The 1,050,000-nt window shown below is 44.9% G+C and overlaps 8 protein-coding genes, 1 long non-coding RNA gene and 5 other non-coding genes across 24 annotated transcripts in view; 12 read left to right on the forward strand and 2 right to left on the reverse strand.

Annotated features, from left to right (window-relative positions):
- The window catches only part of SLC25A13 (solute carrier family 25 member 13), a 125,394-nt gene extending 91,731 nt beyond the window's left edge, over positions 1 to 33,663 (forward strand). For both annotated transcript variants that reach the window (XM_073582087.1, XM_073582088.1), the window contains exons 14-18: positions 11,409 to 11,549; positions 17,835 to 17,973; positions 30,565 to 30,723; positions 31,487 to 31,577; positions 33,007 to 33,663. In XM_073582087.1, coding sequence (XP_073438188.1) covers positions 11,409 to 11,549; positions 17,835 to 17,973; positions 30,565 to 30,723; positions 31,487 to 31,577; positions 33,007 to 33,181 — 705 coding nt within the window. In that variant the 3' untranslated portion in view covers positions 33,182 to 33,663. The remainder of the gene's footprint in view (positions 1 to 11,408; positions 11,550 to 17,834; positions 17,974 to 30,564; positions 30,724 to 31,486; positions 31,578 to 33,006) is intronic.
- Positions 27,475 to 27,546, forward strand: TRNAQ-UUG (transfer RNA glutamine (anticodon UUG)). The gene has a single exon. It is a non-coding gene; the product is annotated as a tRNA-Gln (tRNA).
- An 8,383-nt stretch (positions 33,664 to 42,046) lies between the features above and the next one.
- On the reverse strand, positions 42,047 to 505,253 carry DYNC1I1 (dynein cytoplasmic 1 intermediate chain 1). Of its 5 annotated transcripts, XM_073582089.1 has the most exons (19): positions 504,987 to 505,241; positions 479,894 to 480,112; positions 464,059 to 464,175; positions 459,314 to 459,428; positions 457,596 to 457,686; positions 447,975 to 447,998; positions 441,922 to 441,981; positions 440,378 to 440,493; positions 264,344 to 264,433; positions 261,772 to 261,934; positions 229,176 to 229,275; positions 227,879 to 228,004; positions 202,102 to 202,248; positions 200,457 to 200,570; positions 197,561 to 197,694; positions 195,756 to 195,900; positions 121,237 to 121,377; positions 111,774 to 111,899; positions 42,047 to 42,933 (listed from the first exon to the last, which is right to left on the reverse strand). In XM_073582089.1, exons 2-19 carry the CDS (start codon positions 480,101 to 480,103, stop codon positions 42,826 to 42,828), a joined length of 2,127 nt encoding a protein of 708 aa, XP_073438190.1. In that variant the 5' UTR covers positions 480,104 to 480,112; positions 504,987 to 505,241; the 3' UTR covers positions 42,047 to 42,825. The 5 variants fall into 5 exon arrangements, with proteins under 5 accessions (XP_073438190.1, XP_073438191.1, XP_073438194.1 ...); XM_073582090.1 differs by lacking the exon at positions 447,975 to 447,998; XM_073582092.1 differs by lacking the exons at positions 42,047 to 42,933; positions 111,774 to 111,899 and adding an exon at positions 117,438 to 119,436 and having other exon boundaries at positions 504,987 to 505,253.
- LOC141095386 (uncharacterized) lies at positions 123,520 to 129,771 on the forward strand (the record flags this gene model as incomplete). Its single annotated transcript, XM_073581339.1, has 3 exons — positions 123,520 to 123,539; positions 124,460 to 125,076; positions 129,689 to 129,771. Coding segments are annotated over 3 exons (720 nt in total), but the record flags the coding sequence as incomplete, so codon positions are not given.
- Positions 505,254 to 509,514: 4,261 nt separating the features above from the next.
- MIOS (meiosis regulator for oocyte development) lies at positions 509,515 to 530,916 on the forward strand. Of its 2 annotated transcripts, none has more exons than XM_073582094.1 (11): positions 509,515 to 509,637; positions 512,241 to 513,563; positions 514,367 to 514,465; positions 523,948 to 524,205; positions 524,391 to 524,560; positions 524,750 to 524,815; positions 525,463 to 525,621; positions 527,969 to 528,121; positions 528,372 to 528,576; positions 529,046 to 529,175; positions 530,369 to 530,916. In XM_073582094.1, exons 2-11 carry the CDS (start codon positions 512,261 to 512,263, stop codon positions 530,463 to 530,465), a joined length of 2,640 nt encoding a protein of 879 aa, XP_073438195.1. In that variant the 5' UTR covers positions 509,515 to 509,637; positions 512,241 to 512,260; the 3' UTR covers positions 530,466 to 530,916. The 2 variants fall into 2 exon arrangements, with proteins under 2 accessions (XP_073438195.1, XP_073438196.1); XM_073582095.1 differs by lacking the exon at positions 509,515 to 509,637 and adding an exon at positions 509,801 to 509,916.
- A 7,501-nt stretch (positions 530,917 to 538,417) lies between these two features.
- LOC141095786 (UBAP1-MVB12-associated (UMA)-domain containing protein 1-like) lies at positions 538,418 to 580,199 on the forward strand. Of its 2 annotated transcripts, XR_012233471.1 has the most exons (3): positions 538,418 to 541,029; positions 559,617 to 559,693; positions 579,738 to 579,796. XR_012233471.1 is itself a non-coding variant. In XM_073582097.1 (2 exons), exons 1-2 carry the CDS (start codon positions 544,341 to 544,343, stop codon positions 579,993 to 579,995), a joined length of 264 nt encoding a protein of 87 aa, XP_073438198.1. In that variant the 5' UTR covers positions 544,186 to 544,340; the 3' UTR covers positions 579,996 to 580,199. The 2 variants fall into 2 exon arrangements, 1 of the variants encoding a protein (XP_073438198.1); XM_073582097.1 differs by lacking the exons at positions 538,418 to 541,029; positions 559,617 to 559,693 and adding an exon at positions 544,186 to 544,346 and having other exon boundaries at positions 579,738 to 580,199.
- A 48,775-nt stretch (positions 580,200 to 628,974) lies between these two features.
- On the forward strand, positions 628,975 to 670,276 carry LOC141095967 (uncharacterized). 2 transcript variants are annotated; one of them, XR_012233528.1, is made up of 4 exons: positions 628,975 to 629,062; positions 655,389 to 655,515; positions 669,866 to 670,012; positions 670,112 to 670,276. It is a non-coding gene; the product is annotated as an uncharacterized lncRNA (long non-coding RNA). The 2 variants fall into 2 exon arrangements; XR_012233529.1 differs by having other exon boundaries at positions 629,000 to 629,124.
- A 46,073-nt stretch (positions 670,277 to 716,349) lies between these two features.
- GLCCI1 (glucocorticoid induced 1) lies at positions 716,350 to 776,647 on the forward strand. The gene is made up of 8 exons (XM_073582098.1): positions 716,350 to 716,744; positions 733,854 to 734,005; positions 742,050 to 742,139; positions 744,870 to 744,983; positions 749,697 to 749,846; positions 763,913 to 764,114; positions 770,251 to 770,371; positions 773,304 to 776,647. Exons 1-8 carry the CDS (start codon positions 716,456 to 716,458, stop codon positions 773,662 to 773,664), a joined length of 1,479 nt encoding a protein of 492 aa, XP_073438199.1. The 5' UTR covers positions 716,350 to 716,455; the 3' UTR covers positions 773,665 to 776,647.
- Positions 738,411 to 738,542, forward strand: LOC141095972 (small nucleolar RNA SNORA54). Its single transcript, XR_012233535.1, has one exon. It is a non-coding gene; the product is annotated as a small nucleolar RNA SNORA54 (small nucleolar RNA).
- On the forward strand, positions 744,551 to 744,680 carry LOC141095970 (small nucleolar RNA SNORA54). Its single transcript, XR_012233533.1, has one exon. It is a non-coding gene; the product is annotated as a small nucleolar RNA SNORA54 (small nucleolar RNA).
- On the forward strand, positions 751,767 to 751,898 carry LOC141095973 (small nucleolar RNA SNORA54). The gene has a single exon (XR_012233536.1). It is a non-coding gene; the product is annotated as a small nucleolar RNA SNORA54 (small nucleolar RNA).
- LOC141095971 (small nucleolar RNA SNORA54) lies at positions 769,433 to 769,564 on the forward strand. The gene has a single exon (XR_012233534.1). It is a non-coding gene; the product is annotated as a small nucleolar RNA SNORA54 (small nucleolar RNA).
- Positions 776,648 to 797,608: 20,961 nt separating the features above from the next.
- On the reverse strand, positions 797,609 to 938,339 carry ICA1 (islet cell autoantigen 1). Of its 2 annotated transcripts, XM_073582099.1 has the most exons (15): positions 938,321 to 938,339; positions 858,800 to 858,853; positions 856,039 to 856,210; positions 853,929 to 854,001; positions 853,348 to 853,471; positions 843,948 to 844,146; positions 820,996 to 821,121; positions 819,838 to 819,936; positions 808,256 to 808,347; positions 808,126 to 808,178; positions 807,506 to 807,535; positions 807,367 to 807,426; positions 801,191 to 801,463; positions 800,187 to 800,279; positions 797,609 to 798,933 (listed from the first exon to the last, which is right to left on the reverse strand). In XM_073582099.1, the coding sequence occupies exons 2-15, from the start codon at positions 858,814 to 858,816 to the stop codon at positions 798,812 to 798,814; spliced, it is 1,533 nt and encodes a 510-aa protein (XP_073438200.1). In that variant the 5' UTR covers positions 858,817 to 858,853; positions 938,321 to 938,339; the 3' UTR covers positions 797,609 to 798,811. The 2 variants fall into 2 exon arrangements, with proteins under 2 accessions (XP_073438200.1, XP_073438201.1); XM_073582100.1 differs by lacking the exons at positions 800,187 to 800,279; positions 938,321 to 938,339 and having other exon boundaries at positions 858,800 to 858,987.
- Positions 872,487 to 874,969, forward strand: LOC141095968 (uncharacterized). 2 transcript variants are annotated; one of them, XR_012233530.1, is made up of 3 exons: positions 872,487 to 874,043; positions 874,576 to 874,698; positions 874,805 to 874,969. XR_012233530.1 is itself a non-coding variant. In XM_073582304.1 (2 exons), exons 1-2 carry the CDS (start codon positions 873,429 to 873,431, stop codon positions 874,612 to 874,614), a joined length of 654 nt encoding a protein of 217 aa, XP_073438405.1. In that variant the 5' UTR covers positions 872,487 to 873,428; the 3' UTR covers positions 874,615 to 874,969. The 2 variants fall into 2 exon arrangements, 1 of the variants encoding a protein (XP_073438405.1); XM_073582304.1 differs by having other exon boundaries at positions 874,576 to 874,969.
- Positions 938,340 to 1,050,000: the final 111,661 nt, after the last annotated feature.

Raw genomic sequence — 1,050,000 nt, forward strand, 5'->3', positions numbered from 1 at the left:
GTGTGTGTCCCTGTGTGTGTGTGTGTCCCTCTGTGTGTGTGTGTGTGTGTCCCTCTGTGTGTGTGTGTCCCTCTGTGTGTGTGTGTCCCTCTGTGTGTGTGTGTGTCCCTGTGTGTGTGTGTCCCTCTGTGTGTGTGTGTGTCCCTGTGTGTGTGTGTGTCCCTCTGTGTGTGTCCCTCTGTGTGTGTGTGTGTGTGTGTGTGTCCCTGTGTGTGTGTGTCCCTCTGTGTGTGTGTGTGTGTGTGTGTCCCTGTGTGTGTGTGTGTGTCCCTCTGTGTGTGTGTGTCCCTGTGTGTGTGTGTGTCCCTCTGTGTGTGTGTGTGTGTGTGTGTCCCTCTGTGTGTGTGTGTGTGTCCCTCTGTGTGTGTGTGTGTCCCTCTGTGTGTGTGTGTGTGTGTCCCTCTGTGTGTGTGTGTGTGTCCCTCTGTGTGTGTGTGTGTCTCTCTCTATCTCAAATAGGCTTTATTGGTAGGACCAAAATACAATTAGTGTTGCCAAAGCAAGAAAAGAAGTGTGGCAGGGGAGTGGATTATATATATTTTATATAAAATGTTTGAGCAATATGCTAATTGGTGTGTATGGTGCACTTTTGGTGGGTCTCAGAACTCGGTGCTCTGCTCGCTGAATTGGCATCACGCATCCCCATAGCTTACGCTTGCCTAGAGCGAGCGCTGCCTGAAGAATCCTTCTGCATGCACACACTGATGGAACATGAGCCAGCGACACAATCGCCATGCTGTTTGCCAATGATCCGTGAGCACAAGGCGTGGGGGTGAATACTACTATTGCTTAAGAGAAAGCGTATGGGGCTTTGCAGACATTTTGTGGCCAAATTCTTTCGGCTTCATGTATATAAAATCAGAAGCCCCCCCCCCCCGTTAATTTTTGTGTCTTGCTGCAGGAGTCTGGAGGTGTTCTGCTCAACCCGAGCCATTACTAATAAAGTAAGTTTGCGAGGTCACGTCACCCCTTGTGGAAAGATCAGTGCACCCAATTCTGCACGGAGGCTCCTAATAAGCGGCCCCTCTGTGATCAGTCATGTCTGACCCCCTCTCTGCCTTCCCTTTTCCCCGGTGTATCTCTCTTCACCAGCGGGATGACCTAAATACTGCAGCAATGGGCTCTGCTCGTCCTCCTCTTTGTGGAGCGGCCTGACAGGCACAAGTCACGGAGCTGCCAGGAAGTTCTCCGGAGACGTCAGGCGGTGAATCGGTCGCTGCTTTGTTTGATCGCTGACCTTGCTCTGAATTCCAAGTACTGTCCCTTGTTCTGTAGCCGTCGTCGTGACTCATCTTGAAAGCCTGGTTATAAAAAAAAAAAACTTTGGAAAATAAAAGACACAATAATTAAAGTCTCCCGGCTCCTACAGAAGGAGCATCCTTGTCACGGTCTATCTGATCACTTACAAGATGTTGCACCCCTGTTGGTGCGCAGAGATTGGGGGTTGCAGAGGAAGCTGAAGCAGCGCCTGGGCCCTGGTGTCTCGAAGCCCCATAAGAAGTCCGCTTAGGCCAAGTCCAGAAGATCCAGTTCTTAGATTGTTAAAGGGTTTGTCCACAAATGGAATATCGGAAAGGTCATCAATATCAGATCGGTGAGGATTGGTCACCTGGATCCTCCAGATTACAGCCATGCCTGCCTTGTTTGCACCTTACGTTCACCTTCAAATCTCAGAAATTTGTCATGTTCTCAAGACCTGCACCCATCTCGATGATGGGGCCCCTTCTTGCACCCTTGGGATGAGCAAAACAATGGTTACACATGCCGGGGTGATGATGGACACCAGTCCAGTCCTGGCGGTGTGAGGCACATCCTGTTCTTGATAAGGCTAGTTTCACACTTGCTTTTTTTTGCAGCGCGTTTTTCCCGCAAAAAAACGCATTGAAAAAACGCATACATAAGCATACAACTGCTGCGTTTTTTTCAAGCATTTTTATGAACATGCATGAAAAAAACGCAGCGTTTTTATGCGTTTGTATGCGTTTTTAGTGCGTTTTTAGTGCGTTTTTACCGCGTTTGCGTTTTTTTCCAACATTTTTAGGTGGCCCCTCACACTACCCAAACCATGACTTTACTAACCCTAACCCTAACCCTGACCCTAACCCTTAACCAAATCATACTTAACCCTAACCCAAACCCTAAACCCTAACTAACCCTGACCCTAACCCTTAACAAAACCATACTTAACCCTAACCCTGACCCTAACCCTGACCCTAACCCTAACCCTGACCCTAACCCTTAACAAAACCATACTTAACCCTAATCCTGACCCTAACCCTTAACAAAACCATACTTAACCCTAATCCTGACCCTAACCCTGACCCTAATCCTTAACAAAACCATACTTAACCCTAACCCTGACCCTAACCCTGACCCTAACCCTAACCCTGACCCTAACCCTTAACAAAACCATACTTAACCCTAATCCTGACCCTAACCCTGACCCTAATCCTTAACAAAACCATACTTAACCCTAACCCTGACCCTAACCCTGACCCTAACCCTAACCCTAACCCTGACCCTAACCCTTAACAAAACCATACTTAACCCTAATCCTGACCCTAACCCTGACCCTAATCCTTAACAAAACCATACTTAACCCTAACCCTGACCCTAACCCTGACCCTAACCCTGACCCTAACCCTGACCCTAACCCTTAACAAAACCATACTTAACCCTAATCCTGACCCTAACCCTGACCCTAATCCTTAACAAAACCATACTTAACCCTAACCCTGACCCTAACCCTGACCCTAACCCTAACCCTGACCCTAACCCTTAACAAAACCATACTTAACCCTAATCCTGACCCTAACCCTGACCCTAATCCTTAACAAAACCATACTTAACCCTAACCCTGACCCTAACCCTGACACTAACCCTAACCCTGACCCTAACCCTTAACAAAACCATACTTAACCCTAACCCTGACCCTAACCCTTAACAAAACCATACTTAACCCTAACCCTGACCCCAACCCTAACCCTGACCCTAACCCTTAACAAAACCATACTTAACCCTAATCCTGACCCTAACCCTTAACCAAACCATACTTAACCCTAACCCTGACCCAAACACCAACCCTGACCCTAACCCTAACCCTAAACCCCCTTAACTAACCCTAACTCTAACCCAAACCCCTAAATTCCATGGTTAAAAAAAAAAACGCATATGCAAAAAAACGCATACATGAGCATGCCAGTGCGCACATATGCGCATCCATAGGCTATAATGGCCATTTTTAGCGCAAAACGTGCGCATATGTGCGCATGCGCTTTTTTGCAGGGCCAAAAAATGCAACATGCTGCGTCTGGAAAATACCAACGCACACCCCAAAAAAACGCAGCGCATGAAAATCGCATACATGCGCTTACCAGCGTGCAGGTATGCGCACCCATGTTAAATATAGGGGAAAAAACGCATGCGCAGGTATGCGTTTTTTTCCAGCGCTAAAAAACGCAAATGTGAAACCAGCCTAAGAGACACCTCTGTCCAATATTATGACATGGACATTTCTCCACAGGACTTGCACATACCCTTATCACAAGAGGTCTTCAGGTTGTGGGTCGTAGCTTGTATGGAAACCCAGGAGCAGGGTTGTCTCCTGTACTTTGAGATAAGTGCAGCAGTGGAGGATTGTTGATCCGTGACACTCGCTGGGCTTCCTAGCGCCGAGGGTTTGGCAAGGGCTTTTTGGAAGTAAAGTTTTGTAAGTTTCTGGGCCACAGAGATCCTCCCCATGAATGGGCAAGTAATCGAAGTGATGGCAGCCCATCCTCGTTTCCAGTGGAGGCTGCGATGAGATCAGTTCTATGTATCACAGGAAAAGTCTGCTGGGAACCATTTCTTCAGCCATGTTAGTGACGCGTTTGTAGCTTCCTCCTCTGGGCCTCCACCAATTCCTAAGTTTAAATGGCTGCAGGGCTTGCCAAACCTTTTCTTTTGTAAGTGGAAATTTATACAATTTGGACAAGTATGTTCTTCCACCTACAGGAGCTTTTCTGACCTCCTTTTCTACATCCATAGACGATGATATGGAGCCAGCTCCTCTGTAGATCTAACGACTACCGCTCTTCCGCAAAGACTTTGCTCCTTCATCCAGAAGAGCATTTGTGGGGTCAGACCCTGATGTTGGTGGGAGGCCGGGGTCTCAATCTCCATTATAGGATGCGGCTGAGGTCCGGGCTCTGTGTGGCTGCTCATGTCCCCCCCCCCCCCCCCCCCCGTTAATGTATGGAGCTTGTGCACTGGTCACAGTCATGGGGGACAGATAAGGGTGTTCCCACAAAGCTAAAGCTCATGCTGAAGATTAAGATTTCCCTTCCTAAGGGTCCGAGGCCGCCCCCTGATAACAACCCAGAGCATTATCCTCCTCCACCATCTCTACAGGGGGCACAATGCAGTCAGGGGGTAATGTCCTCCTGGAATCACCAAACCCAGACTCCTCCATCAGACGCAGATAGAGAAGTGCGATCAGTCAGTGCACAGAACACTTCTCCTCCAGAGTCCAGTGATGGCGGCTTTACAACACTCCATCAGACTCTCAGCATTGGGCTTGGTGATGTACGGCTTCATGCAGCTGCTCAGCCATGAAGTTTCCGGGAGGCTCCGTGTTTGTGCTGATACCAGTGGAGATCTGGACTTAACAGTTGTGGAGGTGTCTTTTTTCTTCTCCTTGCTTCCTTGCACTCGGCCCCCCGCTCTGTAACGTTACGGGGTCTACACTTCATGGCTGAGTTGCTGCGGCGGTTCCTTACACTTCTCCATAAAATCACTCACAGGTTATGGGGGATGATTTAGGATGGTTATATTCCGGGGGGGCAACTGAGGGCCAGACGGTTTACATCGGGGGGGGGGGGGCGACTGAGGGCCAGACGGTTTACACCGGGGGGGCGACTGAGGGCCAGACGGCTTACACCGGGGTGGGGGGGGGGGGGGGCGACTGAGGGCCAGACTGTTTGCTTGGGACAATGGTGACTGAATGAAAAACTGTAATTCAGTGATTAAGACGTGTCCCGATACTTTCCTCCATATACTGTATCGCGCCTTGTTCCGGGAGTCCCGGCGCTGCCGCCTTCCTTCCTCGCCTGCTCTATTCTTTGCCTCTGATACATGGACTCGTATGTATTGTGACATTTCTACCTGCCGTACGAGGATGAATGCGCTTACTGAGGACATGGTTGCTACGTTCCCTCTTCCTGTAATTACTATTATCCATGCCAACCTCACGATCCGTGCCACTCAACAAACCTTTTGTGCCCATTGATAACATTCCACGGCCTCTCATGGGGTTGGTGTCACATGATCCTCTCCACTTTACTCTCCAGTCGAGCGTCGCTGGGTTCTGACTCCCGAGACCCCGCGGAGTTCACCTTGCATGGTAATTACTGGGAATTAGTCCGCATGGCTAATTTTGTCCACTTCTCCATTGTGCAATTTTCTGTTTGGTAAATTTGATTCCCCCCCCCCTCTTATTTTTTTTTTTTATAAACCCATGAGCCTCGTGACCCCCCGGTTCAGCAAATGGCTTTTTAGCTGCTTTCATCGCATTAAATAGACGCGGTAAAAATGTGTCAGGTCTTTGTGCCGAGAGAACACAAACAAAGCTCAAAGGTCAACGCTAAGGAGGAAGAACAGATCGTGGTGGAGAGAGATATCGTTATTAGTAGCCTGCAAGTTGTATTTAATTTTGCAAAAGTGTAACTTAGAAGGCCACAAAAAGAGACTTGACGCCCCGTCGTTGTGACCCTCGGAGCGAGCCTCTTATATCAGCCCTCAGCAATGAAATGAGACTCGAGACCTCATCCACAGTTGTATACAAACCGAGATCTTCACGTCCGAGCCTCGACGCGTTTCCATTTTTTTATTTTTTTCTCTTTGCATCTGCAATGAAGAGCGATTCCTCCCTAGAGCTTGGGGCTCATCACAAAAGGCAACATCCCCGCTGGATGGCACTGACGACGTATCATTATTGTGTCCTTTTAACCCAAAATGTCTCTGCCAACCCAGCTCTGACCTTCATCAGGATTTTACTTGAGACACCTATAGAAATAGTGAGGATTTCAGTATCTGAAGATACCAGGTGGTGTCTTTTTTTTTTTTTATATATTTTTTTTTATTCCGTAGATCATTTTTTTCCCTTTTTTCCATCAGTGAAATTCACTGAAGCAAAGTTTGCTCCATATCGTGTGGATTTTATACATTGCAAAAAGGTCAAATCTGAAAATCCATGGCACAAGTCGTTCTACTCCTGCAGATATTTTGCAGAGCACTTGGATGGGATTTCTAAAAACTGAATCTGTGTAATACATTGCAAATTTTACATACAACTGACCCCAATTCTAACAACCTCAACTAACAGCTCTTAATTTGATGCCATTGGTTGCACTTTTGATGCAGAATCAGTCTTGCATCCATACTAGACCACAAGTGCTCTGGTGGGAACACATCTATGCATTTGCCAGTTCATGGCTCCTCTTCACTCTTCCCCCTGCTTTTGGCAGCTAATAACAAGATTATATACAGTAGATCCATTATTCACACTATGTGACGTCACAGCTCACCTCCTCCTCCTGTACAATGACTGATGACAACTCTATATACAGTTGATGACACAGAATCCACCATTCCTAATGGGTGATATCACAGCTCACCTTCTGCCTCCTGTACAATGACCCCTCTATACAGTAGATGACACAGGATCATCCACCATTCACAATAGGTGACTGCACAGCTCACCTCCTCCTTCTGTACATTTATTTTACCCAAAGTAAAGCATGCTCAAATAACACTTCTATACAAATAGTTTGAGTCTATTGCTGCTAATTTCCACATAAAGAACAGGAATTATCACCTAGATGTCGTAACTCGGCCTGCAGTCAATGGACTCACATGCTCACCACCAGCATGGAAGACCTCAGATCGCTGCTTACTGTCAGTGAACTGGAATCTTCCTGAACTTAGACTGGTTAATCAGTTGCAAGGTTTTTTATTATTTTTTTATATGAAGTTTGAGTTGTTTTCTACACCAAAGACTTGCAATTAAAGTGACCGGTGAATGTTTCCATTTTCTGACAGCAAGCAGAGATCTTATTCTTAAGACAAAAAAAAAATTCCCATTGAAGTATAGGACCCATAGCGAGTGCATGCTTAATTCTTGTGGTGGTGTTTTTTGTTTGTTGGTTTTTGGGGTAGGGGGCTTGGGTAGGGACGCGAGGCAAAAATGTAAAAGAACAAACCATTTTTGCAAAAGCTGCGACATGTAAAAGTGCACGGACACGAGTCTTCGGTAATACTCCGTTGTGGAGCTGGTGTGCTTGAATTGAAATAAAGTTGGGAAAAGTTTGATTTTCGTGCATTTAAGATTTTTATCTTTTTATTTTTTTTTTTTTTTTTTATATTAAATTTTGAAAGATGAGAGGCGAGATTTTTTTTTTTTTTTTTTTCCAGCAGCTCTCTTGTACACAGAGCCGCAGTAACGGCCATGCTAGCTGAACACAATATTGTGACACAGGAGCCGGGACCTCGATGCTTTTGTAATGTCTGTCAAGTGGGTTGTTCCGCAATTTGGCCGAACTTCTAAGCACTCTGCCACACACATGAAGATGAAACGCTGCACACTTTTATAATTTTGTTTTTTTTTTCTTCTCCTTCCTCCCTCTCTAGAACATGGCAATGCTGGTCACAACTTGTGAAGTTTTCAGCTAATCTGTTTCTACCAGTCGGAATTACTCATTGCGTAAAATTCCTTTACACCTTTCCAGCCGCCCTTTGTCATCATTTTTTGATTTCTATAGAACTATTTTTGTTACACCTTAAGATCAGTGGCATATGAATGAAAATATAACTGCAACAATACTGATTACTATGGTCTAGAATGTATAGGGGGCAGTATTATAGTAGTTATATTCTTGTACATAGGGGGCAGTATTATAGTAGTTATATTCTTGTACATAGGGGGCAGTATTATAGTAGTTATATTCTTGTACATAGGGGGCAGTATTATAGTAGTTATATTCTTGTACATAGGAGCAGTATTATAGTAGTTATATTCTTGTACATAGGGGCAGTATTATAGTAGTTATATTCTTGCACATAGGGGCAGTATTATAGTAGTTATATTCTTGTACATAGGGGCAGTATTATAGTAGTTATATTCTTGCACATAGGGGGCAGTATTATAGTAGTTATATTCTTGTACATAGGGGCAGTATTATAGTAGTTATATTCTTGTACATAGGGGCAGTATTATAGTAGTTATATTCTTGTACATAGGGGCAGTATTATAGTAGTTATATTCTTGTATATAGGGGCAGTATTATAGTAGTTATATTCTTGTACATAGGGGCAGTATTATAGTAGTTATATTCTTGCACATAGGGGGCAGTATTATAGTAGTTATATTCTTGTACATAGGGGCAGTATTATAGTAGTTATATTCTTGTACATAGGGGCAGTATTATAGTAGTTATATTCTTGTACATAGGGGCAGTATTATAGTAGTTATATTCTTGTATATAGGGGCAGTATTATAGTAGTTATATTCTTGTACATAAGAGCAGTATTATAGTAGTTATATTCTTGTATATAGGGGCAGTATTATAGTAGTTATATTCTTGTACATAGGGGCAGTAATATAGTAGTTATATTCTTGTATATAGGGGCAGTATTATAGTAGTTATATTCTTGTACATAAGAGCAGTATTATAGTAGTTATATTCTTGTATATAGGGGCAGTATTATAGTAGTTATATTCTTGTACATAGGGGCAGTAATATAGTAGTTATATTCTTGTACATAGGAGCAGTATTATAGTAGTTATATTCTTGTACATAGGGGGCAGTATTATAGTAGTTATATTCTTGTACATAGGGGGCAGTATTATAGTAGTTATATTCTTGTACATAGGGGGCAGTATTATAGTAGTTATATTCTTGTACAGAGGAGCAGTAATATAGTAGTTATATTCTTGTACATAGGGGGCAGTATTATAGTAATTTTACTCTTGTACATAGAGGCAGTATTATAGTAGTCATATTCTTGTACATAGGGACAGTATTATAGTAGTTATATTCTTGTATATAGGAGCAGTATTAAAGTAGTTATATTCTTATACGTAGGGGGCAGTATTATAGTAGTTATTCTTGTACATAGAAGCAGTATTATAGTAGTTATATTCTTGCACATAGGAGCAGTATTATAGTAGTTATATTCTTGTACATAGGGGCAGTATTATAGTAGTTATATTCTTGTACATAGGGGCAGTATTATAGTAGCTATATTCTTGTACATAGGGGCAGTATTATAGTAGTTATATTCTTGTACAGAGGAGCAGTAATATAGTAGTTATATTCTTGTACATAGGGGCAGTAATATAGTAGTTATATTCTTGTACAGAGGAGCAGTAATATAGTAGTTATATTCTTGTACATAGGGGGCAGTATTATAGTAGTTATATTCTTGTACATAGAAGCAGTATTATAGTAGTTATATTCTTGCACATAGGAGCAGTATTATAGTAGTTATATTCTTGCACATAGGAGCAGTATTATAGTAGTTATATTCTTGTACAGAGGAGCAGTAATATAGTAGTTATATTCTTGTACATAGGGGGCAGTATTATAGTAGTTATATTCTTGTATATAGGAGCAGTATTATAGTAGTTATATTCTTATACGTAGGGGGCAGTATTATAGTAGTGATTCTAGTACATAGAAGCAGTATTATAGTAGTTATATTCTTGCACATAGGAGCAGTATTATAGTAGTTATATTCTTCTACATAGGGGCAGTATTATAGTAGTTATATTCTTGTACAGAGGAGCAGTAATATAGTAGTTATATTCTTGTACATAGGGGCAGTATTATAGTAGTTATATTCTTGTACATAGGGGCAGCATTATAGTAGTTATATTCTTGTACATGGGGGCAGTATTATAGTAGTTATATTCTTATACGTAGGGGGCAGTATTATAGTAGTTATATTCTTGTACATAGGGGCAGTAATATAGTAGTTATATTCTTGTATATAGGGGCAGTATTATAGTAGTTATATTCTTGTACATAGGGGCAGTAATATAGTAGTTATATTCTTGTACATAGGAGCAGTATTATAGTAGTTATATTCTTGTACATAGGGGCAGTATTATAGTAGTTATATTCTTGTACAGAGGAGCAGTAATATAGTAGTTATATTCTTGTACATAGGGGGCAGTATTATAGTAATTTTACTCTTGTACATAGAGGCAGTATTATAGTAGTCATATTCTTGTACATAGGGACAGTATTATAGTAGTTATATTCTTGTATATAGGAGCAGTATTAAAGTAGTTATATTCTTATACGTAGGGGGCAGTATTATAGTAGTAATTCTTGTACATAGAAGCAGTATTATAGTAGTTATATTCTTGCACATAGGAGCAGTATTATAGTAGTTATATTCTTGTACATAGGGGCAGTATTATAGTAGTTATATTCTTGTACATATGAGCAGTATTATAGTAGTTATATTCTTGTACATAGGGGCAGTATTATAGTAGTTATATTCTTGTACATAGGGGAAGTATTATAGTAGTTATATTCTTGTACATAGGAGCAGTATTATAGAAGTTATATTCTTGTACATAGGAGCAGTATTATAGTAGTTATATTCTTGTACATAGGGGCAGTATTATAGTAGTTATATTCTTGTACATAGGAGCAGTATTATAGTAGTTATATTCTTGTACATAGGGGCAGTATTATAGTAGTTATATTCTTGTACATAGGGGCAGTGTTATAGTAGTTATATTCTTATACGTAGGGGGCAGTATTATAGTAGTTTTATTCTTGTACGTAGGGGGCAGTATTATAGTAGTTATATTCTTATATATAGGGGGCAGTATTATAGTAGTTATATTCTTGTACATAGGAGCAGTATTATAGTAGTTATATTCTTGTACATAGGGGGCAGTATTATAGTAGTTATATTCTTGTACATAGGAGCAGTATTATAGTAGTTATATTCTTGTACATAGGGGGCAGTATTATAGTAGTTATATTCTTGTACATAGGAGCAGTATTATAGTAGTTATATTCTTGTACATAGGGGGCAGTATTATAGTAGTTATATTCTTATATATAGGGGGCAGTATTATAGTAGTTATATTCTTGTACATAGGAGCAGTATTATAGTAGTTATATTCTTGTACATAGGAGCAGTATTATAGTAGCTATATTCTTGCACTTAGGGGGCAGTATTATAGTAGTTATATTCTTGTACATAGGGGCAGTATTATAGTAGTTATATTCTTGTACATAGGAGCAGTATTATAGTAGTTATATTCTTGCACTTAGGGGGCAGTATTATAGGAGTTTGCTTTTTTTTTTTTTTTTTTTTTACAAACAATATATTCATGTTGTGTATTTTAGGCTGGCGGCTCACAAGTAATATTCACCAATCCCCTGGAAATTGTGAAGATCCGATTGCAAGTGGCAGGAGAAATTACTACTGGGCCCCGTGTTAGCGCCCTGAGCGTACTCCGAGATCTGGGCTTCTTTGGACTTTACAAGGTAACTCTCGTCATCCTTTGTATGAAAGACTTTCCTTATCACTTGCTCTTTACACAGATGTATGACACAGGAAATCTCATCATACAAGTCCATGTTACATATTCACATTGTTACACTGTATTGATTTCTCCAATATGGGATCTAAAATACTACTTCCTTTTCCATGAATCTGCCAGTTTCCGAGCAAGTGGCAGAAAAATCTAAAATAAAAAAAATAAAAAAAAACTATAGAATCACAAGAATGTCTTACTCGGGTGTTACTTTTTAGTAAAGTGTCAGTCTAGACCTGAGCGCACGGGATCGCTCAAGTGAGGTGCTGTAAAGCCCCCTAGTGTCTTCTCCGGGAAATTGTTGGCTCAGGTGGTGCCCAGGTGCCTCCAGCAACACTCTATATAGGGGAGACGGAGCAGGATCGCCTGTCGAGTAGGTCACGAGTAATGCCTTTTTCGCTGCCTACGACTGTCTATCTGATGTCTCCTGCTTCTAGTTATTGTAGCAGATATGTATCCACACCAGAGTTGGAAATTTTAGAAGCGTTCAGGACGTCACAATATCTATTGGGTGCGGTATAGTTACATGTCCTTGGTAGGTTCATATCACTATCAACATTAATGTTCACATATATTCACACGACTGTGAGTGAAGATGTGGATACTGATTGGGTTTGGGTTGGTGCAACCTCAGGATTTGGTGCATCATATTCAAAAATATCTTGAACCGAACAACGATGTGTATTTATAAGAGCAGGATTGTAAGGTATATCAAGGAAGACTTATTCATTTACTTGGTGTAAATCCCGCTGTTCTCCTGAATCCGGCGTTGTTCTTCTTTTGTTCCTGCGCCTCTCCATTCCTGAGATATGGCCACTTCTGCCCTGTATGTAACTCTAGTATTTTTGGTCAAGTGGGTGTGGTCCCTTGTTTTCTGTGGGTGTGTCCATCATGGACACGCCTAGTTGGTTAAAAAGACCAGATTTGTATATACAAGGAAGTAGGGGCCATCTCTCAGGAATGGAGAGGCGCAGGAACAAAAGAAAAACAAGGCCGGGTTCAGGAGAACAGCGGCATTTACACCAGGTGTAGAAAAATAAAATATCATCTAGTGCCAGGTTCTTTTTAAAGTAATTTAAGGGGAAGAGAACCTCATACAGTTTTTGGTCTGATAACGGGATGTCGTGTCACCCGGATATACCTTCAGTTTATGATCAATGGAAGCGTGGCCTTAGGGACCCCACTGATCCAAACAATAAAGGGAATGCCGCATTGGTTTATTGTGATGTCCCTGCCCCTGCAGAGCCGTGCTCCTGGCCGCCGAGCCAAGAGGGGAACTGGAGTTGACCTCATTAAAGTTGATGTGACAATTTTCCATCTTCCTGCATGACCAGGTGTCGCTACGCCGGGAAAACTTGGAATGTGACTCGGCACTACACACCGGCGCTGCTTCCCCTTCATTCTCAGAATTGTCCGGGGTCCCAGAAGTCAGTGTTCTGTTAGGTCAGAAAATGTTTATAGGAGGCTCAGCAGCTGCCCCATTATAGGTACTAGGACTCTGCTCCTGGGGAAAGCAGGGTGTGGGGCTTGTTAGGGTATGTGCACACATAGTTTTTTTGTCTCTGCGGATTTTGTAGAGAAAACCGCAGGAAATCCGCAGGACAAAGTGCTGCGGTTTATCTGCGGTTTATCTGCGGTTTTCACCTCATAATGGATGAGGTGTAAAACTGCAGCGTTTCTGCACCAAACAATTGACATGCTGCGTTTTGAAAACCGCAGCAAAACCGCGCGGAAAAAAACGCAGCATGTGCACAGCTTTTTTTTATTTCCATAGGAAATAAAGGTACTGTACAACGCAGCAGAATCTGCAGCGTTTCTGCAGAGCCAAAAACGCTGCGGAAACGCAGCAGAAACCGCAAAGTGTGCACATACCCTTACTGCACCATTGCTGCATCCCCTCTATTTTTAATAGTCCCAGAGTTGAGACCCCACTAATCATAAAATAATGGCATATCTGGGCAGCACGGTGGCACAGTGGATAGCACTGTATGGTGGCTCAGTGGTTAGCACTGCAGCGCTGGAGCCCCTGGGTTCGAATCCCACCAAGGACAACATCTGCAAGGAGTTTGTATGTTCTCCCCGTGTTTGCGTGGGTTTCCTCCGGGTTCTCCGATTTCCTCCCACATACCAAAGACATACTGATGGGGCTTACAATCTAAATTCCCTATCGGGGACAGTGATGATAATGTGTGTAAACTGTAAAGCGCTGTGGAATATGTCAGCGCTATATAAAAAAAAAAAAAGATTTTAAAGAAAAAAGATATCCTAATGTTGTTTCCCATCACTTGATAAAAATGTAACATCCCTCTAATGCGCTCTAACCCTTCTATGACTAGGCGATTTTTTTTTTTTTTTTTTTTTTTTTTTTTTTTTTTTTTTAATATATATATATATATCTTTTTTCCCCAAGGGCTATAACTTTTTTTTTTTTTTTTTTTTTTTTTTTTTCATAGCCTTTTCCAGGGTTGGTTTTTGCAGGATGAGTTGTAGTTTTGATTGACACCATTCATTTTACCATATACTCTTAACAAAAATGGTAAGTTGAGTTAAAAGTAAAAAAAAAAAAAAAAAGCCAACTTACTGAAAAAAAACCCTCTTAAAATGTAACTTTTATTAAGTACCTTTTAAAAACCTGGGCCAGATTACTCTTTTCCACACACTGGCTGAGTGTAATTAGTGTGCAGCACTACATATCAATCTTGTACATATTGTTTTTGTCCCTTCCCTTCCCTTTTTTTTTTTTTTTTTGGCTCTTATGGGCAGTTCTTGCAGGAATTTTTTCCTGTGCAGTTTGTTATATCTGGCCAGATACATTTAACTGGCTTTTTGACTGGGCAGATCCGTTTCATCTGCAAGTTATCATCCATTCTTTAGTAATGCTGGAAGCCCAGTTAGCCCATGGAGTAGGGGATATTTGTATCAAAGATCAGGATTAAGGCTTTTTAAAGGTACCGTACTTAATAAAAGTTAGGTTTTTTTCATTAAGTCGGTTTATGCTCAACCCTTTTTGTATATATTTTTTGTAAGGTTTTTTTTTTTTTTTTTTTTTAAAGCCACCATTATTTTTTGGGCTTTCTTTTTGCATCGTCCATTTTGCAGTAAAATCTGACCTGCTAACATGACGGTACAATTACACCAAACGTACAAGATTTGTTTGTTTTTTTTATTCTTTAGGCATAAACAAAATGTGGAACTCTTTAATAAAAGGAAAAGAAAAAAACTTTTTGTCGCCGTTTTGAGACTTGTCATTTTTTTTTTTTTATTATTCTGCCAGTTGGAGCTGTATTAAAGGTCTATTTTTTTTGCACGTGGAGATTTTTTTTTTTTTTATAATATTTTGGAATAAATTACACTTTGATTGCGCTTTTTTTTTTTTTATCGCGTTTTTGGAGGGAATGTGCGGCAACCCAAAAAAATAATTCCTGAAGTTTTAGATTTTTTTTTTTTTGTTTTTTATTTTATTTTTTACTATACTTAGCGCACATTACAAGCACTTTTGTAATTTACTGCTGCTTCAAATTTTCAGCCGTTCTTGAGATGCGATATTAACACTTTTTTGTTTGTTTTTGTTGCCTTGGAGACCGTCCACCGCTGCTAGACAGCACAACGATAACAGTGCTCACAAAGTAGAGCTGAGCGAATATCTTCGGTTCCCCGCTTATTCGGCAAGCTGTATTGCTTGCCGAATCGGCTACAGAGGGAACCCGGCATACTGGTGACACAGCCACGACACATACAGCTGCGGCGGCGATCAGCTGTTCAGCCGGCGGGATCCAGGAAACCGGGTTCCCGCTGTTGCTTATTCGGCAAGCGCTATAGCTTGACGAATAAGCGGGGAACCAAAGATATTTGCTCCTCTACTCACAAGCTCTTTTCTATTCAGCTTGTAAGAAATGCTTTGTAGCCATGCCAGAATTGCTGGTGCAGTTAATCCCAGTTTACAAGCTAGACAGCAGCGGTGGTCGGTCTCCTAGGCAACAAAGATATAAACAGAACAAAAGTGTTAAAAACTCAAAAACGGCTGTAAGTTTTAAGAAGCCGTAAATTGCAAAAGTGCTCGAAATTACAAGCTCTAACTGAAAAATATCCATCTATGAAGATCAGAGAATAACCCTTTAAATCATACTGGTTCTCTCAATCTCATCAGTTTTGTCAATATTTTGTTTCAGTGTAAATTTTATCTTTCCACTTAATTGCTCTTCCTTCATAATAAACTTGTAGAAACCACAGCCAATAATGTAAATGGGCCTTAACGCCCCTCATCTATTAGTGCCCGATCGGTCGTCCCGCTTGCGCCCCTTCACAGGTAATCCTTGGGTTTATACATCCCTGATTTTGCCGGAGGAGGTGGACAGCCTTGTTGAATCACAGAGCGAAGTTGCCGCCTATTGTTTGCAGCCATTGACTCCAAATGGCAATTATTTCTAGACCCTGTAAGATATAAGGGAAAGGAAGGGGAGAAAAAAAAAAAAAGTGCTTAAGAGGGGGTGGGAGCGTATACAGGTGCCAGGAGCATTAAATAACCCCAGCAGACAAGGTGCACCTCTGTCTTCTATAGATGAAGCTTTCTCCCTCCCCGTCTGGCATTTTCCCTCTTGCACGAGACAATGTGCATTCACTGCAGGAGACCGGGCTAAGCCTGCGTCTCCCAGACGCGCTGGCTCCTTCTGCCCAACCCGACACAGAGGTGCCTTTGTGAGCGTAATTACTCTCCCCTTGTTGTAGAGATGGCTGTTTTTTGCAGGTACGGACACTTTTTTTTTTTTTTTTTTTTTTTTTTTTTTTCCGGAATATGCAAAAATTAGCATGCTAAAGAAAAGCCCTCCGAGCCTGGAGGGGTTAACCCCGGCCGTGCATCCCACGTGGAGGAACCTGGGGAAGCAAAGGGTTAAACGCGACTTTAACGTTTATTACATCATCCTAATAAATGATCTCTCAGCCGGACATTCGTCATTTCCCAACAGAAGCCGGGACGTAACTCAGCTTAACACAATGGGTGACACCTGACGTGGCGGCCCGTAACCGCAGTCGCTGCCTTATTTTTTATTTGCTTTTTTTTTTTTTTTTTTTTTTTTTTTATATCATTAATTCAGATTTAATGCCTCGCTGTGATTTGTTTGCATTCCACTTTATCCACGGTAATAGCAAAAAAAAAAAAAAAAAAATCAGTTTTGTTTTCATTGGACAAACGTGTCCACATAGAGGGGTGGAAATTTATGGATGAATGATGGCGCATTCTTTATGTGCACTGGGATGACGAGCGGCGAGATTTATTGGCACCGAGAAGGGGGGTTCAATGGGACAGAGACTTCATATTAAAGGGGAATGATAGTTTTTGTAAGTCAGGAGCAGGGGGCTGTTACTGTCTTTTTTTTTTTTTTTTTTTTTTTTTTTTTTCTTTATTTAAATATGTATATTAAAAATGGTGCCATATATGTCAATATCATACGCACTTTTTTAAAACTTGGCTAAAACTTTTTTAAATCTTTGCCTTCCTCATTTTACATCTTCGGGATTTTTTGCAGGGATTGTGGTGATTGCTGTAGCGGTGTTTTTTTTTTACATTTTTCACATTTTAGATTTTTTTTTTTTTTTTAAATGTATCAAATTTTTTTAAAAAAAAAAAAATTATTTTGTTTTTTATTGTATATGTATAGAAAAATCTCCCTAAAAAATAATTGTACAACACGGAAAGTAAAATTATTGATGCTGATGTGTTTAATGCATTAGGGTGCGACAGCCTGCGCAAGCCGGCGCACGGACTACCCCCTTTGAGCCAATGGAAGCACAATTTTGTTTCACAGTCACGCGACTGTCGGCTGTGACGCCGCAACATTAGTCTACAGATTATTATTCCACCCTAACTACCCACATACAAGCACATTTGGCAGAGGGGGAGGAGAACAAGTCGCTGCCGGACAACACTAATGGCGGCTGTGGTCAGAGGTGATGGGAAATGGGATACTACTTTTTAGGACAAAACGATCGGACATGTTGACATCAAACAGCCCAATCGTTCTCATTCAGGGGAACTTTGAAATATCCCCCATACAAATGAGATGTTCGGCCAGTCCCACCGAAATTGTCCGGTTTACCCTACATTAACCTGATATGTAAGGGCACAAGCATCACCTGTCAGGGCTAACGTGTTAAGCGTCAGACAGGGACTTGGCGGCCTTTATAGAATTGCTCCAGTGATCGGTACTTGACCCGTCTTGGTTTTTCTCTTACGCAGGGCGCCAAGGCTTGCTTTCTCCGGGATATTCCTTTTTCGGCCATATACTTTCCCTGCTATGCACACATGAAAAGCGGCTTCGCCGGAGAGGACGGCAGAGTTAGCCCCGGGTATCTCCTCTTAGCTGGAGCCATCGCCGGTAAGTGAAACGCGTTTGTTCTCATTTAAAGTGGTTTTCCCCCTACGAATAAAAAGCTTGCAACAAGTTAACAACATAAAATCGATCCACCACCGCAGCGGCTCAGGCGCTGCACAGTCCTCCCAACCGTCTGTTATTTCCTGTTGCACCGATTATGTCCCATAACAGGGACATATGACCGCTGCAGCCAATCACTGGCAGTATGGCGGAGAGGGTGAGATGTCTCCAATTATTGGTCACATGTCCCTATGGTAGGATGTCATCCCTGCAGGAGGAATTAAACAGCGTTGGAAGGGGAGATGCGGGGGCGGGCGAGATGTTAAAGGAGTTTTCCGATGCAACTTGCTTCTGAAGCAGTCGTGAGCTGCAATGGACAACTCCTTAAATTTTTTTTTTAACCCATTCTAAATGATTTAGTAAAAATACTAATACTCAAAATTAGACTTCAGAAAACCTTTAAGATGGGGACACAGGTATGTATTATAATTTTGTGTCTTACCACATTTCCTTTAATAATAACCTGTCTGCTCTCCTCCTGATGAGTGCCATATATTAAAGGGGATGTCCAGGATTAGAAAAAAAGGTCTGCTTTCTTTCAGAGACAGCGCCCCCCTTGACTATAGGTCGTGCTTGGTATTGCAGCTCAGCTGTATTCACTTCAATGGGACCGAGTTGAAAAAAACAGACCAAACCTATGGTTAGCGGTTGTGCTGTTTTTGAAACACAGCCATGTTTTTGTAATCCTGGACTACCCCTTTGAGTTCAGGTAGTGGCAGTGTTGAAGTCCCAGCAAACATGTTAACATCGAACTTGTCAGCTGATACATGTTACCACATACATGGGCAGCATGATTGCCAGGTCTCTGCCTAGGCCTGCATGTAGGCAGAGACCTGTCAATCTAAGTCAAGGGATGGGGAGAAGCTGCCAGGGCCCGCCTGCCCGACTAGTGTACAGCTCAGCAGCTATTAAAAGGTTTTTCTGTTACACCGAAGTGTGTCAGAGTACAACATGCCCAGCTGAGACCGCACGACTACTGCCTCATGCCTTGCTGCCCACGAACGGGGCAACGTGTTTCAGCCGTCAGGTTCCCTTTTAATAGCTTGGAGCCCCCTGTGCAAGAAGTATGCCCCTCTACCTTTTATAGAGACCAAGCTACAGATAAAGATATATTACAGAGTCTCCTCTCATTACTACATTGCCGTCTCTTATTACATGGTGCCCTCTCTTGTTATGTACAGCACCTTCCCTTATCGCATAGTGCCCTCTCGTTATGTACAACACCTGATCCCCTTCCTGGTATAATGTGCCTTATCCTGGTCCCTTTTCTGGTATACTATGCACCATTCCAGTCTTTTTATTATAATGTTCCCTTTCTGGTGTAGTGTTCCCCCGCCCCCCCCCGGCTCCCTTTCTGGCAGAATGTCCTCGGTTCTGTTCTAAAATATATTAAAGAAATAAGGAAACGGACACAATTATGCTCCCCTTCCCCAGCGCTGCCATGCCTCACCCGGGGTCCTCTCACCGGAGCCGGCAGCTGAATTCCGTGTCCTCACCATGGTGCATGATGTCACTGCCACGCGCCCCCACCTGCTGGCATCTGTGCATTTCCGTGCAGGGAGCCGGCGGGTTCCTTGTGCTGCAATACATTTCAGCTGAATTTGCATCCTCGTACTCTCATTCAGCTGAAATAGACACTGGTGCCGGCGGGTCCCCTCCACCTCTGGACCCCGGTGAAGCTGCAGCGGCGATTTATCCACCCCTCTCCCAGACACCTGCGAATCCCCGTGCCCAATCAGCTGCTACTGTGCTCATGTCCTCTTGTAATTAACTGTACACTTGCACGATACCCGTCGATGGCGCGCGTGTCTCCACAGGGGTGTGAGATTGTAAATTTCACCACCACAGTCAGATCTGGAAGCCAGTTCCAGATCCAGATGAAGCGCTCTCCATGCTCCAGGACCGTCGTCTTTCTCGCCCTGCGTGCAGCATTTCCCCAGCTGCTGCCGGCGATGGCTGTTTCGTGCAGGTACGCCGCAGTGATGGGTGGTCTCCTCTTACATTCTTCACATATTTTGATAGATTTTTACTGGAGCAACACAAAATAAGCTTTGGAGTTTACATGGCTCCCTTTTCTGGATCTGTGCTGATAAATGTAGTGATGGGGGCGTTATCGGGAGGCAGGAAGGTGCAGCAGGTCCCAGCGCCATAGAGAGAGGTGCACTGTCATGACTTACTGGTATATAGGTACGGAAAGTTAACTCTTTCACTGCCAGAGAGTTTATTAGTTTTAGACTTTTGCCCTATCCCTAATCCACCTGATCGTCAGCACTTAACTTTGTATAGTTCAGCCTCTTGTTTAAGTACCCCTAAGAGAGGCTGTACTGTAAGGCTATGTTCAGAGGTCTAGTAATCATCAGTTAACTGATGAGTTTTCTATAGACTTCAATGTAAAAAAAAAAAATTAATAAAAAAACTACAGGTCAAGATGTTTTTTTATTTTTGTTGGACGAAAAACTTGCTTCCGGAACCGTTCTATCTGCTGATTACTGTACATGTGAAAATGGCCTAATAGTAGCTGTATAATGCTCATCATAAGCTGTGATCGTTGTTCCCATCCCTTGCTCCCGTGGAATGTGTGTTTTGTACATTGCATTCTGTTTCATCCTATAGGAAAAAGCGACTCCTCCAGAGTACAAGTAATAATGTATTAATTAGGGGGTTACCAGGAGATCACGTGACCTAGCTGAGACTAAGTACACCATGAATTCCTGGTTAATAAGCCGCGTAAGGTACTAGAAGCTGAAATACATATATAGTAGGGGACAAATGATGGAATTAGGCAAAGAAAATAAAAACCCTGGAGTGCTACTTTAACTTTGATCCTAGCTCATGACCTCTTTCATGGTATAGTCAATAATGATGGCATCTTGAGTGTCTTGAAAGAGAACAGGCTCAGTCTATAAGCCACATTGTAGGGTACCAATGGGTCACCATGGCAGCTTGGCAGGTCTGATCTCCAGGATGGATCTTGCTCAGAACGGTGATTAGTGTACAGTGGTTAATCTGGGTGGGTGACTGACTACACACATTACTGTAGCCAACCTGAGGCCGATTGAATGCTCACCAACAGCCCCTTCTTCAGACACTGCCAAATGCACGAAAGCTCAGCCAACAGCCCCCTCTCCTGAGCTCCACACACGTGTGACCGCTTGGCCTCTTCGAAAGATAAGAATGAAGTGATTAAACAGAGTCAGCATGGGTTTGTAACTAATAAGTCATGTCAGACTAACTTAATTTCCTTCTATGACAGAATCACTGATTGGGTGGATCAAGGAAATGCTGTAGATATAGTATATCTTGACTTAAGCAAAGCATTTGACAAAGTATCTCACACAATCCTTATTGAAAAAATGACTAAGTATGGAATGGACAAGACAACTGTTAGGTGGATTCATAACAGGCTTAGTGATCGGACCCAAATAGTGGTCGTAAATGGCTGCACATCCAGTTGGAAGAATGTCTCAAGTGGGGTACCACAGGGCTCTGTCCTGGGCCCTGTATTGTTCAACATCTTTATCAATGATTTAGAAGAAGGAATTGAGGGTAAACTGATTAAATTTGCTGATGACACAAAGCTAGGAGTGATAGCTAATACTAGAGAAGAGAGAGAGAGGATTCAAAAAGATATAAATAAACTGGAGAAGTGGGCAGCAACTAACAGAATGGTTTTTAACAGGGAGAAATGCAAAGTACTACATCTGGGCAATAAAAATGAAAAAAGCATATACAGAATGGGAGGAATAGGGCTAAGCAACAGCACATGTGAAAAAGACTTGGGTATACTAATAGATCACAGACTGAATATGAGTCAACAGTGTGATGCAGCAGCAAAAAAGGCAAATGCAATTCTAGGATGTATTAACAGAAGCATACAGTCTAGATCACATGAAGTCATTATTTCCCTCTACTCCTCTTTGGTCAGACCTCATCTGGAATATTGTGTCCAGTTTTGGGCACCACATTTTAAAAATCAACAAAACATCAACAAACTGGAGCAAGTTCAGAAAAGAGCAACTAGAATGGTGACCGGTCTGCAAACCCTGTCTTATGAGGAAACATTGCAGGATTTGGGATTGTTTAATTTGCAAAAGAGAAGACTGAGAGGAGACTTAATAGCTGTCTACAAATATCTAAAGGGCTGTCACATTGTAGAAGGATCAACTTTATTCTCATTTGCACAAGGAAAGACTAGAAGCAATGGGATGAAACTGAATGGGAGGAGACACAGATTAGATATTAGAAAAAACTTTTTGACAGAGTGATCAATGAGTGGAACAGGCTGCCACGAGAAGTGGTGAGTTCTCCTTCAATGGAAGTCTTCAAACAGAGGCTGGACATCAACAGACATCTGACTGGGATAATTTAGCGAATCCTGCTTTGAGCAGGGGGTTGTACCAGATGGCCCAGGAGGTCCCTTCCAACTCTACGATTCTATGATTCTAAGAACGTTCTGTCAACAGCCCCCTCTCCTGAGCTCCCCACACGTGTAACCGCTTGGCCTCTACGTACAAACGCTCATCCAACAGCCCCCTCTCCTGATCTCCCTGCATGTGTGACCGCGAAGTACGAAAGTTCAGCCAATAGTGAACTGTGCTCAGACCCCTTTGTGTCTCCCGACTCCCCCACATGCATAAACGGTCATCCGTCAGCGCCCCACTCCAGACATCCTCTGACCCAATGGTCCTGACTTCGACGATACAAATGAATGCTCGGCAGACAGACCCCGCTCCTGACTTCCCTCTGCATATGAATTCTTCGCCAAATCTCACACCCCCATATGTGACTCTGCCAACAGCACCCTCTCCTGACTACCCGCAAATGCAAGAATGCCCAACCAACAGCCGCCTTTTCTGACTATCCGCACTAATCTCCCATGAAGATTGAAGTGTTTGGCACTGACCTTGCATCGTGCCTAATCCTTCTACCCCGACATCTGGGAAGAGTCAGAAGGCCCCCTTACATATCAAATGGTCGGTTGATCCTGCTAAAATCGGTTATTTTGTCCAGCTTCATTTATGTAATGGGACCTTTACTCTTTGTAACAGGAAGAGACACGGCATGTAGCGGATAAATAGTAGGGAGCCGTGCACTGCAGTGGCGCTTGGGTGACAGTGCCTAAGTGAGAACTCGTCCTTCCCTAAAACTTACTCTGTCTAGTAGAACATAGCAGCATGCTTTCCTGAGGTTTCTATCTTTAGCCAAAATTTCCAGCATTATTGAAGACTCAACCATTCCGTATTTGGACTTTGTCTTTGGATGGACGCAGGACCCGATATCACCCGAGCATCAGGGCGCACCATTCATTAAGTCCCACTAACTTCTTTGTGACCATGACTTTGCCCGTAGTTCATGGCAACATTTGTAATCATACTTTCATAAAAAAAAATATTTATTATACGCTTATACTTTTTTACTGCCAGTCATTTTCAGTAAGTTCTACCTAGAGACATGGCTCCTAATGGACTGGAAATGTAATAAAAGAAAAAAAAATGTTCTATAGGAACTTAGTCAACTATATGGAGACCATAAAAGTATCACGTAAAACCATGGAAACTTTTTTTTTTTTTTTTCTTGAGGCTTCCATTTCAAAGCACTGGTAGCCATAAAGCGTTCCTTTTCCCAACGACTCGATCAGATACAAGTGTCTTTAGAATCGGCTACTCCCCGACCTGTTCCATTTGGAACAAAACAAGCCTTTAACATGGAAGCCCGTGCGCCGACGTGAAATGCAAGCGTACATCGACAAGCCAAACAATCTGAGATTCAGCCGTCCCCTTTGAAAGCTGCTGATGTGATCGCAGACCAAGATAATTTCCCCCTTTTGATGTTCTGTCTCACAGGCGGCTTTTATGCTTTTCATTTGTCAGCTGAGCGATCTACAACGCTGCGAAATCTACGTTCGGGTGCAACGAACACATCTACAGATAGGATACAATACATTCAGATTCTGCAGGCAGGAACGGAAAAAGTTGCTTTTTTTTTTTTTTTCTATACTGTTTTTTTGGGCTTTTTACTGTAATGTAATATGTCCTCCCCGGCCAGGACAATATGATTGACATCTGCTCTTCCAGACATTTAGGTTGTAACTCAGTATGAAACCGGAAAAAGACAACTACGGGATGAAAGTTTCGGACCCCGCTATCTGATTAAAAATACCCCTTTTTTTTTTCCAGCAGCAATGGGAACTGATGGGCATCTAATAATCATTTTTTCTGAGCAGGATTAAAAAAAAAAAAAAAAGACTTGTCCTAAAAGTCTTGGACTTGGACAAACCCTCTAAAACTGCAGAACGATTGGGGCAGCTTTTTGTTAATCTGGCGCTTGGAACATTTTAATCTCGGCTCTCCATACGATGGATTAATGGAGGTTGATTGGGTTTGTTTAACCGCGGTCCATCTCGGTGGTCGCTGCTCACAGACGGACTTGCAAGCTTACTTTGGGCGCTGGATTGACGGAATAATTTGCTGCTTGTCATGTTTTCCCGTGACCACACATTATAGATGGTCTCTCTATTTTTATTTCCCGCCGCTCCGCGTCTCCTTAGATGTGCATCGTCTCCAGTGTGTGCGGCTGTTTACTGCAGTTGTTTGGAGCACGAGGAGCCAGACCATGCTGGTTTGGCTGAAACCTTCACGGACTTAATAAACTACAAGAAGAAAAAGATTTCATGGTTCGTTCCGAGACTTGTTTGCTTTGGAATTGGAGGTAGAATCCAGAAGTAATAATCAGTAGGGATGGCATTTCCACCACGCGTGCCGGTTTACTCGCAGGACAAAGGTTGCATAGAATGGAGGAGGTTTATTAAGAAGTGTAATCCCACGAATTTATGACACATGCACAAGGCATGTAGATGGCTACGTTTTGGGACAACGTTGCCCCCATCCACCATTCCAGGCCATGAAAGTCGATAGAGAAGTCTATGGAAGATATGGAAAAACAAGGCGCTGATTACTCTGCTCTTTCTGGCACTGCCATCAACTCGACTAGGTCAGTGAATTCTTAAGTGCGTCCACATCGACTTTCTTGGGAATTTCTTACTGCCGTCAGTTCACTTTTTGTTCTGGCTTGAAAAAAGTTAAGACTTTAAGGGAGCCGTTCATCTGGTTACTACACGCTTGACTAAAGGCATGCGTTTAAAGGGCCTTTGCTTATTAAATCCATATCTTGCTTGCAGTATTTCATTTACAAATTGCAGATAAATCCAGCCATAAAGTTATAATTGTAAGTGCAGCTGGGTGGACACTGCACTTTCATCTTTCCTTCCGTGCTCCTCCCTACTTGCCTGTCAGACGCTATTTTTTTGACTGATCGGTCACTCTTTCTCTGACTTGCCTCTGTTGGCCAAGATTCTACGCAGATGACTTCATTGTCTGGGATTGTCTTTTCAAAGGGTATACGCATGCGTAACAAACTGATGACGATAGAGAAGTCTATGACTTCGCATCGCTCATATCCTCCCTGTCTCACAACCCTAAACAACTCTTCAACACTTTCAATTCTCTACTCCGTCCCACAGCACGTCCTCCCCCTCCTCTCATTTCTGCTGAAGACTTTGCCTCCTCCTTTAAGCAGAAGATCGACAGGATCAGACAAAACTTTGGCCCGCAGCCCCCAATGTCCCTCTTAGCTGCTCAGCCCTGTCCTGCAAAAGCCAGCTTCTCCACCATGACAGAAGATCAGCTCTCCACCATTCTGTCAAGATCACACCTCACCACTTGTGCCCTCGACCCACTCCCGTCTCACCTCATCCCTAACTTGACCACAGTCTTCATCCCATCTCTAACACACCTCTTCAACCTTTCACTTACAAATGGTGTCTTTCCCTTATACTTCAAACATGCCTCAATCACACCCATCCTCAAAAAGCCCTCCCTTGATCCATCCTTTGTCTATCGCCCGATATCTCCTCTTCCTTACGCCTCAAAACTACATGTATATCTTGAACTGTCCTCCCACCTCTCCTCCTGTTCCCTCTTTGACCGGTTACAATCTGGCTTCCGACCGGATCACTCAACTGAAACTGCCCTAACGTCACTAACGACTTACTAACCGCCAAGAGCAAGCGACACTCATGTCCTCCTTCTCTTGGACCTGTCCTCTGCTTTCGACACCGTAGACCATTCCCTCCTGCTACAGACTCTCTCATCTCTTGGCATCACAGACTTGGCCCTATCCTGGATCTCATCATATCAAACAGACCGAACATTTAGTGTCTCCCTCTCACACACCACCTCCTCACCTCACCCCCCTGTCTGTTGGTGTTCCTCAAGGCTCTGTCCTAGGACCCCTACTATTCTCCATCTACACCTTTGGCTTGGGACAGCTCATAGAATCCTACGGTTTGCAGTATCATCTCTATGCCGATGACACGCAGATCTACCTATCTGGACCCAAACTTGCCTCCTTACTGACTGAAATTCCACAATGCCTGTCTGCTACCTCAACCACCTTCTCTGCTCACTTTCTCAAACTGAACATGGACAAAACAGGATTCATCATCTTTCCCCCATCTCACTCTACCCCTCCACCAGACCTATCCATCAATGTCAATGGCTGCTTTCTTTCCCCAGTCCCGCACGCTCGGTGTTTTGGGGTGATCCTCGACCCTGCATTCTTTCAAACCACATATCCAAGCCCTCGCCGCCTCCTGCCACCTCAAACTCAAAAATATTTCCCGGATCCGCTCATTCCTCAACCTCGAAACCACAAAAACACTAGTGCACACCCTTATCTCCCGGCTCGACTACTGCAACCTCCTACTCTCTGGCCTCCCCTCTAGCACTCTGGCTCCGCTCCAGTCCATCCTACACTCTGCTGCCCGACTAATCCCCCTGTCTCCCTGCTATTCCCCAGCCTCCCCCCTATGCCAGGCCCTTCACTGCCTTCCTATTGCCCAGAGGCTCCAATTCAAAACCCTAACCATGACATACAAAGCCATCCACAACCTGTCTCCTCCATACATCTGTGACATGGTCTCTATGTACCTACCCGCACGCAACCTTCGATCATCTCAAGATCTCTTTCTCTACTCCCCTCTCATCTCTTCTTCCCAAAACCGCATACAAGACTTCTCCCGTGCTTCCCCCATACTCTGGAACTCTCTGCCGCAACACATCAGACTCTCACCATCAACGGAAACCTTCAAGAAGAACCTGTAGACCCACCTGTTCCGACAAGCCTACAGCCTGCAATGATCCTCGGTCTACTGAACTACCGCACGACCTCCTCTACCCTCTCCTACTGTATCCTCACCCATTCCTGTAGACGTGAGCCCTCGTGGGCAGGGTCCCCTCTCCTTATGTACTTGTGTGTCCCTTGTCTTACACATGTTTATTATATTGTCTATATTTCCCCTTTTCACATGTAAAGCGCCATGGAATAAATGGCGCTATATAAATGCATAATAATATGAGAGTAGGACTATCTCAAGCAAGAACTTCTGGTTCCATGGTGCAATGGTTAGCATTCTGGACTTTGAATCCAGTGATCTGAGTTGAAATCTCAGTGGAACCTGGGCAATTTTTTCTGTGCACAGATTTCAGTTTTGCCAGTGAGTGTTATCAATGAGTGGAAGAGGCTGCCATGAGAGGTTGTGAGTACTCCTACAATGGGAGTCTTCAAACAGAGGCTGGACAGACATCTGTCTGGGATGGTTTAGTGAATCCTGCATTGAGCAGGGGGTTGGACACAGTGACCCTGAAGGTCCCTTCCAACTCTAACATTCTAGGATTCTAAGAAAGAAATGATGTGTCGGTCAAGAACCAGCTATGGACTCGTTGGCATTTGGACCAAGGCAATCTTCGTTTCTGCCACCAGCATCCTCAGCCCGCATCATCTCAGGTCTAGTAAATGCCAGAGCTTCAAAATAGGTCCCATCCAGAAGAAAGACCGTGATGGAGATGGTTATGGGTAGCTACTTTTGTAAGTCAGTGTCTGACTCGTTATAGAGCCTTGAAATATTATCATGGATTTCTGTAGACTGTTGTGACTCCATTTTTGATCCCCATCAGTATAATGTAGGGTTCTGGTTCATCAGGGCAGAGATGCTTCGTCGATGAAAATGAACTGGCTCATCTGAAATTATCTGTAAGTAGCCAGCTTTTTGGTGGTTTCCAAGTAAAAACAAGACCTATTACAAGATCCTAAATGTTGCATTTACTGATCGTGTCAATCAAAGGTGTAGATTCTCTTAAGTAGCTGCCAACGACTTTATGTAGAAAGTGTGTTTGGTAAAGCCTGTTCGGTCTGCATGCTAATTTCCAAGCGCTCGGCCATGTGTTCTTCATTTCCATCTAATGTAGACTGAATGCGACCCACCTACATGGATATTGTGTGCCACGGTAAGACATGTGAGCGAGGGGCCCGCGCTGTGCAAATCGAATGCATCGGGAGAGATGAAAGTTTTGGTGGGATTCCTTCCTACCCTCCCTCCTGAAATCCTAGCTGTATTTTGGTTTGCTGGTTTTGCACAGAAATGTTTCTTTGCAGGGATGCAGAGTTTACATAGGGTTATTTAAGGTGGTGGCAGACAGTCATGCTTGCGCGAGCCTGTGGGTAAAGTGGTGGCGGCCGCGGTGGTGAGTTTGAAGACTTTGCTTTTCAGCTCGCTGTGTGTTCCTTGCCAGTAGCCACAAAGAGGCGTGAAAAGAAAAAAAGCAAAAGGCCAAGGAGCTTTCACCTCCCAAAAATCTGAGTTTAATCATCAGACATGTTGGGGATTGTGTGGAGCTGGATTTTTGAAAGCGAAGTTTCGTTCATTGGCGGGGGTGATGAGCTTTCTATGTTATCGCCAGGGTGGTATACCATCCACGGAGTAATGGTCGAAGTAGCTCAATGGGCACGGATATCCCATCATAGGATTTCTTTTATTTCTCGGGGCGGATAAGGAAAATCATTAAGTATCCTTTCCTATCCTTTAATTTAGTTTTTTTGGGGTTTAGTTTTTTTTATTTTTTTTTTTAAAACCCTCGAGATGATGGCACACTTCTTACCATGAGATAATATCCTGTTGGGAAACATGAGGTCACTCATATTTCGGAGTTCTCTACTGCTCTTCGGATCATACGATTGCCAAAAATATTAAAGACTCATTCTATAATTCTATTTTCTTATTTCTTTTATCTACTGGAATCTAAAAAAGTAAAAAAGTTGTGGAGATGAGGAGTCCCCTTAGATAGGCTCATACAATAGACCTCAAGCAGAAAGTTTTTTTGACTTTACAAGTAGTTTGGTTTTGAAAGCATGAGGGACATAAGTGCCCCAGGACTGATGACCATGGGGACAAGATCACACTAATCAAAGGCACTTTTGCACACGCTTCACCTTTGCTTTGAGTGCCATAACCTTATTTTCCTGTTTTCGTTTTTTTTGCTACAAATATTGGGGAATTCTTAGTTTCTTTTGGATGTTTCATCCTTATTTACTTTCTACATGCGGCTGTCCTTCTGGTATTTGATGGCCACTCACAATCCCCCATAGAACTCCTCATCTTATTGCAACCTTGGCTTCCTCCTTCAAGGGGCGTCAAAACGTTTGACTTCAGGTGGATGCCAAAGTAGCAAAACCCAAGAGCCGGATGGACTCTCCCAGCTTTGGTAAAAGGTGGTCAACAATTCTTGACTTTTGCAGGACCTTCTGGTGCAATATGCCGGGGAATGGAGGCTGTTCACCATTTGGAGAGGGCTTGCGATGGACTGCATATTTGTGCACATTATTACATGCCGTGCTATCTTTCGTAGCAATTATGTGAGATGAATGATCTCAGACTTTCGGTAGACATTAACCAGATTTATAGCCATTGACCCATGGAGATGTGTTTCTGAATCTGGCTTCAGACGGCTCATATGCAGCAGCTTTCGCATGGTAGATCTCCTATGTAAAGAACAGACGTGAGACTGACGCATAACATTCCTTAAACACATAAGAAACTGTACTTTTCATAGGAGCATCCCTTTAAAATTACTTTTAGCTATTACCGTAGAGGTTTTGTACTTCGGGGAGAGAGGGTTGACAACCAGTATGGCCATCAATATAGCTCCCACAGAAAGTCTCCGATCATTTTTGTTCTAAATAACAAATGTTGGGATCTCTCGTCTTATAACCAGTCATAAAAAGCCAGCAGATGACCAGTATGAGCCCTACAATGGCTAATTTTACTGGTAGAAACTGAAGTTCATGTTTCACAAACCAAGGCCACTAAACAAGGCACTGTGTAAACGATGCGTAGCCAGGACTACAAAAGGCAGGGGCCAGTGGGACAGAAGATTACAACTTTCATGGTGGGAAATGTCTCTTTAAAGAGGTGTCTCAACCGGACGCCTTATGAAAGTTAAGACTCCCTATAAAGCAGCTAATTAGGTGTTTGGCTCTTGAAAAGTCCTAGGAATCAGCTGCTGGATGGTGCAGTGTTATTTGGAGCCCCCTGTAGACCCTTTGCGTTTATTGGGTATTTATGGAAACGAAGTAGCTGAGATATTTACTTTGAGCTGTGCCGTTGTGAGATCAAAATGTTGGTTGTGGTTTGGTCTACAGGTATGCCGGCGGCTTCACTAGTGACCCCCGCTGATGTCATTAAGACTCGACTACAGGTCGCTGCACGGGCTGGTCAGACCACTTATTCTGGAGTCATAGACTGCTTCCGGAAAATCCTGCGAGAGGAAGGACATCGGGCGTTATGGAAAGGCGCCGGAGGTAAGAAATTCACATCTATATGGATCCACTAGATCAGTTATAGGTGGGAGATCCGACAAAATACTGGATCAGACAGGAGATCAGATACATGATCAGATAAATAGGTTGAAGATCAGATAGATGATCCAATAAGAAGGCAGGAGATCAGATAGATGATCCAATAAGAAGGCAGGAGATCAGATAGATGATCCAGTAAGTAGGCAGGAGATCAGATGGATAATCCAATCAATTGGCAGGAGATCAGATGAATGATCCAATAAGAAGGCAGGAGATCATATTGATGATCCAGTAAGTAGGCAGGAGATCAGATGGATAATCCAGTCAATTGGCAGGAGATCAGATAGATGATCCAGTAAGTAGGCAGGATATCAGATAAATGATTCAATAAGTAGGCAGGAGTTCATATTGATGATCCAGTAAGTAGGCAGGAAATTAGTTACATGATGCAATAAAGAGGCAGGAGATCAGATAAATAGTGGAGTCAGAAAAATAGAAAAAAAAATCAGGTGGGAATCAGGTGATCGTATAAGTGGGGTCAGATAAACAGGTGGATCAGATAGACGATCAGATAAATAGGTGGGAGATAAGAGTGGGTCAGATAAGTAGGTGTGAGATCAGATTGGGGATCGGGCAGATGGTGATCTGATTATCTCTGACCCACTATCTGTTTTTTACCAGTCTGTCCTCCTATCCGTCTGTTATTCCCGGCTTGATCTTGCACATGCCGGTTTCCTTATGTGTCTTGCGTTCTGTCATCTTGCAGCCCGTGTGTTCAGGTCCTCTCCACAGTTTGGCGTGACTCTGGTGACCTATGAGTTATTGCAGCGATGGTTCTACGTGGATTTTGGTGGAGTGTAAGTTTTTTGCCTTTTATTGCGTTTTTAGTTTTCTTATTGATGCTTTTTTTTTTTTCCTTTTTTCCTCCATTCCTTCCATGGTCTTTGATCACCACACCTTCCGCTTTATATCCTCGATGAATTGATCATACTCGGCACACATCGGGCAGCCCCTCGTACACCATAGGGCGACGTTACTGGGCTGCGTCGGTTCTAGTGAAGAGCTGGCTATTTCCGATGTGCAGTTTAGTGAAGTTGTGGGGTTCTTGTTGCCGTCTTGTTTGTCTTACCGTTTTGTGTACACAGCTTCTTTGCAGCCTTATTATGGGTGACTCCCTTCCATCTTTTCCGCACTAAACTGCCAAATGTATACTGCCAAAAAGTGAAGGGAATAAGCCCGTAGGAGAAGATTACACTGGATTTTAATCTTTATCCGTGGAGACGCATTATTTTACACGGGAGCTGAAAACACCGATACGAGCTTCTCAGTACCGACTGTTTTACCTTTTTTATCTTTTAAGAATTTTTATTGTTTAAGAATCTATTATAACCTTTTCTTGATCTGTGATGAAAATGTCCATCTTGGTCGGGTGCTTGTTCCCACAACGTACGTTTTTATTAGGTTGATCTTACCGATGCAATCGGGGCATCCTCAGTATCGGCGGCAGGATCAGAGCCGGTACACACAACCTTGCACCCCTTAAATGCTTCTGTCAAACACAAACATGGTATCTAAGGGGCTAGAAAGGAGAGAGCTCCCTCCTCGCATGGCGGGCTAGGAATAGGTTGCTATAGCACAAAGACACGTAAAAGTATTAATAGCTTTAAAAAAAAAAAACTATAAGAATTATATATGTTACATTTATTCCGTGAAACCAAACGGGTCATTTACACTGTGTGCTGAATGACATAAAACCAAAATTAAAAAAAGAAAAAAACAAAAATTGCGGTATTGCTCTGGTTTTTGGTATTCGCCCTCAAAGGGAAGTTTAGAACTGGTAATCAATCGGTAAACTTATGGAGCCGGTTTGCAGAAAACTGGCGTAAAAGCTGTGAAAAGTCGCCAAAATTTTCGCAACGCAGAACTGCACAAACATGTTACAACTTTTGGCTCAGAGGATGGAGGCACACAAAACTCCAGAGGGATACGGACGCCACTCCGGAAGGTGCGATGAAGTCATTAAGTGTTGTGGGCCTTTTAGCGCCTTCTCCTCCAGCGAGACTGAATTAGTGGCACCGTGACTCTGCCAGTCTCAGTGCATCGGCCCCTTCATGTACCCCAAAATGGCACAAGTAAAAAGCAAAAATACAACTCCATCGGCAAACAAAGGGTGTAATATGGCTACACTGATGTAAAAAAAAAAAGAAAAATCCGTAGGGGGGAACTCTCTTCAGATTTTGGAAGTTCCATGTTCTAACACAGTATTTATTTTTTTCTCTGTTCCAGGAAACCAGCCGGTTCAGAGCCGGTCCCAAAGTCCCGCATCACGCTGCCTGCACCGAATCCCGACCATGTCGGCGGATATAGACTAGCAGTGGCGACTTTTGCAGGAATTGAAAGCAAATTTGGACTCTACCTTCCTAGATTTCAGCCATCATCCACTACCACTAAAGCCACCTAAAGCCATTAGCGGATACGGGAGAGGAGAGCGGTGATTAGATACATTGCCGTCATCTGTTACAATGTATCAGCGTTTCTTCACCTTTTGTTCCGCAATCATGAGAATTTTTAGATCTTTAGTTCTCCTTTATGTGCGATTACCTTTATGTGGTTCTGTCCCTTATACAGTGCAATCTGGGGAACAAGAGGTTGTAGTGGACCCCCTGGACCATCAGCCCCAAACCAGCGTCAGCACCAGTCAGGGAGTCTCAGGCGTTTGCTTTTTGATTGGGATTTGCTCACCCCGTGAATGTAGATTAAGTCGTTAAGAAGCAAAGATTTAACATAATAGGTCAAATATTACAGGGACCCTAATTAATAATGAAATTTGGTTTTGGGGTCCCCTGATCTTTTGGTGAATTTAAAAATGTTAAATTAAAATACATATAATCAAATGTGATCACACAGTAACAGAATTGAATTAAAGTGTATGTACAACTTTAAGCAACATTTTATATATAGAATGTAAATTTGAGTCGACTTATAATTCACTTCTGTTGATCCCGAGTTATATCCTGTATTATTCTCCAGAGCTGCACTCACTATTCTGCTGGTGCAGTCACTGAGGATCAGTAATGTAATGTATGTACACAGTGACTGCACCAACAGAATAGTGAGTTCAGCTCTGGGGTATAATACAGGATGTAACTCAGGATCAGTAATGTAATGTATACACACAGTGACTGCACCAGCAGAATAGTGATTGCAGCTCTGGGGTATAATACAGGATGTAACTCAGGATCAGTAATGTATGTACACAGTGACTGCACCAGCAGAATAGTGATTGCAGCTCTGGGGTATAATACAGGATGTAACTCAGGATCAGTAATGTAATGTATGTACACAGTGACTGCACCAGCAGAATAGTGAGTGCAGCTCTGGAGTATAATACAGGATGTAACTCAGAATCAGTAATGTAATGTATGTACACAGTGAGTGCACCAGCAGAATAGTGAGTGCAGCTCTGGGGTATAATACAGGATGTAACTCAGGATCAGTAGTGTAATGTATGTACACAGTGACTGCACCAGCAGAATAGTGAGTGCAGCTCTGGGGTATAATACAGGATGTATCTCAGGATCAGTGATGTGTTTTCAGTTACTTCCTGTAGATTTGTATTATAGACTAGTTGTACATTTGTGCTGAAAGGTGGAAATTTAAGTTAAAAAGAAGCACTTAAATGGGTTGTGTGATATTAGAAGTTAGGGTCTGCGTTTTTTTTTTTTTCCTTTTTTGAATAAGGCTAGTTTCACATTTAGCGTTTACGGCCGCAGCATTTACGGCCGCGGCGTCAGGCTGCGCACGGCCGCCGCTAAGCCCCTCCCCTGCCACGCCTCCGCCGGTAGCTCCGCCTACGTGCGCATGACGCTGCATGCGTCATGCGTCCTCTATCTTTAGCACTGGGGACGCAGGCCGAGCGCAGGTATGCGTTTAGCGGCGCATGCGTCCTTTTGACGCTGCGCCGACTGCACCAAATTGCTACAGGTTGCGTTTGGCGCTGGTCGGCGCGTCAAAAGGACGCATGCGCCGCCAAACGCATACCTGCGCTCGGCCTGCGTCCCCAGTGCTAAAGATAGGGGATGCAGGATGCATGCAGCGTCATCCGCCCGTAGGCGGAGCTACCGGCGGAGGCGGGGCTTAGCAGCGGCCTGCGCAGCCCGACGCTGCGGCCGTAAACGCTAATGTGAAACTAGCCTAACAGTGCTTTTCTTGTACAAGGATTGTGTGACTTGGTTTTGCCCCAAAGATTTTAATGAAACTGGGCTGCAGTTCTTACAGTTCTCAGCCACAGATGGCGCTGTTTTTGGAACACTGTGCTTTAATGTCACACAACCCGCAATACACGGCACACTGTGCGCTATCTATATGATTTGTTACTGTGCGATCACCGCTCGTATGGTGTCGACCTTTCTCTTGCTGTATTGAGCGAAACCCTGTCGTAACTCACAGCATCACCTTGTGGTCTCCTCATTCCTAGAACTTTATCCAAACTACAGACTTTACAGAAAACCATTTGGTCATTGAGTGTCTGCAGCTTTGTACTTTGCTAAGTCACCATTTCCCTCTGCTTGCAGTCAGTGAATGAGTCCCATATCCTTTTTAAACTTGATTTAAGTGAAACCATAAACTTTTTTTTTTTTTTTGTTTAAATGGACCCGAAATCTGCACCATCGATGAATTGGACAAAAACCTATTTCCTCGAGGAATTGAGAATTGAAGCGGTCAGATCTGTTTCCACATTTTACCTCCCAGATCTGTCATGGGCTGGACATGCTGGTTGTTGTAGTTCTGCGAGAGCTGGAGTCTGCTATAGAACACAGAGAGGTTCTCAGGAGTTCTTGACTTGTGCTCTAGTATTACTTTTTTTTTTTTCTTTTTCTTTTTGCCTCTAGCAATAATCAAACAGTCAAGGTAGGACGTCGGAGGATTAACAAAATTGTAAATAATTAAAAAAAAATTTAAATTAAATCCCTCTGCTGCGCTAGATATCAAAAACGCACAAACAAAGACTCTTATCGGAATCGTATAGGGAGATTTTATGCCGTCAGTATTTATGGAGTTGGAACCAGGTGAACGTTGCGGTAAGAGCTTGGATCAGTCCTCGTCTTTCAGGTTGGGCTCCGCCAAGTCCTATATTGGAAGGACTCGGGCGGCCTCCAACGTCACATGGCTCCTCACTAGTGAACCTGCTCGCATAGGGTGTTATCTGATCATGCTCGGGTGCGAAGTGTCTTCAGCGTGCTCAAAAAAATGTTTGTGTCCCCGTGGCTTCATGTCTCCTGGCTGTTTGACAGCCTCAACACAGGTGGGGATTGCCTGGTTTTTAGGCAACAGGGACTCAAACATATTATTCGAGCACGCCCGAGATACACGGATAACACTCGAGCACGCTTGCTCATCACTACACCTCACATCATGGAGTACAACTCCCAGTATAACTCTGACAAGGATGCTGAAGGTTGTAGTTCTGTGACCGGCGCAGACCCGTGGTTTGCCAAATGTCTTCTGTTCTATAATGTTGTGTTACAAAATTTCAGGGTTAAAAAACAAAGAAAAGCTTTTTTTTTTTTTTTCTAGCTGTCACATTCCTATGAAAATTAAAAATTTAGCACTGCAAAGAAAAAAAAAATTGAAGCTAAAAAATTTTTTTTGTTACCTTTTATGCAAAGTTGTTTCCAAAAGCACAAAGCCAAGCCAAAATCTGTCAGGACGTAGAACTTCCACGTGCATGTTATCATTAGGAGACGAATGCAGCCGTTGTGTGGGTAAATGCGGGACACTCAGGCTGCAGTCAGACGACACAATAAATCGGACAGAGATCGAACTGGCCGGCGGCTCTCCCAATCCGAGCATGACCGCTCCATGTGTTGCTATTCATCGGTCACACTCCGGTTGGGAGAGCAGCCGGCCAGTCCGTGCACTGCGGTCCGATATTATACTGCCGTCGGTCTGTGACCTTAGACTTGTAGATTTAAGAGGAGCAACTTATTTGTAGTAAAATAAAAAAAAAAAAGTACAATACCCTTTTGTGATTTGGTTAAATTTAGAAACTGGATACAAAATACCAAACGCCGAAACCATTTGTGTGACACTAAGGGTATTTTTGCAGAGTTCTTTCTAATGGGGATTTTAAATCAGATCCACTTCAGAATCCACATAAAAAGCGGTCTACGCCTCATAGACTCCTAAAGTATATGTGATAAAAGTTTGGGGTTATGGTGGGTCCTACAGACCTAGAATGGGGCTACCAGGTTCCCGTGAAGAGTTGGTGGCATATGTGCACTGACTCGATATGGTAGTGGGGTCATTATACACCCCCATTCTCAACACTACTGGGGTACCGTCCGTCAATCAAAACTTTGATGGCATAAATATTGTGGGATGTTAGGCAGCGTGCTACAAATACTGTATTTTCAGCTTTGTCCCCCCCCCCCCCCAAAGTGGCCGTACTATGCAACCCTTCCCTCCATCTCGCATTGATCCTCTTCGTCCTTCAGCAACTGATGAGGGATCAGTACAAAAAATATAATTAGAGGCCACAAAAAGCCTCTGATTTTAATGTTTTAATCTTTTTTTTTTATTTCACTTGCAACATGACAACTGAAATTGGGCTTGCCCTGTGATACAGTAACGTTGCCACACGTTTTGAACAGGAAATTAATTATATTACGTTTAGACAGAACCAAAATATTAATATTTGAGTGCTTAGTGGTTGATGCCTTCTTTTCAGTTAGCCATTGAAAGGAATCAACCACTGAGGACTCTCGAATGTTAATATTTTTCTTTCTACTGGCTAACACGGTACAAGATATATAATCCCTCTCATATATATATATATATATATATATATATATATATATATATAATTTTTTTTTTTTTTTTTTTTTTTTTCTCATTTCCGACAGAATCAGTAATACCTATGTGATCCCTCCTGGCTCCACAGAGCTTGTACTTTTCTATGATGGACTGAGGCCGTTATTTGTGGGTGACACCATGACAGAACATGCTCCTTGATTGTCTATAGCTCCGATTGGTGACCTCCACAAAACAGGTGATATCTGCCATGGGTGACGTTGCAATTAGTCGGCTTCTTTTCATCAAAAGTTAGACCAATGAATTGGGCGATTACGAATGAACCGTAGAGAATCCACGTACTGTAATAACGTCTGCCTTACTACTCGGTGATTTTTTTTTTATCATTTGTCAGGAATTATGCTGACCGGAACATTTTCGCAATTGACCAATATCCTTTGTGATGATCATTGATGGTGGTCGTCTCCTGAGATCTACAGTCTAATCCTAGGAGCAATTGTCTTTGTGTACGAGATGCTGTTAATCCGTTTCTAGCTATCGATAATGGTCGTTTAATTTTTATTTTAACGATGCAGTAAATGTCAGAAGTCATAATGCGAGTCTAATAAACTAGAACAGAGGACAATCTTTGTATCGTCTGCACATTTTTGTCTATTTTTTCTGTTGATTTGCACTACACAACCAAAAATATGTAGACGCTCCCGCCCTCTCCTCACCAAACTCCCTTCCTTTTTAGATCTGGGGTTGTCCATGTTCACCAAAATCATGGCTTGCAGAGAAGAATGAAGTCTCCATAGACTATCAGTGAAATGTCTCCATCATACAGTGCTATAGTTTAGGACGTGCCAAAGTTTTCCAAAATTTTAGCTTGGTGGAACTGATTTGGACATAGGAAAGTGCAATTTTCAAGAATGAAAATGTTTCTAATTAGATGTCACACCTGCAACTGAGGACTTTACCCACTTTGACCCTTGACCAGTTGAACTTCTAGAGCCACTAACTTTTTACCGAGGAATATCGGTACAGACAACTGTTCATGTGATTAATGGGCCCGAGATGCATCAAATGAACGCAAAATTGAAATTGTCATGTAAAAAGCCAAGCATTGTCCGGAGCAGCAAGCCACCATTGAACACTGGAGAAGACTAAATGCGTTGCGCAAAGTAAAGAATCACACTTCGCCATCTTGTGTCTGAATTAATATTTTGTGGCAACAAGAACAATTCATCCATGAATGTATAGTGCCAAAAGTACAATCTAAAAAAATTACCTGTGACCATTACTCCTCCATCAATGTTTGTTGTTGGGCCTCATAGTTCCTGTGATGAGTGAATACAGAAAACACAGCGACTTCATCTTGTCCGAGAGACCAGAAAGTAGCCGTGTCGTCAACTCTTAAACTTCAACAGTAAAGATGTTTTTTCTTTAACTTCATGTCGATTGTTAGTTAAATTATATAGAAACTTTCAGGCTTCTAAGGAATCCCTTAGGCCAAGTTCCCATGATGAGTTTTTGACGTTGCATATTTTCACTGCTCAAAAAAACAACGTAGCGTCTTAGTTTCCGCAAAGTGAGTGGGATTTATAGAAATCTCATGCCCACTTTGCTTTTTATTACCTGCAGTGTGTGTGTTTCAAATCCACAACATGTCAAGTTCTCTTGAGGATATGCTGATTTTTGTGCGGATTTTCATCATAGGATCACAATTTTTTTTTAAAAAAAAGGGGGGGGGGTAACTTAATTTACCTAAAAGGTGGAGAAAATCAGCAACTTTAAAAAAAAAAAAAAATACACCAAATACTCATTGTGGGAACGTAGCCATATTGTTAAAGAAAATCCGGGACGGAGATGTCATACTTCTATGGTGGCAGCTAGAGATGAGCAAACCCGAACTTAAAAGTGGTGTTTACCGGATAGATGGTGTCCAGTGCTAAATACCGAACATTGACTTATCCCAGAAGTCTGTTGCAATGTTCGGAGTTCCGAGGGAAGTCAGAGAGAGAGCTCAAAAGTTCCAGTTACCATTATTTTTAATAGGGTTTGGGTTCTAGTTCCCGAACCGAACTTTGGAATAAATTTTTAGTTGGGTACCAGAGCTCGAACTTCCAACGGGTCTGCTCATCACTACTGCCGATTATGCTAGGAAAAATCTCTTTGGTGTTTGTCCTCAGTATAACAGGTCCATATATATCGAACTTCACTAATTCACAGTAGTAGGCTGCTCTGCCAACATCACTTCAGGTGTTCTTCAAAAAATCGGACAAGGCCTCCCTGATTCATTAGTTTCGGAAGCAACATAACCTGAAATATAGTAAAGGCATCCGTAGTAATGGATATTTGTGTTGGCCATTGTTCCCTCAAGATTGGGAAACCCTTGTGCCCTTCACTGCTGAGAGCTGGGACACCTCAAGATCCAGTTCCAAACTATTTTTGTAGGTATTGGTTTACCAAATTATAAGATGCCGTAGAATACGGGCTGTGGCTAAGCTTGAATGTAAGAAGAAAAAAAATAGGTTTTCAGAAATAGGATCTGGAAACTTAGGAATATTTTTATGGAGGGTTATGGTCATAAAAGTATTGTAAACTTATGTTGCCTTTTTTCAATAATTTTCCTTATGCAGCATCCGTAATTTTCATATGGCCGTTGGGGCTCACAATCTACATTCCCTATGATTTTGGAGCGTGGGAGGAAACCAGAGAACCTGTAGAAAACCCACGCGAACACGGGGAGAAGATATAAACTCCTTGCAGATGTTCTTGGTGGGTTTTGACCCGAGAACCTCAGTGAGGCAAGGCTACTTCTGAGCCATTTTGGTATCCTTTCCATCTTATTAGCTTTACCCTGGGGTGTAGTGATAGGGGGTGCAGATGTAGCAGTTGCACATGGGCCCAAAAACCACGGAAGAAACCAGTATACTAAATGGCACAATGGTGAGTTTGGGGTCCTAGATAAAGATTTTGTATTTAGACCCGGCAGCTAAAAGTTACAGCTCTGTTTATTCCTGTTATGTTGTCTGGGGGTGCGGGGGCAGCCTAAACCAAAGTTAATATTTTTTTCCACTTCCTAAAATAAACATTTTACCTGTAAAAGAAGTTAAATAATGCAAGGAAATAACCCGTCTATCTCCCGCTGCCGATGAGGAGCCGCCAGTTAGGACATAAATGATTAGTGACATGAAGTTTGGCTGTTCTAAGCATTTCCTTTTGTACGAGCCGAAGGCTGAAGTTTTCGGTCTCTTGCCGATGTAGTATATGAACTGTGTTCTTGTGCGTTAGGCTAAAGGAAAAAAAAAAAAAAAAAACATCCAGCCCTCGTATATTATCCTATGAAGGAAACGTCCGATCTGTAAGGCATTTCTTAACTATGTTTTATGGGTCTCTCCGGTGTCGTTCTTGGACCACAATCTGTTAATATAACCTTCCATGAAATCAACTGCGCCCAAACGGTTTAAGAAATATTGCTCCAATGCTCTGAAGTAATGGCTGCTTGAAAGCCTATTCCCTTCGACTTCCTAGTCCTTGTACAAACAGCCTATTATAATCCCCTTTTTTCGGGGAAGGGGGGGGGAGAATTATGCAGTCTTTGCAGCAGATTATAGATAAGGCCGGACTCGTTATGTTCATGGTAAAGAATCGTTTATTATTATTTCAAATAAATAAGTTCCATGAAGCCGACCGCAATAAATACGACGCAGCGTAGATCGTAGAATGTGAATGTAGAGTTAAAAAAAAAAAAAAACCCAAGTGAGAGACCACATCTGAGGTCTTCAGCCTGGTTCAATTTCGGGAAAACACATCTGTATACAATCATATCTCGCTCTGAATGGATTTAATATACCTTAGCTAAGCATGAATTCATAGGACAGCAGTAGGCAAGCTAGCGTTCTAAGTGCCAGACCGTGATGGGCCTTGTAGTTCTAAAACAGTTGATGCCAGAACTACTTCTAAATATGTCTGGAAGAGTCAAGTCTTCTGATGAAACTAAGGGCACCGGGAGGACCCCTACTTCTCCTGTGCTATCCCACTTCTGAGGTTTACGTGGCTAAGACTTGATCACTCTATTGTGCCATAGCTGAGGCCTGTATGAGGCATCATCGGGCAGAACCATGATCTAATTATTTTAATAGACCTTGTTATGATACACTGCATGCGGATCAGAGTGTCTCATCCACCTTAAAGATCAATTCCAGTGAATATTGAAAGGGTTTTCTTAGGCTTGAATATACTATGTTTTGGCAATGTTTAGTTGGTGTATGTCCAACCTCCGGGGACACCTGCCGATCAGCACATTGTTTACGTAGGCTGACCCGCTAATCTGTATAAGTGGTTGGACTTGGTATTGTAGCTCATCGCATTCACCTATGAGGCTGCGATGTCTACATTGTACTACTCAATGGCGGTCTTAGAGATTGGACCAACACTGACTGAGGACCTATTCGAAGAATTCAAAAACAATTTTGTTCTGTTCCATTAAATTACCTTTATGCATGAGTAATGAGCCCAGATTCATATATATGATTTATCACTGGAGAACCTTTTATTAAAGCTGCCAGGAAGAGAGGATGAAGGCAAACGACAATGGTTGTCACATTTCGAGCCTGCTCTGATAAACTAAAGGCTCTTAATATGTATTACAAAAGTCATCCAAAAGATTGGGCATGTTGATTTTTCAAAGACTAATCATTGTGTTTTCTACCAAAAGTCTTACTCCACATTGGAAAAATAAAACAAGCAAACTTGGCCAAGTTGAGCTTACATGTGTCCTGGGTATGGTCGGTCAACAGTTATGGAAAGTGTTTGAGCACTTTAAGCGGAGAGCTCATCTTTCTACGACTTCTAGTGCTACCGATCAAGAAAAATGTAGAACTTGTTGCTCGCCCTTGCCAGCGATTTTGTGCTTGCAGGCGCTCTCATTCCCATGTTTCGTAAGAATATTAATGTCTGGGGCTTGAACGAGCCAGCCCATGTGTCATTCTACTGGAGCAATAACTATGAACCATGATTTTTTTCATACATGAATACTTGCTGGCTCTGATATATTTCATTTAATTAAAATACTGGCACAGTGTGAAATATTTGTAGACGAGGGAAGGACAGGAGATTAGAGGTGGAGATTGTCTGCACACTATAGAGAGACGACAGGATGTCTCGGCTGCGATGTGCACTGTTTAAACAAGAAGCTGAAGGTGGAGGGAAACCGTCAGCGTTTTGAAAGATCACAGCAAAAATAATGGAGAAATTGGTACGTTCATTTATAGATACTGTGCTGGCTGTGGCATACATTGGGCGATTTTAGCTTGCGAGTTCTACGGCTTCTTCTTCCCCGTCGCCGCGATTGGCACGGATCTCAACCAAAGTACGGGCAAGCCGTCCCCATTCATCACTGTGTGGAACAGCAAACTGCAGAGACAGAAAAAAGGAAAGTGATTTGATTTTTATACATCATCTGATGGGTAAAGAGATCTGGGAAGCTCTTCATTATGACTAGTTAGGCAAGTCCTCACCAATAATGTGAAAATGACGGCAATTATTTGTTTGTTTTTTTAAGGCTTCTTACCCAGAAGCTACAGCTGTGGAAAGGTCGGCTTGTTTGTCTGCCTGGTTCTTATCCTTTTTAGAGAGATTTCTGGCTTCTTACTTACAGATTTTCATTGTTTTTGGGAATCTTTTTATACGAGGTTTGAGAGAGGAAGTTTATTTTCACTATAATGGTTGAATACAACAATCTTTCGGGGGAAGTTCAATGGATTTGCAGATTACTCCTCCATCATGATGTGAAGCAGACTATGGATGGAAAGGTTTATTACAGGTCAAAGTCTTCTCCATATATAGAAATTGGTGACATCAATGGGAGAAAAATGCTTCTCGCTGGGAATTAAGAATGAGAAATCAATAAGTGAATGGTTTAGAAGGGTGAAGAAGGTAAAATTTTAGCTCTGTTGACCTGAAACATTTTGCAATTTTCCTGCAAATCAACCATGGAATATTCGGACTCAAACTAAGAATACTTATTTTGTAAAATATTCATCTAAAAGTCCCAAACAATTTAGCAAACTGTTATCCTGTATCTATTGCCTTAATCCTTTGACCCCCAGTTGAGGAGGACCCGTAGCCTGCTCAAAAATTGAGTGAAATCCTGTGTAGCAATCCCAGTGCTCACCTGATTCTACGGTTTTCCATTTTGCGCTGCGTCACTCTATTGCAAAGAAATTCACATTTAGTTTTTCTTGAGCGTAGCATGGGAAATCTCTGAAGAAATGCTCAGCAAAACAGCCTTGTCTCCTTGTCTGCCAATTTCGGCTCAGCTGCGTTTGAGACTGATAGATCATTTGCTCAGCTGCGATTGACAGCATCTGGAAGAAGAGGAGTGAAACCACACACGCCAAAAGAAAGTGTGAAGAAACACCGACTTGGACTGCAAAGCAGAGACTTCACATACTGTGCTCCAGAAGAAGCAAATATGAATATCTCTTCAAAGGAGTGACACAATGCAAAATGGAACAGCGCGGCAGCATTGGGGGAGCTTAGGGATTTTTACAAGGTATTTCACTTATTAATTCTGGGCATGTGACAGGTCCTCTTTAATACAGTGCCAGAGTTGAGCGCAAAACACAATTATGCCTATTTGTAAAACTAAACTGTAATGTCGGAATAATTTTTGACTTTAACGTTTTTAAGACAGATCCACCATATTTTTGACAAGCAGTCAGTATTCAACCGTGAGGGGATGTGCCAGACAAATTAATCATTTTTTACACAACAAAAGTGATTTAAATTAACACAGAAATGTATGAGAAATTTATTGCCGTAGCACATAGCAACGAAAAGATGCTCCAAATTGATCGAGAGGCGAATCTTACTCGAGCGAGCACACTTCACCAAGACTTAAGATGGCTGTCTAGCTGAATCCAGGGCTGAAGTTAAATGCTGAGACACTAAATTGTACATGGTGTCATAAATGATAACAGATAAGTAATTTATTTCCTGTGGATATTACTCACAAGGCAAGGTTCAGAAGAAGAAATTCGGCAGCAGCTTTTCCGGATACTCAGCGTTCCACAAACCAAAACCAAATACATTAGGGGACACCCTCATGTCAATCTCACCCATCTGCACTATGATGAGATGTTTGCATCGGATCTTCCCAACTTAGTCCAACCCAAAATGGATCACGGTTTTATTTTTTGTTATTGTATTTACTTACGGTGTCTATACGAATAAACAGGGTTAAGAAAACTTCCAGGCTTTGTTTTGGTGAGAGTTTCAAAAATGGAACAATAAAGAATAAGTTCTGATGGTTATGGTCTGAAGGTGACATTTGAGAATAACGACAACCAAACAATTTGTTCCTCACCTATACTTGGCAGATATAAAAGCAAGAATGACCACCGTCAATCCTCAGAAGTACATTGAGAAAAGCCAGATCGTTGAGGGAAGATAAAGTGAGAAGAGCAAATGGGCGACCAGCAAGAAGACAAGACAATCAAAGTCTTCAAACATCACTACCTTGGCCAACAACATTGTCTTAATCTAAGGTACACCGACCATATATGCTGACGCAAGCATACAGGAATGTATGGGGGAAGCAAAACTTCATACAATCGCTCATCACGATCAGGCCACACTAAACCATTCTAAAAAGTCATACAGCTGTGTGAAAAAGAATTTGCCCCCTTCCTGATTTCCTACTCTTTTGCTTGTTTTGTTATACTTAAATGTTTCAGACGTTCAAACAAATCTAAATATTAGACCAAAGAGAATGCAAAATGCAGTTTTTACATGCAGGTCTTTATTATTAAAGGAGAAAAAAAGAAATCCAAACCTACAGGACCCTGTGTGAAAAAGTGATTGCCCCCACCCACTTAAAACATAAAATAACTGGTTTATCACGTTTGGGAAGCGGAGTTCAAATTCCCTAACCACGCCCAGGCCTGATTACTGCCATACCTGTTTTCAATCAAGAAATCACTTAAATAGGGCCTGCCTGACAAAGTAAAGAAGACCAAAAGATCCTCAAAAGCTAGACATTATGCTGCGATCCAAAGAACTTTTGGAACAAATAGGAAATAAAGTAAGATCTATCAGTCTGAAAAGGATGATAAAGCCATTTTTAAATTTTGCAACTCCAGTGAATCACAGTGAGAGCCATTATCCACAAATGACAAAGAAAGAGATTGGGCAAAAAAGACTTGCATGTCAGAGTTACAAGACACAAAAAAATCCTGAACAGTAAACATAAAGGCTTGTCTCAGTTTTTCCAGAAAACATCTTGATGAACCCCAAGATGTTTGGGAGAATACTCTGTGGACTGGTGAGACAAAAGTTGAACTTCTTGGAAGGTGTATGTCCCATTGCTTCTGGTGTAGAAGCAACACAGCATTTCAGAAAAGGAACATCATACCAACAGTAAAATATGGTGGTAGTGTGATGGTCTGGGGCTGCTTTGCAGCTTCAGGACCAGGAAGACTTGCAGTGGTAAATGGAACCATGAATTCTGCTGTCTGCCAAAAAATCCTGAAGAAGAATGTCTGGCCATCTGTTCATGACCTCAAGCTGAAGAGCACTTGGGTTATGCAGCAGGACAATGATTCAAAACACACCAGCAAGTCCACCTCTGAATGGCTTAAGAAAAACAAAATTAAAGTCTTTGGAGTGGCCTAGTCAAAGTCCTGACCTTAATCCAATTGAGATGCTGTGGCAAAACCTTAAAAAGGTGGTTCATGCTCGGAAACCCTCCAATGTAGCTGAATTACAAAAATTATGCAAAGATGAGCGGCCAAAATTCCTCCAGAGCATTATAAAAGCCTCATTGCCAGTTATCGTAAATGCTTGATTGCAGTTGTTGCTAACGGCGGCCCATCCAGTTATTAGGTTTAGGGGCTGGGCTGGTTTTTGTGGGCCCCTTTAGCACATACCACAATTCATGATGCACAGATATGCCATAGAAATATAGGTAAAGTAAAATGCCAAAGATTTTACTTACTACTTACATCACATGAGTGATATCTATTGTAAATTCTACACTTGGTCGGAAACTGGACAGTATAGTCCTCCATACAGTATTATGGGCACCACATAGTGCTCCATACTGAATAATGAGCCCCATATATTGTTCCATACAGTATGAGCCCCATATAGTGCTCCATACAGAATAATGAGCCCCATATATTGCTCCATACAGAATAATGAGCCAAATATATTGCTCCATACAGTATTATGGGCACCACATAGTGCTCCATACAGAATGAGCACCATATAATGCTTCATAACTATAATGAACCCCATATATTGCTCTATACATAATGGGTCCCATATAATGTTTAATACAGTATATGATGTTCCCCATATACTGCTCCAAACAAAAAAAATAATGAAATACTCGCCTCTCCTCACTGGCCGCTGCTCTGCTCCAGAATCATCCGCGTCGCAGTCTTACGGCTCTATGCACTGTGACTGCTCAGGCAGTCGGCGTACACTAGTCACATTATCGCGCCCTCTGACCTGAAGCGTCACAGACAGAGGACGTGGAAAGACACTGCAGCGGTGGAGCTGGGAGAGGTAAGTATGGCAAGTGCCGGGGCCTTGTTTAAGAGGCAATCACTCTTTCACACTGGGCCCTGTAGGTTTGGACTTCTTTTTCCCTTAATAATAAAGACCTTCATTTATAAACTGCATCTCGTGATTACTTGTGTTATCTTTGTCTAATACACTGTGTTCCAAATTATTATGCAAAAAATATTTCCTCATATTTTCTCTAAATTACCGATATGAATTGCAGTCATTGTTATTTTCCAGTCATCTAATATTCTAGTATAATTGCAATGTTTTTGAACAAACTGCCTATGAAAACAGTATATTTTTAAAAATAAGAAACACTCAAAATGCATGTTCCAAATTATTATGCACAGCAGAGTTTTCAACCTTTTTATTTTGAACAAAAAAATGGTGAATTGTGGAGTTATCAGCATTATCAGCTTATTACAAAATGAAATCAAACAGTTTTCAAGTCAAAACTTTCTTCTCGGTGATGTTACATTTGCACATAGGACCCCTTGTTCGAAAGTAGCTTCTGAACTCTCTCGTCCATTGAATTTGTCAGTTTTTGGATGGTTTGTGCTTCAATTGTTTTGCCTGTGGACAGAATACCCTCCCAGAGCTGTTGCTTAGGTGTGGACTGCCTCCCGCCATCATAGACACTCCTTTTGATGATGCTCCAGAGGTTCTCAATGGGGTTGAGGTCAGGGGAAGATGGTGGCCACACCATACGTTTGTCCTCTTTTATGCCCATAGCTGCCAGAGATGCAGATGTGTTATTTGCAGCATGAGACGGTGCATTATCAGGCATGTAAATGATCTTGCTGCGGAAAGCACGGTTCTTCCTCTTGAACCATGGCAGGAAGTGCTGTTTTAGAAACTCCACATAGATTATGGAGTTCATCTTTACCCCTTCAGGGATCCTAAAGGGGCCGACAATCTCTCTCTCCATGATTCCAGCCCAAAACATTACTCCACCTCCTCCTTGTTGACACCTTAGCCGTGTTTTCATGGGGTGTCCATCAACCAGCCATCCTCCACTCCATCCATCTGGACCATCGAGCGTTGCACAGCACTCATCGGTGAACAGAACAGTTTGTAAGTCAGTCTTCATGTATCGTTTGGCCCACTGGAGCCGTTTCTGCTTGTGTGCAGTGGATAGAGGTGGTCGACAGGATGGCTTGCGCACAGCTGCAAACCGCTGAAGGACCCTGCATCTTGTTGTTCCGGGGACGTTGGAGGCACCAGCAGCTTCAAAAACTTGTCTGCTGCTCTGACAAGGCATTTTTGCAGCTTCTCTTTTAACCTGACGCAATTGCCTGTTGGAAAGAGTCCTCAATTTTTCCTTATCAGCATGCACACGTGTGAGCTGGGAATCAGCTCAATGCTTCTTGATTGTGCGATGATCACGATGATGTGTCTTGGCAATGTTGATTGTAGTCATGCCTTGACCTAAATACTCCACAATTTGTTGCTTCTCAGCAGCCGACACATCCTTTTTCTTTCCCATTTTGGCAAAAAATGTAGGCTGCTTAATAATGTGGAGCAGCCTTCCTAAGTAGTCTTGCCTTTATTTGGACACACCTGCCAAACTAATGTGCACAGGTATCTGCAATTGCTTTCAGTGATATAAAGAGCCCTGACACACATCAATGAGTTAAAATGACAAACAAAAAAATTCTAACCTTATCACTCCTAAACTCTTTTTGCATAATAATTTGGAACAGTTTACATTTGTTTGGTGGTCTGAAACATGTAAGTGTCACAAACATGCAAAAGAATAGGAAAGCAGGAAGGGGGCAAATGCTCTTCCCACAACTGTACGTTACCAAGCACAAACCACCTTATGTAAAACATCCAAACTTAGCAGGAGCTGGGGCAGAAACATATCTTCCATGGATGAACCCATCTCTCACCTCTCGAGCAATCGGTGCATATGCAGCATGCTGTTGCCGGCAGAGCAGGAGAGAAGAATGACAGCCGCGTTCAGCACCAGCCGCCAGGGAACAGCGCTTACTGTAGAGCTTCTTCCCTGGCGGCCGTCCGTGTGGTCCTGATGCGGCACACTGTTGCCACACGGATGTACCACGTATCCACACAGACACGGATAGCTCCGGCACTGTTTTTTCCGGTACCGGAATTATATAGACGTTTGAGACTGCCCTTAAAATGAAAAACCTACGACTCAGCAAGATTTCCCACCACCTAAGAGTTCTATGGCTTTTGTTGCATTAAGTGTTAACATTTTGCAACTTGGTATAATTTTTTGTGCATTAGTTTACCAAATGCTACATCAGTATGTCATCAGTAAATCTGATCTCCAATCAGAAGCCACTGCAAAAAATGTAACCCTGAGTAAGGGCTAACACCCAGCGACGTGGAGGTGTGGTTTTTATTTTTTACTTTTTTTTTTATACATTTTGATTTATTTATTTTTTAAGTTTGCCAGAAAATTTGCAAACGAGGCAATCGGCCAAACCATCTTCCTGCTGTCTGGCTACGTCACAGTCCTTACCCTTTGTACCTTCTGCGGAAAGAATCAGTCATGTTTCACCCTTAAAATTAATTTTCAGCGTCAACCTCCTGAAGATTTTCTGTGTTTACAATGAAAATACAGCGATAACTGTGAGAGTGACTTGGTGTTAATGAGCACATAACATATCCTGGAAAAAAGCCGCCATATAGCAGAAAGGTTGGCAGCCGGGTTTTCTGTGTATTGTAAATAGTCAATGGGATTCTGAAGCAATGGAGTAAAAATGTTACCAAACACGGCGGTACTAGTGGGCACTGCAGGGCGGCATCATATACTCACATGGGAAGAAGTCTAAGGGCACAAGACTTGAATTTTTAAACACCCTAAAGTGATACATTTGCAAATTCGCCCACTGTCAGCTTTCCTGTTTGTCACCTATTTTTAAATCTGTTTTTATACTATTGCTAGATGGAGGCCGGATGCTATCGCATCAAGAGGGTGGTAATGTCACGATGGGGGCAGGCTTTGCAGCGTTGAGAATCCCCCCCCATGTGCTCACCCACCTATCCACTCTCTCTTTCTCCATGTGCTGACTTCTCCCATCTGTGCTCTCTTCTTTGACCTCTCTACCCCATGTGCTCTCCCCCTTGTCTGCTGTCTCTCTCCTTCCTGTGCTGTGTTCTCCCCTCATCAGCTGTCCCGTTTGAGCTGTCTCCCCCCTGTGCTCTGTCTCTCTCACCCCAGTGTCTGACCTTGTACAGAACAAACCACAGCTCCTGGGCAGGGGAGGAAGCAAAAGACAATACTGACATTACAGGAGGGGATCACAGAGGATTCATTTTGTGAGGTAAAATATTGTTTAAAAACAGTCAGAGATATTTTACCTCACAAAATGAATCCTCTGTGATCCCCTGCTGTAATGTCAGTATGGTCTTTTGCTTCCTCCCCTGCCCAGGAGCTGTGGTATGCTCTGTACATGGTCAGACACAGACAATTTTTAAAATGAACTTTCGCTCGTGGGAAAACCCCTCTGTGACCGGCTTCCTCTGCCTGTAGACACGTCGCGCATCTGCCGCCGGGATGAGCCGAATGATTCACTGCGCCTGCGCGGAATTCTCGCAGGCGCAGTGCGACGGTGTTCCGCTGGTGGTACCGCGCAAGAGGCTGCATGAGTGTGTGTGTTGCGACGGTGTTCCGCTTGTGGTACCACGCAATAGGTTCGTACCAGCAGCAGTTTCCATATTGAGACACCCATCACTTGGGTATCCCAATATGGCAGTCGGTGAACTTCCTCCGCTTGGAATTCTGGGATACGGTGACATCTGGACAGAACAGGAAATGAAAACCTTACAAGGCAATTATATAAATAGATTTGCTAATGATGTTTTCCATTTTTCATACTGCAAACTATATAATAAAAAAATAACTGCAAGCTTTTTAGCTGTGGCTGCTGTACTGTACACTACTGAAGATAAAAGTTTGGCTCTGTGAGTGAAGTTTGTAAAGTGCTTCTGAGTTGTACTCTCCTCCATGCTCTGTGGGTGACATTTGTAAGCTGCTTCTGAGTTGTACTCTCCTCCATGCTCTGTGGGTGAAGTTTGTAAGCTGCTTCTGAGTTGTACTCTCCTCCATGCTCTGTGGGTGACATTTGTAAGCTGCTTCTGAGTTGTACTCTCCCATGCTCTGTGGGTGACATTTGTAAGCTGCTTCTGAGTTGTACTCTCCTCCATGCTCTGTGGGTGAAGTTTGTAAGCTGCTTCTGAGTTGTACTCTCCTCCATGCTCTGTGGGTGACATTTGTAAGCTGCTTCTGAGTTGTACTCTCCTCCATGCTTTGTGGGTGAAGTTTGTAAGCTGCTTCTGAGTTGTACTCTCCTCCATGCTCTGTGGGTGAAGTTTGTAAGCTGCTTCTGAGTTGTACTCTCCTCCATGCTCTGTGGGTGAAGTTTGTAAGCTGCTTCTGAGTTGTACTCTCCTCCATGCTCTGTGGGTGACATTTGTAAGCTGCTTCTGAGTTGTACTCTCCTCCATGCTTTGTGGGTGAAGTTTGTAAGCTGCTTCTGAGTTGTACTCTCCTCCATGCTCTGTGGGTGAAGTTTGTAAGCTGCTTCTGAGTTGTACTCTCCTCCATGCTCTGTGGGTGAAGTTTGTAAGCTGCTTCTGAGTTGTACTCTCCTCCATGCTTTGTGGGTGAAGTTTGTAACGTGCTTCTTAGTTGTACTCTCCTCCATGCTCTGTGGGTGACATTTGTAAGCTGCTTCTGAGTTGTACTCCTCCATGCTCTGTGGGTGACATTTGTAAGCTGCTTCTGAGTTGTACTCTCCTCCATGCTCTGTGGGTGAAGTTTGTAACGTGCTTCTGAGTTGTACTCTCCTCCATGCTCTGTGGTTGACGTTTGTAAGCTGCTTCTGAGTTGTACTCTCCTCCATGCTCTGTGGGTGACGTTTGTAACGTGCTTCTGAGTTGTACTCTCCTCCATGCTCTGTGGGTGACGTTTGTAAGCTGCTTCTGAGTTGTACTCTCCCATGCTTTGTGGGTGACATTTGTAAGCTGCTTCTGAGTTGTACTCTCCTCCATGCTCTGTGGGTGAAGTTTGTAAGCTGCTTCTGAGTTGTACTCTCCTCCATGCTCTGTGGGTGACGTTTGTAAGCTGCTTCTGAGTTGTACTCTCCTCCATGCACTGTGGGTGACGTTTGTAAGCTGCTTCTGAGTTGTATTCTCCTCCATGCTCTGTGGGTGAAGTTTGTAAGGTGCTTCTGAGTTGTACTCTCCTCCATGCTCTGTGGGTGAAGTTTGTAAGGTGCTTCTGAGTTGTACTCTCCATGCTCTGGGGGTGAAGTGTGTAAGCTTCTTCTGAGTTGTACTCTCCTCCATGCTCTGTGGGTGAAGTTAGTAAGCTGCTTCTGAGTTGTACTCTCCTCCATGCTCTGTGGGTGAAATGTTTACCTGGCCTGGAAGTAGCTAGCCTCAGTCTCTGAGGTTAGAATTTTTATGTTATTGATGCTATGGTGATAGAACCTTTTTCAGTCATTTCCCTATTCACTTTGGTTTGCAGGGCAATTGTCTGACTCTTACCTCCATTTTTCTTCCTTTTGTAGCCCCCTAGCCCCTGACTATGACCATTTTACAGCCATGTTAAAGCACTGAAGTTCGAGTTCCCATTGATTTCTATTGTGTTCCGGTACGACGTCAAGTTTGGCCCCGAACCAAACTTTTCACTGTATGTTTGTCGGACTAGGTGAACGCGAACATCCACAGGTTCGCTCATCTGTAAAGATGACCATTATATTGTGGATACATCCCGGTCCTACTCCCTCCATCTGGTCAGGTTTCCTATGACGGTGGTATATAATGGGATCATCATTTGTAGTAAGCGCATCGTTAATTCTATAGGTGTTAGACCATTCCTGCCAAGCACACTTCACGAGGCGGCCAAGATCTATTAACCCCGTTTCCGATGCCAGCACTGACTCAAGAAACTCCGTGTAATGATGTTATGACAACATACACATTTTGGTCGGAGGCGCAGTCTGTGTCACTTGTGGCCGGAGTGTCGCAGAATTTTTACAGATCTGTAGTTTTTGGGTGGGTGGATCGCTCCCCGATTATTGCTCTCCTGGGTCCGATTATTCATAGATTGAGGTCAGACCTGATAGGAGGATGGTGGATTCATGGATGAGACAAGTTATTTATAGAGCAGGGAGCGGCGGTCCGCACCCGTCCAGTAATTCCAAGACTGACCATGTATCATCATGAAACATTTTTGGCATTGTCGCCATGGGAGAACTTCACCGACCCCTGAGGAATGCGCTTATTATGCTGTCGATGACTCTGCGACACCATTGATTGATGGCTCTGATCAAATGTTTACAGAGCAGGGAGGACTACACACGTCTCCATCCACTTTTCCGCGTTGAGTCGCTCTTCCTGGTGCAATCGTATTTTATAACCTTCTATTAATTTGTCCTTTTCTTTTACAAGAGAATTTAGAACGTCGCACAAGATTATGTCAGCCAGATAATGGCTGCAATACAAAGTGTCCGGAAAGGAGGATAGCATAAAGGGAAGGAGTTGTTAGTACCACCGCCACTACACAACAGAGGGAACTGTGCCAGAATAGTGAGTGCAGCTCTGGAGTATAATACAAGATGTAACTCAGGATCAGTAATGTAATGTATGTACACAGTGACTGCACCAGCAGAATAGTGAGTGCAGCTCTGGAGTATAATACAGGATGTAACTCAGGATCCGTAATGTAATGTATGTACACAGTGACTGCACCAGCAGAATAGTGAGTGCAGCGCTGGGGTATAATACAGCATGTAACTCAGGATCAGTAATGTATGTACACAGTGACTGCACCAGCAGAATAGTGAGTGCAGCTCTGGAGTATAATACAGGATGTAACTCAGGATCAGTAATGTAATGTATGTATACAGTGACTGCACCAGCAGAATAGTGAGTGCAGCTCTGGAGTATAATACAGGATGTAACTCAGGATCAGTAATGTAATGTATGTACACAGTGACTGCACCAGCAGAATAGTGAGTGCAGCTCTGGGGTATAATACAGGATGTAACTCAGGATCAGTAATGTAATGTATGTACACAGTGACTGCACCAGCAGAATAGTGAGTGCAGCTCTGGGGTATAATACAGGATGTAACTCAGGATCAGTAATGTTTGTACACAGTGACATTAAAATGGATTTTCTCTGTGATATTCCACCCTTCTCTTATAATTTTTGAGTGTGGAGCGCACGTTCCTGAGCAGTCTATGGAAACACAGCTGTGAAATTGTAAGATTCAGAACTGAATGGAATTACCAACCATAGAAACAAACGTTTACCGGTAATCAAGGATCCTGCCGTAATGCAAAATACTATTGGAAGCGACATGAGAATAGCGTAAAAAAATAGGGGAATGATTGCCAATGGCGGATTGGCTTACTGATCAGGCTATGAGGCCATAATAGAGATGCAAAGGCAAAGTGGGGATATTATCTTTTGTTATAGGGGTATCCAGGGACACAGACATGGATGATTGACATCTTGGTCTTCAATACCTGCAGTCTCCTAATAATCACAAACCTCTCGTCAAAAGTGACACCCTCAGATGGAAGCGAGAGCACGGTGCACAGTCCACAGTCTTAGACACATTCAGATGGACGAATTGTGGCTATTTTGGCTTCCATTTTAGACCTGGACGTCTTGTGGTTCTTTAGAACCAGAGAAAGATCATCATGCTCTCAAGTACAGCCATAATAAGGTTGGTAATTAAGGAAATAATACCGCTATATTAACGCGACCTGACTCGGAGGGTTTGGATTTACATTGTTTAAGGACAAAGGGAGGCAAACACAAAAAGATTTTTTAAAAAATAATAAATTATACATTCACCAAAACAGCACTTGTATAAACCTCAACCCATCCTGCTAAGTACAAGCAACAGTAACAAACTAATAAAAAGAAAATGGCCACAAAATACACCAATGCTAACATAAAATTTCCCTAAAATATGCTTTTTTTTAATGCAAAAAGAAGAAAACACATAGTACACATAGGTAAGTAGGTAAATTAGTATAGCAGGACAGTATTATAGTAGTTATATTCTTGTACATAGGGAGCAGTATTATAATAGTTATATTCTTGTACATAGGGGGCAGTATTATAGTAGTTATATTCTTGTACATAGGGGCAGTATTATAGTAGTTATATTCTTGTACATAGGGGGCAGTATTATAGTAGTTATATTCTTGTACATAGGGAGCAGTATTATAGTAGTTATATTCTTGTACATAGGGGGCAGTATTATAGTAGCTATATTCTTGTACATAGGAGCAGTATTATAGTAGTTATATTCTTGTACATAGGGGGCAGTATTATAGTAGTTATATTCTTGTACATAGGAGCAGTATTATAGTAGTTATATTCTTGTACATAGGAGCAGTATTATAGTAGTTATATTCTTGTATATAGGAGGTAGTATTATAGTAGTTATATTCTTGTATATAGGAGGTAGTATTATAGTAGTTATATTGTTGTACATAGGGGGCAGTATTATAGTAGTTATATTCTTGTACATAGGGGGCAGTATTATAGTAGTTATATTCTTGTACATAGGGGGCAGTATTATAGTAGTTACAGTGGGGCAAAAAAGTATTTAGTCAGTCAGCAATAGTGCAAGTTCCACCACTTAAAAAGATGAGAGGCGTCTGTAATTTACATCATAGGTAGACCTCAACTATGGGAGACAAACTGAGAAAAAAAAATCCAGAAAATCACATTGTCTGTTTTTTTTTTCATTTTATTTGCATATTATGGTGGAAAATAAGTATTTGGTCAGAAACAAAATTTCATCTCAATACTTTGTGATATATCCTTTGTTGGCAATGACAGAGGTCAAACGTTTTCTGTAAGTCTTCACAAGGTTGCCACACACTGTTGTTGGTATGTTGGCCCATTCCTCCATGCAGATCTCCTCTAGAGCAGTGATGTTTTTGGCTTTTCGCTTGGCAACACGGACTTTCAACTCCCTCCAAAGGTTTTCTATAGGGTTGAGATTTGGAGACTGGCTAGGCCACTCCAGGACCTTGAAATGCTTCTTACGAAGCCACTCCTTCGTTGCCCTGGTGGTGTGCTTTGGATCATTGTCATGTTGAAAGACCCAGCCACGTTTCATCTTCAATGCCCTTGCTGATGGAAGGAGGTTTGCACTCAAAATCTCACGATACATGGCCCCATTCATTCTTTCATGTACCCGGATCAGTCGTCCTGGCCCCTTTGCAGAGAAACAGCCCCAAAGCATGATGTTTCCACCACCATGCTTTACAGTAGGTATGGTGTTTGATGGATGCAACTCAGTATTCTTTTTCCTCCAAACACGACAAGTTGTGTTTCTACCAAACAGTTCCAGTTTGGTTTCATCAGACCATAGGACATTCTCCCAAAACTCCTCTGGATCATCCAAATGCTCTCTAGCAAACTTCAGACGGGCCCGGACATGTACAGGCTTAAGCAGTGGGACATGTCTGGCACTGCAGGATCTGAGTCCATGGTGGCGTAGTGTGTTACTTATGGTAGGCCTTGTTACATTGGTCCCAGCTCTCTGCAGTTCATTCACTAGGTCCCCCCGCGTGGTTCTGGGATTTTTGCTCACCGTTCTTGTGATCATTCTGACCCCACGGGGTGGGATTTTGCGTGGAGCACCAGATCGAGGGAGATTATCAGTGGTCTTGTATGTCTTCCATTTTCTAATTATTGCTCCCACAGTTGATTTCTTCACTCCAAGCTGGTTGGCTATTGCAGATTCAGTCTTCCCAGCCTGGTGCAGGGCTACAATTTTGTTTCTGGTGTCCTTTGACAGCTCTTTGGTCTTCACCGTAGTGGAGTTTGGAGTCAGACTGTTTGAGGGTGTGCACAGGTGTCTCTTTATACTGATAACAAATTTAAACAGGTGCCATTACTGCAGGTAATGAGTGGAGGAAAGAGGAGATTCTTAAGAAGTTACAGGTCTGTGAGAGTCAGAAATCTTGATTGCTTGTTTCTGACCAAATACTTCTTTTCCACCATAATATGCAAATAAAATGAAAAAAAACCAGACAATGTGATTTTCTGGATTTTTTTTTTTCTCAGTTTGTCTCCCATAGTTGAGGTCTACCTATGATGTAAATTACAGACGCCTCTCATCTTTTTAAGTGGTGGAACTTGCACTATTGCTGACTGACTAAATACTTTTTTGCCCCACTGTATATTGTTGTACATAGGGGCAGTATTATAGTAGTTATATTCTTGTATATAGGGAGGCAGTATTATAGCATTATTGTACTTGTTTTTATGTATACCCCTCCCTACATGTAAAGCGCCATGGAATAAATGGCGCTATAACAATAAAAAATAATAATAGTAGTTATATTCTTGTATATAGGGGCAGTATTATAGTAGTTATATTCTTGTATATAGGGGCAGTATTATAGTAGTCATATTGTTGTACATAGGGGGCAGTATTATAGTAGTTATATTCTTGTACATAGGGGGCAGTATAGTAGTTATATTCTTGTACATAGGGAGCAGTATTATAGTAGTTATATTCTTGTATATAGGAGCAGTATTATAGTAGTTATATTCTTGTACATAGGGGGCAGTATTATAGTAGTTATATTGTTGCACATATGGGCAGTATTATAGTATATTTTTGTACATAGGAGCAGTATTATAGTAGTTATATTCTTGTATATGGGGCAGTATTATAGTAGTTATATTCTTGTACATAGGGGGCAGTATTATAGTAGTCATATTGTTGAACATAGGAGCAGTATTATAGTATATTGTTGCACATATGGGCAGTATTATAGTAGTTATATTCTTGTACATAGAAGCAGTATTATAGTAGTTATATTCTTGTACATAGGGGGCAGTATTATAGTAGTTATATTCTTGTACATAGGGGCAGTATTATAGTAGTTATGTTCTTGTACATAGGAGCAGTATTATAGTTGTTATATTCTTGTACATAGGGGCAATATTATAGTAGTTATATTCTTGTACATAGGGGCAGTATTATAGTAGTTATATTCTTGTACATAGGGGCAGTATTATAGTAGTAATATTGTACATATGGGCAGTATTATAGTAGTTATATTCTTGTACATATGGGCAGTATTATATATTATAGTAGCTATAATGTGTTGGTATATTTCCTTCTAATTTAAAGTCACAGGAACATTGTTCTTAATGCTAGGAAAGGACTTGGGCTATTAATACAGAGGCGAGTAACCGTTCCCTTTAATTGAAATCTGATACATGAAACATAAACCTAATACATATAAATGTTACCAGTTATTATATATGAAGTAATTAATGAGTGTATAAACCAGGCAAGATGACCTTAATGATCTCCAGCACTAATGTGCTAAATGCATTAATTATCGTGCTCAGCCTAATACTTGGCTATAGCGGCTAATGGCTATCATACTGTACTTAAATAATTAGGACGATGTAAGCAGTCCGGCCAATTAAGCAGAGTCTTCATTTTAAGGCTTATTAGAGGGATAATTATCTGATTTCATTTAGAGAATAAAACTTCAAGTGCGAGTATAAAGCATCCCTCCTTTTCTTCCTGCAATATTGTGTATTAGGACAGTACAGCGGGGGTGACATTGTCGCTCTGACACACGGATCTGGAAAATTACCTTTACAAGAGCGTCTCAGCTACATAAAAATATACAAGTGGTTATGAAGAGCACAAATGCGAATGGAATAGAAATAGTCCCCATTGTGTCCAATAATAAGAGCGCGCAATATTCTCTAAAAATAACTGCAGTAACGCAGTGTTCCCCAAATTGTGGCTCTCCAGCTGGTTCGGAGCTGAAGCCTCCATGCTGAGCGATGTAGTCCTCAGGTCGGGAGCCTCAAACTGGCTTTTAATTATTTAGTGAGGGAAAAAAAAAGATTTAATGTAACTTGTATATTATTAATTTAAAGTCCTACTCTATCTATGCCTGGAGTCCAGTGGGAGGTCCTACTGAGTGATTGACAGTTCTCTCTCTAGCACAGTGACTGATGAGATCCAAGCACAGAAAGAACATTTAATGGGAACCAGTCACTAGATTCATGCCGCCCAAACTACAGGCAGCATACACCAGCCAGACTGCTCCAACGTGTCTGAGAAACCAGAATATGAAGAGCTGGGTGTTGTGAATTCTCTCTCTGGCTTCCCTCTGGTGATTACTGAAGGTAGTGGAGCTGGTCAGATTGACAGAGGGGTTGCTAGTTCTCTTTCTGGGCTCCCTCTGGTGGTTACTGGAGCTAGTGGAGCTGATTTGATTGACAGAGGCTTGCCACCTATTAATGAAGAAGATGATTGGAGATCTGGGGTTTCAGATTGGGATTTAAGACAGCCGACTCCCTCTATCCCTGCTGGTGATTTTTTCCCTGTGCCTCCTGAGGTCTGATGTCTCTTGCTCTGTCCCTGCATGTTCAGCTAAGTGGTTCATTTGCTACTCTGTTTGCATTTGATCTGGTTTTGTCTATCTCTGCTTTGTGCGGGTCAGCCAGCTCCGGCTGGGGCTGTGCTCAATCACCGCCCATATGTTATTGCTTGTGCCAGTTAGTTTTGTCCCCTGTTATATTGGTCTCTTTTTGCTTTGCTCAGAATATACCAGAGTGCTGATCTAGTGGGGGCGAAGTCGTGAGACTTCAGTGTTTTTGTGCATCAGACGTGTTGGACTTTTGCAGGGTTTTTTGCATGATTGCAGACAGTGTCTTTCCTTTCCTGTCCTGTCTAGTCAGTGTGGGCCCCATCATTTGCTCAGTCTATTTTCCTGCCTGCATTTGTGTTTTCATCTTGTCTCACTGACAATATATGTTTGGGGGCTACCTATTCCTTTGGGGTCTGCTCCAGGGCAGTTTAGATTTCCCCTTTCTTGCTTTATGCTTATTTAGCTCTCCAGCTGTGCCAAGGCGTCTAGGATCATCGTAGGTACGCTCCACGGCTACTGCTAGTTGTGTGGACAGGATCAGGGGTCTGCAATCCGCTGAGTGACCAACCTCTCTGGTTTTCTGTGGCTTAGCATGAGCCTGCTATCCTCCTCGGTGACCCATACATAACAGCTGGGATTATAGGGAGACGAGACAAGTCGGGCAAGGCCTCCAGCCAGTCTCTCACATTATATATAGGAGACAACTGTCAATATTTTTCTTCAGTTTTCCATGACTTAAAAGTCAGAAATGTTATTACACTGACCGTTAAGCCTAATACTAGACTCGACGCTGAACGCTAAGCCTAATCCTAGACTCGGCACTGACTGCTAAGACTAATACTAGACTCGGAGCTGACAGCTAAGCCTAATACTAGAATCAACGTTGACCGCTAAGACTGATACTAGACTCGGTGCTGACTGCTAAGCCTAATACTAGACTTGACACTGACCGCTAAGCCTAATACTAGACTTGACACTGACCGCCAAGCCTAATACTAGACTGGGAGCTGACCGCCAAGCCTAATACTAGACTGGGAGCTGACCGCTAAGCCTGATACTAGACTGGGAGCTGACCGCTAAGCCTGATACTAGACTGGGAGCTGACCGCTAAGCCTGATACTAGACTGGGAGCTGACCGCTGAGCCTGATACTAGACTGGGAGCTGACCGCTGAGCCTGATACTAGACTGGGAGCTGACCGCTGAGACTGATACTAGACCCGACGCTTACAGCTAAGACTGATACTAGACCCGACGCTTACAGCTAAGACTGATACTAGACCCGACGCTTACAGCTAAGACTGATACTAGACCCGACGCTTACAGCTAAGACTGATACTACACTGTGTTCCAAATTATTATGTAAATTGGATTTAAGTGTCATAAAGATGTAATTTTTTGTTTTTCAAATAAACTCATAGATGGTATTGTGTATCAGGGCTCTTTGGATCACTGAAATCAATCTCAAATGCCTGTGATAATTAGTTTACCAGGTGAGCCCAATTAAAGGAAAACTACTTAAGAATGATGTTCCACATTATTAAGCAGGGCACAGGTTTCAAGGAATTTAGGAAATAAAAATGATCTCTCTGCTGCTGAAAAGCATCAAATAGTGCAATGCCTTGGTCAAGAGATGAAAACATTAGATATTTCCCAAAAATTAAACGTGATCATTGTACTGTTAAGAGATTTGTGGTTGATTCTGAGCACAGACATGTTTGTGCTGATAAAGGCAGAATGAGGAAGGTTTCTGCCAGGCAAGTTCATTGGATTAAGAGAGTGGCTGCTAAAAAGCCATTACAAACCAGCAAACAGATATTTAAAGCTGCTGGTGCCTCTGGAGTCCCTCGAACCTCATGGTGTAGGATCCTTCAAAGGCTTGCTGTGGTGCATAAACCTACTATTCAGCCACCCCTAAACAGTGTTCACAAGCAGAAATGGTTGCAGTGGGCCCAGACATACATGAAGACTAATTTTCAAACAGTCTTGTTTACTGATGAGTGTCGAGCAACCCTGGATGGTCCAGATGGATGGAGTAGTGGATGGTTGGTGGATGGCCACTATGTCCCAACAAGGCTGCGACGTCAGCAAGGAGGTGGAGGAGTCATGTTTTGGGCCGGAATCATGGGGAAACAGCTGGTAGGGCTCTTTAAGGTTCCTGAAGGTGTGAAAATGACCTCTGCAAAGTACACTCACTGGCCACTTTATTAGGTACACCTGTCCAACTGTGTGTTAAGACTTAATTTCTAATCAGCCAATCACATGTTGGCAACTCAGTGCATTTAGGCATGTAGACATGGTCAAGACAATCTCCTGCAGTTCAAACCGAGCATCAGTATGGGGAAGAAAGGTGATTTGAGTGCCTTTGAACGTGGCATGATTGTTGGTGCCAGAAGGGCTGGTCTGAGTATTTCAGAAACTGCTGATCTACTGGGATTTTCACGCACAACCATCTCTAGGGTTTACAGAGAATGGTCCGAAAAAGAAAAAAAATCCAGTGAGCGGCAGTTCTGTGGCCGGAAATGCCTTGTTGATGCCAGAGGTCAGAGGAGAATGGGCAGACTGGTTCGAGCTGATAGAAAGGCAACAGTGACTCAAATTGCCACCCGTTACAACCAAGGTAGGCAGAAGAGCATCTCTGAACGCACAGTGCGTCGAACTTTGAGGCAGATGGGCTACAGCAGCAGAAGACCACACTGGGTACCACTCCTCTCAGCTAAGAACAGGAAACTGAGGCTACAATTTGCACAAGCTCATCGAAATTGGACAGTAGAAGATTGGAAAAACGTTGCCTGGTCTGATGAGTCTCGATTTCTGCTGCGACATTCGGATGGTAGGGTCAGAATTTGGCGTAAACAACATGAAAGCATGGATCCATCCTGCCTTGTATCAACGGTTCAGGCTGGTGGTGGTGGTGTCATGGTGTGGGGAATTTTTTCTTGGCACTCTTTGGGCCCCTTGGTACCAATTGAGCATCGTTGCAACGCCACAGCCTACCTGAGTATTGTTGCTGACCATGTCCATCCCTTTATGACCACAATGTACCCAACATCTGATGGCTACTTTCAGCAGGATAATGCGCCATGTCATAAAGCTCGAATCATCTCAGATTGGTTTCTTGAACATGACAATGAGTTCACTGTACTCAAATGGCCTCCTCAGTCACCAGATCTCAATCCAATAGAGCATCTTTGGGATGTGGTGGAACGGGAGATTCGCATCAGGGATGTGCAGCCGACAAATCTGCGCCAACTGTGTGATGCCATCATGTCAATATGGTCCAAAATCTCTGAGGAATGCTTCCAGCACCTTGTTGAATCTCTGCCACGAAGAATTGAGGCAGTTCTGAAGGCAAAAGGGGGTCCAACCCGTTACTAGCATGGTGTACCTAATAAAGTGTCCAGTGAGTGTATATCGCGTTTCTGACTGACAGCTGTCTTCCATGGTATAAAAAGCAGAAACGTGCCTTCAGGAGCAAAATCATCTTCATGCATGACACTGCCCCATCTCATGCTGCAAAGAAGACCTCTGAGTCATTGGCTGCTATAGGCATAAAAGGAGATAAACTCATGGTGTGGCCACCATCTTCCCCTGACCTCAACCCTATAGAGAACCTTTGGAGTATCATCAAGCAAAAGATCTATGAGGATGGGAGGCAGTTCACATCAAAACAGCAACTCTGGGAGGCTATTCCGACTTCATGCAAAGAAATCCAAGCAGAAACTCTCCAAAAACTCACAAGTTCAATGGATGCAAGAATTGTGAAGGTGACATCACAGAAGGGTTCCCATGTTACCATGTAACTTGGCCTGTTAAGCTATTTAACTCCAAAATATCCTTTTTGTTCAGTAAATTTGACCTCCTAATGCTGCAAATTCCACAAATGAGCATTTTCAGTTCTTTAAAACATATCAAATGTTTAGAAATTCTACTGTGCCTAATAATTTGGAACAGTGCAATTTGAGTTTTTATTCATTTTGGAGATTATACTGTTATCATTGGGAGGTTTCTTCAATAAAATTTGATGTATACTCTAACCGGTGATGACTTTTATTAGACTGACTGTCATTTGTACCGACTATTTAGGAAAATCAGTGAAAAATATCATTTGCATAATAATTTGGAACACAGTGTAGACTGGGAGCTGACCGCTAAGACTGATACTAGATTCGGAGCTGACCGCTAAGGCCTGTTTCACACATCAGTTTTTTTGGTCAGTCAAAATCCGCTAAAATGGCGGATAACGGAGCCGTTCCTGTACTGACCACGTTTGGCACCGGACCGTTATTTTAACGGATCCTTCAAAGGAAGGATTTTAAAGGAACGAGAGAATTTTTCAGCCGCCAGAACAGAGTTTAGGGTTATATTTCCGGCTGAGTGAAGTCTTTCGGGCATGCGCAGTGAGAAATGCGGATCCGGCCGCCCGAAAAAACGTTGCATGGTCCGTTCGGGCATGTCAGCGGACGTCAAAATTTTGGCGGATCCGCAAAAAAACGGATGTCCATCCGTCAAGATCCGCCGGTAGTGCAACTCAATGGGAATAAAAATGGATCCGCCAAGAAAAATGGCGGATCCGTTTTTTTTTTTTTGCAAACCGGTGGATTTTGACTGATGGACACAAACGGATGTGTGAAACAGGCCTAAGACTGATACTAGACTCGGAGCTGACCGCTAAGCCTAATACTAGACTCGACGCTGACCGTTAAACCTGATACTAGATTCCAACTTCCTGTTCTGTACAGATGAATTGTCATAGTCATGACTAGAATGAAAAGTTACATGTCTATATTAAATGGATAACTCAGGATCCACAATTCACAATAGGTGACGTCACAGCTCGCCTACACCTCTTGCTGCACAATGATCAATGATATACATTCCCAACAATCCAGTTAAAGGGAATCTGTCAGTAGGATCTATGTCCGGCCCATAGATCTTAACAGCATTTACATATGAAGAAAAACATGGATTTCTCTGGACTATGACTTCAGATCACAGATATCAAGGTATCATTTTAATCAGCTTCCTATGACCTACATGTCCATATAGACGGTTTAGAATGAATGATCCTACGGACAGATTCCTTTTAAGCAGTCTGTAAGGAAATGACTTACAGAAACTGATATTCCATGTTTCTTCAGCCTATTGGAATTAGTTTTTTGGCAGTATCAATTAGCCAACCAGAGCTTAGGACTTGGCAGACCTTAATTGGCTAAGGTTGTCACTCCCATTCCCCTTCTCCAGTTGTCGCCTTACAAAGCTGAACAGCCTTCGAGTCAATGATTGCCTGGTGACTGATTGTCTTGTCAAAGCAGCCAAACACATTGGTCCATATAGAACTTTACAGCCATTCAACCCGGCCAGATATTTTCAATGGCACTTGGTGAAGGTGGAAATTATTTTAGGGAAAATTGATTGTGGACAAAAGATTTGTTCAACCGAGTATCAGACAAAATATGCAGATATGGCCCACTTGATTCCAGACGATGATGATGATGGTGAGTTATTGGTCGGCTAAAATAATCATTACCTCTTCAAGGGGTTGACAAGGACTAAGATATTGATCATTATGGGCCCAAAAGTCTGCACCCAACAACCGGCTGCTGCTAAGTTCCATTGTCACTACACATTAACGGTGTGTGGAACCCAAACCGCCCAAATCCGTGTAGACTCTGTTGTTGAATACTGCAGCTCCAATCCCATCCACTGCAACGGCCTCTACACTGTGTACAGAGCGCCGGTGCTCCAGTTCCACAATCTGAGCATTTGAGGGCAGTGTTATCTGGAAGAAGAAGCTTAATGAGGTGTACCAGAACCCGCTCTACACCCGATCTAATATTGATAACCGATCTGTATGGTTGTCGTTAGGCTTTTCCATGCACATTAGGTTCACATGCATGCTTGGCTTCGCTTGCATGTGTTTGTAGCAGTAAGGCCGGGATCACACATGCAAGGAATACGGCCGAGTCTCGCATGGTAATACCCGGCACTGCTGTCTGCACACGGGAGCAGAGCATGCGGCTCCATTTATTTCTATCCAGCCGCATGCTCCGCTCCGGAGTGCCGGCGCCAGAGCTTGGTTTTAACCTGCGAGACTCGGCCGTATCTCGCTGTGTGTGATCCCGGCCTAAGACGGGAAGAAGGCCAATAAAGTTCAAAAACAAAAGGATTTCATCGGTCCCATCCTAATCTCCGCTGACAACATCCATTAGCACCGTTGTAAATTGGTGGCTTTGGTTGGTGTGAAGTGTGTGGCGAGAGTCGGGACAAAAAATATAAAAGTCATCATTATAGTCTTAGTGATTGGTATTACTTATTCGTTCTTCTACCGCTGTAATTAATGAAAAATAGAGGAAAAAGCTGCAGAAGAGGAAACACTCGCCGATAAATCAAAGTCTCATAGAGGTTGGAAACCAAATAAATTATTGCATTCCAACACAGATGTAAGTCAATGACCGGCACCGATACCCCAGATGTCGGCTCTGACGAATACCATGTTTATATATATGACATGTATGTATCGTTCCTCGTCACTTACATCAGGGCATCTGACTTCCACATCCAGCAGGATTCTGTTCTCTGAGATACTGTCTGTCTAATGTCGTGCTGCACGCCGGCCACGATGACAGATTTATGTTCAGTTGTATTTTTCCTTCTCGAATGTTGTGCTATGTAATTTTCCAGGGCAAAGTCTTTCGCATACAACCTTTCGACACCAAGGAGCCGCTGCTCTGACTCATCAGGCCACGAAATATATCAAAGCGGATTATGGATGATGGGCAGTGGATGTGACATTTGTACCCGTACGGCAGAGTTAATAAGCCGCTGTGAATGCCAAAATTCTCATTATAGATACATGAATGTACACGGAAGAGGCTCAGGAGATGTGGCCATACGATGGTTGTCAGGGTTTTTAGAATTAAATTTTGTTTTTTTTCTGTGTGTCATAAAATAGAAGTCAATAAAAAGTGTAAGAAAAATAATTTTATAACTATACAATAAAATGTAAACGATCCAAAAGAGATTGAAAGTTATCGCCTATCCATTGGTTAGGAGATATCTTCTGCATGGCTTGGGGTCCGACGACAATTTCTTGATGATCGTCCTATCCAATTAGGCGGCCAATCACCTAACCAACAAGCAAAACGCTCTTTACTGGGTGGAATAATTTTTAAGCTTGCTTAAAAATAATCCTTCGATGCAGCAAACCTTTCTAGTGCTGCCGGGAACAGTAATATTTTGTGCGCATGGACGCTCGGTCGTCCTGTCTAAACAGGCTATCAAACAAACAAGCTACATTGAAGTCGATCGGCTGTCGTTTAACATTTTGGGGAGATATATATATATATATATATATATATATATATATTATATATATATATAGTTTATATGCATCCCAAGTTATTATCATCATGTGATAACAGCAGTTTTAGTAAAACTGACTCATTGATCCCAATTCCTTTACGCTGGTGTTTTTCACACCAGTCTTAGGCTAAGTTCACACTTGCGTTTGGGTAGAGTGCGTAGGGCTGCGTACTTCTTCCCTTAAGCTCCGCCTACTTCTGCATGCGTCCTGCCTACCTATCTTTAACATTAGGTACGCAGGGACATGCGTTGTATGCGGATGCATCTGCATGCGTTGTTTTGACGTGGCCGCCGACCGCACAGAAATGCAACGTTACGTTCGGCGGGAACGTCAAAACGACATGCGGGTCCCTGCGTACCCAATGTTAAAGATAGGTACGCAGGATGCATGCGGAAGTAGGAGGAGCTTAAGCGAAGAAGGACGCAGCCCTACGCACTCTAGTTTGTATGTTCTCCCCGTGTTTGCGTGGGTTTCCTCCCACACTCCAAAGACATACTGATAGGGAATTTAGATTGTGAGCCCCATCGGGGACAGCGATGATAATGTGTGCAAACTGTAAAGCGCTGCGGAATATGTTAGCGCTATATAAAACTAAAGATTATTATTATTACCCAAACGCAAGTGTGAACCCGGCCTTAATGAGGAAGCAATGGCAGAATTTACATAGCAAAAACTAGCTGACAGATTTCCTGGTGTGTGACTAATGACTTTGGCTCATCTTTTGACTGTGGTGCACCAACTAAGTCAGAAAAGTAAGTCAACTTGATGAATTTGTCGTGTGCTTGAACAGGCCCCGATGTGCCTGATCTCCACCCTTTTTTCCAAAAAATTGGTGGAGCTGGTCAGGGCAGGCGTAAAACGTTGCAAAAGTTTTGCGCAACTTTGAGGATGTTTCAAACCATTTTACGCAAGATTCCTGACAAAAATTGCTAGATGTATCCGGTTGATAGTATTTATATTTAAAAGGATGTTAACAATTTGATTGATTTTTTTTTTTCTAATTCTACTTTCCAGCATTCCCTGACACTATATATTTTTTTCACCATTTTTTCCCAACTTCCTGCCTATGTCTCTTCCCATCTTGATAATATAAAGTTCAGGGCCGTCGCCCTCGTCAGCGTGCACATAACACATGGATCTGATGATCTGCAGCCACTCACATTTATATGGGAACTGATATTCTAATGAAAAACATGATAATGGTCAGACGAGCTGCCCGGAGCCCGCCTTGCCCCCTGCCGAGTCCAGCTGACTTAAAAGACTAGGCCAGTGCAGTAATAATCAGGGACGGTTAACAACCTTCATAAAACAAAGTCATTACATTTACAGATTTCAAAAGAAGGAATTCTCTGCAGTCGTAAATACAGATATTTCGGAGCCACGTCTCCTGACGAACAGTATAAAGAGCTAATAAACTCCCATCGTTATTTATACATCCCCAGCAGTCAGAAGCAGGCGCACAACACAATCACCCAAGGACAATGACATGGGCTCCTGGCTGGTTCCAACTTTCTAAGTGTGACATCAGAGACATTTTAAGACGTGATGTCATGATTTTTTTTATCTGTATGCCCCGCCCACCTATATAAGACACGCCTCCAACCTAATGCTTGGAAACATGAGTAGTGGATTTGACATCACACAGAGCTCAAAGCAGATCCCCAAAATAAGTGTAGACCTTGTGACCTAACTCGTATCAAAGAAAAGATCCCCTAAATTAATGTCCTATACCAATCCTGCTAAACAGGTAGCGACCCTCCCTCCATTCCATTCAGACCCTAAACTACCACAGATCCCAATAAGTAAAGCAGCTGCTTGCCTGACACTACCTATTGTAAAGTCTATGCGACTAATGGAGACAGTGGACCCCCCCATTTTACTGTAAGCTCTTCACTGCCTGTTGTCAAGTGTAATCCTCTATCAGCAGAAAATTTGAGCAAAATTACAGGATATTATGTGGGTCTTTGTCTCTTTATGGGAAGTAAGAATAGGTCTTTGTCTCTTTTACGAGAAGTGAGGGGAAAGTTTTTGTCTGTGTACAGGAAGTGAGGGATGGATCTTTGTTTCTGTACAGAAAATGAGGGATTGGTCTGTCTTTCTATGGGAAGTGAGGGTGGGTCTTTGTCTCTATGAGAAGTGAGGGTGGGTCATGATCTCCTTACTGGAAGGGGAGTTTTTTTTGTCTCTGTACAGAAAGTGAAGGGTGGCTCTTTGATTCTGTACAGGAAGTGAGAGGGTCTTCCTATATGTACAGGAAGTAAGGGGTGGGTCTTTGTTTCTGCACAGGAAGTAAGGGGTGGTTCTTAGCTTCTTCACAGGAAGTGAACGGAGGGTTTTTGTCCCTGTACAGGAAGTGAAGGATGGATCTTTTTCTCTATACAGGAAGTGAGGGTAAATTTTTGTTTCTGTACAGGATGTGAGGAAAAGGTATTGTGCAAGAAAGGGAAATGGTATTTGCACAGGAAGTAAGGGGTGGGTCTTTGTCTCTGTACAGGAAGTGGTGAGTATTTGTTGATCTGTCCCTGCTCTGTCAAACAATGCAAGCCTAACACAAAGGCAAATTTTCCTCCACAGCAAACAAGATATTGGACAATAACAGAAGCAGTACATGGTGGGAAGTGATGGAAATAAGCTCCAGAGCCTAAAGTGCTGGCAGAATGCTGTTGAAAAGGAACAGCACACACACACAAAAAAAGTGAACGGCAAGTTACAGAGCATGAGAATCAGGACACTTCCTGTACATATCACAAGGTTATGTGTCCCAAAAGCTGTTTTTACAGGTTCTGTCATATGAGGTCATTATAGTCACGACCGTTGGAGCAGTAGGCACTAAGGAAAGTTAGCAATGGATTGATGGGTAAAAATGTAAAAGTTTTCAAACCGTCGATGACCTTTAAGGAAGATATTAGTATAAGGGCCTCTAAGTCCGTATCGATAAACCTGCCCCTGTGTAGTAATTAATTACATGATTAATACCAGTCAATCTGATATTTGCATTTTCCCATCAAAATGGTTCACATTTCGGATTCCGAGTCAATAAAAAAAACTTCCAAATTTTCATTAACTTTATATTCTCCCGGGGAGTGTTCGACTTTGACTCGCATTATGATAACAATGCTGCAAATTGCAGAGGATTTTCTCCAATTGATGGATAATCGAAATTTAGAGAAAAAACGTCCCGTGTAGAATCTGGTGGCTGGGAAATCACATTGCAGTTTATTTCCATAAACCGCGGTCTCGAGTCACGGGAGGAATTTACTGTTTCCTTCATTTAATACACGGTAATTGGGACTCTGCCTTATAAATATTACCGTATAAGTACAAAGGGAAAACAGGGATTTCACATTGTGATTTAACAGGGTTTGGTGTTGCTCTACTTTATCCAGGTTCTTGCCTACATTAATTTATAGTAGAAACTTTTAGGTCATGTTACCCCGGAGGCCATTTCCTGATCCTTGGCATAAAATACTAATAAATACCTTCAAATACGCTATTAATAAGTATATGAACTTTATTTAAAGTTCCACCTTTCATTAATATTTTCTATATAGTCAGAAAATGTAAACTCTAGATTCTCTGCTTGATTGTACTAATGCAAAAAAATATATTTTCTGCTTATTGGAAACCATCAACCAGTTGCTGTTGATGGCTATTCATTCAAAACAACAGGACCCTATTAGGATCAAACATTGAGAAACGGCGTAAGAACGAGGGTACATTTTGCTCTTTAAATTGAGTGAACTTCACACAAAAACTTCTTATGCAAAATATTTCTTTTGATTACCGTAATTTCTTAGGAATGTCTGTGGAGTCCCAAAAATGTCATATGGGATTTGAAACCAAATCATTGCTGTCTCTATGCTAACCTGCTAATTCATGGACTACTGTAAAGACAATGAACAACTCGAGTGGCTGGTGATGGACATGTTGGTTTGTATCTCTTCTTAGTACTTTGAGTGCACATGGGTGTATTGTTCTGAATTGTCTGTTGATTTAGGTGACTTGCTAACATTATAATACCACTTAGAACCACATCAATGTATATGGACCTCAATGTGGATAACAGTTTCTACCAATCTGACTGAGTTGATGTATCCAATTATTACAAACGTGCTTCCTCTAATGTTTAGTACTTTGAGTGCACAAGGGTGCATTGTTCTGATTTAACTACCAAATTTGATAGCTCTTTTAACACAATAAAACCAAGTAGAATGCTAACAAGGCATATGGACCTTGCTGTGTGTCATGCCCGCAGGTGGTGCACGTGGCTCGGAGACATACTGTGCAACAGGGTCGGGCTTACCTAGGAAGGGGCATAGCTAAGTGGCTACCTGGTGTTCACTGGAGCTTCTGATGGTGGAGTCAGACTGACTTGAGCTGTAGGTTGCTGCCAGGTACCACTCCTAGACATTCCTCGGTAGTGCAGCTCCTAACTCCAAGGGTCAGGTATGCTGACACGGACTGGGCTCGGAGTACTTGGTAAGAAAGGATTAGGACTCTGTTTAGACTGAACAGGTTCTGTATTCTCACACAGAACGGTTACTGACACGGAGTCACAGACAGGACTGGATTTGGATCCTGGAACAGGCTGCAACAGGTTCTAGTACTGACAGAACAGTTTCAGGTTCGAATACTGCCGAAGCTCTCTCAGGGTCAAGTACTGCTGGTGCTGCTTCAGGGTTCATATACTGCCTCAGCGGCTTCAAGGTTCCAGGCCCCGTCCACACAAGGACCTGCGGTTCTAGTTCAGGCTCTAGCCGCAGAAGGACCAGGGGTTCAGATGTTTTAGCCACACAAGGACTGGGACCTGGCAACTCAATAGCTGCACCACACACACTAAAAGACCATGTTTCTCAGGTACTTCCCGAATGGGAAGGGTGCCTTTTATGCAAGATATCTGGCAGCTAATAGTTGTGGGCATATTTGCAGGTGCGCGTGCTGCCCCTTTAAGAATGGGGGGCATGCAGAGAAGCAGGCAGACACGATGGGGACCACGTCATGTGGGGTGGTGAGTATGTAGACATCCTGGCATGGAGGAGAACAGGGAATTGTGCAGGGACGCCATCATGGATGTTAGATAGTGAGTGACTCCCGATTTGAAGGTCTTTGTGAAACCATATACATGTATTACAAAATGCACTTCTGCTAACGTTTAGTACTATGTTCTGAATTGTCTGTCGATCTTGATGGCTTGTGTGATAATGAGTGATAAGGTACATGGATGGACCTTATAGTGGATGGAACAAAGTGGCTCCTGCTTGGAAGGCCTTGGTGCAACTATGTATTACATAGACAATTTTCACTAGTCTTTAGTATTTTGAGTGCACAAGGGTGCATTGTTATGAATGGTCTGTCATTCCGGATGACTCATTAACAATGTGATACCAACAAGAATGATAGATAACAAGGCATATGGCTCTTATAATGGGTGGTAAAAGGTGGCTCCCACTCTAAAGGTAATAATAATAATAATAATCTTTTAATATTACTTGCACTCCCTCATCTCCATCTTTTGAGCCCTCTGGAATCCACGGTCTGCTTGTAACAAGCTTCCTTTCCTACACAACTACCTTCTGAACAACTCTCTTAATCTAGAATCCGCCCTTTTCTCACCATGGAAACGACAAAAACCCTCACTGTAGCATTGATCCACTACTGCAACGCTCTCGACTATCCCATCTCCAGTCCATACTTAATGCAGCAGCCAGGGTTGTCCATCTGGCTAATCGGTACTCGGACGTGTCCGCTCTTCGTCAGTCATTATACTGGCTGCCCATTCATTATAGGATCCAATTCAAATTACTTGTTCTCACCCACAAAGCTCTCCACAGCGCAGCACCCCCCTACATCTCCTCCCTCATTTCGGCCTAGCCGATAGCTGCGCTCTGCAAACGACTTTCGACTAACCTCTGCACTAATCCGTACCTCCCACTCCCGACTCCAAGACTTCTCCCGTGCTGCTCCTATCCTCTGGAATGCTCTACCCCAAGAAATTAGGACTAACCACAATTTGCACAGTTTTAGGCGCTCCCTCAAAACACATTTGTTCAGAGCGGCTTATCACGTTCACTAATCAAAGTCATTCTATGTGTAAGGGTGCGTGTGTAGCCCATTCACTATCTCCATCCATCTTTCACTCCCTCAAGATGGCTGGACCATCATTATAAATACACCATTGTAAATACACCCCTGTACTCTGTATCTCCCCCACCTCATTGTAGATTGTAAGCTCTCACAAGCAGAGTCATCTTATTTCGTCTTATTTTGCTTTAATTATTGTATTGTTAATGTTGTTACTTATGACTTGTGTTTTGAAACTGTTAAACTGTAAAGCGCTGCGGAATATGTTGGCGCTATATAAATAAAGATTATTATTATTATTTATTATTATTAATCTGTTGGCCCTCACTGAAACCTGGATTCAGGATTCTGACACTGTCTCTCCTGCTGTCATTTCCTACGGTGGCATACAATTTTCTCACTCCCCGAGACCCACAAACAGACATGGTGGTGGAGTCGGCATACTCCTGTCCCCACAATGCACTTTCCAGGTCATCCCCCCAGTTCCATCACTCTTATTCCCTTCTTTTGAGGTCCACACCATCAGGCTCTTCCGTCCCGTCCCTCAGAGTAGCAGTCATATACTGGCCCCCATGCTCACCCACCCACTTCCTTGACCACTTTTCAGCCTGGCTGCCGCACTTCATGTCCTCAGAACTTCCAACCCTTATCCTGGGAGACTTCAACATCCCCATTAACAGACCTACTTCCACATCTGCATCCCAGCTTCTATCACTAACCACCTCTCTAGGCCTCTCACAGCTTTCAACCTCTGAGACACACAAGGATGGTAACACCCATGATCTGGTCTTCGGCCGGCTCTGTTCAATCTCCCACCTAAATAACTCACCGCTTCCACTCTCTGACCACAACATTCTCTCCTTCACGCTCACAAATCCTCGCCCACCCCAGCTCACTCCTACCTACCACACAGTCAGAAATCTACAAGCCTTTAACCCTCATACACTTGCAGACTCCCTACACTCATCACTGTCCCCAATCTCTTTTTCCTGTCCTGATCTGGCTGTTCATCACTACGACACTCTTAGAAGCACCCTTGACCAAGTAGCTCCCCTCAACCTCAGAACCTCCAAGCACAGAGTAAAACAGCCCTGGCTCACATCGCAAACTCAACTTCTCCAGCGATGCTCTAGGATTGCTGAATGCCTATGGAGAAAAACCCGCACACCAGAAGACTTCATCCACTTCAAATTTATGTTAAGAACCTATAACGCAGCCCTTCACCTCGCCAAACAGACCTACTTTACCATCCCGATCTCACTAGCCAACAACCCCAAGAAACTTTTTGACACTTTTTACTCCCTCCTCAGGCCAAAAGCACAAGCCCCTATCACAGACATTTGTGCTGATGACCTGGCCTCCCACTTTACAGAAAAAATAGATAATATCCATCAGGAAATCTGCTCCCAACCACCAAGTGCTGTGACTCCCATCCCTTCATGCATCTCCCCTGGCTCACTTTCCACATTTGATCCCATCACAGAAGTAGTCTCCAGACTCCTCTCTTCTCGTCCGACTACATGCACTACCGACCCCATTCCCACACATCTCCTCCAGTCTCTCTCTCCAGTCGTCACAACCCACCTAACTACAATCTTTAATCTCTCCCTCTCCTGTGGCATTTTCCCATCCTCCTTCAAACACGCCATCGTTACTCCATTACTAAAGAAACCCGCTCTCGACCCATCCTGCACAAACAACTACAGACCAGTCTCCAATCTCCCCTTCATCTCTAAACTTTTGGAGCGCCTAGTTTACTCCCGCCTTACCCATTACCTCTTCACTCACTTCCTTCTAGACCCTTCACAGTCCGGCTTCCGCTCCCTACATTCGACTGAAACTGCACTCATCAAAGTGACCAATGACCTTCTGACAGCAAAACGTAACGGTGACCACTCTCTGCTCATTCTTCTTGACCTATCTGCAGCTTTCGATACTGTTGACCACCATCTCCTACTCTCTAGGCTCCAGTCACTGGGCATTAAGGTCACTGTTCTTTCCTGGTTCTCTTCCTATCTCTCTGACCGCTCCTTCAGTGTTTTGTTCTCTGGCTCCACTTCATCTCCTCTTCCTCTTGCTGTCGGGGTACCTCAGGGCTCAGTCCTTGGCCCCTTTCTCTTCTCTCTCTACACAGCTCCATTGGACAGACCATCAGCAGATTTGGCTTTCGGTACCATCTTTATGCTGATGACACACAACTATATACGTCTTCCCCACCTTACCCCCTCTGTACTACAGAACGCAAGTGACTGTCTGTCCGCAGTCTCCAATATCATGTCCACTCTCTATCTGATACTCAACCTCTCCAAAACTGAACTTCTTCTGCTCCCGCCGCCTTCTAACCTCCCTAAATCTGACATTTCCCTCTCTGTGGGTGGTACCACAATAACTCCCCGGCAGCAGGTGTGCTGTCTGGGTGTTATGTTTGACACCAATCTCTCCTTCACATCCCATATACAATCTCTTGCCCGCTCTTGCCGCTTACACCTAAAGAACATCTCTAGAATCTACCCTTTTCTCACCATGGAAACAACAAAAACCCTGACTGTAGCATTTATCCACTCCCGCCTGGATTACTGCAATGCTCTATTAATTGGCCTCCCCGTCATTTGACTATCCCCTCTCCAGTCCATACTTAATGCAGAAGCCAGGGTCATCTATCTGGCTAATCGGTACTCGGACGTGTCCGCTCTTCGCCAGTCCTTACATTGGCTGCCCATTCATTATAGGATCCAATTCAAAGTACTTGTTCTCACCCACAAAGCTCTCCACGGTACGGCACCCCCCTACGTCTCCTCCCTCATTTCTGTCTATCAGCCTAGCCAATCGCTGCGCTCTGCAAAAGACTTTCGACTACCCTCTGCACTAATCCGTACCTCCCACTCCCGACTCCAAGACTTCTCCCGTGCTTCTCCTATCCTCTGGAATACTCTACCCCAAGAAATTAGGACTATCCACAATTTGCACAGTTTTAGGCGCTCCCTCAAAACACATTTGTTCAGAGCGGCCTATCACGTTCACTAATCAAAATCATTTTATGTGTAAGTGTGCGAGTGTAGCCCATTCACTATCTCCATCTATCCCCCACCCCCTGAAGATGGCTAGACCTTCATTGTAAATATACAATTGTAAATACACCCCTGTACTTTATATCTCCCTCACCTCATGGTAGATTGTAAGCTCTCACGAGCAGGGTTGTCTTATTTCGTCTTATTTTGCTTTAATGTATTGTTAACATTGTTACTTATGGCTTGTGTTTTGAAACTGTTAAACTGTAAAGCGCTGCGGAATATGTTGGCGCTATATAAATAAAGATTATTATTATTATTATTATTAAAGGTCTTCATGTTACCATGTATTACAAATGCGCTTCTGCTAATGTTTAGCACTTTGAGTGCACAAGGGTGTATTGTTATGTATGGTCGGTTGATCTGGATGACTCGGTAACACAGTAATCCCAACATGAACAATAACAAGGCATATGAACCTTATAGTGGAAGGCAAAAGGTGGCTACAGCGTTGAAGATCTTGGTGTCACCATGTATTACAAACATGCTTCCATGAATGTTTAGTACTCTTGAGTGTACAAGGGTACATTGCTATGAATTTTCCGTTGATCGTGATGACACATTAACACTACAATAACAAGACATATGGACTATATAATGGGCGGCAAAAGATAGCTCTTGCTGTGAAGGTCTTGGTGTCACCATGTGTTAAAAAATGCATTTATGCTAATATTTAGTACTTTGAGTGCACAAGGGTGTGTTCCGAATTGTGTAGCTTGTTTAATGCTGTAATACCAGCTAGAGCACTAACAAGGCCTACGAACGATCACTGTAATACCACCTAAAGGGCTAACAAGGCATGTGGACCTTATAGAGGGTGGCGAAAAGTGACTCCTGGTCTGAGGAACTTACGAAGCAGCTAGCCTTCTTGTTGATGGTTTCCAATTACCAACTATATTAACCCTTCATCAGGACAACACTGGGTGTTTTTAATAACCAATCATATTCCAGCTGACATTTTTTGTAGTAGGTGTAGGACTATATATACTGCATTATCACTGGTCTTTATAGCTCTAGCACAGCGGTTCCTAGAGCTACAGAAACCAGCACTAATGCAGGTTTGTATATATAAGCTCAGAACGGGTCCTTAAAGGGAGATTTTATGCTGTAAAATGCTATAAATACCACTGGAAAGCTGAACGGTGACAGCCAGGACTGGCGGCAGTATTTTATGCACCTATTCGTCCTTAAAAAGTACAATGTGTTTCCCATAACATCATTCTCATAAATCTCTGCAGCCATAAAAATATTTCAGGAAAGTAAAACGTGTGCAGAGGTCGAATGATCGTATAAAGCCGGACGACCGGTTCCATGAGCTGCAGGAATGTCCGTGGGGCCACGGGATATCGATAACGGCGTATACCCCTGATCTTCATATGCTGAGGTCTAAGGCTTGGACTGTACACTGATCGCAGCAAAGACTCCAGCAGCAACAATAGAAGGCCTTAAAGGGAAGGTGTCATCAGAAAAGAGCTTTACTTAATCATGACTTTAAGATCATTATGCTTCGTCTTTTAAAATACTTTTTGATCATGTTTTCTGCTTAAGCTCTTATAAATGCAAAGATCATTGCAAAGGGAAGAGGAGGAGGTGAGCTGTGACATCACCTATTGTGAATGGTGGATCCTGTGTTATCTACTGTATATAGAGGGGTTGTCTGTCATTGTACAGGAGGAGGTGAGCTGTGACATCACCAATTGTGAATGGTGGATACTGTGTTATCTACTGTATATAGAGGGGTTGTCTGCCACTGTACAGGAGGAGGTGAGCTGTGACATCACCTATTGTGAATGGTGGATCCTGTGTTATATACTGTATATAGAGGGGTTGTCTGCCATTGTACAGGAGGAGGAGGTGAACTGTGACATCACCTATTGTGAATGGTGGATCCTATGTTATCTACTGTATATAGAGGGGTTGTCTGTCATTGCACAGGAGGAGGTGAGCTGTGACATCACCAATTGTGAATGGTGGATACTGTGTTATATACTGTATATAGAGGGGTTGTCTGCCATTGTACAGGAGGAGGAGGTGAACTGTGACATCACCTATTGTGAATGGTGGATCCTATGTTATCTACTGTATATAGAGGGGTTGTCTGTCATTGCACAGGAGGAGGTGAGCTGTGACATCACCTATTGTGAATGGTGGATCCTGTGTTATATACTGTATATAGAGGGGTTGTCTGCCATTGTACAGGAGGAGGAGGTGAACTGTGACATCACCTATTGTGAATGGTGGATCCTATGTTATCTACTGTATATAGAGGGGTTGTCTGTCATTGCACAGGAGGAGGTGAGCTGTGACATCACCAATTGTGAATGGTGGATACTGTGTTATCTACTGTACATAGAGGTGTTATCAGTCATTGCACAGGAGGAGGTGAGCTGTGACATCACCTATTGTGAATGGTGGATCCTGTGTTATCTACTGCATATAGAGGTGTTATCAGTCTTTGTACAGGAGGAGGAGGTGAGCTGTGACATCACCTATTGTGAATGGTGGCTCCTGTGTCATCTACTATATATAGGGGAGTTATCAGTCACTGTACAGGAGGAGGAGGTGAGCTGTGACAACACCTATTGTGAATGGTGGATCCTGTGTTATCTACTGCATACAGAGATGTTATCAGACATTGTACAGGAGGAGGAGGTGAGCTGTGACATCACCTATTGTGAATGGTGGATCCTATGTTATCTACTGTATATAGAGGGGTTGTCTGTCATTGCACAGGAGGAGGTGAGCTGTGACATCACCAAATGTGAATGGTGGATACTGTGTTATATACTGTATATAGAGGGGTTGTCTGCCATTGTACAGGAGGAGGAGGTGAACTGTGACATCACCTATTGTGAATGGTGGATCCTATGTTATCTACTGTATATAGAGGGGTTGTCTGTCATTGCACAGGAGGAGGTGAGCTGTGACATCACCTATTGTGAATGGTGGATCCTGTGTTATATACTGTATATAGAGGGGTTGTCTGCCATTGTACAGGAGGAGGAGGTGAACTGTGACATCACCTATTGTGAATGGTGGATCCTATGTTATCTACTGTATATAGAGGGGTTGTCTGTCATTGCACAGGAGGAGGTGAGCTGTGACATCACCAATTGTGAATGGTGGATACTGTGTTATCTACTGTACATAGAGGTGTTATCAGTCATTGCACAGGAGGAGGTGAGCTGTGACATCACCTATTGTGAATGGTGGATCCTGTGTTATCTACTGCATATAGAGGTGTTATCAGTCTTTGTACAGGAGGAGGAGGTGAGCTGTGACATCACCTATTGTGAATGGTGGCTCCTGTGTCATCTACTATATATAGGGGAGTTATCAGTCACTGTACAGGAGGAGGAGGTGAGCTGTGACAACACCTATTGTGAATGGTGGATCCTGTGTTATCTACTGCATACAGAGATGTTATCAGACATTGTACAGGAGGAGGAGGTGAGCTGTGACAACACCTATTGTGAATGGTGGATCCTGTGTTATCTACTGCATACAGAGATGTTATCAGACATTGTACAGGAGGAGGAGGTGAGCTGTGACATCACCTATTGTGAATGGTGGATCCTATGTTATCTACTGTGTATAAGGGCGTTACCTGTCATTGTACAGGAGGAGGAGGTGAGCTGTCATTGTAATCCTGCCTGTAACAATAAACTACTGAAAGTCTTTTGCACATAACAGGAAGTACATTTTTAAATGTAGCAATATAGAAAACTGGAAAAAAGAGAATAATGTAAAAATATGTTTACCATAAAAACATGAATTAAAGAATCGGCCATTTTCTGATGACTCATTCCCTTTAAAGCGGACATGTCACCAGTGTTTTAGGCCATAAGTCAGAGCCTTGAGGTCGCAGCGCTTGTAAATGCTTCTCTAGATTTGCCCTTGTTGAAATGATCTGTTTTTCTATGTGGTAGATAGAGAAGTCTTACATTGCTGCATTGTATGTAAAGAGTCACACAGGCAGCGATGGAAACACATGTCTCAGCGTCCTGATGCTTAGAGTACGGCCATTCCTTCATGATTGACAGCCCGAGGGAATATGTAAGGACAGCACTGGCCGAGCCCCTCGGGATGTCAATGAAGAAGGAATGGGCATCATCATGACTTCTCATCCCCCCAGCACCACCCAGGTGACACCTTAAATACAGCGGCAATTTATACCGGATTTTTCTCCTGCATAGTTAAGATGGTGATTATAGGACGGGCAAGTCTAGAAAGGTATTTACAAGCAATTCTGCCCTGGCATTAGATAATTGCGCAAAACTAGGACCTATGAACATGAATACATCATGGAACCCACCGAACATACAGACCATAGACTTAGTGAGGGCCCGTCAACATCCGGGCAAAAGGCAAATTTGATGTTGCTTGTGGTCAAAGAAGTTTTCCAGACTTTTTTTTCTTACTTACAAGCAAGTATTTTTGGCTGAAAATGGAGCAGATAACGTCACATTCATCCACTAGGTGTTTTTTTTTTTTCATGAGAAGTGACATCAAAAGTCCCAGCACTAGATCATTGCCTGTGTGCCACCACCTACAATCCATGAGACTCGTTGGCCAACTATGAGGACAACCCATCATTCCTAAGACTTTGGGTAGCTTTTCGCAGCTCCTCAATGAAGTCCCTGTTTCTGATGAAATTACCATTGTCCTTTTCTGCCCCAACAACCACATAAAAGACGAGGAAGACCAGGAAGACCAGGCAACGTGTTTTGGTTAACCAAAAAATTCCCACTGTATCTTATCAGTGGAAAATAAGACCTCGTGTTGCTTTCTGGTTCGGATGTCCTCTGGTTGGACGCTTCCCGGTGCCAAGGTTTCTCCTCCGACCATGCTAACATCCAAAAATCATACAACTGATGGTATCTAAGTCTTTGAAGCAAAAAAAAAAGGGGTCAATGTTCTGTTGTATGACGGTAGCTGTGAGTCAGAGGCTCCTAACCAGATTCCCATAATGGGGGCTGCGGTGACCTCCCCCCTCTTATTGTCTAAAAATCAGTTAACGAGAGGATGAGGAATTATTTACACAAAAGGGGTCATTGATATAAAGCAGCGGAGAATATTCTCCTCTAAGGAGCCTTGTTTCACATGTTCAGTCTCCGCATCATTTTCTTTGTAGATTACTGGGAGCCATGGTTGAGAAAACCCTTAAACACAACACAGACTTGGAACTATTAAGGAACTTTTTTTTTCTTTGCACTCTTTTTTTTTTATCCGGAAGGCAATGTTTTTTGTTTTTTTTTTCATGGATATCTCATATCCCGTGTCACGTCTCGGAAAATCCTATGAAAGGGCGATGACTTGGGGAAATGAACCCATGAGCCCAACTCTTGTCTGACAGTGTAGAAGATTCAGTTCAGACATTTTTTACTTCTTTTCCAAGTTTCCTACTTGGGAAAGTCACATCAGAAGTGAATGTATAGGTGATAAATCTATGGGTCATGATTACCATAGGTGACATCCTCTATATGAATCCATCATGACCTCGATTTTTACTCCTCTTCTCACTCTCTAAGGCCAAGTTCACGCTACCATATAAAAAAAAGTCCAATGTTCATCTTGGAAAAATGGACGATTTTACATCTCTATTGTTAGCCGTATGCAATGCATTTTTATACATGAGTAGTTAATGAAATGTAATTAAATCTAAAAGATTCAATTTCCTATTTTAATAATTGCATCTATATAAATAATCCATTTTTTTTTTTGCGCACTCATAGACTTCAATACGGGAGAGTTTCGTCCCTGCTGCCCTTTTCGTGCTTCCAAAAACTGTCATCCAAACACCAAAATCAAATAACATTGGTTCGGGTGTAGTGAACAAAGCTGTCAATTGCTAATCATAAAGAGGTTCCGCAGCAGGTGAGGTATGTATTATAAGGAACTAGCTAAAGAACCCGGCGTAGCCCGGGCACAGTAACTAACTCATGTCCCGCTCTCCACTAGCCATCCCACTTTCTCCCTCTGAAGCCCAGCTCTCCAGCCACCGTCCCACATTCTCCCTCAGCAGCCCCGCTCTCCATCCACCGTCCCGCTCTCTCCCTCCGCAGTCCCTGTCTCCACTGGCCGCCCCACTCCCTCCCTTCTCAGCCCCGCTCTGCACGTCCCACTCTATACCTCCACAGCCCCACTCTTCATCCGTGTCCTGCTCTCTGACTCGCAGCTCCGCTCTCCACCCGCGTCCCGCACTCTCCCTCTGCAACCCCCGCTCTTCAACCACCAGTGAGCAGGGTTATGTGGAGTGGGCGTGGCTTGACACACACACACACACACACACACACACAGCTTTATATAGATAGATAACATTCCCTCTTGTTTGTAGAACTTGAAAAATTTGAAGTAATTTGTGAGATTAAGTACCTTCTACATATTGCACTAAACTCATCGGTAACGTCTAAAACTCAGTATAAAGTATATTAAGTGACAATAGTATATCAATTTTTGGCGAACTTAATTAATAAAAATGTAAAATTGTTTCATTTCTATTTTTAGACCTTTGCTGTGTATTTAGATTTTTGCAGTGATTACAGTTTAATTATGTTCTAATACATTTTTCCAAATCTTCTGCATACACAGAGTTAATCACCAGAATTCAGTCGGCCGGCAGCCACCACTAGGGGGAGTGTAGGAGGTTTCCACATACTGTGTTATTAGAGGGTTCGTGCTAAGCTGGTTATCTATCCGTCATCCACAGGATAAGTGATAACTAATTGCTGGGACCCTCACAAATCCTTAAACGCTACTCTGTCTAAATGCATGCGATGGCAGTCGAGGGGGCACACCACCAATGCATTCTTGTCTATGGAACTGTCAGAAATAGCTGAGCCGATACCGGTACCCATTCCCATAAATTACCGTGCCAGACACACTAAGCTGTGGCCGATATATGTGTATGTATATATATATATAGCATACAATGAGATGAACTGCACCACAGGGAAATCACGGCCGCCACATGTGGTAGGTGCGATACGGCTCAATGAGCCATGACGAGCTCATGTAACTGGACACTTCGGGTGCACACCAAATTAGCAAGTAGTAATAATGATGCGAAGAAAAGATGAGGTGGCACTCACCAGTGTAAAAGTCCGTTCTTTATGGATCAAGCGGTTCACAGCATGTCCCCGAGGAGAATGGGAGATGGAGTGTGTGAGTGACTCGCACACTCCATCTCCCTTTCTCCCCGGGGACATGCTGTGAACCGCTTGATCCATAAAGAACAGACTTTTACACTGGTGAGTGCCACCTCATCTTTTCTTTGCATCATACATATTGTAAGGTAGCGCTTGTTATTCAGGTAGGGGATACTCACTAGGCAGCCGATAAATCACGTCCGGCACAGGTTTCTTAACATAACTCAGTCCATTCGGTTTATTATGCAGCATAAACCAAAGCAATAGCAACAGAAAGTTCAAATAAAAAGCATAGCGTCCATGACGGAGCTTCACTCTGTTTATCCTGTGGTCACACAGGTTGTGCAATGTCCAGCACTCAGGCTCTCTAGCCTCACAGTTATATCCCCTGTGTCCGGATTACCTCATAGCTGCTTCTCAGCACAGACGTTCATTCCCTGCAGGGAACTCTCACACACACACGTCTCCACGTGTACAGGAAGGCAGCCACGTCAGCCCAGACGAGACCTTCCATACGGTCCAAGCATTCACTCATATGACCTACCCTGGCCATCTTATATGGTCCATAGCCACGTCCACCAGATCCGTTGGCTATGACCTCATCAGAGGTCCTTCAATCATTCACACACATATACTTTACTATGGCATTCTAAACACCCGCCCCTAGGTGGGTTTGTAGGTGATTTATCCCACCCGTCTCACCAATAACCTCAAGGCTTCTCCTTAATACATTGGCATGAAAGATCAGCAGTACCTCTGCTGATCAACACACATATTCAAGTTTCCAACACAAGGCCACCTACCTTGGGATACATAACGATCCTTTAGCACCCTGCTCCTGTTACCACTCTGGACATGGCTATCTGTCCATCCTGGGACACCCACACAGCGCCCCCTACACCACAATATATATATATAATGGATACGGAAAGTATTCAGACCCCTTAAAATTTTTCACTCTTTGTTTCATTGCGGCCATTTGGTAAATTCAAGAAAGTTCATTTTTTTTCTCATTAATGTACACTCTGCACCCCATCTTGACTGAAAAAAAACAGAAATGTAGAAATTTTGCAAATTTATTAGAAAAGAAAAACTGAAATATCCCATGGTCATAAGTATTCAGACCCTTTGCTCAGTACTGAGTAGAAGCACCTTTTGATCTAGTACAGCCATGAGTCTTCTTGGAAATGATGCCATAAGTTTTTCACTCCTGGATTTGGGGATCCTCTGCCATTCTTCCTTGCAGATCCTCTTCAGTTCCGTCAGGTTGGATGGTGAACGTTGGTGAACAGCCATTTTGAGGTCTCTCCAGAGATGCTTAATTGGGTTTAGGTCAGGGCTCTGGCTGGGCCAGTCAAGAATGGTCACAGAGCTGTTCTGGAGCCACTCCTTTGTTATTTTAGCTATGTGCTTAGGGTCATTGTCTTAATGGAAGGTGAACCTTCGGCCAAGTCTGAGGTCCAGAGCACTCTGGAAGAGGTTTTCATCCAGGATATCTCTGTGCTTGACTGCATTCATGTTTCCTTCAATTGCAACCGGTCATCCTGTCCCTGCAGCTGAAAAACACCCCCATAGAATGATGCTGCCTCCACCATGTTTCACTGTTGGGATTGTATTGGGCAGGTGATGAGCAGTGTCTGGTTTTCTCCACACCTACCACTTAGAATTTTCACCAAAAAGTTCTATCTTCATCTCATCAGACCAGAGAATCTTATTTCTCGTAATCTGGGAGTTCTTCCTGTGTTTATTAGCAAACTCTAAGCGGGCTTTCATATGTCTTGCACTAAAGAGAGGCTTCTGTCGGGCCACTCTGCATAAAGGCCCGACTGGTGGAGGGCTGCAGTGTAGTTGACTTTGTGGAACTTTCTCCATCTCCCTACTGCATCTCTGCAGCTCAGACACAGTGATCTTGGGGTTCTTCTTTACCTCTCTCACCAAGGCTCTTCTCCCATGATTGCTCAGTGTGGCTGGACAGCCAGGTCTAGGAAGACTGGTGGTCCCAAACTTCCATTTAAGGATTATGGAGGCCACTGTGCTCTTAGGAACCTTGAGTACTGCAGAAATTCTTTTGTAACCTTGGCCTGATCTGTGCCTTGCTACAATTCTGTCTCTGAGCTCCTTGGCCAGTTCCTTTGACCTCATGATTCTCATTTGGTCTGACATGCACTGTGAGCTGTGAGGTCTTATATAGACAGGTGTGCACCTTTACAAATCATGTCCTATCAGTTTAATTAAACACAGCTGGACTCCAATGAAGGAGTAGAACCATCTCAAGGAGGATCACAAGGAATGATCAGCAGGTGACTTAAATATGAGAGTCTGAGCAAAGGGTCTGAATACTTATGACCGTGTGATAGTTCAATTTTTCTTTTTTAATACATTTTCAAAAATTTCTACATTTGTTTTTTTCAGTCAAGATGGGGTGCAGAGTGTACATTAATGAGAAAAAAATGAACTTTTTTGAATTTACCAAATGGCTGCAATGAAACAAAGAGTGACAAATTTAAAGGGGTCTGAATACTTTCCGTACCCACTGAATATACAGTACAGACCAGAAGTTTGGACACACCTTCTCATTCAAAGAGTTTTCTTTATTTTCATGACTATGAAAATTGTAGATTCACTCTAAAGGCATCAATCTATGAATTATCACATGTGGAATTATATAATTAACAAAAAAGTGTGAAACAACTGAAGATATGTCTTATATACTAGGTTCTTCAAAGTAGCCACCTTTTGCTTTGATTACTGCTTTGCACACTCTTGGCATTCTCTTGATGAGCTTCAAGAGGTAGTCATCGGAAATGGTCTTCCAACAGTCTTGAAGGAGTTCTCAGAGATGGTTAGCACTTGTTGGCTCTTTTGCCTTCACTCTGCGGTCCAGCTCACCCCAAACCATCTCGATTGGGTTCAGGTCTGGTGACTGTGGAGGCCAGGTCATCTGACGAAGCACCCCATCACTCTCCTTCTTGATCAAATAGCATTTACACAGCCTGGAGGTGTGTTTGGGGTCATTGTCCTGTTGAAAAATAAATGGTTCAATTAAACGCAAACCGGATGGCATAGCATGCCGTGCAAGATGCTGTGGTAGCCATGCTGGTTCAGTATGCCTTCAATTTTGAATAAATCCCCAACAGTGTCACCAGCAAAGCACCCCCACACCATCACACCTCCTCCTCCATGCTTCACGGTGGGATCCAGGCATGTAGAGTCCATCCGTTCACTTTTTCTGCGTCGCATAAAGACACGGTGGCTGGAACCAAAGATGTCAAATTTGGACTCAACAGACCAAAGCACAGATTTCCACTGGTCTAATGTCCATTCCTTGTGTTCTTTAGCCAAAACAAGTCTCTTCTGCTTGTTGCCTGTCCTTAGCAGTGGTTTCCTAGCAGCTATTTTACCATGAAGGCCTGCTGCACAAAGTCTCCTCTTAACAGTTGTTGTAGAGATGTGTGTGGCATCGATCTGGTCTCTGTCATGATCCCAGTGCAGACTGGACCCGCACGCTTGGGGTTAATGTCTGGAGCCCAGTACTGGTGGACCTGCACTCCTGGGGTTAATGTTATGATCCCAGTGCAGGCTCTTACTTGCACACCTGGGGCTTATTATGGTGGCCTCTCATTGGTTCGGGGAGAGCTTCTTATAGCCCCAGGAAGCGCCAATCTCCGTCAGTTATACTTTCGCCCTTGGCAGAGTGTGTTGACCGCTGAGTGAGTTTGTGCTGTGTTCTTGTTTGCCTCATACTTTGGTTTTGACTCGGTCTGTTCTCTGGATACTGCTTGTTGGATTCTGTTTTTGTACCTTCTATGTCTGTTTGGCTTTGACCGCTGCCTGGCCCCGACTATCCGTTCTGTCTCATCCTTGGTACTGTACTGCTATCTCTGTGTATGACCCCCGTTTGTCTGACCTGAGGATTCCTATAGTGGTGTCCTGCAGTATCTCTGCAGCAGGACGCTAAGCCCCGCCCCTTTCAGTCACGTGACCGTAGGTCCTGTGCTGCTTGCTAACTTCGGCGTCCCAGGTCCTGTTTGCCGGAGTCTTCCCCGCTGTAGCCGACACCGAGCCCCTCTGCAGTGTGGGTGAGTCTCTGTTCAGCCGTGGCTGTCCACCGGCGCTAACCAGACCGTGATATTATAACTGACCATTAAGTTTTTTGGGGCAGGTTGCAGAGAGTTACGGATCCCATACAGTCTCTGTCTGAACAGATGAAAAACCTGAGTCAGATGTTTCAGGGTTTATCTCTGGAGCAGCAAGCTCTTGCTCGTTCTCAGCGGCAGGTTTCTGAGACGGTGCGGGGGGCTTTATCTGCCGTTTCTCTGGGGGCTGGGGCGAGTGATGTTGTCCTGGGGTCCCCGGAACCTCCTGTTAAACTGCCTGACTTCCTTTCTGGGAACAAAAATGAGTTTAGGATCTCCATGGAGGGTTGCAAACTTTTTTTTAGTTTGAGTCCACGTTCCTCTGGGGACGAAAGTCAGAAGGTTGGGGTCATCATGTCTTTATTAAGAGGGTCCCCACAAGCCTGGGCATTTTCCCTTCCTCCCACTGCCCCTGAGTGTCGGTGAATGCATTCTTTGAGGCCTTTCAGGCACATATATGACGAGCCTGACCGAGTGCGATTGGCAGAGGACATGGCGATGAGCGTCTGTCGGGGAAACACTCGGCCGAGTGGTTTTGTACTGAGTTCCGCCGCTGGGCTGCAGAGATTTCTTGGGACGACGCCGCGCTCCGAAGACTCTTTCGCAGAGGCTTGTCCGAGAGGCTGCAGGATGCTTTGGCGTTACATCCCCCACCTAACTCTCTCGAAGGATGACATGACCCAGGCCATCCGGATGGACCGCAGGTTGCGGGCAAGGGGGGTGATACAGGTGGAGACTCCATTGTTCCCCAGTGGAAAAGAGACTGTTTCTGAGCCCATGGATGTAGGCGCTCTCTCCCTGAAGGAAAAGGAGAGGAAACGCCGGAAGGAAAAGCAGTTGTGCTTCTACTGCGGTAAAGTGGGACATTGGAAAAAGAAGTGTCCTGACTGCCTGTCCTCGACCCGGTCGGCGGGAAACGACTAGGTCGGGGTAGTCAGCGGGGAGACTACTCAGACCCTCAGATACCCTTTTCCTTGTTTTCTAAGGTTTTGCTTCATGTGGAACTGTTAGTGTAGTGGACGGTTGTTTTTTTTTCCTGTACAGCCTTCGTGGACTGCGGATCGTCCATCAATCTGATTGACTCTCAATTGGTCACACGTTGCAAGATAGGGACAGCTAGGCTTAAAGTTCCGATCAAGGTGGTGGCCATTGACTCCTCTCCCCTCACAAATGAGGGAATTCTCTTCATGTCTGATTTGTTTTCACTGAGAGTGGGTGCTGCTCACGTGGAAAAGTTGAGTTGTTTAGTTCTGGACAATCTACCAGCAGGGTTGGTTTTGGGCATGCCCTGGTTACAACGCCATAACCCAGTTATTAACTGGAAAACGGGGGAGATTGTTCAATGGGGGTTTAATGATTCTAAGTTATGTTATCTGCGCTGCTGGTTGAACCTGTTAAAATCTGTGTCTGTGTCATCTGTCGAGCTATTCTCTGAAAGTGAGGCCGAGAGGTTGGCGCCACATAGACCCTTTGACTGCGCTATTGAGTTAGTCCCGGGGCTAAATTACCCAAAGCCCGTCTGTTTAATTTATCTGGCCCTGAGCGCTTACCTATGAAGGATTACATTGCTGAAAGTCTTCGCAAGGGACACATACGTCCTTCAGTCTCACCTGTGGTGGCAGGGGTTTTTTTTGTAAAGAAAAAAGATGGCAGTCTACGGCCCTGTCTTGACTTTCGAGAGCTTAATAAGATTACTGTGCGGAATATGTATCCCCTTCCGTTAATTCCCGATTTATGTGACCAACTATCCGGGGCAAAATGGTTCTCTAAACTGGATCTTCGGGGGGCATATAATTTGATAAGGGTCCGAGAAGGGGATGAATGGAAAACGGCATTCCTCACGTCCGAGGGACTGTTTGAAAATTTAGTCATGCCGTTTGGTCTTACCAATGCCCCCGCCATATTTCAGAATTTCATCAACGTAGTATTCTCTGATCTCATTGGTCGTTTTGTTGTTATTTACTTAGACGATATACTCCTCCGACAGTCATTCTCATCTGAATCATGTACGAACTGTTCTCCTAAGACTTAGGGAAAATCATCTGTTTGCCAAACTGGAGAAGTGTGTGTTTTTTGTTCAGGAATTGTCTTTTTTGGGATTGATTGTGTCGTGTGAGGGTTTTCGCATGGACCCCAAGAAGGTGCAGGCCATTGCGGATTGGGTGCAACCCCAAGATCTTAAGGGTCTTCAGCGTTTCTTGGGGTTCGCCAATTACTACCGCAAATTTATTTGGGAGTTTTCGCAAGTGGTCAAACCACTCACAGATTTAACATGCAAAGGTGCGGATGTGAGAAATTGGTCCTCGCTCACAAAAGAGGCCTTTGCTGCGCTGAAAAAATGCTTTATGTCTGCTCCCGTGTTAGTACAACCAGATTCGTCCAAACCATTTATTGTGGAAGTAGACGCCTCCGAGGTGGGGGTGGGGGCAGTGTTGTCCCAAGGGCCTGCCACTCTGACCAACCTCAGGCCGTATGCTTTCTTTTCCAGGAAGTTCTCTGCTGCTGAAAGAAATTACGATGTAGGCAATAGAGAGCTTCTTGCGGTCAAATTAGCGTTTGAAGAATGGAGGGACTTTTTGGAGGGGGTCAGTCACCCGGTTACGGTGATCACCGACCACAAAAATTTATCATATATTGAGTCTGCTAAAAGACTAACGCCCAGACAGGCCCGTTGGTTGCTTTTTTTTTCCCGTTTTCAGCTTACTATTATGTTTCGTCCTGGGTCAAAGAATGTCAAGGCGGACACCTTATCTCGCAGTTTTCATCCGGTGTCCCCCCCTGAGCCACCGTCCTCCATTTTTCACCCTGGGGTTGTGGTAGCAGGGGTCTTGTCTGAATTGGAACAGGAGATTGAGGGGGCCCAGTCGCTGGCCCCTGCGGCCAAGCCAGGGGGTAAGTTGTTTGTCCCAGAGCAACTTCGCCTTAAACTCCTGCAGGAGTTCCATGAATCCAAGCTGAGTGCTCACCCTGGTATATCAGCCATGCGTCTGACGGTGGCTAGGATCTTTTGGTGGCCTACCCTTAGTTCCGACATAAAAAAAATCATTTCTGGTTGTGGGGTCTGCGCTCGTTCTAAAAACTCTCATAGCCAGCCGGCTGGGGAACTGATGCCCTTGGCAGTACCCGAAAGACCATGGACTCACTTGTCCATGGATTTTATTACCAATCTTCCTTCATCCAAGGGCAATACAGTGGTATGGGTGGTGGTGGACAGATTTTCAAAGCAGGCTCATTTTGTACCCTTGTCCGCACTACCTTCAGCTGAGACTTTGTCCACTTTGTTTGTACAGCATGCGATCCGATTGCATGGGGTACCCCTGAATGTGGTGTCTGATCATGGAGTGCAGTTTGTGGCTAAGTTTTGGCGTGCTTTCTGTAAAAAATTAGGGATGTCTCTGTCCTTTTCATCTACATACCATCATGAGAGCAATGGTCAGACGGAACGCACTAATCAATCTCTGGAACAGATCCTCAGATGTCTGGCTTCTGCTAGACAGAATGACTGGTGTGATGTACTGCCATTTGCAGAATTTGCCTTCAATAGTCGGGTGAGTCAATCCACTGGTATGTCTCCTTTCTTGGATAATTATGGGTTCAGTCCTCATTTTGGTGAGTTTTCTCGTCTGGATTCGGGGTGTCCCGGGGCTGAGGGCTCTGTTCAGCGGTTAAAGAATACGTGGGCGGAAGTCCAGCGGAATATATCTGGGTCTCAAGGAAGGTATAAGTTTTTCGCGGACAGGAAACGAACACCAGGTCCTGTCTTTCGGGTTGGAGAGAAAGTTTGGCTCTCCATGCGAAACATTAAGTTGAAGGTTCCATCAGCCAAGTTGGGCCCCAAGTTCATTGGCCCATACAGGATTGTGGAAAGGATCAATCCAGTGGCTTACAGGCTGTGCCTTCCAGTCTCTTTCAAGATCCCTAACATCTTCCATAGATCTCTACTGAAACCTTTAGAAGCAGTCCGGGGAGAGTCCGAGTCCGCTGCTCCTCCGGTTTTGGTTGAGGGACATATGGAATATGAGATTGATCATATCGTGGATTCCAGGTTGGTATGGCGCTCGGTACAGTACTTGGTTCATTGGAAGGGGTATGGGCCGGAGGACAGGTCCTGGGTGCCGGCCCGGTTGATGCAGGCGGATCGCCTGGTTCAAGCTTTCCATGCTAGGTACCGGGCAAGCCTGGGGGTCCAGAGGCCCCCCATTGAGAGGGGGTGTACTGTCATGATCCCAGTGTGGACTGGGGTTAATGTCTGGAGCCCAGCACTGGTGGACCTGCACTCCTGGGGTTAATGTTATGATCCCAGTGCAGGCTCTTACTTGCACACCTGGGGCTTATTATGGTGGCCTCTCATTGGTTCGGGGAGAGCTTCTTATAGCCCCAGGAAGTGCCAATCCCTGTCAGTTATACTTTTGCCCTTGGCAGAGTGTGTTGACTTCTGAGTGAGTTTGTGCTGTGTTCTTGTTTGTCTGATACTTTGGATTTGACTCGGTCTGTTCTCTGGATACTGCTTGTTGGATTCTGTTTTTGTTAGTTCTATGTCTGTTTGGCTTTGATCGCTGCCTAGCCCCGACTATCCGTTCTGTCTCATGCTTGGTACTGTACTGCTATCTCTGTGTATGACCCCCGTTTGTCTGACCTGAGGATTCCTATAGTGGTGTCCTGCAGTATCTCTGCAGCAGGACACTAAGCCCCACCCCTTTCAGTCACGTGACCATAGGGCCTGTGCTGCTTGCTAACTTCGGCGTCCCAGGTCCTGTTTGCTGGAGTCTTCCCCGCTGAAGCCGACACCGAGCCCCTCTGCAGTGTGGGGGAGTCCCTGTTCAGCCGTGGCTGTCCACCGGCGCTGACCGGACCGTGATAGTCTCTAATCTGAGCTGCTGCTAACCTGCGATTTCTGAGGCTCGTGACTCGGATGAACTTATCCTCTGCAGCAGAGTTGACTCTTGGTCTTCCTTTATTGGGGCGGTCCTCATGTGAGCCAGTTTCTTTGTAGAGCTTGATGGTTTTTGCCACTGCACTTGGGGACACTTTCAAAGTTTTCCCAATTTTTCAGACTGACTGACCTTCATTTCTTAAAGTAATGATGGCCACTCATTTTTCTTTACTTAGCTGCTTTTTTCTTGCCATAATACAAATTCTAACAGTCTATACAGTAGGACTATCAGCTGTGCATTCACCAGACTTCTGCACAACACAACTGATTTATAAGGCAAGAAATCCCACTTATTAAACTTGACAGGGCACACCTGTGAAGTGAAAAGTGAGTAATCACAGTACATTGGACCCAAAAATGGGATGAAAACAAAATACAGTTGATTCCCCCCCCCACAAGAAAAACAAAAACAGCGCCATACCTATCAATAGTTTGTGTTTGGTATTGCAACTCATTTCTATCGACGTTGTTGGTGCTCAGCTGTAATTCTACACACAACCTAAGCACATCGGTGGCGCTGTTTATGGGGAAGAAGAAGCCATGTTTTTCGCATTCTGCAATATAGGTATGGAACAGGGTCAGATGCAGCAAACCGTAGATCCTCTTTAAAGGATTAAAGGGGTTAATAAATCAACTCTGCTTGGAAGTGCATCCAGAGTGGAGGGATGTGTACAGTAGGAAAACATTAACTGCATCTAATAAGAGCTGTAACTGAAGCGCTGGGATTTCATGGCCGTTGGGCGAAATTGTTGCAGTATGACTCATGTGCTGGCGTCCCTCATGGCTGGGGACTCGCCTTCCCTCGCACACGATTGCTGAGCTCCTCAATAAGTCGTTAGCCTCATTCTCTACAATGTCAAAAGCCATTACAATGAAGCATCTTCGGCAGCCACCACCGCCAAACGACTGCTTGTTTTACTGCGGACTCTTCTTCTTCCTGTCTCTTTTTTTACGGTTGGCACTTATATTCATGGTAGTGTCAAGTATCATTTCCTTCTTACTGTGTCAGATGAGAAAGGAACCGAGAAGCTGAGACGCTGAGTCTAATTGTCAGTGCAAACCCTACGAGATCTAATGGAGGAACTGTAGCGGAGTTACAAGCAAGGAGCAAAGTGGGGAAAATTGGACAAAAACGTGAAATGGAGCATTTCCAAGATTTCAGTAAATCTGGCGTTTTCCCAACTGGCTGACACTTTCTCAAAAGCTGCCAAAACCTCGTCTGGTGGCCAGTGGCCACATTTTCATGGCCATGCGTACGTGTCCTCCAGTGTAGAAGTTGATCTTCCTCTTCAGTAGTCTCGGTTAGGGAATATGGCCTTTATCAAGTTAATTTATCCAAAATGTAAATATAGAAAGTGGCAATTACCACTTGGGCTTCCCACTTATCGATGTACTTGGGTGGTTTTTGGCACCTTTACCTGACATAGACGCACTGGAGACTGTTGTTGGTAACTGCTGAACTCCTCACAATCAGTAATCTAAGTCATCAGATTTTCGGTAGTGTTGTTGGTACCATGTTAATTTCCAATAAAAACTAAAGATCTAGTCTGGTTTCGTTGGGTGATGGGCCACCTAAGCTCATTAAAGGCTATGAGTTCTTCCCTTCAGGTGTAGATGTCCACCATCTCTAGAACTGGAGGTATGAGTATTGACTTAGGCACTTCTATGTTATTTCTACATTGACTAAAAAGGGTAAGTAAAAGTGAATGGTGATCCACCATATTCTTCTTGGCTGATGTCCACTGAAAGGTATACAACCAAAATGAGAGGAATGACGGGTTGCTACAGCCAGTGATTCCTCGTCATAAGTCAGAATTATTGATAAAAAGAACAAGGCTTGAATTCTTCCAGGAAGAAAGACTTTGCCACCTTTCATTACATGGTTTCTACACAATGCAGACTCAACACAATGGTCAAGCTACCAAGAGAGTGGTCAAACAACCTACAATGGGCCCTAGCAGAATTCCAAGAAGGTCACTCTGTGACTCCCGTAAAAGGTTTTGGGCGAGTCTGGGTTCCTCGATACATGACACATAGTCGTCAGATAAAATTCACACATAAAAAAGGAAAGTCAGCTCACCGGTATTGTGTGCACCTTGTTAGTGGAAGTCCTCTGCACGGAGCCGCCCCAGTCTCGGGCGTAATCAAACAGCAAAGACGAAAGAGATGTGCTCCAGCGATGAAAAATCCACTTACGTAGTAGAATAAAAGCAGTAGTTTATTCAATTCATTAAAAACATGATACCATGATTAAGGCTTGTTGCTGAAATGTGTCGGTTTCATATTGCTGGACTTTCTGTTTATTGTTACCCACTCTCTGTTTTTTTCATGTTTTTAATGAATCGAATAAACTACTGCTTTTATTCTACTACGTAAGTGGATTTTTCGTCGCTGGAGCACATCTTTCTTCTTTGCCATAGTCGTCAGATTTGGACAATTTTGCCATAGTAGGCCAAGTAAAAGCATTGCCTGGCCTTGGGATACTAATGACCAAAAGCAGACACAGACAGAAGAGGAACTATGTGCAAGAACAATATATGGGCCCTTTGCAGTTCAATAATTAGTCATAATGCACGATTCCTCCTGCTTTGGAACTGGTCTTTACCTCTTGAGCCTCTGTGCAGCAGCACAGGTCCCACCAATGGTATGTCTGCCTCCTTTGGATAGGTCACTCTTACTAGATTGGTGGGGATCCAACACTTGCAGCGTTCATTACACAATGAACAAAGCTTGAGCTGCAAACAGCTGATTGGTGCAGGCTCAGGGTGTCAAACGTTCAAAAATAATAGAGTTGTGCAAATCGTTTTGTTGGACTTGGTCCAGCGGCCAGTTCATTACCACTTCCTAACTCTCAGCATCAGCAGCTCTTCTTTTGATCAGCCGGCTTGGTGAGACATCATTGCTGCGACGTGATGACGCCGTCTTAGGCAGGCTAATATACTGTAAAGAAGCTGTGGAAGCCAGAATGTAAGAAGAGGTTCTCAGGGCTTCAGTCCAACTGCCACAGATTACTAACCGGATGCTGACCTGGGGTCCTATTAATCAATTCGCACCAACTCTCGACATCAATATTACAAGGCTGGACAACCCCATTAATTCTCTATTTCTTAATCACTTCCATTAACCTAGATAAGCCAACGGCAATGATGGCTAACCATACAGGAAACCAAATTTTCCAATCCAATCTCAACAAAACCTGGTTTGGGGCATGAATTGCCCCAGGTATATTTTGGTCAAGATGTTCTGACTACTTTTCTACCCTACACCAGTTATTTTACTCTCTGCCTGTCTACAGTTCAATCCATGACTGGGTGTCTCAGAATAATGGACCCCAGTTTGGGAAAAACAGTTCTCCTTTGCTTCATATATTCCCCTACGTATTTACTCCATATGTTCTCTAGAGGCGAATCCAAGGACTCGGCTTCAAGAAGTAGTTTTCTCCAAACCGGTCAAAGAAAAAAAAGAAAATCTAAAAGTTGATGGATCATTTTCCGAAATGGACGCCGCCCCATTCTCTCAAGTACTTCTAATGACATTGGTGTCACGTGGAGAGTTGAAGACACCAAGGTCATCCGTGGTCCGTAGACCGTCGGGGAGATGAGCGCTCATTCCGCAGCAGCTTCTCACATCTACGGCTTTTCAAAATAATGAACAAAGAGTCCATGAATAATTTAAGGGTGTCTCATGATTATAGCTGGTAGAACTCTGGTGGTAAATTTCAGTGGACGTCTGTCTGTCATTCCTCCTAAGAACTGGAACAGACGTGAAGCATTAACCCCCACTTTCCTGCACTTGGTTTTTTTGCTCGGAGCTGCGGACGCTCCGGGGCTCCTTAGGTTAATCTGACTACACATGCTACAAGCAGATGTGATATCAGCGAGATGAAAGCTGTACATGGCCCGGACAAGCGCTGTTAATTAGCGTGCCTCCCTTTACATATGCTGCTTCTATATTTTTGGCAGTGAGTAAATAATCTTGTTAACATAACATGGTTGTAAAAATTCATACATCACCTCGTGAACTACGAGCAAATGAATGTGTTGCACTGGCAGAGAACATTCGCTTTCCTCCCTGAAGACTAATAATAGACATGTCGTATTTTTTAGTCAATAAGAGAAGCGGAGGACGCCGTCAGGGAGCATGACGTCAGCTCATATAGCAGATTATATACCCGTCACACACGGCTCGTGTTATAGGTCAGGATCATGCCGCTACATATTGGGTAATGGCCAATTAGAACACTGACTCCTATATATAACCCTCTGCTCCCCAATTAAGAACTCCCATAATGCTCCGGCTTTACTTGGGGCTCGAGACATTTTTTAATTTTGCTCAGCATGGTAACCCGGCATGTTCCCATGTTGTAAGTAAAGCTGCGGAATATCAAATAAAGTAATGAAACTGCCTGGAGAGGTTGTACGTCGTCTCGAGGCCTTCACGCACAAAGTTGGATTGGGAAAAGAGAGAAAAGTCTGATATAGTAAATGACCTGTGCTATAAACGGTAAGTTATGATAAGTATAAATTATCCATCTACAATCAATTAGCCGGGTCTGGACAGACAAAGGACTACAACCCCCAATGGCCTGAACGCTAGACAAGAACATAGCATTATACTATTATACTGTATATAAAGAGCACTACAACCCCCAACATGACCAACTGCTGAACATGTCCATCATACAGTTATAATATATTCTAGACCTATAGAACTACAACCTCCAAAATTACCAACCATTGACGATCGCTTTAATACTATTCCATTATAGCCTATATATTATAGAACACGACTCGACCACTTTATACTCTATACATACAAGACTACCCCACCCAACATGACTACAACACAAAATTCTATTAGATTATACATAGAGGACACTACAACTCCCCAAAATGGTCTCACCACTAGCCACAGAAGCAACTTTAGGTTTTCCTATCCCGTGGCAAAAATTCATGTAATCTTATGAGTTATGTATTGTTACACGTGTACTGGATCAGAATCAATAACAGCACAAGAATACATCAACAGAACCACCATCAGTACAGTACTACATCACCAGGACCACGATCAGTACAGAAATACAGTATCACAACCCTCATCAGCACAGAAATATTTCAGCTGAACCACCAGCACAAAATATAGAATTACAACAAACAACAGTACAGAAATACATAACCAAAACCACCCGCATTACACAATTACAGCACCAGGCCAACTATAGGAATAAAAATACATCACTAGAACCACAATCAGTACATGAATACATCACAAGAACAATCATCAGTACAGAAAAACATAGCCAAAAAAAACAGCACAAAAATACAGCCTCACAACCCTCATCAGCACAAAAAATACATCACCAGAACCAACATCAGTACAAAAATATACCACCAGAAGCACCAGCAGAACAGAAATCCAGCATCACAATCCCCATGAGCACAGAAATACATAATCAGAACCACCATCAGTACAGAAATACATCTCCACGTTCACATCAGTATGGGAATTCATCGACAGAGCAACCATCAATAAATGAATACAGCACCAAGCTTAGAACAGCTATCAATTGTAATGCAAGGCGAGCCTCATATACAATTGTATTGCATAATCCTACAACTCCCAGTAAGTCCTTAACAATGATAAAGAGATACTGGGAGTTGTTGTTATCAGTGATCATCAGACTACGGATCATACAGGAACCACAGTACTTATTATACTTTGTCAGTATCACATTTACATTGAGGTACCTTATAGATGACATCATCTCTTATTGGAGTCATTTTCTTTATTTTCTTATCCATCTTGTCCAGACACCATGATGACTTTTCACATACACAGCTTGCCTCTGCAGACTTCTCTCTTCTCCGATCTTCTGAAGCATATCCTGACAAGGTGCCTCTAAAAAATAATAGTGCCAGTATAATGCTTCTAAATAAAAATATCTGCTCCTGAATAATTGTCCTTCACTGTTTTCCTTGAAAAAAACATGACTCCCACACAGCCCCTCTTATAGTACAGGGTGGGCCATTTATATGGATACACCTAAATAAAATGGGAATGGTTGGTGATATCAACTTCCTGTTTGTGGCACATAAGTTTTCCCCCTCCCATATACTAATATGCCACAAACAGCTGATATCACCAACTATTCCCATTTTATTTAGGTGTATCCATATACATGGCCCACCCAGGTGTATCCATATAAAAGGCCCACCCAGTACATAGTCTCCACACTCCCCTCTCCTTTCCACACTGAGCCCTCTTTACAGACTGTCGCCTCACACTGTGTTCCCCCATACTGCCTAGTCTCTATACTGTGCTCCGTCCTCACATTTCCCTCTCTATACTGTGTCCTCATGCTCTCCTATGCTTTCCCCTCTCTATACTGCCCCCACACAACCCAGTCTTTATACTTTGCCCTCTCCCACTTTTCCCATACATTCTCCCCCTTACTGTCCTGTCACACATTCCCCTATCCTCCCCATACTGTCTCCTCACACATTTCCCATCTCTCCTTTCCCATACTGACTGTTTACACATCACCCCCCACTGCATATACTGTCTCCTCACACATTTCCCCCTTCCCATACTGCCTCCTCAAACTCCCCCTTCTTATACTGTCCCCTCACAAGATTCCCCAAAAAAACTTTGGTTTCTTCTGACTTTTACCGTCTGTGTGGTGCAGGAGAGTGACGTCAGCAGTGTGATCAGATGACCTAATCATGCTGTTGACTTCACCCTGACCCTGAAGTGTTGGTAGTCAGGTCTTCAATTGTACTCGCACCTGAAACACGAGTTCAATTGATTAATGGGAACCGGCGTGCTACATCTTCTCTGAGCCGGCTGTCAACTTGACAGAGAAAGCTCAGAAAAATGCTAAATCCCCAACTGGGGACAAAATGCAGGTGCCTGGGAGACCCCTCGGACTAATGCATCAGGTGGCCCGATGGAGCCCTTCTGATGGCTGTGCCCAGGGCATATGCCCCACCACCCCCCCAAGATCCAGCCCTGACTAGACATGATTATAATAAAATTCTGTTATACTTTATACATAGAACACTACAACCTCCCTCAGGTCCATAGCAAAGAGGAACATGCCAAATAGGTTAAACAAGCCTACTTCCAAGGAGTCACCGAGCACTAGGAAATGTCATCAGTGCAAATCATAGGAAATGATCATCTACAGTATTGCTTTATTCTAGGTTATGACTGACGATGCTTTTGGAAACTAGACTATAAACTGAGATCTTAGCTTTTAAATGTATAATTCTAGGTTAAACAGTAAGACAGCAGAATAATAATATTTATTTACCTCCTGGTTCTGTGTCTGTGTAAAGGGTGGGCGGGAGTAAGAGCAGCAAGAGCAGGAGGAGGATCACAGCCTGTCACTGTCATTTCCCCCTACTACCGCATCTAGAAACTCAGTGAAGAGTACAGCCTATGGGCATTTTCTTCCCCTGTACAATCTTCAGTAACAACAGGACTTTCATTTTAGTTATCATTTCTCTTAGAAATAAATGTGTGTTACTGTCATTTCTCCTCCTGAACAGTCTTCAGTAACCACAAAAACTTTTCTTCTTGGTATTAATCATCTTACCAATCACAGACTATTGAATACATCTCTCACCCTGCACAGCCTCCAGTATTCACATGAATGTTTCTTCTAGTTATCACCTCTCCTAACAATCACAGTCTGTTGTCATCTCTTTCCCTGTGCAGCCTCCAGTAGTCACAGGAACCTTTCTTCTACTTATCACCACGTTGCTTACCAATCACTGACTGTCGTAGTGCTTTTTCCTCCTCTACAACCTCCAGAAACCACTGGAACTTTTCTTCTTGTTATCACTCCTCTTATCAATCATGGCCTGGTGCTGTCATTTCTCCTTCTGTACAGCCTCCAGTAAACACTGGAACTTCTCTTCCTGTTCAGTCCTCTTACCAATCACAGCCTGTTGCTTTCATCTCTCTCCTTGTACAGCCACCGGTAACCACATGAACATTTTTTTTCTAGCTACCACTCATATATGGGAGCATGTTCTAATCTCTTCCACTGGGCAGCCTCTAGTAACCCAGGAAAATTTCTTCTACTTATCACTTCTCTTACCAATCACTGACTTTTGCTATCATTTCTCCTACTGTACAGCGTCCAGTAACCACAGGAACGTTTCTTCTCGTTATCGCCCCTTTTATCAATCACGGTCTGCTGCAGTCATTTCTCCTCAAGTTGAGCATCTAGCAACTAACAGGAACTCTTTTTCTTTTTATCACCCCCTTACCAATCAAAAGCTTGTTGCTTTCATCTCTCCCCCTGCAAAACCTTTCATAACCACAGAAACTTTTTTATAGTTATCTCTCATATACTGGAAGTTAGATTTTACCAATCACAGCTGTTGACATCTCTCCTCCTGCACAGCATTCAGTAACCATAGGAAGTTTTCTTCTAGATAGCACCTATCTTACCAATCACAAACTGTTATCAGGTCTTCCCCTGTGCAGCGTCCAGTAATCACAAGAACTTTTCTTCTAGTTATCACTTCTCCCACCAATCACTTCCTTGTTGCTGTCATCTCTCTCCCTTCACATACCTCAGTATCCACTGGAATTTTTTTTCTAGTTATCACCTATCTTACCAATCATTCCCTGTTGTCATCTTGTCCTCTATGAAGCCTCCAGTAACCACAGGAACTTTTCTGCTAGTAGTAGTTATCATTTCTCTGACCAATCACTACTTGTCCCAGTCATTTCTCCTCCTTTACTGCCTCCAGTAAGCACAGAAACTTTTCTCCCTGTTATCAACTATCTTACTAATCACAGACTGTTTCTTTCATCTTCCCCTCCACAGATAGCTTTCAGTAAAAACAGGAACTTTTCTTCTAGTTATCACCTCTTAATCTCTATCTCTTGCTGTCCTTTCTCCCCAGTAACCACAAGAACTTTTATTTACCAATCATAGTCTGTTGATTTCATATTTCACCATGCACAGTTTTCAATAATCCCAGAAACTTTTTTATTAGCTATCATCTCTCTTATCAATCACAGCCTGTTGACACCTCTTCCTTAGTAAAGGCTAAAGTAACAGCAGAAACTTTTCATCTGGTTATTACTTCTCTCCCACCAGTCACTGCTGGTTGCTGTCATTTTTCCTCACTGCAAAGCCTTCACTACTCACAAGACATTTTCTTACAGCCATCAGATCTCTTACCAAGCATTGTCCGTTGTCATCTCATCCACTGTGCAGCCTCCAGTAACCACATAAACTTTTCTTCTAGTTATCACTTCTCTTACCAATCATTGCTTGTTGATGTAATTTCTCTTCTTCTACAGCGTTCAGTAAGGAAAGAAACTTTTCTTCTTGTTATTACCATACTTACCGGTCACAACCGGTTGTTTTCATTGCTCCTTCTGCACAGTCTTCAGTAACCACAGGAACTTTTTTTCTAGTTATCACCTCTGTTACTAATCACAGTATGTTGTCATCTCACCCCCTGAACCACCTCCAGTGATCATAGTGGAAAGAATACAGGAACTTTTCCTCATGTTATCACTTTACTTATTGATTACAGCTTCTGAATGTAATCCCTCCCTTGTAAAGCCTCTAGTAACTGCAAAGGACATCCATGAATTTTATCAGATATGATATGAGCCCCTACCGTAAGTAGATACTCATCTAAACACCACTTTCCCTCCTTTTTTTTAAATTAGTTTCTTAATCATATAACAACGTATACACACATGTATGTAGCCAATGTAATATACATGCACTTGTCCAAACAAATATAAAAGAACAGCAACCTTACATATTAAATCCTTAATGCAATTAGGTTTCATAAGTCCATACACTGGTGCAAGAATAGTACACCAAATCAACAAGTGAAGAGAACATTTTGACTCTATAGCTATTTGGCGATATATATCTCACAATGAGACTACACATCTAATTAAACTACAACTAATACACTGCCAAGCACAGTCATGTACATTTAATAGCCATTGGATGCCATAGGATAATTCAAAGTATTTTAATCATAACATTTATGGTGGTTCTGAACCACTACGTACTAGAATGTTGAGGTGAGAGGAGTTCCACCTATCCCAAATTTTGTCAAATTTCCCCAGACAGCCCCGGTTTTGATATAACGTTCGCTCATACGGTATAACTGAATTTACCAGTTCAATCCAGGCTCTGAGGGAAGGATGTGCAACACCCATCCACCGTAGTGCCAACACCTTTCTAGCCAGAAAGAGCGTCTCCCACAAGAAAATTCCAACATAGTGTCCCCACATCTCCCCGTCCAACACCCCGAACAAACAGACCAGTGGGTTAAGGGGAACTGGGATTTGTACTAAGGAGGTCAACAGTGATGTTACCTCATTCCAGTAAGAGAGGATAATAGGGCAACTCCATACCATATGAGCAAAATCTGCCTCCGCTGAGTGACACCTCAAACATTCCGAAGACTGGAGTCGACCCATTTTAAAGAGTCGTGACAGGGTTAAGTATGACTGGAGTACCATATATAATTGAATCATTCTATTAATGATAGACGGAGACACCCCAATCGTAGATTCAAGAACCACCTCCCAATCCTCATCCTGAGCATCAGGAATAAGACTCTCCCACCTCTTCCTAATTGCCATCATGCCAGAGCCGGTTCCCACAGACAGCATATAAAGCCCCCGTTACACTAAGCGATATCGCTACATGTGATACTTACCTCCGACCGGCTCCCCCGCTGCTCATCGCTGATCGCGCGAGAACGTCCTGGACCATTTCTCGTCGGGTGCTTCCTGCTGGGCTTCCTGTGGCGCCGACGAGTGGCGTGTGGAAGCGGGCGGGAGGACATCAGGATTGCCGCATCTGACAGGTAAGTAGCGACCCCAGCGATGTCGCTGGTGAGATCTGCCTGTGTGGCAGCTCACTAGCGATCACTTAGCGATGTACCAGCAATCCATATCGTTGTCGGGATCGCTGGTGCATCGCTAAGTGTAACGGTACCCTAAGTGTATAGAGCAGAAATGAGACCCTGGGGCCCCAGGGACTTAAGGATTCCTATTAAAGGGAAAGATAAGATAGTTTGGATCCCACCCGTGGAGGGTAAATGTGACTGAAAAGCTGATCTAAGCTGAAGGTAGCGAAATAATTGGGATCTCGGGATATTGTTTTTAGACTGGATTTGTTCGAAGGACATTAGGACACCACTTAGATATAAATCTCTGATCGAGGAGACACCATGTAGAATCCAGAATTCAGTGGATGGGTGGTTCAACAGCACCGGAAAATAAGCATTGTTCCATAATGGCATTTCAGCTACAATATTCCTAAAGTGAACCACTTTTTTAATTTGTCTCCAGACTGACCTCGCTAATCGGAGTAAAGGCAACAATCGGGGGATGCCGGGCTTACTTGTTTCTAAAAAAAAACTCAGCGGGCTGTCAATTCTTGCAGAATGGGTCAGATAACTTTCGGAGTTGGGTAGGTGGCTATCGGGCATCCAGCCGCTCAAGGCCTTAACCTGTCCGGCCAGATAATATAAATAAAAATCTGGCAAATGTGACACTATAGGCAACAAAGACTGGGTATCAAGATGGGCTCCTGAGTTATGAGAAAGGGGCAATAAGACGGACTTTTCCCAGTTAATATATAAACCTGAGTATTTACTGAATTTCTCAATGATATCAATTACATACGGCAGCGCTTCCTCTGTTTTGTCCATGAATAGCACCGTGTCATCGGCATAAAGGCCGATAGTATCTAGACGATCTGCTATGCTTATGCCCCTGATATTCAGAGAGGACCTTACACGTATTGCCAAGGCCTCGATTGCTAGGGCAAAGAGGGTCGGTGAGAGGGGGGCACCCCTGCCGTGTCCCTCTAGACAGAGAAAATGGTTTCGATATAGAATTATTTATGATTATATGAGCCTTAGGTTTTGCGTATATTGCGCTAATTCATTGTGGAAATCTATCACCAAAAACATATTTCCGCAAACATGCAAATAGAAAGGGCCAACGACGCCAAAGCCCAAGAATTATCCGACACTAAAGAACTGTACTGAACCACCGACTGGACCCGCCTAATATTAATGGAGCCGCTCTTGCCAGGCATGAAACCAGTTTGGTCAGAGTGTAGGAGATTCAATATAACCGAGTTCAGTCTAGTGGCCAGAACCTTAGTAAAAATTTTATAATCTACATTTACCAGTGATATGGGGCAGTATGATCCACAGCCAAGGGGGTCCTTCCCTTCATTTTTAAGCACAATAAGGGGGTCCTTCCCTTCTTTTTTAAGCACAATAAGGGGGTCCTTCCCTTCTTTTTTAAGCACAATAAGGGGGTCCTTCCCTTCTTTTTTAAGCACAATAAGGGGGTCCTTCCCTTCTTTTTTAAGCACAATAAGGGGGTCCTTCCCTTCTTTTTTAAGCACAATAAGGGGGTCCTTCCCTTCTTTTTTAAGCACAATAAGGGGGTCCTTCCCTTCTTTTTTTAAGCACAATAATATTTGCTTCATAAAAGGAACCCGGCACACACCCCCCCCCTCCCCCAAATCCCCTGAAACACCTCTAAGAGAAGTGGTGCCAATATATCTTTATACTTTCTATATAACTCAATAGGAAACCCATCCGGTCCAGGAGCCTTCCCAGAGGCCAAGTCCATCATAGCATCTTCTATTTCTTCTATAGTGAAATCAGCGCCCAAAAGGGCTCGCTGAGTAGAGTCTAACGTGGGGAATTCTAAGTCTGATAAATTGTCCAGACATTCTGTGACACCAGGACCACCCCCAGAAGTATATAACGTATTACAGCAGTCAGAGAAGCAGTGAAGTTTATCCTCAGTAGAGGTTGCTATTGAATTATCTGGTTTCCGAATTTGAAGTATAGTGTTAGATGTGTTATGTTGGCGCACCAAATAGGCCAAAAATGTACTTGCCTGGTTTCCCAATTCGAAGTAGGCCTGACGGGTGCAAAATAGTTTGCGTTTAGACTTGGTATCCATATATTGGAAATGTAACACTTTCCCTAATTTGACACCTTATCAACTATATGACTCATATCTGGATCACAGACACTTTTTTTTCTCTTCTCCGTTCTGATGAATATGTGATGAAATGTCCATGTATACGTAGATATAAGTAACATGTATGAACTCTGCACATCCTGAACTTTTATTTTTAGTAAGTGTCGGGTGTTCCAGGTTCTACTTGAGTCAATCATGAATTTGTATTTTTTTGTTTTAACACAATGTTATGCTTCAAGATAAGGTTGTATGAAGGCGGTTAGCAGATACAGTGCTGGGTGACATTTTCACGCTGTGCCAGGGATCTACCATCAGTAGGAAGATCTCTATGGGGTTTTTATTTATTTAGAATTCTACTTTTAAATGTGTGAAAATTGTCATGAAACTTCCCACAGTGACGACAGCCCCAGTCCAAAATTTGCCTATAGACTTTTCCTATCTTCAGTTTCTGACTTTACTTCCCATCAGCAATTTTTAGTCTGAATGGTCTGATATCTCGCCACCTGGTATATCTGGGATTATAAATTGCTATTTATGACAGCTCGGAGACTGAAGGAAGATGTGCAGCAGCAGCAGGAATATAGGGTGCACCGCAGTGATTGGCTGCCAGTGGGAGCTAGGAGAGGGAAAGTGGTGGAAACTCCGGCAGTGATTACATTCAGGCAAAAACTTGTAGCACTGGCATCATTTCTGTCAAATATTCGAGACAGGAGAAGTCTGAGGTTAGATAAACATGGCTGCTTACTTCTAGAAACAGCGTCACACCTGTCTGTGTCTGGTACTGCAGTTCAGCATCACTGAAGTGAGCTGTGACCGGCTATTGTGAATGGTGGATCCTGTATTAACTGCTGTATACAGAGGTGTTATCAGTCATTGTACAAGAGGAGGTGAGCTGTGACATCCCCTATTGTGAATGGTGGATCCTGTGTTATCTACTATATATAGAGGAGTTATCAGTCATTGTGCATGAGGAGGAGGTGAGCTGTGACATCACCTAAAGTGAATGGTGGATCCTGTGTTATCTACTATATATAGAGGTGTTATCAGTTATTGTACAGGAGGAGGAGGTGAGCTGTGACATTAACTATTGTGAATGGTGGATCCTGTGTTATCTACTGTATATAGAGGTGTTATCAGTCATTGTACAGGAGGAGGAGGTGAGCTGTGACATCACCTATTGTGAATGGTGGGTCCTGCGTTATCTACTGTATATAGAGGTGTTATCAGTCATTGTACAGGAGGAGGAGGTGAGCTGTGACATCACCTATTGTGAATGGTGGGTCCTGCGTTATCTACTGTATACAGAGGTGTTATCAGTCATTTATAAAGCTCTGTGGATATACTGATTTTTTCAATATAGATAGTGACTTGAAAAAAAAAGAACTACCAAACGATGTTTAGCACAAAACTTGATTTAAATAACAGGTCATTTTCTGATGACCCTTTCTGATCCCTTGTTGTGCCTCTGGCTAGGACGGCAAGCTCCCCCATGCTGCAAGCATTATGACTTATGCAGCATTGGTGAAATGCACGGGTGCTGAAAATAGTCAGGATCCAGCAATCTGCCATCTTCAGAGCAGAGCTTACAAGCTCTATAGTAAACAGCTTGTAAGTAATATAAACGTTGCCAAAGAGTATGCTTGCCTCTGCTACACTGAAGTGGTAGCCAGTAACCAAGGCAACAAAAAAAATTGAACTACAAAATTTAAATCTCTCTGTTCTTGAGAAGTTTTTACAAACACTTTACCCATTTAAAATGATGATACAACTGCTTTAAGTTAAGAAAAACTCCACTCAGTTACCACCTCCTGAAGGTGTCATTGTTGGCAGAAGGAGAGATGTCAAATAAATCCTTTCATTTCATCATGTTTCTAGAATTACTTTATAAGGGAGTTTGGATTGTGCCTGTTTTAAGCCATAAGTGGAACATCATAGACTTAATCCAAGATTGCTGTAAGATACAGTAGATAGATTGATAGATAGATAGATAGATAGATAGATAGATAGATAATAGATAGATAGATAGATACAAGTGCTTCTCACAAGATTAGAATATCATCAAAAAGTGAATTTCTTTCAGTTCTTCAATAGAAAAAGTGACTCTCCTATATTCTATAGAGTCATTACACACAGAGTGATCTATTTCACGTGTTTATTTCTGGTAATGTTGATGATTATGGCTTATAGCCAATGACAACTGAAAGGTCATTATCTCAGTAAATTAGAATACTTTATAACACCAGCTTGAAAAATGATTTTGAAATCTGAAATGTTGGCCTACTGTAATGTATGATCAGTAAATGCACTCAGTACTTGGTCGGGGCTCCTTTTGCATCAGTTACTGCATCAATGCGGCGTGGCATGGAGGCGATCAGCCTGTGGCACTGCTGAGGGGTTATGGAAGCCCAGGTTGCTTTGATAGCAGCCTTCAGCTTGTCTGCATTGTTGGGTCTGGGGTCTCTCATCTTCCTCTTGACAATACTCCGTAGATTCTCTATGGGGTTAAGGTCAGGCGAGTTTGCTGCTAATCAAGCACAGTGACACTGTTGTGTGTACACCAGGTATTGGTACTTTTGGCAGTGTGGACAGGGGCCAAGTCCGGCTGGAGAATGACATTTCCATCTCCATAAAGCTTGTCGGCAGAGGGAAGCATGAAGTGATCTAAAATGTCCTGGTAGACGGCTGCGCTGACTTTGGTCTTGATAAAACACAGTGGACCTACACCAGCAGATGACATGGCTCCCCAAACCATCACTGATTGTGGAAACTTCACACTAGACCTCCAGCAGCTTGGATTGTGGCCTCTCCACTCTTCCTCCAGACTCTGGGACCGTGATTTCCAAATTAAATGCAAAATTTATTTTCATCTGAAAATAACACCTTGGACCACTGACAACAGTCCAGTTCTTTTTCTCCTTGGCCCAGGTAAGACGATTCTGGCGTTGTCTATTGGTCATGAGTGGGTGACACAAGGAATGTGACACTTGTAGCCCATGTCCTGGATACGTCTGTGTGTGGTGTGAAGCAATGACTCCAGCAGCAGTCCTCTCCTTGTGAATCTCCCCCAAATTTTTGAATGACCTTTTCTTAATCCTTTCCAGGCTTCGGTTATCCCGGTTGCTTGTGCACCTTTTTCTACCACACTTTTTCCTTCCACTCCACTTTCCATTTATATTCTTGGATACAGCACTCTGTGAACAGCCGGCTTTTTTAGCAATGACCTTTTGTGGCTTCTCCTCCTTGTGGAGTGTGTCAGTGACTGCCTTTTGGACATCTGTCAGGTCAGCAGTCTTCCCCATGATTGTGGAGTCTTCTGAAACAGACTAAGGGACCTTTATAAACACTTAGGAGCCTTTGGAGGTGTTTTTTGTTAATTATTCTAATTTACTGAGATAATGACTTCTGGGTTTTCATTGGCTGTAAGCCATAATCATCAACATTAACAGAAATAAACACGTGAAACAGATCACTCTATGTGTAATGACTTTATAGAATATAGGAGATTCACTTTTTGCATTGAAGAACTGAAATAAATTAACATTTTGATGATCTAATTTTTTGAGAAGCACCTATAGATAGATAAAAGATAACAGATAGATAGAAAATAGATAATAGATAGAAGGATAGATAATAGACAGATGGATACTTAGTAGCATGTTCAGCAGGATAGGACCCATCAGAGAGAGGTCACCTTGCCGTGGTTGATGGGCATATATGAATTTGCTAATTTATGCGTTAAGAACCTTAATTTTTTTAAGTACATGTTATTGAATAAGAATACAGTTTAGATGTAATATTTCCATTGTTTTCATATACAGTGGGGAAAAAAAGTATTTAGTCAGTCAGCAATAGTGCAAGTTCCACCACTTAAAAAGATGAGAGGCGTCTGTAATTTACATCAAAGGTAGACCTCAACTATGGGAGACAAACTGAGAAAAAAAAATCCAGAAAATCACATTGTCTGTTTTTTTTTCATTTTATTTGCATATTATGGTGGAAAATAAGTATTTGGTCAGAAACAAGCAATCAAGATTTCTGGCTCTCACAGATCTGTAACTTCTTCTTTAAGAGTCTCCTCTTTCCTCCACTCATTACCTGTAGTAATGGCACCTGTTTAAACTTGTTATCAGTATAAAAAGACACCTGTGCACACCCTCAAACAGTCTGACTCCAAACTCCACTATGGTGAAGACCAAAGAGCTGTCAAAGGACACCAGAAACAAAATTGTAGCCCTGCACCAGGCTGGGAAGACTGAATCTGCAATGGCCAACCAGCTTGGAGTGAAGAAATCAACTGTGGGAGCAATAATTAGAAAATGGAAGACATACAAGACCACTGATAATCTTCCTCGATCTGGTGCTCCACGCAAGATCCCACCCCGTGGGGTCAGAATGATCACAAGAACGGTGAGCAAAAATCCCAGAACCACGCGGGGGGACCTAGTGAATGAACTGCAGAGAGCTGGGACCAATGTAACAAGGCCTACCATAAGTAACACACTACGCCACCATGGACTCAGATCCTGCAGTGCCAGACGTGTCCCACTGCTTAAGCCTGTATATGTCCGGGCCCGTCTGAAGTTTGCTAGAGAGCATTTGGATGATCCAGAGGAGTTTTGGGAGAATGTCCTATGGTCTGATGAAACCAAACTGGAACTGTTTGGTAGAAACACAACTTGTCGTGTTTGGAGGAAAAAGAATACTGAGTTGCATCCATCAAACACCATACCTACTGTAAAGCATGGTGGTGGAAACATCATGCTTTGGGGCTGTTTCTCTGCAAAGGGGCCAGGACGACTGATCTGGGTACATGAAAGAATGAATGGGGCCATGTATCGTGAGATTTTGAGTGCAAACCTCCTTCCATCAGCATGGGCATTGAAGATGAAAACGTGGCTGGGTCTTTCAACATGACAATGATCCAAAGCACACCGCCAGGGCAACGAAGGAGTGGCTTCGTAAGAAGCATTTCAAGGTCCTGGAGTGGCCTAGCCAGTCTCCAGATCTCAACCCTATAGAAAACCTTTGGAGGGAGTTTAAAGTCCGTGTTGCCAAGCGAAAAGCCAAAAACATCACTGCTCTAGAGATCTGCATGGAAGAATGGGCCAACATACCAACAACAGTGTGTGGCAACCTTGTGAAGACTTACAGAAAACGTTTGACCTCTGTCATTGCCAACAAAGGATATATCACAAAGTATTGAGATGAAATTTTGTTTCTGACCAAATACTTATTTTCCACCATAATATGCAAATAAAATGAAAAAAAAAACAGACAATGTGATTTTCTGGATTTTTTTTTCTCAGTTTGTCTCCCATAGTTGAGGTCTACCTATGATGTAAATTACAGACGCCTCTCATCTTTTTAAGTGGTGGAACTTGCACTATTGCTGACTGACTAAATACTTTTTTTCCCCCACTGTATCTTGTCCCTCACAGAGAGCTGCTGTATTTCCTTTTTATATATTATGCAGCCATTGCAGCCTGCACCTGTTCACACTTGGGATGTGCTGGTCAGGTTTTCCATGATAGATAATAGATAGATGGATAGAGGCAACTGGGAGTCAACATTCTTCTTAGCAAAGGTGATGGAATTTATTCAATAATGTCCAGGAAGAATATCAGAGGAACGCAGAGGTGTAAGATTAAATTTTCCAGAAATGATGTTTCAGAGGGAATCCAATCATTTACTACAGCAGATAAGTCTGGGACATTGACACTTCTTCCTTGTGACGTCCTTCAAGACTCCAGTGATGAAAGCACCAAAATTTCAGGATTACATGTTTTTGTTTGTTTGTATTTTTGTAAAAATGTTACCATCGTGCTCATTTACTTTTCTTTTTTGCCTTGGGCGGGGCATAGTGGTTACGTGACTATGTGCATCTGACACCCATGTACGACAGTTATCATACAGGGAGTCAATGACTTATGTTCGTCTCTTAGTTACTAAGATGTTGTAAAGTCACAACGTCAAGATCTGCGCCGTGACCTCATGGTGAGCAGTGACCTCCAAGGCCAGGACGCGGCTGGAGGTCCTAGCCTATAGATAAGAGGTCGGAGATGTGGCGCACAACAGCGGAGGAGGACCAGGCAGTGAGCACGGGGGCGGTCTGGCAGATGAGCCATTAGGTATCTGGGATTTTTTGGGGTCATGTTCCGAATATCATACAAATTCGTGTTACAAAGAAACCTACAGAATGTATCCAGTGTGTTTCCTGCGGAGACCCTGCACTGACACATGTCCTGTGGGAGAAAAGTGTACATAAATACGTCTCGCCATTAATTAAAGTACTTGGGGGTTGTTATAACAAGTTGAAAAAATTCTATTTTTTTTTCTAATTTTTCATTTTTTGGTAAGCTGGGTGAGAAATTTTTTGTGCCATTGGGCGTCCAGTATCCTGGGAATTGACCATCATAAAACCAGTAGCCACGGCCAGGACACAGTGTTACATAGTGCGACTTTAGTCCACATTATCAAAGAAAGAACAGTGGTCCCCATCCAATACCCTCATACCTCTCCGACATCATAGATCCAGATCCGTCCTTCGGAGTCTCCGACTGCCACCTCTCGGCCGCTCTGAGCCCAGCGGACGCGGTTGAGCGCGGACGCTCCTTCCACAGTCGTGCTTGCGGTGGGAACCTTCCATATAGAGGGATAAGGGAAACATTAAAAAAAAAACTGTGACTCCATCAGCCGAGGACCACGATCCTAACAAGTCTACTAATTTTGGGAACAGTAGTTGCACGCCCCCCGCAGACATCTCCTGGTAACACAGACGCCTCCTGCCACGAGAAAACAGGGATTTATTGTTCTCTAATCACATCCCCCACCGGGAAAGAAAAGTAAGCAATGTATATTTTCCATAGTAAAAGAGTAACGAATTTGCGGGGCTGGATTATTCTTTTTTTTTTCCACCATGTTTTCCACTAAAAGTATGCAAAGCAAACCACAACAGTCAAACGTCCGGCTGCTCGGTTCTGAACATTTACTCATTAAAGTCTGCGCTAACAGAGGACATTCCAGTACTACAACTCCCAGAAAACCTGCCTGACCAAAATCCATCATTACGGGGTGAATATCCCAGATGTAACTCCACCTAAACCATCACCGGTGGCTTCTTTTCCCCCCAAATCCAAGTTGCAGGATCATGGAAGCCAAGTTACAAGGTGTGGTTTGCTGTAGTCAGATTATTGTCAGCTGCTGATGAACAACCTGACACATTTTCCAACCAATAGATGATTTTTTTTATAGGTTTGAGCCCCCTCAGGCTAAAAGGGTTTCATCTGGTTTAGAAAACCCATTAGGGAATTCTGAGTTAATAGAGGGGGTCCCCATTCAAGACCCTTACCTACCAGAGAGTCGTCCAGCTCTGGAGGACTCGGCATATCCGTACATATCAAAGGGCAAGAAATTGATTTTCATGATAGTCGTGTAGTGCATTTTTTCTCCTGTGGAGGCGCTGCAGGGAAATAGCTTAGCTCACGCACAGATTACAACTGATTAGAAAAAAGATTTGCAGGATTCTGGTCGAGCGGTCATGTCGGTGGTCTGTGGCCGCCGGACCAAAGCCCTGGAAACCTCCTCCTGCCTGCCGGCACCTCTTCTGATTAGTAGGGGCAGCGCAATATCATGCCGCAAAAATGACGTTGCGCCGAGCTTACTCTAACAGAAGAAGCACTGAGGATCATACCGACAGGTGGAAGGAGGTTCGCAGGACTTTGGTCCGGTGGCCATGAACTCCTGACTTGGCCGATTAACCAGACTCCTGCAAAACTTTTGGTCAACTCTACAACAGATCGTTGAGGATCCTAGAAACGAGAGACCCTTCGGTGAGTTTATCCTTAAGGACCTTACTAGTGAAAATGGATTCTACAAGGTAGACAACCCCTTTAAGACTAATTTTGGATCAAATCTTCTAAATGCACTGACTGTGCATCTGGATTACTTACTGTCTTCCCAAACAACAGATGCTGGAGAAAAAGAAGATTGGGCATACTGGAATTCAACATGTCCAATCTTTTCTTGTGCTGTCATCAGTGTCTAAAGTGTCCTTGTCTATGCATACTTGGGGGTAATAAACTTGGGCATCAATTACAGTCCTGCTCACCATTATTGGAACCCCTTCATTTTTTTCCATAGACTGTACAATATCTTCAGAAATAAACTGAGATCAGGACTCCTTGCTGAAAATTTTAAAACAGTCCATTTTTTCTTTTTCAACCATTCCTGTGTACTTTTGGATATGTGTTTTGGGTCATTGCCTTGCTGGAGCAATCATGATCTTTGACTCAAACCAAGTGTTCGCACACTGGGTAGGACATATCACTGTAAAATCTCTGGAGAATCCTCCGATTTCATGATTTCTGTGATATGGTCAAGGCCTCCGATACCAGATGCAGCAAAGCAACCACACAGCATTATGTATCCTCCACCATGCTTAACTGTTGGTAGGGTGTTCTTTTCCTTAAAAGCTTTATTGAGCAGTCTGTAAACAAAATGTTTGTTTGCATTGCGAAAAAGCTCTATTTTTGTTTCATCTGTCCACAGAACATTTTCCCAGAAGGATTGTGGTTTGTCAAGGTACTCTTTGGCAAAGATCAGTTGTTCCTTTTTATGTCTTTTCTTCAGCAATGGTTTCTACATCGGCCTTTGCCCATAACGCTCTGCTTGGTTTAGTGTATTGGTTATGGTATTTGTTGAAACCATGACCCCAGACTGATCCAGGTTGGTCTTCAGGTCTATGGATGTTTGACGTGGTGTTTTTTACACCATTCGCACCAACCTTCGAAGACATCTCTAGTCAATTTTCCTTTTTCCCCCACGTCTAGGAAGGTTCTTGACAGTTTCATGCTTTGCAAACTTCTTAATAACATAGTGCACTGTTGAAAGTGGGATACCAAGGTTTTCGGAGATGGCCTTATGCCCTTTGGAAGTCTTGATATTGATAATAATAGAAGTCCTGATGTCCTCAGACAGCTCCTTTGTCTTCACCGTTGTGACAAAGGAACAGGGCCTACCGTGTGGCTTTTTAAGACACTGAAGTCATCATTCATTGGCCAATTCATGTCACATGGGCACCGACAATCAATCACTGGTGATTCTCATTTATGATTTACCACAGGCGAGATAAAATGTGTTTCCATACTAATTTAATGTAAAGGCTGCCAATACCAGTGTCACAGCAAGCTTTGGGTTTTGGGGTTTTTTCAATTTTTCCTTTCCATTGTTTTTTGTGCTCTATACAAACTGTTTCACTTGACTCATTTTTTTAGTTGCCTAAAAATTATGTGCCTTACGTGGGAGAATCAACACCTGAAACAGCACAAAAAAAAGCCCATGTCCATCCCAAAAATGGACAGGAAAACGGAGGTAAACATTGGCCATCTGCATTGGTGCCCTGAAATTATCTCACTAATCCAAAAGGCTTATGTGTACAAGGCCTAAGAATACATAAGATGCTAGGCCCAACCATAATGATTGGGGCCGACGTCAACCCAGTTATGAGACATTTTTATTTTGCGTTTATCTGTTCTACTTCTATTCCTAGAAATTTAGTTTTAGTTTATTTCTTAATTTTTGCATTTATTTATTTCTATCTTATTTATTTACTATTTATGTTTGCATCTATGTGTTACTTTTATGCTTTTTTTTTTGCCTTTATTTCTACCATTTTTTAGCTTTATTTATCTTTACCTTTCCCTAATATTTATAGGCCTCTTTTATGCATTTGAATTTATTTCTATTTTTTATTTACTATTTACCTGCATTTATTTACTATTCATCTTTACCTTTATCTGATAATTACGTTTCTTTTATGTATTTACATTTATTTCTATTTACCGTACTATTTATCTTTACCCTTATAGGTTATTTATAGGCCTCCTTTATGTACCGTATATGCATTTATTTCTATTTTTTTATTTAATATTTGTTTGCATTTATTCACTATTTATCTTTGCCTTTATCTGATACTTGTTTCTTTTATGTATTCACATTTCTATTATTTTTATTTACCATTTATCTTTGCCTTTATCTGTTATTTGTTGGCTACTTTTGTGTACCCTATATGCATTTATTTCTTTTTTTTTTAATTTATTTACTAGTTATATTTGCTATTTATAGGCCTTTTTTATGAATTTGCATTTAGTTATATTTTTTCTTACTTATTTATTTACTCTTTACGTTATTTTTAGGCCTCTTTTATGGATTTGCGTTTTAGTTTTTTAAACCTTTTTTTAAGGAAAATGCACAACTTAAGACTATCAAAAACGGGACGAATTAAAATTTCAATGAGAGACTTAAAATTATAAATACACGTTTTAATCGTCTGCTTTACACGTTGCAATAAATTTGGAATTACGTTACATATCGAGCATTAGGAATTTGGTTTAGATATATTTTTCTAATGTGGCCCAAACGGAAAAATGGTGCAAGTTGCAAAGAGATAAAAAAGAAAACAAGTGCGTTGGGTTAGGGATGGTGGCGGCGCAGATTTCTATGTAGGATGGATGCCAGCTGTTCTAATGCCCGTCCACTCAATACAGAAAAATCTCAGGGCTAAATACAGTGTATTTTTTTTTTTAGTCTGACACGTTAATATCTGGATGCTCGCGGCGTCTCTTTTTGTCACAGCTCCCTCTGCGGAGGCTATGAAAGTGAACCTCTGTTCCTTGGAACAAAAAGCACTCAGCATGGCGAGCCATCAATTCTGCAGACTGGTGAACCGGGAGCACACTGCAATTCTCTATGTGAGTTAAACTACTGTACTGACACAGTCCTTTAGCAATTGTATGGGGTAGCAATTGGGAGAGATGAGACTACTATTTGATTTAATACAAATACTATTGTACTGGGCCACATTCGACTGGTTGCAGAATCCCTCTATTTCCCCATGCAGGGCTCTGCTAACATATGATTAAATGACGGATGTGATTTAAGCTCCGGAGATAAAGTACATTCATGTAAATGCCATAGACTAAGCTATTGGCTGCTCCTCCATGGACAAACAAACGCCAATCCTTAACCCCAATGACGCCACACCAAGAAAAACCCTAAAAAAAAACAACAACTTTTGATTCAAAAAATTTTGAAAAATTTGAAAATGTAACAAATGACTTTGCGGAATTCTATATGCTAATTATGGAATTCAATTTGCATTTTAATGAATGGCTCAAGTCACATGGTTCTTTTTTTTATCCTTCCCCCTTTGCAGAAAATATATCATTTCAATTGGCAATGCGTGCCGTTCCCCTACCGACGAGCACTGGTTGACGTGAAATATCGAGGGGGGGGGGAACGGTAATTACTATTACTTAAAAAATATGGACTGGCAGAATAAGTTAAAAAAGAACATATGTTTTTGTGGCTGCCGGAGAGCAGAATGATGAATATTTTTAATATGAGAAGGAGTTATTCTTCCCTTTCTCTCCCCCACCCCCTTCCAACTTCTAGAAAATTACTACTCTTGTCTCTAAAAATATATATATATTTTTTTTATTTTAAGCTTATTTTTATTTGTACCATGATGGTTAAAAAATTTTTTTCTTAAAATAGATTTTTTTTTATTATTTATTTGAATTATTAATAAATTAATAGATAGAAAAAAAATAATCAAAATATATATTTTCTATTATTTAATTTTATTTATTAATAAATTAATGGACAGAATAAAAAAATAATCAAAATACCGTAGATTTTTTAAATTATTATTTAATTTTGTTTATTAATAAAATTAATGGACAGAAGAAAAAAAATAATCAACATTCCAGTTTACCCGATTGCGCTGATTATTAATATAACATGTATTTAATAATATTAAGTCCCTCATTAAAAAAAAAAGTAATTTGTTCTGTATTTGGGGTCTTAATTAAATTATGCAGTGGATTTTTTTTCTTGTTTATTTTTTTTTTCATATCGTTAATTTAGACGTAAGAAAATAAATACAATTTTTAGAACGCTGGATTTAGGGCGCAATTTAATACGACCTCCGCTTTTTTTTTTTTTTTATCTTGATAACTTAAAAGTTCTTTTTTTTTTTTTTTTATTAATACCTAAAGGATATAGTCAACAATTTCTCCAAAGTTTTTTTTTTTTTATTTTTTTTTATTTCTGTACCAGTCAGCCTTCTATATATCCTCCAGCAGTAGGCTTCCTAATTAAAAAGGCTGCTGCACTTCCTGCTTGAAAAAAAAACACTTCAAAAGCTTCTGTGATGCCGTCTCTCATTTGAGAGTCATTTACATGGATTCGAGACAGTACTGGAGTAAAACCACAAAATTGCCAATACCATCCAATGACAGAAAATTGAAAAAAAAAAAAAAAAAAATTGGCAGAAAATGAAGTTATGTTATATTTCCGATTATTAAAAAAAAAAAAATCTGATTTTAAATTTTCAACTAAAAATGAGTATGGAAATTAAACCCCCCCCAAAAAAAAGTTTTTTTAATAGAAATGCAAGTTTTAATTTTTTAAAAATATTATTTATCATTTTATTAAGTCATTGCATAAAAAGATTACTTAAAAAGTTACAAAAATGTTACCTGGCATTCTAGGCCCCCAAATTAAGTGAAGAGTGACTGTCACGCTGCCTGATTTTTTTTTTCATTTTTTTTATTGTATTTTACAACAGCTCAAAATCAGCGTTCCTCCACCAATAATTAGATGCTCAATTCCCCGAGCCGCTCCTTCTTACAGGTGAGAAATGAGGGAATTATAATATCATTATCAATCAGCCCTCAAAACACTTCATTCATCATTAAATTACATATGTGATTAAACTTTTATACATTTTAACCGATATAATAAAAGCAATCGTTTCAAATAATGTAAAAAAAAAAAAAAGACAGAACATATTAACATATGAATTAACCTTTTCGCTTCCAGTGGAAATTTAATTAATTTGAATATAAAGGCCTTTTTTTTACATGGTCGTATAACATGATATATGTATATACTTATATTTTATTCGTTTGATCGTCTTCGGCGATATCATTGGCGTGACTAATGCAAAATGGAACGACCCCAGCAAATTGAGGGTTAGAGAAGAAGAGAAAAAAAATAACAAAAATGTGAAATTAAAAAAAAAAGTGTGCCTTTGTATAATATTTATACTTTATATGAAATTTCAAAAAATAAACAATTGTTTTTTTTTATTTATCCGTATTTAGGCCCATCAGAAAAGAGGAAAAATCGTCAGATCTAATTGCTAATTAAATTTGTACAACTATTTAGTCAAATTCCTAGAATCCGACGTCTGAACGACTGGAAATTCTGATAATCCAGAACTCGTTTTTTTTTAGTTATTGAGAATGGAGTGATATCCAATCAGAAGACTCCTACATTATATATCACTTTTATACTACTTCTACAGGTCCGACCAATAATCCCAGAACGCTTGATAATCTGCCAAGGTTCTTATTTCTTGTAATGAAGAATTTTAATTTTTTACATTTAATTTTTTTTTTTTTCCTTAAATTTTCAGAACATGATTTAAAAATTAAAGATATCACGAGTAAAAGGTGACAAAACATAGGGAAAGTTTTCGGATACGGTAGTGCAAAGATAATAATAATAATAATAATAATTATTATTATTATCAAATATGGTTAAATGCCAGAATTAATCAAATCCAGGAAAAACGGACCCGAGTGTCACCATCATTCACATAATTAAGGCATCGATCAAAAAATGACATTGTCGTACTCATAAGAAAGCCCTATAAAAGGCAAAATGATGTAATAATATGAATATTGATAAAAAATAATATATGATTTGCAGAATAATAAGGGTGCAGAACAGCAGGGGAATAAATAGAATGTGTATGTACAGGAGATAATAACCTGAAAACTCAAAAGAGCAATAATCAGAATGTATCAAATGACAAGATAAAAAAATAAATAATAATATTAATGATAATAATAAGAGCTATCGTATAAACGAGAGTGATAACACATTGCCGCCGAACCCGCTTACAAATAAGTCACACCATTAAAATGGAAGTATTACCTGCGATACGACCACACATAAAACGCAAACAGACATATAATATTCTGATATTCAGGAATTTATATTTGCATATCAGATGATGAAACAATAATAATTATTAATAATAATCAAATAATATAATGTATGAAGTACGGCAGAACAATTAGTTTTTGTGAAATTGCGCTTTCGGAACCTGAAATAAAAAATATAAATAAAAAGGTAAAGAAAAGTATAAAATAAAACAAATGAAATCTCTAAAGTATAAAATAAATACATAAGCCTAAAATATAATATTAGACTATTTATATACATATAGATAGATAAAGCAAAAATGTAAAAAAAATATATAATGATATTAATAAAGTTAAATATGTCTAAAATAAAATATATCTATTAGAATAAACTGGAAATTTATGATAAAACACAAAAATGTCTAAATTATACATATAAAAAAATAAAAAATATTAATAAAATTAAGTAGGTGTAGAATAAAATACAAAAATGTATATGATAGAAAATGTATGAGATAAAACAAAGTGTAAAATAATAATACAACAAGCTGTGAAGAGCACAATTGAGTGGGTGTGTGTGGTGTGTGTACAGTGTGTGGTGTGTGTACGGTGTGTGGTGTGTGTGTACAGTGTGTGGTGTGTGTATACAGTGTGTGGTGTGTGTGTACGTACGGTGTGTGTGAACAGTGTCTGGTGTGTGGTGTGGTGTGTGTGTGTGTACGGTGTGTGTGGTGTGTGTGTGTGCGGTGTGTGTGTACAGTGTGTGGTGTGTGTACGGTGTGTGGTGTGTGTGTGTGTACAGTGTGTGGTGTGTGTGTGTATGGTGTGTGTGTACAGTGTGTGGTGTGTGTACGGTGTGTGGTGTGTGTGTACAGTGTGTGGTGTGTGTAGTGTGTGTACAGTGTGTGGTGTGGTGTGTGTGTACAGTGTGTGGTGTGTGTACAGTGTGGTGTGTGTACAGTGTGTGGTGTGGTGTGTGTGTACAGTGTGTGGTGTGTGTACAGTGTGGTGTGTGTACAGTGTGTGGTGTGGTGTGTGTGTACAGTGTGTGGTGTGGTGTGTGTACAGTGTGTGGTGTGTGTGTGTGTACAGTGTGTGTGTACAGTGTGTGGTGTGTGGTGTGTGTGTACAGTGTGTGGTTTGTGTACAGTGTGGTGTGTGTACAGTGTGTGGTGTGTGTACAGTGTGTGGTGTGTGTGTGTACAGTGTGTGTACAGTGTGTGGTGTGTGTATGGTGTGTGTGGTGTGTGTGTACGGTGTGTGTGTACAGTGTGTGGTGTGTGTACGGTGTGTGGTGTGTGTGTGGTGTGTGTGGTGTGTGTGGTGTGTGTGTACGGTGTGTGTGTACAGTGTGTGGTGTGTGTACGGTGTGTGTGTACGGTGTGTGTGGTGTGTGTGGTGTGTGTGTACAGTGTGTGGTGTGTGTACGGTGTGTGGTGTGTGTACGGTGTGTGGTGTGTACAGTGTGTGTGGTGTGTGTACGGTGTGTGTGTACAGTGTGTGGTGCGTGTACGGTGTGTGTGGTGTGTGTACGGTGTGTGTGTACAGTGTGTGGTGCGTGTACGGTGTGTGGTGTGTGTACAGTGTGTGTGGTGTGTGTGTGTACGGTGTGTGTGTACAGTGTGTGGTGTGTGTACGGTGTGTGGTGTGTGTACAGTGTGCGGTGTGTGTGTACGGTGTGTGTGTACAGTGTACGGTGTGTGTGTACAGTGTACGGTGTGTGTGGTGTGTGTACAGTGTGTGTGGTGTGTGTGTGTACGGTGTGTGTGTACAGTGTGTGGTGTGTGTACGGTGTGTGGTGTGTGTGTACAGTGTGCGGTGTGTGTGTACGGTGTGTGTGTACAGTGTGCGGTGTGTGTGTACGGTGTGTGTGTACAGTGTACAGTGTGTGTGTGTGTACAGTGTACGGTGTGTGTGGTGTACAGCCCACTGCAGTCAGCTGACTGTCGCACAGGGGTTAATAAAGCCGCAGCTCCTCTCACCTCGGTGTCGCTGTTCAGGTTCCACAGGTCCAGGCGGCCCATCCCGTCCACACAGGCGAAGACCGCGGGGTGCAGCGGAGACCACATGACGTCGTACACATAGTCTGCGTTATCTTCAAAGGAGTACAGCGGCTTGTTGTGCTGGAAGCGGAGAGCGCAGGGTGAGAGGAGGCGCAGGGTGAGGCGCAGGGTGAGAGGAGGCGCAGGGTGAGGCGCAGGGTGAGAGGAGGCGCAGGGTGAGAGGAGGCGCAGGGTGAGAGGAGGCGCAGGGTGAGGCGCAGGGTGAGGCGCAGGGTGAGGCGAGGCGCAGGGTGAGGCGCAGGGTGAGGCGCTGTCCCCGGCGCTGCTCTCTGCGCCATCCTTACAAACTTTACACATTTCTATAATAAAAGTGGCCAGACATGAACGTGCTTTACTGGGGGAGGAGAGGGGCTGCTGGGGACCCCCTGTGTGATGGGCAGGTGGAGAAGGTGCCCATGACAGGGCGCACTGCGGCTCTGCGGGAGGGAGTCGTGATAAGGCCGCCGCTCACACCAGACGCCACAGTGCGGCTGATGCCGCGGGACTCTGGCGACATCTAGTGGCAAGGACGGAGGAACTGCAGCAGGAGTGACGTCTCCGGGAGTGATCTACTGACCACAGAAGTCATCAGATATTGCCCCATATACCACCCCCTACACTATACATATTACCCCATATATCACCCCATATATTCCTCTAAATATTACACCAATATTCTTCTATACATTACCCCATATATTGATCTATGTGTTACTCCATACATTACTCTATATATTACCAATATATTCCACTACACATTACCCCATATAATACTCATTATCCCAAATATTCCTCTATACATTAGTCTATATAATACCTTGTATATTACTCCATATATTACTACATATATGGCAATGTATAGAAGAATATATGGTGTAATATATGGGGTATATATTACCTCATAAATTATCCTATACATTACCCCATACATTACCCCATATATTACTATATATATTACCCCATACATTACCCCACACATTATCCCTTGCCATTCTCCATACATTACACCATATTACCACATATATTACCCCATATATTATTCCATACATTACTCTATTACCAAATATATTACTCCATATATTGTCTCATATATTGCTAACACATTACTACATTACCCAATATATTACTCCATACATTACCCCATACATTTCCACATATTATCCCATATATTGCCACATATATTACCCCATACATTACTCCATACATTACTTCATGCATTATTCCACACATTACCCCATACATTACCCCATATATTACCCCATATATTACTATATACATTACCCCATACATTACTATATACATTACCCCATACATTACCCCATACATTACTCCATACATTACTTCATGCATTATTCCACACATTACCCCATACATCACCCCATATATTACTATATACATTACCCCATACATTACTATATACATTACCCCATACATTACCCCATATATTACCCCATATATTACTATATACATTACCCCATATATTACCCCATATATTACTATATACATTACCCCATACATTACTATATACATTACCCCATACATTACCCCATATATTACTATATACATTACCCCATACATTACTCCATACATTACTTCATGCATTATTCCACACATTACCCCATACATCACCCCATATATTACTATATACATTACCCCATACATTACTATATACATTACCCCATACATTACCCCATATATTACCCCATATATTACTATATACATTACCCCATATATTACCCCATATATTACTATATACATTACCCCATACATTACTATATACATTACCCCATATATTACCCCATATATTACTATATACATTACCCCATACATTACTATATACATTACCCCATACATTACCCCATACATTACTATATACATTACCCCATACATTACTCCATACATTACTTCATGCATTATTCCACACATTACCCCATACATTACCCCATATATTACCCCATATATTACTATATACATTACCCCATACATTACTATATACATTACCCCATACATTACCCCATACATTACCCCATACATTACTCCATACATTACTTCATGCATTATTCCACACATTACCCCATACATTACCCCATACATTACTATATACATTACCCCATACATTACTATATACATTACCCCATACATTACCCCATACATTACCCCATATATTACTATATACATTACCCCATACATTACCCCATATATTACTATATACATTACCCATACATTACCCCATATATTACTATATACATTACCCCATACATTACCCCATATATTACCCCAAATATTACTATATACATTACCCCATACATTACCCAAAATATTACCCCATACATTACCCCATACATTACCCCATATATTACTATATACATTACCCCATATATTACCCCATATATTACTATATACATTACCACATACATTACCCCATATATTACCCCATATATTACTATATACATTACCCCATACATTACCCCATACATTACCCCATACATTACTATATACATTACCCCATACATTACCCCATATATTACTATATACATTACCCATACATTACCCCATATATTACTATATACATTACCCCATACATTACCCCATATATTACCCCAAATATTACTATATACATTACCCCATACATTACCCAATATATTACCCCATACATTACCCCATACATTACCCCATATATTACTATATACATTACCCCATATATTACCCCATATATTACTATATACATTACCCCATACATTACCTCATATATTACCCCATATATTACTATATACATTACCCCATACATTACCCCATACATTATCCCATATATTACTATATACATTACCCCATACATTACTATATACATTACCCCATATATTACTATATACATTACCCCATACATTACCCCATACATTACTATATACATTACCCCATACATTACCCCATATATTACTATATACATTACCCCATACATTACCCCATACATTACCCCATACATTACTATATACATTACCCCATACATTACTATATACATTACCCCATACATTACCCCATATATTACTATATACATTACCCCATACATTACCCCATACATTACCCCATATATTACTATATACATTACCCCATACATTACCCCATACATTACCCCATATATTACTATATACATTACCCCATACATTACCCGATATATTACTATATACATTACCCTATACATTACCCCATACATTACCCCATACATTACTATATACATTACCCCATACATTACCCCATATATTACCCCATATATTACTATATACATTACCCCATACATTACCCCATATATTACTATATACATTACCCCATACATTACCCGATATATTACTATATACATTACCCTATACATTACCCCATACATTACCCCATATATTACTATATACATTACCCCATACATTACCCCATATATTACCCCATATATTACTATATACATTACCCCATACATTACTATATACATTACCCCATACATTACCCCATACATTACCCCATACATTACTCCATACATTACTTCATGCATTATTCCACACATTACCCCATACATCACCCCATATATTACTATATACATTACCCCATACATTACTATATACATTACCCCATACATTACCCCATATATTACCCCATATATTACTATATACATTACCCCATATATTACCCCATATATTACTATATACATTACCCCATACATTACTATATACATTACCCCATACATTACCCCATATATTACTATATACATTACCCCATACATTACTCCATACATTACTTCATGCATTATTCCACACATTACCCCATACATCACCCCATATATTACTATATACATTACCCCATACATTACTATATACATTACCCCATACATTACCCCATATATTACCCCATATATTACTATATACATTACCCCATATATTACCCCATATATTACTATATACATTACCCCATACATTACTATATACATTACCCCATATATTACCCCATATATTACTATATACATTACCCCATACATTACTATATACATTACCCCATACATTACCCCATACATTACTATATACATTACCCCATACATTACTCCATACATTACTTCATGCATTATTCCACACATTACCCCATACATTACCCCATATATTACCCCATATATTACTATATACATTACCCCATACATTACTATATACATTACCCCATACATTACCCCATACATTACCCCATACATTACTCCATACATTACTTCATGCATTATTCCACACATTACCCCATACATTACCCCATACATTACTATATACATTACCCCATACATTACTATATACATTACCCCATACATTACCCCATACATTACCCCATATATTACTATATACATTACCCCATACATTACCCCATATATTACTATATACATTACCCATACATTACCCCATATATTACTATATACATTACCCCATACATTACCCCATATATTACCCCAAATATTACTATATACATTACCCCATACATTACCCAAAATATTACCCCATACATTACCCCATACATTACCCCATATATTACTATATACATTACCCCATATATTACCCCATATATTACTATATACATTACCACATACATTACCCCATATATTACCCCATATATTACTATATACATTACCCCATACATTACCCCATACATTACCCCATACATTACTATATACATTACCCCATACATTACCCCATATATTACTATATACATTACCCATACATTACCCCATATATTACTATATACATTACCCCATACATTACCCCATATATTACCCCAAATATTACTATATACATTACCCCATACATTACCCAATATATTACCCCATACATTACCCCATACATTACCCCATATATTACTATATACATTACCCCATATATTACCCCATATATTACTATATACATTACCCCATACATTACCTCATATATTACCCCATATATTACTATATACATTACCCCATACATTACCCCATACATTATCCCATATATTACTATATACATTACCCCATACATTACTATATACATTACCCCATATATTACTATATACATTACCCCATACATTACCCCATACATTACTATATACATTACCCCATACATTACCCCATATATTACTATATACATTACCCCATACATTACCCCATACATTACCCCATACATTACTATATACATTACCCCATACATTACTATATACATTACCCCATACATTACCCCATATATTACTATATACATTACCCCATACATTACCCCATACATTACCCCATATATTACTATATACATTACCCCATACATTACCCCATACATTACCCCATATATTACTATATACATTACCCCATACATTACCCGATATATTACTATATACATTACCCTATACATTACCCCATACATTACCCCATACATTACTATATACATTACCCCATACATTACCCCATATATTACCCCATATATTACTATATACATTACCCCATACATTACCCCATATATTACTATATACATTACCCCATACATTACCCGATATATTACTATATACATTACCCTATACATTACCCCATACATTACCCCATATATTACTATATACATTACCCCATACATTACCCCATATATTACCCCATATATTACTATATACATTACCCCATACATTACCCCATACATTACCCCATACATTATCCCATATATTACTATATACATTACCCCATACATTACTATATACATTACCCCATACATTACCCCATATATTACTATATACATTACCCCATACATTACCCCATACATTACTATATACATTACCCCATACATTACCCCATATATTACTATATACATTACCCCATACATTACCCCATACATTACCCCATACATTACCCCATATATTACTATATACATTACCCCATACATTACCCGATATATTACTATATACATTACCCTATACATTACCCCATACATTACCCCATACATTACTATATACATTACCCCATATATTACTATATACATTACCCTATACATTACCCCATACATTACCCCATACATTACTATATACATTACCCCATACATTACTATATAAATTACACCATATATTACTATATACATTACCCCATACATTACTATATACATTACCCCATACATTACCCCATATATTACTATATACATTACCCCATACATTACCCCATATATTGGTACATATATTACTATATACATTACCCCATACATTCTCCCATATAAGACCCAATCTAGTAATTATCGCCCGGTAAGTGCGATTTGCTTTGGAGCAGAATATGCCTTTAGGATAGTGATGTTGTCTAAGAGGATAAAATTAGGGATCAGTGGATGATGTTGTACACCAGATGGTCACAGGGACCCCCATTACAGCCCCTTTAAACGTAAACCTCTAACCATGGACACGTGTACGGGACGCTAATGGAAGAAACAGCAGGAGTATACATGATGTTTTGGACGTTGCTGGTACTTGTGGTGCCTTACAGCCCCTGGCGGCATAGAAATATCATTGTTTTGGTTGAGATGAATGAATGAGATTTTATCCATGATGCTTCAGATGGCAGCTAACATCTATCTATGGAAAATGGCTTAAAAGATGCACAGATGTAGCAGAGCTGAACTTGTCATTCAACTCTTAGGCTGTGTTCACACGTTGCGTTTTTTTTTCGCGATTTTTTTCATGGTTTTACCAAATAAACCACGTCAAAAACTATTAAAAGAAGCATGCCATTCATTTTAATGAATTCCGCACTTTCTGCGCATATTGATGCGTTTTTTTTCCGTGAAAAAAACGCATCACGAAAAAAAAATGCAGCATGCTCATTAATTTCGCGGAAAATTCCGCATTTCTAGCTATTTTCTATGTGACTGGGGACGCGCGGAAAAAACGCATAAAGAACGCGCGTTTTCAGGGAAGGAGTCCAGTTTTCATGCAGAAATTTTCTGCATACGTGTGCACATAGCCTTATAGTTGTGATACAAGTTCTGAGTTTGGAATCACTTATGAAATCTACTTCATTGACTTGAAGTCCTATGTAAAACCACAGAAAACAGTTCTCATTATGAATTGTCCCAAGTAACAAACTCGGCTCTGCTACATCTGTGTGTACAAAAACATATAAACCTATAAATAATTGTTAGAAATTAACACCTGGACCCCAATATTAAATTAAAATACTTAAAAAAAAAAAGAAAGAATACTGGATCTGACAACAGCAGCTTGTTGATTGTTTTCAGCCTCTCTTTTTCTAAACTATATAATACTCCCCAGAACATTTACAAGCATATAATTCTATACATAGTTCATACGAATTATTATCTAGAACCCTAAATGAAATCAAAGGGCTAAATTAAAATCCAGAGTAAGAGAACTGGATCTGTCAACAGGAGTATGTTGATTGTTTCCAGTGTTTGTTTTTTCAAAAGTGCAGAATGTAGTAGAAAAACATATAAACCTATAAATAATTGTTATAAATTAACACCTGGATCCCAATATTATATTAAAATACCCCCCAAAAAAACAGAAAGAATACCGGATCTGACAACAGCAGCTTGTTGATTGTTCCTCCAAAAAAACAATATACAACTAAGCAGAAAATGTTTAAGCATAGAAACCTATACATATTTGATACAAATTAACCCCTGGACTCCAATATGATCTGAAAGTACTAAAAAAAAAACTTTAGTAATACTGGATCTGTCAACAGCAACTTGTTGATTGTTTCCAATCTGTTTTTGTTTTTAATTCAAAATGATATAATACAAAGCAGAAAATTCAGTGAAAACAACAATAAGATGTAGCAGATATGCGATATTTTACCTGTCCTGACTAAAGTGCCAATGTAAATTAAAAGGTCGACCGCGACTTTCAAGCCCGATAATGATTTCTTCGCTTTTTCCACACATTTCCTTCCATCCTAAAGTGCTATTAATGCTTGCGCGTGATTCCGCTCACCTCCAGCTTTCATAAGCAATTCATTTTATTTTAATTATACCTCCCATTAATTTTCTTACCACCTTCCCATTACACATATAAACAAACCGTACAATTAATGGATTATTTACAGCGTGTGAATTAGGATGCTATAAAATTAATGTATTATGTACAGAACCGTGACCCTGTAACATGATCTATAGGAACACTTACGAGGCAGGTATATAAAACTGCCTGGCAAGTAGAAGAAAAAAAAAAAACTATTACGAAAAAACACTCAAAAATGTACAAAATAAGAGGAAAACGATGACTATATTTACAATAATTAAAATGAGATATAATACTCCAGTAAGATAGGTCAGTGGAGAGAAACAGCTCCGTCTTAATATCTGTGGTTGGAGATGTAATGTTCGGGGGTTCACATAATTAAAGTATGTTTCTTATTTTTCCATTACATCTTCTTTAGCAATTTTTGGCCTAAAGGGATTGTCCAGTCATGGCGTATTACAGACCTCTCCATGGGATAAGTCATCGGAGTCAGATCGGTGAGGAGCCGACACCCGGCACACCCATTGTTCAGCTCCGGCGGACCACTCAACACTAACATTTTGTAAATGATATACAAAGTGCAGCTCCAGCCAATGTGTAGCAGTCGCTGCTGTGTACTGCAGAACAGCTCCTGTCGGTTTCCTATTTTTTTTTTTAAATAAAAGCTGTTCTGCAGCAGCTGCAACTCATTGGATGGAGAGGTCAGTGGGTTGACATCCGCAGTAAATATCAGCTGATTGGTGGTTTGCCAGATATCTGTGCCTTACCGTCATCAATACTGTATGTTATGTCCAAAGAACCAAAAAGAAGACCACCCAAAAATATTCCAACTACGGACCTTTACTGTATATCAAATTAATATCTTCCTTCTGAGGTGAGGCTGCACTACTGAGGCATTTTCATGATGGAGACATTCACATTCAAAAACATACAGAAGCATAAAAAAGTGGCGTTTTGTAAGCAGGGGAGTACCATCCATAGCGACAGCCCATGTGGGGCTAGTGAGGGCCATTATACTGAGTGGGAGACTGGTAGGGGCCATTATACTATGTGAGGGGCTATGAGGGACTGTGAAGGCCCCTATACTGAGTGGTGTGCTGTGGGGATCCTTATTTTATGTGAGGCCCATCACACTGAGTGGGGAGTTGTGGGGGCCATTATATTGTGTGAGAGGCAGTGGGGGCTATGGAGGCTCCCATATTAAGTGAAGGGCTTCTATACTGAGTGGGGGGTCTGTAAGGTCCCATACTAAGGCTATGTACACACGCTGCGGATTGGTCTGCGGATTTGTATCTATGGAACCGCAGGTAAATGACCTGCGGTTTATCACCTCTACAATGGAGGAGATGGTAAACCGCAGCAGAATGCGCAGAAAAGAAGTGACATGCAGTGGCGGATTATAATGAGGTCAATCTGGGCGGTAGCCCAGGGCCCAGTGGTGTGGGGGAGCCCAGGAGCCCAGAGAAAATTGCCCCATTATAATCCGCCACCATAGCGCCACGCCCCCCCATGTACTGACCCTTTCCTCCCCCTCTCAGACCCACCGGCCACCGCAGCGCCAGCCCCTCACTGATAAATCCCTGCTCTGTGCGCACAGGGCCTGTGATGAGGTCACAGGAGGGGGGGAGTCAGGGGTTACATGATCAGGGGTTTCAGTTGGAGGCCCCTGATCATGTGACCCCTGACTCCTCCCCTCCTATGACCTCATCACAGATCCTGTGCACACAGCCATCAATGTATTGTATGCGGGACTCTGCTGTACTCATTGTCATGGTGCTGGATGAGGGAAGTATGTGTGGGGTCAGGAGGGGTTTACAGGATGGATGTAGCTGCGTGTGTGTGCGAGGTGTACGGAGCGGAGCTGCGAATGTGCGAAATGTACGGAGTGGAGCCGCGAATGTGCGAGGTGTACGGAGCAGAGCTGCAAATGTGCAAGGTGTATGGACTGGAGCCGTGTGTGTACGAGGTGTACGGAGCGGAGCCGCGAATGTGCGAGGTGTACAGAGCGGAGCCGCGAATGTGCGAGGTGTACGGAGTGGAGCCATGTGTGTACGAGGTGTGTGGAGCGGAGCCGTGTGTGTACGAGGTGTATGGAGCGGAGCCACGCGCGGTGTATGAAGCAGAGCCGTGCACGCGAGAGGTGTACGGAGTGGAGCCGCACGTGTGAGGTTTACAAGGTGTATGGAGCGGAGCCGTGTGTGTACGGAGCAGAGCTGCAAATGTGCAAGGTGTATGGAGTGGAGCCGTGTGTGTACGAGGTGTACAGAGCGGAGCTGCGAATGTGCGAAGTGTACGGAGCGGAGCTGCGAATGTGCGAAGTGTACGGAGCGGAGCTGCGAATGTGCGAGGTGTACAGAGTGGAGCCGCGAATGTACGAGGTGTACGGAGCGGAGCCATGTGTGTACGAGGTGTACGGAGCGGAGCCGCGCGCGGTGTATGGAGCAGAGCCCTGCATGCGAGAGGTGTACGGAGTGGAGCCGCACGCGCGAGGTTTACGAGTTGTACGGAGCGGAGCCGCGTGTGTGTATGAGGTGTAAGGAGTGGAGCCGCGTGTGTATGAGGTGTACGGAGCGGAGCCGCATGTGTGTACGGAGCGAAGCCGCGTGTGTGTACGAGGTGTACGGAGCGAAGCCGTGTGTGTGTACGAGGTGTACGGAATGGAGCCCTGTGTGTACAGAGCTGAGCTGCACGTGTGCAAGGTGTACGGAGCGGGGCTGCGCGTGTGCGAGGTGTACGGAGCGGAGCCGCGTGTGTGCACGGAGCGGAACCGCATATGTACGAGGTGTACGGAACACAGCCCTGTGTGTACAAAGTGTACAAAGCTGAGCCATGTGTTTACGGAGCGGAGCTGCGTGTGTACGAGGTGTATGGAGCAAAGCCGCATGTGTACAAGGTTTACAGAGCAGAGCCATGTGTGTACAAGGTGTACAGAGCGTGGCCGCATGTGTATAAGGTGTACGGAGCAGAGCCGCATGTGTACGAGGTTTACGGATTGGAGCCATGTGTGTACTGAGTGGAGCCGTGTGTGCGAGGTGTACGGAGCAAAGCTGTGTGTACGAGGCATACAAAGCGGAACAGTGTGTGAATGAGGTGTGCGGAGCCATGCGTGTACAAGGTGTATGATGGGGAGCATTCATACCTCCCAACCGTCCCAGATCTTGAGTGTCTGCCCCACTGCCCCAACCGGGAGCTTACTTTTCCCGCGGACGCAGGAGTATACGGTGGAGCCCCGAGGAGCACTAGAAAACTCGCACGTGACATTTCATCGGAAGTGACGTGCTGGAAGCTGACCAGAGGAGATTGTTATGGAACCATGGAGGCACTTCAGGGAATGCTTCAGATCATCACCATATCCTCCTCCGACAGCGCGGACAGCGGGATCGCCTTGGACTCTGGGATGTCGGCCATGTGAGTGGATCATAATATGTCCTGCACCAGGAGGCTCAGGTGGGCACTACAATGTGAGCCGGGCTGGTATAGTATCTTTATAGAATCTTTCTTTCCCCTCTTTCCTTGTCTTTCTTTCTTTCTTTCTTTCTCTTTCTGTTTTTTCTTTCCCCTCTTTGTTTCTCTCTCCCTTTCTGTTCTTTCTTTCCCATTTCTTTCTTTTTTTCTCTCTTTGTTCTTTCTTTCACCTCTTTCTTTCTCTTTCTTTCTCTTTGTTCCTTCTTTCCCCTCTTTCTTTCTCTCTCCCTCGCTGTTCTTTCTTTCTTTCTTTCTTTCTTTCTTTCCCTTCTTTCTTTCTTTCTTTTTTTCTTTTTCTCTCTCTGTTCTTTCTTTCCCTTTCTTTCTTTCTCTCTCTGCTCTTTCTTTCCCCTCTTTCTTTCTCCCTCTCTGATCTTTCTTTCTTCTCTTTCTTTTTTTCTCTCTCTGTTCTTTTTTTCTGTCCCCTCTTTCTTGCTCTCTGTTCTTTTTTCCTTTCTCTCTCTGTTTCTTCTTTCTTTCTCTCTGTTCTTTCTTTCTCTCTCCTTTTTTTCTCTCTTTTTCTTTTTTCTCTCTCTGTTGTTTCTTTCTTTTCCTCAGTACAAGTCAATGTGCCCACAGTACCAGCCACTGTGCCCACAATGCCAGCCACTGTGCCCTCAGTACCAGTCAGTGTGATCAGCAGTGCTAAATGGGTATGGTTGGGGCATGGACATGGGTGTGACTAGTTGTGAAATGGGTGTGGTCCGGCGGCCGGTAACCAATCATCATAGTGGCTGTCATCTGTTTCCATCAACTTTGTTATATGTGGGCAGTGGGCACCCCTAGTAAGGTGGGCACGAGATGGCGGGTCTTGTCGCCTCTGCCTCACACATAAGTTACTATGAGGTGTACAGTCATGGCCAAAAGTTTTGAGAATGACACAAATATTAATTTTTACAAAGTCTACTGCTTCATTTTTTCTAATGGCAATTTGCATATACTCCAGAATGTTATAAAGAGTGATCAGCTTAACAGCAATTACTTGCAAAGTCAATATTTGCCTAGAAAATGAACTTTATCCCCCAAAACACATTTCAACATCATTGCAGCCCTGCCTTAAAAGGACCAGCTAACATCGTTTCAGTGATTGCTCCATTAACACAGGTGTGGGTGTTGATGAGGACAGGGCTGGAGGTCAATCTGTCATGATTAAGTAAGAATGACACCACTGGACACTTTAAAAGGAGGCTGGTGCTTGGCATCATTGTTTATCTTCTGTTAACCATGGTTATCTCTAAAGAAACACGTGCAGTCATCATTGCACTGCACAAAAATGGCCTAACAGGGAAGAGTATCGCAGCTAGAAAGATTGCACCTCAGTCAACAATCTATCGCATCATCAAGAACTTCAAGGAGAGAGGTTCCCTTGTTGCCAAAAAGGCTCCAGGGCGCCCAAGAAAGACCAGCAAGTGCCAGGACCGTCTCTTAAAAGTGTTTCAGCTGCGGGATCGGGCTACCAGCAGTGCAGAGCTTGCTCAGGAATGGCAGCAGGCAGGTGTGAGTGCATCTGCACGCACTGTGAGGCGGAGACTCTTGGAGCAAGGCCTGGTCTCAAGGAGGGCAGCAAAGAAGCCACTTCTGTCCAGAAAAAACATCATGGACAGACTGATATTCTGCAAGAGGTACAGGGAGTGGACTGCTGAGGACTGTGGTAAAGTCATTTTCTCTGATGAATCCCCTTTTCGATTGTTTGGGACATCTGGAAAACGGCTTATTCGGAGAAGACCAGGTGAGCGCTACCACCAGTCTTGTCTCATGCCAACTGTCAAGCATCCTGAAACCATTCATGTGTGGGGTTCTCAGCCAAGGGAATGGGCTCTCTCTCAGTCTTGCCTAAAAACACAGCCATGAATAAAGAATGGTACCAGAATGTCCTCCGAGAGCAACTTCTCCCAACCGTCCAAGAGCAGTTTGGCGATCAACAATGCCTTTTTCAACATGATGGAGCACCTTGCCATAAAGCAAAGGTGATAACTAAATGGCTCAGGGAACAAAACATAGAGATTTTGGGACCATGGCCTGGAAACTCCCCAGATCTTAATCCCATTGAGAACTTGTGGTCAATCATCAAGAGACGGGTGGACAAACAAAAACCTTCAAATTCAGAAAAAATAAAAGCATTGATTGTGCAAGAATGGACTGCTATCAGTCAGGATTTGATCCAGAAGTTGATTGAGAGCATGCGAGGGAGAATTGCTGAGGTCCTGAAGAAGAAGGGTCAACACTGCAAATATTGACTTGCTGCATTAACTCATTCTAACTGTCAATATAACCTTTTGTTACTCATAATATTGTTGCAATTATATTTCTGTATGTGATAAAAACATCTGACAAACACATATAAAAACCAGAGGGCAGCAGATCATGTGAAAATATAATATTTGTGTCATTCTCAAATCTTTTGGCCATGACTGTACTTTATTCCTGCCACATTTCTTTCTTGGCCTACTGAGAGAAATGTTTTGACCAGTTGAAAGTTATACAACCTGAGGATTGTGCATGTGTACGCTGCCCGCGTGTAGTAATATGTGTCTATATATATATATATATATACTTACTCCAATCCCTATATAAACCCTGCCCCTCCGACCGCCATCCACTTTCCCATGCTCCTGTTCCAATCCTGAGGTCTTTTTTGTCCCCCCTTGGTCCTCCACATGCAGAACATCTGGGACATGATTAACATTGCGCATTGTGCGCTTGTTTGTCGCCAGATGCAGCGTCGTGTCCAGTGTGTGAGGAGATGGCGACTTGTCTGTGGCGTTAACCTCTCTGCTGCCATGTTGGGCACAGCCTGTGACGAGGAGCGTCTCTTCCTGTGTATCCGGCCACAGGCTGCACATTGGAGGCTGCTTCTTCTATCTGGGGAAGTTCATGAAGCAGAAGCCTCTGTGTGACTCATGTGAAGTAACTTGTCTGAGAGGTCATGGGTCCAGGTCAGCAGGTGATTGCAGACTATTAGCTGGTTTCGATGTTAGGTACAGGTGAGTCAGGACTAGATGTTGGGTGGAAGCCTTCCAGTATTTGTAAGGCCTCGTGCACACGCTGAGTATTTGGTGAGTTTTTACCTCAGTATTTATAAGGCCTCGTGCACACGCTGAGTATTTGGTGAGGTTTTACCTCAGTGTTTATAAGGCCTCGTGCACACGCTGAGTATTTGTTGAGTTTTTCACTCAGTATTTGTAAGGCCTCATGGACACACTGAGCATTTGGTGTTTTTACCTCAGCATTTGTGAGGCCTCATGCACACGTTGCGTATTTGCAGAGTTTTTTTACCTCAGTATTTAACCCCTTCCCGCCCCTTGACGCACCGTATGCGTCATGAAAACTAGTGACTTCCCGACCCCGTCACATGATCGGGGGGCCCACAGAGTCTGAACAGCCCGGGACCCTGACTACCCTTAATCCACCCCTGGTGACATGTCATTTCTTTCTGTGGATTCAAAACCGCAGCTTTTCCGCAGTTAAAAATCCACAGCATGTGCACAACAGATTGTAAATCCCATAGATTTACATGCTACTGTACAGTACACTGTCTGCAGAACTGCTGCAGATCCGCAGTGGATCCGCAACAAAAACGGCAGCGTGTGCACATAGCCTAACTGGCGGGTTCCCATACTGCGTGGTGCGCTGTGGAGGTCCTCATACTGAGTGGTGAGTTGTGTGGGCCATTATTGTGTAAGGGGCTGTGAGGGCCATCGTACTGAGTAGGGTGATGTGGGGGCTCCCCTACTGAGTGTGGGCTCCCCTACTGAGTATGGGGTATGGGGCCCTCATTCTGTGTGGTGGTCTGTGGAGACATTCATTCTGTGTTGGCGAGTTGTGGGGGACATTATATTTTGTGAGAAACAGTGGGGGCCATTATATTGAGTAGGGGGCTGTGGAGGCTCCCATATTAAATGAAAAGCTTCTATACTGAGTAGGGGTCTGTAAGGTCTCATACTAAGTGCCGGACTCCCATACTGCACTGTGGTGGTCCTCATACTGAGTGGTGAGTTGTGTGGGCCATTATATTGTGTGAGGGGCTGTGGGGGCCATCGTACTGAGTAGGGTGATGTGGGGGTCCCATACTAAGTGGGGGCTCCCCTACAGAGTGGGGTGTGTGGGACCTCATTCTGTGTGGTGCCTGTGGGGGCCCTCATTCTGTGTGGTGGGCTGTGGAGATCCTCATTCTGTGTTGGGGGGCTGTGGGGGCCCTCATTCTGTGTGGTGGGCTGTGGGGACCCTCATTCTGTGTTGGGGGCAGTGGGGGACCTCATTCTGTGTTGGGGGGCTCTGGGGACCCTCATTCTGTGTTGTGGGTGGAGACCTTCATTTTGTATTGGGGGGCTGTTGGGCCCTCATTCTGTGTGGTGCCTGTGGTGGTCCTCATGCTGAGTGGTGAGTTGTGTGGGCCATTATATTGTGTGAGGGGCTGTGGGGGCCATCGTACTGAGTAGGGTGATGTGGGGGTCCCATACTAAGTGGGGGCTACCCTACAGAGTGGGGTGTGTGGGACCTCATTCTGTGTGGTGCCTGTGGGAACCCTCATTCTGTGTGGTGGGCTGTGGAGACCCTCATTCTGTATTGGGGGGCTGTGGGGCCCTCATTCTGTGTGAGGGCAGCATACTGACAGATACACTGTAGGTGTGGCTTGATATTGTGGTTGTGGGGGTTGGGGATACACTGTGGGGATAACATACTCAGTGTGTGCGTAGGAGGCATTTTTGGGAGCACCATACTCTAAAATGACCACAAAAGCTAAATTGATGGTGGGAACACTAAGGACTTCAATAGGAATACATACATTTTTTGAGGGGTTGGCTATAGGGCTCCATGATTTCTATGTATGTGGGTCTCCATCCCAGGGCAGTGGGGTACTCTGTACCGGGCCGGTGTCAGGGGGATGTGTCACAGCAGCGGTGACCCGATCCGTGGCCCTGGGCGCCCAATATCAATGGCGGTGATGTTAATGGTGTAATAGTTCGTGACGCCACCCGTGGTGTTTGGCAAGTAAGATGTTGAGCCAACGCTGCATGCAGACCCGCTGGGACTGATGGTGTGGTGCAGAAAAGATGGTGTAGCTCCCCACAGGTGGAACTGTAGTCCCAGGGCAGTGTAGGTGCAATGGATGAGAAGAGGCGCAGAATGGTATAGATGTTGTTACCCAGGTGTAGCGGTGCTGGAACAAGTGGAGGACACCAGGGTGTGCGGTTCCAAGGCTTTACTCACTGTTTGCAGTTCACACACACGCCTGCCTCCGTACTGTGTTCTCCAGGTCAGGGCTCCAGCCAACCTCCAGGCCAGATAGGGTTCTCCCTTCCACACTCCGCCAACATGTACCTTCACTGAACGACTTCTCCAATGCGCCTTTAGGTGCGAAGCACTCCAGTACTTAGTTACCCAGGAATGCCTCTCTCTACGTGTTCCTAGTCTCTACTTGTATGACAGACAGCTGTAGCCTGCTTCGGGGACTCCTCACTGCATCCCGGCTCTCTATTCAGTTGCTGTTGTGTCCCAAGTCTATGATGGGAGCATGGCGTTAGTGGCTCACTATTCCTCCGGTGTCTGTTGCCGGACATAAAGATCCAATCAACCTCGGGGACCGGGCCCCGGCCTTTGCACTCTGGACTGGAAGGGTTCTCTATCTTTCTTCAACCTGCTTCCCACCGTCCTTCTATTCTCCTTCGTTCCGATCTGTTCTATCTCTCTTATGGAAGGTTAGGTTATCAATCTTATCAGTCTCTTTCTCTGGTCTTTCTCGTGCCAGCAGCCCAGATCACTGGGACCTGCTGCAGCGCGTCCTTCAGACACCCATCTTCACTCTTCTCCCTCTCTCCAACTAACCAACTAACTCTCACTCTTCCCACTCTTTTGTATCATCTCACTCCACCCGCCTCCCAGCACATCTCATGTTACGAAGCAGGGTTCCATGGGGGTGCTCTGCTAACCCCCAGCCTGAAGCTGTTAGGTGGCCCCACTGAACAATCCTGTGTGTGTAATGCAGGTGTGGAGCGTGGTCAGGAGTTCCCACCTTACCTGGATGGTGGGTCACTACACCTTAGGAGAAGGTGCAGTACCTCTGTGGCGACTGAAGCCTCAGGGGAGCCACATACCCCCCCGTTAAACACAGCACGTCCGCGGGCTGCAAGACTACAAAAGGTACAATACAGGAACACACGAAAATTTTAAATGCTGTTTAACAATACTTATCTAATCTTCCTAATGTAGGAGGCACATTTCTTAAACGTTACAAACAGGCTAACTTCCTATCTTAGTATCAAAAATTTACTTAAGTGCAATTCTTAATTCAAAGTGCTATACTCGACACATTTTCTTTATTACAATTCTTTTTTTTTTTTTTTTTCTTTCTTTTCTCTCTTTCTCTACTGGACGCAAGACACCGACCATCTACACTTGGCCTGTCACCTGTCACTTTCAATTCTTCAGTCTTAATTCAATTCTCACATTCTATCTCAAAATTTTTCTAATTCTCTGTATCAAATATTCTATAAAAGACATTTACTTTTCATAAGACACAACATTATCAAATACGTTATCATAAAACATTCAAAGATTTTTGCAAAGTGCTGAACACTGCTCCCAGCCGGGATTTCTTGCAGTGTCCCTTAAGGTCAAAAATATCATCTTCTCAAAGTGTCGTTGTGTATCCATTATCTTCACAAAAGGGTCCTATATGTAAAACCAAGAAAGGGCACCTAAAGAGGTGCAAACTATGTACAATAAAAGTTTTGGACCAATCAGCGTCTATGATCTCTACAGTTCCATTTCAAAAACAACGCTGCCAATCAAAAACTGGGCAACATGATGAACAAAAAGACAAAGGCACAACTGGTGCAAACAAAACCCTCCTGGGTAACGAGATTTGGAAAATTATTTTTCTTCTACTGGTGATCCCCTCCTGGGGTTCTGGAAGCTGAACCATCACCATATTCGAGATAATCATTGACCATTTTTAGGTAGTCCTCTTCCCACGGTGTCAAGCCAGAGATCTTCTTTTCAGGCTGCCGGGTTGGAATTGACATGGTAATCGTTGGATTCCTAGGCACCTGAGCAGCTTGGGTGGTAACTGGAGGTGGAGGAGCATTAACAGGTCTCTTTGGCAGGTACTGCTTAATAAATTCTGCAGGGATACGTCGTACATTCAGGGCGTACCATCCCCTGAGCCCCTCATGGCGGGTGAAGGTGACATACTCCCCAGGCTGCAGGTTTCTTTTAGGGTGTCCTTTGGGCAAGTGGGATTCAACGTCCCTCCGGCTAAAGAATAAGTCACTTATCCTCTTGTGGTCTGCAATAAATCCGAACCCCCGTTCTTGATTGACGTTAAGGACCTGCCCCCATCCTGCGGCATCCTGAGAACTGTAATGCCCAGCACGGGTCCTCTCTTTTCTCTTCAGATCCGGGCCCAGTACAGCCAATCTCCTCTGCTCCCTCTCCCGGTACTCAGCTGCCAGCTTTTTAATGGTGGCTCGGCGATAGGCCTCATTCTGCTCCTCCTCCTCCCGGGACCTGCTTTTGCCTACTGGGGCCTGCGGTACCACCGTTGGGGGTTCCAGTGTCTCCCCTCGGGGACTGGCTTCCCGGTACCAGACCAGGTCTAGTACAACCTGGCCGGCCGCTGCAACGGTGGGGCAACCCCGGGTCTTCTCGGGTGAAGGGACGCCGGACACACCTGAGGTCTCCCGGCGATGCGGCCTCTGCTCCGGTGCAGGTGATGAAGGAGCAGGTATGGACTCTGGATCCGCAGGGGTCTCGGTGAGGATCGGCGCAGCCGTGCCAGGTCCAGGCGGGAGCTCCGCTTCCACCCCTGGGTTCTCCGATAACTTCTCCGGGCAGGTGGTGCTCAACCGCACTGTCAGGGTAGATGTGTAGGTCAGCGCTGCCCGGGGACAGTCCGGTGTAGCGGCAGGTACCGATGGAGGGGGTACCGCTGGTGTAGGCCCCGCTGGGGCGCGCTGCCGTCTCAGCCTCTCCAGCGCTTCTCTTAGCTGCAGACGAGTAGTCAATTCCGTGATCTCATCCTGTAGCTGCCGGCAACTCATGCCAGTTTCAGGGTTGGAGACGTCAGCCATGGCGCCGGGGGTTTGCACTTCCCCGAGCTCCGCAGGCCTCCTTCCCTCACTCTTCAAAATGGCGTTCTGGCATTCTTCTTCTTGCTCCGCCCTTCTGCTCGCCACTGGCTTCCTCTGCCCCTCCTTCCGGGTGCGGCGTCTTCTTCCAGCGCCTCCATACCAAGCCAGTGTACGAACCCCTCGGGGGGTGGGCCATGCATCTGTCACATAGTAATTCAGGCAGAGAAGGCCCAAGACTCTTCACGGTCTTTTCTTAGGACCTCCCATCTCTTCACGCCCTTTTTCTCCGCGCCAGCGGCCATTTCTAATGTCCATTTTACAGTCTATTAAATTTGGTCTTTTGCACATTTTCAAAAGTTGTAAATCCAAGGCACACAGAACCCGATGGCATCGGATCTCGTCATCCTGTTAGTGACGCCAAAATTGGGTCGCCCTCCCAGGGCAGTGGGGTACTCAGTACTGGGCCGGTGTCAGGGGGATGTGTCACAGCAGCGGTGACCCGGTCCGTGGCCCTGGGCGACCAATATCAATGGCGGTGATGTTAATGGTGTAATAGTTTGTGACGCCACCCGTGGTGTTTAGCAAGTAAGATGTTGAGCCAACGCTGCATGCAGACCTGCTGGGACTGATGGTGTGGTGCAAAAAAGATGGTGTAGCTCCCCACAGGTGGAGCTGTAGTCCCAGGGCAGTGTAGGTGCAATGAATGAGGAGAGGCGCAGAATGGTATAGATGTTGTTACCCAAGGCTTTACTCACTGTTTGCAGTTCACACAGACGCCTGCCTCCGTACTGTGTTCTCCAGGTTAGGGCTCCAGCCAACCTCCAGGCCAGATAGGGTTCTCCCTTCCACACTTCGCCAATATGTACCTTCACTGAACGACTCCTCCAATGCGCCTTTAGGTGCGAAGCACTCCAGTACTTAGTTACCCTGGAATGCCTCTCTCTAGGTGTTCCTAGTCTCTAATAGTATGACAGACAGCTGTAGCCTGCTTCGGGGACTCCTCACTGCATCCCGGCTCTCTATTCAGTTGCTGTTGTGTCCCAAGTCTATGATGGGAGCAAGGCGCTAGTGGCTCACTATTCCTCCGGTGTCTGTTGCCGGACATAAAGATCCAATCAACCTTGGGGACCGGGCCCCGGCCTTTGTACTCTGGACTGGAAGGGTTCTCTATCTTTCTTCAACCAGCTTCCCAACGTCCTTCTATTCTCCTTCGTTCTGATCTGTTCTCTCTCTCTTATGGAAGGTTAGGTTATCAATCTTATCAGTCTCTTTCTCTGGTCTTTCTCGTGCCAGCAGCCCAGATCACTGGGACCTGCTGCAGCACGTCCTTCAGACACCCATCTTCACTCTTCTCCCTCTCTCTCCAACTAACTCTCACTCTTCCCACTCTTTTGTATCATCTCACTCAACCCGCCTCCCAGCACATCTCGTGTTACGAAGCAGGGTTCCACGAGGGGTGCTCTGCTAACCCCCAGCCTGAAGCTGTTAGGTGGCCCCACTGAACTATCCTGTGTGTGGAATGCAGGTGTGGAGCGTGGTCAGGAGTTCCCACCTTACTTGGATGGTGGGGCACTACACCTTAGGAGAAGTACGACTGAAGCCTCAGGGGCGCCACATATGCCACTACTAATATACTGTATCTGCCCCGATCCCACACTTTCCTACATTGGAAAACCTTGATTGGTCCAGGAACACCCCAGTTACATGGATCCTGGAGAGGCAGTCTGTTATATAGCATATGCAGCATCCTTCAGGAGATGTAGCTCCATGAATCTGAGCCTGAGTCACCCGCTGAAGCTGCAGGTCACCCATACTTGCCAACTCTCCTGGAATGCCCAAAAGGCTCTTGGAAAAAAAAACAGGAGACCGTCTGACTCAAAAAGATGTGACAAATGTCTTGGCAAAAGACTAATCTGACTAAACCTTCTGGAAACCAGCTCTTCCAGGAAGGTTCCTTTTATGGAGGGGCATAAAAAAATTCTTTAAAGAGGCCCACGCAGTCCACAAATTTTTATGCAAAATCAAAAATACCCTAAATTTTTGCCTTTAACCTGATTTGCGTCCCATTAGTGTGCGTCTCATTATTCGCTAAAATGTTGTTAAATTTGCAACAAAATACCTGTCATACATAAAATAATTTGGTGGGGCGGGTAAAGACTCAAGGACACTTACACAAAAAATTGCGACATTCATCAGCCGAAAATCCTGAAACCTAAAACTTCATCCACAATGACAAACATAAAGAAAATAGGCGAATACGGATAAGGCAAACTTTAAAAGTGACGCAGTCCCACCAGTTTTCTCAGTCCCAATTAGAACCTCTCTCACAACTCTACATCTCAAGGTTCTCCTTGACAATATTCTCAAAGAAGGGACCTCACCCTCGCCTCTGGCTCTGTGCAGTGGGGGCTAAGGCCTGCTATTACCGCAGCATTAGAAGAAGGTTCTCCGGGCTGTGTACGCGGCCCGAGCCACATTTCCTCTCACCTCCTTCTTATTACCAACATACCCGGATGGCAAAAGAAGGTAATGTCCACGTTTGGGAAAAGTCTGTATAAACTTCACCTTTTTTCGGACCAGGATATTGCTGAATTTGCCAAGATTTTTTACAAATTTTACTATGTCTTGTAAAATTCCCTCCTCCTGGCGATTCCCCACGGCGGAGCCCCGGGTTCTTCCTCTTTCTGAACTCTGTTTCCTGGTAACACAGCAAACTCTCAATAGTGGTCATGTTCACAGCCACCCACCAAACAACAAGAGGCAACAAGGACAAGTTACATGAAACCAAAGGTCGCAAGAGCTACAACCCATGACAATCTCAAATGGTGGTCACCCAGACAGGAGGTCAGGTGGTTGCTAGGTAACCTGGTGCGCCATCACTTAGAGAATGAGAGAAAGGGAGGCTGACAAATAACTATACGGCCTTCAAGTACGTTCCATGCATTGCAAGACCCCGTCTATTCCATCATCAGTATGGTAACCATAGAAACAGCTTCTTCTTTGCCCTATAGCGTTCCAGGGTGTGCAAAGAGTTAATAAGGTTGAAATATTCTTTCATACTAAAAATTAATTAAAGGGGTTGTTCGGGACAATAACATTGATAGCCTTGCCATACCTAGGATGAATTATTGGCACAAGTATGGAGAAGCCAATATACGGTAATTGTATAGATTAAGGAGACGCGGTGTTCACAAGAGCGCTGTGTTGGCGGGAGCCCTGGAGGATTGGACCTTACTCATCAAACATCAATGAGTAATTATCTAATGGGGTGGATCTGCATAGCTGCCAACATTTCTGGGGAAATTAATGTCCTGCCCAATTCTGGCCTGTGGGGTCTTCATATGGTGCTCTGATTACATATTCATCTGTAAGGCTTATCATAGGTCACTGATCCCTCACTGACCCGCCCCCTGTTTTACATTCTGCATATTTTATTGTTTTGAGAAAAAAAAAAGACATTCATCATGCAGAAATTTTTCTTTTCCTCTAGCAAAATGGCGCCGGCGGAGATGCCTGCGATGCAGCATGATCGGATCTATAATATCCATATTTTTATTTTATTTAAAGTTCTTTAGAAAAAAAAATCTTCTTCAACGTGGCGTCGGCCACGCTTGCACAGTGGCATACTTCGGAAGGCGATAGATGCTGCTGCGCAGGCGCCACCGCACTAGAGGAAAAAAAAATTGTCTCCACCAAAATGGCGCCGGCAGTGCCTGTGCAGTAGCATCTCTCGGCGTGGCCGGCAATATATTGCGGAAGAATTTTTTTTTTTTTCTAAAGAAATTTATAGGACTAAAATAAATAAGAATATGGATATTAAAGATCCGATCATGCTACAGCGCAGGGTCCAGTTGCCAGTGAAGCAGCTCCACGCAGGCTGCTGTTATGATGGCACTGTTGTTGTGTGGCGTGGTATTGTGGTTGTTTTTACGATGTACTAATCAGATCTTATTAGATGGAAGGGCGGGATGGGTCTACGTGTATTACATACACATTTTGGAGGGAGATATGAAGATACAGAATATTTCTAAATCCAGACATCCTACAAGTACAGCCTGACATGACCAAGCTGGGAAAGGAAGACATACAAAGTAATTAAAGTGATAATCCACCTGACGAGATTTAAAGCGACACTCCAGAACACTCCGTTGAGTTGTGGCATTGTACAAGTGCTTCTCACTAAATTAGAATATCATCAAAAAGTTATTTGATTTCAGTTCTTCAATACAAAAAATGTTATTAAGACGCCATACTATGTGGAGCTTATCATTAGGCCCTCTATGGCTTAATAATTGTGTGTATTATTTCGGCATTCTACCAATATATGGCAGCATTTACTTTGGCATCCTATGACACTGCTAGTTAGACACAATATATTATTCTTTCAGAGAAACTTTGTTGCATGATTATTTCAGCAAACGTATGAAAGTAATATTTTGCAAACATAGGGCGCCATACTTTATGGCACTATATTACGGCACTGTATGCTGTAATCATTGTGTGCCAGTATCATTTAGGCACTGTAAGGCGCTCTGTGGGTTGATTGTTTATTTCTGGTGTTGTTATTTGGTCACTGTATGTTGATATTGATTGACCACTATATGGCGGTATTAGCTTAGGAATTTTATGGCACAGCACTTGCAGTGTATAGTGGTAGCGCTTATACCATGGTCATTTCGGCAACTTTGTGTAAGTAATACTTTGGCAACTTATGGAACAATAAGGTGTGATAATTTTTGCACTGTAGGTCTGTGCACAATAAGGTGTGATAATTTTTGAACTGTAGGCCTGTGCACAATAAGATGTGATAATTTTTGCACTGTAGGCCTGTGCACCAAGGAGGGGCATCACCCAACATGGGTATTAGCATATTTGCACCTAAACTCATACACTCTCTTGTCTATGGAGAAAGGTGGACTGTCGGACTGGAAAAGCTGGAAATTAAAGGGGTTTTCTACTTTCAGGAAAGTGGACTCCAAACACTGTAAAATACCTAAAATAATAAACCGTGCGGTACCCACCATTCCTGGTCCAGCACCACTCCCCGCCATAGCCAATAACTGATCTCACCAGCTGTGCCGAGATACACAACACATACAGTGGTGATGTGCGCTGTCGGCATGATGCCACCGCTGCAGCCTGCAATGGACCAGAGGAGGATGAGTGGTCGCTCTTTTTGTTATTTTAGGTATTTGAAAGTGGAAAACCCTTTAACCTGTCGGCGTCTCCATTTTCCACAAGAAAAGTGGCGTCAGCTGATGGCAGACGCCTACCGATATAATACGTCATGTGGCAATTATATGTGATTTTGACCCTGTGTAGCCTCAGCCCGAAAAAAAGAGAAGGACAAAGGAAAATTGGTCCCAACCAAGAAGTTCTACCTCCATTCACCCCTCCATCCATGGATGGCCAAGTGACATAATGGTGGAGACAATGTTCTCGCAGGAGTCACATATAATGGAATATTAGATACACGGTGTCTAGGAGCTAAATGTGTGCACAGTGACGTGCTCAGCGCCAGCTGACTGCATCCACCCATCATGTTCCTATTTTGTTTTCTTTCCTTCTTTCCACCCACACGATCCATTAACCACACCAACAGCCAAACATCAGCCATTGTGGCCTCCTCCCACGTACACCGACGTGGGCAGTCGCATTGTACACTTGCTCCCTGGCACCACATTACCCTCTGGTACTGAGCAGGAACTGTAAAGGCAGCCTGCCCTGTGGGAGTCCCATCTTGAGTACACCCACTCTTGCATAGAGATGTAGCCGAGCCGAACATGTCATTTAACTGCTTCTTTTCTGCATTCCGATAAATTACTGAGATAAAATTCCAGTCGTATCGAAAAAAGTGCGAACTCTGTGACAAACACAGCACTGCTACATCTAGAAAAAGAACCTTATTCTGAATATATCATAATATATTACTAGAATAAGACATTTCTCATTCATTTATCAGCTACTTTTTGATGGACTACAAGTATCAGCATGTACTTATACTTCTTCACATACACAATGTAGCAATAAGGAGTTTTCTGAGACTGTAATACAGATGGTCCATCATTATCACGATGATAATGTCGATTGTCAGGGTTCCAGGAATTGGAACAAATTTTTATTCTAAGGGTATTCTAAAAAAAAAATCACCTTTAAAATCTGACGTATACACGTTAATAATGGAGCAGAAGGAGGAATTGATCAAAATCTCTCCATTTATAAGCAACACAAATGATTATTTGGATAAATTAATCTTAAGGAAACCGTCAACAAGCTGATGCTTATGGATCTATCACTCTAGCTGGGTGGTCAATGAACTGTAGATCCTTTAGATCCTTCTTTCCTAATGTATTTGTGTATAACCTGCCAACTCCTCCCACTTGGAAGATCATCTAATAATCTTATTAAAGGGTTATTCCTAAAATAGTAAAAGAAGAAGTGATTGTTACAGAACAGGAAGTGACTGCAGAGACATGATTACCATAGAACAGGAAGTGACTGCAGAGACGTGATTACTAGAGTTGAGCGAAACGGGTCGAAAAAATTCAAAAGTCGCCGACTTTTGGCAAAGTCGGGTTTCATGAAACGAAACCCGACCCTAGGATGAGGTCGGCCACGAGGTCGGCGACTTACGCGCCAAAGTCGCGTTTCAAAAGTTTGTTTTGCGCTCTTTTTCAGCCAATCAGGATCCACGGACACTGTGGGCAACGTGATGACCTAGGCACGGGTCACCACCATCTTTCAGAAGGGCATGCAAGTGATTGGCTTGCTTTGGTGGGCGTCACAGGGGGTATAAAAGGGCGTGCACGCCGACCGCCATCTTACTTCTGCCGATCTTAGTATAGGGAGAGGTTGCTGCTGATTCTGTAGGGAGAGCGTTAGGCAGGGAAGAAGACAAAAGAACTGCTTCTGCTGCTAGCGATTTGGCCTGCACAACACACAAGTCACTGTGTGTGCAGTGCAAGGGGAGGCTATATTGTGGTGTATCAGTGGTGTTGGTTGTTGGGCTGCCTTCTAAGGCTTCCTGACACGCTGGCATTGCTGTTTACCCACTGCTCCGCAAACTGCTTTTTTAAAAGCAATCCAATCTCCCTTATCCTCTAGTCACTTTGGTCACAGCTGTGCCATCGAGCGTGTCACATAGCGCTCAGATATCAGTGGGCCTCACACAATCCACAAGTGTCCAGTGTCCAAAAGTGTACGCAGAGATTCAAAATCTCCATTATCCTCTCGTCACTTTGGTCACAGGCAGCTGTGCCATCGAGCCTGTCACATAGCGCTCAGATATCAGTGGGCCTCACACAATCCACAAGTGTCCAGTGTCCAAAAGTGTACGCAGAGATTCAAAATCTCCATTATCCTCTCGTCACTTTGGTCACAGGCAGCTGTGCCATCGAGCGTGTCACATAGCGCTCAGATATCAGTGGGCCTCACACAATCCACAAGTGTCCAGTGTCCAAAAGTGTACGCAGAGATTCAAAATCTCCATTATCCTCTCGTCACTTTGGTCACAGGCAGCTGTGCCATCGAGCCTGTCACATAGCGCTCAGATATCAGTGGGCCTCACACAATCCACAAGTGTCCAGTGTCCAAAAGTGTACGCAGAGATTCAAAATCTCCATTATCCTCTCGTCACTTTGTTCACAGGCAGCTGTGCCATCGAGCCTGTCACATAGCGCTCAGATATCAGTGGGCCTCACACAATCCACAAGTGTCCAGTGTCCAAAAGTGTATGCAGAGATTCAAAATCTCCATTATCCTCTCGTCACTTTGGTCACAGGCAGCTGTGCCATCGAGCGTGTCACATAGCGCTCAGATATCAGTGGGCCTCACACAATCCACAAGTGTCCAGTGTCCAAAAGTGTACGCAGAGATTCAAAATCTCCATTATCCTCTCGTCACTTTGTTCACAGGCAGCTGTGCCATCGAGCCTGTCACATAGCGCTCAGATATCAGTGGGCCTCACACAATCCACAAGTGTCCAGTGTCCAAAAGTGTACGCAGAGATTCAAAATCTCCATTATCCTCTCGTCACTTTGGTCACAGGCAGCTGTGCCATCGAGCCTGTCACATAGCGCTCAGATATCAGTGGGCCTCACACAATCCACAAGTGTCCAGTGTCCAAAAGTGTACGCAGAGATTCAAAATCTCCATTATCCTCTCGTCACTTTGGTCACAGGCAGCTGTGCCATCGAGCCTGTCACATAGCGCTCAGATATCAGTGGGCCTCACACAATCCACAAGTGTCCAGTGTCCAAAAGTGTACGCAGAGATTCAAAATCTCCATTATCCTCTTGTCACTTTGGTCACAGGCAGCTGTGCCATCGAGACTGTCACATAGCGCTCAGATATCAGTGGGCCTCACACAATCCACAAGTGTCCAGTGTCCAAAAGTGTACGCAGAGATTCAAAATCTCCATTATCCTCTCGTCACTTTGGTCACAGGCAGCTGTGCCATCGAGCCTGTCACATAGCGCTCAGATATCAGTGGGCCTCACACAATCCACAAGTGTCCAGTGTCCAAAAGTGTACGCAGAGATTCAAAATCTCCATTATCCTCTCGTCACTTTGGTCATAGAATCATAGAATGGTAGAGTTGGAAGGGACCTCCTGGGCCATCTGGTCCAACCCCCTGCTCAAAGCAGGATTCGCTAAATCATCCCAGTTAGATGTCTGTCCAGCCTCTGTTTGAAGACTTCCATTGAAGGAGAACTCACCACTTCTCGTGGCAGCCTGTTCCACTCATTGATCACTCTAACTGTCAAAAAGTTTTTTCTAATATCTAATCTGTGTCTCCTCCCATTCAGCTTCATCCCATTGCTTCTAGTCTTTCCTTGTGCAAATGAGAATAAAGTTGATCCTTCTACAATGTGACAGCCCTTTAGATATTTGTAGACAGCTATTAAGTCTCCTCTCAGTCTTCTCTTTTGCAAACTAAACATTCCCAAATCCTGCAACCTTTCCTCATAAGACAGGGTTTGCAGACCGGTCACCATTCTGGTCGCTCTTTTCTGAACTTGCTCCAGTTTGTTGATGTCTTTTTTAAAATGTGGTGCCCAAAATTGGACACAATATTCCAGATGAGGTCTGACCAAAGAGGAGTAGAGGGAAATAATTACTTCACGTGATCTAGACTGTATGCTTCTGTTAATACATCCTAGAATTGCATTTGCCTTTTTTGCTGCTGCATCACACTGTTGACTCATATTCAGTCTGTGATCTATTAGTATACCCAAGTCTTTTTCACATGTGCTGTCACTTAGCCCTATTCCTCCCATTCTATATATGCTTTTTTCATTTTTATTGCCCAGATGTAGTACTTTGCATTTCTCCCTGTTAAAAACCATTCTGTTAGTTGCTGCCCACTTCTCCAGTTTATTTAAATCTTTATGAATCCTCTCTCTCTCTTCTCTAGTATTAGCTATCCCTCCTAGCTTTATGTCATCAGCAAATTTAATCAGTTTACCCTCAATTCCTTCATCTAAATCGTTGATAAAGATGTTGAACAATACAGGGCCCAGGACAGAGCCCTGTGGTACCCCACTTGAGACATTCTTCCAACTGGATGTGCAGCCATTTACGACCACTCTTTGGGTCCAATCACTAAGCCAGTTATGAATCCACCTAACAGTTGCCTTGTCCATTCCATACTTAGTCATTTTTTAATAAGGATTGTATGAGAGACTTTGTCAAATGCTTTGCTGAAGTCAAGATATACTATATCTACAGCATTTCCTTGATCCACCCAATCAGTAATACCGTCATAGAAGGAAATTAAATTAGTCTGACATGACTTATTAGTTACAAACCCATGCTGACTCTGTTTAATCACTTCATTCTTATCCAGGTATTGACATACATGTTGTTTAATAATTTGTTCAAAGATCTTTCCTGGTATAGAAGTCAGACTCACCGGCCTATAGTTGCCTGGGTCCACCTTCTTCCCCTTTTTGAAGATAGGAACAACATTTGCTCTTCTCCAGTCTTCTGGCACTTCTCCTGTTCTCCAAGAATTTTCAAAGATTATGGAGAGGGGTTCAAAAATTTCTTCTGCTATCTCCTTCAGTACTCTGGGGTGTAATTCATCTGGACCTGGAGACTTGAATTCATTTAGGTTAGCTAAGTGTTTCCTCACTATCTTTCTGTTTATAGATATCCTGGATTCTTCTATTCCCTTAATAGGACAGTGAATAACAGTTGATGTTACATTTCCTTTCTGAGAGAAAACAGATGCAAAATAGGAATTTAAAAGTTCAGCCTTCTCAACATCCTGTCTTACCATTTCATCATTTTCATCCTGTAAAAATCCTATAGCATCTTTGACTTTTCTTTTACTTTTGACATATCCCCAAAATCCTTTATTATTGCTTTTGACATCTCTTGCAAGCCTCAATTCATTTTCAGCTTTAGTTAATCTGATTTGTGCCCTGCAGGTTCTGCAGACAGCATTATATTCTTCTTTAGATATGCCTCCCTCTTTCCATTTTATAAACATTTTTTTCTTCCTTTTTAGCATGTGCTTAAGTTCTGTGTTCATCCATCCTGGTTTCCTTAAATGCTTCCTATTCTTCCCTCTTTTCGGAATTGTTAACAACTGTGCTTTGAGAATTTCATTTTTCAAGATTTCCCATCCTTCCTGGACATTTTTGTCTTTAAGGATATCCAGCCATTGGATCCCTCCAATTCTCTTTCTGAATCCCTTAAAATCTGCCTTTCTGAAATCTAACCTTGACGTCTGAGTCTTCACAGGTCTTCCGCCTCTAGTTATCCAAAATTCTAAAATAGCATGGTCGCTACCTCCTAGGGTCCCAGACACTTTTACCTCCTCAACCATTTCCTCCCTGTTTATAAGGATTAGATCCAAGGTAGCAGTTCCCCTTGTTTTCTCCTTTACCTTTTGGAAGATAAAGTTGTCAGCAAGAGAGGATAAGAATTTCCTTGACCTGTTAGTTTTGCCTGAGAGAGATTCCCAACAAATGTCTGGATAGTTGAAATCTCCCATGACAACTATGTCATATTTTTTGGAGAACTTGGCCATTTGATGCATAAAGAGTTCATCCATATCTTCAGCTTGCACAGGCGGCCTGTAGTAAATGCCTACAATGGTGTCCTTTCCATTGTTCTGTCCTTGTATTCTTACCCAAACAGTTTCCACAGAACTCCCAGTCTCTGAAGCTTCAATCTCTGTGCAGATATACGTGTTTCTAACATACAATGTGACACCCCCTCCTCGTTTATCAAGTCTGTTTCTTGCAAATAAGTTGTATCCTTCTAGTCTTGTATTCCAATCATGTGTATTGTCCCACCAAGTTTCAGTGATTCCAATGACATCATATTTCTTTTCCTGCGTTAGTAGTTCCAATTCTCCTTGTTTGTTGCCCATGCTTTGTGCATTAGTATAGAAACATTTTAGTTTGTGATTGGTTTCTCTTTCTCCAATATTTTTATTAATTAGATTCTTTCGTCTTTGTTCTTCCTTTCCACTTCTAATAGCAGAGTTCTCAATAGCATTTGTCAGGTGTATGGCTTTTTCTGGTCTTTTGCTTCCCTTCCCATGTTGTTCTAGTTTAAAGCTCTCCTTACAAGTGTAGCAAGGCGACTTCCAAATACCTGCTTTCCAGTCTTCGCAAATGATCTCCTCAAGACTCTTCCCCTGGTTTTCCGATTTCCTCTTTTCAGCTGCAACGGCCAAAACCCAGTGATCGTTGAGCTCGCGGAGACTCTTCACTTATCCCAGAAGGCACTGGGAATATGCAAATGATCTCCTCAAGACTCTTCCCCTGGTTTTCCGATTTCCTCTTTTCAGCTGCAACGGCCAAAACCCAGTGATCGTTGAGCTCGCGGAGACTCTTCACTTATCCCAGAAGGCACTGGGAATATGCAAATGATCTCCTCAAGACTCTTCCCCTGGTTTTCCGATTTCCTCTTTTCAGCTGCAACGGCCAAAACCCAGTGATCGTTGAGCTCGCGGAGACTCTTCACTTATCCCAGAAGGCACTGGGAATATGCAAATGATCTCCTCAAGACTCTTCCCCTGGTTTTCCGATTTCCTCTTTTCAGCTGCAACGGCCAAAACCCAGTGATCGTTGAGCTCGCGGAGACTCTTCACTTATCCCAGAAGGCACTGGGAATATGCAAATGATCTCCTCAAGACTCTTCCCCTGGTTTTCCGATTTCCTCTTTTCAGCTGCAACGGCCAAAACCCAGTGATCGTTGAGCTCGCGGAGACTCTTCACTTATCCCAGAAGGCACTGGGAATATGCAAATGATCTCCTCAAGACTCTTCCCCTGGTTTTCCGATTTCCTCTTTTCAGCTGCAACGGCCAAAACCCAGTGATCGTTGAGCTCGCGGAGACTCTTCACTTATCCCAGAAGGCACTGGGAATATGCAAATGATCTCCTCAAGACTCTTCCCCTGGTTTTCCGATTTCCTCTTTTCAGCTGCAACGGCCAAAACCCAGTGATCGTTGAGCTCGCGGAGACTCTTCACTTATCCCAGAAGGCACTGGGAATATGCAAATGATCTCCTCAAGACTCTTCCCCTGGTTTTCCGATTTCCTCTTTTCAGCTGCAACGGCCAAAACCCAGTGATCGTTGAGCTCGCGGAGACTCTTCACTTATCCCAGAAGGCACTGGGAATATGCAAATGATCTCCTCAAGACTCTTCCCCTGGTTTTCCGATTTCCTCTTTTCAGCTGCAACGGCCAAAACCCAGTGATCGTTGAGCTCGCGGAGACTCTTCACTTATCCCAGAAGGCACTGGGAATATGCAAATGATCTCCTCAAGACTCTTCCCCTGGTTTTCCGATTTCCTCTTTTCAGCTGCAACGGCCAAAACCCAGTGATCGTTGAGCTCGCGGAGACTCTTCACTTATCCCAGAAGGCACTGGGAATATGCAAATGATCTCCTCAAGACTCTTCCCCTGGTTTTCCGATTTCCTCTTTTCAGCTGCAACGGCCAAAACCCAGTGATCGTTGAGCTCGCGGAGACTCTTCACTTATCCCAGAAGGCACTGGGAATATGCAAATGATCTCCTCAAGACTCTTCCCCTGGTTTTCCGATTTCCTCTTTTCAGCTGCAACGGCCAAAACCCAGTGATCGTTGAGCTCGCGGAGACTCTTCACTTATCCCAGAAGGCACTGGGAATATGCAAATGATCTCCTCAAGACTCTTCCCCTGGTTTTCCGATTTCCTCTTTTCAGCTGCAACGGCCAAAACCCAGTGATCGTTGAGCTCGCGGAGACTCTTCACTTATCCCAGAAGGCACTGGGAATATGCAAATGATCTCCTCAAGACTCTTCCCCTTCACAGGCAGCTGTGCCATCGAGCCTGTCACATAGCGCTCAGATATCAGTGGGCCTCACACAATCCACAAGTGTCCAGTGTCCAAAAGTGTACGCAGAGATTCAAAATCTCCATTATCCTCTCGTCACTTTGGTCACAGGCAGCTGTGCCATCGAGCGTGTCACATAGCGCTCAGATATCAGTGGGCCTCACACAATCCACAAGTGTCCAGTGTCCAAAAGTGTACGCAGAGATTCAAAATCTCCATTATCCTCTCGTCACTTTGGTCACAGGCAGCTGTGCCATCGAGCCTGTCACATAGCGCTCAGATATCAGTGGGCCTCACACAATCCACAAGTGTCCAGTGTCCAAAAGTGTACGCAGAGATTCAAAATCTCCATTATCCTCTCGTCACTTTGGTCACAGGCAGCTGTGCCATCGAGACTGTCACATAGCGCTCAGATATCAGTGGGCCTCACACAATCCAAAAGTGTCCACTGTCCACAAGTGTGTGCAGAAATTCTAAATCTCCCCTGTCCTATAGACACCTTTTACCTTGTTTTACATTACTATATAGTTTGTTGGATTTTGTCTACATTTCTACCAAAAATGAGGAAGGCTGGTGGAAGAGGCCGTGGAATTGGGCGGGGGTTGGCAGCTGGTAATGATGGTGTTGGTGGTGGATCTGATGGTAGTGGCAAGAGCAAAATAGGACCGAATGCAGGAGGTGCTGACCCTGCGTCATCGTCTGGCTACATAAGGCCTCGAACGCTTAGTTTTCTAGGAGTTGGCAAACCGCTTTTAAAGGCAGAGCATCAGGAAAAAGTTTTGTCTTACATTGCTCTCAGCCTCCAGCTCTATCGCCTCCTCTTCTTCAGTTGTAAAAAGTAAAAGCACTGAGTCGTCATTGGAGGCTCATGTTCATGAACCACACCTTTCCTTGTGTCCTTCACCCCAACCAAGATTGAAGGATGACGCAGGCCATACTACTGATTACTCCATGGAGCTGTTTTCACATACCATGCCTGGATTATCAAGTGAAATGGTGAATTACCCAGGCCAAGATGAATCTGACATGGAGTGCACTGATGCACAGCCGCTGATGGATGATTCTGCTGGTACATTCACTCAGAGCACTACATTGTCCTCGCAGTGTACAGAGCCAGATTTTGACCCTGATGAGACTCAGGTGCCCCTTCCCGCACACTATACCACCATACACGGTGACACAGAGAAAGGTGCACATGACATAGAAGAGGAGGTGATGGATGACCCAGTTGTTGACCCAGATTGGCATCCATTGGGGGAAGAGGGTGCTGCTTCCAATAGCTCAGATGAGGAGCATCCACAGCAGACATCGACATCGCAACAGCTGTTATCTGGCAGGCCCGGAGAACTCCAAAGACAGGTTCCAAACATCAAAAGAGTTGCTGGACAGCTTGTCCAGAGGGTCAAAAGATCACAGCGTGCTAGGCCGCAAAATGTCTGCCAAAGTAGGAAGAGTGCAGTGTGGCACTTTTTTGAACAAAATCCTCATGATCAGGCCAAGGTTATCTGTAAGAAGTGCGCAAAGACCTTTAGCCGAGGGAAAAATCTGAAAAATTTGAATACCAGTTGCATGCTTAGACATTTAACCAGCATGCACTTGCAAGCGTGGACACAACACCAAACCTCAAGTGCCACATGTGCAACTGATCACAACGAAGGTAGTCAGCAACGCTACATTGTTTCCCCCACTGTAAGCCCACCGGTTAGCACAGCAGCAAATGTTGAGGTGTCGTTGCAAGGCCACAGCAGTCAGGGAATCCCACTGTTATATCAACGAAAGACTGATTCTAGGCCATCAGAAAGAACACCAACTCCATCACCATCATCAACCCTCTCTCAGTCCGCCCTGTCCACCGCTACTTCCACCATATGCAGCTCTCAAGTCCAGCTCACCCTCCCAGACACTATGAGTAGGTCAAGAAAGTACTCAGTCTCTCATCCGCGTACACTGGGTTTGAACGCCCACATTGCCAAACTAATCTCGTTTGAGATGATGCCCTTTCGGTTGGTGGAAAGCACAGCTTTCCGCGAACTCAAGGCCTATGCAGTACCACGCTATGACCTACCCAGTCGCCACTTCTTCTCTCGCAAAGCCATCCCAGCCCTCCACCATCATGTGAAAGACCGCATTGTCCATGCACTCAAGCAGTCAGTGAGCGGAAAGGTGCACCTCACAACTGATGCATGGTCCAGTCGGCATGGCCAGGGCCGTTACGTGTCCATCACTGCGCACTGGGTTAATGTGGTGGATGCAGGGTCCACAGGGGACAGCGGTGGTGGGACAGTGCTGCCTAGCCCACGGTATAGGAAACAGTTGGCTGTAGGCGTTCGACCCTCCTCCTCCTCCTCCTCCAGAAGCGAAAGCTCGTCCACAGAGCGCAGTCGTACGAGCACTCCATCTGCAGCTGCCACTGTTGCACACGATGTGTCCCCCTATCGAGCAGCTAGTGGAAAGCGTCAGCAGGCTGTGTTGCAGATGATGTGTTTGGGCGACAGACACACCGCCGAGGTGCTGGCCGAGTACTTGAAGCGACAAACTGAGTCATGGCTGGGCAGTGTACATCTTGAGGCAGGCAAGGTAGTTAGTGATAACGGCCGTAATTTTGTGGCAGCCATAGCCCTTTCAAAACTCAGCCACATACCTTGCTTGGCTCACACCTTGAACCTGGTGGTGCAGTGCTTCCTCAAAAATTATCCGGAGTTAACAGCCCTGCTCCAGAAGGTGCGAAGACTGTGCGCGCACATCCGCCGGTCGCCTGTACACTCCGTTCGTATGCAGAAGCTGCAGCGATTGCTCCACCTTCCCAACCACCGCCTCATTATCGACATTGCAACAAGGTGGAACTCCACCCTGCACATGGTGGAGCGGCTGTGCGAGCAGAGGCAGGTCATAATGCATTTGTGGGAGGATACACGGCCAGGCACTTTGAGAGCAGACATGGAGTTGACAGGCGTGCAGTGGTCGAAGCTGAAAGACCTTTGTAAAGTCCTTCAGTGTTTTGAGGAATGCACACGGCTGGTAAGCGCAGACGACGCCATCCTAAGCATGAGCATCCCACTTATGCGTCTGCTCATGCAAACTTTGACGCACCTTAAGGAGCAGGCGTCTGCAGCCAATGTTGATGAGGAGGAAGAGGAGGAGGGAATCCTTGATGACATTCAGCCATTGTCTGCTCAGGGACCTCTCCTGGACGAGGTGGAGGAAGAAGAGGAGGAGGAGGAGGAGGATGATGGGGATGATTACTTAGGGGAGGAGGATGCATCTCGTGGGGCAAGTGAAAATGTTGGCGTGGCAAGGTCTGGTACAGGGTTTGTGCGTGACTGGAGGGATGTGGATTTGCCAGAAAGTGCTCCTCCACCCAGCACTCGCAGTGCATCATTGACACCGGGAACATTGGCCCACATGTCAGATTATGCCTTGCGGATCCTAAAAAGGGACCCCCGCATTGCCAAAATGATGAACGATGACGACTACTGGTTGGCCAGCATCCTGGATCCACGCTATAAAGGCAAATTACAAAACATCATGCCACAGGAGAACCTTGACCTAATATTGGCTAATAAACAAGCAACTCTGGTAAATCGGTTGCTTGAGGCATTCCCAGCACACAGCAGCGGTGATGGTTCTCACACGAGCCGTACGGGCCGGGGGCAGCTTGGCAGAGGTGTTCGTGGTGCACACAGCAGAAGTGGCGTTGGAGACAGGGGTTTCATGACAATGTTGTGGACTGATTTTTCAAATACCGCTCACACAACTGGTAATACTGCATCGATGGAAAGTGACAGGAGACAGCAGTTGTCAACTATGGTTACAAACTACTTTTCCTCCCATATCGATGTTCTCCCACACAGGTCATTCCCCTTTGACTATTGGGCCGCTAAACTGGACACCTGGCCTGAATTGGCCCAATATGCCTTACAGGAGCTCGCTTGCCCAGCTATCGGAAAGAGTCTTCAGTGCAGCTGGATCAATCCTGACAGAAAAAAGGACCCGTCTGTCAACCCAAAATGTGGATGATCTAACCTTCATTAAAATGAACCACGCATGGGTTTCCAAGGATTTTGTCCCACCTTCCCCTGATGACACATAGGGTGACAGAAAAATGGCTTGCTTTGGTCCACCTCTTCCTGGTACTTCACCTATTTCGCCTTTTGCATCAGTTGAATGTCCAACATCAACATATGCCACTTTCTAAAACTCCCTAACTGTGCTGCCTCCCCCCCCATGGCCGGGGTCACCACCTAGCGCACGACACCGTGCGAGTGCCGTTGCCCTGGACAGGTGGGTAGGCCGACTCTTGGGCGCGGGCACTGGCACAGGGTCCCTCATAGTGCAATCAAGTGTCTCTGACGGTGGTGGTGCACACCCGCCGTCAGACACACCGCTGTACTATGAGGGGCCCAGTGCCAGTACCGACGCCCACGAGTGGGCCCCCCTTGCTTGGCCAGGGCCCCAGCATTTGCAATCTTTACCTCTTCCTGCTCCTCCGCTGTGTAATCTGGGCCGTCAAATCCATACTGTGCCTGACACCGTCTGAGCCTGCCTCCTGAGACATATATTTTGAATGTGTACGCTATCCATACATGTTATCCGGGGATACGGTACCCCTTCTAACCTTTGTGCAATGACGTGCAATCCATACTGGGCCTAACACCGTCTGAGCCTGCCTCATGCTGTATAGACATATATTTTGAACGTGTACGCTATCCATACATGTTATCCAGGGATACGGTACCCCTTCTAACCTTTGTGCAATGACGTGCAATCCATACTGGGCCTAACACCGTCTGAGCCTGCCTCATGCTGTATAGACATATATTTTGAATGTGTACGCTATCCATACATGTTATCCGGGGATACGGTACCCCTAACCTTTGTGCAATGACGTGCAATCCATACTGGGCCTAACACCGTCTGAGCCTGCCTCATGCTGTATAGACATATATTTTGAATGTGTACGCTATCCATACATGTTATCCGGGGATACGGTACCCCTTCTAACCTTTGTGCAATGACGTGCAATCCATACTGGGCCTAACACCGTCTGAGCCTGCCTCATGCTGTATAGACATATATTTTGAATGTGTACGCTATCCATACATGTTATCCAGGGATACGGTACCCCTTCTAACCTTTGTGCAATGACGTGCAATCCATACTGGGCCTAACACCGTCTGAGCCTGCCTCATGCTGTATAGACATATATTTTGAATGTGTACGCTATCCATACATGTTATCCGGGGATACGGTACCCTTTCTAACCTTTGTGCAATCACGTGCAATCCATACTGGGCGTGAGAACGGCTGGCGAGCTGTTAAGCAAGCTACAGCACCTGTCCAGACAAGTACAGGGATTCCCTAGCGAGGAGACTTATTTGATTGTTTTCTATGTTGGGACAGCAATTGTTGGGGAGCACTATACTCTGGAGAATGATAGATGGGGCCCACCATACACTGGAACATTCCAAAGGTGGACATCAGACACTGGAGCAGCATTTACAGGGCCCATTATACACTAGAGCAGTAGAAATGGGGCCCATTATGTTTGGAGCATTATTTGGGCCCATAAGACAGTGGAGCTTCATCCATGGGGACCAACATATACTGTAGCATTATGTGGAGCTCATCATATACTGTTTCAAACATTATATGGGACCAATGATTTTGTATGGAGAAATAGATGGGCCTCGTCATGAGATGTAAAAAGTGAGGTATTTTTCATTGTACTATACCGCTATTTCTCTGCCGTATCGGAGCGTGATGAGTTGTGGTATGTGTTAAAGGGGCGCTCTTTCGCCCAGGGCACATGAAAACCTGCAGCCAGCCCTCCCCCCCCACAAATTTAGCCAAATAACCCCCATTTTTCAGTGCGTAACTTGTATTATGAAGTTAATTAAGGTTGACAAGCTTAAGTAAGAAGAATTGATGCTTTTGGCATTCAAATGGGCACTGTAGGTGTGTTTCCTGTCCTCCTCTCACTGCCGACTTTTATTCCCCATTGACTTACATTGGGTTTCGTGTTTCGGGACGACCCCGACTTTTCCCTATAATCGGACGATCTTGCTCGACCCGACTTTTGGAAAAGTCGGGTTTCACGAAACGAAACGCGACCCTAAAAAACCAAAAGTCGCTCAACTCTAGTGATTACGATAGAACAGGAAGGCCTGTAGAGAAATGATCCCTACAGAACAGGAAGTGACTGCGGAGACGTGATCACTATAGAACAGGAAGTGACTGCAGAGACGTGATCACTATAGAACAGGAAGTGACTGCAGAGACGTGATCACTATAGAACAGGAAGTGACTGCGAAGACGTGATCACTGTAGAACAGGACGTGACTGCAGAGAAGTGATCACTATAGAACAGGAAATGACTGTGGGGATGTGATCACTATAGAACAGGAAGTGACTGTGGAGATGTGATCACTATAGAACAGGAAGTGACTGTGGAGATGTGATCACTATAGAACAGGAAGTGACTGCGGAGAAGTGATCACTATAGAACAGGAAGTGACTGCGAAGACGTGATCACTATAGAACAGTAAGTGACTGCGGAGAAGTGATCACTAAAGAGCAGGAAATAACTGTGGGGATGTGATCACTATAGAACAGGACGTGACTGCAGAGAAGTGATCACTATAGAACAGGAAATGACTGTGGGGATGTGATCACTATAGAACAGGAAGTGACTGTGGAGATGTGATCACTGTAGAACAGGAAGTGACTGCAGAGAAGTGATCACTATAGAACAGGAAGTGATGGCAGAGAAGTGATCACTGTAGAACAGGAAGTGACTGCAGAGAAGTGATCACTATAGAACAGGAAGTGATGGCAGAGACGTGATCACTGTAGAACAGGAAGTGACTGCAGAGAAGTGATCACTATAGAACAGGAAGTGACTGCGGAGACGTGATCACTATAGAACAGGAAGGGACTGCGGAGACGTGATCACTATAGAACAGGAAGTGACTGCGGAGAAGTGATCACTAAAGAACAGGAAATAACTGTGGGGATGTGATCACTATAGAACAGGAAGGGACTGCGGAGACGTGATCACTATAGAACAGGAAGTGACTGCAGAGAAGTGATCACTAAAGAACAGGAAATAACTGTGGGGATGTGATCACTGTAGAACAGGAAGTGACTGCAGAGAAGTGATCACTATAGACCAGGAAGTGATGGCGGAGAAGTGATCACTGTAGAACAGGAAGTGACTGCGGAGAAGTGATCACTATAGAACAGGAAGTGATGGCGGAGAAGTGATCACTATAGACCAGGAAATGATGGCGGAGAAGTGATCACTGTAGAACAGGACGTGACTGCAGAGAAGTGATCACTATAGAACAGGAAGTGATGGCAGAGAATTGATCACTGTAGAACAGGAAGTGACTGCGGAGAAGTGATCACTATAGAACAGGAAGTGATGGCAGAGAAGTGATCACTATAGAACAGGAAGTGACTGCAGAGAAGTGATCACTATAGTACAGGAAGTGATGGCGGAGAAGTGATCACAATAGAACAGGAAGTGATGGCGGAGAAGTGATCACTATAGAACAGGAAGTGACTGCAGAGATGTGATCACTATAAAACAGGAAGTGACTGCAGAGACGTGATCACTATAGAACAGGAAGTGACTGCGGAGAAGTGATCACTATAGAACAGGAAGTGACTGCGGGTACGTGATCACTACAGAACAGGAAGTGATGGCGAAGATATGATCATTATAGAACAGGAAGTAACAGCGGGGACATGATCTCTACAAAACAGGAAGTTAAGCAGGGATGTGATCACTACAGAAAAGGAAGTGACTGTAGAGAAATGCTCCCTACAGAACAGGAAATGACTGCAGAGAAGAGATCATTTACGGACAGGAAGTGACAGCAGAGAAGTGATCAGTACAAATTCTTATTCTTATTAATATAGATGACTTTGAATATTGCAAAAAACATACCCCAAATTTTAAAATAAAAATGTTTATTTAAAAACTTAATGAAAAGAGAAGTTTATTTTTTGATGACATTCCATTTAAACTTTATTTTACATAAGATTGGATCAGTCGTTTAAAAAGGACAGACTTGTATCTTGTATGGAGCGTGTCAGGGACCCTTTTATACGCTCAGTCTCACAAAAATGTAACATTTTAAAGATACCGTCTGCATAACTTTTCGTGTAAACATGCGGGAACTGTTGTAGGTGTTTGTACAGATCTACAAGTAGACTGAGTCCGGAGATTATACGTTGATTACATTCTTGTGGTTTCTTTCAAAGGCAAAACATTCTCCACGGCTGAACTTCAAAAATAAATACAAAAAAAAAAGAAGAAAAAATGATGAAAAAAAAGTCAGGCAGATGTCAGAGAGGCAACAGGGGAAGTGTTGCAGGCTCGGCTCACGTTTTTCTATTCTGAGTGCAATTTAATTTTTGTTTTTAGGGCTCATTGCTACAAAAAAAATGGCCATTGGGGCAATCACAATCCGATGTGTGAAGAATTAGTATTAGGGGAGTTTATGATTACAAATCTTATATTGAGTTCAAGGATAGTTTTTGAAATCTGTATACAGAGAGCTCCCCCTAGTGGTGGAGGCAGGAAGCCAGAATTTTACCATGGATGTAAAAGTGAAAATTGTCACCTACAGTTAGAAAGAGCAGATGGATAGTCATGTCAATTATCTGCAAATGATGGAAAAACGGAAACAACATTTTACAAACACCTCGATTTATTTAGTATCGAGTTTGAGTGATACATACAGAAATCCCGGTACTTCCAGCCTCAGCTGCTATCACTGAGGTTATTAATGGTCATCTTAGGAAGATTATGCCGCTGAATGTACTGACGCACATAATCAAGATCTGCTGCTGGCAGCTCCTGTGTAACCACCGACCAAAGACGTCCCCAATGTGCTTGATGGGAGACAAATCCGGAGGCGCTGCAGCCATGGAAGACTGTTTTGGCCACGCAGGTTGCTCACAGGAGCATGAACAACATGTGACCTGGGGTTGTTGTGTTGAAAAACGGCTACAGGGACAGTTTGGAGAAATGGCCGAACCACTGATTCCACTACCAAATGAATGTAACACTGAGCTGTTAGTGCACCTGGAATAAAGACTAGAGGGATCCGGCTACGGGACATTATGCCGCTTCACATCATAATCCTGGGAGTGATTTGCCCAAGTGCATTCAGTGGAGAAGCTTTTTTCGGGCTCATACTCACTTGCGAGAGAGTCGCACGATTGTCTTGCGAGTCTCTTGCATGAAAACCTGACACTGCTGCCGGCACTGGGACTGGAGTGTGCATCTGCATAGAAATACATGTAGCCGCACGCTCCGGTCTGAGTTCCGGCGGCAGTGTCAGGTTTTCATGCAAGAGACTCGCACGACAATCATGCGAGTCTCTCGCAAGTGAGTATGAGCCCTTAGACGACCATTAATAACCTCACTGATAGCAGCCGAGACGATGTACAGGAATTTCTGTACGTGACTCAGGCTCTATACTGAAGAAATCAAGAGGTTTTAAAAATGTTGCTCCCATCTTTCCATCATTTGGAGATCAGTAATGTCTCCATCCCAAGATTTTCAGAATTCTACAATGTTTCCTTCTTGTGATTTTAAAGTTGAGGAGTGTGTGTAGCTCTATTTGCATTATGCTTTTTTTGCTTAGATGGGGATAAAATAATCTGGATGTCAAACGATATATTATTTGTTCTGGTAATCATTTATAGGACAATGACAATGAAAAATGGGAGTGATAGATAGATAGATAATAGATATATAGAGATAATAGATGACAGATAATAGATAGATGATAGATAATATATAGATAATAAGATAGACAGATAATAGATAGGTAGATACATACAGTTGTGTGAAAAAGTGTTTTCCCCCTTCCTGATTTTCTATTCTTTTGCATGTTTGTTACACTTACATTTTTCAGATCACCAAAGAAACGTAAACAAAAGCGATTATTCCCTCCCTTAAAAGATAAAATAACTTTTTTTTATCACATCTTCAGTAAGTTGAGTTCACATTCCCTAGCCACACCCAGATCTGATTACTGCCACACCTGTTCTCAATCAAGAAATCACTTAAATAGGACCTGCCTAACAAAATGAAGTAGACCAAAAGATCCTCAACAGCTAGACATCATGCCGCGATCCAAAGAAATTCTCGAACAAATGAGAAACAAGGTAATTGAAATCAGTCTGGTAAAGGCTATAAAGCCATTTCTGAAGCTTTGGGACTCCAATGAACCACAGTGAGAGCCATTATCTACAAATGGCAAAAATGTGGAACAGTGGTGAAACTTCCCAGAAGTGGCCGGCTGACCAAAATTACACCCAGGGCACAGCAACGAATCATCCAAAAGGTCACAAAAGACCCCACAACAACATCTAAAGAACTACAGTCCTAACATGCCTCAGTTAAGGTTAATGTTAATGACTCCACCATAAGAAAGAGACTGGGTAAAAATGGCCTGCATGGCAGAGTTCCAAGACAAAAACCACTGCTAAGCAATAAGAAGCAATAAGAGTATAAAGGCTCAACTCACTTTTACCAGAAAACATCTTGATGACCACAAGACTTAGGGGAGAATACACTGTGGGCTGACGAGACAAAAGCTGAGCTTTTTGAAAGATTTATGTCCCATTATATCTGATGTAGAAGTAACACAGCATTTCAGAAAAGGAACATCGTACCAACAGTAAAATATGGTGGTAGTAGTGTGATGGTCTGGGGCTGTTTTGCCGCATCAGGACCTCGAAGACTTGCTGTGGTAAAAGGAACCAGGAATTCTGCTGTCTACCAAAAAATTCTGAAGGAGACTGTACGGCCATCTGTTCGTGACCTCAAGCTGAAGCACACTTGGATTACGAAGCAGGACAATGATCCAAAACACACCAGCAAGCAGGGCCGCCATCAGGGCATGACAGGCATTACAGCTGTATGGGGCCCTGTGAATCAGGGGGGCCTGCCCGGGCCCGGCAGCGCCCGAGCACGCTGGGCGCGCCACTGGCAGCCCTGTCCGCGCTCGCCGCTTGCGTCCCGGCCGGGCCCCCCCCACAATTTGTTTAGCGTCCCGGACCCGCCTGGCCCCCCCCCAGCCTGCCCTGGCTTCTTCTCCCTCCCTGTGTTTCACTGTCAGCCAGGAGGGAAGGATATCGGCGCAGTGCATGGCTCCTCCTCCTCTCTCCCTCCCCCCCAGTGCACCATGATCCGACTCCAGCACCGCCCCGGCTCACGTGACGTCACACGCTGCTCTTCACTTCCTCATTCCTGAGCAGGAAGAAGAGCGGTGTGCACGTGGCGTCGGCGTGGGACTGGGAGCGGCTGCACCGGGTAGCAGAGAGCAGAAGAAGACGTCGGTCTCTGGTGCGGTGGACGGCAAGGCGGCGACCAGCGAGCGAGCTGCGAGCAGGTAGGGTGAGTATTGTATTCTTTTTATGTCTCTGTCTGTCGGGGCCCGGCGGCTGATCATGGGGAGTCTGAGGGCCCGGTTGTCGTCCATCTGGTCTGATCATGGGGGTCGGGGGAGCCAGGGGCCTGGCTGTGGGGATCCTGTGGGGAGCCAGGGGCCCGGCAGCTGATCATGGGGGAGCCAGGGGCCTGGTGGCTGATCATGGGGGAGCCAGGGGCCCGGCGGCTGATCATGGGGGAGCCAGGGGCCCAGCTTTTGTTCATGGGGGAGCCAGGGGCCCGGCAGCTGATCATGGGGGAGCCAGGGGCTCGGCAGCTGATCATGTGGGAGCCAGGGGCCCGGCTTTTGTTCATGGGGAGCCGGGGACCCGTCGTCTGATCATGGGGGAGCCAGGGGCCCGGCGGCTGATCATGGGGGAGCCAGGGGCCCGACGGCTGATCATGGGGGAGCCAGAGGCTTGGCTGATGATGGGGGGTAGCCAGGGGGCCTGGCTGATGATGGAGTGAGCCAGGGGGCTGATGGGGTGAGCCAGGGCCCAGGGGGACAAATCTCCAGCGTCCATGATTAGTAGGCATATTGTTGTCTGTCTCCACCTGTAGCTCAGCCCGTAGTTCTATCCTTTTAGTCAGCACAGACTGTGATGACCAGTACCAGCATGTTGACTGTCTCCACCTGTAGCTCAGCCTGTAGTTCTATCCTTTTAGTCAGCACAGACTGTGCTGACCAGTACCAGCATGTTGACTGTCTCCACCTGTAGCTCAGCCCGTAGTTCTATCCTTTTAGTCAGCACAGACTGTGATGACCAGTACCAGCATGTTGACTGTCTCCACCTGTAGCTCAGCCCATAGTCCTATATGGGGTATCAGCCTACTCAGGACAAATTGCAGAACAACTGTTAGGGTTCAATTTCTCATGTTACACTTGGGAAAATAAAACATTGAGGGGGAAAAGATCATTTTTGTGAAAAAAAAATTAGATTTTTTATTTTTATGGCTCTACATTATAAACTGTCAAGCACTTGGGGGTTCAAAGTGCTGACCACACATCTAGATAAGTTCCTTAAGGGGTCTACTTTACCGTAGTGTTTACTGACCGTGGGAACATACCCTAAAGTTTTTTTTAATTATGACAGTATAAAAGTTAGTAAACTAAATGGGGTGATCAGCCCTTTACTCTTGATTCCTATTTTATTATTTTTGCTTTTTTACATAATCCCTTATAGTTACGTTTTGAGGTGTATTTACATTCTATAATTTATGGATTTTTAATAATTACCAATAAAGATATTTTTTGTAGTGTATAATCAGTAATTATATATGCAGTAATATACACTTTCCATTTATTTGGTGGGCAGGCTGAGGTGGCAGCGGTGGGCAGGCTGAGATGACCATTAGATTCTTCATGACTGAGTGGTGGGCGCGGCGGCATCACCGGCTGTGTGAGTAAGTAACAAGTCCATGTATTCGTTTTTCTACCATTTCAGTATGTCATTGTACTTACCGTATATATACATTGCTATTGGGGAGTCGAAGGGGGAGGGGGAAGGAATGATTGCATAATGATTCCTTCCCCCTCCCCCTTTGACTCCCCAATAGCAATGTATATATAAGCTACTGGATGATCCTGACCTGCTGGAAAACCAAATGGCCAATGATAGCATAAGGCAGCAGTGCTCAGGATAATCCAGTAGTTTAGAAGTGAAAGGGGGATGGATTTTGGAAGGTTTGCGTGGTGGAGGAGGAGCTAGGATGGAGGCGAAACTGGGGGTGGAGCCTGGGCGGAGTCTCAGGGGGGCCCCATAAATTTTGCCAGTATGGGGCCCCGAAATTCCTAGTGGCAGCCCTGCCAGCAAGTCCACCTCTGAATGGCTTAAGAAAAACAAAATTTAGACTTTGGAGTGGCCTAGTCAAAGTCCTGACCTTTATCTGATTGAGATGATTTGGCATGACTTTAAAAAGGCGATTCATGCTCGGAAACCTCCAATGTGGGGCTGAATTACAACAATTCTGCAAAGATGAGTGGCCAAAATTCCTCCAGAGCGTTATAAAAGACTCATTGCCAGTTTTGCAAATTCTTGACTGCAGTTGTTACTGCTAAGGGCGGCCCAACCAGTCATTAAGTTTAGGGGGCAATCACTTTTTTACACAGGACCCTGTAGTTTGGATTTCTTTTTCCCATAATACGGTAATAAAGACCTTCATTTATAAACTACATTCTGTGATTACTTAGGTTATCTTTGTCTAATATTTACATTTGTTTGGTGATCTGAAACATTTAAGTGTGAAAATCATGCAAAAGAATAGGAAATCACAAAACTGTGGATAGATATTAGATAGATAGATAATAGATAGATAGATAGATAGATAGATAGATAGATAGATAGAGCTGTATTCACCTGGGGTCCCCTACATTAGTCTGGCATTATCCAGCATGTACAGGGCTGTCAGACTTCAGCCTTGATATTGTGTTTCTAGCAGTCTGTAAACTGATGCAGACATTGTTGGGTTTTACAAAATCCGCCAGGTAGAGGCTGAGATTTGACTACTTTGTTCCCACGCTAAGAAGAAAAAAATATTCTATGAATGCAAAGTAGAAATGTCAGAGTGTTACAGATTCATCATTACCCCAGTAAATGAAGAAATAGTAATTCTGCAGAAGGCCACAATAAGGAGCGGCGAGCAACATACACACATGCAGCAACGGCACCACCCAGTGGCTAGGAAGTAAACTGCATCCATCTGAAGATGAAATACAGGCTTTAATTTATATAGCCTCACATGTGCTAATATGGTATTGTAAAAATCCTGGACAGGGAAAACGAGGGGGAAAAAATGGAGGAAAGTGCTACATCAGGGTAGTAAGTATGATAAGAGTCAATCTGTTTATAGAGTGAATTTGCTCACCTGAGGAGGTTTGGCACACACTCATGCCAGAGTTGGTTGATCCTCAGTTAGCTGGAGTTTGATTTCCATAGATTATTGATAAAAATAAATTAGGGTTTATAGGTTGTGATTACAATCAATGGTGAGACTGCTGGATCACATATGTTAAAAGAATAAAATCCTTACACTACGCGTTTCAGCTCTATGAGGCTTCTTCAGGTGTATAAGACATATATCACATATGGAGTACTTATACCTGCCTTCATTACTTTTGGGTGTGTTTTATTCACACAGAAAATTCAATCATGATTGCCTTTACTTCCTCATGTTCTCAGACTGTTTTCTATACACCTGATGAAGCCTCCTAGAGGTGAAACGCGTAGTGTAAGGATTTTATTCTTTTACCATATGTGATCCAGCAGTCTCACCATTGGTTGTAATCACAACCAATAAACCCTAATATTTGTCATAAATAATCTATGGAAATCGAACTCCAGCTGACTGAGGCTCAACCAACTCTCGCATGAGTGTATTGCCAAACAGCCCTAGAAGCATTGGGGATTCCTTCACACACGGACGCGTCTTCTGACATCCACTTTTCGTGTACTAACATGGATTACACTGTGTATACACAAAGGGATGTGAATGCCTTTAAGTGGTCCTCCTCTCACACATTCATGGCATATAAGACTTTCATCAGGTTAGGACCCCAACTTATCACCCATGTGTGCGGTGTCCAAAGATGGATACCTTGAAATTCCCCTTAAAACAGATATGTCACCAAATTTCACAAAACAAACTGCATACAATGTTAAATAGGTCTCTTATACCTGATAGGGTTGGTGTACTTACTATGAAAATTCATATCAGAAGGGCTGTATAATCCTTTTAGGAAAGTTTAACACAGTCTCCACCCAACTAGCCTGTGTGACAGCTCCTAATTGTCCCTCCTCTCAGTTGAATCTCTGCCTACCTAGCCTGAGTGATTGCTCCTCAGTGTACCTCTCACGCTGCTGAGATCTCACACTGCTCAGTACAAGCAGCAGCTTTCAGTCCGGCTGGGTGGTTGGACAGAGACTAGATACACTTGGACTCATGAGCCTTCTCCTTCTATAGCTGGATGCATAACATGAATATCAGAAGTATACAGCTAGTCTGACATGGATTTTCACAGTAAGTACACCAGCTTTATCTAGACTTTTTCTTAATGGGAACCTGACAGCTGATACATGCTGCGCGATCCATGGGCAGCATGAATCAGTCACTGGCTGTATGATTTCAGCCATGTATGTATGACTCTGAAACGGATGTGGCATTTCAGAAAAAAAGCGAGCAGCATCGGAGACCTTATCAGAGTGAAACATAGATTTCTGAAATCATACAGCCAATGCCTGATACCTGATTGCTGGAGATGGAGCAGCACGGATCAGCTGTCAGGTTCCCTCTAATCATGACCCTTTTCAGGCTTAGAGAACTGCCTTGCCTGTTGGTGCTTCTACTATCTCTAGAGAAGGATGTGGCAGCTGCTGAGTGCACCCAAGATTTGTGCAAACATTGAATATGTGACATGTAAACTGCACTACGGCCCCATAGACTTAGAAAACTGAGATACTTAGTGCACAAATTGTCCAACTCACGTGAGCCCACCAGCCATGACAAGGCGACATTTCTCTGGAGGGACACTAATCATTTCTGTCAAATCTATCAATCACTCCTCTCCTGGGCCAAAATCCGACAAATATAAAAGGCAGATAGGATCCAGCACTAAATAAAGACATCTTAAATTTTGACGAGGAAATCAGCCAAATATGGACACACCACCTCCAAATGTAAGCTAAAAAGAAACGAAAACTCATCAGCACCTCCGAACAGGACGAAGCCAATGTGAACAGGTGCAAACTGCTAGGACTGCAGTATATACAACCCAGAGAGAGCAGCAGCCACTGTGTCATCTATCTATCTATCTATCTAGCTATCTATCTATTATCTATATATTATCTATCTATCATCTATCTATCTATTATCTATATAATCTATTATCTATCTTATCTATTATCTATCATCTATCTGTTATCTATCTATTATCTATCAACTGTATTATCTATCGATAATCTATATATCTTATCTATCATCTATCTATTATCTATCATCGATCTATCTATTATCTATATATCTAATCTATTATCCATCTATTATCTATCTATTATGTATCTATTATCTATCTATTTTCTATCATCTATTTATCATCTATCTATCTATCTATCCATCTATCTATCGATTATCTATCTATTATCTATCATCTATCCATTATCTATCTGTCTATTACATATCTATTATCTATCTATCTATCTATCTATCATCTATATCTGTTATGAACAGCGGAACGCACTAAATAAAAATAATAATAAAGTGCATTCGCCGCTCGGCGTCCACCGTGCAGTAGGTGATATAACCGCTGCTAAGTGGTGGCAGGAGCAATATGGCGGTAATGCGCACAGGGTTAAACGTCACCCAGGTGCACAGAGCAATCTCAGTTAATTCACAGAGATGCCAAATAAGTACAAACACAAAAGACTGAGCCTGTTGAGGTCACAGTACTCAGTAAAAACGCACACACGGTATCAGGTCACAGGAGTAGCCCAAGACGGCGGCACTACGTCCGTCTAGACCTACCGTGTGCACAGCGTCGTAACTGCGGATGCAAAGGGGCTGCTACTGCAGCGCGGCGTGGACACTGCCGCTAAACGACAACGCTAAGGCGCAAGCGCAATGTCGGACGCTAGCAGCTGTGGATGTTGCAGCAGAGGAGCGCTGGCGCTGATTCTGACTCAGTCCCTAACCACATACGTAATATCAGAGGGAAGGGGTTTTATAATGAGTCATTCACCAGAATCATACATCCGTCACCATTCACACAGCAGCAAGTAAGTCTATACTAGCGCATGGCGGAACAGCCATGCGCACCTTTTATAGCAGCCGGGACCTTCCGCAAACTTCCAGAACTCTGAGATGGACCAATGAGATCTGGAGCGGGACCTGAGCACATGACTCCCGATCTCCAATGGGAGATCGTCCCATGAGCATGCTCAGTAGGAGGACAGAAGGACTTAGCCTCAGGAGAGATTTGCTGCAAGGCAATCTCCTCTGCAATCTCCTCTGCAGTAGATAAACAGCAGGAGACTGCAGAATGTGAGGATCTCGATCCCTGCGGAGTAAACGCAGAAATCCGACACCTAACATTACCCCCCCTCCTAGGGCCCCCTCCTCCCTGAGCCTTTCATCAACCAACTTGTGCCCATCAGAGATATAGGCCTCAGACTCGTCCGAAGGCAAGTCTGATGTCCCGATAGGTGACAGGGACACTCGGGACAAATGGAATGCATCAGGGGCGGCAAGATTGCCAGGTTTGAGAAGAGACCCCTGGGAGACAACGGGAGCAGAAGTTAAAGTGGAACACCGCTGTGTGTCGGCAGGCGTCTCCACCCTTCGTTTAAGGAGGCTATTCTGAGCACAAAAGGCGCATGCCCGAATATATTTTTTAACATCCCGAGCCCTGTGCGGCCACCAGTAAGACCCTGCCAGGAGTTTTGTGGTCTGCATATAGAAACAGTGACCACCCCTCCTGGACGCGTGTGCCCATGCGAGAACCTTCGGCCGAAGGCGGGGAGGAACAAGGGTCTTGCCCGGCGGCACAGAATTTGGCCGTTACGGGGCACTGTTGTTCTGAGAAACAGCGTGTTGACAACTATAACCGCAACTGGAGTCTTGTGCCGGACGCACCTGGAGAACGGCGCAAGACACCTCCATGGGCTCTGGGGGTGGAACCTCTGGCTCGGGTAGTTCCAGAGGCTTAAAAAAATTGGGAGCCAAGGTAACCTTCCGTTTGGATTGAGCACGCTCCATACCGCGCTCCGAAAAACGGAGGTCAATGCGGGTGGAAATGGCAATCAGCTCTTCCAAACTTGCAGGAACCTCTCTGGTAGAGAGAGCATCTTTAACATGCTCCGCCAAACCTCTCCAAAACACAGGGATGAGGGCTTTATCGGACCACTCTAGCTCGGAAGCCTGTGTCCGAAAACGGACGGCATACTCACTAACCAAGAGAGAACCCTGAGTCAAAGCAAGAAGCTGAAGAGAGGTGTCGTGCGTGACCCGTGGACCGAGGAAGACCTGCTTAATAGCTGTTAAAAACTGAGCAGCGGTCCGAACCTCTGGGTCACCACGCTCCCATAGTGGCATAGCCCACTCCAATGCCTTGCCCAACAGAAGGGAAACAATAAACCCCACCTTGGCCCGCTCCATAGGGAATCGCGCAGCCAGTAACTCCAGCTGAATAGAGCACTGGCTGATGAAACCCCTACAGGAGGCGCCATCGCCAGAAAATTTATCGGGCAACGGGAGGCGGGTAACTGTCAGCGCGAGGGAGGACGTGGACATACGGGAAACCGCGTCTGTGATTGCCTTTACAGCAGCTTCGGTGGATTGTGCAGCTGAGAGAGCCCTCTCAAGAGTGGCCAGCCGGCACTCAAGCTGCCGAATACACTGTAAGAGTTGCTGCTGTTCTGCCATCACTAGCCAGACCCTGGCGCTAGTATAATGTTAGGAACGGCGGAACGCACTAAATAAAAATAATAATAAAGTGCGTTCGCCGCTAGGGGTCCACCGTGCAGTAGGTGATATAACCGCTGCTAAGGGGTGGCAGGAGCAATATGGCGGTAATGCGCACAGGGTTAAACGTCACCCAGGTGCGCAGAGAAATCTCAGTTAATTCACAGAGATGCCAAATAAACAAAAATACAAAGACTGAGCCTGTTGAGGTCACAGTACTCAGTAAAAACACACACACACGGTATCAGGTCACAGGAGTAGCCCCAGTCGGCGGCACTATGTCCGTCTAGACCTACCGTGTGCGGAGCATCACAACTGCGGACGCAAAGGGGCTGCTACTGCAGTGCGGCGTGGACACTGCCACTAAACGACAAGGCTAAGGCGCAAGCGCAATGTCGGACGCTAGCAACTGTGGATGTTGCAGCAGAGGAGCGCTGGCGCTGATACCACATACTTAATATCAGAGGGAAGGGGTTTTATAATGAGTCAGTCACCAGAATCATACATCCGTCCTCATACACACAGCAGCAAGTAAGTCTATACTAGCGCATGGCGGAACAGCCATGCGCGCTTTTTATAGCAGCCGGGACCTTCTGCAAGCCTCCAGATCTCTGAGATGGACCAATGAGATCTGGAGCAGGACCTGAGCACATGACGTCCCATGAGCATGCTCAGTAGGAGGACAGAAGGACTTAGCCTCAGGAGAGATTTCTTGAAAGGCAATCTCCTCTGCAATCTCCTCTGCAGTAGATAAACAGCAGGAGACTGCAGAATGTGAGGGTCTCGATCCCTGCGGAGTAAACGCAGAACTCCGACGCCTAACAATATCTATGTTATATATCGACCTATTATCTATCTATCTACCAATCTATCTATCAAGTGGGGTGACTAGAGTCCGATGGTCCCCCAATGAAAACTTTGGACCTGGGCCTCTACCTGCATGTTGGTCAGATGTATGGGCCCTTGTATCATTCTAGATCTTATAGAGATGTGTATATTCACCCCCCACCCTATAATCTAATAATTGTCCCCCTTTCTGGCTGCTTCCTGTTAAAATATCCCATCTCCTGGTATAATGACTCCCATACTGAGCCCCTTCCAGTAATAATGTCAACGATCCTGGGCTCCTTACTGGTACAATGACCCCCATCCTGGTACAATACCCCCCATCTTCGGTTCCTTCCTATTATAATGTCCCCTGTCCTGGGCCCCTTACTGTAATAATGTCCCCCATCCTATAACAATGTACTCCATCCTGGTATACTGTCCCCCATCCTGATATAATGCCCCCACCATCCGGGGCTCCTTCCTGGTATAATGTCCCCAGTTCTGGGCCCCTTAATGTAATAATGTCTCCATCCTATTATAACGTCCCCCATCCTGGACTCCCCATTATGGTATAGTGACCCGCATCCTTGTGTCATGCCCCCCATCCTGGGCCCCTTCCTTGTATAATGTCCATTCCGCCGCGCCTTTCTAACACACTAAAAAATAAACACCCCCTGCGACCGCGATAATGACGCCCTTGTATCTGTCTGTCTAGATTTTAACTGTAAGAAAAGTAGCAGTCACCTCACAGGTCATCAGGCAAAGAGCCGTACCCCCGATACCTCGAGCACCTGACACCGCAGTATATCTGTCTGTTTATTTCACAGTCTTCTATAATAATCCGGTAGCAGGGGGCTCCACACTGAGGACCCCCTATACGAGCCACAGAGAAAAGTTTCTGCTTTGTTGCGGACTTGTATATAACAAGCTTGGCCACGCGTCATATTATATCACTACATGGCAAAAATGGACATTTAGAATAATTTTTCGGCTATTTGGTGACTATTCTTCTACACGGAGTTCGAGAAAACTTCAAAACCGAGGCACAAACTTAAAGTCATCTACCGGGGAGGAGAAAATAAACACCTGACTCTGAGTTTACATCTTTAACTTCTCACACAGAAAATGCCTTAATCTTCCCTTCGTGTGGCTGGGCCGCGGCCAGACCTCTGGCTCCAGAGGTAAAGTGGAGGAACTTGGAATCCTGTCTGAACAGGCCGCCCCACCCTCCCCTCTCATGTCAGCTTGGACTCCATCCCAAACCTTGTTCTGAAGTGGATTCATTCACAGCCACAATATTGGAGCGAGTTCAGGATCCCCGCAAGACAAGCAGAACATTTACATGGGAGCCTGGTGGTTATTTATCACTTTTTGTTATCCCCACCTAAAAAAATAAAAGTAACTTGTGTCAAGTGTAAAGAAAAAAATAAAATCAAACATGGAAAAAATGTACAAAAAAATCTGTATAACAAACAACAAAAATGAATGCAAAAAAATAAATAAAAATCTGCACAAAATACTAAACATAAATAAATGCAAAACCCATCCCCCACTAATAAAGGAAAAATAATAAACTAAACTGACTTGGGTCAAGTGTAAAGATAAAAATCGCAAACCTACTACTAATACATATAGAAAAGTATACAAAAAACTGTATAAAATACAACAAAAATACAAGGTAGTAAAAAAAAACTGACGTGTGCGAAATGTAAAAAAAAATTACTACAAATGGAAATGGAATAAAAAATCTATATAAATACAACAAAAATGTCATATAGTAAAGCCAAAGAAGCAAAAAAAAATAAACTGAAATGTGTCAAGCGTAAAAAAAAGAACAAAAAAATAGAATTGATGAAAGTGGAAAAAAAATCTACATCAAATAGAACAAAAGGTACAACAAATTAAAGACTACAAAAAATACAGTAACTTGTATGAAATGTAGAAAAAAAAATCACAAAGCTACTCGCGAAGATGAAATGTGGAAAAAAAATCTGTCTAAACTACAGCAAAAATACAAGGTTAATAAAGTCAGAGAAAAAAAACACACGCTGACATGTGACATGTGTGAATAAAACAGTCACAAACCTTCTGCTGATGGAAATGGAAAAAAATCTTTAGAAAATACAACATAATAAAAGGCAAAAAATAAATAAAGTGACTTGTGTTAAGTGCAAAGAAAAAAAATGACAAACTTGCTGCTGCTTGGAAATGGAAAAATACTAAAAAAAATATAAAATACAACAAAAATACAAGGTAATAAAGTTAAAGAATAAAACACAATCTGCCGTGCCATGCGCAAGGAAAACAATCACATACCTGCTCCTTTTAGAAATGGGAAAAAAAATCCATACAAAATACAAAATAAAGGCAAAAAATTAAGTGACTTGTGTCAAGTGTAAAGGAAAGAAAAATGATAAACTTGCTACTGCTTGGAAATAGAAAATCATTCAAAAAATATTCTAAAATACAACAAAAACACAAGGTAACAAAGACAAAAAAAAATAAAACTGTATATCGAAAAATAACCAGAAGCTTGTTTCTTTTATAAATTGTGAAAAAAAAATTGTGTAAAATACAAGGTAAAAATCTTTATAAAAATACTTTTAAAAAGTGTAAAAAATTCAAGAAAAAATACAACATAATAAACAAAAAGAATTGCTACTGTCGGACACAGAGGCAAAATATCCCCCATTATAAAGTAAGTGATGGAAATTCTCAATGTTTCTGCAGGAGATAAGGCGTGCTCCACCATTAGTATCAACCATTGCATCCAAAGTCTTCATTGCTCCACGTTTTACATTAGTTCTACAGATGGGGTCATTGCACCCATATTGTGCAACTGTGTATTTTATCACCGGAACAAATGGACCCCCTGTGGATCAACTGATCCAAACTTAAGCCCTCTTTACATTTAGCGATGCACCAGCGATCCGACAACGATACGACCCGGTCAGGATCGCTGGTGCATCGCTAAATGATCGCTAGTGAGATGCCACACAGGCAGATCTCACAGCGACGTAGCGACGCAGCAGCGGTCATTACTTACCTTTCAGACGTGGCGATCCTGACGTCCTCCTGCCTCCACGCGTCGCTCGTCGGTGCCAGCAGGAAGTCCAGCAGGAAGCGCCCAACGAGAAATGGAGCTGCACGATCAGCGGGGGAGCCGGTCGGAGGTAAGTATCACACATAGCGATATCGCTAGCAATATCGCTGCTGCGTCACCAAATCGGTGATGCTTTAGCGATATTGCTAGCGATATCGCTATGTGTAAAACCCCCTTTAGCTTTAGGTGCTGGGGTCAAGGTGTTGGACATTTAACATGAACCCTATGTGGCAATTTTACATCATTGCATACATGCAGTCATGTGCCGACTAGACGTGCGTGGCCTTGCTCAATGCAAGTGAATTGAGCAAGGCCGGACACGTCTAGTCGGAATGTGGCCGGAAGTATACAAATCGTGTACTTGTGGTCACAAGACCGTCCTCTCCCAGCGCTAGCACCGAAGAATCCTCACAGCGTGCGTATGGCTGAGTAGTATGGGTTCACAAGTCTGCAGTCACATACAGTAACTGCAGACTTGTAGCCCAAGACAACCCCTGCATAGTACGCCTTTGTAAGAAATGTAGAGTTTTGTACCAGAAAAATCAACATCTGACTCTTAGAAAGACAGTTGGGACCATAAGGAGAAGACAAGAGCAGTTTATAACCGCTGCTGTCTTCTCTTCCCCAATCGACATACTGTAGCAATGCTGAGGCCACCGTTGGACCAGGCGATCACAAGATTGGGTCAGTTGGTGGTGATTTAAGAAACCTTGAATTAATGAGTACACCCATAAAGAAGGTGAACGCTATCATATAATAGGACAGGGCTGTATTAATATACACTGTACCTACTAGGGGCGTGCGGCCAACCCCTCTCCAAATAAGTTCAACCAAAGTTATCAACATAAATTACAAGTCCCGCTGCTGAGTGATGAAATCTTACTGATTTCCATAGAGTAAACCATATGTCTGCAATTTTTCTACTATATGAAATGGTTTTTCTCTAAAAATAAATTGAAAACATCTGATCCAGGCTACAGTAATATGCTGCACAGGATTAGGCCAGGCTGAGAATTCAGAAAGGGGAAAAGCAAAAAATATGCGCAGATTGTAAAAAAAAAAAAAAAAATCACAGAATTGTGGAGGCTGTAAGCGCAGGACGTTTTCTTTATGAGGTGCACAGGTTTCTCATTGTTAAGGCATAATTAGGGACCAAAAATGCAATAATAATATATTCCAATACAATTTGGAGAGCAGAAAGGACCTTAAAAATCTCCTAAAAAGAAATATGATGTGTACGGTGCAATTTATTTATTCTGTTATCCTTATGACCCAAAATTCCGAACCATAAGGTTATAACAAGTACATTACCCCCCTTGATATCTACAAACCCTAATACAAAAAAGACTTTAGGTAAGATGTAAAGAAGAAAGAATGTAATGAACTGGAAACCTCTTATCACCATATTTTATTCCCACGGAACATAAAATACAGATCAGAACGTGAACTTTCGACATTTTTCTATTTTCTATGAAAAAATTAACTAATTTAGAAATTGATGGCAGCGACAAAGCACAAAAAAAGTTATGCCTGGTCCGTGTCCACCATTGTGTCGCATCTTCTTCTTCTCCTCTTCTTCTCTTTGCAGTTTCATGTTGAGGAACATTTTTCTGAAATTGTTCCCAAATTTTAGACATAGTTCTTCACAGATTGGTGATCTCTGACCATCCTTGCTTCTGAGAGACTACCTCTCTTACGTGCACTTGTAATACACAGTCATATGATGAGAATTTATCCTCTTGCTGTATTTCATTAGCACCTCTCACTCTTCCAACTGTTTGTTGACTATCTCAGAACTTTTTTGAGATGTGTTACTGTCATCAATTTTTAAATAAATTATTTTTTTTTTCAAATTAAATGTAAAAATGTCCAACGTTCAACTTCTGATCTGTGACCTATGTACTGTTGTGAATAAAATATGGTTATAAGAGATTTTCAATTCCACGATGCACAAGAATATACAGTAACTACTATAATACTGCCCCTATGTACAAGAATATAACTACTATAATACTGCCCGTATATACAAGAATATAACTACTATAATACTGCCCCTATGTACAGGAATATAACTACTATAATACTGCCCCCTATTTACAAGAATATAACTACTATAATACTGCCCCTATGTACAGGAATATAACTACTACTAGATGGAGGCCCGATGCTATCGCATCAGGATGGCGGTGACGCTCTGATGGAGGCAGGCTTTGCCGCACTGAGAATCTAGGGCTAGGCATCGATATAATGCTGCAACGTAGCACGACTAATTTACAACTAATGAATGTGGTCACACTGCGACCCGTAAGTGAACATACGATCTCATTCACTATCATTAGTAGTAATGATGATTTAAGGGGCGCGGTTTTGCGATCGCAATGTTGTCCGGGTTCAGCGGAGGCAGGTCCAGCAGCGGGTGGGGTCCTGTCGGCGGCCAGCCGGCAGGAAAGTCTGCGGCTTGCAGCCTGTGCACAGGCCGCAAGCCGCGGTGTTTCCTGCCGGCTGTGACGGGTGGGCAGGTAGCGGTGGGTCCGGGGGGCGGGGGTCTGGCAGGGTGGCCAGCGGGGTGGCTGGACTTTCCTGCTGGCTGTGACGGAGGTGGCGGGTCCGGCAGCGGTTGCGGGTCCGGTGGCGGCGGGGGGTCCCAACGGTGTCCCACTGGTGGTACTGTAGAAGGGCCTGGTACCACCAGCCGGTGCCATATTGAAATACCCCTTACTTGGGTATTTCAATATGGCGTTCGGCGTACTTCCGGTCGGCGCCGTGGATTGTGGGATTCGGGGACATCCAGACGGAAATGAAAACGTTACAAGGCAATTATGTATATAGATAATACTGCCACCTATGGATTGATAAGTAATCTATATATATAAAATTGAATGTGTGTGTGTGTGTGTGTATCACCAACCAATCACGAAGCATCTTTCACTTCACCAGAGCTGTTTAAAAGAAGCTAAGCTGTGATTGGTTGCTATGAGCAACAGTTTTCTCACTCGACAACACCTCAGCAGACACTGACCGGGTGGGAGAAATCTAGCATCCCCGGGAACATAAGCTCCCAGCCATTGTCTGCCCCCCAGAAAGGAGCAGAGAGTACAGTCATGGCCAAAAGTTTAGAGAATGACACAAATATTAATTTTTACAAAGTCTACTGCTTCATTTTTTCTAATGGCAATTTGCATATACTCCAGAATGTTATAAAGAGTGATCAGCTTAACAGCAATTACTTGCAAAGTCAATATTTGCCTAGAAAATTAACTTTATCCCCCAAAACACATTTCAACATCATTGCAGCCCTGCCTTAAAAGGACCAGCTAACATCGTTTCAGTGATTGCTCCATTAACACAGGTGTGGGTGTTGATGAGGACAGGGCTGGAGATCAATCTGTCATGATTAAGTAAGAATGACACCACTGGACACTTTAAAAGGAGGCTGGTGCTTGGCATCATTGTTTCTCTTCTGTTAACCATGGTTATCTCTAAAGAAACACGTGCAGTCATCATTGCACTGCACAAAAATGGCCAAACAGGGAAGAGTATCGCAGCTAGAAAGATTGCACCTCAGTCAACAATCGATCGCATCATCAAGAACTTCAAGGAGAGAGGTTCCCTTGTTGCCAAAAAGGCTCCAGGGCGTCCAAGAAAGACCAGCAAGCGCCAGGACCATCTCTTAAAAGTGTTTCAGCTGCGGGATCAGGCTACCAGCAGTGCAGAGCTTGCTCAGGAATGGCAGCAGGCAGGTGTGAGTGCATCTGCACGCACTGTGAGGCGGAGACTCTTGGAGCAAGGCCTGGTCTCAAGGAGGGCAGCAAAGAAGCCTCTTCTCTCCAGAAAAAACATCATGGACAGACTGATATTCTGCAAGAGGTACAGGGAGTGGACTGCTGAGGACTGGGGTAAAGTCATTTTCTCTGATGAATCCCCTTTTTGATTGCTTGGGACATCTGGAAAACGGCTTATTCGGAGAAGACCGGGTGAGCGCTACCACCAGTCTTGTCTCATGCCAACTGTCAAGCATCCTGAAACCATTCATGTGTGGGGTTGCTTCTCAGCCAAGGGAATGGGCTCTCTCTCAGTCTTGCCTAAAAACACAGCCATGAATAAAGAATGGTACCAGAATGTCCTCCGAGAGCAACTTCTCCCAACCGTCCAAGAGCAGTTTGGCGATCAACAATGCCTTTTTCAACATGATGGAGCACCTTGCCATAAAGCAAAGGTGATAACTAAATGGCTCAGGGAACAAAACATAGAGATTTTGGGACCATGGCCTGGAAACTCCCCAGATCTTAATCCCATTGAGAACTTGTGGTCAATCATCAAGAGACGGGTGGACAAACAAAAACCTTCAAATTCAGACAAAATAAAAGCATTGATTTTGCAAGAATGGACTGCTATCAGTCAGGATTTGATCCAGAAGTTGATTGAGAGCATGCCAGGGAGAATTGCTGAGGTCCTGAAGAAGAAGGGTCAACACTGCAAATATTGACTTGCTGCATTAACTCATTCTAACTGTCAATATAACCTTTTGTTACTCATAATATGATTGCAATTATATTTCTGTATGTGATAAAAACATCTGACAAACACATAAAAACCAGAGGCCAGCAGATCATGTGAAAATATAATATTTGTGTCATTCTCTAAACTTTTGGCCATGACTGTACATGACAGAAATGAATCCCCCCCTCCCTGCCCATATACCCAGCACACATCCTCCATCCCATAGGCACATCTTCCCTCTTAAAAGGGATCCCCAGTATGGAAGTCAGGACAAATCCACTCAGCGCTCTGGTTCTGATCCCAGGCTGAAGGGATGATGTGGGATATTAGGTGGAGTAGTCCGGTGGCTCTGGCTGACGGGATGATGTGGGATATTAGGGGTAGTAGTCCGGTGGCTCTGGCTGACGGGATGATGTGGGATATTAGGGGTCGTAGTCTGGTGGCTCTGGCTGACGGGATGATGTGGGATATTAGGGGTAGTAGTCTGGTGGCTCTGGCTGACGGGATGATGTGGGATATTAGGGGTAGTAGTCCGGTGGCTCTGGCTGACGGGATGATGTGGGATATTAGGGGTCGTAGTCTGGTGGCTCTGGCTGACGGGATGATGTGGGATATTAGGGGTAGTAGTCCGGTGGCTCTGGCTGACGGGATGATGTGGGATATTAGGGGTAGTAGTCCGGTGGCTCTGACGGGATGATGTGGGATATTAGGGGTAGTAGTCTGGTGGCTGTGGTTGATGGGATGATGTGGGATATTAGGGGTAGTAGTCCGGTGGGTCTGGCTGACGGGACGATGTGGGATATTAGGGGTAGTAGTCCGGTGGCTCTGACTGACTGGATGATGTGCGATATTAGGGGTAGTAGTCCGGTACCTCTGGCTGACGGGATGATGTGGGATATTAGGGGTAGTAGTCCGGTGGCTCTGGCTGACAGGATGATGTGGGATATTAGGGGTAGTAGTCCGGTGGCTCTGGCTGACGGGATGATGTGGGATATTAGGGGTAGTAGTCCGGTGGCTCTGGCTGACGGGATGATGTGGGATATTAGGGGTAGTAGTCCGGTGGCTCTGACGGGATGATGTGGGATATTAGTGGTAGTAGTCCGGTAGCTCTGGCTGACGAGACGATGTGGGATATTAGGGGTAGTAGTCCGGTGGCTCTGGCTGACAGGATGATGTGGGATATTATGGGTAGTAGTCCGGTAGCTCTGGCTGACGGGATGATGTGGGATATTAGGGGTAGTAGTCCGGTGGCTCTGACGGGATGATGTGGGATATTAGGGGTAGTAGTCCGGTGGCTCTGGCTGACGGGATGATGTGGGATATTAGGGGTAGTAGTCCGGTGGCTCTGGCTGACGGGATGATGTGGGATATTAGGGGTAGTAGTCCGTGGCTCTGGCTGACGGGATGATGTAGGATATTAGGGGTAGTAGTCCGGTAGCTCTGGCTGACGGGATGATGTGGGATATTAGGGGTAGTAGTCTGGTAGCTCTGGCTGACGGGATGATGTGGGATATTAGTGGTAGTAGTCCGGTAGCTTTGGCTGACGGGATGATGTGGGATATTAGGGGTAGTTGTCCGGTGGCTCTGGCTGATGGGATGATGTGGGATATTAGGGGTAGTAGTCCGGTGGCTCTGGCTGACGGGATGATGTGGGATATTAGGGGTAGTAGTCCGGTGGGTCTGGCTGACGGGATGATGTGGGATATTAGGGGTGGTAGTCCGGTAGCTCTGGCTGACGGGACGATGTGGGATATTAGGGGTAGTAGTCTGGTAGCTCTGGCTGACGGGACGATGTGGGATATTAGGGGTAGTAGTCCGGTGGCTCTGGCTGACGGGATGATGTGGGATATTAGGGGTAGTAGTCCGGTGGCTCTGGCTGACGGGATGATGTGGGATATTAGGGGTAGTAGTCCGGTGGCTCTGGCTGACAGGATGATGTGGGATATTAGGGGTAGTAGTCCGGTAGCTCTGGCTGACGAGACGATGTGGCATATTAGGGGTAGTAGTCCGGTGCCTCTTGTTGACGGGACGATGTGGGATATTAGGGGTAGTAGTCCGGTGGCTCTGGCTGACGGGATGATGTGAGATATTAGGGGTAGTAGTCCGGTGGCTCTGGCTGACGGGATGATGTGGAATATTGGTGGTAGTAGTCCGGTGGGTCTGGCTGACGGAATGATGTGGGATATTAGGGGTAGTAGTCCGGTAGCTCTGGCTGACGGGACGATGTGGGATATTAGGGGTAGTAGTCCGGTGGCTCTGACGGGATGATGTGGGATATTAGGGGTAGTAGTCCGGTGGGTCTGGCTGACGGGACGATGTGGGATATTAGGGGTAGTAGTCCGGTGGCTCTGACGGGATGATGTGGGATATTAGGGGTAGTAGTCCGGTAGCTCTGGCTGACGGGACGATGTGGGATATTAGGGGTAGTAGTCCGGTGGCTCTGATGGGATGATGTAGGATATTAAGGGTAGTAGTCCGGTGTCTCTGGCTGACGGGATGATGTGGGATATTAGGGATAGTAGTCCGGTGGCTCTGACGGGATGATGTGGGATATTAGGGGTAGTAGTCCGGTGGCTCTGGCTGACGGGATGATGTGGGATATTAGGAGTAGTAGTCCGGTGGCTCTGACGGGATGATGTGGGATATTAGTGGTAGTAGTCCGGTGGGTCTGGCTGATGGGATGATGTGGGATATTAGAGGTAGTAGTCCGGTGGCTCTGGCTGACAGGATGATGTGGGATATTAGGGGTAGTAGTCCGGTGGCTCTGGCTGACGGGACGATGTGGGATATTAGGGGTAGTAGTCCGGTGGCTCTGGCTGACGGGATGATGTGGGATATTAGGGGTAGTAGTCCGGTAGCTCTGACGGGATGATGTGGGATATTAGGGGTAGTAGTCCGGTAGCTCTGATGGGATGATGTAGGATATTAAGGGTAGTAGTCCGGTGTCTCTGGCTGACGGGATGATGTGGGATATTAGGGATAGTAGTCCGGTGGCTCTGACGGGATGATGTGGGATATTAGGGGTAGTAGTCCGGTGGCTCTGGCTGACGGGATGATGTGGGATATTAGAGGTAGTAGTCCGGTGGCTCTGGCTGACAGGATGATGTGGGATATTAGGGGTAGTAGTCCGGTAGCTCTGGCTGACGGGACGATGTGGGATATTAGGGGTAGTAGTCCGGTGGCTCTGATGGGATGATGTAGGATATTAAGGGTAGTAGTCCGGTGTCTCTGGCTGACGGGATGATGTGGGATATTAGGGATAGTAGTCCGGTGGCTCTGACGGGATGATGTGGGATATTAGGGGTAGTAGTCCGGTGGCTCTGGCTGACGGGATGATGTGGGATATTAGGAGTAGTAGTCCGGTGACTCTGACGGGATGATGTGGGATATTAGTGGTAGTAGTCCGGTGGGTCTGGCTGATGGGATGATGTGGGATATTAGGGGTAGTAGTCCGGTGGCTCTGGCTGACAGGATGATGTGGGATATTAGGGGTAGTAGTCCGGTGGCTCTGACGGGATGATGTGGGATATTATGGGTAGTAGTCCGGTACCTCTGGCTGACGGGATGATGTGGGATATTAGGGGTAGTAGTCCGGTGGCTCTGGCTGACAGAATGATGTGGGATATTAGGGGTAGTAGTCCGGTAGCTCTGGCTGACGGGATGATGTGGGATATTAGGGGTAGTAGTCCGGTGGCTCTGGCTGACAGGATGATGTGGGATATTAGGGGTAGTAGTCCGGTGGCTCTGACGGGATGATGTGGGATATTATGGGTAGTAGTCCGGTACCTCTGGCTGACGGGATGATGTGGGATATTAGGGGTAGTAGTCCGGTGGCTCTGGCTGACAGAACGATGTGGGATATTAGGGGTAGTAGTCCGGTGGCTCTGGTTGACGGGACGATGTGGGATATTAGGGGTAGTAGTCCGGTGGCTCTGGCTGACGGGATGATGTGAGATATTAGGGGTAGTAGTCCGGTGGCTCTGGCTGATGGGATGATGTGGGATAATAGGGGTAGTAGTCCGGTGGCTCTGGCTGACGGGATGATGTGGAATATTGGTGGTAGTAGTCCGGTGGGTCTGGCTGACGGGATGATGTGGGATATTAGGGGTAGTAGTCCGGTAGCTCTGGCTGACGGGACGATGTGGGATATTAGGGGTAGTAGTCCGGTGGCTCTGACGGGATGATGTGGGATATTAGGGGTAGTAGTCCGGTGGGTCTGGCTGACGGGATAATGTGGGATATTAGGGGTAGTAGTCCGGTAGCTCTGGCTGACGGGACGATGTGGGATATTAGGGGTAGTAGTCCGGTGGCTCTGACGGGATGATGTGGGATATTAAGGGTAGTAGTCCGGTGGCTCTGGCTGACGGGATGATGTGGGATATTAGGGATAGTAGTCCAGTGGCTCTGACGGGATGATGTGGGATATTAGGGGTAGTAGTCCGGTGGCTCTGGCTGACGGGATGATGTGGGATATTAGGAGTAGTAGTCCGGTGGCTCTGACGGGATGATGTGGGATATTAGGGGTAGTAGTCCGGTGGGTCTGGCTGATGGGATGATGTGGGATATTAGAGGTAGTAGTCCGGTGGCTCTGGCTGACAGGATGATGTGGGATATTAGGGGTAGTAGTCCGGTGGCTCTGACGGGATGATGTGGGATATTATGGGTAGTAGTCCGGTGGCTCTGGCTGACGGGATGATGTGGGATATTAGGGGTAGTAGTTCGGTGGCTCTGGCTGACAGGATGATGTGGGATATTAGGGGTAGTAGTCCGGTGGCTCTGGCTGACGGGATGATGTGGGATATTAGGGGTAGTAGTTCAGTGGCTCTGGCTGACGGGATGATGTGGGATATTAGTGGTAGTAGTCCGGTAGCTCTGGCTGACGAGACGATGTGGGATATTAGGGGTAGTAGTCCGGTGGCTCTGGCTGACGGGATGATGTGGGATATTAGGGGTAGTAGTCCGGTAGCTCTGGCTGACGAGACGATGTGGGATATTAGGGGTAGTAGTCCGGTGGCTCTGGCTGACGGGATGATGTGGGATATTAGGGGTAGTAGTCCGGTAACTCTGGCTGACGGGATGATGTGGGATATTAGGGGTAGTAGTCTGGTAGCTCTGGCTGACGGGATGATGTGGGATATTAGGGGTAGTAGTCCGGTAACTCTGGCTGACGGGATGATGTGGGATATTAGGGGTAGTAGTCTGGTAGCTCTGGCTGACGGGATGATGTGGGATATTAGGGGTAGTTGTCCGGTGGCTCTGGCTGACGGGATGATGTGGGATATTAGGAGTAGTAGTCCGGTGGCTCTGGCTGACGGGATGATGTGGGATATTAGGGATAGTAGTCCTGTGGTTCTGGCCGACGGGGTGATGTGGGATATTAGGGGTAGTAGTCCGGTAGCTCTGGCTGACAGGACGATGTGGGATATTAGGGGTAGTAGTCTGGTAGCTCTGGCTGACGGGACGATGTGGGAGATTAGGGGTAGTAGTCCGGTGGCTATGGCTGACGGGATGATGTGGGATATTAGGGGTAGTAGTCCGGTGGCTCTGGCTGACGGGATGATGTGGGATATTAGGGGTAGTAGTCCGGTGGCTCTGGCTGATGGGATGATGTGGGATATTAGGGGTAGTAGTCCGGTGCTCTGGCTGATGGGATGATGTGGGATATTAGGGGTAGTAGTCTGCTGGCTCTGGCTGTCGGGATGATGTGGGATATTAGTGGTAGTAGTCCGGTAGCTCTGGCTGACGGGACAATGTGGGATATATGGGGTAGTAGTCTGGTAGCTCTGGCTGACGGGACGATGTGGGATATTAGGGGTAGTAGTCCGGTAGCTCTGGCTGACGGGACAATGTGGGATATATGGGGTAGTAGTCTGGTAGCTCTGGCTGACGGGACGATGTGGGATATTAGGGGTAGTAGTCCGGTGGCTCTGGCTGACGGGACGATGTGGGATATTAGGGGTAGTAGTCAGGTGGCTCTGGCTGACGAGATGATGTGGGATATTAGGGGAATAGTCCGGTGGCTCTGGTTGACGGGACGATGTGGGATATTAGGGGTAGTAGTCCGGTGGCTCTGGCTGACGGGATGATGTGAGATATTAGGGGTAGTAGTCTGGTGGCTCTGGCTGACGGGATGATGTGGGATATTAGGGGTAGTAGTCCGGTGGCTCTGGCTGATGGGATGATGTGGGATATTAGGGGTAGTAGTCCGGTGGCTCTGGCTGACGGGATGATGTGGAATATTGGTGGTAGTAGTCCGGTGGCTCTGGCTGACGGGATGATGTGGGATATTAAGGGTAGTAGTCCGGTGGCTCTGGCTGACGGGATGATGTGGGATATTAGGGGTAGTAGTCCGGTGCGTCTGGCTGACGGGACGATGTGGGATATTAGGGGTAGTAGTCCGGTGGCTCTGACGGGATGATGTGGGATATTAGGGGTAGTAGTCCGGTGGGTCTGGCTGACGGGATGATGTGGGATATTAGTGGTAGTAGTCCGGTGGCTCTGACGGGATGATGTGGGATATTAGGGGTAGTAGTCCGGTGGCTCTGGCTGACGGGATGATGTGGGATATTAGGGGTAGTAGTCCGGTGGCTCTGATGGGATGATGTGGGATATTAGGGGTAGTAGTCCGGTGGCTCTGGCTGACGGGATGATGTGGGATATTAGGAGTAGTAGTCCGGTGGCTTTAACGGGATGATGTGGGATATTAGGGGTAGTAATCCGGTGGCTCTGACAGGATGATGTGGGATATTAGGGGTAGTAGTCCGGTGGGTCTGGCTGACGGGATGATGTGGGATATTAGGGGTAGTAGTCCGGTAGCTCTGGCTGACGGGACGATGTGGGATATTAGGGCTAGTAGTCCGGTGGCTCTGGCTGATGGGATGATGTGGGATATTAGGGGTAGTAGTCCGGTGGCTCTGGCTGACGGGGCGATGTGGGATATTCGTGGTAGTAGTCCGGTGGCTCTGGCTGACGGGATGATGTGGGATATTAGGGGTAGTAGTCCGGTGGCTCTGGCTGACGGGATGATGTGGGATATTAGGGGTAGTAGTCCGGTGGGTCTGGCTGACGGGATGATGTGGGATATTAGGGGTAGTAGTCCGGTGGCTCTGGCTGACGGGATGATGTGGGATATTAGGAGTAGTAGTCCGGTGGCTCTGGCTGACGGGATGATGTGGGATATTAGGGATAGTAGTCCTGTGGTTCTGGCCGACGGGGTGATGTGGGATATTAGGGGTAGTAGTCCGGTAGCTCTGGCTGACAGGACGATGTGGGATATTAGGGGTAGTAGTCTGGTAGCTCTGGCTGACGGGACGATGTGGGAGATTAGGGGTAGTAGTCCGGTGGCTATGGCTGACGGGATGATGTGGGATATTAGGGGTAGTAGTCCGGTGGCTCTGGCTGACGGGATGATGTGGGATATTAGGGGTAGTAGTCCGGTGGCTCTGGCTGATGGGATGATGTGGGATATTAGGGGTAGTAGTCCGGTGCTCTGGCTGATGGGATGATGTGGGATATTAGGGGTAGTAGTCTGCTGGCTCTGGCTGTCGGGATGATGTGGGATATTAGTGGTAGTAGTCCGGTAGCTCTGGCTGACGGGACAATGTGGGATATATGGGGTAGTAGTCTGGTAGCTCTGGCTGACGGGACGATGTGGGATATTAGGGGTAGTAGTCCGGTAGCTCTGGCTGACGGGACAATGTGGGATATATGGGGTAGTAGTCTGGTAGCTCTGGCTGACGGGACGATGTGGGATATTAGGGGTAGTAGTCCGGTGGCTCTGGCTGACGGGACGATGTGGGATATTAGGGGTAGTAGTCAGGTGGCTCTGGCTGACGAGATGATGTGGGATATTAGGGGAATAGTCCGGTGGCTCTGGTTGACGGGACGATGTGGGATATTAGGGGTAGTAGTCCGGTGGCTCTGGCTGACGGGATGATGTGAGATATTAGGGGTAGTAGTCTGGTGGCTCTGGCTGACGGGATGATGTGGGATATTAGGGGTAGTAGTCCGGTGGCTCTGGCTGATGGGATGATGTGGGATATTAGGGGTAGTAGTCCGGTGGCTCTGGCTGACGGGATGATGTGGAATATTGGTGGTAGTAGTCCGGTGGCTCTGGCTGACGGGATGATGTGGGATATTAAGGGTAGTAGTCCGGTGGCTCTGGCTGACGGGATGATGTGGGATATTAGGGGTAGTAGTCCGGTGCGTCTGGCTGACGGGACGATGTGGGATATTAGGGGTAGTAGTCCGGTGGCTCTGACGGGATGATGTGGGATATTAGGGGTAGTAGTCCGGTGGGTCTGGCTGACGGGATGATGTGGGATATTAGTGGTAGTAGTCCGGTGGCTCTGACGGGATGATGTGGGATATTAGGGGTAGTAGTCCGGTGGCTCTGGCTGACGGGATGATGTGGGATATTAGGGGTAGTAGTCCGGTGGCTCTGATGGGATGATGTGGGATATTAGGGGTAGTAGTCCGGTGGCTCTGGCTGACGGGATGATGTGGGATATTAGGAGTAGTAGTCCGGTGGCTTTAACGGGATGATGTGGGATATTAGGGGTAGTAATCCGGTGGCTCTGACAGGATGATGTGGGATATTAGGGGTAGTAGTCCGGTGGGTCTGGCTGACGGGATGATGTGGGATATTAGGGGTAGTAGTCCGGTAGCTCTGGCTGACGGGACGATGTGGGATATTAGGGCTAGTAGTCCGGTGGCTCTGGCTGATGGGATGATGTGGGATATTAGGGGTAGTAGTCCGGTGGCTCTGGCTGACGGGGCGATGTGGGATATTCGTGGTAGTAGTCCGGTGGCTCTGGCTGACGGGATGATGTGGGATATTAGGGGTAGTAGTCCGGTGGCTCTGGCTGACGGGATGATGTGGGATATTAGGGGTAGTAGTCCGGTGGGTCTGGCTGACGGGATGATGTGGGATATTAGGGGTAGTAGTCCGGTGGCTCTGGCTGACGGGATGATGTGGGATATTAGTGGTAGTAGTCCGGTGGCTCTGGCTGACGGGATGATGTGGGATATTAGTGGTAGTAGTCCGGTGGCTCTGGCTGACGGGATGATGTGGGATATTAGTGGTAGTAGTCCGGTGGCTCTGGCTGACGGGATGATGTGGGATATTAGGGGTAGTAGTCCGGTGGCTCTGACAGGATGATGTGGGATATTAGGGGTAGTAGTCCGGTGGCTCTGGCTGACGGGATGATATGGGATATTAGGGGTAGTATTCCGGCGGCTCTGGCTGACGGGATGATGTGGGATATTAGGGGTAGTAGTCCGGTGGCTCTGACAGGATGATGTGGGATATTAGGGGTAGTAGTCCGGTGGCTCTGACAGGATGATGTGGGATATTAGGGGTAGTAGTCCGGTGGCTCTGGCTGACGGGATGATGTGGGATATTAGGGGTAGTAGTCCGGTGGCTCTGGCTGACGGGATGATGTGAGATATTAGGGGTAGTAGTCCGGTGGCTCTGGCTGACGGGATGATGTGGGATATTATAGTGAATGTGGCTATGTGGAGTGGGCGGGGCTCTACACTCAGCTTTATATATATATATATATATATATATATATATATATATATATATATATCATTATAATTTGTTATAACTAACTGTAGTTAGTTACTATGCCTGGGCAGCGCCGGGCTCTTCAGCTAGTAAATAATATTTTTGTTTCCTGATAAATTATTGGTTTACAATTGTGTTTTTACAGATATTGACTCTTCCTCCCTTCTTCATGTGATAGCTCAGTCTTCCTCATCCGACCATTATAATAGGTGCATTACTATTACACACCAGTATAATCCTCCAGTATACACAGCTCACACAGGAGAGCAGTGAAGGAATGTTTTAGGAAGTGAGGTTCAGTGTGAGCTCCCGCGATGTATTACCTTAGTAATGTCTGGGCTGTAATGAGGCGTGATGAGACGTGAGGTATGAGTGATCTCCACGTGTCTTGTAGTAGCTGCGGCTCAGTATTATTCCTTGGTACTACAGATAGGAATACATGGGTAAGAGAGGGGGCAATGGTGTACAGCAGGAAGAAGGGGCCAATCGCTATGTTTGCCAAAGGAACCTATTAAAAAAATCAGCTCGCCAATAACTGAGTTTGTGCAGATTTCATACACACAATTGAATTTGAGCTAGTAAAGATGCAGTGTAAAGCATGGGGGAGAGAGGCTCACAGTACATGATGCTGACTCATATATATATATATATATATATATATACACACAGTCATGTGAGAAAGTGTTGGCACCTCTGCAATTGTTCCAGAAAATGAAGCATTTCTCCCAGAGAATTATTTGTGTGTATTGGAACAACATAAAAATATTGAGAAAAAAAAGGCAAATTGGACATAATTTCACACTAAACCCGAAAACTGGGCCAGACAAAATGGGTTGTAAACTCATCGATTATGTTGCACACCATGGACAAAGGAACATCAAGATCTCTGGAGATGGACATGTAACCTTGACCTTGATGATATTTTTCAACAATTTTGTTTCTCAAATCCTCAGACAGTTCTCTTCTCCATTTTCTGTTCTCAATGCTTAGTGTGACACACACAATGCAAAGATTGAGTCGACTTCTCCCATTTTTATCTGGTTTCAGGTGTGATGTTCATATTGCCCACACCTGTTACTTGCCACTGGTAAATTTGTACGAGCATCACATGATTGAAACCTAGTTGTTTCAATCAAAGAAATAAACCTGTGTGTAACAAAACGTGTACGTGCAATAATTTTCTGGAACAATATCAAGGTTTCCAACAATTTTGTCCATGACATGCCCTCGTGGGTTGAGTCCTCTCTCCCCGTTTACCAGTCGGTGACCCATTTTGTTCCAAATTAATGTACTTGTTTTTTATTATGTATACTCGTTTCCATATGTAAAGTGCCATGGAATTTCTATCCCTATTTGATAATCTGGCACTCACAGAGTCTGCTATATGCATGCATGATGGCCAATATTTCTGGGTCTGGTTAAGCGCCACCTCTAATCACATTTTTCTGGAAACACCCTAAGTGCGCTCCAGGAACACCTACTTTTGGACCGGATTTACACAAACTACACACCCTCTTGCCCAACTGCGCTTGGAAGCCTGGTAAAGTTGGCCAACTAGGCACACATAGCACGTTACAAGCCAAGATCGTATGGAACGAAAGCGCTATAAATAGTGGGAGGAGCATGCATGTGTGTGTGTATGTATATATATATGTAGATAGATATATACACTCAAACTTGCTTTTAAATGGGCAGTTCCCCCTGTTTTTATTGCATAATGGTATAGCTCATTTCATTAATATGGTCTGCTCTGAAGCTCCGCCCCACTATTCAGCACCACCTCCAATGAGAAAGCTCAGATAACACTAGTGGGAGGAGTCATCACACAGGAAAGTCATGTGACAAGACAACAGTCAAATCAGGATACTGCAGATTTTTTAGGCTGTACCACTATGAAGTGCAGAGATGGGGGTGTGCAGCAATTATTATTTAAAAAAAGGAAAAAGAAGGCGAAAATTACATTTAGAAACAAACTAAAAACACAAAAAAAGTAAATTTTTGGACTATTTTAGATTTTGGTGGTGATGAGGAAATATAGGCTTCCTTTTTTTTTTCCTTTGTGTTTCTATACAAATCAAGTCGGGCTGTTACACTGTACTGTAATTACCTTTTCTGGATAAATATTGAACAGTAAATTTATATATTTCCTCGGAAACAGCCGGCGAGAAGCTGAAACTGCTATTAAATTCTTTCAGCGGCTCAGAACATGTGTCTAGCGAGTACAATGAGTATTGTGTACCTGTGACTGCAGTTTAGGAACGCGATGAATGTGAGACAGATTAATAGGATTAATGGGATGAAGAAAGTGATTGGTTTCATGAAAGACACGCTCCGGCGGCTCCAGCTTGGAGTGAGACTCTGCATTAAATATTAGGAAGTTGCTCTAGTAGCAATTCCCTGCTATACCTCCCACGATTGCAGTAAAGGGTTAAACTGTCACTGAACGGGATTTGGGAATATGAGCCATCAGAGTCAGGTAGCTGCTGCAAAAGCAAACTAATTATGTAGGGCAAGTGGTGAGTCTAAGTTATTCTAAGGGCTCCCGAACGGACCCTGGATGGTGGCAGAGTCCCTACAGGTCCACATTATGAAAGCCGCCATATGGTGTCTATGAAAAGCTCTAAATTCTCTCTTCAAACAAATGACATTATGTTTTCAAGGAATACATAAAAAAATCAGTTTCTTTATGGACAAAAATATGTTGTTGTATTACAGATCCGCATCACAAAAATCTGCACTTGGGTTTGAGCATGAGACCTAATGAAGTGGCGTTCACTACTTCTTGAGAAAACAAGGTTTTTACTGAGAGCATTGAGGAGGATTCTCAGCTGTAGGAACAGTGACGCCTTATGGAGGGTTCTCTACTCTAAAATCATTAAAGCGTAGACAAGGGGCCTCTGCTTTAAGAGCAGTGAAGCACTGAAGGGGATTCTCTACTGTGAAAGCATTAAAGCATAGAAGAGGCTTCTCTACTGTAAAAGCAGTGAAGCATAGTGGAAGGCTGTTTATTGTAAAGGCAGTAAAGCAAAGAGATGGGTTATATGCTGTAAAAGCAGTTAAACATAGAAAGGGATTCTCTACTGTGAAAGCATTAAAGCATAGAAGAGGCTTCTCTACTGTAATAGCAGTGAAGCATAGAGGAAGGCTGTTTATTGTAAAGGCAGTAAAGCAAAGAGATTGGTTATATGCTGTAAAAGCAGTTAAACACAGAAAGGGATTCTTTACTGTAAAAGCAGTAAAGCATAGAAGAGGCTCATCTACTGTAAAAGTAGTTAAGAGTAGAGGACGGTTTTCCATTGTAAAAGCAAAGAGAAGAGCTCTCTGCTGTTCGAACAGTGAAGTAGACAATTGGGTAAAAGATTATTGGGAGACGATTATCTATGTTGCGTCTTTTTTGCCTGTCCGTGCTTCAGAAAGTCAAATCTTTGCCGGCCACTGGGGATACATTTTTGAGCTCTCATTTCTGCCACTTTTTTAGCATAAATTTTTGGCTATTTATCTGGCTTTAGGGGGGTCCAGGCCTTTTACCTAAGCCCTACATAGTTTTTATCAAAATCTTGAGAGCAGTGAAAAGTTGCAAAAAGTTGCAAACTCTTGCCAAAATTTGCCATTGTTTTCCATTCGAAAACTTGCACAAATTTCTTCCCGTTGGACACTTCCAAGAGAACCTTCTCCTATTGAGTCCAAGAGAAAAGCTGGCTGCCATCGTAGAAGCAAAGTTTGTGCCAAGAATGAGAAGAACTATTCAGACGAAGGAATTGGCACTTGTTTAGGATATAAAGGACAGTGTCCGATTTCTGCTTCGATTGCTATTTCTAGCAGCACCACTGTAATAAAAGTAGGAGTGCACATTCTTTATGGAGCCACCGGTGGAAATTTGTGCTCGTTTTCTAATCGGAAAAATTGCAAATTTTGGCAAGAATTTTTAACTTCTTGCAACTTACCGTTTTACTAAAAAGTAGGTGAGGCTTAACTGAAGGGCCGGGGCTTCTACAGCCAAAGAAATGTCCACAAATTTCTGCCAAAAAGTAGCATACATTTTTGGACATGCAAAAACAAGATGCCACATGCATCAACACCTCCTAATAACCTGATAGATCTTCCACCAGCACCTTCCTACCTGGGCCCCAACGATTTCTAATTACACCCCTGAAGTAGAAGACGATACATTCACAAGTCTCCATTCCATCAAAACTAAACTATATTCCTCCGCAGGAGGCCAAGAATTCCCATTTCTTCCAAGCTGAAGTTCGCAGGTACCGAACGGTAATGGAAAAATACCTAGGAGACTTAATGGAAGCCACTTGCGTGGACAGAGGGACGTAACCTTTTAGACAAGTTTAAGGTTTCCATATTTTAAAATTTTTTTTATGAATTCTGAAGAAATTAGTTCTCAGATCACTAGATGTCATCTTCATGTAACGCTACCGTCAACGGTATCACATTGCCATATGTACGAAATGTGATCCGCGGCCGTACAATATTCTCATTACCTCTCCTGTACTTTCATAGTTCTGACACATGGTCCGTATTAATGGGGACTGGTTTAAAAAAAAAAAAAAAAAAAAATATGATACACCCCCAACTTTATTATTTTCACACATATTTTGGCTGGAGTCCAGCACGGAGATCGAGAACTTGGGTGTCACAAAAAAATAAATAATAATAAGAAGGAAAAAAGTTGGAAAAGTCTCGTGGCAGCGCTCACCTTAGTGGTCCACAGCTTGACCGTCCAGTCGAAGGATGATGTCAGGAACAGATGGGAGAAGTCGATGGCTCCCACGGCGCTGTGGCAGTTGAGTCCTGTGATTGGGCCCTGGTGGCCTTCAAACACGTCGCTGATGCCGGCTTTGCTGCACACACATTGCAAAAGTTCAATTACTAACTGCACAACATCTGCCATCTATTAAGTGGATGCAAAAAAAAAAATAGAATCATTTCAAAGGATTCCTGTAAAATGTGAAATATGGTCTTAAAGGGATTTTCCAGGCTTGACAAAATGATGACCTATCAAGACGTCATACATATCAGATCACTGAGGCTCCGCCACCTGGTGCCCAGCATCAATCCGATTTTCAGCTCCTGGGGTAGCTGGAAGTAGCACCATACACTGCGTAGTGGCCATTACTGGTACTGCAGCTCAGATAACATTCACTTCAATAGAAGCTGAGCTGCAGTACCCAGGAACAGCCACTAGACAGCATATGAAGTATCGCTGTTCCTGCTTGGTTCGCTGTTTTTATTTTGGTTTGTAACCATGCATATTAAAATTAAGTTTCCTGAAGGAAGCAAATTGTCTCTCAAGTGCCACAAGAGTTTTGCAACACAAGTAAGGATTTAAGCCACAGAAATATTCTTTAAAAACAACAAAATACAATAAGTGGTACTAGAGACACAGCCTTTTTTTTCTGAGTTCTAATTTGCATATTTTTTCCCCAGAGCATAGTATAAAGTATAAAGCATACTGTAGAATAGGGTTCTCTACTGTAAGAGCAGCGAAATATAAAGGCGAGTTCTCTACTGTAAGAGCAGTAAAGCTTAAATGAGAGTTATTTACTGTAAAATCTTTAAAGCATACAGGAGGGTTCTCTACTGTAAGAACAGTGAAGCATAGAGAAGGGTTCTTTACTGTTAAATAAAAAAAAACAGAGAATGGTTCTCTACTGTAAAAGCATTGAAATACACAGGAGGGTTCTAAACTGTAAGAAAAGTGAAGCATAGAGGAGGGTTATCTACTGTAAGAGCAGTGAAATATACAGGAGGGTTCTCTACTGTAAGAACAGTAAAGCATAGAGAAGGGTTCTTTACTGTTAAATCAATAAAACAAAGAATGGTTCTCTACTGTAAAAGCATTGAAATATATAGGAGGGTTCTAAGCTGTAAGAAAAGTGAAGCATAGAGGAGGGTTCTCTACTGTAAGAGCAGTGAATCATAGAGGAGGGCTTTCTACTGTATAATCAGTAAAGTATAGAGGAGGATTCTCTACTAGCAGTGAAGCAGAGAGCAGATAAAAATGCACTACAGGGACAAAAAAAAGCCCACATAAATGTACTGTTGTAGTGTGTTTCATAATTGCCTATTGACTTCATCTGTTCATAATGCTGTTTTGCTGCAAAACATTCTTTTCTATCCATTTTTTTGTATTTTAATTAATAAAAATATATATTAGGTCAAAAATATTTCGGTTCTCAACTGCTCCACTGGAGCAAACAAAACACAGACAATTCCCATTTTCTTTAGTTCGATTTTTAGCTTTGCTGTATAGAATCAGACAGAGTCAGCAGAGTCATCTCATTATTATGAGAATTCGGGCAAGGTATTAACAGTTGTATGAGGCCGATCAGTAACAATATGCTATACACACAGAAAAGGATCTGCATGCCGCCTGTCTGTGGGGTAAAGACCTGTATCTCTGATAAAGGATATGATATGTTTATTCATTTAGTGACACAGGTTTGATTTACTGTAAGTATATATAATTTACTGACAAGAAAAGGCAACACGTGACTCTACCTTCCATGACGGCATGCAGCGTAAACTGTCCCCTCCTCGCTCCCCACCACAAAATTGTTAACATCTCCTGTAGGGAACGCCATCCCGGTAACTGCGACTGACTTGGACTTGTTGTAGACCAGTTCCATACTTTCCTGAAACAAAATCAATGAAATTAGAAATCAGATTTTCAGTTCTAAAAAAAAAACTATTATAATAAAAGTACCCAAAACCAGAAAAGTTTCCAGATATTCAGTAAGCCACACTGATAATAAGTAGGCTAGCCGTAAAAGAAAGAGGACCACCATTAGGATTTGTAGGACGCTCCTATGAAGGGCATAAATGGCCCAGGGTACCATTTCCCTACCTCTTCCATATCCCGTGCACTTTCATGGCAAACCTACAACTCTTACATGCTCTGACTGTCGTTTGCTGGGAGATGTGGTTCTGTGACAGTCGGAGAGCCAAAACTTGGGAACTTTTCATACAAGGTATGCAGAAGCAGATGCAGTCCAGACTCAACATGCGCAACTGTGTCAACATTTTTTGGTTCGATTAAAGGGAATCTGTCACCGGAAGTTGGCAGCCTAAGTAAATGGCCTGTCTCCGGTCCGATGGGCGGTGTTTCTTCTTTTTTTCTCCACCCCATCCGTGGCGTTGCCCCCGTCCGCGATATTTTCCGGTATTAGAGAAGTTCAACTCCATAGTTTGCATGTGCACAAAGCAATCTTGCTTCGCGCATGCGCTGTATGCTTTGCCCAACTGCGGGCAAAGCCAAAAATCATTACTGCGCATGCGCCGGTACACTATGTCCCAGAAGTATTTTGCTGTGTTCCGGGACATTGTGTACCGGCACATGCGCAGTAATGATTTTCGGCTTTGCCCGCAGTTGGGCAAAGCATAGTGCACGTGCGCGAAGCAAGATTGCTTCGCGCACGCATGAACTATGGAGTAGAACTACTAGAATTCCGGCAAAGATCGCGGACGGGGGCCAAGGATGGGTGGAGAAAGAAGAAACACCGCCCATCGGACCGGACACATGCCATTTACATAGGCCGCCAACTTCCAGTGACAGATTCCCTTTAAATAATTTCTGAAATCCCAGAAGTAAAATTTCGTCCAACACTTAGGATGTACAGAAAATCTTGTATATGCTAAATGAAGTAATAAACCCAAATTAAAAGTTGGGCAAGTATCATTAATAAGAGGTTTCAAGAATAGAAAGAAACTCTAGAAGAGCAAAATCAGTCTATATAATTTCTAGAGAGTATGAAGGAGATTAAAACAACTCTTGTAGAACTGGAGTAGTCTTCAGTATGTCTACAAAGTATAAAGGAGAATTAAAAAAAAACTTTTAAGGAACAGGATAAGTCTTCAGAATGTCTATAAGGTGTCATGAACATTTAAAAAAAAGAACTTGAGCTGTTAATGGGATTTCTAGAAAGTATCAAGAAGAAAATTCCGAAGAGCTGAAGAAGCCTTCTACAAAGTATCAAGGAGAAATAATAACTCTCAAAGGACTGACAAAGTCTTCAGGATTTAAAAAAAAAAAAAAAAGTATATAAAAGATAAAATTGCTCTTGATTAAACAGGACAAGTCTTCAGAATTTTTTAAAATCTTCCAGACAAAGAAGAGCTGGAAAAATCTTTATGGTTTTTAGAATGAATCAAGGAGGAAAAATAACACTTGAAGAACTGAAGAAAGTCTTCAAAATTTCTATTAAGTATCAAGAAGGAATGAATAAAATAAAAAAAAAAAAAAAAACTTTTGAAAAGCTGGAAATGGTTTCAGCCTTTCTATAAAGTGACAAGAAAGTATGAGAAAAGATGAACCATCTCTAGAGGGGTTGGATAAATCTTCAGAATTTCTATAAAGTATGAAGAAAATATCAAATAAGGTAAAAAAAACTCTTGAAGAGATGGAGGAATTGTAGGCAATGTCACAAAAAATAAATTAACTATTGAAAAGTTAGAGAAGTCTTCAGTATTTCTACAGAGTATCAAGAAAATAAAGTGACTTTTGAAGAGTTGGAAAAGACTTTCAAATTTTTACTGTGATTTAAGCATTAAAAATAACTCTTTAGGAGTTGGATAAATATTTAATAATACTAGATAATATCAAGAAAATAAAGTAACTGAGAGCTGGAAGTGTTCAGAATTTCTAGAAAGTAAACTGTGACAAAATAGAAGAATTCTCAACATTCCGGTAACCACTATATGACATGATCTAGAACTGAATAAGTCTTCAAAATGACTAAGAAGTATCACGAAAAAAAAATGAAAATATATGAAATAACTTTAAAAAAGCATGAAAAGTCTTTAACATTTCTAGGAAGCATCAAAAAAGTATGACATTCTTGAGAAGCTGGAGAAGCCTTCATAATTTCTAGAAAGTATAAAGAAAATATCAATAAGATAAGAAAAAAAAAACCTGGAAGAGCTCAAGAAGTATTCAAGTTTCTAGGATGTATCAATAAGATAAAGTACCACCTGAAGAGCTGAAGAAATCTTCAATTTCAGGAGGTATCAAAAATATAAAGAAACTCTGAAAGAGCTGAAGAAGTTTTCAGAGTTTCTAGAAAGTATCAAAAAAAGTAAAGTAACTCTTGAAAACCTGGAAAAGTCTTCAGAAAGTAATGAGTAGTCAAGCAAGAAAGATTTGTGACACTTTCTCAACTGTACAACCATCATTACTTGTGATGATCCTAGAGGTCCTGATTTATGAAATTATTGATTTTTTCAGCCGGTTTTTTGCTTCGGTAAATACTGTTTTGCTGAGGCATTTGCAAACATAAGTTTTTCCTGTTAGCAGAAAGTTTAACTTTTCTCCTTATATCCATTTGTTTCAGGCACTCTCAGTCCGTGTCCATTAATGCATTAGGCAGAGTGGTTCTCATGGAGGAAAATAAACACCCACCTGTGGAGCTGAGAGCATATCCAAACTCCAGGAGCACAATTTACCGTCAGTGGAAACAGTAATAAGGTTGTGCGCGTTCTGCGTCCCCACCACATTCACACAGTAGATAGGATGCTGGAAAAGACAGACACAACCCTATGATAGCCATTATCACTCACATGGGTCCGAACAGTAAGTGAATGAAGGACGACATGTTGCACTGCATAGAAATAGATGTTGAAAGTTCTATGGAAATTCTATTTATCTTGATATTGGAATCATTTGCTAATGATGGTATATATGGATAATTGGTAAATGCAGGGAATTATTGGTGTATACTGACATGTCTCAGCAACGCTGTAAGACAAAAACTGTCTAAAAATCATGACAAATGCTGCACCATTAGGACCACCACAGATCCAAGGAATGACGCTCTTAAGTATGTTCATTTATTATAAGTGGAGATGGTACACATGTGTGGCTACTGCTTTGTGTCTGCCTACAGTGTCACCTGTCCAGCTGCGGCTTCCAGGACCTCTAACACCTGTCTCCAGTCTGCCGGATGTCTCTGGTCTGCCTGCAGCTTCCAGTACCTCTGCTACTTGTTCATGGTCTTCCCAAATCTCTGATACATGTTCATCTGCTGTTTCCAGGCCATCTCCTGACTGCCTTTGGCTTCCAGGACCTCTACTAACTGTCTCTGGTCTCCCAAACATCTCCAGTCTGCCTGTAGCTTCCAGCATCTCTGCTACGTGTCCACCTGTGGCTTCATGGAATTCTCCTACCTGTCTGCAGTCTCCTGGATGTCTTCAGTCTACCTGCAACTTCTAGTACCTTTGCTACTTGTTCCTGGTCTTACAGGAACTCTGCTATATGTCTGCCTGTGGTTTCCAGGATGTTTCCTCTCTGCCTGTAGCTTCCAGGACGTCTGCAACCTGTCTGCAGTCTCTAGTCTGCCTGCAGCTTCCAGTGCCTCTGGTACTTGTTCCCGGTTTCTCAGAACTTCTGCTGTGTATCCACGTGCAGTTTCCAGGATCTCTCCTGTATGCATGACCTCTGCTACCTGTATGTGGTCTCTCTGAGGTATTCAGTCTGCCTGCAGCTTCCAGTACCACTGCTACCTATCTACGTTTCCTTTGTGCCTCAACAGCCTGCTGCACTCATGTTCCCACCCGGACCTTGGGCTTTGACGATCCACCTCATCTAATGATCCCTTGACATTATTATCTATTGTAATATACTGAAATTAATCTAGTACATAAGAAAATTCTAATACACCTGTATCCTTGAGACCGGCAAGGTAATGAAATATCCAATATACAAGACTGCTAAAATTAAGAATAAGAAAAACATATTCCTAAATATATATTTAAAGGGGCATTCTGGTCTACACACATTATCACCTATCTACTAGTGCCAGGAGTGTGGGGCAAAAGCTGCAAGACCGCAAAAAGGAGGAGCTGGATAAAGGGTAGATCGTGCATGCGCCCTGCATTCAATGTCAATGGCACTAAGTGCTGTGATTGCCGGAGGTCTCAGCATGCAGGAAACTTATCCAGTGGATAAGTGATAATTTATACAGCAGGGTGATGTATAATCCAGCAATGGTGTGATATGCATATGATAAATATCAAAATGGAGTGTTGGGACAATATAAGGAGCTCACCGTGTGCGCTGCAGCAGAAAGCGGTGTCCTCTGAACTGGAGTCCTTCTGTGGCTGCGGTTATCCCATAGTACTATCTGTCCAGAGTATGTCCCACCAATCACCAGATTTGGATGAAAACGAGCAAAGCAGACTGACATTACCGAGGACTGCAAAACAAAAAGGAAAAGGCTTAAAAGGGATGTCCTATAAACAATATATATCATATAGAAGATACATGTATGATCCTTAGGGGAATTACCCCTGAGATTCCCAGTAATCCAGAACACAGTTGCCTCACAGTTCCCTGCAAGAAATGTTACTGAGCATGTGCGACCTCTGCTTCATTAACTGTCTAGACGATTGGTGGCTGCACATAGAATCATAGAATCATAGAATCGTAGAGTTGGAAGGGACCTCCTGGGCCATCTGGTCCAACCCCCTGCTCAAAGCAGGATTCGCTAAATCATCCCAGTCAGATGTCTGTCCAGCCTCTGTTTGAAGACTTCCATTGAAGGAGAACTCACCACTTCTCGTGGCAGCCTGTTCCACTCATTGATCACTCTAACTGTCAAAAAGTTTTTTCTAATATCTAATCTGTGTCTCCTCCGCTTCAGTTTCATCCCATTGCTTCTAGTCTTTCCTTGTGCAAATGAGAATAAAGTTGATCCTTCTACAATGTGACAGCCCTTTAGATATTTGTAGACAGCTATTAAGTCTCCTCTCAGTCTTCTCTTTTGCAAACTAAACATTCCCAAATCCTGCAACCTTTCCTCATAAGACAGGGTTTGCAGACCGGTCACCATTCTGGTCGCTCTTTTCTGAACTTGCTCCAGTTTGTTGATGTCTTTTTTAAAATGTGGTGCCCAAAACTGGACACAATATTCCAGATGAGGTCTGACCAAAGAGGAGTAGAGGGAAATAATGACTTCACGTGATCTAGACTGTATGCTTCTGTTAATACATCCTAGAATTGCATTTGCCTTTTTTGCTGCTGCATCACACTGTTGACTCATATTCAGTCTGTGATCTATTAGTATACCCAAGTCTTTTTCACATGTGCTGTCACTTAGCCCTATTCCTCCCATTCTGTATATGCTTTTTTCATTTTTATTGCCCAGATGTAGTACTTTGCATTTCTCCCTGTTAAAAATCATTCTGTTAGTTGCTGCCCACTTCTCCAGTTTATTTAAATCTTTTTGAATCCTCTCTCTCTCTTCTCTTGTATTAGCTATCCGTCCTAGCTTTGTGTCATCAGCAAATTTAATCAGATTACCCTCAATTCCTTCATCTAAATCGTTGATAAAGATGTTGAACAATACAGGGCCCAGGACAGAGCCCTGTGGTACCCCACTTGAGACATTCTTCCAACTGGATGTGCAGCCATTTACGACCACTCTTTGGGTCCGATCACTAAGCCAGTTATGAATCCACCTAACAGTTGCCTTGTCCATTCCATACTTAGTCATTTTTTCAATAAGGATTTTATGAGAGACTTTGTCAAATGCTTTGCTGAAGTCAAGATATACTATATCTACAGCATTTCCTTGATCCACCCAATCAGTGATACCGTCATAGAAGGAAATTAAGTTAGTCTGACATGACTTATTAGTTACAAACCCATGCTGACTCTGTTTAATCACTTCATTCTTATCCAGGTATTGACATACATGTTGTTTAATAATTTGTTCAAAGATCTTTCCTGGTATAGAAGTCAGACTCACCGGCCTATAGTTGCCTGGGTCCACCTTCTTCCCCTTTTTGAAGATAGGAACAACATTTGCTCTTCTCCAGACTTCTGGCACTTCTCCTGTTCTCCAAGAATTTTCAAAGATTATGGAGAGGGGTTCAAAAATTTCTTCTGCTATCTCCTTCAGTACTCTGGGGTGTAATTCATCTGGTCCTGGAGACTTGAATTCATTTAGGTTAGCTAAGTGTTTCCTTACTATCTTTCTGTTTATAGATATCCTGGATTCTTCTATTCCCTTAATAGGACAGTGAATAACAGTTGATGTTACATTTCCTTTCTCAGAGAAAACAGATGCAAAATAGGAATTTAAAAGTTCAGCCTTCTCAACATCCTGTCTTACCATTTCATCATTTTCATCCTGTAAAAATCCTATAGCATCTTTGACTTTTCTTTTACTTTTGACATATCCCCAAAATCCTTTATTATTGCTTTTGACATCTCTTGCAAGCCTCAATTCATTTTCAGCTTTAGCTAATCTGATTTGTGCCCTGCAAGTTCTGCAAACAGCATTATATTCTTCTTTAGATATGCCTCCCTCTTTCCATTTTATAAACATGTTTTTCTTCCTTTTTAGCATGTGCTTAAGTTCTGTGTTCATCCATCCTGGTTTCCTTAAATGCTTCCTATTCTTCCCTCTTTTTGGAATTGTTAACAACTGTGCTTTGAGAATTTCATTTTTCAAGATTTCCCATCCTTCCTGGACATTTTTGTCTTTAAGGATATCCAGCCATTGGATCCCTCCAATTCTCTTTCTGAAACCCTTAAAATCTGCCTTTCTGAAATCTAACCTTGACGTCTGAGTCTTCACAGGTCTTCCGCCTCTAGTTATCCAAAATTCTAAAATAGCATGGTCGCTACCTCCTAGGGTCCCAGCCACTTTTACCTCCTCAACCATTTCCTCCCTGTTTATAAGGATTAGATCCAAGGTAGCAGTTCCCCTTGTTTTCTCCCCTACCTTTTGGAAGATAAAGTTGTCAGCAAGAGAGGATAAGAATTTCCTTGACCTGTTAGTTTTGCCTGAGAGAGATTTCCAACAAATGTCTGGATAGTTGAAATCTCCCATGACAACTATGTCATATTTTTTGGAGAACTTGGCCATTTGATGCATAAAGAGTTCATCCATATCTTCAGCTTGCACAGGCGGCATATCTTCAGCATGCTCACTAATGCTCTGTTAATGGACTTTGGAAGCCCCGTTCTTAGGATCAGTGATGATTCTCAGCATTCAGACTCCCAGCATTCATACATTCATCATCTACAGTCATGGCCGAAAGTCTTGGAACCCTTAACCCTGCTGTTCTGTTCGTTTCCACTATACACTTGTACTGCTCCGGTCATTTTTGACCGGACCTATTAAAATGCTGTTTTAACTACTTAAAAAATTTTTTTTTGAATACTTGCTGCATTATTATACTATATGTGAACATGGTTGGTCATTAAAAAAAAAATACGTAAAAAACTCAATTTTTTTATTTATTTTGTGTTTATAAAGGTTACAAGGGCTTATTGAATTCTGCACAGAAATTACAAATTTGAGCTTAACTAACTAAAACAACTACTACTACTACTATAACAACTATAACTAACTATAACTAAAATTAACTATAGTATAAAATGCGTCAAACTTTTTGGAAAAAAATAGTAAAAATAATAAAAAAAATTAAAAAAAAACAACAACTGACAACTGAATTTATTTATTTTTAGAGGAAAAGCAGGGTAAATAACATACAGAGAAAAAAAATTGCACAGAACTGTACTGAAAGCCAATGCGTATGGTTTGTGCTGAAAGCATGTGTAAATCTGCACCTAAAGCAACTGTTTACTTCATAAACAATAGTAGATGCAATAAGTAGTCTCAAAACTAATTATAACTCATTTGTTTTACTCAAAAAATGGGCTGAAATTAGCATAAAATGCTATTCGGTCATTTTTGACCGGAACAGTACAAGTGTAAAAAAAATGTGGCGCAAAAACTAAACAAAAAAAAAAAAAGTACCCTTAGAAAGAACCCCTCAAATTAGGAAAATAGAAGTAACCACAAGTTTCAGAACCGCATAATGAATTTTTTAAAAAATATCAAAGTTCAAAAACGGTCATTTTTGACCGAACAGAACAGCAGGGTTAAAATTGTTCCACAAAATAAAGTATTTTTCCCAGAAAATTATTGAAATTACACATGTTTTGTTAGACACATGGTTATTTCCTTTTGTGTGTATTGGAACAACAGAAAAAAAGAACAGGCAAAAAAAAGGCAAATTGGACATAATTATGGGACAACTGCTTTAAGGTTCCGTTTTGAATAGATAGAGGTATTGGCAAAGTTACTGTAAACTTGGAGGCAATAAGACTAAAGCTCTAGTTTAGAAGAAATTGTCCAGTCAGAGCTCCCTATATAAACTAAACTTACATTAAAAGAGTAGAAGAGGCAAGGAGGTAACAAACACAAAAATAAGGAAGTTAATAGCATAAAACTAGGAACCCCTGGCCATGATGAGGTGATTTGTCAGGGGATGTTTAGATGTTTAGGTCTGATCCATTTGTTCTCTATAAAAGAAGTTCTAAAAACATTTCAGATAAGTGCTTATTTATAGATTTTTTTCAGCCACCGACCATTTTCTGCTTTTATCTTGTGTTAGAGCGCCCTGGCAGCCATATCCTGTAGATCGAGGACACTAGCAGTCCCCAGTTTCCATTGCTCCTACATCTCTTATGTGTAATAACTGACCGGGACCACCAACCTCTATTGCTCTACCTGTCAGTGTTTCTGGGTGTTTCAACAGTTGCTCTCCCACCAACTACACTGCTAATAGGCTCGCAGGCAGCAGAATCTGTGACTACATCATTGGTAGGGAAAGGCAGCACTATCTGTGCATGCATAACTAATAAGGAGAGGCAGGGAGACAGTACTATTAGTAACTAGATTGAATACAGGAAAGTTTACAATATGAGTCTATATCATTTACAACGAGGCTGTAATATTGATACCTACATGATTCACAAAGAGAAACAAGGGGGAAGAACTATCTGTATATACATTATTTACACAAAAGAAATGCCATTTGTGACTACCTAATTTACAGGGAAAACCAGGGAGGCAGTACTATCTGTACCTACATCATTTGCCAGAAGGAAATACAATCTGGGACTACATAATTTACAAGGAGGCAGTACTATCTGTACCTACATCATTCACAGCAGGAAATGCCATCATATCCAAAAAGATACAGGAAGGATAGTATTATGTGTATATACATAATTTACAAGAAGGAAATACTATCTGTGACTACAACATTTACAGGAAGAGACAGGGAGGCAGTACTGTCTGTACCTACATCATATACAAGAAGGAAATACTATCTGTACCTTCATTATTTACAGGGAGAGACAAGACTTACATCATATAAAAGAAGGAAATACTATCTGTGACTACATCATTTACAGGGAGAGACAGGGAGGCAGTACTATCTGTACCTACATCATATACAAGAAGGAAATACTATCTGTACCTTCATTATTTACAGGGAGAGACAAGAAGGCAGTACTATCTGTACTTACATCATATAAAAGAAGGAAATACTATCTGTGACTACATCATTTACAGGGAGAGACAGGGAGGCAGTACTATCTGTACTTACATCATATAAAAGAAGGAAATACTATCTGTGACTACATCATTTACAGGGAGAGACAAGGAGGCAGTACTATCTGTACTCACATCAGATACAAGAGGGAAATACTATCTACACCAACATCATTTACAGGGAAAGACAGATAGGCAGCACCTAAGACACTTAGTCACTACTCACGGGCAAGCCATGAGACAGGGTAGTCAGGAGGTTCGAGGACAGAGACCAGGAGGGCTCGAAGTACAGAGGGGTAAGTCAAAGGTGTGGTCAGGAAACAGTTTGGGGTCAAATGCCAGAAGGGTATTTCAAAACCAAAGCCTACACCAAACGGATAGTCAGAGGCCAGTTCCAGGGTCAGTAACCTTAAGTCAGAGAGCGTCAAAAGCAGAAGGGGGAAACCACAAGAGACGTCACAAAAAATCCGGGGTCTGGCAACAGGGTCAGAGAAAAGAGACACAGAGCTAAGCAAACACATCCAGCTTAGGCAAAGCTACAACTGACAATGACTACTAACAGCTAGCCAGGTAAATACCTTGCAAATGATTAAAAACGGGAGGCACCTGAGGAAATGCCTGCAGACTAAACCATATAGAGCAGCAGAGCTTTCAATCAAACTGCTGACGGCACTGCACGCCACAGGATCAGATTGGATTACTTGACTGTCACTCACACAACCAGCAGTTCAGCACACTCTAGATCCCATACGGCAGCAGAGCTGTCACTCACAGCATTCCTAAACCACAGTCAGTTATGAAACAGTGACAGTACTGACATCATTTAAAAGAAGGAAATACTATCTCTACCTACATCATTTACAAAGAGAGACAGGGAGGCAGTACTATCTGTACCTACAATATTTACAGGAAGGGACATAGAAACAGTACCATCTGTACCTACATCATTTACAAGAAGGAAATACTATCTGTGACTACATCATTTACAAGGAGAGACAGGGAGGCAGTACTATCTGTACCTACATCATATGCTGAAACAGATAGGGTGACAGCATTATTATATGTACTTCTATAATTTACAGGGAGACTATACAACCTAAACCTTCATTATTTATAGGGTGAGAAAATATCTATACCTTCAACATTTACTAAGTGAAACAGGGAGGCAGTGCTATCTGTACCTACATCATTTACAGAGACACAGGGAGGCAGTACTATCTGTACCTACATCATTTGCTGGAACAGATAGGGAGACAGCATTATTATATGTACTTCTATAATTTACAGGGAGACTATACAGCCTGAATCTTCATCATTTACAGGGAGAGACAATATCTATACCTACATCATTTGCTAAGTGAAACAGGGAGGCAGTACTATCTGTACCTACATAATTCACAAAGAGAAACAGGGAGGCAGGACTATCTGTACCTACATCATTCACAAAGAGAAACAGGGAGGTAGGACTATCTGTACCTACATCTTTTACAGGGAGATGCAGGAAGGCAGTACTATATTGTTTAAATGCAAAGACAGGGAGGCAGTACTATCTGTGCTTACAAAATTATCAGGAAGGTAATGTTAATAGTATTTATTGTTTTGAGTGGCACTGTTAGAGCCCAGTACAGTATGTGAGGTGCTATAGCAGGGGGAGATCTCAATTTGCTATGGAGCCTATCCAATATTTCACACTCGTACACTTCATCTGATCCGCGTCCTCAGCTAATACATGTGTTGTAGTGTAGCCTTCGCTCGCCTCTATGTAGAATCCGTACGATGTAAATGTATCTTTTCCTTGTTCAGCATTTCTTTCATTCTGCAGACGTTGTTGAAGCCACTTGAGTTGTAAGTTAAGACGTGTTTTAGAAGATCCCCGCTAAGAAGCTTCTAATACGGAATGAGCACAGTCTGCCTTCCATCAGTATGCTATGCACTCCGCCATGGCGGCCCTCATAGAACACAGTGAAAACATTTGTAACCCAGCCCGGCCGTCATGTGGTCTTAATAGAGCCGTATCCTCACAGGGACTCCCAGGTCTAATTCCAGCAGACACACGTAAGTCTAATCTACCTTCAATGGTAATATCCTCGCTACCTGTGGTATAGGCTGGTATGCCCAAAGTCAGAGGAAAAAAGTCCCATTGAAGAATATATGAATCCTGCTGCTTCATGCCTTACGAAGCATAAAACTTCTTACCTATAACCAACTGCAGCTGCTACTGGCTCCCACATTGTTACCCATTAGTTGGAACTTTGGACAATCTTTTCAAACTCCAATTATTTAACCTCTGCCAAAAAGGATGTAATAAGAAATGCAACGTAGGTAGGTACACGTACAGAATGCAGAATGTGGCTGCGGACCACAGCATAGGTGTGGCATGTACAGTTGTCAAATTGGACAAGCAATATAGATGTGCAAAAACAGACACGATTGGAAAAGTTTGAAAAAAAAAACATTTTTTTCTCAATAGAGTTCAAACCTTTTCCAAAAATGAAATGACAAAATAAGAAATGCTTGTTGAGTATACAAACAAAAAGTCAGCACCTGCATCAAGACGCTCCATTGGTGTGGTGTGTACCGATGTAAAACTTGACTATTACGGTATATCAAGTATTCCAGAAAAAATAATTGTTTGTGACAGGCACACTTTGTGAGATAGACAGTTGCAGTTAAATGTCTCGATATTGGGGAATTTTCTTTTGCATTACTAAAAAACAATTAATCCTCTTTCACAATAAAGATTGCACAAGAAATGCACAAAGTCTGTAGTCGTTTATGACTAGCAAGCACAACGTCTCTGCCTGACACTGATTTCCACCTTTTTTTTTTGTGAATACAATTGTTCTGTATTGTTGCTGCTTTCTAATACATTAAGAATCAAAAAAATATGTAGTTGTAATTCAAATGCAGCAGGACAGATGCCAGCTCCATCATATCACTAATCAATCACACTGAGTCTGGCACTGCTGCTGTTGGCTCCTTTCCTATCTCTCCCCCTCTATTAATTGTAACTCTGTATTATTTGCAGACTAATTTACTCATTTTCTCCACTGCTGCAGTTATACAACACATTAGGGTTTTACGGCTTTCTGTTCCTATCTCTGTTACTGAGCTGTGAGTCTCTCTTCCTATTCTAACTCACCTTATAATGGCTGCTGCATTCCCTGCCTTGGCTTTTATACAGGCTATGATAGGGCCTCCTGATTGGCTGTGCTATATTATGTGATGTGAAATCTGTAAGGCATTATGGGAAAGCTGCACCTGAGCTCAAGTCAGTCTTCTGTGTCTGATCCAATTTTTGGGGCGATTTCTGCGAGTCGAATCGTAAATTGTTCTACTTTGCTGGCACTTGCTAATCTCCTACAATGTGATCTTCTCTAAGTACCTAGCTTTCCTAATGGTTCTAGCAATAGTGTAACTCATGCATTCATTAAATTTAGAATGCAGCTGCATAGTGTGTGTTCAAATGACAGTTTAGATACACTGGCTCAGCAAACAGTATCACAAATAATAGGCTTAGATACAGAAACTCAGAAAACAATGTGAAACATGTGAAGCTTAGACACAGCTGCATACAGCAGTATCATATAAGTAAGGATGGGTTCACAGGATCAGCATAGTGTATCTCACAAGCTTGGCTTAGGTACACTGTTAAAATACAATAAGAATAGTTTAATGCATGATAGGTTTAGATATGTAGCTCAGCAGATGACATCACAAATAATAGGCTTAGATGTTGTGGCTTTAGACAGTAACAAGCTTGCTAGGATTAGAAATACATCTCAGCAGACAGTATCATACATAATGGATTTAGATACCCAAGCTTAACAGGAAGAAACACACTTGTCTTAGTTAAACCAACTTAGCAGCACAGCATCCCACCGGACAGGCTAAGGCTCTGTTCACATCTGCAGCAGAGACTCTGTCATAAATCTGGCCAATAAATTCCAGACAAAATATTTTGTCGGTTGAGTAAAATGGTGGACATCATGATGGAAACCAGACAGACCCCACTATAGTCAATGGGGTCTGTCTGTAGCTGCTGGAGGAGGTTCTAGTTCCGTCATTAGTTTTCTATGCTTGGGAGCGTCCATAGACTTCAAAGCACTCTACTGACTCCAATTCAATCCATAGAAGTCTATGAGAATCCAATGATGAGCACCAGGCATCAGAAGTTGGACCCATTAAGGTACCAAAAGTTCTACCCACTAAGGCACTAGAGGTTGGACCCACTAAGGTACCAAAGAATGATTAATAATAATAATTATAATAAATTTTATTTCTATAGCGCCGACATATTCCGCAGCACTTTACATTTCAGAGGGGACTTGTACAGACAATAGACATTACAGCATAACAATAATCACATAGATCATAATAGATACCAAGAGGAGTGAGGGCCCTGCTCGCAAGCTTACAGTCTATAAGCAAAAAGGTAGACACGAAAGGTGGGTGGTAACAGTTGCCCTGATTGTATGGACCGGCCATAATGTTAAGTGTGTAACAGTACAGACACAGAGGACTAATGGATGCATAAAGCTTGTGGGAACATGATGCGGGGAACCTGGTTATGGTAAAACTTTTGGCTGTGCCACACAGGGATAGATTAGGTTAATGTGTTGAGGCGGTAGGCCAGTCTGAATAAATGCGTTTTCAGCTGACGCTTAAAATTGTGGGGATTGGGGACTAATCGTACTGACCTGGTAAGTGCATTCCAAAGAATTGGCACAGCACGTGTAAAGTCTTGAAGACGGGAGTGGGAGGTTCTGATTATTGAGGATGCTAACCTCAGGTCATCAGCAGAACGGATGGCACGGGTAGGTTGGTATACTGAAACAAGGGAGAAGATGTAGGGTGGTGCTGAGCCAGAGAGAGCTTTGTGGGTGAGGGTAATAAGTTTATACTGAATTCAGGAGTGGATGGGTAGCCAGTGTAATGACTGGCACAAGGTAGAGGCATCGGTGTAATGATTGGTGAGAAATAAGATCCTGGCTGCAGCATTCAAGACAGATTGGAGGGGGGAACCCACTAAGGTATCAAAGGTTGGACCCACTAAGGCACTAGAGATTGCACACACTAAGGCACTAGAGGTTGGACTCACTAAGGTTCTTGAGGTTGGACCCACTAAAGTACTAGATGTTGGACACGATAAGGAACTAGAGGTTGGACACACTAAGGAACTAGAGGTTGGACACACTAAGGAACTAGAGGTTGGACACACTAAGGTACTACATGCTGAACCCACCAAGGAACTAGAGGTTGGACCCACTAAGGTACCAGAGGTTGGACCCACTAAGGCACTAGAAGCTAGACACACTAAGATACCGTAATCTCTTCAGCTCCATCTAATGGAGAATGCAGAAAACCACAACTTTATCACTTAAAGGACTATTCCCATTTTGTACATTTATAGCATATTCTGGAGGTAGCCTAAAAAATGTATGATAATGAGACACGAAGGGGACACATTGCACACTAAAGTCAGAGGAGTGGCTTTCTCCATTCATTTCTATGAAAGCTCCAAAAATTGCAGCGTAAGCATCCAAACGTTCAAGATCTACAAATCCTAGAAATAAGTTGCAGACTATGTTGAGAGTTGAAGTTCTTCAATAGCCATTATGCCAATAAATGTCTTCTATGGCCAAGAAGCTGAGGGGCCCAAAGGGTCACTATGTCACATCGCATGGAAGACAAAAGATCCTGGGGTGAATGTCAGATTTTGGCCAGGAAGTTAGATCCATGCTTGAGGGTAAAGAAGAACATCCAGACATGAATTAGTTAAGTACAAAGTATTTTTTTTTGGAAGAAAAGATGCAATGCGACCCTATCTGGTTTCTGGTCTTCAGAAATGCTGTGGCTTTCTGGATGTGCCCCACAAACCACATGAAAGCGGCAGCATCAGGCGCAGCCGCACGGCTCTTCAATCGCCAGGAGCTGGATTGTTCCACTTAGAACTTCAAACCAGCGAGCTCTTGATACGTGGCCACAAATTACATTTATTTTATTGGAAAAGTACTGAGCCCTTCTTGTGCCTAACGTCTCCCTTCCGTCTCCCCGGCTTGTGATTTTTCTTCGATCTAGATTCTGTTATAATTATCAATTATCGATGCGATCAACCTAATAAGAATCAGCGGACCTTTAAAATTTACCCAACTTTCTAAGAGTCCTGACTCCTGAGTTCTTCAAATCAAATCTGACGATCCATGTAACAATTACTCAACCATTTTAATATTCCTACATTTTTGGAAAACCTTTATCACGGCCAATATGGCGACCTTTACAGTTTGCATACAGGTTGTCACGCCCATGAAACTCCACTATAGCCTCAACCTGTCAACTTTCCCAGGGGTCTTTCTAAGGGACGATCAATCTCGCCGTGAGAAGCACGGTCTGCAGCATTTTGTTCTATGGACACGCAATTATACGTCTATGACTAATAAAGGAGTATTCTAAGACAACGTACAAGAAACCTTCCGGAAAGCAGCTCCAACCGGACCTGTCAACTCCTGCATGAGAAGTCTGGAAGGTTTCCCTTATTCCGGGAGCCTCCTGAATGGTATGGGAGAGTTGGCAAGTTTGGTTCATGGCTGGCATCATTAAAAACACGCAGACCTCTTACATTCTAGTCTTAGATTTCCATCATTTTGATACGTCTACTGATTTCATTGGCGCCTTAATACAAATGTTGAACGTTATGGAAATCTCTACACAGTGCCAAAGGGGTACAAGTACCTTACTGAATACTACAGCCCCTTAAATTCTTGAGTTGTGTCCATGGGTCGCCCTCCCAGGGCTGTGGGATACTCGGTACCGGGCCGGTGTCAGGGGAATGTTTCACAGCAGCGGTGCCCTGGTCCGTGGCCCTAGGCGCCCAATATCAATGGCGGTGGTGTTATAGGTGTTAGAGTTTATTGGTATAGTTCGTGACGCCACCCATGGTATTTGGCAAGTGAGGTGTTAGACAACGCCGCATACAGATCCTCTGGGACTGATGGTGTGGTGCAGCAGAGATGGTATAGCTCCTCACAGGTGGAGCTGTAGTCCCAGGGCAGTGTAGTTGCAATGGATGAGGAGAGGCGCAGTATGGTATAGATGCTGGTACCCAGATGTAACGGTGCGGGAATAACTGGAGGACACCAGAGTATGAAAGGAGGTGGTGAAACTGATTTGGATGGGAGAAACCTGTCACCTGAACAGGTGGATTGCGTTTGGACATCCGGAATCTCTGAGTGGATATAAGGCAGCTGACACCCTGTAGGGTTGCTGGTGATTTCTCTGCTCTGAGCTCTGGCCTCCAGTTCAGTTCCTGTCTTCTAAAGCTAAGTTTTTGCTCTGTTATTGTTCCATGAGATTTTCTCTGATTTGCTTAGTTTTGTGTTCAGCCAGCCCCGCCTGGGCTTTGCTGAATTTCCATTTTTGTCCCTGATCGGTTAATTCTCTTTTGCTCTGTCTTCAGAATATATTGGAGTGCTGACATAGGGATTTTGAAGTCTAGTGACTTCAGGGTTGTTTTTCCTATCAGACGTGTTGGTACATTTTTGGTAGGATTTTTGCGGATTGCAGCCAGCATCTTTTCTGTCCTTTCCTATCTAGTTAGTTGGGCCCCATCGTTTGCTCTGCCTGTCTTTCTGTCTGTGTTTGTGTTTTCATCTGTTTTCACCGTCAATACATGTTGGGGGCTGTCTATTGCTTTGGGGTCTGCTCTGGGGCAGTTTAGATTTCCCCTTTCTTTCTTTAGGCTTATTTAGTTCTCTGGCTGTGACGAGGCGTCTAGGACCACCGTAGGAATGCTCCACGGCTACTGATAGTTGTTGTGAATAGGATCAGGGGTCTGCAATCCGCTAGCTACCAACCTCTCCGGCTTTCTGGACCTAGCTTGTATTTTTGTTTTTTCCTCCTCCGGTGACTCATTCATAACAGTAGTCATTGGCAATCCATAGGTACTCCTCTTCCCACGGTGTCAAACCAGAGATTTTGGATTTGGGCTGCCGAACTGGAGGTGATGTACAAGCAGCCTGCTTTTCTGGAACGGGTACCAGAGCAGCTTGAGGGGTACCAGTGGATGGAGGGGTAGCAGGCCGCTTCACATTATATCTCTCCAGAAGCTCCTCCGGAATGCGGTGGATATTCAGGGCGTACCACCCCCTGAGTCCCTCATGTCGGGTGAATGTGACATACTCCCCGGGTTGCAGGTTCCTCTCAGGATGCCCCCTCCTTGGTTGAAGAACAGGTCACCGATCTTCTTGGGGTCCGCAATGAATCTGAACCCCTTCTCTTGGTTCACGTTCAGAACCTGCCCCCAACCAAGTGCATCCCGGGGTCCGTAATGGTCGGCACGGGCCCTCTCCTTCCGGGCCAGATCCAGGCCCAACACAGCCTTCTTCCTCTGCTCCCTCTCCCAATACTCCGCTGCCAGTTTCTTCAGCATGGCTCGGCAGTGGGCCTCATTCTGCTCCTCCCAGGACCCACTTTCACCCTCGGCACCAGCATCCCGGTCCCAGACCAGGTCCAAGATGACCTGGCCAGCTGCTGCAGCTGCCGTACACCCCGAGGCCTCCCCAGGTAGAGGGACATCTGACATACCTGGGGCCTCCTGGCAGTGCGGCCTCGGCTCCGATGCAGACGATAATGGAGCGGATGGTGACTCTGGATCCGCAGGGGACTCTGTGGGGACCTGCGCAGCCGCGTCAGGTCCGGGCGGGGGCTCCGCTTCCATCCCCGGGTCCTCCGGTGACTTCTTCGGGCAAGCGGCACCTTGCCACACAGTCAGGGTAGACATGTATGTTAGCGCTGCCCAGGGACGGTCTAGTGTGGCAGCGGCAGGTACCGGTGGAGGGGGTACCGCTTGTGTAGGCCCCGTCGGGGCGCGCTGCCGGATCAGTCTTTCCAAGGCTTCCCGCCTCAGCTGTAGACGGGTTGTCAACTCAGCTATTTCAGCCTCTATTTGTTGTCGGACCATGTCGGAGCTCGGGTTGGAGCCTTCAGCCATGGCACCGGGGGTTTGCACTTCCCCGCGCTCCGCAGGCCTCCTTCCCTTGCTCTTGAAAATGGCTTTCTGGCGCTCTTCTCCTTGCTCCACCCTTCTGCTCGCCACTGGCTTTCTCTGCCCCTCCTTCCGGGGGCGGCATCTTCTTCCCGCGCCTCCATACCAAGCCAGTATACGTACCCCTCGGGGGGTGGGCCATGCATCTGTCATGTAATAATTCAGGCGGGGAAGGCCCAAGACTCTTCGCGGTCTTTTCTCAGGACCTCCCATCTCTCCACGCCCTTCTTCTCCGCGCCAGCGGCCATTTCTAATGTCCATTTCACAGTCTATTAAATTTGGTCTTCTGCACATTTTCAAAAATTGTAAATCCAAGGCACACAGAACCCGATGGCATTGGGCTTCATTATTCTGTTCGATGGTATCGGGTCTCATTATCCTGTTCGTGACGCCAAGTTGGGTCGCCCTCCCAGGGCTGTGGCGTACTCGGTACCAGGCCGGTGTCAGGGGAATGTGTCACAGCAGCGGTGACCCGGTCCGTGGCCCTGGGTGCCCAATATCAATGGCGGTGGTGTTATAGGTGTTAGAGTTTATTGGTATAGTTCGTGACACCACCCGTGGTATTTGGCAAGTGAGGTGTTAGCCAACGCCGCATACAGATCCTCTGGGACTGATGGTGTGGTGCAGCAGAGATGGTATAGCTCCCCACAGGTGGAGCTGTAGTCCCAGGGCAGTGTAGGTGCAATGGATGAGGAGGGGCGCAGTATGGTATAGATGCTGGTACCCAGATGTAACGGTGCAGGAATAACTGGAGGACACCAGAGTATGCGGTTCCAAAGCTTTACTCACTGTTTGCAGTTCACACAACTGCCTGCCTCCGTACCATGTTCTCCAGGTCAGGGCTCCAGCCAACCTCCAGGCAGGGCAGGATTCTCCCTTCCACACTCCGTCAATATGTACCTTCACTGAACGACTCCTCAAATGCGCCTTTAGGTGCGAAGCACTCCAGTACTTAGTTACCCTGGAATGCCTCTCTCTAGATGTTCCTAGTCTTTACTTGTATGACAGACAGCTGTAGCCTGATTCAGGGACTCCTCTCCTGAATCCCGGCTCTCTATCCGTTTCGCTGTTGTGTCCCAAGTCTATGGTGGGAGTAAGGCGTTAGCGGCTCACTACTCCTCCGGTGTCTGTTGCTGGATATAAAGATCCAATCAACCTCGGGGACCGGGCCCCGGCCTTTGCGCTGAGAACCTATAGGCAGGGTTCCTATCCAACCCACTCCTCCTCTCTGTTCTCCTTCTCCTTCGTTCCGATCTGTTATCTCTCTCTTATGGAATCTGTAGTCTTCAGTCTACGTCTCTTTCTCCTCTTCCTTCCCCGAGAAGCTCGTTCCACTAAGACCAGTCCTCAGTCTCTCCTGACTGACTGCCTTCCTCCGCCTTGAGCTCCTCTCAGGCTGACCTGCTGTCAGCCTGCTCTCTTCCTCAGACCCTCGTCTTGCTTCCTTCTCTGACCTCCTGTCAGACTGACCTCTCCAGGGTCTCCCCCCAGACTGCCCTGAAATCCTACACTTTCCCTCTCTTTTGTATCATCTAACTCCACCCGCCTCCCTCCCAGCACATCTCGTGTTACGAAGCAGGGTTCCACGAGGGGTGCTCTGCTAACCCCCAGCCTGAAGCTGTTAGGTGGCCCCACTGAACTATCGTGTGTGTGGAATGCAGGTGTGGAGTGTGGTTAGGAGTTCCCACCTTACCTGGATGGTGGGGCACTACACCTTAGGAGAAGGTGCAGTACCTCTGTGGCGACTGAAGCCTCAGGGGCGCCACATCCATATCTCCCAATGATGTCTATTAGAGATTAATGCAAGGGCAGGGACCTGTGGAAGCCATGGAGGTGAGTGTATTGGGGGGGGGAGAGAAGCTTTTGTGGCTACTTAAGAAAAAGAAGTAAGGCCATCTATGACCACTAAAGAAATGGGCAAAGCGGTGATGTGACTAATAGCGAATTGACAGAAGCCCTCCCGTGACTACTGGAGAAAGACAGTAAACCCTTCTAGGACCGAGACAAAACGGGAAAACTGTGCTGTGACTATCAAAGAATGGCGGCTCTGCTGTGACTACTGGACGTAGAGGGCTGGTAAGCTACTGGAGACAGGATGTTCCTAAGTGACTACATATCTGATTTCTAGTTCTTTCACTGCCCAGGAAGAAGGAAAGAATACTACATCTGGATGTGTGCACTAAAATAACCCAGCATCCTGGGACCCTCTGCTACCAATCCGACCTCCCAGGAAGCTCCCTGCAGCCTCCACCACTCTGAGGATGATAATATGGTTTATGTCTACGGGAGACACCTCCGCATCTGTCCCCATCAGCATCCTGTACTATCCCAAAGTTTAAGGTTAAGTTGTAATGTAGTGATATATGCTAAAGATGCAAATTCATCTAGTAAGTAAAAGAACTGACATTTCTAAAAGGTCAAAATGTGAACATTTACCGTTTCATCATTAATTTTGTCGATCTGAACCAGACTTACATCCTGTATTATACTCCAGAGCTGTGTGGGGAAGGTGACTTGACTGGAAGTAGGAGGGGACGATTTGTGCAATACAGACGGAGGTTGGCAATGACAGAAAGGTAACAGCAGGGAAAGACAGAAAAGGGAGTGCAGTACCCAAATTTGACCCAAAAATGGCAGGGGGGAGTGTAGTTCAGGACTTAACATCAGCTTACGGCTATAGAAACTGCTTAGTCATGGGGGCGGGGAGATAGGAACCTAGGAGGGGAATTCCCAGTGAGAGAGGGGATAAATAGGACTGGTTGGGGTTCCAGTGGTTAGGTTGAGGAGCTCAGCAGAGGAAGACTCAGGACAGAAGACGGAGAACGGTGAAGAGCTCGACCAGGGGACTGACAGGAGAAGACAGTCAGGGGGGTGGCCCTGACACGATGTACCGCAGGACAGACGAGGCCCCGGGGGTACCGATTGGACGACGACCTTGGGCAGGTGAAGCGCTGGCGGTAGATTGGTCTAGGACAGCCCCAGCGAAAGATCTGCGAGGGACGTCATCACAACTAAAGGAAAGGTGAAAGGTACCCGGGCCTGGAAACGGAGAGCTGTAAAGGAACTGCGGTGCATGGCTAAGGTCGTCAGGAGGACGGCCAATAAACCCGGATCTGTTACAACTGAATTCTGCCTCCATCTCGTCTTTGCATCGTCCGGTCGTGGTAAGCAGTGGACCACCCCCCAATTCCGGCCCCTACCACAGCTGTACTCTCTATTCTGCTGGTGCAGTCACTGTATACATACACTCACTGGCCACTTTATTAGGTACACCTGTCCAACTGTGTGTTAAGACTTAATTTCTAATCAGCCAATCACATGGCGGCAACTCAGTGCATTTAGGCATGTAGACATGGTCAAGACAATCTCCTGCAGTTCAAACCGAGCATCAGTATGGGGAAGAAAGGTGATTTGAGTGCCTTTGAACGTGGCATGATTGTTGGTGCCAGAAGGGCTGGTCTGAGTATTTCAGAAACTGCTGATCTACTGGGATTTTCACGCACAACCATCTCTAGGGTTTACAGAGAATGGTCCGAAAAAGAAAAAAAATCCAGTGAGCGGCAGTTCTGTGGCCGGAAATGCCTTGTTGATGCCAGAGGTCAGAGGAGAATGGGCAGACTGGTTCGAGCTGATAGAAAGGCAACAGTGACTCAAATTGCCACCCGTTACAACCAAGGTAGGCAGAAGAGCATCTCTGAACGCACAGTGCGTCGAATTTTGAGGCAGATGGGCTACAGCAGCAGAAGACCACACTGGGTACCACTCCTCTCAGCTAAGAACAGGAAACTGAGGCTACAATTTGCACAAGCTCATCGAAATTGGACAGTAGAAGATTGGAAAAACGTTGCCTGGTCTGATGAGTCTCGATTTCTGCTGCGACATTCGGATGGTAGGGTCAGAATTTGGCGTAAACAACATGAAAGCATGGATCCATCCTGCCTTGTATCAACGGTTCAGGCTGGTGGTGGTGGTGTCATGGTGTGGGGAATTTTTTCTTGGCACTCTTTGGGCCCCTTGGTACCAATTGAGCATCGTTGCAACGCCACAGCCTACCTGAGTATTGTTGCTGACCATGTCCATCCCTTTATGACCACAATGTACCCAACATCTGATGGCTACTTCCAGCAGGATAATGCGCCATGTCATAAAGCTCGAATCATCTCAGATTGGTTTCTTGAACATGACAATGAGTTCACTGTACTCAAATGGCCTCCTCAGTCACCAGATCTCAATCCAATAGAGCATCTTTGGGATGTGGTGGAACGGGAGATTCGCATCAGGGATGTGCAGCCGACAAATCTGCGCCAACTGTGTGATGCCATCATGTCAATATGGTCCAAAATCTCTGAGGAATGCTTCCAGCACCTTGTTGAATCTCTGCCACGAAGAATTGAGGCAGTTCTGAAGGCAAAAGGGGGTCCAACCCGTTACTAGCATGGTGTACCTAATAAAGTGGCCAGTGAGTGTACATTACATTACTGATCCTGAGTTACATCCTGTATTATACTCCATAGCTGCACTCACTATTCTACTGGTTTAGTCACTGTGTACATACATTACATTACCGATCCTGAGTTACATCCTGTATTATACTCCAGAACTGCATTCACTATTCTGCTGGTGCAGTCACTGTGTACATACATTACATTACTGATCCTGCGTTACATCCTGTATTATACTCCAGAGCTGCACTCACTATTCTGCTGGTGCAGTCACTGTGTACATACATTACATTACTGATCCTGAGTTACATCCTGTATTATACTCCAGAGCTGCACTCACTGTTCTGCTGGTGCAGTCACTGTGTACATACATTACATTACTGATCCTGAGTTACCTCCTGTATTATACCCCAGAGCTGCACTCACTATTCTGCTGGTGCAGTCACTGTGTACATACATTACATTACTGATCCTGAGTTACATCCTGTATTATACTCCAGAGCTGCACTCACTATTCTGCTGGTGCAGTCACTGTGTCCAGCATAGATATTGACAATTTCATGGAGTTGATTGAAACAGTAGAAAGTTGTAAAACTTTCCATTTGTAACTGAGTTATACAACAATACTGTATAGAGAATTTCTGCAGTTGTGCAGTTCGTGTACATTCTTGAACATGACGCTGATCTGGAAAGTCTACAATTTCCTTCCACCCACGGGCGAGCTGTCCAAAGTGGTGAGTGAGATAATGAACATCACAGCGATGATCCCATCCAACCGTGTATAGAACGAGTAGATGGATTCGGCCCTGATTCTTCACATGCCAGGCACAGATACACGGCCGGGTGTGGAAGCCACGAGAAAACATTACAGGGGGAAGGAAGGAAGCCATAAGTTGTGGTGCAGAAGACGTGGGCTGCTGACTTAACCGACATTTTCCATGGATTTCGTGTATGAAAACAGAAATTGGGACGTTGTCATCGAAGTTGTGGCAAGACAGCGGAAGGGGGTGTAGGGATCCTGAGAAGAACGCTGCCAAACTTCTTCTTATTACAGTGTATTCTTGAGGCGAGTGTTATAGGGCGTCTTGGCCAAAGTGGCTGTCATTGTTTATCAAAGGAAATGAGCCGTAAAAATCAATGGAATTTTCAAGAAAATACTGAGAATATGGAGAAAATGTAGAGGTCACATCTCACCTCCTGACAAGCAAAGGCGCTGGATAAGGATTTTTTTTTTCAAAGAAGAATTTCCAAACCGTTCAACTCTATAAAACCTTTTATAATAAGAAACTACGGTATATGGGTCACTAGTGGAGTCACTGTGTACATGCATTACTGATCCTGTACTGATTCTGAGTTACATCCTGTATTATACCCCAGAGCTGCACTCACTATTCTGCTGGTGCAGTCACTGTGTACATACATTACTGATCCTGTACTGATCCTGAGTTACATCCTGTATTATACCCCAGAGCTGCACTCACTATTCTGCTGGTGTAGTCACTGTGTACATACATTACTGATCCTGAGTTACATCCTGTATTATACCCCAGAGCTGCACTCACTATTCTGCTGGTGTAGTCACTGTGTACATACATTACTGATCCTGAGTTACATCCTGTATTATACTCCAGAGCTGCACTCACTATTCTGCTGGTGCAGTCACTGTGTGCATACATTACATTACTAATCCGGTACTGATCCTGAGTTACCTCCTGTATTATATTCCAGAGCTGCACTCACTATTCTGCTGGTGAGTCACTGTGTACATACATTACATTACTGATCTTGTACTGATCCTGAGTTACATCCTGTATTATACTCCAGAGCTGCACTCACTATTCTGCTGATGCAGTCACTGTGTACATACATTACATTACTGATCCTGAGTTATGTCCTGTATTATATTATAGAGCTGCACTCACTATTCTGCTGGTGCAGTCACTGTGTACTGTACATACATTACATTACTGATCCTGTACTGTAGACAACCCCTTTAATCAGTTTTCTACCAATACTATAAAAGCTGTAACTTCCATTCTCTCCCTTTTCAGCACTATTACTCTTGCCATTGTCCAATAGCTTGCCTATCTAGAAATTAAAGCCCGCCTCTCTGTTTTGCCCAAATACAGTTTGAGCATCAGGAGAGTGATCAAAACGGCAAAGTCTCTCCCACACTTCCTGTGGAAAGAGAAAGACCTGCCCACACTTCCAGCAGAGAAATAAAGACCACACCCCTACTTCCTGTACAATGATAAAGACCACACCCCAACTTTCAATACAGCAGTGATAAAGACCACACCCCTACTTCCTGTACAGTGAAAAAGACCACACCCCAACTTCCTGTACAGTGATAAAGACCACACCCCAACTTCCTGTACAGTAATAAAGACCACACCCCTACTTCCTGTACAGTGAAAAAGACCACACCCCAACTTCCTGTACAGTGATAAAGACCACACCCCTACTTCCTGTACAGTGATAAAGACCACACCCCAACTTCCTGTAAAGAGTCAAAAATCTGCACTACTTCCTGTGGAGAGATAAGGACCATGCCTCCACTTTCTGAAGAGAGATAAAGATCACTCTTCCACATCCTGTAGAGAGTTAAAGACTATGGGTACCATTACACTAAGCGGCGCACCAGCAACCCTGACAACAATACGACCTGGTAAGGATCGCTGGTGCATCACTAAGAGGTAGCTAGTAAGCTGTCAAACAGTCAGATTTACCCAACAACGCAGCAACAATCTCAGCGGGATCGCTGGTGCGTCACTTAGTGTCACAGCAGCGATTCTGACGACTCCCGCCTGCGTCCATCAGTTCTGAGTCGCTAACGAGGTTGCTCATCAGTTTCAAACACAGCGATGCATGCTGGCCAGCGGGACACCAGTGATCAAAAAATGGCCCAGGACATTCGAGCACGATCAGCGACATCACAGCGGGGGCCTGGTCACAAAATCGGTGACGCATCAGCGATCTCGCTAGCGATCTCGCTTAGTGTGAAGTACCCCTATGCCTCCACCTCCTGTAGAGAGATAAAGGCCACAACTCCACTTCCTGTAGAGCTAAAGGCCACGCCTCCACTTCCTCTAGACAAAGACCACTCCTCCACTTCCTGTAGAGAGATAAAGACCACGCCTCCACTTCCTGTAGAGAGATAAAGGCCACGTCTCCACTTCCTATAGAGGGGTAGAGGCCACGCCTCCACTTCCTCTAGACAAAGACCACTCCTCCACTTCCTGTGGAGATAGAATGACTACGCCTCCACTTCCTGTAGACACAAAAAAGCCCTGTAATCCAACCCAATATCTTTTCTGCTAGTGACAGATTACACTTCACAACAGGCAGAGAACGGCAAGTTATACCGAAGGGAGACACTTCGCGGTCAGTACTATGGAGCAATTTTTTAATGATAATACGGACTCATTTTTTTAATATATGGCAGATTGTCTATCACATTTTCTACCAAATGAGATCAACTTGTCTGACATTACGGTGACCCTTTAAAGAATAATATTCCCGTTCACTGACAATAAGCAGAAATCTTAAAAGTGATAGAAATGTGAAGGCACGAGTTTTCATCATATACAAGAGTGGAAAACTCCTTTAAGGACCTGGCAGGGTGGCAAGCGTTTCAGCTGCGGGCCTCCGAACACATTACAGGGAAGGTGTCAATGACCTTGGACGAGGGGTGCCCTGCCAACTTAATTAAGGAACACCTGTAACTAATCTCTTTTGACTACAACCAACACAAGGCAAACAGGCTTCAATTACCTAAATCTTCTCCTTTTGGCAAAGGAACCTATATTACCGGAAAAAAAAAAATACTATGAAAAGCGATGAAATGTAAAATCTCGGGGCAGCGCCAAACAAACCACACAAGTGAGTCAGCCCTCTTGTCATTAAGAAAACACATATAATTCTTCACCAAGACTCACGGCAAAAAAAAAAAAATAATAATGTAATCCTATTTCTGCTATGTTCTCAGTTGGATATCAACACCTACTATGTACGCAGAAGGCTTTCACGGGATCTCAAGTTCTCTCTCCACTGGTTTTCAATAATATCGTCATGAATATACTACAAGTGTTATGTTATAATAGGTTACAGTGGGGGAGTTATAATCCGCGGATTTATGGAGGCTCCCGATATCGTACTCTGCCCAATCAATAACATGACAAGCATAAACTAGAAGAAGTCTAGCTGGAGAGGCTTCTGAGGACCTCAGATCATCCTGGAGGGTGGCGTACTATGTTAATTGAGGGAGCTGTAAACAATCATATTTGCCACCTTTGGCATTTGGGAGGTGAAGTCTTGGGGTGCATTGCATTTCCAAATTATTGGCTATGTCCATACAAGTTCTATGGACCACACCTGCACTCCTGTGCTCCAACCAGTTGACTACTATATTCCAACATCTTCACTCCTCAGTGTCCTCCTCCCTGAAACTCATGTGGTACATGGGGTATAAGAAACCTTCTGGAATGGCTAGTTTCGGGAAGTCTCCATGGCACCATAGGAGATTTGCCAACCTTCCTTTTTATGGGGAGCTTTCTTGACATTGTGGAACATTTGGCATAAAAGGAAACAATACCGTAAATGTCTTGACATCTCTACCTGTACCTGCTCCTGCAACATCTATTTCTGTCACCAGGTGCTTCTTTATTAATTATTTTGAGAAGCGATTAGGAGACACCGGGACCAGAAACTCTGAGCGACTCAGCCTCTGTCAAACCAGAGATACTATTGTGGCTGGGTCCTGTAATAGTGCCACCTAGTCTGGCAGTATGGGTGTGTATGCTGTCCATCAGGAGTAATCAGCTCCCTGCTGTAGCCAATGGGACATCACCACACCCCATTTACACTCCCACCATACTGCTGGGAGTTGCCAGTTATAGTTTATATTTGATCAGGTTCAGCCAATCTTTTTAAGCTCCTTTTAATTCTGTTATATTTGACCACAAACCATGTTTTGACTATCCTTAAGCCTGATGATTCTGTTCCCGTTCTTGGTCTCCAGGTATTTATGGGTCTTTCTGACCACCCTCAACCAGCTCACTTGACTGTCATTCCATGTACAATCATTCCATGGACCCAACCAAGAGGACAAATCCCTGCAAGGGGGTTAAAGAGTAAAGGCCAGGACAACCAATTGAATTGATAGACAGAGTGGCTAGTGCTAAGCCTGTCCATGGAAGCCCTACCTATTAAGAGCTGCTCTCAGGCTAAAACTCACAGTCTAAGGATAGGTCCAAAGGTGGACGTATGTGACACACAGCTTCTAGAAATTCCCATCCCATAAAGTTAAGCATCATCATTAAGGTTGGTTTCACATTTCTATGAAACACAGAAGAGAATTGTCAGGAGACAGCCAGTGTGTGCAGTGCATACACACTAGAGAAAAGAAAGGACAGTACCGAGGAAGACTGTATTTACCGAGCACACTCTCCAGAGGGGGAGGAATGGAGAAAGTAGCAGGCAGAAACGACGCTGTGCAGAGAAACAGACAAGGACCTAGCGGGTCACGTGATCAGAGCAGGAAGGTCCTAGAGGCTAGAACTAGTACTAGTGCGAACTGGGGAGCACAAAGCGGAAAGTAAGAACCGGCAACATTGGGAGCTGGGTCGGACTAGCCAAGGTCAGTAACAGGAGGACAGCACAGGACAAAAGGAGTGAGACAAAAACGTAGTCAGTAGACAAGCCGAAGTCAACTACCGAAAGAGCCGAACAACGAGGTACAGAATCAACAGGCAATAGCAAAGTGAGGGACAGACTGGATCAGAACCAGGGAACATACACAGAGTGCAGGCACAAACACAGAAAACACCAGGGTCAACTTAACTCAGCTGAGGGCAGGAATATAATTGACAGAGAACCCTAGGTGGGTATAAATATCCCTCCCAGATCCAAAAGGAGGCCACAACAATTAACCCTGAGAGGGTAGGGCATTAACCCTGTCCAAACCATGACAAGAATGCCTGGCTCACCTAACCTGTCTAGTAACCATATGAGGTGACCGGCCCTTCCGAGGGGTATTCCAATCATGGCACGTTCATGTTTCAGCCAACATGGCACTATCAAAGCATACTTACTAATATTTACAGGTATCATTCTGGATATTTAGGCCCTGGCTTAGGAACATGCCCAAGATCGCTCCCAAAACATCTACTTTTGTAAGGTATTGCCCCCTCTAACAATCCCACCCTAACTGGGGCTGTTGGCAATCAAGTCAAAGCACCATCAAGGGGCCTCCGGGCAAAAAATAAGGACAATAATCATAGCCACATTGACATTAGGGGTGCAAACCTCTTCCGGATAAATCGAGGCTCTGTATAGCTGTGAAAAGTGAGGATAGCGTCCGCGCAGCTCTGTAGTGAGTTCAACAATTTAAGAGGAACGAATACGGATGGTGGAGGCTTCATAGATTAAAGGCCCTGGAATACGTATGTGCTCTGTGCACCCGCCCGAAATTACTGATGTTCAATCCTTGTTTACATGGCGTCAGCACTGATAACTCGTGTAGTGGGTCAGTCGTTCGTTTAGTATACTGTAGTAACATGGCCACTATATGCAAAGAAAATGAAGAACGCTGTAGTGAACATTGGCGTGGGATATGGCCAACGTCATCCTGCAGCGTAGAAGTCAGTTTTGATCAGAAATGCTGTGAAACAGATAGAAGAGGAGTAATGCAATGTGTACAAGTGGGATGCGGGAGGCTTGGAAAATCTACTGGTAATCCGCAGGCCTCTGGTTACTATGGTAACCAGCAGCAGCCTCAATCGGGAGGCGGCACAAACAGGAAGCAAAGATTCTAAAACCTCTGCAGACTTCACAATGAGAGGGATAAAAACAGACCTTAGAATAAAATAGTTCTGTGAGACAGCTAGCTAATATCTATCTATCTATCTATCTATCTATCTATCTATCTATCTATTATCTATCTATCAGTTATCTATCTATCTAATATAACACAATGTGGCCTCACCTGACAATGAAATATATATTCTGGTGTGGTTTTCTTGAACTTCATGTTCCATACTAAGGCAACACCGTCAGGTTCATGAGGAGCGTCTTCATTATTATTATAAGATGCCACCATTAGTTCTGGATACTGGAATATGAATGGAACAGAAGACAGATAAAGCATAAAGTGAGTTATAGGCACAAGAGATGGACTTTATTATGATTGGATAGAAGGAAGGAAGGAAGATAAAAAGAAAAGGAGAGAAAGAAAGAAAGAAAGAAAGAAAGAAAGAAAGAAAGAAAGAAAGAAAGGAAGAAAGAAAGAAAGAGGGAAGAGAAAGAAAGAAATGAAAGAAAGAAAGGATGCATGAAAGGAAGGAACGAAGGGAGCACTGGAAGAAGAAAGAAAGAAAGAAAGAAAGAGAAAGAAAGAAAGAAAGAAAGAGAAAGAAAGAAAGAAAGAAAGAAAGAAAGAAAGAAAGAAAGAAAGAAAGAAAGAAAGAAAGAAAGAAAGAAAGAGAAAGAAAGAAAGAAAAAGAAAAAATCAAATAAAGAAAAAATCAAGTAAGGAAATAAAGAGAAAAAAAGAAAAAGGAAAGCAACAAAGAAGAGAAGGAAGGAAGAAAAAAGGAGACAGAAAAAGAAATAAAGAGAGAAAGAAAGAAAGAAACAAGGAAAAAAGCAGAAAGAGAGATAGGTCATAGAAGAAGGGAAAAATGGATGGTTGAAAGGAAGGAAAGAAAGAAGGAAAGAAATATAAATGACAATGGAAGGTAAGAAATAAAGAAAGAGAAAAAGAAGTGATCAATGTGCATGAGAAATAGATTTTATTGTGATTTGTTAGAACAAAGGTAGAAAGAAGAAAGGAATAAAAGAAGGAAGGAAAAAGAAAGAAAAATATGAATAATGCAAATGAATGAATGAATAAAGCAAAATGGAAAAATCGAAGAAATGATGAAAAAGGAATGTCGAAAGAAAGTTTATATGGTTGTATAGAGTTGTAAAAAGATAGTCATCCGTGTGCAATAGAGTGAGGGAAAGAAGAAAGGAAATATTGCAGAATGGACATATAAAGGAGACAAAGAAGGAAGGTAGAAAAAAAGAAGAAAGGATAGATGTGATTTTTGCATACAGTAGATGGATGACACTGGTAATTAATATGCATATGCAGTTCTTAAACATGTCATTCAGAAACTCTGGATTTTCTTGTTTCCATCTTTGCTGCTGTCCCTTGCTCCACTCTCTGAGGAGCTGTCCCACTAGACTTTATTGTCCATAAATGTGACCGCACACATATTATTATTACTTATCTGTTGTACCTGCAGCGACCAGTCAAGGCAAGTAACCACCCGATGTTTTGACCAATGTTCATCATAGAACTGTCGATTAAATGAGAGGTTGGCCCCAGCTTGGATGTCCCTTTAAAAAAAAAAAAAAAAGTGTTACTTATATATGAGCAGTCATTTTTTCCTGAATTTTCTTATGTTGTTTTTGTATACTGTTTTTATCTAAGACACCTCGGACTGTCTCATCGTGCCTTACTTACAAAAATATGCTATGTATTTTATTCCATTTTTAATCTTTTAAGAAGTAAGTTGCCCAAAAAGTATAAGAAAAATGTACAAAAATAAAAAACACTATTAAACAGATTTTTTTCGTTAGGATAGGTTTATATTTTGTTATTTGGTTATTAAATATAAACTGGATAGTGGAGGGTCATCACCTCCATGATTTTCTTTGGCATGTTTATTGTATGTGTGCAGGGCAGGTGTTAGGGGCAGGCAGACTAGGCATCTTCTAGGGCCCCCACTCCCCCAGAGGCCTCCAGCCAGGGACGTTCCACTAATAGCAGCAGACTACGTGAAGAGGTGAAGAGACGTGCTGCAGCCGGGAAATCTGGAAGGAGTATTGTATTTGCTTATTTTTTAAATCAGTGAGCATGTGATGGCAATAATAATAATGTTTGGTTGCATTATACTCCAGTGGGGCTGCATTATGCTACTATGTGGCCGCATTATACTCGTGTAGGGGTTAAAGAGGGAGGAAGAGGAAAAAACAACCAATAAACATCCCAATAAAATAATATCAAGCAATCTTTACTATACACAAATAATGGCAAATGGTAACAGCTGGGTTAAAGAATGATGCATAGTAATAAAAACATCAAGGACGCACAGCTAGATATAGAATAATGATGAAGAAGCCGTAAGAAGTAGGGGCTGCACTATACTCCTGTGGGGTCTGCACTATACTCCTTTGGGGCTGCATTATATTCCTATGGGGGCTTCTTTATATTCCTATGGGGCTGCATTATATTCCTGTGGGGGGCTGCATAATACTCCTATTGGGATGCATTATTCTCCTATGGGGCTGCATTATATTCCTGTGGGGGATGCATTATATTCCTATGGGGCTGCATTATACTCCTATGGGGTTGCATTATATTCCTGTGGGGGACTGCATTATTCTCCTATGGGGGTTGCATTATACGCCTATGGGGCTGCATTATACTCCTATGGGGGACTGCATTATACTCGTGCGCGGGCTGCATTATTCTCCTGTGGGGGCTGCATTATGCTCCTGTGGGGGCTGCATTATACTCCTATGGGGCTGCATTATGCTCCTGTGGGGGGCTGCATTATTCTCCTATTGGGCTGCATTATACTCCTATGGGGCTGCATTATACTCCTATGGGGGACTGCATTATACTCCTATGGGGGACTGCATTATACTCGTGTGCGGGCTGCATTATACTCCTATGGGGGACTGCATTATGCTCCTGTGCAAACTGCATTATACTCGTGTGCGGGCTTCATTATATTCTGAGGGGGACTGTTTTATACTCTATGAATGGGCTGCATTATACTCCTGTGGGAGGCTGCATTATACTCTGAGGTGGCTGTATTGTACTCCTGTGGGGGCTGCATTGTGCTATAGTGTGCATTGTACTGTATGGAGCACAATGAGGTGTGCATTATACAATATGGAGGACTATGGGGTGCATTTTACTATGTGGAGGACTATGGGATGTATTATACTAAATGAGCAAAATACTGCCTGCTCATTGAGTGATTGGATTGTTTATGTCAGAGCAAAAATTATTTTTCTCAGCAGCACTTTGCCCGGTGAAAACTGCAGATATGCTGCTGATAACATGATACTGTATGTGGACAGATTGATCTATTATTAGTAATCATTCTGTCCCCATCATATTTATTCAGCCGGTGGAAAAAGGCATCGAACGACTTCAATATAGTCTATCATGCTAATTTAACCGCCTGAGCTCAGCGCATGTAACTACAAGCGAAATGTTACCATGTGTGATGGTGCAATATGTCAGCATTTGGAGACCCACTTTAAACTTTTGCCCAGAGCCCAACTTTGTCTAAAATAGGCCTTGTACATGTGTTTTCTATTTTGTTTGTATGTGCCCTGTAAATAAGAGCCCCAGTTACATGGGAAAGCATAACTCATTAAGTGCTAAGGAAATTTAGAAAGAAAGAAAGAAAAAAAGACAAATTAATTCATTATCTTTCTTCCATCCCCGTTAATCTCCCTACCCAATTTATCTATCATTTATCTATTACAATTAACGACATAACCTTTTCCGCAGTACCAGAAGTCTGCTGCCTCGGAGTTACACTTGACTCTGCCTTGTCTTTCAAACCGCACATCCAAGCTCTTGGTGCCTCCAACTATGTTATAGTGCATGCCCTCATCATGTCCCGCCTCGACTACTGCAATATCCTACTCTGTGGCCTCCCTACTAACACTCTCACACTGCTCCAGGCCGTCACTAACTCTGCTGCATGACTAATCTACCTCTGTCCTCGCTATTACACTGCTTCTCCCCTCTGGAAATCCCTTCATTGGCTGCCAGTTCCCCAAATTATTCAGTTCAAATTGTTTACACTGACCTACAAAATTCTCCCGTAACCAGTAGAATTGTATAAGGGATTGTTTTTTTTGAACAACGATATCATGAGTGTGTTACATACTCCTCGGAGATCTGTGGTTAGAAGATCACAACGTATTGTCAGTCGCAGATCTTCCATTTAGCCTATGTTTATGTCCCATATTAATTGGATTTGGTTTCCTTTGGTAATGAGGAGGTTAACAACCCTTTCTATGCTGGTCAGAAACTTGCAGCTCCATTTTAGCTGCTTCTGATCTGGTCATTACCTCTCCCCATAAAACCTGGCCAGACTTTCTCTGCCTTACCAGTGAAAGCTTTTCTTCCTAGCTCCTTGGAGTCGCTGTGCTGAATTGGAGATCGTTGTTGCTACTAGAGATTGTTGCATGCTGTTCTTGGGTGTATGCTTTCCTTATTGTCCTATTCCCATTTGGTGGTAGATTCCTATCCTTCCCTATATACCTCTCTACATTTGGCGAGTGTTTGTATGTTTGCTGTTTCATGCTATCCCTGTTCTGTCTTTTTGTCTGGTTTACCTTATATTTCTGTCCCATGCCTCATGGGGTGGGGGAGGGGATAGAGCAGGGTTTAACAAGAGAATAGTAAGGTCTGAGACTTGGACCTCGCCACCTTCAAGAGTATCCCCAGTACAGGAATAGTTAGGGTCCCAGTTCCAGGGACAGTTTGAGACCCCCCCTTGCCTACCGAAGACCATCACTGCGTAACAAACGAGCTGTAGCTTTTATCATCACCTTTACCATACAACATTCTGATCTCTTTTTATTCCATATTTCGAAAGCTGAAGTGACCAAAAATAGCAACTTTGCCATACAGATTTTTTTTTTCATTTTGGCTTGTAATAATAATTATCATATTTTATTACTTCAGACACCAAATATGTAAACAAAATTATTTATGTTCCAGGATACAGTTGGGGTGATATGAACTTTTATTTTATTGTTATTTTTATTTTATATTTTTCATTTGTTTGTATTACATCTTTCATTAGTCCCCCTCGGGGACTTGAACCTGTGATCACTTGTACAGTACACTGAAATACTTTAATATTGCAGTCTACTGTAAAATTAATGATCTCCTAAAAAGCCCAGACACAGGCCCCACAGGTGTACAAGCATTGCAGACAAAGGGTTGTCAGTAACCTCCCCCGACCTTTACCTTGGCTGTCATTACAATGCCATTGGCACCCCGTAATCATTTTGTGGGTGTTGGTTGCTGGGCATCTGAAAAGAGACTTCCCCCATGTCCTGCCTCTTAAATGCTGCTGTCATGATTGACAGTGGCATCTAAAGGGGTTAATTGCAGAGATGGTAGTTACTTATGATCGCAGCACTTAGACTATTCCCATTCCATGTATGTAGTGCACACATATTCTGTGGATCTAGCCATAGGAAAGCTGGGTAATGTGGTCCACCAAGGCGACATGAGCTCATGCACTTGACCATGGATTCTTAAATCCCAGGACCATGCACCATACATTAGGGCGTGTGGTCCTTAACATGTTAATCTAAGCTTGAATTTAATCTCTTATCAGTATTGGACATATGAAGATTCTACATATGATACAGAATCTTGCATTGAAACCTTATGTAACCACAACAGCACATCAAAGCCTCTGCGCAGTAATAAGAGCGGTCGTTTATCATCAACACAACATTTCCATAGGAAATAAATCACTGCTCATAAAACACAGATTGTGCAGAATATTACAGAAAGGAACATAACGGAGGTAAGTGATGTCATCCGCCACATATGGGTCAGCCACACAGAAGTTAATATTACCCTTGCTTTGAAGTGATCTGTAAGAATCGTTCAGACATTACTAGTAGAAGCCAGAGGAAGTATCTATAGGATCAGCCCTGCAGCGCCTTTGATATGGCAGTACTACATAGCGGATGGGCTACTTAGCCATATGGATCCATAGATTCTTTTTATGGTGCAGCCTCAAGTTTTGTGCCTCCACCTTAAAGGGATTGTCTACCTTTTTTTCCCAAAGTAAGTACCAATAGATAGATGGATAGATAAATATGGGATGATAGATAGATAGAGAGATATGGTGTCACGACTCGATTGTTGGGTATTCCGCAACCAAGGGCTCCTTACCTGTACCTAACGCTAGGGGCACACTAGCTATCCTTGTTTCCCGGATTACTTCTAATGGTGAAGAGGTCAGGGTCACGTACCTTTCTGAGCTCCTGAATCCGCCCTCAGTCTACTCCTTTCTCCCACCAGGAAAGAGGGGAGTAATAGTGTATGGCAATACACTAACCAGACTAACAAGGTAATATGAATAGGAATAAAGGAAAATATAAATGATACAAAAATGCACTCACAAACAACAGAGGGAGACACCGGGGTGAGAAGGATGGGAAAAACCAAAGCAAGAGGAGAGGATTTGCACACAACCAAAACCAAACAACAATCTTAGATAAATCCACCAAGCGCCTTCTCAAACAACACACCACCAACTCGTGAACCATGCGGCATGAAGCTAGATCTGGCAATGCCTGCTTGCCAGAGTCCAGTTTATATAGGAAAGGGGAGTGGCCAACACTGAACAGCTGAGAGGCTTAATGCAGGAAAGCTTTCAGGAGCTCTCAGCTGAGTAGATTAACCCCTGCATTGCTAAAAGAAACCTGTACCATTTAATATGAAGGTGAAGTGCTTCTAGTCAGCGCAGGAGTAGGAGAAACCAGACACTGCGGTCTTCTGGCTCCTCTCTGTTGCAGCAACCCCATGATATATGGGATAAATATGAGATGATAGATAAATAGATAGATAATAGATATAGAAAGATAGAGATATACAGTATAGATAGATAGGTAAATTGGTATTTGATACACTGCCAATTTTTGCAAGTTTTCCCACTTACAAAGAATGGAGAGGTCTGTAATTTTTATCGTAGGTACATTTCACCTGTGAGAGACAGAATCTAAAAATAATAACCAGAACATCACATTGTATGATTTTTAAATAATTAAATTGCATTTTTTTTGCATGAAATAAGTATTTTATCACCTACCAACCAGCAAGAATTCTGTCTCTCACAGATCCACTATTTTTTCTTTAAGGACCCTCCTACTCTGCACTCATTATCTGTATTAATTGTACCTGTTTAAACTTGTTACCTGTATAAAAGATACCTGTCCACACAATCAATCACACTCCAGCCTCCCCACCGTGGCCAAGACCAAAGAGCTAAGGCCACCAGGGACAAAATTGTAGACCTGCACAAGGTTGGGATGGACTACAGGACAATAGGCAAGCAGCTTGGTGAAAAGACAACCGTTGGCACAATTATTAGAAATAGAGGAAACACAAGGTGACTGTCAATCTTTCTCTGTCTGGGGCTCCATTCAAGATCTCGCCTCTTGGGGTAAGGATGAATGTGAGAAAGGTCAAGAATCAGCCCAGAACTACACAGGAGGACCTAGTCATTGACCTGAAGAGAGTTGGGACCACAGTCTCAAACATTACCGTTAGTAACATACTACGCCGTCATGGATTAAAATCGTGCAGGGCACGCGATGTCCACCTGCTCACATCAGCAAATGTCCAGGTTTGTTTCAAGTAAACTAATGACCATCTGGATGAGCCAGAGGAGGCATGGGAGAAGGTCTTGTGGTCAGATGAGACCAAAATAGAATTTTTTGGTTTCAACTCCACTTTGTGTTTGGAGGAAGAAGAAGGATGAGTCCAACCTTAAGAACATCATCCCAACCGTGAAGCATGGTGGAGGAAACATCATACTTTGGGAGTTAATTTATGCAAAAGAGACAAGACGACTGAACCATATTGAAAGGAGGATGGATGATGTCATGAACTGTTAGATTCCCTCTGTAAGAGCATTGTAGATGGGTCGTCACTGGGTCTTCCAGCATGAAAATGACTAGAAACACAGCCAACTAAGGAGCGGCTCCATAAGAAGTATTTCAATTTCCTGAAGCGGCCCAGCCAGTCTCCAGACCTGAACTCAAAGGAAAATCTTTGGAGGGAGCTGAAACTCCATTTTGCCCAGCGATGCACCGAACCCTGAAAGATATAGTGAAGAGAAGATCTGTATGGAGGAGTGGACCAAAATCCCTGCTGCAGTTTATGCAAACCTTGGTCAAGAAGTGCAGGAAACGTCTGACCTCTGTAATTGCAAACAAAGGTTTCTGTACCAAATATTAAGTTCTGTTTTTCTATTGTATCAAATACTTATTTCATGCAATAAAATGCAAATTAATTATGTGAAAGTCATACAATGGGATTTTTTTGCTTTTTAATTTTAGATTCTCTCTCTCACAAGTGAAGTCTACCTACGATAAAAATTACAGACCTCTCCATTCATTATATCAGTGCAAACTGTAAAGCTCTGCGGAATATGTTAGCGCTATATAAAAATAAAGATTATTATTATTATTATTCTTTGTAGGTGGGAAAACTTGCAAAATCAGAAGTGTATCAAATACTTATTTTCCCCACTGTAGATAGATAGAAATAGATGGGCTTGTTAAATTAAAGGCATAATTAATTAGGCCATTAATATCAGAAGAGATAATCTCTTGAGCTTCGGTGAATTTTTTTATTACAGACAATATTGATAATAAAGACACGCACAGATATCTAGATACTCCAGGGAGAGTTGCAGTCCTTACCATACTCTCAGGATATCACCACTGTGATTTATATCGCCCAGAACAGGCTGTGGTGACAATTTTCCTGTTTCCCCCATTGAATTATCCTTGTCTGACATCAAATAACGATTCAGTTGGGAAATGAGAATGGAAAACAAGAGGTAAGAAGAATGGTGGATGGATGGATGGATGGATGGATGGATGATGGATGGATGGAGGGATGGAAAGATGGATGACGGAACAGATATTAGGTAGTTGATGGATGGAGGTATGAATGGATGATGAAGGGATGGATGGATGATGAAGAGATGGATGGTTGAAAGAAGGGATGAATTATGTATGAATGATGGATGGATTGATGGATAGAAGTATGGATGGATGGATAGAAGTATGGATAGATGGATGATGAAGGGATGGATGGTTGAATGAAGGGATGGATTATGTATGAATTATGGATGGATGATGGATTGATGAATGGATGGATAGATAGAAGTATGGATGGATTGATGGATGATGGATGGATAGAAGTATGGATGGATGGAGGGATGGATGATGGAGGGATGGATGATGTATGAATGATGGATGGATGATGAATTTATGGATGGAGGGAAGGATGGCTAGAAGTATGGATGGGTGGATGGAGGGATGGATGGATGATGGACAATATGTCAATGATGGATGGAAAGATGGATGAATGATGAAGTGATGGCTGGATGAATGGTTAGATGGAATGATAGATGATAGCTTGATGATGGATGTATGTATGTATGGATAGATGCATAAATGGACCTATGGATGACTTAAGAGAGTAGAATGATGTAAAGCACAACTCATGTCTGAAAATCATGTTAACCATCATTTTCTCTAATCTCTGCTGGTCTCAGTCTAGATGAGAATCTGAAAGAGGCCTGAAGTCTCCTATGTCAGATAAATAGATGTAAGTACAGTAAATGGCACATGGTAGGTGAGGTCCTTGTTACAGATTGAGGTGGAGGAGCTTCAGGTTATTTATTGTCAAAAATGTCAGGACCCTATAAAGGAAAAAGGTTAGAAGTAGAACCTCTGAACTATGTGTTACTAGAGCTCCTGCATTCACTTCATGCTAGGAACCAAGTTTGCCCATAATTGCCTATTAAATAGGATTCAAATTATTCTAGTGATCTTCCGTCACCACATGCAGGGGCTGGAGGAGGGTGCAGCCCAGTGGTGAGCTCGGGCCCCTCTATTTGCCTGGGCCCCGGACTGCTGGGCTACCAATATGGCCCTTATGTTGGACAACTGCAATCCATGCCTCTAAATACTAAACTATAGTTTTACTAAATCCCATAACTTTCATTTAATAAAACCACAGGCTGCTGTAAGACAAGTTTTAAAATTGCTGTTTTTCTGCGAGCTCTCAGGATGCGCACCCCTTTAATTTTTACGGCGAAACTTTTTAGCCCCACACAGTGGCTCTTTCCCATACTTCTGCAATGGTCCCAGTGTTTTGTGTTAGGAAATTCCCCTTTAATTCAGTAAGTTGGCAATGTAAACCATATATATATATATATATATATATATATATATATATATATTTACAAGCACGGGCAAGAGTTTTACAACGGAGCCACATTTTTGCTTGGAGCCTGCATGTCATAAATGAGGCCAAGTGTGCTCTGCTTATGGCGGTTCTATAAATACAGCTGTCATCATCCATCACCTGGCCGGGTTTTCACCGTTGCACCCCAGTGTTTGATGAATCACAAATGACAGAACGCGCTAGGAGCTGACGCTCCAGCAGACGTGACAAGACCTGGCGAGGATGTCAGAGGCGGCCCTGCTGGCACCCGTGTACATTAGCGCATGGCGATATTCATAGGCAGCTGAAACGTTTAGGAATATTCCATAAAGCGCCCATAGGGAGCGCATCAGTGATATTACTGTTGCCAATTATTGCAGGTGAGAAAGAGCAGCGGCCACCAATCAGCATTGATTTCCAATCAGTCTACCATGCGATAATTGCACCATGCAAAGCAGTAAGAATAGGTCACGATCGGCGCAGGGAAATGGCACGGCTGGCCCTATATTTAAAAATTGAGAAAATTCTGATTCATAGGCGCAGAGAAATGCCGGCATTGTCCTGGCGCTACATAATGCCGGGGAAGGACGCTGGAGCCCCCTTATATATGGACTGACCTACGTGGCGCTCCATTATCTGGTTTTTAGAGCATGGAATTGCAGCGTTAAGACCGGTGATATAAAGAAAATGTCCCGAATGTTAAAGGATAACTAATATCATTATAAAAAAATGTATGTATCATAGGAACGGATATGTGCTGCTGATCGGTGGGGGTTCGGTTCCTGAGACTCCCACGATCAGAATTCAGCTTATACAGATCCCCTGCATAGATAAAGAGATACATTATTATATTCTGGTTGTCTGCAGACGCCACTAGGGGGAGCTCGGGAGCTTTCTGAATTGTGCGAAATAATAAATTCCCATTAGAGAGAAAAATATTAAAAATAAACTAAGAAAAAAAATAAAAACACTGACGGTGGACCTTCTCAATGTCTTAAAACATCAAGATGGTCTACATACGACTTTGCACAAAAGGTTTAGAATGTTGTGCAGTGTCAGCAGCTGCATGTGCGAAGAGACAGCTATCAGTGACAGCCAGAATAGAGACAGTAGAGATGGTCCGTTACTGTCTCTGCCTTCTGGAACGCTAGCAATATTAACAGTTACTCCTGCAATCCTAGCGATCATATGATCAACGAATACTAGCTGCTGGGTCTAAGACCTAGATCAGCTCTACAGTACAGGTACGGGGCTAAACCTGCCTTGTAAATTGGGGTAATATGACAGCCTGAGTTACAGGGGAAATCGTCCATTAAAACATACACATATATAATTCTGAAGGAGGGAGAGAGGAAGGAAGGAAAGAAAGAAAGAAAGAAAGAAAGAAAGAAAGAAAGAAAGAAAGAAAGAAAGAGAAGGAAGAAAGGAAGGAAGAGAGGGAGGGAGAAAAGAGGAATGGAAGGCAAGAAGGAAGGAGAGATGCAAGCAAGGGAGGAAGGATGGAAGGAAGGGAGGAAATAAAGAAGGAAGGGAAGAAGGAGGGAAGGAAGGGATGAATGAAGGAAGGATGGAAGGAAGGAAAGAAGGAAAAAAGGAACAAAAAAGGAAGGAAGGGAAAAAGGAAGGAAGGAAAGAAGGAAAGAACGAGAAAGAAAGAAAGAAAGAAAGAAAGAAAGAAAGAAAGAAAGAAAGAAAGAAAGAAAGAAAGAAAGAAAAGAGAAGGAAGAAAGGAAGGAAGGAAGAGCGGGAGGGAGGAAGGAAAGAGAAAAGGAAGGCAAGAAGGGAGGAGAGATGGAAGCAAGGGAGGAAGGAAAGATGGAAGAAAGGAAGGTAGGAAATAAAGAAGGAAGGGAAGAAGGAGGGAAGGAAGAGACGAGTGAAGGAAGGAAGGATGGAAGGAACGAAGGCTGGAAGCAAGGAAGGAAGGAAAAAAGGAGAAAAAAGGGAAGGAAGGGATAAAAGAAGGGACGAGGGAAGGAATGAGGGAGGAAGTAAGGAAGGACAGAAGGAAGGGAAAAAGGAGGAAAGAAGTAAAGAAGGAACGGAGGAAGGAAGGAAGGAAAGACGGAAGGGAGATAAGAAGGAAGGAGTAAATAAAACAAAATTAAAAACAAGAAAGTATGAATATAAACATAATGTAAATTAGGTGACGTGTAAGACAAAATTAAAGGGGGAAAATTAACTTTAAAAAGCAGCTTATCACGGTCCTATGGATGGGCGATGGTAACTTAAAAACCTTTTAAGAAAATTGATGGGAGAGTTCCAGGTTTTAGGTGACTTCACACTGGAAAGTATATAAACGTTTGCAACAAAAGGTGTTTTTTCCCCTTCAATGAATGCATCTGAACATAGTGACTTCACTAGCGACTTATTGTTTTAAAAAAAATAAAAATAAAAAGTGTGTTAAATAAGAATGAGAGACATGGTGTCATCGCGCAATTTGAAGGGAACCTGTCAGTAAAGAAAAAATTGGCATGTACCTGCAGCCATAGCAACAGTCTACAGATAAATGCAGCTTAAAATACGAACAGAAGTCTGATTGTAAGAGAGAATTCAGGGAGAAAATGAAGTGATATTCTCCCTGCAGCCGTCACTTACAGTCATTGGGAGGAGCAACATTTTCTACTACTTCATATTTTTAGCTCTTTAGCAGCATCACACAATACAGGGTTGTAAATTTGGCGATTCACAGTTCTGCTGAGGGGCCGTACGGAGAACAATACAGAAGATTTTGGAAAGTTGTGTAATTTTCAAGGTGACTTGAAATAAATTATTGCAAAGGTTAGATACTGTAACACAGGCTGGTGATTTCACATGATGCTTTTGCTTGCTACATTGCTTCTATAAAGTTAGCTAAAGGGCAGCACAGCAGGCAACATAGGGAACATTTACCTGTATAAATGTATGCGCAGGCAAACTCTCACAATTTTATTTAATTTCATTATTGCAGGTTGTGATATATTTTCAGCTACACAATGTTATGTTCAGTGCTTAATAATTAATAAAATGTTTGCTTTTGACTAATTAGCATAGAGCCGAGCGGTGATTATATTGTCCCTGAAGGAGAAGGGAGAAATCCCTGATGTGTCTGGACCATAGATCTTTACTAATTAGTTTACAAAGCGGATCTCACTGGAATCACTGTAGATAATGTTATCATTCAGTCACACCTTATTAAAATTGCAGCAAAAATTACACTGAACTGAAGGAATTTCTACAGAAACGAAATTGTGCTTATCACTGACACAAAAAATTAACATATTACATGATAAACAATATATTCAGTAATACTATAATTATATACTATACACTGTATACTATAATACTGCCTCCTATGTACAAGAATATAACTACTATAATACTGCCTCTTATGTACAAGAATATAACTACTATAATACTGCTCCTATGTACAAGAATATAACTACTATAATACTGCCTCTTATGTACAAGAATATAACTACTATAATACTGCTCCTATATACAAGAATATAACTACTATAATACTGCCCCTATGTACAAGAATATAACTACTATAATACTGCTCCTATATACAAGAATATAACTACTATAATACTGCCCCTATGTACAAGAATATAACTACTATAATACTGCCTCTATGTACAAGAATATAACTACTATAATACTGCCTCCTAGCTGTGAGGTTGTGTGTTTGTAGCTCTCCTGATGTCTGGAGCAAGCCCAGGGGGAGGCCACCCTGGGCGGGGTAACTCCCCAAGCAAGGCCCAGGCTTCCAGGCCTACACTTGGAAGTAACACCCAAGTTGTGTCTAAGGCGGATGCAAGTCCCAAAGTTGTTTCTGAGGGAAAGAAAGCTCAGAATGGAAGTAGCAGCAGCAGCAAGAAAGATGAAGCTGTGAAAGTACGTAAAGTAACGGAACAAGGAAAAGCCATGGCTGTGGGTAAGAAAGTTCCAGTTAAGCAGTCGGTCAGCCAAGGCAAGCAGAGTGAAGGACAACTAGGAGAAATCCAAAAGAAATCTACTGGTGAGAAGCTGAATGGAGGAAAGCAGCCTCCAGCTCAGGAGGCGCCATCACCATCTTTAGGTGTGCAGCTGACTCCCAGCAGACAGAGGAGAACCTCACTGGAGAGACAGACGCTCCAGGAGAACCTGCAGCAGCAGCATGTGGTGGCCAGCATGGCGAGCTCTGGGCGCACAAGGTCGCAGTCAGGTGGCAGCAGTAAAAGTGCTGTGGAGCCTGGAGCCACGAAACCAGCGGTGGTGAAAGTTAAGGAGACGTCTGGTTTCAAGCATCCAGGGACATTGCTGAAAGCAGGATCCCAGGAGGAGACGCCATGTGCACCTGAGCTTCAGGTCGCAGAGGAGACCCCAGGACTGGTCAAGAGGCTCGGTGAGTTACAGCAGCACAAAGACTTGCTGCAGAAACAGATAGACATGGGCTATAATGTAAAGGCTGCTAATCCTGGTGGGGATCACACCTTTTGTGATCAGACTCTGAATATGCTTGGCATACAGCTGGCAAAAGTGGTGACGGACATGGACTGTATCCTGGAGAAGATGGGGCCCCTGGCAGAGACTTATAGGAACCAGGAACTGTTTATGGCACACAAGCAGGACTCTGCAGGTTCCAGCTCAGACATTGTCCCAGGTGAGCCCCAGAAGCCGGTGCGGCCAGTGCTGCAGCCTGCAAGTTTTTGCTTCCAAAAGGGTCAGATACTGCAGCCGCAGCAGCCTGCGGCAGATCCCAAGCAGCAGCATGTTATGCAGATTCCAGCAGGTGTACCACAAGTCTCAGAATGCCCAGCACAGCAGCCTGCAGCAGATTCCAAGCAGCAGCATGGACTGCACTTTCCAGCAGAGGGACTACAAGTCTCAGAATGCCAAGCACAACAGTTGGGCGGTGGACATGTGCCGGTCATTACTGATGGTGCCCAGCAGGGCTCTGATGCTGGGGATAACCGCACTGTATCTGGGGAGTCGGGGGCTTGGGGGAGCACAGTATCTTTGGTGGACGCTGCACAGTCTGATAATGAAATTGATACTGATGATAACAATGTGCATGATAATGTCTGTGATTTTCCCCCTTTAATTTCGAGCACACAAGGTGTGGCTGCCCCTCCTGCTGCAGACCTTCACCCCGTCAGTCAACCCAATGTGACCCCGCACGGTCCCCCCAGTAATGCCTGGAGTCGTGGTGCTCCGTCTTTTACCTCTGGTACCAATTATACAGGCCAGGCGTTTAAACGGAGAAACGTCGTGCGTTTCCGGCACAGAGGTGCCAAGGAGGACCTGCCAGACAGGAGGTTTGTCATCAGGGAGCTCTTGTGCCACCAGATGGGGTTTGTGCCAGTCAGCATCCTGGCAGTGATTAATCTTCCAGACAGGCAGGGCTATGATGTCAGCTTTAAGCTCATGTCTGACCTGGACAGATTCTGGTCTAGTTTCCCCAAGTTTAGAGACACGGAGGGCTGGAGTAAGTTCAGCTTTATTCCTATCTCTAAGCCAGATACCGTTACTGTTAGTGTCATCTTCTAGAATGAGTCTGTTCCCCCGCAGGACATTGTGGTGTGGCTCCAGAGGCATTGTGACCTGGTCTCTGACCTCACCAAAAGCAGAGACAGTGATGGTATCTGGACGGGAGGGTGGCGGGTTTTGGTGAAACTGCGCCAATGCAATAACATCACTGCCCATTTACCCAACTCCTTCTTTATTGGGAGGGAGAGGGGTGTGTGTTTCTATCCTGGGCAGCCTCGTAAGTGCTTTAAATGTGGCAAGGCAGGTCACCTGGCAAATACCTGTACTGTGGTGAAGTGCAGCCTGTGTGGGGAGGTCGGCCATCTAGCTGCAGACTGCCAGAACATCAGGTGCAACCTCTGTGGGAAGATCGGTCACCCTCACAGGGACTGTCCAGACGCCTGGCACAATATCTGTAAGGACTTTCCTGACGAGGACTTGGTGGCAGGGGCAGAGATTCTGGAGGAGGCAGCTTTACTGTCAGGAGAAATACTGACCAGACCAGAGGTCCACCAGGGGTCTACTCAGCTAACACCAGAGCAGCAGGGTTCAGAGAGAGAACAGGGGAGTATGGAGTTTGTACCTCAGGGGCAGCAGTCACAGGAAGGCATTACTTCAGTGCTACCATCCGTGTCTGAAGAGTATAGCAATAATCAGAAAAGGAAGAAAAAGGACAAGGCCTCCCGTAAACCTGAGGGATATGACACTGGCCAAGGAGCCGGGAAGAAATTCCAGAGTTCTGCAGGTGTAATGGTCGTATCTAACAGGTTTGATGTTCTGTCTGAGTCTGACGGCGATTTTGAAGATGACCTTAAAAGAATTGACGCAGAGTGTGATAGGGACGTAGAGGACTGTCCTCCGCCAAAGCGGAAGCCCTTACCTGAGGGCACTCGGGTAGAGTCTGAGATGGAGACCGGTGGTGAACAGAATAACTCCGAATCAGATCTGTGACGCTGTCAACCAGATAATGTCTGAACTCAGGGAAAATCATTAGGAGAAATTAGGAAATGTTAAGATATGGAAGGATGAGTCACTGGGTAGGAACATGATGAGCTCTGTTTGCAAAGTGTGTTTTTTTTTTTTTTTTTTTTTTCCCTTCTCAAACTAGGAGTATGGACTCTAAGTTAATTTGATATGTATAACCTGGATATGTAATGAATGTATGTACAATCCTAGTGAATTCAGTTTTGCATTATTGGAGGAATGTTATTTGTATTTGTTTGGTTTTTACAATAAAAATTGCCCCTATGTACAAGAATATAACTACTATAATACTGCTCCTATGTACTAGAATATAACTACTATAATACTGCCCCCTATGTACAAGAATATAACTACTATAATACTGCCCCTATGTACAAGAATATAACTACTATAATACTGCCCCTATGTACAAGAATAAAACTACTATAATACTGCCCCTATGTACAAGAATATAACTACTATAATACTGCCCCTATGTACAAGTATGTAACTATTATAATACTGCTCCTATGTACAAGAATATAACTACTATAATACTGCTCCTATGTACAAGAATATAGCTACTATAATACTGCCCCTATGTACAAGAATATAACTACTATAATACTGCCCCTATGTACAAGAATATAACTACTATAATACTGCCCTTATATACAAGACTATAACTACTATAATACTGCCCCTATGTACAAGTATGTAACTATTATAATACTGCTCCTATGTACAAGAATATAACTACTATAACACTGCTCCTATGTACAAGAATATAACTACTATAATACTGCTCCCTATATACAAGAATATAACTACTATAATACTGCCCCCTATGTACAAGAATATAACTAATATAATACTGCTCCTATGTACAAGAATATAACTACTATAATACTGCTCCCTATGTACAAGAATATAACTACTATAATACTGCCCCTATGTACAAGAATATAACTACTATAATACTGCCCCCTATGTACAAGAATATAACTACTATAATACTGCTCCCTATGTACAAGAATATAACTACTATAATACTGCCCCCTATGCACAAGAATATAACTACTATAATACTGCCTCTATGTACAAGAATATAACTACTATAATACTGCCCCTATGTACAAGAATATAACTACTATAATACTGCTCCTATGTACAAGAATATAACTACTATAATACTGCTCCTATGTACAAGAATATAACTACTATAATACTGCTCCTATGTTCAAGAATATAACTACTATAATACTGCTCCTATGTACAAGAATATAACTACAATAATACTGCTCCCTATGTACAAGAATATAACTACTATAACACTGCTCCTATGTACAAGAATATAACTACTATAATACTGCTCCTAAGTACAAGAATATAACTACTATAATACTGCTCCTATGTACAAGAATATAACTACTATAATACTGCACCCTATGTACAAGAATATAACTACTATAATACTGCTCCTATGTACAAGAATATAACCACTATAATACTGCTTCTATGTACAAGAATATAACTACTATAATACTGCTCCTATGTACAAGAATATAACTAATATAATACTGCCCCTATGTACAAGAATATAACTACTACAATACTGCTCTTTTGTACAAGAATATAACTACTATAATACTGCTGCTATGTACAAGAATATAACTACTATAATACTGCTGCTATGTACAAGAATATAACTACTATAACACTGCTCCTATGTACAAGAATATAACTACTACAATACTGCTCCTTTGTACAAGAATATAACTACTATAATACTGCTGCTATGTACAAGAATATAACTACTATAACACTGCTCCTATGTACAAGAATATAACTACAATAATACTGCCCCTATATACAAGAATATAACTACTATAACACTGCTCCTATGTACAAGAATATAACTACTATAATACTGCTCCTATGTACAAGAATATAACTACTATAATACTGCTCCTATGTACAAGAATATAACTACTATAATACTGCTCCTATGTACAAGAATATAACTACTATAATACTGCTCCTATGTACAAGAATATAACTACTATAATACTGCCCCTATGTACAAGAATATAACTACTACAATACTTCTCCTTTGTAAAAGAATATAACTACTATAATACTGCTGCTATGTACAAGAATATAACTACTATAATACTGCCCCTATGTACAAGAATATAATTGCTATAATGCGACCTCCTATGTACAAGAAAATAACTACTATAATACTGCCCCTATGTACAAGAATATAACTACTATAATACTGCTCCTATGTACAAGAATATAGCTACTATAATACTGCTCCTATGTACAAGAATATATCTACTATAATACTGCTCCTATGTACAAGAATATAACTACTATAATACTGCTCCTATGTACAAGAATATAACTACTATAATACTGCTCCTATGTACAAGAATATAACTACTATAATACTGCTCCTATGTACAAGAATATAACTACTACAATACTGCTCCTTTGCACAAGAATATAACTACTATAATACTGCCCCTATGTACAAGGATATATTGTAACTACCATAATACTTCCCCTATGTTCAAGAATATAACTACTATAATACTGTTCCTATGTACAAGAATATTACTATAATACTGTGTGAAGGTGTGATATGTTATGTGGATGTCATTTTTTGTATATTCCTATTTTTAACAATTCCAAGTTATTTTCATAGTGTTTTTCTTATTAAATTGTAAGTCTACAGCCTCACTGTATCTGTCTCTTGATGACCCCCTGTAGTGCATTAATCCCTAAGGCTCTTTGTTCTCCTCTGGGAGGCAACTTGTTTGACTACCCCTGGACAAGGAAGGGGGTGGGGGGAAGAACGGCAGCTGGACAAGTCAGTTCCGGTAGAGACAAGATGGTGAAAAGGCTGCATTTCAGAGAGAAGGACCCATTTTTATCCTCTGGATGCTAGAGTTGTGGAATCTCGTTTCCCTGGACATTTTATCCTGATACTGGACTGCATTCTTATTCTGGACTATCTTATCCTTTGTGTGGTGGACTGAATATGGACCTTTTCGTATTTTTGCCTGAATAAAGGTCTTGGAATTGTTCACTCTTCGCTTGCTCTGTTGATTGTGTGATACCAGAGAAGGACCCCGTGACAACTGGTGGCAGCAGTGGGATCAACAGAGCGTCACCCAATGGAGAACCACCCACAGAGTGAGTACAGAAATTGGACTGTATGCAGTTTACAGGAGAGAGCCAGAGACCTGGGCCTGAACTACCAGGGACTGACTAAAGAGGCCTTAATCGATCTACTGGTGGGTGCTAGCCCGGCCACCTCCTCCTAGATGTCTGAAGGATGAGCACTGGAGACAGGGATCCCCATCCAGAAAAGCCAGTGGTTGGTGTGGTATGAAGAAGAGATGGCGGTTCTGGATCCCGGCGTCTCTCAGGAGTACAAGGAGGAGGCTGCCCGCCGGGCACAGCGGAGACAGGAAGCAATGGAGCTTGAAAAAGGGAGTAACGCAATGTTGAGTGTAAGCCCAACAATCCGGGAGCCTGTACGGATCACCCGGACAGAGTTTAAGCCATTTGATGAGGCTTCTGGAGATGTGGAGGGGTTCTTTAAAGACTTTGAGCAGCAGTGTGCTGTGATGGAGGTGCCCCACTCTAGCTGGATGCGTTTGTTAGTGGGGCTCCTGAACGGAAGCTTGGCGGAGGCTTACCGAACCATTGATGCACTGCGGAATCGGGATTATAACATTGTAAAGCGGACTATCCTGGATTACCATGCTATCACCCCAGACTCATATAGGGCCAAGTTCCGAGACCTCCCATGCACCACGAGGGGATCGTTTAGGATGTATGCACATAAGATGTCCGAGGCATGTCGGAGATGGCTGGAAGCAGAAAACGCCTTTACTGTGGAAGATGTTATACAGGCGTTCCTTATAGAACAATTTCTTGCCAAGTGCCCTGCAGAGGTACGGGAATGGGTCCGGGAGCGCACGCCGTGTACCGTGGATAGAGCTGCAGCCCTGGCCGATGAAGCCCTTACTATCCGGCCGCAATGGAGGAGGCTTCTGGACAATGAACCACGGCCTGCTCCCGCGCCCCGTCCCCCTCCAATTATATCTGCCCTTCCACCTAGTCGCAAGCCGATGACAATCACGCCTCACAATCCTAGGCCCCAACAGTTCCGACCACGACTTGGGGGTATCACAGAGAGGAGGTGCTATGGGTGTGGGCAACCTGGACATTTGCAGTCTGACTGTCCCTCCAAGATTCGGAGGGAGCCCAACGCAGCCCCACCTCGTCCAGTGCATCTTGTACATTCCACCACACCTGAGGAAGAGCTACCACCACCCCCACCAGAGTGGACCACCGACCACGGCACCATAGATACCCCTCCTGGAGTGTACGGACTCCGGCCTCTGTCCTTTAGCTACTCAGAGCAACGGCAACGCCACCTGCAGGATGTCTTTATTGATGGATACAAAGTGTCAGGATTTAGAGACACGGGGGCATTCTTGACTATCGCTGACCCCCGTGTGGTTCGACCCGAGGCAATTTACCAGGGTCCGGGAATTCCCATTGTCCTGGCGGGGGGTGCCCGCAAATATATACAGCGAGCTTCTGTGCATTTGGATTATGGTTGTGGAGAAAAACTGTGTTGGATTGGAGTTATGGGAGGACTTCCTGCAGATATTCTCCTTGGGAACGACATTGGGGAGTTACAGTGCCAATTTGTGGGAGCAGTCACCCGACTACAGGCCCTTCAAGCACTACGTCATCCGGACCCCACCGGGGAGCAACCACCACGAACCGCATCAGAGTCGGTAAGCAATACTTTCGCTGCTACTACATTGGGAGAGTCTTGGGACAGAGAGGAGTTTAGGAGAGAAATAGAGGGTGACACTACCTTAGCAGCCCTTAGGCGAAAGGCAGAAACTGGGCACATGGGAGATAATGGGGATGGCTTCACTCGAGAAAACGGACTGTATTATCGTGTAACAAAGGGCAGTGACCAGGGCAACCCTGACGCAACGACCAGGCAACTCATTGTCCCTCAGAAGTACAGGGCACAGCTAGTTCAACTGGCCCATGATATCCCCTTGGCTGGGCATCAAGGGAGAAAAAGGACTGAAAAGAGACTCACCCAAAGTTTTTACTGGCCGGGCGTCTCACAGTCGGTAGCCCATTATTGCCGCACCTGTGATGTGTGCCAGCAAATGCGGCATCCAGGAGCTCGACATAAAGTACCCCTGCAATCCCTGCCCATAATTGAGGAACCATTTCAACGTGTAGCCGTCGACATCATAGGTCCTCTGGCCCACCCCAGCAGGTCGGGGAAAAAATATATCCTGACCGTGGTGGACTATGCCACTAGGTATCCTGAAGCTGTGGCACTGTCCAGTATTACAGCAGTAAAGGTAGCCGAGGCCCTTGTTACCATCTTTACCCGGGTAGGGTTTCCTAGTGAAATACTGTCGGATCAAGGCACTCAGTTCATGTCAGATCTGGTCCAGTCCCTATGGCATACCTGAGGTGTTCGAGCAATTCGCACCACCCCATACCACCCGCAAACCAATGGACTATGTGAACGCTTTAATGGAACCCTAAAAAATATGCTGAGGGCTTTTGTTAACTTTGAAAAAGACTGGGAAAAGTACCTGCCACATCTCCTCTTCGCCTATCGGGAGGTTTCCCCAAGAGTCCACACGGTTCTCTCCCTTCGAACTACTGTTTAGCCGGAAGGTCCGTGGGCCTCTCACTCCTCTGAAAGAACATTTGGAGGGAGACATCTCAGATACCGGAATGCCCATCGTTCCCTATGTTCTAGAGCTCAGAGACCGTCTCGCCCAGCTAGCTACCTTCGCTAAAGAACATCAACGAATGGCCCAGTCCAGACAAAAAACCTGGTATGACCGTAATGCCAGGAACCGGGAATTTATGGAAGGACAGCAAGTGCTCATGATTACTGCTTCCCCTGCCAACAAGCTTCAAGCAGTGTGGGAAGGCCCTTATCAGGTTGTCAAGAAAATTAATGACACTATGCTATTGCCCTGGACTCTAGTGGTCGACGACAGAAAACCGTCCACATTAACATGCTGAAAGACTACCACGACCGATCTCTGCCTGTTCTAGCTGTCTGCCACCCCCCTAGTGATACCGCTGACGATGAGTATCTCCCAGATCTCCTCCAGGTTGCCCAAGCGGGAGGATCACTGGAACAAGTACCCCTGGGCTCCCATTTATCAGATATACAAAAGGATGATATTGTCGCCGTACTAAGGCCGAGGGCTGCTGCTTTCTCCTCAAAGCCGGGGAAGACTACTCTCACCAGTCACCATGTGGAAACCCCCGGACAACGCCCCATCCAGCAGTCTGCCTACCGGGTTCCAGAGGCTGTTCAAGGCATGATAAAGAACGAACTGGAGGAGATGAAACAACTGGGAGTTATTCAGCCATCTCACAGTTCTTGGGCCTCTCCTGTCGTCCTGGTCCCCAAGAAGGATGGTACAACACGATTCTGCGTTGATTACAGATGACTAAATGATGCCATCAAGAGTGATGCTTATCCCATGCACAGGATTGATGACCTATTGGATCGTCTGGCCAGTGCCCAATTTGTGACCACGTTAGACTTGAGCAAGGGGTACTGGCAGATACCCCTAACGGAGGACGCTTGGGAGCGCTCAGCCTTCATTACTCCATTTGGGCTTTATGAGTTCCTGGGAATGCCCTTTGGGATGAAAACTGCCCCCGCTACTTTCCAGAGACTGGTGGATCGACTGTTACAACAATGTCAGGACTTTGCCTGTGCTTACTTAGACGACATCGCCATTTTTAGCACAACCTGGGAGGAACATCTTAAACACTTGGGCATAGTGCTGGACTGTATCCTTACTGCAGGACTGACCATTCGCCCTGATAAGTGCCAAATAGGGATGGCTGAGGTGCAGTACCTCGGGCATAGAGTAGGGGGTGGGACACTAAGGCCTGAGCCTGCCAAGGTGGAAGCCATTAGCAACTGGTGTAGACCCCAGACTAAAAAGCAGGTACTTGCGTTTTTAGGAACTGCTGGTTACTATCGCAAATTTGTTTCTAATTTCAGCACCTTGGCCAAGCCCCTAACCGACCTGACCCGCAAGAACATGCCTAGGAATGTGACGTGGACGACGGCATGCGAGGATGCCTTATCAGCATTAAAGACTGCCCTCGTCACTGCTCTTGGCTGCCCCAGATTATAAACGCAGGTTCCTCGTGCAGACAGATGCATCTACCTTTGGGATTGGGGCAGTACTTAGCCAAGTGAACGCCGCCGGAGAAGAACATCCTGTTGCTTTTGCCAGTCGGAAACTACTGGATCGGGAAGTTGCCTATGCCACTATTGAAAAGGAGTGCTTTGCCATCGTATGGGCGCTAAAAAAATTGCAGCCCTACTTGTATGGCAGAGACTTTACAATTGTTACAGACCACAACCCCCTCACATGGCTGAATCGCATATCAGGGGACAATGGAAGATTGCTGCGGTGGAGCTTGCCCTTACAACCCTACAGCTTCTCCATCCAATACAAGCGAGGAAGCCAACACCAGAACGCCGATGGACTGTCTCGACAAGAAGAACCATAGGCTCCCCAGGCCGACCTACCCCTGCCACTGTACAAGGAATTACAAATAACTGAGCAATGTGGACTAAAGTGAGCAGTGTGTAGACCTCATGGCGTGCTCACTTATTATGGGGGGGGGGGGAGAGGTTGTGATGGTGTGATATGTTATGTGGATGTCATTTTTTGTATATTCCTATTTTTAACAATTCCAGGTATTTTCATAGTGTTTTTCTTATTAAATTGTAAGTCTACAGCCTCACTGTATCTGTCTCTTGATGACCCCCTGTAGTACATTAATCCCTAAGGCCCTTTGTTCTCTTCTGGGAGGCAACTTGTTTGACTACCCCTGGACAAGGAAGGGGGTGGGGGGAAGAACGGCAGCTGGACAAGTCAGTTCCGGTAGAGACAAGATGGTGAAAAGGCTGCATTTCAGAGAGAAGGACCCATTTTTATCCTCTGGATGCTAGAGTTGTGGAATCTCGTTTCCCTGGACATTTTATCCTGATACTGGACTGCATTCTTATTCTGGACTATCTTATCCTTTGTGTGGTGGACTGAATATGGACCTTTTCGTATTTTTGCCTGAATAAAGGTCTTGGAATTGTTCACTCTTCGCTTGCTCTGTTGATTGTGTGATACCAGAGAAGGACCCCGTGACATACTGCTCCTATGTACAAGAATATAACTACTATAATACTGCTCCTATGTACAAGAATATAACTACTATAATACTGCTCCTTTGTACAAGAATATAACTACTATAAATACTGCTCCTATGTACAAGAATATAACGACTATAATACTGCTGTTATGTACAAGAATATAACTACTATAATACTGCTCCCTATGTACAAGAATATAACTACAATAATACTGCCTCTATGTGCAAGAATATAACTAGTATAATACTGCCCCTATGTACAAGAATATAACTACTATAATACTGCCCCTATGTACAAGAATATAACTACTATAATACTGTTCCTATGTACAAGAATATTACTATAATACTGCCCCTATGTACAAGAATATAACTACTATAATACTGCCCCATGTACAAGAATATAACTACTATAATACTGCCCCCTATGTACAAGAATATAACTACTATAATACTGACCCTATGTACAAGAATATAGCTACTATAATACTGGCCCCTATGTTCAGGAATATAACTACTATAATACTGCTCCTATGTACAAGAATATAACTACTATAATACTGCTGCTATGTACAAGAATATAACTACAATAATACTGCCTCTATGTGCAAGAATATAACTACTATAATACTGCCCCTGTGTACAAGAATATAACTACTATAATACTGCTCCTATGTACAAGAATATAACTACTATAATACTGCTCCTTTGTACAAGAATATAACTACTATAATACTGCCCCTATGTACAAGAATATAACTACTATAATACTGTTCCTATGTACAAGAATATTACTATAATACTGCCCCTAAGTACAAGAATATAACTACTATAATACTGCCCCATGTACAAGAATATAACTACTATAATACTGCTCCTATGTACAAGAATATAACTACTATAATACTGCTCCTTTGTACAAGAATATAACTACTATAATACTGCCCCTATGTACAAGAATATAACTACTATAATACTGTTCCTATGTACAAGAATATTACTATAATACTGCCCCTATGTACAAGAATATAACTACTATAATACTGACCCTATGTACAAGAATATAGCTACTATAATACTGGCCCCTATGTTCAGGAATATAACTACTATAATACTGCTCCTATGTACAAGAATATAACTACTATAATACTGCCACTATGTACAAGAATATAACTACTATAATACTGCTTCTGTGTGCAAGAATATAATTACTATAATACTGCCCCTATGTACAAGAATATATCTACTATAATACTGCCCACTATGTACAAGAATATAACTACTATAATACTGACCCTATGTACAAGAATATAACTACTATAATATTGGCCCCTATGTTCAGGAATGTAACTACTATAATACTGCTCCTATGTACAAGAATATAACTACTATAATACTGCCTCCTAGCTGTGAGGTTGTGTGTCAGTGGTTCTCCTGATGTCTGGAGCAAGCCCAGGGAGGGGCCACCCTGGGCGGGGAAGCTCCCCTGGCAAGGCCCAGGCTTCCCGGCCTACACTGGGACTAGCCTCCCAGGCATCTACTAATGGGAATGTTAATCCCAAAGCCACTGTGAGTCCAGTGAATGCAGCGAGTCAAAGCTGCAGCAGTTCGGTGAAGGAGGAAAAGGTTGTGACTAAAGTTTTGGGAGGAAAACCTTCTCCAGTTCCAGCAAAGAAGCAAGAAGGAAAAGTGTTGGTGAGTGATGGAAACCAGCACAATGTGAAGTCTTGTAGCTCCCCAGTCAGTAAGCAGTTCCTGCCAGGTGCACAGGTGAGATCGGCCCCAGCTGTGCAGATCACCTCTGCTGCTTCCAGGCAGAGACGGACGTCTTTGGAAAGGCAGACAATGCAGGAGAACCTACAGCAGCATGGCAGTATGGCGCGGTCAGGACGCACACGGTCACAATCAGGTGGCAGCGATTAAACCTGCTGCGGAGCCTGCATCCAGCCAAGGAGCCACAAAACCATCCGTGGTGGACCCGCACAAGACGGTCTTCAAAACCCCTGTACCCGTGGTCAAGACTAAACCTGTGGGGCCGGCGCGTGCACCCGAGCTGCAGCTAGCGGATGAGATACCGGGACTTGTCCGAAAACTGGGTGAGTTACAGCAGCAAAAAAAAGCGCTGCAAATGGAGGTAGACTTCGTCTATAGTCTAAAGACCACTAATCCTGCCAGTAATGACGCGTATGACCTGAGACTGAACACACTGGGTGTACAGCTGACGAGTGTTGTGCAGGACACTGAATCTGTGCTGGAGAGCATGGGGCCCCTGGCAGAGACCTACAGGAACCGCGAGCGGTTCGCCTCCTATAAGCAGGACTGTGCTGTAGAGGCCAGGACCCCTGATGTTCAGGACGGGACCCCCCAGCAGCGGACACGGCCAGTGTTACAGGCTGCCCGCTTCTGCTTCCAGGAGGGGAAACAACTGCAGCAGCAGGCAGCTCAGTGTGAACAGGAGCATACACTGCAGCAGAGGCACCACAGGTCCCAGAATGCCCCACACAGGAGCAGGACAGTATATGTGAGACTGTTTGTGCTGATGAGGCTGAAGCACAGACTGTGGCTGGGGATGCTGTGCCCATGGGGTCGGGGGTTGGAGGGGTTTCACATTCTGTAATGGACGTCGCACTGTCTGATGATAATGATGCTGCTCATGATAATGTGCATGATATGTGTGATTATCCCCCTTTGCCATCCAGCCCACAAGGTGTGACAGCCCCCCCTGCTGCAGGCCCTCTCCCTGTCAGTCAGCCCAGTGTGACTCGGCAGGTGCCCCCCAGGAATGCCTGGAGCCGCGGCGCCCCATCCTTCACTTCCAGCGCCAGGTATACCGGCCAGACATTCAAACGCATTAATGTGGTGCGGTTTAAATACATAGGTGCCAAGGAGGATCTGCCACAACGCAGGTATGTGGTGAGAGAGCTGCTCTGCGGCCAGATGGGGTTTGTGGCAAATGAGATACTGGCAGTGTCTAATCTTCAGGACAGGCAGGGCTACGAGGTCAGCTTCAAGCTCATGTCTGACCTGGATAGATTCTGGGCCAATTACCCCAAGTTCAGAGATGTTGAGAGCTGGAATAAGTTTGTGTTGGTTCCTGTCTCCAGGCCGGACACTGTCACAGTGAATATCACCTTCTGGAATGAGGTCGTTCCTCCACAGGACATCGAGGTGTGGCTCCGGAGACACTGTGACCTCGTCTCTGGACTCACCAAGGTCAGAGATGAGGATGGTATCTGGACAATGGGGTGGCGGGTCTTGGTAAAATTACGGCATTGTGATAACATCACTGCCCACTTACCCAACTCCTTCTTCATTGGGAGGGAGAAGGGAAGATGTTATTATCCCGGGCAACCCCGAAAGTGCTTCAAATGTGGTGGGAAAGGTCATCTGGCTAACGCCTGTACTGTGGTGAAGTGCAGTCTGTGCGGGGCAATCGGCCATGTCGCTGCAGACTGCCGGGACGTCAGGTGCAACCTCTGTGGTAGGATGGGCCACCCTCACAGGGACTGTCCATACGCCTGGCACAACATCTGCAGAGTCTTCCCTGATGAGTTAGTGATGGCAGGGGCAGAGGCTCAGGAGGATGAGGATGTGGTGGCAGGGACACGTGAGGAGAAGGATTTAATGTCAGGAGAGATGTTGACCAGCTCAGATGTCCACCAAGAGTCCACTCAGGCAGCACCAGAGAAGCAGGGTGCAGAGGGGAACATGGAGGTCGTCCATCAGGTCCAGCAGCCTCAGATAGCCCCCCCTTCAGCATCGCTGTCTGTATCTGATGACTGGAGCATTAATAATAATAAAAGGAAGAAAAAGAACACATCCTCCCGTAAACCTGAGGCAGAATATGACACTGGTCAGATTGCTAATAAGAAAGTTCAGAATTCTGCAGGAGTGATGGTCGTGTCCAACAAGTATGGAGTTTTATCTGACTCCAATGGTGACGATTATGAGGAAGAGTTGAGAAAAGTTGATGCTGAGTGTGACAGGGACATAGAGGACCATCCCCCGCCAAAGCGGAAGCCCTTATCTGTGGGCCCTCAGGTAGAGTCTGACATGGACACCAGTGGTGGACAGAACATCTCTGACTCATGATGATGGCTGTTACTTTGCTCCATCTATATTGTGTTGTGATGGCAGGGTTCTCATTGACAGTGACCTCGAGTAATGTGAATAGCATTAAGCTGAGGAGAACTAGACACGCGGTGTATGAACATCTCAAATATCTGGACACAGATGTCATCTTCCTGCAGGAGACACGACTGACATCTCTGGGGCTTATGAGAGAGGCTGAGCGGGAATGGCGGTCCGGTCCTTCTTTCTGGTCACTGGCTGTGGAGCCTTACGCCGGGGTCGCTGTCCTGTTTAACACCAATGATGTGACTGTGCATAGGATGACGGAGGTGGTCATGGGAAGATGTCAGGTCCTGGAAGTCACTGTCCATGGGAGGCGACTCGGGCTTATTAACATCTATGGGCCACAGACAGTGACTGACAGGATCCAGCTGTTTAATGACGTCAAGCCTTACCTCTTCACTTCTCTTCCAGTGGTGATGGCGGGGGACTTTAATGCCATAATGACATCAGGTGACAGCTCCTCAGGCAGGGCAGTGACCAGGGACGGTAAGGTCCTGCATAACGTCATAATGCAGGCAGGACTGATTGACGTTTTCACACAGGGTGGGCGACAGCCAAAATTCACATATTCATGTTCCAACAGGAGCAGTAGAATAGATTTTGCTTTTGTCGGTCCTACTGAGGCTGTCGGCGCCCTGAGTGAGAAGGTTGTCCCTTACTCTGATCACCTCCCCTTGTGCTTCTCTTTGGGTTCCTCTAACCGTACGGACATTGGTAGAGGGTTGTGGAAGCTTAATTCCAGTCTCCTGGATGATGCCTATGTTCAGAGTCGTGTTCACTCCCTTATCCAGCTTCATCTAGACAGGGTTGACTTCTATGACAACATGACCGACTGGTGGGAGGACGTCAAGGAGGATATCAGATCCCTCTTAAAGAGACTGTCAGTTAATAAAGGGAGGAATAAGTACAGCCAGTACCTAAAGCTGCGCAAAGAATTGGAGTCACTGTATTCGGCGGGCGGGGATGACAAAGTGAAGATCGACCGGCTGAAATCTGAGATAAAGCAGTATCAGTATAGCAGGTATACCTCCCTGGTTCTTGAACGGGATTATGGGTCCTTAGGGGCCCCTGATCCCTTTGAGAATTGCAGGGAGAGGGTGGCCAAAAAAATGGTCGCGGGTCTCACCGACTCCCAGGGTGTATTGCAGGATTCACGGGAGGGTATCCTGGAGGTGGTGAGATCTTACTATGCTGACTTGTTTCAGAGGAAAGTTTTGGATAAAGATAAGATGACTCAATTCTTGGAGGCAACTCCAGTGCCTGATACTAATGATCTGGACTTTTCTCCTTTGACGGCAGAATTAACGGTGGAGGAAGTTAAGGAGGCCATTGATAAGTTATATCTGAAGAAGGCACCAGGTCCAGATGGTATAACAGCAGAATTTTATAAGAAATTCAGAGACCTCCTGGCTCCAATTCTCGTGGATGTGTATAGAAATTGTCTAGAAAATCACCTGATGCCTCCATCCATGAGAGTGTCCTCGTTAATTCTGCTGTCTAAAGGTAAAGAGCCAAGCGACATCAAGAACTGGAGGCCGATTGCCCTCTTGAATGTGGACAGGAAGATTCTAGCAAAGATCCTATTTTCTAGATTAGTCTGTTTGTCCCCGGCACTGTTGGCAGGCTGTCAGTTTGGCACAGTAAAAGGGCGGAACATCTCTGGAGCAGTCATCTCGATACGAGAGATGTTTGAGAGATGTAAATCTCTGTGGTGTGGGAGATATGTTGTTAGTCTGGACCAGGCTAAAGCCTTTGACAGGGTTGATCATGACTATCTGTGGGCCACTTTGTCAAAGTACGGTATTCCGGGACAATTTGTGGATTGGCTGAAGACGTTGTGCAGAGAGGCGGTGAGCTTTCCTCTGATTAATGGTTGGCAGGGTGACACTTTTGGAGTTGGGGCGGGGGTGAGACAGGGCTGCCCAATGAGTCCGCTCCTGTATGTTTTTGCCCTAGACCCGTTTCTGAGGTCACTGCAGGAGTGCGATTTTCAGGGGGTGCCGGTCCCCCACTGCCCGCCTCTGAATGTTGTTGCCTATGCAGACGATGTGACGCTGGTGATCTCCAATCCTCGTGAGGTGCAGATGTTATCTGCGTCCATCAGAAGCTACTCAGAGGCCTCCGGGTCTCTTGTCAACCTTGAAAAGAATCAAGCTCTGTGGACATTAGATACTGAGCCCAGCTTTGATCTGCCGCAGTTTTCCAAAGCCTCCACCCATATTAAGATCCTAGGGGTTAAATTTGGGAGGGATGATAATGCTACGCTAAATTGGGAGGAGAAATTGGAAACCGGAAATGCAAAGGTTCAGCGATGGAAGAACTGGAGGCTGACCTACAGAGAAAGGGTCACAATGTTGAAGACGTACCTGGTCCCCGTTTTCTTGTATGTCTCTGTCGCTTTCCCTTTGCCAGAATCTTTCTCAGCGAGGCTCTTCAGCCTGTTCTTCCAGCTCTTGTGGGGGAATAGGTTGAATCTAATAAAGAGGGGAATAACGTACCTACGGCGGAGAGAGGGTGGGCTGGATATGTTGAATCCAAGGGTTTTCTTTGACTCCTTGTTTCTAAAGGTGAATTTTGGGAACATGGACTCAAACAGTAGCTCTCTGTGGGTAAATAGTATCAGGTACTGGATATTGCCTTTTGCAGAATCTTGGGTGCGAGGCGGCAGTCTCAAGAGGAGGAGATGGACAGGTGACCACCTCCCCCAGTATCTGGACTATGGACTGAAGTGTGTTAGGAGGTGGGGACTGGAGAAGTCTTACATTGAGAGCAATACCAGAAGAGACCTGTATTCTCGTGTATGTAGGACTTTCTTCTACTCTCCACTGGCCCTGAGAGATTGTGTCACCACCACCCTGCAGGAAAGCCTTAGGTTCCTAAATGGGAAACGGCTACCTCCTAAACTGTTTGATGTCACTTGGCTTTCACTGCATAGTCGGCTCTTTGTCAGAGGGAACCTGAAACATCTGTGTGTCTCTGATCGGAATTGTCCCCTTGGTTGTCAGCAGGAGGAGACTATGGAGCACTTTACATGTGATTGCTGGGGAGGGAGGAAGATCTGGGAAGAGGTGTCAGATAATCTAAAAATCCCCAGACTGCGGACCCTAAAGTATCCCGACATAATCTATGGTGTCCCCTCCACTGTTAGTGACATCAACAGAGAGACGATGTACATTATAATCAGTGTCATCAAATATTATCACTGGCACATGAGAACCCGGGTGTCACTGCACAATGAGCTGTTCGATCACACCGCTGCCGCCAATCAGGTTATGTCAGAACTCCGGTGGATAAAATCACTGGAAGTTGGAAGGAATCCAGGAAACATAACGTTATGGAGAAACGTAAAATTCAGTTAGAAAATATGATAATTTTTTTTTTTTTTTCTTCTAACTTTCTTTTTCTATCCCCAGGTGTGGACACTTTAATTTATTTATGAATATGATCTGATTATGTAGTGCTGTGTATATATTACCTAAGTGGTTTGTGTTTTGTAATACTGGATGATTTTTGTTTTATTATAATTGTATTTATGTTTGGTTTATAATAAAAGTTGCCCCTTATGTACAAGAATATAACTACTATAATACTGCCCCCTATGTTCAGGAATATAACTACTATAATACTGCTCCTATGTACAAGAATATAACTACTATAATACTGCCCCTATATACAAGAATATAACTACTATAATACTGCCTCTATGTACAAGAATATAACTACTATAATACTGCCCCTATGTACAAGAATATAACTACTATAATACTGCCCCTATATACAAGAATATAACTACTATAATACTGCCTCTATGTACAAGAATATAACTACTATAATACTGCCACTATGTACAAGAATATAACTACTATAATACTGCTTCTGTGTACAAGAATATAACTACTATAATACTGCCCCTATGTACAAGAATATAACTACTATAATACTGCTCCTATGTACAAGAATATAGCTACTATAATACTGCCTCTATGTACAAGAATATAACTACTATAATACTGCTTCTGTGTACAATAATATATCTACTATAATACTGCTCCTATGTACAAGAATATATCTACTATAATACTGCTCCTATGTACAAGAATATAACTACTATAATACTGTTCCTATGTACAAGAATATAACTACTATAATAATGTTCCTATGTACAAGAATATAACTACTATAATACTGCCTCTATGTACAAGAATATAACTACTATAATACTGCTTCTGTGTATAATAATATATCTACTATAATACTGCTCCTATGTACAAGAATATAACTACTATAATACTGCTCCTATGTACAAGAATATAACTACTATAATACTGCTCCTATGTACAAGAATATAACTACTATAATACTGCTCCTATGTACAAGAATATAACTACTATAATACTGCCCCTATGTACAAGAATATAACTACTATAATACTGCCCCCTATGTACAAGAATATAACTACTATAATATTGCTCCTATGTACAAGAATATAACTACTATAATACTGCCCCTATGTACAAGAATATAACTACTATAATACTGCCCCTATGTACAGGAATATAACTACTATAATACTGCCCACTATGTACAAGAATATAACTACTATAATACTGCTCCTATGTACAAGAATATAACTACCATAATACTGCTCCTATGTACAAGAATATAACTACTATAATACTGCTCCCTATGTATAAGAATATAACTACTATAATACTGCCCCTATGTACAAGAATATAACTACTATAATACTGCTCCCTAAGTGAAAAAAATATATCTACTGTATTTCTGTAACCAACAATACATGAAATACAATATATTACAACACTATTTATCAACCATCCAAATCTCCATTCAACTATTAAACAGAACATCCCTGAGCCCTGGCATCCGTCTAGTTAGTAATGGCCACCAATATTCAGAACCATTTTACAGAGTGATATTAATAACAGACTGACCCTTCTTTATCCGCCAGATCTCTTCCACTATAGTCAAAGAATATATTACAATCTTCCGCCAGGGCACGCTCAATAACACGGATTGTTCGATCGAAGAAGATCAAAAATTCCTCGGAGTGGACAGCTTGCTGTTTTTCTTCTTCAGTCAGTTCTCTGGGAGGAACTTTAGCAACGACAAAAGAACATTATATCATCATAGATCAATCATTTCTCATAAAGTAGATTAAGAGTATAATGGAGATGATGATGATGGAAAATATTACCCCATGAGGGTAGATGATGTATATAATACTGTACACTAACTCTAATGATGGAGACTGAAGATACAAGGGATTGACTTATTATTATTATTATTATTTATTGTTATAGCGCCATTTATTCCATGGCGCTTTACATGTGAGGGGGGTATACATAAAAACAAGTACAATAATCTTAAACAATACAAGTCATAACTGGTACAGGAGGAGAGAGGACCCTGCCCGCGAGGGCTCACAATCTTCAAGGGATGGGTGATAATACAGTAGGCGAGGGTAGAGCTGGTCGTGCAGCGGTTTGGTCGATCGGTGGTTACTGCAGGTTATAGGCTTGTCGGAAGAGGTGGGTCTTCAGGCTCTTTTTGAAGGTTTCGATGGTAGGTGAGAGTCTGATATGTTGTGGTAGAGAGTTCCAGAGTAGGGGTGATGCGCGAGAGAAATCTTGTATGCGATTGTGGGAAGAGGAGATAAGAGGGGAGTAGAGAAGGAGATCTTGTGAGGATCGGAGGTTGCGTGCAGGAAAGTACCGGGAGACGAGGTCACAGATGTATGGAGGAGACAAGTTGTGGATGGCTTTGTATGTCATGGTTAGGGTTTTGTAATGGAGTCTCTGGGCAATTGGGAGCCAGTGAAGGGATTGACAGAGGGGAGAAGCTGGGGAATAGCGGGGGGACAGGTGGATTAGTCGGGCAGCAGAGTTTAGAATAGATTGGAGGGGTGCGAGAGTGTTTGAGGGGAGGCCGCAGAGCATGAGGTCGCAGTAGTCAAGGCGAGAGATGATGAGGGCATGGACTAGGGTTTTTGCAGATTCTTGGGTGAGGAATGAACGGATGCGTGAAATATTTTTGAGTTGAAGTCGGCAGGAAGTGGAAAGGGTTTGGATATGTGGTTTGAAGGAGAGATCAGCATCAAGGATTACTCCGAGGCAGCGAGCTTGTGGGACTGGGGAGAGTGGGCAGTCATTTACTGTAATTGATAGGTTCGTAGGGGGGGTCACGTGAGATGGGGGAAAGATGATGAATTCTGTTTTGTCCATGACTTATCTACTTTTTGCCAGGATTTGAGAATTCGACAGATGTTAGAACCTAACCAATCAATGGTGCTCTAAAAATAAATAATAATAATAACAATTTTGCAGAGAAAAATTATGTTCTACAAAAGGTGATCCTCTCAATGAAGAGGACCAAAATAATTAACATCCTCTATATGGTCTACATTAGAGGTAGTCTTCTTGATGTGGTGGATTTTCAGAGGTGATTCCTTACATGGCTTGCATACCATCCCTTTTCAAGATGCCAGTGTTGGTGGGTAACGATCTTCCTGCATGATCTCCATCCTGTACTGCTACGTTCTTCACCAGGATCGGGCCACTAATTAGATGAACTGCCTAGTTTCAGGACTTACTGGAAAGCCCAAAGGACATCACTACTATTGTCCCCAATGTTCATGGCATAATCAGACCATGTTCCTGTACGGTCAGACACAACCATTACACAGTACACAGCAGGGGCACATTTATAAGATTATCTCGGCACAGGAACAATTATTTTTTAACACATCCAATTGTGGAAATTATTATTATTCCAAAATGTTCTTTGTTCGAGGGACAACCCTTTTAATGGTGTTGCAACTTATGTGGCCTTTCAAGAAAGGTAAAATGTATATATAGACAGCCATGTGACACTTAGATTGTGCGCAGGTGAACGTCCTGTCACTATACATGGGACTTATTAAGGTAATTGTTTTCATCAGACATTTTTAGGGGCTTCACAGCAAAAGGGATGAATACATATGCACATGCCAATTTTTATTTAGTTTATCCCATAAATGTATTTATTTTTTTCCTATATTTTTATCACTTCACCAACTTAGATTATTTAGTGCCGATGCTTCACATGCAAATCGGATTACAAAAATATATATAAGCACAGGTTGTAATGGAAAAAATAGGTAAGAAGCCAAGGCGGGGGTGAGTGTGTGTGAATACTTTTGCAAGCCACTGTAAATGAGCTTTGAAACGTTAGTATTACCAATCATTCTGTGGGCATAGAATTCCACTCGTCTTCTCTACATATGGCATTAAATGACTGCCAATTGACTTGCATACAGCCAAACAGGCGTGGTGCAGTGGCTGTGATGTGAGTGGGCACTTACTCACCTTGAGTGATGAGGCTTTATTTGCGCCCTAATTAATTGAGACCTAAAAGTTTTTCTCCCGACCTCATGTCTAAAATCTAATGGTCGAATTAATGGGATCCTACTGATGTTTTTAATTAACCACTAAAGCTGAAATGGAAGCAATCGTGGTGGCCGTTTACCTTCTTTCGAATCTTGCTTCTCCTCTTGGTTTTCAAATTCGGAATCGTGATCTGTTTTATGTTCCACCATTTCCTCATCTTCTTCCTCTTCTGCGGAACCAAAAGAAAGAGTTAAAGCCAAAAAAAATTTCCCCTCCGTAAAGACAAGAATGCGTCCGTCAAACAAACATAATCCTACGAAGTAACAAACGGCAAAACTGCTCATTTACCACTCGAAGGAGGCAGTGATTAGAGTATTTATATAAATGCAATCCTACAAGTCGTGACAATGAATGAAGCCTGGCGGAAACATTTCTTGAGAGTAAACAAAAATAAGTCGTAGCATGTCACCGGTGTTATTGACGATTTTTCCGGTTTCCCTTTGCCCACTGCCACTTTCTTTTCCATTTCGATCAATACTGTAAATATACGCCAAATTGATTCTGTGCTTTTATACCAGGAACAATATGTAATCAATGTCCAAACAGAGTCACTTTTCAAAAACTTCTTGGACAGAAAGTGTACAGAAGATGAAGATCAATATTTTAAAGGACTAAACCTATAAGATATGAAATGTACAGGTATCGGAGAAGAATGTGATATATTTTGCAACAGATGAGAGGTTGTCCGTGTTATCTAGATAGACTTCAGCTCCACCATGAGGATATGGCTAGAGTAGATGTTTGTAGAAATACAAACCAGAGCAAATCTTGAACCTTGACCAAAACTGGACTAAGATCACACTAGATGGACCATATGGTCTTTTAAAGTCGTTCATCTTCGTGTTTCTAAGAGTCTCTAGTACCAAAAATGACCAAACAGAAGCTTCATCATATTGTTGATAAGCCATGATTTGGTTAGTGTAAAGTTTTGTAGAATCTAAGAAGAATGGACTAGGGTAAGCTTGGTTGAACCAAGCTGAACAACCTATGAATATTAAAAATGAACAAATGGAACCTTTATCATATTCTTTATCTTATTGGGAAATTTGAGACTGATGGCAGGGATGAAAGGAAAAGCAACAGGAAATGTCCAACAAGATGAGGAATGGAGACATATTCATAAAAGATACCTGGCTAGATCAATATGTTAAGAAACTAAACAAGATATGAAAGATACAAAATGAATTACAAGAATGGGAGAATGAGAGTTCAGTCTTAAAAGAAGAACATGATATATTGTGCAACAGAAGAGAGATAAGATCTTGATGGACCTCAGGTCTGCCATAACGGATATTGTTAGAGAAGATCATAGGGTATAGCATATGAAATACAAGTTTTTTAGAAATTGGCAAATAAGTTCAGCCTCATATTTACATATCATGCTTTATATAAGATTATGGATTTAGATATACAGGTGCCTCTCACAAAATTAGAATATCATCAAAAAGATCATTGATTTCAGTTCTTCAATACAAAAAGTGACTCTCCTATATTCTATAGAGTCATTACACACAGAGTGATCTATTTCACGTTTTTATTTCTGTTAATGTTGATGATTATGGCTTACAGCCAATGAAAACCCAAAAGTCATTATCTCAGTAAATTAGAATAATTAACAAAAAACACCTGTAAAAGGCTTCCTAAGAGTTTATAAAGGTCCCTTAGTCTGTTAAGTCATTATCTCAGTAAATTAGAATACTTTATAACACCAGCATGAAAAATTATTTTAAAATCCTAAACAAGATGCACTAGACGAGGAGGGGCTGCGTGGGGCTCCCTCCGAATCCTGGACAAGCCACCTCTCTGCAGGACCCGGAAGGACCCTGCGTCCATCTTGGATCCGGGGTCTTGCAGGAAGGAGGCACTCCCTGTGCGATGCTTCCCTATGCCCGCAGAACACTGCAATCATGTTTGATCGCAGTGTGCCAGGGGTTAAAGTGCCGGGAGCGGTCCCTGACTGCTCCTGGCACACAGTGCCGGGTGTCAGCTGTGATAATCAGCTGACACCTGGCCGCGATCAGCTGCGCCCCCCCCCATGAGCGCAGCTGATCGCGATCACGTACTATCCCGTCCACGGTCATGCAGGCCCGGGTCACCTGGACGGGATAGTACGTCATATGTCAGAAAGGGGTTAAATATACATTATATACATTTTACATCGGGACATGCTTAGGGGTTCAGGACAACTTCCCAAAAACTACTACAGAATAACAATATTTCTAGCCATTATATGTCTTGTATTTTGCACTGGTGTCGACAAGCTACTATGATGCTTCCCACAGGGGATTGCTATTTTCTTGGCTCTGTGTAGCACATGTTCAAATGCAGCAGCATGGATGATCCTATACAGCAATACTGAGCAGTGCAAATGGGAATCCAGCACTGGGATGATGTAAACATTTACTGGAAAGCAGCAGGCAGCTCTATGTCTCTCTGTCTCTCTTTTCCCTTCTGCTGCATTCTTCTCCTTACTCCTCCCCTTCCTATACACTTCAACAGATAGCTGTAATGTAACATCAATAATCTGGCATCTACCTAGTCTTGAGCAAAATGGATTTTATCTGTATTCCTGAGTGAATGACAGGATCAATATTATAATAGTAATATTTTTGGACATGGAGGCAGTAATATAATTGTTTTATTTTTGTACATATGGGCAGTTTTATAGTAGCTATATTATTGTACATAGGGGGCAGTATTATAGTACTTCTATTCTTGTACATAGGGGGCAGTATTATAGTAGTTATATTCTTGTATATAGGAGCAGTATTACAGTAGTTATATTCTTGTACATAGGGGCAGTATTATACTTGTTATATTCTTGTACATAGGGGGCAGTATTATAGTAGTTATATTTTTGTACATAGGAGCAGTATTATAGTAGTTATATTCTTGTACATAGGAGCAATATTATAGCAGTTATATTCTTGTACATAGGGGGCAGTATTATAGTAGTTATATTCTTGTACATAGGGGCAGTATTATAGTAGTTATATTCTTGTACATAGGAGCAGTATTATAGTAGTTATATTCTGGTACCTACAGGGCATTATTATAGTAGTTATATTCTTGTACATAGAAGCAGTATTATAGTAGTTATATTCTTGTACATAGGAGGCAGTATTATAGTAGTTATATTCTTGTACATAGGAGCAGTATTATAGTAGTTATATTCTTGTACATAGGAGCAGTATTATAGTAGTTATATTCTTGTACATAGGGGGCAGTATTATAGTAGTTATATTCTTGTACATAGGGGCAGTATTATAGTAGTTATATTCTTGTACATAGGAGCAGTATTAGAGTAGTTATATTCTTGTACATAGGAGCAGTATTAGAGTAGTTATATTCTTGTACATAGGGGGCAGTATTATAGTAGTTATATTCTTGTACATAGGGGCAGTATTATAGTAGTTATATTCTTGTACATAGGAGCAGTATTATAGTAGTTATATTCTTGTATATAGGAGCAGTATTATAGTAGGTATATTCTTGTATATAGGAGCAGTATTATAGTAGTTATATTCTTGTACATACAGTAGGAGCAGTATTACTGTAGTTATATTCTTGTACATAGGAACAGTATTATAGTAGTTATATTCTTGTACATAGGGGGCAGTATTATAGTAGTTATATTCTTGTACATACAGTAGGAGCAGTATTATAGTAGTTATATTCTTGTACATAGGGAGCAGCATTATAGTAGTTATATTCTTGTACATAGGGGCAGTATTATAGTAGTAATATTCTTGTACATAGGGGCAGTATTATAGTAGTTATATTGTACATGGGGGCAGTATTATAGTAGTTATATTCTTGTACATAGGGAGCAGCATTATAGTAGTTATATTCTTGTACATAGGGGCAGTATTATAGTAGTAATATTCTTGTACATAGGGGCAGTATTATAGTAGTTATATTGTACATAGGGGCAGTATTATAGTAGTTATATTCTTGTACATAGGGAGCAGCATTATAGTAGTTATATTCTTGTACATAGGGGCAGTATTATAGTAGTAATATTCTTGCACATAGGGGCAGTATTATAGTAGTTATATTGTACATAGGGGCAGTATTATAGTAGTTATATTCTTGTACATAGGGGCAGTATTATAGTAGTTATATTCTTGTACATAGGGGCAGTATTATAGTAGTTATATTCTTGTTCATAGGAGCAGTATTATAGTAGTTATATTCTTGTACATAGGGGCAGTATTATAGTAGTTATATTCTTGTTCATAGGAGCAGTATTATAGTAGTTATATTCTTGTACATAGGGGCAGTATTATAGTAGTTATATTCTTGTATATAGGGGGCTGTATTATAGTAGTTATATTCTTGTTCATTGTGGCAGTATTATAGTAGTTACAGTATATTCTTGTATATGGGCAGTATTATAGTAATTCCACGTTTGTACATAGGGACAGGATAAAGGTTTGTTATGCCGATAGTAGGATTTATGTCCATCTCGCTCATTCCTGTGATTGCCCGGCATGGCATGTAATGTTTTTTATGAACATCATTTTACTGCCCTCAGGAAGAAAGGTGCAGGCAGCATCAAATGGAAACAATCCTTTTCTTTCATCCAGCACATTTAGGCCAAGTGCACATGTAGCAGAAATTTTCTGCTGAAAACAGGACTCCCTTTCCAGAAAGCACGCGTTCTTTTCTGCACGTTTTCCGCACGTTTTTACCGCGTTTTTTTCTGCACTTTTTTTTGCAGTTTTTTTCCGAGCGGTTTCAAGACACATGGAAAAAGCCAGAAACGCGGAAAAAAACGCGACATTAATGAGCATGCTGCGTTTTTTACCGCGATGCGGTAAAAAATGCATCAATGTGCACAAAAAGTGCTAGATGCATAGAAATGAACGGGAAGCTTCTTTTTCGCGTTTCCGCAGGAAAAAAGGCGAAAAAAACAGTGTGTGAACACAGCCTTAAGGGGATTTCTAAAATTTAGCCTGATTCTTGGAAAACCTCCTTAAATCCTGGAAGGCCCCTTATACAGCAATTTTGATGGCATTCGTCAGCAGGCAATGACCCTGATTCTTTTTCTCTTAACCTGATCCAAATTGAGAAATAATCATCATCATTTCGATATTCCACATTACACAATTTTATCCCAAATCCCATGAAATCAAAATTTCGCAATATTTTTTTTCCACCCGAGTTTGAGGAATAGACAGGGTGGAATTAACTACGTAAGGTGCTTCATCACCTATGAATCATGAAACCAAAAATATTAGGTAACTCTAGACGTGTGGGTGTTAGGGTGAGCCTCACCGAGGATTACCAAACTTTTGGAAATAGTCTTTTTCTTGTTCTGACTGTCAACATCCATATGTCTAAGAGTTCCCAGGTCCGTTCCTGTCGTCTTCGTAATTTACGTACTTTCAAGGTTGTCATTACAAGTCAAGAGCAAATCAAGCTACAAGTCTGCTTGCCAGAGGTGAAGAGGTTAATTTGATTGTTGGGGGGGGGGAAGCTGACTCATGTGAAGCTACTGCGGCCAGATGTTATGGTGACCCCCCCCCCAGGGCTGAATAATACGCCTCCTACCCAATTCTCAGCTTTTTACCTATTTTTGACTGTATATAATAACCCATATGATAACCAAAGCCATTCCTAAAACTTTTTTTTGTAAATTCCTGAAAGTCAGAGGAACACGGGTCTGGGACGATGAAGACTGAACTATCTACAAAATAATTAAAAAAAATAAAATAAAATATACAGTAACTTCAAAATGAAAAGCCATATTGATGATTAGAGAAGATTTCTATTCTGAGCCGCTTAAGTAGATTGCTCCTGTGATTAGCTGCAGCGGTCACTCGCCCGTCTCTTCCAGAAGAGGAAGCTTGGAGACCGGTATGAGACCTGATCAGCGCCAGAAGAGTAATGGAAGGATCCGCAAGGGAGTAGGGATTTTTTTTACTATTTTTACACCATAATGGGAACCATTTTTAGAAAAAAAAATAGTGAAGGACAGATAGATGAACTTTCATTTTCATTATTGTGTTCTGAAATTTTGTATTTCACTTCATTAGCTGATATGGCTGAGAAGCATGCTCCTGAGCAAAGTAAGGCTGTGTTCACATGTTGCAGCTGCAATGCAGTTTTTTGCCACAGATATGGTAAAATTGCAATGATTTTTCAACATTGCGACAAAAAAAAAATGCAATGTGTGAACACAGCTTTACTGGGCTCAGGAGCATGCTATTGTGGCGGCATACCTCACTCAGACGGCATTACCGTGATCGGGAACAAGAACGCTCCTCCTGAGGTGTCGCCACCTCTGCAGAGAAAACTAAGGGTTTGGAGGCCACTTTCATCATATATCACTCTGAACAGGGACTAAGACATATTGCAAAATAAAGTTAATTAGAAACTTTCATAACTTTCCATATTGGATACTATAAAAAATGAAACTTTAAATCTTGATTCTTTTTGTTTTATTTTTTTGTGTTATTGAAGTAGATGCCAAGTACCATAATATTGTAATAAATTCAGCTAATATTTAGATAATAGGCATCTGGGTGTGGTTATAAAGAATAAGGATAGATAGATAGATAGATAGATAGATAGATAGATAGATAGATAGATACAGGTGCTTCTCACAAAATTAGAATATCATCAAAAAGTTAATTTATTTAAGTTCTTCAATACAAAAAGTGAATCTCCTATATTCTATAGAGTCATTACACACAGAGTGATCTATTTCACGTGTTTATTTCTGGTAATGTTGATGATTATGGCTTACAGCCAATGAAAACCCAAAAGTCATTATCTCAGTAAATTACAATAATTAACAAAAATCACCTGTAAAGGCTCCTAAGAGTTTATAAAGGTCCCTTAGTCTGTTTCAGTAGGCTCCACAATCATGGGGAAGACTGCTGACCTGACAGATGTCCAGAAGGCAGTCACTGACACACTCCACAAGGAGGGTAAGCCACAAAAGGTCATTGCTAAAGAAGCCGGCTGTTCACAGAGTGCTGTATCCAAGCATATTAATGGAAGGTTGAGTGAAAGGAAAAAGTGTGGTAGAAAAAGGTGCACAAGCAACCGGGATAACCGCAGCCTGGAAAGGATTGTTAAGAAAAGGCCATTCAAAAATTTGGGGAAGATTCACAAGGAGTGGACTGCTGCTGGAGTCATTGCTTCAAGAGCCACCACACACAGATGTATCCAGGGCATGGGCTACAAGTGTCACATTCCTTGTGTCACCCGCTCACGACCAATAGACAACGCCAGAAGCGTCTTACCCGGGCCAAGGAGAAAAAGAACTGGACTGTTGTCAGTGGTCCAAGGTGTTGTTTTCAGATGAAAGTAAATTTTGCATTTCATTTGGAAATCAAGGTTCCAGAGTCTGGAGGAAGAGTGGAGAGGCCACAATCCAAGCTGCTGGAGGTCTAGTGTGAAGTCTCCACAATCAGTGATGGTTTGGGGAGCCATGTCATCTGCTGGTGTAGGTCCACTGTGTTTTATCAAGACCAAAGTCAGCGCAGCCGTCTACCAGGACATTTTAGAGCACTTCATGCTTCCCTCTGCCGACAAGCTTTTTGGAGATGGAAATGTCATTCTCCAGCCGGACTTGGCCCCTGTCCACACTGCCAAAAGTACCAATACCTGGTGTACACACAAAGTATCACTGTGCTTGATTGACAGCAAACTCGCCTGACCTTAAGCCCATAGAGAATCTATGGAATATTGTCAAGAGGAAGATGAAAGACACCAGACCGAACAATGCAGACAAGCTGAAGGCTGCTATCAAAGCAACCTGGGCTTCCATAACCCCTCAGCACTGCCACAGGCTGATCGCCTCCATGCCACGCCGCATTGATGCAGTAGTTGATGCAAAAGGAGCCCGACCAAGTACTGAGTGCATTTACTTAACATACATTTCATTAGGACAACATTTCAGATTTTACAATCATTTTTCAAGCTGGTGTTATAAAGTATTCTAATTTACTGAGATAATGACTTTTGGGTTCTCATTGGCTGTAAGCCATAATCATCAACATTACCCGAAATAAACCCGTGAAATAGATCACTCTGTGTGTAATGACTCTATAGAATATAGGAGAGTCACTTTTTGTATTGAAGAACTGAAATAAATGAACTTTTTGATGATATTCTGATTTAGTGAGAAGCTCCTGTATGTAGATGATGATAGATAGATAGACAGATAGATAGATAGATAATAGGGGAGACATGAAAGGTGGATGGTAATAATTGCATGTGTTGTATGGTCCGGTAATCAGTATAATAAATTGGGTGTTCATGTAATGCTGCAAGAACCGGTCACCAGCCAGTAAGTGCACAGTACAGATACAGAGGGCTATTAAGTGCATGGAGGTTGTGAGAACAGATGATATGAGGGTCCTAATTTTGAAGAAAATTTTGTACAAGACATACATGGATAGATAAGTGAGATAAGTCGATAGACCAATCTAAAAAGAATGTGCTTTTAGGGCACTGTGGTTATTGGGGATTAATCAAAGTGTCCTGGGTAGTGCATTCCAAAGAATTGGCACAGTACCAAAGAAGTCTTGGAGACGGCAGTGGGAGATTCGGATTATTGAGGATGTCAATATTAGGTCATTAGCAGAACGGAGGGCACGGGTAGGGTGGTAGACTGAGACGAGGGAGGAGATGTAGGGTGGTGCTGAGCCATGGAGCACTTTGTGGGTGAGAGTGATAAGTTTATATTGAACTCTAGAGTGGATGGGTAACCACTGCAACAACTGGCACAGGGTGGAGGCATCAGTGTAATGGTTGGTGAGGAATATGATCCTGGCTGCTGCATTCAGGACGGATTGAAGAGGGGAGAGTTTAATTAGAGGGAGACCGATTAGTAGAGAGTTACAATAGTCCAGACAAGAATGAATAAGAGCAACAATAAGAATTTTTTTTTTCAAAGGTAAGAAAATGTAAAATTCTAGAAATGTTTTTGAGGTGCAGATAACAAGAGCGAGTGAGTGATCAGATGTAGCGAGTCAATGACTGATCTGAATCAAGTACAACCCCAAGAGAGTGGGCATGTTGCTGGGGAGTAGTGAAAGATCCAAAAACAGAAATGGCAATGTCGGGCTTAGGTAAGTTAGTGAAGGGAGGAAACACGAGGAGTTCAGTCTTTGACAGGTTCAGTTTCAGGTAGAGGGAGGACATGATGCTGGAGACAGTGATAAGACAATCACTGGTGTTTTGTAATAATTTAGGCGTGATGTCAGGAGTAGAGCTGTCTAATTGGGTGTCATCAGCATAGAGATGGTATTGGAAACCAAATCTACTGATTGTTTGTCCAATAGGGGCAGTGTACAAGGAAAAGAGGAGAGGGCCTAGAACCAATCCTTGAGGAACCCCAACAGTAAGGGGAAGATGAGAGGAGTAGGAATCAGTAAAAGATAATGAGAAGGAGCAGTCAGAGAGGTAGGAGGAAAACCAGGAGAGAGCATAGTGGCCAACAGCAGGTGTAAGAAGCTGAGACAAGACGGAATCAGTGGGGTGCGGTGCCTTTTAAGGTTGGAACTATTGGGGCTGTCACCACTGCTAGCAGGGGAGATTTCCCCTGGGAGGGAGAAACCATCCGGTCAGACAGCAGGGGGTGCGGGGTACTTAAGGGGGCCTGAGCGTGGGAACAGCAGACCTGGCAGGAAGACGACAGAAGACGGTTAATTCCCTAACCGTAGCTCCCACTGATGACTCCCCTGCTTCCAGACCTCCGTATATTGACTTGGTAATTCAATAACGTCAGAGGCATTCACCGTCTGTGAGCCAACCATCGTATACTTTTGCTTTGCCTGGGATACCTATTCCACAGCCTAGAGACTACTCCGAGAGACCGCAAACTGTTGTGGCTAGTGCCCGTGCTTGCGAGCCGTGCCGGCGCCATTCCTGGGTCATTCATTCAGAGGATTGCTTCTACGATACAGCGGATCAAAGACAAAGAGGACTGAATCCTTCAGCACTGTCGGGCGGCAGTGCTATTCCTTCCTCCGGAACAGAGCCAGAGACTTTGTGCACCAGTTGCAACGCCTCCAGGAGATATTCCAGTCTTCCCCTTGCCAGAACTTCAACCGATAAGTCTACTGTTATGTTACATATTCTTGTTACCCCTTTTATTACCTCCCTGTGAGGAGTATTGCTGTTATCAATTGTTAGGAAAACTTGTTAACCCTTTGTCTGTCTCCGGTTACTCACTGCATCAGACAAACTGCTTGCTCCTCTTACACATTGAGCATAGGGAGGAGGAGCCAGTTATCCACAGTGTTAAATGCTGCAGAGAGATCCAGGAGAATCAGCATGGAGTAGTGACCATTAGAGATAGCTGTTAGTAGATCATTAGAAAATTTAGTGAGGGCAGTTTCAATAGAGTATATAGAGCAGAAACAATTTCTAGAGGATCAGGAAGAAAGTTATCTAAAACAGATTGTAGAGGGTCAAGAAGAGAGTTATCTGAGAGATAGCAGATTAGATGGGAGTGGACCAAGCATTTCCGGAGTTGGAAGCGCAGTTCTGGTCAAGGATAGTTTTCTTAAGTAATGGATGTATGCTGGCTTGTTTAAATGAGGAGGGAAAGATCCAAGATGAGATAGAGAGATTGAATATTTTAGTTAAGCGAGTGCTGACTGCCAGGGAAATGGAGATGTGAGGGAATAGGGTCACTGAAGCAAGTAGTAGGCTGAAAAGATGCAAGGAACCTGATCACTTCTTCGTCTGTAACTGGTTCAAAGACAGAGAGTGAGCTAGATGCAATGGGGGAGTGGGGACCGTGCATGGTATTAGGGGATTGGGAGATAATTTCCTGTCGGTTATGGTAAATTTTTCCTTTGAAATAATTGGTCAGTTTGTCAGCGTTGACGTCGGTGGTGGGAGCCTGAAATCTTGGATTGAGGAGGGAATGAAAAGTGTCAAATAGTAATTTAGGATTGTTGGATAGTGAGGTGATAACGGTGGTGAAGTAGGTTTGTTTGGAAAGGTGAAGGGCAGAGCTGCATGTTTTAAGCATAAACTGATAATGGATGAAATCTTCGGCCATACTGGATTTTCTCCACAAATGTTTGGAGCACAAAATTAATCTAAAGAACTTAAGACAAACAAAAAATTGGAAAATATGCAGCAGAATCCAATGAAAAATGTTTACTAATATGAATTTTGTGAAAGCCCCAACAAAAGATCTGCTGACGTTTAACCAGGTTGTCTACTATTTTACATTGATTACCTATCCTTAGGAAAGGTCATCAATAACTGGTCGAGATCCAACAACTCGCCCCCCTGCCGATCAGCTGTTATCAGTGTTAGCGGAGGCGGCCGCCGGCAGGAAGTACTCACTTACCGAGCTGCCCTATCTACTCGTAGTGGCCGGGGCTCGGTATGACCCTGCGGTGGTCACTACAAGTAGACGGAGGAGCTCGGTGAGCATTTCTGGCTGGCTGATCGGCAGGGATGCCGTGTGTCGGACCCCGGCTGATTAGACATTGATGGCAAATCTTTAGGATAGGTCATCAATGTAAAAGAAGTGGATGTGGACAACCTCTTTAATAGAAGGTAAAACAATCTAGAAATTTATATTTAAATGTATAAAAATGGACCAGATTTCAGAATAAATACTGATTCTTTTAGAAACCATAAGCCCACATTGGGGTCACAAATATTTTACTTTACAAATATTTATTCAGATTATCCACACCTAACCTGTCAGATTACCACGGTGTATATTTTCTTTACTATTTTGGTTTTACACATATTCACGCCTGGCTCCTTTCATGATTGTTGTTTTATAAATGTATTTGATACACGTCGTGTCAGCGGCAGATTTATTCTCGTGAAATGTACTGAATGTAAATGTAATGCTTCTCTGATTTTGGGCTTTGTGCGTCTGTAGGGAAGCTGAACAGTCAACACTGCGGGTTATATCGGCCTCCAGGGGACTGGATTTACACCTCAATACATACAATCCACAGACTCCTGTGTATTGTCACGTAGAAGCAGACACTATTTCTCTGATACATAAAGCAACAAAAACATTTCTGAAAGACACATTTGTTTTACGTTGTTATGTTAAGTCATAATTATATCTTTAATTCATGTGAATGTCACATCACCGTAATATTACTTCATGTGTTCATTGTCACATGATTTGAGTAATCTACTTTATATTAGACTTTATATAATACTGCCCCCAAAATCGTAAGGTATGACTGTAATAATAATGCTCCAAATGCACAAAAATATAACTACTATGATACTGCCCCTACGTACAAGAATATAACTACTATAATACTGCCCTCTATGTACAAGAATATAACTACTATAATACTGTCCCCTATATACAAGAATATAACTACTATAATACTGCCCCTATGTACAAGAATATAACTACTATAATACTGCCCCTATGTACAAGAATATAACTACTATAATACTGACCCTATGTACAAGAAAATAACTACTATAATACTGCTCCAATGTACAAGAATATAACTACTATAATAATGCTCCTATGTACAAGAATATAACTACTATAATACTGCCCCTATGTACAAGAATATAACTACTATAATACTGCCCCTATGTACAAGAATATAACTACTATAATGCTGCTCCTATGTACAAGAATATAACAACTATAATACTGCCCCCTATGTACAAGAATATAACTACTATAATACTGCCCCTATGTACAAGAATATAACTACTATAATACTGCTCCTATGTACAAGAATATAACAACTATAATACTGCCCCCTATGTACAAGAATATAACTACTATAATACTGCCCCTATGTACAAGAATATAACTACTATAATACTGCCCCTATGTACAAGAAAATAACTACTATAATACTGCTCCAATGTACAAGAATATAACTACTATAATACTGCCCCTATGTACAAGAATATAACTACTATAATACTGCTCCTATGTACAAGAATATAACTACTGTAATACTGCTCCTATGTACAAGAATATAACTACTATAATACTGCCCCTACGTTCAAGAATATAACTACTATAATACTGCCCCCTATGTACAAGAATATAACTACTATAATACTGCCCCTACGTTCAAGAATATAACTACTATAATACTGCCCCCTATGTACAAGAATATAACTACTATAATACTGCTCCTATGTACAAGAATATAACTACTATAATACTGCCTCTATGTACAAGAATATAACTACTATAATACTGCCTCTATGTACAAGAATATAACTACTATAATACTGCCCCTATGTACAAGAATATAACTACTATAATACTGCCCCTATGTACAAGAAAATAACTACTATAATACTGCCTCTATGTACAAGAATATAACTACTATAATACTGCCCCCTATATACAAAAATATAACTACTATAATACTGCTCCTATGTACAAGAATATAACTACTATAATAATGCTCCTATGTACAAGAATATAACTACTATAATAATGCTCCTATGTACAAGAATATAACTACTATAATACTGCCCCTATGTACAAGAATATAACTACTATAATACTGCCCCTATGTACAAGAATATAACTACTATAATACTGCTCCTATGTACAAGAATATAACAACTATAATACTGCTCCTATGTACAAGAATATAACTACTATAATACTGCCCCTATATACAAGAATATAACTACTATAATACTGCCCCTATGTACAAGAATATAACTACTATAATAATGCTCCTATGTACAAGAATATAACTACTATAATACTGCCCGTATGTACAAGAATATAACTACTATAATACTGCCCCTACGTTCAAGAATATAACTACTATAATACTGCCCCCTATGTACAAAAATATAACTACTATAATACTGCCCCTACGTTCAAGAATATAACTACTATAATACTGCCCCCTATGTACAAGAATATAACTACTATAATACTGCTCCTATGTACAAGAATATAACTACTATAATACTGCTCCTATGTACAAGAATATAACTACTATAATACTGCCCCTATGTACAAGAATATAACTACTATAATACTGCCCCTATGTACAAGAATATAACTACTATAATGCTGCTCCTATGTACAAGAATATAACAACTATAATACTGCCCCCTATGTACAAGAATATAACTACTATAATACTGCCCCTATGTACAAGAATATAACTACTATAATACTGCCCCTATGTACAAGAATATAACTACTATAATACTGCTCCTATGTACAAGAATATAACTACTATAATACTGCCCCTATGTACAAGAATATAACTACTACAATACTGCTCCTTTGCACAAGAATATAACTACTATAATACTGCCTCCTAGCTGTGAGGTTGTGTGTCTGTGGTTCTCCTCATGTCTGGAGCAAGCCCAGGGAGGGGCCACCCTGGGCGGGGAAGCTCCCCAAGCAAGGCCCAGGCTTCCAGGCCTACACTGGGAGGAAACTCCCAACCTTCTCATGTGGATGAAAATCCCAGAGTTGCCTCTGCTGGAAAAAAACCTCAGAATGGAAGACCCAGCAGCATGGAGAAAGATCCTGTGTTGAAGTTCAGCACAGGAAAGAAACAAGAGAAAGCTTTGTCTGTGTGCAAGGATGGTGCAGTTAAACAGTCGGCCAGTCAAGGCAAACAGTGTCCAGAACCTGGAAGGAAATCCCAGAAGGCATCTTCTGCTGAGAACCTGAGTGCTGGAGGGCAGGTGGCTGCACAGAAGGTGAGGCAGAGTCCATCACCAGCTTCAGGTGTGCAGCTCACTCCAGGCAGACAGAGACGGACATCTCTGGAGAAGCAAACACTCCAGGAGAACCTTCAGCTGGGACATGTGGTGACCAGCATGGCGAGCTCTGGACGCACGAGGTTGCAGGCTGGTGGCAGTGGTAAAAGTGTTGCGGATGCTGGAGCCACAAAACCAGCGACAATAAAAACCAACGTGTCAACCCCTAAAGCAAGACCCCAGAAGGAGGCGCCGCGTGCCCCGGAGCTACAGCTGGCAGAGGAGATACCAGGACTGGTCAGGAGGATGGGTGAGTTGCAGCAGCAGAGGAATCTTCTGCAAATGGAAATTGACTGTATTTACAAGTTGAAGGCTGCGAATCCTGGGGATCACTCTGTATATGACCAGAGACTGAATGCACTGGGGGTAGAGCTGGCGACTGTGGTGCGGGACATAGACTGTGTGCTGGCGAGGATGGGGCCCCTGGCAGAGACATATAGGAACCAGGAGCGGTTTAGGTCCTGCACGCAGGACTCTGCTGGTTCCCGCACAGACATTGTCCCAGGGGGGACCCGGCAGCAGGTACGGCCGGTGCTGCAGCCCGCTAGCTTCTGTTTTAAGGAGGGTCAGATACTGCACCAGCAGCCGCAACTACCTGCGGCAGACCCCAAGCAGAAGCAAGAGGCTCAGATCCCAGCAGTACCACAAGTCCCAGCATGCCCAGCACAACAGCAAGACAGTGGACATGAGACTGCATCTACTGTTGGTGTCCAGGAGAGCAATAATTCCGGGGATATTGATGCTGTTCATGTGGGGTTGGGGGCTAAAGGGGGTACAGAGACTGTGGTGGACATTGCGCATCCTGATGATGCTATTGAGATTGATGATGATGATGTTGATATAAATGTGCAAAATGTCTGTGATTTCCCCCCTTTGGTTTCCAGCACACAAGGTGCCACAGGCCCCTCCGCTGCAGACCCTCACCCTGTCAGTCAGCCCAGTGTGGCCCCACAGGTCCCTCCCAGTAATGTTTGGAGCCGCGGCGCTCCGTCCTTTACCTCCGGCGCCAATTACACCGGGCAGGCTTTCAAAAGGAGGAATGTGGTGCGGTTCAGGCACAGAGGTGCCAAGGAGGATCTGCCGGAGAGGAGGCTGGTAGTCAGGGAGCTTCTGTGCCGCCAGATGGGGTTTGCGCCGGTTAATATCTTGGCGGTCATCAATCTGCCAGACAGACAGGGCTATGATATCAGCTTTAAGCTTATGTCTGATCTGGACAGATTCTGGGCCAATTTCCCCAAGTTCAGGGACGCTGATGGCTGGAACAAGTTCAGCTTCATTCCAATATCTAAGCCGGATACCGCCACGGTTAATATCATCTTTTGAAATGAGGCTGTTCCCCCGCAGGACATTGTGGTGTGGCTCCGGAGGCATTGTGACCTTGTCTCCGACCTCACCAAAAACAGGGATGAGGACGGTATATCGACTGGTGGATGGAAGGTGCTGGTGAAATTGCGCCAGCACAACAATATCACGGCTCACTTACCCAACTCCTTCTTTATCGGGAGGGAGAAGGGAGTTTGCTTCTACCCTGGGCAGCCACGAAAGTGTTTTAAGTGTGGTAAAGTGGGTCACCTGGCAAACACCTGTACCGTGGTAAAGTGCAGCCTGTGCGGGGAAGTCGGCCACTTAGCGGCAGATTGCCAGAACATCAAGTGCAACCTCTGTGGGGAGGTCGGCCACCCTCACAGGGACTGTCCTGATGCCTGGCACAATATATGCAAGCTCCTTCCTGATGAGGAGTTAGTGACAGGGACAGAGGCTCAGGAGGAGGAGGCTTTAATGTCAGGGACAGTACTGACCAGGTCAGAGGTCCACCAGGGGTCCGCTCGGGTAACATCAGAGCAGCTTTGCACAGAGGGTACAGAGGGGAGCATGGAGGTCGTCCCTCAGGTCCAGCAGCCACATGTAGCCACTTCAGTATCACCATCTCTAGCTGAAGAAAGTGGCTGTAATCAGGTTAAAAGGAAAAAAAAGGACAAGGCCTCCCGTAAACCTGAGGAGGAGTATGTCACTAGCCAGGGTGGCAGGAAAAAAGTCCAGAGTTCGGCAGGTGTGATGGTTGTGTCCAATAAGTTTGATGTTTTGTCTGAGTCTGATGGGGACTTGGAGGAAGAGATAAAAAGAATAGAGACTGAGTATGACAGGGACGTAGCGGACCTTCCCCCTACAAAACGGAAGCCTGTACCTGCTGACACTGAGATACAGTCTGACATGGAGACCGGTGGTAGTCAGAACATCTGTGACCCAGACTTATGATGGCGGCTTTTGCATCTCTGTTCCTCTGTTGTGGTATTGTGATGGCAGATTTCTCATTAAAAATAACATCCAGTAATGTGAACAGCATTAAGGTGAGGAGGACGAGGCACGCTGTCTATGACCATCTCCGATACCTGGACGCAGATGTCATCTTTCTGCAGGAGACGCGGCTGACGACTCAGGGGCTCATGAGGGAGGCTGAAAGGGAATGGCGGTCTGGTCCCTCTTTTTGGTCACTGGCTATGGAGCCGTATGCCGGGGTCACCATTCTGTTTAACACCGGGCATGTGACAGTACATAGGATGACGGAGGTGGTAATGGGAAGGTGTCTGGTCCTGGAAGTCACTGTCCATGGGAGGAGTCTCCGGCTTATTAACATCTATGGGCCACAGACAGTGACTGACAGGATACAGTTATTTAATGATGTCAAGCCTTATCTGTTCACCTCTCTTCCAGTGATAATGGCGGGGGACTTTAATGCCATACTGACATCAGGTGACAGCTCCTCAGGTAGAACCGTGACGAGGGATGGTAGGATCTTGAATAACATAGTCCTGCAGGCCGGATTAGGGGACGTCTTTAAACGGGGAGGACGAAAGCCAAAAATAACCTATTCCTGCTCCAATAGAGGCAGTAGAATAGATCTGGCTTTTGTAAGTCCCATGGAAGTCATTGGTGCCATGAGTGAGAGAGTCGTCCCATACTCAGACCATCTTGCCCTATATTTCTGCCTGGGGGCCACTAAGCGAGCTGATGTTGGTAGGGGGTTATGGAGACTCAATTCTAGCCTCCTCCATGATGTCTCTGTCCAGAGTTGTGTCCATTCCCTTTTGCAGGGTCATCTACAGAGAGTGGACTTCTATGACAACATGGCCGACTGGTGGGAGGACGTCAAGGATGATATCAGATACCTCTTGAAGAGACTGTCAGTTAAGAAAGGCAGGAGTAAGTATAGCCAGTACCTAAGGCTGCGCAAAGAATTGGAGTCACTCTATTCGGAGGGCGGGGGTAACAAAGAGAAGATCGACCGGTTGAAATCTGAGATAAGGCAGTATCAGTACAGCAGGTATACCTCCTTGGTTCTCGAACGGGATTATGGGGTCTTGGGGGCACCTGATCCCTTTGAGAATTGCCGGGAGCGGGTGGCCAATAAATTGGTCACAGGTCTCATTGACTCCCAGGGTGTATTGCAGGAATCTCGGGAGGGTATCCTGGGGGTTGTGAAATCTTATTATACTGACTTGTTTCAGAGGAAGGCTTTGGATAAACATAAAATGACTCAATTCTTGGAGGCAACTCCAACACCTGATATTAATGATCTGGACTTTTCTCCTTTGACAGCAGAATTAACGGTGGAGGAGGTTAAGGAGGCCATTGATAAGTTACATCTGAAGAAGGCACCAGGTCCGGATGGTATAACAGCAGAATTTTATAAGAAATTCAAAGACCTCCTGGCTCCAATTCTTGTGGATGTTTACAAAAATTGTCTAGAAAATCACCTGATGCCTCCATCCATGAGAGTGTCCTCATTAATTCTGCTGTCTAAAGGTAAGGAGCCGAGCGACATCAAGAACTGGAGGCCAATTGCCCTCTTGAATGTTGACAGGAAGATTCTGGCAAAGATCCTGTTTTCTAGATTAGTCTGTTTGTCCTCGGCACTGTTGGTAGGCTCTCAGTTTGGCACGGTGAAAGGGCGGAACATCTCTGGAGCAGTCATCTCGATACGGGAGATGTTTGAGAGATGTAAAGCTCTGCGGTGTGGGAGATATGTTGTCAGTCTGGACCAGGCTAAAGCCTTTGACAGAGTTGATCATGACTATCTGTGGGCCACTTTGTCAAAGTACGGTATTCCAGGACAATTTGTGGATTGGCTGAAGACTTTGTACAGAGAGGCGGTGAGCTTTCCTCTGATTAATGGTTGGCAGGGTGGCACTTTTGGAGTTGAGGCGGGGGTGAGACAGGGCTGCCCGCTGAGTCCACTCCTGTATGTTTTTGCCATAGACCCGTTTTTGAGGTCACTGCCGGAGTGTAACTTTTGGGGGGTGCCGGCCCCCCACTGCTTGCCTCTGAAGGTGGTTGCCTACGCGGATGATGTGACGCTGGTGATATCTAATCCTCATGAGGTGCAGATGTTGTCTGCGGCCATCAGAAGTTACTCAGAGGCCTCCGGGTCTCTGGTCAACCTTGAGAAGAGTCAAGCTCTGTGGACATTGCAATCTGACCCAGACTTTGATCTGCCGCAGTTTGTTAAGGCCTCCACCCATATTAAGATCTTAGGGGTTAAATTTGGGAGGGACGATAATGCCAGCCTAAATTGGGAGGAAAAATTGGAGACCGGAAATGCAAAGGTTCAGCGATGGAAGAACTGGAGGCTGACTTACAGAGAAAGGGTTGCTATGTTGAAGACTTACCTGGTCCCCGTCTTTTTGTATGTCTCTGTCGTTTTTCCTTTGCCAGAATCCTTCTCGGCGAGGCTCCTCAGCCTGTTCTTCCAGCTCTTGTGGGGGAACAGGATGAACCTGATAAAGAGGGGAATAACGTACCTACGGCGGAGTGAGGGCGGGCTGGATATGTTAAATCCAAGGGTTTTCTTTGACTCCTTGTTTCTGAAAGTAAATTTTGGGAGCATGGATTCAAACAGTAGCTCCCTGTGGGCGAATAGTATCAGGTATTGGATATTGCCTTTTGCGGAATCTTGGGTGCGAGGCGGCAGTCTCAAGAGGAGGAGATGGACAGGTGACCACCTCCCCCAGTATCTGGAATATGGTCTGAAGTGTGTCAGGAAGTGGGGACTGGAGAAGTCCTACATTGAGAGTAATACGAGGAAAGATCTGTGTGCTCATATATGTAGGACTTTCTTTTACTCTCCACTGGCCCTAAGAGATTGTGCCACCAGGACCCTTCTGGACAGTCTCCGATTCCTCAACGGGAGGCGACTTCCAGCAAAGTTTTTTGACATTGCTTGGCTGCCGCTACATGGGAAGCTCTTTGTGAGGGGGAACTTAAAATATTTAAGTGTTTCGGATCGGAACTGTCCCCTTGGTTGTCAGCAGGAGGAAACCATGGAGCATTTTATTTGTGATTGCTGGGGAGGTAGGGAAATATGGACGGAAGTATCGACCAAGCTGAAAATCCCCAGACTGCTGTCCCTGAAATACCCTGACATTATCTATGGTGTCCCATCCACTGAAGGTAACATCGACAGGGGGACAATGTACCTGATCATTACCACCATTAAATATTACCACTGGCACATGAGAACCCGAGTGTCCCTCCACAGCGAGCCCTTCCATCCCGTCACCGCAGCCACAAAGATACTGTCCGAGCTCAGATGGATAAGAGCGATAGAGATAAAGAAAAGTCAGAGTAATGAGAAACTATGGAGGAATGTGTCTGTGGGATAATAACATGATCATGTTACTAAAAGTGTTTATTTCATATTCTTCTTTCCACAGGAGTGAACTCTAAGTTACCTTTATTCCTAATGTATTAATTTAGTTCTATAATTATTGTCTGATGCATTCATGAGAATTTATGTTTTGTATTAAGGAAGAATTCTGTTTATTTTAATTGTATTTGTTGGTTTTCTACAATAAAAATTGCCCCTATGTACAAGAATATAACTGCTATAATACTGCTCCTATGTACAAGAATATAACTACTATAATACTGCCTCCTATGTACAAGAATATAACTACTATAATACTGCTCCTATGTACAAGAATATAACTACTATGATACTGCTCCTATGTACAAGAATATAACTATTATAATAATGCTCCTATGTACAAGAATATAACTACTATAATACTGCCCCTATGTACAAGAATATAACTACTATAATACTGCCCCCTATGTACAATAATATAACTACTATAATACTGCCCCTATGTACAAGAATATAACTACTATAATACTGCTCCTATGTACAAGAATATAACTACTATAATACTGCCCCCTATGTACAGGAATATAACTACTATAATACTGCTCCCTAACTACTATAATACTGATCCTATGTACAAGAATATAACTACTATAATACTGCCCCTATGTACAAGAATAAAACTACTATAATAGTGCTCCTATGTACAAGAATATAACTACTATAATACTGCTCCTATGTACAAGAATATAACTACTATAATACTGCCCCTATGTAAAAGAATATAACTACTATAATACTGCCCCTATGTACAGGAATATAACTACTATAATACTGCCCCCTATGTACAGGAATATAACTACTATAATACTGCTCCTATGTACAATAATATAACTACTATAATACTGCCCCCTATGTACAAGAATATAACTACTATAATACTGCCCCCTATGTACAAGAATATAACTACTATAATACTGCCCCCTATGTACAAGAATATAACTACTATAATACTGCCCCTATGTACAAGAATATAACTACTATAATACTGCTCCTATGTACAAGAATATAACTACTATAATACTGCTCCTATGTACAAGAATATAACTACTATAATACTGCTCCTATGTACAAGAATATAACTACTATAATACTGCCCCCTATGTACAAGAATATAACTACTATAATACTGCTCCCTAACTACTATAATACTGATCCTATGTACAAGAATATAACTACTATAATACTGCCCCTATGTACAAGAATAAAACTACTATAATAGTGCTCCTATGTACAAGAATATAACTACTATAATACTGCCCCTATGTAAAAGAATATAACTACTATAATACTGCCCCTATGTACAAGAATGTGACTACTATAATACTGCCCCCTATGTACAAGAATATAACTACTATAATACTGCTCCCTAACTACTATAATACTGATCCTATGTACAAGAATATAACTACTATAATACTGCCCCTATGTATAAGAATATAACTACTATAATACTGCTCCTATGTACAAGAATATAACTACTATAATACTGCCCCTATGTAAAAGAATATAACTACTATAATACTGCCCCTATGTACAAGAATATAACTACTATAATACTGCCCCTATGTACAAGAATATAACTACTATAATACTGCCCCTATGTAAAAGAATATAACTACTATAATACTGCCCCTATGTACAAGAATGTGACTACTATAATACTGCCCCCTATGTACAGGAATATAACTACTATAATAGTGCTCCTATGTACAAGAATATAACTACTATAATACTGCCCCTATGTACAAGAATATAACTACTATAACACTGCCCCTATATACAGAACTATCACTATCACAACTGTAAATATGGACTAATGTCAGAAACAAATAAAGGTATTTACAATGTTATGATGATATTAGTTACAATCTGACTGGACTGAGAGGTAAAAAATAATATAAAAAATATATATGCTATAGAATAACTATCTGTAGGTGCAGAAAGCAGACATTAGTCTCTAATTGAGTAGTCGGGGATCAATTTTTGTAAGGCTGGCAGGGAAAGCGCTGCATTTTTGTCCCAGATTTTTGCAACTTTTTTTTGGGGGGGGGTTGCAGATTGTGAGTGTTTTGTGTATAGTACATGTTCAACAAAGTTAGCTCTGTTCACTAAATAAAAGTTTAAAGAAAGCCACAAAAAGGTTGAAATTTTTGTAGCTTGTTTTTTTTTTTTTTTTTCTCTTTCTCGGTGAATTCTATGGGTGAAAAAACATTGAAAGAATTGACATGCTGCAGATTTTTTTTTTTTTTTTAAAACCTCAAATTCAGTCTGGGAAAAAAAACATGAGATTTCTGAGATCTCATAGCCTTTTTTTAGCCTGTAAAAAGCGGCATTCAATTTGCATAAAAAATGCTGCAAAAACGCTGCACGTGAACATCGTCTAAGGACTCGGAGCCATATTTGCTGCTGAAAACTCCACCGCTCAGCAGAGGGATAAGACGTGTATTGATGCCAGCGGGGAGTATATTCAATAAAAGATCTGTTACAAACCTCTCCTTCCTTCACTTCTTCGCTAAGCCAAAAACTAATCAGATGTCCTGAGGTTTTGTCAGTTTTTTTCACATCTCAGGATTTGATGTCGTGGCGTTATTATGCCTAAACCACCTCACAGTGGATTCTTATAGCCATCAGATTTTGCTTTTCAGCAGCTCCAGTCACACGTTCATTGAATACAAGGCTCCTGGCAAAAAGTCAAAGCGTAGTAACGGAGCTCTGCACATTGTAGCCATCGGTAAAGCAAGCCTGAGAGTTTACTGCTGACTGCTAGGGCTCGCTCACATGTGCGATGAGATCGGATTGGATTGATAAAAAAAAATCACAGCATGCTGTGAGGCCGGGGTCACACTTGCGAGAAACTCTCACATCTCAATACCTGGCACTGCCGCTGGCACTCGGGACCGGAGCGCTCAGCTGCATGTATTTCTATGCAGCTGAGCGCTCCGGTCCAAGTGCCGGCGGCAGTGTTGGGTATTGAGACGTGAGACTCGTGCGAGTTTCTCGCAAGTGTGACCCCGGCCTGAATGCAAATATCTGATTGCAATGGCCAATGCAAGTCAATGAGTGCGAGAAAAAAGTTGCACGGCACTCGGACCATGCAATTGTTAAGCACCCATCTCCTAGAAAACCCAACAGTTCATGAGCTACGTACAGTAAATTCACAGTTTGACAAGTCAGAATACATAGATGGGCTTGATATACACAAAGAATAGATAGAAAGATGTCCGTGACATATATAATTATTACAGTGTGTAGTTTATTGTTCATGAATTTAATTAATAAATCAATAAATTCTAGAAAAAAATGGCATGGGGTCCCCAGTAATTTTATTAACCAGCTGAGGGAAAGCGGACAGCTGAGGGGCAGATGTTTATAGCCTGGGAAGAGGGTAATACTCATGGATAGAGTTGAGCGACTTTGGTCGGATCGGGTTTCATGAAACAAAATTTGTTTCAGATGACATTCATCCACTCAATGCCGACTTTTATTCCCCATTGACTTGCATTGGGGTCGGGTTTCAGACAAAACTACGACTTTTTTTGCCCTAGTCGGACCAGTTTCATCTGAAACAAATTTTGTTTCATGAAACCCGATCCAACCAAAGTTGCTCAACTCTACTCATGGAGCTTCCCAGGCTGTTAATATCAGCTCACAGCTGTATACTTAGCCTTTACTGGTTATTAAAATGGGGGACCCAAAAAAAATTACGTGGGCCCCCCTGTAATTGATAACCAGCAAAGGCTAAGCAGACAGCTGTGGGTTGATATTAATAGGCTTGGAATGGGCCGTGGATATTTGACCCCTCCCAGACTAAAAACATTTATAAGATTCACCAATTCTGACACTTCTTGCCCTGGTGTGGTGGCAAAAGGGGTAATAGTATTGGGGTTGATGTCACCTTTTGTATTAGCATCTGACATCAAGCCCAAGGGTTAGTAATGGAGAGGCATCTATAAGACACCCCAGAATCAAATTGTAAATAAAAACACCCTAAATTAAGTACTTTAATTGAAATAAAGACACTGACATATTTTCATTAATTGAAAATAAAACAGCAAAATTATACTCACCTTGACGCCTAATCCACTGAAGCCCACGTCCCCGGTAAAAGAATTAAACAACCATATCCCTCAACTGTCCAATGTGAAGATAATCCTCCAATACCCATATCCCCTATAAAAGAGTAAAAAACATAAACAACCATATTCCTCACCTCTCTCTCAGTCTCGGAAAATGGTGCCAAATATAAGATTTTTTTTTTTTTAAAATTTCTGAATTGTTTTTTCACCACATAAATTTAAAAAAATATACATATTTGGTATCTGCGTACTTGTACAGATCTGGATAATCATATTGCCAAGTCAGTTTCACTATATAGTAAACATGGTAAATAAAAACAAAAACAAACACGATTGTAGAATTTCCCTTTTTTTTTTGCAATTTCAACGCATACATTTGGACTTTCTTTGCCACTTTCCAGTGCATCACATAAAATTAATAAAGTCATTCAAAAGTACAACGGCAAAAAAAAAACAAGCCCTTGTATGGCTATGTGGACGGCTCTTGAAAGAAAAAGAGGAAAAAAACGAAAATAAAATAATAGAATATCACTCGGGGGTGAAGGGGTTAACACATTCTACAGAACAGACCTATCATCAGTCCTGATAGTTTGCTACAATGTATCAGTGCTGGTAAAATGTGTCAACCCAGAGTCCAAGCTGATTAGTTTTCCTTTACTTGGTGCACATACTCCATTTGCTTCCCTAGATATGTGTCCTTGGCTGAAGAAGGGTAGCTTGATGTCCTCCCCCCCCCACCTCGGGCACGTACTCCATCAGCCTTCCATTAGCTGCCAATAACGGCCTTGTAAACGTTTTCAGGATGTGTCATGATTCTATTCACTGCTAGGAAGCAGAACTTCTTGAAATTAGGTGGGAAAAAAGTTTTTAAAAAAGTTTGAAAAAGCAACATTTAGCAAGAAAACTTTATTTACAGGAAACCAGTGAACCCCCTTCCCTATTAGAGACCACACAACTGGGGCTTCTATCCATATTTTAACTCCGAAAATGACCGTGGAGACCTCCACAAACCCAAAGAAAACCTTAAGTCTGAATTTCGCTTTTCCATAGAGATGATTTGAATGAGAACACGCCTGATGAAGGACGGTCCCGGGGCGCACGTGTTGAACCAAGGTGTTCACGCCTGTATAAAATAAAGGCGCAAGTGAAGTTCTCATTTTTTTGAGAGCGGATTTATAATAGGAAAAACCCAGCAGGGACGAAGAGAATGAAATCCCAGACGCTGGCTGATTTTTTTTTTTTCATCAAGGCTTTTCTTGATTTAGTTGCCTGGACAAAAAAAAACACAAAAAAAGGGGCAAACAGTGGAGGTAATCCTATCATCTCCACTTCAGCCAGCACCGTTCCCTGGCCATGGCTCATCATGCTGCTTGCATGAATTTCAATCATCTGTGTTTGGAGTTAAAGCTCCTGATTGACAGATACTTACAGGTCGCCTCTAAATTATTCGAGATACCTATCGCTCATTACAATGAGCTCCGTGTGATATTTCATCCCTGACGTGAAAATTGTTTTTTTAAAGGAGCAAGTGGAGAAAAAAAAATCCTAACTATTACCAGGTGAATGAAATCCGACTTTTATCCGCCGGTAACTGCTCGTAATTGTTTTGAAAATAGAGTTGTTGACTTTTGTCAACAGGAACCGGAACTGATAAAATAATTTTCACAGATTTTATCATGCAGCCTTATATTGCCAAGATGATAAATGGTGCGGATGTGGGAAAACGCAGCTTGGGATCAAGTTTTCTAAGTCTAACACAAGTATTACCAACAGGGCAATCTATAGCCAAAAACAAACTTTACTTTGCATAAATCAATAACTAACAATAAGATACTTTGTAAAAGTCTTAGCATAGAATTCTGCTTCTTTTTCCACTTATGAGCCACTTCCCCTTGCTCCACCCTGCCTCTTGAACTTGTCATCCACTCGGAAAAAAAAAAAACAGCTGAACTTCATCTTGCTCATGAGAAGACACACTGTAAGCTCACTGAGGAATCATAGAATCGTAGAGTTGGAAGGGACCTCCTGGGCCATCTGGTCCAACCCCCTGCTCAAAGCAGGATTCGCTAAATCATCCCAGTCAGATGTCTGTCCAGCCTCTGTTTGAAGACTTCCATTGAAGGAGAACTCACCACTTCTCGTGGCAGCTTGTTCCACTCATTGATCACTCTAACTGTCAAAAAGTTTTTTCTAATATCTAATCTGTGTCTCCTCCCATTCAGTTTCATCCCATTGCTTCTAGTATTTCCTTGTGCAAATGAGAATAAAGTTGATCCTTCTACAATGTGACAGCCCTTTAGATATTTGTAGACAGCTATTAAGTCTCCTCTCAGTCTTCTCTTTTGCAAACTAAACATTCCCAAATCCTGCAACCTTTCCTCATAAGACAGGGTTTGCAGACTGGTCACCATTCTGGTCGCTCTTTTCTGAACTTGCTCCAGTTTGTTGATGTCTTTTTTAAAATGTGGTGCCCAAAACTGGACTCAATATTCCAGATGAGGTCTGACCAAAGAGGAGTAGAGGGAAATAATGACTTCACGTGATCTAGACTGTATGCTTCTGTTAATACATCCTAGAATTGCATTTGCCTTTTTTGCTGCTGCATCACACTGTTGACTCATATTCAGTCTGTGATCTATTAGTATACCCAAGTCTTTTTCACATGTGCTGTTGCTTAGCCCTATTCCTCCCATTCTGTATATGCTTTTTTCATTTTTATTGCCCAGATGTAGTACTTTGCATTTTTCCCTGTTAAAAACCATTCTGTTAGTTGCTGCCCACTTCTCCAGTTTATTTATATCTTTTTGAATCCTCTCTCTCTTCTCTAGTATTAGCTATCCCTCCTAGCTTTGTGTCATCAGCAAATTTAATCAGTTTACCCTCAATTCCTTCATCTAAATCATTGATAAAGATGTTGAACAATACAGGGCCCAGGACAGAGCCCTGTGGTACCCCACTTGAGACATTCTTCCAACTGGATGTGCAGCCATTTACGACCACTCTTTGGGTCCGATCACTAAGCCAGTTATGAATCCACCTAACAGTTGCCTTGTCCATTCCATACTTAGTCATTTTTTCAATAAGGACTGTATGAGATACTTTGTCAAATGCTTTGCTGAAGTCAAGATATACTATATCTACAGCATTTCCTTGATCCACCCAATCAGTGATTCCGTCATAGAAGGAAATTAAGTTAGTCTGACATGACTTATTAGTTACAAACCCATGCTGACTCTGTTTAATCACTTCATTCTTATCCAGGTACTGACATACATGTTGTTTAATAATTTGTTCAAAGATCTTTCCTGGTATAGAAGTCAGACTCACCGGCCTATAGTTGCCTGGGTCCACCTTCTTCCCCTTTTTGAAGATAGGAACAACATTTGCTCTTCTCCAGTCTTCCGGGACTTCTCCTGTTCTCCAAGAATTTTCAAAGATTATGGAGAGGGGTTCAAAAATTTCTTCTGCTCTCTCCTTCAGTACTCTGGGGTGTAATTCATCTGGACCTGGAGACTTGAATTCATTTAGGTTAGCTAAGTGTTTCCTCACTATCTTTCTGTTTATAGATATCCTGGATTCTTCTATACCCTTAATAGGACAGTGAAGAACAGTTGATGTTACGTTTCCTTTCTGAGAGAAAACAGATGCAAAATAGGAATTTAAAAGTTCGGCCTTCTCAACATCCTGTCTTACCATTTCATCATTTTCATCCTTTAAAAATCCTATAGCATCTTTGACTTTTCTTTTACTTTTGACATATCCCCAAAATCCTTTATTATTGCTTTTGACATCTCTTGCAAGCCTCAATTCATTTTCAGCTTTAGTAATCTGATTTGTGCCCTGCAGGTTCTGCAGACAGCATTATATTCTTCTTTAGATATGCCTCCCTCTTTCCATTTTATAAACATTTTTTTCTTCCTTTTTAGCATGTGCTTAAGTTCTGTGTTCATCCATCCTGGTTTCCTTAAATGCTTCCTATTCTTCCCTCTTTTTGGAATTGTTAACAATTGTGCTTTGAGAATTTCATTTTTCAAGATTTCCCATCCTTCCTGGACATTTTTGTCTTTAAGGATATCCAGCCATTGGATCCCTCCAATTCTCTTTCTGAATCCCGTAAAATCTGCCTTTCTGAAATCTAACCTTGACGTCTGAGTCTTCACAGGTCTTCCGCCTCTAGTTATCCAAAATTCTAAAATAGCATGGTCACTACCTCCTAGGGTCCCAGCCACTTTTACCTCCTCAACCATTTCCTCCCTGTTTATAAGGATTAGATCCAAGGTAGCAGTTCCCCTTGTTTTCTCCCCTACCTTTTGGAAGATAAAGTTGTCAGCAAGAGAGGATAAGAATTTCCTTGACCTGTTAGTTTTGCCTGAGAGAGATTCCCAACAAATGTCTGGATAGTTGAAATCTCCCATGACAACTATGTGATATTTTTTGGAGAACTTGGCTATTTGATGCATAAAGAGTTCATCCATATCTTCAGCTTGCACAGGCGGCCTGTAGTAAATGCCTACAATGGTGTCCTTTCCACTGTTCTGTCCTTGTATTCTTACCCAAACAGTTTCCACAGAACTCCCAGTCTCTGAAGCTTCAATCTCTGTGCAGATATACGCGTTTCTAACATACAATGCGACACCCCCTCCTCGTTTATCAAGTCTGTTTCTTGCAAATAAGTTGTATCCTTCTAGTCTTGTATTCTAATCATGTGTATCGTCCCACCAAGTCTCAGTGATTCCAATGACATCATATTTCTTCTCCTGTGTTAGTAGTTCCAATTCTCCTTGTTTGTTGCCCATGCTTTGTGCATTAGTATAGAAACATTTTAGCTTGTGATTGGTTTCTCTTTCTCCAATTTTGTTATTAATTAGATTCTTTTGTCTTTGTTCTTCCTTTCCACTTCTAATAGCATTTGTCAGGTGTATGGCTTTTTCTGGTCTTTTGCTTCCCTTCCCATGTTGTTCTAGTTTAAAGCTCTCCTTACAAGTGTAGCAAAGCGACTTCCAAATACATGCTTTCCAGTCTTTGTAAGGTGCACCCCATCTCTAGCAAGTAGTCCATCGTAAAGGTAATTCACTCCGTGATCCATGAATCCAAATCGTTGCTGACGGCACCATCGACGTAGCCAGTTGTTCACCTGCAGAATCTTATTCCACCTCCTTGTTCCATGGCCATCCACTGGGAGGATGGAAGAGAAGACCACCTGCGCTCCCAGTTCTTTCACTTTCTTGCCTAAGTCTTCAAAGTCTCTGCAGATGGTTTCCAGGTCGTTTCTTGCGGTGTCATTTGTCCCCACATGTAGTAGCAGGAATGGGTAGTCATCTGTAGGTCTGAAGAGTCCTGATATCCTGTCAGACACATCTTTAATTTTTGCACCTGGAAGACAGCACATTTCTCTTGAAGTTATATCCGGTCTGCAGATAGCGGCCTCTGTTCCTCTCAACAGGGAATCCCCCATGACCACCACTCTCCGTTTCTTCTTCACAACATTTTTCTTTCTCCATCCAGGAGGACTCTGAAGGCGTACAAGGTTGCTGTTTGTGGGCAAAGTCTTATCCTGATGTATTTCTTCATCGTTCTCCTGCATGAGAGCCTGGTACTGGTTTCTGAGCAGTATGGGTGCTGACTGCCTCCTGATCCTCCTGCTTCTCTGGGTCACATGTCTCCATTCCTCTGTTTCTTCAGGTGAACTTCGAATTTCTTCTCTTTCTGTAACATGAAGAGATAATTCTGCTCTGTCCAAGAACTCTTCACCTTCCTTATTGATCTTCAACGTAGCTAACCTCTCTTCGAGATTTTGCAACTTTTCCTCCAACAGGGACACAAGCTTCCATTTGTGGCATGTGAAGTTTGGCTTTTCCACTGGTAAATCTGTGAACATGTAGCAAGAAATGCAGCTCACCAAATGGCTCCTGGCCTCTTCCATATTGAGATTTCTTAAAAACGATGAAAGATGAGCCAAAAGGTTTTCCGATTTCCTCTTTTCAGCTGCAACAGCCAAAACCCAGTGATCGTTGAGCTCGCGGAGGCTCTTCACTTATCCCAGAAGGCACTGGGAATATGCAAATGATCTCCTCAAGACTCTTCCCCTGGTTTTCCGATTTCCTCTTTTCAGCTGCAACGGCCAAAACCCAGTGATCGTTGAGCTCGCGGAGGCTCTTCACTTATCCCAGAAGGCACTGGGAATATGCAAATGATCTCCTCAAGACTCTTCCCCTGGTTTTCCGATTTCCTCTTTTCAGCTGCAAGAGGAGTCAGGTTACACACTGGCTCAGTGGTTAGCACTGCAGCTTTGTAGCGCTGGGGTCCTGGGTTCAAGTCTACAGCCGGGATCACACATGCGAGAAACTCGGAGGAGTCTCGCATGTTAATACCCGGCACTGCCGCAGGCACTCAGATCGAAGCGTGCGGCCGCATAGCAATACATGGAGCCGCACGTTCCGCTCCTGAGTGCCGGCGGCAGTATCGGGTATTAACATGTGAGACTCGGCCATGTTTCTCGCATGTGTGATCCCGGCCTAACCAAGGATAACGTATGCAAGGAGCTTGTATGTTCTCTCTGTATTTGTGTGGGTTTCATCCATCACTCCAAAGATATGCTGATAGGGAAATTTGATTGTGAGCCCCAATGGGGACAGTGCTGATAATGTCTGTAAAGTGCTGTGGAATTAATGGTGCTATATAAGTGAGTTAAATAGATTTAAAAAAAAAAAAGTTACACCTCCTATTATATTCTATAAAGAGCGTAGAAGTGAGGGACACACAGTTAGTGCTGGGCTTTCTAACAAGTCTTTTACCTTACCCCAGAGCTGGATTAACATCTACACTGCTCAGTATTGTTATATAATTTCCTCCATGCTTATGCTCCTTCTGCTCATATGCTTATTAAGTAATGAAGATCAGGAATCCCTCTCAGCGAGCTGTGTATGGGAGACATCAGAGTAGAGTAGAGCGAATTTGATTGGGTCCCTGCTTATTTGGCAAGCTATAGCCCTTGCCGAATAAGCTGCAGAGGGACCCCGGATACAAGGAGCGCGCCGACTGATCAGTGTGTTGGGCTCTCCATGCATGTGCTGTGAGAGTGACACAGCCGCGACACATACAGCTGATCAGCCGGCGCGCTCCATGTATCCGGGTACCTTCTGCAGCTTATCAAATTCGCTCAACTCTTCATCAGAGCAGATAGTCTTCTCCCACCAGCTCAGAGTCAATTGCAAATTAAAAGATAGACCCAGTAGAGGAGAAAACTGGTGAAAATGCAGAATCTATGTCAAGTCATATGACGGCCAGAAATAACCTTATTCTTAACGTGCACGCACAAAACAGCTTATTTTGATTGCCTGTTTGTTGCGGATGTCGAACAGCTGCAAGACATGCTGCTGCGGCGACTCGAACATTTTTTTTGAGCACACCGAAAATACTTGATCAGGAAACGAACGTGCTCGGATAACGCCTTATCTAAGCACACTCGCTTATCACTACTCAGAAGCTAAAGGCCCTTTTACATTTAGTGATGCACCAGCGATCCAACCAGCGATCCGACCCGGTCAGGATCGCTGGTGCATCGCTAAATGATCGCTAGTGAGCTTTCATACAGAAAGATCTCACAGCGATGCAGCAGCGACGCAGCGCATGATACTCACCTTTCACACACAGCGATGAAGACGTCCTCCCGCCCGCCTCCACGCGTCGCTGGACTTCACAGCAGGAAGTCTCAGCAGGAAGCGCCCGACGAGAAATGGAGCCGGACATTCTCGCGCGATCAGCGATGGACAGCGGGGGAGCCGGTCGCTGGTAAGTATCACACATAGCGATATCGCTAGCAATATCGCTATAACGTCACAAAACCAGTGACGTTTTAGCGATATTGCTAGCGATATCGCTTAGTGTAAAACCCCCTTTACAGTGACAGCGGACACCCTGCTGAACCGGCCGGGGGAACACTAGCTCCAATTAAAGCCAACTGTAGCGACCACATCACAACAAGTGGTTGACAAGTAAACAGAGAAAAAAAAATAGGAATAGTATAATGTAATACGTTATTTTTTTTTCTTAAAAAATAAAGTAGGAACAGTGAAAATCATATGTTTTAAAATCATTCTTGGAGAAAAAAAAAAGGAGGAAAAAAAATCAACACAATTGATATTGTTACATCCATAAAGACTCAAAGTATAAAATTATCATGTTAGTTATCCTATTCACAAAAAAAAAAAGTGAAAAGTTGTATATCCCCAGTGTTACCAGTAAAAAACTGCAACAAATTTATGGCTCTAAGAATATTATATTTACATTTTTTTTTCATGTGCAGAAGTATGAAAAAATAAAAAAAACTAGATAAATTTGGTATACTTATAACCACTTGGAGGTCAAGTGACAGTGCACTCGTTGCAGATTTATTGCATTTTTGTAACTTTCTTTCTGTGCAGATTTGTCATAAAAACCAAAGGATTTCCCGATGCCAGCAAACAAAATGAGATTTATATCTACATAATGTCAATTCTTTCAGCGCTTTTGTTGCAGGTTCCACTTACACTAATGCGTGGCAGAAAATCTGCTATAAATACACATGTAAAAAACCTGAAAAAAGCGCATCAAAAACTCACCTACTTTACGCACAGTTTTTCTTTCCCGCCAAGAGATGCAGAAAGTTCTGCTGCAAATACTTAATGTGTGCACATACCCTGTGTGTGAACAGGAATTTTTTATATTGTATGGTGAATAGTGTGAAAAACTAAATCCTCACAATATTATGGAATTGGAGGATAAGAAAACAACCATATATTAGTTCGATATCTTTCCCTAAAAATGTTGTGTATGCACGAGGGAACGTCTGAGCGCGCATCGATGGATGATGATTACTCTAATATTTCCTTACCCCATTATTATGTCTGATGTATATCTCGAGTCCTGAGACCCTCAGTGATTGCACAAAACATTGAGAAATGCGCGGCTCAGGAGTCTGACTGCTGATCAAGGACTCAGCGCTTCTGCTTCCTGGGCTGAGTACTTCTCCAACGCGTTTTGAGCAATTACTCCGTGGCTCATTACCTGAACCCCCAGCGATTTACACCAAGATAACAAAGGCATAACATTTTTTTTTAATAAAATCAAATCGGTACATTATAAGGGGTTAGAAAAAGCGCTATCAACTCTCTCGTCTCCACTAAATGCGCATCGAACAGTAATTTTGTTCCCCAAATTTTTGTTAACATTTCCAGGTTAATTTAAATGGAGACCAACCAACCAGAACCTCCTGTCTCTGTCACACCCCGTAGTCTTGACCAAACCCATCTACCATTAGGCAACGGGCGGCCACTCCGGTTGACAAATGTGGCTACCTACGACACTAGGATAAAGCATCCCTGGAGACCTTCCATAGGGCTCGTATTTCCCGAGCACGCTCACCCTTCTCAGTCTACTCTTGGCTCACGCACAATGACTCACCAAACCAACCCACCACCATCAGAGTGCACTGTCACCATCCTTTGTGTAAGCCCTTCTTTAAAATTTAAATTGAATTATTCTTGCTTGGCTCTCAGACATACCTTTGTTGTGAGTTCATTTTCCCCTTCGTCACTGAGGTCTGGTGAACTCCCTATTCTGGTAAAGGAAGGTAATGAGCCTGACTATCAGGCACCTGAGCCTAATGAGGATGACTGGCTGAGTGGAGTCACTGACTGGATATAAGGCTGCCGACGCCCTTCTGCCCTGTGGGTGATTTCTCTGTGGACTTCTAGGACACCAGTCTGATTCCTGCTCCTCTAAAGCTAAGTTTTCTGCTTTGCCTGTTAACATTTGTTTTTTGTTTTTGTTTTCCTTGCTTTTCTGGATTCTGCCATTCCCTGCTGGGGTGAGCTGAATCTCCTTTTGCCTGTTGCTCTGTCTTCAGAATATTCCTGAGTACTGACATAGCTTTTTTGAAGCCTAGCGTCTTCAGGGCCTTTTTCACTGTCAGTCTGTTGGCTCTTATTTTCATAGGGTTTTTCACGGATTGCAGACAGCAGCCTTCCTGTCCTTTCCTATCTAGTTAGCTTGGGCCCCGTCTTTGCTCAGTCTATCTTTCTGTCTGTGTTAGTGTTTTCATCTTACTTCACCGTCATTATATGTTGGGGGCTGCCTATTGCTTTGGGGTCTGCTTTGGGGCAGTTTAGATTTCCCCTTTCTTTCTTTAGGCCTATTTAATTCTCCGGCTGTGATCGAGGGGTCTAGGGCATCGTAGGAACCCCCCACGGCTACTGTTAGTTGTTGTGATAGGATCAGGGGTCTGCAATCCGATAGCTGCCAACCTCTCTGGTTTTCTGGACTTAGATAGCATTTCTGTTTTTGCCTCCTACGGTGACTCAATCATAACATACCTCCTCCCATCTATCTACAACATATTTTACTTTTGATGGTCTAACCAATAACAAATCAATGCCAATCCACACTGATCAAGTGATTATAAGACCTCCGGCAAGCACCAAGTCCACTTTGTATTTCACCAGGCACAGCGCCATCCATTTACTAGTGGTTGTTCCTGGTATTGCAGCTCAATCCATTCCAACTTTTGTGCCAATATCTGCCATTGGGCTACAGCCATCAGTCCCCCTCCCACATGTTTACGGCCAGCCTTTGTCATCAGTCCTACCCTTTCCGCTAATGACTGCCTTTAATAGCGCTCTCCGACAGCACCAAAGTTAGCGGCAAACTTTACCCGGGTGGATCCGTCTTGCAAACAGGCTTATGTTCAGGGACCACACTGACTGCATAAGACATTGTCGCACACGACGTCTCCTTTGTAATCCCGCGGTAATGACATGAAAGCTTTCTTATGTAAATAGAGGCGCTAATAGGCAGTTTAGTAATTGTGGTACTTAAGCATATTAGCAGAAGTGTCGGAGAACTTTAGAACATTGCAGCAAGCAGAGCTTTACTCTCGCGTTTTATTATTCGTGTCCTATGAGGAAATCTTTGATAATTGTTTTTTTCATTTAATCTGGTGGCTCAGCATGGGCCGATTTACAGTCTGGCAGCGGGTGGGAACCAATATACTGACTGCGCTGACTTCTGACGACTCCACTTATACGTACTTTTATTATGATTTTCTTTTTCTTTTTTTAAAATACATAATTTCTCTTTTTTTTCCCTCCACAAGCAGCGTTACATATTTTATGCAGAAATTATAGTTATATGCTTCATCTTCATTTTTTTTCTTTTTTTCATTTTTCACCCACGATGACATTATTATTTTTTTATGTTACATATAAATGTAAAGAATAGGGGGAACAAAGCGGCTTTTCAAGAAGTACAGCGTCACTATTTCTGTCCTGGATGCAGAATTTTCAATTTTTTTACAATCTGAAAAGATCTAGTGATGCAGTAAATTCTATCATTGTGCTAGCGCCTGGTTTAATAGAGGGTGTATAGCGACACTATTTAACCCCTTAGTGACCACCAATACGTCTTTTTACTGACCTCACCTATCAGGCAATAGCATCCCCCGACTGGTGAAAATGCATCAGCTGTCGGCTGTACACTGTAGCTGACAACTTGCCGTATCAGGCTTGATTGGTGTTGGTGGGTTGCCCTCCCAGGGCAGTGGACTACTCGGTACCGGGCCCGATGAGCTTCAATGGGAGATGTCACGGCAGCTGGGACCCAGCCCGTGGCCCTGGGCGCCCAATGTAAAAGGGGGGGGAAATGTTCAGAGTGCTTATGATGATTAGAGTTTATGAATGAATGAGTTCGGCAATGAAGATGTTGAGCCGACGCTGCAGACAGATCCTCTGGGACAGATGGTGGGGTGCAGCAATGATGTTATAGCCCTCCACAGGCAGGGCTGTAGTCCCAGGGCAGTGTAGGTGAAGTGACACGTAGATGGTGTAGTGTCAGGCGCAGAGGGGGTAGCAGTGCTGGGCAGGTTGGCGCAGGGAATAAGTGGAGGACACCAGGGCATGTAGTTCCAAAGCTTTACTCACAGTCTGTTGCACAAACAGGTGCCTGCCTCTGTGCCGTGTCCTCCGGGTCAGGGACTCAGTCAACCTCCAGGCCAGATGGAATGCTCCTTTCCAACACTCCGCCAACATGTGCCTTGCTGGACGTCTCCTCTTATAGCGCCTTTAAATGAAGTACTCCTAGTACTGAGTTACACTGGAGTTCCTCCTGTCCGATGTTCTTATGAACTCTACTTGTACGGCAGACAGCTGTAGCCTGCTTCGGGGACTCCTTGCTACTAAGTCCCGGCTCACTATTCAGTTGCTGTTGTGCCCCCAAGTCTTGTGTGGGAATAAAGTGATCACTACTTCTATTCCTCCGGTGTCTGCTGCAGGACCATTAGTATCCATACAACCTCGGGGACCGGACCCCGGCCTTGTGATTAGAACTTGGGAAGGGTTCTCCTCTAACCCTAATCCTTGGTTCTCTTCTTCTCCTCATGTTCCGTACTAATCCTTTCCTTCTTATGGAGAGTCAGGCTTTCTATTAATGTTCCTTTCCTGTGCCAGCGGACCCAGATCACTGAGGTCGGCTGCAGCACTTCCTTCATCCATCCCACTCAGGGGATCTCCTTTCAAAGAACTGACTTCGTCAGACTCCTGTGACTAACTGACTAAATCCTATCCTCTTCCCGCTCTTTTTGTGCAAACTAAACTCCACCCGCCTCTCAGCACGCTTCGTGTTCCAAGCAGGGAGCCACTAAGGGTGCTTTGCTACACTACTATATTGTGTGGGATGCAGGTGTTGGAGCGTGGTCAGGTGTCTCCACCTCACCTGAATGATGGGGCACCACACCTCAGGAGGAGGTGCAGTACCTCTGTGGCGACTGAACCCTCAGGGGGGCCACATACCCCCCGTTAAACACAGCATGTCCGCGGGCTGCAAGAAAACAAAGGTTGACAAATACAGGAACATACAAACATTTTTGTAATAATTAGTAAACAATTCTTATCTAATCTTCTCAATATGAGAGGCACTGTTTCTTGAACGTTGCAAACAATTTTAACTAACTATCTATGTTTTAATACAGTACTTAATTCAAAAGTGATATTGGCAGTAACTCACTACCACTTCAAGTATTCTTCATCAACACATTTCTTCTTCATCTTTTCTTTCACATTTTCTACTTCCTATTATTAACCTTAAGTGACAACCGCTGATGCCGGGTTCGTCACCTGCAAGTATTTTTTTTTTTTTTTAAATCTTTATTCAAATATCAAAGCATTGGTCTAAATTCTATAAAACATTCACTATTTACTTTTTCTATCAAAAATGCTAGACATTATTAACAAGTGCAATATAGACATTGATCCAGCCAAAATGTCTTGAAATGTCCTTATTCTTAGTGAGGTAGTCCTTATTCTTAAAAGACTTATGTAAAACCAAGAAAGGGCACCTAAAGAGGTGCAACTATATACAATAAAGTTTGTGATTCACTCCAAGTTCATGATCACTGCAGTTCAATAAGAAAAACACTGCCAATAAAACTGGGCAACAAAACTGGAAACATCATGATAACCAAGAAAAATAGAAAAACAGGCACAATGGTGCAAATACTCTCCTGGGTAACAGTTAGTTATTTTCTCCTTTAGTGTTGGTGGTCCCCTCCTGGGGTACTGGAAGCTGATGACTTGGACTGCTGCTTCCAGGGGAGAACTTCTGGACATCTTCTTCCTGTTGACTGTTTACCATAGGACGAGGTGGTGGCAGCTGGGTGGATTGCTGCCCGAGGTACAGCTGGTGTAACTACCTGTACCATGGGGTGGGCGACAGGGGTAGATGTTGCCGGCCTGGCATTGGTAGGTGTGATCACTACAGTGTGTGGTACTCCTGCTTTTGGAACATAAGCGTGTTCCTTCTTATAGGCCGCAATGAAATCTTCAGGAATGCGGAGCGCGTTCATCGCGTACCATCCACGCAGCCCCTCATGCCGGGTAAAGGTTACATATTCCGGTTGCAGATCCCTACCAGGGTGTCCCTTCCTCAGGTGCGACTCCACATCTTTCCTGCTGAAGAACAGGTCACTGATCCTCTTGGGGTCTGCAATGAACCCAAACCCCCGCTCATGGTTCACATTGAGGACCTGTCCCCATCCAGCTGAGTCCCGGGGACCAAAGTGACCGGCACGGGCCATTTCCTTCTGGTCCAGATCAGGGCCCTGCACAGCCAGCCTCCTCCATTCCCTTTCTCTTTGCTCGGCTGCCAGCTGACGAATGGTTTCTTGGCAAAGAGCCCGTGTCTCATCTTCCTCTTCCCGGGGCCTACTACTACCCACAGTGGACAAGGGTACTACCGCTAGGGGTTCAGGTGTTTCCCCCCAGGGCTCAGAGTTCCGGTCCCAGACGAGGTCCAGCACCACTTGTCCGGACGCTGCAGCAGCTACACACCCGGAGGCCTTCCCAGGGACAGGGGCAGTAAACGTACCTGGGGCCTCCTGGCGGTGTCCTGGCTCCGGTGCAGACTTGAGGCGGCAGGCAGCAGCAGGAACATCCTCAGGGATAGTCCATTTGGATGTCGCCGGTGGTGGAGCAGATGGCGGCTCTGGGTCCGCAGGGGTCTCTGGTGGGACCTGCGCAGCCGCGTCAGGTCCAGGCGGGAGCTGAACATCTTCCTCCACTTCAGCTCCCAGGCCCTCGGACAACTCCTCCTGGCAGGCCTCACCCAGCGGTGATGACAGCGGGGAGATGGTGATAAATGCTGCCGGTGGTATTGCAGCGGCCGCAGGCTCCACAGGGTCTGCGTGGGGGAGGTCCGGTGTAGCAGTGGTGGGTACCGGTGACTGGGGTACCGCTGATGGAGGCCCCACCTGGGCGTGCTGCCAGTTCATCCTCTATAACGCCTCCTGCCTGAGTCGCAGACGGGTGATCAGCTGGGCTATCTCATCCTCCAGCTGCTGATGGTTCATGCCGGAAGCCAGATCGGAGCCTTCAGCCATTACGCCGGGGAGATTCAGCTCAACCTCCCTTCGCTCTTCAGGCCTCCTCTCTCCTATCATGGTGTTCTCTCCTTCTTCTTCCTGTCTGGACTCTTTTCCTGCCACCGGCTCTCGCTCCTCCTTCTGGGGGCGGCGTCTTCTTCCTACTCCTCCATACCAAGCCAGTATCCGAACCCCTCGGGGGGTGGGCCATGTTGCAGTTGCATAGAAGCTCAGGCAGGGGAGGCCCAGGACAGTTCGCGGTCTTTTCTTAGGACCACCCATGCTGTCACGCTCTTCTTCTCCGCGCCGGTGACCATTTTTAGCGTTCATTTTACAGTCTATCAAATTGGGTCTTTTGCACATTTCCACAATTTTTTTACGTCCAATAAATCGTAGGCACACAGAACCCAGTGGCACCGGGCTTCGTCATCCTGTTCGTGACGCCAAAGTTGGGACGCCCTCCCAGGGCAGTGGGGTACTCGGTAATGGGCCCGATGAGCTTCAATGGGAGATGTCACGGCAGCTGGGACCCAGCCCGTGGCCCTGGGCGCCCAATGTAAAAGGGGGGGCAATGTTCAGTGTGCTTATGATGATTAGAGTTTATGAATGAATGAGTCGTGATGCCACCTGTGGTGTTCGGTAATGAAGATGTTGAGCCGACGCTGCAGACAGATTCTCTGGGACAGATGGTGTGGTGCAGCAATGATGTTATAGCCCTCCACAGGCAAGGCAGTAGTCCCAGGGCAGAGTAGGTGAAGTGACACTTAGATGATGTAGTGTCGGGCGCAGGGGATGTAGCAGTGCTGGGCAGGTTGACGCAGGAATAAGTGGAGGACACCGGGGCATGTAGTGCCAAAGCTTTACTCACAGTCTGTTATGGCACCAGAGCCCGCATCCATGCCGTGTCCTCCGGGTCAGGAGCTCAGCCAACTTCCAGGCAAGATGAAATACTCCTTTCCAACACTCCGCCAACATATATGCCTTTTCTGAACGTCTCCCTCTTAGCGCCTTTAGTGAAGTACTCCCAGTACTGAGTTACACTGGAGTTCCTCCTGTCAGATGTTTCTATGAACTCTACTTGTACGGCAGACAGCTGTAGCCTGCTTCGGGGACTCCTTACTACCTAGTCCCGGCTCACTCACGATGCTGTTGTGCCACCAAGTCAGGTGTGGGAATAAAGTGGTGACAACTTCTATTCCTCCGGTGTCTGCTGCAGGACCATTAGTATCCATACAACCTCGGGGACCGGACCCCGGCCTTGCGCTTAGAACTTGGGAAGGGTTCTCCTCTAACCCTATTCCTTGGTTCTCTTCTTCTCTTCATGTTCAGTACTGATCCTTTCCTTCTTATGGAGAGTCAGGCTTTCTATCAATGTTCCTTCCCTGTGCCAGCGGACCAAGATCACTGAGGTCGGCTGCAGCATTTCCTTCATCCATCCCACTCAGGGGATCTCCTTTCACAGACTGACCTCGTCAGACTCCTGTGACTAACTGACTAAATCCTATCCTCTTCCCGCTCTTTTAGTGCAGACTAAACTCCACCCGCCTCCCAGCACGCTTCGTGTTCCAAGGGTGCTTTGCTACACTACTATGTTGTGTGGGATGCAGGTGTTGGAGCGTGGTCAGGTGTCTCCACCTTACCTGAATGGTGGGGCACCACACCTCAGGAGGAGGTGCAGTACCTCTGTGGCAACTGAACCCTCAGGGGCGCCACATTGGCACCAACCATGGATTTTTAACCCCTTAGATGCTGTTGTCACTAGTGGCTATGGTATGTAAATGGTTTACAGTGTGTGGGGGCTCCCTTCTTAACCCCATTGGCATCCTGAGATCTTGATCGTGTGGTTCTGATGTTTGCCATGGCAATTCACGGCCAAATAATGACCTTAAAGTCTGCCGGGTAAAGGAACCTGCTCAGAAGTTAGCGACATTTAGGTGGTAAAAATAACATTTTTCCTTCCTAGCATGCTACTTTTTATTAATTCTTTAAAAGCACCTGAATGGTTAGCAAACTACCCGACAGCAATTTTGATTACCTTGAGGGGTGCGGTTTACAAAATGGTGTCACTTTTGGGGATTTTAGGTTCGCCAAAGTCACTTCAAAACTGAATAGGTCCAAAAAATTGAGTTTTGAATATTTTGTTGAAAAAAATTAAAAATTGCTGCTACAGTTTTAAAACTTCTAGCATCCTAACAAAATAAAAGGATATTTTAAAAATGGTGCTGATGTAAAGCAGACATGAGGGAAATGCTATTGCATGACTTTTTTATGTGGTATGACTGTATTAAAGGGATAATCTTTAAAAGTTTGAAAACTGCAAATTTGAGTCTCCGCTCTCTCACAGCCTGAACTGCAGTGAACTCTGGACCGTGGGAAAATGCCAGTGATGAGGTCACCACAGTTCAAGCTCAGTGTATTCACAGCACAGACTCAGTGATGTCACCTCTAGTTACTGAAGCTCCGCTCCCAGCAGCTCATTCACCAGTAGTTTTCAGCCGGGGCGTTCGCATCTTGGCACCGTCCAGGTTGTAAATTATTTCTCCCCGAGATATGGATTACGGCGTGGGACACAACAATGGACAGGTATGGTATATTGTTGGTTTATTATTTTACTTTATTACAAGAGAACGAGGGCTTCGCAGGAATTAGGTGAGGTCGTAAGTATGGTTTAATTAAGAATATTAAAGGAGTCTTCTGTGTCTTTATTTCAATTAAAGGATTTTTTACTGGGTGTCTGTGTTTTTTTTTTTACAATTTGACTATGGGGTTAGTAATAGGGGCGTCTTATTGACGCCTCTCCAATACTAGCCTCGGGGCTTGATGCCACAAAGGTGACATCAATCCCCCCAACTATTACCCCACTTGCCACTGCTACAGGGCAAGTTGGAAGAGCCAGGCTAAGTGCCAGAATTGGGGCATCTTAGAGATGCGCCTTTTCTGGGGTGGCTGAGAGCTGGTGTTTTCAGCCGGGGGGGGGGGGAAGTAACCATGGCCCCTTCCTAGGCTATTAATATCAGCCCGCAGCTGTCTACATAACCTTTGCTGGCTTTAATTATAGGAGGACCCCATGTAATTTATTTTAGGGTCCACCATATTAATAGCCAGCAAAGACTAAGTATACAGCTGTGAGCTGATATTAACCCCTTTACCCCCAAGGGTGGTTTGCACGTTCATGACCGGGCCAATTTTTACAATTCTGACCACTGTCCCTTTATGAAGTAATAACTCTGAAACGCTTCCATGGATCCTGGTGATTCTGACACTGTTTTCCCGTGACATATTGTACTTCATGTTAGTGGTAAAATTTCATTCATATAACTTGCGTTTATTTGTGAAAAAAACGGAAATTTGGCGAAAATTTTGAAAATTTCGCAATTTATCAACTTTGAATTTTTATGCCCTTAAATCAGAGATATGGCACACAAAAAACTTAATAAATAACATTTCCCACATGTTTACTTTACATCAGCACAATTTTGGAACCAAAATTTTTTTTTCGTTAGGAAGTTATAAGGGTTAAAAGTTAACCAGCGATTTCTCATTTTTGCAACACCATTTTATTTTTATGGACCGCATCACATTTGAAGTCACTTTGAGGGGTCTATATGATAGAAAATCCCCAAAAGTGACACCATTCTAAAAACTGCACCCCTCAAGGTGCTCAAAACCACATTAAAGAAGTTTATTAACCCTTCAAGTGCTTCACAGGAATTTTTTGAATGTTTAAAAAAAATGAACATTTAACTTTTTTTCACAAAAAAAATTACTTCAGGTCCAATTTTTTTTATTTTACCAAGGGTAACAGGAGAAATTAGACTGCAAAAGTTATTGTGCAATTTGTCCTGAGTACGCTGATACCTGATATGTGGGGGGAACCACTGTTTCAGCGCATGGCAGAGCTCAGAAGGAAAGGAGCGCCGTTTGACTTTTTCAATGCAAAATTGGCTGGAATTCAGATCGGACGCCATGTCACATTTGGAGAGCCCCTGATGTACCTAAACAGTGGAAACCCCCCACAAGTGACCCCATTTTGGAAACTAGACCCCCCAAGGAACTTATCTAGATATGTGGTGAGAACTTTGAACTCATAAGGGCTTCACAGAAGTTTATCACGTACAGCCGCACAATTAAAAAACATTTTTTCCACAAAAATGATCTTTTCACCCCCAATTTTTATTTTCCCAAGGGTATCAGGACCCTAAAAGTTATTGTGCAATTTGTCCTGAGTACGCTGATACCTGATATGTGGGGGGAACCACTGTTTCGGCGCATGGCAGAGCTCAGAAGGGAAGGAGCGCCGTTTGACTTTTTCAATGCAAAATTGGCTGGAATTCAGATCGGATGCCATGTCACGTTTGGAGAGCCCCTGATGTACCTAAACCGTGGAAACCCCCCACAAGTGACCCCATTTTGGAAACTAGACCCCCCAAGGAACTTATCTAGATATGTGGTGAGAACTTTGAACTCACAAGGGCTTCACAGAAGTTTATAACGTACAGCCGTACAATTAAAAAATGATATTTTTTCCACAAAAATGATCTTTTCACCCCCAATTTTTATTTTCCCAAGGGTAACAGGACCCTAAAAGTTATTGTGCAATTTGTCCTGAGTACGCTGATACCCCATATGTGGGTGTAAATGACTATTTGGGCGCATGGCAGAGCTCGGAAGGGAAGCAGCGCCATTTGACTTTTTTGGCTGGAATTGAGATCGGACAACATGTCATGTTTGGAAAGCCCCTGATGTACCAAAACAGTGGAAACCCCCCACAATTGACACTATTTTGGAAACTAGACCCCCTAAAGAACTTATCTAGATGTCTGGTGAGCACTTTGAACCCCTCCAGTGCTTCATAGAAGCTTATAACGCCCAGGCATGAAAATAAAAAAATCATATTTTTTTCCACAAACATGATCTTTTAGTCCCCAATTTTTTTATTTTCCCAAGGGTAACAGGAGAAATTGGACCCCAAAAGTTGTTGTTCAATTTGTCCTGAGTCTGCTGATACCCCATATGTGGGAGAAAACTACTGTATGGGCACACGTCGGGGCTCGGAAGGGAAGTAGTGACGTTTTGGAATGCAGACTTTGAGGGAATGGTTTGCGGGTGTCATGTCGCGTTTGGAGAGCCTCTGATGTGCCTAAACTGTGGAAACTCCCCACAAGTGACCCCATTTTGGAAACTAGACCCCCCACGGAACTTATCTAGATGTGTGGTGAGCACTATAGTTTTATAACGTCCGGGCGTGAAAATAAAAAAATCATATTTTTTCCACAAAAATGATATTTTTGCCTCCAATTTTTTATTTTCCTAAGGGTAACAGGAGAAATTGGACTCCAAAAGTTATTGTGCAATTTGCCCTGAGTATGCTGATACCCTATATGTGGGGGTAAAACACTGTTTGGGCGCATGGCAGAGCTTGGATGGGAAGGAGCACCATTTGACTTTGTCATCGCAGAATTGGTTGGAATTGAGATCAGACGCCATGTTGCATTTGGAGAGCACCTGATATGCCCAAACAGTGGAAACCCCCAATTCTAACTCCAACCCTAACGCCAACACACCCCTAACCCTAATCTCAGCCCTAACCCTAGCCCTAGCCCTAACCCTAACGGGAAAATGGAAATAAATACATTTTTTTTAAATGTTATTATTTTTCCCTAACTAAGGGGGTGATAACGGGGGGTTTGATTTACTATTTATGGCGGTTTTTATGTTTGCCAGCTGTCGCACGCTAAAAGACGCTTTTTATTGTAAAAATAGTTTTTGAATCACCACATTTTGAGACCTATAATTTTTCCGTATTTTGACCCACAGAGTCATGTGAGGTGTTATTTTTTGGAGGACGAGTTGACGTTTTTATCGGTACCATTTTCGGGCACGTGACATTTTTTGATCGCTTTTTATTCCGATTTTTGGGACGCAGAATGAACAAAAACCAGCATTTCAAGAATTTCTTTTGGGGGGTGCGTTTACACTGGTCCGCGTGCGGTAAAATTGATAAGGTGGTTTTATTCTTCGGGTCAGTACGGTTACAGTGATCCCTCATTTATGTATTTTTTTATGTTTTGGCGCTTTTAAGGAATGAAAACAATGTTATATAAAAAATAATTATTTTTGCATCACTTTATTCTGCGAGCTATAACTTTTTATTTTTTTCCCTGATGACCCTGTTTGGCGGCTCGTTTTTTGCTGGACAAGATGACATTTTCAGCGGTACCATGGATATTTATATGCGTCTTTTTGATCGCGCGTTATTGCACTTTTTGTTCAGCGGTATGATACTAAATCATTATTTTTTGCTTTGTTTTTTATTTTTATTTTTTAAGTGGCTCGCTAAAGGGGTTAACTAATGGGACAGTTTTATAGGGCGGGTCGTTACGGACGCGGCGATACCAAATATGTGTACATTTATTTATTTATTTTCCAAAAAATGAATTTATTAGGGAATATTTTTTTTTTTTTTAAATTTATTTAGCGATTTTTTAATAAATTATTTTTACACTTTTTTTTTTTTAACTTTATTAGGTTGTCCCAGGGGGGACACCACTGTCCTGTGACAGATCGCAGATCACTGTGACAGATCAGCGATCTGTCACAGGCATAGACACAGACTTCCTCATGCCTGCGCTTTGCAGGCACTGAGGAAGCCAGCTCCCTGCAGACCCCCGAAGGTCCCCGTCGCCATCTTGGATTCGGGGACCTGCAGGGATGGAGCCCCCCGCAGCAGTGCTGCACATTGCGCTGCTGTGGGGGGCTCAGGGAAGCACGGAGGGAGCCCCCTCCCTGCCGATGCTTCCCTTTATCCCCCGGTACAACGCGATCGTGTTTGATCGCGGTGTGCAAGGGGTTAACGTGTCGGGGGCGGTCCGTGACCGCCCCTGACACATAGTGCCGGGTGTCAGCTGTGATAATCAGCTGACACCCCGCCGCGATCAGCTGCGCTCCCCCCGTGAGCGCAGCTGATCGCGCTAGACGTACTATCCCATCCATGGGCATAGGGGCCCGGGGCCCATGGACGGGATAGTACGTCTGATGGCAGAACGGGGTTAATAGCCTGGGAAGCTCCATGGGTATTACCCCTTTCCCAGGCTATAAACATTGTCCCTCAGCCGTCGGCTTACCCTTAATCTGCTGATTACGAAAATTGTGCGGGAGCCCACGTCATTTTTTTTAGGGTCCCCATTTTAATAGCCAGCAAAGGCTAAGTGTAAAGCTGTGAGCTGATATAAATAGCCTGGGAAGCTCCATGGGTATTACACCCGTCCCAGGCTATAAACATTGGCCCCCATCCTTCATCTTACCCTTAATCTGCTGATTACAAAAATTGAGTGGACAGACAGGGCATTACTGCCCTGACTGGAGTATGGATCCCGGTGGGCAGAGGGGGCCCGCATCGGGCCCTGTCTCATCTGCTCACCGGGCCCCTACCGGCAGGCTAAACCGGTCCCTTAGCGGCGCTGCAGTGCGGCAGCTGAACGCTATTGACATGCGGGCCCGTCGGCCCGCACGTCAATAGTTAGCAACCTCCAGCCAATCGGAGGCTGGCAGCTGACGTCAGCCACAGCGAGCACGTCGCTGGCGTCTGACGTAATTGTCAGTCGCCGGCGAGTGCGCGCTTCTGCTGCGTGGAGGGAGCTTCGCCGCAGGAGCGCGGCCAGGTAAGAAGAACTTGTGTTTTTTTTTTGTTTTTCTTTGAAAGCGGCAAACCGGGGGGGCCCGGGGCAGAATGCAAGACATGGGGTCAGAGTGCAAGACATGGGGGCAGAAGACAGACATGGGGGCAGAAGACAGACATGGGGGCAGAATGCAAGACATGATGGGGGCAGAAGGCAGACATGGGGACAGAAGGCAGACATGGGGGCAGAATGCAGACATGATGGGGGCAGAATGCAAGACATGATGGGGTAGAATGCAAGACATGATGGAGGCAGAATGGACATGGGGCAGAATGCAAGATATGATGTGGGCAGAATGCAAGACATGATGGGGGAAGAATGCAAGACATGATGGGGGCAGAATGCAAGACATGGGGGCAGAATGCAAGACATGGGGGGCAGAATGCAAGACATGGGGGCAGAATGCAGACATGGGGGCAGAATGCAGACATGGGGGCAGAATGCAGACTGTTATGAATGAGTCACCGTAGGAGGCAAAAACATAAATACTAGCTAAGTCCAGAAAACCAGAGAAGTTGGCAGCTATCGGATTGCAGACCCCTGAACCTAACAACAACAACTAGCAGTAGCCATGGGGGGTTCCTACGGTGCCCTAGACCCCTCGATCACAGCCGGAGAACTACATAGCCTAAAGACAGAAAGGGAAATCTAAACTGCCCCAGAGCAGACCCCAAAGCAATAGGCAGCCCCCAACATATAATGACGGTGAAGCAAGATGAAAAAACACTCATTCAGATAGAAAGATAGGCTGAGAAAATGATGGGGCCCAAGCTAACTAAATAGGACAGAATAGAAAAGCTGCTGTCTGCAATCCGCCAAAACCCTCTCAAAAACAAGAGCCAACAGACTGATAGGGAAAAAGGCCCTGAAGACGCTAGGCTTCAAAAAGACTATATCAGTACTCAGGTATTATCTGAAGACAGAGCAAAAAGGAAATCAGCTCACCCAGCAGGGAAAGGCAGAAATCCAGAAAAACAAGGCAAAACAAAACCAAAACACAAATGCAAAAAGTAGAGCAGAAAACTTAGCTTTTGAGGAGCAGGAATCAGACTGGTCTCCAAGAATCCCTCAGAGTAATCACCCGCAAGGCAGAAGGGCGTCGGCTGCCTTATATCCAGTCAGCAATCCCAGTCACCCAGTCATCATCATTCTGCTCAGGTGCTTTGTAATCAGCCTCACTACCTTCCTTCACCAAAAGAGGGAGTTCATCAGACCTCAATGGTGAAGGGGAAAATGAACTCACAACAGCAGACATGGGGGCAGAATGCAGGACATGATGGGGCAGAATGCAAACATGATGGGGCAGAATGCAGACATGGGGGGCAGAATGCAGACATGGGGGGCAGAATGCAGACATGGGGGCAGAATGTAAGACATGATGGGGCAGAATGCGAGACACAGGGGCAGAATGTGAGAGTGAGACACAGGAGGGGGCAGAATGTGAGGCACTGGGCAGAATGAGACAGTAAGACACAGGAGGGGTCAGAATGTAACAGTGAGACACAGGAAGGGGCAGAATGTGAGACACAGGAGGGGGCAGGGTGCGAGACACATGGTGCAGGATCATGGGGCAGGATGGATAAGATGTAGACAGATGGGGCAGGATCGGGAGATCATATGGGGGCAGAATGGATACTCTTGAGGGCAGGATGAGAGAAAATATGGCTGAAGCCAGGAATGAGACACATGGGGCCAGGATGGGGGATATTATTACCACAGGGGCTAATTAAGGGATATTATTACTGCAGTGATGTATTTTATTTTTTTGAGAATACTGTTTTAAATGGGGGGCGGTCCTGTTACTGTGCAGAGAGGCACTATGTCACCTTTTTTTCTTCATCTGGTGTATTGTAGAAGTTGGGAAAAAATTAAGTAATGTGTTCTGCAAGTGGAGCTCTAGATAACTGTGTTATTTCCTGCAGAGACGAGCCCTGGCTGGAAGACGTGATGGCGGTCTGTGATGAATGAAAGATGAAAAGCGAAGCTGAAGGACTTCACCTAGAGACGTCACTGGTGAATCAGTGTGTTACCTGTGCACTACAATGACACTATACACTATATACAGAGCTCCTGTGTATAATGTCACCAGTGATCACTGTATTTCCTGTACATTGACACTATATACAGAGCTCCTGTGTACAATGTAACCAGGGATAACTATTACCTGTACACTGGCACTATATGCAGAGGTCCTGTGCATAATGTCACCAGTGATCACTGTATTACCTGTACACTGACACTATATACAGAGCTCCTGTACATAATGTCACTGGTGATCACTGTATTACCTGTGCACTGGCACTATATACAAAGCTCCTGTGTATAATGTCATTGGTGATCGCTGTATTACCTGTACACAGACACTGCATACTAAATACAGATCTCCTGTGGTTAATGACACTTATGGTGATAGTATTGTGTTTTTTTATTAATGATAAGTATTTCAGTATTCAGTCACCATGTGGTGGTAATATGTGGTCTGGGCATGGTGCGGTGGTATTTGTCCCTTGTATGTGCTATTATTCTGTCACTGTGGTGGTAATATGTGGTCTGGACATGGTGCGGTGGTATTTGTCCCTTTGGATGTGATATTATTGGTCATTTTAAAAATTGAAAACTAAAAAATATGCCTAAATTGTATTGGAAATTTTAACAAATGTTTAATAGGTTAGAGTAGAGTAGGGCCTGGCCAAAAGAGTCTACCTTGTCGTGGTGGCAGATTTAAAAAATCTTTTGGCCAAAACAAGAGCTGCTGGCTATGTGTGTGATCTGGAGATGGGAACTGTTAATGTGTGATTGGTGAGAAGCGGAGTTTTTCCAAGAGAGAGCGGTGGGACTGTGGACAGTTTGAAAGGTGGAGGCGGGGCTGGGGTGGAGCCTGGGCGGAGTCTCAAGGGGACTGTGAAAATGTTGCCAGTATGGGGTCCCAAAATTAATAGTGGCAGCCCTGAGCACAGAAGCATGCTTGGATGACACCTTATCCCAGCATGTTCGCTCATCACTAATGGCTACCAAAAAGTTTGCTATCCAGATAGATCAGCTCTATAAGCATAGCAGTCGTGCTTTATCCACCTTTCCAGAATACTGGTCAGGTTCACACAAGGCAGCTTTTTCCTGCGACTATTAGGGATTTTACCAGGGGCGGACACAGACTGCAGAGGGCCCCTGTGCAAGAAATCCTCCCGGGCCCCCCCCAATACTGCAACAAATTTAAAGGGAACCTGTCACCCCCCCGCAGGTGTTTTTAAGTAAAAGAGCCACCTTGCGCAGCACTAATGCTGCATTCTGTCAAGGTGGCTCTTTTATTTAGGGTACCTTGCACCGCAGAAATAATCGTTTTTAAAATTGGTCAGACATACCTGATATTTGTCAGGTGGGCAGGTCTTTCCCCATCTGACAGAGACGCCTCACATCCATCACTCATGTATTCATGCATTGTGTCTCCGCCTCCAAATCTTTATTTTCAAATCCTGGCGCCTGTGCTGTACTGTGTATTCTTGGTTACCGTCGCCCGTCCTCTGTCATGACGTCAACGGCCAGAGATCCGGCCCCGCAGTCGCTTGTGGTTTATTCACACTGCGGGGCAGGAATCTTGGGCATGTGCAGTAGTTATCTGCGCCCAAGATTCCCAGCCCCGTAGTACTCCTGTGTCCGCGGGAAAAGTAAGCTCCCAGCTGGGGCAGTGAGACAGACTCTCTCTCAAAATCGGGACTGTCCTGCTGGGAGGTATGAATGCTCCCCACCATACACCTTGTACACATATGGCTCCACACACCACATACACACATGGTTCCGCTTTTTATGCTTCGTACACACCTGGCTCCGCTCTGTACACCTCGTACACACACGGCACCACTCAGTATACACATGGGTCCACTCCGTAAAACTCATACACATGCGGCTCTGCTCCGTAAACCTTGTACACACATGGCTCCGCTCCGTAAACCTTGTACACTTGTGGCTTTGCTCCACACACCTTGTACACAAGCAGCTCCACTCCGTACACCTTGCACACATGCGGCTCCACTCCGTGCACACACGGCTCCACTCCGTACACCTCGTACACACACACAGCTCCGCTCCGTACACATCTCTGCTCCGTACACCTCATACACGTGCGGCTCTGCTCCACACACACGGCTCCGCTCCGTACACACACGGCTCAGCTCCGTACACGTCGTACACGTGCGGCTCCGCTCCGTGCACCTCATACACACATGGCTCCGCTCCATACACCTCACACACACACAGCTCCATGCACCTCGTACACGCGCGGCTCTGCTCCATACACCTCGTACGTACACACACACGGCTCCGCTCCATACACCTCACACGCACACACCTCCACGCACCTCGTACACGCGCGGCTCTGCTCCATACACCTCGTACGTACACACACACAGTTCCATCTGTACACCTCGCACACGTGCGGCCACAGCTCCGCTCCGTACACCTCGTACACACGCGCGGCTCCATACACCTCGCACACGTGCGACTCTGCTCCATACACACACGGCTCAGCTCCGTACACGTGCGGCTCTGCTCCGTGCACCTCGTACAAATACACAGCTCAGCTCCGTACACCTCGTATACACACACGGCTCTGCTCTGTACACCTCGTACACACACGGCTCCGCTCCGTATACCTCGTACACACACACGGCTCCGCTCCGTACACGTCGTTCACGTGCGGCTCCGCTCCGTACACCTCGCACACGTGCGGCTCTGCTCCATACATACGGCTCAGCTCCGTACACACACACATGGCTCCGCTCCGTACACTCGTTCACGTGCGGCTCCGCTCTGTACACCTCACACACGTGCGGCTCTGCTCCATACACACACGGCTCAGCTCCGTACACCTCACACATGCGGCTCCGCTCCGTACACCTCGCACACGTGCGGCTCTGCTCTATACACACACGGCTCAGCTCCGTACACCTCGCACACACACACGGCTCCGCTCTGTACACCTCGTACACGTGCGGCTCTGTTCCATACACACACGGCTCCGCTCTGTACACCTCGTACACGTGCGGCTCTGTTCCATACACACACGGCTCCGCTCCGTACACACAACCGGCTCCGCTCCGTACACGTCGATCACGGGCGGCTCCACTCCGTACACCTCGCACATGTGCGGCTCTGCTCCATACACACACGGCTCCGCTCCGTACACCTCGTACACACACACGGCTCCGCTCCGTACACCTCGTACACACACACGGCTCCGCTCCGTACACCTCGTACACACACACGGCTCCGCTCCGTACACCTCGTACACACACACGGCTCCGCTCCGTACACCTCGTACACACACACGGCTCCGCTCCGTACACCTCGTACACACACACGGCTCCGCTCCGTACACTTCGTACACACACACGGCTCCGATCTGTACACCTCGTACACACACACGGCTCCGCTCCGTACACCTCGTGCACACACAGCTCCGCTCCGTACACCTCCTACACACACACAGCTCTGCTACATCCACCCTGTAAACTCCCCTGACCCCACACATAAACTTACTTCCCATCCAGCACAACCCAACCAGCACAGCAGAGTCCTGCATAAAACAAGGGCTAGGGCTGTGCACAGGACCTGTGATGAGGTCACAGGAGGGGACAAGTCAGGGGTCACATGATCAGGGGGCCCTGACTCCTTCCTTCCCTCATGTGACTTCATCAATTACAACAAGCCTCTTGCAGGACCGCAGCACCAGCGTGCAGACGCTAAGTTGTAGGTGCTGCGGGTAGAGGAGCGCATAATGCTGCCCCCTGAGCAGCTGGCTCAACTCCAATCATTATAGCTGTGCCCCTCTGCATGTGGTGCTGGAGGGGCCCCCAGGGGCCCCGCCACCTCCTGCAGCACTGCTCACCTCTGTTCTTCTCCTGGCAGCGCTCCACATGGCTTTGAATTGAATAATCAGCCACGTGGGGTGCAGGAGGCTGGAGGGGCCCCTGGGGCCCCCGGTCAATGCATGGCGGTAGGTCTGCCCCTGGATTTTACCCATTGATAAAAATTTTGCAACTTTGTAACATACTTTATGTTTCATTCCTTCGTCAGTTTTAGCAGGGGAGTAACAATAAGGAGTGATGCAACAAACCAAATTTATACCTGGTAGCATTTTCCTATTTAGGGTTTCTTTAGGATGGGGCACCCCACAAGGGAAGAGGTTGGGTGGCGGATCCTGGTGATGGGAAGACCAGGATGAACAGCTCACTCACTAGGGCAGACAACATGCTCTCTAGTGGTGGGGAAAGGACATTCTCAATAACTCCATAATTCACCAGTCACCTTGTGTTCTTCTATCTACTACAGAATTGCTCCCAACAACTCTCAGTAGCAAAAGAACAATTATTGAGGATACGGTCTCCAGACCACTGTATGGCCTCACAGTCCCAATCCATGTCCCTGTTGCCAAATAGGTACTGTCCCTTTAAGAACCACTCACATTTTAACCTACAGCAACAGTGGTAAAATAGCCCATAATGCTAAAGCATTTCATGCAGACTAGCTGCAACCTTTTCCAGGTCATGTCAGCAGCGCTGCAGCCAATCGCTATGCTCAGCGGCTCGTGTCATTTACATCGGCAGAGCCACTGAGCTTTGTAATTGACTGCAGCGCTGTTGACATGAAGTCACCGCTGCAGCCAAACAACAGAGACTGAGGCAATGATGGAGACACAGACCTGGACTCAGGGAGTGTAAGTAAAACTCAGTTGGACTTTTCTACAGCAGATTGAGCCTTTGGGCAAAAGTTTGGTACCAGCAGACAACTCTCCCCAGTGTTGGATGTCACTCAGACAACAAATCCTCTTACAACAGACAAGCCCAGGAGTAATGGATTCCTAGGCCAATGACTGGTTCTCCAAGCACGTCAACATTTTTACAGCACTTTCCTCTCTGGGACTGGTCTTTGCCTGCTGTGATGCTGGGACCCCACCTATCATGGAATCAGGGGTCTCGTGTTCCCAGCACTATAGGATTATGTTCTCCTTCATCCTTCCGCAGCGCACCGTTTCCCCGCCTCCAGGCTTGCTGTCTGTCCATGGGGAGGTGCATTCCCTATGATTGACAGTTCAGACCAGTAGGATGGCTGCGCGGCTGGTACAGCCTGTGCTCTCGCAGATGATGCCGGCACAGGACACTTTGCTCCGCACATTGGGGGGGTCCAGCAATCCACTCAGACCAGAGCTTCTAACAAGCTGTAGACTATAGAATGAAAACGTCCTCATTTTTATAAGCACTTTGTTTTTTTCAGTTTTACCCATTTCAGAAGTTCAGACAAGTATTGGCTGATGCTATAGTACTGTATGTGGTGATATACAGAAAATACAATGTTATAGGAGATCTGGGGAAGACGCGCTGTTATGGGGGATCTGTGCATGATGAACTGTTATGGGGATCTGTGGATGACGCACTGTTATGGGGGATTTGTGGAGGATGCACTGTTATGGGGGATCTGTGGATGATGCAATGTTATGGAGGATCTGCGGATGATGCACTGTTATGGGGATCCGTGGATGACGCACTGTTATGGGGGATCAGTGGATGACGCACTGTTATGAGGGATCTGTGGATGATGCACTGTTATGGGGATCTGTGGATGATGCACTGTTATGGGGGATCTGTGCATGACGCACAGTTATGGGGGATCTGTTGACTTACTGTTATGGGGGATCTGTTCATGACGCACAGCTATGGGGGATCTGTTGACGTACTGTTATGGGGGATCTGTGGATGATGCACTGTTATGGGGATCTGTGGATGATGCACTGCTATGGGGATCTGTGGATGATGCACTGTTTTGGGGATCTGTGGATGATGCACTGTTTTGGGGATCTGTGGATGAAGCACTGTTATGGGGATCTGTTGATGATGTACTGTTATGGGTATCTGTGGATGATGCACTGTTATGGGGATCTGTGCATGATGCATTATTATGTGGAAACTGTGGATGACGCACTGTTATGTGGGATCTGTGGATGAAGCACTGTTATGGGGATCTGCGGATGACGCACTGTTAGGGTGCTCTGCGGATGACGCACTGTTATGGGGGATCTGTGGATGACGCATCATTATGGGGATCTGTGGATGACGCACTGTTATGGGGATCTGTGGATGACGCACTGTTATGGGAGATCTGTGGATGACGGACCATTATGGGGGATCTGTGGATGATGCACTGTTATGGGGGATCTGTGGATGACGCGCTATTATGGGGGATGTGTGGATGATGCCCTGTTATGGAGGGATCTACAGATGACACGTTCTAGGTCACAATAAATTATAACTGATATTTTGCATTATTTATTTATTATACTTTTCTACAAACTGATCGATGGCCGCCAACGTTCCAGCATAGCAATGTTCCATAGGACCCTGCACCCGGCTCTGCCCCCCCAACTCCAATATTCTATTTGGGAACCAATTTTATTCCATCAACCGCGGATTAAATCTCCGTCTCTTGCAGCAGAATAATGCCTTCTTACATGTGATGGTAATTTGGACAAGCAAATGACAGCTCACATCTCCAGACACAAATGCAATCCTTTCTGTATTGTGCCGGCGCGGTAAGAATAGTGTGCGGCACAATGAGCTATTCAGCTCCAGCAGTTTGAAACCAGACTCCGGCATATCCTCCCTAGAAGCTGATTACACCGAAATCCACGTCTTCCTTTGTCCGTAGTCCATCTGCTCACATAATAGTGTGAGCCTAACATTGCAATCATGTAGGCGTCAGGTACGGTACACAACACAACGCGTTTCCAGTGTTTACCGCACAATATATTCCCATTATTCAATACCGGCCGGCGAGTGAGCAGGAATCAGGCTCTGCCGATAGTAGGGGAGGTCGCGACAATGCAACACTAGCTCTTTAATTAGGAACACGGTAATTAGTCTTTATTATTCAATGGAAGGAATTTGTGAATCATTATATATTGTACGTTTTAGTCTTTTTGCGCGTTACATGTGATAAAAATTGGGGCTAAAACCACTTGATTCCCTTTAAAGGACTCCAACCAGTATAAAAAATTCTCATTTAACCTTTGCAGGTTCAATTTGTGTGTTTCCTACATCCTTGCTGGTCTTTACTTACAGGTGCGTCTCACAAAATTAGAATATCATCAAAAGTTAATTTATTTCGGTTCTTCAATACAAAAAGTGACTCTCCTCTATTCTATAGAGTCATTACACACAGAGTGATCTATTTCACAGATCACTCTGCAATGTATGTTCAAGATCCCTCATAGATTTACTTATTGGTAATAATAAAAAGAGTCTAGATAAAATTGATTCAGAGATTGAGCAGATTCGAATTCAATTACTTGAGAAACTATCTGGATCAGAGGTGGAGGCCTTTAATAAGGAAATTGATGCCCAATTGAACATGTGGGAAAAAGAAGTAAAAGACATTAAGGCCAAAAAATTCCGAAGGGATCTTGATGACTCTAAAAATGGCCGAATATATAGGTGGCAAACTAATACCAAGGGCAGCTTGGAGACTTCTAGATCGTCCTCCATATCCTCTATCTCTTCTAGAGAAGATGAATTTAGATCCAGCAATCGGGTCTATAATCTGAGAAAAAATACCAATAAAAGAAGGAATGAACATTATAGAAAGAGGGATAATAGGATGGATTTATTGACATCCTCTAGACTCCAGGTAATTAATCTTTCAGAGTTCCAGCTGACTCAATCACAGATGGAAGTTTTAAGTTTAGGACTCTCCTTTTCACCTACGGCTCCATTTAATTGTTTTACAGCGGTAAAAGACCTCCACTTATTTGCACGAAAACTAATACTTAAAAAACTACACGATAAGGGTAATGATGGGGATACATGGAGTCCCAAAGAAATGGATGCTATTGCCATCTTAGAGGAACTTAATGAAGAGAATGAAGGACCTGTCAATAAGGGTAAGTTCAAACCTCCGGTTCCAAAAAATTTCCCCCCCTTAACCTATATTCAAATGTTGAAATGTTTGTACGGCTAGTTACCAATGAATTTGAAAAGATTTCGAGACATGTCTCACATGGTAACCTGTCGTTCGCTCAGAGGGAAGCACTTAAAGAACTTAGTAAGATGAAAGAGGTGGTGATAAAACCTGCCGATAAAGGGGGTAACGTGCTGATATGGCCCGTTATAGCATACGAGAGGGAGGCATTCAGGCAATTGAGGGATGAGAGATGTTATCAGAGAATGACCTTCAATCCCACCACAGCATATCTACAGGAAATCAAAATAATTTTGGAACATGCCTTTGAAGACGGGCTGATCAATCGGGAACTTAGAGACAACCTTGTACCAGAATTTCCTAAGGTGGCATGTATATATTTTATACCAAAAATCCATAAAGATTGTATTACCCCACCTGGACGACCAATCGTGTCGGGCAATGGGAGTCTATGTGAAATTGTATCCAAGTATTTGGACTTCCATTTGAAACCCTTGGTCTTTGACTTGCCATCTTATGTGAAAGACACTAGTGATGTCCTTCGTAAAATCGAAGGCATCCCATTTGAAGAGGACATGTGGTTGGTTAGTCTTGACGTTGAGTCCTTATACACCTCCATCCAACATCAGGATGGTATACGGGCTACTCAGACTTATTTAATGATGGCGCACTATGAAGAGAGGTTTGTTGATTTTCTGGTGACACTATTAAAATTTGCCCTTGAGCACAATTAGTTTAAGTTCAAGGAAACTATTTATCTACAAAAACAGGGCACGGCTATGGGGGCAGCGTTTGCCCCATCATATGCCAACTTATTTCTGGGCAAATGGGAGAGGGACATCTTCTTTACCCGCCCGGTTGCCTTTATTGAGAAGGTCCTGTTCTGGGCCCGCTATATAGATGACATTCTTCTCATCTGGCAGGGAACAGAACAGGACCTTCTCAATCTCCTCAGTATGCTTAATGATAATTCCATTAATGTCAGGCTTACGTGTAAGCATAGCCAGTCCGACATAGACTTTTTGGACATTAAAATCTTCAAGGGATCAGACGGCTTTTTACATACCGATATGTTCCGCAAAGAAACGGCGGTAAACTCTATCCTACACGCCACTTCTTCACACCCCAGATCACTGGTGGAAGGGATTCCAACAGGACAATTTCTCAGGGCAAAACGCATTTGTTCGAGTGAGGAAGCGTATCAGGGACAAGCAGAAGATCTTACATCTAGGTTCACGTCTAGAGGGTACTCCAGACGAAGCATCCATAGAGGAATGAGAAGGGCTAATCAGGCGAAGAGAATAGATCTGCTTGTTCCTAAATATAGACCTCTAGAAACACAAAAAGTGAGATTTATCTCCTCATTTAATGATAAGTGGCACGAAATGAGACAGGCGTTAGATAAATACTGGCCAATCCTCATGACTGATAGAACTCTAGCGAAATATGTCCCCAAATATTCCTCGATTACATATAGGAGGTCCAGCAATTTACGGGACAAATTGGTGCACAGTTATCATATGGGTTTAAAACCTGAGAGAGCATTTGGATCGAAGGGTCCCAAATGGGGTTTCTTCCCATGTAAGGAATGCATTGCATGTCCTAATATGCAACAGACTTCTTCTTTCAAATCCAGTGATGGTGGCATAACATATAACATCACGCAGCACATTACCTGCAATTCTATTGGTGTAATATATTATGCTGTATGTCCATGTGAAAAAATATATGTTGGCATGACCTCCAGGCCTCTAAAAATCAGAGTTAGGGAGCACTTTAGGGACATTAGAAATGCCTCTGATACCGAGGATAACACAACTCTCAAATCAGTTCCGAGACATTTTAAATTGGTCCATGGGAGTAATCCCAAACTACTCAAGGTCTGTGGAATAGACAAGGTTCATATTGACCACCGTGGTGGAAATTGGAAGAAAACATTAGCTCAAAAAGAAGCCGAATGGATATACAAGCTGGGAACGGTCCAACCAAGGGGACTCAATGAGGTTCTGAGCTTTGCCCCATTTCTGTAGGATGCTCTTGTTGTAAGGTGTAGGTTGGCTCTCTTTGTTTTATTTTATTCTTTTTTTATTCCCATTTTATTCCTAGTTTCTGTATTACATTGGTGTGTGGTGTATTTGGACATCGGGTCAGGACGATACCTTCAAGCCTACTGATTGAGAAGCTGTTACATTCCATCTGATATTGGAGGGACTTGAATATCTATTGGTCGACACTCATGGGAAATCAAGAGAGAATGTGATCATCGTGGGATTTATTTTTCAGGATTGCTGTATGTCTATACTGTGGACTCTGATGTCTAGATAGAGTGTGCACTCATCAGTACATTCATGTACGTCCTTGGGTTCACACATTACCTGTTTTGGAGTCCTCACCTTTGTAATTTCAATATAGTCATGTGCTAATTGACTTGCACATGGTTGACACCCTGGTTATAACTACATTTCCATACAAAGTATTTAGGGAAGGAATACGTAGTGATACGTTATGTTATATTTTCACATCTCCATATGGCCATCCTTTACTTAACGGTGTTATGTTGCTCTAGTTATGTTGACAATTAGGGGGATAATTCATGACATCATATGCCTTTGATTGCAATTCTCTAGTGTACGATGTGATTCATATTGTATGCAGTTGAAATTTTCAACTTTGCCGCTATATGTATTACTGCTCAACTTTCTAAATCTTTATTAATCATACAGTTCTCTCTATATTAATAATCTTTAGAATTTTCTCCTTATATCTCATCAATAGATATTCACCTATGTATATTGTATGGTTTAATGGTGAAAATGTTGGAAACATGTATTTCTGTATATATAATCTGACAGGACGCTATTTAAGTCTATCATTTATCTATAAACGATGCATTTGAGCAACATGATTTCAAGACACTTTATTATACCTTAATCTCTATGCATCTCCCAGAGCACCGTGCACACTCTGTGCGGATACGTCTGTTGGATGGGTTAAGCCTGCCTCTCTTCCCTGACACGTCGGGTGGAGGAGTGGCTTACCTATCTGCAGCGTTATCCTGCAGCGTGGTGCGTCGCCGTGACAACGCGCTCACCCTGGCCTCATTCAGCCGTCTCCACATCATGACGTGTATGATGGGGAGTGGCTGTGCGGCCGGGGGACGCACGCCATGATGACGTCACACGCCGGGCACCGGATGATTTCTCAGCGGTGAATGATTTGCAATCATGTTGCTATATATACTCTAATACACCCCACAGCCATACTCACCTACCTCCCAGGACGAAGCTAAGGCGAAACGCGCGTCGGGGACCGCGGTATCTCAGGTCATATGTGCTCAAATTAAGGGGGCTTATCAGCATTTCTATGGGGACTTATATGCTATGCACACTCTGTGTCATTCCTTGTACCATGTCTGTGATATGACTATGTGGGTATATACCACTTTATGCTACCTGGCATTTTTAATTGCCTAAAATAGCGCATTTACAATCATTGAACATTCTGGCCTATTCTTTTTGCACGTTTACTTTATGTTACAGCTGTGACAGCAGACTTACATTTTGCACTATTAGCACTTTTTTAGGACTGGGTTGTCCAAATTATAGCAGTGTTATATTATAATAGTATATGTGTCTATGCAGTGTCATAGCGGTGACAGGGGGTGAATACATATATCATTACCTCTCTATTTGGACATGAATTTTTGTCCTAAGTATTATAGTAATGTCGTGCATTTAACTTGGCCTTATTAATGTATTAGCTGCTAAGAGCTCTTTTTGGCCATTTGGGTCATATATATTGGGTGGTGGCCATATCACTGCCATGGATGCCTATAGCTCTCTTTCTTGATAGTAATATTATTACAGCATTTTACAAATCAGTCGCCTAAGAATGCACATACGTTATATACTTCTTATACCCCTTATTGATACACTTGGTCACGATATCTTCGACATCGGATTATTAGGTATATCATTTTTTGTGTATCTGTACATGTTTAGCACATTTGTACCAGTGATATCCACCGATATATCCATCTCTTTTTATGTTTATTTTTTATGTCTATCTTTGTTATACGTCATTCAATAAAGTAAATTACATTTTATGGCATTATGCTTCCTTGATCTTTTTGGTATATACAGTAGTTGGGGAGTGCCATGTATTTTCAGGCCCGAATTGTGGATATTTTTATTTCTGTTAATGTTGATGGTTATGGCTTACAGCCAATGAGAACCCAAAAGTCATTATCTCAGTAAATTAGAATACTTTATAACACCGGCTTGAAAAATGATTTTAAAATCTGAAATGTTGTCCTACGGAAATGTATGTTCAGTAAATGCGCTCAATACTTGGTTGGGGCTCCTTCTGCATCAATTATGGCATCAATGCGCTGACTTTGGTCTTGATAAAACACAGTGGACCTACACCAGCAGATGACATGGCTCCCCAAACCATCACTGATGGTGGAGACTTCACACTAGACCTTGGAAATCGCGGTCCCAGAGTCTGGAGGAAGAGTGGAGAGGCCACAATCCAAGCTGCTGGAGGTCTAGTGTGAAGTTTCCACCATCAGTGATGGTTTGGGGAGCTATGTCATCTGCTGGTGTAGGTCCACTGTGTTTTATCAAGACCAAAGTCAGCGCAGCCGTCTACTAGGACATTTTAGAGCACTTCAAGCTTCCCTCTGCCGATGAGCTTTATCGAGATGGAAATGTCATTCTCCAGCAGGACTTGGCCCCTGTCCACACTGCCAAAGGTACCAACACCTGATGTTGTACAAACAATAGTATCACTGTGCTTGATTGGCAGCAAACTCACCTGACCTTAACCCCATAGAGAATCTATGGAGTATTGTCAAGAGGAAGATGAGAGACACCAGACCCAACAATGCAGATGAGCTGAAGGCTGCTATCAAAGCAACCTGGGCTTCCATAACCCCTCAGCAGTGCCACAGGCTGATCGCCTCCATGCCTCGCCGTATTGATGCAGTAATTGATGCAAAAGGAGCCACGACCAAGTATTGAGGTCATTTACTGAACATACATTTCAGTAGGACAACATTTCAGATTTTAAAATCATTTTTTTCAAGCTGGTGTTATAAAGTATTCTAATTTACTGAGATAATGACTTTTGGGTTGTCATTGGCTGTAAGCCATAATCATCAACATTAACAGAGATAAACACGTGAAATAGATCACTCTGTGTGCAATGGCTATATAATATGAGTTTCACTTTTTGTATTGAAGAACTGAAATAAATTAACATTTTGATGATATTCTAATTTTGTGAGATGCTTCTGTATTTCTTTAGCAGGGACTTCATTGTTGTGCATGCCCAAAAATATCACTGACATCATTGGAGACGTCTCATAAGAAATGCCAAGAGAGACGTTCACATTATTGAGATAGGAGATGACAGTTAGTGTTCTTAAAATCCAATAGGGGAGGAGGAACTGGAGGCAGAGACAGATATTTTGCTGAGATTTCTCCTGAAATGACAGCTACAGTTATCCATAGAACATTATGAGCACCACTTGTCATTTCCGATCTCAGAAATAGAAAAATCTGTGTACACTGAAGGCACATTTTACCTGTGAAGTAAGTCCAGGAGGATGATTTCTCCAATAAGATATATGACAAAGTTTATTATTTTAATGTGTTCTATTGATTTATGAAAAAAAATAATAATTTAAATGACTGTTACTTTGTAATACAATGGAAAAGATGAAATTATTAGAAAATTCCCCTTTAAGAAGTCCAGACCTCGACTTCGATATTTATGCAAAGAAATGACAATAAGAAAATTAAAATTATTCCAAAATGCGTTGAAAGGTTTCAGTGAGTGAAAGTATTTTGTGTATTAACCTCCTGAATAGTAATGATTGATGAAGGATTATGAGAGGTAAGAGGCAGAGATGTGTATTCATGTGTGGGCCAAACGGAAGAAATACCCAAGTGATTTACATCATGAAAACCTTTGAGTTTTTCCAGCTCATTTATTAAACTTGTTACAAACAACATTGAAAAGAATTGTCACAATTTAAAGGTATAAAGCGCATAGGAATCATACAAGGGGCTCCTTTAAAGAGCAACCATTGTTTTATTTTTGTTTTTTCTTTTTTCATAAGTCAATTGGACAACTGAAAATAAGAAACTTTGTAATATATCTTATGTTTTTCCTCCTTATTTTTCTCAAAATTCTTAGCTCACAGGTAAAATCTGTCTTCAGTAAAATACAGGCATTCCCATTACTGAGAGTGGAGGTGACAGTTGGTGCTCATAACATTCATTTCAGTAGAACTAGTACCTAATGCAGTGTTTCCCAACTCCAGTCCTCAAGAGCCACCAACAGTTCATGTTTTCAAGATTTCCTTAGTATGGCCCAGGTGATAATTATAGTACCTGCACAGGGAATAATTCCATCACCTGGGCAATACAAATGAAGTTCTGAAAACATGACATGGTGGCTCTTGAGAACGGGTTGGGGAACACTGCCCTAATGGTTCCTGCATGAGCAGAGATAGCCCTAAAAATAGACTAGATGATGGAAACTCAGACCTAAACTGCCTAAAAGGCCGTTGAGTGCTTCACATTCCTTCTAAATAACCGGAGGGCAGAGTAGAGTGTAAATTACCTATAAAAGGGAAAGTGTGCTGAAATAGGAAAGATCCTAGGGTAAGTAAAAGAAACCACAAAATAAAGTTTAAAACAGGAATTGTTTGAGTATATGCTGCCAACTTCCTAAAAAGAAACAGAAGGTAGGTGCAAAAGTAAAGAAAAGAACCAGCAAGGAGATAAATCCTTGCTGGAATTTCACTGACTGTTCTGATGTTAGGCTAAAACCTGGTGGGACTGGCCGGATAGTTCAGTGTGTATGGGAGTCTCCCGACTCTCCTTCTCCACAAAGAAATTTCACCTGCTAATTCTTTAACTGTATTCTGTGCGGCGATAAGCCGCCACCAGAGGAGTCTGACAGCGACTCATTCAGAGAGAAATAGGAGCGCTCGGCCGAGCGTTACTGCGAATAGGGGGAGTCATGAAATCGCACTATAACTGGTGCTGCACTTGTGAAAATGATGGGAATAGTTAGCGGACAGGTTACGGGAGAAATGGACAGTAGGAGCTCAGCGCAGTGACATTAGTAACGGGCATCACGGCTCCAATTTTTATGGATATGGCTACTGTTAAAATATTCCCATTTGGGACATTTATGGCCATATATGTCTTATAAATATGGGGCCCATTGCTGGGACCTGCATCTATCTCAAGACTAGGGCCCCACCATACGCTGTCAGAAGAGGAGAGGTGGTCCGCATGCCCACTTTGTCCATTAATTTCTATGGGCGCTCTGACAATTGTAGAGTGATGGCTCTCTCCATTCCCGAGAGTGTGCAACACAGCCCCGTTCTCAAGATAGACACAGGCCCCATCTGGTTATAAGATATAATGGAATGTGAGATCTATACATCGAGGCAAATTTGTTACTCATTAGCCTAAAAAAGCTGGTTACTAGCACTGCGGGTCAATGACGGTAGCCATATTGAGTCTATGGCAGTAGCCATATTGGTTGTCAGCCTGTTTTCCCAGATGCAGATAAACTATGGGCCTCATTTATCAAATCTGTCTAACAGTAAAACCGTCTTTGTTACCCATAGCAACCAATCAGTGCCCTGCTTAAATTTCCTAAATGTCTCTAAGAAAATGAAAGCTGCGCTCTGATTGGTTGCTACGGGCAACAATAACAACTTTACTGTTACACGGTTTTAAGAAGTGAGGCCTAGTAGCCTTCACAACTGGACTTAGAAGGACTACTTAAATTTGTCCAGGTGGATAAATATATTTTTAAAGGTGCTAAAAGAAGTAATATTGATCCCTAGCAGTTCCCGTACCCACATTTATTTGGTTCCCTTTAGTCCAATTTGGCCATACCTGCTCAGTCAGTCACTGGACACTGCCTTTAAGAACCTTTTTAAAATGTAATTTAAAGGGAAATTCCCTCCAACCTCAATGATTTTAGCGCAGAGATTAATTATTAGCTTTCTGTGATCCTAAAGGAACTCTGACAACTTACATAAGTCCTTTTATGAACTGCATTATCCCCCAAAACCCATATTTAGGCCTCACGCCTGTCCCGGATTTACTAAAGTCAACGGCGGATTCGGCTACTGGAAACCTTACACTTATAATGTTTGTTTTTATGACTCTTTATACCAGAGAAATTACAAGAAGAAGAACGCTTCCTGCCACCATTTCACTGGATTCGGTTTCCACCATGAATCACCCTGTGGCTTTTTATGGGCTCGGTTAAGTTCTTGTTGTTGGCGAGTCCCAATCTTTCCCCTTTACAAAAATCCCGGCGCCCCTCTCTCGTGTCATCCCCTGTATGGAGACGAGGACGTGCTGACCGTACATATATATAGACACTCAGTTCTGGTTTCCATGAGGCTCCGCTCTGTTGTAGACGGTAGCCCGCCGCCGTCACTCCCATCTTCAGAGTGCGCCAGTTGTGGCCAGGGGCTGCGGTGAGTTTGAAGTGGAAAAATGTCAGGCAGAGACTAAAATAAGACCACCGAGTGTATTCCTGTCCTAACCAAAAACATTTTCCTTGTGTATATGCTACGGGGCTACTGTGAAACATCATCCACCACATTAGTGGCTCCCGCCCGCTACCGGCTTTCAGTTTGATTGTACAGAATGAGAAACACTGGCGGCGTAATATCGGCCAGATGCAGCCGTGTGGATTGGTGACTCCATTCCTCTACATCTCCCGAATGCAACGTACAAGAACAAGATGTCACATGAAAGTCCCATCCTATTTAGCTGCATTTAGGGGGAAAGTGGCAGCAGATGGCATTCAGAGTATTACTGCCTGGGTGCGGCTCTCTAGCTGCTGTGGAACTACAACTCTCAGCATGCCCTAACAGCCTTTGACTACTGGATTCATCTGTAACCTGTAGCTCTCTACCTGGAGCAAAACTACAACTCTCAGCATGCCCTGACAGCCTTGGGCTACTAGAGTGGTCTATAACCCGTGCCTCTCCAGCTGTTGTAAAACTACAACTCTCAGCATGCCTTGACAGCCTTTGACTACTGGACTACTCATCTGCTCCCGATGGCTCTCCTGTTGTTGCATAATAACTACAACTCTCAGCATGGCCTGACAACCTTTGAAAACTGGCCTTATCTGTAACCTATGACTCTCCAGCAGTTGTAACACTACAACTCTCAGCATGCCCTGACAGCCTTGGGCTACTAGAGTGGTCTATAACCCGTGCCTCTCCAGCTGTTGTAAAACTACAACTCTCAGCATGCCTTGACAGCCTTTGACTACTGGACTACTCATCTGCTCCCGATGGCTCTCCTGTTGTTGCATAATAACTACAACTCTCAGCATGGCCTGACAACCTTTGAAAACTGGCCTTATCTGTAACTTATGACTCTCCAGCAGTTGTAACACTACAACTCTCAGCATGCCCTGACAGCCTTTGAAAACTGGCCTTATCTGTAACCTATGACTCTCCAGCAGTTGTAACACTACAACTCTCAGCATGCCCTGACAGCCTTGGGCTACTAGAGTGGTCTATAACCCGTGCCTCTCCAGCTGTTGTAAAACTACAACTCTCAGCATGCCTTGACGGCCTTTGAATACTCGACTCCTTATCTGCACCTGACGGCTCTCTAGCTGTTGTGAAACTACAACTCTCAGCATTCCCTGACAGCTTTTGAGTTTTGACTATTGATTTCGACTGTTACCTGTGGGTCTCCAACTTTATAAAGTTGCAACTCTCAGCATGTCCTCATAGCCTTCACCTATTGTAGTAGCCTGCCTTAGTCTCTTCCGCTGTTCCAAACTACTACTCTCAGCATGTCCACACGGCCTTTGACTATTGGAAGATGTCTAGACTACAACCAATTGATCTTCAGCTGTTGTGAAACTACAACTCTCAGCATGTCTAGATGTCCTTTGCCTACTAAGGCCTGCTTCACACGACCGTTGTCTGTCAGTTGTTATCCGCGAAAATGGCGGAAAACGGATCCGTGATCGTTGTGACATCAATGGGTGTCGAGAGAGAGAATTTTTTTATGATCCCAGAACGGCATTACTGGGTTAAAAATGATCCCGGAGCAAAGCTTCCGGGCATGCGCACATGAAAATAGCGGACCGTCTAGAAGAAAAAACGTTGCAGTGTCCGTCTCATCCGCCCTGGAGCCAGAAAAATTTTGGCGGATCCGTCAAAAAACGGGGGTGACGGACAGCCGTCAGTCAAGATCCGCCAATTATGTAATTTTTGGCGGATCCGGTTTTTTTTTTCAAAAATTGGCGGATTATGACTGACGTGAAAAAAATTAAGTGTGAAACAGGCCTAAGGCTTCAGTTTTCTGGCGTCAGTCAAAATCCGTCGCTCGCAGAAAAAAACGGATCCTACGGATTTGCCTGGCGGATCCGTTTTTTTCCCATAGACTTGTATTAGCGTCGGATTGTGAAGGACGGCCTTCCGTTTCGATCGTCGTGCGACAAATCCGTCATAAAATTGCTATTCGTCGGCCTGAAAAAACGTCCATAGGAACGTTTTTTGTCTGTGTCGAATAGACGGACGGTGACGGATCGCCGTCCGTGGTCTGTGGTCTGGTAGAATGGACGCCTATGGGCGACGGATCCGTCCCCGTCCGTCACATCACGTTTTCAAGTTTTCACATCAAGTTTTTTTTAAACTGAGCATGCCTGGAAGAATTTCCATTCATTAAATTTAACCCCAAAACCTGTTCTGGCAAAGAAAAATTCTCTCTCTCTCGCTCTCAAATTCCTTATTTTTATAACATATTTCCAAGTGCACAGTATTTATAGTTTTTTTTTATTAATTTTTTTGCAGCCACTGACGGCTGCCATTTTGCTTTGCTGGAGTAATCTACAACCTGTGGCTCGCCAGGTGTTGTTAAACTACAACCCACATTATGTCCATATAACCAGGGCCGGCCCAAACGTATAGGCGAACTAGGCGGCCGCCTAGGGCGCCGACCCAAAGGGGGCGCCAGAGAAAAAAAAAGAAAAAATTATAAAAAATCTTTTCAAAAGGCAAAAAGTTTTAGGGATGGAAAGAAAAGTGTACATATTTAAGGGCAAATATGACGCAAGAGAGGTTGGTTGGGTAGGCAACAATTTCGATAGAATCTGAAGTTGCTAAACAAATTAATCTCGGTGACTTAGTGTCATCCTTTTCAAAAAAAAAGGCAAGGAAACAAAAATTTTAATTACCTATGGTCGTTTTTGTTTTGTGTTATTGATTACTTTGTTTATATTTGTCCTATACAACTTCTCAGAAGATTAAAGAGTTAGGAGAGAGTTAATTAATCATTGTTGTTGTGGTTTATTTTGCTCCTAAATTTATATCCCAAGTTTTCATCTACTGCCAAGAATAGTAGGGGCGCAACAAAATAGTTTTGCCTAGGGCGCCGTAATCTCTCGGGCCGGCCCTGCACATAACTATAATTGATAATAGTAGTCTGGAACCAGGGACTCGCCAGCTGTTGCAAAACTCTCAGGCTATGTGCACACAGTTTTTTTTTTTTTTCTTTACATAAAAATGCAAACGTTTTTCAAGCAGGAGCCACTTCAGGAAATGCTCCTTTTTTGAAGAGTTTTGCCAGTAATGAAGCGGTTTTGGAAGAGTTTTCTTTCCTAAAGTCTTCTTTGCAGTCTCTTGATTGGACAATGTCTAGTTTGGAGCGGTCTTCTTTAGGATCCTTTTCAAAGAAGTCGCATGCACTCTCTTTTTTCCACCAGGCATTTTTCAAAACCTCTTTAAGAATAATGAAGCTAAAATAAAGACTTCATAGAAACAGAAAAGTGGATCTTCCATACAAATTGAACAAGAAGAGTGTTTTCAAGAGCTTCTGAGCCTATGTGCACATGGCATCTTCAGTAGTATCCTCAACACATATAGTATGATGCCCCTACAGCCACACAACATAGTATGATGGCCAACACATACCTCTGCAAACAGTATAATTGCTTCCCACTCAGCTCTCCACACAGTGTATACTCTATAAACAGTAGATAACACAGGATCCACCATTCACAATAGCTGATGTCACAGCTCACCTCCACCTCCCGTACAATGACAGACAACCCCTCCATATACAGTAGATAACACAGATCCACCATTCACAGTAGGTGATTTCACAGCTCACCTCCTCCTCCTGTACAATGACTGATAGCACCTCAATATACAGTAGATAATACAGGATCCACCATTCACAATAGGTGATGTCACAGCTGACCTTCTCCTCCCATACAATGACAGACAACCGTTCTATATACAGTAGATAATACAGGATCCACCATTCACAATAGTGGATGTCACAGCTCACCACCTCCTCCTGTACATTGATTAATAACACCTCTAAATACAGCAGATAACGCTGGATCCACCATTCACAATACGTTATATCACAGCTCACCTCCTCCTCCTGTACAATAATTGATGTGAAATCTATATACACTGACGAGCAAAAAGGTAACAATGTTTTGATCTTCTGAATTTCAGGCTCCATATCTCACCATCCACTACTGCTTTGATAATTTTATAGACAGTGCTCTTGGCTATCTCATACATAAATGTGACTTGCAGCTATTTAGCACATTATTAGTTGTGCAGATCCTCATTATGTCACTGCATTGTTACTGTTTTGTTCCTGGTGGTGGAATATTTTTTTTCTTCCTGAATGCCACAAATTACAACCTGTTCTCAAATTCCCTAATATCTCTGTGTTATTACGATGATTCCCAAGCGAAAGGTCACTGGTTCGAATTGAGGAGCAGCCATGAAGAAAATGTCCCAAGAAAAGAGAAACAGCATCATCCAGCTCATCGATAGCTGTCTTTTGGCCAAGAAAATTGCCAAACTGCATCTTGTGAGCGCCATGACAGAAGCCAAGAGGTGGACGTCCAGACAAAATATCGGAGTCACCATGTCAGCCTATTCCTATCAGTTCTGGTGTGACAAACACGGCAGTGGAGGTGGCAGCGAGATCACAGACGTCCATGCAAGTGGGTCGCCCTCACACCCAGGGCTGTGGGGTACTCGGTACCGGGCCCGATGAGCTTCAATGGGAGATGTCACGGCAGCGGTGACCCGGCCCGTGGCCCTGGGCGCCCATTATAAAAGGGGAATGTTTCAGTGTGCTTATGGTGGTGAAAGTTTCTAAGTGATTCGTGACGCCACCTGTGGTGTTCGGCAATGTGGATGTAAGCCGACGCTGCAGACGGATCCTCTGGGACAGATGGTGTGGTGCAGCAGTGATGTTATAGCCCTCCACAGGCAGGGCTGTAGTCCCAGGGCAGAGTAGGTGAAGTGACACGTAGATGGTGTAGTGTCAGGCGCAGGGGATGCAGCAGTGCTGGCAGGTTGGCGCAGGAATAAGTGGAGGACAGCAGGGTATGTAGTTCCAAAGCTTTACTCACAGTCTGTTGTACAAACAGGTGCCTGCCTCCGTGCCGTGTCCTCCGGGTCAGGGACTCAGTCAACCTCCAGGCCAGAAGGAATACTCCTTTCCAACACTCCGCCAACATGTGCCTTTCTGAACGTATCCTCTTATAGCGCCTTTGAGTGAAGTACTCCTAGTACTGAGTTACACTGGAGTGCCTCCTGTCTGATGTTCTTATGAACTCTACTTGTACGGCAGACAGCTGTAGTCTGCTTCGGGGACTCCTTGCTACTAAGTCCCGGCTCACTATCCAGTTGCTGTTGTGCCCCCAAGTCTTGTGTGGGAATAAAGTGGTCACTACTTCTATTCCTCCGGTGTCTGCTGCAGGACCATTAGTATCCATACAACCTCGGGGACCAGGCTCCGGCCTTGCGCTTAGAACTTCTAGGAAGGGTTCTCTTCTAACCCACGTCCTCTGTTCCCCTTTACTCCTCACGTCCCGTACTAATCCTTCCTTCTATGGAGAATCAGTCTTTCAGGCTACGTTGCTCTCTCTCTTCCTTTCCCGTGCCAGCAGACCCAGGTCACTGGGATCTGCTGCAGCACTTCCATCCATCTATCCCTCTCTCCGGGGATCTTCTTCTCTCCAGCTCTTTCACCAACTGTCCTCTCATCCTAAACTCTTCCCGCTCCTTGTAATGTAAACTAACTCCTCCCACCTCCCAGCACGTTTCGTGTTCCCAGCAGGGAGCCACCAATGGGTGCTTTGCTATACTCCAAGCAGGGAGCCGCCGAAGGTGCTTTGCTACACTACTTTGTGGTGTGGGGTGCAGGTGTTGGAGCGTGGTCAGGAGTCTCCACCCTACCTAGATGGTGGGATACCACACCTCAGGAGGAGGTGCAGTACCTCTGTGGCGACTGAGCCTCAGGGGCGCCACACAAGCATCGGGTGACACACAATACACAAGTCTGGAATGAGGGGCCGAAAAAAGTGAAGAATCCTCAACTTCGGTATTGTGATAAGGATCATCGGGTCAAGTTTGTAAACAAGTACGAAAAGTGGACAGAAGATTGGAAACAGGTGATTGGAGCGATGGCATGAAAGTCAATAGATTGGGCTTTGATGGGTGCAAATGGGTCTGAAAGAAACAAGTGAAAAAGGGGCTAATGGATCGAGAAATTGTAGGAACGGTAAAGTTCGGTGTAGAAAACCTGATGATATAGGGATGTTTCACGGCCAAAGGTGTTGGATACTTGACCAGGATTGATGGTGGTCTCAATGCTGAGATATATGTGAGTATTCAGTACCCAACAAGATGAGTTAATTCGTACACTCAAGCACTATGGGTATGAAAAGGACAACTTAGTGTTCCAGCAGGAAAACGACCCGATGCATATGTCCAAGATTAGAGAAGAAATGGTTCAATGGCAATGAAGGAGAGGTGCCGGAATGGCCTCACAGTCCCCAGACCTCAACCCAATCAAACACTTTTGGGAAGAGTTGAAGAAAAATTTTTTATACATACCCAAGTGAGGCAACCAGTATACACCAACGATGGGAATGTGTAGAAGAGACCTGGGATCAGATTTCGGTCGAGACATGTTTGAATCTGATCGAAAGCATGACCAGAAGGATTCAGGCAAAGGTGGATTTACAAAATACTAACAAAATAATAAAAATGCAAATGTTCATCTTTCAGACTGCTGCAGATACACAAGGGTTAATTTGATCACAGACAACCCCTTTCTGAATGTAACCTCATGGAGAAGCCCCAGGTATCTCTACTGACATTATCACAATCAACTAACCGGCATCTCACATCTATTACCCACTCTGTCTGGGTTTGGTGTGGACTATGGATTTTGAGATCTGATTTAATTTGGGGATCTGGATTTGATTTAAACGGATAATTTAGATATATTAAAGATAGTAATTTTTACTCCAAGCAGTTTCTGAACATCCCCTCCCTCTATATACAAACCTGGCATCCAAGATGTCACAGTTAGGAAAGTATGTTCTAACAAACCCGACTTTATGGCAAACCACATCCCATGGCAGGCCTCTCTATTCCAAACCTTGCCCCAGAAAAGACCAAACCCCTATAAACCCCACCCCAGAGAAGACCACTTACTCACAAACCGCACCTCACGTCAAGCCACCCTATGGCGAACCCTACCCCAGAGCAGACAAGACGTGGACAAACCATATGCCATAGTAGGCCAGATTTTTACAAACCTTGCCACAGAGCAGAACATGTTGTGACAAACCCTATCCCATGGTAAGCCACCTTATGACTAACCCCACCCCAGAGCAGACCAAACTCTGACAAACCCCACCCCGGAAAAGACCACATATTGACAAACTGCACTCCACGTCAGGCAACCCCATGACTAACCTCACCCCAGAGCAGACCAAACCTTGACAAATCCCACACCATGGTAAATCGCCCTATGAAAAACCCAGACCCAGAGTAGATCAAACCCAGATAAATCCCACTCAATTGCATACCACCCTATGAAGAACTCCACACAGACAAATCCCATCCCATGGTAGGCCACCCTATGACAAACCATACCCAAGGTCAAATCCTGACAAACTCCACCCCATGGCGGGCCACCCTATGACAAACTCCCAGCTCATGGTAGCCCATTCTATGACAAACCTCACCCCAAATCAGATTGAACCTCTAAAAATTCCACCCCACATAAGACCACATACTGACAAACTGCACCTCAAGTCATGCCACCCTATAGAAAACCCCATCCAAGAGCAGACAAAACCCAGATAAACCATACGCCATAGTAGGCCACCCTATGATAAACACCACCCCAGAGTAGGCCATATCCAGACAAACCACATCGAATACCACCCTATGAAGAACCCCACCCAGAAAAATTCCATTCCATAGTAGGCCACTCTATGACAAACCGTACCGCAGACCACATCCTGACAAACTCCACCCTATGGCAGGCTACCCTATGACAAACCCCAACCCATGGAACACCATCCTATGATTAACCCTCTCCCAGAGCAGACCAAACCCTAACCAATCCCACCCCAATGAAGGTCAGCCTATGACAAACCTTAACCCATGACAGGCCACTCTATGATAAATCCTTTTACAGTGCAGATCAAACCTTGACAAATCCAATCCCATGGCAGACCAACCTACAACATCAATCCCCACCCCAGAGCAAACAACATCCTGACAAGCCACACCCCATGGTAGGCTAGCCAATTACAAACTTTGCCCTAAAGTAAATCATACCCTGGCTAACCACTTTCCAGAGCAGTCGAATCAATGGCAAACCTCACCACATAGCAGGCCCATTACAAACCCTGCCCCACAGTACACCACACCCCTACAAACTACACCCCAAAAATAAACCACACCCAAACAAACCCAACCCCAGAACAGGCCAACTTGTCACAAGTCCCGTCCCAGAGGAGGTCACATTATAACAAACAATACATCCAACCCTCTCACAAGCTTTCCATATGCACCATATCGGTAAATATCAGGTCTTAACTTAAATTTGCACAAACTAATAGAACATTTTCCAGCCGCCTCCTGTTTGTAATTTATATAAACCCTGCAATTAACGTGTCAGCCGGCAATTACCTTGGTATTGTATTCCTCACCCGTCTAGTTAAGTGCTGTCATGTCCGCGGTGATGTGTGTATTTCGAAATATGTCAATCGCAGAGATTTTAACGTAAAAGTTCCAGGAGAATAAAATGGTTATTACCGATTGCGCTGTTATAATTTACTCAAATAAATATGGTGTCTCTAAATGGACAGGCATTATCTTGTCAAGGCTCTCAGGTTATATCACCTATACTCCAATCAGGGATGACATTTCGGCAGAACTTTAAGGTATATGTCATACCTAAGAGATCTATTAAGACTTCCGTCAGCGAGTAATAGCGACACTCTAGCGCTGACGCAGGTCGAAGATTTTATATTCCTGACTTTTAGTTCACTTTCCATTTCACCAAAGTGCTAGAAAGTTCATAGAGGTTGTAAGAGATGTGTAAAAAAAAACATTACAACCCTCAACATGACCCAACCAGCGAATGAGACTAAATTCCTATTCTATTATACTCTATATATATCGAACACTACAACCCCCAACATGGTCATAAAACAATTGTATTACACGCTATAAAAACACTACAACCCCCAAAAGGTCCATAAAAGATTTCTGTTAAACACTTATCAACTTGGCATGGCCACATGCAGTGGTGTAACTAGAATCAGATGCAAAATGCGGACCTGTGTCCCCGCCCCCACATGTTAGTCAGATTTATGGGCCCTTGTAGCCTTCTAAGTCCTATAAGTACATATGAGTTGCGCCCCATTATGTAGTAATATCCCCTTTCCTGGACTCCTTCCTGGTGTATACGGTATGTCCCCCATCCTGGTATATATTAGCTCCATCCTGTTATATATTTTCCCCATCCTGGTATATACAGTTGTGCTCCAAAGTTTACATACCCCTGCAGAATTTTTGCTTTGTTGGCCATTTTTCAGAGAATATGAATGAAAACACCAAAACTTTTTCTGCACTCATGGTTGGTGGTTGGGTGAAGCCATTTATTGTCAAACTACTGTGTTTTCTCTTTTTAAATAATCATGACAACCCAAAACATCCAAATGACCCTGATCAAAAGTTTACATATCCCATTTCTTAATACTGTGTATTGCCCCCTCTAACATGAATGACAGATTGAAGTCTTTTGTGGTAGTTGTGGATGAGGTTGCTTATTTTCTCAGATGGTAAATCTGCCCACTCTTCTTGGCAAAAAGCCTCCAGTTCATGTAAATTCCTGGGCTGTCTAGCATTATCTGCTTGCTTGAGATCTCCCCAGAGTGGCTCAATGATATTGAGGTCAGGAGACTGAGATGGCCACTCCAGAACCTTCACATTGTTCTGCTGTATCCAATGACAGGTTGACTTGGCCTTGTGTTTTGGATCGTTGTCATGTTGGAACATCCAAGTACGTCCCATGCGCAGCTTCTGGGTTGATGAGTGCAAATTTGCCTCCAGTATTTGCTGATAACGTGCTGCATTCATCTTTCCTTCAACTTTGACCACGTTTCTTGTGCCTTTGTAGCTCACACATCCCCTAAACATCCGCGATCCACCTCTGTGCTTTACAGTAGGAATGGTGTTCCTTTCATCATAGGCCATGTTGACCTCTCTCCAAATGTAACGTTTATGGTTGTGGCTAAAAAGTTCAAATTTTGTCTCATCATTCCAAATTATCTTGTTTCAGAAGTTTTGAGGCTTGTCTCTGTGCTGTTTTGCATATTGTATGTGATATACTTTGTGGCATTTGCGCAGTAATTGCTTTCTTCTGGCAACTCGACCATGCAGCCCATTTTTCTTTAAGTGCCTCCTTATTGGGCATCTTGAAACAGCCACACCGCTAGTTTTCAGAGAGTCCAGTATTTCAGCTGATGTTATTTGTGGGTTTTTCTTTGCATCCCGAACAATTTTCCTGGCAGTTGTGGCCGAAATCTTTGTTAGTCTACCTGACCGTGGATTTGTTTTTCCAAAACCCCTGATTTGTTTGAACAGTTTGAACGCTGCTGACTGGATTTTCAATTTCTTGGATATCTTTTTGCATCCCTTTCCTGTTTTATACAGTTCAACTACCTTTTCCTATAGATTTGTTGGCAATTCTTTTTGTCAGGAACACCGCACTACACTTGCTCACTGAGCCAGTGTGCGTGTCCTGAGTACAGAAACAGTGCTAAAAGATACCTGTGGAGCAGGGCAGCAGAGGTGACAATGCATGCTTCAAACTATCGGTGTCAGGATCCTGTCAGCGCCGGAAAGTAAAGATGCACAGGACCTGAGGACACTGAAGTTAGCAAGCTGGCACAGGACCTATGGTCATGTGACTACAAGGGAGAGGGGCTTAGCGTCCTGCTTTCAGAGATGACAGGACACCATACGACAACTCAGAGTCAGGCAAAACGGAGGTCACACACAGTACGGGCAAACGAGGTACAGGAGGGACAAACAGACGGGTGGTCAGACAAAGCCAAAGGTCATACACAAGAGGGCGACGTGGTACCAAGGGGACGAGCAGAGAGAAGTCGGGTCACAAGCAGAGAGTCATACACGAGAGGTAGCGCAGTACAAGAGGGACAGGCAGAACTCGTAACAGGGACAGAACCGGATCAAAACCAAGCAAGCAAGCAAGATATCAGGCACAAGGCACACGTACGCACAAGGTCAACCAACTCAGCTGAGGGCAGGAGTATAACTGACACCGGACCTAGGTCCAGTGAGCATTAAATAGCCGCCCTCTGCCAGAGAGAGGCGGAACAATTAACCCCCAGTCTGATCAGGATGGGCCAAAGCGAAACCCCGTCCTGGATCATGACAGTACCCTCCTCTCAATGGGGGGCCACCGGACCCCCAGGTCTCTCAGGGTACTTGGCGTGAAAGGCCCCGACCAACCGATCCGCATGGACCGATCGAGCAGGAACCCACGACCGTTCTTCAGAACCGTAGCCTTTCCAATGTACCAGATATTGAAGAGCATGATGGACCAACCTGGAGTCAACAATTCGTTCCACCTCGTACTCCGACTGCCCGTCTATCAAAACCGGTGGTGGGGAAGCTGATGATCCCTCCCCACCGGACCTCACAGGTTTCAAAAGGGCCTTATGGAAAACATTTGGGATCCGCAGAGATGGCGGGAGACGCAACCGAAAAGCCACCGGGTTAACTGCTTCGGTAATTTCATAGGGACCTATAAACTTGGGTCCAAGCTTCGCCGAGGGGACCTTGAGCCTTATATTCTTGGTGGACAACCATACCTTATCCCCAATCTGAAACACCGGTCCTGCGGATCGTTTTTTGTCCGCAAAAAATTTAAATTTATCCTGGGCCTTCGTAATGTTACCCTGGACCTCCCGCCATACCTCCCCCAACCGCTGGATCGTCTCATCCGCCCCAGGACACCCAGAATTCAAACGGGAAAATCCTCCAAAATGAGGATGAAACCCATAATTGCAGAAAAAGGGAGATTTACCCGTAGACTGGTTAATGCAGTTCTTAAATGCAAACTTGGCCAACGGTAACACAGAACACCAATCATCCTGTCGGGCTGAGGTCAAGCAACGCAGAATTTGCTCCAGAGACTGATTGGTCCGTTCGGTCTGCCCATTAGTCTCAGGATGATAAGCGGATGAAAAGGACAGACCAATACCCAACCTCTTACAAAAAGCCCTCCAAAATCTGGAAACAAATTGCACTCCTCTATCAGACACCACATTCAATGGTACCCCATGCAACCGCACCACATGCTCAACGAACAATCTGGACAATGTTTCCGCATTAGGTAGAGCTGCCAAAGGTACAAAATGTGCCTGCTTACTAAACCTGTCCACCACAACCCAAACAACGGTATTACCCTTGGAGGAAGGAAGGTTGGTGATGAAATCCATGGACAAATGACTCCATGGTCTCTCAGGAATTGGCAGTGGTACCAGTTCCCCGGCCGGCCGGTTATGGGGGTTTTTTGCACGGGCACAAACATCACAAGCAGACACATATTCCCCAACATCAGAGGCTAAAGCAGACCACCAGAATACTCTAGCAATGGCCTTCCGGGTAGCCGAGATCCCTGGATGTCCACCCAGAACTGAGTCATGGAACTCCCGGAGGACCTTGAGGCGAAACTGAGCTTGCACGAAAAGTTTATCCACCGACTTAGTCAGAGGTGCAAGAGACTGAGCTTCCCGAATCTCCCGTTCCAACATATTAGAAATATCTGCCACCACCACCCCAGGCTGAAGAATGGAGGATGGAGGTTCTGGGGGGGACACCGGATCTAGACTGCGTGACAAGGCATCCACTCTGACATTTTTAGATCCTGGCCGAAAAGTGATCGAGAAGTTGAATCGGGAAAAAAAAGTGACCATCTAGCCTGTCTGGGAGTCAACCTTTTGGTGACTCAATGTAAGCTAGGTTTTTGTGGTCTGTAATTACGGTTATAGGATGGACAGCCCCCTCCAAAAAATGCCTCCTTTCTTCAAAGGCCAACTTTACAGCCAGAAGTTCTCGATTCCCCACATCATAGTTTCTCTCCGCAGGGGAGAACTTCTTCGAGAAAAAGGCGCAAGGTCACAAATTGGTCAAAGTGGCCGGTCCCTGGGACAATACCGCCCCCACCTCTGAGGCGTCTACCTCAACAATAAATGGTTCAGACGGGTCAGGTTGAATAAGAACCGGGGCAGACATGAAACATTTTTTTAAAAACTGAAACGCCGCTACCGCTGCGGTTGACCAATTCTTGATATCGGCCCCCTTTTGAGTCATGTCTGTGAGGGGTTTAACCACCTGTGAGAACCCCCTTATAAATTTACGGTAGTAATTGGTGAATCCTAGGAAACGCTGCAGAGCCTTCAAATCACAAGAATCCAGGATATCTATAAACAGAAAGATAGTGAGGAAACACTTAGCTAACCTAAATGAATTCAAGTCTCCAGGTCCAGATGAATTACACCCCAGAGTACTGAAGGAGATAGCAGAAGAAATTTTTGAACCCCTCTCCATAATCTTTGAAAATTCTTGGAGAACAGGAGAAGTGCCAGAAGACTGGAGAAGAGCAAATGTTGTTCCTATCTTCAAAAAGGGGAAGAAGGTGGACCCAGGAAACTATAGGCCGGTGAGTCTGACTTCTATACCAGGAAAGATCTTTGAACAAATTATTAAACAACATGTATGTCAATACCTGGATAAGAATGAAGTGATTAAACAGAGTCAGCATGGGTTTGTAACTAATAAGTCATGTCAGACTAACTTAATTTCCTTCTATGACGGTATCACTGATTGGGTGGATCAAGGAAATGCTGTAGATATAGTATATCTTGACTTCAGCAAAGCATTTGACAAAGTCTCTCATACAATCCTTATTGAAAAAATGACTAAGTATGGAATGGACAAGGCAACTGTTAGGTGGATTCATAACTGGCTTAGTGATCGGACCCAAAGAGTGGTCGTAAATGGCTGCACATCCAGTTGGAAGAATGTCTCAAGTGGGGTACCACAGGGCTCTGTCCTGGGCCCTGTATTGTTCAACATCTTTATCAATGATTTAGATGAAGGAATTGAGGGTAAACTGATTAAATTTGCTGATGACACAAAGCTAGGAGGGATAGCTAATACTATAGGAGAGAGAGAGAGGATTCAAAAAGATTTAAATAAACTGGAGAAGTGGGCAGCAACTAACAGAATGGTTTTTAACAGGGAGAAATGCAAAGTACTACATCTGGGCAATAAAAATGAAAAAAGCATATACAGAATGGGAGGAATAGGGCTAAGTGACAGCACATGTGAAAAAGACTTGGGTATACTAATAGATCACAGACTGAATATGAGTCAACAGTGTGATGCAGCAGCAAAAAAGGCAAATGCAATTCTAGGATGTATTAACAGAAGCATACAGTCTAGATCACGTGAAGTCATTATTTCCCTCTACTCCTCTTTGGTCAGACATCATCTGGAATATTGTGTCCAGTTTTGGGCACCACATTTTAAAAAAGACATCAACAAACTGGAGCAAGTTCAGAAAAGAGCGACCAGAATGGTGACCGGTCTGCAAACCCTGTCTTATGAGGAAAGGTTGCAGGATTTGGGAATGTTTAGTTTGCAAAAGAGAAGACTGAGAGGAGACTTAATAGCTGTCTACAAATATCTAAAGGGCTGTCACATTGTAGAAGGATCAACTTTATTCTCATTTGCACAAGGAAAGACTAGAAGCAATGGGATGAAACTGAATGAGAGGAGACACAGGTTAGATATTAGAAAAAACTTTTTGACAGTTAGAGTGATCAATGAGTGGAACAGGCTGCCACGAGAAGTGGTGAGTTCTCCTTCAATGGAAGTCTTCAAACAGAGGCTGGACAGACATCTGACTGGGATGATTTAGCGAATCCTGCTTTGAGCAGGGGGTTGGACCAGATGGCCCAGGAGGTCCCTTCCAACTCTACGATTCTATGATTCTATGATTCTAAACCCACTCGACAATGGCCTGCACCTTATTAGCATCCATGCGATACCCTTCAGCAGACACAATGAACCCCAGAAAAGACAGTTCTTGGACGAAAAATAAGCATTTTTCTAGTTTAGCAAAGAGACAGTTCTCCTGGAGCCTTTTGAGAACTGCCCGAACATGACCAATTTGAGCCTGTTTATCAGGAGAGTAGATCAATATGTCATCCAAATATACAATCATAAAACGTCCAATGAAATCAGAGAACACATGATTAATGAAATTTTGGAAAACCGCTGGAGCATTGGTCAGGCCGAAAGGCATGACCAAATTTTCAAACAACCCTTCAGTAGTGAGAAAAGCGGTTTTCCACTCATCTCCGTCCTGGACTCGGATAAGGTTATCTTATTTAACTCACGAAAATCAAGGCATGGGCGTAAACCACCGTGTTTTTTCTTTACAAAAAAGAACCCCGCCGCCACGGGAGAAACAGAAGGACGAATGTGTCCCTTACGGAGACTCTCGGAAATATATTCTTTCATCGCGGCCCGTTCTGGACCCGAAAGGTTATACAAGCGGGCTTTGGGCAATTTAGCTCCTGGAACCAGGTCAATGGCACAATCAAATGGGCGGTGTGGTGGTAAAACCTCAGCCTCTTTTTCAGAGAAAACGTCCGTATAGTCTTTCAGGCACTCCGGAATACCTTCCAGACCCACGGATGACACAGACACCGTAACAAGACATTTTTCAGAATAGTAGGGACCCCATTTAACAATGTCCCGAGATTCCCAATTAATCACAGGATTATGCAATTGTAACCAGGGGAACCCCAACACCAGTCCCGCATGCAGGTTGTCCATCACAAAACATGAAATGTGTTCCTGGTGTAAGGAACTCACTTTAAGGAGAAACTCTTCAGTACAAAACATAACGTTATTCTTAACCAGTGGTGTTTTGTCAATGGCAACAATGTGAATAGGAGTCTCCAACCTAACTGTCCCTAACTTACACCTGGCCACCAAATCAGAGTCATTTAAGTTCAATGATGATCCGCAATCCAAGAAGGCAGAAGTGGATGTAGAGACACTCCCACAACAAAGTTCCACTTGCAACAACATTTTTGAAAAGGCAGAAAAGGGTACCTGAGAGCCTGGGTGACCTCCATGACAATCACCCGGGCTCAGTCGCTTGTTGGTCAGTGGACCGGAGGGGCAATCCTTTTTCCAATGTCCAGCATCGCCACAGTGAAAACAACATTTTCCCACGCGCCGATGCCTCCTTTCGTTCCCTTTGAGGTCGATGGTTCCCATCTCCATGGTTTCCAATGTAGGACAGGCTCCCCTTCTTTGGGAGAATAACGGTGTCTCAATTTGCATCACTCCCCTCACCCGTAGCCTGCGATCCATTCGGACGGCCTGTGTCATAGCCTCCTCCAAGGAATCAGGCGGAGGGTGGAGAGTCAAGGCTTCTTTCAGATGTTCAGACAGGCCTCTACGGAACAAACCCTGGAGGGCGGCATCATTCCAGCAGACCTCAGCAGCATAGCGCCTGAACTCTGAACAAAACCACTCGGCTGAGTGCTTCCCCTGGCACACACTTATCACCATGTCCTCAGCCATACGCATCCAATCAGGCTCATCATAAATATGCCCCAGGGCCTCAAAAAATGCATCCACAGTCATACGCTCAGGGGCCGTGGCCAGAAGGGAGAAAGCCCAAGCTTGGGGGGCTCCCCTTAACAGACACATAATGACCCCCACTCTCTGACCTTCATCCCCAGAAGAGTGTGGTCTCAATGAAAAAAAAAGCTTACAGCCCTCCTTGAAAACTCTGAACTTCTTTTTATCTTCAGAAATGGTATCCAGTAACTTAACCGGAGACTCAGGGAAAACTAATGTAACATCCCGAGCCCCCGATGAGAATACCCCCTGCACAGTGTCAGCGATCAGCTGCTGAGACTGAGCCAGGACTCGTTGTTCTCCAAGGAGTTTCTGAGACATCTGAGTCAGCTGCTTTACCTGCTCAGAAAGAGCGTGCATGGGATCCATCACATAAACAAGAGAAGGGGAGCAGAGAAAAAAAATGGTAATCGTCAGTTATAATGTCAGGAACACCGCACTACATTCGCTCACTGAGCCAGTGCGCGTGTCCTGAGTACAGAAACAGTGCTAAAAGATACCTGTGGAGCAGGGCAGCAGAGGTGACAATGCGTGCTTCAAACTATCGGTGTCAGGATCCTGTCAGCGCCGGAAAGTAAAGATGCACAGAACCTGAGGACACTGAAGTTAGCAAGCTGGCACTGGACCTATGGTCATGTGACTGCAAGGGGGAGGGGCTTAGCGTCCTGCTTTCAGAGATGACAGGACACCATACAACAACTCAGAGTCAGGCAAAACAGAGGTCACAACAGTACGGGCAAACGAGGCACAGGGGGGACAAACAGACGGGTGGTCAGACAAAGCCAAAGGTCATACACAAGAGGGCGACGTGGTACTAAGGGGATGAGCAGAGAGAAGTCGGGTCACAAGCAGAGAGTCATGTTATGATGAGTCACCGAAGGAGGAAAAAACAAAATACAGCTAAGTCCAGAAAAACCAGAGAGGTTGGCAGCTATCGGATTGCAGACCCCTGAACCTATCCACAACAACTAGCAGTAGCCGTTGCCCTAGACCCCTCGATCACAGCCGGAGAACTATATAGCCTAAAGACAGAAAGGGGAAAAACTAAACTGCCCCAGAGCAGACCCCAAAGCAATAGGCAGCCCCCAACATATAATGACGGTGAAGCAAGATGAAAACACTAACACAGATAGAAAGATAGGTTGAGCAAATGATGGGGCCCAAGCTAACTACATAGGACAGGATAGGAAAGCTGCTGTCTGCCATCCGCAAACACCCTATCAAAGTGAGCCAACCGACTGATAGGAAAAACAGGCCCTGAAGTCGCTAGGCTTCAAAAGACTATATCAGCACTCAGGTATATTCTGAAGACAGAGCAAAATATCAACAGATCAGAGACAAAAATGGAGTTCAGCTCACCCCCGGCTGGGGATGGCAGAACTCCCAAAAAACAAGGCAAAACAAAAACAAAACTGAAGAGTACAAAGCAGAGCAGAAAAACTTAGCTTTGAGATGCAGGAATCAGACTGGTCTCCAAGAATCCAGCAGGAAAATCACCAGCCAGGAAGAAGGGCGTCGGCGGCCTTATATCCAGTCCTCAATTCCAGCCACCCAGTCATCATCTAGCTGCCCGTGTGTTTGGTAATCAGCCTCACTACCTTCCTTCACCAGAGGAGGGAGTTCATCAGACCTCAATGGTGAAGGGAAAAATGAACTCACAACAGAGTCATACACGAGAGGTAGCGCAGTACAAGAGGGACAGGCAGAACTCGTAACAGGGACAGAACCGGATCAAAACCAAACAAGCAAGCAAGATATCAGGCACAAGGCACACGTACGCACAAGGTCAACTAACTCAGCCGAGGGCAGGAGTATAACTGACAGCGGACCTAGGTCCAGTGAGCATTAAATAGCCGCCCTCTGCCAGAGAGAGGCGGAGCAATTAACCCCTAGTCTGATCAGGACGGACCAAAGCGAAACCCCGTCCTGGATCATGACACTTTTGCTTTCCCCATGACTCACAATCCAGAAACATCAGTGGCTGGATGAAAGATGCAAGAGTCTGTCTGGATCCCAGAAACTAACTCAGCTTTTATGAACACAGACTGATTACAAGCAAACAGGTCACAGGTGAAGATGTTACCTTTAGTAGCCAGTCAAATCCATTTGTGTCAACTTTTGTGCATGTTATCAGGCCAAAATCACCAGAGTATGTGAACTTTTGATCAGGGTCATTTGGATGTTTTGAGTTGTCATTATGATTTAAAAAGAGAAAACACAGTAGTTTGACAATAAATGGCTTCACCCAACCACTAACCATGAGTGGAGAAAAAGTTTTGGTGTTATCATTCATATTCCCTGAAAAAAGGCCAAGAAAGCAAAAATTCTGCTGGGGTATGTAAACTTTTAAGCATAACTGTATCGTCACCATCCTAGTATATATGTCCCTTATCCTGGGCCCCTTCCTGATATATGTCCCGTATTCTACCAATATTCTTTAATGCATAGAAAAAAATAAACAATTGTACTCACCTTCCCTCCGCTCCCCAACCGTGTGGCGTGCTCTTCTGCAGCCGTCAGCTGACTTCAGCGTGCAAGCACTGTCATGCGTCCCCTGTCACGGGCAGTTTGCACTGGAATCGACGGGCCTCTCATCCATGAAGTGCCCGGTAGTAACCTCTGTGGCCACAATGGTTACACCCCTGTCCACACGCAAGTCTATTATACTCTCCGCAAACAAAACTACAAACAGGAAATAAATATAATAACATTATGCTCTGCACATAGAGCACTACAACCCTCAACAGGACCAGTCCAGAGCAGTGGACATGAGGACAGTACAACTCTATACTCTGTACAAAGAGCACTAGAACCCCCAACAGGGCCCTACAATTCTGCCAGCATATGGGGTAGGATTATTAATGGTGGAGTGTAATATAACAATTTGTAGTGGTAAAGTGGGAGCAGCTGTAGGGAGCGGGCAGTGCAATCAGTCGCCCGCCCCCATCGGTAATCACAGGCCATGGAACCAGGAGGGTGACAAGTTTCTGGTTAAGATCAAGCTGCACCCCAGCCGCCAAGAGCGTGCAGATCGCAGCACATGTTCTCCGGCTGTGACACCGGGTCACGCTGTAACTGGCAAGGTCAATTGGAAAATTAGAAGTGTAAAATTTTTTTGGAATCTTCATGAATGGCTGTTTTTGAGAGAGAGAGGAAAAATTATCATAATGATGCAACCGAGCGACATCTACCCCGAGCGGCTCACATTACTCCGCAGGTCAAGAGAAACTTTCTGCAAACACTCCGTTCTGCCGGACTAAAGGCGAGAGGCGCGAGCTGCCGAAAAAAAAGAGATTTGCATTGGACAAGGAGGAAACCGAATCTAGTATAAAAGATTCACAATACTATGAATGATTGACAAGTGTAAGGCCATGTTCACACGTAGTGTAAATTATCCCCTTTTTCTGCTGCTTTTTATTGCCTGTTTTCTGCAGGTGTCCGCACCAAAGTGTACAATAACAATATTCTCTGATTTTTGCATTTTTGATGCGTGTAGCTCTTTATCTGATACATTTTTGGTGCTTTTTTTTATAGCCCAGAAAATCTTTGATTCTGCAGTTAAAAGGTATTTTTTATAGACTGCCCATAGAATCCTAAAAGGAAAAAAAGCACCAAAAACACAGTTTTCAGTGTACAGTTGGTAGAGGTTCTTAAGCAATCACGGCTCCTTTGCTGGAACTCTTAGTCTATGTTCACACCATGAGCTTTTGCTGACTTTTTGATGTTGCAGGTTTTCTGCTCTATTTCTGCAATCATTAAGTAAAATAGGTCACTCGCATTTTTTTGAATTTATCCAGCCTAGAAAAATCACCAAAAACTCACTGTAGGAAGGTAGCCTTAGGCTGTCTGCACACGTTGCACTTTTGTCACATTTTTTCTGCGCAGTTTTGTCTCAAAACCTGAATGGTTTCTCCGGTGCCAGCAAAGTGAATGAGAATCCTGAAGTCTCATGCACACGGTGCTTATCTTTTCCTTGCAGATTTGGAGCAGCTTTAGATCTCCAGCATGTCAGGTTTCACCAAAACTAATGAATAGGGGAAAAATCTGCACCAAAAACGCATGTAAAAAAAAAAAGCTTTAAAAAAATGCATAAAAATTGCTGCAAAAATTTTACTCCATTTTTTCTGCCAAGAGATGCAGGAATGGTGCAGAAATGTCTGCACCAAATACTTAATGTGTGCACGTTCCCCTAAATGCAACAGATTTTCAAGACCAAAAAGCAACCGCAGTGCAAAAATCAGTTTTACACTGTGAGAACATGGACTTAGTTTTTTAACTGGTGACTCCATTCTGTAAAAACTGAAGTGGAATCAAATCAAATATGTTAAATAAAGAGATGCTCAGAACTCCATTTTCTTCCACTGGTTTTGCATTTCTCCATCTCCCTCACTGGTGATTGACAGCATTGGCTTGTCTAAGCTTTCACTGCAGCGCTGTCAATCACCAAAGAGGGAGGTGGAGACATGCAAAACCAGTGGGGGAAAATGGAGCGCTGAGCCACTTGGCCACGTCCAGGGTACATCGACCACGCCCAGGGTGCACCGGCCACGCCCAGGGTGCACCGGCCATGCCCAGGGTGCACTGGCCACACCCAGGGTGCACCGGCCATATCCAGGGTGAATTGGCTACACCTAGGGAGCAGTGGCCATGCCCAGGGTGAATTGGCTACACCTAGGGTGCAGTGGACTTGCCCAGGGTGCACCGGCCACGCCCAGGGTGCACCGGGAATCCTAATTAGAACATTTGATTAAACTTCAGTTTCTGCAGAATGGAGGTGACATTTTTATTAGGGCTATATCCAGTGTTGGAATGAGGAGCGTTGGGCCCCAGGACTTGATTCTAAGGGCCGACCTTTCATCTTTACAAAACCAATGCATTATGAGGGTTTTTTGGACAAGGGCTAATTTTCATCAGGTGCTGTATCTTACAGTATGGCCATGAGATACAGCAGGTTAGGACTCGGCTCTGGTCGCTCAGACATCTCATGATCGCTCATATGCGATTTGCAGTTTTGTGGGGGTCAGCTCCCTATACACATTCTGATGTCCCATTCCTCCTTATATACAGTATGATGTCCCCATACCTCCCTATATACAGAATGATTTCCCCATACTTCCCTATTAACAGTATGAAATCCCCATAGCTCCTCTATATGCAGTATGTGGCCCCCCCACAGCTTCCTGTTTACAGTATGATGTCCCCACTGCCCCTATATACAGTATGATGGCTTTCTCAGCTCCTTATATACAGTATGATTCCCTCACAGCTCACTATATATAACATGATTTCACTTAAAATTCCCTATATACAGTATGATATTCCCTATATACATACTACATATATATACATACTACAGTATGATGCCCCCCTCAACTTACCTATATAGAGTATAATATTCACACAACTTCTTCCTAATAATAATCTTGATATAGCGCTAACATATTCCGCAGCGCTTTACAGTTTGCACACATTATCATCGCTGTCCCCATTGGGGCTCACAATCTATATTCCCTATCAGTATGTCTTTGGAATGTGGGAGGAAAACGGAGAACCCGGAGGAAACCCACGCAAACACGGGGAGAACATACAAACTCCTTGCAGATGTCGTCCTTGGTGGGATTCGAACCCAGGACTCCAGCGCTGCAGTGCTAGCCACTGAGCCACTGTGCTGCCCTATATACAGTATGCCCCCTCAGCTCCCTATATACAGTTTGATGGCCCTACAGCTTACGTGAATACAATATGATGTCTTCAATGCCTCCCATATACAGTATGATGGCTTTCACTGCACCTTATATACAGTATGATGTCCTCACAGCTCACTATATATAACATGATTTCACTTAAAATTCCCTATACACAGTATGATATTCCCACAACTCTCTATATACAGTATGATACACTGACAACTCTCTATATACAGAATGCTGTCCCCACAGCTCCCCTATATACAGTATAATGTCCCCACAGCTCCCTGTCCTCACAGCCCTCTATATACAGTATGATGACCCCCACAGCTCCTAACATATAGTTATATTCTTAAACAATGTATAGGGTGATTCTCTCGCTACTTTAACCGGAAAAATATCTGTAGCATCATACTGTGTATAGGGAGCTGTGGGGACATCATACTGTATATAGAGAGATGTGGGGGCATCATACTGTATATAGGGAGCTGTGGGGGCATCATACTCTATATAGGAAGCTGTGGGAATATCATACTCTATATAGGGAGCTGTGGGGGCATCATACTGTATATAGGGAGCTGTGGGGGCATCATACTCTATATAGCGAGATGTGGGAATAACATACTCTATATAGGGAGCTGTGGGGCCATCATACTGTTTATAGGGAGCTGTGGGGGCATCATACTGTATATAGGGAGCTGTGGGAATAACATACTCTATATAAGGAGCTGTGGGGCCATCATACTGTTTATAGGGAGCTGTGGGGGCATCATACTGTATATAGGGAGCTGTGGGAATAACATACTCTATATAAGGAGCTGTGGGGACATCATACTGTATATAGGGAGCTGTGGGAATATCATACTCTATATAGGGAGCTGTGGGGGCATCATACTGTGTATAGGGAGCTGTAGGGGCATCATACTGTATATAGGGAGCTGTGGGAATATAATACTCTATATAGGGAGCTGTGGGGGCATTATACTGTATATAGGGAGCTGTGGGAATAACATACTCTATATAGGGAGCTGTGGGGACATCATACTGTATATAGGGAGCTGTGGGGGCATCATACTGTATATAGGGAGCTGTGGGAATATCATACTCTATATAGGGAGCTGTGGGGGCATTATACTGTATATAGGGAGCTTTGGGAATAACATACTCTATATAGGGAGTTGCGGGGGCATCATACTGTATATAGGGAGCTGTGGGAATAACATACTCTATATAGGGAGTTGTGGGGGCATCATGCTGTATATAGGGGAGCTGTGGGAATATCATACTCTATATAGGGAGCTTTGGGGACATCATACTGTATACAGGGAGCTGTGGGGGGCATCATACTGTATATAGGGAGCTGTGGGAATATCATACTCTATATAGGGAGCTGTGGGGACATCATACTGTATACAGGGAGCTGTGGAGGCATCATACTGTATATAGGGAGCTGTGGGAATATCATACTCTATATAGGGAGCTGTGGGGGCCTCATACTGTATACAGGGAGCTGTGGGAATAACATACTCTATATAGGGAGTTGTGGGGGCATCATACTGTATATAGGGAGCTGTGGGAATATCATACTCTATATAGGGAGCTGTGGGGGCATCATACTGTATATAGGGAGCTGTGGGAATAACATACTCTATATAGGGAGTTGTGGGGGCATCATACTGTATATAGGGAGCTGTGGGAATATCATACTCTATATAGGGAGCTGTGGGAGCATTATACTGTATATAGGGAGCTGTGGGAATAACATACTCTATATAGGGAGCTGTGGAGCTATCATAGTGTATATAGGGAGCTGTGGGGGCATTATACTGTATATAGGGAGCTGTGGGAATAACATACTCTATATAGGGAGTTGTGGGGGCATCATACTGTATATAGGGAGCTGTGGGAATAACATACTATATAGAGGGAGCTGTGGGGGCATCATACTCTATATAGGGAGTTGTGGGGGCATCATACTGTATATAGGGAGCTGTGGGAATAACATACTCTATATAGGGAGCTGTGGGGGCATCATACTCTATATAGGGAGCTGTGGGGGCATCATACTGTATATAGGGAGCTGTGGGAATAACATACTCTATATAGGGAGCTGTGGGGGCATCATACTCTATATAGGGAGTTGTGGGGGCATCATACTGTATATAGGGAGCTGTGGGAATAACATACTCTATATAGGGAGCTGTGGGGGCATCATACTCTATATAGGGAGCTGTGGGGGCATCATACTGTGTATAGGGAGCTGTGGGGGCATCATACTGTATATAGGGAGCTGTGGGAATATCATACTCTATATAGGGAGCTGTGGGGGCATCATACTGTATATAGGGAGCTGTGGGAATAACATACTCTATATAGGGAGCTGTGGAGCTATCAAAGTGTATATAGGGAGCTGTGGGGGCATTATACTGTATATAGGGAGCTGTGGGAATAACATACTCTATATAGGGAGTTGTGGGGGCATCATACTGTATATAGGGAGCTGTGGGAATAACATACTCTATATAAGGAGCTGTGGGGGCATCATACTCTATATAGGGAGTTGTGGGGGCATCATACTGTATATAGGGAGCTGTGGGAATAACATACTCTATATAGGGAGCTGTGGGGGCATCATACTCTATATAGGGAGCTGTGGGGGCATCATACTGTGTATAGGGAGCTGTGGGGGCATCATACTGTATATAGGGAGCTGTGGGAATAACATACTCTATATAGGGAGTTGCGGGGGCATCATACTGTATATAGGGAGCTGTGGGAATAACATACTCTATATAGGGAGTTGTGGGGGCATCATGCTGTATATAGGGGAGCTGTGGGAATATCATACTCTATATAGGGAGCTTTGGGGACATCATACTGTATACAGGGAGCTGTGGGGGGCATCATACTGTATATAGGGAGCTGTGGGAATATCATACTCTATATAGGGAGCTGTGGGGACATCATACTGTATACAGGGAGCTGTGGAGGCATCATACTGTATATAGGGAGCTGTGGGAATATCATACTCTATATAGGGAGCTGTGGGGGCCTCATACTGTATACAGGGAGCTGTGGGAATAACATACTCTATATAGGGAGTTGTGGGGGCATCATACTGTATATAGGGAGCTGTGGGAATATCATACTCTATATAGGGAGCTGTGGGGGCATCATACTGTATATAGGGAGCTGTGGGAATAACATACTCTATATAGGGAGTTGTGGGGGCATCATACTGTATATAGGGAGCTGTGGGAATAACATACTCTATATAGGGTGCTGTGGGGGCATCATACTGTATATAGGGAGCTGTGGGAATATCATACTCTATATAGGGAGCTGTGGGAGCATTATACTGTATATAGGGAGCTGTGGGAATAACATACTCTATATAGGGAGCTGTGGAGCTATCATAGTGTATATAGGGAGCTGTGGGGGCATTATACTGTATATAGGGAGCTGTGGGAATAACATACTCTATATAGGGAGTTGTGGGGGCATCATACTCTATATAGGGAGTTGTGGGGGCATCATACTGTATATAGGGAGCTGTGGGAATAACATACTCTATATAGGGAGCTGTGGGGGCATCATACTCTATATAGGGAGTTGTGGGGGCATCATACTGTATATAGGGAGCTGTGGGAATAACATACTCTATATAGGGAGCTGTGGGGGCATCATACTCTATATAGGGAGCTGTGGGGGCATCATACTGTGTATAGGGAGCTGTGGGGGCATCATACTGTGTATAGGGAGCATTATACTGTATATAGGGAGCTGTGGGAATATCATACTCTATATAGGGAGCTGTGGGGGCATCATACTGTATATAGGGAGCTGTGGGAATATCATACTCTATATAGGGAGCTGTGGGAGCATTATACTGTATATAGGGAGCTGTGGGAATATCATACTCTGTATAGGGAGCTGTGGGAATAACATACTCTATATAGGGAGCTGTGGAGCTATCATAGTGTATATAGGGAGCTGTGGGGGCATTATACTGTATATAGGGAGCTGTGGGAATAACATACTCTATATAGGGAGTTGTGGGGGCATCATACTGTATATAGGGAGCTGTGGGAATAACATACTCTATATAGGGAGTTGTGGGGGCATCATACTGTATATAGGGAGCTGTGGGAATAACATACTCTATATAGGGAGTTGTGGGGGCATCATACTCTATATAGGGAGTTGTGGGGGCATCATACTGTATAAAGGGAGCTGTGGGGGCATCATACTGTATATAGGGAGCTGTGGGAATAACATACTCTATATAGGGAGCTGTGGGGACATCATACTGTTTACAGGGAGCTGTGGGGACATCATACTGTATACAGGGAGCTGTGGGGGGCATCATACTGTATACAGGGAGCTGTGGGGGGCATCATACTGCATATAGGAAGGTGTGCGAACATCAGAAGGGAAATCATGCTGTATATAGTGAGTTCAGCAGTTTTTTCCCACACAATGTGTAGAGCTGGGAGATCCTGACCTCACCACTGTCATTGATATCTTATCTAGCTTTGCATCTGTAACATAACTTGTATCAGTTGTAACAATGAAAAAAAGTCATCAAAAATGTACGATAACGGGATATTTTCTGTATTCTGTAATTTATCATCTCACATCTATCAGAACCTCTATCGCGTTCCTCTCTCCGTGTCTGTGAATAAAAACAGCAAGCGCCAAATAATTTCCAATGAAAACTGCCTGGCATCCCTCCAGGATCATTAGCAGCGCGGCCGGCGCGGGGACCACTGCTTTATAAACTTGTCGAAGGGAGTGGAATTCCACTTGGTCCATTTCGCCAAATTGACAACATTGGGGAAGATTTTTTCTTACTTGCTAGACATTATAGACACTTTTTTCCTTTGCGCCAAATCGTATCTGACTTTACACCGATATTCTGTGACGTGACGTGCTAATTGTAAATCTGCGCATTTTACAATTCATTCTATCAATGACGATAGGCACAAAAAGCGTCTAAGGCTAGTTTCACACTAGCGTTACCGATCTCCGCCCCCGTCCGCACCCCCTCCGGTCAGCTCCTCCTATGGGCGCATGACGCTGCATGCGACCAGCGTACCCTATATTTAGCGTTGGGTACGCTGGTCGTGCGCTGGTACACTTTTGACGGCGAATACACCCTTTTGGCGCTGCGCTGAGCGCACAAAAATGCAACACAGTGCGCTTGGCGCACGTTGGCGCAGCGCCAAAAGGGTGTATTCGCCGTCAAAAGTGTACCAGCGCACGACCAGCGTACCCAACGCTAAATATAGGGTACGCTGGTCGCATGCAGCGTCATGCGCCCATAGGAGGAGCTGACCGGAGGGGGTGCGGACGGGGGCGGAGCTTAGCAGCAGCCGTGCGCTGCGCCCGGTAACGCTAGTGTGAAACTAGCCTAAAACACGTAAAAAAAAGTTGTGCTTGTCAGTTACACTGGTTTTGATTTAATTTGGCAAATTGAAATATTTAATATAGCTGCCATGGTGATGATGTCATAATAGGTTGCCATGGCGAAGATGATGTGATATTGGGCACGGAACTATGGGATGGCGGATATGTATGATGGGTATATGGGCATGGGACTATGGGATGGAGGATATGTATGATGGGTACATGGGCACGGGACTATGGGATGGAGAATATGTATGATGGGTACATGGGCATGGGACTATGGGATGGAGGATATGTATGATGGGTATATGGGCATGGGACTATGGGATGGAGGATATGTATGATGGGTATATGGGCACGGGACTATGGGATGGAGGATATGTATGATGGGTATATGGGCATGGGACTATGGGATGGAGGATATGTATGATGGGTACATGGGCATGGGACTATGGGATGGAGGATATGTATGATGGGTACATGGGCATGGGACTATGGGATGGAGGATATGTATGATGGGTACATGGGCACGGGACTATGGGATGGAGGATATGTATGATGGGAATATGGGCATGGGCCTATGGGATGGAGGATATGTATGATGGGTATATGGGCACAGGACTATGGGATGGCGGATATGTATGATGGGTATATGGGCACGGGACTATGGGATGGAGGATATGTATGATGGGTATATGGGCACAGGACTATGGGATGGAGGATATGTATGATGGGTATATGGGCATGGGACTATGGGATGGAAGATAAGTATGATAGGTATATGGGCACGGGACTATGGGATGGAGGATATGTATGATGGGTATATGGGCACAGGACTATGGGATGGAAGATAAGTATGATAGGTATATGGGCACGGGACTATGGGATGGAGGATGTGGGATGTGTGATGGGTATATGGGCATGGGACTATGAGATGGAGGATATGTATGATGGGTATATGGGCATGGGACTATGAGATGGAGGATATGTATGATGGGTATATGGGCATGGGACTATGGGATGGAGGATGTGTGATGGGTATATGGGCACGAGACTATGGGATGGAGGATATGTATGATGGGTATATGGGCATGGGACTATGAGATGGAGGATATGTATGATGGGTATATGGGCATGGGACTATGGGATGGAGGATGTGTGATGGGTATATGGGCACGGGACTATGGGATGGAGGATATGTATGATGGGTATATGGGCACAGGACTATGGGATGGAGGATGTATGATGGGTATATGGGCACTGGACTATGGGATGGAGGATAATCATTATAATTTGTTATAACTAACCACAGTTAGATACTATGCCTGGGCAACGCCGGGCTCTTCAGCTAGTATTTAATATAGCTGACTTATATGGCAGCCATAATGCCCTTTTGGTGTCCGCAGTGGCCCTTTTGCAACACAGGGCGCCCCTTATGCAGGTCATGACGCTCTTCTACAGCCATTAGTCCTATAGTACCAGCGAACACTGCTCCCATCATAGCCCTATTGAAGTGTATGTAGCCCAGCTGCAATACCACTGACAACCCACGGTCAAGGGTAGCGCTGTTTCTGAAAAGGAATATATTTTATGGCTGTGATCACTTAAAGGGATTTTATAAACGTAGAAAAACATGTCTCCTTTCATCCAGAAACAGCGCCACATCTCTCTACAGGCTAGGTGAGATATTGCAGCTCAGATCCATTGAAGTGGACGAGTGTGGTGCTGTTTATAGAATTTTCCAAATCCTGGACAATCCTTTTAAGCACTTATTTATTAACCACCCATTTATTTCTTCAGTCACAGAGGTTGGTAAAAAAAATAATTTTCCAACCAGATATCTCCACCATTGATTAAAACTGTCGATTATGTTGAGGACTGGATAATGTACTTATTTTTTTTTAATATATATCACTATAAGTTTATCTGCCAGTTTGTGCAGAGTAGAAAAATCTTAGCAGGAAAGCATCAGTAAGTAGGCTAGCTGCATTCAGATAGTATGTACAGAAAATGTAATGATTGCATTAAATATTTATTTAAGGGGCTTTATGGTATCAATGAGACAATCAGACCCATAAATCTTTCACATGAAGATACCTTATAGGCATCTAAGGATCCGTCAACAGCTGCTTGTTGGCGGTTTCCAGATGGCAGTAAACTTATCTACATTTTTCAGACTAGAGCATAATACAAAAAAAAATAAACAAGAAATTCAGATTATACGTTTGTTTTTAACTATTTAAACCAAATATTTCCCCCCCCACCCCCGCTAAATCATTGGATTGTGGAAGGAAAGTAGATTATCTCGTACCTTCCAGCAGACCGAAGGCAATTGTTGCAATGCAGGGAAGCCCTGGCCACACCTTGCTATAATTCTAACATATGTAGTCAGTTTCCCTTGATAAATGAATATAATTCCTGATATAAATCAAAATATCTCACAAATCCCAGCAATCTCACTTGGCAATCGCTCTTACGGAATAAATTAATTTATCGTGCTGGAGGGAACAATATTTCTCCTTGTATTTTTCAGTGAACAGCCGTAGAAATCCAAGAGGTTATATAACACTTTGGACCTCATCTGTAATTCTTGCACAAGGGAAAAAAAAAAAAAAGATTATAGCGGCTCTAAAAACACACTGGCAGCACAGCAGCGCCCTCTCGTGGTAGAATTAGTGTACAACAGTCAGGTCGTGAGTCGTGTGAAACAGCCTGGAATGGGGCCCGAAAGCCGGGGGCCTGATGCCAGCGCCAGCTCTGCACCCCTGTCCAGCATGGCACTATAAACCAGGATGCAGCCAGCTCCCTCCGCCATCATTCTACCTGCTTGACTGAGCTCTGATGTCACAGCGCAGTGGGCACAATGACGTCACTACTTACATTCCCCACATACCCGCTGTGCCGAGCAGTGCAGCGCTTCATCAGAACACACTCTGTAGACCAGAGCAGCGGGGAGAGATGAATATTTTTTTTTTTTTTTAATCAACGGGGACCCTTATACAGCTTGCAGGGCTATGTGTGAACCACTATAATAATAATAATAATCTTTATTTATATAGCGCCAACATATTCCGCAGCGCTTTACAGTTAAGCAGTTCTAAACACAAGTCATAAGTTACAACATCAACAATACAATAATCCAACACTGGAACCCCCCAACCTACTGTCTCCTTCCCCACCATCCTGTAGCATGTAAGCCCAAAAGGGCAGGGTCCTCTCTCCCCTCTGTATCTGTGATTGTTAGATTGTTTACTGTAAGTGATATCTGTAATTTGTATGTAACCCCTTCTTATGTACAGCACCATGGAATCAATGGCGCTATATAAATATTAATATTAATAATAATAATAATTATTAAAGCAAAATAAGCCGCCCCTGCTTGTGAGAGCTTACAATCTACAATGAGGTGGGGGAGATACAGAGTACAGGTTTGTATTTATAATGGTGGTCCAGCCATCTTGAGGGGGTGGAGGATAGATGGAGATAGTGAATGGGCTATACAAGCACACTTACACATAGAATGACTTTGATTAGGGAACGTGATAGGCCACTCTGAACAAATGTGTTTTGAGGGAGCGCCTTAAACTGTGCAAGTTATGGCTGGTCCTAATTTCTTGGGGTAGAGCATTCCAGAGGATAGGAGCAGCACGGGAGAAGTCGTGGAGCGGGGAGTGGGAGGTACGGATTAGTGCAGAGGTTAGTCGAAAGTCTTTTGCAGAGCGCAGCAGTCGGTTAGGCCGATAGACAGAAATGAGGGAGGAGATGTAGGGGGGTGCTGCACTGTGGAGAGCTTTGTGGGTGAGAACAAGTACTTTGAATTGGATCCTATAATGAATGGGCAGCCAGTGTGAACGAATGGTGAAGAGCGGACGCGTCCGAGTACTGATTGGCCAGATGGACGACCCTGGCTGCTGCATTAAGGATAGACTGGAGAGGGGAAAGTCGAGTGATGGGGAGGCCAATTAATAGAGTGTTACAAGTAGTCCAGGCGGGAGTGGATCAGGGCGACAGTGAGGGTTTTTTGGTGTTTCCATGGTGAGAAAAGGGCGGATTCTAAAGATGTTCTTTAGGTGTAAGCGGTAAGAGTGGGCAAGAGATTGTAGATGGGATGTGAAGGAGAGGTTGGTGTCAAACATAACACCCAGACAGCGCACCTGCTGCCGGGGTGTTATTGTGGTACCACCCACAGAGATGGAAATTTCAGATTTAGTGAGGTTAGTAGATGGCGGGAGCAGTAGAAGTTCAGTTTTGGAGAGGTTGAGTTTCAGATAGAGAGCGGACATGATATTGGAGACTGCGGATAGACAGTCACTGGCGTTCTGTAGTACAGCGGGGGTAAGGTCGGGGGAAGACGTGTATAGTTGTGTGTCATCAGCATAAAGATGGTACTGAAAGCCAAATCTGCTGATGGTCTGTCCAATTGGAGCCGTGTAGAGAGAGAAGAGAAGGGGGCCAAGGACTGAGCCCTGAGGTACCCCGACAGTGAGAGGAAGAGGAGATGACCTGGAGCCAGAGAACAAAACACTGAAGGAGCGGTCAGAGAGATAGGAAGAGAACCAGGAGAGAGCAGTGTCCTTAATGCCTAGTGACTGGAGCCTAGAGAGTAGGAGATGGTGGTCAACAGTGTCGAACGCTGCAGAAAGGTCGAGAAGAATTAGCAGATACTGGTCACCATTAGATTTTGCTGTCAAAAGGTCATTGGTCACTTTGATGAATCCAGTTTCTGTCGAATGTAGAGGGCGGAAGCCGGACTGTGAAGGGTCTAGGAGGGATTGAGTGGAGAGGTAACGGGTAAAGCAAGAGTAGACAAGGCGCTCCAAGAGTTTAGAGTAGGGATGGGTGAATCCTGAAATACTCGGAATCGCTAGACTCTATCGAGTCCAACTCGGAAACTCGCTATTCGTAGCGAGTCTAGCGAGTCCAATGTTAATGAATGGGGATGCGAGTATTGCAGCGATTCCTGTGCTGCCATTTTTTTTGTTCCGCTTACTTCCCGCATGTGGCTGTGCACACCATGCGGAAAGTAAGCAGAACAATTGCGGATGGTACCCACGGTCCGGAGGAGAGGAGGAGACTGTCCTCCTGGCTTTGGGTACCATATCCCTGTAAAAAAATAGAATTTAAAAATAAAAAATATTTTTATTCTCACCCTCCGACGTCCTGCGCAGCCTTCCCGCCTCTCCACGCATCCGTTCCCAGTAGTCCTTTGCGAAAATGCCCGCGATGGTGTCCGTTCTCGCGGGATCGCGAAGTCTCGAGGTCATTCGCGCGACGTCATCGCGAATTACCGCGAGAACGGACGTCATCGCGGGCATTTTCGCAAAGGATTACTGGGAACGGATGCGTGGAGAGGCGGGAAGGCTGCGCGGGACGTCGGAGGGTAAGAATAACACCATTTTTTATTTTTTTTACATTTTAAAAAGGCATAGGCAGCCTCAGTAGTAAAAAGTTGGTCACACTTGTCAAACACTATGTTTGACGAGTGTGACCAACCTGTCAATCAGTTCTCCAAGCGATGCTACAGATCGCTTGGAAAACGCTAGCATTTTGCAAGCTAATTACGCTTGCAAAATGCTACTTTTTCCGCGGGAAAATCGCGAGAATTTAAAATGCGATTTTCCCACGGAATGGAATTCCGGAATTCTCGCGGTAATTTCCGCAAGAGTTCCGGTACGTGTGCACTTAGCCTTATTTGCATTGGACTCGTTACTGTGCGAGTAATCGCTTGGAAACTCGCAGAGTACCGACATCCCTAGTTTAGAGATGAAGGGGAGATTGGAGACTGGTCTTTAGTTGTTTGTGCAGGATAGGTCGACGGCGGGTTTCTTTAATAATGGAGTAATGATAGTGTTTGCAGGAGGATGGGAAAATGCCAGAGGAGAGGGAGAGATTAAACATTGTAGTTAGGCGAGTTGTGATGACTGGAGAGAGAGACTGGAGGAGATGTGAGGGAATGGGGTCAGTAGTTCATGTAGTGGGACGAGAAGAGGAGAAGAGCCTGGAGACATGTTCTGTGATGGGATCAAATGTGGAGAGTGAGCCAAGGGAAATGCATGGAGGGATGGGAGTCACGGCACCTGGTGGCTGGGAGCGGATTTCGTGATGAATATTATCTATTATCTCTAAAAAGTGGTAGGCCAGGTCATCAGCACAAATGTCTGTGATAGGGGCTTGTGCTTTCAGCTTGAGGAAGGAGTGAAAGGTGTCAAAAAGTTTCTTGGGGTTGTTGGATAGTGAGGAGATCAGGGTGGTGTAGTAGATCTGTTTGGCGAGGTGGAGGGCAGAGGCCACTATACTGTTTTCAGGTCTAGTGGCAGCTATTATACTGTGTGCAGGCCAAGATACAATGGAGGGTTGTGTTGAGGCCATCATACTGTGTGGAAGGTTATGCAGGGAATTTTATACTGTGTGAGAGCCATTATACTGTATGGAGGGCTGTGTCAGGGCCATTACACTGTGTGAAGGGCTGTATAGGAACCATGATACTGTATGGCGGGCTCTGTTGGGGCCATCATACTGTGTGGAAGATTGTGTGAGCAACATGATACTGTATGGAGGGCTGAATGGGAGCCATTATAATGTATGGCGAGCTCTGTCAAGGCCATTATACTGTACGGAGGGCTGTGTGGGACCCAATATACTGTATGGAGGGTTCTGTCGAGGCCATTATAACGTGTGGACGGCTCTGTGGGGGCCAATATACTGTGGAGGGTACTATGAGGGAATTCACTCTGGGGGGTATAATACTGTGTTTTGGGGGCACTTCTGTTGGAATCATACTTTATGGGGGCCATGAAAGGGGTACATTAGTGTGTGGTAACACTAAGGGACTTCAACAGGAGGAAAATTACTTTTTTTGTGGAGGATCAATTAGGACTTCTGCAAGGGGGCCCGATGTTTCCTGTGTACGCCCTTGCACTCAGTTAAAACTTAAATCCTTAATACACGTCATCTAATTCATAGGGTTAAATCTGTATCTGAATCAAAAAATGAGGATTTTTATGCCTTGAAATGGAATGCATGAGCAGAAAATGACCTATTGTTTAAATTAAGTTTTTGTGTTTCATGCCTTTAAAAATAATTGGAAATGTTTCTTATTTCATATCACAATTTAAAAAAAAACAGCCTTGCCATTTTCACACTAGCCGATGGGGATATTTTAGACTCATAATTCCTTTCCTTTTAAGAAGACTTTCCAGCAGACTCATTATCAACAGAGGCAGGATCCACCAATAACAATACGTGATATCACAGCTGTCCCTGCTACTCTCCTTTCACAATAACCTTTGCACATGATCATTAGATACTTAAGTACAAAAGATAAGGTGGCGTCTGTACGTGGTGCCTAATGTACATATGGATTTCCTGAAATAACAGGATATCAGAAGCTAAAAAAGGGTGCCAGTGTGAGAATTGTATAATTTCACAGTTTTATGTTTAATAAAAACTCGGATATTGAAAAATGTCAAATAAAAAAAAATAAGAAAAAAACTTGATTAAAACAATATCACATTTTCTAGTTACACATTCCTTTTAAAAAGAGCCTGTCTGTCACATGTGTGAGGCAGTGACCGATGTCACAGGTAGGGGTCACTGTGTGTTCCCCCCAGGATGCGCACGGAGGCATATGGAGGCCATGAAAGTGTATTGTAGTAACAAGCATAGCAGTCATTACAATGCAGACTAAAAATAATTGTTAGTCTTGGGCATGCTAGTGTCCAAGGCAGAGTTAGTGAAAACCTGCTCTGGGTTTTTGTATTTGAAACAGACTGCAAGATGGCAGTTGTGCAGTTCGTTTCATTCCAGGCCCAGGTTTTCTATGTGGCTGAAGGCCACAGATCCCAGTTAAAATCCCTGCAGTGATGGGTATGGGTGTGTCAAGTCCAGTGTGAGAGCTAGTGTCAGTCTGGTGTTTGGAGTAGTACAGTCTTTGCAGAACTCCATCTGTATGAGGCATCACAGGCCAGCAGAGCAAAGCAGCTAAGGCAGCTTTGGAGCCTGACACCCACAGCGTACACAGCGGTGCAGCTGCCCACGGCAAATGGTCTTGGATGTGGACTGTATTGTGCCCGGCACTGAACCGGAGGTAGACGGTCCTGTGCCCAAAGGAGGACTAGCGTGTTTAGTGACTGTAAACTGAAGGATATTGTGTACTGTGGAAAGCTGTGAGTAAAGAGACATTAATTCGGCATGCAGTCTCGCAAGGCAGCTAGTCATGAAGGTGGATCGGGGTGTTTAGTGACTGTCATCCAGAGGATATGTGCCCGGCTGCGATCCAAATACTGGGTCCTATGTAGTGCTGTGAACTGGACATTAATGTTATGCACTTGTGTGAATTGGACATTAATGCTGTGAAGTAACCTCATTAAAGAAGGTTTGCATTGGAACTTTGTTGGGTCACTGCCTCATCACTGCACAGTGTGCTGCCATGACACTACACATGCCATAAATATTTATTATTTCCCAGGTGTAAATGCCGCTGTTCTCCTGAATCTGACATTGTTATTCTCTTGTTCCTGTACCTCTCCATTCCTGCCATATCGCACTTTCTGCCCTGTATGTAAATCTATTCTTTTTACCATTTGGGTGTGACCCACAAATCTTAATTGTTGGTGTGTTCTTGAGGACCTCACCCAGTTGGCCGAGAAAAAAACTAAATTTATATATAGGGACCTAATTGGAAAGTAGTATTATAGTAGTTATATTCTTGTACATAGGGGCAGTATTATAGTAGTTATAGTCTTGTACATAGGAGCAGTATTATAGTAGTTATATTCTTGTACATAGGAGCAGTATTATAGTAGTTATATTCTTGTACATAGGGGGCAGTATTATAGTAGTTATATTCTTGTACATAGGAGCAGTGAAATAGTAGTTATATTCTTGCACATAGGGAGCAGTGTTATAGTAGTTATATTCTTGCACATAGGGAGCAGTGTTATAGTAGTTATATTCTTGCACATAGGGAGCAGTATTATAGTAGTTATATTCTTGTACATAGGAGCAGTATTATAGTAGTTATATTCTTGTACATAGGAGCAGTGTTATAGTAGTTATATTCTTGTACATAGAGGCAGTATTATAGTAGTTATATTCTTGTACATAGGGGCAGTATTATAGTAGTTATATTCTTGTACATAGGAGCAGTATTATAGTAGTTATATTCTTGTACATAGGGGCAGTATTATAGTAGTTATATTCTTGTACATAGGAGCAGTATTATAGTAGTTATATTCTTGTACATAGGAGCAGTATTATAGTAGTTATATTCTTGTACATAGGAGCAGTGTTATAGTAGTTATATTCTTGTACATAGAGGCAGTATTATAGTAGTTATATTCTTGTACATAGGGGCAGTATTATAGTAGTTATATTCTTGTACATAGGAGCAGTATTATAGTAGTTATATTATTGTACATAGGAGCAGTGTTATAGTAGTTATATTCTTGCACATAAGGAGCAGTATTATAGTAGTTATATTCTTGTACATTAGGGGCAGTATTATAGTAGTTATATCCTTGTATATAGGAGCAGTATTATAGTACTAGTTATTTTCATATACATATATAGCAAAATACTAAAGCTTTTTATCTGAGAGGTCCTATTAGCACTGAGATTTGGCAGCAAAAAAGGTAATGCATGTGTCTGCTTTTAGGCTTTCATAGCTTTCTAATGACTTTCTGTGTAGCTTGTGTTCTGGGGATTATGGTCACGGTTCTCAGCACTGTGGATCAGTAATATTTTATATATGATCCTCTTTTCAGCACTCGGCTAATCTGCCAGAATTAACAATTTAACCATTTTAGCCCCAATAAATCCGATTTAAGATGTGAAAGGGACTTGCATTATCCGTCCTTTAATGTATGATGTAAACTCTGACACTTGGGATCTCTCGTCTGCAAAACACTGGATCTCAATTTCCTTTGTGGATTACAGCAGCTGTTTATTACACAGGTGGCTCGGGGGGCCGGGCGGGATGTGGACAGTGACACCGACTCCCGATCACGGGCTACATTTACAAATGGGATTTAGCTTCCGAAACAATTAGGATGTGTTGATGTGGGAAAATAGGGGACGATCATCATCTGTCAGTCATAGTTTATCAGTGGTAATTATTAGCCGCAAATCTTTGCGTCAACTGTCAATCACAGTTTTCAGCTGCCAGTCATTGTCACCGTCCAGCAATCAATTCTTCTCAGCTGTCAAAAATTTGTTTATTAATTTTGAATTATCCTGTAATAATTACAAGCATTATCAGCCGTCATGAATTCTATCAGCTGTCGATCATCATTTATCAGTGTTTTTCATTGTCGATCATTGTAATCAGCCTTGACTGTCGGCATTAACGGTCAGTCATTGCTTCCAAGTTGACTTTATGACATAAATGATCATTTATCAGCTGTCGATCCTTTCATCAGCTATCATGCATTATATCATCTGTCAGCCAGTGTCTTTCAGATGTCAATCATTTCTTATCAACCTCAAAGATTGATTTGATTTGTTGTCAACCATCAATCATGCATCAATCACTAATTACCAGCTGCCAATCATTATTTCTAAGTCCTCATATTCACTGTCAGTCATACTCATTATCACTCATGAACCATGATATTGACTGTCAGTCACTGCTTGCCATCGACTATCAACTGTCAATCATTATTCATCAGTCTCATGCGCTGTGTCAACTGCGAATCGTTTTTTTACAATTTGTCAATCATTTCGGATCCACTTCATAAATGGTTACGAGCCATCAATTAGTCATTACTTATCAGCTGCCAATCATTACTATCACTGATCAGATTGTTATTTGATATCTTCATTGTATCTGTCAGTCGCTGCTTTATTAGTCCTAATTGTCAGATGTCAATCATTTTATATCAGGTGGCAGTTACTCTTGATCAGTTGTGCAGTATAATTTATCACTTGTTAGCCATTGCTGATCAACTGTCAATCTCAAGTTACCAGCTGTCAGTCATTATTTATCATCAGTAAATCATAGCTTATCAGCCATGAATGTTACCAGCTGTCAGTCATTGTTTATCATGTCAGCCATGTAAGCCACCACCAATCATGTTATCTACCGTCATTCATTGTTTCTCTGCCATTGTTTATTAGCTGAACGCCAACTATTGGTTATTATCAGCTATCAATAATTCATTGTTTTTTGCATCGCTGACTTTAAGGCCAGTGAGAAAATGCTTATAACAGAGCTGTCTGCTTACATATTGATCACCATTTGTTCAGCCTATCTTTCCTGTGTTCTCCATGAGAAAGCCGAAGACTGACACGTCAGCTGGCAGCTTATCTAAGGGAGAACAATGCAATCGGCAGTCCAAAATCGGACATGCGTGGTCGATTTCCCTCCCAACCATCAGTTGGGCTAGCGCCCCTTATACACACAAGAATATTTGCCAAACCTGTGGATACCAGCAGGTTCAGCCGACATTAGTCTAATTTGTATGGAGGCTTAAAAAGGTGAAACTAGGAAAGGCTGGCAAGGCATGTACCAAGAGGAAAGGAGGCAATCAGCAACCTCCTCATCCTTTCCCCGAGTATTAAGTACAGGGCTAGAGCTGGAAACTGCAAGGGTAACTATAGCAAGTCATATTTCAGAATAGGCTGTTGTGTATGTACATCCCTATTTTTATAACCAACCAAGGGAAAGCAGACAGCTGTAAGCTGGTCTTATTATGCTGGGAAGGAGACAATATCCATAGACCTTCCCAGCCTATTAGTATGAGCCCCCATCTCTCCGCTTTGCCTTTGCTGGTTATTAAAAATGGGGGGACTCTTAAAAAAAAGACGCAGGGTCCCCCCCTATTTTTAATAAGAAGCTAAGGCAAAGCAGACAGCTGGGGGTTGATATTAAAAAGCTAGTAAGGTCCATGGATATTGGCCCTTTCCCAGCCTAATAAGACCAGCTCACAGCTGTCTTCTTTCCCTTGGTTGGTTATTAAAAATAGCATGTACATCGTCTTTTTTCATGTATTTATTAACAAGTACAGTAAAATACACAGGCAAGACACTACTTCATTCCTCCACTTGGACCTCCGCCTCCTAGTTAATGATTATGTATTTTTTATTCTAAGTCATTTTCCTATCTACATTTGTTTGCAGGGCAATTGTCTGCTCTTACCCCATTTTGCTTTCTTTTTCAGCCCCCTAGCCCTTATTATGACCATTTTACAGTCATTTTACAGCACCAAAGTTTGGGTTCTCATTGACGTATGCGGAGTTCGTGTCCGGGGTCAAGTCTGAGTACCCTACCTGAACTTTGTTCTCAATTTTGGCCAAACCCACCGAACCAGAACTTCCACATGTCTGCTCATCCCTAGCCATAAGCCATATGCAGAATAGAGTTTACTAAGTTGCCTTGTGCCCAACCTGCACTTGACAGCAGGGGTGTTCCTATTGCTCGTCACCCATTTTTTTCCAGAGCCTTGAGTATAAGTAATACAATACAATGTAGGTGTTACACAATAACGTTGGACCTGACGTTGTATCAGTGCACTCGTTTCTATTTATCTGCATAATGGTGACCATTTTGGTTGTCACTCAGCCTTCCAAGGAAAATGATATGGTGGAACAGAAACAAGGCGAATCAAGGTCATGTTTTTCCCCAATGTCATCTATGTATATTGTGTTCATTTTAACCTTTTAATCTTTGAGAGTTTCCAGATCTCAGCTTCCAGTTAAGAGGCTGCTCCTCCATTCCTACTGCGATGACTGAAGATAAATCCATGCCGCAGATCAGATACTCGCCTAAGCCAATAAGCCTGCGGGAATCCGGCCCTCGGCCTGTTTAACCAACACGAGAGGCTCTGAATATAAAACATGGCAATCAGTGACACTCAGCCGCCGCCGCCACCACAATGACTCCAAATCGCTTAATCTCTCTAAGTACTTCAGCTATTTTAGCTTCCTTAAATGTATCCACGGATATCATCCCAGCCTCAGAGGACTCAAATCCTCCAAAGATGCCCCTCTTCCTGCAAATTAACCCCAACACCATTTTTTTTTTTAAATATTTTTCATTAAATTTTATAGATCTGATATTTAGAGTTATTGGAAATGTTTGTGTAACACTTGATCTCTATAATCATTCCCCAAAAATGTCCTCATCTGTGACCTCTCATGGTCCTTTAGAAAGGTCTCACAACTGGGGGAATATCTAGTAAAAAAAAATAGATATGAGGTAACAGGATCATATAAAATAGTTTGTGAGAGAGAGAAGGCTAGCTTGTTGTTTTAACAAACTGTCCCTCCCGCAGGTGGCGCACGTGGTGGACACATTGTGCCACGGGCACGGACTTAGCTATGAGGGGCATAGCTGAGCAGCTGAGCAACTACGTGGTATTCACTGGAGCTCCAGATGGTGGACTCAGGCTTGAGCTGCAGGTAGCCACCAGATAAGTCCTTAGTACTGCAGCTGCTGACCCCGATACGGACTCGAGCTCTGTTCAGACTAATAGGTTCTAGATCTTCTGGCAGAACGGTTACTGGCATGGAGTCTCAGACAAGGCTGATTCGGAGTCTGGTTTTAGCAGTATGGATATACGGAACACTATGATAGCCACATGTGCAGACTCAAGTTCAGGCACTGGTCGCACAAGTGTAACGGGGACCAGGGGGGGTAGTCGTGGCTGAGGGTGGCAATACTGGCACACCCTGACCCTCCAACACAAATACATTGTCCCTTTGGTTGTGCATTTGTTGATTCACTTACTTGCACATCAGAGTCCTCTCCAGTCTGTTTGGGGTTTCCTTTCCCAAATACCATGCAAAGACAAGCAGAGTCCAGGTCCAGCTTTAAACAACCAACTTTAGCAAGCTCTTGTCTCAGCTCGTCCAAATTAGTCACAGGTACAACACAGGATCCTTCACACATCATAGCTTTTCCTTTCCCTGTACTGTCCCTTACGCCTCCAGGAATATCGCAGGGTCATACCGTCATCTCCAGTACCTCAGCGTTCTGTCTGTGTCATGTCGGACACTGTTCACACCAGGGTGTCCGGCAGACAGCGGTAATACCCTGTTGGGTATTCTGTTCCAGTCGGGATAGGGTTAACCAGGTTGTCATGCTGGCTGAGGGCTGGGCCACGCCCTTGGTCTTTAAATAGTTCGTCCTGACTATGGGCGTCGCCGACTATAGCTTTAGCCTAGTGCTAGCAATACCGGTCAGCAGTGGTGGTGTTGGAGCATCTGATATCTGGTGCAGTATATCCCTCAGTGGTTCTTTCTCCAATCTGTTATATATATATTTGGTTGCCCTTGCACATTATTGTATTCCCTTGTGTATTAACTGTGTGGTGTTTCTTTTACCCCTGTCCATACGTATTTGTGGGGTCTGGTGTCTGGTCCCCTCACTGGGTGGAGGGAGGTGGGTTCAGCTTAGGGCTGGACAGGAGACAGGGACAGGGTGGAGGCTCAGGCAGGCACACCTTCAGTGTAAACCCTGGGTAGAGGGACAGACAGGGTTCCCCTAGTCTGAGGGACATCGCAGGGGTCCCGGGGTTTTTGCCTAAAGTAACCTAGGCATACCATGACATTATAGTCGGCCCAAATAATAAAGTGAGAGAAAAAAAAAAAAAAAAAAAAAGTAGGGAATATAGGGGTTACTTACTATGGATCCTATACTTTCCCTAACCAAGCAGCTGGAGGCTCTATCCATACAGGTCACTGAACTCGGGGGCGGTCCAGCAACAAGGTCTGTCAGCTCCTGCAGTACCTGCTGAGGCTGCAGCCAGGGCAGCTGAGCCCAAGTTTCCCCTTCCTGAACGATTTGCTGGTGATCGTGGTAAGTTCACGGTGTTTCGTGAATCATGCAAATTGTATTTCCGTATGCGTCCACATTCCTCAGGTAATGAGGCTCAACGCGTGGGCTTGGTGATTTCTTTGCTGAGTGGTGACCCACAGGCCTGGGCCTTTTCACTCCCTTCAGACTCACCGGCATTTGAATCTGTAGATTTTTTTTTCTCTGCTCTGGGTTTGATCTATGACGATCCGGATAGATTAAACTTAGCAGAGTCTAAGATACGCTCACTGCTACAGGGTGATCGACCAGCTGAGGATTACTGCACGGAATTCCGGCGCTGGGCGGTGGAAACGCAGTGGAATGACCCTGCGCTTAGAAGTCAATTTTTGCATGGGGTTTCTGGAAGGGTTAAACAGACTCTCCTAATGTACGAGACTCCCGCCTCTCTGGAGGCTGCGATGGCACTTGTAGTACGCATAGACCGACGTCTCCGTCAGGGGGCGCTGGTTTCGTTGCCTCCGGGAGGTGGGGGAGTGGTCGGTGAGGTTGCCGCGGGTGAATCCGTGGAACCCATGCAGATCGCTGGTATAGCACAGTCACTGAGTAACAAGCCTAAACGTCCTTGGCACAGAAGGCAGGGGCTCTGTTTTTTTTGTGGCAAAGGAGGACATTTTATTAACGCTTGCCCCCCGGTACCTAAGAAGGGCGCGCCGGCGGAAAACTGATAGGCTCAGAGGGTTTGGAGGAGTCTAGTCTGAGCCTTTGTGTATCCTCTGTCATGGTTTCCCAGTGTATGCTCCCTGCTAGGGTGGTACTTGGGGGGCAAATGCTCTCTATTACAGTATTTATTGATAGTGGCTCAGCTGCCAATCTCATTGATGAGAGGTTCACGCATACAGCGGGATTTCCGGTGAAGAAATTGCCGAACCCCATCCGGGTGGTTACCATCAATGCTTCCCCGTTGTCTCAAGGGGAGATCACAGAGTGTGTGTTGGATATACAACTCCACATCGGAGTATTACACTCAGAGCGGGTAACTTGTAAGGTGCTTAGTAACTTACCGGCTCAGATGGTTCTGGGCTTTCCATGGTTGTCAATGCATAATCCTGTTATTGATTGGAAGACCCAGGACATAATTCAGTGGAGCAGGGAGTGTCAGGAGAGGTGCCTGGCTACATGTATTTCCGCTTTGACCCCCAGTATCCCGGAGCCGTTGCTGGACTATGCGGATGTATTTTCTGAGAAGGGTTGTTCAGAACTACCACCGCATCGCCCCTATGACTGTGCTATTAGGTTGAAACCAGGGGCCAAGTTACCTAAAGCTAGAATGTTTAATATCTCAGGTCCCGAGAGGCTAGCTCTCAAGGAATACATTGCGGATAGCCTGAGCAAGGGTCATATTAGACCTTCCTCTTCTCCTCTGGCTGCTGGCTTCTTCTTTGTTAAAAAGAAGGATGGCGGTTTACGCCCGTGTCTGGATTTCAGAGAACTCAACCAGATTACGGTCCGTGATCCTTACCCTATGCCACTTATACCCGATTTATTCAACCAAGTGGTTGGTGCCAGGTCGTTCTCCAAACTGGACCTCAGGGGGGCGTACAATCTTATAAGAGTCCGTCAGGGGGATGAGTGGAAGACGGCGTTCAATACCCCTGAGGGTCACTTTGAGAGTTTGGTAATGCCGTTTGGGTTGACTATGGCACCGGCGGTCTTTCAACACTTCATCAATGATGTCTTCTCTCAGCTGTTGGGGAGGTTCGTTATAATTTATCTTGACGACATTCTCATTTTCTCTCGCGACCATGATACACATATAGAGCATGTTAGACAGGTTCTGCAGTTGCTCAGAGAGAACAGGCTCTATGTCAAGCTTGAAAAATGTGTGTTTTTCGTACAGGAGCTACCGTTCTTGGGTTATATAATCTCCGCCTCAGGTTTTAAGATGGACACCGCAAAGGTGCAGGCGGTACTACATTGGGATCGGCCTGATAATCTTAAGGCGCTTCAGCGATTTCTTGGCTTCTCCAATTACTATAGGAAATTTATTAAGAACTTCTCTATGATTGCCAAACCACTGACTGACATGACTAAGAAGGGTACCGACTTTTCTGACTGGTCTGAGCCTGCGGTACAGGCGTTTGAATTCCTCAAGAATAGTTTTGCCTCAGCGCCCATTCTGGTGCAGCCCGATGTCTCCTTACCGTTTGTCGTGGAGGTGGATGCGTCGGAGGTTGGAGTGGGGGCTGTACTGTCTCAGGGCCCTTCTTGGGCCAAGTTGCATCCGTGTGCCTTCTTCTCCAAGAAGCTGTCGCCTGCGGAGCGTAATTATGATATTGGCAACAGGGAATTATTGGCCATCAAATTGGCATTTGAGGAGTGGCGACACTTCTTGGAGGGGGCTGTTCATCAGATTACTGTGATAACCGACCATAAGAATTTGCTTTATTTAGAATCTGCTAAGCGCCTGTCCTCCAGACAGGCTCGCTGGGCATTATTCTTCACCCGGTTCAACTTCATTGTTACCTATCGACCTGGGTCGAAGAATGTTAAGGCAGACGCTTTATCCAGGTGTTTTCCTGGTGGAGAGTTATGTGAAGAGCCGGTGCCTATTCTCCAAAAGGGTGTGGTGGTATCTGCCATCACGACAGAGATTGAGGCAGAGATTGCGGAGGCTCAGGAGGTGGTACCGCCGGGGTTGCCTGCTAATAAATCTTTTGTGCCGCTACATCTACGCTCTAGAGTGTTGGGCGAACATCACGACACGGTACTGGCAGGTCATCCAGGGGTTAAGAGCACTCTGGAACTGGTATCGCGTCGTTTTTGGTGGCCTAAAATCCGGCAGGATGTGGCCTCATATGTGGCTGCCTGTACCACGTGCGCACGGGCCAAGACTCCTCGTTCCCGTCCCGCTGGTAGCTTGCAGCCTCTCGGGGTGCCCAGTAAGCCATGGACTGAGATTTCCATGGATTTTATTACTGACTTGCCCGCCTCGGCAGGGAACTCGGTCATTTTGGTAATTGTTGATAGGTTCTCCAAAATGTCACATTTCGTTGCTTTACCGTCTTTGCCCAATGCTAAGACTCTTGCTCAGATATTTATTCGCGAGGTGGTCAGACTTCATGGTGTCCCGTCTGACATTGTGTCTGATCGAGGTACGCAGTTTGTGGCAAAGTTTTGGAGAGCTTTTTGTTCTCGCCTTGGAATCAAATTATCTCATTCATCGGCTTTCCACCCTCAGTCGAATGGACAGACTGAGCGGATGAACCAAAACCTGGAGCAATACTTGCGCTGCTTTATTTCCGACAATCAGGAAAAGTGGTCAGCGTTTCTTCCTCTGGCAGAATTCGCAATAAACAACCATTGCCAGGAATCGTCTGGGGAATCTCCTTTTTTTTGTGTGTATGGTCAACATCCTCAATTTTGCACCTTGCGTCAGGGGTGCTCAGTTGGGAGCTCAATTGTCGTCTGTTTGGAGGAGAGTCAAGCAGCGCTTGTTGAAGGTGGGTTCCAGGTACAAACGGGTGGCTGACTGCAGACGTGTGCCAGGTCCGGACCTGTGTGTGGGTGATTGGGTGTGGTTATCTACTAGGAACATTAAGCTCAAGATACCGTCACTTAAGTTGGGTCCCAGGTTCATTGGCCCATTTAGAATCTCCGCAGTGATCAACCCCGTGGCATTTCGTTTGGAGTTGCCGGCTGTGTATAAGATTCATAATGTATTTCACAAAGCATTGCTAAAGAAGGTCGTGGGTTTGGTGGATGGTTCCCCCGGTCCACCACCTCCCGTCTTGGTGGATGGCGCGTTGGAATTTGAGGTGTCCAAAGTGGAGGACTCTAGGGTTGTGCGTCGCACTCTACAGTACCTGGTCCACTGGCGTGGCTATGGTCCTGAGGAGAGGACATGGGTGCCGGCCTCTGACATTCATGCTGATCGACTGGTTACTATGTTCCATCGTCGCCATCCGGACAAGCCAGGTCCTCGACATGGTGAGGTTCCGGAGGTCCCTCGTAGAAGGCGGGGTACTGTCATGTCGGACACTGTTCACACCAGGGTGTCCGGCAGACAGCGGTAATACCCTGTTGGGTATTCTGTTCCAGTCGGGATAGGGTTAACCAGGTTGTCATGCTGGCTGAGGGCTGGGCCACGCCCTTGGTCTTTAAATAGTTCGTCCTGACTATGGGCGTCGCCGACTATAGCTTTAGCCTAGTGCTAGCAATACCGGTCAGCAGTGGTGGTGTTGGAGCATCTGATATCTGGTGCAGTATATCCCTCAGTGGTTCTTTCTCCAATCTGTTATATATATATTTGGTTGCCCTTGCACATTATTGTATTCCCTTGTGTATTAACTGTGTGGTGTTTCTTTTACCCCTGTCCATACGTATTTGTGGGGTCTGGTGTCTGGTCCCCTCACTGGGTGGAGGGAGGTGGGTTCAGCTTAGGGCTGGACAGGAGACAGGGACAGGGTGGAGGCTCAGGCAGGCACACCTTCAGTGTAAACCCTGGGTAGAGGGACAGACAGGGTTCCCCTAGTCTGAGGGACATCGCAGGGGTCCCGGGGTTTTTGCCTAAAGTAACCTAGGCATACCATGACAGTCTGGCCAGCCTAACTACCTTCACGAGTTCCCTTTCCGTTTCACCCCAGGCATTTAGGCATCTTCCCACGTAGTTTCCAGCAACCATGTTGAAGCTGCCATGTATTCCTTCTCCTCCCAAGTGACCGTTGCCCCTAGGCCCTGGACGAGCTGGGCTCCTTTACTTAAATGTTGCTTGTCACAACTACCCTGTCCGGGCTCCCAGACCCTACTGACTAAATGCAGGAAGCTCTCTCTAACTTATCCTAGTTGGCCCCTCCTAATTATCTAGTTCCTATCTTAACCTACTGTGCCCCCCTCTAGTGGGCTAATCTAAGTACAATGCTTTCCCTATATCTGTGCAGTACAGGAACATATGTACATTATGTTAGCAGCATTATGATACAAGTCATTATACGACATAACAATATATCAGAATATACCAAACAAATGAGTTGTATCAGCACTTTCAGGGACATAGAAGCAGGTGCAGGGTATAAGCTGTCCCCTGTAACCCCTTACCAAAGGACCGTTGGTTCTGGTTTCAGGACTGGCCACACAAGGACCAGGGCCTACGGGTACAGGACTGGCCACACAAGGACCAGGGCCTACGGGTACAGGACTGGCCACACAAGGACCAGGGACTATACGGGTACAGGACTGGCCACACAAGGACCAGGGACTACGGGTACAGGACTGGCCACACAAGGACCAGGGACTACAGGTACAGGACTGGCCACACAAGGACCGGGGACTATGGGCACGGTACTGGTCACACAAGGACCGGGGACTACAGGTACAGGACTGGACACACAAGGACCAGGGAGTATGGGTACATGACTGACCACACAAGGAACAGAGACTACGGGTACAGGACTGGCCACACAAGGACCAGGAACTACAGGTACAAGACTAGCCACACAAGGACCAGGGACCACAAGTACAGGACTGGCCATAAAAGGAACACGGACTACGTGTACAGGACTGGCCACACAAGGAACAGGGACTACGGGTACAGGACTGGTCACAGAAAGACCAGGGACTACAGGTACCGGACTGGCCACACAAGGTCCAGTGACTACGGGTACAGGACTGGTCACACAATGACCAGGGACTACGGGTACCGGACTGGCCACACAAGGACCAAGGACTACGGGGGGTTGACCATACAAGGACCAGGGACTACAGGTACAGGAATGGCCACACAAGGACCAGGGACTATGGGCACAGTACTGGTCACCCAAGGACTGGGGACTACGGCTACAGCATTGGCCACACAAGGACCAGGGAGTTTGGGTACATGACTGGCCACACAAGGAACAGGGACTACGGGTACAGGACTGGTCACACAAGGACCAGGGACTACGGGTACAAGACTAGCCACACAATGACCAGGCACTACGGGTACAGGACTGGCCACACAAGGACCAGTGACTACGGGTACAGAACTGGCCACACACAAGGACAAGTGACTATGGGTACAGGACTGGCCACACAAGGACCAATGACTACGGGTACAGGACTGGCCACACAAGGACCAGGGACTATGGGTACAGGACTGGCCACACAAGTTCCAAGGACTACGGGTACAGGGTTGGCCACACAAGGACCATGTTGCAGAGAGAACGCCAAGGGACACACTGCACAGCTAGGGTAATGAGTATGTCAGCATAGACTACTGACATAGGACTTGCCACACAAGAAACAGGGTCTACGGGTACAGGACTGGCCACACAAGGAGCAGGAACAACGAGTTCAGGGCTGGCCATACAAGTACCAGGGACTTCAGGTTCAGCCACACCTGGACAAGGGGACCTAACAATTCACTAGGAGAACACCTAACTGACTAATGACTTAATGTTGCTTCGGCACCTCCCTATTGGCGAGGGTGCTTTTTATACAAAATGCCTCCTAGCCATTGGCTGAGGGCATCCTAACAGGTGCGCGCTCTGGCCCTTTAAGAACAGGGCATTGCACGCACGACATGCACCACTGAGAACTCAGAGAACCAGCCAGGTCAGTGAGTATGTTGGCATCCCTGCACGGAGGAGGAAGGGGAGGTGTCACGGGGTCCTTCTCCAATACCACACAATCAACAGAGCGAGGGAAGGCTGAATAATCCCAAGACCTTTATTACAGGCAAAATTAGAAGGTCCATAAACAATTCACCACACTGAGGATGCAATAGTCCAGAACAAGAATGCAGTCCAGTAACAGGATAAAATGTCCAGGGAGACGAGATTCCAAAACTCTAGCACCAGAATATAAAATGGGTCCTTCTCTCTGAAGTGCAGTCTTTACACCATCCTCTCCGCACAGGAACTGAGATGACCAGCTCCTGTCCTCCCCACCCCCTTCCATGTGTCCAGGGGTAGTTAAACAGGTTGGGGCGGTTTCCAGGCCTCCCAGAGGAGAACAAAGGAGCCTTGGGGATTAATGCACTACAGGGGGTCATCAAGAGACAGATACAGACAGGCTATAGACTTCCAAGGCATCAAGAAAAACATTATGAAAATAAGTGAAATAGAAATATACACAAAATGATATCCACATAGCATATCATACCATCACAACCTCTCCCCCCCATAATAAGTGAGCACGCTCTGAGGTCTACACAGACCTCTGGCCTGCTCACTTTAGTCCACATTGCTCAGTTATTTATAGTTCCTTGTACAGTGGCAGGGGTAGGTCGGCCTGGGGAGCCTATGGCTCTTCTTGTCGAGACAGACCATCGGCGTTCTGGTGTTGGCTTCCCCGCTCGTATTGGATGGAGAAGCTGTAGGGTTGTAAGGACAAGCTCCACCGCAGCAATCTTCCATTGTCCCCTGATACGCGGTTCAGCCATGTGAGGGGGTTGTGGTCTGTAACAATTGTAAAGTCTCTGCCATACAAGTATGGCTGCAATTTTTTTAGCGCCCATACGATGGCAGGGCAATAGTGGCATAGGCAACTTCCCGATCCAGTAGTTTCCGACTGGCAAAAGCAACAGGATGTTCTTCTCCGGCGGCGTTCACTTGGCTAAGTACTGCCCCAATCCCAAAGGTGGATGCATCTGTCTACACGAGGAACCTGCGTTTATAATCCAGGGCAGCCAAGACAGGAGCAGTGACAAGGGCGGTCTTTAACGCTGAAAAGGCATCCCCGCATGCCGTCGTCCATGTCACATTCCTAGGCATGTTCTTGCGGGTCAGGTCGGTTAGGGGCTTGGCCAAGGTGCTGAAGTTATAGACAAATTTACGATAGTAACCAGCAGTTCCTAAAAATGCAAGTACCTGCTTTTTAGTCTGGGGTCTACACCAGTTGCTAATGGCTTCCACCTTGGCAGGCTCAGGCCTTAGGGTCCCACCCCCTACTCTATGCCCGAGGTACTGCACCTCAGCCATCCCTATTTGGCACTTATCAGGGCGAATGGTCAGTCCTGCAGTAAGGATATAGTCTAGCCCTATGCCCAATTGTTTAAGATGTTTCTCCCAGGTTGTGCTAAAAATGGCAATGTCGTCTAAGTAAGCACAAAGTCCTGACATTGTTGTAACAGTCGATCCACCAGTCTCTGGAAAGCAGCGGGGGCAGTTTTCATCCCAAAGGGCATTCCCAGGAACTCATAAAGCCCAAATGGAGTAATGAAGGCCGAGCGCTCCCGAGCATCCTCCGTTAGGGGTATCTGCCAGTACCCCTTGCTCAAGTCTAACGTGGTCACAAATTGGGCACTGGCCAGACGATCCAATAGATCATCAATCCTGGGCATGGGATAAGCATCACTCTAGGTGGCATCATTTAATCGTCTGTAATCAACTCAGAATCGTGTTGTACCATCCTTCTTGGGGACCAGGACGACAGGAGAGACCCAAGAACTATGAGATGGCTGAATAACTCCCAGTCGTTTCATCTCCTCCAGTTCGTTCTTTATCATGCCTTGAACAGCCTCTGGAACCCAGTAGGCAGCCTGCTGGATGGGGCGTTGTCCGGGGGTTTCCACATGGTGGCTGGTGAGAGTAGTCTTCCCCAGCTTTGAGGAGAAAGCAGCAGTCCTCGGCCTTAGTACAGCGACAATATTGTCCTTTTGTATATCCGATTAATGGGAGCCCAGGGGCACTTGTTCCAGTGATCCTCCCGCTTGGGCAACCTGGAGGAGATCGGGGAGATACTCGTTGTCGGTGGTATCACTAGGGGGGTGGCAGACAGCTAGAACAGGCAAAGATCGGTCGTGGTAGTCTTTCAGCATGTTAATGTGGACGGTTTTCTGTCGTCGACCACTAGAGTCCAGGGCAATATCATAGTGTCATTAATTTTCTTTACAACATGATAAGGGTCTTCCCAAACTGCTTGAAGCTTGTTGGCAGGGGAAGCAGTAATCATGAGCACTTGTTGTCCTTCCATAAATTTCCGGTTCCTGGCATTACGGTCATACCAGGTTTTTTGTCTGGACTGGGCCATTCGCTGATGTTCTTTAGCGAAGGTAGCTAGCTGGGCGAGACGGACTCTGAACTCTAGAACATAGGGAATGATGGGCATTCCGGTGTCTGAGATGTCTCCCTCCAAATGTTCTTTCAGAAGAGTGAGAGGCCCATGGACCTTCTGGCTAAACAGTAGTTCGAAGGGAGAGAACCCTGTGGACTCTTGGGGAACCTCCCGATAGGCGAAGAGGAGATGTGGCAGGTACTTTTCCCAGTCTTTTTCAACGTCAACAAAAGCCCTCAGCATATTTTTTAGGGTTCCATTAAAGCGTTCACATAGTCCGTTGGTCTGCGGGTGGTATGGGGTGGTGCGAATGGCTCAAACACCACAGGTATGCCATAGGGACTGGACCAGATCTGACATGAACTGAGTGCCTTGATCCGATAATATTTCACTAGGAAACCCTACCCGGGTAAAGATGGTAACAAGGGCCTCAGCTACCTTTACTGCTGTAATACTGGACAGGGCCACAGCTTCAGGATACCTAGTGGCATAGTCCACCACGGTCAGGATATATTTTTTCCCCGACCGGCTGGGGTGAGCCAGAGGACCTATGATGTCGACAGCTACACGTTGAAATGGTTCCTCAATTATGGGCAGGGATTGCAGGGGGACCTTATGTCGAGCTCCTGGATGCCGCATTCGTTGGCACACATCGCAGGTGCGGCAATAATGGGCTACCGACTGCGAGGAGCTTGGCCAGTAAAAACTTTGGGTGAGCCTCTTTTCAGTCCTTTTTCTCCCTTGATGCCCAGCCAAGGGGATGTCATGGGCCAGTTGGAGTAGCTGTGCCCTGTACTTCTGAGGAACAATGAGTTGCCTGGTCGTTGCGACAGGGCTGCCCTGGTCACTGCCCTTTGTTACACGATAATACAGTCCGTTTTCTCGAGTGGAGCCATCCCCATTATCTCACATGTGCCCAGTTTCTGCCTTTCGCCTAAGGGCTGCTAAGGTAGTGTCACCCTCTATTTCTCTCCTAAACTCCTCTCTGTCCCAAGACTCTCCCAATGTAGTAGCAGCGAACGTATCGCTTACCGACTCTGATGCGGTTCGTGGTGGTTGCTCCCCGGTGAGGTCCGGATGATGTAGTGCTTGAAGGGCCTGTAGTCGGGTGACTGCTCCCACAAATTGGCACTGTAACTCCCCAATGTCGTTACCAAGAAGGATATCTGCTGGAAGTCCTCCCATAACTCCAATCCGACACAGTTTTTCTCCACAATCATAATCCAAACGCACAGAAGCTCGCTGTATATATTTGCGGGCACCCCCTGCCAGGACAATGGGAATTCCCGGACCCTGGTAAATTGCCTCGGGTCGAACCACATGGGGGTCAGCGATAGTCAAGAATGCCCCCGTGTCTCTAAATCCTGACACTTTGTATCCATCAATTAAGACATCCTGCAGGTGGCGTTGCCGTTGCTCTGAGTAGCTAATGGACGGAGGCTGGATTCCGTACTCTCCAGGAGTATCTATGGTGCCGTGGTCGGTGGTCCACTCTGGTGGGGGTGGGGGTGGTGGTAGCTCTTCCTTAGGTGGGGTGGAGTGCACAAGATCCACTGGATGAGGAGGGGCTGCATGGGGCTCCCTCCGAATCCTGGAGAGACAGCCAGACTGCAAATGTCCAGGTTGCCCACACCCATAACACCTCCTTTCTGTGATACCCCCAGGTCGTGGTCGGAACTGTTGGGGCCTAGGATTGTGAGACGTGATTGCCATCGGTTTGCGACTAGGTGGAAGGGCAGATATAATTGGAGGCAGACGGGGCGCGGGAGCAGGCCGTGGTTCATTGTCCAGAAGCCTCCTCCATTGCGGCCGGATAGTAAGGGCTTCATCGGCCAGGGCTGCAGCTCTCTCCACGGTATATGGTGTGCGCTCCCAGTCCCATTCCAGTACCTCTGCAGGGCACTTGGCAAGAAATTGTTCTATAAGGAACGCCTGTATAACATCTTCCACAGTAAAGGCGTTTTCTGCTTCCAGCCATCTCTGACATGCCTGGGACATCTTATGTGCATACATTCTAAACGATCCCCCCATGGTGCATGGGAGGTCTCGGAACTTGGCCCTATATGAGTCTGGGGTGATAGCATGGTAATCCAGGATAGTCTGCTTTACAATGTTATAATCCCGATTCCGCGGTGCGTCAATGGTTCGGTAAGCCTACGCCATGCTTCCGTTCAGGAGCCCCACTAACAAACGCATCCAGCTAGAGTGGGGCACCTCCATCACAGCACACTGCTGCTCAAAGTCTTTGAAGAACCCCTCCACATCTCTGGAAGCCTCATCAAATGGCTTAAACTCTGTCCGGGTGATCCGTACAGGCTCCCGGATTGTTGGGGTTACACTCCACATTGCGTTACTCCCTCTTTAAAGCTCCATTGCTCCTGTCTCCACTGTGCCCGGGGGGCAGCCTGCTCCTTGTACTCCTGAGAGACGCCGGGGCCCAGAACCACCATCTCTTCTTCGTACCACACCAACCACTGGCTTTTTTGGATGGGGATCCCTGTCTCCAGTGCTCGTCCTTCAGAGATCTGGGAGGATGTGGCCGGGCTAGCACCCACCAGTAGGTCAATTAAGGAATCTTTAGTCAGTCCCTGGTAGTTCAGGCCCAGGTCTCTGGCTCTCTCCTGTAAACTGGATACAGTCCAATTTCTGTAATCACTCTGTGGGTGGTTCTCCATTGGGTTATGCTCTGTTGATCCCACTGCTGCCACCAGTTGTCACATGGTCCTTCTCCGATACCACCCAATCAACAGAGCAAGGGAAGGCTGAATAATCCCAAGACCTTTATTACAGGCAAAATTAAAAGGTCCATAAACAATCCACCACACTGAGGATGCAATAGTCCAGAACAAGAATGCAATCCAGTAACAGGATAAAATGTCCAGGGAGACGAGATTCCAAAACACTAGCACCAGAGTATAAAATGGGTCCTTTTCTCTGAAGTGCAGTCTTTACACCATCCTCTCCGCACAAGAACTGACTTGACCAGCTCCTGTCCTCCCCACCCCCTTCCTTGTGTCCAGGGGTAGTCAAACAGGTTGGGGCGGTTTCCAGGCCTCCCAGAGGAGAACAAAGGAGCCTTGGGGATTAATGCACTACAGGGGGTCATCAAGAGACAGATACAGTCAGGCTATAGACTTACAAGGCATCAAGAAAAACACTATGAAAATAAGTGAAATAGAAATATACCCAAAATGATATCCACATACCATATCATACCATCACAGGAGGCTTGCGGGGACGCTGACAGCAGCATTACACAAACTTTGCATAAATCAAAAGTACAAGTACATATAGGAAACTTTGTAATATATCTTATAGGACAAATCTGCTTCTTTCTCCACTAATGATACACTTATTTTCTCACCACGCCTCCTGATTTCATCACTTACTCTGAAAAATTGCTTTGGACAAGAAAAGATGAAATGCCAGCTTTCTCTATGAGGGGATCAGAGTATAGCTCCCTATTAAAGTCTATGAAGACGCGAGGTAGAAAGACCACACTGATGGTATTGCTGCTTTATAGTAAATGTTTATCTCACCACATTGCTGAATTCACAGTTACGCTGCTCAATCCTGATGAATAACATTCTCCATGCTACCCTAACTTCTGAATATATGCTACATAGAAACAGGGAGAAGGAATTCCTCTTGTCTGTGTGTGCAGTGTATAGAAAACGTCATAAAGGCTAGTCTCTACCCACTAGCTCAGTGGCAACAGAAAATTATAGTCTTAGGGTTTGTTTCCATGTGGCGTATTGGCAGCGCTTTGAAGGCAGCTCCGCCCAAAGCGCTGCCCCTTTTGCACACGCGGTGATTCCACATGTGCATGTGGCCCCTTGCGCATGAAAAGACAGGTTCTAATCCCAGTCCCAGGTCACAGTTGGTTACTTCCATCACGCTGCGGCTCTCCATGCTGGAACGGCGTTCTCTGGATGTACCACCCGTCACACTTTGTCAGGCCCAACATTGGCAACTTGTTTAATAAAGATAGTGTAGAGAAGAAGGTAGTATTCCTGAGCTGTCCCTATTCCTAAGCATCACTCCTCCAGCAACAGCTGCAGCAGCAAAAGCAATGGCTCCCATGACGCCCATAAAAGGCGGTAACCTCCTTCATTTTCACCCCACTGGCTGTCTCCTTGCCAGTGTTCAGCGCCATCTTTAAGTCACTGTTAGCCGCCATCTTTAACTCTTTCACGGTGGTCAGCATCTCAAAATCACTGTCAGCCGTTATCTTCAACTCTTTCATGGCGGTCAACAATTCACAAAGCTCGGGAGTCTTCTCCATCAGTATTTCAAAGTCACTATTAGTCCCTCATCCGGTTTCAAATGGGAAAGGTACCGGGAACACCATCTCAGCTGCTCCCACCCTGGTCGTAGACCCCGGATCCCTCATTGTCAGTCTTAGGGTTTCAGGGCTGCTGGGCACAATCCTGCCGACTATGCCAAATTTAACAAGGCTGCATGGGGTGGTAGTCATGGGCAAGTTCACTAGATCACAGTCAGTGAGGACCCCGGGCCATTGCACATGAAAAGACAGTTCTAATTCCTGTCCCAGGTCACAGTTGGTTACCTCCATCACGCTGTGGCTCTCCATGCTGGAACGGTGTCCTCTGGATGTATCACACGTCACACTTTGTCAGGCCCAACAATGGCAGCTTGTTTAGAATCATAGAATCATAGAATCGTAGAGTTGGAAGGGACCTCCTGGGCCATCTGGTCCAACCCCCTGCTCAAAGCAGGATTCGCTAAATCATCCCAGTCAGATGTCTGTCCAGCCTCTGTTTGAAGACTTCCATTGAAGGAGAACTCACCACTTCTCGTGGCAGCCTGTTCCACTCATTGATCACTCTAACTGTCAAAAAGTTTTTTCTAATATCTAATCTGTGTCTCTTCCCATTCAGTTTCATCCCATTGCTTCTAGTCTTTCCTTGTGCAAATGAGAATAAAGTTGATCCTTCTACAATGTGACAGCCCTTTAGATATTTGTAGACAGCTATTAAGTCTCCTCTCAGTCTTCTCTTTTGCAAACTAAACATTCCCAAATCCTGCAACCTTTCCTCATAAGACAGGGTTTGCAGACCGGTCACCATTCTGGTTGCTCTTTTCTGAACTTGCTCCAGTTTGTTGATGTCTTTTTTAAAATGTGGTGCCCAAAACTGGACACAATATTCCAGATGAGGTCTGACCAAAGAGGAGTAGAGGGAAATAATGACTTCACGTGATCTAGACTGTATGCTTCTGTTAATACATCCTAGAATTGCATTTGCCTTTTTTGCTGCTGCATCACACTGTTGACTCATATTCAATCTGTGATCTATTAGTATACCCAAGTCTTTTTCACATGTGCTGTCACTTAGCCCTATTCCTCCCATTCTATATATGCTTTTTTCATTTTTATTGCCCAGATGTAGTACTTTGCATTTTTCCCTGTTAAAAACCATTCTGTTAGTTGCTGCCCACTTCTCCAGTTTATTTAAATCTTTTTGAATCCTCTCTCTCTCTTCTCTAGTATTAGCTATCCCTCCTAGCTTTGTGTCATCAGCAAATTTAATCAGTTTACCCTCAATTAATTCATCTAAATCGTTGATAAAGATGTTGAACAATACAGGGCCCAGGACAGAGCCCTGTGGTACCCCACTTGAGACATTCTTCCAACTAGATGTGCAGCCATTTACGACCACTCTTTGGGTCTGATCACTAAGCCAGTTATGAATCCACCTAACAGTTGCCTTGTCCATTCCATACTTAGTCATTTTTTCAATAAGGATTGTATGAGAGACTTTGTCAAATGCTTTGCTGAAGTCAAGATATACTATATCTACAGCATTTCCTTGATCCACCCACTCAGTGATACCGTCATAGAAGGAAATTAAGTTAGTCTGACATGACTTATTAGTTACAAACCCATGCTGACTCTGTTTAATCACTTCATTATTATCCAGGTACTGACATACATGTTGTTTAATAATTTGTTCAAAGATCTTTCCTGGTATAGAAGTCAGACTCACCGGCCTATAGTTGCCTGGGTCCACCTTCTTCCCCTTTTTGAAGATAGGAACAACATTTGCTCTTCTCCAGTCTTCTGGCACTTCTCCTGTTCTCCAAGAATTTTCAAAGATTATGGAGAGGGGTTCAAAAATTTCTTCTGCTATCTCCTTCAGTACTCTGGGGTGTAATTCATCTGGACCTGGAGACTTGAATTCATTTAGGTTAACTAAGTGTTTCCTCACTATCTTTCTGTTTATAGATATCCTGGATTCTTCTATTCCCTTAATAGGACAGTGAATAACAGTTGATGTTGCATTTCCTTTCTGAGCGAAAACAGATGCAAAATAGGAATTTAAAAGTTCAGCCTTCTCAACATCCTGTCTTACCATTTCATCATTTTCATCCTGTAAAAATCCTATAGCATCTTTGACTTTTCTTTTACTTTTGACATATCCCCAAAATCCTTTATTATTGCTTTTGACATCTCTTGCAAGCCTCAGTTCATTTTCAGCTTTAGCTAATCTGAATTGTGCCCTGCAGGTTCTGCAGACAGCATTATATTCTTCTTTAGATATGCCTCCCTCTTTCCATTTTATAAACATTTTTTTCTTCCTTTTTAGCATGTGCTTAAGTTCTGTGTTCATCCATCCTGGTTTCCTTAAATGCTTCCTATTCTTCCCTCTTTTCGGAATTGTTAACAACTGTGCTTTGAGAATTTCATTTTTCAAGATTTCCCATCCTTCCTGGACATTTTTGTCTTTAAGGATATCCAGCCATTGGATCCCTCCAATTCTCTTTCTGAATCCCTTAAAATCTGCCTTTCTGAAATCTAACCTTGACGTCTGAGTCTTCACAGGTCTTCCACCTCTAGTTATCCAAAATTCTAAAATAGCATGGTCGCTACCTCCTAGGGTCCCAGCCACTTTTACCTCCTCAACCATTTCCTCCCTGTTTATAAGGATTAGATCCAAGGTAGCAGTTCCCCTTGTTTTCTCCCTTACCTTTTGGAAGATAAAGTTGTCAGCAAGAGAGGATAAGAATTTCCTTGACCTGTTAGTTTTGCCTGAGAGAGATTCCCAACAAATGTCTGGATAGTTGAAATCTCCCATGACAACTATGTCATATTTTTTGGAGAACTTGGCCATCTGATGCATAAAGAGTTCATCTATATCTTCGGCTTGCACAGGCGGCCTGTAGTAAATGCCTACAATGGTGTCCTTTCCATTGTTCTGTCCTTGTATTCTTACCCAAACAGTTTCCACAGAACTCCCAGTCTCTGAAGCTTCAATCTCTGTGCAGATATACGCGTTTCGAACATACAATGCGACACCTCCTCCTCGTTTATCAAGTCTGTTTCTTGCAAATAAGTTGTATCCTTCTAGTCTTGTATTCCAATCATGTGTATTGTCCCACCAAGTTTCAGTGATTCCAATGACATCATATTTCTTTTCCTGTGTTAGTAGTTCCAATTCTCCTTGTTTGTTGCCCATGCTTTGTGCATTAGTATAGAAACATTTTAGTTTGTGATTGGTTTCTCTTTCTCCAATATTTTTATTAATTAGATTCTTTCGTCTTTGTTCTTCCTTTCCACTTCTATTAGCAGAGTTCTCAATAGCATTTGTCAGGTGTATGGCTTTTTCTGGTCTTTTGCTTCCCTTCCCACGTTGTTCTAGTTTAAAGCTCTCCTTACAAGTGTAGCAAGGCGACTTCCAAATACATGCTTTCCAGTCTTCGTAAGGTGCACCCCATCTCTAGCAAGTAGTCCATCGTATAAGTAGTTCACTCCGTGATCCAGAAATCCAAATCGTTGCTGACGGCACCATCGACGTAGCCAGTTGTTCACCTGCAGAATCTTATTCCACCTCCTTGTTCCATGGCCATCCACTGGGAGGATGGAAGAGAAGACCACCTGCGCTCCCAGTTCTTTCACTTTCTTGCCTAAGTCTTCAAAGTCTCTGCAGATGATTTCCAGGTCGTTTCTTGCGGTGTCATTTGTCCCCACATGTAGTAGCAGGAATGGGTAGTCATCTGTAGGTCTGAAGAGTCCTGATATCCTGTCAGACACATCTTTAATTTTTGCACCTGGAAGACAGCACATTTCTCTTGTAGTTATATCCGGTCTGCAGATAGCGGCCTCAGTTCCTCTCAGCAATTAAGTTAGTGTAGAGAAGAATGTACAATTCCTGAGCTGTCCCAATTCTTAGGTGTTACTCCTCCAGCAACAGCTGCAGCAGCAAAAGCAATGGCTCCCAGTCGGCTCCCAGGAGCTTAAAGTCTCTCGGTGGGCACATGTACAGTCCTTGTGCCGCTGCCCCACAGTCCACTGGCAGCTAAGTTCCGCTTCAGGGGTGTGATACGCGCCCAACTGGGGAGCACCTCTTGCCACGGGCAAGCCTGGCACTCCACTCTAGACAGGGACTTCCTGTCCCTTTGAGGCTGGTGGGTCAGCCTCCTAGATTAACCCCTTACTATCCCTAAGCTTCAGACATATATTATACAATAGCAAAACATTGGGACAAGACAAACACAGCATAACCATAACACATTACATTAATACATATTAATGCATAACTCACAGTCAGGCCACCTCATAGGGGACCACATACAGGGAAGGAGAGAGGAAGCAACCGAGGGTCCCCGCCACCTCCTTACACAGGTATCACAGGACACCTCCGGAACACTCGTAGATGCAACATCTCAACAGGTCGGGGCCATTTTGGTGGCATGAGGATGGACAACACAGTATAGACTGGTGGTTTTAATATTCTGACTGATTGGTGTATAGAGCTGCAGTGATACATAATACCATAAATCACTATCAGTCTTAGGGTTTCAGGGCTGCTGAGCACGATCCTGCCGACTACACCAAATGTAACAAGGCTGCATGGGGTGGTAGTCATGGGCAAGTTCATTAGATCACAGTCAGTGAGGACCCTGGGCCGTTGCACATGAAAAGACAGTTCTAATTCCTGTCCCAGGTCACAGTTGGTTACTTCCATCACGCTGCGGCTCTCCATGCTGGAACGGTGTCCTCTGGATGTATCACACGTCACACTTTGTCAGGCCCAACAATGGCAGCTTGTTTAATAAAGTTAGTGTAGAGAAGAAGGTACAATTCCTGAGCTGTCAAAAATTCTTAGGTGTTACTCCTCCAGCAACAGCTGTAGCAGCAAAATCAATGGGTCCCAGGAGCTTAAAGTCTCTCGGTGGGCACATGTACAGTCCTTGTTCCGCTGCCCCACAGTCCACTGGCAGCTAAGTTCCGCTTCAGGGGTGTGATACGCTCCCAACAGGGGAGCACGTCTTGCCACGGGCAAGCCTGCCAGGTCACTCCACTCTAGACAGGGACTTCCTGTCCCTTTGAGGCTGGTGGGCCAGCCTCCTGGATTAACCCCTTACTATCCCTAAGCTTCAGGCATATATTGTACAATAGCAAAACATTGGGACAAGACAAACACAGCATAACCATAACACATTACATTAATACATATTAATGCGTAACTCACAGTCGGGGCACCTCATGGGGGACCACATACAGGGATGGAGAGAGGAAGCAACCGAGGGTCCCCGCCACCTCCTTACACAGGTATCACAGGACACCTCCGGAACGTAGATGCAACATCTCAACAGGTCGGGGCCATTTTGGTGGCATGAGGATGGACAACACAGTATAGACCGATGGTTTTAATATTCTGACTGATTGGTGTATAGAGCTGCAGTGATACATAATGCCATAATTAGTACACATAAAATCAAATAAATCCAATACTGAGGAAATGTGAACTGAACACATAAAACGTCACAAAAATGTTGATAGATCGATAGTAGGATAGATAGATATTAGCTAGATAATGTATTTGTCGTCTTGGACTTTATATCTTGCAGAATAAAGAAGAAATAGAGAAAATTGAGCTTTAATCTCCCATCTCTCGTGCACATGTTCCCATTTGACAGCGATGTCCCTTCTCCATACAAACTATTAGACAGTAGCAGAGCAAAGACTTCAAAGCCGGGCGCCTAGGAGCACTAAGGCAGCTCATGTAAATCTCTCGATGCCTCTCTAATTCCACCCAAAGTACCAGCACAGATGCACAATAATCATTTGTGTCCTTTGTTCCTTATTTACCACCAGGAGCTGTGATCAGTAAGAATCTGAAGATGAAAGTCCTCCTGATGCAAACCAGAAGCCTCTGAGCAGTGACATCACACACTAAGAGGTTCGCAGCAGCAATAAAAATGCAAAAGTCCAGGAAAATGTCCCACTATCTACGTCTTTACATGTTGCATAAACCAACAAAGTTTGCACGCCAGGGCTTCATTTTAAATGTTGAAATCTAAAAAAACAAAAATTAGCTTTACATGTTGTATCTGATATTATTGCCGCACTTGGGTTTCTAAATACATTGGTGCCCATGGCAAAAATGGAGAAATGTCCCTCTCTTGCTAAATTCCACACATACTACTCCAAAAGTTTCATTCATAGGGTGGCTTAGAGGTTAGCGATAGCATATAAGAATATAATACACCAAGTGGTTTAGAGGTTAATATTCCTAGTGGTCTAGGGGCAGTTATATAATAATAGGCAATAATCCAAGAGGTCTAAAGAGGGTCTGTAGTAACAAGTAATATCCCATGACATCCAGGATCTTTATATAATAATAGGTAATCCAAAGATAAGAAGGAAAGAGCGGATGGCACTCACCAGTAAAATTCACCTTTTATTTCCACAATTAAAACATGTTCGTCAGGAGAATGGGAGCGGGAGTGCAGGAGACAACGGCCGTTTCGCGCTTGAGAAGAGCAACTACAATACGAAACGGCCGTTGTCTCCTGCATTCCCGCTCCCATTCTCCCGACGAACATGTTTTAATTGTGGAAATAAAAGGTGAATTTTACCGGTGAGTTCCATCCACTTTTTCCTTCTTATCTTTGGAATTTGATTGCTTGTTATGTTGGAGAGGCAACCGGATTCCTTCGGACTGATAGCCACTCATATGTGAATGCCTCTAAGCGGTACACCTGTGTAGAGGATCTAGGTTTCTTGCTGTGTGGATTATTTTTTCTTGATGTGGATAATAATAGGTAATATCCCAAGATTTCTAAAGTGGGTCTGTAGTAACAAGTACCGTAATACCCCATGAGATCCAGGATCTTTATAATAATAATAGGTAATATCCCAAGAGGGATACTTGATTCCGAGCTTTCATTCACCCCCCACATCCGATCACTGGCTCGCTCTTGTTATCTGCACCTCAAAAACATTTCTAGAATTTGACCCTTTCTTACTTTCGACTCTGCAAAAACTCTTACTGTTTCTCTTATTCATTCTCATCTGGACTATTGTAACTCTCTACTAATCGGTCTCCCTCTTACCAAACTCTCCCCCTCTAATCTGTCTTGAATGCTGCAGCCAGGATCATATTCCTCACTAATCGTTACAATGATGCCTCTACCTTGTGCCAGTCCTTACACTGGCTACCCATCCACTACAGAATTCAATATAAACTTATTACCCTCACCCACAAAGCTCTCCATGGCTCAGCACCACCCTACATCTCCTCCCTCGTCTCAGCCTACCACCCTACCCGTGCCCTCCGTTCTGCTAATGACCTGAGGTTAACATCCTCATTAATCAGAACCTCCCACTTCCATCGCGACAATTCTTTGCAATGCACTACCCAGGCTAGTACAATTAATCCCCAATCCCCACAGTTTTAAGCGTGCCTTAAAAACTCATTTGTTCAGACTGGCCAAACATTTATGGAGGTCTGGGGTGGATATGTATATTAAATCCTAAAATTTTAGAAGCTCTAGGGGTGAGGGTGTTCAATATTAATTTCTAATATACCAGGAGGTCTAGAGTGATTATGGACTAACACGTAATGTCCCAGGAAGGATAGTGTGATTAGATTTTAGCTTCTAATATCCCAGAAGGTCTATGGAAGATTTGTAATAATCATCATATCCCTGGTGGTCGAGGGTAGCAATGTATTAACACTTAATTTCCCAGGGGTTCTAGAGTGGTTTGGTACTTATGACTAGTATCCCAGGAGGTCTAGAGTGATAATATAATATATAATGTCTCAGAAGATATAATAATAATAATAATAATAATAATAATAATAATAATAATCTTTATTTATATAGCGCCAACATATTCCGCAGCGCTTTACAGTTTAACAGTTTCAAAACACAAGTCATAAGTAACAACATTAACAATACAATAATTAAAGCAAAATAAGACGAAGTAAGATGAAATAAGACGACCCTGCTCATGAGAGCTTACAATCTATCATGAGGTGAGGGAGATACAAAGTACAGGGGTGTATTTACAATTGTATATTTACAATGAAGGTCCAGCCACCTTGAGGGAGTGAGGGATGGATGGGGAGAGTGAATGGGCTATACACGCACAATTACTCATAGAATGACTTTGATTAGGGAACGTGATAAGCCGCTCTGAACAAATGTGTTTTGAGGGAGCGCCTAAAACTATGCAAATTGTGGATAGTCCTAATTTCTTGAGGTAGAGTATTCCAGAGGATAGGAGCAGCACGGGAGAAGTCTTGGAGTCGGGAGTGGGAGGTACGGATTAGTGCAGAGGTTAGTCGAAAGTCGTTTGCAGAGCGCAGCGATCGGCTAGGCCGATAGACAGAAATGAGGGAGGAGATGTAGGGGGGTGCCGCACCGTGGAGAGCTTTGTGGGTGAGAACAAGTACTTTGAATTGGATCCTATTATGAATGGGCAGCCAGTGTAATGACTGACGAAGAGCGGACACATCCGAGTACCGATTAGCCAGATGGACGACCCTGGCTACTGGAGAGGGAATAGTCGAGTGACGGGGAGGCCAATTAATAGAGCGTTGCAGTAATCCAGGCGGGAGTGGATCAATGCTACAGTGAGGGTTTTTGTTGTTTCCATGGTGAGAAAAGGGCGGATTCTAGAGATGTTCTTTAGGTGTAAGCGGCAAGAGCGGGCAAGAGATTGTATATGGGATGTGAAGGAGAGATTGGTGTCAAACATAACACCCAGACAGCGCACCTGCTGCCGGGGAGTTATTGTGGTATCACCCACGGAGAGGGAAATGTCAGATTTAGGGAGGTTAGTAGACGGTGGGAGCAGAAGAAGCTCAGTTTTGGAAAAGTTGAGTTTCAGATAGAGAGTGGACATGATATTGGAGACTGCGGACAGACAGTCACTGGCGTTCTGTAGTACAGCGGGGGTAAGGTTGGGGAATGACGAGCCAAATCTGCTGATGGTTTGTCCAATTGGGGCTGTGTAGAGAGAGAAGAGAAGGGGGCCAAGGACAGAGCCCTGAGGTACCCCGACAGCGAGAGGAAGAGGAGATGACGTGGAGCCAGAGAACAAAACACTGAAGGAGCGGTCAGAGAGATAGGAAGAGAACCAGGAGAGAGCAGTGTCCTTATTGCCTAGTGACTGGAGCCTAGAGAGTAGGAGATGGTGGTCAACAGTGTCGAAAGCTGCAGATAGGTCAAGAAGAATGAGCAGAGAGTGGTCACCGTTACGTTTTGCTGTCAGAAGGTCATTGGTCACTTTGATGAGTGCAGTTTCAGTCGAATGTAGGGGGTGGAAGCCGGACTGTGAAGGGTCTAGAAGGGAGTGAGTGGAGAGGTAATGGTAAGGCGGGAGTAAACTAGGCGCTCCAAAAGTTTAGAGAGGAAGGGGAGATTAGAGACTGGTCTTTAGTTGTTTGTGCAGGATGGGTCGAGAGTGGTTTCTTTGGTAATGGATGGCGTGTTTGAAGGAGGATGGGAATATGCCCGAGGAGAGGGAGAGATTAAAGATTGTAGTTGGGTGGGTTGTGACGACTGGAGAGAGAGACTGGAGGAGATGTGAGGGAATGGGGTCGGTAGTGCATGTACTCGGACGAGAAGAAGAGAGGAGTCTGGAGACTTCTTCTGTGATGGGATCAAATGTGGAAAGTGAGCCAGCGGAGATGCAGGAAGGGATGGGAGTCACAGCACTTGGTGGTTGGGAGCAGATTTCCTGACGGATATTATCTATTTTTTCTGTAAAGTGGGAGGCCAAGTCATCAGCACAAATGTCTGTGATAGGGGCTTGTGCTTAAGGCGGATGTATATTAATACCTAGTCTCTTAGAAGATCTATAATGATTAAGCAGCAATACAGTATTTTACATCCCCTGGTGGTCTAGGGTAGCAATTTATTAACATCTAATATCCCAGAAGTTCTAAGATGGTTATGTATTAATGATTAATATCCCAGGAAGTCTAGAATACTAATAATGTATGGATATCTAATATCATAGAAGATTTAGAGTACATTAGTAAAACATTTCTAGAATTCGACCTTTTCTTACTTTTGACTCCGCAAAAACTCTTACTGTTTCTCTTATTCATTCTCGTCTCGACTATTGTAACTCTCTTCTAATCGGTCTCCCTCTTACCAAACTCTCCCCTCTCCAATCTGTCTTGAATGCTGCAGCCAGGATCATATTCCTCACCAATCGTTACACCGATGCCTCTACCTTGTGCCAGTCATTACACTGGTTACCCATCCACTCCAGAATTCAATATAAACATATTACCCTCACCCACAAAGCCCTCCATTGCTCAGCACCACCCTACATCTCCTCCCTTGTTTCAGTATACCACCCTACCCTTGCCCTCCGTTCTGCTGATGACCTGAGGTTAGCATCCTCAATAATCAGAACCTCCCACTCCCGTCTCCAAGACTATACACGTGCTGCGCCAATTCTTTGGAATGCACTTCCCAGGTCAATACGATTGTTTTAGTGCCCTGAAAACGCATTTATTCAGACTGGCCTACCGCCTCAACACATTAACCTAATCTATCCCTGTGTGGCACAGCCAAAAGTTTTACCATAACCAGGTTCCCCGCATCATGTTCCCACATGCTTTGTACATCCATTAGCCCTCTGTGTCTGTACTGTTACACACTTAACATTATGGCTGGTCCATACAATCAGGGCAACTGTTACCACCCACCTTTCGTGTCTCCTCTTTTTTTCCTCATAGATTGTAAGCTTGCGAGCGGGGCCTTCATTCCTCTTGGTATCTGTTATGATCTATGTGATTATTGTTATGCTGTAATGTCTATTGTCTGTACAAGTCCCCTCTGAAATGTAAAGAGCTGCGGAATATGTCGGCGCTATAGAAATAAAATTTATTATTATTATTATAGTACTAGTAATATAGTAATAACTAATACCCCAGAAGGTCTTGAGTACTTATTTATTGATACCTAATATCCCTGATGGTCGAGGTTAACTATGTACACCTGATATCCTCCCAGGAGGTCTAGGATGATTTGCATTAATCACCAATATTCCTGGTCATCTAGTGTGCTTATACTTCAGAGCTAAAAATAATTTTTGCATTTGGGTTTCATTAACAATTTTGCAGCGTTTGTCTTTTAAAGGCTCTTTGTTTCACTGCACATTCAATTTTGATGTGGTGTGTGGTCATAAATCAGCTGATAAGGAGCTCAGAAAAAGACAGATAGAAGAGCTTCAAACTCCCTGGTCAGACATCAGAACGAGCTTTCCAACAAATTCTCAGTTAACTCATTCTGCAGCAAATAGGCAGTGCAACACGGAGGCTGTAGAAGGTAAACGGGGCAAAATGCATAACGAAACCCAATTACAAAAATGATTTTCAGTCCCAATTACATGCATTTAAGTAAAAAAAAAGCTGTCTCCAAAGTTGTATACGTGGTTAAACCTAATATCCATAGACATATAAGGTCCTGGTGGTCTGGGGGGGAAGGGTAGTTAAAACCCCTCTGGACATTTTGGGTGTATCGAGCCGGCATTTGCAACTGGAGTAAGTTGCTGTTTAACCCCTTGGATGCCTCTGTCAACTGCTGACAGATGCATTTATGTGGTTAGATCATAAGATGCTAATGATCACAGGGATCTGATGGACTTCCAATGGTGGCTTGACCTAGCTGTCATTGCCATGTTGATGGGCTGTTCCTCATGAGAGTTCGTCACTTTGACAATATATTGTAATTCTAATGAATGATAATACCACTTCATTCACCTGGGGGACACAGGACCCTAATTCTCAGGATTTGTGAGGGTCTCAGCGATCAGACCCCAAATGATTGTACATCTATCTGGTGGATAGATGATAAATGATATTCATGGGACAGCTCTATAAATGGTGCCTCCCCTTTCTATTATATTCATTTTTATATAGGGGATGTACAGCGTAAAGAGGATTTACAGCGTATAGGGGATGTACAGTGTATAGGGGATGTACAGCGTATAGGGGATGTACAGCGTATAGGGGATGTACAGCGTATAGGGGATGTACAGCGTATAGGGGATGTACAGCATCTAGAGAATTTACAGCATATAGGGGATGTACAGCGTATAGGGGGATGTACAGCGTATAGGGGGATGTACAGCGTATAGGGGATGTGCAGCATATAAGGAATGTACAGTGTATAGGGGATGTACAGCATGGAAAGGATGTACAACATATAGAGAATATACAGCATCTAGAGGATGTACAGCATATAGGGGATGTACACCATGGAGGAGATGTACATAATAGAGGGACTGCACAGAATATAGGGGATTTACAGAGGCTAAGAGATATACAGCGTATAGTGTATAGGAAATCTACAGCATATAGGAGATGTACAGCGTATAAGGGATGTACAGCATATAAGGGATGTACATGTGGCGCCCCTGAGGCTCAGTCCCCACAGAGGTACTGCACCTTCTCCTAAGGTGTGGTGCCCCACCACCCAGGTAAGTTGGAGGCTCCTGACCACGCTCCAACACTCGCACCCCACACAATAGAGTAGTTCAGCACAACCACATTGCGGCTCCTTGATTAGAGAGAGGCAGAGCACCTCTGGTGGTTCCCTGCTTGGAACACTAGACGTGCTGGGAAGTGGGTGGAGTTCAGAATATATATATGAGCGGGATGGTTTAGGATTACAGGTCAGTCTGACAGGAGGTCAGTGAGAGAGGAAGCCACTCGGGAGGAGTGGGGATCCCTGGAAGAGGGATGGAGGAAGGAGTGCTGCAGCTGCCTCAGTGATCTGAGCCAGCTGGCACGGGAAAGGAAAGAAGGAGAAGGACATTGAACTGAAGCCTGAGCTTCCATAGAAGGGAAAAGATAGTACGGAACGTAGGAGTAAAAGGGAACACAGAGGACGTGGGTTAGAGGAAGAACCCTGCCTAGAAGTTCTAAGCGCAAGGCCGGGGCCCGGTCCCCGAGGTTGTATGGACACTAATGGTTCTGCAGCAGACACCGGTGGAGTAGTGGGCTTTAAATGCACTACTCCCATCTAAGACTTGAGGGCACAATAGCAACACGGATAGAGAGTCGGGACTAGGAGTAGAGAGTCCCCGAAGCAGGCTACAGCTGTCTGCCGTGCAAGTAGAGTTCTTGGGAACATCTGTCACGAGGAACTCCAGTGTAACACAGTACTAGGAGATCTTCACACTTAAAGGCGCTATAGAGGAGACGTACAGAAAAGTCACATAAGTTGGCGGAGTGTGGAAGGGAGCATTCCATCTTGCCTGGAGGTTGACTGAGTCCCTGACCCGGAGGACACGGCACAGAAGCGGGCACTACAGACTGTGAGTAAAGCTTTGGAACTACATGCCCTGGTGTCCTCCATTCCTTCCTGCGTCCGTCCGCCTGGCACTGCTACATCCCCTGCGCCAAGCACTACACCATCTAAGTGTCTCCACATCTACATATACCATCCTTTCTGCACCACATCATCAGTCCCAGTGATCTGCATGCAGCGTCGGCTTAACACCTCCCTTGCCGAGCAACACAGGTGGCGTCACAAACTATTCATTTAACTACATTTCACCATTCACTTCTTTCTATTACTTGGGCGCCCAGGGCCACGGTCCGGATCACCGCCACTGTGACACATCCCACTGATACCGGCCCGGTATAGAGTACCCCGCAGCCCTGGGAGGGCGACCCAACTTGGCGTCACGAACAGGATGACGAGACCCGATGCCATCGGGTTCTGTGCGCCTAGGATTTGTTGGACTTAAAACTTTTGAGAATGTGCAGAAGACCCAATTTAATAGACTGTGAAATGAACATTAAAAATGGCCGTTGGCGTGGAGAAGAAGGGCGTGACGAGATGGGAGGTCCTAGGAAAAGACCGCGAACAGTCTTGGGCCTCCTCTGCCTGAATTACTATGTGACAGCAACATGGCCCACCCCCCCGAGGGGTTCGTTTACTGGCTTGGTATGGAGGCGCTGGAAGAAGACGCCGCCCCAAGAAGGAGGGGCAGAAGCCAGTGGCGGGAAAGGGGCCGAGAGAGGAGGGAGAAGAACGCCAGAACGCCATCTTGGAGAGAGAGAGAAGGAGGCCTGCGGAGCGCGGGGAAGTGGTTCTCCCCAGCGCCATTGGTGAAGGCTCCAACCCCGTAGCGGAGATGAACCGCCAGCAGCTGGAGGACGAAATTGCCCAGCTGACGCGCCGCCTGCAACTGAGGCAGGAAACGCTATGGACCTTGAATCTGCAGCGCGCCCAGGAGGGGCCTACACCTGCGGTACCCGCGACACCGGTACCCGCCGCTGCTGCACCGAACCTCTTCCAGGCAGACCCTGTGGAGCCTAGAACCGCGGCCATGTCATCGGCAGCGTACTTTGTTTCCTCCCTGCCGCTACTACCGTAGAAGTTGTTAACAGCACAGGGAGCTGAAGCAGTGGAAGAGAAGCCCCCGTCCGGACCTGACGCGGCTGCGCAGGTCCCAACAGAGACCCCTGCGGACCCGGAGCCGCCGTTAGCTCCACCGCCGTCCCCGGTGTTCCACCAAGCAGTGTCCACTGCCACTATGCCTGCCCCGGAGCAGGGACCGCACCGCCAGGAGGCACCAGGTATATACCCCGGCCCTCTTAATAGGTTGCCCCCCGACTTCAGGTTGTCAGAGGCAGGCTTGCCGGAACTCGAAATGGGACAGTTGGAAGAGTCAGCTGGGGGCACTGGGCTGTCGGAAATGGGGAGGTGGAGAAGGTCCCTACTGAGAAGGGTACGGCTGGAACAGGCGCACACGATTCGGCATCTTCGGGGATTGGATGAGTCTGGGTCGCTTTGGGATAGTGACCTCGGGATCCCTTGGCTGCCGAATCCCCGTGTAGTTGCCTATCAGCGCCAACAAGCTGTGGCATCCCTCGGTGCTAGGCCACGCACCAGAGCACTAGAATTAGCAAGCAACCAGCAGCAGGATGAAGACACCCAAAGTATTACATCTGGTAGCAGTTCCCAATCAGCAGCTTCCAGAACCCCAGGAGGGGACTAGCACTAGTAACTTACACTAACTCTCGTTACCCAGGAGGGTTTATTTGCACCGTTGTGCCTTTTGTTCTATTTTTGACCATCATGGTTTAGTTTTGTTTTTCCAGAGTTGCCCTGTTTGTTGGCAGCCTTTACATTTGAACTGAGCGATCATGAACTTGGAGTGATCCAAAAACTGTGTTTGTAAATAGTTGCACCTCTTTGGGTGCCCTCTCTTGGTTTTACATATAGACACTTTGCGAAGATTACGTCTACCTCATTTGGAGCATGACTCCAATCAAAGGACACTGCAAGAGATCCCGGCTGGGAGCGGTGTCCAGCACTTACAAGAATTATTGAAAAGTTTTAATGTGAAGTATTTGGTGATGATGTGTTTTATAAGAGTATTGGTAACTAGGAAATGGCTTTTATATAGAATTAGAAGTGTTTTGATACAGAGAAGAGAGATTTGAATAAAGAATTGAAAATGTATATGGTGCATCACGGTTATCACTCAGAGTTGAGGGAAAGTAGAAAATGTGCACTAGAGAGAGAAAAGAAATGTGTTGATGAAGAATGCTGAAGTGATAGAGAGTAACAGATAATAGCACTTTGAAATAAGTATTATATGGAAAAATTGCACTTTTGACTTAGAATTTTAGATAGTTAATTAATAACTGTTTGCAAAGTTCAAGAACGAGTGCATCTCATATTGGGAAGTTTAGTATAGGAAATGTTTATTCAGCATTATAAAAATTTGTATGTTCCTGTATTGTCAACTTTGTTTACCTTGCAGCCCGCGGACGTGCTGTGTTTAACGGGGGGGTATGTGGCGCCCCTGAGGCGCACCTTCTCCTAAGGTGTGGTGCCCCACCATCCAGGTAAGTTGGAGGCTCCTGACCACGCTCCAACACTCGCACCCCACACAATAGAGTAGTTCAGCAAAACCACATTGCAGCTCCTTGATTAGAGAGAGGCAGAGCACCTTTGGTGGTTCCCTGCTTGGAACACTAGACGTGCTGGGAGGTGGGTGGAGTTCAGAATATATATATGAGCGGGATGGTTTAGGATTACAGATCAGTCTGACAGGAGGTCATTGAGAGAGGAAGCCACTCGGGAGGAGTGGGGATCCCTGGAAGAGGGATGGAGGAAGGATTGCTGCAGCTGCCTCAGTGACCTGAGCCAGCTGGCACGGGAAAGGAAAGAAGGTGAAGGACATTGAACTGAGGCCTGAGCTTCCATAGAAGGGAAAAGACAAGTACGGAACGTAGGAGTAAAAGGGAACACAGAGGACGTGGGTTAGAGGAAGAACCCTGCCTAGAAGTTCTAAGCGCAAGGCCGGGGCCTGGGTCCCGAGGTTGTATGGACACTAATGGTTCTGCAGCAGACACCGGTGGAGTAGTGGGCTGTAAATGCACTACTCCCATCTAAGACTTGAGGGCACAACAGCAACACGGATAGAGAGCCAGGACTAGGAGTAGAGAGTCCCCGAAGCAGGCTACAGCTGTCTGCCGTGCAAGTAGAGTTCTTGGGAACATCTGTCAGGAGGAACTCCAGTGTAACACAGTACTAGGAGATCTTCACACTTAAAGGCGCTATAGAGGAGACGTTCAGAAAAGTCACATAAGTTGGCGGAGTGTGGAAGGGAGCATTCCATCTTGCCTGGAGGTTGACTGAGTCCCTGACCCGGAGGACACGGCACAGAAGCGGGCACTACAGACTGTGAGTAAAGCTTTGGAACTACATGCCCTGGTGTCCTCCATTCCTTCCTGCGTCCGTCCGCCTGGCACTGCTACATCCACTGCGCCAAACACTACACCATCTAAGTGTCTCCACATCTACACTGCCCTAGGACAACAGCCCTGCCTGTGGAGGGCTATACCATCCTTGCTGCACCACACCATCAGTCCCAGTGGATCTGCATGCAGCGTCGGCTTAACACCTCCCTTGCCGAGCACCACAGGTGGCCTCACGAACTATTCATTTAACTACATTTCACTTCTTTCTAGTACTTGGGCGCCCAGGGCCACGGTCCGGGTCACCGCTACTGTGACACATCCCACTGATACCGGCCCGGTACCGAGTACCCTGCAGCCCTGGGAGGGCGGCCCATACAGCGTATAAGGGATGTACAGCGTATAGGCGATGTAAAGTGTATAGGGGATGTACAGCGTATTGGGGATGTACAGCGTATAGGGGATGTACAGCGTATAGGGGATGTACAGCGTATAGGGGATGTACAGAGAAAACAAAAAGCAAAAAACACAAATAAAAAGTAAAAAATAAACTGCAAATAATGCATAAAGGTAATAATAATAATAAGGGTATTTAGTAAACATAATTTTGGTCAAAATAATGTACAAGCCATCCCGCCACGTCACGGCAACCCTTGTGGGTCAGTCCCTACTCTAGTATTTAAAACCTTTTCACTTGCTAAGTGACGTGAATGTGAACAAGGATCGAGGGACTGAACCACCAGTAAAAGCTTAGGCCAGACAGGATGGATTTCCCAGCTCAGAAACAGGGCGGTCACACCCTTATATGCACTGAATGCACAATGAAATGAATAAAAAAAAACAAGTCTGAACTGAGAAAATAAATTAATGTGTATGCACAATTTAAGTGCATATTAACCCCTTACCTACAATGGACGTAATATTCCGTCCATGTGACCCTGGACCTAATTACCATGGATGGAATATTACGTCCCAGCGATCAGCGGCGCCCACGTGGTGAGCGCCGCTGATCGCGGCCGGGTGTCAGCTGATTATCACAGCTGACACCCGGCACAATGTGTCAGGGGCGGTCATAGACCGCCCCCGACACGTTAACCCATTGCACACCGCGATCAAACATGATCGCGGTGTACCGGGGGTTAAAGGGAAGCATCGGCAGGGAGGGGGCTCCCTCCGTGCTTCCCTGAGCCCCCCACAGCAGCGCAATGTGCAGCGCTGCTGCGGGGGTCTCTTTCCCTACAGGGATCCAAGATGGCGACGGGGGCCTTCGGGGGCCTGTAGGGAGCTGACTTCCTCACTGCCTGCAAAGCGCAGGCATGAGGAAGTCTGCAGCAGTGCCTGTGACAGATTGCTGATCTGTCACAGTGATCTGTGATGTGACAGATCAGCGATCTGTCACAGGACAGTGATGTCCCATCTGGGACAGGGTAATAAAGTAAAAAAAAAAAAGAAAAAAAAAAGTGTTAAAAATAATTTAAAAAAAAATCACTAAATAAATTAGTAAAAAAAAAAAAAATATTCCCCAATAAATCCATTTTTTCAAAATAAAAAACAAAAAAAACAATAAAAGTACACATATTTGGTATCGCCGCGTCCGTAGCGACCCACCCTATAAAACTGTCCCATTAGTTAACCCCTTTAGCGAACCCCTTAAAAAATAAAAATAAAAAACGAAGCAAAAAATAATGATTTATTATCATACTACCGAACAAAAAGTGCAATAACGCGCGATCAAAAAGACGCATATAAATATCCATGGTACCGCTGAAAACGTCATCTTTTCCCGCAAAAAAGGAGCCGCCATACAGCGTCATCCGCAAAAAAATAAAAAGTTATAGCTCGCAGAATAAAGCGATGCAAAAATTATTATTTTTTATATAAAATTGTTTTCATTGCAAAAAACCGACAAAACATAAAAAACGACCTAAATGAGGTATCGCTGTAACCGTACTGACCCGAAGAATAAAACCGCTTTATCAATTTTACCGCACGCGGAACGGTGTAAACGCACCCCCCCCCAAAGAAATTTATAAAACGCTGGTTTTTGTTCATTCTGCGTCCCAAAAATCGGAATAAAAAACGATCAAAAAAGTCACGTGCCCAAAAATAGTACCAATAAAAATGTCAACTCGTCCCGCAAAAAATAAGACCTCACATGACTCGGTGGGTCAAAATACAGAAAAATTATAGCTCACAATATGTGGTGATGCAAAAACGATTTTTACAATAAAAAGCGTCTTTTAGCGTGTGACATAAAAACCGCCATAAATAGTAAATCAAACCCCCCGTTATCACCCCCTTAGTTAGGGAAAAATAATAAAACTAAAAGAAAATGTATTTATTTCCATTTTCCCATTAGGGTTAGGGTTAGGGTTAGGGCTAGGGTTAGGGTTAGGGCTAGGGTTAGAGTTAGGGCTAGGGTTAGAGTTAGGGGTGTGTTGGGGTTAGGGTTGGAGTTATATTTGGGGGGTTTCCACTGTTTGGGCACATCAGGTGCTCTCCAAAGGCAACATGGCGTCTGATCTCAATTCCAGCCAATTCTGCGTTGAAAAAGTCAAATGGTGCTCCTTCCCTTCCAAGCTCTGCCATGCGCCCAAACAGTGTTTTACCCCCACATATGGGGTATCAGCCTACTCAGGACCAATTACAAAACAACTTTTGGGGTCCAATTTCTCCTGTTACCCTTAGGAAAATAAAAAATTGGGGGAAAAAATATAATTTTTGCGGAAAAAAATGATTTTTTTATTTTCACACCCAGGAGTTATAAACTTCTGTGAAGTACTTGGGGGTTCAAAGTGCTCACCACACATCTAGATAAGTTCCGTGGGGGTTCTAGTTTCCAAAATGGGGTCACTTGTGGGGAGTTTCAATAGTTTAGGTACATCAGGGGCTCTCCAAACGCACATGACACCCGCAGACCAATCCATCAAAGTCTGCATTCCAAAACGTCACTACTCCCCTTCCGAGCCCCGACGTGTGGCCATACAGTAGTTTTCTCCCACATATGAGGTATCAGTGTACTCAGGACAAATTGGACAACAACTTTTGGGGTCCAATTTCCCCTGTTACCCTTGGGAAAATAGCAAAAATGGGGACTAAAGATGATGTTTGTTGAAAAAATACGATATTTTTATTTTCACGCCCGGTCGTTATAAACTTCTGTGAAGCACTGGGGGGTTCAAAGAGCTCACCACACATCTAGATAAGTTCATTAGGGGGGTCTAGTTTCCAAAATGGGGTCACTTGTGGGGGGTTTCCACTGTTTAGGTACATCAGGGGCTCTCCGAAAGCAACATGACACCAGCAGACCATGCCATCAAAGTCTGCTTTCCGAAACGTCACTACTTCCCTTTCGAGCCCCGACGTGTGCCCACACAGTAGTTTTCTCCCACATATGAGGTATCAGCGTACTCAGGACAAATTGGACAACAACTTTTGGGGTCCAATTTCTCCTGTTACCCTTGGGAAAATAAAAAAAATTGGAGACTAATTGATCATGTTTGTGGAAAAAATACGATTTTTTTATTTTCATGCCTGGGCATTATAAACTTCTGTGAAGCCCTTGGGGGTTCAAAGTACTCACCACACATCTAGATAAGTTCCTCAGGGGGTCTAGTTTCCAAAATGGGGTCATTTGTGGGGGGTTTCTACTGTTTAGGTACATTAGGGGCTTTCCAAAGGCAACATGACACCCGCAGACCATTCCATCAAAGTCTGCATTCCAAAACGTCACTACTTCCCTTCCGAGCCCCGACGTGTCCCCATACAGTAGTTTTCTCCCACATATGGGGTGTCAGAGTACTCAGGACAAATTGGACAACAACTTTTGGGGTCCAATTTCTCCTGTTACCCTTGGGAAAATAAAAAAAATGGGGACTAAAAGATGATGTTTGTGGAAAAAATACGATTTTTTTATTTTCACACCCGGGCGTTATAAACTTCTGTGAAGCACTGGGGGGTTCAAAGTGCTCACCACACATCTAGATAAGTTCCTTGGGGGGTCTAGTTTCCAAAATGGTGTAATTTGTGGGGGGTTTCCACTGTTTTGGTACATCAGGGGTTTTCCAATCGCGACATGGTGTCCGATCTCAATTCTAGCCAAAAACGTCAAATGGCGCTGCTTCCCTTCCGAGCTCTGCTATGCGCCCAAATAGTCATTTACACCCACATATGGGGTATCAGCGTACTCAGGACAAATTGCTCAATAACTTTTAGGGTCCTGTTACCCTTGGAAAAATAAAAATTGGGGGTGAAAAGATCATTTTTGTGGAAAAAATATGATTTTTTAGTTGTACTGCTGTTCCTTGGGGGGTCTAGTTTCCAAAATGGGGTCACTTGGGGGGGTTTCCACTGTTTAGGTACATTAGGGACTCTCCAAACGTGACATGGCGTCCGATCTGAATTCCAGCCAATTTTGCATTGAAAAAGTCAAACGGCGCTCCTTCCCTACTGAGGTCTGCCATGCGCCGAAACAGTGGTTCCCCCCACATATCAGGTATCAGCGTACTCACGACAAATTGCACAATAACTTTTGCAGTCCAATTTCTCCTGTTACCCTTGCTAAAATAAAGAAAATTGAACCTGAAGTATTTTTTTTGTGAAAAAAAGTTAAATGTTCATTTTTTTTTTTTAAATATTCAAAAAATTCCTGTGACGCACCTAAAGGGTTAATAAACTTCTTGAATGATGTTTTGAGCATCTTAAGGGGTGCAGTTTTTAGAATGGTGTCACTTTTGGGTATTTTCTATCACATAGACCCCTCAAAGTGGCTTCAAATGTGATGTGGTCCCTAAAAATAAAATGGTGTTGCAAAAATGAGAAATCGCTGGTCAATTTTTAACCCTTATAACTTCCTAACAAAAAAAAATTTTGGTTCCAAAATTGTGCTGATGTAAAGTAAACATGTGGGAAATGTTATTTATTAATTTTTTTGTGTGTCGTATCTCTGTGATTTAAGGGCATAAAAATTCAAAGTTGGAAAATTGCGAAATGTTCAAAATTTTCGCCAAATTTCCGTTTTTTTCACAAATAAACGCAAGTTATTTGAATGCAATTTTACCACTAACACGAAGTACAATATGTCACGAGAAAACAATGTCAGAATCACCGGGATCCATGGAAGCGTTCCAGAGTTATGACCTCATAAAGGGACAGTGGTCAGAATTGTAAAAATTGGCCCGGTCATGAACGTGCAAACCACCCTTGGTAGTGAAGGGGTTTACACATGACCATTAACCATTGTTTTTTTAGGGGATATACAGAGTATAGAGGATATACAGCATATAGGGGATGTACAGTGTATAGGGGATATGCAGAGTATAGATGATACACAGCATATAGGGGATGTACAGCGTATAGGGGATGTACAGCATATAGGGGATGTACAGCATATAGGGGATGTACAGCATATAGGGGATGTACAGCGTATAGGGGATGTACAGTGTGTAGAGGATCTACAGAGTATATGGGATGTACAACATATAGGGGATGTACAGCATATAGGGGATGTACAGCATATAGGGGATATGCAGAGTATAGATGCTATACAGCATATAGGGGATGTACAGCATATAGGGGATGTACAGCATATAGGGGATATGCAGAGTATAGATGCTATACAGCATATAGGGGATGTACAGCGTATAGGGGATGTACAGCATATAGGGGATGTACAGCATATAGGGGATGTACAGCGTATAGGGGATGTACAGCGTATAGGGGATGTACAGTGTGTAGAGGATCTACAGAGTATATGGGATGTACAACATATAGGGGATGTACAGCATATAGGGGATATGCAGAGTATAGATGCTATACAGCATATAGGGGATGTACAGTGTATAGGGGATGTACAGTGTATAGGGGATGTACAATGTATATGCGATGTACAGCATATAGGGGATGTACAGTGTATAGGGGATGTACAGTGTATAGAGGATCTACAGTGTATAGGGGATGTACAGCATATAGGGGATGTACAGTGTATAGAGGATCTACAGTGTATATGGGATCTACAGTGTATAGGGGATGTACAGTGTGTAGAGGATCTACAGTGTATATGGGATGTACAGCATATAGGGGATTTACAGCGTATAGGGGATGTACAGTGTATAGAGGATCTACAGTGTATAGGGGATGTACAGCATATAGGGGATGTACAGCGTATAGGGGATGTACAGCGTATAGGGGATGTACAGTGTGTAGAGGATCTACAGTGTATATGGGATGTACAGCATATAGGGGATGCACAGCATATAGGGGATGTACAGCGTATAGGGGATGTACAGTGTATAGGGGATGTACAGTGTATAGGGGATGTACAGTGTATAGGGGATGTACAGTGTATAGGGGATGTACAGCGTATAGGGGATGTACAGCGTATAGGGGATGTACAGCATATAGGGGATGTACAGCGTATAGGGGATGTACAGTGTATAGGAGATGTACAGCGTATAGGGGATGTACAGAGTATAGGGGATGTACAGTGTATAGGGGATGTACAGTGTACAGGGGATCTACAGTGTATATGGGATGTACAGCATATAGGGGATGTACAGTGTGTAGAGGATCTACAGAGTATATGGGATGTACAACATATAGGGGATGTACAGCATATAGGGGATATGCAGAGTATAGATGCTATACAGCATATAGGGGATGTACAGCATATAGGGGATGTACAGTGTATAGGGGATGTACAACGTATAGGGGATGTACAGTGTGTAGAGGATCTACAGTGTATATGGGATGTACAGCATATAGGGGATGTACAGCATATAGGGGATCTACAGTGTATAGAGGATCTACAGTGTATAGGGGATGTACAGCATATAGGGGATGTACAGTGTATAGGGGATGTACAGTGTATAGAGGATGTACAGTGTATAGGGGATGTACAGTGTATAGGGGATGTACAGTGTGTAGAGGATCTACAGTGTATAGGGGATGTACAGCATATAGGGGATGTACAGCGTATAGGGGATGTACAGCGTATAGGGGATGTACAGCGTATAGGGGATGTACAGCGTATAGGAGATGTACAGCGTATAGGGGATGTACAGAGTATAGGGGATGTACAGCGTATAGGGGATATTCAGAGTATAGGGGATGTACAGTGTGTAGAGGATCTACAGAGTATATGGGATGTACAACATATAGGGGATGTACAGCATATAGGGGATGTACAGCATATAAGGGATATGCAGAGTATAGATGCTATACAGCATATAGGGGATGTACAGCATATAGGGGATGTACAGTGTATAGGGGATGTACAACATATAAGGGATGTACAGTGTATAGGGGATGTACAGTGTGTAGAGGATCTACAGCGTATAGGGTATGTACAGCGTATAGGGGATGTACAGCGTATAGGGGATGTACAGCGTATAGGGGATGTACAGCGTATAGGAGATGTACAGCGTATAGGGGATGTACAGAGTATAGGGGATGTACAGCGTATAGGGGATATTCAGAGTATAGGGGATGTACAGTGTGTAGAGGATCTACAGAGTATATGGGATGTACAACATATAGGGGATGTACAGCATATAGGGGATGTACAGCATATAAGGGATATGCAGAGTATAGATGCTATACAGCATATAGGGGATGTACAGCATATAGGGGATGTACAGCATATAGGGGATGTACAACATATAAGGGATGTACAGTGTATAGGGGATGTACAGTGTGTAGAGGATCTACAGCGTATAGGGTATGTACAGCGTATAGGGTATGTACAGCGTATAGGGTATGTACAGCGTATAGGGTATGTACAGCGTATAGCTGATATACAGCATATAGGGGATGTACACAGACTGTACATTTCTGATCAGGGGCTTGACTATCACTGTGGTTTGGGTTGACTTACATGATCTGTATATTTTATCATTTATTTCATATGTTTTAGCACATTTCTATGATATATCATACACAGTCAGGACAACAAGCCCCAGCATGCAGGAATAAGCAGATTTTCATTTGGGTGCATTGCGTATTCACCTTTCCTGAATGTGTGATTAGTATCAGGTTATCAATCAGGCAGGGAAGGATGTTGGTGGTAAATAGACAGAATGTGACACTGCCCAGAAGTCCCAGCCCATGATAGACAGACAAAGCATTCTGCCCGAACAAGACCCCCGCTCATAGCGCCCACCGCAGGAAATATTAGATCCAGCACATGCCAGGGCTGCACACGTTAGCACCGCAGCGCTAATCAGCTTGGTAATATTGTTAGCTGGTCCTGGTGAAAGAAACTAAAGACTCGCCGTAAATCCCGGGCAACATGTGGCGCTCGCACGGCCATATTCTGTGGTACATCATCCTAACTAGAAGTGATGTCAACCGACACCGCAAAGAGTATACTGTTCATTATATGTCCTAGATACAGAGAAATAGCTACAGAAATGATAGACAGACACCGATAAACGATAGATAGATAAACGATAGATAATAGATAGATACAGTAGATAGATAGATAGATAATAGATAAATAGATAGATAGATAATAGATAGATAGATAATCAATAATAGATGATAGATAATAGATAGATAGATAATGGATAGATAAATAAATAGATGATAGATAATAAATAGATAGATAGATAGTGTAGGGATTCGACTCGCTCAGGAGCTACGGGAGTCAACAGGAGGCACGTTCCTTTAAAAGTTCATAGGGTTTATTGCTTCATAACCCATAAAGCAGCACATAACAGGAATAGCCTTTAGCTCAGGAGAAAGCAAGCATAAATGTCCATTATTTCAGGCTCAGTCCTGGAGCCTCAGCAAAACACAGGAGGCTTATCCCTCCTCACATACAGCCAATATACATAGGCCTCACCGGGTCAGCAGCCTCAGCACGTGGTCTTCAGGAAGGTAGCACACCTTCCTCCACCTAGGCCTGCCGGGACCTTCCACATGGCCCAATCAGATCCATGCGCTCTCTCATGTGACCTACTCTGGTTACCTTATATGGTCGTAGCCACATCCACTGGATCACATGGCTATGACCTCATTGCAGGTCCTATATCAGATTCACACCCATTCACACACATACAGCTTAGTATGGGTGTTTTTAGCCACACGCCCCTGGGTAGGTTTGTAGGTAGCTGGTCTCACCAGCCACCTGGAAAGCTCTCGCTGAAACAGTATAACAACAGCTCAGCAGTGCCTCTGCTGATCAAGAGTTAATTTAATTCACCGCACACTCAAACAGTCTTTATGCAAATAGGTATTCATTTTATTACATGTGGGAGCCAAACAGGAATATAGCACACAGTGGAAGCGATATAAATAAAAGACATTTCGGCTCAGCCCGAGCCTTTATCATATTATCGCTTATTCCAATATTGGAGGTTTGTATAGGGTGCAGAAGGAGAGGAGAATATCTCAAGAAGAAATACCAAGATAAATGGCTGATGTGTGCTGAGAGAAGGAAGCGCTCCCGCGCCTGTCAGAGGTAGCGTCCTCTGCTGATCAACACACAAATTCAAGCTTCCATCCCAAGGCCACCTACCTTGGGATACATAATGGTCATTCAGCATCCTATACCCAATACCACAATGGATATGCCTGTAGGCCCGTCCTGGGACACCCACAGCGCCCCCTAGTGGACATAGTGGTCACTACACCACATACCTCCCCCTTGTTCAAACTTGTGGGGTTGAACACATGACATCACCCAGGGATCTCGAGACCGGGCACCCATGTCACCTAGCCCTACAAGTCGAGAGGACCGTCTCCGTCTGTTTCGGTAGTCATACTGCATCATATTTACGTTTGGCCTCCCCCGCCCCCAGCGGTCAGTATCTCGGCCTTGGGCTTTGGCCGTCACGTCAAAGTCGGTCAGCGTGACCAGACACTCTTTAGTCTCCACCTGTCTGCAGTGCGCTCCGTCACATGACCTTTCTCTCACTGGCCGGCTCTCCCGGTTCGTACGGTCATGAGTCCCACGTCCAGTTGGGCTATTTGGCTGGTCTGAGTCTGACCCTTTGTTGCTACGTCCACCAACGGGTCTCCTGCCTATGCTACTTAGATTAGAACTACCACTTGCGGACTATCAACGTTCTTGTCTTCGACTACCTGTCCTTTCATTATTTGGAGGATCCTTACACCTTGGGTTGGAGGTGGATGCCACCTGACGTTCTGTATCTGCTTATTCATCCGCAGTCGGTCCTGTCTTAGCTTCTCTTACTCCTTCAGGAACACTACCCGATATTCCAAGAGCATGCGAAGATTCCCAATGTTTTCCACCAAGCCAACCACAATGACTGGAAACATGTCATCTTCAACAGCAACTTGGATTTCCCCAGCAGGTGGGATTCTCACTCTCTTTACACTGGATCGATTTACCATCTCCTGTATCACCTTTCCATGTCTGCCAACGACTTTCCCCACCAGATTTCTGGGTACCGGAATTATGTTTGCCACAAAGCCCAGCCGACTTTGAGCTTCCCTCGCAAGCTCCAGACGTCGAGCGGCTTTCCTATTCCTTAACACGACCATCTGTTTCGTGCGGAGACATTGTAGGTGCATCTCCCTCAGGACAGTCACCTGCTTCTCTGTGACTTCCCTTTCTGCAAGTATCACCAACTGGTTTGTCTCCGGGGCCCAGTTCACAGTGTAATAATAATAATAATAAATTTTATTTCTATAGCGCCGACATATTCCGCAGCACTTTACATTTCAGAGGGGATTTGTACAGACGATAGACATTACAGCATAACAATAATCACATAGATCATAACAGATACCAAGAGGAATGAGGGCCCTGCTCGCAAGCTTACAATCTATGAGGGAAAAAGGGGAGACACGAAAGGTGGGTGGTAACAATTGCCCTGATTGTTTGGCCCAGCCATAATGTAGGCTTTTATTGCCTTTTTAAAGGCCTCATGCGCACCCTCACTGGCACACGCTTCTCGCATGTCTTCGGGTACCTCCATCACATACTTGAAGAGCGAAGCCTCACTCTCTTCATGGACAGACGGTTCCTGGTTTACCACGGACACTTCCCTCAAGATATCCGCCACGACCGGGTGACTGTCTTGTTCAGCTCTTGGCTCACAATCTTCCTGAGATTTACAGTCTTTAGGACCCTTTTCCAAGATGGGCTTTGGCAGTTCTGCCTTGCTATCAGTCGGGCACAGCCGCTGTAAGTCTTCGCCCACCAACTTCTTCTCGCGCAGAAGACCTCTTACAGTTTCTTTGAGCACTTCCACGTCTCCTCTTAAGGTGTTATTCACGCTGTGCAACGTTGACAGGTGACCTCTGAGCTTCAAGACTTCTTTCTCGAGCTCCTCCACTCTGTGCTCGGCCGTTTGTCTCAGGGCCTTGACTGCTGAGAGCTCGGACTCTAGGTGGAGCAGCCACTCCACCTACACGGAGTTGGTGACTTCCATACTCGCCACCTTCAGACACTCCCTCGCCAGCTGTTGACGCATCTCTTCGCGCCCTTGCTCCAAGTCTCGTAGGTGCGCTTCTACCAGGTGACAACTGTCAACCCGCTCTTTCCACATGGATACCTCCTTGGTCAGGTTGTCAACTTGACCCTCTAGCTGTCGAGTGATAGCGGTCAAACTGGAGTCACTACTCATCCTGTCATCCAAGAACAGCAAGCCCCCCATTCACACAGGTGTCGGACCCCTTTTCTGGAGGTACCCCATCTCCCACGGCCACAAGTTTGGTCACCCCAGCCAAATCCCCGAGTTGGTCAGACCCACACTTTCTCTCACTCACCCCAAGCTCTGGACGATCGACCTTGGATGGTACTACCTCATCCTTTGACCCACCCCACACATCATCAAACAAGACAAAGTCCCGGCCCCTCTCAAAGGGATGCACTAAGTTGGTGGCATACTACCACCTTGGCACTCAACCCCCTTTGTCATCTCAATCATGACTCTGTCCACCGTATAGTTCACAATGACCCCATGGTCGCAGTGAACCCTGACGTTTTTCTCGGTCAGAGATAAAACGAGAGGAGTTCCTGTCAGAGTCACCTAACTGTTTGAGTCCAGCCTACCAGAGACTCCTTCCCAGTGCAGCATCATGGTACACACCTGTGGGCCGTCGTTATCTGGAAAATACATGCCACACTCTTCAAAAGACATACACACACACTGCGGTTCCCCAGACATGTCCACTGAGGTACCTAGTGCTGCCCCTTTTGAACTCTCGGCTCCTTTATGGACCACCATCCCAATTTGGGCCACCGCCTCCCTCTGGGACTCCACCCCTTTTTAAGTTACCACCCCAATATGGGTCACCGCCCCCTTTCGAGATTTCCCCATGTCCGTTCTACAGGTCTTCTTATGCCACAGTTCACACAGTACAGTTTATGTCTTTTTGGGCTGGTACTGGCCCTTTAAGCATGACACCACACCAGTTCCTTCTGGCGCTGCCACAGCTCCTGCTGTTACAAATCACCGGCACGTCCGGCTGTCGCTCACAAGCAGCTGCTGGTGTCACTGCAGCTCCTGCTGCGGAGTCTTCGTGGACCCGCCGATCCAGCGCAATCTTTGTAACCCTGCCGAGTTACCGCTAGCCGCTTGTCATCTTCGTGACCCCACTGAGCCACAGCAACACCTTCAGCTCTTAAAAAGAGAGAAAGGAAAAAAAAAACACATGCACAGTCTCTCACTGACCCTGGTCAGTACAACACGGATTCCTGTCTGTTACCTGCTGGTGTCAGCCACACCGGTTCTCGGGTACCTCTCATCCACAGAGGCACACTATAGCGACTCAAATAGTCTTTCCCTGATCCTGGTCAGCATACCACAGACTCCTGTCTGTTACCGGTTGGTGACGGTTCCCGGACGCCTCTTCTCCTCAGAGGTATCCCACAAATATCAATATAGTCACTTTCTCTGACCCCGGTCAGTATTACTCACGGTTTTCAAGACCGTCTGCTCTCCTGGCTCAGAGCCGCCAGTACGGCAACATGTGCTTCTTGCAACCGCTGCCCGCAGTCTGTCACCAATTGTAGGGATTCGACTCGCTCAGGAGCCACGGGAGTCAATCAGGAGGCACGTTCCTTTAAAAGTTCATAGGGTTTATTGCTTCATAACCCATAAAGCAGCACATAACACAAGGAATAGCCTTTAGCTCAGGCGAAAGCGAGCATAAGTGTCCATGATTTCAGGCTCAGTCCTGGAGCCTCAGCAAACACAGGAGGCTTATCCCTCCTCACATACAGCCAATATCTACAGGCCTCACCGGGTCAGCAGCCTCAGCACGTGGTCTTTAGGAAGGTAGCACACCTTCCTCCACCTAGGCCTGCCGGGACCTTCCACATGACCCAGTCAGTTCCATGCGCTCTCTCATGTGACCTACTCTGGTTACCTTATATGGTCCGTAGCCACGCCCATTGGATCACATGGCTATGACCTCATTGCAGGTCCTATATCAGATTCACACCCATTCACACACATACAGCTTAGTATGGGTGTTGTTAGACACACGCGCCTGGGTGGGTTTGTAGGTAGCTGGTCTCACCCGTCTCACCAGCCACCTGGAAAGCTCTCGCTGAAACAGTGTAACAACAGCTCAGCAGTGCCTCTGCTGATCAACACACATATTCAAGCTTCCATCCCAAGGCCACCTACCTTGGGATACATAACGGTCATTCAGCATCCTATATACCCATTACCACAATGGATATGCCTGTAGGCCTGTCCTGGGACACCCACACAGCACCCCCTAGTGGACATAGTGGTCACTACACCACAATAGATAGATAGATAGATAGATAGATAGATAGATAATAAATGATAGATAGATAATAGATGATAGATAGATAATAGATAAATAGCTAGATAGAGGATAAATAGATAATAAATAGATAGTAGATGATAGATAGATTGATAATAGATGAATAGATAATAAATAGTGAAAGATAGATAGATAGATAGATAATAAATAAATGTGGGATTTATAGATTATCTATTACTCTCCTCTATTGGATCCAGCATTGGGAGTTGCAGCTTTCTCTGCTCCTGAATGTAATTGGTTGCCGCACAGTGGAAGCCGTAACTTCAGGAACATCGCGGCCTGAGTATTCAGGTGGCTGAGATACACCCCACTATTGTGAACTGCTTCCATGCACTAGCTTTGCATTGGCCACCTGATGTATCCAGCTCTGCTATGCTGTAGAGCTCTGCTACATCACCACAAGTGAGTCTCCTGACAGACAAAGCTTTGCTGCACCGCTGAGAGCTCAGCTCCCACTCTGAACGCTGCTCCATCTATACCATGGCTCTTCTGATTAACTCAGCTCTGCTTTATCGATGAGACTGCTCTGCTGTGCAGTTATCCTTAATCTGCTTTATTGATCACCCTCATCATCTCCCGCCTTGACTATTGCAACCTCCTGCTCTCTGGCCTCTCCTATAGCACTCTTGCACCCCTCCAATCTATCTTAAACTCTGCTGCCCGACTAATCCACCTGTTCCCCCGCTATTCCCCGGCCTCTCCCCGCTGTCAATCCCTGCACTGGCTCCCCATTACCCAAAGATTCCAGTTCAAAACCCTAACCATGATACAAAGCCATCCACAACCTGAGTCCTCCATACATTTGTGACCTCGTCTCCCGGTACTTACCTGCACGCAACCTCCGATCCTCACAAGATCTCCTTCTCTACTCCCCTCTTATCTCCTCTTCCCACAATCTCACACAAGATTTCTCCCATGCATCCCCCCTACTTTGGAACTCTCTACCACAACACATCAGACTCTCGCCTACCATGGAAACCTTCAAAAGGAACCTGAAGACCGACCTCTTCCGACAAGGCTATATCCTGCAGTAACCACCGATCGACCAAACCGCTGCACGACCAGCTCTTCCCTCGCCTACTGTATCCTCACCCATCCCTGTAGACTGTGAGCCCTCACAGGCAGGGTCCTCTCTCCTCCTGTACTTGTGTGCCTTGTATTGCTCATGTTTATTGTACTTATCTATGTATGCCCCTTTTCACATGTAAAGCGCCATGGAATAAATGGCGCTATAAAAATGTAATGCAAATAGGATTTATTAGGGATATGAATTAATTGATAGCATTCAAGAGTTTTTATTATATTCCCAAACACTTTTGGGATATTCTAGTGAGCTGCAATACCAGATGCAGCCAGTGTGCAAGGGTGGCGCTGTTTTTCGGAAAAAGGAAAAATTATTTTTCTTTTTTTTCCAATCTCATGACTCCTATGGCTGGCCTGGCCTGTGCATACAAAATTCTAAAAGTAGTAACTTCTGCCAGGCTAATGGAAGAAAGAACATAATCCTTAATTAAATGTGGAACCACGCTGACCCCTTAAACTTTTAGCATAATCCATGAAGTCTCTTTTAGAGCAATGAAACCATGCCCTAAGCCGCACTTGCAGCATCTGTGGTTCTCGCTGCCTGTAATTACAGCTTTAATATTGTTAACGTGGCAGACCGGTCGCCTGTGCCCACTTGACTGCCGCTACTTTTAATGACATTTCAGGCTCCGGTAAGCACGGCTGAAGTTCAGAACTTGGCAGCGCGTTCGGAGAGACAGTTAAATTAGGCTTGTGCTTCTGCCAGGAAGACCTCCGTCCAACCCAGTGGCCAGCGCACAATTACTGCAGAATATCATTGAGGGCTGAAACTGATATTTATATAGTGAATGAAATCAGTTTCTGTTATGTCAGCATTATATTCGTCCCGGATCCCACACTCCTTCTGGTTTGGCTCCTTCTACCTAGAATGATTTCGAGCCAAATTGACGTGGCTGCTTAAAATCCTAAATACGGACTCAGCGGAGCCAAGCTTGTGTGATGTAGTTTGTCAAATGTAGCACGTATACTTCTGATTATATTATGTAACTTAAAGGGGATCTGTCGGTTAGGAGAAAAACAGAAAAAGTATCAGTAAATGAAAATATAAGACTTTTCTCAAAAATATGTCATTACCAAATCACAGGATTTCCCTCAGTATTAACAAGGGCAAAGGTTTACTTGTTGTTTACTTATTGACTCGTTGGTCCATAGAATACAATGGGAGCATTTATTCACTTATTTTTCTCATAAATTTACCAAAAGAGAATCACAAACAGTAGCCTGAGCTTTACGTCATGCAGATTATTGTTATACAGTATATTAGACATGTAACAGGATGTGAATAAAGCAACCTCGATAAGAGAGGAGGATATAGCAGCTTCGAAAGGGTTGAAAAGGAGACATAGCTGCCTGTAAATGGTAATATCAGTTTCATAGGTTTGTTATTCACTGTCTAAGTACTGATTATGAGGTTTGGATTGGTCACAGGTATCTTCACCCAAACAACCTAATATATGCTTAAGAGGCTGGTAGCTTTGGATCAAGAGACACATGATCAATCCAAACATTGCAGTCCATACCCGGACCATGAATGTCGGATGTGAGAGCCACAGATAACTACTGCGCATACCCGAGATTACCAGCCCCGCAGTGTGAATAAATCCTAAGCGACTGCGGGGCGGAATCTGTGGCCGCGCGATATGAAGGCCAGGATGTGATCTGAGAGCTCGGGCACATTGGGCAGCGCTAACTGCGCATGCCCACGAAACTATAGTACAGCGCAGGCGCCAGCATTTCAAAAGAACACTGAGGAGGCAGCGCCAAATACGAAATGACTGATGGTTACGAGGCATCTATCAGAGGGGGGAAAGACCTGCCCCCCTGTCAAATTTCAGGTATTTTTTAACAATTTTAAAAACGATTATTTCTGCGGTGGAAGGGATGCTAAGTAAAAGAGCCACCTTGACAGAATGCAGCATTAATACTGCACAAGGTGGCTCTTTTACTTAAAAACGCCTGGAGGGGGTGACAGGTTCCCTTTAAGTGAGAGACAGCAACAAGACATCAGCATAGATCTCTCCTGTGTTTACATGCTGCACACTCACAGTCTCTTCCTGCACAGTGGAATTTCCGAGATCTAAAGCAGAAAGTCTTACAGGCCTGTCGAAATAGTGAGACAGCAGAGAGTCAGCCTCCAGTGTCCTTTACTTAATTGTCCAAAGTTGTTATCACTACATTAGGATTTTTTTTTTAATTTTCGAACTCTATATATATGAAAACAGTTTTTTTTTATTTTATATCCTCTTACTTTATAACTAGCGTGACTACAAGGGCTTACAATCTACAATGGTAGGAGGAAGAAGACAGGAGAGCAGCTGGTACAAGGTCCTGGATCCAGGAGACCTGAGTGCTTCCAGGAATATTTCAATGCCTGCTGCCATGTATTGATAATCAGTTACGACATAATTTAACAGGAAGGGTAAAAAGGACAACAGGCGTTTGTGTTTGGAGCCAAAGCTTCTACATGTGGGTAAATAATGAGATTTACTATAAGCAGCATTATAATAAGCATTATGGGCAGCCGGTGTGCACTGACAGATGTGCAGTAATGGCGGAACGTGTATTGTGGGCAGCAAGAATAGCTGTAGGCATCCCAATCAGAGCTCAGGTCTGGGACGCAGGACGGGCAAATGAGTCTCGGAAATAGAAACAGAGATTTTAATTCTGATCAGACTTCAGGAAGCGCAAGGAATAAAGACACATCAATTACACTGACAGGAAGGCTCACAGTCACATGGCAAACAGCTGCAGCCAAGTCTCAGGTCAGTGGACAGAGCTGTGCAGTGGATTTCAGGGAAGGATGTATCTCCATTTGGAAACGTTTAAGGCGTGGTGGAGAAAATTCAACTTTACAACAATACTATTAGTTACAAAGAAGTTCAGAAGTTTTCACACTGTAATAAAAATAGACAAACTATAAGAAAATATTATAACTACTGTAATACTGTCCCTATGTACAAGAATACAACTACTAGAATACTGCTCCTATGTACAATAATATAACTACTATAATACTGCTCCTATGTACAAGAATATAACTACTATAATACTGCCCCTATATACAAGAATATAACAACTATAATACTGCTCCCTATGTACTGGAATATAACTAGTATAATACTGCCCCTATGTACAAGAATATAACTACTATAATACTGTCCATATGTACAAGAATATAACAACTATAATACTGCTCCCTATGTACAGGAATATAACTACTATAATACTGCCCCTATGTACAAGAATACAACTACTAGAATACTGCTCCTATGTACAAAAATATAACTACTATAATACTGCCCCCTATGTACAAGAATATAACTACTATAATACTGCCCCCCCATGTACAAGAATATAACTACTATAATACTGCCCCTATGTACAAAAATATAACTACTATAATACTGCCCCTATGTACAAGAATATAACTACTATAATACTGCCCCTATACAAGAATATAACTACTATAATACTGCCCCCTATGTACAAGAATATAACTACTATAATACTGCCCCCTATGTACAAGAATATAACTACTATAATGCTGCCCTTATGTACAAAAATATAACTAATATAATACTGCCCCTATGTACAAGAATACAACTACTAGAATACTGCTCCTATGTACAAGAATATAACTACTATAATACTGCCCCCTATGTACAAGAATATAACTACTATAATACTGCCCCCCATGTACAAAAATATAACTACTATAATACTGCCCCTATGTACAAAAATATAACTACTATAATACTGCCCCTATGTACAAGAATATAACTACTATAATACTGCCCCTATATACAAGAATATAACTACTATAATACTGCTCTCTATGTACAAGAATATAACTACTATAATACTGCTCCCTATGTACAGGAATATAACAATTATAATACTGCCACCATGTACAAAAATAAAACTAATATAATACTGCCCCTATGTACAAGAATATAACTACTATAATACTGCCTCCTAGCTGTGAGGTTGTGTGTTAGTAGCTCTCCTGATGTCTGGAGCAAGCCCAGGGGGAGGCCACCCTGGGCGGGGTAACTCCCCAAGCAAGGCCCAGGCTTCCAGGCCTACACTTGGAAGTAACGCTCAAGTTGTGTCTAAGGCGGATGCAAGTCCCAAAATTGTTTCTGAGGGAAAGAAAGCTCAGAATGGAAGTAGCAGCAGCAAGAAAGATGAAGCTGCGAAAGTACGTAAAGTAACGGAACAAGGAAAAGCCATGGCTGTGGGTAAGAAAGTTCCAGTTAAGCAGTTGGCCAGCCAAGGCAAGCAGAGTGAAGGACAACTAGGAGAAATCCTAAAGAAATCTACTGGTGAGAAGCTGAATGGAGGAAAGCAGCCTGCAGCTCAGGAGGTGCCATCACCGGCTTCAGGTGTGCAGCTGACTCCCAGCAGGCAGAGGAGAACCTCACTGGAGAGACAGACGCTCCAGGAGAACCTGCAGCAGAAGCATGTGGTGGCCAGCATGGCGAGCTCTGGGCGCACAAGGTCGCAGTCAGGTGGCAGCAGTAAAAGTGCTGTGGAGCCTGGAGCCACGAAACCAGCGGTGGTGAAAGTTAAGGAAACGTCTGGTTTCAAGCATCCGGGGACATTGCTGAAAGCAGAATCCCAGGAGGAGACGCCATGTGCACCTGAGCTTCAGGTCGCAGAGGAGATCCCAGGACTGGTCAAGAGGTTCGGTGAGTTACAGCAGCACAAAGACTTGCTGCAGAAGCAAATAGACATGGGCTATAATGTAAAGGCTGCTAATCCTGGTGGGGATCACACCTTTTGTGATCAGACTCTGAACATGCTTGGTATACAGCTGGCAAAAGTGGTGACGGACATGGACTGTGTCCTAGAGAAGATGGGGCCCCTGGCAGAGACTTATAGGAACCAGGAACTGTTTATGTCACACAAGCAGGACTCTGCAGGTTCCAGCTCAGACATTGTCCCAGGTGAGCCCCAGAAGCCGGTGCGGCCAGTGCTGCAGCCTGCAAGTTTCTGCTTCCAAAAGGGTCAAATACTGCAGCCGCAGCAGCCTGCGGCAGACCCCAAGCAGCAGCATGTTATGCAGATTCCAGCAGGTGTACCACAAGTCTCAGAATGCCCAGCACAGCAGCCTGCAGCAGATTCCAAGCAGCAGCACGGACTGCACTTTCCAGCAGAGGGACTACAAGTCTCAGAATGCCAAGCACAACAGTTGGGCAGTGGACATGTGCCGGTCATTACTGATGGTGCCCAGCAGGGCTCTGATGCTGGGGATAACTGCACTGTATCTGGGGGGCTGGGGGCTTAGGGGAGCACAGTATCTTTGGTGGACGCTGCACAGTCTGATAATGACATTGATGTTGATGATAACAATGTGCATGATAATGTCTGTGATTTCCCCCCTTTAATTTCAAGCACACAAGGTGTGGCTGCCCCTCCTACTGCAGATCTTCACCCCGTCAGTCAACCCAATGTGACCCCGCACGGTCCCCCCAGTAATGCCTGGAGTCGTGGTGCTCCGTCCTTTACCTCTGGTACCAATTATACAGGCCAGGCGTTTAAACGGAGAAATGTTGTGCGTTTCCGGCACAGAGGTGCCAAGGAGGACCTGCCAGACAGGAGGTTTGTCATCAGGGAGCTCTTGTGCCACCAGATGGGGTTTGTGCCAGTCAGCATCCTGGCAGTGATTAATCTTCCAGACAGGCAGGGCTATGATGTCAGCTTTAAGCTCATGTCTGACCTGGACAGATTCTGGTCTAGTTTCCCCAAGTTTAGAGACACGGAGGGCTGGAGTAAGTTCAGTTTTATTCCTATCTCTAAGCCAGATACTGTCACCGTAAATGTAATCTTCTGGAATGAGTCTGTTCCCCCGCAGGACATTGTGGTGTGGCTCCGGAGGCATTGTGACCTGGTCTCGGACCTCACCAAAAGCAGAGACAGTGATGGTATCTGGACGGGAGGGTGGCGGGTTTTGGTGAAACTGCGCCAATGCAATAACATCACTGCCCATTTACCCAACTCCTTCTTTATTGGGAGGGAGAGGGGTGTGTGTTTCTATCCTGGGCAGCCTCGTAAGTGCTTTAAATGTGGCAAGGCAGGTCACCTGGCAAATACCTGTACTGTGGTGAGGTGCAGCCTGTGTGGGGAGGTCGGCCATCTAGCTGCAGACTGCCAGAACATCAGGTGCAACCTCTGTGGGAAGATCGGTCACCCTCACAGGGACTGTCCAGACGCCTGGCACAATATCTGTAAGGACTTTCCTGACGAGGACTTGGTGGCAGGGGCAGAGATACTGGAGGAGGCAGCTTTACTGTCAGGGGAAATACTGACCAGACCAGAGGTCCACCAGGGGTCTACTCAGCTAACACCAGAGCAGCAGGGTTCAGAGAGAGAACAGGGGAGTATGGAGGTTGTACCTCAGGGGCAGCGGTCACAGGAAGGCATTACTTCAGTGCTGCCATCTGTGTCTGAAGAGTATAGTAATAATCAGAAAAGGAAGAAAAAGGACAAGGCCTCCCGTAAACCTGAGGGGTGTGACACTGGCCAAGGAGCCGGGAAGAAATTCCAGAGCTCTGCAGGTGTAATGGTCGTATCTAACAGGTTTGATGTTCTGTCTGAGTCTGACGGCGATTTTGAAGATGACCTTAAAAGAACTGACGCAGAGTGTGATAGGGACGTAGAGGACTGTCCTCCGCCAAAGCGGAAGCCCTTACCTGAGGGCACTGGGTAGAGTCTGAGATGGAGAACGGTGGTGAACAGAATAACTCCGACTCAGATCTGGGACGCTGTCAACCAGATAATGTCCAAACTCAGATAGGGAAAATCATTAGGAGAAATTAGGAAATGTTAAGATATGGAAGGATGAGTCACTGGGTGGAATATGATGAGCTCTGTTTGCAAAGTGTTTTTTTTTTTTTTTTTCTCTCCTCAAACTAGGAGTATGGACTCAAAGTTAATTTGATATGTATAAACTGGATATGTAATGAATGTATGTACAATCCTAGTGAATTCAGTTTTGTATTATTGGAGGAATGTTATTTGTATTTGTTTGGTTTTTACAATAAAAATTGCCCCTATATGCAAGAATATAACTGCTATAATACTGCCCACTATGTGCAAGAATATTATCACTATAATACTGTCCCTATGTACAAAAATATATCTACTATAATACTGCCCCTATTTACAAGAATATAACTACTATAATACTGTCTTCTATGTACAAGAATATAACTACTATAATACTGCTCCTTTGTACAAGGATATAACTGCTATAATACTGCTCCTATGTACAATAATATAACTACTATAATACTGCCCCCTATGTACAAGAATATAACTACTATAATACTGCCTCTATGTACAAGAATATAACTACTATAATACTGCCCCCTATGTACAGGAATATAACTACTATAATACTGCTCCCCATGTACAGGAATATAACTACTATAATACTGCCCCATGTGCAAGAATACAAGAATATAACTACTATAATACTGCCCCCTATGTACAAGAATATAACTACTATAATACTGCCCACTATGTGCAAGAATATAACTACTATAATACTGCTCCTATGTACAAGAATATAAGTACTATAATACTGCTTCTATGTACAATAATATAACTACTATAATGCTGCTCCTATGTACAAGAATATAAGTACTATAATACTGCCCCCTATGTACAAGAATATAACTACTATAATACTGCTCCTATGTACAATAATATAACTACTTTAATACTGCCCCTATGTATAAGAATATGACTACTATAATACTGCTCCTATGTACAAGAATATAACTACTATAATACTGCTCCTATGTACAAGAATATAACTACTATAACACTGCTCCTATGTACAAGAATATAAGTACTATAATACTGCCCCCTATGTACAAGAATATAACTACTATAATGCTGCCCCCTATGTACAAGAATATAACTACTATAATACTGCCCCCTATGTACAAGAATATAACTACTATAATACTGCCCACTATGTGCAAGAATATAACTACTATAATACTGCTCCTATGTACAAGAATATAACTACTACAATACTGCTCATATGTACAATAACATAACTACTATAATACTGCTCTTATGTACAAGAATATAAGTACTATAATACTGCCCCCTATGTACAAGAATATAACTACTATAATACTGCTCCTATGTACAAGAATATTACTACTATAATACTGCTCCTATGTACAATAATATAACTACTATAATACTGCCCCTATGTACAAGAATATAACTACTTTAATACTGCCCCTATATATAAGAATATGACTACTATAATACTGCTCCTATGTACAAGAATATAACTAATATAATACTGCTCTTATGTACAAGAATATAACTACTATAATACTGCCCCAATGTATAAGAATATGACTACTATAATACTGCTCCTATGTACAAGAATATAACTACTATAATACTGCTCCTATGTGCAAGAATATAGCTACTATAACACTGCTCCTATGTACAAGAATATAACTACTATAATACTGCCCCTATGTACAAGAATATAACTACTATAATACTGCTCCTATGTACAAGAATATAACTACTATAATACTGCCCCTATGTACAAGAATATAACTACTATAATACTGCCCCTATGTATAAGAATATGACTACTATAATACTGCTCCTATGTACAAGAATATAACTACTATAATACTGTTCCTATGTACAAGAATATAACTACTATAATACTGCTCCTATGTACAAGAATATAACTACTATAATACTGCCCCTATGTATAAGAATATGACTACTATAATACTGCTCCTATGTACAAGAATATAACTACTATAATACTGCCCCCTATGTACAAAAATATAACTACTATAATACTGCTCCTATGTACAAGAATGTAACTACTATAATTCTGCTCCTATGTATAAGAATATGACTACTATAATACTGCTCCTATGTACAAGAATATAACTACAATAATACTGCCCCTATGTATAAGAATATGACTACTATAATACTGCTCCTATGTACAAGAATATAAGTACTATAATACTGCCCCCTATGTACAAGAATATAACTACTATAATACTGCTCCTATGTACAAGAATATAACTACTATAATACTGCCCCTATGTATAAGAATATGACTACTATAATACTGCTCCTATGTATAAGAATATAACTACATACATACTACAAACATACATCCTGCTGGGGGAAGAAGAGAGAGCAGTGGAGATAGCAGCGCAATATGTGAGCGAATGCCATAAACTGCGAGAAAGAGAACTATGATATGCCATGGACTTCTATGGCCCCCACCCTGGATATGCCCCAATCCCACATCCACCTTCCCTATGCCATTGGCTTCTATAGCCCCATCCTGGATCTGCCCCATCCACCTTTCCTACAGCCCCTTCCCAACATCCCTACAGTCCCTATCCCTATTCCCTTCTGTACACCTGCTTTGGCAAAACTAATGTGTATTTAGTCCTGCCAATAAAGCTTCTTTGAATCTTGAATCTTGAATCTACTATAATACTGCTCCTATGTATAATAATATAACTACTATAATACTGCTCCTATGTATAAGAATATAACTACTATAATACCGCTCCTATGTACAAGAATATAACTACTATAATACTGCCCCAATGTACAAAAATATAACTACTATAATACTGCCCCCTATGTACAAGAATATAACTACTATAATACTGTCCCTCTGTACAAGAATATAACTACTGTAATACTGCCCCTATGTAGAAGAATATAACTACTATAATGCTGCTCCTATGTACAAGAATATAACTACTATAATACTGCCCCTATGTAGAAGAATATAACTACTATAATGCTGCTCCTATGTACAAGAATATAACTACTATAATACTGCTCCTATGTATAAGAATATAACTACTATAATACCGCTCCTATGTATAAGAATATAACTACTATAATGCTGCTCCTATGTACAAGAATATAACTACTATAATACTGCCCCTATGAACAAGAATATAACTAATATAATACTACTCCTATGTATAAGAATATAACTACTATAATACTGCTCCTATGTATAAGAATATAACTACTATAATACTGCTCCTATGTATAAGAATATAACTACTATAATACCGCTCCTATGTATAAGAATATAACTACTATAACACTGCTCCTATGCACAAGAATATAACTACTATAATACTGCTCCTATGTACAAGAATATAACTACTATAATACTGCTCCTATGTACAAGAATATAACTACTATAATACTGCCCCTATGTACAAGAATATAACTACTATAATACTGCTCCTATGTACAAGAATATAACAACTATAATATTGATCCTATGTACATGTGCTGCCAGTACAGGAGGTTGACATTTAGAAAGTTTATTAAAACAAGAACATAATATTGAGGAACCAAGGTCAGTGAGAAAATTCAGATGATCAGGTAAATGCCGCACATTACACAAAAGTAAGTGAGCCTCAATAAACGGGGCTTGAATATCCCCCTATAAAGGGAACTTGTCTGCACATTTTGTATGGCTGTATAGCCATTTGTATACTAAGAAAAATGATACCTTTTTTATACAGATCAGATGTGCCAGTCATTAAAAATCTAACATAGAACCCATATGCAAATGAGGGTAGAAGTGCACTGGGGGGGTGTCAAAGCACTTAGCTTTTTCGAACTGCCTTGACACACCCACGCAATTTGCATATAAAGTTTATGTTAGATTTTTCATGATTGACACATCAGATTTCTAGAAAACAAAGTTTAATTTCCAATTGGGGAGCAGGCGCTTGTACAGCGATACCACTACAGCTATGTATGAAACTGTGGACAGGATCCCTTTAAATTTTACATTGTGAAATGTTTCAGCATAGACCATGGTATTGTTAAGAAATCTGCTGCCATCTACAGGTAAATAATCAGAAATACAATACAGAAATGTGTCAGAAATTCAGCAAGGTAAGGAAATTAAAGTCAAGGTCAGTGTTTCCATTACTACATTCCCTCTAATTCAATTATCACGTCAACCTGGCATCAGGAGTGGAGATCAGAACCTGCAACATGTAATAATCAACAGCTGCGAGTATAAACTGCGCGCATGACACTATATAATGAATGACAATCGCCACAAAGAGAAGAAAAAAACCCCGGGGGAAATAATCAATGCCAAAACATCTGTAAACGAGCCTCGGTGTATGGATTGTAATATTACAACTAGGTTCTCAAATTAAAGACATCATTTATTAATGCCACATAATTTCCAGAAGGGGGTGCTACAAAAAGAACCATTACCCTCAGTGCAGCACATCCACTAATACTGTCTGAGCTTATAATTAGACTGGATACATTAAATTCATCACAGTCGTTCATGCCGGGAGGTAAATTTGGCAACATCACATATTTTTAGGACAAAGCTAAGTTTTCTTGTTCAGAAAGTTTCAAAAAGTGACAAAAGCAATAAATGTGCCGCAGACATTTGCACCCAAAATTCTAGAGGAGTTCAAAAGTAAATCTGCTATAATATATTAGGCAAACTAAGTGGTAATTACCAAAAAGACAAAGTTAAAAGGTAAAAATAAGAACAACACTTACACTGCGCTACTTATCCTTCTAGTGTCTTTACGGTTTATCGGTTTACCTTTTTAGTGTCTTTACTTGCCCTGTCTCTTTACTGTCCATCCTCCCAGTGTCCATACTGTCTATCCTACGATGTCTCTACTATCTATCCTCCCAGTGTCTCTTTACTGTCTATCCTGCCAGTGTCCTTACTGTCTATCCTACGATGTCTCTACTTTCTATCCTCCCAGTGTCTCTTTACTGTCTATCCTGCCAGTGTCCTTACTGTCTATCCTACGATGTCTCTACTATCTATCCTCCCAGTGTCTCTTTACTGTCTATCCTCCCAGTGTCTCTACTGTCTATCCTCCCAGTGTTTCTACTGTTTATCCCCCAGTGTCTTTACTGTCTATCCTCCCAGTGTCTCTTTACTGTCTATCCTGCCAGTGTCCTTACTGTCTATCCTACGATGTCTCTACTATCTATCCTCCCAGTTTCTCTTCTACTGTCTATCCTCCCAGTGTCTCTATTGTATATCCTCCCAGTGTTTCTACTGTCTATCCCCCAGTGTCTTTACTGTCTATCCTCCCAGTATCTCTACTGTCTATCCTCCCAGTGTCTCTACTGTCTATCCCCCAGTGTCCTTACTGTCCATCCTCCCAGTGTCTCTACTGTCTATCCTCCCAGTGTCTCTACTGTCTATCCTCCCAGTGTCTCTACTGTCTATCCTCCCAGTGTCGCTTTACTGTCTATCCTTCCAGTATCTCTACTGTCTATCCTCCCAGTGTCGCTTTACTGTCTATCCTGCCAGTGTCTCTACTGTCTATCCTCCCAGTTTCTCTTCTACTGTCTATCCTCCCAGTATCTCTACTGTCTATCCTCCCAGTGTCTCTACTATCCTTCCAGTATCTCTACTGTCTATCCTCCCAGTGTCGCTTTACTGTCTATCCTGCCACTGTCTCTACTGTCTATCCTCCCAGTGTCTCTACTGTCTATCCTCTCAGTGTCTCTACTGTCTATCCTCCCAGTGTCTCTACTGTCTATCCTCCCAGTGTCTCTACTGTCTATCCTCCCAGTGTCGCTTTACTGTCTATCCTTCCAGTATCTCTACTGTCTATCCTCCCAGTGTCTCTACTGTCTATCCCCCAGTGTCTCTACTGTCTATCCTCCCAGTGTCTCTACTGTCTATCCTCCCAGTGTCTCTACTGTCTATCCTCCCAGTGTCTCTACTGTCTATCCTCCCAGTGTCTCTACTGTCTATCCTCCCAGTGTCGCTTTACTGTCTATCCATCCAGTATCTCTACTGTCTATCCTCCCAGTGTCTCTTTACTGTCCCAGTGTCTCTACGGTCTATCCTCCTCTTTACTGTCTATCCTCACAGTGTCTCTACGGTCTATCCTCCGCTTTACTGTCTATCCTCCCAGTGTCTCTACTGTCTATCCTCCTAGTGTCTCTACTGTCTATCCTCTCGGTGTCTCTACTGACTATCCTCCCGGTGTCTCTTTACTGTCTATCCTCCCAGTGTCTCTACTGTCGATCCTCCCAGTGTCTCTTCTACTGTCGATCCTCCCAGTGTCTCTTCTACTGTCTATCCTCCCAGTGTCTCTACTGTCTATCCTCCCAGTGTCTCTACTGTCTATCCTCCCAGTGTCTCTACTGTCTATCCTCCCAGTGTCTCTACTGTCTATCCTCCCAGTGTCTCTACTGTCTATCCTCCCAGTGTCTCTACTGTCTATCCTCCCAGTGTCTCTACTGTCTATCCCCCTAGTGTCCTTACTGTCTATCCTCCCAGTGTCTCTACTGTCTATCCTCCTGGTGTCTCTACTGTCTATCCCCCAGTGTCTCTACTGTCGATCCTCCCAGTGTGTCTACTATCTATCCTCCCAGTGTCTTTACTGTCTATCCTCCCAGTGTCTCTATTGTCTATCCTCCCAGTGTTTCTACTGTCTATCCCCCAGTGTCCTTACTGTCTATCCTCCCAGTATCTCTACTGTCTATCCTCCCAGTGTCTCTACTGTCTATCCCCCAGTGTCCTTACTGTCTATCCTCCCAGTTTCTCTACTGTCTATCCTCCCAGTGTCTCTACTGTCTATCCCCCAGTGTCTCTACTGTCTATCCTCCCAGTGTCTCTACTGTCTATACCCCAGTGTCTCTACTGTCTATACCCCAGTGTCTCTACTGTCTATGCTTCCAGTGTCTCTACTGTCTATCCTCTCAGTGTCTCTACTGTCTATCCCCCAGTGTCTCTACTGTCGATCCTCCAAGTGTGTCTACTGTCTATTCTCCCAGTGTCTCTACTGTCTATCCTCCCAGTGTCGCTACTGTCTATCCTCCCAGTGTCTCTACTGTCTATCCCCCAGTGTCCTTACTGTCTATCCTCCCAGTGTCTCTACTGTCTATCCTCCCAGTGTCTTTACTGTCTATCCTCCCAGTGTCTCTACTGTCTATCCCCAGTGTCTCTACTGTCTTTCCTCCCAGTGTCTCTACTGTCTATCCTCCCAGTGTCTCTACTGTCTATCCTCCCAGTGTCTCTACTGTGTTTCCTCCCAGTGTCCTTAGTGTCTATCCTCCCAGTATCTCTACTGTCTATCCTTCCAGTGTCCTTACTGTCTATTCCCCTTGTGTCCTTACTGTCTATTCCCCTTGTGTCCTTACTGTCTATCCTCTCAGTGTCTCTACTGTCCATCCTCCAGGTGTCTCTACTGTCTATCCTCCCAGTGTCCTTACTGTCTAGCCTCCTGGTGTCTCTACTGTCTATCCTCCCAGTATCTCTACTGTCTATCCTCCCAGTGTCTCTACTGTCTATCCTCTCAGTGTCTCTACTGTCTATCCTCCCAGTGTCTCTTGTCATGATCCCAGTGCAGGTTGTTGAAATGCACGTTGCACGTCAGGGGTTAATGTCTGGAGCTCAGTGCAGGTTTTGACCTGCACACCTGGGGTTAATGATTGTGGCCTCTCTTTGGTTCTGGGAGGGCTTCTTAAACCCCTGGGAAGCTCCAATCCCTGTCAGTTATACTTTTGCCTTTGGCCGAGTGTGCTGACCTCTGTGTGCCTGTGCCTGTTCGTTGTTATAGCTTGTTTCTATGGTTCTGACCCGGTTCTGTTCTCCGTTGTGAGTTTGCCTGTTGATACTGCGCTACCCTCTCTGTGTATGACTCATTGCCTGTGATCTGACTACTCTCTGCTCGCCCCTCTTGTTCCTTGCAGCTATCTCTGTGTATGACTCATTGGCTACGTCCTGACTATCCTCCCTATCTATGCCCCTTGGTAACTTTGTCTCGCAGTTACCCTGCTAGGAGTTCTCTAGCAGCTCCTAGCTCTCTGGAGTTTAGGCCACGCCCCCAGCAGTCACGTGCTTCAGGTCCTGCTGTTCTGAAGTACGCACCTACTCGGCTGCTGCCCGCTCCACAGGTATCTTTGAGCACAGTTCGCTTTACTCAGGACACGCGCACTGGCTCAGTGAGTAAGTTCAGTGCGGTGTTCCTGACATTATAACTGACCTTGAATTTTTTTTTCTCTCCTGACTTCTGCAGCATGGACCCAATGTGTGCTTTATCTGAGCAGGTGAAATGCCTCAATCAGTCGCTGCAGAAGCTTAGTTTGGAACACCAAGCTCTGGCCCAGTCCCAATGGCGGGTTGAGGACCCAGTTCAGGGGGTACTTTCCGCAGGCTTTCAGCAGGTGGGGAATAGAGATGTCATTTTAGTCTCACCCGAATCCCCGGTTAAATTGTCAGATACGTTTTCTGGTAACAAGGATGATTTCAGGGCATTTAAGGAGGGCTGTAAGCTCTTTTTCTCTTTGAGACCCTGCTCCTCTGGGGATGAGAAACAGAGGGTGGGGGTGGTTATGTCCCTGCTTAGGGGGTCCCAACAAGCCTGGGCATTTTCGCTTTCCTCTTCTGCCCCGGAGAGAAGGTCTGTGGATGCGTTTTTTGAAGCCTTAGGGCTTATTTACGATGAGCCTGATAGAGTGCGTTTGGCGGAGGACAAGGTGATGAGTGTCTGTCAGGGGGAGCACTCGGCCGAGTGGTTCTGTACTGAATTCAGACGTTGGGCAGCCGAGATTTCTTGGAGTGATGCCGCCCTTCGGGGGCTGTTCCGTAGAAGCCTGTGTGAACGTCTGAAGGAAGCCTTGGCACTCCATCCTCCATGACCCAAGCGGTTCGCATGGATCGCAAACTACGGGCTAGAGGCGTTATGCAACTGGAAACACCATTATTCTTCAGTGGAGATGAGACCCGGACTCTTCCTGTGGCTATGGAGGTGAGCGCTGTCACCTGTGAGGAAAAGGAAAGAAGACGCCGCCGGGAGAAGCAGTTGTGCTTCTATTTTGGGGAATCTGGACACTGGAAGAAGGACTGCCCCTCCTGTCCGTTCTCCTCCAAGATGGCGGGAAACGACTAGGTCTGGGTAGTAGTCGAGGAGGCTACCCAGACCTTCAGGTACAATTTTCCTCACATGCAAAAATGGTGCTGCAGGTGGAACTGGAACTTGGTAATGGTCCGGTTCAGACTACTGCTTTTGTTGACTGTGGTTCTGCTGTGAACCTGATTGATACCAAAATTATGACTCTTAATAAGATAGGGACAGTCAGGCTTCAGGATCCTGTTAAACTTGTGGCAATTGACTCGTCCCCTCTTACCCAGGACGGTATCTGTTTCAGGTCTGAACTTTTTTCTCTAAAAGTGGGTTCCACTCATGTGGAAAAACTAAGTTGTCTTGTGCTAGATAACTTGCCTGCAGGACTGGTACTGGGGATGCCTTGGCTTCAACGCCATAATCCTACCATTGATTGGGTTACAGAGGAGATCACTCAGTGGGGATGCAAGGATAAATGTGGTAACCTGGTACACCTTATTGACGCTGTTAAATCCGTATCTGTGTCATCTGTCGGTCTGGAAGGTATTCCAGAGTACCTGAAGGATTTCGAAGACGTTTTATCCGAAAGTGAGGCTGAGGCGCTGCCACCACATAGACCCTACGATTGTGTCATTGATTTAGTACCAAGAGGCAAGTTACCTAAGGCTCGATTGTTCAATCTGTCTGGGCCTGAGCGCCAAGCCATGAAGGAGTACATAGCTGAGAGTCTCCGCAAAGGGCATATCAGGCCTTCTGTGTCACCTGTGGCAGCAGGATTCTTCTTTGTGAAGAAGAAAGATGGTGGTTTGAGGCCGTGCCTCGACTCTCGGGAACTTAACAAGATAACGGTTAGGAACACTTACCCGCTTCCCCTCATCCCAGACTTATGTAACCAGTTAGCTGGGGCCCGATGGTTCTCCAAGTTAGATCTCCGGGGGGCCTACAATCTGATAAGGATTCGGAAAGGGGACGAGTGGAAAACTGCGCTCCTCACATCAGAAGGACTCTTTCAAAAACCTGGTAATGCCGTTTGGGTTAACTAATGCACCCGCTATTTTCCAGAATTTAATCAATGTGGTGTTTTCTGACCTGATAGGCCATTTTGTTATTATTTATTTGGATGACATTTTGGTGTATTCCCCAGACAGCCAATCTCACTTGCAACATCTACAGACAGTTCTCCAGAGACTCAGGGAGAACCAATTGTTCGCTAAATTGGAAAATGTTAGTTTTTTATACACGAACTGTCTTTTTTGGGGTTGATTGTGTCCTGTGAGGGGTTTCATATGGATCCTAAGAAGGTGCTGGCGATCGCTGACTGGGTTCAGCCTCGAGATCTCAAGGGGCTCCAGCGCTTCTTAGGATTTGCGAACTATTATCGGAGATTCATTAAAGGTTTCTCACAAGTGGTTAAACCACTCACGGATCTTACCCAGAAGGGCGCTGATGTAAAAAATTGGTCTGTACTCGCTACGGAGTCCTTCTCAGCTATTAAGAAATGTTTCATGTCCGCCTCGGTGTTGGTCCAACCAGACCCGTCCGAACCATTCATTGTGGAGGTGGATGCTTCTGAAGTAGAGGTGGGGGCAGTGCTGTCCCAGGATCCGGCCACCCTTACCAATCTCAGACCCTGTGCCTTCTTCTCCAAGAAGTTCTCTTCAGCCGAGAGAAACTATGATGTAGGCAATAGAGAACTTCTTGTGGTCAAGCTGGCGTTTGAGGAATGGAGGCACTTTTTGGAAGGGGCGCTCACCCTATAAGGGTTGTCACGGATCACAAAAATTTGGCATACCTTGAATCTGCTAAGAGGCTTACTCCTAGACAAGCCCGTTGGTCACTTTTTTTTCACGATTTCAGTTCTCCATTACTTTTCGACCGGGGTCCATAAATGTTAAAGCGGATGCCCTGTCCAGAAGTTTTGACCCGGTGTCTCCCCCCGAGCATCCATCCTCCATTCTTCCCCCAGGGGTGGTAGTGGCGTGGGTCTCATCTGAGTTGGAACAAGAAATTCTAAGGGCTCAGGCCCTAGCTCCGGCAACCAGGCCAGGGGATAAATTGTTTGTTCCAGATTTATTGCGGCCTAGACTTCTGCAGGAGTTTCATGAGTCTAGGCTGAGTGCTCATCCAGGTATCACGGCCACTAGAGAGGCAGTAGCCAGGGGTTTTTGGTGGCCTTCACTAAGGTCCAATGTCAAGAAATTTGTTTCTGCTTGTGGTGTGTGTGCCCATTCCAAAAGCTCTCATAACCGGCCGGCTGGGGAACTCATACCTTTATCGGTTCCTGATAGGCCATGGACTCATCTTTCCATGGATTTTATTACCGGCCTTCCACCTTCCAGGGGCAACACCGTGATCTGGGTGGTGGTGGATAGGTTTTCTAAACAGGCCCGTTTCATTCCCTTAGCAGCATTACCCTCAGCAGAAACATTGTCAAGGTTGTTTGTGCAGCATGTGGTCCGATTGCATGGGGTACCCCTGAATGTTGTGTCTGACAGAGGTGTGCAGTTTGTGGCCAAATTTTGGAGGGCGGTCTGTATGAAACTGGGCATCTCACTCTCCTTCTCGTCGGCATATCACCCGGAGAGTAATGGTCAGACAGAACGCACCAATCAATCCCTGGAACAAATTCTCAGGTGTCTGACCTCCGCCAGACAGGAGGATTGGTGTGATGCGTTACCGTTGGCGGAATTCGCTTTTAACAACCGGGTGAGTCAGTCCACCAACATGTCCCCATTCCTGATTAACTATAGGTTTAATCCGCATTTTGGGGAGTTTTCAGGGGTGGATTGCGGTTGTCCAGGGGTAAAGGGGTCTGTTCAACGGTTAAAAAACCTCTGGGCTGAAGTCCAGCGTAATATCTCTCGGGCCCAGGGGAGGTACAAATATTTTGCTGACAAAAAGAGAGCCTTGGGAGACATGTTTCAGGTGGGAGAGAAGGTTTGGCTTTCCACACGTAACATCAACTTAAAGGTACCATCAGCTAAGTTGGGACCAAAGTTCATTGGTCTGTACGAGATTATGGAGATAGTCAGCCCAGTGGCATATAGGTTGTGTCTTCCCGCCTCCTTAAAAATATCCAATGTGTTCCATAAATCTCTGTTGAAATCCTTTGGTCTGTCAAAGAGGACTCCGAGCCTGTTGTTCCTCCAGTGCTGGTGGAGGGTCAATTGGAGTATGAGGTCGGACATATTGTGGACTCTCTGCGGGTGCGCTGCTCTTTGCAGTACCTGGTCCACTGGAAGGGATATGGACCAGAGGAGCGTTCATGGGTCCCTGCTCGCTCTGTACATGCAGATCGCCTGGTTCGGGCTTTCCATGCCAAGTACCCAGGGAAGCCTGGAGGTCCAGAGGCCCCCCGTTGAGAGGGGGGTACTGTCATGATCTCAGTGCAGGTTGTTGAGATGCACGTCAGGGGTTAATGTCTGGAGCTCAGTGCAGGTTTTGACCTGCACACCTGGGGTTAATGATTTTGGCCTCTCTTTGGTTCTGGGAGAGCTTCTTAAACTCCTGGGAAGCTCCAATCCCTGTCAGTTATACTTTTGCCTTTGGCAGAGTGTGGTTACCTCTGTGTGCCTGTGCCTGTTCGTTGTTATAGCTTGTTTCTATGGTTCTGACCTGGTTCTGTTCCCCGTTGTGAGTTTGCCTGTTGATTCTGTACTGCGCTACCCTCTCTGTGTATGACTCATTGCCTGTGATCTGACTACTCTCTGCTCGCCCCTCTTGTACCTTTCAGCAATCTCTGTGTATGACTCATTGGCTACGTCCTGACTATCCTCCCTGTCTATGCCCCTTGGTAACTTTGTCTCGCAGTTACCCTGCTAGGAGTTCTCTTGCAGCTCCTAGCTCTCTGGAGTTTAGGCCACGCCCCCAGCAGTCACATGCTTCAGGTCCTGCTGTTCTGAAGTACGCACCTACACGGCTGCTGCCCGCTCCACAGGTATGTTTGAGCACAGTTTGCTTTACTCAGGACACGCGCACTGGTTCAGTGAGCAAGTTCAGTGCGGTGTTCCTGACATCTCTACTGTCTATCCCCCAGTGTCTCTACTGTCTATCCCCCTAGTGTCCTTGCTGTCTATCCTCCCAGTGCCCTTAGTGTCTATCCTCCCAGTGTCTCTACTGCCTATCCTTCCCGTGTCCTTACTGTCTTTCTTCCAGTGTCTCTACAGTCTATCCTTCCAGTATCTCTACTTTCTATCCTCCCGGTGTCTCTACTGTCTATACTCACAGTATCTCTACTGTCTATCCTCCCAGTGTGTCTACTGTCTATCCTCCCAGTGTCTCTACTGTCTATCCTCCCAGTGTCTCTACTGTCTATCCCCCTAGTGTCCTTACTGTCTATCCTCTCAGTGTCTCTACTGTCTATCCTCCCAGTGTCTCTACTGTCTATCCTCCCAGTGTACTTAGTGTCTATCCTCCCGGTGTCTCTACTGCCTATCCTCCAGTCTCTCTTCTGTCTATCCTCCCAGAATCTCTACTGTCTATCCTTCCAGTGTCCTTACTGTCTATCCTCCCACTGTCTATCCTCCCAGTGTCTCTACTGTCTATCCTCCCAGTGTCCTTACTGTCTATCCTCCCAGTGTCTCTACTGTCTATCCTCCCAGTGTCTCTACTGTCTATCCTCCCAGTGTCCTTACTGTCTGTCCTCCCGGTGTCTCTACTGTCTATCCTCCCAGTGTCTCTACTGTCTATCCTCCCAGTATCTCTACTGTCTATCCTCCCAGTATCTCTACTGTCTATCCTCCCAGTGTCCTTACTGTCTATCCTCCCGGTGTCTCTACTGTCTATCCTCCCAGTATCTCTACTGTCTATCCTCCCAGTATCTCTACTGTCTATCCTCCCAGTGTCTTTCCTATCTATTCTCCCATCGTCTCTATTGGATATAACTCCATTGTATACTTTATATTCTCCGACATCTCTACTGTCTATCCTCCCAGTATCTCTACTGTCTATCCTCCCTGTGTCCTTACTGTCTATCCTCCCGGTGTCTCTACTGTCTATCCTTCCAGTATCTCTACTTTCTATCCTCCCGGTGTCTCTACTGTCTATACTCACAGTATCTCTACTGTCTATCCTCCCAGTGTCTCTACTGTCTATCCTTCCAGTATCTCTACTTTCTATCCTCCCGGTGTCTCTACTGTCTATACTCACAGTATCTCTACTGTCTATCCTCCCAGTGTCTCTACTGTCTATCCTCCCAGTGTCTCTACTGTCTATCCCCCAATGTCTCTACTGTCTATCCTCCCAGTGTCCTTACTGTCTATCCTCTCAGTGTCTCTACTGTCTATCCTCCCAGTGTCTCTACTGTCTATCCTCCCAGTGTTCTTAGTGTCTATCCTCCCGGTGTCTCTACTGCCTATCCTCCAGTGTCTCTTCTGTCTATCCTCCCAGAATCTCTACTGTCTATCCTTCCAGTGTCCTTACTGTCTATCCTCCCACTGTCTCTACTGTCTATCCTCCCAGTGTCTCTACTGTCTATCCTCCCAGTGTCTCTACTGTCTATCCTCCCAGTGTCTCTACTGTCTATCCTCCCAGTGTCTCTACTGTCTATCCTCCCAGTGTCCTTACTGTCTGTCCTCCCGGTGTCTCTACTGTCTATCCTCCCGGTGTCTCTACTGTCTATCCTCCCAGTATCTCTACTGTCTATCCTCCCAGTATCTCTACTGTCTATCCTCCCAGTATCTCTACTGTCTATCCTCCCAGTATCTCTACTGTCTATCCTCCCGGTGTCTCTGTCTATCCTCCCAGTATCTCTACTGTCTATCCTCCCAGTATCTCTACTGTCTATCCTCCCAGTATTTCTACTGTCTATCCTCCCAGTATCTCTACTGTCTATCCTCCCAGTATCTCTACTGTCTATCCTCCCAGTGTCTTTCCTATCTATTCTCCCATCGTCTCTATTGGATATAACTCCATTGTATACCTTATATTCTCCGACATCTCTACTGTCTATCCTCCCAGTATCTCTACTGTCTATCCTCCCAGTGTCTCTACTGTCTATCCTCCCGGTGTCTCTACTGTCTATCCTCCCGGTGTCTCTACTGTCTATCCTCCCGGTGTCTCTACTGTCTATCCTCCCAGTATCTCTACTGTCTATCCTCCCAGTTTCTCTACTGTCTATCCCCCTAGTGTCCTTACAGTCTATCCTCCCATTATCTCTACTGTCTATCCTCCCAGTGACTCTACTGTCTATCCTCTCGGTGTCTCTACTGTCTATCCTCCCAGTATCTCTTCTGTCTATCCTCCCAGTGTCTTTCCTATCTATTCTCCCATCGTCCCTATTGTATATAACTCCATTGTATCTACCTTATATTCTCTGACATCTCTACTGTCTATCCTCCCGGTGTCTCTACTGTCTATCCTCCCAGTGTCCTTACTGTCTATCCTCCCAGTGTCCCTACTGTCTATCCTCCCAGTATCTCTACTGTCTATCCTCCCAGTATCTCTACTGTCTATCCTCCCAGTATCTCTACTGTCTATCCTCCCAGTATCTCTACTGTCTATCCTCCCAGTATCTCTACTGTCTATCCTCCCAGAGTCTTTCCTATCTATTCTCCCATTGTCTCTATTGTATATAACTCCATTGTATACCTTATATTCTCCGACATCTCTACTGTCTATCCTCCCAGTATCTCTACTGTCTATCCTCCCAGTGTCTCTACTGTCTATCCTCCCGGTGTCTCTACTGTCTATCCTCCCAGTTTCTCTACTGTCTATCCCCCTAGTGTCCTTACTGTCTATCCTCCCATTATCTCTACTGTCTATCCTCCCAGTGACTCTACTGTCTATCCTCTCGGTGTCTCTACTGTCTATCCTCCCAGTATCTCTTCTGTCTATCCTCCCAGTGTCTTTCCTATCTATTCTCCCATCGTCCCTATTGTATATAACTCCATTGTATCTACCTTATATTCTCTGACATCTCTACTGTCTATCCTCCCGGTGTCTCTACTGTCTATCCTCCCAGTGTCCTTACTGTCTATCCTCCCAGTGTCCCTACTGTCTATCCTCCCAGTGTCCCTACTGTCTATCCTCTCGGTGTCTCTACTGTCTATCCTCCCAGTATCTCTACTGTCTATCCTCCCAGTGTCTTTCCTATCTATTCTCCCATCGTCTCTATTGGATATAACTCCATTGTATCTACCTTATATTCTCTGACATCTCTACTGTCTATCCTCCCAGTGTTATATCAATATGTTGTAAATTGATATCACATACTTGTGTTGTACTTTCCTGAACAATATATTACCATTGTAAGAGAAATATGTGATCAGACTTCATAATAAAATGACAGTCAGTAAAGTCACCTTCAGCTTGGAGCGTGTTCACCGGTGTCTGTGTCTCCTTGCAGTAGGACACAACTTCACGAGGCAAGAAATCCACCTGTGTCACCTTAGAAACTCCGAGTTTTATCATTCTTCGTCTGTGAAGAAGAAAACAATATAATAATTGTATGCAATCATTATATTTAATGGAACGAGGCATGGGATGGATATGGGGTTGGTGAGATATCGAAGTCTATGAGATGATAAATCCACCAACTTTTACTAAAGTTTCCTGGGATAGTATTAAAAATTGGTCAGTAACTACAGAAGCAGCAAAGACGTTACCTATGGAAGAAACCACCCGGAAGCCTCTTTCATTTATTCTGGGCAAGAGTCCATTGGTCATCTGGGTGTAAAAATCCATTAAGGAACTGTCAGTTCTTTACTATGCATTTTTTACACTTTGTGCCAATGAACCAGTTGGTGAGAATTGCCAGGAAGATTCCTAACTAAATCCCGTCGGGAGCAAAATTTGCTCTACCTGTAAGCAGCATGTTATAGAACAGGAGGAGCTGAGAAGAATGATATATAATTATATGGGGAAATATTCAGTATAATCTCTACGGTATTAACTTCAATTCCTGCTCGCTCTGGTTCTAGGAGTCCAGTGGGAGGTGTTAACGAATGATTGACAGCCTTAGACCACCCATTTGACTCCTGAAGCCCAGAGCAAGCAGGAATTTAGCTCAATTAATTACAAGTTCTAATAAATGTTTCACCACAATACTAAATAGCAATCCGCCCAGAATAACATGCTCTCTATCCAGATGGTTTCGGCTAGTTCCTCAATTGTGACTTCTTAAAAAAGAATTGCAAAGTTCTTGCGCAAATGTAATACGGTTTTCCTCTTGGAGTGGTTTTATGTCTACCTGTAATTTTTGTGAAAATTTTGCTACGTGTGGACATATTGAGCTAAAAAGACGCAATAAAAGGTAAAGACAAAATTAAGGACAATTTTTTTTATATTTTTGCAAAATTTAAGAACTGCGTCATTTCGAAGAATTTGGTGACAAAAATGTCAACCCATACCGCAAGTCAAAAAAAAAAAAAGAAAAATGGCTTAATATAAAATACAATCAATGCATCAAGTCTTTTGTTTTATCTCTTAGCAGAGAAATCTGCTTCTGTCTTCTCTTATGAGCCACTTCTCCCCCCCCACCATCCACTTCCTGAGCTCATCAATCACTTTGGAAAACAGGTATCATCCATATCAGTCACAATAAGATAGATTGTCAGCTCACTGAAGAATCGGATAAGAGTTGTAATAAAGCTATGATTTTAAAATAATGGATCCGTCAACAGCAGCTTATTGATTGTTTCTGGGCTACAATTTTAATCTACAGTGCACAAGTTGGTCAAAATTAAGTAAAAACATCACAGGCAGTGGAGATACACAACAAAGATACTAGGTGAAATCAAAGTTGGCGCTTCAATTAAAACCATTTACGGCATTACTCCGTCCACCCCCCAGAGGACATATTATCACATCATTTATTGCATCTCTACAATAAAAGCTGAAAACGTACCCGAGTTCAGACTCTGAATGGAGCTGCAATACAGAAGGGTCAGTGTCCCATTGGAGGGTCCTGTACATGTCCAAAAAGTAGATGAATGTAAAAATAAAACAAAACACAAATACTATAATACAAATTAATCAACAGATCGAGATAGCAGGATGCAAATGCTGGTCATGTGATGGAAGAAAGGCAAAGACATGCAGTAATGCCATGCATCATCCAGGAGAAAACAAAAACCGACAGTGCTTCATGCAAGGAGCAAATTCATTCAAGCCCATACTGGGCAGTATAATAGTAGTTATATTCTTGTGCATAGGAGCAGTATTATAGTAGTTATATTCTTGTACATAGGGGCAGTATCATAGTAGTTATATTCTTGTACATAGGGGCGGTATTATAGTAGTTATATTCTTGTACATAGGGGCAGTATTATAGTAGTTATATTCTTGTACATAGGGGCAGTATTATAGTAGTTATATTCTTGTACATAGGGGCAGTATCATAGTAGTTATATTCTTGTACATAGGGGCGGTATTATAGTAGTTATATTCTTGTACATAGGAGCAGTATTATAGTAGTTATATTCTTGTACATAGGGGCAGTATTATAGTAGTTATATTCTTGTACATAGGGGCAGTATTATAGTAGTTATATTCCTGTACATAGGGGGCAGTATTATAGTAGTTATATTCTTGTACATAGGGGCAGTATTATAGTAGTTATATTCTTGTACATAGGGGCACTATTATAGTAGTTATATTCCTGTACATAGGGGGCAGTATTATAGTAGCTATATTCTTGTACATAGGGGGCAGTATTATAGTAGTTATATTCTTGTACACAGGTTGCAGTATTATAGTAGTTATATTCTTGTACACAGGGGGCAGTATTATAGTAGTTATATTCTTGTACATAGGGGCAGTATTATAGTAGTTATATTCCTGTACATAGGGGGCAGTATTATAGTAGTTATATTCCTGTACATAGGGGGCAGTATTATAGTAGTTATATTCTTGTACATAGGGGCAGTATTATAGTAGTTATATTCTTGTACATAGGGGCACTATTATAGTAGTTATATTCCTGTACATAGGGGGCAGTATTATAGTAGCTATATTCTTGTACATAGGGGGCAGTATTATAGTAGTTATATTCTTGTACACAGGTTGCAGTATTATAGTAGTTATATTCTTGTACACAGGGGGCAGTATTATAGTAGTTATATTCTTGTACATAGGGGCAGTATTATAGTAGTTATATTCTTGTACATAGGGGGCAGTATTATAGTAGTTATATTCTTATACATAGGAGCAGGAGCAGTATTATAGTAGTTATATTCTTGTACACAGGTTGCAGTATTATAGTAGTTATATTCTTGTACATATGGGGCAGTATTATAGTAGTTATATTCTTATACATAGGAGCAGGAGCAGTATTATAGTAGTTATATTCTTGTACATAGGAGCAGCATTATAGTAGTTATATTCTTGTACATAGGGGCAGTATTATAGTAGCTATATTCTTGTACATAGGGGCAGTATTATAGTAGTTATATTCTTGTACATAGGGCCAGTATTATAGTAGTTATATTCTTATACATAGGGGGCAGTATTAGAGTAGTTATATTCTTGTACATAGGGAGCAGTATTATAGTAGTTATATTCTTGTACATAGGGGCAGTATTATTGTAGTTATATTCTTGTACATAGGGGGCAGTATTATAGTAGTTATATTCTTATACACATGTTGCAGTATTATAGTAGTTATATTCTTGTACACAGGGGGCAGTATTATAGTAGTTATATTCTTGTACATAGGGGCAGTATTATAGTAGTTATATTCTTATACATAGGAGCAGGAGCAGTATTATAGTAGTTATATTCTTGTACACAGGTTGCAGTATTATAGTAGTTATATTCTTGTACATATGGGGCAGTATTATAGTAGTTATATTCTTGTACATAGGGTCAGTATTATAGTAGTTATATTCTTATACATAGGAGCAGGAGCAGTATTATAGTAGTTATATTCTTGTACATAGGAGCAGCATTATAGTAGTTATATTCTTGTACATAGGGGCAGTATTATAGTAGCTATATTCTTGTACATAGGGGCAGTATTATAGTAGTTATATTCTTGTTTATAGGGGCAGTATTATAGTAGTAATATTCTTGTACATAGGGGGCAGTATTATAGTAGTTATATTCTTGTACATAGGGGCAGTATTATAGTAGTTATATTCTTGTACATAGGGCCAGTAGTATAGTAGTTATATTCTTATACATAGGGGGCAGTATTAGAGTAGTTATATTCTTGTACATGGGGCAGTATTATAGTAGTTATATTCTTGTATATAGGGGCAGTATTATAGTAGTTATATTCTTGTACATAGGGGGCAGTATTATAGTAGTTATATTCTTGTACATAGTTGCAGTATTATAGTAGTTATATTCTTGTACATAGGAGCAGTATTATAGTAGTTATATTCTTGTACATAGGGGCAGTATTATAGTAGTTATATTCTTGTACATAGGGGCAGTATTATAGTAGTTATATTCTTGTACATAGGAGGCAGTATTATAGTAGTTATATTCTTGTACATAGGGGCAGTATTATAGTAGTTATATTCTTGTACATAGGAGGCAGTATTATAGTAGTTATATTCTTGTACATAGGGGCAGTATTATAGTAGTTATATTCTTGTATGTAGAGGCAGTATTATAGTAGTTATATTCTTGTACATAGGGGCAGTATTATAGTAGTTATATTCTTGTATATAGGGGCAGTATTATAGTAGTTATAGTCTTGTACATGGGGGCAGTATTATAGCAGTCATATTCTTGTACACAAACAAACTTTTTTTAAGAGCAGAAAATATATATAAGCGAATATAAATATACAAATAACAGAATTCAGTACTATCAGATGTTTGTATTAATAATATCATGCAAGCACATTAAATGCCACAAATATTACGGCAAGTCCTATAACAGGGGTACAGCAGAACAAAAAAAACGGTATAAAAGTATAAAACATATAATGTGATTTCATATATAGCATGAGCATTTGCAGGATCCAAATAAAAAATGTACAGTCATGGCCAAAAGTGTTGGCACCCTTGAAATTGTTCCAGAAAATGAAGTTTTTCTCCCAGAAAATTATTGCAATTACACGTTTTGTTATACCCATGTTTGGTTCCATTCTGTGTTTTGGATCAACACAAAAAAGAGAAAAAATTGCAAATTGGACATCATTTCACACAAAACCCCTAAAATGGGCTGGACAAAATTGTTGGCACTTTTCCAAAACTATTGGTAAGCAACTTTGTTTCAAGCGTGTGATGCTTGTTCCAACTCATCTGTGGCAAGTAACAGGTGTGGGCAATATGTAAATCACACCTGAAACCAGATAAAAAGGGGAGACGTTTACTCAATCTTTGCATTGTGTGTCTGTGTGTGCCGCACTAAAGGGCCTGTCACACAAAGCGATATCGCTACCACTATCGCTATAACGTCACAGGTTTTTGTGACGTTATAGCGACATTGCTAGCGATATTGCTATGTCTGATACTTACCTCCGACCGCTCCCCCGCTGGTTATCGCTGATCGCGCGAGAACGTCCTGGACCATTTCTCGTCATCAGTTTCCTGCTGGGCTTCCTGTGGCGCCGACGAGCGACGCGTGAACGCGGGTGGTAGGACCTCAGGATCGCCTCGTCTGACAGGTAAGTAGCGACCTCCGACCCCTGCTATGTCGCTGGTGAGATCTGCCTGTGTGGCAGCTCACTAGCGACCACTTAGCGATGCACCACCGATCCTGACCGCGTCATATCGCTGGTCGGGATCGCTGGTGCATCGCTAAGTGTGACAGTACATTAAGCATAGAGTACAGAAAGAGAAGTAGAGAACTATCTGAGGAATTGAGAACCAAAATTGTTGAAAAATATCAGCAATCTCAAGGTTACAAGTCCATCTCCAGAGATCTTGATAATTATATTGCACACCGTGGACAATAAAATAAGAATTTACAACCCATGACACTGTAGCTAATCTCCCTGGATGTAGATGACAGAGAAAATTTGATGAAAGGTTGCAACGCAGGATAGTCTGGATTGTGTGAAAGCAGCCCCTAGCAAGTTCCAAAGAAATTTAAACTGTCCTGCAGGCTTAGGGTGTATCAGTGTCAGCTCAAACTATCTGATGACATTCGAATGAAATGAAACACTATAGCAGGAGAACCAGGAGGCCCCCACTGCTGAAAGAGAGACATGAAAAAGCTAGAGTGCAGTTTGCCAAAATGTACATGAGTAAGCCAAAATCCTTCTGGGAAAGTGTCTTGTGGACAGACGAGAACAAGATAGAGCTTTTAGGTAAAGCATATCATTCTACTGTTTACCAAAAACAGAATGAGGCCTACAAAGAAGAGAACTCAGCACCTACAGTCAAATATGGTGGAGGTTCAAAGATGTTCTGGTGTTGTTTTGCTGACTGCCACTGTGTGCAAGGCATCATGAAATCTGAAGATTACCAAAGGATTTTGAGGCGCAATATAGTCCCCAGTATCAGAACGCTGGGTATGCGTCCTAGGTTATGGGTCTTGCAGCAGGACAATGACTTCAAACATACTTTAAAAAGAACCCAGAAATGAATGGAAACAAATTCTGGATCGAAATCACATTGAACCCCTGAGGAGAGATCTTGAAATTGTTGTTGGTAGGATGCTCCTTCCAATATGAGAGACCTGGATCAGTTTGCGAAAGAAGAGTGGTCCAACATTCCAGCTGAGAGATGTAAGAAGCTTGTGGATGGTTATAGGAACCCATTAATGGCAGCTATTTATTCCAAAGGGTGTGCAAGCAAATATTAAGTTGAGGGTACCAACAATTTTCTGCTGCCCATTTTGAGGGTTTTGTGTGAAATTAGGTCCAATTTGCCTTTTTTCCTCTTTTTGTTGTGTTCTTCCAATACACACAAAGTAAATTGTATAACAAAACATGTGTAATTACATTAATTTTTGGGGAGAAATATTTGATTTTTTTTGGAACAATTTTGGCCATGACTGTATATGTGGAGCTTCTGTAATCATAAGTAAAACAGGAGACACAGGTGTGCATTTCTAAAACATCATAAAATGATGATTTCTTCATTATTGTGCCTTATGGGCAATACCCCTTTGGGCAGTGTACCCCTATGAAATGAGTCAGTGAGGGCAGCTGTAAAGGTGGAACGTCAACAGAAAAATAATGCCGTATGCTGGCGTGATTGGGACTTTTAAACCCATTTTGAATTTTTATTTTTTTTTGTTTTTTGTTTTTTTTAAATAGGTCCAAAATGTTGTGCTTATTAATTTTATAAAATATTGTTATAGAAGCCAGGGCTTTGTACTTCTGATACAGAGCTCCAAATCCTCTGCCTAGGCAAAGATATAAAACATACTGTAGCCCTCTGTGTATCATGAGACGCCACTAGGGGGAGCTCACTCCATACTGATTATAGAGGACACTCAATAATTGCACAGTATGCAGTAAGCTCCTTAGCTCCCCCTGGTGGAGACTGCAAGTGGACAAAATGTTATTTGTATATATAAGTATAAGCTCTGTAAAAGATTAAACAATGTTCTGAGTGATATATGCATATATTGTAAAATATGGACCAGTGCAGAATTTATGACCTAAAGGGACACAAAGATACAAGGTGGAAATAGTTATTTCACCTTCGATAATATTCCACAGTTGAAATCTACATAATGAGCTGAGTAACCTGACAAATATTTAGATTTTTTGTTTTGGCGCCTGTGACTTTGGGCAAGTTGTCAGCTCCGGAGCTGCTTTCATAATTCTGCTGCTTGTCCTTAGAAATAGAGAGGATACAAGTACAACCTCTAGGGTTTAGCTTTTGGATGAGAGCGGAGAAGAAATTGTGTAACTGAAAATCAGTCATCCATTCTCATTCCAAAATGACTCAAACGTTCGCATAGAATTTCTCTGAAGCGTTTTTGTGAGTTTATGAGCCGAGTTACACAAAACTTCGCCACCGATTACACGACACAGAGACACTTTCTTACCCCACGAGGCCGCTCGGAATATTCCTGGGGATAGGAAATAAAACATGGGTTTTTTTTATCCATTAAATGACTGTAATCAAACATGTTTATTATTTGTAAACCATTGGGACCCCCACAGATCCTAGCAGTAGGGGGTCCGTGGGAGTGCAGCGGTAGTGTGCACGCATGAACACAGCTCTATTCACTTCTATGGGTCTATGGTGCGGTAATGTATGTGTGACCACGGCTCCCATAGACATACGAGGGACCACCGCTCCACCCACACGGAAACACTGGACCCCTGCTGTCAGGATTGGTGGGGATCCGATCAGTCAGATGCCTCTGATCGTGCATCTATCACCTGTCATCCTTTAGTTGTGTAGTATAGTGGTTTATTCACATATTTTATAGCACTGTAATTTCATTAATTTCTCTGTGGAGCAGTTATTTCGTCTTTGAGCACTGTGTGGCAGTATTACTTTAGCACTATATGCTGACATTATTTTAGCACCGTATGATGGTATTATTTTATGGCTAAGCGTTGCTATTATTTGAGCACTGTATGGCGGTATTTTAGCACTGTATGATGGTATTATTTTACGACTAAACGTTGCTATTATTTGAGCACTATATGGCGGTATTTCAGCACTGTATGATGACATTATTTTATGACTAAACGTTGCTATTATTTGAGCACTGTATGGCAGTATTTTAGCACTGTATGATGGTTTTATTGTAAGACTAAACGTTTCTATTATTTGAGCACTGTGTGGCAGTATTATTTTTAGCACTGTATGATGGTATTATTTTGTATGTATGTTGGTAACATTTGAGGATTGTATTGTGGTATTATTTTAGCACTGCATGGTGGCATGATTTTAAGAATTTATGGATGTATTTTTTTAAGGGTAAACATTGATATTACTTGTATGATGGTAATACTTTATGACTATATGTTGATATTATTTGTCCCATGTACGTATGGCGGTATTATATTAGCATTGCATGATGGTAATGCTTTACAACTGTATGCTGCCATTATTTGAGCACTGTATGATGGTATTATTTTAAGACTAAACATTACTAGTATTTGAGCACTGTATGGCGGTATTATTTTAGCACTGTATGTTGGTATTACTGTACAACAATATGTTGATATTTATGCACTATGTGTATGGCGGTATTATATTAGTATTGTATGATGGTAATACTTCACGACGATATGTTTATTTGAGCACTGTATGGCACTTTTATTTTAGAACTATCTGATGGGTTTTTTAAGTCTGTATATTGGTAATATTTGAGCATTGTATTGTGGTATTATTTGGGCACTGCATGGTGGTATGATTTCAAGAATTTATGGAGGTATTATTTGGAGACTATATGTTGCTATTATTTGAGCATCGTATGGTGTTAAACCAGGGGAAGAGTCTTGAGGAGATCATTTGCATATTCCCAGTGCCTTCTGGGATAAGTGAAGAGTCTCCGCGAGCTCAACGATCACTGGGTTTTGGCCGTTGCAGCTGAAAAGAGGAAATCGGAAAACCAGGGGAAGAGTCTTGAGGAGATCATTTGCATATTCCCAGTGCCTTCTGGGATAAGTGAAGAGTCTCCGCGAGCTCAACGATCACTGGGTTTTGGCCGTTGCAGCTGAAAAGAGGAAATCGGAAAACCAGGGGAAGAGTCTTGAGGAGATCATTTGCATATTCCCAGTGCCTTCTGGGATAAGTGAAGAGTCTCCGCGAGCTCAACGATCACTGGGTTTTGGCCGTTGCAGCTGAAAAGAGGAAATCGGAAAAACCGCGCGCCGATTTTGGCTCGTCTTTCATCGTTTTTAAGAAATCTCAATATGGAAGAGGCCAGGAGCCATTTGGTGAGCTGCATTTCTTGCTACATGTTCACAGATTTACCAGTGGAAAAGCCAAACTTCACATGCCACAAATGCAAGCTTGTGTCCCTGTTGGAGGAAAAGTTGCAAAATCTCGAAGAGAGGTTAGCTACGTTGAAGATCATTAAGGAAGGTGAAGAGTTCTTGGACAGAGCAGAATTATCTCTTCATGTTACAGAAAGAGAAGAAATTCGAAGTGCACCTGAAGAAACAGAGGATTGGAGACATGTGACCCAGAGAAGCAGGAGGATCAGGAGGCAGTCAGCACCCATACTGCTCAGGAACCAGTACCAGGCTCTCACGCAGGAAAACGATGAAGAAATACATCAGGATAAGACTTTGCCAACAAACAGCAACCTTGTACGCCTTCAGAGTCCTCCTGGATGGAGAAAGAAAAATGTTGTGAAGAAGAAACGGAGAGTGGTGGTCATGGGGGATTCCCTGCTGAGAGGAACAGAGGCCGCAATCTGCAGACCGGATATAACTTCAAGAGAAATGTGCTGTCTTCCAGGTGCAAAAATTAAAGATGTGTCTGACAGGATATCAGGACTCTTCAGACCTACAGATGACTACCCATTCCTGCTACTACATGTGGGGACAAATGACACCACAAGAAACGACCTGGAAACCATCTGCAGAGACTTTGAAGACTTAGGCAAGAAAGTGAAAGAACTGGGAGCGCAGGTGGTCTTCTCTTCCATCCTCCCAGTGGATGGCCATGGAACAAGGAGGTGGAATAAGATTCTGCAGGTGAACAACTGGCTACGTCGATGGTGCCGTCAGCAACGATTTGGATTTCTGGATCACGGAGTGAACTACTTATACGATGGACTACTTGCTAGAGATGGGGTGCACCTTACGAAGACTGGAAAGCATGTATTCGGAAGTCGCCTTGCTACACTTGTAAGGAGAGCTTTAAACTAGAACAACGTGGGAAGGGAAGCAAAAGACCAGAAAAAGCCATACACCTGACAAATGCTATTGAGAACTCTGCTATTAGAAGTGGAAAGGAAGAACAAAGACAAAAGAATCTAATTAATAAAAATATTGGAGAAAGAGAAACCAATCACAAACTAAAATGTTTCTATACTAATGCACAAAGCATGGGCAACAAACAAGGAGAATTGGAACTACTAACACAGGAAAAGAAATATGACGTCATTGGAATCACTGAAACTTGGTGGGACGATACACATGATTGGAATTCAAGACTAGAAGGATACAACTTATTTGCAAGAAACAGACTTGATAAACGAGGAGGAGGTGTCGCATTGTATGTTAGAAACGCGTATATCTGCACAGAGATTGAAGCTTCAGAGACTGGGAGTTCTGTGGAAACTGTTTGGGTAAGAATACAAGGACAGAACAATGGAAAGGACACCATTGTAGGCATTTACTACAGGCCGCCTGTGCAAGCTGAAGATATGGATGAACTCTTTATGCATCAAATGGCCAAGTTCTCCAAAAAATATGACATAGTTGTCATGGGAGATTTCAACTATCCAGACATTTGTTGGGAATCTCTCTCAGGCAAAACTAACAGGTCAAGGAAATTCTTATCCTCTCTTGCTGACAACTTTATCTTCCAAAAGGTAGGGGAGAAAACAAGGGGAACTGCTACCTTGGATCTAATCCTTATAAACAGGGAGGAAATGGTTGAGGAGGTAAAAGTGGCTGGGACCCTAGGAGGTAGCGACCATGCTATTTTGGAATTTTGGATAACTAGAGGAGGAAGACCTGTGAAGACTCAGACGTCAAGGTTAGATTTCAGAAAGGCAGATTTTAAGGGATTCAGAAAGAGAATTGGAGGGATCCAATGGCTGGATATCCTTAAAGACAAAAATGTCCAGGAAGAATGGGAAATCTTGAAAAATGAAATTCTAAAAAGCACAGTTGTTAACAATTCCGAAAAGAGGGAAGAATAGGAAGCATTTAAGGAGACCAGGATGGATGAACACAGAACTTAAGCACATGCTAAAAAGGAAGAAAAAAATGTTTATAAAATGGAAAGAGGGAGGCATATCTAAAGAAGAATATAATGCTGTCTGCAGAACATGCAGGGCACAAATCAGATTAGCTAAAGCTGAAAATGAATTGAGGCTTGCAAGAGATGTCAAAAGCAATAATAAAGGATTTTGGGGATATGTCAAAAGTAAAAGAAAAGTCAAAGATGCTATAGGATTTTTACAGGATGAAAATGATGAAATGGTAAGACAGGATGTTGAGAAGGCTGAACTTTTAAATTCCTATTTTGCATCTGTTTTCTCTCAGAAAGGAAATGTAACATCAACTGTTATTCACTGTCCTATTAAGGAAATAGAAGAATCCAGGATATCTATAAACAGAAAGATAGTGAGGAAACACTTAGCTAACCTAAATGAATTCAAGTCTCCAGGTCCAGATAAATTACACCCCAGAGTACTGAAGGAGATAGCAGAAGAAATTTTTGAACCCCTCTCCATAATCTTTGAAAATTCTTGGAGAACAGGAGAAGTGCCAGAAGACTGGAGAAGAGCAAATGTTGTTCCTATCTTCAAAAAGGGGAAGAAGGTGGACCCAGGCAACTATAGGCCGGTGAGTCTGACTTCTATACCAGGAAAGATCTTTGAACAAATTATTAAACAACATGTATGTCAATACCTGGATAAGAATGAAGTGATTAAACAGAGTCAGCATGGGTTTGTAACTAATAAGTCATGTCAGACTAACTTAATTTCCTTCTATGATGGTATCACTGATTGGGTGGATCAAGGAAGTGCTGTAGATATAGTATATCTTGACTTCAGCAAAGCATTTGACAAAGTCTCTCATACAATCCTTATTGAAAAAATGACTAAGTATGGAATGTACAAGGCAACTGTTAGGTGGATTCATAACTGGCTTAGTGATCGGACCCAAAGAGTGGTCGTAAATGGCTGCACATCCAGTTGGAAGAATGTCTCAAGTGGGGTACCACAGGGCTCTGTCCTGGGCCCTGTATTGTTCAACATCTTTATCAACGATTTAGATGAAGGAATTGAGGGTAAACTGATTAAATTTGCTGATGACACAAAGCTAGGAGGGATAGCTAATACTAGAGAAGAGAGAGGATTCAAAAAGATTTAAATAAACTGGAGAAGTGGGCAGCAACTAACAGAATGGTTTTTAACAGGGAGAAATGCAAAGTACTACATCTGGGCAATAAAAATGAAAAAAGCATATATAGAATGGGAGGAATAGGGCTAAGTGACAGCACATGTGAAAAAGACTTGGGTATACTAATAGATCACAGACTGAATATGAGTCAACAGTGTGATGCAGCAGCAAAAAAGGCAAATGCAATTCTAGGATGTATTAACAGAAGCATACAGTCTATATCACGTGAAGTCATTATTTCCCTCTACTCCTCTTTGGTCAGACATCATCTGGAATATTGTGTCCAGTTTTGGGCACCACATTTTAAAAAAGACATCAACAAACTGGAGCAAGTTCAGAAAAGAGCGACCAGAATGGTGACCGGTCTGCAAACCCTGTCTTATGAGGAAAGGTTGCAGGATTTGGGAATGTTTAGTTTGCAAAAGAGAAGACTGAGAGGAGACTTAATAGCTGTCTACAAATATCTAAAGGGCTGTCACATTGTAGAAGGATCAACTTTATTCTCATTTGCACAAGGAAAGACTAGAAGCAATGGGATGAAACTGAATGGGAGGAGACACAGATTAGATATTAAAAAAAAACTTTTTGACAGTTAGAGTGATCAATGAGTGGAACAGGCTGCCACGAGAAGTGGTGAGTTCTCCTTCAATGGAAGTCTTCAAACAGAGACTGGACAGACATCTGACTGGGATGATTTAGCGAATCCTGCTTTGAGCAGGGGGTTGGACCAGATGGCCCAGGAGGTCCCTTCCAACTCTATGATTCTATGATTCTATTATTTGATGACTGTATGGTGGAAAGACTGGATGATATTATTTAATTACTGCATGTTGGGCTGTTTGTTGGTGTTATTTAAGCACTGCATGGTGGTATCATTTTAAGATGGTATGGTGGTAATATTTTCACACTGTTTTTTTGTTTTATTTCTGCACTACATTGCAGTATTATTTGAGCAATGCATGCTTGTATTATTTTGGCACTGTAAGGCGGTGTATACATTGACTTGCACTGTACAGTGTATTATTTTACACTATCTAAGAAGTAATATCTCGCCTTGTGCAGAGTGATAGGCTTGGCATGTCAGTGTGAGGAGGCTTATAAGACATACAATGCTCCTCTGGGAAGTTAAATATGCAAATTCCTTCTTTAGAGAGGAAGAGAACTTGATATCTAGTGTCACCTATTGGAAATAACAATCCTAAAAGTTAATATAAATCCTTTATTGATCTTTGCCACATGACTTAGGATAAAAGCCAAACCAGACTTTCAATTTGTAGGGACGGTGTTTCAGGGTATTGCCCCTCCTTAGTGGTAAGTATGAGATCTAGGTGAGAGGCTTTTGACTGGGATCTAAGGGGTAAGGTTTCTTCTTGTGGAGGGTGGAGAGCAAGCTTGGCATGCCAGTGTAAGGAGACTTGTAGGCCATACAATGCTCCTCTGGGAAATTAAATATGCAAATTGAGATTCTGATTTGGCTTTTGTCTTCAGTCATTTGGCAAGGCTTGTGAATGGGTTTATATTGACTTTTATGATTGCTAAATAGAATTCAGGTTTTTCTGCTTCCAACACTAGGGGGAGCTATCAGCATATTGATGTATACAGCCTGTATTAATCAGTGGGAACTGTCTATATCTGCGCCACATAGCGGAGACCAGAAAGCCAGAATTCTGGGAATCTTTCTGATCATTTTCTTTCCATGCGGACATTTTTATAGGGTCGAATAATCCAGAATGTTTGATAATCTTGCACCTATAAAAGTGACGCGCCTGGTATTTATCATGAAATCACCTACGTTAGTGACCGTTCTCTGCCATTCTTCTTGTGAGAGGCTGAACGTCAGTGCTGCTTGCCGTCGCTGTGAATGGCGGCATTGTTCTGCTGTAGTCTGCCTCCATTGTTACCATAAAGTTGCCTCATCATCCGCGCCATTGTCTCCGGGCGGCGTAATGACGGAGCGCTCCTGCCTTGTTTATAGCACAATTTTGTAGGCGGTAATCTCATAATAATAATCTATTAACACTTTGATTTGATAGAGCGGATTAGAAGTTGATACATTTAGAGGACGTCGCTCATCGTAATGATCAAGGGAAAAATAAAAATTGCGCATATTTTGGTTCTTTGCAAACAATCCAAGTTTTTTTTTATTGTATAATGGGCATCCTTCAGAGCAGCGCTGCTAGAAACAAACTCTTTTTTATTAAGTTTGTAAACACTGTTTTAAAGCTGTATAGGTGAAATTAAAAAAATATATATTATTACTGAAAGAGGCCAGGAAGGGGGCACTATACCAGAAAGGGGCCCAAGATGGAGGACTTTATACCAGGATGGTGCCCAGGATGAGGGACATTGTTAAAGTCTAGAGGGGGCATTATTTCAGGAAGGGGCTCACAATGAGATAGATAAATTCAGGAGGGGGACATTATTGCTGGAAAGGGCCAGGATGGGGAACATTACTGTATACCAACAAGGGGCCCAGGATGGGACACATTGTTATAGGCTAGGGGAGGCTGTTGTGAACACTTGTGACCTGACTTCTGAGTTTGGGCTCCCTCTGGTGGTTGCTGTGGGTGATGGAGCTGGTCGGATTGACAGAAGTCAACCACCTGAAGTGGATGATTGGAGGTCAGGTGTTACACACTGGGAAGATTTAAGTGAGCAGTTTTCTCTCAGTTGTTGCTGGTGATTTGGTTTTCTTCCTGTGCATTTTTGAAGTCCGTTTGCCCCCCTGCTTGGTCCTGCATTGTTCAGATAAGTTATTTGTTTGCTGGAATCTTTTTGCATTTGATCCAGTTTTTTGCCTTTCTCTGATTTCTGCTTTGCTGGTGTGAGTTCAGCCTTATTCCCTGCTGGGACCTGTGCTGGACTCTGTTCCATATGCCACAGCTCATGTCAATCTTTTCAGTATTGCTAATCCCCTGTTATGTCAGTATCTTTTATTTTGCTTCCAGTTCACACCAGAATTCTGATCTAGTGGGGGAGAGGTCGTGTGGCCTCAGTATTTTTGCATATCAGACGTGTTGGATTTTTCTTAGGGTTTTTTGTGTGATTGCAGACAGTATCTTTCCTGTCCTATCCTATCTAGACAGTTTGGGCCCCATCATTTGCTTACTCTATTTTCTGCCTGTGTTTGTGCCTCATCTTGTCTCACCGGCAATATATGTTTGGGGGCTGTCTATTCCTTTGGGGTTCTACTCCAGGGCAGTTTAGCTTTCCCCTTTCTTGCTTTAGGCTTAGATAACGCTTTGGCTGTGCCGAGGCATCTAGGGCATCGTAGGTACGTCCCACGGCTAATTCTGGTTGTGTTGTCAGTTTAGGGGTCTGCAATCCGCTAAGTTACCAACCTTTCTGGTTTTTGGATTGCCTAGCTTATTCCCCGGCTATCCTCCTCAGTGACCTAATCATAACAGGAGGCATTATTACAGGAAGGGGCCCGGCACAAGAGACATTAATTCAGGAAGGGGCCAGGAGGGAGACATTATTACTGAAAAGGGCCAGAATGGTGAATACAACCAAGAAGGGGCCCAGGATGGGAGTCATTGTTATAGGCTAGGGGAGGCATTATTACAGGAAGGGGCCCAAGACGGTAGACAATTCAGGATGGGGACAGGTGGGGAACATTATTACTGGAAAGGGCTAGGATAGGGAACATTATACCAAGAAGGGTCCAAGGATGGGAGGCATTGTTATTGGATAGGGGGTATAATTACAGTTAGGGTCCCATGATGAGGGACATTAATTCACGAACGAGCCAGGAGGGGGAAAATATTACTGGAAGGGGCCAGGACTGTGAACATTATTACAAGAAAGCGACAAAACGGGAAACAGTTTTACATGGGGGGGGCGAATATACATGTTTTTATAGGTTCTAGAGCGCTACAAGGGTCCATACGTCTGATCAATGTGCCGGTGGGGATCCGGGTCCAAATTTAGCACTGCAGCCCATCGGACTCTAGTAACACCACTACCTATGAAGGCTGGATTACAAAGGTGTACAAACATGGCAGACGCTGAAGCTTTCAGCAGATACTGTACCTAGATGCCATTACAAGGCCATCGGCATCCCGTTTCCAACCTATTAAATGCCACTGTCACAACTGACAGCAGCGACTAAAGGGTTAAAATGGAGCATTCGGTGCAGGTATACTCGGGTGCCGGTCGTACCGCACAGCCGCCACCAGCAAAGTATATAGCAGCCTCATCTCCATACAAGGCAGAGAGGGTCCGGCACTTGCCCGGGTGCTGGCGCTGGCCCTGCTGAGTCCGGACACCCCCAGATTTACAGATATGCCCCAGACTTGCACTTGTGGTGCCGGTTTTGCATTGGTCCGGAAACATATAAAGTCAAATTCGTCCTCCGATTCCGGGCCCATCCGGTAACTATTGCACACGCCGGTGGGCGTCAGTCCTGGTTTCCTATAGAGGTGGATATGATGGGTACGGGGGCCACGTGTAATGACGGTTAGTATGAGTAGCGTGAGCACGTTATCATGGTGGCAGTGAGAGAAAAGCGTGGTGCGCGCCATGACGGTGATGGATCGTGTGGCTGTTACATTGGCGAAGTGCAGCACATACACTACATCCCTACAATCTCATGCACGGGTACAGGACGCACAACTCACCGTCCCATGATCGCGCCGTCCACTGAGTCCTGACTGCCGGCCTCGCTGGGTGTGCTCAACGACTTGGATGAAGGCGACATTGGGGTGGGGACTGGAATAATAATGAAAAAAACAATAAGTATCTGAGGTTATGACACTAAACGTTATTATGCAGATGTAGCAGAGCTAAGTGTGTTGTGTAGCTTTCTTTCTTGATGTCATCATGAGTTTGGTTAAATGACACATTCAGCTCTGCTACATCTGTAGCAAAGAGATTTTTTTTTTTCGAAAGGGGATACGGACATGACGAGAGAGGAGCAATTTGATTCACGCCACCCAGATCTGGCATCCAGACCAGTCTTCAGTTCTGCGCCCGACATCCTAATGACTGGGACTTGTGTGACGTTGGTCCAGTAAGTAACGAAAAAGAATTAATATCAGAATCCCTGGTGGTCTAGAGCAGTAAAGGGGTAATTGTAAGATCTCCGGGGCAGTAAAGGGGTTACTGTTAAGATCCCTTGTGGTTGAGGACAGTAAAGGGGCAACTGTTGGATCCCTGGTGGTCTAGGGTAATGAAGGGGTTAATGTCAGCATCCTTAGTAATTTAAGGTAGCAAAGGGGTATTTGAAAAATTCTTGGTGGTCTAGGACAGAAAAGGGATTACTAACAGGATCCCTGGTGGCCTAGGACAGAAAAGGGATTAGTAGCAGGATCCCTGGTGGTCTAGAGCTACAATGAGATAATTCTAAGATCTCAGGTGGTTTGGCCAAAGGAGTTAGCGTGATGGTTCCTGGTGGTCTAGGGCAGTGAGGAGTTTAATGTGAGGATCCATGGTTGACTAAAAGGGTAAAGGGGTTTAATTGTAAGATCACTGTGATCTGGGGAAAACAATCAGTTAATATCTGCATCCCTGGTGGTTTAAGATAATGAAGCAGTTAACGTCATGATCCTTAATAATTTAAGTTAGCAAATTGAAGAACTGAATGGTGGGTAATTGAAGAATCTCTGGTGGTCTAGTGCAGAGACCGGCTAATGTCAGGGTCCCTGCTAGTCTAAAATTGTGATGTGGTAATTCGAGAATTACTGGAGGTCTAGTAAATTAATGTCAGGATCCCTGGTGGACTAGAGCAGTAAAGGGTTAATTGAAGGATCCCAGGTGGTCTAGGTCCAAAAAAGGGTTACTGTTAGGATCCCTTGTGGTGCAGGGCAGTTAAGTGGTTATTATCAGTATCCCTAGTAGTCTAGGATGGTAAAGGGGTTATTGACAAAATCCCTGGTGGTCTAGGGCAGTAAACAGTCAAGGGTCTATGGAAATGAAGGGGTTTATTTACTTTTAGGATTACTGCTGGGGTGCAATGAAGGGGGATATATTTCATATCTGGGGTCTAGTGAATGCTCCCCCCTCCGAGCTTCTGGGCCGTACTGTCTGATCATTGGGGTTCCAGTGTTCGGAGAGCATAGAAATGATTGCAGCAGTGGGATGGAGAGGACAAAGCTGCTCTGGGGGTACAGTTGTGCAGCTGCATTGTCCTCTCTGGGATCAGGCTGAGCGTTTTGAGAACGCTCTGCCTGATCGATATGGAAGGAAATCAGAAAGTCTGTATGGCAGAAGATTAAGCAGAGGGAGGTGTGAATCTTACACAGCATAAAGGGAACCATGACTGAGAAGGCTGCCTGGTGGGCTTCGTCTCCAATGGCCCCGAGGGTCTAACATGCCAGCGGTGTGTATAAGGGAATACCTAAGGAAGGCTCCGGAGAGATCCCGATGCTCTGCAGTAAAGCCTCCGTCTCACGTCTTTTGCGATCCAGGTCCGTGTCTTCATGGATGGGTTCTGTTTTCTGCTGCTGCTCGGTCTATAGAAGAAGACGTATTGTCAGACACACTGCCCCATGGAAGTCATCCTGTGCCCCTGGTACATGTAAGGCCAGGAGGGCTGCAGTCATACGGAAGGAAACCATGGACCCCTCTAGTCATTATAACTCTGCTCACTAGAATTATGGGGGGGATTCTGTGTGCTACAGCCATAACATGGACCCTAAAAAGCAGCCAAATGATGGAGTCTGAAGTTGGACTTATACTTGTCAGAGACACCGCACTGAACTTGCTCACTGAGCCAGTGCGCGTGCCCTGAGTAAAGCGAACTGTGCTCAAAGCTACCTGTGGAGCGGGCAGCAACCGAATAGATGTGTACTTCAGAGCTGCAGGACCTGAAGCATGTGACTGCTAGGGGTGTGGCCTAAACTCCACAGAGCTAGGAGCTGCAAGAGAACTCCTAGCAGAGTAACTGCGAGACAAAGTTACCAAGGGGCATAGACAGGGAGGATAGTCAGGACGTAGCCAATGAGTCACACACAGAGAGAGCTGCAAGGTACAAGAGGGGCGAGCAGAGAGTAGTCAGATCACAGGCAATGAGTCATACACAGATAATAACGCAGTACAAAATCAACAGGCAAACTCACAACGGGAAACAGAATCGGGTCAGAACCATATAAACAAGCTATAGCAACAAACAGGCACACGGGGGTCAGCACACTAGGCCAAAGGCAAAAGTATAACTGGCAGGGATTGAAGCTACCCAGGGGTTTATGAAGCTCTCCCAGAACCAGAAAGAGGCCACAATCATTAACCCCAAGTGTGCAGGTCAAAACCTGCACAGAGCTCCAGACATTAACCCCCGGTGTGCAGCTCAAAAACCCGCACTGGGATCATGACAGTACCCCCCTCTCAACGGGGGGGGGCCTCCGGACCCCCAGGCTTCCCCGGGTACTTGGCATGGAACGCCTGAACCAGGCGATCTGCATGTACCAAGAGAGCAGGGACCCATGAGCGCTCTTCTGGTCCATATCCCTTCCAGTGGACCAGGTACTGCAAAGAGCGGCGCACCCGCCGAGAGTCCACAATATGTCCAACCTCATACTCCAATTGACCCTCCACCAGCACTGGAGGAACAACAGTCTCAGAGTTCTCTTTGACAGATCCTGCTGGTTTCAACAGAGATTTATGGAACACATTAGATATTTTTAAGGAGGCGGGGAGACGCAACCTATATGCCACAGGGTTGACTATCTCCATAATCTCGTACGGACCAATGAACTTTGGTCCCAACTTAACTGATGGTACCTTTAAGTTGATGTTACGTGTGGAAAGCCAAACCTTCTCTCCCACCTGAAACATGTCTCCCGAGGCTCTCTTTTTGTCCGCAAAATATTTGCACCTCCCCTGGGCCCGAGAGATATTACGCCGGACTTCAGCCCAGAGGTTTTTTAACCGTTGAACGGACCCCTCTGCTCCTGGACAACCGGAATCCACCCGAGAAAACTCCCCAAAATGCGGATTAAAGCCATAGTTAATCAGGAATGGGGACATGTTGGTGGACTGACTCACCCGGTTGTTAAAAGCGAATTCCGCCAACGGTAACGCATCACACCAATCCTCCTGTCTGGCGGAGGTCAGACACCTGAGAATTTGCTCCAGGGATTGATTGGTGCGTTCTGTCTGACCATTACTCTCCGGGTGATATGCCGACGAGAAGGAGAGTGAGATGCCCAATTTCATACAGAACGCCCTCCAAAATTTGGCCACAAACTGCACACCTCTGTCAGACACAACATTCAGGGGTACCCCATGCAATCGGACCACATGCTGCACAAACAACCTTGACAATGTTTCTGCTGAAGGTAATGCTGCCAAGGGAATGAAATGGGCCAGTTATAATGTCAGAGACACCGCACTGAACTTGCTCACTGAGCCAGTGCGCATGTCCTGAGTAAAGCGAAAGCGTGCTCAAAGCTACCTGTGGAGCGGGCAGCAGTCGAGTAGATGCGTACTTCAGAGCTGCAGGTCCTGAAGCATGTGACTGCTAGGGGTGTGGCCTAAACTCCAGAGAGCTAGGAGCTGCAAGAGAACTCCTAGCAGGGTAACTGCGAGACAAAGTTACCAAGGGGCATAGACAGGGAGAATAGTCAGGACGTAGCCAATGAGTCACACACAGAGAGAGCTGCAGGGTACAAGAGGGGCGAGCAGAGAGTAGTCAAGTTACAGGCAATGAGTCATACACAGATAATAACGCAGTACAAAATCAACAGGCAAACTCACAACGGGAAACAGAATCGGGTCAGAACCATATAAACAAGCTATAGCAACAAACAGGCACACAGAGGTCAGCACACTCGGCCAAAGGCAAAAGTATAACTGGCAGGGATTGGAGCTTCCCAGGGGTTTATGAAGCTCTCCCAGAACCAGAAAGAGGCCACAATCATTAACCCCAAGTGTGCAGGTCAAAACCTGCACAGAGCTCCAGACATTAACCCCCGGTGTGCAGCTCAAAAACCCGCACTGGGATCATGACAATACTGTACTTGACCCCACAAAAAGAAAATTAACAGCTGTAGGCCATTTTTGGGGGGACATTTTATTTTAGATTCTTAGCTAACTCATTCTGCAGCCTGTAATAGCGCAACGCGGAGGCTATAGAAGGCAAACGGAGCCAAATTTATAGTGAAAACTAGTTGTAAAAATTATTTTTAGCCCCAAATACAATACACGGATAAGGTTTCATTATAAATTTAGCATCGTTTGCCTTCTACAGTCTCCATGGTACGTTGTCTATTACAGGCTGCAGAAGGAGTTAACTAAGAATCTATAATTGACCTTGTTCTGACAGGAGAGTTTGCAACTCAAAATCTAATGGATGCGCCATTTCTGGGGAGGCTGAGTACTGGTGTTTTTAGGCTGGGAAGGGTCGAATACCCATGGCCCTTTACAGCCTATTAATATCAGCCCCGAAGCTGTCTGCTTAGCCTCTGATGGTTATTAAAAATAGGAGGGACACCACATCAATTTTGGGGGGTAACACCATTTTTATTAACCAGCAAAGGCAAAGCAAACAGCTGGAGGCTCATATTAATAGGCTAGGAAGGTGCAAATATATCTATAGCTATACATTTGCACCTTCCCAGCATAAGAACAGCTCACAGCTGTCTGCTTTACCCTGGCTGGTTATAAAAATAGGATTGACAGCACATAGTTTTTTTTATTATTTATTTATTTCACAATATCAGACCAGGTAACATGCTGTGCCGGCCAATCACAGCCATGCCAATGCTTAGCATGGCTGTGATGGAGCCAGAAGTGATCACAGCCTTAAAGCTTGTTGATTGGCTGCGTTTGCGTTCAGGGTTCGATATCAGAGACAAGGTGTCCAGTACGAACCCCGAACAATAGGGGTTTGCTCATCCCTAGTAACGAGGACATAGCAGCTGATATCACTCTGTTATGCTGATTAGTTTACAATACTGGTTGATTTAGAAAGAGGTTGGTGCTTTAATTAGTTTTTTTCTGTTAACTATATTATGCCCAAGGAAGCACGTGTAGTCCTCATTGTTTTGCATCAAAAGGACTTTACAGACAAGGACATTGCTGCTTGTTAGATTGCCCCTACATGAACCATTTGTCACATCATCAAGTACTTTAAAGAGAGAGGTTTAATTGCTTTGAAGAAGGTTTCAGGGTGTCCAATAAAGTCCAGCAAGTGCCAGGACCGTCTCCTAAAGAGGATTTAGCTATGGGATCGGTTCAACACCAGTGCAGAGCTTGCCCTGGAATGGCAGAAGGCAGGAGTTAGTGCATCTGTACGCACTGTGAGGTAAAGGCTTTTGGACGTTGCCTGATGTCAGGCAGGGCAGTAAAGAAACCACTTCTGTCCAAGAAAAATATCAAGGAAGACTGACATTAGGATTGAATTGCGGAGGACAGGGGTAAACTTATTTTCGCTGATGAAGACTCCATCAGACTGTTTGGGAAATCTTGGTGCTACCAGGAGTCCTATGGCTGCCAATAATATAATATAATAATACATCCTGAGACCACAAGTGTGGGGGCTTCTCATCCATGGAGGGGGCTCATCACAATTTTTGCTAAGATCACGGCCATGAATAAAGAATGGGATCTGAACCTCCTCCAAGAGCAACTGCTCCCATCATCCAGGACAATGTGGTGATGATGCTTTATCCAACATGATAAAGACCATATCACAAGGTAAAAGTGATAGCTAAGTGTCTCGGTGAGCAAAATATTTACATTTTGGGTCCATGGCCAGGAAACTCCCCAGAGCTCAGTCCTATTGAGAACATGTAGTCAATCCTCAAAAAAATGAACAAACAAAACCCCAGAAATTGTGGTAAACTTTAAGCACCAAGAATGGGCGGTCATCAGTCAGGATTTGGCCTAGAAGTTGATATCCAGCTGCTGGGTTGAACGGCAGAAGTCTGGAGAAACAAGGGGCAGTGCTGGGAATATTGAGACTTTTCGAACTGTTTTTCAGTAACCACAAAAACATCCGACTAAAAAAATCTAAAATCAGTGAAGCCGCAAAATGTGATAAACAAAATGTGTTTCATTCTCCAAATTTTTGGCCACGACTGTACAGCGTGAAGCCCCCACCAAACAACCCCTTATACAACAGCTTCCTGCACTTTTACCAACCTCTTTTTTCTTCCTCTCCTCCTCTTTGCGTTTCTTCTCCTCTCGTATTTGCGCTAATCGTTGCTTCTTCCTTTCTAGTTCCGCCTTTAGGTCACTTTTATCCGACATTATGGATTCCTGGCGAGATAAGAACTCCTATAAAATCTCCTTATGTAAAATAAATCAAAGGGTTTTCCTGCAAATCATTTATTCACTTGATTAAGTTATTAATTAGAGTAGTGTAAAATGAATGAGCCTTTGTGTAGATACTGCTGTTACAGCTCTCCCTAGTGTTCCATATTGGGTATGGCGCCCCCTGCTGTTCTTTTGATTTGCTCTCAGATATGTCCAGTGTTGGTGGTCACACTTGTCCAGCAGCTCGGTCTGTGCCAGGAACTAACTGCTCTGTATAGATGCACTTAATGCCAAATATTAGAGGAGCTCTGCCCCACCGCCCGATCTTCTAAGGCACGGGATGAGAAGTGCTTCCTGCTATTCTGCAGCCGGTCTGTAAGACGCAGTGCACTATAAGCTGCTTCTGGTCACCAACACTGGACACATCAGATGGACGTTCTGATGTATGTTAGACACGTATGTAACACCAGAGGGCGCACAACAAGTATGGGGCGAAACAGGCCACAGGAAACTGATTGTTTAGTAGCAAATCTTTTAAAGGGTAGTTTGGGGTCAACATAAAGGTTTAGGGTCTGTATACAGGCAGGTGCGGTCAGAACCGGGTCTGAGTACAGGAGGTCTGGGGTCTTTATTAATGTCTGATTTAAGATGTTTATAATGGGATGGTGCATCTTTATGAAAGGTAGCTCTGTTCATGGGTTAGTATTAAAGCGAACGTGTCACTTTTTTCACCTGGTGTAAATGCTGCCGTTGTCCTGAATCTGGCGATGTTTTTCTGTTGTTCCTGCTCCTCTCCTTTCCTGAGATATGGCCTCCCCGTCCCTGTATAGAAATCTGTTCTTTTTAGTCACTTAATCTTGAACTCTTCTTTGCAGGCAGGGGTGTAACGACCACAGTCGTAGAGGCTCGGCTCATGTAGAAGAGGAGCCCGTGCGGGAGCCAGCACCTATTTCAGCCATTTATGTGTCCGAAGACGCACATTCCGCTGAAATGCAATGTGGTGCAGAGACCTGTCCGGTCCATGCGCTGCAGTACAAGCTGTCAGCCAATCAGCGGCCTGCGGCTGACATCTGTGCACCTGTGCCTGGAGGCGCACGGCAGTGACATCATGTGCTCCCGTAACTTGCAAGCTGAAGTCACCTGTCGGCTTCAGACAAGCACATGTTAGAGAGGGGGCAAGGATAGTATAATTGTTTATTATTTTTTATGCGATAAAGAACAGTGGAAGAACAGAGGATATATATACCAGGATGGGGGGAAATAACTATTTGATACGCTGCCGATTTTGCAAATTTTCACACCTGCAAAGAATGGAGAGGTCTGTAATTTTTATCGAAGGTACACTTCACCTGTGATAGACAGAATATGAAAATAAAACCCAGAAAATCACATTGTATGATTTATTACATAATTAATTTACATTTTATTGCATGAAATAAGTATTTGATCACTGACCAACCAGCAAGAATTCTGGCTTTCACAGACCTGTTAGTTTTTCTTTAAGAAGCCTCCTACTCTGCACTCATTACCGGTATTAATTGCTCCTGTCTGAACTAGTCGTTACCTGTATAAAAGACACATGTCCACACACTCAATCAATCAATCACAGTCCAACCTCTCCACCATGGCCAAGACCAAAGAGCTGTCTAAGGACACCAGGGACAAAATTGTACACCTGCACAAGGCTGGGATAGGTTAAAGGACAATAGGCAAGAAGCTCAGTGAGAAGGAAACAGTTGTTGGCGCAATTATTAGAAAATGGAAGAATCACAAGATGACTGTCAATCTTCCTCAGTCTGGGGCTCCATGCAAGATCTCACCTCGTGAGGTATGGATGATTCTGAGAAAGGTCAGGAATCAGCCCAGAACTACACAGGAGAACCTGGTCAATGACCTGAAGAGAGCTGGGACCACAGTCTCAAACATCAGCGTTAGTAACACACTACGCCATCATGGATTAAAACCTTGCAGGGCACGCAAGGTCCCCAGGCTCATGCCAGCTCCTTTGAAGTTCGCCAGTGACCATCTGTATGATCCAGAGGAGGAATGGGAGAAGGTCATGTGGCCAGATGAGGTCAAAATGGAACTTTTTGGAATCAACTCCACTTGCCGTGTTTGGAAGAAAAAGAAGGATAAGTACAACCTCAAGAACACAGTCCCAACCCTGAAGCATGGTGGAGGAAACATCATACTTTGGGGGTGCTTTTCTACAAAGGGGACAGGACGACTGCATCGTATTGAAGGTAGGATGGATGGGGTCATGTTTTGCAAGATTTTGGCCAACAACCTCCTTCCCTCAGTAAGAACATTGTAGATGGGTTGTCACTGGGTCTTCCAGCATGACAATGACCAGAAACACACAAGCAGGGCAACTAAGGATTGGCTCGGTAAGAAGCATTTCTCGGTCCTGGAGTGTCCTAGCCAGTCTCCAGAACTGAATCCAATAGAAAATCTCTGGATGGAGCTGAAACTCAATGTTGCCCAGCGACAGCCCCGAAACCTGAAAGATCTGGAGATCTGTATGGAGGAGGGGGCCAAAATCCCTGTGGCAGTGTGTGCACACCTGTTCAAGAACTACAGCAAACGTCTGACCTCTGTAACTGCAAACAAAGATTTCTGCACGAAATATTAAGTTATGTTTCTCCATTGCATCAAATACTTATTTCTTGCAATAAAATGCAAATTAATTATGTAAACATCACACAATGTGACTTTCTGGATTTTATTTTTAGATTTAGATTAGATTTAAACCTCTCCAATCTTTGTAGGCTGGAAAACCTGCAAAATCGTCAGTGTATCAAATACTTATTTTCCCTACTGTATATAATATAAAAAGAAAATGCAACACAGAAATCAAAATAAAAATCAGGAATAAGAACTCCAGATGTCAGACATGGGATCACATGAGACTGTGGTCGCATGATAATCATGAATGGCGTCGGTGCGTAGGAAAATGAGCAGAACAGTAGACACGCTGCAGTATAAAGCATCAAGTGCAGTTGACATCATTTCGCCTGTGTTTTCCAGGTCGCGGGTCATTCTATTCTCTCCGCTGAGCGCTGATCTAATTACCATGTATTCACTATAATAAATGGATGTTGCTGTTTGTCTTCACCTAAACAGCTTGGACTTTGCACTGATGCGAAGCATCAGAGCGGAAAAATGGAACTAACCAGATAGGGAGAGATTTGTGCTCCTTATGTTTTTGTATTTGCTGAAAACTTTTAGTATTAGGTTTTATTTATGCTTTATTGTTATGGGAAAGGTTTGGGGAAAATCAGGGCAAAAAACCTTATTATTAGCACCACATATGAATAAACCTCGAGTATTTAACACAAATTTTACAGCTACAGTCATGGCCAAAAGTATTGACACCCCTGCAATTCTGTCAGATAATATTTAGTTTCTTCCTGAAAATGATTGCAAACACAAATTCTTTGGTATTATTATCTTCATTTAATTTGTCTTAAATGAAAAAACACAAAAGAGAAAGAAGCAAAAAGCAAAACATTGATCATTTCACACAAAACTCCAAAAATGGGCCGGACAAAAGTATTGGCACCCTCAGCCTAATACTTGGTTGCACAACCTTTAGCCAAAATAACTGCGACCAACCGCTTCCGGTAACCATCAATGAGTTTCTTACAATGCTCTGCTGGAATTTTAGACCATTCTTCTTTGGCAAACTGCTCCAGGTCCCTGATATTTGAAGGGTGCCTTCTCCAAACTGCCATTTTTAGATCTCTCCACAGGTGTTCTATGGGATTCAGGTCTGGACTCATTGCTGGCCACCTTAGAAGTCTCCAGTGCTTTCTCTCAAACCATTTTCTAGTGCTTTTTGAAGTGTGTTTTGGGTCATTGTCCTGCTGGAAGACCCATGACCTCTGAGGGAGACCCAGCTTTCTCACACTGGGCCCTACATTATGCTGCAAAATTTGTTGGTAGTCTTCAGACTTCATAATGCCATGCACATGGTCAAGCAGTCCAGTGCCAGAGGCAGCAAAGCAACCTCAAAACATCAGGGAACCTCCGCCATGTTTGACTGTAGGGACCGTGTACTTTTCTTTGAATGCCTCTTTTTTCTCCTGTAAACTCTATGTTGATGCTTTTGCCCTAAAAGCTCTACTTTTGTCTCATCTGACCAGAGAACATTCTTCCAAAATGTTTTAGGCTTTTTCAGGTAAGTTTTGGCAAACTCCAGCCTGACTTTTTATGTCTCGGGGTAAGAAGTGGAGTCTTCCTGGGTCTCCTACCATACAGTCCCTTTTCATTCAGACGCCGACGGATTGTACGGGTTGACACCATTGTACCCTCGGACTGCAGGGCAGCTTGAACTTGTTTGGATGTTAGTGGAGGTTCTTTATCCAACATCCGCACAATCTTGCGTTGAAATCTCTTGTTAATTTTTCTTTTCCGTCCACATCTAGGGAGGTTAGCCACAGTGCCATGGGCTTTAAACTTCTTGATGACACTGTGCACGGTAGACACAGGAACATTCAGGTCTTTGGAGATGGACTTGTAGCCTTGAAATTGCTCATGCTTCCTCACAATTTGGTTCCTCAAGTCCTCAGACAGTTCTTTGGTCTTCTTTCTTTTCTCCATGCTCAATGTGGTACACACAAGGACACAGGACAGAGGTTGAGTCAACTTTAATCCATGTTAACTGGCTGCAAGTGTGATTTAGTTATTGCCAACACCTGTTAGGTGCCACAGGTAAGTTACAGGTGCTGTTAATTACACAAATTAGAGAAGCATCACATGATTTTTCAAACAGTGCCAATACTTTTGTCCACCCTCTTTGTTATGTTTGGTGTGGAATTATATCCAATTTGGCTTTAGGACAATTCTCTTTGTGTTTTTTCATTTAAGACAAATTAAATGAAGATAATAATACCAAAGAATTTGTGTTTGCAATCATTTTCAGGAAGAAACTGAGTATTATCTGACAGAATTGCAGGGGTGTCAATACTTTTGGCCATGACTGTAGGATGACATTTTAGGTCAAAAAGTGTCCGATTTTTGCTCTTATTTGCTACTCCCCTGAGTATCCTATTTTTTTTTTTGTTTGTTTTTTACTTTACTTTTGAGATGGGGAAGAGGATTCACACCTTTAAATTTAAGTTTGTATTGCAGTATATCGTGCATATAAGAATTTCTTATGAACCACCCAGCACTTGCTCTGTATGGAGCGGGCTCAACTCTTGGGCCTGCTCCATAGTCCCTTACCCTCCCCATGACATAACATTATATTATGATTATGGGTGAGGGATGGTGTTAATATATCTTTTCAGCAACTGGAACTTTTTTTAATATAAAGCTCCAAATGCCCAAAATATACATACAGTATAATTAAAAGAAAATATATTTCTATTAGTGCTTGTCTCAAAATAAAATACATATTAAAACCCTAAAATATTCCAGGTTTCACTCTACCCAGCAGAGCATACTGAGCAGATTGGACTTTTGATGTTTACTGGAGCTCTAATTTCAGATTTAGAGTTTATGCTGGGACAGAGTGAGCAGAGTCATCTCACTTATTGTCAAGGTCAGCAGAGTCCCCTCATTATTTGTTGGCATGGTCAGCAGAGTCCCCTCATTATTTGTAGGCATGGTCAGCAGAGTCATCTCATTATTTGTGGGCATGGTCAGCAGAGTCCCCTCATTATTTGTAGGCATGGTCAGCAGAGTCCCTTTATTAGTTGTGGGCAGGGTCAGCAGAGTCCCCTCATTATTTGGGGCATGGTCAGCAGGGTCATCTTGTTATGTGTAGACATGGTCAGCAGAGTCCCCTCATTATTTGTGGGCATGGTCAGCAGAGTCCCCTTATTATTTTTGGACAAGGTTAGCAGAGTTCCCTCATTATTTGTGGGCATGTTCAGCAGAGTCCCCTCATTATTTGTGGGCAGGGTCAGAAGAGTCATCTCATTATTTGTGGGCAAGGTCAGTAGAGTCTTCTCATTGTTTATGTGCATGGTCAGCAGAATCATCTCATTATTTGTGGGCATGGTCAGCAGAGACCCCTCATTATTTGTAGGCATGGTCAGCAGAGTCATCTTATTATTTGTGGGCAGGGTCAGCAGAGTCCCCTCATTAATTTGTGGGCATGGTCAGCAGGGTCATCTTATTATTTGTAATGAGAAAATGGAAAACGGTCTTAGGTGAAACTTCCACCTGATGAAGACGGATCCTCCATTGAAACGCATTGTGGTTTAACCCTATCTCTTGTCTGAGTCTCTTTCCTGCGCTCTTAAGACCATTTTCCATTTTCTCATTGCTCCTATCCTCCATTGGAGGTTTTCGGCTGGAGCTGCAGTGGAGACCTGATATCCTTGTCTGCCCCTGGGTTGCTTCCTAAGCGCTCCTTTATGACCGCTTATCACTGACTCTTATTATTTGTAGGCATGGTCAGCAGAGTCCTCTCATTATTTGTGGGCATGGACAACAGAGTCCTCTCATTATTTGTGGGCATGGTAAACAGGGTAATCCTATTATTTGTGGGCATGGTACACACACAGATGTTACATATGCAGCTCCACTGCCTCCTCTTGATCTCTGGGTGCAGAGACGGTTCATTCCTTCCCTTGCTGGAGACTATCACCCTATTAACATCTTTTTGTCCTCCACTTTTTGTTACTCATTCATTTGAAAAAGCAATGTGCAATACCACATTTCTCCTCTAGAGGCTGCTGCAGGTAATACGTGAAGCTGTCGGCAGCTTCTCCTAGTTAAATCAGTTGATTCCGGTGGTTTTCTGATGCTAATTTCAGCTCCTAAATAGGAAATGTTATACAGACAGATCTCAGCCTGAAGTTGCCATTTTTTCTCTACAAATGTTAATTTTGGGCTTTTTTTTATGTCGCTTCATTTTTTTTTCTTCACTTTTATCTTCGTAGAATAAAGTCACGATTAAAGTCACATTAAAGTCACGATGACATTAATTAGTGACACGGCTCCACGCTGATACCTGATCCTGGATCGTAACTCTGAAGACCAAAGAGAATAAATTACTGGGAGGAAAGATGCTGTCAGGATGATTTCATGTAACAGTGACAGAAGGAAAAAACTGGATTAGAAGCAAACATTTCCCCACAATTAGAAGACTGTTCTCTCCAGCAAGGACGCAGTAGACAGCAGGAGTGGGGCTGCTGTGGAGTCCCTTGTTTTTTTTTTAATTTCACCTCCCCTTTATGGTAATATTAGCAATCAAAGTATTTCACACCTAACGATGAGTTAACTTTTGTTAAAGTGAACCTGTCGCCAGGTTTTTCTTGTCTGAAGTAACACCAGGGGTATATAACCCCCTGACTCCCCCCTGTATAACTATACCAAAATTATGATCCGCAAACGCGTCATGTGCTGAACATTAATCTATTATCCTGTCTGTTTCACCAGTTGCTCAACTGTATGAGAACGGCGAACAGAAAAAGCACACAATAGAGATATTTAACAAGATGAATACATTGGAATTTTTATTAATGTACAACAAGATAATGATAAAACAATATTTAGATAAAAGCAGAGGGACGCTGAAGGCTAGAGACACCTTTAAACACATATTGCCAGCATGACTGTGAAGAATAGATATAAATGTAATATTGTCAAATGAAATAAAAGTGCATGTGCTTCCAAATAATCATCTTCATAATTGGTTTTGAGACCAAAAAAGAGCCTGTGCTGAGGTAGATCGAATGGCTGTAAAGGTCCAAATGCCACCTGCTATGTAAAGTTATAGTGGAATTCCCATTATTGTAAGGAGAATGCAATGCCAAATAACATTCTGTAAACAGTGCATCGCTGCAAAGAGGCATGCAGGCAGGCAAAGGATTTTTCAGGTAATACTTACAAGCTGTGTGGTGTCAATGCCACATCTCTCCACCCCGACGTGCATTTCGTCCACACTTCTTCAAGGGGCGTGTATATAACCACACCTGTGTTCTTTGCTCTTCCTTACTGCGGGTAGAGCTAAAAGCATAAGGGCACATGTGCTCTTATGTTTTAGGCTCTGCATGCAGTAGAGCGCATGCGCACTCATGTTTTAGGTTCTGCCCTCAGTATGCCACATGCGCCCTTATGTTTAAGGCTCTACAAGCAGTAGAGCGCCTGTGCACTCAAATTTTAGGATCTGCCCTCAGTAGAGCGCATGCGCACTTACGCTGTATGCTCTGCGCGCAGTAGGGCGAATGTGTGGCGCCCCTGAGGCTTCAGTCGCCACAGAGGTACTGCACCTTCTCCTAAGGTGTAGTGCCCCACCATCCAGGACCACACTCCACACCTGCATTCCACACACAGGATAGTTCAGTGGGGCCACCTAACAGCTTCAGGCTGGGGGTTAGCAGAGCACCCCTCGTGGAACCCTGCTTCGTAACACGAGATGTGCTGGGAGGCGGGTGGAGTGAGATGATACAAAAGAGTGGGGAGAGTGAAAGTTAGTGGTTAGTTGGTTAGAGGAGAGAGAAGAGAGAAGATGGGTGTCTGAGGGACGTGCTGCAGCAGGTCCCAGTGATCTGGGCTGCTGGCACGAGAAAAACCAGAGAAAGAGACTGATAAGATTGATAACCTAACCTTCCATAAGAGAGAGAGAACAGATCGGAACGAAGGAGAATAGAAGGACGGTGGGAATCTGGTTGAAGTAAGATAGAGAACCCTTCCAGTCCAGAGAGTGCAAAGGCCGGGGCCCGGTCCCCGAGGTTGATTGGATCTTTATGTCTGGCAACAGACACCGGAGGAGTAGTGAGCCGCTAACGCCTTGCTCCCATCATAGACTTGGGACACAACAGCAACTGAATAGAGAGCCGGGACGCAGAGTGGAGCCCCCGAAGCAGGCTACAGCTGTCTGTCATACAAGTAAAGACTAGGAACACCCAGAGAGAGGCATTCCAGGGTAACTAAGTACTGGAGTGCATCGCACCTAAAGGCACATTGGAGGAGTCGTTCAGTAAGGTACATGTTGGCGGAGTGTGGAAGGGAGAATCCTATCCTGCCTGGAGGTTGGCTGGAGCCCTGACTTGGAGAACACAGTACGGAGGCAGTCAGTTGTGTGAACTGCAAACAGTGAGTAAAGCTTTGGAACCGCATACTCTGGTGTCCTGCAGTTATTCCCGCACCGTTACACCTGAGTACCAGCATCCATACCATTCTGCGCCTCTCCTCATCCATTGCACCTACACTGCCCTGGGACTACAGCTCCACCTGTGGGGAGCTATACCATCTCTGCTGCACCATACCATCAGTCCCAGCGGATCTGCATGCAGCGTTGGCTCAACACCTTACTTGCCAAACACCACGGGTGGCGTCACAAACTATTCTACCATTACCTACATCACTGCCATTGATATTGGGCGCCCAGGGCCACGGACCGGGTCACAGCTGCCGTGAAGCTTTCCCCCCCCTGACACCGGCCCGGTACCGAGTACCCCGCTGTCCTGGGCGAGCGAGGGCGACCCAATTTTGGCGTCACGAACAGGATGACGAGACCCGATGCCATCGGGTTCTGTGTGCCTTGGATTTACAACTTTTGAAAATGTGCAGAAGACCAAATTTAATAGACTGTAAAATGGACATTAGAAATGGCCGCTGGCGCGGAGAAGAAGGGCGTGAAGAGATGGGAGGTCCTAAGAAAAGACCGCGAAGAGTATTGCGCCGTCCCTGCCTGAATTACTATGTGACAGATGCATGGCCCACCCCCCGAGGGCTTCGTATACTGGCTTGGTATGGAGGCGCTGGAAGAAGACGCCGCCCACGGAAGGAGGGGCAGAGGAAGCCAGTGGTGAGCAGAAGGGCAGAGCAAGAAGAAGAACGCCAGAACGCCATTTTGGAGAGTGAGGGAAGGAGGCCTGCGGAACACGGGGAAGTTCAAACCCCCGGCGCCATGGCTGATGGCTCCAACCCGATCCGCGAGATGAACTGTCGGCATTTGGAAGAAGTAATAGTCACGCTGACCACCCGGCTGCGGCTGAGGCAGGAGGCCTTGGGGAGACTGAGCCGGCAGCGCGCCCAGGAGGGGCCTACACCTGCGGTACCCGCGACACCGGTACCCGCTGCTGCTGCACCAGATCTTTTCCTGGCAGACCCCACGGAGCTTGGAGCTGCTGCCATGCCACCAGCAGTGTACTCTGTCCCTTCTTTGCCACTGATTCCAGAGGAGTTGTACACAGCCCAGGGAGCTGAAGTGGAGGAAGAGGAGCCCCTGCTTGGACCTGGCGCGGCTGCGCAGGTCCCGCCAGCCGCCCCCGCAGAACCGGAGCTGCTATTGCTGCTATTGGCCCCACCGCCACCCCCGATATCTCCCCGGGCAGCGCCCGCTACCCCCACATCTGCACTGGAGCAGAGATCGCACCACCGGTAACTCCCAGGTATATACTGTACACCGGCCTTCCTAATGGGTTGATGGGGAGGAGGAGGACGACCATGCTGGTGGGGGTACGGTTGGAGCCGGCGTGCCCGATTCGACATCTACAGGCCAGAAGGGGGTTTGGATCATTTTGGGACGTGATCTCGAGGTTCCTTCACTGCCAAGTCCCCAGGCAGTGGCTTGTCAGAGCTGGCAAGCTGCAGAAGCCCAAGGAGCTAGACCTCGTACCAGGACAGTGGAACCACCTATTGAGGAAGAACAGTTGACGGGTATGGAGATACATCATGGGTCCCATTAGCAACAATGGGACAAAGATACCACCTCTGAGAACAGTTCCAGTTCAGCTTCCAGAACCCCAGGAGGGGATCAGCACTAAGAATTACACTTTACAAAATCTCGTTACCTAGGAGGGTTTTGTTTGCACCAGTTGTGCCTTATTTTTGCTATCATGTTTTTATGGTAGCACTTTTGTTGCCTGCTTTTGATTGGCAGTGTTTTTCTACAAATGGAACTGTGGAGATCATGAACACTGTGTGATCCAAAACTTTCTTGTAAATAGTTTGCACCCCTTTGGGTGCTCTCTTTTGGTTTTACATATAAAGACTCTTTGCGAAGATGATGTTTTTGAATGGACACTTTTCGAAGAATGATGTCTACCTCAAGGAACACTGCAAGAAATCCCGGCTGGGAGCAGTGTTCAGCCCTTTGCAAGAAATTTGAATGTTTTATGATAACGTATTTGATAATGATGTGTCTTATGGAAAGTAAATGATTTTTATAGAATATTTGATACAGAGAATTAGAAAAGTTTTGAGATAGAATGTGAGAATTGAATAAAGACTGAAGAATTGAAAGTGACAGGTGACAGGCCAAGTGTAGATGGTCAGTGTCTTGCGTCCTGTAGAGAGAGAAAAAGAAAAAGAGAAATGTAATAAAGAAAATGTGTTGAGTATAGCACTGTGAATTAAGAATTGCACTTAAGTAAATTTTTGATACTAAGGAAGTTAGACTGTTTGTAACGTTTCTGAAATGTGCCTCCTACATTAGGAAGATTAGATAAGTATTGTTAAACAGCATTTAAAAATTTTTGTGTGTTCCTGTATTGTACCTTTTGTTGTCTTACAGCCCGCAGATGTGCTGTGTTTAACGGGGGGGTATGTGGCGCCCCTGAGGCTTCAGTCGCCACAGAGGTACTGCACCTTCTCCTAAGTTGTAGTGCCCCACCATCCAGGTAGGGTGGGAACTCCTGACCACACTCCACACCTGCATTCCACACACAGGATAGTTCAGTGGGGCCACCTAACAGCTTTAGGCTGGGGGTTAGCAGAGCACCCCTCGTGGAACCCTGCTTCGTAACACGAGATGTGCTGGGAGGCGGGTGGAGTGAGATGATACAAAAGAGTGGGAAGAGTGAAAGTTAGTGGTTAGTTGGTTAGAGGAGAGAGAAGATGGGTGTCTGAGGGACGTGCTGCAGCTGGTCCCAGTGATCTGGGCTGCTGGCACGAGAAAGATCAGAGAAAGAGACTGATAAGATTGATAACCTAACCTTCCATAAGAGAGAGAGAACAGATCAGAACGAAGGAGAATAGAAGGACGGAGGGAAGCTGGTTGAAGAAAGATAGAGAACCCTTCCAGTCCAGAGAGTGCAAAGGCCGGGGCCCGGTCCCCGAGGTTGATTGGATCTTTATGTCCGGCAACAGACACCGGAGGAGTAATGAGCCGCTAACGCCTTGCTCCCATCATAGACTTGGGACACAACAGCAACTGAATAGAGAGCCGGGATGCAGAGTGGAGTCCCCGAAGCAGGCTACAGCTGTCTGTCATACAAGTAAAGTCTAGGAACACCTATTGCGAGGCATTCCAGGGTAACTAAGTACTGGAGTGCTTCGCACCTAAAGGCACATTGGAGGAGTCGTTCAGTGAAGGTACATATTGATTGGCGGTGTGTGGAAGGGAGAATCCTATCCTGCCTGGAGGTTGGCTGGAGCCCTGACCTGGAGAACACAGTACGGAGGCAGGCAGTTGTGTGAACTGCAAACAGTGAGTAAAGCTTTGGAACCGCATACTCTGGTGTCCTGCAGTTATTCCTGCATCGTTACACCTGAGTACCAGCATCCATACCATTCTGCGCCTCTCCTCATCCATTGCACCTACACTGCCCTGGGACTACCGCTCCACCTGTGGGGAGCTATACCATCTCTGCTGCACCACACCATCAGTCCCAGCGGATCTGCATGCAGCGTTGGCTCAACACCTTACTTGCCAAACACCATGGGTGGCATCACAAACTATTCTACCATTAACTACATCACCGCCATTGATATTGGGCGCCCAGGGCCACGGACCGGGTCACAGCTGCCGTGAAGCTTTCCCCCCCTGACACCGGCCTGGTACCGAGTACCCCACTGCCCTGGGCGAGCGAGGGCGACCCAAATGCGTACTTATGTTTCAGGCTCTGCTCACAGTAAGACGCATCATCGCTTATGTTTTAGGCTCTGTTTGCAGTAGGGTGCATGTGCACTCATGTTTTAAGCTCTGCCCACAGTAGGGTGATTGCTTCCTTATGATTTAGGCTCTGCCCACAGTAGAGCGCATTCCCCATTATATTTTACACTCTGCCCACAGTAGGATGCATACACACTTATGTTTTAGGCTCTACCCGCAGTAGAGCGCATACACACTTATGTTTTAGGCTCTGCCCGCAGTATGGAGCATGTGTACTTTAGGCTTTGCCCACAGTAGGGAGCATGCGCAGGCACAAACCAACAATGTCTCTGCAAAGGCTCAAGATTTCGCCCGACTGTGTGGATGATGCAGGAGGCATCATCCACATCAAAGCAGGAAGTCGGCAATCAGAAGATGGGAGGAGGGAGAGATGCCTCAGTAAAGACACCTATAGGGCCGGCAGGATTAACATAGAGCGCAAGAAAGTTTCAAAAGGGTTTTTGGGTATATACAGGGGTAGTCAAAGGGTTATATACCCCCTTTATGGAATGCAACACAGGTGCTGATTAACATGCTAGTCTTAGTTCAGACATGAAAAAACTGGTGACAGGTTCCCTTTAAGTCCAAGTGGGTGTTATCAGACAGTTTTCACTGGGGTGTGTATTTCTTCTCCCTGTATGAGTTGCCCAATCATAAGCAGGAGGGAACACAGCAGAAAAAGAACACGCCCCCACCATAGCTTAGAGCAGATTTTTCAGACTGTTAGTATTGCCTGTCACATCTCCTCCCCTCCAGCCCTCCCCCCAAAAATAAAACTATTGTATTCCCCTTAATATTACCTGTAAGAAAAACTACACTCACCGAAAACAAGCCTGACGCAGGTAACAGTTCTTTGATTGTAGAGACACAATGAGGGGATACATTTGTTTTTAATGTTTTACCACTTAAAAAAGTGGTAAAACTTAAAAAATAAAATAAAATTGATATCATCATAGTCGTACTGATCCACAGATGTCAAACTGTCATTAATAAGGCATGGTGAATGCCATAAAAAAAATACAAAAATAGGAACAACTAGCTCATCCCTGCTATATTACTGAGATCCTCGGTACGGGGGGGAAGCTGCTCCTGCTAGACTCAGCGCTATATAGATCTAATAGAAAAACCACCTCCAGCCAAAAATCCAGACGAAAAATAGAACTTCATTCCAGTACGATTAGAAAATAATTACATCATATGTAAATTTCCTACGCGTGCCTGACTCCTTAATCATGGATAATCGTACACTGTCAAAATTACTGCTTTTTTTTTCATACTACTTTCTAAAAGAATACAAAACCATAAAAATGTTGTAAGCATCCCAACATGGTATCAGGTAAAGTGTCATTTCACCCAGCAAAAAAAAAAGCAAAAAAAACCCCCCAGACCTTAATGGTTTCTGTAAATGACTGGAAATCTCCTCCCAAGACGAAAGAAAAGAGGGGAGGAGGAGGATGATGCTACAGATTTTCAGTTTAGGACTCGTCACGCACATTAGATATTTGTCATCTCCAAAAGTAAGACAGTTGAAGGCTTGTTTGGCTGAAAAATCTCCAATAAAGGGGTAAATAAACATGCAAAGAAGAGAAGAGAGTCCGGGGAGGAGGAGGGAGATGGTGCTGCAGTTTCTCTTTTTTTAAACTGGCCGTACACATTAGATAACTATTGTCTTCAAAGGATGTTTTTGCTGACAGCTTTTTTGGCTTAAAACCTTACAGCACGTCTTCAATAATAGGGAAAATTCACATACAGGAAAAAAAGAGAGAATCTGGGGGAGGAGGTGGATGAAGCTGCAGCTTCTTTGTATAGGGCTGACTGTACACATTAGATGTCAGCTAATTCTCTTTTGCTAACAGCTGGTCCTTCTGAACATCCCAATAGTATGTGTTCTGCTAATTTTTAAAGCAGAGTAAAAAAAAAAAAAAATTACAGAGGGGGGAATAACCTTTCTTAGAGCCTCGAGTACAAAAGAATCAGGCATGGTAAACCCAACTTCCCTAACCCACTCTCTTCTGAAGAGACAGGACACCCCATCAGACGTTATAAAGATGGCCAATCCCACCGAAATTGCTTTAGGCGACATTTTTCTAATGTGTATGCTGTGTCTGAGTCTCATGCTGTGAGAGGGGAGAAGGAGCTGCACGGAGAAAATCTCATCGTTCTGAAGCTTTGTATTGTGAGACCTCTTGTGGAACGTAGCTTTTTGAGCAACTATGCAGCTTTAATTTATTCACATAGTCCCCCTTGCTTCTAAAAAGTTGTATAACCCCTGCGGACACCTTGCGGGCAGCCATTCTTTATGGCTGCAGTGTCTGGGAATGAAAAGCAAGATCAAATGGGACAAAAATTATTTTTTAGAATCAAATCGAAAGGCACGATTCGTTATTGCATTTGCGTTTGGGTTTTTTTGTCCAGTTTTTGGTATTTTTATCCTGTTTTTGATTTGCGCCAAATTTCTTCATTTAATTTGCGCTATTATTAAAGTCTATTTTATCTCCACTTGCATGGTTATATAAGTTTATTATTGTGGGTGAGTTTTTTGTTTTCCAGTTGCTAACAATTGCGACAGTTAAAAAGTTGCAAACTGTGGCGCGATCGTACTGCAGTCCTGCGCCCCCGTTGGAGAGATTTAATTTACACCTTTAATTTTTATGCAAATTTTGCAACTTTTTAGCGGATCATGCAACTTTTTGCTATACGGAGGAGCACAACAAGTTAAAAGCAAAAATAAATAGAATTTTTTTTGCACAAAAAAAACCATGAACCCAATGCTCCACTTTCTAGAATTTGGGGCAAAAAAGTACCACAGGGCTAAAAAAAAAAGCGAAAAACAACAATTGATGAGTGGTGCTCTCTGTTTTTCAGCTGATGGCATGAATCTCTTACCTGGAGTTTGCCAGGCAGAACTTTCTCGGTAGCTCTAGTAACTGGGGCAGATTCTGCAACCTCTTCTTTCAAACGTCGCCCAAGACCTTTGGATGACGCAGCCCGCACTGTCCTGGACGTCTTTTCCTGGCTGCTGCTCGCTGCAGCCGATGTATTATCTGGCTTTTTTGGATCTTTTTTCTCTTTGGAAACTTTTCGTTTTGGGGGCATCACAAAAACCTGAAATTGTAAGCCAGGAAAAAAAAAAACTTTTTCAACAGGATGTATCAACATAGCACATATAAGTAATAGTGATGAGCGAGCGTGCTGGGATAAGGTGTTATCTGAGCATGCTCGAAAACATGTGTCCGAATCCTCGCGGCTGCATTTTTCAATGCTGTTCGACATGCAGGGATTACCTGTTTGTTAGGCACTCCCTACATGTGTTGCAGCTGTCAAACATGGAACCACGGGGACTCGGACATATTTTTCGAGCACTCTGAGTCACTCGGTTAGTACACGAGCATGCTCAGATAACACCTGATCCGAGCACGTTCACCCATCACTAATAAGTAACAAAGAACTGCAGTCTACAGCGCTGGTAAAAAACAAAACAAAAAGTATTTGTCCCCTTACCACTTTCTAGGCACTTGCACAGGGGCATTACTATTGGTTAGGTGGCAAATTTACCATCTAGAGGGCAAAATAGGCACTGTAAAGGGTATAATGGTGGCATTATTATGAGGGGCACTGAGAAGAGTGCTGTTAGTGTTTTTGTGGCACACAGCAGGACATCTATGACAGCAGAAATTTGGGAATAGACGGTGCTGGAAATGTGAGAATATATTTATCGTAATCTCTGCAGATGAATCCTTGGCTGGAGAAGACGTCACGCCGGTCTGGGCCAGGTGGAGAATATGGGAAAAGCATATGGCTCCATTAGAAAGAATGTAATCTGTATGTCACTATATATAACTGTACTGTAATCACTTGTATGATCTGCAGGACTGGTATCTACCACTTTATAGTCACCGTATGGCGGTATTATCAGTCTTGGTATTTGCATAGTAATTTTTTCCCAATAACAGCGCGGTCATCTGCTGAGGTTCCTCTACATCCACTCCTGGGGTGCGCCACCGTAGTTGTAATCAGGGTTACCTGGTTAGGGGTCCACTCATGTGTTTTGCTGAGCCCTTAACTACGCCTTTATATCATTTTCTTCGCAACACAAATTTTTTATTTACATTTTTTTTTAGATTTTTTACTATTCATGTTTCCCGCCAAATAACCTCCGGAGTGTGTCCAACCTCCCTCCCTTTGCCTCCTCCAATCACATTCGTTCTTTTCCTCCTCCTTCGAAGATGGCTCTGGCACGGGGAATGCAGTAGTAAGTCTAAACCAAGGGTTCCCGGTGCTTTGAGATAGGAAAGGCAGGGGACGGAGTGGCTCAGACTTAGGGCAGTTTCACACGTCCAGATAATTCCGGTACCGGAAAAAACGGTACCGGAGCGATCCGTGTCCGTGTGACATCCGTGTGCTATCCGTATGTCCGTGTGTACCATCCGTGTGCTGTCCGTGTCCGTGTTTTTGAAAAATTATTTTCAATGTTAACCCTTTGACTTTTAAAAACGCAAACGGACAGCACACGGACAGCACATGGACAGCATCCGTGTGCAGTACGTGTTTACACAGACCCATTGACTTGTATGGGTCCGTGTGATCCGTGCTGTTGCACAAAACCGGACATGTCAGCGTGTTTTGCACACGGTCCGTGAAAACACGCTGACATCATTAGAATGTGTCTACGTGTGTCAGTGTCTCCGGTACGTGAGAAAACTGTCACTACACGTACCGGAGACTCTGACGTGTGAAACTGCCCTTAGGCTGGTTTCACATTAGCGTTTCTTAGTGCAGCGCTTCGTTCGCGTCCATGCGCATGCGTCATGCGCCCCTATCTTTAACATGGTGGGCGCATGGTCTTGTGTTCACATGCGTTCGTATGCATTTTCGTGTGCATGCGTTTTTTTACAGTGTGCGCCTAGGCGCGCCTGATGCAACCTGTTGCATTTTTTGGTGCGCCGAAAGCCGTCAAAAAAACGCATGCACACGCTTGCGCACGGAATGTGACAAAATAACGCATTACAGTCTATGGGAACGCAGGCGTGTGCTTGGACATGCACACACCAGCGTCTGAAAACGAATGCATTTTAAGAGTTAACATGGATAGAAAATGGTTAAAACGCATGCGCCTAAATAACGCAAACGCATGCAAAAACGCATGATGCGTTTTTGCATGCGTTTTTATTGCGCACGAAGCACAGCGTTAAAAAACGCTAATGCAAAAGTAGCCTTACCACTGCAACCCGCCATGCCCCTGAGGAGGCCACCTTGGAAGAAGGTGGAATGGAAGGTTGATCTGACAAGAGGAGGCAGCGGGAGGCAAATGAAGGGCGCCAGGTACGGCGCCCACATGAGAAATGGTGAGGAGGTCCAGGAGCTGGATCCATTGTGATCAGATGGTCATCGAGGGGGCGGTATTATGCGATAGTGGTGCTGCCTGGAGGTCCATGGACCTTTTCTACTGTATCTCAGTCTCTTTCAAAATCCCAAGGGTTTCGCAAAGATTTTTCAAATTTTTCTCTTGGAAGAGGCAATGATATATATACATAATCTCAAACCAGCAGCTAGCGGCACATCATCCCCAGCAGGGCGTAGAGCGTGGCATCACCCTGGCATCATGTGCTGCTGACACTGGCATTCTTCTCTAAAACAATACATCTCCTAAGCCATCTCCTGACATGGCGAGCCGCTCTGGGTATCAGTGAAAGTTTCATGACAGTGGGGGGTGGACCACGTTATACAACAACCTACTATCAAGAGCGATCAGCATGATAATGAGCACTTGTATTACTGGCGTCTCTAATTATATGGTAAGAGGAAGCACGTGGGCCACAATCATCGGAACCCTAAGAGAGTATGTTCCATGATCTAGTGTTTAATAATGTATCAGCCCATCCGTTATGGTGCTACGTTCAGAGAACTCCCGGCAAATGGACCGCATGTACGGCATATGGCATACGTGTCAAAAGAGCCCCTATTTGCAATACACAGGGTCACCATCACATTTGTCAGCTGTATGTACAATAAATTATAAGAAATATTGTACTATCATGAGAAAAATATAATTCTTTCCTCACTTATGAGCCACTTCTCTTCCCCTTGCCTCCTGAACACATTGCTTATTCTGAAATTCAGCAAAAATCTATCCTCCTCTAAAACACAGACTGTCTGTTCACTGAGAGATCAGATTACAGTTTTAAGTCTCTCCAGATCTGTATTTACTGTACAGATACACTGCTCAGTACTGTTGTATAATTAATTCCTTGCTACTGCTTCAAGTAAGTGTTTTATTTCACCCAAAAGGAGATTACCCAGCTACACTGTTTATACTGCTGAAAAATATCCTCTATACTGGTGATTTTTCTTAATTTTCTTTCTGAACTTCAGTGAGTGATTCACAGCTACACTGCTGTTCACCTTGCCTCGTGAATTCATCATTCATTCTGAAATACAGCAAAAATCCATCCTGCTCAAGACAACAAAGTGACTGCTTGTTCACTGAGAGATCAGATTACAGTTGCCTATTGAAGACTAAGGTGAGGGGAAAGGAGGAAGGTGAGAGGTAGAGAAACACACAGAGACCCTGGCTGCTGCGTCTTTTAAGTGTTTTTTGTCACTCCAGATCTGGATTTACAGTTATACTGCTTGGTACTGTATGATTATTTCAACGCTGCTGTTTCTAGTAAGTGTTTTATTTCACCCTAGAGGGCAATTCCCAGCAATAATGCTCAATACTGCTATATAATGTCCTCCATGCTGCTGCTTTTTGTAAGTTTTTTTTTTTATCTCACCCCAGTTTTGGATTCACAGCAACACTGATTACTGTATATGTGGCGCCCCTGAGGCTTCAGTCGCCACAGAGGTACTGCATCTTCTCCTAAGGTGTAGTGCCCCACCATCCAGGTAAGGTGGGAACTCCTGACCACGCTCCACACCTGCATTCCACACACAGGATAGTTCAGTGGGGCCACCTAACAGCTTCAGGCTGGGGGTTAGCAGAGCACCCCTCGTGGAACCCTGCTTCGTAACACGAGATGTGCTGGGAGGCGGGTGGAGAGAGATGATACAAAACAGTGGGAAGAGTGAAAGTTAGTGGTTAGTTGGAGAGAGGAGAGAGAAGAGAGAAGATGGGTGTCTGAAGGACGTGCTGCAGCAGGTCCCAGTGATCTGGGCTGCTGGCACGAGAAAGACCAGAGAAAGAGACTGATAAGATTGATAACCTAACCTTCCATAAGAAAGATAGAACAGATTGGAATGAAGGAGAGTAGAAGGACGGTGGGAAGCTGGTTGAAGAAAGATAGAGAACCTTTCCAGTCCAGAGAGCGCAAAGGCCGGGGCCCGGTCCCCGAGGTTGATTGGATCTTTATGTCCGGCAACAGACACCGGAGGAGTAGTGAGCCGCTAACGCCTTGCTCCCATCATAGACTTGGGACACGACAGCAACTGAATAGAGAGCCGGGAAGCAGTGAGGAGTCCCCGAAGCAGACTACAGCTGTCTGTCATACAAGTAGAGACTAGGAACACCTAGAGAGAGGCATTCCAGGGTAACTAAGTACCGGAGTGCTTCACACCTAAAGGCGCATTGGAGGAGTCGTTCGGTAAGGTACATGTTGGCGGAGTGTGGAATGGAGAATCCTATCCTGCCTGGAGGTTGGCTGGAGCCCTGGCCTGGAGAACATGGTACGGAGGCAGGCATGTGTGTGAACTGCAAACAGTGAGTAAAGCCTTGGAACCGCATACTCGGGTGTCCTCCAGTTATTCTGCACCGTTACACCTGGGTACCTGCACCTACATCATCTACGCCTCACCGCCATTACTTCATCTACACTGCCCTGGGACTACAGCTCCGCTTGTGGGGAGCTTTACCATCTAAGCTGCGCCTACCATCAGTCCTAGAGGATCTGTCCGCAGCGTCGGCCTAACATCACACCTGCCGAGCACCACAGGTGGCGTCATGAACTTTCCATATAAACTATATTACAAACATCACCGCCAGGGGTGTGATTCAGCGGGTTCTCACCGGTTCCGAACCGGTTGTTAAAAAAGCAGCTGGTTCCCCGAACCGGGGAGATCCAGAGCCGCGATGCGGTCCTGCAGGCAAGGAGGGAGGCAGAGGAGAGGAGGACTATCTTGCTCAGCCTCTGCAGCGCTGGAGTGGATACTGTATGGCGCGGGCTGGCGCATTGATACAACGCACAGGCACATGAGTCACGTGACGTAGTGCTCTGTCTGCTGCTGAGTCCTGGACAGACAGAGCATGACACAGCACACCCCGGCTGCGGCGCGCACAGTGCGCACTGATTCATTTCTGGTGCTGAGGCAGATGCAGTGCGTGCGGCTGTTATTGGCGGGTAAATCTGGAGGAGCTCGCTGGAGGAGTTAATACCGCCGCTGCCCAGTGAGCTGCCTGAGCCTGCCCTCAGCCCCTGGAGGACACTAGTCTGTGTGTGTGTATGGTATACAACACAGGCCAACACCAGGTCAGTTGTTTTGTTACTCTGTATGTGCATTGCTGCTGCCTATTGGGGGCCTGTGTATGCTGTGCTGCCTACTAGGGACCTGTGCAGTGTGCCTGCGTAATGGGGACCTGTGCCTGCCTTGTAGGGAACAATGCTGCCTATTGGGGACCTGTGCTGCCTATTAGGGACCAGTACTGCCAATTGGGAACAATGCTGCCTATTTGGGACATGTGCTGCCTATTTGGGACCTGTGCTGCCTATTGGAGACCTGTGCTGCCTGTTGGAGACGTGTGCTGCCTATAGGGAACAATGCTGCCTATTGGGGACCAATGCTGCCTATTGGGGACCTGTGCTGCCTATTGGGGACCAATGCTGCCTATTGGGGACCTATGCTGCCTATTGGGGACCTGTGCTGCCTATTGGGGACCTGTGCTGCCTATTGGGGACCTGTGCTGCCTTTTGGGGACCTGTGCACTGTTCCAATTTATTTATTTTTTTCAACTGTTTGACTGCGCCCCTACCTGTATATATTTGAGGAAAAGGTGCGTGTAAATGGGTGTGGCTTAAAATGGGTGTGGCTTAAAATGGGTGTGGCTTTCCTACACACAAACACAGAACCTGTTGTTAAAAATTTGAATCCCACCACTGATCACCGCCATTGATATTGGGCGCCCAGGGCCACGGACCGGGTCACCACTGATGTGACACACTCATCCCCCTGACACCGGCCCGGTTCCGAGTACCCCACGGCCCTGGGAGGGTGACCCATATAAAGTGCCCCATACCACTGTTGCTTCTGATCATATGCTACATAGACAGGACAGCAGGAAACCCTCATAAGGCTATGTTCAGATGTTGCGTTTTTGCAGCTTTTTTAATGCTTTTGTGGCGCCCCTGAGGCTCAGTCGCCACAGAGGTACTGCACCTTCTCCTAAGGTGTAGTGCCCCACCATCCAGGTAAGTTGGGAACTCCTCTCCACGCTCCAACACTCGCACCTCACACAACAGGGTAGTTCTGCACAACCACATTGCGGCTCAGTGCTTAGAGAGTAGCAGAACGCCTCTGGTGGTTCCCTGCTTGGAACACTGGACGTGCTGGGAGGTGGGTGGAGTTGAGATATATAAAAGAGTGGGAAAGTGTAGGATTACAGGTTCAGTCTGGCAGAAGGTCAGGCGGGTAAGAAGTCACTCAGACAGGAGTGAGGATCCCTGGAAGAAGGGATGGAGGAAGGAGTGCTGCAGCTGCTTCAGTGACCTGAGCCAGCTGGCACGGAAAAGGGAAAGAAGGAGAAAGACGTAGAACTGCAACCTAAGCTTCCATAAGAGAGAGAAGGATCAGTACGGAATGAAGGAGTAAGGAGAACAGAGAGGACGGGGGTTGGAAGAGGAACCCTGCCTATAGGTTCTCTGCAAAAAAGGGGGAGACAGAAGCGCACAATAGGGTCTTATCCAATGATATAAACGTTTCACAGATATGGATCCACTCACCTGGTTCAGTTGTGTGGAACACAACAACCATAAGCACAAATGGGTAGGATCCGATGAACTGCAGCAATCAGCCGGTCACTAGAATTGCATATATAGGAAGGAGAGAAGTCCGGCTTTCAGGATCGCGCTGTTCCAGTCCAAAGTTCACAAGGAGTTAATCCAAGGACCAAGCAGTGATTATAACTTTCTTTTTGAACTTTGGACTGGAACAGCGCGATCCTGAAAGCCGGACTTCTCTCCTTCCTATATATAGGTTCTCTGCGCAAGGCCGGGACCCAGTCCCCGAGGTTGTATGGACACTTATGGTTCTGCAGCAGACACCGGTGGAGTAGTTGGATGTAAATGCACTACTCCCATCTAATACTTGGGGCACAACAGCAACTGATTAGAGAGCCGGGACTCAGGAGAAGGGAGTCCCCAAAGTAGGCTACAGCGGTCTGCCATACGAGTAGAGTTCTTGGGAACATCTGACAAGAGGAACTCCAGAGTACCACGGTACTGGAGCTCTTCACACTTTAAGGCGTAATAGAGGAGTCGTTCAGGAAAGGTAAATGTTGGCGGATTGTTGGAGAGGAGCTTTCCATCTGGCCTGGAGGTTGGCTGAGTCTCTGACCCGGAGGGCATGGCCCAGAGGCAGGCACCCTTGTGTACCGCAGACTGTGAGTAAAGTTTTGGAACTGCAAGCCTCAGTGTCCTCCATTCATTCTCGCGCCAACCCGCTCTGCACCGCTACATCTGGGTACCCTCCTTTACACGGCCTGCACCTTTCCACAACCATTACAACTACACTGCCCTGGGACATCAGCCCTGCCTGTGGAGGGCTATATCATCACTGCTGCACCATACCATCTGTCCCAGAGGATCTGCCTGCAGCGTCGGCTTAACACCTCCCTTGCCGAATACCACAGGTGGCGTCACGAACTATTCCATTACATTAACTACATTCCTCCATTACTTTGGCGCCCAGGGCCACGGTCCGGGTCACCGCCGCCGTGACATGTCCCACTGACACCGGCCCAGTACCGAGTACCCCACAGCCCTGGGAGAGCGACCCACTTTTATATGCAAATTTTCAGTGGCATTTTACAGGAAACAATGTCTATGAGATTTCATAAATCTCATGCACACACCTTGGTTTTTTTTTCCTGACTGTTTTGTCAAAGAGCTGCAATTTTTCAAAATGCGGCATGTCACATCTTTCAGCATTTTTCCAGCATTTTCACCCATTGAAAGCAATGGGTAGTGCAAAAAACGCTGCAAAAATGCTGCAAAAAAAACCGCAGGTATCCGATTTTACCGTGTTTTTGGTGCCAAAACCTGATGAAGTTGAATCAGACTTTTTTATGCACTAAACTATATCAGCATAAACAAGATATAAGTGTACCCTGACAAAAACGCAGTAACAAAACAGAGCAAAAATGCAGCAAAAAAAACCCACGTCAAACACTCAGTAAAACCTTCATAACGTTGCTTCTTTACTGCCAAGAGAGCAGTTTTTGCCTAAGGAAAATAAACGCAGCAAAAACGCATCGTGTGAACATTAGCCTTACTGAGTGCTGCTTATGGTAGAGATTAGTGGAGCTAGTCTCCATCCACTAGCTCAGAGTCAACTGATAGTTATTAGAAAAAGCCTGCTTACGGAGAAAATAGAGAAAAAGGAATTAAATCAGTCACATAATGGTCAGAAATAATGTTTTTCTTCAGGTACGCAGCTTACGCTGAAATCATAGACATGCTTTATCTCAAGGTTCCTTCACTGAAAATGAAACATTTCTAGCAAATGTCAATTTTTTTTATTTCAACATTGCAGGAATGTGTCATAATGCCAATGTATTAGGACATATGGATGTCACAGAACATCCTTATGATCTGGAGGACTTACCCAGCCCGGTATAATATGGTAATGTTTCATTTTAAATACCTCGCATGTAATACCACATTTCACCTGTAGTGGCCACTGCAGAAAATATATTGGTTCTGGAGCCAGATTTGTGAGCGATCAACTGATTGCAAATAAACATTTAAAGGTACAGGTCAGAGTATGTTCACATGTACCTGTAAAATTGCATGCACATTCACTAAAGGTGAACAAAGCCCTAATGTGAGGAAACTGAGCAATTTTAGCCCCATAGTTTTCAACTTTGTGTTGTAAATTTGAGACTCTACGTTCTCTCAGAAGGAACAATTTTACATAAATTAATCCAGGATTGAGCACTTTCCTCTTATAATCTGCCGCGGTAGATTTAATCTCATTATTCTGACTCTTCTTTTCTATGTCTGGTTTGCAGAGATATGATTCGGAGCTTAATAGCAATGGCTGCCATAAATAGGTGGATACTTTCCAAATCTGTCACTGATCCTGACGGTTTTTAATGAAATATGTATGAATTTTCATAGTTCCGGAATATTTTTAGATATTTATAAAATGGGCTTCTTTCACACATTAAGGTTAAAGGGGTTCTCCGCTTTGTAGAATATCAGGGTCACTTAACAATAAAGTGTCCTCTTGCTGTGATCCCCATTGATCAGTTGTAATCTGTGGTTAAAAAGTAAGTGCTCAATTTCCCTACAGCACCGCTACAGGAGAAATTAGGTATTACTCAGTGTTCATTAAAATCAATGGGATGTCTGTGGTCCTCCAGTGCGAGAGATGCTCTTTGTAACCTAACCAAGACATGAGGATCCTGAACGGAGGAACCTCAAATATACTAAGTGCTGTGGAATATGATGATGTCTTTAAGGGGTTGAGCGTGCCTAACATGCAGATGGTCTATACATAGAGCTCCCAGACAATGCCTTTAACTATGCGTGTAAAAAAAAATCACAGACAATGTAGAATGGTTTGTCATCATCCCTTGGTGCCCAGCATACAACCCTCTATGGCCCTCCATTTAACAGCTATGAACACCTTTCACATTGTTAATGGCTACCTTTAGTTAATAAAATTGCACTACGTTTCAATCTGCAATCTTTAATCCTTCATTCATTTTCTTTCCCCCGATTTTCAGTTTGCATCCTGATTCTGATATTTCCTTTTTTTTCCTCTTACTGGAGTGTCTCTCCTAGTAATACAGGCTGGATAGGAGGTCTGTGTGTTTCCAGAGTGCTGCTGTCCTTTTTAGCTCAGCTTCTATCCTGGACTTATTTCCTCCTCATGTATTTTCCTTTTTAAAAGTACCTGTTTTCTTTATCCTCCCTGAGACTTTAGTTGAATTCTCTGGCAATCAACTGGAGATCCGTGTACAAGCCCTTCCCTGCTGCTATCTCTAACACTTAGAGAAGGGAGGAAGAAGCAGAGAGAGCCATCAGGAGAATCTATGATGGCTTCGTAATATAGTTGAAGATCACTCAGCTAGTTTAACGGACCTGTTTACCTCGTAAGGTGGGGGAGTTGCTTATACTGAAAGTGTATGTGGGTCTCAATTTGCATTTATCAGTGGCACAAGGGTGTCACGTCCACCTGGAAGACTGGAGTTAGACGATCACGGTCACGTCAGGTAATGAATCTCGCTCTTCTTTAGAGATGGTGTGATTTGTGTCCCATGTTAAAGGGATTTAGTTTCCTCTGGTGCTGAAGACGTTAATGACCCTTTCTATGCTGGTCAGAAACATGCAGCTCCATTTCAGCTGCTTCTGATCTGGTCATCCTATAAAAACTGGTCAGAGTTTCTTGTCCCTGCCAGTGAAAAATTCACCTTCCTGTACTAGAGTTCTGAAGCTAAGTGTTTGGAGTGGAGTTGTTGTGGTAGTGTTCTGTGGTTTGCTGAATACGTGTATGTTTATCTCCTGATCCCTTTTCCCATTTAGTTTTTCCCCCCTGTCCCTATCCTCCTCCCTATTGTTGGTGAGTGTTTCTGTACGATATTGGTTTTAAGTTATCCCTGTTTTGTCTTTGTGTCTTATTTGCCTTACATTTCTGTCCCATGCCTCATGGGGTGGGGGAGGGGACAGATCAGGGTTTAAAATGGGGAACAGTAAGGGGGGAGACTCAGGCCTCTCTACCTTCAAGAGTACCTCTGGGACAGGGATAGCTAGGGTCCCAATTCCAAGGACAGTTTGAGGCCCACCTTCATTACCAATGACCATCACAGCGTGACATTCAATTCCAGCTCTCCTGTCTCTCAGACTACATCCAGGCGTAACGGAGAAGCAAGCTTTCTCTTTTTAGGAGAATGTTAGGAGTAAAACATGATTGGAAGCGAAGGAAAAGAAGTTCCAGTTACTATAGTGCTGGCAGAATGTTGAAGAAGAGAAACTGCCCACTCAAAGAGAAGTAGTGATAAGCTACAGAGCATTACAACTAGGGATGAGCTTTCCGATATTGAAATATCAGAAATCGGCCCGATATTTGCGATATCGGAATTCCGATTTCCGATTCCGATATTTTTTTCACATCGGAAATCGGAAATCCCATAATCCTTCAGCCTCTGAGCGCTCCGTGGAGCCAATCAGGAGCTGAAGAATTGCTGACAACATTGTGTAACTCCCCTAAGCTTGGTAGGAGGCGTCCAAACGTGCTAGCTAGGGGCTGCGCTGCGATTGGCTGGCTGGATGGTGTGATCAGGCAGTATAAAAGGCTGCGCCTGCCATTTTAGCCTCACTCTACTGTGAAAGCAGATAGGGATAGGTTGCTGTGGGCGATAGAGAGAGATCTCGGATCTAATAGCGATAGAAATTGTTTTTCTGTGACATTTAGCAGCCCCTGTGTGTTACAGAAGCAGTCTTTCTCCTCACTGACCCCGCTCAGTTTCATTTTTTGGGCTGTGCAGGCTCTCAGTGAGGTGCTTAGTGACACAGTGCAGCGCACACACTGCAGCTGCTGCAGCTCCTCTTGCTGCAGCACTGTGTGGTGTGTGTCTCACTGCCTTTTCTTTTCATCCCTTAAATCCCCTTCCCCTATTTTTTCCTAAAAGTGTAGCTTCACCATCCAGTACATTTTGGTGAACGCTATATAGGGATTTTTCAGTGAGGGGTTCCCCCCCCCGAATCCCCCCCCCAATCCCTTACCCCCAATTATCCCTCAATTTTCCTGGTGCTCGGGTGCGCTTTGCACAGTTTAGTCACCTCCGCTGCGCTGACCGCCTGTGTGCTTTTTTTTGGGGAGTGCAGCACCCACTAGGTCAGTCTTTGTAGTCACATCAGACTGCAGGACCCCTAGTGTGGCCTGTTCTGTCGCGCACCCCCAAATTTTTCACCAGTAAATTCACTCTCAGTGCCCCTATAAGTGCTACTTTACCTCACAGCATCTATTGAGGTTAAAGGTAAACACTATATAGGGATTGTGCTGTGAGGGCTCAAACAACCTCTGTGGCTGGTGCCACACAGCACCTGGCCCAGTCCCGGAGAATCCTTTTTTTTTGGTATCACAGCAGTGTCATTTACTGCGCTGTGACATCCGACCATAACGTGTACACCAATACCACAAACACACATTACTCTTTGTGTAGGCCACACTAGATTCCTATAAAGTGTAGCAGACACACCATCATCATACAGTGCCATTAGTGTTTCTTATACCTGTTTGTGGTCCTACAGGAATAAGCACACTAATCCCTAATAATTACTTTCTTGAATCCATCGATAGAGATGAAGAAGTCAAGGAGTAAGGGACGTCCCCGCGGCGGCCGCGGAAGAGGTGCATCAGCAGCTAGACATGGTGCACATCAAGGGCAAGCAGCAGGCCCAAGTCACTCAGCACCTACTTTCACCCGGCAGCAGTCATTTATGCGCAGCTTGTTAGGAGCGCAGGGCCATAGGCTGATAAGAGAGGATCAAGTAGAAACCGTTGTTGGTTGGATGGCAGCTGAGGAATCCACCTCAATGAGCAGAGGCATATCCAGGGGGGGGCAGCCGGGGCAGTTGCCCCGGGCGCAGCCAGCAGGGGGGGCGCAGTCGGGCCGCCTAATGCAGCGGTCCGCAGTGTCTCCCCCCGGCGGCTGCGTTCTGCCGCTCCCCATCCTGTGAGTCGGCGGTTCTCTGTGTCAGCTGTCAAGCTGACAGCCGGCGCAGAGAAGGAGGCCGCGCCAGCTCCCAGGCAGCAATTGTACTTGGCGTCTATACAGACGCCAGTACAATTGAAGCTCTGACCGCCGGGTCAGAGCGACGTCAGCAGCGTCATCATGTCATGTGATCACGCTGCTGACCTCACTCCCCGGCGCCCAGAGCAAATGCTGGTGGTAAGTGTGCTCCACTGTGGAGCTGAAGAACCACCGAAGATGCGAGATGGGGTGGTGTTAATGAGTGGAGATGGGGTTAATAAGTGGGGGGGTTAATGTGTGGGGGTTAATGAGTGGAGATGGGGTTAATGTGGGGATGGGTGTTAATGAGTGGGGGGTTAATGAGTGGGGGGGTTAATGAGTGGAGATGGGGGTTAATGAGTGGGGGGTTAATGTGTGGGGGTTAATGAGTGGAGATGGGGGTTAATGAGTGGGGCGTTAATGTGTGGGGGTTAATGAGTGGATATGGGGTTAATGAGTGGGGATGGGGGTTAATGTGGGGGGTGTTAATGAGTGGGTATGAGGGTTTGTGTGTGGGGGGTTAATGAGTGGAGATGGGTGTTAATGTGGGGATGGGGGTTAATGAGTGGAGATGGGGGTTAATGTAGGGATGGGGGTTAATGAGTGGAGATGGGGGTTAATGTGTTGTGGGTTAATGAGTGGGGATGGGGGTTTATGTGTGAGGGGGTTAATGAGTGGGGATGGGGGTTAATGAGTGGGGATGAGAATAATGAGTGGGGATGGGGGTTAATGAGTGGGGATGGGGGTTTATGTGTGGGGGGTTAATGAGTGGGGATGGGGGTTAATGTGTGGGGGGTTAATGAGTGGGGATGAGATTAATGAGTGGGGATGGGGGTTAATGAGTGGGGATGGAGGTTAATGTGTGGGGGGATTTGGAGTGGGGGTACATAATGTGTGGGGGGATTTGGAGTGGGGATGGGGGGTACTTAATGTGTGTGTGGGGGATGGGGGGATTTGGAGTGGGGATGGTATTTAATGTGTGTGGGGAGATTTGAGGACACAAAATGAAGAGTATGTACATATGAGGGCATGTATGAGGAAACAGTATGGGGGATGGGTGCAGACAGTAAGGGGTGCGAACGGGTGAATGTGTGCAGACACAGTATGGGGAGTCAGTGGTATGTGTGAACAGACAGTATAGAGAGTGAGGGGGTAAATATATGAGGAGACAGTATGGTGAACAGGTGGGATGTTAGAGGAGGGAGGGGAATAGTGTGAGGCGACAGTATATTGCAGACATTTTTATTTAGGAGCATTATAATGACACTTCTGTCTTTAAGGGCATCGGGTGGAGAGTTGGTGCAGAAGACCGGAGAAGATGGAAGTCTGCAGAGACGGCTGTGAATCAGAAAACTCATCATGGGGTCTGGACAAGAAGAAGAAAAGGAGAACGACTTCAGAGACGACGTTATCTATAAGGTACCTGGATGTAAATGTTATTTGTGACACTGACTTGTTTTCATGTTTTTATTTGTTAGGAACATTAAAGGGGTTGTCCAGGTTTGTACGGAGTCTGCAGTCATTGTATGTGACTGCAGACTTCTGAATTCTCACAGTGCTCACTGAACGCTGTCAGGATTCTCTCGTGCCTGTAATTTACATACATGCGGTCACATGCTGACTAGACATGTGTGGCCTCACTCAATGAAAATGAACAGAGCGAGGCCGGGCACGTCTAGTCGGAATGTGGCCAGAAGTATACAAATCACATACTTGTGCTGACATGACTGTACATCGGCAGGGGAGAATCCTAAATGTGCGCAGGTGCATTCATTGTGAGAATTCAGAAGCTGCAATGTCAGGACTCAGCTCTGCAGGTTCCAGCAGTCATCACACGGACACTTCACTCATATGCGATTTTCATAGTTATGGTCCTGTGACAACGAGCAGCTCGTCCTGCTTTCAGTTTTTTACTGAACATTGAAAGCATTAGGGAGAGCAGCTCGTGGGTACATGGCTAAGTGTGCAAGTCGCATATGTACTTGGGGGGGGGGGCACCGAACCAAATTCTTGCCCCGGGTGCCAGAAAGCCTAGATACACCTCTGTCAATGAGTGCAGCATCCTCCCAGGACCTCTCCACCACATCAGGTCAGGCCAATGAAGAGCAGCACCCATCTGCTTCTTCACCGCCCACTAAATTGCCCAGACATTCAGAGGGCCAGGAGCCAACCTTAATCCTCTTCTCAGAATCTGTTGGCTTGGAATCTGTGTGCCATCCAGACAGCACTCCTGCAGCTGACGAAGAGGTAGTGTGCACAGATGCGCAGCCACTGTGTCCGTCTGAGGAAGAAGTGGAGGGTGGGCCAGTGCCCACAGGGACCAGACCCCAGTCAGCAGATGATGATGAAACTCAGCTGCCAGTTTCTGCTGACGAAAGTGTATTGGATGATGAGGTCCTTGACCCATCATGGCATGCTGAGGGACAGCAAGCAAGTGGGGATAGCTCAGAGGAAGAGCTTACAGGTGTGGCGCAGCGTGGCCATCCACGTGGGAGAGGAAGAAGGAAAAATTGGTTGTCGGCTCCCTCAACTTCAGCACCCGTTAGGAGCAGGGCTCTTTTAAAGAACACAAGGGGGGCGCCCAAGAATTGTGGTGCATGGGCCTTTTTCGACCAAGTTGCAGATGACGTTACAGTAGTCAGATGCAAGCTTTGTTGACAAACTGCGCGGAGAGGGAAGAACATCAGCAACCTTAATACCACCAATATGTTGACGCATGTCAGGAAGAGGCACCCTGTGGAGTGGCAGCATCACACCCAAGATGATTTGCCACCTGCAGCTGGTCCCCCACCTTCCAACTTTTCAGCCACAGCAGCCACCTCTTACTCCAGCTCGCAAACAGCTGCTCCCGCTTCCTCGCCAGAATGCCAGGGTGCATCTGCAGGCAGTGTTGTACAGCGGCACACTGTCTGTACTTCGTCAGCATCAGTATCTCAATCGCTGGTATCCTCACACTCCCAATCCAGTGTGCGGCCATCTCTCACACAGGTGTGGGAGAAACGGCGCCCGTACTCGGCAAACCACCCACGAGCACAGGGCATGAATTCTCGCATTGCCAAACTGCTTGCAGTGGAAATGCTACCATTCTGGCTGGTGAGCAAGCCAGCCTTTATCGATATGTTGGGGTTTGCAATCCCACAATACAGCGTTCCCAGCCGCTTCTACTTCAGCAGGCAAGCCGTCCCCGCCCTGCAACAGCATGTGGAGCGTAAAATTAAGCATGTGCTACAAAATGTAGTTAGTAGCAAGGTCCACCTGACCACCGACGCGTGGACCAGTCAGCATGGCCAGGGACGCTACATTTCCATCACCGCCCATTGGGTAAATGTAGTTGAGCCTGGAACTGAAGTAGACAGTGCAAGTGCGCGGGTCCTGCCAACTCCATGGATTGCAGGCCTCTCCTCCGTACAAATTGACTCCTCCTCATACTCCTCGTCAGAATCGCCTGCACCCAGACGTACCACAACAACCGATTTCAGCACTGCATCGGCCAAACATCAACAGGCCGTATTGAAATTGGTTTATCTGGGTGATGTTAGCCACACCGCAACCGAGCTTTGGAACACGCTCAAGGAGCAGAGCGACATGTGGCTTGCGCTGTAAGAGAATGGTCAGCTATAATATACTGAGCTGCCATGAGCAACGAGGCAGCCATCTTATGAAAGATAGGAAAGAATATATTCAGCTTTTACAATAGAAATAATACGATGTACTCTGTAAAAGTAGATGGAGGATATAAAATGAGATCATGCCCATTAACCAATTTAGTAGATGTGCCTACAGGTAAATTGGATCAGCCTTAGGGCAATGAGAAACTAAAACCAACGAATATATGGGAAATATGTGTATTCATGATAGTGTTAGTAGGAAACTTCTGACTTCTGAAATTGTCAAATGTATGAATTTATGGGTTTAGTCTAAGTGCAGTATTAAGATTAATGACAGTAGTTAGTGATAATATTGGATTTATGTGTTTTTTAATGTGGTCTGGTGAAAACTTAATTACTGATGTAATATTGTGTTACTTCTTCATTTGTCCAAAAAGATATGATGTAACCATATACGCCCTTTTGCTATAATATGTTTACAGCTTCCTTTGTTTGCATAATGTAGAAAAAGCCCCTGTACTGTTTCTCGGGGCCATTCCATCGCCATCATGCCGCTGTGCCTCACCATGGCCAGGGCACAGAGCCTTATCATCGCCAGACTTCCTAGCGAATCTCTGCCCGTCTGAATTCCTGTTTTTGCCCGCATATTTCAACTTCTCTGACTATCTGTTCTGCTTTGCCGTGTATCTCTAAATAAACTTCGACCTCAGCTTTAGAGGATTGTCTGCAGTTTGGTCCGGCTCTTCCAACTCTCCAATCAGGACACTTTTTCTAACATGCGCCGCTCAACAGCCAGGTATGGTGGTGTGTGACAATGGCCGAAACCTGGCCGCGACTCTGGGCATAGGTGGTCTGACTCACATTCCATGCCTTGCCCATGTCCTAAACTTGGTGGTGCAGAGTTTCCTTAGGAACTATCCTGACCTTGAAGAGCTGCTGCACAAAGTCAGATAAGAGTACTCTCAATTGCGGCGTTCAAGCATGGCTGCATAGTGCCTTTCAGCCATGCAGCGCAGATTGGGCCTGCCCGAGCACCGCATCATTGTTGACCTCCCCACCAGGTGGAATTAGACTTTGCATATGCTGCGGAGGTTGTGTGAGCAGCAACTTGCAATTATGGAGTTGCAGCTGCATCAGGCGCAAAGTAGGCGACACACATCTCAGCCCTCCCACTTTACAACCACAGAGTGGGCATCCATGAAGGCCCTATGCACCATTTTGAAGTGCTTCATGGACTCCACTCTGATGGTGAGCGCGGATGCTACACTACTCAGCCTGAGTATTCCCCTTCTATGCCTTATAGAATCATCACTTAAAGGACTAAGGGATGAGGTTTCTCAGGAGGAGGAGGAGTAGGATGAGACACTTGCACCAACCATGCAATCTTCATCGGCCCGGTTGGTACAAAGCTCTGTGGGTGCCTCACAAAGGTCCAGGCAGGACACAGCAAGCGAGGAGGAAGAGGAGGACTATGAGGATGAGCCAGAGGAGGAAAGTACACAGCGCTCTACTAGTAGTCACCAGATAGAGCGTGGATGGGGTGATGCAGAGCAGCCAGAGCACATTTCTCCAGCTGGTGACAGCGATGCATGGCCAGCACACGAGTGTCTTCATGCTGCAGTGTCTGAGAAACGACCCACCCGTGGCTCATATTCTCCACACAAATGACTACTAGGTGGCCACCCTCTTAGATCCACGTTACCGGGACAGCCTTCAAAGCCTAATTACACCGTTGAATTGGGCGCGTAAAATGCAGGAGTACCAAGACTCACTGGTTAATTCACTCATGTACTCTTTTCCACCGCATAGCAGTGATGCGCGTGCACTAGCAGGCACCTCAGTGCGTCCTGGGCCCAGCGGAATCCGTTCAGAAGCCGGTAGCAGAAGCAGTACATCTGCTACTGACAGGTTCAGTATACCCAACCTGTTCCAACGGTTTCTGAATCCGCAAACAGTTTGGGCACCATCAGCACAGACAGTGCAACGCACTAGGAGGCAACGTTACCATGACATGGTGGCACAATACCTCTCCACCCCTGTCAGTGTGCTTCAGGATGGATCTGCCCCTTCAAGTTTTGGGTCTCTAAGTTGGATACATGACCCGAGCTTAGCCAGTATGCCTTGGAGGTCCTGGCTTGTCCTGGTGCCAGTGTGATTTCTGAACGTGTCTTTAGTGCAGCTGGCAATGTACTAACAGACCAACGTACCAGACTATCCGCTGCAAATGTGGACCGGCTTACATTCCTAAAAATGAACCAGACCTGGATTTCTGGTGACTTTTGCTTCCCTGGGCCAGAGTAGACAGGTTACATGCATGGTTGGTAGCAGAATGCATGCTCTGTCATGTGCCTATGTTGCACACAGCGTCATCTGTTATGCCAGTGCTCTGGCCTCTACTACCAACATCTATCACCTGGTTCTGTGACTGACTCTTTCACCTCATACTGTTTTCCATGGGCTCTAGTGGATCGCCTTGTGCCAGGGCCGTGGGGTACTCGGAGCCGGGCCCGGTGGATTTCAATGGGAGATGTCACGGTAGCTGCGACCTGGTCCGTGGCCCTGGGCGTCCATTGTAAAAGGGGGTTTAAGGGTGATGGAATAAAGTTTATGAGTGAAATATACATGACGCCACCTGTGGTGTTCGGCAATGAAGATGTTAAGCCGACGCTGCAGACAGATCCTCTGGGACAGATGGTGTGGTGCAGCAATGATGGTGTAGCCCTCCACAGGTAGGGCTGTAGTCCCAGGGCAGAGTAGGTGAAGAAAATAGGTGTTAAGGGAGTGTCCGGCACCGAGATGTAGCAGTGCTGAGTGGGTTGGCGCAGTAATAAGCGGAGAACACCAGGGCATGCAGTTCCAAAGCTTTACTCACAGTCTGTTGAGCATACAGGTGCCCACCTCGGTGCCGTGTCCTCCAGGTCAGGGGCTCAGCCAACTTCCAGGCAAGATGAAGTACTCCCTTCCAACACGCCGCCAACATATGTGCCTTTTCAGAACGTCTCCCTTTTGCGCCTATAGTGAAGTACTCTCAGTACTGAGTTACACTGGAGTTCCTCCTGTCAGATGTTTCTATGAACTCTACTTGTACGGCAGACAGCTGTAGCCTGCTTCGGGGACTCCTTACTACCTAGTCCCGGCTCACTCTCGTTGCTGTTGTGCCCCCAAGTCTTGTGTGAGAATAAAGTGGTGACAACTTCTATTCCTCTGATGTCTGCTGCAGGACCATTAGTATGCATACAACCTCGGGGACCGGACCCTGGCCTCGCGCTGTGAACTTGGGAAGGGTTCTGCTCTAACCCTAATCCTTAGTCCTCCTCTCCTTACGTTCCATACTAATCCTTCCTTCTTATGGAGAGAGTCAGGCTTTCCATCAATGTCTCTTTCCTGTGCCAGCGGACCCAGGTCACTGAGGTCGGCTGCAGCACTTCCTTCATCCATCCCACTCAGGGGACCTTCACTCCTCCACTGACTCTGTCTGACTGACTAAATCCTAAACTCTTCCCGCTCTTTTGGTGCCAACTAACTCCACCCGCCTCCCAGCACGCTTCGTGTTCCAAGCAGGGAGCCACCAAAGGGTGCTTTGCTACGCTACTATGTTGTGTGGGATGCAGGTGTTGGAGCGTGGTCAGGTGTCTCCACCTTACCTGAATGGTGGGGTACCACACCTCAGGAGGAGGTGCAGTACCTCTGTGGCGACTGAACCCTCAGGGGCACCACACTTGTACCGCCAGCTATTGCCCATTTCCGTGACTGCTGATTTCACAGCATGCCGTGTTTCTGGGCTCTAGTACCGCCAGCTAGTGCCCATTTCTGTGACTGCCACTTTCACAGCATGCCGTGTTTCTGGGCTTTAGTACCGCCAGCTAGTGCCCATTTCCGTGACTGCCACTTTCACAGCATGCTGTGTTTCATGGCAACAGTACCGCCAGCTGTACCTCGTTAGACCAAAGTGGAAAAAAGGACGAGAGATGCCCAACACCTATAGGCAGAAGCACAAGAGGCGGGATCCAGCCACGCCGGCTGTTTCCTGGCAGTGAAGTGCGGACACAGGTGCCTCCCCCGAGGGGTAAACCGAGTTCCAGCATCGCTAGCTGGTTCTCGGGAGTGCCCAAGGGCACGGGTACCTCCTGCTCCAAACCGTGTTTCGACAACGCTCGCCGTTACACGGTTGTGTCCACGGCACTGTTCCACAACTCCACCGTACATCATTCCGGCTCAGTTTGCTGTTATCCGTGGTGTCGGCAGTGTAGGAGCCCCCTACCTGGACTCCGGGACCTGGCGCTCAAGGCTGGTCTCGACAGTGCCAGTAGGCCCTGCTCCTCCCCTGCTGCGACTGCGGAGTAAAGAAGACTGTGTCCGGGTTGGGGGGCAAATGTGGCTCTTGCACCTTCTGTCGAGTAGACATTACTCCGGTAGAAGACCCAAGACAGGAAGACAGATGCAGAAGACCCAAGACAAGAAGACAGATGGAGATGTCCCTGGACTCCTGTCTTTTTGCTCTTGAACTTGGCGTCTTTGTGGGTTTTTTTGGGGCTTCTCGGCAGTGCTTTTGTCTTATGTCACTACTACATTGTGGTATCCGAGCTACAGTAATGTCAGCTGTTGCCCAGTACAGCCACTGGCACTTTTACTTTTGCTGCTTATCTGGGTTGCAGTAACGTCAGCTGGTTCTCAGTAGAGTCAAAGGCTTAGGTCCCTCCTTTGTGGTATCCGAGTTCCAGTAACGTCTGCTGGTCCTTGGTATTGCATTCTGGCACAGGTACCTCCTGCTTAGCTAACAGGCTCCGGTAACATCAGCTGATGCCCGTTAGTTCCATTGGCTCTTATGCTGATTTCTGCTTCCTATACGGGTTCCACACTCACCAGCTGGTTCTCTCAAGTTCCTGTGCCTACTGTTACTTCTGCGTATTTCCTCTGGGTTTGGGACATTCTGCGACCAGCCAATAGAGGAATAACTATAGACGGAGGTTTAGGAAGCAGTAGGAGCAGATGTACATGAACCAAAAGCAGAATATCAATATGCATAATTACTGAATAACAGTAATATAATCAGCAGAAGAAGGCTAAGCATGGTTTAAAGGGAGTGTATCCGTTCCTCCACGTGGTTCTCCTGGAAACTCCCTGCAAAGCAAGGTGAGCTGAACGCGGACACATGTCAGTCAAAGGGCATATTGACACCACCACCGTCAGTTTTAATTTAATAATGTAAAATCGCTAACCCTAACCCTTAACCCTTACCACTAACCCTAACCCTAACTAACCCTAACCACTAACCCTAACCCTTACCCTAACCCTACTAACCCTAAACCCTAACCCCTAACCATAACCCTACTAATCCTAACCCCTAACCCTACTAAGCCTAACCCCTAACCCTACTAACCATAACCCCTAACCCTAATAACCCTATCCCTAACCCTACTAACCATAACCATAACCCCTAACCCTAACCCTTAACCCTAACCCTACTAGCCAAAAGCATAACCCTAACCCTAACTAACCCTAACCCCTAACCCTTACCCTAACCCTACTAACCCTAACCATAACCCTAACTAACCCTAACCCCTAACCCTAACCCTTACCCTAACCCTACTAACCATAAACCCTAGCCCTACCCCAACTAATCCTAACCCAAAGAAAAAACACCGCTGTTAAGAAGATGTTTTCCTGCTACAGCTTTCGCTCTGTGCATTTTTCTAGCAATTATTTTGCTCCTCTGCCTCTACAAACTCCTTCCCCATTATCCTGAGGTGTTTCCCCTCCATTTTATCCATTATATAGCACTGTAGTGGTCATTTTGTAATTCCGATTTTTTTCTCCCATTGACTTGCATTGATATCGGAAATCGGAATTCCGATGCGATATTGGGCAATATCGCTCATCCCTAATTGCGACAGTTCCTGGTAATATTAGAAAATAGTAGTATAAAAAGATATTGGGCATGATCCACTTTAGAACCATCAGGATTATTACTGCAATACCATCACCAGAATAGCCCTATACGAGGTACAGTATTGGGGAAGAAGAAAGAAATATATGAGATACCTGAAAAAGGCAGCACTCCGGCATACTGGAAAAAAATCTTAGTTTCTAAAAAAGTTTCTCAACATGCCAGAATGCTGCGTCCTCCACGATACGTATTGATGATGATCTTTTGGACCTTAGGATACGCATCCACACTACTTTGTTGGTTGCTGCTGCTACAATTTATTGTTTTGGATGGATAGATAGATACAGTGGGGAAAATAAGTATTTGATATGCTGCCGATTTTACAAGTTTTCCCACCTACAAAGAATGGAGAGGTCTGTCATTTTTATCATAGGTACACTTCACCCGTGAAAAGCAGAATCTTAAAAAAATCCAGAAAATCACATTGTATGATTTTTACATAATATATTTGCATTTTATTGCATGAAATGAGTATTTGATCACCGACTAACCAGCAAGAATTCTGCCTCTCACAGACCTGTTAGTTTTTCTTTAAGAAGCCTCCTACTCTGCACTCATTACCTGTATTAATTGCACCTGTTTAAACTTGTTACCTGTATAAAAGACACCTGTCCACACACTCAACCCATCACACTCCAACCTCTCCACCATGGCCAAGACCAAAGAGGTGTCTAAGGACGCCAGGGACAAAAATTGTAGGCCTGCATAAGGCTTGGATGGGCTACAGGACAATAGGCAAGCAGCTTGGTGAGAAGGCAACAACTGTTGGAAGAAACACAAGATGACTGTCAATCTTCCTCGGTCTGGGGCTCCATGAATGTTCTCCCTCATGGGGTACCACTGCTCACTCCAGCACATGTCCAGACCCGTTTGAAGTTTGCCAATGACCATCTGGATGATAAAGAGTAGGCATGGGAGAAGGTTGTGTGGTCAGATGAGACCAAAATAGAACATCAACAAGACTCACCATGTTTGGAGGAAGAAGGATGAGTACAACCCCAAGAACACCGTCCCAGCCATGAAACATGGTGAGGGAAACATAATTTTTTGTGGGTGCTTTTGTGCAAAGGGGACAGGACAACTTAACCATATTGAAGGGAGGATGGATGGGGTCATGTATCTTGAAATTTTGGCTAGCTGCCTTCCCTCAGTAACAGCATTAAAGATGGGTCGTAGCTGGGTCTTCCAGCATGACAATGACCCGAAACACACAGCCAGGGCAACTAAGGAGAGGCTCTGTAAGAAGCATTTCAAGGTCCTGGAGTGTCCTAGCCAGTCTGTAGACCTGAACCCTATAGAAAATCTTTGGAGGGAGCTGAAACTCAATCTTGCCCCGAAACCTGAAAGATCTGAAGAACTGTATGGAGGAGGGGGCCAAAATCCCTGCTGCAGTGTGTGCAAACCTGGTCAAGAACTACAGGAAACGTCTGACCCTGTAATTGCAAACAAAGGATTCTGTACCAAATATTAAGTTCTGCTTTTCTATTGTATCAAATACTTATTTCATGCGATAAAATGCAAATTAATTATGTAAAAATCATACAATGTGATTTTCTGTTTTTCTTTTCTTTCTTTTTAGATTCCATTATTTGTGGGTATCAAATACTTATTTTCCCCATTGTGATAGATAGATAGATAGATAGATAGATAGATAGATAGATAGATAGATAGATAAAGTGGGCAGCACGGTGGCTCAGTGGTTAGCACTGCAGCCTTGCAGCGCTGGGGTCCTGGGTTCGAATCCCACCAAGGACAACATCTGCAAGGAGTTTGTATGTTCTCCCCGTGTTTGCGTGGGTTTCCTCCCACATTCCAAAGACATACTGATAGGGAATTTAGATTGTTAGCCCCATCGGGGACAGTGATGAAAATGTATGCAAACTGTAAAGCGCTGCGGAATACGTTAGCGCTATATAAAAATAAAGATTATTATTTTATTATTATTAGATATACTGTATAATAGATACAAGATAGATAGATAGATAAATAGATAAATAGATAGATAATGGATGGATAAATGATAGATAGATAGACAGATAGATAATAGATAGATAGATAATGGATGGATAAATGATAGATAGACAGACAGACAGATAGATAATAGATAGATAGATAGATAGATAATAGATTACAGATAGATAGATAATAGATTACAGATAGATAGATATAGATAGATGACGTCCATTTTGCAGAACATACTCGTATATTCTGACTTTCTACAAGATGAATGTCGCTGTGATAAGACCTAAAACTCATGAAAACTAATTGCGCGACAATGAACCCGACATTCCCACTGTGATGGACGCCCCATCTTCTATGATCTCACATTATGGTGCCAGCACCACACTCCCATGTACGGACCTGCGGCCCCCAGCCCAGCAGGGCTCAGTACCAGTATACAGTATATACATGCTGCACTGGGTGATGCTGCAGCAGAGGAGGGAGCATGGCTGCTGCCGGAGACGTATACTGTACCTTGCTCTTGTGTGGGGCGATGCTTCTGGGGTGTGACGGCTGCTGTGGGCCGATGAGGCTGGGGTCCCTGGTACAGCAGAACAGATGCCTTCAGTCACTACTGCATGATGCTGCTCCTGAATCCGCTGTCTCATGCTGGCCCTGGCTCAGCCTCATCAGCATCAGACCATAACCCATCCCTCTCTCCTACACCTCCCCTCGCCTCTGCTTGGGAGGGGGGCACAGGATCTGCCAGTACGAAGGGAGATGGGCATCGATTAACAATCCAGCCTGACTGCACAACTTTCATGATATGTTAGAGCTTCAGTTTACTTCTGTAGGGGTGGACGGACGGACAGATAGATGGATGAGTGGTCAAATGGACGGATGGATGGAAAAACTAAGGGGGCGACAAACAGGTGGGGGAATAGATGGATGGAGAAATGGATAAACAGAGGAATGGGTGAATGGATGTGTGGGTGGAAGTATGGCTGGAGAGGGGGGATGGAGACAGACAAATTGGTGGGTGAGTGGATATTTGGATGAATGCGTAGGTAGAAGGTAGGATAGGAGGATAGGTGGATGAGTGGAAAAATGAAGGGATGATGATTTCTGGGATTGAAAGATAAATGTTTGAACGTATGGATTAATGAATGGATGAATAGTTAGATAAATGAATAGATAAGAGAGTTCATAGGTGGGTGAATGCATAAATAGGCAAATGAATGGATGGATAGATCAATAGGTGGGTGAATGGATGAGTTGGTAGCTGGGTGGATACTTAGATGGATAGACGAATGGGTGTATAGGTGAGTGGATACTCAAACTGCTACAGGTCTCTCATATTTCGTCTTCGATCTGGACTCCTTGCTGCCACTTCAGCACTCTCCAGCACTTAGTTTTCATCCATTTCTCGTTTCTTCTTGATGTTTTTTTGGAGGTCATTGTCCTGCTGGAAGACCAAATGACCTAGATCGCAAACCCAGCTTCCTGACACTGGACACTAAATTGCAACCCAAATCCTTTGGTAATCTTAAGATTTAATGATGCCTTGCACACAGTTAAAAGCATCCAGTGCCAGAGGCAATCAACAAAACAACCCCAAAACATCTTTGACCCTCCACCATATTTGACTGTAGGTACTGTGTTCTTTTCTTTGTAGACCTCATTCCGTTTTTGGTAAACAGTAGAATGATGCGCTTTACCGAAAAGCTCTATCTTGGTCTCATCTACCCACAAGACACTTTCCCAGAAAGATTATGGCTTACTCACATACATAGTTCACGCTAACACTGATGCACCCTGAGCCTGCAGGACAGCTCGAATTTCTTTGGAACTTGATTGGGACTGCTTATTCACTATCCAGACCATCATGAGTTGCAATTTTTCATCAATTTTTCTTTGCTGTCCACGTCCAGGGAGATAAGCTACAGTGCCATGGGTTGTAACCTTCTTGACTGTGTGGTCTAGAAACTCAATCCCAAGACACAGGTATGTGTGTCTTAATGGGCGTTAGATAGATAATAGCATTGATCAACGAGATCTGCAAAACCCAACGTGGGGCACAGCAGAGGGCAGAGGACCCAGGGGAAGGAAGCAAAGCCTAGGATACCGAGGACAGCTGTGTAATAGTGATGCAGCTACGGCGACAGAAACTAAATCTCCGAGCACGCCAAAATACTCGGAGGACACTCGAGCATGCTCTGGAAAACCCGAGCAACGAGTATACTCGCTCATCACTAGAGTGTAACAATACCCCTTAAGTTTTAATATTCCTAGTGTTCCTTTTTTATCCTCTACAAGATGCCAATTGCCATTTTGAAATGCATTCATCTTCTCTTTGATTTCTTGTGATATTATTTTCTTTACTGCGCTTTGTCTCTGTTGTAGCTGCAAACATTATAACATTTTATCGGTACGCTAGACACAGAGATTTTCACTTCTTCCTACTCTTATTTGTGCCCATTCTATGTTGCACACAACAGAATAACGACAACTATCCTGATTTGCAGCATTTCACGTATTGGGTCAATTAATTTTATATTTTGAGTGATCGGACTTTTACGGAGGTGATGATACTAATTTTGCTTATTGAATAAAAAAAAATTATATATCTGTATGTTCTCAATAGGATAAGGGAGTGTTTAAAACTTTTATACATAAGTGAAGACATATATTACATAACTTTTTGCATCCACCTAGGAGACTTGAACCTTTGAACCGTTGTTTTATATATGGCAATACTTTGCATTATAATAATAATAATCTTTATTTTTATATAGCGCTAACATATTCCGCAGCGCTTTACAGTTTTGCACACATTATCATCACTGTCCCCGATGGGGCTCACAATCTAGAATCCCTATCAGTATGTCTTTGGAATGTGGGAGGAAACCGGAGAACCCGGAGGAAAACCACGCAAACACGGGGAGAACATACTAACTCCTTATATATAGTTAAATTAATGATTACCTACGAAGCCTAACCAAGATGGTGACGACAGGGAAATGACAGGGCGGTGTTTTTTCTCTTCTCAGGAAACATTACAGTATATAAGAAATATACGTACATACATTTATTTTTTTATAAAACACATTTTATGGCTTCTAAAATGCAGAAAGGCAAAAAAAAAAACCCTGTCTGATCATTAAGCGGAATCTGTCAGCAGGTTTTCGCTTTGGAATCTGAGAGCAGCACAGTGTACAGAGAGAGATCCTGAATCCAGCAATGTGTCACTTGCTGATCTGTGTGCTGTTTTGATAACAGTTTTCTCTGCTGCAGCTCTAGCAGAGCTCTGAGAATGCTGAGCTGTGTATAATCCTGCCCACACCACTGATTGGCAGCTTTCTGTTTACCCTGTGCATAGGCAGAAGCAGCTAATCAGTGGTGGGGGAATGTTTGGACTAGGAGGCACCGGATACCTAGCTCGGTAGTCATAATTTCTTGCTGATAAATCACTGATTTTATTGAAACAGCAAAACACAGCCCAGCAAGTGACACAACACTGGAATTAGCTTCTCTACCCCTACACGATACTGGTCTCAGATAGCTTTTAGATTACTGAAGGTCCAATTGCTGGGACCCTCAGTCATGAAAAGCGGAATGAAGATAGGTGATTTATATGGTACCTGCAATAAGTCTTTAAAAATGTTATTTTTATTTATCCCCCCCCCATTTTGATGCCCCTCCCAAAAAAATGTATAGAAGTTATATTAAAAAGTTATAGGGACTAATTGATCATTTCCTATGTGTGTGTGTAGGGGGGTTAAAAATCGCTTTTTTTTTTTTGTCTTAAAGGGTTTTTTTTGCCCAAAATTCTTCAAAATGGCAACAGCTGGTCAGGAATTTTGCACAAAAAAAGTCATTTATGATTTTTGGGTTTGATCCATTATTGCATTCGCATATTCTTTGTCTTGTTTTTGATGTTTTTCATGTTATTGATTTTTTTTCTGAAGTTTATTTTAAATGCTATATGTTAGCCTGTTTTTTTTTTTAATGTTCACCATCGTGGACGGCGTTTGGGCTTTCCAGACGTTTTCTGCTGATTCATCAGTTGCGGCTTTTCAAAAACTCAGAAATGTCCCTCAGCTCTTCCACCATCCCCTTCCTGCAGTGATTTTATACACGGCCCATCTGTTTTAAAGCTTTTTTTATACCCATTTTTGAGACATTTTAGCAGAAGGTGTGACTTTTTGGGGTTAAACAGAACTAAAAATAAGGTAAGAGACAAAAATAAGGATAATTTGTAATTTTGCACAGAATTTTTGGATCTCGTCCGCCATTTTTTTTAAGGAATATCGTGTAAAAAAAAATAAATAAATCTGTAACTAATATCACAAGACAAAAAAAGAGAAAAGTGACGTTGCTGGGTTCATGCAAATTGAGTCAGCGCCATTCTTATATATTCAGGAAAACAGTGAGGAATTGGAATAATTTGCCCATCACTAATCACGTCACCCCCAAATAAATAAAAATAGAAGAAAAGCGATAGAAAGCTACATGTGACCCCAAATGAAGCAAAAACTGCAGCTCGATAAAATTATTAAGCCCTCATAAAAAAAAAGGAAAATGTCAAAAGTTATTGGTCTCAGAATAAGTTTACACAAATTACATTTTTAAAGGATTTTATTACTAAGTAATAAAACAGAGAGAAAAAAAAACAAAAATGGCGGCGGCGTGCCGATGTAGGAGCGGGCCTTGATTGCGTTGCCAATAGCAACTAAATTACAGTTTAATCTTTCACAGACAGCGCTGATTCTGACAACCAATCATATTGCAGCTTTTAGGATTGAAAATGAAAGCTGGTACCTGATAGGTTGCTGTAAGCAATAATTCTCCTACATGCGGAAAGAAAGATGTAATCTGATTGGCTGCTGTGGGCAACAAAGCCTATACTGAGTAAATATTGGATAAACCCACAAGGTATAATAATAACCAGAAATTTCTATATGAGGTGAGTGGAATATACTGTAATAAAAGCGATAACTATCAGCGTTTATACTCCCTAATTTGCATAGCCACGCCTCTAGAATAGCCGGACTTGTGCGACGTGATAACGTCATACGTCCCCGTAGTTGGGTCAATTGCCGGGCGGTCTCCTCCTGTGTAGCCGGCAACACTGACACACTGCAACTCCTGGGACGGCGGAGCACTGACCGGCAGCCTGTGGAAGGTAACACAAGGCGCTCTGTCGGCAGCTGGTAACTCCCTGCATACACGGGCTGCAGTGCATGCTGGGAATTGTAGTTTCAACGTAGCTTGCGTAATGGCTGTGTCACATCTGCAGGGTCCTCTGCTTACTACATGTGTGGCCAATGTGGTCTCTGCGGCAGAGAGGATGTATCACTCCAGCCGTATACAGCCATGCAGCAAGCTATTCCTCCACCTGGGAAACTAGACAGTGCTCCTGAGGGCCTTATTCATGTGTGTACTGTGTGCATATATTACTGAGGTACATCCTGTATTATACCCCAGAGCTGCACTCACTATTCTGCTGGTGCAAGTCACTGTGTACATACATTACATTACTGATCCTGAGTTACATCCTGTATTATACTCCAGAGCTGCACTCACTATTCTGCTGGTGCAGTCACTGTGTACATACATTACATTACTGATCCTGAGCTACATCCTGTATTATACTCCAGAGCTGCACTCACTATTCTGCTGGTGCAGTCACTGTGTACATACATTACATTACTGATCCTGAGTTACATCCTGTATTATACTCCAGAGCTGCACTCACTATTCTGCTGGTGCAGTCACTGTGTACATACATTACATTACTGATCCTGAGTTACATCCTGTATTATACTCCAGAGCTGCACTCACTATTCTGCTGGTGCAGTCACTGTGTACATACATTACATTACTGATCCTGAGTTACCTCCTGTATTATACCCCAGAGCTGCACTCACTATTCTGCTGGTGCAGTCACTGTGTACATACATTACATTACTGATCCTGAGTTACCTCCTGTATTATACTCCAGAGCTGCACTCACTATTCTGCTGGTGCAGTCACTGTGTACATACATTACATTACTGATCCTGAGCTACATCCTGTATTATACTCCAGAGCTGCACTCACTATTCTGCTGGTGCAGTCACTGTGTACATACATTACATTACTGATCCTGAGTTACATCCTGTATTATACTCCAGAGCTGCACTCACTATTCTGCTGGTGCAGTCACTGTGTACATACATTACATTACTGATCCTGAGTTACATCCTGTATTATACTCCAGAGCTGCACTCACTATTCTGCTGGTGCAGTCACTGTGTACATACATTACATTACTGATCCTGAGTTACCTCCTGTATTATACCCCAGAGCTGCACTCACTATTCTGCTGGTGCAGTCACTGTGTACATACATTACATTACTGATCCTGAGTTACCTCCTGTATTATACTCCAGAGCTGCACTCACTATTCTGCTGGTGCAGTCACTGTGTACATACATTACATTACTGATCCTGAGTTACCTCCTGTATTATACTCCAGAGCTGCACTCACTATTCTGCTGGTGCAGTCACTGTGTACATACATTACATTACTGATCCTGAGTTACCTCCTGTATAATACCCCAGAGCTGCACTCACTATTCTGCTGGTGCAGTCACTGTGTACATACATTACATTACTGATCCTGAGTTACCTCCTGTATTATACTCCAGAGCTGCACTCACTATTCTGCTGGTGCAGTCACTGTGTACATACATTACATTACTGATCCTGAGTTACCTCCTGTATTATACTCCAGAGCTGCAATCACTATTCTGCTGGTGCAGTCACTGTGTACATACATTACATTACTGATCCTGAGTTACCTCCTGTATTATACTCCAGAGCTGCACTCACTATTCTGCTGGTGCAGTCACTGTGTACATACATTACATTACTGATCCTGAGTTACCTCCTGTATTATACTCCAGAGCTGCAGTCACTATTCTGCTGGTGCAGTCACTGTGTACATACATTACATTACTGATCCTGAGTTACCTCCTGTATTATACTCCAGAGCTGCACTCACTATTCTGCTGGTGCAGTCACTGTGTACATACATTACATTACTGATCCTGAGTTACATCCTGTATTATACCCCAGAGCTGCACTCACTATTCTGCTGGTGCAGTCACTGTGTACATACATTACATTACTGATCCTGAGTTACATCCTGTATTATACTTCAGAGCTGCACTCACTATTCTGCTGGTGCAGTCACTGTGTACATACATTACTGATCCTGAGTTACATCCTGTATTATACTCCAGAGCTGCACTCACTATTCTGCTGGTGCAGTCACTGTGTACATACATTACATTACTGATCCTGAGTTACATCCTGTATTATACTTCAGAGCTGCACTCACTATTCTGCTGGTGCAGTCACTGTGTACATACATTACTGATCCTGAGTTACATCCTGTATTATACCCCAGAGCTGCACTCACTATTCTGCTGGTGCAGTCACTGTGTACATACGTTACATTACTGATCCTGAGTTACATCCTGTATTATACTCTAGAGCTGCGCTCACTATTCTGCTGGTGCAGTCACTGTGTGCATACATTACATTACTGATCCTGAGTTACATCCTGTATTATACTCCAGAGCTGCACTCACTATTCTGCTGGTGCAGTCACTGTGTACATACATTACATTACTGATCCTGAGTTACATCCTGTATTATACCCCAGAGCTTCACTCACTATTCTGCTGTTAGCTTCTTTCTCCTCTGACAATGTATGTTTTTCCTTTTTATTTTCTTTAGAGTTTACAAAGTTGTAAGAAATGAGTGGGTCCAAGCCAGACATCCTGTGGGCCCCTCACCACATGGACAGGTTTGTGGTGTGCGACTCAGAGCTCATCCTCTATCACATCGAGTCCAGAGCCAACGCCAATTCTGAGCTCAAGGCCGGATCGTTACGACTCTCAGAAGAGACCACCGCCACACTCCTGGCCATAAACTCCGATACCCCCTATATGAAATGTGTGGCTTGGTATCCGAAATACGACCCCGAATGCCTCTTGGCCGTTGGCCAGGCTAACGGCAGGGTGGTTCTCACCAGCCTGGGCCAGGACCACAAATCTAAATGCCGACATCTGATCGGAAAGGAGTTTGTCCCTAAACACGCCAGACAGTGCAACACCCTGGCCTGGAATCCCCTGGACAGTAACTGGCTGGCGGCCGGCTTGGACAAACACAGAGCCGACTTTTCTGTTTTGATCTGGGATATCAGTAGTAAGTACACCCCCGATGTCACCGTTCCCATAGAGAAGGTTCGCCTTTCCACCGGTGACAACGAGACGAGCTTGGTGGTAACAAAGCCCCTGTATGAACTGGGCCAGAATGACGCCTGTCTGTCCCTCTCCTGGCTTCCCAGGGACCAGAAGTTGCTCCTGGCCGGTATGCACCGTAACCTTGCCATATTCGACCTGCGAAACACCAACCAGAAAATATTCGTAAACACCAAAGCGGTGCAAGGGGTGACCGTGGACCCGCACTTCCACGACAGGGTGGCCTCTTTTTTCGAAGGACAGGTGGCCATCTGGGACCTTAGAAAATTTGAAAAGCCAGTCCTGACCCTTACCGAGCAGCCGAAACCACTGAGCAAAGTAGCCTGGTGCCCGACGAGGACGGGGTTACTCGCCACTTTAACCCGGGACAGTAATATTATCAGGCTGTACGATATGCAGCACACCCCTACGCCCATTGGGGACGAAACGGAGCCCACTATCATCGAGAGGAGCGTCCAGCCGTGCGATAACTACATCGCCTCTTTCGCGTGGCATCCCACAAGCCAGAATCGGATGGTGGTGGTGACCCCCAACAGGACCATGTCTGACTTCACAGTGTTCGAGCGCATTTCTCTGGCCTGGAGCCCGACCACGTCGCTGATGTGGGCGTGCAGCCGGCAGCTCTACGAATGTACGGAGGAAGGAAAGGACCGTTCTCTAGACAGGGACATTGCCACCAAGATGAGGCTCAGGGCTTTATCACGCTACGGCCTGGACACGGAGCAGGTCTGGAGGAACCATCTGCTAGCGGGGAATGAAGACCCTCAGCTCAAGTCTCTCTGGTACACTTTGCACTATATCCTTCAAAGTTGTCAAGCGGGGTCCGAGCGAGATCTGTTTTGGGGTTCGGTTCGGTGATGTCTAGTCTAGCCGTCATCAGTCTTTAAAGGGGTAATCCGGCTTTGGTCACTTTCGTGTCGGGAGACAGTGATGTCACATCTATATCGTCCACTCCTACACATGCGTGGTCAGATATCTGTAGCCCTCTCGCCACTGACCCCGCTTTCCTCCTGATGCCGAATTGACCGAAGTCCAAGTACCCCTTGAAGGCAACGTCAGACGAATCTCGCGGAAACGTTCTATTCTTCAGCTCACCATGTAGTTCTAGCGCGCGCTGTTCTTTGAGATTTTCACAAACCAAGTTTTTCAAGTAACATCTGCTTTTAGACATTGAGTTTTTGGAAGTTTTTTTTTTTTTTTTTTCCCCTGCCTTTTTGCTTGGACGTTACCTAGTTTGGAGATGTTTCCTTCTGGACCTACTTAAAAAAAAAAAGTGACTCTCACTTTTTTTTTTAATTTCCAAGGGTGCATGCACAGAGTTTTTTGAAGCAGAAACCTCTCCAAATCTCAAACTATATATTTTTACTCAATTTCTACTCTGAAAACTTGGCAAAAAGATTCTGACTTTAGGAGGGAAATAAAAAGCTCAGACTCCTCGTATGAACAGCAAAGTGCATTTTCACATAGAAATAAATTGGAAGGGTTTTAGGGGAGGATTTTGGAGTTATATCCGTTTCATCGCTGATTGCAGATCACTACTACCGCCATGTTTCCTCCATCCACCTGATGCTGTGCTGTTTTCCTATACATATTATATACTTATGAAACAGTACGCTGAGGATATAGACCAGAAAGCTACAAACAACAAGGGATCACTGGTTTATGCCGGGATCAAGGCGATCGTGAAGTCGTCACTGGGTAAGAACATGACGTTGCTGATGTCAGAACGATTCTGCTTTGTACAAAATCTCCACTTTAAGGTCAGAGGGATTTACCATTGAGATCGGTCATCAATGTAGGATCAGCAGGGGTGACGTTTTGTGTACGCTTGGTTCTTTACTAAAGGCACCACTCCCCCTGCTGATCCATTAGGGGGGGGTCTGAGGTTGGACCCCCACCAATCGTACATTGCTGACCCATCTTAAAGAAGGGGTAGTCCGGACATAGTGTAGAGTTGTGTCAAAGAATTCATACTTTCCTAATCTGCCCATGTCTGACTCTGCTTCATCCTGTCTGACCGCTGCAGTTATTCACTTGCTGTAGTGATGTGTTGGTTTTTGTAATTGGCTGCCATGCTCACGTTTCACAAGCGAGAAGTAAAGACGCCTTTGGTAATCCTCAGATGCACCTTGGCTGATTTTACCACTTGAAATGCTTCAGAGCAGTAATCTCCGAGTGTACCTGTGGAGACACGGGGGATCGGCAGGCGCCCCGGTCCACTAGCCGAAACCGCGTGGACCAGGGATTGTCCCTCTGAACTCCCGCTCTCATTTTAACGTGGGCGTAATGCTACTCAGACAACACAGGGTGAGGGTAAAACAGTGTGGCAATAATTTATTGAATCACAAAACAGGCAGGTAACACGTAGAACAGTCCCATCACAATACGATAAGATGGTGCATATTAGAGTCTCACCGTCCGCTGACTCACCTGGATAATGGTAGTTGTTACTTCAGAGCTTCCAGGGTCGACTACCCCACCTGTGGCACGCACAGAGAGGAGGTATTTATAAGCATAGGAAGAGGACGGTCCATTCAGATACAAGGGCCAGTTGACCGGAGGGTCACAACCTGGCTTCATCCTCCTGGGCCGATTACCTCACCTGTGGCACGCACACAGAGAAGAGGTAACAAGCTTAGGAAGATGACAGTCCATAGAGGTACAAGGGCAGTTGACCTGAGGGTCACAACGTGGCTTCTCTGAACATCTCCATGGAGCCAGACGATTGGTGTGTCCCAATCCTGGCTTTCTCCAAACATCCATGGTTCAGTGATGGTCAATGGAGCAGATCTGTAATATTCCATACGGGGCTGAGGTCCCCTAGGTTGTTTCCTGTAGAATGATAGATCCGTGTCCCTTGTGATGGAGCCATAATGTATTAGCAGCAGTCCTGTAGGATCCCCTGGATGTTTGGATGTCTTGACAGAATCCCTCTCTCTATCTCTCTCTACACATAGGCATATAACCTATTTTTATACTTAACAAGTGTCCTTCATTCAGTATTTACATAAAGGGTAAGAATAGAGATGACCTCAAGTAGCATTACTTGATTATATCATCTATTTGCAGTTTTTCCTCCTCTCATTTTGAAGTCACCAAACTATCTGGCTTACACAATGCAGCATATCAGTAAATATCAATAGTCAACAAGGATAAGAGTACAATCTGTTATATGAAATGTCAATTTTACCAGCTTACACAAACAAGTCTGTTTCTCTATCGCTTCATTGGGGGACACAGGAACCATGGCTGTATGCTGCTGCCACTAGGAGGCTGACACTATGCAGAAAAAAAAGTTCTCTCCTCATCCGCAGTGTACACCCCACCGACTGGCAGTAGGATATTCAGTTTAGCTTAGTGTCAGTAGGAGGGGGACACGCATCTTTCATTAGACCCATATCTGCCTCAGTTTGCGTCGTTTCTTTTCACATGGATCTTCCCCGTTACCTCTGTAGGGATACAGTGTGAGCAGTCACTACTGTACTCCCACGCAGAGACTGAGTACGGCGTGTACTGCTACCCCCTATCCTCATATGTCTAGCTGGCAGGACCCCAACCCCTAACACAGAAGCGTGTTTAGGTGATCCGGATTCGGTCCTGGCCCCTGTCTGCTACCCACTTGCCCACCAGAGCCTGTCTGTTTCAGGAGGCATGGTCGTCCCACGTTCCCAAGAGGCTCGGACGTCCGATGTAAGTCTGGATGGAGAGGTGCATCTCCATTTCTTCTCTCTGTCAGGAGCCCAGAGGCATCAGGGGAGAAAATCTGGACAAGAAGAAGATAAAGAACAGAAGGATGAAGATAATGTAAAGATGGAGGAAGATGACAGAAGATGCATGCGTTTCCCCCCCTTTCCCTCTAGTTTATTGTTAGAGGGTTTGTAGTTAGAGGGGGCTTCCTTTTCCCCTATCTTTTATTCAGAGTCTCTTATTACAGGGGCCATCTTTTTAGATATAGGTGGTTTTTGATCTATAGGGGGCCTGTTTCCCCATGCGTTCTGGGTTACCTGACAGGCAGTCCGGGCCTTCACACCGCCCTCTCCTGTCTCCAGGGCCTCAGTTATAAATTTAGGCCCCGGCTTTCAGCGCGGCCTAACTTCAGCCGTTAGCTCCGCCCCCTTCTCTACATGTTCGGGCGGGCTTTTTTTCCCGCCCGTCAATAGCACGCCCTCTCCTGCTGTTTCCAGTGGTTAGCTCCGCCCCCTTCTCTACATGTTCGGGCGGGCTTTTTTTCCCGCCCGCCACGCCCTCTCCTGCTGTTTCCAGTGGTTAGCTCAGCCCCATTCACCTCGGGTGCGCAGGGTTTCCCGGGCGGCGCTGTCTAGTGATGTCGTACCCTTATTGAAGCACGACTGTGACTCATCTGGGAGGAGAAGTAGAGGTGTACTGTAAATAAAGGCACGTGAGTTACCTTGAGTCCCAAATAAAGATATACTGGCTTCATCCATGGCATATACATATATGGTATGTGTAGGAGGAGTATCTTCTCATAGTATTAGGCTGCTTTCACATTTGCGTTTGTGCGCGCAGCATTTGCTCCGCATGCATCATGTGTACATATATTTAACGTGGTGTACGCAGGGTCATGTGTTTGCATGCTTTTGCGTATGCATGCGTCATTGCACGGTGCTCGGTGAACGCAACATGTTGAATTTTTTTGATGTGTCAAATATGCGAAGGCATGCGGATGAGTGCGTAAAAATAACCGCATTACTGTCTATGGGAACGCATGCGTTCTTCGAAAAGTAAATAGAAATCCCATGAGACACACCCATTTTTTGTCTGGTGTCATATCTAACGCATGCACATAAACAGCGCAAATGCATGCAAAGGCATACACAGTTTTTTTGGGTTTTTTTGCCGTCATGCGTAAGATGATGCAGATAAAAAAACACTGCGTATGAATGCGTTTTTGCATGTGTTTGCGCATGTGGATGATACGCTGCAGATTCAAATGCTAATGTGAACCTAGCTTTAGTCAGGACTGAGGCGGATTCAGGACAGGAACAATACAGGGAGCATGGGCGGGCATGCCGCCTGTTCAACCGCTGCAACTGCATCGGGGCCCAGAGCGGGAGGGGGGCCCCCGACGGACATACAAAGCAATGTTGTGAATGACAGCCGGCAGCAGTATTTCTGCTAACAGGAGAAGCAGGGGGGGCCCGCTCTGCTGCACGTATGTGATATGACGGTCATACGGGCCCCCTTCCTCACCTGTTAGCATACACTGTCCGGCCGGCTGTCAATGGTGCGGTCTGCGGTGAGATGACGGGCTGCAGAAGCAGGAAGAGAGGAGTGAGGAGAGGGAGGTACTGTCAGTGAGTCACTGAAGCGGCGGCTCTGCTTGTGACCCGCTGCTGCTGTGCACGTGCGCACTCTTCCCAGACTAGCCTCGGTAATCCTTGGGACTGGGGCAGAGGACAGTTCTTGGCATTCTGATGGACTGGTCAAACCTTGGAGCCAACTGTTCTGTCTTGATGGTGTATAGTAGGTTTATAAGACAGATGACATTGTATCTGCCACACCAACTGTTATGCTTTGAACTGTTTAGGACTTTCATGTACTTTGTTGGGTTACATGGGTTCTCTTTTATCATGTTACAGTGGAGATACTCCCTCTTTAGCTATTTTATTACTGTGTAAAAGTGTTAATGTCGGCCTATTATGCTACTTTATTATATTCATGTTTTAGTATGGTTTATGTAGGTAGTGCACCAGCAATAGGTAGTACTATGCTTTATTGATAGCTAGCTATGACTGATCACAATGCCATGTATACAACCCCTTGCTACTTACTGATTCTGGCTCCGGCATATCCCCACAAACCTAGAAAACGATAACTCTTTAGGACACAGTACTCCATTGGATGACGTGGTCACCGTTGATCTTGTCCAGGCAGTGGGTGGATATTGAGTAAGCATGCACACTCAATTGTTTCCTTAGGCGGGGGTCAGACTTGTGAGTGTGATGCGAGAAACTCGCACTAGTCTCTCATCAACACCCGGAGCTGCCGCCGGCACTCAGGACCGGAGCGTGCGGCTGCATAGTAATACAGAATTGTCTGCAGCATTTCCGCATCTCCCCGCCGCAGGTAGAACTCATGCGTAATTCGCATGCGTTTTCCCACAAAATAGCTACTGAACATTCTCCCCCTATTCAAATCCGTGTGTGTACAATGTATGTACAGTGTGTGTGCACAGTCAGGGCCGCCATCAGGGCATTACTGCCCTTACTGCTGTATGGGGCCCGGTGATTAGAAGCAAAAAGGGGGGCCCCAAACACACTGGCAGCCCGGTCAGTGCTCGGGGCCCCCCTCTCTTTGCTTCTCCTATCATCGAGTCCCTGTACATTTTTTTTTTTTTTTTTTTTTTTTTTTTTTTCCCCAAGGCTTTGCCCAATGCGTAACAACACTGTGGTGTTTTAAAGATACACTAGTGTTGTTAATGCGTCTGGCAATTGTAGATGGGCACTGTATACCTTTAAACTCTGGCTGATGGGGGAAGACCAGTGCCCATTTACAATTGCCAGATGCATTAACAACACTGTGGTGTATCTTTAAAACACCACAGTGTTATGCATTGGGCAAAGCACTGAAAAAAAAATGTACAGGGGCCTGTTGAGAGAGAAACAAAGAGAGGGGAGCCTGAGCGCGGACCGGGCTACCAGCGTGTTCGGGGCCCCCTAGTGGGGACTGGGGGCCTGTGTCCAACAGGGCCCAGGGGGAGGCTGGTGGGGACTGGGGGCCTGTGTCCAACAGGGCCCAGGGGGAGGCTGGTGGGGACTGGGGGCCTGTGTCCAACAGGGCCCAGGGGGAGGCTGGTGGGGACTGGGGGCCGCGTCGAACAGGGCCCAGGGGGAGGCTGGTGGGGACTGGGGGCCTGCGTCCTACAGGGCCCAGGGGGAGGCTGGTGGGGACTGGGGGCCCGCGTCCTACAGGGCCCAGGGGGAGGCGGGTGGGGACTGGGGGCCTGCGTCCTACAGGGCCCAGGGGGAGGCTGGTGGGGACTGGGGGCCTGCGTCCTACAGGGCCCAGGGGGAGGCTGGTGGGGACTGGGGGCCCGCGTCCTACAGGGCCCAGGGGGAGGCTGGTGGGGACTGGGGGCCCGCGTCCTACAGGGCCCAGGGGGAGGCTGGTGGGGACTGGGGGCCCGCGTCCTACAGGGCCCAGGGGGAGGCTGGTGGGGACTGGGGGCCCGCGTCCTACAGGGCCCAGGGGGAGGCTGGTGGGGACTGGGGGCCCGCGTCCTACAGGGCCCAGGGGGAGGCTGGTGGGGACTGGGGGCCCGCGTCCTACAGGGCCCAGGGGGAGGCTGGTGGGGACTGGGGGCCCGTGTCCTACAGGGCCCTGGGGGAGGCTGGTGGGGACTGGGGGCCCGCGTCCTACAGGGCCCTGGGGGAGGCTGGTGGGGACTGGGGGGCCGCGTCCTACAGGGCCCAGGGGGAGGCTGGTGGGCCCTGTTGGATGTGTGTGATTGGTGAGAGCATGGTGCAGAAGTGGAGTTCTTCCAAGAAAGGGCGGAGGGGCTGTGGAAGGTTTGTGTGTGTGTCATGCCTTTCTCTTTATGAAGTATAAGCACAGCACTCAAGTGTGTGTTTCTACAGGTGAATAATGAGGCCTCACTGTACAGGAGAGACCGGAGCGAGGACTGAGGAGAGTGGAGACTGCCCAGCACTAGCGCAGCGCTGTCTGTCTCCTCTTGTTCTTGGCGGCTAGCTCCGCCCACTTTCGGCCTCAATGCTCGGGCTTTGCGGTAACGCCCCCTCTTCTCTCCTGCCCGCGCTTTCTCCCTGAGCCCTCCTCGTCCTCTTCCGTGTGGTCCCGGCAGGTGGCATCTCTGCGGGGGCCTCTCATCTCCACAGTAAGCCGGCAGCCCTCAGGCCCTGCTCCTCCGCTCTGCAGGCTGACACTCTCCTCTGCACTCTCCTTCTTGTCCCCTGTCTGGCACCAGTCCGTGTTTCTGCTCCTCATCATGTCTGACCCCAGAGGGGCGCGCTCTTGCCCTCCTTCCTCCTCTCCTTCCTCCTCTTCTGCCTCTGCTCTCGTCAGACACTGTGTTTGCCCCTCCTGTAATCTCCCTTCAGGCCGGTGGTCTCCCCTCTGTCAGCACTGCAGCGCCCCCGGTGAGAGCGCTGCCTCTATCCCAGGGTGGGCTGCCGCTCTGACGCAGTCGGTCGCAGACCTCGCCTTGCCCATGGTGTCCCTTATCAGACTTTCCCTTCCTCGCTCCGCCGTGACTAGCGGAAGGCGGGAGTCTCCGGCTGTGCCCGCCTTCAGGGGTCGTGATAGATGTAAGCGGCATTGTCATTCTAGCCCTTCCTCCCTCTCACCCCCTGACCTCTGCGGACGGATCTCTTTTTCCCGGTCCCCTTCCCTGGAGTCTGCCATGACCCTTTCGGATATACTGTCCAAAGATCGCTCAGCCCCGGACTCTCACCGGGCCTCTAGTAGGACAGACCTGGTCCAGAGCCTCATTGTGGCTGTCAATCAGACATTTAACATTGACGATCCAGCTACGGAACCCGCACAACACGCGGTTTCGTTTAGACCATCGAGACCAGCTCGTAAGGTCTTTGCATCACATAGAGAATTTGAGGAGGTAATTTCCAAGGAATGGGAAACCCCGACCAGCCTCTTTCACAGAGGGAAGCGCCTCAGGACCCTATATCCCTTTTCTCCTGAGCTCACTGCTAACTGGACCACTTCTCCAACTGTGGACCCTCCGGTTTCCAGACTATCCACCATTACAGTCCTCCCTCTTTCGGATGGAGCATCTCTCAAGGACCCCAATGACAGGTTCATAGAGTCCTTTGCAAAGTCAGCCTTTGAAGCAGCCGGCTCTTCATTGCTCCCTGCCTTTGCCTCCGCCTTGGTGGCAAAGTCGATAACGGTATGGGCTAATCAGCTCCGACAGGGCATTCTTTCTGGAGCCCGACCAGAGGAATTGGCCGACCTCACTGACCAAATTGCTCGTGCAGGGAGGTACATAGTATCCGCCTCCCTGGACTCTGCTGCATGTGCTGCTCGGGCGTCCAGCAATATGGTGGCCATCCGAAGGACCATCTGACTTAAAGCATGGCAGGCGGACTTGTCCTCAAAGAAGTTCCTTATCAGCTTGCCTTTCCAGGGCTCCCGTCTGTTTGGCTCCAAGTTGGACCAATTTATTAAGGAGGCCTCTGGAGGGACGAGCTCACTAGTTCCTCAGGCCAAGCCTCGACGTTCTCCTTTATCACGTCAGCTTCGGTATTTCCAACCTTTCCCTTCAACGGAGTTGTCCCACCAAAAGAAGCCACGAACTCGCCAGGATAGGAAAAAAATTACCTTTAAATCCTTCTCCGGGCGTTTCCATGACGCGAGGGGTAGATCCTCCAGGACCAGTCCTGGTAGATTTTCCTCCGCGTGACTCGTCATGGATCCAAGATTACTGAACGAAGGAGCCCGTCTTTGTCCTCAGGATGGACTCTTTGTTCAGTAATTGCTTCCTGGGAACCGCAGGTGTTTTGTTGTTCCATGGAAGCCTTTAGGGTCTGTGCACACGCTGCGGATGCGCAGCAGTTCCGCAGACAGTGTACAGTACAATGTAAGTCTATGGGATTTACAATCCGCAGTGCACATGCTGCGGATTTTTTCCTGCGGAAAAGCTGCGGTTTTAAATCCGCAGCATGTCAATTCTTTCTGCGGATTCCGCAGCAGTTTGCCACCTGTTCCATTGTCCAGGTGTCAAACTGCAGGGGAAAACCGCTGGCAAATCCGCAGGAAAACCGCAGGTCACTTTACCTGCGGATCCACACGGAAAAATCCGCTGGTGAATCTGCAGCGTGTGCAAATAGGATCTATGTCCTTATTTCTTCAGGGTATCAGAGTTTCCTGCATTTTGCGATGGGCGAGTCTTCGCAAAGGCTGTAACAGTAAGTTTGTGCACATTCTGCGGATCACAGGTTCAGTGCTCTTCCCGTACCTCGCGAACACTCTCATTAGGCCTCTACCCATCTCCCTTGATTCCCTTTCATCCAGCTCGGACTCCTCCTCCGTAGCGCTCTCATCAGGTTTCCTGGTCTGAGCGACATGCGTCTATCTGGCTAAGGCCCCCCCCCCCTTCCGTTTCAGAACACGGACTCGTGCGTATAAGAGGTCCTCAAGCTCAACGATTGCGTGCCGGATCCGGATGGCATGTGGACACTTACCGCGTCAGGGCAGTGCGCCTTCTCCTGGGTTTAAGGCAAACTCTACCTGGGCAGTGTGCACCTCCTGCCGGTGCTCATAGGACCTTCGCTCTGCAGAGCGATATTTGGTCCTCCAACCACAGGTTCGAAAAAATTTTCAGCGTCCATGCCTACGCTTCGGCAGACGCCAGCTTAGGTAGAAAGACCTTTCAGGCAGCAGCAGTGAGTTCTCCGACCTGAATGGAGTTTTCTGCTGTTCCCTCCCCTTGGGTACTGCTTTGGGACGTCCTATGGTTTCCTGTGTCCCCCAATGAAGTGATAGAGAAAACATGATTTTTAGGCTACTCACCGTGATATCTGTTTCTCGGAGCCTTCATTGGGGGACACCGCACCCTCCCAAGTTTAACAGCTGTTTACTGTATTGTTTGAGTTTGTGTGTTTTCATTTTCTTATCCTACTGCTTTCTCACTAACTGAATATCCTGGTGCCAGTCGGTGGGGTGTGCACTGCAGAGGAGGATTTAACCTTTTTTTGTGCATAGTGTCAATCTCTTAGTGGCAGCAACATACACCCATGGTTCCTGTGTCCACCAATGAAGGCTCCGAGAAACAGATTTTACAGTGAGTAGCCTAAAAATCCTGTTTTTCTTGACAACACATACATTCAAAAGTCAACATATAGATAAGTCTATTCTTCTTGACTTGCTAAAAATAGTAGTATGGTTAATTAAGATACAATGCTGTGTCTCCACAAGATTATTGCGGTTTAGCGCGTTTATGGAGCTTTCCCCTTGTGATTTCCGATCTAGGCAGCTCAGCTTCCGCACCAGGTTGTGATTTAGCTTTAGGAATTATTAGGTATGTACAAGAATGTTCCCAGTCACAGACAGCAAACAGAGATCTTGCAAATTGCCAGAATTTGAAACCTAAAATAAGTTGGAAAGTAGCAGAACGTGTCATGACGCACCGATAATGCTTTATACACAGAGGCGTAGTGGTGATATTATTATGTATCCCATCGTAGGAACGACAGAGAACGTCCGTTGCAGCTGGAGCGGCTCTGACCGGCAGGCGGACGTGGTCCATTTCGTCAGCGAGGAGCGCAGTTTGGCGCTGCAGCTTTGCGGCTGGAGAAAGAAAGGATCAAACGCCGATATCGGACCGCTCCTGACCTCGTTGGAACAGGAAGGAGAATGGGAGAGAGCAGCGGCCATTGCGTTGTTTAACCTGGATATCCGTCGTGCTATCCAGATCCTGAATAAGGGGGCTTCCACCGGGAAAGGTCAGGGGGGCTCTCATCCTATCGACTCCCTTGTATTGTTTTTTTCCTTTATCTACTATGTAGACACCTGCCTTGGTAATGACACACATATATATATATATATATATATATATATATATATATATATATATATATATATATATATATATATATATATATATATATATATATATATTTTTTTGCAGGAGATCTGAATTTGAATGTCGTAGCAATGGCGCTGTCCGGATATACAGACGAGAAAAATTCTCTCTGGAGAGAGATGTGCAGCTCCCTCCGAAATCAGCTGAGTAACTCTTACCTTGCCGTCATGTTCGCCTTCCTCACCAGCGACCCAGGCTGCTACGACACCGTTCTGGTGAGTCGGGCCACGATGACCCCGCGCCTTTAGGGTTTATCTCCCTGTTTTTCCATGAGCCTTGGTTAGGATTAGTGCACTTGGATGTGATGTGAACGGGGCCTTGGTGGGGTTCAGTCTAAGACGAGGGGCTATTAGTAATGTCTGTTGTATGTGCTAACGCTTGTCCTGATTTCTACATTATTTCAGTTTGATTGCACTATGGCGGTGAGGGATCGGGTGGCCTTCGCCTGCTTGTTCCTAAATGACGCTCAGGTGAGACATCAAGGTGGCGACCAATGCTGGCCGAGGATGAACCAGCGATTACTTCCATACTACCAGTATTGGGCTACTTTCACACTTGCTTTGTTTTGCAGCGCGTTTTTCCCGCATAAAAACGCATACAAATGCTGCGTTTTTTTCAAGCATTTTTGAGCATGCATGAAAAAAAACGCAGCGTTTGTATGCGTTTTTAGTGCGTTTTTACCGCGTTTGTGTTTTTTCCCAACATTAGTTGGCCCCTCACACTAACCCAAACCATGACTTTACTAACCCTAACCAAACTAACCCTAACTCCCAAAAAATGCAACAGGATGCATTTTGTGCGCCCGAACGCACACCACAAAAAAGCGCATGTGCGTAAAAACGCATACAAACGCATGTGTATGCGCACATGCAAAATATAGGGAAAAAAACGCATGCGTTTTTTAGCGCTAAAATACAGCGCAAAAAAAACGCAAGTGTGAAACCAGCCTTAGAAGCACTTATGGCATACTGATTCAATCTGACAACACATTCCCCCATCTATCACATCAGTGGAAGCTCTATGCTGCGCCAAAGGACTTTGATCTTGCTGTAGAGTGCTTTCTTTGGTGCTGTGCATTTTTTTTTTTTTTTTTTATATGGCACTTTGGATGTTGCAGTTAATTAAATACATCGACAAGCTGACCCAGGACATGAAGGATGTGGGGAACCTCGAGGGCATCGTCCTGACCGGACTGACGAAGGACGGGGTGGACCTGATTGAAAGCTACGTGGATAGAACAGGCGACGTCCAGACTGCGAGTTACTGCATGCTGCAGGTAAGACAGACCATGGAGTCCTACACTTAATCCTGCACACGTTATTTAAGATTGGTAACAGCGGTCCAGCATCTGGGATTAACGCAGTGTCGGTACATGACAATTGGGACCGATCGTCCTGACACACCTGTTGGACAGCGTCTGCATCAACACACAATTTAAGACAATGTAGTGAACGAATCTCCCGAAAATCTGTTTGGGCAAATTTGCTCAATATAAGGGTCACATTGCCATATGATTAAAGTTGTACGCAATTTGTGTTTGAGCTGATTGTGTTTGTTTTTACTGGTAAAATTGCAGCTAAAAACTAGTATCAAATAGAGATGAGCGGATCGATTCTCAGGACTCCAGTCCAGTGTTTAGGTCAGTGATACCTGGTGGCTGGACAGGAGACCCTTGAATCTCTTATTTTTTTTAGTGTCCCAGGTGCGGATTTTGACCTTTTAGTGTCCCAGCGCCGACATGACGTCATCTGTGTGTCACGTCACACTACACTTGACCAATCAAATGCTGCACCGGGGACTCCGGAAGGTAAGAGAATCGAGGGATACATGTCTATCTTCCAAGTTACTGCTGACCTGGATGCTGTTGCATTGATCTGCTCATGTCTAGTAGCAAATATCAAGTTGCAAAAAAAAATGTTTTTAGTTTTGTAACTTGTCCCAGTATTGCTCATGGTGACACGTCACTGAGCGGCGTTAGCCTTACAATAAGATGTCAAATCACAGACCTTTTACACGCAAAATCTTAATGAGGCAAGGGCTACGTGCCATTCAACCTGTGACAAAAGGTATGTATCTGTGATTAGCGAACTTGATTGGATAAGGTGTTATCTGAGCATGCTCAGGTGCTCAAAAAATATGTTCGAGTCCCTGCGGCTGCATGTCTCACGGCTATTCGACAGATGCAACAATTGCAGGGATGGGCTAACAAACAGGCAGTCCCATGCATTCATGTGTTATAGCTGTTGAACCGCTACGGGAACATATTTTTTGAGGAGCACGCCGAAGTCAATCTGTTAGCACAAAAGCATGCTAACCAATTGATAACACCGATAACACCTAATCCAAGCATGTTCACTCATCACTAGTATGTGAGCATAACACAACCATTAAAAAAAAGTTATAAATAAAATGTAAATAATATAAATAACTTTTTTATGGTTGTCACAGACAACAGCGTATGGGGTTATCTTTAGATGACACCGTAGTTTATAACCCTAACCTTAGTACCGTATGTTACGTGTCATGAAGCTCATGTAGTATTGCATTGAACGCTTGGCGGCCGGCTCATTGTATCACCCGTTGCCTAATACAACTGCGACACAAACATCTCGTAGAATCTGAGCCTGTCGGTTTTTCGCACACCGTTGCAAGTCGCGCAGGATTTTACCTCCACAGCCTTCAATGCAGGTCATATGTTACTTGTGATACGTTTGCATCTCTCTAATTTCACAGCTCAAAAATATTTCTACTTTTTTTGTAACATTTTATTACACTTACCGCATTTTTTGTGGCCTGTTTATGCTTGCAGGTTGCCGGTTTTCATTTTTCCAATACTATGGAAATGGTATTGGAAAAAAAAAAACGGCGTTCCACAAAACCAGAAGTGACTGTGATTTTCAATGTAGGCCGTGCTTGATCTTTTATCACGGCCGTACGGCGCACCGTTCAATTTTTGCTGGCCCATTTTGCGTCCCCATAGAAATCTGTTGAGGCTGCAAAAACGGCCCGCAGTAAGTGTAAAAGATGATGTATGTATATATAATTTTAGGTACAATTTTATTTATATATACATTTTTGAAAAAAAAAATGTCAAATACATTATTACTTTGTTCTGTAACATCAGTGTGGCATGTTGCAGGAAGATATAAAAATATCATGACGTTGATATCCCTGCCGGTCATAGATGTCACTCCTGCCTAGCGCAGAGTTCTGATTTAATGCGTTGTCCCACGTCGGACAAATATGGAGAATTGATAAGATGTATCAGAAATATCCGACTGATGCAGGTATTGACATCTATCTAGAAGAGGTGGCATGCATGTTCGTCTGACAATTTTTGGACCTCATGTAGAAATCAACAGACCTGCTTTCATCTATCCAACATTTACGCCGTACAGTTAGCATGCTCCTTTTGTAAAATGGGCCTGATGTATAACGAGTATCTAACGGCACATTGTGCGGTATTGTGAAGACCGCCTTAAAACCAGGCGAGCGCTGTGCAGACCCTGAACAAGCAGGGAATACATGTAATGAGATGGCGTGCAATTGCAGCAGCGATGTTATAGAGGATGTTCCTGTCTTGCTTTTCTAACCATACCTATTGCTTTTCCCTTGGTCCATAGGGATCCCCATCAGATGTGCTGAAGGACGAACGAGTCCAGTACTGGATAGAAAATTATAGGAACTTGCTGGACGCTTGGAGGTTTTGGCATAAAAGAGCGGAGTTCGACATCCACCGCAGTAAACTGGACCCCAGCTCCAAGCCTCTGGCGCAGGTCGGTTCCTTGTCCTGCTGGTCGTATCTTGTTGATATCACAGACCCGATCACGTGAGCACATCGTCTGCAGACGTGCTAGAGCCGCCAGGAATAAAGCCTGATTGTAAATCTGGGGTCCCGATATAGAACTGATACATTTACCTGCGCTGATACATTGCAACAAACTAATATTGCCTGCAATTTTTTTTATTTATTTTTTTTCCTGGGGTGTAAAATGTAATTTTTTTTATTTTTTTTTTTTTTTGCAGGTGTTTGTAAGCTGTAATTTCTGCGGAAAATCCATCTCATATAGCTGCTCCTCCGTACCGCACCAGGGCCGAGGATTCAGCCAGTATGGAGTCAGCGGGTCACCGACAAAGTCAAAGTTCACCAGCTGCCCCGGCTGCCGGAAGCCCCTTCCACGCTGCGCTCTCTGCCTCATCAACATGGGAAATCCCGTCTCTAGCTGTCCAGGTAATCTCCGCAGATTAACGCAGACATTTTCTAGCTGGAGTTTCCCATCTTCTTAAATCAGTAAAATTTCACAAAGTGTTTTTTGTAAAATCTTTGCAATTGACCTCTTATTAAAAATCCAAGAACAGAGGGATTCTTTCTGGTATCGTTTACTGTTCGAGGCTTACATTACCAGACACCTTGAAGAATAGCATGCTGAAGTAATATGTGACCGCATCCCTTAAAGGGGATGTCCACTCTCAAGAAAATAACTATAACAGCACAGAAAGCAAGTACTCGCCTTCCTTGGTCCAGCGCCGGTTCCCTGCCACTGTGCGGGCATCAGTATTTTGGCTGCAGTGGTATCACCGCTGCAGGCAATCGCTCCTTTCAGTGACTCTTCCATCTGCCTCGGCAAAACTGCTGAATGTAGCCATGCACTGTGTCGATACGACTTTCCTTTCTCAACATCTGAGCTGTTTCTCCACAGGGGCTTCAAAGTCTGATGAGAAGGTTGACCTCAGCAAGGAGAAGAAGGTGGCCCAATTCAACAATTGGTTCACATGGTGTCACAACTGTCGACACGGTGGTCATGCCGGGCATATGATGAGCTGGTTCAGGTAAGGAATGGAGTAGGGTAAAAAAAAAAAAAAAAAGGTTAACCAATTCCTAAGGGAACGTGGTGCCTTCTGTGAGAGGGCATCCAGGCCCGCTTTTTCTCCCCCTGCTCATTCCGCACTGCAGGAATATCAATCCGGTTATTCTTTAATGAGGTGTTTTTTTTTTTTTTTGTGGGATGAGATGCACTTTTGAATGACTCAATTGATTTTGTTTTGCCATATAGCGTACTGGAAAAAAAATTCCAAGTGCTGCGAAATTGCAAAAACAAAGTGCAATTCCACAATTGTTTTTTGGGATTTTTAATTACTATATTCAGTAAATGCTAAAACTGACCTGCAGTTATGATGCTCCAGGTCAGTACAAATATACAGATGCCAAACAAGTGTTTGGTGGGTTTTTTTTTTTTTTTTTTGGTTGTTTGTTTTGAGGACTCCCCTTTGCACCCTGTGCTGCCGTTTTCTATTGATACCATTTTGGAATTGATAAGATGTTTTGAGTTCCTTTTATTGCATTGTTGCGGTGGCCAAAAAAAAACTCAATTCCGGCATTTTGACTTTTTTTTTCTTTTTTTCTCTTTGCGCCATTTACCAATCGGATTGTTTATATATTTTGATCCAACACTTCTGAACGCAGCTATTACTAATGTTTTTATATTTCATTTCCAATGGTGCGAAGGTTGTGGGGTGTGTGTGTGTGTGTGTGTGTGTGTATGTATGTATATATAAAATATATATATATACATATATATATATGTGTGTAAAAAAAACACCTTTCACTGACTTCAATATTCCTCTTTAAAGAACTTGAAGCAGCTATGGTCTTATCACTTGTGCTATACGTGGAGAGCTTCAGCCATGTTATGTATAGCAGAAATCGCAATATCCTATGAGTTGGTGTTCACAGATTAACAATGACAGGAATGGGGGTCTTCTGCAGACCACCACCCATCGGCGCCCTGTGATCATGTGACGAGGGCTCCAATGGGAGGGACTTGCCACCTTCTGGCTGACGTGTGTGAAATGGCGCTGTCAGTGATTGACAGTAGGATTTATCATCCGTAGTTGGCGCTATGTAACTAAGGAAGATGGGTGAACCCCATAGAGCGTCTTCTGCCAGTTGCAGGGTCTTCATAGAGGGATGGCACTGTCTGAAGCCATTTTCTTCACTAATTGCCCTTGTCCCTGTTTTGCAGAGATCACACAGAGTGCCCGGTGTCCGCCTGCTCCTGTAAGTGCATGCAGCTCGATACAACAGGCAACCTGATTCCTGCCGAGACTGCCCAGCCGTAAATCCGATCCTTGTCTAGGACACGACCATATACGATCTGGCTGAGCGTCAGAGACGTACGCGAGTTGCAGCCGGAGACGCTCTGTGTCCCGTGTGCTACTGACGGGTTACACGGTGTTATAGTCACGGAGGATCTGTGTACGGACAGACTGTGATCTACAGAACGACGCTTGTTTCATGGACTGAACACTTCTCTCCAGAAAGGGATTTATAAGAGGAAAAACTCGTACATTTTAAAGGAAAGTTTTTGATTTCTAGATTGTTCACAACTTTATGTAAAGTGATAGACCGGAGCGCTAGAGCGTGCGGATCAGACTGTTCTGCCCCCAGTTATTATGAAATCAACTGGACGTGTTCAGTTTCCCTCCTTTATCTGCATTGCCACCTGTTTCTAAAGCGATTGTCCCTCACCAGACACTCATAGTTTACATATAAAGTTAATTTCTGTAAATATTTCTTTCCAGTGTTGCACTCATTATTCTGCTGGTTCAATCACTATGTACATACGTTACTGACCCCGAGTTACCTCCTGTATTCCCCAGAGCTGCACTCACTATTCTGCTGGTGCAGTCACTGTGTACATACATTACATTACTGATCCGGAGTTACATCCTGTATTCTACCCCAGAGCTGCACTCACTATTCTGCTGGTGCAGTCACTGTGTGCATACATTACATTACTGATCCGGAGTTACATCCTGTATTATACCCCAGAGCTGCACTCACTATTCAGCTGGTGCAGTCACTGTGTACATACAATCAGGGCTGTGGAGTCGGTAAGCCAAACCTGCGACTCCGACTCCCACATATATTGCTTATATTTAAGTGAAAAATGTATTGTAGTACAATGTGAACATCAGACATTTAATCATTTCTATGATCCAATAATCAAGATATTTAGGTAGAACATAATATCTATTTATTGGAATACAACTTTAGAACACAAAAAACTGTAATAAGTTGTAAATATGTAATACACTGTATAATATCGATTACATATATACAATATAGACCAAAAGTTTGGACACACCTCATTCAAAAAGTTTTCTTTATTTTCATGACTATGAAAATTGTAGATTCATTCTGAAGGCATCAAAACTATGAATTAACACATGTGGTGGAATTATATAATTAACAAAAAAGTGTGAAACAGCTGAAAACATGTCTTATATTCTAGTTTCTTCAAAGTAGCCACCTTTTGCTTTAATTACTGCTTTGCACACTCTTGGCATTCTCTTGATGAGCTTCAAGAGGTAGTTACCGAAAATGGTCTTCCAACAGTCTTGAAGGAGTTCCCAGATGCTTAGCACTTGTTGGCCCTTTTGCCTTCACTCTGCGGTCCAGCTCACCCCAAACCATCTCGATTGGGTTCAGGTCTGGTGACTGTGGAGGCCAGGTCATCTGGTGTAGCACCCCATCACTCTCCTTCTTGGTCAAATAGCCCTTACACAGCCTGGAGGTGTGTTTGGGGTCATTGTTCTGTTGAAATATAAATGATGGTCCAACTAAACACAAACCGGATGGAATAGCATGCCGCTGCAAGATGCTGTGGTAGCCATGCTTGTTCAGTATGCCTTCAATTTTGAATAAATCCCCAACAGTATCATCAGCAAAGCACCCCCACACCATCACACTTCCTCCTCCATGCTTCACGGTGGGAACCAGGCATGTAGAGTCCATCCGTTCACCTTTTCTGCGTCACACAAAGACACGGTGGTTGGAACCAAAGATCTCAAATTTGGACTCATCAGACCAAAGCACAGATTTCCACTGGTCTAATGTCCATTCCTTGTGTTCTCTAGCCCAAACAAGTCTTTTCTGCTTGTTGCCTGCCCTTAGCAGTGGTTTCCTAGCAGCTATTTTACCATGAAGGCCTGCTGCACAAAGTCTCCTCTTAACAGTTGTTGTAGAGATGTGTCTGCTGCTAGAACTTGCGATTTCTGAGGCTGGTGACTCGGATGAACTTATCCTCCGCAGCAGAGGTGACTCTTGGTCTTCCTTTCCTGGGGCGGTCCTCATGAGAGCCAGTTTCTTTGTAGCGCTTGATGGTTTTTGCCACTGCACTTGGGGACACTTTCAAAGTTTTCCCAATTTTTCGGACTGACTGACCTTCATTTCTTAAAGTAATGATGGCCACTCGTTTTTCTTTACTTAGCTGCTTTTTTCTTGCCATAATACAAATTCTAACAGTCTGTTCAGTAGGACTATCAGCTGTGTATCCACCGGACTTCTGCACAACACAACTGATGGTCCCAACCCCATTTATAAGGCAAGAAATCCCACTTATTAAACCTGACAGGGCACACCTGTGAAGTGAAAACCATTTCTGGTGACTACCTCTTGAAGCTCATCGAGAGAATGCCAAGAGTGTGCAAAGCAGAAATCAAAGCAAAAGGTGGCTACTTTGAAAAACCTAGAATATAAGACATACAGTATTTTCCCTTCACCCATGACAGCACCACCTGAGAGAGGGATCCGCCCCGCCAGGACAGGAACCTACTGAGACATAAGGGGCGGCACCTCTCCCCCGCTTCAGTTGGGTTCCTGTCCTGGAAGGAATCCCACTGTGGCGGTGCCTGTCATGGGCGAAGAAAAAGATAAAAGACCCAGGCCCGTCCCGGCGCGGGAAGAACAGGTAGCTTACCTGTAGCGCCGGCCGTCGGGTCCTGGAAGCGCAGTCCCCGGGGTCCCTGGGGCTCCGGGTTCGTGCGGGCGTGGATGGGATCCCAGTGGCTCCGGGAAGCCCCCACCGCGCCGCCCTCCCCTCGCGCACGCCGCATCTCGATCCCCGTGGTAGGGGAGAGAAGCTGGCGTCTTCCGGCCGCTGACGTCAGCGGCGCTTGGAATGCTGGGTGCGCCGGCTGACGTCCGCAGAAGGCGACGGTGTAATGGCGCCGGGTGCGACTCTGGCCGGCTTCTGAAGCGCTGAGCCGGCGGTCGCAGGGGGGAGGGGAGGAAGACGCTCACCAGGCGGAGGCATGCAATTTAAAAGGAGGTAGACAGCTGTAGATCGGCGGTGCAAAATGGAGTCCGAGCAGGAACGTTCAGCGTCCCTGCCTCCCTCACAGCCCTCTGGCAGGAAGCATGGAAGCCATTCAAGCAGCAGTCGCCCCAGCCGCAGGTCGGGGCACTCCTCAAGGTCCAAAGAGCGCGGGTCAGGTGCTCCGATGCAGCCTCCAAGTCCGGTACCCTTGATTACGGGTGGTGAGTGATCTTCGTGAATGTTAACAGTATATTAATAGGGGTTTTCTATTGTATGCTTCACCCTGTAGGAAAGGCTCAGAAAAGCGGGAAGCAAGAAGAATAATAGGGGTTGTGCTATATGTAAATCTCCCCTAGCAAGAGACTGGCAAAAAGATCTCTGTGCTTCGTGCATTCAGCGGACTATGGCGGAGGAAGCGCCTAGTTTCGCAGCCAATCTAATATCTGCCCTCAGGTCAGAAATGGAAGGCTCAATTAAGTCCTTATTGAAAAAAGGGAAAAAAAGCAGGAAGGATTTCCCTAGTTCCCCCTCAGATTCCGCGTCAGTATCATCTCAGGCGGAAAAATCATCCTCCTCAGACTCCTCAGATAGTGACACAGGGGGTAAGCCATGTTTCCCTGTAGAAGATACAGATGCCCTCCTAAAGGCCATTAGAACCACAATGGGCCTACAGGAAGAAAGGGCGGCTAAAACCCTAGAGGACGTCATGTTTGGGGGGCTTCAGGAGAGGAAAAAACGAACCTTTCCAGTAAACGCGAAAATCCAGGCGCTTATTGAGGAGTGGAAAAAGCCTGAAAAATCGGGGGCCCTTCCATCCGCCTCTAAGAGACGATACCCCTTTGAATACAATGATACGGAGGTATGGGACAAAGTCCCAAAAATAGATGCAGCGGTGTCCAGATCTTCCAAAAGGTCGGCCCTGCCCTTGGAAGATGCAGGGGTTCTTAGAGACCCGCTGGACAAAAAAGCGGACTCATATTTGAGGCACGCATGGGAAGCGACTGCAGGAGGTCTAAAGCCGGCGATAGAGGGCACCTGCACGGCACGCTCCCTCATGATCTGGCTGCAGCAGTTAGAAGAGAAGCTGGCGTCAAGGGTCCCAAGAGAGAAGATCTTATCAGACATGTATCTCTTGCACGGGGCAGCGGCTTTTTTGGTAGATACCTCGGCGGACTCTATGCGATTGACAGCCAGAGCAGCGTCACTATCAAATGCTGCTAGACGCGCGTTATGGCTTAAGGGCTGTCCGGGTGACCTTCAGTCCAAGGCCAAATTGTGCTCTCTCCCCTGCGATGGTCGATTCCTGTTCGGCAAGAACTTGGACGATATTCTGGAGAAAGCAGGCGATAAGAAAAAAGGCTTCCCCAGATTCCCTATGGATCAGAGGAGACAGCCCTTTCGGAGGGGGAGATTCAATAGAGGGCGTCCTCCCGCTGACAGGAGAAGATGGGAGGATAAAAGAAAGAATCAGGGTTTATGTTTGGTGGAGGCACCTCCACCTCAAAAAAGTCACCACAATGACGCCGGTATTCCAGTAGGAGGGAGATTGGCACTCTTTTTCCAGGCCTGGGAAAAGATCTCCTCCAATACCTGGATTCTGAGCATCCTAAAAGAAGGCCTGAAAATCCCCTTTATTCGTCAGCCAAAACCCGTGGTCGTCATCACACCTATCAGGAAGATGACCGAAGAACAACTGGCCTTAGAAACAGAAATCCTGAGCCTGATAGACAAGCGGGTACTGTCCGAGGTGCCACGCTTACAGGAAGGAAAGGGGTTTTATTCACCCCTTTTTCTAATAAAAAAAACGGATCAGTCGTTCAGGACAATCATAAATCTCAGACGCCTCAATCTTTGGATAAGGAACCCGACCTTCAAGATGGAATCAGTGACTACGGCAGTGAAGCTGCTACATCAAGATTGCTTCATGGCCGTAGTCGATTTAAAGGATGCGTATTATCACATCCCTATCCATCCAGATTACCAGAAATACCTGAGGGTAGCGCTTTATATTCAGGGCACACTAAGGCACTTTCAGTTCAGGGCTCTTCCGTTTGGCATATCCATAGCCCCGAGGGTCTTCACCAAGGTCATAGCGGAAGTGACAGCCTTTCTCCGGATTCATGATACGGTCATAATACCATACCTGGACGATTTTCTTATAGTGGGCAGTTCAGAGGACCACTGTACAGCACAGTTGACTCAGGTGATCAACACCTTGCAAGAGTTAGGGTGGATAGTCAATTTCAAAAAATCAAAATTACAACCCCTAAAGAAACAGACCTTCCTAGGATTTATACTGGACTCAGAAAGGCAAGAGTGTCTGCTCCCAGAGTCCAAGATAGAGAAGGTACAAAATCTGGCCTTGGCGGGCCGAAACCAACCATGTATGACATTAAGAAAAGCAATGTCTCTACTAGGTACCCTAACATCCTGTATTCCGGCGGTCAGGTGGGCTCAGTTTCACACCCGGCAACTCCAGGGGGAGATACTAAGAGCACAAAGATCGCTAAGAGGGCGTTTGGAAGGGAAGCTGGAGCTTTCCTCAAAAACCAGAGACTCTCTCAACTGGTGGTTGAACGGGACAAATCTGACCTTAGGAATACCATGGGACAGACAGGCGACAGATATAATTTTAACAGATGCAAGCTCCTCGGGGTGGGGGGCACACCTAAGGGGCCTCATAGGTCAGGGTTCCTGGACACCTCAAGAAAGGAAGGCATCCTCCAACCTGAGAGAACTGTGGGCAGTGGGCAAGGCCCTAAGCCACTTCATTCCGCTACTCCAGGGTCGAGACGTACGCATCATGTCAGACAACAAGGTAGCAGTGGCATACATCAACCACCAAGGTGGGACAAAATCACACTCCTTAATGGAAGCAGCAACAGACATTCTGAGCAGTGCAGAGGAACACCTACACTCCGTGACAGCCCTACACATAAAAGGGGCAGAAAACATAGAGGCAGATTTCCTGAGTCGCAATACCCTGAGGCAAGGAGAATGGGCGCTAAACCGGTCCATTTTTCAAAAGATAATTCAGCTTTGGGGGGAACCGGTGATAGACCTCTTTTCAAACAAGCACAACAGGCAAACAGAAAGGTTCTGCTCTCTAAACCCGAGGGAAAATCCATGGGCAGTGGACTCGTTGCACATCCAGTGGAACTTCAGACTGGCTTACGCGTTCCCCCCAGTAGCTCTGATCCCAACTGTGGTAAGAAAAATCAGAAACGATCAAGCCAGGGTGATTCTAATAGCTCCATTCTGGCCAAAAAGGCCCTGGTTCGCTCTGCTACGGAAGATGTCCCTCTCCGATCCATGGGTTCTGCCAGAAATCCCGGACCTACTAGCTCAGGGTCCAATATTGCACGCTCAGGTCAAAGGATTCCATCTGACGGCGTGGAATTTGAAAGGTCGCTTTTAATGGATAGGGGGTTCTCCCCTGGGCTGGTGGCCACTCTGCTAAAAAGCAGGAAACCGGTGACTACTAACATCTACGGCAGAACATGGGATAAGTTCCTACAGTTCTTGGGTAAGCCGTTAGGAAAAGAACCCCCGATTAGGGCCATCCTAGAGTTCTTACAATCTGGGTTGCAGATGGGGTTAGCAGTAAACACACTTAAGGTTCAGGTGTCGGCACTAGGGGCGCTCTACAATTGCAAACTGGCATCAGATAGGTGGATAGCCAGATTTATTAAATCCTGCCATAGAGCTAAGCCTATTCCAATACCCAGAATAGCCCCCTGGGATTTAAACCTGGTGTTAGAAGCCCTTACAAAAGATCCGTATGAGCCATTACATCAGCTACCCCTAAAGTTCTTGACCCTAAAAACAATCCTGTTAGTAGCCCTCACATCAGCCCGCAGGATAAGCGACTTACAGGCTCTCTCAGTAAATCCTCCTTATACGCAAGTCTTTCAGGATAGGGTAGTATTAAGAACAGACCACAGTTATCTGCCCAAGGTAGTATCAGATTTCCATCGGGGTCAGGAAATTGTCCTTCCATCCTTTTGCGAAAATCCAAAAAATCTGGGGGAGGAAAAATTCCATAGTCTGGATGTTAAAAGGGCTCTCGTAGAATATATATCTGCCACTAGCCAGTGGAGGAGGTCACAGTCCCTATTCGTAGCTTTTCAGGGAGCCAGGAAAGGCTATGGGGTTTCAAAAGGGACTATTGCTAGATGGATTAGGGAAGCCATTAGTGTAGCCTATTCAGCTAGTGGTATCCCGATTCCTGACGGCATCAAGGCTCATTCCACCAGAGCCGTGGCGACCTCCTGGGCTGAAAAGGCAGAGGTATCAATCGAACAGATTTGTAAGGCCGCTACCTGGGCCTCACCTTCAACCTTCTTTAAGCACTATAGATTAAATCTATCCTCCTCTGCTGACTTAACCTTTGGTAGAAGGGTGCTGCAAGCGGTGGTCCCTCCCTAAGGTGTTTCGAAGTCTCCAAAAATCTCTCAGGTGGTGCTGTCATGGGTGAAGGGAAAACCACCATGGTTACTTACCGGTAGCCGGTTTTTCCGGAACCCATGACAGCACCCGTACATTCCCCCCCTTTTTCACTGTATGGGTGTGCACAATTAGTAGGGTGTTTTGAGTGTTGTGGTGTTGGATTAAACATGTAACTAACCGGGAAGTCCTCTCAATGCTCTGTAACCCAACTGAAGCGGGGGAGAGGTGCCGCCCCTTATGTCTCAGTAGGTTCCTGTCCTGGCGGGGCGGATCCCTCTCTCAGGTGGTGCTGTCATGGGTTCCGGAAAAACCGGCTACCGGTAAGTAACCATGGTGGTTTTCAGTTGTTTCACACTTTTTTGTTAATTATATAATTCCACATCTGTTAATTCATAGTTTTGATGACTTCAGAGTGAATCTACAATTTTCATAGTAATGAAAATAAAGAAAACTTTGAGGTGTGTCCAAACTTTTGGTGTGTGTGTGTGTATGTGTGTATATATATATATATATATATATATATATATATATATATATATATATATATATATACATTATGACTTATCTCCGCTAAGACCAAGCCTAGATCCTCAGGCTACATTCACACTATGGGCGTAGCCAGGATCTCAAACCTGGGGGGGGGGCAGAACCTCATACTGTTCCGCAGAACCTCATACTGCACACTTCAGCTGCTGCAGAACCTCATACTGCACACCCCTACACTTGAAAATAAAGCCTGCACCTTAAGAAGATGTGGTGATGAATGCAGTCTATTTATTCCAACTATCAATTGATGTTGGTGTTACTAAAGACGAGCAATGCCTGTCCTGGGCGTCCTTTTGGGCAGCTATGAGGTGTACCTGACTGGTGCTAAAAAAAAAAAGGAGTGTTTGTCTGTGCTACCCGGCTTTCATTCTTTTTGGTACAGATACGATACGGATAGACAGATATGGATATATAGAGCAGATTTCTAATCTGCTTTTGCTATTGAAAACATTATCTATGAGCTCAAAAACCTTTCAGGTGATGCGGTTTTTAAAAAAGCGGATCGGCTTTTGCAGCTGAAAAACGTATCCTCAAAAACACAGGAAAAACGCTGTGTGTGAATGTAGCCTTAGATCAGGAATAGAACAGCCATTTATGGGACATTTCATAACTTTCCCAAATTCCTATGAAAAAATATTCAGCACATTCTGCATTGAATTACTGTACCCAATTTATTATATATTTTAGGAGTCGGAGTCGGTCCATTTTATACCGACTCCAACTCTGACTCCACCAAAATGAGCACTGACTCCGACTCCGATTCCACGACTCCAACTCCACAGCCCTGGGAACATGTACGGCCAACGCTCCATTCCGATGGCCAGTTCAGAGCCCTGTTCTCAATACACTGGGACCCCACCTTTATACAGATTATCACCTGTGTGGTCCAGGGGTAATTTTGTTCAATCATCGACCTCCACAGTTACAGTACTGAGGTCAGTGATTAGTTGCAGCGGTCCCTTGTGTAGACGGACATTGCTAGAAACAGGTAAACAGAGGTGGTGGGCAATTTAAAGGGGTTTTCGAAAGACTAAAAGTTATCCCCTATGTATAGGGTAAGAGACAAGCTACTGATCGCTGGGGGATTGACTGCCGGGATCCTGAACCTCAGTGATTATAAGAACAGGGCTCATAATGCACATGCAGAAACTCCCCTTCTTTCAGCCTGTTACCGTCAAAACACCCCAGAATGCAGCAGTCGGCAGAGTCCCACTAGTAAGTTATCCACTGTCCCATGTATAGAGAATTACCTGTAATACTGGGAAAACCCCTTTAACAGGTGAGTAGGGCTTCCTGCCCTCCTAGCCCCACTGTTACGGAACACAAATAGGCCGTCCTCACCTAGCGTTCTTCCTTACTCTCCTAAATCACAGACCTTCCTGGCAATCCGGTACGGCTCACGTTACGTCCATGTATTTTGCCATTTGTTGAGCTTGGGGTTTGGTATGCGAGACCTTTAAAAAAAAAAAAAAAAAAAAAAAAAAAGTTACATTTAAGCAGTAGAATCCAAACAAACAAGTGCCGCAGGCACTGAATGTGACGTAGTGAACACCACAGGCTGACAGGGTCACGTCTTTCCTTTCTGTACATAACACTTTAGTCGGAGATCAGATTTTTTCTGTTCAATTTAATTTAAAAAATCATGAAAACTGTTGCACCTTTTGACTTTTACAGATTCTTTGTTTCCCCGCACATTCAACTTTGGTGCAGTCTGTGGTCATAAATCATCTAGGAGGAAATGCGAAAAAGACCCAATAAAAGATCTACAAATTCTCCTGTCAGGTTGTAATGTACTGTAAGATATGTATGTAAAGTATGATGTTTCTAGAACATTCTAGAAATCTCCCATTTCACTCTGAGAAAATCAGCTTGTCACATAGTTGCAGCAATTCCCCCTTCCCCCCCTGCTTGCTGCTCTCTGCCTGGATCTGTAATAGGACACTTCCTGCTACAAGCATTTGTCCTCCACAGCTATCTGCCTGCGTGCAGCTCTGTGAAGTCTGAAATCACAGTAGGATTCCCTCGTTCCTTCCCCTCCCTGCACAGCTAAGTGAAAGGATGTCTTTTGTTCTGGGACATGTGGGCTGAATAAAGGTATAGGAAATATTAAAACAAGCTCTATCGTGCACTTCCCTCGTGCCAGAGATATAATAACTACATTTCTGCGAAGGGCACGAAACCAGCTTTTATAACCTCTCATTTTCACAGCTCTAACCCCTCCAGAAACTGAGATATGGATTGCTCCCAAATGGAGTGTCTTAAGTATGGCATGTCTGATGTTGTTTTATTATATTCGATGAACTACAACCTATGAGACCCTCGGTGAGTTTATACAAGCTTCTCTCGTCTAGATATAGTTAGTATAAGTTTTTAGTTAAATTGCAACCTAGAGAGTAGGGGGCCAGACCCTCTCCAGACTGCCCCTTTCGTGAGGTCACAGACCCAAAAGGATAAGGTATTCACTCCCAAAATTAGCTCAGTTTGAGCTGCAGATGCCATGCTAGAAAGATCACCAAATGTCCGGAGATGTTTGGCTAAGCGGTCCATCCCCCGAGCCACATGGGTTGCCTAATACCAACTAAGCACATGTAAGTGTACTTTCTGCTTTCATCCCTGTTATGTTATATTTGCAATGTACATACTTAAAGTTGCTATAAATTAAGACATTATCTATGTAATCACTGCCCACCTTTTTGGGAATAAATGATAAAATTATCAGTTTGTCTCCATGCTGTAAGAAACGAACTATGCACCTTTTGTAGATAATCGCTACTAATTTGGGGGTTTGCCACGGACCCTCTTAATTAACTCTTTGATTAAGTGAATCGTGGCTGGTGGCAGCGTGGTGTGTGCAGTTGGTTACGCTAGTTGGCAGTACGGAAGGGTCTCATATTGCTGAATGAGGGGCTGAGGCCCAAAGCATTGATAATTCCCTTACTGCAGTAGTCTAGTTGCCCGGGCACAACAAGCAGCCCATCCGGCAAATAATTATCCTAGTGCAGTTCCCTGACTGACCTGAGGGTAAGGGGGGCGCCGGAGAGCTGCGAGTTCCAAAGTGGAACTGAGAAAGTGGGATATACATAAATCCCCGCAGTTCTTGGAAGGTTGTTAGCAGTGGTGGGGCATCCAAAATAACCCCCTGCGATAAATTGTTAGAGCGAGATTAGCTTGCTGTATATTTTTGTCACATGGTACCAGTGGCGGGATAACTAAGATAAGCCCCCACTGTGCCTGTGATAGCCGTGTGCCGGCAGTGCGCCGCATCCCTCCGTCCGCTGACATACTGGTGCCAGTGGTGGGATCGTGACAATTTGGTGGCAGTGGTGTGCTTTCATCACACAGGTCATCAAAATAAGCTCACTGAGTCAGTCAACTCACTGTGCAGCCAGCACTGTGCAGGGAAACATAGAGCCTGTAAAAGTCAAACCTAGTAACCTAGTTAGTAAGGCCAAAAAAAGCCACGTGTCCATCCAGTTCAGCCTATAAAATTCTGTCAGAGTAAATCCCCAGATCTACGTCCTTCTAAAGAACCTAACAATAACTGTAAGATACAATATAGTTACGCTCCAGGAAGACATCCAGGCCTCTCTTGAACCCTTCGACTGAGTTCGCCATCACCACCTCCTCAGGCAGGGAATTCCAGATTCTCACTGCCCTGACAGTAAAGAATCCTCTTCTATGTTGGTGGGAAACCTTCTCCCCTCCAGACGCAGAGAATGCCCCCTTCAATGCAAAATGTTTATTGAAATCCATTTCTAAAAAAAAAAAAAAAAAAAAAAGCCCAAATTCATTCAGAGTAAGCAAACCAAAGGTGTCCACATAAATGGGTCTTTTCACATGGTAATTTTTCCGTGTATCTGTGGTCTGGAGGGAAAAAAATACACCTCCTATTGTGGTCCAGTGTGTTGACCAAACTCTCCCATCCACGGGAGATCCGAGTCTGCGTTTTTCACTTACTGCTTGCTAAGAAAATGTTGAGAAACCACCATCCGTTCTTTTTTCTTGTTTCGTATGGGAAAAGCTGATCAGGCAGAAAAAAAATACAGCACAAAAAGACGTGAAAGAAATGACTGACGTGTGAATAGGACCTGAGAGCGAAATTCTGCCCTCGCAGCAGCGTTCTGCGGTACAGCTAGTATGGGAAGAACTACTGATCCCAGCTTTTAATCTAGCTCGTATTAGGCATCCAAATGACAGTTGAACGCTTGCTGTGGATCTTCACACTCGCAGCATGGCTGTCACGTCAGGTTGTCGTTACAAAGGGTCAAATTCGCTGCAAATGTGACATCTGCTTTTGCTTTTTTGCAAACTGCAGATCTCCTGACTTCCGCTAGGTGTCAGCATGTGTTTCCTTTATTTCTTACCATGTGTTCATGGTTTCCTTGAAAATCCCCAATCCCTGCATGCGACATATGAGCTGTGCGGTCATGTGCACCCTATTGTTCCCTGTTATCAGCAGTCTCGGGTCAGCGAGATGATGTAATTTCCTTCAGAGGGATGGTTAGGCCTGTTTCACACTTTCGTTTTTGACCATCAGTCAAAATCCGCCGTCTTTGCAAAAAAACCGATCCGCCATTTTTTTTGGCGGATCCGTTTTTTCCCCACTGACTTGCATTACTGGCGGATCTTGACGGACGGATTATGTAACGTTTTTTGTAGTGCAGGATCCGCATTTTGATACAGCGCATGCCCGGAGGAATGAAGTCAGGAGGAAATCTCTCTCTCCCTCCTCACCCCCCCCCCTTCCCGGGCAGCGGTTCCTTTCGTATCTCCCGGACAGAGATCACATTTATGTCCCAGCTGTCTGTGTCGGAGCTAGAACTTCCTTTCACTCTCTGGCATGCACCGCTTCCATCATTGACTTTATTTTCTGCCAGCACAATAGATGCTGGAACATGCATTCATTCACTAGCACGCCAAGCTCTTACCATTTATCCGGATTCTTGAGTGCAGTAGGTGCTGTTATTGTACATTTTCACTCCCAGTATGCACTGCTCCTTTTATTGCTACCTATTATCTGTCAGCACAGTAGGTGCTGGAACTTCCTTTCACTACCAGCATGCATTGCTCCTGTCTTTACCCTGTCTCATACTTTGCCCCCTGCTTTGTGTATATCTAGAAGTAGAATACACAAGGGTCAGACTCCATTTGTTGTCTGTTACCGTGGTGATGCATTGTCTGCAGAGCAGCTGTAGACAGAGAACGTGTTAATCAGGTCCTAGTGCAAACTTGCTTTATTTTCCATTTTAAGCACATTAAGAAAATAATTGCCAAGTTGGACATAAACTTTAATTGGTAGCGGGACCTTCACATAACTTTTGGACAGATGTCCGAAAGTTGGATTTCTGCGGGTCCTGGAGCCCCCCACTGATGATGAAGGGGCAGAAGCCCTCAGCCAGGTGAAGCTTGATGATTGTCTCAGGCTAGGAGTAGAGCAGCCGACGGCGGTTGGATATCCTGCCCCTTCACTCTAGAGGGAGCGGTGGGGTCTTTGACTTGGCTAAAGTTTTTTTTTTTTGTTTTTTTTTTAAAGTTGAATTACTGTTCAATGGCAGCATGGAAAAACTTCTGCCACTTTGTGCCGTCCGTTGTGTTCGGAGTCCTCACTATCCCTGCTTGATCTCAGTGACTAGGAACCCTATTAATTACATCTAGATACAGATGTTACTTTCCACAGCTGAGGGTTTGCTACTCGTGTATTTACTGTAGACCATCCTCCGGGACTTCACATTACTGGGCCTCGGCTTATTAACCTGCAGCTGAGATCTCTCTTTGGGATATGGCGTGAGTTAGGCACAGAGGATGACCTACAGAGGCTCGGATTGTAGCCTATAGCTACCTTTTGGGGCAGTTTCCTTTGGAAATTTCTGGGGGTAGAAGTGCAGGTGCGCACAGCGTAATGGAGGTGAGCACAAATATTCGGGGTAATCGACAATAGTTGGTCCTGTTGTTTTGCAATTGTTCCGACATAATCCGGGAATTTGTCTGGTAACCGTCCCAATTATTTTGCTCTGTAACTTTCCATCTGTTTTGTTTGTGTGCCGTTCCTCTTTATCAGTGTTCTGCCAGCACTGTAGGTACTGGAACTACCTTTTTTATTTACTTACCACCATGCTTTGCCCCTGTCATTGCCCAATGGCTTGACTGCCATGAATTGAAAGCCTATCTCTCTGTTATGGCTCTATGTAGTTTCTGCAGAGTTGAGAGCCCCTGCCTTTTCTGTTGAGGGGGGACAAAGACCCCTCTGCCCCTATCCTGTAGAGGGGGGACAAAGACACCCACCTTTGCTGTAGATACTACAAAAACCCTCGCTCCCCTTCCTACCCATAGGGCCTTCTTGAAGGGGGACAAACCCTCCCTCCTTTCCTGTTGTAGAGGGGATAAAGACAGTTCAGCATCTGAGACACATTGTTTTTTGCTTGATGCAGTATTTTTAAAGTAATTGAATGTTTTCATCTATTCTAATTCTAATTAATGAAGTTTTTTTTTTTTAATCCAAGCTGCTGGATGCCTTCTTTTCATAACTTGTTCCCTTCCCCATCCCACCCCTTGTCTTGGTGTCTCCGCTGCTGAGGCGGGTTACACAGCAGGGAGACGCCCAGCTGGTGACATAGTGAGTTGCACAGCAGGATATACAGCAGGAGGCGCAGGGAGACCCAGCAGGATGCACAGCAGGAGGTGCAGGGAGACACAGCAGGATGCACAGCATTAGGCTCAGGGAGACTCAGCAGGATGTGCAGGGAGACACAGCAGCACACAGCAGGAGGTGCAGGGAGACACAGCAGAATGCACAGCAGGAGGTGCAGGGAGACACAGCAGGAGGCGCAGCAGGAGACACAGCAGGAGGTGCAGGGAGACACAGCAGGATGCACAGCAGGAGGTGCAGGGAGACACAGCAGGATGCACAGCAGGAGGTGCAAGGAGACACAGCAGGAGGTGCAGGGAGACAGCAGGATGCACAGCAGGAGGCTCAGGGAGACACAGCAGGATACACAGCAGGAGGTGCAGGGAGACACAGCAGGATACACAGCAAGAGGTGCAGGGAGACACAGCAGGAGGTGCAGGGAGACACAGCAGGATACACAGCAGGAAGCGCAGGATGCACAGCAGGAGGTGCAGGGAGACACAGCAGGAGGTGCAGGGAGACACAGCAGGAGGTGCAGGGAGACACAGCAGGATGCACAGCATTAGGCTCAGGGAGACTCAGCAGGATGTGCAGGGAGACACAGCAAGATACACACAGCGGTTGAAAATATTTGGACAACATAATTTTATAATTAAAGTAGTTTGCGGATTATCTATTACACCAAGTTGTCAGAAAGCTCGGGGGCCATTTATTATATTGTCCAGAATATGTGTAACATGCTGAGGCTAATTTTTCCGACAGTCACAAACTTTTTACCTTTTAAAATTGGAATGAAATTCTTGAAATTCCTCCTTGTGATTAAGAATTGATGATACTGTCACTGGAAACTTGCGGCAGCGTGATTCTCTAAGCTGAAACATGTGAAATAGCTGAAATAACTGGACATATTAACTTTTATCATCTGCTTCACCCCCGAATGTGTTTCCATAAAACTCTGTTGGCATTTACAGTAGAAGTCCTATAATCCTGGACCGTCATACCTGATAACCAGGAGCGCCTTCAGGTCTGATGTATACACCATATACTACCGCAGTATATGGGGTCATCGACTTCAGTAGCACTTTATTGTTGTATGCATATTAAAGAGCACAGAACAGCTCCTGTTATGGAAAAACCCAAGTTTTTGCTGAAGCCAGATGCCATTCCCTCTCCTCACACCTCTTAGTCAAGAACTCAGATTGAGTCGGAGACATTGTTCGTCTTTTCACATTGAGTCTTAGGCTACTTTCACACATCCGTTTTTTTAAATCCGGCACGATGCGGCGAAAATTGCGAAAACCGGATCCGGAATTGGATCCGGTTTTTTCAGATAGAATGTAATGATCGCCGCATCGTGCCGGATGGACATGCGGTGCCTCCAGGTTTTGTTGGATACGGCAAACATGCGCCGTCCGGCGTCTGCAAAAAACAGCTGCAACGTTTTTTTGCAGCCCCGGATCGGCTTTTTCAACAGTGCATGCCCAGGCACTGTGAGTTTTAACCCCACAAGTGCCCGACGCGCATCTCTCTCTCCCCCTCCCCTTCTCTCTCTCCCTATCTCTCTCTCTCTCTCTCTCTCCCTCCCTCTCTCCATACCTTTCTTTGGCTGGCTCTCTCGTCCCCCGCTGTCTCTCTGGCTGCTCTCTCGTCCCCCGCTCTCTCTTTGGCTGGCTCTCTCGTCCCCCACTGTCCCTCCGGCTGCTCTCTCGTCCCCCGCTCTCTCTTTGGCTGGCTCTCTCGTCCCCCGCTCTCTCTCTGGCTGCTCTCTCGTCCCCCGCTCTCTCTTTGGCTGCTCTCTCGTCCCCCGCTCTCTCTTTGGCTGCTCTCTCGTCCCCCGCTCTCTCTTTGGCTGCTCTCTCGTCCCCCGCTCTCTCTTTGGCTGCTCTCTCGTCCCCCGCTCTCTCTTTGGCTGCTCTCTCGTCCCCCGCTCTCTCTCTGGCTGCTCTCTCGTCTCCCGATCTCTCTCTGGCTGGCTCTCTCGTCCCCCGGTGCTGCGGCTCCTTTAAATGTCCTCCAAGCCGCATCAGGCGCCGCATGTAAATCCGGTGTCACCGCTGCAGGCCGGATCCGGCGGCCCGGCTTTTCGCCGCACGCCGCCGGACCCCTGACACTGGATGTGTGAAAGAGGCCGTCATCTGGATTTTGCCGTCAGGCACAATCCGGCATGTGTGTAAAGAAACGGATCCGTTTTTTTTTTCAGCCGGATGCGTTTTTTTGTCATTGAATAGCACATGCGCCGGATCGCGCCGCATGTACTTCCGTTTGTTCCGGTTTTTACCGGATCCGGCTGAAATCTGCTGTCTGGCGGCTGGACAGAACGCGTGCTGTAACGTTTTTTTTGTCCGGTGAAAAAAGCCGGACATGCACGCGTGCGGCACTCCCGGCTCTATGGGCCAATGAAAGGCAAGGGTAACGTCCGGCAGCCGGATCAGGCTTTTACCTGATCCGGCCACCGCTTGCAGTTTTCCTGCTCTGCGCATGCCCGGATATCTCTCTCAGGCAGGGGTCACACTGGCGAGGAATACGGCCGAGTGAGAGGCGCTAAAAGCACGCATTAGACACGGACCAATGATTCCCTATGGGGTCCCTCGCACCAGCCGTATATTTCTCATCCGTATTCTACGGTCCGTGCCAATCGCAGCATGCTGGGACTGTCAGCGTACTACGGCCATACTACGCCAATGCAAGTCTATGGGTGCGCAAAAAATACTGATTACACACGGACCACACATGTGACTTGCGAGAAATACGCACCCGGTGTCTTTTAGAAAAGCCGGCAATTCAGTGCGCTATACAGTAAACTCACACTGACAGGTTTAATAAAGAAACGAAAGAATAGATATAGACACATAGAATACACACACATAGAATGTAATATATATATATATATATATATATATATATGTGTGTGTCTATATCTAATCTTTGGGTTGTGTTATAAAACCTGTCATAGGGCTCCATTATATGTCCATTTTGCAAGCCTGCAAGAAAATCTCGCCATACGGATGCTGACATGCGCAAAATACGCGACCACACCTTGCTTACGGATGACATACGGAGCACTATTTAGGGGTCATTTATCCGTATTACGCCTGTAAACTACGGACCGTATTTTGCGCAGGTTAGTGTGACCCCGGCCTTACTCTCTCTCTCTCGAAAAGTGGTCTTCCCCCGTACTGCGGTGACGACTGCCGAGTCCGCCGTAAGTTGCGCCGCAGCTACTTCCGCTGCCTCCGCTTCCGGCCGGCCGACTTTTCGTCGCACACCGCCGGAATCTCCCCGACGGATGTGTGAAAGTAGCCTTATACAGACAGTATCAGCGAATTATGGCAGCTGCATCCCCCTGCTCCCTGTCTTGTTTTGGAGAATTGCTGCAGCTGCATCCCCCTCCTCCCTGTCTCGTTTTGGAGAATTTCTGCAGCTGCATCCCCCTCCTCCCTGTCTCGTTTTGGAGAATTTCTGCAGCTGCATCCCCCTCCTCCCTGTCTCGCTTTGGAGAATTTCTGCAGCTGCATCCCCCTGCTCCCTTTCTCGTTTTGGAGAATTGCTGCAGCTGCATCCCCCTCCTCCCTTTCTCGTTTTGGAGAATTGCTGCAGCTGCATCCCCCTCCTCCCTGTCTCGTTTTGGAGAATTGCTGCAGCTGCATCCCCCTCCTCCCTTTCTCGTTTTGGAGAATTGCTGCAGCTGCATCCCCCTCCTCCCTGTCTCGTTTTGGAGAATTGCTGCAGCTGCATCCCCCTCCTCCCTGTCTCGTTTTGGAGAATTGCTGCAGCTGCATTTACTTTTGCTCAATCAGGTAATTTTTTTTTTTTTTATAATGGCTCCTGAACAATTGCAGAAAACCTGTGCACAAGGAAGGAGGCAGCACAGGCCGCTGCTTGATGAAGCTTTATATATTCACATGCACTAATGGGTGACTGACATTGCCATGTTCCTGAATGAGTCCTCGCTGCCGGCTACAGCTTTGGCAGGGATCCACAACAGGTCTCGGCCAAATATCCTGCCATAAGCCACAGACCCTCTGCTGTCCTGCAAGTCGCAGCATCTGCTCCCCACTGAGGAAGCATCTGATCACTCATCATTTGAATGCCAGCCTGTATATATAGGAATCCCAGTCTTGTCTCCAAGGGACCAGCAAATCCTACCCTGGCTAATCAGTCTGTGATTTTTGACTCCTAGTCCTGAACTTGACCCACGGTCTTACCTCCTACTTCCTGCTATCATGGTGACAAATCTCGCCTGACTGCCATTATGAAAATTTCCAGCGTTGAGCAACAATTGACACCCGATCGTGACAAGTTTTCATCACTGGTCATAAAGGTTTAAAGTGGTTTCCCAAGACTTAGATATTGGTGACCTATCATTAGGATAGACCGTATCAGATCGGCGGATGTCCTCCGGTCTCTTGCATCTTGACTGTTATTTGGTTAACGATCCCTGGATATATTCCTAACTTTGCTACGGCGCACCCACCGCTAATTGGTTCTGGGGACCTCTGATTGCAAAATGCACCAGTGAAATACCATGCATCCTTGCAAGGGGTCCAAGTGTCTATTGCATCCTTGCAAGGGGTCCAAGTGTCTATTGCATCCTTGCAAGGGGTCCATGTGTCTATAGCATCCTTGCAGGGGGTCCAAGTGTCTATTGCATCCTTGCGGGGGGGGGCAAATGTCTATTGCATCCTTGCAGGGGGGGCAAGTGTCTATAGCATCCTTGCAGGGGGTCCAAGTGTCTATTGCATCCTTGCGGGGGGGGGGCAAATGTCTATTGCATCCTTGCAGGGGGGGCAAGTGTCTATAGCATCCTTGCAGGTGGGTCCATGTGTCTATTGCATCCTTGCAGGGGGGGGCAAGTGTCTATAGCATCCTTGCAGGGGGGGGCAAGTGTCTATAGCATCCTTGCAGGGGGGGTCCATGTGTCTATAGCATCCTTGCAGGGGGTCCATGTGTCTATAGCATCCTTGCAGGGGGTCCATGTGTCTATTGCATCCTTGCAGGGGGGGCCAAGTGTCTATAGCATCCTTGCAGGGGGTCCAAGTGTCTATTGCATCCTTGCGGGGGGGGGGCAAATGTCTATTGCATCCTTGCAGGGGGGGCAAGTGTCTATAGCATCCTTGCAGGTGGGTCCATGTGTCTATTGCATCCTTGCAGGGGGGGGCAAGTGTCTATAGCATCCTTGCAGGGGGGGGCAAGTGTCTATAGCATCCTTGCAGGGGGGGTCCATGTGTCTATAGCATCCTTGCAGGGGGTCCATGTGTCTATAGCATCCTTGAAGGGGGTCCATGTGTCTATAGCATCCTTGCAGGGGGTCCAAGTGTCTATAGCATCCTTGCAGGGGGTCCATTTGTCTATTGCATCCTTGCAGGGGGTCCAAGTGTCTATAGCATCCTTGCAGGGGGTCCAAGTGTCTATAGCATCCTTGCAGGAGGTCCATGTGTCTATTGCATCCTTGCAGGGGGTCCAAGTGTCTATAGCATCCTTGCAGGGGGTCCATTTGTCTATTGCATCCTTGCAGGGGGTCCAAGTGTCTATAGCATCCTTGCAGGGGGTCCATGTGTCTATAGCATCCTTGAAGGGGGTCCATGTGTCTATAGCATCCTTGCAGGGGGTCCAAGTGTCTATAGCATCCTTGCAGGGGGTCCATTTGTCTATTGCATCCTTGCAGGGGGTCCAAGTGTCTATAGCATCCTTGCAGGGGGTCCAAGTGTCTATAGCATCCTTGCAGGAGGTCCATGTGTCTATAGCATCCTTGCAGGGGGTCCATTTGTCTATTGCATCCTTGCAGGGGGTCCAAGTGTCTATAGCATCCTTGCAGGGGGTCCATGTGTCTATTGCATCCTTGCAGGGGGTCCAAGTGTCTATAGCATCCTTGCAGGGGGGGTCCAAGTGCCTATAGCATCCTTGCAGGGGGTCCATTTGTCTATTGCATCCTTGCAGGGGGTCCATGTGTCTATAGCATCCTTGCAGGGGGTCCATGTGTCTATTGCATCCTTGCAGGGGGGTCCATGTGTCTATTGCATCCTTGCAGGGGGGTCCATGTGTCTATAGCATCCTTGCAGGGGGTCCATGTGTCTATTGCATCCTTGCAGGGGGGTCCATGTGTCTATAGCATCCTTGCAGGGGGTCCAAGTGTCTATAGCATACTTGCATGGGGGTCCATGTGTCTATTGCATCCTTGCAGGAGGTCCATGTGTCTATTGCATCCTTGCAGGGGGTCCAAGTGTCTATAGCATCCTTGCAGGGGGTCCAAGTGTCTATAGCATCCTTGCAGGGGGTCCATTTGTCTATTGCATCCTTGCAGGGGGTCCAAGTGTCTATAGCATCCTTGCAGGGGGTCCATGTGTCTATTGCATCCTTGCAGGGGGTCCAAGTGTCTATAGCATCCTTGCAGGGGGGGTCCAAGTGCCTATAGCATCCTTGCAGGGGGTCCATTTGTCTATTGCATCCTTGCAGGGGGTCCATGTGTCTATAGCATCCTTGCAGGGGGTCCATGTGTCTATTGCATCCTTGCAGGGGGGTCCATGTGTCTATTGCATCCTTGCAGGGGGGTCCATGTGTCTATAGCATCCTTGCAGGGGGTCCATGTGTCTATAGCATCCTTGCAGGGGGTCCATGTGTCTATTGCATCCTTGCAGGGGGGGGCAAGTGTCTATAGCATCCTTGCAGGGGGTCCATATGTCTATAGCATCCTTGCAGGGGGTCCATGTGTCTATAGCATCCTTGCAGGGGGGGTCCATGTGTCTATTGCATCCTTGCAGAGGGGGCCAAGTGTCTATTGCATCCTTGCAGGGGGTCCATGTGTCTATTGCATCCTTGCAGGGGGGGCAAGTGTCTATAGCATCCTTGCAGGAGGGGGGCACATGTCTATAGCATCCTTGCAGGGGGTCCAAGTGTCTATAGCATCCTTGCAGGGGGGGCCAAGTGTCTATTGCATCCTTGCAGGGGGGGCCAAGTGTCTATAGCATCCTTGCAGGGGGTCCATGTGTCTATTGCATCCTTGCAGGGGGGGCAAGTGTCTATAGCATCCTTGCAGGGGGGGGGGCACATGTCTATAGCATCCTTGCAGGTGGGTCCATGTGTCTATTGCATCTTTGCAGGGGGTCCATGTGTCTATTGCATCCTTGCAGGGGGGGCCAAGTGTCTATAGCATCCTTGCAGGGGGTCCATGTGTCTATTGCATCCTTGCAGGGGGGTCCAAGTGTCTATAGCATCCTTGCAGGGGGTCCAAGTGTCTATTGCATCCTTGCAGGGGGTCCAAGTGTCTATAGCATCCTTGCAGGGGGTCCATGTGTCTATAGCATCCTTGCAGGGGGTCCATGTGTCTATTGCATCCTTGCAGGGGGGTCCATGTGTCTTTAGCATCCTTGCAGGGGGTCCAAGTGTCTATAGCATACTTGCATGGGGGTCCATGTGTCTATTGCATCCTTGCAGGAGGTCCATGTGTCTATTGCATCCTTGCAGGGGGTCCAAGTGTCTATAGCATCCTTGCAGGGGGTCCAAGTGTCTATAGCATCCTTGCAGGGGGTCCATTTGTCTATTGCATCCTTGCAGGGGGTCCAAGTGTCTATAGCATCCTTGCAGGGGGTCCAAGTGTCTATAGCATCCTTGCAGGGGGTCCATGTGTCTATTGCATCCTTGCAGGGGGGTCCATGTGTCTATTGCATCCTTGCAGGGGGGTCCATGTGTCTATAGCATCCTTGCAGGGGGTCCATGTGTCTATTGCATCCTTGCAGGGGGTCCATGTGTCTATTGCATCCTTGCAGGGGGTCCATGTGTCTATAGCATCCTTGCAGGGGGTCCATGTGTCTATAGCATCCTTGCAGGGGGTCCATGTGTCTATAGCATTCTTGCAGGGGGTCCATGTGTCTATTGCATCCTTGCAGGGGGGGCCAAGTGTCTATAGCAGCCCCTTAAATTCCCTATAGATTGTTGGGGAGCCTGATCCTGAGACCACTACTGATCGCTCAAATCACAGCGCATGCATAAGCATGCACACATCGGCGTCTGGGCTCAGTAGAAATTATATGGATCCGTGCACTGTTATTCCTGCTTTCATGCACTATGGTTTCAGCCATCAGTGGTGGTCTCAGGATCCCTCTCCCCACCATATAAAAGGCTGCATGATGTGTATGAGAAACTGGGTCTGAGCAGAAAAAGTAAATTAATGTGCATGCAAAAAGTAATTGCATATGAACACATGACCTTTACACAGAGAAAACCAAAAGCAAAACACAAAACAAATATCCTGAAATAAAAAAGTAAAAAAATATATTGCAAAAATTGCATGAAGGTAGTAATAATAGTAATAATAAGGGTATTTAGTTAACATAATTTTGATCAAAATAATGTAGAAGCCATCCCGCCACGTCACGGCAACCCTTGTGGGACAGTCCTAACTCTTGTATTTAAAACCTTTCCACTTGTCAAGTGACGTAAATGTGAACAAGGACAGAGGGACTGAACCACCAGTAATAGTATAGGCCAGACAGGATGGATTTTCCAACTCAGAAACAGGGCGGTCACACCCTTATATGCACAGAATGCACAATGAAACAAATGAGAAACTGGGTCTGAGCAGAAAAAGTAAATTAATGTGCATGCAAAAAGTAATTGCATATGAACACATGACCTTTACACAGAGAAAACCAAAAGCAAAACACAAAACAAATATCCTGAAATAAAAAAGTAAAAAAATATATTGCAAAAATTGCATGAAGGTAGTAATAATAGTAATAATAAGGGTATTTAGTTAACATAATTTTGATCAAAATAATGTAGAAGCCATCCCGCCACGTCACGGCAACCCTTGTGGGACAGTCCTAACTCTTGTATTTAAAACCTTTCCACTTGTCAAGTGACGTAAATGTGAACAAGGACAGAGGGACTGAACCACCAGTAATAGTATAGGCCAGACAGGATGGATTTTCCAACTCAGAAACAGGGCGGTCACACCCTTATATGCACAGAATGCACAATGAAACAAATGAGAAACTGGGTCTGAGCAGAAAAAGTAAATTAATGTGCATGCAAAAAGTAATTGCATATGAACACATGACCTTTACACAGGTTAACTAAATACCCTTATTATTACTATTATTACTACCTTCATGCAATTTTTGCAATATATTTTTTTACTTTTTTATTTCAGGATATTTGTTTTGTGTTTTGCTTTTGGTTTTCTCTGTGTAAAGGTCATGTGTTCATATGCAATTACTTTTTGCATGCACATTAATTTACTTTTTCTGCTCAGACCCAGTTTCTCATTTGTTTCATTGTGCATTCTGTGCATATAAGGGTGTGACCGCCCTGTTTCTGAGTTGGAAAATCCATCCTGTCTGGCCTATACTATTACTGGTGGTTCAGTCCCTCTGTCCTTGTTCACATTTACGTCACTTGACAAGTGGAAAGGTTTTAAATACAAGAGTTAGGACTGTCCCACAAGGGTTGCCGTGACGTGGCGGGATGGCTTCTACATTATTTTGATCAAAATTATGTTAACTAAATACCCTTATTATTACTATTATTACTACCTTCATGCAATTTTTGCAATATATTTTTTTACTTTTTTATTTCAGGATATTTGTTTTGTGTTTTGCTTTTGGTTTTCTCTGTGTAAAGGTCATGTGTTCATATGCAATTACTTTTTGCATGCACATTAATTTACTTTTTCTGCTCAGACCCAGTTTCTCATTTGTTTCATTGTGCATTCTGTGCATATAAGGGTGTGACCGCCCTGTTTCTGAGTTGGAAAATCCATCCTGTCTGGCCTATACTATTACTGGTGGTTCAGTCCCTCTGTCCTTGTTCACATTTACGTCACTTGACAAGTGGAAAGGTTTTAAATACAAGAGTTAGGACTGTCCCACAAGGGTTGCCGTGACGTGGCGGGATGGCTTCTACATTATTTTGATCAAAATTATGTTAACTAAATACCCTTATTATTACTATTATTACTACCTTCATGCAATTTTTGCAATATATTTTTTTACTTTTTTATTTCAGGATATTTGTTTTGTGTTTTGCTTTTGGTTTTCTCTGTGTAAAGGTCATGTGTTCATATGCAATTACTTTTTGCATGCACATTAATTTACTTTTTCTGCTCAGACCCAGTTTCTCATTTGTTTCATTGTGCATTCTGTGCATATAAGGGTGTGACCGCCCTGTTTCTGAGTTGGAAAATCCATCCTGTCTGGCCTATACTATTACTGGTGGTTCAGTCCCTCTGTCCTTGTTCACATTTACGTCACTTGACAAGTGGAAAGGTTTTAAATACAAGAGTTAGGACTGTCCCACAAGGGTTGCCGTGACGTGGCGGGATGGCTTCTACATTATTTTGATCAAAATTATGTTAACTAAATACCCTTATTATTACTATTATTACTACCTTCATGCAATTTTTGCAATATATTTTTTTACTTTTTTATTTCAGGATATTTGTTTTGTGTTTTGCTTTTGGTTTTCTCTGTGTAAAGGTCATGTGTTCATATGCAATTACTTTTTGCATGCACATTAATTTACTTTTTCTGCTCAGACCCAGTTTCTCATTTGTTTCATTGTGCATTCTGTGCATATAAGGGTGTGACCGCCCTGTTTCTGAGTTGGAAAATCCATCCTGTCTGGCCTATACTATTACTGGTGGTTCAGTCCCTCTGTCCTTGTTCACATTTACGTCACTTGACAAGTGGAAAGGTTTTAAATACAAGAGTTAGGACTGTCCCACAAGGGTTGCCGTGACGTGGCGGGATGGCTTCTACATTATTTTGATCAAAATTATGTTAACTAAATACCCTTATTATTACTATTATTACTACCTTCATGCAATTTTTGCAATATATTTTTTTACTTTTTTATTTCAGGATATTTGTTTTGTGTTTTGCTTTTGGTTTTCTCTGTGTAAAGGTCATGTGTTCATATGCAATTACTTTTTGCATGCACATTAATTTACTTTTTCTGCTCAGACCCAGTTTCTCATTTGTTTCATTGTGCATTCTGTGCATATAAGGGTGTGACCGCCCTGTTTCTGAGTTGGAAAATCCATCCTGTCTGGCCTATACTATTACTGGTGGTTCAGTCCCTCTGTCCTTGTTCACATTTACGTCACTTGACAAGTGGAAAGGTTTTAAATACAAGAGTTAGGACTGTCCCACAAGGGTTGCCGTGACGTGGCGGGATGGCTTCTACATTATTTTGATCAAAATTATGTTAACTAAATACCCTTATTATTACTATTATTACTACCTTCATGCAATTTTTGCAATATATTTTTTTACTTTTTTATTTCAGGATATTTGTTTTGTGTTTTGCTTTTGGTTTTCTCTGTGTAAAGGTCATGTGTTCATATGCAATTACTTTTTGCATGCACATTAATTTACTTTTTCTGCTCAGACCCAGTTTCTCATTTGTTTCATTGTGCATTCTGTGCATATAAGGGTGTGACCGCCCTGTTTCTGAGTTGGAAAATCCATCCTGTCTGGCCTATACTATTACTGGTGGTTCAGTCCCTCTGTCCTTGTTCACATTTACGTCACTTGACAAGTGGAAAGGTTTTAAATACAAGAGTTAGGACTGTCCCACAAGGGTTGCCGTGACGTGGCGGGATGGCTTCTACATTATTTTGATCAAAATTATGTTAACTAAATACCCTTATTATTACTATTATTACTACCTTCATGCAATTTTTGCAATATATTTTTTTACTTTTTTATTTCAGGATATTTGTTTTGTGTTTTGCTTTTGGTTTTCTCATGATGTGTATGAGGTTTAGTTACAAAATAGGGGTGAAAAAAAAAGGAGTGACCTCCGACTCCACACCCACTATAGGCAGCTCAGAGGATCCACTTCTCCGGCCCATGATGACAGATGACAGAATCTTCCAGCATCCAAACTGGAAATCGAAGGGGGGGTCGGATGATTTGACAGCTCGATCAATTAGCCCAATCTGTGTGATAAAGCGAGCAGAACTTCTAGGATCAAGCTGCAAAGAGTAGATATAATCCTAGACCATGATTATATATTAGCGCCCCCTCTCTCACAGCACGTGTGCCCCCTGTACAGTCTAATCCCAGATAATCAGCATTTATTGCAAACAAATGTACTTAATCCGAAGCAAATTCTAAGGCGACGTCTGATCCACAGATTACCGTCCTGACTTTCTGCAGATTATTGTTCCACTTTCTGAATCTTTTACATGGAGACTTCCAGATTTACATACGGTGGAGGCAATTTTGATCTTCAGCATCAAGACCCAATGCATTGATCATTACCTCAATCTCGCTCGGAAATATCTCCTTCCTGTGAAGTTTTCACCCACTTTTCAAAAACCGTTGCCCAAAAGTTGTAAAACATTGCATAAAAGTTTTGTAGCCGTTCAGTTTTCCGCTTGAATTTTGGCGAAAGCTGGTGAATTGGCCTCATGGTGGTTAAAGGTGCTCTTCCGAAAAAGACCCTCAGGCCCCCCCCCCCATCAGGAAACACAGAGCTATCTGGTAACTTGACCGTAGGGGCAATTACTTTTGAAAGAACATCATGTAATACCACCTATCACCTGCAGTAGGCGCTGTGTGTTTCTGCTACCACTCCTTATTTAGAGAAGAGGGGGTTCGCCCACTACAGGGAATTTCGGAGCTTACGGCGTACTGATAACCTATTAAAGGGTTCTACCTTTCTTTGTAGATGGATATTGCTGGATAGCGATGGCAAAAGCAAGAAATTTGGCAATTTACTCCTTGTCAGAATTTTTAGCCGTTCTTGAATTGACAATTTTGTTGACAACTCGTTGCCTAGGAGACCGACCATCGCTGTTAGACATGAGAACATGTGCAGCGCTTGCAAGCTCTTTTGTATTGAGCTTGTACGTTCTGTTTTGAAGCTGGCCGAGATCGTTGGAGAACTCCGTTACTTCCTGATCCTGGCCAGCTTCAGCTTACAGGCAGCGGTGGTCGGTTTCCTAGGCAATAAGCTATAAACAAAACTGTTAATATCTCAAGAAAGATTGCAAATTTTAATAAGCCATACATTGCAGAAGTGCTTGTTTTCACAAACGTTATTCCACAAATATCCATCTGTGAAGATGGGGAAAAAACCCTTTAAATACAAAGATATTCCAGTAATCAGTAGGCGTCTGCTCCCCTAATAGCAGCTGCATGTAGAAATTACAGGGGTTTTCTAGAAATTGGACATTGATATCGTCAGTATCATATGCTCCCAATGTGGGACGGGCAAAGATGGAGGAGGTGCATTCTGTGACCGCAGGCTGCTTTAATGGGGTCATAGACAAGAAAACCTGCACCAGAACATACAGACCAGTCCTGCTGAACTGGGATGACTGGGGAGCCGCTATTTACATTGCATTGTATGTGCAGGGTTCATGGTTTGCTCCGGTACAGGCTCCGCCTGCGTCAGAGACATTGGCCGGGCGTATTATGGAATGGATACATGTGAACATCACTGACGGCATTTTTTTTTTTTTTTCAATTTGGCTTATAACCTCCTCTGATCATGTTCTGCTCACACAGCAGTACGGCTCGTTACTACAGAGGACTCTGATGCCCTTTAACGAGCCCTATACTTGCATGCTTGGAGCATAACGGTAAATGTTTATCTTCTGAGTGTAAAAAAAGAGTTTATCCATTCACTGACAGCAAGCAGAAATCTAGAAACAATGAGGGGCTGTTCAGAATAAACGTTTTTCACCAGTTTTCCCCTCTACAGATTCTTTTTCTAATTTCCAGTTGTCTCTGAGCTGGTGAGTGGAGAAATGCTATTATGATGTCTCTCATACATGCATACCACACACACAGACATGAGGGATTTCTGCTCCCCTGAAGCAGCAGCAGCAGCAACAACAACATGATGGATATTACATAGCAGTGTAGAGCTGTGCAGATGTGATTCCAGCACTGAGGTGAGAGAGACACACTTACTAGAAAAGTATCAGTATGGAGGTCATTATTGAGTAGTGTAGCTGTGAATCCAGCTGTAGGGTGAGATAAAACACTTAGTAAAAATCTGCAATATAGACTGTTACACAGCCGTACTGAGCAGTGTAGCTGCGAATCCACGGAGATGAGCGCAACGGCAGGAAGCCGATGCTGGACACATGGAGAGCGAGTACCTCCTGAATTTATTTTAGGTATTTTGAAAAGTTTGGAGAAAGTGGGCAATCCTTTTTAAGAGATGTAATATCCCTTTAAGGGGTCTAAAGCGCCGAGAAAATACATTTAATTTAGCGTCCTATAGTCCACTACTTGCCTCCAACATTGATCTACAAGACCCATCAGTCTGCAGGACGATAAGAGTATGCCCTGAGAGCCTGGATTCTCAGGATATGCTGGGACTTGTAGTTTTATAGTTGGAGGCCTTCAGTTGCTGATCCCAGCCCTGTCCCAGAGGAGCTCCACCCTTACAGGTAACCAGTCTATATTTCTATGTGGCCTCCTGATAATCCGGAGCTTTGCCAGATTACACAGCTTTGCCGTGCCTACGAGTATATTAGGTTGTGCCTATAGTCCGAGCTACGGCTCCCGTAACGTTCCTTTGTGTTTTGTACAGGACAGACTCCTGCGGAGCAGAGGGACAGTACACCGCCATTTCCTGGGAGCGATCTCTCCTACAATCTGCCTTACCAGGTAATGTAGAAGCAGCGCCTGCACGCGGGATCTCCAGAAATGCTTTTTGGCTTTGGTTCTCAGCCAACTTCTCGGAGCCTTTCAGAATTAAAAGCTTTGGAATCCAAGAAAGGTCAATGAATAATGGAAGTTGTGTGAGTTTCAAGTGAGAGCCGTCGTCGGGGTTCTTATACCATGGAGGATTGAAGGAATTCTTATGTCAAGAAGCCGTTACATAGCTCCTTTCTTCTTCTAGTCTGGATATCACATGCAGAATTACATCTAATGCCTTCTTCATAGAGCAGTAATGAAAACCATTATTTCCCATTAACAAGCGATGACAGTCATGGGTCACACCCATTCATAAAGTCTAAAAGTTGTACACAGATGTAATCACCAGAAAAAGTAGCGTCATTGTCTAGATGCATGACACTACTTACATCCTGTATTATACTCCAGCGACAGGACAACGTATCAGTGGCAAAGTGACGTCGACACTACCCAGAAACAGCAGGCGTGTTGTAACCAGGCTGGGCAGGAGGGAGTACCCGTGCCAAAGACACTGCCGAGAACCAGCTGACAGTGCTGGAACCCGGGTGGGTAGCAGAAGGTACCCATGAAAAACAAAGTTGCAAGGCCGCGAGCCGGCCGCAGTTACCGAAACCCACAGTCCTACAGGGAGTGCTTGTCCTATTGGCACTATGGAACCAGCCTTTGTTACCAGAACCCGCAGCCCACATAGGAAGCACTGAAACTGCAGGCAACATAGACTCGGCTAACCCGACCGCAACACAACAGGACAACGTATCAGTGGCAAAGTGACGTCGACACTACCCATAAACAGCAGGTGTGCTGTAACCAGGCCGGGCAGGAGGAAGAGTACCCGTGCCAAAGACACTGCCGAGAACCAGCTGACGGTGCTGGAACCCGGAGGGGCAGCAAAAGAAACAAGAGCCTATGGCACAACCGTTGACCAGCTGATGGTGCTGGAACACGGTTTCTAAGCAGGAGGTACCTGTGCTAAAAAGCACTACCAAGGACCAGCAGATGTTGCTGGAACTCGGATACCATGAAGGAGGCACCTAGGCCAAAGGCTCTGCTGAGAAACAGCTGACGTTGCTGGAACCCGGCTGGGCAGGAGGGAGTACCCGTGGCAAACACACTTCTGAGCAGCAACATGCGATGTTGAAGCCCAGGGGTCAATCAGGCAGCAGGCTGAGGCCAACTTGGAGCAAGTTTTATATTGGTTGTACACAACTACTGATTGTAACCGTGATCCACTTTGGCCTCTGGCTCTACTGTCTCTAGTATTTCCCCTGGCCTCCAACCACGGCAGTTGCTGCTCTGCAGAGTTGTCTGCACAATCCACACTTGTTCCTGAGTTACTGGGGCTCAGTCACATCAGTTGATCCCCTGATGTGTGTCCGGCAAGTTGTGCTGCGCTGTCCACATTCCCACAACTATTAATGGGAATGGGGACAGAGCAGGAGACATTGCCGGACACACCACAGGGGATCAACTGACGTGACTGAGCCCCAGTAACACAGGAACAAGTGTGGATTGTGCAGACGGCACATCAGAGCAGCGACTGGTGGGGTTGGAGGCCAGGGGAAATACTGGAGACAGTACAGCCAGAGACCTAAGTGGACCACGGTTATAAGTCAGTAGTAGTGTGATGTTGGAGGCAGCAGGAGACTTTGCCATCCGCACAGCAGGGGAACAGCTGGCGTTACTGAACCCCACAGACACAGGAGCGAGTGTTTCTATCTGTGCGGACGGCACTTCCAAGCTACAACTGGCTGTGTTGAAGCCCAGGATCAATGCTCCGAGCAGGCTGAGGCCTACTTGGAGCAAGTGGAAAATAACATGTAGTGTGATGTTGGAGGCAGCAGGAGACTTTGCCATCCGCACAGCAGGGGAACAGCTGGCGTTACTGAACCCCACAGACACAGGAGCGAGTGTTTCTATCTGTGCGGACGGCACTTCCAAGCTACAACTGGCTGTGTTGCAGCCCAGGATCAATGCTCCGAGCAGGCTGAGGTCTACTTGGAGCAAGTGGAAAATAACATGTAGTGTGATGTTGGAGGCAGCAGGAGACTTTGCCATCCACACAGCAGGGGAACAGCTGGCGTTACTGAACCCCACAGACACAGGAGCTAGTGTGTGTTTCTCTGTTAAGACGGCACTTCTGAACACCAACTGGCATTGTTGGAGCCCAGGATGAGGCATGGAGTTGGCTGAGGCCAACTTGCAGCACGTTTTATAGAGGTTGTAGACTACTACTGATTGTAACCGTGCTCCACTTAGGCCTCTGGCTCCACTGTCTCTAGTATTTCCCCTGGCCTCCAACCCTGCCAGTGACAGCTCTGAAGTGGCGTCAGCACAATCCACACTTGTTCCTGTGTTACTTGGCCTCAGTCCCGTCAGTTGATCCCCCGATGTGTGTCCGGCAAGGTCTCCTGCTCTGTCCTCATTCACACTACTAGTAATGGGAATGTGGACAGAGCAGGAGACCTTTACGGACACACATCAGGGGATCAACTGACGTGACTGAGGCCAAGTAACACAGGAACAAGTGTGGATTGTGCTGACGCCACTTCAGAGCTGTCACTGGTGGGGTTGGAGGCCAGGGTAAATACTAGAGAGAGTGGAGCCAGAGGTCTAAGTGGAGCAGGGTTAAAAATCAGTAGTTTTGAATGTGGATGGAGCAGGAGACTTTGCCGTCCACACAGCAGGGGAGCAGCTGGCATTACTGAACCCCACTAACACAGGAGCGAGTGTTTTTATCTGTGCGGACGGCACTTCCAGGCTACAACAGGCTGTGTTGTAGCCCAGGATCAATGCTCCGAGCAGGCTGAGGCCTACTTGGAGCGAGGAGAAAAAGCGTTGTAGTGTGAGTTTGAAGGCAGCTGGAGACTTTGCCGTCCACACAGCAGGGGAACAGCTGGCGTTACTGAACCCCACTAACACAGGAGCGAGTGTTTATATCTGAGCGGACGGCACTTCCAGGCTACAACTGGCTGTGTTGTAGCCCAGGATGAAGCATGCAGCAGGCAACTTGCAGCTGGTTTTATAGAGGTTGTAGACTACTACTGATTGTCACCGTGCTCCACTATGGCCTCCGGCTCCACTGTCTCTAGTATTTCCCCTGGCCAACAACCCCGCCAGTTACAGCTGTGAAGTGGCGTCTGCACAATCCACACTTGTTCCTGTGTAACTGTGGCTCAGTCCCGTCTGTTGATCCCCTGATGTGTGTCTGGCAAGCTCTCCTGCTCAGTCCTCATTCACACTACTAGTAATGTGAATGTGGACAGAGCAGGAGACCTTGCCGGACACACATCAGGGGATCAACTGACGGGAATGAGCCACAGTAACTCAGGAACAAGTGTGGATTGTGCAGACGCCACTTCACAGCTGTAACTGGCGTGGTTGTTGGCCAGGGGAAATACTAGAGACAGTGGAGCCAGAGGCCTAAGTTGACTAAAGTTACAAATCTGTAGTATTTTGCATGTGGATGGAGCAGGAGACATTGCCGTCTACACAGCAGGGGAACAGCTGGCATTACTGAACCCCACTGACACGGGAGCTAGTGTGTTTTTCTCTGTGAAGACGGCACTTCTGAACACCAACTGGCATTGTTGGAGCCCAGGATGAGGCATCGAGCAGGCTGAGGCCTGATGGTGTTGGCATGTGGAGGCAGCAGGAGACTTTGCCATCTACACAGCAGGGGAACAGCTGGCATTACTGAAACCCACTAACACAGTAGCTAGTGTGTGTTTCTCTGCGAAGACGGCACTTCTGAACACCAACTGACGTTGTTGGAGCCCAGGATGAGGCATCGAGCAGGCTGAGGCCTGATGGTGTTGGCATGTGGAGGCAGCAGGAGACTTTGCCGTCTACACAGCAGGGGAACAGCTGGCATTACTGAACCCCACTAACACAGTAGCTAGTGTGTGTTTCTCTGCGAAGACGGCACTTCAGAACACCAACTGACGTTGTTGGAGCCCGGGATGAGGCATGGAGCTGACCGAGGCCAACTTGCAGCACGTTTTATAGAGGTGTTAGACTACAACTGATTGTAACTGTGCTCCACTATGGCCTCCGGCTCCACTGTCTCTAGTATTTCCCCTGGCCTCCAACCCCGCCAGTGACAGCTCTGAAGTGGCGTCAGCACAATCCACACTTGTTCCTGTGTTACTTGGCCTCAGTCCCGTCAGTTGATCCCCTGATATGTGTCCGGCAAGGTCTCCTGCTCTGTCCTCATTCACACTACTAGTAATGGGAATGTGGACAGAGCAGGAGACCTTGCCGGACACACATCAGGGGATCAACTGACATGACTGAGGCCAAGTAACACTGGAACAAGTGTGGATTATGCAGACACCACTTAAGAGCTGTCACTGGCGGGGTTGGAGGCCAGGGGAAATACTAGAGACAGTGGAGCCAGAGGCCTAAGTGGAGCAGGGTTAAAAATCAGTAGTAGTTTGAATGTGGATGGAGCAGGAGACTTTGCTGTCCACACAGCAGGGGAGCAGCTGGCGTTACTGAACCCCACTAACACAGGAGCTAGTGTTTTATTCTCTGTGCAGACGACACATCTGAGCGACAACTGGCTGTGTTGAAGCCCAGGGATTATAGTTCAGGTGGTAGAAACATGAACACAACAGGAGACCCGGATACAGTTGCCAACCAATTATTTAGTCGGGAAGAGGACTGGCAAATTCTGGGGAGATCCAAGCCTTGTTCATTTTCAGAAAAGTAAGCCAGTCGACGTTATCGGAAGAAAGTCGCGTGCGACGGTCTGTTAGTACACCACCTGCGGCATTAAAGACGCATTCCGATAATACACTATAATACACAGGCAGCAGGGCAAGCCAGCACCTCCAATGCATACTGGCTAAGCTCTGGCCATGTATCCAGCTTAGAGACCCAAAACTTGAAGGGGGAAGAGCCATCTGGGAGTACACTCACAGGGCAAGACGTAGTCTGTCACCATCTGACGGAAACGTTGCCTCCTGCTGACTGGAGCCGTCAGTGAGGGTGTAAACAATTGTGGCGGACACACAAAACTTTGCCACATTTGGGCCATAGTGGTCTTGCCTTGTGCTGAGGCGCTGCCTCTGCTCCTTCTTTGTGCCGAGTTTCCTCCACTGGGTCGACGCACAGAAGTGCTTTGTAAAGCACTAGCACCACTGCTGTTGGGTGGAATGGAAAACATGATGGACTGCACCAGTGTGTCTTGGTAATCCCGCAGTTTACGCTCCCGGTTCAACGTTGGTATGAGGGTTTGCAAGTTGTCCCGGTAGCGAGGATCTAGGAGGGTGTACACCCAATAATCAGCCATGTAGAGAATGTGGGCGATGCGGCGGTCGTTTCTCAGGCACTGCAGCATGAAGTCAACCATGTGCTGCAGACTCCCAACTGCCAAAGAACCGCTGTCCCCTGCTTGAGGCGTGATCTCTGCCTGCTCTGCATCACCCTACCTTCGCTGTACATACTGACTAGAGCTTTGTGTACCTCCCTCCTGTGGAGAGATGTCTTCCTCCTCCATCGACTCCTCCTCATCCTCCTCACAAAGTGTCCCCTGCCTAGGCCTTTGTGAGGAAGCACGTAGCGCAGACTGTCCAGAAGCAGATGGCATTTGGGACTCCTCATCCTCCACCTCTTCCAAAACCTCATCCCTTAGTGCTTGCAGTGGTTTTAGAAGCATGCAGATAAGGGGGACAGTCATGCTGACTAGTGCATCATCTGCACTCGCCATCCGCGTGGAATCATCGAAGGCACGCAAAACGAAGCAGATGTCCTTCATAGATGCCCACTCAGTGGTGCTGAAGTGTGACCGGCGCACATTGCGACTTGTTTGCGCCTGATGCAGCTGGTACTCCATGACTGCTGCCTGCTGCTCACATAACCGCTCCAACATATGTAATGTTGAATTCCACCTGGTGGGTAGGTCACATATGATGCGATGTTACGGAAGGCGTAATCGGCGCTGCAGAGCAGCAAGGCGCGATCTTGCCGTGCTGGAACGCCGCAAGTGAGCGCACTCTATGCGGACCTTGTGCAGCAGTGCATCAAGATCTGGATAGTCCCTCAGAAAGCTCTGCATGACCAAGTTGAGCACATGTGCCAGACATGGGATGTGAGTGAGGTTGCCAAGGCCAAGAGCTGCCACCAGATTTCGGCCATTGTCACACACTACCAAGCCCGGCTGGAGATTCGCTGGCAGAAACCACACGTCGCTCTCCTGCTTGATGGCATTCCAGAGCTCCTGCGCTGTGTGGCTTCGATTCCCCAATTAAATTAATTTCAGTACGGCCTGTTGACGTTTGGCCACGGCTGTGCTCATATCGGTCGTAACAGGCTCCTGCTGCGCTGTTTCAGAGGAACTGGAGTAGGAGGAGGAGTCAATGTGTACAGACTGGATTCCTGAAATCCGTGGATTTGGCAGAACACGTAGAGTGCCACTCTCCAGATCTGTACCCGTCTCCACAACATTGACCCAATGGGCAGTGAGGGAAAGGTATCGTCCCTGTCCATGGTTACTGGTCCACGCATCGGTGGTCAGGTGGACCTTGCTACTGACGGCGTTTTGTAGCGCATGTTTTATGTTTGCCTCCACATGTTTCTGCAGGGCAGGGACGGCTCGCCTGCTGAAATAAAAGCGGCTGGGCACAGTGTATTGTGGGACGGCCAATGCCATGAAGTCCCGGAAGGTGTCAGTCTCCACCAGCCTGAATGACAGCATTTCAAGGGCCAGTAGTTTGGCAATGCCAGCATTCAGAGCCAGTGCTCGGGGATGGTTTGCCGAGTATGGCTGCCTTTTCTCCCATGCCTGTGCTACTGATGGCTGCCGAGTGGCCTGGGAGTGTGAGGATGACTTGGAACGTGGTGCTGTGGGTGGAATGTCACAGGGTCTCCGGACAACAGTGCCAGAGGTTCTTCCTTGGCGATCCTGTGAGGAAGCCGAACCAGCTGTGTGTGAGCTGGAGGAAGAGGCCCCAACACGAGCTGAAGAGGTGGTAGGTGGTGCTGTAAGTTGGCCTACGTCTTCAGTGTGTCTGTGTAACTCCAGCTCGTGCTTGGTCCGCACATGTTTCCACATATTAGTGGTATTGAGGTTGCTGACATTTTTCCCTCTTTTGACTCTCTGATGACACAGCTTGCATTTGACAAAGCAAATGTCATCTGCAACTGTGTCAAAAAAGGACCACGCACTGCAAGTCTTGGGAGCGCCCTTTTTGCCTTTTGAAAGTGGAATGCTCCTAACTGGTGCCGAAGTGGAGGCTACAGGCAACCAAGTCTGCCCCCTCCCTCTCCCTCTGGTTTTGGCCGTTCAGGGAATCTCTTCCTCAGAGCTGCTCCCACCACCTTCCTGTTCCTCACGCCATGATGGGTCAAGGACCTCATCATCTACACTCCCCTCTTCAAACACCTGCTTCTCCTGGGTTGTCTCGCCAGCACCGTACGCAACAGAAAGTGGTAACTGAGTCTCGTCATCATCTGATGCGTACTGAGGTGTGCTGACCCTAGGCACTGGCCCACCTGCCTCTTCAGATTCAGAGAGACAAAGAAGTTGCGCATCACTGCATACTCCCTCTTCACATTCTGGAATGCTGCTTGGCTGGCCCCCTCTTTCCAAACCAACAGATTCCGAGAACAGAAGTAGAGACTGTGATGGCTCCTGTCCAGGGCTCGCTGACTGTCTGGGCACTTTGGCAGGTGGTGAAGAGACAGATGTTACATCCTGTATTATATGGCATTATTACACATTGCATTATTACATAGGAGCAGTATTATAGTAGTTATATTCTTGCACATAGGGGGCAGTATTATAGTAGTTATATTCTTGCACATAGGGGGCAGTATTATAGTAGTATTATTCTTGTACATAGGGGGCAGTATTATAGTAGTTATATTCTTGCACATAGGGGGCAGTATTATAGTAGTTATATTCTTGTACATAGGGGGCAGTATTATAGTAGTTATATTCTTGTACATAGGAGCAGTATTATAGTAGTTATATTCTTGTACATCGGGGGCAGTATTATAGTAGTTATATTCTGCACATAGGGGGCAGTATTATAGTAGTTATATTCTTGTACATAGGGGGCAGTATTTTATTCAGTCGCCATGACAGCACCACAAGAGAGGGGTTCCGCCCTTCGGGGACAGGAAACCTACAGACATAAAAAGGCGGCCCTCTCTCCCGCTCCAGTTGGTTTCCTGTCCCTGACAGGGGACCCTGCAGACATACCTGAAGAGGAGTAGATGGATGGCTTGGCGGCCGATTCATAGAATCATAGAATCGTAGAGTTGGAAGGGACCTCCTGGGCCATCTGGTCCAACCCCCTGCTCAAAGCAGGATTCGCTAAATCATCCCAGTCAGATGTCTGTCCAGCCTCTGTTTGAAGACTTCCATTGAAGGAGAACTCACCACTTCTCGTGGCAGCCTGTTCCACTCATTGATCACTCTAACTGTCAAAAAGTTTTTTCTAATATCTAATCTGTGTCTCCTCCCATTCAGTTTCATCCCATTGCTTCTAGTCTTTCCTTGTGCAAATGAGAATAAAGTTGATCCTTCTACAATGTGACAGCCCTTTAGATATTTGTAGACAGCTATTAAGTCTCCTCTCAGTCTTCTCTTTTGCAAACTAAACATTCCCAAAACCTGCAACCTTTCCTCATAAGACAGGGTTTGCAGACCGGTCACCATTCTGGTCGCTCTTTTCTGAACTTGCTCCAGTTTGTTGATGTCTTTTTTAAAATGTGGTGCCCAAAACTGGACACAATATTCCAGATGATGTCTGACCAAAGAGGAGTAGAGGGAAATAATGACTTCACGTGATCTAGACTGTATGCTTCTGTTAATACATCCTAGAATTGCATTTGCCTTTTTTGCTGCTGCATCACACTGTTGACTCATATTCAGTCTGTGATCTATTAGTATACCCAAGTCTTTTTCACATGTGCTGTCACTTAGCCCTATTCCTCCCATTCTGTATATGCTTTTTTCATTTTTATTGCCCAGATGTAGTACTTTGCATTTCTCCCTGTTAAAAACCATTCTGTTAGCTGCTGCCCACTTCTCCAGTTTATTTATATCTTTTTGAATCCTCTCGCTCTCTTCTCTAGTATTAGCTATCCCTACTAGCTTTGTGTCATCAGCAAATTTAATTAGTTTACCCTCAATTCCTTCATCTAAATCGTTGATAAAGATGTTGAACAATACAGGGCCCAGGACAGAGCCCTGTGGTACCCCACTTGAGACATTATTCCAACTGGATGTGCAGCCATTTACGACCACTCTTTGGGTCCGATCACTAAGCCAGTTATGAATCCACCTAACAGTTGCCTTGTCCATTTCATACTTAGTCATTTTTTCAATAAGGATTGTATGAGAGACTTTGTCAAATGCTTTGCTGAAGTCAAGATATACTATATCTACAGCATTTCCTTGATCCACTTAATCAGTGATACCGTCATAGAAGGAAATTAAGTTAGTCTGACATGACTTATTAGTTACAAACCCATGCTGACTCTGTTTAATCACTTCATTCTTATCCAGGTACTGACATACATGTTGTTTAATAATTTGTTCAAAGATATTTCCTGGTATAGAAGTCAGACTCACCGGCCTATAGTTGCCTGGGTCCACCTTCTTCCCCTTTTTGAAGATAGGAACAACATTTGCTCTTCTCCAGTCTTCTGGCACTTCTCCTGTTCTCCAAGAATTTTCAAAGATTATGGAGAGGGGTTCAAAATTTCTTCTGCTATCTCCTTCAGTACTCTGGGGTGTAATTCATCTGGACCTGGAGACTTGAATTCATTTAGGTTAGCTAAGTGTTTCCTCACTATCTTTCTGTTTATAGATATCCTGGATTCTTCTATTCCCTTAATAGGACAGTGAATAACAGTTGATGTTACATTTCCTTTCTGAGAGAAAACAGATGCAAAATAGGAATTTAAAAGTTCAGCCTTCTCAACATCCTGTCTTACCATTTTATCATTTTCATCCTGTAAAAATCCTATAGCATCTTTGACTTTTCTTTTACTTTTGACATATCCCCAAAATCCTTTATTATTGCTTTTGACATCTCTTGCAAGCCTCAATTCATTTTCAGCTTTAGATAATCTGATTTGTGCCCTGCAGGTTCTGCAGACAGCATTATATTCTTCTTTAGATATGCCTCCCTCTTTCCATTTTATAAACATTTCTTTCTTCCTTTTTAGCATGTGCTGAAGTTCTGTGTTCATCCATCCTGGTTTCCTTAAATGCTTCCTATTCTTTCCTCTTTTCGGAATTGTTAACAGCTGTGCTTTGAGAATTTCATTTTTCAAGATTTCCCATCCTTCCTGGACATTTTTGTCTTTAAGGATATCCAGCCATTGGATCCCTCCAATTCTCTTTCTGAATCCCTTAAAATCTGCCTTTCTGAAATCTAACCTTGACGTCTGAGTCTTCATAGGTCTTCCGCCTCTAGTTATCCAAAATTCTAAAATAGCATGGTCGCTACCTCCTAGGGTCCCAGCCACTTTTACCTCCTCAACCATTTCCTCCCTGTTTATAAGGATTAGATCCAAGGTAGCAGTTCCCCTTGTTTTCTCCCCTACCTTTTGGAAGATAAAGTTGTCAGCAAGAGAGGATAAGAATTTCCTTGACCTGTTAGTTTTGCCTGAGAGAGATTCCCAACAAATGTCTGGATAGTTGAAATCTCCCATGACAACTATATCATATTTTTTGGAGAACTTGGCCATTTGATGCATAAAGAGTTCATCCATATTTTCAGCTTGCACAGGCGGCCTGTAGTAAATGCCTATAATGGTGTCCTTTCCATTGTTCTGTCCTTGTATTCTTACCCAAACAGTTTCCACAGAACTCCCAGTCTCTGAAGCTTCAATCTCTGTGCAGATATACGCGTTTCTAATATACAATGCGACACCTCCTCCTCGTTTATCAAGTCTGTTTCTTGCAAATAAGTTGTATCCTTCTAATCTTGTATTCCAATCATGTGTATCGTCCCACCAAGTTTCAGTGATTCCAATGACATCATATTTCTTTTCCTGTGTTAGTAGTTCCAGTTCTCCTTGTTTGTTGCCCATGCTTTGTGCATTAGTATAGAAACATTTTAGTTTGTGATTGGTTTCTCTTTCTCCAATATTTTTATGAATTAGATTCTTTTGTCTTTCTTCTTCCTTTCCACTTCTAATAGCAGAGTTCTCAATAGCATTTGTCAGGTGTTTGGCTTTTTCTGGTCTTTTGCTTCCCTTCCCATGTTGTTCTAGTTTAAAGCTCTCCTTACAAGTGTAGCAAGGTGACTTCCAAATACATGCTTTCCAGTCTTCGTAAGGTGCACCCCATCTCTAGTAAGTAGTCTATCATATAAGTAATTCACTCCGTGATCCAGAAATCCAAATCGTTGCTGACGGCACCATCGACGTAGCCAGTTGTTCACCTGCAGAATCTTATTCCACCTCCTTGTTCCATGGCCATCCACTGGGTGGATGGAAGAGAAGACCACCTGCGTTCCCAGTTCTTTCACTTTCTTGCCTAAAGGGCATGTCACACTAAGAGATATCGCTAGCAATATCGCTATAACTAGTGACGTTATAGCGATATTGCTAGCGATATCTCTGTGTCTGATACTTACCTACGACCCGCTCCCCCGCTGGTTATCGCTGATCGCGCGAGAACGTTCAGGACTGTTTCTCGTCGTCAGCTTCCTGTGGCGCTTCCTGCTGTGAGGACGAGCGACGCGTGGAGCCGGGCGGGAGGACGCAGGATCGCCTGGTGTGACAGGTAAGTAGCGATCCCCGTCCCCAGCGATGTCGCTAGTGAGATCTGCCTATGTGGCAGCTCACTAGCGACCACTTAGCGATGTACCAGCGATCCTGACCGCGTCATATCGCTGGTCGGGATCGCTGGTACATCGCTAAGTGTGACAGTACCTTAAGTCTTCAAAGTCTCTGCAGATGGTTTCCAGGTCATTTCTTGCTGTGTCATTTGTCCCCACATGTAGTAGCAGGAATGGGTAGTCATCTGTAGGTCTGAAGAGTCCTGATATCCTGTCAGACACATCTTTAATTTTTGCACCTGGAAGACAGCACATTTCTCTTGAAGTTATATCCGGTCTGCAGATAGCGGCCTCTGTTCCTCTCAACAGGGAATCCCCCATGACCACCACTCTCCGTTTCTTCTTCACAACATTTTTCTTTCTCCATCCAGGAGGACTCTGAAGGTGTACAAGGTTGCTGTTTGTTGGCAAAGTCTTATCCTGATGTATTTCTTCATCGTTTTCCTGCGTGAGAGCCTGGTACTGGTTCCTGAGCAGTATGGGTGCTGACTGCCTCCTGATCCTCCTGCTTCTCTGGGTCACATGTCTCCATTCCTCTGTTTCTTCAGGTGCACTTTGAATTTCTTCTCTTTCTGTAACATGAAGAGATAATTCTGCTCTGTCCAAGAACTCTTCACCTTCCTTAATGATCTTCAGGACCATGGAGGCGCCGCACGGCAGGGGAACTGTCGGTGCAGGCGACGTAGCTGTAGGTGGTCTCCAGGGGGAGCGTCCACTACAGGTAGGCCCGCGCCGGTGCCGCCGCCGGTTCCCCTTCCTCCCTCCCTCCCTCTCCCCGCCGGGACCGGGGGTGGGCGCTCTCCTCTGCCGGGGGGTGCTGTCCCGGGGAGTGTCCACGCCATTGCCGCCACCTACTTCCCCTTTGGGAAGCTGCTGTCGCTGTGCGGGCGCGGTCTAATGACGTGGCGCCGGAAGTCACGCGGCGGGCGCTGCGGCCGTAGCCCGGGCATCGTGGGCGCGCCTCTGGGGGTCGGACGGTGGCGGGGGTGTGCGTGTGGCGTCCCGGGGGGGCGGCCATGCACCGGCTGGAGGAGGGGGGTGTCTCGCCGCGGGTTCAGTCGGGGGAGGGGGGCGGAGGATGTGGGGAAGGTGAAGGGGACCAGGCACTGATGGAAGGCACCTGTGAGCCCCAGAGGGGGCGGTGCCACGTCTACTTAAGGGCTCAGGTGACCCGGAGAGCTGCTTCTGGCCCTGTAGTAGCCCATAATGGCGTCTCAGGAGCAGCCAGAGCCTCGGGAAGAGACGCAGCCTAAAGCCTCAGAGAAGCCGGAGCAGCGTTCTACCAGCAGCAGCAGCCGTTCTGAGAAACACAAGTCCACTCAGAAGGCGAGACCTGAGAAGTCCACGAGCCGGAGTATGGCGGCTCCGTTGGACCCCCCGCAGAACCCAGTATTGCGCTGTCACATACCAGAAGGCGTGGAGGGGGTAAGTGAGCTTCGAGAAAGTTCAGTGGGTGATGATCTGTTCCCCTTATGTTCCCTCTCTCCCATTCTGCCAGGGGAAAAAGAGTTCGGGAAAAAGCAAGCACAGACAGTGTGCCGAGTGTGGAGTCCTCCTCCCGGACGGTCAGGGAAGGAATCTCTGTAGACCCTGTATTAACCACTTGGTCTCGGAAGAGACGGCCGACTTTTCCTCCAGTATAAGGGAGATAGTCAGGCAGGAACTTAGGAGTTCGGCTGGATCTCGGTCTCCAGCAAAACTTAGAGACAAGTCCCCTAGACCATTACTCTTAGTCTCCGACAGTGATTCGCAGGAGCTAAGATCAGATTCATCATCATCTTCATCCTCGTCATCTGAGACCAGATCAGGACGTTCCTGTTTCCCGCTGGAGCTGGTCAATCGTTTAATAAAGGCGGTAAATACTACAATGGGGATTGAGGTAACCCCAGCAGAGAAGTCGGTACAGGATTGTATGTTTCGGGGTTTGGACCGGAAAAATCGAAGGTCATTCTCTCTAATAGACAAGGTCAGGGCTCTTATTACTAGAGAATGGAAAAAACCTGAAAGGTAGGGAGCCCTTCCTCCGGCCTTTAAAAGAAGGTATCCCTTCGAGGAAACAGATTCGGCATCTTGGGATAAAGCCCCAAGATTGGATGCGGCCATAGCAAAAGCTTGCAAAAAGACTTCCCTTCCCTTTGAGGATCTGGGTAGCTTAAAAGACCCGTTGGATAGGAAGGCCGATGCTTTCCTCAAAGGATCCTGGGAAACATCAGCTGGAGCTCTTCGACCAGCGATTGCGGCCACATGCACCGCCAGATCCCTAACAGTTTGGTTAGACCAGCTAGAAAGACAGATTAGGGATAAAACACAAAACAGGACATTCTCTCCTCCCTCTCGACAGCTCAGGGAGCAGCAGCCTTCCTCTCGGATGCATCGGCGGACTCAGTGAAATTGGTAGCCAGATCCGCGGCCCTCTCCAATGCAGCCCGCAGAGCCTTATGGCTTAAATGCTGGCCGGGTGATTTGCAGGCCAGATCTAAATTATGCGGTGTCCCGTGTGAGGGAACTGACTTGTTCGGCAAAGTTCTGGACGAACTGTTGGAGAAAGCAGGAGATAACAAAAAACGCTTCCCATATTTGGGTAGACCACCTTTCAGAAGGGGATCTTATAGAAGGTGGTTTGATCGTAGGCGACCTTCCAGAGAAAGACCCAGATACGATACCAGAAAGAGAGGTAGGGGGTATATGTTTTATATTGTTGTTGTTATATATTATGTTGCCTCTTTGCCACAAAGAATTCCTTGTATATATGTAATATGTACTTGGCGATAATAAAATTTGATTGATTGATGTTTAACACCCCTCGTGACCGTAATGATCCCAAATGACTGTCGGGCCCGGTGGGAGGAAGGTTACTGTCCTTCTACCCAGCCTGGTCGAGTATCTCAAATAGTCCTTGGATACGGAGCATCATCAAAGCGGGACTAAAATTCGAGTTCCAGCAGTCTCCAGGCGACAAGTTTATCCTAACTCCCATCCGTTCTTCACCCACAGAACAGAAGGCGTTGGAGGCAGAGATCTACGATCTTCTCTGAAAAGGTGTACTGATTAAAGTTCCTGAGCCGCAAAGAGGTAAGGGGTTTTACTCCCCCCTCTTTCTAGTCAAGAAACGGGATGGCTCTTATCGCACCATAATTAATCTCAAATGCCTTAATAAATTCATCAGAATCTACTCTTTTAAAATGGAGTCTGTAAAATCGGCGATTAAATTACTGTTCCGGGGGTGCTTTATGGTGGTCCTAGACCTTAAAGACGCCTATTATCATGTTCCGATACATGTAGAACATCAGCAATTCTTAAGGGTAGCTGTCTCACTGGAGAGGAAAATAGGCCATTTTCAGTATACAGCACTTCTCTTTGGGGTGGCGGTGGCACCCCGGGTCTTTACAAAATTAATGGCGGAGGTTATGGCCCATCTGCACAAACAAAACATTCTTGTAGTTCCCTATCTAGACGATCTCCTGATTGTGGGGAACTCGGAGTCTCATTGTGCCACCCAATTAGGGAAGGTAATAGCCAGCCTCCAGGATCTGGGGTGGATCATTAACTTTAAGAAATTACGACTACAACCCACAAAAGTACAACAATTCCTGGGCCTTACTATAGACTCTGATTTGCAGGAATGTCGTTTACCAGAGTCTAAGATTCTGAAAACTCAACATCACATATGTAGGGTAATAGATAATCCGTCAATGATCCTTAGAAGGGCTATGTCACTCTTAGGCTCTCTTACGGCATGCATTCCGGCAGTACTCTGGGCACAACTCCACACAAGAACCCTACAGTGGGACATCCTACACAACACCCATCGGCTGGAGGGTTGCCTCGATGCCAGAGTCACCTCATCTGATGTTACGGTTCAGTCCCTTCACTGGTGATCCATGGGCTCGAATCTATGTAAGGGGGTTCCTTGGATAAACCGAATCTCCTGAATTCTAACAGCAGATGCTAGCCCCAGAGGTTGGGGGGCTCATATGGGGGACAACTGGGTCCAGGGAATATGGTCCCCGCCCGAACAAAGTCTCTCCTCTAACCTTAAAGAGTTGCTAGCAGTAGAGCGGGCGGTGAATGCTTTTCTTGTGTCCCTACAGGGCGAACACGTCAGAGTATTCTCAGACAACCAGGTAACTGTAGCCTATATTAACCACCAGGGGGGAACCCGGTCCAGGCCCTTAATGGATGTAGCAGATCATATTTTCCAGATCGCCGAACGACACCTCCTATCCCTCACAGCTCTACACATAAAGGGAAAACAAAACCTGACAGCCGACTTTTTGAGTCGCAACAGGCTCAAACAGGGAGAATGGACACTAAAAAAAGCCATCTTCGGACAGATCGTGCACAGGTGGAGGCTTCCAGAGATAGACCTGTTTGCGAGCAGAAAGAACAGTCAACTCCCTCTATTCTGCTCTCTGGACCCAGAGAAAACCCGTACGCGGTGGACGCTTTCCTGGTTCAGTGGAGCTTCGGACTGGCGTACGCCTTCCCCCCTCTGAATCTGATTCCGATGGTGCTAAGGAAGATCCGAGAGGACAGAGCCAGGGTTATCTTGATAGCCCCATTCTGGCCCAGGAGGACATGGTTTCCTTGGCTGAGAGAGATGTCTGTATCCCAGCCATGGATTCTCCCCGAGCTCCCGGACCTTCTATCTCAGGGTCCGGTATATCACCCGCGGGTCTCCAATTTACATCTAGCGGCATGGAACTTGAGGGGTAACTTTTAAGGGGAAGAGGGTTTTCCCAGAGGCTAGTCAATACCCTCCTAAAAAGTAGGAAGGCCTCCACAACAGATATCTACGCTAGAATCTGGAAAAGGTTTCTAGCAGTGTCAGGAGCAGAAGTCGGTCAAAGAATCCGAATTAGTCAGGTTTTGGAATTTCTTCAAAAGGGGTTGGAGATGGGTCTAGCCACAAATACACTTAGGCTGTGTGCACACGCTGCGGATTCCGCTGCGTTTCCGCAGCGGTTTTGGCCGCTGCGGACACGCAGCAGTTTTAGCAGCGGTGTACAGTACCATTCATTTGAATGGGGAAAAAAAAAACGCTGTGCCGATGCTGCGGAAAAAACCGCGCGGATTTGCTGCGGTTTTGAATCCGCAGAAAGAATTGCATGTCAATTATTTCTGCGGAAACCGCTGCGGGTTCCTATCTCCACCATTGTGGAGATAGTGAATCCGCAGGACCAAACCGCAGGCAAAACCGCAGATAATCCGCAGGTCTTTGGACCTGCGGATTATCTGCGGTTTTTGCAAAATCCGTGCGGATTAATCCGCAGCGGATTCCGCAGCGTGTGCACGTACCCTTAGAGTCCAGGTCTCGGCATTAGGGGCTTTTTATAACTGCAAATTAGCGGGCAATTACTGGGTGGCAAGGTTCATTAAAGCAGCAGCAAGATCCAGACCCATCGTTAAAGACAGACTGGTCCCATGGGACCTCAATCTTGTTCTATCAGCTCTGACAGAGCCTCTCTTTGAGCCCATTGGTTCCATTCCCATTAAGATCCTGTCATTTAAAACTGCTCTGTTGGTGGCCCTAACGTCAGCTAGGAGGGTTAGTGACTTGCAGGCCCTCTCTAGGATACCTCCATACACTCAGTTCACAGATGATAGGGTCACCTTAAAACCTGACCCCTTATATCTACCCAAAGTCGCCTCAAAATTCCACAGGCTTCAGGAAATAGTCCTCCCATCCTTCTACCCGAACCCCTCTAACCTGACCGAGCAGAAGCGCCATCTCCTCGATGTAAGATGGTGTCTCCATAGTTACATTTTAGCCATGGAGCCTTGGAAAAAAGACAATGCCCTATTTGTGTCGTTCCAGGGAGCTAGGAAAGGCCTTAGAGTGTCCAAAAACACCCTAGCTAGGTGGATTAGGGAGGCTATCTCTTTTTCTTATACTGCAGGTGGACTAGAGATTCCGGAAGCCATAAGAGCGCACTCTACTCAGGCCATGGCAACATCCTGGGCCAAAAGGTCGGAAGTATCCATCGAGGACATATGTAAGGCGGCCACATGGTCCTCTCCATCAATTTTCTTCAACCACTATAGACTAGATTAAGGCGGGTCCGCCGTCCTCACGTTCGGGAGAAAGGTGCTTGAAGCAGCTATCCCTCCCTAGAGCTTTCCTCATCTCTGTAAGTCTCTCGTGGTGCTGTCATGGCGACTGAATAAATGCTCAGCTACTTACTGGTAGCTGTGTTTTTCAGGAGCCCATGACAGCACCTTCACATTTCCTCCCTCTGCTCTCACATATTGGGTCAGCACCTTTTTACAGAAAAAAAAAAGTAGTAGAGACATGTAATTGACTGTACATATTTAAGTTGCCACTAACCAGGGAGGTCCTCTCATGCTCTGAAATCCAACTGGAGCGGGAGAGAGGGCCGCCCTTTTTAAGTCTGTAGGTTTCCTGTCCCCGAAGGGCGGATCCCCTCTCTCGTGGTGCTGTCATGGGCTCCTGAAAAACACTGCTACCGGTAAGTAGCTGAGCATATAGTAGTTATATTCTTGTACATAGGGGCAGTATTATAGTAGTTATATTCTTGTACATAAGAGCAGTATTATAGTAGTTATATTCTTGTATATAGGGAGCAGTATTATAGTAGTTATATTCTTGTATATAGGGGGCAGTATTATAGTAGTTATATTCTTGTATATAGGGAGCAGTATTATAGTAGTTATATTCTTGTACATAGGGGGCAGTATTATAGTAGTTATATTCTTGTACATAGGGGCAGTATTATAGTAGTATTATAGTAGTTATATTCTTGTATATAGGGAGCAGTATTATAGTAGATATATTCTTGTACATAGGGGGCAGTATTATAGTAGTTATATTCTTGTACATAGGAGCAGTATTATAGTAGTATTATAGTAGTTATATTCTTGTATATAGGGAGCAGTATTATAGTAGTTATATTCTTGTACATAGGGGCAGTATTATAGTAGCTATATTCTTGTACATAGGGGCAGTATTATAGTAGTTATATTCTTGTACATAGGGGCAGTATTATAGTAGCTATATTCTTGTATATAGGGGGCAGTATTATAGTAGTTATATTCTTGTACATAGGAGCAGTATTATGGTAGTTATATTCTTGTACATAGGAGCAGTATTATAGTAGTTATATTCATGTACATAGGGGCAGTATTATAGTAGTTATATTATTGTACATAGGAGACAGTATTATAGTAGTTATATTCTTGTACATAGGGGGCAGTATTATAGTAGTTATATTCTTGTACATAGGGGGCAGTATTATAGTAGTTATATTCTTGTACATAGGGGGCAGTATTATAGTAGTTATATTCTTGTACATAGGAGACAGTATTATAGTAGTTATATTCTTGTACATAGGGGGCAGTATTATAGTAGTTCTCACAGCCATTGACATTTCCCTTCCCCCACTCAGCTGATATTAATACCATTGCTCAGCAGGGGGCAGCAGTGAGTGCAGTAGATGAAAGTTCCTCCTGCTGGTAAGAATACATGACGTTTGTGATCTGTCTTGGGTTGTGAAGTACTTGTGTCAGTGTGTGAAAAAGAGGAATTGAGCGAAGTCTGTTTAGTATAATGACTTCATGTCACATTGTGGTAATTATGTAAAGTGTCTCTGATTCCCTTACAGTGATACAATGTGTTGACGGTAGATGTGATTCGAGCTTTTACCCTTTTGCATTGGATGGAAAATACTTTTATCACCGCTTCCTTCATTTCTATAGAATTTTGTCAGCTGCCTTGAATAGAAAACTAGAAATGTTCCTTTCACAGTTTGGTTCTGCTTCAGAGGTCTGTGGAGATGGAGCGTTACACCTTTATGGTCAATTGTTGGGGTCATTATTAAAGACACATCCAGTCAATCCAAAACCTATGGATATAGAGGAAGGCCAGGTGGAGAACCTAACGCATTCATCTGCCATCGCTGTTGGTGGTAATGGGAAGGTGACCTACAGAGACACGAGAGAGAGAGAGACAGACAAATAGATTGCTCCAAGACAGGTCGCTCCATCGAGCCAGGATACAAAGTTCATTGCAGCGAGCCAGAATACATAGAGGGAGGTGGTGCACGCAGATAGACGGAGGGACGGGGCGAGCCGGGCTGCACGGAGGGACGGGGCGAGCCGGGCTGCACGGAGGGAGCATGTCCTGGCTATTACGCTCATGATCCTCAATCATTGCAGTGTATCTTCCTCATCTTCTTCTACTTTGCTTTTAGTTGCCGCCAGGAAACTTCTCACAGGTGAACAGCGGTGATGCAGGCGCTTCCAAGATGACCAGTCAGGTCTCAGAAGGTAACCCAACTATGGCGGATTTGCTGAACGACATCCCCTTCATCCTGGCCCCTCATGTGCAGGAGGTACAGAACATCTGTCAGGAGCTTCCAGAGCCTGTCCCTGTATACAGCTCGGACGAGACATTTGCCAGATTTCATTATGACTTCACGCTGGAGAACTCTGTTCTGTGTGGACTCTGAGTCCTCGCATTGACTCCTCTCACCTGTCCAAGCACTTTATATGTGTGATCAGTTTTCATAACGTCATTGTTGCTGCTATCAGAAGATAATGACTTCCCACTGACTGCCTCCATCCTCCTGTGACCTGCTCCACCCTGCATCGTTGTCATTTGCTGAGAAGTCGCTGCTTCACTAATATGAATAACATTTTTTTTCATAAGAATACTTTGGAGGAACAGTGGTGCAAAGTTTTCTTTATGTAAATTATAAGTTTACTAAATGGTTTGATAATGTTAGTTCTTACAGGCTGCAACGGATATTGTACTCCAGAGCTGTACTCACTATTCTGCTGGTGCAGTCACTGTGTACATACATTACTGATCCTGAGTTACATCCTGTATTATACTTCAGAGCTGCAATCACTATTCTGCTGGTGCAGTCACTGTGTACATACATTACTAATCCTGAGTTACACCCTGTATTATACTCCAGAGCTGCACTCACTATTCTGCTGGTGCAGTCACTGGGTACATATATTACATTACTGATCCTGAGTTACACCCTGTATTATATTCCAGAGCTGCACTCACTATTCTGCTGGTGCAGTCACTGTGTACATACATTACATTACTGATCCTGAGTTACCTCCTTTATTATACCCCAGAGCAGCACTCACTATTCCGCTGGTGCAGTTACTGTGTACATACATTACATTACTGATACTGAGTTACATCCTGTATTATACTCCAGAGCTGCACTCACTATTCTGCTGGTGCAGTCACTGTGTACATACATTACATTGCTAATCCTGAGTTACCTCCTTTATTATACCCCAGATCTGCACTCACTATTCTGCTGGTGCAGTCACTGTGTACATACATTACATTACTGATCCTGAGTTACATCCTGTATTATACCCCAGATCTGCACTCACTATTCTGCTGGTGCAGTCACTGTGTACATACATTACTGATCCTGAGTTACATCCTGTATTATACTCCAGAGCTGCACTCACTATTCTGCTGGTGCAGTCACTGGGTACATATATTACATTACTGATCCTGAGTTACACCCTGTATTATACTCCAGAGCTGCACTCACTATTCTGCTGGTGCAGTCACTGTGTACATACATTACATTACTGATCCTGAGTTACCTCCTGTATTATACACCAGAGCTGCACTCACTATTCTGCTGGTGCAGTCACTGTGTACATACATTACATTACTGATCCTGAGTTACCTCCTGTATTATACACCAGAGCTGCACTCACTATTCTGCTGGTGCAGTCACTGTGTACATACATTACATTACTGATCCTGAGTTACCTCCTGTATTATACACCAGAGCTGCACTCACTATTCTGCTGGTGCAGTCACTGTGTACATACATTACATTACTGATCCTGAGTTACATCCTGTATTATACCCCAGAGCAGCACTCACTATTCTGCTGGTGCAGTCACTGTGTACATACATTACATTACTGATCCTGAGTTACCTCCTGTATTATACACCAGAGCTGCACTCACTATTCTGCTGGTGCAGTCACTGTGTACATACATTACATTACTGATCCTGAGTTACATCCTGTAATATACTCCAGAGCTGCACTCATCACTTGAAATCTCTCTGTATCCCCCGCTGGCTGCACCATACTTGTAATAGTGAAGTATTGTCCCTGCACAAGAAACTGTTCAGTCTTCTCATGTAGGAAAAGCTACCTTACAGAATAGTGAGTGTAGCTCTGGAGAGTCTAATATAAGCTTTACCTCCGGATCTGTCGCTGTATGAAATTGATTATTTTTAAGTACTATATAATTTGTTTTACCCTCACGGTAATAGTGATTGCAGATGGTGCTGCTCGTGGACATAAAGTGAAAAGGAGTGGTCCAGAACTAGACTCGCCTCTCTGCTCTGTCTAATATGGCGTGTCCCCACTTTAATACCCCACAATATCCTAGATGAATACAGACTTCTATTTATGCTGTTTTTGGGTGTTGTTTTTATTGACATCTGTATCTTGTCCAGTTTTGAGACGCCTCTGTCTTTGCTGTACACAGTATATATCTTAATTTCCCGCAGCCGCCCCCTTACATGTCGGCCATTAGTGTTTATGGCAGCAGAGTAGTGAAGCCTTGGATGTGATTACAACATCTCCCATCCCTATAGTTATTTCATGTGCCTGGTTCTCATGATTTCACTATGGACTATGTCCACACTGTGTGAATAAAGCATACCGTTGTCTTTCTTTATTTGTATTTTGTATGCGTCCCCTTTTTGCCTGCCTGTGGCCATCCCTTTACAGCGGCCATTAATAAATCTGCATGCATAGAGTTCCTAAGATTGCCCTAATGGTGGCTGCAAGGAACCAGAATTTTATGGTGGTCTGTTATTTTTGAACTGTGATGGTATAGTCGGCTTGACTTTTCAAGAGCAAAAAAGAACCCCTTCAAATATCACTAGGCACTGTACTAATAGATGAAATCTCTTATATCCAATGTGTGTCTTTACCTGTGACATTCCGGTGGGTTTGAAACCTAGCATTGTCTGATCTGCATATACTTTGGGCCTTGCAGATATAAAAGGAAATGCTCTGAGGAAGCTCACACTTCATCTCTGCCTTTTCAAGTGTCACGGTTCCTGCTTTTGAACAGAAAATATGCACTAAGTCCCTGTGTGTCAATCCTTATCTTGTGCAGTTAGTTAACAATTTGTTCATTTTGTAAGTGCACTGGACTGAAAGAGGATTAAGGTACAGTTATACACTACATAAAGTGTGTACAGTCAGTATCAAAAGAGCATTTCATCCTAATAAAGTAGTTTTTTTTAACACAAGGTCACCAACTTTCCATCACCAACTTTCCATCTTTAGTTAAGATTCATTTTATTCTCACTTGGTTACCTCTGTTCCTGCAATAAGCTGGGTCAAAACCAATTTGAAGCACACCCAGCAGTTGTCATCCAGTTTTGCCTGAGTGTTTTGTAGCAATTTGGTCTAGTTGTGGAGTAATTTAGCCCCAACTTCTATATAGAACTGGTACTGTGTTGATGATGGGTACCGCCATGGGGTCTAACACAAGCCCATCACTAGTTGAGACCAATTGACTTGATATATTATGGTATTCACCAGGATATGAAGCTTCTTGGGTTACAGTGGAGATTACTAACTATGCTTTTTAATATTTTTATGTATATATGCTACTCAGTGGTATAAAAAGGTAAAACTCTATGCATGCTTAAAATCTTTAAAAGGTTAGTAGGACACATAAGAGTAATGTATATTGCCATGGAGTGCAACACTACTCCCTTACTGCACATATAGAATGTTATGTGTAAATTTTAGAATTTCTCAGAAATAACTTCCTTCAATTGTTATGTACATCACATAGAAACCTTGGGGCTCTTCACTTCCATTGGAGCCAATAGATTCATATTTGTGTTCTAGAAAACAGGATAAATGAAAAAAAGGGGCAAACCACAATATTGAATTGAAAAAAATTGAAAGATTTCTGTTTTCAAAATTGCATAGATAAAATAGAATATCATAAAAACTCAGCAGCTCATCAAAAGTTCTCAGGTGCTCAACTCAAGATTAACCTTTTTGGCTTCTTCTGGGGCATGGGGCCAAAATGTACATTGCCAAGCCAAAAAGATTCTGCGAGAACATCCGTTGAACAAAACTGGATCTTTTTGGCGTCACATCAGCTCTATGTTCACAGACCTGAAATAAAGCCTACAAAGAAAAGAACATTGTACCTGCTGTGACACATGGAGGAGGCTCAGTTATGTTTTGGGGCTGCCCTGCTGCGTCTGGCACAGGGTGTCTTGAATTTGTGCAGGGTACAGTGAAATCTCAAGGTGATCACGGCATTTTGGGGCGAAAGGTGCGGCCGAGTGTCAGGAAGCTGGGACTGAGTTGCAGGTCGTGGATCTTCCAACAGGATAGTGACCTAAAGCACCGCTACAAAACATCCAAGAATGGCTGAGCGCAAAGTATCGGACTCTGCTGAAGGGGCTTCCATGAGCCCTGATATAAATCCTACAGAACATCTGTGGAAGGAGCCGAGACCTGCAGTCTGGAGAAGACGCCTCCACAACTGCGACACAAGGAGCAGATTGCTGTGGACGGGGGCAGAAGTCTCATTGACATGTACAGGAATCGTTTGTCTGCAGTGATGTCCTTAGAAGATTGTGAAGCAAAATATTGAGTTAAGGGAACCATCATTTTTTTGTCCGGCCATTTTCAATAGTTTGGGGTTTTGTTTGTTTGTAAATTTTTTTTAACCAAAATTGAAAACCAAAGTCTGATTCTCATAATAATAAAGTGAACAGAATGAACGCATCTCAAACCTTTAGACTAAAGATGATAAAAAAAAGAGGACTTAACATTACTGATGACTTAATGTGAATGCTTTTTTTTTTTTTACCTCTCCTTACAATCGCCTCCACTGTATATCCATTTTCTCTCTATTTCTGATTGTTTGATACATCTGTAAACAAGTACAGTTACGTTTACCGTTATACGTTCACAGTCTTATGTTCGGCACCTGCAGAGACGTTTCCAAAAATTAGCAATTTTTTTTTATTCACTTTTATTTTGTTTAACTTGTGGCTTTTATGATGTAAATGACAAGAAAGAAGAAGGTTTAACGGGTCAGAGCACAGCGTGGCGGCAGATGTTGATAGATGAGAATATAAAGGAAATTGTCCTCGTAACCGATCTGCAGAATTCTACACATCTGTTCGGCTGCTACAGTCGCCTGTACGTTTCCTGCTGAAAGTGAATTCACTGACATCGACGTCTGCTAGCAAAATATGGGCCTGCGCCCTAAAAGGGCAATCTCACTTATTGTGCACAGGAAACAATCAGCATGCATGTAGTAATGTTGAATGCAATACTGATCAAGCAGCCTCCCATCCTTCCTAGCCATGATGACCACCAAGGCTGGCATTATTATGGTGACCGCCTGAGACCCGATAAAGATCCCGTAGACTCCCCTATTATTTTTTTATGCATTCGCACCACAATAGACAAATGCAAAATATTGCAAGACAACTTTTTTTCCCATAATCTTCTATGAAAAAGCCAAGTACACAATATTCTCCATCTGAATAGAGACCGATGACTGCTTCCCCAGGCGGTTGTAGGACCACATTTCTGGGAGACAATTATGCCATAAATGTCAATAATGGGAATTCCATAGTTAAAAGAGAATAAGAAGATATTAAATATTTGGACAGTTTCTAATTTCAAAAATTATACAACAAGGAGATTCTGTTTACTGGTAGCTGAACCTAAATGATACCACTATGCAGCCCTGCAGATGTATCTCCTTAGGCTCGGTTCCCAGCACAGAGGATCGCCTTGTCGTTGGCTGCTGGGCAGACATAAATTGACCAATTTATATGCTAAGTATCATCATTTTAATCTATTTTCTAGAGCAGTAATGCAATTCAAATATCATATATTTGCATGCTATAGTGTTACAGACGCAACTTTATTAGGTATATATGGAGGTGGCTACTCTTAGCTTCCTCCTGTTCACACCCGTATTCTGTTTGGAAGTGATGGTCCGTCTTTGATATTTAACTGTGTACAAGGCATCATGAAATCTGAAGATTGGCAAAGGATTTTGGGTGGTAATATATTGCCCAGTGTCAGAAAGCTGCGTTTGTGTCTTACGACATGGGTCTTCCAGTGGAACAATCAGACCAAACATAGTTCAAGAAGCCCCCAGAAATGGATGGAAACAAAGCGCTGGAGAGTTCTGAAGGGCCAGCAATGAATCCGGATCTAAATCCCATTGATCACCTGTGGAGAGATCTTACAAATGCTGTTGGGAGAAGAAGAAGCCTTCACATATGAGAGACATGGAGCAGTTTGCAAAAGAAAAGTCCAAAATTCCGGCTGTGAGGTGTAAGAAGCTTGTGGATGGTTATAAGAAGCGACTGATTGCAGTTATTTATTCCAAAGGGTGTGCAACCAAATATTAAGTGGATGGTGCCCTTTTTGGCAGTTTTGTGTAAAATTATGTCCAATTTGACTTTTGTTCTCTTTTTTTTGTGTTTCAGTACAAACAAAGGAAATAAACGTGCATCACAAATCCTGTGCAATAATTTGGAAGAAATACTTCATTTCCTGGAACAATTTTCAGGGGTGCCAACACGTTCGGCCATAACTGTAAATATCCTACATATAAATCAATGAGAATGACCCGATATATGGAAGAGAATGTTGCTAGGAAAATATTAGGAATGACCATGTAAACAATTGAGGTTGACCCCATGAAATCATGAGAAGGACCATAAAATGGATGGAGAATATAAATATATTGTAAGGTCCAGTGAAATAATAACCATAGCCATACAGGACTCTATTGAAGGAAGAAAATGATCCTAAGAAATAATGAGCACCAAGTAATCAAGATAAAAAAAAAATATGTAATTGAATTAGAATATAAGAGAGGAATATATGGAAATGAGAATATCCAGAGAAATTACAAAAATGACTCTATACATGGCCGGAAATAATCCTATTAAATAATGAGAATGATCATACAAAGGAATAAGAATAAACCTAAGGTAAAGAGAATGACGTCATGAAATGAAGAGAAGGGCAATATAATGGAATAATAATATAAGGAAATGAGAATATTCTATAAAGCAATGAGAATGACCCTATACAGGAATAAAAATAATCATTAATTATAAGAATAACCATATAAAGAAATGAGTGACCCCATGAAATCAAGAAAAATACTATATCAAAGAAGAGAATGACCCTATGAAATACTGAGAATGATCATATAAATGGAAGAGAATAATCCTGTGAAATAATGGAAATAACACAGTAAATCCAAGAGAAGGACTCAATAAAATAATTATAACTATGCATATCAATTATTGAGAATGGACTATAAAATAATGAAAATAACCGTATGCATAAGAGAATGATCCTATTAAATAATGAGAATGATCTTATGAAATAATAAGACTGACCATATAAAGTAATTCAGATTGATCCTATTACTTAATTAGAATAGTCACATAAAGAAATATGTATGGCACCATGAAATGAAGAGTGTGAACATATAAGTTAATGAGAATGACCCTATAAAGCCAAGAGAAAAGTTCTGTCAAGGGAAAAGAATGTCCCTATGAAATACTGAGGATGTCCATATACAGTATATTAAAGAGAATGTACAGTGTCCATTTTAGGACATGATCACATATCAAAATCAAACATCAGAAGTACTCTGTCTGATTCCTGATTCTGATACCTGGTACCTGACTCTGATACTTTATTCTGATACCTGACCCTGATACCTGACATCTGATACCTGACATCTGATACCTGATACTTGACCCTGATACCTGACCCTGATACCTGACTCTGATACCTGATATCTGATACCTGATATCTGATAGAATGTCCTATGAAGTAATGAGAATGATGTGATACATAGAAAAGAATAGAAATTATCCTGGAGAAATATTACGAAATGACCATATAAAGGAAAGAGAAAAAATAAACAATAAGAATGATCCCATGGAATCAAGATGAAGATCAAATAATGGAATGAAAAAATAAAAAGATAAGAATGTTATAATGAAGTAATGAGAATGACCTTAGATAAGGAAAGTGCATGATCCTATGAAATAATCACATGAAGAAATAGGACTGGTCCGACGAAATCATAAGAAGGACTCTATCAAATAATGAGAATGGCCACATAAATGTAATGATCCTATAAAAAATGAGCGACTATGAAAAAGTAAAAATGACCATGCATACTGTATAAATCTATGAGAATGACCCGTGAGATATATAGAACGACCATAAATATGGATAAAAGTGTTAAGAATGACCATATAATAGAATGAGAATGATCCTATGAAATAATATGGTTGTGTAAAAAAAATAATAATGGCCTGAACCTGAAATCATTGAAATTAGAGTATAAATGATTGACAATATATAGAAATGAGAACGTCTCATGAAACAGTGAGAACAGCCAACTGTATGGAAGGGAATGTTCCTATATAATAATCAGAATCACCATATATGTGAATGATCCAATATAGGAAATGACACTGTCTTCATACATTCCAGAGTCATCTGGAACTGATACGATTAACCCTTCTGTGACGACGAAAGCACACCCTGTGCCACCAATATGTGATGATCCCACCACCGACACGGGTGAGTCAGCGGACGGAGGGACGCGACGCACTGCCGGCACACGGCTATCACAGGCACAGTGGGGGCTTATCTTAGTTATCCCACCACCGGCACCATGTGACAAAAATATACAGCAAGCTAATCTTGCTCTAACAATTTACCGCAGGGGGGTTATTTTGGATGCCCCACCACTTCAAGAACTGCGGAGATTTATGGATATCCCACTTTCTCAGTTCCACTTTGGAACTCGCAGCTCTCCAGCGCCCCCCTTACCCTCAGGGTCAGTCAGGGAACTGCACCTAGGATAATTAGTCACCGGATGGGCTGCTTGTTCTGCACGGGCAATTAGACTACTGCAGTAAGGGATTTATCAATGCTGTGGCCGCAGCCCCTCATTCAGCAATATAAGACCCTTCCGTACTGCCAACTAGCCTAACCAACCGCACACACCACGCTGCCACCAGCCACGATTCACTTAATCACAGAGTTAATTAAGAGGGTCTGTGGCAAACCCCCAAATTAGTAGCGATTATCTAAAAAAGCGCATAGTTCGTTTCTTAGAGCATGAAGGCAGACTGATAATTTTATCATTTATTCCCAAAATGTGGGCAGTGATTACACAGATAAAAGTTGTTACAAAGTTGAGACATTAAATATGTACAAAGCAAATATATAAAAATAGCAAGGATTAAAAACAGAGTAACACTTACATGTGCTTAGTTGGTAGTAGGCAGACCATGTGCTAGGGGGAGGGGCAGCCAACCACATCCCGGACATCTGCACGTCCTGTCAGCATCAAAACTCCAGCTTCAACTGAGGAATTGTAAGGGAGGGGAACCTTATAGCCTAGGGTCGGTTACATCATGAAAGGGGCAGTCTAGGGAAATTCAGCCACCCTTTCTCCAAGTTGCCATTTAACTAAAAAACTTATAATAACCATATCTTAACGAGGGAAGCTCAAATAAACCCACCACTAGTCTCTTTTTTCTCAATTTATCGAATCCAATAAAACAACATCAACCATGCCATAATTAAGACACTCCATTTGGGAGCAATCTATATCTCAGTTTCTGGAGGGGTTAGAGCCGTGAAAACTAAGGGTTAGAAAGCTGGTTTTGTGCCCTTCGCAGAAATGTAATTATTATATCCCTGTCACATATGGTTTTTGCGATATGACTTGTTTTAATATTTCCCATAGCTGAATTCAAGCCACATGCTTGAGAACAAAAGACATCCTCTCCACTCAGCTTAACTAACATTCCTAGCTGTGGAGAGGGGCCAAATGCTTGTACCAGGAAGTGTCCTATTACCAGCAGGCAGAGGGGGGGAGGTAAGGGGAATGCTGCAGCTATGTGATTTTCTCCTAGAATGGAGGATTCTGGAAGGTTCCAACGAAATCATGCCTTAAAGTACATTACACCTTCCCTTAATTAAATCTAAGCCCAACATATCTCAAGATGTAAAGCGCGATTTGTTGAACAAGAACGTAAGCATTTTTTGGCTCTATAAAATCTGTCAGCTCGGCTTTGTTCTTTCTTGCACAGGAGCAGGTACAGACTGGGGCTGAAATACAGCCCTGGCATTTGAAATCACACAGGCCCATGTTGTCCCTGTCCCCATGAACCAGATGGGATATATTACTAACTAGCTGAAGAGCTCGGCGTTGCCCAGGCATAGTAACCAACTGTGGTTAGTTATAACAAATTATAATGATTATATTGCACATAAAAAACATGCATCTAATCCTATCCTGGGCGATACTGTCTGCTGAGCCGTGCATCTAATCCTATCCTGTGTGACACTGACTGCTGAGCCGTGTATCTAATCCTATTCTGTGTGATACTGTCTGCTGAGCCGTGTATCTAATCCTATCCTGTGTGATACTGTCTGCTGAGCCGTGCATCTAATCCTATCCTGTGTGACACTGACTGCTGAGCCGTGTATCTAATCCTATTCTGTGTGATACTGTCTGCTGAGCCGTGTATCTAATCCTATCCTGTGTGATACTGTCTGCTGAGCCGTGCATCTAATCCTATCCTGTGTGACACTGACTGCTGAGCCGTGTATCTAATCCTATTCTGTGTGATACTGTCTGCTGAGCCGTGTATCTAATCCTATCCTGTGTGATACTGAATGCTGAGCTGTGTATCTAATACTATTCTGTGTGATACTGTGTGCTGATCCTGGTATCTAATCCTATCCTGTGTGATACTGTCTGGTGAGCCTTGTATCTATTCCTATCCTGTGTGATACTGACTGCTGAGCTGTGTATCTAATCCTATCCTGTATGATACTGACTGCTGAGCTGTGTATCTAATCCTATCCTGTGTGATACTGACTGCTGAGTTGTGTATCTAATCCTATCCTGTGTGATACTGACTGCTGAGCTGTGTATCTATTCCTATCCTGTGTGATACCGACTGCTGAGCCATGTATCTAATCCTATCCTGTGTGATACTGACTGCTGAGCTGTGTATCTAATCCTATCCTGTATGATACTGACTGCTGAGCTGTGTATCTATTCCTATCCTGTGTGATACTGACTGCTGAGCTGTGTATCTAATACTATCCTGTGTTATGATTGAGTCACCGTAGGAGGCAAAAACAAAAATGCTAGCTAAGTCCAGAAAACCAGAGAGGTTGGCAGCTATTGGATTGCAGACCCCAGAACCTATCAACACAACTAGCAGTAGCCGTGGGGGGCTCCTACGATGCCCTAGACCCCTCGATCACAGCCGGAGAATTAAATAGGCCTAAAGACAGAAAGGGAAATCTAAACTGCCCCAGAGCAGACCCCAAAGCAAAAGGCAGCCCCCCACATATAATGACGGTGAAGCAAGAAGAAAGAACACAACACAGACAGAAAGATAGACTGAGCAAAGACGGGGCCCAAGCTAACTAGATAGGAAAGGACAGGAAGGCTGCTGTCTGCAATCCGTGAAAAACCCTATGAAAATAAGAGCCAACAGACTGACAGTGAAAAAGGCCCTGAAGACGCTAGGCTTCAAAAAGACTGTCAGTACTCAGGAATATTCTGAAGACAGAGCAACAGGCAAAAGAAGAATCAGCTCACCCCAGCAGGGAATGGCAGAATCCAGAAAAGCAAGGCAAACAAAAACAAAACACAAATGCTAAAAGGCAAAGCAGAAAACTTAGCTTTAGAGGAGCAGGAATCAGACTGGTTTCCTAGAAGTCCACAGAGAAATCAGAAATCAGGGCAGAAGGGCGTCGGCAGCCTTATATCCAGTCCGTGACTCCACTCAGCCAGTCATCATCATTAGACTCAGGTGCCTGATAATCAGGCTCATTACCTTCCTTTACCAGAATAGGGAGTTCACCAGACCTCAGTGACGAAGGGGAAAATGAACTCACAACAATCCTGTGTGATACTGACTGTTGAGCTGTGTATCTAATCCTATCGTGTGATACTCTCTGCTGAGCTGTGTATCTAATCCTCTCCTGTGTGATACTGACTGCTGAGCTGTGTATCTAATCCTCTCCTGTGTGATACTGACTGCTGAGCTGTGTATCTAATCCTCTCCTGTGTGATACTGACTGCTGAGCTGTGTATCTAACCCTATCCTGTGTGATACTGACTGCTGAGCTGTGTATCTAATCCTATACTGTGTGATACTGTCTGCTGAGCCGTGTATCTAACCCTATCCTGTGTGATACTGACTGCTGAGCTGTGTATTTAATCCTATCCTGTGTGATACTGACTGCTGAGCTGTGCATCTAATCCTATCCTGTGTGATACTGACTGCTGAGCCGTGTATCTAATCCTCTCCTGTGTGATACTGTCTACTGAGCCATGTATCTAATCCTATCCTGTGTGATACTGACTGCTGAGCAGTGTATCTAATCCTATCCTGTGTGATACTGACTGCTGAGCCGTGTATCTAATCCTATCCTGTCTGATACTGGGCTCCCCCTGCAGTCTGTGTCAGAGGGTGGTCTGTGTTGGTACGGTAATAAATTGTGCTATTTCCAGCTTTATAGAAGGAAGATAACACCATAGAAATGATAAGAATAATAGGCCTCAGTTACCACAACTGTCTACAAAGAAAACTGTTGCTGATAGCGACCAATCACAGCTCATTTTTCATCTTTTAAACAGCTCTGGGACAGCGTGGTGAGTTTTGAGTGGCGACTTTTATGTGGCGAGGTTGGTGTATGTGTGGTGAAATGTGTGCTGAGGGTGATATATGTGTTGGAGCACGTGGTAGTGTGGGGCGCATTTTGTGTGTGTGTTCATATCCCAGTGTGTGGTGAGTATCCCATGTCAGGGCCCCTACCAACTGTACGGTATATACTCTTTGGCGCCATCGCTCTCATTCTTTCAGTCCCCCTTGTTCACATCTGGCAGCTGTCAATTTGCCTCCAACACTTTTCCTTTCACTTTTTCCCCATTATGTAGATAGGTCCAAAATTGTTTGGTGAATTGGAACACGCGGGGTTAAAATTTCGCCTCACAACATAGCTTAGGACGCTCACGGGGTACAGACGTGTGGCTGTGCCAAATTTTATGGCTGTAGCTGCGACGGTGCAGATGCCAATCCCGGACATACATACATACACACATTGAGCTTTATATATTAGATATCACCCTGGAAGGAGGAAAGTAAGATTTTCTACAAGACCAATTTTTCTAATGATACCTGTGGCCTGCTGGGGTAAGTGACGTAGTCAGCGTCTTGGTGCTCCATCACAACTCTTAACAGTATGGGTGTCTTCAGAACACTGATTCTGTTAACAATGTAGCAGACAAGGCAGCCCATGACCAGACAGGCCCTTCAGGCATTTGCCAGAATTGCCAGACGGCCAGTCCGGCCTTGCACAGGAGAACTTGGCCCAAGAGCTGGCCTGGGCTATGCATTTCCGTGAGGCCTGAGTGACACTGTGACTAAATGATACGTTTTTAGACTGCCGCCGATCTATTTTCTCGACTCGGCTCCTAGGAAGGAGAAGGAGGCCGCTACCGGAAGAAAAACGCACAACCACAGAACAAAAATAGTTTTGCCGCTACTCTGTTATTCCTCCTGGAAGGAAACTATGGCTTAATTCACAGCCCAACATTCCAGTCCCATTTAAAGATTTATTCAGTCCCAGCACGTGCTCATTGTTTTCCCAGACCTTGGTGCGCGGTATCTTACCTCCGCATTCATTATGTAAGTGCCATTCAGGAGCTCGAGTCCAGGACTGCTCCACACCAGGGACTATATTGACATTACACAGTTTGCATTCCATGGAGTGCTTTCTTGTTAGTTTTGCCAAAGCAACCTCTCAGCTTATCGCCTAAAATAGCTGGAACATTAGTCATGAGAGTTTGCCGGTTTCTACATAAAGACAGATGGTATCGCACCGGCATGAAAACTGTAAACATTTGCTGTTGCTGACTCGTTTTGACGTATTCAGCGTGTACAAACAAGCTCGTTGTAAGGACGTTGGCGGAACTGATTCGATTCTGTATAGACAAGAATGTTCTGGTGAGACAATGAGACCCACACGAAGGCAGCGATTCTTTCACCATAACCCTAGCAGATAATTACATCTTCAACGGCCAATGAAATGCGAGATTTCATCAGTTCGTGCATGGTACCTTCAACAGCAGCTGTGATCGCAACTAATAAAAGCATCATGAAAAAAATTATACAAAAAATCAAATTACATTTATTTCATTATTACTTTTATTTGACAAACGGAGCACTGTTATATTAACTATGTATAAGAATATAACTACTATAATACTGCCCCATGTACAAGAATATAACTACTATAATACTGCCCCTATGTACAAGAATATAACTACTATAATACTGCCCCTATGTACAAGAATATAACTACTAAAATACTGCTCCAATGTACAAGAATATAACTACTATAATACTGCCCCTTGTACAAGAATATAACTACTATAATACTGCCCCTATGTACAAGAATATAACTACTATAATACTGCCCCTATGTACAAGAATATAACTACTATAATACTGCTCACATGTACAAGAATATAACTGCTATAATACTGCCCCCTATGTACTGGAAAATAACTACTATAATACTGCCCCTATGTACAAGAATATAACTACTATAATACTGCTCCTATGTACAAGAATATAACTACTATAATACTGCCCTCTATGTACAAGAAAATAACTACTATAATACTGCCCCTATGTACAAGAATATAACTACTATAATACTGCGCCTATGTACAAAAATATAACTACTATAATACTGCCCCTATATACAAGAATATAACTGCTATAATACTGCTCCTATGTACAAGAATATAACTATTATAATACTGCACCTATGTACAAGAGTATAACTATTATAATACTGCACCTATGTACAAGAATATAACTACTATAATACTGCTCCTATCTACAAGATATAACTGCTACAATACTGCCCCTATGTACAAGAATATAACTACTATAATACTGCTCCTATGTGCAAGAATATAACTACTATAATACTTCCCCTATGTACAAAAATATAACTACTGTAATACTGCTCCTATGTACAAGAATATAACTACTATAATACTGCCCCTATGTAGAAGAATATAACTACTATAATACTGCCCTCTATGTCCAAGAATATAACTACTATAATACTGCTCCTATGTGCAAGAATATAACTACTATAATACTGCCCCTATGTACAAAAATATAACTACTATAATACTGCTCTTATGTGCAAGAATATAACTACCATAATACTGTCCCTATGTACCAGAATATAACTACTATAATACTGTCCCCTATGTACAAGAATATAACTACAATAATACTTCCCCTATGTACAAGAATATAAGTACTATAATACTGCCCCTATGTACAAGAATATGACTGCTATAATACTGCTCCCTATGTACTGGAATATAACTGCTATAATACTGCCCCTATGTACAAAAATATAACTACTATAATACTGCTCCTATGTGCAAGAATATAACTACTATAATACTGTCCCTATGTACCAGAATATAACTACTATAATACTGTCCCCTATGTACAAGAATATAACTACAATAATACTGCCCCTATGTACAAGAATATAAGTACTATAATACTACCCCTATGTACAAGAATATGACTGCTATAACACTGCTCCCTATGTACTGGAATATAACTGCTATAATACTGCTCCTTTGTACAAGAATATAACTACTATAATACTGCACTCTATGTACAAGAATATAACTACTATAATACTGCCCCTATGTACAAGAATATACTATAATACTGCCCCTATGTACAAGAATATAACTACTATAATACTGCCCCTATGTACAAGAATATAACTACCATAATACTGCCCCCTATGTACAAGAATATAACTGCTGTAATACTGCTCCCTATGTATAAGAATATAACTGCTATAATACTGTCCCTATGTACAAGAATATAACTACTATAATACTGTCCCTATGTACAAGAATATAACTACTATAATACTGTCCCTCTGTACCAGAATATAACTACTATAATACTGTCCCCTATGTACAAGAATATAACTACTATAATACCGCCCCTATGTACAAGAATATAAGTACTATAATATTGCCCCTATGTACAAGAATATGACTGCTATAATACTGCTCCCTATGTACTGGAATATAACTGCTATAATACTGCCCCTATGTACAAAAATATAACTACTATAATACTGCTCCTATGTGCAAGAATATAACTACTATAATACTGTCCCTATGTACCAGAATATAACTACTATAATACTGTCCCCTATGTACAAGAATATAACTACAATAATACTGCCCCTATGTAGAAGAATATATGTACTATAATACTGCCCCTATGTACAAGAATATGACTGCTATAATACTGCTCCCTATGTACTGGAATATAACTGCTATAATACTGCTCCTATGTACAAGAATATAGCTACTATAATACTGCCCTCTATGTACAAGAATATAACTACTATAATACTGCCCCTATGTACAAGAATATACTATAATACTGCCCCTATGTAAAAGAATATAACTACTATAATACTGCCCCTATGTACAAGAATCTAACTACCATAATACTGCCCCCTATGTACAAGAATATAACTGCTATAATACTGCTCCCTATGTATAAGAATATAACTGCTATAATACTGCCCCTATGTACAAGAATATAACTACTATAATACTGTCCCCTATGTACAAGAATATAACTACTATGATACTGCCCCTATATACAAGAATATAACTACTACCGTATAATACTGCCCTCTATGTACAAGAATATAACTACTATAATACTGCCCCTATGTACAAGAATATAACTACTATAATACTGCCCCCTATTTACAAGAATATATCTACTATAATACTGCCCCTATGTACAAGAATATACTATAATACTGCCCCTATGTACAAGAATATAACTGCTATAATACTGCCCCTATGTACAAGAATATAACTACTATAATACTGCCCCTATGTACAAGAATATAACTACCATAATACTGCACCCTATGTACAGGAATATAACTACTATAATACTGCCTGCTGTGAGTTCATTTTCCCCTTCACCACTGAGGCCCGATGAACTCCCTCTTCTGGTAAAGAAAGGTAGTGAGCCTGATTATCAAGCATCTGGGCCTAATGATGATGACTGGCTGAGTGGAGTTACTGACTGGATATAAGGCTGCTGATGCCCTTCTGCCCTGTGGGTGATTTCTCTGTGGGATCCTTGGAGACCAGTCTGAATTCCTGCTCTTCTAAAGCTAAGTTTTCTGCTCTGCCTTTTGCATTTGTGCTTTGACTTTGTTTTTCTGGATTTCTGCCATTCCCTGCTGGGGTGAGCTGAATTCCTTTAGCTCTGTCTTCAGAAAATACCTTAGTGCTGATTTAGTTTTTGAAGCCTAGCTGCTTCAGGGCCTTTTTTCATATCAGCCTGTTGGCTTATGTCTTTGATAGGGTTTTGGCAGATTGCAGACAGCAACCGTCCTTTCCTGTCCTGTATAGTTAGCTTGGGCCCCATTGTTTGCTCAGCCTATCTTTCTATCTGTGTGAGTGTTTTTTCATCTTGCTTCACCGTCATTATATGTTGGGGGCTGCCTTTTACTTTGGGGTCTGCTCTGGGGCAGTTTAGATTTCCTTTTCTGTCTTTAGGTTATTTAGTTCTCCGACTGTGATCGAGGGGTCTAGGGCACTGTAGGAACCCCCCTCGGCTACTGCTAGTTGTGTTGATAGATTTAGGGGTCTGCAATCTGATAGTTGCCAACTTCTCCGGTTTTCTGGACGTAGCTTCTATTTATGTGTCTGCCTCCTACGGTGACTCGTTAATAACAGAATCACCCGCCATACCGCAGATCCTAGGGTACTCAATAGCAGGAAAGAATTGTAAAAAAAAAAAAAAAAAAAAAGTGTGTATATTTTTTCCTCTATATCTCTGAGGCCGTAGGGGGAATTTTTTTTTCTCTCAATGGAGATAAAGCAATTGTCTGATCGCGTGGAGAAGCTCGCTGCGGAAGTGCGGGGAATTTCCGCCTACCTTGCTCATTCACATGCTGCTGAACCAAAGATTCCTACACCTGATGTATTTTTTGGGGATCGGTCTAAATTTTTGAATTTCAAAAATAATTGTAAATTATATTTTGCCTTGAAGCCTAACTCGTCAGGGAGCTCCGCGCAGCAGGTTAAAATTGTCATCTCTTTGGTGCGTGGCGATCCCCAGGATTGGGCGTTTTCTTTGAAACCTGATGATCCTATTCTGACTAATGTGAACGCATTTTTTCAAGCCTTGGGGTTGTTGTATGACGAACCTAATGCCATTGATCAGGCTGAAAAGACGCTGCTGGCATTGAACCAGGGTCAAGATTCTGCAGAATCGTACTGTCAAAAATTCCGAAAGTGGGCGGTACTTACTACCTGGAATGATAATGCCCTGGCTGCTCTCTTTCAGAAGGGTTTGTCAGAAGCCGTAAAAGATACTATGGTGGGATTTCCTGTTCCCTCTGGTCTTGACGATTCTGTCATTAGCCATTCAGATTGATCGGCGTTTGCGAGAACGCAAAACTGCACGAGAAGTGTTGCCACTTGTTGAACAAATGTCTGAACCTATGCAATGTGATAGAGTTTTGTCCAGAGAGCAGCGTCAGGAGTTCAGAAGGCGTAATAAGTTGTGTTTTTTCTGTGGAGATGCCTCGCATATTATTTCTGTCTGTCCTAAATGAGTGAAACGCTTTGCACACACGTTTTCTGTTGGTGGTGTTCAACCTAAGTTTCTTCTGGCTATTACTCTGATCTGCTCCCTGTCCACATTTTCCGCCAAGGCTTTTGTGGATTCGGGAGCAGCTCTAAACCTAATGGACTTGGATTTTGCTAAACGTTGTGGATTTCCGATGACACCTCTGCAGACGCCTATCCCTTTGAGGGGGATTGATGCTACTCCTTTGGCAAAAAATAAACCTCAGTTTTGGACCCAGGTGGTAATGCGGGTCGCCCCAGACCATCAAGAAAATTGCAGATTTTTGGTGTTGCATAATCTGCATGATACCATTGTTCTGGGGTTTCCCTGGTTGCAAATTCATAATCCAGTTTTGGATTGGAAATCTGTGTCTGTGGTGAGTTGGAGTTGTCGGTGTGCCTTTAGTGAGGCTCCGGTGTTTTCCACCTCTCCTCAGTCGCATGATGTTCCTGATTATTTGGCGGGACTTTTATGATGTATTTAGTGAGAATGAGTCTGCGTCTCTGCCTCCTCATAGGAGTTATGACTGTGCAATTGAACTGAGCCCGGGGTGTGTGTTCCCCAAGGGTCGGCTCTTCAATTTATCTGTACCCGAGCACGAGGCTATGCGATCCTATATTAAGGAGGAGTTGGAGAAGGGTCATATTAGACCATCCTCGTCACCCTTAGGTGCCGTTTTTTTTTTTGTAGCCAAAAAGGATGGATCATTAAGACCTTGTATTGATTATCGTGCCCTCAACAAAATTACTGTTAAATATCAGTATCCGTTACCCCTGATTTCGGATCTATTCTCTAGAGTTAAAGGTGCTTGCTGGTTTACCAAGCTTGACCTCAGTGGGGCGTATAATCTTATTCGCATTAAGCATGGGGATGAATGGAAGACGGCGTTTAATACTCCGGAGGGACATTTTGAGTACCTGGTGATGCCTTTTGGGCTCACTAATGCCCCTTCTGTCTTCCAGTGTTTCATGAACGATATTTTCCGAGATTTCGTCGATAAATTTTTGATTATCTATCTGGATGATATTTTGATCTTCTCCAAAGGATTGGGATTCTCATGTGGAACATATTCGGACTGTGTTCCGGATCTTGAGGGAGAATTCCCTGTATGTCAAAGGATCTAAATGCCTTTTTGGAGTACAGAGGATAATTCCTGGGTCTCTGCCTCTGATATTCAGGCCAAAAGATTGGTGCGTGCCTTTCATCGGGCTCACCCTGATCGCCCTGGTGGCGTGGTTGAGGGTTCGGTGACCCCTCCTCAAGGGGGAGGTACTGTTGTGAGTTCATTTTCCCCTTCACCACTGAGGCCCGATGAACTCCCTCTTCTGGTAAAGAAAGGTAGTGAGCCTGATTATCAAGCATCTGGGCCTAATGATGATGACTGGCTGAGTGGAGTTACTGACTGGATATAAGGCTGCCGACGCCCTTCTGCCCTGCGGGTGATTTCTCTGTGGGATCCTTGGAGACCAGTCTGAATTCCTGCTCTTCTAAAGCTAAGTATTCTGCTCTGCCTTTTGCATTTGTGCTTTGACTTTGTTTTTCTGGATTTCTGCCATTCCCTGCTGGGGTGAGCTGAATTCCTTTAGCTCTGTCTTCAGAAAATACCTTAATGCTGATTTAGTTTTTGAAGCCTAGCTGCTTCAGGGCCTTTTTTCATATCAGCCTGTTGGCTTATGTCTTTGATAGGGTTTTGGCAGATTGCAGACAGCAACCGTCCTTTCCTGTCTTGTAGAGTTAGCTTGGGCCCCATTGTTTGCTCAGCCTATCTTTCTATCTGTGTGAGTGTTTTTTCATCTTGCTTCACCGTCATTATATGTTGGGGGCTGCCTTTTACTTTGGGGTCTGCTCTAGGGCAGTTTAGATTTCCTTTTCTGTCTTTAGGTTATTTAGTTCTCCGGCTGTGATCGAGGGGTCTAGGGCACCGTAGGAACCCCCCACGGCTACTGCTAGTTGTGTTGATAGGTTCAGGGGTCTGCAATCTGATAGTTGCCAACTTCTCCGGTTTTCTGGACGTAGCTTCTATTTTTGTGTCTGCCTCCTACGTTGACTCGTTCATAACAACTGCCCCTATGTACAAGAATATAACTACTATAATACTGCCCCTATGTACAAGAATATAACTAGTATAATACTGTCCCCTTTGTACAAGAATATAACTACTATGATACTGCCCCTATATACAAGAATATAACTACTACTGTATAATACTGCCCTCTATGTACAAGAATATAACTACTATAATACTGCCCCTATGTACAAGATTATAACTACTATAATACTGCCCCCTATTTACAAGAATATATCTACTATAATACTGCCCCTATGTACAAGAATATACTATAATACTGCCCCTATGTACAAGAATATACTATAATACTGCCCCTATGTACAAGAATATACTATAATACTGCCCCTATGTACAAGAATATACTATAATACTGCCCCTATGTACAAGAATATAACTGTTATAATACTGCCCCTATGTACAAGAATATAACTACTATAATACTGCCCCCTATGTACAAGAATATAACTACTATAATACTGCCCCCTATGTACAAGAATATAACTGCTATAATACTACCTGTTATGATTGGGAAACCGAGAGGAAAAACAAGACAACAAGCTAAGTCTCAGAAAACCAGAGAAATTGGAAACTATGCAGATTGCCGATCCCTGATCTTAACCGCACAACTAGAAGCAGTCGTGGAGCGTCCCTACGTTGGTCCTAGACGCCTCGTCACAACCGGAGAACTACATAAGCTTAAAGAAGGAAAAGAGGAAAACTAACTGCCCCAGAGCAGACCCCAAAGGAAAGACAGCCCCCCACATGTATTGACAGTGAAGCAAGATGAAAATACAAACAAAGGCAGGAAAATAGGCTGAGCAAACGATGGGGCCCGACTAACTAAAAAGGACAGAAAAGGAAAGACACTGTCTGCAATCTGCCAAAAACAACCTACAAAATTATTGTCCAACACTTCTGATAGCAAAATTAACCCTGAAGTCACTAGACTTCTAAACCTATATCAGCACTCTGAAATATTCTGAGACAGAGCAAAAAAAAGGCCAATCTAATAAGGGACAAAAAGCAGATTGGCAAACACTGATTAATAGGAGTGGAATTTCAGCCTAGCCCCAGCAGGGGCAGGCTGATTACACAACAAACTGAATTGACCAACAAGCGCCAGTGTGAACATTAGCAAAAAACACACTTAACTTGAGAAGACTGGAAGAGAGCTGAAGTCCAGGACCTGAGAAACAGACTGAATCACCAGCACCCAGATAGGGCGTCGGCTGTCTTATATCCAATCTGATACTCCAGAGATCCAATTGTTATCTTCCTCATCAGGTGGCAGATCATTACCACTTAAACCAACCGCACTACCTCCTGTCACCACCAGAGGGAGAACGGAAGGGGAACTCTCAACTGGTGGAGCAGAAAATGAGTTCATGACAACTACCCCTATGTACAAGAATATAACTACTATAATACTGCCCCTATGTACAAGAATATAACTGCTATAACAATGCTACTATGTACAAGAATATAACTACTATAATACTACCCCTATGTACAAGAATATAGCTGCTATAATACTGCCCCTATGTACAAGAATATAACTACTATAATACTGCTCCTATGTACAAGAATATAACTACTATAATACTGCCCCTATGCACAAGAACATAACTACTATAATACTGCCCCTATGTACAAGAACATAACTACTATAATACTGCTCCTATGTACAAGAATATATCTACTATAACAATGCTACTATGTACAAGAATATAACTACTATAATACTACCCCTATGTACAAGAATATAGCTGCTATAATACTGCCCCTATGTAGAAGAATATAACTACTATAATACTGCTCCTATGTACAAGAATATAACTACTATAATACTACCCCTATGTACAAGAATATAGCTGCTATAATACTGCCCCTATGTACAAGAATATCACTGCTATAATACTGCCCCTATGTACAAGAATATACTATAATACTGCCCCTATGTACAAGAATATAGCTGCTATAATACTGCCCCTATGTACAAGAATATAACTACTATAATACTGCCCCCTATGTACAAGAATATAACTACTATAATACTGCCCCCTATGTACAAGAATATAACTGCTATAATACTACCTGTTATGATTGGGAAACCGAGAGGAAAAACAAGACAACAAGCTAAGTCTCAGAAAACCAGAGAAATTGGAAACTCTGCAGATTGCCGATCCCTGATCTTAACCGCACAACTAGAAGCAGTCGTGGAGCGTCCCTACGTTGGTCCTAGACGCCTCGTCACAACCGGAGAACTACATAAGCTTAAAGAAGGAAAAGAGGAAAACTAACTGCCCCAGAGCAGACCCCAAAGGAAAGACAGCCCCCCACATGTATTGACAGTGAAGCAAGATGAAAATACAAACAAAGGCAGGAAAATAGGCTGAGCAAACGATGGGGCCCGACTAACTAAAAAGGACAGAAAAGGAAAGACACTGTCTGCAATCTGCCAAAAACAACCTACAAAATTATTGTCCAACACTTCTGATAGCAAAATTAACCCTGAAGTCACTAGACTTCTAAACCTATATCAGCACTCTGAAATATTCTGAGACAGAGCAAAAAAAAGGCCAATCTAATAAGGGACAAAAAGCAGATTGGCAAACACTGATTAATAGGAGTGGAATTTCAGCCTAGCCCCAGCAGGGGCAGGCTGATTACACAACAAACTGAATTGACCAACAAGCGCCAGTGTGAACATTAGCAAAAAACACACTTAACTTGAGAAGACTGGAAGAGAGCTGAAGTCCAGGACCTGAGAAACAGACTGAATCACCAGCACCCAGATAGGGCGTCGGCTGTCTTATATCCAATCTGATACTCCAGAGATCCAATTGTTATCTTCCTCATCAGGTGGCAGATCATTACCACTTAAACCAACCGCACTACCTCCTGTCACCACCAGAGGGAGAACGGAAGGGGAACTCTCAACTGGTGGAGCAGAAAATGAGTTCATGACAACTACCCCTATGTACAAGAATATAACTACTATAATACTGCCCCTATGTACAAGAATATAACTGCTATAACAATGCTACTATGTACAAGAATATAACTACTATAATACTACCCCTATGTACAAGAATATAGCTGCTATAATACTGCCCCTATGTACAAGAATATAACTACTATAATACTGCTCCTATGTACAAGAATATAACTACTATAATACTGCCCCTATGCACAAGAACATAACTACTATAATACTGCCCCTATGTACAAGAACATAACTACTATAATACTGCTCCTATGTACAAGAATATATCTACTATAACAATGCTACTATGTACAAGAATATAACTACTATAATACTACCCCTATGTACAAGAATATAGCTGCTATAATACTGCCCCTATGTAGAAGAATATAACTACTATAATACTGCTCCTATGTACAAGAATATAACTACTATAATACTACCCCTATGTACAAGAATATAGCTGCTATAATACTGCCCCTATGTACAAGAATATCACTGCTATAATACTGCCCCTATGTACAAGAATATACTATAATACTGCCCCTATGTACAAGAATATAGCTGCTATAATACTGCCCCTATGTACAAGAATATAACTACTATAATACTGCCCCCTATGTACAAGAATATAACTACTATAATACTGCCCCCTATGTACAAGAATATAACTGCTATAATACTACCTGTTATGATTGGGAAACCGAGAGGAAAAACAAGACAACAAGCTAAGTCTCAGAAAACCAGAGAAATTGGAAACTATGCAGATTGCCGATCCCTGATCTTAACCGCACAACTAGAAGCAGTCGTGGAGCGTCCCTACGTTGGTCCTAGACGCCTCGTCACAACCGGAGAACTACATAAGCTTAAAGAAGGAAAAGAGGAAAACTAACTGCCCCAGAGCAGACCCCAAAGGAAAGACAGCCCCCCACATGTATTGACAGTGAAGCAAGATGAAAATACAAACAAAGGCAGGAAAATAGGCTGAGCAAACGATGGGGCCCGACTAACTAAAAAGGACAGAAAAGGAAAGACACTGTCTGCAATCTGCCAAAAACAACCTACAAAATTATTGTCCAACACTTCTGATAGCAAAATTAACCCTGAAGTCACTAGACTTCTTTTTTTTGAATCAGATCTTTTTTATTAAACATTCAGGAATCAATACAGAAAGAATATGACATCTTATATAGCTAGTAAAATTTACATTGAGAGCAAATATTATTTAAAGGGTAAAACACTTCCTGTGTAAGAATAAATAAAAAGAAGAAATCTCAAAACACAGATATTTGCATAAAATTGAGCCTATAAACAACATGGCTCCACAAATAAACAAAAATCAAAATTATACATCAGTGCCTCATTTCAGCGGGAAAACCATCCCCGCCAGCCGCGCCACTCCGCATCATATTTCGCCCCCCCCCGCCCCCCACGGATATCAGGTCCAATCCACCCCAGCTCCCTCCCACCGCGCCACTCAAAATCTACTTCGCCACAAAGGGCACTAGACTTTATTTTCACCCCCCAAGCATCCCCTCATCGCAAGCACAACAGCAACTGGTCCAACATCGCATCCCGTACCAGTGCTCCCGAGGGGAGACCCGGTGACTCCATCCATGGCTGCCAAATTTTGTAAAACTTTCTTAATGCATTTCTTTTTAAATAAGCCCCCCTTTCCAATCTGATGACATTATTTAGTTTATTTTTAAGCTCTGACAATGTTGGTGGCATAGGATCCAACCAATGATATGCAAGTATCTTTCTTGCCTGATACAGGATGCGTGCTATTCCCAGGGCCACTGCAGAGTCCGGGTCAACCCCCTCCTCCCACAAATTCAACAAACATAGACGAGGTGACGGTCGTATTGTGATATGGTATACTTGGGCTATGAGTCCCAGGGTCTGCCTCCAGAAATCCCCAATGTGCCCGCACTCCCACATAACATGCATCAAGTGGGCATCATCCTGCCCACACCTAACACATTGTGTATTGGGCCTAAGTCCCATTTTAAATAATAAGCTGGGTGTTTTATATACCCTGTGAATGAGATATATTTGCGAAAGCCGCTGGCACTCAGAAACCGCCATTTTAGGGACCTGTTCTAGAATATCGGACCACTGGTCCTCCGTCAGGGGGCCAACGTCCCGTTCCCACTTATTCTTAGCAGCAGTCAGTGGATATGTCTCCAGATGGGCAGGCAATAATCTTTTATATAATTCTAAGTCCCCTAGAAGACTCAGATGTAAGTAGCATATGTAGTGTTTGATTATGTGTCACTATCACCGGATTTGTCCTTCTCTGTTTTTCCAATGCATGTCTTAGCTGTAAGTACTGATAAAAGAAGACGTGCGGGAGGTGAAATTCTGTTCTCAATTGTTCAAAACTCTTAAGAGTATTATTTTGCAAAATTTGTGACACCAGATAAATCCCTTTATCTTCCCATCTTCCGAACCCCACCAGCTTTTTGATCTCTTGCAAATCCGGATTTCGCCACAATGGCCACAATTCCGTAGGCCCATTTATCTTCAAAAGAGACTTACCCCTATCCCACACCTTGAAAATCATAGCCAACGTGGGGTATCGTGCCCCATTTATCTGCCGTCTTCCCACCTCCAACCGGCACCCTGGATATTTCCATACCGATCCTTCCCTCACAATATCACCACCATTGTCACACGCCCCGTCTCTACCCCAACCCTTAAGATGTTGCATCTGGGAGGCTATAAAGTATATGAATGGGTTTGGCACCGCCAATCCTCCCTCCTCCTTCCCTCGCTGCAGTATCTCCAAGCGAATCCTAGCCTGTTTTTTCTTCCAAATTAATTCCCGGAATAATGTATTTATTTTTGCAAAAAAGTCCCTACAGATCCACACCGGAGAATTATGTATCAAATATAATAATTGTGGCATCATTACCATTTTGATTAAGTTAGATCTCCCAATATTCGACAACGGCAGGCGACACCAAGTATGTACTTTTGCTCTAAATCGCTGCAACAGGGGCTCCAGATTCAGAGCCCGAAAATCCTTCGGGGCAGGACTAACAATTATACCCAGATACCTAAACCTCCGAACTACAGGGACCGGTATCTGCAAATCTGAGAAATCCGCCGGGAGAGGGTCTATCGGCATTAAAGCTGATTTGGACCAATTAATCCGAAGACCAGACCTCAGCCCAAATTCTCGAATGACCTCCATTGCCGGCAAAATCGAGGAATGTACCTTATCTAAATATAGAAGTAAATCATCCGCGTACAATGATATCCTCAACTCCACAGTTCCACATCTGAATCCCATTATTTCTCTGGACTTCCGAATTGCAACTGCCAATGGCTCCACCGCAGTAGCAAATAGCAAGGGCGAGAGCGGGCACCCCTGTCTAGTACCTCTCCCAAGAGGAAAAGACTCAGATACCCTGCCATTAGCCCCAACCTTCGCCACCGGCGAGCCATACAACAGCCTCACCCAATTTATAAATCTGTGTCCAAAGCCCATTTTCCGAAGTACCGCCCACAAAAAACCCCACTCCAAACTATCGAACGCCTTAGCGGCGTCTAAGGACAAAATTGCTCTTCCCCCCAACTCCCCAGAACTATGTTGAATCCCCAAGTATAGTTTCCTAAGGTTCATAGATGTGGCTCTGCCTGGGATAAATCCCGTCTGATCCTTCTGTATAACAGATGAGATAACTCGGGACATCCTATTGGCGAGTACCTTGGCCAATAATTTAACATCTGTTGATAATAGGGAAATCGGGCGATATGAATCCGGAACCTCTGGATCCTTTCCGGGCTTTAATATTAAAACTATCAAAGCTTCCCTCATAGATGGCGGGAGGACCCTCTGCCTTTCAGCCTCTTCAAATACCTTAAGTAGCTTAGGTAGCAGTAAGGGTGCATAGGTTTTGTAAAACTCGCCAGGCAGGCCATCCATTCCTGGAGCCTTTTCATTTTGCATCTGACCAAGCGCCTCCTCCAACTCCTCCAACAGGATGTCCCGATCCAATGAATCCCTATCGCTATCAGCCAATGCAGGGAGAGAGAGCGCATCCAGGTACTGCTCAATCTCAGTCTCCGTGAGACTGCAATCTGATGTGTATAGTCGCATATAATACCTCCTTATCTCACTCACTATGTCCGCACTGTCTGTCACAGGACCACCCGAGTCCGTTTTTAGCCTATTGATATATGAAGATCCGTCCTGTGCTCTAATGATGAAGTCACTGGACTTCTAAACCTATATCAGCACTCTGAAATATTCTGAGACAGAGCAAAAAAAAGGCCAATCTAATAAGGGACAAAAAGCAGATTGGCAAACACTGATTAATAGGAGTGGAATTTCAGCCTAGCCCCAGCAGGGGCAGGCTGATTACACAACAAACTGAATTGACCAACAAGCGCCAGTGTGAACATTAGCAAAAAACACACTTAACTTGAGAAGACTGGAAGAGAGCTGAAGTCCAGGACCTGAGAAGCAGACTGAATCACCAGCACCCAGATAGGGCGTTGGCTGTCTTATATCCAATCTGATACTCCAGAGATCCAATCGTTATCTTCCTCATCAGGTGGCAGATCATTACCACTTAAACCAACCGCACTACCTCCTGTCACCACCAGAGGGAGAACGGAAGGGGAACTCTCAACTGGTGGAGCAGAAAATGAGTTCATGACAACTACCCCTATGTACAAGAATATAACTACTATAATACTGCCCCTATGTACAAGAATATAACTGCTATAACAATGCTACTATGTACAAGAATATAACTACTATAATACTACCCCTATGTACAAGAATATAGCTGCTATAATACTGCCCCTATGTACAAGAATATAACTACTATAATACTGCTCCTATGTACAAGAATATAACTACTATAATACTGCCCCTATGCACAAGAACATAACTACTATAATACTGCCCCTATGTACAAGAACATAACTACTATAATACTGCTCCTATGTACAAGAATATATCTACTATAACAATGCTACTATGTACAAGAATATAACTACTATAATACTACCCCTATGTACAAGAATATAGCTGCTATAATACTGCCCCTATGTACAAGAATATAACTACTATAATACTGCTCCTATGTACAAGAATATAACTACTATAACAATGCTACTATGTACAAGAATATAACTACTATAATACTACCCCTATGTACAAGAATATAGCTGCTATAATACTGCCCCTATGTACAAGAATATAACTACTATAATACTGCTCCTATGTACAAGAATATAACTACTATAATACTGCCCCCTATGTACAAGAATATAACTACTGTAATACTGCCCCTATGTACAAGAATATAACTGCTATAACAATGCTACTATGTACAAGAATATAACAACTATAATACTACCCCTATGTACAAGAATATAGCTGCTATAATACTGCCCCTATGTACAAGAATATAACTACTATAATACTGCTCCTATGTACAAGAATATAACTACTATAATACTGCCCCTATGTACAAGAACATAACTACTATAATACTGCTCCTATGTACAAGAATATAACTACTATAATACTGCCCCCTATATACAAGAATATAACTACTATAATACTGACCCTATGTACAAGAATATAACTACTATAATCCTGACCCTATGTACAAGAATATAACTACTATAATACTGCCCCCTATGTACAAGAATATATCTACTATAATACTGCCCCCTATGTACAAGAATATAGCTGCTATAATACTGCCCCTATGTACAAGAATATAACTACTATAATACTATCCCCTATGTACAAGAATATAACTGTAACAACCCTGCTGGCATCACTGCATGGCCTCCCATCCCCCGCACACCAGCTTACTTTCTGCTTCAAGCCATGCTGTGAAATCTGTCTGTTGCCAGTCCTGTACTCCGTGCTTCTGCTCTCCATGTTTCCTGACTGTGTGTATATGGGGGCAGCGCCACAACTCTCTGGTTCTTATGCAGTCAGGGTGCACCTGCCTAATCTGTCCCTGACCAATCACCTAGAGCCCTTGACTATTTAGTTTCGCCACACCCACTGAAACATTGCCTGTGCAATGTCTAATCTCAGCTAGTATCTTGCTGCTGAGGAAGCCAGGCCCTGTTCTGTGTATTTCCTCCTTCTCTGGAGGAATACTTCTTGTCTTGCCTTGTACCTTGTCTGCCTGCCAGGAGGCTGAATATCCTGGCCCTTGAGTCAGTTCCAGTACCCTGCTGTACTCTGTCCTACCTTAATCTCCCTTTCTCCTTGTCCGTGGCTTCCTTCCCTGCTGTGTCTTTCCTTGTGTCCTCCCTGTCTGTGCATCTGCACCCTTGCAGCTCTGTCAGTGAATCTGCACCCTTGCAGCTCTCTCTGTGCACGGCTCTCTAGCCGCTCTGCCTGCACGACTCTCTAGCCGCTCTGCCTGCACGGCTCTCTAGCCGCTCTGCCTGCACGGCTCCCTTACCGACCAGCCTACTCTGCACTCCTGCGGCTCTGCCTACTCCACACTCCTGCCTATATCCATACCTGCACCTCCTGTGTGAACAGGTCCAAATCCTGTTCCAACATACACCACTCCCTCCTGCCTGCACCTGCTGTGTGAACAGGTCCCTACCTGTCTCTTCTCATGCCACGCCAGTCTGTCCTGTGTCTCCAAGCCGTGCCCGCTTGCCCAGTGTCTCCAAGCCGTGCCCGCTTGCCCAGTGTCTCCAAGCCGTGCCCGCTTGCCCAGTGTCTCCAAGCTGTGCCCGCTTGTCCAGTGTCTCCAAGCTGTGACTGCTTGCCCAGTGTCTCCAAGCTGTGCCCGCTTGCCCAGTGTCTCCAAGCTGTGCCCGCTTGCCCAGTGTCTCCAAGCTATGCCCTCTTGCCTAGTGTCTCCAAGCTGTGCCCGCTTGCCCAGTGTGTTATGATGAGTCACCGAAGGAGGAAAAAACAAAATACTAGCTAAGTCCAGAAAAACCAGAGAGGTTGGAAGCTATCGGATTGCAGACCCCTGAACCTATCCACAACAACTAGCAGTAGCCGTGGGGGGTTCCTACGGTGCCATAGACCCCTCGATCACAGCCGGAGAACTACATAGCCTAAAGACAGAAAGGGGAAAAACTAAACTGCCCCAGAGCAGACCCCAAAGCATTAGGCAGCCCCCAACATATAATGACGGTGAAGCAAGATGAAAACACTAACACAGATAGAAAGATAGGTTGAGCAAATGATGGGGCCCAAGCTAACTAAATAGGACAGGATAGGAAAGCCGCTGTCTGTCATCCGCAAAAACCCTATCCAAAATGTGCCAACCGACTGATAGGAAAAACAGGCCCTGAAGTCGCTAGGTGTTGTGAGTTCATTTTCCCCTTTACCACTGAGGCCCGATGAACTCCCTCTTCTAGTAAAGAAAGATAGTGAGCCTGATTATCAGGCATCTGGGTCTAATGATGATGATTGGCTGAGTGGAGTTTCTGACTGGATATAAGGCTGTCCACGCCCGTCTGCTCTGCGGGTGATTTCTCTGTGGATCCTTGGATACCAGTCTGAATTCCTGCTCTCCAAAAGATAAGTTTTCTGCTCTTCCGTTTGCATTTGTACGTTGTTTTTAGTTTTTGCTGGATTTCTGTCATTCCCTGCTGGGGTGATCTGAATTCCTTTAGCTCTGTCTTCAGAAAATACCTGAGTGCTAGCTGCTTCAGGGCCTTTTTCCATATCAGCCTGTTGGCTTATGTCTTTTCAGGGTTTTTGCAGATTGCAGACAGCTCCTATCCTATCCTGTCCTATTTTAGTGAGTTTGGGCCCCATTGTTTGCTCAGCCTATCTTTCTATCTGTGTGTGTGTTTTTTCATCTTGCTTCACCGTCATTATATGTTGGGGGCTGCCTTTTACTTTGGGGTCTGCTCTGGGGCAGTTTAGTTTTCCTTTTCTGTCTTTAGGCTATTTAGTTTCTCCGGCTGTGATCGAGGGGTCTAGGGCACCGTAGGAACCCCCCACGGCTACTGCTAGTTGTGTTGTTAGGTTCAGGGGTCTGCAATCTGATAGTTGCCAACTTCTCCGGTTTTCTGGACTTAGGCTAGTTTCACATTAGCGTTTTTTTGCGCAGCGCATTGGGCGCATAAAAAACGCAAAGAAAAACGCAAAACAAACGCGCGGTTTTTTTACATCATGCGCACGCTGATGCGTCAAAAAAACGCAGCGTTACTTGCGTTTTACATGCGTTTTTGCATGCGTTTGCGTTTTTTATGCGCATGCGTTTTTAGGTGTGACATTTCACAATAGAAAAATCCTTGAACACCAATGGGTCACCAGTGGGCGTGTGTCATTGGAATGTTTTATAGACCCTGTACTGCTGAATTCATCAGATTTTGCTGCTGTTTCCGGTGTCAAGATGGACCTGTGTCTGGATAATTTCCGCTTCAAGCTGGATCTTGACATCGCGCTGTCTCAGGCATATGCCTTTTGTTGCCAGCAAGAAAGGGAGAGGGAGAGACAGCAGAGACGGCAGCTGCGTCGGTTTTGGAGGCATCCAATTATCGAACTCCGGGCAAGCCGTGGAGCATATCACACGCTGTACAGCGAGCTCCAGGAAAACCCGGAGAAATTTGCTGACTATACACGGATGTCCCAGGAAAGCTTCCTTGACTTGCTGGGTATGGTTGAAGGAAACATCCGGAGACGGGACACTCAGCTCCGGCGTGCCATTCCTCCCGAAGAAAGGCTCCTTGTCACCTTACGGTATGTATGTTGTTATGTTTGCATAATTTTTTTGGCTTTTTCCAATTTTTTTTTTTTTTTTTTGTCAAAAAAATTAGGTATTTTTTTGGCTATTGAATTTTAACATTATTTTTGGGAAATTGCTTTTTTGCATAATGGTTTTTCTTCTGTCATGTACTAATCCCTTTTTTTTTTTTTTGTCAAAAAAATTCGGGTTTTTTTTGGCTATTGAATTTTAACATTATTTTTGGGAAATTGCTTTTTTGCATAATGGTTTTTCTTCTGTCATGTACTAATCCCAAGCCTTTATAAAATGTTTTTTTGCTATGTTGTATTAAAAAAACATGCAAAATAGTTAGGCCATGTACTTTTTTATTTTCAGTGTTTTTAGTAATACCCAAGACAGAAATATAATTATTTTTTCTTTTTATGTTTTGCAGGTTCCTGGCAACTGGAGAGAGTCTTTCATCCCTGCATTTCCAGTACCGGCTTGGAATCTCTACTTTATCCGGGATTGTTGCCGACACCTGCAGGGCTCTGTGGGATGTTCTGTGTCCGGAGTTTCTGCCATTGCCCACTGCCGAAAAGTGGCTTCAAATATCGGACAAATTCTGGGCAGTCTGCAATTTCCCGAACTGCCTAGGAGCGGTGGTCGGGAAGCACATCCGCATCACAAAACCTGCAAGAAGTGGCTCTGAGTACTACAACTACAAGAAGTACTTTTCCACAGTACTAATGGCCATTGCGGATGCAGACTGCCGGTTTGTGGCGGTGGACATAGGGGCATTCGGACGGGGCAACGATTCCCAGACTTTTAAGAACTCTGATATGGGCCGGAGGTTGTACGGCAACCATTTCAATTTTCCACTGGCACGGCCTCTTCCCCAAACCCAAACTCCACCACTGCCATTTGTAGTGGTTGGGGATGAGGCATTTCAGATGTGCCCAAACCTGCTGAAGCCGTACTCCAGCCGTGACTTGAACCACCCCAAGAAAATTTTCAACTACAGGCTTACGAGGGCTCGCAGGACTGTAGAGTGCGCCTTTGGCATTCTAGTGTCCAGATGGCGAATTCTCAGCACCGCCATCAATCTCAAAATGGAAACAGTGGATGAGGTGGTGAAGGCATGCGTGGTTCTCCACAATTTTGTTATGGCAAAGGAGCGGCCGAACTTTGACATGGATGAACCTGCTGCCAACCCTTTGCCAGATTTTACTCAGCACCCTCTTCGGTCATCAGTCGAAGTTGCCCAAATGAGGGACCAATTTGCGGACTTCTTTTTATCCGATGTGGGTCGTGTAGCTTGGCAGGATCAAATGGTTTAATAGTTTTGTTGTTTGTTAAAAATAAAATACATGTTTTTTTTATACCTGTACCCAGTGTACTGTGTCTTAATACACTCCACTACTCACCTGCCCAGGTTAAAGTAAAGAAAGGGAAACCACCATAAAAAAAACAAAAAAAAAAAAATATATATATATATAAACAAAAGTAAAAAAATAGGCAGCACTCAAATTAAATGTGAAAAAAAGTGGATACTTTACTGATCCTCAAGTGGCAACGTTTCAACGGTGACCCGTCTTTATCAAGCCATTGATAAAGACGGGTCACCGTTGAAACGTTGCCACTTGAGGATCAGTAAAGTATCCACTTTTTTTCACATTTAATTTGAGAGCTGCCTATTTTTTTACTTTTGTTAATTTGGCTGTTTGGACACTGCTGAATAGGTTTTGAACCAACTATTTAATTTTGGTAGTGCTGCCCTTTTTTTGATATATATATATATATATATATATATATGTGTTTGTGTGCGCATGTATATATATATATATATGTGTGTGTATGTATATATATATATTTATGTATGTGTATATATATATAATATATATACATATATGTCTATATATGTATATACATATACACTCACTGGCCACTTTATTAGGTACACCATGCTAGTAAGGGGTTGGACCCCCTTTTGCCTTCAGAACTGCCTCAATTCTTCGTGGCAGAGATTCAACAAGGTGCTGGAAGCATTCCTCAGAGATTTTGGACCATATTGACATGATGGCATCACACAGTTGGCGCAGATTTGTCGGCTGCACATCCCTGATGCGAATCTCCCGTTCCACCACATCCCAAAGATGCTCTATTGGATTGAGATCTGGTGACTGAGGAGGCCATTTGAGTACAGTAAACTCATTGTCATGTTCAAGAAACCAATCTGAGATGATTCGAGCTTTATGACATGGCGCATTATCCTGCTGAAAGTAGCCATCAGATGTTGGGTACATTGTGGTCATAAAGGGATGGACATGGTCAGCAACAATACTCAGGTAGGCTGTGGCGTTGCAACGATGCTCAATTGGTACCAAGGGGCCCAAAGAGTGCCCAGAAAAAATTCCCCACACCATGACACCACCACCACCAGCCTGAACCGTTGATACAAGGCTGGATGGATCCATGCTTTCATGTTGTTTACGCCAAATTCTGACCCTACCATCCGAATGTCGCAGCAGAAATCGAGACTCATCAGACCAGGCAACGTTTTTCCAATCTTCTACTGTCCAATTTCGATGAGCTTGTGCAAATTGTAGCCTCAGTTTCCTGTTCTTAGCTGAGAGGAGTGGTACCCAGTGTGGTCTTCTGCTGCTGTAGCCCATCTGCCTCAAAGTTCGACGCACTGTGCGTTCAGAGATGCTCTTCTGCCTACCTTGGTTGTAACGGGTGGCAATTTGAGTCACTGTTGCCTTTCTATCAGCTCGAACCAGTCTGCCCATTCTCCTCTGACCTCTGGCATCAACATGGCATTTCCGGCCACAGAACTGCCGCTCACTGGATTTTTTTTCTTTTTCGGACCATTCTCTGTAAACCCTAGAGATGGTTGTGCGTGAAAATCCCAGTAGATCAGCAGTTTCTGAAATTCTCAGACCAGCCCTTCTGGCACCAACAATCATGCCACGTTCAAAGGCACTCAAATCACCTTTCTTCCCCATACTGATGCTCGGTTTGAACTGCAGGAGATTGTCTTGACCATGTCTACATGCCTAAATGCACTGAGTTGCCGCCATGTGATTGGCTGATTAGAAATTAAGTCTTAACACACAGTTGGACAGGTGTACCTAATAAAGTGGCCAGTGAGTGTATGTCTATATATGTATATATATATGTATGTCTATATATGTATATATATATGTATGTGTATATATGTATATATATGTATGTGTATATATGTATGTACAGTATATGTGTATATATATATGTGTATGTATATATATATAAATAAAATAAAAAAAAAGAAAAATCTGAAATATAGTATCCCTTTCAGAGTTGGATGGCTGACCATCCGGTATAAAGTAAAGAAAAACAAACCATAGTGTACGGTGCAGTGTGTGCAGGCGGCGAAAGACACAATAACCAAACATTATTTTGAAATAAAAATTTAACATTTATTTTACTTATTTTTTAGTTGGTGGAAACTGGGGGGTGTGGAGGTATGAGGAACGGCTTTGGGTGGAGTAAGGGGTTCTAGGGGAAGGAGGAACCAAAGAAGTGGGGGAAGGGAGCCGAGGCAAGGAAAGTTGTGAAGTGGGAGGTGAGGGAGGAGGGAGGGTCAGAGTCCTCCTCTTTGTTTTCTTATGACGGTGGCCCGTCGTCTTGCTGCTGTCCTCGCTAGAGCCTGAGGACTGGCTAGACCCCGGGGACCGCCTTGAGCCTCTGGACCGCCTTGAGCCTCTGGACCGCCTTGAGCCTCTGGACCGCCTGGAGGCTGTGGACCGGCTGGAGCTGGGGGACCGCCTGGCGCTTGTGGACCGCCTGCCAGGATCTTGTACCTGCTGTGGCATGCTGGTGGTGGTGGATGTCCTGGCAGGGGCCGTAAATATTGAATGCGGGTCCCCCAGCTGATGCTGCTCCGAGGTGGTGGTGGTGGTGGTGGTGGCGGTCCATGCAGGCGTGGTGGCTGTGGCGGTCCATACCGGGGTGGTCCTCCCACTGGTGGTGGTGGTGGCGGCGCTACAGGCAGGGGTGGTGACGACGGGCCATCCAGTGGTGGTGGCGGCAGCAGTGGTGGGCCAGGCAGGAGCAGCGCTTGGCATGGTGTTGGCGGGTAAATGTCCAGCTGCACTCGGACTTGGGGTGGTATATTGGTGTCCGGCGAGGCTTGGAAGTGTGGTGGCTGTGCAGTGATATGCAGCAGAAGTAGGTAATGCTGTAAAACGAGTCAGGGGTGGCACCGGTGGAAATGCCACCGGTGACTGCTGCATAATCCTACTCTGCTGCATAGCTTGCATAAAAGCATTGTTGCAGGCCTGCATGACAGTCAACTGGAGGTCAGGGGTAAGGTGTTCCGCCGTGTCCCGAGCTATTTGTGTATAAAAATGATGCGCTGGTCTGGCGAGGTCGACTTCCAGGCGCTCAAGGCGACGCTCAATAGACTTGTAGTGTTGGTCCAAAAGGAGGAAACCACTCTCAAGTCTATCGGAGAGTGCCTTGAGGCTACTCTGAAAGACCGAGCTCAATTCAACAAACTCTGGCATGAGAGGCCTGTCCGAGGTCCTCTGCCGCTGCTGGCGGGAAGTGCCGCAAAACCAGTGGCAGAGACCTGGGACAGGGGAACACCTGAGCGACCAGCTTCCTGGTCTCCAGATGACTGTGGTGCAGACCTGCAAGGTGCTTCCTCGCTGATGGATGGCTGGGAGGGGTCCGGGGCAGCTTGATGAAGGACCGCTTCGGGCCCAGGTTGCAGGGTGCTGCTCCAGGTGCTGTGAAAAGAAAAGAAAGAAATTACTACCATAAATTAACAATCGCCAACTCCTGTGGAATAGAAAAGCACAGAATAAAACACAATACAGCTAGAAAATACTTACGTTCGGGAGGCAAGGACCGGTCTTAAAAATGCCAAGGCACGATGGTATCTGTACTTCGTGCCGGTCCTTGCCGCAGCACCACTGCGAACCTGCTTCTCCTGACGGATATCCCTGTTGAAGCGGTCCTTCATCGAGCGCCAACGGGTTCTGACTTTGTTCACTGTGGTGGAAAAAAAAAAAAAGAAAAAAAGTAAGACTATGCACTGGAGGCTGTGATCATCCAACTGTGTGTGATGATAGAAACTCCATGGAGTTAATAGCATCACACACAGTTGGGTGATCCCGGCCAAGATCACTGCTGCATCACACTGCATTTAAATACTTACGAAAATCCTTGCGGACCCGGGGAGAGGCGTTGTCCCAGCCATCCATCAGCGATGCGGCCACCTCGTTCCAGAGCCGCCGGATCACCACGTTGTCCGAGTGCAGTTGGTGACGGGTGTCCCACAACGGGACTCGCTCCTGGACTAGACGGATGAGCTCGTTGTTGTCCAGGGCGAGGTCCTCCTCCCGCTGTGGAGCCTAGAAAAGAAAGACAAACATTAATCTTTGAAAGATTTTAAAATGAAAAATCTAGAAAACTAGCTGAAGAGCCCGGCGCTGCCCGGGCATAGTAACTAACTGTGGTTAGTTATAGAAAATTATAATTATCCTCCATCCCATAGTCCCGTGCCCATATACCATCATACATATCCTCCATCCCATAGTCCCGTGCCCATATACCCAGCATACATATCCTCCATCCCATAGTCCCGTGCCCATATACCATCATACATATCCTCCATCCAATAGTCCCGTGCCCATATACCATCATACATATCCTCCATCCCATAGTCCCGTGCCCATATACCCATCATACATATCCTCCATCCCATAGTCCAGTGCCCATATACCATCATACATATCCTCCATCCCATAGTCCAGTGCCCATATACCCATCATACATATCCTCCATCCCATAGTCCCGTGCCCATATACCATCATACATATCCTCCATCCAATAGTCCCGTGCCCATATACCATCATACATATCCTCCATCCCATAGTCCCGTGCCCATATACCCATCATACATATCCTCCATCCCATAGTCCAGTGCCCATATACCCATCATACATATCCTCCATCCCATAGTCCCGTGCCCATATACCCATCATACATATCCTCCATCCCATAGTCCAGTGCCCATATACCCATCATACATATCCTCCATCCCATAGTCCAGTGCCCATATACCCATCATACATATCCTCCATCCCATAGTCCCGTGCCCATATACCCATCATACATATCCTCCATCCCATAGTCCAGTGCCCGTATACCCATCATACATATCCTCCATCCCATAGTCCAGTGCCCATATACCCATCATACATATCCTCCATCCCATAGTCCCGTGCCCATATACCATCATACATATCCTCCATCCAATAGTCCCGTGCCCATATACCATCATACATATCCTCCATCCAATAGTCCCGTGCCCATATACCATCATACATATCCTCCATCCCATAGTCCCGTGCCCATATACCCATCATACATATCCTCCATCCCATAGTCCCGTGCCCATATACCATCATACATATCCTCCATCCAATAGTCCCGTGCCCATATACCATCATACATATCCTCCATCCAATAGTCCCGTGCCCATATACCATCATACATATCCTCCATCCCATAGTCCCGTGCCCATATACCCATCATACATATCCTCCATCCCATAGTCCAGTGCCCATATACCCATCATACATATCCTCCATCCCATAGTCCCGTGCCCATATACCCATCATACATATCCTCCATCCCATAGTCCAGTGCCCATATACCCATCATACATATCCTCCATCCCATAGTCCAGTGCCCATATACCCATCATACATATCCTCCATCCCATAGTCCCGTGCCCATATACCCATCATACATATCCTCCATCCCATAGTCCAGTGCCCGTATACCCATCATACATATCCTCCATCCCATAGTCCAGTGCCCATATACCCATCATACATATCCTCCATCCCATAGTCCCGTGCCCATATACCCATCATACATATCCTCCATCCCATAGTCCAGTGCCCGTATACCCATCATACATATCCTCCATCCCATAGTCCAGTGCCCATATACCCATCATACATATCCTCCATCCCATAGTCCCGTGCCCATATACCATCATACATATCCTCCATCCAATAGTCCCGTGCCCATATACCATCATACATATCCTCCATCCAATAGTCCCGTGCCCATATACCATCATACATATCCTCCATCCCATAGTCCCGTGCCCATATACCCATCATACATATCCTCCATCCCATAGTCCCGTGCCCATATACCATCATACATATCCTCCATCCAATAGTCCCGTGCCCATATACCCATCATACATATCCTCCATCCCATAGTCCCGTGCCCATATACCCATCATACATATCCTCCATCCCATAGTCCCGTGCCCATATACCCAAACATACAAACAAACATACACACACACACACACATACACACATACACACTTTGAGCTTTAGATATTGATACACAAGCCATGAAAAAATTTTTTGTTTTAAATGAAAATAAATGCAAAAAAGCAACAAACACCGAAAAAAACAACCATGAAAATTAAAAAAAATTCTTTAAAAAATGATTACCAAAAAAAAGAAAATAAACCAGCCTAGAAATTAAGTTTAAAAAAAATCTGTAACCAAAAAAGCAGCAAAAAAAAACATGGAAAATTACCAAAAAATACTAATAAAAATTTACCAAAAACATAAAAAAAATAAACACCTGAAAGAATTTTCAATACAGTTCCAAAAAAAAAGAAAATAAACCAGCATAGAAATTAAGTAAAAAAAAAAACAGTCCGTCTGTACTTACATCCCGTCTTCCCGCCCACACTTGGCCTTGCTGCTCCTGCCGTTCCTCCGGTGGTGGTGGCGTGGTGGAGGATGAGGTCTGAAAATTAAACAAAAAAAATTAACCACATGTGTTTATTTTTACCAATCCATACGGAAGCATGGTACTCACTTCTTCTGCCTCTTGCCCTGTCCCGGGGACATATTCCTCACCAGATGAAGACATGCTGCAATAAAAAAAAAAGAGACATAAGAAACATAGAAATGTATTGAAATTTCAGCCAGACATTAGGTTTTTCATACTTACATTGGTGCAGCTTGTGCTTTTAGCTGTGTGTCCACTCGTTGAGCAGTCTGTTAAGTATTGTGGAATCCCAGTGCCCACACCATTTTATCACCTTGCTTTAATTTTTTTTTTTTTACTGTCTAGACCACATTCCAGTCGTGTTTATCTTAGAAACGCATGCGCATAAAAACTCAAGCGTGCGCAAGACCATGCGCACGCATGCGCTCCCATAGGCTCCAATGTGGTGTTTTTGCGCATTCCGTGCGCAAGCGTGCGCATGCGTTTTTTTGACGAGACAGGGAGGAACCAAAAATGCAACATGTTGCGTCTGACGCACCTGGCGCAAAAGACAAAAAAACGCATGCGCACGAAAACGCAAGTATGCGCAAGACCATGCGCACGTCATGTTAAATATAGGTGCGCAGTGCGCATGCGCACACGATGTACTGCGCACAAAAGCGCAAATGTGAAACCAGCCTTAGCTGCTATTTTTGTGTCTGCCTCCTACGGTTACTCATTCATAACAGAATCACACGCCGAACCGCAGATCCTAGGGTACTCAATAGCAGGAAAGAATTGTAAAAAAAAAAAAAAAAATAGGTGTGTATATTTTTTCCTCTATATCTCTGAGGCCGTAGGGGGATTTTTTTTTCTCTCAATGGAGATAAAGCAATTGTCTGATCGTGTGGAGCAGCTCACTGCGGAAGTGCGGGGAATTTCCGCCTACCTTGCTCATTCTCATACTGCTGAACCAAAGATTCCCACACCTGATGTATTTTTTGGGGATCGGTCTAAATTTTTGAATTTCAAAAATAATTGTAAATTATTTTTTGCCTTGAAGCCAAACTCGTCGGGGAGCTCCGCGCAGCAGGTTAAAATTGTCATCTCTTTGCTGCGTGGCGATCCCCAGGATTGGGCGTTTTCTTTGAAACCTGATGATCCTATTCTGACTAGTGTGAACGCATTTTTTGAAGCCTTGGGGTTGTTGTATGATGAACCTAATGCCATTGATCAGGCTGAAAAGACCCTGCTGGCATTGAACCAGGGTCAAGATTCTGCAGAATCGTACTGTCAAAAATTCCGAAAGTGGGCGGTACTTACTACCTGGAATGATAATGCCCTGGCTGCTCTCTTTCGGAAGGGTTTGTCAGAAGCCGTAAAAGATACTATGGTGGGATTTCCTGTTCCCTCTGGTCTTGACGATTCTATGTCATTAGCCATTCAGATTGATCGGCGTTTGCGCGAACGCAAAACTGCACGAGAAGTGTTGCCACTTGTTGAACAAATGTCTGAACCTATGCAATGTGATAGAGTTTTGTCCAGAGAGCAGCGTCAGGAGTTCAGAAGGCGTAATAAGTTGTGTTTTTTCTGTGGAGATGCCTCGCATATTATTTCTGTCTGTCCTAAACGAGAGAAACGCTTTGCACACACGTTTTCTGTTGGTGGTGTTCAACCTAAGTTTCTTCTGGCTATTACTCTGATCTGCTCCCTGTCCACATTTTCCGCCAAGGCTTTTGTGGATTCGGGAGCAGCTCTAAACCTAATGGACTTGGATTTTGCTAAACGTTGTGGATTTCCGATGACACCTCTGCAGACGCCTATCCCTTTGAGGGGGATTGATGCTACTCCTTTGGCAAAAAATAAACCTCAGTTTTGGACCCAGGTGGTAATGCGGGTCGCCCCAGACCATCAAGAAAATTGCAGATTTTTGGTGTTGCATAATCTGCATGATATCATTGTTTTGGGGTTTCCCTGGTTGCAAATTCATAATCCAGTTTTGGATTGGAAATCTGTGACTGTGGTGAGTTGGGGTTGTCGGTGTGCCTTTAGTGAGGCTCCGGTGTTTTCCACCTCTCCTCAGTCGCATGATGTTCCTGATTATTTGGCGGACTTTTATGATGTATTTAGTGAGAATGAGTCTGCGTCTCTGCCTCCTCATAGAAGTTATGACTGTGCAATTGAACTGAGCCCGGGGTGTAAATTCCCCAAGGGTCGGCTCTTCAATTTATCTGTACCCGAGCACGAGGCTATGCGATCCTATATTAAGGAGGCGTTGGAGAAGGGTCATATTAGACCATCCTCGTCACCCTTAGGTGCCGGGTTTTTTTTTGTAGCCAAAAAAGATGGATCATTAAGACCTTGTATTGATTATCATGCCCTCAACAAAATTACTGTTAAATATCAGTATCCGTTACCCCTGATTTCGGATCTATTCTCTAGAGTTAAAGGTGCTTGTTGGTTTACCAAGCTTGACCTCAGTGGGGCGTATAATCTTATTCGCATAAAGCATGGGGATGAATGGAAGACGGCGTTTAATACTCCGGAGGGACATTTTGAGTACCTGGTGATGCCTTTTTGGCTCACTAATACCCCTTCTGTCTTTCAGTGCTTCATGAACGATATTTTCCGAGATTTTGTCGATAAATTTTTGATTATCTATCTGGATGATATTTTGATCTTCTCCAAGGATTGGGATTCTCATGTGGAACATATTCGGACTGTGTTCCGGATCTTGAGGGAGAATTCCCTGTATGTCAAAGGATCTAAATGCCTTTTTGGAGTACAGAGGATTTCTTTTTTGGGATTTATTTTGTCTCCGTCAACTATTGAAATGGACCCGGCCAAGGTACAGGCCATTCACGATTGGGTTCAGCCCACTTCTTTGAAGGCCCTTCAGAAGTTTTTGGGTTTTGCTAATTTTTATCGGAAATTTATAGCAAAATTTTCTAGTATTGCCAAGCCATTGACTGATTTGACTAAGAAGGGTGCTGATGTGTTGAATTGGTCTCCAGAGGCTGTTTCTTCCTTTCAGGAGCTGAAGCGAAGATTCACCTCCGCCCCGGTTTTGCGGAAACCTGATGTCTCACTTCCGTTCCAGGTAGAGGTGGATGCTTCTGAGATTGGTGCAGGAGCTGTTTTGTCCCAAAAGGATCCTGTAACATCTAAAATGAATCCCTGTGCTTTCTTTTCCCGAAAGTTCTCTCCATCTGAACGTAACTATGATGTGGGGAGTCGGGAACTGTTGGCCATGAAATGGGCATTTGAGGAGTGGAGACATTGGTTGGAGGGAGCTAAGCATCAAGTCGTGGTCGTCACTGACCACAAGAATTTGATTTACCTAGAGTCGGCTAAGCGCTTGAACCCTAGACAGGCTAGGTGGGCCTTGTTTTTTACACGTTTTGATTTTGTGGTTTCTTTTCTTCCTGGAACTAAGAATGTCAAGGCAGACGCCCTCTCTAGGAGCTTCTTTGCTGATTCTCCTGTGGTGACCAAACCTGCTACCATCTTAGGCGAAGGGGTAGTTCTTTCTGCCATCTCGCCCGATTTGAGACGTGCTCTGGAAGAGTTCCAGGAGGACAAACCTGAGCGTTGTCCCAGTGGAAAGTTGTATGTTCCTGACCAGTGGAAGAGGAGAGTGATGTCTGAAGTTCATTGCTCTGCTTTGGCTGGTCATCCAGGTATTTTTGGTACTAGAGATTTGGTGAGTCGGTCTTTTTGGTGGCCCTCCTTGTATTAGTGAGCCCAAAAGGCATCACCAGGTACTCAAAATGTCCCTCCGGAGTATTAAACGCCGTCTTCCATTCATCCCCACGCTTAATGCGAATAAGATTATACGCCCACCTGAGGTCAAGCTTGGTAAACCAGCAAGCACCTTTAACTCTGGAGAATAGATCAGATATCAAGGGTAACGGATACTGATATTTAACAGTAATTTTGATGAGGGCACGATAGTCAATACAAGGTCTTAATGAACCATCCTTTTTAGCCACGAAAAAAAACCCAGCACCTAAGGGTGAAGAGGATGGTCTAATATGACCCTTCTCCAACGACTCCTTAATATAGGATCGCATAGCCTCGTGCTCGGGTACAGATAAATTGAAAATCCGACCCTTGGGGAATTTACACCCCGGGTTCAGCTCAATTGCACAGTCATAACTCCTATGAGGAGGCAGAGACGCAGACTCATTCTCACTAAATACATCATAAAAGTCAGCCAAATAGTCAGGAACATCATGCGACTGGGGAGAGGTGGAGAAAACAGGAGCATCACTAAGGGCACACCGACAACCCCAACTCACCACATACAAAGATTTCCAATCCAGAACTGGATTATGGATTTGCAACCAGGGAAACCCCAGAACAATGGTATCATGCAAATTATGCAACACCAAAAATCTGCAATTTTCTTGATGGTCTGGCGTGACCCGCATTACCACCTGGGTCCAAAACTGAGGTTTATTCTTTGCCAAAGGAGTAGCATCAATACCCCTCAAAGGGATAGGCGTCCGCAGAGGTGTCATAGGAAATCCACAACATTTAGCAAAATCCAAGTCCATCAGGTTCAGAGCTGCTCCCGAATCCACAAAAGCCTTGGCGGAAAATGTGGACAGGGAGCAGATCAGAGTAATTGCCAGAAGAAACTTAGGTTGAACACCACCCACAGAAAACGTGTGTGCACAACGTTTCTCTCGTTTAGGGCAGACAGAAATAATATGCGAGGCATCTCCACAAAAAAAACACAGCTTATTTCGCCTTCTGAACTCCTGACGTTGCGTCCTAGACAAAACTCTATCACATTGCATAGGTTCAGACATTTGTTCAACAGGTGGCAAGATCTCTCGTGTAGTTTTGCGTTCACGTAAACGCCGATCCACCTGAATGGCTAATGACATAGAATCGTCAAGACCAGAGGGAACAGGAAATCCCACCATAGTATCTTTTACAGTTTCTGACAAACCCTTCCGAAAGAGGGCTGCCAAGGCACAATCATTCCAGGTAGTAAGGACCGCCCACTTTCGGAATTTTTGACAGTACAACTCTGCCAAATCCCGACCCTGGCTTAATGCCAACAGGGTCTTTTCAGCCTGATCAATAGCATTAGGTTCATCATACAACAACCCCAAGGCTTGAAAAAATGCATTCACATTATTCAGAATAGGATCATCAGGATTCAAAGAAAACACCCAATCCTGGGGATCGCCGCGCAGCAAAGAGATGACAATTTTAACCTGCTGCGCGGAGTTCCCCGACGAGTTAGGCTTCAAGGCAAAAAATAATTTACAATTATTCTTGAAATTCAAGAATTTAGACCGATCCCCAAAAATCACATCAGGAGTATGAATCTTTGGTTCTGCAGCATGTGAATGAGCAAGGTAGGCGGAAATTCCCCGCACTTCAGCAGCGAGCTGCTCCACACGATCAGACAATTGCTTCATCTCCATTGAGAGAAAAATTCCCCCTACGGCCTCAGAGATATAGAGGAGAAAATATGCACAAAAAAAAAAAATTCTGACACTTTTTTTTTTTTTTACAATTCTCTCCTGCTATTGAGTACCCTAGGATCTGCGGTATGGCTGGTGATTCTGTTATGATGAGTCACCGAAGGAGGAAAAAACAAAATACTAGCTAAGTCCAGAAAAACCAGAGAGGTTGGAAGCTATCGGATTGCAGACCCCTGAACCTATCCACAACAACTAGCAGTAGCCGTGGGGGATTTCTACGGTGCCCTAGACCCCTCGATCACAGCCGGAGAACTACATAGCCTAAAGACAGAAAGGGGAAAAACTAAACTGCCCCAGAGCAGACCCCAAAGCAATAGGCAGCCCCCAACATATAATGACGGTGAAGCAAGATGAAAACACTAACACAGATAGAAAGATAGGTTGAGCAAATGATGGGGCCCAAGCTAACTAAATAGGACAGGATAGGAAAGCCGCTGTCTGCCATCCGCAAAAACCCTATCCAAAATGTGCCAACCGACTGATAGGAAAAACAGGCCCTGAAGTCGCTAGGCTTCAAAAGACTATATCAGCACTCAGGTATATTCTGAAGACAGAGCAAAACAGATCAGAGACAAAAATGGAATTCAACTCACCCCCGGCCGGGGATGGCAGAACTCCCAAAAAACAAGGCAAAACAAAAACAAAACTGAAGTGTACAAAGCAGAGCAGAAAAACTTAGCTTTGAGACGCAGGAATCAGACTGGTCTACAAGAATCCAGCAGGATCACCAGCAAGGCAGAAGGGCGTTGGCTGCCTTATATCCAGTCCTCAATTCCAGCCACCCAGTCATCATCTAGCTGCCCAGGTGTTTGGTAATCAGCCTCACTACCTTCCTTCACCAGAGGAGGGAGTTCATCAGACCTCAACGGTGAAGGGAAAAATGAACTCACAACACCAGTGTCTCCAAGCCGTGCCCGCTTGCCCAGTGTCTCCAAGCCGTGTCTCCAAGCCGTGCCTGCCTGCCAGTGTACCAAGCCGTGCCTGCTTGCCCAGTGTCTCAGCCTGCCTGTTAGTCACACCTGTCCAAGTGACTTGTCCCCGAGTGGGATCAGCAGCCACAGCCAGACTCCACCCTGGAATGGCACCCGACAGCTACCTGCCACACAAGCCTGACCTCACCATCAGAGGCTCCAGTGAAGACCGAGGTAGCTGTCGTAGTCACGCCCCTTCCTGGGTAGCCTGGTTTGTGGCACAGAGGGGCCACAACCCCCCGGCTCACGCCATTCAGCCAAGGCGTGAGCGTGACAATAACTACTATAATACTGCTCCTATGTACAAGAATCTAACTACTATAATACTGCCCCTATGTACAAGGCTATAACTACTATAATACTGCTCCCTATGTACAAGAATATAACTACTATAATACTGCTCCCTATGTACTGGAATATAACTACTATAATACTGCTCCCTATGTACAAGAATATAACTACTATAATACTGCCCCCTATGTACAAGAATATAACAGCTATAATGCTGCCCCTATGTATAAGAATATAACTACTATAATACTGCAACCTATGTACAAGAATATAAATACTATAATACTGCTCCTATGTACAAGAATATAACTGCTATAATACTGCTCCTATGTACAAGAATATAAGCTATAATACTGCTCCTATGTTCAAGAATATAACTACTATAATACTATCCCCTATGTACAAGAATATAACTACTATAATACTGCTCCTATGTACAAGAATATAACAACTATATTACTGCCCCTATGTACAAGAATATAACTACTATAATAGTGCCCCTATGTGCAAAAATATAACTACTATAATACTGCCCCTATGTACAAGAATATAACTACTATAATGCTGCTCCTATGTAAAAGAATATAACTACTATAATACTGCTCCTTATGTACTGGAATATAACTACTATAATACTGCTCCCTAATTACATGAATATAACTACTATAATACTGCCCCCTATGTACAAGAATATAACTGCTAGAATACTGCCCCTATGTACAGGAATATAACTACTATAATACCGCTAATGTACAAGAATATAACTACTATAATACTGCCCCTATGTGCAAGAATATAACTACTATAATACTGCTTCAATGTACAAGAATATAACTACTATAATACTGCCCCTATGGACAAGAATATAACTATTATAATACTGCTCCTATGTACAAGAATATAACTGCTATAATACTGCCCCTATGTACAAGAATATAACTACTATAATACTGCTCCCTATGTACAAGAATATAATTGCTATAATACTGCCCCTATGTACAAGAATATAACTACGGTACTATAATACTGCTCCTATGTACAAGAATATAACTACTATAATGCTGCTCCTATGTACAAGAATATAACTACTATAATACTGCTCCTATGTACAAGAATACAACTACTATAATGCTGCTCCTATGTACAAGAATATAACTACTATAATACTGCTCCCTATGTACAAGAATATAACTACTATAATACTGCTCCTATGTACAAGAATACAACTACTATAATGCTGCTCCTATGTACAAGAATATAACTACTATAATACTGCTCCCTATGTACAAGAATATAACTACTATAATACTGCTCCTATGTACAAGAATATAACTACTATAATACTGCTCCTATGTACAAGAATATTACTATAATACTGCTCCCTATGTACAAGAATATAACTACTATAACACTGCTCCTATGTACAAGAATATAACTACTATAATACTGCCCCTATGTACAAGAATATAACTACTATAATACTGCTCCCTATGTACAAGAATATAACTGCTATAATACTGCCCCTATGTACAGGAATATAACTACTATAATACTGCTCCTATGTGCAAGAATATAACTGCTATAATACTGCCCCTATGTACAAGAATATAACTACTATACTACTGCTCCCTATGTTCAAGAATATAACTGCTATAATACTGCCCCTATGTACAGGAATATAACTAGTATAATACTGCTCCTATGTACAAGAATATAACTGCTATAATACTGCCCCTATGTACAAGAATATAACTGCTATAATACTGCTCCTATGTACAAGAATATAACTACTATAATATTATCCCCTATGTACAAGAATATAACTACTATAATAGTGCCCCTATGTACAAAAATATAACTACTATATTACTGCCCCTATGTACAAGAATATAACTTCTGTAATGCTGCTCCTATGTACAAGAATATAACTACTATAATACTGCTCCTATGTACAAGAATATAGCTACTATAATTCTGCCCCTATGTACAAGAATATAGCTACTATAATACTGCTCCCTATGTACAAGAATATAATTGCTATAATATTGCCCCTATTTACAATAATATAACTACTATAATACTGCCCCTATGTACAAGAACAGTGGCGTAAGTACCGGGGTAGCAGCCGAAGCGGTTGCTTTGCGGCCCGGCCCATATAGGGGCCCGGGTCCCCGGCTCCAATCGGCGCTACCCGGGTAGTGCAATTAACTACAACTCTTCCCCTAGCAATGCATGTCTCTTGCACTTGCAGCCCCCGGCCGGTGCTTATTCCATGTTTTACATATGCGCATATGTAATTAGCGGCACCACGTGGATGCTGAAAGCAGGAAGAACACTGCTGAGATGAGAAGATGGAACAAGCACCGGCCGGGGGCTGCAAGAGACAGAGAGAGAGGTGACTGAGTATAACGGAGGGAGGCTTAGGGGCAGGCTCTGTCTGGCCTGGCGGGCTACCGGGTAAATATACACCATGTGGTGCTGGGCGCTATATACCATGTGGTGCTGGGTGTTATATACCATGTGGTGCTGGGTGCTATATATCATGTGGTGCTGGGTGCTATAGACCATGTGGTGCTGGGTGCTATATACCATGTGGTGCTGCGTGTTATATACCATGTGGTGCTGGGTGCTATATACCATGTGGTGCTGGGTGCTATATACCATGTGGTGCTGGGCGCTATATACCATGTGGTGCTGGGCGCTATATACCAGGTGGTGCTGGGCGCTATATACCAGGTGGTGCTGGGCGCTATATACTATGTGGTGCTGGGTACTATATACCATGTGGTGTTGGGTGTTATATACCAGGTGGTGCTGGGTGCTATATACCATGTGGTGCTGGGTGCTATATACCATGTGGTGCTGGGCGCTATATACCAGGTGGTGCTGGGCGCTATATACCAGGTGGTGCTGGGTGTTATATACCAGGTGGTGCTGAGTGCTATATACCATGTGGTGCTGGGTGCTATATACCATGTGGTGCTGGGCGCTATATACTATGTGGTGCTGGGTGCTATTTACCATGTGGTGCTGGGTGCTATATACCATGTGGTGCTGGGTGCTATATACCATGTGGTGCTGCGTGTTATATACCATGTGGTGCTGGGTGCTATATACCATGTGGTGCTGGGTGCTATATACCATGTGGTGCTGGGTGCTATATACCATGTGGTGCTGGGTGCTATATACCATGTGGTGCTGGGTGCTATATACCATGTGGTGCTGGGTGCTGTATACCATGTGGTGCTGGGTGCTATATACCATGTGGTGCTGGGTGCTATATACCAGGTGGTGCTGGGTGCTATATACCATGTGGTGCTGGGTGTTATATACCATGTGGTGCTGGGTGCTATATACCATGTGGTGCTGGGTGCTATATACCATGTGGTGCTGGGTGCTATATACCATGTGGTGCTGGGTGCTATATACCATGTGGTGCTGGGTGCTATATACCATGTGGTGCTGGGTGTTATATACCATGTGGTGCTGGGTGCTATATACCATGTGGTGCTGGGTGCTATATACCATGTGGTGCTGGGTGTTATATAACATGTGGTGCTGGGTGCTATATACCATGTGGTGCTGGGTGCTATATACCATGTGGTGCTGGGCGCTATATACCATGTGGTGCTGGGCGCTATATACCATGTGGTGCTGGGCGCTATATACCATGTGGTGCTGGGCGCTATATACCAGGTGGTGCTGGGCGCTATATACCAGGTGGTGCTGGGCGCTATATACCAGGTGGTGCTGGGCGCTATATACCAGGTGGTGCTGGGCGCTATATACCAGGTGGTGCTGGGCGCTATATACCAGGTGGTGCTGGGTTCTATATACCATGTGGTGCTGGGTGCTATATACCAGGTGGTGCTGGGCGCTATATACCATGTCTTGCTGGGCGCTGTATACCATGTGGTGTTGGGTCAGCAACTTAAAATATAAAATTATCAATACTTAACTAATTTGATTGTATTGACTGAGATACAGGAGTAGGAAAAATTGTGTTACATTATTTCTAATTCTGTTACTTAATGTGACTTTAGTATGTATTATCAGTAAGGGGGGGTGTCTTGAAGGGGGTGTGGTTTTGAGGGTGTGTGTCTTTAAGGGGGCCCCGTTTAAAAGTTTGCTATGGGGCCCAATCAGTTCTAGTTACGCCCCTGTACAAGAATATAACTTCTATAATACTGCTCCTATGCACAAGAATATAACTACTATAATACTGCCCCTATGTACAAGAATATAACTACTATAATACTGCTCCTATGTACAAGAATATCACTACTATAATACTGCCCCTATGTACAAAAATATAACTACTATAATACTGCCCCTATGTACAAGAATCTTACTATAATACTGCTCCTATGTACAAGAATATAACTACTATAATACTGCTCCCTATGTACAAGAATCTTACTATAATACTGCTCCTATGTACAAGAATATAACTACTATAATACTGCTCCCTATGTACAAGAATATAGCTACTATAATACTGCCCCTATGTACAAGAATATAACTACTATAATACTGCTCCCTATGTTCAAGAATATAACTGCTATAATACTGCCCCTATGTACAGGAATATAACTAGTATAATACTGCTCCTATGTACAAGAATATAACTGCTATAATACTGCCCCTATGTACAAGAATATAACTACTATAATATTATCCCCTATGTACAAGAATATAACTACTGTAATACTGCTCCTATGTACAAGAATATAACTACTATAATATTATCCCCTATGTACAAGATTATAACTACTATAATACTGCCCCTATGTACAAGAATATAACTTCTGTAATGCTGCTCCTATGTACAAGAATATAACTACTATAATACTGCTCCCTATGTACAAGAGTATAATTGCTATAATATTGTCCCTATTTACAAGAATATAACTACTATAATACTGCTCCCTATGTACAAGAATAGAATCATAGAATCGTAGAGTTGGAAGGGGCCTCCTGGGCCATCTGGTCCAACCCCCTGCTCAAAGCAGAATTCGCTAAATTATCCCAGTCAGATGTCTGTCCAGTCTCTGTTTGAAGACTTCCATTGAAGGAGAACTCACCACTTCTCGTGGCAGCTTGTTCCACTCATTGATCACTCTAACTGTCAAAAAGTTTTTTCTAATATCTAATCTGTATCTCCTCCCATTCAGTTTCATCCCATTGCTTCTAGTCTTTCCTTGTGCAAATGAGAATAAAGTTGATCCTTCTACAATGTGACAGCCCTTTAGATATTTGTAGACAGCTATTAAGTCTCCTCTCAGTCTTCTCTTTTGCAAACTAAACATTCCCAAATCCTGCAACCTTTCCTCATAAGACAGGGTTTGCAGACCGGTCACCATTCTGGTCGCTCTTTTCTGAACTTGCTCCAGTTTGTTGATGTCTTTTTTCAAATGTGGTGCCCATAACTGGACACAATATTCCAGATGAGGTCTGACCAAAGAGGAGTAGAGGGAAATAATGACTTCATGTGATCTAGACTGTATGCTTCTGTTAATACATCCTAGAATTGCATTTGCCTTTTTTGCTGCTGCATCTCACTGTTGACTCATATTCAGTCTGTGATCTATTAGTATACCCAAGTCTTTTTCACATGTGCAGTTGCTTAGCCCTATTCCTCCCATTCTGTATATGCTTTTTTCATTTTTATTGCCCAGATGTAGTACTTTGCATTTTTCCCTGTTAAAAAACATTCTGTTAGTTGCTGCCCACTTCTCCAGTTTATTTATATCTTTTTGAATCCTCTCTCTCTTCTCTAGTATTAGCGATCCCTCCTAGCTTTGTGTCATCAGCAAATTTAATCAGTTTACCCTCAATTCCTTCATCTAAATCGTTGATAAAGATGTTGAACAATACAGGGCCCAGGACAGAGCCCTGTGGTACCCCACTTGAGACATTCTTCCAACTGGATGTGCAGCCATTCATGACCACTCTTTGGGTCCGATCACTAAGCCAGTTAAGAATCCACCTAATAGTTGCCTTGTCCATTCCATACTTAGTCATTTTTTCAATAAGGACTGTATGAGATACTTTGTCAAATGCTTTGCTGAAGTCAAGATATACTATATCTACAGCATTTCCTTGATCCATCCAATCAGTGATTCTGTCATAGAAGGAAATTAAGTTAGTCTGACATGACTTATTAGTTACAAACCCATGCTGACTCTGTTTAATCACTTCATTCTTATCCAGGTACTGACATACATGTTGTAATTTGTTCAAAGATCTTTCCTGGTATAGAAGTCAGACTCACCGGCCTATAGTTGCCTGGGTCCACCTTCTTCACCTTTTTGAAGATAGGAACAACATTTGCTCTTCTCCAGTCTTCTGGGACTTCTCCTGTTCTCCAAGAATTTTCAAAGATTATGGAGAGGGGTTCAAAGGTTCAAAAATTTCTTCTGCTATCTCCTTCAGTACTCTGGGGTGTAATTCATCTGGACCTGGAGACTTGAATTCATTTAGGTTAGCTGTTTCCTCACTATCTTTCCGTTTATAGATATCCTGGATTCTTCTATTCCCTTAATAGGACAGTGAAGAACAGTTGATGTTACATTTCCTTTCTGAGAGAAAACAGATGCAGAATAGGAATTTAAAAGTTCGGCCTTCTTAACAGTCTGTCTTACCATTTCATCATTTTCATCCTGTAAAAATCCTATAGCATCTTTGACTTTTCTTTTACTTTTGACATATCCCCAAAATCCTTTATTATTGCTTTTGACATCTCTTGCAAGCCTCAATTCATTGTCAGCTTTAAATAATCTGATTTGTGCCCTGCAGGTTCTGCAGACAACATTATATTCTTCTTTAGATATGCCTCCCTCTTTCCATTTTATAAACATTTTTTCTTCCTTTTTAGCATGTGCTTAAGTTCTGTGTTCATCCATCTTGGCTTCCTTAAATGCTTCCTATTCTTCCCTCTTTTCGGAATTGTTAACAATTGTGCTTTGAGAATTTCATTTTTCAAGATTTCCCTTCCTTCCTGGACATTTTTGTCTTTAAGGATATCCAGCCATTGGATCCCTCCAATTCTCTTTCTGAATCCCTTAAAATCTGCCTTTCTGAAATCTAACCTTGACGTCTGAGTCTTCACAGGTCTTCCTCCTCTAGTTATCCAAAATTCTAAAATAGCATGGTCGCTACCTCCTAGGGTCCCAGCCACTTTTACCTCCTCAACCATTTCCTCCCTGTTTATAAGGATTAGATCCAAGGTAGCAGTTCCCCTTGTTTTCTCCCCTACCTTTTGGAAGATAAAGTTGTCAGCAAGAGAGGATAAGAATTTCCTTGACCTGTTAGTTTTGCCTGAGAGAGATTCCCAACAAATGTCTGGATAGTTGAAATCTCCCATGACAACTATGTCATATTTTTTGGAGAACTTTGCCATTTGATGCATAAAGAGTTCATCCATATCTTCAGCTTGCACAGGCGGCCTGTAGTAAATGCCTACAATGGTGTCCTTTCCATTGTTCTGTTCTTGTATTCTTACCCAAACAGTTTCTACAGAACTCCCAGTCTCTGAAGCTTCAATCTCTGTGCAGATATACGCATTTCTAACATACAATGCGACACCTCCTCCTCGTTTATCAAGTCTGTTTTTTGCAAATAAGTTGTATCCTTCTAGTCTTGTATTCCAATCATTTGTATTGTCCCACCAAGTTTCAGTGATTCCAATGACATCATATTTCTTTTCCTGTGTTAGTAGTTCCAATTCTCCTTGTTTGTTGCCCATGCTTTGTGCATGGGCAACATATAACTACAATAATACTGCCCCCTATGTACAAGAATATAACTACTATAATACTGCTCCTATGCACAAGAATATAACTACTATAATACTGCCCCCTATGTATAAGAATATAACTACTATAATACTGCTCCTATGTACAGGAATATAACTACTATAATACTGCCCCCTATGTACAAGAATATAACTACTATAATACTGCCCCCTATTTTTCTAGAATATAACTACTATAATACTGCCCCTATGTACAGGAATATAACTACTATAATACTGCTCCTATGTACAAGAATATAACTACTATAATACTGCTCCTATGTACAGGAATATAACTACTATAATACTACCCCCTATGTACAAGAATATAACTACTATAATACTGCCCCCTATGTACAAGAATATAATTACTATAATACTACCCCCTATGTACAAGAATATAACTACTATAATACTGCTCTTATGTACAGGAATATAACTACTATAATACTGCTCCTATGTACAGGAATATAACTACTATAATACTGCCCCCTATGTACAAGAATATATCTACTATAATACTGCTCCTATGTACAAGAATATAACTACTATAATACTGCTCCTAAGTACAGGAATATAACTACTATAATAATGCCCCCATGTACAAGAATATAACTACTATAATACTGCTCCTATGTACAAGAATATAACTGCTATAATACTGCTCCCTATGTACAAGAATATAACTACTATAATACTGATCCTATGTACAAGAATATAACTACTATAATACTGCTCCTGTGTATAAGAATATAACTACTATAATACTGCCCCCTATGTACAAGAATATAACTACTATAATACTGCTCCTATGTATAAGAATATAACTACTATAATACTGCTCCTATGTACAAGAATATAACTACTATAATACTGCTCCTATGTACAGGAATATAACTACTATAATACTGCCCCTATGTACAGGAATATAACTACTATAAAGATGTTGGAAATGGTGATGAAATGGAACCAATATATTTATTAAGAGACACCTCTTAAAATATGTGGTGAATCTTTGATGCCTACGCCAGTAATTGAAATTACATCAATTTCTGGCCTAAGTGATGGGAATATTACTGAAATATGGTAAATACTTCTTGTTCTAGATCTTTTCATTTCAGGTTATTTTTTCTAACACATTTCAAGCCTCTTCTATAAAAAGAAAACACATCTTGCTGCTTTCTGATTTTACACTTGAAGAGGCGGCTCTCTTCCCTTGGGATAAGGTTTTGTTAATGGTGCAATGACTTCCATCCGTTTTAATTAAAAGTTAATCTGTCACTGTGCACTGTACACATTGTAATCTCTGCTCAGTGTCAAGAAAAACCCAGAAATAAACTTATATGGGGGCGACGAAGAGCGGTAAACATGGCGAAATGCACAGAAAGCTTCTTATTGGTCTTATTGGAATAAGACAAAATATTTGTAATTAAAGGGCTATTACCATTCTGTAAATGTATGTTCTCACAAGGATATGCTGTCACTTAACGGCCCTGCATGTGTAGTGTGGGGTAGGGGCGGACACTGACAGCTTGGGGCCCCTGTGCAAGAAATGTCTCTGGGCCCCCTTCCTTTTATTGCGACAAAGCTATATATATATATATATATATATATATATATATAGCCACACACACATACATGTATATTTATTACGTAGTCTCCTTTATTATGTATATTGCTGTCCCTTATTATACAGTGCCCTCTCTTGTCATGTACAGTACCGTCCCTTACATATTGGATTATATAGAGCCCTGATTTTTATTACATACTGTCCTGTTTTCTTAGCTGTATAAGGCTGGTTTCACATTAGCGTTGAAACAATGCTGTGCACTGTGTCGGTAAGCCCCGCCCCGATCCGGCTCCCTGCCCGCCCCATCTGGGATCACCGCCTACTTTCGCATTTGCACGCATGCGATCGGCGCACCCTATCTTTAGCATAGGGTGCGCAGATCATGTGCTGCCAGTGTGAAAGTAGCGTGCTGCGCACTTTTGACGGTGCGCCGTGCGCGCCGAAATGCAACATGCTGCATTTCGGCGCGCACGGCGCACAGTCAAAAGTGCGCAGCACGCTATTTTCACGCTGGCAGTGCATGATCTGCGCACCCTATGCTAAAGATAGGGTGTGCCGATCGCATGCGTGCAAATGCGAAAGTAGGCGGTGATCCCGGATGGGGCGGGCAGGGAGCCGGATCGGGGCGGGGCTTACCGACGCAGTGCGCAGCGTTGTTTCAACGCTAATGTGAAACCAGCCTAATGCAATGATGGCTGATGGAGCATGGGAAAGCTTCCTCTCTAATGGAGGAGCTGATGGACTGGTAGTCTGGTCACCGGCTCCTCCATCAGCAGTCATTTTATATCTAACAAGAGAGAAGACTATGTAATAAAAGAGGGCGCTGTGAATAATAAAAATGACAAGAATACACTATGTAAGAGACAGCACTATACAAACGGCAGAGGAAGCTATATAATAAGGGACGGCACCATATATAACTAGAGAGGATGGTACATAATAAGGGACGATGTTATACATAATAAAAGAGGAAACTACAGTATGTAACTAAGGATGGTGTTATACAGAATTAGTGAGTACACTATATACTAAGGGACTGTGTTATACATAATAAGTACGTATACTATATACTAAGGGACTGTGTTATACATAATAAGTACGTACACTATATACTAAGGGACTGTGTTAGACATAGTGAGTACACTATATACTAAGCGACTGTGTTAGACATAGTGAGTACACTATATACTAAGGGACTGTGTTAGACATAATAAGCGATAATGTCTTCCTCCACCTCCCCCAGTTCCTAAGGCCATTATAAGTCCCCCTTCCTCCCATCCCAATCCCCCACACGCCTCATTGTCCTCCTCCCCCCGCATCCCATTATTGTCCTCTCCCCCTCCCCATCATTGCTCTCTTCACCACCTCCATCATTTTCTTCTTCCCCACCATTATCTTTGCTTTCTCCCCCACCACCCTCATTATTGCCCTTTCCACCACCTCCATCATTGCCTTCTCCCCTACCACCCCATCATGGCCTTCTCTCCATCACCCCCATCATGGCCTTCTCCCCATCATGGCCTTCTCCCCATCACTCCATCATGGCCTTCTCCCCATCACTCCATCATGGCCTTCTCCCCATCACTCCATCATGGCCTTCTCCCCATCACCCCATCATGGCCTTCTCCCCATCACCCCATCATGGCCTTCTCCCCATCACCCCTTCATTGCCTTCTCCTCCACCTACACACACACATACACACACACACACACACACAGAACCTCTCACATGTCTGCAGCATTACCGGCGCCCGCGCTTTCTCGCTTTGGCACAGTGGCTAGCTAGCAGCTGATTGATGATGTCATCCAGTGGCGCTGCTCTCTGTGTCAGAAATAGGAAGCGCTGGCGCCACCACGCCCCGACCACACCCATTTCACAACTAGTCATACCCATGTCCACGCCTCAACCACACCCATTTAGCACTGCTTATCACACTGACTGGTACTGAGGGCACAGAGGCTGGTACTGAGGAAAAGAAAGAAAGAACAGAGAGAGAGAAAAAAGAAAACAGAGAAAGGAGAGAGAGAAAGATCATAGAGAAAGAAAGAAAGAAAGAAAGAAAGAAAGAAGAAAGAAAAAAACAAAAAGAAAGAAAGAACAGAGAGAGAAAGAGGGGACAGAAAAAAAGAACAAAAAGAGACAGAGAAAAAAAGAAAGACGGGAAAGAAAGATAGAACAGAGAGGGAGAGAGAAAGAGGGGAAAGAAAGAACAGAGAGAAAGAAAGATTCTATAAAGATACTATAGCAGTCCGACTCCCATTGTAGTGCCCACCTGAGCCTCCCGATGCAGGACATATTATGATCCCCTCACATGGCTGACATCCCCGAGTCCAAGGCGATCCCGCTGTCAGAGGAGAACACGGTGATGGATCTGAAGCATTCCCTGAAGTTCCTCCATGGTTCCGTCACAATCTCCTCCCAAAATTACCTCATTTGCGGTCAGCTTCTAGCATGTCGCTTCCGGTGGAACGTCACGTGCGAATTTTAAAGTGCTCCTCGGTGCTCCGCCATGTACTCCAGTGTCCGTGGGAAAAGTAAGCTCCCGGCCGGAGCAGTGGGGCAGACTCTCAAATTTGGGACTGTCCCACTGGATCTGGGACAGTTGGGAGGTATGAATGCTCCCCACCATGCACCTTGTACACGCACGGCTCCGCAGACCTCATACACATATGGTTCCGCTCTGTAGACCTCGCACACACACGGCTCCACTCAGTACACCTCGTACACACGAAGCTCCGCTCCGTACACCTCTCCGCTCTGTACACACCTGGCTCTGCTCCGTACACCTCATACACACGTGGCTCTGCTCCGTACACCTCATACACATGTGGCTCCGCTCCGTACACACACTGCTCTGCTCCATACACCTCATACATACGCGACTCCGCTCTGTACACCTCATACACATGCGGCTCCGCTCTGTACACCTCATACACACGTGACTCCGCTCCGTACACCTTATACACATGCGGCTCCACTCTGTACACCTCATACACGCGTGGCTCCGCTCCGTACACGTCATACACATGCGGCTCCACTCCGTACACCTCGTAGACACGTGGCTCCGCTCCGCACACCCCATACACACGCAGCTCTGCTCCTTACACGCGCGACTCCACTCTGTACACCTCGTACCCGCGCGCGTCCGCTCCGTAGACCTCATATACGCGCGGCTCTGCTCCGTACACCTCGTACACGCGTGTCTTCACTCCACACACCTCGAACACGCCCAGCTCCGCTCCGCTCCGCACACCTCGTATACAATGCTCTGCTCCATACACCTCATACACACGGCTCCGCTCCGTACACCTCGCACACGCGCGGCTCTGCTCCGTACACCCTGTACACGCGCGGCTCTGCTCCGCACACCTCGTACATACACGGCTCTGCTCCGTACACCCTGTACTCGCGCGGCTCTGCTCCGCACACCTCGTACACACACGGCTCTGCTCCGTACACCCTGTACTCGCGCGGCTCTGCTCCACACACCTCGTACACACACGGCTCTGCTACATCCACCCTGTAAACCCCTCCTGACCCCACACATACACTTCCCTCATCCAGCATCATGACGACAAGCACAGCTGGCAATACCTAAGCTGGCAAACTGCGTCAAGGTTCCTTACACTTGTCAGTCCTACTCTAACATGAAAACCACAGAAAGAGGAAGAAATCCTCCAAAAAATCAGGAAAAAACCATGAACAGGCAGAGATGCTTACCTGTATAGACAGGAACCTTGATGCGGTTTGCCAGCTTACGTATTAGGCCGGAGTCACACTGGCGAGGAATACGGGAGAGTGAGAGGCGCAAAAAGCACGCATTAGACACGGACAAATGATTTTCTATGGGGTCACTCGCACCAGGCGTATATTTCTCATCCGGATCCTACGCTCTGTGCCACTCGCAGCATGCTGCGATTGTCAACGTACTACGCCCGTAGTACGCCAATGCAAGTCTATGGGTGCGCAAAAAATACGGATTACACACGGAACACACATGTGACTTGCGAGAAATACGCACCCGGTGTCTTTTAGCAAAGCCGGCAATTCAGTGCGCGATACAGTAAACTCACACTGACAGGTTTAATAAAGAAACGAAAGAATAGATATATACACATAGAATACACATAGAATACACATAGAATGCATATATATATATATATATATATATATATATATGCATTCTATGTGTCTATATCTATTATTTCGTTTCTGTTAGAAACCCTGTCATAGGGCTCCATTATATGTCCATTTTGCAAGCCTGCGAGAAAATCTCGGCATACGGATGCCATACGGATTACATACGGATGCTGACATGCGCAAAATACGCGACCACACCTTGATTACGGATGACATACGGAGCACTATTTAGGGGTCTGTCATCCGTATTACGCCTGTAAACTACGGACCGTATTTTGCGCAGGTTAGTGTGACTCCAGCCTTATGGCCAAAGTATCAACCAATACCTTACATATATTTATATGTTTTTATGCACTTTATATCTTTTTCAGGGTGTTGTTGGGCCCAAATGGTTCTGTAAACTGTGGCCTCTGTTCACACGGGATGCATTACAGTTAGCACTGGGCAGCCCCCTATATGGTGTTACTAAGAGGCTGTGAACCATATGCTCTGCATTCCCTGTGTGAACACTGCCACATACGGATTATTTTTTTGCACTGGTGTGCCACACGGCCAATCCCTGATTGTAGGCTGGCTGTTTCATTTGGTAATATTGCACCTGTGCAGCTGCCATTTTACTTGGGTCCGCTGCACCCTGTTAGTGCAGATATATTGAGGCCTGTCTATACAGGTAAGCATCTCTGCCTGTTCATGGTTTTTTCCTGATTTTTTTAAGGATTTTTTCCTCTTTCTGTCTCCATGTGTAGTGCGGGGTCTGTCACTCTCTACCTGTCCTCCACGTGTAGTGTAGGGTCTGTCACTCTCTACCTGTCCTCCATGTGTAGTGTAGGGTCTGTCGCTCTCTACCTGTCCTCCATGTGTAGTGCGGGGTCTGTCGCTCTCTACCTGTCCTCCATGTGTAGTGCGGGGTCTGTCATTCTCTACCTGTCCTCCACGTGTAGTGCGGGGTCTGTCGCTCTCTACCTGTCCTCCATGTGTAGTGTAGGGTCTGTCGCTCTCTACCTGTCCTCCATGTGTAGTGTAGGGTCTGTCGCTCTCTACCTGTCCTCCATGTGTAGTGTAGGGTCTGTCGCTCTCTACCTGTCCTCCATGTGTAGTGTGGGGTCTGTCGCTCTCTACCTGTCCTCCACGTGTAGTGCGGGGTCTGTCGCTCTCTACCTGTCCTCCACGTGTAGTGTGGGGTCTGTCACTCTCTACCTGTCCTCCATGTGTAGTGTAGGGTCTGTCACTCTCTACCTGTCCTCCATGTGTAGTGTAGGGTCTGTCACTCTCTATCTCTCCTCCATGTGTAGTGCGGGGTCTGTCACTCTCTACCTGTCCTCCACGTGTAGTGCGGGGTCTGTCGCTCTCTACCTGTCCTCCATGTGTAGTGTAGGGTCTGTCGCTCTCTACCTGTCCTCCATGTGTAGTGTAGGGTCTGTCGCTCTCTACCTGTCCTCCATGTGTAGTGTGGGGTCTGTCACTCTCTACCTGTCCTCCACGTGTAATGCGGGGTCTGTCGCTCTCTACCTGTCCTCCATGTGTAGTGTGGGGTCTGTCGCTCTCTACCTGTCCTCCATGTGTAGTGTGGGGTCTGTCGCTCTCTACCTGTCCTCCACGTGTAGTGCGGGGTCTGTCGCTCTCTACCTGTCCTCCATGTGTAGTGTGGGGTCTGTCACTCTCTACCTGTCCTCCATGTGTAGTATGGGGTCTGTCGCTCTCTCTCCTCCATGTGTAGTGCGGGGTCTGTCGCTCTCTCTCCTCCATGTGTAGTGCGGGGTCTGTCGCTCTCTCTCCTCCATGTGTAGTGCAGGGTCTGTCGCTCTCTACCTGTCCTCATGTGTAGTGCATGGTCTGTCACTTTCTACCTGTCCTCCATTTGTAGTGTGGGGTCTATCACTCTCTACCTGTCTTCCATGTGTAGTATGGGGTCTGTCACTCTCTATCTCTCCTCCATGTGTAGTGCATGGTCTGTCACTTTCTACCTGTCCTCCATGTGTAGTGCGGAGTCTGTCGCTCTCTATCTGTCCTCCATGTGTAGTGCATGGTCTGTCACTTTCTACCTGTCCTCCATGTGTAGTGCGGAGTCTGTCGCTCTCTATCTGTCCTCCATGTGTAGTGCATGGTCTGTCACTTTCTACCTGTCCTCCATGTGTAGTGCGGAGTCTGTCGCTCTCTACATGTCCTCCATGTGTAGTGCGGGGTCTGTCGCTCTCTACCTGTCCTCCATGTGTAGTGCGGGGTCTGTCACTCTCTACCTGTCCTCCATGTGTAGTGTGGGGTCTGTCACTCTCTCTCCTCCATGTGTAGTGTGGGGTCTGTCCCTCTCTCTCCTCCATGTGTAGTGCGGGGTCTGTCACTCTCTACCTGTCCTCCATGTGTAGTGCGGGGTCTGTCATTCTCTACCTGTTCTCCATGTGTAGTGCGGGGTCTGTCCCTCTCTCTCCTCCATGTGTAGTGCGGGGTCTGTCCCTCTCTCTCCTCCATGTGTAGTGCGGGGTCTGTCCCTCTCTCTCCTCCATGTGTAGTGTGGGGTCTGTCCCTCTCTCTCCTCCATGTGTAGTGCGGGGTCTGTCACTCTCTACCTGTCCTCCATGTGTAGTGCGGGGTCTGTCATTCTCTACCTGTTCTCCATGTGTAGTGTGGGGTCTGTCCCTCTCTCTCCTCCATGTGTAGTGCGGGGTCTGTCACTCTCTACCTGTCCTCCATGTGTAGTGCGGGGTCTGTCACTCTCTACCTGTCCTCCATGTGTAGTGTGGGGTCTGTCACTCTCTACCTGTCCTCCATGTATAGTGCAGGGTCTGTCATTCTCTACCTGTTCTCCATGTGTAGTGCGGGGTCTGTCACTCTCTTCCTGTCCTCCATGTGTAGTGCAGGGTCTGTCATTCTCTACCTGTCCTCCATGTGTAGTGCGGGGTCTGTCACTCTCTTCCTGTCCTCCATGTGTAGTGCGGGGTCTGTCGCTCTCCTCCATGTGTAGTGCGGGGTCTGTCATTCTCTACCTGTTCTCCATGTGTAGTGCGGGGTCTGTCCCTCTCTCTCCTCCATGTGTAGTGCGGGGTCTGTCCCTCTCTCTCCTCCATGTGTAGTGCGGGATCTGTCCCTCTCTCTCCTCCATGTGTAGTGTGGGGTCTGTCACTCTCTCTCCTCCATGTGTAGTGTGGGGTCTGTCCCTCTCTCTCCTCCATGTGTAGTGCGGGGTCTGTCACTTTCTACCTGTCCTCCATGTGTAGTGCGGGGTCTGTCATTCTCTACCTGTTCTCCATGTGTAGTGCGGGGTCTGTCCCTCTCTCTCCTCCATGTGTAGTGCGGGGTCTGTCACTCTCTACCTGTCCTCCATGTGTAGTGCGGGGTCTGTCACTCTCTACCTGTCCTCCATGTGTAGTGTGGGGTCTGTCACTCTCTACCTGTCCTCCATGTGTAGTGCAGGGTCTGTCATTCTCTACCTGTTCTCCATGTGTAGTGCGGGGTCTGTCACTCTCTTCCTGTCCTCCATGTGTAGTGCAGGGTCTGTCATTCTCTACCTGTCCTCCATGTGTAGTGCGGGGTCTGTCGCTCTCTCTCCTCCATGTGTAGTGCGGGGTCTGTCATTCTCTACCTGTCCTCCATGTGTAGTGCGGGGTCTGTCACTCTCTACCTGTCCTCCATGTGTAGTGCGGGGTCTGTCGCTCTCTCTCCTCCATGTGTAGTGCGGGGTCTGTCATTCTCTACCTGTCCTCCATGTGTAGTGCGGGGTCTGTCACTCTGTATCTCTCCTCCATGTGTAGTGCAGGGTCTGTCATTCTCTACCTGTCCTCCATGTGTAGTGCGGGGTCTGTCGCTCTCTCTCCTCCATGTGTAGTGCGGGGTCTGTCATTCTCTACCTGTCCTCCATGTGTAGTGCGGGGTCTGTCGCTCTCTCTCCTCCATGTGTAGTGCGGGGTCTGTCACTCTGTATCTCTCCTCCATGTGTAGTGCGGGGTCTGTCATTCTCTACCTGTTCTCCATGTGTAGTGTGGGGTCTGTCCCTCTCTCTCCTCCATGTGTAGTGCGGGGTCTGTCACTCTCTACCTGTCCTCCATGTGTAGTGCGGGGTCTGTCACTCTCTACCTGTCCTCCATGTGTAGTGCAGGGTCTGTCATTCTCTACCTGTCCTCCATGTGTAGTGTGGGGTCTGTCACTCTCTACCTGTCCTCCATGTGTAGTGCGGGGTCTGTCGCTCTCTCTCCTCCATGTGTAGTGCGGGGTCTGTCATTCTCTACCTGTCCTCCATGTGTAGTGCGGGGTCTGTCGCTCTCTCTCCTCCATGTGTAGTGCGGGGTCTGTCACTCTGTATCTCTCCTCCATGTGTAGTGCGGGGTCTGTCATTCTCTACCTGTTCTCCATGTGTAGTGTGGGGTCTGTCCCTCTCTCTCCTCCATGTGTAGTGCGGGGTCTGTCACTCTCTACCTGTCCTCCATGTGTAGTGCGGGGTCTGTCACTCTCTACCTGTCCTCCATGTGTAGTGCAGGGTCTGTCACTCTCTACCTGTTCTCCATGTGTAGTGTGGGGTCTGTCACTCTCTACCTGTCCTCCATGTGTAGTGTAGGGTCTGTCACTCTCTACCTGTCCTCCATGTGTAGTGCGGGGTCTGTCGCTCTCTACCTGTCCTCCATGTGTAGTGCAGGGTCTGTCATTCTCTACCTGTCCTCCATGTGTAGTGCGGGGTCTGTCACTCTCTACCTGTCCTCCATGTGTAGTGCAGGGTCTGTCATTCTCTACCTCTCCTCCATGTGTAGTGCAGGGTCTGTCACTCTCTACCTGTCCTCCATGTGTAGTGCGGGGTCTGTCACTCTCTACCTGTCCTCCATGTGTAGTGCGGGGTCTGTCACTCTCTACCTGTCCTCCATGTGTAGTGCAGGGTCTGTCATTCTCTACCTCTCCTCCATGTGTAGTGCAGGGTCTGTCACTCTCTTCCTGTCCTCCATGTGTAGTGCAGGGTCTGTCACTCTCTACCTGTCCTCCATGTGTAGTGCGGGGTCTGTCACTCTCTACCTGTCCTCCATGTTTTTTTCTTTATCAACACAATGTTAGGCTGGTGGTTTCAATGTAATGGCTGCTATGTGTGAGGTAACGTTGAGCGTTTGGTAGCTTTTCTACCGCTTTATGTTCTATAGATGATGATTAGTAATAATTATATACTGTAGATGAGATGTGACGCCAGATTGTGCTGTTCCCCGTACTGGGATAATTACCCCGCTATCATGCATCTGGCGGAAACAATCCCATCTTGTGACCTATGATAAATGAAGTTGACAGGACCTGTACTCAATTCACCTCTCTCAGAAAATCCTCTGTAAATATGCGCTGCGTTCATTTATCATCCATTTTACAAATGAACGCTGTAAGAACGAGCACTAATGGTTATTATGGCTTCTGTGACTTATCCAAAATGGAGGGGAACTAGATATGTCTACGAGTTCTTTCTATGCGTATTAAAAATGTGAAAACTTTTTTTTAATATCTTGTTTATGGTGAGTTATGGTAAAATAGAGTTACAGGCCCAAAGCCTGAGGCCGCAGTACTGAGAGGACATGTCCCCTTCTGATTCTGTCAGGTGCGGGATATATCCTGCTTCACCAGAGGCGGCTGTGTGTCATTATGTCTGTGCAGATGCTGATGTGGATGTCGGGTGAAAGGCATACAAGGTTTCCTTGACAACCTGACAGAAATCGGGAGCGGACATGTTGTGATCAAAATCTGCCCCTGACAACAATCACACAGCATTATCCTCCTCCACCATCCGTCCAGCGGGCACAATGCAGTCAGGGGGGTGACAGCCTCCTAGAATCACCAAACCCAGACTCCTCCATCAGACGCAGATAGGGGATTGTGATCCGTCACCTGACCCTTGGCATTGTGCTTGGTGATGTAAGGCTGCATGCTGCTGCTCAGTCATGAAGTTCCCGGCGGGGGCGCAGTGTTTGTACACATGTTATACCAAAAGAGGTCTGGATTCTGCAGTTATGGGAACAGTAGGGTGGTTGTGACTCTTATGCACTCGGCCCCCCGCTCTGCAATGTTACAGGGTCTCCACCTCGTGGCTGAGTTCCTGCTGTTCCTTCCACTTCTCAATAATATCACTCACAGGTGATGGAGAAGATTCATGAGGAAGAAATGTCGGACTTGTTTCCCCTTTGGCTCCTATTACAGCACCCCCGGCTGTTCTGTCCCATATTAGTAATGTCAGATGGCATGGTGGGGGGCAGATGATATACAGCAGGGGAGAGGGGCCGGATGTAATACACCACAGGCGAGGGGCAGGATATTACACACTGCTGGCAATGGAGCCAGATGTTATACTCTGGGGGACAATGGGGCTGGATGTTAAACACCTGGGGTGAGGGGCCAGATAGTATACACCAGGGGTAAAGGGTCTGTATGTTATATGTATGGGGCAATTGGACCGGATGTAATACCCTGGGGGCAATAGGGACGGATTTTATACACTGGGGGCAATGGGGCCGGATGTTATACACTGGGGGCAATGGGGCCGATGTTATACACAGGGGGCAATGGGGCCGGATGTTATACACAGGGGGCAATGGGGCCGGATGTTATACACAGGGGGCAATGGGGCCGGATGTTATACACAGGGGGCAATAGGGACGGATGTTATACACTGGGGGCAATGTGGCCGGATGTTATACACTGGGGGCAATGGGGCCGGATGTTATACACTGAGGGCAATGGGGCCGGATGTTATACACAGGGGGCAATGGGGCCGGATGTTATACACAGGGGGCAATGTGGCCGGATGTTATACACAGGGGGCAATGGGGCCGGATGTTATACACAGGGGGCAATAGGGACGGATGTTGTACACTGGGGGCAATGGGGCCGGATGTTATACACAGGGGGCAATGGGGCCGATGCTATACACCGGGGGCAATGGGGCTGGATGTTATACACCGGGGGCAATGGGGCTGGATGTTATACACAGGGGGCAATGGTGGCGATGTTATACACAGGGGGCAATAGGGACGGATGTTATACACTGGGGGCAATAGGGACGGATGTTATACACTGGGGGCAATGGGGCCGGATGTTATACACCGGGGGCAATGGGGCTGGATGTTATACACAGGGGGCAATGGTGCCGATGTTATACACAGGGGGCAATAGGGACGGATTTTATACACTGGGGGCAATAGGGACGGATGTTATACACTGGGGGCAATGGGGCCGGATGTTATACACAGGGGGCAATGGGGCCGATGCTATACACCGGGGGCAATGGGGCTGGATGTTATACACTGGGGGCAATGGGGCCGGATGTTATACACTGGGGGCAATGGTGCCGATGTTATACACAGGGGGCAATGGGGCCGGATGTTATACACTGGGGGCAATAGGGACGGATGTTATACACTGGGGGCAATGGGGCCGGATGTTATACACTGGGGGCAATGGGGCCGATGTTATACACTGGGGGCAATGGGGCCGGATGTTATACACTGGGGGCAATGGGGCCGGATTTTATACACAGGTGTCACGGGGTCCTACTCCGGTATCACAAACATCAACAGAGTGAGAGATGAGTGAACAGTCTCAAGAACCTTTATTACATGCAAAATGAAAGGTTCGTAAAACAATCTACCACACAGAGGATAAAATAGTCCAGGAACACGGATAAATGTCCTGGGAGATGAGAGACACAGAGAGTCTGCTTAGAGATCGATATGGAAGTGTTTGGGATAAGGAACAAGAAAGCTCTACTGTAGGGAATGCACACCACACTAAAATATAGAAAATAATATACATTTTCTGACACACATAAGAAAAAAGTGGCATTAAAATACAAGTAAAAGCATGGCTTTAACCACTCAGGATCACCTTCGAAAATGCAATGTGAATAGGGTTCTAAAACATACATGATATATTAGATAATGAACCCAGACCCTGGAAAACTATGGCTCATGAGGTAAAGAACCCAATATAACAGGCCCTTTCAAGATTAAGGGTCAAAAGGAAAATAGAAATAAAGTCTGATAGGGCTTCAAAAGGGACCCATGACCTAGGGGCAAAGAAGCAAATAGCAAACACTTGGTGTAGCAAAACAAAACATTACACTTGAAATAAGCCAGGTATGCTGACAACACAGTGCTTCAAGCAAGCAACCAATCTAATAATTGGTGGCAAAAGAGCCCTAAAGCAAACCCATATCCATGGGCGAGCCATACCGCCGGTTCAACCGGTGCGGCTGCACCGGGGTCAGAAGGCTCCAGGGGGCCCCTGCAGGGCGGCTAATAATGAGGGCAATCTGGACGGTTTCTCCGGGCCCAAGGTTCCGGGGGGCCCCTTGCCAGATTGCCCTCATGTGCGGCGGGCAGGGAGCGATCACAGCACCTCTGCTGCTTGCAGGAGAAAATAGCGGGAGCGGAGCTGCAAGGATCCGTCCTGCTTCCTGTCCAACGCCCGCGCTTCCTCTAACACAGAGAGAAGCGCCGCTGGATGATGTCATTATTCAGTGGCCAGATAGCCGCTGTGCCAGAGCGAGGAAGCGCGGGCGCCCGTGATGCGGCTGCGGACAGGTGCTGTGTGTTTTGTATGTATGTGTGTGTGTTTTGTATGTATGTGTGTGTGTGGAGATGAGTGGTGGTGTGTGTGCTTGCATGCGTAGCGCTGCAGGGAAATATGCAGCGAGGTCAATGGTGCTGTGTGTGTGTCTGTGTGTAGGTGAAGGAGAGGGGAATGATGGGGGTGATAGGGAGAAGACAATGATGGGAGTGATGGGGAGAATGCAATGATGGGGTGATGGGGAGAAGGGAATGATGGGAGTGATGAGGAGAAGGCAATGATGGGGTGATGTAAAAGGCAGTGATGGGGGTGATGGGGAGAAGGCAATGATGGGGGTGATGGGGAGAAGGCAATGTTGGAGTGATGGGGAGAAGGCGATGATGGGGTGATGGAGAAGGCACTGATGGGGTGATGGAGAAGGCAATGATGGGGTGATGGAGAAGGCAATGATGGGAGTAATGGAGAAGGCAATGATGGGAGTGATGGGGAGAAGGCAATGATGAGGTGATGGAGAAGGTAATGATGAGGTGATGGAGAAGGCAATGATGGGGGGTGATGGGGAGAAGGCAATAATGAGGTGATGGAGAAGGTAATGATGGGGTGATGGAGAAGGCAATGATGGGGGGTGATGGGGAGAAGACAATGATGGAGGTGATGGAGAGGGCAATGATGGGGTGGTAGTGGAGAAGGCAATGATGGAAGTGGTGGAAAGGGCAATGATGGGGTGGTGGGGGAAAAAGAAATGATGATGGGGTTGTGGGGGAGAATGCAATGATGGTGGTGGTGGAAAGGGCAATAATGGGGCTGGTGGGGGAGGAGGAAATGATGGAGGTGGTGGCATAGGCAATGATGGGAGTGATGGGGGAGAAAGCAAAGATAGTGGTGGGGAGAAGGCAATGATGGAGGTGGTGAAGAGGGCAATGATGGGATGTGGGGGATTGGGATGGGAGGAAGTGGGACTTATAATGGCCTTAGGAACTGGGGGAGGTGGAGGAAGACATTAACACTTATTATGTCTAACACAGTCCCTTAGTATATAGTGTACTCACTTATTATGTCTAACACAGTCCCTTAGTATATAGTGTACGTACTTATTATGTAACACAGTCCCTTAGCATATAGTGTACTCACTAATTCTGTATAACACCATCCTTAGGCCTCTTTCACACATCAGGTTTTCTGCTTCAGGCGCGATCCGGCGCTTTTGACTAAAACCGGATCCGTCGAAATGCAATGCCGGATCCGGTTTCCCCCCCATTGACTTGCATTAGAGCCGGATCGAGACGGATGGCCATGCGTTTCATCCGATTTTCGCCGGATCCGGCAATGTGACGCGATCCGGCGTCTGGAAAAAACGGTGACTGTAACGTTTTTTGTATCCGTCGAAAAAGGCGGACACGCCGGATCCGGCGTGTCCGGCTTTTTCATACAATGAAAGCCTATGAGCGCCGCAATGCGCCGGATCCGGCAACGGCCGGATCCGCCGGCCGGATCCGGTTTCTTTGGTCTGAGCATGCTCAGTAGCTCTGCCCACAGGACATATATAAAAGCAAGACAATGGGACCCTCAGCCACACCCAACATGCCACCCAAGCCAAGAACCAGGAGCAGGAGAAGGCAGCAGACATCTGCAGCAGCAGCACCATCAGCACCACCCCAAATGGAGCAGCATGCTGAACAGCGGGAGGGGAGTCCAGCAGCAGATGAGAGACGGTAATTATCAAATCCCCCATTCCTCCAAACTAGGGCTATGGAATATCAAGATATTCATTGGCCCTTTGTTTCTCTTTATTCAACAGCCGCCCAATAGATGCAGCAGCAGCAGCAGCAGCAATGGCAGCAGCAGAAACACCACCCACAGCCATGGAGTCTGGCCATGAGGAAGACAGCACATCATCTTCTGGGAGCCCTCCCTCGCATCGTCAGCGTTTGACGGTAAGTTTTTATTTCCAAAATCCATCATCTCTGTAATATATGTGTATTCATTGCCTTTTATTTCAAAACAGGAATCACAAGATGAAGAGGAGCTCCCAGAAGAAGAAGGAAGGGGTGGACAGACACTTGGAGTGGGCTCACAATTGGTAAGTTTTTTGCATCAAACGCAGAAACACAACATCACACAACACATAGAAAACAATGTTCTGCAGACCACACACAGCAAACAAATGCCTACATCCAAAGACATAACATTTTTTGTTTTCTTCTCTAGTCTTCCCAATCTGGTGCTCGGCCAAGAGGTCCTCGCAGTGCCTCCCAGGGTCGTCGGCGACAGCAACGCGGCGGTCACCAGCGTGTAAGTATAAATATTTTTGCTTTGTTTTTTTTGCACTTTTTATTTCATTTCTTTTGTGGAGGCTAATTATGTTATTTTTGTCTTTTTCTTTAACAGCCTTCACAGCGTGCTCCCGACTCTGACGGTGAGGATGGAGGGATTGATGTGGACCGCCTCATCGATCTCGTCAGAGAAAGGGAGCTGCTCTGGAATATGGCTGACCGACGCCACGCTGACCTGATCGTTACCCGACGACTCTGGGAGGAAATCTGTTCGCTCCTTGTGGACCGCTGGGAGGACCTCGAAGCTCGGGCCCAGATTAAAGAGCGTAAGTATATACAGTACCGGTTGCTTGATTTAAACCAGTGTTTCCCGAACTCCAGTCCTCGTGGTCCCCACGGATCATGTGTTCAGGATTTCTATTTACTTTGGAAATCCTGAAAACATGACCCCTGGGGACCATGAGGACTGGAGTTTGGGAAACACTGATGTTGTATACTAACCACTTTGTCCTTTCTCGTTTCAGGGGAGAGAATTGTGAAGCGGTGGCGGTCTGTGAGGGATCGTTTCAAGAAGGAGTTCAATAAAGAAATGCGGGCCCCGAGTGGATCTGGAGGACGCAGGAGCAAGTACAAGTACGCACGAGCCCTGTCGTTCCTCCGGGAGACAATGCTCACCAGAAGGTAAATATTACACACCACATGTGACAAAAAAATGTTTAGATGTAACTTTTTTTTTTCAGCCAGGGCCATACCATGTCACTATTTTAATAGTTTTTTTTTCTCTTTATTCCACAGCACGGTGAGCAGCACTCGGGAGCCTGCACGATTGGACCCTTCTGAGGCGATCCCTGAGGAGACCGGCACCGAGGGACACTTCGACCGCCCCGGTACATCTGCACCTTCCCAGCCTTCCCACACATTCGACCCATCTGTCCCATCCACCAGCACAGGAGCATCGTGGCCGCCTACATTACATGAAGCTGCTGGTGAGGAGATCGCTTTCCCTTTACCCCACCCTTCTGCCCCTGCCACCTCTAGTACACCTGCGGGTACTGGGCGGCAGCGGCAGAGGGGTCAGGAAAAGACTTATGCGCCAGAGTTCTTGCATCTGAATGCATCTTTCCAGAACTGTCTAAAAGTCTTGTCAGAGCAAATCTCCGCAGGCTATCAGCAGATCAACTCCAGCATTCTGGAGGTGAAGACACTTCTGCAAACCATGCATTCAGAAGGAAGATCTTCGCCAAACCACACCTTTTTCAGGTCTGTTGTGGAGCGCATGGAAACGCTCTATCCTGCCCAGCAGATGCATGTAATGCATTCATGCCACGCTGCTCTCCAGCAAGTTACCTCCCAACCTCCTCCTCCCACCACAGTAGTTCCTCCACCTGCACCCCCTCCAGCCAATTTCCATCCTCCCCCTCCTATTACATCTACACCCCCTCCAGCCACTTTCCATCCTCCCCCTCCTATTACATCTACACCCCCTCCAGCCACTTTCCATCCTCCCCCTCCTATTACATACCATCCACCTCCCCAGCACCATCCACCTCCCCAGCACCAGCAACCTCCCCAGCACCAGCAACCTCCCCAGCACCAGCAACCTCTCCAGCACCAGCAACCTCCCCAGTACCAGCAACCTCCCCAGTACCTGCAAACTCCCCAGTACCAGCAACCTCCCCAGTACCAGACATCTCCCCACTTCCAGCAACCTGCCCCGTACCAGACATCTCCCCACTTCCAGCAACCTGCCCCGTACCAAACTCCTTCCCCATACAACTTGCCATCAACATCATCTGCTCCTACAGTCCCTGCCCAACCCTCCACTCCACCGGCCACCACCTCTTCTGCTTCCCACATGTCCACCCATTCTGTAGTTTTTTCCACACCTTCACCTCTAACTGTTCCTTCCCCACCACGATCCCAGTCCTCTCTCCACACTCCCAGTGTCGAAGTGTCCCGCAGCCCCTACAGCAGTATTTCCACCACACACTACACAGATTTATAATGTGTGTATTTAAATAAAAATGACCAGTTTTATGGTTTCAAAGCTTTATTAAACAAGTTTATTAAAATTTTAAAAAAGTTTACTAAAAAAAACATTTTTCAATAAAAGTTAAATTATTTTACACTGGTTGTCTGTCATTTCTTTCTGCGGCGAAAAAGGTTAAATACAGGGTATTTAAAAGGTGAAATGGTATTCAAAACTAGGTATATAACTGTGGGTAAATTTTAGCTTTTTGCCACAGTTGTGTTCCTGGTTGTGTTTGAAGCAAAGTATTTCACCTAAAAAGTTGTGTTTATTGTTGGTGATTTCATAACAATGTACACAACTTTTGTTAAAAGGTGAAATACTTTGCATAAAACACAACCAGGTACACACCTGTGGCCTAAAGCTAAAAATAGAGACCATGACAAGATAGCCAACTTTGGTTGGCAAAGGTATATACTGTTGGTACAGAAGGTACACAAGTTTGGTTGGGCACAAATCTTTCACACTCTGTCATCCTGCCAGTGTACTCTGCCTTGAGGTGACATAAAGTATAGTGCAAAATTGTCCCTCATTACTGAAACCGTCACAGAACTTCTAGTGGTAATGTCATGGTAATCTTGCAAGGTGGTTTCTTCAGAGGTGTCCTCAATGGAAATGGGTTCCTTGCAGATAACAAAATTGTGGAGTACCACGCACGCTTTGATCACCTCGTCCACAGTTTCTGTCTTGAGGTTGATCGCAGTCAATAGGACCCGCCATTTGGCTGTCAGAATACCAAAGGTACATTCAACCATTCTTCTTGCTCTTGTGAGGCGGTAATTAAAAATGCGTTTTGGTCTTGTCAATCCTCTGCTAGAGTACGGTTTCAAAAGGTGTTCTGACAGCTGGAAGGCTTCATCCCCTACACAGACAAATGGCATAGGTGGACCAGATGTTTGCGGCAGCGGTCTAGGTGGTGGGAACTGGAAGGTGTTTCCATACAGTTTACGCCCCATGGCAGACAGTTTGAAAACTTGAGAGTCATTGGAGCGGCCATAGGCCCCAATATCAACCGCAATAAATTTGTATTCCGCGTCAGCGATGGCCATGAGGACAATTGAAAAATATTTCTTGTAATTGAAATATTCCGATCCCGATCCAGCTGGCTTTACAATGCGGATATGTTTCCCGTCCACAGCGCCCAAGCAGTTGGGAAACTGACATATCTGTTGAAACTTGTCAGTAATTTCAATCCACCTCTCTGTTGTGGGCTCTGGTAAAAACTCTTCAGCTAAGGAGTCCCACAGTGCACGGCATGTGTGCTTCACTATTCCAGATATGGTGGAAATCCCGAGTCTGTACTGGAAATGCAGTGACGAAAGGGATTCTCCAGTTGCAAGAAATCTGTGGGGAATTAAAAAACAATAAATTAGTTTTAAATCACAGCATTACATACCAAAACTGAGCTATAACACTTGGAGATACAAACTACCACCAACAAGATTGCAGTGAAAGTGTGCTCTGATGCGATCACATCCAATAAATGTGGCTTACCTTAAAGTCACCATCAGACGCTCTGTGGGTGAAACAGAGAAGCGGCAATAGGTGTCCGCTTTTCTTATGAGGTGTGCAATGCGCTCCACCAAGTAATCAAAATTCTCCATTTTCATCCTAACATATCCAAAAAATGTATCCGGGTTTCGTCGAAGGTCCATGCAGAGTGTAGAATAGACCCCACGCGTCATTCTCTTGGCTATGATGGGGTGGATCCACAAACGTCGTCTACGATGCCTGATGCGCTGCTGTCTCGCTCTCTCCTTCTCCAGAACAATCACCCTCAAACGATTCGCCTCCGCTATAAAATCCGCCAAATTCTTCAAAATATTTCCAATGACAACATCCATCTTCGCCAGTAACTTGCTCTTCTCTCCAACCTGCACTTTCTCCTCTACAACCTGTCAAAGAAGGGCTGTAGGAACATGCTATATATAGTTTTCCAGTAGCCAATCCCGTTCGGAAGGCCACAAGGGTCAATTTTAAAAACCGGATCCGGCGTAATCCGTCGAAAAACGGATAGAAAAACGGATGGACCGGATGAGACGGATCCGGTTTTGTCTGTCAAGAAAAAGACGGATCCGGCAGAAAACCGGATCCGTCGTATCCGGTTTTACTAAACATTTGCCGGATCCGGCGTTCCGGCATGACGCCGGATCGCGCCTGACGCCGAAAACCTGAAAGTGTGAAAGTAGCCTTAGTTACATACAGTAGTTTCCTCTTTTATTATGTCTAACACCGTCCCTTATTACATACCATCCTCTCTAGTTATATATGGTGCCGTCCCTTATTATATAGCTTCCTCTGCTGTTATGTATAATGCTGTCTCTTACATAGTGTATTCTTGTTAATTTTGTTATTCACAGTGCCCTCATTTATTACATAGTCCCCTCTCTTTTTAGATATAAAATGACTGCTTACCGAAGAACCAGTGACCAGACGACCAGTTCATCAGCTCCTCCATTAAAAAGGAAGCTTTCCCATGCTACATCAGCCAACATTGCATTATACAGCTAACAAGACAGGACGGTATGTAATAAAAAACAGGGATCTATATAATCCAATATGTAAGCGAAAGTGCTGTACACAACAAGAGAGGGCACTGTATAAGAGAAGGCAATATACATAATAAAGGAGACTATGTAATATATACTGTATATATGTATGTGTGTGGCTATATATATATATATATGTGTAGCTTTGTCGCCATAAAAGGAAGGGGGCCCAGACACATTTCTTGCACAGGGGCCCCAAGCTGTCAGTGTTCGCCCTGCCCATATCAAATGGGAAAACAACCCACAAGAGCACAGTTAAAGAGATGCATATTACCAGGGCAGGATCATGTATGAAAACGAATCCAGATGAACAAAGCCATGAGTGGAAGCCCGAGGAAGTGGCCCCACACGTATCGCCGTAACAAGTACGGGTTCGTCAGGGGAAGTATCACAAAGGTGGCCAGCAGGATATAAATACCTAAGGAATGCGTGCTAATTAGCATGCCGGTGTGAGCCTGTGATCAGGCCTCATGAACGGAAGTGTGCATTGAAATACGATGCACACGGGCTGACATCTCAGCCCGAAAATGCAAATGCGCCAGGTGGAACGCTTGATGCGCGTGCAGAGGCGCACAAAGATAGATGTGCACGTGCGCAAAACTCTTAACTTGGAACGTTACCTGACCACGCATTTGTCTCTTCCTTCCGTTTATGATGTATTCTCCTGGCTTTTGACCTTGGACTCCTTGACCATTGTGACTCACGGCTTGGCCGTGAGAAGTGACTAGCGTCACAATTATTTTTTGCACCAAGTCAGAAATACTTTACGTGTGCATGACACTTTAGGTTTCTCATTCACTTTATTGTAATCAGGTTTTGCTTCAGGTTTCTTCACAAATCCGCACCATGAAAACATAACAAAATCGCAACCAATCTGCAGTGTGTGCACACAGCCTATAATTTTGTGAAAGATTTTGGAGCCTTATATAGCAACAAAATGTACCTGAGAATATGTTAAAGTCTATGGATGAGCAATATAATACCGATAATTCTTTGAACAAGTTTTTTGAGGCTTATATAGCAGCAAAAATACCCAAAAATATGTAAAAGTCTATGGATGAGCAATATTTTATACTGATCAATTTTATAACACTTTGAGGCTTATACATCAACTATGTGTGATTGCACATGAGGTTTTCTATAAATATGCCCTTTTTCCTCCACTACCCGCGGACAACATAGGGAGTTGTTATGATTGAGTCACCGTAGGAGGCAAAAACAGAAATGCTAGCTAAGTCCAGAAAACCAGAGAAGTTGGCAGCTATCGGATTGCAGACCCCTGAACCTAACAACACAACTAGCAGTAGCCGTGGGGGGTTCCTACGATGCTCTAGACCCCTCGATCACAGCCGGAGAATTAAATAGGCCTAAAGAAAGAAAGGGGAAATCTAAACTGCCCCTGAGCAGACCCCAAAGCAATAGGCAGCCCCCAACATATAATGACGGTGAAGCAAGATGAAAACACTAACACAGACAGAAAGATAGACTGAGCAAAGACGGGGCCCAAGCTAACTAGATAGGAAAGGACAGGAAGGCTGCTGTCTGCAATCCGTGAAAAACCCTATGAAAATAAGAGACAACCAACTGACAGTGAAAAAGGCCCTGAAGACGCTAGGCTTCAAAAAAGCTATGTCAGTACTCAGGAATATTCTGAAGACAGAGCAACAGGCAAAAGGAGATACAGCTCACCCCAGCAGGGAATGGCAGAATCCAGAAAAGAAAGGCAAACAAAAACAAAACACAAATGCTAACAGGCAAAGCAGAAAACTTAGCTTTAGAGGAGCAGGAATCAGACTGGTGTCCTAGAAGTCCACAGAGAAATCACCCGCAGGGCAGAAGGGCGTCGGCAGCCTTATATCCAGTCTGTGACTCCACTCAGCCAGTCATCCTCATTAGGCTCAGGTGCCTGATAATCAGGCTCATTACCTTCCTTTACCAGAATAATGTTATGCGAGGCTTAGGTCGAAGGAGGCTGACAAAACCCGGGCCCCTGCGGAGTCCCTCAAACTAGGGAAAACCCTGTCTGACCCTCAACCCAGGGTTTTTGCTAAAGGTGCAAATGCCTGAGCCTCCAGCCTCTCCTTATCTCCTGCTCAGCCCTAAGCTGAACCCTCCACCCTCCACCCAGTGAGTTGTCAAACCACCAAAACCCACACAGTAATGACAGACAGGGAGAACTCAAACCACACCGCTCCGCAACCACACAGGACAATACTATAATGTGAACAGGGCAAAGCAAAGCACAAATATAGGAAGACGAAAGGGTAACAACGGATCATACGACACCAGCTATGAATTTCTCTCTCCAACACCTCCACTCCAGACCGGAACCACTTGGCACAAAACACAAGCTATAATCGGCGACGCCCACAGGCCAGCACGACTATTTAAAGACCGTGGGCGTGACCAAACATCCCACCTGATTTCCAGCTAGATTAACCCCAGATAACCTGAGTAAAATCAAGCCGGCGCCACTGAGGCTATAGTGGACGGAGATGGAACTACCGCTGCCTGCCGGACGCTGTGGTGTGAACAGCGTCCGACATGACAGTACCCCGTCTTCTACGAGGGACCCCAGGGCCCTCAAGACTCATAGGACCCGGCTGGTCCGGATGACGGCGGTGAAAGGAACTGACCAGCCGATCCGCATGTATGTCCGAGGCTGGTACCCAAGACCTCTCCTCCGGACCATACCCCCGCCAGTGCACCAAATACTGAAGGGTACGGCGCAGTACTCGAGAGTCCACCACTTTGGAGACTTCAAACTCTAAATCGCCATCCACCATGACTGGAGGTGGCATCGGCGTCGTGTCCACAGAGCCTACCACCTTTTTCAATAAAGACCTGTGAAACACGTTGTGTATCTTGTATATCGCAGGAAGCTCCAACCGAAAAGCAACCGGGTTTATGATGGCAGCAATCTTAAAAGGGCCAATAAACCTTGGACCCAATTTCAATGATGGAATTTTGAGTTTTATGTTTTTAGTAGCTAACCACACCCAATCACCCACACACAGGTCCGGACTTGGCACGCGTCTAGAGTCAGCCACACGTTTGTATCTTGCACTCATGCTCAGCAATCGCTGTTTCACACTCCTCCAGACCGATGATAGTTGAACTCCTAACCGGTCCTCCTCTGGGACGCCCCCAGAGCCCCCCTGATGCAAGGTACAAAATTGAGGATGGTGCCCATAAACACAAAAGAACGGAGACTCTACCGATGATTCTTGGCGGTGATTATTTAATGCGAACTCGGCCAAGGGAAGGAACGTCGACCACTCCTCTTGGTTGTCAGACACAAAACATCGCAAATACTGCTCCAGATTTTGGTTCATGCGCTCAGTTTGACCATTTGACTGCAGATGAAGCGCCGACGAATGAGACAACTTGATCCCCAATCGTGAGCAAAAAGCTTTCCAAAACTTCGCCACAAACTGGGTACCCCTATCAGACACTATGTCCGACGGAACTCCGTGCAGTCTGACCACCTCCTGCACAAAGACCTGAGCCAACGTCTTCGCGTTGGGCAAGGAAGGCAACGACACAAAATGCGCCATCTTCGAAAATCGATCAACCACCACCAGGATGACCGTGTTCCCCGCCGAGGCAGGCAAGTCTGTGATAAAGTCCATGGAGATTTCTGTCCATGGCCTACTAGGTATCCCCAGAGGCTGTAGAGTGCCAGCTGGACGGGTTCTGGGCGACTTGGCCCTGGCGCACGTGATGCAAGCTGTCACGTAGGAAACCACATCCTGCCGGATTTTTGGCCACCAGAAGCGGCGCGATACCAGTTCCAAGGTGCCCCTAACCCCTGGATGACCGGCCAGGACCGAGTCATGGTGTTCCCCCAACACTTTAAGACGAAGATGAAGGGGTACGAACGACTTATTAGCGGGAAGTCCTGGTGGTACCTCCTCCTGGGCCTCGGCAATCTCCGCCTCTACCTCAGTCGTGAGAGCCGAAACCACTACACCTTCCTGGAGGATGGGTACCGGCTCTTCCCGAGGTTCTCCCCCCGGGAAACACCTGGACAAGGCATCCGCCTTGGTGTTTTTAGCCCCGGGACGGTAAGTCACCAGAAAATTGAAACGTGTAAAAAACAATGCCCAGCGAGCCTGCCTGGGAGACAGACGCTTGGCCGACTCCAGATAGAGCAGGTTTTTATGGTCGGTGATGACTGTGACCTGGTGGGCCGCCCCCTCCAAGAACTGTCGCCATTCCTCAAAAGCCAATTTGATGGCCAACAACTCCCTGTTGCCGATGTCGTAATTCCGTTCGGCCGGCGACAGCTTCTTGGAGAAGTAGGCGCATGGACGCAAATTGCTCAAGGACGAGCCCTGTGACAGTACTGCCCCCACTCCCACCTCAGACGCATCGACCTCCACCGTAAAAGGTTTAGATACGTCCGGTTGCACCAGAATGGGGGCTGAAGCAAAACGGTTCTTCAGAAGCTCAAATGCACGCACCGCATCCTCAGACCAGATAGCGAGATTGGTACCTTTTTTCGTCATGTCCGTGAGCGGTTTGGCTATAGTAGAGAAATTCTTAATAAACTTCCTATAATAGTTGGCAAACCCAAGGAACCGCTGGAGCGCCTTTAGATTACAAGGCCGTTCCCATTGCAGCACCGCTTGCACCTTCGCGGAATCCATTTTAAACCCTGCGGCGGACACAATATATCCCAAAAAAGGCAACTCTTGAACAAAAAACACGCATTTTTCAAGCTTAGCATAGAGCTTATTCTCACGGAGCAGCTGTAACACCTGCCTGACATGCTCTAAATGAGTGTCCTGGTCGCTCGAATAAATAAGGATATCATCCAGGTACACAATCACAAATTTCCCCAGCACATGAGCAAATACATCATTTATGAAATGTTGGAACACAGCAGGCGCGGTTGTCAACCCAAATGGCATAACTAGGCTTTCAAAATGACCCTCAGGGGTATTAAATGCCGTCTTCCACTCATCCCCCTGACGGACCCTTATGAGGTTATATGCCCCCCTGAGGTCAAGTTTGGAAAACCACTTCGCACCAGCCACCTGGTTGAACAAATCAGGGATCAGAGGCATCGGGTAGGGATCACGGACCGTAATCTGGTTTAACTCCCGGAAATCCAGACACGGGCGTAACCCCCCATCTTTCTTCTTAATAAAGAAAAACCCCGCTGCTACAGGTGAGGATGAAGGCCGGATGTGCCCTTTACTTAAACTCTCCGCAATGTAGTCCTTAAGAGCTTGTCTCTCCGGACCAGAAATACTAAACATCCTCGCCTTTGGCAATTTAGCCCCGGGTTTTAACCTAATTTGACAGTCATAGGCTCGATGTGGAGGTAGTTCTGAGCAACCCCTCTCAGAGAATACGTCCGCAAAATCCAGCAATGCCTCCGGAAGGCTGGACTTCACGGCGGACACACATGTGGCCAAGCAATTTTCCTGGCAGAAACTGCTCCACTGGACTATGTCCTGGGTTCTCCAGTCAATCACCGAGTTGTGCTTAGACAACCATGGGAAACCCAGGACTATTTGTGCTGGGAGATTATTGAGTACCTTACATGTAACCCACTCAGAATGTAGGACCCCAATGTGGAGTTTAACCTCAGCTACAAACTCAGTAATCTCCCCCTGTGGGAGGGGAGCGGCATTAATGGTAACCACGCGAATAGGATGAGGGAGTTTTTCGATCTTGAAACCTGCCATGCGTGCAAACTCCTCATCCATGAGATTGGTGGCTGAACCGCAATCCACAAACACTGATATTGGTAGCTCTCTGCCCGCAATAATAACCCTGGCAGGGAGCATACATTGAGATACCATCATGGAGGATATGCATACGCTCAGTTGGGCCTCCTCCATACCCTCTGAGCTTACCAGTTTTCCGCCGGTGCGACTTTCTTTGGTAGCACAGGACAAGCATTTACATAATGATCTCTTTTACCACAGTAAAAACATGCTCCATGCTTCCTGAACCCAGGAACGCGACGCTGCACATGTGATACCCCAGCGATTTGCATAGGTTCCGTGAGCTCATCTGCAGCAACCACACTGGAACCCCTGCTTTCCCCCAGAGGCAGCGTCTCCTGTGCCCCTTGACGCAAATGGCGATCAATACGGATAACCAAACCCATGGCAGATTCTAACGATGCAGGAGTCTCATACATCAGGAGGGCCTGTTTAACTCTTTCTGAGACCCCATGAATAAACTGACTCCGCAGCGCTGGGTCGTTCCACTGTGTGTCTACTGCCCAACGGAGAAATTCTGAACAATAGTCTTCCGCCATACGTTCCCCCTGACGGAGGGCGCGGATCTTAGATTCTGCTAAAGCCAATCTGTCGGGGTCATCATAAATGAGCCCGAGTGCTGAAAAAACATTCTCAACGGAATGAAATGTAGCAGTCGGCTGGTAAGGAAAACGCCCATGCTTGGGGGTCCCCACTCAGTAATGATAACACCAGACCCACCCGCTGAGCCTCATTACCTGAGGAGACCGGGCGCATGCGAAAGTATAACTTGCAGGCCTCCCGAAAGATGACAAATTTGCTGGGTTCCCCAGAAAATCGTTCAGGCAGCGGAATCTTAGGCTCTGCACCTGCACCAGCAGAAGCCGCTTGTACATTAGCTACAACCAGGCCCTGCTGCTGAACTGCCCCCTTCAACTCGGTGACCTGTACGGACAGCGCCGCCAACTGGCGGTTTATGGAAGTCATGGAATCCATGGAAAAATGTTGGGCCGATTATAATGTTATGCGAGGCTTAGGTCGAAGGAGGCTGACAAAACCCGGGCCCCTGCGGAGTCCCTCAAACTAGGGAAAACCCTGTCTGACCCTCAACCCAGGGTTTTTGCTAAAGGTGCAAATGCCTGAGCCTCCAGCCTCTCCTTATCTCCTGCTCAGCCCTAAGCTGAACCCTCCACCCTCCACCCAGTGAGTTGTCAAACCACCAAAACCCACACAGTAATGACAGACAGGGAGAACTCAAACCACACCGCGCCGCAACCACACAGGACAATACTATAATGTGAACAGGGCAAAACAAAGCACAAATATAGGAAGACGAAAAGGTAACAACGGATCATACGACACCAGCTATGAATTTCTCTCTCCAACACCTCCACTCCAGACCGGAACCACTTGGCACAAAACACAAGCTATAATCGGCGACGCCCACAGGCCAGCACGACTATTTAAAGACCGTGGGCGTGACCAAACATCCCACCTGATTTCCAGCTAGATTAACCCCAGATAACCTGAGTAAAACCAAGCCGGCGCCACTGAGGCTATAGTGGACGGAGATGGAACTACCGCTGCCTGCCGGACGCTGTGGTGTGAACAGCGTCCGACATGACAAATAGGGAGTTCACCAGACCTCAGTGACGAAGGGGAAAATGAACTCACAACAGGGAGTGGAAGGTTTCCTGTCATTAATAGCACTATGGCACTTTACAAGTTTAGTCCCCTGAAGATTGTACTTGGAAGAAACGCGTTGGGACACCACCTTAGGGAAAGTGCAGGGCATGTGCAATTTAGGGCTAGTTGTGAACTGCCCTTGTTAGGGCAGGAGTCTGGGGATCAGTTTATTGTTAGCCCCTTAGGGATGTGGCAGGGTATTGTCCTCCCCTCATCTATCCTCCAGTTGGACTGAACAGAGGATTTTCTGTGACTCCTGACCCATAACTCTACTTGGTGAGATTGTTCCTTTTATTATTTCCTCACCTGATTGTCTATTTCTTGGTCTTGAGAGACCTTTGTAATTTTACATGACTTTTTCATATATGTGCAATTAGGTTATGGCATTTATGAGTGATTTTTCTCGATTACTGTATCTTTTAGATGTTTTGTCTACCTAAATTGACCATTAGGTGACCATCTATATCCTTTAATTTTTAGGTGGGGCTCTTATATTTCCCTTGCTTGGGGCCCACCTGCTAGATGAGAATTTGTATGCTCTTTTATTTCACATGGGTGACACATGTTAGTATTTTAATTGACAAATTAAAGGTTATGTTTTATTTTTCACCTATTGCTTTATATTATTGTTTATACAGCAACGGAATGTACCCAAGAAGATGTAATACCCTATGGATAAGCAATATTATGTCAATACATTCTTCAACAAGTTTTGGAGGGTTATAGGCCAATGAAATGGACTCCAGACCTTGGAATAGTCTATGGGTGAGCAATATAATACTGATAATCTTTTCAACAAGATTTTGGACGGTTATATACCAACAAAATGGACTCCAGACCACGGACTAGTCTATGGGTGTGGAATATAATAACAATACATTTTGAGCAATTTTTTTGAGGCTTATATAGCAACAAAATGTTGCCAAGAAGATGTAGTACCCTATGGATGAGCAATATGATACAATAAATTTTGAACAATTGTTTTGAGACTTATATAGCAACGAACTGTACCCAAGAACAGATAATACTATATGGCTGAGAAATGTAATGGGCAAGAAATGTGAAGAAACAAGCAAAATTTTCAAACACTTTTTTCTACTGTTATATATCACAAGAATGTGACATAAAGCATGTAATACTGTATGGGTGAGTAATCTAATACTGGACCATTTTTCTACGCTTTTTGTAAGCTGTCGGCTGTGCGCACACGTAGCTTTTTTTGTGTTTTAGCGGCGTTTTTAAACGCGCGATTTTGCGAAAGCGCAAAAAAAAGCATCCCATGCAATCCTATGGCATTCCGCACATGCTGTGCTAATGCTGCCTATTTTTCCGCAGCGGAATTGCATCGCGGAAAAATACGCAGAATGTTCATTCTTTGTGCGAAATCGCGGGAAAATCCGCACACATAGGAATGCATTGTTCCGCTTACTTTCCGCATGTGGCTGTACCCATCATGCGAAAAGTAAGCGGAAAATTTGCAGATGGAACCCACGGTCTGGAGGTGAGGAGATTCTCCTCCAGGCTCTGGGTACCATATCCCTGTAAAAAATAGAATTAAAATAAAAATTTGTTATATTCTCACCTTCCGGCGTTCCTCGCAGCATCCCCAGGCCTCAGCGATGCTCCCGGCAAGTCCTGTTCCCAGGGATGCCTTGCGACAATGACCTTTGATGACGTCGCTGTCTCTCGAGACCGCTACGGTGTCACGAGACTGCGACATCATCAAAGGTCAGTGTTGCAAGGCATCCCTGGGAACGGGACTTGCCGGGAGCATCGCGAGGATCGGGAATAATGCGTGTGACGCCGGAAGGTGAGAATATGACGATTTTTTTTTTTTAATTATTTTAAACTTTATATCTTTTTACTTCTGATGCTACATAGGCAGCCTCAATAGTAAAAAGTTGCTCACACTTGTCAAACACTATGTTTGACAAGTGTGACCAACCTGTCAATCAGTTTTCCAGCGATGCTACAGATCACTTCGAAAACGCTAGTATTCTGCAAGCTAATTACGCTTGCAAAATGCTAGTTAAAACGCGGGAAATATGCGGGAATTAAAAATGCGGACTTCTCGCGTATTTCCTGCAGCATGGAATTGCAGAATTCCCACGGAAATTTCCGCAGGAATTCCGGACATGTGCACATAGCAGCGTAATGCAACAATAACCGTGTTAAAACTGTATGGATGAGTCATTGAATCCATAACAATATTTTGAAAAATATTTTGAAAGTATACTTGATGTACTTATACAGCCATAAAGTCTTTGCAGAAAGTGCAAAGCCAGACAGAAAATATGATGAGGGTCATCCATAGACCCCTGAAAGGCAACAACTGGCAGGCTTAATTAAATATAATATTCCAAAGACTTTATGCGCTGCTGACATCTGGTGGTGTGGAAAAGTGTAGGCTAATCCAGGTTTTGTTCATTATGAGACTGAGCCTGTCTGCATTCCCTGTTGACAGGCAGAAGTGCCTGTCTGTTATGACCCCCTTAACAACACTAAAATTTCACTCATACAAGATGCTAGCGGCAGGGCAGCACAACACCTCCAAGGCATAAAGGGACAGCTCATGCCAGGTGTCCAGCTTTGAGACCCAATAGTTGAAGGTTGCAGAGGAATTACGGAGTATGCTGGCTTGGTCAGCCAAGTATTGCTTGACCATCTTTAAAAACTTTTCGCTCCTTTTCAAAAATACCCGGTTATCAGGTCCTTGGCGCTGGGCTGGTGCCATGAAATTGACCCATGCCTTTGACAGTGTACTTCTACCTCTGCTGTGGGTCTTCCTGGTCTATTCTATTTGGTTGAACAGGGAAGCTTGCCCCCTGCCACTAGTGTTGTCTGCTGGGAATTTTTTCAACACATTTTCCACAATGGCCTTCTGGTATAATACTATTTTGGAAGACCTCTCCACCTCAGGAAGAAGAGATGCAAAATTCTCTTTGTAGCGTGGGTCTAGCAGGGTAAACAACAAGTCCTCTTTTCTTGCTAAGATGAATGTAAGGCGGGAGTCAAGGGAAAGGCAGCGGTACATAAAGTAAAGTCAGCCATATATGCCAAGCTCCATACAGCCAACACTTCCCTGTCTCCACCATGATAATGACTCTCCATCTCCTCTTCCTCAATCTCTTCCTCCTCATTCCCATCCTCAGCCCATTCACTTACTAGAGATGGGACGAAGGTTGTGTGGCTACTAGCTTCTGTTGCCCTAGTCACCAGCTCCTGTTGCTCCTCTTTCTCCTCAGCATCCACCTCCTTATTGTTACCCAGTTCGAGCGAAGCAGATGAGATGAGGTTGGGCTGGCTACAATCGCTCTGTTAGGCTAGGTTCAGCTTGCATTAGGGCAGTCCATTCAACATATGCGTTAAACGGACTGCACTAGCGCAACTGCCTTTTTTGGATCGCGTTATGCTATCCCGCAGTGACCGCGTCTGAGGGTTCATCACAGAATGACGGCACATCGCTAACGCATGCTGATTATGACATGTGTTGGCGATGCGCTCGTCTATAGCAGTTTATGGGTGCGTTAACGCATCCGTTACATAGCGTTAATGCCGCTATGTAACGGATGTGTTAAACGCACCCCCCCTAACATAATGTGAACCCAGCCTTATATCTTCCTACATACCCACCTGTTCCGCATGCAAAGCTTCTTGTTTAATTGTCAGCAGCGACTGTTTAAGTAGGCACAGAAGCGGGATAGTTGCGTAGACTATGGCATCATTGTCGCTCACCATCTTTGTGGAGTGCTAAAAGTCTTGTAAAACAAAACAAATGTCAGACATTCATGCCCAGTCTTCAGTTGTTATGTGTGGAGGATGGCCAGAATACCGATGGATGTGTTGGAGCTGGTACTCAACCTCTGGCCTGTTCTGCTCACAAAGCCTTGCCAGCATGTGCAGTGTAGAGTTCCGGTGGTGACGTTGCACACAAGTCGGTGAGCTGCTGCAGCAGCGCCAGGGCGGAGGCAGCTGTAGTCGAATTGCAGAACTGGACACTGATGCGGCATATTTTGACCAGAAGCTCTGATAAATCTGGGTAGGTTTTCAGAAACCGCTGAACTACCTTCTTCCTGTGGTCACCACACTGCCTTTTACTGTCTGTTTTGCTGCTCCTGATCTCTCCCCCTCAGCGCTGCTGGCTTCGCTCTGCATGCCAGCTTCCCAGGTTGGGTTGGTGACTTTATCATCCACCACCTCGTCTCCCACCACCGCACCCTGGTCCTCCTGACTTTGTGACTTAACAAAAGCAAGACTTAGTGACAACTGTGTCTCATCATCATCTTCCTCCTCCTTATCCCAAATGTGCAGTTCCCCACAGTCATTTTCTTGTAGCCGTGGCTGCTCTATGTTTTGTGCATCACTAAACAGCATGTGTCATTTTCCTCATGGAGCATGCAGGTTGAGAAGCCACAATCCAGAAATGTTGTGGAAACAGCTCCTTGGAGTGTCCTAGTGTGGGATTACTAGTCTCCTGGGACTCAATATAGTGGGAGGAAGGAGGATCAGGGTGAGTATTAAGTGATCCATACTTTAGGCTGTTGAGACTGGACCGTGTGGAAGACTGGGTAGTGCTGCCAAACCTGCTGGAAGCTTTTCTGTTATCCAACTGACCACCTGATTGGACTGCTATGGCTTCAGAAGTGGTATTCTGTGATTCCCTGTAAAGTGGGACACGATCCTATGTGTTGTGGATCGGCATGTTTCTTATGCTCCAGCAACAGGCGTAGTCATACCTACCCCACGTCCTCGGTGTGATGCTAGTCACTATTCATGGGCAGACCTTGAGGCAGAAGAGTCAGACGTTCCGGGGTCAATACCAAGAGAGTATGTAGATAGGTAAGGGAAGAGATGAAGACGTAAGTCAGGTCGCAGCCCAGGATCAATAACAAGAGATAGAGGATCAAAAGCCAAAGGACAAGACAAAGGGATAGACAGAACACGGTCAAAGGGTTAGGCAGCAGAAAATTAGAACTCAGAGCAACAGAATCAGGCTACCACTCATCAAGAAGCACAAACTACATCCGGCAGGGATCAGGGGCAGACAGCTCAGTAAAGTAGCTGGGCAATCACCAGAACACTGGACACCTGGAGAAAGTCCGGCACCTACCAGTCACAAATTGGACAGCTGAGCTGTCAATCAAGGCACCGACAGCTCAGCAAGCCCATCACAGGATTGGACAGCCAAGCTGTCAATCAAGACGCAGACAACTAAGCAAGACAGTTTCCACAGAACAGCATAGCAATCACTCAATGAGCTGAAGAATCGTCAGCACTTTTAGTTCCCCATCCCTTAATGCACACCTTACGCATTTTGTAATTACTAGGTCTGTTGAATCCAAGTTTATTTTTAATAAAATTGGTCACCTGCAGCAGTTTACTCCAATGTAACAGAAAGAATGCAAAAGCGTATGGATGACAATCAAATTAAATCCAGAAAATGGTTGCCCAATAATTATCTACCTATTTCGGAGAGCCGTTTTTTAGAAATAGATAAACCTACTGTAATGTCTCTGGATTATTACCCCTGCTTCGTTTGGCTAGGTCGGATCGGAGAAAATTTAAACAAGTGGTTCGTTTTGATGGCATCATAGCTGAAATGCCATTATGGAATAATACTTATTTCCCAATGTTATTAAATCACCCATCTACTCAATTCTGGGTCTCACATAACGTTTCCTCGGTCAATGATCTATACGAATGCAATGTCCTAATGTCCTTTGAATAAATACAAACCAAATATAGTATCCCGAGGTCCCAATTTTTTTGCTATCTACAGCTTAGATCAGCAATTCAATCAAACTTACGCAATATAAATTCGACCCAAGTACAATCGTCCTTCCCTTTAATAGGGATTCTTAAGTCACAGGGCCCCCATGGTCTTATTTCTGCTTTATATACACATATGTTGTCTGTGAGTACCGATTCAGTTTCACTGACAATGAAAGGGAAATGGAAATCTCTTATCTCTTACATTCAAGATGAGGATTGGAAAGAGATTCTTGAATCTCCAACCAAGGTGTCTCCGTCAGCTTAATAACAGGATCACTTAACTATATATAGTACACCAGTCTTATCTGACTCCGTTGCGATTATTTAGAATGGGGTGGTCTCAATCTTCAGAATGCCCAAGATGTCATACAATTGATGCGGATTTTATACATATGGTGTGGGGGTGCCCAATTATCCTATCCTTCTGGAAAGAGGTAACTTCGTTGTTGATCTCCCTTATATGCACTCCTGTTCCTCTTAATCCGTTGGTGTGTCTGTTTGTTGTTCTAGAGGAAGAGATTTGGGGGCACCATGTTAAAATTTTCCTACGTGAGACACATTTCTTAGCCAGGAAAATATTGGCCTTGCGTTGGATGGGTAATGCACATCCATCTCTTACAGCTTGGATTGAGTTGGTGAATTCAATTAGGCTAGGTTCACATTTGCGTATGGAGGAGCTGCGGCCGTCTGCGGACTTCCCCCATGAAGCTCCGCCCACAGCCGCGCCTCCTCCTGTCAGCTCCGCCTACTTCTGCATTCGGCCTGCGTACCCTATCTTTAACATTGGGTACGCAGGTCGTGCGGATGTATGCGGATGCCTCCGCATGCGTCGTTTTGACGATGCGGCTCCCGCATGAAATTCCAACATGATGCCTTTGACGCGGGTCTGCATACTTCTCACCTTACTATATCACCATGTAGACATTAGTTTGATACCATCATAATAGCTGTAGTGAAGAATACATTGTTTAACACTCTATAGTTTCATAATGTCATTAGCAGTGAGGAGGTTGTTTATGGCGGCAGGATAGTAGTATTTTTAGTTTTATGATCAATATGTTGAATGTAAGGTAATGTATCACTTTGAGCTATGCATAGTCAAACATATAGAATACCGTGCAATGAACCCTTTTTTTTTCTTTTCAGTTACCCCTTAAATGGAATATGTCACCTCATTTTTGGCCTATGAGCTGCGGCCACCGCGCGACAGAAGTAAGGAGGAGAACGTCATCGCTAGAAGGTGGGAGACGCTGGACCGGACTGCGACACCCATCGGACCGGACTGCCCCCTTGGTGAGTATAATCTAACTAGTTTTTCTTCTCTTTCAGGTTACATGGGGGGCTTATCTACAGCATTACAAAATATAGGTGACAGATTCCCTTTGTCCATAGGCCTCGCAAGGGAGTGAGGATCTGTAGGATTGAAGTCTGTACGAATAGCTCATTATGCAAGCCTGTTGTTTTACCATAATGAACCTGTATACATTACATTGGTTATGTACCAAACATGTTTGTTTGTTTGTTGCTGTTAAATAAACGAATTAAAAAAAAAATTAAATAGAGAAAAATGTTTCAATGCTTTTTCTGTTTTAGAGATTGCAGAATTGTTCACAGACCATATTACGCTGTATGTTCACTTTTAGAGATCAAAGAAATTTACTCTACATTACGGAATAGTGTATGGCTGAGAAATGTAGCCCAGGAAAATGTTTCAATGATTTTTGGGTGAGTTATATAACACAAAGAAGGACCTCAAAACACATGATACTTGATGGATCAATATATATTCAATTTTTCCAGCATCCACAACAAAAAAACTGCAGCTATATATTTGCCAATGGATTGCACAGACCCAATTCCTGTCTACAGACTGGATTCTGTCAATCTTCCTACTCCTGCGACGCTTTCTCCCTCCCTAGGCTAAATGCAGATTGTATATGCTGCAAACGATTGTTTAGTATTTTGCGTTTTTGTGCGGTCTCTGCACACGTCAAATCGCCGCATGCGGACACATGTCCCTGTGTACCCAATGTTAAAGAGGGAAACGCAGGATGCATACAGAAGTAGGTGGAACTTCAGGGAGGAAGAAAGGAGGAAGTAGGCAGCCATTCGCAGCCCTCCTGAATGCATATCTGAAACCAGCCTTAGTCTCTCTGGGGTACTGACCTTAGCATCAGCAACCCACAAAGATCTCTTAGCACGGCCTAGTTTGTCCTCCTCTGTTTTGCAGGTCAACAAACTAGCTGACCTGGTACAATGTGTAATCAACATATTAACAAACATCTATTGTTTAATTACCCTGCGTCCCTGTCTTCCAAGATAACAACATAATATGCTGCAACAAATGTCAACTCAAGAATCAACGTTAAAGGCCCATACAAACAATATAGTCTGTGTTTCTTGGCCAACCAAAGAAAAATACATAAATTCAAAAGTCAACATAAAGATAATATTCCATGCCTCTTGGCCTACTGAAAATAGACATCTGGATAATTAAGATTTAATGCTGTGTTGTCACACTGTCATGATCCAGGTTGGATTATGTCAGATTTTGCACAAGTAACCTTTTTTTTTTCCTTTAAGCTGTTTGCTTAAAGTTAGTTTTGCCCCCCGGTGGCCATTAGGGTCATTACACAGTGGTTGTTTTAGTTCTAGTTTTGCCCCCGGTGGCCATTAGGGTCATTGCACTCTGGTTACTTTAGTTTAGTTGCCCCCCGGTGGCTGCTAGGTTATTGCACGTGATTATGAAGCAGGTGTGATTCTCTGGCTCCTACCTATAAAGGAGTAGCAGGTGGTCTCACTCACTGTTGGTGATATTGCTAATTTCCAACCAAGTCTGGTGAAGGAAGGAACTACAGAGAGGAATTCCTGGCAGCTCAGGGGAGCTCTGGTGTAATAGCTTCAGGCGGAAACTGAATTCATGTGTCGAGCTTCAGGGGTGAACCTGAACTTTGGTGTGGTACTCTGTTGCTAGGAGCAATAGCAACAGAGCACAGCTAAGTGGTGTTTTTCCCTGTTTGTGACTTTCCTTGTGTGTGTATTAGTGCAGTGGTGGGATTAGTTTCTGCACTGTCCAGTTCACTAGAAAGGGATAGGTGCAGGGCGAGCTAGGGATTTGAGGTATCCAGCTCGTCGCCAGGTGCGGAACCTGCCTAGGGATCGTCAGGAGTGTAGGGACACTGACTCAGGGGAGTGCAGGAGGTCTCCACGTCCCCGTTCCCTATTGCAGGGCCCTCCATTGTAACTGTTTCCCCGGTGTTTCCCTTAACTCTGTTTAAATTCGCCCTGCTGGAGGCGGCATATCCAGGTTCACGGGTGTTATAGAAATTCGCCTTGCTGGAGGCGGTGTATCCAGTCACACGTGACATTACACACATTAGAGGGGAAACACAGAATGATAAAGAGCAACAAGACAACACTCCTAAAATCAGTAAAAATATGAACATAGATAGAATGATACCCCACGCACCATATGACACCATCACAACAGGAAAATGGGTCCGGATGTTACACACTTGGGATGTTATACACTGGGGGCAATGAGGTTATAAGTTATACACCGGGGATGGGGCCTGATGTTATACACTGGGGATGGGGCCTGATGTTATACACTGGTGATGGGGCCTGATGTTATACACTAGGGATGGGGCCTGATGTTAGACATTGGGGGAAATGGGGCTGGATGTTAAACACTGGGGATATTGAACCAGAGGATATACACTGGGGATGGGATCGGATGTTATACTTTGGGGGAAATAGGGTCGGAGGATATAGACCGGGGGAAATGGGGCCAGATGTTTTATATCGGGGGCAATGTGGCCTGAGGTTATACACTAGGAGCAATGGGGTCGGATGTTATACATTGGGGCCAATGGGGCCAGATGCTATACATGGGGAAAATGGGGCCAGATGTTATACATCGGGTGCAATAGGGCCCTATGTTATACACTGGGGGCAATGGGGCCCGATGTTATACACTGGGTTCAATGGGGCCAGATGTTATAAACAGAGACAATGGGGCCAGATGTTATACTCCAGAGGCAATGGGGCCAGATGTTATACACTGGGTTCATTGGGACCAGATGTTAAACATGGGGACAATGAGGCCAGAGGTTATACACTGGGGGCAATGGGGCCAGATGTTATACAAAGGGGCAATGGGGCCAGAGGTTATACACCTGGGGCAATGGGGCCAGAGGTTATATACCCAGGCAATGGGGCTGGAGGTTATACACTGGGGATGGGATTAGAAGTTATATACTGGGGGCAATAGGGTTAGATGTTATGTACTGGGGATGTGGCTGAATATTATACATTGGGGGAAATGGGGCCGAATGTTATACACCCATGGCAATAGGGCCAGATGGTATACACTGGGGGCAGTGGGGGCAGATGTTATACAGCGGGGTAATGGGATTGTACAGTATGTTATACAGTGGGAACAGATCTGATACACCGGAGTCAATGGGGCCAGATGTTATACATGGGGACAATAGGGCCGGAAGTTATACACCATGGGCAATGGTGCCAGATGTTATACACTGGGGGTAATGGTGCCAGATGTTATACACTGGGTGCAATGGGGCCAGATGTTATACACCAAGTTCAATCGGGCCTGATGTTATACACTGGGGGCAATGGGGCCAGATGTTATACACCAGGGGGAAATGGATGAAAAAACAGAATTCAGTGCTGAAGAAGTGTGTCCAATAGTTTTCTCCATTCAGTGTGTATATACTGTGGTGCAGTGACCGCTGTGTCCGCTAGGGGGCGCTGTGTGGGTGTCCCAGGACAGCCGTATAAGCATTTCCATTACCCTGATAGGTGTAGGATACTGAAAGATCATAATGATCAGCAGAGGCACTGCTGAGTAGTACATTCCGTTACAATGTGTCAGGGAAGCCTGTGTGTGGCTGTGTGCAATAGGACCTTGTGTGAGGTCATTGTCATGTGATCACCTGTGGGTGTGGTTATGGACCATATAAGGTACCTGAGGTCTGGTCACAGGGGGGTGAATGCTGGGACCTGATTGGTCCAGTTTGGAAGGTCCCGTGTGGAGAAGGATCTCCCCACTAACAGCATGTGCGGACGCTGTGACTAATTGCGATGTGTGCCTGACCGTTCCCAGGGAGAGGGAAGGAACGTTTGCAGTGTAAAGCAGCATGCAAGGTAACCCGGAGACGGGACTACAACTGAGAGACGGTATAGCCGGTTGGCTAGTTGAAGCACAGCCTGTGTGACTAGGAGGGCTATAGGGGAGCAGAGCTCCAGTGTGAAGATGTCTCCTATAAGACAGTTGCATGTTACTGCTGGAGGTTTATGAAGGATGAATAAACCTCATGGACTATGATTTGTTGGAAAATCCTGTGCCGGATGTGTTTTTTGATCGCTGCAAGCGAGAAACCCCTACTTACATGACAGCGCTACCTCACAAATGATGGAGAATTGCTAAGGGCAATATAGTAGCCTTGTTGCTGGGGGCAACGGAAAAGGACTGCCAAAAAAAAACTTTGTTGCTAAGGGCTGCGGTTCCAACAGCACATGTTGCAGTGCTGGCAACGCTGAGCCAGCAGGGCTGACTGTTGTGGAAGCCGTATACTGACAGCAGCTCAGTGAAAGAGACTGGTGATTGCTAGGGTGCCTCTGCGGATAAGAGGGACCCGAGGACCTGTGTGGCCGACACAGGTAACGGACAGGTGTTCGTTGTTGTACTGACCTGGGTCAGTGAGCAAGATCCTGGAGGGTCAGTGTTGGGAGGTTCTGGGAGAGTAATCGGATCCCTGGAACACGTGATATGACCTGGGACCTGGTGAGGCCGGTGTGTTGGAAGACCCTGGGAGGAGGGTCAGCTCCCTGAATAGCACCCGGTGTGCCCTGTGTGTTGGACGGTCTCAGGCGGAGACAGTACGTCCTGAATAGCGCACAGACAGGATACGTGAGTTTTTTTGGAGTTTTTTCGTGCATGTGTTTTTTCTTTTTCCTCTGCAAAACCTGAAGGTGCTTGCTGTGGCTCAGTGGGGTCACGAAGGTCTCGCAGCACAGGGACCTGGTGTTTTCTTTTTGGGATCTCCTCTTTGAGCATTGGTAGCAGACGCTGTCTGTCTACACCATCCTGCTGCAGCTTTATTGCATGTGACTAAGCGGATACAGTAGTTGTGGCTTTACACAACTATTAAGGGTGAGTACCCTGTATTATTTCTTTATACCCATTATACCTGCACTGGTAAGGCCCTATGGGCGCGCTTTTGTGGTTTCTTTTATCTTCGAGGGTGACAAGCCGCTTCTGGTAACCCGGCGGGGTTACGAAGGGGACAAGCGGCTTCCGGTGGATCGGCGGGTCCACGAAGACGGCGCAGCAGGAGCTGCAGTGACTCCAGCCGCTGTGTGTGTGAACAGCAGCCGGTGGTGTCGGTGATCGGTGACAGCAGGAGCTGTGGTGGTGCCAACAGACTTGTGTGGTATTGAAAAAAAAAAAAAGACATAAACTGTACTGTGTGAACTGTGGCATAAGAAGTTCTGCAGAACGGACATGGGGAAATCCCGCAAGGGGGCGGTGACCCAAATTGGTGTGGTAACCCAAAAGGGGGTGGTAACCCAAAAGGGGGCGGTGACCCAAATCGGGGTGGTAAAACAAAAGGGGGTGGAGTCCCAAATTGGCACGGTAACCCAAAAAGGGGTGGAGTCCCGGGAGGGGGCGGCAACCCAAAGTGGGGTGGTGGTCCAGAAAGGGGCCAAGTTTGATGAAATGACAGCACTGGATGACTCAGTGGATATGTCTAGAGTACTGCAGTGTGTGTGTGTATGACTTGGTCAGAATGTAGGATATCCTTTCCGGATAGTGACGATGGGCCGCAGGTGTGTAACGTGATGCTGCACCGGGAAGGAGTCCCTGGTAGGCTGGACTCAAGGAGTCAGGTGACTCTGAAAGGAACTCCGCTCGTTTTATCTCTGACCGAGAAAAACGTCAGAGTTCTCTGCGTCCACGGGGTCCTTGTGAATTATAAATTGGACAGAGTCCTGATTGAGATGACAAAGGGGGAGTGCCAAGGTGGTAGTATGCCACCAAACTTAGTGCATACCTTTGAGAGGCGCCGGGACTTTGTGATATTTAAAGATGTGGGGCAGGAGGATAGAGACGTTTCTACTGTAGGGCTAGCAGACACTGAGACGCTGACGCCTCCTAATGTGGACAGCCTAGACGTAAGGGCGACCGGAGAAAGAATTGCGTCAGACGAATTTACTAACCTGACGTCACCTGAAGCGTACCACAGTGTGAATGAAAATGGTGTGGTAAACAAAAATAGCAGAGCTGACACACAGAGAGTGTCTTGGGGGTTCACCGTACGGTGTGGTGTGACTGTGACGTGTTATTGCCAGTAGCCACCATTAGGATAGAATCTAATGCTGTGCTGACTGAAACTCGTGACAGGACTGGTGGTAACCTGATCGAGAAGATAACGGGAATAGAAACACAGTCAGAGGGTAACCGGGGGGTTCACTGGACTGATAGGACTGACTCAGTGGTACCCTTTGACGATATAATTAAAGAATTAGTGGTGCGACACGTGCTGGCCAAAAGAGAACAAGATCAGGAGATACAGTTAATAAAAGAGACACTGGAAGAACATGTCAAACAAGAAAGAATCTTGAGACAATTGGCCGAGCACAAGGTGGAGGGGCATGAGAAAGAAGTCTTGGAGCTCAGAGGTCACCTGTCCACCTGGCAAAGTGTGAACAAGAGCCTTAACGCCTTCATGACCCAGCCTATTTTGACCTTAATGACCTGGCCATTTTTGGCAATATTGACCAGTGTCCCTTTATGAGGTAATAACTCAGGAACGCTTCAACGGATCCTAGCGATTCTGAGTTTGTTTTTTCGTGACATATTTGGCTTCATGTTAGTGGTAAACTTAGGTCAATAATGTTTTCATTTATTTGTGAAAAAAACGGAAATTTGGCGAAAATTTTGAACATTTCGCAATTTTCACATTTTTAATTTTTATTCCGTTAAACCAGAGAGTTATGTGACACAAAATAGTTAATAAATAACATTTCCCACATGTCTACTTTACATCAGCACAATTTTGGAAACAAAATTTTTTTTTGTTGGGAAGTTATAAGGGTTAAAAGTTGACCAGCGATTTCTCATTTTTACAACAAAATTTACAAAACCATTTTTTTTAGGGACCACCTCACATTTGAAGTCACTTTGAGGGGTCTATATGGCAGAAAATACCCCAAAGTGACACCATTCTAAAAACTGCACCCCTCAAGCTACTCAAAACTATATTCAAGAAGATTATTAACCCTTCAGGTGCTTCACAGCAACTAAAGCAATGTGGAAGGAAAAAATTAACATTTTAATTTTTCCAATAAAAAATTTCTTTTAGCATCAATTTTTTCATTTTCACATGGGCAACAGGATAAAATGGATCCTAAAATTTGTTGGGCAATTTCTCCTGAGTGCACAGATACCTCATATGTGGTCATAAACCACTGTTTGGGCACACGGCAGGGTCCCGAAGGGAAGGAGCACCTTTTGACTTTTTGAATGGAAAATTAGCTCCAATCGTTAGTGGACACCATGTCGTGTTTGGAGAGGCCCTGTGTGCCTAAACATTAGAGCTCCCCCACAAGTGACCCCATTTTGAAAACTAGACCACCCAAGGAACTTTTCTAGATGTGTGGTGAGGACTTTGAACCCACAAGTGCTTCACAGAAGTTTATGACGCAGAAAAGTGAAAATAAAAAAATAATTTTTGTTCCTCAAAAATGATTTTTTAGCCCGCTATTTTTTATTTTCACAAGGCTAACAGGAGAAATTGGACCACAAAAGTTGTTGTGTAATTTGTCCTGAGTACACCGATACCCCATATATCAGGGGAAACCACTGTTTGGGCGCATGGGAGAGCTCAGAAGGGAAGGAGCGCAATTTTGGAATGCAGACTGATGGGATGTTCTGCGGGCATCATGTTGCGTTTGCAGAGCCCCTGATGTGCCTAAACAGTAGAAACCCCCCACAAGTGACCCCATTTTGGAAACTAGACCCCCCAAGGAGCTTATCTAGATGTGTAGTGAGCACTTTGAACCCCCAAGTGCTTCACAGAAGTTTATAAACGCAGAGCCATGAAAATAAAAAATCATTTTTTTTCCTCAAAAATGATTTTTTAGCCCGCTATTTTTTATTTTCACAAGGGTAACAGGATAAATTGGACCCCTAAAGTTGCTGTTCAGTTTGTCCTGAGTACGGTGGCACCCCATATGTGGGAGGGAACCACTGTTTGGGCGCACGGCAGGGCTCAGAAGGGAAGGAGCACCATTTGACTTTTTGAATGGAAAATTAGCTCCAATCGTTAGCGGACACCATGTCGTGTTTGGAGAGGCCCTGTCTGCCTACACTTTGGAGCTCCCCCACATATCACCCCATTTTGGAAACTAGACCCCCTAAGGAAGTTATCTAGATGCATAGTGAGCACTTTGAACCCCCAGGTGCTTTACAGAAGTGTATAACGCAGAGCTGTGAAAATTAAAAATATTTTTTTTTTCCTCAAAAAATGATTTTTTTAGCCCGCTATTTTTTATTTTCACAATAGTAACAGGAGAAATTGGACCCCAAAAGTTGTTGTCCAGTTTGTCCTGAGTACGCTGGTACCCAATATGTGGGGAGGGACCACTGTTTGGGCACACGTCGGGGCTCAGAAGGGAAGTAGTGATGTTTTGAAATACCGACTTGATGGAATGGTCTGCGGGCGTCATGTTACGTTTGCAGAGCCCCTGATGTGGCTAAACAGTGGAAACCCCCCACAAGTGATCCCATTTTGGAAACTAGACCCCCAAGGAACTTATCTAGATGTGTGGTGAGCACTTTGAACCCCCAAGTGCTTCACAGAAGTTTATAACGCAGAACCGTGAAAATAAAAAATCTTTTTTTTTCCTCAAAAAATGATTTTGTAGCCCGCAATTTTTTATTTTCACAAGGTTAACAGGATAAATTCGACCCCAAAAGTTGTTGTCCAGTTTGTCCTGAGTACGCTGGTACCCCATATGTGGGGGGGGACCACTGTTTGGGCACACATCGGGGCTCGGAAGGGAAGTAGTGACGTTTTGAAATACCGACTTGATGGAATGGTCTGCGGGCGTCATGTTACGTTTGCAGAGCCCCTGATGTGCCTAAACAGTGGAAACCCCCCACAAGTGACCCCATTTTGGAAACTAGACCCCCCAAGGAACTTATCTAGATGTTTGATGAGCACTTTGAACCCCCAAGTGCTTCACCGAAGTTTATAACTCAGAGCCGTGAAAACAAAAAAAATCATTTTTTTTCACAAAAATCATTTTTTTAGCCCCCAATTTTTTATTTTCCCAAGGGTAACAGGAGAAATTAGACTCCCAAAGTTGTTGTGCAATTTTTCCTGAGTACGCTGATACCCCATATGTGGGGGTAAACCACTGTTTGGGCACACGTCGGGGCTCGGAATGGAGAGAGTGCTGTTTGACATTTTGAACGCAAAATTGGCTGGAATAAATTGTGGCGCCATGTCGCGCTCGGAGACCCCGTGATGTGCCTAAACAGTGGAAACCCCTTCAATTCTAACTCCAACCCTAACCCCAACACACCCCTAACCCTAATCCCACCCTAATAATAACCCTAACCACAGCCCTAATGCCAACACACCCCCTAACCCTAATCCCAACTCTAACCCTAACTACAAGCCTAACCCTAATCCCAACCCACCCCTAACCCTAATTCCAGCCCTAACCCTAATTCCAACCCTAACCCTAATTCCAGCCCTAACCCTAATTCTAGCCCTAACCCTAATTTTAACCCTAACCCTAATTCCAACCCTAACCCTAATTCTAGCCCTAACCCTAACCCTATCTGTAACCCTAATTCCAACCCTAACCCTAATTCCAACCCTAACCCTAGTTTGAACCCTAAATGGAAAAAAAAATATTTTTTTTATTTTATTATTTGCGCCTGGCTATGGGGGTGATAAAAGGGGGGTGTATTTACTTTTTTTTCATTTTGATCACTGTGAGAGTGTATCACAGTGATCAAAATGAAAAATGAACGGGCAACCGGCAAATTCATGGGCGCCGCCATCTTGGACAATGGCAGGCGCACTGCGCATGCGCCCGCCATTTTGCAAGATGGCGGCGCCCATGATCCGGACGCCGGGAGCCACGGCGGGACACCGGGAGCACGATCGGAGGTCCTGGGGGGATAGGAAGGTGGGAGGGAGCGATAGACAGGGGAGGGGGAGCAGATGATGACGGCGGCGAACGATCGCCGCCGTCCATCGGTGGCGGGGGCCGATCGGCCCCGCCAGTCGGTGTGTGGGGGGGTCGGTGTCCAGCCATGTCCGATGCTATTGCAGCATCGGCCATGGCTGGATTGTAATATTTCACCAAATTTCATTGGTGAAATATTACAAATCGATCTGATTGGCTGTTTCACTTTTAACAGCCAATCAGAGCGATCATAGGCACGTGGGGGCTAAGCCACGCCCCCAGGGATTAACTGTAGAGTGTCCTTTGTGTGCGGGTCGGGTGACCTTTCAGTGACCCCGGTCACCCAACCCGCAGGGGGGCTATTTATAGCATGACGCCTACGTAGGCGTCATAGGTCGTTTGGGCACGACTTTTCATGACGCCTACGTAGGCGTCATGGGTCGTGAAGGGGTTAAGGAAGAGATGGAGGAACTCAGAGGAGTAGTAGAAGGTCTTCTGCGGGAGAAGAGCTTGGACGGAGATGTGCAACGGCTGGGTCCGAGTGATAACAAGACGGAACTGCCCGTACCTATCTTGGTAAAGGCTCACGAGGAGATAAAATCTCCTGAAGTTGGTGAGCAAAGAGCCGAAGAAGACAGTCACCCGGACGGAATACCAGGTGGCGACCGCCACCAACCCAAGATGTAAGGACCCGAACGGTTCCTCCAAGAAGTGACAGGGCAGGTGGCAGAAGAGTGTCAGCAAGTGGTAGTTCGACTGGCAGGATGACGTTGAAAGACTATAGTTCCTGTGAGACGCTGACTGAGTCAGACTCATACCAGACAGCAGGCTCTACTAAGACTTATGACCGCACCAACCGAGAGAGACGGTCAGTGAGAGAAAGATCAGGTGACGAAGCGTACTAAAGACAGGTGGAGACTAGAGAGTGTCTGATGACGCAGACAAACCGTGACTGGAGGGTCAAAGACAATGACCGGTATTATGACCGCTGGGAGCGGGGGAGGCCTAACGTAGAGATGAGGCCGTATGACAAATGGAGACGGTTTTCTCGACCTGGTGGGCAAGGTGTTGTGAGTGCCCAGTCTCGAGAGCCGGGGGTTATGTTGTGTGTTCAACCCCACAGGTTTGAACATAGGGGGGAGGTATGTGGTGCAGTGAACGCTGTGTCCGCTAGGGGGCGCTGTGTGGGTGTCCCAGGACAGCCGTATAAGCATTTCCATTACCCTGATAGGTGTAGGATACTGAAAGATCATAATGATCAGCAGAGGTACTGCTGAGTAGTACATTCCGTTACAATGTGTCAGGGAAGCCTGTGTGTGGCTGTGTGCAATAGGACCTTGTGTGAGGTCATAGTCATGTGATCACCTGTGGGTGTGGTTATGGACCATATAAGGTACCTGAGGTCTGGTCACATGGGGTGAATGCTGGGACCTGATTGGTCCAGTTTGGAAGGTCCCGTGTGGAGAAGGATTTCCTCACTAACAGCACGTGTGGACGCTGTGACTAATGGCGATGTGTGCCTGACCGTTCCCAGGGAGAGGGAAGGAACGTTTGCAGTGTAAAGCAGCATGCAAGGTAACCCGGAGACGGGACTGCTACTGAGAGACTGTATAGCCTGCTGGCTAGATGAAGCACAGCCTGTGTGACTAGGAGGCTATAGGGGAGCAGAGCTCCAGTGTGAAGATACCCTGCTGTCTCCTATAAGACTGTTGCATGTTACTGCTGGAGGTTTATGAAGGATGAATAAACCTCATGGACTATGATTTGTTGGAAAATCTTGTGCCGGATGTGTTTTTTGATCGCTGCAAGCGAGAAACCCCTACTTACATGACAGCGCTACCTCACAATACACTATATATTATATTACAGTACACATGAGTATTATGAGTATTACAGGATAATGAGGTTCTAATATTCTATATGTGTGTATTATAAGAGTATAGTACATTATGTTGTATTACAATACAGAACACCTTTATTATAATATATTGCTCAAAACAGTTGCTCCAGCACATGTAGAAAATTCCACAAAATCAAACATTTATTCCAAAAGGTTAAAAACATACATGGTGGTGTGATGTAGCATTGTAGGTGGACAAAGACTGTGAGGAACGGGCAGGACCGCTGCCACCAAATTGCGACGGACAGCGGACCCTGTGCCACCAATATGTCACGATCCCACCACCGACACGGGTTTGTCAGCGGACGGAGGGACGCGACGCACTGCCGGCACACGGCTATCACAGGCACAGTGGGGGCTTATCTTAGTTATCCCACCACCTGCACCATGTGACAAAAACACAGCGAGCTAATCTTGCTCTAACAATTTATCGCAGGGGGGTATTTTGGTTGCCCCACCACTGCTAACAACCTACCAAGAACTGCGGGGATTTATGTATATCCCACTTTTTCAGTTCCACTTTGGAACTCGCAGCTCTCCGGCACCCCCTTACCCTCAGGTCAGTCAGGGAACTGCACCTAGGATAATTAGTCGCCGGACGGGCTGCTTGTTGTGCACGGGCAACTAGACTACTGCAGTAAGGGAATTATCAATGCTGTGGCCGCAGCCCCTCATTCAGCATGTAAGATCCGTCAGTACTGCCAGCTAGCCTAGCCAGCCGCGCACATCACGCTGCCACCAGCCACGCTTTACTTAATCAAAGAGTTAATTAAGAGGGTCCATGACAAACCCCAAATTAGTAGCGATTATCTAAAAAAGGCGTATAGTTTGTTTCTTAGAGCATGGAGACAGAGCTAATGGATTTTATAATTTATGCCCAAAAGAATGCGGGCAGTGATTACATAGATAAAAATTGCTATAAAGTTGAGACATTACATATATACAAATATAAAACAAAGTGGATGAAAGAGCAGAAAGTTACACTCACATGTGCGTAGTTGGTATTAGGCAGACCATGAGGCTGGGGGAGGGGCGCTTCACCAAACGTCCCCACTCATCGGCACATCTCTCTGGCAGGAGGACTCCAGCTGAACTGCCTGGAATTTGGTAGGGAATACCTATAGCCTAGAGTCTGTGACCTCACGAAATGGGCGGTCTAGTGTGGTCCAACCCCCCTTCTCTCTCAGTTATAACTTAACTAAAAAAGTTATGATAACCATATCTTAATGGGGGAAGCTCGTATGAACTCACCAAGGGTATCATGTTTCCCAGTGTAACGAACCCAACAAGAAAGCATCAAGAATGCACTAGAAAGGACACTCCATTTGGGAGCAATCCATATCTCAATTTCTGGAAGTCCGAGAATCGTGAAACTTAGGGGTTTAGAAAGCTGGCTTCGTGCCCTTTGCAGAAATGTGAGTTTCATATCTCTGTCACAAGCGAAGTGCGCGCTAGGCTTCTTTTAATATTTCCTATACCTGTATTCAAGCTTAATGGTTTCAGAACAAAGCAATGCTTTCCCTTGCAGGGGGGAAGGCTGCGAGAGGAAATGGACGGTTTCATGTTACCAGCAAGCACAGAGCTGATAAGGAGGGGGGATTGCAGCTACATGACAGGCTCGTCTCCTCAGTGTGTAGCAATGGGAGATTCTAGAAAGTTCTGCAAAATCATATCTTACATTACACCTCCCCTTTTAGAGGGCGCTACGGAGGCATTACCTGTTGGTAATCGGCCATGCGCACCTCAGCGAGATCGCCCCAGCGGGACAACCCATCGGCATTGCCATGTTCACTGCCCTTTTTGTGTTGTACAGTAAAGCCATACTGTTGAAGGGCAAGGCTCCAGCGGAGCAACCTTCCATTGGTTCCGGACACTGTGTGCAAACAGATCAGAGGGTTGTGGTCGGTTACCACCGTGAAGGTGCACCCGTACAGGTAGGACTACTAACATTGCAGTGCCCACACCATGGCCATACTCTCCTTCTCGATGGTCGAGTATGCCACTTCCCTCGGCAAAAGATTCCGGCTCAGGTACAACACGGGGTGCTCCTGGTTCCCCGAGTCGACCTGGCTGAGCACAGCACCGGGGCCAAGCTCGCTGGCGTCGGTCTGTACCAGAAACGGGCGACTGCTGTCGACTGCTCTCAACACTGGAGAGTTGCACAGGGCTGCTTTCAAAGCTTGGAAGGCCGCCTCACAGTCATCTGTCCAGTTGACTGTTTGGGGTAGCCTCTGCTTGGTGAGGTCAGTCAAGGGTTTTGCAAGGGCGCTATAGTTTTGAACAAACCGCCTATAGTACCCTGCAGTGCCCAAGAAGGACTTCACCTGTTTCTTGGTCCTGGGGGTGGGCCAGGACGCGATTGCGTCCACCTTTTCTGGCTCCGGACTCATGGAACCCCCGCCTACCCGGTACCCCAGGTAGTGGACCTCGCTCATGCCCATCTGGCACTTTCCCGGCTTGATAGTCAGGCCTGCCTGGTGAAGACGCTTGAGCACTTCCTGGAGATGCTGAAGGTGTTCCTCCCAGGTGGAACTGAAGATGGCGATGTCGTCCAAGTACGCCACCGCGTACTCCTCCAGTCCCCGAAGCAGGTGGTTGACCATCCGCTGGAAAGTGGCAGGGGCATTTTTCATGCCGAAGGGCATGACCATGGACTCGTACAGTCCAAAGGGGGTGATAAAGGAGTATTTCTCCTGCGCCTCAGGGCTCAGGGGAATCTGCCAGTATCCCCGACTCAGATCCATGATGGATATGTACCTTGCTTTTGCCAAGCGCTCAAGCAGATCCTCGATGCGCGGCATCGGGTGGGCATCAGAGGTTGTGATGACATTGAGCCCCCTGTAGTCCACGCAGAACCGGGTGGTTCGATCCTTTTTAGGCACGAGGACTACAGGTGAGGCCCATCCGCTTTTTGACCGTCGAATCACCCCCAGCCTTAACATCTCATTGATCTCTTGGCGCATGACTTGTTGCAACTCCTCAGAGATCCGATAAGGTGTTCGCCGTAGTGGGGCGTGATTCCCGCTGTCCACCTCATGAACCGCTAACTCCGTCCTCCCAGGTCGGTTGGTGAACACGGCTCGGAAGGGTGCCAGGGCTTCCACTCACTGCGACCGCTGGGATACGGTTAGCAAACCACTTATCTCCATGTCCTCAATGGACCCATAGGCCTTGGCTTGGGCCAGCATGTCCAGGAGGGGATCTTCCTCCCCATCCTCGGGCAGGTTGCAGACCGGTAGGACGCAAGCTTCACGTTCGTGGTGCGCCTTCAGCATGTTGACGTGAAAGGCCTTGCGCCTACCCCGTGCATGGTCAAGCGTGACCACGTAGGTGACCGGGTTGAGCTGTTGGTGGATGACGTATGGGCCTTCCCAGGCTGCCTGAAGCTTATCCGATGGTACGGGGACCAGCACCCACACCTTTTGACCCACCTGGTAGGTCCGCTCCCGGGCGTTCTGGTCGTATCAGTGCTTCTGGTCAGCCTGAGCGTGCGTCAAGTTGTCATGCATCAACTGCGTCAAGGTCTGCATCTTGTCACGGAAGCGCATGACATAATCCACGATGGACACTTCTGTGGGGTTTGGCTCCTCTTTCCAGGATTCTCTTATCAACCCAAGGGGTCCCCGGACTCGCCTGCCATACAGGAGCTCAAAGGGGGAGAACCCGGTCGAGGCCTGCGGAACTTCTCTGTAAGCGAACAGCAGGTGTGGGAGGTACCGCTCCGTCGCGCCCTTGGGTCTCAACCAGCATGCGGAGCATCTGTTTGAGGGTACCGTTGAAGCGTTCACACAAACTATTAGTCTGTGGGTGATACGCACTCGATACCAGGTGCTTCACCTGCATTTTCTCACAGAGAGGCTCCATTAGGCGAGACATGAATTGTGTCCCTTGATCAGTAAGCATCTCCCTGGGAAATCCTACCCTTGAAAAGATGGTCACCAGTGCGTCAGCCACCTTATCTGCCCTGGTTGAAGACAGAGCTACAGCCTCTGCGTACCGGGTAGCGTAGTCTACCACGGTGAGAATGTATCGCTTTCCAGAGCTGCTGGGGACGGCCAGCGGGCCTACAATGTCCACCGCGATTCTCTGGAAAGGCTCCTCTATCATCGGCAAAGGAATAAGGGGAGCCTTAAGAGCAGGCCCCGCCTTACCCACCTTTTGACAGGTGTCACAGGAGCGGCAGTATTGTGTTACATCTGTCCCGATCTTGGGCCAATAGAAGTGTTGAGACAGCCGTGCCTTTGTTTTGCTGATCCCCAAGTGTCCAGCGAGTGGAATCTCATGGGCAATCCGCAACAACTCAGTTCTGAACTGTGGGGGGACAACTAGCTGTCTTTCCCTCAACCACTCCTTTTGGGAATCTCCGGGTACTGTCTCCCGGTACAACCTTCCTCGTTCCCAGAACACCCTCTCCTTATCAGACTCGGAGGTGGGCGTCTCGTCGAGACCTCTCAATTTCTCCAGGCTCACATCTCAGTGCAGAGCAGCCTGGAACTGCTTGCTGGAGGCTGCCAGAAGTGATGTCAGGGCTCCTTCCTTACTGGGACCCTCTGGAACAGGCTCTGGGGTCACCTCTGGTTCAGTCTCTCCTGTAGCAGAAGAGGGTCCAGAAGACAGGGCGCTACATGCGATCTGGGCACTCTGACTGCGTGTGACAGCTGCTATGTATGCTGTCTCCCTGGGGATTTCTACAGACCAACCAATCGGCGCTGCCATGGGCTCTACCTCCCCATCCACCCCCAACACTTCAAGAGCTGTGCTACTTATGGGCCAGTTCCCTTCCTCGGTGGCACTGGTCAGTTGCATGGCATTACCTTCCTCATGGTCCCCATGCACTTCCCCATTTCCTTGAGCACCGTTGCTTGCTCCTGCCAGGGGTTCCTCAGCCGTCTCACTCCGCAGAGTGACGAGGCTGAGCACTTCGGTACCTGTGGACACATCTACCATTTCAAAGAAATGGTTAACAGGTTCAGTCAGCACAGATACATCATCATCATTCCTAGGAAAAGAATGGTTATCAGATTGCTTTGGTACATTCACATCACCATCAGCATCATTCCTGGGGAAAGAATGGTTGTTAGTTGCATCATCATTACTCATCAAGGCATTAGCAGGTAACACATTCAGTTTCCCATCATCATCATCAACACCAGGGTTAACGTTACCCTTATTATCAGATTGGGGAAGGGTGTCAGGGACATGGTATGCAACCAACCTCCCCAAGTCAGTCCCCAATAAAACATCAGCGGGCAGGTTTTCAGACACTCCCACTTCCCTCACCCCGCTCCCAGCACCCCAAACAAGGAATACCCGGGCCAATGGCAAAGGACAGCGGGTACCCCCGACCCTGGTGACAGTCAGGGTTTTCCCCTCAACAAACTTTTCAGGGGTCGCCAGTCCAGGACGAATGAGGGTTCGTTCAGCCCCAGTGTCCTTGAGGCCTGTAGCAAGACGGGCCCCCACCTGAACGGGTTGAACGTTGTCATCAATCCTCCCTACCACACCTCCCAAAAAAAGAACAGAGGTGTTGGGTCCAGAAGCCTTGGCTGGGGGGTTCTTCGGCTTTTCCGCACAGGTGTAACTGAGGTGACCAGGCCGCTTGCAGTGGAAACACAGGCGACGGTCAGTAGTAGGCCTGGTGTTGGCAACAGGGAGAGGGCCTCCGGAGGGACGGCTAGCTGGGGCACTGGGGTTGGTTGCAGGCTTACCCCCTCTCCAGCTGGTGGTGACTGGCCTCTGTGTCTCTGGCTCCCTGTTGGCCTCATAGTTGTCGGCGATCTGCGCCGCTTTGTCCGCATACGTTGATTCGCGGTCCAGGATGAACTGTTGGACCTCAGCTGGGCAAAGATGCAGGAACTGGTCTTTGATCATCAGGTCCCGTAGCTGCTCAAAGGAATCAATGAACAGTCCATGGATCCACTGGTCAAAGTGGGTCCTGAGTCCTTCCACCACATCACTATAGCTATCGTGTGGGCCACGTTGGAGGTTCCGGAACTTCTTTCGGTATACCTCAGGTGTCAGCCGGTATTTGGCGATCAGAGCCTGCTTTATGGCATCATAGTCATCATCATCTTCTGGCAGGAGAGAAGCAAACACCTCCAGAGCTTTGCCTTTTAGCCCTGGGGTCAAGTACCTGGCCCATTGGACCTTATCCAGCCGGTACTGTCTGCAGGCTTTCTCGAAGGCTCGCAGAAATGTGTCCAAGTCCCCATCCTTTTCTATCACGGGAAAATGCTCTGGCCGGGGTTTAGGACTCTGGACGCTGCTGGGCTCACTGCTTCGGGCTGTGGGGGCATTCCACCCCCCCGCTGGAGCTTCTCCAGTTCATGGGCCCTCTGAGCTTCTCGTTCAGCCTCTCTTTCGGCTCGGGCCTCCTGCCGATATTGCTGGATCAGCCTCACCCGTCCCTCACTGTCTTTGGCAGGGAGTGCGTCCAAGGCCGCTTGCAGGTAGGGGTCCAGCATGCTCTGGTTGAATGTGGGGCCAGCGCTCAGGACTGGAGCCTCTGCTGCAGCCCCATTGTCACTTGGGCCAACTTCTGCGCCCGTTGGACTCTGGGTGTTGTCCAGCTGCACCAGAGCCACGATCAATTGATCTCTGGTTTTGCTTGTGGCGTCAATGCCTCGGTACGTGCATACTGCAGCAAGGTTTTCCTTTTTCTACTGTCTGTACCAGTGTTCTCCTTTTGCCGCCATGGTTGCCACATAAAAGTGTGACGCCTCTGGCTATTACGTCCAAGAGTGGACCCTCTGGATCGCGGATCCGGAGCCCCTGGGCCGAGCACACCTGGTGAAGACCGACCCCTATACAGGGATCGTTAGGGGCAAGACCGCAGGGGGCGGAACCGCGACAGCCGGAGCCAGCAGGGACGACTCGGAGGACTGGCAGACAGAGCAGGAGTAGCGAAGTGGAGGCCAGTAGAAAGAGGCTGGAAGCCCACAGGAAAGGTACAGCGAGGACCACAGGAAGGAGGCAGGCAGACAGACACGGACCAGGAACAGGGCAGACAAAGGAACAGCAAGGGTAGGCAGGGTACACAGAAGAAGGTAGGGCCGATGGGTGCTGCGAGTCACAAACAATCATCAGGCGCCCTCAGAATAGAGCGGACGCCTGATATATGCGGAGACCGGAAGTGCGCCCTACAGACCCTCCCCTAGCGACGCCCCCTGCCAACGGAAGAAGCCGGGGGAACGCGCGTGCGCGGCCTAAGGCCGCCGCGGTCACCCGCAGCAGAGCGGCAAGCAGCGCGGAGGAACGCGCGAACCGGAGGGCGCAGGTGAGAGGAAGCTGCGGCGGGCGCCGTCGCTAAAGGGGCATCGGCGGGCACGGCCGCCGATGTCACAGTACCCCCTCCCATATGCCCTCTCCTTCTGAGGTTGGTTAGAAATCTTTTCATGATAAGGGGGGCATCGACATTCTCTCGGGGCTCCCAGGACCTCTCCTCTGGGCCAAAACCCTTCCAGTCGATAAGAAAAAGAGTCTTACCTTTGACCCTTTTCATAGCCAGGATGTCCTTTACTTCAAAGACATTGTCAGAACAAATTGGCGAGGGAGGGGACATGGAGGTTGGTTGGAACCGATTCAAGACCACAGGTTTAAGGAGCGAGATATGGAAGGCGTTAGGGACCCGGAGTGACGCCGGCAACCTCAATTTGTAGGCTACCTTGTTAATGCGCCCAAGTACTTCAAAAGGCCCGATGTACCGAGGACTTAATTTGTAAGCAGGGACTTTCAGGCGGATATGTTTGGTAGAAAGCCAGACTTTGTCCCCGGGCTGGTACGGGGGTAGATCCCTTCGTCTTTTGTCCGCGTGTTTCTTAATTCGGACGTTGGCTAGCTCGAGCGCCTCTCTGGTCTCCTTCCAAATTTGCGAAAACTCCTTGGCGAGAGTGTCTGCTGCAGGAACTCCAGACGATGCGGAAAAGGGCAATGGAACCCCAGGATTTAGCCCAGTTACCACAAAGAACGGTGTCTTGGACGTTGATTCGCTGGAATGATTATTATGAGCGAATTCTGCCCAAGGTAGAAGAGAGACCCAATTATCCTGATGGGCGTTAGAAAAGTGGCGTAGGTAGGTGGTCAGAATTTGGTTAATCCGTTCCACTTGGCCGTTGGTTTGAGGATGATACGCTGAAGAGAAGTCGAGAGACGTGCCCAGGAGCCGACAGAGGGCCCTCCAGAATCGGGAAGTAAACTGGACCCCTCGATCGGTCACGATTCGCAGAGGGAGGCCATGTAGCCTGAACACGTGGTGGATAAAGATTTCGGCCAACTTTGGGGCAGATGGCAGTCCGACCAAGGGAATAAAGTGGGCCATCTTGGAAAAGCGGTCAGCGACGACTAAGATGGTAGTACACCCAGCCGAGCGAGGGAGATCAGTCACGAAATCCATGGCGATTTGCTGCCAAGGAGCCTCTGGGACAGGCAACGGATGAAGGAGGCCGGAGGGGAGAGTCCTTGGAACCTTGTTCTGAGCACAAGACCTGCAGGAGGCTACAAAGTCCTTAGCATCCTGGTGGAGAGAGGGCCACCAGTAATACCGGGAAAGAAGCAAAAGAGTTTTCTTAATCCCAACGTGCCCAGCAACCTTGGAAGAATGTCCCCAGCGCAGTACTTCCAGGCGTTTGTTTGGAGGGACGAAGGTCTTGCCAGGCGGAGGGTTAGAGAAACTCACGGGGGCCACGGAGATAACTTTAGCCGGCTCGATGACATACGATGGATCCTCCTCCCTCTCCGGAGGCTGCAAAGACCTGGAAAGCGCATTGGCTTTGATGTTCTTACTGCCGGGCCGGAAGTGGAGCTTGAACTCAAAACGGGAAAAGTACAGAGCCCACCTGGCTTGTCTGGAGTTGAGTCTCTGGGCAGATTGCAGGTAGGCCAGGTTCTTGTGGTCCGTGAAGATAGTAAAGGGGTGCACTGCCCCCTCGAGCAGATATCGCCATTCCTCCAGCGCCATTTTAATGGCCAATAATTCCCGGTCCCCAATGGAGTAGTTGCACTCCGCCGGAGAAAAGGTTTTGGAGAAGAACCCGCAGGGGACAAGACGTCCAGATGGAGCCTGTTGGGAGAGAACCGCCCCAGCTCCAGTGGAGGAGGCATCAACTTCCAGAATGAAGGGCCTACTGGCCACAGGACGGTGTAAAATCGGAGCAGAAGCAAACGAGCGTTTCAGGGCAAGAAAGGCGTCCTCGGCTTCAGAGGGCCAGACGTTAGGCTTCGTCCCCTTACGGGTCAGGACCGTAATGGGCTTGGTGACTGTAGAGAAGTGGGGTATAAACTGCCGGTAATAATTAGCGAAGCCGAGGAAACGCTGGATGGCCTTTATGCCAACCGGACGAGGCCACTGGAGTACCGCGGACAGCTTGTCCGGATCCATCTTAAGACCGGAATCCGTGATGATGTACCCCAAGAAGGGTAACGCTGTTTGCTCGAAGAGGCACTTCTCGATCTTGGCGTAAAGACGATTTTCTCGAAGGCGCTGCAGGACCATGCGTACACTTCTCCGGTGGGAGGAGAGGTCGGTCGAGAAAACGAGGATATCGTCCAAATATACCACTACGCAGGAATAGAGTAGGTCTCGGAACACCTCATTTACGAATTCCTGAAACACCGCTGGAGCGTTGCAGAGACCGAACGGCATGACCAAGTATTCATAATGGCCGTCCCGGGTATTGAAGGCCGTCTTCCACTCGTCCCCCGCTCGGATTCGGATTAAGTTGTAAGCTCCCCGCAGATCCAACTTCGTGAAGATTCTGGCCCCCCTCAGGCGGTCGAAGAGTTCAGGAATCAGCGGGAGCGGGTACCGGTTTTTGACCGTGATGTTGTTCAGACCCCGGTAGTCAATACAGGGTCGCAGGGACCCATCTTTCTTCCGGACGAAGAAGAAACCTGCGCCCGCAGGGGACGAGGACTTTCGGATGAACCCCTTGGCCAGATTTTCCTGTATATATTCCGACATAGCCGAGGTCTCTGCTGGGGACAAAGGATATGTTCTCCCTCTGGGAGGAGTGGCACCAGGAACTAGGTCGATAGGGCAGTCATAGGAGCGATGAGGGGGTAAGGAATCCGCCTCCTTCTTGCTGAACACGTCGGCAAACGTGTGATAGGGTGCGGGTAAGCCCGGGAGGTCGGCAGGCTTCGAGCATGGACGAGGACGCGTGAGGGCCCGTAGGCAGTGCTCCTGGCAGGAGTGCCCCCAACGGAGAACTTCCCCAGAGCGCCAGTCAATCACAGGTTCGTGCCGTCTGAGCCAGGGCAGTCCTAGGAGAACCGCATGGGCTAATTGTGGCAGGACATAAAAGGCTATCTTTTCGAGGTGGAGAGCTCCGATTTGAAGATCTACTTCGACGGTAATCATGGTGATGAGTCCGGGTAAAGGTTTACCATCAACGGAGGAAATAGCGCGAGGGTTCTTCAATACCAACACCGGAATCTGGAGTTTGTCAACCTCCTCCTGGCGGATGAAATTACCGGCAGCACCCGAGTCCACATACGCCTCCACAGACCCGCGCCCCCGACCTGTAATTAGCAAAGCTGAAAGAGTAAGGGGAAGAGAGGAATTTTGATCACCTAGGGGGTCCTCTCTTACCTGACCTAGGTGGAGGCATTTCCCGACCTCTTTGGCTTCTCTGGACAGGAACGCACGAAATGGTTGGCCCCTCCACAGTACAGGCAGAGGCCCTTGGTCATCCTCTCCCTGCGGCGTTGCTCGGACAGTCTGACCCGATCAACCTGCATAGGTTCAGGAGCGGCGCTAACAGGAGATACAGGGAAACGGGGGACAGGAGCCTGATACAACCTAAAGGACCTTCTCTCTCCGACTGCCTCTCTAGCGCGCTCCTGAAAGCGTAGGTCTATGCGAGTGGCCAGCGAAATAAGGTCCTCCAGAGTGGTGGGGGTGTCTCGCCCGGCAAGCTCATCCTTGATCTTGCTGGAGAGGCCTCTCCAAAAGGCTCCCACTAGAGCCTCATTGTTCCACCCTAACTCAGAAGAGAGGGTCCGGAAGCGGATGGCGTATTGCCCCACAGTGAGGGAACCCTGGCGGAGGTTAAAAAGGGCCTCAGTGGAGGATGCTAAGCGACCCGGTTCATCGAATACCTTGCGAAAGGTTTCTAAGAAGGTCTGTAAATTTAGCACTACGGGGTCATCTCTCTCCCACAAGGGGTTCACCCAGGACAGGGCCTCACCCTCAAGATGGGACACAACGAATGCCACCTTGGCGCGGTCAGTAGGATACTGAAGGGGGGCAAGCTCAAAATGTAGCCTGCATTGATTTAAAAAACCCCGGCATAACTTGGGATCTCCGCCGTACCTGGGGGGTTTACCCAGACGGGGAGCCGGAGTAGGGGCTACATCCGGGGAGGAAGTTGCAGCGGCAGCAGAGGATTGCAGGGCCAGCAATCGGTCATCCACGGATGCCATGTAACCCAAGATGTGGGATTGGGCGTCGCGCTGCTGCGCGAGCTCCTGTTGAAGGCTGACTAAGAGAGGAGCGTGCCCGGGGTCAGAGGTCTGCAGGGCGGACAACCGGGTGTCCATAGACTTCATAAAGGACATTATCCGGTTCTGATTTTCACGAAGGAACAGCAATTCCTTTTGTGTGGCGGCTGCGGCACCGGCGGGATCCATGGCCTGATGATACTGTGACGCCTCTGGCTATTACGTCCAAGAGTGGACCCTCTGGATCGCGGATCCGGAGCCCCTGGGCCGAGCACACCTGGTGAAGACCGACCCCTATACAGGGATCGTTAGGGGCAAGACCGCAGGGGGCGGAACCGCGACAGCCGGAGCCAGCAGGGACGACTCGGAGGACTGGCAGACAGAGCAGGAGTAGCGAAGTGGAGGCCAGTAGAAAGAGGCTGGAAGCCCACAGGAAAGGTACAGCGAGGACCACAGGAAGGAGGCAGGCAGACAGACACGGACCAGGAACAGGGCAGACAAAGGAACAGCAAGGGTAGGCAGGGTACACAGAAGAAGGTAGGGCCGATGGGTGCTGCGAGTCACAAACAATCATCATGCGCCCTCAGAATAGAGCGGACGCCTGATATATGCGGAGACCGGAAGTGCGCCCTACAGACCCTCCCCTAGCGACGCCCCCTGCCAACGGAAGAAGCCGGGGGAACGCGCGTGCGCGGCCTAAGGCCGCCGCGGTCACCCGCAGCAGAGCGGCAAGCAGCGCGGAGGAACGCGCGAACCGGAGGGCGCAGGTGAGAGGAAGCTGCGGCGGGCGCCGTCGCTAAAGGGGCATCGGCGGGCACGGCCGCCGATGTCACAAAAAGATAGAAAAGAAAAACGAAGAGAAAGGGAGGGAATACTTGCAAGTACACAAAAATGTCTCAGAACTAGTAACCACTGAGTGTGTTCTCCAAAGCCTATGACGCAGGATTCTCGCAGGAACCGTGCAGGTTTTTAGTGAGAGGAATGATTGCTCAAACCAAATCACTAATGCTCTAGGATTATCCCACCGCTGCCACCAATATGTGAGGAACGGGCAGGACCGCTGCCACCAAATTGCGACGGACAGCGGACCCTGTGCCACCAATATGTCACGATCCCACCACCGACACGGGTTTGTCAGCAGACAGAAGGACGCGACGCACTGCCGGCACACGGCTATCACAGGCACAGTGGGGGCTTATCTTAGTTATCCCACCACTGGCACCATGTGGCAAAAATACAGCAAGCTAATCTTGCTCTAACAATTTATCGCAGGGGGGGTATTTTGGTTGCCCCACCACTGCTAACAACCTCCCAAGAACTGCGGGGATTTATGTATATCCCACTTTCTCAGTTCCACTTTGGAACTCGCAGCTCTCCGGCACCCCCCCCTTACCCTCAGGTCAGTCAGGGAACTGCACCTAGGATAATTAGTCGCCAGACGGGCTGCTTGCTGTGCACGGGCAACTAGACTACTGCAGTAAGGGAATTATCAATGCTGTGGCTGCAGCCCCTTATTCAGCATATAAGACCCGCCTGTACTGCCAGCTAGCCAAGCCAGCCGCGCACATCATGCCGCCACCAGCCACGCTTTACTTTATCAAAGAGTTAATTAAGAGGGTCCGTGACAAACCCCAAATTAGTAGCAATTATCTAAAAAAGGCGTATAGTTCGTTTCTTAGAGCATGGAGACAGAGCTAATAGATTTTATCATTTATTCCCAAAAGAATGCGGGCAGTGATTACATAGATAAAAGTTGCTATAAAGTTGAGACATTACATATGTACAAATACAAATATAAAACAAAGTGGATGAAAGAGCAGAAAGTAACACTCACATGTGCGTAGTTGGTATTAGGCAGACCATGTGGCTGGGGGAGGGGCGCTTCACCAAACGTCCCCACTCATCGGCACATCTCTCTGGCAGGAGGACTCCAGCTGAACTGCCTGGAATTTGGTAGGAAATACCTATAGCCTAGGGTCTGTGACCTCACGAAATGGGCGGTCTGGTGAGGTCCAACCCCCCTTCTCTCTCAGTTATAACTTAACTAAAAAGTTATGATAACCATATCTTAATGGGGGAAGCTCGTATGAACTCACCAAGGGTATCATGTTTCCCAGTGTAACGAACCCAACAAGAAAACATCAAGATTGCACTAGATAGGACACGCCATTTGGGAGCAATCCAAATCTCAATTTCTGGAAGTCCGAGAATCGTGAAACTTAGGCATTTAGAAAGTTGGCTTCATGCCCTTTGCAGAAATGTGAGTTTCATATCTCTGTCACAAGCGAAGTGCACGCTAGGCTTCTTTTAATATTTCCTATACCTGTATTCAAGCTTCATGGTTTCAGAACAAAGCAATGCTTTCCCTTGCAGGGGGGAAGGCTGCGAGAGGAAATGGACGGTTTCGTGTTACCAGCAAGCACAGAGCTGATAAGGAGGGGGGGTTGCAGCTACATGACAGGGTCGTCTCCTTAGTGTGTAGCAATGGGAGATTCTAGAAAGTTCTGCAAAATCATATCTTACATTACAAAGACATATCAGGAATTCTGAGTATATGTATTTTGAAGCTGTTTCTCCACAGTTCATAATCTTAACATTTATTATATATGTGCCCATCATTATCAGGTTACATTTTATCTGTGCATCATATGAGTGCAGTCGATATTATATTACAGTACAATTGTATATTATGTATCTGTGTATTATTACAGTATACAAGCATTATGTTATATGCTATAGATTGTAAGCTCTTGCGAGCAGGACCCTCACTTTTCCTGCAACTGGTGAACTCTGTGTTACTTTGAGATGTCTTTATTGTCTATACATATCCCCCACTTACAGTAATAGTTAAGTGCTGCAGAATATGTTGGTGCTATAGAAATAAAAGTATTAATATTATTTATATCTGAGTATTGTTACAATATATGTGTATTATATTATCTGTGTATTATCCTTACATGACACAGATGCTGCTGCCACTTTATATAACATCACAATAACAGCAGCACTCGATTCGGCCACCCCCCTCACGCACGGCAAAACTCGTACAATCGACTGGCAACCCTGGCTGACCAGCCTGACCAAAGAACTGAGATGGGCGTCCAGGGTTGCTGAGCGGAAATGGAAGAAATCCCGTTCTACTGAGCACTTTATCGCATATAAGCAGTCCCTCACCAGCTTCAAGTCCACGCTGACAGCCGCAAAACAAACTTACTTCTCATCTCTCATATCCTCCCTGTCTCACAACCCTAAGCAGCTTTTCCACACTTTCAATTCTCTACTCCGTCCCCCAGCACCTCCTACCTCTCCTCTCATTTCTGCTGAAGACTTTGCCTCTTTCTTTAAGCAGAAGATCGATAACATCAGAGCTTTGGCCCGCAGCCTCCAATGCCCCTCCTCTTAACTACTCAGCCCTGTTCTTCCAAAACCAACTTCTCCAACATGACAGAAGATCAGCTCTCCACCCTCCTGTCAAGATCACACCTCACCACTTGCATGCTTGACCAGCTCCCGTCCCATCTCATCTCTAACCATTCCACAGTCTTCATCCCAACCCTAAGACACTTCTTCAACCTTTCACTTGCAAATGGTGTCTTCCCCTCATACTTGAAACATGCCTCAATCATACCTATCCTCAAAAAACCCTCCCTCGACCCATCATCTGTGTCTACCTATCGCCCGATATCTCTTCTCCCTTATGCCTCAAAACTACTGGAACAGCATGTATATCTTGAACTGTCTTCCCACCAGTCCTCTTGCTCCCTCTTTGGTTACAATCTGGCTTTCGACTGCATCACTCAACTGAAACTGCCCTAAATAAAGTCACCAATGACCTAGTAACCGCTAAGAGCAAGCAACACTACTTTGTCCTCCTTCTCCTGGACCTGTCTTCTGCCTTTGACACTGTGGACCATTCCCTCCTGCTACAGATTCGCTCATCTCTTGGCATCACAGACTTGGCCCTATCTTGGATCTCATCATACCTAACAGACCGGACATTCAGTGTCTCCCTCTCCCACACCACCTCCCCCCCAGTCTGTCGGTGTTCCCCAAGGCTCAGTTCTAGGACCCCTACTCTTCTCTATCTACACCTTTTGTTAGGGCTGGCGAACGCATAAAATAATAGTAAGGTGCGTTCGCAGCCCGGGGTCCACCGTGCAGGGGTGGAAAACTGCTGCTTAGTAATGGCGGAAGTATAAAGCGGTAAACAATAGGTCACGCGTGGGTTAACGTCACCCAGTGTGAACAGAAGCAAACTCTGTTACAACACCGAGCCGCGCCACTGCTGAACATAAATGCCGGAGCCTGTTAAAATCACAGCACTCGAAAAGAGAGCGCTCTGTATGCGGTCACAGAACTCAGCCCCAAGGACACGAGGTCTGAGTCCCTCTAGACCTACTGAGCACGCGGCGTCGCACCCGCAGACGCCACTATAGCTGCTGACTAAGGTGGAGTGTCGAGCACGTGCACCGTGGCGTGCAGAGCCACCAGTGGACACTGATGTTGGTCTCAGACTCTGCCTCTACCTGCACCTAAGCCTGGGCGCTTAACAGGCTAGGCTGCACAACACATGCGTACTAAGGGTAGGGGTTTCAAATGAGTCAGTCACCAGAGACATTCATACATGCATACAACACTCACTCCTTATAGTCTGATAATGCAGTCTATACTAGCGCATGGCCGAGCGGCCATGCAAACCTTTTATAGCCGCGTCCTCAAGGGACCTTCCTGACATTTCTGATGGTCCAATCTGAACTGGAGAAGAACCTGAGCATGTGACCTCCAATGAGAGATCGTCCCACGGGCATGCTCAGTGGACCGAAAGGAAGACAGTCCCTGGAGTAGCTCGCTGCTGACCAGCAACCAAACCCACGGAGCTGGTCTGGGCAGAGCGCCGGGACCGACGAGTGTGCTGAGCAGCCTCCTCTGCGGCTGGGGAGGAATGGGAGACCGCCGGAAGCAAGGCACGGGATTCCCGCTGTGCAGCGACAGGAACCTGATGCCTAACATTACCCCTCCTCCTAGGGCCCCCTCCTCTCTGAGCCTTGCTACGCTCAAATTCCGCAATGAGAAGTGGAGCGTGGATGTTCTCCACTGGCTCTCAGGTCCGAGCCTGTGGACCATGGCCCTTCCAGTCCACCAAATAAAACTTTTTACCACGCACCACCCTGCATCCCACGATGGCATTAACCTCAAACTCGTCCAAGGACAGGTCAGATGTTCCGGCAGATGACTCGGAGAACCGTGACACGAGGACAGGCTTAAGGAGGGACACGTGGAAGGTGTCGGAAATAGCCAAATGTGGTGGAAGGGCCAGACGGTAGACCACAGGGTGGACCTGCTCAAGGACCTTGAAGGGGCCAATGTAGCGTGGTGCAAATTTTGTGGACTCGACCCGCAGCCTGATGTTGTGGGCAGAGAGCAACACCAAGTCGCCAGGAGCAAAGGTCGAAGCGGGCGCCGGTGCGTGTTGGCGGAGGCCCTCATTCTCTCCTTGGAGGCCCGGAGAGCATCCTGCGTGCGATCCCAAATGTCACGTGCCTCCACCACCCAGTCTGACACCCTGGAATCGGTGGACGACATGGGCATGGGCACAGGCATGCGCGGATGCTGGCCGTAATTTAGGAGGAATGGGGTCTGGCCGGTGGAGTCGGCCACAGCGTTGTTCAAAGCGAACTCTGCCCACGGCAGCAAGGATGCCCAGTCATCCTGCCTGGCTGAGACAAAATGTCGTAGATATGTGTCAGGAACACCGCATTGTACTTGCTCACTGAGCCAGTGCGCGTGTCCTGAGTGTCAGCGCCGGCGTGCAGCCTCCGCTGAGCAGTGACTCACCCGCAATGTAGGGGTACCGGGGTCAGGTACAGCCAGAAAGTACCGGTGCACAGGACCTGTGGATGCTGAAGTTTAGGAAGCCAGCATAGGACCTATGGTCATGTGAATGGTCATGTGACTGCAAGGGGGCGGGGCTTAGCGTCCTGCACACAGAGAAGGAAGAGAACTCAGAGTCCAAGCAAAGCAGAAGTCATGCACAGTACAGACCAGCGAGGTACAGGAGGGATAAACAGACGGGAGGTCAGACAAAGCCAAAGGTCATACACAGGATCACAGTACAGTACCAGGGAGGAGACAGAGCGGATAATCAGGGCCAAGCAGAGATCAAAACCAAACAGACATAGAAGGTACCAGGCAGAATCCAAAGCGATATCCAGGGAACAGACCGAGTCATACACAGAGAATCAAGTAACCAGAACACAGCACAGACACACTCAGGGGTCACCACACAATGCCAAGGGCGAAAGTATAACTGACAGGGATGGGAGCGTCCTGAGGCTATAAGAAGCCTCCCCCAGAACCAGGGAGAGGCCACAATCATAGCCCCAGGTGTGCAGGTAAGCCTGCACCGGGATCACAACCTTTAACCCCCAGAAATGCCAGTCATCAGCACTGGTTCCAAACATTAACCCCACGTGTGCGAGTCAAACCCGCACTGAGATCATGACAATATGTGACCAGGGTCTGGTTGGCTCTCTCTACCAACCCGTTCGTCTCAGGATGATAGGCCGAGGAGAGATTTAGCTCAATGCTGAGCAGGCTACAGAGCTCTCTCCAGAACCGAGACACAAACTGGGGACCCCGGTCGCTGACAATCTTGTCCGGCATGCCATGCAGCGGAAAACGTGCTTAATGAACAACGCTGCCAGGCCCCGTGCAGAACGTACCCGGGAGAGAGGTACCAGGTGCACCATCTTGGAGAAATGGTTGGTGACAACCTAAATGACCGTGCTGCCACTGGACTTGGGTAGCCCCACCACAAAGTCCATACCGACCATCTCCCAGGGCCTGTCTGCTACTGGCAGGGGATAAAGTAGCCCAGCGGGCTGCTGCCGAGAGGACCTATTCTGGGCGCAAGAGACACACGCCTGAATATAGTCCCTGACTTCACGGGCCATATGCGGCCACCAGTACGTCCTCGCCAGAAGGTCAGAGGTCCATTTTGTCCCGAAATGTCCACCCATCCTGGACGAATGAGCCCAAGAGAGGACCTCTGGTCTCAGACGGGCAGGGACAAATGTCTTGCCCGGAGGTACTGACTCAAGGGTGACCGTAGCCACAGTCCTCAGGCTCTCGGATGGGACGATCAGCCGAGGCTCCTCCTCCGATGACACCACGGAGCGGGAGAGAGCATCGGCCTGGACGTTCTCTCCGGAGAGAAAATGGAGGGTGAAGTGGAACCGGGAGAAGAACAAGGACCATCTGACCTGGCAAGAATTTAGCCGCTGGGTTGTTTGCAAATACACCAAGTTCTTGTGGTCGGTGAACACCTGGAAAGGGTGTCGAGCCCCCTCCAGGAAGTGTCTCCACTCTGAGAGGGCAAACTTCATCGCTAGCAACTCCCTGTCCCCGATGGAATAATTCCTCTCCGCCAATGTGAAGGTCTTGGTCTTGGAGAAAAAAAAGCATGGGTGCTTCCAACCTTGCGTGTCCTTCTGAAACAGGCCCGCTCCAGCACCAACGGAAGAGGAATCCACTTCCAGAATGAAGGGCTTCTCTTTGTACATCAGGGCGATGTAGAATGGGAGCGCTAGCGAAATGGGACTTAATGGAGGAGAAAGCCTTGGAAACAGGTTCCGACCACAACTTGGGATTTGCACCCTTCTTGGTGAGGGCCACCAAGGGGGCTACCAACGTTGAGAAGTGGGGGATGAATTGGCGGTAATAATTTATGAACCCCATAAAGCGCTGCACCGCTTTGAGAGAATGGGGCTCCTGCCAATCCATCACCGCCTGTAGCTTGGCAGGATCCATGGCCAATCCCTGGGCGGAGATGATATAGCCCAGGAAAGGCAAGGACTCCTGCTCAAACACACACTTCTCCAACTTGGCGTATAGGGAGTTTGCCCGTAGGAGGTCGAAAACTTTGCAAACATCTCTCCGGTGAGAGTCAATATCTGGAGAGTAGATGAGGATATCATCCAGATAGACTACAACTGAGGTGGTGAGCATACCCTGGAAGATGTCGTTTACAAAGTCTTGGAAGACAGCTGGAGTGTTACAGAGCCTGAAGCGCATCACCAGGTAGTCATAGTGCCCATCCCTGGTGTTAAAAGCTGTCTTCCATTCGTCCCCCTCACGGATGCGAATCAGGTTGTAAGCTGCAAGGAAGACCAAGCTTAGTAAACACTCTCGCTCCCCGTAGCCTATCGAACAGTTCCGATATCAGGGGCAGAGGATACTAATTCTTAACGGTGATGGCGTTAAGACCCCTGTAATCGATGCAGGGGCGTAATTCTCCATTCTTCTTCTGGACGAAGAAGAATCCCACCCCCGCTGGTGACACCGACTTCCTAATGAATCCTCTTGTCAGACTCTCCCTGATATACTGAGACATGGCCTCTGTCTCCGGGAGAGATAAGGGATAGACTCGATCCCGGGGAGGCTCAGCACCAGGCAAGAGGTCAATAGGACAGTCGTAGGGGCGGTGAGGCGGAAAGGTCTCAGCCACCTTCTTGGAGAATACGTCTGCATACTTTCGATAGCATTTGGGGAGAGAGGAAAGGTCTGCGGGGACTTCGGTGGAGGCAACCTGAATGCACTCCCTCTGACATCTACCCTCACATGACTTACTCCAACCGAGAATTCTCCCTGAGGACCACTCTATATGGGGAGAGTGATGACGCAACCAGGGGACCCCTAAGAGGACCTGGTCGATACCCTCGGGCATGACAAGGAGAGATAGCGTCTCCTGATGGGAAGGAGACAGCGAGAGTATCAGCGGGGCGGTCTGGTGGGTGATCTGAGAGGGTAGTGTCGCTCCATTCACCACTCTGATGGTGACTGACTGAGGTAGCAAAACCAGAGGAATTGCGTGCTGTTGGGTGAAGTCAGACGACATGAAATTGCCCTCCGCCCTGGAATCCACGCAAACCTCCACCATCAGAGTGGAAGAGCCAAACTCAAGCGTGCCCTCAAAGGACAGCTTGGAGGAAAACATTGCAGTATCTAGTAGGACTCCTGCAACAGCCACTAGATGTGAGCGTTTTCCTGACTGCTGTGGGCACCTATTGGCAGGGTGTCCAGACTGCCGGCAAATGTGACAGACCACAGGTGCTCGCGCGGACCGAGACCTGGATCCCGCGCAAGAATTCCCCATGGCCTCTTGGAGCTCGGATGCCCGATCGGAAGGTTCCGGAGGTTTAGTAAAACTAGGTGCCAACCTAAACCTCTGCCTACACTGGGACCGCTCCAACCTTCGCTCCGAAAAACGAAGGTCTATGCGGGTGGAGATGGTGATAAGCTCCTCCAGTGTGGGGGGAATCTCCCTGGTGGCCAGGGAGTCCTTTACATGGCCAGCCAGACCTCTCCAGAACACCGGAATGAGGGTCTTATCTGACCACTCCAGCTCTGAAGCCAGTGTCCGGAACTGGATGGCGTAATGGCTGACCAGAGACAAGCCCTGCGATAATGCTAGCAGCTGGAGCGCGGTATCATGGGTGACTCAAGGTCCCAAAAAGACCTGCTTCAGAGTGCCCAAGAACCGCGAGGCACTCTGCACCACATGATCACCACGCTCCCACAGCGGTGTGGCCCACTCTCGAGCCCTGCCCGACAAGAGGGAAATAACAAATCCCACTTTAGCCCGCTCGGAGGGGAATCCTGCAGCCAGCAGCTCCAGCTGTATGGTACACTGGCTCACGAAACCCCTACAAGAAGCACTATTGCCCGAAAACTTCTTGGGCAATGGGAGGCGGGACAAAGTCAGGGCAGGGATGGCAGGGGACACACGGGAGACAGCCTCTGTGGCTGCCTGAACAGCAACTGCGGTAACATCCACAGCTGAGTGCTCAAGAGCCGCCAGCTTGCCCTCCAGCTGCTGGATGTACCGCTGCAGTCGTTGTTCGTCCACCATTACTAGCCAGACCCTGGCGCTAGTATAATGTTAGGGCTGGCAGAACGCACTAAATAATAAAATAATAGTAAGGTGCGTTCGCAGCCCAGGGTCCACTGTGCAGGGGTGGAAAACTGCTGCTTAGTAATGGCGGAAGTATAAAGCGGTAAACAATAGGTCACACGTGGGTTAACGTCACCCAGTGTGAACAGAAGCAAACTCTGTTACGACACCGAGCTGCGCCACCGCTGAACATAAAGGCCGGAGCCTGTTAAAATCACAGCACTCGGCAAGAGAGCGCTCCGTATGCGGTCACAGCACTCAGCCCCAAGGACACGAGGTCTGAGTCCCTCTAGACCTACTGAGCACGCGGTGTCGCACCCGCAGACGCCACTATAGCTGCTGACTAAGGTGGAGTGTCGAGCACGTGCACAGTGGCGTGCAGAGCCACCAGTGGACACTGATGTTGGTCTCAGACTCTGCCTCTACCTACACCTAAGCCTGGGCGCTTAACAGGCTAGGCTGCACAACACATGCGTACTAAGGGTAGGGGTTTCAAATGAGTCAGTCACCAGAGACATTCATATATGCATACAACACTCACTCCTCATAGTCTGGTAATGCAGTCTATACTACTAACCTTTTATAGCCGCGTCCTTCTGGGACCTTCCTGACCTTTCTGATGGTCCAATCCGAACTGGAGAAGGACCTGAGCATGTGACCTCCAATGAGAGATTGTCCCACGGGCATGCTCAGTGGACCGAAAGGACCAGATGTGGCAGCAGCAACCAAACCCACGGAGCTGGTCTGGGCAGAGCGCCGGGACCGATGAGTCTGCTGAGCAGCCTCCTCTACGGCTGGAGAGGAATGGGGACTGCCGGAAACAAGGCTCGGGATTCCCGCTGTGTAGCGACAGGAACTCGACGCCTAACACCTTCGGCTTGGGACAGCTCATAGAATACCATGGTTTGCAGTATCACCTCTACGCCGATGAAACGCAATTCTACCTATCTGGACCTAACCTCCTTACTGACCAAAATCCCACATTGTCTGTCTGCTATCTCAGCCTTCTTCTCTGCTCGCTTTCTCAAACTGAACATAGACAAAACAGAATTCATCATCTTTCCCCACCTCATACTACCCCTCCAGCAGACCTATCCATCAACGTCAGTGGCTGCTCACTTTCCCCAGTCCCGCATGCTCGGTGCCTCGGAGTGATCCTTGACTCTACCCTCTCTTTCAAGCCACATATCCAAGCCCTTGCCAGCTCCATCTCAAAAATATTTCCTGGATCCGTACATTCCTCGACCAAGAAACTGCAAAAACGCCCGTGCATGTCCTTATCATCTCCCTCCTCAACTACTGCAACCTCCTACTCTCTGGACTCCCCTCTGGCACCATTCCAATCCATCCTACACTCTCCTGCCTGATAAATCCACCTGTCTCCCCACTATTCCCCAGCCTCTGCCAGGCCCTTCACTGGCTTCCTGTCGTCCAGAGGCTACAGTTCAAAACACTAACAATGACATTCAAAGCCATACACAACCTGTCTCCTCCATACATCTGTGACATGGTCTCTAGGTACCTACCCACACGCAACCTCCGATCATCTCATGATCTCCTTCTCTACTCCCCTCTTATCTCTTCTTCCCACAACTGCATACAAGACTTCTCCCGTGCTTCCCCCATACTCTGGAACTCTCTCCTTCAACACATCAGACACTCACCATCAACGGAAACCTTCAAAAAGAACCTGAAGACCCACCTGTTCCGACAAGCCTACAGCCTGCAGTAACCACCGATCCACCAAACCGCTGCACGACCAGCTCTACCCCCGCCTACTGTATCCTCACCCATCCCGGTAGACTGTGAGCCCTCGCGGGCAGGGGCCTCTCTCCTCCTGTACTTGTGTGCCTTGTATTGCTCATGTTTATTGTACTTATCTATGTATGCTGTATGCCCTTTTTCACAGGTAAAGCGCCATGGAATAAATGGCACTATAAAAATGTATAATGATAATTATATGAGCAGAGTGGATTATATTATATCTATAAATTATATGAGTATAGTACACGTGCATCGTAGATTATACCTGTGTATTATTACAGTACAATAGATTATATTATAGGTTATACTTCAGTATTACATTACACTATATTACACCTGTACATTATTACAGTACAGGACACGTGTATTACGCCTCAGTACATTATATGTGTATCATTACAGTACAGGACACGTGTATTACGCCTCAGCGCGTTAAATGTGTATTATTACAGTACAGGACACGTGTATTACGCCTCTGTACATTATATGTGTATTATTACAGTACAGGACACGTGTATTACGCCTCAGCGCGCTATATGTGCATTATTACAGTTCAGGACACGTGTATTACGCCTCAGCGCCTTATATGTGTATTATTACAGTACAGGACACATGTATTACGCCTCAGCGCCTTATATGTGTGTTATTACAGTACAGGACACGTGTATTACGCCTCAGCGCCTTATATGTGTGTTATTACAGTACAGGACACGTGTATTACGCCTCAGCGCGTTATGTGTATTATTACAGTACAGGACACGTGTATTACGCCTCAGCGCATTATATGTGTATTATTACAGTACAGGACACGTGTATTACGCCTCAGTACCTTATATGTGTATTATTACAGTACAGGACACGTGTATTACGCCTGTGTACATTATATGTGTATTATTACAGTACAGGACACGTGTATTACGCCTCAGCGTGTTATATGTGCATTATTACAGTTCAGGACACGTGTATTACGCCTCAGCACCTTATATGTGTATTATTACAGTACAGGACACGTGTATTACGCCTCAGCACGTTATATGTGTTATTACAGTACAGGACACGTGTATTACGCCTCAGCGCGTTATAGGTGCGTTATTACAGTACAGGACACGTGTATTACGCCTCAGCACGTTATATGTGCGTTATTACAGTACAGGACACGTGTATTACGACGCAGCGCGTTATATGTGCGTTATTACAGTACAGGACACGTGTATTACGCCGCAGCGCGTTATATGTGCGTTATTACAGTACAGGACACGTGTATTACGCCGCAGCGCGTTATATGTGCGTTATTACAGTACAGGACAGGTGTATTACGCCTCAGCACGTTATATGTGCGTTATTACAGTACAGGACACGTGTATTACGCCTCAGCACGTTATATGTGCGTTATTACAGTACAGGACACGTGTATTACGCCTCAGCGCGTTATATGTGTATTATTACAGTACAGGACACGTGTATTACGCCTCAGCGCGTTATATGTGTGTTATTACAGTACAGGACACGTGTATTACGCCTCTGTACATTATATGTGTATTATTACAGTACAGGACACGTGTATTACGCCTCAGCGCGTTATATGTGTTATTACAGTACAGGACACATGTATTACGCCTCAGCGCGTTATATGTGTGTTATTACAGTACAGGACACGTGTATTACGCCTCAGCGCGTTATATGTGTATTATTACAGTACAGGACACGTGTATTACGCCTCAGCACCTTATATGTGTATTATTACAGTACAGGACACGTGTATTACCTCTCAGCGCGTTATAAGCGTGTTATTACAGTACAGGACACGTGTATTACGCCTCAGCGCGTTATATGTGCGTTATTACAGTACAGGACACGTGTATTACGCCGCAGCGCGTTATATGTGCGTTATTACAGTACAGGACACGTGTATTACGCCGCAGCGCGTTATATGTGCGTTATTACAGTACAGGACACGTGTATTACGCCGCAGCGTGTTATATGTGCGTTATTACAGTACAGGACACGTGTATTACGCCGCAGCGCGTTATATGTGCGTTATTACAGTACAGGACACGTGTATTACGCCTCAGCGCGTTATATGTGTGTTATTACAGTACAGGACACGTGTATTACGCCTCAGCGCGTTATATGTGTGTTATTACAGTACAGGACACGTGTATTACGCCTCAGCGCGTTATATGTGTGTTATTACAGTACAGGACATGTGTATTACGCCTCCGTACATTATATGTGTATTATTACAGTACAGGACACGTGTATTACGCCTCAGCGCGTTATATGTGTATTATTACAGTACAGGACACGTGTATTACGCCTCAGCGCGTTATATGTGTATTATTACAGTACAGGACACGTGTATTACGCCTCAGCGCGTTATATGTGTATTATTACAGTACAGGACACGTGTATTACGCCTCAGCGCGTTATATGTGTGTTATTACAGTACAGGACACGTGTATTACGCCTCAGCGCGTTATATGTGTGTTATTACAGTACAGGACACGTGTATTACGCCTCAGCGCGTTATATGTGTGTTATTACAGTACAGGACACGTGTATTACGCCTCAGCGCGTTATATGTGTGTTATTACAGTACAGGACACGTGTATTACGCCTCAGCGCGTTATATGTGTATTATTACAGTACAGGACACGTGTATTACGCCTCAGCGCGTTATATGTGTGTTATTACAGTACAGGACACGTGTATTACGCCGCAGCGCGTTATATGTGCGTTATTACAGTACAGGACACGTGTATTACGCCGCAGCGTGTTATATGTGCGTTATTACAGTACAGGACACGTGTATTACGCCGCAGCGCGTTATATGTGCGTTATTACAGTACAGGACACGTGTATTACGCCTCAGCGCGTTATATGTGTGTTATTACAGTACAGGACACGTGTATTACGCCTCAGCGCGTTATATGTGTGTTATTACAGTACAGGACACGTGTATTACGCCTCAGCGCGTTATATGTGTGTTATTACAGTACAGGACATGTGTATTACGCCTCCGTACATTATATGTGTATTATTACAGTACAGGACACGTGTATTACGCCTCAGCGCGTTATATGTGTATTATTACAGTACAGGACACGTGTATTACGCCTCAGCGCGTTATATGTGTATTATTACAGTACAGGACACGTGTATTACGCCTCAGCGCGTTATATGTGTATTATTACAGTACAGGACACGTGTATTACGCCTCAGCGCGTTATATGTGTGTTATTACAGTACAGGACACGTGTATTACGCCTCAGCGCGTTATATGTGTGTTATTACAGTACAGGACACGTGTATTACGCCTCAGCGCGTTATATGTGTGTTATTACAGTACAGGACACGTGTATTACGCCTCAGCGCGTTATATGTGTGTTATTACAGTACAGGACACGTGTATTACGCCTCAGCGCGTTATATGTGTATTATTACAGTACAGGACACGTGTATTACGCCTCAGCGCGTTATATGTGTGTTATTACAGTACAGGACACGTGTATTACGCCTCAGCGCCTTATGTGTGTTATTACAGTACAGGACACGTGTATTACGCCTCAGCGCGTTATATGTGTGTTATTACAGTACAGGACACGTGTATTACGCCTCAGCGCGTTATATGTGTGTTATTACAGTACAGGACACGTGTATTACGCCTCAGCGCGTTATATGTGTGTTATTACAGTACAGGACACGTGTATTACGCCTCAGCGCCTTATATGTGTATTATTACAGTACAGGACACGTGTATTACGCCTCAGCGCGTTATATGTGTATTATTACAGTACAGGACACGTGTATTACGCCTCAGCGCGTTATATGTGTGTTATTACAGTACAGGACACGTGTATTACGCCTCAGCGCCTTATGTGTGTTATTACAGTACAGGACACGTGTATTACGCCTCAGCGCGTTATATGTGTGTTATTACAGTACAGGACACGTGTATTACGCCTCAGCGCGTTATATGTGTGTTATTACAGTACAGGACACGTGTATTACGCCTCAGCGCCTTATATGTGTATTATTACAGTACAGGACACGTGTATTACGCCTCAGCGCCTTATATGTGTATTATTACAGTACAGGACACGTGTATTACGCCTCAGCGCGTTATATGTGTATTATTACAGTACAGGACACGTGTATTACGCCTCAGCGCGTTATATGTGTATTATTACAGTACAGGACACGTGTATTACGCCTCAGCGCGTTATATGTGTATTATTACAGTACAGGACACGTGTATTACGCCTCAGCGCCTTATATGTGTATTATTACAGTACAGGACACGTGTATTACGCCTCAGCGCGTTATATGTGTATTATTACAGTACAGGACACGTGTATTACGCCTCAGCGCGTTATATGTGTATTATTACAGTACAGGACACGTGTATTACGCCTCAGCGCGTTATATGTGTATTATTACAGTACAGGACACGTGTATTACGCCTCAGCGCCTTATATGTGTATTATTACAGTACAGGACACGTGTATTACGCCTCAGCGCGTTATATGTGTATTATTACAGTACAGGACACGTGTATTACGCCTCAGCGCGTTATATGTGTATTATTACAGTACAGGACACGTGTATTACGCCTCAGCGCGTTATATGTGTATTATTACAGTACAGGACACGTGTATTACGCCTCAGCGCCTTATATGTGTATTATTACAGTACAGGACACATGTATTACGCCTCAGCGCGTTATATGTGTATTATTACAGTACAGGACACGTGTATTACGCCTCAGCGCCTTATATGTGTATTATTACAGTACAGGACACGTGTATTACGCCTCAGCGCGTTATATGTGTATTATTACAGTACAGGACACGTGTATTACGCCTCAGCGCCTTATATGTGTATTATTACAGTACAGGACACGTGTATTACGCCTCAGCGCGTTATATGTGTATTATTACAGTACAGGACACGTGTATTACGCCTCAGCGCGTTATATGTGTATTATTACAGTACAGGACACGTGTATTACGCCTCAGCGCGTTATATGTGTGTTATTACAGTACAGGACACGTGTATTACGCCTCAGCGCCTTATGTGTGTTATTACAGTACAGGACACGTGTATTACGCCTCAGCGCGTTATATGTGTGTTATTACAGTACAGGACACGTGTATTACGCCTCAGCGCGTTATATGTGTATTATTACAGTACAGGACACGTGTATTACGCCTCAGCGCCTTATATGTGTATTATTACAGTACAGGACACGTGTATTACGCCTCAGCGCGTTATATGTGTGTTATTACAGTACAGGACACGTGTATTACGCCTCAGCGCGTTATATGTGTATTATTACAGTACAGGACACGTGTATTACGCCTCAGCGCGTTATATGTGTATTATTACAGTACAGGACACGTGTATTACGCCTCAGCGCGTTATATGTGTATTATTACAGTACAGGACACGTGTATTACGCCTCAGCGCCTTATATGTGTATTATTACAGTACAGGACACGTGTATTACGCCTCAGCGCCTTATATGTGTATTATTACAGTACAGGACACGTGTATTACGCCTCAGCGCGTTATATGTGTATTATTACAGTACAGGACACGTGTATTACGCCTCAGCGCGTTATATGTGTATTATTACAGTACAGGACACGTGTATTACGCCTCAGCGCGTTATATGTGTATTATTACAGTACAGGACATGTGTATTACGCCTCAGCGCGTTATATGTGTATTATTACAGTACAGGACACGTGTATTACGCCTCAGCGCGTTATATGTGTATTATTACAGTACAGGACACGTGTATTACGCCTCAGCGCCTTATATGTGTATTATTACAGTACAGGACACGTGTATTACGCCTCAGCGCTTTATATGTGTATTATTACAGTACAGGACACGTGTATTACGCCTCAGCGCCTTATATGTGTATTATTACAGTACAGGACACATGTATTACGCCTCAGCGCGTTATATGTGTATTATTACAGTACAGGACACGTGTATTACGCCTCAGCGCCTTATATGTGTATTATTACAGTACAGGACACGTGTATTACACCTCAGCGCGTTGTGTGTATTATTACAGTACAGGACACGTGTATTACGCCTCAGCGCCTTATATGTGTATTATTACAGTACAGGACACGTGTATTACGCCTCAGCGCGTTATATGTGTATTATTACAGTACAGGACACGTATATTACGCCTCAGCGCCTTATATGTGTATTATTACAGTACAGGACACGTGTATTACGCCTCAGCGCGTTATGTGTATATTATTACAGTACAGGACACGTGTATTACGCCTCAGCGCGTTATATGTGTATTATTACAGTACAGGACACGTGTATTACGCCTCAGCGCGTTATATGTGTATTATTACAGTACAGGACACGTGTATTTTGCCTCAGCGCGTTATATGTGTATTATTACAGTACAGGACACGTGTATTACGCCTCAGCGCGTTATATGTGTATTATTACAGTACAGGACACGTGTATTACGCCTCAGCGCCTTATATGTGTATTATTACAGTACAGGACACGTGTATTACACCTCAGCGCGTTATGTGTATTATTACAGTACAGGACACGTGTATTACGCCTCAGCGCCTTATATGTGTATTATTACAGTACAGGACACGTGTATTACGCCTCAGCGCGTTATATGTGTATTATTACAGTACAGGACACGTGTATTTTGCCTCAGCGCGTTATATGTGTATTATTACAGTACAGGACACGTGTATTACGCCTCAGCGCGTTATATGTGTATTATTACAGTACAGGACATGTGTATTACGCCTCAGCGCGTTATATGTGTATTATTACAGTACAGGACACGTGTATTACGCCTCAGCGCCTTATATGTGTATTATTACAGTACAGGACACGTGTATTACGCCTCAGCGCCTTATATGTGTATTATTACAGTACAGGACACGTGTATTACGCCTCAGCGCCTTATATGTGTATTATTACAGTACAGGACACGTGTATTACGCCTCAGCGCGTTATATGTGTATTATTACAGTACAGGACACGTGTATTACGCCTCAGCGCGTTATATGTGTATTATTACAGTACAGGACACGTGTATTACGCCTCAGCGCGTTATATGTGTATTATTACAGTACAGGACACGTGTATTACGCCTCAGCGCGTTATATGTGTATTATTACAGTACAGGACACGTGTATTACGCCTCAGCGCGTTATATGTGTATTATTACAGTACAGGACACGTGTATTACGCCTCAGCGCCTTATATGTGTATTATTACAGTACAGGACACGTGTATTACGCCTCAGCGCGTTATGTGTATATTATTACAGTACAGGACACGTGTATTACGCCTCAGCGCGTTATATGTGTATTATTACAGTACAGGACACGTGTATTACGCCTCAGCGCGTTATATGTGTATTATTACAGTACAGGACACGTGTATTACGCCTCAGCGCCTTATATGTGTATTATTACAGTACAGGACACGTGTATTACGCCTCAGCGCGTTATATGTGTATTATTACAGTACAGGACACGTGTATTACGCCTCAGCGCCTTATATGTGTATTATTACAGTACAGGACACGTGTATTTTGCCTCAGCGCCTTATATGTGTATTATTACAGTACAGGACACGTGTATTTTGCCTCAGCGCCTTATATGTGTATTATTACAGTACAGGACACGTGTATTACGCCTCAGCGCGTTATATGTGTATTATTACAGTACAGGACACGTGTATTACGCCTCAGCGCCTTATATGTGTATTATTACAGTACAGGACACGTGTATTACGCCTCAGCGCGTTATGTGTATATTATTACAGTACAGGACACGTGTATTACGCCTCAGCGCGTTATATGTGTATTATTACAGTACAGGACACGTGTATTACGCCTCAGCGCGTTATATGTGTATTATTACAGTACAGGACACGTGTATTACGCCTCAGCGCCTTATATGTGTATTATTACAGTACAGGACACGTGTATTTTGCCTCAGCGCGTTATATGTGTATTATTACAGTACAGGACACGTGTATTACGCCTCAGCGCCTTATATGTGTATTATTACAGTACAGGACACGTGTATTACGCCTCAGCGCGTTATATGTGTATTATTACAGTACAGGACACGTGTATTACGCCTCAGCGCGTTATATGTGTATTATTACAGTACAGGACACGTGTATTACGCCTCAGCGCCTTATATGTGTATTATTACAGTACAGGACACGTGTATTACGCCTCAGCGCGTTATATGTGTATTATTACAGTACAGGACACGTGTATTACGCCTCAGCGCCTTATATGTGTATTATTACAGTACAGGACACGTGTATTTTGCCTCAGCGCCTTATATGTGTATTATTACAGTACAGGACACGTGTATTTTGCCTCAGCGCCTTATATGTGTATTATTACAGTACAGGACACGTGTATTACGCCTCAGCGCGTTATATGTGTATTATTACAGTACAGGACACGTGTATTACGCCTCAGCGCCTTATATGTGTATTATTACAGTACAGGACACGTGTATTACGCCTCAGCGCGTTATGTGTATATTATTACAGTACAGGACACGTGTATTACGCCTCAGCGCGTTATATGTGTATTATTACAGTACAGGACACGTGTATTACGCCTCAGCGCGTTATATGTGTATTATTACAGTACAGGACACGTGTATTACGCCTCAGCGCCTTATATGTGTATTATTACAGTACAGGACACGTGTATTTTGCCTCAGCGCGTTATATGTGTATTATTACAGTACAGGACACGTGTATTACGCCTCAGCGCGTTATATGTGTATTATTACAGTACAGGACACGTGTATTACGCCTCAGCGCGTTATATGTGTATTATTACAGTACAGGACACGTGTATTACGCCTCAGCGCCTTATATGTGTATTATTACAGTACAGGACACGTGTATTTTGCCTCAGCGCGTTATATGTGTATTATTACAGTACAGGACACGTGTATTTTGCCTCAGCGCGTTATATGTGTATTATTACAGTACAGGACACGTGTATTACGCCTCAGCGCGTTATATGTGTATTATTACAGTACAGGACACGTGTATTACGCCTCAGCGCGTTATATGTGTATTATTACAGTACAGGACACGTGTATTACGCCTCAGCGCGTTATATGTGTATTATTACAGTACAGGACACGTGTATTTTGCCTCAGCGTGTTATATGTGTATTATTACAGTACAGGACACGTGTATTTTGCCTCAGCGCGTTATATGTGTATTATTACAGTACAGGACACGTGTATTTTGCCTCAGCGCGTTATATGTGTATTATTACAGTACAGGACACGTGTATTACGCCTCAGCGCGTTATATGTGTATTATTACAGTACAGGACACGTGTATTACGCCTCAGCGCGTTATATGTGTATTATTACAGTACAGGACACGTGTATTACGCCTCAGCGCGTTATATGTGTATTATTACAGTACAGGACACGTGTATTACGCCTCAGCGCGTTATGTGTATATTATTACAGTACAGGACACGTGTATTACGCCTCAGCGCGTTATATGTGTATTATTACAGTACAGGACACGTGTATTTTGCCTCAGCGCGTTATATGTGTATTATTACAGTACAGGACACGTGTATTACGCCTCAGCGCGTTATATGTGTATTATTACAGTACAGGACACGTGTATTACGCCTCAGCGCGTTGTATGTGTATTATTACAGTACAGGACACGTGTATTACGCCTCAGCGCGTTATATGTGTATTATTACAGTACAGGACACGTGTATTACGCCTCAGCACCTTATATGTTTATTATTACAGTACAGGACACGTGTATTACGCCTCAGCGCGTTGTATGTGTATTATTACAGTACAGGACACGTGTATTACGCCTCAGCGCGTTATATGTGTATTATTACAGTACAGGACACGTGTATTTTGCCTCAGCGCGTTATATGTGTATTATTACAGTACAGGACACGTGTATTTTGCCTCAGCGCGTTATATGTGTATTATTACAGTACAGGACACGTGTATTACGCCTCAGCGCGTTATATGTGTATTATTACAGTACAGGACACGTGTATTACGCCTCAGCGCGTTATATGTGTATTATTACAGTACAGGACACGTGTATTACGCCTCAGCGCGTTATATGTGTATTATTACAGTACAGGACACGTGTATTTTGCCTCAGCGTGTTATATGTGTATTATTACAGTACAGGACACGTGTATTTTGCCTCAGCGCGTTATATGTGTATTATTACAGTACAGGACACGTGTATTTTGCCTCAGCGCGTTATATGTGTATTATTACAGTACAGGACACGTGTATTACGCCTCAGCGCGTTATATGTGTATTATTACAGTACAGGACACGTGTATTACGCCTCAGCGCGTTATATGTGTATTATTACAGTACAGGACACGTGTATTACGCCTCAGCGCGTTATATGTGTATTATTACAGTACAGGACACGTGTATTACGCCTCAGCGCGTTATGTGTATATTATTACAGTACAGGACACGTGTATTACGCCTCAGCGCGTTATATGTGTATTATTACAGTACAGGACACGTGTATTTTGCCTCAGCGCGTTATATGTGTATTATTACAGTACAGGACACGTGTATTACGCCTCAGCGCGTTATATGTGTATTATTACAGTACAGGACACGTGTATTACGCCTCAGCGCGTTGTATGTGTATTATTACAGTACAGGACACGTGTATTACGCCTCAGCGCGTTATATGTGTATTATTACAGTACAGGACACGTGTATTACGCCTCAGCGCGTTATATGTGTATTATTACAGTACAGGACACGTGTATTACGCCTCTGTACATTATATGTGTATTATTACAGTACAGGACACGTGTATTACGCCTCAGCACCTTATATGTGTATTATTACAGTACAGGACACGTGTATTACGCCTCAGCGCGTTATATGTGTATTATTACAGTACAGGACACGTGTATTACGCCTCAGCGCGTTGTATGTGTATTATTACAGTACAGGACACGTGTATTACGCCTCAGCGCGTTATATGTGTATTATTACAGTACAGGACACGTGTATTACGCCTCAGCGCGTTATATGTGTGTTATTACAGTACAGGACACGTGTATTACGCCTCAGCGCGTTAGAGCCGTATAAACCTTCTGCTCATTTTGCTGACGTCACTGAACTTTTACGCTACAACCTCCACATGACCCCGCCCCTGACTCCTCGCATCTTTTTTATTGGCTGCGACTCCTACGTCAGGCTTCGAGTTCGTCTTGTGATTGGTTATGACGCACCGCCTGCCGCCGTGAGCTCCGCCCCTTCCCTCCTCGCCGCTGGGTGACAGTTGCCGGCCATTCGGGGGCCGCGGAGGAGCTGCGTCACCGGCGGTGGCGGGGGAGACCGTGCATCTCGCCGCCGTTATGTCTTCCACTCACCCCCGAGTGAAGCGCGGCTCCGGCTCCCCTCCTAACGGCTCAGCTCGCCTGCTGCAGCCCATCCGGGCCACCGTGCCCTACCAGCTCCTGCACAGCAGCCCCAGCCGCTCCCCGTCCGCCTCGGTGGGGAGTAACACCGAGCCGGGGCCACCGAGTCCTTCTCCACCTTCCCCGCTGCTCGCACAATCTCACAGCAGCCCTGAGGCGGCCGGGACCCGGAGGAGGAGGAGCAGCTCCCCGGACAGGAGGAACACGGCGTCCCCCGGGAGCAGAGGTGAGCGGCCGCCTCTCGTGTTACCTCCTGCGAGGTCAGCATGGCGCCGAGCACACGTCCACCGCCTGCATGCGGCCGTGCTGGGCCACAACCGGGGGAGCGGGGCTACGGCGGGCCGCAGGCCGGAGGAGGGAGCTTTCCTCGTGAGAACAGGCCATGTGTGCTCCGGAACCAGCTGGGAGGTCTAGCTCCGGAGTGCAGTGCACGTTCTTGTGGTTCTAGAGCGGGGGGGGGGGGGGCTGGAGTGCAGTGCACACTCTTGTGGTTCTAGAGCGGGGGGGGGCTGGAGTGCAGTGCACGCTCTTGTGGTTCTAGAGCGGGGGCTGGAGTGCAGCGCACACCCTTGTGGTTCTAGAGCGGGGGCTGGAGTGCAGCGCACACTCTTGTGGTTCTAGAGGGGGGCCTGGAGTGCAGTGCACGCTCTTGTGGTTCTAGAGCTGGGGGGGCTGGAGTGCAGTGCACGCTCTTGTGGTGCTAGAGCTGGGGGGGCTGGAGTGCAGTGCACGCTCTTGTGGTTCTAGAGCTGGGGGGGCTGGAGTGCAGTGCACGCTCTTGTGCTAGAGCTGGGGGGGCTGGAGTGCAGTGCATGCTCTTGTGGTTCTAGAGCGGGGGGCTGGAGTGCAGTGCACGCTCTTGTGCTAGAGCTGGGGGGGCTGGAGTGCAGTGCACACTCTTGTGGTTCTAGACGGGGGGCTGGAGTACAGCGCACGCTCTTGTGGTTCTAGAGCGGGGGGCTGGAGTGCAGTGCACGCTCTTGTGCTAGAGCTGGGGGGGCTGGAGTGCAGTGCACGCTCTTGTGGTTCTAGAGCGGGGGGTCTGGAGTGCAGCGCATGCTCTTGTGCTAGGGCTGGGGGGGCGGCTGGAGTGCAGCGCACGCTCTAGTGCTAGAGCTGGGGAGGGCGGCTGGAGTGCAGCGCACGCTCTTGTGGTTCTAGAGGGGGGAGCTGGAGTGCAGCGCACATTCTTGTGGTTCTAGAGCGGGGGGAGGAGTGTGTGTCTGGAGTGCAGCACACGCTCTTGTGGTTCTAGAGGGGGGGCTGGAGTGCAGCGCACGCTCTTGTGGTTCTAGAGGGGGGCTGGAGTGCAGCGCACACTCTTGTGGTTCTAGAGCGGGGGGCTGTAGTGCAGTGCACACTTGTGGTTCTAGAGCGGGGGTCTGGAGTGCAGTGCATGCTCTTGTGCTAGGGCTGGGGGGGCGGCTGGAGTGCAGCGCTAGAGCTGGGGAGGGCGGCTGGAGTGCAGCGCACGTTCTTGTGGTTCTAGAGCGGGGGGGCTGGAGTGCAGCGCACGTTCTTGTGGTTCTAGAGCGGGGGGCTGGAGTGCAGTGCACGCTCTTGTGGTTCTAGAGCGGGGGGCTGGAGTGCAGTGCACGCTCTTGTGGTTCTAGAGCGGGGGGCTGGAGTGCAGTGCACGCTCTTGTGGTTCTAGAGCGGGGGGCTGGAGTGCAGTGCACGCTCTTGTGGTTCTAGAGCGGGGGCTGGAGTGCAGTGCACACTCTTGTGGTTCTAGAGCTGGGGGCTGGAGTACAGCGCACGCTCTTGTGGTTCTAGAGCTGGGGGCTGGAGTACAGCGCATGCTCTTGTGGTTCTAGAGCTGGGGGCTGGAGTACAGCGCATGCTCTTGTGGTTCTAGAGCTGGGGGCTGGAGTACAGCGCATGCTCTTGTGGTTCTAGAGCTGGGGGGGCTGGAGTGCAGTGCACGCTCTTGTGCTAGAGCTGGGGGGGCTGGAGTGCAGTGCACGCTCTTGTGGTTCTAGAGCGGGGGGTCTGGAGTGCAGTGCATGCTCTTGTGCTAGAGCTGGGGGGGGGCGGCTGGAGTGCAGCGCACGCTCTTGTGCTAGAGCTGGGGGGGGCGGCTGGAGTGCAGCGCACGCTCTTGTGCTAGAGCTGGGGGGGGCGGCTGGAGTGCAGCGCACGCTCTTGTGCTAGAGCTGGGGGGGCGGCTGGAGTGCAGCGCACGCTCTTGTGCTAGAGCTGGGGGGGGCGGCTGGAGTGCAGCGCACGCTCTTGTGCTAGAGCTGGGGGGGGGGCGGCTGCAGTGCAGCGCACGCTCTTGTGCTAGAGCTGGGGGGGGCGGCTGGAGTGCAGAGCACGCTCTTGTGCTAGAGCTGGGGGGGGCGGCTGGAGTGCAGCGCACGCTCTTGTGCTAGAGCTTGGGGGGGCGGCTGGAGTGCAGCGCACGCTCTTGTGCTAGAGCTGGGGGGGCGGCTGGAGTGCAGCGCACGCTCTTGTGCTAGAGCTGGGGGTGTCGGCTGGAGTGCAGCGCGCTCTTGGGCTGGAGTCCAGTGCACGCTCTTGTGGTTCTAGAGCTGGGGAGTAGTGCACTTATTCTAGAACAGAGCAGGGTGCAGAGACTTGTGGTTCTAGCTCTGGTGTTGCAATGCATGCACATGTGGTTCTAGAGGAGCTGGGGATCTGGAGTGCAGTGCACGTATTTAGGGTTCTTAGTCAGGGCTGAAACTTGCACTTCTAGATCTGAGCTGGTAGTTTGGAGTGCATGTAACTTGTTTCTTGATCAGAGCTGATGCTTGTATTTCACAGAAATGCACTCCATACTTGGAATGAGCTGGTCTGGAGTGCAGCGTGTGCCCTTGTGGTTCTATGTCAGTAGTGGTGCTTGCTTTTCTAGGAATGGAGCGCAGTGCATACACATGGACTGCTCTGGTGGGTTGGAGACACATGATGGTACTTGAATTTCCAGGTGTAGAGTGCAATGCATGCACTTAGGAGTTCTAGATCTGAGCTGATGGTCTGGGCATCCATGCATGCACTTGCGGTTCTGTAACTGAGCTTGGGAAATGCCAGCGCGGGGCTCTAGGTATGGGCAGGTTGCTGTTATCTGGTTCTGGAGCAAATACTTTGCCTGTTGTTCTAGAACTGCATATGCACATTTAATGTAGATACGTGAATAACATTAGATCTGGCAATACTCCACTCCAGACCCTCAGAACTACAAGTTTCTGACCTGCCCTTGATCCAGAAAGCATTAGTACAGTGTAGTTGTGCTGGGAATCTAGAACAGTTCTAGAGCAGCGCTCCCCGATCTGTGCCCTTCCAACTATTGTAAAACTGCTACACCCAACATGCCCTGGGAAGATGCAGCTGTCAGAGCATGCTGGGAGTAGAGAGCCACATGTTTGAGGTGTGGACTGGTCTGGAATACTTGCTGCTTTATTCTTTAAATTCTAGACATGGCTGGTGTTATGGAATAGGTGGTTTCCCTTTAGGCTGTGTGCACACATTGCGTTTTTTTAAGCGTTTTTTTATGCGTATTTCGGGGTCAAACCGCATCAAAAACGCTTAAAAGAAGCATCCCATTCATTTTAATGCATTTTGGCCTTTTTGTGCCAATGGATGCGTTTTTTACCCGCTAAGGAAACGCAGCATGTTCATTAATTTCCGCTTAGCTCCGCATTTTTGGCTATTTCCTATAGTCCAAAAGACGCACGGAAAAAAAGCATCAACAACGCGTGTTTTCTGGGAAGGAGACCAGTTTCCTGAGCGTTTAAAAACACTAACGTGGGCACGTAGCCTTAAAGCTCCTTTTGATTCTAGATCAATACATACATTTTTCAGATCTAGAATCGTTCTGGCAATATGTCCGTGCTGGTCTTTGTAGGTGATCGCTTACTGCCAGCTTCCAAAGAAGACGCTCACACCTAGAACTCCAGAACACTATTGGTGCATGTGGTGCAGAGCTGTGACGGTCTGGAGTGGAGGTTTCTAGATCAGCGGGAGGTCGGGAACTTAAAAGTTCTGGAATAATTTCAGTTGTAATCTGGAGGTTTGGATCAAAGAACAGGGCTGGCAATAATAAGGTCTGGAATAATCCTCGCTAATAGTTGCAAAACTACTGCACTCTTCCACACAGCATGCTGGGAGTAGTAGTAGTTTTGCGACTGTCGGAGAGCCTCAGGATGGTGCTGGCTCTGGGCGCTCCTCTTCTGCTGTGCCCAGGATTACCCCTGTGATAAACTGCCTGCAGTCCTGTGGAAAACACTGAGCTAATCTGGCTCTGCTACATCTGTGATGTGGCGTTACGTACGACTGCTGGGAATTGCCGCTAGTTAACAATCTCAACCCTGCTATATCTGTGCACCCTGACTGTACACCAGTCCTGGGTGAAACATTGTACAATAGATGTAGCAGAGCTGAGATTTGCTTTATCCCTATTTAAAACCACAAATACTGTAAAGTTAGTGTGCATAGATGGACATGGACTGTATCGCAAACTCAACCCTGCTACATCTGTGCTCACAATGATTTTACAATATTTGTGGTTTTACATAGGATTGGCGCACACTGACCATAGATGTAGCAGAGCTGAGCTTGGGCAGCGGTCCCTGAGGTGAAGCCACAAATACTGTCAAACAGTTATGTGCACAGATGTAGCAGAGGTGAATGTGCGCACTGTTATGTTTTTTTTTCAGTATTTCTGTCTTTACGTGACGCTGCGGCACAAACCCAACTCTGCTATGTCTCTGCACACTTTATTTATACATCATTGGTGTTTTCTCCCTAGGATGGATCGGATGTGTGTAGTAGAGGTGAGTTTTCCTGCAGGCTTATGTTAAAGGGAAGAGTGGCACGTACGGTACGTCGACCCCTGCGCTGTAAGATGATGGCATTATCGGTTTTATATGCTGCCACAACCCCCACCATATCATATCTCACTAGATCTGTCAGAGTAAGCAAACAGCATGGCGGCATCGCAATGTAGCAGAGCTCAGTCTGTCAGCAAAAGGCTTACCGGCAGTCCTATGTAAAGCCACAGACGCTGCATTAGTGTCACGGAGCTTCCAGATTTACATAGGACTGCAGATGAACCTACACCCATCCAGACTGCAAGGAAAGATGTCTGGCTCAGCTCTACTACATCTTCCTGTCCTCGTGCCGCTTTGCGCCGGTCTCTTTAATTGGCGGCTGTGGCTCTGACATCAGTCCCAGGTGGCACCGGCTCTAATAACGTCATCGTACAACCCCGGGGACCGATTTACCGAGGTGAAACCAGAGAGCGCGCTGTAATTAGAACTTCCCACTTAATTGGTCTGTTAGGCCGTCTGAGCGTCGCCTGCGCTGCTGCGGGATGAGTATGATAGTAGCGGGAGATGTTTTTCTTTCCTAGCACTATTTCCCCCCCCCCCATATGTAAGTTACGATTTTCAGGGGTTTAGTTACGAAGGCGCCGACCCCTTGTATTGGCGCCGGCCTGACGATCGTGGTCGTTGGTGGGTATTGGCGCCGGCCTGACGATCGTGATCGTTGGTGGTCAGAATCATCCGGCAATCGGCTTTTCCTTGCAGCAGCCACTACAGGAGACGTGTGGTATTACATGCCGGTCATTCATAGAAGTATGGATCAATCTGGCCTCTAAATGCTCCTAGCTGAGGGTCCGGAGTGTGGGGACCCCCCCCCCCCCGTCCTGAGGTCCGCTGTACACGAGCGTATGTCACAGTCATCCCAACCTGAACTTGCATTCACATACACACTGGCCCCCTGAAGAAGCAACCTTGCGAAACGTCGGGCAAGGGGATCGTCAGCAGCAGCCACCCCTATTGCACAGCCCCACAGCACTGAGTCTATAGCAGGTAATCGACTACATGAATCTTTGGCTCTTACTGAACACTTAGTATACCTGCCTCCTATTGGTGTCTGGTGTTGTAAAGACAATCCATATGCATTATGTGACCTATAAATTACAAGCTTCAGTTTCACTCCACTTTTACTTTCCGATGCTTTCTTTCCTTTTCGTGCACCTTTTATCTTGCTGCTGCTCACTGGCCCCATTACTTGGACGCCCCTTTTTTTTTTTTTTGCCGTCTTTTTAACTTTGCTTCTCAATATTGATATTTAGTGAAGATGATTTTTACTTGTACTTTCGTTTCTCGTCACTTCTTATCTATATGGCACCTACCATAATAGATCACGTTAGTCATATGTTATTGAAGTGCTCTCTGCCTCCTTAAAATATAGGACTATGGGATTAAACACTTAAAAGGCTGTAAGTTCAGGGCGGGAGATATGCGGTCAGGTCGGGCATGACGGACCGTGAAATAAGATCGAGTGGACGCATCTGGAGACGTGGAAATTGATTTTTGCCTTGGCCCGTTCATCTTGGCTGCTGATGCTCTGCTGGTTTGCACAACTTTTTTTTCCTGTTGGAGGCTGCAGGGGGCGCTCTCTATTTTCCACAGACTTTCTGCATCTTGGCAACTGCAGGAGGCGCAACGCTGGTTTTCATAGTCTTCCTGTGTCTAGGCGGCTGCAGGGGGCGCTCTGCTGGATGGCATGGGCTTCCTGTGTCTAGGCGGCTGCAGGGGGGGGGCTCTGCTGGATGGCATAGGCTTCCTGTGTCTAGCCGGCTGCAGGGGGCGCTCTGCTGGATGGCAAAGGCTTCCTGTGACTAGGTGGCTGCAGGGGGCGCTCTGCTGGATGGCGTTGGCTTCCTGTGTCTAGGCGACTGCAGGGGACGCTCTGCTGGATGGCGTTGGCTTCCTGTGTCTAGGCGGCTGCAGGGGGCGCTCTGCTGGATGGCATAGGCTTCCTGTGTCTAGGTGGTTGCAGGGGGCGCTCTGCTGGATGGCATGGGGTTCCTGTGACTAGGTGGCTGCAGGGGGCGCTCTTCTGGATGGCATAGGCTTCCTGTGTCTAGGTGGCTGCAGGGGGCGCTCTGCTGCATGGCATGGGCTTCCTGTGTCTCGGTGGCTGCAGGGGGCGCTCTGCTGGATGGCATAGGCTTCCTATGACTAGGTGGCTGCAGGGGGCGCTCTGCTGGATGGCATGGGGTTCCTGTGACTAGGTGGCTGCAGGGGGCGCACTGCTGGATGGCATAGGCTTCCTGTGAGTAGGTGGCTGCAGGGGGCGCTCTGCTGGATGGCATGGGGTTCCTGTGGCTAGGTGGCTGCAGGGGGCGCTCTGCTGGATGGCATGGGGTTCCTGTGACTAGGTGGCTGCAGGGGGCGCTCTTCTGGATGGCATAGGCTTCCTGTGTCTAGGTGGCTGCAGGGGGCGCTCTGCTGGATGGCATGGGCTTCCTGTGTCTCGGTGGCTGCAGGGGGCGCTCTGCTGGATGGCATAGGCTTCCTATGACTAGGTGGCTGCAGGGGGCGCTCTGCTGGATGGCATGGGGTTCCTGTGACTAGGTGGCTGCAGGGGGCGCACTGCTGGATGGCATAGGCTTCCTGTGAGTAGGTGGCTGCAGGGGGTGCTCTGCTGGATGGCATGGGGTTCCTGTGGCTAGGTGGCTGCAGGGGGCGCTCTGCTGGATGGCATGGGGATCCTGTGGCTAGGTGGCTGCAGGGGGTGCTCTTCTGGATGGCATAGGCTTCCTGTGTCTAGGTGGCTGCAGGGGGCGCTCTGCTGGATGGCATGGGCTTCCTGTGTCTCGGTGGCTGCAGGGGGCGCTCTGCTGGATGGCATAGGCTTCCTATGACTAGGTGGCTGCAGGGGGCGCTCTTCTGGATGGCATGGGGTTCCTGTGACTAGGTGGCTGCAGGGGGCGCACTGCTGGATGGCATAGGCTTCCTGTGAGTAGGTGGCTGCAGGGGGCGCTCTGCTGGATGGCATGGGGTTCCTGTGGCTAGGTGGCTGCAGGGGGCGCTCTGCTGGATGGCATGGGGTTCCTGTGACTAGGTGACTGCAGGGGGCGCTCTGCTGGATGGCATGGGGTTCCTGTGACTAGGTGACTGCAGGGGGCGCTCTGCTGGATGGCATGGGCTTCCTGTGTCTCGGTGGCTGCAGGGGGCGCTCTGCTGGATGGCATAGGCTTCCTATGACTAGGTGGCTGCAGGGGGCGCTCTGCTTGATGGCATGGGCTTCCTGTGTCTAGGCGGCTGCAGGGGGCGCTCTGCTGGATGGCATGGGCTTCCTGTGAGTAGGTGGCTGCAGGGGGCGCTTTGCTGGATGGCATGGGGTTCCTGTGACTAGGTGGCTGCAGGGGGCGCTCTGCTGGATGGCATGGGCTTCCTGTGTCTCGGTGGCGCTCTGCTGGATGGCATAGGCTTCCTATGACTAGGTGGCTGCAGGGGGCGCTCTGCTGGATGGCATGGGCTTCCTGTGTCTAGGCGGCTGCAGGGGGCGCTCTGCTGGATGGCATGGGCTTCCTGTGTCTAGGCGGCTGCAGGGGGCGCTCTGCTGGATGGCATGGGCTTCCTGTGTCTAGGCGGCTGCAGGGGGCGCTCTGCTGGATGTCATAGGCTTCCTGTCTCTTGGTGGCTGCAGGGGGCGCTCTGCTGGATGGCATGGGCTTCCTGTGTCTTGGTGGCTGCAGGGGGCGCTCTGCTGGATGGCATGGGCTTCCTCTGTCTAGGCGGCTGCAGGGGGCGCTCTGCTGGATGGCATGGGCTTCCTGTGTCTTGGTGGCTGCAGGGGGCTCTCTGCTGGATGGCGTGGGCTTTCTCCATCTTTTCAGCTGCATATATGTATATTAATAAAATGTTCGCGCAGCCGTCCTCTTTAGCTGACACCACGATTTTGATATTTAACACAAATGACTTGAAATTGGGACACCTCTTCCGCCAGTAAATTGCGTAATTCCTTCCTGTCCTGAGCATCGGGGACCAAAGGTAGAAGTTTATATTTTCCAGGCCATGTGGTCAGTGTAGGAGGAAGGATATACTGGTGTGCCCTGTAGCTGCAGCAGTCACAGTACTCGTTCCTCACTTAGTAAAATTCTCTGGGCGAGTTCTTGAAAGCTATAGACTCTTGTTCTTAACCAATAACATGTGAAATTCGTTTTATTTTTGGTGAATAAAGTTGCACTAATTTTCACTCTACAATCTTCATTCCTTCATTTATTTTCAGACCCCTGAAATGCAGTCTGCCATCTGATCTAAGAAGTTTCAGATGTCTCTCACCTGTGATACATGCTGGATCTCTCTCCCCCCAGTAATATAGGCTGGATCTGAGCTTTGCCTGTGTCTCTCTCTCTTCCAGTAATATAGGCTGGATCTGAGCCAGTCTGTCTTTCCCAGTAATATAGGCTATATCTGAGCCTGCCTCTCTCTCTCTCCCGGTAATATAGGCTGGATCTGAGCCTTGCCTGAGTCTCTCTCTTCCAGTAATATAGGCTGAATCGGAGCCTTGTCTGGATCTCTGTCTTCCACTATTATAGGCTGGATCGGAGCCTTGTCTGGATCTCTCTCTTCCAGTAATATAGGCTGGATCGGAGCCTTGTCCCTCTCCCTCCTCTGTAATATAGGCAGGATCTGAGCCTTGTCCCTCTCCCTCCTCTGTAATATAGGCTGGATCTGAGCCTTGTCCCTCTCCCTCCTCTGTAATATAGGCTGGATCTGAGCCTTGTCCCTCTCCCTCCTCTGTAACATAGGCTGGATCTGAGCCTTGTCCCTCTCCCTCCTCCGTAACATAGGCTGGATCTGAGCCTTGTCCCTATCCCTCCTCCGTAACATAGGCTGGATCTGAGCCTTGTCCCTCTCCCTCCTCTGTAATATAGGCTGGATCTGAGCCTTGTCCCTCTCCCTCCTCCGTAATATAGGCTGGATCTGAGCCTTGTCCCCCTCCCTCCTCCGTAATATAGGCTGGATCTGAGCCTTGTCCCCCTCCCTCCTCCGTAATATAGGCTGGATCTGAGCCTTGTCCCCCTCCCTCCTCCGTAATATAGGCTGGATCTGAGCCTTGTCCCCCTCCCTCCTCCGTAATATAGGCTGGATCTGAGCCTTGTCTCTCTTCCTCTCCCTCCTCCGTAATATAGGCTGGATCTGAGCCTGTCTTTCTCTCCCAGTAATATAGGCTGGATCTTAGCCTTGTCCCTCTCCCTCCTCCGTAATATAGGCTGGATCTGAGCCTTGTCTCCCTCCCGCCTCCGTAATATAGGCTGGATCTGAGCCTTGTCTCTCTCCCTCTCCCTCCTCCGTAATATAGGCTGGATCTGAGCCTTGTCTCCCTCCCGCCTCCGTAATATAGGCTGGATCTGAGCCTTGTCTCTCTCCCTCTCCCTCCTCCGTAATATAGGCTGGATCTGAGCCTGTCTTTCTCTCCCAGTAATATAGGCTGGATCTGAGCCTGTCTCTCTCTCTCTCCCAGTAATATAGGCTGGATTTGAGCCTTGCCTGGGTTTCTCTCTCCCACCATGGAGTCTCTGTTGCAGCTCCCCAGTGCCTGGTATTGGGTGGATATGTAATAGAAAGGAAGGAACCCATTTAACAAGGCAGATGAACCATAAAGGACAACAATTCCGTGCTCAGGTGATACACGGCCTTCGGAACGACTATTTGTCTTAGCAGGATGAGCTTGTGCAATGCTCTGCAGGTTTCTTGCATTATGTGGCGGTTGCACACTTCCTCCGTCCGGCGTGCTGTTACTATGACTGTGTTGGTGTTTATTGTTTGAGTTTGTAACCGCTGTCAGTGTAGAGATTATAATGAGAACTTAATGGCCGGCTCGTCCTGGGGTTAGGAACCGACAGGCACTTATTGTGTAAGACTGTTCTGTTCCTGGCTGCGTGTTCAGTCATTGTGTGGGTGTTTTTTTGTTTTTTTTTTTTATATATACATTTTGGGAATACACCACAAGTGTGTGATAAAAATGCACTGTGTGAATGAGTTTTTGAAAATCTCATTGGTTTTGCTGCTGTTGTAAAACCTTGTGTTTTTCCGCATGAGAAGAATCAACAGTAAAAATGCAACGTGAACAAAGCCTTTTTATTTTACAAAAATATCTAAAGTTTTTTTTTTTTTTTGCATCCATTACATCTCCTATATTGTCGGCATTCTGCTTCCTCAGACTGACAAACTTGTCAAGAAATGTAATAGAGTCCCCATAGAAGTGTACGGGGCTTTACACCACCTCAATAAACAGAACGCCATATATCTACTCTTCTGAAGGGGTATCTGGCACTTTCCAGTTACCAGCAGGCATCGAGGAGCCCCCTCCACCCCGGCAGACATTGCGGTCCCCGGCAGGCATCACAAAGCCAAATCCCCACCACCACCCGGCAGGCAAAGAGAACTTTTGGCCAAACTGAGCATGCATATATGTGCAGAGGGGGCGAAGAAGGGATAGCTGTTGGCAAAATGAGCATGCACGTGTGTTGGAGGGAGAGCGGGTCAGGAGACAAACGTGGTGGCCAAACTGAGCATGCATGAGGGGATCGACACTATTGAGCGTTCCTCGTACACCCGCTAAATCCTGTGTGAGCACGGAGGCCTCTGACCCCTAACAAGGCTCTAGAGGTACGATGTGTCCCTGTTGGAGGAAAAGTTGCAAAATCTCGAAGAGAGGTTAGCTACGTTGAAGATCATTAAGGAAGGTGAAGAGTTCTTGGACAGAGCAGAATTATCTCTTCATGTTACAGAAAGAGAAGAAATTCGAAGTGCACCTGAAGAAACAGAGGAATGGAGACATGTGACCCAGAGAAGCAGGAGGATCAGGAGGCAGTCAGCACCCATACTGCTCAGAAACCAGTACCAGGCTCTCACGCAGGAAAACAATGAAGAAATACATCAGGATAAGACTTTGCCAACAAGCAGCAACCTTGTACGCCTTCAGAGTCCTCCTGGATGGAGAAAGAAAAATGTTGTGAAGAAGAAACGGAGAGTGGTGGTCATGGGGGATTCCCTGTTGAGAGGAACTGAGGCCGCTATCTGCAGACCGGATATAACTTCTAGAGAAATGTGTTGTCTTCCAGGTGCAAAAATTAAAGATGTGTCTGACAGGATATCAGGACTCTTCAGACCTACAGATGACTACCCATTCCTGCTACTACATGTGGGGACAAATGACACTGCAAGAAACGACCTGGAAACCATCTGCAGAGACTTTGAAGACTTAGGTAAGAAAGTGAAAGAACTGGGAGCGCAGGTGGTCTTCTCTTCCATCCTCCCAGTGGATGGCCATGGAACAAGGAGGTGGAATAAGATTCTGCAGGTGAACAACTGGCTACGTCGATGGTGCCGTCAGCAACGATTTGGATTTCTGGATCACGGAGTGAACTACTTATACGATGGACTACTTGCTAGAGATGGGGTGCACCTTACGAAGACTGGTAAGCATGTATTTGGAAGTCGCCTTGCTACACTTGTAAGGAGAGCTTTAAACTAGAACAACATGGGAAGGGAAGCAAAAGACCAGAAAAAGCCATACACCTGACAAATGCTATTGAGAACTCTGCTATTAGAAGTGGAAAGGAAGAACAAAGACGAAAGAATCTAATTAATAAAAATATTGGAGAAAGAGAAACCAATCACAAACTAAAATGTTTCTATACTAATGCACAAAGCATGGGCAACAAACAAGGAGAATTGGAACTACTAACACAGGAAAAGAAATATGATGTCATTGGAATCACTGAAACTTGGTGGGACAATACACATGATTGGAATACAAGACTAGAAGGATACAACTTATTTGCAAGAAACAGACTTGATAAACGAGGAGGAGGTGTCGCATTGTATGTTAGAAACGCGTATATCTGCACAGAGATTGAAGCTTCAGAGACTGGGAGTTCTGTGGAAACTGTTTGGGTAAGAATACAAGGACAGAACAATGGAAAGGACACCATTGTAGGCATTTACTACAGGCCGCCTGTGCAAGCTGAAGCTATGGATGAACTCTTTATGCATCAAATGGCCAAGTTCTCCAAAAAATATGACATAGTTGTCATGGGAGATTTCAACTATCCAGACATTTGTTGGGAATCTCTCTCAGGCAAAACTAACAGGTCAAGGAAATTCTTATCCTCTCTTGCTGACAACTTTATCTTCCAAAAGGTAAGGGAGAAAACAAGGGGAACTGCTACCTTGGATCTAATCCTTATAAACAGGGAGGAAATGGTTGAGGAGGTAAAAGTGGCTGGGACCCTAGGAGGTAGCGACCATGCTATTTTAGAATTTTGGATAACTAGAGGCGGAAGACCTGTGAAGACTCAGACGTCAAGGTTAGATTTCAGAAAGGCAGATTTTAAGGGATTCAGAAAGAGAATTGGAGGGATCCAATGGCTGGATATCCTTAAAGACAAAAATGTCCAGGAAGGATGGGAAATCTTGAAAAATGAAATTCTCAAAGCACAGTTGTTAACAATTCCGAAAAGAGGGAAGAATAGGAAGCAGTTAAGGAAACCAGGATGGATGAACACAGAACTTAAGCACATGCTAAAAAGGAAGAAAAAAATGTTTATAAAATGGAAAGAGGGAGGCATATCTAAAGAAGAATATAATGCTGTCTGCAGAACCTGCAGGGCACAAATCAGATTAGCTAAAGCTGAAAATGAATTGAGGCTTGCAAGAGATGTCAAAAGCAATAATAAAGGATTTTGGGGATATGTCAAAAGAAAAAGAAAAGACAAAGATGCTATAGGATTTTTACAGGATGAAAATGATGAAATGGTAAGACAGGATGTTGAGAAGGCTGAACTTTTAAATTCCTATTTTGCATCTGTTTTCTCTCAGAAAGGAAATGTAACATCAACTGTTATTCACTGTCCTATTAAGGGAATAGAAGAATCCAGGATATCTATAAACAGAAAGATAGTGAGGAAACACTTAGCTAGCCTAAATGAATTCAAGTCTCCAGGTCCAGATGAATTACACCCCAGAGTACTGAAGGAGATAGCAGAAGAAATTTTTGAACCCCTCTCTATAATCTTTGAAAATTCTTGGAGAACAGGAGAAGTGCCAGAAGACTGGAGAAGAGCAAATGTTGTTCCTATCTTCAAAAAGGGGAAGAAGGTGGACCCAGGTAACTATAGGCCGGTGAGTCTGACTTCTATACCAGGAAAGATCTTTGAACAAATTATTAAACAACATGTATGTCAATACCTGGATAAGAATGAAGTGATTAAACAGAGTCAGCATGGGTTTGTAACTAATAAGTCATGTCAGACTAACTTAATTTCCTTCTATGACGGTATCACTGATTGGGTGGATCAAGGAAATGCTGTAGATATAGTATATCTTGACTTCAGCAAAGCATTTGACAAAGTCTCTCATACAATCCTTATTGAAAAAATGATTAAGTATGGAATGGACAAGGCAACTGTTAGGTGGATTCATAACTGGCTTAGTGATCGGACCCAAAGAGTGGTCGTAAATGGCTGCACATCCAGTTGGAAGAATGTCTCAAGTGGGGTACCACAGGGCTCTGTCCTGGGCCCTGTATTGTTCAACATCTTTATCAACGATTTAGATGAAGGCATTGAGGGTAAACTGATTAAATTTGCTGATGACACAAAGCTAGGAGGGATAGCTAATACTAGAGAAGAGAGAGAGAGGATTCAAAAAGATTTAAATAAACTGGAGAAGTGGGCAGCAACAAACAGAATGGTTTTTAACAGGGAGAAATGCAAAGTACTACATCTGGGCAATAAAAATGGAAAAAGCATATATAGAATGGGAGGAATAGGGCTAAGTGACAGCACATGTGAAAAAGACTTGGGTATACTAATAGATCACAGACTGAATATGAGTCAACAGTGTGATGCAGCAGCAAAAAAGGCAAATGCAATTCTAGGATGTATTAACAGAAGCATACAGTCTAGATCACGTGAAGTCATTATTTCCCTCTACTCCTCTTTGGTCAGACCTCATCTGGAATATTGTGTCCAGTTTTGGGCACCACATTTTAAAAAAGACATCAACAAACTGGAGCAAGTTCAGAAAAGAGCGACCAGAATGGTGACCGGTCTGCAAACCCTGTCTTATGAGGAAAGGTTGCAGGATTTGGGAATGTTTAGTTTGCAAAAGAGAAGACTGAGAGGAGACTTAATAGCTGTCTACAAATATCTAAAGGGCTGTCACATTGTAGAAGGATCAACTTTATTCTCATTTGCACAAGGAAAGACTAGAAGCAATGGGATGAAACTGAATGGGAGGAGACACAGATTAGATATTAGAAAAAACTTTTTGACAGTTAGAGTGATCAATGAGTGGAACAGGCTGCCACGAGAAGTGGTGAGTTCTCCTTCAATGGAAGTCTTCAAACAGAGGCTGGACAGACATCTGACTGGGATGATTTAGCGAATCCTGCTTTGAGCAGGGGGTTGGACCAGATGGCCCAGGAGGTCCCTTCCAACTCTACGATTCTATGATTCTATGATTCTATGATTCTATGTGGCGGGTTCTCCATGTGGCACTATGCAGGCCTCACGCATGTGGCTCCAGGGTCTCTCCCACCCATTGCAGGCGCTGTGCTGTCCCACTGTCTCCCCCCAAATAACCGTCCCCCGGCTCTCCTCCCATCAGATGACTGCATTTATGAACGCTGCTCGGGCTCCTGCACGTTCTGTATTTTTTCGGATGTCGTCCCCCCACTTCTCGTGCTTCAACTTGCAGTTTTTACAAGGGCATGCCTCAGTCGGCCCAGTGCACTTCTGCTTGAAATAATAGGGGGCACCTCTGGGGTGGAAAGTTCGACCAAGGTCTGTGTGAAAAGAAATACCCAAAGAGCTCACATGCCAGAGAGGAAAAAGCGATGCCGCCCTTGAGAAAAATCGTTAAGAGCGTCGTGGTGGAGCGGGTAGGAGCCAGTAGAGCAGAGCTGGCCTATAGGACAGGTGACGCTGAGCCGAACTGGTCGTATTCGTGCTTTCATGGCAAACTCGCCTCTGCTACGTGTGCAGCCACACGCAGGACCAGCTTCTGTCTGCTGAGCAGATGGAGGAGTCAGGCCACGAGGCTTGCAGTTTGGCATATGCCGACTGATAATCCCTGCGGGCCGTCTGCAGCGGCTGGAGGGGTCCAGATGGATGTCATCCAGCTTTCCCGCAATCCAGCATGGCGCTTGTGTATAGGCAATGCAGTGTTGCGTATCATGTTCGGAGCAGTCAGTTATTTGTCAGCTGGTCCCATTTTTGGGGTCAGGCCTGACTGTAGTGGACACACGGTCCCTCCTCTCCAGACATGCTACCGGTGTCGGCAGCCGCTTTTCTTATACCGCCGCTGCACCGTTATAACGATTACCGGGCCTTTAATGCGTCGGATGAGTCAGGGGAGCGTTCTGCGAGCATACACCCGTCTTTCACATGTCGTGGGTGCATTTAAGAGATACTGTTCGACTTGTGACTAATCCCGCTTTCCTTCCTGTTCTGCATCTTCTCTCGTATAAATTTGCAATACGGTTTCTTACATTAATTGTGTAACTTATTACCTGCAAGTCGCCATCAGTCTGTCTGCAATTAATAAGGAAAATCTGACTCTGCAGCCTGAGAGTGTGCGTGCCATCAGTCCGAGTCTAGGAAAAGGATGCGCCCACCAGACCTCGCCGTCTGCAGCATCTCTAGCCCCCGATGCAGATGTGCTGCCGAATTACCCCTTAATGACCTGTACAGAAAAAAAAAAATTCTCCCTGTGAACATATGCACGGCTTCTCGCGGCTCGGCCATGCACGTTCTGCTCAGCAGAGTGTGCGTGTGTTTCCCATGGGTACAGAGGAGTAACTCTGACAGACGCTGGAGCTATAAAGGACCGTTGGTTGATATTCCACATCTCCGATGTTTCCCATACCCCGGCATCAGTTGGCGGTCCCCCATATACATTAGACGGTCAGTCGATCTCGCCAGAATAGTCACATTGCTCTCCGGTTCCTGTGGGGGATGTTCTCTCTTATCTCGCCTGTGATCCAGCTCTGCCTGTTGCCGATATGTCCGGCAGTATCTGCACAGTCAGCCTGCCGCTCCGGGCTGCTTACAACATATTACTAAGCAGATTTTCCTTTTTTTTTTTCTTTTTTTTCTTCTAATTTTATATAAAATTAAAAAAGCTAAATGCAACAAAATCCTTATCTCGTCTTTGTGCACCATTGCAGTGGTGAAAATCGGAGGATGGCAGCGATGGCCGACAGTCTCATAGACAGCAGCGTCGGTGTCCCTGGTCGGCTCGGGTCACGGGCCCGCTCTGGCCAGGCCGGGATATGCAGCTTTTATTTCTGGTTATGATTTGGACATGGGGCGGGAGGTTTTTATTGCAATTTTTAAGCAAAATTCTGGAGTGTTTTGCTTAATCTTTAGTGTCTGTAACGTACTTATAGTGACATGAAGGCGTCCACCGGGAGGTTTTATTTATTTTTTTGCATGAAAATGCATGATATGTCCGAGTGGAAATGTTAAAAAAAATAAACAAAAACCTTTATCCCTAATTTGAATGGTTTCTTTCTTCCACAGCCGACCGGTCAAATTCCCATCACCTCAGAACATCCAACACCATCAGGCGGACTTCTTCTCTGGACACCATAACTGGACCGTATCTGAGCGGCCACTGGCCTCGGGACCCTCATGTTCACTACCCATCGTGTATGAATGATAAAGCCACACAGGTAACCGTCTCCAGACTTTCTGCACCTTCTCCGCTTTCAGTTGTAGGTTTGGTCAGAGCAGGGGGTGGCCTTGGTGGTGGCGGCTTCACGCAGTGCTTATCTCTTGTAAACCCACCGCAGCTCCTCTGAAGATGAAGGGAGCCAGATCTCGGTCTTCGGGGCACATCTTCTCACTGTGGGAGCAGATTACAGCAGCCTTTTGACAATCTATGTGGAGTGACTGCTTTCTAGTAAGTGTTGATCTCACCCCAGTACTGTATTCACAGCTACACTGCTCAGTGCTGCTGTATAATGCCCTCCATCTGGCTGCTCCTGAGCATTTGCGTCATAGATTCAGGTGAGTAGGATTCTATCGTGTGTGTCTGTGTATGGGAGACAACATCGTAGATGGTCCCCATTTACTGATCAGTTGTCTCTTGAGCTAAAATGGCAGCTATGAAAGCTGCCCCTGTTCATAATTTGGTTTCCCTTCAGCACCCTCCAGAGGTGAAATGAAGCATTACACATCCATATTGAAATCCATGGATGTCTGGAATGAGAGGTGCTTTATAGACCTCTATTATTGGGGTCATGCCAAGATTGTATGTCATCAGGGAAGGGGGATAAGCTACTGGTCGTTGAGGGGGACTCGGTCTGCTCCAATACAATGGAGCAGCGGCCACACATGCATCTATTGTAGGAGAAGTCTATGGGTGATCTGTCAGCCCCATTGACCAGTAGATGTTTTGGGAGTCGTGGGGAAAGGGTGGGGGGATATGGAAGAAAAAATTGGCTTTAGTCTCCATATCCTGAGCCAACCTCTTTTGATGGCTTGTTTCGTTTGCAAAGTAAGCTGTAGGTTTTATAGATGACACTTTGGGGTCCATATGCATTTTAATTAAAGGGAAGGTGCCATCCAAAAAAATTTTTTTTTCAGCAGTTGAAAAAATGTAAAGAATTAATGTTTACATTTTCTTAAATATTATAATTTGTTTTTAATTTTGCAAAATATGAAAAATAATTTTAAAAAGTTTGGCATTTTCACTTAACAGTAGGGGGAGCAGCTACTGAAATTTGGCACAAAAACCTAGTGTACAACTAGCTTACATTACTGCCCTGCAGTAATTATGGGCAGAATCTGCTGACATGGGTGTGGTGTCACTCCTCTCCTCCCTCACACTGCTCTCCTGAAATACTATGTGCTGCTGTCGCCCTGCTCCTTTCACCATACATCAGGCCCCTGTCGTCTCGCTTTCACACATCGCCAGGACAGGATCTGAGGAGAGGAATGGGGTCTTCGGTCACTGAGGATGGCAGGCAGCAAGGATTCTGGGAGCAGGGTGACAGCAGCACAGAGTATTTCAGGAGAGCAGTGTGCTGGTCTTTGGGGGTCACAGAGGGAGAGATATATGGGGGAGGAGCAGGGTGACAGCAGCACAGAAATCCAGGAAACATTTCTGCTGATTGATGGCTCGTTCTGATCCAGACTTTGCATGCAAAGACCCCATTCCCCTCCTCAGATCCTGTCCTGACGATGTGTGAAATTGAGGCGACGTGCGCAGTCCGGGGTGATGCTGGGAAGCAAGATGGGGGGGGAAATGTAGCCATACAGTAACGATAAAAATGAGACCCCTCTCTTCAGCAGCCTCACTAGCCCTCCCCTGACCCGTGTGCAGGTGCTCAGCCAGAGCCACCCCAGAATGGGTCCCTTTTTAGCAGATAATACTGCCATAGTGTTCTCACATAATACCGCCATATACTTCACACATAATACCGCCATATACTTCACACATAATACCGCCATATAGATCATACACAATACCACCATGTAGATCATACATAAAACCAGCAGGGTGACAGCAGCAGAGTATTTCAGGAGAGCAGTATCACACAGGATAGGATTAGATACACAGCTCAGCAGTCCGTATCACACGGAATAGGATTAGATACACAGCTCAGCAGACAGTATCACACGGGATAGGATTAGATACACGGCTCAGCAGTCAGTATCACACAGGAGAGGATTAGATGTCCAGCAGGTGGCCAAGTGTTTTGAAAGAGCAGGGGCAGCTCCTCCTATGTTTTGCAGGGGCTGCAGCTGGTCGAGTGTTTTGGAAAGAGCAGCTCGATCTCCAGGAGCTTGTCCTGTGTCCTCTCCTGCAGCTGGTATGTGCAGAGTGGACATCCAAGCCCTGTTGTGGTGGAACAGTACAGCATCCAGGGCTTGCAATAGTCTAAATGGAGCTAAAAGGAAAGCACTGGGCTCTAATAAGATGGCGCCTGGCCACACCTACAGCTGTGACTAGAGCTGCCCACAGAGGTGTGCCCAGTTCACTCCTGATGCTGCTGCAATGGCTCACATAGGGTCGGGAGCCGACTGTTATGTCTTATGCCCAGGGACTGCCGTAAATGAGCATGGAAAGTGTCGTTCAGCAGCCAGAAAGGTAAGATGGCAGCCCCCAGTGGCTGCATTAGTACAGTAAAAAAACAAACCATACACACCACTGAGTCAAGCTTAGGGGACAATATCTTTTTATATTTTATTTTTTACATTAAATTATGAAATAACACGGCACCTTCCCTTTAAGGAGGTGAGATAGCAAAAAATAAAAAATTGCAAGTAACCCCCTGTCCCATTCCTAATGTGCTGTTATCGTGTGCAGCGACCTCGGCTTCTGTGAATGGGGCGGATGTAGCTATGGGGCGAGACTGCCTCCTGGAAAAGAAGGAATTCGCTAACCCAGGGGACCCTCTTATCGTGGCTTATCCATGGAGGTCAGCGGGCCACTATTGGGTTCTGCAGGATCCCCATCGGTGGAGGGGGATAATGTCTGATAATGTCTTAGTGACTTGAGAGGCTTCTTTAATATTTCACACCGGCTCACAATCAGTAACAGAATAGTGGCCGGCCTTCCTGCAGCTCCTCTACAGTGCGCCCCGTCTTCCCTGTTACATGTTTAATGTGCGCGGCTGCAGCTAGAATGTCTCCTACAGAACCTGTCGGCTGCCAATAAATCTCTCTGGACTTCATTTACAGATAAAGACATGGAGGGGGGGGGGGGGGAGATCCCCATTTCTCTTGTTTTGCTTGAGGGGATGGAGCTGGTCACAAACAAAAAGCTTCATTGTGTTACGCACCGCCCCCTGAGGTTTTTGTGTACACAGTAACTGCACCAGCAGAATAGTGAGTGCAGCTCTGGAGTATAATACAGGATGTAACTCAGGATCAGTAATGTAATGTATGTACACAGTGACTGCACCAGCAGAATAGTGAGTGCAGCTCTGGAGTATAATACAGGATGTAACTCGGGATCAGTAATGTAATGTATGTACACAGTGACTGCACCAGCAGAATAGTGAGTGCAGCTCTGGAGTATAATACAGGATATAACTCAGGATCAGTAATGTATGTACACAGTGACTGCACCAGCAGAATAGTGAGTGCAGCTCTGGGGTATAATACAGGATGTAACTCAGGATCAGTAACGTAATGTATGTACACAGTGACTGCACCAGCAGAATAGTGAGGGCAGCTCTGGAGTATAATACAGGATGTAACTCAGGATCAGTAATGTATGTACACAGTGACTGCACCAGCAGAATAGTGAGTGCAGCTCTGGAGTATAATACAGGATGTAACTCAGGATCAGTAATGTAATGTATGTACACAGTGACTGCACCAGCAGAATAGTGAGTGCAGCTCTGGAGGATAATACAGGATGTAGCTCAGGATCAGTAATGTAATATATGTACACAGTGACTGCACCAGCAGAATAGTGAGTGCAGCTCTGGAGTATAATACAGGAGGTAACTCAGGATCAGTAATGTAATGTATGTACACAGTGACTGCACCAGCAGAATAGTGAGTGCAGCTCTGGGGTATAATACAGCATGTAACTCAGGATCAGTAATGTATGTACACAGTGACTGCACCAGCAGAATAGTGAGTGCAGCTCTGGAGAATACAGGATGTAACTCAGGATCAGTAATGTATGTACACACTGACTGCACCAGCAGAATAGTGAGTGCAGCTCTGGGGTATAATACAGGATGTAACTCAGGATCAGTAATGTAATGTATGTACACACTGACTGCACCAGCAGAATAGTGACTGCAGCTCTGGGGTATAATACAGGATGTAACTCAGGATCAGTAATGTATGACTCCACCAGCAGAATAGTGAGTGCAGCTCTAGGGTATAATACAGGATGTAACTCAGGATCAGTAATGTAATGTATGTACACAGTGACTGCACCAGCAGAATAGTGACTGCAGCTCTGGGGTATAATACAGGATGTAACTCAGGATCAGTAATGTATGACTCCACCAGCAGAATAGTGAGTGCAGCTCTGGAGTATAATACAGGAGGTAACTCAGGATCAGCAATATTTTCAGGTACATCTTTGATTCCATGCATTGTCTATTCCTGCACTGTTCGTAATTGGTTTCCAGCTGTATTCTGGTACCAGTTCCATTCCAGTGCCAGATCATTCCTGGTTGGGGAGTGCATGTGGCAGATGTGAAGTTCTGTCATTTTCCCCAGATATCAGGGACATTCATCGTATTTGACTGGATAGTGAGTGCAGCTCTATAGCGTAAAATAAAAAAAAGTGGCAACTCGGGATCAGTAATGTATGTACACATTGACTGCACATCATATACTTAATTCTTTTTGTATCCTTTACCTGGAGTCCATGCTTCCTGACCAAAAAAGTCAAAAACCCCTGGTCCAAATGATATTATTATACATGGTGGAAGATTAGAGCAGAAAAAGAAACTCGATCTCTGAACAGACGAGAAGTGGGCTTTAGACCACCACAGACTACAACAGACAGAGCATTCAAGCCGGAGTCACTGATCATGGCGGTGTCCGGCAGAGCTTTATAAACATGCTCGTCTCCTTTCACAAGTGCTGACATTTTTGTGTTCGAGCCTTTTCCTAAGATTTAGTTGAGCCCACAATCTCCGCAGTGTTTCCTTTTACAGTTAAGAGGTTCTCCACTCAATTATTCAATGGGTCTTTCAGGGCTGTGGAGTCGGAGTCGGAGCTCATTTTGGTGGAGTCAGTATAAAATGGTCCGACTCCGACTCCTAAAATATATAATAAATTGGGTACAGTAGTTCAGTGCAGAATGTGCTGAATATTTTTTCATAGGAATTTGGGAAAGTTATGAAATGTCCTATAAATGACTGTTCTATTCCTGATCTAAGGCTACATTCACACACAGCGTTCTTGCTGCGTTTTTTGAGGATACGTTTTTCAGCTGCAAAAGCAGATCAGCTTTTTAAAAAACTGCATCACCTGAAAGGTTTTTGAGCTCATAGATAATGTTTTCAATAGCAAAAGCAGATTAGAAATCTGCTCTATCTATCCATTTATCCATATCTTATCTGTACCAAAAAGAATGAAAGCCAGTCAGGTACACCTCATAGCTGCCCAAAAGGACGCCCAGGACAGGCATTGCTCGTCTTCAGTAACATCAACTGATAGTTGGAATAAATAGACTGCATTCATCACCACATCTTCTTAAGGTGCAGGCTTTATTTTCAAGTGTAGGGGTGTGAAGTATGAGGTTCTGCAGCAGCTGAAGTGTGCAGTATGAAATTCTGCGCAACAGCAAGAGGTTCTGCCCCCCCCCCCCCCCCCCCCCTAGGTTTGATCCTGGCTACACCCATAGTGTGAATGTAGCCTGAGGATCTAGGCTTTATCTTAGCCAAGATAAGTCATAAAATATACACACACACACACCCACCAAAAGTTTGGACACACCTTCTCAATCAAAGCGTTTTCTTTATTTTCATGACTATGAAAATTGTAGATTCACTCTGAAGGCATCAAAACTATGAATTACCACATATGGAATTATATAATTAACAAAAAAGTGTGAAACAACTGGAAATACTGTGTCTTATATTCTAGGTTCTTCAATGTAGCCACCTTTTGCTTTGATTTCTGCTTTGCACACTCTTGGCATTCTCTTGATGAGCTTCAAGAGGTAGTCACCGGAAATGGTTTTCACTTCACAGGTGTTCCCTGTCAGGTTTAATAAGTGGGATTTCTTGCCTTATAAATGGGGTTGGGACAATCAGTTGTGTTGTGCAGAAGTCTGGTGGATACTCAGCTGATAGTCCTACTGAACAGACTGTTAGAATTTGTATTATGGCAAGAAAAAAGCAGCTGAGTAAAGAAAAACAAGTGGCCAACATTACTTTAAGAAATGAAGGTTAGTCGGTCCAAAAAATTGGGAAAACTTTGAAAGTGTCCCCAAGTGCAGTGGCAAAAACCGTCAAGCGCTACAAAGAAACTGGCTCACATGAGGACCGCCCCAGGAAAGGACCAAGAGTCACCTCTGCTGCGGAGGATAAGTTCATCCGAGTCACCAGCCTCAGAAATCGCAGGTTAACAGCAGCTCAGATTAGAGACCAGGTCAATGCCACACAGAGTTCTAGCAGCAGAAACATCTCTACAACAACTGTTAAGAGGAGACTTTGTGCAGCAGGCCTTCATGGTAAAATAGCTGCTAGGAAACCACTGCTAAGGACAGGCAACAAGCAGAAGAGACTTGTTTGGGCTAAAGAACACAAGGAATGGACATTAGACCAGTGGAAATCTGTGCTTTGGTCTGATGAGTCCAAATTTGAGATCTTTGGTTCCAACCACTGTATCTTTGTGTGACGCGGAAAAGGTGAACGGATGGACTCTACATGCCTGGTTCCCACCGTGAAGCATGGAGGAGGTGTGATGGTGTGGGGGGGCTTTGCTGGTGACACTGTTGGGGATTTATTCAAAATTGAAGGCATACTGAACCAGCCTGGCTACCACAGCATCTTGCAGCGGCATGCTATTCCATCCGGTTTGTGTTTAGTTGGACCATCATTTATTTTTCAACAGGACAATGACCCCAAACACACCTCCAGGCTGTGTAAGGGCTATTTGACCAAGAAGGAGAGTGATGGGGTGCTACGCCAGATGACCTGGCCTCCACAGTCACCAGACCTGAACCCAATTGAGATGGTTTGGGGTGAGCTGGACCGCAGAGTGAAGGCAAAACGGCCAACAAGTGCTAAGCATCTCTGGGAACTCCTTCAAGACTGTTGGAAGACCATTTCCGGTGACTACCTCTTGAAGCTCATCAAGAGAATGCCAAGAGTGTGCAAAGCAGTAATCAAAGCTAAAGGTGGCTACTTTGAAGAACCTAGAATATAAGACATACAGTATTTTCAGTTGTTTCACACTTTTTTGTTAATTATATAATTCCACATGTATTCATAGTTTTGATGCCTTCAGAGTGAATCTACAATTTTCATAATCATGAAAATAAAGAAAACTCTTTGAATGAGAAGGTGTGTCCAAACTTTGGTCTGTACCGAATACATGTATACAGTGTATTACATATTTACAATTTATTAGCTTTTTGTGTTCTAAAGTTGTATTCCAATAAATAGATATTATGTTCTATCTAAATAGCTTGATTATTGGATCATAAAAATGATTAAATGTCTGATGCTCACATTGTACTACAATACATTTTTCACTTAAATATAAGCAATATATGTGGGAGTCGGAGTCGGTGTAAGGGAAATTGAGGAGTCGGAGTCGCAGGTTTGGCTTACTGACTCCACAGCCCTGGGGTCTTTTGATAATAAGCTGATCAGTGTCCTCTTGCAGTGACCTCCCACGATCAGCTGTGATTTGGGGGGAATCGGGGCAGTAAGTGGTCAGTTTCCCTGCAGCGCCACCACAGGTGACATTAGGCATTACAATATCCATTGATAATCACACGGGTGTTTGTGTAATTACAGCACTGGATAGGTCCCGCCAGCTGTAAAGGTGCTCGTAAACTAGGAATCACTCCTCTGTCCTGACCACTTCGGCACATGGGTTTTCTAACATGGACAATCCCTTTAAGAGCAGAGCTGTTTTTTTTTTTTTCTTTTTCTGGATCCCAATGATTCGAGCAATGGCTGCTTATACTTTTGGTCTTAGAACACATCACAGGGAAAACTTGGCCATGTTGGATGGTATCTTGGTAGTCTTAATATCATTTCCTGTCGTTTTCTGTAGACACCGAGCTGTTGGGGAGAAGAGAGCTCCGAGAAGAAAATTGGCCATCAGCGCTCTGCATCTTGGGGTAGCGCCGACCAGCTTAAAGAGGTACACTTTATTTTTTTATTTTTTGTCTTCAGTGGGTAATAGAGACTGCACCTTGGATGGTAATATAAATACAAAGGCTAAGACTTGGATACAAATCTGTTACTTTGTCATCTCCATGGTTACAGACTACAAACAATCCTTGTGTAGTCAGATCTTGAGTCTTTTTTTATTTTTTTTTCCCCAGCTCTTCCTAACACACTATAGAATGTAGGCCTTAATGCATTTGCCCCCTTTTTTCTATCTGCATGGGCCCTGAATGATTCCAGATGGCAGACAGGAATATTTTTTAAGTGCAGCTTTGGTTGTGACAGGAGGATAGCATAGATGCAAAGCGGACATTCAATGAGCCTTACTATTTCCATTCGTTATTAGATACAGATCGGGGAATATCTGAGAACATCCCGCCCTTTCCTTTCTTAAATTTTTATTCTATATTCCGGGCAGTTGCGACATTTTTGGAGAAAAGTTGCCGTTATCTCTGAAACTTTTTTTTTTTTCTTTGCAGGGAATGTTATTTCAGGTCAGCAGCTATAAAAAAACAAAAAAAAAACAAAAAAAAACAACAAAACTAGAATAACCCCAATCTGTCATCGCCAATGAGAGAAGTGCGCAGTCTGAATAGAAGCACAGGTTGCAAATTACTATGTGTCATAACGCGCCCACGCCCGTAGATTTACACTTCTCGCTACGTACTTGACGCCCACTCTCCGTAACCTAGACATTGGTATTGTTCTAGTGTTTTAATTACTATGGATGTGTGCGTCTTCACCAGAAGGGCTTTAAGGGGGTCTCGGTCTATTTTTACTGTTTGTGGAAGTAAGCGTTCATCGCACGTGAAATATCGATCTTCACTCAGTGCAGAGAGGTGTATAGGAAACTTCCTGTAATCTGGGAATCTTTATATTCTGGTTTGGAGCTGCAATTGTTAGCTGTGCCTAGGGACTAGGACGCAAAGTTATAGTCCAACCACCTAGTATCTGTAATGCTTGCCTTAGTTTTGCCCTTTCATAGGCAGAATACAGCTTCCTTAGGAAACTTCATTACTCCCTCTAGAGTCTCAGCAGGTGCTCGCTTCCTTTCCCCACTGAGATTCAGGTGACTCGCTTTCTATCCCCACTGAGACTCACAGCAGCCGGTGACTCGCTTTCTATCCCCACTGAGACTCACAGCAGCCGGTGACTCGCTTTCTATCCCCACTGAATTTCAGGTCACTTGCTTTCTATCCCCAGTGAGACTCACAGCAGCCGGTGACTCGCTTTCTATCCCCACTGAGACTCACAGCAGCCGGTGACTCGCTTTCTATCCCCACTGAATTTCAGGTCACTTGCTTTCTATCCCCAGTGAGACTCACAGCAGCCGGTGACTTGCTTTCTATCCCCACTGAGACTCACAGCAGCCGGTGACTTGCTTTCTATCCCCACTGAGACTCACAGCAGCAGGTCACTCGCTTTCTATCCCCAAATTTTTTTCAAAATGCATATAACATAAAATCTTTTAATACTATTGGTCATTTTCTGGTGAAATCGTCCCTTTTTTAATGTCTCAGTTGGCAGAATTTTCACTTTGTTACGCTAAGGGCTTTTTAGAAAGTGAATAATTCCGAAACCTCACAAATGGCGCCAAACATTAAGCAAACAAACGCTACTCGTAGCAATCATCTATTTATTTTCTGACACTAGAACAGTCCAGAATGCGCCAAGCGAATGAAAAGGTTGCGATCAACACGCTGTATATGTAGCCGTTATATGGAAACGCAGTTGGATCAGCCAGCATCTAATTGTGGAAATCTCGAAGGCGTCGAGTGGTAGCGGACCAAATGTGTGTTTTTAGTTCTTGCACAGGAAATCGCCAAATACATCCCCAGAACAATATTGTGTAGTGCTGGCACATCTCTAGGCTTCTTAGAATACACCCACACGGAGGGTTTGTAGCATAGCCAGCTGCTAATTACCGATCTGCGGCCAACGGGGTTTCACACTTGCAGAACATGGAAGAGTAAGAAGCCCAAATTTAACCCGGGGTCTATAGAATGGAAGCGAAGGGTACAGAGAGGCTTATACTTGTGTGATCAGAAGATTGAGTGCAGCTCTGCAGTAAATTCAGATGTAACTCTGGAACTGTACAAGATAAGTAATGTATGTACACAGTGACTGCACCAGCAGAATAGTGAGTGCAGCTCTGGAGTATAATACAGGATGTAACTCAGGATCAGTAATGTACTGTATGTACACAGTGACTGCACCAGCAGAATAGTGAGTGCAGCTCTGGCGTATAATAGAGAATGTAACTCAGGATCAGTAATGTATGTACACAGTGACTGCACAAGCAGAATAGTGAGTGCAGCTCTGGAGTCTAATATAGAAGTTGCACTTTGTTTTCAGGTACATCTTTGATTCCTTCATCGTCTATTCCTGCACTGTTCGTAATTGGTTTCCAGCTGTATTCTGGTGCCAGTTCCATTCCAGTGCTAGATCAATCCTGGTTGGGGAGTGCATGTGGCAGATGTGGAGTTGTCATTTTCCCCAGATATCAGGGACATTCATCATAGTTTACTGAATAGTGAGTGCAGCTCTGGAGTATAATACAGAATGTAATTCAGGATCAGTAATGTATATTATATGTACATTATATATAGCTTTTTTTATACTGCTGGACTTTCCTTTTAAAGACTTAGCTGATTGTACTACATAGTCACAGTTGTGTAAGAACATTTGTGCGCTGTCTCCATAGATCGCCAAGCTGCGGCAACAACTCCAGAGAACCAAGAACGGCACTCGACATATCAAGGAGAAGGACAGTTCATCGCTTCTTCAGGGAACCCATCTCGCACTCGGTCACTCTCAGGTGAGCCCTTTCTTCCCGCGGTGCACTGATATAATGTGTAAGGGTTACGCCGTGCACACCTCGCTCCATTAATTCTCTATGGCACTCCCGGAGATGGCGGAGTACAGCACTCTGCCTTTTCAACCGAAGTCCCGTGTACAATACATAGAGCGATGGTTCTGCTCAGTTTCATAGGCCCGTTGTCATAGTTGGAGTTTGTAGCAGTCAAGCCCCCCACCCTCCAGCAATCAGCAGATTCAGTTACCTTTTAGATTGCAGAGGTTTTCACATGAACCGCTTAGTGCACAATCACGCCCATGTGCGTCATCGGTGGGGGGACAGCTTGTGGAGAGGGCTTAAAAGCTTTGTTTCTTCTGTCAACCATTCAGATGCCACTGTCCATCTTCAAGAACAGCATTTAAACGGTGTGATCGCCTTCTTTCAGCGTCCTGGGGCGATTGCAGAGCTGAAGACCCCCCCCCCCCTGTTTTTGCTGCCGCCTTGGTCTTCCTGTGATACGGAGCTTCATAGGCGACCGTGACCTTTCACTATATGTACTCTGCAATACTGTGCTGTTGCCTTACATAGTATAGGTGATCAGGCAACTGCAGGCTCAATTCAACCAAGGGAATTTAAAAAAAATGATTAAAATGTTTAACGTTTATAAAAATTTCTCATCACCCCCTTCCCATATTATGATGGAAAGAATAGTATGGCCATGTCTGTAGAAGTTTGCTCTATCAAAATATAAAATTACCGTAATCATCCCATGCGAGGAAAATCAAAATGCCAAAATTGTGGGTTAAAAAATAAATAAAATTACCTGGAGCTTTGATCATTGCTTTTTAACTGGTCACAGGGGGCTGTCAATCACAGATATCAGCATTTACCGTGTTTTACGGTATATAAGACGCCCCCCCAAATTCAGGGGGGGAGGAATGGGGGTGCATCTTATAATGCGGTAACCGTACCGTTGATGCAGGCTGGGATGAGAAGGGGGTTTCTGGCGATGCTGCGGGGGTCTCCGCTGACATTTTGTGAAAGGCCAGAGTCGCCGCAGGTCCGTGGTTTCCTGTATGTTGGACTACGGGAAAATGGTCGCTGGGGAGGGCGGCACATGCGCTGACAGATCTCGTCATCAATATCTTAGGATATTAGGATCTCAGCGCTGAAATCTTATCTCCTGAGATCTTGGTGCCAAGATCTCCATCTGCGCATGCGACATCCCCGGCAGCCATTTTCCCATAGCCCACCGCACAGGAAACCCTGGAACTGCAGGGCTCTGGCCTTTCACAAAATGTCAGTAGAGACCCCCGCAGAAGCGCTGGGGACCCACCGGCAGCAGCCTGCACATTGGACACCCCCTCCTATCAGCCTGCGGCCTGCAGCATCACCCCACTCCTGCTTCCTCCAGCAGAGACCCTGTGACCCCCACTTCACCGCAGCCACCACCCTCGGTAACCAATAAGACGCATGGATTATAAGAAGCACCACCATTTTATAAAAAAAAACCTATTTTTCTAGTCAAAATTTGGGGTGCGTCTTATAAACTGAAAAATGCGGTAAGTGATGCTCTGATTTGAAAACCCGTTGAGCAATTGCGTCATGCGAGGGTCTACTGAAATGCCGCTGCCACCACCATCTATTCCAGTTTTATATAAGTACTGCAGCATATAACACAAGGAATTATTGATCACAGGTTTGTGTTCTTTATGGACTAAAAAAGTTAAGTGGAGATTAAAAAAAAAAAAAAAAAAATTAGCATCACCTTCTTTGCTAACAATAAAGAAATAGAAATTAAGCATGTGTTTTAAATGTCGGCACAAGTCTGATTCATTCATTAAAATGTAAATAATCCAAGGTAAGATCCATTTAAGGGGGAAAACTGGTCAAACACCATAAATCCATTGTTTGGTCACCTACCCCCTCCCCAAATGCAACCAAAAATCAGTGTACCCCAAAATACCATTGAAATCTAGGAAAATAAAGTCCTCACACATCACTCATTGACAGATAAATAAAAAACAGCCACTGATGCCATAAATGTGAAATTATTTGGGTCATTATTTCCTGTTATCTTATAATAATAATAATACATTTTATTTTTATAGCGCCGACATATTCCGCAGCACTTTACATTTCAGAGGGGATTTGTACAGACAATAGACATTACAGCATAACAATAATCACATACAGTAGATTATAACAAATACCAAGAGGAATGAGGGCCCTGCTCGCAAGCTTACAGTCTATGAGGAAAGAGGGAGACACGAAAGGTGGGTGGTAACAGTTGCCCTGATTGTATCTTATGTATCTTGCGACTTTAATGTAAAGCCACCTCCCCAAAAAAAAACACTTTGGGTTTGGCTGTAATTGTTCATTTTTACTCCACTTTGAACAGAGTTAAAACAAGAACCCCAAAATAATTCCTCCCTCCCCCCCCCCCCCCCCCCCAAATATATTCTGGTATAATGAAGTGTCCTACAAAACCACCGCGCGTCCCGTCATAACGAGCCCTCATATTGCTGTGGAGGTGGAAAATGTATGGCTCTTGGAAGAAGGAGAGAGAATGACGGCCAAAAACTGCCCCCTAATTTGGCGGTAATGAGATTTCATGGAGGCAGAGCATAAAATGAGACTGGGCACGTCCAGACCCGTGTGCGTATGTCCTTATGTATTCCACACCGGGGGCATGCATTATGCATTTTCTTCCTGTATGAACACAGACGCCGGGCTCCTGGGCCTGGCAGCTATGAATAATGAAGGAATCCTTTCCACTAGGATGGTGGGGGAGTAGTGATGTGTGTGGAAACATGGCTCTGAACACACGGTGAACCTCCTAAATAATCCGCGCCTGGCATCCCTCGGCCCGTCTGCACCCCCGCCCTTCCTTCCCCCTGCTGCGGCTTATCTTACCCTGGCATAATAATAGTTCAGCCTCTTTGAGGTTTTCCCAGGGGCCATTAACATTTCCCTACTCTAAGGGTCTTTTTTTTTTTTTTTTTTCTCCCCTGAAATCACTTAACATATATAAGTATATTATTTAGGGTGGGAAAGTGATTTCTAAAGTTAATAAAAATTATATAAATTACTTTCAATCTCTTGAGGGTCTATTTTCCCTCCGCCGGTCCGCACACAATTAAAAGATAATCAGAAATATCCCAAAACCGGCCCAGAAAAATGAGCAGAGGGACCAATTACGGGACAGTTGTGCATATTTTGAGTTTAATAACCCAGAATGTTCTGTCGTCTGGCAGGATTCGGGGCCTAGCCGTGCCAGACTAAACTCCCTTTTCATGAACAGGATTTTTTTTTTTTTTTAAACCTCTTTGCCCCATGCGATTTTCAGTTTTTGTTCAACCCCCCCCCCCCCTCCCCCTTCTTCCACTCCCCCCTCCACATCTATATGGGTTTGTCTTTTGCGGGACGAGTTGCTCTTTTGAATGACTCCATTGATTTTTTACCATATAGTGTAAACTGGAAAAGAAGAAAAAATTGCAATTCCTCAATTGTGTTAGACAATGACCTAAGGCGTGAAGCTGAGCGGCCGTTCTGATTCTCCAGGTTATTATGAGTACGCAGATACCAAACATGGATAGGTTCTTTTTTATTTTACCCCTTAGCGACCACCGATGCTCCTTCTAACGGCGTCAGTTAAGGGTACTTGTGCCACAGCTCCGCTTTTTAACGGCGCTGAGAAATAAGCCTATAGTGCCCTCCAGAGTCAGAATTTCTCCGGTGTCTCGGTTACTGGGGGTAGCTGACAGACCCCAGAGAACATGGTTCAGGTCGGTTTCTACCGACCCCCAGTGTTGCGGTCACCGTTAGTAACGGAATAACTGAAGTCCCCCTGCTGCTGGCGTCTTCTTCCGGGAACAAAATGGGCGGCGCATGCGCAGTGTGCCTGCTGAGATCTGCCGGCCAGCACCCGGCAACAGTAGGATATTTTTAAATAATTTTTGGCACCATTGAAGGACTTGATCTCAGTCGTTTGATCACTTGTAGCCTACACTTCAATGCTGTAATAAAATGATGATCTCCTATGAGCCTTGCGTCAGCAATGGAGGCCTTAATGTGTTTCCTGCTGTCATGGCGACCCTTCTTCTCTCCGCAGTGTTATCAGTTACTGCGGCGTACTGTCTTACTGTGGGCACCACCGGATGGTGTACAGACACTAGGAGGCCAGGCAATGCTCTTAAGGCCTAGAGCTGCACTACAGAGGCAGATTTATGAAAACTGTTGCCCGTAGCAACCAATCACAGCACAGCTTTCATTTCACCTAAGCTATAAAACACATGAAAGCCGTGCTGCAATTGGTTGCTAGTCATCGGGCTTTATTCAACCGTTTATTAAATTTTTTTATTTTACATTTCTCCCTGTATTCGAATCTCCTTTTAAATACATTATTCACACAGAGACTTTGCTTACATCTAAATCACCATCCACATCAATATTCTCCTACATACTACCCAAAATTTAAGTTCGGCCTAATGTAGGTGGGTAAATTGAAGCCTCTCAAGGTTTCCATGACCGCAGGTTACCTTTAAAGTCTCGGTGGTGCTGTCTTAGGCTTTGGGCCTCCAACATAGAGCTAAGGTTTCAGTGACATTGCTTTCTATGTCAGAAGCTAGTAGGGAACATATCTGAATCTTAGTGGTGCAGCCTCAGGCTTTGGGCCTTCAAGTGCTCGATTTACATGTAATTTTTTTAACCAATAAGCCTTTCTCTTTGTAGGCCTCTACATCCAGGTCCATCCCCGTGCCCACATCAAGTATCCTGGTACCGAAATCCATAGGCTCCAGAGCCCCCTGTAATGTTGAAGGGATAAGTCCAGAACTGGAGAAAGTCTTCATTAAAGAATCGAGTGAGAAAGATGGAGGCAAGGTATTGTCTATAGAAGCTGTTACCGTATAGTCCGCTCATACAGCTTCAAGCTTACCTTTTGGAAGTAAAGTCTCCATATAAATATTTAGCAGAATAGTGAGTGCAGCTCTGGGGTATAATACAGGATGTAACTCAGGATCAGTAATGTAATGTATGTACACAGTGACTGCACCAGCAGAATAGTGAGTGCAGCTCTGCAGTATAATACAGGATGTAACTCAGGATCAGTAATGTAATGTATGTACACAGTGACTGCACCAGCAGAATAGTGAGTGCAGCTCTGGGGTATAATACAGGATGTAACTCAGGATCAGTAATGTAATGTATGTACACAGTGACTGCACCAGCAGAATAGTGAGTGCAGCTCTGGGATATAATACAGGATGTAACTCGGGATCAGTAATGTAATGTATGTACACAGTGACTGCACCAGCAGAATAGTGAGTGCAGCTGTGGGGTATAATACAGGAGGTAACTCAGGATCAGTAATGTAATGTATGTACACAGTGACTGCACCAGCAGAATAGTGAGTGAGTGCAGCTCTGCAGTATAATACAGGATGTAACTCAGGATCAGTAATGTATGTACACAGTGACTGATCCAGCAGAATAGTGAGTGCAGCTCTGGAGTATAATACAGGATGTAACTCAGGATCAGTAATGTATGTACACAGTGACTGCACCAGCAGAATAGAGAGTGCAGCTCTGGAGTATAATACAGGAGGTAACTCAGGATCAGTAATGTATGTACACAGTGACTGCACCAGCAGAATAGTGAGCGCAGCTCTGGAGTATAATACAGGATGTAACTCAGGATCAGTAATGTATGTACACAGTGACTCCACCAGCAGAATAGTGAGTGCAGCTCTGGAGTATAATACAGGAGGTAACTCAGTATCAGTAATGTATGTGCACAGTGACTGCACCAGCAGAATAGTGAGTGCAGCTCTGGAGTATAATACAGGATGTAACTCAGTATCAGTAATGTATGTACACAGTGACTCCACCAGCAGAATAGTGAGTGCAGCTCTGGAGTATAATACAGGATGTAACTCAGTATCAGTAATGTATGTACACAGTGACTGCACCAGCAGAATAGTGAGTGCAGCTCTGCAGTATAATACAGGATGTAACAGGATCAGTAATGTATGTACACAGTGACTCCACCAGCAGAATAGTGAGTGCAGCTGTGGGGTATAATACAGGATGTAACTCAGGATCAGTAATGTATGTACACAGTGACTGCACCAGCAGATTAGTGAGTGCAGCTCTGGAGTATAATACAGGATGTAACTCAGGATCAGTAATGTAATGTATGTACACAGTGACTGCACCAGCAGAATAGTGAGTGCAGCTCTGGAGTATAATACAGGATGTAACTCAGGATCAGTAATGTATGTACACAGTGACTCCACCAGCAGAATAGTGAGTGCAGCTCTGGGGTATTATACAGGATGTAACTCAGTATCAGTAATGTAATGTATGTACACAGTGACTGCACCAGCAGAATAGTGAGTGAGTGCAGCTCTGCAGTATACAGGATGTAACTCAGGATCGGTAATGTATGTACACAGTGACTGCACCAGCAGAATAGTGAGTGCAGCTGTGGGGTATAATACAGGAGTTAACTCAGGATCAGTAATGTATGTACACAGTGACTCCACCAGCAGAATAGTGAGTGCAGCTGTGGGGTATAATACAGGAGGTAACTCTGGATCAGTACTGTAATGTATGTACATAGTGATTACTCCAGCAGAATAGTGAGTGCAGCTCTGGGGTATAATACAGGATATAACTCAGGATCAGTAATGTATGTACTCGTACAAAGTGACTGCACCAGCAGAACAGTGAGTGCAGCTCTGGGGTATAATACAGGAGCCACACTTTGTTTCAAAGTACTTCTTTCCATCATTGTCTATTCCTGCACTGTTCGTAATTGGTTTCCAGCTGTATTCTGGTGCCAGTTCCATTCCAGTGCTAGATCATTCCTGGTTGGGGAGTGCATGTGGCAGATGTGGAGTTCTGTCATTTTCCCCAGATATCAGGGACATTTTTTGTATTGGACTTCACGCAAAGTCTTCCTCTTCAGACAAAACCTGTAAATTGCTGAGGACGTTGAACAGCCGACAATGCACATTGTTTAATCTACCGTATTTTGCGGTTTATAAGACGCACCCCAAATTGAGGAGAAAAATAGGGAAAAAAATTTTTTTTTTTTTTTTTTTTTTATATAAAATAATGGTGCTTCTTACAATGGATGCATCTTATTGCTTTTCGAGGGTGGTAGCTGCGATGAAGCGGGGTCCGAGGGTCGGTGCTGGCGGAGGCAGGAGTGGGGTGCTGCTGCGGAACCCCAGACTGAGAGAAAGGGGTGTTCGGATGTGCAATGCTGCGGGTGTTTGGCGCAGGCCGTGGTGGAGCAGGGTCTCTGCTAGAGGAGGCTAGAGTGGAGCATTGCTGCAGGCTGGGATGAGCGGGTGTTTCGATGTGCACCGCTGCGGATGTTCAGTGGTGCTGGGGTTACACTGACATTTTGTGCAAGCCCGAAGCCCCAGCACTTCTGTGGTTTACTATGTGGTGGACTCCGGGAAAATTGCTGCCGTAGGCGGCGCATGCGCAGATGGAAACCTTGGCACTGAGATCTCATTTTTCGAGATCTCGGTGCCGAGATCTCCATCTGTGCATGCGCCGCCTACGACAGCAATTTTCCCGGAGTCCACCACATAGTAACCATGAAAGTGCTGGGGCTTTGGGCTTTCACAAAATGTCGGCGGAACCCCAGCACCACTGAACACCTGCAGCATTGCTCATCGAAACACCCCGTCATCCCAGCCTGCAGCAATGCTCCACTCTTGCCTTCTCCAACAGCGACCCTGGGACTCTGCTTCACCGCGGCCGTTAAGGTATATTCGCATTGTAAAACGCACCAAATTTTGGGGGGAAAAGTGCGTCTTATAATCCGAAAAACACGGTAAATGGATTTTATTCTCTACTGAACTCTTATCTTTGCTGGGGACTTGGTGCTCTGTATTGGGAAATTTTTAACTTTTTATTGCTTTAGGAATATATTACAATATGGATTTAGTGCCTGATGACACATAGTTGTGCTCAAAAGTTTACATACCCCGGCAGAATTTTTGCTTTCTTGGCCTTTTTTTCAGAGAATATGAATAACACCAAAACCTCTTCTCCACTCATGGTTAGTGGTTGGGTGAAGCCATTTATTGTCAAACTACTGTCATAATGACAACTCAAGACATCCAAATGACCCTGATGAAAAGTTCACATACCCTGGTGATTTTGACATGATAACATGCACAGAAATTGACACACATGGGTCTCACTGGCTACTAAAGGGAACATCCTCACCTGTGACAAATGCCAGGAAAATTGTTCGGGGTGCAAAGAAAAACCCATGAATAACATCAGCTGAAATACAGGACTCTCTGAAAACTAGTGGTGTGGCTGTTTCAAGATGCACAATAAGGAGGCACTTGAAGAAAAATGGTCTGCATGGTTGAGTTGCCAGAAGAAAGCCATTACTGTGCAAATGCCACAAAGTATCACTCCTACAATATGCAAAAGAGTACAGAGACTCAAAATTTCTGGAACAAGGTAATTTGGAATAATGAGACCAAAATTGAACTTTTTGGCCACAACCATAAACGTTACATTTGGAGAGAGGTCAACAAGACCTATGATGAAAGGAACACCATTCCTACTGTAAAGCACAGAGGTAGATCACTGATGTTTTGGAGATGTGTGAGCTACAAAGGTACAGGAAACTTGGGTCAAAGTTGAAGGAAAGATGAATGCAGCATGTTATCAGAAAATACTGGAGGCAAATTTGCACTCATCCCGGAAGCCGTGCATGGAATGTACTTGGACGTTCAAACATGGCAACAATCCAAAACACAATGCCAAGTGGACCTGTCAGTGGCTACAGCAGAACAAAGTGAAGGTTCTGGAGTGACCATCTCAGTTTCCTGACCTCTGTATCATTGAGCGCCACTGGTGAGATCTCAAGCGCGCAGTTCCTGCTAGACAGCCCAGGAATTTACAGTAACTGGAGGCTTTTTGCCAAGAAGAGTGGGCGGCTTTACCATCTGAGAAAATAAACAACCTCATCCACAAGTACGACAAAAGACTTCAAGTGGTCATTGATGTTAGAGGGGGCAATTCACGGTATTAAGAAATGGGGTATGTAAACTTTTGATCAGGGTCATTTGGATGTTTTGGGTTGTCATTATGGTATAAAAACAGAAAACACCGTAGTTTGACAATAAATGGCCCCCCCCCCCAACCACTAACAATGAGTGCAGAAAAAGTTTTGGTGTTATCATTGATATTCTCTAAAAAAAAGGCCAAGAAAGCAAAAATTCTGCTGGGGTATGTAAACTTTTGAGCACAACTATGTATATTGTATATATCCATTGTAAAGGCAAAAAAAAAGCTTAAAAGAGAAATTGGAGGAAAAGCATTACATTTTTAATTTCCCCCTCGCTTATTTTCACCAGTAATTAATTTTTAAATGAATGAAAAATCAGCATGTTTGATGTTGCTGGACTTGTCAGTCCAATCTATGACAATCTAAGTGTATAACCTGTGCACTAAACAATGAAAAGGAGAAAGAAATTGAATTCCCAAAACTGCAGTTTTATATATAAAAATAGTTAGGTCCATACAGTGCCTACAAGTAGTATTCAACCCCCTGCAGATTTAGCAGGCTTGATAAGATGCAAATAAGTTAGAGCCTTCAAACTTCACACAAGAGCAGGATTTATTAACAGATGCATAAATCTTACAAACCAAAAAGTTATGTTGCTCATTTAAATTTTAATAAATTTTAAACATACAAGTGTGGGTCAATTATTATTCAACCCCTAGGTTTAATATTTTGTGGAATAACCCTTGTTTGCAATTACAGCTAATAATCGTCTTTTATAAGACCTGATCAGGCCGGCACAGGTCTCTGGAGTTATCTTGGCCCACTCCTCCATGCAGATCGTCTCCAAGTTATCTAGGTTCTTTGGGTGTCTCATGTGGACTTTAATCTTGAGCTCCTTCCACAAGTTTTCAATTGGGTTAAGGTCAGGAGACTGACTAGGCCACTCCAACACCTTGATTTTTTGCCTCTTGAACCAGGCCTTGGTTTTCTTGGCTGTGTGCTTTGGGTCGTTGTCTTGTTGAAAGATGAAATGACGACCCATCTTAAGATCCTTGAGGGAGGAGCGGAGGTTCTTGGCCAAAATCTCCAGGTAGGCCGTGCTATCCATCTTCCCATGGATGCGGACCAGATGGCCAGGCCCCTTGGCTGAGAAACAGCCCCACAGCATGATGCTGCCACCACCATGCTTGACTGTAGGGATGGTATTTTTGGGGTCGTATGCAGTGCCATCCAGTCTCCAAACGTCACGTGTGTGGTTGGCACCAAAGATCTCGATCTTGGTCTCATCAGACCAGAGAACCTTGAACCAGTCTGTCTCCAAGTCCTCCAAGTGATCATGAGCAAACTGTAGACGAGCCTTGACATGACGCTTTGAAAGTAAAGGTACCTTACGGGCTCGTCTGGAACGGAGACCATTGCGGTGGAGTACGTTACTTATGGTATTGACTGAAACCAATGTCCCCACTGCCATGAGATCTTCCCGGAGCTCCTTCCTTGTTGTCCTTGGGTTAGCCTTGACTCTTCGGACAAGCCTGGCCTCGGCACGGGAGGAAACTTTCAAAGGCTGTCCAGGCCGTGGAAGGCTAACAGTAGTTCCATAAGCCTTCCACTTCCGGATGATGCTCCCAACAGTGGAGACAGGTAGGCCTAACTCCTTGGAAAGGGTTTTGTACCCCTTGCCAGCCTTGTGACCCTCCACGATCTTGTCTCTGATGGCCTTGGAATGCTCCTTTGTCTTTCCCATGTTGACCATGTATGAGTGCTGTTCACAAGTTTGGGGAGGGTCTTAAATAGTCAGAAAAGGCTGGAAAAAGAGATAATTAATCCAAACATGTGAAGCTCATTGTTCTTTGTGCCTGAAATACTTCTTAATACTTTAGGAGAACCAAACAGAATTCTGGTGGTTTGAGGGGTTGAATAATAAATGACCCTCTGAATAAACTTTTCACAATTTAAAAAAAAATTAAACAAAGAAATAACATTCTTTTTTGCTGCAGTGCATTTCACACTTCCAGGCTGATCTACAGTCCAAATGTCACAATGCCAAGTTAATTCCGAATGTGTAAACCTGCAGGGGTTGAATACTACTTGTAGGCACTGTATATATTTGGACAGACAACATTTTTCTAATTTTGGTCCTAGACATTACCACAATAAATTTTAAAGAAAACAATTCAGATGCAGTTGAAGTTCAGACTTTCAGATTTCATTTGAGGGTATCCACATTAAAATTGGATGAAGGGTTTAGGAGTTTCAGCTCCTTAACATGTGCCACCCTGTTTTTAAAGGGACCAAAAGTAATTGGACAGATTAAATAATTGTAAATGAAATGTTCATTTCTAGTACTTGGTTGAAAACTCTTTGTTGGCAATGACTGCCTGAAGTCTTGAACTCATGGACATCACCAGACGCTGTGTTTCCTCCTTTTTGATGCTCTGCCAGGCCTTCACTGCGGTGGTTTTCAGTTGCTCTTTGTTTGTGGGTCTTTCTGTCTGAAGTTTAGTCTCCATTAAATGTCACCTGCGTTAACCCAGCAGGAAGTACAGCGGCGTCTAAAAATCACTAAAATTGACAAATCCCTGGGCCCGATGGGATACACCCCCGAGTACTGCAGGAATTAAGCACAGTCATAGACCATTATTTTTAATCTTTAAAGATTCCATAATAACAGGGTCTGTACCACAGGACTGGCGTATAGCAAATGTGGTGCCAATATTCAAAAAGGGGACAAAAACTGAACTTGGAAATTATAGGCCAGTAAGTTTAACCTCAACTGTGGGTAAAATCCTGGAGGGTTTTCTAAGAGATGCTATACTGGAGTATCTGGAGAAGAATAACCTCATGACCCAATATCAACATGGGTTTACAAGGGATCGTTCCTGTCAGACTAATCTGATAAGCTTTTATGAAGAGTTAAGTTCCGGACTGGACCAAGGGAATGCAGTGGACGTGGTGTACATGGACTTTTCAAAAGCTTTTGATACGGTGCCACACAAAAGGTTGATACATAAAATGAGAACAATGGGGATAGGGGAAAATGTGTAGGTGGGTTAAGAGCTGGCTCAGGGATAGGAAACAAAGAGTGGTTATTAATGGAACACACTCGGACTGGGTCAGGGTTAGCAGTGGGGTACCATAGGGGTCAGTTTTGGGCCCGCTTCTTTTTAACATATTAATGACCTTGTAGGGGGCATAGAGAGTAGAATTTCAATATTTGCAGATGACACTAAACTCTGCAGGGTAATCAGTACAGAGGAGGACAATTTTATATTACAGGAGGATTTATGTAAGCTAGAAGCTTGGGCTGATAAATGGCAAATGAGCTTTAATGGGATATAATGTCATGCACTTGGGTAGAACAAACAAGATGTATAATGTGCTTAATTGTAAAACACTGGGCAAAACTGTCACTGAAAAAGACCTGGGTGTATGGGTGGACGACAAACTCAAATTTAGTGGCCAGTGTCAGGTAGCTGCTGCAAAGGCAAATAAAATAATGGGATGCATTAAAAGAGGCATAGATGCTCATGAGGAGAACATAATTTTACCTCTATATTAGTCACTAGTGCGACCACACTTAGAATACTGTGCACAGTTCTGGTCTCCGGTGTATAAGAAAGACATAGCTGAACTGGAGCGGGTGCAGAGAAGAGCGACCAAGGTATTAGGGAACTAGGGGGTCTGCAATACCAAGACAGGTTATTACACTTGGGGTTATTTAGTTTGGCGAATCGAAGGCTTAGGGGTGATCTTATTACAATGTGTGTGTATATATATATATATGTATATATGTATATGTATATATGTATATGTATATATGTATATGTATATATGTATATGTATATATATATATATATATATATATATATATATATATATATATATATATATATATATATATATATATATATATATATGCGGGGACAGTACAAATACCTTTCTAATGATCTTTTTACTCTTAGACCTGTGACGGGGACAAGGGGGCGTCTTCTACGTCTGGAGGAAAGAAGGTTTAAGCATACTCACAGACGCGGATTCTTTACTGTAAGAGCAGTGAGACTATGGAACGCTCAGGCATAAGATGTTGTAATGAGTGATTCCCTACTAAAATTTAAGAAGGGACCGGATGCCTTTCTTGAAAAGTATATTATTACAGGGTATATACACTAGTTTCCTTAATATTGCGTTGATCCAGGGAGCTAATCTGATTGCCGTATGTGGAGTCGGGAAGGAATTTTTTTCCCCAATGTGAAGCTTACTGTTTGCCACATGGGTTTTTTTTGCCTTCCTCTGGATCAACATGTTACAGCAGGTTAGGTTAGGATATGGGTTGAACTAGATGGACTTAAAGTCTCCCTTCAACCTTAATAACTATGTTACTATGTTTAACAAGTGAAATGCATGCTCAATTGGGTTGAGATCAGGTGACTGACTTGGCCATTCAAGAATATTCCACTTCTTGGCTTTAATAAACTCCTGGGTTGCTTTGGCTATGTTTTTGGTCATTGTCCATCTGTAGTATGAATCGACGACCAATCAGTTTGGCTGCATTTGGCTGGATCTGAGCCCACAGTATGGCTCTGAATACCTCAGAATTCATTCGGCTGCTTCTGTCCTGTGTCACATCAATAAACACTAGTGACCCAGTGCCACTGGCAGCCATGCATGCCCAAGCCATCACACTGCCTCCGCCGTGTTTTACAGATGATGTGGTATGCTTTGGATCATGAGCTGTACCACGACTTCGCCATACTTTTCTCTTTCCATCATTCTGGTAGAGGTTGATCTTGGTTTCTTCTGTCCAAAGAATGTTCTTCCAGAACTGTGCTGGCTTTCTTAGATCTTTTTTTTATTTTTAGCAAAGTCCAGTCTAGCCTTTGATTCTTGATGCTTATGAGTGGCTTGCACCGTGCAGTGAACCCTCTGTATTTACTTTCATGCAGTCTTCTCTTTATGGTAGATTTGGATATTGATACACCTACCTCCTGGAGAGTGTTGGTCACTTGGTTGGCTGTTGTGAAGCGGTTTCTCTTCACCATGGAGATTATTCTGCAATCATCCACCACTGTTGTCTTCCGTGGGCGCCCAGGTCTTTTTACATTGATGAGTTCACCAGTGCTTTCTTTCTCAGGATCTACCAAACTGTAGATTTTGCCACTCCTAATGTTGTAGCAATTTCTCGGATGGGTTTTTTCTGTGTTTTCAGCTTAAGGATGGCTTGTTTCACCTGCATGGAGAGCTCCTTTGACCGCATGTTTCCTTCACAGCAAAACCTTCCAAATGCAAGCACCACACCTCAAACTCCAGGCCTTTTATCTGCTTAATTGAGAGTGACATAACGAAGGGATTGCCCACACCTGTCCACGAAACAGCCTTGGAGTCAATTGTCCAATTACTTTTGGTCCCTTTAAAAACAGGGTGGCCCATGTTAAGGAGCTGAAACTCCTAAACCCTTCATCCAATTTTAATGTGGATACCCTCAAATGAAAGCTGAAAGTCTGAACTTCAACTGCATCTGAATTGTTTTGTTTAAGTTTCATTGTGGTAATGTCTAGAACCAAAATTAGAAAAATGTTGTCTCTGTCCAAATATATATGGACCTAACTGTAAATTTAAGCCATAATTTTCAGACACCTTTCCATTAAGGATGTATAGCACATCGACCATAAGTCTGCCCACCCTGCTGCACGCTGTGTCCTTTCCATCTGCAGTTTATAGGAAGTTCATTCTCAGGAGTAATTAACCATTTTTAACTGCAGCGGCTCTTTATATACCGCGCCGCTCGCTGTCTGCGCCACATGCGGATAACGATCTCGGGGATTTTTTCTTTTGGTGTGGGAGTTTTCCTGCTCGTTATCTCTGTTCTGGCTATAAATACTCCTCGGCTGCGTTGCTGTTTTTTTACCTAAACTGTTGTTTAAAGCAGAATATACCACATTAAGCACAGAAGTCTATATATGAATGCAGCAGAATATGACTTTATTTTAATGCAGCAGAATATGACTTTATTTTAGTCCTCGCTGTAGCTGTTTGCTATACCGGCTGTTGGTTTTATGGGACATGGAGCCTTAATGGGAAAAGGGATGCTGAACCCGCTTAATCCAGAATACCCACTGAACCCTCAATGCATTCCTCACTCTCTTTTTTTTTTTTTTTTTTTTTTTTTTTTTTTTTTTTATTGGTATGTCTGTACTGTTTTTTTTTCCCCTGACTTTAAGCCCATGCTCCTCACACCTAGTCTTATCCTTCCATCTTATCCTGTCTCTTTTTCCAGCTTTGATGCTAGTCAAATGTCCTATTAACTGCAATCTTTTAATTGCTCCCTGCTGTGAACCGTCCTCCAGCCCCCTCATCCTCCTCCCTCTCTCACCCACCTGGCTGCATTTCACGGACATTTGAATGGTATAAGTTGAGCAGAGCAGGTCAGATTTGACATCATTTGAAGTGACCTCTTTAAAGTGATGCATCAGAAATAGTCCAGAAATCGGTCAGAATAATCACTGTTTTCTTATTTTACTTGCCTTTCTTTTCTTACCCTGCTATTTAACCATGCTCACATTTGCCCTCACCGTTTTTTGCTCCACTAATCTTCTCTCCTTCGCTATCCCCAAACCCCTGCACCCTTGACCCAAATAACTATCTCCCCCTCTCTCTTCTCCCCCCCCCCCCCCACCTCTCTTCATCGGCAGACCTGCTCCTTAACCTCACACCTCTCCTACTAAAATACAATACAAGTCGGTTACTCTCCACCTGCTTTCCCTTTCTCTGCTTCTCACTGCTAGCGTCATATCCCCCAATCCTGGCCCCCCCCCCGCCTCATACATCCCACTAATCCTCACCCCTATCTTTCTCACACTAAGAAACTACCGCAATCCCTCACACTTAAAACCTGTGCCTCTGACCCCCCTCGCTCCCACACCACCTCTCTGGAGCACTTTGGAATGCCCGCTCCGCCTGCAACAAGCTCCACGTGATCTATGACCTCTTTACTTCCCGCAGCCTTTCCTTCCCGGCTCTCACTGAGACATGGCTGACACCCCCTGACACAACCTCCCCGGCCACACTGAGTTATGGCGGCCTCCACTTTACCCTGGCAACAGACATGGTGGAGGAGTGGGTTTCCTCCTTTCTAAAAACTGCTCCTTCAACCCTATCCAACCCCCACCCTCCCTTATCCTCCCTACTTTCGAGGTTCGCTCTGTCCGTATCTACTCTCCCTCTAATCTCCTCCCTCTAATCTCCAAATGGCTGTCATATACTGACCACCGGGCTCAGCCACTGCCTTCATCGACCAATTCTCCACCTGGCTCCTCCACTTTCTCTCTGCTGACATCCCCACGATCATCATGGGGGACTTCAAAATCCCCAATGACACACACCAGCCAGTAGCCTCCAAACTCCTGTCACTTACCTCATCCTTTGGACTTACTCAGTGGTCCTCCACAGCCACCCACACAGATGGACATACATTAGACCTAATCTTCGCCTGCCTCTGTTCCCTACCCAATCTCACAACCTCTCCCTTCCCCCTATCTGACCACCACCTACTCACCTCAGCTTCTCATTTAACTCTAACGCCCACCACTGCCACCTCCAACTCCACTCATCTCTGCTAAGGACTAACGACCAAACAAGGCAAACCTTTGCTGTTCCACCACCCCAACCACTCCACTTACCAGACCTCTGCCCATCCCTAATAACCTCCCTCTCCAACATCACTGAAGGAGAGCTTACGCATCTCCTTTCCAAATCACGCCTCACCACCTGTGCACTTGACCCATCCCTTCCCACCTGCTCCCCAACCTCACTAACATGATCATTCTAGCCCTAACCCATCTCTTCAACCTATCCCTATCTTCAGGTACCTTCCCCTCTGCCTTCAAACATGCCACCATAACACCCATCCTCAAAAAAAAAATCAAACCTTGACCCAACTGCTATGCTCGGCTATCGCCCCATATCACTGCTCCCGTTTGCTTCCAAACTCCTTGAACAGCATGTCCATGCTCAACTTTCCTCCCACCTCTCATCTAACTCCCTCCTTGACATCCTGCAATCTTTCTTCCGCTCCCACCACTCCACTGAAACTGCCCTGACCAAAATTACTAATGACTTACTCACAGCCAAAGCTAACACAGTTCTCCATCCTCCTCCTTCTCGACTTGTCCTCTGCCTTCGACACAGTCGACCACTGCCTACTGCTACAGATTCTTTTTTCCCTTGGCATCAAAGACCTTGCCCTGTCCTGGATTACCTCATACCTTTCTGACTGCACATTCAGCGTTTCCCACTTCAACACTACCTCCTCATCCCGCCCACTCTCTGTTGGAGTCCCCCAAGGCTCTGTCCTGTGGCCCCTACTTTTTTCTATCTATACTCTTGGCCTAGGACAACTCATAAAGTCCCATGGCTTCCAGTACTACCTGTATGCAGATGACACTCAGATCTACCTCTCTGGCCCAGATGTCACCTCTCTGCTGTCCAGAATCCCGGAGTGTCTATCAGCCATATCCTCCTTTTTCACCTCTTGCTTTCTAAAACTCAGAGTAGACAAAACTGAACTCATTATCTTTCCTCCATCTCGCGTATCTTCCCTACCTGATCTCTCTATTATGGTAAACGGCATCACGCTGTCTCGGAGTAACTCTTGACTCTGCCCTGTCCTTCAAACCACACGTCCAAACTCTTGCCACCTCCTGTTGCCTCCAACTCAAAAATATTTCCAGAATCCGTCCCTTCCTCAGCCCTCAATCTACTAAAACTCTTGTACATGCCCTCATTATCTCCCGCCTTGACTACTGCAACACTCTCGTCTGCGGCCTCCCTGCTAACTCTCTTGCACCACTCCAGTCCTCAAGTCTGCTGCCCGACTAATCCACCTCTCTCCTCGCTACTCCCCTGTCTCTCCCCTCTGCAAATCCCTCCATTGGCTCCCAATTCCCCAACGAATCCAGTTCAAACTACTTACACTGACCTACAATGCCATCCACAACCTGTCCCCTCCCTATATCTCTGAACTATTCTCCCAATATCTTCCCTCACGTACTCTTCGATCCTCCCAAGACCTCCTACTCTCCTCCACACGTATTCGTTCCTCACACAGCCGCCTCCAACATTTCTCCCAACTATCCCCTATCCTCTGGAATTCCATGCCTCAACACGTCCGATTATCCACCACCCTTGGATCCTTCAAACGGAACCTGAAAACCCATCTTTTCAGGAAAGCCTATAGCCTGCAAAGACCATTCTGCCGCCTCATCACCACCAGAGCTGCTGCACCCCCGACCTTCTGTCTCTTCCCCACTATCCCGTAGAATGTAAGTCCGCAAGGACAGGGTCCTTTCCCCTCTGTACCAGTCCGTCATTGTAAATTCGTTTACTGTAAACTATATCTATAACTTTGCATGTAACCCCCCTTCTCATGTACAACACCATGGAATTAATGGCGCTATATAAATAATAAATAAAAACGGGCTAGGTTTCGCTTTGTAATGGGGTGACGGCAATGTCATACGGGAGTGTAAATATCCTGAACTAAAGGGCCAGCTCCCTAAGCTTTGTTTGTAGCCAGCAATGACCCCGTACAGTCTGAGGCACGGTAAGCTTTGCCCCCCAGCTTGGCGCGTTTCCATTTGGCCCCGCTGGGCATGGCGGTTCCAGCCCTTGCAGATGGCAGACTTAGGCCCTTGAAATAGTGATTATTCTGCACATTTATTACTTGAGCTTTCATGTTGCGTCCATTTCCAGGATAACATGGTGACAACCAATATGTTTGTATGAGAGATGTCGCCAAACTTTGCAATACTGTGGGTTATTTGTTCTGTTAAAGGGTGTAAATAAGGGGTATGACCCCCCCCCCCCAAAATGTTTATAATCCATGTTCTTTCCATCTTTTTTAGCCTTTGGAAATCCCAGATGGCCGCAGAGCACCATTACCTTCCACCTACCGTAGCAGCAGCACGCGCAGCATCGACACCCAGACTCCATCAGTCCAGGAGCGCAGCAGCAGCCATTCTCCCTGTGTATCCCCTTTGTGTCCCCCCGAGTCGCAGGAAGGCAGTCCATGTTCCACAGATGACTTGCTCTTCGATCGGGATAAAGGTGAGATCGCTGATGACCGCGGGTGGAGGAGTTACTGCTGTGCGGTAGAATGCCACTTTCTTAGCAGATCTTGTGTCTTTTTTTTTTTTTGTCACTTTTATGTTTGCTCCATCTCTGCATCTCACTCACTCCCATCGCTTCCTGTAAAACATCTTCTGGAAATTTCCTGATTGACGGTACTTGGGCTGTAGAACAGATGTTTGTCCTCTTCTCTATTGGTTCCGAATGAGCCAGGTGCAATCACAGGTCACGCACCTCTAGCCTGTCAACACTCAAGAGGTGAAAAAAGAGTAATTCTGTGTCCTGACTGTAAATGAAGCAGTTCTCAGCCCTTTACCAGTGGGAACTCCCAGCACCATCTGTACTAAGTAGATTACATCCATCTACTGTCTTTGTAACCCCTTCCCTGCTCAGGCAGCTTCCAGCTCTGGTGGTGGCACGCTGATATTCGCTCGTGTTTAGTTTCATGGACTTATTTTTGGTTTTGACTTTGTTGCAAAAATGTGCGAAACGGGGACTAATATACAGGGGTGTGTGCCAGTAGTAAATGACAGATGTAATCTGCGGGGGTGGCGGATCTACTTTTGTCGTCTGCGGGGGGAGGCGGATCTACTTTTGTCGTCTGTGGGGGGAGGCGGATCTACTTTTGTCTGCGGGGGGAGGCGGACCTACTTTTGTCGTCTGCGGGGGGAGGCGGATCTACTTTTGTCGTCTGCGGGGGGTGGCGGATCTACTTTTGTCGTCTGCGGGGGGAGGAGGATCTACTTTTGTCGTCTGCGGGGGGAGGCGGATCTACTTTTGTCGTCTGTGGGGGGAGGCGGATCTACTTTTGTCTGCGGGGGGAGGCGGACCTACTTTTGTCGTCTGCGGGGGAGGCGGATCTACTTTTGTCGTCTGCGGGGGGTGGCGGATCTACTTTTGTCGTCTGCGGGGGGAGGAGGATCTACTTTTGTCGTCTGCGGGGGGAGGCGGATCTACTTTTGTCGTCTGTGGGGGGAGGCGGACCTACTTTTGTCGTCTGCGGGGGGAGGCGGACCTACTTTTGTCGTCTGCGGGGGGAGGCGGACCTACTTTTGTCGTCTGCGGGGGGAGGCGGACCTACTTTTGTCGTCTGCGGGGGGAGGCGGACCTACTTTTGTCGTCTGCGGGGGGAGGCGGACCTACTTTTGTCGTCTGCGGGGGGAGGCGGATCTACTTTTGTCGTCTGCGGGGGGAGGCGGATCTACTTTTGTCGTCTGCGGGGGGAGGCGGATCTACTTTTGTCGTCTGCGGGGGGAGGCGGATCTACTTTTGTCGTCTGCGGGGGGAGGCGGATCTACTTTTGTCGTCTGCGGGGGGAGGCGGATCTACTTTTGTCGTCTGCGGGGGGAGGCGGATCTACTTTTGTCGTCTGCGGGGGGAGGCGGATCTACTTTTGTCGTCTGCGGGGGGAGGCGGATCTACTTTTGTCGTCTGCGGGGGGAGGCGGATCTACTTTTGTCGTCTGCGGGGGGAGGCGGATCTACTTTTGTCGTCTGCGGGGGGAGGCGGATCTACTTTTGTCGTCTGCGGGGGGAGGCGGATCTACTTTTGTCGTCTGCGGGGGGAGGCGGATCTACTTTTGTCGTCTGCGGGGGGAGGCGGATCTACTTTTGTCGTCTGCGGGGGGAGGCGGATCTACTTTTGTCGTCTGCGGGGGGAGGCGGATCTACTTTTGTCGTCTGCGGGGGGAGGCGGATCTACTTTTGTCGTCTGCGGGGGGAGGCGGATCTACTTTTGTCGTCTGCGGGGGGAGGCGGATCTACTTTTGTCGTCTGCGGGGGGAGGCGGATCTACTTTTGTCGTCTGCGGGGGGAGGCGGATCTACTTTTGTCGTCTGCGGGGGGAGGCGGACCTACTTTTGTCGTCTGCGGGGGGAGGCGGACCTACTTTTGTCGTCTGCGGGGGGAGGCGGATCTACTTTTGTCGTCTGCGGGGGGAGGCGGATCTACTTTTGTCGTCTGCGGGGGGAGGCGGATCTACTTTTGTCGTCTGCGGGGGGAGGCGGATCTACTTTTGTCGTCTGCGGGGGGAGGCGGATCTACTTTTGTCGTCTGCGGGGGGAGGCGGATCTACTCTTGTCGTCTGCGGGGGGAGGCGGATCTACTCTTGTCGTCTGCGGGGGGAGGCGGATCTACTCTTGTCGTCTGCGGGGGGAGGCGGATCTACTCTTGTCGTCTGCGGGGGGAGGCGGATCTACTCTTGTCGTCTGCGGGGGGAGGCGGATCTACTCTTGTCGTCTGCGGGGGGAGGCGGTCCTACTCTTGTCGTCTGCGGGGGGAGGCGGTCCTACTTTTGTCGTCCGCGGGGGGAGGCGGTCTAATTTCAGAGTTATAAAATTGCAGGTGGGGGTGATGTGTTTTGTAATCTAACAGTCTGTACCCTATTTATTGTGATGTGGTTGTGCTATGCAAGAGAGGAGGGGATGGTGTGGATCAATCAAATGTAGTCCGAAAAGTAAAAGGGCTGCACCTCAAGTGTGAGAGAAGTGCTTGTCTTTCAGAAGTGTTTTGTTTTTTGAACATTGTGTAATGTGGTTTTGATCAGTTGGGGGGGGGGGGGGTCTCTGGATCCCAGCCCCCCCCCCCCCCCCCATGATCTAGAGGATTTCTAAGTGCCTATAATATGTAGCAAAACATCTGCAAGTTAAGTTTAAATCTTAAGGTTTGGAATCATGTGAAATAAGGTCGAAGACTACTGGCAGTCCAAAGTCCTGAATTCTCAGAAGACCACTATTTTGGGGAGTTTTAGCTCCTCAAATGGCTGTAGTCAGGCTTCTGAAAGAAAACTGTTATGTTTTTTATATTTTCAAGCAACTTTTAGGCTATGTGCACACGTTGTGGAATTCCCGTGTAAGTTACTGCGGGAATTCCATTCCACGGGAAAACCGCATTTTAAATAACAGCGACTTTCGCATGGAAAAACTAGCCATTTGCAAGCATAATTAGCTTGCAGAATGCCATCATTTTCCAAGCGATCTGTAGCATCGCTTGGAAAACTGACAGGATGGTCACACTCGTCAAACATAGTGTTTGACTAGTGTGACCAACGTTTTACTATTGAGGCCGCCTATGCGGCATCAGTAGTAAAAAGATCTCATGTTAAAAATAATAAAAAATCATGTTTTTCTCACCTTCTGGCATCCCATGCAGCGTTCCCGATCATTGCAATGGTCCCGGCAGGTCCCGTTCCCAGTGATGCATTGCGACAATGACGTTATCAAAGGTCATTGTCGCAATGCATTACTGGGAACGGGACCTGCCGTGAGCATCGCTGAGGCCTGGGAATGCTGCGAGGGATGCCAGAAGGTGAGAATTTTTTTTTTTTTTTTAACAGGGATATGGTGCCCGGAGGACAGTCTCCTCTCCTCCGGACCGTGGGTACCATCCGCAAATGTTCTGCTTACTTTTCGCATGGTGTGCACAGCTAAATGCAGAAAGTAAGCAGAACAATGGACCCCTATGTGGGCGGAATCGCCGCGATTCCGCAAAATTAGCATGCTGCGTATTTCCACAATGTGATTCTTCCGCGGGAAAATCCGCAGAATTAGCACAGCATTGCGGAATCCCATAGGATTGCATGGGTTGCTGTTTTTTTGTGTTTTCGCGGCAAAATCGCGCATTAAAAATCGCCGCAAAAAAACACTACGTGTCAACACAGCCTTAGGTTACTTTTTACATCTTAATGGTATGTGCACATGTTGCAGATTACTCTGCGGAATTTTCTGCACCAAATCTGCATCTCTTGGCAGAAAACGCAGGTGAAAACGCTTGCTGATTTCCTGCGGATTGTAATGCATTTTTGGTGTGCGGATTTGTTGGATCTGTGAATTTCCAGAGAGATCCGCAAATCTGCGGATTTTTCTGCAGCATGTGCACAGCATTTCTTAATTTCTCATACACTAACAGTGCCTGTGCACTACACTGGATTTAGTTCAAATTGCACGGAAAAAGCTGCGGATCTGCATCAAAATCCACAACGTGTGCACATTGCCTTAGGATGACTGCAGCTCTGAAGTATAATGCAGGAACAGTGACTGCACCAGCAGAATAGTGAGTGCAGCTCTGGAGTATAGTACAGGATGTAACTCAAGATCAGTAATGTATGTACACAGTGACTGCACCAGCAGAATAGTGAGTGCAGCTCTGGGGTATAATACAGGATGTAACTCAGGATCAGTAATGTAATGTATGTACACAGTGACTGCACCAGCAGAATAGTGAGTGCAGCTCTGGGGTATAATACAGGATGTAACTCAGGATCAGTAATGTATGTACACAGTGACTGCACCAGCAGAATAGTGAGTGCAGCTCTGGGGTATAATACAGGATGTAACTCAGGATCAGTAATGTATGTACACAGTGACTGCACCAGCAGAATAGTGAGTGCAGCTCTGGAGTATAATATAGGAGGTAACTCAGGATCAGTAATGTAATGTATGTACACAATGACTGTACCAGCAGAATAGTGAGTGCAGCTCTGGAGTATAATATAGGAGGTAACTCAGGATCAGTAATGTAATGTATGCACACAGTGACTGCACCAGCAGAATAGTGAGTGCAGCTCTGGGGTATAATACAGGATGTAACTCAGGATCACTAATGTATGCACACAGTGACTGCACCAGCAGAATAGTGAGTGCAGCTCTGGAGTATAATACAGGATGTAACTCAGGATCAGTAATGTATGTACACAGTGACTGTACCAGCAGAATAGTGAGTGCAGCTCTCGAGTATAATACAGGATGTAACTCAGGATCAGTAATGTATGCACACAGTGACTGCACCAGCAGAATAGTGAGTGCAGCTCTGGAGTATAATACAGGATGTAACTCAGGATCAGTAATGTAATGTATGTACACAGTGACTGCACCAGCAGAATAGTGAGTGCAGCTCTGGGGTATAATACAGGATGTAACTCAGGATCAGTAATGTAATGTATGTACACAGTGACTGCACCAGCAGAATAGTGAGTGCAGCTCTGGGGTATAATACAGGATGTAACTCAGGATCAGTAATGTAATGTGTGTACACAGCGACTGCACCAGCAGAATAGTGAGTGCAGCTCTGGAGTATAATACAGGATGTAACTCAGGATCAGTAATGTATGTACACAGCGACTGCACCAGCAGAATAGTGAGTGCAGCTCTGGAGTATAATACAGGATGTAACTCAGGATCAGTAATGTATGTACACAGTGACTGCACCAGCAGAACAGTGAGTCCAGCTCTGGGGTATAATAATTTAGGCAGGTTTTTTTTTTTTTTTCGGGTACATTTTTGATTCCATCATTGTCTATTCCTGCACTGTTCGTAATTGGTTTCCAGCTGTATTCTGGTGCCAGTTCCATTCCAGTGCTAGATCATTCCTGGTAGGGGAGTGCATGTGACAGATGTGGAGTTCTGTCACTTTCCCCAGATATCAGGGACATTAGTTTTATTGGTCACTTTGTTTTTTTTTTTCTTTGTTTTTCTGTAACTGATCTACTCCCTAATATAATGCAATGAGCAGCTGCTGCAAAGAGAAGAATGTTTCAGATTTACATATCCTTGTAGGGAGTTTGCAGCTGTATATCAGAAAAGTTGAGAACAGACGTATATTATGCAGGTATATATGTTTGCGTTGTTTCTTTGCCTGCGGATTTAGGCCTTTGGATTTTTCAATGTTTAGAGAAGTCTCACTACCCCGGCGGTCTGTTTCCGGTCCCTGTCCGAGCCGACAGTCACTAAATCCAAAGAAGCCGGACTGTGCAAAGACCGTTGGGGCCAGACAGGCTTCCAAAGCATTAGTGGTGCAGAGTGTAGTGGTTTTTTTTTTTTTTTTTTTTACGCTTGATCGTCTTAAACGGGTTTACTAAAAAAATGTCCACCTTACTAATACGATGTCCTTTGTCTGCATGTGCCGTACTAATCATCGCTCTACACATACTGACTCGTCTGCTTCTGTTTGTTTTTTCCCTCTGCTTTGCATCCAGGGGGTTATAAGACCCTCATTTTTTAAATTAAACAGTATTAGTATATGAAAAAAATAAAATTAGTCTGAATTTGCAAATTACATTTTTTTTCCCTCTCTTCCTGGTGCCCTCCAATCACTGGTAATGTCCCTCTTTAAATTTTCAGACAGTGGGAGTAGCTCACCGCTGCCCAAGTACGCCTCCTCTCCCAAACCCAACAACAGCTACATGTTCAAACGGGAGCCCCCCGAGGGATGCGAGCGGGTCAAGGTCTTTGAGGAAGTGTCGTAAGTAATTGCCTTTTGTCAGCGAGTGGCAGTCCTGTAGAATGGGGCGAATGTCCAACCTCTATAGCAAATAAAACATGGGGGACCAACTAATGACTCTGTATGACAGCGCCACTGCTGGTACTCAGCTGCTGCAAAATGGGCGTAGTAAGGGCTCACTTTCTTTCTTTTTCTTTTCTGGCTCTCCTTTTCTTTTCTGGTTCTCCTTTTTCTTTCTTTTCTGGTTCTCCTTTTTCTTTCATTTCTGGTTCTCCTTTTCTTTCATTTCTGGCTCTCCTTTTTTTTTTCTTTTCTGGTTCTCCCTTTCTTTCTTTTCTGGCTCTCCTTTTTTTTTTCTTTTCTGGTTCTCCCTTTTCTTTCATTTCTGGCTCTCCTTTTTTTTTTCTTTTCTGGTTCTCCCTTTCTTTCTTTTCTGGTTCTCCTTTTTCTTTCTTTTCTGGTTCTCCTTTTTCTTTCTTTTCTGGTTCTCCTTTTTCTTTCTTTTCTGGTTCTCCTTTTTCTTTCTTTTCTGGTTCTCCTTTTTCTTTCTTTTCTGGCTCTCCTTTTTCTTTCTTTTCTGGTTCTCCTTTTTCTTTCTTTTCTGGCTCTCCTTTTTTTTTCTTTTCTGGCTCTCCTTTTTTTTTCTTTTCTGGTTCTCCCTTTCTTTCTTTTCTGGTTCTCCTTTTTTTTTTTTTTTTTTAATAATTTATTTATTAATTTTTCCTTCTCTGTCTGAGGAACTTTGAACAGTACAATGGACTTCCAGGAGAAGTTGAGGTTTGCTCTTCTCCAGTTATGACCTTTATATTGGGCTCCGTTCACATAGTGTTTTTCAGCTATCATTACCTCCATATAAAGCCATGAACCGGTTATCACCCATCCATAATGTGTGCTGCTCCTTAGGGGGTGTGACGGTGAAGAATAGGGCTCTGAACTCGTGCGCTAGAATGGAGCAGTGTCTGTGCCACCACTCCGTTAATTGTCTTTAACGCTGTACAAAAGGCCGATGTGTGGGCACCAGCGATCAGCAGCTCATCGACGATCCTGAGTGATAACTTGTTAAAATGGAAATAAACTCGGCATAATTTCAAAGTCAGATTTATTTATTTTTTTTTTGCATCTTTTGGGACAGTCTATGGTTGTTCTTGTGGGTTTTTTTTTTTGTTTTTTTTTTATTCATGGGCATCACTCAAAAAAACTAAAAAAAAAAAACAAACCTCACCTGGGATTCTATTGGCACCATATGTATGTATATGGGTGGTATGCCTTGCAGTTTTATGTTGGGGGTATATGTCAGGAAAATCTCCCATGGCTATAATTCTCCCTAAAGTCTCAAAAGCTGTGACCTGAGCCTTACTGCTAATTTATTTTTTTATATATTTTGTTTTCATTTAATCATTTCTGCATAGTACGTAAAAAAATACAAATTATTTATATTATGTCTTGATTGTATTTGATTTACTACTTTGTTTTGTTCAGTCCCTCTTTTCTACTCTAGTTTTATTTTATTTTTTTTTTTGCTATTATAGATTGTTGTTCAGATTCAGAGGATAGTATTTTTTTTTATTAACCCCCCAGAGGTATTTTAGTTTGTTTTGCTCCCCTTCTTCCCAGAGCCATAACTTTTTTTTTTTTTTTTTACTTTTCCATCAATATGGCCATGTGAGGGCATGACTTTTTGCGGTACGAGTTGGACTGTTGAACGGCACCATTGGTTTTACCATGTCGTGTTTTAGAAAATGGGGAAAAAAAATTCTAAGTGCGGTGAAATTGCAAAAAACAGTGCAATCCCACACTTGTTTGTTTGGCTTTTTTGCTAGGCTCACTAAATGCTGAAACTGCCCTGCCATTATGATTCTCCAGGTCATTACCAGTTCATAGACACCAAACATGTCTAGGTTCTTTTTTTTTTTTTATCTAAGTGGTGAAAACAAAAATCCAAAGTTTGTTCAAAAATAAAATAAAATTGCGTCTCCATTTTTCGCAATCTCGGGTCAGGTGAGGGCTTATTTTTTAACGTGCCGAGCTGGCATTTTTGATACCGTTTTGGTGCAGATACGATCTTTTGATCACCCTTTATTGCATTTTAATGCAGTGTCGCAGCAACAACAAAAAAAATAGTAATTCTGGCGTTTTGACTTTTTCTTGCTACGCCGTTTAGCGATCAGGTTAGTCCTTTTTTACTGGTAGATTGGGCGATTCTGAGCACGGCGATAATAAATGATTGTCGATAACAAATTGTCTGTTGCTAATGTCCATGTGCCCATGGGATATTGGGCTTAATAGCTGGTGTGAAAATGTCATTTTTTTTTTTTTTTTTTTTTCTTATTAAAAAAAAAAAATCAAAACCCTGAACATTATCAAAAAATGTAACCTGAAAACCTAATTTAAACAGTAAGTTGTTTTCCCTTTTTGATGGTTCTACGGGATAACTAATAGAAATCTATTGATTCGATAAAGGGCCCATTTTTTGGGTTCAGACTCCTCGTAACTTGGTCAGTAAACTATTGATTTATTTACCTATTTCCTATGACTTTTTTTTTTCTTCCCTTTTCTACCTTGTATAGTGACAACTATCACAAATTTGGAAGCTGTTTCCCATTGCCCTCGTCCTCACATCTCATCCACATGAAAGTTCTCTTTTTGTTAATGAGTTTTACCCATTTTTTTTTTTAATGGAAAATAAAATCTGAGTAATAAAGCCGAGCTGGAGACAGTCATGGCCTACCTAGTACCAGGCTGGTTTATTTATTTTTTTTCTATTTCTAGGAGGTTCCCTCTTGGAGCTCAGGCCAGAAGAGGGACCTGAAGGTTTTTCACGTTCCCCCATACCAGTCTTTCCGCAGCTTTATTAATCAGATTTTTTTTTTTTATAGAAGATTGTGACGTTGCATGAAATGTTGTGTCCTCTCTGGAGATGCCACGATGTGCATTAATGGTGTTTCCTCCGCAGGTCTCGTCAGCCGGTCCCTGCGGCTCTCCTTTCATGCCCTGACAAAAACAAAGTTAACTTCATTCCAACAGGATCGGCATTCTGTCCTGTAAAACTACTGGGCTCTTTGCTCATAGCGTCAGACCTAACCCTGAAGACCCTCCCAAATCCCGCTCAGAGCTCGGCTGTGAGCGCTGTGACTGTCGATCACCTCTCATCTCAGGTCTCTTCTTCTTCCCTGACCGACAACGCCACCAGCAAAGTAGACAACACTGAAACCAACGGCCACGCATCCCCGCAAGAGCAGCAGAACGGGGTGGATCGGCTGTCCGACGACCAGTTGTCACCTCCCGCCTCTCCCCACAACCACGTTGTAATCTAAGTCCCTCCCACGCAGAGCCGGCCTCTGTGACCGCTGACTTGAAGCCAGATTTACAACTTTCTGCATGTGGTTTTGGTTAACGCTGTCTGATCAATATTAAGAATTCAGAGTTCAAGAAGGAAAAAAAAACAAAAAACTCCGCTTCGCTTCATTTATATCTGCCAACGTTTATCCTGGATCAGGACAATTTATTTTATTTTTTTTTTTCTGCCCCCACTTTTTTTTTTTTCTTTCTCACTGTTAATCGGCACAAATTTAACCATCTCTACGATTGAGTTCACTGTGGACTATGCATAAATGTTGTCGCGACAGGTAAAACGTCAGCTTTTGTGTTCAGAACCTTTAAATAGGCTTCGTATACCCCTAAAGACATCCTGTATAATTTAATTTATTTTTTTTTTTTTTTTTGTTGTCCTGTAAGGAATGCTTTAATTTTCCAAAAGACTTCAATGTTTTTTTTTGTTTTTTTTTTTGGCAGATGTACATAAAGGGGACAGAGCAGAGATTGTAATTTTCTGCTCTCCCCTCCCATCGCCCCCTAATTCATCGTAACGAGGTGGGTAGTATGTTAGGTGGCAGAAGTATTGCCACGTCCGTTGCACAGTGCCCGTCCTAAGGCTTACTCTTCAGGTACTTCAGCTGAAGTTCGAAAATCTCAGGTAACTCGGAATGTAAACCACATTGGCGATCTCGATTCTTAGAACTTACAAAAATTGTAACTTTTTTTTTTTTTGGCGCTTTTTTTTTTTTTTGTGTGACATTCCCACTTGGAATTGGTTGCAAAAGTGAATGTCCCAGAGATGAATCACCTGGAAGAACCAGCGAGCCTTGGAAAATGGTCTAGTCAATCCTTTCTTGAGACCTCTACTGACCTCCCCCCCACATACCACTACCGTAGTCACAGGGACCGTTGTCCCCTATCCTAAACAGTTTCAAATCCGGGTTCCTTTAACGAACTATCTCCTTTTTCTCTCGATGATTGGCAGTCCCTTTCGAAGGCTAGACCAAAAAGACGGCCATTTTTTTTTTTCTCTTTCCCCTTTTAATCTATTCATTCCAGTGTCCGGTCTTTTGTCCAGGAATGGGTGACAAAATAGCGGTAAATCAGACATCAAACCGTCTTAGTAAAGTAAATCCTGTTGCCTTAAAGGGGTTATTTGGAAATGTAATATTGCATCTCGGATATGATTTGAGCCCTGGGCCCTTATGAACCATTCCTTGGTGTGCTCTACTGGGAACGTTTCAAGTCTTTGGTAGTAGAGGAAACAAGGGCCACTCCTGTGTCCATTGTGTGTTTTTGGTTTTTTTTTTATAATATATCTCCTCTCATCTAGCCCCTTAAAAGCCCTGTTGATCTGTCAGGGGAGGGATAGAGGGGTCTGGTTTCTGGAGGTCACAGAATCAATACGCAATGGTGCCCAGTGATTTAATCGATCAGTGATCGTCTCATGTTTATAGGTTTGTTTTTGTTTTTTTTTTCTTAAGCACTGTTTGAACAGTGGGGGTTCTGGTTCCCGAGACCCCTTAGTGTTTTTCAAAAGTATTGGTTACACTTGAAAAAAATGTAAAAGTTGAGCCAAATAATTGTCCAATTTGATAGAACAGATCCGTTAATCTGTTGCCAACCCACAAACGTACAAAATCCATTCTCAAATCCGCTCCCTCTCAACCTTACAATACTTGGTAAGAGCCATATTTTTGCTCCTCGGAGTGCCCCGGACTGTTTGTCAACTTGGTTTTTTTGGGGGAAAAAAAACTTAATCATTTTTTTAAAAATTTTCTTTAGAAATAAGCGTACAAAGAGGGGAAAAGAAAAATTTTGGAAACTAGCACAAGCAATAGACAGAACTTGCTAATAAAAAAAAAAAGTCTAAAGCCCACCCCAGAGGTGAGATCTATTTTTCTAGCTTTGATCGCTCACTTATGACCTTTTTCCTACAATCAGATCCGATATATATATTTTATTTTTCTCTGTGCTTTCCACACACCCTGTGCATTGCCAATGTTTGTAACACGTGGCCCCGGCGAGCCGCGTCCCCGTACCAAAATGTCTAAAAGTAGTAAGTACTTTTTGTTTTGCACACTTATTATAACTTTATTCCCCCTTTCTTTGATCTTCCTGTACAATCGTTGCCTTTTGTCCTCGGTGATTCCCAGTTGCTGTTTTTTTGAATTATTGTAGTAAAAAAAAAAAAAGAAAAATTAAAAAAAGTCAGTATATTGACCATAGATGGAGAATTGAGATATTTAATTTTTTTTTTCTATTTATATTTTTATACTTGTTTAAGGCTAAGTAGCAGGTGTTTTTTTTTTTTTTTTTTTTTTTTTGCTAAAACCAGTTCCTACACTATTAAGAAGAGAGAATACACTGCAGAAAGAAATGGCACTTATTGCAAATTAATCTCAGGTCTTTAAAAAAAAAAAAAAGTTAAATTGAATGCGTGAACAAGACTGTGGATAAATTTATAATCTGGAATTGCAACTTTTTTTGGCTTTTTTTTTTTTTGTACAGCTTTCTGCGATTCCTAACAGAAAGCATAACGTCTGTTGTACATGATGAATGTCACGCAGAATAACATTGATTTTGTGTGTTATGCACCTCATATGCGAGATTTTACATTTTTCGATTATTTCTTCTTTCACCCCTAATTTTTTTTTTTCTTTTTTGACCTGTGTGTTTAAACCAAGGGTATAAAAGAATAAAAAAAAATCTATCCCAACTTTCAATACATGTCCCGGCTATCCTCGCTCCAGTCTTTCCTAAACTGCAGACTACTTTTTTTTTTTTTATTTGGTAATTATTCATGAGATTTGTACATAGTTGTTCTGTTCTTTTTAGCCGCCGTGCTTTACAGTATTCCAGTTACCACACAACATTGCTTCAGAAATCTAAGGATGTGTGGCTGTCGTTTTGTATTATTTTCAGTATAGAAGTTTTTGTCTTTATTTAAATAAAGTTATTAGTAAAAAGAAAAAAAGCAAATCTGGTGTTCTGTGTCTTTTATATCTCTCTAATAATCTCTTAAAGGGATTATATTGCACGGTGGCCATATTTAGCACCTTGTTCATGCAGCACCTAAATGTAGCACCTGTAGAATCGGGGCTGTGGAGTCGGCAAGCCAAAACTCTGATCCTGACTCCTCAATTTCCATGACTCCACCAAAATGGGCTCCAACTCCACAACTCCGATTCCTGGCAGGGCTGTGGCGTCGGTAAGCCAAACCTCCGACTCCTGAATTTCCATGACACCAACTCCACCAAAATGGGCTCCGACTCCATGACTCCAACTCCACAGCCCTGTGTAGAATTCTACAGTTCCGGTGTAGAATTCTATGGTTCCAGTTTAGAATGATTTAATTTTAAGAGGAGGCGCCATTAAGAACACTCTAGCCTTGCTAAACCTTTTTTTTTCTTTTTTTTGCCAAGAGTCGACTGTTATAGTCCAGAGGACGCGTAAGAAATCCCCCCCTTCCCTGATTCCCCTCAAGTCTGGCCCTTATCTATTCCACCTTGGCCTTTGCTTGAAAAATGGCCTCATGAGTAATAACCGTCCACATTTGCTTCCCGTCTCATCCAGTTTTATTTGGTAAGCATTAGTGATGAGCGAACGTGTTGGGATACGGTATTATCTGAGCATGCTCAGGTGCTAAGAGACGTGTTCAGAGTTTCTGCGTGTCTCGCGGCTGTTCGACAGCCACAACACATGCACAGATGGCCTGTTTGTTAGCCACAACTCATGCAGGGATTACCTAACAAACAGGCCATCTGTGCATGTGTTGTGTCTGTCGAACAGCCGCGAGACATGCAGGCACGCGGGAACTCAAAACATCTTTTGAAGCACGCTGAAGAGACGGTTAGCCCCCGAGTGTTAACAAATAACACCTTTTCCCAGCACTTTCACTCATCATTAGTAAGTATCCGTTTTGGTGATGAACCTGGACCGATTGGGAATGTGGGGTCTCAGGGAAAACCTGTGGCTGGACAGGGACTTTTTTTTTTTTGGGGGGGGGGGGGGTAAATTTTAATCTCTAAAACACCAGATTAAAAGGTCATAATCTAACGCTGTAGTTTGCTATTATCCTTTACCCCATTGTGAAAATTAAAATTTGAGGTCTAAAGCAACATTCTGGTAAAACAAATAACTTTCATAAAACACAATACAAAAGAAATGTAATAAAACCTGAAACATTTCAGCTAAATTACTGTAATTGGGGGGAAAGATAGTATCCTAAATAAAATGATAGTTAAAAATGATTCTAAGATAAAACAGACGCGTGGAAAACCATATGAATGATCTGTGTGGTATGATGGTCCGGTTTAATGGTATTAAACGTTGAAAGATGGCAAATTTTTCTAAACTTTTGGAAAATTTAAGATATTTTCAAAAAACATACATTTTTACCTAAAATTTACCTATAATAAAATATGGGAAAAAATCTCTGAATTGCTGGGATGTGTAGAAGCATTAGTGTGATTACTACATAAAGGGACACAGGTCAGATTCTCCAAAATTTGGCATAGTCAGGAAGGTGAAAACGGGTCATGAAGGGAAGGGGATTAAAAGTAGGTTAGATGAGTTTCAGAAGGTGGTCTGTCTGCAGGGGTCTATTCATTCACTAAGAGACTGCTAACAGTTGTCTCTCTCCAGCATTCATATGCAGAATTAATGGAGCCGCGGTGTGCATACGTGCCACTGCTCCACTCTAACAGTGCTTCAAAACCTAGTTCTTGGAATCACTAAATGTACATCCCCATGTGGCCTCTTTTGGATTCTGCTCCGAAAACCACCTGAAAAAGCTAGAAATAATGAGCATGTGCACTGCAATGTAAAAATGACTTGCTGTTGGCAGGGCTGTGGAGTCGGGGTATAAAATGGACCGACTCCTAAAATATATAAATTGGGTACAGTAGTTCAATGCAGAATGTGCTGAATATTTTTTCATAGGAATTTGGGAAAGTTATGAAATGTCCTATAAATGGCTGTTCTATTCCTGATCTAAGGCTACATTCACACACAGCATTTTTCCTGCGTTTTTTGAGGATACGTTTTTCAGCTGCAAAAGCAGATCAGCTTTTTAAAAAACCGCATCACCTGAAAGGTTTTTTAGCTCATAGATAATGTTTTCAATAGCAAAAGCAGATTAGAAATCTGCTCTATCTATCCATTTATCCATATCTGTCTATCCATATCTTATCTGTACCAAAAAGAATGAAAGCTGGGTGGCACACAGACTTAACACTTTTTTTTTTTTTTATATAAATGCACCAGTCAGGTATACCTCATAGCTGTCCAAAAGGACGCCCAGGACATGCATTACTCGTCTTCAGTAACACATCAACATCAATTGATAGTTGGAATAAATAGACTGCATTCACCACATCTTAAGGTGCAGGCTTTATTTTCAAGTGTAGGGGGTGTGCAGTATAAGGTTCTGCAGCAGCTGAGGTGCGCAGTATGAGATTCTGCGGAACAGTATGAGGTTCTGCCCCCCCATAGTTTTGATCCTGGCTAAAACCGTTTCTTATAGATATGGCGAACCCTCAGGTAACCCTAAATGAAGGTCAATGGACACAGGTGGCAGAACTGAATGAATTGCTTAATCACCTATTTACCGTGACTAAAAAATTACAAGCTGAGGATTTAACTCCTGGCATTTTCATAAGGGAGTGGAAGAACTTGCTATTTTGCCTGTCCCAAAGAGGAGATTTAATCGCAGATGGCATTTCTGCTTCAATTTTTCTGGCAGCTGTTTATGTGGACCCAAGTCATTGTATACTGCTTGATTATCAACAGCTTACTAAAGGAAAAGAAGCTCTGACTGAGGTAGCAGTTAGGATGAGTGGCCTACAGGAGGACTGCCAGGCGCAAGAGGACTTGGGTCCTGACAGTGCTACTGCAGCCATATCTTCATCCTCATCAGATGAGTCTGACTTTGACAAGTATTTGGATGATATGGAGCAGGCAAAGCGTTGCTGCAAGGAAAAAGATTTCACTCCGTCTCCTATAGCAAGCAGATTGACCAGATTTCAGCAAAATGTTTCACTTGCTCTCAAAGAAAGAAAAATTCAACCGTTCATCAAAACTGACTGTGCATGAGGCAATTCCTTTATACCCAGAAATTGTTAGAGATGTTGCCCATGTGGTTACAGCTTTGCCTCCAACCCAAGTTAGTGTAGAGAGGTTGTTCTCTAGCCTTAAAATTATTAGGTCAGATTTGAGGTCATCTATGAAGGAGGATCTGATGGAGGCAATTCTATTTCTCAGGACAAATTCATAGACTGCACAAATGTTATTTAGGCTGGTTTCACATTTGCGTTAAAACAACGCTGCGCCCTGCGTCGTTAAGCCCCGCCCCGATCCGGCTCCCTGCCCGCCCCATCCAGGATCACCGCCTACTTTCGCATTTGCACGCATGCGATCGGCGCACCCTATCTTTAGCATAGGGTGCGCAGATCATGCGCTGCCAGTGTGAAAGTAGCGTGCTGCGCACTTTTGACGGTGCGCCGTGCGCGCCGAAATGCAGCATGTTGCATCACGGCGCACCGTCAAAAGTGCGCAGCACGCTACTTTCACACTGGCAGCGCATGATCTGCGCACCCTATGCTAAAGATAGGGTGTGCCGATCGCATGCGTGCAAATGCGAAAGTAGGCGGTGATCCCGGATGGGGCGGGCAGGGAGCCGGATCGGGGCGGGGCTTAACGACACAGGGCGCAGCGTTGTTTTAACGCGAATGTGAAACCAGCCTTAGTATGTTTTTGTTGAAAACTGTTTTTTGCCACTTACATAGTTTATTACATAGTGTTATATAGACATACACTGTGTAATATCGATTATATATACAGTATTACATATTTACAATTTTAGTTTTTTGTGTTCTAAAGTTGTATTTCAATAAATATATAATGTTCTATCTAAATATCTTGATTATTGTATCATAAAAATGATTAAATGTCTGATGTCCACATTGTGCTTCAATAAATATTTCGCTTAAATATAAGCAATATATGTCGGAGGCGTGGAGTCTGGAAGGGAAATTGAGGAGTCGGAGTCGCAGGTTTAGCTTACTGACTCCACAGCCCTGGCTGTTGGGGGAAGGGGAAATGTCACAACACAGCTGTCGGGTGACCAGGGGCTCCTTCCCTGTCCCTAAGACTGGTGGGCACCCTAACTCGCCCTACTCCCCCAGGATACATCTGAAGGTGAAGATGCCAAAGCCTCCGCCCTTGCCTTATCTCCTGTGTCAGCCTCCGTTTTCTTCCCCCACCCAGGTAAGAGGGGTGCCACTCTGCACTGCATACCCCAACCCGACAAACGGGGAGACGCAAACAAGGGTTAACAAAAAATTCCAGGCATACAAAATATTCACTTACAAATAAGATAAATCCACCAGGGTGTGCAGGAAAGGGAAGAAACCAAAATGGAGAAGGATAAGGAATTGCCACTCATACAAACCAAGCAACAGTCACTGATAACTCCTCTAACTCTCCTTATATGAACTCTCCCTCCATTAGCCATGCAGCAAATGCTACCTCTGACAAGGATTTGTATCAGAGCCCAGATTATAAAGGGGAAAGGAGTGGCTTTCTGAGCTGAGCTGTGAGCCCAGGGATTTCCAACATGGCCGATTAACCCCTGTTCTGTCAGAAGAAATAAACATTTAAAATGAAGTAGTTCTTCTCGGCGCAGGGAGCAGGAGCAATCAGACTCTGGTCTTCTGGCTTTACGCAGTCGTCGTAACCCCGTGACACAAGGAGTCTGAGGTCAAGAGCTAGGCGATACGTCCTAAACAGAGGGAGGAGACAAAGGCATAGTCGTCGGAGGTAAGAATACCAAAGTCAGAGTGCATCAAGACAAAAGAGGTAATACAAACCGGTAGTTAAAAGGCAAATCCAAGGTCCGGCAACAAAGATCAGAATATCAGAGCACACACCACTGAGCTGAAAGCTACGACTGGCGATAGTCCCAGCATAGCCAGCCAGCTAAATGGCCAAGCAATCACCCTGGAAATGGTGATACCTGGAAGCTTTACAGCAGGATCGGCCTAACTGGGCTGCAAAGAAATCCCATACACACAACTGATAGCCTGGCATGCCTCTGCAATCCATTGGATGGCTGAGCTTGTGTTTCTAGGACACAGTGAGCGGGCGGGATCGTGACACCCCATCTGAGAGCAGCATGATATAGGGGCAGATTCCACTGATGTGTCACTTACTGGGCTGCTTGATGCAGCGTTGATAAACTCTACTACAGATCTAGCAGTTCTCTGAATGCTGAGTTCTGAATAATCCTCACACCACTTGATTGTTAGTTTTCTGGGTGGTTACACAGAGCAGGAGGACTACATGGCACGTGACCCCTAGTCCTCTAGTGATATTCTCCTGCACCTACCTCCTTTATGGATGCCTATAGAGCCGATCACGAAATAGGAAAAAACTTGTGACAGTTTTTGGACAGAAGTCTAACAAAAATTTGCTCTCGCACGTCAATGATGTGATCCAGCGTAACGCAGGGATACTCTGGGAATAAATGGCCGATGATGAACAATGCCGATTTATGGGCTAGTTTCAGATGAGTGTAATATGGTGACGGTGTGGCAGATGGCCATCATATACCAGCCCTGAGAGAGCCGTGCAGCCTCTACAATTCTACTAACCCGAAGATCACCGGATAATAATGTGCAGCCATGTGGTGTCTATAGTGCCATCTGATCCCAGCCTTACTGTAAGACCATGGGGACCTGCCACTTTTCTACAGAAGAGAATGTCTGCTCCATGCAAGAGTTCTAGAATGTGTCAATTCTCATCCACTGAGAAGAACCTAAACCTTGCGCAGCATCTCTGTCATCTAATGCCCCTCTGGGAGGTTATTGTAACCGATCAATTCCATCTGAAAGCAATGTAACCATTATGGTAATTATTAATGAAATAGCTGACATTTCATTCCTATCTGATCTCCACTCCGGTGATGCTGCATGTGACATGGAGTGTTCTCAGCCAGGCAATGCTTCTTGGGTAAAAGGGTATGCAAATTAAATTAGAAATCTCCATGTCAGTTTTGGTAGAATTAGTACTTGTCCTATAAATTATTGGGAAAAGAGAGGGTGTAATTTTAATTTTTTATGATAATGTTGGAATAAAAAATAAAATAAAAACACCGGGGATTTGGGAGTGGAGGAGGGGGTCACAATTAGAAGGATGACACCAACAGCTATTGTGCTGAACCTCGGGAGCAGAGAGATTGAGCATTTTGTAAACTTCTCATATTCAGTTTGTAACAAAAAACATTAAGGTTATGGACACCTTGTGTTAGAAAAATAATAGAATTGTAGAATGTTAGAGTTGGAAGGGATCTCCAGGGTCATCGTGTCCAGCCACTAACCATCTCAGACAGATGTCTTTCCAGCCTCTGAAAACTTCCATTGAAGGAGAACTCACCACCTCTCGTGGCAGCCTTTTCCACTCATTGATCACACTCACTGTCAAAACGTTTTTATTAGCTATCTAATCTGTATCCTCTCCCATTCGGTTTCATCCCATCTCTTCTTGTGTTTCCACGTGCAAATGAGAATAATGATGATCCCTTTACACTTACATCCCTTCTGATATTTGTAGACAGCTATTAAGTCTCCTCTTAGCCTTCTTTTTTGCAAGCTAAACATTCCCAGATCCTTTAACCATTCCTCGTAGGACATACTTTGCAGTCCACTCACCATCCTGGTAGCTCTTCTCTGAACGTGCTCCAGCTTTTCAATGTTTTTTTTTTAAATTTGATGCCCAGAACTGGACACAGTATTCCAGATGAGGCCTGACCAAGTAGAAGTAGATGTGGATAATTCACGTGATCTAGACTCTATGCTTCTCTTAATACACCCTAAAACTGTTTTGCCTTTTTTGCTGCTGCATCACACTGTTGACTCATGTGCAGTATGTGAGCTTTTAGTATACCCAAGTCTCTTTCACACATGCTGTTTCTTAGTTCTATTCCTCCCATTCTGTTTTCGTTTTTCTTGCCCAGATGTGGAATCTTGCATTTCTCACTGTTAAATACCATTCTATTAGAGGTTGCCCATTGTTCAAGGCTATCTAGATCCTTCTGATTCCTTTCTGTCTTCTCTAGTGTTAGCTGTCCCTCCTAGATTTGTATAGTCTGTACATTTGATTAGTTTACTTTCAGTTCCCTTATCTATATCATTTAAATACACTACCATTCAAAAGTTTGGGGTCACCCAGACAATTTTGTGTTTTCCATGAAAACTCATACTTTTATTAATCAAATGAGTTGCCAAATGAATTTAAAATCTAGTCCAGACATTGACAAGGTTCGAAAAAAGATTTTTATTTGAAATAATTTTCTCCTTCAAACTTTGCTTTCGTCAAAGAATGCTCCCTTGGCAGCAATTACAGCATTGCAGACCTTTGGCATTCTAGCAGTTAATTTGCTGAGGTAATCTGGAGATATTTCACCCCATGCTTCCAGAAGCCTCTCCCACAAGTTGGTTTGCCTTGATGGGCACTTTTTGCGTACCATACAGTCAAGCTGCTCCCACAACAGCTCAATGCAGTTGAGATCTGGTGACTGCGCTGGCCACTCCATTACAGATAGAATACCAGCTACCTGCTTCTTCCCTAAATAGTTCTTGCATAATTTGGGGGTGTGCTTTGAGACATTGTCCTGTTGTAGGATGAAATTGGCTTCAATCAAGCGCTGTCCACAGAGTATGGCATGGCATAGTAAAATGGAGTGATAGTCTTCCTTATTCAAAATCCCTTTTACCTTGTACAAATCTCCCACTTTACCAGCACCAAAGCAACCCCAGACCATCACATTACCTCCACCATGCTTGACAGGTGGCGTAAGGCACTCTTCCAGCATCTTTTCAGTTCTGCATCTCGCAAATGTTCTTCCATGTGATCCAAACACCTCAAACTTGGATTCGTCTATCCATAACACTTTTTTCCAATCTTCCTCTGTCCAATGTCTGTGTTCTTTTACCCATATTAATCTTTTCCTTTTATTAGCCAGTCTCAGATATGGCTTTTTCTTTGCCACTCTGCCCTGAAGGCCAGCATCCCGGAGTCGCTTTTTCCCTGTAGATGTTGACACTGACGTTTTGCATGTACTATTTAATGAAGCTGCCAGTTGAGGACCTGTGAGGCATCGATTTCTCAATCTACAGACTCTAATGTACTTGTCTTGTTGCTCAGTTGTGCAGCGGGGCCTCCCACTTCTCTTTCTTCTCTGGCTAGAGCCTGTTTGTCCTCTCCTCTGAAGGGAGTAGTACACACTGTTGTAGGAAATCTTGGCAATTTCTCGCATGGAATAGCCTTCATTTCTAAGAACAAGAATAGACTGTCAAGTTTCACATGAAAGTTCTTTTTTTTTCTGGCCATTTTGAGAGTTTAATGGAGCCAACAAATGTAGTGCTCCAGATTCTCAACTAGCTCAAAGGAAGGTCAGGTTTATAGCTTCTCTAATCAGTCAAACTGTTTTCAGCTGTGCTAACATACTTGCACAAGGGTTTTCAAGGGCATTCTAACCATCCATTGCGGAGAGCTGCGTAGTTCCTCTGTCAAGCTCCTCCCACTGCCGCACCTCCTCCATTCAGCTTCGCTTACGTCTGTATGCGGCCGTTGTACCTAACTTTAACATTGGGTACGCAGGCCGTGCGGATGTATGGGATGCCTCCGCATGCGTCATTTTGACGCTGCGAAGACCGCAACGAAATGCAACATGTTGGGTCGCTGCAGCATCAAGAAGATGCATGCGGAGGCATCCACATACATCCACACGGCCTGCATACCCAATGTTAAAGATAGGTACTCAGGCAGTATGCAGACGTATGCAGAGCTGAATGGAGGAGGTGCGGCAGTGGGCGAAGCTTCACGGAGGAACTACGCAGCCCTCCGCAGCTCTGACATCCGCAAATGTGAAGCCGGCCTTACACAGTTAGCAAACACAAAGTACCATAAGAACACTGGAGTGATGGTTGTTGGAAATGGGCCTCCATACACCTATGAAGACATTGCATTACAATCCAGACGTTTGCAGCTAGAATAGTCATTTACCACATTAACAGTGAATTATTTAATGTTAGCTTCATTGGAAAAAACTGCTTTTCTTTCAAAAATAAGGAAATTTCTAAGTGACCCTAAACTTTTGAACGATAGTGTAAATGTTGAACAACACTGGGGCCAGGACCTAACTTGACACACTCTTCCAATTGGATGTGCAACCATTTAGTACCACTTTTTGAGTATGATCACTGAGCCAGTTATGAATCCACCTACCCGCAGCCTTGTCAATCCCTTACTTGGTCATTTTTTGCAATAAGGATAGTATGAGATACTTTATCAAATGCTTTGCTAAAGTCGAGATATACTATATCTACCGCATTTCCCTGATCCACCCAGTCAGTGATTCCATCTTAGTAGAAAATTGCATTAGTCTGGCATGACTTGTTTGCTACAAACCCATGCTGGCTCTGGTTAATTACTGTATTCTTATCCAAGTACTTGCACACATGCTGTTTAATAATTTGTTCAAATATCTTTCCTGTTATAGAAGTAAGACTCACTAGCCTGTAATTTCCTGACTCCATCTTTTCCTTTTTTGAAGATACATTTACTCTTCCCCAATCTTGGAATTCTCCTGTTCTCCACGATTTTTCAAAGATTGTGGCTAGTGGTTCTGCAATTTCCTCTGCTAACTCTTTCAGTACCCTAGGATATAATTAATCTGGACCAGGAAATGTAAATTCATGTAAATTAGCTAAGTGTTCCCTCTCCATCTCTCTGTTTATAGATAGTGTGGATTCTTTTATTCCTCTGATGGCACCGTGAAGATCAGTTGATGTTACAATTGTTTTCTTAGAGAACACAGATGCAAAATAGGAATTTAAAAGTTTGGACTTCTCAGCATCTATGTCATTTTAATACATTTCTTTTTTCCTTTTTATCCAGTGATTAAGTTCTGTGTTCATCCATCCTGGTCTTTTTAAATGCTTCCGATTCTTCCTTCTTTTTGGGATTGTTATCAATTGTGCAATGAGAATTTCATTTGGCAAAATCTCCCATTCTTCTTGGCCATTTCTGTCCTTTAGAACACCCAGCCATTGGACCTTTCCTGCCCTATTTCTGAGTACATTAAAATCTGCCTTTCTGAAGTCCAACCTTAAAGTCTGAGTCTTCACTGGTCTTCCTCCTCTGTAATCCAAAATTCAATGATAGCATGATCACTGCCTCCTAAATTCCCAGACACCTTTACTTCCTCCAAAATTTCCTCCCTGTTGGTAAGAATTAGGTCCAAGATTGCAGATCTTCTTGTTCTCTCTCTACCTTTCGAAAGATAAATTCAGCAAGACAAGATAAGAATTTTCTAGAGCAATTATTTTTGCCTGAGATTCCCAGCAAATATCTGAATGGTTAAAATCTCCCATGATCACTGTTCCACTTTTTTGAGAACAGTGACATCTGATGTAAAAAGAGTTCATCCATATCTTCAGTCTGTCCAGGTGGTCTATAGTAAACACTTACAATAGTGTCATTTCTGTTCTTTTCTCATTGTATTCTTACCCAGTTTCTACAGAGCTACCAGTCTCTGTAGCTTGGATCTCTGTGAAGATATACAGTATGTTTTTATAACATTACAATGCAACACCTTTTCCCCTCTTGTTAATCTTGTTTCTAATAAGTTATCGCCTTCAAGGTTTGTATTCCAATCGTGGATCAGCCCACCAAGTTTCAGTGATGCTTATGACATATCTCTGTTCCTGTGTCAGCAGCTCAAATTCTCCTTGGTTGTTTCCCATGCTCTTTGCATTTGTATAGACGCATTTTAGTTTGCAATCTTTTTCTCTTGCTCTATTTTCATTCAGAGTTTATTTTCTTCTTTATTTCCACTTCTAATAGCAGGGTTCTCAAAAGAATTCATTAGATACATATTTCTTCCTGGTCGAATAGTTCCCATCCCATATTGCTCTAGTTTAAAGGTCTGATAAGTGTAGCAATGTGTCTACCAAATATGTGTTTTTATAAGATACAACCCATCTCTAGCAAGCAGTCCATCATACAGGTAATTTACTCCATGATTAAGAAACCCAAAACGTTGCTCTTGGCACCATCAACATAGCCAATTGTAGAATCTTGTTCAATTTCTTTAATCCATGTCCATCCACTGGGAGGATGAATGAGAAGACGACCTGCGCTCCCAGTTCCTTCATTTTTCCGGTCTAGGTCTTCAAAGTCTCTGCATATAGTTTCCAGGTCCATTCTTGCTGTGTCATTTGTTCCTGGCCATGCGTGGTCCTCTTTAGAACTGGAGTCTTTATACCCTATCAGACACATCTTTGATTTGGGCACCTGGAAGACAACACTTGTCTCGTGAGGTGATGTCTGGTTGGCAGATAGCGGCTTATTTTTCTCAGTAGGAAATCCCCACAACCACCACTCTTTTTTTTTTTTTCTTCTTTTTCTCTTTCAAGAGGCTTCTGATTTCTCACTGGGGTGTTCTTTGTGGGCAAATCACTTTTTTAATGTACATCTACATACTTGTCCTGTATGATAGCCTGGTAGTGGTTTTCCAGCGGTATGGGTCCTGGCTGCTTCCTCATCCTCCTGCTTCTTTGGGTCACATGCCTCCATTTCTCTTCTGCAGGCAGATAGAAAGGTGCTTCTCATCGAACATTCTGAATAGTTATTTATACTCTGTACTTAGCTTCTGCTGGAACACTGAAAAGTTCTCTTGCAAATTGCACTAACAGGTGTCAAAAGTAAATAAAGCTAAAACAAAGTCAACAATCTTCATTCATTCATTTTCCAACTCCTGATATGCAGTTTGCATCATGATCTAAGTTTTTTCCAGCGAGAGATCATCTTTCCCAGTAATATAGACTGGATATAAGCTTGGTGTCTCTTCCAGTAATATAGGCTGGATATAAGCTCTGGTTTCCCTCCCAGTAATGTAGGCTGGATATGAGCTCTGGTTTCTCTCCCAGTAATATAAGCTGGATATAAGCTCTGGTTTCTCTCCCAGTAATATAAGCTGGATGTAAGCTCGGTGTCTCTCCCAGTAATGTAGGCTGGATGTAAGCTTGGTGTCTCTCCCAGTAATGTAGGCTGGATGTAAGCTCGGTGTCTCTCCCAGTAATATTGGCTGGATGTAAGCACGGTGTCTCTCCCAGTAATATAGGTTTGCTATAAGCTCGGTATCTCTCCCTGTAATATAGGCTGGATATAAGCTTGTTGTCTTTTCCAGTAATATAGGCTGGATGGGAGGTTTGTTTGTGTCCAGGGTACTGATGTCTTAGCTCAGATATCAGCACAGCTTGTAGCCTACATTTATTTCCCCTTCATGTGCTTTCTCCTCTCTCCATACAGTGGAGATGTGTACAACCCCCCTACCTCCCTGCTGCTATCTTAACACTGAGAGAAGGGAGAGGAAGAATAGAGAGAATCAGCAGCACAGACTTATGTCTAGGAGTTTTGCAGATCAATCAACTAGATAAAAGGATTTCAGACACCAGTTGCAAAGTGGTTGAAATTTTTTTATGTTTGGGATCATTGTCTTGTTGGAAGACAAATCTCCGTCCCAGTCTCAGGTCTTTTGCAGACTCCAACAGGTTTTCTTCAAGAATGGTCCTGTATTTGGCTCCATCCATCTTCCCTGTCCCTGCTGAAGAAAAGCAGGCCCAAACCATGATGCTGCCACCACCATGTTTGACAGTGGGCATGGTGTGTTCAGGGTGATGAGCTGTGTTGCCTTTTCGCCAAACATATCATTTGGCATTATTGCCAAAAAGTTCGATTTTGGTTTCATCTGACCAGAGCACCTTCTTCCACATGTTTGGTGTGTCTCCCAGGTGGCTTCTTGCAAACTTTAAACAACACTTTTTATGGATATCTTTGAGAAATGGCTTTCTTCTTGCCACTCTTCCATAAAGGCCGGATTTGTGCAGTGTACGACTGATTGTTGTCCTATGGACAAACTGTCCCACCTCAGCTGTAGATCTCTGCAGTTCATCCAGAGTGATCATGGGCCTCTTGGCTGCATCTCTGATCAGTCTTCTGCTTGTTTGAGATGAAAGTTTAGAGGGTCGGCCGGGTCTTGGTAGATTTGCAGTGGTACGATACTCCTTCCATTTCAATATGATCGCTTGCACAGTGCTCCTTGGGATGTTTAAAGTTTTGGAAATCATTTTGTATCCAAATCTGGCTTTAAACTTCTCCACAACGGTATCACAGACCTGCCTGTTGTGTTCCTTGGTCTTCATGATGCTCTCTGTGCTTCAAACAGAACCCTGAGACTATCACAGAGCAGGTGCATTTATACAGAGACTTGATTACACACAGGTGGATTCTATTTATCATCATAGAATCATAGAATCGTAGAGTTGGAAGGGACCTCCTGGGCCATCTGGTCCAACCCCCTGCTCAAAGCAGGATTCGCTAAATCATCCCAGTCAGATGTCTGTCCAGCCTCTGTTTGAAGACTTCCATTAAAGGAGAACTCACCACTTCTCGTGGCAGCCTGTTCCACTCATTGATCACTCTAACTGTCAAAAAGTTTTTTCTAATATCTAATCTGTGTCTCTTCCCATTCAGTTTCATCCCATTGCTTCTAGTCTTTCCTTGTGCAAATGAGAATAAAGTTGATCCTTCTACAATGTGACAGCCCTTTAGATATTTGTAGACAGCTATTAAGTCTCCTCTCAGTCTTCTCTTTTGCAAACTAAACATTCCCAAATCCTGCAACCTTTCCTCATAAGACAGGGTTTGCAGACCGGTCACCATTCTGGTCGCTCTTTTCTGAACTTGCTCCAGTTTGTTGATGTCTTTTTTAAAATGTGGTGCCCAAAACTGGACACAATATTCCAGATGAGGTCTGACCAAAGAGGAGTAGAGGGAAATAATGACTTCACGTGATCTAGACTGTATGCTTCTGTTAATACATCCTAGAATTGCATTTGCCTTCTTTGCTGCTGCATCACACTGTTGACTCATTTTCAGTCTGTGATCTATTAGTATACCCAAGTCTTTTTCACATGTGCTGTCACTTAGCCCTATTCCTCCCATTCTATATATGCTTTTTTCATTTTTATTGCCCAGATGTAGTACTTTGCATTTCTCCCTGTTAAAAACCATTCTGTTAGTTGCTGCCCACTTCTCCAGTTTATTTAAATCTTTTTGAATCCTCTCTCTCTCTTCTCTAGTATTAGCTATCCCTCCTAGCTTTGTGTCAGCAGCAAATTTAATCAGTTTACCCTCAATTCCTTCATCTAAATCGTTGATAAAGATGTTGAACAATACAGGGCCCAGGACAGAGCCCTGTGGTACCCCACTTGAGACATTCTTCCAACTGGATGTGCAGCCATTTACGACCACTCTTTGGGTCCGATCACTAAGCCAGTTATGAATCCACCTAACAGTTGCCTTGTCCATTCCATACTTAGTCATTTTTTCAATAAGGATTGTATGAGAGACTTTGTCAAATGCTTTGCTGAAGTCAAGATATACTATATCTACAGCATTTCCTTGATCCACCCAATCAGTGATACCGTCATAGAAGGAAATTAAGTTAGTCTGACATGACTTATTAGTTAGAAACCCATGCTGACTCTGTTTAATCACTTCATTCTTATCCAGGTATTGACATACATGTTGTTTTATAATTTGTTCAAAGATCTTTCCTGGTATAGAAGTCAGACTCACCGGCCTATAGTTGCCTGGGTCCACCTTCTTCCCCTTTTTGAAGATAGGAACAACATTTGCTCTTCTCCAGTCTTCTGGCACTTCTCCTGTTCTCCAAGAATTTTCAAAGATTATGGAGAGGGGTTCAAAAATTTCTTCTGCTATCTCCTTCAGTACTCTGGGGTGTAATTCATCTGGACCTGGAGACTTGAATTCATTTAGGTTAGCTAAGTGTTTCCTCACTATCTTTCTGTTTATAGATATCCTGGATTCTTCTATTCCCTTAATAGGACAGTGAATAACAGTTGATGTTGCATTTCCTTTCTGAGAGAAAACAGATGCAAAATAGGAATTTAAAAGTTCAGCCTTCTCAACATCCTGTCTTCCCATTTCATCATTTTCATCCTGTAAAAATCCTATAGCATCTTTGACTTTTCTTTTACTTTTGACATATCCCCAAAATCCTTTATTATTGCTTTTGACATCTCTTGCAAGCCTCAGTTCATTTTCAGCTTTAGATAATCTGATTTGTGCCCTGCAGGTTCTGCAGACAGCATTATATTCTTCTTTAGATATGCCTCCCTCTTTCCATTTTATAAACATTTTTTTCTTCCTTTTTAGCATGTGCTTAAGTTCTGTGTTCATCCATCCTGGTTTCCTTAAATGCTTCCTATTCTTCCCTCTTTTCGGAATTGTTAACAACTGTGCTTTGAGAATTTCATTTTTCAAGATTTCCCATCCTTCCTGGACATTTTTGTCTTTAAGGATATCCAGCCATTGGATCCCTCCAATTCTCTTTCTGAATCCCTTAAAATCTGCCTTTCTGAAATCTAACCTTGACGTCTGAGTCTTCACAGGTCTTCCACCTCTAGTAATCCAAAATTCTAAAATAGCATGGTCGCTACCTCCTAGGGTCCCAGCCACTTTTACCTCCTCAACCATTTCCTCCCTGTTTATAAGGATTAGATCCAAGGTAGCAGTTCCCCTTGTTTTCTCCCTTACCTTTTGGAAGATAAAGTTGTCAGCAAGAGAGGATAAGAATTTCCTTGACCTGTTAGTTTTGCCCGAGAGAGATTCCCAACAAATGTCTGGATAGTTGAAATCTCCCATGACAATTTTTTGGAGAACTTGGCCATCTGATGCATAAAGAGTTCATCCATATCTTCGGCTTGCACAGGCGGCCTGTAGTAAATGCCTACAATGGTGTCCTTTCCATTGTTCTGTCCTTGTATTCTTACCCAAACAGTTTCCACAGAACTCCCAGTCTCTGAAGCTTCAATCTCTGTGCAGATATACGCGTTTCGAACATACAATGCGACACCCCCTCCTCGTTTATCAAGTCTGTTTCTTGCAAATAAGTTGTATCCTTCTAGTCTTGTATTCCAATCATGTGTATTGTCCCACCAAGTTTCAGTGATTCCAATGACATCATATTTCTGTTCCTGTGTTAGTAGTTCCAATTCTCCTTGTTTGTTGCCCATGCTTTGTGCATTAGTATAGAAACATTTAGGACAACATTGGATCATTCAGAGATCCACCATGAACTTCTGGAGTGAGTTTGCTGCACTGAAAGTAAAGGGGCCGAATAATATTGCACGCCCCACTTTTCAGTTTTTGAATTTCCACAAAACTTTAAAATAACCAATAAATTTCGTTCAACTTCACAATTGTGTCCCACTTGTTGATTCTTCAACAAAAATTAACATTTGATATCTTTACGTTTGAAGCATGATATGTGGGAAAAGGTTGAAAAGTTCCAGAGTGCCGAATACTTTTGCAAGGTAATGTAATTTAGGCTGGATGTGAGGTCTGTGTCTCCCAGTAATATAGGCTGAATGAGGTCTGTGTGTCTCTCCCAGTAATATAGACTGGATGTGAGGTCTGTGTGTCTCCCAGTAAAATAGGCTGGACGTAAGCTCTGCGTGTCTCTCTCTGTAATGGCTGGATGTGAGCTCTGCGTGTCTCTTAGTAATATAGGCTGGATGAGAGCACTGTTTGTATCTTGGTAATATAGGCTGAATATGAGGTCTGTGTTTCTCAGTAATATAGGCTGGATGTAAGGTCTGTGTCTCATCCAGTAACATAGTATCCACATCTGTTACTAGGGTGAAAAATCAATATGGAATATTTATCATTATGATTGCGCTCAAGATCTAAAAAAAAGTCAAAATGGGCACAAAATGTATCTGTGTTTAATGCCATTTAAAGCATAATTTTCTAATACAACAAAATAGAAAATAATAGGATTGCTTAACCCTTTACCATCGAATATGATCAATTTATTAATGCATTTGTAAATAAAAGTTGCAAAAAGGTCATATATTTTAGACAGGTCATTTAGTATGAATTTGTTCCATGCTTAAATGTTGAAAACTTTTTTTTTTTAATGTCACAGCCTTCATTTCAACCATGTATATGTTGTAAATTGTGCAAAATTGAACATTAATGTGGCATAGTTCACATATCCCAAAAATACCAACCATAGTTAAAACGTGTCCCAAGTTCATCATTAAGGTTTGACATTTTTGCACTAATGGTTTGTCGTAAATTTCGCCATTTTTCATAAATGTGGTCCATTGTCTGTCTTGTTTAAATTTTGCAATTTTTGTATTTTTATGAATAACCCAGCGGACAATTACTTTTTTATACGCACCCTTCTATAGACAGTCCAATGACATGTCATGGATTATTATAGTGTTCAGTCAATAAAGGAGTACAGCCCCCTGCCCCAGAGAGGAAGCGGCAGGGGAGCTGCATGCAGAACCTTGTGTGTGTTTATTACTCGTTTATGCATGTTGCGATCATGCCTTTTCTTCCCCTCCAGCAGTACAAGAGTTAATACTACTAATAATAATGAAATGACTCTGCTCAATCACTCCCAGTCTGTAGAGCAAAGCGAACTGCATAAAACAATAAATCGGACTATTTTGTATGACATTTTTGGGATCTATCCAGTGATTGATTAAAAAAATACTTTTATTACTATCCATTCGGTTTAATGGTATACTTCTGCTCACAATCTATGTCGGTAATCTTACCCGAGGCTGAGAGGGCCCTGACTTTTACTCATTTTGGCACTGGTGACATTAGTTATTATGGGATGCCACCGCTGCGTCTTCCCCATCAGCTCACATTACCAATTGCATTCCACCAGTAGGGACTGTCCGCAGATCGCTCTGTCAGGTCTGCATAGAGTTTTCATATAACATCCGGATAACGTAGATTTATCTGAAATATTCTCCCCTATTATGAATTCTTACATCTTCGGTGCAAAAAGGGAGAGAAATATATGTTTTATAATATTACTATTTTATTCCCATTTACATGTGATCAACACTACAGGCAGGAATTGGGTACAGAATTAGGAAATAATTGTAATTGCAGCTGACAGTGAAATGGAAAATATGCTAAAAACAAAGAAAAATATCAAGTTATATTAAATTTAGTATAAAGGAAATTCACAATGAAAATGTATTATTCTTGTACATAGCAGTATTATAGTAGTAATATTCTTGTACATAGGAGCAGTATTATAGTAGTTATATTCTTGTATATAGGGGGCAGTATTATAGTAGTTATATTCTTGTACATAGGAGCAGTATTATAGTAGTTATATTCTTGTACATAGGGGCAGTATTATAGTAGTTATATTCTTGTACATAGGAGCAGTATTATAGTAGTTATATTCTTGTACATAGGAGCAGTATTATAGTAGTTATATTCTTGTACATAGGGGGCAGTATTATAGTAGTTATGCTCTCATACATATGAGCAGTATTATAGTAGTTATATTCTTGTACATAGGAGCAGTATTATAGTAGTTATATTCTTGTATATAGGGGGCAGTATTATAGTAGTTATATTCTTGTACATAGGGGGCAATATTATAGTAGTTATATTCTTGTACATAGGGGCAGTATTATAGTAGTTATATTCTTGTACATAGGGGGCAGTATTATAGTAGTTATGCTCTCATACATATGAGCAGTATTATAGTAGTTATATTCTTGTACATAGGAGCAGTATTACAGTAGTTATTTTCTTGTACACAGGGGCAGTATTATAGTTATATTCTTGTACATAGGGGCAGTATTATAGCAGTTATATTCCTGTACACAGGGGCAGTATTATAGTAGTTATATTCTTGTATATAGGGGGCAGTATTATAGTAGTTATATTCTTGTACATAGGAGCAGTATTATAGTAGTTATATTCTTGTATATAGGGGCAGTATTATAGTAGTTATATTCTTGTACATAGGGGGCAGTATTATAGTAGTTATATTCTTGTACATAGGGGGCAATATTATAGTAGTTATATTCTTGTACATAGGGGGCAATATTATAGTAGTTATATTCTTGTACATAGGGGGCAGTATTATAGTAGTTATATTCTTGTACATAGGGGGCAGTATTATAGTAGTTATGCTCTCATACATATGAGCAGTATTATAGTAGTTATATTCTTGTATATAGGGGCAGTATTATAGTAGTTATATTCTTGTACATAGGGGGCAGTATTATAGTAGTTATATTCTTGTACATAGGGGGCAATATTATAGTAGTTATATTCTTGTACATAGGGGGCAATATTATAGTAGTTATATTCTTGTACATAGGGGGCAATATTATAGTAGTTATATTCTTGTACATAGGGGGCAGTATTATAGTAGTTATGCTCTCATACATATGAGCAGTATTATAGTAGTTATATTCTTGTATATAGGGGCAGTATTATAGTAGTTATATTCCTGTACATAGGAGCAGTATTATAGTAGTTATATTCCTGTACATAGGAGCAGTATTATAGTAGTTATATTCCTGTACATAGGAGCAGTATTATAGTAGTTATATTCCTGTACATAGGAGCAGTATTATAGTAGTTATATTCCTGTACATAGGAGCAGTATTATAGTAGTTATTTTCTTGTACATAGGGGCAGTATTATAGTAGTTATAATCTTGTACATAGGGGCAGTATTATAGTAGTTATATTCCTGTACATAGGGGCAGTATTATAGTTCAATTCTGGAAAAAATAGGGGCAGTATTATAGCAGTTATATTCCTGTACATAGGAGCAGTATTATAGTAGTTATATTCTTGTACATAGGAGCAGTATTATAGTAGTTATATTCTTGTACACAGGAGCAGTATTACAGTAGTTATTTTCTTGTACATAGGGGCAGTATTACAGTAGTTATAATCTTGTACATAGGGGCAGCATTATAGTAGTTATATTCTTGTACATAGGAGCAGTATTATAGTAGTTATATTCTTGTACATAGGGGCAGTATTATAGCAGTTATATTCTTGTACATAGGAGCAGTATAATAGAAGGTATATTCTTGAATGTATCAAAAGAGGTCATGTGTGCCTTATGCTGAAGAAATGCTCTTTAAGTGGTTGTTTAAGGACAACAAACCCAAACTCACAAGCAAGCAGTAAGCATCCTGGTTCCAAACCAAAAAGATTGATGTTATGAAGTGGCCGCCTGATCCACAGACCTCAATCTGATTGAGAATTTGTGAAGTGATATCAAAAATGCTGTTTTAAATGCAAAACCAAAGAATGCAAAAGAACTGTGGAACATAGTCCTGTCACCTTGTGCTGGAATATGTGTACCCGGGTGTCTGTTGACTCCATGCTGCACGCACATAAAGCAGTTATCCGAAATAAAGGTCATATAACTAAATATTAGTTCAGTGATCAACAGAAAAGCGAAGTCTAAAATCAAATTTCAGTTTATACTGTTAATATTTGAGTATAGAAACACTTTATCTTTTGAGCACCCATTTTATTCCGTTTTCCTCCTTTTTTTGTTTATAATTTGATAGTTTGCTCATCTTTTCATTTGGGATTGAATGTGCAGCTCCCTGCATCTTTGTATATATGGAAATTATTGTGATTGAGGATTGAGCTTTCTCTCAATTGTTTTAAACACACATTTGCAAAAACATGTGACTTTTTGCAAAAATTGCTAAATGTTGTCGCAAGTGCGAGCTATACATGGCCCTGGCTGTGGGGAGTGACTGAGCATGTGTGACCACCAGTAGGTGGACGTGCACATTACTATACCCGGAGAACACCAGGTGGCGCCAAACTACGTAATTAAAAGTCAATCTTTTTCTCTGGATGGTTTTTATTACAGACTGTAGATGGCGGATGTTCTTGTTTTTCCCCATATTTACGGTATATTATAAATCCAATATTTAGTCATAAGACCTCATCAACGTGAAATAACGACACCAAACATCTCATCTGGCAGAAACAAAAACCAAAACGGAGAATTTATTTTCCAATGTTGCAAACATGCTCAGAGCGTCGACGATTAATACTTCATCCTGCAAAGTGACAGATGGCGAGAAAATGGAACAATGTACAAAAAAAGGCGAATGTCTAGACATAAGTGACCTGCAGAATCTTGAAGAGCTGAGATCTGGAATTTACCTTGTATACCCCCCGGGGGACGCAGGTCGGCCTTGTACCCAGCCATCCAGTGTATATCTATACAGGAGCGGGCTATGAAGAGCAACTTCATCTTCTTAATCCAACTTCTTGAGTTGCACTTTGACAACATGAGCGAGAACACATGTGGGCCACACTGGTTGTCACCCAACTTTCCAAGATATTAGAATGGCCAACTTACCTAGGTACGGGCGGACACATCCCCGCTGCCATTATACCAATGACCTAAGGCAGATCTGGGAAAGATGGGTGACAACTGTAATGGCTGCTGTACTGGTGACACTACTGGTTGTTGGTGCTGCAACCTGCCTAGGAAGAATTTCCAGCCAGCACTGTAGAAAAGCTGGGTAACGCTCATATGGGATCTGGAATACTGATCCTATAAGGTAGTCACCTAACTTTCCCAGAAAAAGACGACAACTCGAGATGGATCCTTAAAGTGGTTATCCAAAATTTAAAAAAAAAAAAAAAAAAAAAAATATTACACCTCACCCGCTTACAGGTTGTGTAAGGTACTGCAATACCACCAAACACAACCTCAAGGCAGGTATGGGATTATTTTTTAGACAAACGAAACCATAATTTTCAAATCCTGTATAATCCCTTTAAAAAATAACCCCGCCCCCAAAATATCTAAAAGCAGTGCATGCTGGGTAGACGATCCTTCCTGTCATCCTCCAATGAATTCTACTCCCATCTGAATAAATTATTGTAAACAGAGTCCGGGGCGTATAATGGATAGATAGAAGAGCAATGGCACCTGGGCTTATAACCGGCAGTAGAAAAATAGTTTCCGAGTATTTTCCCTTTTTAAAAGTCCATCAGCGAGTCCGGCAAATGTTTTGGCAAACGCGGTAATTTTCAGAGACGTCGTCTAGCTCCTCTAGTACATCGAGAGAACACAAAATAACATTTCTAGGAATTCAATAATGGCATGTGTGCGGCGCCCCCTCCTGGGCACCCGTCGGCGTCATGTGGGCAGCGATGCGGACTGCTCTTAGGCGTTAAGGAGTTCGTGTTCCATATCGGTTTTCCCCACGGCGTCCGGATTAGATAAAGGATCAAGGTCGGCAAAGAGGTTGTACCAGGTAGACAGATCCTTTGTGCTTTTTGAGGCATCTAAGAAAATAATAAAAAAAAAATCGTAGAAATTTAAAAATTCTCACCAGAATCATCTATTACTCTCACTCATTTGGTCAGACATGCACTGTGAGCTCTTATATAGACAGGCGTGCGCCTTTACTGTTTTTCTTTTTTTAATAAATTTGCAAACATTTCTACATTTCTGTTTTTTTTTTTCAGTCAAGATGGGGTCCAGTGTGTACATTAATGAGAAAATAATGAACTTTTTTGAATTTACCAAATGGCTGCAAAGAAACAAAGAGTGAAAAATGTAAGGGGGTCTGAATACTTTCCAAACCCACTATATTATATATATATATATATATATATATATATATATATATATATATATATATATATATCTCTCTCTATCTCTATTATGAAGAGGAACAACTTTCTTTGTAACGCATTGGTAACTTTTTGGCTCATCTTGGCCACCATACCTCCAGCAAAATGAGGTCATACGCCATTTTTAGGATCGCACGCATGGTTCCAGTGACGCTACAGGCCGGAATGCCCTATTCACCAACCACCATGGCGGCACACAAGATTTTTGAGGAAGAGAAGTCCATACCAATGACCTACGGGACTTGGCTCTTTATGTCGGCATCTTGACCCAGGACATTCCTGTTCTTCATTCTCCCCTACCACAATCACTAGGTTTATGTGTTAGCAGGACTTGTTGGCTCTATAGGTAAAGCAACTCTGGGCACTACAGGCGAGACCGCCTAGATGTACTTAGATCTATTAATATATGTCTGGAGTGAGTATCATCGCATTTCCCTAACTCTGATCGCCATCTTTGTGTTTATGGGCAGCGCAGTGTTACTTTACTTATTTAGCACATTTTTCATAAATGAGCCCATTTATTTTTAATCAGTCTGGACTTCCAGGTTTGTAGGATCCCGGCACGGAGAGTGGAGTCCAACAACCCTCCGCCCCTGTCGCAGTGAGCGAGGGCTCGCGAGTCCTCGCTCTTTGCACTAATCCAGCGCTGCCGCATACTTTTACAGAGCTGTTACCAAAGGTTGGTGGATCACATTCTGCGTGACGGAATCCCACAAGCCGGAAAGCTTGGACCGGACTTTGACATTAGTTGGGTTTTTGGGGGTCATTACGACACGTGACTTTAGACTAGAATGGTATGATCTTACTGCAAAAGCAGCATGTGGAGAAGCCCCCCACTTACACGACGACACACAGCACAGAAGTATGAGGGACCACAGAAAGGCTGTAGACCATGATCCTACCTTTCACTGGGGTCCGGCTAACATTTTGATGAAGGTTAGCGGGTGGGGATGGGAGACAGGATGAGGATGAGGCCCCGTTGTTAGCTGACCAGTCTGGAATACAGCGACATATGAATGATATTCATGGGTGTGATAGATCAGCGAATGTTGTCATAAGACCTTCCCACATCGGGTACTTTGCTGCATTTGTATCCAGTCTGGAAAATCCATTGCACAAATATTTAACCTGCACTGATACATTGTAGCAAACCGCACAGGGCAATGAAAGAGAGGCGTGTTGGCATTCCTGCATTTAGCTCATAGATGGTTATCTAGACTGGATACAGGTCAGAGCAATATTAAAGGGGATCTGTCACCCTTTTATCCCCTATTAGCTGCCGGCATAGACATCGGGGGCTTATCTACAGCATTCTGTAATGCATTCTGTAATGCTGTAGATAAGCCCCCGATGTAACCTGAAAGAGAAGAAAAACACGTTATATTATACTCACCGAGGTGGGCGGTCCGGTCCGATGGGTGTTGCGGTCCGGCGCCTCCCTTCTTCATGCGATGACGTCCTCTTCTCCCGTCCTGAAATGGCTCCGGCGCATTGCTCTGCCCTGTTGAGGGCAGAGCAGAATTCTGCAGTGCGCAGGCGCCAGACCTCTCCCGACGCCTGCGCACTGCAGGACTCTGCTCTGCCCTCAAGAGGGCAGAGCAGTGCGCCTGCGCCGGAGCCATTACAGGACGGGAGAAGAGGACATCATCGCATGAAGGGAGGCGCCGGACGGGACGGCGACACCCATCGGACCGGACCGCCCACCTCGGTGAGTATAATATAACGTGTTTTTCTTCTCTTTCAGGTTACATCGGAGGCTTATCTACAGCATTACAGAAAGCTGTAGATAAGCCCCCGATGTCTATGCCGGCAGCTAATAGGGGATAAAAGGGTGACAGATCCCCTTTAAGTCTATGCGGGATTTAGCTTACGACTACTGGATGTGAAAAAGAAGGCGAGTACAAACCATGTAACGAAGCCTGGAAGCTGCCAAAGTCTTGTTCCAACAACTGTGATGGAAGAAAACCAGACGATGATTCGGCTTTCTGTTCTTCTTCAGGAGTAGCGGGGCTTAAAGGCTGAGCGTTGAAGAGGGGCTCCCCGAACACGGCCGTCCACTCTTTGCCGAGGTCTCCGGTATCCAAAGAAGATGCACTTAAGATCTCATTTAGCAGCTGCATCTCGTCCTTTTCCAAAGTATCGGCCTCGAGGGGATCTGCAAGTGGATCCTTGGATGTAGCTAAAAGCAGACAACATAAAAGGAGTCAAAGGACGCAAAAGGACTGCTCATTACAATCACAGGCGCACAGTACACCCTTGGCCTGGCCGAGCAATTCAGTGCATCTTCCCAATTACATAATTACCTTCTTTTCTAGCACTTGTAAATCCTCAGCTGCAATCAAGGAGGATGAGATAGAAGCAAAAAAAAGGAATAGGGAAGGTGCACTGATCTGCTCGGTCATGCCAAGGGTGCACAGAGCGCCTGTAATGGTTTGTTACATTTCATTATGCTTTTTTTTTTTTTTTACCCCTTTTTCTCCTTTTATGATTTTTTCCGCATATGTTGAGGAGGACCTTTAGTCAAAGTATATAATCAGGAACATTTTGTGATTCAAGCTAGATCACGAGTAAGAGGTATTGTCGAAACGCGTTGATCGCTACATGGATGTGCTAGTGTGATTACATGCTGGATGCCATATGTTGAATTTTTATATCTATACAATAAAAATTATTTTTTTATATATCCACGCCTATTCGCTGGATTCATCCTCTCCTACGCAATTCTGCTGTGTCTGACTCACCTTTATCCGTACGTGGCGTTGGAATGCAAACTGAAAGTCTACACTGGGTAAGCTGACTCCATTTTCCTTTTTTTTAATATAATACTGCCCCTATGTACAAGAATATAACTACTATAATACTGCTCCTATGTACAAAAATATAACTACTATAACACTGCTCCTATGTACAAGAATATAACTACTATAATACTGCCCCTATGTACAAGAGTATAACTACTATAATACTGCTCCTGTGTACAAGAATATAACTACTATAATACTGCTCCTATGTACAAGAATATAACTACTATAACACTGCTCCTATGTACAAGAATATAACTACTATAATACTGATCCTATGTACAAGAATATAACTACTATAATACTGCTCCTATGTACAAGAATATAACTACTATAATACTGCCTCCTATGTACAAGAATATACCTTCTATAATACTGCCCCTATGTACAAGAATATAACTACTATAATACTGCTCCTATGTACAAGAATATAACTACTATAATACTGCTCCCATGTACAAGAATATACCTTCTATAATACTGCCCCTATGTACAAGAATATAACTACTATAATACTGCTCCTATGTACAAGAATATAACTACTATAATACTGCTCCCTAACTACTATAATACTGCTCCTATGTATAATATAACTACTATAATACTGCTCCTATGTATAATATAACTACTATAATACGGATCCTATGTACAAGAATATAACTACTATAATACTGCTCCTATGTACAAGAATATAACTACTATAATACTGCCTCTATGTACAAGAATATAACTACTATACTGCTCCCTAACTAATATAATACTGCTCCTATGTACACGAATATAACTACTATAATACTGATCCTATGTACAAGAATATAACTACTATAATACTGCCCCTATGTACAAGACTATAACTACTATAATACTGCCCCTATGTACAAGACTATAACTGCTATAATACTGCCCCTATGTACAAGACTATAACTGCTATAATACTGCTCCTATGTACAATATAACTACTATAATACTGCTCCTATGTACAAGAATATAACTACTATAATACTGCCCCCTATGTACAAAAATGTAACTACTATAATACTGCCCCTATGTACAAGAATGTAACTACTATAATACTGCCCCTATGTACAAGAATATAACTACTATAATACTGCCCCTATGTACAAGAATATAACTACTATAATACTGCCCCTATGTACAAGAATATAACTACTATAATACTGCCCCTATGTACAAGAATATAACTACTATAATACTGCCCCTATGTACAAGACTATAACTACTATAATACTGCCCCTATGTACAAGACTATAACTACTAAAATACTGCACCCATGTACAAGACTATAACTACTATAATACTGCCCCTATGTACAAGAATATAACTACTATAATACTGCTCCTATGTACAAGAATATAACTACTATAATACTGCCCCCTATGTACAAGAATATAACTACTATAATACTGCCCCCTATGTACAAGAATATAACTACTACAGTGCCTACAAGTAGTATTCAACCCCCTGCAGATTTAGCAGGTTTACACATTCGGAATTAACTTGGCATTGTGACATTTGGACTGTAGATCAGCCTGGAAGTGTGAAATGCACTGCAGCAAAAAAGAATGTTGTTATTTCTTTGTTTAATTTTTTTTTAAATTGTGAAAAGTTTATTCAGAGGGTCATTTATTATTCAACCCCTCAAACCACCAGAATTCTGTTTGGTTCTCCTAAAGTATTAAGAAGTATTTCAGGCACAAAGAACAATGAGCTTCACATGTTTGGATTAATTATCTCTTTTTCCAGCCTTTTCTGACTATTTAAGACCCTCCCCAAACTTGTGAACAGCACTCATACATGGTCAACATGGGAAAGACAAAGGAGCATTCCAAGGCCATCAGAGACCAGATCGTGGAGGGTCACAAGGCTGGCAAGGGGTACAAAACCCTTTCCAAGGAGTTGGGCCTACCTGTCTCCACTGTTGGGAGCATCATCCGGAAGTGGAAGGCTTATGGAACTACTGTTAGCCTTCCACGGCCTGGACAGCCTTTGAAAGTTTCCTCCCGTGCCGAGGCCAGGCTTGTCCGAAGAGTCAAGGCTAACCCAAGGACAACAAGGAAGGAGCTCCGGGAAGATCTCATGGCAGTGGCGACATTGGTTTCAGTCAATACCATAAGTAACGTACTCCACCGCAATGGTCTCCGTTCCAGACGAGCCCGTAAGGTACCTTTACTTTCAAAGCGTCATGTCAAGGCTCGTCTACAGTTTGCTCATGATCACTTGGAGGACTCTGAGACAGACTGGTTCAAGGTTCTCTGGTCTGATGAGACCAAGATCGAGATCTTTGGTGCCAACCACACACGTGACATTTGGAGACTGGATGGCACTGCATACGACCCCAAGAATACTATCCCTACAGTCAAGCATGGTGGTGGCAGCATCATGCTGTGGGGCTGTTTCTCAGCCAAGGGGCCTGGCCATCTGGTCTGCATCCATGGGAAGATGGATAGCACGGCCTACCTGGAGATTTTGGCCAAGAACCTCCGCTCCTCCATCAAGGATCTTAAGATGGGTCGTCATTTCATCTTCCAACAAGACAACGATTTAAAGCACACAGCCAACAAAACCAAGGCCTGGTTCAAGAGGCAAAAAATCAAGGTGTTGGAGTGTCCTAGTCAGTCTCCTGACCTTAACCCAATTGAAAACTTGTGGAAGGAGCTCAAGATTAAAGTCCACATGAGACACCCAAAGAACCTAGATAACTTGGAGAAGATCTGCATGGAGGAGTGGGCCAAGATAACTCCAGAGACCTGTGCCGGCCTGATCAGGTCTTATAAAAGACGATTATTAGCTGTAATTGCAAACAAGGGTTATTCCACAAAATATTAAACCTAGGGGTTGAATAATGATTGACCCACACTTTTATGATTGAAATTTAACTGAGCAACATAACTTTTTGGTTTGTAAGATTTATGCATCTGTTAATAAATCCTGCTCTTGTGTGAAGTTTGAAGGCTCTAACTTATTTGCATCTTATCAAACCTGCTAAATCTGCAGGGGGTTGAATACTACTTGTAGGCACTGTATAATACTGCTCCTATGTACAAGAATATAACTACTATAATACTGCCCCCTATGTACAAGAATATAACTACTATAATACTGCCCCTATGTACAAGAATATAACTACTATAATACTGCTCCTATGTACAAAAATATAACTACTATAATACTGCCCCCTATGTACAAGAATATAACTACTATAATACTGCTCCTATGTACAAGAATATAACTACTATAATACTGCTCCTACTGTATGTACAAGAATATAACTACTATAATACTGCTCCTATGTACAAGAATATAACTACTATAATACTGTCCCCTATGTACAAGAATATAACTACTATAATACTGCTCCTATGTACAAGAATATAACTACTATAATACTGCTCCTATGTACAAGAATATAACTACAATACTGCCCCTACATACAATATTACTGTGACGAACATCCCACCGCTGCCACCAATATGTGACGAACGGCGGACTGCTGTCGCCAAATTGCAACGGACAGCAGACCCTGTGCCACCAATAGGTCACGATCCCACCACCGACACGGGTTTGTCAGCGGACGGAGGGACGTGACGCACTGCCGGCACACGGCTATCACAGGCACAGTGGGGGCTTATCTTAGTTATCCCACCACCGGCACCACGTGACAAAAATACAGCAAGCTAATCTTGCTCTAACAATTTACCACAGGGGGGTAATTTGGATGCCCCACCACTGCTAACAACCTTCCAAGAACTGCGGGGATTTATGTATATCCCACTTTCTCAGTTCCACTTTGGAAATCGCAGCTCTCTGGCGCCCCCTTTACCCTCAGGTCCGTCAGGGAACTGCACCTAGGATAATTAGTCGCCGGACGGGCTGCTTGTTGTGCACGGGCAGCTAGACTACTGCAGTAAGGGAATTATCAATGCTGTGGCCTCAACCACTCATTCAGCAATATAAGACCCTTCTGTACTGCCAGCTAGCCTCGCCAGCCGCACACACCACGCTGCCACCAGCCACACTTTACTTAATCAAAGAGTTAATTAAGAGGGTCCGTGACATACCCCAAATTAGTGGCGATTATCTAAAAAAGGCGCATAGTTCGTTTCTTAGAGCATGGAGACAGAGCTAATAGATTTTATCATTTATTCCCAAAAGAATGCGGGCAGTGATTACATAGATAAAAGTTGAGACATTACATAGGTACAATATAAATATAACATAAAGGGGATTAAAAAGACAGAACGTAACACTCACATGTGCTTAGTCGGTATCAGGCAAACCATGCAGCTGGGGAGAGAAGGCGGAGCCACACGTCTCCCCTCATCTGGGTTCTGGTCGGCACGGACGCTGTAGCTCCCACTGACTCATTGTAAGGGAGGGGTGCCTTATAGCCCAGGGTCTGTGACATCACGAAAGGGGCAGTCTGCAGAAGTTCATCCCCCCTTTCTCCAAGTTGCCAATTAACTAAAAAACTTATGATAACCATATCTCAACGAGGGAAGCTCGTACCAACACACTGAGGGCCTCATAGGTTGTAGTTCATCGAATGTAATAAAGCAACATCAGACATGCCATACTTAGACACTCCGTTTGGGAGCAATCCATATCTCAGGTTCTGGCGGTGATAGAACTTTGCAAGAGCTACCGTAGGGAAGCCGGGTCCGCGCAGATCCCAGAAATGTCCGTTTCGTTTTTCTGTCGCGATCGGAGCCCATGCTAGCCTATTTTAATATCGCTCATAGTTTTATTTCAGACACATGTCCAAGAAAACAAAGGACTTCCTTTAGCTTAACTAATTAACATTCCTTTCTGTGGAGATGGGCCAAATGCTATAGGGGAAGTGTCCTATTACCAGTGCGGACACAGGCTGTTAAGGAGGGGGAAGGAGGGAAGCTGTAGGAGCTGACAGGCTGAATTTCTCAGAGTTAACTGGGAGATTTCTAGAAGGTTCTAGAAACAGCATACTTTATAGACATTTTACATTACAACTACTATAATATTGCCCCCTATGTACAATAATATAACCATAATACTGGCGTGAAGTACATATACTTTATTGTTATTTTATTGTCCTTGTCTAGACATGGTAATGGATTTTTCCATATAGGGCCTAAATTACTTGTCAGTGTTTTTCACGTGACAATTCCAAGTACAATTATAGTTTGGGGCAGTGCAGGATGCTCGGTCTTCGCTGTGTAATCCCTTTGTGCAGCTGCAGGGTAAGCGATTATGTGCGGATGATTTCTGATCAGGGGATACTCACCACTTTCCTCAAAGATGAACTTCTCCTCTGCTTTCAGATCTAACAAATCATCCAACGTACCTGGAAAATGAAAACCGCCAGATGAGGTTGTAAACAATGCAGTAACCCTGTGTGCATCCAGCTGTCCCCCTCTTCTTACCATCAAACGCGTTTCCTTTGTCCGGTTCAACTTCAGATGTGACATGAAAGACATGGAAAATCATTCGGTTCAGACAAGATCACAGATACTCCCCCCCCCGCTCGCACCTACACAAATTCCCCTTTGTACATAAGCAGACGGCCTTTAACCCCTGCAGCACCAAACGTGGTTACCGAAAAGTGCAAGTCTGATGGTTGGGATATTTGGTTCTCATTTCCAGTTTTCACTGCGATTCTCTTTTCCTGGTGTAAAGATATTTAAAAAGGTTTGCGGCAACAGGCGGCTGCTGGAAAATTGTGCCAATTTTGGGGTTTGTCATTTTCGACCAACTCCGACAAAACGGGCAGGATGAGGCTGTGTCGACTTCCGCTCGTCAAATTCATGACAAGCGGTGGCATTAGCTATGCCATAAATCTGCAGCGGGGCTGGAGTAGGACTTGTGTCGAGGCGCACACAGAGGTGCATCGTTCAGCAGAGTCGCACGCGCGTCCAAGGATCAGGAGCTTCATCGAGAATGCTGCGAATAACGCTGGTCTGGCAGATGTATCGGCTATATAGGCTTACTACACCAGCTGCGGGTGGAGATTGTGCGCTTGTTGCCGTTGGGTCATTGGGCTTACCTGAGGACACGGATTCGGTCTCATGCTGCTGCTGTTCATCTAAAGAGATCAGTCTGCAGGAAAGGGAAAGGTTTCGGGTTCAGAGACTACCCGAGATGTGCGGGCACTGATGGCCTCTCCAGTGACTTACTGCTCGTTATTTCGCATCTTCGGAGCGGCATCCTTGGACTTTGGATTCTTTTTAGACTGATGACACAGTTTATCGACCGGGTCCTGTAGACTCTGCGACAGAACAGGAAAAATAAAATGACGTGGAGGCTGCTACAATATGACATTGCTACAATATGACATTGCTACATGATCAGTGGGTGTCCGACTTCTGAGACCCCATCTATCTTCAGAATTAAGGGTTTCCAGCTTGCCCTCTACACATTGGCATTAATATCCATCCGATGCAGTGGAATCCCTGCACAGCCGGGTGGTCTGGAGCGCTGCTCACCAGGGAAATTTTCTCTTCAGAGAGAGAGGACTAGGACTTTAGCACAGCCTATTGAAAGCAGCGACTATCCACCCTCTAATGAGTCTTGCCACAAGACTTAGGCCTGTTTCACACATCAGTTTTTTCAAATCAGTCAAGATCCGCCGTTTTGCAAAAAAAAAAAACGGATCCGCCATTTTGCTTGGCGGATCCATTTTTGTTCCTATTGAGTTGCATTACCGGCGGATCTTGACGGATGGCCATCGGTTGGATCCGTTTTTTTGCGGATCCCGCCAAAATTTTGGCGTCCGTCGACATGTGGACGGACAATGCAACGTTTTTTCGGGCGGCCGGATCAGCATTTTACATTGCGCATGCCCGGAGGATTTGCCTCGGCCGCAAATTTAACCCTAAACCCTGTTCTGGAGGCCGAAAAAAATTAATTCCCTCTCTCTCTCTCTCTCTCTCTCTTCCCCCCCAGGCAGCGGTTCCTTTAAAATTCTATCATCGACGGATCCGTTAAAACAACGGTCCGGTGCCAAACGTTGTGCTCAGTACAGGAACGGATCCGTTGTCTGCCATTTTATTGGATTTTAACTGAGGAAAAAAACTGATGTGTGAAACAGGCCTTAGGATAAAAGCCAACACCAAAGTCTCAATTTGCAGACAGTGTGTTTAGGGGTACTGCCCCTCGTCAGTGCAAAGTACGAGATCTGGTTTGGCTAGGTGAGAAGCGTCTGACCGGGATCTAAAGGGTAACGTTTCTCCTTGAAAAAGGGTGACATGTCAAGGTAAAGAGACTTTTAAGCCTTGCAATGCTCCTCTGTGAAATATGCATATGATCTCTTCTGAGAGGAAGAGGACTAGAACATGTGAAGGATGACACCAGAGAGATTATAAAGAATCCCACCGTTGCCACTACGTGGAGAACCCGCCTCTCGCCACCCCGCCTGCTGTCACTATTACATCTGAGGGGTCACATGGTACGCTCTCCTCACTTGTACCAACATGATGTTCCGCAAGGTCAGCTTGGCACAGTTTTACACAGGCACTCCCTGTCCACACACACCCAAGGAGGCATGGGGAGTGGGAGGATGTGACCCACGCAGTCGCTGACGTGACACCACACTCGCTCACAACCCTGACATGCTCCTTTCCAGAGAGAACTGCAAGGGACACACAGAGCTGAAGAAGTGACGCAGCCTCTTTACCCTCAGGGCTGTTGGGGTCTCAAAAGCTGATAAATCAGAGATCATAGAGTGATCCTCTCATTGTGCCACCACTTACCAAAATGGATGTGATCGGTCTGACCTCTGGGAGCCCCACCGATCCTGAAGATGGGTGAAGAGGACGCAGCTCCACATTACACTATTTACCCGTTCCTGGCCACCTGGCTACGCGGGGTATTGACGGGTGGCCCTTATAAGTAAACATATAGGCCCCCATAGTTGGGAAGCCTTAGAGGGAAGTGAAGCACTCTTATTAAGTGATTGATTGTAAATCATGCCCACGGAGCAAGGCAGCCTAATCTTACACAGCACAATCTGCCAAATTGCCCCCGGTTTGCTCACATGAGCGCGGGATACGGGTGTGATGGGGAAACGAGCGCCAAAGTCAGCAGAAGACAGCGGAAAACAATTTTTTTTTTCTAAGCAGAATAAATACAACCAAGCCAAAACAAAGAGACCGCGGCCGCGGAGTAGAAAATGAGAAGACGACCCGCCAAATCCAGGGATGATACAACCAAGAATAATTTTTCTTTTTAAATTATTTTGCAAATACAAACTATTTTTTTTAATGAAGTAAAAAAAAAAAAGCCCGACTGGTCATCCTCTGATAACACCTTCACTTTGGTCGATCGCTCGGTCCAGATTTAGCATTTTATAAATAGTAATAATAGATTAGATTGGATTTTACCAATACGGGTTAAGAAGAGACAAACGGTCCGCACTTTCCTTTCTGAATGTACTAGTTAGGGTCAGTAGGCACGGGAAAGGGCTTGGTGCATAACTGCCGGGTATTTATTATGATTTTATATAATTATAATTTCTGTTAAGATTTTTTTTTTCTATTACATACCTATGAGATTTTTTTTTCTCTATTTGTTTACGAGATTTACTTTTTATCATTTATGAAGAGTTTTTTTCAATAACCATTGTTTTTCTAACCTTTAGGAGTAAAGTATCTTTTTGCTATTTATGATCAGTGTAATTTTGTATTGCATTTTTGAATGGTTTGTGTTTTTTTTTTATTTTATGCTAATTAACTCACTTGCACAATGCAAGAAAACTTTGAAATCTAGCAGGTGCCACCTAGCCAACCAGTAAAATACGGAAATGGCCTACCCTTTCAGAGGGCAACTGTCACCTTTTAGGCGGCAACAGTACGACTGTTTTCTTCCTTTTTTGGGAGAGGACTTATTTGCAAGTTTTTGTCCCATGCAGCATTGCCAGTAACACTCCATACTCGGCTCGTATGTCCTTGACATGGTCTTCATTTATTTATTTATTTTTAACGCAAATTTAAAATGTTTATCAGAGTAAACCTTTTGGGGACTTTGGATGCCTTTTTGCTTTCATTTTTTAACTGCCTTTGTAACTGACCAGTTACAGGACAAACCTTCGGCGATCATGTGATCGCGTTACATACACCGTGCTCACACAGGCACCGCAAGGTATAATGTGTTGGGGAGAGCAGAAACGGTAAAACGCCATTTCTGATTTCTCTTCTGGATGCCAATATAGCACAGGACCCGTGTCTGTACGAGCATAACCATAAGAACGCAACACCCCATTATCATCTACCATAAGGACAGCACATCAGCAGTCATTAAGGGGTTAAGTGTGAAATTAGGTCTCTCCGTCTATCTATATCTCAGTATAAAAGTGAGTACACCCCAACAGATTTGTCAAAAAAATCTTTAGCTTCCTTCCAGAATCAACATTTTCTATGGGACACCATAATAAAGAGGTCAGTGCCTTTATTTCAATGAAAAGGACTTTATTCAGGGTGTTTTTTTATTTACAATCTGTCTACAGCAGGGGTGGGGAACCTCAGGCCCCAGGGCCATTTACGGCCCTTAATGACCTCTTTTCCGGCCCCCGGGCAGATTCTCGGGGACTGCAGTGCTTTGGCAGGGAGTTGTATTTTCACTGCCACCAGCTCATTAATTTCTTCTTGCTCTGTGAGCATACACACGCAGTGTTCACTACTGAACACTGAAGGGTATGCAATGAAAGGTTACGTCCTGACACCAGTGCCAGAGTCAGGATGTATTTTGTGGGCGTAGTTTGTACGGCCCCCGAAGGATGGTATAAATATCCAAAGGGCCCTTGGCAGAATAAAGATTCCCCACCCCTGGTCTACAGGGTTAGTAATGGGGGCGTCTTATAGATGCCTCACCATTACTAACCCCTGTGCTTGATGTCAGCTACCAATTAGCTTAGTTACTCACCGATAACGGTGTTTCTCGGAACCCATGACAGCACCACGGAGAGAGGGGATCCGCCCTTCAGGGACAGGAACCTACAGATAAAAGGGCGGTACCTCTCCTCCTCCTTCAGTTGGTTACAGAGCATCAGAGGGTCTCCAGGTTAGTTAGACAACAGAAATATATACACAATATTATAATGCTGCTTATTTATCAAAAGCACCGTGCCTAAACGGAAACACTCTACTAACAGTAAAACGTGCTCACCACACTCGTGAAGGGGAGGGGAATAAGCGGGTGCTGTCATGGGTTCCGAGAAACACCGTTATCGGTGAGTAACTAAGCTATTCTCTCTCACCCACGACAGCACCACGGAGAGAATTAGAGATTGGTAGCTTAGAGAGGGACCACCGCCTGATGGACCCTACTCCCGAAGGTCAGGTCAGACGTAGAGGCTAGATCTAATCTATAGTGCCTGAAAAAGGTCGAAGGTGATGACCAGGTGGCCGCCTTACAGATTTGTTCTATTGATACCTCAGATCTTTCAGCCCATGAGGTCGCCATTGCCCTTGTGGAATGAGCTCTCAGCCCCTCCGGGATGGTATTTCCACTGGATGAGTATGCCAGGGCAATCGCATCCCTTATCCACCTTGCCAGGGTACTCTTGGATGCCTTGAGCCCCTTCCGAGGACCCTGGAAACATACAAAGAGAGCCTTCCTTCCTACATTTTTTGGTGGCCTCTAAGTACTGTACTAGGCACCTGTTAACATCTAAAGTGTGGAATTTTTCGCCCCCTTATTTTTTGGATTTGGGCAGAAGGATGGAAGGACTACCTCTTGGGACCTGTGGAAATGTGATGATACTTTAGGTAGCTAGGCCGGGTCAGGTTTTAGGATGACTCTATCCTCTAGAATTTTTGTAAAGGGTGGCCCTGCTGATAAGTCTTGAATATCGCTCACTCTTTCAGCTGATGTTAGTGCCACCAGAAGCACCGTTTTAAGTGATAGGATTTTTAGGGGTGCCGAGTAAATTGGTTCGTACGGAGGGCCTGTCAGTGTTGAAAGTACAAGATTCAGGTCCAATGACGGTAACCTTTGACTAGCTATTGGCCTAGATCTGGTTGCGGTCTTAATAAACCGTGCTACCCAAGGGTCACCTGCCACATCATGGTTATAGAGGGCGCCTAACGCCACTATTTGAACTTTTAATGTGTTGACCGCCAAACACTGTTCTAGGCCCTTTTGTAGAAATTCTAGGATCTTATCAATCTGAACCCCCGTCCTGAACCTTTGCCCTAGAAGTGGATAGGAATTTTTTCCATGTTCTGCCGTAAGCTCTCATCGTAACCGGTTTCCTACTTTTTTGTAATGTAGTTATCAGGTTCTCTGAAAATCCCCTGTCCCTCATCAGCACCCTCTCAAATTCCATGCTGTTAAATGGAGGTTTGGTGCCTGAGGATGTGACACTGGGCCCTGCGATAGCAGGTCCGGGAGATCCGGTAGGATCCATGGGTCGGTTACTGAGAGCATTCTTAGCCAGGAAAACCAGGTTCTTTTGGGCCAGAAAGGGGCTATCATTATCATTCTTGCCCCGTCCTCCCTGACTTTCCTTAGGACCACTGGAATGAGCATGATTGGGGGAAAGGCATATGTTAGACTCTGTGTCCATGGGAGCATAAACGCATCCAGAGTTAGAGGCATGGAAGAGTCTGACTGGGATGTTCCTATCGTGTCTTTATTCCTCTTTTTATCCCTATGCTTAAAGGGATACGAGGTCGCTCTGATTTGATTGCGGCCCTTAGGTCGGATGCGAGTCTCCTGACAAAGAATTTCTTTTGTGCAAGACTCACATAGTTTTTTCTCCCATGATACAGGTAGGGGTCTAGTGCAAGTGGGACATTCCCTGTTCTTTTTTCCATTCTTCTTTCCCTAATAAGGGACAGGAATTGTATTACAAGGGTGAACATTCACGAAGATCACTTACCCCCAAAGGTGCGCGGCTGCAGGTACCGGTTTGGGAGAAGGAGTCAGGTCCTGTATAGGCTGATCTCCTGGTGGCGATTTGCTCCTTGCCGCTGACGTACTGCACCGTGTGGAGTGACTGCTGGAACGGCCATCTCTGTTTCGTTCCTTCTGCCGGTGGTGGTGCTACTGCTTGAGCTGCAGCCTGGCATGCTGCTCCTGTTGCTGGTCGCTATCCCCCATTATCAGGATCGCTTCCAGCCAGGAGTTCTGAATCCACCATTTTTAAATTTGCCGCCCCTGTGATGTAACCGCTCCCATCCTGCACTGCGCTGGCCGGGGAGCGTGCTCCTGCGCATGCGCCGGTTTCAGGGACCCGGAAGCCGCTCCTCTACTTCCGGGGCAGCGGCCATCTTGGTACTCTCTGTACCATGGCGCTGCCCGCACTTCCACTGGGTTCCTGCGAGCCCCAATCTCCTTTCCGGAGCGGCGGCTCCGACGTCTCCCCTCTGCTCACCCGTCAGCCCGCATCGGCCCCAGAGGTGGCGGCTTCGGGCACCGCTCCTGCCGCGACAGGGGCCTCCCCGCTGCCGTAATACCGGACAGGTCGGCCCCGGATCCGGACTCTTCTCCTTCAAATCACAGGTACGGATGAGAGGTTCCCGCCCTTTTATCTGTAGGTCCCTGTCCCTGAAGGGCGGATCCCCTCTCTCCGTGGTGCTGTCATGGGTGAGAGAGAAACAAAGCTGACATCAACCCCAATATTATTACCCCATTATTATATCATCAACTTATAGCTGCGCCATTTCTGGGGCAGCTGAGAGCTGATGTTTTTAGTCTGCCAGGGGACCAATATCCATGGACCCTTCCTAGGCTATTAATAGCAGCCTGCTGCTGTCTGCCTAGCCTTTGCTGGGTATTAATTATAGGGAGACCCTACGTCATTTTTTATGGGGGGGGGTCCCCCATTTTAATAACCAGTAAAGGCGAAGTATACAGCTGTGAGCTGATATTAATAGCTGGGGAAGCGCCATGTGTATTATCCCGTTCCCAGGCTATAAACATCAGCCTCCCAGCTGTCCGCTTTTCCTCTGCTAGTTATCAAAATTTGGGGAGATTCCACACCATTTTTTTTTGTTTAATTTAATGATTAGATACATGTACAGTAAGCTACATAAGCACTGCACTAATTATATATGTCACTCACATATTTCTACCAATATATGTAAATGTATTGAAGAATATTTCCTTTGAAAACTACCTTTGAATGACAGAGAATTACTCTATGTAAAAAGTAATGTTAAAATTGCATTGCTTTCAGATCGCATACGCATGTCATACAGATGAGAAAAATCGCATTGTACTTGCATGAAAATCGAGGGCCACTTTAATAACACTCGTCCGACTTTTCAGGAACAAGAGTGGTCCGATTTTATTAATACTGATGGGGTATGAGCCCTAAAATTTAAGATTTTGTAATGAAAGTTATATTAAAAAATAAATAAAAAATTCTATGAACCACGAAACTCAGTCCGTCAAAATTTTTTAGATTTTTCTTCTGTTCAAAGAGGGTGTACTCATTTATGCTGAGCCATGTAAGCGGTGCCAAAAAATAAGGGACTGTGCCACCTGTTCCTGGAGAAAGCTGGAGAGACGCAGCGGCCGGGAAGTGAACTTGTTTGTCAGTGCTGTTCTCAGTCGTGACTACAAAAATAACCGGCAACAAAACAAGCGAGCGGCCCGGGAGCTGTCAAAATAGTAAACAGTATTTCTCTCCCGTGTGCCTATAGTAGAACGCCTACGTGGCTGGTAATTAATGGAGCTGGCTATATCTCCCCGTGTGGGCGGCAGTCACACGTTTTATTAATGAACATATTTTAGCAACCGAACAAAATGTCTTCATAAAATAGGAATCATCGATTCCAGGCGCCAAGACGAGGACGAAAACTCAAAAAAAAAAAAAATGACGCTGCCACAAAAAACAAAGAAAGGCTACAAAGCTGAACAGCACCGGTGAGCTCCGAAAGGTCTCTGGTCACAATATAACAACGATTCTGGAGCCTCTCACGCCATCGTTAGTGCCGATCCTGTGTTATTCATCCTGGAAATGTGCCCGAGTCTTATCATTACTCGTCAATATGGGGTATCCAGAGATGTGTAGGAACATGCCCCAGTGATTTAGGAAATAGGAATGGCACTTCATCAATTAAAGGGAACCTGTCAGCTGATCCACGCTGCCCAAACCACAGACGCTGGCTGTAGTATCTCAGCTATGTACAGCCATGGCCAAAAGTGTTGGCACCCTTGAAATTGTTACAGAAAGTCAAGTATTTCTCCCAGAAAATTATTGTACACACGTTTATTTCCTTTGTGTGTATTGGAACAACACATAAAAGAGAAAAAAAAAAAAAAAAAAAGGCAAATTGGACATCATTTCACACAAAACTCCAAAAGTTGATAGAACAAAATTGTTGACACCCTCATATTAATATTTGGTTGTACACCCTTTGGAATAAATAACTGCAATCAATCACTTCCTATAACCACCAACAAGCTTCTTACACCTCTCAGCTGGAATTTTGGACTTTTCTTTTGTAAACTGCTCCAGGTCTCTCATATTGGAAGTCGCCTTCTCCCTGCAGTAATTGTAAGATCTTTCCACAGGTGATCATTGGGATTTAGATCCGGACTCATTGCTGCCACTTTAGAACTCTCCAGCGCTTTGCTTCCATCCATTTCTAGATGCTTTTTGATGTATGTTTGGGGTCATTGTCCTGCTGGAAGACCCATGACCTAGGACACAACACAGCTTTCTGACACTGGGCACTAAATTACCACCCAAAATCCTTTGGTGATCTTCAGATTTCATGATGCCTTGCACATAAGGCACCCAGTGTCTTGTTTCTGGTGTGATTCTCATATTGCCCACATTTGTTGCTTGCCACAGGTGAGTGAGAATAAGCATCACGATTGAAACTGAGTTGTTTAACCACGTTTTTGGAAAGGTGCCAGCAATTTTGTCGAGCCCATTTTTGAGTTGTGTGTGATAATCTACAATTTGCCTTTTTCTGATCAAATAGACACAAAGGAATAAATAATAATGTGTAACTGCAATAACTTTCTGGGAGAAATATTTAATTTTCTGGAACAATTTCAAGGGTGCCAACTCTTTCGGCCATGACTGTACTACGCCACGCGATGGCACGCCCTCTATACGCTACACCGCGCGGGGCACGCCCTCTATACGCTACACCGCGCGGGGCACGCCCTCTATACGCTACACCACAAGGGACACATCCTCTATACACTGGACCACACGGGACACATACTCTATTTACCACACCACACAGGAGAGCCAACAGATTCTAGTCTTTATATAGCACATGCTGATTATAGGCAGCCTGTAGGGCAATACACAGTATTGAGCAGAGTAGATGTGAATCAAGTTGTGGGGCTGAAATAAACACTTACTATAAAAGGAGCAGCACAATCTGTTTAATTGCTCTTCCTTTAATCTTCCCTTTGAAAAGACATCAAAAGGCAGATGTAATCTGATTTTTGATATTTTTGAGCTGAAAGTCCATCTTGTCATTGGCAAGACAGATTTTAATTGTTCTTCAAAGTGAATGAGGAGTTCAGGAAACAAGAGGGATGTGAAGTAGCTTAAAAGTAGAGATACAAGCTTATTTCTCCAATAAGATACACTACAAAAGTTTCTTATATTCGCTTGTGCTTGACTTATGTTCAGTTTGTTAAATCAACTCTGACCATTAAAATCTACTAGCTGAAGAGCCCGGCATTGCCCATGCATAGTAACTAACTGCCGTCTCACTCTCTCCCTCCGCAGCCCCGCTCTCCACTCGCCGTCCCGCTCTCTCCCTCCGCAGCCCCGCTCTCCATCCCCCATCTCACTCTCTCCCTCCGCAGCCCCAGTCTCCACTGGCCGTCCTGCTCTCTTCCTCAGCAGCCCCGCTTTCGCTCCACAGCCCTGCTGTCTCCCTCCGCAGCCCCACTCTCCAATCACAGTCCCGCATTCTCCCTCCACAGCCCCGCTATCTCCATCAGCAGCCCCTGTCTCCAGTGGCTGTCCCGCTTTCTCCTCAGCAGCCCAGCTCTCCACCCGTGTCCTGCTGTCTCCTTTAACAGCCCCGCTCTCCATGTGCCATCCCGCTCTCCTTCCACAGCCCCGCTCTCCACGCGCCGTACCGCTCTCTCCCTTGCAGCTCCGCTCTCCACCCGCATTCCGCACTTTCCCTCTGCAACCCCACTCTCCAGCCGCCAGTGGGAGGGGCTTGACATGCAATATAATTATATATATATATATATATATATATTCCGGCCACAGCTATATGTCCAGGGCGTTCTTGTTTCCTTTGGTCATTGTCAAGAGCACTTTCAAGCCCCCACATGTGCTTTTTTATGCATCTGCAATTAAGGCATACCCTAAATATCCATTTTACAGGCACTGGAAATTCTCTCATAGCCTCATACTCCTCGATTAGCATTCCAAGGAGCCAGGGACCCAAGAGGTTCATCTCCTTGTTATACAACTAACTAGTTATTAAGCAGGAGATGCTCCTCTGTGCCATTATTGGTTGAGGCCGAATGGATGACAGTACTACCCTCCCTATCAGAGAAGGATTGGAGCGAGGTCTTAACCTCCCCACAATATGTTTCACTGGCAATTAATAATAAGCTAATCCAAATATCAACATAGTCCTTCAATGCTACCTGAAACCTAGCAGGTAATATACAATGGGTAGCGCCACCACTGCAGATCGCCATAGGTGCAAAAGAGGGGGCAGATTTTATACACTAGATGTGCTATTGACTGCCTATTGCAGACTTTTGGAAAGAGGTCATACCTATCTCCTACAGACCCCTGGTTGTTATGCCAACTCATAGGCACCCCATGATCATGTGACAGGGGTGCAGATGGGTAGAGTTAAGGGCCCGTTACTCACAGGGATCTCGCTGGCGAGATCGCTGATTTTGTGACACATCAGCGATCTCTCCAGCGAGATCGCTGTGTGACATCCAGCAGCGATAGGCCCCCCCCGCGGGGTATCGCTGATCGTGCTGGACCGTCCTGGCCCGTTTTTTCATCGCTGGCCAGCGCACATCGCTGCGTGTGGCAGCGGGAGCCAGCGATGAGCGACGCTGCTCGCTGGTTACCAACGTAAACATCGGGTTTCTAAGGGCCACGGGGCCCTTAGAAACCCGATGTTTACCCTAGATACCAGCGTGCACTGCAGGCAGGGCGGGAGGTGGAGGCAGAGGGGCGCACAGACCGGAGTAGCTCTGCTATCTGCTACTCCAGTCTGTCAGACCAGAGAAGCAGATAGCAGAGCTACGCCGGTCTGTCTGCGCCGCTCTGCCTCCACCTTCCGCCCTGCCTGCAGTGCACGCTGGTATCTAGGGTAAACATCGGGTTTCTAAGGGCCCCGCGGCCCTTAGAAACCCGATGTTTACGTTGGTAACCAGCCTGCTCGCTGGCCCTGATCGCTGGAGGGGCTGTCTATGTGACAGCTCACCAGCGATCAGCTAACAATGTCCCAGCGATCCCATCCACGTCGGATCGTTGGTGGGATCGCTGGGACATCGTTACGTGTAACGGTATCCTTAGTGATGTGCTTCTGGCACGTGCATGTTAAATGCCGCTGTCAGAGATTGACAACAGCATTTAACATGGGCACATGACAGCTGACCAAATCAGCCATCAAATGCTGGGAAATATACGGGCTCAGCGCAGAAGCATGCATAAAAAGAGGGGGAGGCAACATATGACGAACCTATATGTTAAAAAAAAAAAAAGCCGTTTCTGCTCTATTTTTGCTCATTAGGAACAGTCAGGGGCCACACACTAAATTAGGTAGCACATGAACAGCAGAGGAGAACTCACCTTTAGCGTAGTAAATTCATATGGCTGGTAGCCTTTGAAGCTTTCATGTATTGCAGCCATCGTGTGGGATGTTTTCTCCCAAAAATGAAGTAGTGTTGTCTGCCAAACAAATCAAGAAACCAGAGAGATGAGTGTAACTAAAATAATACTGTCCCTACAAAAACAGAACTACTATAATACTGCCCTTATGTACAAGAATATAACTACTATAATACTGCTCCTATGTACAAGAATATAACTACTATAATACTGCCCGTATATACAGTACAGACCAAAAGTTTGGACACACCTTCTCATTCAAAGAGTTTTCTTTATTTTCATGACTATGAAAACTGTAGATTCACTCTGAAGGCATCAAAACTATGAATTAACACATGTGGAATTATATAATTAACAAAAAAGTGTGAAACAACTGAAAATATGTCTTATGTTCTAGGTTCTTCAAAGTAGCCACCATTTGCTTTAATTACTGCTTTGCACACTCTTGGCATTCTCTTGATGAGCTTCAAGAGGTAGTCATGAAAATAAAGAAAACTGTTTGAATGAGAAGGGGTGTCCAAACTTTTGGTCTGTACTGTACAAGAATATAACTACTATAATACTGCTCCTATATACAAGAATATAACTACTATAATACTGCTCCTATGTACAAGAATATAACTACTATAATACTGCTCCCTATGTACAAGAATATAACTACTGTAATACTGCCCCTATGTACAAGAATATAACTACTATAATACTGCCCCTATGTACAAGAATATAACTACTATAATACTGCCCCCTATGTACAAGAATATAACTACTATAATACTGCTCCCTATGTACAAGAATATAACTACTATAATACTGCTCCTATGTACAGGAATATAACTACTATAATACTGCTCCTATGTACAGGAATATAACTACTATAATACTGCCCCTATGTATAAGAATATAACTACTATAATACTGCCCCTATGTACAAGAATATAACTACTATAATACTGCCTCTATGTACAAGAATATAACTACTATAATACTGCCCCCTATGTACAAGAATATAAATACTATAATACTGCTCCCTATGTACAAGAATATAACTACTATAATACTGCTTCCTATCTGCATATGACTGGTATGAATAACAAACCATAACTGGAAATGTGTAATTACCTGATAAGTAGTCAGGACATGAGATAACAGATTGCATCTACTGGCTCTGAGAAGATCGACTTTTTCACATACGTCTGTTTTCAGCTTATCAAAAGCAGCTTTGGTGTGACGCACCTGTGCCTGAACCTAAAGGGAATAATAGAGAATGCTTGGTATATCGCTCTGCAGTTAGGGACACTTGTCCTTTGACCTCTCTGTGGGGTCATTTCCACCAGGACTTCCTAATGTACATCTACTGTTGGATCTGGCTGCACCAGTGCCCACTTACAATCTAACTCTGGAGTCCTTGCACTAAGGAGGAGTACCCGCTCTTTATAGCACAGGATGCCTTAGCTGGGATGTCACACTCCGATACACACAGGGCCAAAATTGAAAACTTGGACAAAAGTCGTTGGCCAACCTTAATCTAATATATAAAGCTCAAGCCAAAAGTATTGACACCCCTGCAATTCTGTCAGATAATACTCAGTTTCTTCCTGAAAATGATTGCAAACACAAATTCTTTGGTATTATTATCTTCATTTAATTTGTCTTAAATGAAAAAACACAAAAGAGAATGAAGCAAAAAGCAAAACATTGACCATTTCACACAAAACTCCAAAAATGGGCCAGACAAAAGTATTGGCACCCTCAGCCTAATACTTGGTTGCACAACCATCAATGCGTTTCTTACAATGCTCTGCTGGAATTTTAGACCATTCTTCTTTGGCAAACTGCTCCAGGTCCCTGATATCTGAAGGGTGCCTTCTCCAAACTGCCATTTTTAGATCTCTCCACAGGTGTTCTATGGGATTCAGGTCTGGACTCATTGCTGGTCACCTTAGAAGTCTCCAGTGCTTTCTCTCAAACCATTTTCTAGTGCTTTTTGAAGTGTGTTTGGGGTCATTGTCCTGCTGGAAGACCCATGACCTCTGAGGGAGACCCAGCTTTCTCACACTGGGCCCTACATTATGCTGCAAAATTTCTAGGTAGTTTTCAGACTTCATAATGCCATGCACACGGTCAAGCAGTCCAGTGCCAGAGGCAGCAAAGCAACCCCAAAACATCAGGGAACCTCCGCCATGTTTGACTGTAGGGACCGTGTTTTTTTCTTTGAATGCCTTTTTTTTCTCCTGTAAACTCTATGTTGATGCCTTTGCCCAAAAAGCTCTACATTTGTCTCATCTGACCAGAGAACATTCTTCCAAAACGTTTTAGGCTTTTTCAGGTAGGTTTTGGCAAACTCCAGCCTGGCTTTTTTATGTCTCGGGGTAAGAAGTGGGGTCTTCCTGGCAGGGCTGTGGAGTCGGGAGTCGGTGCTCATTTTGGTGGAGTCGGAGTCGGTATAAAATGGACCGACTCCTAAAATATATAATAAATTGGGTACAGTAATTCAATGCAGAATGTGCTGAATATTTTTTCATAGGAGTTTGGGAAAGTTATGAAATGTCCTATAAATGGCTGTTATATTCCTGATCTAAGGCTACATTCACACACAGCGTTTTTCCTGTGTTTTTTGAGGATACGTTTTTCAGCTGCAAAAGTTGATCATCTTTTTAAAAAACTGCATCACCTGAAAGGTTTTTGAGCTCATAGATAATGTTCTCAATAGCAAAAGCAGATTAGAAATCTGCTCTATCTATATATCCATTTATCCATATCTGTCTATCCATATCTTATCTGTACCAAAAAGAATGAAAACCGGGTAGTACACCAATATATATTCTGTTCTATCTAAATATCTTGATTATTGGATCATAAAAATGATTAAATGTCTGAGGTTCACATTGTACTACAATAAATTTTTCACTTAAATATAAGCAATATGTGTGGGAGTCGGAGTCGTGGAGTCGGAGTTGGAGTCGGTGTAAGGGAAATTGAGGAGTCGGAGTCGCAGGTTTGGCTTACCGACTCCACAGCCCTGCTTCCTGGGTCTCCTACCATACAGTCCCTTTTCATTCAGATGCCGACGGATAGTACGGGTTGAAACTGTTGTACCCTCGGACTGCAGGGCAGCTTGAACTTGTTTGGATGTTAGTCGAGGTTCTTTATCCAACATCCGCACAATCTTGCGGTGAAATCTCTTCTCAATTTTTCTTTTCCGTCCATATCTAGGGAGGTTAGCCACAGTGCCATGGACTTTAAACTTCTTGATGACACTGTGCACAGTAGACACAGGAGCATTCAGGTCTTTGGAGATGGACTTGTAGCCTTGAGATTGCTCATGCTTCCTCACAATTTGGTTTCTCAAGTCCTCAGAGAGTTCTTTGGTCTTCTTTCTTTTCTCCATGCTCAATGTGGTACACACAAGGACACAGGACAGAGGTTGAGTCAACTTTAATCCATGTCAGCTGGCTGCAAGTGTGATTTAGTTATTGCCAACACCTGTTAGGTGCCACAGGTAAGTTACAGGTGCTGTTAATTACACAAATTAGAGAAGCATCACATGATTTTTCGAACAGTGCCAATACTTTTGTCCACCCTCTTTTTTATGTTTGGTGTGGAATTATATCCAATTTGGCTTTAGGACAATTCTTTTTGTGTTTTTTCATTTAAGACAAATTAAATGAAGATAATAATACCAAAGAATTTGTGTTTGCAATCATTTTCAGGAAGAAACGGAGTATTATCTGACAGAATTGCAGGGGTGTCAATACTTTTGGCCACAACTGTATGTGTGTATGTATGCGTGTATGTCCGGGATTGGCATCCGCACCGTCGCAGCTACAGCCACAAAGTTTGGCACAGTCACACATCTGGATCCCGAGAGTGTCCTAGGCTATGTTGTGAGGCGAAATTTTAACCCCGCACATTCCAATTCACCAAACAATTTTGCCCCTATCAACATAATGGGGAAAAAGTGTGTGTATCAAGCCCCGCCCCTCATTATGATGTCATAATGGTTGCCATGGCGACGCTGATGTCATCATAGGTTGCAAGCCCCGCCGCTCCTTATGATGTCATAATGGTTGACTATGTGATGGAGGATATGTATGACGAATATATGGGCACGAGACTATGGGATGGCGGATATGTATGATGGGTATATGGGCACGGGACTATGGGATGGAGAATATGCATGATGGGTATATGGGCATGGGACTATGAGATGAAGGATGTGTGATGGGTATATGGGCACTCGACTATGGGATGGCGAATATGTATGATGGGTATATGGGCACGGGACTATGGGATGGAGAATATGCATGATGGGTATATGGGCATGGGACTATGAGATGAAGGATGTGTGATGGGTATATGGGCACTCGACTATGGGATGGCGAATATGTATGATGGGTATATGGGCATGGGACTATGGGATGGAGGATATGTATGATGGGTATATGGGCACTCGACTATGGGATGGAGAATATGTATGATGGGTATATGGGCATGGGACTATGGGATGAAGGATGTGTGATGGGTATATGGGCACTCGACTATGGGATGGAGAATATGTGTGATGGGTATATGGGCACGGGACTATGGGATGGAGGATATGTACGATGGGTATATGGGCACGGGCCTATGGGATCGTGGATATGTATGATGGGTATATGGGCACGGGACTATGGGATCGTGGATATGTATGATGGGTATATGGGCACGGGACTATGGAATGGAGGATAATTATAATTTGCTATAACTAACCACAGTTAGTTACTATGCCCGGGCAGCGCCGGGCTCTTCAGCTAGTGTTTAATAAAAAAGAAGATGTCTACAATTAAGGAATTAAAATAAATTATTGGAATAACAAAATGTTAAGAGCAATAAAAAAAAACATATGAACCAATAGCCTAATTTAAATATGTAATAAAGGATAAAAACCCTTAAATAATTCAGATAATAAAGAATGATGAAAACAAAAGTGCCCCTAAACACTATATCATACCCCCCACAGCGCCCTTCACATGCACGGTAAGATGACCCTACCTATCTGCTGCCGCTCAATCCTCCCCCAACAAAGTATGGTGACCGCATCACAGTATAATCCCAACACAGTCTTCCATACAGTGTAACAGCTTCATATAATTCTCCATACAGTATCATGGCCCCAGGCAGTGCTCCATACGGTATAATGGCCCCAGGCAGTGCTCCATACGGTATAATGGCCCCAGGCAGTGCTCCATACGGTATAATGGCCCCAGGCAGTGCTCCATACGGTATAATGGCCCCAGGCAGTGCTCCATACGGTATAATGGCCCCAGGCAGTGCTCCATACGGTATAATGGCCCCAGGCAGTGCTCCATACGGTATAATGGCCCCAGGCAGTGCTCCATACGGTATAATGGCCCCACACAGAGCTCCATACGGTATAATGGCCTCACACAGAGCTCCATACAGTATAATGGGCCCATATAGTGCTCTATACAGTATTATGGGCCCCACATTAAAGGGAATTTGTTACTCCCTGGGACGTTTGTAAGCTATTAATATAGGCATACAGAGGATAGAATTGATCAAATAGTCATCCTTCTATGCCTCACTACTGCGGTCTTGTTGTTGAGAAATCATCTTTTAATCCTTTATGTTAATAAAGAATAATAATAATAAAAAAAAAAACTACATGAAGCACATTCTCCCACTGCTCCAGACTCTTTATGGTGTCTTCAGATCCTCTGCACATCTCAGTACAGCGGGCGGGATGTAATGACATCATCGCGCCCACTACACGGAGACGTCAGACCCAGAAGGGGAACGCTGGGAGAGTCGGCTGACATACCGTCCTCCATCATCGCTTTCAGCTGTATCAGCATCTAGGATGCCCATATAGTTGAAAACGCAATGCCGTGGAGGGGGACCCGCATGGCGTTGCGGGCCAGATATACTTGGGGGATCTGCCCGGCGTGGCGGGCCAAATATACTCACCCTGTGGGACAGATGTGACCCGTGGGCCAGAGTTTGTCATATGTGCCTTAGAGGAAGGATCCAACTGCAGCAAGCTGCCTCCTGGCAGGAGATTAGGCTACCTAGGCCTCTCCTTCATTCCAGAAACATCTTGCTTCACTATTGTGAACTCTCTGGATCTGACTGCTGAGTCGGGGCTCCCTCTGGTGGTCACTGCGGGTAGTGGAGCTGGCCAGGTTGAAAGTCTGCCATCTGACGATTATGATTGGAAATCAGGAGTCACTGACTGGCAGGATATAAGTGAGCAGGCTTCTCTCAGTGGTTGCTGGTGATTAGTTCCTCTTGTACATCTTGAGGTCTGCTGTCTCCTGCCTGATCCTGCATTTTTCAGCTAAGTTGTTCATTTGCTAATCCTTTGCATCTGATCTGTTTTTGCCTCTTTCTGCTTTGCTGTGAGGGTTCAGCGTGCTCCCTGCTGGGGCTGTGCTGGATCCCGTGCCATATGTTACAGCTTGTGTCAGTTTGTTCAGTCCCCTGTTATATTAATCTCTTTTGCTTTGCTGCCAGTTCACACCAGAATGCTGATATAGTGGGGGAGAGGTCGTGAGACCTCAGTGTTTTTTGTACATCAGACGCGTTGGATTTTTTAGGGTTTTTACGTGATTTCCTTTCCTGTCCTATTCAGACAGTTTGGTCCCCATCATTTGCTCAGTCTATTTTCTGCCTGTGTTTGTACCTCATCTTGTCTCACCGACAATATATGTTTGGGGGCTATTTCTTTGGGGTTCTACTCCGGGGCAGTTTAAATTTCACCTTTCTTGCTTTAGGCTTAATTAGTTCTCCGGCTGTGCCGAGGCGTCTAGGGCATCGTAGGTACGCTCCACGGCTACTGTTAGTTGTGTTGTTAGGACTAGGGGTCTGCAATCCGCTCAGTGACCAGCCTTTCTGGTTTCCTGGTGGCCTCGCCTATTTCTGCCATCCTCCTCGGTGACCTATTCATAACACTTCACCTGCACAAGCACTGAAAGAGGCAGATCACATAGGTGCCTAGCCAAGACATGCAAGTCACTCCTTGCTATGCTTTTATTTGCAAAGTCACAGAATGGGAACTCCACATATGCTGCTTCCCCGCCATTCCCCATCACCATGGCTCGGTGACCCACTGATGGATAGGTGAATTGCCTGCAGACCTACGACCTTATAATCAGGGCTGTGGAGTCAGTAAGCCAAACCTGCGACTCCGACTCCTCAATTTCCCTTCAACCGACTCCGACATATATTGCTTATATTTAAGTGAAAAATTTATTGTAGTACAATGTGAACATCATATATATATATTTCTATTTTTTTTTTTTTTTTTTTTTGGAATACAACTTTAGAACACAAAAAACTAATAAATTGTAAATATGTAATACACACACACACACATACATACATGGTATATATGTAACACTATGTAATAAACTATATAAGTGGCAAAAAACAGTTTTCAACAAAAACATACTAAATAACATTTGTGCAGTCTATGAATTTGTTCTAAGAAATAGAATTGCCTCCATCACATCCTCCTTCATAGATGACCTAAAATCTGACCTAATAATTTTAAGGCCAGAGAACAACCTCTCTACACTAACTTGGGTTGGAGGAAAAGCCGTAACCACACGGGCAACATCTCTAACAATTTCCAAGTATAAAGGAATTGCCTCATGCACAGTTAGTTTTGATGAACGGTTGAATTTTTCTTTTTCTTTGAGAGCAAGTGAAACATTTTGCTGAAATCTGGTCAGTCTGCTTGCTATAGGAGACGGAGTGAAATCTTTTTCCTTGCGGCAATGCTGTGCCTGCTCCATGTCATCCAAATACTTGTCAAAGTCAAACTCCTCATCTGATGAGGATGAAGATATGGCAGCAGTAGCACTGTCAGGACCCAAGTCCTCTTGCGCCTGGCAGTCCTCCTGTAGGCCACTCATCCTAACTGCTACCTCAGTCAGAGCTTCTTTTCCTTTAGTAAGCTGTTAATCATCAAGCAGTATACGATGACTTGGGTCCACATAAACAGCTACCAGAAAATTTTTATTTTCCAATAGCTGTGTCTCTCTCCGTTTCATTGAAGCAGAAATGCCATCTGCGATTAAATCTCCTCTTTGGGACAGGCAAAATAGCAAGTTCTTCCACTCCCTTATGAAAATGCCAGGAGTTAAATCCTCAGCTTGTAATTTTTTAGTCACGGTAAATAGGTGATTAAGCAATTCCTTCAATTCAGCCACCTGTGTCCATTGACCTTCATTTAGGGTTACCTGAGGGTTCGCCATATCTATAAGAAACGGTTTAAGCCAGGATCAAAACTAGGGGGGGGCAGAACCTCATACTGTTCCGCAGAATCTCATACTGCACACCTCAGCTGCTGCAGAACCTTATACTGCACACCCCAACACTTGAAAATAAAGCCTGCACCTTAAGATGTGGTGAATGCAGTCTATTTATTCCAACTATCAATTGATGTTGTTGTGTCACTGAAGACGAGCAATGCCTGTCCTGGTCGTCCTTTTGGGCACCTATGAGGTGTACCTGCCTGGTGCTAAAAAAAAAAAAAAAAAAAAAGAAAAAAAAAAAAAAAAAAAGGAGTGTTAGTCTGTGTGCTACCCGGCTTTCATTCTTTTTGGTACAGATAAGATATGGATAGATAGATAGATAGATAGATATGGATAAATGGATAGATAGAGCAGATTTCTAATCTGCTTTTGCTATTGAAAACATCTATGAGCTCAAAAACCTTTCAGGTGATGCGGTTTTTTAAAAAGCTGATCTGCTTTTGCAGCTGAAAAACGTATCCTCAAAAAACGCAGCAAAAATGCTGTGTGTGAATGTAGCCTTAGATCAGGAATAGAACAGCCATTTATAGGACATTTCATAACTTTCCCAAATTCCTATGAAAAAATATTCAGCACATTCTGCATTGAATTACTGTACCCAAATTATTATATATTTAAGGAGTCGGAGTCGGACCATTTTATACTGACTCAGACTCCACAGCCCTGCTTATAATTAGAAAACTTTTTTGGGGGGGAAAAAATGCAAATGAACTCTGTTAAAAGGAAGGAAACTGTCTCTCTACTGCCACCTATAGGCAGCTACCCTGTATGTCACGGTCTGACAACTATAGCTAATTTACACATCAATACAACAAAAAGGTCTCATCCATCCAAGGATATAAAGTCACAAGGACGGCACACACTGTCCTCTGCCATGAGGCCATTCTACTCAACATGAAGCAACAGCAATGGAAAAAAAAAAATCATCAGTCTACGGCCTGGCGCAGCCTGGAAACGCCATGCCAGCCTTTAGTGTCAAATCAGATCATAGACTTTGCCGCGCCAATAGCTGTGTGACCAAATGTTCCCGTTATGAGGACAGGCGGCGGGAACACTGGGGAATCAATGCAGATCTAGGCGGAAAACAGCAGTGTGGGGGATTCCTGGCACTCGTTCACCGTGCAAAAAACGAGGGGGTTAGGAATGAGGCAACATGTGACCTTGAAAGAAAACGTCTAAATATGCAGGAGGAGAGGGGAAGGCATGAAGAAAGGACGGGGAAAAGGGCATAAAACACAAGGCATAAAAGATTCTGGGTTACTGATGGTCAGAGATGCTGAGGATTAACGGCATTTGCCTCGCTGCGCTCAGTCTCCTGGTTATGATCTTATGACGTGCCCCCATCATATTACTTGTCAGTGCCAGACTATCAGACTTTTCAGAAGATATGATGCCGGATTAAATGATTATCTGCAAAAAGAATGATAATACACTGCTCAAAAAAATAAAGGGAAACCTTAAACAACAGAATATAACTCCAAGTAGATCAAACTTCTGTGAAATCAAACTGTCCACTTAGGAAGCAACACTGATTGACAATCAATTTCACATGCTGTTGTGCAAGTGGAATAGACAACAGATGGAAATTATTGGCAATTATCAAGACACCCTCAATAAAGGAGTGGTTATGCAGGTGGGGAAAACAGACCACATCTCAGTACCAATGATTTCTGGCTGATGTTTTGGTCACTTTTGAATGTTGGTTGTGCGTTCACACTCGTGGTAGCATGAGAAGGACGCTACAACCCACACAAGTGGCTCAGGTAGTGCAGCTCATCCAGGATGGCACATCAATGCGAGCTGTGGCAAGAAGGTTTGCCGTGTCTGTCAACGTAGTGTCCAGAGGCTGGAGGCGCTACCAGGAGACAGGCCAGTACACCAGGAGACGTGGAGGTGACCATAGCAGGGCAACAACCCAGCAGCAGGACCGCTACCTCAGCCTTTGTGCAAGGAGGAACAGGAGGAGCACTGCCAGAACCCTGCAAAATGACCTCCAGCAAGCCACAAATGTGCATGTGTCTACACAAACTGTTTGAAACCGACTCCATTAGGATGGTCTGAGTGCCCGACGTCCACAGATGGGGGTTGTGCTCACAGCCCAACACCGTGCAGGACGCTTTGCATTTGCCACAGAACAACAGGATTGGCAAATTTGCCACTGGCACCCTGTGCTCTTCACAGATGAAAGCAGGCTCACACTGAGCGATGTGACAGACATGACAGAGTCTGGAGATGCCGTGGAGAGCGATCTGCTGCCTGCAACATCCTTCAGCATGACCGGTTTGGCAGTGCGTCAGTAATGGAGTGCGGTGGCATTTCTTTGGAGGGCCGCACAGCCCTCCATGTGCTCGCCAGAGGTAGCCTGCCTGCCATTAGGCATTAGGTACCGAGATGAGATCCTCAGACCCATTGTGAGACCATATGCTGGTGCGGTTGGCCCTGGGTTCCTTCTAATGCATGACAATGCCAGACCTCATGTGGCTGGAGTGTGTCAGCAGTTCCTGCAAGATGAAGGCATTGAAGCTATGGACTGGCCAGCCCGTTCCCCAGACCTGAATCTGATTGAACACATCTGGGAAATCATGTCTCGTTCCATCCACCAACGTTCCGTTGCACCACAGACTGTCCAGGAGTTGGCGGATGCTTCAGTCCAGGTCTGGGAGGAGATCCCTCAAGACAACATCCGCCGACTCATCAGTAGCATGCCCAGGTGTCGTAGGGAGGTCACACACACTAGTGAACATCATTTCCTTGTCTTGAGGCATTTTTTACTGAAGTTGGATCAGCCTGTAATTTGATTTTTCACTTTGATTTTGAGTATCCGTCCAAATCCAGACCTCCATGGGATATTAATTTTGATTTACTTTGATCATTTTTATGTTGTTTTCTTCTTCTCAATGCATGCCACTATGTAATGAATAAAGGTTTGCAGCTGCGATTTCATTCAGTAATATCTACGATGTGGTATCTTAGTGTTCCCTTTATTTTTTTGAGCAGTGTATAATCCAGCGCAGAGGCGGCTGCATTTTATGCTGACGTTTCGCTTTTTTAGTTTTAGCTTTTACTTCCTTTCCATTCAATGACTATTCGATCGGCCAAAACATCTTGTAATCTGGCAACGTTCAGATTAGATGGATGCAGAAGGAAAAAGGAATTTTAAGATACCGATCAGGCATCAAAACATTTGTCGAGAGGGGGAAAAAAAAAACAAACAAAAACCACTGCCAGAAAACTCTGTAGGCAGCTTATCTTCCTTGAGAACAAAAGGAACAGGCATGTTGAAATTAAACATGCGCTGTCCATTTTGTTTTCTCTCCGATTTCTAATGGGGGGGGGGAATGGAGGGAGTTGTCGGACACTGCATATACAAAATATGGTCAGGTAGACCTGCGGAAATAGTTCGGTTAGGCTGACATTCATCTAATGAAAGCAGCCGTCCATCATTTGATCACATCGAGATCCATACATGAGAAATGCAGCGTTGCCATTTAATACATAGAAGGGATGAGTCTTCCAGGGTAAGTTCTCTTTGTCAGATTTTGTCTACTCTGCCTCACAGAATATTGTCCAGAAGGGATTATAACTTCATGAAAAAAAGACTTCACTGCAATAAGTGGCCAATTGTGTGATCTGAAGATTTGGCTCATGTTGGAATAGTGGACTCTGAGGGTGAGAGGACCCTCTCCTTGGAGCGTTAAATCTAACTTGTAATGGTCCAAATCCTGTAATGAAGACCAGCTCCGGTATAACCAGTAGGCATTATAGGCTAGATCTTACGAGAACCACTGAAACTTTCTTCTCATCATCCAATAATCAGAAAAGTCCAAGTTCTGGTCAATGGCTCATAGACACCTGCAGCTTCATGGTTTTGCCCTTGTTGCACTTTCCAAACGGTTTCTATTGAGCATGATAAAAAAAAAATGTAAAAAAAAAAAAAAAAAATGAAAATGAATAGAGGTAGGTCTTTTAAAAAAAAAAAAAAAAAAAAAAAAAAAAAAATATTGCCAACTCCAGATGTGGTCCTGCATTCCCTAACATTGCCCTGAAAACTGAAGGTGGTTTGCTTGGAAGTCTACCAGGTTTTCTTCTTCAGATTCCTATTTTCTTTAGATTTTTTTTTTTTTTTTTTTTTTTTAACTACTATGCTAAAGCTGTCCATATTCAGTAGATTGATGTCAGTCTGTCTTGCTCAACTCTCTGATACACACAAATGTTGTACGGTTCAAACACAGGACTCCTGTTCTTGTGACTGTGGGGATCCCTGCAGTGGGATCACCAGTGATCATTCACTTAACAAGTGTGGGTAGGTAACCAGGGCTGTGGAGTCGGTAAGCCAAACCTGCGACTCCGACTCCGACTCCTCAATTTCCCTTACACCGACTCCGACTCCAACTCCGACTCCGACTCCCACACATATTGCTTATATTTAAGTGAAAAATTTATTGTAGTACAATGTGAATCTCAGACATTTAATCATTTTTATGATCCAATAATCAAGATATTTAGATAGAACAGAATATATATTGGTGTACTACCCGGTTTTCATTCTTTTTGGTACAGATACGATATGGATAGACAGATATGGATAAATGGATAGATAGAGCAGATTTCTAATCTGCTTTTGCTATTGAAAACATTATCTATGAGCTCAAAAACCTTTCAGGTGATGCAGTTTTTTAAAAAGATGATCAGCTTTTGCAGCTGAAAAACGTATCCTCAAAAAACACAGGAAAAACGCTGTGTGTGAATGTAGCCTTAGATCAGGAATAGAACAGCCATTTATAGGACATTTCATAACTTTCCCAAACTCCTATGAAAAAATATTCAGCACATCCTGCATTGAATTACTGTACCCAATTTATTATATATTTTAGGAGTCGGAGTCGGTCCATTTTATACCAACTCCGACTCCACCAAAATGAGCACCGACTCCGACTCCACGACTCCGACTCCACAGCCCTGTAGGTAACAACTTGGAATCATGGGACAGTCACTAAGACAGACATGTCATTGAACAAACTGAAATCTGCCAGTCAAAAGGACCTAACGGTGGTGAAGAAAAAGAATTCAAACTGATGGTGTCGCTGTCAGAGGTAACATCCTCCTGCTGAAAAGAGATGAGTCATGTGCCATACATTCTATAAAGGTACTGTCACACTTAGCGATGTACCAGCGATCCCGACCAGCGATATGACGCGGTCAGGATCGCTGGTACATCGCTAAGTGGTCGCTAGTGAGCTGCCACACAGGCAGATCTCACTAGCGACATCGCAGGGGTCGGGGATCGCTACTTACCTGTTACACCAGGCGATCCTGCGTCCTCCCGCCCGGCTCCACTCGTCGCTCGTCCTCACAGCAGGAAGCCCAGCAGGAAGCAGACGACGAGAAACAGTCCTGAACGTTCTCGCGCGATCAGCGATAACCAGCGGGGGAGCCGGTCGTAGGTAAGTATCAGACACAGAGATATCGCTAGCAATATCGCTATAACGTCACTAGTTACAGCGATATTGCTAGCGATATCTCTTAGTGTGACATGCCCTTAACTCTGTGTCTGCTCACTTCCTTCCCAACAATAAGCTTGCTGGAGGCAAAAAGGAGGCCGCCTTTTTGTAGGACTACTGCATGTACCAGTGCTGCTGCTTGTGGGTCTTGAATCCCAGATTACGTGCTATGTGCGTTTTCTTCTTTTACATTACCCCTTCCATTGCCACGCTTTCTTTTACCAGACATTTAAAAAAACAAACAAACAAAAAAAGCCGGATTACTTACCGGTAATGCTCTTTTAATGAGTCCACGACAGCACCCACTGGAGGTATCGGATCCGCCCCATTTGGAACAGGAAACCCTACAGGAAAGATAAAAGGGGGGCGGTCCGCCTTTCCTCCTCAGTTTTGTATTTCAGAGTACCAGGAGGACCGCCAAGGATTAGGCAATGTCTTTGTATATCTAACTTTACTTATTCATCTTTAGCAGATACACTTTATTATCGATATCTTTAGCAGGGAGGGAAGTGAGCGGGTGCTGTCGTGGACTCATTAAAAGAGCATTACCGGTAAGTAATCCGGCTTTTTACCCTTCGCCACGACAGCACCCACTGGAGAGATTCCAGAGACCATCACCTGAGTGGGACCACCGTGCTAAGGATAGTCCTGCCAAAGCTTAGGTCAGCAGTTGATGAAAGGTCAAGTCTATAGTGATTATAGAAGGTAGAAGGGGATGACCAAATTGCCGCCTTACATATGGTTTCAATTGGAACGTCTCCCCTCTCGGCCCAGGAGGTCGCCATTGCTCTAGTGGAATGCGCTCTGATGCCTTCTGGAGGATTTTCATTTTTTGCGGAGTAGGCTAACCGAATGGCTTCCCTGATCCATCGGGAAATGGTGCTCTTCGTGACTCCGTACCCTTTTTTATGGCCCTGAAAAGAAACGAACAGAGCCCTACACTGCCTCCAGCTCCTAGACCTCTCAATATACTTTAGGACAGTTCTTCTGACGTCTAAAGTGTGGAATTTCTGCTCCTCTGGAGTGGAGGGATCCTCAAAGAAGGTTGGGAGGAGTATCTCTTGAGATCTATGGTATTTTGTTGATACCTTAGGCAGCTATGAGGGGTCTGGCTTTAATAATAACATATCTTGGTATACCTGAAAAAAGGATGGATCTATGGACAGGGCCTGGATATCACCTACTCTTCTAGCAGATGTCAGTGATACCAAGAGGGCCGTCTTGAACGATAAGTATTTGAGGGATATCGTGTCTATCGGTTCAAAGGGTTCCCCCTTCAGGGCGTCTAAGACCAGATTTAAGTCCCATGTGGGGATTGTAGGTATGTGGACTGGTGTTATGCGTTCGCAGGCTGCAATAAATCGTGATATCCACTTATTTCCTGCTATATTATGGCCGTACAGTGCCCCTAATGCAGACACCTGTACTTTCAGTGTGTTTACTGCCAGACCCAAGTCCTTTCCTCTCTGTAGAAATTCTAAAATAGGAACTATCGGGACTTCTGCTGTATGGGGTGCTATATGAAACTGTAGGAACTTCTTCCATATTCTAGTATAAATCTGGGTCGTGGACTGCTTCCTGCTCTGCAGGAGAGTAGCAATCAGTGTTTCAGAAAACCCTCTTGATCTTAGTAGCTGCCTTTCAAATTCCACGCCGTCAAGTGTAAGCTGTCCACTTGGGGGTGGAAGAAAGGGCCTTGGGAGAGTAGGTTGGGAATCGAAGGGAGGACCCAAGGATCTGTCACTGACATAATTCGTAGCCATGAGAACCACGGTCTCTTGGGCCAGAATGGTGCTATCAAGATTACTCTTGCCTTGTCCTCTCTGATCTTCCGAATCACCTGTGGCAGGAGAATCAACGGAGGGAAGGCGTATGCCAGTTTGAACTTCCATGAGGCTTGGAGGGCATCCAGTATGTCTGGGTGATCTGACGGAGACAGGGAAGCAAATGTTTTTATCTGTCTGTCCTCCCTCGTGGCAAAGAGATCCACCTGAGGTTGTCCCCATAAGGCTACTATGTCCTTGAAGATCCGGCGGCTGAGGCCCCACTCCCCTTGCCGAAGCGTGTCGGCTTAAAAAGTCCGCCTCTTGGTTGTTCTCTCCTCTGATATGAAGTGCCGAGAGGGACAACAAATAGCTTTCGGCTAAGTTTAAGATTCTTGCCGCAGAAGACATCAGAGTCTCTGATCGTGTACCTCCCTGTCTGTTTATGTAGGCCACTGTAGTGGTGTTGTCCGACAAGATCCTGACATGTTTCTGTTGGAGCTGTGGAAGAAAATAGTGTAGAGCATAGTATACCGCTGTCAGCTCTTTTAAATTAGACGAGTATTCCCCTTCCTCTCTATTCCACCTTCCTTGACAAAAGCTATTCCCCATATGGGCTCCCCAGCCATGGGGGCTAGCATCGGTGGTTAGGATACAAGATGGTACTATGACCCATGGGACTCCGGAGGATAGATGGTCATCCTCTAGCCACCACTCTAGAGAAGCCAAGACCTCCTGAGTTAAGGTTATCTTGCTCTCGAGGTGACCACCATGTCGCCTGTCCTCTTGGAGGATCTGGTGTTGAAGTGTGCGGACATGATAATGGGCCCACCGGACTGCTGGGGCACAGGAATTTAGCGACCCCAATAGCGACATCGCTTCTCTTAGAGACATGCATGGTCTATCTATGGCTGCCTCTACTTTTCCTTTTGTGAGTGCAATCTTTACCTGAGGAAGTAGACATCTCTGGGTTGTGGATTCTAACTGGAAACCTAAAAACATCTGGAGGGATTGTGGAACGAGTCTGGACTTCTGTATATTGATGATCCAGCCTAGATCCTGCAAAGATGAGATTGCGTCAGCCACACGTTTGGTACATTGGGTGACCGAGTTCCCGATTATTAGGAAGTCGTCTAGGTAAGGTACAATTAGAGTGTCTTTTTGGCGAAGATAGGCCATCACCTCTGCCATCACCTTGGTGAAGATTCTTGGCGCTGTAGAGAGACCGAAAGGCATGGCTGTATACTGAAAATGATGGATCCTGCCTTCGAACACCACTGCGACCCTTAGGTATTTTTGGTATCTATCATGGATAGGAATATGATAGTAAGCATCCTTCAAGTCAATCCCCGCCATTACACAGTTTGGAAAGAGAAGCTTTATGGTGGATCTGATTGATTCCATCTTAAACTTATAATTTTTTATAAACGTATTAAGCTTCCTTAAATTAATAATTGTTCTAAACGTGCCATCTGGTTTAGAAATTAAAAATAAAGGAGAGTAGAAACCTCTACTTTCCTGTCCCTCTGGGACCTCCACTAAAACCCCCTTGGATAATAGGCTCCGAATTTCTTCTTCGAGGGCCTTTTGTTGAACTATGGAGTTAAGGCGGGCTATGAAAAAGAAATCATAAGGGGTTTGAAGGAATTCTATCTTCATTCCCTCTTTAATTATACCTAAGATCCATGGGCTTGAAGTTATTTGTTCCCATTTTGAATAAAAAAATTTTAATCTACCCCCTACTGGTGGGTCTGATTTTTTAATTTTTATTTTCCCTCCGGAATGCTGAACCCTTGAACATGCTACCCTTTTGCTTTTCTTCCTTCGTGGGCCATCTATTTGACCTATCCGTTTGTCTCCTTCTTCCAAACGGTCGTCTTTTAAAGGTTTTCCTATAGAAAGGAATAGAAGAGTCAGGGAATGCCTTCTTCCTCTCCTTTGCTTTGGCGAGTATGTCGTCTAGGGCTTTCCCGAAGAGAAACTCACCCTCGCACGGGGTTGCACAAATCTTAGATTTTGATTGCGCGTCTCCCTTCCAGCTCTTCATCCACAATGCCCGCCTGGCGTTGTTCACAAGAGCTGCCGATCTTGCTGCCAACCGCAGAGTATCCGCCGAAGCATCGGCCATAAAGGCTGCTGCCCCTCTGATCAATGGAATAGCGGCCCGTAGCTTTTCTCTTGACGCCTTCTGCTCGATCTGTTGATCCAATTGGTCCAACCATACAAACATAGATCTGGCGGTGCATGTGCTGGCTACTGCTGGTTTAAATATACCCGTAGTAGATTCCCAAGACCTTTTTAATGCTGACTCTGCCTTACGGTCTAGCGGGTCTGCCAATAATCCTGCGTCCTCTACCGGAATGGTAGATTGTTTAGAGGTAGAGGCTACAACGGCATCAACCTTTGGCACCTTGGTCCATTTTAATAGCTCGTCATCGCTAAATGGATATTTTCTTTTAGAGGCTGATGGGAGAAAACTTCTCTGATCGTGTTTTTCCCACTCTCTTTTTATTAGGGCCTTAACTGCCGGTATCACTGGGAACGCTCTCCTTTTCTTCTCTGCCAACCCCGCAAACATTATGTCTTGTGCGGTTTGGGCACCCCTTGGTTCCTCACACCCCATAGTGCTCCTCACAGATTTGACCAGGTTATCCACACTATCCAGGGGAAAACAAGACCGTCCCTCCAAGTCTGATGACGATGACGAGGATGTGAGTGAGGAATCGGAGATTAACCCCTGTTCTTCCTCTGACTCTGAGCTAAGGGTCATCTGTTTCTTGCTCCTAGTCTCTGAGGGAGTACTGGCGCGGTTGATAGCCTGTATTTCCTCCCTGATTATGGCCCGGATGTCTTTTGACAACATTGCGGACCCCTGCCTAGTCTCTCTGGTGCACTGCTTGCAGAGCTTTTTGGGGTAGGAGTCAGGGAGAGGTTCAGAACATAATGCGCATTCCTTATGCTTAGATTTTTCTTTTTTCTTTGTCTAGAAAGGGAGACCGAGAGGGAGGGGGGGGGGGTAGGAGGTCAGCTTAATAGGCAGAGTATATACTTTGCACACTCACCCAGTGAAGCCTTATTACCGGATCGGATGGCTGAGATCCCGTCCTAGGTCTTGACTCTCCCATCTCGCTCCTGCGACCGGTGTCTGTCCTAGCGTTGCGGTCCCTGGTGGAGCTGCCCCCCGCAGAGTCTCCTGCTGGAGCGTGCGCTTCCGTTGGGGACGATATGGCTCACCACCGCTCAGCTGCGGCGCTGTTTAAATAGATTGCGCGCTCTTTTTTTTTTTTTTTCCTTGTGTCCTCCCCTGGAAGTCGCTCCTCCTCCCCGGGATCACCGCGCATGCGCCGTCGTGCTCTCAGCCATCCTGCCCCGGAAGTTCAACCATTACTTCCGGGGGTCAGGAGCCTCTGCGCCGGCCGGCTACCGCGCCCCCGCTGGTACATGCGGCCCGCGCTTTTTATGTCACCGCCACCGCTGCTCCCTTCTTCGCGCCACTGGCGCACTTACCGCTAGCAGCGGCGGAGCCCTGGTGCCACCCGGCACGCTCCTGGGTGAGACCGGGTGGCCCACCCCAGACCCGGTCATCACCCTCCATACACCAGACGAGGGGGGAGCCGTCTAACGGAGTCTCCCCCGACGCTGCCTCCGGACCGCAGCCCCTGCCGTTCACATGGAGACTGCACAGGCGGCGTGCATGGCCCAGGTATGTTTCCTGAAGGATCGTGGCTCCGTTTGGAACAGGAAACCAAAACTGAGGAGGAAAGGCGGACCGACCCCCTTGAATCTTTCATGTAGGGTTTCCTGTTCCAAATGGGGCGGATCCGATACCTCCAGTGGGTGCTGTCGTGGCGAAGGGTAAAAAAAACAAAACACTGGATGATACGGTGTTTATGTGAACTTTTTTGTCTAGTTTTGGGCTGTCCATCACAGCAACCCTTTTCGGAGGGAACAATATTTATAAAATGGTTAACTATCCATGCCAATGAACCACTATGGAAGGAAGGATTGGGGACAGGCTGTCCTGCATAACAGAGGACTGATGCATTCACAAATTTCAATGATGCAATCTCCTGCTCCTTTCCCACCGACAGTCATGTAATACTCCACGACCACGACTCTAGCTCGCTGCACCAGGCGGCTTGAAGGGCTTTAATCCATCTGCCATCGATCACATGACCTGTCATTTCTCAGGTTTTGGCGGTGAGTACTGCAGCCTCCTCCTGGGTGACCTCTAATTCCCTTTCCTGCATAATTGAACAGATGAAGAGACATCTCAGAGGTACGCAGCAATCGGCGAGCGCTGATGTAATCTCTTCCACCCGAGAAATTCCTATATTTAACCTGCAAGTTCAATCAATGCGGCTCTGAGAGCAGAGGAGGCAGATCCTGCGGGGGAGGCCGGCACCTCTATGTCTGAACTTACCGAAGTGTCGGTGGTGGCTGTAGCATGCAGTCACCGTGTAGTAATTGCTCACTTCTTGTCTTCATTCATTTCTCCTGTTCTGATCTTGGGGGGCAGCTGTCGCCTTCTGTGAATCCTATGCTTTAGTGATTCATCATTTACACATGTAATTTTATTCTTTACTCACCTCCGGAGCTGCATTCAGCCACTTGGTCGCATGTCTGAGGCTACTCAGAACCGAAATTATGGACAAAGTTTAAATGCGAACTGAGAAAAACTTAGAAAAGCAGCCCCTCTTCATCCAGAAGAGCATTTGTGGGGTCAGACCCTGATGTTGGTGGGAAGCAAGGGTCACAAGCTCCATTAGGCTGTGTTCACACACAGCGTTTTTTAGCGGTTTTTACCGCGGTTTTCACTATAAAACAAGCTTCCCAGTCATTTCTATGCATTTTGCACTTTTTGTGCACATTGATGCGTTTTGTACCGCGAAAAAACCGCATCGCGGTAAAAAACGCAGCATGCTAATTAATTTTGCGGATTATTCCGCAGTTTTGGCTTCTTCCATGCATTTTGAAACCGCTGCGGAAAAACCCACATCAAAACCGCGCAAAAACCGCCGCGGAAAAATAGGTGCGGTTTCTGGGAAGGGAGTCAGGTTTTCAAGCAGAAATTTTCTGCTACGTGCGCACTTAGCCTTAAAGGATGCGGCTGAGGTCCGGGCTCTGTGCGGCCGCCCATGCTCTCCCACCCATGTCTGTATGGAGCTTGTGCACTGGGCACAGTCATAGGGGACAGATAAGGGTCTTCCCTAAACTGTTCCCACAAAGCTGAAGATACAATTCTCCATAATGTCTTGTGCTGAAGGATTAAGATTTCCCTTCCTAAGGGTCCGAGGCCGTCCCCTGATAACATCCCCATAGCATTATCCTCCTCCACCATCTGTACAGGGGCACAGCGCAGTCAGGGGGAAACGTCCTCCTGGAATCACCAAACCCAGACTCCTGCATCAGACGCAGATAGAGAAGTGTGATCCGTCACCGCACAGAACACGTCTCCTCCACGTCCAGTGGTGGCGGCTTTACACCACTCCATCCGACGCTCGGCATTGTGCTTGGTGATGTACGGCTGCATGCAGATGTTCCGTCATGAAGCTCCTGGCGGGGGCGTAGTGTTTGTGATGATGAGGTCTGGACTCTGCAGTTATGAGATCAGCGTTGGTGACTTTTCCGCCCTCAGCACTTGGCCCCCTATTCTGTAATGTAACGGGGTCTCCACTTCGTGGCGGAGTTCATGCGGTTCCTTCCACTTCTCAATAATATCACTCGCAGGTGATGGGGGAAGATTCAGGAGGAAGAAATGTCATGAACGGACTTGTTATATCAGTGACTCCTATTATGTGACCGGTGAGTTCTGGACCACTGGACGCTCTATCACATGGTAGTAAAGGCGACGGCTACAAATTTTTGTTGCCATTTATCACATCACACTGTTATTAATGCAACCCAAATGTGTTCATTTTTTTTTTTTTAAATGTTAAAAAACCTGACGCTTACACGAGAAGGTGAATGCTATAGAAGGAATCAGATTTGCCATTTCAGTAATCCACAAAGTTCAGTGATTTTATATAGTTAACCATGGTCAGACCATTAGCCTGGGGTAGTGCTTCTCCAAAGGCCAGCAATGATGGGAGTTGTAGTTCTGCAACAATCATGTTGAAGACCAGGAGCCCAGACCCTTAGATAATGGGGGGGGGGGGGGACACAGAGTGATACTATAGACCAACATCGCCACCTGCAGTCCACAACTCAGATTGCAATTACTTAGACGTTGTGGAGGCTAAATAATTTATGGACCGGACGTCACAAACGAAGTCAGATGCGTCTGGCTCTAGATACAAATACTAGAACAATCACTATTAGCAGTGAGTCATAAATAGAAATGATAGAGTAAAAGGACGGGAAACCTGCGGTGTATCGCAGTAGCAGCATTGTGGACGAGAGGTCATGAAATCTCACCCAAATGCGGCATGGAAGGAAAAAAAAAAAAAAAAAAAAAAAAAAAAAGATGGCGAAAAATGGAGGGTTTGTGGATTTGGCATCTGTAGTTTATTTTCTATTGTGGACTTTCATTGTTGATTTTACCTCTTGCAACGGGGAGGAGGACATCTACAGTAAATCTTTACAAAGTGAAATCCATAGGATGAGATTTTGTTGCACATGTACATGTCCGCACCAGACTGACATACTGAAGATTTCCCTGAGATTTAGCAGTGCAGATTCAAAATATTTTCTGCAACAGAATGTGCCAAAACTTTGCACAATTTGGGGAGGTTTTAGCCACGTGCAGATTCTGTCCCGAATGGAAGCACCCAACGGAAAGATCCAGGAACACAGGGCTGCTTCCCCGTCACAGAAAAAAAAAAAAAAAAAAAAAAACAACCCACACACACAACACATTGCGGGTTCTTTTCACCATATAATGTACAGAAAGACGGAAAAAAAAAAATCCAAAATACTGTTAAATTATAAAAAAAAAAAAAAAAACACAAAGATCACTGTTTTTTCTGTGGAGTCTTTTCACAGTGTGTAATAAGTAGTGAAATTGATAAAAAAAAAACAAAAAAAACAACAACATGATTATTCGGCTCAGTACCATTGCATTGATATTAAAGTTTTATAGTGTATATATATTAGTTTCCAAGAGTAAAAGGTTGCGACCTTTTACTCTTGGAAACTACTATCGTCTCGCTACGAGGTCAAGCACCCGGGAGTCCTGGATGTGAGCTCTCCGCCTGCTGCCAGCCATGGACCTTAGCACGGTAACAGCGGTGCTGCCCGCTTTCTTGCATTGTGTATATATATTAGTTTAAAAAGATTCTGGATGATTCTGTGAGTGAATGGGAGAAGGTGATGGTCAGAGGAGATAAAAATTGAGCTCTTTGGAATTAACTCAACTCGCCGTGTTTGGAGGAAGAGAAATGCTCTCTATGACCCAAAGAACACCATCCCCACTGTCAAGCATGGAGGTGGAAACATTATGTTTTGGGGCTTTTTCTCTGCTAAAGGCACAGGACTACTTCACCATATTAATGGGAGAATGGATGGAGCCATGTACCGTAAAATCCTGAGTGACAACCTCCTTCCCTCCGCCAGAGAATTAAAAATGGGTCAAGGCTGGGTCTTCAAGCAAGACAATGACCCAAAACATACAGCCAAGGCAACAAAGAAGTGGCTCAAAAAGAAGCACATTAAGGTCATGGAGTGGCCTAGCCAGTCTCCAGACCTTAATCCCATAGAAAACCTATGGAGGGAGTCAAAGCTCCGTGTTGCCAAGCGACAGCCTCAAAATCTTAATGAATTAGAGATGATCTGCAAAGAGGAGTGGAGCACAATTCCTCCTGACATGTGCGCAAACATCATCATCTACAAAAAAAAAGTCTGACTGCTGTGCCTGCCAACAAGGGTTTTGCCACCAAGTATTAAGTCTTGTTTGCCAGAGAGATCAAACACTTATTTCTCACTGCAAAACGCAAATAAATTTATATAATCTATACAATGTGATTTTCTGGATTTTATTTTTGAAATTCTCTATTTGTTAAAATTAACCTACCTTTAAAATTATAGACTGCTCATGTCTTTGTCAGTGGGCAAACTCACAAAATCAGCAAGGAATCAAATACTTATTTCCCCCACTGTATGTGTGTATGGCTGGGTTTTACAGGGGCACCAATATGGTAGCACCTAGGGTCTTTATTAGGGCTAAGCAGCTCTGGTAACCCATCGGCGCCCCATTTAAGTAGTTAAGACTCCAGTCATAGCTGTCAGAGGCGGGTAGGTCAGCTCTTGCGCCCTCACCGTATATCTGCACCAGACGTGCGATATAAGGAAGAGGTTAAACAGAGCAGAGCTGCAGCATTAAACACGGCTCCCGGAAATCCGTGATGCTCTTTCTGGGAGAAAGCGGCCATATTTTTCTAATTGTATATCTCCTTTAACTTAAGAAAATCATTAATGCGGCCTTCGTTTCCATAAAATACATTAAATTTGGGATCTGCTAACATATAAGAATTATTAATTGTTTAAATTACCTTTCTGAATTTTTCCATTTGCTTGTACGTATCGGGGTCCAGCTCTTGCGACACGTCTTTCATCCACAGCAGCACCCCCCGATATTCGGTCCTGGTCTGCTCCATGCGATTGACAGTCAACCAGCAGTCGGATATTGCTCGGTAGCGGAAGGTCTCCACCTCTTGATGAAGCCGAGATAATGGGCTTCTCAGGGCCAACCTGAAAGAGTCCGGAGACAGGTCACAAGCTTCTCTATGTGTTCCGGGAAGGACGACTACTCGTTTATGTATGGAGAGAAAAGGAGATTTTTGTGTACTCACCGTAAAATCTCTCTTAGCCTCTGATTGGGGGACACAGAACCATGGGTGTTATGCTGCTGTCCACTAGGAGGCGACACTATGCATAATCTGAAAAAGATTAACTATGGCTCTTCCTCTGCAGTATACACCCCTGGATGGCGTTAGCCTTCTCCAGTTTTGTGCAAAAGCATTAGGAGGAACATAACAGAAATAACATAACCATGCCTGTAAGAAGGCCACTATGTATGAGCTCAAAGAACAATATGAGAACTCAACAGTAACAACGGCCCGTAAGGGAAACAGGGTGGGAGCTGTGTCCCCCAATTAGAGGCTAAGAGATTTTACGGTGAGTACACAAAAATCTCCTTTACTCTGTCGCCTCATTGGGGGACACAGAACCATGGGACGTCCCAAAGCAGTCCCTGGGTGGGAAGCAATGGACGAATATTCTGCAGACAGGTCCCTAAACTTGGGGCACCGCCCCCTGCAGAACCCGTCTACCCAGGCTCGCGTCCGCTGAGGACTGGGTATGAACTTTGTAGTGTTTAGTAAATGTGTGTAGGCTAGTCCAAGTGGCCGCCTTACACACTTGTTGTGCCGAATGGCCCAGGAGGCCCCTACCGCCCGTGTAGAGTGTGCCGTAATACCGTCCGGAAGAGAATTTTTAAGGCGGTAAGCCTCTTGTATGGTGGATTTGATCCACCTGGCAAGTGTAGCTTTGGAAGACGGCAGACTCTGGCGGACGCCTTCCGGAAGAAGGAAAAGGGAATCACACTTCCGGAAGGGCGCAGTCCTAGACACATATATACGCAAAGCCCTGACGAGGTCAAGCGTATGCAGAGCCTTCTCCACTCTATGAACCGGAACCGGGCAAAGGGATGGCAGTGAAATTTCCTCATTGAGGTGGAAGTTGGACACAACCTTTGGAAGGAAGGATGGGACCGTACGGAGAACTACCTTGTCCTGGTGAAAAGCCAGGAAGGGCCGTCTGCAGGAGAGTGCTGACAGTTCAGACACCATGCGTAGCGAGGTGATTGCCACCAGAAAGACCACCTTCTGGGATAGAAGGCGGAGTGGGACTTCCCTAAGGGGTTCGAAAAGTGGTCCCTGCATTGCTGTCAGGACCAGGTTGAGGTCCCACGTTTCTAGTGGACGTCTGTAGGGGGGAACCAATCGGGAAACCCCCTGAAGAAAAGTCCTTACTTGCGGCTTGTTAGCAATGCGTCTCTGAAAAAGCACTGAGAGTGCTGACACCTGGCTCTTAAGCGAGCCCAGGGACAGCCTGGCGTCCAGACCCGATTGGAGAAAACCAAGTACTTTGGGGAGGGAATAAGGGAGTGGGATCTGGCCGCGAGATTCGCACCAGGTAAAGAAGGCTCTTCAGGTACGGTAATAAATCTTGGTGGAGGCTGGCTTCCGTGCCCTGATCATGGTTCCAATGACGTCCGGTGAGAGCCCTGCCTGGGTTAGAACCCAGGTCTCAAGGGCCACGCCGTCAAATTGAGAGCCCCTGAGTTCTGGTGGTAGAACGGGCCTTGTGACAGAAGATCGGGACGGTCGGGGAGACGCCAGGGGGCATCTGCTGTAAGTTGTACGATGTGGGCGTACACGTCTGGGCCAGTCCGGCGCGATTAGGATGGTTGGAACTCCCTCGTTTGATCTTCCTCACCACTCTGGATATCAGGGGGGAGAGGTGGAAAAATGTACAGAAGCTGGAACTGGGTCCAGTCCTGAACCAGGGCAACTGCTCCGAGCGACCGCGGATCGTGTGTCCTGGCCATGAAATTGGAGACCTTGGCATTGAGATGGGATGCCATTAGGGCCACGTCCGGGGTCCCCCAGCGATGGCAGATCTGGCGAAAAATTTCGGGATGGGAGAGACCACTCTCCCGAGTCCATTCCTTGTCTGCTGAGGAAGTCGGCTTCCCAGTTGTCCACACCCGGAATGTGGACCGCAAAGAGTACCGACCCCGTGTCTTCCGCCCAGTGGAGGATGTGTGTCACGTCTCTCATCGCCTGAGTACTGCGGGTCCCGCCTTGGTGGTTCACATATGCCACCGCCGTGGCATTGTCCGACTGTACTCTGATATGAGAGGCTGCCAGTAAGTGACGAAAGGCTCTCAACGCCAGGAGGATGGCCCGAATCTCCAGGATGTTGATGGGCATGTTCGCTTCCACTGGTGACCACTTGCCCTGTGCCCTGTGATGTAGGTGCACCGCACCCCAACCAGTCAGGCTCGCGTTGGTGGTCAGGACCTTCCATTGACCTGTGAGAAAGGATTTCCCCGTTACAAGCGAGGTTGGCTTGAGCCACCGGTGCAGGGACCTCCTGGTTGACGATGTTAGCTGGAACTCCCTGTCGAGGGAAAAAGGTTTCCTGTCCCAGAATGGCTAGCTGAAGAGGCCTGAGGTGAAACTGGGCAAATGGGACTGCTTCCATTGCTGCCGCCATCCTGCAGAGGACTCTCATGGCAAACCGGAGAGATCGGGGGGGGGTCCGCGGAGGAGGATGCGAACTCCTAGACGGAGAGCCAGTGTCTTGTCCTTGGGAAGGAGCACCAGACCCCGGGAGGTATCAAATAGCATCCCCAGGAAGGTCAGAGACTGACTCGGGGTAGTTGATGACTTTTGTAGGTTGACTAACCTGCCCAGGCGACTCAGTGTCGATTGTGATTGAGACGCTGAGCTCGCAGTCCTTGAAGGTGGAAGCCTTGATGAGGAGATCGTCCAGGTATGGAACGACTACTATGCCTCTGGAGTGTAGAACGTCCATGGTGGCTGCCATGATCTTGGTAAACGTTCTGGGAGCCGTGGCGAGTCCGAACGGGAGAGCCACGAACTGGTAGTGGTCCTGGTCGATTGCGAACCTGAGAAATCTCTGATGGGTGGGAGCAATCGGTATATGCAGGTATGCGTCTTGTATGTCTATGGAGGCGAGATATTCTCCCTTCTCCATGGACGCAATGATGGACCGAAGGGACTCCATGCGAAAATGACGAACCCGTACATATTTGTTGAGTTGTTTTAGGTCCAATATGGGCCGTACGCTGCCTCCTTTCTTGGGGACTACGAATAGATTGGAGTAGAACCCTCGGAAGCGCTCGGCCGCGGGAACCGGTACTATGACTCCTGCTTGAAGAAGGGAGGAAATCGCTTGGTGGAAGGCACGAGCCTTGGCTGGCGGTTTTGGGGGAACACAGAGGAAGAACTGGTTCGGTGGGTTGGAAGTGAACTCTATCTTGTATCCGGAAGACACTAGTCCCCTGACCCACCTGTCTTCTGTAATAGGCAGCCAGACTTGCTGAAAGAGCAAAAGTCGTCCGCCTACGGGTGGGGTGTCTTCCGGAGTTCGTGAGTCATGATGAGGAGAAAGTCTGAGGTTTTCCTCCTTTGGGCTTTGACTGGCCTGCTTTTGACTGCCAGGTCTTGTCCGGCCTTTGCGTCGACCGTGAGTTGTCCCTGCGTGGGGAACGGTTACGATTTTGTGCTGGACGCGAGACGGACCAACCCGAAGAATTCCGAAAGCATCGGAATCGTCTTTGGTTACGCTTTTTGTAAGTGCGTTTAGGTTTTAGTTGAGGGAGAGAGGTACTCTTACCCCCGGTGGCGTTGGATATCATTGTGTCCAACTTTTCACTGAAAAGCCGCCCACTGAGGTACAGGAGGTGCGTGAGGGACTTCTTTGAGGCCGCGTCCGCTTTCCATTCCCGCAGCCAGAGAATATGCCGAATCGTGATGGCGTTTGATGCTATCTCAGCTACACCCCTTGCTGAATCCAGAGCTGCATGAAGCATGTAATCTGCTACAACTGCTATTTGAACCGCTTGGTCCGACAGCTCAGGAGTTGGTGCTTGGAGGCCAGTTTGTAATTTTTTGGTCCAAGCCAGAATGGCTGTGGCAGCCCAAACTGAAGCGAAGGCGGGAGCCAGGGAGTCCCCTGCAGCCTCGAAAATTGAACGAGTCATGCGTTCTACCTGCGTCCCTGAGGGTTGAGCTATCTGGCAGTGAGAGGAGGGTCTGTGCTGCTAGTCTAGAGACTGGGGGGTCCACTTCGGGTGGATCTATCCATTCTTGGGTGTCCTTCTGCGGGAAGGGGTACCTTGCCTCCAAATATTGGCGAATTTCTTCTCAGGCTGTGAGAACTGCTTGTTAAGGATCGCCTTAAATTCTGGGTGATTAGAGAAGATCTTAGGCGGTTTCAGAACACCTTCAAAGGAAATCTTGTGTTCTAGGGCCTCCGGGGGCGGATCAGAAATATCCAGCACCCGATAGATGGAAGAGATTACGTCCTCAACTAGCGCTGTATTGCTAGGGGGAATTGGGATCAGGGACCCCTCCGTTTCGTTGTCGGAGTCACAGATGCCTTCCGAATCGTGTGTATTGCTGAGGCGTCCCCTGGTGGGTGAACTGGGGTGGAGGTCTTCTGTGGTCGGGGATCGCTGTGGAGATCTGCGTTGTCTGTCCCTGGTAGGGGACGGTCTAGGTGACCTGGAACTACGGTGTCTCTCCCTAGAGGGGGATGACCGTGTGCTATGGGATGACGCAGATGAACGCGACCTGTGGGTCCGCTTACTTCTGTATGTGCCCGGAACGGCATGCCCGAGTCGAACTCTCCCTTTGCTGGGTAACATTCATAGCCGAGGCATGACCCTGCAGAGCCTGAAGCAATGTGGAGGTTTGGTTATCTATAGACTGCGTCATAGATTGCGACATCTGAGTAGCCCATTCCGGCGTGGTAGCAGACACCGAAGCATTGGTAGGGGCTTCTTGGGGTTCTGACTCAGTAGTCTGGATACAGTCCCGGCAGTGCGGGTACGTGCTGCCACTGGGGAGAGTAGTTCTGCAGGCTGTGCAGAATGCATAAAAAAAAAAAAACAAACAAACAAAACAGTACTGCCTGGTTCTCTTGGGCCTTGAGTCCGGCATAGTGCACGAGAGGGATGGTTATGCAGAGGGGCCTAAGGGTGTGCGCACACGCTGCGGATTGGGGTGCGGATTCATCCGCGCGGATTTTATAAAATCCGCAGGTGAAACCGCACGTCAAAAGACCTGCAGTTTTACCTGCGGATTGCTCTGCGGTTTGGCCCTGCGGTTTTTCATCTCCTCAATGGAGGAGATGGCAAACCGCAGCAGAATCCGCAGAAAGAACTGACATGTCAATTCTTTCTGCGGATTGAAAACCGCGGAAAATTCCGCACCGTCTGCACTGCGGTTTTTGATTCCCATAGGGAATCGTGGTACTGTACACCACAGCAAAAACTACTGCGGGTCCGCAGCCGCCAAATCCGCTGCGAAACCGCAGCATGTGCACACACCCTTACAGGGGTGGCTATGCAGAGGAACCTATAGGGGGCCTTATAGGAACATGGAATCACAGCCGAGTAAGAACCCCAGCTGTGATCTTACCCCCACCAGTGTGCCCCTAGGTCCAGCGCCGAAGATCCACAGTCCTGTGCCTCCCTCCACACACTGGCTGGCCTGGACGATATGCAGGGTTAATATTGTCCTGCAGCAGAAATGGCGCCGTGGGGAAGAGGAGGAAGGAGAAAGGGGGCGGAGAGCAGTAAAAAATCGGCAGGGCTGTGTAAAAAACGCGCCCTTTCAGTCTCAATCCACCCCCTCTATGACACTGTAGAGTCACATTTGTCATCGGGGGGGCGGAAACAAGGCGGCGGCCTCGGCTAGGCCGAAGCCGTGGCCTAAAGTAGATGCCTGATGCCCAAGAGGGCTCCAGGTCGGCGTGGAAGTCCGGGAGGGGATCGGAGCTGAACCGGGCCCTCCCGGATTGAAGTCAGGATAGCGGTGGGGCTATAGGTGGCGGGGGGGGGGGGGGGGGTGGGCTGAAGGATCCCCCCCCGCCAGAGAAACAGGGCGCAGGAAGCCCTGTGTCTCAAATGTACCATGGCCGCCTGCACTCCCCGCGGTCCCGACAGGAGCCCACAGCTGGGCTGGGGTCCCTGGATGCAGGCGCAGTGTGCTGGCCCATACCGCTGGGAGCTGCAGAGTGCTGCCTGTGCATGCCCTACCTGAGGCGTCTCAACCTAATACCCCCAGAGGGGGACTAGGGAGGGTGCTGCTGTCACCTTCAGGGGGCTTTATCCTCGCCTCGACCTCAACCCAGAAACCAAAGGGAATTGGGGAAGGTGGGGGGGGTCTCGACTTCGAACCAGCACCCGAGGGACTGGGGAAGGAGCGACATGGGGAATAGCCATCTCGACTTCAACCGGGCACCCTATAAAAGGGGCCGAGGAAGGAGCCATGTCGCGAGTCTCGCAGGAGACCCACTTTTCTTCATCTGTAATCCTTAGGTGTGCCTCCTATGCGACACTAAGCAAAAACTGGAGAAGGCTAATGCCGTCCAGGGGTGTATACTGCAGAGAAGCCATAGTTAATCTTTTTCAGATTATGCATAGTGTCGCCTCCTAGTGGACAGACGCATAACACCCATGGTTCTCTGTACCCCAATGAGGCGACAGAGTAATCAGGTCGCTCCTGCTTCATGATACATATGCTCGGCGAGAGGGGGGGGTCTCTAAGACTCAACATCCTTTTTTCCAACCATTTTCTTTTATGAGAAGAGATGATGCAATTCCATTCTCCCATATCAGCGGCCGTAACAGTGGTCTGTGGCCGCTGAATGAGAACAGGAAACCACCTCCTTACTGCCGGGGTCTGGCCTGGCGCAACGTTTTGGCGTGATGCACATAAGATGTTACACCAAGATGGCAAATTCCGCCAGATAAATTGTGATAATTCCTCTTCTGTAGCCGATGTAATGGAACATAAGAATAAACATCCAAAATCTCTAATTTATGGCCCGTGTTACTCTTCTCCCACTTGCCGCCCCCCCTTTGGGCTTTAGATCAGCAAGAAGAGGAGACAAAGACAGTTACACAGATCCATGGACTCTCATATGTTTGCACATTAATCCAATGGTTTGTTTTTTTTAACTTAACTTTTAATAATTTTTTTCAGTTCCCCAAGGCAACTTGATCTGTGATCATTGATAGTTTGCACTACATACTAAGCATAAAGTAGTAAAAAAAAAAAAAAAAAAAAAAATATAATAATAATAATAATAATATATATATATATATATATCTCTCTATCAAATTCTCCTATGAAGCTCACCGATAGGCAGTGAGTGGCGCTGGCACAGATTTCCCACCGACGCTGCACCATTTAAAAACAGCAGTCAGAGGCTGACCACTGGTCTCAAGACCCAAACTTAATAGTCTCATATACATGTGGTCAAAATTGTTAGTACCCCTTGTTTAATGACAGAAAAACCCACAATGGTCACAGAAATAACTTGAATCAGACAAAAGTAATAAATAAAAAAATCTATGATAATGAACAAATGACAGTCAGACATTGCTTTTCAGCCATGCTTCCACGGAATTTAAAAAAAATAAAACTCATGAAATAGGCCTGGACAGAAATAATGGTAACCCCTGAAAATAATGTGACAAAAGGGACATGTTACATCGCGGTGTGTCCACTAATTAGCATCACAGGTGTCTACAATCTTGGAGTCAGTGAGTGGCCTGTATAGAGGCTACAGATCCTCACTGTGCTGTGTGGTGACATGGTGTGTATCACACTCAACATGGACCAGAGGAACCGAAGGAAAGAGTTGTCTCAGGAGATTAGAAAGAAAATTATAGACAACCATGTTAGAGGTAAAAGTTATAAGACCATCTCCAAGCAGCTTGATGTTCCTGTGACTACAGTTGCACATATTATTCAGAAATGTAAGCTCCATGGGACTGTAGCCGACCTCCCTGGATGTGGCCGCAGGAGGAAAAGTGATGACAAATCAAAGAGACGGATAATACGAATGGTAACAAAAGAGCCCAGAAAAACTTCGAAACAGAATAAAGGTGAACTTCAAGCTCAAGGAACATCAATGTCAGATCGCACCATCCGTCATTGTATGAGCCAAAATGGACTTCATGCGAGACGACCAAGGAGGACACCATTGTTTAAAAAAAATTCCTAAAAAAGCCAGACTGGAATTTGCCAAACTACATGTTGACAAGCCACAAATATTCTGGGAGAATGTCCTATGGACAGATGAGACAAAAATGGAACTTTTTGGCAAGGCACATCAGCTCTATGTTCACAGATGGAAAAATGAAGCATATCAAGAAAAGAACACTGTCCCTACTGTGAAACATGGAGGAGGCTCTGTTATGTTCTGGGGCTGCTTTGCTGCATTTGGCACAGGGTGTCTAGAATCTGTGCAGGGTACAATGAAATCTCAAGACTATCAAGGGATTCTAGAGAGAAATGTGCTTCCCAGTGTCAGAAAGCTTGGTCTCAGTCGCAGGTCATGGGTCTTGCAACTGGATAATGACCCAAAACACACAGCTAAAAACACCCAAGAATGACTAAGAGGAAAACATTGGACTATTCTGAAGTGTACTTCTATGAGCCCTGACCTAAATCCTATTGAGTATCTTTGGAAAGAGCTGAAACATGCCGTCTGGAAAAGGCAACCTTCAGACAACTGGAGCAGTTTGCTCTTGAGGAGTGGGCCAAAATACCTGTCGAGAGGTGCAGAAGTCTCATTGACAGTTACAGGAATTTTTGATTGCAGTGATTGCCTCAAATGGCTGTGCAACACAATATTAAATTAAGGGTCCCATCATTTCTATCCAGGCCTATTTCATGAGGTTTATTTATTTTTTTTTAAAATTTTGTGGAAGCATGGCTGAAAAGCAATGTCTGACCTTCATTTGTTCATTTTCATAGATTTTTGCTTTATTATTACTTTTGTCAGATTCATGTTATTTCTGTGACTATTGTGGGTTTTTCTGTCATTAAACGAGGGGTACCAACAATTTTGACCACGTGTGTATATGCCTATGGGTCAGGTGAATTTGGGTCAGGAGACCCTAGGCCGGTCCGTCCATCAGACTCTGGTGTACAGATGTGTGAATGCAGCCTAAGACTGGCATAACTCATGCAGTTTTTGCTGCAATTTTTCATGCACTGGAAACAACAAAAAAAAAGTTGTTGGATCCACTCTTGGTTTTTGCTTTGTGTTACCAAGCCAATAAAACATTTCATTATGGTTTGTTTTAACCCCACGAGGACTTTGTAAAGTGCCGCTTACCGCTGTTGTGAAGAGAAGCAGAGCGCTTTTCCCGTGGCTTGCATAATTTTTCCAGCCCTTGTTTTATCTTGAGATCCCTGGGAGCGGAGAAATTTTCCCAATTCGTTCTCCTCTTGAGATAAAACTAAAAAGAAAACGAAGGAAAAGAAAGGTTGTAAAAAAAACAAACAAAAAAAAAAAAACAAAACATTATACCACACTGGCAGACTGCAACCTACGGTCCCTTCAGATGCTGTGAAACTACAAGACAGCTTGTATTCAATTCCATATTAGCGGATAAAGCACAAAAGCAAACACCTAAAAGTCTATGTTGTGTGGCCTCCATGTTCTGCTCTACAGGCTCCGTAGGACACCTTATATACAGCTAACACTACCGCCATGAACAAACACCCTTATATTCATCCACTCTCTCATAATAAGAGGCTATAACTGTATTACAACCATCTGATGGGGCATCGCTATACCATCCTGTGCGTACACCAGAAGAGAGCAATGTCATGGGCTAGGAACTGCATCGGTTACTTTATCCACAAGAGGGAGCTACACACGTACTATATAGTAGTGAAGGTATAAAGACTTACAGCAAATCCTCTTCTGATACTGCTCTATCACCTTCAGCAGCTCCATACATGTCCGCTGGATAGAGTGGAAAAGCTGCAAAAATAAAAGTGGAAAGTATTCAAACAGTGTTTGCACCAGCGGAATAGTGAGTGCAGCTCTGGAGTATATAGGATGCTGATGGAGGGTTGTAGACAGAGATGAGGGGGGGTGCTGCACTGTGTGGAGTTTATATTGTATTCTATACATTGTTTCCTTACACTAAACATGGTAAACGCAAACAGATAAAGAAATGAAGAGCGTCAGCAGAGAAAATAGAAATGATAGTAACCAGTGGTGAGCGAGCATAGGCTGAATACATGTGGGAATTGCCTAACAAACAGGCATTCCTCACATAAATTCAGGCTGGCTAGCAGCCACAAATAATGCAGCTGAGGAGGCGAAAACTAAGTCTCCCAGCACTACAAAATAGTTGGAGACCACCCAAGCATGCTCAGGGAACCCGAGTAACGAGTACACTCGCTCCTCACTAGTAGTAACCCAACCTGCTATTGATTGACTACAGGTGTCAGTGCCTTAAACAAACAGCACCCATGGGGCAATAATTATCAGCATAAAACGATTTATGTCCTCGTTCTGCGGAATGGGAAAAGACATCACAAAGCCAGACAATAGGTTATATATCCCCCTGCACAGGCTCCAAAGACCCCAGGAGTGAATACAAAAGATTTTCTTTGTGCAAAACCTCTTACTATAGCTCTTCTTCATTCTCGTCTGGACTACTGCACCTCTCTACTGATCGGTCTCCCTCTTACTAAATTCTCCCCTGTCTAATAATAAAAATAAAATTTTTTATTTCTATAACGCCAACATATTCCGCAGCACTTTACATTACAGTAGGTAATCCATCCTGAATGCAGCAGCCGGGATCATATTCCTCGCCAACAGCTGCACCGATGCCTCTACCCTGTGCCAGTCATTGCACCGGCTGCCCATCCGCTGGGGAGACCACTATAAACTCATCACTCTCACCCACAAAGCTCTCCACAGTTCAGCAGCACCATAGTTCTCCATCCTTCGCCTCAGTCTGCCACCCTACCCTTTCTCTCTATTCCGCTAATGACCCAAGACAAACATCCTCAATAATCAGAACCTCCCACTCCTGTCTCCAAGACTTCTCAAGTGCCGCGCCAATTCTCTGGAATGCATTACCCCGGACAATTCAATTAATTCACAAAGTATCCACAGTTTTAACTGTGCTCTAAAAACACATTTCTTTAGACTGGTCTATCGCCTCACCTCACTTATCTAACGATTCCTTTTCTGCCTTTCCAAAACTTTCCTCCTAATCTGGTCCTTCCCATCATCTGTTCACACTCTCCATGCACTCAGTAGCCCTCTGTGTCCGTACTGAACACAAACTGGCTGGTGACCGGTTCATGCAGCGGAATACAGTGGTGCTATAGAAATAAAATCATTATATGGTATCCCCCCCTCCCAATAATCACAGTCTATTCCTGTCCCCCTGTGCAGCCCCCAGTGATCTCAGAGGGTGAAAACTGGCACCTTTCTTCATGGGATCACTATCACCAATCGCAGGCTGTTACTATCATGTCTCCCTCTGTACAGCATCTAGTGGGGGAAAATGTGAAAAACTTTTTTTTTCATACTATCACAATTTCCCCCACACACATCTTTAAAATCAGAGAGAATATGTGCTCTCAGACTGACAAACAGAAGCATCTCTCTAAGTTAAAGGGCTTGTCCCCCTTCAGACAATGTTCTACTCCGGTCACAGTTTGTTTACAAAAATAAAACCGGTCTTTCTTCCCCTTCTTCGGTTCCACCAGCGAGTCCGCTGCTCCTGGTGTCGTGGGGAGCTCAGTGGCTCTGAAGGTGGCACTCCGTGTACACTGGCAGAGACTTTGAGCTCACTGAGAACAGCGGCTGAGACTCGCTGATGGACCTGGGGAAGATGAGTATAGCACGGCTTTTTTTTTTTTTTTTTTTTTTTTTTTTTTTTTTTTTTTTTTACACAAATTGCAGTGGGGCCAGTGCATTGTCAGAATAGGGACAATCCCTTTAAGAGGTGTGGCAGTAAAAGGGTCAATGGGTTAACCCCAGAACACCAACCTCAAGTTTGGCATCGAGGTCCGAGTCCGAGGCCACCACGTGCTCATCCTCCTTCTTGCCGGTGACTTTAATCAGCGTCTGCTTGGTCTTCCAGTATTTCTGCTGCATCTTATTCACCACCGACTTCTCCTGACCTTGAGCATAGCGGTCGTAGAACTCTCGGGAGTAATGACTAGAAGGAACCAGGGAGGCAAAACATATTAGTTTTTCAATTTACTGCTTATTAAAATTTGGAGCCATTCTAGAGATATTAACAATTTTTTCTAGTTTGCAGCTCGTTGCCTTGGCAACCGACCACCACTTCTGTATAGCTTGTAAGCGCTGAGACCGCATATTCATGGACCGTAACAGCGCTACGCTCCAGCGATCCTGGAACTGCTTCAAAACAGTCCATAGAAAAGAGCTTGTAAATGCTGCACACGTGCTACTGTCTAGCAGCGGTGGTCGGTCTCTAAGGCAACAAGGTATGAATAGCCACGAGGCTATAAGAAATGACCGGGCCGTTCTTCTGGCGTTTCTGGCTGAGAAGACACTCTGTATTTTACAACACAAGCTCGGAAGAGGCACAGACATTTTTTTAGAGCCATCATTTTTGGTAAAAAAAACAAACAAAAAAATTATAGCAGTTTCCTCATTATTCAATGGAGTGAAGACAAAAAAAAAAGTGACCTGAAAACAAAGTCACAAAAAAAAACATTGGAAACCCTTAGAAAAATACTCAGGAAATGACAAGAAAAATAAAAAGGATGCTTCAGGAAAAAAAAATGGAAACATCATTTGCATTTCCGACGATGGCAACCTTGATCCCATGTTCACACGTTGCTTCTTTGCCGTCTTTTTTTTTTTCTGCAGCCAAACCCTACTGTATTGGCAGTAAAAAAAGCCGCTTACACAAAGTAGATTTTGCTGCATTTTTGATGCAGATTATGTGTCGTTTGTAGAGCTGAGCGACTATCTTCGGTTCCCCGCTTATTCGGTAAGCTATAGCGCTTGCCCTATAAGCTACAGTGGGAACCCGGCTTCCTGGATCGTGCCGGCTGATCAGCTCCGCAGCTGCATGTGTTGCGGCGGCGATCAGCTGTTTAGCTGGCGGGATTCAGGAAGCCGGGTTCCCGCTGTAGCTTATAGGGCAAGCGCTATAGCTTACCGAATAAGCGGGGAACCGAAGATAGTCGCTCAGGTCTAGTAATTTGTCTGCAGTACATGTTCAATAAAGGTGATTTCACTCACCAAAAAAAGCAGCAAAATGCACGGCTGCTGTTTTTTTTTTTTTTTTGCACTCATTATTTTCTATAGCAAAAAAAAAAAAAGCTGCAAAAACTTGACGTGCTGCAGCTTAATCTGCATAAAGGAAAGGTATCATGGTAACATAGTGTTAGAGCCCGGGGGCTATACAATGGGATCTGCTCATTCTGCAAGACGCTCCGAACGTTGCATTACAACTGAATGGAGAACCTCAGAAAATGTGCCGTGTTTGGAGCGTTTTAGCTTTAAAAAAAAAAACGTTAGCGATTTTTTCACTATTCAATGGAGTGAAAAAAACAACTGTCAGTAACCAAAAAAAAAAAAAATTCATAAAAACCACGGGAAAACCTTTAAAAAAAACCGCTCAGGAGGTTTCCAAAAAAAAAACAAAAAAAAACAAACAATGCAAAAGACTTCAGGAAAGGAAAACGTGAGTTTGTCTTCTGCCTAAAAAGGTCTACGGGGGGAGTTTTCTTAATAGTTTTTAATGAGTTTTTTCTTTCTAGGCTTTTGATTGGACGGAGCTTAGACTGGAGCCGATTCTATCAGGGATCCTCTCTAAAGGAGTGACCGATGCTTTAGGGTATGTGCACACACTGCAGATTCACCTGCGTGTTTTTTCCCGCGGAACCGCAGGTAAAGTGACCTGCGGTTTTGCTGCGGTTTTGCCCTGCGGTTTCACACCTCTACTCTGTTAAAGGTGTGAAACCGCAGCAGAATCCGCAGAAACAATTGACATGCTGCGGAAAAAAAACCTGCAGCTTTTCCGCAGGTAAAAAACCGCAGCGTGAGCACTGCGGTTTTGAAAACCCATAGGCTAACATGGTAAAGTACCATGTCCGCAGAACTGCTGCAGTTCTGCAGGGCCAAAACCGCAGCAAAACCGCAGCATGTGCACATGGCCTTATAGTTTTTTTTCACCAAGTTCGTTTTTCAAAACTTCTTCAGGATAAAAATTTAAAAAAAAAATCTGAAATAAAAAGTAAATAAAAAAGAAAAAATAAAAAAAATATGGGTGCAGCGGGAAAGGGTTAAATGATGACCGCGTGCAGCGGCTGGAGGACAGTCTGCAGCGCCCCTAGGCTATGTGCACACGCTGCGGATTCACCTGCGGGTTTTTCCGCGCTGATCCGCAGGTAAAGTGACCTGCGGTTTTCCTGCGGTTTTCCCTGTGGTTTCACATCGCTACTATGTGAGCACAGCGGATTTGAAAGTCCATAGGGTTGCATGGTACTGTACCATGTCTGCGGAACTGCTGCGTTTCCACAGGCCCAAAACCGCAGCAGAATCCGCAGCGTGTGCACACAGCCTTAGCGGAAGGCCGCGGCGTGCAGAATAATGGCCAACGGCAGCTCCTGACGGATGACATTGTGTCAGGAGGATCGAAGAGAGAAATAAATGGGAGATAAAGTCAGAAAAACATTGTAATATTAGGTACAAAAAAAAAATTAAAATCGCACCAAAGTCGCCCCTGACAGGTGTGTACAGCGACACAAGGAGGCTCCTCCTCACTTACTAGTTGTGACCGTCCATTTTTTTGTTTTCTTCCTTTCACCTTCTCTTCGGAGCCCTGAGGAGGAAGCAGACGGCAGTCAGGGGAGGCCTCGTCATGGCGGCACTGGCGCAGTTGTTATAGAAACGCCATAGGGTAAATGCTAGACTGGATGGGCTCCTGCCGGGTGTGACGTCATTTCCGGGGGCGTGTCATACCGGGAGGGGGCTCAACCAACGCCATACAGGTGCCGATATCAGGAACATCCGTGGACGGGAATCACCTAGCACGCATGCGCGGGCAATGTTTGCGGGGGGGAAAGGTCGCTGTTGCGCCTGCGCCAAAGAACTGCAAAACGAGACTTTTGTCGGTAGGTGTCGCTGTGTTTCATTGTGATTGATACGTTGTAGAAAACGATCGCTGTCAATAAAGATATTCGGTTGTCATAGAAACCATGAAAGGCAGAAGAGCTCACAATCTAATCACATGTCCCGTTTGTCTTTCTGCATTGCCTCTCAGAGATTAGCTAGCTCTCCTGATTTTTGTGAGGCTCCCTCTCCACTATTGATTTTTCATTTCGCCTTCACTTTTTTTTGTATTTTTCGCTCTCTGACCTTTTATCATCAGTATTTTAGGGTTAATATGGAAAATCTGCACCAAATACGCAACGTGTGAACTAAGGCCGAGTTCACGGTCCGTACAGGGACCGCCATCATGCCCGGACTGACCGTATGTCTCCGCCCGATATACAGCCCAAGTTCAGGTTGGAGCATGGCGCTCCCTGTGCGGACAGTGTCCTTTAGGCCGGGTTCACACATTGCGTTTTTGTTTTGGATTATTTTTTTCTGTGTTTTATCTGCAGCTTTTCTGTTACCTGCAAATTTTGCTGCATTTTTTTGTTGTTGCAGATTTCACTCGTTTCCATTGAAAAATAATTGGAACGCTGCGGAATTATCCCCAGAAATGTCAGTAATTTTCAGGTTACAGTAATCCTCTGTGGAGCAGCACAAAGTGCAGGGTGGTAATAAGAAACTAATCTCATGTATAAAGCGGAATGTGTGTGTGTGTGTATGTATGTGTGTATGTCCGGGATTGGCATCCGCACCGTCGCAGCTACAGCCACAAAATTTGGCACAGTCACACGTCTGGACCCCAAGAGCGTCCTAAGCTATGTTGTGAGGTGAAATTTTAACCCCGCACATTCCAATTCACCAAACAATTTTACCCCTATCTACATAATGGGGAAAAAGTGAAAGGAAAAGTGTTGGAGGCAAATTGACAGCTGCCAGATGTGAACAAGGGGGACTGAAAGAATGAGAGCGATGGCGCCAAAGAGTATATACCGTACAGTTGGTAGGGGCCCTGACATGGGAGACTCACCACACACAGGGATATGAACACACACACGACCACGTGCTTCACCACATGTACCACCCTCAGCACACATTTCACCACACATACACCAACCTCGCCACATAAAAGTCGAAACACAAAAGTCGCCACTCAAAACACGCCACACTTTCCCAGAGCTGTTTAAAAGATGAAAAATGAGCTGTGATTGGTCGCTATCAGCAACAGTGTTCTTTGTGGACAGTTGTGGTAACTGAGGCCTATTATTCTTATCATTTCTATGGTGTTATCGTCCTTCTGTAAAGCTGGAAATAACACAATTTATTACTGTGCCAACACAGACCACCCTCTGACACAGACTGCAGGGGGAGCCCAGTATCACACAGGATAGGATTAGATACACGGCTCAGCAGTCAGTATCACACAGGACAGGATTAGATACACAGCTCAGCAGTCAGTATCACACAGAATAGTATTAGCTACACAGCTCAGCAGTCAGTACCACACAGGAGAGGATTAGAGACACAGCTCAGCAGTCAGTATCACACAGGAGAGGATTAGATACACGGCTCAGCAGACAGTATCACACAGGAGAGGATTAGATACACAGCTCAGCAGTCAGTATCACACAGGATAGGATTAGATACACGGCTCAGCAGACAGTATCACACAGGATAGGATTAGATACACGGCTCAGCAGTCAGTGTCACACAGGAGAGGATTAGATACACGGCTCAGCAGACAGTATCACACAGTAGAGGATTAGATACACGGCTCAGCAGTCAGTATCACACAGGAGAGGATTAGATACACAGCTCAGCAGTCAGTATCACACAGGAGAGGATTAGATACACGGCTCAGCAGACAGTATCACACAGGAGAGGATTAGATACACAGCTCAGCAGTCAGTATCACACAGGAGAGGATTAGATACACGGCTCAGCAGTCAGTATCACACAGAATAGTATTAGATACACGGCTCAGCAGTCAGTATCACACAGGATAGGATTAGATACACGGCTCAGCAGTCAGTATCACACAGAATAGTATTAGATACACGGCTCAGCAGTCAGTATCACACAGGATAGGATTAGATACACAGCTCAGCAGTCAGTATCACACAGAATAGGATTAGATACACGGCTCAGCAGTCAGTATCACACAGAATAGGATTAGATACACGGCTCAGCAGTCAGTATCACACAGGATAGGATTAGATACACAGCTCAGCAGTCGGTATCACACAGGATAGGATTAGATACACAGCTCAGCAGTCAGTATCACATAGGAGAGGATTAGATACACAGCTCAGCAGTCAGTATCACACAGAATAGTATTAGATACACAGCTCAGCAGTCAGTATCACACAGGATAGGATTAGATACACGGCTCAGCAGACAGTATCACACAGGATAGGATTAGATACACGGCTCAGCAGACAGTATCACACAGGATAGGATTAGATACACGGCTCAGCAGTCAGTATCACACAGAATAGTATTAGATACACGGCTCAGCAGTCAGTATCACACAGGATAGGATTAGATACACGGCTCAGCAGTCAGTATCACACAGGATAGGATTAGATACACGGCTCAGCAGTCAGTATCACACAGGATAGGATTAGATACACGGCTCAGCAGTCAGTATCACACAGAATAGTATTAGATACACGGCTCAGCAGTCAGTATCACACAGGATAGGATTAGATACACAGCTCAGCAGTCAGTATCACACAGAATAGTATTAGATACAAGGCTCAGCAGTCAGTGTCACACAGGAGAGGATTAGATACACGGGCTCAGCAGTCAGTATCACACAGGATAGGATTAGATACACAGCTCAGCAGTCAGTATCACACAGGATAGGATTAGATACACTGCTCAGCAGTCAGTATCACACAGAATAGTATTAGATACACGGCTCAGCAGTCAGTGTCACACAGGAGAGGATTAGATACATGGCTCAGCAGTCAGTATCACACAGGATAGGATTAGATACACGGCTCAGCAGTCAGTATCACACAGGATAGGATTAGATGCACGGTTTTTATGTGTAATATAATCATTATAATCATTATAATTTGTTATAACCACAGTTGGTTACTATGCTCGGGCAACGCCGGGCTCTTCAGCTAGTTAAAAATAAAATCGGTGAAGCCACTATTGGGGTCTGTTCACTAGGTTTTCATGGGAAATTTCAGCAGCTGTTGCCCCCGAGTATTTAAAAATACAGAAATACCAAATCTTTTTAAATTAGTTTTCATCTTATCATACCACTTTTCATTAATAACAAAAACAGATGATTATATACAAAAATTAAAACATTTTACTTTACATTTTTTCAATTGTTAAAAAAAAAAAATTTGATGGCACCTTCCCTTTAAATACACTGCGCAATGTCAAGATTCTTCAGTGTCAGCGCCGGGAACGGCAGCAGTCATGTGACCGCAAGTATTTAATATGCATACTGCCAGCCACAATCCTACTAGACTGTTTCCAGCTTCAGCTAACTAGTTGTCATGTGGCTGGGAGTATGCCTATCATATTCTTGTGGGCACATGACCGCCGTTCTTATGTTATATCCTTACTCCCGGCCACAATCTGACTAGATGGGGGAGGCCAGAAACAGTCTAGTTGGATTGTGGCTGGGAGTATGCATATCCCATTGGAAAGGTGGTCATTTTACTGCAAGCATGTGATATGCATACTCCCAGCCACAATCCAACTAGACTGTTTCTGGCCTCCCCCATCTAGTCGGATTGTGGCCAGGAGTATGTATATCACATAGTAACGGCGGTCATTTGATCATAAGTATGTGATATACACACGCCTGTCTAGTCGGGTTGTGCATGTCACATACTTGGGATCACATTTCCGCTTTTCCTGGCACTGACACCGGAGAATGTGACGGCAGACTTGTAGTTTTAGACCGGACAACCCCATTTAATTTCAATGGGAAAACACACCTTTGAGGTCGGTTCACACACATCTCAAAATCCACACGACATAACTTAAAATGCTTTGAATTTCCTATTAATTTCAGTGGAAAAACACAGGGTATTTTCACACAGATTCTGTGCATCACCCCCCCCCATAAAAACCCCCACTTCAAATCTGCTTGCATGAAGCTTTCCAGTAATTTAAATGTGAATATGCCCCTATAGTGCACAGGACGGAATTCTGTGTCTGCTATCCGTTAAAGAAAACGGGTGCGTGAAAAAAGCTCTGCTACCTTAAGGAGCTGCAGTACAGCCTCCGATTTTTATGGATACTTTGCAGTTCTGTAACAAAGGAAATTGTAAGTGATTAATAGCCGAAAAACGGATTATACACGGATGAAAAGTGAGAAAAAAATCTTCCCACATTTCTGGTTGAAAATCAGATCGAAGAATAGGTCGTCAATATCCTGGAAGCCCCTTTAAGAGACAGTCGATAGAGGGCCCCATACACATTAGACTGTCGGCCGATCTCTTACATATTGATCTGCTGTGTATGGGGGGCTTTCTGCAATGTCGCTGCTGGAGATTTGCCCAATTTTCCATTCAATTTGACCCAAAGGAGCCCCTGTTCTTGTGACTGCAGGAGGGAGGGCGTGCACTATGGAGGGCCAAATCGATGCCTTCCGGGGGCCAGTCACCTACTGCACACTGGTAAATGATCACGCTGCATGGAGCAGGAAAAACAGGTTGATCCTATGAAGGTCCGGTGCAGCTTGTGTGCAATAACCGAGCTGCTTCTCAGTTTCCCTGATTGCTGTCAGTGAACGACCCCCGATGATGCTGAGTGCAGGGGTCCCATCATCACTATGCCATAGTGACATATTCTTACTGTCGCTCTCTACAGCCATTGAAGCGGTGGTCATGTATGTGCACTACTGCTTTATTTACAAAGAGATTTTTAAGACCCCTTTCTGGGGATTAGTAGACCACCAGGGATCATATATTTGTAAAGGTGTTTAGTGGAACAAGTTTGTGGCTACAAAGACGTCACTTGTAAGTGCCGGCCAATATAAGCTATGGAGCTCAGGGCAAGGTTGCGTTATGTTGGGGCGGTGTTGGTGTGTCAGTAGCTGAGATGAGGAGGGAGAAGCGGGGGGCATCTGCCCACTGGACACTACTCTTTGTGCCTGTCTTTCCCCAATCAACAATTTCTTTCTAAGGGCTCATACCCACATGCGAGAAACTCGGATGTCAATACCCGGCACTGCTGCCGACACTCGGGACCCGAGTGTTCAGCTGCATAGAAATACATGCAGCCGGCGGCAGTGCCGAGTATTGACGTGTGAGACTCGCATGTGGGTATGAGCCCTAAAACTGCTGTGTTTCAGAGATTGAGCAGCATGAAACTTGCCAACAGTATAGCAGTACAATGTATGTGTGCAGTATAGCAGTACAATGTATGTGTGCAGTATAGCAATACTATGTATGTGTGCAGTATAGCAGTACAATGTATGTGTGCAGTATAGCAATACTATGTATGTGTGCAGTATAGCAGTACAATGTATGTGTGCAGTATAGCAATACTATGTATGTGTGCAGTATAGCAGTACAATGTATGTGTGCAGTATAGCAATACTATGTATGTGTGCAGTATAGCAATACTATGTATGCGTGCAGTATAGCAGTACAATGTATGTGTGCAGTATAGCAATACCATGTATGTGTGCAGTATAGCAATACTATGTATGTGTGCAGTATAGCAATACTATGTATGTGTGCAGTATAGCAGTACAATGTATGTGTGCAGTATAGCAGTACAATGTATGTGTGCAGTATAGCAGTACAATGTATGTGTGCAGTATAGCAATACTATGTATGTGTGCAGTATAGCAATACTATGTATGCGTGCAGTATAGCAGTACAATGTATGTGTGCAGTATAGCAATACCATGTATGTGTGCAGTATAGCAATACTATGTATGTGTGCAGTATAGCAATACTATGTATGTGTGCAGTATAGCAATACTATGTATGCGTGCAGTATAGCAGTACAATGTATGTGTGCAGTATAGCAGTACAATGTATGTGTGCAGTATAGCAATACCATGTATGTGTGCAGTATAGCAATACTATGTATGTGTGCAGTATAGCAATACTATGTATGTGTGCAGTATAGCAATACTATGTATGTGTGCAGTATAGCAATACTATGTATGCGTGCAGTATAGCAGTACAATGTATGTGTGCAGTATAGCAGTACAATGTATGTGTGCAGTATAGCAGTACAATGTATGCGTGCAGTATAGCAATACTAACCTCAAAAATTGTGGAGGGCACTACTATAAGGGATCACCAATTACATGCTTAAGACCAATATCATAAACCAGAAAAGAGGCATGTAAAGTGGAGGGATCACCAATAAGGTATAACAAAATACAAGATAGTAAACTTTTTATTAATCATCCAAAACAAACAACATGCAGTGCAATTATAAAAACAATTAAAACCGCACAATCGCGTTCATTTAACACAATAACCCCTGCACTTATTTTTATAAGTGTATATTTATTGTTGTAATTGCAATGAGTTATAGGGGTAAAATCTGATTAAAATTTAAGGAATATAAATTTAAAACCTATTTTTTCTTGGTATTTCAACTCTGCAGATGAATTGTATTCTATCTGCTTAAAAAACCATGGTTTTTTAATTAAATGCAAAAGAAAGCATGGGACTGCTAGTCTGTCAAACTCATATGAGACCTGGTTTTTTCTCTTTGTGTATATTTTCAGGCTATATTTTCAGGCTAGTTGCCTCAATTTTATTGTAAGGCACACATGTGGTCTCATCATGATATAACTAGCCGCTATTCTAATCCCCCATTTAACCCCTTTTTCGTTTTCTCCTATTCCTTTCTGTATGGTATTTTTTCATACACTTTTTCTATTATACCAAGTAGCACCTGAATAGAACTGTGGCTTATGACTTTAAGCTCTCTTAGCGCATTCATCCTAAAACTGGGATTTCGTTATTATTTTTATTACAGAGTGACTTTTTTTTTTTTTTTTTTTCTTTCGGTCTCTGATAGGATGTGGGAGATGGCTGGTGACCCTTACCCGCTCATTATTGTCTTTTGTATCTAGGCATGCGCTCTGGAGCCCGCCAGACGCCATCTTGGTGTACTTTGTACGCTTTATTTTGGCCTATTACGGCTGCGCAACACCGGACATTCTACTTCCGGTGTGGTTCCGGAAGTTGCGCTACTTTTGGCATGCGCATTAGACTTTTCTCAGCGCCATTTTGGTACACCATTATGAAGACTTCATTTCAGTCTATTGCGGCTGTGCAAAACCAGACACCTCCCTTTCGGTTTGTGATTATTGCACTATGTCATGGCAACCCTTGAGCCTTGCTCTCACACCTGTTCCCTGGCTGAAAGCTGATGTTATGGGTATTTATACACCATCCACTCACAACATGACACTGCTCCTGATGAAGCCAGTTGCTCTGGCGTAACGCGTCGGGCGTTTCCTCTGCCCCTGCCTCACCACTTCTCACTCTTACCTCCACTGGTTACTGGATTAGGGCTTTACCTGCCAGCATTATTTTGCTCTTAACCCCTTCACCCCCAAGGGTGGTTTGCACGTTCATGACCGGGCCAATTTTTACAATTCTGACCACTGTACCTTTATGAGGTCATAACTCTCGAACGCTTCCATGGATCCCGGTGATTCTGACATTGTTTTCTCGTGACATATTGTACTTCATGTTAGTGGTAAAATTTCATTCAAATAACTTGCGTTTATTTGTGAGAAAAACGGAAATTTGGCAAAAATTTTGAAAATTTCGCAATTTTCCAACTTTGAATTTTTATGCCCTTAAATCACAGAGATAAGGCACACAAAAAACTTGATAACTAACATTTCCCACATGTTTACTTTACATCAGCACAATTTTGGAACCAAAATTTTTTTTTGTTAGGAAGTTATAAGGGTTAAAAGTTGACCAGCGATTTCTCATTTTTACAACACCATTTTATTTTTAGGACCACATCACATTTGAAGCCACTTTGAGGGGTCTATATGATAGAAAATACACAAAAGTGACACCATTTTAAAAACTGCACCCCTTAAGGTGCTCAAAACCACATTCAAGAAGTTTATTAACCCTTTAGGTGCGTCACAGGAATTTTTTTGAATATTTAAAAAAAAATGAACATCTAACTTTTTTTCATAAAAAAAATACTTCAGGTTCAATTTTTTTTATTTTACCAAGGGTAACAGGAGAAATTGAACTGCAAAAGTTATTGTGCAATTTGTCCTGAGTACGCAGATACCTGATATGTGGGGGGGAACGACTGTTTCGGCGCATGGCAGAGCTCAGAATGGAAGGAGCGCCGTTTGACTTTTTCAATGCAAAATTGGCTGGAATTCAGATTGGACGCCATGTCACGTTTGGAGAGTCCCTGATGTACCTAAACAGTGGAAACCCCCTACAAGTGACCCCATTTTGGAAACTAGACCCCCCAAGGAACTTATCTAGATATGTGGTGAGAACTTTGAACCCACAAGGGCTTTACAGAAGTTTATAATGTACAGCGGTACAATTAAAAAATCATATTTTTTCCACAAAAATGATCTTTTCACCCCAATTTTTATTTTCCCAAGGGTAACAGGACCCTAAAAGTTATTGTGCAATTTGTCCTGAGTACGCTGATACCCCACATGTGGGGGTAAACCACTATTTGGGCGCATGGCAGAGCTCGGAAGGGAAGCAGCGCCATTTGACGTTTTTGGCTGGAATTGAGATCGGACACCATGTCGCGTTTGGAAAACCCCTGATGTACCAAAACAGTGGAAACCCCCCACAAATGACACCATTTTGGAAACTAGACCCCCTAAGGAACTTATCTAGATGTGTGGTGAGAACTTTGAACCCCCATGGGCTTCACAGAAGTTTATAACATAAAGCCATACAATTAAAAAATCATATTTTTTAAACAAAAATGATCTTTTCACCCTCAATTCTTATTTTTCCAAGGGTAACAGGACCCTAAAAGTTATTGTGCAATTTGTCCTGAGTACGCTGATACCCCACATGTGGGGGTAAACCACTATTTGGGCGCATGGCAGAGCTCGGAAGGGAAGCAGCGCCATTTGACGTTTTTGGCTGGAATTGAGATCGGACACCATGTCGCGTTTGGAAAACCCCTGATGTACCAAAACAGTGGAAACCCCCCACAAATGACACCATTTTGGAAACTAGACACCCTAAGGAACTTATCTAGATGTGTGGTGAGAACTTTGAACCCCCATGGGCTTCACAGAAGTTTATAACATAAAGCCATACAATTAAAAAATCATATTTTTTCCACAAAAATGATCTTTTCACCCTCAATTCTTATTTTTCCAAGGGTAACAGGACCCTAAAAGTTATTGTGCAATTTGTCCTGAGTACGCTGATACCCCACATGTGGGGGTAAACCACTATTTGGGGGCATGGCAGAGCTCGGAAGGGAAGCAGCGCCATTTGACGTTTTTGGCTGGAATTGAGATCGGACACCATGTCGCGTTTGGAAAACTCCTGATGTACCAAAACAGTGGAACCCCCCACAAATGACACCATTTTGGAAACTAGACCCCCTAAGGAACTTATCTAGATGTGTGGTGAGCACTTTGACCCCCCCAGTGCTTCACAGAAGTTTACAACGCCCGGGCGTGAAAATAAAAAATTCGTATTTTTTCCACAAACATGATTTTTTAGTCACCATTTTTTTATTTTCCCAAGGGTACCAGGAGAAATTGGACCCCAAAAGTTGTTGTCCAATTTGTCCTGAGTATGCTGATACCCCATATGTGGGAGAAAACAACTGTATGGGCACACGTCGGGGCTCGGAAGGGAAGTAGTGACGTTTTGGAATGCAGACTTTGATGGAATGGTCTGCGGGTGTGATATTGCCTTTGGAGAGCCCCTAATGTACCTAAACAGTGGAAACCCCCCACAAATGACACCATTTTGTAAACTAGACCCCCCAAGGAACTTATCTAGATGTGTGGTGAGCACTTTGACCCCCCCAGTGCTTCACAGAAGTTTACAACGCCCGGGCGTGAAAATAAAAAATTCGTATTTTTTCCACAAACATGATCTTTTAGTCACCATTTTTTTATTTTCCCAAGGGTACCAGGAGAAATTGGACCCCAAAAGTTGTTTTCCAATTTGTCCTGAGTACGCTGCTACCCCATATGTGGGAGAAAACTACTGTATGGGCACACGTCAGGGCTCGGAAGGGAAGTAGTGACGTTTTGGAATGCAGACTTTGATGGAATGGTCTGCGGGTGTCATGTTGCCTTTGGAGAGCCCCTAATGTACCTAAACAGTGGAAACCCCCCACAAATGACACCATTTTGTAAACTAGACCCCCCAAGGAACTTATCTAGATGTGTGGTGAGCACTTTGACCCCCCCAGTGCTTCACAGAAGTTTACAACGCCCGGGCGTGAAAATAAAAAATTCGTATTTTTTCCACAAACATGATCTTTTAGTCACCATTTTTTTTATTTTCCCAAGGGTACCAGGAGAAATTGGACCCCAAAAGTTGTTGTCCAATTTGTCCTGAGTACGCTGACACCCCATATGTGGGAGAAAACTACTGTATGGACACACGTCGGGGCTCGGAAGGGAAGCAGTGACGTTTTGGAACGCAGACTTTGATGGAATGGTCTGCGGTTGTCATGTGCGTTTGGAGAGCCCCTGATGTACCTAAACTATTGAAACTCCCCACAAGTGACCCCATTTTGGACACTAGACCCCCCACGGAACTTATCTAGATGTGTGGTGAGCACTTTGAACCCCCAAGTGCTTCACAGAAGTTTATAACACTCGGACGTGAAAATAAAAAAATCATTTTTTTTCCACAAAAATGATATTTTTGCCCCCAATTTTTTATTTTCCTAAGGGTAACAGGAGAAATTGGACCCCAAAAATTGTTTTGCAATTTGTCCTGAGTAGGCTGAAACCCTACATGAGGGGGTAAAACACTGTTTGGGCGCATAGCAGAGCTTGGAAGGGAAGGAGCACCATTTGACTTTTTCAACTCAGAATTGGCTGGAATTGAGATCAGACGCCATGTTGCATTTGGAGAGCCCCTGATGTGCCCAAACAGTGGAAACCCCCAATTCTAACTCCAACCCGAACCCCAACACGCCCCTAACCCTAGCCCTAACCCTAGCCCTAACCCTAGCCCTAACCCTAGCCCTAGCCCTAACCCTAACCCTAGCCCTAACCCTAACCCTAGCCCTAACCCTAACCTAACCCTACCCCAACACACCCCTAGCCCTAACCCTAGCCCTAACCCTAATGGAAAAATGGAAATAAATACATTTTTTTTATTTTATTATTTTTCCCTAACTAAAGGGGTGATAACGGGGGGTTTGATTTACTATTTATGGCGGTTTTTATGTTTGGCGGCTGTCGCACGCTAAAAGACGCTTTTTATTGTAAAAATAGTTTTTGCATCACCACATATTGAGAGCTATAATTTTTCCGTATTTTGACCCACCGAGTCATGTGAGGTCTTATTTTTTGCGGGACGAGTTGACGTTTTTATTGGTACCATTTTCGGGCACGTGAAATTTTTTGATCGCTTTTTATTCCGATTTTTGGGACGCAGAATGAACAAAAACCAGCGTTTCATGAATTTCTTTTGGGGGGGGTGCGTTTACACCGTTCCGCGTGCGGTAAAATTGATAAAGCGCTTTTATTCTTCGGGTCAGTACGGTTACAGCGATACCTCATTTAGGTCGTTTTTTATGTTTTTGTCGGTTTTATGCAATGAAAACTATTTTATATAAAAAATAATTATTTTTGCATCGCTTTATTCTGCGAGTTATAACTTTTTTATTTTTTCACTGATGATGCTGTGAGGCAGCTCGTTTTTTGCGGGACAAGATGACGTTTTCAGCGGTACCATGGATATTTATATGCGTCTTTTTGATCTCGCGTTATTGCACTTTTTGTTTGGCGGTATGATAATAAATCATTATTTTTTGCTTCGTTTTTTATTTTTATTTTTTAAGGGGTTCGCTAAAGGGGTTAACTAATGGGACAGTTTTATAGGGCAGGTCGTTACGGACGCGGCGATACCTAATATGTGTACATTTATTGTTTTTTTTTTTATTATTTTAAAAAAATGAATTTATTGGGGAATATTTTTTTTTTTTTTTACTAATTTATTTGGCGATTTTTTTTAATTTATTTTTACACTTTTTTTTAAATTTTTTTTTACTTTATTACATAGTCCCAGGTGGGACATCACTGTCCTGTGACAGATCGCTGATCTGTCACATCACAGATCACTGTGACAGATCAGCAATCTGTCACAGGCAGTGCACAAGGCTTCCTCATGCCTGCGCTTTGCAGGCACTGAGGAAGCCAGCTTCCCCAGGCCCCCGAAGGCCCCCGTCGCCATCTTGGATTCGGGGGCCTGGAGGATAGGAGTCCCCCGCAGCAGCGCTGCACATTGCGCTGCCGTGGGGGGCTCAGGGAAGCACGGAGGGAGCCCCCTCCCTGCCGATGCTTCCCTTTAACTCCCGGTACACCGCGATCGCGTTTGATCGCGGTGTGCAAGGGGTTAATGTGTCGGGGGCGGTCCGTGACCGCCCCTGACACATTGTGCCGGGTGTCAGCTGTGATAATCAGCTGACACCCGGCCGCGATCAGCGGCGCTCACCACGTGGGCGCCGCTGATCGCGGTAGACGTACTATCCCGTCCCCGGTCATACGGGCCCGGGTACCGTGGACGGGATAGTACGTCTCATGTCAGGAAGGGGTTAACAGGTTGTATAGAGGGGGCCATTGGCAATTGGGACCCTTGATTCTTGGCCTGTTTATACTGCATTAGCAGTCATTAACCCTATCAACCCCTATGCTCATATTTGTGCATATACACCGTTTATTTGTTAGGGGTTTTTGTGCTAATTTGAGCAGGTCTTTTGTTCTAACATTTTGTTAGATTAACTAGGTAGTTTGCATCCATTAATATATAAGGTGGAAGGTGGAGTGTATGTTTTTCATTACCTGTTGATAGGATTTTATATACTTATACCAGGTGCTTTGTTAGCACATTTGCAAATAATAGTATCATGAAGGGTTTGTGCAGGGGTTATTGTGTTAAATGAACGCGATTGTGCGGTTTTAACTGTTTTTATAATTGCACTGCATGTTGTTTGTTTTGGATGATTAATAAAAAGTTTACTATCTTGTATTTTGTTATACCTTATTGGTGATCCCTCCACTTTACATGCCTCTTCTCTGGTTTATGATATTGGTCTTAAGCATGTAATTGGTGATCCCTTATAGTGGTGCCCTCCACAATTTTTGAGGTTATAACTGTTTTCTGGGGTATCTCTTTTGGTTCCCCTTTTCATAGGAGGAGGCACGCTATAGCAATTTTATTGGTATTTTACCATTGAGAGATGGATTTATCTGCCAGGGAAACGGCTTGGAGCCAAAGGGCTCAGGGGATTTTTGATGCGGGCAGCAGTGATGTAGGTGGTCCATCTAATACAGATGAGAGCTTTACCGCCACTACTAATGAGTTGATCAATCTACATAAATCACTCACAAAAGTATGGTGGAATATAAGGAGTTTGGAGGAGTATAAGGTCACAGGCCTCATACCAAGGGGCTTGAGAGTACAAATCTTCCCAGCCTGGGAAGTCGATGAGACTTTTCAGGATATGTGGGAGGCTGGTTTGGTTAAATGTTCCCTTTTATTGATGGACATGTTAATAGCCCATGATCAGGGTTTGTTGGTCAAACTTAAGGATGATATTAAACTGTTGGAGACTAAACTTCTAACTTTTGACCCCACTATGGTTTCTCCATTTAAACAGCAACTAAAAACAGTTATAGACAAATTTGAAAAGGAGATCATAGAGGGGAAACGTCATAAATTTCAGCGGGATAAAATGGATTTCAATAATGGCCGAGCCTATAAGTGGAGACATAAAGGGAACAAGCGGGCTACCTTCTCTCAAACAGTGACCCATAAAGAAATTAACCCTAGATACGAACAGTCCTCTAGTGATTTTTTATCTTCGGACCACAGCGACCCAGAAGGAGCAACAGGAGGGGTAGACGCAAGAATAGGTGGCACAAGGAAAAGAAACAGGGGCTACAAACAGACGTCTCCAGCTTACAAGAGGGAAACGAGGTACAGCCGCAGGAAACGGTGACCACCCCCTCCTCATCATCTGCAACAGGTGGTACATCCGGTCCAGGTAATTTACAAATTATCAACTTAACATCTTATAATCTCACTACAGCTGAGAGATCTGTTTTGGAACGGGGTCTAACTTTTGCTCCCATGAACACCTTGGATAAATTTACCCTTGTAAAGGATGTGTATCTCTTTTGTCGGCAGCTGAAGTTCAAGCTGCTTTACCATCATCCCTCTCCAGTCGATAATTTTCCGAATGTTGATAGACAAGTCCTTAGAGACCTGATGGACTTGCTGCAGGAGAATGAAAATACGACCTCCAGAAGACCTTTTACTAGTCGTCTGCCTTCCCAAAGTACACCTTCTTTGGCCCTTTTTCCAGCAGTTCATATTTTCTTTATGAATGTATGTCGGGACATTCAGAATCTTCCTCTTGACACGCTTAAGAATCAAAATTTAAGTAAGGACGAATACAAAGCACTCCTTGATTTACAACGTAACAAGGACTTTTTGATACGGGAAGCTGACAAGGGGGGAAATATTGTTCTGTGGCCTAACTCTCTCTATTTACAGGAGGTGATGCGTCAACTACAAGCCACTCCATGTTATACCCGCCTTCCAGCTGATCCCAGTGAAGTATTCAAAAAGAGGTTGGATGCTCTAATTGGACAAGCTTTGCGTCAGGGGACCATCAATAAGAAATATGCTGATTTTCTGACTACTGATGACCCAATAGTACCTACTTTTTATCTTCTTCCCAAGGTACACAAATCTTTGGAAAATCCACCTGGCAGACCAATAGTCTCTGGTATTGGGGGTTTGTTTGAAAAACCATGTATTTACCTTGATTTCTTTTTACAGCCTCTTGCTGTTAATTTGAGCTCTTACATTCGGGACTCGACATATCTTATTCAAATTTTGAATAATTTTTGCTTACCATCACAGACCTTACTGGTCACTTTGGATGTTGAGTCCCTGTACACGAGCATTAGCCACGATTTGGGCCTGGAGGCCATTGCCTTTCACTTAAACAAAGATTCCATGGGCGACAGGGCACACAACCGCTTCCTTTTGGATTTACTTTTCTTTATTCTTGATAAAAACTATTTTGTATTTGATAGGACCTTTTACAGACAGAGTATGGGGACTGCTATGGGAGCACGCTGTGCCCCCGCTTATGCGAATTTGTTTTTGGGGTGGTGGGAGGAGTTGGTGGTGTATTCTCATGTTGGCTTTAAAACATACTGTTTTAAATGGCTACGGTATATTGATGATGTCATCTTTTTCTGGACAGGCACAGAAGAAAGTTGCAGATCATTCATCAGTGAGCTGAACCAGAATCCCTATAATATCAAATTAACGTTTAACATTTCTTGTACGACGGTGGAATTTCTGGATCTCAGTCTCTCTTTGGAAGGTTCGCATATTTCAACTAAATTATACCGTAAGCCTACAGCCACCAACAGCCTCCTACATTATACCAGTTTTCACCCCCAACACTTAAAAAAACGGTATCCCCACAGGTCAGTTTTTCCGAGCTAAAAGAAATTGTACTGATCCATCGGACTTTTTGTCGGAAGCAAGAACATTGACAGATCGTTTTAAGAGCCGTGGTTATCCCAAGAAAGTTATCTCTGCCTCATATCAAAGAGCAAGAACAAGTACACGCGCAGAATTGCTACAGAGAAAGCCACGTGAGTCTTCTAGACCTATAGGGATAGTGACAACTTACAACAATCAGTGGCACGATGTACGTAAAATCTTGGGCAAGAATTGGGGTATTCTATTGAGTGAGGCAAAATTGGTACCACATATCTCCAATACGCCCAGTCTGGTAGCACGAAGGGCTCGGAATCTCAAGGATCGGCCTTGCCATAGCCACTATATACGCCCCACGGTTAGACTGAACAGGGGGGTTAGGACTTTGGGTACCTACCCTTGTGGTGATTGCAATGTGTGCCAGCACATGGTTGCCAGACATGGCATTTCATTACCTATCTACCCTTTCCAGATTGTACCCAAAAAGGCATACTTTAATTGCAAGTCACGAAATTTAGTTTATGCCCTTGTCTGTAATTGTCCAAAGATATATGTGGGACAAACCACTCAAGAATTCAGAAGGAGATTACAACAACATCTTTCTAATATCTCCACTGCCAACAGGGATCGTGACAAGGGCAAACATATCACCCCAGTGGCTGCACACTTTTTAGAGGTACATAATGGACGTTCCATGGGACTAAGGGCAATGGCCCTGGAAGAAGTGCCTACCAATATTAGAGGGGGCGATGTGGGCCTGAGACTGCTCAGATGTGAATCCAAATGGATACACGATCTGGGCAGTCTCTCTCCAAGGGGCCTGAATGCAGAATTACTCTTTACAGGGTTTTATAAACAACTATAAACGATCGTGACTCTGTTGTGCTCCCTCTGGGTTTCTACTTTATGGTTTTTGTGTATAGCTTTTTCATATCTCATCATTCTTTATTTCAACAGATTTCTTAGTCTCCTTCTCCTTTTACGGCTCAACTGGACATGGACATCTTTATTGCCTAGTATTCAACTTCAGTGCTCACAGACTGAGAATTGGTCACTGCAATCAAATCCGTTTTAGATCTTTGATGGACCTATTTTGATTTTCATTATGTTTGCCGGTCCTTGCGCTTTTTCATGGGGGCTAGTCAATTATTATATCAGCATATACCTTTTTTTTTTTTTTTTTCTTCTTATTTTTATAAGTGTATATTTATTGTTGTAATTGCAATAAGCTATAGGGGTAAAATCTGATTAAAATTTAAGGAATATAAATTTAAAACCTATTTTTTCTTGGTATTTCAACTCTGCAGATGAATTGTATTCTATCTGCTTAAAAAACCATGGTTTTTTAATTAAATGCAAAAGAAAGCATGGGACTGCTAGTCTGTCAAACTCATATGAGACCTGGTTTTTTCTCTTTGTGTATATTTTCAGGCTATATTTTCAGGCTAGTTGCCTCAATTTTATTGTAAGGCACACATGTGGTCTCATCATGATATAACTAGCCGCTATTCTAATCCCCCATTTAACCCCTTTTTCGTTTTCTCCTATTCCTTTCTGTATGGTATTTTTTCATACACTTTTTCTGTTATACCAAGTAGCACCTGAATAGAACTGTGGCTTATGACTTTAAGCTCTCTTAGCGCATTCATCCTAAAACTGGGATTTCGTTATTATTTTTATTACAGAGTGACTTTTTTTTTTTTTTTTCTTTCGGTCTCTGATAGGATGTGGGAGATGGCTGGTGACCCTTACCCGCTCATTATTGTCTTTTGTATCTAGGCATGCGCTCTGGAGCCCGCCAGACGCCATCTTGGTGTACTTTGTACGCTTTATTTTGGCCTATTACGGCTGCGCAACACCGGACATTCTACTTCCGGTGTGGTTCCGGAAGTTGCGCTACTTTGGGCATGCGCATTAGACTTTTCTCAGCGCCATTTTGGTACACCATTATGAAGACTTCATTTCAGTCTACTGCGGCTGTGCAAAACCAGACACCTCCCTTCCGGTTTGTGATTATTGCACTATGTCATGGCAACCCTTGAGCCTTGCTCTCACACCTGTTCCCTGGCTGAAAGCTGATGTTATGGGTATTTATACACCATCCACTCACAACATGACACTGCTCCTGATGAAGCCAGTTGCTCTGGCGTAACGCGTCGGGCGTTTCCTCTGCCCCTGCCTCACCACTTCTCACTCTTACCTCCACTGGTTACTGGATTAGGGCTTTACCTGCCAGCATTATTTTGCTCTTAACAGGTTGTATAGAGGGGGCCATTGGCAATTGGGACCCTTGATTCTTGGCCTGTTTATACTGCATTAGCAGTCCTTAACCCTATCAACCCCTATGCTCATATTTGTGCATTCACACCGTTTATTTGTTAGGGGTTTTTGTGCTAATTTGAGCAGGTTTTTTGTTCTAACATTTTGTTAGACTAACTAGGTAGTTTGCATCCATTATTATATAAGGTGGAAGGTGGAGTATATGTTTTTCATTACCTGTTGATAGGATTTTATATACTTATACCAGGTGCTTTGTTAGCACATTTGCAAATAATAGTATCATGAAGGGTTTGTGCAGGGGTTATTGTGTTAAATGAACGCAATTGTGCGGTTTTAATTGTTTTTATAATTGCACTGCATGTTTGTTTTGGATGATTAATAAAAAGTTTACTATCTTGTATTTTGTTATACCTTATTGGTGATCCCTCCACTTTACATGCCTCTTTTCTGGTTTACAGTATAGCAATACTATGTATATGTGCCGTATAGCAATACTATGTATGCGTGCAGTATAGCAATACTATGTATGTGTGCAGTATAGCAATACTATGTATGTGTACAGTATAGCAATACTATGTATGTGTGCAGTATAGCAATACTATGTATGCGTGCAGTATAGCAATACTATGTATGTGTGCAGTATAGCAATACTATGTATGTGTGCAGTATAGCAATACTATGTATGTGTGCAGTATAGCAATACTATGTATGTGTGCAGTATAGCAATACTATGTATGTGTGCAGTATAGCAATACTATGTATGTGTGCAGTATAGCAATACTATGTATGTGTACAGTATAGCAATACTATGTATGTGTGCAGTATAGCAATACTATGTATGTGTACAGTATAGCAATACTATGTATGTGTGCAGTATAGCAATACTATGTATGTGTGCAGTATAGCAATACTATGTATGTGTGCAGTATAGCAATACTATGTATGTGTACAGTATAGCAATACTATGTATGTGTGCAGTATAGCAATACTATGTATGTGTGCAGTATAGCAATACTATGTATGCGTGCAGTATAGCAATACTATGTATGTGTGCAGTATAGCAATACTATGTATGTGTGCAGTATAGCAATACTATGTATGTGTGCAGTATAGCAATACTATGTATGTGTACAGTATAGCAATACTATGTATGCGTGCAGTATAGCAATACTATGTATGCGTGCAGTATAGCAATACTATGTATGTGTGCAGTATAGCAATACTATGTTTGTGTGCAGTATAGCAATACTATGTATGTGTGCAGTATAGCAATACTATGTATGTGTGCAGTATAGCAATACTATGTATGTGTGCAGTATAGCAATACTATGTATGTGTGCAGTATAGCAATACTATGTATGTGTGCAGTATAGCAATACTATGTATGCGTGCAGTATAACAATACTATGTATGCGTGCAGTATAGCAATACTATGTATGCGTGCAGTATAGCAATACTATGTATGTGTGCAGTATAACAATACTATGTATGTGTGCAGTATAGCAATACTATGTATGTGTGCAGTATAGCAATACTATGTATGTGTGCAGTATAGCAATACTATGTACCGTATGTGTGCACTATAGCAGTACGATGTATCTGTGTAATGTAGCGGTATTATGTATATGTACAGTCTAGTAGTGTTATCAATGTATGCAGTATAGCAGTACTTTGTATGTGTGCAGTATTGCAGTACTATGTATGTGTGCACTGTAGCAGTACTAATTTCCCCTTCCTGGCCCCTAGAGAGCAGCTCTTCACCCAGTTTTGGTTCAGAGCTCCCTCTGCTGGCCTGGAGTGGGAACTATGCTGTGTGTTGTGTTTAACTGATAGAGAGACCCTTCATTGCTTCCAAGCATGACATCACACTCCCTGGAGGAAGGCAATGCCACTGTGGCGACCATACTCCTGGGGGCGCCACACTTGTGTGCAGTATTGCAGTACTATGTATGTGTTCAGTGTCGCAGTACTATATATGTGTATATTATAGCGGTATAATGTATGTGTGCAGTATAACAGTACTATACCTGTAGAGGTTTTATGTGCAGCATTGGAGTATTTTTTTTTCCTCATAGACTGTAAGCTTGCGAGCAGGGCCCTCATTCCTCTTGGTATTTGTTATGATCTATGTGATTATTGTTATGCTGTAATGTCTATCGTCTGTACAAGTCTCCTCTGAAATGTAAAGTGCTGCGGAATATGTTGGAGCTATAGAAATAAAATTATTATTATTTATTATTACTATACATGTGTGCATTACAGCAGTATTATGTATGTGTGCAGTGTTGCAGTACTACATATTTCTGTATTATAGTGGCCCTGTGTGTGTATTATAGAAGTACTATGCATGTGTGCAGTATAGTAGTATTACACTTCGGACCTATATTTGGTCATTTGTCTAATCAGTTGTCAGTGCAACTTGCAGCATTCCAGATGTTGGGAAACTGCTATTCCCAGCATACCCTGACAACTGTAGTGCACAAGTTGCAGACCCCTGACACCCCTGAACTTGTAAGGACATTGCTTGTTATGCAGTTCCCTAACTGAAGATTCAAAGCGGCTGCAAACCAGAACTCCACTGCAGATCAGCAAGGAGCGATGGCACCGAGGGCATGGAAACAGCCAACAATTCCCAGCAGCAGCGTCATCCATTACATTCACTGCCCGCAGGTAAAATGAGGGAAAGCAGCATTGTCTTATGTACACAGCAGGACGAGCGTGACACCGGCCTGACTGCAAGAACACGGAACAGCAGGCGACTGACGTGGATCTCCCAGACATGTGTACAGTGGGCGGTCGCCTGAACGTGACAGCCCGGGTGACAGCCAAGTGACTGTCCCATACATACGGACAAAGAACACATTGTGGCAGAAAAAGTCCTGGGACTTTCTAGAATGATTTGTGATTCAATTCCCATTCATTCTCCAGATCTCTGCTTGCTGTCAGTGAATGGAAACACTGGAACCTGAGAACTGACAACACTTAAATAATTCTCACAGCTGATGGTTTGACGCAATTGGGATCTTAAAGGGTTATTCGTCCTGAAAAACAAGCTAGCCTCTATCTCCAGGATAGGGGATAACTTGTTGATTGCTGGGGGTCAAATTGTCGAGATGCTCAGGAAACCAGAGAAAGGGGTCTGCAGCCCCGTCCATTCATTGTCTATGGGACTGCTGAGTACTGACCACTATCTCCACTATCTCCAGCAGTCCCATAGACATGGAGCGGAGTTCAAGCATGCACACCTTCGCTTCTTTTGAGGACGAGGCAGCAGACCCCGTTCTTAGGTCCTCTGGGGGTCCCAATAGTACAACTACCATGCAGTGCCCACATATAATACACTGCCCACATCATACTGCTATTGTGGCGCCCCTGAAGGTTCAGTTGCCACAGAGGTACTGCACCTCCTCCTGAGGTGTGGTGCCCCACCATCCAGGTAAGTGAGGAGTGAGGAGAGAAGATCCCTGGGAGAGGGATGGAGGAAGGTGGTGCTGCTGCAGACCTCAGTGACCTGGGTCTGCTGGCACAGGAAAGGAAAGTGAAAGACATTAGCTCCACCGCCGTCCCCGATATCCCACCAAACGGCGTCCACCGCCACTATGCCTGCACCAGAGCAGACACCGCCGGGAGGCACCAGGTATATACCCCAGCCCTCCTAATGGGTTGCCCCCTGAGTTCACGTTGTCAGAGGCTGGCTTGCGGGAACTCAAAATGGGGCAGTTGGAAGAGTCAGCTGGGGACACTAGGCTGTCGCAGATGGGGAGGTGGAAGAGGTCCCTACTGAGAAGGGTACGGCTGGAGCAGGCGCGCACGATCCGGCATCTTCAGGGCTTGGAGGAGTCTAGGTCGCTTTGGGATAGTGACCTCGGGATCCCTTGGCTGCAAAGCCCCCGCGTAGCCGCCTACCAGAGCCAACAGGCCGCGGCCTCCCTGGATGTTACGCCCTGCACCAGGGCAGCGGAACCACCCACCAATGAGGAACAGCTGATGGGTATCGATATGCATCATGGGTTCCCTTTACCATAGCTTCAAGACCCTAGGCGGCAATCACATCGGCTGCCACCACCATGCCCTATGGCAAGCAACCAGCAACAAGACGAAGACACCCAAAGTATCACCCCTGGAAGCAGTTTCAGCAGTTCCAGTCCAGAAACCCCAGGAGGGGACAACCACTAGTCAAGATGCTTCCTTACTTTAACTCTCGTTACCCAGGAGGGTATTTGCACCGTTGTGCCTTTGTTTCCTATTTTTTGTACCAGTTTTCTATTTTTGGCTATCATGTTCTAGTTTTTTTAACATGATCCAACATAGCAATGAACATAGTACCTTTTCCTATCTAGAAAAAAGAACGTTCATAATGGCATAAACAAAAGGGCAACTCCCTTGGAAATATATAGACCTACATAGAAGACGGAGTATGACGCCATGGAGTCAATAAAAATAATTGGTTATAATCTCAAAAATTATTCGCTCTTTATTAATACAGGTGCATAAAAAGTGTACATTACAAAATACAATCATATGATCAGATGTCGGATATGACACTACGAAAAAGAGGGGATGGATACACCGCACATGTATGGTAAATGCAATGGTACAAAAAATGAGGTTACAAAGCCCCAAAGAAATGCATGAAAACTGGTACCCATGCTGAAGAATCTCACACTTAACCATCTAGTGTTGCTATCAAAGTGAAGTGCATAGCACAAAGCATGGGGAATTCATACAAAAACTTTCCAGTAAAGTGCTATGTGCAAAAAAAGCATGGGGGAATTTGTAGAAAGGTGATCATGCTTACCCATAAAAAAAGTGCATGTGCGTAGCGTCCAGCCCCAAAGCCCCTAGGGTTTTACATAGGACCATTTTCCTTGAAAAGGATTGCCTCATTATAAGGACATTTCCAGACATATTGGCCGGACCAGTGTCTACAACTGCACTTATTGATAATGCTCAATGTTATTCTTTGAATAGAAATGAGAAAGTGATATAATGAAAGTATGCTTGACAGATTTTATAGGGTTATATTGAAAAAGAAATAGTGAATATTGTACAGTTATGGGAATAAAGATATTGTGAATTTGAATAAAGAATTGAAGTTACAGGTGATGAACCAGGCACCCACGGTTGTCACTTAGAGAAGCAAGTAAGAGAAGGTGAAAAGTAACAGAGAACAAATGTGTTGCTAGAAAATGTGAATTGATATTGAGTTGCTTCCATAGCACTTTGAATTAGGTAGCATAACTTTGAAGTTAGATAGTTAGTTAACTTGTTTGTAACGTTCAAGAAACCGTGCCTCCCATATTGGGAAGTTTAGTATAAGACATGTTTATTCAGCATTACAAAACTTTGTATGTTCCTGTATTGTTAACTCTGTTTAACTTGCAGCCCGCGGACGTGCTGTGTTTAACGGGGGGGAGTGTGGCGCCCCTGAGGGTTCGGTTGCCACAAAAGTACTGCACCTCCTCCTGAGGTGTGGTGCCCCACCATCCAGGTAAGTTGGGGGCTCCTAACCACGCTCCAACACTCGCATCGCACACAACACAGTAGTTCAGCAAAGTCACATTGCGGCTCCCTGCTTGGAGAGTAGCAGAGCACCTTTGGTGGTTCCCTGCTTGGAACACGAAACGTGCTGGGAGGCGGGTGGAGTTAGAATATATAAAAGAGTGGGAAGGTTTAGAATTTCAGTCAGTGTTCAGTTCAGAGAAGAGAGTGAGGAGAGAAGATCCCTGGGAGAGGGATGGAGGAAGGAGGTGCTGCAGCAGATCTCAGTGACCTGGGTCTGCTGGCACGGGAAAGGAAAGAAAGAGAAAGACATTGAACAGAAACCTGATCTTCCATAAGAAGGAAAGACGAGTACGGAACGTAGGAGTAAAAGGGAACAGAGGACGTGGGTTAGAGGAAGAACCATGCCTAGAAGTTCTAAGCGTAAGGCCGGGGCCCGGTCCCCGAGGTTGTATGGATACTAATGGTTCTGCAGCAGACACCGGTGGAGTAGTGGGCTGTAAATGCAGTACTCCCATCTCAGACTTGGGGCACAACAGCAACTTGGATAGTGAGCCGGGACTTAGGAGTAAGGAGTCCCCGAAGCAGGCTACAGCTGTCTGCCGTACAAGTATGGTTCTTGGGAACATCTGTCAGGAGGAACTCCAGTATAACTCAGTACTAGGAGTACTTCACACTTAAAGGCGCTATAGAGGAGACGTTCAGAAAGGCACATGTTGGCGGAGTGTTGGAAGGGAGCGTCCTATCTTGCCTGGAGGTTGATTGAGTCCCTGACCCGGAGGACACAGCACGGAGGCAGGCATCTGTGTGTACTACAGACTGTGAGTAAAGCTTTGGAACTACAAGCCCTGGTGTCCTCCATCACATTCCTGCGCTAACACACCTGGTACCGCTACATCTGGGTACCAGCTTCTACACCGCCTGCGCCTCTCCTCTACCCCTACATCTACACTCCCCTGGGACTACAGCTCCACCTGTGGGGAGCTTCACCATCTTGGCTGCAACACACCACCAGTCCCAGTGGATCTGCATGCAGCGTTGGCTTAACATCTAACTTGCCGAACACCACAGGTGGCGTCACAAACTATTCATTCAATCAATTACATTACACCATTTCAATTCCCACATTACTTGGGCGCCCAGGGCCACGGACCGGGTCACCGCTGCTGTGATACATCCCGCTGGCACCGGCCCGGTACCGAGTACCCCACAGCCCTGGAAGGGCGACCCACTATTATACAACTACCATGCAGTGCCCACATATAATACACTGCCCACATCATACTGCTATTATACAACTACCACGTAGTGCCCACATATAATACACTGCCCACATCATACTGCTATTATACAACTACCATGCAGTGCCCACATATATATAAAGTGCTCTCAGTGAGAGAAACAAAATAGGAATCTTATGGGTATGATACCTTTTAATGGCTAACAAATAATAGTGAATGTTGTTACCAGCCTGATGTTATCAGCCTGATGAAGGGACGTAAGGAGTCCCGAAAGCTTGCTTTGTAACAACATTCACTATTATTTGTTAGCCATTAAAAGGTATCATACCCACAAGATTCCTATTTTGTTTCTCTCACTGAGAGCACTTTATATATTTTTTTCTACTGGCTAACACGGTACCAAACCACTTTTTTCGTGCCCACATATAATACACTGGCAACATCATACTGCTATTATACAACTGCCATGCAGTGCCCACATATAGTACACTACCCACATCATACTGCTATTATACAACTACCACGTAGTGCCCACATATAATACACTGGGAGCATCATACTGCTATTATACAACTACCACGTAGTGCCAACATATAATACACTGCCCACATCATACTGCTATTATACAACTACCATGCAGTGCCCACATATAATACACTACCCACATCATACTGCTATTATACAACTACCACGTAGTGCCCACATATAATACACTGCCCACATCATACTGCTATTATACAACTACCACGTAGTGCCCACATATAATACACTGCCCACATCATACTGCTATTATACAACTACCACGTAGTGCCCACATATAATACACTGCCCACATCATACTGCTATTATACAACTACCATGCAGTGCCCACATATAATACACTACCCACATCATACTGCTATTATACAACTACCATGCAGTGCCCACATATAATACACTGCCCACATCATACTGCTATTATACAACTACCATGCAGTGCCAACATATCATACACTGCCCACATCATACTGGTATCATACAACTACCACGTAGTGCCCACATATAATACTTTGCCCACATCATACTGCTATTATACAACTACCATGCAGTGTCCACATATCATACACTGCCCACATCATACTGGTATCATACAACTACCACGTAGTGCCCACATATAATACTTTGCCCACATCATACAGCTATTACAACTACCATGCAGTGCCCACATATCATACACTGCCCACATCATACTGCTATTCTACAACTACCATGCAGTGCCCACATATAATACACTACCCACATCATACTGCTATTATACAACTACCATGCAGTGCCCACATATCATACACTGCCCACATCATACTGCTATTATACAACTACCATGCAGTGCCCACATATAATACATTGCCCACATCATACTATTATACAACTACCACCTAGTGCCCACATATAATACACTGGCAACATCATACTGGTATCATACAACTACCACGTAGTGCCCACATAAAATACTTTGCCCACATCATACTGCTATTATACAACTACCATGCAGTGCCAACATATAATACACTGGCAACATCATACTGGTATCATACAACTACCACGTAGTGCCCACATATAATACTTTGCCCACATCATACTGCTATTATACAACTACCATGCAGTGCCCACATATCATACACTGCCCGCATCATACTGCTGTTATACAACTACCACGCAGTGCCCACATATAATACACTGGCAACATCATACTGGTATCATACAACTACCACGTAGTGCCCACATATAATACTTTGCCCACATCATACTGCTATTATACAACTACCATGCAGTGCCCACATATAATACACTGCCCGCATCATACTGCTATTATACAACTACCATGCAGTGCCCACATATAATACACTGCCCACATCATACTCCTATTATACAACTGCCATGCAGTGCCAACATATAATACACTGGCAACATCATACTGGTATCATACAACTACCACGTAGTGCCCACATATAATACTTTGCCCACATCATACTGCTATTATACAACTACCATGCAGTGCCCACATATCATACACTGCCCGCATCATACTGCTGTTATACAACTACCACGCAGTGCCCACATATAATACACTGGCAACATCATACTGGTATCATACAACTACCACGTAGTGCCCACATATAATACTTTGCCCACATCATACTGCTATTATACAACTACCATGCAGTGCCCACATATCATACACTGCCCACATCATACTGCTATTATACAACTACCATGCAGTGCCCACATATAATACACTGCCCACATCATACTGCTATTATACAACTACCATGCAGTGCCAACATATCATACACTGCCCACATCATACTGGTATCATACAACTACCACGTAGTGCCCACATATAATACTTTGCCCACATCATACTGCTATTATACAACTACCATGCAGTGTCCACATATCATACACTGCCCACATCATACTGGTATCATACAACTACCACGTAGTGCCCACATATAATACTTTGCCCACATCATACAGCTATTACAACTACCATGCAGTGCCCACATATCATACACTGCCCACATCATACTGCTATTCTACAACTACCATGCAGTGCCCACATATCATACACTGCCCACATCATACTGCTATTATACAACTACCATGCAGTGCCCACATATAATACACTACCCACATCATACTGCTATTATACAACTACCATGCAGTGCCCACATATCATACACTGCCCGCATCATACTGCTATTATACAACTACCATGCAGTGCCCACATATAATACATTGCCCACATCATACTATTATACAACTACCACCTAGTGCCCACATATAATACACTGGCAACATCATACTGGTATCATACAACTACCACGTAGTGCCCACATAAAATACTTTGCCCACATCATACTGCTATTATACAACTACCATGCAGTGCCAACATCTCATACAGTGCCCACATCATACTGCTGTTATACAACTACCACGCAGTGTCCACATATAATACACTGGCAACATCATACTGGTATCATACAACTACCACGTAGTGCCCACATATAATACTTTGCCCACATCATACTGCTATTATACAACTGCCATGAAGTGCCCACATATCATACACTGCCCACATCATACTCCTATTATACAACTAGGTTGAGACAAGAGCGCAATAGGGTCTTATCTGGGTATAACGTATAAATAATTAGCGTATTTATACTCACCTTTTCAAAGAAAAAGTAAAGCCTGTATAGTATGTCAGCCTGCTGCATGTCCAACGGTCCACAACGGAACCGCAACACAGTTACTTAGGAATAAATTCTTGGACTTTCAAGTGCGCTGCCAGACAAATTCCATAACCACACCAGGTTAAAAAAGTTAACCCTTTGATCCCTACGCGTTTCGAAGCATAACACTTCTTCTTCAGGGGTTGACACTGCATGGCAGTTGTATAATAGGAGTATGATGTGGGCAGTGCATTATATGTGGGCACTGCATGGTAGTTGTAATAGCAGTATGATGCGGGCAGTGTATGATATGTGGGCACTGCATGGTAGTTGTATAATAGCAGTATGATGTGGGTGGTGTATTATATGTGGGCACTGTATGGCAGTTGTATAATAGGAGTATGATGTGGGCAGTGTATTATATGTGGGCACTACGTGGTAGTTGTATAATAGCAGTATGATGTGGGTGGTGTATTATATGTGGGCACTTCATGGCAGTTGTATAATAGGAGTATGATGCTGGCAGTGTATGATATGTGGGCACTGCATGGTAGTTGTATAATAGCAGTATGATGCGGGCAGTGTATGATATGTGGGCACTGCATGGTAGTTGTATAATAGCAGTATGATGTGGGCAAAGTATTATATATAATACACTGACAACATCATACTGCTATTACAACTACCATGCAGTGCCCACATATCATACACTGCCCGCATCATACTGCTATTATACAACTACCATGCAGTGCCAACATATCATACACTGGCAACATCATACTGCTATTATACAACTACCACGTAGTGCCCACATATAATACTTTGCCCACATCATACTGCTATTATACAACTACCATGCAGTGCCAACATATCATACACTGCCCACATCATACTGCTATTATACAACTACCACGTAGTGCCCACATATAATACTTTGCCCACATCATACTGCTATTACAACTACCATAAAAAACAAAAAAACAAACAAATCTGAACTGAGACAAGTAAGTTAATGTGTATGCACAATGTAAGTGCATTTTAACACATGACCATTAACCAGAGAAAACAAAAAGCAAAAAACACAAATATCCTGAACTAAAAGTAAAAAATATACTGCAAATAATGCATAAAGGTAATAATAATAATAAGGGTATTTAGTAAACATAATTTTGATCAAAATAATGTACAAGCCATCCCGCCACGTCACGGCAACCCTTGTAGGACAGTCCCTACTCTAGTATTTAAAACCTTATCACTTGCCAAGTGGCGTGAATGTGAATAAGGGTCGAGCGGCTGAACCACTTGTAACCGCTTAGGCCATATACAGTATATAGGATATTTGTGTTTTTTGCTTTCTGTTTTCTCTGGTTAATGGTCATGTGTTAAAATGCACTTACAAGTGATAAGGTTTTAAATACTAGAGTAGGGACTGTCCCACAAGGGTTGCCGTGACGTGGCGGGATGGCTTGTACATTATTTTGATCAAAATTATGTTTACTAAATACCCTTATTATTATTATTACCTTTATGCATTATTTGCAGTATATTTTTTACTTTTAGTTCAGGATATTTGTGTTTTTTGCTTTCTATTACAACTACCATGCAGTGCCCACATATCATACACTGCCCACATCATACTGCTATTCTACAACTACCATGCAGTGCCCACATATCATACACTGCCCACATCATACTATTATACAACTACCATGCAGTGCCCACATATAATACACTACCCACATCATACTGCTATTATACAACTACCATGCTGTGCCCACATATCATACACTGCCCGCATCATACTGCTATTATACAACTACCACCTAGTGCCCACATATAATACACTGGCAACATCATACTGGTATCATACAACTACCACGTAGTGCCCACATATAATACTTTGCCCACATCATACTGCTATTATACAACTACCATGCAGTGCCAACATCTCATACACTGCCCACATCATACTGCTGTTATACAACTACCACGCAGTGCCCACATATAATACACTGGCAACATCATACTGGTATCATACAACTACCACGTAGTGCCCACATATAATACTTTGCCCACATCATACTCCTATTATACAACTGCCATGAAGTGCCCACATATAATACACTGCCCACATCATACTCCTATTATACAACTGCCATACAGTGCCCACATATAATACACTGCCTACATCATACTGCTATTATACAACTACCATGCAGTGCCCACATATCATACACTGCCCGCATCATACTGCTATTATACAACTACCACGTAGTGCCCACATATAATACACTGCCCACATCATACTCCTATTATACAACTGCCATACAGTGCCCACATATAATACACCACCCACATCATACTGCTATTATACAACTGCCATGCAGTGCCCACATATCATACACTGCCCGCATCATACTGCTATTACAACTACCATGCAGTGCCCACATATAATGCACTGCCCACATCATACTCCTATTATACAACTGCCATGCAGTGCCCACATATAATACACCACCCACATCATACTGCTATTATACAACTACAATGTAGAGCCCACATATCATACTCTGCCCACGTCATACTGCTATTACAACTACCATGCAGTGACCACATATAATGCACTGCCCACATCATGCTCCTATTATACAACTACCATGCAGTGCCCACATATAATACACTGCCCGCATCATACTGCTATTATACAACTACCATGCAGTGCCTACATATCATACACTGCCCGCATCATACTGCTATTATACAACTACCATGCAGTGCCCACATATAATACACTGCCCGCATCATACTGCTATTATACAACTACCATGCAGTGCCCACATATCATACACTGCCGCATCATACTCCTATTATACAACTAACATGCAGTGCCCACATATCATACACTGCCGCATCATACTCCTATTATACAACTACCATGCAGTGCCCACATATAATACACTGCACACATCATACTGCTATTATACAACTACCATGCAGTGCCCACATATCATACACTGCCCACATCATACTGCTATTATACAACTACCATGCAGTGCCCACATATAATACACTACCCACATCATACTGCTATTATACAACTACCATGCAGTGACCACAATTAATACACTGGCAGCATCATAATGCTATTATACAACTACCACGTAGTGCCCACATATAATGCAGTGGCAACATCATGCTACTATTATACAACTGCCACGTAGTGCCCACATATAATACACTGCCCACATCATACTTCTATTACAACTACCATGCAGTGCCCACATATAATACACGGCACACATCATACTGCTATTATACAACTACCATGCAGTGCCCACATATCATGCACTGCCCGCATCATACTGCTATTATACAACTACCATGCAGTGCCCACATATAATACATTGCCCACATCATACTGCTATTATACAACTACCATGCAGTGCCAACATATCATACACTGCCCACATCATACTGGTATCATACAACTACCACGTAGTGCCCACATATAATACTTTGCACACATCATACTGCTATTATACAACTACCATGCAGTGCCCACATATCATACACTGCCCACATCATACTGCTATTATACAACTACCATGCAGTGCCCACATATAATACACTACCCACATCATACTGCTATTATACAACTACCATGCAGTGCCCACAATTAATACACTGGCAGCATCATAATGCTATTATACAACTACCACGTAGTGCCCACTTATAATGCAGTGGCAACATCATGCTGCTATTATACAACTACCACGTAGTGCCCACATATAATACACTGACAACATCATACTGCTATTACAACTACCATGCAGTGCCCACATATCATACACTGCCCACATCATACTGCTATTCTACAACTACCATGCTGTGCCCACATATAATACACTGCACACATCATACTGCTATTATACAACTACCATGCAGTGCCCACATATCATACACTGCCCACATCATACTTCTATTATACAACTACCATGCAGTGCCCACATATAATACACTGCACACATCATACTGCTATTATACAACTACCATGCAGTGCCCCCATATAATACACTACCCACATCATACTGCTATTATACAACTACCATGCAGTGCCCACATATAATACACGGCACACATCATACTGCTATTATACAACTACCATGCAGTGCCCACATATCATACACTGCCCGCATCATACTGCTATTATACAACTACCATGCAGTGCCCACATATAATACATTGCCCACATCATACTGCTATTATACAACTACCATGCAGTGCCCACATATCATACACTGCCCACATCATACTGCTATTATACAACTACCACCTATTGCCCACATATAATACACTGGCAACATCATACTGCTATTATACAACTACCATGCAGTGCCCACATATAATACATTGCCCACATCATACTGCTATTATACAACTACCATGCAGTGCCCACATATCATACACTGCCCGCATCATACTGCTATTATACAACTACCATGCAGTGCCCACATATCATACACTGCCCACATCATACTGCTATTATACAACTACCACCTATTGCCCACATATAATACACTGGCAACATCATACTGCTATTATACAACTACCACGTAGTGCCCACATATAATACTTTGCCCACATCATACTGCTATTATACAACTACCATGCAGTTCCCACATATCATACACTGCCCGCATCATACTGCTATTATACAACTACCACGTAGTGCCCACATATAATACACTGCCCACATCATACTCCTATTATACAACTGCCATACAGTGCCCACATATAATACACCACCCACATCATACTGCTATTATACAACTGCCATGCAGTGCCCACATATCATACACTGCCCGCATCATACTGCTATTACAACTACCATGCAGTGCCCACATATAATGCACTGCCCACATCATACTCCTATTATACAACTGCCATGCAGTGCCCACATATAATACACCACCCACATCATACTGCTATTATACAACTACAATGTAGAGCCCACATATCATACTCTGCCCACGTCATACTGCTATTACAACTACCATGCAGTGACCACATATAATGCACTGCCCACATCATGCTCCTATTATACAACTACCATGCAGTGCCCACATATAATACACTGCCCGCATCATACTGCTATTATACAACTACCATGCAGTGCCTACATATCATACACTGCCCGCATCATACTGCTATTATACAACTACCATGCAGTGCCCACATATAATACACTGCCCGCATCATACTGCTATTATACAACTACCATGCAGTGCCCACATATCATACACTGCCGCATCATACTCCTATTATACAACTAACATGCAGTGCCCACATATCATACACTGCCGCATCATACTCCTATTATACAACTACCATGCAGTGCCCACATATAATACACTGCACACATCATACTGCTATTATACAACTACCATGCAGTGCCCACATATCATACACTGCCCACATCATACTGCTATTATACAACTACCATGCAGTGCCCACATATAATACACTACCCACATCATACTGCTATTATACAACTACCATGCAGTGACCACAATTAATACACTGGCAGCATCATAATGCTATTATACAACTACCACGTAGTGCCCACATATAATGCAGTGGCAACATCATGCTGCTATTATACAACTGCCACGTAGTGCCCACATATAATACACTGCCCACATCATACTTCTATTACAACTACCATGCAGTGCCCACATATAATACACTGCACACATCATACTGCTATTATACAACTACCATGCAGTGCCCCCATATAATACACTACCCACATCATACTGCTATTATACAACTACCATGCAGTGCCCACATATAATACACGGCACACATCATACTGCTATTATACAACTACCATGCAGTGCCCACATATCATACACTGCCCGCATCATACTGCTATTATACAACTACCATGCAGTGCCCACATATAATACATTGCCCACATCATACTGCTATTATACAACTACCATGCAGTGCCCACATATCATACACTGCCCACATCATACTGCTATTATACAACTACCACCTATTGCCCACATATAATACACTGGCAACATCATACTGCTATTATACAACTACCATGCAGTGCCCACATATAATACTTTGCCCACATCATACTGCTATTATACAACTACGATGCAGTGCCAACATATCATACACTGCCCACATCATACTGGTATCATACAACTACCACGTAGTGCCCACATATAATACTTTGCACACATCATACTGCTATTATACAACTACCATGCAGCGCCCACATATCATACACTGCCCACATCATACTGCTATTATACAACTACCATGCAGTGCCCACATATAATACACTACCCACATCATACTGCTATTATACAACTACCATGCAGTGCCCACAATTAATACACTGGCAGCATCATAATGCTATTATACAACTACCACGTAGTGCCCACTTATAATGCAGTGGCAACATCATGCTGCTATTGTACAACTACCACGTAGTGCCCACATATAATACACTGACAACATCATACTGCTATTACAACTACCATGCAGTGCCCACATATCATACACTGCCCACATCATACTGCTATTCTACAACTACCATGCAGTGCCCACATATAATGCACTGCACACATCATACTGCTATTATACAACTACCATGCAGTGCCCACATATCATACACTGCCCACATCATACTTCTATTATACAACTACCATGCAGTGCCCACATATAATACACTGCCCGCATCATACTGCTATTATACAACTACCATGCAGTGCCCACATATAATACACGGCACACATCATACTGCTATTATACAACTACCATGCAGTGCCCCCATATAATACACTACCCACATCATACTGCTATTATACAACTACCATGCAGTGCCCACATATAATACACGGCACACATCATACTGCTATTATACAACTACCATGCAGTGCCCACATATCATACACTGCCCGCATCATACTGCTATTATACAACTACCATGCAGTGCCCACATATAATACATTGCCCACATCATACTGCTATTATACAACTACCATGCAGTGCCCACATATCATACACTGCCCACATCATACTGCTATTATACAACTACCACCTATTGCCCACATATAATACACTGGCAACATCATACTGCTATTATACAACTACCATGCAGTGCCCACATATAATACATTGCCCACATCATACTGCTATTATACAACTACCATGCAGTGCCCACATATCATACACTGCCCGCATCATACTGCTATTATACAACTACCATGCAGTGCCCACATATCATACACTGCCCACATCATACTGCTATTATACAACTACCACCTATTGCCCACATATAATACACTGGCAACATCATACTGCTATTATACAACTACCACGTAGTGCCCACATATAATACTTTGCCCACATCATACTGCTATTATACAACTACCATGCAGTTCCCACATATCATACACTGCCCGCATCATACTGCTATTATACAACTACCACGTAGTGCCCACATATAATACACTGCCCACATCATACTCCTATTATACAACTGCCATACAGTGCCCACATATAATACACCACCCACATCATACTGCTATTATACAACTGCCATGCAGTGCCCACATATCATACACTGCCCGCATCATACTGCTATTACAACTACCATGCAGTGCCCACATATAATGCACTGCCCACATCATACTCCTATTATACAACTGCCATGCAGTGCCCACATATAATACACCACCCACATCATACTGCTATTATACAACTACAATGTAGAGCCCACATATCATACTCTGCCCACGTCATACTGCTATTACAACTACCATGCAGTGACCACATATAATGCACTGCCCACATCATGCTCCTATTATACAACTACCATGCAGTGCCCACATATAATACACTGCCCGCATCATACTGCTATTATACAACTACCATGCAGTGCCTACATATCATACACTGCCCGCATCATACTGCTATTATACAACTACCATGCAGTGCCCACATATAATACACTGCCCGCATCATACTGCTATTATACAACTACCATGCAGTGCCCACATATCATACACTGCCGCATCATACTCCTATTATACAACTAACATGCAGTGCCCACATATCATACACTGCCGCATCATACTCCTATTATACAACTACCATGCAGTGCCCACATATAATACACTGCACACATCATACTGCTATTATACAACTACCATGCAGTGCCCACATATCATACACTGCCCACATCATACTGCTATTATACAACTACCATGCAGTGCCCACATATAATACACTACCCACATCATACTGCTATTATACAACTACCATGCAGTGACCACAATTAATACACTGGCAGCATCATAATGCTATTATACAACTACCACGTAGTGCCCACATATAATGCAGTGGCAACATCATGCTGCTATTATACAACTGCCACGTAGTGCCCACATATAATACACTGCCCACATCATACTTCTATTACAACTACCATGCAGTGCCCACATATAATACACTGCACACATCATACTGCTATTCTACAACTACCATGCAGTGCCCACATATAATGCACTGCACACATCATACTGCTATTATACAACTACCATGCAGTGCCCACATATCATACACTGCCCACATCATACTTCTATTATACAACTACCATGCAGTGCCCACATATAATACACTGCCCGCATCATACTGCTATTATACAACTACCATGCAGTGCCCACATATAATACACGGCACACATCATACTGCTATTATACAACTACCATGCAGTGCCCCCATATAATACACTACCCACATCATACTGCTATTATACAACTACCATGCAGTGCCCACATATAATACACGGCACACATCATACTGCTATTATACAACTACCATGCAGTGCCCACATATCATACACTGCCCGCATCATACTGCTATTATACAACTACCATGCAGTGCCCACATATAATACATTGCCCACATCATACTGCTATTATACAACTACCATGCAGTGCCCACATATCATACACTGCCCACATCATACTGCTATTATACAACTACCACCTATTGCCCACATATAATACACTGGCAACATCATACTGCTATTATACAACTACCATGCAGTGCCCACATATAATACTTTGCCCACATCATACTGCTATTATACAACTACCATGCAGTGCCAACATATCATACACTGCCCACATCATACTGGTATCATATAACTACCACGTAGTGCCCACATATAATACTTTGCCCACATCATACTGCTATTATACAACTACCATGCAGTGTCCACATATCATACACTGCCCACATCATACTGGTATCATACAACTACCACGTAGTGCCCACATATAATACTTTGCCCACATCATACTGCTATTACAACTACCATGCAGTGCCCACATATCATACACTGCCCACATCATACTGCTATTCTACAACTACCATGCAGTGCCCACATATCATACACTGCCCACATCATACTGCTATTATACAACTACCATGCAGTGCCCACATATAATACACTACCCACATCATACTGCTATTATACAACTACCATGCAGTGCCCACATATCATACACTGCCCGCATCATACTGCTATTATACAACTACCATGCAGTGCCCACATATAATACATTGCCCACATCATACTGGTATCATACAACTACCACGTAGTGCCCACATATAATACACTGGCAACATCATACTGGTATCATACAACTACCACGTAGTGCCCACATATAATACTTTGCCCACATCATACTGCTATTATACAACTACCATGCAGTGCCAACATCTCATACACTGCCCACATCATACTGCTGTTATACAACTACCACGCAGTGCCCACATATAATACACTGGCAACATCATACTGGTATCATACAACTACCACGTAGTGCCCACATATAATACTTTGCCCACATCATACTGCTATTATACAACTACCATGCAGTGCCCACATATCATACACTGCCCGCATCATACTCCTATTATACAACTGCCATGAAGTGCCCACATATAATACACTGCCCACATCATACTCCTATTATACAACTGCCATACAGTGCCCACATATAATACACCACCCACATCATACTGCTATTATACAACTACCACGTAGTGCCCACATATAATACACTGCCCACATCATACTCCTATTATAAAACTGCCATACAGTGCCCACATATAATACACCACCCACATCATACTGCTTTTATACAACTACCATGCAATGCCCACATATCATACACTGCCCGCATCATACTGCTATTACAACTACCATGCAGTGCCCACATATCATACACTGCCCATATCATACTGCTATTCTACAACTACCATGCAGTGCCCACATATCATACACTGCCCACATCATACTGCTATTATACATCTACCATGCAGTGCCCACATATAATACACTACCCACATCATACTGCTATTATACAACTACCATGCAGTGCCCACATATCATACACTGCCCGCATCATACTGCTATTATACAACTACCATGCAGTGCCCACATATAATACATTGCCAACATCATACTATTATACAACTACCACCTAGTGCCCACATATAATACACTGCCCACATCATACTGGTATCATACAACTACCACGTAGTGCCCACATATAATACTTTGCCCACATCATACTGCTATTACAACTACCATGCAGTGCCCACATATCATACACTGCCCATATCATACTGCTATTCTACAACTACCATGCAGTGCCCACATATCATACACTGCCCACATCATACTGCTATTATACAACTACCATGCAGTGCCCACATATACACTGCCCGCATCATACTGCTATTATACAACTACCATGCAGTGCCCACATATAATACATTGCCCACATCATACTATTATACAACTACCACGCAGTGCCCACATATAATACACTGGCAACATCATACTGGTATCATACAACTACCACGTAGTGCCCACATATAATACTTTGCCCACATCATACTGCTATTATACAACTACCATGCAGTGCCCACATATCATACACTGCCCGCATCATACTCCTATTATACAACTGCCATGAAATGCCCACATATAATACACTGCCCACATCATACTGCTATTATACAACTGCCATACAGTGCCCACATATAATACACCACCCACATCATACTGCTATTATACAACTACCACGTAGTGCCCACATATAATACACTGCCCACATCATACTCCTATTATACAACTGCCATACAGTGCCCACATATAATACACCACCCACATCATACTGCTTTTATACAACTACCATGCAATGCCCACATATCATACACTGCCCGCATCATACTGCTATTACAACTACCATGCAGTGCCGACATATAATGCACTGCCCACATCATACTCCTATTATACAACTGCCATGCAGTGCCCACATATAATACACCACCCACATCATACTGCTATTATACAACTGCCATGCAGTGCCCACATATAATACACTGCCCACATCATACTCCTATTATACAACTGCCATGCAGTGCCCACATATAATACACTGCCCACATCATACTACTATTATACAGCTGCCATGCAGTGCCCACATATAATACACTGCCCACATCATACTACTATTATACAGCTGCCATGCAGTGCCCACATATAATACACTGCCCACATCATACTACTATTATACAGCTGCCATGCAGTGCCCACATATAATACACTGCCCGCATCATACTGCTATTATACAACTGCCATGCAGTGCCCACATATAATACACTGCCCGCATCATACTACTATTATACAACTGCCATGCAGTGCCCACATATAATACACTGCCCACATCATACTACTATTATACAACTGCCATGCAGTGCCCACATATAATACACTGCCCACATCATACTAATGTAACACCTGCACAGGAAACTGTCAGAGCATCTACCGGCATACTGGAGCTTACAGACACTAAGAAGAGTTTTGCAGCGGCTGTTAAACAGGGTCCTACAGACATTAATCGTTTTTACCCTGAGTGGCAGTGGACTACAATTCCCAGGGACCCTTGTTTCAGTCAGGTGATAGAAGGAGAAGGAGAGAGAGAGGATTGGAGGAGGAGGTGCTTGGGGGAGGGAGCTGTGGAGAAAGTGAAAGTAAATGTGGAGAGAAGAAGTGTGGCTGCTTGCTGTGAGAAACAGAGCAGTGGGGATCTGCATTCCTCTGTGCTGCAGAGTGTGGCAGCCCCCGCTGAGAGACCCGCGCTGCTGGAGAGAGCAAAGATCGGGAGAGTTCTGCCGACACTCCCACTGCTTAAAGGCCTAAATCCTGCCGCCCCCAGCTGGTGTCCAGAGAATCCTCCGACTGTTTGAGACACACAGTGAGTGCCCTTCTGAGACTTGTGCTTCTACCAGCGCTATTTACAGTGAGTACACTACAACCCAGACTATTGACATTAATATTCATCTAAGTGCACCCACGGTTCTACTTTGCGCATCAATATCTGTGGCAACTGGGCCCCAACGTTTGGACTGAGTTAATACAAAAGAGGGGGGGAACCTGCTACATTATATTTGCAGGGTTGGAGTTGAAGTAGACTGATGTGTATATGACTTTTATAGAGCACCGTTAATTGTATTGTATGTTATTCCTTCAAACCCACCTCAATTCTGCTGCATAGCAATAAATCTGTTAAACGGTTTTACTCCTGTTCCCTGAGTGTGTGTACTGAGCTGTGGCAGGGGTTTCCCGAATCAGCCCCTGGCAGAAGATAATTGTCCTTCTGCAGCCCCAGAGAGAGAGCTCCAATCAAGATTCGGGTGGAGGCACAGCGCCCTAGAGAGGTGAGACCCCCCATAACACCCAGTGTCCCGTGGTAGCCCTAAAGGGGTTTTTACAGTGGAGGCACTGCTGAGATTCCAGATCTAATACAGGAGTTTTTACTATGGAGACTTTAACACAGCAAGAAGTTTATTTGTGGTGCGAAGAGATGGATGTTACAGCTAAACAAAGCTTTGCAGTGAGTGGTGAGCTCCGTGATGCGTCTGATGAAGAGATACTGAAAATAGTTAACCGACTCACTGAACTTGCCCACCCAAAAGTGGTCGACCGCAGGAAGAAAAAGGGAGGACAGTTACCCACAGCCCTGATCTCAACCGGGCAGATCTTGAGGAAAGAATATTTACCATTCATGATAGCCGTGTCCCCAGAGTATGGTCGACAATGGAGGATCACTTGGCCTACTGAGTCTGAAGTGGAGACCCGGCAACAGGAATCAACCACTCAGCCTAGAAAGACTAGTAAAGGTCTGCCCTCTACTCCACTTAGAGCCAGTCAGGAAGAGACAGCGGCCCCTGCTGATGTGCTTATGACAGCTATGGAAAAGTTAGTCAGTTTGCAAAGATGCAGCCAGAAGGGAACTACCGTCGTCTAAGAACTTTCTCGGGTGCCCTCCCCACCCCTGCTGGAGAAGAAGGATATGATACTTGGAGGGATGTCACTTTGCTGTGCTTAGAAGAGTGGCAGTGCACTGATGCCGTAAAGAAGCAGAGAACAGTGGAAAGTTTGAGGGGTACTGCTATGGATGTGGTGCAGGCTGCTTGGCGGAGCAAGCCACAAGCAACTTATCAAGATTATATGAGTGCTTTAAAAGATGCTTTTGGATCCCCTGAAGATGCTACTGATCTTCTCTATAAACTCCGTACCACCTACCAACTGCCAGATGAGAAGATGTCCGACTATCTCTACCGACTAGACAAGCTGGTTCATAGAATAGTATCTAAAGGTGGAGTCAGCCCTAAAGAAGTTGACCAGTGTCGTCTGGAAAAAGTACTCAGAGCAGCTCTCACGCATGATCCAATTGCCCAGCGGATGAGGTCTTGTGATAGAGAGAAGATTCCTGGTTCTTTTCATGAGCTGCTTAAGGAAGTTCGCAAGGAGGAGGTTATTTTGGCCGCAAGAGAGAAGACATCCCCTTGGGTGACTACTGTTGCCCTGAAGCCAGCAGCCGACTGCCGAGAGATGGAACTGCTGAAAGTCATCGAGAAACCGGGGGAGCAGATTACACAATTGTTAAGTGCCCAGGCCAAGACAATACAGCAGCTACAAAGTGCTGCGGAGGTAGCCAAGAAGCAAACCCTGGTTTCAGGAAGCGAGAATGATGATCTCTGTAGAGTAAAGAGCAGGAAACCAGGAGGGTGCTTTGTCTGTGGGAGTCCATGCCATATTGCTTGTCAGTGTCCGAAGAGGTGGAGCTCAAAGAACTCTTCACATCTTCCCCATCACACTCAGAGGCAGTCGGGAAACGGGAAAGGGGGGCCAGTAGAACCCCATACTGCGCCCCCATCAGCAGCTAAGACCTACTCTACCGCCCCATCCAATAGTGCCTCATCGAAAACACTGCCTGAAGGTTTAGTGGGACCAGCCCCAGACGTCCCTGCATATATCAATGGTCAACCTTGTACAGTATTGCTGGATAGCGGGTCTCAAGTGTCCATCATCTTCGAAGGATGGTATAAGAGATATTTATCCAACGTGCCTCTGAAACCGTTGTCTGGACTCGTGGTGTGGGGACTGAGTGAGCACAGCTACCCCTACAGAGGGTACGTGTCTGTGACCCTACGATTCCCAAAGACTGTTGTTGGAGTGGATAAAGAGATACCCATCATAGTGCTAATCTGCCCGGAGGCAGAGGCAGATGAGAGACCAACACCTGTCATAGTGGGAACAAATGCTAACATCTTCCGTACGTTAGCTCAGTGGTGTCGTGAAGTTGGGGGGAGAAAATTACTCGCAGACCCTATCCATCCACCCAGTCTGTTTGGAAGCCTATGTGAGAACGGAGGAGGAGAAGAGGGAACTACAGCCTGAAAGCTTTGACCCTTGTTTTGAAGGAAGTGAGCTGAAAGGAGAAGAAAGGAGGCTGGTCATCGACGGCATGATGATGCCGGGGCAGTTTTCTCTTTGAGCGAATGGGACATGGGCCTCACCCAAGGAGTAGAGCATCGCATTCGGTTGAAGGATCAAACGCCTTTCCGAGAGAGATCCCGAAGATTGGCCCCGGCGGATATCGAAGATGTCAGGCGGCATTTACGTGGTATGATGACTTCACCACATTCAAACAGGCAACACTCGATTTCAAATCTGCCCTCACCTCTGCTAAACAGGTCTACTTCACAACCCTCGTATCTTCCCTATCTTACAACCCCAAACAGCTATTCAAAACTTTTAACTCCCTCCTCCGCCCACCACTACCTCCTCCAACCTCCCTCATCTCTGCCGAGGACTTTGCCACACACTTCAAAAACAAGATTGACCAAACAAGGCAAGTCTTCATCACTCAACCACCACAACCCCTTTGTATATCAGACCAATGCCCAAACCCCATAACCTCACTCTCCAACATCACTGAAGGGGAGCTTAGTCGTCTCTTCTCCAAATCGCACCTCACAACCTGTGCACTCGACCCCATCCCACCTCATCTCCAACCCCACCACCACACTTATCCCATCCCTAACCCACCTCTTCAACCTATCACTAACGTCCGATACCTTCCCTTCTGTTTTCAAACATGCCACAATCACGCCTATCCTTAAAAAGCCAACCCTCAACCCAACCGCTATGTCCAGCTATCGCCCAATATCGTTGCTCCCATTCGCTTCCAAACTCTTGGAATAGCACGTCCATGCTGAACTTTCCTCCCACCTATCATCTAACTTGCTCTTTGACAATCTACAATCTGGTTTCCGCCCCATCACTCCACTGAGACAGCCCTGACCAAAATTACTAACGACCTACTTACAGCCAAATCACTTGGACAATACTCTATACTCCTGCTTCTAGACCTGTCCTCTGCATTCGACACAGTTGACCACTGCCTCCTACTACAGATCCTCTCCTCCTTTAGCATCAAAGGCCTTTCCCTATCCTGGATCTCCTCATACCTTTCCAATCGCATATTCAGCGTCTCCCACTCCCACATCACCTTCTCATCCCATCCTCTCTCTGCTGGAGTCCCCCAAGGCTCTGTTTTAGGACCCCTACTCTTCTCAATCTATACACTTTGTCTGGGGCAACTCATAAAGTCCCATGGATTCCACTACCACCTTTATGCTGATGACACCCAGATCTACCTCTCTGGCCCAGACGTCACCTCTCTGCTGTCCAGAATCCCAGAGTGTCTATCATCCATATCCTCCTACTTCTCCTCTCGCTTCCTCAAGCTCAATGTGGAAAAATCTGAACTCATCTTTCCTCCATCTCTCAGATCTTCCTTACCCGACCTAGCTATAAAAATTAATGACATCACACTTTCCCCAGTACCGGAAGTCCGCTGCCTCGGAGTAACCTTTGACTCTGCCCTGTCCTTCAAACCACACACCCAAGCTCTTTCTATCTCCTGTCGCCTCCAGCTCAAAAATATTTCCAGAATCTGTCCTTTCCTCAACCCTCAGTCTACTAAAATGCTTGTGCATGCCCTCATCATCTCCCACCTCGACTACTGCAACATCCTTTTCTGTGGTCTCCCTGCTAACACCCTCGCACCTCTCCAGTCCATCCTTAACTCTGCCGCCCAACTAATTCATCTCTCTCCTCGCTACTCCTCCGCTTCTCCCCTCTGGAAAGCTCTTCACTGGCTCCCATTCCCTCAGCGTATCCAGTTCAAATTACTAATACTGACCTACAAGGCCATCTATAACCTGTCTCCCCCATATGTCTCTGAACTAATCTCCCGATACCTTCCCTCACATAATCTCCGGTCCTCCCAAGACCTCCTCTCCTCCACACTTATTCGCTCCTCACCCAACCGCCTCCAAGACTTCTCCCGATTAGCCCCTATTCTCTGGAATTCTTTGCCCCAACAAGTCCGACTATCAACCACATTTGGATCCTTCAGAGGGAACCTGAAAACCCACCTCTTCAAGACAGCCTACAGCCTGCAATGACCCCGCTACCTCCTTCTCTCTCACCACTACCGGTGATCTCACCTCAACCAACACCGAAACTGCTGCAACCCACCAACCTACTGTCTCCTTCCCCACCATCCTGTAGCATATAAGCCCGAAAGGGCAGGGTCCTCTCTCCCCTCTGTATCAGTCTGTCATTGTTAGTTTGTTTACTGTAAGTGATATCTGTAATTTGTATGTAACCCCTTCTCATGTACAGCACCATGGAATCAATGGTGCTATATAAATAAATAATAATAATGATAATGTTAGACACAGAAGTCACAGAAGTCATCTTAGAGTCTAGTAGCCCCTATGCTTCCCTTATCGTGAAAGCTCGGAAAAAAATGGAGCTATTCGGATGTGTGTGGATTATCGTACTTTGAACAAACGTACAGTCCCTGACCAGTACACGGTGCCCCGAATCAATGAAGCTTTGGATTGTCTGCAAGGGAGCCAATGGTTTTCTGTGTTAGATCTCCGGAGTGGCTATTATCAGATACCCATGTCAAAAGAAGATCAAGAGAAAACCGCTTTTATCTGCCCCATTGGGTTCTTCGAGTTTCAGAGACTGCCTCAAGGACTGACAGGTGCTCCGGCCACTTTTCAGAGATGTATGGACAAAGTAGTGGGGGACATGCATTTTCGTGAGGCCCTGGTTTATCTAGATGATCTTATTGTTTTAGGGAAGACTCTGGAAGAACACAACCAGCAGTTGTTCAAGTTGCTGGATCGGTTGAAGGAGGCTGGGTTGAAGTTGTCCATTAACAAGTGCAGGATTTGCCAGACAACGGTGAATTATATGGGGCACATAGTCAGCAGAGAAGGAATTTCCACTGATCCCGCCAAAATGGAGGTGGTTGTAAACTGGCCTAAGCCCACCAAACTGAAGGAGCTTAGGTCCTTTTTAGAATTTTGTGGATATTACCGAAGATTTGTACCCCAGTACTCTTGGATTGCGAAGCCGTTAACTGCCCTTACTCATGGGTATTCCCCTTCTGCGAGGACAGCCCACTCCTCAAAGTCAAGAAAGATGGTCTACTTCCGAGTTAATGAACTTTTTGGGGAAAGATGGACACCTGTATGCGATGAGGCATTTGAGAAACTGAAGTCATATTTGACCCAGACTCCGGTGTTGGCCTATGCAGACCCCAGTAAACCATATGTGTTAAATGTAGATGCTTCTCTCGATGGACTAGGAGGAGTTCTCTACCAGGACCATGATGGCTATCTGCGTACCATTTACTACATTAGTCGAGGATTGACTCCCAGTGAGCGCAACTACCCAGCTCACAAACTGGAGTTTCTGGCTCTGAAATGGGCTGTATTGGACACGCTGCATGACTACCTCTATGGGGTACACTTCGTGGTTCATACTGACAACAATCCATTAACCTACGTGAGAACCACAGCAAAACTGGATGCCACGGGGCACCGGTGGCTTTCTACACTCTCTTTGTACAATTTCAGCTTAAAATATCGACCAGGGATCAGTAACATTGATGCAGACACCCTCTCTCGCCTGCCTAGGGAACCCTCAATTGAGGAAGGAGAGGGAGGATGGATAGAGGTCCCCGCCTCTGAGGTGAAGACTCTGTGCCATGGACATCAAACTAATGCCCTCTCTATGCAGTGCTGTGCTAAATTGTTTGGAGCATCCAGTGAAGCGCTCCCGTTGATGTACTGCCGAGTGACAAATGTAACCCCAGACTCTCTTCCTCAGCTGACTCGTAATCAAGTTAGAAAGGCGCAGCAGGAGGAACGGTCAGTGGGGGTAGTCCGATGGTGGGTTAAGAGGGGCTGGAGGCCCGAAAAGACTGCATTAAGAACAGAGAAGTCTGTCCTGCTGACTCGGCAACTAGATTCGCTAGTAGAAAGAAATGGACTACTATACCGGGAGGCAAAGCGCCAGAAGGGAGGAGTCCGTAGACAGCTGGTGTTACCCACCCGATTTCGGAGGATGGTAATGAAGTCCCTGCATGATGATCATGGACATCTTGGCATCAAGAAGACCACGGGTCTTGTGGCCGACCAATTTTACTGGCCTCGGATGGAAGCGGATATTGAAGAATACTGCCAATCATGTTCCCGATGTGTGTTGAGAAAAACCTTGCCTTTGAGAACAGCCCCCCTTGTGAACATTACCAGTGATGGCCCACTTGAGCCAGTGTGCATTGATTTCCTCTCCATCGAGCCTGATGAAAGCAATGTCAGTAATGAGTTAGTGGTCACTGACCATTTCACCCGATATGCCCAAGCCAAAGGGCAACTACTGTGGCAAAAACACTATGGGAGAAGTTCTTCGTACATTACGGGCTGCCAGCCCACATCCATACCAATTAAGGAAGAGATTTTGAAAGTAGACTAATCAAGGAGCTATACGCCATTTGTGGGATCAAGAAATCCAGAACCACTCCATATCACCCCCAAAGGGACCCTCAACCTGAGAGGTTCAACTATACCCTTCTGAACATGTTAGGCACTTTGGATCCCAGGAAGAAGGGACACTGGAGCAAGCATGTGAGTCAGTTGGTTCATGCCTACAATTGCACCACAAATGAGACAACTGGATACTCGCCTTATTTCCTCATGTTTGGAAGACAAGCCCGGCTACCAGTGGATATTAGTTTTGGGACATCCTTTGACAGTTCTAATGGGACGACCTACTTAAAATATGTGTCCCAGCTACAAGAAGATTTGAAAAAAGAGAGACCCGCGCTGCTGGAGAGAGCAAAGATCGGGAGAGTTCTGCCGGCACTCCCACTGCGTAAAGGCCTAAATCCTGCCGCCCCCAGCTGGTGTCCAGAGAATCCTCCGACCGTTTGAGACACACAGTGACTGCCCTTCTGAGACTTGTGGTTCTACCAGCGCTATTTACAGTGAGTACACTACAACCCAGACTATTGACAGTAATATTCATCTAAGTGCACCCACGGTTCTACTTTGCGCGCCAACATCCGCGGCAACTGGGCCCCAACGTTTGGACTGAGTTAATTCAAAAGAGGGGGAACCTGCTACGTTATATTTGCAGGGTCGGAGTAGAAGTAGACTGTGATGTGTATATGACTTTTATAGAGCACCGTTAATTGTATTGTATGTTATTCCTTTAAACCCACCTCAATTCTGCTGCATAGCAATAAATCTGTTAAACGGTTTTACTCCTGTTCCCTGAGTGTGTGTACTGAACTGTGGCAGGGGTTTCCCGAATCAGCCCCTGGCAGAAGATAACTGTCCTTCTGCAGCCCCAGAGAGAGAGCTCCAATCAAGATTCTGGTGGAGGCACTGTGCCCTAGAGAGGTGAGACCCCCCATAACTCCCAGTGTACCGTGGTAGCCCTAAAGGGGTGTTACACTGATATTATACAACTACCACTGTCCACTACCGCCCACCACTGCCACCTCCAACTCCCCTCATCTCTGCTGAGGACTTTGCCACCTACTTCAAAAACAAGATTGACCAAACAAGGCAAACCTTTACAGTTCCACCACCCCAACCGCTCCACATACCAGACCGCTGCCCTTCCCTAATTACTGCCCTCTCCAACATCACTGAAGGAGAGCTTACTCATCTCCTCTCCAAATCACACCTCACCACCTGTGCACTTGACCCCATCCCTTCCCACCTGCTCCCCAACCTCACTAACATGATCATTCTAGCCCTATCCCATCTCTTCAACCTATCCCTATCTTCTGGTACCTTCCCCTCTGCCTTCAAACATGCCACCATAACACCCATCCTCAAAAAATCAAACCTTGACCCAACTGCTATGCCCAGCTATTGCCCCATATTACTGCTCCCGTTTGCTTCCAAACTCCTTGAGCAGCATGTCCATGCTCAACTTTCCTCCCACCTCTCATCTAACTCCCTCCTTGACATCCTGCAATCTGGCTTCCGCCCCCAACACTCTACTGAAACTGCCCTGACCAACATTACTAATGACTTACAGCCAAAGCTAACAGACAGTTCTCCATCCTCCTCCTTCTCGACTTGTCCTCTGCCTTCGACACAGTCGACCACTGCCTACTGCTAGAGATTCTTTTTCCCTTGGCATCAAAGACCTTGCCCTGTCCTGGATTGTCTCATACCTTTCTGACCGCACATTCAGCGTTTCCCACTCCCACACTACCTCCTCATCCCGCCCACTCTGTGTTGGAGTGCCCCAAGGCTCTGTCCTGGGGCCCCTACTTTTTTCCATCTATACTCTTGGCCTAGGACAACTCAAAGTCCCATGGCTTCCAGTACCACCTGTATGCAGATTACACTCAGATCTACCTCTCTGGCCCAGATGTCACCTCTCTGTTGTCCAGAATCCCGGAGTGTCTGTCAGCCATATCCTCCTTTTTCACCTCTTGCTTCCTAAAACTCAACGTAGACAAAACTGAACTCATTATCTTTCCTCCATCTCGCGTATCTTCCCTACCCGATCTATCTATTATGGTAAACGGCATCATGCTCTCTCCCGCACCTGAAATCCGCTGTCTCGGAGTAACTCTCGACTCTGCCCTGTCCTTCAAACCACACGTCCAAACTCTTGCCACCTCCTGTCGCCTCCAACTCAACAATATTTCCAGAATCCATCCCTTCCTCTGTCCTCAATCTACTAAAAGTCTTGTACATGCCCTCATCATCTCCCGCCTTGACTACTGCAACACTCTCCTCTGTGGCCTCCCTGCCAACTCTCTTGCACCACTCCAGTCTGTCCTCAATTCTGCTGCCGGACTAATCCACCTCTCTCCTCGCTACTCCCCTGTCTCTCCCCTCTGCAAATCCCTCCATTGGCTCCCAATTCCCCAACGAATTCATTTCAAACTACTAACACTGATCTACAAAGCCATCCACAACCTGTCCCCTCCCTATATCTCTGAACTAATCTCCCAATATCTTCTCTCACGTAATCTTCGATCCTCCCAAGACCTCCTACTCTCCTCCACACTTATTCGTTCCTCACTCAACAGCCTTCAAGATTTCTCCCGAATATCCCCTATCCTCTGGAATGCCATGCATCAACACGTCCGATTATCCACCACCCTCGGATCCTTCAAACGGAACCTGAAAACCCATCTTTTCAGGAAAGCTTACAGCCTGCAATGACCATTCTGCCGCCTCACCACCGCCTGAGCTGCTGCACCCCGACTTCTGTCTCTTCCCCACTATCCCGTAGAATGTAAGTCCGCAAGGACAGGGTCCCCTCCTCTCTGTACCAGTCCGTCATTGTAAATTTGTTTACTGTTAACGATATCTATAACGTTGCATGTAACGATATCTATAACTTTGTATGTAACCCCCTTTCTCATGTACAGCACCATGGAATTAACGGCGCTCTATAAATAAATAATAATAATAATAATAACTACCATACAGTGCCCACATATCATACACAGCCCACATCATACCGCTATTGTACAGCTACCATGCAGTGCCCACATATCATACACTGCCCGCATCATACTCCTTATACAACTACCATGCAGTGCCCACATATCATACACTGCCCGCATCATACTCCTTATACAACTACCATGTAGAGCCCACATATAATGCACCACCCACATCATACCGCTATTATACAACTAGCATGTAGTGCCCACATATTATACCCTGCCCGCATCATACTCCTATTATACAACTACCATGCAGTGCCCACATATAATACACCACCCACATCATAACGCTATTATACAACTACCATGATTAAATACAGTGCTTGCATTGCACCGCCATACATTGCACACCTAATACTACAATACAGTGCATACATAATTCTGCTATACAATTTCCATTAGTGGAAAGTAACAGATAAAAGTGAGAGTACACGAACACGTTTTAGGTATTGAGGCTGCCAAAAATACTGAGGACATTGCCGAATTAAAGACTCTGCCCCGGCATTTTAAAATTCGCCACCAATGTAATGCATCCCTTTTACGTGTGATAGGTAGCAATATCATCCAACCACATATGAGAGGTGGGAATATTAGCACAAGACTAGCACAGATGGAGACAAAGTGGATTTGGACCTTGAATACAGTTTCCCCTATAGGTCTAAATGAAAATATTTGCTTTACTCCATTCTTGTACACCAGAACCTATTTGAATCGCTTGTATTTTACTGAATTTTATCCTTTTTATGTGTTTTATATATTTTTATATATTTTATATATTTCCTCTATTTTTTAGTTTCATGTTTGATGTGGATGGCCATTTATGGACGTAATAACGTTTTATCTTGGGTATTGTTCCTGGTATAGTCCTTGGAGATATATATATTTTTTCATGATCATATATGAAGATATGAAGAATTTTTTTGAATTTTTTTGAATATTGTTGGACTCAATTTGATCTACTCTTTATATCATCCTTGTGAAGAATGAAGAGGTTTTGAGGATTACCACCAATACACTCCCCAATGGGGTTCTGATGGACTTATATATTATTTGTCATTGAAGAGAAGAATTATGTATTACCTATTATTATATTCTACTTTATTATTGTTCTTTATAATATTTATTATTTTTTATTTTATTTTTTGATTTTGGAATTAATTTATTTTTACTATTTTTATATTTTATTTTTTATTATTATTTGTTTTTATTTATTATTATTATTTTTATTATTTTTTATTTTGTCTGTTCGTTTTCGTTTTATTATTAATCATTCTTAATTATTTTATCCTTCTATTCCCCATTTTTTCCTTTTTTTGTCTCTTCTGAACATAATATATATACACATGTATATGTAGGTATAGTCCATTTTTTGTTGATGTTTCCCCTCTTTTTCTTATTACATTGCTGAGGATGGAAGCCGATTGCATGCGCAGTTGGGTTCCCCGGGATGTGTCTCGCTTCCTGCGTCTCAATTTTTCCATGGCATTGGGTCCGATTGTGTGACCTGACGTCAGTGGTCACATGACGCGGGGGGGCAGAGAGCTCCCTAGGCTTCCCGGCGCGCATGCGTCATTAGTGCTCCCATTCCACCCATGATTTTCGGCCCCACGGATATATAAACATCCGATTCACAAGTAGGTAACACCAACCTGACGAAGGAGTAATCCGAAACGCGCGTCGGGGCGCGTCACACACCATTTGCATTCTGGCCCTACTATAAGGTAATTACTGGTGACAATTTTTTATGACACAACAGGGTGACTAATCCTCTCAGGTTCCTGGTGGGCTATTAACATTCAGGACGGCTTTCTGGTAGTGGCTATTATAATACTGGCGGGCAGCCTGCTTATGCACATTAGTGAGTTTTTCTTTGCACATTATCATGGCACTATAGTGCAATCAGTTTGTTTTTATACACTTATGAGTAAACCACAATAGTGTGTATTGTATTTTGTGAAGTAGCTGCTGCTTTTTTCTAGCAGCAGTTTTCCATATTGCACTTTTTGAACAAGTCACTTTATTATTGTGAGCACGTTGCCTCCTGTTCATTATTCATCTGCGCTTGCACCTTATTTTGTGACACATTTGTTTATTCATATTCACTATATATGTGATTTTTAATGATCAGTTTCTGGGCATAACTATATTTGGGCTGCTCTTTGGTATGTAATGCTATATACATTTATATATAATATCCTGGATGGGCTGTTTTACTACTAAATTATTGAGCTATACTTTATGAATTAAAATGGTGAGGTTTTAATTTGTACTGTGCTATGTACTACTTATTAATAACAAAGGTTTTTATCTCAACTATATTTAGTCCCAATTTTATATGTATTTTATATACAAAGTTTAAAGCGATTTCTCCATCAGCACAGATTCCTACACTTTTTTGTGCATACAGTTTCCATATAGTGCTCACATAATACTGCCATAGTGTGGCCACGTAATAACTGAATGCAGTGCTTGCATAGGGCAACCACACAACTTCCCAAACAGTGACCTAATGGCAATATTATGCAGACGCTATTATGATTTCATGCAGTGCTCACATAATACTGCTAGTGAGGGTCCACATACAGTTCCCATCTAAGGCCGGGGTCACACGTGGGTGTGCGATGCGGGAAACTCTCGCGAGTCTCTCGCATCAATACCCGGCACTCGGGACCGGAGCGTGCGGCTGCGTGTATTTCTGTGCCTAAGGCTCAGACAATCAGTTGACTCGTACTTGGTCAGCAAACAAGGGGTTAACTCCGCACAGCACACAGAGAGGTGTGCAGTATTTACACACCGCGGGGAAGTGTGTACAGTCTGGCGGGATAACAACATGGGCGAACGTTGTGCTGCTGAGAAACGCTCCGCTGCGAGCCTGCGGTATATGGAGGCGCCATATCCTGCGCTCAGGAGACACTTTATAGGAAACAGTCAGGAACGGCCGAAGTAGCAATCCCCTAATATGAGGTCACTGGGGTCAGCGATTCCTTCATATTACGTCTGTGTTCTCACTATGCAGTTCTGATGCTTTTTCTATGAGATTTTCAAAAAATGTGGTAAAAACGCTGCGTATTTGTGTGCTTATGGTAAATCGTGCCGGTCACTTTACCCTCATAGCATTGCCAGCCACAGTGCCCTCATAATAGTACCAGTCACAGTGCCCTCATAATAGTGCCAGCCACAGTGCCCTCATAATAATACCAGTCACAGTGCCCTCATAATAGTGCCAGTCACAGTGCCCTCATAATAGTGCCAGTCACAGTGACCTCATAATAATACCAGTCACACTGCCCTCATAATAGTGCCAGCCACAGTGCCCTCATAATAATACCAGTCACAGTGCCCTCATAATAGTGCCAGTCACAGTGCCCTCATAATAATACCAGTCACAGTGCCCTCATAATAATACCAGTCACAGTGCCCTCATAATAATACCAGTCACAGTGTCCTCATAATAGTACCAGTCACAGTACCCTCATAATAGTGCCAGCCACAGTGCCCTCATAATAGTGCCAGCCACAGTGCCCTCATAATAATACCAGTCACAGTGCCCTCATAATAATACCAGTCACAGTGCCCTCATAATAGTACCAGTCACAGTGCCCTCATAATAGTGCCAGCCACAGTGCCCTCATAATAGTGCCAGCCACAGTGCCCTCATAATAGTACCAGTCACAGTGCCCTCATAATAGTACCAGTCACAGTGCCCTCATAATAGTGCCAGCCACAGTGCCCTCATAATAATGCCAGTCACAGTACCCTAATAATAATACCAGTCACACTGCCCTCATAATAGTGCCAGCCACAGTGCCCTCATAATAATACCAGTCACAGTGCCCTCATAATAGTACCAGTCACAGTGCCCTCATAATAGTACCAGTCACAGTGCCCTCATAATAGTACCAGTCACAGTGCCCTCATAATAGTGCCAGTCACAGTGCCCTCATAATAATACCAGTCACAGTACCCTAATAATAATACCAGTCACACTGCCCTCATAATAGTGCCAGCCACAGTGCCCTCATAATAATACCAGTCACAGTGCCCTCATAATAGTGCCAGCCACAGTGCCCTCATAATAATACCAGTCACAGTGCCCTCATAATAGTACCAGTCACAGTGCCCTCATAATAATACCAGTCACAGTGCCCTCATAATAATACCAGTCACAGTGCCCTCATAATAGTGCCAGCCACAGTGCCCTCATAATAGTGCCAGCCACAGTGCCCTCATAATAATACCAGTCACAGTGCCCTCATAATAATACCAGTCACAGTGCCCTCATAATAGTGCCAGCCACAGTGCCCTCATAATAGTGCCAGCCACAGTGCCCTCATAATAGTACCAGTCACAGTGCCCTCATAATAGTACCAGTCACAGTGCCCTCATAATAGTGCCAGCCACAGTGCCCTCATAATAATACCAGTCACAGTGCCCTCATAATAGTACCAGTCACAGTGCCCTCATAATAGTACCAGTCACAGTGCCCTCATAATAGTACCAGTCACAGTGCCCTCATAATAGTGCCAGCCACAGTGCCCTCATAATAGTGCCAGCCACAGTGCCCTCATAATAGTACCAGCCACACTGCCCTCATAATAATACCAGTCACAGTGCCCTCATAATAGTACCAGTCACAGTACCCTCATAATAGTGCCAGCCACAGTGCCCTCATAATAGTACCAGTCACAGTGCCCTCATAATAGTGCCAGCCACAGTGCCCTCATAATAGTGCCAGCCACAGTGCCTTCATAATAATACCAGTCACAGTGCCCTCATAATAATACCAGTCACAGTGCCCTCATAATAGTACCAGTCACAGTGCCCTCATAATAATACCAGTCACAGTGCCCTCATAATAGTACCAGTCACAGTGCCCTCATAATAATACCAGTCACAGTGCCCTCATAATAATACCAGTCACAGTGCCCTCATAATAGTGCCAGCCACAGTGCCCTCATAATAATACCAGTCACAGTGACCTCATAATAGTACCAGTCACAGTGCCCTCATAATAGTACCAGTCACAGTGCCCTCATAATAGTACCAGTCACAGTACCCTCATAATAGTGCCAGCCACAGTGCCCTCATAATAGTACCAGTCACAGTGCCCTCATAATAGTGCCAGCCACAGTGCCCTCATAATAGTGCCAGCCACAGTGCCCTCATAATAATACCAGTCACAGTGCCCTCATAATAATACCAGTCACAGTGCCCTCATAATAGTACCAGTCACAGTGCCCTCATAATAGTGCCAGCCACAGTGCCCTCATAATAGTGCCAGCCACAGTGCCCTCATAATAGTACCAGTCACAGTGCCCTCATAATAATACCAGTCACAGTACCCTCATAATAGTACCAGTCACAGTGCCCTCATAATAGTGCCAGCCACAGTACCCTCATAATAGTACCAGTCACAGTGCCCTCATAATAGTACCAGTCACAGTGCCCTCATAATAGTACCAGTCACAGTGTCCTCATAATAGTGCCAGTCACAGTGCCCTCATAATAGTACCAGTCACAGTGCCCTCATAATAGTACCAGTCACAGTACCCTCATAATAGTACCAGTCACAGTGCCCTCATAATAGTGCCAGCCACACTACCCTCATAATAGTACCAGTCACAGTGCCCTCATAATAGTACCAGTCACAGTGCCCTCATAATAGTACCAGTCACAGTGCCCTCATAATAGTACCAGTCACAGTGCCCTCATAATAGTACCAGTCACAGTGCCCTCATAATAGTACCAGTCACAGTGCCCTCATAATAGTACCAGTCACAGTGCCCTCATAATAGTACCAGCCACAGTGCCCTCATAATAGTACCAGTCACAGTGCCCTCATAATAGTACCAGTCACAGTGCCCTCATAATAATACCAGTCACAGTGCCCTCATAATAGTGCCAGCCACAGTGCCCTCATAATAATACCAGTCACAGTGCCCTCATAATAGTGCCAGCCACAGTACCCTAATAATAATACCAGTCACAGTGCCCTCATAATAGTACCAGTCACAGTGCCCTCATAATAGTGCCAGCCACAGTACCCTCATAATAGTACCAGTCACAGTACCCTAATAATAATACCAGTCACAGTGTCCTCATAATAGTGCCAGTCACAGTGCCCTCATAATAATACCAGTCACAGTGCCCTCATAATAGTACCAGTCACAGTACCCTCATAATAATACCAGTCACAGTGCCCTCATAATAGTACCAGTCACAGTGCCCTCATAATAGTACCAGTCACAGTACCCTCATAATAGTACCAGTCACAGTGCCCTCATAATAGTACCAGTCACAGTGCCCTCATAATAGTACCAGCCACAGTGCCCTCATAATAGTACCAGTCACAGTGCCCTCATAATAGTACCAGTCACAGTGCCCTCATAATAATACCAGTCACAGTGCCCTCATAATAGTGCCAGCCACAGTGCCCTCATAATAATACCAGTCACAGTGCCCTCATAATAGTGCCAGCCACAGTACCCTCATAATAATACCAGTCACAGTGCCCTCATAATAATACCAGTCACAGTGCCCTCATAATAGTACCAGTCACAGTGCCCTCATAATAATACCAGTCACAGTGCCCTCATAATAGTACCAGTCACAGTGCCCTCATAATAATACCAGTCACAGTGCCCTCATAATAGTGCCAGCCACAGTACCCTAATAATAATACCAGTCACAGTGCCCTCATAATAATACCAGTCACAGTGCCCTCACAATAGTACCAGTCACAGTGCCCTCATAATAGTACCAGTCACAGTGCCCTCATAATAGTACCAGTCACAGTGCCCTCATAATAGTACCAGCCACAGTACCCTAATAATACCAGTCACAGTGCCCTCATAATAGTGCCAGCCACAGTACCCTCATAATAGTACCAGTCACAGTACCCTAATAATAATACCAGTCACAGTGCCCTCATAATAGTGCCAGCCACAGTACCCTCATAATAATACCAGTCACAGTGCCCTCATAATAGTACCAGTCACAGTACCCTAATAATAATACCAGTCACAGTGCCCTCATAATAATACCAGTCACAGTGCCCTCACAATAGTACCAGTCACAGTGCCCTCATAATAGTACCAGTCACAGTGCCCTCATAATAGTGCCAGCCACAGTGCCCTCATAATAATACCAGTCACAGTGCCCTCATAATAGTACCAGTCACAGTGCCCTCATAATAATACCAGTCACAGTGCCCTCATAATAGTGCCAGCCACAGTACCCTCATAATAATACCAGTCACAGTGCCCTCATAATAGTACCAGTCACAGTACCCTAATAATAATACCAGTCACAGTGCCCTCATAATAATACCAGTCACAGTGCCCTCACAATAGTACCAGTCACAGTGCCCTCATAATAATACCAGTCACAGTGCCCTCATAATAGTGCCAGCCACAGTACCCTCATAATAATACCAGTCACAGTACCCTAATAATAATACCAGTCACAGTGCCCTCATAATAATACCAGTCACAGTGCCCTCATAATAGTACCAGTCACAGTGCCCTCATAATAATACCAGTCACAGTGCCCTCATAATAGTGCCAGCCACAGTACCCTCATAATAATACCAGTCACAGTGCCCTCATAATAGTACCAGTCACAGTACCCTAATAATAATACCAGTCACAGTGCCCTCATAATAATACCAGTCACAGTGCCCTCACAATAGTACCAGTCACAGTGCCCTCATAATAGTACCAGTCACAGTGCCCTCATAATAGTGCCAGCCACAGTGCCCTCATAATAATACCAGTCACAGTGCCCTCATAATAGTACCAGTCACAGTGCCCTCATAATAATACCAGTCACAGTGCCCTCATAATAGTGCCAGCCACAGTGCCCTCATAATAGTGCCAGCCACACTGCCCTCATAATAGTGCCAGCCACAGTGCCCTCATAATAGTACCAGTCACAGTGCCCTCATAATAGTGCCAGCCACAGTGCCCTCATAATAGTGCCAGCCACAGTGCCCTTATAATAGTACCAGTCACAGTGCCCTCATAATAGTGCCAGCCACAGTGCCCTCATAATAGTGCCAGCCACAGTGCCCTCATAATAGTACCAGTCACAGTGCCCTCATAATAATACCAGTCACAGTACCCTCATAATAGTACCAGTCACAGTGCCCTCATAATAGTGCCAGCCACAGTACCCTCATAATAGTACCAGTCACAGTGCCCTCATAATAGTACCAGTCACAGTGCCCTCATAATAGTACCAGTCACAGTACCCTCATAATAGTACCAGTCACAGTGCCCTCATAATAGTACCAGTCACAGTGCCCTCATAATAGTACCAGCCACAGTGCCCTCATAATAGTACCAGTCACAGTGCCCTCATAATAGTACCAGTCACAGTGCCCTCATAATAATACCAGTCACAGTGCCCTCATAATAGTGCCAGCCACAGTGCCCTCATAATAATACCAGTCACAGTGCCCTCATAATAGTGCCAGCCACAGTACCCTAATAATAATACCAGTCACAGTGCCCTCATAATAGTACCAGTCACAGTGCCCTCATAATAATACCAGTCACAGTGCCCTCATAATAGTGCCAGCCACAGTACCCTCATAATAGTACCAGTCACAGTGCCCTCATAATAGTGCCAGCCACAGTACCCTCATAATAGTACCAGTCACAGTACCCTAATAATAATACCAGTCACAGTGTCCTCATAATAGTGCCAGTCACAGTGCCCTCATAATAATACCAGTCACAGTGCCCTCATAATAGTACCAGTCACAGTACCCTCATAATAATACCAGTCACAGTGCCCTCATAATAGTACCAGTCACAGTGCCCTCATAATAGTACCAGTCACAGTACCCTCATAATAGTACCAGTCACAGTGCCCTCATAATAGTACCAGCCACAGTGCCCTCATAATAGTACCAGTCACAGTGCCCTCATAATAGTACCAGTCACAGTGCCCTCATAATAATACCAGTCACAGTGCCCTCATAATAGTGCCAGCCACAGTACCCTCATAATAATACCAGTCACAGTGCCCTCATAATAATACCAGTCACAGTGCCCTCATAATAGTACCAGTCACAGTGCCCTCATAATAATACCAGTCACAGTGCCCTCATAATAGTGCCAGCCACAGTACCCTCATAATAATACCAGTCACAGTGCCCTCATAATAGTACCAGTCACAGTACCCTAATAATAATACCAGTCACAGTGCCCTCATAATAATACCAGTCACAGTGCCCTCACAATAGTACCAGTCACAGTGCCCTCATAATAGTACCAGTCACAGTGCCCTCATAATAGTACCAGTCACAGTGCCCTCATAATAGTACCAGCCACAGTACCCTAATAATACCAGTCACAGTACCCTCATAATAGTGCCAGCCACAGTACCCTCATAATAGTACCAGTCACAGTACCCTAATAATAATACCAGTCACAGTGCCCTCATAATAATACCAGTCACAGTGCCCTCATAATAGTACCAGTCACAGTGCCCTCATAATAGTACCAGTCACAGTGCCCTCATAATAATACCAGTCACAGTGCCCTCATAATAGTACCAGTCACAGTGTCCTCATAATAGTACCAGTCACAGTACCCTAATAATACCAGTCACAGTGCCCTCATAATAATACCAGTCACAGTACCCTCATAATAATACCAGTCACAGTGCCCTCATAATAGTGCCAGCCACAGTGCCCTCATAATAATACCAGTCACAGTACCCTCATAATAATACCAGTCACAGTGCCCTCATAATAATACCAGTCACAGTGCCCTCATAATAGTACCAGTCACAGTGCCCTCATAATAGTACCAGTCACAGTGCCCTCATAATAATACCAGTCACAGTACCCTCATAATAGTACCAGTCACAGTGCCCTCATAATAATACCAGTCACGGTGCCCTCATAATAGTACCAGCCACAGTGCCCTCATAATAGTACCAGTCACAGTGCCCTCATAATAGTACCAGTCACAGTGCCCTCATAATAATACCAGTCACAGTGCCCTCATAATAGTACCAGTCACAGTACCCTCATAATAATACCAGTCACAGTGCCCTCATAATAGTACCAGTCACAGTGCCCTCATAATAATACCAGTCACAGTGCCCTCATAATAGTACCAGTCACAGTGCCCTCATAATAGTGCCAGCCACAGTGCCCTCATAATACCAGTCACAGTGCCCTCATAATAGTGCCAGCCACAGTACCCTCATAATAGTGCCAGCCACAGTGCCCTCATAATAGTGCCAGCCACAGTGCCCTCATAATAGTACCAGTCACAGTGCCCTCATAATAATACCAGTCACAGTGCCCTCATAATAGTACCAGTCACAGTGCCCTCATAATAGTGCCAGTCACAGTGCCCTCATAATAATACCAGTCACAGTGTCCTCATAATAGTGCCAGTCACAGTGCCCTCATAATAATACCAGTCACAGTGTCCTCATAATAGTGCCAGCCACAGTGCCCTCATAATAGTACCAGCCACATTGCCCTCATAATAGTACCAGCCACAGTGCCCTCATAATAGTACCAGTCACAGTGCCCTCATAATAGTGCCAGTCACAGTGCCCTCATAATAATACCAGTCACAGTGTCCTCATAATAGTGCCAGTCACAGTGCCCTCATAATAGTGCCAGCCACAGTGCCCTCATAATAGTACCAGCCACATTGCCCTCATAATAATACCAGTCACAGTACCCTCATAATAATACCAGTCACGGTGCCCTGATAATAGTGCCAGTCACAGTACCCTCATAATAATACCAGTCACAGTGCCCTCATAATAGTACCAGCCACACTGCCCTCATAATAGTACCAGTCACAGTACCCTCATAATAGTACCAGCCACAGTGCCCTCATAATAGTACCAGTCACAGTGCCCTCATAATAGTGCCAGTCACAGTGCCCTCATAATAATACCAGTCACAGTGTCCTCATAATAGTGCCAGTCACAGTGCCCTCATAATAGTGCCAGCCACAGTGCCCTCATAATAGTACCAGCCACATTGCCCTCATAATAATACCAGCCACAGTGTCCTCATAATAATACCAGTCACAGTGCCCTGATAATAGTGCCAGTCACAGTACCCTCATAATAATACCAGTCACAGTGCCCTCATAATAGTACCAGTCACAGTACCCTCATAATAGTACCAGCCACAGTGCCCTCATAATAGTACCAGTCACAGTGCCCTCATAATAGTGCCAGTCACAGTGCCCTCATAATAATACCAGTCACAGTGTCCTCATAATAGTGCCAGTCACAGTGCCCTCATAATAATACCAGTCACAGTGTCCTCATAATAGTGCCAGTCACAGTGCCCTCATAATAATACCAGTCACAGTGTCCTCATAATAGTGCCAGTCACAGTGCCCTCATAATAGTGCCAGCCACAGTGCCCTCATAATAGTACCAGCCACATTGCCCTCATAATAGTACCAGCCACAGTGTCCTCATAATAATACCAGTCACGGTGCCCTGATAATAGTGCCAGTCACAGTACCCTCATAATAATACCAGTCACAGTGCCCTCATAATAGTACCAGTCACAGTGTCCTCATAATAGTACCAGCCACACTGCCCTCATAATAGTACCAGTCACAGTACCCTCATAATAGTACCAGCCACAGTGCCCTCATAATAGTACCAGTCACAGTGCCCTCATAATAGTGCCAGTCACAGTGCCCTCATAATAATACCAGTCACAGTGTCCTCATAATAGTGCCAGTCACAGTGCCCTCATAATAATACCAGTCACAGTACCCTCATAATAGTACCAGCCACAGTGCCCTCATAATAGTACCAGTCACAGTGCCCTCATAATAGTGCCAGTCACAGTACCCTCATAATAATACCAGTCACAGTGCCCTCATAATAGTACCAGCCACACTACCCTCATAATAGTACCAGTTACAGTGCCCTCATAATAATACCAGTCACAGTGTCCTCATAATAATACCAGTCACAGTGTCCTCATAATAGTGCCAGTCACAGTGCCCTCATAATAGTACCAGCCACACTGCCCTCATAATAGTACCAGTCACAGTGCCCTCATAATAATACCAGTCACAGTGTCCTCATAATAATACCAGTCACAGTGCCCTCATAATAGTGCCAGTCACATTGCCCTCATAATAGTGCCAGCCACAGTGCCCTCATAATAGTACCAGTCACAGTGCCCTCATAATAATACCAGTCACAGTGCCCTCATAATACCAGTCACAGTGTCCTCATAATAGTGCCAGTCACAGTGCCCTCATAATAGTACCAGCCACATTGCCCTCATAATAGTACCAGCCACAGTGTCCTCATAATAATACCAGTCACGGTGCCCTGATAATAGTACCAGTCACTGTGCCCTCATAACAGTGCCAGCCACACTGCCCTCATAATACCAGTCAAGTGCCCTCATAACAGTGCCAGCCACATTGCCCTCATAATAATACCAGTCACGGTGCCCTCATAATAGTACCAGTCACTGTGCCCTCATAACAGTGCCAGCCACAGTACCCTCATAATAATGCCAGTCACAGTGCCCTCATAATAGTGCCAGCCACAGTGCCCTCATAATAGTACCAGTCACAGTGCCCTCATAATAGTACCAGTCACAGTACCCTCATAATAGTACCAGCCACAGTGCCCTCATAATAGTACCAGTCACAGTGCCCTCATAATAGTGCCAGTCACAGTGCCCTCATAATAATACCAGTCACAGTGTCCTCATAATAGTGCCAGTCACAGTGCCCTCATAATAGTGCCAGCCACAGTGCCCTCATAATAGTACCAGCCACATTGCCCTCATAATAATACCAGCCACAGTGTCCTCATAATAATACCAGTCACAGTGCCCTGATAATAGTGCCAGTCACAGTACCCTCATAATAATACCAGTCACAGTGCCCTCATAATAGTACCAGTCACAGTACCCTCATAATAGTACCAGCCACAGTGCCCTCATAATAGTACCAGTCACAGTGCCCTCATAATAGTGCCAGTCACAGTGCCCTCATAATAATACCAGTCACAGTGTCCTCATAATAGTGCCAGTCACAGTGCCCTCATAATAATACCAGTCACAGTGTCCTCATAATAGTGCCAGTCACAGTGCCCTCATAATAATACCAGTCACAGTGTCCTCATAATAGTGCCAGTCACAGTGCCCTCATAATAGTGCCAGCCACAGTGCCCTCATAATAGTACCAGCCACATTGCCCTCATAATAGTACCAGCCACAGTGTCCTCATAATAATACCAGTCACGGTGCCCTGATAATAGTGCCAGTCACAGTACCCTCATAATAATACCAGTCACAGTGCCCTCATAATAGTACCAGTCACAGTGTCCTCATAATAGTACCAGCCACACTGCCCTCATAATAGTACCAGTCACAGTACCCTCATAATAGTACCAGCCACAGTGCCCTCATAATAGTACCAGTCACAGTGCCCTCATAATAGTGCCAGTCACAGTGCCCTCATAATAATACCAGTCACAGTGTCCTCATAATAGTGCCAGTCACAGTGCCCTCATAATAATACCAGTCACAGTACCCTCATAATAGTACCAGCCACAGTGCCCTCATAATAGTACCAGTCACAGTGCCCTCATAATAGTGCCAGTCACAGTACCCTCATAATAATACCAGTCACAGTGCCCTCATAATAGTACCAGCCACACTACCCTCATAATAGTACCAGTTACAGTGCCCTCATAATAATACCAGTCACAGTGTCCTCATAATAATACCAGTCACAGTGTCCTCATAATAGTGCCAGTCACAGTGCCCTCATAATAGTACCAGCCACACTGCCCTCATAATAGTACCAGTCACAGTGCCCTCATAATAATACCAGTCACAGTGTCCTCATAATAATACCAGTCACAGTGCCCTCATAATAGTGCCAGTCACATTGCCCTCATAATAGTGCCAGCCACAGTGCCCTCATAATAGTACCAGTCACAGTGCCCTCATAATAATACCAGTCACAGTGCCCTCATAATACCAGTCACAGTGTCCTCATAATAGTGCCAGTCACAGTGCCCTCATAATAGTACCAGCCACATTGCCCTCATAATAGTACCAGCCACAGTGTCCTCATAATAATACCAGTCACGGTGCCCTGATAATAGTACCAGTCACTGTGCCCTCATAACAGTGCCAGCCACACTGCCCTCATAATACCAGTCAAGTGCCCTCATAACAGTGCCAGCCACATTGCCCTCATAATAATACCAGTCACGGTGCCCTCATAATAGTACCAGTCACTGTGCCCTCATAACAGTGCCAGCCACAGTACCCTCATAATAATGCCAGTCACAGTGCCCTCATAATAATGCCAGTCACAGTGCCCTCATAATAGTGCCAGCCACACTGCCCTCATAATACCAGTCAAGTGCCCTCATAACAGTGCCAGCCACTGTAATATCCACACGTTAGGTATTAAACTTTAGATATGTTTTATTCTTCGTCCTCCAGCACACAGCATAACAGTTGCATTCTCATGCTACACAGAAGTGAAACTGAAACTTCCCTTCTCATCCTTCTTGTCTCCACCCCCCAAGTCCCATAAGTCTGGCTTGCTTAAAGAAACAGATCTAATTATTATACATTACATCATCCCCTTTTTTTTTTTTTTTTTTTCTATAAATAACCCATATTACTGATAAATGCAACAACATGAAAATGTCCAAAGAAATCATATGTCCGTTTTGTCTTATTTGTTCAATTCCAAAACCAGAGAAACAAACAAAAAAAAAACAAACAAAACTGTAGTTACACTTCTTCAATAAGCCTCGATGGAGCGCTTCTCTCTCGTGTGGGATAACGTCTGGGCTCATTGAGAGGGTTCATTATTGATGGACCAGCTACCTCTTGTTGGTCCTCTCCACCATCGGATGCCAAATCTTCCACCAAAGAGAGTTCATTGTCATCATTCTGCGGTATGACTTTAAAATATGAAGAATTTCGCGTTATGGAGTGTCCATCTCGTTCAGCTGTGATCATGCTGCCTTTCCTTTTAGTAACATAATATTTTGCAGGACCATATACAGGTGAGGTCTTGTTGGTTGGTCTTTGACGTACCACCACGACATCCCCTCTTTCGATGGCACTTGACTGTGTCCTTCGCCTTCTGTCTGCATAACGTTTCATGGCTTGTTTGTTGGAGAAATCTGTGGATCTCACTGAGGAGTCACTCGGTCGGGGATGGCTGGTCACATCAGGGAGACGTATACGCAGGGTTCTGCTGAACATTAAATGAGCTGGAGCAGCATTAGTAGTGGAGTGTGGCGTATTGCGGTAATTACGCATGAATTTGTATAATGACTGTTTCAGTGGGATGTGCTCCAGACTCGCTGCCTTGATACGTTTCCCCAGAGTGCGCATAAAACGTTCCACAATTCCATTGGCTTGCGGCCAGCAAGGTGTGATTTTCCTGTGATTGAATCCCAAGTATTCAGAAAATTGTGTAAACACATGTCCATTGAATGGAGGTCCATTGTCTGTTTTGACCACTTTTGGAATACCATATGCCGAGAAAATGTCGTCCAGCTCTGGTATGACATTATTAGCAGATGTTGAAGAGATAAATGAAATGACAGGGTATCGAGAATATTCATCAATTGTTACGAGAATGTATTGGCCATTTGGCAATGGTCCATATATATCGACTGCCACTTCCTCCCAGACAGCAGTGGGTAACGGAGACATTTGTAATGGCTCTAAGTTTGATGATGGAGTGATTAATTGACAAGTAGAACAGCGTCTAATCTTTTCTTCCACCAAGTGATCCATATTTGGGAACCACACTTTTTCTCTGAGTAACTTCTTTGTGCCAACAATTCCTAAATGACCTTCATGTGCTATCTGTATGACTAAGTTACGCAAAGTCTTAGGTACAACTAGTTTGGTACCTCGAAGAATGAGGTGTTCTTCAGTGACTGATAATTCCTCACGTACGTTTGAGAATAGTTTTAACTCTTTCAGATCAATCTCAGAATCAGGAAATTTTTCCTTTTGAATTTCATGCCACCTTCGATTTTGGATGATTTGTATTAGGGCACAGAGTGTCTTGTCTGTTGTTGTTTCATTTATAAATTGATCAAGAGAAAGTGCTTTTGGCACGGCATGATCTGTAACAAAACGTAGGTATTCTTCAATGGAAGAATGCACAGGTATATCATCATTAGTAGGATGTCTTGAAAGATAATCAGCCGGATTGCTGTATTTTCCAGGTTTGTGAACAATTTTATAGTTGTAGTCCTGTAGACGTAGGCCCCATCGTTCAATTCGTGCAGGCATTTTAGCTCTGGGATTTCCAAAAATTGTAAGAAGTGCTTGATGATCTGTGACAATGGTGAAGGGAGCTCCATAGAGAAATAAGTGAAAGTGTTCACATCCCCAGACAACTGCCAAGCTTTCTTTTTCAGGTTGAGAATATTTTCTTTCAGTGTTTGTTAAGCTCTTACTTGCATAAGAAATGATGTGAGGATTTTGATTGTTATCCTTGTATTGCGCTAGAATAGCACCCAGTCCCACGGGACTGGCGTCCACAATCAGTTCAGTTCGAAGAGCTGGATCAAAATAAGCCATGGTGGTCGTCGAGCAGAGTTCATTTTTAATTGTTTCAAAAGAGGCCTGACAGCCTTGAGACCATTGAAAAATACAACTTTGTTTTGTAAGTTCCCGTAGTGGATTGCTGATTGTTGAAAAATTCGGAATATATCTAGCACAGTAACTTGCCATTCCAAGGAAAGAACGCACTTCACTGGCATCCTGTGGAATTGAGGCTGTTCTGATAGCTTCCACTTTCTTGGGGTCTGGTTGTACTCCTTTTGCCGAGAAGATGTGACCATAGAATTCTAATGAACCCTTGTCAAACTCGCACTTCTCTTTGTTTAAAGTGAGTCCAGCAGAAAGCAGACATTCGAAGATAGCATATAGAGCACGATTATGCTCAGCTTGAGTTTTACCAAAAACCAATATGTCATCACTGTAATTAAATGTATTTGGGATGTGTTGAATGACACTCCTTATTGCATCCTGAAAAATTTCTGCTGCTGAGCAGACTCCAAAAGTCAATCTTTTGTATCTTCTGAGGCCCACATGGGTGGAAAATGTGGTCAAATATCGGGACTCTGGACTCAGTTCTAATTGATGATATCCCTTATTGAGGTCGAGCTTTGAGAAGACGGTGGCTCCATTTAATAAATGAATAATGTCATCAATCGTAGGTGAGATATGTCTTTCCCTCTGGATAGCGGTGTTGGGCAGGCGCATGTCAACACACAGTCTCACTTGATCAGGAGTCTTTGGTTTTGGAACTACCACAAGTGGAGAGACCCACGGAGTGGGACCAGTAACAGTTTCAATAACGTCCTCATCCATGAGCAATTGGAGTTCCTTTTCTACCTTCTGTCTCAGGTGAAATGGAATACGCCTGTGAGGCTGGGCTACTGGACGAACATTGTCATCCACATGAAGGTGTACTTGAGAGTCCTTTAGTTTTCCCAAACCACTAAATAGGGAGGGAAAGCTGTTCACCATAGTTTGTACATCCATATCCGCAGGGTCAGCTATGGTATGAATAATCTGGATGAGCCCTAGCTCCAAGGCAGTGTGATAGCTGAGAAGACATCCTCCCGATCCTTGTAATGTGTGGAAAGTGGTTTTCTGCCTGTTTTCTTTATATCTAATTTCAGCATCAAATTGTCCCATTATAGCTAGAGGTGTTTTAGATCCATAAGGAAACATTTTAGTCTGCACTTGTTGTAAGACTGGCCTTGTTTTCAATTGTTCATATGTAGTGCTATCTATGATATCCACTGAAGCTCCTGTATCTATTGTAAAGGTAATGTCAGTGTTGCAGATTGCGAGTGTAACACAGGGAGACTGTACTGAACCAGTGACAGAGGTAGTGAACACATAGTTCTCAGTCGCAGACATTTCTTCTGTGTCCTGATTTATCACTTTTACATCTGCAGATTTTGTCATAGGCAGCGGAGGCTTGTAGTGCGCTGATTTGCAAATAGCTGCAAAATGATTCCCTTTTCCACATTTACTGCAGGTCTGTCCCATAGCTGGACATTTGTTCTGGTGGTGAGGGAAATCCTGTCCACATCTATAACATTTCTTCTGTTTCTGGGCTTGTTTGTCTGGTAAATTTTTCTGTTTGAGATTATGCACATGTAATTTATCCCCATTCTCCATTACGGTAGCCTGATGATCTGCTATTTCTATAGCACGGGCCATTTTGAGCAAATCATGTAGAGAGATATCCTGCTGCAGAGCCTTACGCCTTAGGTTATTAGACGAGCAGGTGACAATTATTTGAGTTAGGATTTCATCATCTACATCTGTAAAGGCACATCCATGTGCTAACTCTTTCAGCCGTGTGACATAAGTGTCTATGGACTCTTCTGGAAGCTGCTTGGCAATCCTGAATTTATATCTTTCATATCTGATGTTCTGTTTGGGGTTGAAGTAGCCAGTGAGAGCTTTAGTGCAGTTGCTGTATGTGTCTGTTTCTGCTGCAGGTAACGTACTGTATATGTCATAGACTCCTGGGCCTGCACAATGCAGGAGCAAAGCTCTCTTTCTTTTCTCCTCCTTTATGTCCATGGCTTCTAGGAAATTCTCAAATCTGTTTAGCCATTTTCTCCAGTTATGGGAGAGATTAATGACATCAGTCATCAAATTGTGGGAATGTGTGCAAGTAGTCAGCCATGATAGAGTCTCTCAGTGGTGCTGGCATGTGAAGCGGTAAAATAGAGTCCGTACTCACAGCAGTAGGTGATTATATCCCATCCTCGTCGCCAGTTGCAATATCCACACGTTATGAAGAATTCAAGGTATTAAACTTTAGATATGTTTTATTCTTCGTCCTCCAGCACACAGCATAACAGTTGCATTCTCATGCTACACAGAAGTGAAACTGAAACTTCCCTTCTCATCCCTGTTGTCTCCACCCTCCAAGTCCCATAAGTCTGGCTTGCTTAAAGAGACAGATCTAATTATTATACATTACAGCCACATTGCCCTCATAACAGTGCCAGCCACAGTGCCCTCATAATAATACCAGTCACGGTGCCCTCATAATAGTACCAGTCACAGTGCCCTCATAATAGTACCAGTCACAGTGCCCTCATAATAGTGCCAGCCACAGTACCCTCATAATAGTGCCAGCCACAGTGCCCTCATAATAGTGCCAGCCACACTGCCCTCATAATAGTGCCAGCCACACTGCCCTCATAATAGTACCAGCCACAGTGCCCTCATAATAGTGCCAGCCACACTGCCCTCATAATAGTGCCAGCCACACTGCCCTCATAATAGTACCAGTCACATTGCCCTCATAATAGTACCAGTCACAGTGCCCTCATAATAGTGCCAGCCACAGTACCCTCATAATAATGCCAGTCACAGTGCCCTCATAATAGTGCCAGCCACAGTACCCTCATAATAGTGCCAGCCACACTGCCCTTATAATAGTGCCAGCCACAGTACCCTCATAATGGTGCCTGCCACAGTGCCCTCATAATAGTACCAGTCACAGTGCCCTCATAATAGTGCCAGCCACAGTGCCCTCATAATAATGCCAGTCACAGTGCCCTCATAATAATACCAGTCACAGTGCCCTCATAATAGTGCCAGCCACAGTACCCTCATAATAGTGCCAGCCACACTGCCCTCATAATAGTGCCAGCCACAGTGCCCTCATAATAGTACCAGTCACAGTGCCCTCATAATAGTGCCAGCCACACTGCCCTCATAATAGTACCAGTCACAGTGCCCTCATAATACTGCCAGCCACACTGCCCTCATAATAGTGCCAGCCACAGTACCCTCATAATAATGCCAGTCACAGTGCCCTCATAATAGTGCCAGCCACAGTACCCTCATAATAGTGCCAGCCACACTGCCCTTATAATAGTGCCAGCCACAGTACCCTCATAATGGTGCCTGCCACAGTGCCCTCATAATAGTACCAGTCACAGTGCCCTCATAATAGTGCCAGCCACAGTGCCCTCATAATAATGCCAGTCACAGTGCCCTCATAATAATACCAGTCACAGTGCCCTCATAATAGTGCCAGCCACAGTACCCTCATAATAGTGCCAGCCACACTGCCCTCATAATAGTGCCAGCCACAGTGCCCTCATAATAGTACCAGTCACAGTGCCCTCATAATAGTGCCAGCCACACTGCCCTCATAATAGTACCAGTCACAGTGCCCTCATAATACTGCCAGCCACACTGCCCTCATAATAGTGCCAGCCACAGTACCCTCATAATAGTGCCAGCCACAGTGCCCTCATAATAGTACCAGTCACAGTGCCCTCATAATAGTGCCAGCCACACTGCCCTCTTAATAGTGCCAGCCACAGTACCCTCATAATAGTGCCAGTCACAGTGCCCTCATAATAGTGCCAGCCACACTGCCCTCATAATAGTGCCAGCCACAGTGCCCTCAAAATAGTGCCAGCCACAGTACCCTCATAATAGTGCCAGCCACAGTACCCTCATAATAGTGCCAGCCACACTGCCCTCATAATAGTGCCAGCCACACTGCCCTCATAATAGTGCCAGCCACAGTGCCCTCATAATAGTACCAGTCACAGTACCCTCAACATAGTGCCAGCCACACTGCCCTCATAATAGTGCCAGTCACAGTGCCCTCAAAATAGTGCCAGCCACAGTGCCCTCATAATAGTACCAGTCACAGTGCCCTCATAATACTGCCAGCCACACTGCCCTCATAATAGTACCAGCCACACTGCCCTCATAATAGTACCAGCCACAGTGTCCTCATAATAGTACCAGCCACAGTACCCTCATAATACTGCCAGCCACACTGCCCTCATAATAGTGCCAGTCACAGTGCCCTCATAATAGTACCAGCCACAGTGTCCTCATAATAATACCAGTCACAGTGCCCTGATAATAGTACCAGCCACGGTGCCCTCATAATAGTACCAGCCACAGTGCCCTCATAATAGTACCAGCCACAGTACCCTCATAATAGTACCAGCCACAGTGTCCCCCACTGCTGCCCACCACTGCACAATCATAATTGTGCCAGCCTCAGTGCCCCACAACTGTGTCAACAACCAAAAATATCATCATGACATAACCGGCCACAGTACCTTTATACATTAAAACAATACATAACTTTGTCAAGCGCACTATTATTCCATCCACAATCTTTTCATAACAGTGATTGCCAGTCTCCCCATGCTATTGCCAACTAAAGTGGCATCATAGCAGTGCCAGTCACAGTGCCCTCATAAGGCTAAGTGCACACGTTGCAGAAAATTTCTGCACAAAAACCTGAATCCCTTCCCAGAAACCGCACCTATTTTTCCGCGGCATTTTTTGCACGTTTTTTGCGCGGTTTTGATGCGTTTTTGATGCGTTTTTTACCGCAGCGGTTTCTAAACGCATGGGAGAAGCCAAAACCGCGGAAAAATCCGCAAAATTAATGAGCATGCTGCGTTTTTTACCGCGATGCGTTTTTTTCGTGGTAAAAAACGCATCAATGTGCACAAAAAGTGCAAAATGCATAGAAATGACTGTGCAGCTTGTTTTATAGCGGTTTTATAGTGAAAACCGCGGTAAAAACCGCTAAAAAAACGCTGTGTGTGAACACAGCCTAATAGTGCCAGTCACTGTCCCTTTATATCCATGAGAGCCAAAGAGCCCTGGCAACTGTATCGCCCTCATAAGTGCTAACCACCACCTCATCATAACAGTCCCAAACATAGTCTTGTCATAACAATACCAACATCAGTGTTCCCAGTAGCAGTGCCCGCTCTCGACCCATCCTGCACTAATAACTACCGACCAGTCTCCAATCTCCCCTTCATCTCTAAACTCTTGGAGCACCTTGTCTACTCCCGCCTTACCCGTTCCCTCTCCTCTCTCCATCACAGTCCGGCTTCCGCCCCCTACATTCTACAGAAACTGGACTCAAAGTGACCAATGACCTTCTGACAGCTAAATGTAATGGTGACCACTCTCTGCTCATTCTTCTCGACCTTTCTGCAGCTTTCGACACTGTTGACCATCGTCTCCTACTCTCTGGCTCCAGTCACTAGGCATTAAGGACATCGCTCTCTCCTGGTTCTCTTCCTATCTCTCTGACCGCTCCTTCAGTGTTTTGTTCTCTGGCTCCACGTCATCTCCTCTTCCTCTTGCTGTTGGGGTACCTCAGGGCTCAGTCCTTGGCCCCCTTCTCTTCTGTCTCTACACGGCCCCAATTGGACAGACCATCAGCAGATTTGGCTTTCAGTACCATCTTTATGTTGACACACAACTATACACGTCATTCCCTGACCTTACCCCCGCTGTACTATAGAACGCCAGTGACTCTCTACTGCAGTCTCTGTGGTGCCCCTGAAGCTTCAGTCGCCACAGAGGTACTGCACCTCATCCTGAGGTGTGGTGCCCCACCATCCAGGTAAGGTGGGAACTCTTAACCACGCTCCAACACCTGCACCCCTCACCACAAAGTAGTGTAGCAAAGCCACATTGCGGCTCCTTGCTTGGAGAGTAGCAGAGCACCTTTGGTGGTTCCCTGCTTGGAAACACGAAACGTGCTGTGAGGTGGGTGGAGTTTAGAATACATAAAAGAGTGGGAAGGGTTAGAATTTCAGGAGTTAGTTCAGTTGGTCAGGGGATTCACTCAGAGTAGTGAGGAGAGAAGATCCTTAGGAGAGGGATGGAGGAAGGAGGTGCTGCAGCAGATCTCAGTGACCTGGGTCTGCTGGCACGGGAAAGGAAAGAAGGAGAAAGATATTGAACTGAAGCCTGAGCTTCCATAAGAAAGAAAGACAAGTACGGAACGTAGGAGTAAAAGGGAACACAGAGAACGTGGGTTAGAGGAAGAACCCTGCCTAGAAGTTCTAAGCGCAAGGCTGGGGCCTGGTCCCCGAGGTTGTATGGACACTAATGGTTCTGCAGCAGACACCGGTGGAGTAGTGGGCTGTAAATGCACTACTCCCATCTAAGACTTGGGGCACAACAGCAACTTGGATAGTGAGCCGGGACTCAGGAGTAAGGAGTCCCCTACAGCTGTCTGCCGTACAAGTAGAGTTCTTGGGAACATCTGTCAGGAGGCACTCCAGTGTAACTCAGTACTAGGAGTACTTCACTTAAAGGCGCTATAGAGGAGACGTTCAGAAAGGTACATGTTGGCGGAGTGTTGGAAGGGAGCATCCTATCTTGCCCGGAGGTTGACTGAGCCCAGGACCCGGAGGACACAGCACGGAGGCAGGCATCTGTGTGAACTGCTGACTGAGTAAAGCTTTGGAACTACATGCCCTGGTGTCCTCCACTTATTCCCACACCACTACACCCCGCACTACTGCATCTGGGCACCAGCCTCTAAACCGCCTGTGCCTCTCCTCCATTGCTACATCTACACTGCCCTGGGACTACAGCTCCACCTATGGGGAGCTTCACCATCTTGGCTGCAACCCACAACAGGTCCCAGAGGATCTGCATGCAGCGTCGGCCTAACCACCTCACTTGCCGAACACCACAGGTGGCGTCACGAATTATTCATAAACTTTATTTCATTGTTCATTCACCCCCTTTTTGCCATGGAGCCCCAGGGCCACGGACCGGGTCACAGCTTCCGTGACAACTCCCATTGAGATCAACGAGCCCGGTACCGAGTACCCCGCTAGGCCCTGGTGGGGCGCTCCATCTCCAACATCATGTCCGCTCTCTATCTGAAGCTCAACCCTCGCCAAAACTGAACTTCTGTTCCTGCCGTCAGAGCCGGTTTTAGACAAAGTGGGGCCCTAGGCAAAAGTTTAAAGTGGGGCCCCAAATGCTAACATTGTAAAATCATTTAGGTTACATTACATGAGCAGGATGTGGATACTGGTGGCAGAGGGGCCTGTGATGGCACTGTGGCCCCCATATTCAGGGGCCTTATAGCGGCCAACGGGTCTGCCACTGTTAGCAGTACGCAGGAGTGTTGCTAGGGTCAGAAAAGATTGGGGGGCCCAAGCCCCAAAGATAAAGAGTTGTCCCCTAACCCCCTCTTAATTTTTTTAACACTGTAGATAACACAGCAGGGCTCCCAACCATCTTAGATCCAGCGGGACAGTCCCAATTTTGACACTCCCACCTGCGAGATTGTAGTTTTCCCCTACTGCACATCAGCCACCACACCCACCTGTCATTTCAGAAGGGACTGTGTACCGATCGCCATACAATTCCCTCTATGCACAGCACAGCACACTCCAGAACAGAAGCCCTCCCGGCTCACGTGACCAGTCACATGACTGTGACCTCATCCTATGTAACACCAGAGAGAGCAGTGATAAATCTCTGAGAACAGATAATGTAGTAGATGTCACCCGCAGTCCTATGTAACACCACAGATAGTCTTACTGTGAAACGCTATGGCTATGTTCACATGCAGCATTTTTTTCAGTAGCCAAAACCTGTTCTATTGGCAGTAAAAATGTTGCGTTGAACACCTGTTTTTCAGCTTGTTTTCTGGTGTTCTTTACACTTTTTTCAGATTTTTTTTTAAAGTGAGGATGTTTGCTTTGTCTACAGGATGTTTAAGGCCACGTTCACACGTTGAGTATTCGGTCAGTATTTCACATCAGTAAGTGCAAGTCAAAACCAGGAGGGCGAGAAATCCAGAAGTGGTGACGTGTTTCTACTATACTTTTCCTCTGATTGTTCCACTGCTGTTTCTGCATTACAAATCCTGATGTGAAATCCTGACCAAATACTGAACGTGTGAACAAGACCTAATAGTTTAATTCTCCAAAACCACCTAAAAAATTGCAGCGAAAAATACCAATGCAATATCTGCAGCTTTCTTTTTTATATTCTTTCATTGCTTTCAACGGGTGAAAACACAAAGAAGCGACACGCTGCAGATTTAAAATGTGCTATAGTTCAGAAATTCAGTCAGAAAAAAAACAAGCGCATGCAGGAGATTTCGGAAATCTCATATGTTTTGCTGGCACTTTAAGGCTATGTGCACACGTTGCGTTCATATGCAGAATTTTTGCAGCTTTTTCTTCTGCAAATAAGAAGTTTACAGCATTTTATAGCACAAGCAAAGACTGAGATTTTCAGAGATCTCCTGCACACCCTTTTATTTTCTGACTGAATTTCACAACTGCGGCGTTCTTTAAATCTGCAGCGTGTCACTTCTTTCATTAATTTTTTTCACCCGTAGAAAGCAATGAAAACGTTTTAGAAAAACCGCAAATGTCGCAACGTTGTTTTTCGCTGCGTTTTTGGTGAATAAAACGAACTTTATTAAACATGTACTGTAGACAAAATGAATACTATACAAAAAAAAAACAGCAAAAGCGCTAAGGGTCTGTGTCCGCAATCAGTAAACTCTGGATGCTGCGTACATCCGCAGCCTCGAACCCACAGCAGCCGGATGTTACAGCATAGTGGATGGGAGGAACACATGCGGAATCACCTGCATAAGATGGCAGCACTTTAGACGGAACACATGTCCGCTGCGTCCAAAGTGCTGCCATTTCCGGATCGTCTGCAAATACCCTAAAAAATGGGCATTTTGAAAGCAATGTTTTTACTGCCAAGAGAGCCGGCTTTGGCAGAAAAAAAAAAAAAAATGCACCAAAAACGCTGATTCAAATGCACACCTGTACTAGTACTATATATATGTGTAGTTTACCCTTATTATTTCACATGGGAATTCATTTATTTCCATATAATAAATCTCCTGATTCAGCACACAATATCCCTGTCTTGTGTCATCCAGACAGTAGTGACAGGAGGTCGCCCTGTCACATTACAAGCAGTGATTAGTGACTGTGGTCAGAGCTGATGCTGATCGCTGCTGTATGTGGCTGTGAATCCTGATCCTGCAGCGATCAGCACAGAGCTCCGGACCACAGTGAGGAAATCACTGCTCTCTGACCTGTTATTGCTGCTCTTACCAGGTTCTGAGGCTTCACTTAGGCATATCCATTCTCAGGACAGTGCTAGGAGCAGCCATGATCAGGACTCAGGAGGAGACATACAGAGCTTCAGGCATCTTCCTGCTTGTCACTGTGCTGTAATCGGTCCCTCCCCCTCACTCTCAACTTTTAACCTGACTGCAGGGCGAAAGAGACAGGGGGGCTCAAGGGGCTTTGTGAGTGACACTCCAAGACTTCAGAGCAATGCACAGCATTATTCACTGCTGTACACCCTCTGGGCACTTGATAAATGGGCTGCAGATGCAGGGGGCCCCCTTTGTAGGTGAGGGCCCCAGGCATCTGCCTGGTCTGCCTGTCCCAAATGCTGGCCCTGCCTACTGTCTACTAACCTCCCTAAATCGGACATTACCCTCTCCATGTGTGGCACCATAATAATACCCCGGCAGCAGGCGCGCTGTCTGGGTGTTACATTTGACACCAATCTCTCCTTCACATCCCATATACAATCTTTTGCCCGCTCTTGCCACTTACAGCTGAAGAACATCTCGAGAATCTGCCCTTTTCTCCCCATGGAAACAACAAAAACCCTAACTGTTCCCCTGATCCACTACCTGCTCGTTACGCTCATCAAGTGACTTTCAACTAACATCCGCACTAATCCGTACCTCCCATTCCCGGCTCCAAGACCTCCCGAATTGCACCTATTTTCTGGAATGCTCTACCCCAAGAATTTGGGACAAACCATAACTTATACAGTATGTCTAAGTCATATTACAAGACTTGTTAAAGGGTTGATTGTGACTTGTAGGATCACTGCTACCAACAGGTGGCACTATAGAGTTCAAGTCCTCTTCCTCTCTGAAGAGGCAATTTGCACTGTATGTTTTAGGCGCTCTCTAAAAACACGTGTTCTTCCTATAACAGCGCTGGACACAGTTCTCTCTAGAACAGCGCCGGACACAGTTCTCCCTACAACAGCGCCGGACACAGTTCTCTCTATAACAGCGCCGGACACATTTCTCTCTACAACAGCGCCGGACACAGTTCTCTCTACAACAGTGCCGGAAACAGTTCTCCCTATAACAGCGCCGGACACAGTTCTCTCTACAACAGCGCCGGACACAGTTCTCCCAGGGCCGGACACAGTTCTCTCTATAACAGCGCCGGACACAGTTCTCTCTATAACAGCGCCGGACACAGTTCTCTCTACAACAGTGCCGGAAACACTTCTCCCTATAACAGCGCCGGACACAGTTCTCTCAACAGCGCCGGACACAGTTCTCCCAGGGCCGGACACAGTTCTCTCTATAACAGCGCCGGACACAGTTCTCTCTATAACAGCGCCGGACACATTTCTCTCTATAACAACGCCGGACACAGTTCTCCCTACAACAGGGCCTGACACAGTTCTCTCTATAACAACGCCGGACACAGTTCTCTATACAACAGCGCCAGACACAGTTCTCCCTATAACAGGGCTGGACACAGTTCTCTCTACAACCGCGGTGGACACAGTTCTCTCTATAACAGCGCCGGACACATTTCTCTCTATAGCAGCACCGGACACAGTTCTCTCTATAACAGCGCTGTACACAGTTCTCTCTATAACAGCACTGGACACAGTTTTCTCTATAACAGCGCCGAACACAGTTCTCTCTTTATCTGTGCTGGACAAGGTTCTCTCTATAACAGCACCAGACACAGTTCTCTCTATAACAGCGCCGGACACAGTTCTCTCTATAACAGCGCCGGACACAGTTCTCTCCATAAAAGCACCGGACACAGTTCTCTCTACAACAGTGCCGGAAACAGTTCTCCCTATAACAGCGCCGGACACAGTTCTCTCTACAACAGCGCCGGACACAGTTCTCCCAGGGCCGGACACAGTTCTCTCTATAACAGCGCCGGACACATTTCTCTCTATAACAACGCCGGACACAGTTCTCCCTACAACAGGGCCTGACACAGTTCTCTCTATAACAACGCCGGACACAGTTCTCTCTACAACAGCGCCAGACACAGTTCTCCCTATAACAGGGCTGGACACAGTTCTCTCTACAACAGCGCTGGACACAGTTCTCTCTATAACAGCGCCGAACACATTTCTCTCTATAGCAGCACCGGACACAGTTCTCTCTATAACAGCGCTGTACACAGTTCTCTCTATAACAGCACTGGACACAGTTTTCTCTATAACAGCGCCGAACACAGTTTTCTCTATAACAGCGCCGAACACAGTTTTCTCTATAACAGCGCCGAACACAGTTCTCTCTTTATCTGTGCTGGACAAGGTTCTCTCTAAAACAGCACCAGACACAGTTCTCTCTATAACAGCGCCAGACACAGTTCTCTCTATAACAGCGCCGGACACAGTTCTCTCTATAACAGCTCTGTACACAGTTTTCTCTATAACAGCACCAGACACAGTTCTCTCCATAACAGCGCTGGACACAGATCTCTCTTTAACTGTGCTGGACAAGGTTCTCTCTATAACAGCGCAGGACACAGTTCTCTCTTTGACTGTGCTGGACACAGATCTCTCTTTAACTGTGCTGGACAAGGTTCTCTCTGTAACAGCACCGGACACAGTTCTCTCTATAACAGCGCTGGACACAGTTCTCTCTATAACAGCACCGGACACAGTTCTCTCTATAACAGCGCCGAACACAGTTCTCTCTTTATCTGTGCTGGACAAGGTTCTCTCTGTAACAGCACCGGACACAGTTCTCTCTATAACAGCACCAGACACAGTTCTCTCTATAATACTGTTTCACCCAACTGGCCTGACCACATTGCAGAGGAGATTACACCTGGCTGAACCTTCCCCATACTGTAATACTATTCTTAAAGGGATGAGCATAAAAAGGTTGAACATATGTTATATTGGGGTTATATAGCTAACCATGATATAATAGCCGCATAGTGCACAGTGCCGCATATAGAGCAATGCCCCATTACCTTATTATAAGCCGCCAGGGGGCACAAACGGGGTGATGAGTGGGACTTACATGACGTGGCTTGGATCCCCTGAGCTGATCCTGGGAGGAAGCAGCAGAACATACCTCGTGCAACGTCAGCGGAGCTCACACTCCTCCTCTTACACACCCAGCCCCAGGTGCGCACACAGACAGGACAATGGGGGAATCGCACAAGGAGTCTGGATCCCACCTGGAAAGGGTGCAACAAGTTTCCAAAAAAAGGGCAAATGTGGCTCCTAAAAAAAAAATTAAGCTTTGGAGCACACAACTCATTTTTTTCATACCTGTGTTGCCATTCAGGACTGTAGGAAAGCTGGGTGACAGTTCTCACTGCTCTTATATAAGCAGCCTGTATTAAGGTGGACCCTCAGATGTGGGGCAGCCGTTGCCGCTCTACCACAGACTTTTCCCAGCTTTTTCGGTAACCTGAAAACCAAATCTATCTGGATATTTTGCCATTTCCCATATTACTGTACACTCCGCCAAATTTGTAAAGTGACGATAATCTCTGCTATCGGAGCAGCCACGTTGGCGGCTGGTCACCCAACTTTCCAAGACCCCCTCAGAGGCAAAACGTCCTAATTATGCAGCGATATATTTATTGTTCTTCAAAATAGCATGTAAATTGCTGAGGGATATGATGGTGCTATAAAAAGCAAGCACAATAATCAAATAATAATAAATGAAAACAATAATAATAAATAAAGCAATAAAGAATAATAAAAGAAAACAAATATTAAGTAAACACAATAATTCGAAACTACATCAGTAATAAAAATTTAAAATAATGAATAATACTATACAAAAATAATAATGAATAAAACCAATAAATAAATAATACGAAATGAAAACGAATAATAATGAATAAAAACACAAATAAATAAAATTATTAAAATACATTAAAGCAACTGATAATAATAAATAAAAATAAGAATGTATAAAAAGCAATAAATAATAAATAATAAAAAATAAAACCAATAAATAAATAATAAAAGCAAATAATTAATAAAACAAATAAATAAAGTATATTAAATAAAAACAAATAATGAATAAAAGCACAAATAAATAAAATTATTAAAATACATTAAAGCAAATGATAAAAACTAGAAATAATAAATAAAAACAAGTAAATAAAAACAATAAATAAATATTAAATAAAAGCAAATATTAAGTAAAAACAATAAATAAAATGAAATAAAAACAAATAATAATGAATAAAAACACAAATAATAAATAAAATTATTAAAATACATTAAAACAAATGATAATAATAATAATAAATAAAAATAATGTATAAAAACAATAAATAATAAATAAAAACTAATAATAAATAAAAAACTATAAATAAATAGATAATAAATGAATTAGTAAATTAGTTAAAAACAATGGAAAAAATGCTATTCCAGGGTCTGGAATGTGTAAATGATATTCTTGACATATTTTTGGTTGCCTGCAGTTGTGAAGGGAAGTAGCCCACAGTACCAGAGCCCTATCATCAGTGATTTGGCTGACCAAGACCCCTTATTCTCCAACCATCGGCAAAAAAGTCGATTTTGTAAAAAAAAAAATAATTAAAATTGGCGCAGACAGACGTCGTTTACAGCCTTTATCTAAGGTTTATGGGCTTCATCCTCAAGTTACAGAGCACTTTATGGGCTACCAGGAGCGATAAGCGGCTGCCAGTTATTGCAGGACTCATTTAAAGGCACAGTGCACCTAAGCGCTGTCTTATCTTTTTATTTGTGATATTTGGCCATGTAATAAAATTGTGTAAAAAGTTGCAGTTTTTAAGGCTCCTGAGATTGGATGGATAAACTCACAATAGTCGTCTCAATAAGAATCTTGTTTTCTAGCCTGAAGTTTAATTGAATGCAAAAGGCAGAGGGACAAAGAGAGGACAGAAGTCCAGCAGGAGCCAAGATACGCAGGTGTCACCCCCATACTAGAGGAGGGAAGGCTGCTGATGTCACAGGTTAAAGGGGAGGGCTGATGGTTTACTTGGGGAAGGCTTGTTGTGATGTCATCGGGTTGCTTTGTTTTGGCCATTATTTAGGTTTTCATGGGTTCATTTAACCCCTCGATTTTACTGTTCAGATTGATATAAGGCTGGGGTGGGCAATTAATTTTCCCGAGGGGCCACATGAGGGACCGTGACTGTTGTGGAGGGCCGAACCAATTCGCCAAAATTAATTCTAGTCAATATTAATATCGATATTTTATAATTTATAATTATTATATTATTGATAATTTTATTAATATTAATTGTATCACTTAATATTGCGCAGAATTAAGTATGCTGACACCCCCCTATATATCGCTTGAACCCAAGCACAGCCCCTTCTGTATATTGTATGAGACCCCCAACAGCCCCTTATATGCAGCATAAACCCACACAGCCTCCCCCATATGCGGCATGAGCCCCACAGCCTCTCCATATGCGGTATGAGCCCCACACAGCCTCCCCCATATGCGGCATGAGCCCCACACAGCCTCCCCATATACTGCATGAGCCCCACACAGTCTCCTCATATACTGCATGAGCCCCACACAACCTCCCCATATGCGGTATGAGCCCCACACAGCCTCCCTACATACTGCATGAGCCCCACACAACCTCCCCATACATGGTATGAGCCCCACACAGCCTCCCTATATACTGCATGAGCCCCACACAACCTCCCCATATACTGCATGAGCCCCACACAACCTCCCCATATACGGTATGAGCCCCACACAGCCTCTCTATATACTGCATGAGCCCCACACAACCTCCCCATATACGGTATGAGCCCCACACAGCCTCCCTATATACTGCATGAGCCCCACACAACCTCCCCATATAATGCATGAGCCCCACACAACCTCCCCATATGCGGCATGAGCCCCACACAGCCTCCCTATATACTGCATGAGCCCCACACAACCTCCCCATATGCGGCATGAGCCCCACACAGCCTCCCCATATACTGCATGAGCCCCACACAGCCTCCCCATATACTGCATGAGCCCCACACAGCCTCCCTATATATACTGCATGAGCCCCACACAGCCTCCCTATATATACTGCATGAGCCCCACAAAACCTCCCTATATACTGCATGAGCCCCACGCAGCCTCTCTATATATACTGCATGAGCCCCACACAGCCTCCCTATATACACTGCATGAGCCCCACACAGCCTCTCTATATATACTGCATGAGCCCCACACAGCCTCCCTATATACACTGCATGAGCCCCACACAGCCTCTCTATATACTGCATGAGCCCCACACAGCCTCCCTATATACACTGCATGAGCCCCACACAGCCTCCCTATATACACTGCATGAGCCCCACACAGCCTCCCTATATACACTGCATGAGCCCCACACAGCCTCCCTATATACACTGCATGAGTCCCACACAGCCTCCCCATATGCGACATGAGCCCCACACAGCCTCCCTATATACACTGCATGAGGCCCACACAGCCTCCCTACATACACTGCATGAGCCCCACACAGCCTCTCTATATACACTGCATGAGCCCCACACAGCCTCCCCATATGCGGCATGAGTCCCACACAGCCTCCCTATATATACTGCATGAGCCCCACACAGCCTCCCTATATACACTGCATGAGCCCCACACAGCCTCTCTATATATACTGCATGAGTCCCACACAGCCTCCCCATATGCAGCATGAGCCCCACACAGCCTCCCTATATACACTGCATGAGCCCCACACAGCCTCTCTATATATACTGCAAGAGCCCCACACAGCCTCCCTATATATACTGCATGAGCCCCACACAGCCTCCCTATATATACTGCATGAGCCCCACAAAACCTCCCTATATACTGCATGAGCCCCACACAGCCTCTCTATATATACTGCATGAGCCCCACACAGCCTCCCTATATACACTGCATGAGCCCCACACAGCCTCCCTATATACACTGCATGAGCCCCACACAGCCTCCCTATATACACTGCATGAGCCCCACACAGCCTCCCTATATACACTGCATGAGCCACACACAGTCTCCCTATATACACTGCATGAGCCCCACACAGCCTCCCTACATACACTGCATGAGCCCCACACAGCCTCCCTACATACACTGCATGAGCCCCACACAGCCTCCCTATATACACTGCATGAGTCCCACACAGCCTCCCCATATGCGGCATGAGCCCCACACAGCCTCCCTATATATACTGCATGAGCCCCACACAGCCTCCCTATATACACTGCATGAGCCCCGCACAGCCTCCCTATATACACTGCATGAGTCCCACACAGCCTCTCTATATACTGCATGAGCCCCACACAGCCTCCCTATATACACTGCATGAGCCCCACACAGCCTCAATATATATACTGCATGAGCCCCACACAGCCTCCCTATATATACTGCATGAGCCCCACACAGCCTCCCTATATACACTGCATGAGTCCCACACAGCCTCCCTATATACACTGCATGAGCCCCACACAGCCTCCCTATATATACTGCATGAGCCCCACACAGCCTCCCTATATACACTGCATGAGCCCCACACAGCCTCCCTATATACACTGCATGAGCCCCACACAGCCTCCCTATATATACTGCATGAGCCCCACACAGCCTCCCTATATATACTGCATGAGCCCCACACAGCCTCCCTATATACACTGCATGAGTCCCACACAGCCTTCCCATATGTGGCATGAGCCCCACACAGCCTCCCTATATACTGCATGAGCCCCACACAGCCTCCCTATATACACTGCATGAGTCCCACACAGCCTTCCCATATGCGGCATGAGCCCCACACAGCCTCCCTATATACTGCATGAGTCCCACACAGCCTCTCTATATACACTGCATGAGTCCCACACAGCCTTCCCATATACTGCATGAGCCCCACACAGCCTCCCTATATACACTGCATGAGCCTCACACAGCCTCCCTATATACACTGCATGAGCCCCACACAGCCTCCCTACATACACTGCATGAGCCTCACACAGCCTCTCTATATACTGCATGAGCCTCACACAGCCTCTCTATATACACTGCATGAGCCTCACACAGCCTCCCTATATACACTGCATGAGCCCCACACAGCCTCCCTACATACACTGCATGAGCCCCACACAGCCTCCCTATATACTGCATGAGCCCCACACAGCCTCTCTATATACTGCATGAGCCTCACACAGCCTCTCTATATACACTGCATGAGCCCCACACAACCTCCCTATATAATGCATGAGCCCCACACAACCTTCCCATATGCGGCATGAGCCCCACACAGCCTCAATATATATACTGCATGAGCCCCACACAGCCTCCCTATATAATGCATGAACCCCACACAGCCTCCCTATATATACTGCATGAGCCCCACACAGCCTCCCTATATACACTGCATGAGTCCCACACAGCCTCCCTATATACACTGCATGAGCCCCACACAGCCTCCCTATATACACTGCATGAGCCCCACACAGCCTCCCTATATATACTGCATGAGCCCCACACAGCCTCCCTATATATACTGCATGAGCCCCACACAGCCTCCCTATATACACTGCATGAGTCCCACACAGCCTTCCCATATGCGGCATGAGCCCCACACAGCCTCCCTATATACTGCATGAGCCCCACACAGCCTCCCTATATACACTGCATGAGTCCCACACAGCCTTCCCATATGCGGCATGAGCCCCACACAGCCTCCCTATACACTGCATGAGCCCCACACAGCCTCCCTATACACTGCATGAGCCCCACACAACCTCCCTATATAATGCATGAGCCCCACACAGCCTCCCTATACACTGCATGAGCCCCACACAACCTCCCTATACACTGCATGAGCCCCACACAACCTCCCTATACACTGCATGAGCCCCACACAACCTCCCTATATAATGCATGAGCCCCACACAGCCTCCCTATACACTGCATGAGCCCCACACAACCTCCCTATACACTGCATGAGCCCCACACAACCTCCCTATACACTGCATGAGCCCCACACAACCTCCCTATATAATGCATGAGCCCCACACAGCCTCCCTATACACTGCATGAGCCCCACACAACCTCCCTATACACTGCATGAGCCCCACACAACCTCCCTATACACTGCATGAGCCCCACACAACCTCCCTATACACTGCATGAGCCCCACACAACCTCCCTATACACTGCATGAGCCCCACACAACCTCCCTATATACTGCATGAGCCCCACACAGCCTCCCTATACACTGCATGAGCCCCACACAACCTCCCTATACACTGCATGAGTCCCACACAACCTCCCTATACACTGCATGAGCCCCACACAACCTCCCTATACACTGCATGAGCCCCACACAGCCTCCCCATATGCGACATGAGCCCCAACAAGCCTCCCTATATACACTGCATGTCGCCCCACATAGCCTCCTCATGTGCAGCATGTCACCCCCATATTCAGCACCACATGAAGCATGTCACCCCTCCCCCCATGCAGCACCATGTCCCACACCCATAGCCTCCCCATGCCCACCCAAACAGCCCATACACATGAGAAGAAAAAAAACACCACATACTCACCTTGGTCCCGTTCCCCGGCGCTCTGCTTCTCTCCTTGCTCTCTGGAGTAAACAGCTGACGTGATGATATGACGTCATCGCGTCAGCTGTTTCACATGCTGATTGGTGGAGGAAGGATCCGGAGGCCCCTCCTCCACCAATGCTGACTGCGGGAGACAGCAAGTGGGCGGGCGGGCATGGTGCGGCTCGTGGACCTCTGATTTCCAGCCCCACGGCTGTCTCGGTCACTTTGCCCAGGTCTGATATAAGGTCTTTAGATCGCTCATTTCTATGTTGCCCACCAGGGGGCAGACACAATATTGCTGGGGCCCCAACACTGAATATAACATTGTTACTTTCCATATTTTTTATGTGCTAATTCCTGTGATGACTGTTTTAGAATCTATCTGTATGGGGACAGACCCTAAAGTGCACTTATATTGAAAGGTGAAAAAAACCAAGTCCTCGCACGACTGCATCGCTGGAAAAATGAAAAAGATGGCTCTTGGATGAAGGGATGGAAAAAATGAAAGTACAAAGATGATTCATGGGTTTTATGTAGGACGAGTGCAAAAAAATTTCTTATGAGCTTTGTTTTCGCCAAGTCATTGATTTCTACCTTAGAAGCCCCCTCCAGCCGGCATACAGGAGGAGCAGTGCCGCAGGGAGGTCTCCGGGCCCCACCTGTGGTGTCAGGTAACAGAGCCCGGGGGTCAAAGGTGATGTCAGTGACTGCACCGCCCCCCTCCACCAGCGGGTGCATCCGGATGGGAGAAGTCACCTGCACCTGAGCTGAGGAACACGGATATAGCAGAGCTGATACACAGAGAAGCAGCTAGATAATGGATAATGGATTTATTCAGACTGGCCTACCGCCTCAACACATTAACCTAATCTATCCCTGTGTGGCACAGCCAAAAGTTTTACCATAACCAGGTTCCCCGCATCATGTTCCCACATGCTTTATGCCTCCATTAGCCCTCTGTGTCTGTACTGTTACACACTTAACATTATGGCTGGTCCATACAATCAGGGCAACTGTTACCACCCACCTTTCGTGTCTACCTCTTTCCTCATAGACTGTAAGCTTGCGAGCAGGGCCCTCATTCCTCTTGGTATCTGTTATAATCTATGTGATTATTGTTATGCTGTAATGTCTATTGTCTGTACAAGTCCCCTCTGAAATGTAAAGTGCTGCGGAATATGTCGGCGCTATAGAAATAAAATATATTTTATATAGATAGATAGATAATAGATAGAGAGATAGAAGATAGATAATAAATGTAGATAGATAGATGAAAGATAATAGATAGATAGATAGATAGATAATAGATCGATAGATAATAGATAGATAGATAGTACAGTAGATAGTTAATAGATAGATAGATAATAGATAGATAGTAGATAGATAATAGATAGATAGAAAGAAAGATAGATAGATAATAGAGAGATAGATAATACATAGATAGATGAAAGATAATAGATAGATAATAGATAGATAGATGATAGAGAGATGATAGATAATAGATAGATAGATAATAGTTATAGATACTGTAGATAGATGATAGATAATAGATAGATAGAAAATAGATAAGAAATTGATAGACACAGATAATTTCTCCTCCTGGCGCCGCTGGGTGGCAGCCTGTTACAGTAGCTCCTTCTTTGCTCTCCTTTTTTCTCTATTTTTTCTATTTTTCCTTTCTCTTTTTTATTGCTACTCCAAAGGACATTGCACTATGGAAAACCATAAGAGGACCTGGACCTTCGATGGACTTTTTACCTTGTTTTTACTTGGATCTATTGTGTTGGGAAATCCAGGAACTGAAAAAGACCCTATTGTCTACTCCAGAGAAACTATACTGCTGCTTAGGGATACAGCAAGGCAGCATGCTGCTAATAGACCAGAGGACGTTCTACCAGAAATAAGGAGGACTAAGAGAAGAGGTTGCAGAGCTGGAGCCCTCAGGAAAGCTATGAGAAGGCGTTATAGACCTGCTCTTCCCTCCGTCATTATGGGCAATGTGAGGTCACTCGGGAATAAGATGGATGAACTGTCACCGCTGACCAGACATCATCGAGAATTAAGGGAGTGCAGTATGTTGCTGTTTACAGAGACCTGGCTCACCGAAAGTACTCCGGACCCTGTTGTCTCGTTGGATGGCTTTAAACTCATTTGCGCGGACAGGACAAGGGAGAGCGGTAAGAGGAAAGGCGGAGGGCTGGCGATATTTGTGAATGATAGATGGTGTAACTCTAGGCACATCGTGGTCAAAGAGCAAACATGCTGTAAGGACATTGAGCTATTAGCTGTGGGCATGAGACTGTGATGGTGTGATATGTTATGTGGATATCATTTTTTGAATATTCCTATTTTTCTATTTCAGTTATTTTCATAGTGTTTTTCTTATTACATTGTAAGTCTACAGCCTCACTGTATCTGTCTCTATGATGACCCCCTGTAGTGCATTAATCCCTAAGGCCCTTTGTTCTCCTCTGGGAGGCCATGAAACCGCCCCAGCTTGTTTGACTACCCCTGGACAAGGAAGGGGGTGGGGAGAACGGCAGCTGGACAGGTCAGTTCCGGTGTGGACAGGATCGTGTTCAGACAGCACTTCAGAGAGAGAAGGACCCATTTTATCCTCTGGTACTAGAGTTTTGGAATCTCGTTTCCCTGGACATTTTATCCTGATACTGGACTGCATTCTTATTCTGGACTATCTTATCCTTTGTGTGGTGGACTGAATATGGACCTTTTCGTATTTTTGCCTGAATAAAGGTCTTGGAATTGTTCACTCTTCGCTTGACCTGTTGATTGTGTGATACCAGAGAAGGACCCCGTGACAAGACCTTTTTATTTACCGAGGGAACTATCGCATGTAATCATGATAGCTGCATATATCCCCCTTTCTGCGAAAGCTGATGCCGCCACTGAGGTCCTACAATCCACAGTGAGCATGATGCAGTCCCTTCACCCCCAAGCACTCCTTCTGGTTTCGGGAGACTTCAATCATGTGTCTCCAGCATCCATACTACCCGGTTGCACACAGTATGTTACCTGCCTCACTAGAGACAACAAAATATTGGACTTGTTCTTTGCCAATGTGAGAGGCGCATATGCCTCGCCAGCCCTACCGCCCCTTGGAAGATCGGATCACAACCTAGTGCACCTCCAACCCGTGTACAAGCCACTTGTACAGAGAGAACCTGCTGTCACTCGCACATTGAGGATATGGACTGAGGAGAGTGATGATGCTCTGAGAGACTGCTTTGAAACAACCACTTGGGATGTGCTGCAAGATTCCTATGGTGATGACATGGATGGTCTCACACACTGTATAACGGACTACATTAATTTCTGTGTAGACAACACGGTACCCACAAAAGTAGTGAGGTGCGTCTCTAACAATAAACCATGGATCAGTCCCGGAATAAAAAGAGAAGAAGTTGGCCTGCAGATCAGGTGACAAGGGCAGGCTGAGAGAAGTGCAGAAAGCTCTGAAGAATCTAATCAGGCAGGGAAAGGCTAATTATAAGAGAAAGATTGAACTGAAATTGTCATAGAAAAGGATTCATGAAGTCTGGGAGGGTCTAACCTCTATATCTGGGCATAGACAGATGGTTGTAGATAAAGAGGGGCTTAATGAACTTAATCTATTCTTTAACAGATTTAATCACACACTGGCTGCCCCTGCCCCTGCATACCATTCACACCTCTCTGCTACAATAACCTCACCCCCTGCTGCAATTTGTCAACTGAGCCAGGGTCTGTTCTTCACAGGTACCCAGGTTGCAAAAGAACTGGATAAGATCAAAGTTTTGAAGGCTGCAGGTCCTGACGGCATCAATGCAAGGCTAATCAAAACCTGCGGGCACCAGCTGAGTGAGATCGTTACATATCTGTTCAATATGAGCCTGAGAATAGGTATAGTACCACAACTGTGGAAATTATCGTGTGTGGTACCAGTTCCGAAGAAACCTTATCCAAAAGACCTTAATGACTATAGACCTGTAGCATTGACATCACACCTGATGAAGGTACTAGAGAGATTGGTTCTCACACGTCTCCGTCCTCTAGTGAGCTCGGATATGGACCCTCTCCAGTTTGCCTACAGGCCGGGCATTGGTGTGGATGATGCCATTATCCACCTTCTAGATAGGACTCTCTCTCACCTGGAGAAACCTGGGAACACTGTGAGAATAATGTTCTTCGATTTCTCTAGTGCTTTTAATACCATACCGCCAGGTCTACTGAGAGACAAGCTGGGCCTTGTTGGTGTGGACCTCCAACTCTCCACCTGGATCCTTAACTACCTCACGAACCGACCGCAGTTTGTATAGGTTCGGGACAGTGTGTCAGACACGGTGATCTGCAATACAGGGGCACCTCGAGGTACAGTTTTTTCTTCACACTGTACACTGCGGATTTTAAGTGCAACTCATCTAGCTGCTACTTGCAGAAGTATTCTGATGACTCTGCAATAGTAGGCCTCATCACAGGAGGAGATGAAAGAGAGTACAGAGATACTAACCAAGCTTTTGTGGAGTGGTGTCAGAGGAACCACCTTAGGATTAATTCCGGGAAGACCATGGAATTGGTGGTGGACTTTCGCAAGGGAAAAAATCCACCAGTAGTGGTGAACATTCAGGGAAATGACATTGAGATAGTCGACACCTATAAGTATCTTGGTGTGATCCTCAATAATAAGCTTGACTGGGCCCATCACTTGGATGCAGTGTACAGGAAGGGCCAAAGCAGGCTTTATCTGCTCAGAAGGCTGAGAGCCTTCAGAGTTAGGGGGGCACTCCTTACATCCTTCTTCAACTCTGTTGTGGCATCAGTCATCTTCTTTGGTGTAGCGTGCTGGGGTAGTGGCATATCAACCAGGGACAGGAATAGGCTGCACAAACTGATTAGAAGGGCCAGCTCTGTCCTGGGATGCCCCCTTGATCCAGTTCAGGAAGTAGGCGACAGGAGGATACTGGCCAAGGTGAGCTACATGGTGCAGAGTGATTCTCATCCCATGAATGAGACCATGACAAAGATGTGCAGTACTGTCAGTGACCGGCTACTTAATCCTAAATGTGAGATGGAGCGCTATCGAAAGTCCTTCCTTCCTGCTGCAGTTAGGCTGTATAACCAGCACTGTCCAAAACGGAGAACTACCCAAACAGAGAACTGATAGATCCAAAGTTGTGATAGTCCGGTTATATCCTTTTTTTTCGTATATGTACCTACCTACTGTCAATGTAATGCCTTTATGCATCTGTATCTGTACTTGTTCCTGCCTTGCTGCTGTAATGCTCTGAATTTCCCCATGGTGGGACGATTAAAGGATTATCTTATCTTAATTACAGATAGACTAATTACTGATTTCTTTCTTCTTGTGGTTTCAGTTATAAACTAGATGTGTATTTCCTGGCTTCGAAATGACACCTCAACGGAGTCTGTGCGTGTAGAGATTCGGGGCGCATTAATTGCGGAAATCAACTGAATAATAAGAACTAGATGTGTATTTCCTGAAGGAAGTACAGATAGTGCTTTGAAATGGTGCCCGGGCTGCCCCTTTAAGAGAGACTTGCCTGCTGCCCCTGCAAGACTTTCAACTCAGGATCCGTTTTAACTGTGGGTGCCTCTCAGGGACCACTTTGGCCTCAGGGTCTGATTTGGTGGCCTGGGCTCCTCAGGGCTTGAATTGGTGGCCGGGATCCCTCAGGGTCTGATTTTGTGGGTGTGGCCCCTCAGGGTCCAATTTTGTGGGTGGGGCCCCTCAGGGTCCGATTTTGTGGGTGGGGCCCCACAGAGTCTGATTTTGTGGCCGGGGTCCCTCAGGGTCCGATTTTGCGGCTGGGGCCCCTCAGGGTCCGATTTTGTGGGTGGGGCCCCTCAGGGTCCGATTTTGTGGCTGGGGCCCCTCAGAGTCCGATTTTGTGGGTGGGGCCCCTCAGGGTCCGATTTTGTGGGTGGGGCCCCTTAGGGTCTGATTTTGTGGGCGGAGCCCCTCTGGGTCCAATTTGGTGGGCGGGGCCACTCTGTGTTATGAATGGGTCACCGCACAACTAGCAGCAGTCGTGGAGCGTTCCTACGATGGTCCTAGATGCCTCGTCACAACCGGAGGGCTACATAAGCCTAAAGCAGGAAAAGAGGAAAACTAACTGCCCCAGAGCAGACCCCAAAGGAAAGACAGCCCCCCACATGTATTGACGGTGAAACAAGATGAAATTACAAACAAAGGCAGGAAAAAAGGCTGAGCAAACGATGGGGCCCGGCTAACTAAAAAGGACAGGAAAGAAAAGACACTGCAATCTGCCAAAAAAAACCTACAAAAATATTGTCCAACACTTCTGATAGCAAAATTAACCCTGAAGTCACTAGACTTCTAAACCTATATCAGCACTCTGAAATATTCTGAGACAGAGCAAAAAAGAGGCCAATCTAATAAGGAACAAAAAGCAGATTGGCAAATACTGATTAATAGGAGTGGAAATTCAGCATAGCCCCAGCAGGGGCAAGCTGATTACACAAAAAACTGAATTGACCAACAAGCGCAAGTGTGAACATTAGCAAAAAAACAAACTTAACTTGAGAAGACTGGAAGAGAGCTGAAAAGTCCAGGACCTGAGAAACAGACTGAATCACCAGCACCCAGATAGGGCGTCGGCTGTCTTATATCAAGTCTGATACTCCAGAGATCCAATCGCTATCTTCCTCATCAGGTGGCAGATCACTACCACTTAAACCAACAGCACTACCTCCTGTCACCACCAGAGAGAGAACGGAAGGGGAACTCTCAACTGGTGGAGCAGAAAATGAGTTCATGACAACTCTGGGTCCGATTTGGTGGGCGGGGCCCCTCAGGGTCCGATTTGGTGGGCGGGGCCCCTCAGGGTCCCATTTGGTGGGCGGGGCCCTTCAGGGTCCGATTTTGTGGGCTGGGCCTCTCTGGGTCCGATTTGGTGGGTGGGGCCCCTCAGAGTCTGATTTGGTGGGCGGGGCCACTCTGGGTCCAATTTTGGGGGTGGGACTCCTCAGGGTCCGATTTTCTGGCCGGGGCCCCTCAGGGTCCGATTTTGTGGCCGGGGGCCCCTCAGGGTCTGATTTTGTGGTTGGGGCCCCTCACGGTGCGATTTTGTGGCCAGGGCCCCTCAGGGTACGATTTTGTGGGTGGGGCCCCTTAGGGTCTGATTTTGTGGGTGGAGCCCCTCTGGGTCCCATTTGGTGGGCGGGGCCACTCTGGGTCCGATTTTGTGGCCGGGGCCCCACAGGGTCCGAATTTGTGGGTGGGGCCCCTCAGGGTCCGATTTTGTGGCCCCTCAGGGTCCAATTTGGTGGGCGGGGCCCCTTTGGGTCCGATTTGGTGGATGGGGCCCCTCAGGGTCCGATTTGGTGGGCGGGGCCCCTTAGGGTCCGATTTGGTGGATGGGGCCCCTCAGGGTGCGATTTGGTGGGCGGGGCCCCTCAGGGTCCGATTTGGTGGGCGGGGCCCCTCAGGGTCCGATTTGGTGGGCGGGGCCCCTCATGGTCCGATTCGGTGGGCGGGGCCCCTCAGGGTCCGATTCGGTGGACGGGGCCCCTCTGGGTCTGATTCGGTGGACGGGGCCCCTCTGGGTCCGATTCGGTAGACGGGGCCCCTCTGGGTCCGATTCGGTGGGTGGGGCCCCACAGAGTATGATTTGGTGGGCGGGGCCACTCTAGGTCCGATTTGTAGGCCGGGGTCAATCAGTCTCCGATTTTGAACCTGGGGTCACTCAGCTTTCGATTTGGCGCGCCGGCCCTTTAAGACTCATTTCGGTGCACCGGCCCTTTAAGAATCACTTTGGCGCGTCGGCCCTTTAAGAGCCAGTTTAGCTCACTGGGCTTCTAAATCCACTTTGGCGCACATTCTCTCTCAGGGGCATGCGTCATGTGATGAAGCTAGATTTGCATTTGTGCTGTGGGTTTCGCTTTAAGAGCTGAAATTATCTGGCAGAATCTGTGTCCTGGAGAGGTCATGTGAAGTTCGTAGGCGTTGGCATAGTAACTGGGTCTGCCTGCGCATATCAATGAGCTTAACTGCCATTTGAATCCCTCAGGGCATGTTTTGTCTATGGCAAAATTTCCCCTTTGAAAAGCATTGGAGACAATGCATTCCAATGACGGGAAAAAAATTTTTCTAACGTAAATTGCGCAAAAACTACAAATCCGATTCACACGAAAAATACTTAGCACACCTCTCGTGGACGCTGGCTTCGAAACGACACCTCAACGGAGTCTGTGCGTGTAGCGGTTCGGGCCGCATTAATTGCGGAAATCAACTGAATAATAAGAATAAGTTAGCAGGATTACAATATAGTGATTTTTTCAAACCACTATAATTATATCATGTTATGGTCCTTTGCTGACACCTTGTGGCCATTTGTGGTTGCACATGCAGTATTACTATAAAGTGCAAAATATAAAGATTGTCCCCTGTGGGACAGGGAGAAAACCGTTGTGACCATACATATTGGAACAGTTCATAGAGTGTGAAAGTTCATGAACACTTTAATCAATTTCATCCCACCATCAACTTAACAATCAACTACTCCTGTAATGAAATTAACTTTTTGGACACTGTCATTAAGCTACAGAACAATGAAATGGAGACATCCCTGTATCAGAAGCCAGTTGACCGTCCAACATACCTTAAATAGGCCAGTTTCCATCCAAAGCACATAAAGAACTCTATTGTCTACAGCCAAGCCATCAGATACAATCGTATGTGTTCCAACCCCATGGATAGAGATGAACCTCTTGGTCGCCTCAGAAAGACCTTTTTGAATCAGGGCTACCATCCAAGAACAACTGAAAACCAAATTACAAGAGCCACCAGAATGTCAAGGAATCACCTGCTACATTACAAAGCTAAAGAAGAAAATAACGGGGTGCCTCTAGTGGTCACCTACAATCCAAATCTGGAGGGGCTAAGGGGAGCTGCACGGAAATTACAACCTTTACTGCAAAAAGATGCCCGATTACAATCCATTTTTCCAGACCCCCTACTACTGTGTTTTAGGCAGCCCCCAAATCTAAGAAGCATCATTGTCAGAAGCTCCCTGTCCTCTCCTACAGCTGCAGAAACCTGTCCATTTATAATGACCACGGACAAGATAAAACAAGACAAAACTTTCTGTTAAATTTCGGTGGTATATAAAATTCCAAATCACTATTCAAATTTTTTTCTGGATGGAATTAGTAATCCATACAGATTAACGTGCTTAGTGGGTGACAAGGTGACAAAGATGGCAGAATCCCATGAGACTCCAAAGGGAGTGACCAAAGGAACACCGGTGCCAGACCAAGCTGGCGCCACAGTGGAGGTGGCAGGAGCCTGTGGTCTGTAACCGGCTGCTTTCCCGGAACCGCAAAGGTCTGAACCCAGGCCGCAGCCTTTACTGCTGGGATTCTTGTGGACTGCAGACGGGAAAGCCAGGATTCAGCAACTAGTTAGAGAGAAGAAGGTGAGCCAGGACCAGGGCTGGAGACATGGAGACATGCTAGCGAAGGCATGAGATGTGGGACAACACAAACAGGCAGTTAGCACTATATGGTAGTGAAGAGAATACGTGTGATTCCTGGGGGCCGCTGTCGATAACACTGTCAATTCCTCACATGTGAACTCAAAGGCATCTCAAATAATATATAAGGTGCACTGAAATAGTGGTAAAGAATCTGACATACAATTGTACATATATGCAGAGATGGAGGCCAATGGTTCACATGCTGTGGTAAAGATGGATATATGTGTTGCCAAGAGGCATCACCATACCCCTGACTGATGCTGCTGAGGGAACAAGTAGTAGCAATACAATATCAATGCATAATTGCACACCCATAAAGTGCAAAGTTGCCTGTGTATTCAGGGTAAGCCCCAACGTGCGTTTCGCGTCGGCTTCCTCAGGGAACCTTGGAATTGTGCTACCCTGCCGTTAGCGTCTTGTCTGAGCTGATTTTTAGTTCTGCCAGAGGGAAGATAACAGACAAGTGCTTTTGCCTGTCAATAGAGAATACAGACAGGAACATGCTCATAAAAATGAGCAAAGCCTGGATTAGCCCCGGCTTTTCCACATCACTAGATGACAGCAGCCCATAAAGTGTTCTTAATCTTCAATATTTGAATGAGGCCCACCAGTTCTTGCCTTTAAGGGTGTATGGAAGACTTGATGACCCTCCTTAGAGCTTTTATGAGTGTAGAAGTACCAAAACTACATTTTCTTAATGTTTAAATGAGGCACTATAGTTAGTGCTTTGAAGAGTGTATGGATGACCCTGCTTGTAATTTTTGGTAGGCTTTGCACTTAGTGCATAGCCTTTATGAGTCTCGGAGTACCACTACATGAAAATATGAACAGAATGTGTATGAGGTCCTCCTTTATGTCTAACACAAGGTGTATCTGAGCATCTGGTTCCATCTTCCATCTATTTTTTGGCACTTCTTGCTTCCTTCATAAATTATGCAGAAATTTCTGTATTTTTTATAAAACATTCAATTTTGGTTTACTTAAATTATTATTATTTTTTTAAATACTGTAAATTGTGTCATTATAGAGGAAGAAATGTTTAACATTTTCTTTTCCTGTAAACAAGTTCTTTTCGATTTTCAATGTTTTGTCGTCAGTAGAGTTGAGCGATACCGTCCGATACTTCAAAGTATCGGATCGGAATGGATCGGCCGATCTTTAAAAAAAGTATCGGTATCGCCGATTCCGATACCGGAAGTCCCATTCAAGTCTATGGGACTTCCGGTATCGGAATAAGAAAAACCCTGTTTTTGCCTTGTACAGCCTCTCTGGGGTCTGTACGGGCCTTTCGGGGGGCTGTGCCGGCCTGCCAGGGGGTCTGTGCAGGCTCCGGTGGTCTGTGCCGGCCTGCCGGGGGGCTGTGCCGGCCTGTCGGGGGGCTGTGCAGGCTCCGGGGGGCTGTGCCGGCCTGCCGGGGGGCTGTGCCGGCCTGCCGGGGGGCTGTGCAGGCTCTGGGGGGCTGTGCCGGCCTGCCGGGGGGCTGTGCCGGCCTGCCGGTGGTCTGTGCAGGCTTCGGGGGTCTGTGCAGGCATCGTCCGATGGGACTACAAGTCCCATCGGGCGATGCCTGCTACCATGACAGTGATTGACACATTAGCCAATGATGGGACAGTAGTAGTCCCATCATCCGGCTAATGTGTTGAATGTAAAAAAAAAATAAAAAAAAAAAAAATTACATGCTACATACATGCTACATACATACAACATGCATACTACATACATGCTACATTCATACTACATACTACATACATGCTACATTCATACTACATAAATACTACATGCAACATACATACTACATATATACTACATACATACTACATGCATGCTACATACATACTGCATGCTACATACATACTACATGCTACATACATACCACATATATACTACATACATACTACATGCATGCTACATACATACTACATACATACTACATGCATGCTACATGCATGCTACATGCTACATACATAACACATATATACTACATGCATGCTACATACATACTACATGCTACATACATACCACATACATACTACATGCATGCTACATACATACTACATGCATGCTACATACATACTACATGCTACATACTACATATATACTACATGCATGCTACATACATACTACATGCTACATACATACTACATATATACTACATGCATGCTACATACATACTACATGCTACATACATACTACATATATACTACATGCATGCTACATACATACTACATACATACTACATACATGCTACATACATGCTACATACTGCATGCTACATACATACTACATACATACTACATACATACTACATGCATGCTACATGCATGCTACATACATACTACATACATGCTACATACATACTACATATATACTACATACATGCTACATGCTACATACATACTACATATATACTACATGCATGCTACATACATACTGCATGCTACATGCATACTACATACATACTACATACATACTACATGCTACATACATACCACATATATACTACATACATGCTACATGCTACATACATACTACATACATACTACATACATGCTACATGCTACATACATACTACATATATACTACATGCATGCTACATACATACTACATATATACTACATGCATGCTACATACATACTGCATGCTACATGCATGCTACATACATACTACATACATACTACATGCTACATACATACCACATATATACTACATACATACAATACATTCATACAATACATACATAGACATACAGTACATATAACATAGAGTAACATACTTACCAATACTTGTCACATTGTTCCCCGAAGCCATTGTCTTTTCCGGAATAAATATTAACATAACAAACCACAAAAATACTCACCCACGATCCGAAGCAGTCCACGAGTGTGTCCCACGACGATCTTGGGTAGAGAACTGCAGCATCAGCTGATGCTGCCGTTCTCTACGGGCTGCAGGAATCCAATGACGGAAGGTAGGTATCTGTATACTGTATGTCTATGTATGTATTGTATGAATGTATTGTATGTATGTAGTATATATGTGGTATGTATGTAGCATGTAGTATGTATGTAGTATGTATGTAGCATGCATGTAGCATGCAGTATGTATGTAGAATGCATGTAGTATATATGTAGTATGTATGTAGCATGCATGTAGTATATATGTAGTATGTATGTAGCATGTAGCATGTATGTAGTATATATGTAGTATGTATGTAGCATGTAGTATGTATGTAGCATGCATGTAGTATATATGTAGTATGTATGTAGCATGCATGTAGTATATATGTAGTATGTATGTAGCATGTAGTATGTATGTAGCATGCATGTGGTATATATGTAGTATGTATGTAGCATGTAGTATGTATGTAGCATGCATGTAGTATATATGTAGTATGTATGTAGCATGTAGTATGTATGTAGCATGCATGTAGTATGTATGTAGTATGTATGTAGTATTTTTTTTTTTTTTTTTTTTAACATTTAACACATTAGCCGGATGATGGGACTACTACTGTCCCATCATTGGCTAATGTGTCAATCACTGTCATGGTAGCAGGCATCGCCAGATGGGACTTGTAGTCCCATCGGACGATGCTTGCACAGACCCCCGGACATCAGCACAGCCCCCCGGCAGGCCGGCACAGCCCCCGGCAGGCCGGTACAGACCACCACAGGGTGCACAGACCACCGGCAGGCCGGCACAGCCCCCCGGCAGACCGGTACAGACCCCCACAGGGTGCACAGACCACCGGCAGGCCGGCACAGCCCCCCGGCAGGCCGGTACAGACCCCCACAGGGTGCACAGACCACCGGCAGGCCGGCACAGCCCCCCGGCAGGCCGGTACAGACCCCGGGCAGTCCACACAGCCCCCGGCAGGCCGGCAGGGACCCCCGGAAGGCCCGAAATGACGGCGCATCATGATGCGCACACACCGCGCATCATGATGACGTCAGGCTGTCAATCAACTTTGAACTTCCGATTCCGATGCCGAATTCCGATATTGAAAAAATATCGGAAGTCGGTATCGGAATTCCGATACAGCAAGTATCGGCCGATACCCGATACTTGCGGTATCGGAATGCTCAACACTAGTCGTCAGTCCATTCAGCATTTCTTCCACTCATCTCACCATTTTCACTGCCCCCAGACCTCCTTGTAGGGTTTGCCATAAAAAAATGCTCGGATTTCCATTGACTCCCGTTATCCTTGTTACTCTAAACGAGATCCCAGTATTAGGAATTGCTCGAGTAATGAGCATCTGAGTATTTTTGTGCTCACTCGTCTACAGTATTAACCACTGAGGACTCTCAGATTTTAATATTTTTCTATCTACTGGCTAACACAGTACAAAGATATATATTTTTCCTGTATAAAGTGCAAAGAATTCAACTTTTGCTGCTTTTTTTCTCTCAATATTTTCGTCGGATGATTCTACCGGTACTGAAGTACAGTGATAAACATTTCTTAAGTTTTTATATGTAAAGTCTGAATATTTCCAGCACTATCCCTTATTTATCCAGACTTTTGCGCTTCACGAGGAGTCCCCGTCGTGCTACGTCTTGGAGGGTATCCACCATCTGGCAGCTCAATTAAAGCCCCAAATCACATGAGCATAAAACTAAGAGTACTAGTAAAAATCGAGTTTATTCATTATCCAGTATAAAAAGTTGCACCAGTAATACATAATACAAAAAGGTTACAGGAACAAAAAGAAAGAGTGACGTATCACCTGCTCCATAGGTTACACATATTGCTGCATGGCAAGTACCATGGCACTCACGAGACTGTTTGAAACAATAGATGTAATTTACTAAGCTACTGAATAATTTCGATGCCTATAAGTATACACTGCTTTGTAACCACAGAAGACAAATAGAAAAAAACACAGACATTCATTTAAAAAAACATGCGCATTAACCCTTGTATGCCAATGCCTCTGACACCTGAAAAAACCTCCCATGGAGATACACGCAGTATGAGCTTCAGACATAGCCAGGGAAATAGCGCCGAAATCACAGAACTGTGAAAGTTGGTCACGTACAATAAACGTCTATTGAGTAGCCATGGAAACTTTACCTGGATCCTGGCAGTATATATGAAGTGAATTAGGAGTCCCGTCACTCGACCCCGATGCGCACGTTTGGCCCTGCTTCCTCGGGGGGGGGGGGGGGGGGGGGGCAAACCTGCGTGTCGGGGTCGAGTGACTGGACTCCTAATTCACTTCATATATGCTGCCAGGATCCAGGTAAAGTTTCCATGGCTACTCAATAGACTACTATAATTGACTGTCTGGAGCTTGTCACTGTCCCCTGTGTTTGCACCATCTGCATTGGTGATGCTAGCATCCTTGCCGGCCAGTGCACTAGGCAGGGTATAGTGAGGTAACAGCGAGGGGCTAGGTATGTGGTGGCGGCGGGGGGAAGGACCCACATAGGGCGCTAGGGGATCTTAGGGATAGGCTCAGGCTGAGCTAGGAGGTTCCCCATCCCTCATTCCCTGCTGGACCGACCCTTGTGGTCGTGACAGGAGCAGTATTATAGTAGTTATATTATTGTACATAGGGGCAGTATTATAGTAGTTATATTATTGTACATAGGATCAGTATTATAGTAGTTATATTCTTGTACATAGAAGCAGTATTATAGTAGTTATATTCTTGTACATATGGGCAGTATTATAGTAGTTATATTCTTGTACATAAGGGCAGTATTATAGTAGTTATATTCTTGTGCATAGGAGCAGTATTATAGTAGTTATATTCTTGTACATAGGAGCAGTATTATAGTAGTTATATTCTTGTACATAGGAGCAGTATTATAGTAGATATATTCTTGTACATAGGAGCAGTATTATAGTAGTTATATGTTTGTACATAGGAGCAGTATTATAGTAGTTATATTCTTGTACATAGGAGCAGTATTATAGTTGTTATATTCTTGTACATAGGAGCAGTATTATAGTAGTTATATTCTTGTACATAGGGACAGTATTATAGTAGTTATATTCTTGTACATAGGGGCAGTATTATAGTAGTTATATTCTTGTACATAGGGGCAGTATTATAGTAGTTATATTCTTGTACATAGGGGCAGTATTATAGTAGTTATATTCTTGTACATAGGAGCAGTATTATAGTAGTTATATTCTTGTACATAGGGACAGTATTATAGTAGTTATATTCTTGTATATAGGGGGAGTATTATAGTAGTTATATTCTTGTACATAGGGGCAGTATTATAGTAGTTATATTCTTGTCCATAGGAGCAGTATTATAGTAGTTATATTCTTGTACATAGGGGCAGTATTATAGCAGTTATATTCCTGTACATAGGAGCAGTAGTATAGTAGTTATATTCTTGTACATAGGAGCAGTATTATAGTAGTTATATTCTTGTACATAGGAGCAGTATTATAGTAGTTATATTCCTGTACATAGGGGCAGTATTATAGCAGTTATATTCCTGTACATAGGAGCAGTATTATAGTAGTTATATTCTTGTACATATGAATAATAAGTCAAAGGTTCCTCTGAAAACTTTGAGCGTGTAGATCTGGCATGAGACTGGAGGACATTAAAAAAAGAGCTCTAGAAATGTTAAATGTGATGAGTTTTGCTCATCTCTTCTTGTTATTAGTGTTAATGTTGTCATGGGTCTGGGTTGGTATCTTATAAATGACCTCTCTTGCAGACATATGCTCCTGACTCTGTTCCAGTAGTTACAGTTATCCAGGAAACGGCCGGTGCTGTGTTCATGTGCAGATTTGATGGAGCGGGCAGCTCAGGCCATACAGAAGAGATAACTGTCCGGGGTGTGCTTATGTTCTCGCTCTGGAAAGAATAAATGCCATCCTGACTGCAGCGGGCGTGTAATGTCACAAAACGTTGTGTTTTATGATTTCAGCGTTTTATGTTATGGCTCAGTCACACATCGTTCATAGTATCATCTATCCGCTGGAGATTTTGACCAGTGAAACCAAAATTGGAATAAACCGTAGCCAGCATATATCCTGTATGACAATAGTGTGGTGCTGCCAGTCAACCGTCACAATGCAATCATTTGCTTTATGTGCAGTGCGTCTTTTCTTTTTTTTATGTTTCTGCCTCTTGTGCATCAGTTTCCCCTCTGAGCTCAGGAGTGTTTGTTACCTCTGTGCTCCTCCGATGCTATTTCTTCTAGCAGAACTAGAAAGGGTGCAGTTCGGACCAGTGGTGCAATCATCAGGAGCATACCGACCCCCACCAGCAAACAGGAAGCCAGGAGCCAGAGGAGTAGTGTGCTCCTGAAGATGGTGGTTGAAAAAAAAACCCTTTAATGCTGTGACTTCCTGCTGTGCTAGAGGCAGAAAGAGCTGCTTTCATGAAGGTTTCTTCAAGATCAAGCACTAAAAGATTCTAACAGAGTGTTGCTTCTCTTCTCTTTGCCGTGAGTCTTCTTCCCTAAAGGATATAAAATATCTCTCAGCGTGGTCTATTTATGATGTTGTCATCATGCAGACTCTGTTTTTGTTTTCTTGATAGTCAGACGCTGTCAACACTTACTACATGCAGCTCGCTGATTGAATGTAATGAAATTAATGGTGTGATTTCCTGCTGTGATAGAGGCCAATAGAGCTGCATCTCTCTGATTTGTAAGAGGAAACTGCTAGATTGTCACCTGTGCCACAAAATCTACTGGACCAGGAATTAACATTAGCTTTAGCATTTAATGTCAGGTTGTTGTTATTATTATCTGATTTGACTTAAAGGAATTGTCGTACTATACTTAGGGCAGAGATGAGCAAAATTATTTGCAATACCCTCTCTGGTATCCCGGTACCGGTTCTACTGCTGCTGAATGAGACAGTTGTCGTGTGGCAGTAGATTTGTTCCAGTGTTTCAGAATTAGTTTGGGCACTGTGAGTTAGGGGATGTAATACATTGCATTGTATACCAATGACTCATAAATCTGCTTTGCTGCCATCTACTGGCCAATGTGTATATGAAAGTTAAGGGATTATTCTCCTCACAACAAGCTGCCATAGAAACAGCTGGGAGGAGCCTCCCAGCTCATGACTCACTCAGTCTTCCTGAGGTAACTTCCAGGTAAGAGGCTCACACACTTCCTGAGGTAACTTCCAGTTCTGGGTGGTTCAAGCTGCCAGAGCTAGCAGACATTACTGTTTCCAGCATAATTTTCCATGCGAGTCCATGCTGAGGGGACATCTTTCTCCACATATTCTCCTCCGCAAAGGAGTGAAGTCTCATCCAGTCAGGAGAGATAATGTGCTCTCCTGCATGCTGTTTATCCTGTTTACTTCAAGCCAGGACCAGATCCACGTGGCTGCCATGCCACCGACTGTGTTTAACCTGCCCGCTGTGATAGGGAATGGTAGGTGTCAGGAATCCTATTTTGTGATCCCACTTATATGTCAGGGATATACCCGTGTTTCCCCGAAAGTAAGACCCTGTCTTACATTAATTTTACCCCAAAAAGTCCCACCCTGTCTTACTTTCGGGGGAGGTCTTATTAGCCGAAAAAAAAATGACAATTTCTTTTTAACCAATAAATTAACATTTATTAACATGCTGTTATACCCCATAACAGTGCCGTATCCCACTGCACACAGCCCCACACCCCATAACAGTGCCGTATCCCACTGCACACAGCCCCACACCCCATAACAGTGCCGTATCCCACTGCACACAGCCCCACACCCCATAACAGTGCCGTATCCCACTGCACACAGCCCCACACCCCATAACAGTGCCGTATCCCACTGCACACAGCCCCACACCCCATAACAGTGCCGTATCCCACTGCACACAGCCCCACACCCCATAACAGTGCCGTATCCCACTGCACACAGCCCCATACCCTATACAGTACATGTTTCCCTACTTGGTTTTTAAATGCTGGACGTTTTCCTCTCCGGTGCGGCTGTGGGTGCGGAAGGCCTGTGCTGCAGGGAACGCTGTGCCAATCAGCAGGGAAACAGCGGTGACGTGGGGCTGGGGCGGCCAATTACAGCCCGAGCTGCTGGACCAATCAGTGCTCGAGCCGGGGGCCGGCGGTGACGTGGGGAACAGGGGCGGCCAATGAGCTGTTGAGCTGGGTGGATTGCGGGGTTAACACGGCGAGTTAACCCCATGAGCGCTGGACCCGCCCAGCTGCACCTGAGGACACCTCTGGAGCCTGGGGACCCAATGGGGGACAGCGGCGGCCCAAAGGTAAGGGCCTTACATTTCACAGCGGCCCCCAACCCTGCCTTACATTCAGGGGAGGCCTTACATTGAAGGACCCCCCCGTAACCCCCACCCTGTCTTACTTTCGGGGGGGTCCTACTTTCGGGGAAACACGGTACTTGTATATCCCACTTTCCAGTTCTGGATAGGAACTTGGAGCTCTCTGGTGCCCCCCTTGTGCTCAGGTCAGTCAGGGAGCTACTCCAAGGGTAAATAGGTGCCAGAAAGGCTGCCTTGCCATATACTGGCTATTGGGCACTCTGCAGTGAGGGCGGTATGTATATCTCCAGTCTCAGGCCGGAAATACAGACATAAGCCTACGTTCCATCACTACCAGGATTTCCTAAATCCCCTGGAACACTTTGCTGCCACCAGCTCCTTGTTTGACATAAAAAAACAATATCTGGTCAGGAGCCCACCCACTCTGCAGCGCAATTTAGAATGGAGGTAGTGGCTGTTCGTTCTTAGAGCTAGGAAAACAAAATTAGTAAATTTTTTAGATTTACTCCAGAAATTAGAGGCAGTGTTTACAAAAATACAAAAAGATGTTACAAAAAAGACAAAATACAGTATGTATAGACAGTTAGAAATAAAAGATTAAAATAAGAATTTACAGTCATGGGTATGCCGTGTGGATGTGAGGAAGGGGAATCTTCCCAGAACTAAGTGTACAAATGCTCAGCTGGCTGCAGCTGACTCCCCAGGCAAAAGACAACTTTCTAATTGAGCATCCTAGCTTTATACCTTTCCCTGGCTGACCTCAATGGGTGGGCAGAGCTAGGGAATGTACTCCCTTTTTGAAAGTTACTATTAAACTTCTGTTCCATATCTTGGGCTGCGAAGCTCCCAGAGTGACAACAGAAGTATTATCTGTCCTCTTTATTATCTGTCCTCTTACAAAATTATCTTTCATTTAAGACTGAACATCATATATCTAGGTATTACTGGGAGGCAGAGACCTATTTCTCATTTTCTGGTGCACGCACAATTTCCAAAATGCTGCTATGAATAGCTTTAATTATGCAGATTCCAAAAATATAAGTTTCCTGCCTCTATGATTGTTCTGTATTATTATAATCGAGTTTGAATGAACAAAGAGACATGTGCTTTTAAAGCCTGGTTTAGCTGATCATAAACCACATTCCCGAGTGAGGGGGGACAGAGTGGGATAGAATTACACAGCGCAGGGGGAGAGAGAGAATGGCAGCACAAGAGAAGCTCAGTGTGACACTACACAAACGTGATGGGGGATGGGCAGCACGAGCAGAACTGTATATAGAAGTTTAGGGGTTATTCATATTTCTGATAGTAGGTTCAAAACTGTGAGTACTTCCACACTTTAGTGTGTTTCCATGGAGAGCCAATCTGTGAAGGTCCCTCCATCAGTATAATATTTCTAGGACTGCGCCTAGCATTTCCTCTAATATAGCAAGTGAAGAGAACTCTGCACCAGCCGCCCTGAGAGGCCATAACCTCGCTTGTCTCATGAGGAGAGAACCATTACTTCCATATGCACAATATACTGTGAACTTTGCCTTTAAGACAGAGACTGTACCCCGTTCCCTTTTTCAGGAAAATTGTTATGCTTACAAGTTTTTTTAAATGCTTTTCCATTTTTGTGCTCTGGTATACGCAGCTGTTTTTTTTTCTTGCACCAAAATTCTTCAAAATGTTGCACGTGGGTCATTAATTTGGCCCAAAGGCAAAGATGCTTTCTTTTTTTGTCCCTTACCTGTTTTTGAAGCTTTTTAGAGCAAAAAGTTATACGGCCCTTTAAAACTTAATTTTCAACTGCACAAAAATGTTGCCCTCTACTGGGACACTGGAATAAAATTGCACAAAAATTTTTGTGAGATTTTGAAAAAGTTGCAAATGATGAATTGGGCTCAAATTTAATGATAAATAAGGCATAAATAATATAAAAATCACTATTAGACTTACTTTTAAGAGTAAAATTGGAGCCAGCAGTGCTTAGGGGAGGCTTTTTTGTTACAGCTTTACAGCAAGCTGTCTCCCAGACTGAGTTAAAGGCACTTAAAGAGTTTTTTCACACCTTCACAGAGGAATATTGTTGGATAGAACTTGTAAATACGAGCAATTTTCCAATTTACCACTTATTAAAATTTCCAGCCGTTCTTGAGATATTAACAGTTTTCTTTTGTTTACAGTTCGTTGCCTTGGAGACCGACCACCGCTGCTAGAGAACAGAACATGAAGGGTTTTCACATACTCTTTTCTGTCGACTCTATTGAAGCTGGCTATGATTGCTGGAGTGTGGTGTGTTGTCACCTTCTAAAACTGGCTAGCTTCAGCACAATGCTTAAAAGCTAGACAGCAGCAGCGGTCGGTCTCCTAGGCAACGAGTTGTAAACAAAAGAAAAGTGTTAATATCTCAAAAACGGCTGCAAATTTTAACAAACAGTAAATTGCAAAATTGCTCGCTTTAGCAAGCACTATGTGAAAAAATATCATTCTATGAAGGTGGGAAATAACCCTTTAAGTCATCTCCCTTATATTAAACTTTATTTGAAATGAAGGCTGTTGCGTTCCCTCTTGATACTGTGCTGTCGGCTCATATTTCATATTTTTCATGTTTATTGTGACGCCCCATAAATGAGCTTATCCAAATAACGCCTGTTGCAGATGAGATACGACCAAACAGACACCGGGCACAATGAGACTTTTATCTTACAAGATGAATGCCGGACCCGGACCTGATTGTCAATGAGCGCTTTATGAGCGATCAGCGAGGGCCGCGGCGGCTTTTGTTGGGAAGGAGTGTGGATATTTATAGAATGGAGAGGCTGTTATCTGCAGGTGGGGAGAAGCCAGATAAGAGCAATCCAATTCATCCAGGGAGAAGCAATAGAGGGAACGTGTGTGCGCGGAGACTTAAAAGCTGAGGCAATTCCAATGAAGGTGTTAGGACAAAAAAGGTTCTTGAAATGAAAGCAGCCAAATCCATCCTGCCGTTACAGTAAGTACAGTGTTATACAGCGAGCAGCCGCGATATTCTGTGCTTACATCTCTATCCAGCTAGTGACACTATATAGACCCTCAAACAGCCAAATACGCCCCCACATCATAGTCACATGATTTCATTTTTATCACTAGGGGGAGCTCTACATTCAATAATAAATTCACATGCAGTGAGCGCCCCCTAGTGGCAGCCACAGAAAGGAGGAATTTAGTATTTCAAGGAAAAAGTTTTAATTATTTCAAAATTGTCGGTGATTATTATTATTTTCCAGCTTAAAAGTAAATCCAGAAATCTTGTAGGTTTCACTCCTTCCACTAAGCCTCATAAAAAGATAATGCTTACTGTTATGTAGAGAACGCTTCTCAGTAGTATCATCATCATCACAGACAGGTTTACAATGACTAATAAAATCTTTTTAATATAGTAGGTAACAAAAGATCCACCATTCACTATATTTTATGTCACAGCTCACCTCCTCCTCCTGTACAATGACTGATAACACCTCTATATACAGTAGATAACGCAGGATCCACCATTCACAATAGGTGATGTCACAGCTCACCTCCTCCTGTACAATGATTGATAACTCCTCTATATACAGTAGATAATAAAGGATCCACCATCCACAATTGGTTATGTCACAGCTCACCTCCTCCTCCTGTACAGTGACTGATAACCCCTCTATATAGAGTAGATAACACAGGATCCACCATTCACAATAGGTGATGTCACAGCTCACCTCCTCCTCCTGTACGATGACTGATAGCACCTCTATATACAGTAGATAACACTGGATCCACCATTCACAATAGGTGATGTCACAGCTCACCTCCTCCTCCTCCTTTACAATGACTGATAACACCTCTATATACAGTAGATAACACAGTATCCCCCATTCACAATAGGTGATGTCACAGCTCACTTCCTCCTGTACAATGACTGATAACACCTCTATATACAGTAGATAACACAGGATCCACCATTCACAATAGGTGATGTCACAGCTCACCTCCTCCTCTTGTAGAATGACTGATAATAACATCTCTATATACAGCAGATAATACAGGATCCACCATCCACAATTGGTGATGTCACAGCTCACCTCCTGGTCCTGAGAAATTACTCCCCTTGATCACTTGAGATATTTCTAATGGCTGCATCACTACCCTAGGTAATCAGGGATATTACTATTAACTACTTAGATCACTAGGGATATTGCTAGTGACTGTTTCAGCACCCTAGGTATTACTATTAATCTACCACCCTAGGCCACCGGCGCTATTACTATTAATTACTCTATTACCTTAGTTCTCTAGAATTATTACCAATAACTACTTTATCCTCCTAGATCACAAAGGATATTTCTAATGGCTGCTTCACCATCCTAGATCACCAGGGATACGACCATTAAGTATTTTAGCCCCGTAGAACACTAGGAATATTGATAATGATTTTTTCATCCCCCTAGGCCACCAGGGATATTGCTCTTAGCTACTCACCTCCTACCAGAAAGGATTTTATCCTCATCTACTTCACCTACCTAAACCATAATGCATATTGCCATTAACTGCTCCAACACACTAGACCACCAGGGACGTTATCATTACGGTGCATTTAATGTTCCCTACTGATAAACATCGCCCTCGTGTGTAAGATATCCTATATATCATTTATGACCGTAACGATATGAACATGTCCAGGTCCGACAAAAGGCAGAATCTCCATAAACCCCCAAATAAAAGCGAGTGCCCCCTTAAAAACCCCTTAATGTCCAATGACGTGCACAGTCCGTCATCAGACATCTCCCCTGCTTTGATGAGGGCTCCGGCGCTGAGCCCGCATCAAAGCCGGGACATGTCAGCTGTTATGAACAGCTGACATGTGCCCGCAATAGGCGCGAGCGGAATCGCCGTCCGCCCGCGCCTATTAACTAGTTAAATGCCGCTGTCAAAGCTGACAGCGGGCATTTAAATAGCATTTCCGGCTGCCGGGCCGGAAATGACGTCATCGCCGACCCCCATCACGTGATCGGGGGTCGGCGTCATGTTGCCTGGAGAACCAGAGGTCTCATAGAGACCTCTATGGTTGTTCCAGGCATAAGGCTTTCAGCATCGCCCGGTGGTCGGCGCTGAAAGCACAGCAGTAAATCTGCTACATATGGGCGATCTGCTCATCGCCCATATGTAGCAGAGCCGATCGGGTTGCGCATGCTTCTAGCCTCCTATGGAGGCTATTGAAGCATGCCAAAAGTAAAAAAAAAAAATGTTTAAAAATAAAAAAAATTAAAAAAACCTAAAAGTTCAAATCACCCCCCTTTCGCCCCAATCAAAATAAAACAGTAAAAAAAAATCCCACATACACATATTAGGTATCGCCGCGTTCAGAATCGCCCGATCTATCAATAAAAAAAAAGCATTAACCCGATCGCTAAACGGCGTAGCGAGAAAAAAATTAAAAACGCCAGAATTACATTTTTTTGGTCACCAAGACATTGCATTAAAATGCAATAACGGGCGATCAAAAGAACGTATCTGCACAAAAGTGGTATCATTAAAAATGTCAGTCCGGCACAGAAAAAATAAGCCCTCACGCGACCCCAGATCATGAAAAATGGAGACACTACAGGTCTCGGAAAATTGCCCATTTTTTTTTTTTTTTTAGCAAACTTTGGAATTTTTTTTCACCACTTAGATAAAAGAGGACATAGACATGTTTGGTGTCTATGAACTCGTAATGACCTGGAGAATCATAATGGCAGGTCAGATTTAGCATCTAGTGAACCTAACAAAAAAGCCAAGCAAAAAACAAGTGTGGGATTGCACTTTTTTTGCAATTTCACCACACTTGGAATTTTTTTCCCATTTTCGAGTTCACGACATGGTAAAACCAATGATGTCATTTAAAAGTACAACTCGTCCCGCAAAAAATAAGCCCTCACATGGCTATATAAACGGAAAAATAAAAAAGTTATGGCTCTGGAAAGAAGGGGAGGGAAAAATGAAAATGTAAAACCAAAAATACCCCTGGTCGTTAAGGGGTTAAAGTTTGAGCGTTTCTTGCTTCTTGTTCGTGTTGCTCCAATGTTATCACCCTGGATATTAGTAAATATGATTAGTAAATAGGAGATTCCAGATTATCAGCCGTGCTGCGGGCCGATTATCAGACAGCAGATTATGGGACGTGATTTATAGTTCTTTTGATTTGAGGAAATACAAAATCTGGTGTAAATCTTCATTTACGCAGTGTACGGAGTAATGAGCTCATTACATCCCAATATGACAGGTTTCCCGGTCACGCTCGGCCGCGCAGCAGCTAAGAGGCTGCGACTCAGTAATTAACATTGCAGGAAATGAAACATTGCATTAATGTGATATAAAAACCCACAACAAGCCCCTACTAACTGCAGATCCACGTACATGGAGCGAAGCGGCGTCCAGACCATACTGCTCACCATACGGCATATGGCGCCCGCTGCCACATATGGCGCAATCCTCCTGTAAGCCATAACCTGCACATGGGATGGAAGAGCAGCAGAAAATCCAGATCAGATCTTTCCACGGACATATGTTGTATGGTACGAAGAGGACGAGGAGTCGGGAAAAATCCCTTCTAATTAAATGGTTTTTTCGAGCAGCTCCTCCGGGCCCCAGGCGGGAAGATGGCAATCACCCAACATCCATTAATATGCAACAGCATGAAGGTGAAGAGCCGGTGATTAAGACCTGTGTGGTCAGGGGGTACGGAAGAGACGCACAGTAACCGCGGCACCAAAAAGATCTATCTATCTATCTATCTGTCCTATTTATCAAAAAAAAACTAATCCATTGGGGTAATAGTCTCCCTTAACCCCTTAAGCCCCAAGGGTGGTTTGCACGTTCATGACCGGGCCAATTTTTACAATTCTGACCACTGTACCTTTATGAGGTCATAACTCTGGAACGCTTCCATGGATCCCAGTGATTCTGACATTGTTTTCTCGTGACATATTGTACTTCATGTTAGTGGTAAAATTTCATTCATATAACTTGCGTTTATTTGTGAAAAAAACGGAAATTTGGCAAAAATTTTGAAAATTTTGCAATTTTCCAACTTTGAATTTTTATGCCCTTAAATCACAGAGATACGGCACACAAAAAACTTGATAACTAACATTTCCCACATGTTTACTTTACATCAGCACAATTTTGGAACCAAAATTTTTTTTTGTTAGGAAGTTATAAGGCTTAAATTTGACCAGCGATTTCTCATTTTTGCAACACCATTTTATTTTTAGGACCACATCACATTTGAAGCCACTTTGAGGGGTCTATATGATAGAAAATGCCCAAAAGTGACACCATTCTAAAAACTGCACCCCTTAAGGTGCTCAAAACCACATTCAAGAAGTTTATTAACCCTTTAGGTGCGTCACAGGAATTTTTTGAATATTTAAAAAAAAAAATGAACATTTAACTTTTTTTCACAAAAAAAATACTTCAGGTTCAATTTTTTTTATTTTACTAAGGGTAACAGGAGAAATTGGACTGCAAAAGTTATTGTACAATTTGTCCTGAGTATGCCGATACCTGATATGTGGGGGGGAACCACTGTTTCGGCGCATGGCAGAGCTCAGAAGGGAAGGAGCGCCGTTTGTCTTTTTCAATGCAAAATTGGCTGGAATTCAGATCGGACGCCATGTCGCATTTGGAGAGACCCTGATGTACCTAAACAGGGGAAACCCCCCACAAGTGACACCATTTTGGAAACTAGACCCCCCAAGGAACTTATCTAGACATGTGGTGAAAACTTTGAACCCACAAGGGCTTCACAGAAGTTTATAACGTACAGCGGTACAATTAAAAAATCATATTTTTTCCACAAAAATGATCTTTTCACCCCCAATTTTTATTTTTCCAAGGGTAACAGGATCTAAAAGTTATTGTGCAATTTGTCCTGAGTATGCTGATACCCCATATGTGGGGGTAAACCACTATTTGGGCGCATGGCAGAGCTCGGAAGGGAAGCAGCGCCATTTGACGTTTTTGGCTGGAATTGAGATCGGACACCATGTCGCGTTTGGAAAGCCCCTGATGTACCAAAACAGTGGAAACCCCCCCACAAATGACACCATTTTGTAAACTAGACCCCCCAAGGAACTTATCTAGATGTGTGGTGAGAACTTTGACCCCTCCAGTGCTTCACAGAAGTTTATAATGCCTGGGCGTGAAAATAAAAAAAATCATATTTTTTCCACAAACATGATCTTTTAGTCACCAATTTTTTTATTTTCCCAAGGGTACCAGGAGAAATTGGACCCCAAAAGTTGTTGTCCAATTTGTCCTGAGTACGCTGATACCCCATATGTGGGAGAAAACTACTGTATGGCCACATATCGGGGCTCGGAAGGGAAGTAGTGACGTTTTGGAATACAGACTTTGATGGAATGGTCTGCGGGTGTCATGTTGCTTTTGGAGAGCCCCTGATATACCTAAACAGTGGAAACCCCCCACAAGTGACCCCATTTTGGAAACCAGACCCCCTAAGAACTTATCTAGATATATGGTGAGCACTTTGAACCCCCAAGGGCTTCACAGAAGTTTATAATGCCCGGACATGAAAATAAAAAAATCGTATTTTTTCCACAAACATGATCATTTAGTCCCCAATTTTTTTATTTTCCCAAGGGTAACAGGAGAAATTGGACCCCAAAAGTTGTTGTCCAATTTGTCCTGAGTACGCTGATACCCCATATGTGGGAGAAAACTACTGTATGGGCACATGTCGGGGCTCGGAAGGGAAGTAGTGACGTTTTGGAATACAGACTTTGATGGAATGGTCTGCGGGTGTCATGTTGCTTTTGGAGAGCCCCTGATGTACCCAAACAGTGGAAACCCCCCACAAGTGACCCCATTTTGGAAACTAGACCCCCTAAGGAACTTATCTAGATGTGTGGTAAGCACTTTGAACCCCCAAGTGATTCACGGAAGTTTATAACGCCTGAGCGTGAAAATAAAAAAAATATTTTTTTCCACAAAAAAGATATTTTTGCCCTCAATTTTTTATTTTCCTAAGGGTAACAGGAGAAATTGGACCCCAAAAGTTGTTTTGCAATTTGTCCTGAGTAGGCTGATACCCCATATGTGGGAGTAAAACACTGTTTGGGCGCATAGCAGAGCTTGGAAGGGAAGGAGCACCATTTGACTTTTTCAACGCAGAATTGGCTGGAATTGAGATCAGACGCCATGTTGCATTTGGAGAGCCCCTGATGTGCCCAAACAGTGGAAACCCCCCAATTATAACTCCAACCCTAACCCCAACACACCCCTAACCCTAACCTTAGCACTAACCCTAGCCCTAGCCCTAGCCCTAACCCTAGCCCTAGCCCTAGCCCTAACCCTAATGGAAAAATGGAAAAAAAAACATTTTTTTTATTTTATTATTTTTCCCTAACTAAGGGGGTGATAACGGGGGGTTTGATTTACTATTTATGGCGGTTTTTATGTTTGCCAGCTGTCGCACGCTAAAAGACGCTTTTTATTGTAAAAATAGTTTTTGCATCACCACATATTGAGAGCTATAATTTTTCCGTATTTTGACCCACCGAGTCATGTGAGGTCTTATTTTTTGCGGGACGAGTTGACGTTTTTATTGGTACCATTTTCGGGCACGTGACTTTTTTTATCGCTTTTTATTCCGATTTTTGGGACGCAGAATGAACAAAAACCAGCGTTTCATGAATTTCTTTTGGGGGGTGCGTCTACACCATTCCGCGTGCGGTAAAATTGATAAGATGGTTTTATTCTTCGGGTCAGTACGGTTACAGCGATACCTCATTTATGTCTTTTTTTATGTTTTGGCGCTTTGATGCAATGAAAACTATTTTATATAAAAGATAATTATTTTTGCATCGCTTTATTCTGCGAGCTATAACTTTTTTATTTTTTCGCTGATGATGCTGTATGGCTGCTCGTTTTTTGTGGGACAAGATGACGTTTTCAGCGGTACCACGGATATTTATATGCGTCTTTTTGATCGCACGTTATTACACTTTTTGTTGGGCAGTATGATAATAAATCATTATTTTTTGCTTCGTTTTTTATTTTTATCTTTTAAGGGGTTAAATAACAGGACAGTTTTATAGGGCGGGTCATTACGGACACGGTGATACCAAATATTTGTACTTCTATTGTTTTTTTCTTTTTTTCTTTCCAAAAAATGAATTTATTAGGGAATATTTTTTTTTTCTAATTTATTTAGCGATTTTTTAAAAATTGTTTTTACACTTTTTTTTTTTTTTTTTACTTTATTAGGTTGTCCCAGGGGGGACATCACTTGTCCTGTGACAGATCGCTGATCTGTCACATCACAGATCACTGTGACAGATCAGCGATCTGTCACAGGCACTGCTGCAGACTTCCTCATGCCTGCGCTTTGCAGGCACTGAGGAAGTCAGCTCCCTGCAGGCCCCCGAAGGTCCCCGTTGCCATCTTGGATTCGGGGACCTGTAGGGATGGCGCCCCCCGCAGCAGCGCTGCACATTGCGCTGCTGTGGGGGGCTCAGGGAAGCACGGAGGGAGCCCCCTCCCTGCCGATGCTTCCCTTTAACCCCCGGTACATCGCGATCGTGTTTGATCGCGGTGTGCAAGGGGTTAACGTGTCGGGGGCGGTCCGTGACCGCCCCTGACAAATTGTAACGGGTGTCAGCTGTGATAATTAGCTGACACCCGGCCGCGATCAGCGGCGCTCACCACGTGGGCGCCGCTGATTGCTGTGACGTACTATCCTGTCCCTGGGAATTGAGTCCCAGGGCACATGGACGGGATAGTACGTCACATGGGATTAAGGGGTTAATTGGTATCAATATTAATTACAAAAAGTTATCCAATAGAGTCATTTGATAGCAAAAGAAGAACTGAATAAAAATGTGTTTTTATTGAAAATTCATTTAAAAACAGAATGTAAAAAATGAGTCCTGAAAATACAAATTCAGAGACATATTGCCATGGAACACCCTCAAGGCACAAACTGTTAAATAAACAGCAAGACAAATGGACAATTGATAATATAACCGCAAGTTCCAAATATTATATCCAAGGGACAATAAATAGAAAAGCAGCTAACATGGAAAAAATAAAAAAAAACTCATACCACAAGATATGGCCTTCCCGAAACCCTGTGTGATGACAAATGCACATATAGCAGGATGCAGTGGGCCTCCACTAATAAAGGCAAGGGGCATCACAGGTGCAAACTACTGATAGAAACAACCACCCCAAACCTACCAGACCATGGAGGGGTTGGCTGGCTAGTAGAAAAAATGCACATAGATAAGGCTTGCATAGGACGCCACTCACACAGGTAAGTGTGATGCAAAGTGTCTGGCTTGCAACCTATTAATGACGCCCATAGTATTATCAGGCGGGCTGCTCCAGCACTATAATATGCAACACACAGTGACAGACTCCCCAATAGACCAAGCCAACAAAAAGAGGCCCGGCTGCATCCTGCAAAAAATGATATGATAAGTGCAAAAAATTAATGCATTAAATTGCCTTTATTAGTGGAGGCCGGCTGCATCCTGCTATATGTGCCTTTGTCATAAGACAGGGTTTTGGGAAGGCCATATCTTGTGGTATGAGCTTTCTTGGACAATAAATAGACTAAACAAGAGCGTCACCACTTTAAAAATAAAGGGTTGTATGAAAACATACCGAAAAAATGTAAAGTGCTATGTACTCAATGTAAACAATATATAAAGGATGGTCATTTGCAACCTTGCCCAATAAAAAGTGCTGTGCTGTTATTAAAGACAATATATCCAATGCATCCCCAGTATGGAAATACAATGCGGTAAAAGCGCAAATACTGGATTAAACCATACCTAATAGTGCACGAGGAATTCCTGGCGTCCCTGCTGCCCTGACGTGTGTTTCGCAATCCTTCTTCAGGAGGCGTCAAAGGTATCTATCCATTATCTATCTATTATCTAGTATCTATCTATCATCTATCTATTATCTATCTATCTATTATCTATCTATATACAGTTAGGTCCATATATATTTGGACAGAGACAACATTTTTCTAATTTTGGTTCTAGACATTACCTCAATGAATTTTAAACAAAACAATTCAGATGCAGTTGAAGTTCAGACTTTCAGCTTTCATTTGAGGGTATCCACATTAAAATTGGATGACGGGTTTAGGAGTCTCAGCTCCTTAACATGTGCCACCCTGTTTTTAAAGGGACCAAAAGTTATGCTGAAGACATTTTATCACTAACATGAAGAACAATATGTCACGAAAAAACAATCTCAGAGTCAGTGGGATACGTTGAAGCGTTCCAGAGTATGTGTGGCATTACCCTGGATGTATTTAGCCATAGACATATAAAATAAATGTTTAAATTTAAATGCAATGAAAAAATATTTTTTATATTGTGGCTTATTCAAAAAGTAGATTAATATAAGGGCAGGTCCCCATATAGCCAGATAGGCAACACTTGAAATGGGGCTGATAATTCCCTATCTACAGGGTGGGCCATTTATGTGGATACACCTAAATAAAATGGGAATGGTTGGTGATATCAACTTCCTGTTGGTGGCACATTAGTATATGGGAAGGGGGAGGAGACTTTTCAAGATGGGTGGTGACCATGGCGGCCATTTTGAAGTCGGCCATTTTGGATCCAACTTTTTTTTCAATGGGAAGAGGGTCATGTGACACATCAAACTTATTGAGAATTTCACAAGAAAAGCAATGGTGTGTTTGGTTTTAACGTAACTTTATTCTTTCATGAGTTATTTACAAGTTTATGACCACTTATAAAATGTGTTCAAAGTGCTGCCCATTGTGTTGGATTGTCGATGCGACCCTCCTCTCCCACTCTTGACACACTGATGGCCACACCGCAGAAGAAATGCTAGCACAGGCTTCCAGTATCCGTTGTTTCAGATGCTGCACATCTCGTATCTTCACTGCATAGACTATTGCCTTCAGATGACTATCTATCTATCTATCTAGGATCTGTCTGTTTGTCAATCGAAGTGTAGGTGCAGCATCCGCAGTAGTTTAGTTCCACGTATTCTAGAATAATACAGATACATGTACCTAGCATTGTTGACTTTTCCAGATGCAGCAGAGCTGAGGTTGTCGCATATCTGCTGCCCTCTAGAGGACGCACAGAGATATAAAGCCCGGCTTTGTTGGACTTACCACTGCCGTCATGTCCGCTGTCACACGTGCAGTTCTTTCTCATTACTCTAGAAAGCCATTGCCAATGTTTTCAGAAGACACTCAGCAGGACTAGATGGACTGCTGCACACAATGCGAGTAATTAAAAAAGGATTTCTTTCTGTGTTTTTTTTTCTCCTTCTTTTATTAATACCAACCATTTTATTAATTCCGTATATTAAAATTCTATAGACACTGAGTTACAACTTTCATAATCTTCATTTCATTATCTTAATGAGATCTCTCCTACATTATCCCGCAGTCTAATTCTGATCACATTAATGGAGGTACACAGCCAGGAATCTGGGCGGCTGTGGTTTATTTTTTCCTTTATTCCCCCCCCTTCCTCCTTCCGATATTTTTTTCCTTTTTACGTCCGTTTCGCTTTGGCAGGTTTTATAATTGCCAAGTTGTAATTTTTAGCCGCCAGTTTCAAGTCGAATATATAAAGGCTTGAGGCACAAGGCACAGAAAAAGCGGAGCAAATGACAGGATTTGCATTGCAGGCGTTGGGGGGGGAGAGGGGTTCTGGATTATTAGGGACTGGCCCCATGTAGCTATGCAGATATTTGCGTTCTTTTATAGAATATTTATCATCATCGTTATCCTTACCATCATTAATAGTCCTTCATTAACCCCCTTCCAGCTGGGTAATGATGATGCCACCTTCCTTTAAGTACACCGATACTAACTTTTATATGTGTACAATTACTACTTGGTTAATATTAAGGCACAATTCAAGTTTTATGGATAATTTATTATTATTATTACTATTTTTTTTTTTTAAAGCACTAAAGAAGGAAATTCAAAAACACACAAACTATAAATGTAGAAGCACCAACTTCAGAGCAGAAACCATCTTCTTATTCCATATCACCCTAAGCCAAGTGGTGAGGGGGGCTACAATAGCACAGGACGCTCATAAACAGCAATACCACAGAAGGGAAAGAAAAGAGCACAAAAGTCCCAGATGAAATTATTATCATAATTTATTCAAAATAACACATGGCAAAGAATGGCAACAAATCAGAAAAAAACATAGACCCCCGAGGAAGCCCACGCAAAACGCGCGATGGGGCTGTGCACACAGGTTACAGCAGTGGAGGCTATGGGTAAGAGCATTATTTGGCACTCTCATTGATACTATCATTCCCTTAAAGTGACATACACTATATTTTTGAATGGTCTGTTTAAGTTGGATAGGATTACTCTATTGCTCTCTGTCTTTTTTGTTATATATATTTTTTACATATTATTATTAGTCTTTACATATATTTTATAGTTTTGTGCATGAGACTCTGAGCAGTATTGTTTTTCCTCCAGCGTTTTCTATATGGGGACCTTTTTTTTTTTTTGCACTGGCACTTTTTTCTGATTCGTTGCCATTCTTTGCTCTCCCATTCACATAAATATATGGTGGCTCCTGCATGTTACACTTGTGGCATCAGCTATTGAACTTTGTCTTTAAATTATTGTTATTGTTAATCTGTCTGTTTTATGTGTTATTTTGAATAAATTGTGATATTCATTTTATCTGAGACTTTTGTGCTCTTTTCTTTCTCTTGTGTGGTAAACCTATTATTATTAGTCTTTACATATATTTTATAGTTTTGTGCATGAGACTCTGAGCAGTATTGTTTTTCCTCCAGCGTTTTCTATATGGGAACCATTTTTTTTGCACTGGCACTTTTTTCTGATTTGTTGCCATTCTTTGCTCTCACATTCACATAAATATATGGTGGCTCCTGCATGTTACACTTGTGGCATCAGCTATTGAACTTTGTCTTTAAATTGTCTATGGCAAAGCCAAAATCTGCATCCAAACAAAATCAACCAATAAAAAACAAACAAAAACACCCACATAAATAAGTGAGAGATTACTGTAAGGCTGAGACTAAAAAGGGTAAGTTCACACATAGGTTTTGATGCATTTTTTTCTGCAGACTAGGGCCAGAATAACGCATCAAAAATTATTTGATATTTTGATGTCGTTTTTAATGCTCTTTTTGTGTTAAACCGTTTTGATCTGTAGTAAAAATAAAACTGAAAGCGCAATGAAAAAATGCAGTTTTTTACAATTTTTTTTTTTACAGTAATAGCAAAACAAAAAAATGAATGTGATTTCAAAACGTCTCATTCACATCTCATTCACAAGGTGTTTTTTTTCCTTGTTTTTTCCTTTTTTTTTATCTAGGATGCGGCATGTCATTTTTTCAGTGCTTTAAGTGCAGTTTCTCCCCATTGAGATCACTGGTGTAGCACAAAAAAATAGTTCTAAAGTCATGTGTAATTTACACTGCATTTTTCTGCCTATTAGGCCGTGGTTTTCTACAATCACAGGTAAAAAAAAAATCCTGTGTGAATTAGTTTTTAATACATTCTAATACAGGATGAAGCTCCATTTTATTAAAAGTTCAATAGTAGGCAAGTCCCCCTAACTATCCATTTAAAGAGGACCTGTCACTGGGTCATCGGTGAGCAATTTTTGCTCTTATTCTCGCTACTCCCGAGTATTAGGTAATTTTAAAAGAAATCCTATATATGGTTTCACATTTATGGGTCTTTTTATTTAGCGCTAATTATTATGACCTTTAGCAAAAGGGCAGTGCTGATGTAAGGGAAATAATGCACAGCACCCTAACACACGCCCTTGAGGATCCTGTGATCCACACCCCCTAAGTAAAAAACATAAAAATTTTCACCAAATAAAAAGGCTTGTATATCTTGAACCATATGATGGATATAAAAAAAAGAGTGGAACACTCTGTGGAGCAACAATAAGAGCAAAAATTGGTCATTTTGACGTGGTGAGAGGTCTTCTATTAGTACTCTCTAGGGTCCTAGATCATATATTTAGGGCATAGTCACAAGATTTGCCATAATGTCTAAGAGATGATGGACATGCATCTTTCTTAAGAACAGGGCTGCCAAGAAAGGAAAATTAGTTGTGTGTATTTGACTTTTTCCATATGCTTCTATGGCAGTTCCAAAAATCTTCAAATAGATGAAAGTCCCAGCAGTGGGACCTGCATCTATCAGATACATAGATGCATATGGACATTGTCATGGGGATACCGCAATAGAGCGGGGTCAGACGATCGCAGCATCTGGTGATACATACCCCTGTGGTAGTTAGAACGGCTTCACCGCAGGACTGGCGTATAGCAAATGTGGTGCCAATACTCAAAAAGGGGACAAAAACTGAACTTGGAAATTATAGGCCAGTAAGTTTAACCTCAACTGTGGGTAAAATCCTGGAGGGTTTTCTAAGAGATACTATACTGGAGTATCTGGAGAAGAATAACCTTATGACCCAATATCAACATTGGTTTACAAGGGACCGTTCCTGTCAGACTAATCTGATAAGCTTTTATGAAGAGGTAAGTTCTGGATTGGACCAAGGGAATGCAGTGGACGTGGTGTACATGGACTTTTCAAAAGCTTTTGATACGGTGTCACACAAAAGGTTGATACATAAAATGAGAGCAATGGGGATAGGGGAAAATATGTGTAGGTGGGTTAAGAGATGGCTCAGGGATAGGAAACAAAGGGTGGTTATTAATGGAGCACACTCGGACTGGGTCATGGTTAGCAGTGGGGTACCACAGGGGTCAGTTTTGGGCCCGCTTCTTTTTAACATTTATTAATGACCTTGTAGGGGGCATAGTGAGTAGAATTTCAATATTTGCAGATGACACAAAACTCTGCAGGGTAATCAATACAGAGGACAATTTTATATTACAGGAGGATTTATGTAAACTAGAAGCTTGGGCTGATAAATGTCAAATGAGCTTTAATGGGGATAAATGTAAGGCCATGCACTTGGGTAGAACGAACAAGATGTATAATTATGTGCTTAATTGTAAAACACTGGGCAAAACAGTCACTGAAAAAGACCTGGGTGTATGGGTGGACGACAAACTCACATTTAGTGGCCAGTGTCAGGCAGCTGCTGCAAAGGCAAATAAAATAATGGGATGCATTAAAAGAGGCATAGATGCTCATGAGGAGAACATAATTTTACCTCACCACACTTAGAATACTGTGTACAGTTCTGGTCTCCGGTGTATAAGAAAGACATAGCTGAACTGGAGCGGGTGCAGAGAAGAGCGACCAGGGTTATTAGGGAACTAGGGGGGTCTGCAATACCAAGACAGGTTATTACACTTGGGGTTATTTAGTTTGGAGAATCGAAGGCTTAGGGGTGATCTTATTACAATGTATAAATATATGCGGGAACAGTACAAAGGCCTTTCTAATGATCTTTTTACTCTTAGACCTGTGACGGGGACAAGGGGGCGTCCTCTACGTCTGGAGGAAAGAAGGTTTAAGCATACTCACAGACGCGGATTCTTTACTGTAAGAGCAGTGAGACTATGGAACTCTCTGCCATATGATGTTGTAATGAGTGATTCCCTGCTAAAATTTAAGAAGGGACTGGATGCCTTTCCTGAAAAGTGTAATATTACAGGGTATATACACTAGTCTCCTTAATATTGCGTTGATCCAGGGAGCTAGTCTGATTGCCGTATGTGGAGTCGGGAAGGAATTTTTTTCCCCAATGTGAAGCTTACTGTTTGCCACATGGGTTTTTTTTTGCCTTCCTCTGGATCAACATTTACGGCAAGTTAGGATAGGATATGTGTTGAACTAGATGGACTTAAAGTCTCCCTTCAACCTTAATAACTATGTTACTATGTTACTATTAGCAGTTCTGGCTTTTCTTTAGTGCTGCATGGGTTAAGCCGCTTAGTTGGACTCCTGACGTTCTCTGTCTTGGGTTGTATCAGCTGTTCTGAGTTGTTACTCCCAGCTGGTATAAGAACTTACCTCCTTGCTTCTGATCTTGCCAGTGATAGTTACCACTACCTGGTTAGGAGTTGTATTTAGGAGATTTCTGTGTAGATTTGGTTTGTGTGATTCCTCTTAATCCTCTTCTCCTTTAGTTGTTTCCCACCCATTCCTTCCTTGTTTCCTAGTTGGTTGTTTGGTGAGTGTATTTTTATTTTGGTTTTTCAAATAATTTTATTGTTTTTTTTTAAATAAACAGGGTAGGGAAAGGAAGGTAGGAAGGGAGGGAAGGGAGTGGGGAATAAACAACCTTGTACAGGTACGGAAAAAAAAAATTAAAAACTAGAGAACCCACAAACAGGCATAGAATAACATATATCGAATAATGTATTTTTATTTTGGTAGCTTTCTTTTATCCCTGTCTGTTTACCCCTGTCTGGTTTATGTTTTCCTACACACTTCTGTCTCATTCCTCCCTGGGTGGCAGAGGAAACAGATAAGTGTTATTATAGGAGCATAGCAAGGTAGAAGACCCCAGCATCTTCACCATCAGGAGTAATCTGGGGGAGAGGGATAGCCTTGGGTTCCACTAGCTCAAGAGACAGGGTAGGTGCTCATTGTCCCTGGCAATAACAGACATAACTGTATGACCTGCGCTGGGGTCCGTTAGTGTTTAGGAGCTTCCTCCACATGCCCTAGATGCCAGAAGTAGTACATTGACAGCATCTGTCTTTAACAGCCTCGGCCAAAGCTGAGCTCGATGCTGTTAATCTGGGCCGTGATGAGGGGTAAGCACGGTAGGCACCTGCCTATGACACTACCTCTTACCTACCTTAGGGGTGGGCAAGCTTTGAAAAATAATTGCTGAATCCCTGCCCACAGGGGAGCCGTGTCAGTCACTGACACCACTCATCCCTCTCTCTGCCATCGCTCCCTCCCTACATTCAGTTGTATTTGCGTCTGTCAGACCCGAATACTATTGATGTCAGCACCGCCTGACATACAAGCAGATGAGCTGTAATCAGCTCCCTGCTCTATTGGGATCTCCAGCAAGTCTTTCTACCTGCGTAGCCTTAGGAGTTTACTGTATACAGTTGTATTATTATTGTAATTATTAGCTCCCTCTAGTGGTGACTGTAGGCAGACAAAACTTTATCATTCGACTCTTCATCTCTCCAGGAGATTTGGAGCTCAGCAGGATGCAACTGTGACTGCTGATATAATATATTAAGAAATTAATCAAAAAAAGTAAGTAAACACACATCTAGCCTTAAAATAATCAATATTTTATTCCTTTCTATTTTCTAACAGAATTACATCTGATATCTATTCGTAAAAGCCCAGCATACAGAAAATTGATGAGAGCGAGAAAAATGTAAAAAAAAAAATAAATCCAAGAAAGAACATGTTTTTTCCCCATCTTTCTCATCTAGAACTAAACACTTATGGGAGTTAAAAAGAACATCCTTTTCATTTCCAAGGCTGATAAATCAGAAGTGGTTTTCAAAGCTGCTCCAGATTACTAAGGAGCTACTTTAAAGTATATCTCCAGCACTTTAGAAAATGAATTCCACTCAAGAATCCACCAACCTGTATATTATTATTGGGCGATCGGCCATTGAATGCAATTGGAACAATATATATTTTGTTACAATGTAGCGCAGAATGCAGCGGAGTGAGGAGCGGGCTGAAGTTACAGCGGGAGACGTGAAGGTCACAGATATTTAACACATATACACAAGGATGAAATACTTAAGCTGGCTAAGGGAAGAAAACAGCAAAACGTAAAAAAAAGAACATTAAAAACATTTAAATTTTTTTTTTCTAGATGAGGGTTAGGATGGGTTAGAAAATAATTCTCCCTGACCTTTCATCTAATATTTTCTTAATTATACAGGTGAGTGTTTCTAGGAGAGAAGTAAACAAAACAACAGACAGTATAAAAATCCATGTCATAACAACTAATAAATGCAACTCCAGTTAAACCCAATTAACAATAATAGAACTATTATAATACCTGTGACGAAAGTAGCGCAAAGCACGCCCTGTGCCACCAATATGTCACAATCCCACCACTGACACGGGTATGTCTGCGGACGGAGGGATGAGAAGCACTGCCGGCTATCACAGGCACAGTGGGGGCTTATCTTAGTTATCCCACCACTGGTACCATATGACAAAAATATACAGCAAGCTAATCTCGCTCTAACAATTTACCGCAGGGGGATTATTTTGGATGCCCCACCACTGCTAACAACCTTCCAAGAACTGCGGGTATTTATGTATATCCCACTTTCTCAGTTCCACTTTGGAACTCGCAGCTCTCTGGCGCCCCCCTTACCCTCAGGTCAGTCAGGGAGCTGCACCTAGGATAATTAGTCGCCAGATGGGCTGTTTGTTGTGCACGGGCAATTAGACTACTGCAGTAAGGGAATTATCAATGCTGTGGCCGCAGCCCCTCATTCAGCATATAAGACCCTGTGATACTTATGTGATATGAATGATGTATGATTGATATTAGAAAAGGTATCCAGATGGTAGGTAGGTGATCACGGGTCTTATTATTCCTTTTCAAAAGTATTCAGTACAACATTACAAGAGACTGGGGATATGACCGCTGAATGACCTCTCTGAGTACATGATGAGGACATGCAAAAGGAATGTGAAAAACAACCATACAGCGCTTGCGTAACACGAGCAGAGCACGAGTTGGAATGTTCACTGCGCAGCTGTACAGCTTGTGTAAACATTACTTGTAGAAGTTGTAGTGCGCAGGACTAGATTCATATCTAGGAACAGTTTGTATATAACCGAGGGAATTTCCACTGGCGAGTAGGGACGTTCCAGGAGACTTATGGATGCATATCTTCTGTGATGGAGTTTTACGGGATATTTCCTCCTCGCCAATCAAGTCCCCCGATAGAGGAGTGATGCTATAATATCCGGTAATATATTGATGCTTACTTTCTCTATGAATAGATGATGTATTGATCATGTAATGTTAGACTAGTGCTGCTAAAATTCATGTGCAAATTTATATGTTAATTCATTAATATCTCTGATTTTAATAGAATAAAATACTATTGTTTTACTGAGCACAGACTTCTTGTCTCTTGCCTAATTAGTATATTAGTGAGCGCTACGTATGTAAGGACCATAAGTCCATCATATTGACTCGGTAAGACATAAATTGGCGTAGTCGGCAGGATTTTTCTTTAAACACAGTTTTGTTATCACAAATATATAGTTGCCACTTTTTTTTTTTTGCCAATAATAGTGACAATGTTTAGGAAACGAAAAGAAAAACAAGATGATGTTGTAGAGGTGCCTGGCTGGACCACGGCACCCTATGATATACTGGCACATGAATTGAGTAGCTCTGGGCTAGCAGAACAATGGTCGAGTAAGCTCAAAGGTAGTGAACCCACTGATGTTGTTGAAGTGCTCAGGGGGGTCCCCGCAAAGGCGGGTGATGTAGTGTCGCTTGGTCGACGAACCTGGATCCTGCTCAGTGCATATCGCGCGATGCATGAGAGGAATCAACAGATGCAGAGAAAATGTTCTCAGTTGGAACAAAAAGTGATAGAGTTAGGTGGGCAGAAAGTGGTGCTGGATTGTAATACCCGTCTGCTTAAAGATAAGTTGGAACACTATCAGAATGTAGCAGAAAAAGCTGTTATAAAGGTTGCTCAAAATAAATATCGTAAGCGGAAAGGAAAAATCAACAAAGAAAAAGTTTATAAAAGCATAGCCCTGCATCTGTAAATTGGGACCCAGATAAATGGGATGGGGATGTGTGGGATAACCTCTTCTTCAGATGACTGGGAGAACCCACCAGCCCCTGTTATTGATCCCCCAAAGGGTTCATCAAAAGTAAAAGCTAATCCAATTCAAAGGCGTATGGAAAGCACGGAAAATGAAATAATCCGAGAACAAGCCCGTGATGCAGCTGGCCAGCTTCAATTTGAGGCTGACGGACAACCCCTTATGGTAGACCGAAGTGTCCCCCATACCCGAACCAGAGTCTCCACCGAAGATTATACTCAAAATGAGGTAGACAGCATTCTAACTCAGTTTAAACAAAGGCCAGGAGAGTCAGAAATTGCTTGGTTAGTTAGGATGCATGATTTTGGAGGAACAGGGATAAAACTAGATTTTCAGGACATCACTAAATTTGTTACTCTTTCCCGGGATCCTGTGATCCAGAGATATTTCAAAAACTATTTCAAGGAGAATCAAGAACAATTGCAAAATATTGTAATTATTGTAGCCAGAGCTATAATGGATAAATATCCTACGGAGGCTGACATACCAGTCAATGATAAACCATGGTATACTCTCTGTGATGGTATTGAAAGATTGAAAGTTGAAGCTATGCGGAGTGCAGTTTCAGTGTTAGCTGTAGAAGAAGAATATACAGAGTATCCAATGACTGCAAGCATGAGGAGTCGGTTGGTAAAGACTGCTCCTCCTGCATATAAAGCTGTGATATTGACCTTAACAGTGGCAATGACAGGAGAACCAGTGAGTAGAGTGATTACTCGAATGAGGGAGTTGCAGGATATGGGTGACTTGGAAAGCTGCAGCCCAGGCATCCTCTCCTCAAAATCCCTCCCAAACACACAATTCAGAATGGAAGAAAGAAGGGAACCCCTCTAATCCGGATCGGGTATCCCGGAGGGAAATGTTCCAGGCATTATTGAAAGCTGGAATGAGTAAAGAATCTATAGATGGAAAACAGACAGATGAATTGTGGAGACTATGTAAGCAGAAAGTGTTGTCTGCTAAAAAGGTGGATGCTAAAAAAGAAGTTGGTCAAGAGAAGGAGAAAGCTGTTAAAATTCCAACAGCACCTGAGAAAGTGTCATGGGAAGACTTTAAAACAGTCTATCCTTGGGAGGAACTGGCTGCAGCAGTAGCCACTCGGGTAAGTGATGGCTGGGGCAGGAATGCCTATGAGGCAGCCACGGGAAAAAATTCTGATGAAGAGATATCATAGGTAGCCAGCCAAGCCCCCGTATGGATAAAAAGTGATCAACGTCCATACGTAAATTTAAGTATCCATTGGAAAGGGGGCAATGTACAAAGGGTTCCCGCATTAATTGATACTGGGGCGGAGGCTACCTTAATTTATGGAAATCCAAACAAATTCAAAGGTCCGAAAATTAAAATTGCAGGATTAGGAGGACAAGTTATCACTGGGGTCCAAACACAAGTTGCCCTGAAAATAGGTAATTTACCAATAAGGAATTATCGAGTTTTAGTAGTACCTATACCAGAATATATTTTGGGAATAGATGTTTTGAAAGGGATGACGCTAAATTTGGCTGAGGGAAAATTTTCCTTCGGAGTCAGAACAGGTGAAATCCAAATGAGACCTGTGGTAGTTGGAAAAGTGAAAATGCCACCTATACATGTTCCCCCGGCTACAAAAATGATAGCTATGAAACAATACCGAATTCCGGGAGGACATAAGGAAATTACTGAAACAATCAAAAATTTGGTTGACGCTGGAGTAATGCGTACAACCACCACTGCTTGGAACAATCCTGTCTGGCCAGTGAAAGAGTGATGGCTCCTGGCGTATGACTGTGGATTATAGAGAATTGAACAAATAAACTCCCCCACTAACAGCTGCAGTACCGGACACTATTACTATAGTAGAAAAGTCATAGCGGTACCTTGTATGCAGTGATTGATTTGGCTAATGCGTTCTTTACAATTCCCATAGAGGAAAAAGCTCAAGATCAATTCGCATTTACCTGGTTGGGAAGACAATACACTTTTACCAGGTTGCCACAAGGATGGCTACACAGTCCTACTATTTGTCACTGGACGGTGGCAGAACACCTGGATGAGTTTCCTTTGCCCTCTGAAATGCAATTTTCACATTATATCGATGATATAATGATACAGGGTAATGATGAACAGTCAGTGAAGGAACAGTTGTATAAATTGATATCTCACATGTGAAACAAGGGATGGGAGATTAATGATGCCAAGGTCCAAGGACCGTCTCAAGTTGTAAAATTTTTAGGAATTCAGTGGAACAAAGGACATAGCGAAATCTTGCCAAAAGCTAAACAGAAAATCATCAATTTCCCTACTCCTAAATCTAAGCAGGAAACTCAATCATATATTGGATTGTTTGGATTTTGGAGACAACATATACCTCATTTGGGACAGATGCTAGCTCCATTGTATAAAGTGACTAGAAAGAAATATGAATTTCATTGGGGAGAGGAACAATAAACTGCATTTGAAATGGTAAAAGTAGTCAATATGCAGAATTGTATGCTATCTATTTGGCATTAAGTTTTGAGCAAGGAAGGGAATGCCATCTCTTCACAGACTCATGGTCTGTAGCTAATGGACTTGCAACTTGGATGATGGGATGGAAAAAGTATAATTGGCTCATGCATGGTAAGGAAGTGTGGGGGAAGGAGGTGTGGGAGTTTATAGAAGAAATGGTACAAACCACACCTACTACTGTTTTTCATGTTGATGCACATACGCCTGCTGACTCACTTGACCGTTTGTTTAATTCTGAAGCAGATAAAGCCGCCGCCATTAGGCAAACTTCGGAAGTTGATGAAGATAAAGAAAAATGGCTGCACGGTACAGCTGTTTGGGCGCACAACAAAAGTGGACACCTGGGAGAAAAGGCCACTTACAGGTGGGCCCAAGAAAGAGGTGTCCCCTTAACCATGGACATAATTAAGCAAGTCATTATACAATGTCCAATATGCCAACATTCACAGAAACGAGAAGTACCACACACAGTTATGGGACACATAGCAAGGGGTCAATTGCCTGCACAGATTTGGCAGATGGATTTTATTGGTCCACTCAGTGAAAGCAGGGGATGCAAATACATTTGTACAGCTGGAGATACATATTCAGGACTACTGATTGGTTTCCCCTGCAAAGCAGCTACACAATGGAGTACACTTAGGACTTTAGAGATTATTACCCAATATTATGGTGTTCCATTACAAATACAAACTGACAATGGGTCACACTTCACTGGCCAACAAGTAAAAGACTATGCTAATGAGCATAATATTCAATGGGCATATCACATGCCTTACTATCCACAAGCTGCAGGGTTAGTGGAGAGAATGAATGGGATCTTGAAATCCACATTAAAGAAAGTGCACGGTGTAGAAGGAGAATATGGCCAGTGGAGAGACAATTTAAGTGAGGCATTACAAATCATTAACAACAGGCCTATTACTGATTCCATGACACCACTAATGAGGATGCTGACACCAAACCTTAAAGTACATGAGGCACATGTGGTACATACAATTACCTGGTGGAAGATAACTCAAGACGCCAAAATCCCTGAGAGGGCAACTCCTTTGTCTGCGGGATTAGATCTCAGTGCAATAGAAGTGATTGTTGTACCTCCAGGTAAGACTGTTCCAATCTCAACGGGATTAGGGTGTCAGATACCCAAGGGACATTATGGTCAGTTGGCCACTCACTCAGTTTTGTTCTGAAAGGGGCAGTAGTGGTAGGAGGAGTCATTGATAATAATAATAATAATAATCTTTATTTTTATATAGCGCTAACATATTCCGCAGCGCTTTACAGTTTGCACACATTTTCATCACTGTCCCCGATGGGGCTCACAATCTAAATTCCCTATCAGTATGTCTTTGGAGTGTGGGAGGAAACCGGAGTGCCCGGAGGAAACCCACGCAAACACGGGGAGAACATACAAACTCCTTGCAGATGTTGTCCTTGGTGGGATTCGAACCCAGGACCCCAGCTAACCACTGAGCCACTGTGCTGCCCAATGCTGACTATCAAGGGAAAATTAAAGTCCTCATAATAAATTTGGGAATAGAGCCATTGGTTATTGCTAAAGGACAGAAAATGGATCAAATGTTGGTCATTCCAATTGATCTTGCTCAATCAATTGAAGGACAAGCTCCTCTAGAACTGTCTATGAGGGGGGATAAAGGATTTGGGTCATCTGATGTGACCAATGTTGGAGCAAAAATTTAGGTACAAAATAGGCAAGGACCGCCATCTATTGATCATGAGACCAGGGCAGGAAAAATGGGAATACATCCCACAAGAAAAATGTTACTTGCGAGAATAACTCTCTTTATTTAAATTTTAGATGCTTGTACAGTGGTGCCTTGGAATCCTTGGAGGGCTGTGTTGGGTCGTTGATACATGGACCCCCGGAGTTAAGTTGACTACAGAACAGGTGCCTCCCTTGTCAAGGCCTGGAGATTGGAATGTTTATAATGTATCCAATAATTCAACATTGGTATTCAACGTGAACTTGACGCTAATAAACACAACAGCATCGTGGATGTATGGGCCGCTATATGAAGAACCCCCACCCTATTACTATCCAGGACGACGACCATGGCCTTTTACAGTGCTAACGAATGGCACTGGAACTGTAAAAGTTGCAGCAGAAGAAAATATTGCTTGCTGGGAGGAAGACGTAGACAAACTGTTAATGAAACCTCCAAATGTTGGAATAAATTGGACAGTATTTGCTAATTATTCTGATAAAGGAGTAAAGCTACGAATTTTAGTTTTCAGCTAAATAGAACTAAATAGAGTTGAGCGAAACGGGTCGAAAAAATTCAAAAGTCGCCGACTTTTAGCAAAGTCGGGTTTCATGAAACGAAACCCGACCCTAGGATGAGGTCGGCCACGAGGTCGGCGACTTACGCGCCAAAGTCGCGTTTCAAAAGTTTGTTTTGCGCTCTTTTTCAGCCAATCAGGATCCACGGACACTGTGGGCAACGTGATGACATAGGCACGGGTCACCACCATCTTTCAGAAGGGCATGCAAGTGATTGGCTTGCTTTGGTGGGCGTCATAGGGGGTATAAAAGGGCGTGCACGCCGACCGCCATCTTACTTCTGCCGATCTTAGTATAGGGAGAGGTTGCTGCTGATTCTGTAGGGAGAGCGTTAGGCAGGGAAGAAGACAAAAAAACTGCTTCTGCTGCTAGCGATTTGGCCTGCACAACACTCCAGTCACTGTGTGTGCAGTGCAAGGGGAGGCTATATAGTGGTGTATCAGTGGTGTTGGTTGTTGGGCTGCCTTCTAAGGCTTCCTGAAATTCCTGCATTGCTGTTTACCCACTGCTCCGCAAACTGCTTTTTTAAAAGCAATCCCAATTTTTTTTTTTTGTCCTGCTGAGAAGAAAAAAAAACTGCTTCTGCTGCTAGCAATTTGGCCTGCACAACACACCAGTCACTGTGTGTGCAGTGCAAGGGGAGGCTATATAGTGGTGTATCAGTGGTGTTGGTTGTTGGGCTGCCTTCTAAGGCTTCCTGACATTCCTGCATTGCTGTTTACCCACTGCTCCGCAAACTGCTTTTTTAAAAGCAATCCAATCTCCCTTATCCTCTAGTCACTTTGGTCACAGCTGTGCCATCGAGCCTGTCACATAGCGCTCAGATATTCATTGGGCCTCACACAATCCAAAAGTGTCCATCCAGTGTCCAAAAGTGTGTGCAGAGATTCAAAATCTCCCTTATCCTCTAGTCACTTTGGTCACAGCTGTGCCATCGAGCCTGTCACATAGCGCTCAGATATCAGTGGGCCTCACACAATCCAAAAGTGTCCAGTGTCCAAAAGTGTGTGCAGAGATTCAAAATCTCCCTTATCCTCTAGTCACTTTGGTCACAGCTGTGCCATCGAGCCTGTGACATAGCGCTCAGATATCAGTGGGCCTCACACAATCCAAAAGTGTCCAGTGTCCAAAAGTGTGTGCAGAGATTCAAAATCTCCCTTATCCTCTAGTCACTTTGGTCACAGCTGTGCCATCGAGCCTGTGACATAGCGCTCAGATATCAGTGGGCCTCACACAATCCAAAAGTGTCCAGTGTCCAAAAGTGTGTGCAGAGATTCAAAATCTCCCTTATCCTCTAGTCACTTTGGTCACAGCTGTGCCATTGAGCCTGTCACATAGCGCTCAGATATCAGTGGGCCTCACACAATCCAAAAGTGTCCAGTGTCCAAAAGTGTGTGCAGAGATTCAAAATCTCCCTTATCCTCTAGTCACTTTGGTCACAGCTGTGCCATCGAGCCTGTCACATAGCGCTCAGATATCAGTGGGCCTCACACAATCCAAAAGTGTCCATCCAGTGTCCAAAAGTGTGTGCAGAGATTCAAAATCTCCCTTATCCTCTAGTCACTTTGGTCACAGCTGTGCCATCGAGCCTGTCACATAGCGCTCAGATATCAGTGGGCCTCACACAATCCAAAAGTGTCCATCCAGTGTCCAAAAGTGTGTGCAGAGATTCAAAATCTCCCTTATCCTCTAGTCACTTTGGTCACAGCTGTGCCATCGAGCCTGTCACATAGCGCTCAGATATCAGTGGGCCTCACACAATCCAAAAGTGTCCATCCAGTGTCCAAAAGTGTGTGCAGAGATTCAAAATCTCCCTTATCCTCTAGTCACTTTGGTCACAGCTGTGCCATCGAGCCTGTCACATAGCGCTCAGATATCAGTGGGCTTCACACAATCCAAAAGTGTCCATCCAGTGTCCAAAAGTGTGTGCAGAGATTCAAAATCTCCCTTATCCTCTAGTCACTTTGGTCACAGCTGTGCCATCGAGCCTGTCACATAGCGCTCAGATATCAGTGGGCCTCACACAATCCAAAAGTGTCCAGTGTCCAAAAGTGTGTGCAGAGATTCAAAATCTCCCTTATCCTCTAGTCACTTTGGTCACAGCTGTGCCATCGAGCCTGTCACATAGCGCTCAGATATCAGTGGGCCTCACACAATCCAAAAGTGTCCATCCAGTGTCCAAAAGTGTGTGCAGAGATTCAAAATCTCCCTTATCCTCTAGTCACTTTGGTCACAGCTGTGCCATCGAGCCTGTCACATAGCGCTCAGATATCAGTGGGCCTCACACAATCCAAAAGTGTCCATCCAGTGTCCAAAAGTGTGTGCAGAGATTCAAAATCTCCCTTATCCTCTAGTCACTTTGGTCACAGCTGTGCCATCGAGCCTGTCACATAGCGCTCAGATATCAGTGGGCCTCACACAATCCAAAAGTGTCCATCCAGTGTCCAAAAGTGTGTGCAGAGATTCAAAATCTCCCTTATCCTCTAGTCACTTTGGTCACAGCTGTGCCATCGAGCCTGTCACATAGCGCTCAGATATCAGTGGGCCTCACACAATCCAAAAGTGTCCAGTGTCCAAAAGTGTGTGCAGAGATTCAAAATCTCCCTTATCCTCTAGTCACTTTGGTCACAGCTGTGCCATCGAGCCTGTCACATAGCGCTCAGATATCAGTGGGCCTCACACAATCCAAAAGTGTCCAGTGTCCAAAAGTGTGTGCAGAGATTCAAAATCTCCCTTATCCTCTAGTCACTTTGGTCACAGCTGTGCCATCGAGCCTGTCACATAGCGCTCAGATATCAGTGGGCCTCACACAATCCAAAAGTGTCCAGTGTCCAAAAGTGTGTGCAGAGATTCAAAATCTCCCTTATCCTCTAGTCACTTTGGTCACAGCTGTGCCATCGAGCCTGTCACATAGCGCTCAGATATCAGTGGGCCTCACACAATCCAAAAGTGTCCAGTGTCCACAAGTGTCTGCAGAAATTCAAAATCTCCCCTGTCCTATAGACACCTTGTACCTTGTTTTACATTACTATATAGTTTGTTGGATTTTGTCTACATTTCTACCAAAAATGAGGAAGGCTGGTGGAAGAGGCCGTGGAATTGGGCGGGGGTTGGCAGCTGGTAATGATGGTGTTGGTGGTGGATCTGATGGTAGTGGCAAGAGCAAAATAGGACCGAATGCAGGAGGTGCTGACCCTGCGTCATCGTCTGGCTACATAAGGCCTCGAACGCTTAGTTTTCTAGGAGCTGGCAAACCGCTTTTAAAGCCAGAGCATCAGGAAAAAGTTTTGTCTTACATTGCTGACTCAGCCTCCAGCTCTATCGCCTCCTCTTCTGAAGTTGTAAAAAGTAAAAGCACTGAGTGGTCATTGGAGGCTCATGTTCATGAACCACACCTTTCCTTGTGTCCTTCACCCCAACCAAGATTGAAGGATGACGCAGGCCATACTACTGATTACTCCATGGAGCTGTTTTCACATACCATGCCTGGATTATCAAGTGAAATGGTGAATTACCCAGGCCAAGATGAATCTGACATGGAGTGCACTGATGCACAGCCGCTGATGGATGATTCTGCTGGTACATTCACTCAGAGCACTACATTGTCCTCGCAGTGTACAGAGCCAGATTCTGACCCTGATGAGACTCAGGTGCCCCTTCCCGCACACTATACCACCATACACGGTGACACAGAGGAAGGTGCACATGACATAGAAGAGGAGGTGATGGATGACCCAGTTGTTGACCCAGATTGGCATCCATTGGGGGAAGAGGGTGCTGCTTCCAATAGCTCAGATGAGGAGCATCCACAGCAGACATCGACATCGCAACAGCTGTTATCTGGCAGGCCCGGAGCACTCCAAAGACAGGTTCCAAACATCAAAAGAGTTGTTGGACAGCTTGTCCAGAGGGTCAAAAGATCACAGCGTGCTAGGCCGCAAAATGTCTGCCAAAGTAGGAAGAGTGCAGTGTGGCACTTTTTTGACCAAAATCCTCATGATCAGGCCAAGGTTATCTGTAAGAAGTGCGCAAAGACCTTTAGCCGAGGGAAAAATCTGAAAAATTTGAATACCAGTTGCATGCTTAGACATTTAACCAGCATGCACTTGCAAGCGTGGACACAACACCAAACCTCAAGTGCCACATGTGCAACAGATCACAACGAAGGTAGTCAGCAACGCTACATTGTTTCCCCCACTGTAAGCCCACCGGTTAGCACAGCAGCAAATGTTGAGGTGTCGTTGCAAGACCACAGCAGTCAGGGAATCCCACTGTTATATCAACGAAAGACTGATTCTAGGCCATCAGAAAGAACACCAACTCCATCACCATCATCAACCCTCTCTCAGTCCGCCCTGTCCACCGCTACTTCCACCATATGCAGCTCTCAAGTCCAGCTCACCCTCCCAGACACTATGAGTAGGTCAAGAAAGTACTCAGTCTCTCATCCGCGTACACTGGGTTTGAACGCCCACATTGCCAAACTAATCTCGTTTGAGATGATGCCCTTTCGGTTGGTGGAAAGCACAGCTTTCCGCGAACTCATGGCCTATGCAGTACCACGCTATGACCTACCCAGTCGCCACTTCTTCTCTCGCAAAGCCATCCCAGCCCTCCACCATCATGTGAAAGACCGCATTGTCCATGCACTCAAGCAGTCAGTGAGCGGAAAGGTGCACCTCACAACTGATGCATGGTCCAGTCGGCATGGCCAGGGCCATTACGTGTCCATCACTGCGCACTGGGTTAATGTGGTGGATGCAGGGTCCACAGGGGACAGCGGTGGTGGGACAGTGCTGCCTAGCCCACGGTATAGGAAACAGTTGGCTGTAGGCGTTCGACCCTCCTCCTCCTCCAGAAGTGAAAGCTCGTCCACAGAGCGCAGTCGTATGAGCACTCCATCTGCAGCTGCCACTGTTGCACACGATGTGTCCCCCTATCGAGCAGCTAGTGGAAAGCGTCAGCAGGCTGTGTTGCAGATGATGTGTTTGGGCGACAGACACACCGCCGAGGTGCTGGCCGAGTACTTGAAGTGACAAACTGAGTCATGGCTGGGCAGTGTACATCTTGAGGCAGGCAAGGTAGTTAGTGATAACGGCCGTAATTTTGTGGCAGCCATAGCCCTTTCAAAACAGCCACATACCTTGCTTGGCTCACACCTTGAACCTGGTGGTGCAGTGCTTCCTCAAAAATTATCCGGAGTTAACAGCCCTGCTCCAGAAGGTGCGAAGACTGTGCGCGCACATCCGCCGGTCGCCTGTACACTCCGTTCGTATGCAGAAGCTGCAGCGATTGCTCCACCTTCCCAACCACCGCCTCATTATCGACATTGCAACAAGGTGGAACTCCACCCTGCACATGGTGGAGCGGCTGTGCGAGCAGAGGCAGGCCATAATGCATTTGTGGGAGGATACACGGCCAGGCACTTTGAGAGCAGACATGGAGTTGACAGGTGTGCAGTGGTCGAAGCTGTAAGACCTTTGTAAAGTCCTTCAGTGTTTTGAGGAATGCACACGGCTGGTAAGCGCAGACGACGCCATCCTAAGCATGAGCATCCCACTTATGCGTCTGCTCATGCAAACTTTGACGCACCTTAAGGAGCAGGCGTCTGTAGCCAATGTTGATGAGGAGGAAGAGGAGGAGGGAATCCTTGATGACATTCAGCCATTGTCTGCTCAGGGACCTCTCCTGGACGAGGTGGAGGAAGAAGAGGAGGAGGAAGAGGAGGATGATGGGGATGATTACTTAGGGGAGGAGGATGCATCTCGTGGGGCAAGTGAAAATGTTGGCGTGGCAAGGTCTGGTACAGGGTTTGTGCGTGACTGGAGGGATGTGGATTTGCCAGAAAGTGCTACTCCACCCAGCTCTCGCAGTGCATCATTGACACCGGGAACATTGGCCCACATGTCAGATTATGCCTTGCGGATCCTAAAAAGGGACCCCCGCATTGCCAAAATGATGAACGATGACGACTACTGGTTGGCCAGCATCCTGGATCCACGCTATAAAGGCAAATTACAAAACATCATACCACAGGAGAACCTTGACCTAATATTGGCTAATAAACAAGCAACTCTGGTAAATCGGTTGCTTGAGGCATTCCCAGAACACAGCAGTGGTGATGGTTCTCACACGAGCCGTACGGGCCGGGGGCAGCTTGGCAGAGGTGTTCGTGGTGCACACAGCAGAAGTGGCGTTGGAGACAGGGGTTTCATGACAATGTTGTGGACTGATTTTTCAAATACCGCTCACACAACTGGTAATACTGCATCGATGGAAAGTGACAGGAGACAGCAGTTGTCAACTATGGTTACAAACTACTTTTCCTCCCATATCGATGTTCTCCCACACAGGTCATTCCCCTTTGACTATTGGGCCGCTAAACTGGACACCTGGCCTGAATTGGCCCAATATGCCTTACAGGAGCTCGCTTTCCCAGCTGCAAGTGTGCTATCGGAAAGAGTCTTCAGTGCAGCTGGATCAATCCTGACAGAAAAAAGGACCCGTCTGTCAACCCAAAATGTGGATGATCTAACCTTCATTAAAATGAACCACGCATGGGTTTCCAAGGATTTTGTCCCACCTTCCCCTGATGACACATAGGGTGACAGAAAAATGGCTTGCTTTGGTCCTCCTCTTCCTGGTACTTCACCTATTTCGCCTTTTGCATCAGCTAAATGTCCAACATCAACATATGCCACTTTCTAAAACTCCCTAACTGTGCTGCCTCCCCCCCCATGGCCGGGGTCACCACCTAGCGCACGATACCGTGCGAGTGCCGTTGCCCTGGACAGGTGGGTAGGCCGACTCTTGGGCGCGGGCACTGGCACAGGGTCCCTCATAGTGCAATCAAGTGTCTCTGACGGTGGTGGTGCACACCCGCCGTCAGACACACCGCTGTACTATGAGGGGCCCAGTGCAAGTACCGACGCCCACGAGTGGGCCCCCCTTGCTTGGGCAGGGCCCCAGCATTTGCAATCTTTACCTCTCCCTGCTCCTCCGCTGTGTAATCTGGGCCGTCAAATCCATACTGTGCCTGACACCGTCTGAGCCTGCCTCCTGATGTATAGACATATATTTTGAATGTGTACGCTATCCATACATGTTATCCGGGGATACGGTACCCTTTCTAACCTTTGTGCAATCACGTGCAATCCATACTGGGCCTAACACCGTCTGAGCCTGCCTCCTGAGACATATATTTTGAATGTGTGCGCTATCCATACATGTTATCCGGGGATACGGTACCCTTTCTAACCTTTGTGCAATCACGTGCAATCCATACTGGGCCTAACACCGTCTGAGCCTGCCTCCTGAGACATATATTTTGAATGTGTACGCTATCCATACATGTTATCTGGGGATACGGTACCCTTTCTAACCTTTGTGTAATCACGTGCAATCCATACTGGGCCTAACACCGTCTGAGCCTGCCTCCAGAGACATATATTTTGAATGTGTACGCTATCCATACATGTTATCTGGGGATACGGTACCCTTTCTAACCTTTGTGCAATCACGTGCAATCCATACTGGGCCTAACACCGTCTGAGCCTGCCTCCTGAGACATATATTTTGAATGTGTACGCTATCCATACATGTTATCTGAGGATACGGTACCCTTTCTAACCTTTGTGCAATCACGTGCAATCCATACTGGGCCTAACACCGTCTGAGCCTGCCTCCTGAGACATATATTTTGAATGTGTACGCTATCCATACATGTTATCTGGGGATACGGTACCCTTTCTAACCTTTGTGCAATCACGTGCAATCCATACTGGGCCTAACACCGTCTGAGCCTGCCTCCTGAGACATATATTTTGAATGTGTACGCTATCCATACATGTTATCTGGGGATACGGTACCCTTTCTAACCTTTGTGCAATCACGTGCAATCCATACTGGGCCTAACACCGTCTGAGCCTGCCTCCTGATGTATAGACATATATTTTGAATGTGTACACTATCCATACATGTTATCTGGGGATACGGTACCCTTTCTCACCTTTGTGCAATCACGTGCAATCCATACTGGGCCTAACACCGTCTGAGAATGATAGATGGGGCCCACCATACACTGGAACATTCGAAAGGTGGACATCAGACACTGGAGCAGCATTTACAGGGCCCATTATACACTAGAGCATTAGAAATGGGGCCCATTATGTTTGGAGCATTATTTGGGCCCATAAGACAGTAGAGCTTCATCCATGGGGACCAACATACACTCACTGGCCACTTTATTAGGTACACCTGTCCAACTGTGTGTTAAGACTTAATTTCTAATCAGCCAATCACATGGCGGCAACTCAGTGCATTTAGGCATGTAGACATGGTCAAGACAATCTCCTGCAGTTCAAACCGAGCATCAGTATGGGGAAGAAAGGTGATTTGAGTGCCTTTGAACGTGGCATGATTGTTGGTGCCAGAAGGGCTGGTCTGAGTATTTCAGAAACTGCTGATCTACTGGGATTTTCACGCACAACCATCTCTAGGGTTTACAGAGAATGGTCCGAAAAAGAAAAAAAATCCAGTGAGCGGCAGTTCTGTGGCCGGAAATGCCATGTTGATGCCAGAGGTCAGAGGAGAATGGGCAGACTGGTTCGAGCTGATAGAAAGGCAACAGTGACTCAAATTGCCACCCGTTACAACCAAGGTAGGCAGAAGAGCATCTCTGAACGCACAGTGCGTCGAACTTTGAGGCAGATGGGCTACAGCAGCAGAAGACCACACTGGGTACCACTCCTCTCAGCTAAGAACAGGAAACTGAGGCTACAATTTGCACAAGCTCATCGAAATTGGACAGTAGAAGATTGGAAAAACGTTGCCTGGTCTGATGAGTCTCGATTTCTGCTGCGACATTCGGATGGTAGGGTCAGAATTTGGCGTAAACAACATGAAAGCATGGATCCATCCTGCCTTGTATCAACGGTTCAGGCTGGTGGTGGTGGTGTCATGGTGTTGGGAATTTTTTCTGGGCACTCTTTGGGCCCCTTGGTACCAATTGAGCATCGTTGCAACGCCACAGCCTACCTGAGTATTGTTGCTGACCATGTCCATCCCTTTATGACCACAATGTACCCAACATCTGATGGCTACTTTCAGCAGGATAATGCGCCATGTCATAAAGCTCGAATCATCTCAGATTGGTTTCTTGAACATGACAATGAGTTTACTGTACTCAAATGGCCTCCTCAGTCACCAGATCTCAATCCAATAGAGCATCTTTGGGATGTGGTGGAACGGGAGATTCGCATCAGGGATGTGCAGCCGACAAATCTGCGCCAACTGTGTGATGCCATCATGTCAATATGGTCCAAAATCTCTGAGGAATGCTTCCAGCACCTTGTTGAATCTCTGCCACGAAGAATTGAGGCAGTTCTGAAGGCAAAAGGGGGTCCAACCCCTTACTAGCATGGTGTACCTAATAAAGTGGCCAGTGAGTGTATACTGTAGCATTATGTGGAGCTCATCATATACTGTTTCAAATATTATATGGGACCAATGATTCTGTATGGAGAAATAGATGGGCCTCGTCATGAGATGTAAAAAGTTAGGTATTTTTCATTGTACTATACCGCTATTTCTCTGCCGTATCGGAGCATGATGAGTTGTGGTATGTGTTAAAGGGGCGCTCTTTCGCCCAGGGCACATGAAAACCTGGAGCCAGCCCTCCCCCCCACAGTCTGTAGCCAAATAACCCCCATTTTTCAGTGCGTAACTTGTATTATGAAGTTAATTAAGTTTGACAAGCTTAAGTAAGAAGAATTGATGCTTTTGGCATTCAAATGGGCACTGTTGGTGTGTTTCCTGTCCTCCTCTCACTGCTGACTTTTATTCCCCATTGACTTACATTGGGTTTCGTGTTTCGGGACGACCCCGACTTTTCCCTATAATCGGACGATCTTGCTCGACCCGACTTTTGGAAAAGTCGGGTTTCACGAAACGAAACGGGACCCTAAAAAACCAAAAGTCGCTCAACTCTAGAACTAAACTAATAGTATGTGCCAATATGACCAATAGAGTAATAGCTATTAACCCTAAGCCAAATAGGACGGATGGTGGTGTATGGGGAGAAGTATCTAGCTTAAGACGGTACTTAAGAATAATTCAAACAAATGCTTCAAAGATTGATCCGGGACATATGAAAAGAATCCCAACATCCTGTATAAAAACTGGTACCCAATCTCGGAAAACCGTTGTTTCACTTGTAGTTACCTTTCCTCCCACACACCCATGCCCCATTCGAAAGAAGCGAGCATGGTATGATACATTAATGGGAGCATATGGTACAGTAACTGGAACTTTAAATGGTTTTGATATAGAGGCTCTGGCCAATGGAATGAGTAACGCAGGAAAGGATATACAGAATGCTTTGACTTTACAAGGAAAATGGATGCCTACTATATGGCAGCCATGGACTCAAGCCACCGGAGTAGATCAGTTTTTATTAGCTATGCAGAATGCTTCACATAATTTTAACTTTGAAGCAGGGTCTAATATAAGTAAAGCTATGAATTGGACCACTTGTACATTGCAGACCATATATCAAATGCAGCAGAAAACTACAATGCAAACTCAATTAATGACAGGGAATGAAAAAGTTTGGAGGACTGTATTTAATAATACAATTTCAAAAACTTTATGGTTAAAAATTGAAGTTCCTAAAATGATTTGCAGTGATACAAGTTGTCAAGGTATATTATATATATACAATGTAACAAATCAACAAATAATGTGTAGGTATGTTGTATTACCATTATTATTGGGGCCCCCAGGGTCACAATGGTTATGGATGCCTACCATGTATGGTATGTATATTGATGTTAACAATAGAACACATGATTTAAGTTTATGTGAGGACACTTTGGATGGAAAGATTTGCAGATTACATTCTACAGTATATGAACCTTGTCTATTGCAAAATACCGTTAATATCTGTGAATTTACTGTTTTACCTATAACATTCAAATTGTTAGTAGAAATAGCTTCACAAGAAGTTTGTGTGGTAACAGATACCCCTATAATACCACATATGCAAACTCCCTTTGTGGGATGTTTGAAGGATGTATCCCCATTCCATTTGGAAAATCAGATATTCTTACTAACTCCTGATCAAGTTATACAAGAAACGGTTCAGCGGAACCCTAAACTTTTAGAAGTAAACAATTGGGAATTAAATATGACTAAATTAAGAGATGTTATTACACATTCAGAAGAGGGTATGAAGATGCTTTCTGTTTTAAATAAAACAATACAACAGCATATAATTAGAACTACCATAGTTGTAGGAAAAATTGTAAAAATGGGGTCTATAATAGCTGATGCTACTTCTCATCATTGGTATGATATATTCATGGGTCATTCTCCCTCAGCTCAAAAGATGCTAAATTGGATCATTCACCCTGTGTTGGTACTTGCCATAATAGTAATACTCCTTTCAATGTGGAATTGCTATATGGCATACAAAATATTCTGTAGGAAACCAAAAGTACTGATGGTGACCTATGGAAGTGGAAAATAATTCCCGTGCTCAAGGACCGATTGTGATACTTATGTGATATGAATGATGTATGATTGATATTAGAAAAGGTATCCAGATGGTAGGTAGGTGATCACGGGTCTTATTATTCCTTTTAAAAAGTATTCAGTACAACATTACCTGAGACTGGGGATTTGACCGCTGAATGACCTCTGAGTACATGATTAGTAATGCAGAAGGAATGTGAAAAACAACCATACAGCGCTTGCGTAACACGAGCAGAGCACGAGTTGAAATGTTCACTGCGCAGCTGTACAGCTTGTGTAAACATTACTTGTAGAAGTTGTAGTGCGCAGGACTAGATTCATATCTAGGAACAGTTTGTATATAACCAAAGGAATTTCCACTGGCGAGTAGGGACGTTCCAGGAGACTTATGGACGCATATCTTCTGTGATGGAGTTTTACAGGATATTTCCTCCTCGCCAATCGAGTCCCCTGATAGAGGAGTGATGCTACAATATCCAGTAATATATTGATGCTTACTTTCTCTATGAATAGATGATGTATTGATCATGTAATTTTAGACTAGTGCTGCTAAAATTCATGTGCAAATTTATATGTTAATTCATGAATATCTCTGATTTTAATAGAATAAAATACTATTGTTTTACTGAGCACAGACTTCTTGTCTTTTGCCTAATTAGTATATTAGTGAGCGCTACGTATGTAAGGACCATAAGTCCATCATATTGACTTGGTAAGACAGACCCTTCCGGACTGCCAACTAGCCTATCCAAACGCACACACCACGCTGCCACCAGCCACGCTTTACTTAATCAAAGAGTTAATTAAGAGGGTCCATGGCAAACCCCCAAATTAGTAGCGATTATCTAAAAAAGTGCATAGTTCGTTTCTTAGAGCATGAAGGCAGACTGATAATTTTATCATTTATTCCCAAAATGCGGGCAGTGATTACATAGATAAAGTTGCTATAAATTGAGACATTAAATATGTACAATGCAAATATATGAAAACAACATGGATGAAAGAACAGAAAGTAACACTTACATGTGCTTAGGTGGTATTAGGCAGACCATGTGGGGAAAGAATGCGGAGCCACACATCTCCACTCATCTGGGGTTCTTGTCAGCACGGACTCTGCAGCTCCAACTGAGCTCATTGTCCCCTTGCATCCCTTATGGTCTTGGCTGTGTGACCTCAGCAAAAGGGGCCGGCTGGGGAGGTTCCACCCCCCTACTCTCTAAGTTGAAATTTTACTAAAACTTTATAATAACCATAGCTTCTCGAGGGAAGCTCGCACAAACACATACATGGTATCATTCTTTGTAGTTTGTTGATTACAATAATTCAAAACCAAATATGCAGTAGTTAGGACACACCATTTAGAAGGAATCCATATCTCAGTTTCTGGGGGTGCTAGAACCGTGAAAACTAGGGGTAGAAAAGCTGGTTTTGTGCCCGTCGCAGGAATGCAATTATTATATCTCTGTGGTGTATGATTTCTGCAATATGACTTGTTTTAGTACTACTCATATTGATCCCAGCACATGTCTAGAGAACAAAGGACTTCCTTTCCTGGCTGTGCAAGGAGGGAGGGGGGAAGAGAGAATCCTCATTGTGATCTCAGATTTCACTGAGCTGCAAGCAGGAAGACGCTGGTGTGTGTTGTGGGGGAAGAGGGGGGTTGCAGCTACATGACAGGCTGGTCTCCTCAGTGTGTAGCAATGGGAGATTCTAGAAAGTTCTGCAAAATTATATCTTACATTACACCTCGCCCTTTTAGAGGGCGCTATGGCGGCATTACCTGTCGGTAATCGGCCATGCGCACTGTTATGATGAGTCACCGAAGGAGGAAAAAACAAAATACTAGCCAAGTCCAGAAAAAACAGAGAGGTTGGCAGCTATCGGATTGCAGACCCCTGAACCTATCCACAACAACTAGCAGTAGCCGTGGGGGGTTCCTACGGTGCCCTAGACCCCTCGATCACAACCGGAGAACTACATAGCCTAAAGACAGAAAGGGGAAAAACTAAACTGCCCCAGAGCAGACCCCAAAGCAATAGGCAGCCCCCAAACATATAATGACGGTGAAGCAAGATGAAAACACTAACACAGATAGAAAGATAGGTTGAGCAAATGATGGGGCCCAAGCTAACTAACATAGGACAGGATACGAAAGCTGCTGTCTGCCATCTGCAAAAACCCTATCCAAAATGTGCCAACCGACTGATAGGAAAAACAGGCCCTGAAGTCGCTAGGCTTCAAAAGACTAAATCAGCACTCAGGTATATTCTGAAGACAGAGCAAAAGATCAACAGATCAGAGACAAAAATGGAATTCAGCTCACCCCCGGCCGGGGATGGCAGAACTCCCAAAAAACAAAGCAAAACAAAAACAACACTGAAGTGTACGAAGCAGAGCAGAAAAACTTAGCTTTGAGACGCAGGAATCAGACTGGTCTCCAAAAATCCAGCAGGATCACCAGCAAGGCAGAAGGGCATCGGCTGCCTTATATCCAGTCCTCAATTCCAGCCACCCAGTCATCATCTAGCTGCCCAGGTGTTTGGTAATCAGCCTCACTACCTTCCTTCACCAGAGGAGGGAGTTCATCAGACCTCAACGGTGAAGGGAAAAATGAACTCACAACAGTACCTCCCCCTTGAGGAGGGGTCACCAAACCCTCATCCATGCCACCAGGGCAATCCGGGTGAGCCCGATGAAAGGCACGCACCAATCTTTCGGTATGAATATCAGAGGCAGAGACCCTGGAATTATCCTCCTGACCATAACCCTTCCACTTAACCAAATACTGGAGTCTCCGTCTAGCCAGACGGGAATCCAGTATCTTCTCTACCTCATATTCCATGTTACCTTCAACCAATAGAGGGTCAGGAGGTGCCACCACAGGAACTACTGGTTCAACAAACCTCTTCAACAAGGACTTATGAAACACATTATGAACTTTAAATGTGACAGGAAGAGCCAACCGAAAAGAGACCGGATTAATAATCTCCAAAATCTTGTAAGGTCCAATAAATATAGGCTTAAACTTAGGAGAAGCCACCTTCATATCGATATTTTTTGATGACAACCAAACCATATCACCCACCTTAAACTGGGGACCAACGGTCCTACGCCGGTTGGAAAACCGCTGGGCCTTTTCCTGGGAGAGAGAGAACTTATCCACTACTTGGTCCCAGATCTGGTACATTCTCTCCACCACAGTGTCAACACCTGGGCAGGCAGAAGGCTCCACCTGCCCTGAAGAAAATCGAGGGTGAAACCCAAAGTTACAAAAAAAGGTGACATCAAAGTGGCAGAACTAGCTCTATTATTTAAAGCAAATTCGGCCAAGGGCAAAAATGAAACCCAATCATCCTGATCGGCAGAAATAAAACATCTCAAATACGACTCCAAAGTCTGGTTTGTTCTCTCCGTCTGCCCATTGGTCTGAGGGTGAAACGCAGAGGAGAAGGACAACTGAATTCCCAGCTTGGAACAGAAAGTCCTCCAAAATCTAGAAACAAACTGAACTCCTCTGTCAGATACAATGTTCTCAGGAATCCCGTGCAAGCGAACCACCTGTTGCAAAAACAAGGGCACCAACTCTGAGGAAGATGGCAACTTAGGGAGTGGTACAAGATGGACCATCTTAGAGAATCTATCACAAATCACCCAAATAACAGTCATTCTCTGAGAGACAGGCATATCAGAGATAAAATCCATTGAAATATGGGTCCATGGCCTCCTGGGCACCGGCAAAGGCATCAACAAGCCACTATAGCGAGAACAAGGTTTAGACCGGGAGCAAGTCCCACAGGACTGCACAAAACTCCTGACATCATGAGACAAGGCGGGCCACCAAAAATACCTGGATGACCAGCCAATGCAGAGCAATGAACTTCAGACATCACTCTCTTCCTCCACTGGTCAAGAACATGCAACTTTCCACTGGGACAACGCTCAGGTTTGTCCTCCTGAAACTCTTCCAGAGCGCGTCTCAAATCGGGCGAGATGGCAGAAAGAACTACCCCCTCACCTAAGATGGTAGCAGGCTTAATCACAACAGGAGAATCAGCAAGGAAACTGTGAGGTACTCCTGGGGTGGACCCGCTAGACCGTGGCAACGAACCTCCAGGGGGCGAGATGACCAGGTGGACCACCCCCTATACAGGGAGTGTTTGGGGCAAGCCCGCGGGTAACTATTACCACGGCAGCTGGTACCCAGGGGGTGTATAGACAGACAGACAGGTAGACACGACTGGGAGACACCGGACTGGCGGACACAGCTAGGAGACACAGGACAGGCGGGCACGGCTTGGAGACACAGGACTGGCGGGCACGGCTTGGAGACACAGGACAGGCGGGCACGGCTTGGAGACACAGGACAGGCGGGAACAGCAGGCACGAACAGAAGGACACTGGTGCGGGAACAGAACTGGACCGGACACGACCACGGACCTCCCTATCCTAGGAGAGAGGATAATGGAAAAGGCAGATGAGCTACGGGCGAACAGGACGCAGGGGCGTACATGGAGAACGGGCCAGAATCACTAACGAAGGCGCAGTGATAATCAGGCACCGCCAGCAGGAAGAGGCGGCCTGATATAGGGGAAGTAGCAGGGCCTTCCGGGTCGTAACCTCTCAGTGCAGGAGAGGAAGGCGCGCGTCCTCAGGGGGAACAGGAGGCGCGCGTGTGCCTGGGCATAGTGTGTGCGTGCTCCCGCCGAGGAAGAGGTGCGGGCGCGCGCACCCGGCGCGGTCCAGAAGACCGGAAGGACGCGATCGCCGGACGGAGGAGAGGAGCCGAGAGGGACCGTGGAGAAGCCCGAGGCAGCCGACGCCGCGGCGAGGAGGCCACCGGCGAGCGGGTAAGCTGCGGTCGGGGGGAAGCAATGGGAGGAGTGCGTGGCAGCTGCTGCGTGACAGTACCCCCCCTTACGCGCCCCCCTCCGCAGCCCGGAAAAAAATTTAGCCAAGATTCGAGGAGCCTGGATGTTCTCCTGGAGCTCCCAGGACCTCTCCTCGGGGCCAAAGCCCTTCCAATCAACCAAAAAAAAGGTTCTTCCCTTTTGCCTCCTCATGGCCAAAATATCTTTAACCTCAAACACATCGTCTGCGGAGACAGGCGGAGGCGAGTGAGGAGCCGTGGAATGGAAACGATTGAAGATGACTGGCTTTAGAGGAGACACATGAAAAGCATTAGGGATGCGGAGAGAGGCGGGAAGCCGTAGTTTGTAGGAGACGTCATAAATACGGGACAAGACCTCAAAAGGTCCAATATAGCGGGGACCCAGTTTATGGGAAGGGATCTTGAGGCGAATAAACTTGGAGGCCAGCCAAACTTTATCACCTGGGTGATATGGCGGGACATCCAGGCGCCTCTTGTCTGCGTGTCTTTTTACCCTGTTACGAACCAACTCGAGGGCGGTCTTGGTCTCCTGCCAGATCCTGGAGAATTCACCGGTCAGAAGATCAGCCGCCGGTACACCCGAGGCAGGAGGAACCGGTAGAGGTACACCAGGATGTTGCCCGTAGATGACAAAGAAAGGGGATTTGCCAGAGGACTCACTGACGTGGTTATTATAGGCAAACTCAGCCCACGGGAGTAATTCAGACCAGTCGTTCTGGTGGACATTAGAAAAGTGCCGGAGGTAGTTCACCAAACTCTGATTCGTCCGTTCTGCCTGACCGTTGGACTGTGGATGGTAAGATGAGGAGAAGTCAAGAGTGACATCCATCGATCTGCATAGGGCTCTCCAGAAGCGAGAGGTGAATTGGACTCCTCTGTCCGAAACAATATGTTGGGGCAGTCCATGAAGACGGAAGATGTGCTGAACGAAAATCTTCGCCAAGGCTGGTGCCGATGGCAAGCCGGGAAGAGGGATGAAATGTGCCATCTTAGAGAACCTATCTACCACCACAAGGACGACAGTACAGTTGGCAGACTGGGGCAGATCCGTAATAAAGTCCATGGCAATGTGTTGCCAAGGAGACGAGGGTACTGGAAGCGGATGCAGAAGACCAGAAGGCAGCTGCCTAGGCACCTTGATCTTGGCACAGGAGAGGCAGGAAGCAATGAAATCCCGGACATCCCGGGGAAGAGTCGGCCACCAGTAGTAGCGGGACACCAGGACAAGTGTCTTTTTAAGCCCGAGATGGCCAGCCAGCTTGGAAGCATGTCCCCAGTGTAGGATTCGTCTTCGGTCCTTCTCCGGCACAAAGGTCTTGCCAGGTGGAGGTGAAAGGAGAGAAAGCGGTGCCACCGTGATGAGCCTGGATGGATCCAAGATATGCGCGGGTTCTTCTTCGACATCTGCGGAAAGAGAGGACCTGGACAAGGCGTCGGCTTTGAGGTTTTTATTACCTGGACGAAAATGCAGATCAAAATCGAATCGACCGAAGAACAGAGACCACCTGGCCTGTCGTGGGTTGAGTCTCTGTGCAGACCGAATGTAAGCTAGATTTTTATGGTCTGTGAAGATTGTGAAGGGATGTACGGCGCCCTCCAATAAGTACCTCGACTCCTCTAGAGCTAACTTGATGGCAAGCAGTTCTCGGTCTCCGATGGAATAATTCCGCTCTGGAGTGGAGAAGGACTTGGAAAAGAAACCGCACGTAACAAGCCTACTAGAGGGAGACTTTTGAGATAAAACCGCTCCAGCTCCAGTTGCAGACACATCCACTTCGAGGACGAACGGTTTGTTGACCTCAGGACGATGGAGTACGGGTGCGTGGCAAATGCTCGTTTCAAAGACAGGAAGGCTTCCTCTGCTTCAGGGGTCCAGACGTGCGGGTTGGCTCCTTTACGGATCAAAGACGAGATAGAGCCAGCCAGCGAGGACAAATGAGGGATGAACTGCCGGTAGTAATTTGCGAAGCCGACAAATCGCTGAATGGCTTTCACCCCTTGGGGACGTGGCCAGTTAAGCACGGCAGACACCTTCTCCGGGTCCATACGCAAGCCAGAGTCGGAGATGATATAGCCTAGAAATGGAAGGGAAGACTGTTCAAAGGCGCATTTCTCCAATTTGGCGTACAGGCGATTCTCCCTCAAATGGAACAGTACTCGGCGGACATCTCTTCTGTGGGTGGACAGATCGGGAGAGAAGACAAGGATATCGTCAAGATACACGACCACACAGGAGTACAGAAGGTCTCGGAAAATGTCATTCACAAATTCCTGAAAGACTGCAGGAGCGTTGCACAACCCGAAGGGCATGACGAGATACTCGTAGTGTCCATCCCTGGTGTTGAAGGCGGTCTTCCATTCATCTCCGGAGCGAATACGGATGAGATTGTAGGCTCCACGGAGATCCAATTTAGAAAAGATTCGCGCCCCTCGTAGCCGGTTGAACAACTCGGGGATGAGAGGTAGAGGATATCTGTTCTTGATAGTAATCTCGTTAAGGCCTCGATAGTCAATACAGGGGCGGAGAGACCCGTCCTTCTTCTTGACAAAAAAGAAGCCAGCTCCAGCGGGAGAAGATGATTTCCGGATGAAGCCTCTGGCCAAATTCTCCTGTACGTACTCAGTCATGGCCTGGGACTCGAGTGGACTCAATGGATAGATTCGCCCCCGGGGCGCGGTCGAGCCGGGGACAAGCTCGATCGGGCAATCATATTGCCGCTGCCGTGGAAGAGTCTCTGCCTCCTTCTTATCAAAGACGTCAGCAAAGGCCCAGTAGGCCGAGGGCAAATCCGGAGGACCCGAGACAGGAGACGAGCTCTTGAGGGGTTGTACAGGACGGAGACATCTGGTCTGGCAGAAGCGGCCCCAGCGAAGAATATCTCCGGACCGCCAATCCAGGACCGGTTCATGCATCCTCAACCACGGAAGACCCAGGAGCAAGGTGTGGGACAGAGACGGCAGCACGAAGAAGGCTATTCTCTCACGGTGCAGGACCCCGATCTGTATTTCCAGCTCTTCAGTGACCAGTGTAACGGTCTCGCGCAAGGGAACGCCGTCGACTGAGGCTAACTGCCGGGGAACCTCCAAGGACCTGACAGGTATCCGCAATCTCTTCTCCGCCTCGAGTTGGATAAAATTTCCAGCAGCCCGAGTCAATATAGTCTATCTCCGAAAAACGTTTGGAACCCTGGATAAACAAAACAGGAAGGGTCAAGGGTAGAGAGGTATCAAAAACACCTAGGGAGGCCTCTCTTACCTGTCCTAGGCGGAGGAGTTTCCCGGCCTCACAGGGCAGGAACGCAGGAGATGGGAGGCGCTGCCACAATAGAGACAAAGACCATGAGTGAGTCTCTCCTGGCGGCGTAGCTCCGCGGGTCTGAGTCGGTCCACTTGCATGGGCTCAGGGGCTGATGCCGAGGTGGGAGGCCGAGAGCGAGGAGGACTGCGTGTCGGAGGAGAAAAACGAGTGGGCCTTCTCTCCCTGGTGGCCTCACGGGAACGCTCCCAGAAACGCAGATCAATTCGCGTTGCCAGCGAGATGAGATCCTCCAAGGACGTAGGTGTATCCCTGCCTGCCAACTCGTCTTTGATTCGAGCCGACAAGCCGTGCCAAAAAGCCCCCACTAGAGCCTCGTTGTTCCATCCAAGCTCAGAGGACAACGTACAGAACTGGATGGCGTACTGTCCCACAGAGAGAGTACCCTGGCGAAGGCAAAATAAGGACTCGGTAGCGGAGACCAGACGGCCGGGCTCATCAAAGACCTTACGAAATGTCTCCAAGAAGGTCGCGAGCTGGGAGACTATCGGGTCATCACGCTCCCACAAGGGATTTACCCAAGCCGGCGCCCCACCCTCTAAATGGGAAATCATAAAGGCCACCTTGGCCCGGTCGGAAGGATACTGCAGGGGCGCCAACTCGAAATGCAACTGGCACTGGTTAATGAACCCCCGACAGAGTTTGGGATCTCCGCTATAGCGTGGGGGTTTAGCCAACCGGGGGGAGGAATGAGGAACTGCCACCGGCGCAGGAGCAGCGGCCGCCGTCTGTAGAGCTAGTAAGCGGTTATCTACTGAGGCTATATAGTTCAAAATGTGGGCCTGGGTGTCGCGCTGCTGGGCAAGTTCTTGCTGCAAGCCGGAGATCTGGGAGGCAATCCCAGGATCGGAGGTTTGCAAAGAAGAAAGTCGGGACTCCATTGATTTGAGGAATGACATGATCCTCGCCTGATTCTCACGAAGGAACAAAAGTTCCTTTTGGGTCGGGGTCGGGGTACCAGCGGGATCCATGGCCTGATTATTCTGTGAGGTACTCCTGGGGTGGACCCGCTAGACCGTGGCAACGAACCTCCCGGGGGCGAGCTGACCAGGTGGACCACCCCCTATACAGGGAGTGTTTGGGGCAAGCCCGCGGGTAACTATTACCACGGCAGCTGGTACCCAGGGGGTGTATAGACAGACAGACAGGTAGACACGACTGGGAGACACCGGACTGGCGGACACAGCTAGGAGACACAGGACAGGCGGGCACGGCTTGGAGACACAGGACTGGCGGGCACGGCTTGGAGACACAGGACAGGCGGGCACGGCTTGGAGACACAGGACAGGCGGGAACAGCAGGCACGAACAGAAGGACACTGGTGCGGGAACAGAACTGGACCGGACACGACCACGGACCTCCCGATCCTAGGAGAGAGGATAATGGAAAAGGCAGATGAGCTACGGGCGAACAGGACGCAGGGGCGTACATGGAGAACGGGCCAGAATCACTAACGAAGGCGCAGTGATAATCAGGCACCGCCAGCAGGAAGAGGCGGCCTGATATAGGGCAAGTAGCAGGGCCTTCCGGGTCGTAACCTTTCAGTGCAGGAGAGGAAGGCGCGCGTCCTCAGGGGGAACAGGAGGCGCGCGTGTGCCCGGGCATAGCGTGTGCGCGCTCCCGCCGAGGAGGAGGGGCGGGCGCACGCACCCGGCGCGGTCCAGAAGACCAGAAGGACGCGATCGCCAGACGGAGGAGAGGAGCCGAGAGGGACCGTGGAGAAGCCCGAGGCAGCCGACGCCGCGGCGAGGAGGCCACCGGCGAGCGGGTAAGCTGCGGTCGGGGGGAAGCAATGGGAGGAGTGCGCGGCAGCCACCGCGTGACAGAAACTCCTAGAGAGGGCGTCTGCCTTGACATTCTTAGTGCCCGGAAGAAAACAGATCACAAAATCAAAACATGTGAAAAACAAGGCCCACCTAGCCTGTCTAGGATCCAAGCACTTGGCCGACTCCAGGTAAATCAAATTCTTGTGGTCAGTAAGGACCACGACTTGGTGTTTGGCTCCCTCCAACCAATGTCTCCACTCCTCAAATGCCCATTTCATGGCCAACAGTTCCCGATTCCCCACATCATAGTTACGTTCGGATGGGGAGAACTTTCGGGAAAAGAAAGCACAAGGATTCATTTTAGATGTCACAGGATCTTTTTGGGACAACACCGCTCCTGCACCAATCTCAGAAGCGTCCACCTCCACCTGAAACGGGAGTGAGACATCAGGTTGCCGCAAACCGGAGCAGAAGTGAATCTTCGCTTCAGCTCCTGAAAGGAAGAAACAGCCTCCGGAGACCAATTCAGCACATCAGCACCCTTCCTAGTCAAATCAGTCAATGGCTTGGCAATACCAGAAAAATTAGCTATAAATTTCCGATAAAAATTAGCAAAACCCAAAAACTTCTGGAGGGCCTTCAAAGAAGTGGGCTGAACCCAATCATAAATGGCCTGTACCTTGGCTGGGTCCATTTCAGTAGTTGACGGAGACAAAATAAATCCCAAAAATGAAATCCTCTGTACCCCAAAAAGGCATTTCGATCCCTTGACATACAGGGAATTCTCCCTCAAAATCCGGAACACAGTCCAAACATGTTCCACATGAGAGTCCCAATTCTTGGAGAAGATCAAAATATCATCCAGATAGATAGTCAAAAATTTATCCGCAAAGTCTCGGAATATATCGTTCATGAAGCACTGGAAGACAGAAGGGGCATTAGTGAGCCCAAAAGGCATCACCAGGTACTCAAAATGTCCCTCTGGAGTATTAAACGCCGTCTTCCATTCATCCCCATGCTTAATGCGAATAAGATTATACGCCCCCCTGAGGTCAAGCTTGGTAAGCCAGCAAGCACCTTTAACTCTGGAGAATAGATCAGAAATCAGGGGTAATGGATACTGATATTTAACAGTAATTTTGTTGAGGGCACGATAGTCAATACAAGGCCTTAATGAACCATCCTTTTTAGCCACAAAAAAACCCCAGCACCTAAGGGTGAAGAGGATGGTCTAATATGACCCTTCTCCATCGACTCCTTAATATAGGATCGCATAGCCTCATGCTCGGGTACAGATAAATTGAAAAGACGACCCTTGGGGAATTTACACCCCGGGTTCAGCTCAATTGCACAGTCATAACTCCTATGAGGAGGCAAAGACGCAGACTCATTCTCACTAAATACATCATAAAAGTCAGCCAAATAGTCAGGAACATCATGCGACTGGGGAGAGGTGGAGAAAACAGGAGCATCACTAATGGCACACCAACAACCCCAACTCACCACAGACAAAGATTTCCAATCCAGAACTGGATTATGGATTTGCAACCAGGGAAACCCCAGAACAATGGTATCATGCAAATTATGCAACACCAAAAATCTGCAATTTACTTGATGGTCTGGGGCGACTCGCATTACCACCTGGGTCCAAAACTGAGGTTTATTCTTCGCCAAAGGAGTAGCATCAATACCCCTCAAAGGGATAGGCGTCCGCAGAGGTGTCATAGGAAATCCACAACGTTTAGCAAAATCCAAGTCCATCAGGTTCAGAGCTGCTCCCGAATCCACAAAAGCCCTATCCAAAATGTGCCAACCGACTGATAGGAAAAACAGGCCCTGAAGTCGTTAGGCTTCAAAAGACTAAATCAGCACTCAGGTATATTCTGAAGACAGAGCAAAAGATCAACAGATCAGAGACAAAAATGGAATTCAGCTCACCCCCGGCCGGGGATTGCAGAACTCCCAAAAAACAAGGCAAAACAAAAACAAAACTGAAGTGTACAAAGCAGAGCAGAAAAACTTAGCTTTGAGATGCAGGAATCAGACTGGTCTCCAAGAATCCAGCAGGATCACCAGCAAGGCAGAAGGGCATCGGCTTATATATAGTTTTGGGCCTGCTTCTTTTTAACATATTTATTAATGACCTTGTAGGGGGCATAGAGAGTAGAATTTCAATATTTGTAGATGACACTAAACTCTGCAGGGTAATCAATACAGAGGAGGACAATTTTATATTACAGGAGGATTTATGTAAACTAGAAGCTTGGGCTGATGCCAAATGAGCTTTAATGGGGATAAATGTAAGGTCATGCACTTGGGTAGAACAAACAAGATGTATAATTATGTGCTTAATTGTAAAACACTGGGCAAAACAGTCACTGAAAAAGACCTGGGTGTATGGGTGGACGACAAACTCACATTTAGTGGCCAGTGTCAGGCAGCTGCTGCAAAGGCAAATAAAATAATGGGATGCATTAAAAGACGCATAGATGCTCATGAGGAGAACATAATTTTACCTCTATATAAGTCACTAGTGCGACCACACTTAGAATACTGTGTACAGTCCTGGTCTCCGGTGTATAACAAAGACATAGCTGAACTGGAGCGGGTGCAGAGAAGACCAAAGTTATTAGGGAACTAGGGGGTCTGCAATACCAAGACAGGTTATTACACTTGGGGTTATTTAGTTTGGAGAATCGAAGGCTTAAGGGTGATCTTATTACAATGTATAAATATATGCGGGGACAATACCAAGAGCTTTCTAATGATCTTTTTACTCTTAGACCTGTGACAGGGACAAGGGGGCATCCTCTACGTCTGGAGGAAAGAAGGTTTAAGCATACTCACAGACGCGGATTCTTTACTGTAAGAGCAGTGAGACTATGGAACTCTGCCATATGATGTTGTAATGAGTGATTCCCTACTAAAATTTAAGAAGGGACTGGATGCCTTTCTTGAAAAGTATAATATTACAGGGTATATACACTAGTTTCCTTAATATTGCGTTGATCCAGGGAGCTAATCTGATTGTCATATGTGGAGTCGGGAAGGAATTTTTTTCCCCAATGTGAAGCTTACTGTTTGCCACATGGGTTTTTTTTGCCTTCCTCTGGATCAACATGTTAGGGCAAGTTAGGATAGGATATGGGTTGAACTAGATGGACTTAAAGTCTTGGTTCAACCTTAATAACTATGTTACTATGTTACTATGTTACTATATCCAGTCCTCAATTCCAGCCACCCAGTCATCATCTAGCTGCCCAGGTGTTTGGTAATCAGCCTCACTACCTTCCTTCACCAGAGGAGGGAGTTCATCAGACCTCAACGGTGAAGGGAAAAATGAACTCACAACAGCGCACCTCAGCGGGTTCGCCCCGGCGGGACAACCCATTGGCATTACCATGTTCGCTGCCCTTTTTGTGTTGTACAGTAAAGTCGTACTGTTGAAGGGCAAGGCTCCAGCGGAGCAACCTTCCATTGGTTCCGGACAATGTGTGCAACCAGCTCAGTGGGTTGTGATCGGTAACCACCGTGAAGGTGCGCCTGTACAGGTGGGGCTGCAAAGGTTGCAGTGCCCACACCATGGCCAGACACTCCTTCTCGATGGTCGAGTATGCCACTTCCCTCGGCAAAAGTTTCTGGCTCAGGTACAACATGGGGTGCACCTGGTTCCCCGAGTCGACCTGGCTGAGCACAGCACCGAGGCCAAACTTGCTGGCGTCGGTCTGTACCAGAAACGGGTGACTGCTGTCGACTGCTCTCAACACTGGAGAGCTGCACAGGGCTGCTTTCAAAGCTTGGAAGGCTGCCTCACAGTCATCTGTCCAGTTGACTGTTTGGGGTAGCCTCTGCTTGGTGAGATCAGTCAAGGGTTTTGCAAGGGCGCTATAGTCCTGCACGAACCGCCTATAGTACCCTGCAGTGCCTAAGAAGGACTTCACCTGTATCTTGGTCCTGGGGGTGGGCCAGGACGCGATTGCGTCCACCTTTTCTGGCTCCAGACTCATGGAACCCCCGCCTACCCAGTGCCCCAGGTAGTGGACCTCGCTCATGCCCATCTGGCACTTTCCCGGCTTGATAGTCAGGCCTGCCTGGTGAAGACGCTTGAGCACCTCCTGGAGATGCTGAAGGTGTTCCTCCCAGGTGGTACTGAAGATGGCGATGTCATCCAAGTACGCCACCGCATACTCCTTCAGTCCCCGGAGCAGGTGGTTGACGATCCGCTGGAAAGTGGCAGGGGCATTTTTCTTGCCGAAGGGCATGACTGTGGACTCGTACAGTCCAAAGGGGCTGTGTTGTGAGTTCATTTTCCCCTTCACCGTTGATGTCTGATAAACTCCCTCTGCTGGTGAAGAGAGGTAGTGAAATTGATTGGGTTGGGAAGAACCTGTCATCTGAACAGGTGGAGCCTGATTGGCCACCCGGAATCACTGAGTGGATATAAGGCAGCCGACGCCCTACAGGGGTGCTGGTGATCCTTTCTGCTCTGAGCTCTTACAAACCAGTTCAATACCTGTCTTCTGAAAGCTAAGTATTTGCTCTCTTATTTTTCCATGAGATATTGTCTGTTTCCTTAGTGTTTGTGTTCTGCCTGCCCTTGTTGGTACAGGCTGAGCTCCATTTTTGTCTATGGTCAAGTTGATCTTTTGCTCTGTCTTCAGAATATACCTGAGTGCTGATATAGTGTTTTTTAAGTCTAGTGACTTCAGGGCCTTTTTTCTATCAGACGTGTTGGACATTATTTTGGCAGAATTTGTGCGGATTGCAGTCAGCATCTTTTCTGTCCTTTCCTATTTAGTTAGTTGGGCCCCATCGTTTGCTCAACCTGTCTTTCTGTCTGTGTTTGTGTTTTCATCTGCTTTTCACCGACAATACATGTTGGGGGCTGTCTATTGCTTTGGGGTCTGCTCTGGGGCAGTTTAGATTTCCCCTTTCTTTCTTTAGGCTTATTTAGTTCTCCGGCTGTGAACGAGGGGTCTAGGGCACCGTAGGAACCCCCCACGGCTACTGTTAGTTGTGTGAATAGGATCAGGGGTCTGCAATCCGATAGCTACCAACCTCTCCGGTTTTCTGGACTTAGCTTGTATTTTGTTTTTTCCTCCTTCGGTGACTCATTCATAACAGGGCTGATAAAGGCGGATTTCTCCTGCGCCTCAGGGCTCAGGGGGATCTGCCAGTATCCCTGACTCAAATCCATGATGGATATGTACCTTGCTTTTGCCAACCGCTCAAGCAGATCCTCGATGCGCGGCATCGGGTGTGCATCAGAGGTTGTGATGGCGTTGAGCCCCCTGTAGTCCACGCAGAACAGGGTGGTTCAATCCTTTTTAGGTACGAGGACTACAGGTGAAGCCCACGCGCTTTTTGACCGTCGAATCACACCCAGCCTTAACATCTCATCGATCTCTTGGCGCATGACTTGTTGCACCTCCCCAGAGATCCGATAAGGTGTTCGCCGTAGTGGGGTGTGATTTCCGGTGTCCACCTCATGAACCGCTAACTCCGTCCTCCCAGGTCGGTTGGTGAACACGGCCCGGAAGGGTTCCAGGGTTTCCACCAACTGCGACCGCTGGGATACGGTTAGCAAACCACTTATCTCCATGTCCTCAATGGACCCATTGGCCTTGGCTTGGGTCAGCATGTCCAGTAGGGGATCTTCCTCCCCATCCTCGGGCAGGTTGCAGACCGGTAGGATGCAAGCTTCACGTTCGTGGTGCGCCTTCAGCATATTGACGTGAAAGGCCTTGCGCCTACCCCGAGCATGGTCAAGCGTGACCACGTAGGTGACTGGGTTGAGCTGTTGGTGGACGACGTATGGGCCTTCCCAGGCTGCCTGAAGCGGGGACCAGCACCCACACCTTTTGACCCACCTGGTAGGTCCGCTCCCGGGCATTCTGGTCGTACCAGTGCTTCTGGTCAGCCTGAGCCTGAATCATGTTGTCATGCACCAACTGCGTCAAGGTCTGCATCTTGTCACGGAAGCGCATGACATAATCCATGATGGACACTTCTTTGGGGTGTGGCTCATCTTCCCAGGATTCTCTTATCAACCCAAGGGGTCCCCGGACTCGCCTGCCATACAGGAGCTCGAAGGGGGAGAACCCGGTCGAGGCCTGCGGAACTTCTCTGTAAGCGAACAGCAGGTGTGGGAGGAACCGCACCCTTGGGTCTGAACCAGCATGCGGAGCATCTGCTTGAGGGTACCGTTGAAGCGTTCACACAAACCATTAGTCTGTGGGTGATACGCACTCGATAGCAGGTGCTTCACCTGCATTTTCTTACAGAGAGCCTCCATTAGGCGAGACATGAATTGGGTCCCTTGATCAGTAAGCATCTCCCTGGGAAATCCTACCCTTGAAAAGATGGTCACCAGTGTGTCAGCCACCTTATCTGCCCTGGTTGAAGACAGAGCTACTGCCTCTGGGTACCGGGTAGGGTAGTCTACCATGGTGAGAATGTATTGCTTTCTGGAGCAGCTGGGGACGGCCAGCGGGCCTACAATGTCCACCGCGATTCTCTGGAAAGGCTCCTCTATCACCGGCAAAGGAATAAGGGGAGCCTTAAGAGCAGACCCCGCCTTACCCACTTTTAGACAGGTGGCACAGGAGCGGCAGTAGGTCGTGACATCTGTCCCCATCTTTATCAGACTCAGAGGTGGGCGTCTCGGCGGGGTGTCTCAATTTCTCCAGGCTTGCATCTGAGGGCAGAGCTGCCTGGAACTCCTTGCTGGAGGCTGCCAGAAGTGACGTCAGGGTTCCTTCCTTACTGGGACCCTCTGGAACCTGCTCTGGGTTCACCTCTGGTTCAGTCTCTCCTGTAGCAGAAGCGAGTCCAGAAGACAGGGCGCTACCTGCGATCTGGGCACTCTGACTGCGTGTGACAGCTGCTATGTATGCGCCTTTTTTAGATAATCGCTACTAATTTGGGGTTTGTCACGGACCCTCTTAATTAACTCTTTGATTAAGTAAAGCGTGGCTGGTGGCAGCGTGGTGTGCATGACTGGCGAGGCTAGCTGGCAGTACAGACGGGCCTTACATGCTGAATGTGGGGCTGCGGCCACAGCATTGATAATTCCCTTACTGCAGTAGTGTAATTGCCCGTGCACAGCAGGCAGCCCACCCGGCGACTAATTATCCTAGGTGCAGTTCCCTGACTGACCTGAGGGTAAGGGAGTGCCGGAGAGCTGCGAGTTCCAAAGTGGAACTGAGAAAGTGGGATGTACATAAATCCCCGCAGTTCTTGGAAGGTTGTTAGCAGTGGTGGGGCAACCAAAATACCCCCCTGCGGTAAATTGCTAGAGCAAGATTAGCTTGCTGTATTTTTATCACGTGGTGCCGGTGGTGGGATAACTAAGATAAGCCCCACTGTGCCTGTGATAGCCGTGTGCCGGCAGTGCGTCACGTCCCTCCGTCCACTGACAAACCCGTGTTGGTGGTGGGATCGTGACCTATTGGTGGCACAGGGTCCGCTGTCCGTCACAATTTGGCGACAGCGGTCTGCTGTTCCTCACACTATAATACTGCCCCTATGTAAAAGAATATAACTACTATAATACTGCCCCCTATGTACAAGAATATAACTACTATAATACTGCTACTATGTACAAGAATACAACTACTATAATACTGCCGCTATGTACAAGAATATAACTACTATATTACTGCTCCCTATGTACAAGAATATAACTACTATAATACTGCTCCTATGTACAAGAATATAACTACTATAATACTGCTCCTATGTACAAGAATATAACTACTATAATACTGCTACTATGTACAAGAATACAACTACTATAATACTGCCGCTATGTACAAGAATATAACTACTATATAACTGCTCCCTATGTACAAGAATATAACTACTATAATACTGCCCCTATGTACAAGAATTTAACTACTATAATACTGATCCTATGTACAAGAATATAACTACTATAATACTGTCCCTATGTACAAGAATATAACTACTATAATACTGTCCCCTATGTACAAGAATATAACTAGTATAATACTGCCCCTATATACAAGAATATAACTACTATAATACTGCCCCTATGTACAGGAATATAACTACTATAATACTGATCCTATGTACAAGAATATAACTACTATAATACTCCCCCTACCTACAAGATTATAACTACTATAATACTGCCCCTATGTACAAGAATATAACTACTATAATACTGCCCCTATGTACAAGAATATAACTACTATAATACTGCCCCTATGTACAAGAATATAACTACTATAATACTGCCCCTATGTACAAGAATATAACTACTATAATACTGCTCCTATGTACAAGAATATAACTACTATAATACTCCCCCTACGTACAAGAATATGACTACTATAATACTGCCCCTATGTACAAGAATATAACTACTATAATACTGCCCCTATGTACAAGAATATAACTACTATAATACTGCTCCTATGTACAAGAATATAATTACTATAATACTGCCCCCTACGTACAAGAATATGACTACTATAATACTGCCCCTATGTACAAGAATATAACTACTATAATACTGCTCCTATGTACAAGAATATAACTACTATAATACTCCCCCTACCTACAAGATTATAACTACTATAATACTGCCCCTATGTACAAGAATATAACTACTATAATACTGATCCCTATGTCCAAGAATATAACTACTATAATACTGCCCCTATGTACAAGAATATAACTACTATAATACTGCTCCTATATACAAGAATATAACTACTATAATACTTCCCCTATGTACAGGAATATAACTGCTATAATACTGCCTCCTATGTACAAGAATATGACTACTATAATACTGCCCCTATGTACAAGAATATGACTACTATAATACTGCCCCTATGTACATGAATATAACTACCATAATACTGCTCCTATGTGCAAGAATATAAGTTCTATAATACTGCCCCTATGATGCTTATAGTCATATATCACAGTATAGCCACGCTATTTGGTATTGTTGGTATTGTTTGATGCTCTTCTTCTATAATATATACAGTAGTACATGTAATAAATTAAGAAAATAGAAAAAAAACAGAAGAAATGAACTGGGATAAATCTCGGTGTGTGTGCAGCATGTAGGCGCATGTTCACTTTGGGCACTAAACAGACACAACCCAAGATAAAAACATAATAAGTAGATACAGTCTTATGTTAAAGTTTGGGCACCCCTATTAATGTTAACCTTTTTTCTTTATAGCAATTTTGGTTTTTGCAACAGCTATTTCAGTTTCATATATCTAATAACTGATGGACTCAGTTATATTTCTGGATTCAAATGAGGTTTATTGTACTAACAGAAAATGTGCAATCTGCATTTAAACAAAATTTGACCGGCGCAAAAGTATGGGCACCCTTATCATTTTCTTGATTTGAACACTCCTAACTACTTTTTACTGACTTCCTGAAGCACTAAATTGGTTTTGTAACCTCATTGAGCTTTGAACTTCATAGCCAGGTGTATCAAATCATGAGAAAAGGTATCTAAGGTGGCCACTTGCAAGTAGTTCTCCTATTTGATTCTCCTATGAAGAGTGGCATCATGGGCTCCTCAAAACAATTCTCAAATGATCTGAAAACAAAGATTATTCAACATAGCTTTTCCGGTGAAGGATACAAAAAGTTGTCTCAGAGATTTAACCTGTCAGTTTCCACTGTGAGGAACATAGTAAGGAAATGGAAGAACACAGGTACAGTTCTTGTTAAGCCCAGAAGTGGCAGGCCAAGAAAAATATCAGAAAGGCAGAGAAGAAGAATGGTGAGAACAGTCAAGGACAATCCACAGACCACCTCCAAAGACCTGCAGCAGCATCATCTTGCTGCAGATGGTGTCACTGTGCATCGGTCAACAATACAGCGCACTTTGCACAAGGAGAAGCTGTATGGGAGAGTGATGCGAAAGAAGCCTGAGGTATGCAAAAGCACATTTGGACAAGCCAGTTACATTTTGGAAGAAGGTCCTGTGGACTGATGAACCAAAGATTGAGTTGTTTGGTCATACAAAAAGGCGTTATGCATGGAGGCTAAAAAACACAGCATTCCAAGAAAAACACTTGCTACCCACAGTAAAATTTGGTGGAGGTTCCATCATGCTTTAGGGCTGTGTGGCCAATGCCGGCACCGGGAATCTTGTTAAAGTTGAGGGTCGCATGGATTCAACTCAGTATCAGCAGATTCTTGACAATAATGTGCAAGAATCAGTGACGAAGTTGAAGGGAACGCAGGGGATGGATATTTCAGCAAGACAATGATCCAAAACACCGCTCCAAATCTACTCAGGCATTCATGCAGAGGAACAATTACAATGTTCTGGACTGGCCATCCCAGTCCCCAGACCTGAATATCATTGAACATCTGTGGGATGATTTGAAGCGGGCTGTCCATGCTCGGCGACCATCAAACTTAACTGAACTGGAATTGTTTTGTAAGCAGGAATGGTCACAAATACCTTCATCCAGGATCCAGGAACTCATTAATAGCTACAGGAAGCGACTAGAGGCTGTTATTTTTGCTAAAGGAGGATCTACGAAATATTAATGTCACTTTTATGTTGATGTGCCCATACTTTTGCACCGGTCAAATTTTGTTTAAATGCAGATTGCACATTTTCTGTTAGTACAATAAACCTCATTTGAATCCAGAAATATAACTGAGTCCATCAGTTATTAGATATATGAAACTGAAATAGCTGTTGCAAAAACCAAAATTGTTATAAAGAAAAAAGGTTAACATTAATAGGGGTGCCCAAACTTTAACATATGACTGTACATTGCAGTAAATAAATAAACAGCAATAATGCATGAAATTAATATTGGGTTGTGATGTGCTATGTGGATATCATTTTGTGTATATTTCTATTTCACTTATTTTCATAGTGTTTTTCTTGTTGCCTTGTATGTCTACAGCCTGACTGTATCTGTCTCTTGATGACCCCCTGTAGATCCTTAATCCCCAAGGCTCCTTTGTTCTCCTCTGGGAGGCCTGCAAACCGCCCCAACCTGTTTGACTACCTCTGGACACAAGGAAGTGGGTGGGGAGGACAGGAGCTGGACAGGTCAGTTCCTGTGTGGAGAGGATCATGTAAAGACTGCACTTCAGAGAGAAGGACCCATTTTATCCTCTGGTGCTAGAGTTTTGAAATCTCGTCTCCCTGGACATTTTATCCTGTTACTGGACTACATTCTTGTTCTGGACTATTGTATCCTCAGTGTGGTGGATTGTTTATGGACCTTCTAATTTTGCCTGTAATAAAGGTCTTGGGATTGTTCACATTTCCCTCGCTCTGTTGATTGTGTGGTATCGGAGAAGGACATGGGTACTTAGTTAACATATTTTTGATTAAAATATGCAAAATCCATCTTACCGCCTGACGGTGATAATTTCCACATGCACGTCACTTGACAAACGGTAAGATTTTAATATTTGAGGTTAGGATCCTCCAGATTAGGGTCGCCGTGACGTGGTGGGATGACTTTCGCATTTTTTTTTATCAAAATTATGTTATCTAAGTACCCTATATTATTTTCATGCACTATTGCTTCTTGTTTATTTACTGCAGGGTATTTGCTTTTCATAAATAAATTCAGCCTAGCATGAAATATACAATGTCGCCAACAGGACAATTTCACTTCTTTATCATATTTTCCTACCGGGGAATGAATTACGACAAACGAGACTTAATGTACTCTTCTAAGTTAATTAAAAGAGCGCATTCCCACAGGAGGAGACCTCACTATATGATGTTATTGTCAGTGACATTGCTGGCGAGTCGGTAACAATAGAAGCCGGTGGTATATTTATATTGACGTCCACTGCAGATTTACGAGTCGACACATGGAACAAGAATTCCAATGAAAGGCAACCTGAGTAAATCATACGGCAGCGTCACGACTTTCCACAGCTCATCATTGATTTGTCATATCTTTTGTGAGCCGCTAATGAAACGTTCACCCCTTGTGTACTTCTGCTTGGTTTAATCAAAATCATTATTTTGCATTGCACACCGGCCTTTGACAGTGGGGGACGAGTGCCGGTGTCCTCTGACATTCACTGGTCGGGATCAGGAGGAAGGCGAAGAATATTTTATGGGGAAGGAAACATTATTAGATGTCACATAGGTGACAGATCTGTCTCCAGATGGGTCAACGGCTAATCCCAGCTGAAACGGAAGTCTTAAGGTTACATTGTCATATCTTCCTAGTGATGAGCAGATTGATCCAATGCAAATTGAGTTGAATTTCCTGAAATGTGCATGTCCTGATGAATGCAAACAATTTATGCTTAAATTTGCAAGGATACATTTATAAAAACATGCCTGCAATATGTTAAACATTCTAAAGATTGAACAAGTCAGCGAGAGTGCGCTCATGACGTTAGGCATGGAATTTTGGGCTTTTCCATATCGCCTTGCAGCTATCACAGGAACTTTCTCAGCCAGTATAAAAGTTGAAGGCAGAGAAAGCAGAGGCCATTTTTGTATTTTACAGCCTAGTGATAGAAGGTCAGAGCACACAGCTCATCATTATCGATAGGAATAGAAAAGCCTAAATCTGATGGCTATTATGCACTGAAGCACATTGAAAACAGGAGTGGAAATCTCAGACTGGGCATAATAATCCAAAGATTCAAGTGATATAGGAAGGTGCTGAACCTGCAGAGTCAGTGTGACTGTGAATTGATTAATAAGTGACATACTGCAGTAACAACACCATAATAACACAATTTTTTTTATTCTTCAAACACTTCAAACAAGGAAAACAGTTTAATATACCTCTGTCCTAATTATGTTTTTGTGTTAATGGGCTCAACTGGGGTTCAGTACATTAAAATATTCTTTTAAAATTATCTAATAAAAATAACGTTTTATATATATATAGTGTATTTTTACCCGAACCGATTTGCTATACCCATACACTAGAAAAGTACTACACGTAATCTGTCTATCCTTTTTTTAATGACTTATAGCGGATTTATTATCGGGACCATATAACTTCAGATCAATGGATGATCGATGCCTGGGATGCATTCTCAGAACAGGAACAGGAACTGGGGCTGACTAAGTCTCCTAATCTTAAAACCTTATTTAAGGATTTAACAATATGTTATAAAGATAACATTAGATCTTGGTGGGAAATCCAGTCGCCCGACAAACTATATTAAGCATACAATTGTCCCTAGGGGGTCTCAGATTCTATCACACCGGCAAAACGTATTAGATTGTTGGAGTTGCTTAAAAAGTGGGAGAAGGAACTAAACTAATGGCTCCATCCACTTTATGAATATTTCACTGGAGGAGGAAATAATCACCTTTGAGTCCAATTCAAAAAGATTAACAGAGCTCACTGACGAAACACGCAAAATATAAAGAGGTTCTAGACTGCCCAAGAAAGGAGGCCATCCTTCAGACATCAGTTGAACAATTCCAGGGATCAATAAAAGATCGGAAACATAAGTAGTAGAGTTGAGCGAAACGGGTCGAACAATTTCAAAAGTCGCCGACTTTTGGCAAAGTCGGGTTTCATAAAACGAAACCCGACCCTAGGATGAGGCCGGCCACGAGGTCGGCGACTTACGCGCCAAAGTCGCGTTTCAAAAGTTTGTTTTGCGCTCTTTTTCAGCCAAACAGGATCCACGGACACTGTGGGCAACGTGATGACATAGGCACGGGTCACCACCATCTTTCAGAAGGGCATGCAAGTGATTGGCTTGCTTTGGTGGGCGTCACAGGGGTTATAAAAGGGCGTGCACGCCGACCGCCATCTTACTTCTGCCGATCTTAGCATAGGGAGAGGTTGCTGATTCTGTAGGGAGAGCGTTAGTCAGGGAAGAAGAAAAAAAACTGCTTCTGCTGCTAGCGATTTTGCCTGTACAACACACCAGTCACTGTGTGTGCAGTGCAAGGGGAGGCTATATTGTGGTGGATCAGCGGTGTTGGTTGTTAGGCTGCCTTCTAAGGCTTCCTGACAGCTGCATTGCTGTTTCCCCACTGCTCTGCAAACTGCTTTTTTAAAAGCAATCCCAATTTTTTTTTTTTTGTCCTGCTGAGGTACTGAGCGTGCATTTTTTCACACCATACAGCGGTGTACGCTCCTCACACAGTACCGTGTAACGGCTGTTATCACAGCCACAGTGAAGCTATCTGTGTGTCACTGTGGAAGGATAAGTGGAGGACTTGTTCCGTTCTTACAGACCTACACTCTAGGGAGATTCCTATTCTGCCCAATAATACAATTCACTTTTTTCACACCTGTGCCATCGAGCCTGTGACATAGCGCTCTGATATTCAGTGGGCCTCACGCAATCCAAAAGTGTCCAGTGTCCACAAGTGTCTGCAGAAATTCAAAATCTCCCTTATCCTGTAGTCACTTTTTTCACACCTGTGCCATCGAGCCTGTGACATAGCGCTCTGATATTCAGTGGGCCTCACACAATCCAAAAGTGTCTAGTGTCCACAAGTGTCTGCAGAAATTCAAAATCTCCCTTATCCTGTAGTCACTTTTTTCACACCTGTGCCATCAAGCCTGTGACATAACGCTCTGATATTCAGTGGGCCTCACACAATCCAAAAGTGTCCAGTGTCCACTAGTGTCTGCAGAAATTCAAAATCTCCCTTATCCTGTAGTCACTTTTTTCACACCTGTGACATCGAGCCTGTGACATAGCGCTCTGATATTCAGTGGGCCTCACACAATCCAAAAGTGTCCAGTGTCCACTAGTGTCTGCAGAAATTCAAAATCTCCCTTATCCTGTAGTCACTTTTTTCACACCTGTGCCATCGAGCCTGTGACATAGCGCTCTGATATTCAGTGGGCCTCACACAATCCAAAAGTGTCCAGTGTCCACTAGTGTGTGCAGAAATTCAAAATCTCCCCTGTGCTATAGACACCTTGTACCTTGTTTTACATTACTATATAGTTTGTTGGATTTTGTCTACATTTCTACCAAAAATGAGGAAGGCTGGTGGAAGAGGCTGTGGAATTGGGCGGGGGTTGGCAAAAGCAAAATAGGACCGAATGCAGGAGGTGTTGAGCCTGCGTCATCGTCTGGCTCCACAAGGCCTCGAAGGCTTAGTTTTCTAGGAGTTGGCAAACCGCTTTTAAAGCCAGAGCTTCAGCAAAAAGTTTTGTCTTACATTGCTGACTCAGCCTCCAGCTCTATCGCCTCCTCTTCTGAACTTGTAAAAAATAAAAGCACTGAGTCGTCATTGGAGGCTCATGTTCATGAACCACACCTTTCCTTGTGTCCTTCACCCCAACCAAGATTGAAGGATGACGCAGGCCATACTACTGATTACTCCATGGAGCTGTTTTCACATACCATGCCTGGATTATCAAGTGAAATGGTGAATTACCCAGGCCAAGATGAATCTGACATGGAGTGCACTGATGCACAGCCGCTGATAGATGATTCTGCTGGTACATTCACTCAGAGCACTACATTGTCCTCGCAGTGTACAGAGCCAGATTCTGACCCTGATGAGACTCAGGTGCCCCTTCCCGCACACTATACCACCATATACGGTGACACAGAGGAAGGTGCACATGACATTGAAGAGGAGGTGATGGATGACCCAGTTGTTGACCCAGATTGGCATCCATTGGGGGAAGAGGGTCCTGCTTCCAATAGCTCAGATGAGGAGCATCCACAGCAGACATCGACATCGCAACAGCTGTTATCTGGCAGGCCCGGAGCACTCCAAAGACAGGTTCCAAAAATCAAAAGAGTTGCTGGACAGCTTGTCCAGAGGGTCAAAAGATCACAGCGTGCTAGGCCGCAAAATGTCTGCCAAAGTAGGAAGAGTGCAGTGTGGCACTTTTTTGAACAAAATCCTCATGATCAGGCCAAGGTTATCTGTAAGAAGTGCGCAAAGACCTTTAGCCGAGGGAAAAATCTGAAAAATTTGAATACCAGTTGCATGCTTAGACATTTAACCACCATGCACTTGCAAGCGTGGACACAACACCAAACCTCAAGTGCCACATGTGCAACTGATCACAAAGAAGGTAGTCAGCAACGCTACATTCTTTCCCCCACTGTAAGCACACCGGTTAGCACAGCAGCAAATGTTGAGGTGTCGTTGCAAGGCCACAGCAGTCAGGGAATCCCACTGTTATATCAACGAAATACTGAATCTAGGCCATCAGAAAGAACACCAACTCCATCACCATCATCAACCCTCTCTCAGTCCGCCCTGTCCACCGCTACTTCCACCATATGCATTTCTCAAGTCCAGCTCACCCTCCCAGACACTATGAGTAGGTCAAGAAAGTACTCAGTCTCTCATCCGCGTACACTGGGTTTGAACGCCCACATTGCCAAACTAATCTCGTTTGAGATGATGCCCTATCGGTTGTTGGAAAGCGCAGCTTTCCGCGAACTCATGGCCTATGCAGTACCACGCTATGACCTACCCAGTTGCCACTTCTTCTCTCGCAAAGCCATCCCAGCCCTCCACCATCATGTAAAAGACCGCATTGTCCATGCACTCAAGCAGTCAGTGAGTGGAAAGGTGCACCTCACAACTGATGCATGGTCCAGTCGGCATGGCCAGGGCCGTTACGTGTCCATCACTGCGCACTGGTTTAATGTGGTGGATGCAGGGTCCACAGGGGACAGCGGTGGTGGGACAGTGCTGCCTAGCCCACGGTATAGGAAACAGTTGGCTGTGGGCGTTCGACCCTCCTCCTCCTCCTCCTCCTCCAGAAGCGAAAGCTCGTCCACAGAGCGCAGTCATACGAGCACTCCATCTGCAGCTGCCACTGTTGCACACGAGGTGTCCCCCTATCGAGCAGCTAGTGGAAAGTGTCAGCAGGCTGTGTTGCAGATGATGTGTTTGGGCGACAGACACACCGCCGAGGTGCTGGCCGAGTACTTGAAACGACAAACTGAGTCATGGCTGGGCAGTGTACATCTTGAGGCAGGCAAGGTAGTTAGTGATAACGGCCGTAATTTTGTGGCAGCCATAGCCCTTTCAAAACTCAGTCACATACCTTGCTTGGCTCACACCTTGAACCTGGTGGTGCAGGGCTTCCTCAAAAATTATCCGGAGTTAACAGCCCTGCTCCAGAAGGTGCGAAGACTGTGCGCGCACATCCGCCGGTCGCCTGTACACTCCGTTCGTATGCAGAAGCTGCAGCAATTGCTCCACCTTCCCAACCACCGCCTCATTATCGACATTGCAACAAGGTGGAACTCCACCCTGCACATGGTGGAGCGGCTGTGCGAGCAGAGGCAGGCCATAATGCATTTGTGGGAGGATACACGGCCAGGCACTTTGAGAGCAGACATGGAGTTGACAGGTGTGCAGTGGTCGAAGCTGAAAGACCTCTGTAAAGTCCTTCAGTGTTTTGAGGAATGCACACGGCTGGTAAGCGCAGACGACGCCATCCTAAGCATGAGCATCCCACTTATGCGTCTGCTCATGCAAACTTTGACGCACCTTAAGGAGCAGGCGTCTGCAGCCAATGTTGATGAGGAGGAAGAGGTGGAGGGAATCCTTGATGACATTCAGCCATTGTCTGCTCAGGGACCTCTCCTGGACGAGTTGGAGGAAGAAGAGGAGGAGGAGGATGATGATGATGGGGATGATTACTTAGGGGAGGAGGATGCATCTCGTGGGGCAAGTGAAAATGTTGGCGTGGCAAGGTCTGGTACAGGGTTTGTGCGTGACTGGATGGATGTGGATTTGCCAGAAAGTGCTCCTCCAACCAGCACTCGCAGTGCATCATTGACAAGGGAACATTGGCCCACATGTCAGATTATGCCTTGCGGATCCTAAAAAGGGACCCCGGCATTGCCAAAATGATGAACGATGATGACTACTGGTTGGCCAGCATCCTGGATCCACGCTATAAAGGCAAATTACAAAACATCATGCCACAGGAGAACCTTGACCTAATATTGGCTAATAAACAAGCAACTCTGGTAAATCGGTTGCTTGAGGCATTCCCAGCACACAGCAGCGGTGATGGTTCTCACATGAGCCGTACGGGCCGGGGGCAGCTTGGCAGAGGTGTTCGTGGTGCACACAGCAGAAGTGGCATTGGAGACAGGGGTTTCATGACAATGTTGTGGACTGATTTTTCAAGTACCGCTCACACAACTGGTAATACTGCATCGATGGAAAGTGACAGGAGACAGCAGTTGTTACAAACTACTTTTCCTCCCATATCGATGTTCTCCCACACAGGTCATTCCCCTTTGACTATTGGGCCGCTAAACTGGACACCTGGCCTGAATTGGCACAATATGCCTTACAGGAGCTCGCTTGCCCAGCTGCAAGTGTGCTATCGGAAAGAGTCTTCAGTGCAGCTGGATCAATCCTGACAGAAAAAAGGACCCGTTTGTCAACCCAAAATGTGGATGATCTAACCTCCATTAAAATGAACCATGCATGGGTTTCCAAGGATTTTGTCCCACCTTCCCCTGATGACACATAGGGTGACAGAAAAATGGCTTGCTTTGGTCCACCTCTTCCTGGTACTTCACCTATTTCGCCTTTTGCATCAGCTGAATGTCCAACATCAACATATGCCACTTTCTAAAACTCCCTAACTGTGCTGCCTCCCCCCCCATGGCCGGGGTCACCACCTAGCGCACGACACCGTGCGAGTGCCGTTGCCCTGGACAGGTGGGTAGGCCGACTCTTGGGCGCGGGCACTGGCACAGGGTCCCTCATAGTGCAATCAAGTGTCTCTGACGGTGGTGGTGCACACCCGCCATCAGACACACCGCCGTACTATGAGGGGCCCAGTGCCAGTACCGACGCCCACGAGTGGGCCCCCCTTGCTTGGGCAGGGCCCCAGCATTTGCAATCTTTACCTCTCCCTGCTCCTCCGCTGTGTAGTCTGGGCAGTCAAATCCATACTGTGCCTGACACCGTCTGAGCCTGCCTCCTGATGTATAGACATATATTTTGAATGTGTACGCTATCCATACATGTTATCCGGGGATACGGTACCCTTTCTCACCTTTGTGCAATCACATGCAAGCCATACTGGGCCTGACACCGTCTGAGCCTGCCTCCTGATGTATAGACATATATTTTGAATGTGTACGCTATCCATACATGTTATCCTGGGATACGGTATCCTTTCTCACCTTTGTGCAATCACGTGCAATCCATACTGGGCCTAACACCGTGTGAGCCTGCCTCCTGATGTATAGACATATATTTTGAATGTGTACGCTATCCATACATGTTATCCGTGGATACGGTACCCTTTCTCACCTTTGTGCAAGCACGTGCAAGCCATACTGGGCCTGACACCGTCTGAGCCTGCCTCCTGATGTATAGACATATATTTTGAATGTGTACGCTATCCATACATGTTATCCTGGGATACGGTACCCTTTCTCACCTTTGTGCAAGCACGTGCAAGCCATACTGGGCCTGACACCGTCTGAGCCTGCCTCCTGATGTATAGACATATATTTTGAATGTGTACGCTATCCATACATGTTATCCTGGGATACGGTACCCTTTCTCACCTTTGTGCAATCACGTGTAATCCATACTGGGCATGAGAACGGCTGGCGAGCTGTTAAGCAAGCTACAGCACCTGTGGTTTGCACACGTAAGTTTTTCATTTTTTCAGGAATGACGGTTAGGCCTAATTCCGGAACTGCGGTTGACCTGCACTTACTGGGAAATCATCGTTCGCGGGTAATAATTGTAATCAGTGATCCCCATCACTAACGTTGTTCAGCGGGTTATCTGCACCTGTAAGCGACAAACGCTGGCCTTTTCAGTGTAGCGCACATGCAGCCACAGACATGTAAGGGCATGACACACCAGTTATTGGCCAATCTCATGTGCCAGAGCCTCACGTGTCCCTCTAGTAAGCCGGACTCGGACCGCGGGGCATGACGGAGTCTCGTTCGTTAACGGAATTAAGCTTGCAATGTGTGCATCTGTTCTGTAGCTGGCATGGTTGAGGTTTCCCAGGTGGAGTCGAATTTAACCGTAGGCTCCACTCCTGGTGGTGCCCTTCTGGACATTCCTTTAAGGTTCAGCTTTGCAACCATACTGCCCACGTAAAACAAACACTTTGCCTTCATGAACGCTGTTTGGAGGGTCATGACTCGTGGGAATAACGCCGCCCAATCAGTTAACCTGCTAGAGAGATCCTTTGTTACTCCCAAGCATGACATCACACTCCCTAGGAGGAAGGTAATGCCACTGTGGCGACCGTACTCCTGGGGGCGACACAAGTGCACTGATGCCCAGCCACTGCTCGATGAATCTGCTGGTACATTGACCCAGACCACTACATTCCCCTCGCACGCTACACGGCCTGAATCTGACCCTGATGAAACTCAGGTTACCCTTCCCATATACAGTTCCATCTTACACGGTGACAAAGAGGAAGCTGCAGATGAAAGTGCAGGTTCAGCCCACCCGCCATCAGACACACCACCGTACTATCAGGGGCCCTGTGCCAGTGCCGTCGCCAACGAGTGGGCCCCCCCTGCTTGCTCAGGATCACAGCACTTGCAAGGTTGAAATACTGTGCAGTGAGATGGAAGATGGGGACGACGAGGAGTCCAGACTAGTACAGGGATTCCCTAGCGAGGAGACTTATTTGATTGTTTTCAATGTTGGGACAGCAATTTTTGGGGAGCACTATACTCTGGAGAATGATAGATGGGGCCCACCATACACTGGAACATTCCAAAGGTGGACATCAGACACTGGAGCAGCATTTACAGGGCCCATTATACACTAGAGCATTACAAATGGGGCCCATTATGTTTGGAGCATTATTTGGGCCCATAAGACAGTGGAGCTTCATCCATGGGGACCAACATATACTGTAGCATTATGTGGAGCTCATCATATACTGTTTCAAACATTATATGGGACCAATGATTCTGTATGGAGAAATAGATGGGCCTCGTCATGAGATGTAAAAAGTGAAGTATTTTTCATTGTACTATACCGCTATGTCTCTGCCGTATCGGAGCATGATGAGTTGTGGTATGTGTTAAAGGGGCGCTCTTTCGCCCAGGGCACATGAAAACCTGGAGCCAGCCCTACCCCCCACAACTTTAGCCAAATAACCCCCATTTTTCAGTGCGTAACTTGTATTATGAAGTTAATTAAGGTTGACAAGCTAAAGTAAGAAGAATTGATGCTTTTGGCATTCAAATGGGCACTGTAGGTGTGTTTCCTGTCCTCCTCTCACTGCCGACTTTTATTCCCCATTGACTTACATTGGGTTTCGTGTTTCGGGACGACCCCGACTTTTCCCTATAATCGGCCGATCTTGCTTGACCCGACTTTTGGAAAAGTCGGGTTTCACGAAACGAAACTCGACCCTAAAAAACCAAAAGTCGCTCAACTATAGTTGTTACACTATCACCTAGGCGGGATGACTGGAACCGGAAAATCCTACGAAAAGAAGCAAAATAGATATGCCGAATGAATAGTGTTAAACAAATGGGTCTTAATGACCAACTCCATTTCGACTATTTGTTATGATAGTAACCTCACAATATTCCCTTTTTTTCCTCGGCTCCTGCCGGTCCCTATAAAGCTCAACCCACTGTTTAATACCCGTCGTATCTGTAATTCCAATTCCCGTAAATAGCTCATTGAGCCAGAGGGATTCTGGCAACTTGACATCTTATGGCCCTATTCTATTTAATAGGGGGCAATGCATCTTTGCTATTTTGTACTCAAATTGATGTAACATGCTTTGGCATATATTAGACTTTATTCCCCAATCCTTATGTATTACCATAGGTGGTACTATTTACGGGACTAAGTCTGTGGCTCAGTCGCTATTTTTGCCATTCAGCGGCATTACATCTTATACTTTATCATGTTTCAAGCACTGCTTTGTGTTGATGTCCTTGGGTACCCTTGTGCTCCAATCTATAGGGACGTTGTGCCTCTCAATGCGGCAATATGCTGGCTTTCATTTGCACATGCGCAATCTGGTTGAAAAGCAAACGCGTTGCACAGCGACTTCCAGGCCGTCGGTTCATAGCATTAAGATAGAACAATGTTTTCTTTGGCACATCCGCGGTACAAAGGCAGCACCAGGTGTCTCAATATGTTGTCACTTCCAATCTTTAACCCCTTAACCCCCAAGGGTGGTTTGCACGTTCATGACCGGGCCAATTTTTACAATTCTGACCACTGTCTCTTTTTGAGGTAATAACTCTGAAACGCTTCCATGGATCCTGGTGATTCTGACATTGTTTTCTCGTGACATATTGTACTTCATGCTAGTGGTAAAATTTCATTCATATAACTTGTGTTTATTTGTGAAAAAAAAAGAAAATTTGGCGAAAATTTTGAAAATTTCGCAATTTTCCAACTTTGAATTTTTATGCTTCGTTTTTTATTTTTATTTTTTAAGGGGTTCGCTAAAGGGGTTAACTAATGGGACAGTTTTATAGGGCGGGTCGTTACGGACGTGGCGATACCAAATATGTGTACTTTTATTGTTTTTTTTTATTTATTTCCAAAAAATGAATTTATCAGGGAATATTTTTTTTTATTTTGAATTTATTTAGCGATTTTTTATTTTTTTTTACACTTTATTACATTGTCCCAGGTGGGACATCACTGTCCTGTGACAGATCGCTGATCTGTCACATCACAGATCACTGTGACAGATCAGCGATCTGTCACAGGCACTGCACAAGGCTTCCTCCCCGAAGGTCCCCGTCGCCATCTTGGATTCGGGGACCTGCAGGGATAGAGCCCCCCCGCAGCAGCGCTGCACATTGCGCTGCTGCGGGGGGCTCAGGGAAGCACGGAGGGATCCCCCTACCTGCCGATGCTTTAACCCCCGGTACACCGCGATCGTGTTTGATCTCTGTGTGTAAGGGGTTAACGTGTCGGGGGCGGTCCGTGACCGCCCCTGACACATTGTGCCGGGTGTCAGCTGTGATAATCAGCTGACACCCGGCCCACGTGGGCGCCGCTCACCGCTGTGACGTACTATCCCGTCCCTGGGAATTAAGTCCCAGGGCACATGGATGGGATAGTACGTCACATGACAGAGAGGGGTTAAACTATTTATTAATACAAAAGAGAAGAAAGGTCAGCTCACCAATCGATGAAGATCTGATACAGAGGAAATGTGCATTGGCTCAAACTTGAAAAGAAAGGAGGAAAAATTCCAGCATCCAGTTCTTCATAAAAAACACTTTATTGTAAACCATATTAAAAAAGTTGCATTGCATGACTAAGGATGGTGGTCCGAAACATGCTTGCTTGTAAATAGTTGGATCTTGGAATTGTGATTTTTTTTAAATATTGTTTACAATAAAGTGTTTAATTAAACTATTTATAAGTAGCGACATTTCCTTAATTCCTTTCATGCTGTCTGATTAGCATCATTCATGTGCATGCCATGTAATACTACCCTGATCTGTAGCAATCCTGTGGACAACTTGTCGGTATATGCATTGGAGCACCTTATCACTGCATAGGAGCACTCCTGCTCACATCTTAAAGCTAGGTATCCACTATTACTTTTAGCATGTACTCCTGATGAAGCTATGTAGGTGAAACACTTCGAGTATAGCATACTATGTGTAACTGGGGAACGGTCTTTCAATATAATTGAATGTGACACAATAAATCAAGGATTGCATTGTTTTTAATGGGATACTTTCAAGCCCATGATTTCACTCTTCTTCACTTTGTATTTGTAGATAACCTGCTCTACCTCTATGCTGCACTGTCTGCCTATGATAGTGTGTTACGTTATGGTAGCTTGATGGCTGATGTTGGTTGTTACACCAGTGTCTCTGCCTTCTGCCCCTCTTCTCCTGCAGATATGCAGACTTACCACTGCGGCCTCCATCGCATACTTCCGGCTTTGGCTGCTGATGTCAGGGTTGCACACAGATTCCCGGGCACTATGCTTAGGGTACGTGCAGTCCCGTTCTCTTAAATGGACATCACACACCTTCCAAAAGTGTCCCCAGCCAATCGCTGGGAGACATTCATTATTTAAGGCACCTCCACCTGAAGGGAGGTGCCTGTGCAATATAGTAAGTTCCTAAACACTCTTGTTAGCTCTCAGGTCTCAGTGCTCATATCTGTTATGATTGAGTCACCGTAGGAGGCAGACACAAAAATAGAAGCTACGTCCAGAAAACCAGAGAAGTTGGCAACTATCAGATTGCAGACCCCTGAACCTATCAACACAACTAGCAGTAGCCGTGGGGGGTTCCTACGATGCCCTAGACCCCTCGATCACAGCCGGAGCGCTAAATAGCCTAAAGACAGAGAAGGAAACCTAAACTGCCCCAGAGCAGACCCCAAAGTAAAAGGCAGCCCCCAACATATAATGACGATGAAAAAACACTCACACAGATAGAAAGATAGGCTGAGCAAACGATGGGGCCCAAGCTAGCTAAACAGAACAGGAAAGGAAGGTTGCTGTCTGCAATCTGCCAAAACCCTATCAAAGACATAAGCCAACAAGCTGATATGAAAAAGACCCTGAAGCAGCTAGGCTTCAAAAACTAAATCAGCACTCAGGTATTTTCAGAAGACAGAGCAAAAGGAATTCAGCACACCCCAGCAGGGAATGGCAGAAATCCAGAAAAACAAAGCAAAACAAAGTCTAAGCACAAATGCAAAAAGCCGAGCAGAAAACTTAGCTTTAGAGGAGCAGGAATTCAGACTGGTCTCCAAGGATACCACAGAGAAATCACCCGCAGGGCAGAAGGGCGTCGGCAGCCTTATATCCAGTCAGTAACTCCACTCAGCCAGTCATCATCATCAGACTCAGGTGTTTGATAATCAGGCTCACTACCTTTCTTTACCAGAAGAGGGAGTTCCTCGGGCCTCAGTAGTGAAGGGGAAAATGAACTCACAACACATATCCCTGTATAACTGTATATCCGTGTCCACCTGCCTATCAGCCGTGCCAGCCTGCCTGTACATCAGCTGGTCCTGCATGCACCTGCCAGTGCTAATCTGTTCACCACATCTGCATATCAACTGCTTCAGTCCCCACCTGCCAGTGCCCTTCTGTACATCAGCAGGTCCTGCACGCACGTACCAGTGCTCTTCTGTTCACCAGCCGATCCTGTACGCACCTGCCAGTGCCCTTCTGTACATCAGCTGGTCCAGTCTGAATCCATGGTTCCCGTGTTCCTACAGTGCCTGCCTGCATCTAACTTACCTTACTCCAGGCCATCCCTGCTACCCATTTCTAGGGGGTGAGCTGCCATGTACCCAAGGTCAGTCCTGGTGTAGCACCTAGTTCCATCTCCTTTGTTTCTCCTCAGATCACGGTAGTGTCCGCCGCTATGTATGTGAGGTTGGATTTGGTGAGGCTCCTAGTTACACCCCTCCAGGTTTTCCTTGGGCCTTGGCACAGAGGTTCCACCACCCAGCCTATAACATTGCTAGTGTGTGACCTATACCTACATATTTTCTTGTTAATTGCTGAAGCGTGTATCTTTTTCTACTCTTCTTTTTAGGACAAAATAGGGTCTATTAGGTCTAGCTTTCATTGAGTGGGGTGGGGGCTCCATTTACGCTTTGCCAACCTCCTCTGAGAAGTAGAGGTACAGCATTTAGTCAGCCACCAATTGTGCAAGTTCTCCCACTTATAAAGATGAGAGAGGCCTGTAATTGACATCATAGGTAGACCACAACTATGAGAGTCAAAATGAGAGAACAAATCTAGAAAATCACCTTGTCTGATTTGGCAAGATTTATTTTGCAAATTATGGTGGAAAATAAGTATTTGGTCATTAACAAACCTTCATGTCAATATTTTGTTATACATCCTTTGCTGGCAATGACAGAGGTCAAACGTTTTCTGTAAGTCTTCACAAGGTTGGCACACACTGCTGGTGGTATGTTGGCCCATTCTTCCATGCAGATCTCCTCTAGAGCAGAGATGTTTTGGGCCTGTCACTGGGCAACATAGACTTTCAAATCCTTCCAAACGGTTTCTATGGGGTTGAGATCTGGAGACTGGCTAGGCCACTCCAGGACCTTCATATGCTTCTTATGAAGCCACTCCTTTGTTGCCCTGGCCGTGTGCTTGGGATCATTATCATGCTGAAAAAGCTATCCATGTTTCATCTTAAATACCCTTGCTGATGGAAGGAGATTTGAACTCAAAATCTCACGATACATGGCCCCATTCATTCTTTCATGTACAGGGATCAGTCGTCCTGGTCCCTTTGTAGAGAAACATCCCCAAAGCATGATGTTGCCACCCCCATGCTTCACAGTAGGTAAGGTGTTCTTTGAATGCAACAGCATTCTGTCTGATCCAAACACAACGAGTTTTGTTTCTACGTAACAGTTCTACTTTGGTTTCATCAGACCATATGACATTCTCCCAATACTCTTCTGGATAATCAAAATGCTCTCTAGCAAAATTTAGACGGGCCCGGACATGTGCTGGCTTAAGCAGGGGGACACGTCTGGCACTGCAGGATCTGAGTCCCTGGTGGCGTAGTGTGTTACTGATGGTAGCCTTTGTTACGGTGGTCCCAGCTCTATGCAGGTCATTCACTAGGTCCCCCCGTGTGGTTCTGGGATTTTTGCTAACCGTTCTTGTGATCATTTTGACCCCACGGGATCAGATCTTGCGTGGAGCCCCAGATCGAGGGAGATTATCAGTGAGATTATTATCAGTGAGATTATTGTATGTCTTCCATTTTCTAATTATTGCTCCCACAGTTGATTTCTTCACACCAAGCTGCTTGCCTATTGCAGATTCAGTCTCCCCAGCCTGATGCAGGGCTACAATTTTGTTTCTGTTGTCCTTCGACAGCTCTTTGGTCTTCACCATAGTGGAGTTTGGAGTGTTACTGTTTGAGGTTGTGGACAGGTGTCTTTTATACTGATAACAAGTTCAAACAGGTGCCATTACTACAGGTAATGAGTGGAGGACAGAGGAGCCTCTTAAAGAAGAAGTTACATGTCTGTGAGATCCAGAAATCTTGAATGTTTTTAGGTGACCAAACACTTATTTTCCACCATAATTTGCAAAATAAATCTTTCAAAATCAGACAAGTGGATTTTTTGGATTTATTTTCTCATTTTGAGTCTCATGCTTGTGGTCTACCTATGATGTCAATTACAGGCCTCTCTCATCTTTTTAAGTGGGAGAACTTGCACAATTGGTGGCTGACTAAATACTTTTTCCCCCACTGTATCTCCGTTATAACACATTTATCTATCATATATCTATACTTGTGATATAATGTAGATATATGATGGGTACATGTGATATAATGTAATTATTTAATGATTACATATCATGATTGCTACATTATGGGAGCATCAATGTTGGCATTTGCCAGGATACACAGCCGTCTGCTTTACTCTCTTCCTTCATGTACATAATCTTTTGCTTTCTGCACATTGCACTTGATATTAAGTTTGATATTTTACTTTGTTTCTTGGATACTCACTCTCTGACATTTCATTATTGCACAAAAGATGAAAGGAAAGTGAAATTTATTATACAAATACATTGCTTGTTACTTTCTTAAAATTCCTCCAAAACTTTAAAGTTGTCTTATCTTGTTAAAGAGATAAAATTGCAAATTGTTTGCACACAACTTTGCAATTTTTCTCTTATTAAAAAATCCTCGCTGGTCTCAAGAATAGAGAGATTTTTAATACTATTGTGTACAGCTCATTATATTATATCATATGTATCATTATACAGTATATCTCTGCTATAACACTAGTATCAATTATGTACAGCGGGTGAAATAAGTATTGAACAAGTCACCAATTTTTAAAGTGAATATATTTCTAAAGGTGCCATTGATCTGAAATTCTCACCAGTTGTCGGTAGTGTTGAGCGATACCTTCCGATATTGGGAAATATCGGATCGGATTGGATCGGACCGATACCCCCAAAATATCTGATATCGCCCATTCCGATACCGGAAACCAATGCAAGTCAATGGGACACAAATATCGGAATGAAATAAACCCTTACTTTCCTTGTAGGTTAATTCTACATGAAGGAAAACAACTAAGAATAATGTAGAATGTATTGGGGGAGGTGGAGGAGACATTAAAGGCATACAGGTTTAGCCCAATCAAATGGAATAGCAGGAATTATTTTTTTTAAGACGTTCGGAGTTGCAAAGATATTGACTATGTTAAACGGGTTGTCCGGGCTTTTCACATAATCTCAGTGCATATCTGGGCTGCAGAATGCTGACAATAAGTAATTTTCCTTCTGTGGCTAGTCTGCACGGTTTCCAAGATATCATCTCTTGCTTCTAAGATAAACGTCCAGGGGGGGTGTTCTGGCATTGAAATGAGAACTGGTCGTTTCCTCCTCCCTCACTAGTTTCACTTTCCATAGATCACTGTTCAGCGTGTGTCTGGGGGAGGAGCAGCTGGGTGGTCTGCTCGCAGCCAATCACAGCCATGCCATTAGTTAACATACCTAACATGCATAACAGGATGTGCCCACACTTCTTAGGATTCCTCATTGGTTGAATAAAATCAAACTGGCTCATTGCATTATGGGAACTTCCGATTCCGGTATTTGATATTCTAAAAGTATCGGAACTAAGTATCGGAACTCCGATACAGCGAATATCGGCCAATACCCGATATTGCAGTATCGGAATGCTCAACATTAGTTGTCGGTAATAACCCATCCAATCCACACAGGATAATAAATAACCATGGATGTCTATAAATTATGAGTAATAATGAGTAAAGATACAGAGACAAAGTATTGGACACAAGAAGAAAGAGAGGTGCAATCAGCCATAGAAAGTCCTGACACCAGCTGAAATCTATCAGTGATTAGAAAGCAATCCTGCCACTTAGTGACAAATAATATCAGCTTGTTCAATTGATGGCTGATAAAAAGGTGCCTCATTAGCAAGGTGCCAATGAAAAAACATCTGGGCAAAACCAGTGATCTGTCTCAGAACCTTCCCAACATTATTGTTTTAAAACATACTAATGGTATTGGTTACAGAAGAATTTCTAAACTACTGAAGGTTCCAGTGAGCACTGTTGGGGCTATAATCTGGAAGTGGAAAGAACATAATTTCACCATAAACTGAAGACGACAAGGGAGTCCCCACAAGATTTCAGACAGAGGAGTGAACAGAATTATCAGAAGAGCTGTCCAGGAGCCAAGAACCACCCATAGAGAGCTGCAGAAAGGCCTGGAATCAACAGGTATAATTATTTTAAAGAAAACTATAAGTAATACCCTCAACTGCCATGTCCTGTTTGCTTGCTCACCACATAAGCCTCCATTGCTGAAAAAAAACCGCATGTTCAAGCGTGTTTAACTTTTCCTCAGTAACATTTATACAAGCCTGTGAAATACTGGGAGAATATAGTCTGGTCAGATGAGACCAATATTGAACTCTTTAGATGCCATAATACACACCATATTTGGAGGCCAAAGGGCACTGCACATCAGCCGAAAACACCATACCAACAGTGAAGTATCGAGGTCAGAAATCAGAATATCATGGTGTGGGGCTGTTTTTCAGCATACGACACTGGCAATCTTCATATGATTGAAGGACGGATGAATGGACAAATGTACAGAGACATTATTAATAAAAATCTGCTGCCATCTACTCGGATGATGAAGATGAAACAAGGGTGAATATTTCAGCAAGACAATGATCGGAAACACACAGCCAAGGAAACTCTCAACTGGTTTCTGAGAAAGAAAATAAAGGTACTAGAATGGCCTAGTCACTCACCAGACCTGAATCCAGTAGAAAATTTGTGGAAGGAACTAAAGCTCAGAGTTCATAGAAGGAGTCCACAGAAGTTTTAGTATATAAAGAGTGTTCGTGTTGAAGAATGAGCCAAAATCACACCAGAGCAATGCCTGCAACTAGTTTCTCCATACAGGAGGTGTCTTGAAGCTTCATCACCAACAAAGCCTTTTGTATGAAATAGTAAATAAATTTCAACATTTCAGCAATTATGTGCAGAACTTTTTCCCTGTGTCGGTTCCTCATTATTATTACATCTACAGCTTTAGTCCATAAGTCCAAGAATAAAGGAAAGCGTCAACCGAGAACAATAGCATGCAACAAGTCCTCGACCAATCGCACTTGGTGGAACACGGAACAACAGTCTGTGCATTAGTTGTCCTAGGCCTGGGATAGTCCTTGGCATCTCCTTGTATACACTTTACCTGCGGCCCCTTCCCAGGGACTAGCACATGTGGAAGCACGGCCCTTACTATGTTCACCAAACTCCCTGAGTCCAGAAGAACCTTTTTCGGTTTCCCGGTAAGGTGACCTGAGGCTCCCTTGATTGCTCAGTGAGTTCTCCACAGCCAAGTATCTTTCCATGAGGCTCATGAGGTCATTTGCATTCTGGCACTAACAAAGGGACAATCCTCCTCAGTCCCAGATGTTAGACCTGTTGCAGTTGGTGCAAAAATGGCTCCAGCCTGTTGCCATGATTATTCCCAAACAAGCCACAGTCATTGCCTTCAAGCCTACATGAAAAATTCTCAGACAGATTCTGAATGGTCTCTCTGCAATTCCAACATGACTCAGTCTGCTCAGCTCCCCCAGCTGACTGACCAACTGAATACAGGGTCTGGCTCTAGACATAGCTAGCCAGGTGCAGGTAAAATCAGGACCACCAGTACTACCTAAACATTCTACATCAGTGTTACAACACTTGTATCCATCATATACCTACATTATATCACATGTCATTATGTATCTACTGTATGTCATATCACATGTATCATAATATATCTGCATTATATCATGTGTCATCACTAGTGTTGAGCGATACCGTTCGATACCCAAAAATATTGTATCAGATGGTATCGCCCGATACGAAAAAAATATCGGGTATCGCCGATTCCGATACCGGAAGTCCCATTCAAGTCAATGGGACTTCCGGTATCGGAATTTAAAAAAAGCTTTTTATTTCCTTGTTGGCTAATTCTACATAATTGAAAACAAATAAGAATCATGTAGAATGTATTGTGGGAGGTGGAGGAGACATTAAAGGCATAGTGGTTTATTCAAATCACATGGCATAGCATTAATTCCAATTTTTTTTTTCAAGACGTTCGGAGTTAAAAAGATATTGACTATGTTAACTTTTTTATATTTAGTCAGATATGTATGTTTCACAACTTCCATGCTCTTCACCTTCTTTTGTACTTCTCCCACACTTTCTCCTTCATGATCCGCAGCAGTAGCATTTTTTTCATCAACTTTTTCTTCACCTTATTCATCTTCTTCTTCTTCATCTTCTTCCCATTAATTATTTTTTTTCCATTCTTCATATTCTTCTTATTCAGCTATTATTAATTTTAATATGCTATTTCTTCATCTTCTTCCTATTCTTCCTTTTCATCATTTTCTTATGGTGACAGGCATTCCTGTAGTACTTATCTATAAAAGTTATAAGATTACACCTTACGTTCTGCCTGTCACTAAAGATTTACAACAGGTTTTGTCCGCGTTCAGTTTGGCCTGCAGCCAGGGGCGGGCTGGGCCGGGTGGCAGGGAGGCATATGCCCCCCGGGCTGATCCCCCAGGCGCACACGTGGGCCGGCAGCTTTCTCTGAGCTGTGCATAGCTGTCTTACCTTGACAGCTGCGCAGCTCCGACTCTCTCCCTCCACCCTCCCTGGACTTCTGGTCATGTGACATGGCTGTAGCTAGAATGTAGGGGCTCCTTGCAGGTCCTGACTACAGCCCATACAGTCTAGCTGCTGAAAGTGATACAATACATGGCGGGCTCCTTCCAGGTACAGCGTCTGCCATGACAAGAGGAGCTGCAGCTGTGCCTGCTGGGGATCACTGGTTTAGTAAGTATGAAAAACGTTTTCTTTTTCTTTATCAAATGAATTAAATGGGTGAGGGGGCTGCAAATGATGAAAGGGGGGCTGCAAATGATGGAGGTGGGCTGCCAATGGTGGAGGGGGGCTGCAAATGATGGAGGTGGTCTGCCAATGGTGGAGGGGGGCTGCAAATGATGAAAGGGGGGTTGCCAATGGTGGAGGGGGCTGCAAATGATGAAAGGGGGGCTGCAAATGATGAAAGGGGGGCTGCAAATGATGGAGGTGGGCTGCAAATGATAAAGTGGGCTGCAAATGATAAAGTGGGCTGCAAATGATGGAGTGGGTGTGCTGTAAAAGATGATGGAGGGGGCTGCCAATGATGGAGGGGACTGCAAATGATGGAGGGGGGGCTGCAAATGATGGAGGGGGGGCTGCAAATGATGGAGGGGGCTGCAAATGATGAAAGGGAGGCTGCCAATGGTGGATGGGGGCTGCAAATGATGAAAGGGGGGCTGCAAATGATGGAGGGGGGCTGCAAATGATGAAAGGGGGGCTGCAAATGATGGAGTGGGTGTGCTGGAAATGATGGAGGGGGCTGCCAATGATGGAGGGGGCTGCAAATGATAAAGGGGGCTGCAAATGATGGAGGGGTGTGCTGGAAATGATGGAGGGGGCTGCAAATGATAAAGGGGGCTGCAAATGATGGAGTGGGTGCTGGAAATGATGGAGGGGTGCTGGAAATGATGGAGGGGTGCTGGAAATGATGGAGGGGGTGCTGGAAATGATGGAGTGGGTGCTGGAAATGATGGAGGGGGTGCTGGAAATGATGGAGGGGTGCTGGAAATGATGGAGGGGGTGCTGGAAATGATGGAGGGGTGTGCTGGAAATGATGGAGGGGTGTGCTGGAAATGATGGAGGGGTGTGCTGGAAATGATGGAGGGGTGTGCTGGAAATGATGGAGGGGGTGCTGGAAATGATGGAGGGTGTGCTGGAAATGATGGAGTGGGTGCTGGAAATGATGGAGGGGTGTGCTGGAAATGATGGAGGGGTGCTGGAAATGATGGAGGGGGTGCTGGAAATGATGGAGGGGTGCTGGAAATGATGGAGGGGGTGCTGGAAATGATGGAGAGGTGTGCTGGAAATGATGGAGGGGTGCTGGAAATGATGGAGGGGGTGCTGGAAATGATGGAGGGTGTGCTGGAAATGATGGAGGGTGTGCTGGAAATGATGGAGGGGGTGCTGGAAATGATGGAGGGGTGTGCTGGAAATGATGGAGGGGTGCTGGAAATGATGGAGAGGTGTGCTGGAAATGATGGAGGGGTGCTGGAAATGATGGAGGGGGTGCTGGAAATGATGGAGGGTGTGCTGGAAATGATGGAGGGTGTGCTGGAAATGATGGAGGGGGTGCTGGAAATGATGGAGGGTGTGCTGGAAATGATGGAGGGTGTGCTGGAAATGATGGAGGGGGTGCTGGAAATGATGGAGGGTGTGCTGGAAATGATGGAGGGTGTGCTGGAAATGATGGAGGGGGTGCTGGAAATGATGGAGGGTGTGCTGGAAATGATGGAGGGGGTGCTGGAAATGATGGAGGGGTGTGCTGGAAATGATGGAGGGGTGCTGGAAATGATGGAGGGGGTGCTGGAAATGATGGAGGGGTGCTGGAAATGATGGAGGGGGTGCTGGAAATGATGGAGAGGTGTGCTGGAAATGATGGAGGGGGTGCTGGAAATGATGGAGGGGTGTGCTGGAAATGATGGAGGGGTGTGCTGGAAATGATGGAGGGGGTGCTGGAAATGATGGAGGGTGTGCTGGAAATGATGGAGTGGGTGCTGGAAATGATGGAGGGGGTGCTGGAAATGATGGAGGGGGTGCTGGAAATGATGGAGTGGGCTGCCAATGATGGAGGAGGTGCTGGAAATGATGGAGTGGGTGCTGGAAATGATGGAGGGGTGTGCTGGAAATGATGGAGGGGGTGCTGGAAATGATGGAAGGGTGTGCTGGAAATGATGGAGGGGTGCTGGAAATGATGGAGGGGTGCTGCAAATGATGGAGGGGTGTGCTGGAAATGATGGAGTGGGTGCTGGAAATGATGGAGGGGGTGCTGGAAATGATGGAGGGGGTGCTGGAAATGATGGAGGGGTTGGCTGGAAATGATGGAGGGGGTGCTGGAAATGATGGAGGGGTGTGCTGGAAATGATGGAGGGGGTGTTGGAAATGATGGAGGGGTGTGCTGGAAATGATGGAGGGGGTGCTGGAAATGATGGAGGGGTGTGCTGGAAATGATGGAGGGGGTGCTGGAAATGATGGAGGGGTGTGCTGGAAATGATGGAGGGGTGTGCTGGAAATGATGGAGGGGGTGCTGGAAATGATGGAGGGGTGTGCTGGCAATGATGGAGTGGGTGCTGGAAATGATGGAGGGGTGTGCTGGAAATGATGGAGGGGTGTGCTGGAAATGATGGAGGGTGTGCTGGAAATGATGGAGTGGGTGCTGGAAATGATGGAGGGGGTGCTGGAAATGATGGAGTGGGTGCTGGAAATGATGGAGGGGGTGCTGGAAATGATGGAGGGGGTGCTGGAAATGATGGAGGGGGTGCTGGAAATGATGGAGGGGTGTGCTGGAAATGATGGAGTGGGTGCTGGAAATGATGGAGGGGTGTGCTGGAAATGATGGAGGGGGTGCTGGAAATGATGGAGGGGTGTGCTGGCAATGATGGAGTGGGTGCTGGAAATGATGGAGGGGTGTGCTGGAAATGATGGAGGGTGTGCTGGAAATGATGGAGTGGGTGCTGGAAATGATGGAGGGGGTGCTGGAAATGATGGAGTGGGCTGCCAATGATGGAGGAGGTGCTGGAAATGATGGAGTGGGTGCTGGAAATGATGGAGGGGTGCTGCAAATGATGGAGGGGTGTGCTGGAAATGATGGAGGGGGTGCTGGAAATGATGGAGTGGGCTGCCAATGATGGAGGAGGTGCTGGAAATGATGGAGTGGGTGCTGGAAATGATGGAGGGGTGCTGCAAATGATGGAGGGGTGTGCTGGAAATGATGGAGTGGGTGCTGGAAATGATGGAGGGGGTGCTGGAAATGATGGAGGGGTGTGCTGGAAATGATGGAGGGGGTGCTGGCAATGATGGAGGGGGTGCTGGAAATGATGGAGGGGGTGCTGGAAATGATGGAGGGGGCTGCCAATGATGGAGGAGGTGCTGGAAATGATGGAGTGGGTGATGGAAATGATGGAGTGGGTGCTGGAAATGATGGAGTGGGTGCTGGAAATGATGGAGGGGGTGCTGGAAATGATAGAGGGGGTGCTGGAAATGATGGAGTGGGTGCTGGAAATGATGGAGTGGGTGCTGGAAATGATGGAGGGGGCTGGAAATGATGGAGGGGGTGCTGGAAATGATGGAGTGGGTGCTGGAAATGATGGAGGGGGTGCTGGAAATGATGGAGGGGTGTGCTGGAAATGATGGAGGGGGTGCTGGAAATGATGGAGGGTGTGCTGGAAATGATGGAGGGGTGTGCTGGAAATGATGGAGGGGTGCTGGAAATGATGGAGGGTGTGCTGGAAATGATGGAGTGGGTGCTGGAAATGATGGAGGGGGTGCTGCAAATGATGGAGGGGGTGCTGCAAATGATGGAGGGGGTGCTGGAAATGATGGAGTGGGTGCTGGAAATGATGGAGGGGTGTGCTGGAAATGATGGAGGGGGTGCTGGAAATGATGGAGGGGGTGCTGGAAATGATGGAGGGGGTTCTGCAAATGATAAAGGGGGCTGCAAATGATGGAGTGAGCTGCAAATGATGGAGGGGGCTGCAAATGATGGAGGGGGTGCTGGAAATGATGAAGGGGAGCTGGAAATGATAGTGGGGCTGCAAATGATAGAGGGGGCTGCAGTGCAAATGATGGAGGGGGTGCTGCCAATGATGACAGCGGGGCTACAAATGATGGAGGGGGTGCTGAAAATGATGAAAGGGTGGATGCAAATGATGGAGGGGGTGCTGCAATTTGCAAATTATGGAATGGGGCCTGCAAATGTTGGAAGGGGCTGCAAATGACGGAGGGGGGCTGCATATGATGATGTGAGTGAGGGGGATAGGGGACTGCACATGAACGAAAGGGGACTGCACATGAAATGGGGGGAGAATGGGGGACTGCAAATGATGAAGTGAGGGGGGAAGGGGGACTGCGAATGATGAAGTGAGGGGGGAAGGGGGACAGCGAATGATGAAGAGAAGGGGGAAGGGGGACAGCGAATGATGAAGTGAGGGGGGAAGGGGGACTGCAAATGATGAAATGAGGGACGGGGACAGCAATTGAATTGAAGGTGGGGCATGGGGAGAACAAATGAGGACCTGGGGGGAGCAATTAATGAATTTTCACGGTGATGGGAGTAAATGATGTATTGATTGTGGGATAGAGCAGTTGATAATGAATAGAGGGTGGGAGAGAAAGACATGACAATGAATTGGGGCGAAAGGGGCATATAAATATAATGAATTGGGGGAGCGGGAGGCACATATTGGGGGACATTGAGGATGCAGTGACTGGTAATGAATTGGAGGAAGAGTACAGGGGCTAATTAATGTATATATTAGGTGGGGAAATTGCTATTTATTGTTGGTGGGGGCGCAGTGTTGAATTATAATTTATATTTGGAATGGTGGATTATTATATATTAATGGTGGGTGCACGTCTGTATTTAGATGTGTAGTGTAGAAGAAAGGGGAAAAATGGGGAATGTGCTCTGGAAGCCCTGCTCTAGGTAACTTTGTGTTATTTTATGCAGAGACGAGTCCTGGTTGAAAGAAATGATGGCGGTCTGCCCTGCATAAAAAAGAAAAGCAAAGATGAGGGACTTCAGCTGCAGACGTCACTGGTGAGTCAGTGTGCTACCTGTACACTGACACTATAACCTGTTCACTGTGCACTATATACAGAGCTCCTGTGTATAATGTCACAGGTGATCACTGTATTACCTGGACACTGACACTGTATACAGAGCTCCTGTGTATAATGTCACTGATGAGCTCTGTATTACCTGTACACTATATACAAAGCTCCTGTGTATAATGGCATTAGTGTTGTGTAATTTTTTATTAATGATCTGTATTGTAGTCTTCGGTCACTATATGGTGGTAGTATGTGATCTGGTTATGGTGTGGCGGTATTTCTCCCTGTATGTGGTATTATTTGGCACTATGTGATGGTAATATGTGGTCTGGTCATGATATTGAGGTATTTGTTCCTTATATATGGTATTATTCGGTCGCTATGTGGTGGTAATATATGGTCTGGTCATGGTGTGACAGTTTTTGTCCCTTGTATGTGGTATTAATGGTCATTCTAAAAAATATATGCCACTCATTCCCTTAAAGAAAAATAAATAGAAATAAACCTAAAAAGAGTATTGGATATTTTAGGAAATGTTTAATAAGTAAGACTAGAATATGGCCCGGCCAAAAGAGTCTACCTTGTTATGGTGGTGGCTTAAAAATTCTTTTGGCCAAAACAAAAGCTGCTGGTTATGTATGTGATCTGGTGTTTGCTGGGAACTGTTAATAGATTGGTGAGGACGTGGTGTAGAAGATGAGTTTTTCCAAGAGCGGGCGGTGGGACTGTGGCAGGCTTGAGGTGTGGAGGCAGAACTGGGGTGGAGCATGGGTGGAGTCTCAAGGGATCCCGAAAATTTTGCCAGTATGGGGCCCCGAAATTCCTAGTCGCAGCCCTGACTGTAATCATGTGTGTGTTCTGCAGGACTGGTATCTACCAATATAGGGTTCCTGTAAGGTGGAACTAGTGCTCTTTTTAGTAGCTTTTTTTTTAAATTTATTTAGTAACAGCTTAATGTGGTCATTATGTAGTAGAAGGTGTATGGTGGTATCATTGGTCTGATTAGAGTGCTTTGTTATGTAGAGGTAATGGTCATATTACATTATGTATTCGCGGTGTGGTGGTGATGGTAGTGGGCATTGTGCAGACGTATTGTTTTGGCCTTTTATAGTAGTAATATTGATCATATTGGTCTTTGCATTGTGTGTTTTTGGGTAGCAACAGTGGTGTACTGTAATTATATATACATGCTATTTTAAATGGATAAAGGTTAGTCTTATGGGGAGACATGCTTTTTGGGACTTGGGCCCTTGAGCTTTAAGGACCCTGGCAATGCCCCTGCCATATTGTGTGCTTAAATGTCCGTGTTTCTGGAGTTGCATGTTTGTGAGTAAACTCAGTTATGGTACCATATCTAAGCAGTAACCTTGGTTCTGATACTGTATTGATGTAGTAATCTAGATTCTGGTACAATATGTATGCCATAAGCTTGGTTCTGTTTCTGTATCTTGTAGTAGACATAGTAAGCTCTGTTCTGCTTCCATATCTCTGTAGTAAGCTCTGTTCTGTTTTCTTATCTCTCTAGTAAGCTCGGTTCTGCTCCCATATCTCTGGAGTAAGGCTAATTTCACACTTGCTTTTTTTTGCAGCGCGTTTTTCCCGCAAAAAAACGC

This window comes from Dendrobates tinctorius, unplaced genomic scaffold, assembly GCF_039654945.1.
Source record: "Dendrobates tinctorius isolate UK_male_01 unplaced genomic scaffold, ASM3965494v1 ptg000070l, whole genome shotgun sequence".
NCBI classification, from domain to species: domain Eukaryota; kingdom Metazoa; phylum Chordata; class Amphibia; order Anura; family Dendrobatidae; genus Dendrobates; species Dendrobates tinctorius.

Coding starts and splice junctions, on each gene's coding strand:
- MIOS (XM_073582094.1), top strand. CDS start 512,261: ATGAGTGGGTCCAAGCCAGACATCCTGTGGGCCCCTCACCACATGGAC. Junction 513,564..514,366: donor TCTCTGGTACACTTTGCACT/ATATCCTTCAAA, acceptor CATATTATATAC/TTATGAAACAGTACGCTGAG. Junction 528,122..528,371: donor GCTCCAAGCCTCTGGCGCAG/GTCGGTTCCTTG, acceptor TTTTTTTTGCAG/GTGTTTGTAAGCTGTAATTT.
- LOC141095968 (XM_073582304.1), top strand. CDS start 873,429: ATGAACACCTTGGATAAATTTACCCTTGTAAAGGATGTGTATCTCTTT. Junction 874,044..874,575: donor CTTTTTATCTTCTTCCCAAG/GTACACAAATCT, acceptor TTTTCTGGACAG/GCACAGAAGAAAGTTGCAGA.
- GLCCI1 (XM_073582098.1), top strand. CDS start 716,456: ATGTCTTCCACTCACCCCCGAGTGAAGCGCGGCTCCGGCTCCCCTCCT. Junction 734,006..742,049: donor TGAATGATAAAGCCACACAG/GTAACCGTCTCC, acceptor CGTTTTCTGTAG/ACACCGAGCTGTTGGGGAGA. Junction 770,372..773,303: donor AAGGTCTTTGAGGAAGTGTC/GTAAGTAATTGC, acceptor TTTCCTCCGCAG/GTCTCGTCAGCCGGTCCCTG.
- DYNC1I1 (XM_073582089.1), bottom strand. CDS start 480,103: ATGCCCCCAAAACGAAAAGTTTCCAAAGAGAAAAAAGATCCAAAAAAG. Junction 457,687..459,313: donor CTCTCCGGAGCCTTCCTTAG/GTATTCCCTTAT, acceptor TTATTATTCCAG/TCCCCACCCCAATGTCGCCT. Junction 195,901..197,560: donor GCTGCATGCCGTCATGGAAG/GTAGAGTCACGT, acceptor ATGTGTGTGCAG/CAAAGCCGGCATCAGCGACG.
- ICA1 (XM_073582099.1), bottom strand. Junction 819,937..820,995: donor ATGTCCTGACTACTTATCAG/GTAATTACACAT, acceptor TTTGTTTGGCAG/ACAACACTACTTCATTTTTG. Junction 807,427..807,505: donor CAAAGGAAACGCGTTTGATG/GTAAGAAGAGGG, acceptor TTCATTTTCCAG/GTACGTTGGATGATTTGTTA.